We start from the raw sequence: 1,074,804 nt of genomic DNA, 5'->3' as shown, positions 1-1,074,804 counted from the left end.
CAGAAAAAAGAGAGAGAGGGAGTGAAGCACATCATGCGGGTCACTGGTGGCGTCAAGAAACCTAGATTGGCGCAACACCCACTGGCAAAGAGCTTTTCCAACTGATGATCTAGAATATGTTTGTCCAGCAGTGAAGTCACTACTGTCCATCTGATCAAGTTTTTGTCTTGAATCTTTTTCTTTGAACCCTCCCCGCAATGCTTCGTATCAGAGTCATACAAGTTGCCCGATACCTGCCACTGGTGCTATTGCCGGGGCAACGAGATCAGGAGATGCTATCCCGGCGCAGCATCACCGCATTTTCCAACGAGGTAGTACGTACTGCGTCTATGCGTACACACAAAGTACAGATTTAGAATCCACGGTAGATATTTCTGAGAAACATAATTTTATCAAATTTATTTTTCTGGATCTGTAGTGAAAAAAGAGAGAGAGAGAGGGAGGGAGGGGAAAAGAAAAAGTCCATGTATATATGGACCGGACAATCTGAAGAGATGTGCCTGCGTACCGTGGGTCGAGAGGCTACCTTGTCGTCATGCAAGCCTCTTTTCCCTTCTGCAAGTGCCTGCTCCACTTGATGATCCCCCATTGAAGAGTCAGGACTAGTCTCTGCTGGTCAGTCTCCACCAATTAAGACGGCCGTTTTCAGGATTGCAAGGCTCCCAAGGCAAGGCAACGAGACAAGAGCGGGGAACGGAGGATCAGATTGGCGGAGGAGGCAGCATGAATCAGGATTGAACAAATGAAGAGAAGACAAGAGTGAAGAGACCATGAAAAAAAAAGGAGGGGCATGATGTTCAAGTGCACCTGGACAGGGATCACGCAGTACGGGCATCAAGAATTAACGGCGTTTGAGGGTCGAGTTTCAAATGCGGAGAGGAACAGGGGCGAAGTTTGACGCGACGATGTACATATGCACGATCATCGCGCTCAAGGGGTACGTCCCCCGAGTGGTACGGGTCCCTATTGTACTGTATGTAGGTTGCCAACAGCCCTGTATCAGTCCCGGATACTTGCTACTTACATGGTGGAACGAGCCAATGGGAAAAATCGTTTTTTTTTGGGTTTCGCATTATGGGTTGAATATTTTGGAAAAAGAAAAAAATCAAGAGACATGATCAGTGATTCCACAGTAATCTGGCCTGGAGCGACCGCATGAGAGAGGAGGGGTAAACCAAGAGGAGCAGTGCTGATGCAGGGAAAGTTTCTAATTTGAAGCGCTCAATACGAAGGAAATGGATGACCGTGTATGTGCTCAGGTACAGCACAGCAAAGGCCCAGGCGACATGCATACTTTTGCATCACGATGGTCAGCTATCAAAGTCCCCGAGCCACTCCGCGACTGTCGAAACGGGCGCTTCTTCCCCCCGGCCTTTACAGACAACCTGGACATTGTCATCTCTATTCCGGTTCTCTTTTCATTGCCCTTGATGACGCATCATATATTGAGTAGGTCCCCCGGGAATGATTTTCAACAAACTCTCGTCGTCAACAGCTCCATGGGGCTCATTCTGATGCACATCTGTGGAAATAATGTTGCGTTCAGCGGGTGGAAGTATCAGGGCTGGAGATTCAATCCGGAACCCTGCGCAGTGGAAAGACCAAGACCGTGCGGCGTCTCGACGGACCACAGAACTGGCCTGTGGAGTAACAGCAGCAGACCTGACCTGACCTGACCTGGCCGGCGCCACCGCCCCAGATCAAGACAGGGCTTGCAGTAGTCGCCTTGAGAGTACCCCAGTGCCGCGGACTCGTAGTGTACACCTTGTGGACACTCGATCATGCAGGATACGTCGATGCGGCTTAGGTCCATGCATGTTATTCTACAGCTCTCCAGGACACAGCTACGATGGCACAAGAGCCCCCTCCACCAGGATTTCTGTCTCGTACCCTTGGTGTCAGGGTGCACAATTTGAAATCGGCGTGTGCATGCTTCACGGTGCCCTTGTGTGGTGGAGGTCCTGACGTCCAGTGCTGTACTGCGTAATCGTGCCGGTCCATTCGGGGAAAAGCCGAGCAAGTATGACGAAGAGGGAGAGAGTCCAGAATGGATGACCTCAGACAGTCACGTCCCCGTTTTCTCTTGCCCATCTCAGTATCCTCTCCGATCGAAACTAGTGTGACGCATTTTCATCTGCCGAGGAAATCCCGAGGATCGACAGGAGGGATGTTTTGGTTTGTTTTGGTGGTGGTTTTAGTGCCTTTTTTGGAATTTATCATATACTTTTTGTGGTTGCGATCGGGTCGTCTTCCTTTTGAGAAGGACATGTGCGGGTATGTGCTGTATTGTGTGGATGTTGACCATCTAGTCTTTACAAGGTTGGAAATTTATTTCGAATGATGAACGGCAGGATGAGAGGCCACATTTGCGCTTCGCTGTCCATGCAAGGGGGAGGGGAAATCCATCGCATAGCGAGGACCGAGAATCATGAACAAACTTGCAAAGATGCACCCGCGTCAAGAGGTGAAATCTGAAAGTGGGGGGGGGGGGGGGGGGGAAAGGAATCAATCACGTCGAGATCGAGACCGATTGATAACCTGATCAAGGGCAGATCTCGAGCAGCACCGACAAGGACCAAGAGGCATGAGCCATTCCTGCTCCTCGACCCAGTTCGGGCTGGCCGGGTTGATCCAACAGTGACTAGTCGGGCAACAGCCACATCAGGGCCGTTGCAATAACCGGGCATGCAGGAGGGTAGGGTAATGAAGGTATGAGGGGGAGTCAAATGCACCCTGGCCAACGGTCTCGACCGATCGGCTGGCACGCTTTGCCCGGCTCCTGGTTCTTCCTGGCTCCACTCTCGAACCAAACAGTCCCGGAACGGTTGGGCGCACGGTTGGAAGCCCACGAGCCCAGTCATACCGTGTACCTGGTGCGACAGTACAGCAGTGCGACCTCGGTGAATGGCAATCAGCCCTGGATGGGTACTGCCCCCCAAAGGGCACGCCCCAGCGGGATCAATCTTCCAGGGTCTCTGCCACACCCGTCACATTCGTCTGTTACGTGAGCTGCCGGAAGCTCGGAGGGCCATCATTCTCGGGCATATGAGCTCCAAGCATGGAGCCCTGAGCAGTCACCACAGACTCCTCTCCCGGGCACCACCCTGAAGTTTGCATCCACAGGCCAAGTCATCTGAGGGCGTCTGTATCCGGGGGCCGTATCCATGGTTTGTGCACTTGTGACCATTGATCCTCCAAGAGTGGGACCCCCCTTGACAACTGCTGACTGGCCGGATGGGCTAGACTGGAGAAGCGCCTATGAATCATTCACTTCTGCTTCTACTCCTGCTGCTCCTCTGCGTTGAATCTCTTTGGTGCCTGGTGCCTTTTTTTTTCCTTTTTCTTTTTCGTTTTCCGAGTTTTTCTGGATAGTGGGTCCCCCGAGGACCTGGCACCTAGCACCCGGCACCTCGCACCTCGAATCTCGAGCCTCCGAACCTTGAACTGGGAGACAGAGGAAAGGTTCACGAGGGTCGAGATCCCTGTCGAAACTATTCGCAGAGGCCGCTCTTGGTCTAGCGTGCTGGGAAGGAGGACTTTGACAAGGTTGACATCAACCCCTCCACCTGATGGCCCAACATCTGGAGCGCATCTGGTGCGCATACCAGAGACCACACATATCCACCTTCCAAGACGCAATCGAAGGGTCGCCTCTACTCGTTGGGATATACTCTTCCATCAAGAAGGCGGACAAGATTATGGATGGGGCCGACAAAAGTCGGAGTGAGGCTCCAACCCGATGACTTTGCTTGTCACTAGCGACATGTCCCTGTTGCATGGATCGTCGCACTCGACCATATTCCAGTATCCAGTGACCTGCCTGGTGCCCTCCCTTTGGTAGAACGACGAGTCTGCGTCGGTAGGGCCGGAAGGACCCAACGCGTGGACGCCGTGGAACTTCTGGCACCCTCGGGGTCTTGTCGCTCTTCCGCCCTCCAAGCCTCTCTCGAGTCAATTCCTCCTGGCATCGGCAGTGTCCGGGAGAGCACTGGTCTTGTCTAGAAGCAAGTCGGGTGTGATGGATACCCCCCACACGGGTGCTTCCAGCAACTATCAAGATGGATCTCCATCGTTCGTAGCCTGTGAAGTGTTGTAGTCAAGGATGACGAAGTATATGGTACCTCGTGCACAATGAATACTCAATGGAGGGACAATAGGGAAATGATGATCGGTGAGATGGTACTGTAACTCCTCCTCAGTACTCACTCTGACTACGACTTCTGCTGCGGCTGCTACTCCTCGTCGTGGTTGCAATTGTCGTGGTACTCTCTCGTCTACTGCTCCTAGTCCCACTCCCGGTATAGTCACGTCCTGGGCGTGATCCACCGTACCTTGTGCCCTCCTCCACCGGGTGCTCCGGCCAGAACCGTCGGCCTGAAGTCGACCGGGGCACAGGGTGTACCTTAAACGCCGGTGGTTGGGTTTCGCCTGGCGCTCCCACATCCGATCAGCCTCTCGTCGTCACCACTGGTCCTCGATTCGGTGGTTCCTGGCTCGGGCAGATGTCTGGATCGCTCGAGTCCTTCTGTCAAACATCCACCCCCTCCCCCCAACTCGATTCTCTCTCCACAGGCCTATCACGACCACCATCACTCAACTACCACTTGTCTTCCCTCTTCTCCTCTTCTTCTCCTTCACACCTTTCTCATCTCATCACTTTTCGAGCTTTCAACCAATCTCTTTCTTCCCCCCTCTCCTTCGTCACTCGATCCTGTACACGTCCTATCCCGTACACCCCCTGCTCATTGGTATCTGATTCGACCATCATCTGACTCCCGCGTCTATAACGTGCCACATTCCTCGTGTCTGCAGGCCTGCTTACAGAACGAGAGACCTTGCAACTGATCCCCCACTTTTGTGCTATATCTCATTGGACTCCTCCTGGAGACCTACAATTGCATCTCGACCCTGGCTGGTTGAACCCTGTATTTTCTTCGCTAGCTCACCCTTCTTCGGATCGGGTGTCTCTGGTGCCTTTTCTTCCTCTTGCTCTTGCTCTCTCTCCCACTCTCCCCCCCGCCGTCCATTCCATCCTCATCCCCTTTCCTCGGCCGGGATCGAGATATCAGATCAGCACCGATTCGATCGCACTGTCCGCCTACTCGGTCCTTGTCAACCATCCTCGAGAGCAGTGCTCGCCAGCAGTTCTCGGCAGAGCCCGCCCAGACACAAACCTGAAACATCCACCCTCCGATTCTCCACCAAACCCGGCCGGTCCTTTTCTCAGCTTTCCCAGTCCTCGACTTCCCGGTCGATCCCAGTTTATTTCGCCTCATTCGCTCCATTCGTGTTCTTCCCTCCCCTGGCTGAGAGAGATGCTCGCGGTCGGCTAATTGTCCATCTTCTCTTCTCTTCCCAATCTGACCACCAAACAATCTTTGTCCTTCTCAAGTGCACGACTCCTTGCGTCGTCGGGACAAAACCCAGCTGTGCATTCCATCTTCGAAACCCTCGCGTTTTCTCTCTCTCTTCCTTTCTCTCTTTTCTCATCCTCGCCCTCTCGTCCACCCCCACTCTCTGTGACGTCCGTCCAGTGCCGCCTATCTTCCTCCCCTCCTCTCCCCTCCTCGGCTCTCCCCCCTCTCCTTCGTACCTTTTCCCCTTCCGGCTGCGAAGCTTGCAACTGTGCCTGAGTGCTGGAAAGTGGTGGTGAGCATCCGAGTCCACATCCCAGACTCCGCCAAATTGTATGTGTTGAAGAAAAAAAAAGAAACCCTCTTGTGGATCGCCTTACCCTATCCATATTTCTTCCCTGTCCCCAACCCTCCAGGATCCGCTTTGATGCTACGATGACTATATACTAAAGAAAACCACTTTGCGCATATTTTCCACAGTGAGCGCAATCTAAGTCCTTATAATACCTTCTCTCTCCCTCCCTCTCTCTTTTTTTCCCCCCGTGGCGCCGCCGCCCAGGACCCCCTCGACCACACGACTGAACGGGCAAACAAGAGAGGAAAACGACGAAAAATTAAACTTCTCCCCGCTGGATTCCGGGGTCCGTAATCCAAGTGACGTGGATCAGGTCATCGTCGCCCTTACGACCGTGGTCTTTGCCTTTGTGATTGTTGGTCTCCGACGCGACCAAGCTTGACATCACTCGCCTCCACCCGATTACGTCGCCCCTCATGACCTCTTTTCATCCCGTCAACACCTCGGCTGCGACCGACGACCACACCATGGACGGTACTCAAACACCTCGTGCAAACTCGATCGGCGTCTCGGTCACATCAGATCGATCATCCCCCGCAGATCAATCAGCCGATGCCGTCGGCAACAAGTCCAGTCGAGGATCGGGCTCGGCGCGACCTTCCGCCCCGGGACATGCAAGAACGAGTTCGGTGGTATCGGAGGATGCGATGAACGTTGACTCGGAGGGTGAGCGCGATGGATCCGACCAAGAGACCGAACTAGGCGGCGCACCGCCATCGAAAAAGAAGAAGGGTCAGCGCTTCTTCTGCACGGATTTCCCCCCTTGCAACCTCAGCTTCACCCGCAGCGAACATCTGGCTCGCCATATCCGGAAGCACACGGGCGAACGTCCCTTCCAGTGCCATTGCTCCCGACGGTTCTCGCGACTGGACAACCTACGCCAGCATGCGCAGACAGTGCACGTCAACGAAGAGATTCCAGGGGACTCGTTGGCCGCGACGGGAACTCGGTTTCAACGCCAGGTGCGCACCGATCGAGTGCGTCCGACCGGTCGGGCGCGTGCTGGGACGGGAGGGAGTCAGGGTGCCCATACTCGTGGCCACAGTCGGAACCTATCGACCTCGAGTATCGCGTCCACCGCATCCACGTTCAGTCAAGCGCCCGAGCTTCGTCGACGACCTCCGCCACTCATCATGGCGAACGACCCCGCGGGTCGAGCACGTCTGGGCTTAGAGCCGATGGAGAACCTCCCAGCACGCCCCCCGGTCAAAGTCGTGGGTTGCCCGGTCCTTCCGCTGGCGGATCGCCCTACACCCCCTCACATGCGTATGCCGCTGGCCCCGGCGCCAGTCCTCAATATGCCTCTCCCATGTCGTCTGCCGCAACGCAGGGTTTCTGGGAGGGGAAGACCGCAGCCCGTCGACTGTCCGTGCCTTCCAGCAGCAATCCCTTCCTGGCCCAGCATGGCGGCACATACCCTCCACCCTATGGCTCACCGGCGGTCCATCATCCCTACGCGAATGCGGCCGGAGTCTTTGCTAGCCCGACAAGCACCAACTACCCGGCATCCCGAGATGAAAGCACATTGAGTGCTGCGGAGGCCGAGATGCGGAGACGCACATGGCACCCGTCAACCTATCCCGTGTTCGGCCGGCCTTCCACAAGTGGATTAAGTCAATATCAGACTCCGGATACCATCCACGGGCCCTCTGGAGAGCTATCACCGCCGGCAGCGGTCCTACCACCGATCAACCACCGCGGCTGCCCGGCATTGAAAGCTTCGACAAGGTTGTCTCCCAACAGCGGCCCCTCACGCCACCCACTCGCAAATCGAGCCCGATGTTGGTTGATAACCATTACCGGGCTCCTCCCCCTCACCAACCTCCACCCACTCATCACTTCGGGTCTGGCTACAATTACGCGGCTCCGCTGGTGAGGCCCGCCCCTCCAATCTCTGGCCCTGGTCACCGACGCGGTCATGTATCCTGGGACATGGGCCTGCATCACAATCTCACCGGCCTTGACATCCGAGACCGACGAGGGTCCCGCGACGCCAGCCAATGGAGTCAGCAGACCATTGCCGAACTCCAGAGCGTGTCCTCACGGCCTTCGTCTTCCTATCAGCCGACCTTCCCGCCGACCGCCGAACGCAGCCCCGAGAGGCACCGTGGGCATGGTGCGAACCTGTCCACTAGTAGTCGGCCGGCGCAGATGTCCCCCGAAGATTCCAGCAGCAGTGAAGGGGTCCATACTCCATCCACGGCGTCGGTTGAGTACCATCCGGCCATCGTCCACAGCAGTGGCTACATTGAGCCACACGACTCCGCGTTGCCATCCGAACACCCCCAACCGGTAGGACTCTCTTCCTCGAGCGGACGGCCCACAGCCCGGATACTAATGCCGTCTTAGATCTGTGGACGACAAGCATCTCATTCTGATCGCTACCCGGGTCATGCTGATCGAGAGCCCCGCACCGATGTTTATTCGCACATGCCTCCGCGTGATAATGGCATGGGTCGACTCGAGGCTTTGGTGGCGGTTGCGACCAGTGAGAACAAGAGTGCCGCCCGCATGTACATGTGAGGGGCGCCGGTCATGCTGTTCCCTTGTCCACCAAGTCTTTTATATAGGCTTGGGATCCCCTCCGTCCCTCCCAGCCCCCTCCACCCCTTTTTCCTCCCTCCGCGGTCCCGTTTCCATCTGAAGAACAATTTCAATTCTCTCCGACTTTGCAGCACCGTCACCTCTGGCCTTTTGACCACCCCTCACGCCCTCGTGTCCTCGTCACCATCTTTTGTACTGGCGAGGTTAAAACCTGTCTCGTTTCTCTTTCCCATCTCACCGCAGGAAACAATTGCAACCACCTGGGTGAAAGGCCTCTCCGCCATTGACGAATTAATGACCTTGACGACCTGACATATGAAACTGGGAACCTTGTCCGTCCCCTTGTGTCCCACTGGTTTTTTTTTCCTTTTTGCCTGCCATGGGTTAACCTGCCCTGCTCTGTTCTCTTCGATGTTCCATTCTTGTTTTTTACATGTTCCGGAGTCCGGTGCGTGCTGTGGTTACTTGCACAGTTGTAGGGTGTTCTGATGCATAGTCCGGCGTTGTGAACAGGGTCTATCTGGATGGCATCTTGTGTGTGCATTTCCCATCCTGTCCCTCCCCTTCCCTTGACCCCCTCGATAAAATCGGCGCGGTGTCTTTTTTTCTCCATCAGTCTCCTTCTATTCACTGCCAAGTCTCTGCGTCCTATCCCGGCACGGATCTCTTTTTTGTTCTTATTCTTTTCATCATTGTCTGTCCGGCTCTATCTGCCGTGCTCTCGACGGACTTTTGCGTTTGATTGCCACTCATGTGATTCTGGTTTTTCCTGCGCCTGATTGAGTTTGCAATGACCTTCTCTTCTTCCGTCCTTGGACCTTTTCTTTCTTCTCGTCTCGCGGCTGTGCTGTTTGTCGACAAGTTGACCGTGGGGCTCCGTTGCGAACGACACTCTATAGTTTCTGCTCCTGTCTTATTATACATACCACCTTTTGGGGTTCTTCCATGAGCGTGGCGGATCCCTCTTGACATGATCAGTGTCGCTCGCCTGTGATCGTAGAAAGTAGCGATATCCCACTTTTATGATCCCGTAACCTGTGTGAGGTTTGCGTGTGAAGAGCGAGCTAGTAAGATTCTCTTCATTCAGCATTAGTTTTCCAAGTCTTGATGAATCAGCGTTGGTCCCTCTTTCCCTACAGCTCAGGGGGGGGAGCAGCAAGGTGAGGTGTCGCTTGTATCCTCATCGACCTCCATTTACACAAAATGGCACTCATAAATAGAATCCAATGAATATTGATGCATGTATAGGTAGTGATCTACCCTGACGACCATTGCCAGTCCTCACCTCGTAGATCTCAACCTCAAAGATATTTCCAGGCGCGTCAAGTCGTGCAATACCGCGGAATATACCGTACCTTGAGCCTATGACGGTCTTTCGACTTCTTCTCCTTCGCTCGCGTCCGACTCTCTTCCTCTTCTCTCCCGTCCCGATCGGAAATTTGCCCCACACCACGAGAATCATACCCCTGGTCCATGGTTGCGGGAGTTTGCCCAATCCTTGAGAGTCAAGTCGGAGGAGGTATCCATCATGCATGTCTACGGCGGACCCCATCGTCTCTGTTGGAAGGTATCTAGTTACAGTCGGTCCCTCACGTTCCCATTGGACTGGTGTCCTTCATAATTAATTTCCAGTGTGTCTCTCAGCACTAACCATTATCTGGTATGATCGTTTACTGTAGCAGTGACCTCTTTACGCGGTGGTGGGAGGTAGTATGACCGCCGAGGGGAGCTTCATGCTGTTTGGTAAGGAAGGGGGCTGCGGAGAGCTTGAGCAAGGCGGACCCGGGCAGAATGACTGGCTCATGACGTCGTCTCTGCAACGCAAATGCAAAGCTGTGGATCCACTGGAAGCGCGCCGGACTAGGCTGGTTTACGGGTTGACAGGAGAGCTGCACTGGCCCTCCTGGAAGGGAGAGGTTGGTCTGCGTGGAGAAATTGCTCTGTGTGTGTGTGTGTCGTGAGAATATGGTACCCGAGTGGATGTAAAGCATATCTACCTAGTCCAAGTCTGGTAGTAGAGCTGTTGTTCTTGGAGGTTCTCCGTTCTTGTACCATGTACTATTTTGGCTTTAACTGTTGAAAGGGGGTGGAAGTTGTATTGTGCGAGAATAAGAACATCAAGGAATGGGTGTAGGTGTCTTGTTCTATAACGGCCACTCTCTCCAGAATCCTCGGAGAACAGCGAGACCGTCCAGCACTCAATCATACTCGTTCAGTGCGAATTGTGTACGCTGGATGGTGGAGAGAATCCAGAGGGTCTAGCCTGGCGGTCCCGTCGGAACATCATGCAAGGCCCGAGACCGTCTCCGCGAGTCCCCACGATTGAAACGACTCGGAAAGAAAAGACGTCATCGTCTCCAATCCAAGTCTGGTGACTTGGGACCCCAGTCTCGTTCCCCCCCCCGTCATTTAAAGTTGCGATGAATCTACCATCTGCAGTGTTGAAATACTTCTTAACTCCCTCCTCCTCCTGTTTTTCTTCTCAAAACCAATAACTCTTCAATTCATCCCTCCTCTCGGACCGTTCTTTTCCCCGACCTCACGGTACTTCTCCACACCACACTACATCACCCCCTCACCCATCGTCAACATGTCCAAGCCTCGCACAGGTCTCTACTTGGGTCTCGCCGCAGCCGGCGCTGGCGGTTACTACTTGTACCGTGCTGGTGGTGACCCTCAGATTGCGAAGAATGAGATGAAGAGTGAGCTGGCCCCATCTCGCTGGGTTTCTGACCCATCTGCTCGTCCAGGTTAAGGTGCTAACTGCGATCTCTCCTCGCTCGGTAGTCGATGCCAACAAGGCTCGTGAGAAGCTGCCTCCCCATGACCACACCGCTGAGAACGCGGCCAAGAATGCCGGTGCTGAAGTTGGTGAGACTGTATGTCCTCCCATCGCGTGGTTTCTTCTCCCTTTACATTTATCAATTTGACTTCACGCACATATCCTTGACCTGGGGCCAGGTGATGCATCCCTTGCCCGGTCCCTTCACTCACCGCGACTCCACCCGAGATGCACGATCGTTCCTCCACTAACTTGAACTTCCAGATTGACAACGCCCGCTCCAAGGCCAACTTGACGCTCGACAACAGCAAGCAGCACCTCGAGGAGGGCAAGAAGCAACTTGAGAACTACGGCAAGGAGGCTCGCGACCAGTTCAACGCTACCGTCGACAAGGTCGATCGCACCGTGGAGCAAAAGGCGGCCGAGGCCAAGGGCACCGTTTCCGGGTGGTTCAGTGGAAAGTCCTAGACAGTTGAAGGGGATGGCCATGGCAACAGGTCATTGCATGGATGGGGTTGAAAAAGACCCAAGATGCAAGGAGCCCGGCTGAACACACAACGCTCATGTCTGGCTGATGATCTGGGGAGTCATTCTCAGAGACCTTATTCTAACGAGTTAATGAAATTTTTGAATCTCTTTTCCATCGACATCGTTCGTGCCATCAGCCTGTATCGTAGCGGTGGGAATAGCTTGATACGCATCAGGTGCACGGAACCAGGCCTATCCGAGGATCCCGTGTGCTGTGATAATACCGTCTGATGAGCCTTGCGAGAGATTTCTCGGACTTGATTAACGTGTCGGTGCCCCGCCCTGCACCGGTGCTACTTTACACTCGAATGCCTGGAGATTCAAAAGCGTGCTGTAGCTCGGCCGATCTCCCGCAGCATTCCCATGCCAATTGATTTCCATAGTGACGCAGCAGCTCAACCCCACAATCTGAATTGTTTCGCTCATTGATGTCATTCTTGTGAGGAGAGCCCTGAGTTGTCTGGATTTGTTTTTGTTGATTTCGAGCTCTCTTTTCAATTGAGATCATGTACAGTAATGAACCAATTAATTCCTAAGTACTTAGGGTTCAATCATTAGTGGATCTCACGTGGGTCGATAACCCGACGCGTTCATTTAACCCGAAACGGAACTAACGCCTCCACGCGCGACACGACGCGTCGGGCTTTTTTTCGCGCCCTGCTTTTTCCTTCCCACGTTAGCCGCAAAGTGCTCCTGACCAAAGTACAACTGCTCCTCCCCTTCCCTCCTTTCCCCATCATCATCACCTTTTCCCACTTGCCCAACTATTACCTCCTTCCCACCTGCTCTTTCTCTCCGAAAGTGCCCGGTATCTCTTACTCTGTCGATATTCTTGAAATCCAGATTACCGGTCGCGATCACCCTCACAACCCTCCCGCTCCCGGACCAAGGGTAAATTTGCAGCCGCGATGCCGCGCACTGCCCGATCCACGGTCTCGACGCAGGCTCAGCCGGCCATTCAAAGCTTTGGCCGGGCCACCAAGGCTAACGTCACGCCGGTGCTTCCTCCAAAGAAGACTGCTTCTTTGCCCGTGTCTCCCTCGAAGAAGAGGAAACTGCAAGAACTCGAGAACGTGGACAGCGCCGGTCGCCCATCGCTCGACGAGGAAGCCAACACGCCTTCCAAATCTTTGAAATTCAGCCAATTGACTGTCTCGTCCCCACGAAGTGGTCATTACGCGTCACCCAAAAGGACCCCGAGCCGCCGAACCCGTGTTTCCACCGTCGGTGCTGCTCTCCCGGACATCCCCGACTCCCCCACGAAACAGCGCACGATCAACCTCGAGCCTGTTCCCGAACCGAAGCTTGCGCCGCGAGCATCCTGCATCAATGATTTTCTGAACCTTCACTCGGCTTTCGTGCAAGCACTGTCCATCCACATGGCGCACAATGGGCCCATCTCCCCCGCCGATTTTCGAGAGTTTCTCCCCAGCGTGACCCGGATTTGGAAAAAGCGAAAGGTGCAGCCCAAAGATCTACAGCGTCTCTTGTGGGTATGGGAACACAGTATGAGAGCGAAGGACGTCTCTTATCGCTTAGCAAACTATGGCCTCGGAAAAGTGTGCTTGGAACGACATGTGCAGATCGATGAGCAACCCTCTGTGCTCCAGGATGCATTTGAACAGGCACTGGATCTTCTCTGGGAGCAGACAGAACCAACGCTGGAGAAAGCCAAGGACGAAGATCGCCCGGTGCTCTTTTTAGAATCGCTTGGCCTGGCACCAATCCACGAATCTCTCACGCCGTTCACCGCTTTCAAGAAGGGCCAACAACGTCTGCAGGATCTGCGATCTGGTATCATTCGCATGAAGACAGAGAAACTGCAGGCGGAGAACGAGACTGGCCAGTCCAAGCCCCTCGCTTCTCCACTCAATCGACGACAGAGCCTCCTTGACCGAATCAAGAACAAAGAGCTTCGTCAGTCCAAGCTGCCCCCCGCGCCAACAAAGAGGGAGATGACCCGTCGATCGGCCGCAGAACGCGTCGAGGAAGTGGCGGGGATTTTGGCGCTGCTCCGTCCCCCAGCTTATACGGGTACCGGGATCAAGGCTTTGTTCGCCAGTCAGCGCAAGCCATTCAAGATGGATACCATGATCGACCACGTTCGGGATTCTGTTCGAATTCCAATTCCTCGTGACGAGGTCGAGGCCTGTCTCGACATCCTGGCTGACCCTCGTGTGGCAGGCCATTGGGTCACCATGGTCACGGTGAAGGATATTCGCTCGGTCGTTCTCAAGTCTTGTAAGGATATTGAGATCAACCAGCTTGGTGCCAAAGTGGCACAGCTCCAGGCTGAATGGGAGAAGCCCTCGGCTTGCGCCTCAACACCCATTCTGAAGATCTGAAAGATCCTGTGGCAAACATACACAGGAGTGATGAATCTTCTTTTTTCTTTTCTTTTGCATCTTGCATCGCGAAGCTGGGTCCCGCTCGCGACTCTGCATTCTAGCGTTGTCTTTTCTTTCATGTTGCCTTGATACCCTCCACTGTGGACTCATATTATTAAACTATTGCGCATTATATTAGAACGAGGTCGTCTCTTATAGGCTCCTTTGCATCTTAGTCAATCTTACTCTCTCCCTGAATCATTTGTCCTGGTATGTAGATCGTGAATGTGATCGTTCACTAAGCCCCTCTCCCATTTGCCTCCATAAGCTCGACATAGATCATCAAATTCTAGTATTTAGCATGCAAAATGCATTGAAAGCTAGAAGTCTCCTGCGGTGGAGTCCGCTTTGTACAAGAGATGACGGGATATCAACTGCGCCGGAGACTTCAGCAGACTCGTCAGAAAACAATTGTACAAGGATTCAGCTCATGAGGATTGAATCCCAGATCCCCATTTCTACCTCGCTCTATAGCAATTCCAGATCACAAAATAAATACTGCCATGGATTTTCAAAGCAAATGATTAGGGGTTCATTCCCTCTCTGCTCGGCTACGGCCCATGATCCTATCGGGTTTCCGCTAGTGATAGCCACTTAACGCGTGTTGGCGCTGCACGTGACCGCGTTGTTCCCCAGAACGCGTCTTGAGCTCTCTTTCGCTCGAGGTCGACTGCTCCGAGGGTGTTTTGGTGAAGATCCGAGCATCACCGTACCGTGCATCTTGCATCCCACTTTACAAGATGTCATCCAGGCCAGATCTCAAGGTAATTCCGTGCTGAGGAAAATACGATCCTTGAATATTTGAGCACCAATTTTCTCTAACCCACCGATTTGACACGGGTATAGGTCGACGATGAAGTCGGTTTCATCCGCTTCTACCGTTCCCTTCCAGAAGTCGAGAACAATGAGATTATCCGCGTCTTTGACCGCGGAGACTGGTACTCGTCTCACGGCGCCGATTCCGAATTCATCGCTCGCACCGTCTACAAGACCACGTCCGTGATTCGAAATCTCGGTCGGAGCGAGACGAGCGGACTTCCCTCCGTCACCATGAGCGTGACCGTTTTCCGAAATTTCCTTCGTGAGGCTCTGTTCCGACTCAACAAGCGCGTCGAGATCTGGGTCTCTGCGGGGACGGGCAAGGGGAATTGGAAACTGGGCAAGCAGGCGAGTCCGGGAAATCTTCAGGACGTGGAAGATGAATTGGGCAGTGTTGGTGCATTGTCGATGGATTCTGCACCGATTATTCTCGCCGTGAAGATTTCCGCTCGTGCTTCGGAAGCGAGAAATGTGGGCGTGTGCTTTGCGGATGCGAGTGTGCGTGAATTGGGCGTGAGCGAGTTCCTTGATAATGACATTTATTCGAATTTCGAGTCGTTGGTCATTCAGCTCGGGGTCAAGGAGTGTCTGGTGATGATGGATTCGGCCGGGAAGGACGCCGAGCTTGCTAAGATCCGGGCTATCGCTGATAGTTGTGGTATTGCGATTTCTGAAAGGCCAGCCGCAGACTTTGGTGTGCGCGACATCGAGCAGGATCTGACACGGCTGTTGCGTGATGAGAGATCTGCGGCAACTCTGCCTCAGACGGAGCTTAAGCTTGCCATGGGCTCTGCGTCTGCATTGATCAAGTATCTGGGTGTCATGACGGATCCTACGAATTTTGGTCAGTATCAGCTTTATCAACACGACTTATCGCAGTATATGAAGCTTGATGCATCCGCGCTGCGGGCGTTGAATCTGATGCCCGGTCCGCGAGACGGATCCAAGAGTATGAGTCTGTTCGGTCTGTTGAATCACTGCAAGACGCCCGTGGGCAGTCGGCTGTTGTCGCAGTGGCTCAAACAACCCTTGATGGATCTTGCGGCGATCGAGCAGCGACAACAGCTAGTCGAGGCATTTGTGGTCAACACTGAGCTGCGTCAGACTATGCAGGAAGAGCACCTCCGCTCTATTCCGGACCTCTACCGGCTGGCCAAGCGTTTTCAACGCAAGCAGGCTAATCTGGAGGATGTGGTTCGTGTGTACCAGGTGGCAATTCGATTGCCCGGATTTGTGAGAGCTTTGGAAGATGTCATGGATGAAGAATACCAGTCACCACTGGAGACAGAGTACACTTCTAAACTCCGGGGCTATTCGGACAGTCTGGCCCGGCTGGAAGAGATGGTGGAGACGACGGTCGACCTTGCCGCGCTGGAAAATCACGAATTCATTATCAAGCCCGAGTTCGATGAGGGCCTTCGTGTGATTCGTAAGAAGCTGGATAAGGTTCGCTACGAAATGGACGTTGAGCACCGTCGCGTCGCAAAGGACCTCAACCAGGATCTGGAAAAGAAACTCTTCATGGAGAATCATCGCGTCCACGGCTGGTGCTTCCGCTTGACCCGTACCGAAGCGGGTTGCATTCGCAACAAGAAGGGCTATCAAGAATGTTCAACACAGAAAAACGGCGTTTACTTCACCACATCGACGATGCAATCTCTCCGTCGAGAGCACGACCAATTATCCTCGAACTACAACCGCACCCAAACCGGTCTGGTGAGCGAAGTGGTGAATGTAGCTGCGTCATACTGCCCCGTCTTGGAGCAGCTTGCTAGTGTGCTTGCTCATCTGGACGTTATTGTCAGCTTTGCCCATGCTGCCGTCCATGCGCCTGCTGGATACGTCAGGCCGAAAATGCACCCGCGGGGAACGGGTAACACTGTACTCAAGGAAGCTCGTCACCCCTGCATGGAAATGCAGGATGACATCTCCTTCATCACGAACGATGTCTCGTTAATTCGAGACGAGTCGTCTTTCCTCATCATCACCGGACCCAACATGGGCGGTAAATCCACATATATCCGTCAAATCGGTGTCATCGCGCTGATGGCCCAGACCGGTTGCTTTGTCCCATGTACGGAAGCAGAACTCACCATTTTTGACTGCATCCTCGCCCGAGTTGGCGCCAGTGATTCGCAACTCAAGGGAGTCTCTACATTTATGGCGGAAATGCTCGAGACTGCTAATATTCTCAAGTCTGCCACGTCGGAATCTCTGATCATCATCGACGAGTTAGGTCGCGGCACTAGCACCTACGACGGATTTGGACTGGCCTGGGCCATTTCGGAGCACATTGTTACAGAAATTCGTTGCTTTGGCCTGTTTGCCACCCACTTCCATGAGCTCACTGCTTTGGCGGATCGCTACCCCAAGGCTGTGAAGAATTTGCACGTTGTGGCGTTCATTGGAGACGGCACTGAGGATCAAGCTGCCGCTAGCGCCGAGAAGAAAAAGCGCCAAGTTACGCTGCTGTACCGCGTTGAACCTGGTATTTGTGATCAATCATTTGGTATCCACGTCGCGGAGCTCGTCCGATTCCCCGAAAAGGTCGTCAATATGGCCCGTCAAAAGGCTGAAGAATTGGAAGACTTTTCAACTGCTGAAACTGCTGAAACTGCTGAGGAGAAGCAGCAGCAGCAGCAGCCCTCTTCATTGGACAAGTACTCTCAAGAAGAGATGGAAGAGGGCAGTGCCCTGCTTAAAGGGCTGTTGATGAAATGGAAGACCGAGATCGAGGGCAAGACCCTGAGCTCTGAACAAAAGCGACAAATCATGCGTGACCTCGTCAAGGCCGATGAAAGGCTGCAAGCGAACAAGGTGTTCCAAGGGATCAAGACTCTTTGAAGATACTCGCGACACACAGGTGGTTGGCAGGAGTTTTGGCGTTACAGATCGGGTTCCTTCAAGCTACTAGAACCACTCCATGCATGTAGGATCTGCTTTATTTACAGTCTCAAAATATACCGCATTCAAGTCTCGGTCACGGCAGCATTTGTACTCAATGATCATAAACGCGTTATGCTATAAATAGTTGGTCTCCACTGACGAATAAAGCAAACTTGGGCTCCTCCACCCAATCTGTCGGCCATAGTCTATTTCACCCGGTCGTTCTCAATCACGTGATGCAAGATCGTCTCAACGCCGGCGCGCGTTCTAGAGCATCAGTGGCAGAAGTGTTCATAGCTCGTCTACTACTTCACTGTACCTTGAGTCTTTCACTGACAATTTGACCGCGCTCACAATTTCCCTTGGACCGACAGCGACCACAATTGCCTTGAGCTCCTCCTGAATTTTCGACCCTTCGTCCCTTCCCTGATCCACCCCCTCCTCCACAGCTATGCGCGCCAACTAAACCGCGGACGCTTGGACATACCCTGATTCATGCACGCCTTTTCCATACTTACCCTTGGGATCTTTGTTGCGGGTTATATCACCGCGCGGTGGGACCTTGTCACCCGCCTTTACGAGTTGGCCATCTTCGCGTGGGATCACGGTGTTGTGGTATGTTTTTCGTTGTCCATAGCTTGGGAGCAAGGACGTCCCCTCCACGGTGCATCCGCGAGACAATATTGGCGGGAGTCGAGAGACCCTGAGATAAAGCGGTGACTGATACATTCTCATTCTTGTAACGCTGTATAGACAAGAACACTCAAAGGATTCCTTCTGCTCTCGATATTCTTCTTTCTTCTCATTCTACCCATCAACTACTTGGCCGCGAAAGAAGGCAGTCTGGTACGAGATAAGCTCAAGATCTTTTACACACAAGAGATATATTGCACTCTTCTGATGAGATGACATCACGATTAATGGACTTGACCGCACGCAATACTAATCAGTTTATCGAATCATTAGCATCCACGCCACGTGAACCTGGTGTGTTTCCGCCCGCGAACAGCTGCGACGCGAGGCTCATTCTGAGAGTCCCAACGATGACAATATGTTCATGAGCGATGGATTACTTCGGGTTTTTTGGCCATATGATCTACCACGGTCCTCTAATGCGGGAGTAATTGTCGGGTGGCGCAATTCGGAGCTCGATCTGTTCGTGCTCACGGTGTTGGAGGATGTCGAGGTGAGAAAATTTCATCAACGGAGGCCGGGGTACGCTTTGGATTTACGGCATGTTGACCAACGGTCTCGTCTCACGGAAATAGCCGCGTAATGTCGACAATGCGCTTCGTGCCGGTATCCTTTTTCGAAATGCGCCGCATCCCATCGTTCGCATATTCACTTTGTGCGGTCGATCGCAAATGCATGTTCTCGGTTCGACAAATCCTCGATCACCCCCGGATGCCTTCAACCCCTCTCATCTGTACGTGAATACAAAGACCAGCACCAAGGCGCCGCAGATATACTGTCCACCGGACATGAATCTGTCAGTGCAGGTCATCATGTATGATCGTCCGCACCCAACTCGCATGGAGTATATGTCCTTGAACCCAATCTCTTTGGCCCTGGGTGATAAGGCAGCATCCGCAAAGAAGCTCGGCCTGGTCTCGGACAAAATCGATTCTGAAGAGGAAAAAGACAAAGCACGAGCTCAGGCGCTCGTTGAAAAACTGAAGTTCCATACCGTTGTGAAGCACGCGCCGTCCCAGAAAGAGCAAGCTCTGCCGCTCATCATCAATCAAATCAATTGTGCTTATGAAATGGCGCAACTGATGCACAAGAACACCAATCTCATCGGGATCCGTGCCAAGCGAAGCATGAGTGTGGGAGAGCGAGTGGTCGAGTCTGCCACCACATTGTGGGGGTTTGTTGTCCTGTGTCTGGCTCATGTCTTTTGGCAGTGGATGTGGCCTGTCATCACAAGAGTTTTTGTGATCGGTTTGGTGGGACATCGATCTGTCGCTGAGGTGGTTCTGCAAGTTCTTGAGTGGAGGGCTCGGCCAGATGCGGCGGCTATCAAGGACATTTCTGCAACTGCCCAGCAAGTGGACATACGATTGCAGCAGTTTTGTTACTGGCCGATTCAATATGTCAAGCTTCGCCAACGAAAGGACAATTGGGAGAGCGTCACCACCAGTCATCCTGACTACATTCGTTTCTACAATAGCTTATGGCTTGTGGCGAATGATGTGATTATCGGAATTGCTCTGGGGTCTTATATCATTGACAATGCAAACTGGGTGGCCTCTCAGATCAACACCGTCCTCACCGGTTGGACGGTGGAGGGCTTGCAACGAACGATTTCGTGGCTGATGGACTGGCCGGCCGGGTTGAAGCTGAACAATGAACTGGCAGCATTTCTCGGCGACTTGTTCCTCTGGGTCATTGAGAATTGGGCGGCCTTGATTGCCAATCTGCAACCGTATCTCCCCAGCATCATCTACGTTGTGGGTTGTTCGAGCTTCGCCGGTGCAAGCATGCCCATCGCCCTCTTCTCCGACCTGTTGTCAATTCTCACTGTCCACATTTATTCTTTCTACATCGCCTCTGCCAGGATTTTCAACTGGCAGCTGACCATCATCATCTCTCTTTTCCATCTTTTTCGCGGAAAAAAGCGCAATGTCTTGCGCAACCGGATAGACTCTTGCGATTATGACCTCGACCAGCTTTTGCTGGGCACCATCTTGTTTACAGTTCTCTTCTTCCTCCTTCCGACCGTCATCGTGTTCTACCTGACATTTGCTTCGGCGCGAATGTTGATCATTTCCATGAAAGCCGGCTTCGATACCTGTCTGGCATTCTTGAACCATTTCCCCCTCTTTGCCCTCATGCTAAGGGTCAAAGACTCGCGCCGTCTGCCAGGCGGTATCCGATTTGAATTACGGGAATCTTTGGGCAGAGACCTCAAACCAACGGATTCTCCTGCAGTTTCCTATATTCACCTTGAGGTTGGTCGCAAGCCAGGTTGATGATGCCTGTCTCGCTTGCCTTGCTAACATTCATACACGTACAGTCCATCCCACTTTCGCTCCGCGCCATGTTCGACCAATACTTTCAGCTTGGTCACCGTCTTCGCAAACATTACTTGGCTCCTCGTGTGATCTTTTGTCTCATGACGGGGCGCTTCGTCCCCCCAATTCATCGCCGTAACCTCTACAGTATGCAATACAGCATGCTCCCGGCACGTCGTGCAGGCATGAGTGAGGTCTGGGCCATGTTGACTCAGCCCAAGAAAGGCGGAAATGGAAGTGCAGGTGGAAGTGCCATGGGTGGATTGAGCGCTTTGAATAATCCTGTTCCGAAAGTTCCGCCTCATTTTGGACAAGGTGATCTTCGCCGAAGAGGTAGCTATCGGTGATCTATAACACTTTCTAATACATGACAATTCATTATGGTTCAAACGGATAAGTGCGTATATGACTTGCTAGACTGAAAATTCCAAAACTCTTGGGCAGATGATGGTCTTAGGATTACCAGAAGGTAGGTTAGATGAATAAGTGATGTAGATACCTAGGTACCAGCTATTATAGTGGATGCACTCGATATTGCCCGTGCGTGGTAGATTCGATGAGTGGGCTTGCGAGAGAGGATTCAGGAACCAGAGATGGAATACGCTAGGTATGCTGACCCCACCGTAGCTTTGTATATTTAGCAGGTGAAGATATATGTTACAATTTGCTCAAACCTCAACTCATTCTCTTTCTCGTCATGATTTCCTGAGAAACTCGGCATCCGTATCAGTACTGCTCTTCCGAGCATCATCCAGCATCGTATCAATGCCCTTTTCTTTCAGGGATTTCTTTATTCGCATAGCGTATGTTAGCAGAATGATTATGCGTGTATGAAATCAAAGCGAGACATACATTTAGACATTTCTTATATTTCTGGAAAAGCTCCTCGCAGTCATTTGAACTCGTGTTGCCTCGCAGGTACTCTGGTGACGTGATTAGTTGCAAAGGTCACTCTTCTAGATCCTCTCATTTCAGCGTCAATATCATACTTTCACTGTACCACTTCAAGAAACAAGTATCGTATCTCCTGTGCGCCACTCTGCTTAGTACTTTTGCCTTTAATCAAGTCCCTTGGGGGTACAGGCGCAGAGAGCAATCAGTACAATACATACTCTTTGATGTCATTGCACTCCGGAGCAATAGATGCAGCCATGGTGTGCAGTCTGATCGATAATATTGACTGCACAGAGTATGTTCAACAAGGGTGACTCGCAGCTCTTCTTAAGAAAGATTCTGTTGGATGAGCTTGAATGCCGCAAGTATCTGAGATGATCGCAGAGTCGACACTCCGCAGGAGACACCAGTCAGTACGGAGGCTCGGAGGTGGACCGGACCAATGAAGCGTCCGCAAAACACCGACTATATATGGCAGGCGGTGACGGCGCATCGCTCTCTCCAAGCAACTTTTTTTTCCCAGAATAGCTTCGCCAGAGCCATTGAAGGACCGACAACGGCTTTTCAAATCTCTACTCGCCATGGAGTCCACCGAGCTCGGCCCCTTTCAGACCAACGTCTCGTCTGCACTAGTACAGCTTGTGAAGACTGTCGGTCAACTGGCTGCGGAGGACCTCGGTTTCCACCGCAATTCAAATGCAGAGTTCACGGAATCGCTCGACGAGCAGAGCGAGCGGATTCTATCGTTGACCAATGCCGTACTGAAGGCTGCTACGGCGGGGACAGACGTGCAAGTGCCCACCCTCAACAATGAAGATTCTATCGAAGACAACTGGCGGGGCGTTGTGGATGTGATTGATGCGCTTCTTGAAAAAGCCGACGCCTGCTTGGACGAATTCACCGGCGTGATCAAGAAGCTGAGCCCGTCTCAAGAAGACCAAGCGCCTGTGGCCAGAAAAACCCCCAAATTTCCCACCACTTACGACTATGGCCCATCCAAGATCCCCAAACCGCAACTGCTCTTTGACCACAAGCCCGACAATTCTGACTTGGGCCCGTTCCGACCCCTTCTGAAGACGAAGCCCCACGCGACTGTTCCCCTCGAACAATCACTGACGCAGCGTCAGGCGGGTGATGCATCTGTCTATCCTCATCCTTACGAAACTGAGATCCGCAGCGCCCAATACCCCGCCTTCGTTTATGAGTCCGCTCCCCCAATTGACTACCTTTCATTCGAAGATACGGCAGCAACGTTCGTGGACACCCTGGATGGTGTGAAAGAGATGCTTGCGGAGTTGAAGCAAGCCAAGGAGATCGCCATTGATCTGGAGCATCATGATGTGCATTCGTATCACGGTCTTGTATCGTTGATGCAGATCAGCACACGCAACAAGGATTGGGTAGTCGACACTTTGAAACCGTGGAGGCAAGAACTTCAAATTCTCAACGAGGTTTTTGCAGACCCGAAGATCTTGAAAGTTCTTCACGGATCAACCATGGATATCATTTGGCTGCAGCGTGACCTGGGGCTGTACGTTGTTGGCATGTTCGACACCTTCCACGCCGCTTGTGCTTTGAGTTACCCCAAGAAGAGTTTGAAATACCTTCTTAAAAAGTTCGTGAACTTTGAAGCCGACAAGCGCTACCAGATGGCTGATTGGCGTGTTCGCCCACTCCCGAGTGGCATGTTCGACTATGCTCGATCGGATACGCATTACCTTCTTTACATATACGATTGCATGAGAAATGCGCTCATTGAAGCGTCTACGCCTGATGAAAATTTGATCGACTATGTTCAGGACCGCTCTAAGCACGAGGCGCTTCAGAAATACGAACGTCCCGTCTATGATGCGGAGAAGGGCCAGGGTGCTGGTGGCTGGTATGATTTGCTTTCGAGAAATTCCATTGGACCGCTTTCAAAGGAGCAGTTCGCTGTTTTCAAGGCAATTCATCAATGGCGGGACGAGGTGGCGAGGGCTGAAGATGAAGGCTGGCAATGCGTCTTCCCCAAGCATATGCTATTCAAGCTGGCACAAGTTAGGCCTACCGATATGGGAACGCTGCTGCGCACCCTCTCACCAATGACGCCTCTTACCAAAAGCCGGGCTGATGATCTTCTTCGCACTATTAAAGAGGCAAATGCCGCCGGTGCTGATGGCCCAGAATGGCGCGACGTCGCACCGCCACCCCGTACTCCCGCAGCAATTGTCGCTGCTGACCAGGAAGACGTTGATTTTCCCGTCGCTGAACCCTATCAAACATCTCAGTTCTGGGGGGATGTTCTTCAAGTTCAAGAGCCTTTGACACCTGCCGAATATTCTATTGCAGCGTCGGTTCAGGCTCTCCGGATGTCCCTTCCTTTGCCACCCATGCCCAAGACTGTTTCAGAGGCTCGCGAGAAGTTGGGAGTCTCCGGAGAGGCGCAATCTGCCCCAGTCCTCAAGCCTGCGCCTGCACCTCCATCGGCACCGGAAGAGCCCAAGTACTTCACGGTGAAGGATCTTGGAGGCCCGCGCAAGCGAAAGGCGGCAGTGACCGAGACCCGTGAAGATGAGCAACCTGCCCTTGAAAGCATGGTCGAGCCAACCCACGAGCCGGAGCTTAGTGCAAAGGAGCGAAAGAGGCAGCGAAAAGAAAAGAAGAAATCCCAAAAGGCAGCCCAAGGAGCTTCTCAAGGTGGTGCGGATTCGACCTCCTTCGATTACACCACCGCCGAGCCGATTTTGAACAAGACGCCTGCAGCTGCACCCAAAGCCACAAGCCGGAAGAAGCCGTTTAACCCTTACGCCAAAGCCTTGGAGGCTCCTTCGGGTGCACGCAAGCAAAAGCGAGATGACTCTGGAAAGTCCATGACTTTCCGCAAGTAGACTACAAGAATCTGGGACCGTCACGACATTCTTGACCGAAAAGCATTTTTGGGGTTGGTGGAATTGTTTTGCGTTATGTTTGGTTTTTGCCGCGACAGGGTCGGTTTTCTTAGCATAGCGATACCCTTGTGTCGATTTGAGACTCTAGGATTGTTCTTTATGTATAAATAGAGTTGTTTGGCAAATTGTATGGGCATTGAAATGCCTGCTCGCTCGTTACCTATATTCATAGCTAAGTACTTGGCACCTAAGTTCTACCGAATAGGCGTATGTCTTTTTCAGCAATGGATGTATCCCGTCAAGTCTCAAACCCTCTGCCTAGTCACCTCAGGAAACTGGAGAGAGCCTTAAGATGTGCCTCCACAGGTGGCGGTTAGTAACCCTGGCGTGGATTCGATAGATTTCTCATTCTGTTCGACGTAGAGACCTCTGTAGGTATTGACTCACCTAACGGATTGCATTAGTAGATACACTAGTTGCAGGGTGGTGTGGATGTACCTGACGGCTAGGGCAGGAAGTACCTATGCAATATGAAAAGATCTGAAAGCAATCCACATGCCCGGGCGTGACAGCGATGAGGTGCCCGCGACGGGAGGTTGTCGCCATTGCGAGAAGAAGCATTCATGTTCACATAATTACATAGTGCTAAAAGGTACATATCCCAAAGATTCCATCCATTTGTGCCCAATCAATTACTCAGAGTCCTTGTAGTCCCAGCGTAGGATACCTATATTCCAAGTCATTACCAAAGTGAATTCTGTCCAGCCCTACATCAATCTCAAGAGAATATCTCTGCTTAAATTTTGGAGAAACTTTCATGAATCAAAAATTTTGGCCGGAGCTCGATTCACCACTATATCCATCATGAAATGAATTCACATAACTTCGATGCGCTCGAAACATCAAATCACGAACCTGAGTCGCACAGCGCGCAGCTGTTGACCGCACGTGATATATATTTCCGCAAACCAATCATATCAACCGCCTCGATAGGCCAAAGTGGGACTGACTCACGCTGAGGGGCAGAACCCTTCCCCGCCGAAGTTTTGAATAGTGTCATTCTGAACAATTCCGAAAAGTGCAACGTACGTTTATGATTGTTCCCCGAGCACTATCAAGTCCGCTGATATCTTTGAAACGGTTTCTGACAATCTTCAGGCATAAAAATGGCGGACGAACCTGGACAACCACCTGCGCTTACCACGCTGAGCCTCGCTGAGAAGGCGCCTGCCTCGAAGGCCGTCAGCCAGGTTATTACTCCTTTCGACGTGTCTGGAGGCGTGGATGAGACTGGTAAGCTTTTGCCAGTTGACTACGACAAGCTCGTCCGTGAGTTTGGAGCGACTCCTCTCACTCCAGACTTGCTCGAGCGCTTCGAGAAAGTAACGGGTCATCGCCCGCACCGTTTCATGCGCCGTGGCATTGTCTTCAGTCACCGTGAGCTCAACAAGATTTTGGACCGTCATGAGAAGGGCCAGCCTTTCTACCTTTATACTGGGCGTGGTCCCAGTAGTGACAGTATGCATGTTGGACACACTGTTCCATTTGAATTCACCAAGTACGAGTACTCGTGTCCCCGGCGAGCCGTCGCAGAAGAAGCTAATTTATGATTGTTTGTTTTCGCGGAGAATAGGTGGCTACAAGATGTTTTCGACGTTCCTCTCGTTATCATGATGACCGATGATGAAAAGTACATGCACTCTCAGAAGATCGAGGTGGAGGATTCGAAGCGCTTTACCAAGGCCAACGTGAAGGATATTATTGCGATTGGATTCGACATGAAAAAAACTTTCATCTTCAGTGACTTCGACTTCGTTGGCGGTGCTTTCTATGAGAACATCTGCAGAATGGCCAAGCGTATCACGATCAACCAAGTGCGAGGTACATTCGGTTTCACTGACAGCAACAACATTGGAGAGTTCCACTTCTGCGCCACTCAGTCTGCCACTGCCTTTGCGACCAGTTTCCCCCATATTTTCGGTGAAGATCGCAAGAAGGTTTCGTCCATTCCTTGCTTGATTCCCTGCGCCATCGACCAGGATCCCTATTTCCGCCAATGTCGTGAACACGCTGAAAAGATGAAGTACAAGAAGCCTTCCCTCATCCACTCCATCTTCTTGCCTGCCCTTCAAGGCCCTGGCTCCAAGATGTCAGCCAGTGTTGAGACTTCAGCTATCTACATGAACGACACCCCGAACAAGATCAAGAACAAAATCAACAAGTACGCTTTCTCCGGTGGCCAAGAGACCATGGAGCTCCACCGTGAGCTGGGCGGCAACACCAAGGTCGACGTCCCCTTCCAGTATCTCACCTTCTTCCTGGAGGACGACGCTGAACTGGAGCGTATTCGTGTCGCTTACGAGAAGGGCGAGATGCTTACGGGCGAGTTGAAGAATCTCTGCATTGCTGAGTTGCAAACGTATGTGAAGGGATTCCAGGACCGTCGCGCCCACGTCACTGATGAGGTTCTGGCCGAGTTTATGCGCCCTCGTCCTCTCGAGTGGAAGGGAAACCCCAACCCAGTAATTGCTGAGAAGAAATAAATATCTACTACACCCCATAAAGGCGCGACCTCACATTCATATCAGCCCCCCAAATGTCACTTCTCCATCTTCTAGCGTCATTTTGTCCGATGCCTCACATCCAATGGACCAATTCCCTTCATATGACGGCCGCACTCAGTCTACAGTTCAGATGCCAGTCGTCCCATTATCCTAAGATACATCATCAAGGCTGTTGTTGTTTTTGTTGCCAACAAACTCAATTCAAAATTACCACGCCCTTCATGAAGCCTCGTACTCCATTGCTGAGCCAACATTCTTCGCCGTCGACAAGATCTGCCCGAGAAATCAGCTGCTCCACACAAAAACCCTGCTTAAGGGCATATCTTCTACTTGTGCCCGCATTTCCACCGCACACCAATGACGGAGTAATCCACATGGGCTTATTCGTCTTGTCATCGCTCGCCTGTCCGCGGCGTCGGAAATAGACTGTGGTGATGCTGCCTTCCATGACTTGCCCGTCGGTATTGACCAACAGGACCTCTGATGTTTCGGCCAGTGACTTGATCCCAGCCCGGGCGCGAGCGGCAGAGTAGTCGTCTCGCGCGGTCGTCTTGTGCGTAGTGAATCCAGATGGTGTCGTCGATTGTGAGTCAACGTACACATTCCAGATCACGTCTGGATCGCTCTTGTGTAAAGATGGAACTAGCAGACTCCAACAGTCCAACGCGCCCACAGGGTTGACTTCGACCGAGCCCTTGCCATGGCAATCAACGAGAACCCTCAACCGCCACGCTTTCGTCTTGTCTGGAATCGCCGCGTCCATGAAATTTTCAAACGCTTCTAGACCATCTTGTAAGAATGTGAGTGCCGATTCCCAGTTGAAATGTCTAGCAGCGGCGATCAGTCGGTCTCGGTGATAAGAGAGTAGATAGTATGGTGACTGTTTCGGTGCTGGGTAAAATTCGTCATTCGGCAAGCCATTGGTGATCCTCGGAAGATCAGGGTCGTATCGTAGAGAAGATATGATCTCAAAAGATGGCATTGGAGTTTTGGACACGAGGGAGCCCATCTGTCATGCGCAGTCAACACTTTTCTCTGCTGTGGTGTATGGTCTCTCTATCTTCCAGGATATTAGCGGCTGCGAACTGCGTCATCAACGGAAGCCCGCGCTGCACGCGACTGAGTTGCAGATTTGTCTTTGAACGGCATCAACTCGGTCACACGAGCCAATCGAGTACCTTTTTATTTTTCTTCAATTTCAAATTGACAAGAACACCACGTGAACCGGCCAATAAATATCGCGTTGTCCTCGACGACTCGGGCACCAAAAGGTGAGTATGTGGAGTAACGTGAAGGTCAAACAGTTTCCGTTGTGTCGTGCGTGATTGGCCCGTACAGAGCGGCCGAAACCTCGACTTTTCCTCCAAGCTTCCGTCATTCCTCCCTATCTCACAAACTCACACTGACCTTTCTTGTCTTCTGGCCAGGCACTGGTACGTTCTTCTCCATTGGAAACCTTGGCGGTTTATCGAGCTCATCGGCGCATCGGCCATCTCGTCTTGATCCGCGCTGACCTTACCTAGAACAGGACTTACAGCTTTGATCGCCGCGTCCGGTCTCTCTAATACATCATGGCCAGCCAGTCTCCATTCCCGATGCCCACGCAGAACGTGGTGTCTGGACACTCAACCATCGAAGCTTCGAGTCGACCACGACATCAGTCTGGGATCGCATTTCCAACTGGGTTTCGGAGAACAAGGCAGTTGTCTACACCATTGCCGGCGTGGCAGTAGTAGTTACCGGCGCTGGTGTTGTCTACTACCTGTCCGATTCCAACAAGTCGAGCGCATCCTCGACACCCTCCGCGCCCAAGAAGTCCAAGAATCAGCGACGCAAGGAAAAGAAGAAGGCCGAGGAGGAAAAGAAAGCGAAGTCTGCGTCTGTCGAGGAAGGTCGGTACCGGAACGCCCTGGCTTCGGCTGGTCATACGAGTGTGCGGTCGTCTGACACTGTTACAGAGCCAGCAAAGAAGGCTGAAGAGCCATCCGAGGAGCTTCCGGAAGTCGACGAGGCAACTGTCGGCCAACTTTCTGAGGATGTATGATGCCAACCCTCACAATGCGTGTCCACTTTCGACAGACAGCCACTAACCACGAGAATTTTAGACCCGGAAGGAGTATGCTGCTAAGCTGAAGGCTGCCGGCAACAAGGCTTACGGCTCCAAGGACTACAACAGCGCTATTGACCTATATGGCAGAGCCATCATCTGCAAGCCCGACCCTGTGTTCTATTCCAACCGTGCCGCCTGCTACAATGTTCTATCCGAATGGGAAAAGGTTGTGGAGGACACCAGCGCCGCCCTTGCTATGGACAGCGAGTATGTCAAGGCCCTCAACCGCCGAGCCATCGCCTACGAGCACCTGGGCAAGTTCAGCGAGGCTCTCCTGGATTTCACCGCTAGCTGCATCATCGATGGGTTCTCCAACGACGTTAGCCGCAACGCTCTCGAGCGCCTTCTGAAGAAGGTGGCGGAGCAGAAGAGCAAATCCATTCTTGAGGCCCGTACCAAGAAGCTGCCTAGTGCTACCTTCGTCTCGAACTACTTGCAGAGTTTCCGTCCCCAGACGCTTCCTGAGGGTCTTGAGGAGTCTGTGGAGCTGAGCGAGGGCTCAGGAAAGGCCCTTTTGCGCAAGGGTCTGATTGCTATGGGCAAGAAGACTGGAGATAGCTATGAGGAGGCTGCCGCTGCGTTTGACCAGGCCTTGGAAGCTGGTGACCTCGGCGAATACGAGGCTCTGGCCTTGAACATGAAGGCGACTTTCACATATCTCGGCGGTAACGCTACCGGTGCCTTGGAGGGCTTGCACAAGAGCATTGAGCTCGACCCCTCTTTGGTGCAAAGTTACATCAAGCGTGCCAGCTTGCACCTCGAGCTTGGTAAGTTTGCGGTGGCATGAATACTCTCCCTTTGTCAAGTTTCCCGCGCTAATCCGGACATCTTCCTCTCTCTCTCTACAGGCAACAAGGACGCTGCCGCCGATGACTTTGAGCTGGCCATTTCCCACAACAAGGACGATCCCGACATCTACTACCACCGCGCCCAGCTGCACTTCATCCTTGGTGAATTCTCCGAGGCCGCCAAGGACTACCAAAAGTCCATCGACCTCGACCGGTCCTTCATCTACTCCCACATCCAGCTTGGTGTGACTCAGTACAAGATGGGCTCCGTCGCTTCGGCGATGGCCACCTTCCGCCGCACGGTGAAGAACTTCGAGGAGGTCCCGGACGTGTACAACTACTACGGCGAGCTGCTCCTTGACCAGCAAAACTACTCCGAGGCCATTGAGAAGTTTGACAAGGCGGTTGAGATGGAGAAGCTGAGCAAGCCCATGGGAATCAACGTTCTTCCCCTCATCAACAAGGCTCTGGCCCTGTTCCAGTGGAAGCAAGACTTCCAAGAGGCCGAGAACCTCTGTCAAAAGGCACTTATCAGTGAGTTTTCTCGATGCCCTCGCAGCTTCCTTCTTAGAATTTCTGGACATTCATACTGACCCTCCATTTTTCCAGTCGATCCCGAGTGTGACATTGCCGTCGGCACCATGGCTCAGCTGCTGTTGCAGCAGGGCAAGGTCTCGCAGGCGCTCAAGTACTTTGAGCGGGCTGCTGAGCTTGCTCGCACCGAGGCCGAGATTGTCAATGCTATCTCCTACGCCGAGGCCACCCGTACTCAACTGGAGGTTCAAGAGAAGTATCCCCAGCTGGCCGCTCGTCTCACTGCGATGGGTGCTATGGGCGGTGCTCCCCCCGGCATGTAAAGCGGCGGCAGAGCGAGATGGTGTGTTCTTCCTTTGGATATTCCTCGGCCGCCTACTGTGCATTCTTACCTCCACTCCTTCTTCAATTTCTGGCCCCCCTCAATTCCCAGCTCGCTGGGTCTGGATTCGAGTGCTTGTCTTGTTACCTGGCCATTTGATTCCACCCCTGCCCGCCTGTGAGACCTCCTTCGCTCGGCGTTGACGGCTGACAAACGGTCCGGCCGAGTGCTTCTTTTCGTCTCCTTGTATTTAGTACACTCCGTGGCTACGGTCATATTTCTTTGTATCGTTTTCTTGTTTCTCCCCCCACAGATCTGACGGGGGTTTCATCCTCATTTTTTTTCTATTTGTCTAGATGTTCTGCTTACGAGGGAGCGGAGCGGCGGGCAGTGCACCTTTCAGGTCGTGAGAATGTGAAGGGGTCGGGATGGGTAGCCATGGGCTTACGGGTTATATGTTTGTATCCGGTTGATTAGGTATCTGTTGCGAGTAATATGTGTACCATAGACGGTGAATCTGATCTCTTGTTGAAGTGCGATTTTGATGCTCTGTGTGTGGTGTGCGATGCTTCTGATCCCCTGAAGGTTAAATCGTATCAGTCTTGCTTTGGCCTCTCTCGCACATTTGAGGACTCGCGGTCTTTCAGCATCCTGCAGTCGATGCCGAGCAAGGGGGTGAATCCTAGAATAGAATCTGGTCGGAGGATGTGGGATGGTGCGCGTGGGTTGCCTTTGACACCCGGTCATCCAAAGAGAATATTGATCCACTCGGAACAGACCATTTCATTCCAAGTGTGCCTCTCGCTTTTTCTTCCGACCATCGTTTTTGTCGTTTCATCCCTCCAGTGACGTCTCCGTCGAGTCTTGAAGACCTCTGCTTACGACCGAAGTAGTCTTGCGACGATGTGGAGCCCCGAAGATGAACTGCCGGATGAGGGACCACCTCAGAATCCGGGGCCGACTCCACTGGGCTGAGTGACGGCGGCCCAAGCGCGAGGCGATAAGTGATAAGCCCCGATAAGGACTTGCAGCATGACGATTGTAGTTCAGTACGGAGGATGTATCTGTCCTGTCCTGCTGTCAGATCAAAGTCTCCAATCGGCGATGGAGATGGCGACACTGGGTAACCATCAGCAGCGGCTGAGAAAGACCACCGCGGTAAGTGGACTTGGGACCCAAAGCCAACCTGATCAGACCACATCTAGATCGTTTCAATATGACGGCGCTGTCGATTACGGTGGGTACCGGTACCCCTTCGCACGATAAGCAGCCAGCCAGACAGCTGCCCCACCTAACCAAACAATGACCGACATCGACGTGCGCCTGGCGTACTGGTACTTGGAGCAGCGGTTGTGTGGGTGTACTTCCATATCTTGTCCGCCGCCCTGAGATGACAACCAGGACCAGCGGACCTTCGGTCTTATTCTGATCCGTTGGCGATCCATCCAGCCGTCACTGGCACTTCTCCTTGTGCCGGATCCGAAAGCCCGGAGTCTCTCTTTCTCTTCTGCTCTCTCAACACGACCACAGAATAGGTTGGTCTTTGGTTTCTAGACTCTTCATGATCAGGGTCTTTTGATCGTTCTTGTGTTCGACTCGGCGACATTCCAGTGGTTCCGTGCTGGCTGGTCCAGGGATTCTTCAGCTCGGTTCCCTTCCCTCAAACGCACCTGTGAAGTCTTGACTGTTCAGTCTGGTCCCGAAGTCATCATCATTTGCGATCTACCCCTCTTCCCTTCGCTCATCCATCTATCCTCCCCACCCCCCTCTCCCTCCCACCTTCCACAACTATTCACATCTCCTTGCGATCCTCCCGCTTGGAGAATCAGAAGTAAGAAGAACGCCCTGATCTCACCTCTTCCTGTGTTTGACGGTAAGTTCCTGTAACTGCACCTGCCCGTTTGGCTGACGAGGCCCCTGCGACGGCCGCTGCCTAACATTCTCACCGACTGACTGCCCTCTCACTTGCCTTCTGTTTCTTCCTTTTTGCTTCACTTGGACTAGCAGTTGAGTTTTCTAACAGCTCTGCCGCGGATAGTCGACTCGTCGGAACTCCACGGCCTTGTCGTCGTTCTCCCCATCTATACCACCCAGTGGTTTCTGCAGCAACGATCTGTCGTCGGCCATCATGTCCGAGGCTCAAGGTACACTTTGTCGTGCAAGAGAACGACTCCTTCCCCCCTCTCCTCTCCGTCCTTCATGTTCCAAGCTAACAGGTGCCTGTGATCAGCATCAGTTGTTCTACGCCTACTAGGCCCTCGGGTGGATGACACTCCCTTGACTCGGACTTTCACACTTTCTAGCTCCAACCCTTCCATCGAAATCGGCCGCTCCTCCAAACGTGAGGGTAAGCGACGGACACCGGCCCCGGACAATGGATGGTTCGACTCGAGGGTGATGTCTCGTGATCATGCGGAGGTCGCCTTGGACAGTGTCGTAGAGGTATCACTTCATGCCCAGTTGCATAATCTGATATCTACGTTGAAAGGATTTGGCTGAGACGGGTTCTCTCCCACCCCACAGAAGTCGATTGTTCTCCGTGATTGTGGCTCTACCCACGGGACCTGGTTGAATGGTTTCAGATTGTCCTCCGAAAGAGATAGCCCTTTGCTGAGTGGGGACGTTTTACGATTTGGAACTGATGTAGACCGGGGTGATGGTACGCCATGATGCTCCCCCGTGAGGCGGGTTTCCGAACATAACCGGCTGACGCTTCTTGCAGAACATTTTCCGGCCTTGAGTGTCTGCTTCGACGTGACCTGGTCTCTGTCTTCAAATGATTCTGACAGTGACCAGCTGGAGACAGAAGAAGTGAAGGAAGATGAGATTCTGGAGTTCCAACACATCAAGCCGGAGCCGCCGGTACTGTCGATGTCTGCTCCTCCATCCGCCAACACTTTCTGTGTTCCGGAGGCGGAGGATGAGGATGACGACGACGACGAAGAAGAAGACGATGATGATGACGATGATGAAGAACAAGGGAATGAAAATGGTGAACGAGAGGACGGCAACATTGGAGGAACCTCCTGCTTCGTTGTGAGAGACAATGACAAATTCGCGCTTTCAAACATTCGCAATCTGGAGGGTTCCCAAACTCTGCACATGGATGGCAATGCTCCGAGATCCGAGTCACTGGACCCAACCCCCCAGGAAGAACGCCCAATGAAAGTGTTCGTCGAGGAGCTTTTCGGAGGACAAGGAGCACGGCCAAACGACAAGGAAAGCTTGGAGGCTCAACCAGGCACCGCTTGTCCCCGCGAGCTCACCGAAGACCGAGTCGGAAAAAATGGTCTTCAAATTGACGAGTCGTGCTTGATCGATTACTCGGAAGACGAACATGACGAATTCGCTCCCGACTTCACGGATGGAGATTCAGTGCGTTCGTACACCCGATCCGGCTCGATGTGTCCGGGAAGTAGATCAGATTACGACTACAACTACAGAGCGCCCTCGCCGATCAAATTCGCGCAACGTGAGGATGTCGGCTCGCACTCGAACTCCAAGAGAAAAAAGTCGCACTTGCTCGATTACTCGGCAGATGAATTTTCATCTGACGAGGATTCAGTTGTAGATTCCGACGACCAATCTTCAGTGGATCAAGGGGATGAGGGTCCGGACTGCATTGACCCAACTGTTTTGACTCGGGATGCAAGCACAGCCCCCCACGCCCCTGATCAAGTCCCTCACATTTCCTCTTCCGGCGGCCTGGTTGTGTCGCCATGCATCGAGCCCTATCGCACCGGTCAGGTGAAGCCGCCATGGACAGATGTATTGCCGCCACCTGTGACGTTTCCCCTAACTCCCGTGACCCCCAAGCTCAACATCAAACGGGAAGATGATGATGAACCGAAACATCTTGAAAGTCTTCGCATACATGATTTACAGACTGCGTACCGGGATGGACCCTTCGCCAGGGTGCACCAAGCACCGATGAAGAAAGCTTCCGCAGATGAGACTGCCATTGCTGAATGCTTTTGCTCGCGTTCTCAGAAACGCAAGGCCTCCGAGATGGCAGTGGCGGACGATCAAGATGTTAATACAATGATGTCGTCAGTCGGGCAGCAGGACTTGGATCTACGCTCTCGGTCCTTGGCGGCCGAAGCGATTAGCTCTGCTCTATCGGAGGGCAGTGCAAGCCCGCCTCCCTCGAAACGGGCCAAAGCTCACCATGACTCATCATCACACCATATTGGTGCCTATGCTGCGACTGCTGTCATTAGTGCCATGCTCGGTGGGCTGGGCACCATCGCCCTCCTCGCTTCGCTGCCTGCGGAGTACTTCCAGTAGATCTCACAGGCGAGTGATCATCTCCAAGCGGCAAGTTGGTCTATTTCTTGTCGGGCTTCTTGACCTGTCTTTTCCTTTTCATCACGTATCTTTGCTTATTCGGCTTGGTCCGTTGTCTGAGACAGCGCTGGGGTGCAGACTCGAAGAACAGGCCTCACAGGACAACCTGGCGTTCGAAGGGGGTGGAGTTCACCTGGCGCGTTGGTTCAATGGCTCATTTTGAGTTCTTATAGTTCACTTTTTATTTCTTATGCTCTTGGGTCCGATCGCTTGCCCGTTGTGCGTTGTCTTTCCACTTATGTTCGTGTTCTTGGTGTGGTCTTTTGCTTCTGTCCTAGCTCACAATATCTTCCCTGGGATTATTCTTTTTGGATTTCTGATCCTTACGCTGGCGATAAAGATCCTTCAGAATGAACTAAATCTCCTATCCACATCAAACTCTGATTCAATTCAATATCTAGGTTTCCGAGGGTTGTTCAGAAGAGTTACGCTAGCCTAAAGGCTTCTTCCCTGCCTACGTAACGCCCCCAAGATAGGCGAGCCTTGATGGTTTGTAGGTCGAGAGACCTTCATTCAACTGTCGACAGCTAGATGATCTTTTTTTTGACGAGGGCAAACGTGTCCCATCTCGTATTAAGATGGATCTTATCCAATGAAAAGCATTATCATGAAGAAAGCTTGGAACATATTGATATCCATATTCGACCCGCTTCTTAAAGCAGCTTCTCAACACGAGCACGCATCATCGGCCCAAAGAAATACAAAGGCAACGCCAAAAAAATACACGCCCACTGGATGCCCGCAAACTCATAAAACATCTTATCGATCCCTTCCCGAGCCAACCACGCATACGCGCCCTTTGTCAATCCAAAAGCAACTACATTTTTCGAAGCGTTGACCAAGACAAGAGCCTCCCCACTGACACGCGGATAGGCGTCGACCACATAAGATAGCATCACCGAGGGGACCAAAGTCAGCCCTGCGGCGGAAATAGCCTGACCGACGGCAGGTTTCACGTAATTGTCCTGGCGGGCAAAGGTGTATCCGAATATGACGAGACCGATGGGACAAACGAGGAAGGGGAAGATGAGTGCGGGGAGACGGTGCTCGGGCTTGTGGATGTTGTTATTGCGTTTACGCATCCAGCGGGAGAGAAGGTCGGTTAAGGGGCCGGCGATGGGCCAGGCAACGACAACTCCGACGAAGCTGCTGAGCATGAAGAGGCCGAGGTGAGCGGCGGTGAAGAGATAGGGGGGTGGGGAGAGTAAGGCGGGGAGGATAGTTGACATGGTGACGATGCTGCGTGATTTATCAGAGTGTCAGTGAGTTGAGATGGGCTTGCTGTGGGGGGGGGGAGGAGGGGGGGGGAAGAGGGGTTCTTGGTTTGCAGTGAGGTTGACGTACCCGCCGAGAATGACGCCGTACATGATTGAGGCGATCAGGACACCGGGGACAAGTAGTAGAGGAGCCGGGAGGACGAGGAGGTAGAGAAAGTGTTTGAAGACACCATTTTCCTTTGCTTCCGCGGTGATTCCCATCGTGAAGAGTCCCCTGAAGTAGACGCCGTAATCCATTTTTGCCCGGTCGCCGACCTGAGACTGACTCTGAATATGCTCGAGTTGGCTCTCTGCGTGTTTCTCTGATCCTTCGTTGGTTTCTTGGAATTCTTCGTCCTCGCGCTCGTAGATCGTTTCGGGAAGCATGAAGAAAGTGGTGACGAGGTTGACCGCGGCAAGTATAGCGCAGAGAATGCAAAACCAGCGCCATCCACGCGCCTCGATAAGATAACCCGCAATGACGGGGCCGATCTGGGAACCGCCAGATAGAAAGGCTGCATATGCTGCCATGGCGCTGGCGTAGTTGCGCTCGAAGAAGAGGTCTGCCAGGGGGGATGAGCAATCAAGCCCTGGATGATATATGGTTCATTCTCAGAACAAAAAGGGACTTACCTGCGAGGATGCTAGGTCCTAGAGACTCAATACCGCCGTAGCCTTGGGAGAAAGGGTCATTATAAGCGCTTGGGGAATTGAGGGAAAGACATGGCTTGTATTCGGAGGGATCTCACCAAAGCTGGCAAAGACTCGAGCCGCGAGCAGACTGTCATAGGTCTGCGCAACACAGCTCCAGATCAGACCACACAGAAACATGACCATGGTGAACAGTACAACGGGCCGTTTTCCAAAGCAGAGGGCCAGTGGCATCCAGAGAAGATTGGCAAGACCCATGGCTAGCACTGGGTAAGATACAAGGGCTGATAGTTTGTCGTTGTTGGCGTGGAAGTACATCCCAAGGGACTCGAATCCGGTTGTGATACCAGACTATCGATGTCGAGACTTCTCTCAGCATTGATTGCGCTGAACTCATCAAAAAGGTGTTGCAACTTACTGCATACATGTTGCCCATAAAGACATAGACGTTGACGGTGAGTAGGGCTGCATACCGCACTCGTTGCGGCAGAAGCTGGTTCGAATTAGCTATAGCTTGCCCAGGCTGTTGCAGACCCTCACAAGAGGTAGAGAGCTCACCCTTGGATCCACGGCAGCCATGCCACGCTGTATGATAGCTTTGCCCTAGAATATGGTCTGGTGTCTATCAGGCAATCTGCTAGAGCCAAGAGCCCCTTTCAGAGATATGCGGGGGATAGTCTGGGGAAGTGAACTGGGGAAATGGAACTTTTCCTGGGGAACGAGGAAAATTATGGGGACGACTCACGCCATATAAGCACTCGACCCAACCTACCATCTACATAGTCGGCCCTAACAAATCATGGGGAGTGCACATCAGAGAGGGCGTTAACCGACGCCCTTTGCAAGCGGCACTTCTTGGGGCCCCTTTCCCCGGAATATGAAGTGGGGAGCGAATCAGATCCGCCGGAATTGAACTACCCCAGCATGATCAACTAGAGCTTCGTAAGACGATTCGGGATATCCGTGGAGGAGATTTGGGGAGTTCGGGATGCGGATCGGGTCCGCATCGCTTCCGAACGCCACTTGGCAGCGATTGTCTGGACTAAAGTAAGTGAATGAGCCATTAAACGAGTGAAGATGCTTCCTCGACTTACAGGACCTAGGAGGGGTGAAAAATCTGCTAACCTTGATCCTGGCCTCTCCAGTCCATTTTCTAGCCGATCATGCTCCAAATCTCGAAGAAGCGTGGATGAAGTGAAGGGAGGGGATGCTGCTTTTTTCCAAGGAGTATTGAAAGCTTCGCAAGCAATCCGTAGATCCTGATTTGATGAAGACCCCTCCACCCATCTCTGACTTCACTCTTAGCGATCAGTGGCAACCCGAGCGCCCACTCTCAAAGCAGTTGGAGAGCTTGGACGCTGCTGCATATATTCTGCGTTCTTCAGATAGACCGAGTTGTTACTGTATTTCATCAGCAGAGAACATGCAAGACAAGATTCTGGGTCTGTGTCTTTCCGTTCTTCCCATCACTTTGTCAGTCCATTTTGCGGAGAGAGGTGTGGGTCAACTTGGGTCGTCTCCGGAAGCAGTCCAACACAATGGGCCAAAGCGTACCGTCCCTGTCATGAAAGGTCTTAGGAGACGGTTCATCGAACCTGAAGATCTTTATCTTTTTGAAGCAACCATAGAAAACCCCAACACTCAAGGACTTGTAATCGGCTCAACCGAGAAATCTGCCAGTTCTCGCATTCTCAATGAACCCATCTTCAGAAGGTGCAAGCTACTGAGGCTGGAATTTCCGAAAGTCGGCAATCCCGAGCGTGGAACGTTTGCCGCTGGAGCATCTGACGGCTGCGGTGGATCTTTCAAGAACAAGATCACAAGCTGACGGTGATATCTGGAACCGGTGAACGAATATTCCTTCCGAATATCTCGTGGAATATACAACTTCTCGTATTAATTGATTTCTGCAGTCGCTGAGAGGAGCAAGCATCTCAGAGCTCAAGGGATTCTTCAACAATCTCAACACAATCGGTCGGACATGGTAAGAGAGACCTGCCCCAGAGTCCTTTGGAAAAGACTCGTCTTTTTCTGTGCTTCTCGCCTTGGCCAACAAATTGACCGAGACGCGACACAGATTTCTCAAGAGGCCCATCTTCGGGTGGTCATCGTTGGAGCTGGCCTCAGTGGCATCGCAGCGGCCATTTCAACTGCCCTTTCGGGCCACTCGGTGCAAGTGATTGAACAAGCAGCGGAGCTGGCAGAAGTGGGCGCAGGCCTGCAGATCACTCCAAATGCGTCCCGCCTTTTGAAGCATTGGCAATTGCGTGACTCGCTGTGGGCTGCCGCCGCCGAACCGACAAAGTTGACCGTGCATCGATATTCGGGTGAGATCTTGGCCCACGACGACGCCTTTGACAAGGGAATTCGCGCCAAGTATAATGCCCCCTTTGTCGATCTACACCGAGTGGATCTGCAGCAAGCGCTATTTGAGCGAGCTAAGGAGCTGGGAGTAAGCTTCCATTTGGGCGAGAGGATTGCTCGAATTGATTTTGAGACCACCACCGTTCACTCGGAAAGAGGTGGTGAATTCACGGGAGATTTGATCGTCGCGGCGGATGGCCTGTGGTCACGTTGTCGCGAGGCTTTGATAGGTCAGAAGGACGAGCCTCTTCCGACGGGAGATTTGGCATATCGCATCGTTTTGTCTGCGGATCAGATCCAAGACCTGGAGCTCAAGGCTCTTGTGGAAAATCCCGAAGTTCACTTCTGGATTGGGCCCGGTGCTCATGCGGTTGGATACTCGGTGCGAGGCGGGAAAATGTATAACATCGTTCTGCTTGTTCCGGATAACCTTCCACCAGGTATTTCACGACAGGCTGGCTCGGTTGATGAGATGAAACAGCTTTTTGCGGGTTGGGATCCAATGTATGGCTTGACTGCATTATTCTTTGATCAGACCACTTCCGCTGCTGACTATTCTCCCATGCAGCCTCAACAGATTTCTGGACTGCGTGACAAGCGGGAAAATCGACAAGTGGAAGCTCATGCACCGTAAGCCAAGCCATCCTATAACATGAGCCCATACTGAAATATGAAAATAGACGGCGAGATGGAAAAATGGGTTAGTGACCAGTCCAATCTGGTTTTCATGTGAGTCTTCAACATGACTTGAGGTTTCCCACCTCCCAGGTTCACTAAACAGCTTTGGTGCTTCTCAATTAGCGGCGACTCGTGTCATCCCATGCTCCCGTATCTGGCTCAGGGAGCAAACTCTTCCCTGGAAGATGGTGCCGTTCTTGGTCTTTTGCTGGGGCGAATGACCGACAAAGCCCAGCTTCCGCATATTCTCCGTCTGTATGAAAGACTTCGCAAGTCCAGAGGGGAGGCCATTGTCCGAGAAACTTTCAAACAGGTAAGGTGACAGTGGAAGTTTGGTTCATGGAGAGGATAGATCTTCTCTTCCCTAGTCAGAAGGGCTTACAAGATACTGATTCTGTGCTCGCAGAGACACGACTTTCACATGGAGGACGGAGAAGAGCAAGTGCGGCGTGATGAAATATTCCGCTCGCAGCTTGGAAAGGAGATCAAAGGAGCATTTCCCAGTCGATGGTGAGTAAATTCCTAGTGGTTGATCCAGGATGCAGGATTTTGTAGCTGATGCTGTCTTTGCAGGACGTGTCCGGAGGTTCAGCCGTGGCTGTACGGCTATGATGCCCTTGAGGAGGTGGAAAAGGCCGTCTTGGAACATACACATCTCTTTTCTCGACCTGGCAAGTCTCGCTCCTCTTCATGTGTCATATTATGAATCATTCAATGTTCGCCCTTGATGGATGCAGGGGAATAACCCCTGTAGGGAAGATCAGCCAAGATATTTCAAGAGTACGATTTGTGCCCGGTAGGATGGTGACCACGAAGTACAGTAGTTTCCTTCCCCCAAAACTACAATTTTACTCGATATACTACCTCATTCTGTACATTAGAAGTAAGAAGACAGAGAAGTAATCAGATCAGGTCTGCCCTGGACTTTCTCAGAGGTCATTTGCCTATTTGTTAAATGCCTTCAACAAAGGAAATAGCTCGGCTTTGGGACCTAAGATGGGGACAAAGTCCTTGCCCTCACAGAGCTCCATGGCTTTGCGATACGCCGGTCGCTCGCCAATACGCTTCAAGTATGCCAGAACACTCGCGTGGTTCTTCGTGTCGAACTCCACGGGACAAAAGCCTCTCATTGTAGTCAAAGTGAACACCGTCATAACATCTGCCGCCGTCAGCTTGTCGCCGGCCAGATAAGCTCCTGTCTCTGCGAGCCTGTTCTCCACCATGGAGAGGAGATGTTCCCATTTCTTCGCGTTCATTGCCACGGTCGGCGAGTTGGGATCCGCGCCGGACATTCGGGAAGAGAACAAGCGCAACATGGCTGGCTGGAGGGACCCGTTGGCAAAGTGGTACCATTCGAGATAGCTCGGGTACGCGACACCATCTTGTGGGGTCTGTGCAAGCTGGCCTTTTCCGTGTACCGCGATGATGTAGTCGACAATAGCGCCCGATTCCGCGAGCACTACGCGAGATTGAGTGACGGGAGACGGGTCATCTTCCATGACCGGAGCCGTACCGGCGGGATGAAGATCTTTAATAGATTTGGGAGCAAAAAGAGGGTCCCTCTTGTGATGAACCAATTTGTAGTCCAGTCCAAGTTCTTCAGCGAGCCAAATGATGCGCTCGGACTGGGAAAGACCCATATGATGGAGGGTGAGCGGCATTCTGTCGCGCAAGAGTCAAAAACAAAAAGAAATCGGACGGATTGCTGGAATTGAGTGATGCGCGTGTTGTTTACTGCGAGCAGAGAGCAGATACCTTGTAGGTGCGAGCCTCAGGGAGGATGAAACTGTGTAAATGGAAGTTTCACAATTTACGGGCTTCAACGACTATATATGTCCCGCATGCGCAAGCCGAGGTCGAGCCCATGGGCAATATCCGACTTGAGAAATGGCTGCAGGCAGTGACGTAAATTGATTTAGGCACTATTCCTTAGGGCCACACTTTGTCCCCGCGCGATGCCGAGAAAGAGCTGTGGGCCGATGATCTTACAAGTCGGCCGTGCTGGCAGGGTCTTTTGTGGTACGCAAAGATAGCGGGGGGAGGCTCAAAACACACAGTGGAGACCGCGCGTCCTCACCGTTTTCTCACGTGGGAAGACCAGAGCAACTCCTGGGCGCAGCCTCACCTGTGCGGTCCCAAAGAACCGCCTCGATAGAATCTTTGATTTCAAGATTCGGTTTATGGATTTCAAGGACTGCTTTTTAGTGACACTAGTCAATCTCCATCAAGCATAGGCAGGCCGCCAATGTCATCAAAAAGCCGAGCGATTCCTTCGAAGGAGTAGTCAGGAAAACCGAATCCGTAGGCCCACTCCGGAATTTCAAAGCTTGTGGTCTGAGTTGGACCAGTACCTTGTCCGGTTTCCAGAGGAACGGCGGGCTCCCCGGTGGAAGCACCGGCTACGGACGCGGCTGGTTGCTGGCCGGAGGCGCGGAAGTCGCGGAGGTACTGTCGGATGATCTCCACCGATTTGCGAGCGACCACCGATTCATCCATCGATTCGAGTATTTCCACTCCAGTCTCAACGGATCGCAAAAGAGGAATAGTCTCGGCACACATGCCCAATTTCGACATGGGAAGGAGGAGGGTAGATGTGGCGAACATAACATAAGTGGTGTTGTACCACCTAGGGGAGGTCGCAACACATTAGCGTTGGGGATGGCACGAACAACTGGAAGAATGCGCTTACCAGCATCGGAAGAATGTGTGAACTCGATAGATATCATAGATGACTTCAATCGTCTTCATGGCTGCATCCAAACACTTAGAGATGGTCTCCTCCAGTTCATTCGGAGGATGCCGCAGTTTGCGGGTGAAATGACTGAGAAATGGGCGGAACAACAGCATTTTTACGTTGTAGTATCCTAATAAAAAAACCGAGATGCGTCAGTTGTCCCGCATATACCGAGGGTGCCAGGATCTCTCTCACTTATTCCTAATACCAGACGCTGCCTCCTCGCCCACTTTGGGTCACGAAGCGCCGGGCGTGAAGCCCTATTTGGGTCGATATCTGGTTTGATTCGGTCAGGCAGCCTTGCTAGCCAGCGATCCATCTCCGCCTCGATCTGAAGGGCGGTGTGAAGCTTCTCTTGAAGCGTAATGCGAGAGTGATAGATCTGGACAGATACGCGACGTATGATTTGGGCAAAATCGACCATCCAGGAAATGATCGCATATTCAGAGTCGTCCCGGTCGGGGAAAGCCCGATTGTGATATTCGTCCATGCCAAGTGTGTCTGGCCGTCCGACCGAAAAGCTCAGTTCGCTAGGACACGGTCAGCTCACTTGACGCTTTCCAACTTATGCCTAGGGATACTTTTTTGGAACAGCTGTCTTTCGTACATTTCTAGCGAGAATATGCCCCTGTACGCCGAAGAGCGTTAGTCTCCAATATCAGAAAGTCTGATCAAGCGATCGACTCACCACCAAGTTTTCGAAATCCAGTTCGATCGTGGATCCTTGGGGCACTCGACTTCACGATTGAACCCTGCTGAGAGACAGGTGCGAACTGCAAGACCCAAATACATATACGCCACTGCAGCACGTCAGAATTCTCGCAATTTTGCAATTTTGCACGACCCCGGCTCTGTGCGTGATATTTCACTTACAATTTGGATTCAGCTCATTTTGACAAATCTTAGCCTTCAAAATGTCAGCTTGGGTTTCCCTAGAATAGGAGTGTCATCCTGTACCATCATGTAGAGACACTGCACGGTTTCAAGGTCATTTGAGAATCGAAGATGGTTGAGATACGCCTGCGCTTCACCAAACAATTTTCGACTCCATTCAAACCGGCCCAGACCAGCCAGCTTATCTTCGTCCCAAACGCGTACCAGCGCGCCAAAGGATAGAACACTCAAGTAAAGAGCAATGAAACTAGGTTCGTGCGCTTGTGTTCGGTTGAACCAAAGATCATTTGCACGAAGCAGAAAAGACTCCTTGTCGATGAAAGGATGAATGAAATGAATGTTTTCAAAATATCCGTTCATGAAGACGTAAGCCACGTCGAAGTAATAGTTGTGCTGATCAATTGCAGTGACTATCCCCGTAGAACATGACGGAGAGAAGCTTGGGTTGTGTAGCGTAGAGATCAGTGAGAAGTTCGCCACTCGAGGGGAGGGATCCTCATAGCTCCTGGGCTCCTTGGCCTTTTTCAGATGACCAAGTATTGCAGCAGAAGAAGTACTGCCATAAAACTCGATTCCGTTGGTATGATGGTTCAACTCCTTGATTTCGTCATCAGCGCTCTCCGCCGAATCTTCATGTGTCGTCGCTACAGGCAGCCTGGCTGTCTCTCGAGGCGTTGACCCTGTTTGAGGCAATGAAATTGGCGTATTTTCAAGAACTGTTGGCGCTCGATGCATTCTTCCTAACTGGTCCTGTGATTGTGGAGATGCTGTTTGTATCTGTGCCTCGGCATTGCGCAGCTTTGAGGCCAGCTCCTCCACTCTCTTTTCAAGATCAGCAACATAGCTGAAAAGAAAGAGGTCAGTCCTGGCGTTGCAATGATTGACATGCAGCAAATACCCTGATCAAGGAATCTTGTTTCAAGATTTGCAGACGAGCCCGTGACAAGCGTGGGAGGATGCTTAGCTTACCTAGCGGATCGATTGCTCTCCCGTTCTCGATAGTTGCCTTGATATACGCAATCTAATCGACTCTCTATCCATCTGTTAGCATTTTTGTCCAATTTCCACCCTCGGTGGCTTATCTCAAACCCCACTTTTACAATGTGAACAAGGATATTGCTCGTCGCATTTGTACTTCTTCGTTCTGCAGCGATCGCACGCTTGAGCGGCGCGAGGTCGTTTTGTCCGCTTGGTTGCGGGAGTGTTTACAGCCGGTGGTGACATGCTCTTTTGATGTCGCCTTATTCAAACATCCTGCGTGACTGACCCTGAGATCCGAATACAAGATGGTATGTTGTAATGAGCGTGTGATCGAACAGCCGTGCTTTTGATGAAATGAAAGATGAGATGAATGGCAGTGCTCGGAAATTCCGGACGATCGCACGCTTGGCAATTCGGCGTCCTAGCGCCACGTGATGCTGCCCCCCGCAAAGGATCTCGCTGCGTAGGAATCCGGGGAACCAATCAGGACGTCACCCTCGAACGAGAGCGCCTTTTGCTCTCATGGGGCCAAACGGCCTGGACGGTCTAGCGTACAGACAAGCGTGGCACAAGTTCAGGCTTGGAGGACAGTAAACCGGACTATCTTTTCTTTCCCCTCCCAAAGGTCTGATGGCTGAATTTTAACAATGCTACTACTACCTTGGCAGGTAGCAGGTCAGCATTTCCATTGGCACATGATAATCGGTACAGAGAGGGTTGCTATCGACACATGCACCACTTTGTATCTGATCTCACTAGATTGCCGTCTGGTACACTACAACGATGGTGAAACTATAACTGCCGATTGAGACAAACAGATGAATCCTATTAAGCAACGATATCTGGCTCTGACCAACTATTCTATGTCAACGACGAATGGAGTTTGGATGATAACATACGGGCGTCTTTTAGCGCGATTCCTGCAGTGTAATTTTCAATTCTTGTGCCACTGCCGCAATCCTTGACGCATCATGAGCTGGTGCTTGGTCCGGCAGCACGACTTGATCAATTTGCCCACCGGCCCGATGGATCAGCGACTCAATCCCGTCTCCATCGGCGAAAGAGTGCACCTTCACATATTTGCTCTCAAAGCCGAGCGAGAACGCTTGGCCGGCGGGAATGACAACCGTCTCGCCTTCATGGAAGATCCCTTCTCCGGAACCATTCAGGGTCACCTTCAATTTACCCTCCATCACACAGAAACAGTGATCCACAGACTCAAACGTCATGGGTTGCGAGAACACGGTGTCGCCGTAATCCTTGGACGACTCGATGCTGGAAATCGCACACACTCCGGCGCTCTGTTTGGTCGTCACAAATGGCCGCGACATCACTCCTCCCAACATCCACCGTGGACCTGTGTTGGCACGAAGGAAATATCCCTGATTCCCTTCGGGCAACTTCTCATCCTCCTTGGTCCAGTCGCTCACCTCGGGCGGGACATAGTGCGGCTGGAAGACCACATCGAACTTGCCCTTGGCAGCCATGACCTTGGGGATCAAAAGAGATTTGAGGTCGCGGTCATCGGTCTCGGGGACCAGGATACCCTCAAAGGGCTCCGACACGTAACGGAAGAAATCCACCCAGTCTCCAGGGGTGATGAGGCCCTGTAGCTCGGTATGTGGGCCAACCATTTCAGGATTATGAATCACAGTCTAGAAACGAGAGTTCATCAGCAAAATTTTCGTCTATATATGAATATGTCGGCAGTACAATGTTGAGGAAGAGAAGTGATGGTTGAACTGACGGGAGGAATATATGCAAAGTCTCCAGGCCCCAAGATCCGACATTGAGGGCCGTTCCATAATTTCAAGAAACCTTTGGTCACCAAGAAAACATCATGAGCTTTCTCGTGATAATGGAAGCCAGGTGCATCCGAGACCGTGGCACCGCTCTGAAAGACAGCCATCAGGCCATTGGTTTGTTTGGAAGAAGTCAAGATGCGAAACACGCCTTTGCTGCCAGGAATTGTGATGCGCTCTCCCTCGAGCTGAGGAATGGCGTATGGTACCCGCTGGGCGGGAGGTTGATCGGAAAATGGGAATGCCATTGTGCTTGTTAATGTACGCAAGTTATTCACACAAGAAAGTGTGCGGACTGTGCTTGAGGATGTATGAGAATGACATGCATTATAAACCCCTCCTCGACATTATGGTTGGAGCTGCCGGGCCGACGCAGTACGCCCGTTGCCGACAGCGGGGTATTGACGTTCGGAATTTCCGAGTCTACCGCTTACTCACTGGGGGAGGATCAATCACAGCATACGATTTCCTTTGCAGGGCTTCCCTTGACTCGCGCAGAAACAGATTGGCAATTTCCATCCACGAGACTTAAAGCCTTGGCCCTACTAGTAGTTTAATTGTTGAAGCCCCAGACCAATGGATGCATGCAAAGTTGGCTCGGCAAGTCGAGTGCCGAACTCGGCCGTTGTATTGCTTCTCAAATCGAGATTGCGCTCCTCGCCAGTCGTCGATGCCTGCCAGATCAAATAATCATAGAACTCTCGCCAGATCTATGTCATAGCAGCTCCAATGAGATTATTGTTGGAGAAGCGTTGGACAGAATCAATGGCTTGTGCAGATGGATCCAAAGACATTGGCCGGGCACTCGGAGCTGCTCCCGAGTCCAGAAGGAACTCTTGGCTAAGCAGTCAGTTTCCAATTTGTTTCCAATTCGATTGTTTGACTTGTCATGAAAAAGCATGCCATGTCCATTTTCGTCCCTTGTTCATTTTCTCTTGCTCGTCGCGTCGGTACAGGAACGACCTGATTGTCCCATGCTACTCCTTCCCATGGTGCAAACGTTCTCCGTGGGGTACGTACTACCTATGCGGGACAGAATCTCTTGCATCTCACTTGTCTCCAGATCGCTGTTTGCTACCGATCATGCCCGTTGAATGTCCTCCGTGTTGCACCCAGTTCGGTCGGAAGAAACCTCACCCACAGGCCCCACAAGCGTGGGGATGCCGCGCGAGCAGTTGGTGTGGGGACTCGGACGGTCCGAACTGCAAAGGGACGACGAAATATAACTGAGCACTCAAGTCTTCTTCCAGTAGTCGATAATTTCAGTCTTCGTACCTTCACCTAATAAAGGGTGGGCTCCTCTCCATTAGAGCTCAATCAGCTTAAATGACAAGGTTCTTCTCGGCCATATAAGATACTATCTTCACTCCAAGCATGACACACACAAAGGATGCCGCACTGGAAGAGCCCACGGGCGAGTACCGTCAGTATTTGCCGGACTTGACCCTCCCGCGGTTTCAAACAATGTGCACCCAGGACGCGCATGAATATGCACATGCCTTCAAGACACAAAAGCAGCCGCCATGGCTACATGCTTTGTACATGCACTGGCTGGACCTTCTCCAGGAACCCTTCAAGGGTATCACGAATGACGGTAAGGGAAAAACTTCCGATATGCGCTTTCAGTCCCGTCTTTGGAAATGGATCAAGGCAATACAGACGACTGACGCGATAAATTGCTATCTTCGCCGACGTATAGGCAAAGTGCGCTCCGATCTGTTCCCATTGCAAGATGAGAGTGTGCCCATCGGACAGATTGTCGATGCGACGCAATCATTCTTGACACTTTTAAACAACCAGCAAAAGGAAGCTGTCTGCTATCACATTGATTCGCCGGAATGGCGCACATGGTCCAATCCCGAGTTTCTCCTCTCACACAAGGGCATTCGGCTCGACGAAGTATCATCGTCCATCCGGGATGCTGTGATGAACATTTTGAAATCAACCCTCTCCCCCGAAGGCTACGACAAAGCCGTCAAAGCGATGCGCATCAATCATTTCCTCGGCGAACTGGTCAAATCCCCACGTGTCATGAACGAGTTCTCCTACAACTTTGTCCTCTTCGGTCGACCCTCCACGACCCGTCCCTGGGGCTGGTCCTTTTATGGCCACCATCTCTGTCTGAACATTTTCCTCTACCGAGGTCAAATCATCGCCTCGCCCTGGTTCACAGGCGCCGAACCCAACGAGATCGACGCAGGTCCTTACGCAGGTACTCGCATCTTGCAGAGTGAGGAAAAGCTCGGTCTGGAACTGATGCAATCCCTCTCTACCGAGTTGCAATCCCGTGCGCGCGTATTTGCCCAGATGAAAGACCCAGCCATGCCCCCGGGTCGCTGGAACAAGGATGACCAGCGCCATGTATGCGGCGCATACCGCGACAACCGCGAAGTTCCGTATGAGGGGATTCTCGCTTCCACCTTTGACGCAAAGCAAAAGGAGCTGATGTATGGGATCATCGAGCAGTACTTGTTGTATTTGCCGGCGAAGGCGCGAGCGATGAAATTGGAACAGGTTCGCCAGTACCAGGCCGAAACGTACTTTTGCTGGATTGGCGGCTTCTCCGATGACGACCCGTTTTACTATCGTATTCAGAGTCCCGTGATCTTGATCGAATTCGATCATCACTCGGGCGTATTTTTGAATAACGAGGAGCCGAAGAAGTTCCATATTCACACGTTGCTGCGCACCCCGAACGCGGGTGACTACGGACATGCACTGCGGGTGCAGATTCCCGCCGTCGAGGGCTTGAATGCCAAGGAGATCGTGTGGTAGGTGGGAAGGTCCGGCGACCTGACGGGGAAATAGACTCTACTCCTATGTACCAAGAGCAATTCATGAGATATGTTATGACTGTGTCGAGATCCGGAACCAGTATTGCTTGAATGCTCCGTGTGCTTTGTCTTTTCCAGGTATGAGCTGGCCAGACTCGATCCGTAATATTCCAGGCCGAGGTACCTCCAGTCCACAGCAGCCCACGGTCTCGATATCCTTGCGATCTGAGTCGCCCCGGTGAAAAAAAAAGTCTAACAACGTGGATTGGGTATTGTTGGCCGTGTCCCGGGCAAAAGAATCCAGCGGACCAAACTGATCATGTCAGATCATCGTCTTCCAGAAAATGTATTTGATTATTGACAACAGGCCAAAATTGACTATTGGGCTGCTTATAAAGATCAGGCATGGCAGACATTACAGGCATGAATCGCACAGCAAGCTTGTTGTGAAAATATTCCCAAACGCATGATCAAACGTCCCTCGGAAAGAGAGATAAAATAAAGGGTAGAAAAACCAGGACATCCCAAACGACATCATTATCTTCTTTTGCGCGCAGGCTTTACTTTCAGGTGAAAAAAAAAACGCGAATCTTCAGGAGCAGCTCACCCCTGGTATAACTCGAGATGTGCTCAAATTGATGAGACAACCTCCGTGTATCGTTCACGACCCTCGTGGCATCTTGTCTAGCATCACAAGGTCGCTCTCAAATCGTCGTTGTCCGGGATCAGCTCGTATCCTCCTTCGGACGGCAACACCCGCGCCGCAATCACGATCGCGCCCGCGCAGACCAGACTGAAGCACCAACTGATAGTGCAGAAGATCCAGGATTGGTCAAGACGCCAGCCAACGAAGAATCGATCTTCATTATCGAATAAATATGCCTGTTGAAAGATTACAATGGCGATAATTTAGCGAGTCCGTTGCCTTCGCACCTTCTGCACTGGCGCTCATCCTTCCATCGGGCCAGGATGAATACGGGGGCAGAACTCACCACGAGAGACATGCCGGCGGCTTGAACCACTGCCGAAAGGATAATCAAGAGGCTGAGAATCCGCCATCCATTTTCGCGCAACCGCTTCCCGCCTCCGAGCACGATGATGTACGCGACGATGCTCATGCCCTCAAGCACTACAGCAAAGGACATCAAGAACCCGACCGACCGCCACATGGAGCAGAAATACCGGTCTTCGCCATGGCAGTCTTGGCTTTCAGGGAAAGGCTCGCACGTATTCGTGAGCGAAGAGCAGCGTCGATGAAGGCCGTAGGAGTAATGATGGGAAGGCTACAATGGTCGAGAGGATCAACCGATTAGTTTGGATTTTGACGAGCGGGCTGGCTTGGCAGCAGGGTCCTGCTTTGGACCTGGTGGCATTGGATCATCGTTTCTTACCTTTTCACTGTGATAACTGACCCATCGAGGAATCACGATAGAAGATATAGTCAAGGCAAAAGCTAGGTTGAGTCAATTCGTCAGTCGGTGCTTTTCGCAACTTGGGACCCTGCACGGGCGGCTTTAAAGTGGTTGAAAGGTGGAGCCGTGATGACGGCGCGGGGGTGGTGGGAAAAGAAAGCTCAACTGGCAGGTTCTCACTCACCAGCTAAGAAGAGCACCAAAGTGCCTGAGTAGACGATCGTCTTCGTCAAGAAACCCGTATAGTTTCGGTCGGTGCCCCGGGGCACCAGACGGAAATCCATAACGTGAGACAGGAGGGCGAGGGAGAATAAAGAAGAGGAAATGGGAGTCGAGGAGCGGAGAATGACCCTTCAGCGGATGCTGATGCCGGCGTTGGCGCTAGGCGGCTGGACTTGGATTTGCTGGACTGGGGCCGATGGCGTAGGCCCTCGGGGCAGTTTCTGGTCCGTGCGAGACAAGAAGGTCAGTCCAAGTCAAAGAACGTGAAGCTGGCATTGAATCACACTCCTAGTCGAGGAAGAGACCCGTCAACTGCACAATCGGCCAGGGCACCGCTCAAGCTGCGAATCAGAAATCCTACAAAAACTGATGCGAAATCGAGATCAACGAATGCTGATTGATGGTGGGCCACCCTGGCTTGTAGCCCTGATCCTGAAAAGAACAGATGATGCAGGGTGAACTTTTCCATCCCATCATGGCGGCGGGAGGGAATGTTACAGCGTCTCGTGATCTGGAAGTACCGTACCACTGCATCAATGCAGAGTGCATGTGCATACTAATCATGAGTAGTAGGGGATATGTACCGACATATCTGGTACTCACTGACTATTAGAGTAAGACATACTATGCAGCGGTCATATACTTGTAGCAGGTACCTTCCTCGACCCCGAGCTACGGCTTTTTGTCCTAGGAAAGTCTCTCAACCGATCTGCTACTACCTCGAGGTGGAAGCAATCCGCCCTACCATCTACTCGTGGTCGAGGCCGTCACAGTGTTCATCAAGGTCATTCTTCATGCCGATCATGTAATTCTCTTCCTGCATCCCAACAAAATTATCCGAGTGGAACGTCCGAACCACGATAGGATCAGTCACCGGGAGAAGACTGGCAAGGGATCAGGTGGACTGGTCGTAATCCGCTTAGCGCCTATCCGCAAAACAAGGCAGAAATCACCCGTCGATGGAGCTGCAAGTCCGCCGCCTGCAGGAGGAAGAGAAGAGGGGCGCAAAGACGGCGATGAAAACTCGCCAGTGTACGCGTCTGCGAAGCTTTTTTCTTGGTCTCCAATGAAGGCTCTTGCTACAGGGAGGTACTATATACAGCCGTGGAACACTGTGAATGCAATGCCAGCAGTCGTGGAAAACCAAATCAATAATTCTAGTTGTACCGCGTAAGAATCCCGACGCATTTCACGTCGCTCTTCTCGACTCCTGCAGGTTGAAACGACTCTGCTCAAGCCATGCTGGAGAATCCAGACGAGGGATTTTGAAAATTAGTTAAATTAGGAATGACCGAAACGAAGGGCATCATCATTAAATTATGACACTAAGCAAGAGGTCGCGGACCAGCTAGATAGACGAAAACACATAATGTACAGGCTGGAGACACAGACCTGGCCTGATCAATTGAAAGGGCCGCGACGGGAGACCTCATACCGGAACTGTGGTTGATTTGAGCCGTGACGCCAAGAAGAAAAGGCCCAGCAAAGAAGGCAACGCAGCCAGTCAAGATGCATGGGGAAGCGTCCAAATTTCACATCACTATCGCTTGTTTTTACATTATCATTGCCAAGTCACCTTATTCGGCGCGCTTTTGTTCTAGCAGTGCACGAAAGTCATCATTGCTCTTTTTGGGCGGGACAGCCTCTCCATGGTCGTGGTCGGCAGAGGTATCCATCGTGTCCTTGTCCGAGGAAGCTGGCGTCGAGAGAGGTTGAGACGATGGGCCGGTCACTCGCTTCAAGCCCAGTCCGCCCCGGCGACCACCGCGAGCACCCGGCTGCTGAGGTCGTTTGATGGGGCCTGCGGGCTGAAGGGAATTCTTCGGCTTCGCCGGTTTGATGGAGGTGACCCGGTCTGTTTTCTTCTCGGCTTGCATTTGCTTCATTTCCTCCACACTTCCAATATGAAGGGGGCGTCCAGGCGCAATTTCCTTTCCTTCGAGTGCCAGGGATGCCTTCCCGGCATCGTGCACGTCGACATACTCAACGATCGCGCCTTGATGATCAGGTCGAAGAACAATCTTGACCAGCCGCCCATATGGCTCAACCAAGGCGCGAACACGGGCATCATTGACAGTATCCGGAATATTCATCAAAGCGAGAGTGCGTTCAGCTCGTCCACCGACCGTCTCCACCAACTTGGAATTGCCGCCATTGGCCTCAGGAGGGGGGGACGCTGATGACGCAGGCGCGATTTGCGAAATGATCGTACTGGCCATGCGCTTAGCCCCGGTGTTACCACTAAGGCTCACGGCCAGCTGGCGTCTCCCGAGGGTCTCTTTGTCCATGGGGAGTGCGGCTTCGGCCTCTTCCTGTAAAATTCATCAGCACGGTCCAATCAACCTCTTATGAGATATGTGTGAATTTACCTTGGTAGAGTATGCCACGAAGAAATACCCACGGTGGGAGCCGTCGGCATTGAGTGGCAAGTGCAGATTTTCGATGGATCCAAATTTTGAAAATGCATCCCGAGCATCAGCCTCTCTCAGCTTCCAGTCGAACCCTTTACAGAAGAGTTCGCGACCTTCATGCATAGCTCCGCTCCGCTTCTCTTTCTGAGCCGGGTCGGATATTTTGACCACAAGCTTGTGACCCTTTTCAATCTCCAATCCGTTCAGCTCGGTTGCATGGTGAGCCATGCTAGCTGTGGCGAATTGCACATAGCAGAAGCGACGCTTGGTTTGGAACTTGAGCGAGGGGAAGCGAACATCAACGATGGTGCCATACTTGTGGAAGAGATCGCGTATGACGTTTTCATCTGCAGTGGGGGGGAAGTTGGTCACCCACAATGTAGATCCCGACTCAATGGTCACCTCAATGGTGTTTCCATTGAAAGACTTCTGATCACGCGTCAGAGCTGCCAGAGCTTCGTCCTTGGTCTCAAATTCAATGACGGAGCTGTCGGAATTTCCGTCCGACCCAGGAAGCATTCTCACACCGTTGATAGTGCCGATGTGGCGAAAAAACTGGCGCACGTTATGCTCACTAGTCTCCCGAGGAAGGTTTTTAACCACGACCGTCGAATGTTCCCGATCGCGGACTGGAGGCTCCGTCTCAGCAGCAGGCTGTTCGAAGAGTTCGCCATCCGCACGCGCTTTCTTGTTGGTCGGCTGGCCGTTGGCGTGTCGCTCGTCATCCCGTTTTCGCTTCTCGGAAGAAGACGCGGCTTCGGCGGCAGCGGTAGCCTCCATGTGTTGTTGCTGTTGCTGCTGCTCCAGCTCCAGCTGCTGCTGCTGCTGCCTGCAGCCGCAGCTTCGTGTGCCTCGCGTTCTCGACGAACCGTTGCGGCTCGTAAGGCCTTTCTGGTCTCGATGACAGCAAGCTGCAACTCAAATGCGTCTTCATAATCCTCACAGTGAGCGATGTATGCCTGTGCCAATTTCTCTGGCCAGTCAAGGTCTGCACGCTTGATCGCCTGTTTGAGGACCGCGGTGGCGAAGCTAGGATTGGGGGCCCGTCTCGTCACGTCGACCGTGCCATCGCCTTGGGCACAAATATTGCTCCAGCAAAGGAGCTCCCAGTTGTAATAGGTTAGCCAGAATTCGTAGCTGTTGCCACGCCGCGGTACGAGGTTCTTGAAAGTCTCGCGCGCGTTATCCCAACTGCCACTCTCGCTAAAAAAGCGAATGTAAATGCGCTCCAAGCGGAAATGAGGATCGCCCTGATACGTCCGTCCGTACTTCTTTTCGCCAAGCTCTTGGACACTTTCAATGGCAGACCGAATGCCGACCTCGGCAACATCGAGATCCTCATCTGTGGAGTCAGAAAGGAAGGCCTGCCGCCTGAGGTAGCTACACCACGTCGTGTGCACTTTCAGTACCTCTTCCATGCCGCCAGCATCGAGCAAACCAGTACTTGTCGCCCGGTGCTTGATCCCTGAGGTCTTGGTAAAAGAGTGTCCTTCGCGCTCCGAACTCAGCAAGTACTGAGACCAAAGATTTCCGGACCAGGGACAATGGCGCGTTGCTCGGTCGAGAGTGGCAATTGTAGAGGTAGAAGGATGGCCGTGCATGGATTCGCCGATGAGGAACATGATGTAGTCCTCCCACAAAGACACATCTGTGGGGAATCGAAGGACAGCACGCTGGAAGACAGCATTGACAAGCTCGAAGTGGAATTCGCGCTGTTCACGATCACGGCTCAGCTCCCAGTCAATATACTCCCGGTATAAGTTCCATTCGAGGGCCCTGTCGCCAGACTCCTGCGCCTTGTTCAGTCGGTGCTCAAATTCTTCCCGTGCAGCATAAAATTTCTTTGAAGTCGATGCTTGGGCAACCGTTTCCGACATGATCTCCTCGTAGCTTGGTTCAAAGTAGGTGGAGATAAATCCGGAGAAGCTCTGGAAGGTTTGATCCCATGTAGCATGGGGTGTCTGCAGTCGCATTTCGTACAAACTGCGCAGATGATTGATCTTTTCTTGGGACGGAGATCTGTTAATATCTTGCCCCAAGAGATCTAAAAATCGATCCCACACAAGGTGACTATTATTGATGCGCCACAGCGTTGCCTCTGCTGCTCGCTGCCATACGTCTAGTACCGTTTGCCATGTGAACACTTCCCGCCCAACAGCGCGGTCTTCATCGGTCCACTGACCAGCACTCTGCTCTCCGTTTGCAGCGTTGAACAAATACAGGACCCATTCTCCGTAAATGTGCCAAAGTTTAGTGCAGCCAAATTCTTCCTCGACCGATCGCTGGCACAGCTCCATCACAGAGGTCCGTTCATCGACTGTGTTGGCAAGCATACTTTCATCTTGAATCCATTCGGCCCAGAGATCCTCTCCCATAGCAAAGAGCTTATCCATTTCCTCGCGAGCGGTTCTCAAGTCTTTTAGGAGATCGTACTGTCGCGGATCACCATGTATCTCGGGATTATTAGGTGGGTAAACATGGTTGACAAATCCCGCATGCAGCAGACCAATGAATTTGACATGCGCTTCGTAGGTGTGGGGGTTTTCTTGAATCTTGTTGAATAACTCTGTGGCTAATAGCTGGGAATCGGGATCCAGAGATGTTTCGACGTAGTTCCTTTGGGCGGTCTCTCTGGGACCATCCGCCATTGCCAGGTCGAAAGAGAAGCGGGGAGTCGGGGTGTTATGATTGATCTGGTTGACATGGGGGTGGATCGTGGATGGAGAGAGCTGGCTCTGATGAAAGTCTGCGGCTCTCATCATGTTCGCCGGATTCCGACGGCCCGCACGCTGGGATTGCTGGGTATTTCGCGCACGGGATTGCTTCTTGTGAGTCTGTTGACGTTGCTGAGGTTGGTGATGTTGCATAGACGCCAGATCTGCCAACGTATCCATCCCGGTGGGCAACTGCCTCGAAGGCGCCGTATCGGTAGCTGACGAAGCCCCATTCCCAGCAGCGCCCACGGTCAGACCTGGACTATTGACGGAGCTGGTGGTGTCGGACAGTCCATTGGAAACAAGAACTTGATTCACAAGCGGGGAAGAAGTCTTGTTTTTCCTACCAGGACCTGAACGCGCACGGTGAACTGATTTGTGAGACGGTCCTGCGGCCGGGATCGATGCGCCCGATGGTGAAGAACCGGCGCTGGGCGCCGGTGCGGAAGACTTCGAATTCGAATCGTGGGAGAGCAAGGAATTGATATCCATGATGGGCCTACTCGAGGTGGGGGTATCCACGAATACTGTTGGTAATGGAAAGAACTGGAATCAAAATCGCAAGAAATGTCTTCGAGAGGAAAGACTTTTCAAGCGTTGCGAGAACTGGGAGGGGCCAAATAAGGTATCCTCTTAAAACGATTCAAGCAGCATTTCCATTCCTTCACTGGCAGCGGCTTGCTAGATTTAAGTCCTGGCTCGTTGGGCAGATGACCAAAGCCGAGGATGAACCTTTCTGTGGGCGCAGCTCTCCTGCGCAGGATGTGCGAGGCTCAAGCTGCTGGGATACTTGGAAAGTATCGTTGTGAAGCAGATTCAACGGCCGCGCCACAAGTAAAGAGTGCTGGTCCGGGCGAGTAAGGTGGTCGTGAGGGCGCGGTGACTCGACAAATAGGTTCTACCGAAGGAAAGTGACACGAGACCCTAGTCCACTAAAAGTATTGGGACTCGGATGCAAACCGAAAATCCTTCGCACGAAGAACGCCGGAGGGTGGAATGGAAGGGAGAGCAGAGGGCGGAGAAACGGACGGTTGCCGACTAGTGTCAGTGCAGAGAGGAAGGAGGAGAGGGTGGAAGGGCCTGAACGAGGAAGGATGAGGCGAGTGGATCTCTGGTTTTGTGGAGATGACGGTATGGGAGCAACATTCAAGAGCACAAGGGCCCAAAAAAGGATGAAGGAGCTCTGAGCTGGGTCTGCGAACGCGATCTAGTCATGCGCACCTACCGCCGTCACCAAGTTTCTTGAATCTCGAACAATCCGCCTTCCTGGTCTGAGATGCCGACGCATTATCTATTTCTTGTCGATCCCGTCGCGACTACCCTGCGCTTTTTGAGGGCCTGAGGCAAGTACGGTCGGCGGCTAGAGCCAGCCACGCATTCACCGAAGCTGACCTTTTTTTCCCGCACGCCGACACCAACTCCGACATCCATTGAGACCAGTATTTCATACCATGGCCACAATGGGTGCTGTATCACCTTACGGGCAGTTGGCTCGGAGCGGTATGGCTCTCCCGTGTTCTGACTGATCTGTGTTCTTCAAAAGTCCCGGAAGTCCATGATACTAACAGTGTGCTCAGCAGCCCGATCCCATGTCTTGTACGCGCCCCGACGAACCTTCACCTCGACAGTTGTCTGCCAGGCACAAAACGACAATGGCAATCCCCCTTCAAACAAAAAGAAGTCCGGCTTTTTCTCATCCGTGAAAGACTGGGTTCTCGGTGAATCTAAACCCAAGGCCGCTTTCACACCAATGGCTCCGAAGCGCGAGGAAGGAGGACTCGGTGCCAGCTCCATTTTTGCCGATGACGTTGGCCAAACCTCAGGTCCCAAACCCAGCAAGCAGAAGAAGCAGTTGCAAGAGCAGCAACCAGGACAGGAGGAGGAGGGCCCTGCCTTTGGAAATGCGCAACAAGAATCGCATGCAGCTCGCCCTGAATCCCAACCCTCAAGCTCAATTGCGGTGGGAGAAGAAGATCATTACCTCGCAAATTCGCAAACGCGGCCGTGTCTCGAAGGAAATTCAAATTAAGCGGACTGAGCGTGAATCCATGTCCAAGTCACACTGGTTCAAGACCTCCGTGAAGAAGTTGAACCCCTTGGCCCGGCAGATTGCGGGTAAGCCTCTCGATGAAGCAATCTTACAGATGCGTTTCAGCAAAAAGAAGGCCGCCAAGGATGTCTTGGATCATTTGGAACACGCCAAGAACGTCGCCATGGTCCGTGCCGGCATGGGCTTAGGACTCCCTTCGGGTACCTCTGCGGAACCCGTGACTGTTACCCTGAAATCAGGCGAGCGCAAGAAGATCAACGACCCTACGTCGATCTATATTCAGCAGGCTTGGGTCAACCGGGGACCTTACGGGTTTGGTATGGATCACCGCGCTCGTGGTCAGATCAACCGACTTCGCCCTCCGGCGACTGGTCTGTCGGTCGTGCTGAAGGAAGAGAAGACTCGTATTCGGGAATGGCAGCAGCGTGAGGCTGACGCTCTCCGCAAGCGCAAGACTCAGCTCTGGACCCAGTTGCCAGACCGCAAGATCTCTGCGCAGAATCAGTACTACAGTTGGTGATTCTCCATGTCTCCCTCCCAGGTTACCCCCCTTCTTGGCGTTATGTTCTATTATTTCCGACTGAGCAGCGTTCAGTCTTTTCTTCCTTTGTCTGCGGCAACTGGTTTAGGTTTGATGAAGGAAAAGTTGCATTGAAGTGAAATAACTAGGGTTACCATGCCCATGTACAATATTGATATACACAAGTCTCAAGCATCTGTTTCAAGAATGACTTCACTTCCCATCAAGCACGTGGTTCTGAGAGTCGCGCATCTTCCGCGCCTTCACCACCACCGGTATCACCGCTCCCGTTGCTAGTGGAAACTTGCGGTGACCGGTAACCTCAAGGATACTAGTAATAGCACCAGAGTGCGCCGTCAAGGACACAAAGATATTCTCATCCGACGCGAAGACGTCCCTCAACAAATCTTTCAGCCGCTTGTTTCGCAATTCATCTGACTCGCGGATCTTGGGATCCCACAGTTCGTCCTGTTCAGTGAAACCGGGCTCGAAACGGTACCGTGGAAACTCCGCCGCGATTGCACTCTTGGTGACCGACGGTCACAGGTATGCTCGCCCATGGTTTCGCGGAGCAGCTAGATTAATTTACATTAATACTTTCCTTGACTCGGTGCACATGTCTTTTTTTTTTTAAAAAAAAAAAAAAAAAAAAAAAGACATTGGTTGAAGAGAACTCACTTCTTTCACGAGCGGTTGAAATAGATGTGTCCCTGGGCTACGCAGTCCCCCAAAGGTGACCTGCGCTGTCTGGCAGCACCGATGAAGCGGACTGACATAAAATGATTCGGGAAAAGGCATACCCAGTGCGAGTTGCTTGGCCCAGGCATCGTGAGCAGTCTGTGCTTGGGCAATTCCTGTTGCCGTTAAATGGGCATCAATCCAAGGACCATGCTCGTCTCCATCCTGCAGAGACCAGTATTCCTACATATGCACAAGACCCCGAGTCAGTAATGGCGCGATTCATATTCATTGCTTCCGGGGGTTTGATAAAAGTGAAGAAGGGAGGGGAAGGGGAGCGTTTTGGGCAACGGGGACAACCCTAGGAGCTCAGGTTTCATACGTCCCAGGCTTTCGTGCCATATCTTCTCTCAGCGACATTGTGAACGCCTTCACCATGGCGTCCGAGGAAGAGCACCTTGTACATTGTACCCTGGTCTGCAATCTCATTCAGATGCACGACATGCTGCGCAAACCGCTGCCATGGCGACTGGTCTTGCGAGCCAGAAGGATCGCTATCATAGTGCTGTGGTATCAATCCGAAATTGCGAATTGACTAGATTTTGAGCATGTTAGAAGCTTAGAAGATGAAATCTCGTATAGAATTGAAATCGGTATACTGGTGCAGATCGATTGGAAACTCATACATAGTCAAAGGTATCCGGATCCGTGGATGGATCGTCCTGGAGGAAGTAGCCTGGGACAGTGCTGAATGAAAACATTTCAGAGGTCGCGGTCCTGCTCGTGCAGGTCATTAAGCCCGAGGGGTTTATACACGTTGGTGTTCAGCGACGTTGGCTGCTTCGGAGGTAGGATCGATCAGGTATCCGGTCAATTCGCAGGCTGATATGAGTTCTGAGAAGATCTGTCGAGATTCCACTAGGCACACCCGAGTGTGGGGCCGTAGCACCAGTACCTGCTGGACTGCAGCGGGGCGATGGAGCGCATTGTAATGGTGATGTTTTGCGACTACTAGTATCCCGGCTGGAGAGACAGCCCGGGCATCTCTGACACCACGGCAAAGGGGGGCTAAGAAGAGCTGCGTCCAATTAGACCAGTATGAATAAGGGGCAGGAAGTTTGACGTTTGAAAGCCGTCGTCTCACTTTTCATTTGTAAGTGTTTCTAATCTAGAGCTAGAAAGTTCTATCAAGTGCCTTCGGAAAAAGGGGGCAAAAATTAAATGGGCCGAAATCCAGCAAAATGGTGGGAAACTTCTCATCACCGGAGCTCCAACTTTTGGGCGCTGATATGAATTGTTGCACTAGAGTCATGATCCGAAGATGGCGTCGAGAGCGATATCTGAGAGACCTTGGCCAGAAGAGCCTTCACAGCGTCTGTGATGTCGCCGCATGACCTGAGAAATCCTAGACCTGCGAACGCAACGGGCCAAGTATCATTCTGGCGGCCATCAAGCGGCCACCCAGAGATGACAAGAAGTGGCCAACAGACCGATCGAGCCACGAAGCCGACGATACGCTCGACAGCCCAATGCCAGCAACCGTAGACACAATGCGTGCCATGAAGGCATCCGCTTGAGTGATAACGGTACGGACAACGCCGTGGAGTGGCACCATTTGAATGTCGGGGGATCGACGAAGCTTGCTTGCAGAAGCCGACGGGCGATTGTCTTGCGGAGACAATTCCATCTGGACACTTGCATTGGTGGAGAGAGCTCTCCGGGACTTTGGAAGCTCGACCCTGGAACTTTCCAGGTGGTTGTTCGAGATACGTCCACGGTTTCCAACCTCCGGGCCAAGTTGTGAGTGGACCTGAAGAGCGCGTCTCTGCAGGGAATCCTGCGGCATAGCCAACACGCGACTTCCTGCGCGGTGCGAAGACAGTGTTTCCCGCGAACGTCGGACGCCCATACTTGGGGTAACTGTAAAGACGCTCTGGATCGGGTTGCTCTGATCGTGGCCACCTTGTTGGAGATAAATTTTGGCTGTGACGGGCGTTCCAGCCACGTGCCAGCGCAGGTTCGGCTGAGCAGGTGCCCGCCGAGTGGAAACACTGACGGTCTGCGGACTGGATGAGGAGGCGCGGACATCTTGGGGGGACGAAACATTTGAGCCTGTCTGGACCGAGACATTTGTAGCATCGTATGTGCCCGATTGGCAACTTGTCCGATATTTTGCTGCTGTAAAAGACTTAGCAATGACTTCAGTCGAACGTGGGACGGATTGGCCTGTCGTGACAGAATTCTTACCGGCTTCCCTGACTGGTGTGATGGCCACCCGTGCAACGTGTTGGAGAGCGCGTCTGGATACCCCACGGTTGTGCTGCTTGGCCGGAGATCCAAAATTTGGTTGAACCCCAGTACTCGCCACTGACAAGACACCAGATGCACGGGGTTGTGAGCCATCTCCCAAAACTGAATCTGTGCGCTGCGCTGTAGGACGACTGGGCGACACCACAGCAGCTGCCACACACTTTCTTTCGTGTCCAGGCTTGTTGGTACTGAGCGCCTTCAGTGGCTGGCTGGGTTGTACCGTGACTGGAACCTGAAGGGAAGGTCGCGCTGATTGCCTATCATGTCCAGGAGTGACAGAGACCTGTAGATCTAGGCGATCCCCTGACAAATGTGATTGTTGTTGTGACCGCTGTTTGTAGGCAATATTCAGCGGGACATCACTTGCGCCCAAGTGAACACCGGCCTTTTCTAGGCAGTTGCACTAATTTGCCATCAGTATTGCCATTGAGAATGAAAGCCGCTCGCTTGAAAGACCAGAAACGAAGACACTTACTCGTTTGTGTTGCTTCTTGTGCTTCTCACATGCCCCGTACTTGCGAGCCTTGATGTAGTTCTCCTTCTGTGCTTGGGAGCGTGGCTTCTGCTTCTTGGGCAGATTGGCGGCAGCATTCATATTCAGGTCAAGAACCATCTCGATCCCTCCAGCACCAGTCGCCGGAGTCGGGGCGGATACGGAGGGAGTTTTCGGGCTGGCGCTGGCGCTCGCAGACTGGGGTGAAATGCTTCCAGGCGCATAGTCAGACCACATGGGGGATGAGAAGCTTGCGGTGGAATCCGAACGCAAGTCAAGCTCTCTGGCAGTGGCATCGTACAACCGCTGCAGATGCAACTCTATGCCGGCTTCACGCCGCTTCTGCTTCATGGAGGTGATCCTTGGGTCGGCCGCGGCCTGCGCCTCGACCATTTGCCGGAAGTCCAATTGCGTCTCGTGGGAAATGGGGGTGTATAGATTGCTGTTATCCACAGGGACATTGAGGTCGGTCATCATGTTCATCTCCGGGGACAAGCTGGCGAAGAAGCTGTCTTGCGACATGTCCAAGTCGATCATGTCGGCGAATGCGGATTGGCTGAAGTCCAACGGCGCAGCCGCCCACGCCTCGCTATCCTGAGGCACCATCGCCTCCGACAGGACTGCGTCGGTAGCAGCTAGGGCGGAATATTCATCGCCATAGGCCACCGGCAGGTTCAGGAACTGATCAAAGTCGACCCACTCCTCGAGTTGGGCGGGACCATCGAGAAAGAAACCCTGGTCGGAGAGATACGCCATTGGATGGAATTACTGGGGCGTCAATTGAATGATAGAGAATGCGGGTTGAAGAAAGAACAAGTGATCTCCAGTGCGATGGAGACGATGGGAAGAAGAGAGGAAGTGAGAGTTGAGGATGACAGGGTGTGAATCGTGTTCAGAAGATCTGGGAAATGCAGTTGATTGAACGGCAAATAGAAGGAGGTTGAGACCAACCACACCCAATCTCTTCGAGATAGAGACAGACACTCGGGGCTAGAGAAAAGCTTGAGGAAAATACAGAGAGAACCTGAGGACTGAGGCCGAGGGGAATGGACGTCTGTTGTATACCAATTTTCCAGGCCACCTTGTAGGGGATTCGGACGCCAGCAGGTGCAGGTTCTCGCAGGACACCCACCCAAAGCCCCCACTCGACACCGCGGAGCGGCGCGCAGTCCATTCCTCTTTGGGGTCCCCGACTCTCGCTAAACTGCTTTGGGACCCCGACACTGCCCACTCATTCGCACGCTCATTGGCGTACAGACAGAAAAGACTAGACGCGGCTGACTCGGTCACCTTGGTACAGCCTCTGTTGACTCATTGTCATCGTCCGTTCCGTACGTTGCAAGTCACCATTTGAAGGCACACTGTCCATAGCCCGCGGTGGTGAATGGACTATGCTCGGGCTACGAGATTGTTTGCTCGTTCTGAGTCTTCACTATAGTAGCCCACTCGTGGCTGAGCGTGAACACAGGACTTGGGGGACTGGAGATGGCTGACATTGCGATAAGTGCGCCCCTTGAGCGCACCCATGTCTAGATCTACGGGTCAGGTCAGAGCGCTGCACAGCCTTGAATTGGAGAATGACACAGTCGATCCCACATGCTTAGATGAGACATTTGAGAATTGAGACTCACCTCCAGACCAGGAACATTCACGTCAAAGTTCCATCATCGCAGCCCGACTACACTACTGTGCTGTGAGGTTTCTCAGACGAGAACAACGTTGGATTCCTGATCACGATCCACGAGCGGATACACTTCGGTATCAGGCACGTGATTCCTCCTGGTCGGAGACACCGGTCCAAAGGGATAATCATCAGCCTTAGAGGTGGGCCAGATCCGTCATAATTCGCCTGGCACTATTGCTATTTGAAACTTGTACCTTTGACAAAATTCAATACAAGGGTTCCCGTTGAAGGTACTGGCGTCTGTAACAATAACTCAGTCTCGCGGGGGCACATTCGATTTTCATGGGGTAGTGCGTTTAGGTTTTTTTCATACCAAGTATGCTTTCTTTGAAAGTCGGCGAAGATGCCTTAGTCTGGAGGGTGGTAAGTTACAACACCTGAGGTCGGCGAACACATAGAGGAAGACAGTGAAAGGTGCACTTGAGAAAAATGCAGTGATACGTGGCTCAGGCCACTGATCATTGGTTTGTCTCCATCTGATGTTTTCTGTTGATTCCAAACTTGAACGCGCGGAACGTACCAAGACCGGGCGGAGTCTCATAGTCCCCGACAATCGGCGTAGGTGCGCAAACGTGAAGACTTGTCGATAGGTCGAATGTAGCCTGAATCAAGACTTACAGGATCGTTCATCATACCTGTACACTCCAGTGGAGTGAATCAAGCGACGAGGAACGTAGGTCTAGTCTTGTTCGCCAGCTGTAGTCTCTATCGGGCACCGTCAAAAAAGTCTGAAGACAGATGAGAATTGCTAGGGGCCTCCAAGTAGCGAAGAATATAGGGATAATCGTTGCAGGAGTATTTTGAGGTGTGAAGGATGTAAGGTTAATACTATCGCCATCTATGGATCTGCCGCAACCTTGGGTCTGGCTTTGTGTCATCTACAGCACAGCATCATCATCCTGCGACTTCACTCTTTACTCTTAATAGCCAGATCTCTGCTCTATCCTCCGAAACAAAGCTAGAATGCCAAGTGGTCAATTTGGACGGCAGATGCACGAAGACAGAGACCTGTTCATGAAGTTTTCGATGTATAACCTATCAGGGACGGAGTCCGACGTTCTCAATCTTTGGACAGCGGAATGTACAGTACATAGGCACAGCGCGCTACCTGGCATAGATCAATATTCCGACGTCGTACCTTATGCCGAGGTCGAATCCGCCTCCGTGATAATGCGGGGCCTTCAGCTCAGCCTAAAAGGGCATTCGTTCCATGCGCGGCCCGGTACTAAAATGAACTGGTTGACGGAATTCGACATGTTCAGATCGACGAGGCTGTCGTTCCACCAAGTACGCTGTGGAGTGTGTGATCCTGATCGATCCAATGATGATTAGTCGACGAATTAAGCTCACGACTCAACTCCATGTCCTGCTCGCCAGGTGCACCAAATGTATCTAGCTGAAATCCGCTATGGTGAGGTGGGCCCAATGGAAGCTTCTTCCCGCGACGACCGAGATTATAAATCGAAGTGGGGGAAATGCAGAGTGGAATGACCTCAGCGTGCTTATGTACCCGACCAAGTTCACCCGCCGCACGGCTGTAGGTATCATAAAAGACGACCTTGTCTCTTAAGAATATACGACCATTTACAATCCCATCTCCCAAAATTGCCTTCCAGATCGCCCACCATGTCCCAGCCTAACATCACTCTCTATACCACCCAGACTCCCAACGGAATCAAAATCTCGATTGCTCTGGAAGAGCTGGGGTATGCGAACCATCTTCCGATTCCGCTGCAGAAACCAGCTCAACAGCTTGATTGACTCGAATGCAGATTGCCCTACAAGGTTGAGAAGATCGATATTTCCAAAAATACACAGAAGGAAGAGTACGTGTGAAACCGGATGAGTCCGCCGATCGTCGTACATGATGGACGTTGAGCGCTGGGCAGTCGATGCCAGCTACGCCGTCTGGGACTGACAATATCTCTAGCTGGTTCCTCGAAATCAATCCCAATGGCCGTATCCCCGCCCTGACCGACACTTTCAGCGATGGCCAGACCATTCGCCTCTTCGAGTCTGGTAGCATTCTGCAATACTTGGTCGAGCGATATGACCCTGATCACAAGATTTCTTATCCTGCGGGCACCCGCGAATACTACGAGACCAACAACTGGCTCTTCTTCCAGAATGCGGGCGTCGGTCCCATGCAGGGACAGGCTAACCACTTCGGGCGCTATGCTCCCGAGCGCATCGAGTATGGTGTGAATCGCTATGTGAACGAGACCCGCCGCCTGTACAGAGTCCTTGACGACCACCTTGCCAAGTCAAAGTCGGGCTATTTGGTGGGCGATCGTGCCACTATTGCTGATATCTCTCACTGGGGATGGGTGGCCGCCGCAGGATGGGCTGGTATTGACATCGAGGAGTTCCCCAACTTGAAGGCATGGGAAGAGCGCATGGCAGCGCGGCCAGCTCTTGAAAAGGGCCGCCACGTTCCTAGTCCCCACACCATCAAGGAGCTGTTGAAGGACAAGGCTGCGATGGAGAAGAGCGCTGCGCAGGCTAGAGAGTGGGTCCAAGCGGGTATGAAGCAGGACGCAAAGAACAAGATCTGAGAGATATATCAAGCACAATGTTCTCCAAAGACCAATAAAGTCCATGATGAATCTTGACATGTGTGTTGCCTGAGTCCAATTCCTCTCACTCCCATCGACAGCTGGATCAAGCTGTATGTAGCATAGTTGCAAAAGCAAACAACCCCAATCCATGGATGGCTTCCAGATGGACCCACTCACCGCCTTGCCAGAATCACGTGTAGATATTGCCACTTTTCAAGGCTCACCCTTACCTTTTCTTCAACCCCGAGTTGCTTGAATCAACTCACATCCATATTTTCTTGCATTCGAGCTGAAAAGATGGCGTGGCGCAATCAAGGCATCACAGGTTCTAACAACATCCCTCTGGGGCGTCGCCGCTTCGGTGGTGAGGAGGAAGATGAGAGTCGTACTGCCTCACCTTCGTCCGTGCCTGACGGCGCGAAGCGTGGGCGCAGTCCAGTTCGAGGTAATTTTCCCCCTTTCACCGCGAGACAGACGTTGGCAGGTGCTAAAAAGAATTTCTCGATTTCAGCTGAGCCTGCCGCCGATGGTGTGAAGCGGCGCAAGAAGCGAAACCGCTGGGGTGACCAGCAAGAGAACAAAGCCGCTGGCCTGATGGGCTTGCCCACGATGATCATGGCAAACTTCACAAGCGAGCAGCTTGAAGCATACACCCTGCACTTGCGTATCGAGGAGATCAGCCAGAAGCTGCGGATCAATGATGTCGTCCCTGCCGATGGTGATCGGTAAGTCAGCTACTCCGTCGAGTGTATGTACCATTTTTTTTTCGTCTCTCCCTAACTCGCGCGCGCAGGTCTCCCTCGCCACCGCCGCAGTATGACAACTTTGGTCGACGTGTAAACACTCGCGAATATCGTTATCGGAAGCGTCTTGAGGATGAGCGTCACAAGTTGATCGAGAAAGCCATGAAGACCATCCCCAACTACCACCCGCCCTCTGACTACAGACGCCCAACCAAGACCCAAGAGAAGGTCTATGTCCCAGTGAATGACTATCCAGAAATTAACTTCAGTATGATAACTAACCCTCTAACTCCTAACTGTACCCTCTTGATGTCTTTTATGACTCTTTGCTCGACTCGAGCTGACAGGATCATTCCTTGGACCTCGTCGGCCCGTTTCTTGCTAACCTCCCGTGCTTGATGCTGCACATTACTTGATCTTGCCTCCGATATTCAGGATGACTAACACTTAGCTCTTTGCTACCTCTACACAGTTGGCTTACTCATAGGACCTCGTGGCAACACTCTGAAGAAGATGGAGACGGAGTCTGGGGCCAAGATTGCCATTCGCGGCAAAGGTTCCGTCAAGGAAGGCAAAGGCCGATCTGACGCCGCTCACGCTAGCAACCAGGAAGAAGATCTCCATTGCTTGATTATGGCCGACACCGAGGAAAAGGTGAACAAGGCCAAGAAACTTGTCCACAATGTCATCGAGACAGTAAGTCTACCCCCGTCGCCGCGCTGATTCCACGTCGATTTGCCCCGTGCTGACCATCATTAGGCCGCATCCATTCCCGAGGGTCAAAATGAGCTCAAGCGTAACCAACTACGTGAGCTGGCCGCTCTCAACGGTACCCTGCGTGACGATGAGAATCAAGCTTGTCAGAACTGTGAGTCATGAATTTCAACCCTGAAAGATTTAGAAACAAAAAATCATCATCTCTGACAAATTCCAGGTGGTCAAATCGGTCATCGTAAATACGACTGTCCCGAGCAGCGCAATTTCACAGCCAACATCATTTGTCGTGTCTGTGGCAATGCGGGCCACATGGCTCGTGATTGCCCTGACCGGCAGAGAGGAAGCGACTGGCGCAACGGTGGTGGTTATGGCGGTGGCCAACGCAACCCTCGTGCTCTCGGCACTGGTGATGCTGTGGATCGTGAGATGGAGGTGAGTTTATGCCCCGAGCGTGATTTATATTTCACCAGAAAAGGTCCAGCCTAACGATGGCCCATAGCAACTTATGAACGAACTTTCCGGAGGTGCTCCCAGTGAGCATCCCCCTCGCCGAATTGAAGCCGGCCCCGATCAAGGCGGTCCTCCACCGGAGGACCGTGATGCCAAGCCCTGGCAGCGTGGACCTCCTGCAAGTGATGTGGCGCCGTGGCAGCAACGACGCGAGCAACGACCCCGCGACGATTACGGCTCCCGCGATCACAGTGGTCCTGCCCCCTGGGCGAATCAGAATCGTGGTGGGAACGACTACGGCTATGGCTCTCACGGTGGATATGCTGCGCCTGGCGCTGCCACGGGTGCTGCTCCTTGGCAGCAACAAGCTCCTACTGGCGGGCCCCCACCGGCAGTACCCGCTGTTCCTGGCTACGGCTATGGGGCCTATGCCGGCTATGCTTACCCCCCCGGCATGGCAGCTGCTCCTGGGATGGGAGCACCACCCCCTCCTCCCGGCATGCCCCCCATGGGTGGTTATGCTGCCGGTAACCCTCCTCCACCCCCTCCTCCTGGCGATGGCCCCCCTCCCCCACCTCCTAGTGATCAGCCTCCCCCCCCCTCCTCCTGCGTGAACAGAATGGCATTCCATGGATCCCGAGGCCTGACTTGCAACGTTTGCGGTCCTTGAGCTTCTCTTTACTCTTGCAGATAACAGTTTTCGTGGCAGTGAAGAAACGATTTGCCTTTTTTTTCCCGTTCTTAATTTTCTCAACTTAGTCTTGAGCAGAAATGGAATACGACTGGATAAAATGAGCTCAATTCAGGTTTCCCTTTCAGGTGTAGTGTTTTTTTTGGTCCTTACGCACACTGTCCGCGTTCTGAAGAGCAGAGAGTGCTGTGCCTATAATTTGGACCTGTTTTGGACAATGTCCGAGGGTAGTTCCGCCGCGAGTCGGATGTGAGCGTATGAATCTGATGGTGTTCAACAAGATGAGTAAAAGTCAAAGCATTCCGTCCGTATGAGGATGACGAGTGGTCAAGACCAAGGTTGCTTGGGCCTGATGATTATCATCCATATCGATGAAGCCTGATTCCGGGGCTCTGGAAACGACGAGACCTCTGGAACGCTGTCTGGGCCGTGGATGAGAGATCGGAGTATCATATACGACAGTGACGTCATGCATCAATTGGGCCGAACTTGGAACTTCGATGGCGTTCAAGCCACTCGTCACAGGGTTGAACGGTGAATCTGTTGACCGTACCATCCTGTTTCGACTGATCCTGTCAACTATTCGGGCAAAACACGGAATTCGTGAGGTTGTTGGGCAAGGCCAGGAAATTTTATCTGCCAGGAATCGTATCTCTTGCAGGTGATAAGAATGTGGTGAAATCATGCCAAAAGTTCCGTGTCAGTCAAACAGCGCCCTTGGCATAAACAAGCCTCTCCAGCCATCTTGCCATCCAATCTTGGTACGCTGGACTGGGCCCTGGACACCGTCTGTGCTACCACCGGACCGTCGAACAATAATATTGCCTGAGGCATCAAATTACAGTACAGAACGGTACAGAACGCCGTTCCCCCAAGGCGCCTTGACTCCACAATTGAGAGCGAGAGAGAGAGAGCGAGAGAGAGCTTCATGTGCATTTGCGTTTGTCTCCACGCTTAGTACTACAAACTACCTACTCCCCCAGAGAGGTGGATGTGTGAAGCCAGTTCAAGGGAGACTCGCCTGCGCCTCACCTCGCCGTTGTCATTTTCGTCCACGGCCAATGCCACCCCCTCCATCAGAGGATTTCTCCTTACCTCTGGGCGCGGCCATGCATCCGTCCGCATCAAGCCAGCCGCGGAGGCCATCATCTGGTCAACCCCGACGGCTGTCATCTATGCGCTCAGGAAGACCGGGCTCAGCAGTATCGTCGCGTCAGTCGGCCTCGTCTTTGAATACCCGCAATTCAACTTATAGCGCTTCGCATCAAAATCAGACTGAGCAGCGACGCCAACAGCAGCTACTTGAACATGAGCAGCGTACTTCGGCGACGTCGAAATCACCCTCTGAGTCCAAGTGGTGGCGCATTCACTTTTTTCGTGGCATGAAGAATGATCTCAAGCGCCGAGCTCCGTTCTATTGGAGTGATTGGACTGATGCCTGGGATTATCGTATCGTGCCAGCCACTGTGTATATGTACTTTGCAAAGTAGGTTCCGTGCACTCGTTTCCCCGTTCCAATCTTGTGAAATGCTTCTCTGGAGGTTATGATAAATACCAGAAGGTCATCATAATTCGGCCAACACTGTACACTAACCGCTACCTTAGTATCCTGCCTGCTTTGGCCTTCTCACTGGACATGTTCGAAAAGACGAACCAAAGCTTTGGCGTCAACGAGGTCTTGCTCGCCTCTGTCCTCGGAGCTGTGGTATTTTCGGTCTTTGCGGCCCAGCCGCTGGTCATTGTTGGAGTCACTGGTGAGTCCTCGAGTCTCCTCGGAGCGATCAAGCAGCTAATAAGGTGTTAGGTCCGATCACTGTCTTCAATTACACTGTCTACGACATTATCACACCAAGAGGTACTCCTTATCTGGCTTTCATGTGCTGGATTGGCATGTATGTAGTAATTTTCCCCCGCTCCCCAAGACCACACACTGACTCGCTCCGCAGCTGGTCATTGGTGATGCACTGGATTCTCGCTGTGACCAACGCCTGTAATGCCCTGACCTACGTGACACGCTTTTCCTGTGATATCTTTGGGTTTTACGTTGCGTTGATCTACCTCCAGAAGGGAATTCAAGTCCTGACTCGTCAATGGGGTCAAGCTGGCGAAACATCGGCATACCTAGCCATCATGGTAGCGCTCCTGGTCCTGATGGCTGCCTGGGTCTGTGGAGAGCTGGGCAACAGTAATCTCTTCTCCCGATGGTTTCGCAAGTTCCTCGAAGATTACGGAACCCCTCTCACGATTATCTTCTTCACTGGGTTCGTCCACATTGGACACATGCGAGACGTGAATGTTTCTACCCTGCCGACAAGTAAGGCGTTTTTCCCAACTCTCGATCGACCCTGGTTGGTTCGCTTTTGGGACATCAGTGTTGGTGACATCTTCCTGGCCATTCCTTTCGCCTTGCTTCTAACGATTCTCTTCTACTTTGATCACAATGGTATGTACCAGTGGACATTGTCCCATTTGGTGGTTTTGGTCAAATTCTACATCTTTTTTCTTTGCCCTTTTCAGTTGCTGATACGTCCATGCTAGTCTCGTCTCTGATCGCACAGGGCACCGAGTTCCCTTTGCGAAAGCCCGCGGGTTTCCACTGGGACATCTGGCTGCTGGGCCTTACAACCTTTGTCGCCGGAATTCTTGGTATTCCGTTTCCCAACGGGCTTATCCCCCAGGCACCCTTCCACACCGCTGCACTTTGTGTGACTCGTCAAGTGGCCGATGAAGATGATACCAACAAAGGCAAAGCCATCCGTGTAACGGATCACGTTGTCGAGCAGCGTGTGAGTAACCTTGCCCAGGGTCTCTTGACGCTGGGAACGATGACCGGTCCGCTTCTTATTGTGCTCCACCTTATCCCACAGGGCGTCATGGCCGGGCTATTCTTCATCATGGGCGTTCAGGCCCTACAAGGAAACGGGATCACCCAAAAATTGATCTTCCTGGCTCAAGATAAAGATTTCACGCCGGGATCCAATCCTCTGAAAAGACTGGAACGCCGATCAGCGATCTGGGCGTTTGTCCTGATCGAGCTCATTGGCTTTGGTGCCACTTTTGCCATCACTCAGACGATCGCTGCCATTGGATTCCCCGTGATTATTCTCCTCCTGATTCCCGTGCGATCATTTTTATTCCCAATGTGGTTCACCCGCGAGGAACTGAATACTTTGGACGCCCCCACTGCCAGCCCGTTTACCATGGAGAGCGTTGGTGGAACGCATGGGTTGAGTGAATTACATGATGATTTGGCGGCGACGGGTGGCGCTGCTGTCAATCCATCCTCAGTTGGCGGTGATGGGGTCCTCGGTGGCCGCCCCAGTTCGTCCTCCGAGTCTGCGGTCGAGGATGATCTGGAACGGGGTGAGGTTTACGAACTCCAATCCATTATTCATCGGCGCAGCAGTCACAGTCAAGCGAAGTAGCCGTTGAATGTCACCGCAGTCAGATCCGATGTGCTCGAGAGAGGTTTTGAGCAGGCCTATATAGTACATTTGAGTCTCAGGGCGGTGTATTGTGTACACCTTAGTACTCATAAAGTTAGATGCCAATTATTAGGTATCTCGAACTTCAACCTCTCATATTACCTTCCATCGACACGACGCGGTCGCCACAATCTGCTGAGAATGCGTGCACTGTGTAGTGGATCATTGGGCAGTGGATTCTGACAGTATACTGTAGTATGATGCCTGATTATTCAGGTTAAAACATTCCCACCGCCATCCGGACCACATGGAGATAACTTTTTCTGCCACCAAATTATTTTGCGACATCGAGACCAAACAGCTGCCAGAAACAATGGCGCCCTCAAACAGTGGCTCCGAGTCTAATGATGACTACCATTCCGACACTTCGGATCTGAACAAGCTCGAAACCGAAGATCGTGCCCCCAAACGTCGACGTCTCTCTGAATTCGACGAGGACGACGAGGACGGCTTTATCGCGCCAGCGCCGCTCCCCACCCTTTCCCGAATCAAGAAGAAGGATGAAGTCAAAAAATCCGAGACGACAAAGGAAGAGGAGCCCGTCACCATCCGTGAGGCTCTTGAAATTGGGCTCCGAGCGGAGCAATCGACCTTTGGTGCTTTGAATGTATCACCTTGGCTGGTCGGATCCTTGACAACCATGGCTATCCGACGACCGACGGCGATTCAAAAGGCTTGTATTCCAGAGATTTTAAAAGGGCGTGATTGTATCGGTGGTAGTCGAACTGGTTCAGGAAAGACCATGGCTTTTGCTGTCCCTATTATTCAGAAGTGGGCTCAGGATCCGTTTGGCGTCTTCGCTGTGGTCTTGACGCCGACGAGGTATGTCGGTTTTTTATTTTTTTTATTTTTTTTTTGCCCTGCACTGGCGGAATCATGCATCGAGGTCCTTTTATTTTATTTAGATTTCCATTGACTGACCGTTCTTTCTTCACATCATCGATAGAGAGTTGGCGCTCCAAATCTTTGAACAGTTCAAAGCCATCTCTGCGCCCCAGAGCATGAAACCAATTCTTATCACCGGAGGTACCGATATGCGACAGCAGGCTATCGAACTTGCATCGCGGCCACACGTGGTCATTGCGACTCCCGGACGATTGGCGGATCACATCAAATCATCTGGTCAAGACACGATCGCCGGTCTGCGCCGCGTGAAGATGGTTGTGCTCGACGAGGCCGACCGACTGCTTGCAAGTGGACAGGGCAGTATGCTCCCCGACGTGGAGACCTGTCTATCAGCCGTGCCCCCGTCATCCGAACGACAAACCCTCTTATTCACCGCAACCCTGACGGCCGAGGTGCGAGCCCTGAAATCGCTGCCCCGTTCCGGAGACAAACCCCCCGTCTTCGTGACGGAAATCTCCACCGAGAACCAAGGCAGTATTCCTCCCACTCTCAAACAGACCTACCTCAAAGTGCCAATGACGCATCGCGAAGCCTTCCTGCATGCCCTGATCTCCACCGAGGAAAACATCTCCAGACCGGCCATCATCTTCTGCAACCACACCAAGACGGCCGACCTGCTGGAACGCACTCTCCGTCGCCTCGGACACCGCGCCACCTCCCTCCACAGTTTACTCCCCCAGTCCGAACGAACCTCCAATCTGGCTCGGTTCCGCGCCGCTGCGGCCCGAATCCTCGTGGCCACGGACGTGGCATCCCGTGGTCTCGATATTCCCATCGTCAGCTTGGTCATCAACTTCGACGTGCCTCGAAACCCAGACGACTACGTTCACCGAGTGGGTCGTACTGCGCGTGCGGGACGCACCGGTGAAGCCGTGACTTTGGTGGGCCAGCGCGACGTGGAGCTTGTACTTGCGATCGAAAAGCGCGTGGGCCGGGAGATGGTCGAGTGGGCCGAGGAGGGTGTTAACATTGAGAGTCGCGTGACGAGAACCACGATGCTCAAGGACGTGGGCTCGGCGAAGCGGGAAGCTGCCGGCGAGATTGAAGAGGGACGAGATGTTCTGGGTCGTAAGCGCAACAAGTTGAAGAAGGTTCGGTGAATGTAATGGATGGAGCTTGAGCGTTGAATGTTACAATTGTATATAGAAATTTCTTTTTTTTTCCTTTGTGTGGATAAGGGTGCTTTCGTTTCGATACCATTTCAAATAGAATGTTGGATCTTTTCCGAGTCAAGTCATGAGAACTTGGTCACTGGGATTCGAACATTTTGTTTCTGATTTCCCTTTCTTCTAGTCCGGATCGAGTTCCGCTTGGCAAGATAAGAAGTTTCATCATTCATGGGTAGGTAAGTATACAGAGCCGAGCCAGTGCGAAATTGGACTTCTTTTTGCCCCATCCCTGCCCCCACAGGTCTGTCATCTATGGTATGTAACGCTAGCAAAAAGTGTCAGTCGGACATGTGCGTAGAGTCCGTGATCTCTGTGTTCAAATGATATACAAACAAGTCTCAACCTTTGAGATTGATTTCCAGTGATTATATATTCAGCCCCCACAATAGACGCAATTGGTATCATTGAATGCAGAATGACCGGTAAAGATAGGGCAAGAGGAAGGGTAAAATGAAAAGCGGGAGGAATGAAGAGGAGTCTCGTTTCTTGACTGATGAATCAGGGACTCCATGGGGTTTTTTTTCGCGTGCTCCGCCGTCATCTACTCAAAGTAGGTTGGGAATCGACAAGACGTTTCGAACAGACTATGTACTTCCTCATGACTCCGGCATATATGCCGAGATTATGGATTTGACGGTACTGGGAAAGAGACCATATGAGGGTGTCCAGTCACTCGGAGAAAAAGAAAAACCAATTGGGCATCTCTTCAATCCGAGGTGCTCATCAACTTCAGCAATCCATCGACCGCATCCCCTCGCTGGGACGGGGAAGGCGGGTCAGGACACGCCGTGCCTTCTTCCGCGTTCCCTGGGTCTGCAGTCTCCCGCGTCCTTGTATAGCGCATGACCGTCGCTGGGGGGCTGCTGAGCTGCATGGGTGACCCCAGGCCACGGGGCGGTGTCCGGTCACCCTGCTTGGCATGCTCCGGTTTCTGTATGACCGAGGAGGGTGGTTGAGGGAGGTCTGGCGTTTGTTGGCAGGGTGTAGAGCTCGGGTGACCCCGTGGGTCGGCACCGATGCGTGGTGTTCTCAATTGAGAAGGTGTGAATGTAGAGCGGAATACGGTGGCTGGCGACGAGGATGGTAGGGTGGAGAGGGAGATTCTAGGAACTTTGCGGCTGTGCTCTTCCAAGTCCGAGACACGTCGGTCAATTTGATTCTCCGTGGCGTTGCGCATGGCAGATTGGAGTTTAATTCGGAGGAGAGCCGCTTTCTGGAACGTGGACGGGGCAGCCTGTTAGTGGGAGATGCGTTTCAATAGGTCGGCGGTGGACCTGGACGGAGTCCTGCATACCTGTTGAATGAAGATCTTCCGCGCGTCAGGATCCTCGGGAATCGACCTCGTCTCTAGATCCGCTTTCGGTGATTCACTGCGAGATGTTGTCGAGACATTGCTTTCCTGGGACTCGTCGCGTATTGGTTGTGAGGTGAGTCCGACTGTGTTGGATTCCACGTCCGGCTGATAAACGAGACGAGTCGTCAGCCAAGTCTGCTCCTGACTCAATAGGGAGGGGGTATCTTGTGGTTCATCATTCAGCGGAGCACTACTTACCCGTGGGCTCTCATTCTTGGGTGTGGAAGCAGGGCCTTCCACGCGACGCTCACATGGCGCGTGACCTTCGCCCTGGTCCAATTGCTCCCTCGATCGCTTTTGGCCGGCAAAGATCGGCGAGGGTAGCAATTTTTTGGGTGATGTGTTGGTAAAAAGGGTTCGTTTGACGGGGGTGCTGAAGCCTGTGAGGGCCGATTTGCTGTGGTGGGCGGGGGACAGGCACGCGTTGGAGTCTCTATCGCCGAGGATACGACGGCCCTCCTTGACGGGACTGAATTGCATGGTGACAGATTGCATTTCTAGAGGATTCCTGATCGTGTGGATGATGTGAATCAGGATGTGACGACTGTACCAAAAAGAAAAACTCCCTCAAAAAGCACGCGCCCGAGACGTGTTGGAGAAAGTCGCGAGAGAAGCGGAGGAAAAAGATCCGCGCGGGGAAGAAGCGGGCTGGAGGCACTGAGGGGAGCGCGCGGTGGTGTCCAGATGATCACACGTGCTGTACACCGCGACTGGGATTCTTTGAGCGTGACCGGTGCAAGGGAGAGGCGAGACTGGTGAGAAAAGGTTTGAAAAGGTTGGAAAAGGTTCGAGAGAGAGAGAGAGAGGAAAGGGGAGAGAGACTGATACTCGGGTCACGAAAGTCACGATGTTTTATTTTTCTCCAAAGCTCTTGGTAAGAGACGGTCGCGTCAATCGCGTATAGAGTCCGAGCTCGATCAATACCCAAGTGGGAAGGACGCCAGTACAGGCGGATACGGGTACCTTAAATGTTTCTTAATGTTTCCCATAGGTAATGATGTACTGCCAGTCAGGTTCGTCCATGGCCTCCAGGCTCCATACGCATAGGGTCCATCGGTCCATCGGTCCATACATCCTACTGTCGTACTAGAGCGCTTTCGGGTCCACAGACATCAGTGAAGTCGTACTGGTGGCTCCGTATAGCAGCACGGACACTTGGGGGCTGGAGGTCCACTTGGTCGTGTTGAGCACGCGTTCACGTCTCCACCCATTCACCCATTTTCCAAGTGAGTAGACGATAGTTACCTATGGATTTCGTCGAAGAGTCGTGCTCTTCAGTGACTGTCTCCTGCTCACTCAGGACCAGAAAAAAAAAACCTTCAGAATGGTATCAACTCGACACTACTGGCCCGACCTCTGAAACGATGGACGCCGATATGTGGACAACTTTGATCAGTCGCGATGAGACTTCTTTGACTTGGTGGCTCGACACTCGGACTTGAGATATGCTCAGTGTTGGATTTCTTCTGCAGAGGAAATCAGGTTCTGAATAAGAACTGGCGTGTAAAGGCTCACAACGATGCTATCAACACCAACCAGACCAAATTCTGTTTTGTCATTTTTTTCCTTTTTCCTCCCAGTTTCTTGATGCCTTTATTTTCAGCGCAGATGGCTTAATGGAGGTTGCTTTTTGATCATCTTTCGGCACGCATTAAAACTGGGATATTTGGACGAGCCCAAGAATAGCGGAGCTTACTACTAGAGAAAGGAGTACCTACGGAGCTACAAGTAGTCATAGTTTACCATGCACTCGGACAAATTTCGTTTCCATTCACATTAGTCTGAAGACAACCTTTCTAAAGCTTCTTGGCCCTCTTCATCCGAATTCGGGTACTTTCTCAAATCACGCAGAGATATGTATATTCGGCAGGTAGATACACAACATACCAGACGGACAGAGAATAGTACCTCCGCTTCAGACCAACTGGGATATGTATAGTCTATCATTTGTCCTCACGACCAGATGGAGATACAGTGTGCATATCTGAACCCTTTCGGACCGGCCGGGTACGGATTATCATGTCCCCCGTCCTTTGATCCAACCGAGTGGCAGGTTCCTGGATGATCAACATTTAAATATTGTCATCTTCAATCCCAAAGAAAAGATCGTCTCGACTCGGCTGGTCTGTTGGTGGAAATCTTCACCCCCCCGCACGGATGACATCATCCATTTCAGTGAAAGCGTCCATGTTGACGGCCTCGAGGTCGACTGAAGGGAGACTCCGCAATCACCAAGAAACTCCCAAGGCTGGACTCGGCCTGCTTGCCAATCACGCACGCGTTCAAGGTTGAAGATCCTGGCGCCGACTCCAGAACTGGATCGGTGCTTCTTGCTGACGAAGAGATCCCCAGTTTCCCCGCATTCCGAGCTGCCACCTTCAGATCGTCTCAACAGCTGTAATTTTCCTTTCCTTTTACCTCTTCTCTGTAACTTCTCTGTTTCGATCTCTCCATTGCTTGTTACACATCCAGGGTCTCTGGTAACACGGCCCAGACTTGCTGGTTGGACGTGAAATCTCGCTCTACTTGCCCCCCCCCCCCGTCATCATGCAGCTATCCCTGGCTGTCGTGGCTGCGGTAATCGGCCAGGCCGTTGTGAGCACTGCTTCGACCCTGACGCCGCCTGTGCTACCCTTGATCGTGCGTAATCCGTATTTGAGCACCTGGTTAGGTGATGCACGAGAGCCACCATGGGCCAAATGGCCCATGTTCTATACCGGCGAGGAGCTTGGTCTTGCCCTGATGGCCCATGTGCCGAGCCAGGAAACGGTGTACCCGCTGGTCGGGAAGCCGCAGGACTTTTTGACCTCAGATGCTGGGTATGAATACTGATGCTCCGTGTGGACGAAGAGGAAGAAGAATCTCATCGCTGCAAAGCACTCTCAACACGAAACTAAAATGGAGGTTCAAATTGTAGATACAATGTGCGCTTTCCCACTTACCTGGGTCACAACTACGACGCCTCCACAACCAACTTGACGTATCGAATCGAGGCCGATGCTGCGAAGCCGCTTGAGATCACAATTTCCTTTCTCTCTCCTATCACGCCGACCTCCACGCTGCGACAGTCGATCCCGGCGTCCTATGTCACCATCGACGTGCAAGGGGGTCTCGATGTGAATGTCTATATGGATGTTGATGGCAGATGGGTGAGTGGGGATGGAACCAGTCGACTGCGCTGGGACTGGGACAGTCGTCCAGCCGAGGTGACCAAAGATAAGGAGGGAGAACCGATCCCAACTCCAGGTTTGCAAACATGGCGAATCCGTCGCGAATCCGAGCTTGACTTGTCCGAAATTCGGGATCGAGCCGAGTGGGGAACCCTCCATTTTAGTGGGCCTGAGGTGAGTGGTAGCATTCTTCTTATTGCAGAAAATGAGAGGAGAAGGAGTAGTTCATGCTGATAGACTGTGATTCTGTGCAGAATGCCCGACACATGTCTGGCGAGGCCGGCGACGTGAGGCGTCACTTTGCGAAAACGGGATCCTTGAGCAACTCCAATGATGATCAATTCCGACCCATTGGCGATCGTACGCCTGTTTTTGCATTCTCTCATTCATTCAAGTTCGGGAAATCGGCCTCGAGATCCCACACGGTCACCTTCACAGTCGCACTCATTCAGATTCCCGTCGTTCAGTTTGCTGCGGCGCGCGGTCTGACGATGATGCGGCCGTTGTGGAAATCCTATTATCAAACTGCCGAGCAACTACTGTACTGGCATTACCATGACTACACGGCAGCAAGCGCTCTAGCCTCCAACTACTCAGCCCAACTGGCCAAGGATGCATATCTGTCGGGGGCGGATGATTATGTCGACATCGTTGCGCTGAGTGCACGACAAGTGATGGGAGCCACTCAATTCTCGGGGACCCCAGATAACCCAATCCTATTCCTGAAGGAGATTTCGTCCAACGGTAACTTCCAAACCATTGATGTGATTTTCCCGGCTTTCCCGTTCTTCCTGTACACCAACCCTCGTTGGTTGGCATATCTTCTGGAGCCCCTGATTGAGCATATGCTCAGTGGCCAATACCCGAATACCTATGCCATGCATGATCTGGGCACTCACTTCCCCAACGCCACCGGCCACGCGGACGGTAATGACGAGTATATGCCCGTGGAGGAATGCGGAAACATTCTGATCATGGGCCTGGCTGTGGCCAATTCACTCCAGTATGGCGAAAGCTCCGAGGCTGCTTCCCTTTGGTCGGCTCTGGGAACGCCAAGATCCTCAATGATTACGGCAGACTCGAGCTTGTTCCCCCTCGATGATCTGCAAGTAATGTCAGGGATTGGTTATCAAGACAGCAGGTGGGGTGGAGGCATTGAAGGCACGAAGCTGGCAAAGAAGTGGGTAGAGCGAAGCTACAGACTCTGGAAACAATGGACTGGCTACCTTGTCGAGTTCTCCTTGGAGCCTGCGAACCAGCGTGAGTATTTTTTTTTTGCTCCCCCTTCCCAAACATGCAGAATAAAAAACGCGGTAACCAACCATTTTTATACTTATTTAGTATCCACGGACGACTTTGCCGGGTGGTTAGCGCTGCAGACCAATCTAGCGTTGAAGGGAATCGTCGGCATCAAGGCCATGAGCAAGCTATCTGAGCTGGTTGGTAATGACACCGATGCTTCCTACTACAAGGTACGAAAACATGTCATCCTCGCCCCTATAAAAAAACAAAACCCGATCTCACCGGTTGCTCACCCTTTCAATCTTAGAAAATTGCCGAGGATTACATCGCCAAATGGGAAGAATTCGGAATGTCCCGTGACGGCTCCCATGCTAAACTCGCATATGACTGGTACGGATCTTGGACGACCATCTACAACCTTTACGGTGACGCACAGTTGTGCTTCCACCTCGAGAATACCGAGTCATCATTGTCGTCATCATCCGTATCCGAGTCAAAGAGCAAGCCCAGAGCCCCAGGGTTTGTCCCCCGTCACATCTACCAAAAGCAGTCAGTCTGGTACCATTACGTGCGTCAAAAGTACGGTCTTCCTCTCGACAGTCGCCATCTGTACACCAAGACGGACTGGGAATTCTTCTCCATGGCCGTCGCGTCCAAACCCGTGCGCTCCGAAATTCTTGAATCGGTGGCACGCTGGGTCAACGAGACGGTCACTGATCGACCTTTTACCGATTTGCACAACACCGAGGGAGACGGGAACTTTCCCGGGCCCCATTTCTTCGCTAGACCCGTGATTGGGGGACATTTTGCGTTTTTGGCACTGGGGCGCGCATGTGGTGGACGAGCCATGGAGGGATTGTCCTTTTTAGATGATGTCGACGAGGAGACATTGCAGAGTTGGTCTGCAGTGGCCAAGGCCGCTGCGGATGAGTTCCATCGTCCATGGAAATTGCACCACGGCGACGATGAGCTTTAGGTTGGAGACAGCCCGAGCCGAGCTGGCGAGCCGATGCTCCCGAGTAGAGCGTTGACGAGGTAGGCACTTTTCATGTATCCCGTCATATCGCGGCTCTCTTGCGAGGAATTGAAGAAAACCCACGCCAATCTCAAACTCCCCAAGTCTCTAGCAAAATGGTAATTCTCTAGGTCGGTAGATGCACGGTCCTCTATATCTGTACGTGATTCTTGCCTGTGATTCAGGCGTGCTTTACTGGGACAGAAACCGATTTCCGGCAACACTTGATAGATTTTGGGATAGGGAGTCCGATTTTCTTTTTGCTTCACTGACTCGACAATACATAACTTGCTTCCTTGAAGAACAATCCGAGTCATCTTTCTAATTCAAGAAGAGATTTCAGATTATCGTCCAACCATGTACATTATAAGGTTACGTTCACCATCCATTTCGAACCACCACCAACCCCCCCTTCACTACTACAATTAAGACACTAGTTGGATAGGGAATGTTCAGATAGAACCACAAACACAGTTTGTAAATGTAGATTCGTGTTACGTCACATATACCGGTCCATGTCCTATCGCTCGAGGCAAGATATGTATTTGTGTTTGCTATATAGAGTTGTCGGTTCTAGGTACCTCCGATCCAGGGGCACCAATTGTGAAGAGGCAGTAGAATAGCACGGAATATACAGGATCTGATGAGTCCTCCCGAATTATATATACTCAGGATCATCCTTCTCAGCGGTATTCCATTGACAACCCATCTACCTACCTAACTTTGGATACCGAGATGTAGCTAGATATTGAAAATTCACAGCCCCAGCCCTTTCATATGCAGCTGAAAGAAGCTATAAATATCGTGGGCAAATCTACAGAACCACCGAAGGCGGGGTGAAACAAGAATCCAGGAGACCAAGGCTGTCGACAGACTCCGGGACTGATACAGTAACTAGAAGGAAATTTTTGATTTTTTGAGCGCAATTCCCGCGATGAATAAAAGTCTTTCGTGCCCTCTCCTTTTCCCCCACACACGCACGCCGGTTTCACCCACATTTGTCGTCTGTCATCCAATTCCAAAAAAAAAACAAGAAAACCCGGTCGTTTCGGAGGAAACGAAACATTCAAAGACAACCCACATAAGGTGTCGAGACACTCGAGCAAAGAAAAAATGTAAAAGGGGGGGAGAAGGAAGATTTGACATCAGATCAATTCGTCACACCGTTTATTTGCCATTGCACGAGTTTTTAAGAGATTTCCCCATAGACGACTAGAAACAAACATAGAATAACAACTCCTCCGGCGAAGGATTGCGGAAGTCACGTCCAGGAAGAGGTAGGAGAGGAAGAGACAGAGGGGGAGGTTAGAGAGGGGGCGAGAGAGAAGCGGGCCAGAATGGGAAGACAGAGAGTAAACGGCGTGGGAGAGGAACATGGAAGAGAGACACGAAGCAGGGAAAGGCCAAACTGCGTGAAGATCGAGATGTGTTTGACATTTGGAAAGTTCAAAGCATCGCGTCAACAGCGCTGGAGCCAACAGCTTTCATATGGTCTGTTTAGTTGCCGCCCAGGCTGGGGAAGTTCTTCTCATCGACGGTAGGGCCAGCAGCAGCGGGGGCACGGGCACCACCACGACCGCCGCGGGGAGCGCTGGAGGGAGCGCCACCACGGGCAGCACCGCGGGGAGCGCGGTCACCACCGCGGGCGGGACGGTCACCGCGAGGAGCACGGTCACCACCACGGCCACCGCGGCCACCACGAGCGCCGGAGGGAGCGGGGCGGGGCTGCTCAACGAAGCGCATGTCAACGTCGACGTAGGTCTTCTCCTTGCGCTGCTTCTCGCGCTTGCTCTTCTCGGAGGTACCGGCAATGTAGGCCTCCTCCTCCTGGTGCTTCAGCTCCTTAGCGGTAGCCCACTTCTTGTCCTCCTTGGTGCCCTCGTTGGCGGCACGGACAGGCTTGGCAGCAAGGCTGTCACGGGCAGCCTTCTCAGCGAGGTAGTCGGCGAAAGACTTGGCCTTGTCGGCCTCCTCGACCTCCTCAGCGGGGGTCTGAGGCTCGGCCTCGTCAGCCTTGGCGATGTTCTCGGCAACGCGCTCGTCGTCCCAAGCCTTCTCGCCAGACTCACCGCCCCAGCCCTGCTGGACCTGCTTGCGGGTGTCACTGGTGGGGGAAAATGAATTGTTAGTCGGGGGTTTTCGTCTTTCAAGGGGCCGTGGCTATTTGCGTGAGGGTGAATTGAAGCAACTGATGTTGCTTTAAATGGCATCTCATCAAGGTCCCAATTCCGGATATCAGGGAATCGCTTACGTCTGACCAGTGCGGGACTGGCGGTCACCACGGCCACGGTTGCCGCCGCGAGGGCGGGAGGGTTGCTCGGCCTCGTCGGTGGGCTTCTGGCGGTTGTTGCTGCGGCCGGCGTTGCGGTCACGGAAAGCTGGAAATCGTCCGAGTCAGCCTCGATGGCGAAAATGGGACGATTGCGTAGCCATTGATAAATGATTCCGTTCACATCCCAGCCAGAACATTGCACATACCGGCGTCGTTACCGGCGGTCACACGGCCACCACGGCGGCCAGTGTTCTCGCGGGGCTGAGAGGCGGGAGCCTCCTTGGGAGCATCACGCTTGCCGATACGGGGAGCGGGACGGTCGACAGCCTTCGCGGGAGGCGCAGGGGGCCTGTTGGGGTCGAGCTCAGGGTCATTGCCTTGAAAAAGGAAGCTGAATATCAGTATATGAATTCTGATGAAGATGCAAGTGGTAGCGCGGCGATTGCCCGCGAGATTGCAGCGAATTCTCTATGTTGGAAGGACGGGCGCTTCTCCCAGACAAAGCTGACGAAATCCCAGGAAATCACATTGAGAAGAAATAGTGGGAGGGCTGATTTACCAAGAAGCTCGTAGAGGTTCTGTTGATCCGAAAAAAAACGATTGCGATGTCACAGGTTAGCCACGACCTCCACTAGCTCAAATTGATGCTCGTGGCGAGCGTTCCCACGACGCCTTTGCGAACAAAGGTGAGAGCTGCTTCGTCGATTCTCAGCGTACCTTGGACCGGACGTCCGCCATGACGCCTGGTGTTCTGTGAGTCCTTCCGGGCGGGAAGGCGCTCGACTTTGTGTAAGAAAGGTGAGGGGAGCTCACAAGGCAGAACCTCAACAGATCCGGCCTTTAGAATGCAATGGGATGATGTTGAAGCGGGTGATCGTACCGAGTACCGGATGCTCGAAGCAAGAAGGGGAGGTTTGTGGTGTAGCCCGAATCCGGTTAGGCGTCATTTACTAAGCGAATCAGGCTAGGGCTTAGGGTATCATGGCGTCACTGGCGGAGCTTTCAGCATCATACATTCGATTCCGGAAGGACGAGGCAAAGCGATTGATGTAGTAAGCTCCAGGCATTTGTTCGAGTCTGGCATTGGTGGTCAATTTTCCCGTGGTGTGTCGTTTGTCAGGGATCACTTTCCGGATACTCGAACGAAGCGTGTACGACCGTCGCCAATCCCGAAAGTGTCTGAAACTGGGGACCATGAACTACGTTACGGCCTAGCCCCTAATTGGGTAAAGAACATGTAGAGAATTTCAGTCAAAGTCTCAATTTGTCCAAACGTCAGTCGGGACGGTCATTGAATATTCCTTGATATGAGTTCATTCCAACAACGCCGGGCCATGCGCAAATGACTTTTGTTTTTCTTTTATTTTCCCCGTCTGGAGGAAAGATGCTTAGAAGCGGGAATTAGAGAGATGAGGACTCTCGAGGCCACGAGAGACATGGATCATGGGGTTTTCTAGGAAGGAATACTTCCATCCTGAAGAAGTCTCATTCTTTCACATCCTGCTGATGCTCGAATCCATTCTCTCCTCTTCACGGGCGGGAATTATTTTGTTCGTAATTGAAAGGCGTGGGGAAATGCATGCTAGCGCTTAGCCCAAAGGGGTCAGCGTCCAACATTGGTTCATATTGAGCCATGAGCTGATTTGCATTGCCGTAGTCCCCGTGCGTTCCTTCCGCGGGTGGATTGTACCCTGTCATGTTGTGGGAGCCCGATGTGACTGACTGGGGTGTAAAGCCCGGGACATACGGGGCGTTCACGGGCCCTTCGTGATCTTCATCCACTAGGTCGGCTTGGGCGTCGTATTCTTGTTCTGGCTGTGGTCAGTGCGGCTCTCGTTTGAATCTGGAAGGGCCCGGTTTGATGCACATGTTACTCACCCAATTGATCGTAGTGTTTTTGGAAAGGAGATGGATAGTAGTTTGCCGCGACTCGCGCACCGCGAGGTCCCCGGGCTTTTTCATGAGGATCGGTTTGGGGCATGCTGATCCCGCCAGGCGAGGATTGACTGGCAAAGGTTCGAGGCTGAGGAAGTAATTGAGGACGGCCATTTGGCGGGCCATTGACATCCACGGGCGACATGCCTCCCCCTTGGAACCCATAGCCCGGTGATTTAGCATGCGAGGGCGAGGAGACGTGTGATGTCGGCGTGGGCTGAAACTGCGGCGATGCAACCCCATAGGTGCTTTCACGCTGAGGCATGGTATAGCCCTCGGGCTTGGAAGCCACTCCTGTCGGATGCCTTTGCGTCGGACGAGGCATGGCCGATTTAGTCGGCAGCGGATTGGGCTTGGCTGATGTGCCGGGAGCTCCCGTCTTCAGCCGCAGTTCTGCTTGCACATCAATGCCTGTTTGATTGTTGGGATGGGTCAGTCAGTCATCCGTCGTCAGGACAGTAATACAACAACGGAGCGTAGTCCAGAGTGAGTACTTACCCTTTTCGAGCAAGATCCTCTCTAGCAGGGAGTTTTTATATCGCAACATCAAGCATTCATCGGCTGCACTGCGATGGCTCTGCTGCAAGCTCTGCAAGGACTCTTCATTGCGCTTGATGGTCGTCTCCAATTGACGGATGTACTCTGTACGACGCTCTCGGAAGGCAGCCTGCGCCTGTCGATTGCGTTGTTTTCTCTCCTCCGAGGTAGCGTATATCTAGAAATCCATGAGCCACCGAGCCACTGAATCAACGGCAAAAGACTCTGTGAAGGGGAAGATGGGCCTCGTAGGATGCGAGCAGGGAACGAAGTGGTGACATGGAGGATCGGAGGCCATAAGAGGAGGGCATCCACAGGTAATTCCTCCTTTCTTCTTGTGTATATAGAAGGGCAAAGGAAAGGATCATCAAAAAAAAGATAAAAAGAAATAAGGAGATTATCAAAGTGGTGAAGAATGCGGGGCCCCGGATTATCACATTGAAGGTGCAGCGAGCAGGAGCTCCGACGGTGTAAGAGATAACGGGATGGGACTGAAAAAGGAAAAAGGTTTCCAGTGTCGAGGGTGATGTCAAGGAAACAGCACGACTTACAGGCTTGCGACCACCTTTTCTTTTTTGTGTCTGCGTGGTGTCCTGGGTCAACAGTTCGACTTCGGCATCTGGAGTCGAGACGTCGAACTGATTGAGCCATCTGGCACTGGCTCTGATTTGGGGACGAGCGATTCCATAGCGGCGTCATTGCGATCGGAGCGGGAGCCGGTCTCGACCATAGAGACCATTGTTCGCCCCCCTCAGATAGACGTGGACTTCGTTATCAAAAAAAGAAGAGAAAAAGGTCGTGGGATTCTTTTTTTTTTCTTTTTTTTTTAGAAAGAGAATATCGAGGAGCACCGCGTGAGCCTGCTCGGGGCGGAACACATTCGCAACTGGAAAATGTCCACACCAGCCTTGGTCCTCAGGAATGATATGGGACACGAGGAAAGTGACCGGATCTGGAGAGCAACCTCTCTACTCTCCGTTGCCTACCGGGTCACACTGCGCTCTGGAAGAATGATATGTCTGTCTTTGCCCAAGCTGCCTGGCTGTCTCTCTCTCTCACACACACACACACTCTTTCTTTTCCTCGAACGCTTACTCAACTCACCCCCCGCTGCGTGACGGACTGTTCAGTACCGCGTGCAATCGAGAGGACAGGAATCTGGACAAGGCACCCAGGCAGACAAACGCAGCAAACGCGCGGCTAGGCGGTTAGAGGGGACGTGCGAGCGGTAGGGAGGCAAGAGAGTGACATAAATGAAATTGATGATTATGAGAAAGGAAGAGTCAGAGAATTTGAGATAAACGTAAACGGGGTAGAAGAAAGGCGGGGGTGAGAGGGCCAGTGAATTAATATGAGGTAAAGCAATTGACTAAACGAATAATAATAATATGATTGTTGCCCTTTGGGGGACCAGGCGGGTTTGGCGGCTTTGGGGTGCTGGGAAGTGGACTTGGGGAGTTGGTCACTGGTCAGACGATGCGAGAAAAAAAAGTACATTTCTGTGGTCGCGGTGGGACGAGGTTTTCACGAGTTGCTCGATTGGAACACGAGTATAAAGAAAGAGACTCCTCCTCAACAATCTCTATTGTAACTAGAATATTTCACCCCCCCTCCTTTTTCCCTCTCTCTGACTTTCCATTTCCCCTTCGTGCTTGACGTGAAAATTTTTTTCCTTCTAGATTTTTTTTCCTTCCGTTCCAGTTGCCCTGTTGAGTGACTCCACCATTGTGAGTGTCGCCTGGTCTCTCGTGACGGCACGGGTCCACCAAAGGCGGAATGGTTGGTGGCCAGGTCGCAAAGTCCTCGTGTCGCACGGGCGAGGCGATCGTGGAGACTGAAGGGAACACTCAGGCAAAGGGGGGAAAAGCAAGTCAGGACCAAAAAAAAAGGCTACCTAGTCATCACGAGGATCTCCGCGGAGAATGTGTGAAGGATTGGTACGAATGAGGAGTGAAAGTGCCAGGATGTCCATCGTAGAATCCAGTGAAAACTGGAAACAAAAGGCATCATTGCACCGCATGATGTTTCGAGGACAACGAATACAAACATGTACAGCGCTTGCCCTCCTATGAAAGACTTCCCCAATAGGAAGGTCAAAGGGAGCGTCGAGAGAGGAACCTGGATTCAAATTTGTTTCATGGGCCCCGAAAAGGCTCATCTGCCCGAGAGCCACGTTCAGGTCGAGCCACTGGAGCAAACCGAGAGGAAGGACCACACGAGGAGCACAAGGAGTGGGCCAGCGCAAACGGATGGGGTTCTGCGGTCGCCTGTGGTGCCGCAACTCCAAAGCAGAATCAATAGTCGAGAGACTCGAGTCAGGATGAACAAGCAAAGGACATCGAGGCTTGCTTGGCAGGCGATCAGTTGAAATGATCATCCATGTCTCACGCGGGAGACTACTGGTAGACATCAAGTGGACATACACAACGGTCCATTGTACGGCATAGTGAACACTGCCAGCGTTCAGTGGTTTAGGATGCGGCGTTGGCGAGTGTCAACTCTCTTGAGAAAAGCTTTGGACAAGTGGACAGTGCACTTCTACATACGGCTCTAGGGTCGCAAAATTTGGTCCTCGGATGGTCTGAGATCTGAGGCCGTGTATACGATGAACTTCGTCTGCGTATCTCGTCATTCTCACTAGGAGCCCATTCCGTCCACATGGATGCGGTCCTGCGACACTCCGTGGCCTTACACATCTTCTGATGGAGGCTGTTTGCGTAGACTGGATGCGACCTGCGATGATGCGCAAGGCTGGGCTGCCTGGTTGTACTGTCGGTAGAATCCACTATCGGTACCAACTTCCGCCCTTAAGCAGGAAGGAGTTGGGGTGAGGCCATTCCTCAACTCTCGGCGTCCTCCGCCCTGGCTAGTCCAGACTCAGCTCACCGTGAGGGAGGGGAAATCCACCACCCAGAATGGCCCCCTCAATCGGGAGGTATAGGTCACTTCCTGGCTCCTGAAGACTATAAGCAAATAAGTATGCAATACCGCAGTGTGAACTGTGAAGACCGCAGTGCGAGCAAACTCCATCGGTGTAAGCCAGGACGGTCCCGTCCTGGCACTCCATTGTCAAATCTTAAGGATTAGGGAATGACCCGAGACGAATTTGGTAAGTCGCATACAATAATACATGGTGATCCTCCAGCTTCATGTAGCAGTCGGCAGCAAACCATCCAGGTTGTTGTGGCATTGAACCTTCATTCCCGCATATAGAAATAATGTGACTTTTCTTGGCACAGTCGCAGCAGGGTTTGTTCTAGCACCCACAGGCCACATGACACCCCCCATCAAGGGAACGTGACATGGTGAGAAATATGGCCTTCTCATCCAACCAGCAAATGGGCACTGGGACCCAGTCTCTTGAAGCCCACAGTCCAGCAACTCTTCAAGTTGAGCGAACCAGCTGCTGCAACAATTCAGAGGCTCATGAGGCGCATGAGGCACTACTCCTTTGCTACTACAGTACTTTGAAGGGGAGGGGGGAGGGGAGCTCTTGTCTGCCTGGCGTAGCCAGGAGCCACTAGCCAGGAGCACTAAACAAGTGGCCAGTGCCACTAGCTCAGATCCCACCCCCGGATTCTGCTGAAACGACCAACTTGGAATGATGCAACCTTTCATGCAGCCGCCAGGCGTCCCGTAGTAGTATGAGTGTGTCTTTCTGACTCTCTGGGGTTCTGAGTGCGGGGGTGGCCCTGCAGATGGAACTCTCCCATTCCCGAGTCTGATCTAAGTAATTCTGATGCCCCTGCAACGGAGGTTGAAGGTGAGGCAGCAGCGAATGAGATGATGGGATCAGCGAGATATTCTTTTTCTTGGCCTAAGGCATGCCTGCTTCGGAACCCAAAGGCGAGGTTTCTGCCTCAGGCGACAGTTTTCCGACATCCACCAGATGCTGGAAAGTTTGCACCTCGGGTTGCAGGGCTATACTCTATATTGATTCTGGCCAGGTTCAACTCCAGCAGAGGCCGTGTACATTCTGTGATGAGCTCTTAGATGCTTCAGATGAAATCAATTCTCCATGTGGCCAATTGTGATCTTTTTTTTTACCCACTTATTTTGAAGATGTCCTTGGTCCGGCAAGTGCTGGACCTGCTGGTGAGTAGCACTGACGAGCCAGGCTCAAGCGTCAAGAAATCAATTTGTAGGTTTCCCACGATCAGATGGGATACATTGACAACGGGGACAGCGATATTTGCGGATTGGATCATGCACAATTACACAACTGATCTTGCCTTTGTCACTGGGTATTGTCGCCCTCTCGTTAATGCATAAGAAGATGCTCTCTTCCGCTGTGCAACGAACTCGGCCTGACAGTTGAACGTTGCCGACCCGCCGGCGTTCTTCCTCGGCGATCCATGGCCCGTTCCCCACCAAATTTCCCCTTTTGTCACATGCCAGATCCTCCCTCTCTTCTCTCTCTCCAATCTTCTGGCCCAGGTCCAGTGCGGTCAAAGTCCCTCCTCTGTCGACTCGGCTCTCCATTTTGCTGTGTCGCTAGGACTTTCTAGCTACAAGTTCTCCGGTCATAACCCTCCGTTGGCCGTTACTGCGCTCGTCCACAATGGCGACACCTGCCTCCAGCTCGGGCGAACAACCCCGCGAAAAGATCCCCGCTCCGCCACGGCCGTCTCCAACGACCACACCGATGCCGCAAACACAGTCCCTGCAACGGCGACCCCCACGGAGAAGCCGCTGGACAGGCCACCGGCTCCTCAAATGGACGCTGATGACGAAGACTCTGACTTTGACGAACTAGATGGTAAGCTCATGATCTCTGGGAATCCTCCCATCCAGAGGATTTGTTGTCTGGCCGCGACACTAAACATGATCCTTTGCATCGACAGATGTGCTCGATGATTTCTCCAAGCCCAAGCCCAATACCAAGCCGGTGCCTGCGCCCGTAACTACACAATCAGACCCTACCACGGGCATCGCTCCGCCTGATTTCGACGAAGAAGCTTTTCTCAAGCAATTGGAAAAGGACATGGCCAATATGATGGCGAATCCCGGCGCCGCGGGCCCCGGAACTGCCGACGGCTTGGGCTTCCAGGCCGCGGTGGACCAGGGTGCCGACGCCTTTGCTAAACAGCTCGAAGAGAGCGGGATTCCACCCGGTGACTTTTTGAAGCAGCTACTGGCCGATGTGATGGCCGAGGAGGGAATGAATGGAGTCGAGCAAGGAAGTGCGAGTGAGAGCGGGATCGAAAGCGCCAAGTCGGGGCCTGCTGCTGCTACGACTGCTGCAGCCCCATCAACTGGTGCTGCGGGGACGGATCAGCCGCAGCCGGAGAACTTCAATGATGCGATTCAGCGCACCATTGAGCGAATGAAGCAGTCTGGTGATCGGGCGACCGAGGCCGCAACAACAGGCGACGGGTTAGACGACGACCTGATCGCGCAGCTGCTCAAGGCTGTCGAGGCTGGGGCGAGTGGGGCGGGTGAGGATGGGGATTTGACGAAGATGTTTATGGGTATGATGGAGCAATTGTCCAACAAGGAAATGCTCTATGAGCCGATGAAGGAGTTGGACGGTAAATTTGGACCGTGGATCACAAAGAACAAGGCGAATGGGTCGGTGCCGGTCGAAGATATGGAGCGTTATGAGGCACAAGCGCGGGTCGTCAACCAGATCGTTGTCAAGTTTGAAGAGCCCGGGTATTCGGACGAGGATGCCAAATGTCGGGAATATATTTGGGAGCGCATGCAAGAGGTGAGTGGCATCCTGCTCTCTGGAGTGCCGGTCTTGTGGTTTCGCCTTTTGCGCACTTGACTGACTTTTGACATTTTTGTTTTTTCTCTCCTACAGATGCAAGCCGCAGGCAGCCCACCAGAAGAGCTGATTTCGAATCCGCTGATGGGTGACCTCGGCGGTGCTACGGGCGGTGCACCAGGCGGAGTCCCGGACTGTCCTCAGCAATGAACCGAGCGAGGTGTCTTGCGAGATATAATGAAAGGCTGATTTGAGCATGGAACGTCAAAAGGACCTCAGGCTGGAATGGTCCTCGGCCTCGTCCAGAAGATATAGACTTTTTGTGTGTGACACTATTGCCGAGCCGACGTCCGTGTGCTTGATTTCTTTGTATATATACACAAAACCCACGTCGATACCCCCTTCAGCTAGGTACAAGCCAGCAGCCGCGTCCCAAAATATTTTATGTCCCAGTTCTAGCCGGTCCCCCCGATTCTATATAGAATCTGGCCTGGCACACCGATCAAACGCCGCCCAATGCATCCAAGAATTAAGAAATCACGCTAAACCCACATACCCGAAAAAAAAAAAAAAACTGGCACTTGACTCTGTCTTGCAAGTGAACAAGACGCTCAACAAGTCAATTCAACGCCACTCCCGGATCAAGACATATCCATGTCCTGCGCAGGCTCTGGCAAGTGCATGAAGATATCATCGTAATCAGCATCACTATACGGAACTTCCGGATCGACCATCCGATGTCTATAGTCGTTGCTCATCGACTCTTGCACGGCTCGCTCAAAAGCTTCCTCTTGAGAGACAAACTCGTCCAAGGCCCGCAGCTCAGCTTCGTCCTCTGGGAGACAAAGCCATTAGTAAACCGTCCCCCAATAAATTGTGAGAAAAGAAAAAATGGGGAGAGTCATCCAGCAGATCAGATGACCTTTCCCTCTCTGAAATCCAGGCATGTAAAAGAAAAAAAAAAAGAGGGAGTGTGAGAGAACGAGAAAAGAGAGAGACGTACCAGGAAGCAACCCATCATCCTCAATATCCCCCTCGACACCATACAAAACCCCATCCGCGTCCCGCGTCATACTCTCTTCCCACCGTCTCTTATCAGCCAAATGCTCCGCCATCATCATCTGCTCCCCGCGCGCCTCGAATCGCCCTGTATCCCGCTCACTCCTCACACGGTTCAAGAACATGGTGCGGGTCTTGGAGCGCGCAAGAGACGTCGTCCCGCGCATTGGATTCGCAATCTGTGCAGCATACCGGTCCGCAAAGCGCGACCGGCGCGATGGCGTCGGCGATGTTGGGCCGGGTGACTGCGGCGCAAATATATTGTTGGACTGAGAGTCGGTTGTTTGGAAGGTGAATGGCGCGGGGGAGGAGGCGATGTTGGTGAAATTGGGGGACTGGGACTGAGACTGGGCGTGAGATGTGCCGGCAGACAGGGATAGAGGGTTATGGTATCGCGGGGGGAGTTCTGTCTGCGCCCCGGTGAATTTGGGGAAAGTAATGGGGGAGTGGGAATTGTCCTGGTCAAAGTGGGATGCCTTTTGCGGGTGGGCGGAGCGGGTGGGCGAGGTCATTGTCCACGGGGGAGTGGCGACGTTGGTGCTGCGCGGTCCGAGGGGGGATGGTCGAGCCGGTGTATAGTGGCCTGTTTGACGGAATGGCGTCGAGGGTGTCGAAGGAGCGGGTTGAGTCGCGAACATGATGATGGGACGGACTTTTTTTTCGGTTTCACGCGGATACGGGGTGGAAAGGATGGGCGATTATGCTTTGGTGGAGAGTGGAGATACACAGAAGCGGCGGTTTCGCAGTTCAGATCTGGGAGAGAGAGAGAGAGAGAGAGAGATGGTCACAAATTGTGCTGGACTCGCAAGATTGATGCCGATGCCGTTTGGATTCAATTTTTCTTTCCTTGTTGCTGTGAAAAATTCCTGATTTCATGGGACGAGGTGAAAATGACCATCTAAACCATGCCCCGTGGACGAGATTGGACAGCCGCGAAATGAGCGCTCAAGTGGAGAGAGATGGAGAGCCGGTGACCATCGCGACGCGCACCGCGCTCTGCACGTGATTAAAACGCGTTCAGGTGTTGCACATACGGAGCGGTTGGGGGAGAATAGCTAGATGCTAGTGGCGATCTCGACCATTTCAAAGGCGTCCTGGCTAAATGAATTAGTAGTTGAATCGGCGAGACTGGAAATTTCCCAGGTGGTCTCCTTTCATTTCAATATTCCATGTGAGTTCGCATCCTAACTCCCCCCAAGTCCGAGTATACATGGAGAGTCCGTTCATCGTGGACTAAATACAGGAAGTAGATATAGCCCCGAATTTGTCCCAGCAATCGACCCCAGAGATGAAAGCCTGGCACCTATATGGCCGATGCAGCACATGGACTTCACTTCTCCCATCTAATAGCCTAAATTGAAATGGATAGAGGGGAGCCGAGCAGACCTAGAGAGCATTTGAATCCGCCCGAAGACGAAAGACCTTGGGCCCTCCTTTCCTGAGCCTGCAGACCATCTCCAATGACCCCAAGCGCCACCGGTACCAGTCGTTGTACCGGATCGATCGCAAGACGGCATCGAGATCGACCTCGGAGAAGGTTTTGGAATCACGGCGAAGCGACTTCTCCTGTAGCCCGCGTTGTCTTGGAAGCACGTGCAGTCTTCAGCTAGGATGTGATCGGGAGTAAGTACATCGGTACGTAGGTAGGGTACCTGTGGATTACTCCTAAATCCTCAATCCTTCAGTTCCGAAGAATAGATACAAGCTACCGTCCTTGAGTAGCGTCCGCTTTCCTCTTTAGGAAACACCGAGAGGGATCCCGGTTCCTCCGAGCAATTCTGATCCCTCTTTTGATTTCTCCCCCAAGAAATCGTCATTTCTCCAGAGATCCCGCGCATCTTCATATTGACGCTCCTCCTGGATACATTACCTATTTGATGCGACCTTGCCTCTCAGATAGCATAGCCTCTCTTTTTTTTTTCCCCCAGCAGATTTGTTGACATACATATACTCCACTGTGATGTATCTGTGAAACACAGTGGCATTGGGGAAGATGTTCATCCTTGGAATGGTGATTGTAGATGAAGATCTCCACTGGACTCCCCTCGTAGAGCTCTGCGGGGGGAGGGACACGGATTATCCAACGACTCACGTCAAAAGCCAAGAACCCTCAAGTCGAAATCAACCTCGGGGTCTCTCCTCTCCATCCAGACGATCATCCATAACCTACTCCCCCCCCCCCCAAAACTTAGAACATATAAATTCCTAAATTCTTTCACCAAACCCTCACCTACAGTCTCAATTCCACTTCTTTTCTCCTCCATCACCATCATCATCATGGCCACCGAAGCCCCCTCCTTCCGCCAACTCGTCGGCATCCCCCCCTCCACCGCCTCCATCCAAGACTCCACCCTCATCATCATCGATGCCCAAAACGAATACGCCTCGGGCAAACTCGCCCTCCACAACATCACCCCCAGCCGCAAAGTCATCGCCGACCTACTCACCCGCTACCGTCGCAGCAGCCACCACGGCAAAAACATCGTGCACGTCGTCCACGAGGTCCCCGCCGGCGCCCCGGTCTTCACGCCCGACACGCTGCTGGCCGCGGAATTCGACGAATTGAAGCCCGCGGCGGGCGAGAAGGTCGTGAAGAAGTCGTTTGCGAGCTGTTTCGCGCAGACCGATCTGCACACGTATCTGCAGGGGTTGGGTCCGGTCGGGAAGAAGATTGTGCTGGTGGGGTATATGGCGCATGTCTGTGTGTCGACGACGGCGAGAGCGGGCGAGGAGTTGCAGTATGAGGTGATTGTGGTGTCGGATGGAGTTGCGGATCGTCATATTCCGGGGGTGCAGGCGGAGTCGTTGGTGTCGGTGGTGTTGTCCGAGTTGGCGGATGGGTTTGCGACGGTGTTGCGCGCGGCGGAGATTACCGAGTGATATCAGGGGAAGGTTGGAGAGAGCCAATGTATTTTGAATCCAATTGAATCGGGTGGGAACTATGAGTCTTGAATCAATGGGTCCATCTGGCCATCTGTAAATGAAAATAAGATGAGGCGAGCGACATCAAGAGGGACCGATGGGGAAATGAAATGACCATCCATTTATTTGTCGCCTGTGTTGCACCGGAAGGACTGCAAGCCTTCAGCTCTTCCATGAGGCCCTACCCTCTCTGATCAATATTGGAAAGACAAAATGAGCGCAGTAAACTTGATGATCCATTCTGCGAGGGAAGTTCGGACCACCCAGACTACGAAAGCCGCGTACGGCGATGGCTTCTCTCTGAGGCGGACGCGAAGAAAAGCACAAAGCATGGCCGAGGTAAGGGTTCATAGAGAAAAGTTTCAGATAATAGGAGTCCGTATTGAAGACAGTCAATCAATTTCAGACCCCGGGCCTCTGTATCAGAGAGAGGGAGAAGGGGAGCGACTGTAAGAGCCGCAGACATGGTATGAAGGAGTGATGACCCGAAGGATTACGAGAGTGTTGCGTGACACTCGACAGTGGATATCAGCCTGAGTGGGTAGTGAGAGGTTACCATAAGCCAGAAACCCCAGACAGAACGCTCAAGAGACAGACAGGATAAGAAGCACAGTAACGTCTATGATGCTGACAAAAGGAATGGTGTAGGCGGTCGGACAAAAGGACGCCTCCAAAACAATGGTACAAAAAAGGTATCCGCAACGAAGAGAAGTCAAGAAAAAAATAAAAATAAATAGGCAAATCAAATGGGTTCCAGGAGAGAAGCACGCGTAGTCGTAACCGTCACCTGTCCAGCCGCGAAGGGCTGGATGGTAGACATTGCATGAGGCTGATACCTCGGAGAGGGAACTTTTTACACTGCGAGACAAGTGGTCGCGCCGAAGCTTTGCGACCGTCCCTCTGCAGGGAGACGGGGTCGGTAGGCAAAAGGCTTGCATCTGGGTGGTCATTTAAAAGTTGGACGCGGCGTTCACGGGACCTGGGTTGTGATATTGATCCAGTGTGTTCTTGAACGGAGTCCCACTCTGGGTCGGACCCGGTGCCTTCTCGCGTGGGCCACTGCCGACAGCGGTACCCCCCATGAGATCATCGTCTTCATCGTTGAAAGCGTCGCTCCGCTTCTTCTGGATGCGCCAGAAGACCACGCCCAAGACACCAAGAAGGATGGCACCGCCGACACCTACCACGACACCGATGATGATCTTCTTATCCGAGGAGGAAAGACCGCTGTTGGAGGAGCCCTTGTCGCCGTTCAGAGAGGGATAGCTGGTCACGGCAGAGGTGGAGGTCGAGAGCATGACGGTCGGCTTGGTTGTTCCATCTTCCGTAATCTGGGCGGTGATGGTCTTGATGACGATGGTGGAGCTGACAGACGGAGTCACCGAAGTGGTGGTCTCGTCGGATGGCTGCGAAGTGGTGGAGCGGGCAGACGTTTCAGCAGCGCCAGCCGTGGTGGAGGGAGCCGGAGTGTTTGTGGTGGAGGGGACTTCTGCCACGGAGGTGGTTGTGCTGGAGGAGGTGCTTTGTGTACTGGTGGTGGTCGGGGCAGCCTCCGAGGTGGTGGATGTGGTTGAGGGAGCAGCGGAAGTTGTGACGGGGGACTGAGTGGTCTCTGCCGGGGAAGGTGAGGCCGCGGTGGTAGTCGCGGCTGCGGCTGCGGTGGTGGTGATCTCGTTGACGAGGCTGGAGGCGTCGAGACTTTGCGCTGCGACCGCTGCTAGCAGCAGAGCCTGGGCAAGAATGGAAGCCTTGGAGAGACGCATGATGGGCGGAGGATGGGACGTCCAGATGTGAATCAGAAAGTGGGAGCGAGTGAGTTGAGAAAGATGGAAGAGATGGTTGATGTGTATTGTCTTTCTTTTTGATTACAAACGAGGGGAGCAAGGCAAGAAGCCGGGAGTGGGTAACAGAAACGAGTGAAGGCGCAGAATGTCGGAGGGATGAAAGGGAGGAGACTGAAAGGCCCGGGAAATCGCAGGAGTGTCAGCTGGCGGGAAATGCCCGTCCACACGCTAACCCTCGATTAGGCTGCGCCGGGCCCTAATGGGGTGGAGTCCATCCTGTCTCGAAGAGACTCGAGGCTTTGGTGGCTGAGCCCCGACAGGTGAGAGAAAAAAAAGAAGTAAATCACGAGGGCAGGTAAACTGTCCCATGATGATGGCAAACATTGGATGCGATAGGAACGAATCCATCATCGACAGCACTATTCTCTATCCTTCACCCTCTACACTTCCGTGGTCATGTAAACACCCGGAAGTAAACAATCGGGTGTATCCATCAAGCGACCAAGTATGACTGGAGCATAAGCTAAGCTCACGTACAATATCTGTTTGGATATACTCGTACAATAATCTACAGTTGTACATACTCATAGGTTGTCCGTATCTACCCTTTCCCTGCTTTTTTTTTCTCTATAGTGGAAACCTACGTGTGCATCTCTGTTTTCGAAGCACATCTCAACATTTTAACCATACCTTTTGTTTACAAAAACACTGCACATCTTGGGCAGGATTAGAAGAAACACTCCACCGGAAGAGTCCAACACGGCAAAATGAGGAGTACCCTCCAGGATCTCTTGAAGGCGAATCTCAAACATGGTAGCGAATGCTCTGCCGGTGATCAAATTCCTCTTTTCGATGAGTGTGTACCCTCCATCATGCAACAGACCCAAATCTCTGTCAACGTGGATGCTGCTCGGGTTCCTCATACACGTCGAGTCCGGCGCATGTGATGATAAATACATCAAGACATTCCTGCCCGTGATAAAGAAATCCTCACTCTTTGCCCCTCTATCTATCCCATCTCATCTCCTTCCGAACACAGATTCCCTCTCCATGAGTCAATTTATTAGTCCAGCAGCATTCATGGCAGATGACCGCGTGAGACAGCGTTTCCATCCCGACATCGTCTCAGCCAGTCAGTCCGCCCGCCGAGGTCTCCACCGCGTTACACCGAGTGAAAATCCGCATCCGAGACCACCCAGCCGGGCCATAATTAGCAACAGCGTCCACGGCCAACCGCCATCCAACTAGACATCCACTTCCCAATCACTCAGGTCGTCTGCAGGACCCCTCCGGCAACGCAGACAAATACCAACATCCGTCCATCCGTGGTTGTCTTCGGACCTCCAATCATCACTTTTTCTTTGCCTCCGATCGCACGTTCGATCTCAGGAGATCTAATCAATCCCCTCGGGGGGAGATCATGGGCCGGTTGATCGCCTGATTCCAGTCTCTCCACTCCCGTCTCTCCTATCGTGGAGGGTCATGTCTCGCCATGTTCATTTCTGCAATGGAGGAGCACAGAATTCATCTTACTGACTACTGCTGTAGATCACCACGTTGGAGCCAAATAGCGCTGGATTGGATTCCACTCTTGACTCTGATTCATATCCGACAGACTCCACCACACCATGTCAAGCCTTAGCCGATATACCCGGCCCCCCTAATGCATGGCCGATTTTTGTGGCTTGTACATGCCAGTCGTGTACAGTAACTGTAGACTGCAGACATTGGAAGCAAGCAATCGACTTGGCATTCGCCACACTCTCGTCACGAGTGCGAGTCCTTGCTCACGGCGGTAAACTACAGGAGTCCTGTAGTGAGTCAGTGCCTTAGTACATGCTTCGTGGAATATGGACGAATTTGATGGACAACGCCCTGACCAAGCCAGTTCAAGAGTCCGATATGTTGGGACCATGCAAAGTGACCTTGACTGGCGACTTGACTACATCTACCAGCAGAGACCGGTCGGATTCAACATCCGGTACTGGTGGTCTGGAACAACATCCCAAATTTTTGGATTTCATGGCCGCGTAGGCTTCTCTCGCGCCAAGATCAGGCTGCCTCGATGCTTGATGAAGCAGCGCATTCTTCCAGAAACCAGCCAGAGCAAAGCGAATTTCAAAATTCTTGATGGTTCTGGATGTTGCGCGTTCTCTTGCGTACACACTGAGGATTTCAGCGAACATGATCCTGTTGATTTTCCAACAAATCTAGAAACCTGCACCATGCGCTTTGCGGAAGAGGGTGACAGACGCGTGGCGGTTCATGGCGCTAATGGACACACCTATCGTGCTGGCAAGTGAGGAGCTGCTGACCACATGGATGATTGCACCACTAAAGCATCTAACTGGAGGTAGAGCCTCTGATCTGATCCTCAAAATGGGATAACAAGGAAATTAGTCGCGAGGTATGGTAGGTCCAAATGCTACCTCACGGTCGCCGCTCATAGCGCTCGATCAAAGTCAACATAACGTCGCATCAGCCTCCGCTGATCATGTACGGTCCCGATGTACCGTACATCATCCCTTCAGGAAACTGGGAGGCTTTGCGATGTGTTCATTCTTGACAAAAAGTTGGCCTTGTCCTGGTGATCACCCCGCTATATGTGAGGGAGCCTCTAGCCGGCGTGTCTTCCTAGACATCTATGCGCGCAGACGCATGATTCGACATCAATTCGTACGTTCGGCACTCGATGTGACACACACACTTCTAGTACAGATATCTCAAACCACCTCCGAGTAATAGGAAGAAAACGACGATAGGAGCTCCCTTTGATCCCTAGCAACTAAGGGACCCCGATGAAGACGGGAGTGTCCTGGTCCCCCTACAACCTTCCGAGGTTTGCGCTCAGACGCAAAGCAGGAGAAGCGCCCTTTGCCATTGACCTTCATGCGACCGGATGGAACAGCTGCACCTTGCAGTAGAAATCACCCGCTTCGGCACGTCTGAAAACGAGGTCCTGAACTCTTTCTGCCTCGGACATGACCGGAGATTATCCAACAACACGAAGCTTGGTGTTTCACGAGTTGATGGAGCGAAGATTCATATATTGGGTATCATGCCTATTTCTTGTAACCGAACTCCTATTGATGCACCAAAATTAAGCCCAATGACGGCCCCTTATAGTTTGTTGGGGGGTTTGCCTTTCATCTGATCCTTGATTTCCTCCTTGAAATACCTGACAAATTTACCGATGGAGTCTGTACAGTCAATGATGATCAGCGACCTGCGAGTAAAGACTGGACCATCCGATCCTGTGATCTCAAAAAAGCACATACCACTGTCCTCCAGGGAAGTGCGCGATGGTTCTGGAGGGATTCCATGACGGATTTGTTCCACTCGCTGGTGCACACGGCCTACCATTTGGTGGAAGAGGGGACTGCGGATGAGCTGGAAAGAGATCAGTCAGCATTTGGTGGTGTGTAGAGATCACTACGACGGTTCCGACGTACTCGGCCATACAACCAGACCTGCAAACCCCATTCCGTTAGCGTTAGGAGCAGTCCTTCATTCGGCCTCCCATCTTCATAGAACTCACCTCCAAGGCCCGGAGTCCAAACAAATGAAAGACCATCTTGCCAATGACCTCCTTCTCACGAGTATGGCGATGTCAAAAAATGCGGAGGCGAGGAGCGAAGCGGACAGTCGGGGCAATTCTTGTAGCGCTCGTCAGCCGGCGGTGGAGCCTGAGGCCCAGACCGCCCCCTTCTTAGGTAAGCCCCGCTCCGAATCCCGTCAATTTCCCCGGCCGCGACCGGGCCCGCCAATGATCGACTCGAGACTTTTAGCGCTCGTTTCTGCTCTGACACATACGAGGCTTGGTGCGAATTGCCCAAGAGATACCATCTCACCGAGAACGGTGCCTAGGAATCGCCCATCCAGGAATGACGCGGTAGTCTAGTCGAAAGTTTCACGCCCAAGTGCTGCCCGCGATGAGGAGGAGAAGAAGCGATATCCGCGCATGGCGAGCTTTCTTCACAAGCACGTTTCGAGAATTCCACGTCGTTGACGCCCGTGATTTCGATCATGACCAAGGGTTGCTACACTTGTCGGCGGCGTCGCATCATTTGCGATAACGGTCAACCCACTTGCCGAAAATGTCGAGATGCCGGAAAGGAATGCCTGGGCTATCAAAAGCCGCTGGTCTGGGTGAAAGGCGGAGTGGCCAGTCGAGGCAAGATGATGGGTCGTAGCTTTGATGATGTCAAGAAACCAGATGACGAGGAAAGATATGGGAGCTTTGCAAGAACCCACCCGCCGAAAACAAACGGCACGGGAGCATATGGCTTTATCTCGATTGCGGAAACGACATCCTCGGCGAATAGCTCACCGAGTTCCGGCACGTACACGAGTCCTGAATCCGATGGATATGCACAGGAACCGATAGACGACAGCATACCTCGATGCAATGTGGTGAACACAAGTGTGACTGAGTCGTCTTCCTCGGAACAAACGGACAACAGATTGATCCATGTCTCTAGAGATGGCCCTTCAGTGAGTTACACCTCTGCGCCGCGGGGACTGGTTGATCCATTGTTCAAAGACATGAGTCAAGCCTCACGGTTCTATCTATATCATTGTATGATACTCTCATGTACTCCGGTCATTTTGCTTGTTGTTTGGAACCATTTAACCAGCTGACCTCGGCCTCAGATAATCAAAATATGGCCCACGATTTTGTCGTGTATCCTCAATCTAAAAACCCATGGCGCGATCTCATCTCGCTGGTTGGTGACTCGACGCTACTTGCGCACGGTATATGTGCCATGAGTGCCTTGCATTATTCTCTCATGTCGGACTCCGACTCATCTCACATGCCCTGGTCATTGAACGATCCCTCGACACAGAATCATCCGCCATTGTCGCCCAGGGACCTCCAAGCACTTGTGTCCCCAGCAAGTCACCGGCGATCCTCATCCAGAGCATTCCAGCATTTCCTTGAATTCAAGCAGCGAACACTTCACCAGCTGTCCAAAGACTTGCAGAATCCTGTCATGCAACGAGATGATCGAACCCTTGCCGCAATTGTGGTACTTGCCCTGGTAGATGTCTTTGAGTCAGGGAGCGGAGCATGGAGCTATCATATTGAAGGTGCCAAAAAGCTTTTGAGAGATCGGCCAGAAAATAAGGTTGGACAAGGGATCCTTGACAGTCTCGAAACCTTTGCACTGGATGGTTGCCTAATGTAAGATCCGCACATTTCATCCCTCATGCCACGTTCGCTTTTTGCGCCAAAAGAGTACTGACCTGGGCATCCTCTCAGCATGGAAATCATGGGCTCAACCCTCGCTCGTCCCGGAGCCCTTTCTAAACCCTTTTTTTCTGCTACGATGGGCCCAGCAATGCTGAAACGCCTCGAGGAAACCTCGTGGGTTGGCTGCCCTGCGTACCTCTTGGAAGTGATCTTCTTCATCCACACCCTCTGGTATTCCGACTCCGAAACCACCACGACCATCACGCCACAACCCTCCGCTCTATCGTCCTCAATGCATCCGGGTCAACCTCTTACCCTAGCCTCCTATCTCGCTCTGCTTCAAGGCATCCGCAACTTTGACCCTGTGGCTTGGGCCCACCACATGCAATCTTCCCACTATCTCTCAGATCTCTCTCCCCGCATCGCATTGGCCAAATCTTACCAAAACGCAGTCTATCTGTACACTAGCCGGGTGCTGAATCGCGCCCGTGCCGGCTATACGCCCCCTTGGGCAGATGTCGGTCTCCCCGCCGACCACGCCGCCACCGCAAGTTACCTGCTCGAGCAAATCTGCTCGGTACCACACTCGGACCCGCATTTCAAATGCCTCATCTGGCCCACTTTCATCGCCGGCGCTGAGTGTCGATGCCCTTCGCAAAGACCACTCATTTTGGAGAAACTGGGCGCTCTTTACCACGCCGTCACCAGTGTCAATGTGCAAAATGCAGCCTGGGTGTTGCGTCTTATGTGGGAGAAGCATGATCAGCGACGACGGGAGAAACCCAGCATATCTTCCCTGGCAAACATCACCGGAGAGGTCATCGAATCGTCTTCAGCAGGAATGGATCCCGATGGAAAAGACCTGGGTCACCGGGATACTTATCATGAAATTGACGACGGATACGAGAACACGTTCGATTGGGTGGACGAATTGGATGAGTCACGTCTGGACTGGTTATTTATCTGATCTCAATCGTCTCCTTCTTTTTCTTCCTTCTCCTCTTCATTCTTTCTCTTTGTCTTGTCCTTATGTGTGCCCTTTTCTGGTCGAAGAGAAAAAAAAATTGAAACTTCTTTTCTAATATCCTCCGGCTGATCGGCCTCTCTCCTTGAACTTGATAAAAATTGTCGACAGACCTGACCCCGGCCGCCTGGGATATAGTTGCTAGAAATTCGGGCACTACCCTTAACGCGTCCCGTCTATCTCAGAATGTACTAAACTTCTAGAACATCCATGCCCGAGACAATGCGATACGGACAGTGAACCTAAAGCCTTGCGATGCGCGCGGATTCAATGTGTGAGATGATGTTTTCAGTGACCATACCCAATACTTCATACATGCAATTGATCACAGTTCCATCGTTCAGAGAAAACTTTTTTTTTTCAAAAACTACCAGTAGGCAGTGCCAGCCAGCAAATAATCCCCAGACTCTATCCTGGGCCGAGACGTTCAAGCAGAAAGCCATCACCGATTTAAACATTGTAGTTGAAAGGAACATCCATTGCGTGTCGACAAGGCTAATACACACACACAAAAGAAAATGGGGGAAAAGCAAGGGAAAGGAAAACTAAAAAAAGCCAAGCAAAGGGTATATTGAAGTTTTGAAGTCAGCCACGAGCAATTGAAGCAGAAAAGGAAGGATGCAACTATGAAAGCAAAAGTCTTTGCTGAAGGGAGCAAAGAGTATCCAAGTTTGGGAGCGAAGAATAATGGGCTATAGAAGCAAGAGTGGAAAGGAAAAGAGAAAAGGGCGGATGAGCAAGTCACAGTGAAGGCAGTCAACCGCCGCAGGGAGGGGGGATTTGGTCAGGGTTGTAAGGTGGTAGGTGGAAGATGTACGGAGAGACTTGGACGCAGGTGAAGTGAATCAGCGAGATCTACCAGATCACCGGTATCCATGTCTCTCCTCTCCACAGACTCCAGCCATTTCGGGGATCCCACAAACGCGCGTCTACGCAAATCGCCAGCCATGTGGGACGGAACGATGATTTGAATCAGAAACAGCCCCCGTGCGAGAGCTGAGTCTCACAGCATCAGATACCAAAAAAAATTGAAATGGAAGAAGCAAATGGAGAGGCTGTGAACCGTCGTAGTAGTAAAAGGCTAGCATCACCAGGCTGGCAAAAGTATGCTTCGAATCAAATCGGGGATATATAGCAATTGATCGAGACGACAAGCAGACAAAGAATAAAAGGGACAAGAAGAATCAGGAGGCTCAACAAGGGTCGAGTCTCCAAACGAGAGCAAAAGTCAACCGACAAGGCCATTTTCGAATCTATCGCGCAGGATGGACAAACACGCGAATCAAGAGAAAAGTGGAGAGAGCAAAAGAATCGCTTGCCATTTCCAATGCAAAAAGTCATGACAATGACGAAGAGGGAAAATCACAGTGGCTAGAATTTTGTTGGGAGAACAACACGGTGGAGAGTGTACCCACAAGTACACGGGCGAAGGAAGAGGCAATGGAATTATGATTCCAAAATTCATGGCAGCCTGGAGTAGCCGCCATGAAGAAAAGAATAGTATGGACAAAGAGAAGAAGAATAAAGAACGTGATGGGAACGCGTTCCATGGAGACAGGGGAAGGCCTCACTGCCGGGAAATAGAGACCGACTTGCAACGCCGAGGTGGACGCCTTTTTTCTGCGAGATACCTCAGATGACTCGGAACTAAAAGACGGCAGCAAGCCCATTCTTCGAATGCCGCCGGCTGAACCTTTTCTTGCCCTTGGTAGAGTCCGAGTCATTCGCCTGGTGTTTTGTCAAGTGATTGCGGCCGGGAGGTGGGACATTGCTCTCATTTTGTAATTCCGTGCTTCGGTCGAGTGTGTTGGAGTGACTGGAGAATCCGGATGAAAGGTCCCGAAAGGCGTCCTCGGCAGAATAAGTCCCCGTGTTTGGATGTAGAGAGGCCATCTCCTTGGCTCGATCCAATGCATCCAGCCATTCTTGCGCCGAGACCGCCGTGGCTCCCGTATTGCTCGAAGAAGGCTTGGGGTCTTCAAAGACCAGATGCTTCTCTTTCTGAGAACAAAGTCAGTGATTCAGCTCTTCCCTCCCCCGATGGGTAGTTTGTGAGATTGAAGCCTTGAGCAGCGCCACTTACCGTATCCACGATCCACAATGAATGCCCCTTACCATCTGTCGTACTGCGGTAATGAGTCTCGGGGGCGAGAAGCGAAATCTCAAGCTTTGCCTTTTTCTCGTCTCCTCCCGCAGGGGCGAGAATGATCCGGGCCGATGAGGTGACCATGACCAGTCGCGCGCGCTTCTTGGTTGTCGATCCGGAGAAAAAGCGGGAAAACTTCTTGGGAGCCTCGCTCTCGTAGTTTCCATTCTTCGAGGACAAGCTGTGGGAGGCTGGAGACGAGGTCACCACCAGGTTCCCAAGCTTGAGAATTCGCTCATTCGCTCTGCTCAACACGGGAGACCACTCGATATCCAATTGACTGGGAGGTGGTAGCTCGGTGACCACTCGGGGAAGTGCCCGCGAGTGATTGTTGCTGCTATGCGGGGCATTTGATGGCGCAGTCGAGATCACTGGAGGCAAGCTATCGCCTCCCTCACCTCCGTTGAGCTTGATCGGCTCCCGGGCAGGAGGTACGTAGGCTTTGAGCCGCGGCGCCTTTTGTTTCCACAGCTCCGGCCCCCACGAAATCCCCTTGAAAAACTCATGGTTCTTGATGTGTTCGATTTGAAGACGGCGCGCCGGGTCCAGGACCAGAAGACGCTCGACCAGGTCCCGGGCCACTGTGGGGAAGCCAATGGGGAACTCGTAATCCAAGGCAACGATCTTCTGAAAAGTCTGGTATTCATTGCTAGCCTTGAAGGGCGGCCGGCCGGAGAGCAGTTGGTAAATGATGCATCCAAAGGCCCACAGGTCGCTCGCCTTGCACGCATTCTTCTCCGTCAGCAGCTCCGGACTGACGTACTCGGCTGTCCCGACAAAGGAGTTGGCCCGCTCGTCTTCGGGGATCTCGGTCGCATCGAGCGGAGGAATGGAAGCCTGACTGTCGTCGGGTCGTCGGGTCTTGAGGATCTTGGCAGTGCCAAAATCGGTGATCTTCACGTACATCTGGTGGTCCAGCAACACGTTCTCCGGTTTCAGGTCTCGGTGAATTACCCCGCACCGGTGCATGTAATCTATCGTGTCAAGAATCTGGGCCCCGTAGAAGCGAGTGCACTCTTCGTCGAAGGTGGTCATGCGTTTGAGAACGCCAAGCAACTCTCCTCCTTTACATAGATCCAGGACAAAGTAGAGTGATCGCTCATCCTGGAAGGTATAGTACAGGCGCACGATACCCGGATGATCGGTCAACCGATTCAGCGTGTCTTTTTCGATGTTGACGTACTTGACCTTTTTCTCCTTGATGATGTGTCGCTTGTCGAGAATCTTGATGGCATATTCCTTGAGCGTCTGCCGGTCCGTCGCGAAGACGACCGTACTGTAGGACCCTTCACCCAGCGTGTTTCCAAACGAGAAATCCCGGACGCCCTTTTTGATGAACCGCGAGACCGTCTTCCCATTCGCATCGACTTCCTGCCTCACGGCGACCGCTGCTCCGCGCTCCTGCCAATCTTCACTGCTGGGCGCCGGACCGTTTTCCATGTTGTAGGGCGTTCGAGACATCTGAACGGGGTTTGTCCCGCGGGCGTGTGCTCGTGATGATTGTCGCATCACCGCCGGGCCATTGACCGGGATCTGAGAGGTGCGGTAGGAGCGATCGCTGTGGGAATTGTCGCGCGCCAGAACCCCGGCCTGTAGGGCGACCGAGCCACCCCGAGTGTCGACGCGTGACAGGGGCACCGAGGTGGATGAGGCCCCAGAGTCGGTTCGCATGCGATACGAGTTGTCTCGCGGCAGAACGGATGAGACGGAGCCGTTCGTGTAGGCGGAGGAAAGGGGTCGGGCGGAGTGCGGAGGAGTCCCAAAGGCGGACGCAGGGTAATGCGGTTGATAGGAGCTGGATGCCGGCGGGCCAACGTCGGAAGGTGGTTGTGAAGAAGCGAAAGGGTCATCGGTCGAGACGGAACCGTCGATGGGCGTGGCAGGGAGGGTGGTTGAATGCTCCTCGACCGGCGCGGGCTCTGGTGGAGGTGTTGATGCCGACCCGTCCGGTTGACCCGTTGGAACCACGCTGGCGGTCTCGGATTGGAGGGGCGAGTCATCCGGGTTTGCGATACGGAGACCTCCCAGTGACTGGGAGAGGCTGAGATCACCGTTCATGTCAGGCGATGAACAGGTGATTGGGCCGGAGTCAAGATGGATCTTGCTGAGAAATGATCACACGTCGAAACGAAAATCGAATAGGGGAGGGGTTGAAAACAACAATCCCGAAGATCGCCCCCTCCTGAAAAGGAGTAAACAAACGGTGAATGGCCTGACCCGCCGGAAGAAATGATCGTTGGTTCGGCGCTCCGAGTGAAGTGATAGGAACGCTCGCCAAGGGGGAGGGGAGTACAAACGAACGACAGCCGACGAACTAGGACGGCAACTGTGGACACTCTGAAGGCATGGCACAGCACAATACGGATAGGGCGATCACCAGGCGAAGAGGGATGATGTTTGGCGAATGGCGAGTCGGAGGGATGTGGGAAGAGGGGGGGGGGATGAAGTTTCAAGGTCGGTGAGGAAAGAGAAGTCCAAGTGGTGCGTGGGGGGTCGGGGGGGGATATGGAAGGGAGGGGAGAATCAAGTGATAAGCTTGCGAGAAGAAGCTCAGAATCGAGAAGACAAGCGAGTATTGATCTTGAGACCGACGCAGAAGAGGCTTGTGCGATGAAGCGAAGGTAGAAAGAGGAGGAGAGAAAGGATGAGAGGGTAAGAGAAGTGGACAGAAGGGGAAATACGTCAAGAAAGATCAACAGGAGAGCCTCGTGGGAATCGGGCTTAGCTTGTGACCTCCAAGGGGGGGCGGAGCACCGATCGAGGTCATCACGGATCATTCAACTGGAAGTGTTGAGCACGACCGACAAGGAAACGAGCAGAGTGACAACCCAATGCTCTCGCGGGCGACCTTTTGTCTTTACGGCGTCGGACCCGGTCGTGAGCTGTCGAGGACACACGAGAGGGCTCGACGGAGACATGCAGTCGTGCGCCGTTCCTACCAGGGGAGAGAGAGATGTCTAATTTGGATGCTCAGCGTTGGGAAAGATATCTCAGAGCATATCGGGGACAGGTCTAAAAATACACAGAAATTGGAGTATCTCGGCGGAGGTCTGGAAAGACTGGGATTCGATCAGTCCGTCATGGCAGTTGATGTTAATTATAGCTTCGGTTCTGGACGCCTCGGAATCAAGTGGCAGCCTGTCAAAAGCCGCGTGGTGGACTAAATACGCCTCCGGGAATCAGACTATAAGATGTCAAAATCACCTGCTCGAAGGCCAAGAACACTTCAGAGACATTAAATTGATCTATTGCCACAGATACGCCCACAAACCGTTGGAAAAGTAACCATTGGATCCTTGCGTCGCTTGCTGTCAGTTTATATCAGATTCGTGGTCTTGCTGCATTCCTACGTGTATGCGCTGTCACTGGGCCGCGAGCTCGACGCAGAGCGGAGATCAATCGATTCGAAATCAAGAATCGACCATGAATTGCGTGCAGAGGCAAGCAGTCAGTCCGTCATTCGAAGTCGTTCGATGAGGTCTGACTTCAACGTGACAGCAGATTATATCAATGATGCTTGAGCAAGTTCGTCCAGTTTCCTTGACGTGAGAGAACCATTCTCATCCCTAGATTGTTTTGCCTGGCACGTTTCTGAAAAAGCATCCCCGCCATCCTCTCCGACGGGGGCCGTGCCGCTAAACGTGCAGCCATTCTTGGTTGGATAATTCTCCCGCATGGTACTTGCATGCCCGCTACTACCTACTTGGGTATTTACGAACTCCCTCTGACTACCTATATCCAGTCAGAGAGAGTGTGGTCACACACATTTTTAGCCTCCGGAGATCACGATCTCATTAACAATGAAAATGGTGGCACGAGACAAAGTTGTGATGTCTTGCGACGCAATGAGAGAGAGAGAGAGAGAGAGAGAGAGAGAGAGAGAGAGAGAAAGAAAGAAGAGTTTACTAAGAATGACGGTCGTCTTCTCCCTGCCTTACCAGCCTGGTATCTCGCGTCCACTCAGAGCACGTTGGCATCTCCGTCGCTCTTTCTGAGAGGGTGGAAGTTATGCAGCAGACTCCTTCTCTCTCTCACCTGCACCTCCTCTGCCATGAGCGACCACCTATAGGTAGTGACCTCGACACGGAGCATCATACTCAAAAATCCCAATCCCAACCCCTCAGGATCATTGCCCCTTCTACTGGTTCAACATCCTGTCCCTAAGATTTCTCTGTACTCGCGGACAAATGCTGCGACGCCCAGCCACCGTCATCCTACTGACAGAGGAGGATGTGAATACCCACATGGAGCGGATCCTCCTGGCTCGGTCCTCCTTGCCGGTGAATATCGGTGCCCTGAGCCTAGACGACGAAGACCAGAAAAGCGTCATCCGAGACGACAAAGCCGATCAAATAGCTCCTTCATCCTCGAACACCATGACCGCATCATCATCTTCTTCCACAGTTGCTGGGATGTGCCCAGCGTCCAATGTCTTCCCAGCCTCCCTGATGCGTGTGCGTGGGTTGACCCACCACGCAATTGCTGCTAATTCTGTCAACCCCAACGGGGCGGTTCCCACAGCCAACGCAGCCGTCCAACTGATATCAACTCATTTCCCACAGACTGCTCTAGCGACCCAGTTATCAGCCGGGTCCTCCTCACCTTCACGAACTGAACTGACCATTCCGCCGCAAGAGTTTCTGGACCACCACATCCTGCCCTCGCCCACGAGCAAGCAAGGTTGGTCGAGAGCATCGGGAGTAGCAGGGCTTTGCAAGGCAGCAGAGATGGCTCACTAATAGGACCCTCCTGACAGTAGACATGTATCCTCGCCGGCACCAGGCTCGAAATGCAGGATCTAATGCGCACCCGGACCAGGCGCACTACTCTCCTGATCCGTCGCCTCGACTAGCGCCCACTCCCACACCCACTCGTACGTCGCCGGGTCCGACCAGCGACCATGTTCCACTGCGGGCTCTAGATCTAGCGTCGTCAACTAGGTCTGCCGAAGTGGACCTGATTGAGATGGAGACCTCGTCTGCGCCAGCAGCTCACCACTGACACTGCAAGACCCCTTTCAGCATCACCTGTTTCATCTCTCAACGTGATCTTCCGCGGCTCATAGCGGTCGAGATGATTATTGAGGTCGCAACTCAGTGGACCGTCAATCTTCTCATTGCGCGTATTTCTCTTCCATCCTGCCGCGCAAGATATTCTTCCGCTAACCGATTCAACCCCATTTTAACCCCAGAGGTCTGCATGAAATCTTGCTGACATTCTGAATGAAGATCAGTCCCGGCCACAACCATATCTCAATTCGGTGCACTGAATATCTAGAGCATACCGCGTGGGGTGGTTAGCCTCCTTGGAGTAATGTTGACCCCATGCTTTGTACAGTCGATCACTGCAACGGGGAATCATCAAGCTGGGTTCAACCATAAATGATGGATCGTACCTTGTCAAATGGGCAGCATTCTCCCAAGAGCGATATTCTGTCATGCTCTTTTGAATAGTCTATTCATATTACCATATTTCAAAGACTCAATAACCTCACTCATTCACATGGACCTATCTACTGCCGTCCTCAGCTACTCAATCTATATGCGCGATGGGCATACGTAATAATTCCTGCTGTCTCTTCGTCATCGTAGCCTTGAACCTATAGATCACTGAGTACATTCACTGATAGGCTGGAAGCAAAAACTAATAGCCAGACGTGAGTGTCATAAAATAGGTACTGCACGGATCAAACCTCATCCATGTCCTGGACGGGCTACCAGACTAGATCAATTGGTACAGTGGTAAAATCTCCTCCTGGTCCTCACCTCGTAAATAAGATGATCCGTCAAGATCTTCCCAACACACGGGCAGCACCTCAGACTCTCCCCGTCTGTCCCAATGCACCGTCGATAATCCTTGATAATAGCCCAGCGGCACTTCCAACTAGCTCATCTAGTCCCACCCACCACTCAAAAGGGACTTTCAACCGCTCAATCCTAAATCTCTCTCTTTCTCTCTTCTCCCTCCCATCATCCACACTCAGAAACCACCCTGCGCTGGAGGACTTTACCCAGTATACACTCAAACCCCTACCTAACTACAGTACATAGTCTATCAACCCATTCCCTGGCTAAGTACCAAGTACCAAGTACTAAAATTCCCATCTCGGAATTTTTACATTTTCGCCCTAGTTTTGTCTAAAGTTGGCTTGGTTGAAAAGGTGGATCCACTCCCCTCCAGCAGAATCCAATAGTTCACGCCAACAAGCCACGCCAATCTCGGCTTGAACCCATCAGATGGAGAGGTTCATGTTTGGATCGGGCTGGACCCTTCCCCCCTCTTCGCTGTGATGGGTTTGTCGACGGGGTCTTGGTGCCGTGTGTATGAAGGTAGTGATTTCATTTTAGGACGAGTCTTGGGAGAGGAGGGGTGGGGGTTTGGTTATTTGACATGTAGATCGGAGTGACATGTACTGCTGGTAGGTACGTACCTCTTCGTAAATGCCGGGCTCGTTTTCATTCACCCCAAGATAGAAGGGCCTTGAGCAGGTAGGACCAGGACCGCGCGAGTCAGGTTGAAGAAACCAGTCTGAAGAAAGGGGCTGACCATCTATTGGGTTACTTAGTTGGTAGGACCTGGACGATCCTCATGAAATGCTACCAACGCAGCTTTGGCCATCGACATTGAACTTGAACCTGGGACTGAGATGACGAGACGAGGCAAGGTCGAATCAAGACTCGAATGACGCTGGAAGTTACGAGCATACAACCTTGATCAAGCGAATCATCCCTCTTAATCTCTTACCATCTAATACGCCCCCCGGTCGTCAAAATCAATGAGTAAATCGTCAAGATGCTTCAATTAGAGCAAATACTATCGTGTCGAGCAAGTCTAAAACAGTTTGTGTATCGGAAAAAGGGCCGCGAGCAACATCCAGTCTAAATGACTCGAGACCTGCCCCCTCCAAATGAAAAAGCGGATGCGGCGGATGGTTAGACATGGGAAGAAGGGAAGTTTAGGGTATGATGAGGGAGAAAAAAAAAAGGAAAAAGAATCACTTGAAACGCCAGCAAAGATCATCTCCCAGATGCCGCTTCAGATGGTTTTCCCCTTCGCATGTGTAATTTTCCGTGCAACAGGGTGGCCTTGGCGCAATCAGATCAAATTCCAGAAAAAGACAAGAAAAGAAAAAGAGGAAAGAAGAGAGAAAAGTCATTCCGTAAGGTTTGAAGAGAGGAAAAAATAAAGTGGGTAGAGAAGAAGGACGGCATCGGCGAATCGTCTACTGGCGCGCCTTGTTGGCAAAGATCTGGGCACCGTCAACCAAGCGACGCTCGGTGTTCTGGCGACCGTTGACAAAGTCGGGGTAGTTGAGAGTCAGCTCAACGGCACCGTTGACAATGTTGTCAACCGCCTCCACACCCAGCATGAAGGAGTGGTCCTGGTTGCCGACCTCGTAGCGCCAGCTACCGAAACGACCACGGGACCAGATACCCTTCTCCTGCAGCTTGGGAAGGATCTGAGTGAGAGCACCCTCACGCTCCAAAGATGGAGTGGGATAGCCGTGGTCGAAGCGGCGGTGGTAGGTGGAAACGATCTCGTCACCGGGCTTCAGCATGTCGGTGTTGACCAGACCCTGGATGGAGTCGGCCAGGAGAGTCTCGTGGTTCACAGGCTTCATGGTAGACTCGGACACCTCCAGCATGATGGACCAGTAAGGGCCCTCCTTGGCCTCGTCGCTGCTGGGCTTGGAGCCATCAGCCAGCTGAATGGTGGGCAGCTTCTTCGAGGCATCGGGTTGGTTGTAGGGGGAGTAGTTGGAGAAGATGGTGGCGCGGTAGAAGGGGCAGTTGTCCTCGGGGAAGTACAGCCAGCACTTGTCACCAATGCGATCGGGACGAGCACCACGGATACCGACACCAATGACGTGGGTGGAGGAGTAGTAGAGCTGCTTGGTCAGGGGCATGAGCTCCTTGTCGTCCATGGCCTCGGCCAGGAAGTCGACAGCCATGGTGGAGACCAGCTTGGAGTAGCCGATGACGGTGCCGTCGGCCAGGGTGACGGTCTTGTTGTTGGCATTGACCTTGGTGACCTTGCCCTTCTCACCGAAGCGAGTCTTCTCCTTGGGCAGGGTGTTGGCCACGGCAATCCAGATACCACCGGTTCCGTCGCGGGCGGGGAAACGGAAGGTAGCGTTGGGGCCCCAGTTACCAGCGGTCTTGTTCAGGATGACGTTGGTGGTCACAGCCTTGAGGTTGGGGGCAGCGACACGCTCACCGAGCCAAGCACATTGCATCTGAAGAGCGTTTCATGTGAGTTCAGGATCTCCCACGTGATTTCGATAAAAGGAGTGGTCAAGACGGGGACTTGTCTTGGGAGGTTCCAGAGAAACGTACCTTGGTGGTGGGAACAGCCCAGACCTTGTAGTTGTAAGGACGCATGAACAGGTCGGCGATACCAGTACCCATCATACGAACGATCCACTCGTCGAAGTTCTTGGGCTTGGTGTTGGCCACGCGGGCCTCCATGGCAGCGTCAATCATGCCGTCAATGCACTTGACCTGCTCCTCCTTGGGAAGCATGGAAATGTTGTTCTGGAACGGGTAGGGAACCCATTGTTCCTTGCAGCGAACGTAGGAGATACGCTCGTGGGTGTACCAATCGTCCTCCTTGGGGAGAGCCTCGTCGATACAGTCATCGAAATACTTGTAGTGAGAGAAGATGACGTGGCCACCGACATCGTAGAGCTGCAGCGAAAAGACCTCAAGTTAGCGTCGTGCTCGTCCATCATGTTCTGCGTTCGGCTGTATTCTCCTGGATTTGAAATCACGAGATACAACCGCTCTGAGACTCAGAAAACGGGGGTCAACTTACGAAGCCCTCGGGAGTGGTGTCGGTCGAAGCAAGACCACCAGGGGTCTCGTTCGAGTCAATGATCAACCAAGAGGGACCATCCTAGTCATCGTCAGGTCAGTTTGTGTGGGCAGAAGCAATCGACCAGGCAGCGTGATCTCTGTGTCGGCCATGACCTTGCCCTCCTCCCCCTCCCTCTCTGAATTTTCTGAGGGCGGGCTTATCGCCCACAAAAAAGTCGTCGAGGAGGTGGGGGGGCAGAGCTTCACCGCCGAATGCACGAGAAGACATGGAAAACTCACAATCTGGTTGAGACGCTTGGCCGCACCCAAACCAGTTGGGCCAGCACCAATGACGAGAACGTCGACGGTACTAGATAGCAAATGTCAGTCTCGTCAATTCATCAATCGTTGAGGCCGAACCGGGGTCGTGTCGACGGCGAGGAGGGCAGTTCTTACATGTCGGGGTGGGTCATCCTGCCTTGGAGGAGGTCCTGGAAGCTGGGCACGCGTTTAAAGGTTCGACGAGCGATGTTCAGCATAAGAGAAAGCAATAGCAGCAGGGAAACTGCAAGTGGTCAGGGGTAGAAGGAGAGGGAGAGATGATAAAGGAGTCGAAGAGGGGAGGTGGAAAGGGAGGGGAACTTCAGGGAAGTAGTCAGAGAGAAATGTGGACACGGACGGACAAGCAGTGGTCTTGTAGGATCATCGGGGCCACCAGACGGGGTCCATTGGACCGCAGGCTGGTCTGTGGTTCGCACGCACGAGGAATTGAAATTTGTGGAATTTTTGGAAAATCGAAAGCTAACGTTGCCACTGGCTTTTCTGCCAGTGCCAATCTCAGCTCCCGAGCACGCTTGTATGGTGGATCGTCGCATGTACTGTACAACTGCAGTCCTGCTCTGACCCCCGACTCAATCACACCTCGATATCGCGACTCGGGGTGCGCTGGATACCGTGTGCATGTATCTTGTTCATCGTCGTCGTAGACTCTACCGCGAGGCCAAGTGCAGACCGATCGTGACTACGAGGAGGGTGCTTTACGGTACTTCCGAGTCCCGACTACACGCAGGTGCAACTTGCCCCTGGTGGACCGCTTCTTGCTTTGGGCGGTGGAGGGGTGAGTGGAGACAGCAGGGCCCACGCAGGTCGAATTTCCGCACTTGGGTTAAGGGGCTACCCAATGACCGGACGCAATGGGAGCATGGAAACGGACCCGGGACCGTCCAGACTTTGTTTCCCACCTCACCCAGCAACTGCGCAGACTGGCATCGAGTCTATCGAGGCGACGAAAAGTGGAGAAATGTGCCTGTTTCAGGTTGACATGGGGAGTCCAGAGCGAGCCAGCCCCCCTTTTCCAGAACGCTGGAGATCGAAGATGAGAGAATCATGCGTGGCCCCCTGGGCCACGAGGACCGGAGGATGGAGACGGCGGTGACGAAGGCGGACGGGTACAGCGAACCCTTGCAAAAGGAAAAAACAAAGAATAGAAAGACGGGTAAGAAAGCTGAAGCGAGGCAATCTCGTTCTACGCGATAAGGGACACAATTCAAAGCCATATGCATAGGATTGCCAACATCTTTGGTCATTGGTGGATAGGAGAGAACATGGTTTGGCGTCACAGGGCAGCTTCCTTGCAACAAATTCGCCGTATGGGGGGAGGATGGTTCGTCAGTCACCCAATGCAAGATCTACACTGACCTTATCAGTAGTCCATATCCGGCCTGGCCTATTGGCCACTCCAGGGTCCAAGGCTGCTACCGCAATCGGATCAACCGACACTCCTGCTGTGTGTCACGAACAGATCAGGGGAGGGGACCCATGTGGGTTTCAATGCCTGGTCAACATTCGGTGACATCTGTCGATGTCCGAGATGGGATCCCCTCCAGCATGCAGCCTGGATACTACATCCGGTCTTACGCGCCATAATCAAGTTTCTTCTTCCTTGCCTCCAAGTGATGAAAGCCGTTCTATGTGGTGATCCGGACAGGCTCAGATGCTCCGCTGCACATAAACACTATCTCTGAAGGTCGCAGCCATCTCGTCTGTCTCCCCGCGACTTAGAGATATGGAAATTGTGTGGAGCCCATCACTGCATTCGGCGATGACGTCCGTTGATACGAGCCCCTCTCAGTGGGAAATTCTGTCCCTTTAAAAAAAAAAGAAGATGCCTCTAGGTAGCTTTCGATCTATCGAGCTTGCTTAGGGACCACCCGGTGGCCCGATCTGCAGACTAGCAAACATGAACCGGATGTTGTAGGTGGACAGGTGCTCATGCTGCATTCAGGTTCATACTCTCGATCACTCTCGGAATCCATCACAGATGGAGAGTCTCCGGGCCGAGCCAGAACTGCTACTAGCTTATCATGACTCCACTTCCAGAGATGTCCGCACTGCCATGCGCAGCTTGTCACCGGTGAATGAAGGCAATTTCATACAGCATCGCGGCGACAAGGGACAACCTGACTTGGCTGGGTAGAAAACGCAGACGCCAAGGCCATGGCAATGTCAGAATGAGGGGGGCACTGCCTTCTTTGATCAGACCTCGCGATGACTTGATGGTTGGCATAGCGCAGCAGCAATGCAACCGATATACCTTACTTTAATAGTTCCCGAGTCACAGACACGTCTCAGCGCGGCTGAAAAATAAGTAAGAACCAGAACCCCTCCCAGGCCCCCAGGAAGAGATGTCCGTTAGTGAATGGAGCTCGACACGTCAATGTTGACGAAATCGCCTATTCGTTGCCCGTTGTCAAGCACAGTCACAGTGTGAATGGATATATCATGCGGGGCCCATAGGTGGGAACCTGATCAGGTCGACATCCATGTTTCCCAACACGAACACAGTTCAAGTTACTAGGTATATTCATTAGTCGGCGGCAAAGGGGCGAGTCATTGACGGATCACATCCTCCGAGGAAACCCAATCGTAGTTCTGCTGGACAAAGATATACAGAAAGATCGGTTTGAGGCAGACTGCATGCCCCTTCTATACAACAGGCAAGACACCACAGGCAGGTGGTGTCACAGTTGTCAGTCATGCAAAGACCTATCGCCAGGGAATAACCCCGGCCACCCCCAAAGGCTCGTTTTCGGGACTTGCTCCAGACTTTGCAGGATTCCCATAGCAATCGGTCTCTACCCTGGGAGCAGGGTTCTCGTCGATGCTGGAAGATGTACTTATGTAAACATGATACGAGAGTTAGAACGTTAGTGGTTCTTTTCCATTTTCAATTGGATTTACTAGCCCCAGTATATGCTCATGTACATCCACCCATGTCCACTCAAGTACAACATACATGTATGGATGGCGGATGCAGCTCCTCCAGACAGGGAGGGTTCTGAATGATAGCCGCACTACGCGTCTAGTACACGACTGCGCCGGGTTCTGAAACGGGGTCCACCGTTGATCTGTCCGTCAGAGCCAAAACAGGCAAGATTTCCAAATAAGGATCGTCGCACTAATGGAGCTTAGGCATATCTCGAACCCAATCAACGGTCTTTCCCATGAACTGAGGCGAGCATGTGTTTTCCTCCCATACGATTTTTCCAATAGATGGGAAGCTGCAGATTTCAATGATTGCTTCGCTCAACTCCTGAAAAGATGCGACGGGAGTCGTCACTCGTATGCATCTATGTACCGGAACTGCTCACAGTGGATGCACGGCAATCGATAATTATCTGTCCCAACGCCCCGAGGGGCAACTTCATCGCATCAAATGGGAATACAGGAACATCTATGTTCAAGGCACAGCCGGGCTATATGATGCCAAGTCTCAAAGCTCTTGCACACAATGCTTGGCCGACCACAATCATCTCTCTCGGATCTTGGTTTTCTACGATCATGATCAAGGCTTTAGTCTAAATACTGTCTTTCTCCGTCATGAGCCTTCCTGGTGAAGCCAGCTGGCTGACCAGCCTGTCGTTCGTGTTGCAAGTGGTAGATTAGTGGTGGGTCTTGGTCCCTGAATGGAAGAGACAATGGCGTCAGACATCCTCCTCAGTCGGGACGCAGGCTTCGGACAGATCGCCGCATTCTCCACCGGTAAGGGACCGGAAGACAGTGCAGGTACAAATCGTCGCTCACGTTAGTCGCCATGATCACTGCCTCGACGCTCGAGGCCGCTCATTGCGGGCATTGCGGGCCACGCAGATCGAGAAACTGCTTGCGTAATGCTCATGGCTGGTTCTCAACCGGGCAAAACTTTGGGCCACCCAGTAGACCTGTATGGATAGAAAAAAGACAAGGACATGGTATGGCTGATAGCCGCGTACGACGCTGGATCCTACCACCTCAAGTCACATTCCTCAGCAGTGGAGGGCAAATTGTGACAGAGGGCATCGACGACCATGGAAGACCTGGATTTGGTGTCCACTAGTGAGCGGCCACCGATGGTTTTAACAAAAAAAAATAAAACAAACCGATTAGACTTTGGAGCGTATTTGGATGTCGACCAGTAGAGCGAGAACCGTATCTATCGGTCGGCTGTCACCACCGCGAAGGAATGGAGCTAAAAGAGCGGATAAGCGCGTCGTGTACATTACGGCACGGTAGCACTTGGACAACCTCGATTGGGACCTATCAAGTGAGCAGTATACTTAGAGCAGTGCCGTGAGACGACCAAGTGGTGTTCCGACTTGACCCCGGCCGCCTGCCAAAGTGCTTCCATACTCAGGAGACCCTCGATACCGCACTCTCAAGCCTGAGTTATACCGGTCGGCAGTACATTATGGTGGTGATGGTCCTCCATGCCCTCTTCTCCCGCCTCAAAGATGATTGAAGCTCAGGAGAATGCTCGAAGCCTTGCCGGCAGACACATTATTATTGAAACCACAAGGCCACAATCAGGCGCACCGTCACCAGGGAACGTCCACGGGTGTGGTTGACGATGCTGATTGGCGTGTTAAAAAGAAGTTGCCACGAGCTGATGCACTGTTGGATTCGAATCTTCAAGGGATTTTTCAGTGTATCATACAGACCTGCGTTAGAGAAGAACAGCTGCCACGTAATACCGTAATGTGCTGATCGAACAAACTCTAAAATGACAGATCAACCGCAACATGGAGTGCAACCTTTGCGGTGGCTCAGATACACGGCTGTGATGTTATTACCTGACGATATGCAACGCGTAAGCTCGATCATCCTGGGCCCTTATTTTAGGGACCAGCCGCCTATCACGTCGTACTCAGGTGCGGACGCTCGTCACTGGACGGGACCAATGGCGCTGTTTGCAGCGGAGTCATGAAGCGGAGCTGGCGACGGTTGTGTTCCTGGCCCACCTCAACAGTGCTGTGCTACAGTACGGTGTACCTCTGTTTGCTGGGTCTCTCGTCCTCTCGGCGTGTGACTTGCGACTTTGTCCGCACTTCGACTCTCCAAGTTTCGTTCGACCTCCATTCTTGCCAGTCTAGACCCAAAACCTCTCAGGCTTTTGTCCGTCTCTGCTGACGCCTGGTTCTCCTCCCCCTAAAATCCTCTTCTGTCGTGCCACACATCCGTTCTCACCTACCATCACCTTTCTTGCTCCCCCGGGAGGTCCGCCGACATTTACAGTACGTGCTCCATTCCCACTTTGGCCGGAGAACGTTCCATCGTGATTTCAACCTCTCTCTTTCCCCTCCCCTCTCTCGTAGACACATCCACCCAGTCTTCGGCGTTGGCGCATTCCTCTTCCATTTCCGGCTTCCGTCACCAATCGCACGCTCGTTAATCATTCCTTGGCCTGTCAGTGAATCTTATCGCCTTTTAACCTTTCTTTTCGCCTCTACCCCTCGTGGCTTCCTCCGCCTTCAGTCAAGGAAGCCTGACACGGCCACGGCCTTTTGAATTTCGACAATTCCTCTCCGATCAAACTCGAGCACTCACCATGACCGCCGACGGCGAGAAAGTGCGCGCCTCGGGCGAGACTCCGCGTGAGATTTTGCCCACCGTCAACCCGGCGGTTGAGAAGCAGCAGGAGGCTTCCAAGGCTGCGTTTCACCCCGCGGTCTACGTGAGGTGAGAAGACCCCCCATTCGTCTTAGTTGAACACAAATGCATCGCGAGCAATCGATACGGCCGTGAACAATTGATCTTTGATGAGCCCCACTGCTGACCGTCAACGGGACAGTGTCTGGATCACCCTTAGTTCTGCGGTTATTCTGTTCAACAAGCACCTCCTCGACTACGCCAACTTCCGTAAGTCGCACCGTCTTCGTCCGACCATCATGCGGGGGATTTGGTATTAATGCTTGGTTTTTCTTGGCTAGGATTCCCTGTGATCCTGACAACATGGCACTTGACATTTGCGACCATCATGACCCAGCTTCTGGCTCGCTTCACCACCGTTTTGGATGGCCGGAAGTCTGTCAAGATGACTGGTCGTGTCTACCTCCGTGCAATCGTCCCCATCGGTCTCATGTTCAGTCTGAGTCTGATCTGCGGTAACATGACCTATCTGTATTTGAGTGTTGCTTTTATCCAGATGCTCAAGGTATGTACCCACGGAGCCACGCAAGTTGCGACAAGATATACGCTTTGACCGATGGCTAATTTTGACGGCGTTGTTGTTGCGAAACAGGCTACTACTCCCGTCGCTGTTCTGCTCGCCACCTGGGGCATGGGTATGGCTCCCGTCAACTACAAGACGCTTGCCAATGTGTCTATTATCGTGATTGGTGTCGTCATTGCCTCCTTTGGCGAGATCAAGTTCGTCCTGGTGGGCTTCCTGTTCCAGCTGGGCGGTATTGTCTTCGAGGCGACCCGCTTGGTCATGGTGCAGCGCCTTCTCAGCTCTGCCGAGTACAAGATGGATCCCATGGTGTCTCTGTACTACTTTGCTCCGGTCTGCGCTGTGATGAATGGTCTGGTGTCTCTTTTCCTCGAGGTCCCTCACTTGACCATGGACCACATCTACGGAGTGGGCATCTGGGTGCTGCTCGCCAACGCCATGGTGGCGTTCCTGTTGAACGTCTCGGTGGTGTTCCTCATCGGCAAGACCTCCTCCCTGGTCATGACCCTGTGCGGTGTTCTCAAGGATATCCTGCTGGTGGCTGCCTCGATGTTCATCTGGAACACTCCCGTGTCGGGTCTTCAGTTCTTCGGTTATTCCCTAGCTCTTGTCGGTCTGGTCTACTACAAGCTTGGCGGTGACAAGATCCGCGAGTATACCGGCCAGGCCAACCGCGCGTGGGCGGAGTACGGCAGCAACAACCCTGCTCGCCGCAAGTTCATTATCATCGGTGCAGGCGCTCTCATTTTCTTCCTCTTCGTGGGCTCGATGGCTCCTAGCTATGCACCTGAACAGGTTGATCGTGTGAAGACCATGCTGGGCGGTGTCACTGCCGGCAACGCTTAAATGCTTGCCCGCCCGCACGCACTGCTCGGTCCGAAGCTATGATTACCCATCATACCGCCGAGATTGCCAATATGCCGGGCTCAGGCGGGCCTGCCTTCCGCGTCTCGGGCGCGGAGTAGTTGGATCTTCTGTACCTGGTTCACACGAGATGTTCACCTGTCCCGGCACCACGAGACAGTCGAGGCAGTCTCCATTCTCGGTTGAAAAACACATTTTGCCTTTCATGTTCTTTCTCTCCTCTTTTATTTCTTCACATGCGGGCGTCTGCGGCATGCTGGACTTGCCGACGTGACTGGTTTCTGTTCGAAATTTAGGCAGAGGCGCTCAAGGGCGACCTATCGCTTCCTTTTGCCGCTCTCTTGCTTTGCTGTGTGTACTTTCCGTTGAGAGTGGGGTCTCTTGCTACTAAATTCTCTGTTCTCTTGCCCCTGCCCTTTAATATTACCGACGATTTTCCCACTCGTGTGTATGAGACTCTGTACACCCCCCGGCGTCGGTCTGCTTGATCCCTGAAACCCTTCAAGAGGGATCGTGTTTGTTCACTTTTGACTCTCTTTTATGTTGTCTTTGCGTGTTTTCAATAGAAGTAGATTTCAAATTCTGCTTGTGTCGACTCGTGTTCTGAAAAAAGTATGTCTGTATGACATGTGAGGCTCTATAGATTATTCAGTCGGTGAGAAGCCTCCGTTACCCTGCTACTTCAGGGCGTGTGAGCACTGAATACAGATCGTCAGGCGATCCCCCATTATGCCGCGGAGTGTGAATGGATGCTTTGTCCAGGCAGCTTTCCCGGTCCCAGGCGGTCCGAGGGTGGAAATGGAGGCCATCTCACCATGCCAGTAAGGAGTACTCGTAGTGAGCAGTCAGGTATGTGTACATCAAAACCAGTGTGCTACACCTAAAGAGTACCTCCTGACTGATCCCCGCGACTCTTGCGTGTTGGTCAGTAGCGTCAGTACTACTCTGTCAGTGCGTGGTAGTGCTCTGGTCTTTTTTGACTGGCTCCTATAGGCTGTAGACAACTCGCGCGTTGTCCAACCCTCTCGACTACGCACCTCGACGGTGGCGGGGCTATGTTTAGTATCGCTGACGCGATGACTGAGGGCGATCGGATGAGTCTGTCTGCACTGGCACGGGCGCTGGCCGATGGAGCATAGCCGGAGCTGGACTGGATGATGTAGCCGGGTTGTACAGGACTCCAGATGGGGGGTCCAGTGCCCACTAAGTTGTAGCCCTGGCCCACGGCCGAGTTGCGCCCAGTCCAGCCACTACTGAGGTCTATCCCGTTCAGTCACTCCAGTGGCCCAGCTGAAGCCCCCGTGTCCACTACCGCTTCCTGCCCATGGATGCTCCTTACGACAACGTGAACATGACTGGCAGACTGCAGAGGTGGGTCCTTTGACTCTCGATCAGGGTAATGATTGGTGGATCCAAGCTAGGCTGACGAAAAACGCTCCGAGATTGGTCAATGGCAATGCATGAGAGCGCCAGCCGCTGCGAAAGCCAAACGAACTTTCGCCAGTCCCGGGGGCCGGATACGACTCCACCTCACACGGTCTCAGTATGGTAATACTGCCTCGGGCGTAGATTATAACACGATGTATTGATGTTCTGTATTGTTCTCTCCGCATTGCGCCTTGCGGATCCCTCCCTCCGATCACCTCAGATCATCTTTCGCGTGCCTCGTCTTCCTCATCCGCTTTCTTCCTGCCACTTTCTTTCTTTCCTCCTTCCCATCTTCTCACTCCTGCATCTCACTTGTCGCCGTCCATCTTCTCTCTCTCCTGTCTCGCCGCACCTTCCAATCCATTCCATCCTGGTCGTCCTCTTTATTTGTTCATATTGACTCTCGATTGAGACGTTCGATCCTCCTCTTCATCTACCGAGCTTAAATATTTTCAATTCTCCACATCAATACCGTTTTTCGTTGACCTTCCCCCTTCAATCGGCACACCCATCAGATCCCGGCATTCATATACATATAACTCTAGGTGGTTGAAGCTTATGGTGGTAGCCTCACTTACTCTGACAGTCCAGTACTACCTTGCGTTCGTGAGATTACGATAATCTCATCTCTACCATGTGTCCTACGATCGTCAGTCGCCTATCCAATGGGCCCGCCATGGTCCTCTCTCCTTCCCAAGAACACGTCTTTGGCTCCCTCCCCTCCCAGTCCTTGCTGGATGCTCACAGTGACTTCCACACTTATTCCGGCACCTTCAACTCTACTTTTGGGGTGAGCAAACCGACACAGCTGTCCATGCCCGTGCAACCGCAGCCATCCCGCAAGAGGTCACGAGACGAGGCTGCTGTCGACGAGTCTTCAATGGCACGTGGGCCTTGCCCTTCTTCGCAAGCAGCCATGACAGGGACGCAGCAGCCTCACTGCCCCGGGGGAAACTTTGTCCCGTCAAGTTTGCAAAAGGGACTGCGCGTCTCCGGTGTCAGTCATACAGAAGCCGCCGTCTCCCAGTCAGGCGCAACACTTGTCGCAGACGGCAATGGCAACGAGATGAGTCGCAAAGCACCAAGGTTCGACGCTTCTTCGGCGGTTCTTGGGGGAGATGCCACGGTTGCGTCACAAGACAGCGCCAACGACACCTCTTTGTCGGACCAGCATCGCATCACTCCCCCATCGCCGCCCTCTGAGCCTTTGATTGACGAAGCAACGCGCCTTCTAGGCATCAGCTGGCAGCGCGTGGATACCGACCACGATATGGCTCCTGCTGTTCGTGGTTGGACCAAGTATATTGACAACCAATACTCTGCCATTTTGCACGACTCGCAAATGTTGATGAAAAGCCGCGCCTTGAACGCCTACCTCGTTGCTGCCACACCTCACGGGGCCTGCTCCCCCAGCTTCTACCTTTTCAACGAACACTTGACTCAGGGTCAGCTGGTAGCATCCCGTTGGGAAGTTTGCCTGCAGAATCTGCGTTCCACTCCTCCTGTATTCGAGGGAAATGCGGTCATTGTGGCAGCCGGCCGCCCTCAGCCTCTTGAGAACCCCTTCACTTCCGCTGGTGAATCGGGTGTGCCCCTTTTGCAACAAGCCCTTTCAAGTCATTCTCACGTGGCCCCCTGTGGCATGGACTTGGGGGCGGGTTTGAACCAAGGCATGGACACGGGAATGGAGATCGACTCATAGAACCCGAGTATGTCTGACTCGAGCCTCGCGAAACAACTTCCTCTCGATCGAGCAGACTCTCTCTGCTATACCGGAAGACTGCCATCACCGTCATACCTCGATCACTTCGATATCGATACTCGATCAACCGCGTCCCCGCTCCGCCGGCTCGCCTGTCGTACTTCGTATTCCGTATCTCTTTTTCATCTCTTTTCATTTTCCAACTGGGGGTTCTTAGACCTTAACTGCTTTCTTCCAGCCTCTGATGGCCGTGCTTCACTGACCCAGGTCCACAATCCAGATCGCACCCACCGCAGATGGATCAGCGGACAGTGGTGTTTGCGGGGCGTTTTTGCATTGACTTCCTTTCTATCCGCGACATTTCTTGCTTCTAATTGCGAGTCTCGCCCTCCTACTGGCTGTAGTTCGCCCTCTTCTCCTTTTATCTTTTGTTCTTTTTGGTTGTCTACTCGTTTTTACGTTTCGTCTTTCATCTCTGTATTTTTGGGTGGGAATGTTGGTTTGATGTTCTTTTTTTTTTCTCTGCTATATACTCTGACCCTGCTGTGACCCGCCTCATTTTTATCTCCGGCGTGGCTCGACACTATTGATGACACTTGAAAAGAAAATACACTTGACATTAAAAGGAAAAATATCCCTCTGCCGGCATTCTGTGTAGGTGCAAACTTCATTAACCCAAGCCAGTAAGATTTCCCTCAATGGGCAGATGAGCCTGTCCCGGCAGTACATAGACCGCCTCTTTCGGGTTGCTCCCGTCTGGAAGCATAAGACATTCCTTGCACGCCGGTGCGGGCGCCGTTAGTGGAGGGCCATTGATAAATAGATGAATTGAATGCATTCCGTCAAGACTGCTTTAGTGGGTACCCTCAGATTCTCGAACCTCGAGGTATGTGGAATGACCAGGTAAGTATGATAACTAGTAGGACTCCCAGGCTCTCTAGTTGAAATTTCAGCCTTCCCAAAAAGTTTGATCCGGCACCTTCAAGGCGTGGTCTGGTAGAAGTCGCAATCTTCCTTATGGTAGCCCATCCATTCCATTGGAACATATTTGGATGTTTGGATGTTTCGATCCACCGGACAAGGTACTTAACTGAGGCATATTGAATCAACAAGGTCTGGTAGAATGCTCCCCCTGCACACCCACTGCACTCTCTCCTGTCCAACTCATCTCACCCAAGTCACGTGCACTCTGCCCGAATGAAATGTACGAGGTAATAGGGATTACCTCAAATTGAGGACCTATATGTAGCGTCCGTTCTGAACGAGAGGAGGCGAGCTCTTCTACCCATTGGGTTCGAAAGAGATGAAGGTCTGAATTGAGGTCGTGCTGGGATGGTGTGTCTTTATTATTGGAATACGCTGTACAATCATACAATGGACTCATTTGATACAAGATACTACTGAAATCATGGAGGGCACTACCGTGGACGGGTGTGTATGTGTCAGAATGGTTGCAAAGATGCCCAGAGGCTGTACTGTATTGAAGGGAGGGGGGTATCTTTTAGATTTTCAAGAAGCGCTTCAAATCAACCATGAAATCACACGGCGTGCTCCTGGCGTAGTCACTTGTTGTCACTTTTTTGTGTTGATGAAATATGCAATGAAGATTTCTTTCGGGCAGACGGGGACCTGCTCGTTCAGTTGAGCATCTTAATCGTAGTCGTAGTCACTGCCGGCATCGTAGTAGTCGTCTCCGTAATCATCATCGTTCTGATACTGGCCGGCAAAGGCATCGTCGACGTGATCCTCCTCAACTTCTTCCTCCTCATCATCAATGTCGTCTGGATCGGCATTGGGAGGCTGTGCGTCTTCATCGTCCACCGGACCGAGTGGTGCGGTGGCTGGGGGTGTATTGAGTACAGCAACGGGGGGTGCTGTGGGAGGGGGAGTAGGCTGGTGGGCTGCGGAGATGACAGGTTTGTTGGCTGGGAATGGAAGAAGGTCGGGGAGAGGCTCGAATGGTACGGCGGGATCGGGGCTCCGGCTGGATGCTTGTGCTACGCCGCGAAATCACACTTTGGCTGCGACTGCGACTGTCACTTCGGCTCAGAGATTCAACCTTGGTGACCGTGTCGCTGGGTCCATCTTGGTCGTACAGGTTGTCGAGAAGCGAGTAGTTGATCTTTTTACTGTATCCTCGTTTCTCCAGCATTCGCCGTGTGGCCTCAGCTGGAGTCGAGGCGCGGGAACTGCGGCCATCTTCGCCGTCACCCTCGAGGTAGGCGACGTCCCCGAGTCGACCCTTGCGACGTTTTCGAGGTTTCGACCTCGAGGGTCCAGCAGTGGCTTCCGCGAGGGCCCGCTTCAGGGCCTTTGCCTGTTGTGCGCGAAGGTACTCTTTGTTTTCGTGAACCCAAATCTGCTCTTTCAGCTCAATTTCGTCGCTGGCAAGCAGACAGTTGACAACTTCCGGATCGTCTGCAAACTCGGCCTCGTCAATGTCGATACTATCCGAAACGGTGCTGCTTGGTTCCGGGCCCTTGATGCTCTCGACGAGGTCGGAGCCCTTGGCCAGCATGCTTTGAATTTCTTGCTCCAGAGCATTTTCCGATGCAACCTGATCGGCAGACGGCGCTGGGTACAGATGACCTCGGGGCCCCCTGATTTTTCCTTCAAGCGGATCTATTCTTTCCTTCACCGCATCCTCGACAGCTTCATTGACAGCTCTGGTGATGGATCCTCGTCGCCGAGGGTTGTCCATCAGGGCTGGATCGATCGGAATGTTGGGAATTGCGAACCCGTCAGCGTCGTACCGTGGTGGTTGAGTTGACTCTGCATCACTCTCGTCGACAACGTCACCTTCGATCTCTGCCGCGGTCTCGGGGAATCGTGTAGTGGCTCGTATTGACTTCTTGCCTTCTCGACCACGTGTGAATGAGGGGGGATCATGTGAGTTCTCCAGTTGGACGGAGCGGAATTGATCCACCGTTAGTTCACCACTTTCAGTCGAGCCGAACTCTGACAGACGTTGGCTGATTGTGACTTCGGTGACCTTGACAACGTAAACGAGCTCGCGAATTGTGCGCCGGAAATTATTCATCCGCGCAGCCAGGATCAAGGCTGCACCACAAAGACCAGCGGGCCGTCGACCGGTGGACATCCAATCACGGTTCATACGCTGGACAATGCGAACGGCCTCGCCTGCTACTTGCATTGTTGCTGGTCCAAATTCAAGTTGCTTGGCAAATCGGTAAATCAAACTCCCCGGGTCGATGGGGTTCATCAGGAAAACATTGCCACCCAAGCGGAGTTCGTCCAGAAGGGCCTTATAGGTGCGACCCAGTTTAAAGACATTGACCATCAGGACATCTGCAAAATCGATGAGCATCGCCGTGTTGCCATCCTGACGGCGGCAAGCAATGTAGAGAGCCACAGCAGCAACGTGCTTCGTACGGCGACCTTGAATGAAGTTGAGACCCACTGCAAGCTTGAAGACCTGACCAGCGGCCTTGCTTGCACTTTCCGGGATATTGAGACTGCGCGCAAGCTGCAGAATGTATCGGTTACCAGCTTGTTCGGTGACCTCTCGACTTTCCATGCCACCACCGCGCTGAAATCCTGGGCCGAAACTCCGAACGTGGGTTTGATCCGATCCAACGAAGGAACCTTGCACCACTGCAGCACCAGCCGAAGTCTCACCGAACGTCACCTCAGACACAATGTTGGACTCGCTGATGACAGTACCGCACCCGGAGCAAACCTTCTGACCTTCATCCTCAACGATATGCGGGGCAGGACACCCTGGGTTCGGACAGCCCTGGGTCTTTGGGTGCGTGGTTGGGCGTGTTGGTTGCGGACGCCCAATCGGCTGAGGACGTCTGATAGGTGTTGAGCTTGGAGGCTTCAAGCTTGCCAAGCGGCCAACAGGCGGTCGCGGGCCACGAGGGGCCACGGAGATGCTGCCGGACCGAGACGCCGACATGGATGGACGTGATCGGCTTGTGAGAGGGCGATGGAGTGAAAGCTCAGGCGAACTGCAATCCCCCCCCAATCGTGCGACGGTCGAATTTTCGTGCGAGCCGAGGTAGGTGTGAGGTAATGAGAGGGCCGTTCGACCAAGCTGTAGGGTAGGTGATAGTAAGGTCGCGGAAATTATTCCATGTAGATGAAAATGAGGTCGTGAAAAAGTTGGAGTCAGTTGACGGGAAAGACTATTGGAACGGAGCTCTCAACTACGCGCTCTCGGCGCCTCGTTGTTGGTCCGCGAAGGGATTCAGTCCTTGAATCGCGGAACACGGGTCTGAACGCACGCGTTTCTATCAAAAAAAAGGAAAAAAAAGATTGTGATAAGACGATAAGAGCAGTAAAAGGCAATGCCGGACGTGGGGTACGGTGCGGGTGTGGTGATGAAGTTTTTCTGAGGGAGAGAGTCACCCGTGGCTCAGTGGTGAGATCACGTGTGGGTATTGAACAGTTGGCGGGCGCGCGTTCGACTCGTCCAACTGACAGCTTTTCGAGAAGTTCAAGGAGCTTAATTTTTCACCTGGCCCAGTAGTATTCCACGCAGCTTGTCCTACAGCGTCTCGTATAAAATCCAATCACGGAAAAGACGCCTTCTGATGAGTCATTCTCTTTTGCCTTTGACTTGCTCCAAAGTCACGCCTTGTGACCACTTTCTTCTAGTCCCATTCTTTCTAGAAGCAGAGCCATGTGAATCCATTACCAAGATGGGGCCAAAGGCAACTAGTCCCAAATAGGACATATTGAAATTTGGGGCGGGGTCAGCCGTCTCGCGCCTTGGAGATGTGGCAGCAACAGCGGCCTGACTCAGCATGTGGGTCTACAGCCTTCACCCAGGCGGCAAGGCGGCAAGGCATCAGGACGGATCCACGAGGCCGCTGCCGCATTCGAAGGAATCCTGACGTGAGTCCATGCAGCCAAGGAGCATTACAATAGTATGCAGATTCATTCTTTTCGAGCACCTTCATGAGCTTTCTTTAGAAATCAGCTTGCCGGGGCCGCGCAACTTTGTAGCTCATGATATGATACTACATATCAGATGATCCATGGCATTGGTCCGTTGGAATGTTGCTGCACTTGCTTCAAGGGCCCATCTTGCGGCATTTGTGCGTTCTTTGCCTGAGCCCTGCGCACAAATCTCGCAGCTTCGCCCCTCGCAATTTGGTACGATGGCCTGGCCTTAAATACTTCGCTCCTAGATCAGAGACTCATAAGCAGCCGACAGCCGGGAATCTGGTCAAATCTTGAATGATCATCACCCGCCCTTTTTCTGCCTGACATTTCGCTGTGTCGTAGTTGCTATAGTTCCTGGATGCGTCTTGTCCGTACCCGCCCTCCAGTTCCGCCCACGCCAGGTACTCGCGACTCAACCTTCACACGACCTGAAGATATTTTCCAACATCCGTTGCCTACCTCCGGCATCGCCTCTTCAATTCGTGTATCAATTATCATAAATCTATCTATATTGTTCTATCGTTACAATAAGGGTACGCTTCCTTGGTACGTTCATTGATTCTCCCAGGTCGTGACGCTCTCTCTCTCTCTCTCTCTCTCTCTCTCTCTCTCTCTCTCTAACTACCAACGGTTGGATAGATCATGTCTCTACAACAAGAGGCTGGGCTCCCGCAAAACGTTGCAGGAGCCCAAAGAGCAGACCAGCCACATTCAAAGAGTACCCCTCCAAGGAGAAAGAGTGTCTTCTGGGTGAGCAATATTCATTGCGCCTCATGTGTGGCATATATCACCGAGATCCTCTTTGAGGTCCCTTCTGTGGAGGATGTTCACGTATCGATTATGACACACGAAGTCCGAGTATCTCATGGGAGTAGAGCTCAGCCTACGGTGCTGGTTGATGCTCTCGTTGATGCTGCGTTTGAGGTGCATCATGTCACCACTTATGATGAGGAAGGGTCCATCTTGGCCGAGATGGATACTGGCCTTTGGGCTCAGGGCGGCTCGGGATCATTCCATCACCAAGAACTGTACCCTGGACTTTCCTCAAATGCCAAAGATCATGCCCATGGTGCTTGGAACGCACGGCACATTGCCAATTGCGATTCTTGCAAAAAGGAATCACAGCAGCATGAATTCGAGACGACGAACACGAAGGCTATCAACACCGATTGGAAAACACCTCCGAGCCCTACTGGCTGGGAACCACAAAAGGAGCGAACGAAGCTGCAAGACTCAGACACCGAGCGGTCCCCATCAATCTCAATAATCTGCAACTCGCCGTCGATTGCAACCTCGAAACCTCGTGGTTGCTGTTCCAAAGCTGGTGGTTTGGTCTCGCTCAACAACACTGGCCAAAATCAATTGCCTCCCCCAGTAAGCTTGGACGAATATAATGCTAGAATCAGTATTGGTGGAATGACCTGCGCATCGTGCGTCAACAGTGTCACTGCTGCGCTTGAAGAGTTGGCCGGGGTCAAAGAAGTCTCTGTCAATCTGCTCACAAATAGTGCGACCCTTGTATTTGCTGGTCCGCGGGCATATGTTGATACGATCACCGAACGGATAGAGGACATTGGATTCGAGGCGGTCCTTGATGAAGTGAAGCAAGTTCCTGGAACTTCCACGTTGCAAGCAGGTCGCATAGGGCATGATGATACCCGACGCACTGCCGATAGCCCATCACCCTCGGGCACTGCGTTGGTGGACCAAGCCCCGAAACGTACGATCTCAATTGTGGTTGACGGGATGTTCTGTCGTCACTGTCCCCAAAAGGTCATGGACTCCTTGGCTGGCCTTCCAAACATCAGTGTCAACGAGGCTCCCACTGAGAAAAGACCAGTCGTTGAAATCACTTACGAGCCTGCCCCGCCAACCTTGACCATCCGTTCAATACTCAAAACCATCAATGATGCCCATCCTGCTTTCAGTGCGAGTATCTATCATCCACCAAGCATAGAAGATCGATCTCGAGCGATGCAGCTACACGAGCGCCACAGGCTACTCTCCCGCCTACTGTTTGTGTTCGCCGTCGCCATTCCCACCTTCATCATTGGAATTGTTTTCATGTCGTTGGTCTCTCCTCAGAATGCCACTCGAAGATACCTGGAACAAAAAATGTGGTCTGGCAGCGTCACGAGAATCGAGTGGGCTCTTTTTATCATGTCAACTCCTGTCATGGTCTTCGGCACTGATGTCTTTCATACCCGTGCGCTGAAAGAAATCCGCGCATTGTGGCGTCCAGGGAGCCGAGTTCCAATTCTCCGCCGTTTCTATCGGTTCGGAAGCATGAATCTCTTGATATCAGCCGGAACATCAGTCGCCTACTTCTCGTCGCTAGCTATCTTAATCATGGATGCCTTGAGCGGTCACAAAGCAAGTGCACATGGAACCACCTATTTTGATTCCGTGGTCTTTTTGACGCTGTTCATTCTCATTGGTCGTTTTCTTGAGGCATACAGCAAAGCACGAACCGGTGATGCGGTGGCATCCTTGGGCAACCTTCGCCCGTCGTTTGCACAGCTGATCGGGGACGCGGCCACGGAGAGCGATGCCTCTTCCAATGCCGCTTCTGACGTGACGATGAAAATTGGTGTTGATCTCCTAGAAATAGGGGACCGTGTTCTCATTCCTCACGGCACATCTCCGCCTTCAGATGGTGTGGTGATCGGCGAGGGTAACTTCCAATTTGATGAGAGCTCGCTCACAGGAGAGTCTCGCCCAGTCCAGAAGACGCAGGGAGATGAAGTCTTTTCTGGCTCGGTGAACGTTGGCCATCCAGTGCAGGTTCGTGTCACAGAGCTAGGCGGGTCTTCCATGCTTGATCGAATTATTGCAGTTGTCCGCGAGGGCCAGAGCAAACGCGCGCCATTGGAAAGAGTTGCGGATGTCTTGACTTCTCACTTCGTGCCAATCATCACCCTGATTGCCATTCTGACCTTTGTGATCTGGCTCGCCCTTGGACACACTGGTGTCCTTCCTGGCGATTATCTGGACAACACTCGCGGGGGCTGGTCATTCTGGAGCTTGGAATTTGCGATTGCTGTTTTTGTCGTCGCCTGCCCCTGTGGCCTGGCACTGGCCGCACCAACTGCCCTCTTTGTTGGGGGTGGTCTTGCAGCGCAACACGGGATTCTGGTCAAGGGCGGAGGTGAGGCTTTTCAGGAAGCGAGCCGACTGGATGCCATCGTGTTCGACAAAACCGGCACATTGACTGAAGGAGGAAGCCTCAAGGTCACGGAGCATGAGTTCCTAACAAAGGACCCGAAATTGATGAGTGTCTCATGGTCACTGGCACGGAGCCTGGAAGAAAGCAGTAATCACCCTATTGCGCAGGCGATTTCTGCCTTCTGTCAAAGCCAAGCCACGTTCAATATCTTGTCTTCGGATATAGAAGAAATTCCCGGCCAGGGGCTGAAGGGCTCCTTCACGGTCGACTTTGAGGAAGGTGAATCATATGAAGCCGCTATTGGGAATGAGCGGCTGCTTCACAGCATTCTCCCCCCAGGAGGCGATACATACTTCGTCTCTGGTCTCCTGTCAAAGTTTCAAACAAGTGGTAAATCCACTGCGGTCCTGTCCATTCGTTGCAAATCCTCCGAGACATCTCCCTTTATTCCAGCGGTCGTCTTCGCGACATCCGATACAGTTCGTCCCGAGGCTGTCGACGTCATCTCTCAACTTCAGAGCAGGGATATCAAGGTCTTCATGTGCACAGGCGATAACCAGAAGACTGCCCATGCTGTCGCCGAAATGTTGGGAATTCCCCGCTCAAATGTTATGGCTGACGTGCTGCCTGCAGAAAAGGCAAGCTTTGTACAGAAGATCCAGGCAGGGTCACTCGCCAATGAGAACCGAAACAGCATGCCAACTGTATCAGACAAGGGCGGTTCACGCCCAATTGTTGCCTTTGTCGGAGACGGTATCAACGATTCACCCGCTCTTGCCGCCGCAGATGTCAGCATTGCCATGGCATCTGGCTCGGACGTTGCCATCAACTCTGCCAGCTTCATCTTGTTGAATTCAGACCTTCGCACAATTCTGCAACTCGTGGTTCTCAGCCGCCGGGTATTCAACAGGGTTCGGATGAACTTTGGATGGGCCGTGGTTTACAACCTGATCCTGGTCCCCGTGGCCGCTGGCGTCTTTTATCCGATCGTGACTGGTCATCACCAGAAGACCATTGGCGGAGAGATTGTCACTGTGAATGAACATTGGAGGTTGAGTCCAGTATGGGCTGCATTAGCCATGGCACTGAGCAGCGTTTCGGTCATATCGAGCAGTCTCGCGTTGAGGATCAGTTGGGAAAGTGTGAGGAAACTTTTCAGGAGGACATGACCCTTGTGTGTCTTTGGGTTGTGCATGTTATGATTAAGTACATCCGTATCTTGTGCAGTTCATAGTATTATCGTTATTTAATATCTCAGAAGAGTGTTCAGTCCCCAAAATAGCTCGACTAAGCCGATACTGTTTCAGTCACCTTCCTTCCCCCCAGATTTCGGCAACCTTTTTGCTGAGCGCTTTACCAAAGTCCTTTCTTCTCACGACAGAATGTAGCTCAGTCGCCAAAAGAGTCTCTCGTTCCCTGGGTTCCAGCGCCTGATATGCTTCCACAAGCTGCCGGGGAGTGGGCCATTTACGCTGGATCTGCAGCGCCCTCTCGCCTGTGACACCACGGATGCACATGAGCATCTTGAGGAAAATATCTCGAAGAGACAATACGTCTGACTTGGAGGTCAGCGCCGAGAAGGTTGAAAAGGTCACACCATACGTCACGGACGGGTCCTTGGTCCGCAGTTCGTCGAGTAAAGGGAGGTATGACTTGGTAGAAGAGAGACATCGCGTAGGAATCAAGGCAACCGAGTGGGAAGTTGTGGCCGTTGTAGTGTGGCTCACGCGATTCCCATCCTGAGACGGATCGTATGCTCCGTACATCTTGGCCAAAAGCCGCGTCATGCGGGCCAGGTATCGGATGGAATCGTCGAGTTGTTTTGTTTTCTTTAGGAAGTACCCGTCCACGACTTGGGTCGAGGCCATGGCTGATGCGGTGGACTCTTGATATTTGAAGGCATTCCCCGAGGGAGCTTCGGTGTGTGCCACGGCAAATTCTTCGACCAGATAAATGACGTTCTTGATACCGGATCGTTTCAGACGAAATTTTTGCTCTTTGAATCGGCCATCTTTGATTGACTGGACAAGATCGTCAAGACGCTTTCTTTCGAGAATCCAGTCCAGCATGACCTCATCACCCTCTTCACCGAATTGGGCAAGATGCAAAGGATCACGGCATTTCGCTACCCACATAGCATCGCCCAGTTCCAATGCCCGCACCTGGGGGGTGACACCCTTTTTTATGAGTTCGTTGGCAATGTAGTCTCGATCCTTCGAGCTACGTACTTCTCGGTTATCCAGAATGAGTTCGACCGTGAAACTTCCTGGGGGAAGTACGATTGGCTCCCGAGGCCCGTCTGTCTGAATGCCTGGGAAAGCAGCGACAGGGTTATCCACTGTCGCCCGATCGCCCTCATCAAGGAGAAGCGAGGCGTTGCCCGTGGCAGAGGCGTTTGCAAATGTCGAAGCCTGGGAGTTGTTGCCCGTAGAGGTAGCATTTTCACTCGATGCCCCTGGCAAGGTCTTTTGAATGCGCTTGGCGACCTCCCAGCCCTCTTCAGTCAGTGCATACTTCCGAAGTGGACGGCCATGTTCGTAGACAAATTCCTTTTGAATCAAGGTCCTCATTGAACTCCACGCTGTAAAATACTTTGATGGATCTGGGGGTGCTGTGAAAGAGCTGTCACAATGAGGCTGTGCAAGCTCGATCAACTGGGCTTTGGTCATGCCTTGGCTGCTACTTTCGCCTTGGGTTGCCAGACCCAGCAGAATGGCATATGGACCTGATCGAAGAGCTGGCACATAGGGCCGTGCCTTTCGCGGCTTCTTGGCCGGTTGTTCAGCAACGCCCGTATCTGATGTTCTCTTACTCCCTTGAAGAGATCAGCCTCATTAACACTTCTTCCGGCCCATCAGAATACACTCATTCAGGCTCGACGCACCTTGCCCGGGGATTTGCGGCATCGGAAGCCCATTTTCTTGACAGTGAGTCTTCAACTTCTCCGTCAGTCGTTCACATAACTTGGGACCCAAGCCATTTAGTTGCTGGGCTTGTGATGGGTGCTCAAAGGTCAAAGGGCATGCTTTCATCGACTCGTACGCTTTTTTGTATCTAGACCAAAATTAGGTATCAGACTCCCGACCTCAGGACTAGCGTCAGGTACGAACACGGTCACGCCTTTGCTGTTGCGCTCTCGGGCCTGTTCCAGCCATTCTTTGATCCAACCCAGAAGGAGAGGATTAGCACATTCCTCACTCATCGTGGGTGTCAATCCCGGCTCCAGGCTCGGAGTTTGTCATTGTTCAGCCTGGTGCATCCAACGCGTGTTGGGTTCCTTCCCCTTCGGCAACGGACGCGGTCATGTGACTGTCGCGGCGGGAAGATGACTTTATCTCGAAGCAGTTGAATGAGACCATTGAAAAGATTTGACCAAAAAAAAAATCGGAGATTCGACTCTCGTTGAGTCCATTCATTTGATCCGCATGATACTTACTTTTGATGGCAGACTGTGTGGTGCCTTGGGGAAACTTTCACGATGATCGCGACCCAAATGCTTTTCAAAACGGTGCTGCTTCAGGGCATTCTTCCAGTTCTTGTAATGAGTGTGGAGACTGGGGGATAACCGCGTGATCGATCTCTTCATTCGTCCTGATATCTACTGTCGCTGAATCATTACACCTCATCCCTGAACGCGCTAAATCTTTAGCGCAAGAGAGGTAGCTCTCTTTTTCAAAGGCTTTTTTTTGTTCACCTATGTGTCCCAGGCCTACTTTTGTACGCCGAGTGATTGGTTGCTCCAAACGGAATGGGTCGATGAGGGAACAGTTGCTCAGTCGGTTGATCGGTATTTCGGATCGACCACCTCCTTTTTATATAGTTCACACTTGTTGAGAGTCGATGGAAATATTTAGGGACCAGTAGGCGAATTGTTGCGACTGAAGCAATTTCATTTTACATGAGATTACCAGGGCGATATCAAATCCACACCACCCAGAAAATCCTCCCTTTGACCTCCAATAGAAATCGCCTTGACCCCAGATAGAAATCACTTTGACCTCAAGACAAAATCACTTAAACACCACATAGAAATCAAGCGAAGGCAGCCGGAAACCGGAAATGTTCAGAGCCGCACAATCAGACTCGAGTGTCCGTCAACTGGTCACACATGCGCTCCATCCATTTCCATGATCGGTAGTGGAAGAAAACAAAACATACTCACGATGAATCCCTTGTTTTTCTCTCTCTCACCGCACTGCAAACCATACAGCCGCACCAATTAGCACGGATTCAAAATGATCTTCAACTTGTCTTGTTAATCGGGTCATTGTGCTGAATTCGCAACCACAGCGAAGCGGACCTCGTCAGAAAGCAGCACTGCCTCCACAACCTCTGGCCACTCCCTCTGAAACCGACACGAAAATCCGGCCTCCCTGGACTCTTCAAAATTCAAAATGTCTTCTGCCGACAAATTGGCAGAGCAACTCAAACACTCATTGGAGACCACCGAGAAGGAGCCCCGAGATCTCGCTACAAGCCGGTTCCGTCACGGCGTTGATAAGGTGAGCAAATGCCTATTCTTCCGCAACCTCACATTTATATCACCCGAATACACGAAGAGATTACTGCGTTCGTCTTTCGTATTATTTTCAATTGCATCCACACACCGTACTTTCGTGGTTGGAAATCAACTGAAATTTATGATAGTCTGTACATTCTAATTTCACGTCTCAAGTGGGTATTGTACACGACACCGCTCGAACGTTGCTAGAAAAACCGCAACGGTAGAGCAAGAAGTGCCACAGTATGCCGCCCCATCATATATGATTCGCGTTCCTGGAGTAAGCGTCATGATTGTTGCGCCAATGAGGCTTTGTAGTCTCTCACGGTCTGTTCAAAGGACGTATCGCGCTTGAAGCCTAGAGAGATCGCCTGCGAATTGTCAAATCGAGTGGGCCACGACTTCAAGATTGGAACCACAGTGGGATCCTCCTTCTCACTGAGGAAACCCAGTTTATCCTTCCCGCCCACCGTTTCCAGAGCATCCATCATCTCTTGAACCGTCACACAGATACCCGGGACGTTGATCTGGCGAATATGAGGAGGCACCGAGTCCGCAGGTAATTGCAGGGCGAGGATCAGATTCTGGACGAGCGTTTTGGGAGAGCAGAGCCAAGACTTGAAGGATCGATCTTCAATTGGAATCACGCACTCTTTGCCATCCAACGGCTCACGGATCATCCCCGACAGGAACGACGAGGCCGCAGCGGTGGGCGCACCGGGCCGCACGGAGATGGTGGGGAATCGAAGGGTGAAGCCGGTAATGAACTTGCGACGAGTGTATTCGTTCACGAGGGTCTCGCACACGACTTTTTCGGCGCCGTACGAGGACTCGGGGGTTGGAATGACATTGTCCGTGACGATTTCCGGCAGTGGTTGTCCGTAGACGGCCTGGCTTGATGAGTAGATGACTCGCACGCCGGGGCAAGTTTTGCGAAGAACTTCCAGCAAGTTGCGAGTTGCGTCGATATTGACACTCATGCCGAGCTCGAAATTGGCTTCGGAACCTGACGACATGATTCCATGGAAGGCGTAGACCGCATCTAGAGAGGGACTGACGACATCCTGGGCAGCTGTGAGAAGATCTGCTTTGACGCATGTGGCATTCTCCGGGTGACGAGCGCCTTGAGGTACGGGCGGTTCGATGATGTCGGTGAGAGTGACTTGATAGGTCGGATCATCCAGAAGTTCTTTTGCCAGGAGCTGGCCGATGAAGCCCGCGGCGCCGGTAATGAGTATTTGCATTTTCGCAAATGAGGGAAGGCGGGCAGAGAGGGTGGAGAATAAGAAAGAGATGGGGGAATAGATCGGAAAAAGAAGAAAAAAAAAACCTATCTTAACATTGTTCCACATGAGCTTTTGTCGCTGCACGCGAGTTTATGAGGACCGTCCGCGCTTCTCCGCATTTCGCAGCAAGTCCGAGGCGATCTGGAGTGAGCTCCTCCGCACCGGACTTCTCCCGGGTTGAGCGCAGCCGCACCTTCGACATGGTTGCGCTTTGGCAGTGGCGGTGTTGAAAAGTCCAAAAAAAAACGTCATCAAGATCCCATGCATGCATCAGGGAGAGATATTCAGGAGTGACATGGATGTTTCACGATAATGAGAAATACATCTCGTGCTGCCTGCAAAGAATTCATGTCCAAAACAATATGCATGCCACGTGGGAACTGGTGGACCAGCACTAGCCTCTCCGATTCGCAAGTGCGTTTTATTTTGCTCGGACAGCATTTTCGAGTCTTCGAATACAAAGGTAATACATCCTGTTGGGTCTGACCGAGAAGTTACTGCCTCGGTCGGCAAAAGATATCGAAGGGCGCGGTCAATATCGGCATTCACCAGGAAACGCTCCAGCGCTCGGCCTTCCCCGACCTGTTTCTCGCTTGCCCCACCGTATCTTCCCCCCAATCCACCATGCGCGGAGCATCACCGAACCCTTTGTTATTCCCCCCCCTCTCTCTGCATTGCAAGCATGAATCCTCGCACTCCAGCGAAACGGTCCTCAACAGATGCAGGGCTTGACTCGCCTCGCGAGTCGCATCGATCGACAGAGTCACGTCCTGTGGCTCCCAGGATATCGAAAGCTCGAGCTTGTACGTGAGGACATCGTTTCCCCACATGACGCTGCTCCCGCATTTTCTACTATGGAGTTCACCCCGGCGGCTCGGCTGACTGCGTCTTCTAGGTGCCGAATGTAAACGACACAAGATTCGATGTGAATTTCGATCGGGTGAAAGTAGTTGCACTAAATGTGTTCGCAGTGGCATCAAATGCATGGTGAATGATTTTTCCCAGAAATTTGTGGACGATGATGGGATGTACGACCGTCACCTCTGCCGATCATTTCCCCAAGTTTCTTGTTCATGATGTGGGACAGAAACGGTATCGATTTGATGGGTTCGGCACATACTGATCATGCTGAATGTAGATGGAAATCACAGGCTGCAGCAAGCCTCCAGCAGTTGCAGACGGCAGTGTCCCAGCTCTTGCAACACGCTGGACTGCCCGATCTGTCAACAGTTGGAGGTAGCAACGGCCGTCACGACCCCAGTCCAGCCGCCTCCCATCACCCTCATCGGCCGTCAATTGATGCGTCGCAGTCACATCATAGCAACCACGAGGGACCGGGGGTGGCCATGGATGTCACACGGGAGCCATCACAAGAACCCGATCTTCAGGACCCAGAACTAGTTCCCGCGCCAATGCGAAGTTTATACGAGGTCACGAAACTGCGTAACCTCCGCAACAATCCCATCGAGGCCCCCAAGAAAACACTTTTGGAGGAGGATTTTATCACAAGAGGCCTCGTCTCCGTCCACGAGGCCGAGGAATTGTTTGCATATTTCAGTCGCACCATGAACCAATTACTATGGGGCGGAATCATCCTGGTCCATCGGGACCTCACTTCCGTCCGTCGTGCCTCTACCTTGCTCTCAGCTGCGGTGCTCACCGTCGCAGCCCTTCACATCCCCAATCGAACGGAGACCTTGAACCGCTGCTATAGCGAGTATGTAGCCCTCGTCTCAAGCATGGCTCTCACGCGAGCTCACACGCTGGACGACATTCGAGGTCTTTGCGTTGGCGCATTTTGGCTGTCCGAGCTAAGCTGGAAGCTCTCTGGACATGCCGTGCGCGTTGCGACTGAGCTTGGTCTGCATCAGAGTTATCATCGTCTGATTCGGGGGCACACCGATCAATATGCACGCGCACAGTTATGGTACCTGCTGTACGTGTGTGATCACCATTTCAGTATCGCTTATGGGCGGCCGCCCGTCATCCACGAAGACACGGCCATTCGGAATTACGAGACCTTCCTGAAGTTGCCCATGGTCGTCCCTGGCGATATCCGACTTTTGGCACAGGTCGTGTTGTTCACGATCTTGACCGAGGCGTATCGCATGTTTGGGAGTGATACCGAGCAAGCGCTCACAGAGGCAGATTTCGGGCAATTGAGAGTCTACAATGTCGCGGTGGACCAGTGGCGATTAGTCTGGCAGCCGAGGGCGGGTAAGTGGCACCACGCTTCCGGGGTTGCCCGTCGCTTCTGAATGTCGTCGGTGAACTAATGATGAATGTTGAGTGTCCAGCCGATAGCTCGTACGTGCGCACCTACCCCTCCAAGGGGGTGGTCTTGCACTACCACTTTGCCAAATTTCAGCTCAATTCACTCTCACTGCGAGGACTCTCGCCGTCCAACACGCCCGTCTTCTCGATGGATCGGAGAGAGAGTGCCAATATCGCCATCTCTTCCGCCATGGCCTGCCTGAACATGGTGTTGGAGGAGCCCGATATTCGAGATGCCATCGTTGGGGTACCCATCTTCACGCACACAATGGTGACCTTTTCCGCCGTCTTCTTGATCAAGGTGGCCATCAACTGGAACACGGCGTATTTGAGCATCGATGCGCAACAGGTGCGGCGACTCGTGGAGCGGGTCATCGAGCTGATGAACTATGTCTCTGCCGGGGAACGACATCTCACCCGGCACATTGCCCGTGGCCTTGGCAAGATGCTCGAGCGGTTTGACTCGTGGGAGGCTGGATGGCCCGTCGGCAGCCACCATGCCAACAGCGAGGTGAATCAGAACAATAGTAGCCATCCGCCGGGAGGGGCGAATGCACTGGCCCAGGGCTTCCCTCCACCCGACCTGATCTACGACATGGTTGGGACCTACGGCTTTGGACTAGATGAGAATCTCTTAGATCCCAGCTTGGCCAATTTCGAATTTTTGGCGCAATAAAGTGGGCATAGGGTCCCCATCAATGGCTTTATGGACAGTGGGCGCGGGCGTGCTGCCGTTGTGTGACTAGTACAGTAGTTGCAGAGTTCGTGGTCCCCGGATAGGAACATCCATAGTTCTGGGCACGTGATCCTGCCAGGGCAGCCGCTCCTCTGCTCATCTCCAGCCGACCGAAGGTCGAAGTGGCTGATCCAGTGACTCTGCGACCATGCGACTCCGGCATGAGACGCCTAAATGTAATATTGCTGCGAATCCAAGCAAAAATTTCTGGATTCTTTGCCTGTGCCCTACTGCTCACGGAAAGTGAGGAATATCAATCACCAGAGGCGATCTCACAATGTTGTTGGGTTGCCTCTAGACGATGCATCACGTTTCCATCGCGCTCAGCTCGGTCCCTCGGAAGGGGCTGAGGCTGAGGACCCTCGCGAAGGGTAGAAAGTCATGTCCAGCGTCCACGGCGCTCTCGTGGAGACCCCGCCCATGGAATCATAGAGTAGTCCGGTCAACCTTGCGCCTCATACCGGTAATGCCTTGCTGACTCAATCAGGCTGCTCAGGTACCATGGTCGCCAGGGTGCTGTCCGTATATCCGAATCGCAAACCTGCCCCTTCGTGCAGTTGTCAGGTCAGGTCCTTGACCGGACGGGGACGGGGACGGGAATCTGCAGCCCTGGTCGTGTGTCTCTGGTCTGAGTGTCTGGAATGTAAACACTCGAGCACTCGCGCCCACGCATCCGTGTAAAAGCAACGCACATCTCCTCACTGTATCCACGCACACTCCACCCCCCCGTGCCTCGAGTGGATCTCGACCCAGAGAGGGTACCCCAGCTCTTCAGTGGCTCGGTACCTCGTCGCTGCGATGGCACTCGGGGAAAGGTACTTTTGGGTCTGGCCCATGTCGTCACTCGTACCGGTTCCAGTACCTCCCCAGCATGGGTGCAACTCGCTCCGGTCACCTCGTCACCAGTGGATGATTGCACGACCTCTCCCTTTCCCCCTCCTCCTCCTCTGGACCTTGTCCTTCTCCTTTGGAAGCGCATTCACTCGGAGCTTACTGCCACGACATGACTCCTCCGTTTCCCATCCACCGTCTCCGAGTACGGTCGTACTGGAACTCACTTCTCCTCCGCAGGGACTCTGCGCTCCGTACTGTAGGACCGGCAGGACCTTAAAATAGTAAGCTACGAGGTAATGAGGTACCCTGGCACCCTTCTCTCATATCCGTATAAATTGCGCGTAGACTGTCTCCCACCCAGGATTATTACTCCTACTACCATTCCATCCCCCCAAGCCTGGTTGTCTTACTCATCTTCCTTCTGACCCGTCTCTCATCCCGGATCCGTACACTTCAGACCCTGATCATCCCATCCCATTCCTCTTCTTCGGCTGCGAGTCTACTCCTCCTTCCGTCAACTCCTCCACGCAAAATCAAGCCAGAGCATTTACTCTTCTTTCATCAATTCACCTTTCTCTCCGTCGCCTCTTTCCACTATCCCACAATGACTACCCGTAAGAGAAAAGCGGACGCCGAGGAGGAGCTCCAAGCTCTCCCCAGCGACGAGAGCGAAGAAGAAGAAGAGTCAGTTCACTACACCATTCTTCCCCCCCCCCCCCTCGCGCACTTTCAATTCATTCACCACTTGGTCCCCCCATCGCGATGCGATCCACGCAACATGTCATACCCTCTTTTTGTATACGCGCCGTGCTGTCGCAAGCTCCTCTCCTTCCCAGCGCCGTCCCCGTTGCGCGCTGGGAACACCGTTCTCGGCATGGATGCGCGCGGAGTCCTGCGCGATAGAGGTGATGGAGGCGCAGCGCATGCATCGGCGCTATCACAAGGATTTCTTTGGCATTGCGCCTGTACATGTTTATGTGGCTCTCTCTTGATAGTATTCTTATGCTAATTTCTTCGTCTGCGCTTTTATCCCTACAGATACGAGGACTCGGAACCGGATCGCTCGGATGTGAGTGACGAGGATGAAGAGGGCGAAGAAGGCGAAGGTGCAAGTGACGAGGACGGAGACGAAGAGGAGCAGGAGGAGGAAGAGGGTGAAGATGAAGGTACGTCCAAGCCGCATGGTTAACCATTCCCCCCACGAGGGACCTACTCTGCTATAAAAGGAACAATCACCCCAAGTCTTGACCGTCATCGTCTCTAATTCATATTGAATATCAGGTCCTCCCGCCCAGAAGAAGCAGAAGACCGAGGAGGGCGCCAATGGCAAGAAGCAACCCGAGGTAATCGATGATGAGGACGAAGAGAAGGAGGAAGAGGGCGCAGGTCAAGAAGGAGACGAAGACGAAGAGCCGGCCGAGGACGAGCCCGCTGAGGAAGAGGTCGAAGGTGCAAACGAGACTGCAAAGTCGAGTGGTCCTGCCGCGGCGGCTGCAAAGGCCAAGGGCGACGTTGTCCCCAAGGAGGCAGACCTCTCCGAGGTGGATGCGGCTGAATAGGATACGCACTTGGTTTCAATCCCATGAGTTACTAGGTAGAAGATAATTTCAAGACTTCTCGATCTATCACATTTATTTCGGGAGCACCCGACCCCCCAGATCATCTCAAATGTAATGTGATTCAAGGGGAGCTATTGCCAAGGGTTCCCCCACCCGAGTCATACCATTGAAGCACCACTGGGGCATCTACTTCCAATGACCAGACCCTGTGATGTCTACAGCATAATTTGAGCGTTCAGCCCAGTTGGCCGTTTCGCAGGACCGGCAGCCCTGGTAGATGGAGCCCGGCCGGGGCGCCCGCCGTCAAACTGCAAGCCGCTTGCGGACATGAGCCCCTTCATCTTGGCGATGTGACTCACCTAAGTACACAACCCGTCCCAGGAAAGCGTAAACAATCTACACCTCAGGCCTGGTCTTTTGAGTCCCGGAGGTAGTAGTAATTTGGAACGGAGGAAGCTCAAGTATAGGTCCCCCCCCCAATTGTGATTCAGGTCCCGGAGCCGGGTGGGAATCTTAGTAGTCACTGCCCTGGCTAAGAAGGGAATTGGGAAGTAGCAGTCTTGACCAACTGAAATCAATATGGAGGATGATAGTCTTGATTGATACTTGGTAGGTACCGATACCTCTGATTACTTAAAGAAAGAGCATTATCCTTAAAGTGTTCATAGTGCGCGAATTGGACTTAACCAGTACCCGCCTCACTCGCAGGTTCCCCTCGATGATGCAACCTAGAGCTCGGTCCACAGAATATGTAGGGTACCCCCCGTGCCCGTCAGTACTCCTACTCCTGATATATCGTCGAAACTACATACACAGAATTGTGGTATTGAACCCGCAATCATGCCCGGTCAAGGGGAAAAAGGGCATCTCTAAATCGTAGCAATTAATATGATCGGCCCTCGCGAGGACACGTCTTGTACCTGCAGATTGAGGTTCACACCTGAGAAGCAGGAATCAGGTAGAGCACGGACGCCGTTGCATCGTGACATGGGACGTCTGGAATTTCCCTCTTAAGCATCGCTACCACTGCTGCGGAAGGTCGCACACAGCTGACAATACTGATGTGTGAGGTCAAGCACCGGTTGGGGCAAGTTGGTGGCTTGCACAATGCTCCGAACCTTCACTGCCCCTTCATCTTCAATCAGCTTACGAACACAGTACAGAAGCTCCGGTGAAAACTAGGAAAAGACGTTAGCATGTCAGAAATGACGAGGTCATGCCCCCCCCCCCCCCCCCCCCCCCCCCCCGAAAAGGACAGTCGGATTCCAAGCCTTACCTCAGAGTACCAACGGTACTGCCATGCAATCAAACGAATTAAAGCACCCAGCATTCCTCGCGTGTCGTTTCGTTTTTCGTATAGTTTGAGAAGTCCACGCATTGCCTTGGGCGAGAACCTGATGGCCAAACAGCTCTGGTAGGCCTCAATGCTCTCATCGAAGTGGTGCAATCGCTCTGCGAGCTCACCCAGAATCTCCCATTCAGTCGCGGACTTTTTATACTCCATGGCTTGTTGACGGAACTGTGCCATTTCCGTTCGCCAGATGGTGTAAATGCGAAGGTCTTCATAGAGCACCATGAAAAGGTTATCCAACCACCGCTCGCAGAGTCGCTTATTGGAGAATTGCGTGTAAGAGGTGTGTGACGGGTCGGACTAATAAGGTCATTATCAGTAAAAGCAATGTCAGGGCGGTAGACAACAAAGAACGAAAACTTACATCATCGTTGCCCGACTTCACCACCTCGGAAGCCATACTTTGCTCAGGTCTCTCGATCGGCGTTTCGTCCTCCTTTTTGTTGATGGCCGGGTCGTGGGCCGGGTCGGCGTGGTTGGGGCCCGACACGGAGCTGGAGTCCTCGTCGCCGCTTTCTTCCGCACTTTTTACCGGCGCTCCGTTCATTTCAGCCTCGAGCGATTGTGCCGGCTTGGAGACATGTTGTCGCTCCACACGATATTCCTCTTCCATCACAAACACCTCGCTGCGGGTCTTCAGCAATTGATCCCAGCCAATTGCAGCGGCAATTTTGGTGAGCAGGTTGTAGGCTTTGAGAAATGTGCCTTGGTATCCAGCAGCATGCATCTTCCTCAGGGAAGGATGCACGTAATCATGTGGATCGCCTTGCTTGGGCTGGCCTTCATCAATTTCATCGAGAATACTTTCAGACAGGATGGGAAGCATGATTCGTGACGGCTGTGGCATTCGTGGCGTATCTTTGTCTTGGTATGTGAACATTGGGCATGAATTCAAGGTCAAGAGCGCCAAATCCCATTGTTCCAAGCTGATATAGACTTCAGCCAGGCGAGCCCAGGTAGTGAATTCGCTGGGCGCCGCGGTCACAGCACGCTTGGCGCATTCAAGAGCCATCTCGCCTTCGCCTTTGCTCTGGCAAAAAGCTGCTTGACTATCGAGCAGGGCATAATCCATTGGAACATCCTGCAGGGCATCGTACATCAACCGCACAGCTTGGACTTCCTCGTCTGCCATTATCTGCACACGCGCGAGGAGAGACGAGACCTCGACATCACGCGTGCGAAGCTTCTCGAAAAGGTTGATTCCTGACGTATATCGGCCGGTCGTATAGATGTATTTCAAGACACCCGATGTCAAATGGTTGCTGACGGTGTTGGGAACCTGTGTCTCAGGATCAGAGCTAAGCTGACGGCCTGCGATAGTGTTAGAAATTCCTTCGGAATATGCCCATCCTCAGGAAACGGACCTAGAAAGAAAAGTTTCTCGGCAGCATCCAAGAACTTGTGCTCCATCTCGGTGTTGGTCACTGGATTAAATCTTCGGACGCCGACGATCTTCTTGATCGCATCTCCGCTGCCGTCATCAGCGTACAGATATGCCCTCAGAACCGCACATAGAAAAGTTTCCAACCAAAGCGCATCTGTAGCCATTCGCTTTTCTCCGTGTTCGTCGATGCAGTAGGCTTCCAGACTGCCCGGAATCTTGACCTCGACCCGCATATCGAGATGTGAAAAAGCATTGTAACAGCTGCGAGAAATATTAACACTGGAGTTCGCGGTGTACAGTCATGCGCGATATCAACCGACCAGTATATTCCCGAGACAACTTTATGCGTCTTGTCGAGCGGAGAGAATGTGAGAGTGTTGACATAGGCGGCTAGACTGGCGGACGAAGAAGCATCGATTCCGGTGACGTGATGGTAGACGCCGGTCTGCAAAGACAAGTTCACAAGTTTAGTCACAATTTTAGAAAGGAATCGTGAGCAATCAGTCCGAGGCAAATGAAATCATACTTGACGGGTCGAATTAGCCTTGGGTTGTTTCACCAAGTAAACCAGATCCGGAGGGCCGAGTTCCCGCAAGCTCTGTAGCGATTCTGTTCTCGCTTCTACTGCGACAAATAGCTCCTCCTCCTCATGAATCCTAGAGTTTGGCAAAGGGTTAGTTCGACCGTTCGCGCAATTGCATAAGCAATTGCCAGCGATCAATGGCGATGCTGATGCATGCCCCAGGCACACGTTGATTCGACATCACATTAGGGGTACGGACTCTGGAACAGCGGGCGCAACCATGGCGGCCGCGCGTATGAATGGAGCTGGTCGAATTATTAATGCTTCTCAAAGAAAAGCTCCAATTGTGAATGAACGCTGCTCGACTCTCGGCGGTGAAGAGGGGAAGGTTTGTCATTAAACAGACCGAGAGAGCTTCAGGCCGCTAGGCAACAAGGCGGAGAGACGACGTCCTTTCCTGATTTGGCAGCCAACGCGTGAGTCGCGATAAGCTTGCGATTGGCGTTTATCGCAAGCTCTCTCGAGTATCATCGCCGTGTACCTGTCCCGACAAAACATCCAAAAACAATGCACTGCACACGTTCACTCATTTGTCAGTCTTGATTTGACACTCTTCTCTGGTAGCTCAACAATGGCGAGCTGGGCTGCTTTGAACGTGGAGCCCGACGAAGGCATTGAAGATGAGGTCGACGACACGAAAGAGCTCCAAATCGAAGAAGCTCTCAAACTTTACTACAGTGCCCTTAAGCTCCATTCGCAGGGGCCTGAGTATTATCCGCAAGCAGCTGAGGCTTACGAATCACTGTTGAACTCAGAAATCTTCAAATATCCCGAATCCCTCTCCGACTTCAAGCGGCCCGATCTACCAGAGGCGCAACCTGCTGCCGACGAGGCCGTCGCTGCCGCTGACACCATCGCTGAATTCAATGTGAACGATTCTACATCAAGCTTGTTCCAGACTCTGTATCTCTCCTACAAGAATTACGGAAAGTTCCTTCTCGATTCGCTTCGCAGCAACCTAACAAATGAATCCTCTGAAACCGCAAACACGCCCGACGCTGCGCGGAGGGCCACGAAAGCAACCAAGGAGGCACTTCAGTCATTCGCCGAAGCGCTTGAGCGCGATGATACCGATTTGAATCTATGGAGACAGAGTGCGCGACTCGGCAGTGCTCTCCAAAGTTATCGCCTCAATCGCTTTTGCCTCGAGAGCGTCCTGGCGGACGATGACAATCGCTTAGAAGTACGATCGACACAATTGGGACTCGAGGAAATCTTTTCAGAGGAACGTTTGCGTAGCACTCTTCGTACCCTCTTTGATGGACTATCGGCATCCCAGATTCCTGTCAAGAAGCAGAAAAAAGCACTTGACAAATACCTGAAAGGGCACGCCGACTTATATTCGTATCTTCCCGCACTTCCTGCCGAGCTTGAATGTATGGAATCGTCCAAGGGTCCGCTGTCCATATCCACATCGCGCCGAGAACTAAAGCCCTCAATTGCAACTTGGGCAGCCACTGGATCGGCTATCTTGAATGTACTCGCCGAGGAGGAAGAAGCACCCTTCGCTGAGCGCCCCAGTAAAGCCGTTGGTTTTTCGTTGCCGCCTCGAAGTATCACAGCTCTTGATACATCGGAGGTCGATGAAGAACGTGAAGTTGCCTCGCCCGGATCAAATGAAAACGGCAATACCGACGATATGGACATGCTGAAGGAAGATGATACCGGTGCTGTAGCTGATCTACTTCGTCAAGAACCAACGAAGTTTCAGTCGACCGACGAGCAGTCGTCGATTGATCAGAGCGCGGAAAAACAATTGATTGAATCGCTGGAGCGACAGTCTGTTCAGCAATCTGAGATGAATCCCCTTGATGATTCTGGAAAAGCTGAAGAAGCAGATGTGAAGTCTCCAGCTGAAGCCCGCAAACGATCCTGCGCATCGGCTACCAATGATGAGCAGATGGAGGGAAGCAGAATGAAGAGCAGGCGGACCAGGGCGCGGGAATCGAATGCTGATGCTTTAGTTCAACAAGATGAGGTTCCTTTCGACCAAGACAAATACTTCGAGGACCGACTCGAAGTTTTTGTGAATGCAGATGAGTGGATGTTCAATACGGTCGACTCTCTGTACTCAAAAGTGGATATCCGCTCTATGGGCAAGATCGAGGATCTCAGAAGTGAGGTGGCTTCTGCCAAGGATCCATCAACAGCTATTCTGGAACCCGGGAGCGTTGGAATTCTGGATTTACGAGACATTTGTCGAACATGGAACGACGCGAAATCTCGGCTGTCTCAGCAAAAGGATGATGGATCGTCTCTGAAAGACGTTGGTTCAAGCAAGTCCGGACTCGCTGTATTCCTAGAGTATTCCAGACGTGGTACTCGGAAGGCTGCCATTCAAGAGGAGCTAACTTCGAACGAAGAGCTCTACCGGTTTTCTGAAATGGTAAACAGCAATTGGTTGCATCCTCAAGAAGTGTCCTACAGGTGGCTTGAACGACTCCTCGTACCGGGGTTCGGCAGAGAGGTCACAGAGTGGCCTGTTATGAAATCTGCATACACTTCGCTTCTGTGGCCTCAAGATCTTAAGGAGATTGTCTCCCAGGTGCTTTCACGCGAAGATGAATTCGTCTTCACTCGACTGAGCGACGTCTTTGCTGCAACCGAAAGACGTGTTCTTGAGTCGACTGCAGAAGCATGTTACCAATATCGCCAAAGCGATCTTTGTGAGCTCGAAGTGATGCAGGCTATTTACGAGATTCATTTGGACCTTTTTGCCTCACTCGAGATGAGCAGTGGCAACAGCCAGAGCGAGAGACTGCTTCAGAAGGATCGACTCGATAGGTGGGCTGTCCTTACTAGGTCGGCTCTGGATCTCTTTCTCGATTTCTGCCCGTCGCAGGAGTGCCGTCAGAACCTTGCGCTTCGTCACATGTGGACATCAGTCTTCCACATAAATCTGGCTGGTGAGGCTGACAGGGAGCACGTCTTGCTCTGTTTTCAAGACTTGAAGTTTACTCTACAAACAATGGGTGACCCTTGTCTACGGCTCGTCAACAATTCGGCTATGGCAGAGCTGTCAGTCACAACGATAGATCAGGAGATGCTCAAGCTCAAGTGCATGGATTTCTTCGCGAAGGTCTTTAATCCCGAAGATGAGGACCCAGTCTCGCTCATAGAGGCCATAGAACCCATCCTCGAGCCCGCGGCGACCGAATGTGTTGACACAATAATTGGCCTTGATGAAACGATGCCATCGTCAACATCTGATGAGATGCGTGCGTTCCTAGACCGGGGAGATGCTCCGTTACGACTCTTTTTGTGGCGCCGACTTCAAGAGGCCTACCAGGCAATAGATTATCCGCCTAAAGTCATGTCTTGCCACCTTCGGAGCATAGAGGTGATTATGAACAACTTGGAAGATCCGAAATACCTCGAGGAGACTAGTGAGCAACGTCAACTGGCCCTGATTAGCTCGTTGAAAACTCTTGACAATGTTCTCGGAAAGGCAATTCACTTGCTCTTCCAGCAAGGCGAGACTGTTTATGACTGTATCGACATGGATCATCTCAAGGCTTCCATGTTCACCATCACCCGTCTCACGCGGCTGGTTCATTCATTCGTTTTGTATGAAGATTCGGTCCGCGTTGGTCAAAACCCAGGCCCTGAACTACGTGGCTCTCTCTCCAAGTCCTTTGAAACTTTCAAAGAAAGAATGCGCGAGCTCTATGTCCGCTGTTGGATTTTGCAGTACACATTGTTCGTGGAAGCTGTCTCGCAGAATAAAGATCTATTCCATGAGCCACATGAAGATCGAATCCGCTTTCTTCGTTCTGTTCACAATGCCTTGGGCGTCCGCTGCATGTGCCGCTACTCACAGAAACGCTTTCTGAAGCTGCTCAAAACCGAATTGCTGGACTTGCAAACAAATGGCGATTATGAACTTGATATTTGTCAAGTGCTTCTGGATCTGCATGGGATCAGGTTTTCCCCCTTTGACGGAACGACCGATCACGGATGTACTCCGGACAAGTTAGACCGCCCTACCTCGATGAAAATGATCGATCTTGTCATGAAGCAAGCGCAAAACATGAATATGAAAGATCTGACCAAATCTGATCTTAAGCTCACGATCGAAAAAATGCAACAAACCATGCTTCCGGTCAAGGCCGCGTCTTCACCTCAGATGTCCTTCAATCGACGCGTTTTCCACGGATACGTCAAGGCACCAATTAACCCTTCCTCTCTTCTGCGCGCAGCTCAGGGAGTTCTGGAGCTTACAATGCTCGTGGTCCCGGGTGAGAATGCCCAAATTGCCGCGAAAGGATGGTATTTCCTACTCGGGAACTTTGCATTGTCAAGGTTTCGGTCTCAGAAACGGTTGAGCCCTGGTTCGACGGCAGAACTTGAAGATGCGATCCATTTCTTCAGACTGGACATCGAGTACGGCTCGAGTCGATGGGAAACTTGGTTTCGTTTAGCCCAAGCCTACGATGCCAAGCTTGAGGAAGAAATTACATGGACCGCAGAGAAAATTAACAACAACCGCAGTGATCTTGTTACAAATCAACGATACGCGATACACTGCTACGCCATGGCTGTCTCAACTGCGCTGAGGTACGCTGAGCCGACAGGCGAGACCAGAACACTGTTGTCAGATTTGTACACAGACTTTGGTATAAGGATGTACGCCTCATCTCGTGAACCGCTTTCGATGAAGGCGTTCAGCCTCTCGGACTTCTCTCGCCACTTTAGCAGTGAGGAAAGCCAGCAGATGTACAAAGGCCAGCCCTTCAAAGAGATGACCCCGTACTCTGTTTGGAATTTTGCTTCCAACCTATTGAAAAGAGCTCTTGTCGACAAACCCAATCGCTGGATGTGAGTGCCATTCCGCCTTTTTTTGTATTCTAAGTTACAGGAACGCGTCAAGCTAATAAAGCTCAGAACTCATTACTACATAGGCAAATGCCTTTGGAAGATGTTCAGCTGTGAAGACTCGATGAGAACAACTTCGAAGCGGGTTGAAATGCATGATGTCTTGAACGCTTTTCGCAAGGCAATCTCTGCTCTGCCCAAGAGAAAAGACTCTCGTGCAGATCCCATATTCGAGCCACATTTCAAGCTTGTGTCTATCGTCCACAAGCTGGTCGTTCGCGGAGCAATTACCGTAAGTTCAGTTTCAGATATGCAACCTCAACTTCTCACGCAAGTTCTAACATCCCTGTAGCCGACGAAGGCGAGTCAAATTCTGCAGGCCACACCCTGGGCTCGCAAAGTGAAGGCACCGGAGAGTGAGGATGAATGGAAGCCGTACATCGTTGAGGTCGTCAGAAAGTTCAAGAGCGCAGATAAATCCAACTGGCACCACCGTATGAGTGTTAAGGTAAGCCTCTTCCTTTTCATCGCCTCACCAAGACAAGCCTGACGAGACTAGGCTGCGCATATCATCTACGATGACGAAAAAAATGCAACGGCCGCGGCTGCAGCCAAACAAGAGCTTTCACAGATCTTCACAAGGACACTCACAATCCAAGTATGGCGGCCGGAATTTGAACGTCCGGGGCGACACTTCGTCTATACCACTCGCTACGTTTATTTCTTCACCGCGCTACTTGATCAGCTGGATGACCGTGCAAGTCTGGACCAGCTGCTCAGACGTGTGAGAAAGAAACAAGGCGATTTCATCAATCATGGCAAACTGTGGGAAGATGCCTGTTCTGTGTACATGAAGATGATCCGGAGAGCAGCGGAAATTAGCGAGGGCCATGAAGAAAACGTTTTCAAGCCCATTGGATGGGAAGAATTCTCATCCAAAACAGCCCGGTTGGAAGCATTGCCGCAACTGTGCTCAGAGAGCCTCCCGCTGCTTGAACTTATCCGTGACTCGTTCGAGCTCAAAAAGCTCAACAACAATTTCGTCAAAGTGACGATTTTTGAAGATCTGATCGCGGATTTGTACGCGCGTGTCTACGAGCTGAACCTGCCATCTCTGAATGAGCAGGTCAACGAGGAGAAAAAGGAGAAAATGAAGGTTGATCACCTTCTCATGACCGGCGATGGCACTGCGGATACTCCTGATCCTACAGCTTCCACTTCGGCTGCGGATGCACCAGCTCCCCGGGGAAGAACTAAGGGAATCGCTCGACGAGATATTCAGAAGCGTGCGGACACCATCGTCAACCTCAAACTGGGGCCTCGTGCTGCATCGAACAAGCTCACTGCTGTGGGTGATGCAGATCAACCTGCACCTACTCATCCGGGTTCGGGTGCCTCATCAGGACCTACTTCAGCTCCCCGTGACCTGGCTAAACAGCCAACCGAGGCAGGAGATGACGATGATGATGATGATGCGCAGATGCTTGGTGGCAATAATCTGAATGACACTGCGGACGAAAGCGAGCTCAGCGATGTTGATGAAAGCAAATTGGATCTGACGCTTGAGCATAAATCTATGTTCTCGAAAATCCATCGGGACGAAGGTCGAGATGGAGAGACCGAAACCGAAGGTGAGGGAGCCGACGAGGGCGATCCTCAGGGCGATGGTGAAGAACAAGGGGACGAAGAAGAAGTCGAAGAAGATGGTGAAGAGGGTGCAGAGGGAGAGATTGAGGAAGAAGAAGAGGAGGAGGAAGGTGATGAGAATGAAGCTGATGAGCAAGACGAGATTGCCGATACTGAAACCGAAGAGGGCGGCGACGAGGATATTGTCGATGAGAGAGACGAAGACGTTCAGGACGATGAAGCTGATCCTTCTGGAGACGTCACAAAGCTCGAGGAAGACGATACAGATCTAGCGACTGAGAAAGACGCCAGTAAGACTGAGGACAATCCATCTGAAATCGTCGAAGGGCAAGGAGATGATCAAGACATGGATGACGTGATCCATGATGATGAGGTTGCCGAAACCCCCGATGCTATGGACGTGACAGAATGATCTTCTATTTTTTCTTTCTGTTTTTCTCTTCTGGCTTGGCGCATTTCCATCGAATTATTTCCAATCAAATTGGAACAGTCGGGCGTTGGGAGTTCCCGCGAGGAAGAGACAATCACGTTCTATCGTCTCATTGATACCAGTCAAATATGACAAATCATTCCAAGGTCTCGGTTTTTACTTCCTTAGATAGTTTCGAAAGTCGCGTAAAGAAATAATAATGATCCATTAAAGAGAAGCATGTATAAATGATTAAAAAGAGGTAGGGATGCGCGTAGAAATTTCTTAACCCCCCCACCGATAAAATCCACACAAGGCATGAAAATCAAATGCTCCATCCAATACCAAAGGGTATCTCAAAGATCCAAATTGCGAAAATTAAGTAGTACAATGGGGTCGTAAAGTCATAAAGGGGATCTATGCAAGATGAATGCTTCTAAAGCTCATTTTCCGGGGCGAGATCCCACTTGCGCGTGGAAACCTTTCTGAGCTTTTTTCCCGGCGAGGCCAACTTGGGCATTGGAGAGGGCTGAGAGAACATGGCGTCTGTGATGTTGAGCTGGTTGACACGCTGCATGGCGTTTTCAATCTCACTAGCGCGTCCTAACCCATTGCTCAGCCCTTTCGGGGATGCCGGGAGTTGCTTTGTGCGTGGCTTGCGAGTGGGAGACTGCGAGGACATCTCGCGCTCAAGAGTCGCCAAGCGGCGACGAAGCTGCACATTCTCGCTCTCGAGTTCTTCGATTCTCTCATGGGTCGTGGACTGAGGGTCTTCGTAGATATCGAACCCGCGTGAAACGAGCTCAATTTTCTTGTCGACAAGGTCATCGTGTCGACCAATCTGGAAAACGAAGACCGGGTCAGCGAAATCGTACTTTGGTCATCTAGAAAGAAAAGGCATAGATGGCTCACTTGTTCATCCCATGCTGCTTGCCAACGTCTTCTCTCTGCTTCCACCTGCTCCTCCATATCGGCCCAACACTCCTCGCGCACTTCCTGTTCAATCATCACGCATCGATCCTCGGCGGCTTGTAACCTGTGCTCAGCCTCCGAGCGGGCAATTTCTTCTTCCGCTAACCGAATCGCAAAGTTGTGACAGTCTTTGGTGAGCCTGGCAATCTCCGCGAAGGCACGTTCAAGTTCCTCTGTTAACCCATCACTTGGTGAAATACGGCCACTGATCGATCGTCCTCGTTCAGAAGGCACTGACGCGATTGATCCCGCCAGCGACGGAACGCGTGGCACAGTGACCTCCCTGGCGAGGGCGGAATAGCGTAAGATCTGAGAAGTAGCGTTGTAATCACCCAGAGGATCAGCAGTGACTATCATAATCGCCTTTTGCGGATATTGCCCCCGAGACATTTGATTTGATGAGGGGAACGAGTTGGAAAACAAAAGCTCTGTGAGTTTGCATTGCCGATAAGGAACAAGGGCCGTCTGGAATCATTAGCCCCTGGCTTTGCGCTGAATCTGCCGGATGTGCACTCTCACCTTCACGCCATCCTGAAGGTTGCTCTGCATCTGCAGACACTGCCCCAAATACATCAAACTCTCGTTGATTTTACCAGCCTCAGCAAGTGTTGCCCCGGCCGTCTTTGCGGTTCTGGCTCGCTCGGAGCCTATAAATCATTAGCATTTGAAGATTCTTCCCGAGGTAGATGACGATGAGTACCTGCTAGATCGACCACGGTTAGAGTATTTCCTGACCAAGTCATCTCTCCGTTGCGTTTGGAGGCCATCTTCTTGACCTCTAGGCAGAAGAAGCCATGGCTTCTTGAGCTGACGCTGTTCGCTCCAGTGCCCGTGACCTTGCGCTCGGTTAATCCAACATCGAGAATGGCCAAGGCATCTTCATAGCTACTGCAGGCAATCTTGCGGAGACCCGCGACCAGTTTTCTGTCCGGTGATCCCTCAGTTGGTTTGAAGAGTAATGGGCGACGTCGGTCCTTCTGAGCGTTTCCTCGAGACATGGCATTGCCTTGACTGCTCACAAACGACGGGGACAGCAGGTCAAAGATACGGTCGTTGTAGACTTCATACATGGACACCAGCACGACATATTCTGCGTTGGAGCTCAAGTCCATGGCGAGATGGCTGACAATGGGGAGTCGTGGGCTTGTGAGTGCACGCTCACGCGGCTGGCGGCGTGGGAATATCAGTGCAGGTGTAGGCTCCTGAAAGACACAAAGCGATGATTTAGTAAAGCGATTTTCCACATTTTTCGAACAGGCAAAAGGAATGGAAATGGTATTTGGATTTTCAGGGCGCGACAACAGCACTTTCGAGGGCGTATCGATTGGAAATTGGCTCAATCTGTCATGGGTCGAGGTGCGATGTGGCCATAATTGGCACTTATCTCCAGGAATCGGGAATACCTCAGGCACATCATGACTTGATGGATTCTCGGGCTTCATTTGAGCTCTCCTTTGGGGGGCTCGGGGATTTGGGGCTCCGTACCGTTGATGGCGTGTTTGCACGAGATGGACTCATTGGTGTTGGAGCTCTTGAGCTACGACCTGGGTTGTGATCGCCATAAACAGCGTCCAGAAAGGATTGGGCCGAAAAAAGTTGAGATTCAGAGTGGTCGGATGCAGTCAGCGAGGCAAGTATCATGGGACTTATTTCAAAGTTGTCGCTCTTTCTTGCGGTCTCTATGGATTGAAAAATGACGTCGAGGGCCATCTGTGTCATCCCGCGCTCGGACTTTGAACCGAGAATTGTGTGACTCTGTAACGCAGACCATGGTCAGTGGCGATGGATCTCATGTGAGGAAACGGTAGGCTTCACTTTTCCACTACCAGTAACCCCCAAAGTAGCGACCAGGCCATCGCGACCTTCACGCAGCACTCCCCGGACGATCGATTCCATTCCCGTATCTTGAAAGACATCCAACTGGCTGGCATGTTCCTCAAAGACTTTGGTAAAGCCAAATTTCTCAATTGCACGTTTCCGCGTGTCATTGGGCGGTTGAAGCGTGATATGAGTTGGAGCAGGCACGGGTGTCTCTTCCTCCTCCTGTGAAGCCTGTGGAGTTTCGACGGTCAAGAAGCGTTCACTCTCGTCGTTTCGAGGGTTCATCGGAGGCCTGAGCCGTAGGTAAACCTGGAATAAGGATGCATGAGGCGGTTTCGACGACATTTTTGAGGCGCTAATGTCAAATCCAAAACCCGTGGTGGAGAATAGGGCGAGAGAATCAACGGGCGAAGGTAAAGCCAACGTTTGAGTAAGCCAAGACAGCTGCTGTCAAGTGGAAGGCTGTTTCCCGTTTGGGTAAGAATCATGTTGCCCCAGCAACAGCTTTGTTCCGCGGGCCTGCGGGCGGTCAGCTAATTGTACAGTCGGGGGGCCAGGACGGTCACTAGATAACCGGCGATGCGAGCAGAGACTTGTGCCACCAACTACTGGGCGAAGACTTCCAACAAGTTTCACTACATAGTCATGGCTGAAAGTATACATTTAGGGTATACCACATTCTCATATTTCATACTATGCATGTAATTTCTGTGACAGTGGAGTGCATGTAGCTGCAGTGTTTAGCAGGACCTCGCTCTGGTCTCGGCGTCGCAGGTGCAGCAGCAAGCTTCGTTGGATCCTGTCATGCAGTAGCACCTACGTGTCTTGCATCTCAAGGCTGCAGCCGCTTTTAGACTGATCAATTGGTGGAACTTCTATAGGCATACACATCCCCACATTGTCCTCTGATGTGCGGCTCTCGACTGGATCCAACTGGAATTTGCTATCCATTCAAAAGAGTTCCTAGAGCCTTTTGTCTCTCCGCTCTCTCCGCTCTCTCCGCTCTCTCTGTTGAATGGATGCTTTGGTCGAGATGCTGTTTCCGTAATTGAAGGCCCTGGGTAGGATGACCAACGCCTTTGGGCCGTAACATTCACTGAACTTGTTCTATCTCTACAATCCGATTGTTCCTGGGGGCTGAAAAAATAATTTTTGGCAACCAGAACCGTATGTATGGAATTCCTATTCTTCATGTTGTTGAAAAGGTTTGACATATCAGGCATATACTCGTATGTACCAGCTTCCCATCTCTCTACCTTCGACCCTCGCATCCTCCCCCTCCCCAGGCAGATCTCGCTCATGTTGACTGTGCATTGGAATCTCTAACCTTTGTCGTCGCACATGAATCATTTCCACGACGCATCAGGCATATCGTTAGAGATCACTTTCATCCTTTCCCATTTCCTCCTGAATTTCCCAGCTGTACTTCGCAAATCGACTCCGCTTTCTGATTTTTTCTCCATAACACAAAAACAGCGGAGGCACAACACAGAACACAGTGGCTGCGATTGCCAGCACCGAAACAGCCATGTTTGCACCAAGTCCATTGAACATTTGTTTGGTGAAAAGCGGAAATGCGCCTGACAAAATGCCACGCAGAAATGCCACAGCAGCAGTGGCACTGGCAGAGTAGCTCAGGTAACTGTCCGAGATATAACCATACAGTACAGTGTCCAATTCGGTGAGGGCATATCCGACAAAGACAAGAGACAGCGTTGGAACGATCCATGAGCTTTCAGACCCTGAAATTTTGGGTGGAATGGTCCATCCAAACCACCAAAGGCCCATTGACAAAAATGGGGCGCCAATGGCCAGTCCCATGAGCTTGTCTTCCGGTCTAATCGGTTTGCCCTGGGCTCTACGTCTTTTGAAGATGTAGCAGTCAAGGATGCGAGTGAAAGCACTCAGACAAGTTCCAACTCCGAGTGCCAAGAAAATCAATGATGTTTGAGACGCGGAGAAGCCCATGGATTGATAAATGGGCTGAAGTGCTTCTGTGAAAATGTAGATGAGGGACATGGCCACGGAAATCATCATCGCGATTGTGAAGATGATTGGTTCTTGACAGAACAGTTGTGCTGGGCGAAAAAGTGCATCCCTGACAAAAGTTTGCATGTCCGGCGAGTGGTCATGGTTCAGAGCTGGGGGTAATTCTCTGACTTCCCTTCGTAGTCGGTCGACCTCGCGAGTAAGTAAGTAAGACGATCGAGACTCTCGGATGAGGCACAAAAGGGCTGTGATGCAGCCAATCACAATAGCGTAGATGAAGAATACCCATCTCCTACATGTGAAAAGAGTAAGACTTCTTCCAGAAACATTAGAAAATTCTATCAGATTGAAAGAACCCACCAATCCAGCAATTCAATCACATAACTACTCGTGATCGGACCGATGATCAACCCTATGTTTGACGCAACTGTCCACGAGAAGACGACCCAAATTCGAGCTTGTGAGTTGAACATGTCCTCAATACTTCCACCCAGTATGGTTCCAGGTACAGCTGAAAGCAGTCCAGCCAGAAGGCGCATTATGATGGCCGCTGTCACTGAATGTGCCAGTCCAATGATAAGGCAACAGATACAGCTCAGCCCGGCACTGAACAGATACGTTTTCTTGCGACCAAATGCTTCAGACCAAGGGGGTAAAATGATTGTGCCGATAGACTGTCCGAGGAGAAATCTAGAAGTAGTGAGTTGTTAGCCCTTCCCCCGGTGAAACCAGAAACAACGGATCGACTGACAGAGTAACAAAGCAGAAAGTTGACATGGTTTGGTTGAGATGAAATTCATCTTTGGCTTGTGTGGCTGCCGCGGCCTATCTGAAATTAGACGGGGTTTCCAAGATGGTGTGGGAACTGAATAGACTTACACCCGCCGTGCTGCTCGCGGTTCTGTACAATTTGTCAACTTAGCTGACTGAATGCTTTAGAAATGTGTGAGAAAGGGGCTTTACATGAACAGATCCAAGAGACAGATAACCACAGTATCGTATGTCTTTCTCAATCGCGGCCAGTTTCGTGGGTGCTTGGGATTTCCTCTCATCCAACGAACAAACTTCCCATCACAGGTCAACTCGAGATGATGGCCTTGCAAATAGTTATGCAGGGAAAACTCAAGCTCTTCGGTCTTTTCAAAGGAACACTTGCTATCCGAGGACTGAGTCTGCTCCTCAAGAGGCAATTTATGATCATCATCCATGTCAGATAAGCGCAACATCTGGCTGTGGCTCCTGGTGCAACTCCTCAAATTCAAAGATGAAAAGTCCTGACGAAGTTGATGTCAGCTTATCACTTCTCTGTATCTGTTTGCTCGAGGTTCCTTCTGAAGCTGAAGGGGACTAGGGCATGAGGAATGATGGATCCACTTTATTAGCTAAAATAGGCCCGGAGTACGTGGAACGGTATACGTCTTGTTGAGGAACTATCCAAGCGACCAGTTGAGTGACAGCCATCCCTTGTCCAAATATTTCCGATACGATCTGATTTGTTGATAATCTTGATCATTTATCGTCAATCATATTCAAGTCGTCATTTTGCAGTAGCCCTCTCTTTAAAAGAACCTAGTCCTGTCTTGTGATGACGGTGCTTTCTAGGGATGAGAAATCGCCGACGATTCGGTGGAATGTAGGGGCTACAGCCGACACTAGCATCAGCATAGCTTTTCATGGGCAGGGAAGCTTTGACATCATCAGGTACATCTACGCGACTATCGCCCCTTATAGATGTAGCCCTTGAATTAGTAGTTCGTTCTTTGGATCTAACGAGGTTCGCATAGATCTGTACTAAGCACGAAGCCTTCTCGTTCTCTGCTAACTCGGCTTAGTAAAGTTTAGGTAGAGATAAATAGATGTGCGCATTTCACAGCAAATATGAAGTTAATATTCATCTTTTTGATATTAATTGTGGAATGCTGGTGCTGATTTTGTGGTTGAATCAACACTTTGGTTCGCGTCTCCTGCTGAGCTGTGTCGAGGGGCTTAGGTTTATGATGTCTCCTCTGAGATCTAGCAGGGGTTGAGGGTTGGAGAATTTACTCTCATTAAATTCAGTCTTTGAAGAGTAATACTTCATAGGTGAACAGAAATAACGGACTTCTTCGTGACCAGGTAGACGCGTGCGCAACTCCAATAATGTTGACAGTTTCGAGAGCCATCTGAACTACGCATCCCGAGTATATGAGCAACATCGGGGGAACAGAAGCAATTTATCTGTTTCTTGATCTTAAAATCAAGGCGTGAAGAGCCAGTTTTCCTAGCTCATACTGCAATAATCTTCCGTTTGGCCCGGTGCTTTGACAAAAGCCAGGCCAAAAGGCAGTGAGATTGTCCTCTGCACTATCCAGCCAGGTTTACGAGAATGACCCCAACGGTGGCGGAGACCCACCCCTTATCGGACACCCGATAAGCCTAACGGACACCGCTCAAAAGGCTGACCGCCTAGCAGATACAGCCAAATTGTAGCGGCGAGGCCACCTCTCCGGTATATTCTGCCAGATTGATCATAAACATAGGGAGCTCTCGAATTGGAGCGTTTCCCTAAGCCTATTCGTTTTGGTCCAGTCCTTCGCCCAGCATGCTTTCCTCTCTTTCAAACAGTCTCAACAATGTGCGCACTACGGTAGCACAAGTGCTCAATTTTGCACTCGTATGTGGTATCCTTTTTGCGAGCATCGCCATGTGGCTTGTCAGACACTCGCTCTCCTGCTTGACCTTGTACAAGATCAACACTGAAATAACCTCGCACCAATGACCAGGTTCTGTCAACTGCCTTCATGCTATGGAAGGGCCTCTCAGTGGCATCAGCCTCCAGCTCCCCGATTGTGGTGGTTCTCTCCGGCAGCATGGAGCCTGCCTTCCAACGCGGGGATCTTCTATTCTTGTGGAATCGCAGCCCTCGCGCAGAAGTAGGAGAGATTGTGGTGTACAATGTGAGTGCGACTGACTCGGGAGGATTCTTCTGTGCCACAATGCTAAAAATGCTTGCAGGTGCGAGGGAAAGACATTCCAATTGTCCACCGTGTTGTCCGAAGCTTCCCTGAGGTTGAGGGCAAATCGAAGAAGGTTGTCAAGGAGGTCACAGTGTATGTTCTGTCCTATATCTGCTTGGCTACGCTGTGGTTGAGAAGTTACTAAATTTGTTTCAGTGACACTACGCCATCGCATATGATCTTGACCAAGGTCCGTTCAACCCGAGAGAAGAGAGAAGTTGCGTCGAGCCAGTACTGACTATGTCTCCTTTCCACTGACAGGGCGATAACAATGTTGCCGATGATACAGAGCTGTGAGTCGAAACCACCCATCCCTGCGATGATTCAAAGAATCGACTTGCTGACACATTCTCCCGGTTGCTAGCTATGCCCACGGTCAGGACCACCTTAACCGAGTCGAAGATATTGTAGGGAGTGTTCGGGGATACATTCCCATGGTGGGATATGTGACAATCATGCTGTCAGAACACCCGTGGCTCAAGTCAGTACTCCTGGGTATCATGGGTCTGATGGTCGTCCTTCAGCGGGAGTAAATGAATCGAGTTTCCCTTGATGAAAGACTGCGCCCAATCGGTGATAATCTTCACCGAAGGGCGCGCTTGGCCAGTGGAATAGCTTATCCTCAGCATCAAAATTCGGGACCAAAACCCATCATGATATCTCCTTGAGAAACCAGAGTCACATGCACATTCTCACATGATTGACCATTCTTCTACATCATTATTTGTCAAGGTAGCCGTGGGGTATAATTTCGGTGTAATCCAATGTCCTTCATTGACCAACTCGTCTCGATCATTTGAATGGTAAAGCTTAGCCAGATACTCTAATGGGGCTTGCAGTAATTAGTAGTCCCGTAGGTACGTCAGGGCAACTCTGACGTCTGCTCTTGCTGTGATCCACTTTGCGGGCTAGAGAGCTGAGATTCTAAGGTACCCGATGTACGTACCACAGCCCCTCCTTTTGCGATTTCCCTTTGATCGTGCGGTCTGGAAAAAGGAATAGCCCACCATTTCTTTGGCACAGATACTACCGACTGTACTGAACGTCCAGCCTATCTTGAATTGTTCCTGTTGATCTCACCCATAACATCATTCCACTTGCTGTTCTCCATTCGACTCTCTTCCACTTCTTGACAAGAACGAGACCATCTCTCATTCCCCCGCACCCATCATCACGTGCCCATCAACCTTTTCCGCTCGTCGCCAGTGATCTCATTCCAAGATGGGCAGTCAAAGGCGTATTGCAAAGGTATGGACCGGGCAATTCTCCTGCACTCACTATCGCTTCTTGCCCACTGACATGCCTCATTGGATACCAGGAGTTGACCGAGCTCAATGCAGCCCCTCCAGAGGGCATCTCTGTGGAGTTGGCCGATGAGGCAAACCTCTACCAGTGGAAGGTCTTTATGGACGGGCCCGAAGGATCTCCATACCAGGTACGTGCCTTTTCAGACAAACAGTGCCACCAAAGGATTCTTCTCTTGCCCCTCGCGAGGACACTGATCAGACTACCCAACTCAAGAGCTTCAAACTACGCGAAGACTCTCCTGTTGTCTGCACCCACACTCAAATCACCCGAACCAATGCTGACGGGCTTGACCCTCTTCGTGATAGGGTGGCAAATTCTTGGTGAATCTCGCCCTTCCCACCGAGTACCCATTCAAACCTCCTACTGTCTCTTTCGGTACCAAAATATACCACCCGAATGTCACAAATGACGACAAGGGAAGCATGTGTCTAGGGATGCTCCGAGCAGATGAGTGGAAACCGAGCTCTAAAATTGCGGCGGTGCTGGAATTTGCGCGCCAGTTGCTTCTGGAGCCGATGCCCGACGACGCGATTGAGGGTCGGATTGCCGACCAATACAAGAACGATCGGAAGCGCTACGATGAGATTGCGCGAGAATGGACTCGGAAGTATGCTACATCAAATTAGCAATATCAGACAAGAGATGAGAAACATACAAATTGTGGGCCGTCAGTCATGAACTGATGAGCTGGCGAAGCTCAAGACCGTGGATCCACTGTTGAGCTCATGGTAGACAGGTGCCCTCACTTTTTGGCGTAGGAAACTAGGTAGACGGGAGGGGAATTCGTGTAAGAATACGGTATGCCGAGATGAGCACTTAACTTCCAATTCATACAAGTACGATTTCAATAAACATCCATTTCTCCCAGGGGACCCTCTTCTAGTAGTATAAGATCGCGAATGTGCTATGACACATTTGCCGCGAAGTACTGAGTGCATACCATCACTCGCGGGTCAAGGAGCTGGACCATGTAGCATAATCTGGAACAAGACCTGGTATTCTTCTGATCTTTGACCTTTGTGAGGAAGCATATGAGGTCGATCATAGAGGCTACATGAGATCTTGATCAGAGCGTAAGAGTTCCCGCTATTAGACCGGTGTCAAGTGCTAGGTTCTTTCAATTGACACGGACCTGCGAGATCGCATTGAATGGCACAAGTGCTTCACGCAAACTTTTCTAATCTTAGTGTGAAATATCAATGCGATATATCCAAAAACGAAGAAATACTCGCGTCGAGAGTTCCGACTATTCGAATCTTGTGGGCGCAAATAGAGTTTCGCGACCTTTTTTTTTCAATCTGCACGGCTGTACTAGGTAGGTGTGACCTACCATTGATAGAGTCTCTACCTGAGGTGTCCACCATGGATGAACCACATTTATCACGTGTTGTTTGCACCGTCTCTATGAAGAGTCTACTTGACTACGCTATGAGCGTTCCTCGAGTTTGATATGGCATGCTTTGCGCTTATCTTAGAAAGGATCCATCCATGTACATCTGACAAGCCTTGGATGATACGTGCACGCTCGACTCGCCGTGACCAGATGATTTTGAGCCGGTCGAAATGCGTCAGTTGATGCTATACCCGTCATCTGCTGCAGTTCTGTCTATGCGTCTCACATCAATGGCTAGAGAGGAAAGGGCATGGCTCCGAACCCCCCCCCCCCCCAACAAGGCGATAGATCATCAACACTGAGTTCACCCACTGGACGTGCGCGCGCCACGGGTAGAATCAATTCGCCCAACCATCACCGTTTTCCCGTGTGGGTTGCTTTGGTAGACGACACATCCACTCCACGCGTGTCATCACCTTGGTCATGGGCTGATAGACCAGGTGGCGTCCCTCGCCAGTATAATGGGTGAACTGGTTCGTTGATACCCCCTTACCAATTAGAAAGTGTTCCCTGCGACCCGGTCAATCAATCTCTGACCCTCAAGCTGGGCGCCAAGATCCGGTTGAAAGACGGTAAGCGAGAGAACAAACCACGGTGGAGACTCGATGGTTGTCAAGTCGTCGCTTCTCTCTTCCCGCAACTGCAGGAGAGTCATCACATCTATGCGGCCACGGTTGCATGGCATTTCGTCCCTGACGGTTCATGAAATCGCAGCCCGGTCTCTTTGGGCCGAGCCGCTCGGATGGGTCCACTCCAAACGAAAAATGAAGACACCAAATGGAGGTCCAAATTTATCAAGTGTGCTCCTCATTCGCAGACGAAACTGCCACTTGGCCACATTTGGTCTTTCGCCGGCAAGGTTTGTCCGTTCGCGCTCGTTGCAGCGAAAGTCCCGGGTGAGCAGACCCATCAAAACACAAGATGCCGTGTCCTTGGCCTTCTAGATCGCAGATTGCGAGGGGCAACCCCGGGAGACACTGGAATTGTGGAAGCATTGAGCTTAACGATCGCTCGGCTTAGGGGAAGCTTGGAAATGTCGTGCGCCAACCGAGGATCACTCAAATTGCAGGGTCTGACCCCACGCAACTTGGTCAGAACTATGGTATGGACCAGGTGAATTATGCCATCTCGGGTTTGGTCATTGCTCATTGACCTGGTGGAGAGGAAGCTTTCGCCTCGCACTACCCCGGTCATAGTATGACGGCGGGAGCCGTTTGGGTGTTTCCATGGTATTCTTGGTATGACAGTATCAGTGGTAGACCGAGTATGGTCATACTCGATGATGAATGACGAGTCGGTGGTGCGGTACTTAGATGCTGAGCTACAGAGACATCAGTGCTCTTGGCAGTGAGGTAGTATTCACTGATGCTATTATTATGTATACTGCTACATATGTAAGTCGTCATCGACCGAACCTGGGCGGTAACCCTGATATTGATAACGCACACTACGATGCACACTCTACAGTGGCTCGGGCAGAGCTTGTCTTCCTTCATCAACATCCATCATTTCATCATTTCTGTTGCCACTTTTCGTGTAGCGTACATACACTACAAAGTAGTCTTTTTCCTTCCTGCATCTTAGGCTATCCTGCTCACTCACCAATCATGTCTCCCCGATCCAAGCGCCGCCAACCAGCATCCCGGTCCACCTCGGCCCCACTTAGAAGATCATCCCGTCTTCAGACCAAGTCTACAAACAGACCTGGGCAGCCGCAGAGAGGCCCATCGATCAAGTCAACAGACACAGAGACTTCGGAAGCGGGGTCATCCTTGGCAGCTGCAGCGATGGAAAGGACAGTTAGATACCAGCCCTAGGGTTGTGTGAACGAAGATTTGCTCCGATCTGCTCTAGATGCCTGCGCCAACTGCTTACCAGCAGGCCTGGGGAATGACTGAAGGTGCGCATAAAATTCCTCTCTCGTACGCCTCATGGGACGACTCAAAGGTATCGTATTCCTCGTTTCTGAGGACTCGAGCTTTCTGAGCTGCCTTCAGACTGCTGGATTCATAAGTAAATAGGGCTCACGGGAAGTCGTCGCAAACCCATGGGAGATACTCTTCCGCTGTTTCCCGAGGTTTATAAAATGGGGGTTTGTGTTGGAAAAAATCAACGTCTTATCAAATAGGATGACCCTCCGTGATAATGTCTACAAGCTTTTTCGAAATTACGTTTTACCACTTAAGCCTGCGGCGTGTCTCCTTGATCCTGTCTAAGTAGATGACATTTATTATATTTTTCACTGACAGAAAGCAATAAAACAAAAGGAGGTGGAAAATCAATATGAAATTGTCACCTTTTCAGTCGTTCCACCAAGGGATAGGGCTAATGCTCTCTGAAGATCCTTACATCGACCTAAGGAAAGCTCCTGATGCGCGAGACTTGGATCTACCACACCCGGCTCTTTCGGACTGCCATTACCGACTGGCCGAGATTTTAAATGCACCCGGGATGGCGGATTTTATCGATCACCATCTCCAGGATTGGGAGAATTTCAAAGGCATTTGTGAGGTGCTCCGCGAAGATGGTGGTACTGATGTGGGATTTCTTCTCCAAGCTGGTCTGTTGGGTCTTGTCATCGGATAGAATCATCGTCTTCATCACACAAGCAATATGATATGTTTGCTAGAATGAGGGAGTATGTTTCCTTTAACTTTTTTTTTGGTTTATGACAGTGCTGCTTTGGAACAATAAAGTGGCGCCGCGGGGGTACCGTATTTTCGTGCACTGCACTGGTAGCAGCAGCGGTATTTAGCACTACCTTATACCTAGTCTGAAACGACGGCTCAAATCGTGTATATATCCGTCTTCCTTACTCTCGAGTAGCCCGCTGTCAATCATGACGAGGTTCCAGTGGGTAGGGCGCTTACATCCCGGATGGTCGAAGGGTGTTCTTCCGGACGAAACAGCAGACTGCCTGAATGATTCGGTCTGATGGGACAAACTCACGCATTATCATGGTTGTTTGAATCGAGCTAATGCATAGGGAATAGTATCTTCGAGGGAGCGCCAAATAAACCCCTTCCCAGCTACTAACCGAAAATACCAAATCGAGGGGTGATTACGGAGGGTGTGCATTAACAGACCAGGGCACCACTCTCAAGGTTGACACGGCGACTGTGGCACTCATGCAACTTACTGGTACTCCACACAGGAAAGGAGTCGCTACCGTTCGAATTAAGTACGATGCATACAGCACTTGTCGCATTACATGGAAGCTGCATGAATGCGACCTGACGAGAGCGAGAGGTGATAGGCGGAGATCCACTGCCTATCATGAGAGAATATGCCATATGAGAGATCGAGCAGCCACCATCAGCCTTAGCTCGGCACTGTTCGAACGCATCTGTGCCCACCCAATTAGTGCAAGGTGCATTATTTGTCCACGCATCTCTCAAGTATTCACGCAGGATATCGCCATCCTCCAGAGGCGTGGTAGAGAGTTTTCTTTCCCGTTGGTCCCGGCGAATCCTGAAACCGCCGTTAAATTGACCTTTACGTCATGTGACGCTAGCCTGGATTCGGTCTGTTGATTTTTGTCCCCCGGCATGGGGTGGTTCCTGTCCCAGCTTGCTCATTGCAGAGCCCTGTTGCTTCTTCTTCCCACTCCTCTGGCAGGTTGTGTTGGGAGCTCTTACTCCTTCATCTTCGCTGCTGTTCTGTCCTTTCCGTAACCTTGATGAATTCACAATTGCCGGGGCTAGAACCTGTCCGGTGACCGACGAGGAGCCCGCTCCCACCTGATCTCTTCTCTACGTTGTGATCCCCCTACACTTTCATTTCACGTCGATTGTTGGTGTACAGTGTACACTCATCGCCAGCGTTTCTCTGTCATTCCTTTGGAACCTTTGCTTCTGACGAGTGTGCCTACTCTCAAGGGCCCCTCGCCGATCTCGTTGACCATCTCCTCGTCGGCTACGAAAACCAATGTCCAGCGGGATCTGGGTGCAAGATCGTGGCCATGGTCACAGAAAATGGAAGCTCTCGACACCCCCCGTTCTTGGGTGATTTAGATCAACGAGAAGGGCGGCGAAAACCCTACCCCCCGCGGCCGGATCCTTTGATGATTGATCCTCGTGTGATGCACAGCGTTCACCCGGCTCCAATCTCGTCTCCACGCTCTCCGCGCGCCCACCCACCGCGGTCCCATTCGCCACTCCCTCCGCCAGCAGTCCCCTCGACCCTTCACCGACCAGATGGTCCACCGGGCGCTTTACGAGGCAGAGGGTTGAGTCATGCTCCTCACTTCACGTCGTCAGCCGACCGCGCGCCTCCCGTTCGATACTATCATGACGCCCGAGACGCGGATATGGACCGGCCCAATCACCGTAATGCGCCATCCAAGAGGGGCGGCCTTCGAATTTCCATGTCGACTTCTCGGCTGCCAAACAGGCGGCCACGGCCGCGCATGTCTCCTGAGCGTAAACAGGACTCCGGTGCTCGTGGCCTGCCTTTGCCGCGATTCCCAACCCAGGGACCAGCCGAGACAGACGCACTCCGGACCAGTTTCAATTCCACGGTCACTTCGCGATCCAGTACTGAACAACAATCCGGCACGGAACGGAGTAGCGTCATGACCAAGGGCAGTTCGATCACCGACCTTTCTCCTGATACACCAGATGCACCGTGCGAAATAGACCAAGGCATGAGCGTTGAAGACGCAATCTCCATGTACCTCGATGGATTCAGTGATGTGGCAGAGGAACCACCATCACCAACTTCACAGGCGGAACACGAAGACTTTCCGACGACGCTCGCTTCTGGGGTTGATGTACTCGGTTCAGACCCTACGGAATCTTTACCTCCGCGGACCGCTTCATCCGACCATGAATCCACGAATTCCTCTTTTACACAACCCGAGATGCAACCAAAAGAAGAGGCGACTCTTCAATCTACACAGCCTTCGACAAGCGAACCTTCGCCAGAGGTCGTCGCTCCGCCAGAAATCACATCTCCGCCGCTCACCCCACCTCTCCCGACCACTGCAGACGACTCTCCCTCACAAGACTTGACATCTCCGCAGAAAACCCCATTACCCTCACCTAGGAATAAACAGCGAAAACCTTCGAAAATTCTCATTCCTGGCAAGGTGCCTCCACCGCTTGCGGCCGCCAATTCCACCCGTGACGAATATGGGTTCCGGAAAGCGACGCAATACGTGACACTCGACCAGTACGAAGCTTGGAAGTCAGTCTACGCCCAGTATGCGTCGCATCGGCGTAATAAATGGCTTGACATGCTTCAAGAGCATAGTCTCCCAACCTCCAATCCCCATGTTTTCCCTCTTCAATCCTCCAAAGTCAAGAGATTCGTCCGCAAAGGAATACCGTCGGAGTTTCGAGGCGCTGCTTGGTTCTGGTATGCTGGCGGCTACGAGCTCTTAAACCGGAACCCTGGCCGCTACAAACAACTCGTGGAAGAGGTCATGTCGTCGCCTACGAATGATGATAAAGAGCACATTGAACGAGATTTGCATCGGACTTTCCCGGACAATCTTCATTTCAAACCCGAACAGCAATCAGATACCACCGGATCTTCCAGTTCAAATACCGTTACCGAGACGCAAATGATTCAATCTCTGCGCCGAGTACTCTATGCGTTTGCGCTTCACAACCCCAAGATCGGCTATACGCAATCCCTCAACTTCATCACCGGTATGCTTCTTCTTTTCCTCCCGGAAGAGAAAGCGTTCTGGATGCTCCACATTATCACCAGTGGGTATCTGCCCGGCACTCACGAGGTGAGTCTTGAGGGTGCAAACATTGATCTGTGGATCCTTATGGTTTTGCTGCGAGATTCCATGCCCGCCATCTATGGAAAGGTTGCCAGCATGGATGGCTCGACCCCCACTCGTGGCAAAGCTCCCGCTCTGAATGTGAACTCACGGCTTCCCGACATCACTTTGGGCTTAACCAACTGGCTCATGTCGGTCTTCATCGGGACTTTGCCGCTCGAGACGACCTTGCGGGTATGGGATATCTTCTTCTACGAGGGATCCAAAACATTCTTCCGTGTTTCATTGGCCATTTTCAAGGCCTGCGAGAGGGACATCCTTGCTGTCTCCGATCCAATGGAAGTGTTTCAAGTGATTCAAACCGTACCCAAGAGACTCTTGGACGCAAATAGTCTTCTTGAAGATTGTTTCGTGCGACGTCACCGCGTTGGCCAAGGCCGCATTGAAGAGTTACGAGCTTCGCGACGAACAGCGGTCCGGCAAGAGAAGTTGCGACGTTCGGTTGCGTTCAGCAAAGGCCAGATTCAGTCTGCGACTGATAATTTCCCGGATAGCTCGCGGAATCAAAGCCCCGATCTTGAGAATCGGGTCGCGAGCTCTTGGCGCAACCTCCGGCAGCACGCTTTTCATCGGGAGCCCACTCAATGACGAAGCCCACCCGTTTGAACGGTTCCTGCTTTTTGCAGGTGCCTGGAGTTCTTTTTCTCTTCTCTGTCCTTTTTCTTATATCTTTGTCTTTTTTTTAGTTTTCACTGACCTTGTTTAATCGACAAGGACATGCCAAATACCCCCAGTGTACTCTTGCATTAAACATATATATTTGCTCAGTGGGAATGACAGTCTCCCTCCCCCCTTTCGATGCATTCTGTCGTCCTCCGCGTGGTCGGCTCAGACCACACATCTCCTATGTATGCCACTAATGATCCTTGGATCAAGCTTTCCATAACTCTTGCTTCATCTGCGAATCTTGGGCTTTTTTTTTGAATCAGAGATGTGTCACCCCATTTTCTGCGTCCCGCCCTTTTTCCAGTTCAGCGTGCCTGCATGTACATCAACTCTTGAGAACCACCTACGATATACCTCGGACGCGTGCCAAGGCTTGCCCGAATAGGCAGCTTTCAAACCATCTCTTGGCATGGCTGAATCTGTGTAATGGACGATCGAAAGGCGATTGATTTCCCCCCTTTTTTCCTCCCCGGGATCTGCTAGCTGCCAATGATATCAGCTCTAGAGGGGTTTGCAAACCTGCAGTGATCGAGGGATCGGCACGGCGTAAGGCTGATTATTGGGTCACCTTCGATAGTTACCGGGGCGCGACCGTGCTACCTTCACACCCACATGTCGTCATACATTCTAATACGTCTAATAAAGCTCCTTACCCACCCGCTGTTTTCTGCACCGACTCGTGTGGAAATCTTCTGAGTCTATTTCTGTGCCTGTGACCTTTCCTCGACGCCCGGGCAAGTGTGGACGCGGCGGAATTTTTGCGGAAACCATGAGTGGGCAAGCTGCAAGTTACTACGACGGTGGTCAGAATTTTGCAGATTCAGGCCAAGCTGCTGGATACGAGAAAAGAAATGCGAATTATCCGACGGCCTACAATCCGCAACAGAATGGCGCCTACCAACCGCCGGCCAACTACGGAGGGCCAGTGACTTACGGGCAACCTGGTCCTGGAATGAACCCTCAGCAGCCACCGTATCCGGACAATCCACCCCCGTACACTACCTTTGATGAAGCTTTCAAGATTCAGAAACCAAAGTACAATGACATTTGGGCAGGTCTCTTGGTGAGTGAAAATTTCAATTTCAATTTCCGCTGGTCCACATTCCATCTACAGCCTCTGTGCGAGAGGGAGGCAGCAAAAGAAATCGTGCAGTGTCAAGTCAAACAGGACCAACAGAATTTGTACTGATCACGATCAATCTATTCCAGCTTATTGCGGTTTTTCTGGGCTACGTCGCTGTGTCTGGATTGACCATCCATAAATACGCATCCTACAAAGGCTTCAATGGAGGTGGCATATACGGTGCTCAAAATGATTTCTCGCTCAATACCAACACTCTTGTCTTGTTCATCTTTGTGCTCTGTGTTGCACTCGTCTTCTCCTGGGCGTACTTCATGGGCGCCCGTTACTTTACAAAGACGTTCATCTGGGCGACCGGAATATTGAATATTGTGTTTGCCTTTGCCACGGGAATCTACTACATTGTGCGGAAGCAATATGGCGGAGGAATCGTTTTCCTCGTCTTCGGGGTCTTTGCGGTCATTTGCTTCATCAGTTGGATACCCCGAATCCCATTCACGGCCTTTATGCTGCAGACAACGATGGATGTTGCACGAAAGCATGGCCACGTCTTTCTTGTCAGCGCCCTCGGTGGAATTGCGACAGTGGCTTTCTCCGCCTGGTTCTCGGTGACTCTGGTCTCCATCTACGTTGCCTACGAGCCTGACTCCACCGGCACCAATCCTGCTTGTGCCAGTGGTGGCTGCAGCACCGCCAAAGTCATCGGATTGACCGTGTATGTGACATTTGCCATGTATTGGTTGAGCGAGTGGCTGAAGAACACGGTCCACACCACCATCGCCGGCATCTACGGTGCCTGGTACTTCTGGAGCAAATCCGCCGGAGGGATGCCCAAGGGTTCTACTCGAGGCGCGTTCCGTCGGGCAACAACCTACTCATTTGGCAGTATCAGTTTCGGAAGCTTGATCATTGCCATCATCAACATGCTTCGTCAGGCCTGCTCGATCGCACAGCGCCAGGAAGCCGCCCAGGGGAACATTGTTGGAAGCATCTTTGTCTGGATCCTGGGGTGCTTCATCTCTCTCCTCGACTGGCTCGTTACCTTGTTCAACCGCTACGCATTCTGTCACATTGCGCTCTACGGCAAAGCGTACATTCCAGCGGCCAAGGATACGTGGAAGATGATGCAGGACCGAGGAATCGACGCCCTGGTCCAAGACTGTCTGATCGGTCCCGTGCTGACCATGGGCTCCGTCTTCGTGGCGTATGTCTGTGCATTGTTGGCCTACCTGTACCTGCAATTCACCAAGCCTGCGTACAATTCTGATGGTGACTTTACCGCGGTGATCATGGCTTTCTCGTTTGTGATCGGCCTACAGATTTGTCAAGTCTTCTTGACTCCGATTGGGAGTGGCGTTGAGACGATCTTCGTTGCTATGGGCTGGGATCCGCAAGTCATGATCAATGATCACCCGGAAATTTATTACAAGTTGGTGCAGCTGTACCCGAAGGTGCAGCAAGCCATCCACGCTTGAAATGATTAATGGTCAAATTGTATTGTTTTGGATGATGGGAGTTCAAGCCGGCCGCAGATTTTTTTCTTTTTTTTTTTCCATTTTTTGGTCGATAATGATGCGGTGATGTCGAAGGGGATGGATGCGATCCCCTGTCAAGATATACGAGTATGTGAATAAATTTAATCATAGTAGTAATAATTTGATCATCGTCCTTGAGGAAATAGATATATTCCCTCCCCTAGGTGTTTTTTCCACCCCGACCGGAGGATCCTAAGAGAGAATCCTTTTCGGTCGAGATTGAGGATCAAAGACTCATATCATACAGATCAATCAAGTAAGGTTCTTCCACCACCGGAGACATGTCCTTGAGATTCCTCCCTCTCCAAGTTCTTTCATTGGAGTAAATACGTGGCTCTACACGTTACATACGCGCTACCTATCTACGGTCTGGATTACTGTCAAAGCTGCAATTATAAGATGGCCCTAGTATAGAGTGATTACGAGCCAGAAGCTGAGCGATTTGACCAGTCTGTGGATGAGCTTCACATGGGCAATGTGTTAGTATTCTTTGAGTCGAGGAGGAGACTTCATCACGCATTTTCATGGTGCTGTATGAGGCCCTCTCTCGCACCTTCAGATGTATGTTTCCGCCGCGTCACTCCAGAGGCCGAGGAACATAAAACCTCAGGCAGTCCAATCAACACCAATTTCTACACTTTCCACCTGAGAAGATCAACTGACTGTGTACAAATACCATATCCTGTTACAACTTTTGAGAATTCCAACGAATGACAAACCGCATTGTTGACTGTGTCTCATTCTTCGGAGAATTCTTGACGTTTCTCGGGGCGACCACTCACCAAAAGCAAGGACCAGAGAGGGAACACGTCGAAAGGGAACATTCTTACACCATTCCAGTTCGATAGCGAGCGATCCACCAGGATTCAAAGCAGTGGACAGAACGTTACATGTCAAGCGAAGATTTTGCCGATTTGCCAATAAAGCTTGTCTGCACGACAGGCGACGCGATTCGGTTGGTTCGCCCTGCGCATTCAAAAATGTTTCTCGCCGTTATCCTCCATGCCCCCGATCAAGTTTCTCGGCATCAAGGGGGCATTAGTAGGGTTCTCTACGGAGTTCGGTGTCTAGTTATCAGGACTCTATTTAACTGATGACTGGTACCTGTGCATCGAGTGAGAGAAATTCGATATCTTCAAGCCCGTTCATCAGTTCCTTGTATTCCAATCGATTGTGCAAGCCACATTCACCACACTCCTTTTTCAATTTGAATAATCAAGACACTCCTTTTCAATATGCGCTCTATCATTGCTACCCTTTTCCTTGCCACCACGGCTCTGGCCAGTACCAGTGCTACTGATGACTTTATCCGCTGCGCAGTACGTTTTCCTGATTCCTCTCCCCCCATGCATGGGGATGGATCAATTCATAACCGAGTATATCTGATGATATTAGACTGCGGCCATGAACAATATTGGCGGCTCCAAGCTCACCGACTGCACCTCTTTGAGCTCGACGGCTTGTCTTTGCGCTAACAAAGACACCTTGCTCAGCTTGTCCGACGCAACTAAGGCTGCTTGCAGCGGGTCAAGCTTTGGTATGTTCACAGTGTTTCCACCTCATGGACCGATAGACGCAGCATCTGAGCTCATTCTTATTCTGTAGATGTGGCTGCTTTGGCCTCCTCTGCTTGTGGCAGCGGCACGTCTTCAACTGCCCGCCATGCTGGCCAGCCCATGGAGCCCGCGCGCCAGATGATCGAGCGCGCGTACAGTCCTTCTATGGAAGACTCCGTTGCCACCAGCGTTGTCTGGGTCACCGAGACTCGCACCGACTGCAGCTGCAAGAGCACCAGTCTCCCCTTTGACCACGCTCACGTCTCTCAGATCCCCGTCAACGTTCCCATGGCGAGCAGCATGTCGAGTGGAGTGGCTGCCTACGCGACTCCTGCTTCGTCTGCTTCATGGTCCGCCATGTACAGCTCTCATATCTCCGTTGCTACCCCCGGCCCCAGTGGTGCCAGCTCCGGCCAGTACTACCCCTTCGAGGGCGCTGCGCCCCGAGTCAACGCTCTGAAGAGCGGGCTTGCCGCAGTTGGAGTTGCCGCTGTGATGGGCCTTGTCGCTGCTCTGTGAGCTAGTAAGAGGATTGACGGCATATCATTATCCAGACTCCCCCCATGGTACACCTGCAGGATTTGAATTCTATTGTCGCTCCTTCGCTCTTCTCAAACTTATCTCCCTCCACAATCTTTTTTCTTCCCTCAATTCGAAGCACGCATGGCTCATTCAAGTGTTTCCGGTCCCCTCTTTGCTTGACCGCGACTTCGGAAATGGTCTGATAGTGCCTTGGTCTTGTTTAATTAGTTATATGAAAATCCATCTCAAACACAAGTCCCCATATGCATGTCAGAAAGAGATCCGCTCGCCCATTCTGGTTGCAGCCACATCGAGGTAAATGAACCACGTCTCTGACGTCCATCAAGCTTAAAGTTTTGAATATGAGTTTCGCTATATCTCACGAAGTCTTTGCTCGCACTTTTATAGCGTCTAATCACGACCATGGGCGGCAATTGAGACACAATAAGAGTCATGCGGCTCTCTTCCGAGTCGATGACTGGGGAATATCTCAATAAGCAGTAGGGGCCGCCCAAACGCCTTGCCCGAGTCACGTCAGCCAGACACTACGTCAACTAGGAGTATCTGTGAGTCTTGCCTTTATAACATTCGTAGCCCAATAATTCTTATTCTCTGGCGAAACTAACATAGCTATCCCAGGCGCGTCCCATACTCATCGTCAAACGACAGAGACTAAAGATAACAAGGAAGAAACCCGCTGCCATAACAATAAAGAACCCACTCAAAGGTTTGTAGCTCCCAAAGCATCGAGTCACTCCACAAATTGCGTTTACATCTTCATCTTCTCCTCTGCAAACAGACTCACAATAGGCCAGACCTGTCATCAACGGTACACTCGTGTTGGATATCTATCGAGTGTGTCTTGGTTGCGTAACGGATCAGGATCGTGTTGGTCTTGGCCTAACGACGCCGGCGACGTCGGCCATGATTGGATCTCCTGCTCTTCTCAAGTTTTCTGCGATTGCTCTGTAGGTTCAGCATATCAAGCTGTGCGTTGAGCAAGTTCAGGGCTGTCTCTGCTGAAGTGCGGTCTCCCGGTTCATATCGCATCAATCCTTCAATTACCGGTAGAAGAGCCTTCAGTTTCGGGCTTTGCACATCCGTATCAAAGTCTTGTTTGAGACATGGCTTGGTGTCCGCTTCAGGCATGGTCAGTAATTGTGTTTTTGTCGCGCCAATCTCATTTGCTTACGTTGTATTGCAAACCTGTCATCAAGCCTTCCCTGCATGATCTTCCAGGTGGGTTCCCAGCAAGCTGGCAGACTGCCGATAAAGTGAATCATCTGGAAGACCAAGGTTGCACCCGGACCAAGATGCATAAATGGACCATTGCAGAAAACAAGCGAATAGATCTAAAATCTTCACGTTAGCAAACTGATTTGCCATAAAACCGTAAAATAGCTCACCGTGCACCCCGCACACCAAAGATCAACGCGATAATCCAAACGGTCCTCAAAAATGAGTTCAGGTGCACGCAATGGTGGTGGCTGGGCTAGATCTTTGGGCTTATTGCCTCGTGAAAAACTCTCCAAAGTCAATTAGTCGAATTTCAATGTCTTTGTAGTCATAACCTCGCCACTTAGTCCATTCTGCAGTTTGAACCAGCTCTGCCGGTAAACTGGGATCATCTTTTCGGTCGGGGGTTTTCATAGTCTTTGGGGATCCCATGATCTCAAAGAGTTGTTGCTCTGTTGTGATCGAGCGTTTGTTCGAGGGCCTTGAGAAACAGAATGCGATGTTTTTCGCACTGACATCTAACATGACTTGAGTAAGACTGCGCGAGTATAGTCTATTAGACTACTGATGAGAATGAACTCACCACCGTGACAAATTCCAGCGCCATGGATCAATTTCAAGGCTTCGAGAAGCTGGGTAGTCATCCGAATGATAGTATTCGAAAATAACTTGATATGCTGCTCATCATGCCATTTCAAGACTTGGTAAACAGAGGGACCAAGTAACTCAAAGACGAGGCACTGATGCTCACCGTTGGGACCCCGGTGTTTGAACGAATCGAGAACTTGCACAATGTATTTGCTCGAAGGTGATGATGCGTTTGACAATTCCTTGAGACTGTTCAGATGCAGCAGCTCCCGAGGCCGTTGATGCTCTGCCGTCATAATTTTCAAGGAGACCCATTCACCTTTGCTGCACTGGGGTCAGCAGCGCAATAGAAATGAGACTTTCCAGGAACTTACACGGTATCTTTCGCGAGCCAAACAGTTGAAAATCCTCCCCATCCCAGCTTGTGGTGGACGCTGTAGCGACCATTTTTGAAGGTATCTCCAAGGCTGACCGGATGATAACCGCCAGGTTTGTACTTCGACATACCTTCCTCTGCCAAGTAAAAGATCTCTATATTTGTAGCCCACTGCATGGAGAACGAGATGAAATACAATTCTGGGAGTTCCTAGGAAGATGTTTACAACCGAGAAATCGAGAGTATGGCCAAATGTGGTAAGTACGTAGGTAATGTCGATAGGCGCCACGGCATCATGACATGACCAGTCCATAAGAGCACGTGATAGAGTTGACCTATTATACCCTGCACCTCAGTGATTGCACGGTAGTAGTCCATTGATAGATGAATAGCTTCCTGGTTTGGCCACCAGATTGTAAAGCTCAGAGAGACTTTGCGGTGCTGTCGGCTGAGTATAAGAAAGGGGGGTGTTGAACTAGCAGTCTTAAAGAACCCGTGAAAAGTCAAGTATGGAAAATGTGTCAAAGACTGCCTCGCTAGCTTCCTGGGGACTACAAACTCCATCACTAAGAATGATTCACACTGCAACAGCGATTGATGGTCGACAATTCGCACATCGCACGACATCTGGACGAAACACCTGAGAGTTCATGACTTCGAGGCCCTGTATGTTGTCGCTGGTAAGGCTTCTTAGACGAGGCAACTTGTAGCGGTACTACTAGGTCCTTTAATTACCAGATATCAATCTACCTACCTGATATTGCCCTAACGATTCCCACGTGTTGTCCAAATTCAATTTTACGAATTTGACCGGCTATCTTGGGATATGAAGTGCATTCATTGAGCACGATCTAAATCTGCTACCTTGATCTTTTTCCGGAAATCTACCTGGCAAGACGTTGAAGCAGATGGACCTCGGACAGTTGTTTGGCGATGATCTTGTGCCGGTGACCGGTAGACTACGGTAATTAGGCATGCACAGCAAATTTGTGAATAAAGATCTCTATATTGTTCGAGATTTCCTCTTCCTGGATATTGTAAGAGGAATCGCCCTTGTCACCAAAGTATGCCCACGGGGGTGTAGGCTCGGCGAGCTACGGCTCTGCAAATTGAGATGTACCACTATTCGGATGTAGAGATATTATGTTGGGTATTTGATCACCTCGCCCTCATCAGTATCGCTAGTCAGAAAAAAGAAACAAAAATCGTCATCATCGCTCGTAGTTGCAAAAAAGCACAAACGTCGCACAACCGTATTCGCTCCCGGTACGCCTCTGCCATCCATCTCCCTTCTAGTTCTGTCCCACCCCAATAGACTTTGCACACCGGCGGCTCAAATAACCGACTCAGAATTTATCGCTCGTCACGCATCGCGTAGAACGTACCAAAAGCCAAGCCAATATCTTAACTAACAAAGTCATACCCTTGATGATCAAATTGAGGCCCAGGAACAATAATCTCAACAAGGTACGCGTGATTCCTGGAAGTTTTTTGCCTTCTCGGGAAGAGCCCGTGCCATAGCGGCCATATTTTTCGAGATCGAATTCCTCCACCACAATCTCTTGGTTCTTGCTGGTACCTGGCGCCTGGCCAGATGTGGAGGAGCGGTCTGTGCTCCAAAATTTGAAGAGGTTTCGTCGTTTCTTTTTCGAATCTGTCTCGTCCTTTGCAGCTCGAATTTGTGATGCAAGTTGAAGACTTTCAGCGTAGTCTTCGCGCTCCGCTTGAGTCGTGATGAGTGGGCCCCGATAGGGAGCGCAGATTCCCGGTCCAGCTTGTGAGTCTTGAGCATGATGACTGGGTGGCTCGACCTCCATATCGGCTAATATAGGGTTCGTAGCCTCGTCCGAGACGGCGACGGCGAGTACAGCCGCAATCACCGAGTCGACCGCATACAACGATGGTATCGTGGCGATAATCGCAGCGGGTGATATCGTAAGCGTGCGGGTCGTCAAGTCCAGCGCGACGAGCGGCTCGTCCGAATCAGCGACGGGGAGGGTCGATGTTCGTGAATTCGCAGCCTGCTGCGCCACCGCCAGGGCTGTCGAGGATGAGGGATTCGTCACCAGTATCGTGGGGGCCTGTCGAGGAGTAACGTCGTTCGACGGTGCAGAGACAGTGATGAACAGGACTCCCGAAGGTGCGGACTGTACTGGTGAGAGTGGAATCCCCCCGGCCCCCACAAGCGCAAGAGGCTGTCTTCTTGCTACCTGGGGATGGCGCAGCTCATAGAGTCTCAAATTGCGATTCCACGACAGACGGCAAGACTCTTGGGCGGATGCTCGATTGAGAGCCTCAGTCTCGATTTTGGCGGCCTCGGAGGGGTTCAAAAGGTGGAGTTTGGCGATGTCTTCTGCTTGTTCAATGGCAAGCATCGCGGCTAGCCTAGAGAACAGTAGAGTCACCAGGCCGTCGTGAGGATGCTCACGACGTCGACGGTCCTCGAGATTAAGTGACATGACCGACACGTTGCTGTTGGCCTTACTCGGCATCCCTCGAGAGATTGACAGCTCGTCGTTCTCAAATGTTTCTAACGTGTACAATGGTTGTTGCATATGTCCCAATGCGAAAGTTGCGGGCTCAGTCCTGATACAAAGTAAGTGAGTGACAGCGGACCGTAGCGCCTACTCAGAGAGCGTACCTGGCAAAATGCATGCTGAAAGTTCCAGCCAGATTCTTCGGTCTTTGCCCATTCGCAGCTTCCCATAGGACTTCTAGTTCGTATGGGGTTGAATATCGTATCTCCTCCGAATCAGCAATACCGTTGGGGAAATTCAATACGCTCGCCGGAACAGTCTTCGGCCCCAGGACACTGTCTATCTCGGAAGATGTGTTGAGAGTGAGTTGCGGTTTTCTTGACTTTTTCCTTTGGCTTTCACCGAGCTTGGAAGGAGGAGGTCGTGCATTGGATCTATTCGTAGGGAAGTTGGGATCGAAACGGGGAAACATTGATCTCATTGGAATTGGCGACACAGATGACTGAGATGACTGTGGCGACGTATCTGCGCTGCTAACTTGATGGCTGCTGGAACTGCTGCTCCCTCTCTCTTTGTCTGCACTGTCCCGTAATGGCAAGGGACGACTGACGACTTTGCTACCTTGACAGCTCTGACCGTGAAGCAGAGGAGAAGACTTGGCTTGCGGAAGGGCCGCCGTCGACGCTGGGGAGCGGGATCTGGCAACATGCGTTCGAGACGGCGGACGAGGAAATGACGAAGTGTCTTCAATGATTTGCAGTAATACTGTCTCAGTTTTTGGAGAGCCATTGATCTCATGAAGGCTGATTGGAGACGGATGCTGCTCGGCCAATGTTGAGGCTTTCCTGGCACCTCTGCGAAATGGATTCTTCTCGATCTTAGCCTCGGCCCTCTCCGGCGAGGGCGGAGGAAAAAGCTGGAACTGGCTCATCATAGGCGATTGTTCTATGTGACTTTCAAATCACAGCGACCTCTAGGCGTCTTAACGGTCAAGAGGTGAAGGTACCGAGAACACGTTGGACACCAACGACAATGAAGAGAAGACGCGAAGGCACATATGCCTCCGCGGGGATGTATTGAAGACCATATAGCACATGAGTTCTCGAGACATGTAATCACAGCAACCCGCACGTAGAGCTAGTGGGAAACTGCATGGATCGAGTGCTAAAGAGTATGTGATAGCCCTATTTTTGGAGCCGGCGCGTAGTGCGTAGCGGATGTGATTGGCCCCCTCTGCATGATCAGAGTGCATAAGTGCACGACGGCGCTACGGGACAGGGCCGTTGATTGGAGTCGCATGCGTGAGGCTCGAGGTTCTTGAGTGTCTTGAGTAATCCTAACTCTCATCTCATCTCGGATTGGTGGTGGGTAATTAGTGGCGTGCAGAAGTCACACCGACAGGGCTCAAAGTGCTCTGCCGGTCGGGTGCGCCGACGCGAGTAGGCTTTAGTACAACTCGCCTGGGAGTTGCAGAGACGGACCATGCACTCTGATGATGAACCGGCAAAAAACAGGCTCTTTAAGATCACCTGAACATCAAGGCAGATCAATACCACGAGGTCATTTTTACATCTTTTTAGTATACATCTAGTCATTCCGATTCGGGCCATGTTCCAAGGCCTCGTCGTGGACCGAAAAGGTAAGCCCTTCTGCCATGGCAATCGCCCCCTCCGGATTACCCTTGTTGTACAAAAACAGGCCTTGGAGAGCGGCGGCGCTCGTGCTCTTTGACCGATCAGTCTTGTTCCCGTGTTCGTCTTCGATGAGACCAAGCTGCTGGAGGCGATCGAGGAAAACCTTGCGTTGAGCTCCGCACGGATCAATATCTTCGTAGAAACGATCCCATAGGCGACCGACTTGGTGGCGCGTCACTTCGCCAAGGCGCACTGTCATATCTACGCGCCCCGGTCGCACGAGAGCTTCGTCTAAACGCTCGACATGATTGGTGGTGAGGAAGATAATACGTTCCTCGGCACTGGCAACGCCATCCAGTGCGTTGAGTAAGCCGGAGAAAGTAACGTTAGCGCCACGATAGCCGTCAGAATCAGTCTGAACCCGACGATTTGAAAAAGCAGCGTCCACGTCTTCCAGAAGAACCAACGTCCGATTCGGCACAATGGTCAGGAGATGGTTCAATCGATCGTCGGTCAAGCCACGCTCACTGAGGTTGAGAATGGCAATATCATAGTCCAGTTCTCCGGCAAGAGCTTGTATGAAGGAGCTCTTTCCCGTCCCCGGCGGCCCATAGAGAAGATACCCACGGCGATAAGGAATCCCACGATCGTGATACCAGGCAGAACTTGAAATGAAGTCTTGAACATCATCAACAATGCGCTCAGAGACGCCTTCATCCAGAACCACAGATTCCAGCGGGCGCTTGCGTCGAGGGTTGCCGAACGGCCGCCATTCAGTCCCCCAGCTGTTGTAAATTGTAGTTTTGCCCTCGTGTGATTTAGCGGCGTAGGCGTGTGCTTCGGTAAATAGGTCTTCGAAGATGTGTCGTTGCGAGTAGAGAGTGGTAAGGGTGATGGTTTCCCACGGCTTGCCTGTTTGGAGATCTCGGGATTTTGACTCTCGCACTCGATTCACAAACACAAACGCGTTCTTGTAGCGAAGAATGTGCTTTCCAGGTCCTGGTACCAGCGAGAATTGTGTGTGAATGGCTCCGTTGGAGTGTTCCACTTTTGATGTTTGAATGGAGAGATGACGCATGCCGGGGGTCAGTTTGTGAAGGAGACGGTCGACGAAGCCATTAGTCTGCGTGCTCGCGCGAGCAGTGTTGAGCTGCGATTGCTGGTAGAGTGTCATCCAATGAAGGAACCAAGGATACGAATCATCTTTGATGCTGATCTCTACGTCCACCAGCATTCGACGACGCAACAGAGCTGCGCCATGGCGAACGCCTCGCTGTGCAAACGTTAAACCTGCACCTAGAGCGCCGAGACCGAATCCCTATACGATGACACTTGTCAGCCATGTGCCTTCCACCGTTTTCCACGTCCCCTGACTGAGGGAGAGCTACATACCGCCGTAAATAACGGGTTATCCGTGATCTGCGAGAAAAGGCTTCCATCACCTTTCGGCACCGCGGAAGCCACTGTCGCTGGTCCAGCTTGTAGTGCCCCTGTCCGTTGCTGGAGTATGAGATCCGTCGCTGTGGGCGACGGAGCAGCAGACGCTATATGGGAAGCATCATTTGGCTCCATGTCAACCAGCCTCAAGCAGATCCCTGGTCAACATCGAATTGTCCGGCGATAAGAATCACTACCAGATGTCGGAGTTTCAACGGGCCGAGTGACCCTGTGTTTCTGATTGCACGGTCGCACGACGGAACCTTAACCACGAAATGAACCTGCTCCAAGCAGTCTTGACCGTCAGTGCGATGCCATTTCGATCATCTCACAGACCTGGGTCATAACGGTAATCCAGGAGTCGGAGGTTTATGATGCCCAATTAAACACGACCTCATCCGTCAACCTGCGCCGGGCATGGAGGATCCATGTGGCCGAACGCTTATCGGCGAGTCTCAACCTCCGACGCGGAGTTAGCGGAAGCTTCCTCTTCTCCCGTCTGGCCCTGTTTTCCTTGACGCAACTGGCTAGGCTTGGTGGCTTGCTTTCCGGCTCTGGGTGAGGACTGATCCTGCCTTTTCAAGCGCTCTTATCAGGCAATTTAAATGTGGACTCGTGCCCTGCGCCCCAGGCCATGTCGAGCATCAATTGTTCGGCACGTCTACTCCAATCCATCCGCGCGCATGATGGGCTCGACTACCACAGGCGTCCTTTACACTCTGAGCGTGGCCAGCTCGCCCGTGAGACCAGCTCCAAATGATGCGTCGGCGAAAAGTCACCATGCCTCGTCTGGCTTCAGAAATCCTTGGGAGTAAGTCATGCACGCAGTTATTGTCGAATGCAAGTCTGGTCGCTGTATTGACATGTAAAATCCCTCCAGCTCGTGGACGGATATCACGATGAAAGTCCCCGCCGAAATTCTCATGTAAGATTGACGACCCTACATAACGCTACTATTACCCGTTCTCTGACTCCTCTTGCGATTGATCCAGGCGGCGCATCACAGGCAAAGCAAACGTCCCAAATACAGCTGGTCCGACTGTCACTGTTTGCAAACCCGCCTTCCTTCCAAGTCGGGACACTCCCCGACTCCGCGCAACCTGGCTCGGACATGCATGCTATTACGTCGAGTTTCCTGGCGGGCTGCGCGTGCTGTTTGACCCCGTCTTAGAAGAACATTGTGGTCCATACAACCTGCTCGGCCCAAAGCGATTTACCGACGCACCTTGCAAGATTGGTGATATCCCCATCATTGATGCTGTCTTTATATCCCACAATCATTACGACCATCTGTCCTACACTGGTGTCATGGAAATCGCTAAGCGACACCCGAATTGCCACTTCTTTGTTCCTTTGGGAGTGAAGACGTGGTTCCAGAGCTGTGGTATCACCCAGGTCACTGAGCTTGACTGGTGGGATGAGCGGGAAATCACCCTCTCTCCAACTGGAAATGAGGAGGCCAGGGTCGGAGTCACAGAAAATGCGGCTTCGGTTGCGGCGGGTATCAAAGCACGCATTGGCTTCTTGCCATGCCAGCATGCTACCGCCAGAACTCCCTTTGATAGGCAACGAACACTCTGGGGATCTTGGGCCATTGAGTCGGGTGGCAAGCATGTCTACTTTACAGGGTACGTATGATCCCCGCCGCATATCTGTCAGGTCTTATTGACTAATGAGCTCCACAGGGACACAGGGTACCGATCTGTTCCAAAATTGCCAGAAGGGGAAGATGACCATGATCCGAAGTACGATGAGCTTCCCACTTGCCCTGCTTTCAAGCAGGTTGGTGAGTTCCGCGGTCCGTTCGATTTGGGCCTGATCCCAATTGGGGCATATGCGCCGCGCCATATGTTCAGCTCTGTACATGTCGATCCACATGAAGCAGTACAGATCTTCCGAGAGACAAGGTGTAAAAGGGCGCTAGGAATGCATTGGGGTACCTGGGTCCTCACGGAAGAGGATGTCCTAGAACCACCAGAGAAGCTCAAGGCCGCTCTCCGTAAGTTTGACCTGCCGGAGCAAGGTGTCTTTGACGTTTGTGACATTGGCGGAAGCCGTGAATTTTGAGCTTCAGGATTTGGGTCAAATATTTATAAATCATATGTACAATACCAACCGTATATACTGTTACTAAGGGGTAGGTTCTACAGTGCTGTCAAGGCTGTATCAATGGCAAATGTAGCATTGAGAACAATAAGACAAGGCCAAACTAGGTGGGAGGTAAACGCCGATGTTCTTGATTTGGGTGACGAGAGAATTCCAGGTTCCTTTGGCTGAGATCCTCCACTTGGAATGGACCGCTCTGCAGTAGATTCCATAGACATACCATATTTCGAAGCTCTAGGATGTTGTTCAATCTGCATCTGAAATGTCCGATGCTCATGGCGGGGAAAAAGAGGCCTCATAGCATAAGATATAGCTGTTTGTCTGGTTTGCATAGCCAATTTGGGCTTAGCGTCAGGGAGCTCCCACTTTGGAAATTTAGGATGCGGGCAGCCTTTAACGCGGATCTTAGTCGGCTCCTTTTTCAGTGTTCAACGGGTGTGTTCTTGTTCCATCTGTCGCAAGTCCACTTACAGCTTGCACTCAATCCTTTCTCATATCCCTGGACAATATGCAGGCTCCAGTGGTGGTAATGAGTATGGTGCCCCTCACTCCCGTGAATTGGTCGACGGTGTTTTGCTAATCCGCCGACTAGACACCAATGCCGGTGACCGCCAGGTCGGTCGCCGCGCGCAGCTATCTAACATCACTGCTGCCAAAACGTACGTTTGGTTTTGAATTCCTCGGCTTGCTTGTTAAATCAAGCCCGGTGCTAATTTCGTGTGCAGAGTTGCGGATATCATTCGATCATGTCTGGGACCCAAAGCCATGCTGAAGATGCTGTTGGACCCAATGGGCGGTATTGTGCTTACAAACGACGGTCACGCAATTCTCCGTGAGATCGAAGTTTCACACCCTGCTGCGAAGAGCATGATCGAGCTCAGTCGGACCCAAGACGAGGAGGTTGGAGATGGAACCACAACGGTCATTATCCTGGGTATGGAACCATAAGGCTCCTGGAATTCACTCCCGCTCCGCCTACTAACCATTTCAAAGCCGGTGAAATGCTTGCGCAGGCTCTCCCTCAATTAGAACGCAACATCCACCCAGTCGTCATCATCTCCGCCTTCAAGCGTGCTCTGGCCGACGCCCTTCAGATCATCGAAGAGGTTTCTGTGCCCGTCGATATTCATGACGACAAGGCGATGTACACTCTTATCCAGTCTTCTATTGGCACAAAGTTCGTGTCCCGATGGTCGGACTTGATGTGTGGCTTGGCTCTCCGTGCGGTGCGGACAGTCTCCTTTGACATTGGCGGTGGTAAGCAGGAGGTGGACATCAAGCGGTATGCCCGCATTGAAAAGGTCCCCGGTGGTCAAATTGAGGACTCCGAGGTCATCGACGGTGTCATGGTGAACAAGGATATTACCCACCCCAAGATGAGGAGGAGAATTGAGAACCCGCGCATCTTGCTGCTCGACTGCCCCTTGGAGTACAAGAAGGGCGAGTCCCAAACCAACATCGAGGTCTCCAAAGAAGACGATTGGAACCGTATCCTTCAAATTGAGGAGGAGCAAGTCAAGCAGATGTGTGAGGCCATCGTGGCCTTCAAGCCTGATGTGGTGATTACCGAGAAGGGTGTCTCTGGTAAGTGTTCCCCCAAGCGGACTTCCGGCGGTCTTTTCCCCCCTGACAATTTATTCTCCGGCAGACCTAGCACAGCATTACTTTGTCAAGGCCAACATTACCGCCATCCGCCGCGTGCGAAAGACTGACAACAACCGTATCGCCCGTGCTACCGGCGCCACCATCGTTAACCGGGTTGACGACATCCAGGAGTCGGATATCGGTACTCAGTGCGGACTCTTTGAGATTGAGAAGATCGGTGACGAGTATTTCACATTCATGCGCAAGTGCAAGTCTCCAAAGGCCTGCACCATCCTGCTCCGTGGCCCGTCCAAGGACATTATCAACGAGATTGAGCGTAACCTTCAGGACGCCATGGCGGTCGCTCGGAACGTCATTTTCCACCCCCGCTTGTCCCCCGGCGGTGGTGCTATCGAGATGGCTGTCTCTGTGAAGCTTGGGCAACTGGCACGCTCCATTGAGGGTGTTCAGCAATGGCCGTACAAGGCTATTGCGGATGCCATGGAAGTTATCCCGCGGACGTTGGCCCAGAATGCCGGTGCAAGCCCCATTCGTGTGCTTACTCGTCTCCGTGCTAAGCACGTTGAGGGCCACAACACCTGGGGTCTCGATGGTGAGTCCGGCAACCTGGTGGATATGAAGGAATACGGCGTTTGGGAACCGGAAGCTGTCAAGCTTCAGAGCATCAAGACCGCCATTGAGGTAAGCATCCGATCCGCCTCACTTCATACTGATCGACATGTTCTAACTTGAGAATCTAGTCTGCCTGCCTACTTCTCCGTGTCGATGACATCTGCAGTGGTAAGTCGGCGCAACAGGCTGGCGGTGTCGGTGGCGGCGAGGAGTAATAGACATGCCATATCAAAAAAGGAAAAGACCAGGGGGGCAATGAAACAAATACATGGACTTAGAAAGGTCCGTACATATAATGCTACACGACTGCCTCCCAGATGTCTTTTCGCTGTACGATTATCCTAGACCGAAATGAACTGTCATATGGGGTATCTTTGTGTATGATATTGTACAAGCCTCGGCTGCGACGAGCGTAGTCTAGCTACAAATCCTCAATCCTCGTCGTGAATGATCACCCCCGGAACCTCGGCAGACGTCACACCGTCCATGCCTTCGACGCCCTGGTCCATGTCTGGATTCGGAGGCAATGGTCCTCTAAATGATGACTTTTCGTTCTCCATCGTCCCGCTGCTACCATCCTTCTTGTTCCCAGTCCGTGCCGCCCGCTTTTTCTCGCGCCGCCGCCGATTCTTCTCGGTCTTCTCGAGATCTTTACGCTTCGCTTCCTCCCTTTGTTTCTCCCACTCGGCGTCGCCTTTTTCCTTCTCGACTTCCGATTGCATTAGCCGCAGACGTTCGTATTCACGTCGCCGACTGGCCTTGTAGACATGGAACTCTCCGGACCCCGCACCCGCCGAGGAACCCTGGACATTCGCCACAATCTCCGGAGGCGGCGCGAGGGAAGAAGACGTGCGCTCTTTTGGCGCGCTGGGTAATCTGATCTCCTTGGAGGGATCTTTGAACAGACTCTCAATCTGGTTTGCCTGCTCCGAGAGAGGCGTGACTGCACGGCGCTTGGTCGGCCGCTTGCTTCGGGGGTCGGCACTAGTTGGAACTGATTCGGGGCCGGGCTCGGACATGGCGCAGAGTTTTGTGAGATTTGCGCTGAAAGTGTTTTGGAAGTGCTCTCCGAAAAGAAGCAGGAGGGAGAGACGGATGCGACAGCTGGTAGCAGATCCTCTTCAAAGGTGTACCGTCGTCTTCGATGGTGCGGCTATGAGACGCCAAAGACTGCAGGGCCGAAGATGGGTAGAGATTGAGAGATGATTGTATCTTCAGCGGGGTGAGAAGTTTTCAGGATAGCACAAGCTGTTTGTTCAATGTTTGAGGAGCGTTCGAAATAACGATTCAAGGTCAGCAAGTGCGCGATTTGGAAAATGTGAAGCGGACTAAAACACCGACTACAACAAGAGCTTCGGACATTGCGACACGCTAACCATTCTTGGAAGGGGGCTCTGCCTGAAGTAACGTGAACTACGTAAGAACAGGACAGAGCAGCTGTAGTTACCCCAAGTAAAGCCGAGCTTTTCTTTTTGGATCCTTCCTCTTTCTGCATAGGAGCCCGGATCGAATGATCATTAGGGGTTTGTTTCGCGTACTTTGGACTTTGCTTCAAATGCGCTGGTGGGTGAGCTTGACTTGGTTCAAGTTCGTGTACAGACCTGCATACTGTCTTCGCTCGGTCGCCCGCATGAGATTGTCGGATGTGAACAAAGCTGTATGAATAAATTGGCTCTGTAATCGAAACAAAGTCTTGAAGACCACTTGGCTGTTCTTTAATGGCTTATTTCCCCAAGTCTCATGTACCCTCATTATGCGACTCTTCAACCTTCATTGTTTTGCAAGGGACTATCTTGTTCAAGCCTTTAGCCATTGTCGAGAAGATCAAGAGACCAGCGTGCCACAGAATGAAGAAGAGAGCTTAACAAAAGTTTTCGGTTTTCTAAGCAAGACTACTATAAGAACCAAACAAGGATCCGGGAGAATCCATCTTCTAGTTGTAAGTCTCATAAGCTAGACTTTGTTTTTGGCAATTGTGTTGTGTTGCCTGTCGCTCACCCTACTACTCCCACTACTTTTGAGTCCACCTTCACCTCACGTCACTTTGCTTCCTCTTTTTCTCGCTCCAACTTACCCTCGTCGATTTCTCCTCCATTACCTCGCCAATTTTCAATATCACGCCCTGAGTTCTTTTGAAAAGACTCGTAGGGAAGAGTTTAAAAAGGTTGCTTGCAGGAATTCCTCGTACCACTTTTCTCATCCTTTGACTCGGAATTTCCTGGATCATCTTCACCTCCGTCCTGCATCATGCCTTATCGCATCGGTAGGTCTTTCTCATTCTTCCATGCCAAAAAGCAACATCGAAAGCAACATCGAAAGCATATGATGTTCTCTCCTCATCGGGAGCTTTGATGCATTATGATGTTGCTTGTCTGGATGAGCGGTTCATGTACGGGGGACGCGCGAGATGAGGCAGCGTGAAGTCGCGTTGCTGCAATCTTTCCCGGTTGGCCCGTGCTGCTTCTCTGTACTACCTGGATTGCCTGCTCTTCACACAAGACAAGGCTCTCTACTGCATTGAATTCATGAAGAAAATAAATTTAGAGTATTCTTGATCACTAACGTTGATGATTTTTGTGGGATTGGTACAGAGGCTTCCCCAAACAATCGGGCGGGTTGCCAAAATAAGGAATGCAAAGACCAGAAGATCAAAATCACCAAAGGCGAGATTCGTGTCGGCACATGGGTCGAAAATGAGCGATTCCAAAGCTGGCAATGGCGCCACTGGTAAGTTGTCAAGTCTCTCTTGAATGGCCGTGGAGCTGACCTTTGATAGGGGGTGTACCACCCCACTGATCCTGTCCCACATTATGGAGAATGTGTTTGACAAAGAGAGTCTGGAGGGCGATGAGAACTTTGACCTCATTGATGGCTGGGAAGATCTTCCTGAGGTTCATCAGGAAACTGTCCGCAAGGCTCTGACTGAAGGCCATGTTCCAGATGAGGACTGGAAGGGTGTGAGTGCACCTCACTTGCTTGACTCGACGAAGCAGGCAAATCCTGCTTCTTCAATTTCTTTTTTCTTCAACACAGACTTATTGACAGATTCACACAGGACATTGAATGCAACCGACCGGGTATGCGAGGGTTCCGCCTTTCCAAGAAGAAGGCTGCTGCTAAGAAAGAGGTACGTCATTTCTTTTACCATACATCTTTTGACAGACTGCTAAAAATGACCTAAATTCTAGGCTGAAGAAGAGGAAGAGGCAAAGGCCGAGGGAGCTGATGAGAACAAGCCAAAGGGGAAAAAGGTGCAGCCTGTCAAGGCGACCAAGAAGGCTTCCCGTGCGGATCCTAAAAAGGCCTCGAATGAAGATCACGAGGCCAAAGAATCTCAGGAGGATGCCGAGAAGCCTGTGCAAGCCAAGCGAGCTACTCGTGCAAAGAAGTCAGCGACTGATCAGCCAGCGGATGGGGATGCTTCAGACTCCCCGGCCAAGGCAGCTGAGAAGCCCAAGCGAGCCTCTCGTACCAAGGCTCCCGTCAAGGCAGCAGCTGAGGAAGACATGGCGGACGCTGACGAAGAAAAGCCTGCCAGGGGTCGTGGTCGTCCCCAAAAGTCCGCCACAGCCGTCAAGGAGGCGCCCAAGCCTGCCGTTGCCAAGGGCAGGAAACGCAAGGCCACGGACGACCCCGAACCAGTTGAGAAGGTCGATAAGCCTAAGCGTGGCCGCAAGAGGGTTGCAGACACTCAAGAAAAGCTCGATGAGGACGAACCGGCGTCTGACGCAGGATCTGCTGAACAGGCTGAAATTGACCAGTCCCCCACGGAGCAAGCACTATCCGAAGAGAGTGCTGCTAAAGATCCAGTCCCAGAGAAGCCAAAGCGCGGCGGTCGAAGGAGTGCCAGGGCATGAAAAGATGAAAGCAACGTTGATGCGGCGGGATTGATTCTAGGGTGCGGAGGAGGAGTCTGAGTGAGTCGTTGTGGGCAGGCAAGGAACCTGCTCAAGTATGGAGGTTGGTATCGATTCCGCAAAGATCGCCGTGGGTGATCTTTTCTTGCGTGCCTTTTACAAGTTGTAGATTATTCACATTGAAAAGCAGCCTCCGTTTCATTACTTCTTCACGGCTTAATCTGCAGGCTGCTCATTGAATTTTCGGGTAGAGTTGACGTGTGCATGGCTTTCAGATCGCCACGGAGCTATGGATTGGCAAGGATAGAAAATGCCTCGTGATGGTAAATCTATGGTTGACGGTAGTCCTCGGTTATGAAGTGACTTCAAGATAAGTAATGTTATGTTCTGATATCGGCCAAGCTTCAAGAAAATGGATGGTTTATGGGCCTGAGTCTCTCTCGCTTCTGTTGTAGAGCTCAATGTTCCTGTCTAATTCAAGTCTTCCACGCGAAACCCAAGCGGTCTCAATCTTTCTCAAGAGTCTTAAGAGCCGTGTCTTCCCATCTTCAAATTGGACTATGTCAAGAGATGAAGGTACTGAAGCAAATCGACTGTGGCTGAAGCATCAATCGCTCTGACGGCAGCCGCAAAGTAGGGGATCTCGACCCCATTATAGTCACAACCATGACCCTTGAACCCAATAGTCACTTCTGTACCATCGCCATGACCCCAGAGGAACTCACGAATGAGTATAGACTCATCGATGCTCCCGAGCACGACGACACTGGTTTGATCGCGCTCAAGGGTGAGATTTGGTATATCCAAGTATCCTAGGGGCGAGTCATTCAACGTCAGATTGAATGTAACATGGCCCTTTCCAAATTAGCAAAAATACGATCCTTAATGACTTGATTCGGACAAGATAGATTGGAGCATAATGCTGGTCTCATACCATTTCCATCGTGAAGCCGATCGCCGCTCTCATGGTAATCGTCGCGTTGACGTTGAACCCATTTACCGGTGGACTCATAATTCGGAGATGCGTGGTTTTGAATTTTCCATTCGATTTCAAGAAGTCTGAAATGGACGTCAGAGAGTCTTCCCCGAGGTAAGAATCGTTTCTGTCGGCGGCAGTGCATACCTTCGGGTTTGAAGCCTGAAAGTTGAAGCAAGGCACGTTAGCTGGCGTTCATCGCTATATCGGTTAGTTGCAAGACAGAAACATTGCTAAATTGCTTCATACCTGTCATCTGAACCATTTTATGAATTCTGAGATGAGCAGTGGGGAAAGCACCCAGCTTCAGTTCTGGACGGCCAGTAACTAGGAATTCAAATTTCTCCCCAGTGATGGCCGCTGCAGCTAATTTTGAGAAGCATTCCATACATGACAAATTAATGTCTTGGTCAAGATCAAGGGTACTTTCTCCTCTGTCGAAGTCAAGCCTAGGAAATGAAAGTTCGGCGAATTCCTTCTCGGTGCCTGGTGCTCTGAAACTGGTATTGAAAGCTGTCAGATGTCCAATGCCGGGAATTCCACCACCTAGATGAAGCTTTTCAACATGGGTGACGTGGAAAGAATTTGGTCGTGGATCAGTGATCGTCAGCCCGTCCAGATTCAGTTCATGTTTGTTGATGTAGTCGTTGGCAAAACGAGGGATTCCGATGTATATACTAGATGTGGGAGAATTTAGTCACAAGTTCACGCGTGGTCCATTCAATCAATGGATATGGACTCGTCATGCCCGGACAGTGGAGAGAATTGGGAGGTAGCTCACATGGGTAGAAATATGACCAAGAAGATACAGCAAATTAATATAAGATATAGCCACCACCATTTCCGTAGATTTCTCCCCAAACGATGCCATCTCGATGGTTTCTTGGTTAATTGTTCTTCGGTTGGGACATCGGTATCAGAGCTGGAGCTATCTTGATTGTCGTGCGGTTTGCTCATTGTAACTGCCTGCACTGCAATACGAGGTACTTTGAACGATCAAGTCAGCAAGGCCAGCATAAATTTGAGGATTGCCTCTTGAATTTAGCATAGATGTGCTTGGATTGGGAAGGGGCCCGGGGGTAGCTACGCAATTCGGCGCTGTAGGTGATGAATACCCGCAACAGTTGAAAAGGAATTGTATCCAGCAACGGGTTTTTAGATAAGAGTAGTCAGTAGTCGGTCCCATGCGGTGCGAGAGAGATACAATCGCAAATCTTCCACAAGGATGATCGCTGTCGAGCATCATGGCCTTTGTTTCACATGCCAAGTGGAATGCTGTCGGTTCAAACAATGATGGGACCTTGCGACTTGTGGTTACATGGAGGCGTGAGAGCCGAATGAACGGTTTTGATTAGAATTGATCGGCGTCAGTCTCTCCGAGTGGAAAAGGTACGGTGCTGGACCTCAATCTCCGGTCGCCTACGTCTGCGTGTACGTGTACTTGATAAAGCAACCTATTCTGACTGCAAAGTCGAAGCTAAAGTACTTCACCTCCAGCGATGGTCCTTCTGAAGCAGAATGGCGCAAAGCTTTGACTTGAGATACATCACAACCTGTTATGTCTTGAATTTCCTGCGTTGGAGCTTTAGAAGACTGAAACAATCTAAGCGACTCATCGGAAGAAACCAAGTCCCTTCTCCGGTTGTATTGCAATTGCTTAGCTTCTCGATACGAGAGTTGGATAGGCAGTTTCCCGAACCGCAAATCAAGACAAGTGCGTTTCAATCCCAACGGTCCTTGGAAATCCTCAATGCCCCATTTTTGAATTTGTTCTCGAGAGTTTGCAAATCGCTCGGGCCATTGCCTTTTCAAATCCGATCGCATCTTTGTCACGGTAGAGTAGAGACGAGACCGGGATCGCTTCAGTGCCCAATGATGCCGTGGGCATTGGTAATAGATCAAATCCAAAGCATCGGCATTGACCTTGATCAGTCAGCTCTCCAGCTGATCGGGGCAAATCAAGTCCCGAAACGCCCTCGCAGTGACATTCAGCAGCGGTTCAAGCTGCGATAGTCCAGGACAAGAGTTCCATGCAGCTTGAAGTTTGAAAGTGATTTGTTCCTCAAGGCTCATCATGTTTAGATACGTGGGTTCTTGCTGCTTTGAATAAACAAATCCTTGATAGGAGTTCATAAGCGAACGGTTTTGCCATTGACAAGAGTGTTTGGAAAAGAATATTCGCAGGATAAAATATGACATTCATTGACCATCCCAACAGCTCAGGTGTGGGGAATCTTTGGGGCCAAGCCAGCACTGTTCGTCAGAACTGGCAATTCGGTGTCAAATCGGCGAGTTTTGAAGCCTGGTATGAACAGCACTGTGTCAACTGACTCAAGCTTACTTACTTTCTCTGCTATATACGTCACATGTCTTGATTTATGAGGGATTTTCTTACTTCAAGAGTCTGTAAGAAGTCAAAAAGGCTCAATTCAAAAGATGCCAGCCCATTTATGCTATGGATATTTCTTTTTGTCTTCGAGGCTTACTCTGGAGGGCTTGAGGTATTCTTTCATAGCCACTATATGTCCTGCCATTTCACGCAGTCATTGAGTACAAATGCTGCCCATGTCCGCTCTACAACGTGAAAATGTAACCCCTCATTTTGTTTTACATATGTGGAATGAACCTCTCTTGAATATTTGAGGGCAAGAAAATCACCGGTCTCGTCTCTAAGCGGAGAATATGAAACATGGAAGTTCATGTCATCGCACAATACAATTAGTATGAACTCGAGGCAGGCAGTCGAGACAGGTTGTTTACTTGGTATTCTTCGACAATCGTCCATTTCATTAAGCATGTCAACAGTAACAGTATGCTGTCACCAGTCATTTCACATTCAAAGAGCAGCAAGGAGAAAGTCTCAGCCCTGGCAAAGAGTGTGTCACTAGCGGAAGTACCAGTGGTTCAGGAGAAAGAACAAGCCTGCGTGAGCGGAATACAATGCCACAAACTATATCAGAATCTCGACCATGAACACAGGGTTACAATCTTGTGTTGACTCCCATACGCAAATTGTAGAGTTTGATTGAAATGGGCTCATTGGAACCATCACATTAAGGCCAGCCTCAGGAACAGCAAAAGTGCTGATGGCACTGTCAACGCATGAGCAAGCCATGAGGCCCAGTCGAGAAATCAAGAACGCAATTAGATGAAGTCATTCTGGTTGAAATCAAGGTGCACACCGTAATCAATCTGGAAAGAACCAAGTTGCAGCGAGGCAGTAGCAAGAGAGTTGATGGAAAAGGCTAGAACAAGCCGTAGCTCCGCTTAGGGCTAGTGCGTATTAGTTTCTGGTCAACTAGCAGGGAGGTATTTTCTCGTGTTAACCACGGGGACTCCGCATTTCATGGCATATAGATATGATGAATAAATGGAACATACCGGATCTCCACCGTGTCATCCATCGCGTTGCACATCGCCACAAACAGATCAAAGAAGAGTGTGCCCCCTTTCTGCATTTCGGTATGCATGGTTGTGCTCTGCTTCAGAGCCCTGCGATTACGGATTATGTGGGCCAGGTAGTAAACACGCAATCCGTCATCTGTTGGGGGCGTGTTTTCATAGGTGTACCGAGCGGAACGTAAGAGCACATCAGCTGAAATACCTGTCTGTAGACCTTGCTTTCTCAGAGCAAGACGTTTCAAGCGTTCCAGGCCATACTTCCCAGCTGCACAGTAGACCACGCTGTCTCGAAGCACAACATCTCCCACTCCAGGGTGGAGAAAGGTTGGCTCACTAGAACCATTGCCTCCAGTTTCACTGTCCTCCTGTGCATTTTCCAGGCACCAATTACCGGATCGCTTGCTGCGGAACATGCGAGGATAATAGTCACCCTTGTAGAGAAATTCCAGGATACAGGAAAAAATTTCGGGTTCCCTGTGAGATTGGATCAGTTTGGTCCAGGTTAAAAGATTGAATGGTCCTTTACTCTTCAGGCAAGTCCAGCTGCTTGGTACCCGATCCCGGAGACTGGTCCCTCAGGTAGTCGTAGAACAATGGGGAGACAGTCAAAACATCCTCATGGGCGGCGAAAGTACGCTTGTCCTTACCCACGATGATATTGACAATAGGACTAGTGAGAGGACTGTGGGTATCCACGGTCAGTCAATGTCTCTGACAATGCACATTTCAGCTGACTTTGTGTGATACCTTGCTGCCGACCTGGCGAGTTCGTTGTCCATACTCTCCTCCATCCTTTCTTTTGCTTCCTCGTCCAAGTTTTTCTTAGAAGGCTTGGTTCTCTTCTTTGCTCGATTCTTCGAAGAAAAGGAGTGCTTGAACATGGTAAATGGCAAGTTTTCACGGAATCCGATTGACGAGGGAAGTAAATCAGGTCAAGTGACTGACGGAATGACCAAGAAAGACCTTGACCATCCAAAGAGCGATAGGAGTTGGTCCAAAAAGCAAACGTTGACGCTGCACTTCACATATACATGTGAGGGTCAGAGTCTGGAAGCCTCCGTCCGAGAACTTGCTCTCCGTTTCATTAAGATGTAAACGGAAATCACTCTCGAAGGGAGACTTGGCAATCGAAAGTCCGTATACGGCCTACGATGCAGATTTGTCGACTCGGGCAGGCGTGAAGAAGGAAGCTCTGAAAAGAAGCACACGGATGTCTTAAGTGGAATTCGAGGTCAGCTGATATCAGCTGCAGGTGCCTTCATCACCTGGGACCTGGGTACGGCAGACGCTGCTGCAGTGCAGGTCATTCCAAAGCTAGTGCAGCATCACCCGGGCCAAAGGTCAAATTGGCACCTGGCTAGGCTCTACGCACCGGGGTCTGGCCCGTTTCATTGGCAATTACTCCCTCGACTGTCCCTCGACTGCGGCGCTAAAGCTTGGTGGCGTACTAGCGGAGCGAGTCACGATCGGCGGGGAGATTGGAGAAGGTTACGGCAGCCTTGGTTATTGCCAGTCTAGGGACGAGCAAATTCATGCTTGTTGGAACTAGGGAAAGTGTTATGGTACTCAGCCTGGTATAGCTCCGTACTTTTTCCCCCTGGGAGAGAGCCCTGAAAGATTCTAACCCGCGGCGCATGATTCATAACATGGCGAAATACAAGTCCTACGGTCGTAGATCACGTGGTGTACGTCAAGAGTACGGGAAGCACGTCGAATGCGAGGTAGACCGTGTGCGTTGAAACCATACGCATACTGATTATACATCTGTCTAAGGGGGAGAAAGGGCCCACAGGTAGGTTTGAAACTTGTGGTTCTTCAATCATGATTCCCAAAATCCTCAGGCTAGAAAAATAGTATTCTACACACCAGACACTAAGTGGTGATGAGAAGCCTCCCTGTTTCCCGCACACGCCATCAGTCACTTGTGACGTCTACTCCAAGAGACTATGCACTTGTGAGGTATGTAGATGTACCTACTTTAGGGGTGTTGAAAAAACTTTAGACAAATATCATCGTGTTGGCAGGTGTCTGTCATGTGGCATGTACCTTAGTCTGCTCAGTAGAGTACTGTAGTGAGAATAGAACCTCTTGTGATGTGTGTGGCGGTGCAGTCCACCAGTGGCGGTGCTTGGGGTCACTGTGGGGTTTGCGATCACCCGTTGATCCACCAAGTCGCTGCCCGCGGTGATATCATCGCGCCTCACGTAGGGACAATGTGGGTGGCTGCACGAACGAATGAGCACATGTCCATCTCCCACAGCAGGTGCGAACACTTTCCGATCTGTGAATCGGTAGGAACGCCACATCATCGTTGAAGCTTCAGCCTCCGACATAATATGTTCTGCCGCCTCTGACCAATGCAAGGACGCCTCTTTTGTCAAGTAAAACAGTTAAGCGCTTGCACCCCCTTCCTGGGTCGCGGCATTTGACTTACTTTTTTTTTAAGAACGTTTCTTTGCACTTCTCATTTTCCCTTTTTCTTCTCACCTTTCTGTGTTGTCTTAAACTGACCAAGGCACCCTTTGATAATTCCACAATCTCATCATGGCCATGCAGTTTTTCAACCAGATTAAAAACCGTCGACGGTCATCCCAGATGACGAGTTCACATAATCCAGTTCTGACGCCAGAAGACGAGGCCTTCCTACAGAAAGTGACGTCGGACCCGGAGCATCGCTCAGGTCCCGCTGTCGAGTATGAATCCGAGTCACAGCAAGCCCTCACCGAGGATCCTCAAGCACCAGTGGCTGGCGAAAGAGCTCTGGAAGGGACAGTTCCAGCTTCACCACAAGAAGAGCTGGGAAGGAATCTTGGTGAAGAAGACAAATTGGACCAGAAGCGAAAAAATGAAATCCAAAAAGAGGCTGAACCAGTCAAGCCGGAGGAGGCGGCAGTGGCAGATAAGAAAGTAAACCGATGGAGCACCATGTTCTGGAAGAAAGCCCCAGCCTCTGATAAGGTAAGCATAGCCTGCCTTTCTCCCATCTCGCTTCGTTCCATCAATAATGAATACTAAAAAGAAGTCCCTATTATTATGGTTAGGGAAAGCAGAAACAATCCGGTCCGGCTACTGTGGAGAACGACACTGCTGGAACGTCCGCGGCAGCTGGTGATCTGACACCGAGTGAGGAGGAACTGCGCAAGGAACAAGAAGACATGACCGATATTCTCGATCGACTGAACCTTGCAGCAGACAACAATCGGGTATTCTCAGTGAGCGAGGAGACTCAAGAGCTCCTCCGAAAGTTCAAATTGATCTTCAAGGATCTTGTGAACGGCGTCCCGACCGCGTACAATGATTTGGAAATGCTATTGACGAACGGCAATCGTCAACTGCAAGACACATACACCAAGCTTCCTGGCTTCATGCAGAAGCTCATTGAGAAGCTTCCAGAGCGATGGACCGACACGCTGGCCCCGGAAATGCTTGCAGTGGCCAGTGAGCGTGCTGGCCGGAGCGGGATCAACATGGAGAACGTCGGCAAAGCAGCCGCTGTTGCGCAAAAGGCAGGTCTCAACGTGCCAAGTCTCAAAGAACTGGTCTCCAAGCCGGCCGCCATCGTCGGCATGCTGCGATCCATCATGGGATTCTTGCGAGCCAGGTTCCCCGCTGTACTGGGGATGAATGTGCTGTGGTCATTGGCGCTATTCTGTGAGTCCATTTGATGTATAATTCATCCTTCCGGGATCGAAGCTGACCGTGCTGCAGTATTACTCTTTGTCCTTTGGTACTGCCACAAGCGAGGACGGGAGGTTCGCCTCGAGAACGAGCGTCTAGTGACGGAAGATGAGATCAGAAAGTTGAACGAGGAAACCTCCGATACCCCGATTCGCCCGTCGCAGACCTTGCTTACGGTTGCGCCTCAGGGCGCCTCGGTCGAAGAAGTTCGAGAGGGTGTGAAGAAAGTTGAGGAAGCACGAGCTTCAGCAAGCAGTGAGACGACTGATCGAGCCCCTGCTGGTACTCCACAGCCAGCGGCTGTGTCTGAGCAAGAGCAAGCAGATGCTCGTCCAGACGAATCCAATAATGAAGTCCCACGCCCTGCACCGGTCCCTACTCGGACCAAGTCATTCCTCTCGATGTGGAGTCGAACCAAGTCCGACACCGAGACGAGTTCGGGCAAGGTATCGCCATATCCGGGAACCTAGAGAAAGATGAAAAACAGCTCGGACATGCGTGCCCCACGCCAGCAAAGCTTTTTCCCAGATTCCTTCTTCCATTTTTTGATGTTCGATTTCTTTTCATTCGAGTCGCAGAAGGCACCAGTACACGCCTAGGTGATCGAGGACACTTCTGGGATACTTTTTTCGCAGCAATTGTAATGATGATGGTGACGAGGAGCGAGGAGTGTCTCAACAACTTGTTAAAATAATGGGCAGGCGGGAGTTGTGATGAATCTACCGTGGGAAATCAATGCGTAAGCTGGTGAATGAGAAAATACTTATCACACACCTAGCTACTGATTTTAATACATGTCTCCAAAGTTGTCTTGGATTTCAACTTCGACTACCTAGCTTGACTCCGTAGCAAGATACCTTGGCAGTGGAAAGATTGAAGATTCAATTTCCCTTGACTTCCACCTCGGTGGATATATAGATCAGGATTTTTTTTTCGAACAGACGTAGGTAAACATGTCCATATTGATGGAAGAAAAGTCATAGGTGTTTCTTTCACTGTATCCAAGGAGCTGTACGAAGTCCTTATTTGCTCTCTCCCGTCGGACTACAAGCTCATGGCTCGAGTCTCCGTAACACCCGACCTTATCTTACAGGTCACCTGACCCCGCCTGTTAGCAATCCATTTGATCTGGTGCACCAGCAGCCAATCAGTGGCCAATATAGAGCCCGAGCGACTTCAGACGGACGGAGATTTAAGACGCCCCGTATCATAACAGGGCGAGAGGCCGCTCCTATCATTTCTTCCAGGATGGTAAAATTCCCAGTGAGACTACCGCGTTGAAATGGAGGGCCAACTCGGAACCTCGGCTGATGGCACTTCCTTTCAGGTCCCGCGACGGGCGTCAGGTGACTCGAGCCTGCCACTCCCAAACAATCGGGGACCCACTGTCTTTCCGTGGTAAAGACCGTCCGACGCAACGATTCAACGATTCATACCGCAGCTGCTGATCGCTCTGTGACCAATAGAGAAATCGAATCGCCGTTTGTATGAGTGGAGAGTCGATCGCATGGTGAGGAAAGCGGACAAATATTTGAAAGAGAGAAATGAATAATCCGTCGGCGCTTCCGCAAACGACGAGCCTGGCGGGGAGCGACTAGTTCAGTATCCACTTTTGTCTTTCTCTCTCCCTCTGTTGACCTGCAAAGCAGAGCAGAGTCTTCCTCGTCGCCGACACGATCTTCGTAGCGCCGGCTCAGTTAGAGACTAGCGGCATAAAGATTTTCTCAAAGTGGAGCTTGGTCACCCTGAAGGCGGATCTCGGAGCAATGGGAGAATTCTTTCTTTTTCTTTCCTTCAGAATGAGACGATTCTCTTTCGCCAGTTGGGATCAGGCTCGATTGTACGACGAGTCGTCCGGATCCACCTCAGCCACCAGACTGCGGGGGCGACGATAATCTTGCAGCAGAACCCCGAGAGGAATCCATAATAGCGTGCAGGACCATGGGCGTGGGTTGCATGTGCCTTAACTACCGTAAAATGAGTCCAAGAGTCCATCAAGTTGAAACTCACATGATCAGTGAAATAGGAGCAGCAGCAAAAAAAGACATGTACCCCTTTTTGGGGGAGGGGCCGCCGCAAAAATCAACACTTCAACCATGGATGGTGCAAGCGCTCATACTCACCACTGGGCTGCCGACGATCTGCAGCCGCAGCCTCCCTTCTGTCCATTCGCGCCCCCTCATGGCGCGGTCCGGCGGCCTAAATTGCAACTTACAGGATGCACCTGCCTGACAGGACCAGGAGGGAAAGAGTCGATATATCTCATGCACGCAGCCATGGTGGTCGTGTTGGCCCAGCATTGCTTACCGCTCCTTGTGCGAGTGCATATCATCGTCATGGCATCGAGTTCGTAAAGGATTATGCCGCTACCCAAGCTGCATTTTGAGGATCGCCTGCCGGAGAGTGCGGTATACACAGCATGCGGATATGTTACGGGTAGTACGGTGTGTAGGATCCAGTCGCCTGTTCGATCAATAGCTCTTCGAGAAACAAAAAAAAAAGAAGGCTGGCCTCCAGTCAATACGTTTGATGAGACTGGCACATTCCGAGTTGCCACCCTGGGAATAAAATGATCATAAAAACTCAGTACGGCGGACGGTGTCACCCGTCAGTCCAATCAGATGAATGGAAATGGCGAGCTTCCAGATGGTGTTGATCCATTCATGTACTCGATGACTCCTCCGCATTGAGTCATTAACCAGACAACCTGAGTCATCCCTTCCCGAATCATTTTTTGTTCTGTGTATGAGGTTGACTTTGTGCTTTGGCCGCGATTTGCGAGGTCTCGTCGAGCGAGGACCCTGCAGTGACGCTATGATTCATCCGCGATCCGCACGGTTCATCCTTTGGCCCCGAGTGAGAGGGTGGTATGTCTGTCACTGTCAAATGGATGATCAGCTTGACCCTCGCTCAGAGACAGAACAATCGAGTTGTAGAGTTGTAGAAGGTGACAGTCTTGAGGACAGTATTTTACGACCAGGGTGAGGTCTCGACTTTCTTTCCCGAGAGCCTGGTCAGTCAGATGCAGAAAGCTCGATATCTGGGAAACGCTTGCTGCGTGGGCCCAACTGCCTGTACTTGCAATAACCTCACCTACGGTGCTGTGGATGAGCAGATTCATTAGTCGCCCAGCTTCTCAATACAGTGGACTCTTAACCCATAGATGGCACTGACGATCACCTCCTCTTCAGGTTGGTTGAAGTTCGACTTCATTTCGTGACCAGGCAAGCGTGGGTTTTAGGAGATTGCGCCAATTGCCAAGCGCTACCTAGGTAAATTCCCCTGAGGACTCTGACAGCGATTTTGATGGAACTGGATCCATGCTCGGCCAAAGCCTAGTCCATGACTATGAGTAGCATTTGTAATGTCTTCATGGTACTTCCAAGAGAGAAAAGTCTGAATTGACGAGTATGGTACAGTATTCTTGTTGAGATTTTTTTTCTATCTTACCATTACAAGACAATTGCCAATGCCTACGCAATCCTCAATAAATATAGTACAATACCATGTATTGCATTACCTATCCTGCAAGTGGATAGTATTGTACTGGAGCCATTTCCAAAAAAAGATGAAAAGGTGAAAAAAAAAACTTTTCTTCCCGCCCAAGCTCTTCCAATCCCTCTTGCCTCCGTCATCGAGTTTTTAGCCTTTTTGGGGTGTTCTTTTGTCGGACCTTTATTTGTTGTCATCTTCTCTTCCTTCATTTTTCTCGGCGAGTCCATGAGTCACCGGGGAGCCGTCACCATCCCACGGTGCAGGTTTGTCCTCTCCGTCGTGGCCATTGACTGTTCTCTGGCCTCTTCGTCGATTCCCCGGATTTCATCTAGTCACGAGGCGTTGTCCTACATTCCTCAGCCTGCGTTGAATGCCCACCCCAGCCGACCGAAAGGTCGAGTCAAGCATCATTGTCGGAGGGGAGAGGGGGGAACCTCATCGCAAGAGGGGCGGGAGAAGCAAACGGTCATTGGCTACAATCTTTGCTGATTGGCTGATTGGTGAGTATTCTCATGCACTCGTGCTGGATTGGCTGGAGAAGAAGCGGTGAAGTGACGCCAGCGAATGGGCAGACGTGGAGGGACCAGTCGGCGGAAGCACTCTCAGCCAATCCTCGGAGCCTCTGATGGCTCCACTTTGTCCATTCTCACGGGAGAAAAATTGATCGGGTCCATTTCGGTCCATCTTGGTCCATTTGGAGCAGCGCATGAGGAGATCTTTCTGTCAACGGTAACAGAAGTAATCGTACAGCATCAATCATCACTGCAGACTTGACGACTGTCGCGTCGATCCACTCCAGTTCATGTACTTTTAATGTTATTTTTTTTTCATGGGCGATACAGTGGAACGGTTTGCACGTGTGGTAGTGGAGGGTATTTTACAGACTGTAGTTAAGGTGGTGTCGGAGCATCAGTGCCTAAGAACGCCCGTTACAGAGACAGACGGACGCCCCCGAGTCCCACAAGGCGGGCTTGCTGGATCTGTCCTGGTGTGGCACGTCTCTTGATGTCTTCGACGTCTTCTACCCGCTCTCTCCCTCCTCCCTTTCCTCTTTTTTCCTCCCTCCTCTGTTCCATTCTCTGCACACCTTTCGAGACAGTCCAGGTCGGATTCTTACTCAATAAATCTCCTCAAACCTCTCATCAACTCCCCCCCAAAACAAAATATCGTTGAGAATTCCTGCCAAATGGCTTTCGCTGAGCTGTAAATCCCCCGCTGGAGAGCCTGTTTTCGCCGGCTCTCCAGTCCTTCAGCTCCGATCCGCAATTCCTACTTGACGATATTTTGATTCTCTCTTTCGACGCCCGCTTTGAAGCGTCGGAATTGCCCCAAACTACACTCTCAAGAAAAGCACTGGTGTGTCCATATCGGGCCACAGGTGTTTGCGTGAAATCTTCTCGAACTACCCACCCGTTTTCTCGCTCTCTCGTCGACAACCTCACCTCCCCTCTTCTTCTGGTCCGACACCATTCGTCTTACATTGGCTCGATCTCACCGTGGCACGGTAGATTCTGGTGTCAAATTTGAAGGAATCTTTTTCACCCGAGGATATTGCTTGCTGCGCTAATCCTGTACGGACATTCGACAAACATACACTCCTCCACCTCATCTTGCGACAACAAGCGCTTTGTGTGAACCCACGTGTCAATCAGTACTTGTCTGATCAAACTCATCGAACCCTCCTCTCCGCGATACCACCTCGACATACGTCTACTTCGGGCGCTGGACCTTAACATCTATCACCATGCCTCAAATGAACCCGTATGCCTCAAAGCGGGCCCCGAAGGGTTCCTCGAAAACCATTCGTCCAACAACCCCCGATTCCAATACTCGACGGCTGTCCGAGACGACCTTCAAGTCGGAACACCAATCACAAAAGCAAAGTCATGGCCGCGTGGGGGGCCCACTGCCGCCACAACGAAAAAGACGAGCTTCAACGTCCTCCGTTTCAAGTGTCTCCTCAGTTTCTTCCATTGACGATCTTGATCTGGAGGGGTTGAGTGACGAAGTTGATGAGTCGGACGACGACGCGGACGATGAAGAAGAACGGCCGCGAGCCATGGTTCAGGCAGCCCGTCGTCCATCCACGGCCCGAAAGACGGGCCCCTCAGCTGCCAAAGGGAAGCGAAGACGACTCTCCGATGACAAGGCGTCGGACAATCACTTCATTAGCGACCCAAGCGACTCGGAAGATAGCTCAGACGATGTCTACGCCGCAGTGGATGACATTTCCGACGACGAGGAGGGTGACGTGGAGAAAATGGAAGAGCTCATGATCATGGAGTCCGAGAACAAACACCGGGTCCTACCTTCTTCGGAAATCTCGGAGAGCCAATGGCTTGGGTCGGAAATGTTTGGCGACTCCATGCTGCTCCCTGCGGCCTCCTTCTTTGATGAGGAGCAGCTCTACAGTGCCATGGACGCATTCGGCGAGACCGACATGGCCAGTGAGGCCCAGGAGACCCCGGTGGCCCGCCGTGTTCACTTTGAGGAACGCTCGGATTCATCCTCCGACAGCGATTCCCACTCTGACGATGAGATCCCTAGCGACTTTCTTCAGCAGGATGCTCTCGACCCTCAGTTGCGTCGAATGATTGAGAGCGACCACAACGATCACTACCGCAGTCATCGACAAAGATCAGAAGAAATGTATGGGGACGCCGACTATGGCCATGGCAACATTTATCATGTCGAATCAGACGGAACGTCCGAGGGCAGCCTCAGCGGTTATGAGAGTACGATGAACACCTTCTTTCGACCTAGCATGCTCGTTCACTAACAGATTCTTCTCAAAGCCGACGATGGTGACACTACAGACGAGGATTTGCCTCCCCCCGCGACCATCACTCATCCCCGCTCCCTACTTCGCCGGGACTCCACCGACTCGTTGGTTGCTCCCGGCGAAGATAAGACTAACCCCGTGCCTCGTCGACGTGGTCCAATCATGGGAACATTCGTGGCCGACCCCAATAAGCCTGTCGCACTCGTTGACTGCACTGGAAAACATCTCGTGATCATTCCCGCCTACGCCTCTTCCCGCCACGACTGGCTGGATTCCGCTGCAAACAGTATGCCTGGGACGGCTAACAACAGCCCGCGCCAAACGACGCTGCATTTGATCGACGAGAGTGACACCGATGCTTTGGCCTCTCCTAGTCACACAGATTTCAGTCCCATGCTGGCCTCCAGCGCCAACCTGATGATGACTGCTCTCGGCAACGATCTTGCCCCCGGAGGGCAGGTCATGGGTCCACCCGAGGCCTTCTACCCCTCTCAGGACTTTGCCATTGACAGCTCCTTTGAGGATGATGATGAAGAAGATCCGGAAGCGGCTCTCAACGTTGATGACTTCATCGACTTTGGCAATGGCTCCTCTGATGAGGAGGACAACGATCAGGACAATGATACCTTCAACGGCTTCGATGATGAGGCCTTTGCGTCCCCAATGGCCAATTCACCGAGGAACCCCACGGGCACCCCAACTCCTTCTCGGAACTCAGAGTCTGGAGGGGTCACCAGCGCTGAGCGATTCCTCAATCATCTGGACAAGGGTATTGTCACTGCCTTCCGTCGCAACCACAATCGCTATCAGGCGCTTCTTCGCCTGCCCCAACATCGTGAATTCATGCCTGCCAACTCCCCCGCGCGTCCTGCCAGTGTCTTCCGGCACGCGCGGCACCAGGAAGTCCGTGCTCCGGCTCGGAAGCGCAAAGCGAGTGGTTATGCAGGTGGTGAAGCTGTACGACGGAAGCTCATGGATGCTCATCGCCGAAGCCAGCTTCCGTTCTGAATTGAGACCCCCTAATCTCTTGCTCCAATCCCGCTCAACCCCATCAGTCAGAAGATGGTTTATTCACCGATCCCCCGCCCCCCCTCCCCTTTCCCATCCTTGAACCTCTCACCCCCTCCCCATCCAACTCTCTCCACCCCGCTACTTTTACGATGTCGACGAATTTCTTGGATTCGATCCCCCACCCCTCTAACTCGCATGATACACACGGAAGTTGTTACATATGTCTCGAGTCGCTGGCAGACTTTTGCTCTGGGAGAGACCGTCGATAGATTCTCTGCGTGCTCTGAGTTTCAGAGAAAACAGGAAGTGTCTTTTCTGATGAGCTCGAGTAGCATACACAAAAGTCCTCACTCTGTTCTCATAGATAAGATCAATGTCCCTTTCGTTCCTTGCTACATGACACGGCAAGGGCGAACTGGGCAGGTGTCTTGCGTTATTGTGGCATACCATCCTGTTGTTTGAGCTTAGACATTCTCAGGACGTCGGCTGGGCACCCAGCCTTTGATTTATCATTTTTTGTTCTTGATTTTCGACCGAAATTTGTTGTCAAATATGAATCTACTGTTCTCTTCAAAATATCTCCTTCTTTGGCCTGGCTTATCTTGGTTGAAATTGTGGTTCCGATTGATTTGTCCCCTAGATACCAACCTAGTCCTGAATGGGCCCAGCTGCGTGGTGCCCTTTGGCCATTTACAAGCGGCGACAGCCAATCATAGCTACCTACTCTATATACTAGCTACCATCATCATATCAAGTAGGGGATGACACCCACCTACGTGATAGGGCGAGCATTTAAGTATCGTGCTCATTAGATGCAAGTGGTATTCTTTCTTCAACTCTATATTGGTGAAGTACGGACTCGGACTGTACAGAGGGGCCTCTCTGTAGAGGATTTCCTCTGCCGGGTGGGGCTTTTCTATTCGAGCTGCCGCCGCTTTTATGGGGACGCTCAAACGGAGCTTTGGCAATGCCTAGTACACAAAGCCTTGATAAGGCAGTATTTAAGGCTATGCTGGCGGCGGTCAATTAGAGAACATATGCAGACGAAAATTGCTTACTCCAATTTCTGAAAATAGGATCTAAAGACATCTTCAACGACATGAACAAGAATTCTGAGCAATCGAATCATCACCCCAAATGTTCTCCTATACAATTGTGCAGCTTGAGGTGACCGCAATGTGAAGAATACGTCGCGAAAAACGATAGTACATTCTTCGACTCTTTCAGTTAAATCTTCGTGGCAGCGAAGTCGTCCACCTGGATTCATCTACCGTCACTGAAGTTAGATTTCATATTTGCGTGTTTCAAGAGATAAATCAACGAACCTGCTGCTTTTTTCTGCTACATTTCATTTTCTGCCGTTTTTCAGCACGTCGAGTCTTTGTAGCCTACCAGTACCCTTCTTAATCAAAATATAAATCGCGGACGTAACAGTTTTGGCGCCTGATAAAGCCTCGAATACTCATCGTGCCCCTGTTTTTGTTTTCAAACATAGGACGTTTATTTGGTACTACCAAATTGGTAGTATATGAGTGCTGTTGCTAACTTGATGTAGTTAGGCAGGACGGTGTAAGTCACGAAGTGGAACAGCCTAGGCGGTAGGGGTAGACCATGTAAGCAGTCAGCTCAAGCTGTATTATCTAATCTGTAAACACTTGGATTCTGCCTTAAATTGAAGAAAATCAGGCACCTTCAGATGGGACGAGGGGGGTTCAGAAAAAGGGGGGCATCACTGCATTGATCCCCTGTCTTTATTGGCACACCGCACCACACGGTACATTGAAGGCTTGGCTCTCGGAGAATGGAGAGATGAGTTGACGTAGAATTTTCCTTCTGAGGCTAGCAAGACGGAGAACAGTGCTTCTCTTCGTTAGTCAAAGAAAAGAGCTTTCTGGACTAGAAAGCAGCATGCTGATCAGCAAATCCAGAGGAATGGAAACTGGGCCTATCGGGGACTCGACCCACGATGACTATGCTTCACCTCACGCGCAGCAGATGACTAATAGGATCTAAGGAGTCTCATGCAAGAATCCTAAGAAGAGTAGACCTCAACCACACGGGAGCTCTCTGCCCTGAGTTCATCAGCCATGGAAGATAAGGGCGAACCCGTACTGTTAGGACTTGGCCGGGTTGGGCGGGTGATGCGCTTTGGAAACATTGCAGTGAAAACTGCTAATATCTGGACTGTGCCCAAGGACGCGTCCGAGACTGAAATCATCGGCTGCGAGCAAATGGGTGAGCTGAACAAAGAGTCCCTAAAACATGAGGGACTTGTGTATTGCCATCTAGGCCATGTTCAAGGGGTGATAAAACCATGTCAGATCACCGACACCGAGATTCGAATGCCATACCTGCGCCACGGGTCCCTCTCCGGCTATCTGCGCGCTCATAGTGATAGTGTGGACAGCATTCGACGATTACGATGGCTCCAAGAAGCTGCGCACATCATCCGTCGAGTCCACGAGCGGCGGGTATTAGTTGCTGACATAGCGACACGAAATTTCCTGCTTGACGAGAATCTTTCTCTCCAAATGTGTGATTTCACCGAGTCCGTGATTGTTTCGAACGACGAGGGCATGACCAGCTTTGTATCTGAGGACTACATTTCAGTCAAATTCGACATTGCCCGCTTCGGCTCGATGATATACGAAGTCATGTCCGGCAGCCGCTGCGAATTCTACGTTGTACCCGAGATCGAGGCCGATCTAGACGATGATCCAGAGTCCAAAACATTTAAAACGTGGCCAACTGCTGAGAAACTTCCAAATACGAATAACGTGTTCTTGGGGGATATCATCGGGAGATGCTGGGCTGAGAACGGATTCCTCACGATGCGGGAAGTTTGTCACGCCTTGGATAATGCTGATCAAAGGCCGGCAGCCTTAAAGGCTTCTGGAGACACGGAAAATGCAAATATCAACTGGCGACGTCTACTGCGTTTGGCAAGCCCGGTGGCGACAACAACCATTCTTGCAATTGTCATCATTCCACGACTTCGTTTTCCGTGGCGGGCGATACCTTCTGTTCTTCGCTCGTCCGGACATTGAATTCGCAAATTTCTCCCCGCAATTCAGCCAACGTCAAAACTCCCACCTGGTCCGGAGCGAATTCAAATCAGCGCTTTTGCCAACCTGCTATACGCCTCCAGAAGCCGAGGGGCTGTGCTCAATGGTGAAGGTTGAGCAATTCTGTTAAATTATATATTCTGCCATAAGACGTCTGATATTAGACTGACAAGGAATCCCAGAGATTATTATTTGGGTTCGAAAATGGACGAGAACCAGTGATTTGAAGTTCGTGGTACGAAATAGCGAACGGCTCCAGTGAAGAGAATACGTATACTATCAATGTCTGAGTGGGACAAAAACCATGCTTTTGAGGATAATGTGCCTCCAGTTAGTTGCCCTTCAAGTGTAATTACTCAAACCCCACATTTCAAGCTGATTAACATTGCGTCGCTCAGACTAGGGTTCTCTACTCTCACAATCGCTCCTCGGTCAGCCATTTGTGTGAAATAGAAATGGCAGAGTATAGACGTCATTTATTGAGACGAGAGTGGTCCAAAAATTCCCTGTCAGATCTTTTGTTTGGTCAACCCATGGAGAAAAGCTATGAGAATCGAAAGTCTAACGAGGCACCAGTTGCCGAGATCCATGCTTCTCAATTGGCCGAGCGTCTCGTAGGGATGCCCGCGTCTGTCCAGTGCAGCTGAAACTTCAGCGATAATGTCACATTCGAGGCGGATAGATTCAAATTGTGTCCGGAAGATTTGGCATGTCTGAACACCTCATGAGGGGAGAGATCCGTGATGAAAAATTGACGTTTTAGTGGTGAATTAGTAGATGTAAGTTAGGATACTTTAATCGCAGTAATAACTTGGGTCGAATACATTAAATCGACGTTGAATGAAATCCACGTGGTTCAATTCGATGAACGGACATCTAGTCGACACCATTTAGCGGAGAATCTCCATTCGAAGACTATATGTCGGAAATAGCAGCACATGTCAATCAAAAATATCCCTTCAGCTAGCTATGAAACTCCCGTTGTGGATTAGCCCATCGCTATGGCGTATGATTGGCTCACCCCTTAAAGTCAGAGCAATAAGGTAGGTATTTTCCTGCCTGGCGGAAGAGCAGTTGAATGAGGCACTTTTTGGTTGACGGCCGATCGACCGATCATGCGGACCCAGCCGGTGTGGTAGGTGCTTTACCCTCGCAATTCTGACTCTTGAACAAGAGAAGCGGCACTGATCGGATAGAGGGATTGGGATTTGCGGTATCTTCATTATGAGGAATTGGTCTGTTCTTGAACAAAAATATGGCTCAAGCACGAGTAGGTAATCGAACTGAATCAAGCATTTGTAGACTTGGAATACGGTCCGAGTCTTTATACTATATTTAACAATGAGATGACCAACTGTTGCAAACATATCTGTTAGCTCATTAGCTTCTTTATCGTTGCCTCTGGACACGTCCCCTATTTCAGATCGTGTTGCTACTCTAGAGTATATCCCGTAGCTTACGGTATTACATATTGAGGCAATTTCACATTGTTCAACCTTTATGTATAGTAAGGAAATGGGTAGATTTGCGGAATTTTGAGAAGCTCTTCGAGTGACAGAGGGAAACAAAAGATAGTGAAACTAATTTCCACAAAGACTATATCCAAAAAAGCCTTACCATTCATTAAGCTAAATATGAATTCATTTGAATGCACGTAGGCTGTTCCCCAGAACTAACTAGTGCACCTTCTCGCCATACTACTTGTGAGTCCGACCAACGCCTTCTAAAATCTCTCTAAGCGGCCGATAAGAACCAGAATCTATAATAATCAGGCTCTAATTATCACCTATGATATGGTTTGAATTGATGTTGTTGTGAGTGCGTCCCCGAGAATAAAGATGCATGATCCTACACTCGATACCAGTCAAAAGGCCGTTATAGCTTTTAGGCAAGATCGTCAGACTCCTTCAAAATCTCGTTCATGTCCAGAGCCCTTGTAACTAGCCCTGGAACAGCGGAGTTGGCATGACTGTGATGGACTTCAATTCGGCGGGTCAGTCTAGGTAGCTCTGAGGGGCTGCCTCATGATGAAATCTCCCCTTGGTTCCTTTGGTTTCCATGAGAGTTGGAATACTTTACTCGATACAACTTGGTATTAAGAGAGATGAAGAAACAGATAGGAAAAATGTGTCAAGACTAATAACAAGAGAGGCCAAGGACGAGAAAGAAAAAGGACAGCGGGCACAAGCCTTGTTTGCAAGAGACCACGTCTATTGCACCACTTCAAAAGCCAGCATCTGATTAGCCCCGAATAGCGTATTGTGTTGCTCACACAAACGGGAAAATTAATAGCGGTCTATAGCCCGCATCGATGCTTCGGCCACTCACAAGCAGATTCAACATGGTCCCTTTTCCAAACAGATAGCACATGCTTTAGGGGGATCATTTTGGCCCGCAGTTTCACTGCGAATCTCCGTAGTCATGTCTTCAACTTCCAGGATGAAAATGGGCCCCTCAATTTAGAGAAGCACAATTTCTACTATCTTGTACAAGGCATTACCTGGAGACGGCGAGCGTAGTGCTGCTGTCGGGAGGCAAGGACTATTTTGATGGATGATTGTCGGGTTGAGGGTCGAATCAGATCCAATCTTATCTTGTAAGGTTCCAAGTTATTGGGAGCATCTCCGCCCCACCGGAACCTCGACATAGTATTCAACGAGGACAGAGAGTCTCTCGGGTACTCTGGTTTGCACAATTTCCAGACAGTCTAAAATTGTGCACATTGCACAGCCCATCGTCGGACTGAACTCGGCGAGGAAGGTTGAAAAGCAAGACGTGATGAGGTTTCTACATAATTTTCACATGGCCAAGACTTTTGTCCGAATTCCACCGGGATTCCAAGAAGAAAGTTAATCTCTAGCCACGCTAAGGGAGCCATGCCCACGGAGCGGGGCGTAGGCCATTCACATTATGCATGCCAAGTCATTGGGGCAAATGACTGGAGATTACTCTTCCGCTTTAGCTAAAGTGTCTAACAAAGCCCCCGTGGCCGGAAGATCCAAATACGGACAATCCTCAGGGTTGGCATAAAAAGTCCCTCCTAATCGTTCAATCATCATGCACCGTTCCTGCATCGTGTAGGCGTTACTCACAAGACCGGCGCCCTTACGGCGGGCCTCTTCGATGGTGCCTTGCAGGACCCATACTCCTCCCGACTCGGGCCAACCCACTTGCAGAAAGTCATCGGTGTTTTGGGGGCCTCTAATATCGTACTCGACCATTTCATGGTAGCTTGTCCACCAGGTCGCACCCAATCGACGCACTAGAAGGCATGTTAGACGATTCGCAGGTACCAAGATGGGTATAGCATGGCTCGATAAAAAGTAATGTGTTTCCCCAAGTAGTGGAGCCAATCTCAGATTATTCAAGACCATACCCAAACGAGTGCGAAGCCCGAAAAGTCATGGGACAAGATCGGGCACCACTTACTGCGATGGCAATGTTCATCTTCCGCCGGCTGCGGCTCAACGAGATCCAGGGGCAAGTCGAAGCGGTCGTATCCGAGAAAGTCGAGTTCCACGCCCATGCAGCCATGCAAAGTGTAGATGCCACCTTGCGAGGGCCATCCGTAAACACTCACGCCCGGCCCGTGCCCGTAGCCGAACCGAAACCGTCTCTCCGGTTCACAAGAAACACAGTCTAACATCGCATCCATTTGCAGGGGTAAACCAGATGGCTCGGATAGGACCTTGTCAAACGAAGATTGGACACGAGGATGATTCAAGGACATCCAGCCAGCGACCAAACTCGGAAAGAAGACAGCCACGGCAATGCACCAGAGCATAGCGGCGCGCGAATCAAACTTCGAGAGTCGTCAGCTCGACTGCGGAATGCCGGAAATTTGAGCAAAGAGGGGCCAAGAAGATGAGGACTCGTGAATAGAAGCATGGGAAGCTGCACCATTATCCATCAGCAAAGGGGTAAGACTGAGGCCCCACGAGAGACTTACCAATTTAACCACTTCGCTGGTGGACGATGTGATCACTTACCCACTAGCTAGGAGGCGAACAGAGAGCACCATTAATAAAGGATATAAACTCCGGCAGCTGTGCGCTAGACCCATGTGTTGAAATCCGCATCGAAAATGATTATGGGCCGCATGTAACCTTCCAAATGTAGAGTAACGCAGCGACTCTTCACAGTCGAACTGACGGCTTGGCGGACTCCACATTTTGCCAAGCCTCTAGCGCGTGGTCCGCCTCTCCTCGCCGTGCACCGTGCGCGGTGTCGTCTGAGCGTCAAGGGAGGAGCTCTTTGTTCAATGTTCCATGCCATATTCAATCACAAATCTAGCCAAGATCTGGAACCTTTTTCCGCATACCATACTAGCCCTCAACAATGCATACGTTCCGCTGGAATCCACACGCCTTTGGCAGGCGAGATGAAGGGCCGGCAAGTGGACCACCCGCTGCATTGGACATCGCCTCTGTTGCATGTCTATACACAAAAAACAGCTTCGGCGCGACATCGGACAGCAGTCAATCTGCTGTCGGCGTTTCTCTTGATAAATTCTTCATGCTAGTTTGCTAGCGCATACAACTGAGAGATCACATATAAAAACCCCCAGATCATGTCACTTGGTCAGGAGGAACGAGGCAGAGAACACACCAACACGGGCCAAAATGAAGTACGTTCAACGTGCTTTCGTACTGGGCCTAGCAAGTGGTCTGGTGCACGCAAGCCAGTTTGACCCGCAGATTGAGCCATGTCCGCAGGCATGTTCAATCGCTGGGCCGGACTCAGCCAACTGGACCTCGTACCATTCACTCGATCGACTTCGCCTATGCAAGAAACCTCTGCACTTTGATTTCAACTATTTCAGTCCTCTCGACTCGCATACCACCACCAAAGCTTGCACATTGGATGCCGCGAAGCCTGATGTTGCTGAAACACAACTCTCCTGCAGTGGGGGAGCAGACAAACCCATGGACCTCCAAGTGTCATCTTGGGATACTTCAAGCTCAGATGCGGTAGCAGTTGCGTCGGTGTCTGAAGTTATCGCGGCATTGAGGTCCCAGATTGCGGACAGCCACCGTTCCTGCAACAATTCCGTCGCCCCCGCTGCCTCTCCGACTGTTCTCTTCGCAAGCTATGGAGACCTTCTCGCAGGTTTGTACATTGGAAGCAACATCGACGCTGCCGATGCCACGCGCGAGCTATCAAAAGCCGTTCTCGATGCCAGCGCTGGCTCTGGACTAGGCGAGGCGAAGATGGCGCAGATCTGCGGAGCCAATTTAACAAGCGCCCACACATTGGGCCTCATCGCAACCCGTACAGGAAGTGCGCACCTGTTACACCAGGCCATGCAAAGCTGGACCAATGCGACATGCACCGAAGGTTCTCATCAGTCCACAAAGAGCAAGATGACGGTCGTGCAGCTGCCATCAACCGTTGGTGGCAGCGAGGCCGCCGATAACGGACTGAAGAGTCGTGCTGGCACTTGCACATACAAGCTTGTCGTCTCGGGGGACTCGTGCGGCTCCCTGGCGACCAAATGCGGGATCACTGCTACGGACCTCTACAAGTACAATCCCAGCAGTACTTTTTGTTCTACCCTGGCTGTTGGCCAACCTATCTGCTGCTCGGCGGGCTCGCTGCCAGATTTGAAACCCAAGCCCAACGCCGACGGCACTTGTCATAGCTACACCGTTCAGTCAGGCGACTACTGCGCCCTGCTAGCTACGAAGAACTATATTACCGTTGAAAACATCGAGTCCTACAACTCTAAAACCTGGGGCTGGCAAGGCTGTAGCAATCTCCAACGAGGGACTGCTATTTGCCTGAGCTCCGGTGAGCCACCCATGCCCGCAATCGTGCCGGGCACCGCCTGCGGACCCCAAAAGGCCGGCACGACTCGTCCAGAGAACTGGGACGATCTCAGCGGCTTGAACCCTTGTCCACTCAATGCTTGTGTAAGTTTTTTGTCCCTCGTTGCCGCTCACTCATTGTGCTCTCTTCCCATTCCGAACCGCTCAAACTGACGATCAAACATGGGTAGTGCGACATTTGGGGGCAATGCGGTATCACATCCGACTACTGCACAGTATCCAACTCCTCCACTGGAGCCCCCGGGACCGCAGCACCGGGGGAAAACGGCTGCATCTCTAATTGCGGCACTGATATTGTTGCTGGGAGCTCATCAGTATCACAGCGCTTCAACATTGGATATTTTGAAGCATTTGGCGTGGATCGCTCCTGTCTTGCCATGGATGCCAGCCAACTGCCGTCCTCGTACTCACATGTGCATTTTGCGTTCGGGCAGGTCTCGTCCACTTTCGATGTCACTCTCGATGGGTACCAAGACCAGTTTGAGCGATTCTCCAACATGACTTACTTCAAGCGAGTGTTGTCCTTTGGAGGCTGGTCATTCTCCACCGATCTGGACTCGTACCCAATCTTCCGTGAGGGTGTCACCGCGGCCAATCGATTGACGTTTGCCCAAAACGTGGTAGCTTTTGTTGAGCGGTACAATCTTGACGGAGTGGACTTCGACTGGGAGTACCCTGGGGCCCCGGATATTCCTGGCATCCCCCCAGGTAGCCCAACCGATGGGGCGAACTACCTCAGCTTCCTCAAGACAGTGCGGTCATTGCTTCCCTCGGGCAAGACCCTGTCTATCGCCGCCCCCGCCTCGTACTGGTACCTGAAGGGATTCCCCATCGCTGAGATGTCTAAGGTGGTCGATTACATCGTGTACATGACCTATGACCTCCACGGCCAATGGGACTACAACAGTCCCTTTGCCAACCCGGGCTGTGAGCTCGGCAACTGTCTCCGTTCACATGTCAATTTGACGGAGACGGAGTCTGCACTCTCCATGATTACCAAAGCTGGTGTGCCGGCCAACAAGGTGGTGGTTGGAATCGCCAGTTACGGACGTAGCTTTGGCATGATGGATCCAAGTTGCACAGGGCCAAATTGCCTGTTCACGGGACCAAACTCAACGGCGACCCCGGGTGAATGCACTGATACAGCAGGGTACATCTCTCAAGCAGAACTTGAGCGTATGCTCAGTGACTCTGCACGCCTGCGGCGCCGCGACGTGACGTCCTGGTATGACAAGGATACCGACTCGGATATGATGACGTACGGCGGGGGCAGCTGGGTCGCGTACATGTCCCAAAAGACCAAAATTTCCCGAATCAATCGCTACGCTGCATACGGCTTCGCAGGCGCGGTGGAGTGGGCGCTCGACCTGGCGCAATTTGTCCTGGGTTCTGGTGATGACAGCGTTTCGGCGGGTGAGATCGAAGAGAACAAGCAGATTTTCACAGAAGCGTTAAACTCCAGTAATTACGACACCTCCGAATTTTCGACCTACAATTTGACCGATCTTGCCACTCGCCTTGTCGGTTATGATGGCTGCTCGCGAGACCAAAAGAACCAAATTTACTCTGGCTGGCAGCAATCATGGAAGATCATGAACCAGCTGTATCAAGAGGCCAACAGTGGCTTCAACTTCAACGAGGCAGCAGCTCTCGAATTTTTGGGGGCGCCCGCTTACACCAAACCCTTCCAGGACAGAGTCCAGCAGGCGTTCAAACAGCTGGGTACCATTCAACCTGGTTGGAGCGGGATTTTCGCGTGGAAGCTGGCAGTTCGGTGTGACGATTTATACAAAGCGTGCCCCTGCGGCAATGGCAACGGGCAGACTATCGCCTACACGGTGCAGAAGGACGCCAAATACCAGACTGCCGCAATTAATTTCTGTGACCCCTACTTTGAGCAGGACACTCTGGATGCCAAGATTGCCATCTACGCGCAGCCGAAGAAAGCCGTGGAATACTACGCCGATATGGATCATTACGCAAGTAACCAGGGTTCCACCTGGATTCACGAGCTTTTGCATGTCGATTGGGCGTCTCTGAAGGGAGACCCGCACATCTACGACATCAAGATCGCAGTCCAAGCCAATGATAGGACCAAAATATGGACTAAGGCATACGGGCCCGTGATCAACAAGGCACTGGGTCGCATGCTCTATTCGGGTTTCTGGACCATGCAAAACGCTGACAGTATGTCCCTGTATGCCCTGGCTCGGTATGTGCAGAAAAAACTGGGAAACATCTACCCGCACCTCCCCCTTGCGCTCAAACCGGCCGTGGATGCGGATTGGCCCTACTTAGTGTCGGGCTTGGAGGTTTATGAGAATGGGACGGGCATCAGTACGAGTGGTTCGGATGGAGACGTTTCAACCTGGTCGTCGACGACGAGCCAGTGCTCGGATTCGGACGACCTTGACGGTGGCTGGCAGAACCAGGCCACCATGACCGTGAGTGGATTCCCCATGAGATCTGATTACCCGGCGGACTATCTCTCTAGCTGGTCGTCGTGGGCGGGTCTCACTCCAACCACCACCACCACTGACACTCCCACCGCAACGCCGTCGGGAACATGGGAGATCTCCATCTACAGCCAGGCAGACTGCAAAGGCGACCACTACGAGGTCATGGGCCACGATATTAACAGCCCCCTTAAGCCATGCTTGGTCATTTCTGATCTCGGCACGACCGACACGGCTACCTCGAATTCGTGCCGGTGGTACTCGGGCGGTTCCTGGGAGTCGTGTGACAAGAGCTCGCTCACACATCCGCTGTCTTGGAAACTGAAGAGCCCGGGCGATTCCTGTACCGCCTATGACAATGCGAAATGTGAGAGAAACGGGTCTGAGCAGTCATATTCAACCGTCGCGGGGGCTTGCAACAACTATGATAAGGCGGATTTCGACCAGGTCAAGTGGATTGCCCTGAGATGCGGATGGTAAGTCAATCACCGCAAGGACTAGATTCGAAGATCGGATCATGCTGACAACGGAAACCAGGGAGCCTTGATGATCTTTCACAGCTACCATCCATACCGCGGAGGAAATGTCAATTTATGAATGGAAGAAGCAAGCTCAGGTTGTACATCAAGGAGGATCTCCATTGTGGCCCGGTGTCATGGCGGCGGCTTCTGTGTCTCTTGAAACTCATGTGCCCTTCTACCATCCACGCCTCGCTGGTCTCACTCATTCTGTCAAAGTCTGATCAAGACGAATTCAAGAGGCTTTCCTTCATTTCCCTTATACTCTTCTTTCATAGTCAGTAACAGTGTCATTACTCGGGCTATAACGTCGGCATTGATCATGGAGTTCTTGGTATCTTACATGGTGTCCCGACCTGGCGCCCGTTGAAAATGAGAACAGTCAGTCCGATCCAAGAGTCAAGTCAGCGGATATAGACGTGTGGAAAGTGAGCCACATTCCACATCATAGGGCACATGGTGTCTGATAGGTACGTATTTGAATTCCTCTGGCAATGAACTAGGTATTTATGTTCAATACCAGCCCGGTGATGCGATTCATGAAGCCAATCTGGATATATGAACCATCGACCATGATCTCTACCCGAGTACTAGCGTCAGCCATTGTGGATATCCCTCTTCGAGCCCAATTAGCCCCCTTCAACAGGCCACGGCTTTTTTTTTAAATTCCACGTCCTCCATTTCATTCTCGACGGAATCTTTGGCCCGTCCTATGCTGACGATACAAAGGAAATTCCATCGCGAGAGAAGGCTTGAAAGTACACTGACCGTACGTGTCAACTTCTGTAGCTCTTTGGGGTATCAGCAAGACATTAAATTCGTTCCGGGAAATCCATCCGATGCTCCTGCAAGTACTGTGCAGTCCGACCTTGAAAGTCCAGATTCGAAAGTCACAAAGGACCTTGAACGAAAGATTGAGGATTCTCCGGATTCTCCGGGTCAGCAGGGAAAGAGGGAAGGGCTAGGCTGTTCCACCTGCAGCAAGTGAATGGATATTCGGGTTCAAAAAGTGAGCTGTCAACATTAATATCAATCACAGCCACGAGAAGCAGACTGAATATTTCCCACATCCATGGGTGCTCCCTCCATAGAATCCATGTCGTGATATGGAATGACTGGTCTCGTTTTGCGTCCGAGTAGAGACGTTTTTGCTACCTAAGGTGGAACAGGTTCTCATTCATACCTGGTAGGTTAGGTACTTTGTCAACGGGAAGAGGGATTTTTCATAGTCTAGAATGTCTCTTTGTGGAGCTATCTTCATTATGTACTAGTCCAGGGGGCTTCTATTGATCTAGCCCATGAGATGTAACATAGCAACGGGCAGCGTTTGGGCAAGCCAAAAAAGGAGCAACGGCAATTCTTGGGAAAAGCATGATCGGAAAGTTGAGCTACGAAACTCGGCCCCGAAGAAAGAAACCTACAGTACAGAAAAGGGCATGTAATCACGAGCTATATGGGTGAGCAACGATATTACTGTGATCGCTACAATCCTGAGAGCATGCATGTCTGAATCATATTTCGATAGATGACGGAGAAAAGCCGTTTGTGGGATCAAAAGCCGGGGTAAAATGGGCCCTGGAAATCTTCCGAATCCTCCGAGGGGAAAAAAAGGGGGGATCGTGTTCTTGCTCGATCTCCACTCCTGTTGCAGTCAACTAGTAAGGTACCAGGTAGGGGGTAGTTGATTGACTAGGTAAGTGGAAAGGTTTGGACGGGAAGGACGGGTGATAGGTGGATTATCTTCAAGTGTACTGTAGTACTGAGAAAGCCACACGGGTATTAAGATAGTAGCACCGGTAGTTCCTCAGAGTCACCTCCGTCAACTAGAGAAGTGGAGGCGAAGGGAAAGGAAACGAATACGCGAATCAAGTGTCAAAGATGCTTAGAAGGTTGTCTGGTTGTTTGCCAAACGGAAAGCCCCTGGTGGCGTGACATTCGTATCGAATAGAGTGAACGGTTCTTGGCTTGCCCAGGCCCACTATTCTGGGCACGAACCATGTGAGAACTTTCATGGACAGGCCTAAATCTGAGATTTCTCTTTTTTTTGTGTGTGTGTTATTTTGTTGTTCTCGGGAAGACCTATGTGCTTGTCTTTGGAGACTTGGGTGAGAGCATTGAATGAGGATGTCCCCTTCAGCTGTGCCTTGTGTACTCTGTTCTTCGGTCTCGTGGATACTGAAGGGTCTCAAGGCGCGAAGGACTCCCAGAGTCAACACGAAGACCGTCTTGAGCGCTGACAGCTCCAGAAACATGGTGTGATGGAATCGTCCCACATAAATGAGAATCCACAGTACTGGTCCAGTTTTCAAACTGCCGAGGTGAGGTGTGAGCAAGACTCTCTCATACTGACTACCCCCAGTTTTGAAGAGTTGCCTCACTGCGTGCAGGTCCCCAATATGGAGACACAAAAGAAGGCAGACACATTTAACCTCGAGTAGGTACAGTCCGAACTCCCCGCTTAAGAGCGGCCCTAGTGTGTTCCGTCTCTCTGTTGATTTGTTTATAAATTCCTCTTTTGGTTTTTCTACCCGTGATCACCGCCCTGGGTGGAGTCCCTGGAAGAACCGTTTGGCCCCGTCCGATCCTGGTCAGGCAATTTGATTCGTTGGTATTTTTGGAGGGCGGCTGGAACAACGAACTGGACGATCGTGCGACATCGTCAGGGGGCTAAGAAAACCTTGCTTCACCTCTGGTGCTCTCCGTGGGATGGGCCTTAGGCCTCGTATCCTGTTGGGTTACGAGGTTGACTCATACAGTACTACTGTCACACCTTGACTGTATGAAGAAGCCGATAGGAACTGATCCGCGATCAAATGGCCAAAAAACATTCTTGGAAGATTGATGACACGACCATAGTCACGTCAACTCTGGAAAGCGCCTCAGATGACGGGATTGCACGCGCGCGCAAACACGCTGCAGAAAGAACACGGTCCCTCGAGCGAGGAAATGCTGGACATGTGGTCAGCCTTTATGGGACGGGAGACATGCCATGCTGATTCGATGGGATATGTATGTCATGAAGCTGCTTGATGGTTTTGTCAGCCAAATTGATCGAATCTCGAAGGAGGAGGCGACTCTTGGCATGCAGGACCACACACATTCATTCTAGTCATGATTGACAAGTCATGACTGTGCGGCCTCCTTCCATGCCACTCCGTGCCCACTCAAAAAGCTTCATCGTCAAGGTTCCTCGCATGAACCTGGCTCATTTGTGTTTCAAGAAAACCCGCCAGTGCTTCGACAATAGAACTGACTGTTGGGATGAGTCCGCGGGAGTTGACACAGCTGGTACATATCGGTAGGAGGTCCCGGATCTAGGCTCAACTCGGTTGCTCGGGGGGCCATGATATACCGAGGCAGATACATTCGATGCACTGCATATATCCATGGGTCAGGTGTCTTCTGATGGTAATGATGATTCCCTGGAAGGTTTGATCGGAGGTGAATGATTAAAATGTGGGTCACTGTACATTTTCTCGTGATGTTTTAAGCGTGACTACAATCGACATGACATTGGCAGAGATTGTCTAATTGTAATTAATGCTCTGCGTTCACTCTCATTGGTGTCATCTTTTGAAGGGAAGCTGTGGCTGTGGACAAGTAATGTGGTCAGTAGAGACCTGAAGAGTCTTTGGACCAGCTGGTTGGACCACACTTGGAGCTTGATCGCCGGCCGGGCGCTACAACGGATCTTGGTGGATAATCCCCCACATGCACAGTCCAAAGATCGGGAGAGGACGGACTTCTTTAAGCCGAGACACATGCGAAGCAGACGATTTCAGGTGCTATTTGCCTCTCGGTCCTTCAAAGCTTGAAAATCAGTGGATGAGAAAAAAAAAATAAGAATCTTCTACATTTCTATCAGGCTCTGCATTCATCAGGTCGGTGATCACGAATTTACACCGTCGAGGAAACCCTCTGCGGCAAGTTTCAGGGCGAGACGCCGGCGCCAAATTGGCTTTCCGGCTCTGCAGAAGTGGATCCCCAGCGGAGGTTCATGTTTTTGATCGGTCGCATTATTCAACAAGAGATCCTTTTTCTTGCATGCCGACCCAGCGATCCAGATTGTGCCTTTGGTGGTCGGCAGATCCTGCATGACCCATGTTTTCGGTGATGCCTGAAGCCTCTGGTCAATGTAACATGGGCTTGGTGCTTCATACTTGCTTGCCTCGAACTCCCCTGTTAGGGCTCTCGAACCTCGTGTCCAGCCAGTCAGGCGAGGTTGGTCATGGATTGCTTGCTTGCACGTAACTCCGGGAGCCTGACAGGTCCCAGTGGACATGTCTAGGCTTACTGGCCTTGATGGAATCCGAGGCAAGACTTCCCCCGATTGCCTTTCTCACTCCCCAAAATGGGGCCAGAGACAGCAGTTGCGAATCCCCAACGACCAAGCATCGGTCTGGAGTTTCATCCTCGATCGAACCATGGACGGTGGACACCCCAGACGAGTGAGCCAAGTATCAAGATGCCGATCAGTTTGATGATTCCTCGGTCGGGCCCGTTGTTAGCAGGGGAGACACAAAAAATCGATCTGGCGCCCACCTGCCGGCTCGTGAGTCGTCACATCTCAGGCTAGAATATCAAAGGGCCGCGGTAGGAGTGCGCAAGGGAGGAGACGAACGTCTCGCCAGTCAGCGACGTGCAGCAAACTCCAAAGCCCAGGGTCTGTCCGAGCAGTAGATGAAAGGCCCGCTATTTTTATTTTGGGTATCCGATCGTGCCCATTGGTCCAGATGGTCACGGGACGCTTCTGCCGCTCTGGTCTCGTCATCTTCCATCAGTCGTCTTTTTGTCTTCGTAGTCGCCGGGGACGTCACTCGACAGGGAGAAAGCGGATAGCGCCGCACAGCTGCTTACCACTTGCAGCCTTTTTCATGCTTCATCTTCAGGGTCCGCCTCCTCATGGCTGCTCCAGACTGGAGTCGTAGGAGGCGGACGCTAGACCCAATGGACACTGGTCCGGTCAGTAGTTCCCGGCGTTCCTGACAGCCAAGCTCCAGCTCGGTTCGCACTCAACCCCGACGTCTGTCTGGCTGACGCTGTCACGATGTGGAGACTGGAGTCGACCCACCGTGCGTTTCATCAGAAAGGCTCCTGCGGTGCTGGTTGGTGGACTCCAGACGCCCTTTGTGACGGGATGTCTTACTGCTCGTCCATGTCAACAACAGGTCTCCAGCTCGTCAGGTCGTCCTGATGCAGTTTACCCACCGAAGCCCTGCAGGTGCAGATGCTGCCAAACTGGCAAAGCCACCCAGAAGAGGGTCCCAAATGGGCCTTTCTTTGTTGCTGTTCCGGATGGTCGTTGGTGGAGATGCGAAAAGATGGTGTTGCACCATGACGGAGCCAAATGAGAAACACCGACTCCGTGACGTTAAAAAGGTGGTAACCGCCCACCTTCACTCCGTTTCGACTTCAGACTTGCTCTCTTTCATCCAGTCGACTTTTCTTCTCGTCTTTTTTTTTGCTGTCTTTGTCTTTTCATTCTGCCATCCCTTGGCCCTTGCGGCCCTCTTTTTCTTCATTGTTGATTCAGATCTCCACACTCGCTCTGGAAATCGATAGCCCGCCTCCTCTGTTCACCCTCACTCTGGACAGACGATCCGACTCGGTCTGAACCACATATCTATCGTTTATTAGAATTGTTGCTGGTCTTCAATTTCTTCTACTTGAACACACACCAGACTTGCTGCGCAACGCATCTAGTCTTTCTTTCTTTGGCCCGTTGCCTATCATCCTTTTTTCTTTCGTCGACAGTTCACCTCCACGATGAAGGCCACTACTTCTGTCGCCTTCTTGTCGCTCCTGGCCTCAGCCCAGGCCACCTTCGGTGTACGTTGCTACCGGGAATCATCTTTGGCTCTCGTTTGTCTGCACGGCTGGGGAAAAGAAACAATGCTGACCTGGTTTCGTAACATCTAGTACTGGGGCTCTGAAAAGTGCTTCTCTAACCCCGGCCGTGCGCCTAACAAGTGTAATGAGCACCAGGAAAAGGGCTTCGACTGGTCGGGTCTTTCACCTGGTGACTTTTCCTCTTACGGTGGCTTCGACTTCTCCGGCTTCTCCTGCAGCAACAGCTTCGGTGGCGGCCGTCATGCCAAGCGCGGTGTAAGTTCGAATCTCGACCGTCTTTCTTGGCGTCTGGACGGAGAGATTGCATGTCCGAGGCCTGGTGGACTTGTGCTGACCAAAATTTCTACAGGAAAAATGCATCAAAGGTACTGCAGCCAAGCGTGGAAGCTCCTCCTCTGCTAGCGGCGGTGCGGCATTCGGTGGCTCCTTTGGTGGCTCCATTGGGGGCTCTGTCGGGGGCTCCGTTGGAGGCTCCGTTGGTGGCGGCGCTGGTGTCAGTGCCGGTCACTCGGCCCCGTCGTTCTCCTGTGGTGCGCATGATAGCGGCTTCTCTATCAACCACTTCCATATCTCGACCGACAAGGACACCGATCTGCACATCATCTACGGCATGCCGGATGGATCTTCTTGCCGCAACACCGCTTCTTGCTCGTCTGCGGGTACTGATGTGAAGAACGACCAGTGTGGTGGTGCTACCTCGGTCTCTTTCGAACTCCCCGACCACAGTGACCATGACAGCTGCGGATTTGGAATCTGGAGCATTGGCTTCGACTGCACCCCCGGTTCCACCATCCCACTGCCGACTCCCACTCCTCCGGCGACTATTTCTCGCCCCGGTCACAGCAGCGGCGTCTCGACTACACCTCAGACGGTGCCCACTGATGCCAGTCCCGTGGGCTCTACCATGCCCGGTGTTCCCTCCGTCTCAGTGCCTGTCGCGACTCCCACCGGTGCCACCACCCCCGTTGGTGCCACCCCCGGCGTTCCGAGTGTCAGCACTCCTGTCCAGTGGACCACCTCCACAGTGTTCACCACGAGCATGATCACGATCACCAGCTGTGCCCCCACAGTGACCAACTGCCCCGCTCACTCGACCACCGTGATCACTTCCACCATTGCCCTCTCGACCACTGTCTGCCCAGTGACCGAGACTGGAACTCCCCCTGCCGCTGGCGAGTCCACCCCGGCTGGATCTACGCCCGTTGAGACTGCCCCTGGTGGTCTGACTCCTGGTCAGACCGGTCCCGCTGGTCCCAGTGGCAGCTCGCCCGTCACTGCGTCCAGTCCTGCGGAGACTTCCCCTGCTGCCGGCGAGTCTACCCCTGCTGGCACCGTTCCTGCTGGCTCGACTCCCGTCGAAACTGGACCGGCTGGCTCTACCGAGACTGCCCCCGGTGGCCTTATCCCCGGCCAGACCAGTCCTGCTAGCCCGAGTGGCAGCTCTCCCGTCACCGCGTCTAGCCCTGCCGGAACATCTCCTGCGGCTGGTGAATCCACGCCCGCTGGTTCGACTCCCAGTGAGACTGCCCCTGGCGGTCTGACTCCTGGCCAGACCGGCCCCGCTGGTCCCAGTGGCAGTTCGCCCGTGACTGTCTCTACTCCCGGTTCGCCTGCTGGTCCCATGACCACCGGCTCTGTTCCAGTCCCTGGCGACTCTACTGTCACCGTGGTGACCTACGTTACCACCACCGAGTGCCCTGTCACCAGCACCGTCAGCTCAGGATCCTCTAGCACCGTGATCACCACCCACACCATTTCCACTGTGACTCTGACCTCGACCTCCACGGTCTGCACCAAGTGCACTGCGACCTTCACCAGTCTCCCCAGCGGCAGCCAGTCCACCCCCGGCAGCCCCGGCGGTCCATCCGAGTCGGTTCCTAGCGGAGCTAGCCCAACTGAGTCCGTTCCTGTTCCCGGCCAGTCAGGCCCTGCTGCTTCGGAGACCGTCCCTGCCACCGGTGTTCCGACTGGATCTAGCCCAACTGAGTCTGTTCCTATCCCCGGCCAGTCAGGCCCTGCTGCTTCGGAGACCGTCCCTGCCACCGGTGTTCCGACTGGATCTAGCCCAACTGAGTCCGTTCCTGTTCCCGGCCAGTCAGGCCCTGCTGCTTCGGAGACCGTCCCTGCCACCGGTGTTCCTACTGGATCTAGCCCCACCGAGTCTGTTCCTGCTCCTGGCCAGTCGAGTCCTGCCCCCTCAGACACCGTCATTTCCACTCCGGTCCCCACTGGTGTGAGCGCTGGCTCTTCTTCGCTCACTCCCGAGGACACGACTACTTACGTGACCACCTATGAGACAGTTACTAAGTGCCCCGTCACCAACACCGTCACCTCTGGTGGATCGACTGTTGTTGCGACCACCATCAGCGAATCTACCGTCACCTTGACCTCGACTCGCACCGTTTGCACCAAGTGCACTGCGACCGCCACTGGAATTGTTCCTGTTCCGACTGGCGCTGAACCCACAGGCGTTGTGCCCGTCCCTACTGGCGCTGATGCCACTGGCGTTGTTCCCACCGGCTCTGGCTCTGGCTCCAACACGGTTCCTGCCGGTCCTGGGGCGTCAAGCACTTCTGGTGGGTCCAGCCCTGCGCCCAGCTCCGGATGCCCCAACGTGGTGCCACAGTGTATCAACACCTGGCTCAACGTTGTCCCCAAGTGTACCTCCAACAGTGATGCGCAGTGCTTCTGTCCCGACAAGAACTTCACCGACAAGGTCATTTCTTGTGTGCAGGCCTGGGGTGCGTCTACCGAGGAGATCCAGCACGCTCTGTCGTACTTCACTGGTATCTGTGCGGCTTGGGTTCCCACTAACCCCGGTATCGTGACTGCCATTCCTTCGACCATTACTCTGGTGCCCACCGTTCCCGTTCCCAGCGGTGCCAGCGGTGCCACGGCCAGCGCCGGTATCACCGCCCCTGCCGTCAGCCCTGCGCCATCGGCTCCTTGCACCACCATCACTTACTCGACCTACACCGTCACTGTGCCTCAGGTCAGCTTTGTCACTTCCACTGAGACTGGCTCCTCCGGTGCCTCGCCCACGGTCGGTCTCGTTCCCGCGGGACCTAGTGGCGCCTCAGCCGCCACGGGCACCGTCCCCGTCCCCGTTCCGGCTGTCCCCTCTTCCACCCTGGTCACCACCGCCGCCAGCAGCTCTATGCCTTATGCGAGCGCGAAGCCCACCGCCAGTACCATTCCCATTTTCAACTCGGCCTCGACCGTGTCAGTTGCCTCGGGCTTGGTTCTCGGCTCCGTGGCTGCCTTCTTTAGCTTGATGCTCTAGACGTATTCCGCAAGTGACAGTCCTTTTTTCGAGAGACTCTTGTTTCTCTTTCCCGTATTATATATTTCATATCTATCTCAATCTCTATTGATTCACTTGGAACGGTTGCATGTGTGACTATGTCTTTGTTGATTGTGTTTTCTTTTTCTTTCCCTCTCGATCTGTTTGATACAATTTGTGTGCGACAAAATATTCCTGGTGACTGCAAATACCGACCTGGCCATCTGAGGATGGGGGGAGTGTGCTAGTTCATGAGCTTGGCCTGTTGGGACGGGAAATATCCTCAGCCTGGAGAAGGGAGTTGATCCTGTAATTTAATATTCACTTCCTTAATCAGACATAACATAGAATTCTTTGGATTGGTTACTCCAGTAAGATATTTATCAGCTTCGTATGATCACGGAAACAATCCCATCGTGCCAGGACTGTTCCCTAAAGATTTTCAGGTCCTCAACGAGGCAGGACGAACGGACAAAAATAGTCAATACAAGCATTCGTTAGTTTCTCATCGCGAATCTCTCGTACTAGTCTCCGTCTCGGACTGAACCGTGGGAAGCGCTCGTCGAATTCTAGAACCGAGCCTCCTATTGCGCTGTGTTCTCGATAATGAAGGGGGGTACTTAGACGCGACAAGATCAGACATGAGCCCGGGAGATCACTGATGGATTGCAAGTTTGGCGTGCAAGAGGACTGAACCAACTCTCTTTTTTTTCACCAAGAAAAATAAATATAAAAAGATTATAAAAAAAAAACAAGAAAGGTGTCGAGGCTGTGTAGGTCTCATGGACCAGGTTGAGAGCCTTAATATTTCAGTCTGGGAGGAGAATCACCATTCAACCGAGTTCCATCTACTGAGAGTTTACTAGATGTCATTTGATGGAATAGTTCTATCGGATACTGGGGGTCAGATCTCGTTGCAAAACTCGCGTCGGAGATGGATGATGTCTAGGTACTCAATTTATGATCTTGCTAGTCCACTGGACTTCATAGCGAATTTATTTGACAAGTATCTTTGTCCTATAAATCCAAGTGGAGCCTGCCTGGTCTGGATCTAGTTCTCTATCCAGCTCGCGATTCTGGTCCTCTATGGAAAATTACAATGTCGACTGTTGCAGAAGTGGAGAATTCAGGATAAATTCATGTACTTCTAACAAGGAAATTGAATAAGATTCTTTGCACACGATCGAAAGGAATACACGGGATAAGAAGTAAGTGAAGCTGTGACTTGAGTACCTTTTAACATTTGGCCATGTCAATGACCATTTACTACGAGGGAGATTATAAGTGCCGCTTCAATTAATATCTGGTCTCATCTATGTACGGCGGGAATCTATAGACACCGTAGAAGTGACCCGTCCAGACCGAAAAACATACCGGATTGACAAGGCCAAATGATTGATGACTATGAACCTCTACTATCTCACTTCATATTATGAATATCAAGAACTTTAATCTCCGCGAGAGAGAGAGAGAGATAATACAAAAAAAAAGAGTTTAAGTCAGACGGCCCGAGAGTTCCAATAGTGCTATCAAACGCAATATCCATGGCAATAATGATCAATTATTGCCCTCATGACCTCCTTGCACTTACACTTGTCCCGAGAGAAACTAGCAGAGTCTCCCCGAAAACAAAAACTGAATGCACCAGATATCTCATCCGCTTATCTCGGCTGTCTTTAGGGCGTGGGATCTTCCTTGATGAGACTAGCGGCCGAAGGAACCCGTCCCTGGACGTTCACGGCACTGATAAGCTTGTGAGCTGTGATTGGTTTGGAATGAAGTAAACAGAGGTGGGGAAGGGGGGGGGGGGGGGGAAACCTTAAAAAAAAAAAGACAATTGTATTCATTAGTTGAAGTGTCTGATTACTGATTGACGTGTATGTTGGTTCCATGGTATCGGGACGTTAAAAAAGATTGCAGAGACGAGGGGGAGTGGACGGTGATGGTGATGGTGATGTGAAGATCTGCCTCTGGATTGGACGTGGACGAGAGTCGGTGGATCTTTTGTTTCCACGCGACCTGTCACATTTTCTTCTTATTTTTGGGTTTTCCTCTTTTGGGAGATATCTTTGGAGTATCTTTTGCGACGAGGTGTAAAGTACAGTCGTTGGACATGTGGCGCTACTTGTGGTTGTGCATCAATATTGGTACTTCTATCACGACTCATTCCGGCCAGTGAACCAAGGATACAGTCATCTAGGAACAAAATAAAGAGAAAAGGAAAAAGGGGGGGAAATAGGAACTTTCGAGGTTCAACGTGGAGATACAAACATGGCTGACATACTAAACAGTAACCTTAGTTCACGGACTCGTCGTCCAGTATACGATCCTAGGCACAGTACTTGGTTATATGGCATGTCCATTGTACACAAGATCCCATCAGGATCTGGATGAGAAGAGAAATGGTCCGGATCAAAAAAGACCCTATGCTTCTAACTTCAAACTATTGAGAGATCAGTCCGCAATGAGTTTCGAGCTCCCCTTGCCGTGGTGATGGTCAGTGTCCCTGTCGGAGTCGTCCACTTTGTCGGTCGTCGAGATAAGCCCCTCGTTTCTCAGCCAGTCAGCGCATCGACCGTTGCAAGTGTGTACCATTTGCTGCATGGAGCGTGTAGGAACTAGTGACTAGTGACTGTCGTCACGGAGCACAGAGTGTCTTCCCCCCCCCCCCCCCCCCCCCCACTCCTTACGGAAAGGAAAGGAGAGTGAAAGAAAGGGAACAAAAACGAGACGTGGCTGGCCGTTTGATATTCTGAAAAAAAAAGGTGGACGAAAGAGGTGGTGATGACATGGTTCACTCTTCATTCTTGTTATTTCTTCTTAGCATTATTATTTTGAAAAAGGAAAAAAAAAATGTCTCTTGGCTCATAAGCCCTCGGAGAACTTCCCAGATCTGACTTGATCTCCTCAATCTGGTTCATGGTAGAATTGACCGTGACTTTGAACGGGAAAAGACACTCCTGGTAAATCAAGCAGATTCACCTCCTCTCTTCCCCCCCTTTCTCCTTCTTCGTCTTCCTCGAATGATCTTTTTCGACAATCCTACTAGGACATCCCAGATCCATCCCGATTGACTGCTGAACCGCTGAGGTTGATGAAGAACCATGTCTTGGCCAAGATGGGGTCACCACCCGAGCACCACGAACATACCTCGGTCTGGTGGCCCGAGGATCGCATCAAAGCCATCCTCGATACAAAGTACATTGTCAGCCGCCTGCAACCGGACAATGTCCCACGATTATTCGACCTTCCACGCTGGGGCGAAGGGCTCACCAGCGAAACCTACATGGAATGGATATTGCTCAAGGCAGGCCGGTTGTTTCTGATCCTCGATGCCATCGGGATTCCCGATCGCATCTTCGCTCTGGTGGACGAGTCATGCGACGATGACGATCTTCCGATCGCAGAACAGAATGTGCATCGACTAGGTCTCTCGCCGATGGGGGCCACCGATGCTGCCCTCGAGACCAAATTCTTCCTTACCCAATGGCGGTATCTTGTTCGTGGGATCGGGCAAGGCGAGCATGTCGTTTATACACCAAACGAAGGGGTCCCTGTGGAAGTGGCCCGCGCGACGACTGGCATCAGCACCAGCACCAGCATCCAAGGCCGTGATGATACCGCAGATCAAGTGATTCTCGCGGGGACGGTATGTCGCATGTATCTACGTACTCAGATCCAAGTCGGTGGCGCTCCGCACTTCTTTTCGGCGACTGAGGTACTCGAAGAGATCCGCACGTTGCGACGCCTGGCGCATCCGCATCTCCTGTCCGTTTATGCCTCGTATTTCGTGGACGATACGGTGTGCGTCTTGTTCGGCGCGGAAGCCGAGCGTACGCTTCACAGCTTCATCGTGGACGAGCCGCCCAGTTTCTCCAAATGGCAGTCCAAAGAGTTTCGCCGGCAGACCTTGATCACCTGGCCGCACTGCCTTGCCGCGGCGCTGGCATGGCTCCATGCGCAAGGCTACGCGCATACGGCCATTCGTCCGTCCAACGTCCTGGTGGACTCGAGATTTAATATTCTGTTGGGTCAGTTTCAGGCGCTGGACTCGTTACTCGCACCTCCACGGGTCAATGACCTTGAAGCATATCAGTACTCGGCACCAGAACGCTGGGCGCGTACAGCAGCAGCAACAACGGCCGCAGGACCGGCCATGGAGCCCACCTCTTCCAGCAATACTCTGCTGCTTCCATCCGGAGGCCGTACCGGACGACGCAAAAAGCCCTCTCCCTTGGCTCTTTCTGCTCTCCAAGAGAGTCGTTCATCGTCTCCCGACGGTCCTCGTCCGGATTCAGCCGCTTCTAAGGGCACCGTCATTCGCATCGGACTCTCTCGATCTCCCTCGCGATTCTCCCTGGGCTTCTCGTCCGCGTCTTCCTCTTCTGCATCTTCGTCCTCCTCTGCATATGCTGCATCCACTTTGGGCGGCACCGATCCCCCATCCACCACCACTCAGTCTCGCAGTGCCTTTTGGAGCCGATCCCGAGCATTCCTATCCACTCCATCCATCACATCATCCAAATCTTCCACATCTACATCTTCTTCCACGGATTCTTCCTTCTCCTTCTCTCTCTCTCCTCCCTCTTTTCCCTTGTCTCCTTCCTCCTCGTCATCATCTTCTCTAGTCCAGGCAACCAGACCGGGAACATCAACCACATCGACCTCCTCTTCTTCGTCAACCTCAACCTCAACCTCCACCCCCTTCCAATCCGATATCTTCTCCCTCGCAGCAATCACCCTCGACATCCTCACCCACCTCTGCAAACGTAGCCTCTCCGCCTTCACATCCCACCGTGCCGCCCGCAACCGCTCCGCCGGCCGAGGCGGCGGCATGGCAGACGCCTCCTTCCACTTATCCCGCAACGCCATCCAGATTCAAAGCTGGATCACCCTACTCGAGGGCGATGCACTGAAGCGCTGTCGTCGTGACCGGCCCAGTGATCGGGCATTTCACGCGGTACCGCGCATGCTCATCGTGCTACGGGCAATGCTGGCCGCGGAGCCGGAGAAAAGACCGTCGGCGCGGAGGGTGAAGAGGGGATTTGCGTCGGCGATTAGGGAGGCTGAGAGTGGTGGGAATTCGGGATTGGGGCTGAGGTTGCACTGTGTTGAGGGGGAAGGAGGTCGAGAGGAAGAGGAGGGGGGAAAGCAGGGAGGAAGAAGGACAAGAAGGACCAGCAGGAGAAGAAGGACATCATCAGAGTATAAAGAAGAGGAGAAAGTTGAGCTGAGCAAGACTCATCCCTATTCACGTGGTCACGATGACACCTCGGTTCCGGACTTTGCTGCGTCCTCATTATCATCCTCATCGCTCCTTTCCACCGGGTTTGAATTCGGTCTGTCCTACACAAGCAGTGACAGCGAGACCAACGAAACCAGCGAGGATGGACACGGTATCAAACCCCCCACAAAATGATCTTCAGAAGCGGCGGACTGTCCACCGTGGTTGTTCGTCGTGGGAAAAGGGAAGATGTCCACTTCACCATATGGTAATATTTATATCAAGGCTCAAGGAAATAATATCCCTCGTGCTCGTGGCGGATGCTTGAGGGTCTTGTCAAGCTTGTACATGTGACGAAGACGATTACTTATATTTATTGGCATGGTTTTTTTTATATTTTCTTTATTTTTTTAGGGGGGGTGGCAGCATTTGTGAGCTCTTTCCTTTCTGTTCATTTTTCAATTTCTGGTTTTCTTCCACGATGGATGTTGGGGGTTGGGATCTCGTATTGGGTTCATACTAATATTGGTCGAATGTGATTGGAGATGAGCTTCTGAGGAATGGCAGTCGCTCGTTCTGTGAGGTCGTCTTTAGCAGTCGATTGAAATATCTAATAGCTTCATGGTGGTGGCAGATGTGACAGGTGTGAATAAAGGCCAAGCTCTTCGAGCAGTTCTGCCAAAAGGTTGTTCCCAGGCTCCTCCGAGTCCAACTAACCTCTCGTGCTGAGAGCAACACCATTCCAACCCATCGCAATTGGAGTCTCGGATCTGATTCAAGGGGTTGGTGGGTTGGAGAAACGGTACAGAGTGCGCAGTTCCCGTCTGCGAGTGCATTTTTAATCTATCAAGAAGGTTGGTTTCTATGGTCGTAATCAATACAGGCTCTTCTCTATCCCCATGACTATGCACACATGAACATTGATACAGAAGGGGAGGGGGATTTGGGGGAGACACAAGAAGAATCGGTGTGCCATCATCTGCCCGAGCGCGTGTCGTCAAGGCGCCTCTCACAGCCACAACGCAACGGCTCCGACACCAGCGGAAAGGAGCAGGGAGATGGGCAGCAGAAGACCAGGGACCGTGGAACCATGGGGTCCAGCAGGGTTGGCCGCATTGGACGTGGTGCTGGAGCTGGCACCGGCGCTGGTCGCTGCCGAGCTGGCCGTCTGGGTGGCAGCGCTGTTGGCGCCCCCCTCGGCTTGCTTGGTGTACGTCTGGCCCAACGACGGAAGCGGGGAGCTGGGGTCAACCGCCCAGCCGTTCGAGGTCGAGGACGGACACTCCATGGGCGAGATGGACCCAGTTTGCTTCTTGTAGTCGGAAAGCGCCACTCCCGTGGGGCTGAGTGTCGCCCACTGAGCCTTGAGGTTATCAAAATCGGGCTGCACGGGGGTCGGCGTGCCCTGGCGGGTGAAGCCATCTTCGACATTGGTACCCGTGGCCGTCGCAGGGTCAACCGAGGGCCCATAACTGATAATTCCGTAGTTGTTGCTCTCCTCAATCCACTCGTAGATCATCGCACCGGACCACGTTCCAGCCATCTTGGAGCCAAAGATGGCGGCCTGGTCACCAAAGTTCCGCGGCTTGGCGGTGTTGCAGCCAGTTTCCGAGAAGAAGATGGGAATATTGTAGGAGGAAGCATTCAGCTGCAGCTGGTTGTAACCCGAGCCCTCGTAGGTGTTTTGGCCGCACCACTCATAGGCATTCAATGAGAAGAAATCCAGGCGTTCCGATGCGTTTTGGGAGCAAGCCAAGTAGTTCTGGAGCATGGGTCGGAGCTCGGCGATGTCAGCCGCGGAGTATCCGACGGGAATCTCCCGATAGCCTTTCTGGTCACGATATGCCTTGATGTCGCGGGCAGCGGCCAAGACGTAGGGCGCAGCATGGGAGCCATTAGCGGTTGTAAGGACTTCGTTGCCGACAAAGACACCTGCCGTATTATCGAATTGCTGGAACTCGTCGAGGACCTCCTTGAAAGCGTCAAACTGCGATTGGCTCCACTGGGGGGAGGTCTATTGATTTTTGCAGTTAGAAAGCCCTTCACACGGGTCGTACATTTCGCGTGAGGGTCGCAGGTGGTGCTTACCTGCTCAATCTGAGTGTCAAAGGTATCCAGATCGACGAAAAGATAGATTCCTGCATCGGCAAACGCCTTCATACAGCCCTTGTGATCGGCACTGGGGTCCACATGGTACACTCGAATGGCATTGGCGCCTAGTTCGGACATGCGGACAATGTCGCGCTTGCACTGGGCAGTATCGATAAGCGGATCATGGGGCTTCAATTGATACGCGATGCCTATCGTTTTCCAGTCAGATAAGAGATCCTTTCACCGATGGTCCTGGGGCGATGGGTTTCCACGTCATTGGGAGCGAGGATTGCAAAGCGTCATCCTACCTTTGAGGTAATACTGGGTGCCATTTTCATAGAAAAATTTGGAACCGACGGCGGAAATGGTGGGAACAGCATTGACGGTCGCCGCTTGCAGGCCAGCCAGCACGAACGGGATCGCAGAGAGCGAAATGGAGGACAACATCTCCAAACACAGTTGCAGACCACGAGGATCTGAACGGAGACAGAAAAAGGCGGGAGAGGAAGAAAAACAATGCCCGTCAGGAACGGATGCGACTGTGCAACGTAGAAGATCCCAGTAACAGTCGAAAAGTGAAAAACAATGGAACGGTGTTTGCGACTCCCGATCCAGACAAACAAGGAATCGCAGAGCGTGAAATTTGTTTGGACGTGGAAAGAGCGACCCGGAGAGAATGAGTGGGCGCGTGGATTCGAGGACAGAGCGCAAGTGGTCCGATGGTTGAACGTGTCTCAGGAACAGTCAGAAACTCACAATGGACCATCCAATGGCGCTACTGTTCAAGCATCAGAAAGTTGGAAGTTGGCAGTCAACTCCAGCTGGAGGTTCCCTATCGTTGCTAGCGACTTTCAGTCGGACTCAGTCCACCTGGAAGGAAGAGCACATTGCTTGTTGAGACGCGAGAGCGTGGGGATTCCATCTCCGCATGCTGGACCAATGGAGGAGGCCACTATCCCACTAGCGTGCCAATGGCCTCTGCTTCCCAAGGGAGTTTCAGCGCTGGAATTCACCAGGGGGAGGGATGGTTATTTCGGGGTCAACAGGAGAGGACGAGAAGGAGTGAGATGGAGAGAGTGGAATCTTTGGAGACGCATCAGGATCGTGGTATTCACAGGCGGTCATGTGCGCACACCTGACCTTCATGTCAAGGTTGAAGACACCACGCTCGGCTGCCGTTGAAAAGCAACGACAAGACGCCATGGTGGAGCTCCGGGGGAAAAGCACACTCCAGCGCAATTGGAAGCTGGAAGCCAAGACCGGCGCCTTCGATCAATCGCAATGCTCCCCAGGATGGACAGGTGAGGTTCATGTACGTGCCTACGGGGGGATAGAACTGCCTTCATTGGAATCTAAAGGCGAGACACTCTGGAGCATGGAATGATATTGTCGATGGAGACTGTCGAGATTTGCCCTGTTCACCTCTTTTTCATTCTGTGCACCACCGTGGCATTTGTGTCTGACCGACTCTGAAGGACGGGGTGCAGCATTCTTACGCTGTTGTGGGCCAGTGGTTCCGCAAGGCTTCAACGGTGCGCCGGGACCTGGCGCCGATCGAGTCTGCGGTCGGGTTATGGTGATTCCATGATCTCCGAGGGAGGTACTTCACTTGAAACACGGTCGGGGTTTTCTGGAATGGGTTCATCAAATGGCATTATCGCAGATCTAAAACTTGGCGTTGACAATGAGCCAGACTCGGAGTCGCTTATCGTGCTTGGTGTGCCGACGGCCCGAGCCCAGGAAGAACTCGATACCCAGGCAGCTGGCAGATTGACTGATCATCGCTATGGATGCTGTAGATTCAAGGCAGGCCGCCTGGGGATCAGAACGCAGGCAACAGACGACTTTTTTTTTTTCTTTTGGTATGCGACGATCCAGGGATCTGGAGTTGCCGTTTCTTCCAAAACGAGGTTCGCTTTTGACAAGCATCACGACCTTGAAGAAATTATTTCTCCCTCCTGCCGCCAAAAGAGTTGGTTCGTCTGTGCATGAGGGTGGCATGGGAGGTGGGGGATTGTACTTTGATAGCTCTGGCAACGCATACTCCTCTGGATCATAAGATCATAGGTACCTAAGTAATCATCACCCAGGCGCCGTGATCACCTGGAATCACATGATTTTCTAAATACCGACAGGTACCGATTCCATTCCCCTCGCCAAGCCACAGGGCCGAGTGGCTCCCTGGCATGGAACATCCATGACACTCACGGATGGACCACAAGCACATTCAACTCATACAGAATGCAAGAATAGCAGGAGTGCTGTCCAACATGGAATATCACGCCACCTGGATCAGATCAGCCGCATCATGGGCTTACCAGTTCGGAATACTTTCTCCTAAAAGATTTCTACCATTGCGTCCTTCAGATCTCAGACTGTGGAGGTGAAAGTGCCCAAAGCCAGAGTCCGACCGTCGGTGACACCCTGCAAAATCTCGAGGAACCTCAGTGCGGAGATGCTTGGCCCAGGGAACAATCTCTCGTAACTCTATCCGTCTTCTTGATCGCTCAACAGAACACGCCAGAAAAGCCGTCACTTGATCTGGGTGTGCCGTGCCGTTGGTCTCGTCGACCTCCGGACTGACCTTGATTGCGGCCTCGAATCTAGAATCTGTGGAGCAAGGTCGGAACCCGCTCACCGGAGCGGGTGAGATAAAGTATCTTGCATGTTGGGCGCCATCCCGATGCGCAGGGAAAGAGAGGGGAGGTGCCGGTCCTGCCCAAATGCACCTTCGTGGAGTCGTCGTGAGGAGCAGCTAATAAGCTATCGGCGCAGACAAGCTCTAGGCTGTGAGTACACCTCGACACCGAGGCACTAGTACTAGCTAGGGAGGTACCGAATCTACCGACTCAGTCGCCACAAAGCCACTCACCACCGCGGGGAGGGGAGGGTAGGAATCTTGGGCCGCAATGAGTCTATCGAGTTCACTGGTTGGGAGGCACATGGTGACCTCTCGGGCCTTGCTCCCATGCAGGCGGTGATTCCCATGACCAGCTTCTTGTGATGGTGACTGGTCTGGACAATTGGCTCCGCGGGAGCGTTGCTCGGGGGAGAGGTCTAGAGCACACTTTCACCGGGCAGTGCCGCCGTGACAGCGTGTCCATGGCCATAACCGACGTGGCTACAGTCTCTTTCTGGGGTGAGGTTCCGAGTACTGTACATTCAGTATAGTGATACATATCTTCCAGGACCTGGAACCGGTACCCTTGAAGCGGGTGTCGTCCAGTACTTAGTCGTGATCGACGACTCCAACGGGTATACTTTGGGGCAATCCATCCTCTGCAGGGTGGTGGTCGATCATTGCACCGGCCACGCGGACAAGAGAGGCTGAGAATCAATTCCATGCACCCCCGGCACTGCACTGGTTTGTGTGCCGTCGGCGCGTCGAGGGGGAGATTTCTATCCGAAGCATCACGGTGACAGGACTGAGCCACCAGGGGACTCTAGGACATAGAGGGGAACAATAATATTTGAGGGTCCAACCTTTCTCTCGCCTCAATTCAGGGGCACAAGGAACTCTTTCTCAACGTCTCGAATACCATCCGGGAGTGGACTGGTGATTGCTTGGGTTCTCACCGCAGGAGTGACATAGAGTGACTCGCGTCACTATGTCATCCTTCCTCGAGTCTCAAGTACTGGGGGGCCCTTTGGACTGGCCAGCAAAAGCACGAGGGCACGAGAGCACTCCCCCTTCTCATTGGTGAGTGAGCCACCGCCGATTTCGTGTCCGGCTCCACCCACACTGCCCGACAGGGAATGCGGGACACCCGCGACTCCCTCGAGACCAATCATACGGTCGCCGCCCTCTTATCCTCTCTTCCAAGAACAAGCGACCAAACCGCCCAACGGACAAGGTGAACACGTACAAACTTAGAAAGTACCCTCAGGGGGGGTCCAGACCCGTCCACCGTACTCGCCTCGATGGAGTCTACTCCACTGACTCCTCCTCCTCTCCTCCACATCCTATCAGCGTCCAGACGTGTCGATGGTGCTCGTCAGCCGTGGGTCTCATCTTCATTAAGATCAACCGCCTTGACCCTGAACTGACCTGAATGGGCAGGACGAGGACGTTCTCGCGGCCAAGCTGGACCCCCTCCAAACACAAAATTACGCTTCGATCTGCACCCCCTCCCAAAGGAACGTGCTTGTTCTCATGACGTTCCCGCAAAGGGAGGCCCCCTTTTCCAAGGCCATGGCCGATGAGGATGTCGGGACTGTGCGAGATTATTATAAACATCACTGCCCGCATCCGGCGACGGAAAAGCGTTACAATCTCTCATACCCTTTGGAGCCCTTTTGAGAAACCCAAGACACCATCCCACCGTCCGTACCGTGACCCGGACTGACCTCCCCCTGGCCTGTCAGGAATCGACGACGTACAGACTTCCAGTACCACCGACCGGACGTATCCTCTCCCCTCCAATTCAAAAAAAAATAAAATATCCAATTTCAGGTGCCTCTCCAGCTGGACCTATGATCGCGTCATTGTGTGATCGATATGATTCTATGACCTCGCCAATATCACTCTTCATTCCACTATAACGACAGTTGGAATTATTTTGGGAAAATAAAACCCGCCCCCCCCCCTGCTCTCATCCTCTTGCCTTACAGCCCCAGCTGCTTTTCCATCACCTTGTCAATACCCCATCCCGGACAACGATCGGAATTCTCCCGATTGCTGACTCACCATGTCCAATGACGAATTTACCTCCCCCTTTCGGGTCTCCAGTCATGATCTGCTCCATTTAGAGCGCAATGAAGCCTTTCGTGCTATGCGGGAACAGCTCCGCCGCCAGGAGTGCGGCATGGAAGGGCCGAGCTTCTGCGCCGATCATCGTCATCTATGCAGCTCCGCCGACCAGGAATCTTTCCGCCTGCACCGCGACATGATTCACACTCTGCTCGTGCCCCTCTTCCTCATCAATCACCAGGCGGAAAGGATTGCCGCCCGCCTACTACCCACCAAAAAGGGAACCGAACCCGAACGCGCCTTCAAGGGGGAAGCCCGCAGTGCATTCGCCTGGTTGTCGTGCATCCTGACCGAGGAGCACGACTGGTATCTAACCGCACGATGCCCGGCCTGTATTGTGCTGCACGTCCTGCACTCCGAACCCACCATTCGGTTCGTGACGGTGGCCGCCCTGCTGGCCGGTCCGCGCTCCGGCTTCGACTGCTGGCTGTCCGCCCTCGAGACTGCCGTGCGGGAGGATCCCTTTTGGGGGGACGCCTTTTGGCCCGAGATTGAAGAACGGGCCGCCCGTCTGGCGGACGGGGTGCAGCAGCTCGTGCGACAGTGCCACGAGCTGCGCGTCACGCTCGACAGCCCCACCGCAACGCCCTCCTTGGCCAAGACGTCCGGCGTGGGGAGCGGTCCGCTGCATCCACCTGCACCATCCCGTTGAAGCCGTCCAGCTTTGCTCGCAAACAGCTGCGTCTGAGCCGTGAGGAGCAGCGGTACCGGGCGTCTCTCATCTGGAACTCGTGGAATTGTTCTCGAGAGCTACAGCCCCTGGCATCGAATGGTGCCACTCAGTCCCGCCGCCGCTCCATGACTTCATGAAGGGGGTTCACGTTGAAAATGGAACACAAGGCGTTCAACAATGTCTCTCTTCTATTTTTTTTTTTTTTTTTTGGAGGGGAACAACCACAAATTAGTTCCCATCGTGGTTGATGGACCGGTCGTTGCAAGAATTCGCCGACGCAGAGGCAGCTTCCGAGAGCATCCTTGCATTCTCCGACTCGGTGTATCTTCACTCTTCACCCAGATTGATGGTCCCCCCCCCCCCCCCCCCCCCTCTGGATGCCATTGCTTGTCGATTTGATTAGATCGATGCAAAGCTTGTTGGGCAGATTCGGGTTCCATGCCCAACAAGGCAGCAGAGGCAAGAGGGCGCAAGCTTTCATCGCCCATGCAAGGCTCAAAAAGGACGCCTGTGCGACCGTGCCGATGATGTTCAATCTGCATTGATACAAGGCTCTCCCGGTGGTCGCAGCAGCGCCCAGCCCTTTCTCACGAGAAGGAGCCTATTCCAACGCCGCCCGGATGGGCAATGTGGTTTCCCCCACGACTCTTCGAGCTGCCTCCCCGGTCGCCCTGGATGAGCGCCCTGTACTGTGGCAACTTTGCTACTTGTCACAAGAGGTCGCACCATGCCCTCGGTCGAGCTTATTGGCATTGCATCTTGATTTTTGCTTGCGTGCTTTGATCTTCAGATGCCCTGCATCCGGCGGGTCATTATCATTAAAGGATCAAAGAGCACGGTCCATCTTGTCTGAAGCAGGCCATGGCTCGATCTATCTCATATTTTATATGATGAATCTATGAAAACATCTCAATTTTTACATTGATACAAGACCACTTTGTTTCTGCCATCGTGACCTCGTCCAGTCTTTAGTTTGATAACAGAGATGCTTAGTCGGGTGCTGCATCCACCTCTCCAGTCCCCCTCCTCGGATATCGATGAAGCCCGACGGCCACCTAGAGTACCCGTGCCCTCGAGATCTCAATTCATGATACACGCAATGAGAGAGACCTGAGGTAGTTGACCACCATTATGTATGTTTCTCCATAGACGGTGGATGCAGTGGGTAAGCATCTTCTTCATGGATACCAGAGGTTTTGATGAAGATGTAAAACAGTGGAATAAACATCCCCATCATCCGTCAGTTATCAAGCAACATCGTCCACCAACCACCACCTGCACAGTGGACTGACCCCAGCCCTAACCCAGGGCTTCCACTCACTGCCCTCTCCCTCTGAGACTAGAACGACAAAGTTTCCATCACCAATTTGAACTCAATTACAAGTCCATAAGATCATCTGACGAAGATCAAGAGAACATCCCTAGCTAGGCAGGTAGTTCAATCCGCACAAGAAACGAGAACCTCGTATCCCCCGTATGACAATCTCCTCGTCAACGTACGTCATCTCCTCACTCTCCCACCTAATGAATCAATCTCTTACACTGTACCTCCTCCAGTGTAAGTACCCCACATGGGGATATATACACAGTACCTGTATTCGATTAAAACCCTCGCTCCCACCACGATTACAATCATTTCCATCTTGGGGCGAGGGACTGAAATGTACTATATCTGATACATGTCACCTCCAAACTTTTTTTCAATTCATCTTTCTTGTGGATGGTACGTGGAAGGTTTATCGGGGTGGGTTTCAATGGGTGGGGGGTAGTTGATGACGTGGGCCGTTCACTAGGTAGGGATTTGGAACCTTGAGTATCGGGTCTATGAGGGATAAATGGATTTTTTTGGTATTGTCGACGGGTGCACAGTGGAGGAGGGGGATCCTGGTGCACTGTGCCTATGTGGACTTATTGAAGGTCTTGGGGAAGTGTGTCGGGTAGTGCAGTATTGGATAGTGGTGGTTAGATGGTATTTATGATAGTTTGCTTTGGTTCCTCTATTGGGGAGGTATACTATACAGTATAGTATACTATGTGGCATATTTGGTAGCACCTGACTGCTTTAGTACATAGGTAAGTAGGTAAAAAGGGAAGGACGGGGACGAGGTGCGGTGGTGGGGGAGCTCAATATCTGGATCAATTCGAATATGAGCATCAAGATGGGTGCACGGTATGTTGATCGTATCATCTTTGGGAGAAAGTGGGGGAGGGGGCATAGGTATATCATACTCCATCCATATCGAGGTGAGTGATGATTGAACGCCGTAAATTATAGAAAAAGCAATCAAATCCTATCACGTCAACTCACATATCCAGATTGAACCCCCTGGCCAAAAGAATCAACCCAAGTCTTTGAATACACCCTCAACCTTCCAATGACAATCCAGCCCCCCGCCGGACTGTCAAAGTGTCAGAAATTAGCATCTTGATTGATCGTCCCACCCTCAATCCGGTCCATTACATTGCAATAGATTATGCTTTGTCAATTTAATTTATTTTCAAGTACCAAGTCCCCCGCCGCGTATATAATCGACCAATGATAGTGGAGATTAGATGAGAACCCTTTTGTTTTTTTTTTCATTTGGTGGATTGTGGAAATGACAAGGGATTTTCAAGTCTCCCCCCCCCACGATGGATTCTCGAGGACGTGTTTTGAACCTTACTTGGGGTTGTATAGGTGGAAGTGGAGGGGTCCTGTAAAGTTTGGACCTAATTTAATCCTTTGCTTTGAGAGAGAGAACATCACTGATTTTCAACATCTTCTGATGATCTATTGGATGGGGGGGGGGGGGGGCCTTGGGAGCACGGACATTCATAGGCGTTGAAAAAGATTCTCAGGTTGATTGAGGTAGGCGGGGGAGGGGGGGGGGGGGGCACACGGAAAGGAAGAATGGCATGTGGATACTTCTATTTATACGAGGTTTATTTTTACATTTGGATATGGACATGCTGATGTCTCCTTCTCTCCTTTGTTCGGATGAGGAATTCACGACTCGATTCTAGATAATTCCAGGTCTGAATGGGGACAAAAGAAGAACTCGTGGAGAGGGAGGTTTATTGATGTGAGTGAGGAATGGGCTGGGACGGGGGTGCCAAGTGTGATGTGTAGGTAGGGACTGGTACCAAGTCTGGGAGGAGAACTAGATTGGATTGGAGTGTAGAGTAGAGTTTTTGAGGTTGTAGAATGGGTGTCTCTACGTGGTCTGCAATTTAGATCAGTCAGTCGAGGGGCTTCACTTACCCGACTGTGTGTTCTTGAGGGACACTCGAACTTGGAAGATGATGGACGGTAGATAAGATGGTCCAGGCTTCAGGGTTGCACACGGTCGCGGATCAAAGTCCGGACCCGACGGCTTCAAATCATCTTCCTGTCCAAACTGGTCCATGTCCTGGTGATGATCAGAGAGAGAGGGAGAGAGAGAGCGATAGGAGACACTTTTGATAGTAGGACCCGCCAGCCTGGTATATCGTATATCGTTTTATTGGTTAATGATCACTGGTCACTGATTAATTAGTAGCCTGGCAGCCACACATGCGGGTCAAATCTGGCGGAGCACGAGGTCTGGGACAAAGTCCAGATGGTTGTCGTCAGCCTTTTTTTTTTTTAATCTCCGGACCCATTCCAGATCCAACCCGTGAGAAAATCAAATCGCCTTGTCAGATCCGCCTCTGGTCTCTCATTCGATTCATCAACGAATTTGGGACCAATCATGGTCAAGTCCCGAATTGCAGCGATTCCCAGCAGAAGAACAATTTCAGGTAGAGGGGGGTGGACGGGTCAGGTCACATGACTAAAAAAAAGTAATCCAAATGTTCCACCCGGTCAAGTGTTGTCAATGCCACAATTCAAGGGGAAAACGAAAAGTGGGAAGCTCCGAATCTCCATCCGCGGACGATAAAACACAGAGAATAATCACAGATATGGAGCTGCGGGTCGCCTAAACCGGACATGGGCTTGATGCACCGTCGCCATGAGCCAGTACGGGAGGATATACTGTACTGGCACATGATCATCGGGGTCTGCTGAACCTGTGCGGGGAGAAGAACAAACCCCCTCCAACGATAACAGGGACCACAAGAGTACCGAAAAGCTCCCCGTCCCTTGATACTACTTAAGAGTAAATAGTTAGTGGTACACCATCGGATCGGTCACTACTAGTAGTCACTGGTCACCACTCATGATCTCTCGTGGATTACTACGAGCCCTGTTCAGTACTGTCTTGGATTCTACGGTGCCGCACCGAGGAAATTGGCCAGTACCCCAACTCCGAGGAGATCAGCTCGTCTCCCGTTGTCACGACCTCCTGGATACTACCAACGGAATCTGAATTCGATCGTCGCTTTGAAATGTGGCGGTTCCAGGGGTTGCGTCGGAATTGGATGCAGGTTTTCTTTTTCTTTTCACTCACAGCCAATTGTGGTGGATGTTCACCCGAGTAGCCGAGCAGCCGGGCAGTCTCTGGGCAGGAGGTGACCGAGCCAAGTTCCAATTGTACCGACCCCTCAGTGGCAACACGGCCCAACGTGGCCGGAAACGTACTGTCCCCAGTCGAGGCCCGAAGAGCCCAGAAGAGTTGGGAGCCATCCACGACATGACGGCCAAGGTAAGTCCCGACCACAGCGGGAGGCGTGGGGGGGCAGGTGCACAGAAACGAGGAAGACGAGGAAGACGAGAGACAGAGACTCCAGACTTAGATCACAAGATCGGTTGTTCGAGGCACCTCACATGGACACATTAGGACTACCACTCTGTTAAGATCCCCACGACGCTCATTTCCTCCCTTAGCTGTACCCTCACCATGTACATGTTCATGTATGTGCCACAGATTCATGGCTAGATACTTGTACTGTCGCCAGGCTGATAGACAGGGGGCCCTTCAACGAGGCTGACTTCTAGAAGCCGGGGAATGAGACTGCCCGTGGCATTTCCGAATGGTGTAAACCCTTTACCCCCCCCCCCCCCCCCCCCGGTTGTGGGCTTGGAGAGGATCAGAATGTACGATCCATGAGCCGCAATGTTCGTCTCGTCATCCATTTGGAGCGTGTTTGATCCACGTCAACCGATCTCCTCATCTGAGACCTGCGTTTCAGCACGCCGGGGAGGTTGGCAGGAAAACCTGGACGATTGATCGCATTTTCCACCATCCGGACAGATAGACATCCCCTGGTAGTACAGGATCGACTCGATGCGATCGACTTTGTCGGCAGAGGAGAGAGGTTATCGATCAAATCTCAGTCTCCACGCTATGGCCGGGGAGGTAGAGTTATGTCGTCACACCAAAGTCAAATGATGATGAGATGTCCGTTGGGCGGTCGATGGACCGTTCCACACTTCATCTCCTCTTTGGGAATCGTCTGCCAGATCGCAGAAAAAGCCTCGATGGGAGGACAGCCATAGAGGGTCGACAGGCCCTCTGGGCCCTCCCTTCAGACTCCGAGCCGCGGACCGGTAGATTAAGGTGTTTGCTGCGAGGCAATGGGGCCGATTTATCCAGAAATGAGAGTCCAGATCCATGACTACACGACACGGTACAGGGTTACATACTCCATCGTACTGGTGGTGCGGAGTGTCACAAGTAATGCGTGGCCCGAATGGCTGTATGCAGAGTGCTGGGTGCACACTGCAGTCCTGCACTCGGTAAATCCACTTTTTGGAGAGGATGATCGCCCTGGAGTGGAGCTGGGGCCAGACTTGGGATCCTTTTGAGTCCAGCAAGCCACCGCCCAATGGATCCAGCGGGACCCAGCGGGACCCCCTTATTGAGCCAATGATCTCGTTTATTCTCAGACCCCACTCTTCATGGACCGTGTATTCTGTTCTAGACCTTCTGGTCTCCTTTCCTTTCCTTTCCTTTTTGGGGTTCCACTTCCTCTCTTTTTCCCACTTTTTTCTCCCTTTCGTTTTTTTTTTTTTTTTTTTTTTTTTTTTTTTTGGGAGGCCTCCGTCTGCCCATTTGGTTTGCCCGCCTACTCCGTGCTCGCGAGGATGCCTGGTAACCATGCATGCCGACCGTGCAGACCTCTAAGCCCACCCACTGTGGCAGCGCACCAGTAGAATGTGTGTGGTTGCCCTCCGAGGAGACCTAGTGATTTCGACTGTTTCATCGACAGGGAAGATTGGAAAGCCAAAGATCAAAGTGAGCAAAGTAGAGGCTAAAACTCGCAGTGTTCTCCATCTCTGAACCAAGCAGAACCTGTGTGACGACCCGGGCCAAGTCCTGATACTCTTCGCCTCTGGCACTTCATGGCCGATCGGGGCCACGACCAGACCTGGATCCGATGACTCGATGACTGAAGGCCTAGAACCTGCCCCATCTGCTCCACGTCTAGACTTTTTCACGTACCAGGTACCTGCCTTGAACCAGGAAACCTCGTAGATCTAGGAGGTAGCTGATACACCCGCCCACCTTCCCCTCTCCCATTTCGTTTCGTTCTCCCCTTACTCGTACCGTAGTATTATTGTTCCTCGCAGTCTTCTTCAACTCGTTCCTCCCGCTTGGCTGGAAACCCAACTCTTCGAAAAAAGACCTGGTCGCAGCTCACCTCCATTCAACCTGAATCTTCAGTCTCTCTCTCTCTCTCTCTTCCCTCTCTCACCACCTCTCCCTCCCCCCATCCCCAATTTTCCCTTTTTGTTCCTGGGTTCCTCGCACTTTTGTCCCCTTTCCTCACATCCTCTTCTCTCACTGTCTCGGTCCTCTCCCTCCCTCCCCAAGAGAGCGGCTCAACCCCCATGCCGTCTGCTGTCCTCTCCCGCCCATCCGACCGGACGCCTTGGACAGACTGGATCAATTCACCACAGTGCCATGGATGGTGTGGGCCTGCGACTGCCCTTGTAGACAACCAAACGATGCCTCTTTCCCGCTCAGCCCCGAGGACCGACCCAGAACGTCGCTTTTCTCTTCACGCCGCGTTTGACACCACTTCAGACGGACCAAGCCCGGTGAGGCTTCGTCGACGAGCCTCCCAAGGCTCTCTTCGCACCAGACCATCTCCCGTTTCCCGATTTCTCTCCAAGAGCAGCGTGGCCGTGCATTTCCCCTCTTGGGACCAGCGGGGCTCTTCTCCGGGCCCTTCGTCACGGAATCGGTCGACGGAATCTCGACTGCGCTTGTCGACCACCGTGTCTCGCGGGCCGAGACCGTTGACGGCTCATTCTCGCTCTCCCTCCATCTCCACGTCTCCGTTGAACTCACCCCCTTCCTCGTATCAGTCGGATTATCCCACCGCATTGCCGCCCACGCCCCCCGAGGACGACAGTCACGTCGTCTGGAACCCCAAATCAGAAATGTTGCTGTTTGACGACCATCCACACCAAGAGCCGGGCTCGTCGGCCAGGATCGACGAGGTAACCAGAATGGACAGTTCATCGACAGGCCGTTCGGATACGTTGAGCAGTGCCTCAGACCGGTCTTCTCACGGATCCTCCAGTTCGAGCGGGAGCCCTGGTCCTCACGATGAGATGGATCTACAACAGGACGGGGGGTCATGGCTGGACCATGGAATCAACGTCACCGGTAAGAAATTGCACCACAGATGTCTTGCTCCTCCCCATCTTCTGAGTCATTCCACTTCCAACGGGGGAGGGCGCGCGCTTTGCTTGCTTTTTCTGTTGTCCGTGATACTCATGCAAATCTCTAGTGTCTTCGTTGGCAAGCTCCAATCCTCGAGGCGACGCCGTTAAAATTGTCTCACAAACTCTTCCCTATCCACGACCTTCCGACCAAGCCGTTTCCCTTCCCCGAAACGACAGCATCTTCTACTCCATTGTCCGCGCTGTCCACGATCACCTTCAGCCGGGCCAGTCTCCTTATATTAATGTGACCCACGCCGTCCCCGAACAATTCTCTCTCTCCGACCTTCCCCATTCTCCTCCCAGCACGCCTCGTTCTCCCACCGCCGCCGACGAACTCTTCAATGCCACCGTCTTCTCCAGCGCGGCCGTGGTCGGTGCCTATCATGACTACCGCGGGCCCATTCAACGACAGGTCTCTCACGCTCCGATGCCTATCGTACCGCCTCATAGTGTTCACATCTCCGTGCTCGAGAGGTATCTCCCGCCTCCGTCGGCGCAGGAGTACCGAGATGTCTTCTGTGCCACACGACCGTCATTTTTGGTCGACCGTCTCTCCGAGCTGTCTCCGGACGGCGGCTCTCTCCTGTTTGTGTACCCTACAAAGAAGGGCGCATCCACATTCAAGTCTCAATACTTGGGACCCCTCCTCGACCCATTACTCCGCCAATTGGTGGTGGTAAATGGTCTTTCGGCGGACGTCGGTCGATACCTGGGCAAAATGTCCACGGTATCTATGATGGATGACTTTGCTACGATGAAGGCCAACCTCGTCGCGCTGTGTGAAGACCTCAGCTCCTCGTCATCTCAATTCCAGATTGTTGACGCCGGCAAGAGCAGTGCTCGTCTTGACCGTGATCTTTGGGTGGAGTGGTATATTCACCAAGAGAAGGCACGGATCAAGGAGGTGCTCAACTTGTACTCGCAGAACTCGCGTCGCTTACCGGTGAACAAAGCCCTCACTACCGGCGTTGCCAACAGCCTCATGCCCGATAAGGAAGTCACCTCTTCCATGCTTTTGGGCGAGATTTTCGAAGGCATCCGCAAACGCCGCTACGGCGAGGATAACGAACCTCGAGATGGAGTGGAGTTGGGCGTCTTTGTGATTCGCCGGACTCGTTGATTTCTTTGACTGGCTGACGTGCATACGACTCCCTCTCATCCCTCGTACCCTCAACATAGACCCTCTGAGGCTCGGGGTGATGTTTTCTCTCTCTCTCCCTCTTTGCTGCTGCCGTTTCACTTCCATGTCAAGCCTCTGGCTTGAGTTGTGTGATAAATATTATATTAGCTCTCGGGTGGACAGTGTCTCGCAGAGAGTGTTCTCTCTGGGGCCTCTTCTGTGTCTGTTCTTTTTTTTCTTTTTGATTTTTCTTCGCTCGCACTTGGAGCGCTTGGTTTGTGCATCGCCGTTTGGCTGGATTGGAACGATCGAGAATACCCATGATGCTGTTTTGTTTATTCAACCCTTTTATGACACCAAAAGGATATGACGGAGTTTCTTTTTCGGTTATGGGGAAGCCCTGATTATGGACATAAAGAGACAAAATACAATTCTCAACTTGAAGCACACGATATGGCTCTCTCCAGGGAGGGGGGGACTTCTCTCATTCTAGGGTAAACGGCCTGCTGAGTATTTGGTGACCCCTGCCCCTGTTCGGTACGAAGTGCTTGGTTACTTTCCACCTACGCAGTCGAATGACGTACCGCGTTCCAGTGGATGATGGAACCCTGCTGGAACCCACCGAACAGGAAAGCTACCTACGTCAACTCTGTCCGGTCGCCTTTGCTGTCATTTTTGCGTTTTATTGTCTCCGTTCTTTTGGTATATGGGTTCCGGCTCCCTTGTGGATTTCGGCAAGATCGCCTTGCGTAGCCTTGGGTTGAGACAAGACTTGGCCGAACCCCATGGTACAGAAGAGTTGCTATGTGCTGGAGAATTGAGTCGTTGCCTGACAGAGCAGGCCCACGACAGTCTTCCAGGCGTCAATCCCTCATACCAGGTGTCACGATAGGGGCTGCTCGAATGAAGAGGGCTCTTTTTACTCCGACAGTGGCCCAATGAGCGCAATCTGGTCCAGGGGAACAAAATCGAAACATAAAAATTTCGGTGGTTTCACGAATGCTTCCAGCATGCATGAGAGACTACTTGATTCTTTTCCGTGACCCTTTCGAAAGTGATGCTCGGATGTGTGGTGTATGTTATCGGTCCAGTGGGCATGTGGCCGGACAGAAGATGTCGTCTGACGTCTCCGCAGTCCGCTCTCCGCGCGTAGTGTATGCTTTGACCGGGCCGATCGTTAATCCGACCAGCCAGCGCTAACGCGACTGAGGACCAAAGGCTTCAGTGGGCGTCCGCTTTTCAGGCGGCGGAGTCACCATCGTCCTCTCACGTTTGCCTACTCATGCGAACTCGCCCTCTTCGTGTCTTCTGTGCGCTCGGGCTGCTTTGTTGAAATCTCTGGCTGCTGTCAGATTACTTTGTCATCTGATCTCACTTGGCAGATTTTCAACTTCGCCTCTCTGCGGCACCGGCGATTTCGCCATCTCTCACTTCCTCACTTCTTACTGCCTGACCTCACTCTTACTTTCCCCCTCCCTCTCTCACCCCCGCTCCCTCCATGGCCTACTCACCTGGCCCGCAGTCCCCCGGCGCCGGCCCTGCCTACATGGCCGCTCGGAATCGCTCCGCGAGTCCTCCTGGTGCATCTGGAATGCCCTCCAAGAGAGACAAGCGCCGGACCGCTCTCCAAGAGCGTCTCCACGATTTGACGGCCACCTTCTCTCAGAACCGCGATGCGCAGTTCCGTCAACAACTGCACTCCCTCCAATGCGACATGACCCTCATCAACAACGCAGATCCATACCAGACGGGTCCTTTGCCGGACTCTGCTGAGGATATTGCGCGGTTGATCGAGGAGACCGTTGGCGGGGGGAAGTTTGCAAAGGAGATGGCGAGTCTCTCTGGCACTTGGTATTCCAAGTTTGTTCAGGAGATCAACAATGTCAAAGAGCAGAAAGATGCAGACTTGGCACAGATCATGGTACGACCCAGCTTCCCCTCTCCAAACGACGCTGTGTTTCCAGGGTACTCCCTTGTACGATGTACTGACGGTGGAATTTGTGTCTTCAAAATAGAACCGGCACCAGAACAGCCTGGAAAGACACCGTCGTGAATACGACTTCCGTGTCCACTTTTCCAAGGAGGAGTTCAACCAGTTGTCTGGTACACTGCGCGAACGCCTCATGCAAAGCATCTCCAGCAAGAGGTCCCGTCTCATGCGCGAGAAGGAACAACTCGACATTGCCGATACCAATGCCCTGCTCCTCCACCCCAACCAGTTCTCCATCACCAACCCGGCCAGCCCGGGAGGAATTCATGGGAACCGGAAGACTCGTCACACTCGGCATCGCGTGGATCTGGACGAGCTGGGCAACGGTATCGTCTCCGAGTTGAACAAGCGCAAGCGCAAAGCGCCGGAAGAAGAACCCGGATCACCTGTGCGAGAGGCCGGTGGCACCACCCCAGCCGAGCGATCCAAGGCCTACGTTGAGAAGCAGTCGGCGCCCACATACTCCATTCAATCCCTCTTCACCGATAAGGAATTGAGCGCTCATTCCAACCAAGCTCACATCGCCACCGTTCACTTCTTCTCCACTTCGAAGCGCCCTGAACAGGGGTCGGGCGCGGTGACAAACGGCAACAACACCGAGACGGAAGACACCCCAGACGGCACGGCTCACGAAGATAACGGCACTCCCAGTGCCACGGACATGATGCGCACTGCCAGCCAGAACTTTCACATCACTCGGTCCACCCGAGGCACGGCTGCTCACAGCGCTCTCAGCGCCCTGGCCGATCTTGCTGATAAGAACGCGACGCGGCCGGCCTTGCCTTATCATGTCCTCTCCAACTACCATGCTCGTCCGAACGGCAACGCGCCCCCTTTGACATCCTTGTTGAGTGAAGAGGTTGATGATGATCTGTCGAGAGTGGATCGGCTCCATGGCACCAAGCCGGGGGGGTGGATCGATGCCTCTCTCACGGACCTCGTTGTGGCTCCGTTACCTTCAGAGCCCGTAGACGGGCGGCCCCCGAATCCTGATCGCTTCACTTCATTACATCCCGACTTCCCTGCTGTTGTGGGCATGCAACTTCAGCCTGCGCGGCCCAATCCGGCGGCCGAGGTCTTTCCCGCGGTGGCCATGGAGCGTGAACGAAGTACGAAACGATCGCGTCACCACTGAGTGTCACCTGGGACTCCCCTAATGTGAGATTGACTGTGGAATATAATGAAGGCGCTTGTGTGCATGATGGCTGTGAGATTTTTGATTTTTTAATTTTTGGGGGGAATTTGCGGCTTTCCTCCCTTGAGGTCTGGATTGCGGAGATCAGACCATGTTCGACTGGACTCCTTTGGGGGTTGTGTTGGCTTTTAACTTTTTATTATTCTTTTCTTCTGTCACTGCGAGGGACGTATGGGCAATGGACTGTGGGGACAAGGAATTGGTGTTACGGCTCGGAGTTTGGATTTGCATGTCATCTCAGCATCTGGTCTTTTTGTTTGACGCTATTTTGCCTGTAATTATGGGCCTTGCTCTTTCTCATTACTTTGTCACTTTTCATTTCTTTTGTCTTTTCTTTGGCTCTCACGAGATGTCGGGTTTGCACCTGTGACTGTTTATGAATGATTCTCTCCGTGTCAGGAGTATCTGATCGAAATTCCTGACGACTCTCTCGAAGTCCCTTGATGTTGTGAACCAGGCGTATCGTGTAGTGTTGTGATTTCCTGGATCAATGACCATCATAGCGAAAGCTGACCAAGTGGTAATAGCAGATGATTTTGAGTCCGCAGAGCTGCATGTTCTCCGCGCAAGCTTGTGAAGACTCTCCTTGACTCTTCTGGCACCGAGATTGTCGTTCAATGCGGAATCGAAGTGTGTGACGACCGCCACTGCGGGAAGACTTGTAGCGGATGATTTCCACCGGACTCTCGGCCTTTCGTTTTCTTAATAATCACCTTTGTACCGTGGAGACCATTGACGGCAGTGCAAGTGTGAGCTGACAGGGTCTGACAGGGTCTGACAGGCTATGTCCAGGAAAGCCTATTAATATTTTACTAATGGTGCATCCGTTCTGGGCTCTAGATGATCCACTATCCCTTTCTGTTCGAGGACTCGTCTCGAGTGGAAACGATCTCTCTGAGAGGTCCGATGGGATAGCGAGGATGAGAGTCCGTCCACGCCGAACCAAGTGGAAAGATCGTGCCAGGTGCAACGTCTCCAGATCTCAAATCGATCATCAGTAATCAATGAGGTGATTTCGGAGAGATATGGGGCCATCGAAGTGTCGATCATGCATTGGTCCACCACGAGGGATTTGCGTTTCTATCCGAGATGACAAATGCGAACGATGACGCTATTCCAACCAGATCGGATTCGCCCGCGCGGCTTACCCCAATCATCTCATCAGGTACGAGACAGGTTTGCAATCGCGGAGGGAAGACAACGATATATAAGAAGACTAATCGAACTGAATCGTGTGGGAAAACAATCACTCAGTCCTGAATTCTGCCTGATTTAATCCACCCCCATTATCTTCTCGTCGACGGAGCATTCACAGCGTCTGTAAAAGCTCAAGCTTTGGTATGCAACTATATCCGACCTACATTGGAAACGACTGCACACCAGCTCACCATGTCCACGACCACGACCACCGCCACCGCCGCCACCAATACTAATACTACCATCGCGGCCGGAACCACCGCCAAAGACTCGAAATATGTCCCTCGCGGTCCAACCAGTGCCGAACTGACCTTCTATGCTCCTCCGGCCGATAACTCAACTCCATTCAATTATGTGGAATCACCACCTCCGGGCCAGCCCAGTCACAATTACGGCGAAAACACTCAACGCGTCTTTCTGACCGACATCCGCGGCAATGAACATATCTTCAACCTGGACAAGGATTCCTTCCAAGCTCTTCAGGACGTGCCCTCCGCCACCACCTACTCCACCTTCGACTCCGACGCCTCCATCCGCCAAATCTACTACCCCGAGGTTGAATCCCTCCTCCGACAACACCTCCCCGACGCCCACAAAATCATTCTGTTCGATCATACCATTCGCCGCGCGGATCCCAATTCCCCGCGACAACCGGTGAACCGCGTTCACGTCGACCAAACGCCCAAGGCGGCCCTCGCCCGGGTACACCTCCACATCACCGATCCCGCCGAAGCCAAGGCCCTGTCGGAGGGACGGTACCGCATCGTGAACGTCTGGCGCCCACTCTCCACGGACGAGCCCGTCCAGTCCTCGCCGCTGGCCTTTGCCTCGGCGACTTCGGTCGACCCGGCGGATCTGGTGGCGATTGAGCATCGATATCCGGACCGGACGGGAGAAACGATGGGAGTCCAGTACAACCCGCGCCAGCGGTGGTACTACTGGTCCGGCATGACGGGTACAGAGCGTTTATTGCTCAAGTGCTCCGACTCCCGGGGGCTGAAAGATGGGGATGTAGCGCAATGGGTGCCGCATACGGCATTTTCGGATGCGCGAACGCCCGAGGGGGCCCGGCCGAGGGAGAGTATTGAAGTGCGTGCGTTGATTTTTGGATGAATCGTTTCAAGTTGACGGAGTGAGGAATAGCTGGACTTTGAATTGTTTTTTTCTGGATGAATGTGAAGGATAAGCATCTCATGTGGAGCATGACTTGTTTTTCCTCTTTTCCTTTTCTTTTCGCTTTTGTGTCAATTTTCAGTGCAGATTGACATTTCTTACACGAATTGATGAATTGATGATTGAAAATCCAGATTTCTCCCCCCAATATACTCTCACGAACCATTCATGACTGACAGTTAGAACCCAAGGTGAATTCCGAACATGACCAATTCGACGTCCGATGTACCACTCACACATTGATCCCTCTTGCATCCATAGTCTCCCAACTTTATACCATGCTCCATGCTCCATGATTCCTTCCTCCAGCGAGGTATACTCCTGGATTAGTTTTCACCTAGACTTAAATGTAATCTCGATGTATGTCCCACACCAGTCGACTTATCGACAATTTAAGAGTACACGTGCTTCAATTCGACCAGATCTTTCGAAGAAGGTACCTAGTATGGCGTGAGTGCGTGCGTGCGTCCTCTCTCTTGCTGTTTTCTCTCTTCCCTCGCGAGTGTTACAAGTGAAGAGGGGAGTTTAGGTGGAATTTAGTATTATAAGTGAACCATTCGCACTTGGAGACGTTATGTAGAGCGCTGTTCGAAGCAATCAGTCATGAGTTTGCCATCTCTCTTGTGATAGATTGGAAAGTGGGTCTTTGTAAAGCTGGTCATTGGCTAGTTTGCTTCAGTGTTGCTTCCGATGATGGAGAATCTATGGTCTGTTGAATATTATCAAAAAAGAAAGATACAAAAACCGAGAATTCATGTATAGGTAGTAAATGCTCATACGTAAAAGAGATTCATGCGTCAAGATCATATCTCCCCATACCAACCCATTAAACCTGATAGATCCGTCAAACTCGACATATCCTCAAATTCAACTATTATTATCCATCCAGAAACATAGCTGCCCCTCTAGTCAGCTACTAGAATCCAGCCAATGATCCGATTCATCAACTCTGACTGTCCCTCAACATGAAAGGTTCTGAATAATCTCAGATCCGGCCGAGCTTCAACCGCGGCGCTGTAATCGACGCAGATTGAGAAATGCACCAGGATTCTTCTCCTTGTCCGTCTTACTTTCTTCACCACTGCTGAACAACGACTCTGTGGACCGACGTCTTCTCCATGCCCGGCTAAATTGAACACGTTCGTCCTCTTGTTGCCGAGTGCGCATCAGCATGAAGCATTCATGGGCTGCTTTTTCTGTGCTCAGAATATGGACCTTGAGGGGAGATTAGACGAGGTTAGAGAAAACGGCGATTCTTCCTAGCTTCTTGTTTTTTTCTTCTCTTTTTTTTGGGTGCTCCATGGAGGAATGGAGACAGGCACACAATTACGATATGGATAAAGGCCCTAGAGCCCAGGGCCGGAAAATGCCAAAAAAAAACAAGACAAGACAAAAAACGGACAGGAAAAGGAAAAGAGGGGACAAGGGGAAAGGCGACCAACACATACATGATCCAGCCATAATTCTTGCTCCGAGCTCCAGGCCTTTTGACAGATAGCAAGTTGCTTCTGAGCCATCAAGAGTCTCCTCTCCTGCTCCTTTGACCAGCCTGACCGACTCGGAACGATGCTCGCCCAATGCACCACACGCGCTAGCCGAGTCCCGGTCGACGAGCCGCCACTCGATGAGACAGGCAAATGAGTCGTCCATTCGACCTCGGAGTCTTCTGCCAATGATTCGCTTGAGGAATTGTCCGACGTGAGGACAGGACAACGGGGAAGTTGGGAGGGATCGGGGCCCGGCTTCACCGCTACATGCATGCCGTGCGCATCGTCACATTGCAGAGAGAATGGGGCGGCGAGTTTGGTCCTCTTCATGCCAAGATGAAGAATGTCATCGTCAAGGCTTGGGAGAAAACGCTCAACGGTCGTATGGAGGGTAATGTCTTTTGCCTTGCCCTTGTCAGGGGATGGTCTTCGCTTCCAAGACAGGCCCAGAGGAAAGGCACGTTGGACTACTGCGAGAACCGGCATCAGCAAGTTGATTGAACATGGAAATCCCCCGTCTAGGAGTATAGGAGAGAAAGATGAGAAAGGACAAGAAAGAAAAAAAAAGAGGTTCAAATTGGAAGTTATTAGTTTTCTTGATTGAGGTTTCAAGTGCTTTTTCACCTCTTATATAAGAAGCGCTCGACTCCAACCTTTCTTAAACTTTGAGCACGATATCCAGGGAAATCGCCTCCCGGCATTGTTTCCGGCAACCGACGTGAATCAGGTCCTTCTCTTTCCCAGGATCAATCATCGTGCAGCGGCGATTCAGAATGAGTGCAGGTGGACCGTTTTAATGACCAAGTACGACTTGGTCATCCCACCGGGCGTGCAGAAAGCACTCGGCGTTTCTGATTGGAACAACACTCCAGCAAAAGCTGCAGGCTTGGTCCAGACTGGAACCAGCGCGCACCTGTTCTCACTGCCCACTGGGCCCAGTGTATGTGGATCGTTGCAGGGCGAGAAGATTGGCCTTGATGCCCAAAGTTACTTCCATCTATTCCAGCCCTTGGCCAAAGGCTGTCGAGTTCGGAGGGGAACATTTCACGGGGCGGGCAAGCGCGATATCCGAGTAGACAGCGGGAGGACAAGATAGGTTTTGGTCTCCCATTTACATCCCTCACCATAGGTTTGTTCAAGAGATATTATTTCACTGAAATGAACAAGAATTCAGAGCAGACGGAGTGCACTGCTCAATTGTTTTCGACAGACCATTCCGTACTCTGAGGACATCTGGATACAAAAAAAAAGTCTCTTAAACAAGGCGGAAAATTCTCAAGAGCCAGAGAAAATATGCAATAAACCGTGTGGGAATCATGAGCAGCGCAAGAGAAGAGAACAGGACAAAAGAAAGAAAAAGAAACTAGCAATAAGTGCATGACAAGGGAAAAGGTTGAAGAAAGTAATCGCACCCAATAGACCGGTGTTCGAGCCGACATTGCCGTGGACTCTGGCAAATGTTCAGAATAGCAAACCGAGGGCTATACAGGTATAATACTCAGAACCCAGGAGTTCAGCGCCACAGATCCACAGATCCTGCTCGGGTCGTCTTGGATTTTTGATTCTCTCGAATCTGCTCGCCAATGATGATACTGATCAGTCTTCGATGCAGTTCGGCCTCGGTCCACTCAACACGCCCACTTCCCCCATAGTCAGCATCCGCACGGGACAGATCATGTACAAAGCGGTCTATAATCGCAAACTGGAGTTCGGTGATGGGAACTCCATGGAGGCCATCTGAGGTCCAGATCCAATCTCCGATGATCTCGACGCGCCCTGCAGCCTCGTGATACGGGAAGCGTTCCGGTGCGCGCTTCGCCAATTGGTAAAGACGTCGGAGGGCTTCATAGTGTTCATCGGAGAAGTATCCGAACGTGGGGAGGGGTCTAGATCGTCTCTTCTGTCGACTTTCAGCATGCAGAGCTTCATCTGAATGGCCTTTTCCGTAGTCGCCCTTGACATGCACACTTTCTGGAGCAACACGTGGTTCGCTGCCTTGAGAAGTTCCACGGGCATCATGCGTGGGGGCACGTGGCCCACTGGATTTCGCGGGATGTGTAGGATCGCCGAGACTCTTCGGCGGTGGACTGGCCGAATCTTCCAGGAATCGTGACGGCGATTGGCTTGAACGGTCTGAAAGAGGCAGCTGATCAGCCGGCTTGCCAAGGGTTTGGGCAGATTCGGCATTGGCCGTCCCAATTCGGTCATCTCTCTGGTCAAATTCTGAGTCAGGATCGTCTTCAGATGCTGCGATTGAACTGGAGCTATCATCCCCATCCTGATCTGGTGCTTTAAGCCACCTGGGAGTAAGACTTGTAATTCGCTGAAACCACGTTGATTCCTCTGCACTTTGGTTAGGATGACGCACAGGCCTTGGTGTCGCAGCTGCAGCAGGTCCATCGCGGGCAGTCTCCTCGCCATCAGGTTCGAAGTCCGCATCAAAGCCTTCCGTGTGCTCGCGACTCTGGTCCTGTCGCGGAACATTGGGCTTGAAAGCAGGGGAGTAGCTGAGCTCAGCGTCTGACCCAATTTGGGGGCTGGACTGAGGCATAGGCTGTAGGCGAACTCGTTGGCCAGTCTTGCGCGCAGAAGACGCAGATTTCATTGCCGATTGAAGAGGAGCTGCTAATCGGCGATTCAGCATCTCTCTTGGCGTGCTTGTGCCATTGTAGTATCGAGCTCGATTCGGAGTCTCTTCATCCGCGAGAAGAGCGGAGAGGTCGACATTTTGATCGCGCAGTTTTCGAATATGAGTAGGCACAGGATGCGTTCCATCGCGATGCTCAATATTCACGTATACAGGCGACGAACTTGAGCGATCTTCGTGAGCTGATTGACGCTGGTCAGCTGCCTGCCAGAGAGCAGGAGACCTTTGAACAGTGTCTGCCTGGGCCTGCTTATCGGAGTGATGAGAAATATTACTTTGATCTCGGGCTTCCTGCTGCCAGATGTCTCCAGCATCGTCGTCCTCATCGTCAAAGTCAGCTTCCCCAATGACAGGTTGTTGCTCTTGTGTTGTATGTGAAATTGGCGCTTTTGAAAGCTTCGAATGGGAAATCTCCGGGCGCCATATATCGTCGTCATCGCCGCTCTCATCTTCGTATGCAGCGCCCTCAATCGATGGATTTACACCATGATTGATAGGCTGTACCGGACTCGAAGCTGGAACTTCACCCAAGCCTTCAGCGTGCTCATTATAGGGCTCCTCGTTGAAGGACTGCTCGCTCAAGGGCGTTCCAGATCGTTGTTCCACACCATTGAATTGCCCCAAAGGTTGCTCTTGTGCCATCGCCTCATCACTCTCGATGCTGATGAGCCTCTCCGAGTTCATCGCATCTCGAGCCTGGCGCCTGACCTGCTCCCGCTCTCGCTGCCATTCACGCTCTCGTGAGGCTCTTGCCACAGCAGTCTGGCCTTGCGGAGAAACGAATTGCTGAGAAACACTAGGCATGATCATGGGTTCATTGTCGCTTTGAATCTCTTCTTCTTGCACGTCCTCTTCCGCTGATACATCGTCCCATTCCAAAGAGTCTTGCCTTTGCCCCATTTGACCTGCCTGGTAGGGGTACTGTTGCTCATCTTTCCCTTGTAGAGACATGTCATCCTCACTCGTGTCAACAGCCTCCGGCTGGTTCTCGGCTGTTGATCCTAGACGCATAGCAAGCTCTTGCGCAAAGCCAAGACCAGCTCGCAACTCCCGCTGCATGTGGGCATCGAAGCTGCTGAACACATTCTCGAGGCGTCGCTTTCGACTCGCATTCTGTCTTTCGGGGAAGCCGGCTTCTCCGGGTTCAAAGACACCCCGAAGAGCAATACCCACACGAACAATCCTGGGAAGACTGATATGAGGTTTACTCCAAGCCTCACCAAGCGCTTTCTTTGTCGCCCTCATCTCTGGAAGGACTGGATACGCCACTTCGGATGATTGCTGCCGTCTTGTCGCTGATTCCACTTCTAGTAAATCGTTCTTGGGACTGATCTGCCTGGAAGTAAAGGCCTTGCTCAGTGGACTCGGTCTTTTTGTAGTATGCCCATCGCCTCGTAAGCTTTCGATCCGCCCGGGAAGTTTTCGCTTCAACCGGTCTCCAATACGACCCGAATCCTGCGCGCCGCCAAAGTCAGAATTGGGCTTCGCACTTGAGCCTATGCCATATTGCTTGGCCGAAGGCAAAGTGTCAAGAGAAACCATGGTGAATCCTTCACTTTCCATTATAGAATCAAACTCTTCATGTTCGTCCGTCGGGTCCATTGAGGGCTGCTCTTGACGTTCATGCACGGCATCAGTCGGCGGCGGGCTATCACGAGCATCTGTGGCTTGCTCTCGGGTTTGAGTGTCTTCGTCGGCCAGCGACGAGGTTGGAGTTGGGGTCGGATATGTGCGGGGAGAGATGGTGCCACCTGCGAGATGGGAAGATAGCGAGGCTGAGCCCAGTCTTTCCCGGGTTGGAGTTGGAATCTTTGACGGTGTGGAGTGAATGTCCTCGTCGTCGCCCAGAAAATGATGTTCAGTTGCGCTAATGATTGGAGTATCGTATGAGAGCCTGCCGTATTCACGAGGCCTGGCATCCTGCTGTGCATGTGTATTTGTCGTCGTGGAAATATCTACATATTCAGTTGACAACTCGTTCGTCGTGAGAGGAGCGCTCTCGTAGTCTCCATCCGCGGACAAGTTCATGGGGCTCCATGTTCGGTTGGGGTTGGCGCTGACATCAGTTGTAATATCCATCGGGCTGTAGTTTCGCGGCGTGGGCTCCAACACTGGAGATGTTTCGGCTTCTTGCTGGTTAGAAAGGATTGTAGTTGATTGAAATTGGGGTCTGGGTATGTTCTTGCGCGGCCGCCCAGATCTCCTTTTCGGCGTCGCGCCAAGCAGACCCGGCGTATTTCCGGGACTTCTGGGCCACGGCGAGCCATTCTGTGGTTGTGATTCCGAGTCGCGCATGCGAATTCGTCGCGTCGCTGGAGTCCCCGGTCTCATCGGACTGCCTTCATCCTTCAACGGAACCATTGTCGTGACGGTTGTTGGTCTCGGTCGCTTTCGCGACGCGCTTGAGTGCCCGGTATCATCTCCATCCTGTGTCGCTTCCAAAGTCACTCTGATACGCCATGGACTGACATTCCCTTCTTGTCCCAAAAGCTTTTCCGGCGAAAGCGACTTTTGATATCCGTCAAGTTTCATTGCAGGCGATCCGGGCAGGAGGACATCGTCGAACCGGATGGAGTGCGCGCTTCTCGTGGGGCTCAAGGTCATGCGTCGCCGCTTTGCCGGGGTCCTCTGGCGTTTCACGACCGCTGGAGATAGCCAGCTCTGGCGACCCGTGAAGGGTTTGATCGGTGACGAGATCAGATACTCGGCATCGCCGGGGGGGCCTAGAATATCGGGGGAGGAGCTTTGGCTGCGCGACGTAATGGACATCGCGGATTCCGTCGAGGGGGATGCGAGACTCGCGCTCCGCAACAAAGCTGAACGGGCGGTGGCCCTGTGGAATGCTGTCGAGGGTCAAATCTCGACGGGGGTCCGGATTATGTACACATGCACCCAAAACACCGCGGGGCAATGGCGTAAACAAGTCTCCCAAAGCGGCACGAGTCGGTGCCCACCGTTGAAGCCAGTCTGAGTGGAGATGCAAAATTATGTAATCGTCGCTGGTCACGGGTCAGGTGGAAACCTTCAGCTGTAGCTCCCGGTAGTGGATCCATTGGGGCTGAAGCTTCTGTTGACAACTGACTAAACAGAGTGCAACCGATCATCGCTTTTACTTATATTACGGGGCCCTAGAACTTGTACGATGATGGGGACATCCATCAACCCACTGTGTCAGCACTAACAGTCTTCTTGGACTTCTTGCTTGTGCTGAGAGTTCATAATCATGGACGCTGAAGTTGTAGATTTCACAACTCTTCCTCTTGAACTTGCACTTCACGAACTCGATTCAATTCGGTTCCGCAAAGATTGGCGACAGCATGCACACAATCACAGAGCATCTGGACATCTTCTTTCGAGATTCCGATTCGCCGACTACCTCTAATATGCCAGTATGTCATTCGCGGAAGATTTTGACCCATCACGGCGGACAAGGCGATTAACTCCGTATCCACATCATCCAATATTTGACGGTCGGACAGGTACAGCCCGTAGGCGATGTCGCTCAGAGCATCTGCGAAGTCGCGGTGCTTCCTGAACATCTGCAAAAGAGCCGGTGTATTCTGAGCATATACCTTTTGAAGCCAGTCGATTCCCCGAGCGTGGTTCTCAGGACCAGACTGCCAATGCTCCCGACTGACTGGTAAATTCACGTTTTCCTCGGGCTCCAGGTTGGAGATTGAGATGATCGCCTCCGCTGGCTTTGGAATACCTAGTAGAGCGATCGTCTTGAGAATGCCCTCATGAAAGCGAAGCGTAAGGGCTTTCCGCTCCTCTTCCGTCCTGTACTTTGTTTGGCTTAGTAGATACAAGTACAATTGACCAGTCATTTGAGGCTCTGAGCTTGGCACAATGGCTCCAAGTGTTGTGAGGTACCACTTTTCAGGAGCGAGATGAGACTGTCGAAACTTTTCTTCAATCTCTCGAAAGAGCTTATCCCATCTTGGATCGACAGAGGCACGGTCGACGGAGATGGTTTCATTTTCAAGCATGTTTACAAGACAAGATTGGATCTCATATAAGCGGCACAGGATGTAGATTTGAAAACTTATTACTTGGTCAAAATTGGGTCTGGTTGAAATCCTCATCCTTTGAACGACAAATTTTCGACCGGCGGAGTGACGTACAGTTGGACTCATCACGGTGGCGATGCTCGGAGCCGCTCTCCATGATTGATGAGATCAGGCATTTGCCAGGAAACATAAGAGATTTCTGTCACCACGAGCTCCATTTATCTTCAAGCAACCTTGGGTTTTCGGTTTGATGCCTCACTCGAAATGGTTGGTTCGGGTTTGGTAAGTCTATCACAAAGAGTCTCTTAGGCAATTAGCGTGACGAGAAGAAATGAGAGAAAAGGCACTTTTAGGTAGGTGATCGTGCTTGGCTTTCTAACATTATTATCTGCCTACTAATTTTCAAGTCAAGATTTGTTGATCGTAATCAATACGACTTCATTTGTAATTGTCTGAGGCCAACGATAATCTGAAAGGACCGTGTGCTTGAAGGCTCTCCTAGAGGCCAAACTTCATAATTGATGCGTGTTAACATGGCTCATTGGTTGGAATGCCGTCAAAGACTGGGTAGGTCAACTGGCGCCGGGTCTTCGTCGTGATTGTTGTGCTTTCCAAGCGATACGTAAAAAGAGCCCCTGTCGTGGGACTTTGCAGGAGGCATAATTCAGGTTTGGCGACGAATGAGTAAGGTCAAGCCATTAGCGGCACCACTTCTGCCAGAGACACCCTTGTCGGACGGCGTAACAGTGAGGACATCCGGTATTTCTGTGACAGTGGCGGATACTGCCACAGAATTGGAAACATCGAGAACGACGGGTGTCTAGCGCAGACGCCTCTCGCTCCAACACAGTGTTAGTACGAGGGCAGGTTTTCGCTTTTCTTTCGGCCTCCGATTCGTGGACCGATTCTTCGGGGGCTGATGCTGACTGGAGGACCTCTTGCGCACGCTGAGCCTCCTGTGCAAAGTATTGATGGGCAACATCACTTGGAGCAAAGTGCTCAGAGAGAGTCAACTCATTCGATGGATGGACATAAACGTCGATCTTCACTTGACTGTTTTCAAGGTACATGTCAAGGAACTGGGAGTCATGTAGATTTGACATGAAGGCATCGTAGCGGTCAAGATCGTCCCCGTGGATGGCCGATCGAGGAGAAAGGGCTTTAGCACACGCGCCGAAGACCATTGCGAGAAATACTGCACGGAGGAGGAGTTGTGGCCACATTTTTGAACGGGAGAAGTTGGAGGGGACGATTATGTGTGTGACAACAGACAAGTCTCACGTGCTCGTGATTACTTCCGATCTTGAGGAAGGAGCGTCTCTGGTTGTCTGCCTGTTGGTAATTTCCGCACTGTGAGCCTGTTTGGTCCACGAACTTTTGGGTGGGTTTGGAGGAGATTTATACCTTTTCTGCTGAGCTGACTATGCATCATAGCGAAGATAGTCACCTCCTACACATGAGTCGGGTTTAAGGTCGTCGGCTCTGGAATGGTAGTCCGGTTTGGCGTTCCACCGCTAGATCATGCAACGTTGAGATGTTGTGGACCGGGGCACTTTCATGCAGGATTCGCCCCTCTGAGAGTCATTGGTGCTGGCCAGAGCCCTTCGATTGACATTTCCTCTCGAGCGTCTCACGAGAGACTGGGGGCTATTGTTGCAAGGGTCATTCCCTTACCTAGGTCTGACTGCATCTAGGTGATCAGACAAACACAAGCATGATCAAGTTTCGCATACTTGCAGGTGGTCACGGAAAAATTCCCGATCTGCTTGGATCAGGAAATCCAGGAAATCTGTTGTGTGTCAAGCCTGTACCCTTCGTGGGATCCTGACCGCCGTAAATGGGGGGCCATTCCATCGAAGTAGGTGTTTGCGAATAGAGACCCAAGTAAAGATATGGACAGAATGCAGGCCTTTGATTCAGCTTTGCTGCTATAATTTCCTGGCCGCTGACATGACCAGGCAGATGCATGACTACTGCCCATGAGATGACTCATGACAAGTCTCTCGAATTTAGAGTGATCAACAAGGACTAGAATAGATGTTACTCTGTGGAAAGGTGGATTGGACCTCCATGCAGTCATGGTGGGTCTATTACATGTAGTAGATGCTTAAGAGCGACGCCGTAATTTTATGCAGTGTTCTTCGCAAGTTGATCGTATGATCAGTGCGTCTCTGCGTTGTGCGCCATGTTCAAAAAGATCCGAGAATGATGGCCGTCATTCTAGATGTTTCCCTGAAACATTATTTTCTTTTTTTCGATGTCTCATTTCCTCCCCGGACCTGACAGGCAGGACAACCAAGACCCCTGTAAGGCCGGACAAAAGTTTCCGAGCCTGGGTTGAGCTCCAGATGTACTGAAAGTCTGAGCGCGGAGGAAGTCGAGAATTGCACTCATGGGTGTCACACTTGATGCAGATGCGGTCAGTTGGTCAGGCATTGCAAGATCTTGGGGCAAATGCGGAAAGGCTCAGCTGTAGGATTGGGCGCCGAATCAAGACTGCATTAAAATTTAACAAGGTAGATCTTGCTATGAATATCTGCATCAGAGGGTTGACATGTGCTGATCTGATGACTTTTTGCAGCTCCTTGCTCTGGTTCCGTGACGAGTCGCGGGAGCGCCATTGTCACATCTTGCTTTGATCACTCAGATGGACTGGTCTTTGCTTCTGCATCATATCTGTCGGCCCTCGATGATTAACGGTCCGCCCCGCAAGGTGGATTTTCCCCTCAAAGCTAGTGCCGTCCCTACCATCACTGAAAGTCTCACATTGCACTAGGGCCAGAAAGCCGAATGAACTTACAGACCTGCCAAAATCAGGGTTCAGAAGTTTGGAAATCGGTTATAAAGTTCGTAATTGCGGATCGTCTCATGAGATTTGCCTCGCTGACGATGAAGAAGATCAGAGACTTGGTGAAAATACACAGTCCCCCAAATCGGGACATGTACAACACGGCATATCCAGAGACAGAATCTTTGATTGCCCAAGTGAAATATGTGGAACACATCCCGAAGTCTCCTACATGTACGGACGCGCTGGTGTCGAGCGCTGTTCAGCTCGCGCTCTTGGCAACGGAAGAACGATCAACCTTGTTCTAGGTTAGCTAGTCCGGAGATGGGTTCCTGCAGCCTGGTATGCACCGTGTCGCTCTTGACCCGCAGGGAGACGCCGATCTTAATGCCATGCGCTGGCGATCCATCAACAAGCCTGATAAGATCATCTATCTTCTCTCGATATGGTCCCAGTTCGTGCCCTATAAGGCGAGCGCGCTCTATCTCACAAACAGCAATTCAGCAATCATCTAGATTAGTCTCCGATGGGGTCTGTGGTATATACAAGACACCTTGTCTGCCTCGATACGGCTGGTTATTCTTCCATTTCAGTCACCGCGCCAGGGTCTCGCACTAGAGCCCCGAATGCTCTGCCTTCGGCTGGACATCTTACCGAATAAATGGAAGAGTGATGAGCCGAGGGTACCATCATCGAAAGATGTTAGCTTCATACGGTCCATTAGCGCTGACGATATCATTCAGCCTCTTCTTGCTCGGCTACAATTTTCGCTGAAAGCTGTCCATAGCTTCGAGGAATTCAACCGACATCCAGAGGCGCCAAACCTAGGTGGGATACGACACGGAGTGTCATATTGCGATTCAAGGGCGCGGCTGATATGCAAGCCTGTGCTTTCACCTTCGGGTGTCCGAAGAAGGGTCTCGACGCCGTTAGATGTCCGGGCCAATGCTCGAAATTGACACAACCGGGCACGGAAGCGATCAGACATAGCAACTAAGCAACGGTTGCCCCGGATTCTGTCTGAACCTTGTTCTCCGCATGCGGGTGGGCCTTTAACCGGGCCAGGCCCCAAAGGTACGGAAACACCGAGGGAATTGGTATTCCCCGATCTCATTGCTGGCAGGCCCAAATGAGGTATTGCGCATCCAGCGTTGCAAGACCGCTGAAAGCCAAAGAAATCAGATCTCTGGGGTACATCAAAGAGCCAAGCGACATTGGGCAGGATGAATGAGGCTCGATCAGAGGCATCTGAACGGGGACAATCCATTTGACTCGACCTCATCTGGTCTTTGACATCAACCCTAGACCAAGGTAATGCAAGTCGATCCTTTCCTAATGGTGGCTGGTAGAACAAGGCCAGCTCCCAAATCCCCGCCGGAGTTTTACCGCTCATGCTCGACCCCCCCACGGTTGGACTCGGAACAAGTTCAGGGACCATTTTAACCGTCTGATCCAAATACGCCTCATGGAGCTTATTGACGATCCAACAGGACCGACTTCAGCCATGCGAGAGAAGCCACTCTCCGCATTTGTTCAATTGTGTCCAACAGGATCTCTCGAATTCACCAGACCTTACGACGAGGGCTTGAAGGCCATTCCGAAAAAGGACTAGTGCGCTGCATATCTCCGCTTTCCGTACCGCCTCGCCGGCTCACGTTGCTGTGGTTTGCTTTCTTCTCTCCGGGATCGAGAACCGCACTGGCAGCTGTCCCCATTGAGGGTTTGAGACATCCTCCGTGCCGGACTCAGCTGGAGGAAGCAGCCGTCTCGTATCTACTAATCTATTACACCTCAGTCATATCTCCGTCTAGCAATTGCCTATCGTAGGTCTCTCCGTCCGAGAGACGTCGCGTGGTCCTTTCTGTCCTCGCTTGCGACCTGGGGGCTGCTTTCCGTCACCGCTGTCGGTTAATTCAGAAGCGTACTATGCGCTAGTCTCAACCGACCCGTCCATGCGCATACCCCGGTTTCTTGAAGCTTGCAAGCAATCCCCGCTCCTCCCCCCAGCTCCCCCTAGCGTCCAGCCATGCGGAGAGAGACACAGAGGTAGGCGACACATGACGATGATTACTCGAACCGGAAAGCAGCTCTCAACACCCATAAAATGCGCAGCCCACCCCTCGGCTGCATCCGCTCATTCCTGTGTCCCACGCGAATCACTCCCCGGATCCTCTTCCTTTATTGCTCTTTGTTCCTGACAATCCCTCTTTTCCTGGCAATCAAGATGCATTTCAAGTCATACTTGACGGCGGCCCTCTACGGCCTGCCTGCTCTCACCCATGCGGCACCCTCTCCCGCCCCTGTCTCCTCCTCCGCTGCTAGCACAACCGATGAGCACTTCAAGAAGTACACCATCAAGTCGGAGAACATCACGGCCACGCTGATCCCGTACGGCGCGGTTCTGACCTCCCTGCTGGTCCCCGATCGTCACGGAAAGACTCAGGATGTCCTCGTCGGCTACGACGACCCGAAGGACTACCTTCACGACAGCCAGACCAATCGCACCTTCTTCGGTGCGGTTGTCGGTCGCTATGCGAACCGCATCAAGAACGGCACTTTCACGATTGACGGAGAAAAGTACCAGATTCCGGAGAACGAGAATGGCGGTCACGACACTCTTCACGGCGGTTTCATCGGTTACGATAGGCGCAATTGGACCGTGACGGCGCATACCGAGTCGTCCATCACCTTTACTCTGTACGATCAGGGCTTTGAGAACTTCCCTGGCGATGTCATCTCGCATGCGACATACACCGTCTCCACTCACAAGTCTCTTGAGAACCCCATGGGTCTGCCCCAGCTGACGACTAAGCTCGTATCATTGGCACTCACCAAGAAGACCCCCATCATGCTTGCCAACCACCTCTACTGGAACTTGAATGCGTTCAAGGAGCCTACCGTCCTGAATGACACCACCCTGCAACTCCCTCTGTCAACTCGCTTCATTGAGGGTGACGGAATTCTCATCCCCACTGGAGAGATCGGTGAGGTGTCCACTGCTTACGATGGCGCGCTGGACTTTACCCAGCCCAAGCTCGTCGGCAAGGACATTGACAAGACCACTGGTCTGTGTGGTACCGACTGCACTGGTTACGACACCTGCTGGATCGTGGACCGCCCCGCGGCCTACGCGGCTCAGGACTCTGTGGTCCCCACCGTTCGCGTGGCTTCCGAGCGCACCGGTATCTCTTTGGAGATCGCCACCAACCAGGCTGCCATGCAGGTCTACTCCTGCAACGGTCAGAATGGATCAATCAAGACCAAGCAGACCCAGGCCAAGCGCAACAAGGACCAAGACGGACACGAGGTGCCACCAGCGTCAACAAGTACGGCTGTCTTGTGTTCGAGACCGAGGACTGGATTGACGGTATCAACCAGCCTCAGTGGGGTCGTCGCGGTTACCAGATTGCTGGTCCCGAGGATGGCCCGGTCGTCAACTTTGCCACTTACCAGTTTGGTACCTTTTAAAGCGGGTGACTTGGTCAACTGGAAGGCTGGAGCGGAGATGCTCCCCGGAGCCTTTTGCCATACATCCCAGGCAGCCGTGGCTTCGTCGTGAATTTATCCTCCCCCTTGCTCGCCGAATAGGCTGCCTATAGGCGGCGTAATGAGGTCTGCTCAATGTACTGTACATAATTAGTCTCAGCAGCCGGGTCAATGATCATAATGTTAAATTCGAAAATTATTTCTGCAAATGAACCCTTTTCGCCGAATTCCAAAAATCCAAGACTTATCTCTGGGCAGCACCGAGACTATTACTACCTACCAATGACTTCCTCGCGATCCAAAAAAAAAATCAACACGCCCACTTCAAGGAGTCACGGCGCGTGCCAACACTACGCAGGATCTGAATATTGACCAAGCCGCAACCACACAGGCAGGAAGCGCAAAAATCTGAGAACCACATGAGCCTTACCATACTATTCCCGTCAACCGCTGCGAAGTCTACAATGTGCCCGTGCAACCATGCAAAGCTTTGACCAGCTCATTCAACGGAAGGCCCCGTATAGATATTACTACTGACTTTTCAAAAGAAAAACGACCGAGTCTGTCATAAGTGAACATGCCTACCAGCGCAGGTCACAGTTTAGCCAGGATATCGCGTCCCGTCTCACCGGTTCCCATCACAATTTCTTCCTCCCAGCAGTTTGGATTAAAAGTGATGTTATTGAGCGGATTCAGACGATGAGCTCGATGGAAAAGATCTTCGTAGACTCGTCCGTCCCATCGTCCAAGAGCACTAAGGTATCAGACCTCCCAATCAGTCATGAGATTCGACCGGATATTTTGGTCATGGAACAGAAACAGAGAGAAAGGAAAAGGAAAGAATAGGGTATGAGATTGAGTTACCTATCCAGTAGATAATCTGGTATTTTCCAAGAATCAACGAGATTCACAGCATGCGGACGGATTCGTCCCATGAGCTCTTCTATCCGAGATGGGATAGCATTGAGATCAGACTGGGAAATGGCTCCGCAGCGGAAAACTATGTCGAGATGAACAGTAGAAAAGGAGTCAGAAGAAAAGAATGACATTTCTCCTTTTCCAGATTTGGCGGTAGTTGGGCTCGGTTCAATTTTGATACTCACACTCATAAGCCTCGTTCTCCATCGTCGTGAGAGCGAATAGTCGGTAAAGATCCCACAATTTCGATTTTGCCGAGTCTTCGAGGCTCGTCTCGGCAGATAGAGCGTCGAAGAATGTAGTGACGAGGATCAATTGGGATTGAGCTTGGGACAAGATGTTTTAGTCGCTTGTACAGGTTTAACTAGGGCTGGAAGTTGCCGTGTGCCATCTCACCTTTGCTTAATTTGTGAAGCTGAATAAGCAGTTTGTTCCATTTTTGTTTTTTGATTATGCGTAGTTCGTACGCTTCAAATACCTGTGCTAATAGTTAGCCTATTTCTGAAATTATTCCCGTGAAGATTGCTTGTATTCCAGAATTGAGTCTGGTCCTCCTACCAAAATCGTGGCTCGGTCTTCAAAGCCCTTTACGATATCGTGGTCGTTGCGTAAATTAAGGCTGTGTGACGTGGATGACCTGGTCTGTCTTCTCTTGCTGATAAATGCCTTGAAACGAGCGTCCACTTCATCCTCTCCGGTTGTGTCGATTGATTCGACCGCCGCAGCCATCTTCTTGATCAAATAGGCGGCGAGCTGTTGCGTGATCATCCAATTGTCCCCTTCGACGGTGGGCTTGGAGAGATAGTCATTGTTCAACTGAATCAGACCACTTCCTCCACCGAACCCATGGCCACCCATTGCCCGTCTGCAGGTTTCGATACCGTCCGCGGCAAGCATCGTGCACAGGCTTTTCAACCCTGAAGACATGCTATGCATATAGCTCAGAGACTTGTATTGACCACTCTCGATATCTTTTCTCGCGGCGTGGTAGACATTTTGCATGGCCAGACCAGTATAGTGCAATGCAAACGTCGTCGCCAATAAGGGGAGAATCCGGATTTGTACCGTCGGGTAGTCAAGAACCGACATTTCCTGTTCGGTGCCACTACCGTCTCGATCGCGGAATTGTCTTCGAATGACAGTATATCGAACCGCAACTGTGACTGCGCGGGCAAGCACCAGCCTCGCGTGCCGAACAATCTTGGCACGGGCGTACGTGAGAGAGCCATACACCGCTGCCGGTTGCTCTGGTTTGGTGTATTCTCCAGAGTCAGGATCAACGCTAGAATAGCGGGATAGCATGGCCGAATGAGGAATTCTGTTGATAAACACTTATTCAGTCACTACACAGTTTAAATTCGCATCGGTCGGATGCGGAGCCCAGCATCAAGTTAGGGGGTCCTCTTTCCGACACACTCTCGTAGTCTCACCTGAACTGATCAAACAACACGTAGGCGTTGTCCATGGTCGCGTATCCATACTTGGGCCCAATATCTCCAATGACTACGCCCGGCAGTGGTTTGTTCGATTTCAAGTCCCGGACTTGAACGACGAAAGGATGAGGCCCGTAAGAAATATATTCTTCGTTTCCACCTGCTTTTGGCAGCAGTAGTTGCGCAACCACAATCGCATGATTAGCCACGCGACCCAAGCTGCCATTCCACCATTTACTGGACGTGAGCGAAGGACTGTGAAGAATGAACTCCCTCGTGCTTGGATCCCAACGAGCCTGGCACTCAAGTCCACGCACATTACTACCATGACCCAGCTCCGTCTGCGCATAAGCACCGACGATTCTCCAGGATTCAATCAGTGGCAACCAGTAGTCACGTTGCTTTTCACTTGCCTGTTCGCGAACCGTCGTCACGAACATCTCCGTCTGGAGAAAGTACGGCGATACATCGTCCACCAGGTACTGGGCCATTTTGTAGTCGTCATCGCTCCACTGGTGCTTGTCAGCCATTCGCCGGAGAAGTTTTGCTCTTGCTAACGCGAGCTTGAAGCGTTCTACACGGGAGAGGTGTTGCTGTTTCTCTTTTGAGAGCAATGGCTCATTTTCCAGCAGGGGGAGAATACGTGCTTGTCGTTCAAGGAAGCCATCTGTCGAAAATAAGTGCTGACTCAATTGTTGTACGGGTACGTCGGACTGGTGGCGCTCAAAGGTAAGGGTCATCGGTCCGTCTGGCTGGCTGGGACGAAGAGCGTGAGTAAAATCTGGCATTACGATGGTATTGACAGCGCTGTGAAGATGATCCGCAGAAGGTCAAGATTTGCAGGAGCTGGACATGGTGTCTGAGCATATTCAGTCCGTGATCCAGATATGCTTCTCCCATCAGAGTCGCTCTCGCCGCTTTCGTGGCCCAACTACCCATGCCAACATGAGTGCCGAGTTGCCGTCGATCGTCTGGATGCGGGGGTCCATTTGGAGAAAGTGGAGGAGACAGCAATCGAGTTGGAGTTGCTCGTCTTCGGCAAAAGAGCAGAATGCGGGGTATTTCTCTCGCAGACGAGAATTGAGCATGCACGAGAGGGCCAAAATGGGAGAATCTGGCGCTGAAGTCAAGGTGAATTCGAGGATTATACAAACTCTCTCTCTCTCTCTCTCCGAGACTCTCGTTTGAGTCTAGAGTCTGGATTTCACATCTTGCCAAGCTCAACGTCGCTCAATCTTGCTGCTTGCTAGACCATCGGACAATGGGAGATCGAACCGACTATGTCCCTACGCATACGGGACGACAGGTGCTTCCCAATCTACCCTTCTTTCATAAATTACTGCGCTATGCACAGCGAAAGCCTGCACGCATAGCCATTCGAGATGTCAATGCAGGCTTGGAGAAATCATACCAGGATTTGATGTCGGATGCACTTGTGCTGCGAGAGGAGCTGAAAAGGAATCTCAAGCCAGAGACCTTGCAACAGTTATCCGAAGATAAAGAGATCTATATTGGACTACTAGCTCCGGGGGGGTATGAGTACACCGTTGGATTTATTGCGATTCTTGCTCTGGGGGCGGCGGTTGTTCCGCTAGGTGAGTGCTTCTATGCTGACACCATGGCCGCGCATTGGTGTATATGGATAAGCTTGGTGATATTGATCCTATAATAGCCTCTGCAATTCCGGTGGAAGAAGCATCATACTTCCTCCACAAGGCTCAGTGCGTGGCTCTGTTGGTTGGGGAAATAAATGCATCCCTTGGCCAATCCACCATCCGATCACTAGGGGAGACACGAAACTTCCACATTCCCTGTCTCGCGCCAATTGCCTCTTGCTTTGCCTCACACGCCACTCCAGCCGACGAGATTGTCGTCTCCTCAAACCGAATGCTTGATATGAATGGTGCAAGTGCCGTGATCTTCACATCAGGAACCACGGGTCCCCCCAAGGGTGCCGTCCAGCGACGTACCTGGTTAACCGGTAATGCAGAGGCAGATGCGGACTTTTACCACATCACTGAGCAGGATGTCGTTCTGCATGTTCTACCCGTTCACCACGTCTCTGGAGTAGGATTGACGTTCCTTCCCTTCATCATTGCCGGCGCCTGCATCGAATTTCGAAGCGGCAGCTTCGATACCGTATGGACGTGGGAGCGTTGGCGTCGTGGAGGCTTGTCCTTTTTTTCAGCTGTACCAACCATTTACATGCGAATGATGCGATACTACGAAGAAGTGATCTCTCAGAAATCATCAAGGGAATGTGATGAGTTCATTTCTGGTGCGCGCAACATCCGCACCATGCTCTGCGGCTCATCCGCACTTCCCGGTCCTGTTCAAGACTTCTGGGAGACTCTTCGACAATCTCCCATTCTCACGCGATATGGAGCGACGGAGTTTGGTGCAGTCATCAAGACAGACTTGGATCCGTCGCATACTCCGCGCAACAGTGTGGGTCGAGTCGTCGAGTCGGTTTCTCTCCGACTCGAGGCGGACGGTCATTTACTTGTGAAATGTCCCTATATGTTCTCAAAGTCAGTCTTACCGTGCCCGCTCACCACTTCAATCTGATTGCTGACCAATTGTTCGTTTTTGCTCTTCTTCTACAAGTAGATATCTTCACGATGAAAAGGCCACCATCGAAGCTCACACGAAAGATGGTTACTTTAGGTCCGGGGATATTGCCCGCCGAGAAGGCCCTTATTATTTCATCCTCGGCCGCGCCTCGGTCGACATCATCAAGTCGGGGGGCTACAAGATCTCCGCACTGGATGTGGAGCGAGAGATCCTCGGACTTGACTATGTCGCAGAGGTGATGGTGGTCGGCGTAGAAGACGAAGAATTCGGACAAAGAGTCGCGGCTACAATCAGTCTGAAGAAGGGTTCGCACGGTATTGGGAGATCCCTTACGCTGGAGAGATTGAGACAGGATCTCCGGGACAAGCTGACTAGTTACAGAATGCCCACCATCCTGCGGGTTGTCGAGGACGAGTTACCCAAGTCAGGTACTGCAAAGGTGCAAAAGAAAGTTCTTGGCCCTATCTACTTTCCACCACATTATCGCAACCTGCCTGACGTGCAAGTGTGGGAGAGTGGCGGCTGGAAGGCGAAAATCTAAGACACAGGCGAGATTTTATGCGCAGATTATGGTGAGCGAGTTCTTGTGACGAATTAGATCCTTGAATCAATCTTTTCAGACACTGTATTCTCGACTCATAAATAGAGACAACATCCACCTGTCGATGAAAAAATCTATCATGACCCTCTGACCTGGTCACACCGTCCTACCGGGCTATATCTTAGCCTTGGCGGGAGCACTCGTCATTCGACCATGAACGTAACTAATCCGCTGGAATTTCTCGATTGCATCTCCCCAAAGCTCATGTCGCAGCAGGGCATATACACTGCACATTTCATCCCATCCATTAGTAAAAAAAGATAAAAGATTAGGCCATTTGCTTCGAGGAGTCGAACTTCCAAGGGTAAACACATACCCCATCTTTGCCTTGGGAGCCACCTTATTACCAAGCTCCAACGCAACATCGAGCATCTTCTCCGGCTCAGCAATCGCATCCACAATCCCATCTTCCAGCGCTTCTGAGCCAGTCCATCGATGAGCCTCGAGAAGCATCTTGCGCGCAACCTGTGGTCGCAGCTTCAATCTCGGCAGAGAACCAATTCCATCAAAGTGCAGCCCCAGGTTCACCGGTGGCATGGAGATGAAACCACGGCGGGCATTCATCACGCGATAGTCGTGTGCCAGCGCAAGAGGACAAGCACCTCCAAATGTATGGCCGGTCAGGAGAGCGATGGTTGGAAATGGGAAATCGAGAATGGTGTGGATTAGCTGCGGTTATACATGCATACTGAAGTCAGCACTTTTTTTTTAAAAAAAAAAAAAGAAACCTATTGATCACGTCTGCCAGGTGGCGGCAGCGAGCTTATGTCTGGTGATACTACGGACCGGGTAGAACCCATCCGTGTTGGCGAATGGATTGGTGTCTGATTCATCTAATTCAAGTCCCTTGGAGATGTTTGTTAGTTTTATCTCGAACCAAAATCTGCCAGGGGAGTTGCATATGAGTGAAGGACAAACAGTGCACCAGAATTTGGCATCGTGGCCTTGTGTTATCACGGCGCCCTCGGAATTGGGGCCGAGGAGCCTCTCTGCCGTACGATAGGCGCGGATCATCTCTTGACAGTACTGAGAGTTCAGTCGATTCTCTGGAGGCTTTTGCATGGTCAAAACGAAGACATTGTCGAATCTCTCGAGGGAGAGATTCTGGAAAGTTGGAACGTCGGTCATATTGATCTAGGTTGGGATGTCGTGAAGTGGAAAAGTGACTCAATGTAATCGAGTTTTTGACTTGACTTTCCTTCTTTTTCTCTCTGTCTTTGTTCAAGTATAGCTTTGATATAGATTGAAAAGACCTCTTTCGACTGGATCGACTGGTTGTAAATACCCCTGGTCATCTTCTAGCTATTCATGTCCAAGCTTTTCCCCGCACACGCTGGTCCCTCGGATCCCCACAATTTCAGCCGAAGCCTTTGCCACATGGAAGCGTCTTGCCGATTACCGGGGAAAGCTCCTCTGTTGTATGAGGGTTCATGGTGTTGCTGTCGTACTGGCCATCTGTGGAAACTATATGTGTCAAGGATCAGACACTATCAGACGTGCCCTGGCACACTGCGCGGTGCAGCTTGTCAAAGCTGCCTCACTATTCTTTTGCATACTTGGAGAAATTACGAATTCCTTGACAGTCCACAGTCAGCCTCGAATTAAGCTGACCGTGGCCGTCTCACAAGAGTCACTGGCGTAATTTCAATCTTGATCTTAAACTAGTAGGGCGAGCTGCTCTTGCAGAAGATGGCAAGTCTGTACAGAAGCGACTCATTCCACGTAAAATGGGGGTATCTTTTCAAGCACATATTCGCTGGTCTATCAAGTACAATCATCACGCCCAACCGGCCAGTGTCCAACTAGATCGATCTCCCGCCTTCAAGCCGGATCGACGATCAGGAACGACGGGTTCAGATTCGCGACTGGCGCCAGCGAGTCCGTGCTGCAGGAACTTTTCTCGCTCAATCTCGACCATCCCTCGCAATTTCAGGCTGGTCACCAGGCTGGCACCGGCCCAGGCCCCCAGAGACTCAATCTCTCTCACGATTCCGTGAACTGGTACATGTGTTTCTTTGTTCTGTCGGCGGAGCTTCTGCTCTACAAAGTCGATCTCGGGCTCCTCTTGCGATGGGTGCGGCTTTGGGGGATCCGAAGCATCTTCTTCGGGCGGATCAGCTGGCGGCATCTGTGGCTGTGGACTCGTTCGAGGTGATATCCGTAGCTTCTCCAATCGTTCCCGTTGTCGTTCAAGAGCTTTACCCCGAACCGGACTCCATCCATGCTGCTTGATAAGCAAATTCAGCTCCTGGAGAACTCTCCTTCGCACGCCTGGGATACGAGATCCGCCGCCAACGAAGACAATACGCGACATGCAGATCCCGCGTGCGTCAGGCGGCAAGGCCAGAAGAGTATGGTAAACAAGCAGCGGAATCGGCTTTTCCTCATCGTCCAAATCCGTTTCCGCCATGTCCTTTGCAAAGAGCACCGTATCCACGGGGTCGGCAAGGCGGGAAAAGGGCACTTCTAAAAACTCTTCCCCGGGGTTCATGGGGGATGGGATCGACACTAGTCGTGTTTCACGCACTGCGTCGTCTTCTGCTCCTGTATGCGGCCTGCACCAAGCAAATCGCGTGAGGATCTCTTCGCAATAGGCGAATCCCACCGAGATGTCCCCGCTGTTGCTTTGATGAGGCGATTCCTCGGATGCTAGACGAGTCAGGCAGCGGCCCATCTCTTGTTGCAGGCATTTCATCGCCCGGACACTTCGTTTGGCCGTGATTTCCCTGTACTCATAGAGTCCGGTCACTGTAGTCTCTGCCCATCCGAGGTCGATCACCAAGGCAGACCGCAGCCCCGCAGCGGTTGCCGACATGGCTGCACTGGGAAGCAAGGTGATGGTAGGAAACCGCCAGCGGTTGAATAGCGTAGATAGAAGCGATGAAAGCAGCGGATGCGGCATGAGTGAAGGAAGAGTAAGAACCAGCCGAGACGAGCCAGCGTCTGTGAGAAGGTATTTGTTGTACGTTTCGCGGAAGAGTCGCTCAATCTTGTCTTCCAGCAGGTCCAAATCCACATCCCGAAGGTTCGGCCGCCATATCTCGTAGTCCCGCACCCAATCCTCGGCGTCGACAGGTTGCGCCAGAAGTCCCGTCTCCACGGCGCCTGCAATCCAACCGCGATAGTCTCCTACTCTTCGCGACTCCTCGGGGCCGAAACTCACGGTACAGGTGGGTGTCCCACTTCCCTCGAACCCCGCTCGTAGCCATCTTGCACCTATTTCAAAGATGATCGCATCCTCCTCGTTCCGAAATGATGAGCCAGCAGACGTCGTGCTTGCGAAGGAAGTATTGGCCGATCGGGCAGGTGGCTGCTGAGGGGTGTGAGGCGAAGACGGCCGAACTGTCTGCGAGGATCGCAAGCTTGATGAGACTGACATGATGATCCTGTTCTCGCTCGTCGATTGGAGCTACGTAACCTGCGCGCCTACGCCGCAAGCTCCTTTCCCGGTGAATTAGACGATCTCTCTTTTTGGGTTCTCCGAAAACAAACAAATGTTGTGGTCGCTAATCAGTCATTGGCAACCCGCCATGCGATGTTCGAAGAGCTGCCTTGCATTGAGCGGTCTACCGTGAGCAGACTGTCATAGCGCTGAAATCAACTCGTGAAAGGTAGATTCGTTTGAGATGTTGCGGAGCTTCTTGCGGCACGAGCGCGGTGGAGCCTCCAGGGACGGATCCTTCTTCGGGCCGTTCGTGTGAGCTCCCAACTACAAGCCTGCAGTGTATACTTACTAGAGTTTAGTATACTACTGGAACTTGGTCTAGACGGTCCCTTCAAAAAGAGACCAAGGTATTTGTGTCAGGCTCTCTCAAGCTCATAAATCAATCAATGGATATGCAAATTGCAAACGTTGTCATCAACTTGCAGCAAGTCAAGTGAGTGAGCCTGTGTAGAACTGTGTTTAAAATGAAGCAAGTGATGAATGCCAGGCTACTGAAGGGGAGGAAGCGGTGAAAGCTCACTGGGCAGAATGCCGAATCGGAGAAGGTGCTCGGCGGCTCGTGATCGTCCACCGACTTGGAGGGTTTGTTTACTCTCCGATCCAAGCTCCACACCCGCAACAGTTTCTCTGAGCCCTGGATGGCCCTGTCCATGCTTCAGAATTGCTCAGTGGCTTGCCCAAGCCCAATCAGATATCCATGGGTATTCCAGGGTACGTATCTATTTGCGACTCATCTGGTCAATCCAAAACGACATGACCATGACCAGCTGTGATCTCGGCGCTGGAAACAGCCAGCAGCCATAATCCGGTCTCCATATGAAATCTTCTATTCTGAATCATGTTTGGCTAATCCGTGCAGGCTCATCAATGCCATTGGTGTCGGGGAGCGGGTCTCCTTGGCCAAGTTGGCTGGGTCGCATTTGGAACGCAATGCAAGACCAATTCGAATTGCCGTCGACATTTCCATCTGGCTCTTCCAGGTCCAAGCTTCGCGCGGCGGCAAAAATCCCGAATTGCGCACCCTCTATTTTCGTTTATTGAAAATTCTCGCTCTTCCGATCCACCCGCTCTTCGTCTACGATGGCCGTCACAAACCACCCTTCAAACGGGGGAAGGCAGTTTCGCGCGGGTCCGGGAATTTGCCGATCATTCAGCGTTCGAAAGATCTTATCGAGCGCTTCAGATTCCCATGGCATGAGGCCCCGGGAGAGGCAGAGGCAGAATGCGCCCGGCTACAGCAGGCAGGCATCGTTGACGCTGTGATTAGCAACGATGTAGATGCCTTGATGTTTGGCTCGACGTTCACCATGATGAATTTTTCAAACGAAAGCGGTAGCGGGTCATCCGGAGCTACCCATGTGACCTGTTACTATTCAGACTGTCAGGGATATGTATCGAACGTGCCTCTTGACAGAGCGGGCATGATCCTCTTCGCTATGCTCAGCGGAGGCGATTATTTGCCTTCGGGCGTGGAGAAATGCGGTCCAGGTACGTCTGCGGAGATTGCCAAAGCTGGATTCGGCGAGGACCTCCTTCAGATGGTCGCTTCTGGTTCACCAAGCTTTGAGGCTGAGCTCGGGGAGTGGCGAGAACGACTTCAGCACGAACTGGAGTCCAACGAGAGTGGGTATTTTGCAAGAAAACACCCCGCGGTTCGCATCCCAGATACTTTCCCCGATCCTGCTATCCTAGAATACTACGCGAGGCCCAAAGTCTCCAGTGAGGAAGAAATGGCTATTCTACGAGATCGGCTGAAGCACGCATGGGATCTCGAGATCGATCCACTCGCAATTCGAAGCTTTGCTGCTGAGAACTTGGATTGGAAGTACCGATCAGGTGCTAGGAAGGTTATTAAGAATCTGGCAGAGCCCCTAGTGTCGTACAGGCTTCGCCGCCAGAGACCAGTCAAGGCTCATCTACCTTGCTCACTTGCGCCCAAATGCGATATCACGTGGCTTCAAAAAGTCTATAAAACCCGTGCCAGCTTCGGCACCGATGGAATGACTGAATTTCAAGTTGATATGCTCCCCATCGACGTGGTCGGTCTCGATTTGATGGCCGAAGAGCCCAATCCTCCCCCGTCTATACCTGTAGCAAGCTCTGCGCAGGACCTGGATCAAGCGGAGGGCGAGGAGGACGAAGCAGAGCCTGCTGCGGACAATGCGCAATCAGCCACAACCGCAAAGCCAAGAGCGACCAAGCGTTACGATGTGTACGACGTTCAGAAGATTTGGGTGCTAGAGTCTGTGGTCAGGCTCGGACTTCCCGCCGTCGTTCAAAGATGGGAGGCTGAGCAAGCCGAGAAGGCTCGAAAGGCCGCCGCTCCCAAAAAGTCGTCAAGCCGTAAACCAGCCCTGAAGAAGAAGGGCGTCATCGACCCGGCGATGAAACGCGGGAGTATTCTGAAATACGGCACGCTCACCAAGGAGAGATCCGAACTTTTCACTTCCAAAAAGTCCATGATGCTGGAAAGTGTATCCGCAAAGGAACAGGCAGCCTTTTCTCGCGAATCCTCCTCGTCTGCCGTATTCGTTGACCTTGAAGACGGTTCCATTACGCCGAGTACGTACCCCCAACAAGAAAACTCGGTCCATATGCTTCACTCTTCTTGCGGCGTGGACGCGCTGGCTAGCCACTTCTCCTCGCTAACTACTAAATCACGAGCATCAAGAGTGAAGCGCAACCCAACACCCCAAGAATCACAAACGACGACTCGAGTAGGAGTCGGAGCAACCGCAGGCGGTTCAGTTAAGCTCGATGGCTCACGTACTTCGCCACGTGCGGGATCCTCAATCGAATGTCAAGGCTTCGTAGACACGGCGAGGTTGTCCACAAATGGCTCCAAGTCGGTTTCAGAGTCCCGAGCTTCAACCAGTGGAGGGGCCACGGCAGAAGAATTTACCTGCTCATCCATAAAGTCCAAATCCAAGGCTCAGACCGCCTCTTGTGTGACATCTGAGAGGAAACGGGCTTTTTTGAATGTTGATCACCTCCAACATTCCATCCAAGCCTTGTCACTATCAGAAGTGCACGATGGAAAATACACTCGTGACTCGACCCTCGGCTGCTCTCCCGATTCGAAATCACAGAAGCGACACTTGGACCGTAATCGGCCATTCAGACAGGCTAGCGCTTTGAAGTCACTTTCATCGGCCATGGATGAGACTGTTAAGCGGAAGGAAGAGATCACGCCATCCGCTTCGAGACCGAACGGGTATTGTCGCAACACCCAAACCGGACCGTCCGAGGTCACTCCAGATGCCAAAAAATCTCAATCCACACTTGGATCGAAAAGAGACTACGTCGAAAATGTTGTAGCACTCAATGGATTCTGGGAAATCGATCCAGATTCCGCAGCCGTGACGAGGGATATCTCATCACAGTCTGCTTTGCGCGCCGGGACCACTCAAAAGAAGCGCTTTGCTCACGTTTGCATAGTAGACCTGACTTGAAAAAGTCGGCCCACACCAGCCTTCTTCTTTTATTTCAATTGGCGTTTTTTTTTTTTGAAACCTACGATTAGCATTTTTTAACCATGACGCGGCGTTTCCAAAAGGGAACATGAGCGATTTGCCAAGCATCAAACGGCGTGTGTGTATGCATTATTATATCTGCGGCTAAGTTGAAGATTTTCTCCACCTTTTAGGTCGTCAACATGGTCTAGATTCTCATCTTCTTCAAGTCATGTTGAACGAATGGACAATCAAAGCCATACATATGAGAAAGATCACGAGTGGTCGTGAGCTATCGATGCTGGATCGCAAAGGCCCTCTGGTGGTTGTCTATGTACACGATCATGCGTAGATTACCTATGTATCCAATTGTCTACAGATAAGTTCAAAAATTGAGGTCAACAAATACCATTTCAGTAAAATTCCTCGTGCATTGTGACCCGTAATATTAGACCTCCCGCCAATTTCTTTTTCTCTTCCCCCCAAATATCCGGACAGTGAAGTTGACTCGGATGATCATCATACACGAGGGGTGGAAAACAAAGAGAGACGGTGCATTCATGGCTCATGTATCCTCTTGGTCGAATTTTCCTTTTCATTTTCCTTTCATGTTCATCATTTCTTGTAATACTCCGCAACCCAGGTCTTAATCTGAGCCACTTCAGCATCGATGACCTTCTGCACGCCCGCGTTCGCAGCACCGTTCTTGAGAATCAGGTCCGAGCAGTGGAAACCGCCCGGGATGATGTTCAATGGGGCAGAGGGGCGTGACTTGAGAGGGCCGCCGGGGCGGTATTCGGAGGACATGCCGGAGGTTCGCCAGGGATCGAATTCTCTGCAGAGTATGTCAGCATTGGCCGTGGTTTTTGTTTTTCTTTTTCGGTTTTTTTTGGAATTATCGAAGGAGGATAATCAGATGGGAAAGAAGGAGCGGTCGTACCCGTTGGCCCAGATAAGTCGGGTTGTGTCGGTCAGATCCCAACCCTTCGTCTTGTGGTTGACAGCATCGGCTTTCTTGCCCTTGGAGCTACCGAAAGTGAAGCCATTGACTTCAGGGAAGTAGAGTGAGCACTGACGCTGCCAGTACTCGGCATTGACGGAGCGGGAAACTAGAGTATCGACGTGGGAGGGGGCACCACTGCACGGATCATGTTAATATGTGCCGAGTCACGATAGGGCTAGGTAATTGGTTTGCGAGAGGGAGAAGAGGGAAGAGACAACATACTCTTGCCAGTAGAAGAGGGGCTCGTTACACAGGAACCACTGCCATTGGCGGTCCACAGTGTTGTTCACAGAGACGTCGGTGAAGATGGGGCTGGAGGCGTTGTAGGTGTTGAAGCAGTCGGTAGTCATGGGGTCAGACCAGTAACCGTAATTGGCACAGGCTGAGGCCGTCATTAGCGATGGATGAGCCAAAAAAAAGTTTTTTTTGTGCCAGGTCATCAACTCACATCCAGGAAGATACTCAGTCTTGAACCACTTGGCGTAACCGGCAAGTGCCTTCTTCAAACCAACACCATTGTGGCCGGGAAGCTTGCCGTTTCCGCTATCCACGTTCTGTTCGGATTGCAAAACGTCAGATCGAACGAGTCCCGCGAGTCCTATTCGGTTCTTATCCTGAGACTTACCTCGACGTAATCGCAGAACTGGAAGAATTTAGAGTAGCCGGTGTAGAAAGTGTTTGACTGCCACAACCACGGTCCGTTCTCGAGGGCACTAGGGATCGTATATATGTAAGCATCCGAAACTTGAGGCCTCGTTTGACTGCATGCTTACCTGGCAAAGTCGTCAAAGTGCTCGATGTCACCGAGACCAAACATCTCCTTCAGTTCTTGCATCTTTTTCTCGCTTCCAGACCGGTAGATCTTGTCAATGTGGTCGATGACCCGGCTCACATCGCGGCTGCAGTTCTGGGGCATACCCTGCTGAACGGGGGAGAAGTATTGCCACTTCAAGAATTGCCATATTAGACACGTCTCCGCCGCATTGAGGTGTAGTCGGAGCACTCACGTAGTCATAGATGGCCTCAACAGGGGCACTGGATGCGTGGTAAGCCCAGAAGGTTCCGGGGGCAGTGGACTCGGTCCAGGCAGCGAGGGCACCGCTGTAGGAACCTCCACTCATGACCCAGGGCTGTTGATCGCAGACATATGGTCAGAGCATTGCTTGATTGTGCCGGCGTGGCTTGAGAGTTCTTACCGCATTCTGGGCGTTGCTGCTGCTGTTGGTATCGAAGGGCAGCTTAACATTTCGCGCAAAGTAGTTGAGATCCGCAATCGAGTTCTCCAAGGTCAGAGCTTGCAGGTTCTCGGTGGTCAACTCTTTGTAGGGCGACGAGTCTCCCCAGTATCGGTCTGGTCATTCGAGATCATGTCAGCCCGCACCAACTTTGGCAAGCCTCGAGGAGAGGAAGCGAAAAGGAGTCTCATACGTTCAATCATCACCACGGCACCCTTGACTTCCTGGGCATACCGACCAGTGAGAGTCTTGTTGGTCAGGTATCCCGTGTACTGATCTGCAGCTTCTTCACCGGGAGTGAAGAGAATCACCTAGCACGGAATCGAATGAGTATGTTTGCGAGGACTAGACCCTGGGAGGAGAGGTGTCTCGTACCGGAGAGCCCTCGCCAGCCCACCATTCGGAGCTCCACCAGTAGCGCTGAGAGAAGGTTCCCAAGCTTGGGTTCTTGTGGTCAATGAGCTGCTGAAAGGTGGCCGCGCCCTGAATCGCATGGGAGGCATCGACCGCTGGGGGAGGGACCGGCTTGGGGGCAATGGCTGCTTGAGCGGCCGAGGCACAGAGCGCAGAGAGCGCAACGCGAATCGAGAAATGCATCGTGACTCGACCGTGGTGCTGATATTGACTTGGGCCCTGGTAGATCTCTTCCAAAGCTGCATCTTGGCCGGGGAGGGGGGCTGTGATCACTTTATATGCGCAGTCTGTTGGCTCGGACTCCGACCTGCTGCCCCTGGTCAGACCGCAATCGAGGTAATCATGCTGGTCGTACTCCACGCCGTTGGTCCGCCAAGAACAGGACGCCCGAAGGAATGGAGAAGCAGAATTCTGGATCTCCACGCTACTGAAGCGGGGTGATCATACTCATCCGACTCCAAATCCTCTCTCGCACGAGGACCCTAAAGGGCGCGCTATCACGCGATAGTGTTAGTGCCCAGCTAGCTGCATATCTATGCTCCACTCATATCACGCCGCAAGAGCAGTGCCTTCGGAGATTAATCCGGATCTTCAAGTCACGCCTCACGAGGGCAGACGTAGGTCGGTACGGTGTGAACAGTCCCGACGAACGGACCGACTCACGGTCTATGGGTTTCAAGCCTCAAGATGAGGCGCATCTTTCTAGGGAGATGGTGGGTTTTGAACGTTGCTGATGATTGTCGGTGTGTATCTCTCCCATTCAATGAGATTAGTGTATGATACCACCGTCGGTCGTCCGAGGCGGCAACGAGCCGAGGGGCAAGAGGACCAGCTACAGTAGGAAGGAGGAGAGAAGATCATTCTGCACGAGTCAGATAACAATCAGTTCACTTCACTGCACTAGCTCCGAAATCGTTCTGCATTATTTCCCAAGACAAAATTGAATTGGGAGGCTTAGATGCCAGCCTGTTGGTCGCCATCCAGAAAATCCCCCGTGCGGAGGTCACGGGGTTCCCGCTGGCCTGATGGAGTGACAATCTTCTTGACGCCCCGCGAGTTTGGATAGAGCGACGCTCGAGGCAGAGAGCTTTGCTATTGGATTCAGTCCCTCAATCAATGCGTGTGGTCTGCATGGTCAATCTCATTGACCGTATCGATTAGAGTATCGTGCCATGTACACAATAACGGTCGGTTTTGGCTCCGGATCCTCCGGTCCATTTCCAAAAGTGCCCAGATAGACCGACCTTCCGTGGCAAAGCTTGGCCCCCGCTTCTAATGGCACTCTCAGCAAAAGATGGACAGAACAATATTCGGAATCCCATCGGAGAAGTCGGCTTTCCAGTCTCCAGGCAACACGATAAACAAACAAGCGCGAGATCGAGAACATCAAAGTGATCGTGACCGATCTGCGTGTTGCGGCCGTCCGTAGTTGGGGTGCAGACCTGCAGACCTGCAGAGATTCCCGAACTGGACGGTACCTGAACGGTTCCTTGGTTTGCAGTCGTGGAGTCGAGCTTACCTGAGAACGGATCCGTGGTTGCATGACCACCCCCCTATTTCGTGATTTTACCTTGGTGATTTGATCGGCTCTCATTTTTTGTAGATCAAGATCTAGATTACCTTCTGGCCTCGTGGAATTCACGAATGGATCTTGGAAGCGCAGACCATTCCGGATTACTACCCTAGCCGCGCCGAGCGATCACTTCCGGCCGACGTACTTTTGCCTGACTACGACCTTACGAGGAGAGCAGAGCAATCTTCAATTCTGCAATCAGTCCGAAGAAAAAGTAAAGATTGGGTTCGCATCATGTCATTGGTATAGAGTCGAAAATGATCGCAGCGACTGAAGCGGCTAATCAAAGCCTTGGAATTCATCATCTTTGCCATGGGGTTTTGAAGTTTTCGAGGCGGACGCCTGTTCGGCCTGCCGAGCACGGTACTCCCGTTCATGCTTCTGGCGCAATTCCTCCACCATCCGTTTCGTTTCGAGAGCTTTCTGCTTCTCTTCCTCAGGCAGCTGCTCCCATCGTTCTTGTTCCTTTCGCGCTTTCTTGAGCTCCTTGCGCTTCAGTCTCTTCTCACGGTTCTCGGCATTGTGGCTCCAGGCAGAGTTTTCGGTGGCTCGCCGCTTTCGAGAGTCCTCTGGCTCCTGCGTGTCGCCGTGGGTGGCTTCTTCCATGGCCTCTTTGCGTCGTTTCTCTCGTTGCTTGTCCTTGTAGGCATAGTTATCCCAGTCCAGGCTCACGCCCAGGGTTTTGTCGCCGGTAAAATTGCGCAGTTCGGGCATTTTGGGGAGTTTGAGAAGACCCCACGCTTTTCCCAGCGCTTCCCAGTCGAGGTCAGCCACGCGAAAGATACTGGCCGCTTGATGTTTGCTGTAGCTTCGGAGCCAACTGACAAAGGCCTTCTGGCCTTTGTCGTGAAGAGCCCGGTCCTTCAGCATAGCAGTCCGCACCTTTTGCGTCGCAGCAGCCGCTTCTTCATCCCCCGAGGAGCCCGGCAGGCTGTAGGGGGTGACCGGGGTTTTCCGCACCTCCAGGAAGGAAACGTAATCCTCCTCACGCCCCGGATGAAGAAGAACAATACTGAGACCTCGGCGTCCGGCACGTCCGGCCCGTCCGCATCGATGAATGAAAGTCTTGGGATCCGAGGGAGGATCAATTTGCACGACTAGATCCACAGAGGGGATATCGAGTCCACGGGAAGCAACATCGGTGGTGAGGAGAATAGCGGGGGTGGTCGCAGTCGTAAATCGGGTAAAGTTCTTTTGGCGAGCGTTGGCAGGATGCTTTCCATGCAGAGGGACCAGAGTGTATTTGGTCCCAAGAATGATCGGTAGTAGAAGGGCAAGGTAGTCTACGCTCGAGCAGGTGGAGACGAAGAAGATGGTTTTTTGTGGGGTAGGTTGAACTGTGGAGAGGATCTGTTTCAAGACGGAGAATTTGTGTGCCGGAGGAGTCGTCAAGTATGTCATTTGCAGACTATGATGATGATCAGCATGATTGACAATCATTAAAGTGGTTCAAAAGATCGGGGGAATTTTGTACCTAGCAGGAGTCCGCTTATCTTCTGCGCCGGCGCCACCCTTGACCTTGACGGCAACCTTGACGGGATTGCGTAGACCCACGCGAACGATCTGGTCCACAGCTTCACTGATACTGGCGCTGAAAAGACCAGTCCTGCGCTGCTTGGGTAGATGCCGCAATATCCTCTGCAAGTCATCTTTGAAGCCAAGATCCAGCAAACGGTCGGCTTCATCCAACACCAACATCTCAAAGGAGGACTGCGCGCAGTGAACGTGAGGCGAGGAGAGCAATTCCAACAGTCGTCCGGGCGTAGAGACGAGCACGTTCGGAGACTTCTTGAGGAAAGTGCTCAGGTCTTCCGCCGGAGACGTAGATCCGCCCAGTAGGAGTTGTGGGACGACTTTCAAGACCGAGGAGGAGGACTTTGACCGCGGCGCAGCGCCTTCGGGGGGATGGATCGCTGCGGCGGAAGGGGGATGGAATTCAAGTAGCGACAAAAGCACCTGGTGAATTTGGGTCGCAAGTTCTCTGCAGAAAGGTTGGTTAGCACAGCCAGGCATGCGATACTCTGTCGATATGAACGACGAACCTCGTCGGGGAGATGATAATGGCCCCAATGTGATGCTTCTTGATCGGTTCTTCCACGCGCAAAAGCTTTTCCACAACAGGAATGAGAAATGACAGTGTTTTACCACTGCCAGTGACTGCTTCGACGACGACGTCTTTATGCGCCATAAACAGAGGAATGGCCGAGGCCTGGACCGGAGTCATGCGTGTAAATCCCATAGAGGCCACGGCCTCCAGGGTCCATTGTGAGAGTGACGGCGTGAGCGCATCCCACGCTCGAGAAGAAGGGGCGGGCTTCGGTGCCATATTGAATTACTTGAACTGACCAGGAACGACCACACAAAATATCGGCGTCCGCTGTCGCCGATCGCAAGACCGCCGAGACGTGCAGAGCAAAAAAAAATGCATATCCGTTATCGATAAGATATGGATCACGTGTCAGCGGCTCTGGGCGGAAACGGAGCTGATCTATCAGCGCATCTGCTTTTTGCGCTAAGCATAGATCGTTGCGGGATAGTTTGTCCTCTTCGTGTGGTTTGAATCCCTCTCAGAACAGTTGATCCTTTGTGACTGATAATATTCTTCTCCTCACTTCGATCTACAATCATATATATATATGTCCCTTCGCCCAACATACAGTTGCTAAGAGGATCAGCGATCTACTGCGGCAGCACCGACTGCGACAGCGCCCAGTCCTCCATTAGACCTTTTCAGGGCTCTCTCTGGACATCTCCACTGCCCGATTTTCGACTCCGATCGCCTGCAATGGCGAGCTCATCTAGATCTATTCCCGAGACTCCTCGAGTCACATCACCCTCGCCCTCATTGTCTGAAAGCTCCGAGGCACGTGATGGGTATCTTGCGCCGACGACGAGGTCAGCATCTCGCCGACAGCGCATGTCGGGGCTCGCCGAAGCCAGTCCTGCTGCTGAACGATCGCGGAGTCCCCGCGCCTCGACCTCCTCGCCTTCCTCGCCTACATCGCGCAGCCGTCGGCCACCACGTCGATCCAATCCAAACATTCCTGCCTCCCCTCCGGCCACTGACGGCAGCCCTGCCTCCAATGGCTTCCTCTCTCCAAAATTGCCGAATGCTTTGCGCGACATCTCTCGCTCTCCTTCACCACTAGGCTTGATTCCTCTCCACACCCGGTATCGCAGTTTCATTCATCGTCATGAGATTCCTCGGAAACTTTTGCACGTCTCGATCGGGTTCGTGACCCTCCATCTGTATCGGAGTGGCGTCCAGACATCACAGATCACGCCAGTGCTCTTCACCGCGTTAGTACCAATTGCCGCCACGGACTTTTTGCGCCATCGTTCAGAAAAAATCAACCAGCTTTACATCCGGTGCGTCGGTGCGCTGATGCGCGAGACGGAAGTCTCGGGGTACAACGGTGTGATCTGGTACCTCCTTGGCGCATATGTGGTCTTGCGGTTCTTCCCCAAGGACGTCGGCGTGATGGGGGTTCTTCTTCTCAGCTGGTGCGACACTGCAGCCTCGACGTTTGGGCGTCTCTGGGGACGCCACACACCGCAATTGCGTCGAGGGAAGAGTCTGGCGGGGACACTTGCCGCTTGGTTGGTTGGTGTTGTCACCGCGGCCAGTTTCTGGGGCTGGTTTGTTCCCTCCGTGGGCAGCTTCCCCAACGACCCCCCAGACGCGTTCATGTTCACGGGACGCTTGAACTTACTCCCCGATTGTGTTCGCGGCCTTCTCGGATGGGAGACGGGGTCTGCTTCCACTACTATTACCGGCACCCTTGCCCTGGGCGTCATGAGCGCCGTGTCCGGCGTGGTGGCTGCTGGGAGCGAGCTGATCGACCTCTGGGGCTGGGACGATAACCTCACAATCCCCGTCCTCAGCGGAGTCGGTCTCTGGGGCTTCTTGAAGGTTTTCGGTTAAGCTTCCAATTGCCGCTTCGTCCATGAATTTCATCACCACTTTTTTTTTCTGTGTTTCCCCTTTCTTTTACCCCTTCCAGGTTTTTCCGTATTTAATGTCTAAAGAACTGGACAGACGGTTTTTTTTTCGCTATCAAGACTTGCCTCCCGATTGGTGGAATCTCTTTGGACGCCATGTTTTGTCGTAATGCCCTTGTTGGTGCAGACACATGCATTTTCTTCTTTTTTGAGCGGTTTGAAATCAAGAATCCAAGGTTCCAATGTTCTTCCAGTCAATTTCGCTGTATATTTATATGACTCCAATACACAAACACCAACTCCGCTTCTGGCAATCCAGTTCCTTCTCGTTGCAGTCCTAGTCAGGGTGGGCTGGTTGCGCTATTCACTTGACTGTCTCATGCCTGTAAGTCTTATATGGACCATCATGCATTCTTTGCATTGGATCACTTTGCCTCTGAGAATGATGATCCATCTAGTCCACCATGGTATGAGACGTCAACGCACCGACACTCGTAGACGGTTTGTCAAACTCCTTTCCCCTCCTCCTCCGACCTAAGATTTAAGCTCGAAAGTCTCCCTGTTCGTCAAGAAGCTCAGATCTACTCCACCTAACTATTTATTACAGCTCGAAAGGACACCATGACACAAGCACCCATCTACTGTACCTACGGGCCCTTATTTCTTCTACGGAAGCTTATCTGATCCCGCCATGCTTTGCGATGTCTTTGGCCTGGAAATCAACCCACAACTTCGGCCCGCTACCCTTATAGGCTATGAATGCAAGCTATGGGGCATGTATTCAGCTTCCTAGATGCGCCGGGAGAGGTCGTTCATGGAGCTGCATATCATGTCGAGACCGAAGAGCATGGGGAGAGGCAGGCCAGCTATGAAATGAATAGTCAACCGGGCGATCCGTGTCGCATCAACTATACCGACGGGAATGAGCTTGTGGATGACTTTGGTTATGTTTTCAAATTTGATGGCAATGTGAGAGACTTGAGTGATGGTATCTTAAGGTTGATATGAGGACTTGGCTCAGGAGGATGAAGAGGGTACCTAGGTAGCTGGAGAGGTATCAGATGTGAAATGGTCTCATGTAGGCAGGAATCGCTTGGTTTTTGACTCTCGACTCCGTAGTACTAGGTAAGGTTTAGGTACAAGCCTGACCTGAGACATCACTAATGATTAGCTTCCTGAGATCTGATTTTTTTTGAAGCTCGATTCTGTTCGGTATCAAATGCGGATATATCCTGTGACAGGAGATGTCTCACCTTCATTATACATACTCTACTTATGCACTCGACTACGCGAAGGGGAGTGGATCCAATTGATAAACAGGATAATACTTATCAATCATAACCTTGGTTATGTAGTGAGCTAGGGCTAGGCTCTGGCGCGTCGTTGTATTGATAGACCAGCAACTTTGGACACCGAGTTCATTGGAAGAGTCCTCGAGCTGCTCCAAGTTTCAACCATCAACCTTGTTTCTCCCGTGGCCAACCACCTGAGCTCAATGACCTCACGCCAAGTTGCTCTTCTTCTCCTTCTCCTTCCCCTCGCACTGATACCGCCATATCCTTCAGGGGCGTTTCAGAGGCAGTGAAACGACCATGTGGACATCAAGCGCGTGTTCGAATCGCTTAGTACAGTTCACTCTAATTCCACGTCTTGAACCCGACCATCCCTTTGTGATGATGGCAAGCTACATCGGCCAACCTCAATCTATCTCACAACTACAGCTTTCTGCCAGGGACATCGTCACACAGGAGCGCTGTCGTCAGCCCCTGGAGGTCTGGCACGTTTTGCCCCACGGCAGTCCATCCAAAGCCCTGTCTCCAACATGGACGAGAATCCTTCCTGTGGGTATCGGAAGCAGGCTCATGCGAGCTGCACGCGGGGTTTGCTCTTGGTTCATATCCTTCTGAGGTTGTTTTCCTCAGTGTGCCCGTGGACCGACCACCTTTGTTTGTGATTACGACTCCAGATCACGTACTCTCTTTCTCTCTCTCCATCCTTGGCTTCTTCTTAACACCGACGATGGCCTCCTTGGATCCAGGCTACTGAGACTTTTGCACTGAGATCCTCATCAAGAGGAGAGAGACGACTCACTGGTGCCCCAGGAAACACCAGGAAAGGGAATGATGAATGTGAGCTTCGACGTCAAGCGTTTTATTCAAATTCCGCTCTAATAAACAATCAACTTGGCGAAAGGTGGAAAACAGCAAGTCAAAGCCATCCATCGAGATTTTTTCGTGGACCAACGTCCGAGAGCGGATATAACCGAAAGCTTATATTCACCTCCATCTATCACCAGACATCAAACTTGAAAAGCTCACATGCTCATGGGAACCCCAGTTGGATCTGCGCCACAATTCTCGAACAGGTCCTGGAGGTATTGCGCAAAGTCAGTCCCCTTGGGTTGGGATTCTTCGTTGACAATTTTGAGAGAGTTGGAATCGATCCTGAAGTGCTCAATGACTTCTCGACTGGATGGCCACTTCAACCGGTCGAACTGGCCATCAGGTAGTGTCTCGGACAGCCAAGCCACCTCGGCGGCAAGAGGTGCCGTGGAACCTTCTGTCTCGGCCTGTGCTGGGAACACTGCTGGGCGAACGATGAGTCAGTAGATGCCGTGGGCATTCTGGATGGTTCTTGGCAACTCACCCTCAGACTGCAATCTCGGGAGAGATGAGTCGGAGGTCGTGGGTCCCGCCAGGGGCGGGATCTTATCGGCGTGTACGAGGAAGGGGGAGTCGTCCACGGGGAGGGGGCGAGACTGCACCGGGGTGCTGTTCTGGAACGCATCACTGAAGGAGGGCGAGGACATGTCAAGGCCGGCCGGGGTCGACTGATTGCTGGTGGGGAAGCGAGCTGATTCCCGAAGTCGACTGGGTGTCTTTGGCTTGAATTGCTCGGCTTTGTTGCGAGCACGAGTCAATGGAGAAGACCCCTGCTCATCATTGACATTTTCGGTCTCAATGTCGTTCTCCGAGACTAATTTCGAGTGGAGCTTGTTAGCGACGTATCCTGGGAGTTTGTTAGCCATATATCCTGAAAGTGGGCCGTATCTCCGAGCCGGATAATGCGGCACAACAGTGAGCGGAGATGAGCGCCGTCGTCCTGCTGCAAAGCAATCGGGGGTCAGGGACGCGAATTGAAGGGCCAGGTTATATGGAGAACGTCGCAAAGTTGGGGAATAAGGGGAAAGACCCGGCTCGTCGATCCCTGAGTCCGACGAAGCACTTGAGGATGAAGCCCACAGGTCCGTGCCTGGGAAGCCCCGATTCCACGCTGATTCCGCGGGTGGAGATGAAGGCGGCAATCCAGTGGTGAAAAGGCCCTGGGCCAGGGAGACGAGCCGTGATGCAACGTTGTACGGGGAACGCTGGGGAGTAGGGGAAGGCAGAGGAGAGGCAGCCGCCTTCTTGGGTTTCCCTGTGCGCCACGAGAAATAGGAGGATGAGCCAGAGATTTCTGGTGCCTGAGCACCTCGTGGCCGCTTTATCAGACGTGGGGGATTGGGTAGGTCAGGGGATGACATGAGATTGTCATAGGCAGGTGCTTGAGTCTCGCGTTTTCGCTTGAGCACTGATCGAAGTGGGGTGCGGGTGTTTAAAAACCACGCCGCAGATTTTCCAACCGAACAAGCTATGTCTGACACTCGACGTCTTGGGGAGGGTTCGGGGACAAAGAAAGATTCGGGAAGCTTGAACCGTACAACAGGGCGGGAAGAGCTCGACGCAGCGGTTTCTTCACGGTGGGCAAATCGCTGCTCATCAATCTTGTCATTGCGGGTACTATCGCGACATTGTTGTGTCATGATGTGCTGATTCGCCGCTCTCAGATTTGCTTTCATCGCTCCCACCTGCGAAGGCCCAACTGTTTTAAGAGTCTCACCATCTGATGCGAGGGATGAGGAATGAGTCAAGCGCGGGTTGCGCACCGTCCTTCTCATTCGGTGGGTTGAACGAGTTCTCAGCCATGCGACGGCTGTGTCCAAATCGCAATAGGAAAAAGGACGCTCTGGGACAATGACACCACTGACGGTCGTACCTTTGGGAGAGCTTGGAGGATCTTTATTCTTGGTTTTAGACTTTGATCCGTGGAACGCACCAGGCATATTAATTTCGTCATCTGAAGGAGTTTGGGGTGTGGTTTGAGGATCTTTGGTGTTTGAAGGGGAATCTGGATCGCTCATAAGTCGGCTCGAATCGATCGTAGGAAGATCGGGAGGTGCAAAGGTTCCTCGTTTGTTCGGAATGAAACCTGGTTGACGGGCTGGAGGTTGGGTCTGGCGTGACGTTCCTGAGGTATTATGACGGTCTGATTGCCGGGTTCGCTTCTGCTGCTGAGGGTTTTCATCAACGCGACGTTTCTTAGTAGGGGGGGCGAGCTCTTGGGCAGCTTTCGCCGCTTCTTCTTCTGCTTTCTCCACTTGAACCTTCAGCACGTTCCATTCTTCTGGGGTGAAGTCCTCCTCATGTACAGCTAGGTCGTCCTCATCAAGACCAAAGCCACGGTTGCGCTTGCGCGGGTTTGACTCGTTTGCTTTAGGGACAGAGCCAGTAGCCGTCTGACCAGTTATGTCTGAAGTAGGATTTCCTTGTTCACTCTGGCCAGGCCGCTCCGTAGATCTGCGGTGAGGAATGGCCGGACGCAATGAGGTTGTGAATTCGGCAGCAAGTGCCTTGCGCCGGGTGGCTTCTCGGACGGCGGCCTCGGCAATTTTTGCGTCTGCGAGCTCACGATTGCGAGCCTCCCGCTGTTCTCTCTCAATAGCTAAACGAGCAGCTTGCCGGCGTTTGACGAATGAGTGTTGGCTCTCGTAGCCCTGGCCGGATGTTGGCGCATCAGGGTTGAGCAGCGTCCTAGCATCGACAAATGATGTGGCTCGACGTCTTCGTCGAGGCGAGGCGGAAATGGTTGAAGAAGTGCGCGCCTGAATACGACGCGGGGACAGTATATTTGAAATCTTCTCAACAGCTCTCGAAGCAATCGAGACCGTGGGCGCAGGGAATGATGCAGAAACGGCAGCTTGTATGTTTTTTACATCTGCAGTGGCCTCCGGGTCTTCAGCGATTTCATTGCGGTCAGCAGCCGCCTGGGAGATTGGCGGAAAGGATGTGGGGGAATTGCTGGCAGCGACTGTTTCACCAGCATTGGCTACTGTTAGTATAGAATCAGAAGTCAGGAAGGGGAAGCAAGGGCGGAGAGATCGTCATACCGGAATGAGCCTCATCATCGTTTTCTTCGGGATTGAGTCGACTTCTCAGGACCGTCCATCTTCGCGAGACGCCGTTGAAAATCCATCTGCTCCATCCTGGTGAGCCGTTGACAGCCGCCGGAGGTGCGGTAAGAGGCGCAACGGGAGACGCAGCTCTTTCACGCTTTGGGGTCGCAGGAGCAGGGGCGGGAGATTCCGTTCTCGCGACAACTGTTGCGGAAGCATCTACAAATTCCTGCTGTTCAGCAGAGTTAGTTTCGACGGCTTGTCCGCTGTCGGCCTCAGCCTCATTGTGTGAAGAGAGCAGTTCCGGCAGACGGAACAATGTGCGACTGAAACTTTCAGAGCCCTCTGTACGATGGGTACTTGATCGTCGCGAACGAGGGGTACGCGTTCGGCGAATCGGCGAAGCGTTTTGGGGACGAAGGACATGAGACTGCGAGGGTGATGGTAGCTGCGCGGATCCAGATTGCGGGCGAGAGCGAGAGTCTGACTTCCGTTGGAGAGAAAATACTGCACGAAGGGTGGAAATCAGTTCAATGTCGTCCAAGGCAGATTGTGCTGGGGCCATGTTGTCCAAGTTCAAGATGGGTATATTCATGGGCCATCTCAGTGCGGGAATGGGAACGGGAGTAGCAGCGTCCACGAGTAGACCTGTGCTACGGATGTAGAAACGGTAGGCCTCCCGCAGCTGGGTCATCAGCCAGCCAGGTCGGGGGCGACCAAAATCATCAACCAGATTGTAAGTGATCGGGTTCGGGGAGCTACTCTGCTCGCCGGCCTCGGCCGCGGCCGGCGACAGTAGAACGGAGAGGGGACCAGGGGACGGAGCGGGAGACGATGGGGTTTTCGGCGACTCACACCCTGTAGATGTAGGAGCAGTCGTCTCGGGCTCACTGGTTTCAATCGATTGGAGAACAGTTGCGGGGACCTCAACTGACGGAGTCGCAAGACGGGCATCATCTGTCCCATCATCTGCACGGTTCTGCTTGCCACAAAATTGTCAGCACTCAATCATTATAGAAATGACGCCGACTTTAGTAGCTAGACGAAAGGAAAGCGGTCGATCGTTGATCGCACTGCTGTTAGCAGATGTTGCGCAATATTGGAGGATCTCACCGTCTCGATCTGTGGCTGAGAATTTACATCCGAGCTGAGAGCGCTGGCCTCTAGCTGCTCCTCCTGGAGGCCGTCGGCGGATGCGGAAGCAGTCGGTCGTGTCACCTTCTTAAAAATAAAAACATGCCGGTCAGGCAGTGCACTCGGACCTGAATAAGTGAATCACATACCTTTCTTCCGCGGGAAGAGGCCTTGCCGCGGGTCTTGCGGGTCTTCGGCTCGCGAAGAGGCTGGGCAGGCTGTTCTTCTTGTGGTTGAGCAGACACGGAGCGGGTTGTGCGGCGGCGGCGAGGAGCAGGGTCAGGTAGCCCTTGAGCAGCATTCGGGGAGTCTGGCCCGTACGGCTTCGATCGAGTTCGTGGTGGCATTATGGTGACTACTTCCGCCCCTCGCAGGGACTGAAGGGGAGAGAGAGAGAGAGAGAGAGAGAGAGAGAGAAGGCGAGTATGGGCCCAAGAGCACAGAAAGAGGTTGGTGATAAAGGCGAAAAAGGGAGGAAAGAAAGTGAGGGCGGAAATTCTTAGAGAAGTCGAGGACTCTCGCGAGCGGCCAGTGACGTGAGAGAGATGAGAAGGACGAGCGAATCAGGCGCTGTTAATGTTCTCTCATTTCTGTTTGTTTGAGAAGTCGCGTGTGGACACTTGAGACTGTCACTTTTCGTTCGAATGTTTGTGAGGCAGACTAGACGAATGATATTGTCGTGGAGAAGTTGTTTATCTATCGATTGCCTGTGTATCCTGAGATCATGATGGCGACGTGCCAAAAATCATCTCCGCTCGGGGGGCAGAATGTGCCTAGCTCGAGGGCGGTGGGCGATTCATTCTTCTTTTGCGCCTCAGGCTCCCTTCACGCCTTGTAACATCCACCTCTTATCAGAAAGTCAACCACCGCTCTCACGTGATGGGCTGCTCGAGTCCTGAGAATCAATTCAGGGAAAGCAGGCGGTGAGCGTAAAAAGCTATTCGAAAGGTCTTTTGAAGTTTTGACTGATTCATAGCCGAGTCGACGATGAGGAGCCCCAGCTTCGCATGGGTCACTCTTGTCGCTGAACTTTCCTTCGCTCTGCAGAAATTGATAGAAAGTCAACTGCATATACCCTTTCGACTTATTCAATAAGGTATCTCCCTGATGGTATCGAACCTAACGTGGGGTCATTTATATACGTGGTCGCGGTATGCTCTGTCTTATTGTAGTAGAGGCATGGGTTGGTGGATGACACCAGTCAGGTTTAGGGCAGCAGATCAAGGAATATTGGACATCGGAATTTAGGTATGCTCTAAAGACTGGAAAGCGCTTGATTAAGTAAGAGGTTGTAAAGCCATGGAGAAGATCAATGTAGCAGGAGCAATGACATCCTCCGATGTCTCTTGCCCGGTCGCCCCCTTAGACTGCTGCTGAACCATAAACTTTGTTGTACTCGGACGACAAGTTGGCGACCAAGGAGGAATTAGACCTCACAACCTTTTGTCTAAGCAAGGCACAAGTCGGGCCTGATGCTCTGGTTATATTGAATGAAACCAAAGGTGGTTCTTGAAACATGATGGAAAACTTGCTATTTGTACAGTGGCAACTATTGCTAAGAACTAAAACACCCCAGCCAGAACATTATGATAATATCGGCGTATCACGGTCTATAGGGCGATCTCGCCTTTCCACGCGGCATCAGACAATCCCAACGTTTGCATCAGATTCTGCCACCGGGGACCTCCGCGCTCCTTTTCACGAATGTATCGTAGAAGCTTCTGTCGCTTGTGGACCAGGATTTGAAGGTTGCGCCTGTTGTGTTTGTCTTTGTTGGCGCCTTGCAGATGACGGTACAGGTTCATGATCTTGACGGTTAAGATTGCGGCCTGTACTTCAGGAGAACCAGTGTCGACCCCGATCCGAGGAACCTTCTCCGGCTGACCAGACAAAGACGCCTGCAATGCACTCGATGGCTTGGGCGGGAGGTATTGGTCGGTGTTATGTCGCCCGAACTGTTCGATGCACTTTTGCACATTTAGGCGCAAGCGGTCTTTGGTATTGCCATTACTGAGGTTGACAATGCGTTGAATTGCATCCTGTGCATTCTGGTGTTCCTTCTGATGCAGTTCAGCGGCTTCCTTCTCCAATTGAGGGTCGGCAGTATCCCGATCTGGGTTCTGCAAGGGTTCGACCAGATCCTTGGAAAATTGCAATGCGCCACTGAGCTCATCGGCTTTCAGGTAGTAATTCAGACCTGAAATAGCGGTTGAATTTGGAGAGCCGGTCTGGATAGCTTCGATTTCTTGAATGAAAGGAGTGGGCTTGCTCTTGATAGGGTCGCCGAGGGAAGCTTCTCGTTCGGCTTGGAGAACCTTTTGTCGGGAGAGGTTCGCAGTTTTGCGCTGACGCGCTTGTGCGAGCTTGAAGAAGTCAGAGCGCTTCTGGGGCGAGGCAGTCGCTTTTGTAGAAGCGGTCCGTAGAGGTACGGTCTTCGTCGCGTGTGATGTACAGGTAGTCAACGGGCCAAGTCCAAGGAGGCTACCTGCTCGAATCATTGCTGTCAGGTACAGGCGCACTTTTTGATTGATAACGGAGAACAACGATACCTGTAAAGGCCCTCACTTGCGGCTGCATTGGGACACGCGGAGGCATTATTTCGAGTGCTTATCGAATTCCGGTCTTGAGCCGGCCGTGACAACCGCGAAGTTCTGCTGGGCAACCTTTTGCCGGGGAATCGTACCGCCGAGCAGCCGAAAAAGACGCTAGAATGATTTGAGGATGGTGTCTTGTGGCCTCAGGCACAATACAATGAGAGGGTTTCTGCCTGACGGGAAAGGCTAGACATATCCATGACTATCGGTCGCTGCCCTAGCCCTAAGTCTCACAACCCGCAAGCGAAATTCTCCCGGAACGCGGCGTGAAACCTTTCGCGATTCGACTGCGAGCTTCTATTCCCTTTACCTCTACGACAAGAGCCAGACGATTGATCTTTCAAACCTCATCAATCAATCAATCGCCCAAAATGGCCCCCTCTCAGCTCCCCCCGGTTTTCAACCCTACCTCGCAGGACATTGAGATGCTCCTTGCTGCTCAGTGCCACCTTGGTTCCAAGAACCTCCAGGTGCACATGGAGCCTTACCTCTGGAAGACCCGTCCCGATGGTGTTAACGTTATCAACATCGGCAAGACCTGGTATGTAGAGACATGAAACACTTCAGGCCTTGATTTGCGAAGGATGGGATCTAACGCGCCTGTTTGTCTTGCGCAGGGAGAAGATTGTCCTGGCTGCCCGTATCATCGCCGCCATTGACAACCCCGCCGATGTCTGTGTCATCTCCGCTCGTCCCTACGGCCAGCGCGCTGTCCTGAAGTTCGCTACCCACACCGGTGCCACTGCCATTGCTGGTCGCTTCACCCCCGGTAACTTCACCAACTACATCACCCGCTCTTTCAAGGAGCCCCGTCTCATCATCGTGACCGACCCCCGCACCGATGCTCAGGCCATCAAGGAGGCCAGCTACGTCAACATCCCCGTCATTGCCCTTTGCGACTCTGACTCTCCCACCGACTTCGTCGATGTTGCCATCCCCACCAACAACAAGGGTCGCCACGCCATCGGTCTCGTCTGGTGGATGCTTGCCCGTGAGGTCCTCCGCCTCCGTGGTACTCTCGCTACCCGTGAGACTGAGTGGGACGCCGTTGTCGATCTCTACTTCTACCGCGACCCTGAGGCCGAGGAGAACAAGGAGATCGCTGACGAGACCAAGGTCGCCAGCGCTGAGGAGGTTGGTGCCGGTGCCATCGAGTCCGGCTTTGCTGGTGAGAACTGGGACGCTTCCGCCCCTGGTGCTGGCAACCCCGGCACTGCTTTCGCTGCTGCCTCCGCTGCTGTCGGTGCTACCTCCTGGGAGGCTGACGGTGCCGACTGGGCTGCCAGCTCTGCCCCCCAGGGCGAGTGGGCTGCTGAGTCTCAGCCCGCCGCTGCCTCTGGCGAGGCCAAGTGGTAAATCCACTTAGGTAGAGACTAGGGGAGGCGTCTACGGGGAAATTTCGGTCATGGGTCTTCAGCCACGCCGAGCTATTGTAACATTTGCCTAATGTTCTACCCAGGACGTTATGGAAGAGGGGGAAGGCTCTTGTCTGGCTCATCAGTTTCAGCTCCATTGGCAACAATGGGACAACCCCACCTCGTGCGAAAAAAATACCCCGACCTGTCTATCCTAGTTTCTGTCAAAATGTCCAAAAAGCGTGAAACTGAAAAAAAGCAGAAGAAAATCGAGCTCTCACCGGGAATCTTTCAATCCTTTTGCATCAGTGGCTTCAGGCCTTGTCTTTATCCAGCACAACCCTTCTTCTGATCTTCACAGTTTGTCACATCGGGGAGGAATAGCGATGACAACCATTGACCTGGCGCTTATGAGGGAAAGAGATCCAGTGACTTGACGTCACTGGGGGAAAGCCCTGTGCTGTCAATCAAACAAGGTGGACTTAATCGTTGCCTTGGTTTCTCCTTGTATGTATATTCTAGTATTTGAAACGAAGGTTGTGCTCGGTTATTTGATGGTCTTGTAGTTGAATAGATAATCTCTCAGGGTGCTCGGTATGTAACAGGTCGGTGCGACTCTACCGAAAGGAGGTATATGCACCACTAGGTTTCATCCCATCAACATGGGGCTGGGCATGCTGCGAGCGCCGCACTACATCTGCTACTGAAGGATCCCTGGCATCTCCGTACCTACATGTACCTGAACTAGGTTGAAGCGCGAAATGAGGATGCATTGGGTATTGCACGTGCAATGATGCGTCAAAAGATCTTGACTGTCATTATGTATCTCATAGATAAGGGTTCATGACTTTCTTTGACGATTCTCGACTACATGGACAATTCGTTTGCAACCTACCTGAGGTAGGTGCCAGAACCACTTGAAATTGGATAAGATAATTGGATTTGTTTGTTCATGGTTCGCATTTGAATTGGTGATCTCTATAGAATTGTGCAGCCTCCGGCACTTTGCCCACCCTTGTCGGTGGTCGTCATGCCAGCAAGCCTTGCCAGATCCTCAAATGTCTCTGCGAGTAGCTCACCCGTCATGGCTGAACATTCTGCATATCTGTCACATCGCAACTCCTGGGCGATCCGATATGTCTAACGAATTCTCGTTAACACGCTGCTAGCAAATTTTTGGTGGATTGTCCGTGGGTTCTTACTTCTTGTGGATATATGATATCCGGTCCTTCTTTGCGAAGGTCACGTTTCAATCCAAGCATCAATACCGGAATTCGCTCACCTTGGCCATGCTGGAAGTAGCGAATAATATCGTGGCGCCACTGGTACATGCTGTCGTTAATCCAGGAAGATGCTATATCGAGAGGATCCAGGATAAGTATGGGTGCCCACTCACTGCTTTCAGGCCATTCAGTGTTTCTCGATTCGAGATGTCAAAGGCCAAGACAACCACATCGGGGCGGAGGCTTGTCCAGTGCTGATTAGGATTGGAAGTATCATAGGCCTCTAGTGTGAATTTTTTCTTTGAGAAGCGTATATCAAAGGTGAATGGCTGATCGCTGTCCCGTAGCATTTCAAATTGGGGGGCATGCCCAGTCCCAGACTGGGATGGCATCATTCGTTTGCCATTTTTCAAGCGTCTGATTCACGAAATCTCATCTCGATTAGGGAAGTTCAATCTTGACCCGTACATTTGTTTATAGATCGGGTGGGGAAAAGCCGATGGCCTCGAAGCCTGAGTCAAGCAGTCAGATTGGGGACTCACGATAGAAATGTGGATTTGCCGCATCCAGAGTCGCCCAGAATCAGCAGGGTGACCGTCGTTTCGGTGTCTAACCCTCCTTCATCGGCCATCTTGAGTAGAAAGAGACTACCGCTGCCAGTGGGAAGTGTAGGTGGTGGATGACATCGTCAGATCTGCCGTAGTGACCCGAATGCTGTGATCAATCCGAGATAAGATCCTATGAGCTAAATGGCTTGGGCTGTGGACGTGTGCAGAACGTCCCAGAGTCTAGGTACTTATGTACTGGATCCATCTGCAACATTGTGTAAGAAAGGTCCAGCGTTCTGCCTCGCTGAGTATTTTACCATTGAGTTTTCGAGGAATAAGTAGTGACATTTCCATTGCTTCAATCTGATTCACGCATTCCAGATTTCAGGCTTTATGTATGACTTGAGTGCTTCCAGTCCATCAATCGATGCGCTTTCGACCGCATGAACGAATCCACATGCGATTTTCCACTACGCTAAGCTGCAGGAACATTACAGTACGGGAAAGATTACTGTATGCCAAATACGGAATCTCCCCGCGGGCTCCATTTTTTTTGCTCACTTGAGAACCTTCCGCACCTGCGCTTCTTCAGCACGTTGGCTAGGCTTGCCAGTCTTCACTTGTGGCATGCGGAGGATCCCACTGACCCACTGGCTGTTAAAATCTTCTCGAAATTCTCTCCATACGCATCAAGCACGCTTGATAAGCTCGGGACACACCCAAAATTCCAAAACGATGGCGGCCACCAGGGACGAGGCGCATCCTGATTACAGCACCTGGAGTAACTCCAGTCTGATCGAGCGCATCACTGAGCTTGAACGGCAGCTTCATTCGCAGACCACGAAATATACCGAGCCAACTCCTTCTGCGGGTGAATCAATTTGTCCGGCGCCCATTGCAACAGATGTCAGCGAACCTGCGATCCCACTTGCCGATCAGTACACTACCTCGTCGAAAAAGCGACTACACTCTCCGGACGGCGATATCTGTCACAAGCCCGGTAAAGCGCGTGCCCAAAAGGGCGAGCGCGACTTTGACCCGTCGAAGTATCAGACTCGTTTCATCGCCCTGAAGTTTGCCTACCTCGGTCAGCGCTACAATGGATTGGAACATACCAATGGAAACAGCACGCCATTGCCTACAATCGAGGAGACTCTGTGGAAAGCTCTGCGCCGAACCCGTCTCATCCTCCCCCAGACGTCCTCCGCGGATGAGCCAGTTGATACCCAGCCTCGAGAGCAACGGCCCTACTCTATCCATTGGGATGGATGTGATTACTCCAAGGCTGGAAGGACTGATCGAGGCGTCAGTGCGTTTGGACAGGTGATCGGTCTCAGAGTTCGGTCTGCCAGGCCTCCGCCTAAGACTAGTTCTTCCGCTGAAATCGAAAATACACAAGAGGGCGATCCGATGCAGCTAGAAGAGACCGCCGCAGACCCAGAGTGGGATGACATTGCCGATGAAATCTCTTACATACAAGTTTTGAATCGGGTTTTGCCTGATGATATTCGCGTTCTCGCATGGTGTCCCCATCCTCCTGAAGGCTTCGATGCTCGGTTCTCTTGCCGCGAGCGTCGTTATCGGTACTTCTTTACACAACCAGCATTTTCTCCTACGCCCGGGCCGCTTGGCTTTGAAAACCGCGGGGGAACTGGCAAAGGTGAGCGAACCAAGTATCGTGAGGGCTGGCTCGACATTGAAGCTATGCGCGAAGCCGCCAAGTACTTTGAGGGCACGCATGATTTCCGAAACTTTTGCAAACTGGATACCAGCAAGCAAATTGAGAACTTTGAACGAATTATCTTCCATTCCGATATCCACCTTGTCAATCCAAAAACGAACCCCCTAGGTTTCGTCGGTCAACCCGGGTTCCAAATCACGGAAGACTTCCAAGCAGACGTGGACATGCTTTCCAAGCAACAACCCGAGCCAACAACTCCTCAGGTGTACTCGTTTGATCTGTACGGTTCAGCCTTTTTGTGGCATCAGGTCCGCCACATGGTGGCCATCCTCTTTCTGGTTGGTCAAGGACTTGAGTCGCCTTCCATCGTACCAGACCTGTTGGATATCACAAAGAACCCCCGCAAGCCGGCATATGAGATGGCTTCTGACGCGCCTCTTGTGCTATGGGACACCGTCTTCCCGGATGAGAACAGCGGTAGCCGAGAGGACGCTCTCGACTGGGTCTATGCCGGCGACCCACGGCTCAACAAAAGCCGAAGCGCCAAAGGTGACAGCAAGTATGGCATGAAGGGGGCTGTTGAAAGTCTTTGGACTGTTTGGAGACAGCGCAAGATGGATGAGATCCTGGCCGGGGCACTCCTGGACTTGGTCGTGAGCCAAGGTGATCGCAGCATGATGTCTCAAATGGACGCCAAGCAAGGCGCAAGCAAAAAGCAGAGTCGGGGCGCCAAGATCTGGCTCGGAGGCGACGATGCACGCACGGGGGGCAAATATGTTCCCGTCTTGCAGAAGTCAAAGACCGAAGCTGTGGACGTCCGAAACGCCAAATGGCTCGCAGCCAAGCAGCGCAAAGATGCAGTCAAAGCTGCTGGTGGACAAGGCGAGGATGCCTGATCCCTATTGTGAAGCAGATGATGTGAGATGCAAGCTCAAGTTCCCCTATCTTTCAAATCTAGTGACCGCGTCTTATGAAATCGCGCTGTCAATTCAGGAAAATTTGAATCATCTGCTCGCATGTCACGACTTTGTGTCGTACAAACAACGCCGAGAACCCCTCCAAACTTCTTCCAGAATTTCCCTGCCAGGTAACAATTGCTATTTCGTAGGAAGATTGCGTCAGCTGTGTTGTGTACTGCACTTTTGCAAGGATCGAGACATACAGGGAAGACCACCAAAACACCCGGCTCTCCCTCTACGATGACAGCCAAGTAAAAGCGAACTTCGAACCCCTTAAAAGCTTCGTGAATCACAATGTCTTGAATCTGGGTCGTGGGTATGAATCTGGTAGCAGCTGTTGAAAGGTAGGTGGAGGATGAGGTGGACGTTTGAATGCCGAATCCTCGAATGACCAAAAGTGATTCCTCTGCTTCCATATTAGCACGGGTCCGTCACGTGGCGCTGGAGATCGAATGGCCAACTCACCTGTATAACCCCTTCTGAACACCCCGTATAAGACCAACCCGCCAACCACCACAAGTACCGAGGGGTTATACGAGTCCACCAATTGACAGACATAGTCACCTGCGGAACTTGACCATACATCCTCCCACGAGATAGTCAAAAAGCTGCCTTTTTCAAAAAACTGCCTTCGGAGCCTAGTAACCCCCACGCCTATGACACAGAAAAACAGCAGAGTACGCAGCAGGATCTGAAGACCGAACAGAACCTTTGCGGTGGGATTCGATCGTCGTGGCGCATTGGAAACAGTGAAACTTGCGGTGGTTGGCGTCGGCCGATGAACTGTAAGACGGCCTGCCATTGTTGGCTATATTTTTCCACGATGGTATGAAGTTTTCAATGGCAGGACAGTGGCTGTGCCCCTACAAGCGTTGACTGGGACTGGAGTCAGCACCGTCGAGCTCCTTGTTTTTCGTGACAACGTCGACTTCTCCACGGCAGAACCCCCGAAAGCTTATCGATTTGATTAAACGCGCTAACCGATTTGGGCACTTGTGGAGACAGACACTCAAGTTGAGCTACCACGTGACCATCGCCAGTGTACACAAGCTTCCGTTGGTATTAGGACTGGGTGAGTTGGGCTGCAACCTCGTTCTGGCAACCCCCTCGACCTTCACAAACATCAAGATGGGCGACCGGGAGCGAAGTCGATCGCCTCGCCGGCGGGACTTTGGCGACCGAGACAGGCCCAAAAAAACTGGTGGATTTCGGTGGAAGGAAAAACGCCGTGATGATGATTCTCGCGGAGATGATCGTCGACTAGATCGAGGCTACAGGGACCGAAGTGACCGTCCTCGCTCGCCGCGCAGAGACCGCGATGCTGAGCGTACGGGGGACCGACACAGAGACAGTCCCCGTGAGTACGACTCGAAACGTCGCGATGCCCGCGATGCGCCCCGAGAAGACCGCGAGAAGAAAGCGGAAAAGAGAAAGAGAGGAGAAAAAGCCAGTGATACCACAGTCATCAGAGCCTATGATTGTGGTACATGTCAACGATCGGCTGGGCACCAAAGCAGCCATTCCTTGCTTGGCCTCCGATCCCATTAGTGAGTTTGATTGCAAATTGACACGTTCCCGGGAAATCTTTTCGGGATGTTGCTAACTCAATACTTCTACAGAACTCTTCAAGGCCCAAGTTGCCGCTCGAATTGGTCGAGAGCCTCATGAGATCCTTCTCAAGCGCCAGGGAGAACGACCATTTAAGGATCAGTTGACATTAGAAGACTACGGTGTGAGCAACGGAGTTCAACTTGACCTGTGAGCCTTCACGCCGCCCCCAATCTCCATTTCGAAACCGAGCATCTACTAACTGGATAATAGGGAGGTTGGAACAGGCGATTAAGCGGTGGCTTGTGGCCATGTCTTACTATGTTGTTCTGCGAGGTTCATCGGGCGTTAAGAAGACAATACCATGGATTGGGTCAATGGAGCATGAACTTTTTTTTTCTACTTTTCTGTTTGCTGTCACTTCTGTCACTGCTTATTTTACTTCCATCATTGCCATCCTTTCTCTCACAGTTTCGCAACGGACTGTGGGACCTGGTGCCCACGAGTTCTCACACAGCGACGAGGAGACAAACAACGTGGACCTGGACATCCTGATCAGTCTCGCTGCCACTTTAGGCTTCTTGGTAGTGAGATGTAAGTGTGTTTTGAGGTTATCTCCTTGTCAGTCGCCACGACTCCTTTTCGATGCGCACCGCATGGCATCATCCAGTCCGCATCAACGACCGTTGCAAATCCTCCCGTCGGCAATGCGGGGCTCAACCTGGCCGCTTGCACCGATGCCGCACCTGGACAGTCTTGTGACAGCCTGAGGCACTCCGCTGGTAACCAACCCGAGCCCGAGTTGGCGGTCCACTCTCCAAAGAGGCTTTTTTTCGAACGCGGGACCTCACATGTTCATTTCTTTTTTTTTTGCCTCGTTGCGAACATCGTCAAAGGGAGCATTCTGACCCTCGCAAGCTTCGCGTGATGAAGTGATTCTATACCTCTCCACTCTTCTTCCAGGCTGCTCGTTCGCATCGCACCGATCCCGTGTCTATCAGTTTCCCGTCATACTCCAAAAGTTTGCCCTGCCGGCCCCAGTTTTTCCGTCCCTCCGCAAGTTTCCTCGCCATCATCCACTTGAATCATCGCTTTCCCCGCGGTGGGAGTCATTGAGACCGTACTACCTCCCAATCCTCGTTTCATCCGAGCTTTTGAAAATCAAGCACAATGGTCCGAAATCTCGTCGTCATCGGAGGCACATCCCACCCGCAACTGACTCAGAGCATTTGCGGTGTGCTTGGCATTCCTCCGGCGGAAGTTCTTCTTTCCAAATTTGCGGTCGGTGAGACTCGAGTTGAAATCCAGGAATCTGTCCGTGAGAAGGATGTCTACATCATTCAGTCTGGCGGTGGTAAGGTCAATGATCACCTCCTCGAGCTCTTGATCACAATCTCCGCTTGCAAGACAGCCTCGGCACGCCGAGTCACCGCCGTTCTGCCGCTGTTCCCTTATTCCCGCCAAAGTGATATTCCTTACGATAAGGCTGGAGCTCCGCTAGTCAAGTCTTCTGTTCGCGACCGCCCTAACAATGGCTACACTTTTGAGAGTACCCCTCCGACACCCGGCCCAGGCATGAAGACTGAGGGTCTTGGCCTGCAGGGTGGTATGGATAGCTTGCAGAAGAGTCTGGCCAAAGCTCAAATCGAGGAAAGCAATGGCAGCCCGGTCAAACGGCGCACACCCAACGGACTCACTCGGAGCGAAACGGCAGAGTCCATCAAGTCTCTGGCTGCCAGCGGTGGGGTTGAAGAACCCTCGAGCAACTCCTCCAAAATCAACGCCTTCCAGCCCCGACCAGGATACAAGCAATGGGTTGCGCAAGCAGGCACCCTGGTGGCCGATCTGCTCACTTGCGCCGGTGCCGATCACATCATCACCATGGATCTGCATGACCCACAGTACCAGGGCTTCTTCGATATTCCCGTGGATAACCTGTATGGTCGTCCGTTGCTTAAGAGCTATATCCAGCGCAATATTCCAGCCTACAAGCAAGCCGTGGTGGTCAGCCCCGACGCAGGTGGTGCTAAGCGTGCGACAGCCATTGCTGACTCCATGGGCATGGAGTTTGCTCTCATTCACAAGGTATGGTCTGGATCTTGAGAGCTCTACGGCGACGCCAAGTCCCATCTTAACCCATTCTCCACAGGAGCGCCGCCCAACCAAAATCACAGACCGACAAAATGCCACCATGATGCTTGTTGGTGATGTTCGCGATCGTACAGCCATCCTTATTGATGATCTCGCAGACACCTCCAACACCATCACGCGGGCAGCAAAACTTCTCAAGAAAGAAGGTGCCTCCAAGGTGTACGCTTTGGTCACTCACGGTATTCTGAGCGGTGACGCGATTGACCGCATCAATGCAAGCTCTCTCGATAAGGTGGTCGTGACCAACAGTGTGGATCAGACGGATCATCTTCGTCGCTGCCCTAAGTTGGAGGTCCTTGAGGTCGGCCATGTGTTCGCGGAGGTAAGACCTGACAGCCCAAAAACATTCCCGGGTCGCTCATCTACATTTGCTGACCCTTGTGAAATTTTCAGGCCATTCGCCGAGTTCACCATGGTGAATCCATCAGCGTTCTGTTTCAGTACGACTGAACTCGCTCACCCTCGCTTTGCCGGAACAGGCACGGGCTTCTCTGCAGATGAAAACAAATATACCGGCTTTGTGTCCATATGAGCTGGAATGCTCTACATGAATTTCCTTGGATCTATGGGCGTTGTTGCTGACTCCGTGTCCTCTTTCTATACATCGTCCATCGCAATTCTGTCACTTTTTTCCCCACAAAAATAGAAACCTTGGTCCTAGTAGACTTGGTGCTTGAAAAGCGTGTTCTTGTACTTTCATGCTTCCATGTTGATCTCACTACTGGCTAGTTGCTGGAAAACAGTCCATTGCCCTTGATTTTTTTATCGCTTTAACCATTCGCTCATCCCAGCAAGCACTGGGCTGGACTGACATAATGTACATATATCTGTTTTGAAGTACACGAAACGAATCGTCCAATCTCAATCGAGTCCTGTCTCGCATGCAACATCTATCGAATTTGGAGTTTGGGTTTCCTTGATGGAATCTCGTGTAAGCTGACTGGTCCTCAAGACTTTTGAGGTTCCCGCGAGCTATATAGACCTACCTGTCTAAAGCCTACGAGCCTAGTTGCTCATCAACATATGGGGACGGAGGAAAGACACATGCCTCGGTATTTGCGAGTATCCATCAATGGATGCACCTCTATGTATGAAAGCAAAATTAAGCAAAGACGGGACTTATCGTCTCGTTCGCTGGGCTACAGTACTGGCGAGGTGCCTCATGTTCGTTCCTTGGAAGGAGACGGGACGCCCCAGGCCAATGGGGTCGAGAACATCCATTCGTCAATGAAGAACATGGCGGTTCCATTCGAGACCAGTGCACGTCGCAGGAATGAAAACCAGCGCCGGAATAAAGCACAAGGGAGTGAAGAATCGAGTTTGGCCGCAGTTCATGTTTTGGTCGACAGGTTAATGCGAAGACATTGATACTAAGAGTGGAACCAGGGTAAGAGGAAAGTCACAAGCAGATAAACAAAATCGGGTACTCGATACAACATGTTGGCTGGTTCCAAGAATAAGGGGGCAAATACAGACAGCCATCAACAAGTTAAATACAAAATGCCAAACAATCGTCAAGTTTCCGAGGCTTAGAAGACAGAGATGAAGTTCCCGATCCTCTCCTTTTGGTTCTGAGCAATGCATTCCGAGATCCACGTCACATTGCGAATTTCCTGTCCTTGATTAGCTTCCGAATGTTTCGTAAAGGTAGAACGGGGACACTGCTCACCTGCTCCTTCAGCTTCATCCAAGCGTAAACCACCGCCGGGGTGAATTGGCGAGTGAAGACCATCTTTGACATCTCCATCTCTTTTTGATAGAAGAGGTCTTCCAGACTCTTTCCGTCCGCGGGGCCACCTCCCATACCACCCATACTACCGCCGCCTTGGCTCAGCCCTACGGCGTCAAAGAAGCTCTTGTAATCAGATACAGCGCTGACAGCCAGGGCGACGCCCTCAATATCATCGGCCCGCGAGAGCATTAAGCTACCCTCCGGGTATAGGTTTCCAAACTCGGGGTACAGCTTCCTCCGTTCCTGTTTGGACAGCTCGGTGCCGAAGGAGTTGAGAGTAATGTTGATGGCGCGACGGTCTGCCTCAAATTGTAAGATCTCAGACATGACTTCTCGTGTTGGGCCGGAGAAGTCTGGGTGGGTTTGAACAAAATTGTAGAAGTCTTCCAAGTAGTTCTTGTAGAGGGTGTTGCGCACAATTTCGATATTAAGTTCGTCCAGATCCTGATGGCTGAGACTGCCTTTGAAGTATGGCGCAAGAGGGGTTTCGATCAGAACCGAGTTGTAGAGCTCTTCAATATTGGATGCAACGCAAAGGACGGGCAGAGTCTCGAACCAGCCCAAAGGGTGACATCGCTCCAGGAGCTCTCGTGTGTCCCGTTCATGTAAGGTCCCAGTAATGAGAAGGGCAATATTATCGATCATGTAACCGTAGGTCAAGTATTCAAGGAACTTGGCAGTCGAGCCTACTGACTGGGCGACAAGGTAGCGAAATTCGGACACCAGCTTATCGGTCATCTTGCCCGCAAGGGCAGATGTGGAGGGATTCGGAGGAAGAGAGGCAAGGAAGTCACCGTATGCCGGCCCAAGCTGCAGTTTCACATCTGCACCAGCATTTGTTAGAAGTCAAATTGGACGGATAAGCGTTGGATTGTATTTACCGTCGATCGTCTCGCATTGTACCAGGTTGGAGTAGCTCTGGCCAGTCAAGAGTGTATTCCGATACCCTCGGACAATGCCTTCAACAAAACTGAGATTTCGTTAACACAGCGTTAATTCCACAGGAATCAGTCTTGATCCTACCCGCCGTTCGTATTAAAAAAGAGACCCTCCATGGTGCTTGGAGTTCGTTGATGAATGAGAGGTGGAATACCTAGAGCTCCCCTCGACGCCGCCGCCCGAACCGCTGGCGGGTCTTACATAAGCCACAGCCACAGCCACCGTCCGTGGCTCGTGATTTTGCACTTTTTTCTTCCGTGCAAAATTTCTAGATTTCTTTTCAACGAGCGATTGCGTCCACGGTCCACAAACCCCCGCCTTCTGTCTTTCTTTTTCACTATCGACCTGGGCTCCCTCGTCTTTGCAACGACAATTCTTTCCATTACATAGAGCCCACTCGCCGTGGTCGCCCACCATGTCACTTTTCATCTTGACCGAAACCAGCGCGGGTTACGCCCTGCTGAAGTCCAAGGACAAGAAGCTCTTCAAGCGCGAATCTCTCCCGGAGGATGCCAACACTCCTGAGGGAATCTCAAACCTGTATGCTCCATTGACTCTCTACCGGCGAACCCTTCCTTGTTCCAGCGACGCTGGCTTCGTCAGATCCCCACGGAAGCGACGTTGAAAAGAGAAGAGAAAAAAAAGCCCATTGAAAATTCACCAGAACGCTGACCCTCTTCTCACAGCTTCAAATTGAAGAACTTCAAGAAGTTCGACAGCGCCGCCACTGCCGTTGAGGAGGCTGCTTCCATCATTGAGGGAAAGGTCACTCCTCTCCTGACAGAGGTTCTTAAGGAGCTCAAGGATGAGAAGAAGGCCTCTTTGGCCGTTGCCGACGTCAAGCTCGGTATGTCCAGTCAAACAACCTCCTCCACCTCAGGAAACACTTGCTGATGGGAACCGTCAACAGGAAATGCCATCACCAAGGTTCCCGGCCTCTCTCTCGAGCTGATCGCCGACTCTTCCACCGCTGATGCCTTCCGTGCCATTCGTGAGAACCTGATCACTCTCATCCCCGGTCTTGCCCCCAGCGACATGTCCGCTATGTCTCTTGGTCTGTCCCACTCTCTCGCCCGTCACAAGCTCAAGTTCTCCCCCGACAAGATCGACACCATGATCGTCCAGGCCATTGGCCTCTTGGATGATCTCGACAAGGAGCTCAACACATACGCTATGCGCGTGAAGGAGTGGTACGGCTGGCACTTCCCCGAGCTTGCCAAGATCCTGAACGACAACATTGCCTACTCCAAGCTCGTTCTGAAGATGGGTATGCGTACCAACTGGGAGACGACCGACCTGGCCGAAATTCTCCCCGAGGAGATTGAGAGTGCCGTCAAGACTGCCGCTGATCGGTCTATGGGTACTGAGATCAGCGAGCAGGATCTCGAGAACATTCAGGCTCTTGCTACTCAAGTTGTTGAGTTTGCCGAATACCGTCAGCGCCTTGCTAGCTACCTGTCTTCTCGCATGAACGCCATCGCTCCTAACCTGACTGCTCTCGTCGGTGACCTTGTTGGTGCCCGTCTGATCGCCCACGCTGGTAGCCTGACCAGCTTGTCCAAGAGCCCCGCCAGTACCATCCAGATTCTCGGTGCCGAGAAGGCCCTTTTCCGTGCCCTGAAGACCAAGCACGATACCCCCAAGTACGGTCTGATCTACCACGCGTCTCTGATCGGTCAGGCCACCGGCCGCAACAAGGGCAAGATGGCCCGTATCCTCGCCGCCAAGGCTTCTCTTGGAATCCGTGTGGACGCCCTCGCTGAGTGGGACGACGATGTGACCGAGGAGGAGAAGGCTGCTCTCGGTACCGAGGCCCGCTTCAACATGGAGCGCAAGCTCGCCGCCATGGAGGGCAAGCCCATCAAGCCCCGCGGTGTGAACATTGCACCCAACGGTGCCGCTCAGGCTCAGAAGTTCGACCTGAAGGAGGCCCGCAAGTACAACCCCGATGCCGATGCCATGGATACCGAGGAGGTCGAGGCTCCCACATCCGCCAAGAAGTCCAAGAAGGACAAGAAGAAGCTGGTGGAAGATGTTGAGGAGGACGAGGAGATGGCTGACGCCGACTCTGATGACGAGTCCCAAGATGGCACCGGTGACTCTGAGCTCGAGAAGCTGGCCGCCAAGGCCGGTCTCAGCGTGAAGCGGTACCAGCGCAAGCTCGAGCGCGGCGAGATCACCTTTGACGCCGCCGGCAACCCAACGGCCGTCAGCAAGAAGGACCTGAAGAAGGCGAAGAAGGAAGCCAAGAAGGCCGAGAAGGAGGACGGCAAGAAGCGCAAGCGTGATGATGGTGATGACAGCGAAAAGAAGAAGAAGAAGAAGAACAAGGGCGAGTAAACGCCTGCTGTTTGAAGTTTTTATGTTCAAAAGTTTCGTGCAAGGTGACAAGGATGGCTCTCGCGAATCTGTATGATATCACTTTTTTTTCTCGTTTGTTGTTGCTTTCTATGTTCGCGATCTCGCTCGCTACGCGCATGTCTGGGGGCATTTCGAGGTTGATTGAGTCAAATTTTCTCTGGCGCAAAGGGTGCTTTATGGTACAAGGCAGTACAGTGCTTCATGGTTGAATAATCTGTTCATGATTAACCTCTTCACGTCCGTTGTAGGATTTTTGATTCTAATTTGGGTCGATTGAGATGACTCGTAGGCGAAGGTACATCTATCTTCCTGTCTAATAAAACAGTGGTTTCTGCGTCGGAGGGCACCTTTCTCCAGCATCGACAGTAATCGTCGGGTTTACAGGCCAGTCTTAGCTTCCTACAACTTTCTACGCACTGGGACAGTATGTCCGCCGGCACTGTATGCAATATGCGAGCACTCTCAGTCCTATTTTATTATGACTAATGTCTCGCACCTAGTAGTGTTACTTGCAGTGTCTAGTTCTGCTGTCCAACAGTCCCCCAAATAAGTCGAGTCGGGGCTGTCAGAACAGCGTTGACCACCTTTCTGACCGACTTGCCCCAGCTCGTCACGCCGATCATATTCTGCCGGCATAATAAGCTTTTTTCCCCTCCGTCGGCAGTATTTCTTCTTGTCGGTAACATCGTTATCGTATCATTGCCCACACTGCACCATGAAGGTGAGCAAGTCCTTTTTCCAATGGCAGGTGTAGACATTGGCCACTTCCCTCTAACAATCATATCCAGATCCTTGACCCCCAAGCAGCGGTCCTTACCAACGTGGAAGTTCTCGCCTACCTCACGGCGAACCCGCCCGCCGTCCGCCCAGTCGGCCTCCCAATGCGCGACAATGGGTTCCAAGTCCAGATCTCAGAGATCATAATACCGTGGTGAAAGAGGTTCGCAGGCTCCCTTGGCTCTCTTCTTCCTCTGCTCATCTCGTACAATACCTCTCGGTTCAATCGAACTCGCTCGGTCTGTCAAGTCGTGTGCCTACGACATGTCTTCCATGGAGAAACCGCTGGTTCGACCGGCGCAAAGACAACCCGGAGAAGGACTTGACGATCAGGACCGTGGAGAGAAAAAGAGAAAACAAAAAAAAGATCTCTCACTTGCACCCGAATATGACACTTTCAAATATACTGACCAACGATTTTTATCTCTCATTTGCAGTTCCACAACTACGTCTCTCGCATCTCCCCCCATCTCCTCAAATACCCACGCTCTACAGATCGACCCAGCTCCTCGCATTCCCAATCCCAAACAGCCATGACCCGAACCATGCGCCCCAGCGTAACATCCACCACCGAACTTGAACCACCTACTATTTCACGACAGCCTCTCTCCAATGAACCTACGCCCCTGGACCGCGCTATCCGCAGCCTGATCCAGAAACTTCGCCCGTACGGGCTGACCAAAGCCGAGGTGCTGACTATCGTCAATCTGGGCATTGGTCTGTCTGCGGGGGAATCGGAAGATCTGACTGCTGTCGGTGAGGCCAATGGACATGGTGAGATGATGGAGGTTGACGAGACTCCCGTTGAAGGGGAAGGGGAAGAAATGGCTGGTGGGGATGGTGCCGAGGGAGAAGAAGGGGAAGAGGGTGGTGCTACGGAGGCGGATTATGGTGCGTTGGCGCTGTTTGACGCTGTGATTGAGGAAAGAGAGGAACGAATCTCGGACGATGATTTGATTGCCATCTTGGGGATCATTCGGGAGACTTTGAATGAGAATTATACGGGTTGAGATGGCGAATGAGAGATTTGGTGGGAAAGACAAGATGCGCTTTGGCGTTGGGTCTTTGGGATTTTCTTGGACCAAATGCACCGAGATATTTTTATTGAAGGGGAGGGGGCCCTTTGTGTCCATTAGATGAGTCGACATCGTTCCCACGAGAACCTTTCAGTCGAGGGAACACGAACAAACACTCATTTGGCCTTACAACGCAGACTCGAAGATCCAACTTTCGATCGTCCTTGAACCGCAAATTTCACAGGGCACACAAGACAATATGCCTGCACGAGTCAAGTACAAGGCCGGTTTCTTCCCTACAGCATCAACGATGAGACAATACAATATCTGGAGTACTTGGAATACAAACATGGAAATTTGAATTCATTATCAGGTTGAATCCTTCTTCTCCTTTTCCTTTTCCTTTTGCATCTCTTTCTTCTTCTTCTCGGCCTCTTCCTTGGTCGCTTTGCCCTTGACAAGATTCCCAAATTGATTATAGACCGGCGCATCGGGGTCCCCATTTTCTTTGCCCCAAGGGCCAAGATCATCGTCAAACAAATCTCGCTCCTGGCCCTGACACACCTCGGAAATTGTCACCCAATTCTCATCATCCGTCCACAGACCACCTCGTCCACCGCGCATGTCCCACCAATCCTGACCCCCCAGGAGAGCAGACTGCGCCGCATCGAAGTCGTGCGACGAGCGGACGTATCGCCGCAGGAGAGCTCGAGCCGAAGGGAAGAACCACATTTTCTCCCACCAGGTGTTGCGTAGCTTGGGGTCTCCGTTGAGATGAAGGAGCACCGGAACAGAGGCCGAGTGAGGGTTCGTGGCCAAGGAGAGATTGCTCCATGAATGGTGTTGAGGATTCGGGAGTTTGTCCAGCGTGAAATTGAAGGACGGCACCGCGCTCTTTTGGCTCGCAGAGCGAGTCTGGTCAAAAGGATTGGGGAGGGCCGCGATATCGTCTGGAAGGAGAAGACGATGTTCACGCGGAACCCCGAATTGCCCCTGCAAGAGCGATGTGGTGGTAATATTGCTGAACTTGATCCACTCGAGGTCGTTTCGTGACAGGATCTGATTAAAGAAGAGTTGCGACTCATAGTCCACCCCGATACCGTACTCATAGCGATGGCCGGACTCGAGTCGAACGCTGATTCCGTCAATATCAACTGCGTCAGAGATACCCAACATCCCATAGACCCATTCCTTGACTTTGTTGACGGTCCGCAGTCGCTCTAATTCACGGATCACTTCCTGACGCCCAAACATCTGCGTCAGTGCCCGATAGTCGCTGTGGTTTGTAGGGTGTCGTTCCATCAACTGAAGAACCTCGTCGTAGATGATCCGCAGGTCGGCAGCCTGACCAATAACCGCACCGGGGTTCAACCATCGAGGTCGGGTGAGATGACCATCTGGATGGGCATCTGTCTTCCATCCGTATACGTCAGGCGGCAAGGTCGATTCGGGAACAGTGACGCATCCCGGGTCATTTTTGAGAGCACTATAGCAGACCTTACTCGCACCAAACAGGACCCGGTGGGTATACTTTGGAATTACCTCGGGGGGCGACCCATTGGGCTTTTCAGGCGCTGCGTAGCCGTATTTCCTCGCCAGCTTTTGATTGTTCGTGCGCACGGTATCTTGGAATCTTTTGATAAGGATCCACGGGGGTAGTTGGAAGAACACGTCCTGGGCATCCACAATCAAGACAAAGTCACGATCCTTGACGGTGCGACTATTCTTCAGATAATCTCGGATACGGGTGATCCGATCGACAGTGATCTCCAACTCCGTCGCTCCTGGCTTTTGACGACCATAGCCGATCAATGTTGGTGGTGGATACCCCAGAATCATGGCGGAAGTTACGGTGCGACAGGCGCCCCGGGTTCCCTTGACGGTAGGGACGAGGAGATGGAGATGAGGGCGGCCATGGTCAAGGTCGTGCGGGACACTGTCATTTACAGAACTGCCCGACTTTGGCTGAAGTGCGACCTGCGCGTCTTCTGGGCGTTCGGTGAAAGGATGGCGAGATGGAAATTCCGCCCAATAGTCCGGCTCGGACTGGTTCTAAATGCCAGATTCTTGTCAGTTCAGCTGCTGTTGGAGTTTCGCTAGCACGGCTATCGGGCTCTCGTAGCCTTGTATAGTGTTTCCTTTCCCATCCGACGGTAATACCACAAGGAAGCCACTTACCCCGGAGGACGAAAAAAGCCAAAGAAGCAATAAGAAGGATACGATTGAGAAGAGAATGGCTCTTGTTTGGTACATGCGCGGGCGGCATTGCGAGGCCTGCCGCACGAAGCTTGCGGCGGATGGAGGCTTGGCCCCCTCAAACTGCGAGAACGACATGCTAGACGCCATCCTGACGAGTCACTCAGATTGGAGCGGCAGGGGACAGGATGATCATGGCGATTGTAAAGTGTCGTGGCGACAAAGTTGGCAAGCAGTGTGCCGACATTGAACGAGCGTGACAAGGAAAGGCCACGAAGTAAACACACACGGTTTCGATGTTGGCCAGGGGGAGGAAAGCACCCGCAGCGATCGCCGCGGCCCTCCCGCTTTCGGCCCGAGTCTGCACCGCCGACGATGCGTGCAGTGCTCGGTTTTTAGTTGCAGATTCATTCAGCAATCAGTTTCGGGCATCATCTTAGACACCCTCGAGAAGGAAGATGTGGGGAGCAACGAGCAACTCTCTACCATAAGGTCTCTGCACGCGATTGCCTCTTTCTTCCTCGGGTCCCAATTTCCGGTTCCAGGGAGATGGTGATGTAAGCTTGATCGCTCTATTCTAAATAGATCTCCTCACGGAGACGCTGCAGATTACGGAACAATCCGCCTCCAGATCCTCCGTTGTCATGATCCCGCGGCGGCTCCGGTCGTGACCGAGATGCACGCTGGCTCTGCTCAGCCACGGCTTGTTTGTGATCCAAATTTCGTCTTCGTTCGTCCACGATTCTGCCCAAGGCATCCACAAAGCGCTGTCGCGCCTTTTCCTCTGCGGATCCCTTCCAGACTACAGCCAGGGTTCGTAATTCCTCGAGGCGACGAGTAGCAGCGTCCAGTCCCTCCCGTCCGCCTCCATCTCGATCTAGTAGTCCCAGGATTTCCGCCCGGATCTTCCTCATCACTTCTTGTCCTTTTTCCTCTTGATCGTTGCCCTCGGCGCCTAGCTCGGGTCCGGACACGGAAATGAAGGAGGAGGAGAAGGAAATTTCGGATGGAGGGAGTGGCCATTCCATCGCGTCTCCAAATGTCTGAACCACATCTTCGAGGCGAGCGCGCACCTGGTTCAGGGTACGAAGGTTGGTGATGTACTCGGGGTCGTTTATGGTTGGTAGATCGGGTTTCTTTTCGACATCGTCCTCTTCCTCCGTAGGACCCGATGCTGCCTCTTCGGTCGGTTCGTTTGTAGATTCTTGACGCGCAGTGTCAACCACGCGAGCTTTGGCGTGTGCGGTTGACTCGGGGACAAATTTAGTAATTTCTTCGTGCAGGGCCTCGGTGAGGGTCTCGGATAGGCCTATCGTTTCTCCTCTCAGAAGTTCCACCTCGTAGGCCAGCCGCCCCCCTCCACGAAGAATCTCGTCGCTCAGCTGGGAGAGCGTGCTCGACAGGCGCACATTTTGAGCACTGATCTGGGAAAGGAGGTTTTGTACTTGGGCCGACAGCTCGGACAGCGGTACAGAGCCTTGTGTTCTGACTGCGCTTCCCTGGAGAGACGATAATGTCAATGGTGAGAGCGACTCATTGAGGAATTCAGCAGGGTCGAAGTTCGGGTCTTCGAAGCTGGGAGTCGTCTGGGTGGTAGTCTTGCTTCCAGCCCGAGCGGTAGAAGTGTGGCTTGGAGCGACCATGTTGGGCTATATTTGGCAAGTCCTGTCCGTTGGCGCGTCTTCTTTTTTGATAGACGCGAAAAAGGTCGGTATACCATCCAGGTGGGCTCTTGAGTGGGATGAAGTCGGAGTCTTTCAAAGTTCCCAGGTCCGCATTCTCCGCATGTCATGAGAGCTGCCAGGTCGGCCGCTAGACCGCTTTGATTGGATGGCGAGTGTGCAACTTCCAATCATGTTGGGCAGGCCGTCAAGCTTCTATACTTTGATGGACTCGCCCAGCTTGCAGCTAGGGCTTGGTGGGACTTTCTGATACATTGGACGAATAACTCGTGTGACTTTCTGATACTAGCTTGTCTAGAAGGATCTGCCTATGACGGTTGGGTATCTGGAGTATCTCACAAAGGAATATCGGTACACGTATTTCTTGCTCGAAAGTGAACTGTAGCCATAGATACGCATATTTCCGAGCTTGGGGTTACAGTAGTTTTCACTCACGGCATGTGAGATCTTGACTGGGCAAACGGGTTTGCGACGATATCAAGGCTCGAGAATATATAAAAAAAAATACTCAAGCGGGGAGTGAGAATTGCTCGGGAGCAAAATGAAATGCATCATCCGTGAATCGAACACGGGCCTCGTCGATGGCAACGACGAATTCTACCACTAGACCAATGATGCTAGTTATTGGAATAAGAGGTCAAATTTGATATTATATACTCTCAAATTTTCACAGTGGCACAATACTTGTGTGACAACTCTTTTCTAGGTACGCTCGTGGTGTCTGTGGTCGACCACTGTCACTTGGTCCAATCCTTAACTTTTAGGGTACAACGACCATGAAGATTCTGCTTGATCTTTTTTTTCTCGGCAGCTTCCTTCCCTTGCGAGGTTCTATATCCGGCACTGCTAAATCAGAGGACGCATTGATCAGGTATCTCTCTGCGTAGAGGTGATTTGTGCCTGTCAAACAGGCGAGCGGGAGTTGACCACCTCACATATATCATCGAATGTTGTCGTGAGATATGGATATATGCTCGGACTCGAGCAGTCCCGTCACTCTGGTCCAGATCTACTGCTGGGTGAGGCTCCCTTGTACTTTTATTTGATTGGAGTCGTTGAATATGCACTTGCATGATGGTCACATGCATCCTCACATGCCCCGGCAGAATCCACCAACAGTCTGGCCCATGTCCGCACCTAAGGTAACATCCCTCCTTAGGTGGAGGAGGCCACACGGAACGGACATTCCGGACTGGCTGCGGAAATATAACCGGAAAGAGTAAATGGAATGCCATCCAAAGAAGATGCAAAAACGCGAGACATCGCCAAGGAGTAGGTTAGGTGCCGGAATATGTGAATGACAAAGGCTGCCAGATCTAGGATATTCCCACTACTCACCCACCTCATGTATGCCTAGCATTGTTAACGTAGTTACGCTCATTCCTGGTTCCAAAAAGGGCAACCTTGACAACGACGAGATGACATTGGAGATACCGTCTAGTACGATCGGGCACCCTCTCGTGCCGTTTGTTGGATATTTTGATATCAGGTTCCTGGTCTAAGCCTCCACGACCGACCGCAGCACCCTGATAATATCGGTTTAGTTATGATCTCTCACCTACCAAGACGGGTCCCGTGCCAGTCAGGCGGAGAGAGCATAGGGTCGAGAGTTTGCATCGTCCCAGCGAAGTCGACGTCATCTCCAAGATTCCCCCGGTCGGCCAGATCAGATCGGTACCCAAACCACGTCGTTCTCGTATCGCGTGGCCGCTCACGCGATCCACGCCCGATCGAGGGGAAATTGGGTCGATTCAGATCATCCGCCTCCACATCCGGCAATTCCTTAGTCTTGTTGACAGGGGGGGGGGGGGCAACGGCTTTCGTGATTTCCCCATCACTTTAGATGGGAATGCAAATCACGCAGCGGAGCGACCTGCTGAAGTGACCATGTTGCCCTGCTCAGTACTGTAAGGTCATGTCGCTTTCAGGGCTTCACACCGCCGCAGTCGCATTGTACTTGAATGGCCTCCTGTCATGTGATGCCAAGCTGGCCGGGGTGTGTCTCCCGTGGGTACACCAGTGCCCGACTCAAGCATCCACCCATTCCGTTCTCAATCATCGCTGGTCGCCTTACGAAGGGTCCACTTGGACGGGGGGCCCCCGTACATCCCGTGGAGATTCTGTGGGCGAGGTACCCAGCAAGCATCGAGCTCAGGCTCGTCGTTTGTGCGACAGAAACAAGAGAATGAGGGCAATATAGTCTGTCTGACAAGATGAGATGCTTCAATTTCAAAGTTATGAGCTACCTTTCGCCTCACCAGGTCGAATGGAGCATACATCTGGAAGGGTCACGCTTGCCTCGATCGAGATACCGTTACTGAAAGCTCCCGAACTGCAAGATATCCATGTAGCGTCCATCGCCCGAGGCGAGACGACGCGGAGAGTTTCCTTATTCCCAGAATAACCCAGTCACTGACCGTACCAGTCCCGGCATTGTTGAAGACACAGCCCACCGGGGGCTATGCCCAGTGCGCCCGAGTTGAATAAGGTCTGCAAAGGCGCACGCACCCTCGATGCTTCGGATAATCGGCAGGCAAACCAAACCGCCAAGGCCATCGAGGCTGAAGCCGTGAATCGTGAGCAGACGATCACGGGCCTGCGACCCACTTCCAGCGAGCCCTGACGGCTCCCATGTACTCTGACAGCCGGCGAACGATGACAGCATGCGTGCATCGACGAGCCTTGGCGCATATCACCCTCCAAATCAGCGCATAAACGCCCCTTTTCCCAGAGGAGTATTGAAGAGACGCGAGTGCTAGCAAAGAATATGGCCATTTTAGATGAAATGCGAGTCAAGAGTAGTAGAAGTCATCTGGATGCATAGAGCTAGCATAGAACAAATCGCATTCTTGACTGCCAGCCTTGAAGCCTATCATCGTCAAGGGGCAAACCATGCCCCATCGTGCAGATGCCAGGTTGCCCCCTCCACTGCGGAGAAATGCGAGGGACGACGGTCCACTCTGAAGCTGTCATTAAACTTTAGATCGTCCTTTTGATCCAATGTTGCGGGCTGGCGTTTTTCCCGCCCCATGGATCAGTGCCCGAGTGGAATAGCTGGAATAGCGAACAAGAGGAGGCCTCCGTGCCTGTGAACAAAGGTTCAACGCCTTCGAAACCCCAAAGAAGACGGAGTGTTACGACTGGACTTATTTAATACCCTGTGCGACCCCTCCTCGCCGGATGTAGTTGAATCCAAATCCCTCCCTCCTGCAGATCTTCCTGTCTCCCCCCCCCCCCCCCCCCCCCCCCCCCCCCCCCCCCCCCCCCCAAAATTTGACCATACTTGGTCCTTTCCACAACTCTTCCATTCACGTCATACCCAACCTCAAGACGAGCACACGATAGAAACATGTCTCTCAACGGCGTCAACAACCCTGGTAGCGAAAACAGTGACATCAACGGTAAAGCACCTCTGCGCGACCCTCCAGCCGCCCGAGCGGGCCAGAGCTTGGTGAATGTTCAACCGGCTCGACTCTCTGACCTGCAGCCCCGGTATGCCGCTGTGATCAAGCACGGAGATGACAACCCCGATGCGCACGGGTGGTATGCGCAACTAAGTGAGTAGACATCCCCCGCCCAGCGAGGCAGGATTGCCCTTGATCGCTTGAGATGACCTTTCTCCTCTTTTCACGCCTTCTTGATCTTACTGACCGTACGATTTTTCTATCCTCTCTAGTTCACGCCCTAGGCGAATGTATCGGCTTCTGTGGCGCGATTCCTTGCTGTCTCTGCTGTCCCAACCCGTTCAAGCCTGTCGACCAGGGTGAAGTTGGCCTAGTCACCAGATTCGGACGGTGAGTGCTGCTTTCCAACTCGATTTCTGTCCCCGTCTTTTTGGAAGTATCCACTGACTCTCTTTGGGGTAGCTTTGAACGCGCCGTGGATCCCGGTCTGGTCAAGGTCAACCCTCTGAGCGAGCATCTGACCACGGTGGACGTGAAGATTCAAATAGTCGAAGTTCCTCGGCAGGTCTGCATGACCAAAGACAACGTGACGCTGAACTTGACCTCCGTCATTTACTACCAAGTGACCTCACCCCACAAGACTGCGTTCGGTATCTCCAATGTGAAGCAGGCCCTGGTGGAGCGCACTCAGACCACACTCCGCCATGTGATCGGGGCCCGCGTCCTGCAGGACGTGATCGAGCGCCGGGAAGAGATCGCCCAGTCGACGGCCGAGATCATTGAGGAGGTAGCCGCCGGCTGGGGTGTCCAAGTCGAGTCGATGTTGATCAAGGATATCATTTTCAGCAATGACCTGCAAGACTCACTCTCCATGGCTGCGCAGTCGAAGCGAATTGGTGAGAGCAAGGTGATCGCGGCCCGCGCCGAGGTCGAGTCCGCCAAGTTGATGCGTCAGGCTGCCGATATTCTCTCCTCCGCGCCAGCCATGCAGATCCGATACCTCGAAGCCATGCAGGCGATGGCTAAGACAGCAAACAGCAAGGTCATCTTCCTGCCCGCCACCAACCAAACCGTCCAGCAGCAGCTCGCCACCGCCGACGCTGCGGGTGAAGGCCCCAGCAACTACGGCACCATCCAGAATCGCCAGGACGAAGGGTTTGAACGTGCCATGAAGGCTTCCGTCGTTGAAGACATTTAGACGACGCACACATCCGATTTTTGATGATGAGCTACGACTTGAGTTGAATATCCGAGCCGCATGATGACACGCTTCTTCTTTTTGTTTTGGACTGCATCATGCAATCATTACTCCGATGGGAACCGCGGGAGTGGTAGGCCTTGCGCCACTACTCTCATTCCCATCATGCATCCTGTGTTGCTGATGGATTTTGAAATACCCAACTGTGGCTTTTGCGCGATTCATATTCTCTCACGATACCCACCTTCTTTTGTCCCTATATGTGGCGATTCTTGATTTTCTCTATATGCCTTTTGCTCCTGTCTGCATTTGACTATCTATAGCTCAGTTTAATGAAATGTTGTTCCACCTGAATCCGTTCCTGCTGTGGATATGCTCTCTTATCACAATTGAATCCTTAAGTAGGTATGCAGAACGCGCGACATTAAAGGAAGCGAATCTCATTCTGAAAAGTATTCTGGATCCGTCGAGCACCATCGGAGATCACATACTTTCGCCAAGCCGACCACTATCGAGAATACAAAAACTCCATCTTCAAACAAGACCTTGTAAGCTCCCACACCAAAATCCCACCAGTCGCGCTGCGAAGTACTCATGCATACAAGTGACCAGGTCATCGCACGCCGATGACGAGCTGAAACGGCTTGGGTTTCATGAGTTGCCGTCTCTCTTGTCGGAGAAAGCCTCGGCGGGTCGGGCAACCTCAGTTTTGATTGTTATTAGTGCTGACAGCTGCTAATCCACCTTTTACGAGATGAGTCACGGATTCCACAGACGGGAGCCCGTTGGCCTTCAACTACCGCAATTCCTTATTTCTATTTGATCCTGTATGGAGACAATAGAATACAGCATTGAGACGGCACCCTTCTCACGCTTTCACAATATTTCCGGATCTTCCTGCTTTTGCGGGTCCACACACACACACACACACACACACACACACACACACACACACACACACCACACACATCACATCTCCGCTATCATGTCCTCCACCCCACCAACAACGGCATTTTCCCCACGCACATGGACGCGGCCCAACAGCGAATTCATCATCTCCAATGATCCATCACTACTCTCTGTCCAAGCCGTCAATGAAGCCTTTGGCCAGGACTGGCTCTACTGGGCCACTCCGTTCCCCGAAGAAGTCATGTATCACATGCTGCACGACTCTATGAGCTTTGGCGTGTACAAATACACAGAGCCTCTCGTCAATCACGACGCACCGGTGACTCCCACTGCGGAGAACACTCGGCAGATTGGTCTGGCGCGCATGGTCACGGACAAAGTCACATTCGGTTATCTCTCTGACGTCTATGTGCTTCCAGAGTATCAGGGCCACGGGCTCGGCCGATGGCTGATGAATTGTATTTTGGAGGTGTTTTCGATTGGGAATATGCCGCATCTGCGCCGAATCATGCTGTTGACGGGGGATAAGAGGATGCAGGATTGGTATGCGAGGATCTTTGGGATGGAGGTGATTGCACATGAGCGACGGCCAGATATTGGGCAAGATCTAGTGTTTATGTGCGTTCGGCCGAATGCTGTTTGAGATGGGAAATGGATGGGGGTTTCTCTCTTCGCTGTGTAGTTGTAATTAAGAAACAAAGGCTTTTTCATCTGGTTTACAGTATGGAGTAACAACCTGAAGATTATCGCCAGGTATTAGATAATCATCTACCCTACATATCGAGAGCTTGAGAATCTACACTATATCCAATTCGATTTAGTAATTATTGCCCATTGGGAATTCAGAATATACATCCATAAATAGGGACAGGAAGAACAAGCCCTAGAGAAATCTGCTCATGCTGATCCTGCCTATCTGTCTGTGCAGGCCGTGAGAATGGGCGGGGAGCATTGAAAGCTTGGAGATGCTTAACCTCCAGCCCTTGACACGGTTTGATCCAGGAAGGACCTCCCATACACTTCTGTGCTAGTGGACGAGGTACCTTCCTTCCATCCTTGGTTGTCCTTTACGTCTGTGTCTGCTATTGTTTGCTCAATTTGATTCATCCCCCTCTTGTATAAATAGCTTGGTCCCCCTCTGATTCTTCCTTTCTTCTTTTCTCTCCCCTACGACTCTCGTCAATCTCATCCTTTTGTCCCACTGCACCTCTACCTACTCTGGTGACAGACCATCAACACAGACGTGTTTCATCTATTCTCATATCATCATGTGATGTTGTCATGTCATTTTTTTTATGTCCCTTCGATCATGGACATGTTGAACATGGGTAAGTTTTATGTACATCACTTGATCTGCCTAACCCTTCCATGTCATATCATCTTATTCTTTCATGTCATCTCTATCGCCTTGCCCTATCCATCTCATGTCACTGTACCCTTTCATGTCATTTCACCTTACCCCTTCCATGGCGTATCACTATACCTTGTCCATATCATACCAGACTACCCCACCCACCTTATAACACCTTACCTTCCATGTTATATCGCTTCACACTCCCATGTCATACCACTATACCTTACGCATGTCTCATCAATTTGGACAGCCCATGTCCGCTAACATTAATACACTACCATAAAGACATGTCAACCTCAAAGTCTCTTGACCAGTGGATACTCTTCTTTGAGCGTACGTTTCTCACTGTGCTGCTCGATCAAAGTCGATGACTCCTCCTCCTCTATGGTCATGGCAACGTCTCTTCAAGGATTTTTGTCTGAGCTTCCAGGGCCTACTATCACCTTGATCACCTTCCAGTGACCTGGAGCTTCCAACACACAAAAAAGCCATCTCAAAAATGCTCCAGTGTCTGCATATTGCTCACCTTGTGCTCACTCTCAGTTGATCTACTGATCATGTGATTCTTACACTCAATCCTCAAGACATATACTCTTTGTCATGTCATGACCTGTCTCGACCAATCCATTCTTTCCCCACATTGTCACTCCTTGTGACTTTTCATTCCCCCCTTTCCCTCTTTTGCCATTTCCGTTTGCAACAGTCACAAGCGGGGTGGAGGCACAAACGGTAGGGTAGGACGTCCAGGGTGAAGAAGCACCGGACAAAACTGGGTGACATGGAGACGAAGAAGCGTTTACAAGTCAGTTAGTCTACGAGACTATTTACCAAATTGTCGGTTTCCCTTTTTGATTTCTGCTATCCTCATTCTGAACGTCATTGTTGTGGACAATATCTGACTTGATTTATTCTTTCAGACTATCTACTTCGGGGCTGCCAGCATCCTCTCTGTCAAGCATTGGCCGTCCTTATCATCATGCGACACACACAAAAAAAGAACAGAAACAGGCAAAAGAGAACCATCGACAAAGACTGTAAAGCGAAACAAAAAAAAGTCCAAAAGACGGGATAAAAACATCCATCACCAAAAACGAAAACCAAAAACCACAAGGGCACCCACACATGACCACCAAAAAAGAGCCAACAGACCACCGAAAAAAAACAATCAAACAAAATAAAAATCAAGCCTCGTCAACAACAATCAGACCTACGAATCCAGTCCACCAGATACCTGTGTCTGAGCCCAGCCCATTGACCCAAGAATGCCCAAACGACTCATGTGGATTACAACGATGCAGCTAGATGGCGCTGAATTTCATGAAAATACTTACGTAGACTTGGTCACTTTTATCTATCAAATACCAAGTTCCATGAATTTTCTCATCAGTTACCTCATATCAAGATAGTCCAGTCTTTTTGCTTTCTTACCGCCACTATTCCACATTCTCAAAAGCTTCTGATGACTACCATGGAAGTTGAAGTGGTGTGGGCAAGTTCTTCCCAAGAACAGCCTCCGCAGTGCCGATGTCACTGATGCAGAGTGGTTAGCGCAACTTCGAACCTTTGGCCTTCTTCAAAGAGGTTTGTACGTACCGCGGTCCTCGAGGTGCCCAATACTCGCCAGTCTTGCTAATGTCAAAGCTTTCTATGAACGAGGCCAGCGACTGAGCTGCCTCGTCGGGAGTCACAGCTTTTGGGAGAACGGATCAACAGGATGTTCACCTCTCAGAGGAAAAATTTGGTTCATCGACGGTGAGACTCACCTCCACCGTCATCCCAAAACTTATCAAACCCGACGCTCTTGGTCATTTCCGTTCGCATGAAGCCCGGATGGACTAACCCTACGGCAATGCCTTGCGGTTTGAGATCCAAGCTTAGCAACTTCCCAACCATATTGGACGCCGCTTTACTGGCATGGTGACCATAGTTGCCTCCGCCTTCTTTCTCATGTCGAAGGGTGATGCTCCCGCTCTCGCTACTGACGATGATCACCTTGCTTCCGTTGCCCACGAGGCCTGCTTTTACCAGGTGATGAACCACAAAGACGGGGCTGATTGCAGAAGTGGTGTACATCTTGACTTGCTTTTCCCAGTCGGGAGAATCAAAGGTCTCGAAGCCAAAATACCCGGCCGTGATGATTACCGAGGAGAGCTGGGTTGATGCAGGGATACCGGAGACCAGTTTCTGTCCCACATCCTGCTCCGAGACATCAATTCCTGTCAACCAGGTGATATCTGGTGTGGATGGTGCCTCTGAAGATCGTGCTGTGCCGAATACATGGTTGGCTGGATCCTTGGAGTATAGGGTCGCTAAGGAGGCACCCAGGCCTCGGGTCGCTCCCACGATGAGTATGTTGTTAACCATAGTGGATGGTTTTGCTGATGTGATGATTTGAAAGAGCCTACTTAAAAAGAAACGACTTTGTTCGCCCGAGAAGAAAGGAACTGAAATGTGTTCAAGACTACCTCTCAGTCACAGATAACCGGACCGAACCGACACTGTGAACTGGATTTGTCTCGTGATGAGCCATGCTATTGACGCAAGCGGGATGACGTAAGAAGAGAAGCCCGTCTCGCGCGGTAGCGCTGCACGACACGACGGGGCTGCTTCTTTTTCCGAGACGAAAGGCTAGACGAAATACTCGGTGCGGAAATGAATACGCATCGTCCCTTACATCTTGGAGCATCCTTAGAACTATTGAAGAACGAAGGCCACATCACTCCGGCCGAGCTTGATGTTTGACGTATCCACAACGGAACGGTACGGATCTCCCACCAGGAGAATGGATGATGGGCCCTAACAACGGATTCAAGAGACTTGACGCAAAGGTGAGATAGGACAGACAGCCATCTGCGGTGGCAGAATAAGAGCTGTCCACCCTGTTCCTATTCTTGGACCGGAAATTTCTCGAAATTCAGACTCTTCATTAGCCTCTCCTATCCAGAGAGACCGCGCAGGCCCTGGGCGGAGCTCTCAGATCTTGGCCACTCGTACATAAGTCGAGAAGCTCTGTCCTTCTTTTTGGACCAAAGAGACTGCGCTGATACCAGATTAAGTGGTGTCGCCGCCATCCCCGACACCTCCTCCTCCTGTATGAGTTTTCTTCTCACGATAGGCTTCACCTTGTTAGACTTGGCATGGCAGAGAGGCGTGCAGTCGATGAAATGCACGTTCGTTGAGATGGAATCCGCTGCAAGGTCGAGGGGGCTGCCCGCTCAAAGGGGATGGGAGGACCAATCATAAGTCTTGACGAGTAGAATCCACTCTTCTTCGTCCTTGTCTGGAATCCAGCTTGACCAGAGCTTCTTCGTTGATCGGGCTAGCCCGTTCGTGCAGATAATAGGATGAATGGATAATTGAATTCAATGCGCCTGAGTGCACCTGAGCGCTTAGTCAGATTTTGATACGCTCTTACTAGCTTGTGGAGAGTGGCTCTGGGTTGCTCTTCTTGCAAGATTTCTGGACGTGGAACTTGCGTAAGCTCGTCCTCGCTCCGTCTGCGCGGCCTGGTCACAGCTGGGTCGTTGTGAATCATTCGCGCTGTCCAAGCATGACCAGCTTCGCCAAGATCCGACCAGCTGTGGAAAAATTTCGAGCTGCACTGACCCGGAGAAGAGAAGCCAAAGATCGATCCCATCGCCGCGACGTCTCGGAATCCACGTCCTCCTCATTGGGGTGAGTGTGCCCTTGGCACCACGGTCTATGTGGACCTTTTTGGGGGGGAACAGAGAGCTCTCCGAATTCTTCATGCCGTAAACGTCGCCCTGTTTTGAATCTGACCTAACTGATCATCGGTCCGGCCGCTCATAGCGTGAAAAATGTCAACTCCCCAGTCCCTCCGTCCCCATGGGGCCTACCGGTCGAGATTCAAATCAAAATCTTCGGCTACTGCGATACCACCGATTTCATCCACCTGAGACTTGTTTGCAAGGCCTTCCACGCCCTCCTATCCTTGAACGAACACGAAATTGTCCGCCAATACCTCCGCCAGCGCCGTCATGGAACCCTCCCGTCCCCCATCGATGACAAGCGAACATACACTCGTAATCCAGAGGACGACATGGTGCTTCTCTCTGACCTCTTTCCGCCCTCTAAGAGTGCCAAAGGAGGCCATCTCTACACTTTCCGATACCTCCATGAGCTCCGATCCCGGCAGAAGCAATGTTCCAAGCTGTGCTATTACTTAGCAGACCGGGTGATGGACCGGTTTATGCAAACCGAGCAAGTCTTTCTTCGATCGTCCTTCCCCGTCAAGAAAGCCGAGCGTTTCGCGATGGTCAAGAAAGGCAAGGCCAGTATCTGGTTTCATCTCGCCCCTCTCATGTATGTCACCGCCGTGCCCGGCCAGGCGCACGCTTTGAAACTCCTCCCCGCGCTAGTGCGTAAAACTGACAGCGTCCGGCCCTTTCAGGTACTACGTGATGTACTTTTTACAAAGCTTCGCTTCTGCTCAGCGCGAGCACACCAACTTGCTCCTTCGAGCACACGAGTCCGGACAGCTCTCCGTTCCCGTGTCCGTCGAGACCCGTCGACAGATGTATCGCAAATTGCAAACCCAAATCCTCCGAGCACCTCCCTTCCACAACACCGCCGCGCTGGTTGCGACAAATCACTGCATGCATTTACTGGTCTCTCTCATTCGATACACCATTGCGCCGGACTCGGCGGTCGACGAGACGTGGATCAATGCCCTCCTCACGTGGTCCCCTTTTACTCGAATTGTGGAATTTTTCTCCGCCGAGATCGGCGATGGAGGCAACCAGCGCATCCAACGGAAGGAGTTCATGTACAATTTCCACCGGGATATGACGATTCACGAGAAGGACCATATGAGATCATTAATATTTGGTCCGGCGAACAGTGATTCGCACCGGTCCGTGCGGGACGTGTGGTTTGACGCTGCGTCTCTCGAGATGGAGGTGCGGCGAGCGAGGCCACACCACGTAGAGACCGTGTGGACTTGGAACGGCCTGCCGATTGTGTTGGGATGCCCGGACTGCCGGCCAGCTCCGGGATGGAGAGCTTAATGATAAACCCATGCATTGTGTTTCGTGTGAGCGTTGCTGCGTGCTCTCAGAAGATTTAGCATCATGTTCAATCCATTTAGAATCTTGGTCCATTTGGAGAGATCAACTGCACATTCAGGCGTTGTATTGCATACAGAGTGCGAAGCTATTTATCATCAGTATTTAACAGTCAACACTGCTTTCAGTAAAGGCGCTCTTCTCTCGACGCAGTATCACCTCCTGGTTGTTTGTTCTGTTTGCAATTGAAGGCGCGTCGCCCCGAACAATGCAACCACCCCGACGAGACCGTGTGGGAGAGTTCGATACAAAAGAAAAGATTTCAAGAGATTCAAGAGAGACAGAGAGCAGAAAAAAAACAAATAAAATGGAGGGAATTTTACACAGGGAGCTTTTCAACACCTCGTGGAATCTCCACCGTCTGTCCCCACTCCATCATGGCAAAGAGTTCGCGACTCTTCTCAACAATCAAGTCGCGCTGAAAGCGTATGCCACGCGATTGCGCGACCAACTCACCGGCGACGTCTTAGCTGGCCTGCATATTCCTACCAGCACGACCGAAGATGAAACCTTGTCTCGAACAGGCTCATTGATTGACTGTCGGTGGGAATTCCTCTCGACAAAGCAAGAGCCACGCAAATCATCATTGTCCGGAATCCTCGTCACACTCGAGTATGAGAACATTACATGCAAAGCCGCTCTTCTGACTGACTCTGCTGCTGCTGATGATGCTGCTGCTACCGCCTCTATCTCTGCTACAAAAAAGGCAGAGCGTAGTGGCGTGACGATTCTACCTTTACTATTGACAAAATTCCCCACTGCACTCCGACAAACCTTCATTACCTTCTTGCAATCCACCTTTGACGCCTACTGTTCAAATCTCCGTCTTTCATCTGCATTTCTATGCACCGGACTGGAGATCTTCCTTGAAGAATTGCGCGGTTCGAGAGACGGCGCAAGTGCAGATCATCTCGTCGAAGAAGTCCTGAAAGACCTGCAACTCTCACTGGCCTTCTCCTCGTCGATCGCGCCAGCTTTACGCAATCTCAGTGTGAATATTGCGCGTGACTCGCTCGTTGGTTTTCTACAGGTTCCTTCGGAGGTCCCCGTCGCGCAGCGCAAGCCAAAGAGTATCCTGATTGCCAATCTCAGTGCGTATCTTGAAAAGCATCTGGCTATGAAGGTGGATCTCGATGGATCGCTACAGAATAAAGTCTCCAGACAACATGTGCGACTTGCAAAAGTTGCCTGTGCTGCATTCGTGCTGGGGAGCGAGGGACGAATGAAACTCGTTGTGGGCACCGCTCAGATGGGCGAGGACGATGACGAGGAACGCCGGGTATCTCCGTCCGTGAAGGCGAGCGAGACGCTGCTGCGGGCGATTATACGAAAGGCTACTCTTGCGGATCTAGGCACGACTTGATTTGAGTGCGAGTTGAGAGAAGAGAACAAGATTCCCTTTTTTTCCCCTTCTTTTTCCGCCTCCGGTTTATACTGTTGATTGTTATCGGATGATGCCAATTGGTTCGCTTGGTGGTGAGGTGTTTCTCATCGCTTTTGTGGATGGTTTCTCGACATGGCGACTCCAGCTTTTTCCAGTGTGGGACCGGGTGATGCTTGGTCAGTAAATGGCCTTGCTCTCTTGTGCAGGAAGCATTGAGTATGGTCCATCTGAGCCGTCATTGTCCTGGGTCTGTGAGATCCAGGAAGACCCTGCCACTCGAGGCGATTGGTGGGATGCCCCTCGCACAGCACTTGACTCTGCACTTGTAGAGGCCTGTCGAGAGCTTGGGCTTCACCTTTGTCAGCTCCTCACTCAAGCGTGCTATCTACCGCCCTAGTCGTAGCTAGCCCTGTGCAGGGTTGAACTTTGCTATGCGATGAAACCGCAAAAGGGCTTCCTTTGTGTCGTACAGTGGTATCACATTTTGTTCGTGTCAATATTTACAGGCCAGAACAAGCTGCAAACAATCATAAGCACCCCCTGCGTACATCATCAATAAAATCCAACCCCAATATAGTACCGTTTAGTAACCCATAGACTGGAGCATGCAACAAAAAAAAGATGACAAATCTTGTCCACGTCCAGCAGCAGAGAGGTAAGGTAGATCAAATCCTCCTCTCGTACCGCCCTGAACTGCTGTTATCCCCAGGACCACCATCTACATATCACTTTGCTCCTCAATCTCCGCCAACCGCAACGCTTCGTCGACGCGAGGCACAAAGTGCGTGAGACCGCCACATTGTTCAACAATACCGCTCCTTTCAAACATCCGAAACACGCTCGAGGTGGGAACGCGGCAGAAGAACACCCGCACACCTTGCTCTGTGTACGCACGGACAATCTCATAGAGCACTTGCGTGCCGGAACCATCGATACTCGTGACGCCGTGGACGTCGAAAATGATATTCTTGTTGTTTTCCGCAGGTCGCATGCGAGGACGAGATGGATGCGTCCGGCTTGATCCATATAGCTCCAAGCGTCGAAGACGATTCTTCAAATCGCCTGTGTTGGCAAAGGTGAGAGGTTCTGGAATTTTGACGATCAAGGCGCCCTCGATGAGTTCCACATTTTCCCGCTGAAGTTCGGCGTTCTCGAAACGGGTCTGAGTGCCAGGGACCTTGCCGAGGATCTGAATCCGTGGCTGAGTGGCGTGGCGGATGAGAATGATGACGGATAATCCGATCCCCAATGCCATTCCGAGCTCGAGGGAGTAGAATATCGTGGCGGTGAAGATCAGAAACATGAGGGTGAGCTCAGTCCAGCCTCGGAGGCGGAGGAAGAAGATGAGATCGTGGGGACACTCTTCAACAAGACTGTAGGCGACGACGGATATCATCGACGACAAGACGGCTTTCTGGACGGCGTCAGCTGTAGTTCGGAGGGTTCACGCTTACTTATTGTCTCAGACCTGGAGGGTTTTGCTTACCGGAAGATACGAAAGATATGGTAGCAGCACGAGAATGGCAAAGAGAGTGATGAGACTTAGGAAGATACTGCTCATCGGTGTGCGCGCACCGGTCTGGGCGTTGACCTTGCTTCGACCGTATCCGCCGAACGCCGGAAGAGACATGAAGCAACCGCCAAGCACGTTTGCTACGCCCAACGCTACCATTTCTCGGTTCGCACTCATGTGCATTCCCTGGATCCCGTCGGGTTTTCCGTCTCCGAGTCCCTTCGCGGCAACTGACGATTCGAAGAAGCCGAGCAGCGTGATGATGAAAGCTTTGCTCATCGCTGTACGAACGTGTCTCATATGGCTGAAGCGGAACGGCCACTGGAAGGTGAAGAGTTGGCTGGAGCTGATCTCAGTGTGTCCGAGCAGTTCAAGACCCTTATTCTCCCACTTCAAGGTATAGGCTAGCACGGCTGATAGAACCACCACGATGAAGCGATCTGGGAAATAAATCACCTGAGGGAAGCGAGGCATCATCCACTTCTTCAATGTTCTGCGCAACATTTGTGGTCAGTCTCATAAGCCCATTACAAGCTAGATGCACGTCCCATTCACTCTCTACTTACCGGAAGAACATGATGATGGAGAAGCTGATGAGTGAGACTGCTGCTGTCAGACCGTGGCTCTTTCCAACGTTCCGTACAATGAAGGTGAGCTTCTCGACAGTCGTGCCGTGGCTGACCCCCGCCTCTTTGGCGAGGTCCGCGAGGCCCAGCTCCGGAATCAACTGATCGGCGAAGATGACGAAGCCAATGGCGGTGATGAAGCCTCGGAGGAAAGGCCGACTCAGGACATTGTCCAGGAATCCTAGACGAGTGATTCCGGCCACGAGGATCATGGATCCCGCCATGGCCGTCGAAATGCCGATAATGATGGCGCTCTCCATGAGATCATCATCTTGAGGGCTATTGCTTGGCATACTGGCTTTCACAATCGCACCCGTCAAGAGTGATCCCGCCGCTTCTGGTCCGATCACCAAGAGAGGGCAGCTTCCCAGGATAGCATAGACGAATGGATGGATCACGAAGGAATAAAGACCGTTGACGGGTGGCGCGTGAGCAAGGTTGGATGCCAGTGACAGCGCCATCGGAATATAGATCGACGATACTGTGAGTGCAGCGACCAAGTCACCGCGAAGGAATGACCATTGATATTGACCGATCCAGTTGAAAAAAGGGATATAGTACGAAATGTATCTGTGCCTCTTGCTTAGATTTCCACTAGCCGTGGTCGACTCATGGTCGCAATTCACGGTGGGTTACTCACTGCTTCTTGTCATCGTTCATCGACAGTGCCGAAAGAGACGATTTCATTTGCGGCGTAAAATCAGACTCGGGCCGTGATTCGGGCTGTCCAATACTGCCATAACTCTGGGCTGTGCTCATCCCTTGGTCACCATTTCCATTGAGATTGAAGAGAAGGCTCGAATCCAGCCCCTGATTCTGGCTCGCCGCTGGCTGCTCCTCGGGTCGTGGAGAGAAGGTGCCATGGCTACAACGCCTTTCGCCACAAATGGGATCAGACTGGTGATACGACTCCAACAAGCGGGTTCTGGCGTCAGGTTCGCTCGTGCGATTGACTCCAAGGCCTGCGATGTCTCTACCTTCATCTCCAGAATCCGGACCCGGAGAAGGTCTTCTGCTGTGGCCATTGCGGAAGATGTCGAGAATACGATTTTGGAGAGACCTCGGCCCCTCCGAATCCTGGCGGAGGAGGGAACTTGACTCGGACATGATGCAACGCGCCGCGATGGCACTCTGAACCTCAGATCACAAGCCTCTATGCGAATTGAACTCTAGCACTCGGTGCTCATCCTTCCCAAAGGAGAGGATGTCTTTTTTTTTATTTTGTGAGAAATCGCTGATAGTGATGTGTTCCCGAGCCAAAGTCAGAAATCTAGATCTGGTCGAGTTTATTATTTTTCTTAGATCCCAGGAATGGGCGGTGTCAGGGCCAGGATTCAGAGACCCTCGGCCTTCGATGGATTAGTTTCTGGCCACTAGGGATACCGATAAGCGATAAGTGGGGCCCACGGTCCAACAAGCCTGTCTTGCGAGGAGAGGAAGAGTCCAGAAGCAAACTCCATTGGAGAGATTAAAACGATCAAAAGATTACAAAGAAACAAAAAGAGAGAGAGAGGAAGGTTTTTCTCAGGCGCGGGTTCCTTCGGCACTGCGGACGGGCGTGATTTCATTCGTCCAGCCTTTAATGCCTCTGACGCCAGGCGGGTAGACCGACAATAGTACTTGTTGGTAACTTTTTCGACATTGCTATCTTAGTACCCGCCACAGCCATACTCCTACGAAATCAAGTACATTAGATATTAGGTGTTGTGCAACACTTGATCATACAACAAGTTATTGATGGCGACATGTCAAGATTCGGTGACCTTGGGCCTGTCTTACTGTGATTTGCCGAAGAGATTGGAGGCGTCGGGAGCATGCTTGGGAAAATGAAGGGAAACTGGTACAGAGAATACTATTTCATCCATCCAGTGGTACCAACTCATGCGCTTATGGCGTAGCCTCAAAGCCTCTGCAACAAAGAGAAGTAATGACCGTAAATAGTATAAATACACCCCACCAACTCTAGACATCCAGACATCTTGAAAGCGGCTTATTAACTACTGGAATACCCCAGTTTACCCTGTGAGCAATCATCTCTGCACAGCCTTCCACGGCCGTCCACTTCTAGCAGCTTTCATTGATTTGTTCGATGGCCTGTGTTGACACCCATACACTTCCTGCAGTCCTCTTCGGAGAGCCGTCCATATCACGTGACTATTGTACTTCGAACGCCGGATGGCCAGGTCCCGTGACCGCAGTCAATGTGGGTTTTGAGCCCGCCACAAAGAGTGATTTCAGACGAGCTTCTTATTGCAAGTCCCTCACTCAAGACGCTTCTCACTGCCTCGGCTCCTTCAGATCCTGTCACTCGAGGCTTGATCATACCCATCGCTCGGACTGCCGTTTTTTCAGTCCTGTCGTCCGCCTGAAATTTTCACGTCGAACCGCGCAGCGCAACCCCGCCAAAATGTCGTTAACAAATTGCCGATTCTACGAGGAGAAGTACCCCGAGGTGGACAGCTATGTCATGGTCAACGTCAAGCAGGTACGGCCTTTTGCAATCTTGGGAATACCAACTCGAGGAATTTGGAGCTAACGATTTTATCTTGGGTGTCGGTGTAACAGATCGCCGAAATGGGCGCATACGTGAAGCTGTTGGAATACGACAACATCGACGGCATGATTCTGCTCTCTGAATTGTCGCGAAGACGTATTCGTAGTATTCAGAAGTTGATCCGTATCGGCCGGAACGAGGTCGTCATTGTCCTGCGTGTTGACAAGGAGAAGGGTGCGCCAGAAATGATTTCCGAGTATTCAAGTTGAATGTCTCAGTTTGACTGATCCGTGGTTTTTTTTTTCATAGGTTACATTGATCTTTCCAAGCGCCGTGTCTCGCCCGAGGATGTCGTCAAGTGCGAAGAGCGCTACAACAAGAGCAAGGCCGTGCACTCCATCATGCGCCACGTCGCCGAGGCCACCCAGACCCCCCTGGAGACCCTTTACCAGCAGATTGCCTGGCCCTTGAACCGGAAATACGGCCACTCTCACGATGCCTTCAAGATCTCTATCACGTACGTTGCTACAGGGACCTCTGCCCAGCCGAGATTGGGGAGATTGGGTTCCAGGGCGGGAATCTGAAACAGAAGCACCAAAGAACCTCATTACTAACTACCAAACTTGTCTTTCAGTAACCCCGATGTCTGGAACGAGATCGAATTCCCCAACGACGTCGTCAAGAAGGAGCTGCAGCAGTACATCAGCAAGAAGTTGACCCCCCACCCGACCAAGGTCCGTGCCGATATCGAGGTGACCTGCTTCGGCTACGAGGGTATCGATGCCGTCAAGGAGGCTCTCCGCACCGCCGAGGCAAACAACACTCCCGAGAACCAGATCAAGGTCAAGCTGGTCGCCCCCCCTCTTTACGTCCTGACCAACCAGTCTTTGGACAAGAACCAGGGTATCCAGATGCTCGAGGCTGCGATCGAGAACATCGCCGCCAAGATCAAGGAGGCCGGTGGTAACTGCACCGTCAAGATGGCACCCAAGGCTGTCACAGAGCAGGATGACGCCATGCTGCAGGAGCTGATGGACAAGCGGGAGCGCGAGAACATGGAGGTCAGCGGTGACGAGAGCGAGTCCGAGAGTGACGAGGGTGTCCCTGCGGCGTAAGGGATCGCCTCCAACTTTGCTAGATTCTGGGGGATCCCTGGCGCTGCGTTGCCATTCGTGCTCCGCAGAAAAAAGCTGTGTGGGGGAGAGAAAGACGGAGAAGGCTGAGCACAACGGATAGAGAAAAAGCCATGCACATTTACGCGATCAATGAGATGACAGACAAGGACTCGACGAGACATGCTCAATTGCATGACTACAGGCAGAGACTGCCCTTGACTCGAGAGTGTTCGATCGCCTGCGCCCCGAGCTCGGGGGTGGGTTGTCGCATCGCTCGGGGCCGCGTCGCAGACACAATTCAGCAGTCGGTGGGATCCCACCCCCGTTGTATCTTCTTCTCCAAGAGGGACTTTTTTTTCGGGGCTTGGGATGCGAGATCTGAATTGCTCACGTACATTTGTTGTGGTGCCATCGAATCGAGACGGTCAATGCCAGTAACACCTTCTAAAACTATCTCTAAACGAGACCTTGCGCTTGCCGTAGTCTAACCCACAGGCGGAGGGAATCTCACTTCCTACGTACTTTGATTATACCCAGGCAAATTTTCTCCTGCCCTGGCTAGGTTCCGATTTCCAAATTTCAAGAACACTCGTTCAGTAGGCGTGTCCATGGTTTTCCAGAGCTTCGTGCCACTTTGGCGCATGGCGCTAGTCGCCGGTTGTCCCAGAACGGTCTAGGGAGTGCAAGAGACAACCGGGAATGTCTTTTAAGGTTCACACGCGGTCTGGGTTTGTCTGCACAGTACCTCCTCCAAGAACCTCTCTTTTGGCTTGGAGTACAAATCCCACGGCGGACGAGAATCCAAAAGCAATTGCGGCGATCTGAATTCATCAGATAGATCTCCACTCTTTACTCGCCATGGGCATATGGGATTCTATAGTGGGCGCTCGTCGCGAAGCCCAACACCGTGCGGAGGCGGAACGGCAGAGACGTACGTCATTCTCGACTCTAGCTGTGAGATGATTGCTGACCGTGTCGCAGTCCTCCCAACACATGAACGCGACGAAGCTCAGGGACTCGAGTCTGCCAAGGAGATTGCTAAGGTTGCTTTGCGCTTGAGATACCAGATTGAGCAGGTGGTCTGTTGTGAGCTCGACGAAAGCGCCTTGACCGACTCCAACAGCCGGATCATATCTGAGCATGTGGTCCAAACAGCCAAACGGGCGGGTGGCGAAGACTACAGCGCCTGTGTAGTGTTTTGCTTGATCGTCTGTCTACGGTGGTTCAAAATGCAAGCCAATATTGAACTGTGGGACGCTGATCTTCACCATGGACGTGCGACTGCCTGTGAGGTTATTGCGAAGCGCATGTAAGCAACCTCCCTCCCCGGCCCTGTGTCTGATGATGTCGATCTCCTCATAACACTGAACTTCCTCTACCAGCATTGAATCCGAACCCGACCAGGATCATTTGCTCAAGAATATCTTACTGAAGCGCTACTCGATCTTTATCGAAGGGGAGGAGAGCTCGCCCGCCAATGTAGTCGAGCGCGCGATCGACCTCCATGCGCTACGGGTTATTGGCTCCTCTGGGTATCAGAAATGTATTCAGTACATCTGGCGCGGCTGGATCTGCCAGGAAGAGGGAAACCCGACAAATTTCGTGGAGTACAGAGATAAATCAAGCACTGACTACTGGGTTCACTTCCACCCCGATCGCATGAGAACGCCTTTATATCAGAACATCTGTCAGATTATTTTTTCATTGGTCTACCTGTGTCTCTACACAGCTGTCATTAATACCGTCAACCCCACCGGTGATCTTGATCTGGCGGAGTGGATTCTCTATCTGATGACTCTTGGTTTTATCTGCGACGAAGTTGCAAAATTCTGGAAAGTGGGACGCAACTACTTCAAATTTTGGAATGCCTTCAATTCAACTCTCTACGCTTTGCTCGCGATTTCCTTCGCGATGCGCTGCGTGGCCTTGGCCCATTCCCCCTCTACCCATCACGCACAGCGAGAACGCTTTAACGGGCTTAGCTACAACTTCCTTGCATTTTCAGGTCCCATGTTCTGGATGCGCATGATGCTGTATCTCGACTCTTTCCGATTCTTCGGGGCCATGTTCGTGGTCTTGCGGGTCATGATGAAGGAGAGTATCATATTCTTCGCTCTGCTCTTTGTGGTTCTTGTTGGATTTTTCCAAGCATTCATTGGCATGTCTCAAGTTGACAGCGATGTCGATATGACTGGGCCCATCATTCAAGGCATGGCGAACAGTGTTATGCAAAGCCCCGAGTTTGAGATCTTCCAAGACTTTGCATTCCCATTCGGAATCATTCTCTACTATGTGTTCAACTTTGTGGTCATGATCGGTATGTATTCATGCCGTCGATGAGTGGTAGACCTTCGCCCCTGTCTGACACGACCTTAGTTCTCTTGAATATCTTGATCGCCCTCTACAACAGCGCCTATGAGGATATTTCTGGCAATGCCAACGACGAGTTCATGGCCATTTTCGCCGCAAAGACCATGCAATTCGTGCGCGCTCCCGACGAGAACGTTTTCATTGCACGTAAGTCGCCATTTCGGGTCATGTCTTTGTTGAATTCCTTTGCTCACCTGTCACCAGCTTTCAATCTGATTGAGATTGTGTTCCTTGTCATTCCCTTTGAGTGGTGGCTTTCGACCAAAAGCTACGCCAAGGTTAACGATATTGTCATGGGCATCTTATACGCGCCTCTTCTTGTCGTGGCCGCGTGGGTCGAGACTCGCCAGGCCGCCAAAATCAGATGGAATCGTCGACATGGAGAAGAAGATGACGACTGTACGCAGGAGTGGGAACATGTGGCCAGTGATGTCAACTTCGATCTGGATGATAGCTGGAAGGAAGAAGTCAGACAGAGCAGTCCTGACGTCAAAACGGACGCCTGTACTCTGGAGGTTCGGCAGTTGCAAGAGCAGGTTGCTCTACTGACGGAGCTGGTGAAGAAACTCTCGGAGAAGGCTGATTCTGCGGACGGGGCGAACTAGGCTCATACTCGCCAGGTCAGACTTGCCCGAGGTTAGCGGGTTCGTGAGGTTCTTCTTCCACCCTGTTCCAGACGTACCCGGCTGTTTTGGCTTAGAGACTTGGCTGTCGAGCTGTCGTGGAGCTTAGCTGTTCCGTGCATTGCACCATGATTCTCAGAACTTTTGTTCGAATGGCCGGCTTTCTTGGTGAGCGATTCAATAGGTCCTTTTCGGCCGTTCTGCTTCTTCCATGCATCCTCGTTTCACTCCATGCTTTGACCCGACATTGAGACGTCAGTCATGATTTACTGGGGGCGCCCGGTTGCTTGTGAATTAGCAAGGTACAGAGAGAAAAAAGCACAGTGCCCTCATTATTAGTTTGCTTGGCACTGCCTATCACCGAGGGATAAGTTTATTCGATGTCTTCGGCTGCTGGGTTTCCTCGCGTTGTTTGATGGAATAGGCTGTTTTATACGGACTGTATATTTCCAAGGTACGCTTGCCCGGGCGAGAGCTACCTTGTCCCTTGTAGTGTGATGGGATCAATCCTTATCTAAGCCATGGTCAGATTCGGAGTACTGGTAGGTATCCATTTCCCTAGGGGTTTTTCTAGCGGGCTACCACCTAGGTATCTAATATTTGGAATTGGGACTCTATTCCAACCCTGTCGGATGGTAGATAGACCCTTTACACGAGGGCTCTTGCTTGGTTTCGGGTTGCGCTTCTACCTGTACGGCAACGGGTACCTAAGTACATGCATATCGATATAAGACTCCACAATTTCGGCCTTTATATATAACGACGCACACGCAACACTCTCCGAGCCTGGTCCCCGGAATGTGACGGTCATAATTTTACGCCTAACTATTCCGCGAATTCTCCATAGTATAAAGTATGCCCAGACAGCAGAATGATTACCTAGACATATGTAGATTTCCATTGGATCAATTGCGACCACTTCTCAAATGCGCGTCCTGATCCGAACTAGAAGATATTCTCTAACCGCGACCCCAACAAATTTGACGGCGGTGAATCGCAACCGTTGGGAAGGCATATCATGGATGTGGATGCATGTATTTCCGAAGAGGTTCAACTTTGGAGTAAAGACAAAAAAAAAAAAAATAGGTTGAAGACTCTCGTGGAGCCCACGACACATCGCAGTCGATGTGAATGGTAACACTCCATGAAGCAAAAAGATATCTCAGGTTTGTTTTTGTAGGAATAGCCGAACGCGGGGGTCGAACCCGCAACCTTGAGATTAAGAGTCTCACGCTCTACCGATTGAGCTAGCCCGGCAGGGCTGGTTGAAGGGATGAAAACATTTATAAAATATATCGCTACCGGCTCAAAAGACATTAATGCAGGCCGATCCGGCTGTCTCCCGACTGCCTGTTTCAGCATCCCAATGCCTTCAAATGGAACCCGTGCGGCGGGCGGTCGGCGCCGCGGAGAGCCCAGCCTTACATAAGCCATTGGTGCGAGCGGATCCGAGGGGCGAACCCCAAATTATACCGCAGAGGTGGCTTCTTCTGCTCGGAAGTGTCTTCTTTCACTCGTGTCTCCTCTCGATTAAAATTTGTGTGGGGTCTGTGCATGAGAATCTAGGTCGCTCTTTCCAGGTTCTCGGCAGTGGTCATCCCAATCGCCAAAATGTGAGTGGTGTCCCTGATCCAAATCCACTGCCCCTGCGACAGCGACAGGAATGTCATTGAAGATGCTAATCCTGTCAATAGGGCACGGCTTGCAGATGATCCCCAGATCCAATTTGCATCTCTGCATAATCCTCTCCCTGTTCAGCTTCATACCTACGTTTGGCCTTTTCTGATCATATGGCCCGTCTTCTTCGCCTTTTACCTCTCCCCTGACCGATATGATACGTACATCCAAGGACAAGAATGGACCTTCGTCTTCGCGGGGTCCATCATCACGGTCCAGTCGCTCTTCTGGTTGATGACCAAATGGAATATCAACCTCAACACCCTCTTTACTACCACGCGAGCTAACTCCGTCGAGACCGCGAGCTTGATCAAGATCATTCCTATCACAAATGCCGGCACTGCCGAGATCTGCCCCCTCGTTCGCGAGAACTTCGGTGGCAAGAAGAATATCTCGTTCCTTTTCCAGAAGCGTCGCTTCCTGTTCTACCCCGAGACTGGCACCTTTGCCCCCTTGTCCTACGCGCTTGACGCAGAACCGAAGCCGGCTCTCAAGGTGTTCCAGCAGACCAAGGGTCTGACAACCAAGGCCGAGCTTGAACGGGTGCAGCACCACTATGGCGACAACACCTTCGACATCCCCGTCCCGACATTCGTTGAGCTGTTCCAAGAGCACGCTGTGGCACCGTTCTTCGTCTTCCAGGTGTTCTGTGTTGGATTGTGGATGCTGGATGAATACTGGTATTACTCGTTGTTCACGCTTTTCATGCTTGTCGCATTCGAGAGCACAGTTGTTTGGCAACGCCAGAGGACCCTCAGTGAGTTCCGTTCGATGAACATCAAGCCATACGATGTCTGGGTGCACCGAGAGAACAAGTGGCAGGAGATTACCAGCGACAAGCTTCTTCCTGGCGACCTCATGTCTGTGAACCGCACCAAGGAGGACGGCGGCGTTGCTTGCGATATTCTTCTTATCGAGGGAAGTGTGATCGTCAACGAGGCTATGCTTTCTGGAGAGAGCACGCCGCTTCTCAAGGAATCTATTCAACTGCGACCTGGTGAGGATCTCATTGAGCCCGACGGATTGGACAAGAACTCTTTCGTACACGGAGGCACCAAGGTCCTCCAGATCACGCACCCCAACTCCAATGGTGAGGACATGTCGAAGAGTTTGCCTGCTGGTGTACGCCCCCCTCCCGATAATGGTGCGGTGGGTGTCGTTGTGAAGACCGGCTTCGAGACCAGCCAGGGCAGCCTGGTGCGAACTATGATCTACTCCACCGAACGCGTCTCCGCCAACAACGCCGAGGCTCTGCTCTTCATTCTCTTCCTCCTCATCTTCGCGATTGCCGCATCTTGGTATGTCTGGCAGGAGGGTGTGCAGAAGGACCGCAAACGTTCAAAGCTCCTCTTGGACTGTGTCCTTATCATCACGAGTGTCGTTCCCCCGAGCTTCCTATGGAGCTCAGCTTGGCGGTCAATACCAGTCTCGCAGCCTTGAGCAAGTTTGCCATTTTCTGCACCGAGCCGTTCCGTATTCCATTTGCCGGTCGCGTGGACATTGCTTGCTTTGACAAGACAGGCACCCTGACTGGTGAAGATCTCGTTGTTGACGGTATCGCTGGATTGACTCTCGGCCATTCAGGCGCCACCGTTGAAGCGGACGGTGCTCACACTGATCTGGCAAAGGTGTCGGCTATTGGGCCTGATACTACCCTTGTGCTCGCCAGTGCCCACGCTTTGGTGAAACTTGACGAGGGCGAGGTTGTGGGTGACCCTATGGAGAAGGCCACACTGCAGTGGCTTGGCTGGACTCTGGGCAGAAACGACACTCTTACCTGCAAGGGATCCGCGCCCGTCGTTCAATCTCGTCCTGTCGAGTCCGTGCAGGTCAAGAGAAGATTCCAATTCTCTTCTGCGCTAAAAAGATCGAGTACTATTTCTATCGTCACCGCCTTCGACCCAAAGACATCCAAGAAGAGCAAGTCGACTCTCGTTGCCGTGAAGGGTGCTCCCGAGACCATTCAGACTATGCTCGTGAACGCCCCTTCCAACTACGAAGAGACTTTCAAGTACTTCACTCGCAATGGAGCCCGCGTGCTCGCTCTCGCCTACAAGTATCTCTCGCACGAGTCCGAACTTTCTCAAAACCGCGTGAACAACTTCGTTCGTGAGGAAGTTGAGTCTGAGCTACTGTTTGCTGGGTTCTTGGTCTTGCAGTGCCCTCTCAAGGACGACGCCATCAAGGCCGTTCGTATGTTGAACGAAAGCAGCCACCGTGTTGTCATGATCACGGGTGACAATCCCCTCACCGCTGTTCATGTGGCTCGCCAGGTGGAGATTGTTGATCGCGAGGTTGTCATTCTTGACGCGCCCGAGCACGATACTTCTGGGACCAGAATCGTGTGGCGTACCATTGACGATAAGTTGAACACTGATGTTGACCCGACTCAGCCTTTGGACCCCGAGATCTTGAAGTCCAAGGACATCTGTATCACCGGTTATGCTCTCGCTAAATTCAAGGGCCAGAAGGCTCTGTCCGACCTTCTCCGCCATACTTGGGTTTACGCTCGTGTCTCGCCCAAGCAGAAGGAAGAAATTCTGCTCGGTCTCAAAGACGCTGGCTACACGACCCTCATGTGTGGTGATGGCACCAATGACGTCGGTGCTCTCAAGCAGGCTCATGTGGGTGTTGCGCTTCTGAATGGTTCCCCGGAAGACCTGACCAAGATCGCCGACCACTACCGTGTCACCAAGATGAAGGAGTTGTACGAGAAGCAGGCTGGCATGATGCAACGGTTCAACCAGCCAGCGCCGCCGGTCCCTCTTCCCATCGCTCATCTGTACCCCCCTGGCCCCGGAAACCCACATTACCAAAAGGCCATCGAAAGAGAATTGCAGAAGAAGGGCACGGCAGCGATCGCCGCTGCGGGCGACAAGCCTGGCGAGGATATTCAAACCATCACTTCTCCGGGTGCCCAAGCACTTCAACAGGCAAACGCTAACCTGACTCCACAACAACAACGCCAGCAGCAGGCCCAGGTCGCAGCAGCAGGCTTTGCCGACAAGCTTACTTCGTCCATGTTGGAGGCGGAGCTGGACGAAAGTGAGCCGCCTACCATCAAACTCGGTGATGCTTCCTGTGCCGCTCCTTTCACCAGCAAACTTGCCAACGTTGTCGCCATCCCCAACATCATCCGTCAGGGTCGTTGCACTCTGGTTGCCACTATCCAAATGTACAAGATTCTCGCTTTGAACTGCCTCATCAGTGCCTACAGTCTGAGTGTCATCTATCTGGACGGCATCAAGTTTGGAGATGGTCAGGTCACCATTAGTGGTATGATGATGAGTGTCTGCTTCTTGTCCATTTCTCGTGCCAAGGTATGTTCAGATAATCTCCTCCCCCTCATCCTCATTTTTGCTTTGACTGACGCTTTTCTTCTCCCGCTTCTAGTCTGTCGAGGGTCTTTCTAAGGAGCGCCCGCAACCCAACATCTTTAATGTGTACATTATTGGCTCCGTGCTCGGACAGTTTGCGATCCACATCGTCACTCTGATCTACCTGACTCAATACGTGTATAAGATTGAGCCGTAAGTGTTCATGCGAATTCTTGCGACCGGAAACACATGTTAATCAATGCTTTAGGAGAGGCGACAACATCGATCTCGAGGGCGAATTTGAGCCGTCCTTGTTGAACAGCGCCATCTACTTGCTTCAACTGATCCAGCAGATCTCGACCTTTTCCATCAACTACCAGGGCCGTCCTTTCCGCGAATCCATTCGTGAGAACCGTGCTATGTACTGGGGTCTGGTCGGCGCTACCGCGATTGCCTTCTCCTGCGCGACCGAGTTTGTGCCCGAAATCAACGAGAAGCTGCGTCTGGTTCCTTTCAGCACGGAGTTCAAGGTCACCCTGACCGTGCTGATGATCTTCGATTATGCCGGTTGCTGGCTGATTGAGAATGTGCTCAAGAGCTTGTTCAGTGACTTCCGACCCAAGGATATCGCTGTCCGTCGTCCTGATCAGTTGAAGCGGGAGGTTGACCGCAAAGCCCAGGAAGCAGCTGAGGCTGAGGCACAGAAGGAGGAGCAACGCAAGATTTAGAATGGGGGGAGGTTTTTTTTTCTCTTGTTTCCATGTCATGTATACATAGAGGGGAGAATGAGTCCATAGAGAATTGCATGGCTTATCACCTGTGTCTTGTGCCCATGAGAATGGCTCTGCATGTCTCCTGTCTGATGGAAGACAATTATTATACATTTCCTGCAGTCTAGACGCTCTGGATTGTCCTCCACGCGATGCTTGCAATGAATGTAGGAGACACATTTTCTTGACCCTCGAAACGGGTCTAGACACCAGCATGAGCCCCCCCCCACGTCGGCTGGTCTCCGCAATGATCTCATCGCCGCGGCGATTATTCCTCCCCTCCGAACAGTCCCTCTTCTGCACTCCCACGCTGGCCTCGTTGAGCGTGATACCCCGATGACCAACTCTAACATGGCATCCAAGCAGACGCTGCAATCGAAATACAAGCTCCGGTCCGGCCATGAGATTCCAGTGCTGGGCTTTGGGGTAAGAACAAACGACTATGGTTGTGGATGATCGTATGGTTGCATGACTGGTGTCTGACACACGATGGCTTTGCAGGTCTATTTGATGTATGTTTTGTTCTTTTTTGGGGGTTTTGAAAAAAAAAACATCAGATAGCTCTATCTGAATGTCCAGGGCCAGCTGACAGATCAAAGTCCCCCTTCAACTACAGAAAAGGTGGTTGCAGAAGCGCTGAAAAATGGATTTCGACATGTATGGACAACCACTCTCCCTCAGACGGTCTCTGTGCCGCGTCTCACCTTGCTCAATCATATCTCCAGATCGACTCTGCTATCATGTACGGCAATGAAAGGGCTTGTGGTCGTGCCATCCGGGACTCCGGCCTTGATCGATCCGACATCTTCTTCACCACCAAGATCCCTCCGGAGTCGATGGGCTACAGTGATGCCCGACGTGCGATTGAGTCGAGTCTACGTGAAGCTGGCCTCGATTACTTTGATTTGTGAGAGTGTTCCACGCAAGCCCCATCCACATGTCTCGACAACAAATATCCCTGACATACGAGGCCAGGATTCTGATTCATGCTCCCTACGGGGGCAAAGAAGCCCGTCTCGGGAGCTGGCGGGCCTTAGTCGAGGCTCAAAAGGCCGGCAAGGTCAAATCAATCGGAGTGTCCAACTACGGCATCCACCACCTTGAAGAGCTGGAAGAGTACATTCAGGGCGGCGGTGGAGGCGAGATCTCCGTCGGCCAGTACGAACTTCATCCTTGGCTGGACCACTCGGATATCGTCGAGTGGTGTCAGAGTCGAGAGATTGTCGTCGAGGCCTATTCTCCGCTCGCGCATGGGACCCGATTCCGGGAGCCGGTGCTGGCTCAGATTGGAGAAAAGTATGGCAAGTCGCCTGCACAGGTTCTAATCCGGTGGAGCCTACAGATGGTCAGTGACAAATGATTCTATCCACTCATGCGCGCCGTCGACAGAGATGCTGATGATCCTTTTTTTATTTCTTTTCGCGGCTGTGGCTCGTAGGGATTTGTGCCGCTCCCCAAGTCTGCAAAGACCCAGCGCATTCCACAGAATGCAAATGTGTTTGATTTTGCGCTCTCGCCGGAGGATATGAAGCTGCTAGACACGGGCGAGTATAGTCCCACGGATTGGGATCCCACGGTGGACGAGGATTAGTAGATGCGATATGAAACACCTATAGATTTGATCTTGGAACACTGTTGGTGCAGTATATCACCTGTGGCAATGGTTGTTTCTTTTTTTTCTTTCTTTTTTTCAAAAACTACATCTCCCATACAGCAATCAATGGACGAATCCAATGGAGTGGATTGAATAAAAAGAGTCAGCTTCCGTCTTACTCCAAAACCACAATCAGTTTACTTCCACGTCCCCCCCCAAGTGGATTTGTCAGGAACCGTTCGGAGGGGCTACCGACGGGCCGCGGGGTTTTGCGCTCGCGGGATAATCGCGCGGACAAAGAATCTCTTCTCAGACAATTCCTCTTTTCCGTCCTCCCTCTCTCTTTCTCTACACTCTTGCAACCCTTCTTCTTTACTCTTGAGATCTCAAGTAACGTTTTCAATCGAGAACAAGTATAACCAATTTGATTCACAAAAGTTGCCTGCGGCTCCCTGCAGAACCTCCGCAGCCATGAAGTTGATCCTCTCTACATCGTAAGGTGGCCCCCTCAGCACGCACTTGCTTCTGTCTCTGGTCCTTTTTTCAAATTCATTTTCCTGTCATTTTGTTTCACATTTGCCACTCTGCACCGATACAGGCGAAAATGGGAAGGACTGACATGGGGTATTTCATTCCGGTCTCATAGGAATATCATGAACGGCGGCCCCCCGTCCGTCATCCGACAGCCGATGATGCAAAAATCCAATATCGAACTGATTACCTCGCTCCGGTCCAACTTCGTCGCGTCGCAGGCGATCGACTTCAACGGCTCCTCCACTTCCCAGCAACAGAGCGACGCGGCGTCATGGACGGAGAATCGCGACGGTGCGCTTTACATTCCGGCCGTGGACTTTTCACAGCGTGGACTGGCCGAGGAGCGGGATCAATACGATATTACGGTCAAGCTATTCTACCTGCCGGGAATTCCAGCCTCGAGACGCTGCGCACACACCAGGGAAGCCATTGATTTGGTACTGAGGGAGTTACAGGTCAAGTCCATTGATCTGCTGATCGTCTCGTTCCCGGGCATCCTCTTCGATGCGGACGATGACAGTGACGAGGAAGGGTCCGACGCCAGTGGGGAAGATGATTTCGACAGCATGGTCCAGACGTGGCGGGTGTTGGAATCGCTGCATGCCCAAGGCATGATTGCGCAACTGGGAGTTGCCGAGTTTGGCAGCGAGCGGTTGGCTCGGTTCCTCCCTCACACTCAGGTCAAGCCTACCGTGGATCAGATCAATCTGAAGGACTGTTGCGTGGTGCCCAAGTCTCTCATTCTCTACGCGAAACAGGAGAAGATTCAACTCTTGACTCACAACGATTGCAACGACATCCTTCCCGTCGGCATGACACGAGAGCTTCTGGGTCCCCGGGATCAGGGCGGCGCGGGAATTCTGGCATCGGCGCCAGACGCCAATGATGGAATTCAAGGAGACGTGGAGCCGCAGTGGGTGGTGAAGTACACGGCCGTGGTGAAGGATCGCGGAGTCGTCGAGAATAAGGGCTACTTCGCTTTGGCAGATGTGGGCACATGCGTCACGTCCTGGTCATGAGATTCAAAAAAGCGCCACTCGAGGCGGAGGGAAAGAGATGGAAAGAAGAAAGGTTTCAAAGTAATTTGTGGTCGTGAGACGGCTCTCGTGCTTTCTTCAACTCATGGTGTAGCGTCGGCGTTTTTGTCCTGTCCTGTCCGGTCTCTCTTTTTTTTTTTTTTTTTTTTTTTTTGTTCTGGAGTTCCCATCTCCTTTTCTCTCTTTGCCAACTGCGTGTTCTCTCTCTCGGACGAGCCATCGTTCGCATGCCATATTGTATCCACCGCTCGGACAGTGTTGTATAGTTTCGCAAGACTCACCCTGGGGGGAGCGTATGAATGATTTCCGATTTCCTCTATCCAATCATGCTCCGCTTGCGGCCTCTCATTCGAACGTCTTCCAATCTCTTCAAGGTAGAACCAGCTCCCTTGTGACTTTCTCGATATCCGACAAGCACTTCTTCGAAGAATTGCTCCGAACGAGGATGCGTGCTGCCAATGGCCCGCTCCAGCACGTACAGATCCACCGCGCGATCTTCATCTTGCGTGCTCTGTGCTGCAAGGCCAAAGTCGATCAACACCACCTCACCTTCCATCGAAACGGCCGATGCACCGTCACTCGTATCCTGCGCCGGCGCCCGCAACATCAGATTACTCGTCGTCAGATCGCCATGCACCACCCCAGCTTTGTGTAGCCCACCAAGCGTCCGTCCAATGCGTCTCATCAACCCCCGCACCCGATCCTCTTCCTTCTGCAGCTGATCCGCCTCCAGCGAGCTTGCATTCTTCTTCATCCAAGTTTCCCATTGCTCCAAGACGACTCGCACGACCGGCCCTTCAATCCACTCCATCATCAACCAGGCGCCGCCCCATGCGCTCTCCTCGCCGCCCTGCCCCTCCCAATCCATCGCCAGCACCGCAGGCACACTCACCCCGTCACGGACCAATTTCACCAGACATCGCGCCTCCTGGATGATGCGCTGACGCGTCAAGCGACGATCAAGAATGGGGTGGCGGTAGGGCTTGGACGGGCGCACTTTGAGGGCGGCGGGAATGGAGGGGTCCAAAGAGACGGTCTTGTAGAGGTGAGCTTCGGCGCCTTGGACAAGCAGCGTGGGGGCTGGTGTCGTGTTGGTGAAGGGGGAAGGCAGCGCGGGCGGTTTATACTCTTCGGTCATTGTGAGATGGCGGGATCCTTGCTCGGAGATAGCTGGATCTGTGAAAATTGGGGAAGAGATTGAGTGAGCGGGAAAAAAAAGGTGTGGAATAGAGTAGAGCAGAGTAGTCCGCCAAAGAACGAAAAATGTTTCCGCCGGGAGAGGATGGAGGATGGTGGGGCAGTAACGAAGTGACCTAAGAACGTTGCAAGTCAGTAAGTACCTTAGCGAAATTGAGCAAGCTCGTACATTCAAATTCACTGAGAAGATCAATTTTTACAAGTTCGCTGGCTAGTGGCTTTCCTGGGGAAAAGGGAAGGAACTTTCGGACTTTCAAAAAGGTACAAAGTAGTATGATAGGACTGTAGTTCCATGACAACAAAGGCAGAGGTCCAAGAGACACCAATTGACTAGACCACCTCAAGAAGTGGGTTGCTCATACTCGAGCAATACGAAGAGCTGCGATCGATACACTGACAATCTGGTTGGCTCTTGGAGCAGAAGGGTGCCGTCAAGGTTTGCCGGCTTAATTCAACCACTTGGGCTTGCAGAGGAGACAAAGAATGTAGTCAAGATACGACGAAGCGACGAAATCTCCGCCTCAACTCTGTGAATAGCAAAATGGGAGACAGTGTCGCGTAAGAGGAAGACCAGTAAGATGCGATCGGTAAATCGAGGTGGGATATGAAAAAAATGAGAGAGAATGTACTTTGTAGACTTTGGACAATTCAAGAAGAGTATCTGATCACTGTACAATGAGACCAATTGAAGATAAGAGAGAAAAAGCAAAGGAAAAGAAGGGTCAGAAGAAACATCGCCAGCTCGCTGATTGGACATCACTCTCCGACTTTTGCATGAATGAGAACATAGTACAAAGCCAACCAAAGGAACCAAGCGACATTACCACGAGAAACTTTCCTCAATATAATCCAGATTGGAGCTCGCCTGTCTCCGCCGGCACACCCGGCGCACATCATCACTCAAACCACCATTGCCGCAGACCATCACACCCATGGCGCCAACCTGGCTTTCGGCCTCCATCCCGATCAGTGTGTCGATGTTGGGCCGGCCCGGGAACATCTGGACGGTGGCGGAGGGACTCTGGATCTCCTTGGTGTTGCGGGGACGAGTCACGAAGAGCATGATCCGGAGCACCTCTCGGCGACGGTCCATGGCGAGAATGGTGGTCATCCAGGGCCGAATCCATTCCAGATGCTCGGGAGACTGGATGATCCAAACCAAGGTGAGGCGGCGGGTGGCCACGGTGCCATCGGCGAAGCCTGCGACGAGGTGGCGGACAAATTGAACGTGGTGGGTGATTCCCACACCTCCTGCGAAGAGCATCACGGTCCCGTAGGAATCCAGGGAGTGGATGTTACCGTAGGGTCCCTCGGCAAATGCACGCAGGACCACGCGCGATCCAATCGCATTGGAGGCGCGCTGGAAGAGCTTATCGGTCATACCCGTGCGTCGGCGAACCAACAAGGAGATGGTGTTCTGTTGCGCTCGGCCGAGTAAGTCTTGTCGTGCAATGGGCAGGGACTTCTCGTCGGTCATGTTCGACTCAGCCTCGGTCCAGGCCACGGAGAAAGGGTGGGAAGTCCACCACCCAACAGCGGGAATGTACAAGTAGATGTATTGACCCGGCTGGAAAGTCCAGGCCCGTGCCATGCGGATGGTAATTCGCATACAGTCACCGGGCATGGCCTCAACCGTGGCTGTGGTGGAGTTACGGCCGATATTTCGGTAAAAGATAATGACCAAACGGCTTGTTCGCTCGAGCGCCCACAGAATGATGGCAGCGAGCAGGTACTGCTGAGCTGCCATACCATGGAGATGCACCCACAAGAAGCCGAAGCACACGGCAGCAATGGCAATATGGAGGTGAAGGAAGGTCTCATAGAAAGCGTGGCGGATGGGAGATGGCGAATGAAGCAGCAGGGCTGTGAAGGCCGCCGTGCCCATCAGACCAGCGAACAAGAAGCTACTGCTTCCAAGAGCTTTGGCAACGACGCCCCATCCGGCCTTGTGTGCCTTGGGGATCATCCAGGCAAAGGTGTGGGCGAGAGCCTCGAGAACAACGATCCGGCCCAGCCATCGGTGAAGCAAGTTCCAAGTATCAAAGGGAACATGGAGCATGGCGATCAGTGGGTTGTTACGTCCGGCCATGAGGACGAGAGGGACCAGGTTGATTGTGGCCATGGTACCGGTTCGGTTGCGCACAATGCCGGCCAAGGTGTCCTCGGGCGAGTTGTACGGGGTCGTCACGGTGCACAAAACAACGTTCATCGCGACCACGCTGATGACCAGCAAGCCGTGGAATCGACTGGGCAGATTGCCCATATTGATCGCAGACGAGAGCTGGAACTCGCGGTTGTGTCTAGTTCCAAAGAGGGGAGCATAGATTAGGTGCTCCTTAAGCCAGCAGAATTTGTCGTGGGCCGGTACGAAATACTTCTGCTTATCGTCGGTGAAGGCAGAGAGACGGCGCAGATGGCCGGCGAAGCGGAAGCTCAGCGACCAAACGTAGTATGCAGCGGCTGCACATCCAAGAGACAGGATCGTATAACGAGCCAAGTCATCATTGTAGGCTTCATGCCACATGGAGAGGGCGCTTTTCTGGCCTTGTCGCTTTTCAAAAGTTTCTTGGGCGAGACTCAGTCCCGCCAGGGAAAGACCCAACAGGATAGAGTGCATCATCTTGAAGGCTCGAATCTTGGATGAGAAGGTAAATGAGTCAGAGATCACTCGAGCAAGGCCGGCTTGCGGTCAATGTGACAATCGTCCAAGACGAGGACAGAGCCCCTTGTGAGTCTCTTGCTAATTTGCCGAGTCACAACCTTGAGCGGTCCAGAGCAACACCAGGTTGCTTCAGAAGGCTACAAATGAGACGCCGTCGTTCGGTTGAAGCACGAAAGATAAGGATGTCTCGACAGGTGTGTGGATTGATTCAATCCGTTTTTTGGGGATCAAAATTTGCGCGTAGCGGAGGCAACAGGAATGAGAGCGTCTATTGAAATTGTTGGATCCCTGTTGTGAGCTGACGTCGTTGGGAAACGAAAGGAATGCTGGTGAACCAGTCACTAGCAGAGAGGGCAAAATGCGCAGTATGGAGAGATCGTCCACTGCGTCAACAAAACAATTGTGTGTGAAACCAAAATGAAAGGCAAACAAAGCCAAAGTCAACCCCAGAAAGGACGACAATAACCAGTTGTCGATAAAGGAAAAACAGAAAGAAAAAGGAAGGGTACAAAGAGTGACAACAATGTTAGAGAGCGACAAAGAGAGAGGGAAAAAAAAGGCCCATCCACATGAGTTGTCGAAGAGGGAAAACCCTGGTTGAAGCATTGATAACTCTTTGCCCCCTTCGAAGAGTATCCACGTCCGTCCCGCGTAGTGGGCAGAGTGGAGAGACTTGAGACAGACCAAGTACCGCCGCCCCGGAGCAGACTCGTTCAATAGTGCAGTGGAGACGGGTGCAGCAGTTTAATATACATATGACTATGGATAGACATGAACAAGATCTAGACTGGATGTTTCCAGCTCCGTTTGGTGAAATCTTTGGTCAGTAGTTCCGCGATGGTGCGCCTATGCGGAAGAGTCGACCAGGAGCCCTGGCTTCCACGTCATGTCCTATCAGGAGATCGAGGTGGACGGCGGGGCAGATGTTCTGCGACGAGGAGGACCTGATCCCTTCGCCAGGAATGTGGGAAATATGTGGCAGAGTTTTAGTTGAAGACACAACATCAGCCTATCATGCCTGGAGGATCGATTCGCTGAGATTCACAGTAGTCTTTGACGCTGCGCCGTTGAGACAGGGTGAAGAAGGATTCGAAACGACGTTCGTTCGTCGCGGGTAGAGTATCAACCATCGCGGCCAGATTCTCCCTGTCCACGCCCTGGTGAATCAGATACGAACAAGAATAGATAGAGAGGGTCTCCTCGGGGCATTCAATCTAAGCAACATGACAGTAGACGTGGGACTCGCACAGGGAACAGAGGAAGGTTCATCTTTCTGTGCCTGCAAAACCACAGAAAGATGGACAAGATGCGATCATGACGCGGGGAGAGTGGCTCACGATGAAACAAGCCACGGACGAGTTAGGGTGCAACAAGCGCTGACCCGCAGGGGGACTCGGCAGTCTCGATGCAGCCGGTGGACAGCCCGGGCAGTCCACCCCGATGCGCTGATCTTCATCATGGCCAAGATGGCCGTGGTTTGAGAACGAGGCTTTGACTTTATCTGATGGGCCAATAAAGAAGGCGAAAGTACTGGTAAGTGGAGATTAGTGGTGGATCTGAAGGGGGGAAAGGGGGTATCCTGCAGGGCGCCAGAGAGGGTTGAATTCCAACCTGCTAGGTACTGCAGAGCCTCTGCATCAGGTCAGTTTTGCTGGTTACAATCTACCTTGCAAAGATGCGGCAGATACGAGGATATCAAGACTAATGGTGATCGGAGAAGGGTGCAAGTGAAGCGATCAGCTTGACTTGCACTACTCCCAATCCCTTTTGTGATGGAAGATTGCTCTGGTCATCTGGTCACGTGTTGAAGAACGTGATCGCGAGAAGTTCGGCCTATTTTGAAGACAACCTGAGCGATGATCATACTCACAGTCACAGAGCCTTTTGAGTCACTGCGTATACTGCAGGATAAGGCTACTGACTTGAGGATGCTACATGATAGATCTCACATCTCACATCCTGGCGTCATAGACCATCTCTCTGATACATTGCCGTCGCCCCATCTAGCAAACATTCTCTATCAGACCTCAGGCGAGCCCGCCATGCAATCAATCTAGTGAATCTGCTACTACGGCAACTATTCCCACTTGGGAGTATGCCCCGTTTTCCCTCTCCACCCGAGACTTGCCAAGAGTTTTGCTAATTAATATCAGACCGTTAAGACCCTCCAGGCTTGACGAAGGCTCAAGAATGAGATCGAAGAAGAAAACAAATGTCCAACTGCCCAGCGCAGGTCAGTGCTGCCATTGAAAAATTCATGCAAGAGACGGGAGCAAATTGAAGAACAGGTTTCACGGTAGGCATTTTAATTTTCGGAAGAGTGTCACCGTAGTCTATTCTCACCAATGCGGGATGCTATCATTTGTTGAGCTTGGCGTCTCAGTAGTCTGCATGGCTGAAACGAGGAAGACAAGCGAGCTTTTAACCAGAGTACCATTTTCGGATGCCCGTCACCATTGAAAGTGAAATGATCCAACACAAGCCTCGGGCTCCATGACCGAAACAACTGCCTCCTCCCTCGGCGTCAACACCAAAGCCTGTCGAGCTCACAGATAAGAATTGTGAAAAGCTCTCCGGCCAACTGTCTGTTGTGAATGATCACCCGCCCAGATACGAACATAGTATTGTATAAGAAAGGAATTCAAAAAGGAAAAGCGCCTCAGCATCACGACCTCTACAAACATGAAAAGCAAGCTGAGTCTATAATGTAAAAAATGCAGTACATGGGCAGACCTTATTCAGGACGACCGAGAAAAAGAGAGCATAAAAATATGCAACGACTTGAGGACGTGCAAGCGTTTCCAATCTACTCAGCCCCAACCTGTCCTACCAAAGGATGGAATGGGTTATCTACCTCGATGATCAACACCAAAGGGTAAAGAAGCAGCAGACACCTGGGCCGTCTGATGTTTTTGCTCAAGAGACGCCAGACGTTACAAAAAGCTCAATTCATCATCGCTATCTTCGTCTGAGCAGGGGATGACCATGGACCGACGCCGTGGAACTTGAGCATGCGGATCAGGGATTACGGACAACCGGGAGCGTGTGGACCTTCGTCGCGCCACGGCTCGGTGTGGTCGCTTATCGACCACTTCAAGGTCCGGCTCGGGCGAGAGCGGAAGACCACGTTCGGTGCTAGAGGACTTCGGTCCCTGATTATTGAATATCACAACCTCAACCTTGGTGTTCGGTGTCTTGGCTGCATATCGCTCATTCCGGTTGATGAGTCGCGAAGGTCCATCATGTAGGATGCGACGCCGAGGCCGAGGAGATGCCTGCTCAACCGGCGGAGACTTGGAGACAAGGGTAGTACGGCTGTACCCACTCCTTCTCCTGTAATTCCTTTCTGCATCATTGACAATGACGGGCGCTGCCCGCGGTCGTTTCGTAACCGGCAACGGCGAAGACATCATTTCCTCACAGGTGCGCTTCATGCTTGCGGATGGCGGCGAAGTAAACGAGCTGGATGGAGTCTCCGGTACAGTTACAGAATCGGAATCCCGGACTGAGGCCTGAGAGCTGCGGTCTTCAAGGCACGGCATGTTGACCATCGGCCTCGCGCTCGGCTGGAAGGAGCCCTTGACGGCCACCGGAGGCACATGAACTTTGACAGCTGGCGTACGCGCAATCCACTCGCCAATGCTTTCCTCCCAACGGTAGCACCCTTTTTCAAACCCTGGTTGCCAGCTACCTGGGCGAGAAGTTTTGCCTGCCAGCCGGGCAAGGACCTTCTCTTGAACCTCGATGGCCCACACGTGATCATCGGGCTCCCCAGTGTTTTCAGCAAACTCCATGGCTGCTTCAATCGCCACTCGACCGAGCAGAGTAGTCAGGGCAGACGACGCACTCATGCTCGAAAGTTGTGATATCATGCGGCGAATTTCCCCGCCCTTGCGAGCAGAGGCGGTCTCCGTAGATCTTCCAAAGCACCGGAAAACCTGTCGGCAAAATGACGCCAATTCTTTCACCAACTCAGAACGAGCGGCCAACATTTCACAGTAAAGATCCACGGTATCTGTCGTGAGTAATCCTCTTTGGCAATCCCTTTGTAAAATAAGATCATTGCAATACACAAGGTAGTCAGCCAACAGCATACTCCCGCGTCTCAGGAGCTGGTAGGAGGGGAGACTAGCAACGTGAGATAAAGGTTGCACTTCTATGGCTTTGTCCAGCATCGCTCGCAGACATATGATTGTCTGACCAGCTTTGGTACTTTCGGGCCCTATAGGGTCGATGGTATCACGGGATCGTGCAATATGCATGCCGCAGATGGCCGCGAGAAGACTCGTTACCTGATTGTTCAAGGCATCCTCGACTGGCAGAGGGCACTTTCGCAAAGGCGATATTTTCTGCACTTTCGTTGACAAGGAGGAGTGTCGTGTCTGTCTCTCATGCGCTGGATCGCTCCTGTCCCCATGATCCTCGCCCACTGCTGGGTCCAAGTGGGCTACCGGAAGGATATCGGCAGCCGACAACAACACTGCCTCGATCAAACGTGAGGCTGCTGCACAGTCCTCATTCTCGCTTGAGAACGAGATTGTCGCGCGAGTCATCCACATAGTCCAGGATTTGGTCGCCATCCACTCAGCGGGCAATACACCACGGGTGAGAACATTCGCCAGTTCGTGAAACAAATATGAGGGACGACTCGGATCGACGGACTTGTATCTGCGAAGCACTCTTAGAGGATCACCCAACTCATTCGAGTCATCCGAAGTCGTGGATCCGGTCGTGTTGAGGGAGGAGGGATGCGGATAAGACGTAAGCGTAGAGAGAAAAATTGATAGTAATGATTCAGAAACATCCGGGAAAAGGATCTGACATCTTTCAATCAAAGCACCCACAATCGCGTCGGTCAACCAGTTGTTTCTGATCATGTTCGACACATAGAAGATTCCCTGGGCCCTCACAGCTTCCCGCAATGGTTTCCACCCTTGGCCGTGTGGCGCGTAAAAACTTTCCAGCTCGGTAAAGTAAGCATCGCACATGTCCTCGTCGGCATTGACATCCTGCTCGTCCTGAATATCTTGCTCACGCTGAATGAATGCGGGCAGCCTGCGGATCGCCGTGGCCATCAGCGAGCGAGTTCCGCAACGTGTCCGATATGCACTCATATACGTACTTCCACCGACACAAGTATTTCGGAGGAAGTTCCCAAAGACGTGTTCAAAATTTTGTACAATGCCTGCCAACTCTGTGTCGACGGACTCGCCCGAGGAGCCGTGCCCGGAGGCTGACCGATGAAATGAATTCGATCGTCGGGACAAAAAAGATGAGCGCTCACTCTTTTTGCACGATTTTGCCTCTGCGCTCGGAACTTTGGCTCTCACGCTCATCGGCGCCTCCCATTGTTTCCCACTGATTACAGGTGTGGCGAGGTCAATTGCACCAGGGAGGATACGTGTTACCTCTGGGCTGTGTATAGAGTGCCGTGCTCGTCGCTTGCGTCCATTGATTTCGTTTCGGGTCGAGTACCTGTGTCGTAAGCGTCGCAGGTCAGGCTTCTTTCCTGGAACCCAAACAGGGTCATCTTGGTCCGCGTCCGACCCAAGATCCCAATCCTGCGCCTTGGCCGCCATGCTGCTGCTTTGTATCTGTGTATGTACATTTGCCTCGCGTTCTAACGCGCGCAGATCTGATGCAATAATCGCTAATGTCTCATGATGCTTTTCGAGTCGGCGATAGACGGAGACCAAGGGGCGCAACGTGCGGTTGGCCCATCTGGCGGTTGGCTTCACCTCGTCCATGGCTGCTGGCATTTGGTAAATCTGAGTTTAAACGATAGATAAATCTGCGCAGCCATTTCATTGTTAGTATCATATACAGGTACGCATCACGACTTCAGGACAAGACCCACGACAGAGAGCAAGAAGGGCTCATCATCGGCAAATCATGACGTGCACATGGCAGTCGGCATGACGCGCGCTTCAGTGCTGTCTGCCACGATGGCCCTTGAAAAATAAATACAGCGTGGAGAGATGATTCTGTATGCACTGCACGGAAACACTGGAATATGTAACTTGTACTTCTCGGAGACCTGACTGGAACGGATAAACAGGTGGATAAATCAAGGTGAGAGAGCGATAGGCGAGGCAAACAAGACAAAGTAAACAATGGTGGGTCCACGGAACAAGCCAGCCTCAAGGCCGAGGCTGCAGCCAGCGAGCTGGAGGTCTCGGTTTGGCAGTCCACACACTACAAAGTGCCTGAAAGACCCGACCAGGGAATATGAACTTGATGAATTCGCTTCTTAATAGACTACTGTGATCCAAGTCACAATGCTAAATGCACATTTGTCGGAGAGACAAGACCGTCGCATCATTAAAGCATACCAAACGCAAGGGCCACCAGAAGTACAACCAAATCCGTGAAACCTCCATGCACAGCCCTATAATATGATCAAGAGAACCAGAAGGAAGAAACAATCAGAGAGGAGAAGAGTCTGAATAATACAAAACTTGCATTGCAACAAGCCAAGTCAGGTTCCGCTTTTGAAAAAGAAAATGGTCAAATGTTTGGTTGTTAAAACAGTCGTAGAAGGCGGAGAAGATGAGAGGGAAAAGAAAAGAGCCACCTTGGTGTCAAATTGAAAACATGGGTTCTAGTCAGCTTTACCAGACTTAAGCCTTGGACTGCTTCGAACCGCGAAGCTTAGGGTTGGCAGCGGTGCGCTTCTTTTGCTTCGAGCGCGAAGAGGTCTGATCACTGCCCTCAATGAACTTCAACAAGTCATCAATGTTGCGCGAGTCCAGTCCAGAGGCAGAGGCGCTGGCGGTCCCTGACGACTCGGGGGCGGTCTGGCCAACCTGAGGTTGGACGCGGGTGCCCATGGTGGAGACGCGAGGGTTGATGTTGATACGACGCAGACGACGCGCCTGGATGTCCTTGGCGTGCTTCGCAATGGAGACGGCGTTCTGAGTGAGCTGCTCAAGCCAAGTCTCAGCCTCCTTGGTGTTGCGGTCCTCGGGGCCGAGTTTAGCGAGGAAGATGTTGTACGCCTCACGCATCTTGCCGACGGCAGCCTTGGAATCTTGGTCCAGAGCCAGAGCCTGAGCCAGCTGGAAAAGGATGGTGGCGGTGTTAATCGACTGCGGTCCGAAGAGATTCTCGCAGACAGACAGAGAAGCCTCGAACCACTTGCGAGAATCAGTGTACTGCTTCAGGTGCTGCAGCATGACGGCCGCGTTGTTCATCGTGGTGATAGAGTCGGGGTGGTTGGGACCGTAAATGATCTTCCAGAGATCCATAGCATGCTTGATGTAGACCAGCGCAGTCTTGGTGTTTCCAGAAGCATGCTCGAAGAGACTGAGGTTCAAGTAAGCCAAGATGGTGTCTGCACAGTCAACACCCAGAGTGCGCTCAGTGACGATGACAGCCTTGCGGGCCAGCTCCACAGCCGCCTCTTTCTCATCGGTCTGATAGTAGAGCATTGAAAGCTGGTGATACAGCTTGGCAACCTCTGGGTGGAGGATACCGTAGATTTGTTCGTGAAGGGAAAGAGACTCCAAAATGAGCTCCTGGCCGAGTTGCTTCTGGTTCTGCATGAGGGAGATGCGACCAGCCTCAAGGGCCTCCTCAGCCAACGCACTGCGTGGGGAGGCGTCCTTCACCAAAGGAACGATGTTGACAATATCATCGGCGGTGAAAGTGACTGCAACCTTGGCCTGCTCAGGCACACGGCTGGGGGACTTGTTTTCACCTCCCTTCTTCTTCTTTTTCTTGTTGGTTCCATCTTCCAGGCTGTTACCATTGGTGACGTTAGCCACGGGCGCGGGCTCCTTGATCTGCTCCTTGGAGAAGGCAAACTCGCGGGCACCAAGCTGCAAACCGAGCTTGATGGAAATATCACGCAGAAGTTGCAAATGACGCAAAGAGCTGACCCAGCCATCTTGGAGCGAGTAGCGGTAGCGGGCTTTGACCTGTTTCTCAACCTCGACGCGGAGCGCATCCGGAGTGACCTTCTCGAAGGAGAAATCTCCCTCAGGATAGATATCACGCAGAGAAGAATCGATCTCCGGGCGAGGGGCGGCATTCACACCAGTGCCGAGAAGACAGTTCAGGAGGTGAGAGATGCAGGGAGCGACGAAGGGAGCGGGCACGTTGCGCAGGTAGTGGTTGGCAATGTGCTTGAAAGCACGGGCAACCATTTCCTGGACGAGAAGGGTGGACAATGCCTGGAGGCGAGGTCCCTTTTCCTGAGAAAGCTGTGCCAGCTTACCGAGGTAGCGGATGTTGATGCCGCGCTTGTGGAGCAACTGCGTGAGAGATTGACCGTCCATGGGGAAGCCAACGTCGCCATCGTGCAAGTCCTGGACAAGGTCGGGCATGATCTTGGACCGCAGGTGCTCACAAGCTTCCCGCACCTCTTTCTCATCTTGGGCCCACTGGTCCTTCTCCTCCTGGGTCTGCGGGATCTGACCACTGAAGACATCAGGGTTCAATGCAAGATTGAATCCAGAGATATCAACACGATCCTGGTCTTCACTCTTCTCCTCAGTCTTCTCCTCTGTGGTTTCCTCAGACTTCCCTTCGGGGTTCTCATCGGTCTTGGCCTCCTTGGGTGCCTCCTCGGCCTTGGCAGTCTTGCGACGCTCGACTTCGGCCTTGACGTACGCGCTCATCTTGGTACGCCAGAAAGACTCGACCAGCTCAAGACGGAGCACCGACATGCGGTGAGGATAGGCGTCACTGCCTTCCTCCTCCTGCCACAGAGCATCAAGAGGGGCCACCCGATACAAGTCAAGGACGTATTTACGTCCATCAGTACCCAAAAGACCCTTGGTTTCAACACTTCCTTCAAGGTCATGACGCTTACCGTCCTTGTCCCAGACGGGGTGCTGCTTGATGCGGAGGGCCTTGGAGAGCTTCTCAAAGACAGGCTTAAAGTCAGGGTGAGTAGCCACAACCTCCTTACCCTCGACACCGCCGTAGTCAATTTGGTGCTCGCCAGGCTCCCGCTGCTTGAAGATACCAGGGACAATACACTGACCCACAATGCGCTTGCCCAAATAATCGACGACAACGGTTCCGGGGGTGAAAAGACCCTGGATGTCAAGCTGGTTCACAGCCTTGATTCCAAGAACGTCTTTACCGACTGCCACGCGAGCAGCCTCATCGCCACCCTCGGAAGTGAAAGTGCCCACGCCGTCGGCGCCAAATGAGTAGAAGATGTTGTTGTAGACGAAGATCTGGGCGTCGCGGGCTTCGGTGGGGTTGAGAGGAGCAACCTCGCCACGGGCGACCAAGACGGCACCACGAGCAGCGGCCTCGTTGTAATCCGCGAACAGCTTGGAAGTCAAGCGCTCACGGAAAACTCGGTCTTGGACAGTATCCCGGGGCAGCTCACGGGTGGTCTGGAACTCCTCGTTCCAGTCTCGTAGAGTTTCCGCATTATCGACGCCGGAAATCAGATAGCTCTCCTGAGAACGAGTGATATCCGCTTGGTGGGCGCTCTGACTCGCCGATGCAGGGGCAACCAACCAGGGGCTGTTCGGAATAGCGTTCTGGAAGGGGAAGGTGGTGAGGAGGTCCTTCTGGTTGTTTGACTCCTGCAGGGCCTCAAAGGCTTCGTTGAAAGAGGGCGACAGTTGGGAAATCAAGGTGAGGAGGGAGTGCGCATTGCCCTTGACGTTCTTGGGCATGATGGTTCTCGGAGAAGGATCGAACTTGGTGCTTGAGCACTTGTTGACGTAGAATCCGGACACGTGGGCGGTGATGGGGAATTGTTCGCCCTCGTTGGTGATGACCTGGAGATAGAGCAGATGGCCCTTCTGGCGGAGGTTGTAGGGCACCGGGTTCCACGGTGATAGTGAGATGGACTTGACGGTCTTGGGAAGGGGAGCCTGCTCCTTGGGAAGGATTGTCTGAAGCGGCGATTCGCCAGTCAGATCGTACTTAGCGAGGGAGTGCTCCTTGTCTGACTCGCCAGCCTTGCTGGCCTCTGTTGAGATGGAATCGTGCAACGAGAGACCAGCCGAGATACCGTGGAGGTTGTCCACACGGTCACCGGCGGCACCGACCAGCTCTCGAATGCGAACAATGTGCATGCGAGCCTCCTTCTCGGTGTACGGGTCCTCCACCAGCGAGATCTCCGAGTCTGCCTTCAGGTCAGGCACTTCGGACAGCTCGACAAAGTCATTGATCCGGTTGCCGTTGTATTCCAGATGGAAGCACGTGTACTGGAAGGTACCGGGCAGCTCGACGATCGATTGGCGGACGTCTTGCACTTGTTCCTGGCTAGAGACCTACAAAAAAGGGAATGCCAGCCCAAGTCAGAAAACAGGCTCACAAGTAGCACCGCTGGGAAGAGGAAGCACCTACCATCACCTGAATCTTGTGAGGCTCGTGGGGAAGCTTCACAGAGATCTGGAAAAGGCCTGAAAGATCGGTCAGAAAAGTATTCTGTCGTCCTGGCTTCAAAACGACATACCGCCGGCGGTGTCATCCTCGGCAACACCCTCGAGCTCGGTGCCATTTGTAGGCTCTTGTGGGTTCTGGGCCACCTCTATGCCGTAAAAGTTAGCATTTGTTTGGACAACTGAGCGACAACCTGTTGAGGTCTCAGGTGTCATTGTGAGGGTCACCCGACGCAAACAAACCTTTCGAGTGCTCCAGCTCCCCATTGGATTGCGCCATGATGTCAGAAATGATTCAATGAGTTTTCAATCAGATAAGAAGCCCTTTCAATGAGCTTCGATGGGAATATGAGGTCACAATGAGATCGACCGAGATGTCAGGATGAGGGCGAACACCTGCGAGGACAGATCGAAAAAGGAAAGAGGAGAAAGATCGCTATGATACAAGAAGGATCAGGGCAATTGAATCAATTAAGCCAATAACCCCGGACCCCAGTGTGAGAGAGACGCAAAAGGAAATGAAGCGATATGGGGAAGAAGCATCAACGGTGAAACGGAGAAGGAAAATTTCGCGGATGCGGCATGCCCTCGGGAGTGCTCGGGCGGTGGGCTCAGTTTCGGGGGACGCACCGCGGAGACTGGTCTTTTCTCCACAATAGGATTGTGCGAGAGGTCAGGAAACAGAAAACATGTTTTGAAATACGGGTCTGTTAGTTTTATCGATAGATGCAGAGACAGAACTCGAGATTCATGCTTGCTATAAGGTGAGCTATGTGTTAGGCTCTGTGTTTTTTTTTCTTCTTTCACTCCAAAAATTTGGTATACCAATTGCAGTGACTCAATGACTGGATCAGATCGCATCCACATACACCCGATCATCCTCTTCCCCGGCCGTCAAGATAAATGATGACATCTTTGTTCTCATTGCCGGACTCATGCCTGAGGCGAAGATACGGTGTGTCGAGGCAGATCATGGTCCTTGTTTGCGAGGATGTGAGAAGGTCCACCTATCGGTTCATCAACGTACATCCGCCGTAATTTATGGGGGGTTGCCGTGAATAGCCATTTTTTGTCTGAGTGTGTCGAGGCGGCCGCCAATTCTGCCTTAACGCTTCCAAAGGTCTCGCCCGGTCAAGTCTTTTGCCTGAAGCTCACCACCGATGGCCCTGAATATATCTATATTCGCATGCCCGAGAGGAGAGCAAGAAAAACCAAGAACAGTATAACTATATATTGCAAACCTCTAGTTGTAGTCACTAGCACTCTGCGATGAAGAATTGAGAGTGTACCTATCCGTGAACCTATGCTGATCCAGTGGCTTCAATGCGGTAGGTAGGACTCGACCAAAAAAACAGTTTCTTAGTCAGATCTCAAAATGACCACCGTGACTTCCGTAGTGTACCAGTGAGAACCTACGGTATTCTACTAGTTGTCTACAACAATCTATTTTGATATCTGAATAGATGCAGCACCGACAATGCTCGATTTCCCCCAAAGTCGCACCTTGGTTGGCCCCCGAGGCATACAGTACACTCAAAGGACCAGCGCGGCTAAGGATTGCCCAATGCACGGCTAGTCCTACGTTGTACTTAGTGCCTCACTGTCTTACTCAGGGATCGACAAACAAAAAGCTATAGCCAAGAGCTCTCGGCTATGTCGCAAATCCAGGCAGCTGCGACCACTTGCGTGTATGTGAGAGGCCAAGAATCCCACGCGGAATTTGGGGGGTGTTCACCTTGACTGTGCTCTTTTCATCTAGCGCAAATCGATCGACAAATGCCGGGTCAATACCGAATCATCGGTGATCGCGTGGATGCCAAGTCCCCTCCAAGTGAACCGGGCGGAAGCTCCACCGCGACTGAGCCACACTCCAAATTCAATAACTAGCTGAGCCGCGCCTCCATTCCCTCGAAAACATCCGTCTTTCATTTTTCTGAGCACACGGTCAAATCTTTCGTCTTTCCTTAAGACCGCTTGTCTTCCTGGTTTTGTATCTGTTTATGCTTTTCTAATCGATCTATTTTAAAAAAGAATTGGGGTCTTGACCCTGTCCGATCCCTGAGCAACTCTTATCCCCTGGTGGTGTGGCGGAGAGAGAGAGAAAGAGAGAGAGTCGCAAATTGGCCGCAGCATTGAGAGCCCGGTCGTTCTCAATCACAAGGAAGGCGTCTCAAAATGCTCACGTCGAGACTGATGCATCGGGCATCTGCCTGGTCCCGGCGAGGACTAGCCTCTCGCCGTCATGTTGGAGTCCCCCAATGGACAGCTCGACGGTTTAACTCCTCCAATCCGTCAAGTACAGGCCAGTACACGCCTGATCCTACCGACCAGAACGGGTCGGAAGAAGATGGCAAAGGAGGCACTCGCAACGAGGATCCTAATTTGAAGTCAACCATTTTGAAAATGTTTGAAACAGCCGCAACGACGGCCGCTTCAATCGCGATCTTAGGGTTGGACCACCTTACCCCTCTGATGTTGTGTGCCCGCTAGCTGAAAATACATCCCTCTTGTAGTGTAGCCGGATACTCATACCATCGGTATTACAAGTATTTGATCCTGGAGAAGATGGACAATGCTTTCAAGCCAGGAGATCCCGCTCTTGAGATTGCCGGTGTTGTTTCGGGAAAACATCACTACCGCGATGAAGAGCACTGGGTCACTCGAGATGAGCAGCCTCGCATTGATGAGATCGTCTCGGGGCGACGGGTCGGCCACTACTACCTCATTGTAGGTGAAAAGGGCACTGGCAAGACTTCCATGCTCCTGGAAGCCATGCGCAAGGTTGATGGGAATAGCTGTGCTTTGTTCGATGCACACGCTGATCTGGAGATTTTTCGAATTCGGCTGGGCAAAGCTCTTGACTTTGAGTTCCACGAGGAGTCGGTAACCCCTCAACATGTCCCCTTCTATTGACTTCAGTTTTGCTGACATCAGACATACAGTTATATTGGAAGTTTGTTCAGCATTCGCGGCCCTCGGGATACCACTCCGTTGTTGGACATTGAACGGGCTTTCAACAAATTGGAGAAAGTCGCTTTGAGGAGAAGAAAGGCCGGCTCGCCTCCTCTGGTGCTCATCCTCAACAGCACTCATCTTGTGCGAGACGACCACGATGGACAAGACCTGCTCGAGATGATTCAACAGCGTGCTGAGCAGTGGGCTGCGAGCGGACTCGTCACAACCAGTGAGTCAGCGGGTCTTTTCATCGCTCTGTGAGAATCTTTGGACCTTGGTTCAGTCAGCTAACAGCCCTCAACAGTACTTAATAGTGATGACTATTGGGTTTACGAACGCCTCAAGCGCTACGCAACGCGTATGGAGGTCATCGCGGTGTCCGATCTTCCCAAAGATAAAGCGATGGCCGCGCTTCGTAGGTATCGTAAACAGTTCCGCCACGAGGACCTGCCCGATTCGGTTTTGGAAGAAGTCTACGACAAAGTTGGCGGCCGTCTGTCTTTCTTGAACCGAGTTGCAAAGTCTCCAGATGTTCTGAAGACATGTGATGAGATCTGCCAGGCGGAGAAGACGTGGTTCTTGAACAAGTGTTGGGTTCTTGGCTCAGAAATGGACGATGATGTGATGGATCAGCAGAAGTACGCTGTGAGTATTTCCTGAAGCCTCGTACTTCAATACTCCAAGATTGTGTGCGGGTACATGGTTTTGCTGATACGAGCCCAGTCTGCTGCCATGGTCCTCGCTAAGGCGCTGGTCGATGCGGAGAAGGACATGGAGAAAAGCTACGACCCGCATCGGGGACATATCCTCCCTGAGATCCCACTGCACAAAGCGCGTCAAGTCATGACACGTGCCGACTTCATACAGTCTTACGACCATGACAATATTTTCACCATTGACTCCCGAGCCGTGGTGCGCGCTGATTCCGTGCCCATGCAGCAGGCCTTCCGGGAGATTTGTGCCGAGAAAGGATTCGAACAGTATCTGAATGACACTTTGGAACGTATTGGTGACATCGAGAGTCTCGGCCGTACCCGTGAATTGACCATCAAGGACTTGTGGAACCAGGGCAAGTACCGGATGGTGGTCCGGGATAATCACGGACGCGAGAGCGGTACAGTCGAATTCGCACACGCAGAACGCGAGGGTGACGATGACGATTGATCGACCATTCATAATGTACAATCATTTCTTATTCAACGGTGGCGCGAGCTATGAATTCTCTGTCTGAATATTTGATATGGAAATGTGGGAATGGATCCTGACAACTTCACAAAGAGAAGTTAGTGAGGGCTTCTGTCTCACTTGATCTGCGGCACAGATTCAAGTGGGAGGGCTCTCTTTGGGCGTGGCACTTGAATGTCTTTTATTATCTTTGACCTCATATTTGAACCTGATATTTTTCAGCCCCGCGGAAGCTAGCCGTCTAGTATATGATTACGAAAACCGAATATGGTCCGAGCTGGACTAGCGCGTGGCTGGTGATACTAGTGGATTTCTTCGTTTTCATGTGCGTCCCTGGAAGCTCCAAGAGGTGACATCATCACGCGCTCACCGCCGAGCCTCAGCTTCCAATTCTCCCCCAGCCTCGCAATATTTTCTAAGCTTTCTATTCCCAAACCATTTGCGCTTTTAACCCTCAGAATCTCTTAGAGCTTGTTGGATAATGTCGGCACATCAGCGATCATCACCTAAAAGTGCTCGGGTGCACTCAGCATCCGATGCGACAACTGACCCAAAGCAGGCATTGGAGAAGGTCGTGCCCAAGTCTGGTGTGCGTCGCATTCCCTCGCCAGCTCGCTTCTCTCTGGTTGTTCTCGGAAGCCTTGTTCTGAGCTCAACACTTTTTACCTTGACCGCTGGCTTCACACAAGGCGACCTCGGACTGGTTAGCAAGCACCTGGAAGAATGGTGGGAAGTGGGGGTTCTGATCGCGTGGAGGGGTGTGGAGGTCGCTGTCGCGTGGCTCATTGGATTTGACAGTCAGTAGTTAACATTGGATGACATCTTCCGAGATCGCAAGGCTCGGTCACTCCGGGGGTTATCGGCTAACCAGGCTTTTTCTTTTGCCATTGCATCTTAGGCTGGGATGTGGCCTCGTTCCTTTTCCTCACCCATCTGCCCACCAACAGTTTGCTCTCGGCCTTCTACCATGTGCGGCCCACCTCGGTATTTCTGTCCTACACGATCACCATTATTTCTACGGTGATCCCGTTTGCGCTCCTTCGTCGGTCGGCGTCTGTCCATGATCTTTCCACGCGCCCTCCGGCACCGTCGCCAATCGTACAATTCTTCAGGATCGTCCCACTACAGTCTACACCACTCTCGCAGCCACCGCGATTTACAGCGTTTTCCTCTATGCCAGTTATGCCTCCTGGCTTCCTGCCCAACTTGTTGTTCACTTTGAGGGCCTGCCCGACATCAGCACTGCGCACGCCGGTCCCGCCGGGCTGCCAGTTTTGTTCCTGACTCTTATTCCTGCTGGAATCGCTGCGCGTGACTTTTTGTTCGTGAGTTCTACAGGACACTCTGTCCAGAAACTCGAGCAAGCGGATTCGTCTGCCATTGATGACGAGGAGTACTTGGTCATCTCGCTGTACCGAAAGACAGTGGGCCAGCTCTCAGCGAAGACCAGGATCCTTTCCTCCCGTACATTGCTTTTGGCAGTGGGGGTGCTCGTGAACACCGTGGTGCAGGTGGCAGGCACGGTCCGCGGGGTGTCTGTTGAGGGCGCGGCGATCTGGGGAGCGCTCTGGACCGCGGCTACCATTGCGGTGGGAGCGACATTTGGCTGGATTGAAGCTGTGGATGGTGTCTGAAGGAGATAAGGAAGTCAACAAACAGGGGTTAGAAGATGTTTGGGGGGAAAGCCTGGAAACAAGGACCAAAGTGATGTTTGTTAGCGTTCTACGGATGGCGCTCGGTGCAGAATTCAGGCATTTTGTGGCTCTTGAGGAGGCCTTTTTTGTCGTCTCTTACTTGAAATTTGCATGATACGTGTGGTGCTTGTACCTCTATAGCGACAGCGTTGGGTATTGTACGAGACACCACTTGATGAATGGACAATGAATCAACCCAAGATCAATGCTCATGGTATAGGTATTTGTGTTCAAAATAGATCTTAGATGTAATCTGGTAGTTGTATCTAGATAGCGATTGGAGAGAAAGACCCCATCTTCCACCAAAGCACATTAGCCGATTCACCCACTTCAACCCGTGGGGCAGATCAAAAAAAAAAAGGAACAGAGAAAGAAAACACGAGGCTCAGACATGCAAGAACAGCAAGCAATACAAGACAAACAAAGGACTCCCTGACTCAGGTCATTCATCGTGGAAAACGAAACAAGCAAACCTTCCACTCACACACTCGGACGAGAACTCAACTCGACTTCTTCCGAGTTATAATCCCTCTTCCCTCCCGCAGAACGGTGCTGATCAGGCAGGAACCAGCCCGGATGAATCACATTGAACACGACCACCGCCGCGACCATCATGGCGCCATCCAGTGCAATAAAGTATTTTTCATGGGTGATCAAATACCCACTCCAGCCTTGCAACAACTCGATCGTTCGATAAATACTCCGCACGTAGAGGCATAGCACGGAGAACACCATGGCGCCCAGCAAAGGCAGAACGGACCCCTTGAGCGATTGAAGCAGGCGACGGCGTAAGGTCCGACGGACAAAGTCGGCGGCACAGAGAACGAAGACGGTGATTGCAAAGAGTTGGAACACGATACCTGCGACCATGATGTTGGTGCCGGGCTTGGTGTCGCCGTCCACTTTGTCCGCTTCGGCAGAGGCCATGCCACCGCCGATGGCTTGGAGGAGGAGTGAGATGAAGTCGCAGGTGCAGAAGATCCAGAGGTAGAGGCTTGGTTTCAGGATGGATGATTCGGGGCCGAGAATTTGAATGAAGCGGCCGAGTAGGACGTAGATACCGGCGGCGAAGAAGGTTGGAGCTGGATTGTAGTAGAAATAGTTTCGTTAGGAACAGGCTCATCCAGCTGGAAGGGAATGGAAGGTAGACGCAAGACTCACCCATGATTAGTGTTGAGATTTGCATGAGAAATGCGGTTGAATTATATGGACATTCGGAGGACCAGGTTCGGCCTGCCCAACCGAGAAGCTCGACTGTAGAACGAAAGTCGCATATGGTCAGCCAGGCAATTAAGAAGAGTTGGAGAGGTACCCCAATCGGTTGTCGAAAGTCCACCCTCCTGCCCATATCAGAGATATCTCTAGGGCTCAGCCGAATCGCGACCAGATTGAAGATATGAAGCTTTTGCTTTTCCCCCATATCGCGATGGGAGATTTGCACAACGTACCGAATGCGCCAACGGTAAATACAGCACACCACCATGTCCGTTTCCAGCAGAATTGCACCGTGTGAGCCACCATAGTCAGGCCAAAAAGAGTGCAGAATGCGATTCCCGCACCGAGCGATGACACATAACCATATGAGGTATGGATGCCAGGAATCTTCGCATGGCAGCCTTGTCCCAGTATCTGATGCTCAGACATTTTCGACAGGATGACAAGAAGACTATTTTCTTTTGCCCGAGCACGCCGCAGGATATCGAATTTGATGATAGGAACGAAGCAGGCTTCCAGTCCAGTGGCTACAGCAAAGTCTTGTGTTTTCCCCCCTCTGGATATCCTGGATAGTTGCGTGTCCCAATCTGAGTGCAAACGAGGGAAGCCGGTGCCGATATACCCGGTTGATCTCGGATGCGATGGAGAGAAAGTTGAGTGGCCGAGTGGGAGGAGAAATCGTGGAAAGCACTATCCAGTTGCAATTGCTGTGTGTTTGGGCCAGACTGAAAAGTGTGACAGGCAAGGGAAAGGGGAGAAACTAAATAGCAAAATTCAAGACATTTACCCACGACCGTTGGTCGTAATCCAATTCCCAGACTCTTTGATGCATCCCGAGCTCCGCCAGATGGTGGAGGGCCGGCGACGGAGGAATACACTTCACACGGCGAATCAGCTTCACGGGAAGGAAAACTTTAGACTTACGAAGGGGAAGGCGACCACGTTTTTCTTTTTCTCTTTTTCTTTTTTTAACCTCCGACGTTATTTCCTGATTGAGCCAGTGTACTGGACCAGTTTCTTCTCGCCGATGAGAAAAGCCGGCACTTGCACCTTTGTTCCTATAGAGGCCCTATGGCATGTGTACTCTGGGGCGCAGCGAGAAGGAATGATTGCAAGGACTCCATGGTGATCGATGACAGCGAATCACCCGTGAGATGACTTGTCAACTGTTCCACTTGCGCTCGCAAGACCGTCCAGATTGGGTGCTCGCAGCGTGGAACTCGGGAACTGACCAGCGGGCAGCGGGTCTTCCACTTGCGCCTTACCGTCGGAGAAAGGCCATCGAAGATCCGATGAAAAACTCAGGACCGATTGTGAGATCGCTCTAGACTCAGACAGGGGTGGTCGTTGAAAGCAAGAATTGCTTCAAGGCTAAGAAGAGGTCAAGTGCATCTGACCAGCAAATCAACCATTTTGATTCTCCACCACGAGCATGATCATCAGGTGCTAAGTGTGCGAGTGTGCGTGTGTGTGTGTGTGCCAATGGTGGTGATAATGCAGACTGAAATGACATCACCGGCCGATGGACGAGATTCTTATTCGGACCGAACTTCTGCCCGGCCGTGAGCGTGTCGTGTCACACCTCCGAGGAAGATGATTTGTGCAGTGAACCTGGCACAGCCAGTTCCAGTTCCAGTTCCAGTCCCAGTCCCAGTCCCCTCACGTCGGTGCTCGGGGTTCGGGGCTCAAATTAACTCGCAGTTTTTACCCGATCGGGTTAGACCTCGATCCTGTCATCAAGGAGCCTCTGCTTCCACGCTTACTGATGTCTTCAACTCAGCCCTCGCCTGCCTCCAAACAGGCAGCGGTTCAGAGTCACTCCTGACCCCAGTGATGGTGCCCGTAATCCATATCAAGCTCATGCTTCTCAGCTACGGTAGCTGCCTACGTTTTATTTGACCAGAATCCTACAGTTAGGTAACAGGCAACCCTGTGTGCATATTGCCCGATGATCGGTCAGCTCTCGAGAATTTTACCAGGTCCTCCTACGATTCCAAAATCTGACAGGGCCAATTCACCTTGATAAGGCCGAAACTCTGATACTCCTCACTCAGCCATGATTAGGGATTGTGATTGGTCAAAGAAAAAGAAGTGCAGTGATCACTCTTCAAACCCAGCGCGTCCTGCACAGTCCAAGAGTCAGTCCCGTCACTTCAATTGTCATACTAGTCAAGGGTACCCCCCGGCTGGACCGACCTATCCCAGCTTCCTCCATTGTTTGACTCAGCAAGGTGAAATTGGAGTCCCATCAAGTCTTTCCTTGCTCGTCTGTCTTCGTGCTGAATTTCAATCACCGTCTCGAGCGCATATTTGACATGCATTACCAAAAGGCCTTGAAGACGACAAATCAGTGAGCCTTCATTCCCGTCATTTGCATCAAGTTCAACGTAGCACGTACTCATTCCACCCGAGAGCTTCGCTGCATGTGATCAATGCCTGGTTGCGAGGGCGGCAAACAGTCCACATCAAAACGTGGAGGGCTTCTCTCCCTCTCCAACCCCCGATTCTTCCACCTGCTCTCAATCCATGGGAGCTTCAACGAGCCACCCAAGTAGCACCGTGTTGAGTGCTGGACTCCCGAATGACGATGCTTCAAGACGCGGAGAGCCCCGCCAGCGTGGCCGTTGAGAAGAGTATGCTCTTCACCCATAACTTGCATTTGTCACTTCTATTACATGCCTTGGGAACGTATGGACATTACCATGTGGTTCGATCTGTGAGATTGATTGAAAAGGCAAAAAGATCTTCGTATTAAAGTAGTATTTGGCATGATCTTCTATTAGCCCAGGAAGTGGCTGGCCGGGAACTTCAAACCCTTCAATGCACGGACATTGCACGTTCTGAATCACATGGCTCTCGGAAATCTTGTCGCGGCACCGCGATGCTCCATTCTTCTCTCTCCTTTCCCCTCCTGTCTTTAGAACAGATTTTATTGAAACTCGGGCATGTCATAAGTGCCCACCGGATCTGAAATTGAAAAAAAGTCAGTCAACATACACGCAAATGGGCAAAAAGGGGGAGGGGCAAGTAAAGAGGGGTTGAGGGACTGACCTTGGTGATTGGTAGTGATATACTTTCTCGTCTCCAAGATGTTGTGACTCAGCTCAGACGTCAATTCCTGATGGTGGATGCGGACTTTCTCGTTGCGCTTGGCGCCCCCTTCAATCGCTGCCCGTGCAACGTGGTAGCGAGATGTCTGGTTCACCAGCATCATGTCGAAAGGGGTCGTGGTACTGCCCTCCTCCATATAGCCAGCAATGGAAATTCGGTCGAGATTGGGACGGCCAAAGAGCAATCCCTGTAGATCCACTGGATAACCGTGGTAGTTGAAGTGGATGGGTCGGTCCGGGGTGAACAAGTTGTCGAATGCATCCCCCGAAAGCGCGTGTGGGTGGGAGCCCGTGTTTTCCAGGATGAGCAGGTCCGTCACGTTGACAATTCGCACGCGCAATGAGGGAGCCCGCTTTCGCAGAATTGCCGCCGCTTGGATCACCTCAAACATGACTTCGACACCGATACCGACCAGGACCACGTCCGGGTCGAGTCCGTCATCGGTACTGCAGAATTTCCACACCGAGGCGCCGGCACGGCAGTGATTCTCGGCTTCCTCGGCCGTCAGGTAGACGGGGGTGGGCTGCTTGGAGCCAACCATCAAGTTGATGTAGTTCTTTGACTTCAGACAGTGGTGCACGGTCGACAAGAAGGTGTTTGCGTCGGGTGGCAGATACACACGAGCCGCATCGGGCTTGAGTTTCAAGACCGCTCCGATGAAAGATGGGTTCTGGTGGGAAAAGCCATTATGCTCTTGACGAGCCCATGTGCTGGTCTCGATGTAGTTGAGACTGCTGACAGCACGGTGCCACTTGGTCTCACGAGCCTTTGTGCCCGGTTGAGTCAGTGTACTGATCTGGGAAAACGGCAACATTCAGGAGGGAAGGTCACGTACCATTTTGATGAACTTGGCATACTGCACCATCATAGTGTGGATGATGCCCAGGAAGCTCTCATAGGATGGGAAAATCCCCACCCGTCCCGTCAATGAGTATCCCTGCATAAAGCCCTGACACATGTGCTCGCTCAGTACCTCAATCACTCGACCCCCACGGGCGTTGGCGAACTCATCCCACTGGAAGTTTCGATTGGTGTGATCAAAGACGGCATCCAACTTGTTGCTCTCTAGTTCATCGGGACTGAAAAGACGCACGCTGTGAGGGTTTTGAACAAAGACCTCATCGATCAGCTTCCCGATGGTCTTCATGGCGCTTTCCTGACTGCGCTGAGCCACACAGAATTTCTTCCAGTCTGGAAGAATGGGAGCTTCGTATTTGTCAAAGGCCTCAACGCGCTGACCAAGCTTCATGTGATCCTTTTGAGGAATCACGGACTTGATGTCGTCGGTGATGTCTCCGCTCCCAGTGAACAATTCTCGGGGCTTGTAGCCGGCCAGCCATTTTTGAAGCATGCCCAGTTGCTCCTGGTCGGACTTGGCCTTGGGCAAGGGTACTTGATGAGAATGGAATGACCCTTCAATGTATTGGCCACCCAGCTCCTTGGGACCAGACCAACCCTAAATCACCCCATTAGTCCGATTTGACCGTATTGGGATGAAGCTCAATGCGCTCACCTTGGGTGTCCGCAAAATCAGCATGGGCCATCGTGGCTTGACCATCGGTTGACCCGAACGAGCAGCCTTCTGGATCTTCTGGATCTCATCGACTGCCCATGCCATGGAGAAGTGTAGGTCGGTATCGATGTCCTCCAAATCTTCAACCAAGCGGACTTGGTAGCCATAGCCGCTGAACAAGCTCACGAGCTCTTTATTATCCATGCACCCAAAGATGGTGCGCTCACTGATCTTGAAGCCGTTGAGATGCAAGATAGGCAGAACTGCTCCAGACTCTTTGGGATCAATATACTTGATTCCATGCCATGAACTGGAATCTGTAAGTAAGCACGTGCCGTTGTCGCACCGAGGAAAAAAAAACAGGGGATACATACGTGGCTGTGGGACCCGTTTCCGCCTCACCATCTCCAACGATGCAAGGCACGATGAGATCCGGGTTATCCATCACCGCACCAAATGATACCGACAGTGCATAACCAAGCTCGCCGCCCTCGTGGATGGCGCCGGGAGTCTCGGCATTGATGTGGCTGTCACCCAACGTATGGTTGTCAACTAATCTACTTCCATAAGTTAAGGCTGATGGGCATCCTACCTGGGGAATCCCGATGATGTGCTAAAGTTCGCAATCAGGCGATGCAAACCCTTGCTATTGCGACTATACTCGGGGTAGAATCTCGCCAGCGAGTCTTCCAACCAGAGGGATGCGAGGATAGCCGGGGCACCGTGTCCAGGTCCGACCACATAGAGCATGTTCAGATCGCGAGTTCGAATCAAGTAATTCAGATGCGAGTATACCAGGATGAGACCCGGGCATGTTCCCCAGTGACCTATTGAAACGGCGCAGATGAGTATTCGAACCTATGCGCGGGTATAATAACCGCTGCTAGGAGGGGAGGCAATCATGTACCTAACAATCTAGGCTTAATGTCCTCGAACGTCAAATCCCGTTCGAGCAGAGTGTTATCTTGAAGGAAAATCATGGCTTGCAAACGCCGTCAGTAGTCTAGTTTTTCAGTTTGGTCGTTGGCATCGTTCGAGCACCTACCGGCCGCCACATAAGATGCGGCTCTGCGAAACTTGAGCAGAGCATTGATGATCTCCGGGTCCAGCTTCTTGGATTCTAGCGTGATCGCCAGCTGTGCTACCTCGTCTGGCAATTGGGAGGGCAAAGGCCCCGGGTTGGGTCGATCGATTACTTCTCCTGGCATGGCTGCTATCGATATGCGATTCGGTATCTCCAGGTCAAGGACTTGGGAATCTTGGCAGGGGAAGGAAAATCCACGTGGCAGTGTGAACAGAAAGAAGTAAGGTTTGATTCTTCGGCCCACGAGCCAAAGGTGAAGGTTACAATGGAGTTGTGTCTGGTGCGATATGGAACAGGGCCTTCCAAGAAAGATGAAGAACAACGGCGAGAGCTCAGCAGGTATTGAGTGCAAGTGCTAAATAGGGTACACCTCCACTTGATTAGCCTGAGGTATGAACTACCTCGACGCGGTTGATTGACGATTCGAGATACATTAAGGTCACGGTAGTATGTCTATTGAGCAGACCAAGCAATGACCTAATTTGTATGTCATGGCCAGGTTTGTTTTTTTTGGGCGGTCTTCCTCGGAGCCTGCATTCCTCATCCCGCACTTCCGAGCCTTGCAAGAGGGACAACTCAGATCTGACCTCCCTCAACCCACGGTGACCACAGGGGCCCGTCTGGCAAGCACAGAGACGCTTGTACTCAGCAAGTTTATTTACTTCCACCACGTCCCTGTCTCGTCCTCCCCACTTTCATTGGCTGCGTGGCCCCACTGCACCCGACGTCACCCGGCGATTCGGCTCCAGCCGACCCGACGACTCTGACATCATCTGCTGTTCCGCAGCTACCGACCATCGTCCCACCAGAGTCAAGTCATCAATCACGGCGGTGACTTCCGAACGAGCATAGCTTCTTTGTCAATGAAGACAAAGGGCGAAGTCATCATATCCAAATTCAAAGAGAGAGTACTTGATCCCGATTTCATTTCCATCCGTCAATCATGGGGAAGTATATCCTAGCTGTCAATGCGGGCTCCTCCTCCGTCAAAGTCACTTTTTATACATGCGAAAATCCCCCGCAGATCGCCGACGCTCAAATCTCGGGCATCACAGCACCTCCCCCCACCTTCAAATACCAGCACGGAAAGACCAAAGTGAAAGAGGAGCTGGAGGAGGAATTGGGCACTCCGCAAGATGCCTTCAAATACCTCCTTCAACGCTGCTTCAAGGATCCCGAGCTATCAGAGGTGGCTAGCGAACATGACCTCGCCTACATCTGCCACCGCATCGTACACGGGGGGGAGTATCACGAGGCCGTGGAGATTAACGACGACACCCTTCACCATCTGGAGAAATTGGAGGATCTGGCTCCGCTGTATGTGACCAAGCTCGACGACACCTCAGTGCCGACAAGATCCTTTCAGATTCACGATTGAACTAATTGGTACCCATTGCCATCTTCCTTCTTCAGTCACAACTTCTCTGCGCTCGAAATTGTACGACTGTGCAAGAAGGAACTGCCCAGCGTCAAAAGTATTACCTGCTTCGACTCGGCCTTTCATCAGACCCTGCCTGACTGCGTCAAGACCTACCCGATCAACCAGGAGATTGCCAAAGCCAATGGACTACGGAAGTATGGATTCCATGGGATCAGCTACTCTTTCATTCTGCGCTCCGTCGCCCAATTTCTAGGGAAACCTCAAGAGCAGACCAACGTGATTGCCATGCACATTGGAAGCGGAGCTTCAATGTGTGCCATTAAAGATGGGAAATCAGTGGATACGACGTGAGAGATTGTGCTTCCAGATCGGTTGTTCAAGTTGGAGGCTGACGTGGCTGGCTAGGATGGGTCTGACTCCCTTATCGGGGCTACCAGGTGCGACTCGCAGCGGCGATATTGATCCTTCGTAAGTCTGTGTGAAAGTACACTCGTCTTGCAGAATTCTCTCTGACAGGCTCGACAATCCCAGCCTCGTGTTTCATTACACAAGCGACGCGGGCAAACTGAGTCCCGCAAGTACCAAGGAAATGCACATTAGCACGGTGAGTCCGATACTCGATGATCTTCTATCCGATCAATGACTGACCCAAGCTTTGCGCGTCCATTTTCAGGCGGAGGAGATCCTGAACAAAAAGTCCGGATGGAAGGCTCTCACTGGAACCACAGACTTTGCACAGATTGCTGTGGAAAAGTTCCCCTCTGAAGCTCACAAGCTCGCCTTTGATATCGTCGTCGACCGAATGCTGGGATACATTGGCAACTACTACCTGAAATTGGGCGGCGAGGTTGATGCGCTGGTCTTTGCCGGTGGCATCGGCGAGAAAAGTGCCCTTCTTCGGCAAGTCCTGGTGGAAAAGAGTCAGTGCCTCGGCTTTGCCATTGAGGCCAAGGCCAATGAACAGGGTCCAGAGGATGACGAGGTGGTCAAGGACATTTCCCCGGCATCCTCCAATGGGCCGCGAGTGCTGATCTGTCAGACAAATGAACAGGTGAGTGTTTACAAATTCAGACACATATCGACAAACAGTACCCAGGGGATTTTTGTGCGTTGAGACTGATTTGTGATATGCAGTTTGAAATGGCTTACTCCACAATGCAATCATGCTCGTGAGGGGCCTCATGGGAAGAGTTTCCCATCTTCGCCGAGCGTATTGTGGGCACGAAAACACAAGTTACATGAAATGAGCAATGTGCACATACTATAGGCACCTGGGCAGGCGATGTGACACATGCCCACCGCAGGCTTTTATGACTCCATTCATAAAGCCGACCATAATCAAATAATGAGACCTGGTATTTTTCTGGAATATTTCATGAATCCAATGACTTGACGAGTCATGTACGAAAGGGCATCGTTGGAATCTGTGCAATGCCAAGTAAACTTGTTTCTGTACTCAACATCGAAGCATATGTGCAGTACTGTCAGCAATAGAGCTGGCAACTGAAGAACTCGAGCTTCTTTGCTACACAACTGACCGTCGTGGCAGTACTTCCTGCATCTTCCTCCAGTTTCTCTCCTATACTCAAAATGACCAAGGTGGCAAACCTTGCGCACAGTCGGTGATGTGTGCTCTACTTTGACAAATCAGTGGAAAGTCAACTATCTCCGATGAGTCTTGGATTTCTGTGATGATATTCCGTTCAGCCACACGCCATAGGGCGTCCTGGCTCATCCAGCAGAGGGTCAGATGCAGCTGAGATACTAAAGCACACTTTCGAAAAGAGATCCGCTCGGAAAAGGAAGAAGATCTATAAGAAAATGTCCGATCGAAAAGCTAATCTCGACTCATCATTCTGCACCACACGGCTACATCTCGATCTTCCGACGAGGTCCCTGTAATTTCTGAAATAAAAAAGAAGAAAAAAAAAACCACACCACAGATGCATCAAATCCGAGAGAATGGAAACCAAGATTTGGAATATCTCCATTTTTTCTTGAACAATAAAAGAGAAGGAAAGTGAAAAGAAAAAGGACCAGAAACCACACCCCAATTCCATTTCCGATTGGAGCATGCACAAAGTACAGCTTGATCCTGATTTTTCTTTTCTTTTTTCAATTCCAAATCTACCTGATCGGTTTTCAAGGCTGAAATGACATGCAACCTCGATCTACGCCTCTGGATCTACACATGTACATGCAGTCCTGTCCAGCCCGTCAAACCAAGTCCGATTGGCCAGGTTCCTTGCACAATTCCGCTCTGCAGTGCGATCTCTATCCATGCAATCAAAGCCCGGGGAACCTTTTTTGACCACCCTCTCCTGAGGATGGATCATGTAGATCTAATTGATCTGTTCGGCGTTCGGGACGGGGATTCTTCTTCCTGCATCTGCATGCGAGTCAAGTGTCGGTCGGCTGCAGCCGAGATCCGACATGTTGGGTGCTTGGTATAGGTACTGGTGGTAGGAGGACGATCTGATATGGTGGATGTGTAGGTCCGTAGCCCAGGCCGAGTGCGTAGTTGTAGCTTTTCAGGCGAGACGGGAGGTTATTTGTCCTTTTTCGAGGTGTTTGTGCTCTTGAGAAGGGGGAGTAGTTTCTGACTATTGTTGGATCCTGGAGGAGTTTTGAGGCTTACGGCACCGGCCCGGCTCGGGGGGCTGGAGATGAGGAGTCGTACCAAGGTACACAAGTACATGGCATTGCCCGTGGATTTAACTTGAATCTATAGAATCCATATATGATGGGTCACATACACAGAGGATCCGGCCAACTGCCACCGACAAGCTACAGTCCCAGCTGGGTATGATTCAATGGGGATTGGTCGAGTTGGAGATCACATGCCGACTGGACCGGAACTTGATGAGGAGTCGTACTTTTCACAAAGACTTACTCCTCGCGATGATGTCTGTCGAATCCTCTGGAGGAATCATTGGAAGACAGAAGTACGAACTCTGCGAGAAACGATGTGTATCTGGCTCGCATTCACGCCTGATGATTCAGGCACACGTAGCGATCCGAAGGGGGTCAATGCAGATTGACGAGAGTGAGATGGTACAAGGTCCACGGTATACGTATGAGTAGTAGCAGATCAATTAACAATTATACATCTTCAATCAAATATCAGCCACACCTTGAGCACTGCCATTCAGCTGGCTTGGGGGGATTGCATCTCCCGGTGAGTAACCGGGTCCCGATGGCGGAAGAGGTCTCAAGTGATCAATACTTACGTAGGAAACCTACTACTGCACCTCCTCGAAGGTATCGTTTGTTGATCGATGTTGACATCTAGGCACTCAGGTAGACAGAAAAACGGAAAATGATCCGAGTCTGGGCCTGGACCGGGAGAGTTCTTTTTGTTTTTTTGTTGTTGTTGTTTTATCTTTCTCTACCCGATATTCCACTTCCACAATGTCACCAGACTGGACGGAGGATTGTTTCCCATTCCAGGACCTTGACAAAACAAAAACGACTGAAAAAAAAATAAAAGCCAGAAAGAGAGATAGAGAGAGAGAGAGTCGCGAGTGGGCGACACATGACTCCCAACCTCTTTCTCCTCCTACTTTCCTTCCCCCGGTCGATCTCCACTAGCCGAACCCAAAGTCCAGGCAATTGGGAAACTCAGGCCTTCTGGAAGCAAGAGCCGTGGAATTGTGAGTGGTCGCGGAAGCTGTGTTGACAATTCCGAAGCCCCAGGGGGGAGGGAGGAGGCGTTCTGGTGAGACCCATCCGTTTCGATGGTCCCTTTATTTATGTATTTTTTTTTAAAAAAAAATTATTGTTTATTGTTTTTTTGTTTCTTTTTTGCCTCAAATTATCATGACGGAGATTGATTAAGTACTTTCGGCATTGTGGGATCCAAAAGTGGCGTCAGCCGGAAGTGGTCTCAAGAGTACTGGAGCTTTGTCATGTATGATTGTAACGCTGACCGCAGACAGGGAGAGTCAGACGAAGACGTCTTGGTATCACCAGGATGCATTGGAAGTTCTCTCATATCTTGTTGACTGTGCGGCGACCTTCCACTCACAGGATTCTGATGAATACGAGTTTCACGTCAACACCCCGCTAGATCTGATCGAGATTTGAGCTGCAAGGTGAGAGATCCGCGGCAGAGAGGCAAATGCGCGAGAGAGAAACCGCTCCCGAGACACCGGATTCTGGTGCCAAGATGGCATCCAATGGCCATTGAAACATGCGACAGAATTGTACCACATGGTATACTAGTGTATGAATGGCGCAGGTGATGCTTATCTCTCAAGTTCCTCAATTTGGGGGGGTCATTCCCAAGGATCAACAACTGGTCTGTTGCAATGATCCCATGTGTACTTTGACGCGGATCATTGATCGTCGTCGGAAAGACAAATAGCCTGTAGATCGACATCAAGGCTTAACCGGTCCAAGTTCGGTCTCAGGGACGGAGATATACATACATCCCCTTATCAGAATTGGATGGTTTGAGCGCCAACCGAAAACTAAGAAAAGAATAACCATAGAATAAGTAAAAAAAAATAGTATCATCCAAAAATCATGGTCAAGAGTCCTCCTCCCCCCTCTCTCCGTACACGAAATCATGAGATCCAACTAAAAGGACGCGTGTGTGGAGGCGATCATGACCGAAGAGTACAATCCCACTGAGTAGTAGGACGAGGTACGCTACCCGCATCCTTCTAGAAGAATCTTCAAAGGAGATGTTCCTACTCTATCTGACGGGTCGGCAGTTCTTTCACGCAGCCTCAATAAGCATCCTGTCCGTATTCCGGGTCGATTTGAAACGTGCTCGGAGAAGAGTCCATAGCGGATTTGCACGGCACCTTGCGGAGCTATGTATTTTTGCCCCCCTCACGGATAGGGTTGGTGGCCGCAGTCTGCTTGGGGCTCTCAGCAAGCTGTATACTCACAGTGTGTATAGCTGTATCCTGTGTGACCATAGGGTCGTCACACTAACTGCACTAGAGCATCGGGTCTATGAGATAGCAAGAAAAGCGTTCTAGACCCAATTCAGTTCTAATTCGTACCTTTGTAGTAGGGGTGTCTCACATGATCGAATGGGCTGCTCGAACGGAAACTTGGACGCTGACTCCATCGTCCATACCGAGGAATACGGAAGGAAATTGGAAACGTCAAGCGTCAGGCGCTACGGTAGAGGTCCAGGTTCCCACATTGTTCCAGAAGACTTCCTCTAGTGGAGTCGGATTCGCCCGCAGGATCTTCCTGTCCTTCCCATGGATTCCCGGTGTTTATACCGCACCGTAGTATACTGGATGTAGCAATCTTCAGCGTTAGTTGTCTTTGTGAGAAATGGTAAAATGCAGCCCATCTCCATGAATTTGTCGAAGATGGTCGACCCTGTGCAGAATATACTCTGTAGAATGTCCATATTTCCAGTAGATTGCCGACGAGAAAATCCCATTCAACTGGCTTGGCCAATCCAGGCTAGGTACCCTGGTAGCCATGGACCCATCTGATGGCCCACAGTTTGTTTTGGTATATTCATACGCGCAAGTCTCCCTATTATTTCCCGTGGTTGATCTGCTGCAAAAGGAAAATCCACCCCACCTTCTGCTGCTGAAGAGATGAGGTGATGACATTGGCAGTATGTAATTTGCCACATCAATAGACCCTCACATTACATGGCACAAGGTTGCAAAGCAATCCGCGAGGATGATCGGGCAAGGATAGACCACTGACTCGTAAGTGCGATGACCGCGCAAATCACACATGAACGCAAATCCATCTTGACCAGTGTTGGTCCAGAATGTTCTACCCGTACCCATCTCATCCATATCATATGTGTCAAAAGTACTGCCTCTGCAAGATACCCTGTCTGGAGATCGAGGTAATGAGTTCATGTTCGCCACGGCAAGGGTTCCCGGCTCTGCCTCATTGGAATCCACGTCAAAGTACGAGGACGGGGGGGAGAGATGGTTGGCGTTGGGATCACCTTGCGATCCCTCGACCTCGACCCGGCAATGCACGAAATGCATCCCAAGTCCCGGGACATCCTTGGTCCTTACCGCACCTCTTGCCACCGACCGAGTGTCCGACGCCCGCCCTAGATGGCTGGACGGGTAATTTGGAAAGGTCTGAATCCATTGTGGAATGTGCATACCCGCTGCAGGCTTGGTGTGCGACATACATTCTGTGGGCTGTAAGGCACCCTCGAGTCCGACGAATGGGAAATTGACTGAACTGAAGAGAACGACCGAGTCTCTCAATGATTGAAGCACGGTATACCTATCCGCACTCGGCTCTCTGGAAGCTCTGCCGGGGGACCTTTGAGCCCCAAGGTCCCATTTTCAATCCACTCCAGGATTGATCGGAAAGATCATCGCTGTTTCCAGTAGGTATGCTCACTCCCCCAATTGAATGATTGGACTCATTCACCAGCGAAGCACAAATGACTACGATTGGATGATCGACCGGGGTTGAAGACAAAGGGGCCCCAACGTACCGTTCATGCACTCCAGCGGATTCGCCAGTCAAACTTTGGTACTCTCCCAGCGGGAGGACTAATGCATACAGCCGGACTGGAGACGCGTCCGCGAGCAGATTCAGGAACCCGATGTGGTGCGCCCACTTCTGATTGGAAGAGCTGACCCAGCACCACCCCCGTGGCGTTGGGACGTTGGATCGGGTCGAAGACGGGACCTTTGCAACGGTTTCCAGGCTTCTCATGTAGACAATCATCCGGCAATGAGAATGAGCGTGAGCCCGTAGCGGACGATGGAATCAACGCTGGAGTCGGTCCCTCGACATTCGTTTGTACATCCCCGGCGACCGCGGAATCATCCCGTACGCGAGGAGAGATTCTCGGGGTCTTTCTGTTTTTCCCTTTGGGCCACAAAGCTTATTATGGTTCCCGCGTCATAAGCTTCATGGGTGATATTGATTTTCTGACAGGGATTCCTCAATAGGGGGGCTCCCTCTCTCTGTCTTTCTCGTTTCTTACTTTTCTCTCTCATCTGCTTCCTGTTTAATCTTAATCTGTGTCCATGACTTGACGGGAAGACATCCCTGTCAGTTGGAGTTCCTATCCACTCCCACCGACCAGGGATCGTCAAGATAACCAATAGACAACCCCCCCCCCCCCCCCCCTATGAATGGGGGAGTGTAATTTGTCTCGGATGATATTATATGGAGAACGCGTCCTGGATCCCTGAGGGAAACGGGGGAAAGTCGGGAGCCAGGGGGCCGGCGCGGACAACGGCGGAAATCCACCGGGTCGAAAAACCGCCTTCCTAACTCAATTATGGGACCCCGAACAAGGCCCTCACTAAGCGATAGCCTCGAACGACAGTAATTTTTGATGTTTATACTGGGGCTTTGTCGTCCTTGTTCAGTTGTCCTGCCGCTTCGAACAAGACAAGCGTTGGGATGGTTGAGGTCCCTCGGCGGAGATAGATCGAACCCTAGAAGCTAAAAGGGTCTCCCGTCTAAATCGTCAAGGTGCGCTCCAGAAGAGACCTCAGCCGGGCGTATATTACCGTGCAACTTGCACATATTGTAGTTCTATACTCTATCTCAGAGAATCTCTCATATACTCTTGACTCTTCAGTCTACGTGCAATCTCCCATCCAATCGAATTCAGTGCATCTTCAATCCGCTAGGTCGCTTTTTTTTTTGTTGTTCGATACGGATTCTAGCGCGGCTCTAGTGTGTACCAATGGGCCGATGAGATGGGCCCAAGAGCCCCACCACTAGAGAAAGAGGAAGTTGATTCCTTTTGGAAAAATAAATAAATAAAAACCAAATAAATACTGTAGAAGAGACGGTCATGATGATTCGCTGCCCGTGAGGCTTACTGTATCGACAGTCTTGTTTATTACTGGGGGATTTCCATCTTGTGAATACTCGATTCCTGGGTGTCCTGGCTTTAAGCTTTGATGACTCGGACGGAAATCTCACGTCAGGCTAAGACTGGAAGGTTGTCTCTCTCTCTCTCTCTCCCGCACATAACGGCGGGAAATGTCAATTACCTCACAGTATCGACTTGATGGTGGGAGATGCATGTGCAAGACGCAGCAGACAAACCTCGGAATCCGACTAAACGGCAGCGATCATCCTTCTAGCTCACCAGGATCAGCGGAGGAGGATTTACATGTCACGAGGCTTTGAGTGTGAGCTAGTGATCTCCAAGAGGATTGCCGACAACAGGTCTCTATGGTTGGACGGTGGGCCCCAAACTTGGGTCTGGTCCGTCCTGTTTTTTTTTTGTCCCGATCGCTGCATTCCGATGTCGTACCCTTCGGCTTGATATTCACTAAGAAGGAAAGGGGGGGGGGGGCTCTAATCAAGCCTTTTTTTTCCGTTGCCACCGTTTGTGGCAATCAACTCAATGAGCTTGTAATGACACCTTGGTCTTGCAGGAATGGATGATATTCAAAGCATGCATGAGACCTGCAAATGTGTGATTGCATCGCTTATGGGGAAATAAAATGGACTTGTCAGCTTCATCTCTCTGCTCGCCGTCGTCACCCTCATCATGATCCCTCCCTCCCGTTTAGTCCCTAGCGCATCCGGCCACATGGCTGAAACATAGTGATTGGCCAATCACAGATGGGATCTCGGAACAGGGTGGAAACATATTAAGGGTACCGTACCCGCTGGTGTGGACTTTGTGATCCACTAATCATGACACTGAGTTTCTGTATTGACCCAGTTAGTATTGTGTAAGGGCGTGATACATCATACGGGTAAATTATATTGACTGGGGGGAGGGTTTTTGAGAATCACCTTGATAGGCTGTATCGGAACAACCAGGGTTGTCCGATTCTTGAGTCGCAATGGAAACTCCAGAGGGCAGAGTCAAGAGGTCACGGAGGGGCAAATAACTCGAGGCATCGACCGGTGAATACATACTCATATGACTACCTGGTCCAAAAACACATTGTGCTGATGTTTACATGAGTTGGTTACTCCCGGTTCAATTCCCATCCAAAGGTTTTGGGACCTCGTCTCTACACGGCGCAGGGAGTACCATACCAGTGGAGATATGGAGAACGCAGCAAACCTTGTCCTTCCAGAACCAAGCAGGACTCCGTGGGGAGCGGTCCCAACCACCCGGTCTTGGTGGACGAGCTAGAAGGTTGGAAGAATGTCCAGAGGTACGTGACTGAGTCCGCTCAGCCTATAGAGACCACGAGGCCTCCCTGTTTCATTTCACATGTACAGTGACATGATATACCGATACCCCGTCCGGTCTCTTTCTCTTGTGATGTGGACGCGACTCTGAGTCCTTGTACGAGACTCTCTAATACTGTACAGTACAGGCCACACGCCCCCCAGACCCACCCCCTATGATGGAGCCCAGCGTAACCCCTGCTCCCCCCCTAAAACAGGGTCGGCAGAGATGAACTTCCAAATGGATCAGAGTATCAAAGTTGCCACTAGATGACACAGTGCAGAGACCTGTCAAGTTGAGCAAAAGATGAGACACGAGTCCTGGGGAGGGAGGGGAGAGCAGCTGGATTGCTCGGGGGGGGGGGGGGGGGGGGGGGAGGGGGGGCACTGACAGACCTTCCAGAAACATGCAGAGAAGGTTGAGAAGAACCGGATATGCAGGACGGGTCAGGTATCGAAGCACTTCAGAAACCATGGTAAGGCGCAGCAACAAGCCACAGACCTTTATCCTCTTCGAACTTGGACCCGTGAGTGCTGTAACCAGAGACAAGGATTCCCTGATCCGGACCACCTCCCGAGAAGGTGAGACGTCTCGACTTGGCCAGGAAGTGAGGCCAGCTTGGAGTGTGGTCTTTGGAGCCGCCCACTCTACAATGGTGGCGTAGGTCCAGCTTCCGATCTGGCACGAGTGTGTTTCGGTGTTGACAGATGAGCAAGAGATCATGTCTCTCAACACCTGAGCAATGGACTTAACCGCCCCAATAGACACTCCGTTCCCGAGACAGCGGTGTCGAGGGTCGGATTCATGATCATGGGATGGGCCCTTGACGCCTTCCTCGTGTCTCGCCTAAAAGCCGACTGGAGCAGGATGACCACTACCGAGCTCACTTGGGCAAGGTGTCTTGATGGATTGTCTCGCTCATCCTATCATGAACCTCTATGGTTGTTTTTTTTTTTGTTTTGGCTGGAATTCATTAATATTCCGCGACCACTTCACCCTGACTGCATACAAACACCAGATGTCGCTTCCAGCGCCGCGGCTCCATTCCCCTTTTTGTCTTGTTTGACTCCACTTCAGGGCTGTCCGGGGCAGCGTTTCTGCCTTCTTTCCGTCGACTCAGACGACAAATCACCTTGATTCATCCAACAGCCTCAATCAGCGGATGAATTGTAGCAGCCATCCATCTCTTTTGTCCATTTTCCTATATTCTCATGATTTGGTTTGGTTGCATTTGTCATTTTCAGTGCCAGAGAATTGTCCTGACATAGCATCGGGGAACTTTCAACAGATGCAATGCTGGATAGATCGAAAACACATTTATGATGGATCCACGATCGGGTCACTTGGGGGTTATCATGCGGTACCTTTGATCTGGCAGGAAATCCTAGGCTTCCATGGCCACTGGATTGCTTGCGAACATTAGAGTTTGTATGAATTTCTAGACGTCAGACACGCATACTATAGAAGAAGAGAGAGAGAGAAGAAAAAAAAAGGGGGAGGCGATCCAGACTGGGTTGGGTTCCTGTTCCCCGGGACCAGAGGACGGGAGAGCCGCTCTGGTGCTAAACAAAGAAAATATGGAGACTTTTTCACAGGAATGACATTTGATTGATTGGCATCAAAAAAAAGAAAAAGAAAAGAAAAGGAAAAAGAAAACCCACCTTAAGTGGAGAAACAGTACAAGCCAACATAAATGAACTCTGGCGAATTTTTGAAACCCCCCTAGTGAACCAATGACATTACTAGCGTGCAACGCCATACGGAATGAAACAAACATGAACAGTATCCATCTCGTATTTTATGGGTCTCATCTCTATGGGTGATTCCGGCGCTGTTGAAAATCGATCTATTTCGGTAAATAGTCCATGTGCAATTTCAGAACGCCCTGACTCCTGGTGTGGGATTGAACGCGATCTCGTATGGTCTGTAATGGACAGAACAAGTCTAGCGTCTAATCCAGAAGCAGTTTATTTTTCTTTTGGAACATCCACGCAGGAAGAAATTAAACAGAAAAAAAAGGAACGGGAGCAGAAAATAGGAAAATAGGGAAAAAAAAAAGAAAGAAAGTAAATAATGGGAAAAGGAAGCCCGCTCGAATGAGATAGTCGATCAGACTAAGCTTGGAGGGTGCTCCCAATGACCTAAGATTCATCATCCTATATCTACGCAATACATTCCCTCCCCCTAAAGCGACTCTCTCTCCTTCATCTTCAAACCTCTCTACAACGAGTCGACATACCTGTCCTCCGTCATCCTTTTTCTCCCCATTCATTTCCTTCCGCAACGACCCAGAACCATCCAAACTTGCAATCACGAAGGGGGAAAAACAACGATAAAGAAAAAAGAAAATCAAAACATTGGGAAGCGCCTCTTCACTCTTCCGCCCTGTTCTCTCCCTTCTCCCTTGCGATACATCGAACTTCATTTAACAACCGGATCTACCGGATCGTTTCCGCGGCACTCTGTCCTGTGCAGGGTCTCCCTTGCCGTGCTTCCATCTATCCCTTCTCAGAGATCCGTGTCTTTTCGCTGGTTCAGATTCCGACTACACGGCATTGATCCTGCAGCCACCCTCGCCCTCCCCCAATTTCCGGCCATCTGCTTTTTTTTTTCTTTATTCTTCACCTTTTCCGGGACTTTTGTGGTCTGGGATTTACGATCCAGCTTTGACTATCAGCCACATAAAAAGCAACGGGCCGCGACCTGTCGGATTTTTCATTTTTGATTATTGGATCTCCACATCAACGATCAATATCTGCTTGGACTCTTCGCCTCCGTCCTTACCTATTCCTCGGAGGTTGTGTCGTCACATTCCTGACAATTCTGCTGGCACCCGACTTTGCTCCAGTGGTTCTCTTTAAAAAGGAACTTCTCCTCCCATCTGGACGGCACTCGAATCATTATCCACTTGCGCATCCTTTCGCCATCTAGAACATCTGCATCCTGTACCTTGGCTTTGGGTCTGCTTTCCGGGGGTGCGGATCGGGGTTCCATCTGTGGAAGTGCATAAGTCCAGTCGAAGAACCACTATATAAGTGTTCGTTCGTGGTACCCTCCTTGTTTCTCTGGTATGTCTTCATTCCTCTCTGTTCCGTTCAGCCTTGTGTCTTCCGCTCTTGTCCACTGTTCTCTGACAATGTCCATCGCTACAGATCTTAACATGATTCTGCGAGACCTCTCGGCCTTCAACATGGGACGCGGCGCTTACGACACAACTGGCGTGAAGAAGCCTGGCGCGCCTCAGCCACCACCAAAATAAATCCTTCACGGTGACATGGTCGATATTCTCACACCAGCGCTCCTGTCCGATATCTTGGTAGCACGACCTTTTGGCATTCCTCGCTTTCTTGTCTGGCGCCTGTGAAGGAACATCGACGTCACCGACGCTTCATTCCCGGTGTTTGGTCTCGTTTTCTGGTCAGTCTCTATCGATTTCTCCAGTCCAGTGAGAGAGCCGGTAAATGCTAACCTTGTAATCAGATTTTCACATTTCCATTCGGCCTCCACTTTCTTTTTCCTACACGGCTGTCCATCACTGGCCATGAGCGATTGACTATACCCATTTTTAATCCTTTTGCTCTCACTGCATCGGTCTCGGGAGCTTCTCAGCGATGAATTTCTTCTGGCATTCGACTATTTTTTTTTTACCCCCGGCCATATCTTCATACACCTAATCTCGACGGATTGACCATCTCTCTACGAACTCACACCATTGCCATCCTACCTGCAACTCGCCTGGCTCCTCCGGAGCTCCTCCGCCACACCTCGTCTCATCTCGGTCACATCCTCAAAAAAGTGCCTTCTTTGCGTTATCTGTGGTTTTGCCTATTTTCTTTGTTACTGCCCTTGTTTGTGTTCGGCGTTTCGGAATAGACGGACGGAGTTTTTCTTGATTTCACGGGATGCTTGATACCAGAGGAATCTAGACCCTCGACCTCACGGTCAATCGCATTTTGTTTTTCTCTCCCCCGACCCTTCTGCATGTCCACTTGAGTGCTCCCATCTATCCTGGGTCTAAGCATTCTTGTTCTGTAATCTTACTCCTACGCGCCTTCTTTTCTTATTCACATTTGATGTCTGTACAATATCCACCCATGGCTGGAAACAACAAAATGCAATTACCGCTTTCTTCAAGCCTTCTTTTTTCCCCTCTCTATCGTAATCTGATTCTTCACCGCCAGATATATGGCTCGCAAACCGCAAAAGAACCATCAGTCATTGGGTGTCGGGAAAATACATCGACGAATCTACAATGACTCATTGGAAATTATTTAAACTGTCGGGCAGATTTGCTTCTGGCGGATGCGAGGCTAGGCCCCGCCAGTCTGGTTCATCACGCAGTGCCTTGTCCTTGCATCGGCAGGTGCAAGGTGGTCTGTTCCTCCTGCGTCTGTCCATTAGACTGATGAGTGCCTGACAAAAAAAAGATTAAGGTTAGGTTCCAATCGATGTTGGGTATCATTTCTGTGGGCCAGTGACGAGCTTAATGACTTCATATCGGTCATTTGGGTTAGGATTGTCGAACGAGTCCAACGGGCCATCGTCATCATTTTTCCATGTAAAAAGGAAATGCTTGACTAGAGTCAACTGGAGTGTTTCAGGAATTTGAGAGCCTTTCTCAGATTGCTTTTTTGAAGGGGGGGGGGGCATTGGAGATTCCAGCGTCTTCCAAGGTTCGTCTTGGGATTCTCATGCCAGAAGCATGTATAGTAGCTTATGACGGGATGAGTATCTAGAACCGTGCACGAAAGTATAGTTCAAGTTGACTTATGGATTGAGAACCCGAGCACTGTGTTGAAAGCTTAGTGTAGTCGGGATTTAATTGGTCTTAATTGAACGATACATCCTATGGAGCCAAAGAAAGATGGGGTGCTGTACAACCCAGAGGCCTGAGGTACGTGCGTATTTCATTTGACCGCTAGTATAAATTTTTGGTTCCCATCCACAGTAACTAAGACTGGTTTGTTTGATCTCAATGGTGCTGTAATCAAAATACCCTTTTGACCGGCCTCGGCGAGGATATTGAGCTTCGATGCTTTTGTCCTGCTGGGCTTAGCATCTCCAAGTCGGACAATAATTGGGGGAGAGGCGCTTTGGTCTGATATGTGGAGATCTTGTCCAGACGATCTTGAGATGCATGAACAGTATTAATAGGATTGGGTAGCTTTCTATATATGGCAGACTTGAGCGCATGGAGAGGTCATTAGGTGCATAGGAGGTCTGAGGCAAAAGTCCCATGCTGATAGATATGTCTGTATCCATTTGATGACTCGGAGTACGTATTACTGTGGGACGGCCAAAGGAGACCAGGGCTTTAGGCCTGTATGAACTCGGCACGCACCATCATGCCTTTTGTTGGCTACCCACATAACTTTTCTTTCCGTATACGGGCTCCGGCCGGCTGTCTGGAGGTACGTACTTGATTTATTGTCAAAGTAATAAGCGTCGTAGGCGGGGCTAAGAACTATGTGCCTCGAGCTTGCGTCGTTCGTTGATCACACTGTTTGGTGAGGATGAGGTTCGAGAAAAAAAAAGTCATGGGATGGCTTCCACTTTCCTAGTAGCTCCAAGTCAAATGGATCGCCTCGCTTACTACGTGCCGCTTGATGCCAGTACCTACTACGTAAGTCGGAGCTCAAAATATGTATCCATATGCGGACATCGTCGAACAGACTGTGCGGCAGGTGGGGCCAGGCCTCAAAAGTACATTGAAGGCGACAATGTTGAAGACCAATGTGATAAATATTTCGGTCCTTCCCAGACGCGAGACTGATGAGGCCAAATTAGAGTGAGAAGTTTTATTGCGCAGCATAGAGTGAGTACACGCAAAAAGGAAGAGTTGTATAGCTATAAGGCAGGGAGTGTCCCCTCCGAGGATGAGGAGGAGGTACTCAATGCCAGACATGAGGACATCCACCGTACGCTGCACGATGTGTAAATATCGTTGCCAAAGCCCGTGACTGCGAGCCACCTCCACGCTAAACTATTTTGAGAACCACTGCCATCATCATCAACCTCCACTTCCGACGCTCAGGTTTCCCCGACTATTCTCTCCCGACTGTCTCCCTCGGAAGTTGTTCTTTTTACAGACCAATAGGCACAGCGACCTTATCTCAGATCTCAAATTCCTCTGGTCGTCCCTCCAGCTCACACCGCTACGATCTCACACTTAGCTGCCAGCTCACCCATCTGCCCGATTGCCAGCTCACTTACACAGGTGGCGCGCCCTGCACGACGGCCTGACTTACAGCTCCCGAGCGGATTCTCAAATCACCCAGAACGCTTCAGCAAACATCAAGTCATGTCTGATTCAGCAGGTGGCAATGCGCCGAAGCCGAGCAGCAGCGTCAAGCTCGTGCTGCTTGGTGAAGCCGCAGTTGGCAAGGTACGCCGTCCCTGGGATGATCAGCCACCCCGGCCAGAGAATATGCGCTGACCGCGAATCCGCTCCCGACAGTCTTCACTCGTCTTGCGCTTTGTCAACAATGATTTTCAAGAGAACAAGGAGCCAACAATCGGCGGTAAGAACAGCCCGGCCGCCTCCCCGTTTCGTTAAGCCAGTTCCGTGTTGCAGTCTGTCTTCACGGAATGCAAAATTGTCACCAATCTCTTTGAAATCCCTTCTGTTGACTGACTTGAACGGAACCGTTGTGGTCCTCAAACTGCTAACACTCTACCTTAGCTGCCTTCCTGACACAGAAATGCACCCTGCCCACACGCACAATCAAATTCGAGATCTGGGATACAGCTGGGCAAGAGCGCTTCGCCTCCCTTGCGCCCATGTACTACCGCAACGCCCAGGCCGCTCTTGTTGTTTACGACGTCACGAAGCCGTCATCATTGACGAAAGCAAAGCACTGGGTTGCTGAGCTGCAGCGCCAGGCGAGCCCCGGAATTGTCATTGCCCTGGTCGGCAACAAGCTGGACTTGACCAACGACGGCGGCGAGATCACAGGCAGCTCGGGCTCAACAGCCGTGGACTCTGAGTTGGCAGAAGATGGAGATGAGGCACCTGCTGACGAACTTGATGGGGCACTTCCCGCCTCGGGCGATGCACGAAAGGTATCAGCCCGAGAAGCAAGTTCCTACGCCGAGGAGGAGGGACTCTTGTTCTTCGAGACCAGTGCGAAGCTCGGAACAAATGTCGTTGATGTCTTCACTGCCATCGCGAATGCTATTCCAGAAAGTAGCTTGAAGACGGGCCGAGGAACTGCAGCAGCAGGTCAAACCTCTCTGGGAAACCGATCGGCCGAAGATGCGAGAGTCAATTTGGGGGATCGTAACGCGGCTACTGCCAAGGAGGGCTGCGCTTGCTAATTTCCTGCAAATTTTCTTTCTTATCTGCTGAATCCTTTCTCGATGTTGATTTGCGCGTTTTTACCCGCGGCGTCTGATATTGCTTGACATGTGCTGGCTTCGTGATCCGCCAGCCGAATGGGCCGGCGGACGTTGATATTACATGCGTCCTTGTATACCTCTGTCCCCCTTGTGTTTTTCTTTTTTATATTTCTTAGCATGCAAATTTGAAATCAATAAGGACTATGCAGTGAACGATGCTCTTTCCTTTGCTGTAGTGAGATCAAGCCTGCGTACTCTTCAGATCCGATGCACTTTTTGGTCGATCGAGCCCCGTGTCCGCCTTAGGCAGCCAGATGAGACCCGCTAATCACGGGACTCAAGAGGGCCCCGAGACAAAAGCCCAAATCAAGTCCATGCCGCTAAGCCTAATAGGGTACTAGCGCACTCTAAGCGAAGTCCGCGATCCCACAGCAAATTCACCACCATCACTTCAGACTGTGAGAATCAATCCCCTCCGCCGACCTCAACCCAGCACCTTCGCAGCACTCCGTCGCTCGCAATCATGGCTGCCATCAACAAGATTGCCACCAACTCGCCCTCCCGGCAGAACCCCTCCGAGCTGGAGACCGCGATTGCCGGTGCTCTGTTCGACCTCGAGAGCAACACTCAGGACCTGAAGGCCTCCCTTCGTCCCCTGCAGTTCGTCTCTGCCCGTGAGGTAAGAAATGAACAATCCTCCGACGAAACGACACTCCGAAAATTGCGCCGACGGAATTCCATTGTGCGGTGATCTGGCTTTCGAAACAAGAGACGGAATATATAAATTTGCGAATCATGCGTGGACACCAAATTTTTTTTCTAATAAGATATGGAGACCGTTGGGTGCATCGACACGACACTGGCTGAACAACAATTGGCATTGGGGGAAAACAAATACCGATCACCGGCAAAATGGGATTCCGCGTCGTCGATCTTCAAAAGCGCATTGAAATTTCGCAATTTGTGTGCGCGCACTTTTATGGACGAAGCCGAAAATTCTAACATGATCTTTCTTTTGCGCATTGCAGGTCGAGGTCGGCCACGGCAAGAAGGCCATCGTTGTCTTCGTCCCCGTCCCTCTCCTCCAGAGCTTCCACAAGATCCAGCAGCGGTAAGATGCCGATTCCACTTGAATTGACCGCACATCCATGCCATTTCTTGGTTGGAGATGCGAATTCGACACTTTCAAAAAAAAATAAACTAACGCATCCATGTCTTCCTCCGTACAGCCTGACCCGCGAGCTGGAGAAGAAGTTCTCTGACCGCCACGTCCTCTTCGTTGCTCAGCGCCGCATCCTCGCCCGCCCCAAGCGCTCCGTCAACTCCCGCACCAACCAGACCCAGAAGCGTCCCCGCTCCCGCACTCTGACCGCCGTCCACGAGAACATCCTCGCCGATCTCGTCTACCCCGTTGAGATTGTCGGCAAGCGCACTCGCACCAAGGAGGATGGCTCCAAGACCCTCAAGGTCGTTCTCGACGAGAAGGAGAAGGGTGGTGTTGACCACCGCCTCGATGCCTACGGCGAGGTCTACCGTCGTTTGACCGGCCGCACTGTTGTTTTCGAGTTCCCCCAGAGCGGCGCTGAGTACTAAGCGTGTGCTTCTGTGTTGGATTGGGATGGAAAAAAGAGGAGATGACGGTTGTATCTTGGGATTTTTACTTGTTTCTAGGTCTTGAAAGCTCACTAGATTCAAGAAGAGCATGAAGGGTGAAAGGCCAAAAAATGCATTCACGGGTTTTCTTTCGAGTTATGTCGCCTCCCCCTCACCCACTGATTGGTGCATGGTCCTTTCTTTTATATTCCCTAGTCCTCTGGCTCTCGATGCCGCTCTGCTCCAGTCGGTGGAGCTAAATCTCCCATTTGCGGCTGTTCTGTTTTTTTTTCTCCTTTCTTAATGACGGGATGGGATATGTGATAACATTCCAAATGGATTCTTTCCAAATATTTCTTTTCCTACTCTTGGAAGACCACCATGTGTGCCGCGCCTAAGCTGTTTCTCAAGGGAGGGACGGATCTTTGATACGTACGTGACGACAGTGTAAATCCATCATGTGTAGCATCGGCCTTTGTTTTCTGGAAGTTCTCTATATGATATTGGATTTTCTCGCCTACACACTTTGGAGGTGACTAACTGACCAAGTTCGACATGTTCATGAGTGTATAGTGTTTTACGCAGACGGGACGGAGGAAGAGAATCAAATAGTGATATACTATGCAATTCAATATGGCTGAATTCGACCAACTCCCAGGACCATCCAGTAAGCCAATTCCCTCGCCACGAGATCATCCGGTTTGGAGGCCTTGCCCACGTTCTGCTGCTCCAGCTGAGCCTCGGCATCCCATTCCATATGCACAAAGACGGGGATCTCCAGGATATCCCCGTCGTTTCCCAGTGTCCCGGCTTTGCCACTCTCGGCTTCTACCCCGTCATCCTCAACCTTCATACCGGGTAAAGTGCCCGGCACAACTTCCAGTACGACGGTTGTCCAGTTCCGACCTTTCTCCCATACCTTGCCGGCCTCGGGCACCTTTTCTCCGCCCCGATTACCCGCCAGGCGATCGCTCAAGGGCGCAGTGGCATTCTGAAGCGCTTCGTCCCAGACGTCGCTGTTGGCGCCGATCTCGAATTGGGGACAGAGCACGGTCACTTTGGTGGCGACCGCGCCGGGGGTCACGGAGGGCGTCGCGAGGGTGATACGCACGGGGTCGAACATGTGGTTCTTGAGCGTAAGCAGAACATGATACGTTCGCAACGGGGTCAGGGCATTCAAATCCGGGGTGGAGGTGGAAGTCGACGGTGCTATGACGGGGGAGACAGCCGGTTGAGCCAGGGGCCGCAGCGTGGGCAGAGGGATGTAACTCAGTGCAATCAGACGGATTCGGAAGCGAGTGGACTGAGGCTTGGTCTCTGGTTTCACGAGGATATGCTTGCATGACTTGCACCGCTTGGCGCGTTTCGTGCGCAGGAGTGCAGGAAGCGGGAGAAGTTCGTCTACGAAGCGAATGTCGGGCGATTGGTCGGTCCGTTGGCTCATCGAAGCCACGCCGTCCCAGCCGCATTCGGGCGAGGCGATGCGGTCAATGATCGCCGAGTCGGGGTCCTCCGGGGCAATTCGCAGACCCTCGCTGGCCGTCAGGGCTTCACGCATGACGGGGGGTTTGGACTTTTGTTTCTTGTTGCCGCCATAGAGTCCGCTGAGTCGGGAGGAGGATGCGTAGAGAGACATGAGTCGGTTCAACGCTCCGGGCGATGGGAACCCAAACTCGGAGCTGAGAGGATCGCTCGGTGAAGTGGACGTCTCTGAGATTTGAGTTCGGTAGAAGTTCTTCAGTGCCGCGAACCGGGCTTCTGCACCGAGCTGAGGCGTGGACAACTGGTCTTCCTGGGACTCTGGTTGCTCCGCATCCCGTTCACTTGCAGCCGACCGCTCATCGATGGAAGCAAAATTGGACAATGGAGACTTGAGGTCGCTGAAAGCTCGTGAGCCTTGGCGAGATCGAACATCGTACGCAGGCCCGGTCGTGGAGTCGGTCATCTTCTGTAACTGGCTGCGGATATTGGTGGGCTTGTCGAACTTGATGCCGATATCAAGCGTCGTCCACATACAATACCCGCACGAAAGCACCCAGGGACCCTGTCCGCTCGCATTGCCAGTCACGCTCTCAATAGTGCTGACAGCCAATGGGGCTGTACAGACGGGGCAATTGAAACAATTTCGGCCGCATCTGACAGTCGCAGTAGATTAGCATTCAGCTCGGAGAGACCTTGCGCGAGGGGGGGGGTATCCAAGAACGTACCGACCACCGTCGCTGCGCACCATGCTACTGGGGGTCTCGAACAAGCAGCTCGGACAATACCAGCTCACAATCTCTTCTGTTATGCATCGTGGACACTTTATCTGGTGACAATCCTCGCAATACAGCAGCTGTTCGGGCGGGTATAGAGAGAAGTTTGACCTGGATGATCGAGGGTCAAATGTTTGCTCATCGTCATCACTCTCGTCATTGTCCACAGTATCATCCGCCTGCTGCGGACGGCTGGTCTCTTCGCCGGTGGCTGTCGGTCGCTCGGGGGCAGATTTTCTGGGGGTTTCTCGCGATCGGCGCCTTCGAGCAGGATCGAGGACTGGCGTGTCTGCACACGGACAGGAAATGAAGGTATATGGGAATGGGCGAGACATCACGGATGGCTGGGGGAAGTTACTAGCACGATCGCTCGAGATTAAGGAGGTGGTGTTTATTAGGAAGGTGTCAATTCATGATCGATGTCTATTGAGTAAAGAACAAGTCAATCGCAGGTCACCAATCTTTTTTTTCTTCGCTCAGAAGCCAAGTTAAACTCACAGCACATCAGGAGCTTGGCTTGCAGTTTCAGCTAATTGAATTGTTAGTCGCTTGGCTTGGTTTGCTCGTTACTGGAGAGCTCACTCAACAGCTTAGCGCAATGCGCCTGGCGGTACCAGATTGTAGGAGAAAAAGACCCACCACGGCTAAGAACTCGTGTGAAGAAGATGACTATTCAATTACCAGCCCATCGAGGTATATGCACGCGTGTTCCGGGCTGGGCGAAGCAACCCCTCCGAAGGACTGGCCTTTGAAAGCGATTCCAAAAGACACAGTCTCGCGCGCGGCGTGAAAAAACGTGCGCGATCGCCGAGTCGGAGCTGCGGAGGTCCCGCCGTGAATTATCGACGTCAGAAACAAAAAGATTTTGGCTCCAAGTCACACGCTCCTCGCATCCTCTCACATCACCCGTCTTGCGGGAGAGCTCAGGTTCTCCTTTTCTTTCTTTCCTTTTTTCCCCTTCTTCACGAGTTTCCCCCAGAGTATTGCCACTTTCAAATCAGATCACAATGATCTCTCGTCAAACCTTCCGCGCCACTTTAACCCGGCGATGCTTCGCTGCAACCTCCGGCGTCCGAAGCTACGCCAGCCAGACACCCGGCAATCCCATGCTGGAGATCTTCAATCGCAGGACGAAGCATCAGCAGAAGGACAGGGCAGCCCGGAATGTGGAAGAGAGCCGAAAGACAGATTACTTGAAAGATGAAGTTGCCCGACGGTTATGCGAACGCTTGCTGGTACGGATCTTCTCCCATCAAGGTCATTTTTTTTGTTTCCTGTGGTTCAGCTGTAAGATGCGCAACCACTTGCTGACCGTGGAAATCGGGGTGGTTTCTTTTGTTTGGGGACGATGTAGGATATCAAGCGCGACTTTCCCAATGTGCTCGATCTGGGCGCGAATAGCTGCAACATCGCGCGGGCGTTGACGACACCAAATCTTGACATGGCGGCGCCCGAGGACACGCCAACGCCTCCGCTGTCAGAACGCATTTCCAAACTGACCTGCGTGGATACATCGCACGCTCTGCTTCATCGGGACGAGGAACTTCCATTCAACAAGGCGATCAACATTCATCGCGACGTCATTCCGGACCTAGAGACACTCCCCTACGAACCCAATTCATTCGATGCCGTTCTATCTTCATTATCTATCCATTGGATCAATGACCTACCGGCGCTCCTGGAACAAGTGAACAAGATTCTAAAGCCAGATAGCCCATTCATTGCCGCGATGTTCGGCGGAGACACCCTGTTCGAGCTGCGGGGATCCCTCCAGTTGGCTGATATGGAACGTCGTGGAGGTGTCAGCCCGCACATCTCTCCGCTTGTAGATGTGCGAGACGTTGGGAATCTGTTGAACCGCGCGGGTTTCAAGATGCTGACTGTCGATGTCGAGGACATCGTGGTGGAGTTCCCGGACAGCTTTGCTCTGATGCAAGATCTGCAGGCTATGGGGGAGAGCAACGCCATCCTGCAACGTGAAGCCGGGCCCATGTCGCGAGATGTCTTGTTGGCCAACGAGGCCATCTATAGAGCCATGTACAAGGAGGAGGATGCTCGCGGCATCCCGGCGACATTCCGGATGATTTACATGATCGGGTGGACCGAAGGAGCCAACCAGCCTCAGCCCCTGGCGCGCGGTAGCGGCGAGCTCAACATGAAAGATCTGTTGGGTGGCGGCGACTTTACGTCGTCGTGAAGAGCAGTCAGTGAGCGAGGGCCCTAAAGTGATCTCGATGAAAAGGTCCTTGGCTCGAGAAAATGTGAAGAGTGGTATCCGATTCTCATACAACCACGCTGAAAGTAGCACATGAGACAGGAAGAATCTATCCACCATCGAGGCACATGGAGAATGGATCCCAAGTCTCCCTTCGATAGAATCGCGGATATGCAGATGACCAGAAAGAAATAATAATAATATAAGAGATGCATCCCACCTTCCCCATGGTTTACACGGTCCGACGATCCGTCATGACACGGACGATAGATCCGGTACCCGTCAACTCCACTAGCTTCTCATGCCAGTTCAACAAGACGCTCATCTGCTGACCACCACCCCCCTCGCCCGCGTTCCGAGCTTGAATCTGCGAGAATCCGGTAGCCTGAGGAGAGACGACCTTGCGGGGAGACTGAGCGCCCCCACTGGAGCCGGAGGAAGACATTCCCTTGTAGCTGATCACACTTTGTTAGCAACATGGAACGTGCGCGTTCTGAATATGCGGCAACATCCCCTCCCCGCTGCGCGAGACTCTAGGACTCACATGTACTTCATCAGACAGTCCGCTCGCTCCGAGCCTCCTTCGCCTCCCACGACGCCCTCCAGTACCCGAGTCATCTCAGCCTGGCGGATCCCCTGCAACACCTCGATCACCGTAGCGAGATGCACTTCCTTCGCGCGGTCATCACCACCCAGGGGGGCAGTATCCAGGACCTGACGGAGCGCACCCTCCGTGTCACCACTGCGCAGCAGTTGGCGAACCTGCGAAGCAACGTTGGCGGCGTCGCTCGAGGTCTCGGGCTGCGGCAGCGTGGCTGGGAGGAGAGTCTCCATGGGGAAGTTGACCGACGACTCGGGGTCGAGCTGGTCGACATTGATGGTGCGATAGTTGATGAGAGACATGTTTGCGAACTTTCTAGCTTTTTGTAGATTCTCCTTTTCGTTTTTTTTTCTGTATTTGTCGTCTTTGGGCGGGGATAGAGATTTAAATCCGGACAGGAGCTGTCAAGCGATCAAATTGGAGGTCAGCGCAAGGATCACGACGAGCTGAGGCTGTTTGGCGGGTGCTTGGACGGAAAGCGGGGCGGAGGATCGAATCGAGACCTTTGTATGGAATCGGTGGATGGAGGAATTGAGTGGCGGAAATATTATGGAAAGGACCGTCTTTCTGGTAGCACTATCACCTTGGACAGTAGCGTCAAAACAGTCTCAATTGCCTGGACGTGTGTCTTGAGAGGAAGGGAGAGAAGAGAGAGAGAGAGAGGAAAGCCTTGGGGTCGTGAGCTGCCCAGCGTGGGGGAAGTGACGGAGTTTTGGCAGCCTCAGGCAGAAGCTCCCCGACGCCAGTACGAAAAAGTATGAGACTGTCTTGTGTCTCTCGAGGAAACAGATTTTGTCAAGAGTAGCACATCAACTTTCAAATATTTATACATGTCTTCACACGCAAGCCGAGCTTGGAGTCATGTTCAATCGTCTCATCCAAAAACCGTGCAAGGAATTGGTAGGTAGTAGCCGACTTGCGTATGATACTTACATCAGTCTTTGTGGAATGGACTGCGTATAGTTCCTCGGTAGGTCGAACTGTACGACGCATTCTCAGGCCCTACAACGACCACAACACTCATGAACCGCAGAGTATTCAAAAGATCCAATTGCATGTCGTAGATGGCTACCATACATAGTGTATACTCGTGCGCTGATTTTCAGAGAAAATTGGCTTCAGCTCTCTAGCTTCTCTTTCTGCTGCTTTTTCCACCTCTCTTACTTTGCTTCCTCTTCCTTCCTATTCTTCCCCTTCTTCTTCTTCTTCTTCTATTTTCCTTCCCAAGCCCATCAATAATACTTTCCAATGAGTCCATTTTCGAACCATTTCACGCAACTCGGTTGATCGTGTTCCCCATACACCACTGCTCAACCGTCTTCTTCACCCCGTCCTGAAGATTCCCTATCGTCTTCTCTGCCAACCACGCAAGATGAGGACTCAACACCAGGTTCAGCCCATTTGCCTCTAGCAAAGGTGATCCTCCTCGCCCGATCGGCTCATTCGCATACACATCCAATCCCGCCCCGAAAATCACCCCTCGCCTCAGAGCATCCACCAACGCCTCTTCGTCCACAATCCCCCACGACCAACATTGATCAGAACCGCCTGGCCCGGCATCATCTCCAGCTCACGGGTAGAAACTAGATTCTCCGTCTCAGGCGTACGCGGCAGACACAGAATCAACACGGTTGACCGTCGTAGCACATCTTCAAACGGGACACGCCCTTCTCGCGGGGGATGATCTGCTCCTCGCCTCTCCGAGATGAGCACTTGCATCCCCAGCCCCATCGCCAGAGTTCGAATGCGTTGACCCAAGGCGCCGTACCCGACGATTCCTACCGTTTCCTCGCTGCAGAGCAGCGGTGCCCGGCCATCGGCGGTGCGCATTCGTGGATGGAGAGATCCAATCCGCTTCCACTCGGTTTCGCTCCCGTCGTCGGGGACCGTGACAACCGCATTGGTCAGCTGGACCAGATTGCGCCGCGTCGCAAAGTAGAGGGCGATTGCATGCTCGCTGACGCTGTCGATGTTGGTACCGGGGCAATTGCATACGGGAATGCCGCGGGCTTGGGCGGCCGCTTTATCGATGCAGTCTGTACCGGATGCTAAGACTACGATCAGACGGAGGTGTGGAGTCTGATCGGGATGGAGGAGATCGGCCGTGAGTCGGATGGTGGTGGTGATGACGATGGTGGCATCTTTGACTCGTTCCGCGAGGTCGGAAGCATGGGTCCATTTGTAAATGGCTTTGGTATACGGTTCAGGAAGATCAAAGTCCGGAATGGGACAGTGAATGGCCTCGAGAGCGACGATGTGGTGAGACATGTTGGTCTTGATATCTGCTGCGGCTGACTGGGAGGGAGCGAGTCGGTACTAATTTGTATAGTGGGCGCGCTAAGACGAGCGCAGAGAGGCTAGGACGAGTGCTGCGATTGTCGTTGGAAAACCAATGGAGACGATTCTGTATTCGAGTGAAGAGCGAGGGAGAGGGGGCAAAGATCGAATCTTGATTGCTCTACAGGACTTTGAACTTGTACAGCTGGTCCAATCGAGCAAATGGATGGTTCCTCGAGTCTTGGATGGACCTGCATTGAGCACCCGCGACCAGCTTCACCAAAAGTCTTGGGATGCGCTCGGGCCCAAAACCTCGGCAGCGGTCGCATAGAGGCGGCTGTCGGGTCCAAGCGTCGTGGAGCTGACTGAAGTCGATCTGGAGGCAACTTTCATGTTCATTCATTGCCGTAGCATGGGTTGAGCGCGAATTCAATCACAAGAGACAGATGCATACGAACCTGACAAATCTTGACAGTTGATATTCGCTCAACCTCATTATGATCTGACCCTATCTACATGCTGACCTCTCCCGGAAGAATCATGGCACTTGCGCAAGTGTAGACAGCACTCGCAATTTTGTTCAGCATCAAGCCTACTTGAGCCTTATCATTGGATGTTCTTGCGAAAATCTGCATTCCCTTCATTCATTTACGGGTGGTCAACCAACAACAGCAATCTAAAGGGAAAAAAATGGGCGCCCAAGTAGATGAAGTACTCCGCAGGTATCTCAACAACAGAAAAAGAAGGGGAATAATGGCAAATCACAAGCGAAGTATCAGTGACTTGTGCTCGGTCCAGATATGATTCGGGCTCTGGCACAAGCAGTAAAGGTATTGGGTGTGGAGCCAGTAGTGTTGGTCATGAAAGGTAGTCGTGAGTTAGAGCACATGGATTTTTTTTTTTCAATAAATGCACCTGAATCACTGGAAATATTCGGCCTCCTGCGTATTCCCTGAGTGGTCTCCGTCAGAACCAGGTGCCTCTTTCGAAGGAAAAGTGTCAATCGCGTGGTATGCCTCCGTCTTTCTTCTCGAATAGCAGGCGTGCGACGTCTGGATGTATACTCTCGAACACTTCTTCTAGATGACTCGCACACGTCGTCCCGGGGAGCGGGAGGCTATTGTGTCCCGCTCTCTTTCTTATGATCTCCGCCATGTCCAACCTCCTCCTCAGGCTGCGTGGCGTTCTCGGTCATAAGGGCAGACAAATGTGTGTCCGTCCTGTCATTCGATGCTGGTTTTGACGGCTGCGGCACTTCGACTCCCTTATTTTCCGCGGTCTGGGCGGCCTGGGAAGATTCTTGAGTCTCCTCGCTTACTACCGCAGACGACAAGGGACCAGTTCTGGCACTTGATACTGTGATGGGAGGTTGCTGTGCTGTAGGTTCGTCATCCGCAGTACTTGTTATGGCCTGCTCGGCTGATTCAATGCTCTGCTCCGCAACGACCGGGACCTGCGTTGCTTCGGTCTCATTTGGCTCGTTAGGTCTGGCCGAAGGCTCGACGACCAGCTCGACAGGCTCAGAAGATGGCAATGCACCAGTCACCTCTGCCTCCGGCGCCGCCACCGACGGAGATGGCTCCGCATTCAAAGTCGGAGGACGAAAGCAGTCCGAGTTCAGGATCCGCATCAACGGCTCAGCCTGCGGCGGCGGTGGGATTTCCCCCGTCAAAAGATCCTTCACCTTGACCTTGCGCTTGTAAAGCGTCTTGTTTGTCGAGGATCGCTCGGTAATCACCCCACCCTCCACCGTCAATCCGCCATAAACACCTCGGGTCTTTGAATATGCAAAGATGTTGGATACCCCTTTGGTTCCGAGCATCGCCGCCGCCTCGGCGCTTCGACCGGTCCCAAACGCAATGGAAATGTTCCCGCCCAGCGTCAGGGTGCCTGAATGGATGAACGTGTTGACGGCGGAGTCTGTGTTGAGGACGAACACAAAGTTGGTGAACTCCATTCCGAACTGACCTCCGGCACCGAGTCCTCCCAAAGAGATGGCCGAGGGAGCAGACCAGTTGCCATTGGGAAGACGACAGACGATGAGCCCGGAACCGAAGCGAACGGATCCAAGGAATCCAGCTTTGAAGACGCTGCAGATCACCAAGCCCTGTGGCGGACCGATGAAGGAGACGGGTGAGTTTTTGTTTTGATCAAGATATCCAGGTATGACATGATTGCAGATTTGAAGTAGAATGGGTATGTTTCACAACTCGCGTCACTGGTCTTACTTACTTTAGCAGGAGCTATAATCCGTTGCGGAATCGTGCCTTCGAGACCCTCATATCGGGGATTCACAAAGGAGTCGATGATTTGAGCTGCTTTTTTGCATTCGCCTAGAGAATCCGTCAGTAAACATGCACAATATAAATACATGTCCCTCCCTTGGTTCACTCCCGATTTTTTTTTCCTTTCTTTTTTTTTTAATGTCTATCTGCGTGTTCCTAGACACACCACCCAACAGGAAGAGAAGACAACGCACTTGCCAGAGATGCCGGGAAAGGGTTATGAATAGGCGTCCGCCGACCTGCAATCGGCGTTTGACGCGCATTCGACGTTGTCGTCGACGCGGTGTTTGCTGGAGTGGCCTCGGTCGACGCCGGGCTTTCATTCTGCGATCCTACTCCCGTGGAAGCCATGGTACGCGCTCAGAGAGAAAGAGAGAGGTAGGGAGAGAGAGATGACTCGGGAAGAAAGAGAACAAAAGGGCGTAATCCACAATCTCTATATTATAAAGAGTACAGACTATAAATATAGCATCACCGAGCGGTTGTGCTGATCCTTGTCGTGTAGTGGTAAAGGTGAGCCTCCACCTGTTTCTGGGAGGGGCCGACCTGTCAACAGAATTGGGATCGACGTGTTGTCGTGGGGGCCGTTGGCCGCATCGTTCACTTTGGGAAGTCAGCGAAGACTTGAAACGGTTTCATTTTTTTTGATGCACTGACCCCCCCTTCCCTTTTGAGTTGGTTGCAAACAAATTTCCCTTTTTTGTTGGGTCGCAGGATCTACTGGCTTCGTAGGCCACTGATATTTTGTTTCTTCTGGGTCCATTGACATTCTTGAGAGAATTGGTCCGCCAAGTCAGCCTTTCTTTCTCGTGTGAGAATAAAACCATATGACTGACGAGTGTCATATTAACTTGTATTTTGGAATCCTCATCTCTCTTCTCCTTTTCTTCGGTACTAAACCATCAGCATCCAAGATCTCGTGATCATGAAACACACAAAAGACTCACAACACAGTGCCGCCCACCTCTCAACTCCTCCTCTTCCCCAATATTTTGTTCTTCGATACCATCTCCATAATGGGACACGGTTTTTCATCTTTGATGAACAGGCTCATACCGGATAGGTAAACCTATAGTTCTTGGATAAAGTGAGTTTCGTTTCTCAACATCTGGACGGCCCGGACCTACTAGTTATGTAGTGGGCTTCCATCATTGATCTCATCAGGATCAACGTCTTGGATCTTCAGGGGCGGGCATGTATTGCAGGCGGCACCATAGTAACTTAGTGTAGTTGGTCAATTTCTAGTCCTCCGATGGAACCTACTATGAGTATTGATTTTCCCGTATATGCAATTTGCACTAATAAAATCAAAGATTCATTGTCTGGGGGGAAAAAAGTCTTAGATTTTCACAAAAACTCTAGATGGGACTCGTGCGAGGGTGATTGTACATGTACAGTGTGATGCAGTATGTATCAGATAGAAAAAAAAAGAAAATCAACAAAACCCGAACCAAACCAGGAGATCGCCACGCTAAACCGATTCAAAAAGAGGGTATTCATCAGCTCTTACGGAGAAGCTGTAACAAGAATAGGAGGAACAGTCATCGTCTGGGTCGGGGTTCGAGGACGATCGAAACTTTCCTTGCGAGAAGTCTTCTGTTGTGCAGGAGCGGATTCCTCATCCGTAGTTGCAGGGCCAGAAGATTGTTCCATCGCAATGTTCGACGAATCATCATTGTCGTCGGGATTTTTGCGACCACTGCGCGAAAACACACGGCGAGAGAATCGAACAGCGGGGTTGAACAGGGACTTGATGCCCGATGCAACGGCGCTGAACCCCCGGGCCACGGGGTGAAGAACAACCTTCGTCGCGCTCACGACACCGTTAAACACAACGCCAAAGTGGCGGTCAGGGAGAGTGCGCAAGGCCACGGCCCAGGGCAGACAGCCTAAGGCGCAGATGATGCACACAGCCCAGAGAATTCCGCTGAGTCGGGTGACGCCAAAGGCCTGACCGCCGATGTACACAATCATGACTTGTCCGCCAACCATGACGGCATTGATGCCGAGGAACCAGTAGTTTCGGAACATGCCTTCAAAGATGTTGAAGTTGTTGTCGAGACGGCGGTTGTTGAATTCGTTGAAGATCTGCATCCACACAAACGTGTTGAACACGACGGTGGAAAGCTGCTTCGATCGAAGGTCGAGGTCGGTCGAGTCAAGGTGGGCGCCGAGGAGCTGATCTCCGGCAAAATAGAGCATGAACGTCACCGCAAGTTGGTAGATTGCCTGACCGAGGATCATTTTCCACATGGTGAGGGTGAAGAGGGAAGCGCTCTTTGGCACCGGCTTGCGGTCGAGAATTTTCTCGGTAGGAGCATCGGTGGCCCTGGTGAGAGAAGAATGTCAGTATCCTCGGTTTCAAATATTTGTGTGAGAACACCCTCCCCGGGAATAAACAACTTACAGTGCCAAAGCAGCAAAGGTATCCATAATCAAATTCACCCAAAGCAGCTGAACAGCGTTCAATACACTGCTATTCGAACTGCTGTAGACGGCAGAAACAAAAGTCAGAGCCACGGCGGTAATGTTGACAGTGATCTGGAACTGCAAGAACTTGGCAACGGCATCGTTCACGGCTCTCCCCCAAGAGATAGCCGTCACAATAGAACGGAAGTTGTCGTCCAACAAGATGATCGAACTGGCCTCCTTGGCGACTTCTGTACCAGCAATGCCCATGGAGAAACCCACGTCGGCGGTGCGCAGAGCCGGGCCATCGTTCGTCCCATCACCCGTTACTGCGACGGTCTCGCCGAGAGCCTTCAATCGCTGGACCAGAATACGCTTGTCCTCGGGCGAAGAGCGGGCCAGGACCTGGAGTCGGGGGACGACATCATCCATTTCCTCGTCGGACAGTTGTCGGAACTTGGGGCCTTCCATCACAAGACCACCTTCAGTTTTGATCCCGCAAGAAGTGGCAATCGCAGTGGCAGTTGCAATGTTGTCACCAGTCACCATCTTGACCTGAACACCAGCCATACGACATTTCTCAATCGCCGGAGGCACCTCGGGTCGAAGAGGGTCTTGGATGCCGACCACACCGATCCAGGTCATGCCCCGGAACAAGTCCTCGAAATCGGCAGCAGAAGGGTCATCCTCGTGTCTCTTCACGTCTCGAGGGGGCCATGATTCAAAATCCTTGTACACAAAACCAATCGTTCGGAGAGAATCACGCGCATACTGATCAATCATCTCCATGACCTTTTGCTTGCCATCCTCGCCGAGAGTTTCTGTCGAGATTGTGTCTTTGGACGTCTCGATATCGGAGATCTGCAGGGTGCAGGCATCGACCATCAACTCCGAGGCTCCCTTGACCAGAAGGCGATACCCGACGCCAGCGTGACGATAGACAACACCCATGCACTTGCGGGCCGAGTCAAAGGGGATAAGCTGGACGGTCTCGGCCGATCCACGCTCGACAGCCAGATCCATCCCCAGATGGTCTCGAGCCATTTGGAGTAGAGCAACCTCGGTTTTGCTGCCCACAAAATCGCGCTGGCCTTCACGGTCCTCTTCGAATGCGGTAGAGTTCAAAGCCACGCCTTTGGTGATCAAATCGCGCACAGAAGACGAGCATTTCTGAAATACCTCAGCGGTGGACAAGGTGGGCTTGTCTGCTTGTTTGTCCGCTGCCTGCGAGAACAGATGATCTGGGCCCCAGGTACCGGCGACCACAGTCATTTTGTTCTGCGTGAGGGTACCTGTCTTGTCGGAGCAAATCACCGTGGCGTTGCCCATGGTCTCGCAAGCACGCAAGACTCGCACAAGATTGTTCTCCTTGACCATTCGCGTCGTGGCAAAGGCCAAAGCCAAAGTCACAGCCAATGGCAAGCCCTCTGTGACGTAGATAATGATACACAAATTAGCCGATCCATTTTCGCCGAGGGTGGACTATTGTTGATGAGACATACCTGGAATAGCGACAACAATGACGGTCACGGCGACGATCAAGATATCGACAAACTCCTTACCCTTCTCCGCAGGACTGACGTCCGGGTGGTCGGGGAGCTGGGCAATGAACCTGAACAGGAGGACGAAGAACAAAACAATGGCGGCCCTGTCATCGGGAGAGTCAGTCATTGCATGAAGAATGGAAAGCCGTAAGTGGGAAAGGAAAAGGAAACATACGCTGAGCCTAAATACCCAATCCAATCGGCCAGACGGCCCAGCTTCACTTGCAGCGGAGTGGGGTCATTCGAGGTTTGGAGCGACATCATGATCCGACCAAATGAGGAGTATGGCCCAACACTCGTGACCAGATAAGTGCCCACACCCTCGAGCACTTTGCTACCGGAGATCAAAAAGGGGTCGAGCTTCCGGGTCGCGGTACCCTCAACAATCTGTTGCCAAACCTCATGGCCATTGGTCTTCTTCATCTGGTCCGACTCGCCCGTGGCGGACGATTCATCACATTTGATACCATGGCCGGAGATCAAGACACCATCTGCGGGGACTGCATCACCGGGCTCCAGATGAAGAATGTCACCGACCAGAATGTCAAAGATGGAGATCATCATGGATTTGCCGGATCGAATGACTTTGACTTCACGATCATTTTTCTAAAGAAAGAGGGTTCGGTCAGCTTCGAACCAAGTCAATCAAGGGGATCGGAGAAATACTTACTCTCTTGTTAAGCTTGGCGAATTGTCTCTCTTTCTGCCAGTCATTGACGGCGGTCACAACGGTGACGATGAAGATTGCCACGCAAATGGCGACACCCTCGACCCAATCCACACCGGTGCCTCCATCGACCGTCTCATAGATTCCCAGAGAGAGGGACACGATGGCTGCAATGGTCAAAAGAATGATGATCTTGTCATTGTAAGCCATCCACAGGAGCCTCAAGAAACTGGTCGACTTGCGCTCCGGGAGTCTGTTTTCATTGAAGACCCGAATTCGGTCCTCGAACGGTTTACCCTCTCCGGTGGGGAGGGGGGTGGGAGTCTCGGTCAACTGATCATCACGTAGATCTTTTAGATTCCCGGTCGCGCCCGTCTTCTCGCACAGCGGAGGAGTGACCTGTTGGAAATCGACACTTCCTTCGAGACGACATTCATCTATTGAGAGACCAGCGTGCAGATCTGTCCGAAGGCCCCGCTCCAGACCCTGCAAGCCACCCAGGGCATAGAAAGCCGCGAGAGACTTGGGGTTCAGCATCTTGTTCAGCTGACCCGGCGAGAAGGCGAACCGATTGTCCTGCACTTCAAAGTCGGCTGCAGTTCGGGCATCAGACTTGAGCGCTTCCGAGACGGGGACGTCATCAAACTCCTTGGCTGCATGAGAGGGATCAACAGAGTTGGCTCTTGAACGGAGCGTAGGACCTGATGACGACGCGAATGACTCTGAGCGTGCGCGCAATGTCTCGCCATCAATCGATGAGGAGGGCCGATGAAAGCCTGGTTGGACCCTCAGGCGGGACGGGTCTGCATTTGCCGCCATTTCGGGCGAGAGTGTCGATGTGGGTGATGTTGGTGAATTCAGGGAATTAGGGGAAGTGGGTGATGTCGGAGACGAGGGGGATGATGAAGTCTGATGCATCTCGGTGTGACCAGACCAACTTGAAGATGCTCCCAAGGAGGAAGCTGATGAGGATCGCTGAATATGGAAAGTTAGTGAACCACTCCACTATTTCGTCTTTCTTGTATAAGAACGCCCATTTCGGGTTACTTAAAGGGGGAAGGGTTGAAACTCTCTCACCTCTCTCCTTGAAGAAGTCGGGACTTGGAGTGGACTCAGAAATGTGCCCTTTGTGGGCGCTTGATTCTCATTTGGTGACGCCATTGTGTGCGGGATGGGTATGTATCAGATGGGGAGCACCTCAGAGATCTTGGGGAGACGTGATACCACCAGTCCCTTTCTGGTGGGTGATTCGAGAGAGAAAGTCAAGTGTGGTAAGTTTAGAGTTAGCTCTCCAACAAGGATTGAAGAGATCTCTTGAAGATTGTTCCCGCACAGACAATCGAATGGGAATCAAAGTACTGAGAGAGGACGAGGAAATAGAAAGAAAGAGCGGAACGGTCTGCTTCTTACACCACCAGTGACCTCGGGGCTGTGCACTACTGCCCAGATATTGGGCTTGACAGAGGCATTCGACCGCGGGTAGAGATGGGCGGAGGACCGGTAGAATAAGAAAATGCCAAGATTGAGCGGATATGGGTCCTGGAGAAATTCACTCTCGACCTGACTTGGCTTGATCGTGGAGATGGTACGGAGCGCACCTCAAATGGGCTGGGTCAACGAGCAAGACTCGTCAGGCCAGTATTCAAGGAGGTCTCGGATATGTCGATTGAACCACGAGTGATTCGTGCACAGCCTCCTTTCTCCTCACCAGCGGCAATTTCGATCCGCGTATGAAGGGCGAGATATGGCTGTCTCCTGGTGATCTGCCCTTGGAATACAGGACAGAGGACGCGACGGCCCAGTGCCCATTCCAGTAGATCCCAATGCACCAGCGCCAACAGACGCTGAAGGTTTTCAACCAAGAATCTCCAACTGCCTTGACCATAATAATGCAATCCGTCATCGCTATCGTAAAGATCACACTACTATGTACAGACGACTCATGTGCTAGGTGCTTTTGTCCTCATGTAGTTGGTACATTCTAATACTGTACCAAGGTTGAACAGAGCAATAAAGCCTTCCGCCCACTACTGGGGGTTGAACATCTCTCTTGGCTCTTTCAGCTTCACCCAAGATTGTCATCCAGTGAAATAGGTGAGGTCAGCACGAGATCGAACCAACCGCTGTGACTTGACTCCTCTATCTCGCTCTCCGTCCTGTGCCATTGTGCTTCATACTTCGACCATCTCGTCGGGCCCGAGACCAGAACCAGATCAGGGAGGAGGGGCTGGAACAGCCGCCGGAATCAGATAACACACCCCAAGAGAAGAGAATTGTGATTACCGTACATGAAAGTGGACTCCACGTCGTGTGAGCGTCATCCAATGTGTACCGAAATCGACTGCTCTCTCATATTGCCGCCAGGTTACCTGGATGATGAGCACGCGGAGTGGAGGAGCTGGCAGTGCTGCGCCTCGTTGGGAATCAAATCCCAGACCAATCAACGGCCGCGCTACAAGCCGGGACGTCTCGCGAGCGGAGCCAAGACCCCCACCCTTTTCCCCCGGTCCAGCCCCCAGTCTCCGACCGAGTCGACACAGTAGCCACTTGACCAAACACGGATCAATAATGGACACTGGACACTGGAGGTCGGACCGGTCGTCAAATTTCAGAGTTAACGCTTCATGCAGACTCATGCATAGCGTCTCATCAAAGTTTTTCAGAGAAAAAGGTGTCTTAGTTTCAGTCGGGGAAGCGGTGCAAGGTACCATCTGGCCCGAGACGGGATTCTGAAAATCGCGCAGGTGTCCATGATAATCGGAGCTCCGTAGGGGCAACCCTGTGGGCGCAACGATTAACTACAAACCACGGGGGATGTGACCGAGCCCGCGATAAGGATAGAAGCGTATGCAGTGCCGCCTCGAAGGGAATCACGCCATCATTTGCGGTCAGAGTTCCGCTGATCTGGGACGGCGCAATGACTTCAGATCCTCGAGACCGTCAACGTGTGTGGCGAAACCATGAACTGGGCAGAAAAGAAAGAAAAAAAAAAAGACCCTTGTTGAAGCTTGGTGGTTAGGTCGGGACCAATGACGGTCATGGTGTCACTTGACCCTGTCTGTGGCGCAGCTTCAAAGATGTGGCGGTGTTTTGTGGCGTCCTCGTGCCTTACGCCGCGACATCTGTTCTGAGTGGGTCTTCACGTGGCGCTTCTGCGATCGGAGGGGAAAGATTTAACCTAGCAGTGCCCGGGCTAGCAGACCTTGTCGCCGCGCAATCTGCCCTCAGCCTCGGTACAGGGAGTGAGCAAAGCTCAGTCCATACCTTTCCGCACCTCGTTCTATCCAGATTAACAGACGGACGCCAGCGCCTGCGGCTGGTCGCTGACGTAGTAAGGCAAAATCTCAGACTCAGCCCTCTGCTCCGCTGGTGGGAAGTCTGCCCGCGGCGGTTCTTCTGGCCGTACGTCAGCTCTCGGACATAGCCCACTAAGTACTTCAATGTTGGATTTTCGTGTGACACACTTCTTCTTTGCCATGTCGACCAACGCGACCGCGTGGGCGGCGCAGCCAAAGAACCGCAGCACAAGTACGGGCGAGGCATGGGATGCTGCATCATGCATCTATTGACCAATCCGATGAGGTTCATGTAAGACGTGCACCGTGCACGACTTGATCGACGATCTGATTACGCAGCTATCGATAATGTACAGGCCTTGGAGACAAGTTTGAGAAGAGAGAGAAAAAAAGAAAATAAAGAACCACCAGTCCGGCGGGGAGTAGAGAATCAGCAAGATCTGCTGTGCAAGGGCAGGAAAGCAATATGTCCAATAGTATTTGAAACGAGAATTGAAATGATGACTTGAGCAAAGGTGAAGGGGTATCTTGAAGACAGGGAAGAAAAGAAAAAAAAACAAACGGGAAATGATGAGCGTGCTCAGTCAGACAGCAGTCGAACATCTTGCAAAATGAAAAAAAAGGGGTGATTAACATCATGCCGAAGGCCAAGGAAAATGACAGTGGTCACTTGACAGTAGCCACAGACGGGAAGAATATATGGCAAGAAATGAAGAAAACAGAAAAAAAAGCCAATCGCCAAACAGAGCGCGTGGGCTTGGGGGAGGGGGAAGAAGCCGCTTGAAGAAATTAAATGACATATCGATACACGAAAAAGACCTTGGCAGGCACAGGCAAGACGTCAAAAATAAAGAGGTGCTCAAGGATTAGAAGAGGAGGTTCTTGGGCACATTGCCATCATCATGATCACATTGTTCGGCGCTTCACAGAGCGAATGTCGGTCATCTCAATCAATGCTCTCTGTAAAGCGGCTGCTCCGACTTCCGTCGTAGCTGGGGAAGCTCCGGCCTAGCCCGTCGGGTCGTCGGGGAATCACCGCAATCGCCGATTGCGGTTGAGCGATCGGGGTTGTCGGAGTGACGGTTGTGGGCGAGCCCACACTGACGGAGCTTGAAACGGGGAGACGCACCGGTGAGGATCGAATCGGGGATTCGGTGCCCTCCTCGGCCTCCAGCGTGTACTTGGTGTCCAAAACCATCCCATGGGGCAAAGTGGGAGGCGGCGCCTGGGACAAAGGTGAGGTGGTCCCACCAGCTCCCCCGGGCGACACAGGAGACATGCCAGGGTAAGTGGGCGATCTCTCGTCGAACCCTCCACCGTAGCCATCGCCTCCATGGGTGAGGACGGGAGGGATCTTGCGGCCAGAAATTTTCTGGAACCCACGCTCGCTGGGGGTGGACGAGGAGACTGTGCTGTCAGACCGCACCGTTGCGGTGGACTGGCGCCACCGCTTGGCGAATGCTGGTGAAAGATACGATGCGGCGAAGAGGGGGTCATTGCTGGAGATGGTGGACACCTCGCGAGTCGTACCTCCATCGTCAGACGGAAGAGGCAACGGGGCGGAGTTCTTCTGCTGGAACATCATTTTCCGCCGACGGAGGAGGTAAAAGAGGACGAGGACAATCATAGCAAGTCCAGCCACGCTCCCCACCACACCCCCAACGATCTTGGAGGTAGTAGGATCTAACCCTGATCCCGAAGTTGGCGACTGCGTCGTCTCCGATGTAGGGGTGGAAGTGCTCCCATTCTCACTGCTGGGGCTGATGGTAGAACTAGGATCCTCCGACGTGGTGGAACCTGAAGTGGAGATGGGGGCCGACGATGAGAGGGCGGTATTAATGACCAAAGTCGTCGCATTAGAATAGGTCGATGTGGAATTGTAATTGCCCACTTTAAAAACCGGCGTTGATGTGGGCCAGGAGGTGGGAGTTGTCACTGGTGACGGAATGTGGCGTGAAGAAGAACGTAATGCCGGGCTGACTGCAGCGGCAGAGGTCTTGGATGGCAGGGCAATCGCGAGTTGCGTGGTCGTGGATTGTGTGACCGTCGTGTTGAGTGATACGACGGAGAGAGTTGCAGACGGGGATGCACTGGGGGAAGTGGTCGAGTCGGGGAGCAAAACAGTTCCAAAGGCTAGATCAGACAGCGTTAGAGGAAGATTGACGCCGGAGGATTCCCACACAGTCTTGAGATTTGAGTCGATGATGTGGACGATCGTTTCAATGACCGTGGCAATTGAGACCGCTGGATCTTGTCGCTTCGACAAGGCGTCGTCGTTGCTGCCAGCGGGCTGAGCAGGGTCCGCGAGAGCCTGCAATGAATCGCATGCATCACTGTCGCGATCATGTCCAGAGACAACCGATTCGAGCATGGGCTGATGCGTGGCGTCGGCTCCTCTATCGCTGGAGACTGTTCTCGTCTCTGATTCATTTTCTCGTGGGTGCTGCTTGGCTCGAATGTGCCTACTGAGGCGATCATGTCGATGGCCATGACGGTGAGCCATCCTGCGGGAGGTTCGGTCCGATAGGAGAATCCAAGTGTCGCGATTAGTCTGGGACGGACCACGCCCCAAACAAGCGAAAAGAGAGAGGAAAAAAGAGAGAGAGAGAGAGAGAGAGAGAGAGCAAGGGTGACGGTCGAGCAATGTTGACAATGATACGGGAGTCGACGTCGATGTAGTATGAGATAGAGATGAGCCAAAAAGAGTGGACGAGCAAGAATCAACTTTCAAATTGCGAGGAAGAAGGTGAGTATACATCATCATCAATCGCAATCAATCCATTTTCGGCATGCGTGGGCCAAGAGATGCCCGCTTCAGGTCCGTTGGGGTGTGACAGAACATACCTCGACGGGCGGAGGAAAACAAGCGAAGCAGTTAAAGGAGCGACAGAACGATTCAATGAGTTGAAGGGGATGTGAGGCCTAAGCCTAGTCCATTGCGCCGTTCGAAAGAGTCCGAGGGCGAGGTGAGGTCGTCGTGAGGGCCGGCGCTGGGTACGTTGACGGGTGATGACGGGAGAAGGACAAGCCAACTTTGAGCCAAGTCTTGGACTAATTGCTGTGGAAGCTGCAGACAGCCCCGTTCCACAGCGTGCGTGTCTCTTCTGACGAGGTTCTGGACCAGTTGATCACGAGAAGAGACGTCTCCAGCCTGCACATCAAGGCGCTTGAGAGATCGTGCCGAGCGCCGAAGGAGGGGGAGGGAAAATAAGACACGCAACGGAGGTGCAGTCTCAACAAAGCAAAGAGGACGACGATTCACGAGAGTTCCGAAGCGAAACGGTGTGGACCTGCTTGGGGGGGGGGGGGGGGAGGGTAACCAGACGAGAGTGCCAAGGCCCAAAGTCCACCGAGTCGTGACAGTCGGCCAGACGCACGACGGTCCTGACTGCCCCTATCAACCGTCGATGACCCGCGTCAGCGACAAATGAGTCGTTGGAGGGGCTGTTCTTTGTCTGGCGGGGAGCGACGCAAATGGATCCAGCCGAGAGCGGTTGACCAGATACGCCTTCACGAGACCTTCGGTATTACAACGGAGTACTCGGTCTATCCACGATTCTCAACCACAGAGAGCACGCCATGGATAGTGATGCTTACACACTTCTGTTCGAATCTCTCGTCAACTATTGATTGAGAGGAGGAAGGGGAAACAAGGTGCATGCGTTTGTTATGACCACGGAAAAACACCACCCACCCAACGCACTTTCATGTCTGGCTGCGAGGAGGTCCAACTGGGTTCCAGTCCACCCAGATGGGGACTAGTGTGGGCTGCAGGTACACGATCGGTTTCACCAATGATCACTCAGACCTGAATGACAGGTGGGGCAGCATCGCGTGTTCTGGCCCTCGGAGGGTATCCACCCGAGGACCACACTAGGCCAGACCTGGTCACGCGGCGGTCGTCCTCGGCCCGGAAGGGTTTAGAGCCAACCTGCAGGTTTAATTGCGATGACTGCATGATCGATTGCGGTGTCTTTCTGGATTTTTTTCAGTCCGAGATGATTGTTTTTGTTTGGTTGCTGCCGGTGCCGTTCCCGTTGCCGTTCGTGGTGGTTGTCTTTCTCCTTCACCTTCTGGGTCAAGTTCGTAGCCCCCCTCCAAGGTCGACCACGGGCGGAGATTGCTTCTCCCACCTTGCTGATGGGTCGGATCCACCATACCCGGTCATCGAGACTCGCGAAGGAGGATCCCGGAGGATAGCAACCGGTGATGCAGGTGATATCGATGCGATCCATCTCTCGCGACTCGGTGCGAGGGTGCTCAGCGATTAGGGAGATTTGGCCTTGTCGCACCCACCGATGAGAATTCCACCATTGTTGATGGAAATTGCCATGGTCCGGAGATCTCATCAACAAGGGTAGAATTCAGTGACTGCGAAGTGACTCCTAGAGAGGAGGTATTTGGTGACTCGGTACTGACTGATTCCTACTTTTCATGTACTTCTGATAGAAGACCTAGACTTGGAACAGTGTCGGCAAGCAGATGCGATGCTGTCAGAGAGTATGATTCATGTATGCAGGTACTTGCATCTACCAAACTTGCCCAGCAAATTCTCTATGGAGGTGTGGACTATGTAAAATCGTTTTTTGGGGGTGAAAGACTGCTTGGTCGTTGGCCAAAAATGGTACTGGAAAAACAAACAACCTTTTTTTTGTTTTTTTTTCTTTTAAAAAAAAAGAAGAAGAAGAGAAGGTGGAAGAATTCCGGAACGATCCACCAAGAATGGAAGCAACTGAAATCCCGATCACCGTTCCATGGACACCCGCAGCCACTAATTTCGTCTCAATAATCTTCCGTAAGGACACACCTCCTTGAAGCTAACCTTGTCAAGGTCCCGAATGGGTTGGAAAAGCTTCAATCGTCAATTGACGGACTTGGAAGAGGTGTGATCTGGTCAGTCCATGGAACTTGACACTTGCCAGAGTATCGTTCTTGCAATTGATATACTCTACGACCACTGGTAAGGTAAATAGGAGCACTACGGGAGTGGTGCGGTGTGAGCTCAGACCAATTAGGTGCTTATTCGGCTCTAGTAGGTACCTAGGTACCCAAGGTAATCAGTAAATCCTCGGGCGGTTCGGCGAGGAACCTTAGTACGAAGGAGTAGGTATGTGTGCGTCATTTGCCGACAATAAAATTGAGACGGCATGGATATTCATATCTGGTACATTTCTATATAATTGACTTCAACCATTCATCCGAAACCACATCACACTCACTGTGCCAAGTCTGGACAACTTGATCATGTCCCAGCCCGTCTTCACGTAATCGATATTGATCATTTCTTGTGCAAAAAATTAATAGGTTGGTGGGTACCTGATGTCTACTACTTGACTAAAATTGAGCTTTCATAGATGACTTCCTTCGCGATCCGCATTCATATTCCCTCGGGAGAATCCACTGCCCACTACCTTACGCTGTATACAACATCCATACTGAATATAGTCATAACAACAATACCTCTCAATTCCAGTACATTTGTGAGAAGCGAGAGAACAAACTCATTTCCTAGTAAGCACCACCCAAGTTGCCCGGAGGAGATCAAACCATCGAGTGCTCCACCTAATACATAAAATGAACCTATCACCGATATTGTAAACCTATCACGGGCATCAACCTTATGCTCCATCTAGCGCAGCGAATGCCCGCGCCGTTTAGTAGATGGATATCAGTACCTACGTATCCAGCGGGCGTATCAGGTTGGCTCTGATCCAACCTGCATCTTTACCCGACTTAGCAGACCAGCTCTGGCCGTTTACACTATGCAAAACGGAGGAGATACCAAGGTCCTCAATTGTTGGAGACTTTCCGCAACCGCAGTGGAGGGAATTTGCTCGATGTCTTGAAGAGTCTTACCACTGCCCGCGCATAAGGTGAACTTTGCAAATCTCGCCCACCTCAGTTCCTAGGACATGGGGATACCAGTACATCATTCATCCAGACATCATATCACCCTCTGCCTTTTAGGTCCACTCTTCTTCTGGTGGTAGGTGAAAGCTATGTAAGAACAAATTGTTCCTGTCTTTGAAGCGCAACTTTGCTAGTTTTTTTTTTCTTTCTTTTTTTTGACCAAACTGACCCACACTTTGGAAAAAAGGGCGCATCAAGCCTCGTTGGGAGAGAGTATAAGACGTCCGACTGAATTCGAGAAATCTGTTTACCTAACTGAGCAAGTTACTGGCAGATGCAGACGGGATCTAATCATGATCATGATTCGCCAGAACGTAACAGCTCTGAGGTAGGTATTTGAAGGACATGGCTGTTTAAAAATTGAGATCAATCGGTCTTCAAGATAGCCAATATCTTCAGCAATAGTGGTGGATTGCACTGGAGGGGTTTTTTGACGAGCATCACGGATATGATATACATTGCCACCTGCTCATATTTATTACCCAAGTCAAGGGATCTCGACTGGGCCGAGAGAAGTTGGCACTCTTCACTAGTGCCCAATCGCGCTACGCTTGTACATCGTATGGATGCGGTTCACTGACAGAATGCCGCACTAGCTCTGGCTTTCAAATTCCCGAAAAAATGTCCTTTTGTATGAAGTCGACTGCCTCCCGAGGAAGACAATGCAAAATAGACAGTATCGGAACTGCTCACTCCCCCCGACCAAAGAACAAAGAGGGGGGAAAAAGGGAAGAATTAGAAGGAGGGAAAGAAACAACAAATGAAAGAGAGGGAATGATGAAGAGCGAGGGGTATTTAGATAACGAGACGCTTTGTGCCAGACAGAATCGCTCAGAAAGTCTCCAGCTCATCAGCCACGCCCTCCTCGTCCTCGGCAGGAATTTCAAATCCATCCTAAAGTCAAACCTGGTCAGCCGAATGGTCTCCAATTGGCGTAAAATAGACAAATTTTCATGGTATCTCCCCCTCTTCCAGCGGGTCATACCTCGGTCGAATACAGAATACCCTGGATATGCTTGACTAGTGTATCCTCCTCCTTCTCAATCTCGGGGTTCTCCTCAATCGCGGTCTGCAGAAGAAGCTCAATGTCGCGCAGCTTGGCGAAATAAAAGTCACGCTCCTTCTCCAAACCGGCGATGGCCTCCTTCTGCGTGGCAATTTCTTGCTGAAGCGCGGCGGTCATGGCGCCGCCGCCTGCGGCCGCGGCCACACGGGGAGCACGGGAAACACTCGTGGTGGGCGTCACACCACGGCGAGAGCTGGAGGATGAAGCCCGAGGCGCGGCAGCGGGGGCACCGGCGGGGGCACCAGAGGCCTTTCGGCGACCGACAGCATCGTAGTCACCACCGGGGTAGTGCTGATCCCAGTACTTCTTCACCCACTGAAGGAATTCCAGGTTATCCTGCATGCGGCACTTGGTCAAGGACTCGACGGGAATAGGCTTCACAATTTGATGACGGGTGAAGACATCTATTGGCGAAGACAAGATCGGCCGGTGTTAGAATGGCTGCTCATTTCTCGCGCGACTTGCTTGCTTGGGGGAGGGAAAGGGGGAATTCGGCCGGCGAAGTTGCGACAGGACGATCGGAACGTACTCTGGAGGATTTTGAAGTTTTGCAGGTATGCATATTCGCTATTCACGTTGAACTTGACCCGGGACATGGGCACATCCACTATTGAGCGAATAGAAAAACCCGAGATTAGCATGGCTGATTCTTGCTTCAATGTCCGCCTTCAGTGGAGAAGGCTTCCATTCTTTTTGGTGTCAAATTCCACGGCTATAGGGCCACTCACTGAATATCGAATCAAAGATTTGGCATAGCGCAGCACTAATCCAGACCAATCAATAAAAAACCCAAGATGAAGCTAGTTTGATCCCAATTCCCATCGATCATCAAACGCAAATGGTGGCTAGCGGGGGAAAAGAAGAGCGATCAAAGAGGGGTGATGGAATTCCTCGTACCCAGTTCCACACTGCTCAATCTTTGTGATGTTCAACTGGAGCAGGCTGTTCAGCCACGCCAGGAGTTCTTGTCTATTCAGAGTTTCCAGTTAGCAATGTGTTCGACTGTCTTCGATCAAGCGCTGTCGCTAGGGGTGTGGTTTGCGAAAGGCCAGACCTACCTAGATTCACCCATGGTGGGGTAGTTGATGAGCCGCGGCTAGGGAGTCTTTCACAAGTAAGATCAGGAAAAGAGAGAAAAGAATATGGTCAAGGGTTTATGAGCCACAGAAAAAGCCGCAATCAATCAGAGTCTCCCGTTGTCAAGAATTGCCGGTCAATGTTGATGAGAAATCGCTGGGATTGTTTTGATGCCAAAACCCACGGATCACGCTGGCGCCAGAAATGACCCGCACGACCAATCACATGAAGCTTAGATAATATGATGCCTGAGGTTGGAGTATCTTTTTTTCCGCCGGTGATACTGCCGCGTCTGGTATCTACCAGACGGACTTTGAGACAATCATACTACGTATTTCTGAAAAGGGCCATTTAACAATTGCACACCAATTGATCGCTCTATTGTGAAATCAGTATGTATGAGTCTAGCAAGAATCTCAATAGCCAAGCAAGAATTATCCGTCGGCTGCAATATTCCTGAGCAAGCCGTTTGCCATTTTTCGTGTCCCTTGTATCACCAGGTTTTTCCAATTGTTTCTTGACTTGTGGCAATTGCCACGCCATATAGTCCCATGTGTATGTGTATGATGCTTTCCCCCAAAACAGAACGCTTAAACGACAGAAAATGCAACAAAACTGAAAGAGAGAAAAATAAAGAATACTCATAGCTCAATGACATGACGATGGGTGTATGAGAGCAAAGGGCGAAAAAAAAGCCAATCAAGCAAAAGTTGGGTTGTTTGAATCTTTGTGAAAAACTCATGCCTCCAAGAGTTCAATGCCATCCAGGCCGTAGCCAAAATCAATGATAACGGCCCGCGCATCTTGACTGGTGGCCACAATACGTCGATAATCCGACTGAACGTTCAACATCCAGCTGGTCGTCCACCCGGGCAAGTCGATGGAAAGCTCGCCAGATTCAGCATCAAAGACTTTCACGCTCATGTCGTAGCTTCCGCTCACAATGCGCTTGTTCATGCTGTCAAGGTGGAGAGAACGAATCAGATCACTGTGGCCATGTAATTTCTGAACCAGCTCCCCCGTGTTGGCATCGAATTGATAGATGGTCTTATCATTACCGCCGGTCAAGATGGTCCGACCATCGTCACTGAATTCAACACAGGCAAGACCTCGGTCCTTGCTGACAAATTCTTTCACACAGTGGCCATTGACGACGTTCCAGAGTTTGGCCACGCCATCCCCGCTAGCAGACACGACGAGATCGCCGCGGAGTTGCACAGCATTGACCGGGCCCTCGTGGCCCACCAATTGCTTCAGAAGCGCGCCCGTCTGACGATCCCAGACACACACTGTGGAGTCCTTGGAGCATGAGACGATGTATCGGTCGTCAAAACAGACATCCAAGACACCTGCACGGTGGGCCTCCAGACGACGAATGGGACGGAAGTCATTTTTGACATCCCACACAATGCAAGTATAATCCGACGAGCCAGTCACCATGATTTCCTCGTCGTATCGCAGGCAGAGGATCGAAGCCGTGTGATAGTCGACCGCGCCGTCAGTGGTCGTGGCAATGTCCGCCACCGGCGTGGGCGGTGGGCAGATAATTGCAAAAGGTGACTTGCCTGTCGCTTGCTGGGCTGGATTGTTGACGGGACCCGTCGGTGCCGTATCGCTGGGGGGCGGGCCAATGATCTTGCGGCAAGACCATGGGTAGTGGGCATCCCAGACGCGAATAGTTCGGTCGCGAGACCCCGTTATGATCTTGTCCTCATCGAATTGGGCGCAGTAAACGCTGTCTTGGTGGCCATGAAGATAAATGGCGGCCGCCTTTCCGTCTTTCCAACGCTGCTCAAGCGCACGTCGAACAAAGTACATCCGCTTCCAGTCTTGATAGGGAGCAGCGTTGCCCACACCATAGGATTGCTTTTTCTTTGAGGCCGTCGCACTCGCAGGACGGCGAGGGAAGCAACCACGGAAAGCATACTTCCAGACATGCGGGGAAGACGCCTGCCGATGCCATGCGCTTGACACGGACTCCGCTTCCATCAGTGAGGCTGGATCAAGGTACGAGAGCACATGTGACATGACCTCTGCGGGAAGATAAGACACGGGATCTATGGTGAAGACAGATTAGCAACGTGTAATAAAACATGAGAGGAAAGCACAGTTCCATACCGATGCGGACGACGTTCAGATCCGTCGACAAGACCTCGGACGAATCATGCAAATTAATCTCGATGCCACTTTCTGAATCCTGGGGCACTCGAGCCTCGGTCTTCTTGAGCAAATCGTGCTCGAGCTTGGCCATTTCCAAGCGGGCCAATTCCATCTGCTCATTTTGTGCAGCGGCGGCAGCTCGGGCCGCAGCGCCTGCGAAACGGTCATTCGGAAGCACCGGTGGCTCCAAGCCGTGTCCAGGAATCGGAACCAGGATGGGCGCCGTGGGGACGTAGAATCCGTGCAAAGCGGACACACTATTAAGGGAAGGACGACGATTGATACTGCCAGAGTTTGGGCCGTGCGACCAGGCCCGGGAACGAGTACCCCAGCTCCCAGACAAGGTGTTGCGCTTGTGTCCAGGCTGGACCGAGGTGTGATAGTAATGACAGTCTTCGGTCTGGAGCTCGTCTGCCGAGGGGTTCAAGTTGTGCTTTGAGGACTTCCCGCGCAGGGTCACCGACAGACGGCGGCCCAGCGCGACGAGTCCATCCATCGGGTGACGCAGACTAGAGAAGCTCTTCGCTGCTCGACGCCGGGGCACGGCGTCTGGAAATGCCTCCATCTCTTCAAATGCCGAGGAGTCAGAGTCATCGCTCGTCTCCGCCAGGGAGGCTTTCCGCAACTTCTCAAATATAAAGTCCTGTGGTAGGGCAACCGTCTGTGCGCTGGATTTTGTGCGTTGACGCAGTGAAAAAGATGGGCGTCGGCGAGACGAAGCGCCAACGGTACTGTCTCGAGGCGACATGATGACGCAAAGGGGGATTGTAATCACAAAGGGGGTGAATAGATCGATCTATTGAGGAACCGCAGGAGTATGACCGAACCGCCGAAACTTTCGCTGGAGGTTTGGCGGTGGGTAATGACTGAAAGGTCTGGTCGTCGTGCAGATCTTGGTGTATCTCAGTTGAGGGTCAAATGCAACGAAGGCGATATAGTTGCGTAGAGGGAGGCCTTGGGGTTGACAAAGTGAGACTGGAATGGGGTATTGCGACGGTTGATATGCAAGAAGAGACTGTGACGATAGAGACTCCAACGAGACCTCGAGAGCCGAGGCTGGTACGGAAATTAAGACGTAAAGAATGAAACGAGATGAACACCAGACGACCGACAAAGAACAATGCGTGAAAGAAGAAGAAAAAAAAAAGGTTCGAGGACCAGGCGACAAGCGTGAAGATAAGGGCGAGGAGACCTCCGAAGCCAAAAGGGCAACTCGAAGGGTCCGAGAGTCGTGGGCGGTGAATGGCGGGGGGTACACGCGACTTGACGGTGGCGTTGAAAAATGCCTTGACTGGGGTGTACTCTATACAAAGTGATTTGATCCGGAGAACTCAAAGAAAAAATTCTTCACCCAAGCGTCCGGGGGCGGCAAACCCTGGGGGGAAAATCATGCGGGAGAAGTAGCGCTACTTCATGCATAACGCCTGGCCGGGAGGCGCTGGGGGTATTGAGTACCTGCAACCGATTCCCACGCTTCGGGCGTCGGTGGCGGTTTTGGGCCTTTCGACCCAGCGGTCCAGCTAACTTTGTTGCAGGTCGGAAAAACCAGGAGGCTGAAAATTCTTTTCCAGAAGACTTGTCCGGGTCTTGTGGATTGCTCATCAGGTTGACAGGGTGACGTGCCCTTCACAGTCTCCAGGGCCTTGGCTGGGGACGTGATCATCTTCGTAATAACATTCAAGATTGAACGAGACAAGCCTCCAGCACGTCCATATGAGGCGGACCCATACCGTCGATCTGGTTCGTCAGCATTGACTGTACTGGACTCCATGTTTTCTCTTCGGATGATCCAGCCGATGGATCCACTTCTCCACGGCCCACACCGACAAGGAGGACACTAACGAGTGTAATTGAAGGACGGGAAGAAGCTGAGTGAATGACTACGTACTAGGGCGCAGAGCGAAGACGGGATGGTTGTTGAATTTCGAATTGCTCGTAGTCGAAGAGTGGAGGCAAGCACTTTTAGTGTCCTGTTCGGAAGGAAAGACGGTGTCGTTGCTTGTTCACCAGACAAGTTACAAACCGGCCTAGAAATCGTACGATGAAGAATCTCAAAGATGCCCTGGGTACCAGTATCATCTTTTTTTTGGAGTTTCATACCCTAGCACGAGGACATCTTGAAGCAATTCGATCAGTTGAATCATCACTGTGTCTATTCTTTCTCGCCTCTCAGCTTTCCTTCATGACTGCTCCGGCTCAATTCAAGCAAAAGCCTTGTCGTACCCAGTCAGAGTAAACCGGTAGTGGACATCACCCTTCTTCATCCGCAGCATGGCCTGCTTCAATCCTTCCTCGCTAATTGGAATCTCCTCCACCCAGCCCTTCAGTCCCTTGTCCGCTGCCAGCTGCAGCATGTCAAGCATCTCCCGACGCGATCCCAAGTGACTGGCACCAATCAAGACACCGTTTGAAATCAGCGACTGAGCCTTGATGACCTGACCCTCTTCTTCAGGCAATCCCACACTGACCCAGCGACCGTGCACATCCATCATGGACAAATACTTGGCCAAGTCAAAGCCATCGGATGAGTTTGCACAGTTGATGATCAGATCAAAGGAGAAGCGATGATCCTTCTCCCATCCTTCCTCGGCGGTCGCGATGTACCCGTCCGCTCCCAGCTTGCGAGCGTCCGCCTCCTTGGCCCGAGATCGCGAGATCGCCCACGTCTCTGCTCCCAGCGCCTTGGCAAACATGATGCCAAAGTGCCCGATGCCGCCCAGCCCCACGATCCCGACCTTCTTGCCGGGACCGGCGCCGTTGCGCACCAACGGTGAGTACGCCGTCAGCCCAGCGCAGAGCATCGGTGCGACAGTGTTGGTCTCCAGCGCGTCGGGGATCGGGAAGACCCAGTGTTCGTGGGTGCGTACATGCGATGAATACCCACCTTGGCTGACGATGCCCGTCTCGGGCCACTCAGAGCCGTAGGTATCCATCATCATGACGGGGCAGTAGGTCTCGTTGTCATTGCGGCATTGCTTGCACTCGCCGCAGGAGTAAGATTGCGCGCCGACGCCGACACGTTCGCCCTCTTTGATCAGTGTGACCTTGGGGCCTACACGAATCGCTCGGCCAATAATTTCTACAGAACAACACAGCGACATCAGTGGATTTTGTTTCCCCAGAAGAGTACTTGGGAAGAAGGCTCCAAGGCACTCGTTAATGCCTGAGTGATTACATACCGTGTCCAACACACAGAGGGAACTTTTGCTCGCCCCATCCACCGCTGATTGTGTGCACATCACTGCCACATACTCCGCACGCTTCAATCTTCACGTCGACGTCTGGACATGAGTTAGATAGGGAAAAGGTCCTCATCGCTTTGAGTTCGGAACGAAGCCACCTACCATAATCGCCAAAGGGCTTCAATTTGTACTGCAGAGAGCAAGGACTCTTTCGTCAGCTATCCTCTCCTTCCATGCTTTCCTTGTTGGTCCCCGTTCTCTCTTCTTTCAGGGCACAAGACTCACAAAGCGCTTGTGGAACTCAGTGTAGGTCTCCGGTCCGTCAACCTGGAATCCTTGGGCTTCCTCGGGGTAAGGCATTGTGATAGGGGATGAGAGGTATGGACACAGCCGGAGCGAGTCAATTGAAGAACGTGAAAAGGATGCGTGAAATCTCAACTGTACAGAATACGCGTCACAACGATCACTGAACAATGATTTTGACAAATTAATCGAAGGAAAAGAAGAAGAAGGAGAGAGAGAGCGAAAATATTAAAAAAAAAAAGAAAGGCTCAGCCCTTAGCGAGAAGCAAACGCGGGATACGAAGAGGGGTATACAAAGATCCAAGACAACCTTCCCCCCACTGCTAAGACTGCGCTGTTCCTGATGAAGAAAGCAAAACAGATGCCGAGAATACCCATGACGAACATGTCGGGCAAAAGTGACAATTAGTGACTATCACAAGATCAACACTCGAGCCCGCTCAGCTTGATTCTGACTGGAGTAAATTTGTTTAGCGTGGGGAGGGCTCGACGGGTCAATAAGCCCGTCTCCATCTCCACGTCCGGTTGATTGTTTCGCGCCCCCCAATTAGGTACTGCTTGTCCCCACGTCAACCATCGGGGTTGTATTCATTGTTTTTAGATCCCAGTCGAGCCTCGGGCAGGAGAGGTAGGCAGACTACACCGAATCATATTATCTGCACGTCATCTGCATATGGTTTGCATACATTTCGAATCCGAATGGTGCTTGGCCGAGGCCGTGGGATCCCATGTATTACAGTAGAACTACTTCCTTGGCACTATCACTGAAGAGAACCAAATTGTTATGAAAAGGTGAGTGCACCTCTGTCATTTCCAGGACATGCAGCTGTCATATGCTTTGTCCAAAGATACCAAGAGTATGACCATCGTTTTAATGACCGATCTTACTCAGATTCAGTCCATATCGGTTGGGTCAGAAGATATTTCTCGAAATACGCCAACAACCGCAATATTTTGACAGCTCGCCAGGGCGTGTACCTGTCTCGTCCACGTCGATTACCCACGGGACGAGGATCAGGTTGAGTTTTTCCACCAATCAGAGTCCTGACCAGAAACGGGATGAATGTCTCCAGTCCCGCGGACGACTGAATTGAGCTTAATTATTTCTCGTGTAGTGGTGACTATCTGGAAGGACGAAGACTCCAGTGAAATGCACGAGTACGAGCAGTCATTGAATGGATCAAGCTCGATGTTCAATTTTTCATTTCTTCTCCTTGTCTTGCTTCATTTGAGTTCTATTTTCGCTATCCTCTCGTCACAATGGAATGAGAAAGGTTTATCTTTTTGACGTGGTAGAAAGTGTTTTTTTTTTTGGCGTAGAATATGAAAGAGGTGGTATTCATCAGATAATTGTGTACAACGTGGCTAAGTTTTTTCTTCGAATTTGATCACTCTTTATTCAAAATAATGCTGTTCCCCCTCCCTTTTCAAGCTACGTCCTTCAAGGAAAGCTCCACATCCATAGCACTCTTGATCTTATCCGCGACCTCCTTGGCCTGTGCCTCACTCAGACGAGCAAGCGGACGGCGGGGATAGCCACCGTAGCCATAGTAGGACTGAATTGCCGACTTGGTGCCGGGGATGGCGGACTTGGTGAGAACCCAGTCGGCGGCACTCAGTTGCTGCTGAGCCTCGATGGCTTCAGTCAGACGTCCCTCCGACCACAGGTTGAAGACGCGCACGCACAGACGAGGCATCACGTTCGCGCCACCAGCCAAGATGGCTGAGCCGCCCGAGATCAAGGTCTGCAAAGTAAAGTCGGCGATGCCGCCAAAGGCAACGTACTGGTGCTTCGCATCCGGCTTGGAGACCGAAGGCGCGGCACGCTGAGCCGGCGCCAGAGGGGAGGCCGGGGTAATAGCGCCGAGAGCAGTCGCCACGCGTGTCAATTTGCCGGTGTTGGCGCAGGTGAACTTGGTGCCAACGATATTGGGGTGCTGAGAGATGCGAATGATCAGGTCCGAGTCCATATCGATGCCGGCCACGGCACCGGGATAGTTGTACATGATGATGGGGATGGGAGAGCCGTCGGCCACGGCGGTAAAATATTCGTAGATACTCTCGTCATTGCCCACGGCACCGCGGTAGTAGCTGGGAGGGAGAATGAGGGTGTATTCGCCACCCGCTTCAGCGACCTCCTTGCACAGCTCGATGGTGCCTCGGATACTGTTCTCGCTGGCGCCGGCAATGACCGGAACGTTGGTGAAACCGGCCTCGTCGAGAGCGGATCGAGTCTCTCGCGTGACGGTGGCACGCTCTGCCCGGGTGAGATGCACCGCTTCACCGTTGGAGCCCATGGTGATCAGGCCGACCAGACCGGCCTTGGCCAGCCGCACCGCATGACGACGGATGGCGGGAATATCGAGATCCTCGGTCTCGGGGTCGAAGAAGGTCATTGTGGGCGCATACGCGCCGGGACGAAGAGGCGTGAGAGGCATTTTGATAGGATGGATCGTGGATACTGTCTTGATGGAAGAATATCAACAGCAAGGGTGTCTCGTTTCAAGCCTGACAGCTTTATCAAAGCTCAATCCGCGCTATGTGTGTGAGAGTGAGTGCAAGATGCAGAGAAACCGGAAAAGGAGAGGACGAGGGACGAACTACGACGCTTGACCGAGTTCTTTTTATCCGTCCGTCCCTCCATCTGCTCTGAGCCACTTCTGTCGCAGCAGCCTCCAACCACGTTGGGCTCTCCCATCTCTCTTTCTCGCCAGCCCCTCCTTTGCCCCCCATTCCTTCCATCCCCCTCATCACAAGAAGATTCCCCATCCCCCCCCCCCCCACGTCGGCGTCTGTTCCGCGATGATGTGTATGGTGGGGAATATCTTCCTCCAATAGCCGACCAGTGACGAAATGTGGGGGGATTCTTTCAAGCGGGACAACAGCAGGACCCTCATTTATGGGGCGAGACGCGGGGCTCGGAAGAAGAGCTGGCGAGAGGACGCGATTCAGAAAGATACTATGGACAACACCGGCGACGTGGGAGGGAAAAAAAAGGACAAAGACAAAAGCAAAGGATGAAAGCAAATCAAGCCCACAGAGAACGTGTCGAGATGAGATAGTCTGGAGATCACGAGACAGTGACCACCTTGGGAAATCTTCCTCAATCGCAACCGTATCGTCACCAACCCCGCGCCCGATAAGAAATAGCCTAAAAAAGAGAAAAATAAATAACAAGAAATCAAATAAAAATTCTGGGAGAAAATCAGGTGGTCGGCTATTGAATGATCCATTTACGTCTCCCCACGGGCCAGTCACTCCTCAATTTAGGATGAGTTCAATCGCCGGAAGAATTAAGTCCAGCGACTAGACCAGCTGGCGATCGATCTTCCTTTTCCCTTCTCTTTTCAACGTTGCATGGCAGCTGATCTATACATTGCGCGTGAATCCTCCGGCTGCAATCCTTCCAGAATTCATTTTCTCAAGTTGATCTTGTGTTGCAATTGTCCTTATCCCAACCATAACTGCAGCCATGGCTCCTCCTAGCGTTTTGATGGTATGATTGACCACTGTTTGAGTTGTTCTTCGTCGTAATCATCGGCATCTCTCTCTCTCTTGTTTGTAATTTCCCTCGTGAATATGCGCCGACTGACGTGGTACGACGGAATAGGTGGGCACGGGCGAATACACCACCGGGTTTGTCGGGGTGGTGCCTCGGGATCAGACAAGAAGGTCGGCGTAGTCGGATTGACCATGTTTGATCTGCGCCGACGAGGCAAAGTGGGCGATCTGAGTATGGTGGGCGTGTCTGGCAAGAAATATCCCGGCATTCGTAAGTTCACCTCCACGAGCACAGATCGAGTCGGTCACCACAGGATCGGGTTCGCAATGAATCATGGCTGACGCAACAAACCAGGCGATCACTTGCACCGCAATATCTGCCAGGTTTACAACGGACTGGATACCTCCTTCACCTCGTATCCCGCCGACGATCAAACCGATCCGGATGCCTACAAGACGGCCATTGACGCCCTTCCCAAGGGCTCCGCCATCACCATCTTCACCCCCGACTCGACCCATTTCCCCATCGCGCTGTATGCCATTGAACGGGGCCACCACGTTCTCATCACCAAGCCCGCCACCCAGCGGCTAGAGGACCACCTCACTCTCGTGGAAGCCGCACGCAAAGCAGGCGTCTTTGTCTTCGTGGAGCACCACAAGCGCTTCGACCCCGCGTATGCGGATGCGCGGGCCAAGGCTCGCTCGCTCGGAGATTTCAATTACTTCTACAGCTACATGAGTCAGCCAAAGAGTCAATTGGAGACGTTCAAGGCGTGGGCGGGCCGCGACTCGGATATCTCCTACTATCTGAACTCGCACCATATCGATATCTGCGAGAGTATGGTGCCAGATTACAAGCCGGTACGAGTCACCGCGACCGCGTCTCAAGGCACGGCGGCAGCGGTGGGCTGTATCCCCGAGACCGAGGACACCATCACACTGCTGGTGGAGTGGCGGAGGAAGGACGATTCATCGAAAATTGCCACGGGCGTGTACACGGCCAGCTGGACTGCGCCGTTGAAGGCGGGTGTGCACTCAAACCAATACTTTCACTGTATGTTCTCTCTCTCTCTCTCTTTGTGGAAAATTCCCTTCCCATTGAGCTACCTACCACTGCTTTTATATCCTTTACATCGTCCTCCAAATTACTGATTCCCATCACCAGATATGGGTGCCAACGGCGAAATCCGCATCAACCAAGCCAAACGCGGATACGACGTGACCAGCGATGATCAGGGACTGGTGTGGTACAACCCGTAAGTCAATATCTTTCCAATCCTTCTTGCCCCAGCATAATTTCCCTCCAGCGCAAGACCCACGCGATGCACGCGAGTCGTTTTTAACACATATGCCAACAATCCAGATTCTACATGCGCTATGCCCCCGATGAAGAGGGCAACTTTGCTGGTCAGACGGGCTACGGATACATCAGCTTTGAAAAGTTCATCGATGCCGTGACGGCGCTGAACGAGGGTCGGGTGACCCTGGACCAGTTGGATGCTCGTCCTCTGCCCACCTTGACGAACACAATCGGGACGACTGCCATTTTGGATGCGGGACGCAAGTCGCTGGATGAACGGCGCCCTGTGGAAATTATCTGTGAGGATGGCAAGTGGCAGTTGAAGTAGATCAGAGATTATGACACCGTATATGTATCAGGCGTATGGTGAAGAAGATATAAATTCCTCACTCAGAAGGGGAAATGGCATAAGATTTACGAAACAGTGGACGGAACATTGGATGGATGAGATGAAATACACTAAAACTTTGTCCAATAGATGACACTCTTATATGTTCAAATCGAACTAGCAAGAGAGCTCAGACATGGCAAATTGCGTGATAGGTAGATCCATTGAGAGTTTCCATAGGTAGGTATCAGACTGACACAGACATTTCCCCAAGGGGCCTGTTGAGCTCTAATCGGGGATCCATAATTTGAAGAGGACTGGGTAATCGCTCGACACTTGCAAGGAAGCAAACACAATACATCTGACATGACATCTTCCAGTTACGCCTAACATGCAAGCAACAGGAACAAAAAAATAAAAACAGCCTAGACTCCCACAGCATCGCTCCCTATCATGGTATCATACAAAACAAACACAAAAAAGAAACAAAACAATTTCCCAAAGCAACAGCTCCAGCTCAACGGCGGGATCCACCTTTGACGATTCCATCTGGGCCCTTGTCGAACTTGACTCGACATTCGGGACAGTACCATTTGGCCGTCCGCGAGGGCACTTCTGAAAGTCCCACGCATTCAAGATGGAACCAAACGTATTCGCACTGGAGATTGGTCAGTGATTGATTTGGAGATCAACGGAATGTTTGCTTCTCCCACGGAGAGAAAGTGCAGAACCTACATCTTGATTTTCACAACAGATCATCGTCCCAAAGCTCACATCTCCGCAGAGGCAGTAACGTGGCTCATTGGCATCGATTTCTTCCACCACCCCGTCCTCATCGACCCGAATATCTTGTGATGTGTTCAGATTGATGCGTCTCTTGCCTGGCTTGGCTTTGCGACGGCCGTAACTAACGGCAGCCCCTCCGTCTTGTCCAGACGAGACCGGTCCCGGGGCGGGACGCTTGCGTTTGCGATTGGGTCCAGGAACGCTAGGCGCGTGAGAGGGCTCGCGAACGGGAGTCTTGCGAGCTGGAGTGGCACTCTTCACACGCAAATCTCGACCACCAGCAACGGCGGTCGTCGAGAAAGGACCAAGACTTCCGTGTTCAATGGAAGGCGCGGCCGCTGCAGAACGCCTCGAGGAGGGCCGTGTCACCGGCGGGGTGGGCGTAGCGGCCGAGTGCGCAGCAGATCTCATAGACCGCCGTGAGCCGGTGGGTGAGGGCGGTGGTGAAGGCGCTTCCACTTCGCCCAGGGGCGAATTTGGAGCCTCGATGGGGTCTGCCACCACTTCGTCAACATCTACAGCGCCGCTGTCGGCCCCTCCACGACCGGACTTGCGAAGCGGCTTGGAAGCAGAGACCAAGTCACTTTGAATGATGGCGTCCGTCTCTGTTGACTGTTCTGCTTGAGCTTCTAGGGCACTAGGTCCAGCCACAATGGGAGCCGCGGCGGCGACTGCTCCAGGGGTCACGATGGGTCCAGGTTGCTCTGCGGCAGCGGCAGCGGCTGCCGCCGCCTCGTCACGCTTGCGTTTTCGCGAGGACCGACTCACGGGGGTGAGGGAGATAGCTCCCGTGGTTGCCTTGCTGGGTGTCAGTCCTTCCTCGCCGTTGGCGGCGGCCTCTCGAGCCTGCAACTCTCGTTTCAGCTTTTTTGCTTCATTCAATTTCATCCCACGATTACTAAGCTGTCCAGCAGATATAACTCTGTCAATTTCGTCCCTGCGCGTCCTCTCTATATCATCACAATCCACGAATTCGGTACCGGTTTGCTCAGCCAGCGCTTTTGCAGTCTTGTACGCCTCCCATCCGCGACCAGCAAGCGCCAATTCACGTTGAATCATCACCTCGCTAGGCTGCCACACGGCATTCTTCTTCATCTTCTTGCGCAGCTTTGTCATCTCCCACTCGGTTAGCCGCAACCATGGCAAATGTTCACTACCTACTTTGGCATCGTCCGGTGGGGGTTTGAGTTGTGCAAGGGCATTGCTGGTGGAGGCGCCCGTCCCAGAGCTGGGCCGGCGCGCCTTCTCCTTCTTGGGGGGTTTCACGGGTTTGGGAGGGATTTCCGCTTCCATCTCTGCATCTGACTGCTCCGTGCTGGCGATGGGGGAGTCCGGGTTGAAGTCGGTCAGATGTTCTGCGCCAATGCCCGAACGGCGTGACCTGGATTTCTTTCGTTTGCCAATTTCCCCACGATTGTCCAACCGGAGGGTGATGCGAGTGGTGGACGACCCATCCTTCTTGTCTTTGCGCCGCTTCGGCGTAGGCTCTGGAAGCGGCGTTGGCTCTCTTGAGGGTGGTTTGGGAAGGGCTTCCAATTTTTGTCGAATGCAGCTTAACCGGTCGAAATGGCGGTCCACGACGTCGAACAGGCGACACGCTTCAGCAAAAGCAGATTCGCGGGCATTGATCGCGCGGTCGAGACGGTGGGAGATTCCACTGCGCAGGGCGATCGCGCTGGGACGTTCCTCAGAGGGAAAATCCGGGAGTTGGCCATAAGTGCGGGCTAAGTTGTGGACATCCTGAGCGGAGTCGAGATATCGGTCGTCCAGGCCCCGAGCCAAGGTGAGAGACCGAATGATGTCCGCCGGGAGGTACTCGGTGTAATCAATGAAATCCGTCACGGTGGCTTGCGCATCCGGGTCAAAGGGACCATCCAGGATGACCCCCCCGCTGTGGTCAGTCTCGTCGGTCATGACCATCGTGACGGGGCGCCAGGGCGCGTGTCTGCCGCAGGCCGCGCAGCCAAATCGGGGGGCACACGAAAGAAGCGACCGGGCGCTGAGCTGATGCAAGAGCCGCGAATGATGAATTTGGCGGCAGCAAGCATAAATACTTTAGTTGACGGATGTACTACTACCAGCGAGGCCATGCTGCTGTTTGGCAGCTGCAGGAGCAGACTATCCGGCTGATCATTGTTCCGTGTCACATCGATGTCAGGTGACTTTCCTTTTCCATTTTGGGTAATTAGCTTGCATGTGTCGTGCGCTCGAGCTAACTGGAATCCCTCACTTTCAGCCGATGCGAGTAACGTGTATTATATTGTAAATAGATCACTGGTGGATTTGTAGACATGAAAATTTCTCTAAGAGGAGATGCTGTGACTGGGATGAAGCCCCGTGTAACGCGACTGAGAGCTCTTCTCCTCACTTGGGCTGCCTTTGTTTGTTTTTGACTTTCTATGTTGTGGCATTCGATACTCTGTCCCCTTGTGGAAGGACCTCGAAGCATCAAAAATTGACAGGCAAGTGCGACCAACATCTCTGATACTTAGAGGGACTTTTCGCACCCTCTAAACACCAGCTCGAGCTATCTTCACTCGATCAACTTTTCTCCCAATCGGCCTACCGTCTTTCTACTTCATCTGTCCTTGCTTCATGCCTAACGCACATCATCTACGATCTATCGAGCGTGCATCAGTTTGATCTTTTTTTCACCTTGGAACTGCCCTGATTCTGACCTTCAAAGAGCCATGGATCGAGCGCAACGACTGCAGCTTCTGTTTGCGGGGGATGAAGACCTCTTGCAACTCGACACTCACTTGGCACGCCCTGTATTAATCCCTCCACATTTTTCTACCAAGTCATATGTCACACTCTACCCACTCTGCTGTGAATGCAGACGAATTCTGACAATCTCAAAACTGATTTTACCGAAAAGGTGAGAGTTGTTACTACAACCCACTTGGAGCAAAGACTAACTCGACGGTCTAGGCTGGGGAAGACACCCTCAAAGACATCGAGCCAGTAGATGGCGGACCTCTTCCACACCTACAGCCACAAACATTGATGGAGGACCTCCCACCCAGCGCCAGCAAGATTCCTGAGTGGGAGCTCCGGCGTGCATATGTCCCTGCGAAAGCGCTGCCCAAATTCCCCTACAAGTATGTCTTCCCCCACGGCCGGGAATTGTCTAGGAAGGTTGCACGAGCATATTTTGACGGTGGCCGCGTCTGGCAACGAGTATGGGAAATGTAAGTCACCGGATCTCAAGAAACATGACGTGGAGTGTTTGATGCAGAATGCTGCCAGAATTGGCGTCTAAACGAAGTTTTAGCTACCATCTGCCTCTTCCGGGTGAGAAATATCTTCTACTGGTACCCGCCCTTCAAGTGAAACAGCTTCTCGATGAGATTAACTACGACTTTGACTGCGATTTGGCCCTCCTCACTTCGCAAAAGGGTCTTGCGCTCTCGTTCAATGATGGTGATGGGACTCCCCAGCCAGTTCGTCTGGGTTTTATCGAAGATCGCGAAGGGTTGTACCAGATGGAGCAGCAAATCCGCCAGGCAACAAAAAGTCAGAGCGACTGGATGAAGACCTGTAGCCCGGCAGCTTTGCGTGCATTCCAAGAAAAGGCCTACGACGCTCTCATGACATTCAAAAGGGGAAGTTCAAAATCGAAGGGCCAGTCTGGGGGCTTTGACGCCGTGTTTGCCAGCAGTGGTGAGCTGACTCGGACTCTGCGCAAGATCCAATCTTACCTTGGATTGCAGCAGCTGCCTCCCCAAAAACCATCCCCACCGGAAAGTGCAGACACGAGCGCTCGCGCCCCGCTGGAAGTCAATCGAGAGGAAAATGATGTTACCCCCGTCTTCTACAGCATTGACGTGGAGTGGAATGAGAGAAATTCGCACCAAATCACGGAGATTGGAATCTCGATACTGGACACCCGGGACCTTCGCTCCCTGTCTCCTGGACCTCATGGCGATAACTGGGCGCAACTCATTCGATCGGTACATCTCCGCGTTGCCGAGTACAAGAGCTTTTGCAACACAAGATTTGTGCGAGGCTGCCCTCACCTTTTCCTTTTTGGTAAGAGCGAATTTGTCCCGGAGCGGCGCATTGGACGACGAGTTGATGACTTCTTCGCGCCTCCTTCGGGGGATGCGGAGAGACACATTGGCGCGTCTCCCCCTGCGCAGAAAGCACAGAAAGAACCTGCTCGGAAGATGATCTTGGTTGGTCACAGCCCCGACGGTGATGTGAATCTTCTTGCACAACGCAGTCGTGTCTTCCAGACCTTTTTGAGTGAAGGGAGTATCTTCCTGGAGACACTGGATACCCAGCAACTGTATCGCCACCTCCGAAAGGAGCCGCATCAGCGCAGCCTGGAGCATGTACTTCATGGCCTGGGAATTGAGCCCCGATGCTTGCACAACGCGGGAAATGACGCGCGGTACACGATGGAGGCCTTGATTCGCATTGCCTGGGACTTTGCGGAATGACACCTCAGTGGATCCTGCATGATGCCAGGGCACCGTCAGTATGGTGACATGTTTTTTCCCCTTAATTCTAAGATAGTTTTACTGGACCTATCAATCCTTGTGGACCAATTCTGGGATGGAAATTCTCACTTGATCCGCATCTGCACTCGATCGTGACTGCAGTTTGACTCACGGACCTGTGACGGAAATAAGCGGGGATAGAGTGCAGCTTAAACTTTTAGAGATCATCACCCTTTAACCAGCTCCCTTCTACTCCCGATCGTATAATTTGCAACTATTCCATCTTAGCTCGTTGGTGCCCCCACCTTGATACTCGTCGGGGACCTTCCTCTGACTCGGCCGTTTCAAACGTCTCGTTCCTCGTCTCGCACTCGCCAACGATCGTCTGTTTCTGAAACCTCCCGTCGAGCAACAAGTCTCCTTGACAATCGATCTTCCATTCGGCAGTGGCAGACCCTGCTCAACTCTACTGCGATTCCGAATCTCTGAAATTGGCCTTTTTCCCCCCCATTCACCTGTTCAATCGCGCTATCTAGTGCAACTCTGCCTTTCTACGTCGTGTATACCCCACGTCTCTCCACTGACCTCTGAGAGATCACCCACACGACTCACACGACTCACACGACCTTGACTCTCTCTCCTACATCCCCAAGAACAAAAGCAAAATTGCCTCTGAACAGAAAAAAATAAATATATAAAGAAGATGACCACTCAAGGCCCCCTAACTCAATGGCTCCTCGCAGCCACCCCTCAATCCCTCAAACGTGCCACCACCCATCCATTCCTCGCCGCCGCCGGTAGCGGCACCGTCTCCAAAGACACACTCTCGCAATGGCTCTCCCAAGACCGACTCTACGCGCAATCTTACATTCGTTTCATCGGCATGCTCCTCGCCAAAATCCGTCTGCCTGCTCAATCTTCCTCCACGCCAAGCTCCATTTCTCCCCCGCCCCTGCCCCCGTCGTCGTCGTCGTCTCCACGCCGCCCCATGACTATTGAGCAGAGCATCGTCGACATTCTGATCGATGCCCTGGTCAATATCCGGGCGGAACTGCACTTTTTCGAAACCACGGCTGCAGAGTACGGTCTGGATCTTACGGCGTTGCCGGCGTGCGAAGGGCTCGAGACCAGGTCCGCGAGCAGTGGACAATCTGTTCCCATTGCGACTTCGGCGGGCATCTTGACGACGGGACCAGGCTCGTGTCCCGGGTTCACGGGGCGAGTGTGTTCCGGTACGAGCGTCTCGGTGGGTGGAGCCGAGTCGGGCGAAATCGAGGACGATGTCTCGATGACGAAGAATGATCTTGATCATTCTCATCAACAGCAGCAGCAGCAGACGGATTCGGATATTCCCCGTGAGCAATTACATAAATTATGTAAAGCCCAGGGCGAATGTCAAACTCCCGGTGCAACGGGCACAGGTGATCCCACCATGCCCAATCCCCCGGTGTCAACACCAGACTGTGAACCATGTCAACCCTCACGCTTGACGACGGGTCCACCGTTGGAACAAGGCCCGGTCTTGTTCACAGCTAACCCAATCACACGGGCTTACATCGACATGTTCATGTCAGCCGCGAGTCCCGGCGTGAGTCCAATTGAGGGAATCACCGTGCTCTGGGCAACGGAGATATGTTACCTGCGATCGTGGCGCTATGCCGCCTCGTATGGGCGGAAGAAGAAGAAGGAAACGGCGGCGGCAACAGCAGCAGCGATGACGGAGAATCGAGATGCGGACGGGGGTGCATTACGAGACCGGTTTATTCCGAACTGGTCGAGTCGGGAGTTTGAAGAGTTTGTGAATCGGATCGGGGATGTGTTGGATGAAATGGTGGGGTCGTTCAAGGGCGCCGAGGAGGCGGAGGGGATTCGGGTGAGATGTTTGGATTGGTGGAGGCAGGTGGTTTGGCTGGAGGAGAGATTCTGGCCATCAATGGAGTAGAGTAAACAAAAGCAAAGCGATTCTGGTCAAGGAAAAAAAAAAGGCAGACGGCTAAACTGACAAAAGATTGACTGGACATGGACATGTATACATCACGGGGTCTTGGGTTCCATATCCAGGGCTTCCTACGTTGATACGTCTTCTTCGAAGACCGACAGCAATCCTCTCCAAAATTGATAGGGCTTTCCCCCTCCCATCATCATCAAAGCCTCCATGTAAGCACAATTGGAGCCGTAGCATAATAGGATTAACATGAAGATAGATATCATACACTTGACGGCTGAATCTACTTACAATCGCCGCCATCTAGGGGGGAAAAAGAGACAATAGCAAATAGAAAGAAAAAAAGGACACACACACATCAAGAAATCAACATCGAACCGGCCAAAATGACTTTGGAAAAGGAAAAAAAAAAGATAAAACTCCAAATCAAATCCCACAAGGTCCAAGGTGGACGAAAAGATGTCAACGCCTACTCTTTCAAAGGATACCCTCCGGAGGGCCAGAAACGGCCTAAACGCCAGGCATTCCAACTCCGTTTGTCCACGTGCTCTTCCGCCCCCCCAAAAAAGAAAAGAAAAGACCAGAAAAAGAAAATGAAAAAAAAAAAAGACTTGAGCTCATTTGAAAGGGGGTGGCTAACAGGGGGAAAGCAGCAAAGTGAACACAAGCAAAGGAAAAGAACAACACGTGGCGTGACAACGTGGGAGGAGAAAAATGAAGGACCGATCACCCTGGACGATTCCTCATGGCACTGACAGCCAAGATTAGGTCGCGGTGGCCCGAGCGGCGTTGCTTAGTTGCCGATGATAAGAGCCAATGGGTTGAAATCCCCTAAAAAGAATGGGCCACAATTAGTCTTTGAATAATCACTAGATGCCGCATGAGATTGGAGAGTGGTTGAGATACATACCGAGCCAAGTCAAAGCCACCACCGTCGTCCTCATCCTCTTCATGCAGACGCTCCTCCTTGATAGTACCGTCGGCATGCAGCGGAGGCAGTTTCCGACTCGGTCCGAGACCGTTGGCGATCCCAGGCTTACTAGGACTGACCAAGTTTGGTGGAGGACTACTACTGGGGAAGCCGGCGATGAGGCGCTCGTCGGGCTCCCCCTTGATAGGACTCATGTCTGGCACGGGACGAGCGGGCGTACTGCCAATGTCGGCAAACTTCCAGAATTGGGCGGGTGAGCTCATGGGCATGAATTTGGAGGGAATCTGTGCCGTGCTGGGAGGGGGCAGCGGGGCTGTTGGCGCTGGGGCGCCGGTGTGATCATCGAGGAGGGCCCTTCATCGTAGTAGGAGGAGGACAGCACAGGCGGCGAGCCGGCAATATTGTCAGAAAGTCCATAGGCTCGACTGAGATTGTTGCTGCTGTTTTGCGCGCGACTGGCGCTCGCAGCCTGAGCGCCACTATGTGCGCGCGCAGGCAAAGGGGACGGCTCCTCATAATCGCGCGGGTTCATGTGGCGCAAGGGATGGTCGGATCCAACGCCGCGACCCCCGCGCGATCCCCGCTCCGGGGTGTACGCCTCGACCGGGGCGACGGGAAACGAACTGAAACCGGGAGATGAGATTGGAGGGGACTTTTTATTCGTGGCGGAAAAGGCGGAGGTGTCGAGGGAGGCGACGTGATTGCCCCGAGCGGATGATGGGGGCTCCCTCGTCGCGGGAGACGATGGCGCGGACGACTGGGTGCCTTTGCGCATCTGCTTCTTCCGATATTCCTCACGATGCTCGGCCGCAATCTGCCACTTCATGCCCTTGCCCGGTTCGTCGGTGCGACGGGGCACCTTCTGGAAGGCCTTATTCAAGGACAGGTTGTGGCGGATGGAATTCTGCCAGCCGCTCTGCGAATGCCGATAGAAAGCATAGCGATCCATGATCCAGTTGTAGATGCTGTTCAACGTGAGCTTCTCCTCCTCGCTGGAGAAAATGGCCTGGGCGATCAGGTTGGCATAGCTGTAGGGCGGTTTCAGGTCCTTTGCCGAGTCCTTGCTGTAGTCGATCTCCTCGGTACTTTCCATCATCATGCCGCGGTTGTACAGCGGCGATTGCTTTGCCGTCCGTTGGCCAGCGGTGTCCGGAGAGCGTGGGGGTGGAGTGACCTGCCGCTTCAGGAATTGAGGTGCCGGAGCCAGTGAGGGGCCCCCGGACGATGACGGTCGAGCCGGCTCGGTGGCCTGAGAGGCGGATGGGTGTGCAGGCTGCGAGGCCTCCCACGCTTGCGTGGCTGGGTCCGGTTCCTGGCCACTTGCGATGCGCTGCGCACGCTCGACGAAGCTGGGGTGGATATTGGCGTCGTCGCCGGGCGTGACAAACATCATCTGACAGTTGGCGACCTCGATGATGTCGCCGCAATGGAGGATGGCATCGGCCCCTCGTTTCAGGATCATGTTGTTCAGACGGACGCCGTTGCGACCATTGACCCGGATGTGCCAAGCGGGCGTCTCTTCGCCATCATAAAAGATCTCTGCATGCAATCGCGACACAAACTTGCTCGGGCCCAGGTCTACATGCACCTCCGGCAGTGCCCGGCCGCGATAGCCACGGGGCTGGACTGTTCCGGCGACCTCTGTTCGCGATCGGGTTCGCGACCAATGTTGACATGAAGTGTCTTGACGTAGTAGGTCCAGTTTCGACCCGCGATCTTCGCATACGCTTGAATACTCTGTTTGTTCTCGGTCTTGGCGTTGGAGTGGTCGCGGGAAACCCGTAGCTCTTCACGGGGAATGTTCAAGTATGAAATGACGAGGTCGACAAGATCCTGTTGGGCGGATGGGTCTTGCTCGGCGCCCGACTCCTCCTCGGCTTCATCGGCTGACTCGGTTTTGATGGCCGTTCGGGAAGGTGATGTGCGTCGATCGATCTGTGGGGGTTACAAATCCATGACACGTTTAGCACTCTTTTTTTTTTTTTCTTGTCGGCCCTGAAGAGGCGGGGGAGACATGCGCGGGGGACCGCGTTCGGTCTCAAACTGGACCGTCCCGGTGGGACAAGACTCACCTTGCGCTTTTTCGCAGATGGACGACTGGGTGATGAATCTGGAGCTTCCACGTCTGACGTTTCCTGCAGCTGAATTTCCTTGCGCCGCGCGCGACGGCGATTCGACAAGGGCATAGCGGGCGGGCGGGGAGGGGATGTTTGGGGTTTTGTGTTGGCGTGGGGAGTGGTCGTGTTGCTTCAGTCCGTGATTTCCAAATCCCTCCTCCCAACGTTGATGTGAAGAGGAATCCTGGCCGTCAGATTGAAGACCTGGAAGAGAAAAAAAAGCTCTCCGCTTCAGTTGCGCAATCCACGTGCGGCGATGCTCGCTCTGCTGGTTCGGTCACGGTGGTGTTTGCGAAAAATGATCTGACCAAAGTCACGCCGCCCGATCGTGGAATCCGCGAGATGGCAGGAATTGACACACGAGGCACTGACGAGGCAAAATGGAGCAAGCGGGCAAACGACACAAAGACACCCAACAAAAAGCCACACTGGAACCGTATTCCAGTGAGTTGACTGTTTTGAGAGGGATCAGTCTCGAGAGGCAGCACCCAAGAATGCGGCGCTATCCGAGCCGATGACTAGGACGAATTCGCCACCGCGACAAGCGTTTTCTACCGGAGGGTCCAAGAGAGTTGAAACCACAGCGCGCAAGGAACGAAAAATCCCACGACACCGAGAGACGGTCTGGAACCGGGGGGAGGATTTGCAGTGATGGGCTGACTGGATGGCGCCAGAATGGGATGAAGACTCTGATGGTCTTGGGGGGGGGGAGGAGTTCGGAAGTCGAGTGGCTGGATGATTGACTCTCGATAATCAGAATCACGATCAACCGCTTTCCTCGGATCGACGCGATGGCGTCTGTTTTGGGGGGCGAGGGGGCCGACCGCCTTGTCGCGTGGGGAGTGAGGTCAGAGTACCGCGCGCACCAGCCACCCAGCGGGTCGGATTCCTGGAAGGATGCACCGAAGACGTTTCTCTTCAGTACCCCAGAGAGACAAGGGAACTAGACTGGCACGGAAAAGGAGGGGGTTAACTCCCTGGGCGAGACAAGCAGAGGTAGACGAAGAGCACTCCGTAGCCAAGTCCAACGGGAACGAAGTGGGAAAAGAAAGGAAAGATGCAGGACGATGGCGTGAAGAATACATTAAATGGAAAGCGCCCGTTTGGCCGTAAACAGTCCAGTGGAGTCTCGGAGGAGGATTACACTCTTACCGTTATTACAACTTTTACAACGCCCTCAATGTTTCCCCCCCAGGAAAAAGGTGCCACTCGGGTCATGACGATACAGGGTTGCCCCGGAACAGGACCCAGTTGCCCACCGAAATGGGGGTTGGGGTGGGAACCAGACTGGTAATGTCATTACACCCGGAATCTCTCTCTCTCACTGTATTGCTGCACTTCTGCAGCAAGAACCGGATCGCACAGCCCTGATCAGAGTAGGATTAAAGATGCTTCCGAGTGCGGGCTTTCTCCATTGACCCCCGATGGGCTCCCTGGAGAAGGTTTACAGGTTGAGTACGACGCTGGAACAGGGCTCGATGAAGAATGGGGTTCAATCCCCTGTGGAGATGGTCCATCAACACAAACACCGTTCTGGGGAATAAGATGCATAGTTGCATACTACAAAGACCCCCGGACCCAGGACATCCTCCCCCCCCCCCCCCCCTCTCACTAAACAGTCGACTCGAATGGTCGAAATAGGCAGTATGCAGATGTTCCACAGGACACGGTCCTCACCAGAAACCGGCTTGACCTGTTCTCTAGTCTGGATATCACACGGCGCTGATGATGATATGACGCCAAGGGGGAAAGGGAAAAGGATAGGGAACAGTTCTAGAACTACACTCGACAGTTACGCCCTTGGATTGCCAGACACTCATTGAAGATGAAAACCATCCTCTTTTTTTTTTTTGGAATACCAACACATACAAAACATCCCCTCCTACCCACCGACCTGACCGCATACTGTAAACTAGCAGTGTCCTGTAGGAAACATAGGCCCTGATCTAACTTCACACTCCATCCATCATACGGTCGTTGCGTGAAATCTTCCTATGAATCTTGCTGTCTGCAATTCTGCACCATGCAGGAGAATCTAGGCCGCCAATGATCGCGGGTGCCAGGATGTCCACCGCGCCCCCCACCGACGAATGGAATGACGAACATACGAACATCCGATCTCAGACAGGTTTAAGCTTAGATCTCGGCTCTTGTCCACCCTCCATCTCCCCCCCTCTCCTTTCAACAAGCTCTACACCCCATAATGTGTCTGTATCCTTGTCCCCAATCAACTCTTTCCAAATCAACCCTCATGTCATTCTTTGCTGAATCCTGATTATACACAAATCCTGTACGGTGCTCTGCTCTGCTCTACTGTGTTTGGGGGGGGGGGGGGGGAAGGTCGTTTGCGTCACAGACCCGCCCGGAAGCGGTTTAGCTCGGGACACTGGAATGTCGTCCTTCCCTTATCGGGCGCACAGTCTGAGTCTTGACAGGTTTGATCGATCATCCCCAGCCGAGACCGGAAGAGGGTTAGCATGAATCTCCCGACTACAGAATCTGTCAGTTTATTTGCTTTGGCGCGAGCGTGAAACAGGAGAGATCGAGGAACCCGGAGGTGGTTCGCCCCCCCCCCCCACCCGGTCCCGGTCCCGGTGCATCGGCAGTACCACCTCCCAGATCGTGTCCATTTGCGCTGCGCTGTGGATGAATCAGACCGTGGACGCAAACAATCCCATCGTCAACAAACAGACACGGTCGTATCGCGGCCCGACTCACGTGGGGTCTACGGGTATGGCCGATGGAAGGAGAACCTGACTCCTCGGATGTTCTCCTCTCCATGCGGAGACAGTCCTGGACTGATGAAGATCACTGAGCCCGGGACGGCACGAAGAATGTCGGCATGGCACGGTGGGAGTCAGATATGAAAAATACTGTAGAATCATGTTTGGTAACTGATCGACTATGTAAATACAAGAGGTCCAATACGCCCCCCCCCCCCCCCCCCCCCCACGAAACACGTCCAATCAAGACAGACAACAAAAGAAAAAGATGATCACAGAAGGGTAGAAGGAGAACAGATGTTTTCACGACCAATCGGCCCCGTTCAGCATAGGAAGACCGACCCACGTTAAAAGGGAGGGAAGAAGAAGAAGAAAAAAAAAAAAAAGGAAATCGGGGGAAGTGAACGACCAAAAAGGAGAAAAGGGCAGAGAGAGCAGTGAAGAAAAACAGGATGGCTACAGCTGAGACAAGCGGGATCAAGATGGGTAGAAAAGAGGTCGTAACGTCGTAAAAATGGCGGAGGGGTGACCTCTCCACAGAGGAGGGGGTCGAGATTACTCGTCGCCCGGCATCTTCGAGTCGCCATCTTCATCCACACCGCGCAACGTGGGGTAGAGCACCGTAGCACTCTCATCCGTCTTGAAGACGGGCTTTTCGGGCTCGTCGGCCTTGTGGGAGTGGGTGCTCTCGATCCCGTCCATGGCATCGGAGGGGGCGGGGGATGCGGTGCCCTCGCTGTGCGCAGGCGAGCCACGGTCGAATTGACCCTGCTCGAGCATGTCGGAGACCAGGCGTCGCAGATTCTCCAGCAGGCGGACCTTTTCGACCCACGCGACGTTGACATCCCGGTCAGCCACCTCGGTGGCCGCTTGAGCGGTGCGCTGAGCAGCCGTCGGGTCCGTGGACAGTGCGGGATCGATCAAGCTGGTGGTGAGACCCGGGTACTCCTTGGTGGGGGTGCGCTCGCCATCGGACTTGCTCTCGGGGGTCATGTCCATCTTCACATCCTCGCGCTCCGCAGGGCGCGCGCGCTGCAGATGCCCACCTCCGTAGCGGCGGCGGTCCTCATGGTCAAATGCACCACTCAGAGTGGAGGGGGGAGCGGCACTGGAGGCGGGCGGGTAACCCACCGGCATGCTCTCGGAGGTCGTCGCCGAGGGCAGACGGGGGTACATGCTCGCCCCACTCTCATGGGGTGGGGACACGCGATGCGTGTGAGGTAGCGAGATGGGTGATCGTTGTGAGGTGTAGGACTGTGCGCTGGACGGAGGCGTCAGGGCGGGCGTGCCGGTGGAGGGCGAATGTGTCGAGGCGGCCGCTGTCATGTGGCTCGGGGGAAGTTGGGTGGGCGGCGAGTGTGTGGCGCGGTAGCTCATCCCCCGTGGACGTAGTGGGCACCGGGCTGCGCAACACCCGCCGCAGCCACGTTTTCATCACTCTCATAGATGGTGTTTTGCATCTGCTCCAAGAACTGGTCAATGTTGATCAGGTCGTTCTTCGTCCGGACGTTGGACATGGGAGGCAGATGATAGGCGGGAGCATGACCACCGGGGCTGTAGCCCCCACCCGCCGCGATGGGCACCGCCGCAGGCATGGGCTGATACTCGGGCACGGGACCGTTGAGGATGGGGAGCTGCAGAGCCTGGAGACCCAGGAGTCGTTGGCCCACGGCAGCGTATGAGTTGGGATCAAATTGACGGCGCTTGAGATCCCCAAAGAATTCATTCAGGGCATCATAGCCCCGCTTGCGGTCATAGGCCTGGGCTGAATCGTGGCTCAGCGCATAGTAGACATTGCCGTACGAGTGAGGGTTGGGTGCCGGAGGAGGGGGGTGTGCGGTGTAATACTGAGGACCGCCATGGGCATAGGCGGCACTGGACACGCCGCTCATGGGCCCCTCGAAGTAATGGGTGGCAGCAGCGTAACCTGCAGGGGGAAAATTAGCTAAAGGTTCTAGGTTTTAGGAGGTCTAGGGATCCGGCCCATGAAAAGGATACATGGTGATGGTAAAAAACAGCTGATCTAAAAAATGAAAAGGGCTAGGGCAACAGGGTGTGAAAGGAGGATAGTTCATAAATGGGGTCATAATGGGCAGGGCTAATCATGGCAGTATCTGGTCCATGGAAGATTGGGGGGGGCGGTGCATGGGAGACATCCAAAATGGGACCTCACAGGTGATGGGGGTTGGAGCTTTTTAACACGGACCTTTGGGGTTCTGGGGAAACATCATGTCGGGGTGATGATGGTGATGCTTCATGCTGGGCTCCGGGGAGCGGATTTCTGAGTCGTCGGCGTGAGTCTTGACGTGCTTCTTGAGATCCTGGGGACGCTTGAAGGCCTTGCCACAGAAGTCACACTTGTGAGGCTTCAGGGGAACGTGAACACGGATGTGCGAAGTGATGTGGTCACGCTTGACGGTGGTGGTGTTGCAGTTCCCCCACTGACAGGTCAGATTCAGGTTGTTGGTGCTCTTGCGGCCGACATGGCGCTCACAGACGTGCTCCTGTATAACCACACAAGGCGGGTTAAGATCCAACAAAGGAAAGAGGGGGATTGCAGACCAGGTCTGGGTGGGGTCAGGATGGCGGGCATTCTGGGTACTTACATAGAGAGCTTCAGCAGAAGGGGACTTTTCACCGCAACCGACCCATTGGCAGGGGAGCTGTTGCTCCCCAACACTGCCGTTCAGGGTGTTGTTCACCGCGGCGGTGGCAGCGGCCGCCGTGGCGGCAACGGAGGGAGTTGGGGTGGAAGCAGACTGTGTGGCCGGCTGCTCGCTGGCGACCGACTCAGCAGGCGCCGGTGCAGTGGCCTGGGGAGGCGAGTTGGGAGGAATAGGATGATCGGACATGTTGCCAAGAAAATTGACTCGTCGTGGCAGGCGGGAAGAGTTGCCCAGGCACGTGTGCAATGGAGGTCAAGATCACGTTGGCATGCACACACTTGGCAAGGGAAAAAGTGATGGAGAGTTCGGACAGTCCTCGGAAGGGCTTATATGGTCAGCCAAGGAGGAGCTCTGGGAAGATGCAAGCAGCACTTGACCAGGCAAACAAGTTGAGAGAAGGTGACGGAGGGGGATGGACTCGGATGCCTCGAAAAGGAGGGAAGAAGGTGTGAGAGGAAAACTGGGGAATAGTCTTGGGGGAGGGGGACGGGGGTCTTGGGTTTTTCTTGGGTTTTTCTTGGGGGGGGGGGTTGGACGCCGAGTCTCCTCTTCTGGCGTGGAACTACAAGTACCACGCCCTCCGCAGGCTCTAGTCTGGCATTCATTCGAGGACCAGCAGCCCCATGTTGTTGTACACCAATAAAACGGTCGGTCCTCATCCTGCGTCCCCATTTTGCACTTTGAAGAAACGGAGCCGAGCCTTTTTGCCCAGGAGAAGGCTTGGGACCGGGCGGAGGACAGCCAAGGAGGGACGACAAGACCGGGCCAAGACCATCCGGTCGCCGGACCTGCTGCGTCGAGGATCCACCAGTCCCTCTCTGATTGGTAGATATCACCCCCCAAAGAGGGGCTGTGCATTCCGAGGAATTCCAAGACGGTCCTAATGGAGAAGCTCGTCAAGCCAACGTGACCAAAGACAGTCGGCGCTAGGAGACGGTGGTACGACTAACGTCTGTGGTACTGCCCCGAAGGAGAAGAAATGACTCGGACGCGTCTCCGACGGGCTTGTGTCCTACCAGGGGATGAAAAAGGGACGAAGAAAGATCCCGGTCAGCTGTCCTCGCTGTGTACTCGAGTTGCTTTAGTCGGGGAGTTTCTGGGATCTAGTAGTCGTCATCTCCTGCTTCTGGTCATGCAGAGAACCACCAAATGCCACATTCCCGATGGATCACAGGAAGGGGGTCAGCGGAGAAGCCAGAAGATCCATTGAAAGAATGATCCGGGACCAAAGAGTTGTGGGACACAGCAGATCTGATGCCAATGTCTGTCAAAAGGGGCAACTCCAGTTGTATGAGGTGATCTTGGACCGGGTGTGTTGGCGCCAAGCTGAACACCTCCCCCCGGTCGGAGTCCGTTCACACGGTTGCTGACAAGCCTGACAATTCAGGTGCTGGGTACCCCTACTGGCATCTGCGCACGACAAGAGATGCTCATCTGGACTAAGCATTGAGAAATACTGGAGGACATGATCCTTCCAGTCGGCTTGGACAAACTTAACTTTTTCCTCCTGAGTAGTCATTCCTTCGTTGTTCCAGGATCATCCTCCTCTTCCTTCTCCTTCCTCTTCATCCTACCCCCCAAAAAGAAGGGGAAAATACACAATCTGACTTCGACTGAGTGAATGGGACGCCTGTTTAGCTGACTCATCATTCGTTTCCCCGGCTGTCCCGTCCACTAGGTAAATTCTTCCAGTGATCTACCAATCGGTGTCCATGTCTCGTCTCTGGCAACACCGAGCAAGATCAACCAATCATAAATCCTCACACGAGACACGCCGACATCGATTGGGGGCGAGATGACGGACAGCAGGCAGAGTCCCTCCAGTAGTACTTCCAGTAATACGGACTATTCTCAGTGGCCAACCACATCAATGTCCATCAGTACAGGCGGCAAAGGTCCCCCCAATCGAGTCACCAAACTCTACACGTAATCACGCATCCCATCCAGAACCCAAACCTCTAATCTCAGTGGACTGCCCTGTACAGGCCGTCCTTGGCACCGTCGCCCCCAGTCACACCAGCGCAACGGTCCAGCCAACCCGCCAAGCGTCATTGCCCCCCAGGATGAGCCCCCCCCTTCCTCCGCAAGTCTCCATGGCATTTTTTCCATCTTGGCAGCCAAGCCTGACGTCCCTCTCTGGTGCCAATTTCCGCTCCGGTCCATTCCCCCATTTTTCTCCCCCAAGACTTGACAAAAAGTCTTGGACAAGTTCCAAGAAAGACCGTCATCCCTTCCTTCTCTCTCTCTCTCTCTCCGTTCTCCTCCCGCCTCCCCTTTTCAGAAATCAGGACTTGGCAGACATTCGACTTGGCATTTCTCGGTCCTTTCTACTCCTTCCCTCGGCGTCCCACGTCCTTCTCCTTCTCCCCCCCCCCTCCCCTTTTTTTTTTTCTTGCTAGTTAGCTAGTTAGAGGAGCGTGGATCGGACGTGTCAAGGGATATTTTTACATTATGACACTATTGCCCATAGACCATAGACCGTAGACCGTAGACCGTTGAGCATTGATCTACTTTTCTCGCTCATATGGTGGATCATAGTCACTGCACCGCTCCAGCCTTGGACAGGTTCAATATCTTGTTGCCTGGAACCAGAGAGGCTCCAGTCTCCGGTCTTTAGACACTCGCATCGAGTCCCATCTTGTATTGCAACGGAAGATTAGACAACATGGAGGGATCGTTTCTGGGGATTTCTTTTTCCCTTTTTTTTTTGAAAAAAAACAAAGGGTAAAGCTCGTATCAGAAGAAAGACACCCTGCGTGTCTGTATCACGGGAGACAGAGGACGTATAGAATTGTCTTCGCTTCTCTTCCGACCTGCCGCGTATGTCCCAGTGACCCATCGTGCTGGACACGACCACCAAAAAGATACGTACAAGGGAGAGACTGAAATACCTCACCCGGAGATGAGCCATGCGTCCAAACCGAGACTCTCGCCTGCTGATCGAGAGCGTCTCCAGACAATAAACCTCGCTTGGCTGGCGGCCCCTCCAAAAGACGTACTCGTGCTCATCTCTCCACGGGATGGGAAGATTCCCTCACTCCTTGACTCCCACAGAAAATGAAGCTCCATTCTCGAGTCGACACGCCTGATTCGACGCCCCCTCCAATCCCGAGGAGGAAGAGGCATCCAGCAAAGAGTCTCTCGTCTCACATACTTCATGCCCATCACACGGCCACTCACACTCTCGTCCTCTTCTTCGGACGAGGTGGCTGATACCAACTCCAAATGTTCAGTCCCACTTTCGTCCCCGACGTGACCGGGTACGCCGCATGCCACGTCTCATAATATCCCATCCCATCCGGTCCCAGATTCTCCCAAAAAATGGCATTGCCCTTGATCGGCTTGAACGTGAGGCCCACCGCCTCATCACAGTCCAAGAATCGACACCACTTCTCTCCCTCGGGCCGGTTCAAGCGAGGGAAATGCGTGCCTCCCCCCTCACAGTCCGCCCCCAGATACACCATAAAGGTGCTGAGACGGTCTCCGCCACGAGCAAGCGAGCCCGTCCAGTCGTAATGGTGCCGGTAGTGACCCGAGGCATTGTAGCGTTGCGCCCACATTCGCTCAATGTAGAGATGAGGACGCCAGCCTTGAAAGGCACGCGCACGCTCTTCGAGACAGCGAACGGTGTCGTCGCGATCCAGCAGAGCGCGGTCGGACAGTCGCTTGGTGGGATCCACACGCTCCGTGACACCGTCGTAGACAATCGAAGGTGTATATTTATCCAGACTAAGGATCCCCCGAAAACAAAAAAAAAACACGTTAGACACACCGGCACACATTCATATATTGTTTCGTGGTCAAGTAAACCGGGGTTTCATTTCCTGTCCCCTCTAACCCTCACACTCTCCAAATAATCCAACGCGCAAGACCTCATTCCCGGATGCAAATCCCAGAACTGGGGGAACATACCTCATGGTCATCAAATGATCCGCCTCCTGTTCACTGACAAAATTCTCAATGTACAGTATCAGCGGTGTCCGCGACAGCAAATGGACTCGGTACCCATCTGCCTCGCCGGGACAATGAGCAGGAACCCCATCATCGGGACTAATAAAGCTGTCGTCCGTAAGATGCAAAGTGGACGGAGTATATCCGCCATCCGATTCCGCAAGATCATGTGCATCGGGGTCCAGCCCAGCGCTCCATCCAAGTTCTCTCAGACTCTCCGGTGCCCAGGACCGAGCGAGCGGGTCCAGAACAAAGATATACACCGGCACAAAGTAGAGAAGCCACGTGATCAACGTCGAGAGTCGCGAGGTAGTCGAGGATGGCGATGAAGATGCCATGAGTAGCAATTCGCACGGGTCGGACGGGGGGTGGTTTTTTTTCGTTTTTTTTTAAAGGCGCAACGTACCCAAAAGGTGCATGCCAAAAGAAGATTCCGATGCGATTGGCGCGGACCACCAGGAGAGTCAAGATGGGCCAGACCTGACAGATCGAAGAAGGAGAAACTCCTATTCAGACGGTGTGCCGCATCCGATGCACCTCGCGACAGCTGACTACCCTGGTGCTTGTAGAGAGAGAGAGAGAGAGAGAGAGAGAGAGGCGACAACAGGGCCTAGTCCACCAGTCCTATCGAGAGGAGAGAATCGCAGCTGTCTGAACCGTCTGAATATTGTCGAACACCTACCACAGCCAAGGCCTCAAGAGCAAAGAGGTATCGCAATGATGCACCAATGCTTGCACATTCGCAAAACACAAGAGTATCTGGAATGCAACACCCGGATCCTGATGAGATTGACGTCGGAACGTGGCAGTCGGGACTAACGCCGCCATGTGGGTCTGGACCCTCTCGGACTCGAACCTCTTACTGGGGCGAACGTGCTCGGGTTGAAAAGACAAGCCGTGATGAAGCCCTGAAGAAAGCAAAAAGGAAGTCAATTGAAAGAGTCATATGGAGCCGCGTGACGTTCCATATTCTATTCAGAAAGTGTGAAAATCAATTGAGCAGAGGTAGACACAAAAGTGCGTTGATGTCGCGAGGCTCCGCCAAGGTATTGTTGGCCTGCGCGGAGCTCCTGTCCTTCTCTTGCGGTCTTGACATCTAGACAACCAGTCGTCGGCATGACTCGAACACAGACCTTCAGAAAAGGAAACCCTATGTTTTTGTCAAGGATTTAATAAAAAGAGATCACATCGACCCGATACTCGGGCCCAGACTTAGGCATTTTATTCAAGCCACAATCTCATTGAACGTGAAATTCTATTTGAAAAGGGCAATTACGCAATGGTAAACCTACCTACCTGATGAATGAGAGACGACTCCATTGAAAAGGGAATGAAAAACAAAATAGTTGAAACGCCGAGCCTTTTTATTAACCAACGACAGAAACGAGTCTTTCTGTTCATGATGCATGTCGTCATTGCAAGGTCGCCTCCCCCCCCCCCCAAAAAACCCATTAGATACTCCTCTTCAAAGGGGTCGAATAGAGAATTGTTGACTTCAGGGCCCACCGGGCTTATACGCCAGCATTCATCCATTGAGACCACTCGTCATTAAATGCGCCAGCGCCAGGCCGACTGGTATTGCCGAAGAGGTCATCAAAGGACACGCCCATGTCCACATTCAAGCCCAAAGCGTTCTCGTCGTAGCTCATGTTCAACTCCCCCATTCCGTTGGGGGGTGTAGAATCCTGCGGCATCATGTCTGTGGAAGCATCTTTCTCGATGCTGGCGAGATTCACCGGCTGGAAGTTGTACCCTTGCCAGACAAAATTTTGGTTGGGGATAGACACCAAATCGGGACTGCTGAGCTGTTCCCGGGGCGTCTGGCTCCGGGAGACGGGAGATTGAAACCTCGCCGGGTTGACGGGCGGGGCGGAAGTCTGCTGCAAGCGACTGGGAACCGAGGTGTTGACCGAAGGCACGGAGCTTGCGGGAAGATTCGAAAATTGCGGAAACGAGGTGAAAGTAGGTGATGTCATCCCGGGGTCGACCGGGGTGTTGGCTCTCATGCCCTGCGGGTGGGAGACGGCCTCTAACGGGGTCTGGGGAGCCATTTGGGCGCCATTCGGCTCATGCTGAAAGTGGTCCGCCTCCAGTGTGGACATGGGCTGGGTGGGGTAGGCGAAGGGGTCATCTGAGGGGAACATCATAGGCATAAGATCAGGCAGGCTATTAGGATTGTTGAATTGCTGAGCCCAGGCCAGGTTTGAGGGTTCCTGGTTGGAGAAAGGGGCGCTGAATGAGGTCGTGGGCGTTGGCTCCGGAGTGGACATGGTCTCGGACAAAAGCTCTGGGGTTGATGACATCCATCCCGATTGGGCGCCATTCTCTGCGTGTCGGTTCGAGTATGACTGTGTGTTGTCTAAACTCTTCTGTCGACGGGTCGCTGGAGGGCCTCCCGCGGAAGGTTGCGTCATCATATGAAGCGGGAATGTATTCGATCGGGTTGGCAAAGTCTGTGCAGGCGGTTGCTGCATAGATTCGGGCTCTGATGCGAAGGTCGAGGGCACCCGGCGTTTCAGATTGACCGGCGTCTTGGAACTCTGGCGATTCTTTAATCTGTCGGGGAGAGTTTTAAACAGACACTGCACCCACCGGTTAGATTCACGAGATTCTCTCACCCGAGACTTTCCAGGACGAAATAATCAGGGAAGAAAGATCAGTCACATACCGTCAAGCTTTGGGAGCATCGGTCCGCAGCCATGCTCTTCTTCGCCAGCCCAGCGAGAGTGTTCTTCCCCTCCATCGCATCCTTCAAGACACCATCCTTGGCCGTGGGCGAGTCCGGGTTCTCAATGACGAAGAATACAAGAGAAAGAATCGCAAAGTAGGTGATATACATGGTAAACCAGAACGAGCCATTGAGAAGGCCGCGCTTGTGCATACCGGTCGTGATGTGGACAATGTTCCGGGAAACGCTCACGCAGGCTGCCGCGCAGGCGTACGAACGTTTGTCGACGCCGCGAGCCTGCGAACCTCCGGAAACGTAATGGAGAAAAGGGCGATACATGACCATTTGGACGTGTGCATAGCCAATGCGCAACATTTGGCGGACCCTGGAAAATTCGATGCACACATTAGAGTCTGCTGACGCATGTCTTGGGAGAGACCACACATGGCGAGCTGGCGAGGAAACCTACCGTTCCAACTGGGGAGACACGTCCGTGCCCGGCCGGAGTGCCGAGGGAAGTTCTTCCATCCAAGTCTGGAGATCGCGCTCGATCTCTCGAATCTTTGAGTGACTGACCAAATAGCGCTGGTCCGACTGCGACTGGTTCTTGACGGGGTAGATATATTTCACCACTTTCAAGACCACGTTGCAAAGGCGCGTGTGCGCGTTGCACCCGGCCATGAGAGGGGTATAGTCGGTTGGCATCGGCAGGATGCCCTCCGCCGTGATGAACTCTCCATCCACATCCAACGGATACTCCTGATCAATATCGTCGTCGCTGAGCATCAGAGGGAGACCCAACATGGTGCTGACGTAGACATCCATCTTTCGAATCACCCAGAAGATGCGTTTCCGCAGCTCTCGTTCAACCGGGTTGAAGTCGGCCGCAACCGTGCGGTGAAGACCGAGTCGAAGGGCCGACCGCAGTGCGATGCCAATATATGAGTAGCAGGTGCTAAGCTTGGCGGAGGACTGAAGGAATAAGATCATGAAACAGACAGCCTGGAGCGCGGTGAGGTCTCGGCAATCAGTGATATCCAGCAGTTGGCGTCCTGCCTTGAAGAATTGGAAGCTGCCATCACAAAGCAGGTTAGCGACTGACCACCGTGTAGCCAACGTGCGCTTGATCCCGCAACCGTTGTGCCTCCCAGTGAGAATCAAACGTACCCTTGACCAATGGCGCCTTCATAGCCCGCCAGATCCAAAGTGCCAGCCCCGTCGTCCGAGAACAGACAACCGACCGCCATGACAATGTAGAGGAGTGGAAGGAAGGAGTTCTCCTCGTTACCGAATTGCTCCGGGGGCGTGTCGTAGATGCGATCCAGACTTTCGTAGAATTTGGGCTCGATCACAAAGCGCATGAGAGCACACGCGTCGTCCAACGCATTACGACACAGCCGAATTGCGATCGGCTTCGGGGGCAGATCATGCGTGGGAGGAAGAGCAGCATCTTGCGGGGAATCGGACACGGACACCGATCGGGGGCTTTCGAGCATAGCCGTCACTTTTCGCGGCACGGGCGCCTCTATCGCGCCCAGTTGTTTGCGCAATCGGCGGACAAAAATCATACCCGAGGTTTGTCCATGGTAATCCCAATGTCCCTGGTCGTCGCGATCAAGACAACCTGTATTTCCCACCATCGTCTCCAGAAGTGAGTCATCGCCCGCTTCGGGGGCACTGTCTGCGCGATGATCTTGCGCGTATGGGGCATTTCCCACCGTCGTCGGGGTCGCCTGCGTCGGCCTCTTCCCCTTCTGGTGGATCGGCAAACGAAACTCCGGCGCATTCACATCGAGACTCGGGTCGTCGAGATTGACATCCGGGAAGACCGTTCGCAGGAGTGCCTCGGCCTTTTGCATACGGGCTTCCAGGGCTTCGACATATTGCGGGGCGGGATTGCGACGACGATTGGAGGGCTGGTCGTACGAACATTCTGTAAGGGGCGTTAGCCACGTGTAGAGTACACCTCCGTTGAAGCGGAGAAGCAGATGTCAAAGAATGGACGGGTTCTGGGAAGGGGTCAAGGGCAGGAATTTGGACCACGAGCGCGCACCATAGCTATAGACTGTGCAGTGTGTGCAAGGCTGTTTGCCATCACACTTGATCTTTTTGCGGCGACATTCGTCGCAGGCGCGCCCAACGCGGCGCCGCTTCTGGAGCGGCGGAGGCTGAGGAGTCACACCGTTCTCCGTATGAGAGCCATCCCTGATAGCCACATCCTTGTTGGAGGCAAAGGGGGAGGAGTCGGTCTCCTCGTGGTAATTGTGTGGGGTGTGCTCATCGTCCGTGTCGCCGTGGGCGCCAGCGCCGCTTGCCGCCATGATCGAATCTGGAAGAATCCGTCGTCGGGTGGATGATTCATGCGAAAAAAGCGGGCTTGGCGGGGAGGTTTGACCCGATTGCTCGTCGATCGCCTTCTTTTACGGTCGCATTCGCAAGCAGCTGTCTGGGGGTGGTCGAAATGACCAAGATCACGCAGAACGAGAGCCAAAGATGGGGGGAAAAGTGTGTGTGAGAGAGAGAAGGGGGAAAAGAAACTTGACTGAGATCAAAGAGCTGGTGGAGGCCGCCTCGTCCCGGCCGGGTTGCGTTGAATAAGGAAGAAAATTAGAGCCTACAAAATGGCGCACGAGGAGGAAAACCAGAGCGTGAATCAGAATCAAGAATGCAGAGAGCCTCGAAGGCAATCAACGAAGAGCCACGGCACACGGACCAAGTTCTGGCGGGACGGTGGAGGGGGTGGAGGCGAACGGTCGAGACTAGTAAGCCTAATCGGGAGGAAAAAAAAGAAAAGAAATGGATGAAGATAGTTGAAGGGCAACCTTCGTTAGAATAAAGAATCGTGATCGACCGTGAACTCAGCTTGTCTGACACTGTAGTCATGCACTTATTGGCAAGGCAAATTTCGCAGAACGGTGGTGTCCGAACGGGAACTTGGAGTTGCCAATCGGAGAATACGTCAAGTAGCGCGATGATGACAGAAGTTGGAACGCCGAAAGCGGTAGCCACCGTCCCAGAACAGAGTTGGAGAGCAAAGGCGGACGGGGTCTGAGTTGGGGTCAATCACCTAACCCATCGAGATCAGACTGTGCAGTGGGTGTCAGCTGATGCAGGCAAAAGGGGAACCGATGTGAACGATCACAGTAACGGTCCCTTCCTGCTGGTTCAGACGAGTCATGAGTCTCGCTGGAGGGATGGACCCTTTTACCCGTTGTGGTGGATTCGGACGCCCGGTACGTTCTGGAACAAACATGAGGAGGATTGAAAATGATGACTCGGTATTACCGCAGTTTTACGTGGTCATTTAACCCGTGGAGTTCAGGATACACAGCTACACAGCTACAACATCGCTTTGCATGTGCAATGGAGTACTATGTACATGACTACCACTGTACTGGTAGGTAGAACCTTAATCTTACGCGCCATTATCCTGTGGGAGGACCCCCAAATTGGAGAGCTTGGGGAAGACGAACATATCAGAGCTGGCAACCTTCAAACCTTATGAAAAGTGAGCTGGGAGTGTGAGACACAGGGCTGCTTCGTGTGGAGACAGCAGGCAGAAGCAAATGAGGCAACCCCCCCCCCCTCCATTTTTCAAAATAGGGCTGAAAAAACAGCTCCCGAGGGTGTACCTGCGGATGCAGTGGAATGAAGACGTATAGACACAACAATTCATAATGGTCAATTGGTCCCAGTAACATTTCACGACGTGATCCAACCGCCCCTTTTCACCGACACTAGTACAATGTGACTCGGTGGGTGCCGTGCATGATTTGGTGACAGGAGTGCCTTGTGCCTGGTGCCCACTGTCCCGTAGTCGGTCCAAGTTCTCTACATTCTGGTTGATGATAGGCGAACCGGCGGAGAAATGGAGACGCCTGAAAAGCTTAGGGAAGCTTAGAGCACGGTAAATACCCAGGACACGCAATCAACCTGAGTCAAAGGTTCGGTAGGGAAGAGTAATCCACCCCGTGAGTCGATCCGATTGCTCCAGATCTTGTCCATGGTGGAATCGGAAACATGCTCTCGGACCACCTTCATCGGAGTCGATGCTGGCCGACCGAAATGATCCATGGACGTCCGTTAGTCCAGCGGACAAGAAGAATATTCCGAACACTCCCACCGCCATTGAGTCGGGAATTTTTTATCTCACCATGAGTCCATGAATTTTTTTTTTCTTCGAACTCGAGAGCTACGATGGTTCATGCCCCAAGCGGTACACGCGGGAGAGCAACCGGGCAGTTCCAATGCTTATGGACAAGGTGGGCGCGGACTCAACCCAGGTAGCTGTGGTCACGTGGGCGATCGAGATGCATTATTCTTGAACGTACTCTCGCTCTGGTCTGTGACCGCTTACATTCCGGACAGCTCAGCGACGAGCTCCCCGCGACAGCTTTATGAGCATAGCAGGGTGGTACCGAATACCCTCACTTTACCCGGCTCCACAACTTACTAATCTTCGATATCCGGAAACGAGATCAAGATTGGATCAAATGCACTCTTTTATCAGTCGTATAGAGTAATGACCTTATAACAAACTGCCTGCGACCTACTTATTAGAGAGTAGAAGTTTGCAAGTGTAGCCGCAGGTTCCAAGATTGCTAGATCCTCTCAGGTCAGATCCCGTCCCGCCTGAGAGACATCCCCATCTAAAGCTTATGCGGAAAATCTGAGCCCTCCGAATGATGTGGCAACTGAAATCCCCGCAAACTCCATCCTGAAATGTCAAGTAAGGCTAACAGAAAAGCGGACGAGTGTGACACTCAGACAACGGATCGATTACGAGATACGGTGTGGCATAGCTGTCGAGAGCGTCAGCAGGCCTGAACAGCCAAGTAATCGACATCTTGATATTGACTCGCTTGATGAAGATAGCCGCCATCTTGGGATTTGGCCAATCAGGACTGAGACTCTCCAAACGCCAAGGCTCATATACATGCCCTGCTTCGCCGCGCTTCGCCATCTGTTCTCGAGACTTTGGCTTTTCGCATTGATTCAAATCTCTAATGGCAATTTTTTAATGGCAAATGGGAATTCTCATCCCTATGCATATTCATTCCAAACGCAATGTCTCCTCCATGACCTAATGACTTGCTCAGGGATTTTTCACAGGTGGAAAATACGACTTTCGTACGAGATGTGCCGTCTTGAATCGAGCTAGAAACAAGGTGAGAAGCAGTCAAATAGGTGACCTTTCGATCATCTTGAGCCTGATTGCTCGTTGCAAATCGTCTCAAGTTTCGTTATTCACACAGTCCATCGTTCATTGACGCATCGTTGATATCGATTCGGTCCCACCAAGCGGAAATATTCCAGTGCGCATTCAACAACAATGGCAACCCGGCACGAAGAAGAAGAAGGAGAGCATAAAACGATTCAAAAAAAAAACATGGCATTGAGATTGAATATAGTTCATCAGGCTGGTCTTAGTGGATTCTTCAGTCATAGGTATTCTTCAAGCTTGTGGCAAGAAACAAGTTTTCAGCAAGTGCACAAGTCTCCATGACTTATTACCACATCTGAGTACAGGAGCTTGCACTATCCAAACGTGCTGAGAAAAAAGAAAATGTAAACATCCTCTAACCGGGGCCATGCACTTCCCTTTTCGGACGACGGATAGCTGTTTGCTGGACGGTGATGCAACTCCAACTTGTGCAGCCAAGTCTACCTCGGGCCCGAACCAGAGCGTTCTCCTATTGGTCCGCTCGTCGGTGCGTGACGAACAGTCCGAAGCAAGACCCGCGCTTGTTTCAATTCAGCGTGGTATCTGGCATGGAATCTGGGATGCGACTGCGCAGAAACAAAATTTCAGCCGTTTGCTTTTCGATTTCTGGTGGGTATCGGTGAAATCGCTCCTCTTGTACTTGTGGGGGGGATTAGCTATCAGGTGAGTATGTCTTCAATAACAAGTGTATTACTATTGTCTTGAGGCTCAGCTTTCCTGCAGTGACATGTGGGACACCGAAGAGGGCGAAATATCGATAGGCGTCTATATGCTGGGTACGATCCTGGGACTCATTGTTGGACCTATTGCGGGTGGATTTATTTCCCAACACTCGACCTGGCGCTGAGTATCCTGGTCTACGTTAGCCGCACCGTCGCTGTTGCAATGCAGGCGGTTGGATTCTTGTGGCTGAAAGGATGCCATCCGGGAACAATATCCTATCTACAGAGCATACAAACATACATTCTTGACCATTACCAGACTTACGCCGCCAGCACTATGACTACCTCTGCCACCTATACACCACAGCTTATGCGTGTTTGAATTCCCACTCTTTCAATGAGCCATACATGTACAACGCTCTTGGATATGGGGATGGGACACGAGTGTGCTTACTTTTGTCACCACGTTATTTGATCATAGGCCCCCCCCCCTTGTTGTTCTGCCTGGCGTTTCGGCCCTCAGCCACAGAAAATGTCCAAGGTTTCCTCGAGTTAAGTGAGTCCGATGATGTTTGGTATCTTGTGTGGACGCGACCGAGATGATTGAGAAGCCTCGGTCATGGCAGGATATTGGAGATCCAGGTATGTCTCCAACAGAGGTAGAGAAATAGTCTTTCCAACTGGATGAGTTGATAAACCGGGGAAATTGAGAGTACAGAAGATGGATTTGAGAATAAATGCGCCACCATATATTTCATGGTAGTGGCAGAATTACAGACTTCAAGTCGGCATGTCTCACAAAATTTTATGGTATTTGGAACTTCATTCAAGCCTGCAGACTCCAGTGTTCAATCTTCCGCAAAATCCAAGCCTCATCTACAGAGAAGAAGCGCCGCAAGTTACCGGCTCGTTTGTCTCATGCCCGACCTGTTCCCCCACACGTCTAGTCCCAGAAGAGACACTCAGAAGAGACACTCAGAAGAGACACTCAGAAGAGACACTCAGAAGGCAAGTCGAATGTAAAGCTGTTGCTTATACTCGGGCCGGTTGTATCTATGTCGTTAAAAAACATGTCAAATGAAAAGACTCCCCCTGTGGATTGATCTGTCGAGAACACGCTGTCATCTCGCCGGCCCGTCCCTTTCCCTTTGGGTTCCCGTTGAGCTCAAAGCGTAGTGATGAAAGAAGGCTCAAGAGATGAATCATCAGGTGGATTTAACTGCTAGGCATTTAGGGCAATCTTGCCCAATGATCACAAAGAGAGGACCTCGACCTTGAGCTAAGGTCTGATTATTCGTATAGGCATCTGCCACCCTCTTCTACGCAGCGTTGAGCTCCACCGGCTTATACAAGCGAACCTTGCAAGTATTCCCGAGGATGTACAGCAGCGAGTCGCACGGAAAAAATGCTTGCGTCTGTCACCAGAACTTTCGCAAGGCGAGATTGCTGGAGATAGCACTAACTGTGGTCCGCACCTCGTTGGCAAGTCTGCACATGTGTTCTCACTGCTCGTCGCTGATGTGTTCTTGGATCAGGAGCGGTATCCGCGCTAATGCTCGCACAGTATTGATCGTGAATCGCCTCATGTGAATAGTTAACAGGTGTGACGGATTCTAAATGTCACAATATTGCAGAAATTTCAATTCAATACAAACCTCTGCTTCCTCAATCAGACGCTGGAACTCGTCCGAGCTCCGTATTTAGATTAATCCTCTCTTCCCTATAAGCTTGACTCCGGTCCACTGGTAGAAATTTGATGGCTCCATGCGTAGCTACATAAAAGATCATTTCAGATGCGCCGCATTACTCGAAAGACGAGTTAGTTATACTAGTAGAGATATAGTCGCCTTTAATATTCAAAGGTTCCTCTGCTTCGTGTCTCATAGCTCAGGCGAGACCGAGATCCCCGTGCTGAAAGTTTGGCGAGTATAGCTGTCCAGCGGGACGAGTTGCCAAAAGAGTCAACGGCGCATTTGCGTTATGAATAGTGATAATTCCTGACTTTCTCCGTCTCGATGCAGACCGATCCGTTTGGCCATGAGGATCGCAATTCCCGTCGGGGTCCAGAGCGTGTGAGATCCAATTCGTGTACGCAAGGCGCGGTAGGAAAACGTATAAGTCTGTAACACCGGTAGTGTAGTTGTCTCCAGCTTCGACGCATTGACGAATGCCTTTGTCACTGCGGTCCGGTATCTGGCCATCAGAAGGACTCTCGAATTGTCAAATTGCTGCCAACATTCCTCGCCTGTTATGGACATCTTCTCCACCATGATTGTGCTTCCTTTTCGCCGCGGCGGCCATGGCTGGAACACGCACTCAATCTTCGTCTTGAGGCAACCGGCACACTTGGGTACTACGCGATTGCATGTGGTCTTTTGTGCGCACACATCCTTGGCAGTTATCGGGCGAAGGGATCAAGAAGGTATCTTCGGAGAGGCCATTGCGGATATGAGAATCCTGGATCAGTAGATAGTGCCCTTGTGGAGGCGGGCGCAAGCGAGATCGGATGGGGAGAACCTGTGGACAATTGGAGTTGTTGCACTGATCTTGACCTGAAGATCCTCCATCCCTTAAGGAAGCCGATACAAGATCTCTGCTTGAGCGTGTGAACGACCTAGGTCGTGAAATCCTGCCGATCAGGCTTCGTGCTCATATCACACAGGCCCTCTCACAATTTCGTCGTTGAGATCGGAGCGAATTAGTTACACGCCAACTGGTGTATCATGGTCTCGCATTAGCTGATTGACTGATGATCCAATGCTTTAATGCTCATCATAGCCAGGCGGTGACCATTTCTATTCCAATTTCGCCAAAAGCGCGTCCGCGACTTGTGAGCAAAGAAAAGGATGGATTTGATGAAACGCCGCTCCTGTGATTGACTGCATGGGGCGATTCTGAGATGGTCATCATTCGACTTGGGTGGTGGGTTGATTGACGAGACCCAATCAGATTTCCCTTTTCCCCGAACGTATCGTATGATCATTTGATCTTCTCTTGTGTAATACAGTAAGGTCATCGACGTCTTTCCTAATGAAAGATTGCATAAAGAGCATCGTAACAACCAGGTATTCTATAGCAAATTGCTGAGTGATTTTCAGCTGCTTAGTAACTGTCCATTTCATCTATCCTTGGTGATGGAATTGCCACAACAAAGGGTAGTCGAAACAGATGACAGCGATCAATGTGCATGTCCTTGCCGACGATCGTCCTCCGCGCAGGAGGTTGTGGAGAAAGCGCGGACCAAGACCGAAGACTATTGAGGGGGCGGAGAGGTCACGTGAACTGTCTACCCCGGCATCATTCAAATGAGTGGTTCAGTGCACTGACTGGAATGTCGGGGTTCGAAGACGAAACAGCATTCTTGAATCAACATCCCTTTCTCTCAACCTCGAATCAGGTTGGTTCTTCCCGCTCTTGCTGGTTTCAACCGAGAATGTAGCAGGTTCCGTCCAGAGCCAAAGGACCCTTGAGTTGAGAGCATCAGACCTTGTTTATCCATGGTGAAACACTCCCCGAATTTCGCCTCGTTGCAGGTTCCGTGGGAATGTAGCCCTACCCGTCATGTGCGCATACTGTACGCAAGTCACTGTCCTCGCTCGGGCAGATGTTAGTGGTCTCGTTCTAACGGCTTCTTCTTGAGCGGACAGCCATCTTTCATTTCCATGTCGAGTGTCTTGACTTGTTCCGTGGGAACGGGTCTCCTTGAGGCTTGTGCGTTTGGATTTCCGAGGTTGACCGGCATTTCCGCTGCTGTCTCTGTCTCTTGTGTTTCCTACCTCTTACCCCAGAGCTGGTTATCTTCACAACCTATACATTCTCGAGGATGGATGAGGACGATGCATTGTCAGTGGGTGTCTAACACTGCTTGGTGATATTTTTTGCAAATGTTGAGTGCGGTATTTGACGGTGATACTACTGCATATGGCCATATGCACAGTTGTGCAGGTGCTTGAATTCCTGCGTGTAGTAGTTCCCATCCGTACGGCCGCCAGTTGCTAGTGCTGATTGCTCGGGATCCCTGCTGCCTCATACCGGAGTCACGAGTGAACATCAAAGTCCAGTAGCACATCCGTACCCAGACGTACAACCGGGAAAAGTCCACTCTGGAATGTATGAGACCACTTAAGCATAGAGTTTCTGCAGTGATTCGCCCAAGAAAACCTCCCGACCACCCTTTTTGCCTCCCACACCTTTTTTTTTTTTTTTTGTTTTCGCGGGCTCAACAAGTGGGTCCGGCCACCCCGCCGGCCTTACCCACCGGTGGAGACCGTCGGCGCAAATCACATCCCCCCGACGTGATCTCCCGCCAAACTCAGTCGGAACTCTGCAGCAATCTTCTCCTCTTCACGATCCTCAACCTAATCCTGTTCTTCATCCGACTGTTAAGACCCCATTGTCCTCTCTTCATCGTGCTGGGCATTTCTCTCCGATGATTCATTGATAAATCTGACTCGAAAGTGTCATTCTTTTTCTCTTTCTTGGCGGCCGTATCTTTCAATCACTAAGATATCAGATACCGCAGAACGAAGTGTTGAGATCCGATCCCCTCCCTCCGGCTCTCTGACACTCCAACGCTACCCTCGAGTGCTTTGATTAGAACTCATGCGGCTAGGGTGTCCACTTCTGAAGCTCTGGGTCATGAAGTGAATTTCACACTCTCATCCTTTTTTTCCAAATTACGATCATGCCATATCTACTTGTCACCTTTTGCTGCGCTTTTGCAGCATTGGGCTCATTTCTGTTTGGTTATGACTCCGGTGTAATTTCGTCGAGTATCGAACAGAATGCTTTCTTAGGCTATTTTGGGTCACCAGATCTATCAGATGCTGCCAGTGGCGGTATCATCTCGGCCTACACAGGTATGTCTGTCCTGAACACCATCTTCGGGCCTCGGCGATACCGAAGCTCGTCCTCGTGCCGCAGGACTCGTCACTCCTTCTTTTCTCGTGCAACAGATCATCTAACCTGGTCTCATGCAGGAGGTGCGATTGTTGGATCTCTCCTTGCACCCTACATCTCAGATCTTCGAGGTCGCCGGATGGTTATCTTCATCGGAGGCCTGCTAGCCACCCTCGGAGCTGGGCTTCAGGGAGGGGCGATGACCGTAGCAATGCTCATTGCCGGTCGTTTCATCGCAGGCTTGGCGGTAGGACTGATGTCGGCGACCATTCCTGTCTACTGTGTATGTTCAGTCTTTCCCCCCTCGAAGAACCCCCACCTTCAGCAGAACGTTGCCTTGCCCATTCTTCTACATGATGGAGCTGACTGTGACGTTAGAGTGAGGTTGCACCTCCACGAATCCGAGGCCTCCTGGCAAGTATGCAGCAATGGATGGTTGGACTCGGCATCATGGTGGCTGTAAGTCAGCCCAAAAAGACCCTGTCGTCAAATCGGCCGAGGAGTGTCTGGTTGATACTGACCCGCCTTCTTTTTTCTTTCTGTTCAGCAATGGGTCGGATACGGATGCTCTTTACGCAGCGGGAATTTCTCCTGGCGGTTCCCACTTTCTTTCCAGGCTCTACCCGCCGTTCTTCTCGTCTGTGGTGTGTGGTTTCTCCCAGAGTCCCCCCGCTGGTTAATTGAACACAACAAGGAAGCGGCTGGCCGGGCAGTCCTGACCCATCTCCACCTGAATTCCAATGCGTCGAATCAGGAAATGGTCGATCAAGAGCTTTCCCAGATTCACGAAAGCGTCATGTATGAGAAACGGCTTGCCGTTCGCTCCTGGCGGCAGCTTCTCTTCTCTCACCAATGGCGGTACCGCATCCTTCTCGCCTGCGGTCTACAAGCCATGACCCAGTGCTCGGGAGTAAATGTCATCCAGAATTACGGTCCTCGTCTTTACAAGACCCTGGGATTCTCCACCTCCACTTCCCTGATGATTATCGGCATATCCGGTGCGCTGGCGCAGCTTTGGAATACCATCTTCATGGCCTTCATCGACAAGGTCGGCCGGCGCAAGTTACTGATCCCTTCCTTGCTGGGCATGGGAGCTGCCATGTGTGTGGAAGCCACCTTGGCACGATACGTTGACTTTGGAGACGCCAACTCCAACCAAGACGCACTGCGCGCGGCGATCGCCATGTTCTTCGTCTTCTCAGTCTTCTTCACGGCTCTGGGGATGATCTCGTGGATCTATCAATCGGAGATTTTCCCAACTGCGATTCGCGCGCGAGGATCTTCCATTGCCACCGCGACGAATTGGAGTCTGAACCTGGTCTTTGCCCAGTGTTCGCCCATCGCACTCACCAGCATGGGATCAAAGTACTTTTATGTTTTCGTCGCATTCAATTGGGCGGCCGTCGTCATTGTGTGGTACTGGTACCCCGAGACTGTCGGCAAGACTCTCGAAGAAGTTGAGCAGGTCTTTTTGGACCCATCTCAAGTGCAAGAGCCCACCGACTCGCCCAGCTCAACAACTGCCAATCTTCCAAAATCTGACAGGGACTGGACGCCACCACAATCACATCACGAGGCTGTGCATCCACTAGCAATGCACCCCGTGAAAAGTGATCGTTGGGGCCGCGGGAGTAGACCTTCGGCCGAAATCTGGGATCATAAGACGGGGGAGATCGCCTAGGTAAACGTCCAGACTTGAACAAATAATGCATATGCGGAATTGATCATCCAGACGTCCATTGCTTTTCCGCTTGAGTAAATTCATGTTTCTTTGCTTTTGTTTTTCTTCTTCATCCTCTGCGTTTCAATTCCCTGCAAACTCTTCCCCTCATTTCCTTCTTAGCGTCATTCCCCCTCGGTTTCGTATGCACAGTAATCTCAAGTGCGGATTCTTCCGACAAAACCTCATGTTTGCTTTTTTTTTCCCTCCTCCTCTCCTCTCTCCTCTCCACCTTTCCTCCCCCCTCTGCAACTGAACGACGTCATCTATCATTGCCCACCGAGTCCCTGCAATACCTCCTTTAGGTACGGACCTCAGGCACATACCCGTACTCATCATACAGGCGTACATAGTCCCGAACCACATGCATACATGTTCACTATTCCCATTCCAAGCCAACTAAGGCAAAACTTGCATGCCACCAGGTCGGCACCTAGGTCTTAGCCCGAGATACTACATGTCCGAGTCAAACCTACCATGAATCAAGGTAGAGAGTATCAATACTAGCACCTTTTGACCCAACCACCCCACCACGGGCAATCTCCGCCTTGAAAGATGAAAATTCTTTTTTTTTAAAAAAAAGAAAAAAGAATTCCCAGAACAAGAAATTGTATCGTCGCTCTGAGCATTAACTCTTTCAAGCACTTCCATCATGCAAGCCAGTACCTAGGATGGATCCAGCTTTCAGTCTGCATGTCTCCTAAGCATGGATAGGGCACTTGACTGCACAGTAGACGTGCCTGCTTCGCTGAGATCCAGAGGAGAGCCAGAGCCTAGTATCACTACACATCTCAACATACTTTACCTATAGTAAAGTGAATGGATCTTAATGTTGATGTTGCCCACATGTACGACTGATTAACTCCTCCTTCTAGGTAGGTAGGGAGGCATCGTACCAGCCCTGAGCCTTGTTGGTAACGGCTGGAAATTATCAAATTCACATAGACAAGTAAACTACTGTAAAGAAGGTAGGTAGATAGGTAGGTAGGTGAATCGCCCTCGTATAGTCGAGAGGAAGGAGGGGATATTCAGAAAGATAGAGATTTTTGATCCTTGTGAACCCCTGAGGTCCTTATCCCCCCCCCTCTCAACAGCAGGGTGTATCTACTGTGTATAGATGCAAGTTTGGATTTGCCAGACATACTAAAGTACTTGGTATCTACTGGTTTGGGTAGCGCGTAGCGTCGGAACTCAAGAACTACCAGTATGTACCTGTGTACGCTGTACAGGCAAGTTTCCCGCGCCGCCTGGTCTGACTACTCTTTAGGCAGATCCGGGGTTTGTATACAAATAACTGGAGGAATGTGGTTCATGTGACAGGGGGATCGGATGAGATTTGTTTTTTTTTACCGGGCATGGAGAGACTGCAATCTTGAATTGGTGAACTGATATGTGCCAGTATCCAGCGCATCCATCAATTGATCCATATTCTGTTTCATTAATCAGACAGGGTATAAAAGTTCCCGCTGGGACTGGGGGAAGGGGGAGAAAAGAACAAAAAGGGGAACGCCCCGAGATCCATAATCCGTGCAAACTCTTCTCTTTACATGTGTAGAAGCGTTCCCCATTCAACTAACAGATGGTCCATCCTGTAATGTGCTGGTAATCAAGGGGGAAAGGAAAGGTCATAATATATGTACAGGGGTCATCAAGGCGATCAACGCCATTATGATGGCGGGCCAGTTCAGCAAAGTGACGGCATGATGTAGCTTGTCAGAGGTGCTTCGAGGATTTCTCGGCGTAGATCGGGCTCCGTCAAACAAACCCCGGGTTCGCATACTTGTAAGGTCAGGCATGCGAAAAGGAATTCATTGACCCGATACCACGAATCCGCCCCTAGTCGCTTGGCGATCTTCAACATCCGGCCAACAAACCAAGGACGGGCAGAGGGGGAGTTTGCCGTGGGGCGGTATTGTGAAAAATCCGGGCTCGCGTCGGGGTGGGTAGGAGTCACGGAACCATCCATCCCAGCGGCCCAGGTCTCGAGGGGACCATCATTGCACTCAAGTAGGATCTGAAGAATCGCTTCGACGGATCCACTCATGCTGACTTCACTGTCAGTCATGGCCTGTTCCAGTGTACGGAGAAACGTCCCGGTGCGCACCGGGGAATATCGGTAATCCCACAGAGCCGCGTTGAGCATCATGAGCGCAGTCATCCGGGCCACCATCTGCTTTCGATCTCCCGAGGCCGTGAATCGAGCCCCGGCGGGCGCGGCGAGGATCCGCCGCAAGAGAGAAGTGTCCTGAACCGCAGTGTGTCGGGCCATGTCGCATGCCGCTGAATTGTCACGCTGGTAGAGAGCGAGCTGTTCGCAGCGACGAAGGAAGTCGAGGAATTCTTCGCACTGCAGTCGAATTTCATCAATGGGGGATGGCCCTGATGTGACAACGATCGCTTGAGTGAGATCCGGACATGCTGTCAAGTCCGAGCATGCCGAGGAGGTGGAGTCGGGTGGGGATGGCAGGGAGTGTAGATTGTTGTAGGAGGACTGAGTCGACAGACTTCGCACTCTCGGCGAGGCCGGAGAGGTCGGTGAAGGCTGGTCAAAGAAGAAGGTATTGCCGTGCGTTTCATACCCGGACAGAATGTAATCTTGCCAGTTGATCAACATCCCCAGTCGAGTATTTTCAAACGCGGCTGAGCCTCCTCGGGATCGGATCATTTCCCGAGCCGCACGCATGTGAACCCAGCTGATCTCCTTGTGGCCCGGGCGAGGATCAAAGTCTTCCAGGGCGGCCGCACTCAAGCAGGAGACAATGGCCACGTCGGAGTTGTCATGCGGATGGCGGGTGAGATGTTCGCGGAGCATCGAGACCGCTCGGTCGCGATGGAGGAGAGTATCCGGGGTTTCGGTCTGGTTGCGGACCCACGCCCAGGTATTGGCCGCGTGTACCAAGACGGTGTTTTGAAAGGCCACCGCACCTTTCATGGCCTCGGGCACAAAGACCCTCGTATACCAGTTGTGGGCCTTGGCGGACCGGAAATGAGAGCCGTAGGAGCATGCCGGCATCTCATTCACATAGAAATCAAAGAGCCGCTGGCCATCGAGATCTAATTCCACGGGGAGTGAGTTGAACGGATCTGTTCGGGCAGCGCTGAGCATGGTTCGGGGGGACCTCGGGAATCCCAAAGATGATATTGGTGAAGAGGAGGACCAGGAGGGTGTCTGGCATGGATCAGCAGGGTAGCTGCCTTGTGAGCAGGCACGCCCTTCCTCCGAGTCATCGAAATAGTTGCGGAGTTCATGTGATGAAGTGGATGGCAAGGTCCGGAATGGCACGGTAAAAGTGGTTTTCGTAATGTCGATGGGTAGTGACGACGGTCCGGTGGACTCGGTGATAAGATCTCGACTGATCTCTTCGACCTCTTCCGTTGGATTGAGCCTGTCCCCAGAGGTCGCCTTCTTTCGCTTCGTCCTGGAAGTTGTGGGCTGTTCATTTTGTTTGTCGGCCTTGGGCGTCTTTCGTGGGGTTCTCCGACTCGTGGGGCGGCTCTTTTTGGACCGACGACCCGTGGCGACTGGACGACTTTGGTCATCTTCACTTTCGCTGTTGCGGGAGCCTCCCTTTTTCTGGCGCATGTACTCTTGCATGACATGACGCTTAACTCGAGTAAGGTTGCTGCGGCTGTTATTGGACGCGTCGATGAATTGCCATCGAACGCTGGGTGCATCCGGCGTCGGATTGGGGTTGGCCCTTTCGGAATTTATTGAGGCCATGGTGGAGGAGTAAGGTGGGAAATTGCGCATGAGGGGTGTTTTTTCGTTCTTTGGGCGGACAGAGAGTTGAACGGAGTGAAAATTCACCGATGAGGGGACCTTATCGCCTCTTTGTAATATACAGATTTAGGCCTGACCGGGTAGCGAGGGTTTCAGACGCGAGTATGTCGGTACAGGAGTGCGGCGATATTCATTTGAAAGGACCAAAGAGACTTCGTGGGGAAGAAGGCGTGCCGTATGAGATAAGGTTGTCTTTTTGTTTTCTTCTCTTTCTCCTTTTGCTCTGGCGACCGGCGATCCGGGAAGGAAAAGGAGGATCAATAGACCGGGCTGACCGAGGGCGAGGCCAAGCCGATGCGATGGAATGGATGACGCCGGGCGGGCCAGGTACAGCCTCGCAAGACGGTCCGGAGGTCCGGTGGGACGGTGGTATTGATGAGAGTGGGCACTAGAAGGCGAATGATACTCGGCCCATGATCTGTGGAGCGATAAGGGAGAGCAAAGGGCAGAGGGGGGGGGAGAGAGGGAATTGGGGGAGAGAATTGACGAGTGAGTTTGATGGAGGGGGGGGGGGGGCAGAGGTGCACGATCGCAGATGCCGACTCAATCAGAGCGGGAGGAGCGGAGTGAGCGGATTCTTGTAAGAACTTTGACCAAGCGGTTCGAACGAGGCGAGGGGTTCCACTCTCGTTCTCGACCACAGGAAGAGAGGTGCAGTCTGCAGCAGTGCAGACCCCGGAATGAAGACCGAGGACTGGAGGTGTGTGCGGATGCGCGAGTATACAAGTGGACGGCAGGATGAATCGGCGTCACGGTGTGTTCCTCAATTCAAGGTCAAAAGTCATGGAGTTCCTGATGATCAAAAAAGTCGTCATGTATCAGGCTGGGGGGCGTGAGATGATGATGGATCTCCTGGATCTCGTGGATCATGGTTGCCGCCACCCTCGTCCAGTATACCAAGAATGGAAGCGATGGATCGCACTAGAAGTCGTAGGCGAGTCGAGGAGTCTCATGAACCAAAGTGGACACCTGCCACACGTGTCTGTCGCTGCCCGTGTCATTCTCACCATTCCGCCGTCTCTGCTCGATTTCCCCCTTTCACACGTCAAGACCAAATCTGGACGCGGTTCGACATGAGTCACCTGACCGAGACAGAATCAGAGTTCATTCGCCGAGGCGGTGGTTTTGCTTCTTGAAGTTGATTGATTTATTAATTTATTGATATTTGAAAAGGAAAAATACATGCTTGTCCAGGTTCACTCTTCTAGCTGTCAAGACGTTGTCTCCACCGCATCAGAATCAAATGAAGACCGGACTTTCTGCAGCGCATGTGGCACGGGGCACGAGTGCAGAAACAACGGGTCCAAAGTGCATGGTGATATGGGGCCAGGAGAGAGGGTCATGCACGGCACACCGCGCACGGAACATATGGGGAGAGCAATGCCCACGGGGCAAGCCTTCGTGCAACCTTGGGACGGTGCGAGTCTGCAACGCTACGATTGGACTTCTGGGCAGCTGAACGACCAAGTCGACCAAGTTGACCCGCTGCGGTGGTGGAGGGTGATGGTCACTCAATATTGAACACACCGGTGTCACTAGAGAACCGTTCGGAACGTGCTGTATACCGGTGACAGCTGGCTGTAGGAATGTAAAGGTACTGTACCACCAGTGGTATTACACAGATCACGATGTATCTGGTATGATGGCATGGCCCGCCGAGAGGATGGAGAGGTGTGCAATCGTGGACTCTTCAAAATCCGACCCCAAGTTATCGTCCAATCTGATGGAGGCTAGGTTGGGGCTGTCTCACCGTCGAGGGGATGAAAGAGGCAGAAACTCTTAAAACTCGGCAGTGTGCGCCACCTGCATTCTGCAGGGGGGACGCGGGGAGGTACAATCATTGTAAATGAGAAAAAAAAATTTACCTACGGCCGCAGGAACTGGAATTGTCATGGAAACCCCCCGATCGGCTTCATCTCGATTGCTCGTCGCCCTCTCCGAGCTCTTCGAAAATCAAACCCCCTCGTTCCACTGCGTCGGACCGCCATCGCCGCCAGCTCAAATGCGATTGGCTCCATGCTTACAGTAGCGAGAGTGGACTCCCCTTTGTGCTTATTCTGGTTTGGGTTTAGCGACGATCAGCAGAGCGGCTCTTTCCAGCGACCGGGTCCTGCACAAGGAGGAACGAGCCAGTCAGGACACTTGAGTCGGGGAGAGAGTGGAATCAGTGGACACTCGCGGAAAGACCATCTTGAGTAGGCCGAATCGACAAACAAGCTCAACGGGGTCTGCAGGTCCGCAAGTGAAACTGGGATCGCCCAAGGATTGACACTCGGGCAGAAATGACCGTCCTGCATCGCGGTATCGTTGCCCGCTGCAATCTCCACGACGGCATGCACGTTCGACAACAATTAATTTTAGAACGACCGAGTCCAGTGGCCCCGGGAATTAGTGGTCGACCGTTCCGAGTGGAGACCCACGAAGATCGGTCCCAACTTTGCACTCAGTCGTCCTCCTGTAGCGTGCGAAGGGGCCGAGTGCATACTTGAAACATGACATTCAGCCATAAAATGCTGATCCGAAGAAGGGGGTAACTAGAGGCCGTGTTCCATGCAGAGACGCCACGTCCCAAGCCAGAGAGCGTGGAAGATCTAAAGGTTGCTCTTGCTGAGGGCCGGTCTTGTTGGGTCGGTGCTGGTATGGAAGGTCTCGTGCGCTTGCAATCAGCTCTGGTCTGTCGGCCATGAAATCTCATGTCAAATTCTACATGCTCTGTGCATCTGTCGAGTTGTTCAGTTCAATGAACCTCGTGGCCGGATTAAGTAACAGTCCATCCAGGTCGCGCATATTGTAGGCTCCACTTTCGTCATCTCGTATGGGCACCGGCTCGGGCATATTCCCCAGGCGACTCGTGAAGCCACGTGAAAGGAGTAGGCCGGTCACCCTTGCGGCCTTGATGATTCCGACTGTCTGATTGTCCAATCCTCCAGCCGCCTCGGAGAGGGTGCTCCAGAACGTTTCCTCCAACACACCATAGTCGTCGTATCGGATCCAACCATTCTTCAGATGGACCTTACTGATCAGTCGTTGATGAGAGTGAAAGTTGAGGCCAAAGGGCGCAATTTCAGCCTCGGCCCAATCAATCACTCCAACCAAATTGCACGATTCATTCACTATGAGATTGCAGACACCCAAGTCTTTATGAAGGAGTACCATTGGGAGCGAAAAAATGGCGGGTAGCAAGTTGATGGACTCTTGGATTAACGGGCGGAAGCGATCTGGAAGGCAGACAAGGAGTAAGCCTAGATCTCTCTCGTATCGACAACGTAGGTCGTCGTGGTAGGATTGATCAACCTTCTGCGGGGTCTTCCAAGAGAGGGCAAAGAACCTAATAGGATACGTGATAAGTAACCAAAAGAGTCAGTAGGTCTGGAAACGTTCGAGAGCTAACCTCGCGACGTCTGTGACCAGATTCTTCCGCCAGTGAGAAAATTGGGCTGAATTTTCAGGCACTTGGCCAATATGTGCCAGGATAAAATCCAGGTAACCAATGCCGCGTATTCGGCTCATGGTATAAAGATAGAGGGGTTCCTTGCCCTCAATCTCTTGCCCCATCACCCCTTTGAAGACTACCTCAGGCGCCAAACGGCCGTAGATCGTTCGGGCAAGGTTGGCAATCTCTATTCTCAACTGATGCGACTTTAGGCGAAATTGAGCGACGAATTCCGCATTGATTCCAGCGTAGACAGTGTAGCTACAGACACCTTGCACGGGCACCGGAACGGCATTGCCTCCAAGATGCTCCTTCGCATATTTATCGCAGTCAGAGCGAGACACTGTGGTCTTCTCAAAGAAGTTGGTTATTTCTTGATCAAGAGAGTACTCCAGATCATTCGTAGCCATGTCGGACAGGAACGATGCCGTAAAGGGAGACGACAGAAGACTCCAAGTGGCTTGATAGACTTGTCCCCCTGTGCTGTTCCGGGCAAACAATTTTCCTGACAGGTTCTCACGCAGACACAGCGAAAGGTACAGTACATTTCTCTGCGCCAGGATTTTACGATATCTAGTCACCAGGCTGGCATAACTAATAGACGGTCTCATTGGGATTCAAAAGAAAGCACAATGTGCCATTCATCAGCTTGATCATTCTCTCCCTACACTCGATTTTGTGCCAAGCCCCGAATACGCTCGCAACAACGTCCTTATTTGGTTGGAGAAAAAGAAAACTAGCCCTTTTAGGACATTTCTCAATCATTTTCAAAGCACATGCATACCTGAAGGACCAATGCATACCCACCTTCCAGTACACATGTACTATGCAGAGCTCTAAACACATTATGATGCCTCCGTCTCAATCCAGACTATTGAATGGTCTTCACGGAGATTTTAAGCATGACCGAGGACCACTCCAGAGAAACAATTTCCACTTCAAGCACTCTTGCAATCGGTCACCATCATTCAATGTCTGCTGAGAACGTGCTGGATCCAGCAAATTCCACGATCAGTGGTGCTTTTTGAGGTAACCTCCTGTCTATCGTTGCGCCCCCGCTTGCCACCAGTCTATAAACGGTGATGGTGGAACTGTGCCGTGCATGAGGTACCCTTCCCGGCAGTGTGGACATTCTGGATGGGTTCGCCCCCCCCCCCCCCCCCTTCCTCTCCACACGCCGTCATCACGATATACTCTCTTGGGCATCTTTTGAGAAGATCCTATTGTTTCACCTCGCTTCCTTCAAGGATGCGGATATTCCGGGCTCCAACGGTTCTATCCTAACCTCATCGGGTTTCTGTTCAATCCATGTCACAACCACGTTTTTAAAACACCATGTAGATCCATCGTTGATGGGGCGCAGTGATCAACCATTCTGTCGGTACTGGTTCTCCTGATCAGATTCCTCATTCGTCAAGGCATCCTGTATCCTGAACTACAAAGTGTACAAGCCCCCCTCATAAGGAGATTCTGGATAGGGACGTGCACCTAACCGAAGTCTTTGGGCTGCAGGTTTCATACATGCCATTAATGATAGATCCTCACTTTGACTGTTCCGGTTCCATAAATCTTCAGGGGAGAATCCATGGAGTTTTATAAAGGAGGTACCACCTATGCATAGAACACTTTGCAACTCCCCATATTGACCCAGTATCGATGTGTTTCCTTTCCATGTTTTCGGAGTAACCGGGATCATCAAACATCAATTGATCTATGGATACACCTCGCGATGTTATAATTTTTTTTTAAATTTGGACTTTCATCATTCATGAAGAGTGCATCTCAAACGAGCCACCATTGAGTAAGCTGTAGCTATCCTAGCTGAATGATAAATATCGTCCATGGAGTACTGTAGTAGTACCCGTGCTGTCCAAAGTCCATCTCACTCATCAGGCACTCGCTCCGTGGATTCCCATCCAGGGGCCTGCAGCGTGCAGTCGGCCACGCCCACCCGGCTTTTGACCAAATCCAGTAGCTAAATAGAGATTGACAGAGTAGAATCATCGGCACACATCCGGGCGCTGCCATCATTGATGGTCCTTGGTAAGAATTACACCTATTTAATAGCTACCTGTACTAAGCCATTGCTTCACGCTGGCTTGCTTACCTCTGCGGGATTTGAAAAAAAGGTGGAGACACACATCCACCCCGCTCTCCCTTCACTCTCAATCTGAATTCTTTGATTCTTTTTCTTTTTGACTTCTTTCCAATTCTTTTCTTTTTTGCGCATATTATTTCCTCTTTTTCCTTTCCATGGTTTTTCACGATCCAGGCTTGGACCACAGCGATTACCAGCGCTTCCGCAGCCTTGGAAGAACCCCGTCTTTGAGCGCTAGCGGATGTGATCGAACGGCTGCGTGAGCAGTCGGATCTTGATCACACTCCGTCTCCGACACTCGGATCAAGACAGCGTAGCCCTACGCACGGGGGGACACATGGAGCAGGAACTTGTCTCTCCACTTTTTGTGCTGAGCACAATCAGTAATCTCAGGCGAGGGGAGTCAAATAGATACGATATAGTCTTTCCAAAGATGTCAGTACATTTCGGGCTGGGTTTTGTGGTGGGTGATGTGGGCTCAAAGTAGTTAGGAGTCAGCCCCGAATCCAGAATGACTGCGAGGTATATACTGATCTGCTATATGCTTGACATGCTACTTGGAATAACATCAAAACTCGTGTACAAAATTACTTTTGGCAGAGTGTTCATCCGGACATTCCATCTTCTGTGTATCGTTCACTGGATCAATGTGGTGGATGATCCCCTCGGATTCCACTTCGGGGGTCGCGGATCTGCGAACGGCCCCCAACTATGGTGACAGACCATGGTTTGAAAGACTGAGGCGACTTGGTCCCGAATGAACTTGGATGGACCTGGTTCGTTCTATGGATGTAAGCGAGACATGCATCTAGGTCATTGACCATGGAAGAGGTGATGATTCTGCGTCGATCTCCCCGGCTAGCACCCATCGATGGTTACTGTGTGCAGCAGCGCTAGCGGTACATAAAAACCATATGCTGCCAACGCTTCATGCTTTATACACGATAGCCATAATCCCAATCAATGACGTTGCATTTTCCCCTTCAATCCACAAGTCATTGCAGCATCTGCAAGTTTGACTCGATAGTGACCCTGGTGGCGTCTTGGCAACAAGCCCTACCAACCCAACCCACATGGCTCCCTGCTCTGTTTGTTTGACGCTCTATTTCGCGCATGACGCAAGAATCAAAATTGATCATCCTTAATATTCTCTTTGGCGGAAATTCTGGACTGCCATTGTTCGCCGATAGTTTGGTCTAGACGCCAGCTTGTGGACTAGATCAAAAATTAAATCTCCTTTAATACATGTAAATCCGTTGCGCAGATCTCGACTGTCGCAGGTCGATTCGGGCCACGAACCGTACCCACAGTCAATCCAACGCCATGCCACATGCGTGACTTGTTCGATGATCGGACTGAAGTCCCGTCCAAGCCCAGGGAGTGACCAACGATAGCCTGATACCCTGATTCCTTTTTTTTTCTTTTCTTTTCTTTTTTTTTTTGATTTGTGTTTTCTTTTTTAACCCATGCTCGCCACGTGTCGCTGTGATCAGTCAGATTTGTCCGTCCAGTTTGCAGCGAGTACTTTAGTCACCAAGGCTTAGCGTGGGCATGGTCATACAGTAGTCATGCATATGTACAGCGCATGGTCATGCGCCAAGTGTTGCAGGTTGAGACTACCTTGTTGGCTGACTCGCTACCATTACCTACCAGGACGATGTATAATCATGATGACATTGACATGATGATTATCGTACTCCTCGCCATGGGTCGTGGTGCAAATTCGCAAAGGTCAACTTTATCACGAACCCTCAGGGCTCGGAAGTGGACGACCGGACGATCTCTGCCAAGAATAATGGATGCTGCACCGTGCCGGAGTTCAGTCTCCATCGCTCTGGCTGGGGGACTTTGAGACCTGAATGAGTGTGTATCGCTAATTGACTAGTATTCTCCTCAGGCCATGCTTCTCGACGACTGCTTGCAAAGTCGGTGGATTTCACCATTCTTCAACAGAATTTGATGAGTGCTCAATTCCTCCAGTAGTTTGAAATCACATTGATCGCTTAAAGGTCAGGAAATTGGAGGCTGGGATGGAGCTCTGTACATGCTCTCGTGTACCGTCTTCCAGTTAAACACGGCAATCGACTGGAGACATGCGCGGATCCTCGCCCATGAAAGCCGACTCTGGAACTAAGGCGACTTGCACGTGCAAAGGCCAGAGTAAAAGCGACCCCGAGTCGATTGCTATAGTTAAACAGACACCGTCAGGGGCTCTCTCCTAGGTGCCATAGCACATTGAAAGACCGTAGATGAAGTGCCCTTCTGGACCTACGCAAACCTGCCTTACTGCACTTAGACATATGCCAGAGAATAATTTATGCCGCGCCTCATGCCTCGATTAGGACGGTCGCGCCGCGCTCCGCAAAAGTCGCGTGCTGAGCATCTCACCGCCTTCGGTTTGTGTTCAAACTTCGAGCTGTCAGTCGACAGACTGCGAGGGCGTGAGCAATAGCCGACGATACTTTTTTTGCCGTGCTGAATCTGGGCTTGTGTTGATTTTTCTTCCTGACTCTTCAATCATTGTCGAATTACCAAGTCTCATAACTCGCGGCCAGTGCATACAAACGTCGTCGCATTTGCGGCTCCAGCGGCAATAACAACCTTGACCCAGTCCCGATACGAAATTCGGCGAAGCTGGCCAACATCGGCAACTTTTGTGAATTCGACAAGCTTCATCAGCTGCACCCTCCTCCCCTTCATATGAGGCTCAGAAGGGTGGTGAAGCTCTCGCTTGGGTGGTGAGACAGGAAATCGATTACCGCTACACAATGCGACAGACCCGTGTCACGACCGAAACACCGTGCATCTAGACATCGTCGCGAGTGCGCATGATCCTGGCTTTCTGAGGACCTGAGTTACGGTCAGAAGCTCGGCCTAGAAATTCACACCCAGAGCTGTCGTCTCATATTCTCATACTTGGTGTACCCTCTTTCCAACAAGGTGGGCAGCGATGCCTGAGCGAAACCACGCGAATCACGCCAACGGTGCGACGGATGCAGACGATACGACTCCCGCCATGACCAATCCCTATGAAACGAATCCCGATGCAATCCCAGTCGACGATCCCTTTCTCGCTCAAAGTGCGCACTATGGTCGATACACCCCGAGCGCCGATGACTTCGTACCCGCCTCTCAGCACAAGCATTGGTATCAATCTGACCCGGAATCAAACACTTTTTGGCACGATGTGGCGCGCAAGTTCTGCACACCCGAGTATTCCCTGAATCTCTCTAGCTCCAGGGAGGCTTTTGCGGTCGGGAGTGTGATCATTCGCGTGGACGGCGATCCAACCGAGGCTGCAGCCGCTGACCAGTATTCATGTGTGAATGCAAATGAGTTCTCTGCCGCGCGAAAAGCAGAAGATTCGCTGAGGGAGCTTGGTATTGTGGTGCCGGTGATTTATTTTTGTGGTACAATCGAAGGCAGAAATGTGACGGTCGAATCTCGCATTCCGGGTGTGGCCTTGGATGTGGCATGGCGGTATCTCTGTGCGGATCAAATCCTGGCCTTGAAGAATCAGTGTCGTCAGATTATGCACCACTTGGGATCAATAGAACCGACACCGGCAGAGCCTTCCTACGTGTGTCGCGGACTCAATTCACAATTGGTGCCCTCCGTGTCGGATCGAGAGCGCGATATCCTCTTCGCAGCACGAGCCTCGGACGAAGTTCTCAGCCTGGTTCATAATAATCTCACCCCAGCAAATCTCATTGTCAAGGATGATCGAATAGTGGGGATTACTGGATGGAGGCATAGTGGATACTTTGGCTTTGAACGGGCCAAGATGGTACATCAACAATTCAGGGATTGGACTTGTCATGACGGTGAAGGAAGTGAGGGCACTACGTGGCAAGACCTCTATGATCATTCTCTGGACCGGGACGGTCACTCTCCACTGGTGAAGCCCGAGCCTTCTGGTGGTATCACAGAAAAGTTCCCTCCCAGCGACGATCTCGAGACCAAGTCTGTCGGCTTTGATGGGACGAATGACTATTTGACATCGAAAAAGCTCGCGAGCCTGAAGAATGGGAACACATCCCGCGCCTCGTCTACCGACCGGTCCTCCCCTGCGACCTCGGTTAAAGCCCCTCCGAACAAAAAAGGATCGTCGGCAGCTACGAAAAAGGGCACCGCGAAAAAGCCGGTCCCCAAAAAGCGCAAGGCGAACGACGCTGATGCCGACAGTGTTGACGGGCGTCGCTCCAATACACCGGCTTCTCGGACCGGCAAGGGTTTGGGAAAGAAGCAAAGCTCCGTATCTATAGCGGGGTCCCCCGCTCCTGAAGATAAAAAGAGGCGAAGCAGGATGCAACCACGCAACGATGAGGATGAGGATGAGGAGGTTGAAGACGAGAATGAAGTTTTCTGCATTTGTCGGCGACCCGACAATCACACGTGGATGATTGGGTGTGACGGTGAATGCGAAGATTGGTTCCATGGCAAGTGCGTCAATATCGATCCTAGAGATGCCGAATTGATCGACAAGTACATCTGTGAGTATTTCTCCCGGACAAATCACCCCATCGACATCAGTCTGACCCATAATTCCAGGTCCTAGCTGCAGCAATCGAGACCTCGGCTGTACGACGTGGAAGCCCATGTGCCGTCTCCCTGAATGCCGGAAACCTGCTCGAGTCACCCGGAACAAGCCCAGCAAGTACTGTTCCGACGAGCATGGGAGGGAGTTCATGGCTCGACACGCTCGTAAGACAAAGCTTGGATCCGCGCGAAAGGGGCAGGAGGATCTGGGTAGCATGGGTGGCATTTTGACTCCGCCAGACCTCAAGGCCGCCATTTCAGGAATCAAGTCGATCGATGAATTTCGGGGGCTGGGTAACGTAATTCTATCGTCGCCCCTGCGAACGCTCCGAACAAGTCCCGCGTCGGGCGTGAAAAATGAGGACAATGCGAATGCCTCTGATCTGTTCTCCAGCGTCGACGCTGACGGAGTGGAATACTCAGCAGACGAAGCAGCCAAGATCGCCAAACTTCGTCAGCGGCGTAGCGATCTTCTCCATCGGAAAGAAATGCTATCAGCACGCTCGACCTTCGTGGGGCTGTTGCGCCAGCGAGCCAAGGCAGTTGTCGAAAAGCTCAAGCAGAATGAGCCCAAAGGTGGCTGGAAAGATATATGCGGCTTTGACGCCCGCCTCGCATGGGCTGATGAGGAATTCGACCAGTGGCGGCTCTCTCACGCAGGTAAGAAGGCACTGGCCGAGGGCTCTCCTGAAGCCATGGCGGCCAGTTATCCGACTGGAGAAGATGCCGATGGCGATGTTGCCATGGACGATGACGAAAGCCAGCAGAACTCCTTGAAGTTTATAACGCGTGGTGTTTGCATTAAGAAAAGATGCGAGAGGCACAAACAGTGGGTCAAGGTGCAGCAGCAGGATATCATATTTGAGGAGAACGCCGCGGAGCAAGAACTCAAGAGGTTGGAGCAGGAAGCCCGTTCAGTTGCAGAGCGGGCCGTGCTCCGAAAATGGGCAGAGACGGAGAATGCACCTTCGCCCACCTAAAGACAGGCACCCTCGGTCCTTTCCATTTCTCGTCTTTGCCCGTCGCATCGATAAATTGCCTGCAGGAGAGATCCCGATTCCCAATTTCCGGGAGAAAATCGACACGAGTGTGCGTCAACACAGACACAATAAGCTTGATACCCCCATATACACAAACTTTTTGGATGAAACAAAATTTTGGTTTCTTGTATTCCGGTCAACGAGTAAGAAAGCTTTGCATTTGTAAGAACGCTTGATTACCTGGTCTTGTACGGGTCAGTAACCATTCTCGTAATTCGAATCGCAACAAAACTGACTCACTGTGCCTGAAAGGCGAACCTTCATCTCTACCGCCTCGGGGTCCAGATACCCCATTTCCCAAGGCCGACACCAGTGCGATCCTTGATCACTTCCGCGACCTGAGCGGCTTTGACATCCGACAGCAAGATATGTGTATCTATCCCTTGGTCCAACGTTTTCATCAGAAGCGTCCACAGTAGCGGGCCTCCGGGCGATGAAAAAACAGAATGAATACTGTCCTCGCCTGGGATCTTGGTTGCTTCCTTGCGAGCCCTCTCGGACGGATTACCATCCACTGGTTGCGAGATATCATATTGAGCGGGTCCAAGGCCGGATGTGTTGACGAGGATGACGGAAAGCCAGGGTGCATACGTGCGTGCCAGAAGATTCACACTGCGGAGTATAGCTCCCAGTAAAGCTGTTCCTCGCAGTGGATTCGATGCCCGAACGACCGCTTCAGCCAGGGTATCCAGACCGGCTATAAGGAAGATGACAGGGCTTTCTAGCTCCACGGGCGAATCTGCGGACCGCCGCGTCTGCCGTTGCTCTTGGAGTTTTTGGAGCGAGTCCGAGACTGTATTGATAGCTTGCGCGGCATTGGGCAGAGACTGCACTGGAAGTAACTGCACATGATCGAGACGCTTGAGAGCCTCTATCTTCGACAACGCTGGCTGATGGGAAGATGTCGTGGTAGATTGCAGACCATGGAGCAAGAGCCTTGGGGACAGGGCGTCAAAATTGCTCGGGTGGATGATGAACGCACAGGTCTCCGACGATGGAGTACGAACAAGATGAGATGTGAGAAGATAGCGAGGAATCTGTGAAAACTTAGATTCAGTCCATTCTCGACCAGAGGCATGAGTTTTGTTGGATTTTATTACCTGGCCCACGTATTCATCTGTGTCCTTGCTTCGCGATCTCAATCTGGAGAATCCAATGACGGTGCCGCAGCGAAAGACTCCGGCGATATTATTCTGGATGCCTTTCTCCCAATCGTCTTTCAGATTCCAGCTTCGTTCTGAGGTAACATCATAATTTGACTCCTCACTGTCTGTCAGGTCCGTTGATGGCGCCTGAAGCAATGTGTGTGCAAGGATGGGGTAAGCGGGCTCTGCAGCGTAAACGCTGGGGTTGGAGCTCATTGCACAAGTGAGGTTGACAGGTTCTCCCGACGATCGATGCGCCACGCTTTTTCTTCCCCGGAGGAGATAGCGGAGGAGAGCCAGAAGAAAAAAGTAAGAACTGCAAAAGATGGGTCCCGTCAAAATTGTGCGCCGAGAGGATGATAAAGAAAGTTTGGAGGGGTGGATGGAGGTGTGAATGATCGAAAAGGTGATCCGCCGAATCTGTATGATCGAAATCTCCCGCCTTCAAGTTGCCGAGCGACGCCATCAAGCCGATCGGCAGCTCACAATCGACTATCTAGACCATAACAATTCTTCATCTTGTCAAAATCAAACCTCCTGAGAATTACATGGGATATTTTGAGAAAGCTTGCGTCGCTTTCTTAGGAGCACGTCGACCGCTTCGTTTTCCGCGTTTCTCTCCTCCCCTCCTCGAATCTACGGGGCCTTTTTTTGGTAGTGGTAACGAACAAGATATTTCATGTTAATGAATCTTATTATTGTTCATATTTTATGACGTGCGCTTCATGTTTATTCCAGGCCCAGCAGTGGGTTTCATGCCAAGACGGTTCTTCTCCGTGATACAGGGTTTCCCTCCTTTTCCCTCTCCCCATAGTCAGATCAGGCAGGCTGTGATGGTGGAAAAGGCCAAGTCTTCGCGGCTGCTTGAGGCGTGAGCTCTTCACTCATTGTTTTGATATACAAGTTGTACAGTTCTCTATTTGCCTCTTGGGTCGCTTCCCAGCGATCATGTGGAACCCAGCCGCTATCATCAGTGAGAAGCTGGCTCTTCACGAGATCACACAAATCAAGCCTGTCCTTATATTGCAATTTTGTTCATCGTACCTTTGGAGCTCAGTTTCTGATATCACAAATGGGCATTTTCCCGGGAGCCCCAGCAAAGACCAGTCCTGAGATAAACGAATCAAGCATTGGCGCAGGGGGACCAAGCTACTCTGGGAGAATAGCTGACAATAATCGAAGGGCTCCCACAGCCTGGAGTCAAGTTTCATAGCATTGCGTATGCGCTTGTTATGAGCAAGACTGGACATCTCGTAATACTTCGACCGCAAAGCCATTTTCTTGTCGTTGATCGCCTGTTCGTTTTGCTCAGAGCTGAGGCCGTCGAAACCGTCTGGTAAGCTGGGTACATTGTGGCCAAGAATGTAGTTCTTGGGTGGTGTGAAAAATTCGGGGAATCGAGCTTGGATGAATCAAGGACATATCTGAGATGATTGCCAATCTATAATTCCTTCAATAACAATGGGCTCATTCGGTGAGACAAGTATGTTTCCCAGATCTAGATCAGTATGCCATATGACGGGGTCTGAAGTATCAATCACGCGTAGGTCATGAGACAAAGTCGGCAGTATCATGTTCACTCTTTTCAGAAAACTTTCATATTCATCGATCGTCTGAGATTCGTCAAACTTATGAAGTTGATGTTGCACCTCGGCTCCTGAATTTGCAATATGCGCCAGCTCTCGCTGAACAATCGATAGCGTATATTCCGAAAAGCGCTCCCCTGCTGTATATCAGTACTGATCATCCAGATTTTGAGTCACATAGCACAGCTCATAGGGACACTCACAAGGTCCCATGTCTTTTGACAGCGATTGAAATATGTCAGCAAAGTTGCCATGCGACTAGGGCCGTTTGCAGGACGGACCAATGCAAAACAGCCCTTCCGGATCTAGCTCTGGAGGGAGCGGGTACTGTCGACACTTAGCAGGTAGTGAGTCACGGAGAAAAAGACTGCCATACGCTGGAAATGAGATATTGCCCAGCTCTTTCTCAATTTCCGTAACTTGATCGATTATCTTGTAGTGCTCCAATGTATTCATTGCCTCTCACTTCTCTGACAAGCCAACTCCCCTGACCTTTTCCATAATGCTAAACTCCGCACCAACTGGATTGGTAGCGTTAGAGCTCCATGCAAACATTTCTGGAACCCGGATTGACGTCCTTGACCGCACTAAAATAAGGATATATAAGCTATATGCCAGATCAAGTTTCACACGCATCCACTTAATATGGTACATACGAAACTTTAGTGTGGCGACTTCAGAAGCCGTGGTCAACGAGGGTGGACCGGCATTTGGACATGGGATATTTGATATGATCTCGTTGCCATCGTTCATGGTAAGAAGGAAAGCTTTGTTGAAGTTTCCCTCCAGCTTGACAACACAAACACATTCTGTTGAATCGTCAAACTGTGCTGCAGCCAGGCGACAACGATTTTCGAGATCAAATTTCACATAACGCAGCTGCTGCTGGGCCTTTTCGTCAACGAGCCATCGACCTGACGTATATCGAAATAGATCTTCGGGTTTCCCTAGGACATCGAAGCCTCATTAGTCATTTGAACATCTACTATCAGCTAGATAGAGGCACAGAAACTTCAGTTGCTATACCAATTTGGTTCAGGACAGGAGACGCTTTCGTCGACATGCTTAGGGGAGGAACTCGATTGGGGCGCACGACCGCCGCATTAGAAGTGCAACGAGTTGCAGCTTGGGCACTGAGAGAGAAAAACGTTGCAGGTATCCGCCCAGATGTCAGTTGAAGTAGATATTTAGACGATAGATGCCCCGGCATAGTAAGGATGAACCCCTGACAGACGCGAGAATCAGAAAGTGCTCGTATGATTCCGCCCTTGAAATCGGGATTAACCTTTCCTTCCGGTCTGCCTTGATTAAAATAAGGCACGCGATGGAATGTATTGAGTTATGGATTACTCCAGTCGAGAATAATAAGACGAAATACAACTAAAAGGAGTATCGCGTGTATTTGAGGGCAAGCTCTGATATTTGGTCGAGATAAGAATATGAGGGAGGATGTGATACCGGGACCTTGCTCACGTGAGGTCTTACTTGCGTGAGACTATCAGGGAACGCCGGCGACACTTCTGTAGCGCCCATGGCCTTACTAAGAGCCTACTGAAAAGAACCAACTTTCTCCTGGTAATTTTCAAATTACAGTTTCACTCCATTCTGTGGCGTCGCCAAGTTCCTTCTCCATCGTGTGTCCAGTTGTTGCGAAATCCCTCGTCCAAGGTCCTTGTGAGTTGCGATCGCACTGCCTCTATATGATAATCACGACTACAAAACTCCGTCACTGAGGGCACTGTGCGGACTTGAAAGCCAATGATTGAATAAGAGGATTCCAGCTCCATCCACGGGTCATTCTGATCCATGGAGCCACGCTGCTCAAGCTCTGTGGCCCGGTCATTGTGCCCCGGGGCCAGTTGCACGGTCACCACGCGAAGCTGCGGCATGCGTTGCATCACAGCACATATGTGATCTACATGATTATAGAACGGAAGCACTGCGATGTACGTCAATTCCCGCAGTCCCTGGAGAGATGTACTGAGCTTGGGGGTTGGCGGCACGCGTAGGAATTCCTTTCCCCACTGCCCCAGCACCGAGGGGACCTGTGATAAATAATATTCGTAGTGGTTGTATGCTTTCAAAGAGGAGCCCTCGTTGAAATAGAAAGCAGTCCACGGCCGGACACCGAGAATCATGGTGGGGCTGTTCGTACGGGAGGTGTGGTAGGCAGAAGGGTCGCCATGCTTGTCTTGTGTCAATTGCAAGATCTGGAGGCGAATTTCAAACGCCCAGCCATCTTTCTCATCGATTGTGGTGTCGAGAAGTTCACCAATGACCCGAGGTGGGGCAAGTATCGTGATCCGATGGGGGTCCAGAATGTTGAAAACTCGTGCTAGTTGGATACAAGTGTGCGGTTGAACCACGTAGTCAGTGGGGAGGGATATCACGACAGATTTGACACGCGGGCCTAGCTCCCATCGGATGAAAAATTTGCAGAAGCCATCCAGATTTTCGTGGAGGCCGAGGCGTGCATGGACGAAGAGACGCGGGCGGATCAAGAATGCGAGACGGGAGCACGATGCGGCCAGGTGCTTCAAGTTTCTCTCGGACGATTTCGTGATCGAATGCTCCGGTTTCTGGTAGACTTGATCCTCCGATGGAGGATTATGGTCCAAATAGAAGAATACTTCATCGAGAAGCTCCACTGGAAGAGACTCTAGCGGAGAGGACATGGTGCGGCTGTTGACGCACTGTGCCGAAGTCTCATTTCTTCAAAGCGGCATGGCGAAGTGACCCAGCCTGATTACGATGAAATGATCAGAATTTTTTAGAGACGGTGACAGTTTTCACTCTCGATCTGTCTCAGTCACTGTCAAGGCCGTAATCCAATCAATATGATTCACTCGTGACTTCGAAATCGAACACTGGGGAAAGGCTGAACAGTGGATGGTTCAGCGTTGAAATCAACCAGCGCAGGGTGAGGGGTTAAGAACATCACCCCACCATGTCCACACAGCGAGTGTGGGGTAATGAAAGCCAAAGGATTGGAGTTCGTTCTCGTCTGAGACCCTTCGAGTGCAATGATCTGAGCCCCCTTTGAAGTACTAAGCCATCGCTTTTACGACCCAAGGAAGGAAATGGCGACTACTTGTAGTTGCAGTAGCTACCTTGTACCATGTGGGGTCCAGAGAGGCTGGGTACTTCGATGACGCTTATCCCAGCGCTAATTGAACCAGGTACCCACCCATGTCGTAGTCCATATGCGCAGCTTTAGTGTATCTGATTCGCTATTGCGATCGGCACTTGTTTGGCTTCATACTATTGAAACAATCGACCGATGTCCAATTAAGGGACTGAGCAGATGGCCTGGGAAGAACAATGTCCCCACGTCGGGCTGTGCGCTCATTACCGTATCCAGCGTTCGAATCCACAGATAACAAGTCGCCGAAAACTAGTAGGACTCCTTACTTGTTTTCCATCCAATTGTACGAAAGCGTCGGCTCAATCGCAGCCGGCGTCAGTCTCGGTTCGCAACTAGCGTGGCAGAGTAGGTCCATTGTGGAGAAGGATGGCCAATTTTTACCATTCCAGCCGAAGGAGCCAGCGGAGCGGTCGCTGAAGATGGCGGCGAGACGGCAAATGGCCTTGACTGGGATTGCCTTAGGACCCTTGCCCCTTTTCTTAACAATTAAAGAAGGTGAAAACAGGTTCTTCCCTTATGTTCTTTTCCTTCGTTCTCCCCTGACCAGTCTTGAGACGCTTTGTTGGGTATAGGAATCGGATCTATACGGTGGGTCCCCCCCCCCCCCCCCCCCCCCCGAAAAGGAAATTGATACATTGGGGGGGTGCTTCTCATAATAGAGCTAACACGGTACTGAGAATATTTAGGCAGTGAGCCAAATTGAAGTTGATACATATTATGGCCCCTCAACTCCATCAGCGACCTCCCTTCCGCGCCGAGCACCTGGGCTCGCTGCTTCGCCCCCAGGAGCTCCTCGAGAAGAAGACGGCCGCAGAAAAGGGTGAACTTCCCGAGACGGATCTAAAAGCAGTCGAAGATAAGGAAGTTCAAGATATAGTGGCAACCCAGCAGAGTTTGGGATACCATGCGATATCAGATGGCGAATATCGCCGTCACAGTAAGTGATTCAATATCTTTCTGGTGTGGACTCCGAGCCAGAAGGCAAAGTGATTAACTCGAGCCTAGTGTTCTGGGGGACCTTCTTCCCCGGCCTGGATGGCTTCGAAGAGGTGACCGACTTTGATGTCGAGATTTTCCGTCCATATGCTCCGGACATTGCGGCCTTCTTGGAATCCGGCCACAAGCCTGGCGAGACTGTCCTGTGCACGGGCAAAATCAAGCATGTGGGCAGCACATATGTCGACCAGTTCAAATATCTTGCCAGCCTTGTCCCCCAGAATGAAGTCAAGAACCTCAAGATCACTCTGGCAGCGCCAAACTGGTACCACTTGCGTTATCGTGAGGGTCAGGCGTATCCGAAGGACGTGTACGCCAATGACGAGGAGTACTTTGGTGATATTGCCAGGGCCTGCCAGGCGGAACTTAAGATTCTATACGACGCTGGTTGCCGCAATGTTCAATACGATGACCCGAACTTGGCCTGTGAGTATAAGAGCTTGGACTGATTCGAATCGTGAGAAGTTTGAAAAGGTATCTTGCGCTAACCTCAGTTTCTTGCTAGACTTTTGCTCTGAGAAGTTTCTGAAAGGCTTCCAGGAAGACACTGCAAATGTGTACAATGCCGAGGATCTGTTCCAAAAGTACATTGACTTGTATAATGACTGTTTGGTCGGACTGCCTGACGATATGCACGTCGGCGTGCATCTGTGCCGCGGAAACTTTGTGGGCAGCCGTCACTTCTCCGAAGGTGGCTATGACCGCATTGCCACCAAGCTCTTCCAGGAGCTCAATGTGCACACCTACTATCTCGAATACGACACCCCGCGTGCCGGTGGCTTTGAGCCCCTCAAGCATCTTCCAGTCCACAAAAATGTCATTTTGGGAGTGGTGACTAGCAAATTTGCCCAACTTGAGGACAAGGAAGAGATGAAGAAGCGAGTTATCGATGCGGCCAAGTTCATTGCAGAGGGAAACAACATCTCCCTTGAAGCTGCGCTGAATCAAGTCGGTGTGAGCCCCCAGTGTGGCTTTGCTTCTCATCGGGAGGGCAATGCCATCGACCGAGAAGGCATGATCAACAAGCTGGAGCTCGTGCGACAGATTGCTGATGACATTTGGCCTGATCAGCCTTGAAGTTGCCTCGCAGATGAGCAAGAGTATGGACTTTCTAGTTTCCTCATGCAACAGATTTCGGCCGGGAATTGATTCTTGACATTTTATTGCAATGGCACTTCTCACTTGTGACGAGTCGTCCACATGCGATACTCTAAAACAATGAATTTTGAAAAAAAAATCTAGACCTTTCTGCTTTGAAAAAATCGAGTCCACAGAGTCATTCTCTGCAACGGGAATGAAATTTGGCAACATGGTATAGTATTGTATCAGAGCTGTGGATTCAAAATTACCTGAGTGGAACAAAGTCCACACCCCCAGATACCAATGCCATATTTGAAGTATCAAAAATATCTTGTATTCAATTCATTAGCAAGTGTGTTCCTCTATCAAGCAAGTGCTCCCCTGAGCTAGTACAAGTGATACTGAAGGCCCTGTTGCTACTCAGCCGGGCCCAGTATGTTCGACTCCTTCACAGCGGATCTCTTCCGAGTATGCTCGTTCTCAATCTGCCCCAATATTCTATCAGCATCTCCAAGGCTGGCAGAAACAAAAATATGCTCGGGTCATGCGCGCAGACTTGCATGCAACTCACCTCATAGCGTGGCTCTTCCTGCGAGGCCTCAACCATGCGGCCGGTCATGGTTGTGTTATGAGTGCTCACGTCACGTATGACTCCAACACTCTCACTGGTGTGAGATTCTCGTCCTAGATATAGAAGGACGCGTCAGGAAAGACTCGGCAGATTGCTCCATCACAGTCGATGGTGGGAGTGTAGAAGATCAAATGACTTACCACCCACGGGCTTGTAGGTCACTCGCTGTCCGGTTTGAAAGGCAGGCATTGCGTTTCTCGACGGGGCAGAATTAATGAGGATGGAGAGGGGGGGAGAAATAGATGCGCAGAGTAGCGATGTGAGAAGAGGGTTGTCTTTGACTTTTGACTGCAGGGTTCGATTTGCCGGAACAGGACCTGGGATGTCGAAACAAGCATCACTTATACCTGTCGGTGGCGAGTCTGAACAGCTCCAATTGAGCGGTTATGAGAATCAACTCACGTCAGATGGATCTTAGATGCACGTGTGGAGGGCCTGGTCCTCAAAATTTCGCAAAATAGAGAAAGGAACCATGAGCTTTCTGTGGATAGCAGCCTGTCGGAAAAAAGGGCCTGAGAGTGCCGGTACACGAATATAAGATCCAGCTTGGATCAAGCATCAACATGACACACTGGCGCTGCCATCGGAGAACATTTGCGGTCATTCATCTCGTGACTGCCTACGAATCGGAATTCAACTCCGCAGTCCTCGCGTGTCGGATTAAAGAGCGCAGGCTTCAATCAACAGCACGTCACATTCTTGGGCTATTAAATCCCCGGCCCTGTCTACTCTCAACGCACAAGTCATGCTCGTCCTATCTTCGGGGCTCATTGAAGCTAATCCAAGTCTGGATACATCAGGAGAAATCGCCGGGAGTAGCTGGCTTCATGAATCGGACAATGCCAATTGTTGCAATGATATAGCGAACCAATTATCACGATATTAAATATGTAATTGCGGACGGGGGTTGAAGTTCCGCATAAGAAACAGAGGGGATATCATAGACAAGAAGAGAAGCGCACAGGTCAGGTGGAACCCTGTGGAAAGAAGAGTGCAGCTGCGGACAAATGAAAAGACCCAAGGAAAAGGAACAGAAAAAAAGAACATGTAGAAAAAAGAAAAGAATTATACCGGAGCACGGGGGAAATATCATGCTCCGGAAGCTGCGTCGTCTTGTCATCAAAACACGGACATTAATCGAAAAGAGAAAAGTAGCACTTTGTCGAATGCGAGGTGTTGTACACGAGGCTGGCGAGGTAGCCTCCCATGGTCACGGCGGGGCAAGAGTTTATTTGGCGGTTTGGGTTTTGACGTTGTTCGAGAGCCACGCCTGCAAAGTGGAGACCGTGCGGGTCAGCGATTGTTTTGGTCCGGTCGGGGAACCAGGCACGCGGCGCAGGAATCGACCTGCGCCAGGATGATAGTGGTGAAGAAACTTGATTGACTTACCAGACCCTCGAAAATACCGGTTCCGTCCGTCGCCACACTAGGCGCGACATACCACAGCTTGTCCTTCAGCTTGGTCAACTGAAGTTGTTGGGTGATCTCCTCGGGACTCAGATCTGGAAGACGCGGACAATGGAGTTAGTCAGGGGGCGCAGGTTTGAGGAGTGAACACGAAATCCTCAAAGGGGAATCCATGCTTGCGAAGCGATACACGTACGTCCAGAGATATCTTGTTTGTTGGCAAAGACCAGAAGCAGCGCGTCCTTCATTTCACGATCATTGATGATCTTGTGCAGCTCTGACCGCGCCTCCTCAAGTCGGGCCGTATCGCTGGAGTCCACTACGAAGATCAACCCCTGCGTGCCCGAGTAATAATGCCTCCAAAGGGGTCGAATCTTGTCCTGACCGCCAACATCCCACACGTTGAATTTGACGTTCTTGTAGGTCACGCTCTCGACGTTGAATCCGACGGTAGGGATCGTAGTGACGTCCTGGTTGCTGAGCTTCAGTTTATAGAGAATGGCTGTGATGTTTAGTTTCAGTTGCTTTCAATGTTAAGGAGCAGTCCACTTACTAGTCTTTCCCGCAGCATCTAAACCCAGCATGAGGATACGCATCTCCTTCGTGCCGAAGATCTTCCCCATCATCTTCGATACAGAGGCACCCATCTTGGCGTGGTGATAAGGGAATTGGAATTTGTAGACACAGTCGTGGCGAAGCCCGCGCAAAAAGACCAATTCGAGCAAGAGCAGATGATAAACCAAGGCAATCAATTCTCCAGAATGACTACCAAGGATGGAGGGGGGGGGGGAATTCAAAGAGGCCAGCACTCAAGAAGAACGCAAATTGAGGCGGGGAATTGGAAAAGGGGCATAGCTGAGTCAGCCTGACCAGCTGCCCACGGCAGCCGCATTAAGGGACTCAGGGCAGCGTCTCACCCGCGTGGGTACTGGTAGCGGAAAAGTGTCTCCACCGTGTGGTCATGTTCCCCTTGCAATGGCCCAGATTTGGCTAGGGACTGCCTGTGGATAGGGCATTGGTCCTTCTGGTGTCCGTTCAAAGGTCCTAAAAGAGATTAAATTCCCGCTTTCACCACAATCGTATCTGCTTTCTATGGACGCAGGGAACAGGTCTCGAATGGAGTCTGCTGGTTTTCCGTGGTGCGCTTCCACTGCATTCATGAACATTTACTTTGCTATGGGAGAATTCCCCACATCAATCTCAGTCAGTAAAGGGTGGGCGACGCTATTGAATTATTTCATACCTCGGTTGCTATGAAGGGACCGCCGAACTGGCGGGATGCCCGATGGCATCCACCCGCCTCAGCAACAAACCCCCGGCCTCTCCTCAGGCAGATGTAGGTCTAAGCTCTAGCTGCAGCTACTGTCAATGCTTTGTATTTTCAAGGATGAGTTGGCCGGAAAAGACTGGAGTGTCAGACTTGAATGATCATGTCAAGTTATGCAACGACCTCGACATTCTCTCTTCATCGCCAACCTCGGCATAGCCATGGTTTTTTTCCTCAACTATTTCAAATAGAAGAGTATAAGGATAGTACCTGGCCCAGCTATTTGCTATGTATCTCCTGCAATATCCATGGTTACTGGAATATATGTATCCTGGCTGGGCACAGCTTGGCTCCGGCGTGCATCCGGAATCCAGGCAGGCTGTCGTAAGGCCCGATAGCCATGCAGAGATTCATTGCTACAGATACAAAGAAGGAAGGAGATACCTCGATGCAATGAGTGGGGTTCTCATCTGATTGCAGAGCTGAGAATTGAATCAGTTAGGACAATTTGAGCATCAGCTTATCTATGACCAAGACTAAGTATTCGGGAGTTCACGTTGAAGTTTGACTACCTTGAGGCTTCCACCTAGACCTACCTGCTATTTCTCTTCCAGTATCAGTGGCCTAGATATGTGCATATCTGCAGCATACTGCGACCCAGTGCACTGGAAACAAAATGGATTAATGTTGGCAACGCCCAAAGTTTGGCATCGGATCAGCACCGGCGTCCGAAAATGTGACCTTGACAGGTGTTGATCGCCATTTTTCAGTGCCGGCTGACTCAAAATAATAGATGCGATTATGCTGTGATATTTTGATAGTCTCATCGACACGTATGTACCCTGAGAACCATACCATGCATACCGGGGAGGCAAGAGGAAATGCATTTGTTATTTTCCCTTTAAAGCCTATCCTATAGTATTGCTGGACCTAGGAGGCCATGTACCTAAAATAAAGCCTCGTTGCTAGGCTACTTCAAAAACATTTGATGCTTTGTGTAGGTTGGTGGTGGAGCCACTGAATTGGAAGAGCCGATGCCTGGGAAATTCAGTGATATAATCACACTGGAATAACCGAGGAGACAAGATAATCTCCATGCTCGTAGAACAATCGTTGTTCAGCAAAAACTCCATGCCTTTGAGAATCATATAAAAATAAGTAACCCTCCAGGAGATTGGAGTAGCCCACCCTAGATCTTTTCCCAATCCATCAAATGCATACGAACGAACCACTTGATTCACACGCTTTAAACACAATATGTTGGCAAACAATTATCGATTCAACGTATTTCCAACTCTCGATTCGCCACCATTTTTGAGAAACGGCGGAGGTTCAAGTCCACGAATAAATTAGATCCACTGACCTGGCTTGTGGAATATTGTTGCGTCATGGCTGAGCATAAATACCTACTTAGTAACGCTCAAATTTTTACTAAGGACCTACTAGCCTCCCGACGACCTCGTGCGGTAGGTAGTCTAGAAAACTTTCCTGGACATTTCGCTGAAATCTTCTTGGGAATGAGATTACTGGGTATGGCTCTAGATTCGTGGCGGCGGCTGGTTGTTATATATTTCACCGCACCGCTCGCGACCCGTCCGGAAAACAGGGACCACTACTATCTACCTGCCTACTAGCAGGTGGTTCCACGCCATTGAGAAATAACATGGTACCTACCTAGTAGGCTACAACTGTAGAATAAAAACCTGGCGACCCGAGTGAGTACCCGGTGGAACCCACGGACCGAAACCTCACAGCACTCTACATAGTAGTAGTGACGAATTGCGACCATGCAATGTTATTACAATCGGGGAGAACCTTAACTGAAGAAGAAGTCGTGGACATTTCTGAGAATCCTTGGAAAGCAAAATCGGTATCTTAATGGTAAGAAATGATGGACAGATTCATCCAAAAATCAAAAATAACGTTGAGGGCTACCAGATTTGAACTGATGACCTTGTGGACTGGAATCACACGCGCTACCGCTGCGCCAAGCCCCCACGTGAATGAAAGGTTATTCAATATTTGACAATATAATTCAATTGTAAAAGAAACATGGTATCGAGGAACGGCGTAGTCAAAGACAGATAGTCGAGAAATGACATCCTTGCAGTATATTTGACTTGGTATTAAGCTCTCGCCCGAGCAACTTAGAGAACCGGATTCACCTGGGGGATCGGAAAGATGGGTACATGCCACAAGAATCAGTATACTCTGCTGATCAGATTCCCCGAGTATGGATAAGCTCGTCTTGTATTGGCGTCATGTCGTGTTGATGCTGCGCATGTGTACAAAGATCCTGAAACACACCCAATTTGAGACTTTCGAATTGAGTCCGTAATGACTGCAAATTTTTGTTTGAAAAATTGGGAACACATAAGGAAGGAGTGAAAAAAAATTCCACACAGGAGGACATATCTTGAAAACCCGCCATTGATCGGAGGACCCTTTGCAGGCAACACCATACGCACCATGAGACATGTCGGACCTTGTAAAACGGGGTTAGACACTCATCAAGTGGAATCAAAATCATCTATATACGAAGATGGCCCGAGATCATGAATGGATAGACGATGAGCCTCTCGTAATGGAAGACCGACAGATGAGAGGTAAGGAGGAAGGGGTGTAGGAAGAGACAAAACTTCCCTTGTGTATGAGAAGCAACGAAAATGCGCACGGTAATTTGATGATCCGTGATTTCTGTGGATGAATCAAATTTTGAGATTCCGAAATATATGGCCAATTATCAGTGAAACTGAACCACCAGAGGCTCGTAGTGTTGAATACGGCCTGGCGAAGCACACCCAAAGGAAGTGACTGGCTTCTCCACCCGGAAAAAAATGACAGTGGTAAACGATTAGCTACATCCAGATGCAGGCTCACTTCACCTTGCCGCTTTCAAGTGAGAATTTCATATTGTGCTGTTTCCCTCCAGTCCTAGATGCTGTGAGCGACTCTGGTCATAGGGACATAATAGCATTCCAATGCCAATCGCTTGCGTTGCCGCACCAGACATCCCGCATTGAGGAATTGACAAATTTGTACCAATGCTTCATCCGCAAGATAGAGTGCACTGGGTATACTGCAACAAATAGACATAAAACCAGGTGCATTGAGACGAAATCTTTACTGGATCAAGCAGATTCCATTAAAGAAACATGGCGAAATTCCAGGTCCTAACCATCTCTACTTAGCGGCATATGGGGGGTCTTAGTTCTTCCATCCCATGATACTTATTACAAGGTAGCGCTCATGTCATATTGTTTGGGGGATGTGGTCGTCCCTCAGCTTTAGGTGGCCTCTTGTCCTAGTATCCCCTTTGATTCAATCCTCTACCTGTACTCCCACCAATGCCTATGTCTTTGACGTGAAACGCTGGATTTGGCTTAATCTTTACTCTACACCTCTCGAAAATGGAGGCTGAAAGTAATTGCAAATGTCAGTCAATGATTCTTCTCTAACATCCGCAACTTCATGAATGCTATAACGGGGAGATAGAAACGTGTCGTGTGCAACATTGCTCCCATCAAATCTTCTTCTCCAACTTCTTGAGGAAGCGATTGACACCTTTCTCAAGCTTCATTGCATTATCTTCAAGCCTCCTCGGTCGCTGCCCTGGTGCTTTCATTGCCTTTTGCGCATACTTTTGGCCATGCCCACTGGCCTCGGCCTCTGTAGGCCGATATAGCTGGGTATGAATATCATATTCCGATGAAACTGGAGCATTGCCGGATGGCTGTCCGTATGAGTAATTTGAATAATTAGACATGGGGGTTGCTTGTCCAGACTGTTGGGGCGGCGACTGAGGAGTACCGTATACTTCATGGGTATACAGGTGGGCATTTGGATCTTGCGGAGGAGGGGCAAATGTCGGAGCTCCCTGAGCTGCGCCACCTGGCCACACCTGGCCTTGACTGAACACCTGAGAGTAGGGGGGGCAAGGCGCAGCACTGTGCCCAGATGGCTGAGGTGAAAATGAGGAAGAATGAGTGAGGCCTACACTCGGAGGTGGGGACCCGTAACCCACCGGTGCAGTGGCCAGCATTCCAGGATATTGTAATCCTGGAGTAGACGTTGGTGGGGGCGCGAATGAAGTGCCAGCCTGATTGATGCCCATCTGGTGGGGAGACGTATATGGAATGCCCTGATCAGCTGCCAGTGCAGCCGTCAGACCAGTCCCGTTGGAGCCATCCTCTGGTGGAGGTGTCTTTTCCCGGTGTTGAATAGGTTCTGGGGCCGCCGGTGCTGCAGGATTGTATGGCAGTGGTGCAAAGGTCGCCGAGTCTCGTTGTTCACCCTGCGACGGTTGAGATGCCGTAGAATTTATTTGGTCACTAGAAGGTCCGCCAACAGGCGGAGGTGGCAAGCTTGAGATGTGTGGAGGCGTCTGCACAAGAGTAGCAGGCTCTGACCGAGAATTGGGTGTCTGGCCATTTTGATATGCCGGGTCGGACACGGCAATACTTTCGAGCTGCTGCACAACAGGGCTGATCGGCTGGTCCATTTCAGCGTTCGGCCGATCTGTCGCCAAATGAGAAGCAGGTAAAATACGCTCAATTACATCCAGAAATTGATTCGCGTCGACTAATGTCCAAAAGTACAAATCGACGGTGTGTATCCGAGGCAGGTCGTTGGGTGCCTTGCGGGACTCCATGCCTGGCAATCGCCAGTCATACTGCGACGTTTGCTGCTGGACAGAGCCAGCGACTCCATCAACCGTGAGGGAGCAACGAGTGGGAAAATGACTAGAGTGTTGGATGTGCGCGCTGTTTAGATAGCCATAAAATGCATCCTGGTCTGGAGTATTGGGATTGTTGGCCACTTCAATCCTCGCCTGCCTTGTGGAAGCATCGTAATAAATGTAGAGGTAAGACCCCTTTTCAAATCGATGGTCCGACGGCTTAGGAGTCGGCGAAGTGAAGAAGCAGTGAATGTCGGCGAAGCTGAACCAGTCCTTCAATGTCAGAATGGGACAGCAACTGACGGGCACTGCCTTCAGGTGCGGGGGCAAAGGAAGGGAGCATGCAGCGAACTTACACATTTAAAAGACGCTCCTCATTTCCCTGGAGAGGCATCTCGTCTATTAACGGGGTAGACTCGTAGATTCGTAAATGTGAAGAGTGGCTTTGAGGTGAAATACTCAAGCCAGGCCGAAGGACGAAGGCGCAAAGATAATAATTTCACGACCTGCAGCCACGGTACTTTTTAAATGAGGGGCTAAATAGTCGGAGCTGCAGACACTGAGGAGTAGCTGCCGCTGACCTCTACGTGGGCGCTTAGCGAACGTGATGTGATAGGATCGCTGCGCTAGACTGTCCTTGGTGGGAGCTGTCCAGCAAACATGAACGGAACTACGTCGTACTATCCCGATGGTCGTGTACAAGCCACCGATGGCAATCAGTAGCGGGTACCTGACTCAAATCTGGGCGATGGAGGATTCCAAAACCAAGTAGTGCAGCGTGATATATTTGCTGACTTCCAAGTGTAGAATGGATTGATTCAGACTAGCTGGAAGAGTTTGTTGACAGAAGCGTGGTCAAGTCATCAAAGGGTACCTAGAAGCTAGTGCAGGTCTTCGTGATTTGCGGGCTGAGCCAACTGGCGAATCCTTTGCTGCGTGGCCGGAGACATGGTTTCTCCGAAAATTTCCATCGCGAGGAGGTGCGGTCTCGCGGACATATTCATTACCCGCCCAGCTAAGCGTTAAACGTTCCTGTGATTCACAACAACATTGAACAGTGGCTTCTTCAAGTTGCGCACACGCAAGCTCAACATATCCCGACCCTGAGGCCTTCATCCGGGGAACAATTTGCTAAACGCGTTCCCGCCGTATACGTTGAAAAACCCCGAACGTTTTCGGATCCCGGTCCGATCGAGCAGTCCCTGAAGGGCTCATCGTTTTCAACAATCATACCAACATGTCTCTCGTCAACCTTGCCTCCGTGTGCTCTCACCTGAACAATGCCACCAAGGCACGTCTCAGTCTCACGTCGATCCCGAACAGCAATCTTCACCTGAAGCTGTGCCAGGCCCTTCAAAACTCCGGATACATATCCTCCGTGGTTCGCGGCGGTCCGACACCACCCCCAATCCACCCCATTCTCGGCCATCCAACTGCGAATGACGAGATCGAAGGAGTCGAGCCTATCACTCGCGACAATGTTGCCTCCCGTCGTCTCTGGTTGGGCCTGAAATATTGGCAGAATGAGTCGGTCTTGGGCAAGGTGCAGATGGTCAGCAAGCCCACACGCCGAATCAACCTGAACGTTGAAGAACTGCGCCGTGTTGTTCGTGGACATGAAGCCAACCATGTGGAGGGACTACGTTCGCCCGGTGAGAGTCTCTATCTCTCCACGGACCGAGGCGTTTTGGAGGCCCGTGAATGTGTCGAAAAGAAGATCGGAGGCTTGGTTCTCTGCAGAGTGCTTTAAAAACTTTGAGATGCCGAAAAATTGCGGGTGTTGCTTCTCTCTCCTCGAAGTTGAATCTCGGCGCTTCTCAATCTGTTTCCCTTGTCTTGCATTTACCCTGGAGTTTCTGTTTGATTTACCGCAGCGGGATCTTCTCTTAAGATCGGTCTTATTTTTGCGACTGTTGGAATGACTGCTCCATTCTGGATCTGTATATTAGCTGTTTTGCGTTTACCGCATTTTCCCACGCTCCGCTCCGGGGCAACTGCAGAGCTGCCGCTTAATCTTGAGCGCCATGTATAGATTATGACTGAAAGAATGGTCTTCAGACTGTTGATTTCCACGACGGAATGCTCCCTTAAGCAAGTGTTACCCGGGAAGACATGCAGTCATCCCTTGCAGTCTTGAGAAGCTGTCATGTTCGGCCCGAATGTCGCACATCACATGCTAGCAGTCACGGTAGCTGGAGTCACGCGACTTGGATGATCCTTGGTTCAGTGCTACTGCCACGTTAACGGCGTCCAGCACCAACAATATCTTGGACTTCTCAAGTGGGTCAATGGAGTTTGCCGTCACTAAGCCGAGTCATACAACCATGCCTGGCCCTGTTATTCTACTGGATTCAAAGAAAGTCTTGGTCACTGGAGGCACCGGGTTCGTAGGTGCAGCCATAGTGCGTCGGCTTGCGGAGAAGTACCCTCGTTGCTCTGTTACAGTCATCGATTTGAATCCGCCTCGAACCCATCAAAGCTGGTCCCGGAGTATTGAATTTTTAAAAGTTGATGTAACCAAAGCAGACGAAGTTCTCGAAGCCTTCAAATTGACCAAGCCAGACATTGTCCTCCACACAGCGGGTATTGTGCCGCCTCTTGCCGATCGATTTAAACGGCGCATGGAGAGCACCGTGTGGAAGGTTAATGTTCAGGGTACTCTGAACCTGCTTGACGCAGCCAAAAAGTATGGTGCTCGGGCTTTCGTCTATACGAGCAGTTGCTGCGTGACCACCGATGACATGAGGTTTCCATACGCCAATATCAGCGAGGAATGGCCCAGATCGTCTACCTCACTGATATACGGCGAATCCAAGGTGATATGCCAATATTCTATTCATGACTGTTCATTTTATGCCCCATTTCCCAGTATGAATGTCAACCTGCTGACCAAAGCCAATTGCGCAGGCAGCGGCAGAGGCTCATGTCCTTGAGGCCTCCGACGATATGCTGGCAACCTGCTCTCTGCGGCCCTCTGTTCTTTTTGGACCGGGAGATTATCAGCTGATACCCTCTATCCACGCGTGCATTGCTAAAAGGGAGACTCCGTTTGTGATTGGAGACGGTTTCAATCTCTGGGATGTCACGCATGTGGATAACGTCGCAGACGCCCATGTCCTTGCAGCCGAGAACCTGGTGACATCACGAACGGCAGCCGGGGAAGCATTTTTCATTCAGAACAACGAGCCGATCACATTTCGAGATTTCTGCTTGGCTATTTGGGCACATTTCGGTCACATTCCGTCCTGGGAGTTTCATATCCCCAAAGGTCTGGCATACTTCGCGGGGTTGGTTTGCGAATTGGCCACTTGGGCGACAGGATCTTCCACCACTCTAAGTCGTGGAAGTGTACAAGACGCCTGCGCGGTGCGATATGCCAGTGGCGACAAGGCAAAGTCAATTTTGAAGTATCAGCCCCTGGTAGACCTTGAGACTGGGATTCGACTGAGCTGTCAGGTAAGTAGTGAAGCGTTCGCCCGAGGAATACGCCTTTCTCTGCGGGCTCGCTCTCCAGTCTTTTTTCTCTTGTCAATTTCTCATATTTTTTGTGTACAAAGAGACGATAATGTGGCGACTGATCCTGCAATGACCCGTCGACAGGATTATGCCGATCGGATAGGTGTGAAACTTCCCCCGCACCCCATTCGGTCTTCACAACCAGCCTCCGAGCCTACTGACTAGGCTTCCAACCACTCGAGACTTCCTCGTCAAGGCTTTGCACAGGAAGTTGATGATGACCAGTGCATTTTTTGCAGTGCAAACTATGCAAGACATGACCCGTACGTCTGTGATGAGTTTATGCCTACCCGAGGGGAGTGGTTTATCCAATTAGCATCAGGGGCGTTCTTCCAGTGAGCCCTACCAATTTTGCTTTCCACTGCATTTGCATTTGTATGGCTCGCGATATGTATCGCTCTGACCATGTGGACTTGTCACTATCCGCCGGCCTGATACACCATTCGCGTCTCGTCAGTTGTGGGATGCGTCCTAGTTTCACAGCCCAGGATCAAACCCCGGAATCTATAGCTTCTTGGAATACGAAGGTCCTTTTTCTCAACGGCCTTCAGTTTACTTCCCTGTGGAGTAATCAATAGATGTTTCAATCTCTCTATGGGGTCTCTGTCGATCGCTTCGATGGTATGAAATGATCCGTGCGCTGATTGGGCTCCAAGGGATTGACAGTTTCTCATGCCCAAACTTCAAGGGCATCTGAGGGATTCTGTGTAATTGTGACCGAAACGCTTGGAATCCATCCTGTGATCCAGAGCCAAAACGAAGAGCAACATAGAGGAGCAGAGCCCCATTGGAGAAGATGTCGCAAAGAACACGTGCTCGCAGCCTAAAGGCGGCTAAAGAAAGTCGTTTCCAGACGTCGTGGGTGTGGTGCTCCAACTTCTTTCTCCGACGGATGTCTAGTCTTGACAAGTCCTATGGATTCTTTTTTCGACGTTCCATCTACAAAAGTGGCTGCGCAATCATTTATGCAGATCTTCCACCGATGGAGTCGGTCCACCACCACCATCAGGTACATTCGAGGCCCAATGGTCCTGCAATGTCTTCCTACCCAAGTTGCTGCCCAAGACTGCAGCCCAGGCTTACTGCCTGTCCCCGGTGGCGCCGTATTGACTTTGGCGATTCCGTTCCAATTTGTTCGGCGCCATCAGCGAGCAAAATCTCCGATAGCATGTAACTGGAGATCGTTTGCACGACACAGTCCTTGTATGTGGATTGAAAGTGGGTACACTAAGTCCTTCCCCGTGCATCAGACGCAAATGGTGGGAATTGCTGCCCCAGTCTATCCCAAATACGAATAGAGAGTCACTGTGCATTGTAAACCGTCTCGATCGATCGAGATCTGCTCAATACACACGTACATGCATTTCCGGCATCAATCCAACCAGGAGGTTCCCTGTTCATCCACTGCAATTGGATGCCACCGAGTAGCTTCAACCCACCACAACATCGGTGCCATTCGCCAAAGGTCACTCTCCACCCTCCCCCGTTGCTGACTTCTGGAGCGGCTCTTCCACCACTACGAAGGTTGAATTCAGGAGGCGGCGTCAGGCACGCCTACCAAAAACGCTGGATCCGGGCTCCTCTGGTCTCCAAAGCTGTGCTCTGCTTAATGACTGGGATGTCTCAGCGCAGTAAAAATGATACACCTCGCACACGATCGCTCTCGCCGACTTATAATAGAGCCCAACACCCTCTTTGAGCTTAGTATTTTCTTCAGCCCTTTCCTTCCTTCAAAGCCGTTACATTTCTATCAAGTCTCCTGCCTTCATGGTTCCTGCTATTCACCCCCCCTTGACGGCTGTTCCGGTTGGCTTCCAGCCACAATTTGCAGCACAGGCTCGTTGTCACCGGACAGGTTCAGTCAGCAGCAAATTGGAGATTGCGTCTCGCTCCAGGTCAGCACTTTCTCAAAAACCACCCTATAAATCTCAGTATTGCCCAGTCTTGATTCAAATTCCATCGCACCTCTGCCCAAGATATGCTTAATCTCTAGTCCCCGTGAAAGGCATTGGCTGACTTGATGTGCGAGCTATCCCTGACAACAGCGCTATGGCTCAACACCCAATGTACAACCCACCAGGAAGCTCTCCTGTTATTCACCGATCAAGGTATTTCCTCTCATCATACTCTCTGACCCCTTCTGTCTGTGCGTGAAAGAAGGAAGGAAAAGGGAAAAAAAACTATAACCCGGGGTTCAGCTGCTTCCTGGACGGATGCTAAGTGTAAGAAGGGCACCATCGACCCCACGGGCCTATGTGAGGGATAACCGACAACTCGAAATGATGGACTATGAAGCTCGCGCCCAGTACCATGGCTTTTCTTCCCCCATGGATAGTCATGGCCATGTTTTCTCCCAGCCCACAGGAAGATTATCTTATCCCCCCACTGGACAGCTCATCGCCCCAGCTTCCATGTACCCGGACTGGAACATGCCTCTGCAAATGCCGCAAGAGGTCTCTCGCCATGATACCAGGTCACTGAATCCCCCGGAAAGCCCTGAATACATCGTGGAAAGAACTGGTCGGAGAGCCTCCGATGCAAGCCACGGTGGTAGCACCCGCTATGTCTCCCAGAGACAATCCTCCAACCGAGACGAATTTGATGGCCCTCACCAAATTTTGGATCCAGTTGCTCCGAGTGATATTCCCGCCCGGGAAGCGGAGCTTCCTTCACTTCCCACTAATCTTGATGCTGCGGAGCAAGATCGTATTCTGCACGAAATCAACGACCGCCTGTCCAAGTGTGCATTTGATTTCTTCGCCTATTATAAGTTCCCCATCCCCATTGAACAGGACAAAAGGCCAGTTCAGGTTCCCTCTGACCGTGAGTGGAATGAATGGGTTCACCTCATGAAGAGATTGGCAACTCGCCGACGCATTCCCCGTCATGCCCTTCACAATGGCCAGATCAAGCAACTCATCACTGTTCTGGAAAATTCCTTGGAAATGCGCCACGCTGCCAAGCACAGCTCCAGACCTGTCAAGGACGACCGTAACGTGCTACAGTTGATCTCGGCTGGCACTCAAGTTGCCAAGATCCTAAAGGATGCCAGTGCGATGAAATTCTTCGACCGTCTCTATGTTGACACGGAGAAATTGATCAGTGACCGTCGCCGCCGGGTGAGATTCTCCGAGAATTGAGAAGCCAGGTCATGTGCTTCAAGTTCTCAATCCCGTTTTGGAACGATATTTGTCCAAGTGTTGTTCCAGCCATACTCGGATTCGTCAAGATCGTGGCTCAACTTTACGAGACCCCCTATGACCTCAGGAGCCGGATCTTCCAACATGGTAAATCCGGACACCGTCTGACATTAGCCCAGGCTCATTTCCCCCTGGGATTCACATGATTCACAGTCCTTGCGCCCCTGGGGATGATGTTTGAAAACACCAACCAGACCAGATGACCGATGCAGGATTAATCGGCCTTCCTCTCAGGACAACTCAGACTTGATGATGGCCTGCTCGTTGGCATTTCACCCAACTTTGGCGACATTCCATCCCCCAAAATCATGAACTCAGCCCAGCTCGCACTATTCGGCAGTAACTATCTATCAACCAACTATATCAAGGTCGATATACCCATTGATGGACTCTTTTTTTTTGTTGGCACTGTCTTTTTTTGGTGTACTTTATGTTTTCATGGTTGAACCCTTCATTTTGGTTGGGTTGGCTGTTTTGATGTTATTTTTTCAAATATGCTCGTATGTTTCTGTTCCATGTCAAGAAAAGACCAGTTAAAACGTTTCAAGTTTCTCATCAACTTACGAACCATCGGTGAGAGACTTGCTTGTCCCAATTTGATGGTTGTTTTGCCGTCCCTCTTGCATGTCCATGGGGATTATTGCTCGGGTCGTCTAACGATCATGCCTGTTTACGAGCGAAGGTGAGCCCGCAACCTTGTTGCACGAAAAAAAAAAATACCTAGCCGGGCTTCAATGCTCCGCATCCGAATTCGTGAAGCCTTTGAAATGACTAACGTACACGAGTCAATCCACCGTGAAACGTTGTGCTACCTTGTGATGTAGCCGACAATTGATGCTAAGTACATTACATTTGCACATGAAATAAAAAAGAACCAGCAATTATCCCAAGAAATGAGAAAATTTTCTATTGATACACGAGGACTGATTCGGCCCTCTTCAAAGAACCGTGACAGAGAAGTGAAGTATACTGTGCTCACCCGAAGAATGCAGAATGATTCGCTCAAATAAAAACCACAATGCTCTCGATCAAATCAAGACAAAGATGAATAGGCAAAAAGACAAGGAAGCTGGAAAAGCAGGAGGCTTCCTCGGATGATCGAAAAAGCATGCTGGGAAAAGTGTGAGAGCTCGTGGAGAGTTTGGCTCTCTGAAGATCAGCCCCGCCGCGAAGCAGTTTCCTGAATAAATGGGAGGTGTAAAAACGAAATTAAAATGACCAGAAATGCGCTGAAATATGAAGAGAAGATGGTGGATGAGCAAGGAAAAGCTTAGCTGAGGGCGAGAGTAGCAAAGTCAATGTCATCAGCATCCGACTTGCCCTGCTTTCCAGGCTCCTCAACCAGGATGGACTCTTTTGACTCCTCAATCGGGTTGGAAGGCTGGCTTGAGCCAAGGTCCATTGTGTAGTCGACCCCCTTGTTGTTAGGGAGCAAGTCGGGGGTCATGGTCTGCTCAGGCTTCTGGGATCCGTTGTCCGTGATCAATGGTTCATGAGTCGCAACCATAGTAGCATCCTCGGCGACGAGGGACTCAGTGGGCTCAACAATAGTTTCAAGGTCGATGCCCTCGTTTGATTGAGCCTGCGCAAGAGGCTGGGACGGCTCAGTCTCGCCATCTGCGACAGAAACCATATCCTGGTTCTTGCTCTCCGTTTCGACGGTGGTCTCAGCCTCATGAGAGTCTGGCGAGGCACCGGTAGTGGCGTCCGTGGTGGATTCCACAACTTCAGGCACCTCATCTGCAACGCCGGTCTCTGACTGCTCAATTGGCTCTGGTGACGGCTCGAGGTGTGCATCCTTGGCAGCATCTTCGATCGAGCTGTCCGCAGCCTTGTCAGGCACAGGTTCCTGGGGCTGAGTGGCAGAGTCCTCCTCGGGTGTTGGAACCGCAGCATCCTGAATGGTACTCTCCCCCCCTAGTTGCTTCTCAGTGGGCTTAGGCTGACCTCTTTCAGTGGAACGATCCTTTCTTGGTACCTGGGCCTTTTCCTGGTGTGGTTTTGCGGCGGGAACTTTGGCTTTGCTCTGCTGCGTGGTACGGTCCGCAGGGCGCGCGGCGGACGGTCGAGGGGCCTTGAATGCTGCGGTCGACTTGGGGAGAGGAGCCTTGACCTCGGACTTATCCTGGGTCTTACTTGCCGAGCTGGCCGTGGGTCGCATCATTCGGGCCAGGAATCCCTCATTCACGGGTTTGGTGCCAACGTTGCTGACTCGGGAGCTGGGACGCTCTGTTGCGTGTTGAGCGGGTAGCGAGGGGCGAGAAGCTTGTCGCCGAACCGCCGCCGCAGGGCTCGCAGCACTCTTTAATGTCGAGGGCTTCCGGTTGAGGGACGAAGCTGTCTTCTCAGTGCGGCCCGGCGCAGTGCCAGCACCTCCACCCTTGGCGTTGTGGAGAGATTGTTTATGGGCGGTGGCCGAGCTTGTCAGGCGGGCAGACCGTGCTGGTGACCTTGCCTCGTTGGTGATGGAGCTGCCTGCAGTGGCTCTCTGCGGATCTGCAGAGGGGGTTGCGCCTCTTGTTGGCCGGGTCGTGGCCTTGGAGGCATTATTGAGAGAGGGACGGCTCGGCCTGTGGGCAAGAGCATTGGCTCTTTCCTTTGCCAGCTCACGAGCCGATTGAGGTTTGGCGCCTCCTTGACTGCCAGACATCTTTTGGGAAGCGGCGGTAGTGGTCATCTGAGTGCTGTTCTGTCTGTCTTGAACACTCGTGGACCGCTTGTGGGCAGGCTTTGTCACGTCTTTCTTTTCACCGTTTGAAGAAGGCATTCTGGCTGGAAGTGGCTGGTCTCTCTGTGTGGGCTCAGACTGCGCCGAAGCCGCATTCCCGGCGGGCACCTGCGTCACAGGGCCATTTGGAACCACCTTTTCGTTTGTGCCGATCGCGTTTCTCGTTTCAGCACCTTCGCTTTCTCCGCCACTCAAGACACTTGTGGGTGACTTGTCTGAGCTGACAGGTGTGGGTGAAATGACATTGGTTTGACGACGCGACTCAATCTCCTTGGTGTTGATTGTCGGTCCAAAGAATCCAGGACTATCGCTCCGGCCGCTAGGTCCACTTGTCTTTCTCAAGGGTGAGCCGGGACTTGACTGAAGTGCGCCCTCCACCGTCACAAAGCTGGCCCGGACTTTGGAAAGCTGTCTGGCCGAGCTGGAAGTATCAGAGCCGACGGGGGACCGGCCACGAGAAGGAGGAGAGGTGATGGGGCTTTGACTATTCTCGAACTTTGCAAGGAGGCTGCGCACCCCAGGGTGACTGTTGTTGTCCGACATGATCTGAATCGAAGGGCAAGGCGCAGACTGAAGAGAGGGGGAGGGTCTGAACGGTGGGTTCGAATTGAGGGGGAGGAGAGAGTGCTGAAGGCTAGTCGGCCGGTCAGTTGCACAGGAGATGCGGAGAGTGCACGGGTGGTGTGTGCAGAAGGCGTGGATGTGACGACGATCAACGCTCAGTGGACGCAGTCCCCCTCCTGCTCCTCAGAAGAAGAAGCTGTGAGAGGAGAGAACGGTGATGCGAGAATGAGACGATAGTCCGTGGGTCATGAGGCAAAGGAAAAGGGAGAGATCGCAAGGTTTAAAGGTAAAAAGAGCTCAGCCTAGAAACCGATACGCTAGTGATTCTTTGGCGCGTCCAATGGCGGCGTGTGAAACCCAGCTGGCCCTACCAACCCACCGGCCTTTTTAGTTGCTGGTGCAGTTTAGCCAGTTCACGCAGGACCAAAGACGGACTGGTCTCCAGTTCTCCAGTTCTCCAGTACGGAATAGATGCTAAACTGCTAATCATAAGTACGCCTGCCAGCCTATTGCGACGCCGATCTCCACTTATGGAGGCCCCTAGAGGTGGACTAGAACGAGCTAAGGATGGCCCATAGCTTCCTTGGAGCTCCTTTTTTTGGGAGAATCTCCTGGTTTCGTCTTTCTTTCAGGGGTCACTTCGGAGGTTGCGGACTTCATTTGTCTGTAACAATCTAACCAAACCCACTCCATTCCCTTCTAGATCTTTTCTGTCGGGAGCGAATGATATCATGCCAGGTCTCTTGATTCTAGACAAGTGGGTGCGCTTAGACAGCTGCTGCTCCTTCGGGGACGGATTCAGTAGTCATGTTAAAATCATGTCCATTGCATGTCGCCCTGACGCGCAGAGGAGAGAGGACATGATTAATCGTGAGACGGTCACAGAATTCTGTGGTAGTGTTTTGGCTTCTCTGGACGGAAATCAGGATCGGATAGTCGGTGGGTGTGGGTTTGAGCACCTCCTTGCTGGCTCCAGGACATCACACATGCATTCATTCATTTCCTTTTCAAGCACAGCACCCCAAGTGGCGCGCGCATGCATGGAGTGAGTAGTTCCCAGCCGTAAGCACCTGCAGATGATGGCTAGAAGATGGATCACGCTAATGGGATCTAAATGTAAACAACCCACCAGTCGCGTCTCCAGTTCCAAGCTTCCCAAAACCTTCCGCACTTTCTTAGACGGCCCCCGACCGTGCGTGAAACCGTGGTTCGGGTCCCCGCGTGTCACCGTCACTACTTCACACCCGGCAGAGTACATCCAGGTACTTCCATATAGACGTCCTGGTTGTTTCAATGTTCAGTCGCACTGACCAGGTTGTTGCGCAGGTGCGGTTTCGTTGGTCCGCGCCATGCATGAAGAAGTATGATACAGAAGCAGAGGAGCTTCAGCACTCACCTGCAATCCCGAGAGTCAAAGCCCAGTCATTTCCCATATAAGGACATGGAAAACAAATCGATAAAGCACCTTCAACACAATGGTAGGTCTCAGCGATATAATTCTCCTACGGAATGTACTCCAACTTATACGTGTAGTGGGTGGCTGAGGTATGCGTGAAGGGTACCTCATCTGTAGGTATCATGACCGATGCTTGGAGATGCAGTACTACCACTAGACCAAATTTAATCATTAGTATTCCCATAAATATTTCTCTGCAATTAATGAAGGAGTCGAATCACTGGCCAAATGGAATCTCTCAAGATTTCGAAGCCTGTTCATTCATGCCCGGCCTATCCTCAGCATTGGAAGCAGGCCATGGCTTGAGTCATTCTCAATCGCGTGCTTCAGTGCTTTTCTCCGGACCCCGGACTTAGGTCGGATCAACAATCTTCCCCCCTCCGCATACAAAAGAGAAAGCTCCGATGACGGCGAGCATCTCTGAGTCAGGAAAGCAACCCTCAAACAGATCACAATGGCTGCTGCTGCTCGGACACTTCGAATTGGTATGTATGATGGTCTAGGAGATGGACCTCCAATGATGATTGCGGTGGCTATGTCTGAGGAACCATTGGAAACTAATTTCACTCTATAGGTCTCATCCCCGGAGATGGCATCGGGCGGGAGGTGATCCCGGTACGTGCGACGGCTTTTGAGATCGCTAGTGAAATGACTGAACTTGATGAACAATGACCAATTGACTCTGCACAGGCTGGTCGCCGTATTTTGGAAGCCCTACCTTCCTCTCTCAACCTCAACTTCAGCTTTGTCAACCTCGACGCTGGCTTTGAGACCTTCCAGAAGACGGGCTCCGCCTTGCCCGACAAGACCGTGGACACACTCAAGAAGGAGTGTGATGGTGCTCTCTTCGGAGCTGTGAGGTAAGAGCATCCATGTGATCCTGGTTTCTAGTCTTGGTGTCTTGCGGCTCATCTCCCTCGTTATGACCTAGCTCCCCGAGTACCAAGGTCGCTGGCTACTCTTCCCCCATCGTCGCTCTTCGCAAGAAGCTTGACCTGTATGCCAACGTCAGACCGGTCAAGACCACCGCCGGCAGCAGCAACGGCAAGCCGATTGACTTGGTTATCGTGCGTGAGAACACCGAAGATCTGTACGTCAAGGAGGAGCGCACCGAAGAGGGTCCCAACGGCAAGGTCGCCGAAGCCATTAAGCGTATCTCTGAGCGTGCCTCTCACCGCATTTCCACCATCGCCGGTGAGATTGCCCTCCGTCGCCAGGGAATCCGAGAAGCGGCCCCCGGAACTTCTTCTCACACACAGCCCATGGTGACCATCACGCACAAGTCCAATGTGCTGTCCCAGACCGACGGCCTCTTCCGCGAGACTGCGCGCCAGGCCCTTGCCGCTGAGAAGTTCTCCTCCATCCACGTGGAGGAGCAGATTGTCGATTCCATGGTCTACAAGCTCTTCCGTCAGCCCGAGTACTACGATGTCATTGTGGCTCCCAACTTGTATGGTGATATTCTGTCCGACGGTGCCGCCGCTCTGGTTGGCAGCTTAGGTTTGGTCCCCAGTGCCAATGTCGGTGACGGTTTCGCTATCGGTGAGCCCTGCCACGGCTCCGCCCCGGACATTGAGGGCAAGGGCATCGCCAACCCCATCGCTACTTTGCGCTCCGTTGCTCTGATGCTTGAATTCTTGAACGAGCCCGATGCGGCTGCCAAAATTTACACCGCCGTCGACGCCAACCTGGATGAGGCCAAGTTCCTGTCCCCCGATATGGGCGGCAAGGCGACCACTCAGGAGGTTCTCGATGACGTCCTCAAGAGACTGTAAGAAAAGTGATCATGTAAATAAAATATGTATTATGTGTATGAATCTTTCGCGTCACATGAATGATTCATCAAAAATGAAGTGAGAGGGTTTCCGTTCCTGATTCCCTGCCGTGATCACCGGAGGCGAGTCACATATCCTGCCAGATGAAATTGCAGGTACTCTGTGAGAGCAACTGGGTCTTCCTGGCTCATTCAGCTTTGCTTCGACTCCTCAGACGCAGAGTCCTCGGAATCCTGTTTGATGAGCGTGTACGAAACCACCAAATAGACCTGCCCGGTCTTTGTGTCCTTGAGCACGTATCGTAGCTCGTGGTTGTCCTCATCAACCATTCCCGAAACAGGAATATGCATTCCGGGAAGCCGGATGGCAGTTTCTAGAAAAGTGGGGGAGTCAACTACTGCACAGTTCACGGTACCATGGGCAATGTCCAGGACTCACCACTAAAAGACAGATATTGATTACCAAAATCCGCCAGGTATGTTCGGCCACTTTCGAACACAAACGCTTCACGATTCGTCTCTGTGCGGAAGAACTTCTGACGGGCCGCTGCGGTGCTTGGGATCTCGAGCTTGGCGCGCTCCTCCATCCCTTGGCCATCAGCGCCCTCCTCTACCACGAGGTCACTGGCCATCAGGGAGTCTCGCTTCTGGTCTTTCTCGCCGATGCGGAATTGATTCCATGATGCTAGCGCAGGGCTGTAAAGATAAGGCTTATCGGCGTACGCATCTCCGTCGAGCGATGAGTCGATCGTCCATTTCACCACACGAAGAGCTGCATTGAAGCCCGGCGGGAGACGGTGACGAAGGGGTTTGTCAAAGTCATTTCCGAAAACGAGGTCATTCCCATTGATATCTCGCTTTGGCGTGAACGTGAAGCAAATCGAGTATTGGTCGTTCTTGTGAAGCGGATGCTCAAAGTAAGGACTTGTCTTGGGTGAAGAATCGGGGTATCCTGGTTAGTGTTAGCCTGCGCCTTTTTTTTTGTTTTCTTCCCCTTTCCCTTTGCCTTGTTCCCTGCGAGCTCGGTAGTTCGATGTGGACTTGCCAGAGTAGTCTTGGATGCGGACATTTAGATCGAAAGTTGCACGATCATCTTCTAACCGCAGCGTCTTCCCATTGACCTCGACTGGTTGATGCGTTGAGTGGTCATAGTCTAGCCCCGCAGTCACCGCGAGGCGGTACGCAGGCGCCGCAGATGTTTGGGACATTGTGAACCTGGCTATGTTGAGAAAGCAAAGACCTTGTAGTGGAGAGTGATAGTGTAGTGTATTTATTCCTTGGAACAAGATTTACCAAGATTGACGTCGCTCTCCTATCATGTGATAAAAGCTTCTTCGATTCAGGAACCCCGTCCAGTCCGTGGTTCGTTGCCCTACTGGTGCTCTGGCAGAAGCGGCCATATTGACTCGGAATTATCGCGCTTTTTATTCTCTTTTACCACCAAAATTACCCAAAGTCAGCATACAATGAGTCAACCCGAAATATAACGATGAACACACGTATTTGCGCAACAAAGGCACAGGTCAATCACTAGTATTCTTTTTCGTCAACAAGGTTGAGGCTGCGGCTTCAATTCTGCCAGCCCAATGACATCATTTCGGAGTCAACTCTTGCCAAACGTGATCCCACATAAAACGAGTGCGGGACGCGTCGACAACTTCCGCCTTTCAGACTTGACCGGCGGCTGGTGACCAGGCACAACATCAATGCATGGCACGAATGACCAGGGATGGGGGCTGTTAATATCAACTTTTCCTCACATGGCCTTCTCCTACAGTATTACTCCTAATTGTGCTTGAATTGTCGATGCCTGCCGCCAACTGTGGGTTGGGGCGTAGACGCAGCCGCATTTATAAGAGTGCTACCTGTGGATAGCATGGTGGAATTGACACTGATCGATGACCTATAGACCCGGAAGAAAATAACATTGAATATGAGCAGGATATATTCACAAAGCGAAAATGATTTTCTCGCGCAGCTGCGAGGAAGTAAAGACAATTCATGCGATTGCAATATGTACTCATGTATCATAAGCAATCGCCCGAGTGGTCTTGGTCAAAAAGATCATCTTCGGAGAGAATGCCAATCCCACTGTCCATCCGACGGCGGTTCTTGCCTCGTCCCATTTCCACATCAACGAAGCGCGGCATGCTGACAGGAGTGATGGGCTCGCTGTCCATCGCTGAGGGTCCGTCCGACAGGAGATCGTCCGATCTTAGTTCCCAATTTGCCGCACGAACTTTGCCTCGCCGGCGCTCCGAACTCACAGTCTCTTTCATGAAAGCGAAAGAGCGAGCTTGCTCGCCCATCCACTTGTCCAGAAGCTGGTCACGCGCGTCTATCTCGAGCTGTAGTTGATTCTCGAGCTCGGCATTGATCTGCTGCAAGCGTTGAGCTTCGGATCGTGCCCCTTCTAAAGAGGTGGCGAGGTCTGAGATGCGAACATTGAGCATGCCTGTCTCCTCATCATGCCTTTGATGCATCTCAGATGTTTGTTGCTCGAGCGTCATGAGGGCCGATTCATGCTCGCCTTTAAGAGCCTCTATCTTCGCAGAAAGATCACGCGCGTGGGTTTTGCTTTGCTCTACTGCGTCTTGCAATTGGCGTATGCGCAACTCGTTTCCAGAGGCCGCGGCCTCCATTTCGGATCGCTGTTTGCGTTCATGATCGACTTGTGCCTTGAGATCGGCGATTCTCTGTTGATATTTTCCCTTGGTCTCCTCATTCGCAGCCTCCAAAGTATTCACCATCTTTTCCAATCCCCTGACCTCTTCGTGATATTTGTCAAGGGCGATATTTAATCTGTCAATCCCGACGCTCTTCTCGTGGTCCTCACTTTCTAGTTGCTGCAAACGCATCCTCGTATGTAACATGTCACCGGCAGATGATGCAATAGTATCCTCAAGATTCTTGATCTTCGATGAAGCTGCTTCGAAGCGGTGAAGGAGATTGTCAAACTGTCCTCGTAGGGCTTTTTCGCGACCAAGTGATCCATGATAATGCGTGCGTTCGCTGTTCAAATCGGTAGCAAGCATGCGAACTCGATCCACAAGCGCACCAAGTGTTGCTTTTCCGTCCCCCAGCCCCACGTTGGCCGTTTCGCCGGGGACCAGACGCTCCAACTCAAGACGCGAGGCACGAAAATGTGATTGCATATCCTTCACGACCTCTTCCGCGCAAGAGCCCACAAATCCCATACCGTGACAGGTCTGACTGATGCTCTCCAATGATTGTGTCGCTTCCGAAGCACGAGAAAGTACACTGGTCAATGCCCGAGTCAAATTGTCGAAGAAGCCGGGTGGCGGTGATGAAGACCTCTGAAGGGTCTCGCTGAAATCGGAATCGCCAAAAGTGGATAGGTAGTTACGACATGCACTGAAAAGATCACGCTTTTCTTGCCTTGCAGCTTGAAGGTCACGGTTAAGATTTTGCGACTCTGCATCATCATTGACTTGGCCCGAGGCAGATGAATCCATTTGCGATTGCAGACGTCGACTGCTTGAATCACGAAAATCAGGCGATCCAGATATGATAAATGCATTGTCATGGAGTGAGAACATGTCCTCCTCGTCGCCAGTTGACAAGTTCTCATGTATATCACGATCCAGATCATGGACTATTGAATGCTCATCCTCAAATGGGCGGTTGCATTCTCGGTCTCCGACAAGGGCTAGTGACCAGTCGCTCTGCTTCAGACGATTCAGCTCGCCTTGTAGAGCATCACGTTCCTGTATCAGGGCATGAAGTGTTCTTTCATGCGCAACCGATTGGCGTTTTTCGCGCTGAATACTGTTGATCTCCTCGCTCAGGCCAAATCGCTTGATTCTCCTTTGCGTTCGATCATCTAGAATCTGGCGGAGAGGTGTAAATTGGACTCTGCTCTCTGTGCTGGTCTGATCGTATGAGTCGACAAGATCGAAAGCTGAATGGCGCCGTGGCAACGGCGCCGATGTACGGCGTCGAGCGCGGCGACTGGGCGAAGCATCACTGGGTCTCGGAGAATTATAGTCTGAATCTCTCACGGAGCTGCGTCTCATCGCCGGGGTTAGACCGGTCGAGTAGGGCGAGCACGCTTCGAGCAGCCTGGGGCCAGGGTCGGAGAATCGGACCCGCTTCCTAGCCTTCTTTGGGGTAGTCGCAGTAGTCGAGTTGGGGGCATTTAATGTGTTTTTGAGGTCTGCCAGCCTCCCGTTTCTTGTTCGATGGGAAACGGGAGAGGTACTGCTTGGACGACAGGCTGAGCTGTTTCTGCGCTTGCGTGCAGACTGTCGGGTCTCCATGGCCGACATTGATAAGTATGGCTGTATCGCTCAGCAATCGAGGCCGAGACCGAAATTGAGGGGTAAACGGCGGGCTTGGACTGCCGTCGGCGCCTAGGTATAGATGTACTAGTTGCACAATTATTGTTATATCGAGCGCGGAACTTCATCAAGATTCACCCAATGACGGTGTGTTGAATAGTCGCAATGGTCACACCATCTGGCTCAGAGAAGTTATTATCGAATGAGGGCGGAGTGGGAAGGAATATATAGTTGTCCGGATTTCTCAGAATAGCCCCTGCTTTGACGAATCAGGAGATCAACAAACATGGAATTCTGTTCATTATACACATCACAATATAAACAAACCCCCGAAAGTGGGGCATTCGATTGGTAGTAGACAAGTTCTGCGCGTCTCTCCCGTACGCGTCTAGGAACACTTTGCCTTCCTAATTAGGGGGCGTCAACAATCTACCGTTTCGAGACATCACATGACTCTCGATTAGGACCCTCACATCCCGCCGAAGATGTCGGACAGGGTGGAGTGACCGCCTACTGAGTTGAGGTCTGTCACAACCATATTGACGTACATACCTTGATTGGAGTGTGTAATGAACCTCACAGGCTCAAAACATACATCATGGTATCGCATGGATGCAACTTCATGACAATGATTTCGCCTATTAATGAGATGTAGCCTAAGATATGTAATCGTAGATCCAGCGATAAGGTGTGAGGATTCCACAATCTAGAATCTACTGTCTTCCAATCTATAGATTGAGTGACAGGTCCAGTGTGGTCCCCCGCAGAGGTGTTTGCTCCACAGAGTCAAGAGACCGTGACTATTCTCTACCCATAATGTTCTCCAACAGGACTCTGCTCTAGTGTCAGTCCATGAAAAAAAAGTTGCCCATAGAATATATTACATAAGACAGAGTTGGCTCAGAAGCTGAAACGTAGTCGCAGGAATACGATAACGGTGAGTCTTTTTTGCAGGCCGCCTGAAGTGATTCGTGGTACCTGCGGAGGTGGTGGATGCTTCCCCTCAAGCGCCGATCAAGGCAAGGCCTGTGTTGTTGGAGTATCTTATCGACAATGATAAAACACCTGCCCCTCCACTGGTCTTCCAGCCCCCCTCGCCTCCATGCGTCTCGAAGCTTTCGTTCTTCAGACCATAGACCGGTTGGAGGAAGTTGCCGGTCCAAGGTGGAAGTCGTTCCATCTGGCCATTCTTTGCCTGTGTTGCTGAAGCTAGCCATGTGCCTTGACCGTTGTACCTCCAAGTGATGTCATGCTTTGACGGCTCACGCACTTTCGCATCCAATCTACCCTACATCCACAAGGCCTCCTCAACAGCATGGCAGATTCGGTCTTGATAGACGGAGTGAGTCAGACGGTATATTGTCATATGGATCTTGTGTTTGACACATAGAGACTCGTTAGGTGTCCTGGGCGCCAGTGACTCCAAAGGCTAATGAGCTCATTTGCAGAAGTCACTTAACCGTGGCGGTGACGACCTCGACGACCTCCAGTTCAAGGGCGATGAGAGTCTAGATGAGACACCCATCCATTCAATCCCTTCAAATGTATCTATTATTGATCGACTTCCTCCCGAGATTATTCGTCTGATCTTCTCCTATCTCTCTGCGCGAGAGCTTGCACGCGTATCGGCAACGTGCCGCGTTCTCGCCGAGCATGGCTCCGACGATGGCCACTGGTCTCGCCTCGTAAATTCACATCTACCATTCACCATCGATGACTCGGGGCCGTTCACTTCATTCCGTCGGCTGTACCTCGCGCATCTACCATATTGGTTCATCCCTCAAAACAAAATTTGGATTTCGGACACCGAGGCCGTTGGCGGTCTGATTCTGGCAAGATACGACCACCGACGGGGCGTGATCGAGGCGTACCGAATCATTGCGGATCGCCGTATCCCCTCATTTCATATCTGGAGAGCTCAGCCCGATGTGATGATTTTGTCGTTCGAGCCCGAGGTCAGCTTGTGGCTGGACGATCCCGTTCTCTTGTTGAAGGATGAGGCCCCGTCAGATTCTGTCGCAGCCGGTCAGATATGGAACCCAGATCGTCGGATGCCCATGGCAGTTGAGGCTCAACACGTTTTTAGCTCGCTCATGCTCTGTCCGAGAGATACAGGGGAGTCGGACGCACAACTTACGCCGTCTCAGTTTTGGCCACCCCCACTTATTCCAGCATCGAACCATATCCCTCGTACCCTGCACTCAAGAGACACACAGTTGCCGAGCTGCGCATCGGAAGTGTCGCCGATTGGATTCCGCATCAAGCGATGGGCCAACTTTCGACTTCAGCCTACCGATACTGAAACCATTTCGAATTACGCTACCCTTGACCCAGAGCTGTATACACCCACAAAGGAGAAACCGTACCAGGGAATTTGGGTGGGCGACTACTCTGCCCACGGATGCGAGTTCCTGTTGATCTACCAACAACTTGAGGTGGTCGATTCTGATGCTAGCCATGACGCAGGCAGTGAGCAGGTCGAGATGCGAAACACCCTGAGAGCTGTTAAGTTGACGGGCGACCCCAATGTGCCACGAGGGGAAATCACTTTCACGGCGGCCGATATCGGGCCAAAGGGATTTGTCAGAGTCGCGGAAGAGGAGCCTTTCGTGGGTGCCCGGATCGTGCGAAGCTATGGACATGTTGCAGGCATAGGTTTTCGCAATGGTAAGTACCTCAGGATTACCTCACGCTGTTGTCCATATTCTAATCCACGGCCAACTGTCAGACTCATGGACAGCATCACAACTGATCCTCATATCGACCGACTACCTTGCACATTACTGGCAAGAAATGGGTCATATTTCGTATTTCCGTCGCGTGGATATCGATGGGCTGTTGAAGATCTGATGCATTCGAATGGTGTTCGGGCTATCTCGTTGAGGCTACAGTATTTGAGTTGTGCTTTCTTCCCTTATATTCCCCGAATGGTTCCATAGCGTTGTTATATTCAAACCAATATGGTTCCCCTCTCTTCTACCTAGACACCGTATGCACGGGACCTCACAGCGAAGGTGCAAACACATGCACGGTTGGAGATGATCACCTCGTGAACCATTGCTGACCCCCGGTGCCATTCCAGCTTCCAAGGTAATCATGCACCTTAGTATCGAGGTCGGGGCCGATTTCTCAGTATGTTTTTTTTTCTTTTTTCTTTTTACCTGGAAGCCAGGTACATTCTGTTTCATTGATATCCTCAACGCCAAAGCCATGTCAACTGTAATTCAAAGCCAGAGGTTCAGTACTATAAACATCCTTCTTCAAACTAGAGTTTAAAGCCGCCCTTCGGAGACTGGTCGTCGGTCTTTCTTTGATCACAGATAAGAAGCTGTGGTAGTCCGTTACGTGCAAGATGGTACCGAATTTGGGTCGAAGAGCATAAAATTTGAACGATGCAATCGAATAGATACAGAGCGGTATCACACAAAATTCAATTATCCAGGACGCCGTACATTGGAAGATAAGAGAGGAAAGGGGAGTACGTATCATCCCACAATGCGGAGGTAGCCGGTCAAGTTGGCGCATCAGAGTGGCCACGAGGCGGTATGAAACGGGACATTTGTATGAACAAGTGTTGCCAGACGCTCGCCGACCGTAGTTGAAGGAATGGGAAAAGGGTAGTTCAGCGCCGGCGCTCGAACCAGCTTGACGAGCCCATCACGGCCACGGATGAGTCCATCACCCACTCGCCGACTCCGAGGTAGTTGTCAATCCAACGCTTCACTTCTTTACTGTCGGAGATCTGATCAGAATTGAGACTGGGGCTGGAAAGTAACCCACACGCACGCAGCCCAGGGCCGGAGGGTGCGCGAGAGGTCATCAAGTTAGCCCAGGTTTCCTCAAATATTGGGGTGGTGGGGAAGCTCCGAAGCTCATCGAGTCGAGGCAAAGATTGAGGGAGAATGACTGTCGAGCGGGGACTGGAGGAGGAGAGATTTACGTGAGACCGGTCGATCGCTTAACGCCAGCCAGGAAAGCGGAGACTGCGAGTCCGTGTTAGTCGAACCCGATATTCATCTCAGTGACGGGCCACCTCGGGATGGGGTAGCTTACAGAGCACCGCATCGAATGCGTAGTGGGTGAGTCGTCCAAACTGCGAAGGGGGCGAAGGGTCAGTTCTCCTCGGCTTGTGAATGATGGGAATAGAAAGCGAGCTGGCGGGAGCTTCATACCATTTTGTAGAAGGTGATCAGAGTAAATATCATGGATCTGACAGATCTATGGGACTTGGACTGTAGATGGTGGACGGCGGAGAGGACGGGGAAATATATCACGTGGGGTAAGTTTCACATGACAAGTCTCCTAGTGCCAGCCACCGCTTTGCGTGGCTGGTGTGATCTGCCGGTGTGGCTTCCCAGCCACCGTTCTTCTGCCTAACGAGACCCGACAAGCCCAACCAGGCCAGCAAGGCATCTTCAGGCAACGATGCGCCCCGACCAAAAGTCCCAAGAATGGATGCGGGTACTTTCCATTGCCTGTACGCTTACAATACGGATGGCCGCTCCACCTGAAGCTGCCTAAGCTTATCGATAAGATTGCAAATGCCCACCGACGTCCATTTTCGCCGAGTGTCCCGCTTCTCTGTCGGTTGGCCCAGCGCAGAGAATTGGGTGTCCTTATTTGTCACGGTTACTCGATAAAAGGCCTCCAATGTACGGCGCGAAGACCAGCACGGGTTCCTGATTTCGCAGGGGCCTGGGCGTCTAACATGGTGATCCTCGATCACTCTTTTTGGGACTGGCATGGCGCATCCTGGAGGCCACGATTGGTGATTCGCGATTGGCGTTGCTGGCGAGGGGTACTGGTACATGGCCATCCTGTGGGAATGAGTACTGTTTCATGGAGGGGCCTGCAGCACATCGGCCGCCGTTGCGACGAGGGCATGCGCAGCCCAAGAAAAAAAAGTTGGCCTTGATCTATTTTGATAAATAATACAATAGACGACAGAGGTTCCTGAAAAGACAAGCTACAATTCTCTAAGAATGCCCAGCTGCCATGGATGCGTGCTGTAAACTCGCGATTGTCAACAACTTGCCAAGCCGTCAATTCAGCGGCGCAAGCGACTGCAGGATGACTGCTGCACTGTACCTTGGCGATCCCATCGGACCAACGGCAAATCGCTAAGGGCAAAAGGGGATAAGACCTCGAATTGAATATCGTAATGATGCTGTGTATGGCTGTGTGCAGCGCCGATGCCAAAAGGAGATCGAAGTTCCCCCAAATGCGCTAGTCCGTCAACCAACTCGTCGTGCGGTCAGAAGTGGGCGCCGTGGGCGGAGATAACATCGGCGACCAACATTTTTCCCTCCCGCCCCTCATTCTCTTTTCTCCTCCTCCCCTCTTAGCTTTTCTCCATCCCCATTCTCCATCCTCTTCAACCTCCATCTCTCCTTTCTTCTATTCCCCTTGCAGTTTGTCCCATTAAATTGGTCCAGCACATCAAAATGGCGGCTACCACCTCCCTCGACCACCTCTCCAACCGCATGAAGCTGGAATGGCACTCCAAGCTCAACACTGAGATGGTTCCGGCCAAGAACTTCCGCCGGACCTCCATCATCGGTACCATTGGTATGTTCCCCTCTCACAGAGCTGGAGAACTCAATACCAGCTTGCACGGAAGGGTCAAAGCCTCCCCGGCGGTGATGGAGGAACTTTCTGCTAACGGACAATCTTTGCACAGGCCCCAAGACCAACTCTGTCGAGAAGATCAATGCTCTGCGCACTTGTAAGAGAGACCCGATCCGATAAGAGTGTCAAGCGATCATCATTGACTGACTTGAATGTAGCCGGTCTCAACGTGGTCCGCATGAACTTCTCGCACGGTTCATATGAGGTACGAGTCAAATCCCATCATTTGATCATCCAAAGATTGTGCAACCTAACATTGACCAGTATCACCAATCGGTGATTGACAACGCCCGTGAGGCTGCCCGTGTTCAGGCCGGTCGTCCTCTGGCCATTGCTCTTGACACCAAGGGCCCCGAGATCCGTACTGGTAACACCACTGACGATAAGGATTTCCCTATCGCTGCGGGCACTGAGCTGAACATCACCACCGATGACGCTTATGCCACTGCCAGTGATGACAAGAACATGTATGTTTTCCGTTGGTTTCGTCTGCACTGGCTTCTCGGCGGCCGAGGCGTCTGCCGACCGGTAGAAGACCTCTGACCCCTTAGAGACTGACACATGATAATGTAGGTTTGTCGATTACAAGAACATCACCAAGGTGATTTCTCCCGGCAAGCTCATCTATGTCGATGATGGCATCCTGTCATTTGAGGTCCTTGAGGTGGTGGATGACAAGACCCTGCGCGTCAAGTGCTTGAACAACGGAAACATCTCCTCTCGCAAGGGTGTCAACTTGCCCGGCACCGACGTTGACCTGCCCGCTTTGTCCGAGAAGGACATCAGCGACTTGAAGTTCGGTGTCAAGAACAACGTTGACATGATCTTCGCTTCTTTCATCCGCCGTGGCAGTGACATCCAGAGCATTCGTGATGTTCTCGGCGAGGAGGGCAAGGAGATTCAGATCATCGCCAAGGTCGAGAACCAGCAGGGTGTCAACAACTTTGACGAGATTCTGGAGGCCACCGATGGTGTCATGGTTGCCCGTGGTGACCTCGGTATCGAGATCCCCGCCCCCAAGGTGTTCATCGCCCAGAAGATGATGATCGCCAAGTGCAACATCAAGGGCAAGCCCGTCATCTGCGCCACTCAGATGCTCGAGTCCATGACCTACAACCCCCGCCCCACCCGTGCTGAGGTCTCCGACGTTGCCAACGCCGTTCTGGACGGTGCTGACTGTGTCATGCTGTCCGGTGAGACCGCAAAGGGTAACTACCCTTGTGAGGCTGTCAAGATGATGCACGAGACTTGCTTGTTGGCCGAGGTCACCATTCCTCACTTCCAGATCTTCGATGAGCTCCGCAACTTGGCCCCTCGCCCGACCGAGACCTCCGAGTCCATCGCCATGGCCGCCGTCAGCGCCAGTCTGGAGCTGAACGCTGGTGCCATTGTTGTCCTGACCACCAGCGGCAAGACTGCCCGCCTTCTGTCCAAGTACCGTCCCGTCTGCCCCATCATCATGGTCACTCGTAACGCCACTGCTTCCCGGGTAAGTGCTGTAGTCCTCCGTGATTCAGATAGTCCACAGCTGACCACGCTCATCGACAGTACTCTCACCTTTACCGTGGTGTCTGGCCGTTCTACTTCCCCGAGAGCAAGCCCGACTTCAACGTCAAGATCTGGCAGGAGGACGTCGACCGCCGCCTCAAGTGGGGTATCAACCACGGTCTCAAGCTCGGCATCATCAACAAGGGCGACCCTATCGTCTGTGTTCAGGGATGGCGTGGCGGTATGGGCCACACCAACACTGTTCGTGTGGTCCCTGCTGAGGAGAACCTTGGCTTGTCCTCGGAGTAGATTTTTCACGACAGCATCTGCGTGGGGATCACCCTTCTAGACCCCAGATCTTCTCTTTAGTTTCGCTTTCTTTTTCGTCTCTGTTTTGGGGGTTCTCTTATTGGTGCGATGGAAGGATACACATACCTGTTTTCTCTTATTTTGTCGATTGGCTCCAAAATCTTTCTCGCCATTGTCGCATACACAAAGTTCATCTGTGCTTCGTCCATGTCCGCTGTAGACTGGGGGTTTTGCTTTTTCTCGTGACGGAGTTGAAAAGAAGATGATGTATATGAATGCCGACTCAACCGTCCAAACAGGCTGTTGAAATATCGGAAGTCACTTTAGCTCTTTCGTCCAATACTGGCCCAATGAAGCTGACTTGAGATCGTCCACTCCATGTCCGAAGTGTTTTGTAAAAGTCGCAAGTGCGAGCACGAGATGAGATTGTCGTGCATCACTAGATCTTGTTCAAGAGCTCTTAATTCCAGCCCCGCTCCCACTGTGCTCGCCATCGTTGTCGAAATAGCCGCAAGTGTTACAAACGACCTTTGGCAATAACGAGAAGAATCCAGAAGAAGAAAAAGAAGAAGAAAAATCCGGGCTAAGAGGCGGCCGAGCTAGCGGCCGAGTACTTGTCTTCATGGAGGGGGCCAAAAAGCCTGCGCCGCGCCGACTCGCAGGCCGAGGCATGTCCCCGGGCCGGGCATGAAGCCATGCAACTCACCTCCGATCAATTCGACCGGGGCGATCAAACATTCATCCACAATCAACGATAGCACACAATATTGCTATACAATAGACGGTCGGACGAGGTGCTTCTCCCACTAAACTGAAGACTGACCATATGCAAGAATGATCGTCCGTATTCGAGTTAGGAAAAAAACCCCATTTTCCCCCTTCGCTCGATCTCCAGAAGAAAAAAAAAAGGTTCAAGAAACATCGCAGTTCAACGATCAATTTAGTGTTGCTGCCGCGCGAGATCCTCATTCCCGAACGCGGCTCCATCAGATCCCGACTTTCGCCGAAAGCACGTGTCCACATCTTGTGGACGGCATATAGTACCATCACGCCCGATTTGTGAGGCATAAAATCTTGCTATTTCTCATTTAGATTGAAGGAGGGTCTAGTGTCCGGGCTTGCACTTGAGGTCCATGACTGCTCCTACCTAAGGTGTTTGGTAGCGGCGCGATGGATGGTATTCCAGTTCCAAGTATGCCCCGAGTTCATATATTCCACGGGTCTGGCATGAGGGCGCCAATGGATAGATTCTAGACAGATGACGGCCGAGGTCTGTAGCGGGCTCGAATATGCCTATTGAATGATGTGCCGCAGCACGGCCTTCACCACTTCTCCAGCTACCTGATTTCTACCCTAATGTTAGTCGATACGTACTCGTTCTGAGCACTCGGGTGTTTTAGGATACTATTTCCCATTGAGACGATTCATGCTTGTATTCGTTAAGTATTCGATGGTGGTGATGCCGATTATTATCCACTTATTGTAACACATTAATTGAAGCTTGGCTATTCCGAAAGACTGCTTGAGCTGGACATTTGCTGTTACAGGAGAGTAAAATTTTGGGATGGTACGCCGAGTGCACAAGAAATAAATATCGCTAGAGCAGCCAGTCATGATAGTGGGCGTTGAATCATTATTCGTTATGAGTATCTTTCCCTCATGTCAATCAAGTGTGTCTGGTGTGTCCGTGTGCAAGAGGTACGTCTAATAGAAAACGGTCGCGGAGGGGGGAGGGATGTTCATTGAGAACCGCGTAGTTCTGACCCATCAAAAGTATCTGGATCGTTTGGACTGACAAAGGAGTGATCGGCCTGGGGATGTCTGTACATGATGCTGGACTGGAATTGGTGCCAGCAACTATTGTCTCGTTAGAATGGAAGCAAAAAAAGGGGGTGGCTTCAAAAACTCACCTCGGTGCTTGGAGGACGTATCTGGCCATAGCCTCTCTAAAACGACTCTTGTACTCTCTCGGACTCGTCACTGTGGGACGATTGCGACCGCCACCGGCAAAACCGCGATCTTTGATCCAAGACTCAAGTTTTTTGTCCCACGTGTACGTTCGGATGCAATCGATAATGCCTACCACCAACTCACTGCGATTTTCGTCGATGGCGATCATCAATGAGTAATCCATGACATTTTGCCGGCCGAGGAACAGGGTGTCATTCCAGACGCTTTGGCTGAGGAGCTTCTTCGAGTGCTCACGAGCGAATAAGGGCGTCTCGTAGATGAAGTCTACCATGTTCTCATCAAGCAAAACCTCATCTTGCTCGCCAGTGCTCTCCACTTTGCGATTGCGCATCGATCCTTTCAGATCGAAAAGACGGTTGGGGGCGCGATCGTAGAACAGGTTCTCCATCAGAAGCAAGAAGCAATTCTGCTCGATACCAGTCGCTGGATTTTTGATGATGATTTGATAAAAACCAAACATCTTGGCGATAGCTGATGGCAGATCGTGAAAGAGCGCTTCGGACATAATTTGGAAATATGCAGGCGCGAACTTCAAAAACGCCTGTGTCTCAACTGGGGCCAATGACTTCAAGACAAATCGATCATCCAGGGTCTTCAAGAAAATCGACTTGGTTTTACCTCCCTTGGAATCCCACTTGAGGCATCGAGAGAGCGATTCCACAATTCGATCAGCGACACCGCACTTCTTGCGGAGTGCCTCGAATTGCTCTGCATAGAAAACTTTACACAGCATCTTTGCCTGTCCTTCTTGAAATTGGTATTTGAGATGGGTGCCCGTTTGCCGGAGAAGTGCATGCTCCAAGCGTGCTTGATAAACCGTCTCCTGGTCCATTGAAAGTTCTGCAGGTTGATCTCCCACTTCATCCCACTTTTCCTGTATGCTCGCTAGCTTCTCCTTGTAATCAGAGGAATCCAATGCAAATGCGATAAGTGAACTCGGTTCGTCCTCACGCACGATGATGTTACAGTCGGAAAAAACATGATCGCCCGTGCTAAGAGGATATTCAAGGGCAGTCCATCCGCTTGCAGATCGTTCTGACCAAAAGTTGGTCAGCATCTTCAGCAAAGTCGTTCTCTCGTGCTTCGGAAGGTCCTTGAAGTCAATTGACTCGTCATCAGGGATTGTTTTGACTTCATCTTGAGAGTCCTCGCGATGTAGATCTTCGGTGATATTATGCTCTTCGTCACTGCGACCATCATCCTGCTCGGCATCGGACACATGCTGAGGCTCTGCACGCTCAACTTCAGGAGGATCGAACGTCCCCCGGAATGACTCTTGCGGCGGAGAGCCAGCAGGCGTTTCCATCGGTCCCTGGTGGCCGAATTCTTCGTTGATCTGATGGCTCCCTTCATCAGAGGTCCTTGCTCGTGCGACTGACTGCTGAGAGTCAATCTCCACGTGTGGCTCCCGTTCCTCAACAGCTTCTTTCACATTTCGGTAAACTTCGACGATAGGCTTTGAAGAAGCGCGCGGGAAGGCGCGCGAGTAAGAGCCACGCGCCGCCCTTTGTTTCCTTTCACGTTGTCGTTCCTTCTCAAACTCTCGACTCAATTGTTCAAAATGCTTTGCAAGGTTAGAGACTCGTGAACTCCCTCGTTTCGGGGTTGACCGAGGAATGAGTGACTGGCCCGACGCAAAGCGTCCACTCTTTAAAGCAGTAATCCCAAGCCGGTCTGTGAGTTTCTTATCCGACTGCTTGCTTGAATCCCCACGTGAGCCGGTTGACTCATTGGAGTTTGTCTGGCTCAATCTTGCACCAAAAGATTTTTCCCGCAAAAGGTGTGCTGGCTGAGAGTGTGCTCGAACCAAAGGAGGCGACCGGGCTTTTCCAGAACGCCTGAAAGCCGCCTCAGCAAGCCTTGGGATGGCTGATGGTCGATTCGGTGGGGTATTCGAAAGCTCAGAAACGCGGTTGTCATCTTTTTGCTCATGAATAATATCAATAGACTCTGATGGTAGTAGGATCAAGGTCGATCTATCTTCTTTAATGTCTGGAGGCGTACTATCCTCAAGCGACACCGCACCGTCTAGCTTCTGGCGATTGAACTCTGGCGCCGGAGGAGTGCTATCCATTGGTCGCTCTGATTGGATAGAAGGCACCGCCAGGTCAAGGTGCCGGACTTCTTCTTGTATGACGGCTCTGTCCTGCGGGGACCGATCCATTTGATCCCCAGCATCAGCTTCAAAGGCGGATTCGTCACTTGTCAGGGGCAACGGGCGCAAGTTCTGGGGATCAGCAAAATCTCCGCGCTGTTTTTTCCCCGTGTGCTCCTCAACAACAGAGACAAGCACGTTTTGAGCCTTTTCTGGGGAAAGCGTCATCCGTCTCATCATACGTGGCTTATTCTCGTCGGTCGTGGTGACCTCATCCTCAATGCCAGCCGGCGTTTGTATCCCGTCTTCAGTTGTCATTGACGTCGCATCTTTATCCAAGAAAATCTTCTTCAGCTGCAATGTTGCTAGCCTTTTGATATCTTTTTCCGAGGGGAAGAAGCTCCTTTCAAAGTCGGCAAAAATTATGTCCCATTCGACCACTTTCTCCTGGATTGCCCGAAGGACCTCATTCAGGGGTATCACCTCCCAGTAACGGGAATTGGTGTATTTTTCTTGCAAACATTCTCTGAGTGCTGCATTATCATCCTGCGCTTTCTTGTGGAGACTGTCAATCTTTCTCCTGCATTCATCCAACAGCTCGGGCAAGACACTTTCAACATTGATGCCCTTAAGCCGCACCTGGACGGATCTCATGAACTTGCTTAGCCTGTCTGCGGTGTCCGAATAAACCTGATTCCTCAATTTCAAGTCATTGTCCACCTTCCAGGTGACGCGGGGACGCGGAACGACGATTTCCAAGAGGTGAATCGGATCATATTGAACGCGTATAGCGATATCTTTGAAGCCAAAATAGCGCAGGTGGTCTCTTTGAAGATCGTGTGGACATACTCCAGCACGGGCATGCATGTTCCGTCCCCAAAAGGAGACTTCCAAATACTTTCCGAACGAATATTTCCAAGTATTTTCGGACATTAATGTCACCTGGGTCTCGTTACCACAAACTTTGCAAACACTCCACATGAGGATGGTTTCTTGCATGCCCCGCAGCTTGGATGGATGTGGTTGCACAAGGACACTAATTTGCGCATCCCCGTGAACATATTGCCGATGGTGTTCGAACATGCGTTTTTCACATCCATACACATTGCACACTACATTCGCAGTGTGACAAAGATCTTCAACGTATTGCCCAATTGTACAATCGGGTTCAAAAATGGTGTCATCGCCATGCTCGTTATAGAATTCTAGTGCGAAAGTGTCCGGTCCGGAGCATGGCACCGAGGTCGATGTGCAGACTAAACTGAAGAGAACCACGATGTTTTGATGAGCATAAGGATCGAACATGTTTGAATTGCCGGACACGTATGCCTCCCACTGCCTCTTTTGTGTTTGATAGTGATAAAGAGCGCGGTCGTATTCGGCATCGTGCGCTGCACGAAGGACTTCTTTAACCTTTGGCGATGCATCATGTGGGGATGCTTGCACCATCTGGGGAGTGATAAGCACAAATTTTTGAGGTTTAGCTTGTTCCTCTGGACCTTGCTCAGATACGTGGACTTGATCGCGAAGGCGCTTGAGATACTCCAATCGTCTTTCCATTTCTCTTGTCCGCATGAGTAGATAAGGGGGCTCAAATTTGACGAATGGTGAGGCAGACAGTATCTTCGTTTGGTGATCGTGGAGTAAATCATCATGATATGTAGGCATTGGAACATCGTCTGGCACGTCAATAGTCTCTGTTGACACGGCCAATGGCTTTTCTTGGGTTTCAGAGGGCTTCTTCGAAGTGTCCAAGTCTCTGCCTCCAGAGTTGCATGGTTCAGCCACTTGATGGCCGGTCACCTTCTCAACAGGGGAATCCTCGTTTGTATCAGTCGCTTCTGAGGCTGCTGTCAATGCCGGCAACTTCGCAAACTCATCTCGCATGAGATAAGTCTCGAGTCGGAGGTTGTATACCACATAGACCATGAACTCGGTGATTTGCTTGACCTTCCCGAGCGTGTCTTCTCCACCACCCCGTAGAACAATAGTACAACCAAGCTCCTTAGGGCAGCCGGATATGTACATGTATGTCTTTTTTCGACCATTGTGTACATACGTTTTGACATCGAAGCTGCTGCATTCACTTCGAATCTCGGTCGTGAGGAGCTTGTCCATGGACGTGACGATTCTTGTCTGAGTACATCGCGACACTGCCTCAAGAACTGACGCTTTCACATTGTAGGCTGTCGCGATTCCAGCCTGCTCAAGAAGCGCGAGTGCCAAGCCTGATACATTTGTCCCGACCAATAAGAGGTTTGGGTGCAAAGCGGCGATTCGACTGACAAGATTCTCCAAGAACTCGCGTTCCTGACGAATGACAGGTTCTAGACTCATGAATTGTTGTTGTTGGCGCGCATATTCGAGGGGAAAAGTGATGATGAGAATGTTGGGGCGAGGTATGCTTCTAGGCATGCTCTTGAGCGCCAAGTTCTTCGTGAAGACTAGACCGGAGACGTAAGAGGTGTCGCCAGGCCTTCCCCCGGGAATCTTCTTCAACTTGATGTAATGCCGAATGTCCATGTCATCCCCCCGCTGGACATCAGGGTCAACCTCATCCGCTGCTTTCAAAAGAACAGGCGTAAGAGCTTTCTCCCAACTCTCAACGCTCGGTAATGATGCTGCCTGAAGTAACTGCCGCAGGAGCTTTTGCACATGTTCCCGACTGGCCTTGTTGAGCTCGATAGGCGGGGTTCCAGTCCTTCTCATTGATGAACTTCGAGTCATCTTGAACCCTGGCTGTTTGAGCCCAGTGATTATTGGAATAGCAGGAAAAGCCGGATCGGGAGGGTATACTGTCTCCTTCGAGGTTCGCGGAGAGTTACGCGCGTGAACGCTACTGGCAACGCTTAAATTTCGACGTCGCGATGAGCGTGGCAAGTTGACTGCTTTGGAGCTGGTGATACTTGCGTCATCCCCATCACGGACTGAGTGGTTGATGCTGGGTGTGGTCTTATCACCAAACGCAGACCGGCCTTTTTTCATGGCCGCAAGAAATCCACCAAGGCCCACACTCCTGTCTTGTTCACCGCCGCTTTTGGAAAGGTTGCCCTCGGAGACGGCTGATATTATGCTGGGCTGCTCATCCCCACTCGATGCATCGTCTGAAAGATACTGCGCTAGATCGGGGTCAATAATGTTGTCTTTATGGAAGGCCGGCAACCTGGATTCGATGCCAAGATCCTCTTGATGGCGTCTTTGAAAGGGTGCACGTTCCTCGTGAGACGGTTTGAAACTGCGGATGTACTGTTGTCGAGAGTGGTGCCGCTTGTGACCTATAGAATGAGGCCGAACTCCTAAGGAAGAGCGCAGTGACCGTGACGAAGTAGGACGAGTCAAGGGACGGTCCGAGTTGATTTCCAGAACTGCCGACCGACTGTTGTGACCCTCGCCAGCTCGGCGTGTCGCGGGAATAGCCATCGTTGGTGTTTTGAGTATTTGGTCAATCGACTGCGATTTTACGGACGATGCATCATCATCATCACATGTAGACCGGGAACCAGTGCCACCCCAGCCAATGTCAGAAAACCGAGGAGTGACCATTATCGGGCTCTGTTCGCTATCGGAATATTCAGAAGAATCGTCTTCATGAGCATTGATCATTGCTTCGCAGGGTTTGCAAACACGAATGGTTCCAGGTTGCCCAAACTTGGTCCCCGGCACAAGAAGTGTGCACTTGGAGTCGAATATCTGGCCACAAGTGCGGCAATGATGTTTTCTACGAAACGTTGTAAAGGATTCTCCGCAATGAAAACAATCCTTTGCATTTTCGTCGCGCATCCAGAAATCTCTGCTCAGCAGTCTACTCCTCAGTTGAGAAAGAACCCCATCACCTGTGGTCTGTTGACGCTTGCTCCTAGGTTCCTTGGCTGGAAGGCGAGGCAACGAGGTATTGAGAGGCGGCAAGGACGAGGCAGTGTTTGTACTACCTCCTGTAGAAGCTCGTGACAACATGGGATGTGGTGAGCGAACTTTGGCGGGTGGCAATAATGGTTTCGCTGAGAAAGCAGCCGACGCTGAATCGAGAGAAGCTCTCGCAGGGGCAGTGATGAGGACTTCATTTCGTGACTTCAGAGCCACACCATCCTGGAGCAAATTCACGGCAGAAGAACTCCCATTCGGAGATGAGGCCTTTGAATTGGTATTTAGTGGCTGTGAAGATGGCGTTGAAGATTCATCGTGTCCGTCGAGAGAGAAGTTCACAGAGAGCGCGCCCTCCCTGCTTTGTATCTTTGACTCAGAAGTGGAATCTGCTGGCTTCAAGTTCCCCGCTGTGGTGGACACAGGAACGCGACTATTAGCCTTGGACTGATCTGCATTTGAGGATTTCCGGGGCTTTTTCTCGTGATTTTGATTTGTCGGAAACATCGAACCGTTGGAATCAAGCAGACTGTGTTTCTCGTTTTCATTCTCTCCAGTCCCAATCGTTGAGGTGGTCATCACAGGCGAATGCGTGGAGCTCGGATTCTTGACCGAAGAAGATTGACTGGCTGGCATGTCTTGCGCCAGATCCCGACTTCCAATACTGCCCGACTCAGCATGCTGAAAGCTTCGCGCGGGTACATTGAGTGAGCTGCTGCGTGAATGATGGGACTGTCCTACGGCGCTGACATTAATCTGAGTGATCGCGGGGTCTACGGCATAGGAGCTGCCAGTGGACTTGGTTAATGAAGCAAGATTGGGTTTCATTCCGAGAGCAGGAGGTGCGGAAGACTTGGAGGAGATGCTGGAGCTTTTTGTGGGACTCTTGACGCCTTTGCTGATGGCCGAATGCTGAGACGGCTCGGCAGCTGCATGGAAAACAGGCACAAGTGGAGAATGCACCCTGGAGCCCTGGGAAGAATTTGGGTACGATTGTTGGCCGTCGGCTGAACCAATGGTAAGATCTGAAATCGACTTCGACATTGAACGCTCCGAGGTCGGACTCTTGATTGAGAAGCCTTCGCCGGCATTTTGGTCGATAGTCTTTGTCCCGCCACTGACAATATCTCGCATGCCTCCAACGGATGTCCTGAGCCGGCTGTAGAGACCACTGAATCCACCTTGCAACTCTTCCGAGACAAGCTTGTCGTCCGGTAGAGGCAGAGACGCCGGAGGGGTGGTAAAATCGTTGAAGAGAGTCAATGAGTCGGTTTGGTAAGCTGCAGCATTATGAATTTGGTCCAGCGCTGCCGTGTTGTTTCCTCGATTTGTCTTCGTTGAAGTGTGGACCTCCCTCGACTTATGAGGCCCGAGCAAGAGATGGTCGGACGACGTAGAGGGACTATGAGCCCCTTGTGATGGTGATTCCATGGCCGAGAATGACTTCTTCGAAGTCGCGTTCACAATCAAGGTGCATGCATGTTCAAGTGGCGCGCCGTAGAGCTATGATCGCGGGGTAGCTGGGCGTGTTTTGATGGGAGCTACCCTGGTGAGAAAAGCAGGCCACCTAAGGCTTGATTCACAAAATATTGTCGAAGCCTCTTCGGAAAAACACAAGAACTGGGCTCAAAGACAGTCAAGTCAGCACCCTCCGCACTTGATCTCCACCACATGCATAGGCGCCCAATCCATGTCACCTCAGCTTAATAGGTTGGATGGTATGACGTCCACCCATTTGATAGTCAGTGACGGCCGGGGCTTGCTGACTCATCTCAGATCGCACCGGGCGGCCTGTCCTGACCCCGTGACTCGTTCAGCGTCCGGCCCAAACTGGGCCTTCCGTTCCTTCAGGCGGGTCCCGTCTCCTTTCGGAGGGGGGGACGCGTCTTATCGATTATCGGGAATCTCGGTTTTGGAACGTTTGAACATGCGAACATCGCGACGGCAGAACCCTGTCCAGGGTCAACCTGCCGATTTCACAATCAGCGCGGGCAATTCGTGCGTGAACCTCCAATGCGGCATGTAAGATGAGTGTTCCGGCACCCTGGCTTGCTCCCTTCGTGGAGCAGTGTCTCGGCGCATACACAGGTCAAACCAGCCACGAGAGCATCGAAATCAAGGACGATGGCGCGACGATACATTTTAAGCAGCCTGGGTTTGAACCAGCTGCTGCTATTCTGGATGTAGGTTCCATCCCCACATTCATGTCCATGAACCTGCTGACGGACCGATCATTCTTGCAGTGGGCTCTGGGTCCGTCCCAGGACAGCGCGCAGTTGATGGATGTGGATCACCAGATACGCGCAGTATTCCAGCGCGGTTTGTCCGACCAGATCTCGCAGACTCCCGAAACGTACCAGAAAGACAAGAACCCGAGAAAACATACAATACAGCTGTTAGACTTCGAATTGGCTCTAATTTACTCGGCCTCCTCCCCCGACGTGCAGCTGAAAATCAACAAGTACATGATATTGTGGCAGAAGGGGATGATCAAGGCACTGACGCCATCTAAAAAGTTGCGAAAGAACCAGAAGGTCAAAATTTTGCTTGATAAATCCCTGCAAAGAGTGAAGGGTAGAAGGGTTTCCACCAAGCAAAATGTGGCAAGCACTTCACTGGCCCAGCCCTCGGAAACATCGAATCACCAGCCTTCTCAGTCCCTAGATCATCAGCAATATGGAACGCAGTCATGTACTGTTTTATCTCAGGCTGCCTTTACCGACCGTGACTTGGGGCGAGAGAATTTTTACGTGGATCGTCACCTATTGCGTGATCCAAACGACCTCCTTCAACACCTTGGTCAGCCCGCGCGAGCAATCTCGTGGGCCCCGCAACAACCTTTGTTTCACAAACAGGAAGTTAGACAGGAAGTTACCGGACAAGGCACGGAAATTTACAGTGAAACTGGCATCCGGGGGAGGTGTAGTCCTGCTGGACAAGACCGTTGCCGATCGACGTCACCGTCGAAGGACTCCATCTCGTCCCAGCCACATGACTGCGCTACAAATGATCCAAGCCGTTCGGAGCTGGGTCAATCATCACTTTCGCATACGGACCAACGCGGCGTTCCTCTTGCTCCAAAAGAAGCTGTCGAGTATGTGAAAGACTCGGCCAAAGCTGAAGGTCACGACAAGCTCTTTTCGCAGAAAAGGCCTCGTAGTGACTCGAACGTTGATGAGGATATTACTTTGGGTTTGGAGAAAGGTACCGATGCTGCGGATGAGTTTGGACCGGATCGCGCTTTCCCCAAAAGACCTCGAGTGGGTGAGGCTGCCTCTTGTGTCGCACCGCCTCAATTAGACGTGTCCTTCCGCAAAGCCAGGGCGATAACATGTCATGAGGATGGTGGTGAAAATGATCACGAAATAAAGGATGGGGATCGCCGCCCAGTCACAGATCCTTGGCGAGGCTTGACGCAGATTCTCGCAAGTGATGTTATTATTCCGAAAGATCAAGTGGAGCTTCTTGAAAGAGGCTATTGTTGGATCCCGCCGGCTCCTGGGGATCCTGAACCCCGTGGACACGTTCCGCCTGCGCTCCTCAAGCAATGGAATGAGATCGCCCGAGCGAGGCATAGAACTCAAGTTGAAGAGCGTCACAAAAAGCCTGACGAAGCAGATTGCACGGAGCTGGCATCAAGTCCTGAGTCCCGCTCATCTTCTGAGATTGAAATTGACACTCGCGAGGATTGGCCGAGCTCTCCTGTGAGAGCGCCTCTTCATCTGCTTCCTGAGAGCAGTCCTGTGAGGCAAACCCCATTTGCGTCAAGAAATGAAATTTTAAAGCAAGTTGACCAAGAAGAAAGCTCAAGGGATTTTGCGAGCTTGGACGTTTCTGATGACCATTTGGAAGATCCATCGCACACCTATAAGCCTGTCCCTTCTTTGGACAAACCGGTCCATGATGAAGCTACCTTGACAACCCTGAATGATTGTCAGCCTGGCCAAGGGGTATTCTCTCCCGCGGCTGCGGAGACGGAGCCTGAACACGCAGTCCGAGAAACTGCGCAAGATACAGCGACTCTGTTGAGCGACAAAAATGCAAATGTTTCCTGCACACAGAACGAGGAGATACCAGCAATATGCTTGAGCAGGACCGGAAGCTTGACAGAAGAATTGAATCTGGAAGGTCAAGATCAACATGATGATAACGCGAGCGACCAGGAATCTGTTATGGAAAATACAGTGCCCATTGCCCTTGGCGAAAGTATGCCGCCGACTCAAGAAAGTCAATTCGAGCAGGAAGATCCAGTCCCACACCAGGCTTCCTCCAAAAGTATGACAGGCCAGGTGCAAGTGGCAGTCACTCCCTTCCTGGGTCACTTTCGCCCACGCAATGGTCTAGAGAGCTCCCAAAAGGCCCTCGATGACCCGCATTCCCTGTTCTCGTCTCAGAGCAACAAGCACTCATCGCAGTCCCGCGTTGCTAATACCTACCCCCTCGTGGAAAGTCATGAGAAGAGCGAAGTTTTCACCAATGCACTGCACGCATCGTCATCTCGTTCTTCTGATGGCAGGTCACGGATGGATGTCAATGTACCTCAAACTCAATCAAGTGGATCTGCTTCGCTTTCACAATGCACAAGTGAAATTTTAGCAAACGGCCTTATACCAGAATCTTCTGAGCCCAACCAATGGCAGATTCAGCCGTATCAGCGGATGCCAGAGGCTTTGAAACAGCCTTCAAGTCAGCCTTTCGCCAGCTCTGTTAGCATTCTCTCTTCACAAGTCCTCGATTCAACCCAAGGCTCAATGATGCTAGCCCCTGCGGGTAGAGGTAGCTCACCCAGATATTTAACCAATGCAGAGAATCTCTCTCCTACAGCAGCCCAAACTCAATCACCCGGTACAGATCAATGGCAGAGATACGCTGTCCAAGAGAAACATCAGAATGGCATTGCTAGACAGAGTTCTGACCTCATGGCTCAGCGTGCAGGCTTTCTTTGCGCGTCGCAGCGATCGGCCGAGGCGCACGAAGTTTTCAAAAGGTTTTGCGCCGATTATCCGACTTATTTTGGCGATTATTGTCATTTCAAAGAGCTCTGTGCCAAACTGCAAGCCATGAGAGACCGTGGATTCTTGCAACGATCAAATTTGTGGGACGACTTCATCATTCAGCACCTACAGGACTACCAGTCGTATCTCAGCGATTGCCCATCTCAAATGCACCCTAGCCAACTTGACTACGAAACATATTTCACCTCTCATTTCTCCAAATCAGTGAACAAGAAACGCAATCTTTCTGGGCATAGCATTGCACTTGTCGCGTCAGAGTACACTCCACCTGGTCGTGCGATGTCTACGCAGGTAGAAAGTCCGATTAATTTCTTAACAACGATGAGCCCGGGGCAAGTCGCCCATAGTCCACTCACAGAAAGTTTCCTGCAAAGGTTCACCAATTTCCAAGCACATTCTTTCAGAGAACCCATGGACAATGGTCTTCCCATTCTCCAGAAAGACCCGCATGCCCCGACGGATTTAGCGCCATCTTCGATCGACACAACATCATCCTCCGTTCAAGTAAAGCTGGAGGGCTCCGCACCGGAGAACTACCAAGAAATGCTCGGCGTATGCTTCACACCCTTGAGTTCCCTCGTGGATATCCCCACCTTTCATCACCATACACAAAGCACAAGGGAGCCTCACGATGTGCAAATCCAGCGTGCTTTCCCTCCGAGCATGAGAAAAGACGATCAGATGGGAGAAAGTGTTAAGTCAGCTAGCGACAAAGACGAAGTTTCAAACACCATCGTGGGGCACGAATCCCACAACGCCGACGGCACCGAAAATGAGAAGCAGATGCATCCAGAACATGATTGTGAGAATGAAGATGATGTGCAAGCGGAGGTCGGGGCCGAAGACAGCCGTCATGAGACCGCCAGCGTTGAGCTGGGTGACGAGACTTTTCTCTCCGCAAGGTCTCAATCATTCCATGACGAGATCCCTGAAACCCAGCCCGAGTTCTTCAAGCCGGCTGACAACGAGGAGGAAGGAGAGAATTGGTTCACGTCGCTTCGTCACATCTGGGCTCGAGATGAATCCGTCTGGTCCGACCACCCTATTACACCGTTTAAGTCATGGGCCGAGGCCGATCAGAATGTTTTGAGTGAGCGCCAGCGACGTGGCGGAGCCAAAATTCTTCTGGACAAGAACGGAGTTATTCGCAGAGCTGTACATCGCTGATCAGGCTCTTGGGGCAGCTCACTTTCCGAGGTGGACCGGCTTTGAGAGAGAGGAAGATTCTCAAGCTTGCATGCTCATGCAGTAACAGCCCGAATCGGGGCATTTAAACAGAAATTCATTCAATTGATCAGCCGCCACATATTTCCTGTGTCCGCGCGAGCGGCGGTATGGCCTTTTAACTGCCTGACCTATTTATGCGAACGGCTCCGTATACTTAGTAAAACTCTATATACATCATGACTACACCGTCCTTGGCGTTGACTGTACTTCAGGCGCAGCGACAAGCCATATATCACCAGACGCATTCTTAATTTCTTGCACAATCAACAACTCACATGTCTGTCTGTAAAGCTCAACTAAACCAGAGTAAATACAATTACACTGAAATAAGAATAACCTCAGCCGGCAGGAAGATCTCAATATCAAAGTTTGTCGGAAACAGTGCCACTCGTTCCTTTTACTAGGGAAGATCTATAGAAGATCAGCGGTAGGCAGGGTAGCTGACTTCCACTATCATTATCTACTCCCCATTTCCAGGCATCCTCAATCCACATGTCTTTAAGAAACCACATCCTCTGTCGTCCAAATTCGGATATTTGCGAAAAGCAAAGAAATTCAACCAGAAATTGCGAACCTTGGTATGATCCGGGGAGATACTTACGTAGGAGCTCTTTCTTTTCTTTGTCCTCACAGATTGTCCTAGACTAATTCCCGCGCAAGTGGAACCCCCACTAGATTAGAAAATAGTCCGAGGATTTCTAATACAGAATGTCTGCCAAATTCCTATCATCCACTACGATATTGATAATTAGTGAGGTCGGAGTGAGTGAATGTATGGGGAGCAGCAGTTAGCATTCGCTGCCGTCATTCTAAGCGAATCTCCTCTGGAACCTTTGGCAAGGCCAATAACATTTCAGCCCACAGCTTATTATCCGACGAGAACGGCCTATGCCCAATGCCGTAGCCAGGAAGAGAAAAGCCGAATGTAGTGGTTTTCTACCCAGGCATTCCATTCGTCTGAAGTAAAGTTGGTCGAAACGATATCTCCTGAGTATGTGGAACCAAGGCAGAGCAGCCCACACAATCTTAATCTCCAGGTAAGACCCTTTTGATAGTCGGACAGGACCATTAAATTATGCATACAAGCAGTACAGAGATGAGAGTAGAAAATCAGGGCTTTATATTGAAGCCAGTGGAGTCATTCCAGGCCAAAGTGGGGAAACGAATTGGCGTTATCAGCTAGCTGCCTGCGGACTTGCCCGCTCAATCGTGTAGTCAAGGAAATTTGTGAATAGAATAAACAAAAGGAGACATGAAGGATATGCACAAGGCCACCCCAGAGCGATTTAAGCAAAAGTCCCCCCCCCCCCCCCCCCAAAACGCCGAGGAAACCAGTCTAAATAAGAACGCGCTGATGATTGATGGATTCATGTTTCATGATCAAGAGTGTCGTAAGTTCGCGCAGGAAAAAAAAAGGGTCTCATTGTGCGCGGCTCAAGCGTGACGGAAGGGCTCGTAAGCACTGGATCGTTGGTTGTTGTTACTCGGGGCGCCGTAGTCTCCGACATGCGCAACTGGAGGGGGATAGGAAGTGTGCTGCTGGTGACCGTAAGGCATTTGGCCGGCGCCCAGAGGTTCGTACGTATAGGGAGCCTTCTCGGAGGTGAGGCCGCGAGGCTTGTTGTCGTTGCCGCGGCCATAGGGTGAGCGGCCAGAGCAGCAGCACACGCTGAAAGTCCAGAAGAGCAGAGCACCCAAGGAGAAAGCGACCGCCAGCCAAGTCGCAGCAAACATATTTGTCCCCATTGAGACCTTGATTCCGTAGGCTTTCAGCGCGGGACCCAGGGAGGACTTGAAGACGGAGAAAAGCACTGTGGCGGTGATGGAGGCGGCGCTGGTGAAAAGGAAGGCAAGCAAGGCGAAGAGAGTGGTCACGCAGCTGCCCCAGCGACTACAGATGGCGAAGAAGCCCACAACGAGTTCCGCAATCGTGACCGCGAAGGCGACCACATAGGCGATGAACATCCACTTGGAAACGGTCTTGTAAACGTTCATAATCTTGTTGTATTCGCTCGGCAGCTCATCCTTCCCACTGGATGAGTCCAGGCCCCAGACCGCGAATGGGTCAAAGTAGAATTCGCTCTTTGGCTTGGAGCATTCGGTCACGGTTGTTTTGTTGTCCTTGCTAACATCTCCATCGCAGTATCCCAGGAGACCAATTTGATAGAAGTCGGCAAGCGAGCTATCGGCCTGAAGTTTTCCCAAAACGTCCGAGACGTCTTGCGCGCTGACGCCTGTGATTCCGTAGTCGTTGAGAATGTTTTCAATCTCAGTCACCGTCTGTGACCCTTGGCTGCTGATATCTTCGAGGTTGATCTGGCAAAGAAGAAATGCGTTAGCTCTCTGAGCTCAGGCTTGAAAAGGAAGATATGGGAGGTTTGACCAGGGGAAAAGATCAGAAAACATACCCGCATGAAATAGAGGTTGTTCAAGGTATCCGACCCCGATTTGGTACAGCCCAAGCCGACCAAGATGATACAAATCAACGAGGCGATTGTGAGAACATAGGGCGTGAAGATGCACGCGACCCGACCCGCTTTGCCCATGTTGGAGATTGGCTGCCGATGGAAGGTGGTATCAAAAGGAAGAAGAGCCAAGAGTGAGAGCAAAAGAGTGGTAAGTTTGTACTGAGGCGATTGGGTTAACGCGAAAGCACAAATTGATAGATGATGGAATGAACGATGGGTGGGGGTGTCCTTTGGTTTTTATCACTGCAGTCAGCCCCAGTCCTCGAGCTCGTCATGTCCACACAACACATAGAATCCTGAATCCACACTGGCAGGAACGACCTGCCAGCCTTCTCAGCCCTCTCAGCCCTCAGACCCTCTTCATGACTCCAAGCCCCACGCCCGCCAGCCTCCCCATGATGAGTGCGAGATGCAAGTGGAGGCCAGGGAGAGGCGCAGGGCCAACTGCCGATCCACTTGACGGGAGCCACTTGCTCAGAGGAACGAATCAGCAGTAAGGAAAGTTTCGCGGGACCCAACCCAATTTGGTGCCACGCCACGCCAGTTGCTATTCATATCAACGCTAAGCCTCATTGGGTACTTTCATGGTTGCCCAAGGCTCCCAGGTTGCCCTCTCAACAAGAAAAACACGACTGCCTGGCAGAACTTGGATTGTAGCAGAAACAGAGTCAGCCACACTCCTAGACTATGATTGCGCATCACTGCATTCTGGAGAGTGTGCATCGCATCTTTTGAACTCTGATGTGTCGGCCACGTCCTGCTCACGACTTCCCGCAAACAGCAGCATGTTCCGCCGGACTGTTAGGCCTCGGTCGGGTCGATCGGTGCAGCGCATGTGTGGTGCACGATGTGTCTCCCGTCCGTGTACGTCAGTCGAGCATTTCTAGGAATGAAACTTGGAGAAACCCCCGAGCTCCCGACCTCTGAGCCTTCAAGAATGGTTTCAATCCACCAAGTAGTTTGTGGTATGTTATATGCTAGCTACCAGGCACAGTAGTACTTCGTTCGGTATTTCCACCACCCTTGATGACATCTACCAGACGGTCAACAGGAACACTGTCCCAAGCCGCCTCTCAGGGATGGCACATACTGTACATAAAAGTGCGGAGATACCAGAGTCATTAGTACCCACGTTTCCGATCTTCAAAAGCTTCGTCATCCTCGACGGTCAGTGGCCATACTGTGCCACCTCCTGTGGAAAGGTGGATCCCGCCCCAATCTTTTTGTGACCCTCTTCATTTCCACCAGCCAACAGGAATTCCCCGACCGAACAAGGGAGGCTAAATCTCAGTCCTGCGCAGATGATCAGTAGAAGAAGAACTCGCGGACGAAGAAAAACAATGCTATAGTAGCTCGTGTCACGGTCCTTCACCCAAGGTCTAGCTAGTTCTGCGCTTGTTGGTATCTTGAATTGATACATGTAGGGATTTGGCACCCATCAAGACATTCAATAACAAGTTGGATCATGCGTGTACGACATGGACACAAAGGCTGGGCTTGTGGGAGCTTAGTCCACGTACCACCTGTGTCACACTACCACTGTATGAAAGTGTAGGCTGCTCCATTTCGTTCCCCTTCCGTGGCTGACCGCCTCAGGTTTTCCGGAAGACACATTGGCAATGGCCGTCTCCACCGCGAAGGCTTAGAGTTACGTGTGCAACTGTGCATCTAAGAAAAGAATCCAGGTCACCAAGGGGAGATCTTGAGACTTTGTGAGATGGCGGAGTACTGTAAAGGTGGGTTCAAGCCGTCCCATGGTTTTGAGTACTACGGTACGTCCATTCGTGGGCTTTGCCAGCTGCAAGATATCATCCTGCAGGTAGACGATAAGCTTATTGATGAAAGTAGCCGAAAATAGATGGATGAGTTTTGTACAGCAAGTTACGATAGCAAATGCTCTTCCTATACCATCAAACTCAAGATTGCAATTCAAAGCATGTCCGGCAGATATAAAAAAAACGAAACAGATTACGCGAGTTGAGTCAATTACTAAATGAAATTCCACACACTTCCTACGAGGCACGAGTAGAAAATCAACGTGATCGCTCGGAGTCGGCGTTGACGAAAGTTTTGCAGGAAGGAGATCAGGCGTCAGGAAAGGCCCTTGCCGAATCTTTATCCAGTAATGGAAAATGTCACGGCAAAGAGGACCATCCACACAAACTAGAAAAACGGTAGAGCCCAACCAAATTTTTGGATTCAGCGAACTAGCTTCTAGCCGCTAAGATCCCAATTCGACAAAGCCTCGAGCTGCCGTGCGCTGGATATCCTCCTCAGATATACTTTTTCAGAATCGGCAGAATACCGGTATACGCGACGCCAGTCGAAGGCTCCATGTTAAACATGTAGTCTCCCCACCAAGGTCCAGCAGCCCACCACATTGCGCCCTTCCAGACGTCATTGTGCGCAGCGAGATAATCCAGCATCCCCGTGATGGCAGTCTTACACTGATCGTTCACACCGCCGGCAAATTCTCCCAATATTCCGACTTTGCCGTTGTCAATCAGCCATTGCGTTGCGGCAGTGACCCGCTCCTTCCCAATCGTGGTAGAGACACAGGCCTCATGGGTCCCGGATCCATCTGAATCGAGGTACTGGTGCATCTCATATACGATCTTGTCTTGCGGATCCTGCAAATTCTTGAGATTGTCGTTCACGGTGGTCCATGTCCAGGCGCCCGTGTACGAGTTGCCCTCGACGAAAATGTATTGCGACGTTGCACCCGCCGCGCGAATGCCGTTGATGGCAGCTTGGTTCAAGTTGAGGACCAACGTTTGATCCATATCGTGGTATTCATTGTCTGTGGGAAAGCACTTTGTCATTAGGCACGGGCTCGAGAGGTGTTCTCGAGTCACTTCGGAGACGACTTACTCGTGTCAAAGATTACTCGGGCGTTCGACTTGAAACGCCCGGCCACGTTCTTCCAGAATGATTGAAAGTCGGCGGTACTCGTGATGACCGCACCGTTACTGCGAAAACAGAGTTAGTCAGTGGCTTTGAAGATGTCTTGTGATGGAAGGAGACGGATTTGAAACTCACAATCTGCCGAAATTGTGGGGATCAATGACAGCATAACCGCCTGCTTGAGTGATAGTGTTGACGGTCTTGTTCTATGAGCATCTCTCGTCTGGTCACTTGCATGTGAGGGCATTGAGACATTACTGACCGATGTCAAATTTTGCAAATAGTCTTCGTCGAAGGATCCAGTCATGCCCGATGGCGTCAATCTTTCCATCAGGAACTGAACGCGGAAGATGTTCATGCCCGTTTTGGCCAGGGTTTGCATGGCACCTGCGTCTGGAAAGATGTAGTCTTTGCCCTGACAGGGATAATCTTTCCATCAGTCACTCCATTTTGGACTAAAGCCAACCGACCAAATGAACAGTGGGAATTAACGTAGCCCCAACTCACCCACACGCCGGGTAGATTGCCCTCGCCGAATTCAGGTCCGCTTTCATTGATGCCGAACCCTGTATATTGAGATTTCACATTAGGATCAAGTCTCTGATTCAGGGATGGGATAGATGGTGGCGCAACAAACACTGGAATGGAGACGCCATGGCGGTTCCTGCCGCACCAGCGACCAAGAACAAATTGCCGACCTTCATCTTGAATGAGAATTGGCCGATGCTGCTGCTACTACTTAAAAGCCGCTGATGAAATAGATTGATGCTTCGGTCAACAGAAAGATCTATCTGGAAGTGCTTTTTCCGAGGGAGCTCGTGCAATTTATATCCATCTCACAGTCTGAATAAGGTCAGTCGTAAGATCCATATATGCAACCCTACCTCCACCTAGTTATGCATCCGCTAAGCCTGGCAGGGCCGGACACTGCCGAAAGGAGAATACAATGCTCCAGTCATTCCTATGAATTGAACTTGCGAGTATCCCACCAGAGACCAATCTAGTTAAAATCCATGTCCATCACCAAAAGCTCGTCCCATGATACCTGGCCACTGTCCGAATTGCAAAATTTTTCCGTGACGGAGAATAGACGGACGAAAGTGATGCAGTGAGGTGTTCTTGGAAGGCAGATCATTGCTGGCCCCATTCGGAAAAGTTTCAAATACCAGTCATCAAAGTGGAAATCTTCACAGAATGTCTCACCAATCGAAACTGGAATAGCCGTTTCGAATAGATTCTTCAACCCCAGGATCCAAATCCGAGCTTGACATAAGCCCCAGTTTTTCTCGTGTGCATCGTGCTTCTGCACTCTGCAGTGCCCCCGCGTCCTTGACTTTGAAGATCCTCACTCCTGGATGGTCATGAATTGGCCTAATTTGGAAGGACGGGTTGAACATCCTTCTACCCCGGTCAGGAGATATTTTGTGATCTTCTCCACGTGCCCAGACGTCAGTGGCTACCGCTCGTATTGCCGAGAACCCGGCAACAACAAAGATGGAGAAGCACGGATCGCGGGCAAGATATTTCAACGGTAAAACAGGCGGCCCCGTGACGTTCCGGGAATTGATCGACAAGCAGAAGTTGCATGGTGAGAGGAAGGTAGGAAAACCGCGGGGCACCTCGCTAGGATTTTCGAAATGTCAGAAACTGAGAGTTTTTCCAGAGAGTGTTTTTTTGGTCCGCAAAGCTCTTCCAGTATCGCGACGGAGTCAGTAGTGGGGTGCCCTGGCTGTTAAAAATTCTGACCTAAATTTAAGACACAGCACAAGGGGCTCATCAAGATGGAAAGAGTGGGAATTGAAGTCCCTCATTTGTTCCATATTTCAATGTTTTCTTGTTTCTGATTTGTTTTTACTACTGAAATACACAATGAAATTCTCAGGGACAAGGAGTTTGTTCTATAAGCTAAGACGTTTGACTCGATAAAGAGTTTTTTGGAAAAACTTCAGCCATTGAGAGGTTAGAATCTCGCACTAAAGCTGCCTCTACCAGGCACCAAACCGATGGAGAGTCCGCTTCATGTCTGCCGCTTGTAGTCGATGATACTTCTGTCCAGGGTGATAGTTGTTCCACCAGACACAGCTTTCTCCGTCATCGTTGATGCATGTCGCGTTTGTAAATCCAAATTGCTGTGGATGATCCAAGATCTTGGACATGAAGCTCCAGGAGTTGTACAAAACAGAGTCGACCTATGCACTGTGAGTATGATTCGATCGCGAATGTGCATCTGAGGGCAAGATAACAGAGGAAAGAGATGAAACACTTACATCATGATGAGTTTTATGGAATTCCTTGCGCATCACTTCGAGTCCCTTGTTGTATGCCTGGGTCCACGCCGCATGCTTCTGGGTCGCACTCTCGCCTTGTTCGAGAATGTATGGACTTCGACCCGTAGGAGGGACGTTGACGAACAAGAACCTACGTCCTCCATCGGCATAGATCTCTTCAAGCAAGGATCTGTACTGGGCCATGAGCTTAGGGACGAGTACCTCAGCTTCGTAATTTTGATATGCCCAGCCAACACTAGATTTATCGAGTCAGCTCAGTCGGCACGCAGCATGTTTCAATTGACCTACTCGTTGACTCCGATCCAGAAGCCGAAAACAGAATCACCCGCTCCCCACGGCGCTTTGGCGGGCTTCGCACTGTAACTGTCCTGGAACGTCTTCACTTGACCTGTCATGTCGGGATATCCCGAGTCAAGAATGGCATTGTCAATTGTTGCGCCTCCAATGGCCAAGTTGTAGCTCAGCACGAGGGAGGAATTGTCCACAGTGGTGAGGTAGCCGATCCAATTGATGCCTCCACCGGTTGCTCCGGTACCTTTTTCCCAAATCGTCAATTACCAATGCGCAATCTTAGGATCAGAATGTCTGGTCTTCTTACCGAGGGGAGGATTGCCCATAGGATTTGACGCTGATGGCTGGGTACCGTTCACATTAAAGCTTGTCATTGAGTACGAATCACCACTGAGAAATCAACATGAGCACTAGTCTTGCAAAGTTCTTATTTGGGCCCAGGTTGAAAATGCCGAGTGCTTACAAAGTGAAAAAATAAGTGGGCGAGGATTGTCGATGCGAAGGCATCGCGGCAACCGCCGCGGTGCTCATGAGGAGACTGAAAATGGAGTACTTCATTGCTGTCCTGTCATTTGCAAAATTCAGAATTCAGAGTCTGAAATGGCCTAAAACCCATATTTCCGAGAAGTCGAGGAGATTTTGTTAACTTTATACAGTGAGTGACCCCATCAAACTGCCTGAAAGGGGAAGGGAACAAGACACGGAAGGCTTGTTCAACCAACACGAGAAATAAGCGTCCTTCCCCGATCCGTGAGACTTGCTGCTGTAAGTTTTTCCTATTCGTGTGGACCATCTAGACTGACAAGCCATCTGCGGGGAAACCCCGTCTTTCGATTTGGCCACACCCTTGAAGACGAGGGAATGAGTTTTCGCGTGCATTGGTTGATTTTTTCCCACTGTCATCGAGATGACGCCCATAAACGCTCATAGTCCTCCACGAACTGTTCAAAACTACTACACTTCTCAGGTCCCTTGATCGGCGGCTTCGTCCAGTAGACTTTCAATTTCACAAAGCAGCATCTGACGCTGAGACTGTACAACACACCATATTTTCATGATCTTCAAGCATCGACTCTTCACTAACGTCTACTATCCACACGCAGATCGAACTACTGGAGCCTGAGCGTGGCGGCCAGACCAGCACCGGATGTGGAACGGTCTCCGCGATTCCGTCGAGGGAACGCGGGGTAAGCTCCTGAAGAAAGTCTTCCGTTGATCCGTTTCGAGTCAGATGAGTCTTGCTGAACTGCAGCATCATATAGCAGATGCGAGTGACTCCTCCTGGCCACCATCGGGCTCTATTGGAAGGAGTCCAATTTCTCCGGAACCATTGGAATTCTAACCGCGAAGGCTCCCCACTTCAATACGTTTAAATTACATGGATACGCACACAGGTGACAGCTGACAAGAAGACTCTCAGCAATGCGGAGAGTCCACATGGACAGAACAATACTTCCTTTTTCAGCACGGATGTCGCCAGGTGACCCCGGTTTAGAGGGGAAAGTCGGAATGAACTCCAATTCTGGATCAAAAATGGCAGAGAAGCCCATGGATTTGAGTTAATGCGCCAAAAATTGCTAAGTGGAGAGTTCCCACTCGAAGACAACCTGCTTGCCATCATACGATTGAAGCTTTTGCGACTCGTGATTTTCATGAATGCTGGTTGAAATGCAGCATTTCCATGCCAGCTCCACCAACTACCACCTTCCCTTGAATGTCATGTTCCGAATCCGATGATAAGTTCTGAAGACACGGCGATTCTGGGAGATAAGTCACAGCGGCAATGTCGGCCACGGCGCTGTATCTATCCAACAAAAAATCAATGGCGAGAGCGTCTGTGGCTTGCTTGGCAAGGTCGACCTCAACAGACCAGAACTTGAGTCTATGGTCATTACCGGAAGTGACAAAAACCAGTCGCGACAGACTTGCGGATGCCGACGAGGATAATTCCTCGTGATCGAGGACTTTAATTGCGGTCGCCGATGCGGCATGGGCGTCTGGGATAGAGACAGTGGAGACAACAGCCTCTGCGTCGCCGTCGAGCACACCGATGCTCGCAGGATGGATTCTCAACAGTGAGACGGCAATGGAGCTGTCGTCGCCGACAGTCAAAACGATCGCAGCCCACTGGGAGAGGGCCACGAGCTCCATCCCTTTGATGGAGTTGGCTTGTACCCGGTACCTGCTCTCACAAACGATTTCCTTTGGCGCGGCTAAAGGTCCCGTGAAGGCTTTTTTCAATTTCAGACCAGACGACATTATCTCGTAGAATGGCGCCAGTGTATCCGTCAGATCCCAATGGGTGAAGAAGCCGTCAGTTGCAGCTGTCACGAGGCTGACCGACGAGCCCCGGCTCCATAGTTTGATTTGAGTGAGGCAGTTGGTCATATATCTCCCCTGAGCGAGCAGCGTAAATTGACCATGCTTGTGGGGTGAAAAATGAAATACCTAGTGTCCGTTAGCAAAGAAAGTTTCAGCATGTGGACGAATGGGAGATGAGATTACCCTGATCGTCGAGTTAGACAGTGTCAGGCATAGAATATAGCCCTTCTTGCCATCGAATTCTTCCACTTCGAATATATCAAAACTTGTGACTCGCATCTCCGAGTCTGGATCGCTCTTCGGGCACTCAACCACCAGCTTCACACAGGTGCCCAGGGAGCTCACTTGACGGACCTCCCACACAAAGAGCTCTTCCAGTCCAGCGCTGGTAAAGAGGTACTGGCCGCACTTCGACCAGCTCACTTGCTGTATCCCAGATCTGTGCTTGTCCAAAATCTTCACGCACTCAAAAGAGCCCCACGGACCCTCGCTTGCGTGACCCGATGCTGCGAAGATGCGCACGATGGTATCCTCTGCACCAGTTGCGAGCAAAGCCTGACCTCCCTCACCGTGGCTCAGTCCGTCCATAGCCCTTATTTCCCGACCGTGGCCACCAGCACGAATGGAACGATTCACATTCGGTTGGATGCGTACAGCCTGCAAATTGGGCTTTTCGAGCCATGTAAACAGTGGCAAGTCATCTCCAGTGCCGGCTCGGTACGCCCAAATCCTACGAGCACCACCCGAGGCAATGGAGATGACATTCTGATGCTTCGTCTCGTTTCGTAAGACAAAGTTTTGCGACTGAAATCCATAAACCATCAGATCACCGCTTTTTTTGTCCAGATAAGCACCCCAAAGATCGGTTCCGAGACTGGAAGAAGACTGATCCAATGTCTCCAGTGCAACAATGCCCCCATCTTTCGAATTGGTCACCAACTCGTGGTAACAGTAGTGACCGTCTCTGCCACAGGTCAAGATGTATTCTTTGCCATCATGTGCTGCCTTGACGGATCGAATGCAAGTGGTTCCCTCATGGCCGTGAGCTCGTCTCATATCCACCAATGGACTAGAGCTCAAGCCAAGTCCAGAAGCCTCGTAGACGGCCAGACCTCCCAATTCAGACCCAAGGAGCAAAAACTTGTTTTCATGGACGAAACAGGCTGCTGTGATGATATATGGCGCTTTTGGTAGCTTGAACGGTATGGTCGATACTTGGGGTGATTTGGCCCTCCATTGAGTCACAGTCAGAAGGGTTGCCTCCTCGCCTGTGTAGTAATCAATTACCATTGAAAACTCATCATGGAGCATGTTATCTTGAATGACCATCATACTGCGTGGTCTCTTGCCCAGAGAAACCAACTCCGTGACCGACCTAGACGGATGTTGATACAAGCGGACTAGGCCTTGCGAATTGGCAATCAGAGCAATTTCCTTGCCAGAAATCCCAGCAATGATAGAGAACGACCGAAGGTCTTCCAGGACACAAATTTTCTCCCACATGATGGATGAAAAACCTTCATTTGTGTCCACGCGTCCGAGACGCACCTCACTTTGCAAAGAACAGGCAAGAATACAATCGCTGCTGACGAAGTCAAAGCATCTCGGCACATCTGGGCCAATTGCCTTTTTGTGAGCCAGGGACTCGTTCAGACTTGGTTTGTTATATTGCGATGGGCAAAAAACGTGTTTCTTCACTTTGAAGCTTTTCACAGCGCCATCGGCGCCACCCGTGAAAACGGTCATCTCGTCCCCCTTTTCAAAGATATCGAGGGCCCAGATATGCTTCCCAATATGAGGCTGGGCCGAGGACATCTCTCGTAAAGAATATCGTGTAGTCCCCGCTGGTTCGGTCTCCCAACCGAGCTCCCATACTATACAGGTTCTGTCTTCACTTCTGGAGACAAGACTCAGCCTGTTTGGTTGATCAATATCAAATGCGCAAATGTTCACACTCCAAATACGAGCAGAATGGCCAAAGGCTTTCACCATGCATGTCTCTAAGCCAGGTCCGCTGCCATAGCCGGTGCTTCGTAGCTCAAATCCGTCTGTGGCGTATGCGGAAGGGTCCTCTGGAGATTTTGTCTCGCAGTCTGTAATGTCCCAAATTCTGATCGTTCTGTCGTCACTGCAACTAGCTAGCAGCCTCCCAGATCGACCCCAATTGAGACTTGGGATATTGGGGAACAGGCGCACTCCAAACACGGACCCATCATGACCAGTGAAGTAATGGTGTATTGACGCGATTGCTTTTCGTGGACATGATTCATCTTCGTTGATAAAGCACGACCAGACAATGATCTCACCAAAAGCAGTCCCCGAGGCGATCAGGATATGCGAAGGTGATATAGCTGTCAGATCAGCAGCGTACAAGATACATTTGACACTTGTGGTGAGCTGCTCAAGTCGTATTTTCTTGTTGTACTGCGAAAAGCTTCCTCGCTCTGCGCTCGCTCTCAACAGAGCGTTGTTTGCAGTGACGAGAAAAATCACTTCAGTTCGCCCTTCGAACACAGGGCATGCGCTCATGAGCCAGTCCGGGGCGAGATGCTCGGCGGAAGATAATGTCAACTTGACTCCATCAGAAGGGCTGAAGGTAAATTGGACAACTCGGAGAGACTTTCCACCCCAGACAATGACGGAGTAGCAGTAAGGTGATATCTTAGACTCTTGGACGGAAGGAAAAGGGATAAACCCATGGACATGGTTGCGCTTGAACACTTGAGCATGGGCTACAACATGGCCCGTCTGCTCATCAAGGACTCGGAACAGCGGGCCTTGCCCCTCGAATAAGAACAAGCGGCCATGGCACTGTATCGTCTTCAATGCCGCAATCGGAAGACAGGCGTCCACATGCTGGGAAAACGAAGTTGGCAAGACATTCAATTAATTATCTCTGCCCGTTGAGTTGAAAATCACTGACCTCAAGAGAAACCGTCATTTCTCTCAGCGTTATTCATGCCAGATAATTTTCGGAGATTTTGTGGGCCTGGACCAATCTACGCTTAGCATTTGGAGATATTTGCACGAGTAAACCTCGATCCGCTCGTGATAGCCAGGGCATACGTACCTCCAACGCTCATTCGAAACCTAACATGCTATGGAATTTCCATCTGGATCAACCGATCCGGCCAGTCGCACGCTTAGCTAATTTTGATGCCACAAACAAGGTTAGGCGCTCGATGAATAGTGGACCACTGGACATCCATCCACCGTCGGCCGCGAATCATGTGATTGATAGATTCGGCATTCCTTATCACGATCTGTTTGACTTGTTTGACAATTTGATCTCAATACCGTGATTGAAGGCCAACCTTCAAGTCCAACAGATTAGGCTGTTGGTCTCAATGTGCCAGTCTGTGTCAGAAACGCATATCTCATTTATCTAGAGAGCATGGCTATGTTATTCATCAGTCCTCGACTACTCCTCGTCCAGGGTGTTTAACGGTGCGCGATCGAATCGTCACCCTCTCTAAGCACGTGACATCGCGGCGGGCATCGCGACTGTACAGGACATTGACGTAATCGCATATCTCTGCGTGAGCTTCCCTGCTCCCGACGTCCAAGTGATTAAAAGACTCGAAAGTTCATCTTTTCTTGGGGACGGGTGGCCCTCTAACTGAAGATGGGTGTGACCGGCCTCTGGACGGTCTTGCAGCCCTGTGCGAGGCCTATCAAGCTAGAGACGCTGAATAAGAAACGCCTGGCTGTCGACGCGTCAATCTGGATCTACCAATTCCTGAAAGCCGTACGTGACAAAGAAGGAAACGCTCTTCGAAACTCTCACGTTGTTGGTTTTTTCCGAAGAATCTGCAAGCTATTGTACTTTGGCATCAAGCCTGTGTTTGTCTTTGATGGCGGCGCCCCGATCTTGAAGCGGCAGACGATCGCCGCGCGAAAAAAGAGACGGGAAGGCCGAAGAGAAGATGCAACAAGGACTGCTGGGAAGTTGCTTGCTGTTCAAATGCAGCGAACTGCAGAAGAAGAAGCAGAGTCACGACGACAAAAGAGAAATCGTCCTTCTGGTGAAGAGCAGCCAATACCGGACGTGCCTGTGTACGCGGACGAAACTTTCATGACTGAGCAAGAAAAACAGAAGGCTCGAAAATTCAAGAAAAAAGATCAATACCACCTGCCAAATCTGGATGTTTCTCTCGAAGAAATGGGGGCTCCCAATGACCCTCGAATCATGTCCCAGGAGGAGCTTGAAGAATATGCGCGGCAATTTCATCGTGGTCAAGACATCAATCTCTACGACTTTTCCAAGATAGACTTTGACGGACCATTCTTTCTGAGTCTTCCTGCAACAGACCGATATAACATTCTCAATGCAGCACGGCTGAGAAGTCGTCTCAGAATGGGCTACTCTAAAGAGCAACTCGACACCATGTTTCCAGACCGAATGGCCTTCTCAAGATTTCAAATTGAACGGGTTGCAGAACGGAACGATTTGACTCAACGGCTCATGAACATCAACGGAATGAATGGCGAGGACGCATTTTACAAGTCTGGGCAGCGAATCGCTGGCGAGCGCGGTCGAGAGTATGTTCTGGTCAAAGATAGCCAAAACGAAGGCGGGTGGGTCCTCGGTGTTGTGGGTAACAAAGAAGCCGGACGTGAGGATAAGCCCATCGACGTTGATCAGTACGGGCAAGCGGAGCACATATCTGATTCAGACGAAGTTTCGGATGATGATGAATTTGAGGACGTGCCAATCGAGGGGATCAATCGACTTCCGAAGCTACCATTCCTTCGGGAAGGTGCGTTTGACGAGTCCCTTCAACAGGCCAGAGAAGACTTGGACATGCAAAAGGTCTTGTTTGAATCGCGGCAGAGTGTTCAGAGAGCCTCTTCACTGGATTTCGATGATGATGCACTTTTTGTGAAGAAGGATCAGAACGCACTCCCGCTCCCTCGTCGCGGTGATTCTGATGTATTTGAAGAGGACCATGACGATGAGCTGGAGAGAGCAATTGCTCTCTCCCTACAGCCCGCTGAGGATGCGGATGAAGACATGCCCGATCTCTCAATCAATCGAGACACTCGAAGTACAATACGTGCAGGAATAGCACCAGATCACGCTTCTGATACAAGCGAAGACGATATGGACTTTTCAGCCGCAGTCGCACAGACCAAGATCACCCAGAAGAAACCTCTCATCGACAATCCTTTCTCGGGGCCCCTCCCTTTCGAGTCCATCTCGCTCAAGAAGCCCGATCCAATCAAATCCAAGTCCAAAGAAGATGAGAAACTAGATGACGATGCCGGCGGATTTCTCAAAGAGCCCGAAGATGCGAAAAAGAAGACCGAGCCGCTGCCACCTTGGTTCTTCACTGGCAAAGTGAGCGAGGGTTTTATCGCTGAACCAAGCTTTGAGGAGGACAAGGATCAACATGAAATTGATAACCTTGTAGTCTTCCCTAAGAAACAATCTCCTGAAATAATCGACGTGGATGACACGCCGGGAGCCGCGGAAGTCATTGACCTGGAAGCGGATGAGGACACGGATTTGAACACGTCTGCAGACCCTGATAAAGCTAACTTGATGAACGCTGCACCAGGTCCTAGGCAGGAAGCGCATGTTCAAGATAACCTCGCTTCAGATGTTGCCGATGACGTGGCCCACGGCCACCCTCAGGCAGATCGCCCTAAGGAAGAGGAGCCTGCCATCATTTTTGAAGGAGAGAAACTCAGGACGCCATCTCCTGAGGTCGAAATGTCTCCTGAACCTGAATTCGAGGATGTCGTACCTCCTTCTCCTCCTCCCATCCATATCTCAGCACAATCCTCCGGGCCGGCCTCGATGCCTGTTGCTGGAGCTGAACTGTCGAGCGAGGCCAAATTTGAACTCGCATCAGAGCATCCAGGTCCTGTGCCATTTGATCAAGGTGACGACGACTTCAGTGACCCTGAGGATGAGGATCTTATGCGACAACTAGCGGCCGAGGGCGAAGAACATGTCCGGTTCGCCCAGACTCTGAACTCGGATATTATGCTCAATGAAGTCGACTACGAGAAGGAGCTGAAGCAGCTTCGCAATCAGCAGCGCAAAGATCGGCGCGATGCGGATGAAGTCACGCAAATTATGATCAACGAGTGTCAACAATTACTACGCCTCTTTGGACTGCCGTATGTTACCGCGCCGATGGAGGCGGAGGCTCAGTGCGCCGAGCTCGTGACATTGGGGCTCGTGGATGGCATCGTCACCGACGACAGTGATACTTTCCTCTTCGGCGGTACTCGAGTGTATAAGAACATGTTCAACCAAAGCAAATTTGTAGAATGCTATCTTGCATCTGATCTGGAAAAGGAGTTTGCTCTTCACCGAGGGAAGTTGATCAGTTTTGCACATCTGCTCGGTAGCGATTACACCGAGGGCATCCCGGGAATCGGTCCCGTCAAGGCGCTCGAAATCATCACGGAATTTCCCAATCTTGCCGAATTCCGAGAGTGGTGGACAGAACTTCAGATGGGTGTGAACCAGGCCGACGACACCCACGCCGCCTTTCGGAAGAAGTTTCGCAAACAAGCCTCCAAGATCTTCCTGCCGCCGACATTCCCGGACACCCGTGTGGATGAGGCCTATCTACATCCTGAAGTGGACTCGGATCCATCGCCATTTCAGTGGGGCGTTCCTGATCTGAATGGTCTGCGACAATTTCTCATGGCCACCATTGGCTGGAGTCAAGAACGGACGGATGAAGTTTTGGTGCCCGTGATTCGGGATATGAATCGCCGAGCTCAGGAAGGTACACAGTCCAACATCACCCAGTTCATGCAGGGGTCGCTCGGGGCGGGGGCATTTGCACCTCGAGTACGCCCCGGGGGCCCTAGTCGAATGGAGAAGGCCTTTGGGCGCCTACGGCAAGAAGCACGTGGAGATCCCATAGCACCTTCGGCCGAGCCAGCTTCCGCCCCGGTAACCTCCCCTTTAGATGGAAGCGATTCGGATGAGGACGACACGCGCGAGGAGTCGAGCTCTGGAAAACGTGCGGCCACCAAGAACGCGGGCACGCGTGGCATCAGCAAAAAGCGCAAGACTCGTGGCGCATGATTCCTCGGCATGAACCTGCCTACAAAAGGTCATTGATCATTTCGCGGCACTCTTTCTTCTCCTGTTCCAACGTCGATACCCAGATAAATGTGATATGAAATATGATACAACGATAGATCTAAGAAGATTTCCCATCACCTTCACCGGTTGGCTCGATTCGCGGACCTCCCGCTTCATGCGGACATCGAAACGACATGTAGAGGTATTCGATTCCAGTCTCTTGGGCTTGACCAGGCATTCCTGGCCCAAAAACTTCTCTTTGTACGTCCTATCGTGATCGCTGTCCGGATCCCACGCCCTTTTAAATCTTGTCCCTGGCCGAGCGCACCCGTGCGTGCCTGTGCATGATGCTAGCAGGCGATTTTAATTAACTGCAGCCCGATCTCCACCGAATAAGCATCCCGTGCTCCTGGGGTGCCCCGACGGAGAGTCCCAGCATTCCTCATGTCTCTCCCCCACCGCCGATCGGCCGGTCCCAATCTCATGGATCCTTCAGGGACCGCTCGAACTCGTATGATGAACGATGAGGTTTTATCCATTATTGGCCTGGCGAAATTCTTTGCTGTATTCTCCTCCCAACGCCCAATACTCTGGACCAGGCGGTACTGAACCTTTCAGTGCAACCTCGGGTCATTGATGCATCATGACATGATGAACCTGAGCCCAGTGAGGTACCCGTGAGCCGCGCGATGACATCAGCACTCTCCAGCGCGATGACGTCGGTGATCGAGACTTTGTCCTTCAACCAGCGGTGGATGGGTTCCACCTGCTTGCCCTTTTCGGCGCGTCCCTGCAACCTTACCAGGCTTGAAGTCTTGCTCACTAGCGATCCGATCCAGGATGCCTGATCACTAGTCCGGATCTTCCTCGGTCTGTTTCTTTTTCACAGACGGGACGCTGGGCCAAGAACGAGCTCTGCGCCGCGTGTGGCTTACCATCGACGCTATGAGATCGGCGACCACCTCCATCTACACAGCAGCAAGTCCCGGCTCTAGCCCTCCTGCCCTCGCATCGCTCGTCAAGGTTTGGTTCCGTCTGGTCGACGGTGCCCACATGGACACACTTTATACTTTGGTTGATCCACTCGGATTCCACTCGGCGGGGACACCAGGCTGATAGTCGCTCGAGACGTAGTTCGTAGTTCAGGCTTCAGCTCGTAGTCCCGGCGCATCGCCCAGTGGTGTCTCAGCATCATACTGTAGCTCCCCCACAACGGGCATCCGTCTATGTCCGAACGTACAGTGGTGCGCCGAGTCAAGGCTTCCTCCAAGCTCCTCTCTTTGGAGAAGGCTCCATCGTTCTCAGGCTTTCTGAGATCGGATCTGCAAGATTATTTCACTGTCCGGGCGTGCTCTTGCGTCGTCTGTGGCTTTCGCGATTTCCCCCCCTCAAAGGACTCCCCATTCTCCACCCAAAAGGGTAAGGTCGCCTTTCCAGCCCCAAAAAAAAGTTGACGACGTCACCAGGGGAAGCACCTCAACGCGAGGTCGCAGCGGAAAGATATCATCCCCAACTCTCGCTCCCACCGCAATCGAGTCTGCACTTTCCATACTATTTCGACAGACTTGCTTGTGCACACCCCTGCATCCCTTTTTCTTCCTATCATCACCGCCTGCCCCTCGTGACCTGAATCCGCCGCTACATCGACCGCCGGTTGCAGTGCTCTTCCGTCACATCCCGTAAGCTTTTCCCAGCTTTCCCCCCAATCACAAGCCCCCTCCGTAGTTCACGTCACTACTGCGTGAAGCTTCGAAGTCTACCTTTTTTTCTTCTCCCTCTCTCTTTCTCTCGTTCGCTCTTGTCTTTTTCTCCTTCCATCTCGTCCCTTTGGTTCCTCTCGCCCTCCGGTCTTGACACAGTGCAGATATCCTAACTGGGAGAAAATTGATAGTGATCAACCCACGCTATCTTACCACCCGCTCGTCCATTCCGTTCGTCGGCATCATGCACCGCACTTATTCTATGCGCCAGTCGCGCGCTCCGACCGCCTCGCAGGTCGAGAACCCTCCCCCACCAATGTCTTCAACCAAGTCCAACCGGTGGCTCGGAAAGGGTGGCTTTGGTGAGTCGACCACACAATTGTGAATTGCACCGGATTCTTCAGAAGGGGAATGGTTTCGAGGCCTCCGCGAAGCTCCGGAACAGTCCCCGAGTATCTGGGGGAAACATACCTGAATACATCCGCAAGTTAGTTGGAGAAGGTGGAAATTGCAGAATCTGACCATCTGTGCTACTAGGTCATGCTTTCCGTAAAAATGCCGCCGGCGCCTTCGGCCCTGACCTCGCTCGGAAGCTGTCACAGCTGGTGAAGATGGAGAAGAACGTGATGCGCAGCATGGAGCTGGTTGCGCGGGAGCGCATGGAGGTCGCTGTACGTACCGAAATCTTCCAACCCGACGGGGAGGGAATGAAGCTCCTGGGTGTTTTGAGGGGATCATAAGCTAATGAGTGGCCGTCGCCAATAGCAACAACTCTCCATCTGGGGCGAGGCCGCCGATGAAGATGTCTCGGACGTGACTGACAAGTTGGGCGTCTTGATCTACGAGATTGGAGAGCTTGAGGACATGTTTGTGGACCGTTATGATCAATATCGTGTGACCATCAAGAGTATCCGCAACATCGAAGCCTCGGTTCAGCCTAGCCGAGACCGCAAGCAGAAGATCACCGACGAGATCGCCAAGCTCAAGTACAAGGACCCCAACTCTCCCCGGATTGTGGTACTGGAGCAGGAGCTTGTGCGCGCCGAAGCCGAGTCCTTGGTTGCCGAGGCGCAGCTTTCCAACATCACTCGGGAGAAGGTCAAGGCGGCTTTCCAGTACCAGTTCGATGCCCTCCGCGAGCACTGCGAGAAGGTTGCTATCGTGGCTGGATATGGTAAGCACCTGCTGGACCTGATCGATGACGCCCCCGTCACTCCCGGCGAGACTCGCCCTGCCTACGACGGCTACGAGGCCAGCAAGGCCATCATCCAAGACTGCGAGGATGCCCTGAGCAACTGGGTGAGCTCCAAGGCGGTCGTCAAGTCCAATATGTCTCAGCGTTCGCGCACCCTCTCCCAGCGTCATCGCGACAATGCCAGCAAGAACCGCGACGGTGTCGACCTCTCCAGTCAGGATCAACCCATGACTGGCGACCGAGACTCTTGGTTGCCCGCCGACCAGCACCCCGGCTACGAGGAGGATGTTGATGATGTGGAGAGCACAGTCGACGTGGAGCAACGGGGCCGCGAGGAGGCGCGAGAGCCCATTGCCGCTTAAATCTGAGGCGTCATGATCTACAGCCCGGAGTCTTTGTTTTTGTCTCTTTCCTGCGGTACCCCGCCAGGCACTCGTGCACGGCGTTGACTCTTTTCCACCCCTTCTGACTACTTGAGTTCCTCCTTTTGTGGCAGATTGACTATGGTATGAGACCGAGAAGAGGAGAACAGGATCGAGCTAGAGATGCCTCTCTCCTTGATCTGTTCCTTGCAGGCCCATTGTCTTCATCCTCAGTCTATGACCCTCATCACGATGTTTGATTTTGTGTGTTATGTTCGTTTTTCTCGGGCGCATGGGGCTCGACAAGGAGAGAAAGGTCGACATATTGCCAAGAGGAGATATTATCATACTTCCTCCTAATTGGACTGGATCGTGAAGATTGCGCTCGCGAGAGTGGCGCATTGCTCCAGCTTCACCTGGTCGTTTAATGTTTGGGGCTCTCCGCGGAGACTCACTTGCGTTCCTCTTGTTGGTCTCTGTCGCGTACTTTGACCCTTGTTCGTGCCACTTTTCTTCTTTTTTGTTTGAGACTTAATGTAATATCATCTGATGTGTTTTTTTTTTTTTTTTCTTCTCCCGTGCCTCCGTCAAGCGGCATAGACTGTCGACGGTGACCTGTAGACCAGTAGTCGCGGAAAGTGGATCTAGACTGCCTACCAAACTATACACGACAGTCTACAGTTACACTACAATAGTCTATAAGGTATAGACCACTTCAAGGCCATTCGATTCAACCATCTTCCCCGATTTCGACCGGCTGGTTGGGTGGTTGATCTCCATCCTGACCTTTCTTATGACTTTGATTTTTCCTCTTCTGTTCTTGTTCATCTTTTCTCCTGCTCCATGAAGCTCTCGGCACCCTGTCAGCGTCCCCATGTCCTGATCACCTTCTCAATGATTCAAACCCCCTCCTCTTTCACCTTTTCAGCAACAGTCAGCTCACGTGTTCGAGAGAGGCTTCTGGGCCATCACCCAGTGGAATTCGACCCTCTTCACACTCCCATCCTCCTCCAGCTCATCATCACCGCGAACCTCATCAATGTAAATCTTCCACCCCACCTCCTCCGCGACAATCTTCCTCGTCCGCTCCACCCCCCATCCACTCCAATGCATCGTCCCCTCTCGTCCCCCCAACCACGCCCCATCCGACACCCTCTCCACCTCCCCCGCCGCAAAGTTCATCAACACCCACCCTCCAGGTTTCAACCAGCCGTGAATCCGCTTCAGCATCGTCACCTGCTCGGTCCGGGGTAGGTGAAAGATGGAATACATGGCCAGCACGGCGTCGAGACTCTCCGGGGCAAAGTCGAGCTCCATCATATCACCTTCCTCGAGGGTCAGCGAGTCCGAAGCCGGGAGATGGCTTCTGGCGAGCGCGATCTGGGCCGAGGAGATGTCGTTGGCGGTAACAGTGGTGTTGGGACGAGCGGCGAGCAGTTGGGTGACGGGCACGCCGGCGCCGCAGCCCAGCTCGAGGATGTGGGCGGAGGGAGGTGGGGAGGTGGAGATGACCGGGGGGATGGTACGGGTTGTATGTGCGTCTGCATCTGAAGCTGTGGCTTCGCCGTCTAGCTGGTGAAGGAGTTTGGCGACGTAGGAGAGGCGGACTTTGTGGGTGTTTTGGGTCCAGGTGAAGTATTTGGGGGCGATGGCGTCGTAGGCCTTTTTGATATCGGCTTTGATCTGAGTGTGGTCCTCCATTTTTTTTTTCTTGGGATTCGGTGTCTTGCGTGAGATGGGTTCTTCTTTTGGTGAAGATGTGTAGGTGTATGTGTCTAGAGGAGGAGGATTTTGAATTGGGCGCAGTATCGATGGGTTCTCGAGGTCGGACTGGATGGGTCTCAAATGCAGGTGTAGAGTGGGAGATGTGTATCACTCGGGGGCAAGGCCGTATCCTTTATATGCTCCCGACTCTGGCTCTGACTCTTGACTCTGACTCTTTAGCCCCCTTGGCATAAACTTCCCCGCTGTACCTCTAGGCACCTGCAGAGATTCTCCTCGTCCTCCAGACTGGACAGACGGGAGGCCCTGCGGAGAAAGGAACTTCCCCACACTCCACAAATACCCACACACAACTGACTCAATCTGGATTCTTCGATGCTTGAATTTCATTTATTTCTTGACGTGACTCACAACAGCAGGAGGGGAGTTATACGAAAGCACTCTCCCACATGTTGTCTCTATCTGTCAGACCACCAATAACTTTGACAAAATGAAAAACCTAGAACCTGAATTAGGTATAGTATCGGTAGATACCCAAGGTACGATAAAGTACAGCACTCCAATTCCCATCAAGCGTACTTCTCACTACTCCCTACCCAAACCAGTCCCCGTCTTCCAGCCTGACTCAAAACGAAACCTTCGAAATCCACCTCCTTCGTCAATTCTGTACCTGATCAAGATCCATGTATTCCACAGAATGACACATTCATCTCAACAGAGAGCCATGCCGAGCTCCCTGATTCCAGACTCTATTTTCTTCCCTTTTTTTTTTCTTCCCCCGGTCAAAAAGTCGGTCGTGGACGTATTTTCACCATCTACATGTACATATGGACCAGTAGGAGATCGAGGAATCTTCAGGACGGGAGTTGGTCGAGATGTCCCGCGCCCGAGGTGCGGAATAGGTCTCCGACATCTATTGTACTAGGGAGATAATGAGTGAGGTCACGGTTTCGTGGTTACATAATGTTGCGGCGGGACCTCCTAAGGAAATGTCTGGAACCTTGTGGATATTTAGATAAGACTGGACTGTACTGCGATAATGCTCGGTATTGGGAAGTAGTGCGAAGACGGTGTAGCCTACTATAGTAGTTCTTCACCATCGGTCTGGGGGTCAAGGTGTAGTATGAGATTAAGGGTTATGCGGAGGGGGTGGGTGGTCATTCGATTTACGAGTATTACCTACAGGGCTGTAGCTTCCAAGCTAGTAGGTAAGAGTGTATTAGGTAGCATGATCATCAAATATGACCATGACCAGGCATCCGGACTGAAGTGAGAAAATGGAAAGAGTATGAATATCGTCAGATCATCCATGATGTCTATACCATGGCCAGGGATCGGCGTATCTCGTGGGTCCCGTCACGTCTAGCAAAAGGCCAGATCGACCCATCGGAGTACGGGTGGTCCACATACTTACGTCTCAACGACAAAATGAAGAGTGATTCGCACTTCGGGACATAATCAAAACGAACAAAAAAGAACAACACGCTTGCAAAGCCACCGGGGAGGGGGAGTTCCGATACAGTCCCGATGAAAACTCAAAAAAAAAAAGTCGACACGTGGTCCGTTGGTCATTGGGCGATGCGTGCCCGAAATCCCAGGAGACCGTAGATGCTGAGCCCATCCTTCAGACCTTCAGAGAGGGGTGTACAGGTCGGAGGACCGAGAGGTACATCCTCCAGCCTTCTCGCAATCAATGAAAATCATTCCGCCAAAGGGGGTGGAGGGTGGAGGGTAGATGGGCGGGGGGGTTGAGGCCTTACAGGCTTCAATCTACTCCCCGGTACCGACACCTTTCTTTTTGGGCTGGATATGCTTTTGACCCGCACGTGTGCTGTTCGATTTTGATTCGAGAGGGCTGCTCTCCCCGGGAGGGGGCGGCATTCGAGCAGTCACGATCTCGTGCTTTTCGGTAAGCAAGTTCTTCAGCCACCGGTTTTCCATCTCCAACTGCGCCACGCGGGCCTCAAGGGAGGCATTCTTCTCGGTGGTCTCCCGCACGGTGCGTTCAAGAACTTGTTCACGTTGCTTCTTTTTCATGCGGAAGCGGGCCGATGCGGCGGTGTTGCGGCGGCGACGATCTTCTTCAGCAGCCATCCGGACCCCTTCCTCCTGGTCGAGAGCGGCGGCGATTCGATCTCCCGGAATGGAAGTGGAGTATTTGATGTTGCCCATCTGGCCATTGGGGGGCGAGATGGACGAGGAGACATCCGAGGGGGTCAATGCTCCCGGGGCGTGCCCCAAGTCGTCCGGCGCGAATGATATGGGCGGATAGACCGAATGCGCCGGGTAGGGTATCATCTGGTCGGGTACAGAATAGTTGATCGATTTGTCGCCGACGGGACCTGAGGGATGGAGTAAGTGATCAAAGCTGCGAGGCATCATGGATGGATAAATCAAGCGAGGCATAGGCAGCGAGGGATGTAGAGATAATCTCAATCTTTCATGGGCAGCAACAGGCAAAGCCAATTGAGAGTTGGGAGTGAATCTCAGGCAGGCACGCTGTGGCCAGGTAGGAAAGCTAGGGCATGAAAGAGCTGGGATGCGCAAAGAACAGATGAACGCTCATGCTGAGGTGTCTCCCTCGCCCCGGGACCCTTCGAAGGGGACCGGATGAGTGAAATAAAAAAAGAACAATCATCCCTCATAAATGAAATTTGGGGGCAGAAGAAGACTGGACAACGGAGAGTCCCAGAGGCAGCAAGAAGGAAGAGACACAGGGAAGATGATCAGGCCAGTCGGCGTCATGTGTCCCTGCAAAGAGACTCCAGAGAGCAACATGGCAGATCAACTTTGGCAAAAGAGGGAATTCTCGGTGGTTCAATGGTCGGGGGCGCTGCGGGTTGTCATTTGCGCGCGGGATTGCGTGCTTGCGTTGGTCCAATCTGGGTGGGAACTCTCGTCTCATCTCCACACGCTCTCATGTCCGAAGAATCCGTGGGAGAAGAAGGGGAGGGGTGCAGCAGGAGCACGACGTCAAAATTGAAGAGTTTCGATGATCATCGGATTGCAGGCAAAACCCGGACAGCCGACGGCTGACATGGGTCATCGCATCCTCACACGCCACATTTGGTCAAATCTTGCAGTTTCCTTAATAGAGAGAAAAAAAAAAAGAGAAAAAGAAAACTTGAGACTGGACATGGCAGATTCGATGAAGTCTGGAGAATGCTTGGAACCAGGGAATTGGCGCAATGGATGCGATCCTCGCACTCGTGCAGCTTTGCCATTTAGGGACTGACTGCCGACTACGGACTCGCGCGGAGTCGTCTTCATGATGGGGATCTGAACAGCACAGAGACCACCAGAGCCGACCATACATGAAGGGGCATCAGAGGAACGGTGCAATGAACGGGGTGTGGACATCCAGAGCCATGTCTAGGCGACTTTATCGGAACGGGGGAAGAGAGAAGCGGGTAGTGAATGGAGGGAATTTGGGATAAACTGGACACTTGGGCACATACCATGATACGGATAAGCTCGAAAGTCGAGTGAGCTCCTCTCATCTTCGATACTGTCGTAGGAGCTGACGGAGAGACCGCCCATGCCCTCCGTCTGATCAAAGTCCACATTCACACTGCCGTATGGGACCAGCCCAGGGTCGGTGTCCAACGAATAGTTCCGCGCCGCCTTGGCTGCGGCATTGGTATGCGAGAGAAGAAAGTTGAAGTTTTCCAGCTTATCCAGAGCAGGTCCCGAAGGAAAGGGTGGCAGTTCTTCAGGCATGATGAACAGAGAAGTGGGAACAACCCGGAGGGACTATGTCAAGGGAAGAGGATGGGAATAAATGATGCAAAGCGGCAGCCAGGAACACGAGTCAGATTTGCGCCCACGACCGTGGCGCCTAGGGCGGAGCAAGCCAAATAAGATGATGTGAGTGTAATGACCGGTGCCGGTCCTGGCAATGGGAAACTGAGAGATTGAGCGTGAGATGGGGCGGTCCGTCAATTCCTAGACAAGCCCCCAACAGGTGCGTGTTTGAAGAAGAGAAGAGCTTTGATCCCGACCGAAGGTTGAAAGCACAAGATCCTCCTTCCACTGTAGCCCTGGATCGGAGGAGGAGAGACGAACTAGAAACGATGCCGGAGCGACTGGAAAACAAGAGGCCAGGCTAGACTAGCCGATGCGCGCAACGTTGCCCCCCCTTGGAGAACTGAAAACCCGCAGTTGATATCCACAACAATTGCAGACCTCAATGAGAGATTGATCAAGATGGCATTCCACAAAGGGATGGATGCTTAGGAGAAATCAATGCTGAGGGTGGGAGAGGAGGAAAACGAGGATGATGATGACACGGGTGAAGCGATAGGATACAGCGGGTTGCGCCTCGAACGGCTTCCAGGGACATCAAGTCTGCCCCCACAGTCGCATGTACTCGCCACGTACTACCACCACGAGGACCGCAACGAGACCACCGATCAGCGGTCAGGCGATAATATTATGTCCCCGCGATTCCAGCTAGAGGGTGTTTCGAGGCAGTTTAGCCGTAGCCAAACTACCCGTGCAATGAGGAGGAACAGCAAAGGGTCTAATTACGAGATCAACACGAATCACGCATGGAGGTGACCGATGATCCAGGAAGAGTGAAAGGGCACAACCGTAGCGCGGGTCGTGACGGGTCTCGGACCAGTCGGAAATTAAAAAACAAAAACTAGAAGCCACGAAGCAGCGTGGAGGGGAATTGTGGAGGGAGGGGGGACAATGGAGAGGAGAGGAGAAGACGAATCGAGGAGGTTGGAGGAAGCTCTTGGAGGATGAAGGTTGGAAGCTTACCTATGGATGATGGACTGGAACCGGCAGATAGGAGGAGTCCGCAGTGACCGAGCGGAGAGCTGAGGAAGCTGGGTAGCGCATCACTGACTGCGAATTTACTGAGGTACAACGCGAATACATCGTGACGAGCACTGTCACTGATCTTCTACGTTGTCATCGTGACCCGAGATGGCTACCGCAGTCAGTGCCCCCGCCCCCATCTCGTTGCCGCTACTTATTTACAGATATCTGATCCGATCCAACGACTTCGACATGGAACGGTCGGGCGGTGGACGACATCAATGGATTGTTTCCAGTCCCTCGACACCAGCAGGTGGAAGGAACCAGGCCACAAGCTGATGGCTATTCCGTTGGAGGATTTACCGACATCCGATCCTCCACACGAGTCCGCATCAAATGATTCCAATCGCCTCTTTTCTGCTTCCGCCGGCCGCAGCGCTTTCTCCCAGTGACCTCGTGTCGACCTCGGGCGAGCTCGCGTCTGCGAGGTGCGGGCGACAGTGTGGTGTGTCGAACGAGATCGATGAGGTGATGGAAAGCGGTCGCTCCGCCTTTTGGATTTCCACCCAGTCCATCGACTCCAGACTTGTGGTCCTCCAGATGCACGCACCATGACATGCCCCATCCCCAGTGGACAGAACGGCCGACCTAAGCAGGTCGCGCGGATGATCTGATCTGATGGAGAAATGTCGTGATCGCATCATCTAATTGGCCCACTGCACCATCCAGCCCTCCTAGACGGCAATCTTGACCGCTCTGGGGAAGGAGGATGACTTTTGTGGAAAATCCTGACCGAAGATCAAAAAGAAAAGGGAAAAAAAAGGAAAGAAAAAAAAACGGAAAGGAGAATGAAGGGAATTCAGTGTACAGGACAGAACGAGTCACTGTAGGCAACTTGCTGTAAGCCTGAGTCTCTCGTCATGTGCTGTAAAGTTCACTTCATGTCTTGTGTTCCATCCATTGATGATGGATTCCTGGGCGGCAATTGCGAGCTTTCCGCTGCATACCACGACCTCCGTGCCGCGGATGGTTGGCTGGAATCAAACCTGAGCAAGGCTGCTCCATCTGCAGCGCTGGCAGCCCTAGAGGGGACCTCGGCCTTGGATTGATCATTCCAGACCACCGCCACAGGAGGCTGCGCTACCACCACAGAGTAAGGCAGGTTGACAGATGTGGGGTGGAAGGCCTGAGGCAAAATCATCAAATCAGTGGCCAAGCGTAAGCTTGCCAAGTACCGATTGAGCATTGTGTTTAGGCAATTGCCAGCAGAGACCATCTCAGAGCCTCTTCAGAAACCCTCTCCCATCAAATTCACGTCCAGTGCACCGCTACACATGCTCTATCTCAGACTCGAGAGGGAGCTCTGGTGGCCTCGGAGTCGCTCATCAATCGGCGAATTGAGTGCCGAAAGACCGATTGCCCGACGGAGCCCAGCGAATCCGCCACCCGATTCTCAATTCCGACCTGCGCAAATGTCTGCAACATTCAACCTACTCTCTTCTTTAATGGCCTTGGCGCCTTGCAGAGACTTAGAAAGAGGCGCTTTGTCGTGTGTGTGTGCATCCTGCGCCTATAAGCCGTTCCTCAAAGTCAGGGACACGCCGGCCCGCCCTTGAGGGCCTAAAGGAAGGAACCAGGAAGCCCAAAGAAAAAAGAAAACGAAAAAGCAAAGAAACTTCTTCGGGGCGGCGGAAAAAAAAAGAGAGAGAGCAGAACAGAAAGTAACGAGAGCAAGACCGAAGCGCCCTCAGTGAAAAGGGAAGTCTTGGCATGATCCGTTGCGGTTGCAATTTTCGGGGCTCATGCACGGCGCGATGAGGCAGACATTTGGCAGAAACCCCGACCATGACATGAGGATGGGCGATGACAACTTCATCCACCACATGGCCAATACCAACAAAGCCGGACCCTTCGACGGGCCAATACGAGACCAACGGGTGAGTCGTGGTGCGCTTTTGCTTCCCCAAGACAAATGATTTTCCAGTGCCACCCGCAGGGTCCCGCTCGTGCCCAGAGTGGGTTGGGTGCTTGGATCAGCAGCATCGCCGAGATGGAGACGGACCCGGTGCTCCTGGGATCAAATGCTGACCTCATAGCTAGACCTGTGGAATCTGCCATCGCGATACGATACTGTCAGGACGCAGCGCGTCCGCGTGTGTCCAGTGTATGGCAAGGCAATCGCGGGGAAACGACAGATCTCCCGCGGCATCGACTAGGTGAGAATGTCCGGATTTACGGCTACCCATGCGCGCAGTGCCCCTTCAGTCACCTCTAGGCCATAAGTGACGGGAGCTTTTCTGGTCCTCATTTTGCAATAGGGCGAGGCTAATTTGGCGTTCAAGGAGTGAATATGCAGCCTCTTTAAAGGAGCGTTTGTCGCGAATTGAGTCTCTTTTGAAGACGGCCGGCATCTTGCATGACGGGGATATCAACTCTGATGACCCGTCGCCTGATGAATACGAGTCGTCGGACGAGGAGACTGGAGAAGACGTCGAAGCAGGGGAAGATATCTTCCCGCCATCACAGCCTGGAGCGAGAGATGAGTCAAACGACCCTTTCGCCTCATCCACGTCTTCTCCGGACGCTCAGTCATTCCCCCGGTCAGGCGGCGTGGAAGTCGCCCCTATCTTCAGATCCCACGAGCGTGATGATCCCCGCTATTTCGGTAAGTCCACTTACCTGCTCCCATCGTCCATGTCATCTTGTGGAATCCTGGTCATTGATGAGGAACCAGGCCGCTCGTGCTCGCTGTCGTTGCTGTCCCGAGGCGGCATCGAATGGATCAAAAGCAAAACGGGAGATGTCAGCTTTCTGAAGGTCTTGACTACTGATACGTCTCACGACGATCCATGGACACAATGGCGACCTGATGTATTCCATGACCTCTTCGCTTCCAAGGTCTACAAGCCACTCCCGCCCAGGTCGGAGGTCTTTTCTCTCATCAAAGAGTACTTCAGAACCGGAAATCGACTGTGTCCAATATTTGACGAAGAATCGTTCATGGCGATGGTGGAGTGGCAGTATACGCAGCAGACTTGCGACGATGCGGCCCGGTGGGCCAGTATTAACATGGTTGTCAGTCTGGCTTACGAGTTTCGATTCTCCAAAAGCGCAAAACCCGAAAAGGATCGAGAGAAGGCTCGCCTTTACTTCAAAAACGCCATGTCCGTCTTTACGGAGCTGGCTCTGCGTCGGACAGATCTCTTGAGCGTGCAAGCGCTCGTATGCATGGTCGGTTCTCTTCCTTCCCATCGTCTGTTTTTGTGCCAGGGCTTGATTCTGATATCCTCGACAGGCTTTCTTCCTGCGAGGAGATACCGACCCTCAATCAGTCTTGCCGTTCGTGACAGCAGCGATGCGTTCGTGTCAAAGGATGGGTCTTCACCGAGATGTGCCTCGGCCTGACCTCAGCCCCATTGAACGAGAACAACGGCGACGAGTGTTTTGGGTGGCTTTCACGATCGATCAAAGGTCAGTGGGTCTTCAAATTACATCTGACATCAAGGACCACTTTTCCACGGTTTCTGTTCCCTGCAAAACAGATCAGTATCGTGGCACTAGGGACTAACACCTGTGAATAGCACGTGCCTCCGCGCCGGAAACCCTCCAACTCAGCATCCTGATGATTTTGACGTACCGCTTCCAAGCGAGCTCAACGAAGGGCGCAATGGAACTTCTCCGACCGACATTCCCTTTTTTCGTCAGTTGTGCCGCATGTCGGTGATCAAAAGTCGTATCTTCTGCCAACTTTATTCGGCAAAGGCACTGCTCAGATCTCCCTCGGAGATTTATCAGTCCGTTCATGAACTTGATTTAGAACTCGCCGCATGGAGGAAAGATTTCCCTTCCCACGAGAACTCGTGGCAACCTACATCTCAAGCGAATCCTCTGGTTGGGTTTGGGACTATTGCTCTCGACTTTGTTTACTACAATGCTTTGATGATGACCCATCGAATCCCTATCCTGCTCAATTATCTAATCGTCGACCGCGGGCACCCAAGCGAGATCGAGACCGTCGACAAGGCACGAACAGCCAAGTCAATGATCATTTGCGCCAACGCTTCCAGAGAGACATTGAAGATGGTGAACAACATGTCCTGGGGAGATGTTGCATGGATATGGTACGCTTACCATACACATTTTTTGCCCATCATTTTGGTCCGATCTATTCTGACAAGTGCCCAATCTTTTCACAGGTCCTTTTTAGACTATGTTTTTTTGGCAGCAGCAACAATTTTCTCCACCATCATCCGTGATACTCGCTCCTCCCAAGTCAGAGAAGACTTGCAGTCCCTGAGAATGGCCGCGACATTTTTCGCAACCCTATCGCAACCAAGCGACGGCCCTTCCCAATACGCCGAGTTCATGAGCCGGATGAGTGCAAACCTTGAGCGAATCGCCAGGGGCGCCATTGAGAAGGATGAAAAGCGAGCGCGAGGTCCAGAAGATCGGGATGGAGAGTCCGTGATCCCGGGCTCAAAAAGACACAACCACAACTTCTCCAAAGTAATAGGCAAGAATCGACACCGATCATCTCGTCCTCGGCCATCGGGGAAGGCCACGGCCAACGGCGGCGAGAATCCGTCCACGCACGCTGTCAACCCCGCCTCCAGCATCCCAACAATGCCAACAGCATCAGTGGCGACGCTTCCGACGTATCCTCGGTCCACGGGATTCAGTATCCCGGGTGCTTTAGATGGTCTTCCGCCGGTCAATGCCGATGGTTATGTCGTGCCTGTTAGTCCGAGCCCGAGCCCGAGCCCGAGCCTAAAAATTTCCACAACTCTCCCGAGGCCTCAGCTCTCTCAACCTCAAGGTCTTGATTATGGCATGAATTCTCTAGCTGCGTTCGCTCAACCCACCGCTCCTGAAACAATATTGGACGCCACGCAGCCAATTTGGCCAGTTGGGCAGGAAAATTTGATCTACAATACGACCAACTCGCCCACAGTTGACAACCAGCAATCTCCATTATCTTCCAACAGCGGTACTCCGGGCACAGCCATGTTTCCGGCATCCTGGGAAGTACCTCTCACAGCAGACTGGCAATTTGGTGATGACTTTTGGTCAGGACTCTTTCCCAACGAAACCGTCGCTGCTTCTGCGCAAACAGGCGGTGGTGACATTCCCATACTTTCAGCCGAGTCTTTTTTTGATATGCCAAGAGGTGGTGTGGTGAGCCCATCTGGTCCTGTCGAGGGGTATACAAGTTCACAGATGCCCTATAACACGTATATGTCTTCTCGGGCAGGAGAGAATCGAGGGCCATTTACTTAAGGAATGTGAATTTAGAGCTTTATTCCCCATCAATCAATTCGACCTCCTCGTAAGCAAAAAGAGCTTGGTCAGAATCTCCCTGGTCTGCCTGCATCGGGACTTGCTTACGGATTAATGTGACGGACAATTTGAGTTGATATCCAATTCCCTCGGCACATACCAGCACGCCCTAGGTAGATAAAAGCCTGGGTGCTGCAGATCTAGATAGTAGCCTCCACATATACAGGTATCTGAAATAGGTATCTCTTGCCCTTCCAGCCTTGCAATTGCAGGTTCCACAAAAAAATTCACATCGTTTCGTCCATCGGGTCAAACCTATGTAGCGGGATTACCTATTACCCAAAAAGCGAAGGATTTCGATCACTGTGCAAGTGTAGAAGAAACACGGCGGCCTTGGGTTCATTGGACGGAACCTACTGACAAGCTCGCTCGCTCACACTCGCAGTAAATAAATAACCCCACTCCATTGTCACATATCCAAGCAATTCCAACTCCAATTTCAACTCTACTTCCAGACCGTAAGATTTCCAACAAGCCTTCCTGGCCCAGGTTCAAAGATGAATGTGAAAAAGAAATTATTAATTCCAAAAAATACTGAATCATGACGCTTTCGTTAAAAGACAGACTCTGTCAGGCTCTGCACTGCCTGCAACCACGTCCCGTTCCCGAGAGACATCCCGCCGTCTTTGAGGATTCCTTTGTTAAGAATGCTCTGCATTTCTTTCCCTGAGAGACCAGACTCGTTGGCGGCACCGAAACCATAGACTTTTGTAGCGACGACGTCAATGTCAAAGTCGAGTGATCCGATCGAGCCCACTTCCTTGATCTGGGTATCGATTCGGGTGCGAATAGTGAAGTCCACATCGACGCGCTTCGCGGCACTTTCTCGCCCCGTAGTTTTCTTACGATCTGACCCGGAAGATTTCATCGTTTGGTCGAGGAGGGTGCAGCGAGCGCGTAAGAATGGAAAGGCTGCGGTCGGTTCAGAGAGGGTTAGGCGCGTGAGACCACAGAAATCAAGCATGCGAGCTTCCTTCTCGAGACTGTCAGTTCGATCCCAGGCGCTGGAAATGAACTTGAGAAGCTGTTTTGGAGTGACGGCAGACAGCTGGATAGCGGCAAGGTGCTGCCGTAAAGATTGCAGGACTAGAGACGCAACCGGGGACACTGCCGTGGCTTTGACAAAGTTCAATTCTACTGTCTGCTCGGCCGTTTCGGCACCGGCCTTCCTTGCGGCAAAGACGCTCGGGCAAAATTCGAGGTTCAACTGCTGCCGGTATACCATGCTCAGCCGTGACGCGATAATTGACTTCGCCGAAGCCGAGGCCGAAAGAATTGACCAGCCAGTCTGCTGCTCCATCTTTTGCACCGAAGCCTTCAGCTCGCGTATGTCCCGGGCAATCCAGCCGCGACACTCTTCCTTGACCCGCTCCGCTTCTTGAATTTGAGCCAGGTACTGGTTACGTCTTTCATTTCCATCTTCAATGATGGTGGATTTCTCCTGCGCCTCGGCCTGCAACTCTTCAAGTTCTCGCTTCTTCGCTGCTATCTCTTCCTCAACAGACAAAAGGGTTTTACGTGCACCTTGCAGCTCATCTTGGTCGCAGTTCTCCATCTCCTCGATGCGTTGCTGTAGGCTCTCTGCCTCCCCCTGAAGAGAGGCGTGCTTTTCCACTAATGGAGGCACTGTGCCGTTGAGTAGTGTCTCTCGCTTAGACAAGATCTCATCATCTGCTTTCATGTCCTTCACGTGTCGGTGCAGCCCTTCCTTCAGGCCATCGAGAAGCTTCATGCGCCACTCGTACCACGTAGCTTTGCTTAGGAGACGAGCGTGCGTTTTCACATTGCGGAATTGGTTGTCCATGATGACCCGAATATCAGGTGGAGCGTTCATATATTCACGGAAGAGAGGCGGATTGTCGGCGTATGTCTCAGATTCGATAGATCGAATCACTTGGCGACCCTCTGAGATATAGGACTTCAATTCACGGCAGGACTAGACAATCCCGAGTTAGTCATATGCTCCTGTTTATGGTACTGCCGTAGCTGTTGATGTACTTACGTGTTGGTATAGCTCCAGCATAGGTACCGTGCAGAAACCAGCGGCGACGCGATCATCAAAAGTGATTGCACCTTGTTTGGCCTTGCTCTCTAGTGAGGCTCTGCTCAATCTCTTAGTGGCGCTGCCCGGTGCAGTTGTATGTCGTCTTTTCGTGGTAGTCAGTTCCATGAAGTGAATATTGGTCATGTTGAGGAAATCTTGAAGCTGAATGGGCTCTACGCTCTCGGCTCCATCAGAATCATCGGCGTCGTTCTCTCCTTGTTCTTGATTCGGCACTTGAGGGTCGGAAGCAAGACGCAAAGCGTCGATTCCCCTCTTCAAGGGCGTCGTTCCATCATCAACACTGGCCGTTGGCTCGTGTGTCGGAGTGGTGCTGCCTTTGAGCGGAGAAGAGCTTTGCACTCTCCGAAGTGGAGATTGACCTGTCCGGCCATCTGCACTCTGGTAGCTTGGAGGAGGCAGTCGCACACTTTTGACTGGACTCACAGAATGACCGCGCAGTCGCTTGGGTGAATTATCGGTCTCCTCTTCGTCAGAATCCAGTTCAGCCGGACGCTTGCCCAGCAGTCCACGGGCGGCGCCAACATGCAGGCTTTTCCGGCTGCCAACCTTGCCTTTCTTAGGAGTCATTCGAGAAATGAGCTCTTTCAAGCTTGAAGTAGGATCATTGGTTATGTTATCGTTCGAAGATGCATTTCCGTCCTGTTTGAGCTCTTCCTGTTTCCGCTCCCGTTCCTCGTCTTCCTGCATTTTGAGGGGATCCTCGAAACGCACTCCACCAGGGCGAACTCTTTCTTGAGGGATGAATTGCGGCGTCTTCTCACCAAGTGATAATCGTTTATCAAGAAGTGCTGCGACTCGTGGTGATCCAAGGCCTTCTTTGTCAATGCCTACACCAGAGGCACGGCGCCCCTCGCGTGGTTGAAGAACAATACGAGGAGTCGATTGGCCCGTGGAGACGTCTTGCTCAAAGATACTCAGTCGAGGTGAGTTCTGGTTCAGGGCAGATTTTTTGATTTCTGGCTTGAACAGCTTCTTAGGAGAGGCGCTCCGGTACACAACATTGGCAGAGGGTGGGGTTTTGCTGGGCGTGGTTGGTCGGGCTTGCGGAGTCAGCTCTTGCGAGGGCGTGGATGGTCTCTCAGAGAGTATTGGCTGATATGATGCGGGTTCTGGGGTTTTCGAGGCCCTAATTATTGAAGATCTCCTCGACGAGCGTCGCGCTTTAACGCTTGCTAAGCTAGGGCTGCCGCTCTCTGAAGCAATTGTCGCAATTTGCAGCAATGGAGGCGATGCAGCGACAGCTTGTGTCGGAGATTGCTGCGTGGTATTGTCTCCAAACGGCGAACTTCCCAACTGGCCAGATTCGGCCTCGAGCTCCATGATTCTCTTGGCCTTCGCCTTGTCGGGAGTTTCTAACCCAGATGACAGAATACCCCCGACAGCACCAGTCATGTCCATCTCTTTGTCGGAGTCATCGTCGGAAAGCAGGTCCTGGTCTGTAGTCGAGTGGTTTGAGTTGGGGAGTACAGACTCATCCCGCTGTACGTGGGGTGGTTGGCTTTTACTCAGGACACCACCAACAACCGAAGTGAATTCCATCGTCATCTCTTCGTTCTCATCTTCGAGGTTGGATCGTTGTGCAGGTGACTGCGCAGGAGCAATGCCACCTACCATGGTCGTCATTTCCATAGTTTGATCACCGTAATTTGTTTCCTGTCCAAAAGATTTGCGGCTGGCAGCGCTTGACCGGCGACCTAGAGGTCTTCCAAGGATACCACCGACAACATTTGTCACATCCATACTCAGCTCCTCATCCACATCATCGTCCATCGTGTCATCCGAGGGAAGGGCGTCAAAGGCCGCAACAGGCTTATCAGGATTAGCGATATCTTGATCATGCCGAGCACTCAAGTCATCCCAGTCGAAGCTCTGCCTTTGACCCTTCTTTATCCAGGGCTGGAAAGCACCGGTGATTTCTTGGTCAACTATTTCCATCGAAACTTCACCCGTTTCTTCGATCCCTCGGGTACCAGCTTCTTCAGCGGCACGACGCAACGCATCGTTGAGTCGGGCACTGGAAGTAGAGCTAGATGAAACATTTGATTGCAGAGATGCAGAAGACCGAGCCGTCATATCATCCATGCTCATGGCAGTGCTATCGGCATCAAATCCGTCCTCGGATTCGGCGGAATCTTCATCCTCAATTTCTTCGGCAACACTATGGATTCCAGTATCTTCACTCACTGCAGAGCTTCCGCTGAAAGGGCTCGAAGATAAAGGCTGAGGCATGTCATCGCCCACGTCGGGGATTGAATTACTCCTCATTTGCTGAAGTTCTTGCTCCCGCACGGGTGAGAACCCAAATTCCGATTCGACATCGTCTGGAGAAGATGGTTGTTCTGCACTATGTGATGAAGCGGAGTTTTCATCTTGTTGTCTTGCAGCCGTAGATGCCCGCCGCGTTGAATTCGACGTTGACGATGAAGTTGCATCTTCAGGTATCTCGATGACGTTCCAGGTATGAAGAGTCGCCTCAGGGGCGAACGAAACACGGCGGTTGGCTATGATAGCAATTTAGCCTCGTATAGTGTTGGAGATGATATCAAAGTACCTACCCATTGACTTTCGCCGGGCCTCTCGCTTTTCGAGGATCGTCTGGCGTTCGCGTTCCCGACGCTCCTTCTCATCGCGCTCTTTTGTTGCGGCCATTTCGTCACGAATGAGTGATGTCGCATTGAATGTATCAAATGGGGTGTTGAGTTGCCTATTATCTGTACTTGTAGGTTGCGCTGGTGTTGAGAAATCAATAGGTAGATCTTGGTTTGCCTTTTGATCGCTATCTTTGTTGGTGGCATGGGTTGGCGCGTCGCGGGAGGTAGTTCGCCGGCGGGTTTCCTCGAACGAAGGAATATTTCGTACTGGTGACACAGGTACCGTGGGTTTTAAGATAGACTTCAAGGGAAACGATGCAGTCGACTGCAATACAGTCAGTGAGGTCGTAGCTCAAAGAGTGAATGATACAAGCGTGAGATTGACCTTCCGACGGTTACCGTTAGAGTGTTGTAGAGCATCTAGTCCTCCTGGTCCAAGACTCTTGCTACGAGACTTTTTTTCCTTTGAGCTAGCCCTGGCATTTGTACCAGACGATGTCGCGATGTCGGTTGTCGCATTCTCCTTGTCCAGAGTAGACGTCATTCTAGACCGCGGAACATGAGCAAGAGAGCGGCGCGAGCGAGGCCGTGTCACGGCAGCATCTTGTCGAGTAGACATATTTGCCGCATCAATGTAAGTCTATAGACACAATCGGTCAAACATGTGACAATCGCTAAGCGGACAAGCCTGGCTCAAATAACACAGTCGCAATCTAATCGATCGCATCGCATACACGGCTACGCGTCCCCGCAAATCCGCGGCGCGTTCAATATCACGTGATTATACAGGATGTAAGCAAACGGCAAGCCCTAACCCGCACCTGAACTAGTCCCAAATTGGACTAGCGCTCACACACACAAGAATCCGCCGCCTTTAGCGAATCTTTCTCATTCTCGAAGTCCTATCCCGAGATCCGTAACGCCAACCTTCCATCCAGCTCGACAACGCTTCCTCGTCGACACACACCGCAACCATGGCGACCGAGTTGACCGTCCAGTCCGAGCGCGCTTACCAGAAGCAGCCTCACATCTTCCAGAACTCGAAGACTCAGGCCAAGTCCAAGAAGGCTGGTCAGACCCGCCGCTGGTACAAGGAGGTTGGTCTGGGTTTCCGTACTCCCAAGACCGCCATTGAGGGCACCTACATCGGTATGAACAACTCGCGACACTCGAAACCCGGCAATTGGCACACTTTTCGACAGCTGTGGATAGATTTTCGTGGAAGGCGGAATTCGCGATATCAAGCACCCTGTGGAGCGATCTACCCCCGAGAAATGCGAAACAACGTGATTCATCGTTTGCGAAGATATTGTGAACGTGAAACCTTTTTTTGGCTATCTCAGGGTGGTCTCAACATTGGCATTTCGTGACTCCCGATGATCAATCCACGGTCGTCGAAAAATTTTCCTCTACGCGCCGAATTCATTCATCCGTCGTCACTCCGCTAACAGTTCGATCTGTACAGACAAGAAGTGCCCCTTCACCGGTCTCGTTTCCATCCGTGGCCGTATCCTGACCGGCCGTGTTGTGTCCACCAAGATGCACCGCACCATCGTCATCCGCCGTGAATACCTCCACTACGTCCCCAAGTACAACCGTTACGAGAAGCGCCACAAGAACCTGGCTGCTCACGTTTCCCCCGCTTTCCGTGTTGAGGAGGGTGACTGGGTCACCGTCGGCCAGTGCCGTCCTCTCTCCAAGACTGTACGTGTTTCCGTCGATCTCGCCCTTTACAGCACCGCTCGGTCAAATCTTGATTCTTTTTGCTCGGAAACCATGAGCGATGTGCTTCCTCAGCCAGCCAGTTTGCGGTTTTGATTGATCAATCTTGACTGATAATTCCTCGTTTTACAGGTCCGCTTCAACGTGCTCCGCGTTCTGCCCCGCACTGGCAAGGCTGTCAAGTCTTTCAACAAGTTCTAAGCGTTCTATTGATCTGGGTGCCCTGGATGGGTAAAACGGCGAAGGAAGCGGTTTGAACTGGATATAAAGGGAATTTCTTGGACGGTGTCGGGATAGTTTATGAGTTTCCATGTCCCAGATACCTTGCTGAAGAATGTGTATCCACACAAAAAGCAAAAATATTTCAACCATTCCCCTGCCGCGGAAGCCGTACGTCGACGCCATTTAATGGCGCTCTTCTGAATTCTCGATCATCCAATTGCAGGGACGCCTGTCGAAATAATTATTCCCCTCTCCGTTGTTCTTGATATCAAAGACATCGTCAACCAACGCTTTTGCACTTATCTTGCCTCGATCCTTGCGTACTCCAGCATCTGGACTCTAAAATAAGTGGCAAATGCCGCATGGACTTTACCTATACACGTATTCTGCGAACCAGGACCGTAAGTACGTAGGGAATGATATGAACGTAATGGCTGCTGATTGGTCACATATTTCATGGTTTTCAAGCCGTCTGGCATCCTACCATGTCTCGTCGCGAGTTAGAAATACCGATTCAAGCTGTAATAACCGACAGGTCAAGAGCGCAGGAAGTGTAGTGTTCTAAACCAAAGACATGTTCATAAGGCTAAAATCTAGATACGTCCAGCTGGCAGGAGATAAGGTGTAAGTCATCTGCTCGTACCATGACTACCTAGATAGACTAATTCCATTGCTTCGCCCACCTTCTGGCTTTTCACTCCAACCCATTCTAGGTCGGCCAAGTCCACTGACTAGACCTATCGGAGATATAATCGGTAAATCATCGAGTTGTTTCGGCCCCGTCATTGAACTAGCCGAGATCGTAGGCACATTCTACAGGATCATCTTGTAGTTTGACTCGCTTTCTGAAAGGATATCAGGCCCCAGTCCATCTCAACTGGTATGGAAATGCTACTATGTGGCTATCTGCGCCGCATCATCTGATGCAACTTACTGCGAAGGTATCACCCGGTCGGGAGGATTTCGCGAGGCGATTGGTCCATTCTAGACTGGACGTATCGAGCATCACCACTACGGCAGCTTTTCGATAAGCAGGCATATCTACCTAACAACGCTTCTTGCAGGGTTGATTCAATAGCGATGTGTCTGACCTGCAGCCTCGATATTGGGGCCTTAAAATCATTTTCCAAGTTGCTGGTCTATATGTTTGGGTGGAACTAACGGAGGGTTTGAATCGTTGTCCTTGGGAAGCTCGTGATGTCACAAGAAACTGCTGGAAACTACCTATGGCCCGCTAGCTCTGAGCTTCTTAATCAAGGGGCTGCTTGCTAGTTGTAAATATAGAGGTGAACATCAATTACGGGCATAGACACGATGGCCGCGTTTTGCCCGAATACCTGAGGACCCCCGCCACTGCCCCTTCCGCCGCCTGAAGATGGATCTTTAAGCCACTAAGGTCAAACATGACAAGAAGGAGTGGCGCCTGACAGTAGCTAGGTACCTACCTACTGCACTGGTTTAGCCTCGAGTTGAACTTTACCTTATGCTGGACGGGTGGGCTATCCAGGGCATACAGTTCAACACTACCCAAGAAGTTATGCTAGGATCTTGGCGGCTTTTGAGTAGCGCTGGACTTTTGATCTTCAGCACTACCCCAAAAATAAAATATTGATCATACTTATTACTACCACTAGTTACTTGCTTTAGCTGGTCAAGCCGCGAGTCATTAACCAAGTTCAAAAGTCTGGTCTTTTACTATATGGTTTAAGATCACTTATGTGAGATAAAATCTTTTGGGTAGTGCTGAAGATCGGAAGTCCAGCACTACCCAAATTGAAGCTGCTAAGAGACTGGCGTACTTTCTGGGTAGTGATTTGATGAGCTGTAACCTGGGCTATCTATTTTACCAATTAAACCTGGTGGTCCCGTATTCCACCTGTGGAATGGGTCAGCATTGCAGGAAGCTGGGGGTACCCATCGGCAGATGTGAAGTAAAGCAATTTGTTAAGGTTGTGGTCTCTGTGGAAGACTGGAGGCCAGTTATCATATGAAATAGATTATTCTATGCAATTTCAAGCCTCGGAAATTGCTTCACGTGTGTGTAATAAAAGCCTTTAGACCTGACTCCCGATGAGGAGTTGGTGTGGTGAGATGATTCTGGCGGGCATTGATCGATTATTTATTTTGGGACTCTTTCCGGTTCCATTGATAAGTAACCATTAACCTAGGCTTGAAAGTACCAGACACTTTGGTCCTGAATCGAGCTCGAAAAAATCTAGGTTGTCTCAAATCGGGATTGAAGTCGAGAGAAGAGACCAACAGACTTCTTTTTAGATATCTCACCCAGATTGCTTGAAAAAAAATCAAGTCTGTAAACATTTGGCGCGATTAGGATATGAGACCCGTTCTATAATAGACTGTTGTTGGTATGCACAAGGAGCCGATCCTCGTGCGGAAGAGGGGCGCTATACCTGATCGGGTGATTTGGAGCCCGACGTCAAAGCTCCGCCAAGTGGCCGTTCTCCTTGAGATCACCAGAGTCACTAGCCCTACCTATCCTTACCTCTGAACTCTTATAATAAGGTCTCAAGGCATTGATTTTTATTTTAAGAACCGAACGAGCTTCTCAGATTGCCCCCATTTCCTCGCCTTTTCTTCTCCGACAACCGCCAGCCTGCTTCCACTACTCTCCCGCCATGTCCGCATGAGCCACGCCTCCGTATCTTGCCTGCTCGAGTGATGACCGAAAGCCCTTTGCCGAAGACCACCTACCCATAGCCATATCTGAAGCGATTCACTGAGTTTGCTCGCGTTGCTTGCTCTTCTTACCACGGAATTCCTTGAATGATACAGAACTTCCCCTAAGTCCCGCTGGCCCCGACAGGATCGGGTCACATCACACGTCTTCACAACAATGACGAATTTCGAGAAGTCGGTAAAAGGGGCGACCAAACTCAAGGTGAGTGAATAAAAATTGAAGAAATAAAACTCCAGATGGTTGCAAACAGTGACAAATACCGACCCCATAGCTCGCGGCTCCCAAATCCAAATACGTCGAAACCATCTTGGTCGCCACGCATACCGGAGAAGCAGGTGTTGCAGAGATCTTTCGTACCCTTCAACATAGACTGCACGACTCAGCATGGACAATTGTGTTCAAAGCATTGATCATTGTCCATCTCATGATCCGGGAGGGACAGCAGGATGCCGCACTGGCGTATCTGTCTGAGCACCCACAGAAAATTGCGCCGAGCAATTTCTCAGAAGGTAGGGACCTCTAGACTCAAAAACAATTGGAGATGGACACACCAACTAAAGTTATATATAGCGCAGTCTCAAGGACACAATATCCGGCGGTATGCCGAATATTTGATGACGCGCGCCAAAGCTTTCGACGCGACAAAGACAGATTATGTGCGCAGCGGACCTGGGCGCCTCAAGCGACTTAGTGTGGACAAAGGTCTGCTACGAGAAACCGAGGTTGTACAACGACAAATACGTGCGTTATTGCGATGCGACGTTAGTACCGCTTCTGTCCCGATCCTTGGCGCAATAGCTTACACGCAAGGCAGCTTTTGACGGACGAGCCAGAGAATGAGATTAGTTTGACGGCGTTTCGTCTTCTCACACTGGATCTTTTAACGCTTTACTCTGTGATGAATGAGGGAACGATTAATGTCCTGGGTATGAAGGCACATCTCCACCGACCCGAAACCATGACCATGTAAACTAACGGTCCGCAGAACACTACTTCGAAATGTCCAGGCCGGACAGTGAACGTGCATTGGGAATCTACAAGACATTCACGAAACAGACGGAGGAGGTGGTGCAATTCCTGGGAGTCGCTCGACACTTTCAGTCTGCCACTCGATTAGAGATTCCCAAACTCAAGCATGCTTCTACCGACTTGACACGCCTCCTCGAGGACGACTTGAACGACCCCGACTTTGATCTACGAAGGCGAGAATACTTGGCCGGTAAGGGAATCAAGAAAGATGGGAATGCCCCGGTCTCTGGCGCCGACTCTGCCTTTGCCGACTCGTTCCTTGGCCAAGCGAAGGCTGCGCCCCATGTACAGCCCGAAACGCAAAAGACGGCGCCGGCAGATTTGATTGACTTCTTTGACTCGATTGAGCAAAACCAACAGCCAATGGCCCAGGCGGCTGGGATGCCGTATCAGCAAGCCGCTGTGCAACCGCCGCCACCTCAACAGGCCTTTTATCCCCAACAGACTGGGTTTGTTCAGCAACCTCCAGTGCCCACCGGATACAGCCAGCATAACCCATTCGTCCCCAGTGGTCCTCAGCCAACTGCCGGGAATCCCTTTGGACAGCCGCAGTCTACACCTCAGCCTCTCCAGTCGATGCCTACCGGGGCAGGGTTCGGTGGTTATACGCCACAGCCACACTCCTATGGGTTCCAATCGCAACTCGCCCCAATTCCTCAGGACACAGTTCCTGTATTCCCGCAGCAGATGCAGCAGACGGTGCAGTCGTCCCCGCCCCAGCCTTTGCAACCGCAGCAGACTGGGACCAACCCGTTCCGTCAATCCATCCTCAATAACCCTACGGGTGCTGCCGCGCCCCCGGCTGCTCCACTGCAGCGGCAGAACACCAATCCCTTCGCTCGACGTCTGTCCATGGCCCAGCCAAATGGAGCTCCGGGACTCGCTGAGCCGATGCCACAAGTGCCTCCAGTCCCGCAGGCAGCACCGGCACTTCAGCCTCAGCGTACAGGCACCAATCCTTTTGCGCGGAGTTCGTCCGTGCCTCCGCCTCCTCATGCGGGTCTTCAGCCTCCAGCCGCGGCTCCTTTGCGACCGAACCCCACCGGGAGTACCAACCCGTTCCGTCAGAGTCAATTCATCAATCAGCAGACCGGCCAAGGATGGCAGACTGGACAGAATGGCACCATGGGTGGATATGAACAATTGGATACGGTCCCTGTCTTCCCCCGGCCCGGTGTGGCCTAGGTGTGTGGTGGGAGGGGGTGCGTCGGGCGGGCGGTCGCCTCGTGGTCATTTGTGGTCCAGTCTTTCCATTTTGCTATCATTACCCTCTTCTTTGTTACGATCTCTTCCCTGTCCACTCTTTTCGATCCCGTCTCAGCTTCTCCATCTCCTCCCATGTTTATCTGTGAGTGTTGAGCCCTGCATCCCTGCGCTGCTGGCCGATGACTTTGGGACGGAGGCTCGGGTGCGCTTTTCTATAAAATCTTGCCGCGTATACTCGCGGAGTTGTGAGGGCGTCCTCGACCCCAGATTGTACCGCAGTCGGTACAATTTTAGCTTGTAATTAGACAATTTCCTGCATAGGACCCCGTCGCTCGATCGACTGTTGGGCATGAAAAGTATGGGACAAGTAACCCTATTACGCGAGTATCGGCGTTCAGCCCCGGAGCATGTGTCGATCAGTCGAGATGACTCTCATGGCCTCCATCTCATTGAATGCTGCAATCCCAATCTTGTCGAGACCAGCGACATCATTGATGAGTGGGGAGGTGGCATGAGAGACTTGTGTGCCAGTAGTACCACGCACTGCGTGCCCTTCATCGCGCGGACGGGTCTTTTCAGTTTGCAAATGAGGATTTGCATGAGCGCCGCAGAGAACGGAATCTCTGGACCCGAGATTCCGGCCGGGTGTCGACGACCTCCGAGATGGAACCAGCCCGGCCGCATAGACTTTACCGTCCTTTCCTTATTTTCCACGCCTCTCCACCTTGTTTCCTTGTTCTCGCTGAGTTTCCAGAGACTTGCACAGAGTCCCAGTCGGTTGAGACTCGAAATGGCTTCATCTGTTTCACTGATCATGAGAGAAAGAAAAAAATCAAAATCAAAAATCAAAAAGAAAAACAAATTCTGAACAACTTACGAACTTGTCAAACTTTGCAACGGAAGACACCAAAATTGATCACCAGCTCCGAGCGGATCCAGAGGTGATCCAGGCTCGGCTGCGGCCCCCCTTTTGTGAAGGTTTACCCTCGTCCAAAGGGCGATGGACCAATTGCAAGATGAGTGGCCTGCGGGTCGCGGATACGCCCACCGCAGGTTCCGAGCTTGAAAGTGCCTCATTCCCCCGTCGAGTCCAATATCCTCCAGTCCTGCAGAACTGCACGATTGTATGCAGTCTGAGAAGGTAGGTTCACCAGCCTCCTCTAGTCCCTCGACAAGCTGAATTGGAGATCTTCCAGGTCAAGGTCAAGATGGTGAGGCGCCTGGATGGATTCTCTCCTGATTGAAACAAATACCTTGAGGTTTCTGCGGCCGTTCGCTTTCTCGACAAGAGGCGGACCAAGTGATGGCTGGAAGAGGGTGGATTGTCGGGCTCGAATGCCTACACACACTTGGTGTACGCAGGGTAAAATTGTACAAACGATGTCCATCCTGCCTGGTGCCTGCCTGAATCGCAATTGTCACTCGATCAGGGGAACGATGAGTACCCTGGAGGTCTGACTGTGATTCCATATCGTCTCTACCTCGGCGAACACGATTAACCACCCACGTAAATCAGCCGTGTGCCCAATTCTACTACATACATGTCCTAGGTTTCGATTGCATCTCGAATCCTATCTGCATGCGTTACTCGGAGTGCAGTTCACTACCTTCTCTGGGGATACAAGATTGATGGCCTTTGCGCCTTGGTAGCTAGTGAGGCATTTCCTAGTGTAATAGCACCTACCTAGGTGTATGTCGTGTGCGCGGGTTCATCCATGGAATCACCCAGTCGCCCATTCCACCTACATACACGCTATTCGTGACCAAGGTACCGTTCTTTGGCACCGTCTCCGTGATCACAAGAGGAGACTCGGTCCACGCTTTGCAAGCTGGCCGGAGCCACTCTGAATCCAGCATCTGTGCCCGCTCAGCCCGTTGCAGGGCCGATAGAGTTTCCGAGGGTCCAGCCAGCGGAGGGCGAAGACTTTCTCGGGTCCTTCCATGTTCCCACTTTGCGGAAAATCTTGTGCCCTTTTGTTCTTTTGCCCGTTGCTCCGCGGTGTGGATCCGATCTGACCACGAACAACTTGAACCCCCAACGCCTTCTTACAGGGCCGACTCGGCCGCCTCGGGTCCAGTCTGGAGTCCTCTGGGGTCTGGTGATGAGTGGTGACTGGGTGACTGATGACTGGTCTGCTTGGAGGTTGGCACCACATCAGGGCTACCAACTTAAGTGAAGGACCACTGCCTCCAGCACCCCCAAGGTACGAATGTACGAACCTTAGGTCATCTCCGACTCCGTCAGCCGCCCGCCATCCAGCCTCAAAACGTCCTCCTCTGACGACTGTCAGGAAAGGTCTGACAAGATCCCCATTTTTTTTTTCCGGGGGAGTGTCAACGGAACAAAACGAAACAAAAGGCTCCTGACGTGATCTATGATCCGCACCACCACCGTCAAAACACACAAACACACAAATCTGACGGGCATTATTTGAATAGCCAGCAAAAGTCCACTTGGCTGGGCACCGGTCCAGGTCCGACATCCCCGACTCGTACACTAGTCGCCTTAGTGGGAATGCATGATTTGCCTAGCAGCCCGCGATGAAAGTTGCTACTGAGATGGGACGAAGTCTTCATCTCTGAGCATACTCACCTAAAGATCTCGCTCGCTCACCATCAGAGCTACCTCTTCGTGGCGTGCTGTCTACTCCCCGACTGGAGGTCCGCTTTGCCCTCTGCCCTCCCCCACCAAATCCTCGATCGTCCGCGCGAGTCCATAAGATCACTGGACCATTCCAACCGAGCGGGCTCATCTGGTCGCCGCGAGGCTCTTGGTGCGTCGACAGGCCAGATTGTTGTACCTTATCAATTTGCTTGTAATTGTGGTCACGTTTGCTGCGAGTCATGGCCGCCGAGCGAATTTTCCCGGGAGAGAACAGCCTGACGCTACCCATGCATTCTCGGTCTCACTCAGCCGCTTCCCCGACATGGTCTGGAGCCGATCCAAATCTGCACACGGGCGCCGCCGACACATCGAAAGTGACGGTTGCGCACCCGCCATCCTCGACGTCTCCACCATTATCGCACCCCGCGACGCCTGGATCGGCGTCCTCTGCGACAGTGCCACAGCTCGCGCAGGCCACCTCCCAAGGCACAACGACTACAGAGCGCAATGTCCCCTCCAAGGTCCGCAAGCCCCGCAAGGCAGCCAATGCCTCAGCCGGCAAATCCACACTCTTCTGGGTCAACACGGACGCCGATTCCGCGGCGACGGGGACGAAGGAAGAGACGTTGAAGCGCATACGGTCGCACGTGATGTCAGAGCATAATCGAAAGAAGCGCCTAGAGAGCACCAAAAAATATAAAGGCAAGACATGGAAGCATTTGGCCTTTCAGCCCCCGGAGACGATCTCGGAGGGAGCTAGTTCCAACCGAAGCACAAACGGGACGCCCTCCTCGTCGACCAGCGTTCACGGCGGGTCTCAAGCGAGTGATACGTCGCCCGTGACACAAGACCCCAGCCCGAGCGCGCCGAGTCAAGAACATCGCCTCTCCCTAGCGATTGCGACAGAGGACCAAAATGGACCGACCGGAAGCGGAGCCTCGTGGGAAGAGAGCAGCCCAGGCGACCAGGTGATAGAGTACTCCCCCTCCAATTCACTACGATACTCTCCGTGGTCTTATGTAGGATCCGGCGCGAATGATCCGTTTAATACGGGACACACCCAATTGACCGACCGGATGATGCGGCATTTACATATCTGTGAGTCGTCTTTCCTCATTTCCATTCAACCCGTCGGCAAGGATGATCCGGCTGACATCGATGACCATGAACAGTTCTGTGGGATCTGACCCAGGAAGCGCATCCGTTACAGACCCGCTACAAACCCAAACTGCAGGCCCACTGGGCCGCTCTATTACAGCGCGATCCAGCCGTCCTTCATGCTGCCATCTGTATGGCTACCTCGAACGCGGCCATGCAACGGGGCGAATTGCCCTTGCGCGACCCCGAGCAGCAGCGCAGTGCGTTAGTGGTGGACACTTTTCATCACCGGGGTGAGACGATTCGACTGGTGAACGAGGGTCTGTCGGACCCGGCGAAATGTGCTAGTGATGAATTGATTGCGTCGGTGTCCATGTTGTTGACGATCGAGGTGAGTTGGGGGCGAAGGGCCCATCGTGTGAGATCATGAAGACCCCGATGCTGATCCCAAAAAAAAACACCCAGATCGCCTCAGGCAACGTCGACTATCTGAAGATTCACTTGGCGGGCCTACGTCAGATGGTTGGAATGCGAAAGGATTTTGCCGAAGTCCCAGCCGATATCCGATTTCAGATCAATTGGTATTGAACACCAAATCGTTCGTGTGACGGGGGAATAAACGCTAATTTCCTCCTCCCCTCTTCTTCTCATCAGGACCGATGTTCGAGTTGCCTGCATGGCCATGACTAAACCCATCTTTCCCTTTGTGCGCTGCACCCGTCCTGCAAACCTGTCACTTGTTCCACCCAACGACGACATCGCCCTCTGCGCAACGCGTCTTCTGCCCCTCTTAAACATCACAGGCATCTTCAGCGAAGCGTTTTCCAAAACCATCTACGATCTTCTCGAGCTGTGTTGGTACGCCGAATGGGTCAAAGGGGGCGGTACTCCCAAAGAGTTTGATGACGAGACCGAAAACTACTTCAACGTCGAAGTGCTCTCTATCGAGTATTCCCTCCATGCAGACCGATATACCCCGACCGGTCAGATCAAGGGCGACAACTCCATCGAGGGCTGTACTCGCCTCGCCTGTCTCTGCTTCCACACCATGTACATGTGGGGTTTTTATCCTCTCCTCGCACCTCTCATGCCCAAACCTATCCTTGCCCTGCGCGCTGCCCTGGAAGCAACAATACCCACCGGGCTCTTCGCGTTATGCCGCGACTTGCTGATTTGGCTACTTTTCATCGGTGCAGCCAGCAGTCAGGTCATGCCTCACGAACGGACCTACTTTGTGTCGGAACTAGCCAAAGCTGCCAAATTGTACGAGATCCGCACCTGGCAAGAGTGTCGCACTGTCCTCCTCGGGTTCTTTTATGTGGACCGCGTCCTGCTTGTGATTTTGAGACAAGTATGGCATGACGTTGAAAGGATCATGGAGCCGGTATTCGAGGGGCCTTGCTAAAAGCCGTCTCACGATTTATGGCTCCTCGCGCCCTCCTCCAAAACAACAGAAATCTATGACCAGCATGACTGAATCTAATGTGACCCGGTCTGGACAACGAGATCGGACTTTCCATCATTGTATAGGGTTAATAGTCCCGGGTCTGATTGAAACAATTGTTGATCTTGACGGCATAGTCTAAAGAAACTCCGACGTGTGAAATGATTAGACCGATCCACGTATTGCCCGGGAACCGATACACATCACGTGTGTGGCTGCACCGAGCAGATTGATGCTCTGACAGGCACACATCTCTTTCCGATTTGGGACTCGAGTCGGAAAATTTCCCTTTTCGATTTTTGAGCCCCTTTGGCACATGTCAAATGGAGATTTACGATTCAATCATCGTAGCTAGGCCTCTTTATCATTTTAGGTCTCGTGAGCCCTTCCGAGGATTAACATGTGCCCCGTTGAGCTGGCGCATGACTAGCGAGCGCTAATGCAGCAACCTTGTCCTCACCCACAACTTTATTTTAATGCCTTGGAGCAAAACAAAGCCCTTGAGACCACACAAGATGCTTTTGTTTTCTTTTTGCCGTCAATTGCGATTCCAAGTATATGCGCCTGTCGTTGTCATCCACTGTGCAGGTTGTCTCTGTTGATAGTCCATGCGCCGTACAAATTACCGCCCCCCCTGCCCCTGGTCGCCAATGAACATGAATGATATTCGTGAGAGAGAATACGGCGAGAAGCGTGTGGACTTGGTTTTCAGGTCAGAAGTCCAGATGGGCACATTAGCACTAAAGCAGAACCATTCTGCCTCGTTTTCTTTTTCTTTCTTTCCCTTTTTTTTCTGGCCCGCTATGGGATGACCGTAACTTGTTGGTCCTGAAAGCCAAATGCCACACTATTCACGGTGACTGCTCGGTTTTGATCTTGGTCTGAACCATGTGATCGTCTCTCGGTTTTCTTGCCCATACTCGCCGGCTGTGCAGAAGGCCCTCGAAATGATTAGAAAAGAAAAACAGAGCCCGTCAAAATACTCATCGTATGGAATTTCTTTCTCTCCAGGTGAGAGGGGGGTTTGGAAAGACTCACGCGTATCCGTATCCATGAATGTGGGCATTCTGCAATTCCTTGCGCACATTCACCAGGTATATCTCAACTTCCTCTTTAGTCCAGGGAGTTGGAGCGCCAAATTTCGTCAGTAGCCACATGGCATAACCTTCCAGTCCGGACTTCCAGTGCTCCAGATTGAGCAGGCCGACTTCCTTGAGGACCTTATCCTTGGGCCAGGGGCCCATGGGAACTTTGTACAGACGTTCATGCACATCCACAAACCCCGCCGCCTCAATCGAAGCTCGCATGGTCTCCTGGGTCGTTAGTGATCGGCCCGCTCGTGCTGCACAAGCAATGAAGTTATCGCCCCAGCCGGCTAGCACACTGTTTGGTGGGAGAGAGCCGTCGTCGCTGCGTACGCGGACATCAAACTCCATCTGTTCGATCCAGCCATCGGGGGCCAAGTTTCTTGAAACCGGCAACGTCTTTTGATCAGTCCGTGTCGATTGGAAATGTGGGGGCTTCGAGGGTGGGAAATGAAGTCTCACTCGTAACATTGCTGGTATAAATCTCGCCATCCTTCGGGAGTGAATGAGCCGAGTAGCTGGCGGATGTGAATCAGGTCAAAGGGCTCTTTCCATGTCCATGGCCTCTGCACGTCGTCAACTTCTAACACGCAGTTAGGCGGGACCCAGGTGACTGGAGGTGGAAAGAGGTCCACCCCGCGGACGGTGGCTAGTCGAGTTAGTTCCGATGAGGACTTTGCGTGGGCCAAAAAATAATAATAATCAAGGGCTCGCACAGATGCAAAGAATTTCTTACCTTCTGGATATTGATCTGCGACATCTCTATTGCCCAAGTTAGCGCTGACTGCGAATCTGATTTGGAAGAGAGATATTACATTGCCCAGCTGCCTCTCCCGGTTCCAATGTCCAAAATGTGCTGAGTCCCTTGTCAGCATGATGTTTCCCCTGCTCTCTAGGTTGGAACCGCATGCAGACCTTGGGTTTATTGCCGATAGGCGCGGCAAAGAAGCGATTGGGCTGGTGGTAATCCAACATGATAGACACCATGTGACTAGGTACATGCCGTCGGTCAGATATCCCGCTGTCCGCCGTTCCAAACGCGGTGAAACAATGAATTCTTACCCCAGCTCGAACGCTTCGAATTGCTGTTCATCTGAGGGGCTCCTTTTCCGAGGATCAGCCAGATGATCGTGGAGGCATAGTATACCGGAAAGCGTGAGGGGACGACTCACCAATAGACATTTTCCTTCAATGCTTGATACCTGGAATTTCCGAGGTTGATATCTCACGTGAATCCCATCTTCGTGGCAGAACCCTAGGTCTTACCTTCGTCCATTCTCCATGCGGCCTTTTGCGATCTGCGATGCAATGGATGTTGTTTCGCTGTTGTACGAGAGAGAAAAGAAACACATTTTAGTTCCCGCGACGAGGTTCCAATCGTTTACATGGTGAAAACGCAGAAGAGCGTGCCATCAACCTACGAGTCAAAATCCTGGGGTGCGTCGGCTCCGACATCTCTCGCCAGATGTAAATCCGGATCCTAGGAGGATAGATACGCCCTTGTCAGACCAGTCTTACTCATCCTGCTTGCGCCGTGCGAGTCGCCGAGGGAGCGAGAATTTTAACAAACCACGTCAATTTGTTGATCAGCCATGGCGATGATCGGGTGGAGTTATGAAACCAGAGTTTCGCGGTCGAAAGAGGCAAGAAGAAAAAGAAGGAGAGAAGGAGAAGGTGGAGGAGGAGGAGGTCCAGACGTAGGGAATCAGCAGGAAGAAGTCTTTCTTCTGGACTGGTACTAGTAGCTTCGGCTGGAGTAAAGTATGAATCCTGCTCCCTCTCTCTCTGACCATCCTGAATCGTTTTGAGGTGTTTGAAAATAACGAGCTGTGTCGTGGGCGGGTAGGAACCCCATTTTTTTTTTTTTAATTTTCTACTTGCTCATCCCCCCCCCCCCCCCATTCTCTCTTTTCTTGCTTATTATTGGTGTCGCCCGCTGACAGCCGAGCTTTGCCATCGGATGTGAGCCAAACTCTGCCCAGCATCAGGCGAAGACAACTGCAGGCATTGGCAAGAATGGAGATCGGAGATCCGCCCTTCCCGTCGGGTCCTAAATGTGTCGAAACTCTGCCTTCAGGCCAACCCGCTCATGTGGGTTGGAGAGTAAGTATCGGGTATTGCTCCTGTATATCGGACATGCTGGAAAACCACGTTCACTGCTCCAGCATGTGCAGGAAATAATCCTAGGGTGACAGGTGCAGGACCCGACTTGAATCCACTGCCACGTGTATATCGTCACCACTGGGTGGGGCACCCAAAACCGGGTGTGCAGGGTTGAAGAGTCTGGAGATACAATTCAGTGGGTCGGAGCTCTCCGTCAGCTCACCACTCAGAGAAACCGAGTCCAAGTCGTTTACTGCGACTGTACAATCCGGGAAACGAAACGGCTTGGGGACAGCGCTAGTTTCTCGGCGCCGTTGAGCGCGATTCCAACTTGAGAGTCCGCCGTCTGCTGACACCAATCACCCCAGCTGAACATCCGAAAAGGGTTTAGGATGCTCCGTGGAGCGACCATGGCCACGGTCACTACCTACCCTTTTCACACGCACATCTGTTCAGCGCGACTGTCTTGTTGCACCGAAGTTCGTCGAGTGAGGTGCTTGAATAGGGCACTCTCGACAGATCACCTGGTGAGAGGTGCGTGTGGTTACAGGGGAAAAGCGGTGGCTCACTAGTTGGATACACTCTAGATCTCCCACCGTAGAACTCACGTGGGGGATATGGGGCAAGATTGCATTCGAGACGAGATCGGTTTCTTTTTTCTCTTGAATTGGCGCATCTTTTGTCAGCACGTTCACCGTATGGTTATTTCCAACCAGAATAACTCCGGACGTGCTCGTCTGTTGGGCTCCGACCGATTCCCGGATCAAAGTACAGCCACGCATGGGTACGGTCTTTCCAGATTGCCCCCGATAACCGATAACCCGCTCCACAGAACAGCTTCGGAAGCTCCCAAAAGCTCTACGGCGAACTGTACAGACACAAAGGCTGACAGGTCAGCCTCAAACATCCACCTTGACTCTTTGCCAATGTTCGGAAAAACGAAAGAATATTGAGAAATGGATCGGCGTGATGCCTTAGCAGGCGACCGCTAACCCATTTGGACGACCGCCCCTTCAACTAGTGAAAATGGGACAGGACGGTCGAAGACCAGCCTCAAAGGTCGGCTAATTGGTCCGGAGCGAATCAGACGCGCATCGACGACCAGTTGAAACGAAGCAGCGGCACTGACCCACTCATCTTCGGCCAAGATCGGTTCCCTCCTTTGAAGAAACTGGCAGAGTAAGAAGCTCTGATCAGAAGGTTGGACCTGCATGATTTCTCGGCATCGTCACCAATCATCGCCAACGCCCCCGCGCTAGAGCTCCTCCGTGAACACAAGAGCATTCCCAATATTCCAGACATACGAAAAGTCTCCACCTCCTACACGAAGGCAGATCTTGGGACTCTGATCTCTTGTGGTTATATTTATACATTTTATCTTTTGGGAGGTGGACCATTGGAAGCATCCCGCCAAGTGTCCAGGTCTGATTCCATCGCCAAATCTCATCCGCCATGGCGAGCAATAATGACCGTGTGCTGGTCACGGGAGGATCTGGCTTCATCGCCATGTGGTGCATCATCCAGTGCCTGCATGCGGGTTACCAAGTCAGGGCCACAGTTCGGTCGCTGAAACGGGTCGAGTCCATTGTTCAAGCCCTGCGATCCGCGGGAGCACCGAACCCGGACACGGTCATCTTCAAAGAAGCCGACCTCCTCCAGGACGACGGCTGGAAAGAAGCCGTCGAGGATTGCACCTACGTCCTTCACGTCGCGTCTCCATTCCCGGCAGAAGCCCGAAGAATGAAACAACCTGATTGTTCCCGCCCGCGATGGCACGCTTCGGGTGCTTCGGGCTGCCAGAGACGCTAGCGTGAAACGAGTTGTCGTCACTTCTTCATTTGCCGCCATCGGCCAGGGACATCGAGGCCGAGATCCACAAAAGCCCTTCACCGAGGAGGACTGGACCGATCTTGATGGGCCGGGAGTCGGCGCCTACGAGAAGAGCAAGACCATTGCCGAGCGTGCGGCCTGGGACTTTATCGAAAAAGAAGGGGGTTCGCTGGAGCTGTCGGTAGTCAACCCGGTCAGCGTCATGGGTCCCATTCTAGGACCCGAGATATCCACCTCGATCCAGGTGGCCAGCCGTCTCTTGAGCGGCGCCATTCCAGGATGTCCCAATATTGAATTTGGTGTGGTGGATGTCCGCGATGTGGCCGACCTGCATCTCCTTGCCATGACGCACCCCAGGGCCAAAGGAGAACGATTCTTGTGCATGTCGCCGCCCGCCATGTCGATTCGGGATATTGCCCTCACGCTCCGTGACCGAATGGGTTCCCAGGCTAGGAAAGTGCCGACGAGAACGATCCCCAATTTTGTGTTGCGGTCTCTTGCCTTTTTCGACTCGGGAATCGCTCTCGTGGTGCCGTACCTGGACGAGGCGCGTCCTGGGTCGATCGAAAAGGCGAAGACTTTGCTTGGATGGAACCCTCGCTCCAATGCTGATGCCGTCGTGGCCTCGGCGGAAAGTTTGATCCGCCATGGAGTCGTCAATGTCTAAACGGTATTCTGTAAGCTCCAACACTCACGGGAAGAAGAGGTTGGCTGTGCTCCAGAGTGCGTGATTGGTAAGAAAAGAAACTGGGTATATATGTTGCATCTCCCATTTACAATTTACGATCCCACCATCTATGATGAGAACAAGTGATGTGTGATTGAATCCAGAAAGGAGGGGATCCCCATCTGGTTCTTTTGATGGGGGGGTTTTTTTTTAAAAAAAAAAGAGTAGCAGCATGTGTCATTCTCCGAGCCTGCGGAACTAGACTAAAAGAAGGAACAGGAAATTCTTGACGGTGGTATCTCTGTTCGACACTTGGGGGACGCTGGCCAACTCGATCCGCGATGGAATCCGTCTATTTAAGCGGAGACGGTGACGGTGGAGGTACCGCTGCTGTGGTAACCCTCGGTCAACAGAACCTGGTAGTCGTGGGCACCGAGCTTCATGCCGAGCTTGGCCCAGGCGTTGAAGTGGTTGCCTCTGGTCACGGTACCGCTGGAGCGCTTGCTCTGACGGATGGACCAGTACTGGTTGAAGGTCTGGGTGCCGGAGATGGAGGGCTGGTTCACCTGAGTGTGCTGGTAGATGTCGTAGTTGGAACCGTCGCTGTAGACGGTGCCCTTGTGCTGCATGCCAGAGCCGGGGTTGTAGGAGCCGTAGTTCTCGAGGATGTAGTACTCGATCAGGGGACCCTTGGTCCAACCGTAGACACCCAGGTAAGCATTACCAGAGGGCTTGAAGTTGGCCTCGAACTTGATGTTGCTAAAAAAAAAATGACGAAGAAATCAAATGATTAGCGAGAGGAGGGGGTTTTCATGGACATAAGGATCCATATCGAGATCGTACGGATCTCTCTCCGGTTGGAGTCTCGAGTCATCACTTACCGAGCAGCACCCTTGCTCCAGCCCTTACCGCAGGTGAAGTCACCGGCGTTGTTCCAGTTCACACTGTACTGACCAGCAGCACCGTTGGTGTAGGAGACCTGGCCACCGCCGTTGGTCCAGAAGGAGTAGTAGAAGCCATTGTTCATACCAGTTTGGCTCTTGGTGATGGCCTGGCGCTCAGCCAGCTCGGGAGTGGGGGCAGACCAGGCGCCCAGAACGGCCGAGGCAGCGACGAAGAGCTTGGTGAAAGAAACCATGTTGATCTTGATGAATCAAAATATATGTAAAAAAAAAAAGTGAATGAGTGCTTTGACACGGTCAAATGAATGAATGAAAGGAATGAAGAAAGTGTGATGAGAGGGGAAACTAAGGAGAGACGTGGCCGATCTCTTCAGACTTTATACTTGTGCTCTCTGTAGATCCTCATCGTGATTCGAAGTTTCAAAAGGCTGGACCCTTTTTTCCCCCTTCTCTCTGTCCACTTCATTCCCCTGACCCTTTTGATTTCATTTTACCCGGAACCGTCACTATGAAGCCTCCATGATGGAGTTTTGCATCCAAGTGAATCATACTCTAACAATTATTCAGCCAGACATGAGACACCCAATGTCCCGGAATTGCAACCAGGGGGGGAAGAGAGAGAGAGCCATGTCGGAAATGGACCCTGACACCACTTGAGACACTGGCGCCAAACCGAGCTCCACTCTCGTCCAACGGCCATGCGCTCAAAATAGGAAATTCTCCGGAACGAGAACCCTGAAGAATCCAAATTGAATCTGGGGTAATAAGAGGACAAGAAGATCCAGACCGCGTCGACTGCATGTCTGAAATTATCCCGATATATTGCTTGTTGATAAATCCCGCGACTTCTGCCGTGCGGGTCCTCGAGCTATTTTGCCAATGAGTCGAGGGCACGGGGAGAGATAGAGGGAAAAGAAAAGGCTTGCTGAGGCTTCTTTACATTGGCCCACACTGCCGATCTCGAGACGGGGACTTTTTCAAAGTGGAATGATTCATGCCATGGATTATTGAGATGGATCCAGTCATGAATCACTCTGTGAGGGCCGTGGGGGCACTGGAGTGATCCAGATCATACGCCGAGGTCTTTTGTTTGGAAATCCTCCATCAACGCCCCCCCTTTTTCACTGGCAGGATGAAAGATGCATCCACTGCAGGATCGATGGGCTGGTCGACTCGCGACTCTGGAGCAGATACCATCCACTGACTCCGACTCCCTAGATGGACCTCACTTCAAAGAGCCGGGCCGAGTCAGGAGTAATGTCTGTCCCGAGTCGTACAGCATCTGGCTGTCTCGCTAGCGTCTACGATGGTGAAACCAGTACCCAATCTTATGAATGACGGACCACCTTTCAATAAAGGGAGTCTGTCAGTCTCACAAGCGGTGCTCAAGATGAACTGCTCATGTACTTGCAAGAGTCAGGACAGACAAGAACCCCCCAGCCTTTTCAGAATTGCCATTCAATCGCCTCGCAATTCAGCCAATTAATACCTCTAGCTGTGCTGGAAACTCAACAAAACAATATCCTTGGAGCCATTCCTGAAGAATGCCCATCGTGATTAACAAAAAACCCTGCAAATGCCGGGGATTTCTATTAATCCCGACCTCGTGTGGCGAAAATCCCGAGAAGGGGTGGGTACTTCATCTGTCGAGATTGGGGACAGCCCAGACATCTCCACCAGAGGGATTTCCAATCTCCACCAGCGTGGATCGTGTAGTACGAAAGCATGAGAAGAAAGGCAACGATAAATTACCCCGTATATACCCTGGAAGGGTGAAATCTGTCTGTTAACACATCCCACGAGACAAGACACTGCTTTGAAGACAGTGTATTAGTTAAGAACATCAATTGTCCTGCCTGCTCTGGCACTAATCAGTGCCGTGACTCTGCAAGCAAAGAGGCATTTCACCCGAAAAGAATGGTGTGAATGCTCTCATCTCGGGGGCCATTGTCACACCACAACGCTAGGTAACGATCAATTCGACACCGACAGTGGCTTCTCTTGAAGTCATTTCAAGTGTCCTTTTGACCAGAATCATGGTCATCGAACTCAGACGTGATTTGTTTCGGTACCTTGTTTCTGTATGCTCCCTGAGCACTCATTCTTGCTCAGATATCTACTCATCCTTCACCCACGGCGCTCATGTAGACAACCAGGAATGTTGTCATGGTGTCTCGTCTTTTGTGTCATCTGATAATCGTCGACAATTCCAAACACAGAAAAAGATCCTTCTACGAGTCCCTGAACCACACTCAAGTCAGCCTTTCTTAACATTTCAAAAGATTCTCGATCTACAAAGGATCATGATAAGATTGTTTCTCATAGAGCGATGAATTGGATAGCAATATCTAGCTTGGTGGCAAGACTAGGGCTACTCTTCAGCCACAGAGGACTCCTCCTTACAGAGAAAAGTGCGGCTCATTTTCTCGGCCTCTTCATAATTTTCCTGGACTATCAAGGCGACAAGATCGTCTCGTTTGCGGAGCACTTCAGCTGGCAGGCGTGCGCAACGCTTCTCGAACAGAATTGAAGCCGCTCTGTTCAACGCTTGCAAGGATTCCGAGCATTGTGCTTGGTCTAGAACAGGTTAGTAATTCAAGGGAGCATGGAGGGTGAATGTGTAGACCGTACCGAGATCTTGAATGGCTTCTGGGGTGAGGCCATACAAGGTTTGAAATGACTTCCATTCCGTGCTTGTCTTCCGGTAGCGTTCGGTGACGACCATTGTGTCAGAACGCACGTCACCGCCGTGAATTGGCCCCTTGTTGAGTCGACGGATCTCTTCCTTACGTCGCTCTGTGTCCTTTTTAAGTGCATCTCGCACCCATGAGGAAATGGCCCTTTGTCGAAGATCCAGATGGCTCTGCCGATGCGATTCAAGTTTTTTGATCTGACCCAGATGGCTCTGCTGATTCGATTCGAGGTCTTTGATTCAATCGTTCATTTTGGCCCACTCTGCACGCATGCCGCGCATTTCCGCAAGAAGGCCGAAGCCGCCTTGATTAGCAGCTACTCCCTGCTCAGCATCGTATTGCAGCGACGGTGCCTCCTTGGCCATTTTCTCCACGCAGGCGTCGAGAAGATTTTCCTTTTTCTCGACTGAACTATGGTAGACGATCTGGGCGTGACTGTAGTATAAGTGGATTAGTTGAAGCTGTCATGCGAAGGAAGGGAGATATGGAATGGACAGGTACCGTTCCTCGCCAGAGTTGAAGTTTAGATGAGTCATGGGCTTTTTCCCAAGCCCGCCAGCTTCTAGCCCTCAGGGCTAGTCTCTTCTTGACCTTAGTCTTATCCCCTTTTCTAGTTGATATGGTGAGAGTGTATTTCTGGAACCGTTTCTTTCGGTGAATGTGAGAAGATGATGGTGAGAAGAGAGAAGATGATTGTAAGTTAATAGCGAGAAAAGAAATTATCTGCGGTAAGCCTCTAGAGAAAACAATGAGTGAGGATTCTAGTATTTAAGCGGGGGGAACCTTAAGAGTAAGAGGGCAGGCGTTTACTCCGAGAGAAGGAGCGTCTGCCTACTGTCCTTGCGCTAATACTAGCTATTCTCTAGTAGCGCCCAACGGTCTTAGGATCAGATTGTGGCGCTTACCGGCCGCTTATGCCTGAATTCTATTCAGTACAGACGAGATAAATTATTTAGTCGTGAACATGGCAGAGTAGTTATAGACTTATTTTCGATATAAGGATCGATTAAACGTAGGTTATAGGGGCTGATTCACTCTCAATTCACTCTCAATTCACTCTCGATTCACTCTCAATTCACTCTCAATTCACTCTCGATTCACTCTCGATTCACTCTCAATTCACTCTCAATTCACTCTCAATTCACTCTCGATTCACTCTCAATTCACTCTCAATTCACTCTCAATTCACTCTCAATTCACTCTCAATTCACTCTCAATTCACTCTCAATTCACTCTCAATTCACTCTCAATTCACTCTCAATTCACTCTCAATTCACTCTCAATTCACTCTCAATTCACTCTCAATTCACTCTCAATTCACTCTCAATTCACTCTCAATTCACTCTCAATTCACTCTCAATTCACTCTCAATTCACTCTCGATTCACTCTCAATTCACTCTCAATTCACTCTCAATTCACTCTCAATTCACTCTCAATTCACTCTCAATTCACTATTAGAATCTATTTTAAAGTCTATATTAAATTCTGCGCTATATTAAGTATTCTACCACTAGTTAGTACTGCCGCTAAGATAATTCGCAGAGGCCGACAACCGCGTCACTTTGTGTAAGCGGTGCTTCGCCCCGCAAATCATCACCGTAATTACTGCTTGACTCGGAGCTCCGGAGTCACTAAACTTCGGAAATGGAGATTCTATTGTAATCGTGCTCTTGTGAAGCTATTCAAATACCATAGTAGCAGCTTTTCACCTAAAAGAACTTACTTTAGACAAGGAAATTAAAGGATATCCCAGTAGCGACTTTAGACCTAAAAAGAGGCTGTTTCTGGCGACCAGATGCCCAGGAAAAGACTTGAATTGTTCATAAACCAGGAAAATTTAGCAATTTCAACCTAGTACGCTTGGTAAAACTTTGTCTCGTGGAGTCTGGGGGTGCTCTTTCGACATGGAAGGATCACAGGGGATGAAATACTGCCAACCTGATCGTAGCGGGGTCACTTGCTGGCCATTTTCTTGCAGATTTGTATCGTTGAAAAATAAATCTCCATTTACCAACTGCGCGTGTTACCTAGGTAGGTTGGGCACCTCTCAAGGCAGGCTAGAACATCGATTTACACAAATGTGCATCTCACTACCTGCCCATCCTACACGCCATAGCCTAGTAAGGGAAGTTGAAACGAGCGACGTTGCTCCAGAAATTAGTGTGCATGATATCCAAATCGCACTCGACATATGTGACCGAATCAATGCCATTCTTTTCATCGTCACACCATAACATATACACCCGATGACCCATGCTTGTTCCTTCGGTCCGGACCGGTCGCCCACAAAAGATGCTGGGCCATCTTACTATTGGCCTAATGTGGCTCCCCTAAAACAAAATGACGAATCACCAGCTACTAGTTACTAGCTTGCTGATGTTTAGCACATGTGTTGAATCGAGACCATTGAAACACACAGGCTCCATACGACATTTATGCACTGTACCTTGCAGCTCCGCTCTTCATTGGAGGCCGAGTGTGGGCCGAGTTTGCACCGGGTGGATCTCGGTGATCGTTCGGACATGTCGAGTAAGATGAATGAGAGTAAAAATAAGGGAAAGGGGGAGACTCGTGCACTTTTCTCTCCCTCTCCTTCTTCTCTTCTTTCTCTTTTTGTACTCCTTATACTAATCTCCTGGATGGAGTCTTTTCAATACTCTTTCAATCTCCCCCTTGGAGTCGAGAGTCCGATCTAGCTATCATGCTTTTAGGCACTGCTTACAGACTGGAGGTCAACCTTTCAGATCCCATGCATATACTCCGTCGTCTTGTCTCGACCAAGAAAAAGAAACACTGTCCGGGCATCAGATCTTTCAATATCCCCGTCTTCCTACGGTCTGCAGGCCAGGCTGGATTCGATCTCCTCATGTGTCCACTACCTAATTGGTCGAGAGTGAACAAGACCACCTACAGGGAGATGGAGCATCCGGCCCATTTTGCCATACATCCATCGCTATTTACAACGTCGTTGACTCTGACACGAGCGTCCACATGCGCATAATATCTGATCAGCACGAGTCACAGCAAAAGGCCTTGCACTTTCCACCTTCCACTGGTCACGTTCCCGGTCGCAATTCTATTCGAAAAAGGCTTTTCAACAAGAGAAAGGAATACAAGTGTTGTTGGCCATTTATATCGGAACAAAGAGTCTTTGCCAATTCGCTCCTTGTGGCTTACATCTCGTCTTGTGGCTTGCATCTCGTCTTATGCCATGAGACTTGGCAAAAAGCTTATCTCGAACCTCTTCTCTTGCTGAGTTCACGCAGCCGGATATCGTCATAGCGCGCTAAACCACGAGCCTTGAGGGGAAGTCTCCTCACTTGATTGCGGAATACTCTTTTTTTATTATCAGAATTTCGTCGTTGCTGTCTTCTTGTGAAAAGTTAGCATGCTGCCTGGAAAGCTTGGCAAAGGCTAGCTGTTCGGCCGGAAATTCTGGATCTCGCAGACATTGGAAGATTCGATCGGATCTGGATTTGCCAATTCTGTCTTGGGAAGTTGCACCTCCTCGCAAGCGCCCTTGATACTGCAACCTTTTCACAGTCTGCAGCCATGCCAGACGACAGATGACGGGTGAAAAATGTCGCCTTGCAGCTTCGTGATATGAAAACATCTCCTGGACGAGGACGGTCGTTACCAAGGTCCAAGATCCATTGCCCGTCTACACCCAGAGAAAAGAAGCAGCATAAGAATATCGTCAGGTGGGTGGATTATTATTTAGAGACAGTTATTAACAAGCAAGCGGGAAAAAAGCAAAGCCACTCAAAAGCCGGCGGCACCAAGGTTTCGACATTTTTCCCCCGAAGAAACCTTCAACACAGCAAAGCAATGTCCAAGCGAACCTCGAGTGGCAAGACAGCAATTTGTGCCTTGTAATCCTCTGTTGGATCGACGGGATTGAGCAAGACGACAAAGTCTCTCGGGCAATGCACGGTGAATAACGACAAGAACCGATCGTGATTTGCCGCTCTCTCCCTCCTCTCCGGGGCTTGAAGGCGTCACGTGACATTTTATCATGCCAACTGGATCCTCATTTCCCAAGACAGATGGGGCGCAAATCCGACCTCAACTTCATCTACGCCGAGGCGAAGAGCGTATACAGGCATGGAAAAGGGAAAAGGGGTATATCATCATATTACACGCGATGAAAGCGCACTCGTCACTCCAGATCATGAGGTTTCGTTTGTTGGAGAGCGCTGGCTTACGCAAGCTCACGGTCGGTCTTGGTGCGGCGGCTGATGCCAGTCGGGGACCAGGGGAAGTGAGCAACGGGAATGATGAAGAAGCTGTTACTGTTGTCGGCAAGACCGGCGAGGGCATTGTACCAAGCGGCAAATGCAGCAAGGAAGCCGAAGAAACCACCAGCCTTTTGGATGGAGGGGTTAGGATCATTACCGACGGGCATCAAGTAGGCGATTCCCAGCAGCAAGAAGGTCAGATCCAGGAAGAAGAACAGCAGGAAGAAGGCCACGGTGGAGCGAAGGGTGCAGAAGAGCAGGATCGTGGTGAAGATGAACCATCCCATCAAGAAGAGACCCAAAGAGTTATTGAAGGCAGGGGCGCCCTTTGCAACGAGGCTGTTTTCAATATTGAAGCCTGGAGTCAAGACAATAGCAAAGGCGATCCAGAAACCTCCATACGAAGAGAGCGCTGTGGCACCAAAAGTGTTTCCGACTGCCATTTCCCTACACCAGAAAACGAGAAAGAATCAGCATGAGATCACGACTCACAAAGGCATGGATAGAAGGAGGGATGACAGGTGCAGTCACTTACCACATGCCAGCCAACAGCTGAACCAGACCACCGTAACCGAAAGCAAGAGAGATGATAATGCTCGGCAGCGGGATGTCACGAGTACCCATGTTGATAGCACTCAGGACGAAAGTAGTGAGCGCGAAAGCGCACAGGCCAAGAGGAGCCGGGTTGGCGAACTTGCGGTTCTCGACGGGCTTGTAGAGACCAGGCTGGAATTCACCACCAAAGGGACGCAGACGAGCATCCTGGGGGTTGACCTGCGCCAGAGGTCCATATCCGAAACGAGCAGCAGCCTTGGCAACCTCGTGCTCCTCGGCCGACATTTGCGGATGGATGGGGAGGCTGTGGTCCATGGTCGCAGTGCTCGCGGAGCCAGCACCAACGTCCTTTTCCAGAGCGCCGTTGTGTTGAATTTCGGTAGACATTGTGATCGCCGGAGAGGGTTCAACTAGATCTGTAGTCGACGGGTAAGAATTGTGGAATGGACCCAGTGGAGGAGATTCGTCTTGCGAATGTGTAAAAGAGAAAGTAGTGCAACGCAGTCACACTTGGGAAGAGAAGATGAAGTGATTCAATCACAGACCGTTCAGCTCAGCTAGAACGAGATGAAACAAAGATGAATGAGGGGAAGGGAAAAAGGTAGATGTAGAGAGGTCGAGGAAGGTATTATATCCGCCGAACCAGCCCGTGGACGAGAGAACCGTCCCCACGAAAGGATAGACGGGTCATGCCTCCATGTCCAAAGTACCGGGTGTGATGACTGGTTGAGGCGAGTAGCTTGGAGAAACGGAGACCGGACCCAAAGGAAACCGTGCAGTAGCCTGAAAGGTGGAGTAATTTTCTCGTTTTTCTTTTTTTCCACCCATTTTGAATTTTTTTCCCCTCTTCTTTTTTCTGTCATCTTTGGGGAGGGAACATTTTTGGCTTCGAAGCTGGTCGCTCAGAAACGCACAAAAGCTCAACCCGCTCAGCCGACCACCCAACAGCTGAGCTTGCCATCGCTGGAACTGGGACGACCGGAGACTCAACGCTCCGAAAATTGGGGAGTCTTGGGCCGAAAAAAAGGAAAAATCCAGAAAATCCAACTTGGACAAAAAAAAAAAAAGGTTGAAAAATGAAAAGGGAAGAGGTGCACTAAAGCAGCAGGAAAGAGTGGAGATCTCTCCAGCTGGTCATGACTTACCCACTTTCTCAAAAGGCGTATCAATAAATCGCAGTGATGTGCAGCCGCGAGGCCAATCCCACCGATGCCAAGAGGGACTAAGGACGGCGGAACGAACACCGATGCAATGGAGAATGATAGAGGCCGAGCGACCGAGGGTTGCTCTGCACTTGATTGACGAGGAGAGCAGAGACCGGGTGCAACAAGGGCAAAGGACAGGAAGAGGAGGAGGGTGCTGGGACGAGAAGAATCGACAAAGAGACAGTGAACAAGGTGGACTAGCTGCGATGGAATGCACGCGTTTTGAATCGAGATGAGAAGCGGTCACTGCCGAAGAAGGTGGTTGAGATGAGGGCACTCCCATCTCTATATACTAACTGCCTTCAAAGGCCATTCGTCACCAATATTTCCAATTACTGTAGGCCTCCTGGCCTACTCTATCAGCCATGCCCTGTACATTCTGGCAATTCTCCCGGTTGAATTGATCAATGCCCTTGTCCAATGATACAAATTTGCAATTTCCTTTTGGCTGGCGTCCAGGACCTTGTCAGTGCATGGGCGCACGAGAAACCTAGTCTTATTCAAGACCGTCTGGCCACCTCAATGGCGACCGCCGAGGGGGAGACGGGATCGCACTTGACAACTTGGGAGTCAGGACCGGGGGAGGATGATTCCATGTCAGACTAATTTAGTAACGGACATGGGATGGTGGTCGATGCATGCATTTGTCCACCTGCACGGTTCATAGCTGCGTTGTGTACTAGCTGGGGCCATCTCAAGGGAGAATAGTACCGACTACCTACCGATAGGTCCAAATGCGCGGGACCCAGGTACCTTGAAGCAATGACCTGCATGGCGGTCTCATGGACCCGAAGCATACTAGTCGTGCTGTAGTAGGGTCGTAGTAAGGTAGGACAATAGTCCTGTGGATTGCAGATCGTAGACTGCAAGACGTACATACCTCCCAGAGGCCAAACTCATGCACTGGAGAGCTCTTGTTGACCTTATCCCCGAGATTTCTCGCTTTCTCACTACAGCCCCCCGTGGGCGCTCCTTGCCGACGTGAAGTGAAGTGTGCACTTTGCGGGTTCCCGACCACGTCTGGGAGCAAAGGGCTGCGTCATGATCCTCTCTCTCCGAAGATCATCTTTCTGGAGGAGGGGAACGAGGGCAGAAGACCTGCCATCGAGGCAGATCGGAGGGTCCAAGATGAAAACCAGTTCACCATCGATAGTCTCATTGGCCACGGGAGGATGGGAACCATGAAATGACGAGCCGTCACCGTTAGTCACGACGACCACTTTCTCTGGGGAGACGATCGCAGGGAAGAGCAAGACGAGCAAGACCAAACCGGGAGAGAAAGGTCCTGCTTTGAAATGGGGGGAAAATGCTGAGCGCTGAGAGGCGGGAATTGGAACTCCAAAAAGTGGAGAGTTGCACATCCGGGGACCCGATTGAAGCCAAATCCATGACTCGCCTCCCGTCATTCGCGCACGCTGGAGAGGGTCGGACGGCCCAGAGACCAAACCAGTTCAGAATCGGATATCGTACGGTCGATCTTTTTCGTAGAGACATCCTATGAGCATCCAGGAGGGTAGCAGTGGTGAGTACTGTACATGCAAGTACCAGTCTCTCAGCCTCTACTGCTCTCTGCCATCGGTATTTACGAGTGATAGGAAATCTTCCTCTCAAATTTCTAGCAGAAGCAAATCAGGAGACCAAGTCTCCAGACAAGAACAGACCCATTGCACCGCAACAACCTTCAGGAGTATAGTACTCATAGCACTGAGCATTGACTACATCAAAGTAGCACAGCTGAACCGTGCACAACATAACTGCTTCACCTTGACGAGACGTTCAACCTCGGAGGAAGCTCCAAATCCGCATTTGAGAACTGACCAGCTCCGACCGATCTGTCCGGCAGCGAAAAAGGGGGAACGCATCCCGATCTCTCATGAAAACCCAGGGCTCGCGCAGTTTTGCCTCAATTGCGTGCAGAGACTTGGCGGCTCTCGGGCCCTCAGTAGTCAATTTGAAGGTGACAGCCGTCGAGAACTTTTTTTTTCAAAAAGTGCTCGGGGAGAAAGTGGGTCACTAGGGACTGTAACCGCGGGCCTTCTTTCATGTCCAGTCTCGTTCTCGTGAACAGGGTACGAGATGGAGATCGAGACGGAGAATTGGAGGCAATTCGCCTGGTGCGGGATAACACCCATATCGAGGCGACTACCATGTCTTCAAGTCACTTTATCAAGTGTTAATACTTCACATGACTTGAATCGTGGACTGATCTATGGTACGTGTTCTGAGCCACATCGATGCTCAAGGGAATTGCCAGCAGGGGGTTTGAAGGTTTGCTCCTCTACCTCACCTACCCTTGAGCAGCCCGTGTCGCAAGTAGAATGGAGGCGGGACGGCCTGTTGAGTACAGGGGGTATCAACAGGGAGTCATTCTGGAAGGCGTAGCCGCCATGGACAATAGTTTAATTTCACAAAATCTCCCGCCCACCTTTAGTGGGCGACAGCGTAGCCCTCGAACATGAAATAGACTCTCATCACTGAGGGCTAGCCCATGGGGTCATATTCGACCGTGCGCCGGGAATGGACGCAGCCTCGCAGCCGCTTTTGAAATTGGCAGCTTGTTTTGCACTTGGCCAGCGCGGTGGAGATTCGACCTTGCATCTGACCGGGCCGCCTGCCGTGGTGGTCATTGTGGTGATGAACGTGAAAGCAGATGATATCAACGAGAATGATCAATATTCATTTGCCAAGGACATATAGGCCGGGTCAAACGTTGCTGCATCAAGGAAGAGCAGATGGTGCAAGATGACTTCCAGGTCGCATCCCTCGTCAACGGCATGACTGATGCCTAACAAGGGAGACGCGCAAAAACGTGTCAATCCCAGGGCTCTTCGACAGCTGCGTCGTGATACGCTGACTACACGGATCCAAACTCAAAGACAATTGACATATCTATGTGCTAGACGTTTCCTGTTGATTACAATAGACCGCCTCCCACAGGATTGTCGTTTCTTTGTTGGCCACGGGCGAAGATCCTACGGTGGCTAGGTGCTACTAAGCATTTGGTGGCCAAAGGTCTTGCTTGGCAGATCAACTTGAAACGTGCAGATACCAGGCACTAAGGATGCGCGTTGTGTAGGAAGCCCCGAGCCAAGCCAAATGAGATCCATTTAATCCGTTTCCGGGCAATGAGAGGCCATAATCTCGAGCTGTTTAAGGTACAATGTCACTATGAAAGCTTGACCCTAGTCCAAGAAAGGGGGTCCTGCCCGATCGCTTGTCTTTTGTGCCTTGCCAGGGGGGGGGACTTTGTAGACTGCAAAGTTTGCGAGGTTTGTGGAGCTAGAAAGAGATTATTGATCCCGCAGAGTGACCGATGGCAAATGCGCGATTGTTGTAGCAACTTTGTTTTTCTTTTTTCTTATCAGTCCATCCTCCTTTGTTGTTTAGATCTTGGAGCGAATGCAAAAAAATTCTGCCCCAAGTCGACTCCTGCCGTCCTTGGATCTTCCCAATTCGCACTGAGTCAGTCCTGTAAAAGCTCATCCAAAAATACGAAGATAGCAGTACTGAGTCTTGACTCTGCTGAGTGTTCATCACCACGAAGAGACTCTCTATTGTAGCAACAACACAGAAGTCCAAAATCTCCCGTCACCTCCACCGCGATTCATAAACGCCTCGAAACGGCAACGCGCTCAGTCCCCACAAGCACAGAACTGCCCAGCCACCGCTTCTCATCCCGTCCGATCGACACAAAAGGGCTCTGAACTATCCCGTCACTTTTATCCGGCCACCGTGGCCCAGGTTCTATCCACCATCCAGGTGTCAATCTCAACAATTCCTCTACCCAGCGCGCCCCACTATACGGCGCACTCTGCGACGGTCCAGAAGCCTTTTGTGCCTTTTTTTTTCTTTCTTTTTTTCTTCTCGCCTTGTTGCATATTGGCCGTGTTGCGACCCGCGCCTTTCGCTAGGCTCAATGTATCCCTCGCTCCGCCAACGGGTCTCAGATGAGGGCCAGCAGGTGGATCCCAGAGCCTGGGAACCAAACCGCTAAACCAGGACTGGAAAGACTTGGCGCTGAGACGCGCTGCGACCTCGTCTCGGGGGGATCTTTTTTTGTTGAGGGGGGAAAAATTTCTTCTCTAGACTCTCGTTCAGTAACACCCTTTTCTTTCTTATTGAGTTTGTGGTTTGATGGGTGATGGACGGCCGAGGGCTTGTGTGGGGGAAAGATGGCCCAGTCCTATCTCGTTTACATGCATGGCGTTAGTGCGGATGCAGCCGCGTATCCATTCGTTATTACCCAAGGCGAGAGTCCTAAGAAGCTTCAGCCCTCAGCAGCCATTGAGGGCTTCTCTGTGCCACGGTCAGAGAGAGTCCCGCAGGAGCTACATTACGGATCAAGGTAGACGCCGATGGTTTACAATCATCCGCGTTGCCTCGATCACGGGGCTTTCCATGAGTTACTCATGAGTATGCAGGGGATGGTATGCCAGTTATGCACTGATGTAGCATGCATTACAATTGTTACACCTCAGATACTGTTTCGGCCAATGCAGAGAAAATGAGTCTCAGGGAATGGACTCCCCCCGATCTATTGTTGGCTATGACACGGTCAAATGCGCCGTCTCAGCAGAATATAATCCTCGGCACCGACCCGTGTCTCGTAAGTCCATACGACCCGAGAAAGTCGAGAGACTTACGGGCCTAGTCGAGCATCGCGCAAAAGTCAAATCGTACATCTTCCCCTCAGCTTACTAGCTCGTCCATGAGGTGGCGTCTCCCATTTCAGGAGCTGTGCAAGTTCAAGGGACTTCCTCCGGGCATCACCGTTTTAGTCTCCGAAGCTTGTGTGCAATGGTACACAAGGATTGTATAGGGACGGGGGGGATGACCCAGACGGAAGAAGTCCCGCATCGCGGCTGTATGCGTCTTTCCCGTGGCCCTGACGTGGAGAGCCCAGAGCCATTTGAATTTGGGTCAAAACAACAAAACAAATAGGGTTGACCACTTGACAGAGTAGATCTAAAGCGAGCATCTGACTGAAAGCCTTGGGGGGGGGGGCTTGCCATCCAGATCCAGGCTCAATTTCGAGATCCCTCCTTAGATCTATCAAAAGAAAGAATACCTCAGTCCACAACACCGTCTTCTATCGAAGCGACGACTGATTCTCATGTGATCTCGGAGCATTGCGAGTTGCCAATACTCCCTGCCCGCATTTGACAAACCAAAGTTCCCTCCGCCTACGAGCAGGCAGAGCCAACACTCACCACGAGAGAATCTGCTTCGTGGGAGATCTCTCCCCTCGCGTGCCAGGAGTGTACATCAAAGATCCGCTTCGTTGCCCCTTTTGGGCAAGGATGACTCGGGGCGTGGACCCCGCTGATTGACGGAGTTTCATCGAGATTCCAAGTATCCCGCGACTATCCCGGTGCATCCTCATTGTGCCACGCAATCTGGGGAAATTGGGACTGGCTGAAACAACCGTCAGCACAAGGACTGCAAATCGGAGACGGGCGTGGCTGGAAACGCTTCTGCCTTTGCATCAGACAGTTGCAGGTCTGGACAAGTCCAAGAGGGGGCCAGGAGGATGGCTTGTAGATGATTAGACGGGGTCTGGTCTGGTCTGGTCGGCCGTCCGACTGCTGTCATGTCTACTGTAAGTTGACTACAAACAAGGTCTACACTCGCTGAGTAAATATTAGCCGGGCGCGGCGAAATGCATTGGTAATCCGAGTGTTTTGTTCCAACATCAGTCTGATGACCAGAGTCGCTCCTTTCACGTGTTACCTGTCCACGTCAAATCATCTCTGTTCACATGGCGGCCTTTTTCAGTCTTTTGCATTGGAAAATCGAGCAACTTGGCCGCAGTAAGGCCATGGATTTGGACTTGGAGGGACAACGGTCCTGCTCTATGGAGGATGAATATGCTCTGTTGGTACCCTGTTCACGGCCCCAATCCATTATATTGTTTTCTTTTTTGAATTTTGGGGAAGCCCCATCAGCTGTCGAGTGTTTTCCATTGCTTGCTAAGCTGGCTCAGTCTATGTTTCTCGGTCGTACCCCCTGTTGTCCATTTGCAGGGATGTGCCCGTGCGGTCCTATCTTAGCCGGTTGGTCTCGGTCTCGTGGCTGATTCTGATGATTCCATTAGGAAATGGAAGGACCATTTGAGTTTGGTGGGGTGTGGAACTCCATTCTGCCAAGACGGAATATTGCAGCCCTGGGCAGAGGCGTCCCCCCAAATAGATCCAGATCCATAAGCGTGGGCTTGTCTTATGCACGAGCTGTGGAAGAGACAAAAAGAAGGAAGCGGGGAGGGGGATGGAGGGTTTGCTTCTTCGCTGCCAATGGCGAAGATCAGAAAAGGACGCGACTCCGGACGCTCTAAAGTTGCTTGCCACACAGCTTGACGGTTTGCACTCGAGGGATCGATGACTCCACCAGAGTAGCGACGATCTGCTCGAGGGCAGCACGCCTTGAGGTTCGTGCGACATGAAGCGGTGTGTCCCAGTTAGCGTGGACGGACCGGAGAGCTTTTCCTTCCTACGAGTTGAATTGATCACCTGTGATTTCCTCTTCAATGGCGACATGGCGGTTCAAACAGTCTCAAGTTTGCGCCCACCGATTCTCTTGAACTCTGTGGATTTCCAGAACTACCCTGCATCCATTTCTGATCTTTCAGCCCCTCGGGGCGTTGCGATTCTGGTCCAACGTATTACAAACAACATCTTCCTTGTAGTCTGGATGATCGGGGTCCCGCACAAGAACCCCAGCTCTGACCACATGATCGTCAACCCCCCAGGAGAGAGAGAAAGAGAGTCTCCACGTTGGAACTCCTCCAACGTGAGATCGTTGACTCGTTCGAAATGTGGTGCCTGGCTGGTTTCTCGCCCGAACGGCACCGATCTGATTCAATTTCGCCCCAGTCGATGGCCCACGATCAGGCAATCAGCAATTGGGCTTGGACCGTGGATGACATACCATCACCCCCCCCCCCCCCCCCCCCTTCTCTACCAAAAGCGCCACGAGACAATTTCCCCAGATTGGTCGCACTCCATGAAGCGTTCTCCCGACTCCATGCGGGGGTGAGAGGGGAAGAAACTCTCATCCTTTCGGCAGATGAAGCTGAGATGGAACGACTCCCCCCGTCATCACCACGGCAGTTCTACGGCAAGACGCTCTCGGCGGGTCATTCGTTCAATAGGGTCAATTCCAAAGATCATGTCACCAATGGCACGCCAAGTTTAAATTTCATCTGAGCGGGAAAGCAAAAACAAACCTTGTCAAATGCCGAGGAATTTTGGGAATTGGCAGTCAGTTATGTGCCGTCGCTGTGAGAAAAGAGGGTCTGCGCGCGCGAGGACCCGAAGGATCAGCTGACACTGCTCCAAGCGGAAAGCCTGCCAAGACTGACCATACAACGTCCATCAAGATCATGTCATTTTGTGAACCACAACCATGTGTTGTGACCCCGGCAACTATACTCGCTGCCACCTATTCTTCGATCGAACAAATCGAAAACATGGGCCTTGGTAAGCTTGGGCTGGCGGATCACTTCAGTTGTGTTGTACAAATCCCAAATTCTGGGTTCCATCTCCCAGGTACCCATCAGGCGTCCTGAGTTCCAAATGCTGCTCTTCTGTCCCGAGGTCCGCAAAGACACTTTGTCTCTCTCTCCACTACTCACAGTGGGTTTGAAACAACAGTTTCCACGTGAGCATGGCCCGTGGGAACCTTCTTGGTGAATATGTTTGATCCCCGCGGCATATCGGCATCGTGAATCGGGAAACGAGTTGCCCATTTCTTCATCGCACGGTTCCCTGACCGGCTCAACCACTCTGGCTACATTTCCCACTCCACCAGGACCTGAATTCGCCGCTGCTCTCGGCTCGGCGGAGCGGAAGGCAAAAACTCGGTTATGATGTCGTTCCAGTTGAGGCGACGGGGTCCACTTGGAGATCATGAAGGTTTGGTTCCACGCCGCATTCGTCAGAGCTGGGGAAAATCACCCCGATTCCACCTCCACGTTCTGGGCTCGTGGGGCTCGGTCCCCGAGTTATGGCCGGCCACACTTTGGATGAATCATCGGTCCCAAAGACCTTGTTTATTAGCTAACCCTCGATTTTGTGGTGGATACTGCGCACTGCTCACGCTGGACATACTGAAGTGGTGTAAAGATGACTCGAAGGTTCATCCCGTCAATTGCAGGGAACGATTGAAGGGAGGACTCAACTTACAACGACAATTGGCGACAAAGAGATGCACTTATGGGGTGCATGCACGCTCTCTTGCTTGCGCCCGATCTAGTGAAGCACCGGGTCCGCGCACAACCACGTGGATACCTCCCTCTCATCATGCTCAAAGGCCATTGATCGCTTGGCAGGGATGAATGTTTTCAGACTTCTGGCCGAGTAATCTCACAAGATCTTCTCCTGGAAGATTTGCGGCAAGGTATGCTGCTTGTTGTAGATACAACACCAGGTCTTCCTATTCGCAGTAGCCACTCAACAGAAAAGGAATAGGTTCTCGGTGCTGCATGACCCTCGGATGGTGGCAGGACATTCGCTAGTATACAGCCAACAGCACGGTGTGCGTCACAGGTAAGGTTGAGGTTAAATCACCACCCGGGCAGGGCTCATACACCTATGTACTAAATCTATTTAAACTGATTTCTTCAGAACTCGAGTGAAGAACATTCTCTCCTATAATCTCTTCAGTTCCGGAAAATAGATACTATATCTTATTGCGCGTATATCGAATTGATTTGAACTAATTTGAGCCGTCAATAGTGAATCTACGTGAAAAGGGTTGATCGATCGTCTAGGTAAGGTTTTGTCTGAATAGAAATGGTGTGAACTAGACAGATACATAATCCGCAAGTGTTTGATCCGTCGAGATATGATCCCGTCTGAAGCGTCTGTTCAGTCTTCAAGATGATAGACAGAATAACCAACACGTCAATCTTCCAGATCTTGGAGGAACACCGAGGTTTATTACACGTTCGTGACGGTCTACCATTTCTCTATCAGTGGTTTCTGGCCCTGATCCGGACAAGATGTATCAATTGTCTTCAAGGCAACGAACTCCAATTATAGGAGGTTTTGGTAAACTATGTGGTGCATAAATTGTAAAGACTGATTCTAGGTACAAGTCCCGAGGTCTCTTAAGTTCTCTGTGATGTATCGTCTCAAAAGCCAACTTGTCAACACACCCACTTCTACACTACATCTTTTGATAAAAAAGAAGTTCGTATGTCGATATCTCCCGCCAAACTGCGCCAATGGAATTCATGCCTCTCATGACCTAGGTTGCATTACTATCAGGGCGTGTCGCCTGCCAGAGAAAATCATAACTTATACTGCAAGGCGAAAATACAATCAGCGATACGGCTTTCCTTCTCCTTTCATATGCGGTAGGTAGACTTACTCTGAAAAGTCCGTTTTCTCGGTCAGTCAGGTCCAAGAATTCCGTATTGGAGAGGTGCGCGTCTGCACTACTTCGCCGCTCTCGCCGATGATTCTCCCAGCTATAATACGCTCGCAAAACGAGGGTGGACACGATCGCCACCGAAATCGTTGCAACCAGGGCAATCTTCGCCGGGATGTAATCTGGCTCGTCCTCTGTGCGAAAGGTCAGCGGGCCCAGAATGTTGCCCAGACAGAAGGACATCAGTAGAACCGCGTTCATGGTGATTTTCTTGGTGTGGCCGGCCACGTTGGCTCCGGCAATCGAGTACATTAATGGAAGAGCCGAGCCGGTCATTTGAGTGAGATAATTTCCCGCGAGTTGGGCCGCTTTCATGCTCTTGGGAGAAAAGGCCAGGAGACAGCTGCCGAGTAAGCCTCCTGATAAGGCGAGGACGACAGAGAGACAACGCTGATCATATCGAGAGGCGATGTTGGTGACGGTAAGGATGGTCAGAATGCTGACCACGCCGTTGGGGATGTTCAGAAGCTCAGTCTCCTTTGTAGTGAATCCGATATTCTTGATGATCAAGGAGGTGAAGCTGCTCACTGCGGCATTGGGGACATCCATCGCGGTCACGATGATGGCGATCAGATATGTCTGCGGATCTTTAAAGACTTCGACAAACTGACACCATTTGAAGTGCTTATTTTCGATGCCGGTGAGATTCTCACGGAGTCGCTCGATTGCAAACACTTTCTCATCGTGGGTCAGTCTCGATGTCATGGGGTTGTCGGGCATCACGATGTAGATGCAGACGCCCACCGCAATGGTCATGAGCCCAAAGATCAGAAACATAATCTGCCACGACTTGAAAGTGTCATTGGAGTAGAAGAGGAGTCCATATGCAACGAGGGCGCCCATGATGGACGCCGTACCGGTGCCGAGATACCAGATCCCCATGCGCCGGGGCTGCTCAGTCCGCGTATACCACATGGAAGTGATTAGAATCAGAGCAGGCGCAATGGCACTTTCAAAGCACCCCAGAAGAACCCGGAGTGTCATTAATCCTCCAAAGTTTTTCGCGGAGCAGTTGAGCGTGGTCATCAGACCCCATAGAACGACATTTAACCCCAGGTACTTTGCAGTGGGCAGTCGTTGCATCAGATACCCTGTCGGCAGCTCAAAGACAAGGTACGTCACGTAAAACGCAAGGGTCAGGTTGGAGAACTGATTCGTTCTCATGTTGGTGTCTTCCAAGAGCCCCATGACGGAAGCGTAATTGATGAGCACCTTGTCCAGGTATTGAAGATTGTAGGCCGCCCACATCAACGGCATGATCATCCAGTCGATCTTGCGCACAAGGGTTCTCTCGTTGAATTCAACTGCGACTCCACGGCCCTCGTCACGCAGGAACTCAAGAGCCGCATCGGCCTTGCCCTCTGGCAACAGTCCGTCTTTGATTTCCATGTCGCCAGTCTCATGTGCCATTTGGGAAGACGTGTGGCTGACTTGGTCAGGCCCCATATTGAGTTAATAGGATGCTGGTGTGATGCCTCCACGCGTATGTGTGCGATCACGGTACTGCTATAGCTTCACTTTAGAGACGCCTACTCTGAAAAAATCTCCTCATTTAATACTTTCTTCAAACAGATATCGCGCCGTGATCGCATCAGAACTCGGCAACATGGTCTCCGCATGCCGCACCATACGTAGAGATAACAGGAACTCGAGCTTCTCGCATCTACATCGAGATCCAAATCTCATAGGCTCTTTTCAGGCATGTATCTGATAAGACAAGCTGCCAAGGCTAAACAAACAATTCCTTGATACAGATGCAAACAAATCATCCAGCTTTAGCGAATGATAATGTAAACCATGTACGACGCGCGAAGAACACCGGAGTACTCCAATTGATCTGTCCATGAACACTTTATCGCTGACCACTAGGTTTTCCCACCGACTCGGGAGACACAAAAGAAGAGATAGGCGATCAATTGCATTCCGAGAGGGACTCATCCGGCTCATCAACTGCCTCTTTAGTCCTAATGGAGAAGGTCGTGACTTGACTCGAAGATGCAGGATCTTATCAGAATTGGAGTCTGACCCCGCATGTTGATGACGATGAGATAAGGCCCCGTGTGGAATGATTGAATGGGGAAGAAGATAGCAATATTGGAGAGGAAGTGGGAGCGCTCAAACTTCATTGTTCATCTTGGGGTTATCAATTTTGGCTAAATGCAACTTCGAGTCCTCTTGCCTAGCCGTGCCACGAAGAACATGGCAGCGATAAGTGGTGGTAAAATCAAAAGAGCAGTTGGGGTATTGGGGTACTGATAGGGAAAGTACCAGAATTGAGAGCCATCTTGAGGTTAATTTGAATTCTGTTTTTTTGTTTTGTTTTTGTTTTTGTTCAACTGAATCGTCGACTCTTCGAATCTAAATGATCAGGATGTCCTCGTTCTCAAGGATGCATGTGCAAAATGCGACCACTACCTGCTACGTCTCATGACGAAATTCAATCTAGGTCCAAGTCAACGCAATCGAGCTGATCGGGCACTCCAGTAACAGTGAGAAAAGCTCTCTCACGGGCTCATTCACAGGAAATGATATTTGCCAAGGCTTCACGAAACACAATGAATGGTTCAGCGTTCATGATCAGGTACTGGTCCGGGTGTATATGACTATCCATTTCTATGTGTATGACTATGTACAGTGGTCTGGTTTATGTGCATAATTTCGTAAATCACTCGAGAGAAAGACCCATCCGCCCTTTTCGCTCTCAGTCCAGCGCAGCCTTAAGCCTGGGCCTCCATGGCCTTCTTGAACTCCGCACTGAATTCCCAATCATTGTAACCCTTGCTATCCTTGGCGTTGTATAAAGTGTCGCGATTGTGAGGCACAAGAGGGATGTTGTTCTTCACGCGGAAGGGCAGATCAGGGTTCGAGGTGTAAGGACGACCAAAGCCAATCACCACGTCGTGGTCTTTGTACTTTTCATCGACGGCCTCCTTCGCAGTCTCGGGCTGGTATCCACCCGCGATGACGACGGGGCCGGCGCCACGGTACGCGTCCAGGAAGAAAGTCAACTCTTCTTCACTCTCGCAGTCCGCATTGCCAGCAATGCGAGCCTCGACCAGATGCGTGTAAGCCAACTTGAGCGGGGCAAGCTCGCGCGCCAGATACGAGAACTGCGGGCGCGGGTCTGCCATCTTCATGGACTGGAATGTACTCCAAGGACTGAAACGAATTCCGGTGCGGTCGGCTCCAATGGCGTCGGCCACGGCACGGGTGACTTCGATCGCGAACCGGGCACGGTTCTCCACGCTGCCACCCCAGCGGTCTGTTCGCTTGTTGGAGACGTCCTGGATGAACTGATCGATCAAGTAGCCGTTGGCACCGTGGATCTCGACACCATCGAAGCCGGCTGCGACAGCGTTGCGCGCCGCCTGGGCGTAATCCTGGATGAACGCCTGGATCTCATCTTCGTTGAGCGGGCGGGGAGTGGGCGCATCGCTGGAAACAGGAATGTCGCTGGCGGAGACGAGGTCGTAACCGGCGGCCTTGAGAAGATCGGCGCTGGCGACACGGCCGAGAGCCCAGAGTTGGAGGTAGATGTAGGAGCCCTTGGCGTGCACCGCCTCGGTGACTTCTTTCCAGGCGGCGATTTGGGCGTCGTTCCAGATACCAGGAACGTTGGGGTAAAGACCGGCGCGCGGGGAGATGAGCGTGGCCTCGGTGATGATCAGCGTGCCGGGCAAGGAGGCACGCTGAGCGTAGTGTTCCTTGACAAGAGGCAAGGGGACGTGGTCATCGTCCACACGGAAACGAGTCATTGGCGCCATGGTGATGCGGTGGGCGAGATCCATGCGCCCAACGCGCAGGGGGGTGAAAAGCTTGGTCATTTTGTTGTATCGTTGGTCGTGCGATGTCTGTGTATGTGATGATGGAAGGTTTGGCGGCTTTTCTTCTCTCTTCTGGTCGAATGGAAATACGATTGCAAGGCAAGGAACGCTGATGCACAAGATAGAGCACTGGGAATTACGGGTTTCTTGAATAAATGGTCTGGCTACGAAGCCGGGTTCTCGCGATCATCATATACTTGGACCAAAGTGGAAAAAATGGCTAGAATTAGAAAGTCCTCGGCTGGCGCCCGGCACTTACGTCAGGTTTTGATTTCTAATGGAGATCGATCAGGGTCTATCCCACGCCGTGGATGCGAAGGAACATCTTGAATCACGCAAGAACGGGGCCCGACGGAGAGCGGATTTATGACTGAGCAAGACGCGAGAAAAGTCTCCGAGTCGGCACTTTTATTGCCGCCTTGCCATCAGAAGAAGGTGGCACTGACTCAGTAGTCTTCCATGCCTTCCGATCGCCGGGATGACTGGAGAAGCGAACTTGACACTAATCGCTGACGGAGCCACGGCATGATGATCTTTCGCCAAATTAGTCATCAACGTGTCGAGCGACAGGTGTGTTATCTTGGAGAGCGTGGATTTCCTCGTCCATGTCTGCAGACCTGTCGAAGCTCGGCATGACCTGGGAGTAAGAGTTGAGCGCGGACAAGTATGGGGACACGGCCCGTCACGAGCTGGGTGTGATGGCCACTCCATGGTAGGAGAAACACATCAATACGACGCATACACTAAATCTATCGGGACCAATCTCGAGGACTTTGGAAGATGGCCGATGCCTTGCAGATGGGAGATGTTCAGGTTGAATGGAGGTTTCGTGCCTCGTACTAAGACGGAGACAACTCGTCGCTCGGAGTGGACCCATGGACAGATAGTAAAATTCTTTTGGCTCTCCGCAGTGGTGCAAATTGGTTTACAGTACCTGTATTGGTCTAGTCACCAGGAAAGTATTCATTGACCCAACCACGGAACCAGCGGATATGTTCAGTGTGTTGGCCAGCGAAAAAAACCCCTTCAGAATCATACTGGATTCCGTTGAATGACCCGATGCAGAATTCATGCCCATGCGGACCCCAAATCGTCGTAGCTTCCACCAGATGGACTTGACCCGGATGAAGTCGACCGCTTGAAGATGGACAGGACTTCCAAGGTCCACCTTTACAGGTCGTGGAGAGTAAGAATTAGGTAGCTTTCACTTGGCTATTCAAGACGGTCGATGCCGGCACGGGCGGTCCATCGTAGAAATTTGGGTGATTGTGGCTGGAGGGCGCACAATTGCATGGCCGAGTCAAACCATTCGTTCGATTCGGGAAACATTACAATTAATGCAAAGTTCTTGCCTGGTGTGAAAATCTAGGCATTATATCAACCACAAAACACCACAACGCCGCGCTAATTTCATTGCACACCTTGCCAATATGACAAAATCGTCCCGCGGAGGCAATACCGCTCAAGAGGATGCAAAACACGTGGAGATACCGTAGTACAAGGTCCCAAGTGGCATCGACAAGCACTCAATGTCTACTTGTCAAAGGATATAGAGTTCACAATCATGATCGCTCCAGGCGTCGTGCTGTGGCCTCCAATTGGTGGTTGAAGGCTCGAATCTGGTTCAACAGGCCTCCCTGCGCGCCTGGTGCTCGACAGCTTACGTTGTCGGCCACGGTACGAAGCATAAATTCAAGATCAGACGATGACGTTCCATCACCGGATTCAGCGCGAGTCTGCGACCGGTCCAGGGCCATATCGAGGCTGTGAAGCGAATTGTTGATGGTGTTGCGAGCCTGAGGTGAAGGGTTAGCACTGAAGGCTCTGCGGGGTGCTACGAATGTTCATGCAGAACTCACCGACTGTGCGTTTTCCTCCTCCATGTGCTTCGCTCGCACGGCATCCATCTGTATTGCGACAATCTCCCGTTCTTTGCGCACTTGGTACAAATGATTGCGAAGGTCCATCATGTCACGTTTGGCTTTCCGTAATTGCGTGGCCAATGCGAAATTGCTGTCCAAAACCTCGCTGATGTCCATCAAGCGATTGTCTAACTCCGTACCAAACTCCTCAACGGCTTTCCGCTTGCGTGACCACTCAGCTCGTTTCTGGGCATTGTCCTCGTTTTCAATGCCGGCTCCGAGCTTCTCCAGAGTCTTTTCAAGGGTCTCTCGGCAAATCTGGCCTAGAACATCGGCGGCATTGACACCCCCTCGAGCGGGCAGTTTGACATGAGCGCGAGACGAGGCATCATCGGCAGATCCCTCGGCGGTCGTCTCAGGTGCACCCAAAGCGGCCGCATTAACCAGACGGTGGACTGTGACTGGCACGGTGTCACCCCTCGGTGCCCTCGCTTTTCGTTTCGGCTTGTCCGAGACCTCTGACTCGACCTGCTCCCCCTTATCTGTTGTAGGCGCGTCGGTGGTACGCTTGCCCTTTCTTTTCTTCGGCGGCGCGGGCTGAGCTTGAGAAGAACCTGCTTCCATTTCGGCTCTTCTGTTATCGTCCGTTTCAGACGCTTGAGGAACTTGGGTTGCAGTGTTCCCGGGTGGAGCTTCGGATGATAGACGTGTGTCTTTCTTCTTGTTACCTCGCCGAGTTCGAGCGCCCGCTGTTGATACCTCGGGCGGCTCAGTTTCAGCAAAACTCTTTGAACGCCCCGTTTCTGCTTGTGATTTGTTTTTTCTCGCGCTGGGTGACATCTTCCGTTGAGTGCGCTTTTTCTGCGCGCGAACTCCGGGCTCAACATGTTCCTTGGTTTGAGGCTGTGCGACTTCGGCATTTCGCACCCCCTCTTCCCCGTTGGAGTTCGCTATCACTTGAGCAGGAGAACTTCTCCTGTTGATACGTCGGTTTTTCGATTTGCCCTTTGGAGGGACACTATCGTGCTCAAGCGTCGTTTCTATCTCCAGGTCACGTGGGGGCTGCGGGTCCTCGTTCCTTGCACTGGGAGAGTGCTCATGCTGAGCGGCTCGCGAGGAATCCACCCGGGTTGGACTACTCTGTCGTGATAGCTGGTGTACCTGGCCATCGGTGGTGGTGTCAATGCGCCCGGGATCCGTTCTCTCGGGGGATGTCGCAGCGGTTGGGGAAATGGATTTTCTCGTTTTTTGGCTGGCAGCCCGGGTTGGCTTCTTCCTTGCCGGGCCTGTCGCTTCCAGAGGTGACTGGCTTTGGCGGCGCCTCTGCGGTAGCGACCGGGACGAATCGACTAGGTCGGCGACAGGCTGCTTTTCTCGTAACGACACCTCCAATGGGCCTAGGTTTGTATTGTCTGGGCTTGTAGGCTTATTTTTGGAAGGGCCTGCAGGCGATTTGTCGACCTCTCTTATTCCAAGATCATCCTGCCTCTCTCCCAATTGTGATCGTTCGTCGCTCGCCTGCGATTGGGCACGCCTGCCAGGCCGACTAGCCAGCGGGCTTTCACCGGAAGCATTTGGAATGTCGCTAGAACGTTTGGTGATCAATCCAAGTTGATCTTTTTCTGAATTTGCGTTCACAATGTCGGAAGCTGGTGCGCGCAGCGGAGTGGTCGATTTTCGTGTTGATGGCCCTGATGCCGTGGAATTAGCGATCTGATCTTGCTTGGTACTTAGTTCACATAACAAACCAATTTTTCTCCTTTTATTGCTGCGCATTCTATCCGAATCATCTTCAACAGGTATATCATACGGCGAGGGACGGCCGGGCAGATCGTTTCGTGCGCTTCCAGGGGTGCGCTGAACTGAGGCATTCGGCTGCAAGCTCGGGGATGTTGCGACGGTCGGCGCATTCTCAATTTGCGCTGAACGCACTGGTACCGGTAATTGAGCCTGTGGTCCTAGAATCGAGGACCCTCCGGCTTCTCCGCCAAAGGAGAATCCAAAATCAATTGCTTTCGTCTTGTGCGTTCTGTTTTGCGCGTCAGTCTGGCCTTTCTCCTGTTATGATTTCGCGGGGTAGAGGCGCGTACCCAGCGCCGCGCTGGCGCATTTGCAGCCGCTCCTCTCGCGCTATGAACCAGTTGTCAGAATCATTTGCCCGTTAGTTTTTCACCTCGTATGCACATACTGGAAGCCATTGTGGGAGGAACGGCGTCGTAATGGACGCGTCGTGTGGAGGTTGGAGATGCGAAGATAAGCCGCGGCGGTCGAACCAACCGATAAGTGGGCGTCGACGCTGGCCGATCCATTTTTGTCCAAACTTCTCCGCACCGTTTTGCCAGCCCGCCGTCACATCAATCCTCAGTGCCTCAATTCATCTCGTCTTCGACTTCAATGGGTTGGTACGAGAAAGGTAGTCAGAAGGACCCTGTCCAGCAGCTCGATTCGGACCTTCGTGAGTTTCTCGAACAGGAGACGCCCGACAAATATGTGCCCGCGCCTGATGTGAGCACGTCACACGCCACTGCACCCTCTCCTTCGTCCACGCAGTTCTCTGGCTTCTCAGATGATGCAGCGCACTCGGAGCCCAAAGTTCCGGCCGCGTCTCTGTTCCAAGACGGCCGATATGCCCACCTTTGGAAGACCTACAAGCCACCCACCGGCATCGATACCCAAACCAGTTTCACCACGGGGGAAGGAGTCGTCCAACGATACCGGGAGCGCGCAAACTCAGTGAAGTCAGCGGCAATGGAAAACTGCGTGGTCGAGAACGAAGCTTTGCTGTTGTGCGCCAAGACAGGCAGCTGGAAGGAACAGATGAAGTCCCGAGTCACGGCGTGTTCCGCTGAGAGACGCAATTTCTCAAGATGCTTCGAGTTACAAAGCGTACGCTCGTCGATTCAAGCCCTCGATGCCTGCAGATCAAGAGCTAACAACCACACAGAAATTCCTCATGGCTCTAGGCTACGCCGCATCCCTCCAAGACAATCCCGAGAAGGAGGAAAAAATCCAAGTCCATGCCGACAGGTTATACCATCAAATGCTCGATTATGAAACTCGAGTGGAGCAAGCGCGTGCGAATGGAAGTTTCCCTCCACCCTTACAATCCTTGTTCAATCCTGACAAACCTCCGCACGTTGAAGAGTTCGCTGGAGCCGTGATTGAGATTCCTGGCGGCGAGGAGGTGCCACCCAACTTCAAGCCATCCAAGCCCCTCATCAAGCTGACTCCTCACGAGCGTGAGCTGGAGATCCGCTCCCATAATGCGCAGCTGGAGCACAAGAGACTCTTTGCTGAAGAAGCCAGTGCCTTTATAAAAAGCCGCGCAGATTCTCGAGACAAGAGAGAAGACAAGGCCTCCAGTTGGTTTGGACAGACAATCGGCAGCCTGTTCCGGTAAACCCGAAAAGATATATTCTCCCAATGATGTCCGTCCTGTATTTTTAGCCGTTATCAATTGCATTTGTAACTATTGTTGATCTTCGTATCTAGCTTGGGAAGGAATGGCGGTATCTGAGCCTCCTTCGTATATGGCCTCACCAAGATCCAGGTGGGCCTGACTACCTCAATCTCAAAGAGAGTCTTGTGTCAGATAGTAATTGGGCCCACCTCTGGAGTGACTGTGTAGACTGTAGACTGCCGACCCTATAGGTTGCACCATCGCTCTTGGGGAGTGCTTGTCATGATGAATCGCGACGATCCACCCCCGTTATCGTTCTCCCCTCAACCCACGTGCGAGTCCAAATTACGAGACACGATGCATCCACGCACCTAACAAAGTCCTTGTAGAATAAACAAATCCCTTCTAATGGTAGGAACGAGTGGCAAGGAGCCCAGAATGTCATTATACTGGAAGCTCTTACCCAGTTCGCTGCAAGTGACATGTGGAAGTGGGCGTATCTAATCGCCAATGGCTGGAATGGCTGGAATCGCCGGTCGCGTTCCCGCGTCAAACCTACTCGAAGCATCATTGTCAACCTTCTCCTCTACGACCTGACGCTTACATCCTCCTTGCTCGGATTCTTCCTCCCGCCCTTTGTCTCCTCCTCTACATAATACCCTCACCTGGGCGTAACTGAGTTCAATTTGAAAGCATCTGCGTGGCTCGGCTCCTCTATTCCTTCCCCAGGCCTACAACTCCACCCATTCAACTGGCCTTGGGGAGACAGACAACGTTCGAATCTCCGGTCAATTCTCCCTTCAGGAGCCACGAACACTTACCCTTCCGGTCAAATTCCAGCTCTGTATGTGAGCACTGGCAGAATGAAGGCCTCCCCGCTGCTCATCTCGTGGCACAACGACAATGCTCCCATCTACTCGGTACACTTCGATCCTAATGGCAAGGGCCGACTAGCAACGGCTGGAAAGTAGGTGCTCTCCCTCACTTGCTCATGCACTTTTACTGCACCAGGAACGAAGAGCTAACAGAGGTTGGCAGTGATAATAATGTTCGAGTACGTCTGTCTGCGTCCCTCTCCCTCATACCTTGCTCTCATCATTCATCGTCGAATCTGCGTCTCACAAACTTCCCTTCCAGCTCTGGCGAGTGGAATGTACCGGAGAAGAACGCAAAGTCTCCTACTTGAGCACTTTGGTGAAACACACACAAGCAGTGAATGTGGTTCGATTCTGTCCGAAGGGTATGTGTTCTTTGCCACCACCATGGGCTGTCTTTGAAGGTATGCGCCGCCGGCTGTCGTTCTCGGGGTCTAACAACAAACCTAGGCGAGATGTTGGCCTCTGCAGGTGATGACGGTAATGTCTTGCTCTGGGTACCCTCGGAGCTGCAGGCTCAGCCTGGACTGGGAGAAGATCGACTCGATGATAAGGAAACCTGGCGCGTGAAACACATGTGTCGCTCCTCGGGTGCTGAAATCTACGATTTGGCCTGGTCCCCAGATGGAGTCTTCATCATCACCGGCAGCATGGACAACGTTGCCCGCATTTACAACGCGCAGAATGGTGAGTTCTTACTGAGCCACGGCGGTCTCGTACATGAGAAGAAGGGTCTAAGAAGACTGACATTCTGGTTATTTGTAGGCCAGATGGTGCGGCAGATCGCGGAGCACTCCCATTATGTACAAGGCGTCGCCTGGGATCCCCTGAACGAATTTGTTGCGACACAGTCCTCCGACCGCTCCGTCCACATCTACAGTTTGAAGAACAAGGATGGCCAATTCACCTTGACTCCGCACGGTAAGGTCTTGAAGATGGACTTGCCAGCCAAGCGCATCTCCTCCAGCAGCCCCGCGCCAGAACTGAGTACCCGACCATCGCAAAGTGCAAACAACTCTCTCGCCATTGCATCCCCGGCCCCTTCTACTCCGGGCACTCCCATGGCCTCACAGCTGCCTATGGACCCTCCTCCGGTTTCCCACAGCCGACGTTCATCGTTCGGCTCGTCTCCGTCGATCCGACGCTCTGCATCCCCAGCACCATCTCTACCCCTACCTGCAGTCAAGCCGCTCGAGGTGTCATCTCCTAGTCTTCTTGGCGGTCTCGGTGTGAAAAATTCCAGCATCTATGCCAACGAGACCTTTACTTCTTTCTTCCGCCGACTGACATTCACACCTGACGGAAGCCTCTTGTTCACACCGGCAGGCCAGTACAAAACTTCCCACGTCTCGGCCGCGGACCCTGCGAAGACAACTGACGAAGTGATCAATACCGTCTACGTTTATACTCGGGCCGGCTTCAATAAGCCTCCTATTTCTCATCTGCCAGGTCATAAGAAGCCATCTGTGGCTGTCAAGTGCTCGCCCATCTACTATACACTGAAGCAGGGCACACAGCCGGTGAAGAACATGACGGTTGACACATCGGCCGGCGGAGAGGCCATGTTCCCTCCTTTGCCAGACTCCGTTGTCGCACCCAATACCTCTTCAAGCAAGCCGTCCATGGAGCCGCCATCTTCCACACCTGGCACTAATGACGCGTCCAAAACTCAACCTTCGCCAAAAATTGCAGAAACACATGGCACCGATACAGGAGTTGCGCCTGTCTTTGCTCTTCCATATCGGATTGTTTACGCCATTGCCACTCAAGATGCCGTTCTTGTCTATGACACACAACAGCAGACTCCATTGTGTGTTGTGAGTAATCTGCACTTTGCGACATTCACAGACTTAAGCTGGTAAGTTATCGAAGTGAATGATATCATCCAGCATCGGAGAATTAACGCGGTGTAGGTCCAATGACGGATTGACTTTGATCATGAGCTCCTCGGATGGGTTCTGCTCTAGTCTGTCCTTTGCCCCTGGTGAGCTCGGCCAGGTCTACACGGGCCCAACAGCGTCTGGCACCAACGCGGCTCATGCAAATACACCATCAGCAAGCAACACACCTCTTGCGACTCCAGTACCCGGTGCGTCATCGCCATTGAAATTGAGCCACGGGCAATTGAGCAACGCAGGGGCCACGGCGAACAATGGTCAAGTGCCTCCGGCCAGTCCTGCACGATCCAACTCGGCGGGCTCGATAGCAACGCAAACACCTGCGCCGCAGTTAGCGGCAGTCGTCAACAATCCTACCCCCACTCTCGGCGCCGTTCCATCAGTCACTGCAACCAATTCAGCGCCGCCATCCACCCTCCCCCTCACAACGCCACCCCAGACACCCCTGCCAAGCACCACGAGCTCGTTCTCCGGGACTGTCCTAGGAAAGCGCGATACCCCGGCAACGACGGAGCCGGAAAAGGGAGACGGCAAAGCCCCTGATGCGCCGGACGCAACACAGCAACCAAAGAAGCGACGAATTGCCCCTACCCTCATCTCAGCTGGCACAGACCTAACACAACCAAAAGAGTCGGAAGCTTCCTAGATTTTGGTATCAAGGGCATCGGACTGCAGACTCCCCGTGATGCCTCTCTTTTTCCCCCCTAATTCAATGTCAGCCAACTTTGGGCTTTCTGTCTGGCATACGCTGAAAGGCTTCGCTTCAATTTGGCTGTCTCGACCGACATCCGGGGCCAGCTGGATATTTCCTTCTAGTTCATTACGACTTCTCACGCTTCCTCCCCCTTTTCCAATGTCTTCTCTTTTATTGCGCATCATCTCTCTAGCTCCAATATGTTATTAGACAATGTACCATTCTGTTATCACTGTGTCGTTTGATTGTTCCGCTGGAGACTGTGCCTTATCTCCGACGTGTTTCACGCGTCTCATCGCATCATTGGTCATGTCTATCTCCTTTTTTTTCCACTTCTTTATCTTTCCTGGGGGGGCTTTTTGAGACTCTCTGAGTGGCAAACATACTCGGTGAATTTGAATTCGATCGGGCGTCTTGGACTGTGTTACCCCTTTATTCAGATGTCAATCTTGCGAGCTGATACATGGACCGTCAAGGATTGATTGCAAAGAGGCTTAGTAAATCGTGCACTGACTCTTCAGTACAGCTTTTAATTTGTAAATCATGGTCGAATCAAGGCATCTTTTCGCGACATCGGCAATCCGTTTAGGGTAAGAATCATTTGGAGCCAAAGCAAGTTCAGAAACCACGTAGCGACCTGCAAGAATAAAATTTCTAGGGCACACTCGGCCTTCCAGGCATTTCAAACCAGACAATCAATCACTAGATGTCGGATGGTCACCGTTCTGTGACATCGGTATTCGAGTCTTTGGAGGTAATAATGCCTGAAGAACGTCCAAAAGCGTCCATCCATCTGGCAGGACTGCTCTTGCTCCGGCGGTTAGAGTCCCCGTAGCCAAGGGGACCACCGTGATGTGCGGGGGCTGAGATGAACTGGGAGACAGAAGTGGGAGGCGATTTGCCCATCGGAACAGCTCCCCGTAGTTGTCCTTTCCGCCGGCGAGCAGGATCAACTCTGGTAAATGTTCTGGGGAGATTTGTTCCCAGACGGAGGACGCGGCAGCTGCCATGCCTTCGATGATCCGCACGCTCACTGCCCCTTGGCTGCGGACTATGCGAATGGATTCACTGCCCCTAACACCATAGACGAGGTCCGCAAGCTCGGACGCCTGGCGAGCGGCAGCTTCGTGATCTTTGGCGTGCTCGAAGTGGAAAATCACAGAATAATCGTCTTCTTCGATGGTGCTACCTTCGATGCGCTCGCGAAAGTACTCCATCACCTTTTTAACACTAGTATGCCAGCCGCGAACCCGATCATTGTCTGACAAGTTCTTCCACGCCGAGTCATTGGTAAAGCGAGCAAAGAGTCCGTTTTTAGCGACGATGCCCACTCTGCTCGGTAAGGACATTTCCGCGAGCTTGAGCTCGTCGGGACTGCAGTCACTGGTCAAGTAGACTGTATTTCTTGGGTCATGAACCAGCTTTCGGAGCACATCAAGCACACTCTCGGATGCATGGGCTTCAGCAGAGTCATGCAAGAGGGAGAGCGCACTATCTTCTAGAAAGAGCAGACGGGAGTGAGCAGAATTGTAACATGTCGATAGAGCGTTCAACTCTAGTGGGGGCAGACTGGTTGTCTGACGATATTCCCGCATCATGTGAGATTCCCTGAGCGCGGATTGCAGGTTGGAATACCAGGAGAGCGCGGTATAAGGTCTTTTGCAGTCGATCAAATATTGCCAGTTACGCTCCTTTTCCTCGGGCGACATCTCGAGTGCCCTGTTGAGAGTCTTTGCGCATTGCTTGTAGTCCCAAGGGTTGACGAGCAGTTCGTGCCCGTGAAAGATAGATGCACTGCCAATGAATTCACTGAGAACCAGAGAGCCATGTCTTTGGGAGACCAGTTGCCCATCTTGGCAGTGGACAAAGTCGTGACTGGTGAGGTTCATGCCTTCGCGGAGATTGGTGGCCATGAAGATGTCCGCAACGCTTAGAAGCGCGAGGAACTGCGAGTAACTAATATCTTGTTGCAGGAAGACAAGAGGCTGGTGGGTCAGGGTGGAGAACACGGCGTTGATATGCATTGCAAGTTTGGATACTTGAGCTTCGAGCTCGGGGACCTCCGAGGCGGATGACGCGACCTGCACAAGGACGACCTGTAGCCACGTTTGTTAGACACGAGCTGTGAGTGAACGCTTGTCTGGGCCCTGGAGCGCACCACTTACATTCTCCCGCCACTTGGGGTAGAGCTTCAAAAACAGCTCATAAGCCTGCAGCCTTTGCTTGATACCACCTGGAGCGTCCAGTCGATCCCGTGCTACAATCAGACGCTTTCCCTTGTACCGATGTAAAATGTTGGTGATCCAGTCCTTCACTTCCACGGACTGGCGCAACAGATTCAGGGACGTATAATCAATACCCAAGGGCCAGCTTTTGACGCGAACCATCCGATCGTGAACCTGAATGCCGTCCGCCAACGCGTCCAGTCTTCGAATCCGACTGCAGGCGTGCAAGAAGTGACTGCAATATTCGTCTGTTTGGAATCCAACAAGGTCGGCACCCAATAAACCGTCGAGCAAGGCCTCCCGTGAACTCAAGCAACGGAAAATTTCAGACGATGGGAACGGCGTGTGAAGAAAGAATCCGATTTCCGAGTTTGGCAGGCGTGATCTCAAGAGTCCCGGTAAACAAAGAAGGTGGTAATCGTGTACCCAGATGCAGTCTCCGGGCTTCCATTGACTTGCAATCTTATCAGCAAAGGCTTCATTCACCTTGAGATATTGCTTCCATGAGTAATCGTCATATTCGGTGTGCCGCGGGCTCTCCTGCATTTGATAATGGAATGCTGGCCACAGTACCGAGCGACAAAAATGCGCGTAGTGGCCTTCAAACTCACTATCGCTCACAAAGACTGTGAGTGATTCAAAGTCGTCTCGGAGCGTCCCGTCGATCACGTTCCGGATCACATCTGGTAGAGAGTCCGTTGGCATGCCCAGCGTCCCGACCCAGACTTTATCGTGAAGCGCACCGCCTCTTCTGCAGCATGGACGGCGTTCTGGAGACCGCCATGGCCTTGTTCCGCAGCCTTGACAGCCCAGTCGACCGCAGAAAAACAATGGCGAGAGCTATCTGATCCTGCTTCCACCGTCACTGGCAGATCGGTTGTGCCGCCTAGAAAGCCTCCTGTCCGATCTTTGACTGAGCTTCGGTGGTACAAAATGGAGGGGTCCGGATGAACCGTCGCTTTCGAACGAGGTTGATTGAACTTGTGACTATGTCCCCACGGGATCGCACGGGGTTCGCTTGGGTAGGGGCCTTTGGGATCATCGGCGATGGGAATCTCCTCTGCCAGACTTGAGGCGTATGCTTTGAAGATTTTCTCATCGACCGTGGTCGCGCCGGGTGTCAGGGCAATACTGCCTGATCGTTCGCGAGGCAGACGGCCGACAATGGGGCCCGAGTTTGAGCCATCGACGGCTCCTTCGACGACGGACGATCGTTGGCGGTTTCCTTTCGAGCCCGCCGGCTTAAAGTCAATGGTGTAAGGGAGGAAACTATGAGAGGATGTCAGCACGTATTGAGAATGAGCGGCATTGCGAGAGGTACCAACAGAGATGCGATGAAAACGGTCATGGCGTGGAGCTATCACTGCTGCACTCCGCGACTCCCGAACGTTGTCTAGGCTCACATTGATGGAATGAGCGGTCGGGACAAGGTCCGATGCAATTCTTCCAAGGAGTTGACGTGAGGGGTGATTGCAATGCGAAGGAAAGTGGTGGGTGCGTCGCTTTCCTGGGCCAAGACCCTATCGCTGTCTTCTGACGGATCCAGTCTGTGCGATCACCGGTAAGCGGACTGAAGTTCCCTAAGAAAGCAAGCAGCTATTCTCGAGAGAATTTCTCCAAGTCATCGGATTTTTTTATGGCTTTACTCTTCCCTCCACTTGAATCGGTCGAAGCTTTCAAAAATTGCGGGGGAATTCTTTTCGCCCGCTGCTTTATCGTTTAGTCTCTTGAGCGAGCAGTCCCTCGAGAGCCTTTGCAAACCTCACGGTCCTTCCGACTGATTTTGAATGACTGCGAGTCCGTGGCACCTTCCTCAAACAACCGACTGTGAAAGAGATGCGCGGTTCGCGTTTGTGACCTGTTCGGACTGGGGGGTCTCGGATCACCTGTGACGTCACCTTCCAGTGGGACTGGAGTCACTGGACTCTCGCTGGAAGCCGGGGAAACCACCACACTCTGACAGACGACCCCTTTTGAGATCTTCTATTCGATATCCAGCTTCTCGCCAAGCCGGTTGACATCGGCGTGCACTGTCAGGCAACAGCTTAGAGACATACCAGGCAGTCTATACTAAAGATTCTCTTGAAAATATCGGGGCATGAGATGAACCAATTGACTCTAGAAGGAGGCTTCCACGTCGAACAGAGAGGTACCTCAAACAGACCCTAACGCACTCACAGTATATCTGTGGCCATGAACCTTGCCAGGCTCATTCGGTCCGTTCCCTCCAAACCCTCCACTCTCCCGGCAAAATCACTCCCTACGTCCAAGTTGGTTGAGGAAGAGCACGCGCCCCACTATAAGCCTCAGCACTCTTATCCTGTATGACTGTATGAGATACTCAATCACCGATACCAAATTGCTGCCAAGATTGGCTGGGGGACAAGTTCGACAGTATGGCTAGCACGCGATCTCGACCAGTACGTGAAGAGATTCTAATAGTGTATTCAAGCCTTGTCTCATAACGTCCCAGGTGGCGATGGCTTCCACCCCGATACGTGGCCATCAAAGTCAACGCGAACAATGATGCATCTCAAGAGTCTGCAGAGAAGGAGCTGCGTATTGCTGAGCATATCACTCAAGCAAACCCCCAGCATCTAGGTCGCAACTTTGTTAGACTCGTTTCGTGTTGCTAGCCCGAGCGGCACTCATGTTTGCATGGTCTTCGAAACACTTTGTGAACCTTTGTGGATGCTGAAGCATCGATTCGAAGGAAACACCATCCCTCTTGACGTCTTGAAACCGGTGTCTAAACTCATCCTAGAAGGTCTTCGGTACCTCCACACCGAAAGCCACATTATACACACAGGTAACTGAAGTCATCCAACTGACCCACTCCTCCGATCCAGCTAACGGACCAACCAGATCTCAAGTCCGATAACATCTGATTGGCCCTACGCAACCCCTCTGTCCTGGACTCGGTCGCGCAAGATGAGATGAACCACCCCTCTCCGCGGAAACACCTGGTCGATCGGGACATATACTTATCCCGAAACGACTGGGGACTGTCCCCCGACAAACTGGGTAGATCGGTCATGACGGACTTTGGGCTTGCCGTACGTGGTGACGGCCTCCCGAACAGTCATCCCATCCAGCCGGAGGGGTATCGGGCCCCAGAAGTGTGTTTTGGGGCCGAATGGAGCTACAGCGTTGACATTTGGAATTTGGGAGTCATGGTCAAGACGACCTCGTTCACATCATTTTGATCACCACTGACCGTCTACCAGATCTGGGATCTGTTCTATGGCCGCGGGCCCTTCGATACACCACCGAACGCGCGCGAATCGGGCTCCGCAAACGAAGCCCATCTGGGCCAGATCATATCCCTTTTGGGGCCCCCTCCACCTGATCTTCTCAGCTGGGGCAAAGAAACATCTCGATATTTTGATGCAAAAGGTATGCTCGCTCGAACCTACTTTGGCGTCACTCAGTTCACAGACTTGATAGGGCGATTTAAATTTCCCGAGCTCATTGGGGAAAAGGATCTGGTCTCTATGGCCAAGGAAATCGACAATGACGACGAAATACCCCAGTTTGTAGACTTTATTTCTAGAATGTTGCGTTGGAGGCCCGATGACCGGACCACGGCGGAGGACCTACTTTCCCATCCATGGCTTCCGCAAATGAAGTCAGTGAATGGTTGAGAAGGAGATGGTTTGTACAGCAAAGAGATTGCGTGTGAACAGACCTCGCAGCAAAAAGGGAATACCAGTCAACATCTACAGTAGGGAATAGGGGAGATTGAAAGAGTGAATCAATCCCCACCAAAGAGTAGATATTCTATGGAGCAAATCTTACAAAGATATATTCCATGGGGTTCGCTATTTGCAACCCCCGTAGGAATTGCGGACCGCATCCGCGCGTGTTCGCATATAGTTGAATTTTGCTCCGTCGAGACAGAACTTGTCCAGCACACCTTGGCAGGACACTGAAACCTTACAACTCCCAGAATCACGGTGGTTCCATATCAAAGAACAAGCCTGGCTCCTAGTGGGCTGGGGCTTTGTAGTCGTTTTCGTAGATGTCGCTGAGCTTGCCAGTCACTTTCGAGCCTGCAGGTTGTATGTAGGCGGGGAAGACGGGTGGAGGGCTCATGGGCCGTCGGAATCACAGAGGATCCGCAGAAGTCGAATTAAGGACGGGCGGATGATGACGGTTGTTATATACCCAGGACCGCCGGGAGTAGTGATCAGTCAATAGCCACTATACTATAGTTATCATCTGGCGTATATAGCGGCTATCCCACAAACGACATATCCAACCAAAAAGGGAAATTCACGGTTTACAGGTCCTCGCAAGTCTCGCTCTACGAGACCCGATGCCAGTTGCTCCCAAAGGGGTTTAGTGGGCTCACGGAGCAGTTACGAAAGCAGATTGACGCAGACCCGTAAAGTGGAGTCTCGACGAGGCTCTGGACCGATCGTACTCGCTGCCAAGACGGACGCTTGCGCGTCTCCGCCACCAAAGGCTTCTCCTGGTCCAGTCGGGCCCTTCCACGGTCCCTTGGAACCCTGTGCTCCAGGAAATTTGAACAGTCTGTGAACGCGTAGGCTGACTGGAATGGCGTTTCGATTGACTTTGGGAATTGCCTATTTGGTCTTTTGCCTGCAAGAGAATCCCCCCCAAAAAACAGCACACACAAATTTCGTACGGTGTTTGGAGGACGATGGGGCGTGGAAGGGATCGTCCTTGCACAACTCGGGCATAGTCGTTCAATCCGAATGGGCATAACTCAAGTCACCCGTCACTCTGAATTTATGAAGGTCGATTGGGGAGCCACAGGGGAGAGATATCATCATGAGGCAATAGCGACGAGGGGAGAAAGGGCATCCACTGAAATCCTCTACCCAATCAACCTCAATCTGATCGCTTGATCGAAAAAGCTTGGGAATCAGAGTGCGTAAGATGCCTCGGGGGTTGTACAGTACAAGCCTTCTCTTGGTCATGGGACCCAGACCGTGCCAAGACTGGCACATACTACAGACCGTCACTTGCAAGGGGACTTTCTACTGCCAGCGAGCTCCGGCATGACCTCAGTTCATATGCATGGTGTACGACAGCATGATTGCAGATGCAGGTGCAACGCAATGGCCAAGTACAAATTCAAAAAAGAAAAAAACAAAAACCATGGACGTGCTTCGTGTGTGCGGGATGGGATATGCGTTGACAGGCGTAGGAGAGTATGATCGCTCCCGAGATGATCCTTCGAGGTTGATAAGCTCCGGTCGGGAGCCACGAGGTCTGGGATGCTCATCAAATCAAGGGACGTGCTTACGTGGACGGCGATTTTGGGCAGGATGGAGGAGCGGATCGAGTCATTGGATTCGACCTGATCAAACCACAGAAAAACGGTCTTTGGTCTGTCCTAGTTCAATAGTGGCCCGCCGGTCCAAAGTGTTGACGCGGCTTGCGCGCCAGGCCGGTGATTGGGGGCGAGAGGCTGACGACGCCTGCAATACGGCCACACGGTGTTATAACAGTACCATACAGATCCGGTAACGTGCCAAGACCGACCTCAGGAGGGGAGTACCCTCTTTGTCTCCTCTGGGACTCGACGCCGGAGGATCTGATGATCTACAGCGATAGACCACCGTAAATCCTGGGCCATCTCTCTCTCTGAGGCATGTTACAGGAGACACACAGAATCAGCCCACCGGGTCAGAAAGAGTTAATACCGTACCCTCGTAATACCCAAAGATACTCCGTCAAGTTACTCGCAAAGCCAACTGGGTAGAGCCAGTCGCTCTGGTGCTCGCTGGGCCTGGCCCACCGTCCACTTCCCCAGGGACCAGACGCTGGGCATGCTTTCTTTCCTTTCCATCACTCAGCTCCCTTTAACCACACACTCTCTCTCTCTGCTCTCTGCTTTCTCCCGCTTCCGTTCGTTTTCTTTGTCCGGGGTGAACTCGCTCCCACTATCATATTCTAAACCCCCCCCCCTCCCTCCCCTCCGCCGATTATCTCCCTTCCTCTGGATCATCTCCCGGCGGCCTCTCATCCTGGAGTAGCCTTGTCAGTGTCGCCCGCCGGTGACCACGACCTCATCCCGACCATGGCGGACGGCAAATCCCAGCGGGCCGCCCAGCCTGCCTCTGGTACGAACAACACCACCGGATACGACGCCGCCTCCCTCAGCCAGCAGTTTGAACAGTTGATGCGCACGAAACGTTTCAATCAACTGCACGAGTCGGCTCGGTCGCGGGTCGGATCTCAATCTCCAGCTCCCTCCACCACCAGCTTCTCGATTCCGCCGCCCTCGCGAGCGCCGCCACCTCCTCCTCCCTTGGCGCCGACACACGCCCGACCTCACAATCACAACCATCCCAGCCCAAACCAGCACTTCGGGGGCTCCCCCTGATGCCTGCGCCCCCTCAAGATGCGGCCTCGATCAAATTTTTCAATCTCCTCAAAGTTCTCTCCGTCACGCCTACCAAATACGAAAACCCCGGTTTACTGGACGAGGCGCTGTGCACCCTCCCGCTCGATCGTCTGTACTCGGAAGCAGAGGAGGAATCACAAATCCTGAACGCCCAGGCCGCCAGTGTGGGTAGCAAGCCAGAATGGGGATATCAAGATTGTGTGATCCGGGCCTTGCTCAAGTATGTTCCAGACCTCGCAAGACCCTCACGTGTGGCATGAGTCGGCGACTTTTTGCCCTGCCCATGTCACATCCCCCCTTCCCCCTGGGGATCCATACTAACATTCCTTGTTCCTCCAGGTGGTTCAAGCGGTCCTTCTTTCAATTTGTCAACAATCCACCCTGCTCGAGATGCTACATGCCCACCATTGCCCAGGGAATGACCCCTCCTAGCCCCGATGAGACCGCCCGTGGTGCCACGCGAGTCGAGCTGTATCGGTGCTCAGAGCCCACATGCGGTGCATACGAACGGTTCCCTCGCTACTCCGACGTCTGGCAACTGTTGCAAACACGCCGAGGTCGTGTGGGGGAGTGGGCAAATTGCTTCAGCATGCTGTGTCGTGCCATGGGCGCCCGGGTGCGCTGGGTGTGGAACTCGGAAGACTATGTCTGGACAGAAGTCTACTCGGAGCACCAACGCCGCTGGATTCATGTGGATGCGTGTGAAGAGGCATGGGACCAGCCCCGCCTATACACCGAGGGCTGGCGTCGCAAGTTGTCGTACTGCATTGCATTCTCCATCGACGGGGCGACCGACGTCACTCGTCGCTATGTTCGCAACTTCTCCAAGCATGGCAGCCCTCGCAACCGTGCACCCGAGGAGGTTGTCCTCTGGTCCATTGGAGAGATTCGCCGTCAGCGTCGCGACAATCTCACCAAATCGGATCAACGTCGTCTGATGAAAGAGGATGAGCGCGAAGAGCGGGAACTTCGCGGATACATCGTGTCTGCCCTCGCTGCGGAGATTCAAAACATTCTTCCCCGTAGTCTGGCCGGGCGCCCCGGAGAGCAGAAGCACGCCGACGCCCGCCAAGAAGCGGCCAGCGAGTGGCTCAGCGCCCGGGGGCACGGTCATTCAGGACCAGATCGCTCGAATGGTGGTCCCTGAGTTATGACCCAAGTCGTACATCGGTGCTGAGTGACGCCTTCCTCAGCTTGATGTTGCTTGATCTTCACATCGGCTCCCCAGCTTCATGCTCTGTCCAGCTCGATGATTCTTTTTTTTTTTCACCAGGTTCCCCCCTCTGCGATCCAGCAGGAACTGGTGCGCAGCTAAGTGGGCATGTGAGACATCGCCGCTCTACCTATTGCTATCATGGTCTCATCTGCCAGCGCGGCCCCACGCGAAGCCTTCTATCAAGTCCCTTGCATCTTCTGGTTCCCCCGCTGGATATCGCACCGTCATAGGCCTTTTGCCTCTGCTTCCTGGCCCATGGCCAGCCAGAGGTTGGTCACCCCCGCCCGCTCGAGTAATGCCTCAGCTCGGGCTGGGTGGCATGGCACGAGTACCACTCTCCAAACCATTCTGCCTCCGCCCACCACCAACGATTGGGCATGTTGCGCATTAAGCGCAACAACAACCTGTTCGAATTCAAGCTCGACGATCACAAATTGGAGATGCTCCAGATGCACGAGTCCTCATTGCGAACTGATGGATTTGATGAATCCAAAACAACTCCCATCACTAATAATGACCCGCATTTGCGCCTGTCCTCTCCCTCTCTCTCTCTCTTATGCCGTCTCTTTTTTTTTCGCATACAAGCATCTACATACACCTTGACACCACTTCTTTTTTCTTCTTTTGTCGCCCTGGCATGGGCTTGGCGCTCACCTGGAGATTGGTCATCTCGCTGTCTTGGTGGTTGAACGTGGGTTGTTAGACATGCAACCCTGGCCGTTTCCTGGATACCTAATGCTCCTACCATCGTCCCCGCGGGTTGCGGGTTGCGAGTGCACTGTTCTTTTGTCTTTCTGGGATATGCTGGCTCTGTATACAGTCGTTTTGTTCTGGTTCTCGATATATACCCACCATCTCTTACTTTTCTTAATATGAATGTTTACTTGATATACCCCTGGCAAGAAAATGATGACTTCATGTCTATTCCCTGTATTCGGCTGGTTTTACGGAGAATACCATTGGACCTGTTGGTCCGAGGGAATTCTCGCATCTCTTATCCTGGATTCTGTATGATCCCCAAGAGAGGCTGGTATCCCCCTGGCCGGATGAAATAGGAGTGGGTGAGGAGGATCATCCACTTGCGTGGCAGGACCACTCCCAGATATTACGGGGGAACCGTGCTCCTCGTTATGTAGTTCTGGAGATCATGATGATTTTCATACATTACTCGACCCAACGCCCTCTCCCCCAGGTCTCGAGCCTCAGCTTACTTCCATCCGTTTGGATGATCCCGATTACACTCTCATATCGACACCCGACATCCAATACCTCTTCGTGCCAGTTCCGTTTCTATCTGCTGGACTTCACTCGAGTAATATGGCTGTCCCTCCAGTCGGAGTTGCCAGGTGGCCAACCGCTGTTCAGAGGAACCTCGAGCCACTTCCGAGTTCATCTCCGAGGATGACGGGGAGTGCAGCCCGGTTATCAATCTCGTCTCTGGAGCACACGGACACGGACACGCGCACTCGTCCGAGCACTCGGACCCTTCCTCAGACAGACGGGACACACTCTCGCCATCGAATCAAAGCTGCTTCGAGACCCATCTGAGCAGATCATCTCATCTAGATCCCCATCCCGTTGATGAACCGTCATGTATACCGGCGTCGACATGCTGATTCCCATCTCTGATTCTCGTTCCCACTGTCTTCGTCTTCGATCCCGACCCAGCTCGAGTCCTGCCAATGGCTCTAAAAATACCGGGACTCTCTCGGCGCCTTCGCCGAACCAGGTACTCCCCAGGATGAGAATAAAGGAGCGCAGTCCGGGCAGGTTCTTGACGGCGCGACACGTTTCTTGCCATGGGACTTGGCCGGCAGCTACGTAGATGGCGCGAGCGGGGTCCTTGGTGGGGAGCCAGTGGCCGGGGAATGACCAGCGCAACTCGATGGTTCGAATGGAGGCCCAGGAGGAGGTAGGGATGGTGGGTGGTTGGAAGTAGGGGAGGGTCCAGGGAATGCTGAATTCGAAGGTGTTGGATGCATAGAGGAGGGGGATTGATTCGGTGGATCTGTTTTTTGGTCGGGTTAGAGGCAGGGACAGACCGAGGTAGTGGGTGGAATAATACAAGATGAGATGACGAGAGGTGAAGGAGTCAATCAGGGGGAAAAAACAAACATCATACATTTGTCGACACGTCAAGACCAAAGCCAGCAACCCCGCATCCGCATATCCCAGTGCCCGTTTTGATCGGACAAAAAACCCCGCCTCCTTGACTGGCTGCGTCACGCCGGCTCCCTGGCAAACCTGACAAAAGGGAACATTGGCGTCCACGGGGCGTTCTTGCAGGGCCACGGTCTCGTTGGCGAACTCGACTTTGTCCGGGATGCGGAGTGCGTGAGGGGTGGTGGAGGAGCATGACTCCCTGCGCGACTAAGGTGCAATGGACAGATGATATGGCCAAGTTGCCGGTTGGTTCGTTGAAGGATATGTAGACGATGGCCTCCGAGGACGGATTCCCAGATCATCAGTCGAAGCTCGAGAGAGAGACGCGTGAGGAGATGGCATTCTGGTTGTGGTTGGTATGGTGCGGGGAGGCGGGGAGAAATCTGGGGAAGAGGCGGGGGTTTGTTATCTGGAGAGTTGGGAAATCGGATCAAAAAGAGATGAAAAAGTGGTTAGTATCGATGTGATCTCAGGGCGTTTCGATGAGCGGGTGGGATTTGAAATTTCAAGAAGAGAGACAACAGGGGAGGACAGAGTATTTGGTGATCATGTGGTGATATCTGGTTGGGTAGTGTTGTTGTTTTTATCTTCTGGTGCCCATCGCCAATCTGATCTGATCTTTCATCGAGTCCGCTTCTCCAGAGTTCGCAGTGTAGTTTTCCCCCTTCTCGACACGTTCACAAAGCACATCACACCGGCACACTTACGCTGGTACCGCTGAGCCAGCACATCTTCCCAGGAAAAGATTCCGGTCTTGGTCGCGCCAGCCATGGAAGAGAAAATGGAATTTGATGCAATGCCGATCGCAGCTCCAATCAGCAACAACGATAAACACGTAAGAGGGAAGAACAAGCCAAGACGGAGGAGACGAGGCAGAAGAAGTAGAGGGAGAAATAAGAAGACGATGAATGCAAAGGATTCGAAATACTAAATAGAAAATCCCAAAAAAAAACAAGACAAGACAAGATCCATCAAGTCTCCCCCCAACCCATCGCCGAGACTGCCCACACCCCCTCTCAACCTCCATGGACGAAAGGGACTTTGACCTGGGATCTCTCGCCTGTTCACCAACCTACAAATTGACAAACCAATCCGGGTTTCTCCTAGTTGGGAGACAGACCGGGAGTTTTCCTTTTTTTTTCATTTCGTTCAGATTGCATTTTTATCTTTTATCTCCTTTACTTTTTTTTCATATTTTGAGGTTATCTCGACGCGGTACTCTACTGTTCAGGTGATACAAATTCAAAGCCCATGACCACCACTTCCCCCTTCGCCGAGACTGCATTGCGCCGGAAGAGGATCCCGGTTCATGCAGTTGGAAGCGGTTAATTAAGTAAAAGAAACTACTTTTTTCCCCCCATTTGCCCATCCTCGATTCCTAGATTTCCCTTGGGATTCCTTCTTTCCCGATCATGCATGGATTAGATTGTATTGTGCAATGGCAGGGGGGTGTGGAAGAGAGAAGGAGAGAGAGAGAGAGAGAGAGTCGGTGAGCGATAGAGAGAGAGAGAGAGCGGTGGGCTGGCCAGCCTCCCCCCTTCGCCTTGATGCTTGATGTTTGATTGGAGAGAGATTCAAGGAAATGTCAATCTATAGATTACTCTCTGAATACTCAAAATGGGAGGAGTCGGAAAAGAAGGATGCGAGGGGCGGATCGACTGATAACGAAGGGACGTTCTGGAGATCAGGCTGGACTGGTCCAATTTGGCACTTTCAGCCAACCGAATAAGCTTTGGTGAGGATAAACTCTCCACAGTTGCATAGTACGAGTATTTTAAAGAAGAGAGAGGGAGATTAAAGAGGTGGTACGAGGAGAGGGCGATGGACGTGGTACGAGGATTTTAGATCGGAAGGGAGGTACCAAGGTTAGTACCGGCCAAGTACATCGCAGCCCTGTCATTAAAGGGTGACGGAAAGTCGAACAGAGTGTAGTGTAAAAGTCTAGAGCTCCATCTCTACGAGTCTTGTCTCTGAGCATCCTCAGTCTTCAGTTTTTTTATTTTCTTCTTCAAAAGAATGGAAAATCCAGGAAGAATCAACAAAAATGATGGGAATTTGGTATCAAAAGTCTTTGGTCTAGAAGGGGGGTATCGCAATCGGACAACTGGCAATGGGTTCCAACGACCGGCGTCAGAATGGTTCTTTTGAGTGTTCATGTCCAAGAAAGTCCAGCACAGCTGCCTTTTTCCTGTCCTCATTGCAGTTTGTTCATGTCATCATGGGCAGAAGCCTCCAATACACACTCCTCTTTCCTTCTTGTTTCCTTGGGAGTCGGGGAGAGCCATCCAGACCCATGGACCGAGACGGCATTTACGCCGCGTCTGCCTCCCGACTCACGATATGGGTTTGCAACGTGGTCGGACACACCATCTTCAGTCCCTTGGTCAACATGGCATGTCCCGTGGGCTGCAGCTGATCCATCACCGCGGGCGCCGGCAAAGTCCCCACATATGCGTTGAAGTTGTAAATTCCACAGTTGCACGTGTCGCCAATATCCCGTGCGCTGGTCCCCGACAGCACATTTTGCCCGTTGCGAGCCACGGCAAATTGCTGCGGGCCAGTCCCCATGGGTGCTTTGTACGCGGTGATGCCCGCGGGGGCGTCGAACGTGGTGGTCTGCCCGCCCGAGTTGACAACCACTTGAGCGGGGATTGAAGCATGGCGACCACAAACACCTCGTCTGCCATCGTGTGGTATCCGTTCGGGCGTCCCGCAAAGAAGTTTCCAGTGCTGTTGTTGGGAGTGCCCTCCATGGTGTTGTCGGTGGCGTCGCAGTTGACACCCTCCTTGGTGGGCCGGTACCAGTAGACCAGTTTCTCCTCCTGGACGTAGGGCTGCGCATCAGTGGCACCCGCCTTATAGGCGGCGATGAAGGGCTTGGCCATGTCGAGCCAACCAGTGTGCGGCCTAAAACAATGACAAAATAAAGAGGGCAAAAGGTCAGATGGATAATCCTCTTCAGAGAAAAAAAGGGGAGAGAGAGGCAGAAGATGAACTCACATGTCCATCACCCACTTGGAGGCCCCATCGTCGGTATGCGGCGAGGAGAGCGGTCCAACATAGTGGGACTCGCCGTAGTCGTTCCAAGTGATGATCTCGACAAAGCGCGGCCCCTTGGCGAGAATATCACGCCAGCGGTTGTACCAGAGTAGATCGGAGGGGAACACCCAGTTCTTACTGTAGGAGACCTCGCTACCAAAATGGGTTGAGAACCAAGGTGAAATGGCTGTTCAGCATCCCAAAAAAAGGACAGACCCCACTTCACGTTAGCCTTGTCGCGAGTCGGATGCGGGTCGACGAGAGATCACTTACGCGCAATGTAAGGCTTCCCCTTCAACGCATCAATGTAAGCCTGATCCCCCTGCACCACACTGACATGGCGATTGACAGTCGGCGCCTTGTTCTCGCCGTTGCTCGGCCAAGCCATCCAATTCAATGCCGCATCGAGATCATCAAAGTTGCTCTGCGCGGGCTGGAAATTGGGGGCAAAGAAGATCTCCTGCCCAACCGCCGCACGGAGAGCACCGACATCCAGACCGTCACCCGCAAAGGACGAGACAAAGACTTTGCCGTCGACTTTGAGTTGCGCGGGATGATCAGCATACTGCTTGGTCTTGGCTCCGACAGCACCGGCGTCGCTGGTTTTCCACCAGTTGAAGTCAAAGGATATGAACACCTTCATGTCGTTGTTGGCAGCGGATTCGTACGCCAAGTCCAGCTGAGTGTCGGTGAAAGGATCCGTGCCGATGTTCAGCGCAAAGGCGTCGATGCCGGCGGCTTTGGCCTGCTGCATATCACCATCATAGTCACTTGCATTCAGCCGGTTGCTGGTAATGCCCATCTGTGTCCCGCCAAATGTTGGCATTTAGCAACGGGTTCTCCAAAGAGAAATTGTCATTCGACATGCGGATGGGATGGGGGGGGGTCTTACCATAAAGTGAGCAAACACCATTCGATCGGTGGTTCCAGCACCCGGGGTAGGCGCTGGGTCCAGAGTTGGGACGGTAGTCGCAGTGGGCATTGTCTTTGATGCGGAGGGAGTTCTCGATCCCGTGCAGATGGGCCATGCCCAGGAAAAAGGCATGATGAAGCCGACTAGGGCTAGGAGAAGAAGCTGACGGAACATGATGAGTATGGTGAGTCCACGTGTGATCCAAAACAAAACAAAATGAAGGAGTGTGCAAAAGTTGACTGATTCGAAAGAGCAAAGGAATGAAGTTCAAGTAAATGAAGGAGTGTATATGATGCTTCGACTCGACAGAGGAGCAATCAGAAGTATACTCGATGATATCAGTCAACAAAGGAATGTTACCAGCAACCAGCACTGGGTAACAACCTTGGGGGCAGAAGGAGGAGAGGGACAGGAAAGGAACGTCTACACGCAGAAGGGATAAAAAAAGAAAGTGAGAGCTGGGGGCGAAGAAGATCGTCTTACTTATATCGGCAACAGCTAGTTGACGGACTGTGTGTGTGTGTGCATGAATAGGGTCTGAATGGTGGCACGGATGGCTTCCCCTCATCACAACTCACCGGAGATCCGTCACCTTTGACTGAGCTCGTCCCCCTCGCAGTGTAGATTTCCTCTGTCGAATTTTACGCGAGCCAATGACGGATGTGATGTGAGATCCGTGTCCCATCCAGTGCTACTGCAACTACGGCGTTTACTGCAATTTGACCCGACTTGATAAGCAAGTACCTGTCGGGGACGAATGAGCAGACGGCGGCAGATGGGGTCAGATGGGGACGCGATCACCGATGGGACGGTCTTGAAAAGTGGAAAGGTCGAAGAATCTGACTCTTCAGTCTTCGCGACGGTCGAATAGTGAACCTGGCCCCAACCTGAAACCAGGAGAGAGCAAAAGCGAGGGCGCAAAAGAGACTAGCACGACTTGCGAGGTGTCCATCCGCCCCCACGAGTCCGTTTAGCGCGCGCGCGCGATGCACGCCACCGGCGCGTGGCCTCTGAAAAAGGGTGTCGATCGTCTTCACAGTGCAGGATGACCAGTGGCAGATCACAGCGCAAGAAAACCGTGACTCTGAAATCAGTGCTGGACGGGACTGATCGATCTACCTTGCAATGCAAGTTTTCGTGGTCGTCCACGAAACTGCAAGGGAATGAGATTGTCCGAAGGTCCAATTCGGCGGTGATCTATGAAGTGAGTGAACCGTGCGGCACTTTGGAACAAAAAAGAAAAGGGAGGGCCCGTTCGCGCCCAATATTCAGGTCCCGGCGGTTCACCGAAAAAGCCAGCATGACTTCTCTCTCTGATCCTTCTCCACTTTTCAAGATGAGCTACCGGAATTTGAACTCGATCGAGAGGAGTTGACAGTTGACACCCGCTCTCTCGGAAATGGAGGGCCCGATAAGATCCATCGTCGCCCTGTCGGCTGCAAAATTCAGCTCTCGCCTCCTCCTGGATGTGAGCGACCCTCCACAGGAACACATCAGACCCGCTCGGAGTGAGCCACTGGTGGCTGTCCATTTGGACCCATTTGGACCCATTTGGACCAATCTGACCGATTTGACTTTGCTAGCGGTTACAGATTTCGGGTTCCTGTTACAGAGTTTCAGGGGGGCTTTTGCTCAAAGGCTCTGTTTCGTCTCTCCTTGCGCGTGGGCCTCTTCAGATCAGGGCTGATTGGGCAACCGTCTTTAATTGCACATCGCCAGAAGTACAATTGAAGAACGGAACAAAAGCCAGAGGAAAAGGAACAGCAGACGTTGGGAATCGATGGAATTCTTGGGTGGATGACATATGTGTCCAACTGCCCGCGCAGTCTACATCTTTCCATCCCGTCGGGGCTTCAGGGGGCATCCGATCACCAACTTGAACATATTGTAGAATGCAGATTCATCTCACGACCTATACAGTACTACCTCATCAGCCGATCCTGCTCGCCACCCGCACGGGGGAAGACGATTTTCCCCATCAGGCTATTGATGTGTTCAATCGGCGCCCTTGGTCCTCCTCACGTCCGTAGCTCCTCCAACCCTGGTCCCGAGACAGTGGTGGACGAAACGTATGTGGAAGCCTAGGCTGTGATCCGGCCAATTTCGAAATCGGAGATCTATCTCGTCCTGCCCGATTCACACCACTTTGACTTTTTAGCCCCGAAAGCTTGGCGAAGCTAAGAAGATGACTTTGAACTGCCTGTGTTCCGCATGAAGCCCCCAGGCGTAGCCCCCAAATGTCTAATTATACTAGAGCCTAAAAATATTGGGGTTCTATCTGGCCCCCTTTGGATGACGAATTACCCCCAGATGACCACGGTCTTTCACCCCAAGGGGATGGGAGACTGCTTTGGACGTTGGACGGTTTGGACATCCAAAGACGAGAGTATAGGAATCTGCAGGTACACCTGGACCGGTTTGTACAACCCAGGTGCCTCCATTAAGGGGTCATTGGAATAAGTAGATGACCTGCGGTAGATTACTGTGACACAGACCACCCTGATGGAAATGAGCTCATTTCGTACGGATGTGCAACTGGAGAAGCGTCTGGACGCGGTAGATTCTCGTCGTCGACTGAGGATGTTTGTTCAAGGTGACCACCTCCAGTCAGGGACCAGTGGGGCGGAGGCGGAGGGGAAGCGCTTTCTGCACTTGTACTGTCTGCACGCTGCACCATAAGAAGGTACTACTGTAGTAGCCAGTAGCTGTGCCCGGACATGAGGCTCGGTTTCTTTGCATGGATGTGGCGTACGAGAAACTCTGCAATGACGCACACCGAGAACCTTAAATCAATAGTGTGATCGGTGTGGATGATAGGGCAACTTCTGATGGACGTGGTCAACAGCATATCAGACGCAAGGTCTCCAGGGTTCACGTAGCTATGCATCGTCTGGATGGCTAGAATACTGAGTGTGGAAGGACAAGGGCCTGTTTATACCGCCAAGGCTGAGGGTTGCGTCGCGAGGGTCGGGCTGGGAGATGGTTGGTTGGAACAAGTGCTAGACCTGTTACTCTGTTACTTCGGCTGATGGAACATGACGGGTCTGGCGATGAATTGAACAGATATGGGGAGGTGGGGACGATACATCCAATGCGGTATTACTGCTACTGCCGCTGTGGATTTGAAAGTATATTGAAGAAAGGGTAGACAGAAAAAAAAGCTTTAAATTTAAAAAAGATATAGATCACACGTTATCCGAACCCGACACAGCCCGGTACTGAGGCGATTCCATCGCCCTCGAGTCATCAGACTTGTTCCCACCCACATGAGGAGGCGGCTTCGCCAGGCGCAACACCCAGCAAAGACAGTACTCTACAGGTAGAAGGAGCAAGAACACCCGATTTACCATAAAGCACACAGTCACCGAGACCATGGCCAGGACTGCATCAAGCCAGTAATGATTGGCAGTGGCGACAATCACGCTGAGGACCAGCAGCGAGTATGCCAGAGCGAGCACCGTGTACAGAACTTGCGAGAAGGTGGATTTGCGAACGGGCTTGCCGCGGAAACGGCGGAAGATCTCCGAGTGGTAGAGGAAGGTACTGCTGATCACAAAGGCGTAGGTGAAGTGGAGACTGGGCATGGCGGCAAATTGATTCACGGATTTGCTGTCAACCCAGACACTTTCGGCGTGATCTTGGCGAACGGTGTCGAAGAAGTGGTAGGAGTCGGGGAGGAGACGCGGTGGCATGCAAGGGTATACACAGAAAATGGCAAATGCGAAGAAGTTGCCGAGGGTCATGGTGCGGCGGACAAAGGCAAAGGTATTGGCGTTGGGGGCTTCATGATAATACCAGGAGATGAATCTGCAGAAGAGAAAGAGAGACGAAGGTGAGCTTCAGTATACTGGGGGTTTGCAGAGTGGCCCTGATATCCAGCGCAGGATCGTAGCTCCTAGGATCACATGCACATCATCCGTCCAAGTACTTACAGGACAGTGCCGGGAATATGGACGAGAGAGTAGATGCGATTGAAAAAGGTCATGATAGACGGGTGGTTGCCGAGGAAATAGCCCTGAAAGTCCGATTCCATGATGGGGAACATCCATCGAAAGACCGATTCGTGCTCGAACCAGAGAATGCTCTCGCCATGTCGTTGGGCAATTTCCACCACACTCTCCTGGGCCGGAGCCAGCCATTGCGCAGTTGCTTTCGTCACGGAGTAGAAGAGATAGTTGACCGCCCAGTAGAACATCTCGACCAAGAAGGGAAATTTGTACAGGATTCGACTGTGGATGTGACGGGCCCAGCGCGACGAGTCCGGCGTGGCGACGGATACGCCACAGACCCGATCTGTCTTGCCGGGACTGGGTGATCGTTCGCGATATTCATCGTCAGAATCAAAGTATCGGCGGGGAGTACGCTCCTCAATGGGTCTGTTGTCGCTCCAGATACTATAATTTTTGCGTCGGTTGAGCACGAGTGAGCCCAGCATGATGCTCACGACGACCTGTCATGGTCACCACTTGTTAGCTTCCTTTCGCATGACCAGGACAACGGTGTGGACAGTCGTTTGTCTTCTTTCTTTTTTCCCCTCATAGGGTCGTCACCCCTCACAAAAAAAAGAGACATGATAAACTTACAATAGGCTCAAGCCATGCGTGAGAAGAAAATTGGGGCTTGCCCATGTCCGGTGTTGAGCCCGCCATGATGAGAAGTGTGACAGGGAAGACCGTTTTCTGACACGAACTGGACAACAGATCTCACACCCAGAATCAGACCCCTTTCGCAATCAGGTAATGAGAATCAAAGGAATGAATGGATTGACACGACATAAATCATCTAAGGAGAGCAAGGGATCAGGAATCCCAAGAAAGGGAGCGGAGCGCGGAGCGCGGAGAGCAGAGGGGCGGGAGCACGAGAAACACGAGCTCTCACGACAGGAGCAATAAACAAATTATTCTGGACGAATCTATTGCTTTTAAGAGAATTATTTGGAAGGAACCGAGAATTCAGGAAGAGCGGGCCTTCTCCAAGGTTTTGGCAATTGAAATCTGAAGTTTAATGTGAAATCTCCAATTATTCCGGTTTCCAGAGAATGGTCCCGCCAGGCCCGCTGGATATAGGCCGGAGGACTCGGGACGTGGTATCTTCAAAAGGTGGACTTGGCATCGGCGACGTTTGTCTCACGATCAGCTGGGTCAGGAGTGGTGACGGTGAATGGATGGATGGGAATAAAGTGCACTGCGTTCCATCGGGTGGAAATTTTGATTTTTTTTTTTTTTGGAGAAGAAGGTGCAAAAGGAAGTACCAGACCAAAGTCGCGGTTTGATGCTCGACCAATGTCCACGAGCATAGACATGTGCCGAACCATGAGTCGAAGGGGTGAGACAGACGGTGGGTTGGTCGACGATTCGACATGGCTGGATCAAGACCGACGGCGCTGGAATGCTCGGATGAATTTGAATGGAGCGACCGAACCCGGTGGGCAGTCGTGTGCTCCACGCGGCCATGTCCTAATGCAGGTCTAATTGATCCGAATTCCGGTCACCATGCGATTCGTTTCGGATGATGGAGATGTGGAATCAGCCACCGGGCTGTCTTCAAGATCAAGGTTTGCCGAGAGCATCGAGTCAATACCGCATACCATGATCAACTTTCTACGGTAGTTTCTGCAGTCATGTTTACTTTGTAGTTTGCTTTTGATTTGTTTCCCCCCCTCTAATCTATTCTTCCAAACAAGAACGTATCGTGGCTTGCTTTCAATTACGTATGATTGGGCAGGGCGAGGCGCTACCGACTGTAATCGAAGCTTGGAGATTCTTGTGTACGCGGCAGGCCAGTTCGTCCACTCGTACACTCGTATTCGTTTGGAACTTTGATCGCGAAGAATGCCCTTCCATCCTCGTTTCTGCCTTTTTCGGTGGATGATATTGACACTCTAGCGAAGATAGTGGATACTTTCAACGACTGTCCTTCTTACCCGTGACATTATATGCCCACTCACGCATCGCACATTCAATGGAGAACCTCCCAGACGGGGTGTGCCGCGAGCGCTGCTTAGGTGCTCTTGGCACGCGATGAACCCGGTCCTACCGGCACAAATACTTCAGATCACCACATTCATCTCCCCACATTTGTGAGCCCAAAAAGCCTGCCATCGCGCTGATCGTATCCAAAAGCAGGGACGAGAAGGAGATAATACTCCTGGATCTTTCTTTCAAGACCGCCAAAATTGGGAAACACATACGACGACTTTCGAGGTTCGATCGAGACCCACTTTCCCACTAAACCTGATCAAGGGCTCGGTTGATTGATTTTCCACCAGAGCTATTGCCTTCTTGGCATTCGGGACGAAACTTGGCCCTACCATTGTACTACCACACATTCAGACGGCACGCTGCCGCGTACAGTAGGTAGACACTGACTGAAAGCCACCCGAACATAGGTAACAGCCCAAGGTAACTCACCGTCACTAGCTCTCGATGAGTATTTTAAGGACAGATGGGAGTTAGTACATTGGTGGTTTGCTGAGTGGGACGGCTCAGGTGGTTGGCCATAGGATCGCCTCCCTCAACTCTTGGGTGATTGCGCTCTACATATAGTCGTGCTATTCAGCCCGTCCAACGGTAATACGCGGAATTGACTGGGCGGGAGGGGCTGCTGAGCGCCCAACGAGATAAGCATCTCGAGAGAGATGTTCTCGTGCTTTTGGGAGCAATTATTCACCTTTGGAAATTTTAAATGGCCGGTCAAAGTCTGTTATTGTGCTTCCAACCTCAATACGTCTTCTGCATATTGAAAAACTTTCTGCCTTCAAATCTTTGCCAACCCAGTCATATACCTATCAAGATACAGTTACCATCTAATGTCCATAGCCCCTATTGAATGTGGATGAATGTCAGTCATAGTAACCCCTGCAGAAGCTACATCTCAAGACTTGAGGCCATGTGGGATTGATTGTGCACGCAGAAGCCGCACAATAATAATACCTCTGGGCTGTTGGATCCACCACCTCCTACATGCTCCACCTTCTGATCAAATAGTGGAAGACCCTCGGCGTTCGGAGGGCTTGGCACCGGGCGGATACTGGTCTGCCGAGTTTTACGGAGCCCTTCGTCTTCCAAAACTTCGGCGAGGCGCAAAATAGGATCCGAATCTTCAGCAGCCTTAAGGGCCGAGGTATCCGCGCCACATGATGTGCTATTTATGATGATGATCATTTTATGCAGGAACTCTAGGCGGTCAGTACAATGGATAGACTTGCGGGTTGGTACGAATGCCAGACATACCTTTTTTTGGACGCTGGGTGGGTTGGAGAGTTGCAATCGCTCGGAAATACCAAAGATGAATACTAGTAAGATTCCATGGTAGGATCGTCAGAGGAATCACTTGGTCGATTCAATGTCGAGGCTCAGTTATTTGTTACGACGAGGCATGATGCCTCGTAGATTGACCAACTGAAAGCTGCGGGGCCCACTCCACCGACTGCGAGAATCTTACGTGCGGCGCTATCTGGAAGTTGGACCCGCATGTTATCACAATAGCTTCACTTGGTTGCCATATAGTTGAGGAAATAAGAGACGCTATCCAATCGGAATATATTGCTACGATTCGCAGAGCAAACCAAGTGGTCCATGTGCCCCCTGCTTGAAACGGGGCAATGCTCCGCCAAGAACGACGGGCAATCATTCGAAAGGTCGTCCCTCAAAGAGCTGCTACTGCAGCGACATAGCTGACAGAGCTGTCCGCAACCTCTACCGCATCAGAGCTGCGCTCATAGCGCAGAAAGTGGAAGAGACCGTTCTTGGTCCCCGACGAGCTTTTACCCACTGCCTCAAATGCTGCCATGATAACTCCAATTGGGTGGCGACCACAGACCGTATTTCCTGTTTGCTCAATCGCGTCAAGAAAGACCTGGGCTGATCCTGTTGTGATGGCGGCCATGGTGGCAATATCGAACGCAGAGATGCTTTCGTGAATGGCAGGCTCCGTCCCTGCAATTCGATCACGTCGTTGCAAATGGTAACCCGCGCATACCGACTCAACCCTCTCCAAGGCCGCAGTGCCATCTGATTCAGGCTCAGGCTGTGGCAGCTCTGAGCTAGAAAGGGGAAGGATTGGACCGGGCGACGGAGCCTGGGGCACATAATACGTGTAGCGGAAGCGAAGTCCCCAGTGACAAAAGTCTGAACTAATCACAAACGCATTCTCTTCGTCGGCCAAATACGGAGCGAGCAAGGCCCCAAATGCTTGCTCGGTAGTGGCAGAGGTACTCCCTACCATGATTGGAATAAGCGGTGGGTATTGCGCTGTTGGGGTGTCGGGGAGCTGCAACTGCAGGAGGCGATGGATGTACGGCAGCTGCATCTCAATGCTGTGCTCATCTTCGTCGACAGATCGACTCATAGTTGTGAAGTGTAGCTTTGAGCCATTGGGTTTGATGGCAACCTTGGTGAGCAGCTCACTGATCATGTCCATATCGAGCGGGAGAGGGTCATCGGATAGCGGAGTTTCGTACGAGGTGACCTGGGGTAGAGCCAGCGTGGATAGGGAATAATGATGGGACGGACCCAAGATGAAGATACGCTTTCTATCATTGAAGTCCCAGTGTAAGAGACCGCGGAACATTGGGAATGCAAATCAAACTCTTTCAAGGACCAACTCACGCCTTGGATAAATCGAGCGCCTTGTAGGCGAAGGCAGCGCATGGTCCGGAGTAGGCATAGCCGGCGTGCCTGTAGTTTCATTGAGCATGATCATCCCCTCGTCTCACTTTTCTCCTTTTCCTGCATCATTTCTGCAGCCCAAAGTTGAAAGTAGAGTGATACATACGGTGCAATGACCACTCGACCTCCGGGCACTGGGACGGAGCCCACTTTATCTAGCGTGTCCGGCACCTGGCCCAGCCAGTCATCTAGTTGGCGAGAAAGAGTTCGCGCACTATCTGAATACCATGATCCAGCGTGAGAAGCTCTTCGGATAGACATCGTCACCAGCGTGTGTCAGTCTCTCAGCCAAGATGAAGTTTGAAACAGAGGCTTGTCAGTTTGGTCTTCCCAAAATAAACCAACAAAGAAGCGTGGTCCGATAAAGGTTCAGATGGCTGAGGAGAAGCGGGGGGAGGTTAGCCGCCAACCGGCGGAGCATCATGCAAATGGTCGAAGATTGGGGGGAGGGGATTTCTGTACACTGCTGTCAGGCGAACCTATGGCAAGGGCTGGTCCTGTGATCGGATTTCTATTCTCTAGCCAATATCAATTAGGTCGAACACTTAATTCTCGGAGCTCTATAGCTGATGTATGTCTGGGCGGGAGAACCGAGTGGTGGTGGGAGCTGCCCATCGATGCCAAAGGTACACCCAATCATGACGTCGTTCATAGAATGATGCGATAAGCGCAGGTATGACAGTCAGATTGCACCGCACGCCCATCCGCCTTCTGTAGATGATGAGAAAGTCCCATCCAGTGCTGTTTGCTAACTGTACGATAACCAGATCGTAAGCCCTTGATGTGACACGTCTAGAGCCAATTACTTCACGCCCAGGAATCAAAGAGGCCGCCGAATCGCGGTCCGCGCTTTTGTCAACGGGAGGCCTTCCGCTTACTCCGACAGGGTCGCCATCAATCGGACAGGTGTTCTAATCGACGAAGTCATGATCTCTTCGAGCGTGAAGCATCTGAAATCCAGCCGATGCTGTCAATCCTGCTTGGTCCTCTTCACAGTCGTTCTCGTGTGATCTAACCTTTGGCCCCGTTTCCTGGTGATCAACATGGGCGTGTCGTGTGTGGTGGCAGCAATGTTGCCCATTGTGGATTAGCGTGTCCCGGTCAACGCGAATGTGCCGACCAAACCACGCGATCAGCCAATCAGCAGGCCCAAATCGCTGTCCAGTCCAGCCTTTTCTTCTTGCCCGGCATGCGACGACTGAATCTTTGAAGTTCCTCTCGAGTCCTCTGAGCTGCCAAGTTGTCATCTCTTTCATTGGTGGCATTCCCATCTTCAGTAGGATACTGCGATCCCCCTATGACTTCGTATACACCTGCCGCGATGTCCATGAAGCGAAAAGCTTCGATCTCTGGCCTTGCGCCTAGCATGGCAACGCCCACGCCTAGTGGATGGGCCCCGTCCAATATTTCAACAGAGCTCCCAAGTCGAACGCGAAAACGCTTTCGCAATGGACGACCGGACGACGATGTGGTATACGGTACGTCGTCTGCCCTGTTCTGAGTCATTCGTGGCCATTCCGTTTCATTGCAATTCTTTGCGGAGAGCCAGCCCTCTCCGACTTGCTGGCTCATTCGAGAAACTCCATTTTTTCGCTAACCAAAACAGAGAAAACTCTTCGCTGGATCTATTCTGCACAACAGCAACAACAACAACAACAAACGTCTATTACACCCATGGACACGACGGATGACACGATGATTGAAGCAGAGCCTCAAATTCCCGGCGCCGAAGCCGCTGATCCACGCCAGCAGACCCTCCTGCGATTCTTCCAGCCTCAACCAGAGCCAATGTCGCCTTTCCGACCCTCGCGAGAAGCACTGGCAGCTCGCGCCAATGAAACAGCCATCCATCGCGAGGACTTGATTCGGCGTCAAACCTTTGCCCAACTGAACACAACTGAAAGCACGAGTGGGAGTGAGACCGCAAGCCCAGGATTCTTCAACACCGAAACAGACGTGGATATGGAAATGGAGATAGATGGAGGAGAAAGCAGTGACAATTCTAATCCGGTCTCAAAATGGGCATTCTGGAATGGGGGCGTTTGATGGTCCCTAGCAGACTTGGCCTCGTACCGATGCCTCGCTCTCAACCAGGCGCTGGTCGCTCAGGGAGCAGACGACTGGGCGTTAGTACTGGGATTGCCATATGCAATTTCCCGTATTCGAAACATATACCCAGAAACCTACCGCCGCCCACATACCTTGATGTCCAATAGACATCTCTCGACACTTCGGGGTTGGTTTCGGGGATGGGAAATTCTGCGACGACCGGTTCTCAGGAAGGATATCCGCGTGAGCAGGGACAGAATACAAAAATAGTTGTCTCTTTGGATCTGACGAATTCATATTCAAGTAAAACTCGTAACTTTGAGACAATAGTGTCATATGCTCAGTCTCGTTCGTGTAAAGCGGCAGCATGCTCAGTCCCCCCATATGGCGATAGACGATACATGGCAGAATTGGAAGCCCACACTCATGGAGCCTCGGCGGTGACGGACCTTCGACAGGTGTGGGGCAGGAATCCTCTCAGAGCATTGCCGTTTATGCAGAGCAACCTACCTGCACCAGACTCGGACCTAAGAAGAACGTTGCATTGAATTCGCCAGACTTTGGCAATTCATTTCGAAATAAGCAGTGGATCGAAAGCCAATATTCGATTTTGAATCACGTCTGGCTTTGGAATCCATCATCGATTGCACGGCCACCTGCTGAGTCTCGCAGCAGGAGCCACGAACGTGTCACTCCTGATATCTCCTCTGTTCTGGCCGACCTGGCATCCTCCAGACTGCTGTCGCCGTTGAAGCCCATTCGGGATTATGGATACAGAGAAAGCAGTCTCCTATCTGAACGGCCTCCTTGGTCGGACCATGCGCATTCATGCGAGTGATGGCCGCATGTTTGTTGGTCTCTTCAAATGCACTGACGCTGTAAGCAGTATACCAATTCTGGCCTCGAACCTCTGTGATGCGGCTGAACTCTTGTACTAATTTCCATATTTACGCTTGATCTAGGAACGCAATATTATTCTTGCCAACTCGTTCGAATACCGCCTACCTAGCGCCTCCGCCGTTCAGGAAGCTGCCGCAAAAGAGACTGAATCATGGAATGAGACACAAGTGAAAGCTACCCGAGTCAAGGTTAACATGACGAGTCGTCTCATTGGCTTAATTGTGATCCCGGGTCATCACATCACGAAAATTGAGCTGGAATAAAGCTGCGGTCCAATTCCTTCCAGATACACACGTTGATCGGCAAGCTATTCGTGGGCACTGCGATGATACACACAAATGACTCGAATGAGCTGGCTTCAATGATATTGACCGAAATAGGTCATGCTGGTCTCTTGTCCGGTATCAAGCACGAATGCCTTATGCCCACGTCATGCCACAAGGAATTCAGCATGTGGGATTCGCGAGCAACATGCATTCATTGAAAGTTGTTCCATCTTGCTTCCATGCTGTCAGTCATAATCGCTCCCCTCAGTATTGGTTTCATCTTTTTACGAACAGACAACCACCTGCGCGTCAGAGCAAGATTCGACGCTTCTGTCGGACCCACCGACCGGGGAACCTCGGTTTTCTTGCCGACAACATCTATCTGCAACCTTGGCGTCTGCGCAGAGGTATTGGTGCATTGACACCATGACTCGCGTCTTCAAACCTATCTAGTTCTGTTGTCCTATCATTCTTCCTGCGAGGAAAAATCTAGGCTTCCATCGGCATTGTCTTTGGTTACTCGGGCGTTTGGGAACTCGACGCTGCACGTCCTTCTGCATCTCTCACTTGCCGCGTGAGCATATATTTCTCCTCGACGCATGACCATTCTCGGCTGGGCATCCTCGTGGACTGGAGCACCGCACTCTGCCGCCTCACAAAGCCGAGGGCTGAGCTTTCTGCACATCATCGTTCACTGGCCGAAGAGGTCCAAGGAAACACCCGTCGGTTTCCACAATTCATTTGTATTTTTTTTCTCTTAAACCGGTTCGTCTTGGGACATGGAATCCATGACAATGATCATTTTGGCTACTATTCGGCGAAATCTAAATTCGGCCTTTGTTGTGGATTGGGGATCCTCAATAAGTATTACAAGATGGCGGTGAGAACCTTCGGGTCCCTCCAATGTTGGATCTTTGCGCGAGACCAGTGGATATGCTTTTGGATTATCAAGACACGTAGGACTGTAATCATGGTACCCACTCCTGCTTCGCACTCATTGCTAGGCAGAGTGGAAACTGTGTTTCGGCCGTCACGATCGACCTGGATCACTATTCTGGAGGTCGATGCTGGCAGGGTACAGGCCTAGACTCTTATCCTCTTCCGGTCCGTTAATAATCCGGCAAACAGTGCTCAGCTCCATTCGGCCAGTGGGTGGAACCGTGACCCATTCAAGCACATGCAACCTCCATAGTCAGCACGCTCAGTGGTACGCCAACTGACCAGTAACCATAGCAGCCAAGGTCCTAGGCCAGTCTATCGCCCTCGGTACTGTGAGGTACCTTCCCACAGCTCAGCGGTGGCGGAATACCTTCTCCCTACATCTTACCACTTATCTTCCCCTCTTTCCTTTCCTCCTCTTCCAGAGGAACTTGAAAAAATCAAACACTTCGACTTCTCAGATTCCCATCTTCCGAATAGTTGACACCGACTGCCAGTCTGTGAGTGTGCTCTTACCCCGCCCTTGCATCGTTTGTGGCTCTGTCGGAGTTCTCTCCACGTCAAGTGGGATGCACATACTTGCCTGGCCCACGATCCCCAGACAAGATGACGCATTCTGCACCTTCCGCTCAACCTCCACAGCCCACCCCATTCCCAACTTCCCGCACTTCTCCCTTGCTTTTTTCTCTCCAGCTTCCACAGATTCTGTCAAAGGCTTAGGTCTGGTGGAGCTGAGCCCTGTCAATTTCCACTTCTTCGGTGCCTGATCGATCCGTTCCCGTTGGGCATAGACTAACGACTAACTGCGGGTACAGGAGCTCCCTGTTCGTGCAGCTTCGGAGCCGATCTTTTGATCTTGTGTCTCCTTTCCAACCCGGCCGTATCCCACGTCTTCGAGCCCCAGCGTGAGGACGCTCACTGATCGCCAATTTGCCTCAACTGAAAGCGACTCGCCTCTAGCCCCTCACCCCCGGAACTGCTCGACCGCCTGTCATTTCTAGATTCTTGACGCCCGCGCCGTCCGTGACCCTCGAAGTCTCCTCCATTTCGCCCGCTCTTGGCGAGCGAACACTGCTGCCACAGTCGCATTTACCTGCGAAAGGCTGCATCAAGCTTTGGGAATTCACCCTCTCCACCGCCTTTGTGTGGGGTTGGAAGGTTAATCTTGTGATTGGAATATCGCACCCTCATCGCGCGTGTGAGCCAAGACATTCCAGCCGTTTTTCAAAAGATTTCCTTTGCCGCGGTACTTGAGATATTCTTGAACCGGTGCGACTAGTCCACCGCCACATTACTTGCTCTTGGCAACCATTCAGCCTTGTAGCAATGGGTCAATCACATTCCAAGGGGAGCAGCGGCTCAGGCGATGCCTTGCAGTCATACCCGTCCTTTTCAAAATCTGACACGAAGGAGTCCCTCCGCTCGTTCCGTGGCTCTATTCGCTCGAAAATCCCAGGCGCACGCGATAGCCCTCGTGCCTCATCAACCGCCCTGTCCCGGACCGAAAGCCAGGGAGATAAGTCTGATGTTGGATCGGTCAAGTCAGCCCCCAGTCGCCCTGGATCAGCCTCGGGCTTTTCTTCCCCGGGCTCCGAAAGTGTCTCGCGCACTGGCTCACCGGAGCCACCACCATCACCTTCTCTGTCCAGCAGTCTCAAGCGCGGCCACAAGGATGTGAACGCGATGCAGCAGAGTGGTGAGGTAGACAATGTCTCCGACAATCCTCCTACAGGCGGTCCCCCCAGCGGAACGGTGGCGAAGGTCGGGGAGTCGATTCTCGTCAGGCGCGAGAATCAACTAAATCCCATTCTTGATTTCATCCTCAACCCCCCACCAGAGCATTCCGGGTCCCCGGGAATGGGAATGGGTGCGTTGAAGTCCATCGATCTGGACGATATGATCTCCCGACTGTTGGACGCAGGCTACTCGACCAAAGTGACCAAAACTGTCTGCTTAAAGAACGCCGAAATTACAGCTATCTGCTCAGCTGCTCGGGAGCTCCTCCTTTCGCAGCCGGCTTTGCTGGAGCTATCGGCCCCTGTCAAGATTGTCGGTGATGTCCATGGCCAGTATACCGATTTGATACGCCTGTTCGAAATGTGTGGTTTCCCACCAGCCTCCAACTACCTTTTCCTTGGTGACTACGTCGATCGCGGCAAACAGAGTCTGGAGACGATCCTTCTGCTGCTCTGCTACAAACTCAAGTACCCGGAGAATTTCTTTTTGCTTCGTGGAAATCATGAGTGCGCCAACGTGACACGTGTGTATGGTTTCTATGACGAGTGCAAACGTCGTTGCAACATCAAGATCTGGAAGGGCTTCATTGATACCTTCAACTGTCTGCCCATCGCTGCTATTGTGGCTGGTAAAATCTTCTGCGTGCATGGTGGTCTATCGCCCAGTCTGTCCCACATGGACGATATTCGTGGCATTGCCCGGCCCACCGACGTTCCTGACTACGGGTTGCTGAACGATTTGTTGTGGAGTGATCCGGCTGACATGGAGGAAGACTGGGAGCCCAACGAGCGTGGCGTTAGCTACTGTTTTGGCAAGAAAGTGATCATGAACTTCTTGCAGCGCCACGACTTTGACCTTGTCTGCCGTGCTCACATGGTTGTCGAAGATGGCTACGAGTTCTATCAGGATCGAATTTTGGTGACGGTCTTTTCTGCACCCAACGTGAGTTCTCCCATTGAACTGCTGATGTAAGCTCAGAAAGCGCATCCGTTGCTAACGTTTTGATGCTATCCGGCAGTACTGTGGCGAATTTGACAACTGGGGAGCCATCATGTCTGTTTCGAGTGAGCTGCTCTGCAGTTTCGAACTTCTGAAGCCTCTAGATTCGACTGCTTTTAAGAATCATATCAAAAAGGGCCGCAACAAGCGCAACAGCATGCTCAATAGTCCTGTAAGGCGCCCATTGCCCCTCTTCCTCGTATCACTTCTCCGTGTCAAGTGGTCCTCACTCTGTCGAACAACTTTTACACGGATTTCATCCACATCTGTGTTTGTTCATTGTCCGCTTACTGATATATTTTATTTACGATTCTAGCCCGCATTGCCGTCCGCACAGAGCTTTTAAACTCGCTGGTGATGATCCGAGGTCTCAACCTTGGAAATCGGTCAGAATTGGTCCTCGCCTTTGGCGCAAATTATATCTACTTCGCCCACCTTCCATCAAAGCTCGATGCTTGCTTCCCATTGACGGGAGCGCTCTCTCTCAGCTTTCTCGCTGGGTCATGGCTCCAGGTCGGCGCAGGGGCTCCATGAGCTCCTGCTTAAACCCGCGACTGCGACTTTCTCCCATGGCCCTTCGTGCCATACCTGAACCAGCGAAAGAGGAAACGCATTCCTGCTTTTGGTGGCGAAGAATCACTAAACAGCCCAACTTTACCCGCACCTTCAAAGCGCCAGCGCCTTCTCATCCCGCGACTTTTCTCTGTATTAGGTGAAGGATCTGGGGTTTGATTGCTCCTGCGAGCTGAAAAATGGACCGGAAATGAGCGGGGGACGGGGCCTTCACCTCTTTTTAAGGTGCATGCGTGCCAGCCACCGACAGCACCAAGGCCTTCAGGACATGGCGAATCACTATTCCTTACTTCTGTCAGTCGAAGTTTGACGCCATTATGTGTACATTATCTCTTCTTTCTTTCCACGTACTTAGCTGCTATTGCCTGGCGGCGATGATCTTGGATGGGGTGTAGGGAGCATTGTGAACTCTTGGCAATCTAGCCACCGCCCTTGATCGCGTTGCTTTAACTGCAAGCAGAGCTTCCGTAAGTAGATTACAATAAGAACGACTCGTCTTTCCCGGAAAGTTTACTTCTTGATTTCCTACACTGATAAAGGGCCGTAATATCGTCACTATCGCCAGTGGAGGCAACTCAGTCATGGGAGGAACAGCCTCGAAGCCGCCCTGTTCGATTGTGCCTTCCAATGCAGCCTGATCCGCGTCTGGAATCGGAGATATGTACATTGCTTACTCAACCTCATTCAATGTAAGTTCTGCTCTCCTTTCACCGTTCACTAACACTTGCCGCAATCAGCAGGGTGGATTTGGATCACCGTTGCATTAGTAGGCCCCTGTTCTCCTCCCAAAAGATTCGACACCCAGTATGTCCCCAGTGGTCCGTCCACCATTCACCAAAGCTATCCTGCACCTCCTCTTCATCGACTTTGGCAACTCTCTCATCTCTCTTCAAAGCACAGAGTGCACAAGGATGAGTCGCCTTGATGGCACCGTGATCAGCGCGAGCTGTAAAGACTCTCAGCGCTGTGGGATTAGGCACAGCAGGAATAGGTTTGAGGCCGACGGACTGGACCACAGCGTTGAAAACCGAAGCGCGTTCACGCCACAGGGCGAGGAGGTCGACAGCGTCTTGCTCCTCTTTGACATTTTCATGCTTGTTGACGGCGTTGAGCTTCATGCCGCCTGATTTTCCGGCGCGGGCGGGCCCGATTCGCATGCTCTGCGCCAAGATGGTGTCGCGCTTCCAGCGATAGGTGCGGCCTGCGATGATCCGGGCTGCTGAGTGCAAGGTGTTTTGGATCTTTGCGGCGGCGTGTTCTCGTTGCGAGGCTGGGCGGGCTTGGGCGGTTTGGGCTTCTTTGGCGATTGTGCTCAGAAGCGAAAGGAGGTGTTCAAGTAGGATAGACGGTGGTGGGATGTTGGTAGGGCGGACAGTCGAGCTGGAAGCTGCTGAGGTTGGGGTAGAAGTCCGCATGGACGGTGTTGAAGTTGTTACGGTGGTTGTTCGTGAAGATTGTGCCTGCCTGGGGGTAGAGGCTGAATGCACTTGCGGACGTTTTGGCTCTGGCTCATCGTTGAAGTCGGCCCAGTCCTCGAATGAGTCCTCATCCCAGTTTGCAGCTTGTGACTTGGATTCTTTGGCCGACTGAGGCTTCGAAACATTTCTGGACTGGACAGCGGATGCCTTTGTTGTCGGTGAAGGTAGTTTCTTTGAAGGGCTGGCTTGCACATATGACCGATTTGCATTGGGCTCAAAGGAGCGTGCAGGAGCAGGAGCGCCGTCCGTGAAGTCATCCCACTCCATAATTGAGTCCTTCTCAGTCAAGGATGACTTTGTGGGAGCTTCAGATGGATTGGACTGAACGGGCTGAGCTTCAGTGAAATCCCCCCAGTCTCCAAATGAATCGTCATTCCACCCCGACTGAGAGGACGGATCGTTGGGTGGAGATGGTACTGGCACGTCTGAAGTCACAATCGAGTCTGATATTGACAACTCTCCGAGTAAGTCGACGGCCCCAGAAATGTGCTGGCTGGCGGGGGTCTGCGCTTCTGAGCCTGTGTTCAAATGCGCCAGCTGATGCGGTTGAGTGGCACTGGTCTCTGGACCCGCAAATTCACCCCATTCGTCATCATCAGAGCTGCCAGCCGGTGTATCCTCGGCAGCATCAAATAACACATCACTGTCATGCGGCGGGGGAAGGTTGAACACAGCAGGCTGAGGCCGGGTGACTGCCTGCCGTATGGCCGCTGGAGGACGATGAATCGATGGTGATTCAACCCTCCGGTCATACGGCTGGGTAGGTGCCGCGGCCTGAATAGGAACTTTTGAGGCTATACCGAAAAAGAAGTCCCCTGATTGATCTACCCCATCTATGAGGGAGCGTGACACCGGCCGCGCTGTTTGCGTTGGGCCGCCGGAGCTTTGCGCAGCGCCCGAGGCCTGACCGAACTCGGCCCACAAGTCTGCAGACATGGAAGCTTCAGGATGACGGCAAGTTGAAAGCAGCCATGAGGGTCCTATCCGGCTAAATCTCTAGTCACTGTGCTCGGGGGGTCCAACGGATCTCCACCTAGCGATGAAATCATCGGGTCGCTCGGTCCCCGAGAGTAAGCGATAGCTGGGGGTGATAAGAGCTTGTCGTAACGAAAAAGTTGCTCTTCGGAGTCACTTTGGAGGATGTCCTACGGAGCTAAGGTTAGAAGCTGTGCGGGATTACATGATCGCGACTTGCCGCGCCCCTCATCACGCGCGGAAGTCGGAACTACGACATCATCCCTCTTTGCGTTGCTTCCACACCGCTTGGCTCAGGAAATGAGAACACTCGAAGAGACCCGGTAGGTAATGTGAATGTGTTAATATCACCGAGCCAAGGTAGCCTGAGAAACTTCTCGAGGAAAATAAGCTTACTGATTCTATACCCATCCAGAAAGAGATGGGAGGTTCTGTTTCCTGGCCATGACACCAACGCGGACCTGCGGGCCGCGTTAGATGCTGAGCAGGGAGGGACACTTTGCGCTGACGGGCTCAGGTCAATTGTTTGGAAGGTCAGCTTGTCTCTGGTCCAGACCAGTCACTTATGTTGAGAACTTCAAATTCACATTGTGTAGAGATTCCTTATTTTCGATCATGTCGAGCGCGAGAATTGGTCCCGCAAGCTCGCCGAATCGCGCGATGCCTACACTGCCATGCGCGCCCATTTTCTCAAGTACATCGAACATCCAGATGACCTTGAATCAACCGTTGACCCCTTGGCGGATGATGAGCAGGTATGCCGGTGTTCTCGTTGACATATCCGTCGAACTTCCCAGAGGGTGCTTGTCACTGAACCAAGTCTGACCTCACCTCTTGCGCTACTCCTAGTCCCCTTGGCAGACGCTGCGGAATGACGAAAAACTGCGGGCTGAGATCGTCCAAGATGTCGACCGCTGTCTGCAGGAAAACTTTTTCTTTCAAGAGCCATCTACGAAGCAGAAATTGACCGACATTCTCTTTGTCTACTCCAAGCTGAACCCCGACGTGGGCTACAGGCAAGGTATGCATGAACTGCTGGCTCCGATTGTGTGGGTTATGGATCGAGACTCGCTCGAGCGTTCATCCCCTCGAAGCATCGAGGACGATCTCATGCAGGATCTTCTTGACTCTCGATTCGTCGAGCATGACTCCTTTACACTCTTTCTTTCCGTCATGCATACGGCTCGGGTATTCTATGAACACGGAGAAACGAAATCAACGAATGGTCAGGTTGACGTGATACCGATTGTGAGCCGATGTCAATACCTCCACCAAGAGGCGCTGTCGGTTATCGACCACGAACTCGCAGAACACCTGCGTGCTGTGGACGTGCTTCCGCAAATCTTTCTGACGTGAGTACACCGGAGGTCTTGCACAATGAGCGCTTTTGCTGATCAGCCCCATAGTCGTTGGATGAGGCTACTATTTGGGAGGGAGTTTTCCTTCGAAGAGGTTCTTGAGATGTGGGACTTGCTTTTTGCTCATGGTCTTCGATCCGAGTTGGTAGATTTCACGTGTATTGCAATGCTGCTGCGCATCCGTTGGCAGTGTAAGTGCTCTTGATCCAATTTCCGAATGAGGTGTGTCTGTTCAAAAGGGTGGCCCTGACCGCATCGATGCAGTACTCGATGCCGATTACTCGGGCGCACTGTCGATCCTGTTACGCTACCCGTCTCCAGAGCCACACTCACCGCAAGCATTTGTGCAAGATGCCCTCTACCTGGAACAAAATCCCACAGCTGAACGGGGCGGCTTCCTTATTGCCAAGTATTCCGGTAGGCCACCCGAGTCCCCTCTGACCCACAGTCGCTCCCTTGTCCGGCCGGCCATGACGTCCAGGCTCTGGGAGGAATTCAAACGGCGCAGTGAGAGCACCTCCCCAATTTCTGCTTCGGCACGAAATAGCCCGAAGAGCCTTGAGACCCTGTTGCAGGACGTTTCTCAAGGTATCCAGCGGCGCACCGAGGCCTGGGGAGTGGCCAAAGCAGTCCGTGGGGCTGTAACGGAGGCACGGAGGAATATGCCGACTATGAATTACGACGCCGCTTCTCGGCTGGGTGCTACACGTTCTGAACCGTCAAGCACGGCGGCGCAAGAATCAACGACCGCCGAGCTTGGATTACAGACCAGGTTGGATCGTCTGCAAGAAAGGAATCAAGAACTGGCAAGCACTTTGAGCGAAGCGCTTAAAGATCTTCGTGAGCAATTGGGCAGTCGTGATGACTCTGGTGCTTCCCCGAATGAGTCGGTCAAAGGCGCTCTTGATCGAATCGAGTCCGTGAAAAAATGCCTCGCGGACTCGATCGTGCCAGCGGCAGCAAGCGCCAATAGTAACGCCCCCCGTCCGGATGTTGCTCGATCCGACTCGCCTCAGTCACCGGCACCGGTCACAGATCCAGCCCACCCTCCCAAATCCCCGAGTGTTTCTGAGCCATTGCCTCGATCTCCACCTGTCGTGAATATGCCCAATCTCAGTACCGGACGGGCGACCAAGAGACCTGATGCACAAACCGATGGACTCGTGAGCTCAGGTCGGGAAAGGCCACGATCCGTCGTTCGACCATCGCTGTCGGACGCTGGGTTTTCATGGATGTTAGGAGGCAACCGGACTCTTTCCACTTTCGTCAGTCCGGCCTCGGTACCTCCGGAGCAAACACGACACCATGACCACCCTCGGGGTAGAAATGGGCCTCTCTTCAAGAATCATGCCGATGACACCCCCAAGACCGCGGAAGCCGACCGTGATGAACTTGCTCTGCACAATTTATCCGGCTCCAGAGGTCCGCTATGAGATGGACTTTGCATGTATGGAAAGCATGGATGGTCATCTGTTTTTAGTTCTACGACATGGTGGATAGATCTTTGTGTGAATAGAGTATGTCTTTCCTTTTGGGTTTCATGAATTGCGGCGTTCTGGGTTGGGTGCGATGCCTCGAAGGCTACTCATGCGCGTAGGGGTGAATCCTGTTCCTCGTGGACTCCTGGTCTCACTTGTTCTGTATTTTGCGGTGCAACCTGCCTCTGGTCCCTCAGTCTGGGCTTTTCTTGATGGCACTCCAATCTTATCAATCGCAACGCGGCATCAACTGACGGCGGCCAGAATTCGCTTATCAGTGAGCCCGATCTCCTGCGACGGTGCCCAAAACATTATGGTGGGGCATTTCTGAAAGTGACCATGTCCAAGGCGGATGGGTTGGCCTGGCCAAGATGTCCGCATCACGTACATGAGTAGTCGTGTGGATCGAATGCAAGTCTGTGGGTGACCCCGGACTCGGGGGGGGGGGGGGGGGGGGGGGGGGGTGATCCGATCCAGGGTACTGATACATCTGTGAGCTTAGTAGAAGGTAAGTAGGTCAGTAGTAGTACTTTTGATTGATCAGTATGTCATCAAGAGCGACTTGATGCTCCTCCGGCCGAATGATGATGGCATCTCGAGTCCCCAAGAGGTCGGGCCTCGGTCTATTGGGAGGACCTAGCGTGGAAATGATGCGAATCAAGGCAGTTGAGAACGGTTACAGAATCGGTGCCTGTTGAGTGCGAATTGAACCCTGTATTGACTCTCCATGTACGAAGCTGGGTAAGGTAGTACTACTCCTCCTCCTACTTCTACGACTACTGTACCTGTCGAATGCCGGTGGATTCGTTCCAGTACCTCCTCCCCGCCGAGACCGAGACACGTGCTGTTTAGGGCAACGTTTCTTTGGAGTGTAGGTTCGATGGAACACTCGCAGGTACATGACTGTACGTCGTCGACGTTGTGTTTACATCTGGGAAGTTGGGTCATTCCCCGTACTTCCCGCCCAGCCCACGTACTCGACGCTCCAGTGGAGGGAGAGTCCATGCACCATAACAAACCCACTTCGTCTCCAGAGATCTCTACTTCTCTCCGATGGGAAAAGGTCTCTCTCCATTCTGGGGATTTCCTCATCATCCTTCACCAACCCATTGCCTAATTGAATCATTGATACTCAAGTTCCTCTGCACTGCTTTCCACGCTTACCATTACATCACCTCCGCCCGCGTCTTGCCTCTGCACCCCTCCTCTCTCTCTCCTGTCAACTAGGCCGCGCCTGTTCTCCCCACTAAAAACCCTCTTCCCCCCCCCGCCACTCGTCTCATTTGCTCCGTACCTTTTCCTCAATTGAACTCGGCCGTTCCTCATTCCTGGTGTTCACCAACCCAACTAAGCCTTCCCCCCCCCTCAACACCCTTGCGCGTGTGCCTTGCCCCGTGACGCCACTTATGCCGGGCACGTTGCGAGGCAGCTGCCCTCATTAACCTCCCGGTCGCAGCCCGCTGACTCGAGCGAATGACCGTTCCGCTTTTTCACCCTCCGTTCTATGTCGCACTCGAGTTCGACACATCCATTTGCAGACTTCTTCTCCGTCGTGCCCACCCTGATCCTGGTCAATAGCGAGGACCAAGGCGGACGAAGCCAAGTGCAACTTCTTCGCCCTTCACTCTCAAAAGAATGGGTCCAGCGTTCAACCCCGATGGTAAGTCGGCCATGGCCACATGCTTTTCTCCCATACCCGTCCCGTCCGTGCTGGGGATTCACATGCGACGGCCGCTGTCATCCGGCCATCCCTCTCTCCCCCCCCCTTCCTCGAGAAACGGATTTGGCTGGTCAACAGCCAAGCAATATATCATGTTGCTTGCAGGTTGGCCGGGCGGTTGAATCAGCCCGTCGGAGTTACGGAGGATGACCACCTTGCACCGCAAGAAGAAACGGTCACACCTGACATCTACATGTCGCGAGAGCGGGAGAGGAGCTCGCAAGATCGCTTCATAGGATCCCGGGATCACGATCATTTGAGAATCACATCTGTAATGTCGTCAAGTGTGCTCGCATTCTACAGGAGACGATCCGGTCCCATCCTCTAGATGATCCATACACGGGGAGGGGCGGCGCGTCAAGAAGCATTTATTCAGGCTCAGGAGGGAGGAATACTGATCCGGTTGTTCTTCTTTCAGGTGATCCGAGTCCTCTATCGTCTCCCTTGGGACCCCTCTCGGAGTCGCCCGAGTCTGACTCGGGTCTCCACAAACTATCCTTGCAGATCGATCGGCCTTTTAGAGGCTCGGTAGAGAGCTTGTCCTCGGGATATGAAACCCTTCCCAGGTCTGCCATCAACTCTTTCTCCACTGCCAATCAAGCCAGGGAATGTGCAGAAACTAACGAGCGTGTTTCATCACGATAGATCCCCGCTCTTCGAAGGTGATCATGGACTTGGCCCGTCTGGCTTAGATCGCATCCGCCAGCAACCGTCGCGCGTTCTCACACTTCCCAATTTGTCGACCTCGTCCCTCTCTCCGATGGCGACCTCAACGACCCGTCCCACCCCCCTGTCTCGCTCGGGCTCATCATCCCGCACACATACTGGCCATCTGACACCGGGCCAGGCTTACGGCGACCTGGAGGACTTGCACCGGTTTCCTCTGGAATCTCTGCACTCATTCTCTTTTGCCCAACACTCAGAAGAGCTCTTGCACAGCCGACAGAACATCCTCAAGCGGTCGATCGATTTCATGCGTGACCGGATGGGCTGGGCGGCCAGCAATCCGGCAATCGCAAGTGCGCAAGCCAATATGAGTGGCGACGCAGATGTGCAGGGTATGATGGACCTCTTGACCCGATCGCACGTCCTGGAGGAGCAGAATGCGGCGATGGCCCGGGGACCGCCCACTGGACCGGCGGATGTGTATGGCGACAATATCTTCGACAAGGCATTCCTGGAACGTGGTCCGTCCGCTACCAACTCCCGTGGAGGCTCTCACGATTCTTCCCATCTCTCGGATCGCCAGACAACACCCGACCCTCACTCACACCTGAGTTCGGTCCCGATGGATCGTTTGCCGCACTCCCGGAAAGACCTCTACTCGGCACCGTCTTCCAGACGCGTAAGCTTGAAACGTACATACACGGACCTCAATGTCGCCTCACTCAAAAACAAGCTGATGGACACCCTAGCTCAACCATATGCCTCGACGGACGCCGGCCATTCCATGGCGTCTTCGACAGCCGGATTAGGGATTCCCATGCCCTCGGCCTTACACACCCATAGCAGCAAATGGACGCCCGTCTCGCAGGCTGTCTTCCGGACGGAAGCCAAAGCGCCCTGGACCATTCTCGCCGCCAACGACCTCTCCTGCTTGATCTTCGGGGTCACCCAGTCCGAGGTCCGGCGACTTAGTATCCTAGAAGTTGTACAGCATGAGCACCGGCAGTGGCTGGAGACGAAGCTTCGGGACCCTAGTACTGATGCTGCAGCCCGCACGCCCCTTCAGCCCGAGCGACCTAATATACGTGCGGTGAATCCCAAATTCCGAGGTCTCGGAAACGGCGTCACAGCCCAGTTACTCAGTAAACCTTCTTCCCGTGAAAAGTCTCGACGGGCTCAGACCGACGACGGCTATGGGTCTAGCACCCGCAACAATCGCAACAACAACAACCATACGGCGCACAAGTCCCGGGGTGTGCTGCTGTGTGGAGATGTCGTACCCATTCTGAAGCGTAATGGCACCAAGGGATCGGCGAGCGTTTGGGTCATGGAAAAGCGCGGCGGCCTCATTTGGGTTGTGGAGGAGATTACGGAGAATACCGCGTCGGTCCGTCTGGATGGGCAATGGAATGTCATCGAGGCCAAGGGCGACACCGACAAGATTTGGGGCCCACAAGTAGTGAAGAAGGGTCAGCACGTTACCGAATTGCTTCCTCGCCTACCCTCCGAATGTCTCGATACTCCGCCGGAGAAAGGCTTTGATCAAATCGTCGCCCTGAAGCACTTCGCAGCCCGCACCGCCGCCGGAGTATGCATTCCCGTGACCGTTGGGCGACTGGATGGTAGTCGGACCCTGCAGGTCTCGAGCTTCCCCCACGTTGCAGGGATGATGGTACTTTCCTCCACGACGCTCAAGGTTATCAGCTCCAATTCTGTCTTCTCCGCCGCTCTGTTTGGTCAAGATCGACCTGAAGGTCGTCACATCACAGAACTGGTCCCTGGATTCGATGAAATCTTAGACGTCCTTACCGAGGAGGACGATGTTCCGTTGGTGGATGGCATCGTGGTCCCCGAGCACAGTTTCCGCCGAGCGCGCACGCTCTTGATCCTCCGCGAAGGCAAGGCGAATGCCGCGTTCGTTTTCACCGAGCCCAGCGGCTTACTGGCCAAGCATCGCGACGGATCTACGATCGTCGTCGATGTTCAGTTGCGCGTGGTCAAGAGCAGCACTTTCTTCTCCAAGGAGCAAGTTGAGAGACTCGGAGAGCGCTCCAGTGATTCGGAAGACAGTGACGACACCATCGCCGTGACTGAGCTGGTATATGCCCTGTGGATTACTTATTCACGACAGATTCATGCCGCGGACCCGGCCGCCAATCTGTCCCCTTCGATGCTCCCCACGTTGAGTCCCTCGGCCGATCGTCCTTCTCCATCGGGGCAAGCTGATCCTTCTTCGGAGCGGTCGTCCTCCAGTGTGAACGGCAACCCCACTGCGGGAAATCTCAAGCCCGGGGTTGAGGTCCAATCACCCAGTTCGACCCTAAGTCAACAACTCAGCGAGGCGGCTTCTGAGCCCCTGACTGACCGGCCTGTCCAGCCGGTGGCGGAGATCCACGCCAACAACGCTAAAAAAGAGATTCCTCAGAAGCGAACCATCAACGATTACGTGATCCTGGAGGAGATGGGACAAGGGGCCTATGGCCAAGTGAAGCTGGCCCGTCTCAAGAAGCAGCCGAACCAGAAGATGGTCTTGAAATACGTGACCAAGAAACGGATTCTGGTAGATACGTGGACTCGTGATCGACGACTCGGTACCGTGCCGCTAGAGATTCACGTCCTCGATTTCCTCCGACGGGACGGGTATCGACATCCCAACGTTGTGGAGATGCAGGGCTTCTTTGAGGACGACGTCAATTACTACATCGAGATGCTTCCGCACGGGCTCCCCGGCATGGATCTGTTCGACTATATTGAGCTCAAGAATCACATGGATGAATCGGAGTGTCGCAATATTTTCAAGCAGGTCTCGAGTGCGATTCACCATCTGCACACGAAAGCGTTGGTTGTCCACCGTGACATCAAGGATGAGAATGTGGTCATGGATGGCGAGGGCCGGATCAAGTTGATTGACTTTGGTAGCGCGGCCTACATCAAAAACGGGCCCTTTGATGTCTTTGTGGGTACCATTGGTAAGTTGGGTCCCTCGTTGCCCTTGTCTTTGTCGGGCATCTTTTCTGAAACGCAACTCACCTGTTTGGTATTTTCTCCTAGACTACGCCGCCCCCGAAGTTCTTCAAGGCAAGTCCTATCGTGGCAAAGAACAGGATATCTGGGCGCTGGGTATCCTGCTATACACGGTGGTCTATAAGGAGAATCCCTTTTACAACGTCGATGAAATTCTGGACCACCCGCTTCGGATTCCTTTCTTGCCATTTTCCGAGGCCTGCATCGATCTGGTTCGCAAGATGCTGGATCGCGACGTGGACAATCGATTGACCATCACGGAGGTGCTTGAACACCCGTGGCTGACGGCAGAGGACTGCGCCGGATAGCTCCCCTATTTTTGTGTGTTCCCGTGGGAATGGGTCCTCTGGTTGATTTATTTTTCTATCATCTCTCCCTCTCCCTCTTGAGTTACATCCTCATGTTCTTCCCCCTCACTCCTCTTCTTCCATCCTTTCCAATCCCTCCTCCCTCTCTAATGACCCGGAAAAAGAAAAATACGATACCCCACGACGTTTTCAATGGCTTTGCGTGACGAGTGACATGAGAGGCCGATGCATTTGGGGGCAATGAGCCGGGGAGGCTGAGACCGCCTGTTGCGATATTGACCCCCTTTCCAGTCTCAGCTCTCCTGTGCGGCGGATGATCTGCGATGTTCTTCTTCCGGCGTGGTTGGGGGGCCCCAGTCGGAATGCACCAGCGTTGATTCAATTGTGATCTTCGTGTGAATGTAGTGCCCCCATTGGGGGCGAGGCGCATTGCCCATCTGTCGTAGTCATCGACGGGGGTTACAAGCGACCGGCAACTGTGGTGCTGCCTATCAAGGTCGAGTCCACGGCTTGTCCTTTTGTGACGCAAATGGATCCTTGGATGGTTCACTCCGTATCTTGTGGAAACCCCTTCTTGACGATTGTTTAGATGGTGTCCCCCCCTCACGTTCCTCTCGGTTGGGAAGCCGATCACAATAGTGCCTAGCATCAATTGTACATGAATTCCAGCCTCACGGTTGCCACTGGTCATCTTCTGTATCCTCCTCTCCATTGCATTGTAGTCACTACACACCCACCGGACTTTTAGTACCTTGGACATGATGAACGGACTGGGGACGTGCATTGACTCGTTTTTGTGTTTTTGTTTTTTGTTTTTTGTTTGTTCGCCCCCATTCAATCCTTTCTCTCTGTCTTCCTCTCTCCCTCTCTCCTTCTCGCGGGGTAAACCTCCGGGGACCACTCCGGCACCACATGGTTCGTCCTATTCTAGAATTCCGTACCATCCCCACGCTCCATCTCCCCCCTCTTTCCCAAGGGACCCAGCTAGATCTCTTTTATCCCTAGCGGCCCCCATCCTTGGCCAAACTAGTCTAGCGCGTGGAAAGGGAAGGGAGATTCGGGTGTCGACTGGTGGGACCTCTTCGATCCTCCCGTCCCGAGAGGATCCTACGAATCGGAGGAGTGAGGTGCCTTGCCTGGACTGGGCTCTCAGTTGAGTCGCGGGTTAGGTCCAGATCACGTTTAAGTGGAAAGGTTCAAGTAAGTGGACAGCAAAGGCTGAGAGTGCTACTCCGGATTGACATCTGTGTTGTTGATTGTTGATCGGGTGTGCACTACATGTATTGCATTTCTCTTGCAGAGAAAGGCCCCAGGGCGGGCAGTAGGTAGGGAGGACCTTTTCGGCGCTAGGACTGGGACTCGACATGGCTACATATAGTGCCTAAGATATGTGTATCCACACCTTGATCCTACAAGATCTGTACAGTGTCAGTACAGGATCCCTACACACTCGTACGCTCTGTAATCTCAGCTGCAGCACACTGGAATTATATGTAGTTTTGTAGCTTTCTACCAGTGATGGACGGGAGTCGATCCATGCCCGTTGGCCACCATTTCTCATGCCGTTGAAACAATGTCATTCCCGAGGCACCGACGGTGGAAGTTCTAGAAAAATGCACACACATACCATCTATTAAAAATAAAAATAAAAAATCACCATAGGTTTCCTATTTTATGTTCGACTGTATCAGTGTCTACCTGAAGTTGTGGAGTTGGAACATCGGGACTCCGTGGGAGTCGGACGCTTATTGGATCGCCTCTGCGGGCTCTTACTTCCGCCTGATCCACTGGGCTCGACACACGCACACCACTTGATGGACCAATTGGATATAAGGAGGAGGAGGAGTCCAACCGCAGTCAGTGTTCAATCACAAAATGTTATTGTTGGTGTTGGTGTATGGTGATTACTGCGCGTCGCGACACCCGCCGCCCCACGTTTGCCCCGCTCCACAGAAAAGTCAACTGCGACTTGGGGAGTGGGCATGGGGAATATTTCGTATAGATGTTTTGGTGTCGGTTTTTGTGTTTGGGGGGAGGGTTTGTTTCTTGACGTTTGGTTTTGAGTGTGTACATAAATTTGCAGTACTATAGTCCCGCTTGCTCGACAGAGGTGCTTACAAGAGCCCGCGCGCCTATCACAGTCTCCAGGCGAGTGTCGAGTGCCCCACGGAGAGTCTGACCATCTCTCGCTCTGCGGTTTCAATCTTGCACTACAACTGGTCCGTCGGAGCCCCCCTCCCCTGGCATCCAGCGTCAAGCGCGAAGCCCCAAGCACCGCAGCTGGAGCCCCCCGGCGTACTAGTGAAATCGGCTCAGGACAGATCCAATCCCTGGAGAGGGCGGTAAAGGATAACTGTGGACACTGGACAGTCATGTCGCAACATCCATCAGATTTTCCAGGTACCCTCCGGTCAACTCAACTCCATATCGACTGTCAAGTCTGTGCTCTCCATCTCCATCTCTCTCTTCCCCTCTTCTACTTACCAATTCAACTTCAATGATCCTTGTCTCGTCCTCTGGACCACGCGATCTGGCTCTGTGTGGGTTCCTGCCCCCATCAGCGAATCATCATCGATCTGCTAAATGGGCTCGTGAGTGCTGTCTCGCTCGGACGTCCTGTCAGTTGATGAAATGAGGGTTTGTTGGGGAGTCGCGTGGACAGGACCCGTCCCCTGAGTGGGTGGATAAGCGGGCAAGTCCGGAGAATTGAAGAGAGATATCAGAATTTACTGGATATCTGTACAGTACATATGTATATGTGTGTACTCCAGAGTCGGCCTCATAGGGCACAGTAGTAAGAGTACTCACTGGAGAGAGAGAGAGAGCGAGAGAGTCGCTGCCGCCAGAGTCAAGTCACGACAGTCAGTCTCACTGACCAGTCGGTGGAGTTATAGTGGGGCATGGTCGGATGGTGGATCCGAGCCAGGCAAGGCTCCGTTCAATGGAGCGAATCACCTTACAGTGTGACTGGTGCAATACTGCAGTGTACACATGTACTCGTGGAGAGTGGAGTCTGCCCACAGTGGATACTTGAAGTCACTGGATTGCGTGAGGTATCCGGAGATGGTCAACAAATGTATCGCATTGTAATGATGGCAGTGGACGACTCGATCGTACAGCCTCACATCCTGGCGCAACCCTTTTTTTTTACTAGTTTTTTTTTCTCAAAAAAAAAACAAAAGAAGAAAACACGATACCTATCATCAAATGATCCATCTGTTCACATGTTCAGCACTCCTCGACCAAGGACTATCTGGTCAACCATTGCACATTCCGGGCGGAGACTGCTCCATCGGTCTGCCCACTCCGCTCCATTTTGCCACGCAGAGCCCCTGTTGGACAGTAGACAAGACACTTTCTGTCAGTCCACCGGGCACACGAGTGCCGACGGCTCACGGTGAGCACGGTGAGCAGGGCGCCCTGGTACAAAGTACATGCCTCCTCCGACAGGCCACAGTACTTTTTCAATGTACTCACTACTCCGAGCGTTGTCTCGGTCTCGCCCACCTCATGGGCGGTCTCGTCTCACATTTCCGGGCTTATCGCACTCCACTAGAGTCGCCTCCCCTCCAGGCGGCTGCTGACCCTCCGAGGGGCTGTGGTTTTTGTATGCAAGAGTGTTTTTTTTTTCTTTTTTCTTTTTGTACCTCTTCTCGGGGCAGCCTCAAAACTAATTCATCTCCCACCTTTCTGTCACAGCCAACATTCTTTGGAGACGCTCTGGTCGAATATCTCTGTCGAGTGTTGACGGGTAGGAGTACCTCCAGCAGTCCGGGAGTATCCAACATCCACAAGTATACAGTACCTCTCGTCGGCATTTTCGGCCTGCGCAGTGCGCCGGCTGAAGGCCCACCGGTCTGACTCGGCAAGTCCCATGGTTGATGGGCCATAGTGCCCCCCGAGAAAGGAAAGAATAAAGTCTCAACGGCCCTACGCTGGACTGGCTCCAAAATCCACAGCTCTTGTTCCCCCACACGAGTCCGGTCGCTTCTCGTCCTCGTCTTCCTCGTCGACCCGGGTTGGCCGACTCTCCTCTCCTCCTCTTCTCGCCTTCTTCTTCTCGTTGGTTGCGCTTGTGATCTCGACATCCAGTTGCGAGGCTCGTCCGTCACTTTCAGCTCTTCCAGTATGCTGTAGAGGCCCTTGTTGGAGTGCGCCGGCTCGACTTCCTGGGGTTTCCAGTCCGTTTCTTGCTCACCTTACGCCCTCACAATTCGATCCCTCGTTCCGGTCGTGGGGAGGTACTCTTGAGAGAGTCGACCGTCCATCCAGTTCGGATTTTTTTCTCCCCTGATCTACGCCCCCTCAAAAACGCCTCAAATCTGATCCTCGATCTCGCATTTGCCCCGACCCTCCGTCGTCACCACCCCAATGGCCACTTCAATCCCCGACGAGATTCTCCCTTCGCCTGGAGCCTCGCCGGCCAGTCCGGCCTCCTCCAGCGGGCAAATTCCTCTCGATCAACCCCCCAAACTCAAGGGTCGCCAGAGGTTGTTGCAGAATCTCCAACGGATGTCGTCGAGTCCCACGCTAACCCGCCGTGGCCGATCGGCGTCGACGGGGTATCGGCGGGACCACAAGGCGTCCTTATCGTGCGTCTCGTTATCGAGTGCCGCCCACTCGCCCTGCTGGGCCAACGGCAGCACTTCACAACTCTATGGAGGACTTCATCCCGGACCACCCACTCCAGGGTCGATCGGTCCGCTAGAAGAGGTGGAAGATGACAATGCCCGCATCCGTCTCGTCGGCACCGCTTCGTCGGCGTCGCGCAGCGTTCCGGTGCCTCTGGAGTTTCGGCCCATCTCCCCCAGCAGTGCCACCCCGGCCGAGGAGACCGCCGATCATGCCACACCAACCATCACGTCCCAACCCATCTTGCCGGACACCGTTCCGTCACGCACGATTGACTTTTGGGGGGATATGCCACGGGAACTCCAGGTGCAGATCCTGCGGTATCTGACCCCCCGTGAAGTCGTGCGCTGCTCGATCGTGTCAAAACGGTGGCATGAGATGTGCTTCGATGGTCAATTGTGGAGCAGACTGGATGCCTCCGAATACTACTCGAAGATCCCCGGCGAGACTCTAGTCAAACTCATCACCTCGGGCGGTCCCTTTATGCGCGACCTGAATCTGCGAGGCTGCATCCAGCTCAAGAACAAGTGGTCCACCCATGGCGAGCGCATGTCGGACGCATGCCGCAATTTGATCAATCTGTCGCTTAAAGACTCGGTCATCGACAAGCCATCCCTGAACTATTTCCTCATGCGCAATCCTCGCCTGGAGTACATTAATGTCTCGGGACTCAAGAGTGTGACCAACTCGGCAATGAAGATCATCGCTCAGTCGTGTCCACAGCTTGAATCCCTCGACGTGTCGTGGTGCAACAACGTCACGACGCAGGGACTCCTCCGTGTGGCTCAGTCCTGTGACCGGCTCAAGGATCTACGCGCGAGCAACATTCGCGGTTTCAACGAGGACAGCGTGGCGCGGGCCTTGTTTGAACAAAACACCCTGGAACGCCTCATCATCAGTCGCACGGACTTGACCGATGACACCCTCAAGGTCCTGATGCATGGCGTGGACCCCGCCGTCGATGTCCTCACGGACCGACCGATCGTTCCGCCCCGGCGACTGAAGCATTTGGACTTGCACCGCTGTGCCGACATTACCGACCGCGGCCTCAAGAGCCTGGCCTTCAACGTCCCTGACTTGGAAGGCCTGCAGGTCTCACAATGTCCCGAACTGACGGACGACTCGATCATCGACGTGGTTCGAACCACCCCTCGACTCTCCCACCTCGAGTTGGAAGACCTCGACAGTCTCACCAACAACGTGTTGGTCGAGTTGGCCAAGTCTCCCGCCGCCGAGTGCCTGGAGCATCTCAACATCAGCTATTGTGAAAGTCTCGGCGACCCGGGCATGCTGCAAGTGATGAAACACTGTGCGAAACTTCGTTCCGTGGAAATGGACAACACTCGCGTCTCCGATCTCACTCTGATGGAAGCCAGCTTCCGAGTCCGGAAACGTGGCTACGGCGAGGAAATCCCACAGATCGGCTTACGACTGGTGATCTTTGACTGCGCCAATGTCACCTGGGCCGGCGTCAAGGAAGTTCTCTCAAGCAATGCTTACATTCCCCGTGCGCGAAAGGCTGCCCAGAAGCCGGTCGTGACGGTCGCTGCGGCAGGCTCCGACACCGATTCCGTCACGACCCCTCCCTGCGCGACGCCCACCTCGACCCCATCTTCACCACCCGTGTATCCCTCCGAGATCATCTATCTCAAGAGCTTCTACGGCTGGCAACCCACAGTGGAGGAGCATACGAAACGTGTGCTCCGCGGTGATCTCAACGCAGCAAGTCGTCTTGATCGCAAATGGGCCGATTACATGATGGCCACCGAGGAAGCCGGCGCGACTGGGGCCGGGGCACGCCGTAGACGCCGACGCGCTCGCGAGGCCGAAAGACTCTACAACGCCGACGGAGATGACGAGGATAGTTACGGCGTGGGGGGAGTCACGGCCATCGGCGGCCGACGTCGTCGTGCCCAAAGCGGTGGCTGCACCGTGATGTAAGGGCTCTCCGAGAGACTCTCACGAGCTGAGATTCTACGAAAGCAACCGGATCTTGCTGAACATCACACGCTTATATTCTCTCCTCCTCGATGAGGGAACCATCAAAACGCCGGGTTGCCAACGGGCAAAGGAGCTGACCTGGATGTCACCAGCCTGTTTGACCCGTTTCCCGCCCCCTCCCTTTCCGAGTTTCATCTCTCTCCCTTTTTACATACCATAAACCACTATCTTGAGCAGCAAGCTGCTCTCTTCATCTCTTTTCAGGTCATATTTTTGACCCTACCTTGGGCCTCATCGGAAAGATCTGGCCATTCTGTGCTCTCGAGATTGTTGTTCGCTGCACTGAACTATCAAAACTTGACTAGCACCGCATATTTTTGGCGTCGTAGCTGGCCGATGCCTTTCATTCTGCATCCTGGTGAATTTTTACTTCTCTTTCTTTCAGCTTCTCGTTTACTTTGTCTCTTGGCGTTCTGTGCCTTGGAGCTAGATGTGATCCTTTCCTTTTTTGGCTGGCTCCTATACTCTGGTTTGGGTCTGTGGCCCCGGTGGATCGGCACTTTCCCTTCCCATCTTTTGTCTCTTCTTCTGTTGATGGAGACTCTGCCACCTGACTTGATGTCTTTTGTTTGACATTCAATTTGTGTTTGTTGACGAAATTGTCGCTCGGCTTCACAATGAATTACAATCTTCATCTTGATCAACATCAGCCTCTCTCGATATCGACACTAAGTCATAAAACCATGAGATGCATGGGTGTTTGGATGCATCTTGAAGTAAAATTTAGGTCCTTTTCTACACCCTCGGGCACTCATCAACCATAGGCATGACCAGATAAGCGAGATTTACAGATAGGGTTGCTTTGCTTTAAGAGACGGTGGGGTGGAGTAGTAGACCCGAGCTCCCTGTTCTTGTCACTCGAAATCGACGGATTGATGTCATATTTGAATTGCAAATGGAGGACTGTACCACCGCAGGACCGCGCATGAAAAACGCCATAGCCCTCAAGAGGGTGTAGAATCGCTCGAATAACTCATATTTCAAAATCTGCTATCATTGTTCCCGTAAATGCGACGTAAATGTTAGTGCATTTGAAAGAACAACTCCCCCCCCTTCCAGGCTCCATTCTAGTTCGCGTGTTGCTTTTGGCAAAATAGGATAAATTGTTGCGTAAATATGTTGTATCGTCGTTGTCATTTTCTTGTCGTGCTTTTTCTTCTTTCGATTCAACCTTCGATGATGAATGGAGACTATGGAAGTGTGGAGTCCTGGGTGATTCACAACATACTTGTACTAATCAGCAAATTTGTCAATATCTTGATCGAAATTGCCTTGCTTTCCAGCGCAATCAGTGGACTCGTCTGGGTTAGCGTCGTGCTTCTCGACCATGGAACTTTCTTCCTCGTCGCCGAGACCATCTTCATCCTCTTCATCGTCTCTGTATGCAGAGCCTCCAATTAACCGGTTGAAATATTCGATTTGCTCGAGCTCACTCTGCTCTGAGCTCGGTGAGGTAGGGTTCAACAGCGCGGAGATCCTCAAGACATGGCCTGGTTCGACGGCGGCAGCGACGCGAAGAGCTTCGACGGCGGAGTCTTCGATTGCACCCTGAATCAGAGCCTCTTCCAAAGCCTGTTCTTCATTCATGTCACTGGAGATGAGTATCTCACTGCTTGTTTGATTGCTGTTTTCATTGTCACTGGAACCAGGTGTCTGGGTGTTCCTGGTACTGAGGGTGGTTACCATCTGGGTCAGACGTCCGGCGGCAACGTCGGCATTGAAGGATTGGGTTCTTTCTTGATTCTTGGTGGTGGTGGTAATAGCTGTGGTCTCGGACTTGGTGGTTTCAATGTTGGTCGAGATCTGTTCGGTTTTGATGGGAGGCTCCTGTTTGATGGTAGTCTTGTCAGTTCCAGTGGGGGTGAAGACTTTGCCAGCATGGTCGTTTCTCTTGTGTGCGCGCTCTGGATTTTCGATAGCGGCGTCAAAAGAAGTGCTGGCCTTGCGCTTCTTGGTTAAATGCTTCATCGTCCGACTCTCATCTTGAGCGCTTGGTTCATTCGTCGGACAGATGGGGAATTGACCATCGTCGCTTTCCACTCGACTCATCTCTCCCGTAGCATCGCCAATGACTTTTCCATGCTGTCTCTCGTTCGACAGTTCATGCTTGATTCCAAAAGCGGCCGGGTTCGATTGATTAGAATAGGGACTTCGCAGTGACTTATCGTAGTCAAAGTTCGTGACGCCGCATTGAAGCAGCCACCGCTTCCCTACTTCCACACCCTTTCCGTGCATGGAGTCTGGTCCACAGCGCACATGATACCCATCCAAACGACAGATAGGGAACAAGACGTATCCGCCGGATTGAGTCTCAGGCACGATGGACAAATCATTATGAGCCATGGAGACCACGTCCCGAGCTGACTCGGCCTTTTCCCACCTTCTCTCAACATCCTTTGCACACAATGGCTTATGAACTCTCATCTGACGCTCAACGGTGCGTTGTAGACGAACCGCAGAGCCCGGTGCAACAACCGGTCCAATTGTCCACATGGAATACGCCATCATGATTCTGTGAAGTCTCGGGTTCAAAAGCCACCCGATCCATTTGGCATGTTCACGACCACAGAGAATGTAATAGCCCTTGAAGACGGGGAAGAATGGCAATCCGTGAGCCCAGTTAAGTGGCGAGACCCCGGACGGTACTCGCTTCTCGCGAATATCTCCACGGTCATTGAAGTCATACGGATACTTGAGTGTCCGCTCACTGGCCTTCAAAAACTTGGTCGCCATGTAGACAAGCTCATCGCTAAGACGGGTGAACTTTGGAGGCCAGATGATCTTCTGCTTTGCGTCAAAAGTGATTCGGGTGGCCAATTTCAGGTTCGCTCTGTCAGGGATTGAAATGGGTTCGCGTTCCGGCCCCTGTCTGTCTTCTGAGGGGTTCCAAAGTGCGTCCGGGTGGTTTTGTTCGTGTGAGGCGAGAAGGTCAAGACAGTACTTGCGTCGCTGGAGGATTTCATTGAGATAAGTTGTCTGCTCGGCCAGGGTGCAGGCCATCAGACCGTCCTTGATTTTGGGCATTGCTTTTTTTTACCCGGATTGGGGGTTGTCTGCGGTGGGATGTGTGTGTTGAAGAAGTTTCCTAAGTGGGATTGCCTCGATCAAGCCTCGAAGTAGAAGCCGGTAATTGTTCGAGCAAATTCGACGTCGACACAAGACTTGACTGCGAGTATGAGGGGATGCTTTCACCCGGGTTTTGCAGGGTACTTTAGGGACTTCAGGCTCAAGATACCGAAGAAAATAGTAGTCAGAGACTTGAAGACTTTGTATGTCTTGAGTAGCATAGAAAGCAAGAAAAGACTGATGCGCAGGCTTGAGTGTGGGTAGGAAGAAGAGCCCAGACTGTCGAATCACTCTGAGATGGAGAAGAGGAAGAGACGGACTGTGTTTTGGCGTGGCTCTTTTGATGTAGATTGTGATTACGGGGACCCAATCACGACTGAAGAGTTGTGTGTTGAGCAAACTTTTTTGGCAGTGCAATGTTTGTTTGAGAGTCTTGAAAACACCCTGGAGTCAACCAGCCTCGCGCCAGGCCGGAGGAGCATGTTGTTACAGGGAAGGCCAGCAAAGAAAAGCGCGATGGAGCAGTTAGAGGAAATGTCAGTACATAGATGAGGGGAATCATCTCACGTCGAACTCACGTTACTTGTTGTCGAGCACTCCTTAGTGAATTCTATATCATTTCGACATGTAGTCAGAGAGAGGTGACAGAGAAGTAACGGTGGAGGTTCTCTACTTTGGTATGTCTTTGTGTGCATGATCAACCATCTGTTGTCTCCTCCACGTTACTTTTTGTCGGACATGCCTCAGTAAGTCCTAGATAACCCCGACACAGAGTAACGGGAAGGTGATGGCAAACTGAGGGAGGGAATTTTATACCATCCTCTATCTTTGGCCAGATCCCAGACCCTTTCTCTTAATCTGTGCTGGAACCCCAGTAGAATAAGTTAAGGACTACCTGACAAGATGTAACACGGAGGTAACTAAGATGTGACGGAGATAACTTTTCACTACGGAGTGTATTTTCAAAAATGATTTTTTCTTTAAATTATTTCCCGTGGTATTCTTAAAATATTTACGTTTTTGACGTCCCTTTTGTCTGAAATTTCTCGACAAGAACACTCCATTACCTAGGGTCCCGACATAATCCGAACCTAGAAAGAAAGATCAATACTGGAAAAATTCTGCGAGAAACTTCTAGTCTACGACATTTCTGAAAGCTTGTCATTAGCCTTATCTCATCTTTTACAAATTAGGTTCCTCTTTTGCGGGCTTCCCTACAGCCTTCTTGACTCCAGAAGGAACGGAAAGGAACGAAAATTAAATTGAAGTGATGAGAGAGAGGCCTTGGGCTATACCGTATTGTGGAAGAGGAGACATGTTTGTTTATATGATTCGACTATCCTTGGAATTCGTTTAGGTTAATACAAAGATGATACCAACGTTTAGGCACACTTTCTCAACTAATAAACTTCCATCTCTTGAGGTACAAGCATCTTTTGGACTCTCCTTTGGAGCATCATGGGTCATTCTCTGAAACTCGTTTTGAGTCCATCCACTACATACTATTAACAAGAATTGCTCACGCTCGAGATTTGCGACTCTCGTCGCTCACTAACTATACTTATAGGTATTCTTTCACCTCCATGATATCAACCGGCCACAGTGCAATAAAATGGAGGTTCCTAATAGAATAGCCAGCAGGAGGTCAAGCACCATGTACCCAAAAACAGACACAAATTGCTTTCAGGCTATTCTGGGAGACGACAATCATATTACAGTCCTGATATTTGCTATTTACCTATCTATTGAGATTGAACATTGTCGACCGTATTTTTCCGTTCAGATCATGCTGTGTATGATACCTCCATATAGCTTGTGCAATTTTAGCCTTTCTCCTGAACCCCGTTTCTATTGGAACCTCAAAGGTTGTCACGGTGCTCAGACTGCAGAAAAAGGAATCTATGTGGAGATTTAAAAAGCAGTCAAGGATGCCATCTTCGATGACATATATACTTGTAAATCTTACAGTCGCCTTGCCATATAAGTTCATGATTTGCCCAAGGAATTCGGAATTCATCCTCAGCAACCCTGAGTCACGTAAAGCCGTGTGCCTGCGTAGTTCCATGGCTAATATTTGTCGGATTTTTTAAGTTCCTAGCTATTCTACCAACATCCCTCACGGGCTATGCCCTGCGCATCAATTTGATTCTTTCGTCATTCAAGGAACGATAAAGAAGAATTTGGTCGGGGGGATTGTGATCTTTTCGATATGGCTGATATTTGAGTACTTCATAACCTTCAGCGCCAAGAATTTGAAAATTTCCAAAGACCGGTTCTGCAGCCATAAGTATTCTCTACGCATGCCCACCTATGCGCCATCTGAAGGCCATGGGTGTCAAGTCCTGCATTGCTTCTGGATCAAGTCTCAAGCACTCAAAGCGCCGAGCGCGCCACGTGGGTTGAAATGAGATTAGCTGAACGCTCACGAAACGCCCATTCCCGTTCAAAGGAAAATCGTTCTTTGAGTTGGAGGAAATGAAAACGACCTCTGACATGCGCAGGAGGTTGTGACTGTAACGTGTACAGCATTGAGCTTTTACTCGTCTCCTTGGTCCTCATTTGAGGCCCTGCTCCGTTAGATGAATGGAAGCGACCAGGAAGATTTACTCGACTATCACGTGGCAGCGTTGCATGTTGGAAAGAAACTGAATGCAACAGCTTGTCCCCCGGCTTGAATACCCGGCACGCTCGACAAATAAAAAAGATAATCTTTTCGGAATTCCAAGGGGATATCAAGTCCGAGGTAAAGAGAATGTAAGACACCAAAACTCCACTGATCCCACGCTCGTGTATGCAGATTACATTTCGAAAAATCCATCGTCACCGGCTTCTTCGGCGGCCTTTTGAGCAGCCAGCTCACGGGCCTTTTGCAACTCCTTGCGGCGCTGTCTTCTGTTGAGCTTCTCCAAATCCGCCACCGGAGGATTGTAATCAGGCTTGGATGACGCTTTGGGCTCCTTGGTCGGCTTTTTATCTTTGGCCTTCTTTTCATCACTTGGAACAACAACTTTCTTAGCAGAGGCTTGAATCTTTTGACCATCAGGCCCAATGTTCAGCTTGCCTTCCCGAAGTTCATCCAGCTTGCCCTCTTCCATGCACTTCTCAACAATAGCCCACATTGGTGGTCGCTGGCCTTCGGGGATCTTGCTTGAATCCTTGGAGTCGGTACCAGAGTCGGGCTTGTGGTCACCCTCGGCGGAAGACTCGTGCGATTTGGGATAAAGTGAAAGGTATTTCTCCGTGAGAGGGTAGTAAATGGTGTAGTTGAGGTTGACGCGAGCGATATGAATTTTCTGGGCCAGACTTTCTTTCTGTTCTGAGTTGAGGTCCTTCTCCTTCTCACGACGCTCAAGGCGCTTGAGTTGCTTAGTCGCTGTCTTGCGATCTGATACATCCCCAGGTAGAGTTAGTGTTCTGCAACAACCCGAGCCTTGCAAATTTCGACTTTGCTGTTTTCACTCACCCAAAAATCTCACAAAGTGGTACTTCTTAATCATATTCGATCTCTCTCGTCGCGCCAATTCATCCGCAAGATCTTGCTCGTAGCCAGCTAATGCGCGCTCCTGCACAATCCGCGCATCTGCAGGCAAGTCTTTGTTGAGCAGACGCTTCACACCTCGGATACGGTTCTTCAGCTCATTTACTGAGGGATATTCCTTCTCGTTTCTGGGAACAGAATCACTCTTTGAGCTCTTCTTTGACTTAGGTGCGCGGTGATCCATATCACTCTCGGAGTCTTCGGACGAGCGATCCTCCGCAACGGCATCGGTCTGTCGGTGCTGCTTTTTTCGCGGATGAACATCAGTAGAGCCATCGCGGCTCTTGCGCTTGGAGCTTTGAGCACGGCGAGCGTCCGACATGATTGTGCGAAGCGTAAAGTGGAAATCTGTGGTATCTTTAGTTGATTGCTTAATTCCGCCCAAAAAAAAAGAGAAGGAAATGCGGTCGGCGCATCATCGGGCCGACCCCGGATCGGCACAACCAATAGGCGGCCGGCCGATAGCATTGACGTTGCCGCGTTCCTCGTCCTGTCCACCAAGCTTCCCAAGCCAAAATCAGAATTGGCTGCTTTTGCTTTCTTCTACGAGGCTGTGGCCTCGAACACAGCTTCCGAAGCCCCATGAGGTGCCGATAGCCACCATGGAGTCTGCAATTCGCTGGTCTCCAAACTCCAACGATCTTGAGCAGCGCTTTCTCTCTGTTGATGTATCTGGCAGAGCATTTCGCCTGTGCAAAGTAACAGGAAATGTCACACCCAATAAACCAATCCAGCATGAGGTCATAAATACACTAGACGACATTCCCACTTTTCGGGCCTTTGACTGGTCGTCTTCCAACGAAAGCCTTATCGCCGTAGGCCAGTCGTCCGGAGGAGCCACCATCCTGCGACTCGACGCGAGCGTTAAGGAAGCAGTCTCGTTCCCGGTACGGAATCAGCGGTATTGCAATGCAGTTGCGCTAAGCACACACGGCCTTGTTGCGTCTGGCCTTGATCGTATCCGAAATGACTTCTGCCTAAATATCTGGGACGTCAACCAACGACTTGGCCCGGCGGGTGGTAGCAAAGGGTTTCCTGAGCCATTGAGAAAGCTGGCTAGTTCCGAGCCCATCACAAGTATCAAGTTCTTTAGAGATCAGCCTGATACGCTGGTTGCTGGTGTGAAAGGGCAATTTCTACGCATCTACGATCTGAGGGGTACGTTTGCTACGCAGGGTAGTGTGGGATCTTTGGGACATTTACTGACAATTGCTTTGTCGCCTGCAGACAGTCCCGGTGGTCCTTCCTTACAGTTCCAGACACGCTGTGTTCACAACTTGGCCATTGACTGGCTAGATGAGAACTACATTGCGTCGTGTCAGCCTTACAATGAGAGCACCATCTGCGTTTGGGATCGGCGTGTGGGAGCTCGTTTAACATTACCTTCCGTCGGCTCTTCATCCAACAACCTGGAGTCTGGTCAATCTGTGGCCGCCTTGCAGATCAACAACGTGTTCGCTGCTCAAGCTTCAACTTGGAGCTTGCGCTTTTCCAAGACCAACCGCGGCTATCTCGGAGCGCTCTCCAGCACTGGTCATTTCAGGGGCTTCGCCATTGCCAAGGACTATCAGACTGAAGAGTACCGCGCTTCCATTGACGAGACGTTTGGACAAGGATCTTTCAAAAATTATGCAGAGTCGGTGTTCTTGAGACGTGAGCAAGATGTGCGCCATCCTTTCGATCATCCGACCCGAGGAGGCAAGGAAAAAGATCGCATGGTAGCGTTCGACTTTCTGAATCTAAGTCTGTCCAGTCAACCCAGTGCGATCGCTCTCGATGGCCATGGACAGGCACAGATTGTGACTGTTCGTCCACCGTCTGCCCCGATGAGCATGTCTTCGCAAGGTGTCCTGGTATGCGGTGTGCCTACCGGCGATAGAGACTTCAAGGCCATCTATCCACTGTCTGAAGATGAGAACAAGCCCATTTCAGATCTTATTGACGATATTCGAGCTCGCTTGGGTGTCAGTCTACATGATACATCAGCCAACCAGGACAAGACATCGGGGTCTCGTGCTGCCAGGACCGAGCCCTTATCAAGTCGAGAATTGAGAGAGCAGGGGCTTTCGCTCTTGGGTCCCACTGCTCTTCTTTCTGCACAAGAGGCGTTGACTCTATCAACCGTCTCTCGAGCTCGATGCAGAGAAGGGTACATGCTGGACGAGGCCCTGAACCGGTCAATTGTATCGGACGATCCCGCTCTCCAGGGCCTCTGGGAGTGGATTGAACGTGAGTCATGTCGAAACCATACATTGTTCCCATTGAATCGAAATCTAACAAGAGCCATAGGTGCGAGGACTCAATCTTCTGGATCGAGCTTGGTTATAAACGGCTTGGATTTGAGCTTTGTCGGTATCGCCGAGGTCTGGACGAGCGACTTTGGTGCGTAAATCCTCATCGAATTTCCTCAAGATTTTCCACACTAACAGCTGCTTCAGGTCATGACTTTGAACGACGCAACGTTGGGGGCAATTTTGACAGCCCTGCGGCGGTCACTGAAACGATTGCCCAGCTAGTCCAGCGAATGAATCTGCCGGACAGCAAAAAGTGTGAGACGGAGTACCCCGAGCTTAGAACCCTCTGTCTTCACATCTGTGGTGCGATACCGTCATACAAGGAACTGGAAGCGGAAGTCAAAGATCTTTCCGCCGACAATCAGCATTCGAAGGCTGCAGCCCTCGCAGTGTTCCAGGACGAGGCCAAGCTGGCCTACCTGGCTCTTCGGAACAATGATCCAACGCAGGCTCATAAGCTCCTCGCCATGGCTATCGCTGGCGCGGCAAAGGGCGACTCTAGTGTTGACTGGGAGGAAACGTGTGCCGACATCTCTAAGCAGCTGACAGATCCTTACGCGCGAGCAGTGCTTGCGCTCGTGAGCAAAGGAGATTGGCATTCCGTCATTGCGGAGACTACCCTTCCTTTGAAATACCGCGTTGAAGTCGCTCTCAGATGGCTTCCAGATGACGAGTTGACTGAGTACTTGAGCAAGACCACCGCCGAAGCCGTCCGACAAGGAGACGTCGAGGGTGTGATGCTGACAGGGCTAGGGCATCTTGCTATGGGCTTGTTTCAATCCTATATTGAAAAATTCAGTGATGTGCAAACTCCCGTTCTCGCCATGAGCTACACAGTTCCGCGGATTATGAACCATCCCTCTCTGGTTGCGCATTTTGAATCCTGGCGTGAAGGATACCGGTACCAGATGAATTCTTGGAAAATGCAGTTTGACCGCGCAAGATTTGATGTTGCTTCGCGCCAGCTCGCCGTCTCAGCCGATGGGCGTAAACTCCTGACACCTCCGCCTCAGCAGATCAGCTTGATTTGCAACTACTGCACGCGTCCCGTCACCCAACACGATGCCTCCTCTCAGATTTCTCCTTCCGCCACCGTGGAGACGGTCCATCCGACTGTTGGCCATCCACTTGGATCTGCCACCATGTCCGGAACCGTTTGTCCCCGATGTGGGCGGCATTTGCCTCGTTGCGGCGTCTGTGACCAATGGCTCGGCACTACCGACCCGATGTCCAAAGGTGGAGCTGCGACTGAAGCTGAATCTGAACACAGCAATACTCCCTCCATCTTGAAACGGTTCGTGGCTTTTTGCACCAACTGCAACCATGGATTCCACGCGCATCATGCCGATGAATGGTTTGCGGAGCACAGACTATGTCCGGTGCCCGACTGCACCTGCATGTGCCTTCGGAAGTCACCTTCGCCCTAGACCATTTCGTCCGGGTTTCTTTCTCAGGTGCCAGACAGCTGAGCATCCCGCCACCGTCTCGACTTGCGCTTAGGTGTCCTGGCTTTCTTGGTACCCTTTTATATATCATGCTTCACAATACCCCCCCCATTAGTTTCCATGTCATGGATGTATTCTTCATACCAATATTGCAGAATCCCCCCCCCCCCGACCCCGGGCCCTCGTTCCTTTTCAAGCTCCAACTTAAGGAGGGCACAGTAGTCAAGAGCCTTTTGAAAACCAAGAAGCCCTCATTGGAGCAGCGATTCTTTCATCCATACACGTATCTCCAGTTTAGAGCCTTTGAATGCCCATGGCCTCTCGGGAGCAGGCCTCCCACTCCCGCGTATGTGAACCGCACGGAGGCCCTCGAGGGTGGCTGCCGCACGTGTCGCGAGATTAGGACGTCAACGTATTCCTTTGGTGTTCATTCGTCGTAACCCTTCAGACTGTGTTGCTCAACAGCTTTTTCCGTGAGACTGTAAGCTTGTAGATTAGGGCTGGACCTGCCTTTGGAGGGGGGTTTTTTTGGTTTTACTCGACGCCACTGTACTACGTTGGCAGCCGCCCGAAAAAGGATCCCGACTCTGACGCATCAACGACGCTGCCCCACTCGGCCCGTCTGTTTAAGAGATCGGCGGCGTGTCCGCGGAGACTGCGCAATTCAATGCGCGTGGCATATTCTCTTTTTCGACCCAATTTTCGCCGATTGCTCCGGGGTGTGCAGACAATGAGTCCCCAGGACAAAGGTCGCCGTGGTGGTGGTCGTGGGCAAGGCCAGTCTCGCGATGTGCAGGTGTCCAAGGCGCTGAGCTTGCTCTTGCGACATGCGGCCGAGAAGGAAGGTGTTAAGATGAATGCGCAGGGTTATGCAAATGTCGCAGAAGTGGTAAGCCCTCATTTTGAAACGCTCATTTCTCGACATTCACCCCCTCTGTTCGGCGCAACTCGAGCTAATCAATGAATCCCGCCGCAGCTTCAATGGCGGAAGCTCAAATCAATCAAAGCGACTTTTGATGAAATCAAGCACGCGGTCGACTCCTCCGATAAAAAGCGCTTCGCTCTTCTGCACGCACCTTCCTCGCAGCCCACAGAATCTACCACGACAGCTACCACGACACCGACCACCGTCCCCGGGTCTACTGAGCAGACAGATGGCGAAGTCGCCGCGGGCGGCGACCAGTCGACTACGGCAGTGCTCCAAGCGCCATCTACAAATGAAGATCAAGCCAGTGCGACACAACAAGCTCTGGCCTCCACGGATACCGATCCCTCACACTACCTGATTCGAGCGACGCAGGGCCATACCATTCAAAGTGTCGATGCGGCATCATTCCTCGAACCGCTCACGATAGCCGACGAAACCAAGCTCCCGGAGACGGTCGTGCATGGTACCTTCCACGGTGCGTGGCCCTTGATTCTGCAATCGGGTGGATTACGGGCAATGGGTAGACATCACGTTCACTTTGCGACAGGCCCTTCTCTCGAGAGTGTCCTGGCGGCCTCGGAAACTGCCAGGGAAGAGAGCGCGAGTAACAAGCGGGAGAACCAGGTGATTTCGGGGATGCGACGAGACGCACAGGTGTTGATTTACTTGAATATTAAGAAGGCGCTTGCGGCCGGATGTCCGTTTTGGCGGAGTGAAAATGGGGTCATTCTCAGCGAGGGCTTGCCAGTTGCCGGTGGGAAGGTTGATGTCGAGGGCAATCCGGAGAAAGTAGTCTCGAGTGACTTCTTTGACGTGGTTGTGGAACGCAAGGCTGGACTGGGGAAGATCTGGGAGCGCGGTACGGTGATCAAGGAGCTCCCAGAGAATTTGACCAAGAAGGGCACGCCCAAGAACCGACGGTGATCTTCCATTTGTCCCGAGAATAAGACCACTGGGAAATTTCTAAACGAAGGATTGCATTTCACCCCGAACTTCACCTTTTTCATATGTAATGTTAGACAAAGAGTCCACGGTAGATGGCGACAAGACCACAACGGACTGATATGAATACTAGAGGCTACTACTGGACAGGCGTCCAGGATTCACCTCGCAGGAGCTTCTGACAGACATGGGGTCTGGATTCCAAATCAGAGTTTGGTGTTGCGATGTAGTCGAGAACATAAATTGGATATGTAGACCACCTCTTGCGACATCATCTCATGACCGGATTGAATCAACAAGCCGACCCGATTCCGTATCCGACCATCCCACATCCGACCCCCGTGTAGTTCACTTCCGCGGGGACCTTCCTCTCCGTCTGATCTTCGCCCGGTCATCTTGTTGGCGACGCCGCGTCGATGGTGGTGTTTGCGGGGTTGGCTTTTAGATAAGCTTCGATGCCATGGTGAACATCCATTTATAATCATCTGTTTGCCAGTCAAGGAGCCCAGGATTCATCAGATGATACGAGTTACCGACGACAGCCGCCAGGACTAGTCAACTGGACCAAGCGATCGACTGATCGGAGATTACTATAAGATACCAATATCAACCCAACGGTTTCAAAAAATTTTTAAAGTGTCTATACTGGTGTACAAATATCGCTGGTCCCCCACAGTATCGCCTCTCGCAACTTAGTTTCAGTCCCATTCCCTCGATTTCACGCTGTTCACTCACAAGGACACTGACGATATACTGGTGATCCAAAATGACGACCCCTCGATTCGATCCCAGATTCACCGAAAATGTCATCAATGCCATGGGACCGAATACCTCTCCACGGATTCGACAGGTGATGGGGAGTCTCATCCGCCACGTTCATGACTTTGCGCGGGAAAACGAACTCACGGTCGACGAGTGGATGGCGGGCGTAAAGCTACTCAACTGGGCTGGTCAGATGAGCGATGATAAGCGAAATGAGGGCCAACTCGTGTGTGACGTGCTCGGATTAGAATCGTAGGTGATCTCTCGACTTTGAAACTACTGCCCAGTCCTTACCCAGTTCCTACCTCATCAGCCCTCGGCCTTCCACTACTGCGACTGAGCTGCAAGAAATCCCAAAAAATGGAAAGCTACAATTTAAACGAGGAAGCTTCAGCATAGCCCACTAACACGGAGCGTCCGGGCAGATTGGTCGATGAAATCACTTTCACTCTCGCCGGAGAAGCCAAAGATGCGCCTACCGCGACGGCCATTCTCGGCCCATTCTTCCGTGCCGATACTCCCTATCGTCCAAATGGCACCGACATCGTCCTCACCAAGCCTAAAGGGGGCGGAGAGATGGTCTTTATGCATGGCCACGTCATTGATTTCAGGACAAAGAAGCCACTTGCCGGCGCTGATGTGGAAGTCTGGCAGGCTTCGACGAATGGGCTTTATGAGCAGCAAGATCCCGAACAAGCTGAGCATAACCTGCGTGGTAAATTCAAGACGGACGAGGAAGGTCGCTATTACTTTTATTGTTTACGGCCCACGCCGTATCCTATTCCGAACGACGGTATGGTTCTTTTTCATGTTGATATGCGGCGACAACACAACCTATTCTCGAGAGAGAGACGTGGCTAATTTCAACGTCCTTGCATCAGGGCCCAGTGGCAAGTTGTTGACTTTGATGGATCGTCATCCATTCCGTCCAGCTCATATTCATATCCTTGTGAGTTCTTGCGCCCATTACCATCCTTTTATCGTGGTCAACTTTGTTCAGAGAGACTAATATTGATTGATAGGCTACAAAGGAAGGCTACCGCCCCTTGACCACGCAAATATTTGATCGCCAAGACAAATATCTGGACAATGACTCTGTATTTGCGGTCAAGGACTCGTTGATTGTGGACTTTGTTCCTCTCAAAAATGACCCTCACGCGAGTCTAGAGCTCGAGTACGACGTAAAGCTTGTTGCTGATGCCGTTTCTAATGATGTATAAACTCTGATTTTGTCGGTTATGGAACCTTGACCAAATTGTCCAGCACATGTTTGTTGGGACGACTTGAAAGTGAATAATTCTATCATTTCAGCAGCCAAATTTTTTTTTTGTTTTTCTCTCTTAATACTCAGGCAAGGTTATAAGCTCGATGCATGGAATGAAAGAAATCCTAGTACCGTGATCGGTGTGAACATAACCTGGGGACCACTATATGGACGTTATGACAAGAACCCATTGTCTCTGGTGCGCTTGCTAGATCTCGAAACAACCATTTCTTGTAAAACCGTCCACCTATGCATACCCATTGTCTCATCACAATGATTCCATCTATTCACCCATAAACCTTCAAATTATCATCATCGAGATAAATCTGAAACAAAAGAAACAATCAACCGACCAACTTCATCCGACGACTCGATACAATGCCAATGTCCCACCCCCGACAAAACATCCATCCGCTTCTTCTCACTCGACACATGCTGATAGATATGCTGACAGCCCTCCATGGACGCAGAATTGTCCTCCTCCCCCGCAATAAGCAGAAATGGCGCGTGAACAGCAGCGTAGTCCGGCACTGGGGCATTCGAAATTGCTCGACAGAGAGCTGCATAACCGCTCGGATTCTGGCCAAGCAGGAGTTCTCGAATAAACGCTCTTTGGAGCGGGGTGCTGCGTGAACCGACAGCAGCGGACGGGATGGATTCGGCCATGGGTTCCATGCCGGCTTGATTGTGGAATTGATGTTAGCTTCTTTTTTATCTCATCTTTTTCTTCTCTCTCTCTCCCTTTTCTTCCTTTTCTTTTTGGAAAAGCTGTGATTTTCTGTCCGTGTCGTCTTTCTCTTCGCGACGTCTCGGTCTTATGTGTAGAATAAGCAAGAAAGAAAAAAGAAATGAAAAGAGGAGAAAGAGTATCAGGAATAAATCGAAAGAGTCACCTTCTAGCACTGTTTCAGCCCTCACATTCATAATCGAACCCAGCTTCTCAGATGGATGAGTTGGTCCGATAGCCACGATTCCCATCACACGGTCCGGAAATTTAGCGCCGAGCTCGATAACGACCAGCCCGCCCATCGAATGGCCAACCACTACGGCCTTGGCCACATTGAGTGTGTCAAGTACGCCAATGACATCTTCTGCGATACTGGTGATGGATATGGTGTCCCCGGTAAACGGCGAACGGGCGGCACCGTAGGTGTCGATGGTGATGCAGCGGTGGTGAGGGTTCAGATGAGGGATGATGGGGAAATAGTAGTTTTGCGAAGAGCCGAGTCCGTGTATAAAGATGAATGTAAGGGCGGAGGATGTTGGGGGACCGGATGGGTGGGAGTCTGCGTAGTGAAGGCTATGGCGACCTGCTTGTATGAAGGGCATGGTGGTAATAAGAATTGACGATGGCTAGTGGACTACGACCGTGATCGTTGGGAGGGCAAATGCTTATGAGAGGAGGGTGTTAAAAGACAGTAAAGTCTCGGATGGAAAATTTGGTGAAGTGTATGTGGTCTGCCAGAGGTACCAAGTCTACAATTATAACGCGAAGATGGAAGACAAGGCCGGCTGACTTGTAGCCCTCGGACAGTTATGCTCGGGTGCAACTAGCTCGACCCCAGGCGGAGAGAATAGCCCATGGGCAGCAATATGCTTGAATGATGCACATTCCTTGCATTGAATTTCTCCAAGACCCCACTATAATGTAAAGTCTATTGTACGTGAAAGTTAACGGTCTTTGCAACTAAGTAGCGCCCTGTTCCCTGTCACATCATGACACATCCGAGTCCGGCTTTCAACGGGCGGAAGCAGCATCCGCGCAGCGGATGTGGTCGCCCGCCGGTCGGACCGCAGCAAGCCAGAGCGGCAACTGTCCGGTCGATTTTCCCGAGTGGTCTTCTACCACTCGGTAGGATCTGTACATTTATTTACTCGCAGGGGAGGCAGTTGGCTTGTGCCTTCTGAATTGTACAAAAGGCGAGTATATCGAGAGCGAGATCTCCAATTCATGGCGCACCGGAACCCAGCTGGGCTAGCTCGGAAAAGGAGTCGCCACAGCCACGCGAGAAGACGCCCTCCAAGTAATCGGCCGTATCGTCGTAGAAAGAATCGCTCATACACGGTAATGGAGAGGTTAATATTTGTGCCTGCTCCACAGGTTGGGGTGGACCCATCGTTGACATCACGGGCGTATGCAATGCAGAAGGTAGGGAGTCTATCGGCTCCGGTGGAGGGAATCGCGCGGATACAATGGCGTCCGCTTCTTGTATTATATCGACATCGTTGAATACTGAACAATCAGAGAATTCGTCGTCATCGTCATCAGCCACGGCGGCAGTACCAGCGCCGGCACCAGCGCCGGCACCAGTGGGCATATCAACTTCTTTGTCGTGACGATCGTCATCATGTTTTCTGTGCGAAAGGCGTACATCCTCCCCTGTGGCTTCATGGCCAACCATGACTTTGGAGGTGTTTATATCGTCGAGAGCATTTCCACCAGGAGGGTCTTCTGAGTGATTCACATCTTGAAAACACAAGAGCTCCTGCTCAATGACTCCCTCATCCAGGTCGTCAAAGTAATCCGACTCAGCCTCGGTGTCACCACCGGGGTTCTGATGCTCTATCTCGGCTGGCTCCTCATCTTCTGTCTCAAGAGACTCCGACTCATTTGCAGGAGATTCTTGTCCTTCATCGCGCACCGCAGGTTTTGCTCCGAGGAAAGCAGACAGCAGTGGCTGACTCGCTGGGACTTTGGGCACACAAGGATCCGGGAGACCAAGCTTCTTGCGCTCCTCCCGATCCTTGGCCTCCTTTTCAGCCTTCTTCTTTTTGTTGGCGCGCCGTTTCGCCTCCTTATCCCGAATCGCCTGGGCGCGACGTTCAAGTTCCTCTTCACGTTCAATCCGTCGGAGTTGGGAGGCTGTGAATTTGAATCGTTTGTTGCTGCGTTGATATCGGCGACGGACCGTGCTGGACTTTTCGATGATGATTCGTCGTGCCTCGTCTGGCATGATGGAAGCCGTCACGGCGACTGCCTCTCTGAAATCCCGTTCATGGGCTCAGGGCGAATGGTCTGTGTCATTTGATCTGACCAAATTTGTCTCGTGCCGAGCATTGTAATTCCGACCTGAATGCCGTGACGTTTGCGCCCAGGTTCGCGGTCCCGGCAATATGTTGTGCCGAGCATCAACAAACTACCTTACTGGGCGGTCGCCGATCGAGGCAGCCACCTCCATAGGGTTCTTTTGCTAACAGGATTTTTTTTTATAAAATAAATTCATTCACGAAAGCTCCTTCTGTCTAAATGTCCGAGCTTCTCCTATAAGGGAATTTCCAGGCTTTCCGAGAACTTTTTAGGGCCCCTAGTACCTCTCCCCGCCTATTCCTTGCAGTCGCGGATCGGATCCCAGCAGACGGGCGCATATTCATCGAGTGCCAATGTGGCCATATCCTCCTCTGACAGAATGAAGTCAAAGACCTCGGCGTTTTCCCGAATTCTCGACTCGGTAGCTGACTTGGGAAGAGGAACGTAACCCTATCCTCAAAATGTGAGCAACGGAACCACTTTCGCGAAAACAGAAAGCACCGAACTCATGCACTTACCTTTTGCAGACTCCATCGGACCAGGACCTGAGCGGGGCTCTTGCCATACTTCTCGGCGAGCTTCTTGAGCAGGGGCTCTTCCATACGAGTCGCCTGGACAAGAGGCGAGTACGCTTCCACAATGATGTTGCGCTTCTTGAGCCACGAGGCAATGTCTTCGCGCGGGCACCACGGGTGAATCTCGTACTGGCCAACGGTGATCTCGCCGCCGCCACCGTTCTTGATGTACTCTTCCAGCTCCTCAAGATGCTGAATGCCGTAGTTTGACACACCCAGCGAGTGAATCTTGCCCGCCTTCTGAGCCTCGACCAGGGCACGCCACGTTCCCAGACGAGCTTCCTTGCCGCCGTAGGGTGCGTGGATCAGCATACTACCAACCAGGTCAGATTTTCGTCTTATATAGCAGTTCATGCACGGGTGGGATTGTATACAGGTCAATGTAATCAAGCTTGGCAGCCGTGAGGCTCTCCCCGATGGCTTGCTTTGCCTGCTCGTAACCCATGCACGAGGTGGGCACCTTGCTCGTGTAGAAGATCTTTGAGCGATCGAGGCCCGACTGGCGGATCGCCTCGGCGCTCTCAGCTTCATTTCGGTAAACCTTGGCGCAATCGATCTTTGAGGTAGGAGAGTCAGCGCATGTTCTTTGCTCCACGGAATTCGTGTTGTCACTCACATGGCGATATCCGACCTCGAGCGCTTTCAAAGCTACTTTTTCGGTGACGTCGGCAGGTCTGATGGGTAAAGAAGTCACAAATAAGGCCTCATGGATCGAAAAGTGCCAATTGCATTTGATCTCACGTTTGATACACCTAAAACAATCACGAGAAGAAGGTAAAAAAAAGGTTAGACTACACAAAGTGTCTATGGTGATCTAGCACTCTGAATGTGTCAAGGACACTTACACCAAACCCAAGCGCGGGGATTTCAAACCCAGACACCAACTTGTAAGTTGATTGAAGCGTAAGATCAGCCATGATGGATTCGGAGCTGCGGTATAAACGAGGAAGAAAGGCGTAACCTTGAGACTCAAAACTTGCAGAAGATGGATTGGAGATGCAACTTAGTTGAATTCAAGACAATGAAAAAGATGCAATTCACTGACTCAGAACTACGAACATTGCCAATGAGCAATTAAATAGTCATCGAGAAAGGCCGGGCAGGTCCAGGCGTGAAGGAGCAACTCATCTAGCTCGGACCCACCTTCTCCCGCTCTCACGAGGCTTCAACTCTGGACATGCGGCCAATGAAATACTCAAGTTCGGCGCCATTCACCCGACTTGATGATGCTATCATGGTTTCTCCCTTGCCAAAATACTGCTCCCCCCCCCCACTGAGCCCATTCTCTCAGTTCCTTTTGTTACCTAGACACGGACGACCGATGTATTCCCCAGCCAGGGTTCTGGGTAGAGGGGTCAGGTTCGATGCGCCTATTGTCGGCGCTGTCGATCACCACCATACCTATGAGCTGCCCGAAGAAGCCATCATGCCGTCCTGAAATGCACCGTCTGGTTCATCTACACACCCATCCCACGGTGGGTCAGAAACTCTCGCTTTGAGATGTGTGATGCGTGATGGGTACCCGATCAATTTGTGTTCATGACTGCATGGTACATACTTGGGCTGTCGTTCAGGATCAAGCCCTTCGCCCATGGAACAGACCAATTTCCTATCTGAGCAAGTGAGTGCTTCACCTAAGACGGATGTGGGGTCTAGTGGGCTACGAGGGAGGCACCTCACGTATCCCAAGTGCGCGTACCCGTGCCACGGGTACCGTGCATGTACCTGAAGCTCCCAAGGTACTACGTAGTAAAACACCATGGGAGGTGCTTCCTATGGCGGAGGACAGGAACACCCTTTGGCACCTTTTCGGAATGTGCCTGGCTCGGTAAACCAGTCTCGACGTTTGACTGCTAGCTACCCAAAGATGACTCCATCAAATCCTCAATGTCTGGAAAAATCCTTGCACACATGCCGCCTGAATCGAGCCCACCACAATACTGAGCGTGATTAATTATGAAAGGTCCCTCAAATCAGCATGACAGAAGCGGTAACTCGAGGCAGTATATGCGGGGCGTCATCGTCATTTCGAGGGCGGGACAGGACTTCGTAGAGACTGCAATTACTTGAACTTTGTGCAGTGCAAAGGGTCTGCCAGAGACCAGCTGTTTTTCGGTTGCCGAAACTTCCGTTTTTTTTGTTATTTCTGCCCGAAGTTGCTTTACCGACGAAGAAGCTTCTTAGTCCGCTATCTCCGAGCAATCTCACCACAATTTACAAGCATATTTCCCAAAGATGCGCTTGATCAAAAACAAGATTGAGCATGGTGGCTCGGGTGAAGTTACATTATGTCCCGAAGAGCCCGAGGATATGGTAAATATTGCCACTGAATTAGCTTTGCATTGTCATTGGCGTGTGACATCCCTCATCACTGACATGATCTGGTCCGCGCTTTAGTGGCACGCATACAACCTGATCCGTCCAGGTGATTTGCTTCGCGCCAGCGCCATCCGACGAGTGACCACAGTCCAAGATACGGGCTCGACATCATCTGCCCGGGTACATTTGAATTTGGTGATCAAGGTGAAAAACCTCGACTTTGACCCGCAAAGCTCGCAACTGCACGTTTCCGGTCAGATCGTGAACGAGACCGCGCATACCAAGATCGGACAATTCCACACGCTGGACCTGGAATTGAATCGCAACTTCACCCTCGAGAAAGAAGTGGGTGCGGACGGTGAGGGAGTGGGGTGGGATAGTGTGGCAGTCGAACAGCTCAAAGATGCGGTCGACGAGGGTGGAAAACGACGCGCGGAGGCGGTCGCTGTTGTGATGCAGGAAGGGTTGGCACATATCTGCTTCATCGGACAGTTCCAAACGATAATGAAGCAAAAAGTGGAAATGTCAGTGCCTCGTAAGAGGCAGGGAGGTGGTGACCATGACAAGGTAAGAATCTACATCGCCCTCTTTTTGTCCCCGAGGCTGTCGATTGCTGACTCTGCTGGCCTCGAGGGAATGAACAAATTCTACCGCGTCACACTCGAGACGCTTTTACGCCAGATGGACTTTAACACGAGCATTACATCCGGCACAAACACAGACGATATTCGACCCGTCTTACTTGCTTCTCCCGGCTTCGTGGCCGCGGGCTTCCATAAGTATATCCAGTCCGAAGCAGCCACCACGACACCGGGATTGAAGCGGCTGCTCCCCAGCATTGTCGTTGTGCACTCTGCATCGGGCTATCTCAACTCGCTCTCCGAAGTTCTCCAGTCTCCCGCTGTCAAGACGCTTCTCGCAGACACCAAATATGCCCGCGAGACCAAACTCATGGATGACTTCTTGGATCAACTGCGCAAGGAGACAAACAAAGCGACGTACGGGCCGCGCGAGGTTGAATCGGCCGTTGAGCAGGGAGCCGTGGGTCGTGGTGGGGGTGTTCTCATCATGTCGAACAAGTTATTCCGATCGCAAGACGTTGCTGAGCGAAAGCGATGGGTCTCGTTAGTCGACCGTGTGCGAGACGTCGAAGGCGGCGAGGTTCGCGTGCTGAGCTCCGACCACGAGAGTGGCAGGCGACTCGAGGGACTCGGAGGTATCGCCGCACTTCTGACTTTTCCGATCATCGAGGAGGACATGGACTCGGAACCCGAGGAGGCGGGCGCTGAGTGAGACTTTTCAAGGACGATAATGCACATAATTAGACAAAACCCGCACTCTGCGTGTCAACAAAATAAATAGAACACGGCCACGCTGGCCTTGGCCCCACGGCACAATTGAGGCAACTGCTGTGGTTTCTTCATAGTTCCCATCACGCCCAGCCGTTGAATGCGCGTGCCACGTCCCGACCGTTGAGAATCTTGGCACCGGATCCTCCAATTCAATTCCAAACTATCAATGACTTCAGCAGTGATCCCCTTTGTCTTTTGGTTTGTTTCTCAAGGGGGCCAGATGAAAACAATATTTCTCCTGCCCATTACTTGCCCCAGACCCGGCCAAAGCAAAGCCTCTCAATCTCAAGCCCCTCGTCCAGTCGGGTTCGTCCCCCAAATTCAGGATGCAATCCTCGATATTGGCGAAGTTCCAGCAAGCCCAACCGACAGAACAGAGCTATAGACGAGGCAAACTGTGCTAATCATGCAGGTATGTGGGCCATGACGATGAATCCTTGCTAAATCTCGAGAAGGCCTCGCTTCAACAAAAACAGCCTTACTAGTGTGGAAGAATACACACAGGTAGTCAAGCTAAAGCGATGGGAGACCCACAATATGACTGAGAGTTAGACTTGTGTAGAACAGCAGGTTATTTTGATCCATTCGACTCCACGTTTGATGGCCACAGCCCCCCCCCCCCCCCCCCCCCCGAAGCTATGTATTTAGCACCTAACCGAACCTAGTGTGGGGTCTTTTGCAACACGCTAGGCATGGATATTGAACGCACCGAATTCTAATAGACCGAGAACGAAACATGTCCGAAGCTAACTACCTACACGACAGCACACCTACCTAGTACTTACTTCTATCTGAATTCCAACCTCAACTCACCTGGCAGGTCATAGAGGAGGAGCAACAATGACGTGCAAAGTCTCGCCTATCACAGTCATCAGCCAGTCTTGGTCCCTTTCATTTATTTTTTTTCAATCTGTTTCACGATTGAAGTAGAGTCGGATTCACTCATCATTTTGAAAAAAGCTGTTGCTTTTTGTTTTTTTTCTGAGTGGTTTCGTGGGGGGGGGGGGGGAAACATCCATGAGCCCTGAGACATGGGTCGGACCGAGGTTTTAACCTTATTCTACAGTAGGTGGACGGGGCTTGCAAGTCAGAACTTGAGTTGAAAGTCGAGGATTTGAAGGATTGAGACGATTCTCGTCAGATTCCAGCTGTCTCATGTAATCGTTTTCCACTATGGAGGTATTTTCTGTTTCTTGAACGAGCACCAGGACCGTAAGTACGTACACACTTCAAAATCAAAGATACCAGTTACCTACTAGAATCATAAGTTCCATAGGTTTCAAAACCTGCTTGTGAGTCGATGAATATGTATAGTTTTTTCAAAGCTAGAATAATCGAGTCTTCACTAGCACATATGGATAGAGCATATCAGAAAAAAAAGAACAAATCACATGAATTCTCATAAGCACCAAATCCAACCAACTCCTAGGCTATTCTTATGGGGGGGGGGGAGAGGCAAGGGGAGGGAAGAGGAGGAGGATAAAGACTCCAGACCAAAAGTGTCCTTTGAGCAAAAGCGCAAGACCCGCCAAATGAACAAGTTCAAAAAGAAATAAAAACAAGCAGTGCAAAAATCATCATTCCAATTCCTGAAAACCACGTTTGCGCGGTTCTGATGGGCCATCAAAGGGGGACTCGGCATCATCCGACGCGAATGATGGGGACGTGCTCCCAGATTTTCCATGTCTTTGTTTGGCTTCGATATACCGTAATTGTGTCCGGCATTGCTCGGGTGTGTATTCTTTCGTTGATCCCAAATCTTTCATCTAGAGACAAAAGTCAGGTTGATTCTTGCTGGACCCAGCTCGGTGGATGGAAGGGAATTCGAAATCACCTTTTTAGCGATGAATTGGTACTTCTTGATCTCCCACATAGCGGAAGCCGACAGGAGGAGCCGGACCTATAGAAACTGTCAGCGTTTTGAATCTCGTATCATAGTCTATATGTGAAAGCGGGTCCACTGTGAAGTCTTTTTTTCTCCTCCTTTGCTTTCCTTTCTTTTTTGAAAAAAAAAAAATAAAAAAAAGAAGGGGAGAAGAGAATGGAAGGGAGATTGGGAAAAAATGATAATGAAAACAGGTCGACGTACTCACATCGTGCTCTTCCCAACGTGCCTGCCTTTCTTTCCGCCGGCGGAGCAATCGCATTTGCAGGCGGGCCTCGCTGGCATCATTGTTGAATTTTTCGTAGAATTTCTCACGAATCACCTTCCACGCCACGTGCTTCTCCCGAAGTTCCTCAACAAAGGCGTCTTCTTCCTCTGCTTTTGGGTCTCTACGACCTCGACCCGGCGCACGAGGCTTCGGCGGCATCACAGCCGGACCTGGCGTGCTGTAACTGCGCTCTCGCTGGAGGCGCTCTACACCTTCCGGGTCAGGGAGAATGGTGAGAGGGGCACTAGTATTTCGAGAGACCCCTTGCGCATCCGAGCCCGTTCGCTTCACCCTTTTGGGTGGCGGCAGTGAGGGCGAGATAGTGGGCGTGTAGCCCATGGCATACTGGTGATCGTGTGGAGCGTATACATAATTGGAGGCCGGTGCTGAGGTTCGAGGATATTCACTGGGAAATGGCGCCGTGATACCGAGACCCTGTGGTTGAAGTGTGTCGTTGATACCGTATCGATATTCCTGCGAGGAATAGTCCTGGGAGTGGGAGTGGTGACTGAGAGCTGGACTGGGTCGAAATGAATTATCCGGGAGCGAGATGGGTGTGAGGATGCCGGGATGCGAGATCATAGGTTCCGTGCAATAGGGTGATGGAGTGATTCCCAGGTATGGAGTTGAAAATGCTGGCTGTAGAGTTCGCAAACCAAAAAAAAAATTGATGCGCCTATAATTAGCACATCGAAAAGACGGAATTGATGATCTTGGGGCCATGACGGGGTTCAATGCTGGTGATGCTATTTTGACACGCGGGTGGATCTTACGGTATCAACATTTGTCCAGTGAGGAACAGCCGGATCATAGTAGCCTTGTAACTCCTCCCTCGACGGCGATGTATGTGGGCAGCGAGACATGATCTTCTCGAAAAGTGTTGATAAAAATAGCAAGCACCCAAGAAGGAGTCACGATTCAACTAGTCGGTGATTGGCACGGGCGCCAACGGTGGCAGAAGATGAAACACGGTCAGACACTTGCGTGCAGGAACACCAGGAAAAGGCGGCAGTTGGGTGATGAAATGCTGTCAAGAGCCTCGTGATTGTGCACGATGGAGTAGCAATTCGATCTGGTTGTTCTAGAATAGGAGCTTTTGCTTGAAAATTGATCAAAATCAAAGGGCCTTTTGAAGGTCATCAACCACGAAGCAGGAGAAGCTGTCCGGCCACCCTCCAGATTCTTATAGATGAATCCAGTCCGGGCAAAGAGAGGGGTCAAAAGCAATCAAATCTTGCAGACAATGCCCACCGCACATCTCTCTAGACTCAATTTGATGGATATCACAGCCCACAGCCGGAGTGCCTCGCGAGGCAGGGACGAACAAGCAGCGTCGGTTTTTCAACTATAGGCTCAGAGTGCACCAGAATCCAAGGAGAGTACCGCCGATGAGTATGGTGCTGCATTGGAGCGCTCGGGAGCAAAAGTGCAGACTCGATGAGGGCCTATATTTAAGCGCCAACAGACTCAATAGTGCGGATTACGACCTTGATATCGCAGCGGTTTCTGGCCCCCATCTTCTCTCTTTCTCTCTGTCTGGTCCTGTCTTTCTCTCTCTCTTTCATTACGCCCGCTTCTCCTCCCTGCTATTTCATGGCGGGGGAGTAGTCGGTGGAGTTCAAGTTGGCCATTCTTTACACAGTCTACCCCGAGTGGCCCGTACAAGGCGAGGGGGGATATTCTTGATTTTTGGGGGTTGGGTACTTAGGTGGACTCGTAGACCCATGGAGTGCTCTCAGTGCTCAGGTACAGGAATCGCGGCGGAGCGATCAAACCTGGCCCCCGTCTCTGTGCCGAGCCCAGCTAGTCCTGCTTCCACCAGCTAAGCTTAAACAAGACTAGCCCTGTGGAGTGGACATCTGGTGGATGGCTCTGGTATGCCCCAATGGCGACGGGCGAAAGAGAAAAATCGCACCAGGCGGAATGACATTGGCGCAGACAGGTCCAGCGGGCCAAAAAAACGCCCCAATGACAGCTTTCCATTAGCGCTGCGTGGAGTTGATGGTGCAGCCCGCCCCCCGGACCTTTGCTGCGACTAGCCTGCTCTCCCACTCAGCAGGCAGTGCATATCTCTCTCCGAGTCTCTTCCGGCAAGGATGCAGGGTGCTTGGCGCATCAAAGAGGAGTAATCTAGACTCGAACCACCTTTAGAGCCTTCAGGGCAGAATAGGGCGAAAAATGATCTGGTGAAGGGGGATGCGTAGGGCAGACTCGAGGACCCGGAGCAGATCATGTGCGCGCAGGATTGGAGACAAGGTCGTCAACGAGAGCCCCCAGTCTGCACTTGCATGTTGCAAGAAACCATACCGACTACTTCTGTATGCCCGGAAATCTGATCATTCTCAAAGACTGTGGACCTAGGAAGCTCTGCCCTTGTCCGAAATGAGCATCTCCCTAGCATCTTGTCATCAGCCTCGGACTAGCCAGTTCCTCATGAGAAGATCCCGCGATGCAAAAGAGTCACAGCGTACTCAATCAAGGAAGGAGAAAGAAAGCATAACCAGGGCCTCATTCCCATCATTCTGCACCTGCAACTTGCCAATTGGGCTATTGCCAGGTTGGTGGGCGGCGGCTCTCGACTGGACCAGAGGATCTCCGATTAGCCGGCGAGGAACGGTACTGTAGTCCGGATTGTGAGGCTGCAAAGCCTGCTGGGCTCTGCTGGGGCCTGCTGGGGCCTGTTGAGGCTTGTTGAGGCTGAAAGGCTAACCGCGCATCGAATCTTGGCTCCCCCCTCCGGAGAATTCACAGCCGTTAGTTAAGCGCCGGGGGTCGTGAATGGCGGAGGGCCTCCACTCGGGGTCCGTGGGTGGGCAATGTTCGAGAAGGAGAAGATGCAGGCTGGCGGGTGCAGCAAGATGATCGTACCGTAGAGGTGTGGGCCAAAAAAACGCTATTCGAGGCTTTTCTTCTTCTTCTTTGCTTCCGTGGCCCTCTCATGCATTTTCCAGCCCGATGTCTTAGTTGTTGCTATCTCTCCTGTGCTTCTCCAAAATGGGTGCAGTGCAGCAATCCTCAATGCATCATTTTGTCATCAACACCCGATTGAAGCATGACTGTGCTGTCACCGGCAGGGGGGATGAATGACGACCGAGAGATCATACGGCCATTGCGTGCACATTCTCTAGAAGCATGAAGACACTTTGGGGCCAAAATGGTCTTCATGGCTTCCATTCGCTGTCTTTGGAGTTCTGTCGTCTTGCCCGGTCGACGTCCGATCTCACGTGCTTTGCCGACCATGTGCAGTGGCTCCGTCACCGCTGCGTGGAAGAGCGCGACTTGAGAAGTTCACGGCCCCATGACTTGAGTTCATGGGCAACACCTACTCAGAAGTGACTATCCTCGCCAAATTTTGATGAAGGACCGTGGGCCACACTAGAACCACCGAAACGAGTGTGGTTATCGGAAGAGAGACTTCAAAATGTGCTATGACTGCCTAATTCCAGCACAACTGCTCATTCCAGATCTACACATAGTCACTTACTATGGAGAAAAACGACGCCATGGAAACAGCCAAATCGCGGTTCGGGCTGCATTCTTGATTTTATGATTTGGTTCGAAGGCGGTATTTGTTGTTCGAGCCCATGGTGATCTGGTAAAGAGCCTGAATAGTTCAAGCTTCCGCCATCCCGTTCCCCCTCCCAGGGTTTACCAGGGGCCCAGAGGGTCTCCTACTCATGCGCGCCTACCTTAGTGTAGTACGTTGGACGGTTACTTGTTGGCAGGTAGAGCCCGCCTTTCACCCGCCCGGACTCAATAGCGATTTAATGCGCAGAACTGTTAGCGCCCTCTGGATTACCGATCTTCTTTCAAAGGCGGGTACCGAAGTCCACATCTCAACATCTATAGGTTTAGCCACTAGAAGTACGCGCAGTTCCGATTATAAGGCCGCGATTCGATGTATGTGAGTTGGAACTAAAACCTTGATCAACACTTGGGTCGCCCGAGAAAACGCTGTCATTGATTGAGAATACGGATCTTCTGGCCGTGAAAAAAAAAACATCTGCGAACTCCAGTCCTGGGCAGTGACCTCGTTTGGCGCCCCCATCGTACACATTGCACTGGACACGCAAAGTCCAGGGACACACCGATACAAGCGTAGTTCCACAATCTCCGCGTGCGGATCGTGGCTTCGCATGGAACGCAGGATAGAGTAAAATTGCCCCCGAACGCACGTGGCAGAAGAGCCCGCATCAGCCCGTAGTGCGAGTCCGTGGAGCACGCTCCCGGTCGTCCAAGTAGTCGTCTGCCAATACGCCTTCAGTCCCTTCGTCATCCTCATCAGAGTCACCACGCCGCCCATGATTCTCCAATGTGTCATCCGCCGCAATGGAGACTCCTCGTGCACCCCATCGGTTGTTGTGGAATCTTCCCTCCCCACCCTCCTCCTCATCGCGTAGGTGCTGTTCTTCCTCGGCCGAGGCCCGACTGGCCCCCAGGTTGACCACTCGGTTCACCAGCCAGCTCTTGCTATAGTCGTCCGAGTCCACCACTCCTCCATTACGAAGCTTGACCCGCTGTCGGGAATAGTACACCCATGCAAAGTCAACGTAGAAGGCCGTCTGCACGATTCCGAAGATAAAGGCGATTGGATCCCAGTAGTGCTCATGCCCAAAGCCGCGCACGAGCCAGTTCAGGATATAGAAGGCGCGATACGAGCCCAGGGCAGCCAGGTAGTAAGAGTCGATCACGGTGGGTACAGTTGTCTGACGGAGAAGGAGCAGCTGTGGGAGGACACAGACGGACTCGAGGATGATGGAAAAGGCCCAAAGAATCTATGCGAGAGGAAAAAGAGAGTGTGTGAGTGAGTTGTCAACATCGGGATCTCGCCACGCATCCATTAAAAACTAGATCGCTTGCGGAACAGTCTGCATGTGCGCTGTTGCTTACCTCCAAGAACCAGTCCCCCCGAAAGCCCTGTTCAAACACGAGAATTACCATTGGGGCCAACACCACGGAGCCCACCACGGAGTAGATGCCGAGCTTCCAAGCACGCTCTCGCTCTCTTGTGCGCGGAAAGACCTTCATCATGATGAATATCGTATAGAAGGTCGACAAGAGGAAGAACAGTTTGAACGAGACATTCCAGATGACTACGGGGCCATGAGCCCGGATTGACCAGGAACTCGGGCTCAACAGGTCAAGGTATCGGGTCACAAACACCGCAGCATAGAGCATCTGCGTCAAGATGGAGATACCTATCACGCAAAAAAAACATTCAGGGTCAGCGTCGATGGTCTCACCCGAATTTTCAAGGCTGACGGAGACACCAAACAGCCCGTGCGGGGAAGCTCCTCTTACCCTCCGCGCTCTTATTATGGTGTATCGCCCAGATCAAAAGACAGATCGAGGCAACATGCGAGATATCAGCCAAGATACGAAAGAGGTTGAACATCATGTTGGGCGGGAGAGGAAGAGTCGACTCGTTAGTGAGCTTGGTTTAGGCTGCCGTGACTCCCTTGAGTCGTCGATCAGTGACGGGGAAGAGCAATTGGAAAGCGCCGGCGATGAAATACAGGCACGTAAAGACGGGATTCACAGAACAGTCAATCGTAGGCTCATCGAGGCATGTAGTGTTCATTCAGGATCAGGACGATCCAGCGAGTTGATCATGCGGGGGTTGTGAGATTTGAATGGCGTGTCCTCGGAAGAAGCGTGCGTGGCTTCGATGCCGCGCAAGGGGAGCTTTACTCCAGTCTCCATCTCTTATCGGCAATCTGAGCTTCGACCACCCTCACGTGAGTGGAGACTGGCCTCTTTGAGTGCGGCTCGCGCTCAGGAGATTTCAGACGTATCAGTGCGCCCCGTATGGTATCTGTAACTATCTTCAACGGGCGTGCGGAGAACATCCAGACTACGTAGCGACTTGCATATCAGCCTTGGCGCTCCAGTCGGTCGTGAAGGCCGAAAATAAAAGTTCTCAGTCAAAAGTGAGCCTTTCAAGATCTCAATAAGATACACTCAAATCACCAGAATTGGCCATGGCCGTGCATCACGGAGGGACGCGCAATTTGCTGTGTACGGGGGGTCATTGACAACACTCGCATTTTTGCCGCTCGATGATCCCCTAACCTCGTCCCCTCTCGGCTTGGGTCCACACCTGATAGGTATGGGTCTCGCTATCAACGGCATCGTGAACCTGGAGCATGTGCCCGCAGGTCGGCAGTAGGCAAACCTTCTGGGTAAGCTCAATCAACCGATGCTTTATTTTTTTTCGATGTGGACTTTTGCAAATAATCGGACCCATTTTAGCTGATCTCAGCTACAACGAAGCGAGCGCTTTCTAGTATATATTTCCAAGGCCGGGGATCGGTTGAGGGCGCCTGAGGTAGGTATATGGACGAGTACACACGAGGGCACCCTTGAAGAACATTCTCGGGCATTTCCAATCTCCTTCCAGACTTTAGGTAGATTCAGCCCGTTCAAGAAATGGAATCGTCCTGACCCAGTCAAGGCGGGGATTCAACTGCCTCTGTTCAAAGGAATGTCTTCATGTTATTCCATAATCTCTGTTCACCGGGAAAAGCTCACCTAGTATCTATCAATCACCGCCACCTAGAATGAAGGCGTGCCGACCACTCATCGTACTATGGAAGTCGGTCATTCGATCAATCCTATCTCGATCACGATCGAGCCAAGTTATTAACTCCAGGAGGACGAGGTCGGCTCAACAATCTCAATAAGCCCCTCGGCTTCTCCCGCCTGTTGTCCCTAGGCAAACGTCTTTCTCGACAGCTTCAAGAGCGGGGCACACACACACGGACCCTGACCCCTCAACGAAGCTGCAGAATTGATGCACTCTCTGGAGTGACTGATCTGTAGCGAGATGCATGCATATTGTGTATCGATGCTCGTGATTTACCGTCAATTACCGGACGACCCTCGTGATGTGGCTCTTTTTGTTGGACTGTGAGCGAGGATTTCACTTTTCGAAATGACCTCTTGCCTATCCTCCATGCATCCGTCTCCATGGGAACCGCTGAAGAGGGCGCGTATCGGCAGCTCAGACTCCAATTGGGACGGTCTGATGAGGGTGCGATTGGAACAAAAAACGTTTACCTACCACTCGACCTCCCTATCGAGGCTGATCAAAGAGCCATGTGATACAGTTCCCTCCCTAGGGGCCCGTAGGAACACACCCAAGGAGGTCGGTAGTCTTTTGTTGGAATATGGGGAGTCGGTTTTACTGATTGCTGGAGACAAGACTCATGTACTACTTGGCCACTGCAACAATTCCGATTCCAATGAGGGTCAACTGCTGTGCCACGGCAGGGTCGGCCATCCAGCTCTGGGAGCTGGCATGAAGTCATTGAACAGAGTCAGAGGTTTCCTTCTCAACCAGATCGAATGTAATCCTCATCAATGGCCATGAGAGTTATTTCAATGACTGTCCACTCGTGAGGGCACCGCTCGCCAGGTCGCTGAACCGCACGGTACGGGCGCTGCGGGCGTAGGTGTGCACTTGACTTCAACACACGTGTCGCTAGAGGATGCCCGTGAAAAGTCACCTCACAGACTGCCGGTCCGCACGTATGGACTGGGCGCTACATATAGGACTAGAGTTCCATCACTTCCATGATGATGTTTCGGGCGGCTGATTTAGAACACCAACCACGCTTCCTACACAAGTATTCCACTTTGAAGGCTCCCGGATCGATGCAAGGTCATTAGATGCCCGCAAGTAAGAGAGATAGCATCATAGCCTTTGCCTCTTGCCAAAAAGCCGACCACGAGGCTTGGGCCAATGGGGGATGGCCTGAAAGGGTGCTTCATAGATGGTGCGAGTCTTTCGAGCTGTCGATCATCTCTTTTCCGCAAGAAACAGGATGGTCACTCCGGCGAGCTGCAGCTCCATCTGCGGTTGATCGCCGTGGTTTATAGTCGGAGGGGTTGAACTGTGGTGGAGATTCGACCCCCGTTAGCTGCAGCACTGGGCATCGTCGGAGGGGCTAGAACACGCCCAACCCGCTGGAGAGCGCCTCCACCAGCCCACGAGCGTTCCAAGTTCCACTCGGCGGTCGTTGCGCAGCTTGGGACTGAAGCTCGAGCTTCACAGCCGTCCAGCACCACATCAGGCTTCCCATTCCTGTTCGAGGCTTGACGGACCAAGTCGAAGGTGGCTCACCCTTACAGAGTCATTCTCCTCCCACGTTGCCGTTGTTCGTGGCGGGTCGTCGACCACGAGGGCCCTCAGGCTATTCTCTCTGAATTTCCACCAGCTCTCAGTCGCATTCGACTTGCAAACACGTCCTTTTCACTGAAGTGAGAGTCAAGTGACTTTTCCAGTCCACCGGTCGAGGTCTCGAGGTCACAAACCACCCTCCACACAAGCTCCCCGCTCTTCTTGTCGCCGCGTCTACTCGTCCACCGCGCTCTTCCCTTCCCGTGCCGTCTCCTCTCCTTCTCCCCCCCCCCCCGTCCTTCAACCCCCTCTCTCTTCGTCACTCGCGATCCTTCCAACGCTCGAGTTTCCTGCTTTCCGCCGGATTCTCTCTTCTCTCTCTTCCCCCCCCCAGTTGCTGTGCATCCCTCTCGCAACACCTCAAAGTCCACTCAGTCACATTAATTTATCCCACGCCCATCTCGTGGATTTCAACTTCCTCTCTTACCTGCAACAAGTACCCTTCTCTGTCTCCCCAGCCACCCTCCCCTCCAGCCTCATGTTCTCCCCATACTCGGAAGAATTCGAGGTGACTGATCCGACTCTTCGACCATTGGAATTTGATCTGTAAGTAAGAATCGTGTGATCTTTCTTCTGCCGCGGGGGGACATGGCTTTGGTTTGTTTCCTCGCGTTCGTGAATCGCTTCTATCCCGTTTCCATCACCTGTATTTCCCTCACTTCGGTTGGGTCGCATCTCCCTGCCAAGTCTCTTTTGGTCCCATCATGTGTTTGTTGATAAATCCCCGTTTGCGCTGTCGCATTGCCGACTTCCTGCTCTCTTTAAACGGCGTGGGAGAGCTTCTGGGCGCCTACGCTCCAGCAACGCGCGGGCGCGTGCTTGAGACCAGCCTTGCGAGACACACTCGGCACAGCTCTCAGGCCTCGGCCAACGGCACCATACAGTGGGAGTCTATACTGGGACAATAACCTTTTCCCTCTTCTGTGTCCATTTTGCTGGACTCGCCGCTTTCGGATCCGAGCTTGCCTGGCAAGCGTCTGTGTCATCGTTAGTGTAACGAGGCCGCCCCTCTGCAAGTTGCCCAACAACGCGCCGGTGGCAGCGCAACCAATTCCTGCGACGTCCCAAGGCCCGCGCATGTACACATCCAGCGATGTCAATTCCAAGCCAGCATGTCATGTCATGAGCCTTCACTTCGCGCTCCCAGCTCCGCGACCACCCTCGAGCGAAAGATGAATTGAGCCACACGGGCGTGGCTCTCCAGTCACCTCAGATCAAAGGAGCGGGCGCGGCTTGACAAACATGTTTATTTCCTTGACCCTCGTTGCATTCTGCATATAGTCCTGCCAATTCTCATGTGCGAGGCACACGATTGGACCGACGGACTGTGCTCTCATTTCTACTTTGCATCGTTTGCCTAATGTGTCGCGCACTTTCAGGTCTCCTCCCACTTCCAAACGAATCAAGACCTCTGCGACAACCAGCGCTCCACCTCACTTGATCGCTCAGCAACAAATTCATCCGTTCCACCGCTCAGCCTTCGAGGGGATTCCCATTCCTTCGGCACCGCTCTCCCATCAGCAGCAACAGCAACAACAACAACAACAACAACAGCAGTTGCAAACACAGCAGTCGCAAAATCAGCAACATTCACAGCATCAGCAAGCTCAGCAACAAACACACCAGCAGCAGCAACAGCCGCAGCAGCCCCCACAGCAGCAGCAACAACACCACCAGCACCAACCATCGCAACAGCAGACTCAATCTCGCAAGCGCCCCCAATCTCCGACCGCGGGGTCCTCAATCATGATGGCTGCACCCCCGAGTTCTGCGAGCGGCGTCGCCGAGGCGGACCCGGCCGCACCCCCTGCTCCCGCTGAGCCGGCGCCCAAGAAAAAGGGCCGTACCAACACTCCATGGACTGCCGAGGAGGAGCAGCGGCTCAAGACAATGCGTGACGCTGGCCGCAGCTGGAGTGAAATCGCCAAGGTGCGCGCACGCGATCGTGTTCATGGCTGTCGAGCGTCCTTACTTACTCATGCAATCTAGACTTTCCCGACGCGAACGGAAGGCAGTGTCAAGAAGCATTGGTACAAGGTATGTCCATATCCACCTCATGTCCAGTTTACCACAAAGACCGCCGCGCTAACCCCTTGGGCTTTAGGATATGCATTACGCTGAGTTCGCCGAGGACGAGGTATGAGCATCGCTTCCGCCCTGCGTTTCGACCGGGTCGCATTGACTAACGATGGCAGTCTATCAAACTTCGCGACGCGATCAAGGAGTACGACGCAAACAAGTGGAAGGTGATCGGTCAGAAAGTCGGCAAGCCTGCCAAGGTAGGTCCTATTCTCGCCTCCATAGCTGGTGAGCGGTGACACTGATAGTGGCTGTCTTTTTCCTCTCGACTTTTAGGCTTGCGAGCAGTATGCAAAGGAGCATTTCAAGAACCTTTAAGCTTCTGACCTTGACGACCCTCCACTGATGAAGTGACGATTGAAGCTTTTTTTTTATTTCCGTTGGGACCCTTCTCCCTTCGGCTTCCACTCCCTCTTGATGCCTCTCATGAAATTTTGACTCCACCTTGCTTCTCTGTCTTTGCAAAGTTCCAAGCGATGCAATGATTGCCAATGCCCCACTCAGGACCTCAGACGATGCATGGCGGAGTGAGTCGGTAATATGATCTCGTCGGTCTCCTATTTTTATGTTCGCTGGGTCGCATCATTACTGTGGCGATCGCGGTTTTTGATCGATGCCCTGGAATGCCTGCACTCTTTGTTTCTACTGGACTGAGGGCTTTTTTTTTCTATCTGGCGCCGGATGGGCTTTGTTCTTCGGTCGTCGTTTTTTTCTTTCTCAATGTGATTGATTTTCCTTGACACATTTACTCTAGTTGATTTTTTTATTTCTTGTCTCCATGATCCCAATGCCACTTCGACGAGACCAATCCCTATTTCCAACTCTCCCGGTGGTAGACTGCATAGACCTGCAGTACAAAGAAGGCTCCTCCCAAGCGAGAATGGGCCGATGCGTGGCAAGCGTGAGGACCCATTGGAGTCCATCTGATCGGCCGTGTGGAGACGGCGAACCCGCCGATAAGCGCTGTCAATCCTCGATAATCTCGATTATTCTTCCCCGCGGCGACCTTTTTCCTTTGCCCCACACACTCCGTCGCTTCATCGTTTTTGTCAATTCGCGACGAGAATTCACCTTCTTTTGAACCCTGTCCAGCTGTACCTGTGTCCGATCGAATCGAGGGATATCCGAGGAAACATCTCTCTTTCTACAGCATCAGCAGCAGCTTGCAAAGTCACCACCGACTTGTCACTCTGCTCTTGAGGCCGTGACTCATTAGGATTGGAGGAAAGCGACTTGCAATCGGTTGGTTTCCAACACACTCTTTTCCTGATCGCCTATTCCAATCGCGGTACCTCAAGACTGCACAACAGTATCCTGTCGGAACGCGAGTTGGATTCCGGTTGCTGTTCGCTGACATTCCTATCAGGATGGTCTCGCAGCCTGAAGTCGCCACCATGGCGGCCTCTATCAACCTCGCCGACGAGTCCAAGACAGCCCATTCGGACGACCAAACGGTCAACCTCGATCAACATCCGGACTCAATATTTCCTGCAGATCATGCGAATCCATCCAGCCCCGCTGGCTCGCGCGTGGGGTCGCTACTGAAAAAATTTGAGCAGCAGTTGCTTGAGTACAATCTGGAGGCGAGAGGCATCGAGCGGGTGGCCCCTCATGAGCGCATGAAGCGATTGACATGGGTCTCATACCTGCAGGCATTTTTGCTGTGGTTCTCGATCAACCTAGCCGCGAACAATATCACCTTGGGAATGCTAGGCCCCGCTGTCTACGGTCTGAGCTTTACAGACTCTGCATTGTGCGCAGTCTTTGGAGTCATTGGTGGCTCGATGGTATCGGCATGGGTTGCCACCTGGGGGCCCGTCTCGGGTATTAGAACCATGGCATTCGGCCGCTACTCGATGGGTTGGTGGCCGAGCAAGATCATTGTTCTGCTCAACCTGGTCCAGATGCTGGGATACTGCCTGATTGATTGTGTGGTGGGAGGGCAGATTCTGTCTGCTGTCTCCCCCGGGGGGCTGTCCGTTGCTGTCGGTACGTCGAAGCTCTGTCCACTCGCACTGTGATCTCCGTGACGGCAAGGCTAATCATCTACTGGGGAATCGTGCAGGCATTGTGATCATTGCAATTATCAGCTGGGCGGTGGCGACTTTCGGGATTCAAGGCTTTCATTACTACGAACGGTTCGTCCTGTCCTTTCAACACAGAAATATGTTTCAACTGCTCATGAGCAATGGACAGGTTTGCATTCATACCGCAACTCATTGTCATCTGTATCTTGTTCGGCCTCACGGCCAACAAATTTGATCTATCTACCGCCTCCGAAGGGGACCCCCGAACGATCGCTGGTAACAGGTACGTATCAAATCTCGACAACCCTTTCCTCTCCCCGTTGACACTCATCCGAATCGTTCGCTGATGTCCTTGTCGAACAGGCTGTCGTTCTTCTCTATCTGTCTCAGTGCAGCCATCACGTATTCACCTCTGTCTGCCGACTTCTTTGTCTACTACCCCGAGCATACATCTCGTCTTAAACTATTCTCCTTGACTCTCATCGGCCTCGTCGTCTCTTTCACAATGGCCATTGTGTGTGGCATCGGGCTGGGCTCAGGGATTGCCACAAACCCGAGCTGGGAAGCCGCATACACTCGCGGCCAAGGCGCCCTCATCGTAGAGGGATTCGCTCCTCTCGATGGATTTGGCAAATTCTGCTCCGTCATCATCGCTCTCGGACTGATTGCCAACACCGTGGCCCCCACCTACTCCTCCGGTGTCGACTTCCAAATCTTAGGCCGCTACGCTGAGATGGTTCCCCGGGTGATCTGGAATACCGTTGGCGCGATCATCTTCACAGCTTGCGCACTAGCTGGCCGAAGCAACCTCTCCGAAATCTTCACCAACTTCCTCGCCCTCATGGGCTACTGGGTTGCTATCTGGTTTGCCATTCTCATCGAAGAGTTTGTCTTCCGCTGGCGCACCGGTTACAACTGGGCTGCGTGGCGTGATCCATCCAAGCTGCCCATCGGCATTGCGGCTTTTATGGCCTTTGTCGTTGGCTGGGTAGGCGCCATTCTTTGCATGGCCCAGGTCTGGTATATTGGTCCCCTCGCCAAGTTGGTGGGCGAATACGGCGCTGACATGGGCAACTATGTTGGATTCTCGTGGGCTGCGCTCGTTTATCCGCCGCTACGGATACTTGAGCTCCGTTTTGCCGGGCGATAAAGTCGGTTGTGGTGACGTCTTCTCTCACACATTCCAATATCATGGTGGGATACTGGCCCCCGTTCATGACCAACGACATGTACCAATACATATGTTTAGGCTCGGGCAACGTCAGTCAACCTTGTTCCAACTTGGATCATATTTGTCTTTTTTTGCATCGCGTGCAACCCCTCCCTTGTTTTTTCTTGTTTTTCTAAATACGTTTGTTCAACACATTGCATTTCCCCCTCTTTTTGTGGCCCTGGCAACCGGGGATTTAACAGCCTAATGACTTGGGTTTAGATACAATTTGCATCGCCAGGCTGCTGGGTGAAATTCTACTACATGAGACGGTAGTACATACCCGTTAGTTTATATGGCCTGTATAGGTGTACGAACAATGCGCTATGGCGCTATGGATGCATCATGATTGGTTCGAACACTGTGTGATTGATACTAATGCAAGAATTACTTGAGCGCGTTTTTATTTCGAACACGAGTAGGTACCTACCGCGTAAATTCAGTTACATCGATAAATCCCGCCCTTGCACCTACCGTTAAGGTGGTACGCAAAGGAGACGAGAGAGGGCGTGGCATCTCAAACAGAACAAGCTCCTTTTTTAACCAGACTATTATCGGAGTCAAAGACGGGTGTCGGATTGGATCGAAAAAAGGTCTCTCTACATATCCTTCATGTCTGATGCGACCCCACCCGGATAAACTCGCCCAAGCTAAGGTCACCTACGGAGCTGGATTCTAGCACGGGGAGAAAGCAGCATGACTTCAACAAGCATAGCATCAGGACAAAACCTCATTTTCATCCACTCAGAGAACTATTCTACAAAAGAGATCGGGGGACGACAAGCCAAAGTCACGCACACAAGAACAGATACAGAAGTAGACAGACCGACTTCGTTTGACAGCAGCAACCTCAGAGGGGAAAAAAGGGAGGGAAGCCATCATTCACACTATATCAGTATCACAAGGGAGGATTATTTCAAAGACGCTAGAGTACGCTGGATCTAGCCCCGTATTTACCGGTACCAGTACTCGGGCTTGACGAAGTCGGCAAAGGTCTTGGGCTCCTCGTGAGGGGGGTGGTGACCGTGGCCGTGGTCGTGAGCGTGGGGGTCCTCCTCGGGTCCAATGTAGTTCAGCTTGACAACGTTACCGCACTCGCCGCAGCGCTCGAGGGGGCGGTCGCGGGACACCTATGATCAAAACATTGTGAGTATTTCAACAATCCATATACGTAGGGAGGGGTCGACACGATGACGTACGGTGAGCCAGTTGACCTGGTGGGAGTCGGCAGGGTAGCCAGTGCAACCAGCGTACTGCTCGTCACCGGCACCGTTGACAATGATGGGGTCCTCAAGTGTTCCTATTCACCACAAAGCTAGGGTCAGCCATTCGTCCTCATACACGAAGGTCATTGGAGTTTCCGTTGTCGGACAGCACATTGTGCCTGACATGGACCATCTTGAGTGGTTGACGTGGACTTACCCTTGCGAGAAGCATCCAGAGGACGCATGTCGAAGATGTCAATGCCTTGCATCTTACCGATGAGCTCGAGACGCTCGAGACCGGTAGCCTGGATGTAATCGGTGGGGATGGTACCGGGCTTGGCACCAGGGGGAAGGAGATCATCCTCGACCTTGATCTCTGCACGTAGTCGAGAATAAATGGGTTAGTGATCGAATTGGGAAATCATCGTTGCAACCATCACGCAATTGAAGTCCGATGACAGACAAAACCGCGAGGAACGACCGACGAGATGCTCTGTATGAAACCTGGGGATCGGGAAGAGGCTTTGGCGGTTCTCAGGTTTCTCATTCGTGAAGCGGTCGAGTTCCCTCTGGCAATTCGAGTCCGCATCGGAGCAATTCAGCGCCGCATGACTAAAGAGGTACTAACCGTCAAAGGACAGGATCTTGCCCTCTTTCTCGACTCCCCACTTCTTCTCAGCGTCTGGCGGAAGCGTATTCAAATTAGTCAATTGTTTCATGAACAAGATACTGAAATGGTCGTTCAGTGAAGTAGTGTGCGGCAACCCAATTGACGGTCGACCGGAAGGGACAACGGCGAGGGTCGGGCGAGGTCGGATCAGGCCACTGGGTGTAGTTACGTACTGCGCACGATCGAAGAAGAGAAAGGACGCTGGGCAATCTTGAGAGCACGAGCGGGCGAGCGCCGCACAAGTGCGGAGGCGGTGCGTTGAAGGAACATCGCGATCGCTGGGTGGGTTGGTAGCGGATTGAAGGAGGGGAGTTCCAAGCAGGATGGGCGAGAGTTTGGAGTTGAGGTTTGGGCGAGGTTTGAAGCCGCCTTGACCCGTTCGAGGTTCTGATTGGTCAAATGACCTGGGCCAATCGGCCACGGGTAATCACTCTGACTCAGCAACGCAGACGGCCGGGCAGCGCAGCTGAAAATCAGGTGATATCAAGCCTGCTCCGGCAGAGCAAAGAAGCCTGAGATGAGCTTCGCCCGCATTCGGCATTTAGGGCTTAGGGTATACCGAATCAAGCAACTATGCAAGTATCGACAAAGAAATCCCAGTCAGAGGCCCTGCTCGTCCTGGCAATGCATGAGTTGTAAGCTGTGGTTTCATTGATTCAAATATCATCATATGATACTGATTTCTGTATTTCCGTCAAAGCCGCTTTATCATGCGCGAGAAACAATCTGTGGAGAAGTGATTGTGGATGCCGTCCTTTGCTCAGACTTGACAGTCTATGTTCAGCATTCGAATACCAGGGACCAATCACTCCTCACCGTCCATCCCCTCTATGAAAGAATAGAAGCACGAAAATTCAGATCTGAGAAGACCGTCAAAGAAACACCTTGAATGATACGTGCATCGCCAAAACTAGGCCCCCAATTTGCGAGTGAACTGGCCGTCGAGTCAGTTCGCAGCACCCGGAGGGGATGTAAGATCGTCTCGTACAAATGGGCGGAAAGCACCCTCGAAAGATGCTACAATAGCTCATCAATTTGAGTCATTTTCAAAATGGCCGCAATCCATCATTCTTCTTGTGGTCTTCTGACTCTGTGGGCGCTCATGCTGGCCTTGTTTGCGATTGCTTTTGCGGTCCCGGACTTTCACCATGAGTGGCCTCAACTCGTCGACTCCGAGAAGCTCGCCAGTCAAAATGGGACACCCCTCGATCAAAGAGACTCGGGTGCTTTGTGCAAGACTTACGTTACCCAGGCTGGCGAGACGTGTGACGCCATTGCAAAGGCAAATGGAATATCAACCGCTCAGCTTGCTAGCTTCAATGCTCGCTCTTGGCGCTTCAGTTGCGCTTTGCTACCCCAGGGTGCCACTATCTGCATCGGTCCTGGGGAACCTCCCATGCCGACGGCAAAAGGTGATGCAGTCTGTGGCCCTTTGGTACCCGGGGCCATGCGTCCTCATAACTGGTCCGACCTTGCATCGATCAACCCATGTCCTGCAGACCAATGTGTTAGTTGCTGCTTTTCTCGATGGTTATCCCCTTGAAATTCTCTCTTCTCTCAGCTGACTGGAACAACATTTAGTGTACGATTGATGGCTATTGTGTGTCACCAACGGGCGACAAATGCACTCCCAATGACAAAACCTGCCTGTCAAATTGCCAACTAGTCGCCAAACCCACTGCAAAGCCTACCATGAAGGAGAAAACAACCACCACAAAGCCGGTGACCAAAGAGAAAACAACCATGACCAGGGTTCCCATCACCACCGCACCAGCAATCACCACGGCGCCAGCGATCACAAAGCCAGCGACGACTTCAACGACCAAGAACGTCGAAGTTGCGACGACCACCACGATTGATGGACCTGCGTGGACTCTTGTTGCCTACACTGGCACTGTGTGTGATCAAGACTACTACGTGATCTCAGGTCACAAGGATCTCAACTCCAAATGTATTGATCTTCCCGGTGATTACTATACTGGACTTGACGAGCGACCTGGCGTTTATTGCAAATATTTCACCGATGGTGGGTTCAGCTCAGGCTCTTGCGTCAAGGGGCCACCGTATTCCATCTATTCATGGTCGCTCAAGGGGGGTGTCTGCACAGCATCTGATACACCGTGCAACGAGGATGGAGGCCGGGCTTTCGTGATCAACCCTGAAGATGGATGTCAGGTTGACTACATGGCAAAGCACGTCGAGTTGCATTGGCGCTCTATTCGATGCATGCTGAAGTGAGAAGTCATTCTGGTGGACTTTAAATTTGCCGTGAGACAATCAAATCTCTCGCAAACTCGTGAATTACAGATTGCAAACAGGTCCGGGGCATGTCTCGCCGTCGGGGTTGATTCGGGAAAGAAAGCAAAAAGATGGAGGCAAATGATCGAACACTGGCAAATTGCAAATTTCAATTTCATATATAGTCGTGCTTTTCACTGAAAACTTGCACATTGAATTGAAAATTCTATTTTCTTGTTTTTTGTACATCACATAAGTTACATGAACTGCAACTTTTAGGTTGTCACGGGGATTGATCGGAGTGCAAGTCACGAGTGAGGCGAGGCCGCCGCGGGGTAGTAAAGTTCGAGTCTTCGCTCGCATGTTGTTTTGGGATCTCCACGACTTCGCGTCAGGGCTGCTGATGCAGACCTCTCAGGGAGGATCCACTCATCTCCACCCTCTGATAAAATACCTAGGCTGAAGGCTGCGTTGACGATCTTCTCCTAGCGTACGCACACGCATGGAAGTTCGCCAAGGAAAGGTACAGTAGAGAACAATAATGTCTCGCCTCACAGAATCAGCTTCGTCCGGTGATCCTTATTACTGACTCTCCACTTTGATCCAGGTGCAAGATATCTATTGATCCCTAAGTAACTGATACTGAGGCTTGGTATCAAAGTTCGCGCAATGACTTGCCCTGGGAAACGCCTTCTCGTGTGCTTGGATGGCACATGGGTCAATAGCGACGAAGGGTATAATCGTCCAACATCAAGTGATCACAACTACTCTCTCCAGGTACCTTCCAATGTGACTCGACTTTATCGGGCCCTCAGGAAGACTGGCTTGGACGGCATGAGCCAGATCGTGTATTATCATGCTGGTGTGGGTACCTCCGGATCGTTTCTAGATGAGCTTGCTGGAGGAATCTTTGGGGCGGGCGTGGATGAGGTGAGTGTATTAGCCAGGTACTGTATGGTCGAAAAACAGATTAAATGACACGAGTCGTTCGAAAGAACATTCGAGAGGCCTACAGTTTCATTGCAACAAATTATGAACCAGGAGATGAGATTTTTCTCATTGGGTTCTCCCGCGGAGCATTCACGGCGCGCAGTGTTGCTGTAAGCCGTCTTATCTTCCAAACGCGAGAAAATAGATCTCTCAGCTCACAGCAACACAGGGGTTGATTGCACAGATCGGACTTCTCAATTCCAGAGGGATGGAATATCTTTATCCTATATTCAAAGATGCGGAAAACATCAGAAATCCTGACTACAAGGATAAATTCCCCACAGTACCATTTGCCAACAAACCTCATAGTCGACAAGAATACAAGCTTCGGCTTGAGGATGTCTGTCTATTCTTCCACCTTGTTTTGTGCCCGCGGATTGACTAATCATACTACAGGAAGGCCTCACGCGCCTCTATGACCCGGATGGCTATGCCATTAAAGTTCGCTGCGTTGCAGTCTTTGATACTGTAGGCAGCTTGGGCATTCCGGATACGAACATATCAACAAAACTAAGAATACCTCGGTCCACTAGAGAATAAGTCTGCCTTTTCCCTGCGAGCTTTTACACACCAGGTAACGCTGACACTCCACACATGCAAATGGTATGACACCTCGCTCTCAAACACAGTTGAGCATGCCTTTCAAGCACTTGCATTGGACGAGGTGCGCACCTCATTTGCGCCCGCCATCTGGGAACGTCCACGTGGTGTCTATACCGACCTACGGCAGGTCTGGTTCTGTGGCGCTCATTCAAATGTAGGTGGGGGCCTTCCTGATCAAGAGCTTGCCAATGTGACTATGGCATGGATGATGGACCAGCTGGCCGACTTGGGGGTTGCCTTCGAGGAGAACACGATCGACAAAATTTTCGAAGAAAGTGTCATTTATTATTACAATCAAGTCTCACACGGACAACGAAAAGAGAGCAGCTCCAACAGCAAAAGATGGGAACAGTGGGCTGAAGAGTCGATCTACGAGGAACACAAGCCTGTCAGACCCTGGGGCCTGGGTGAGATGGTTCAACCAGCGACTGGAATTTACAAACTAGCCGGTAAGACCACGCGCACCCCGGGAATGTATCATCGCATCGACCCAGAGACTTCTTACCCCACTCGCGAATTCTTGGAAAGCACGAATGAGCGTATACATCGATCTGTGCGAATTCGACTCGGTCTGGAAGGGCTGAGTTATGACGACGTCGGTCTATACAAGTGTCGTGCTTTGTTAAAAAAAGGGCCCTGGCTTCTAGAAAAAGTGCGCCTTCGATCGCGCCGTGAAGTCTATGGTCACGATAGAGGGGGTTATGACGACGAAGTGCGGACCGAACAATCGAGTCAAGACTACCGTTGGGCCTGGGTCTATGATGGGCCTCCCGAGGAGGCACCTCCCAGAGATCTCATGCTGGAAGAGACGCTGGGTCCATATGAGAAGAGACTTCTGAGTTTGAATAAAGGTATTCACATAGTTCCTTCTGGTGGCTTTTACATGCTAACCTTGAGGGGACCATTGCGACTACTACAGGTCGACAGTTCTATAGATCGATCTTGCGAGAAAATCGGAGACCATAGCACCGGCATCTTACCCTACGCCTGTGGAAACTCATGAGTGCACTTCTGATTCCTAGTTCAATAAATTCGCTGCAAGATCTGCCAATTGATATCATTAGACCGCGTTGATCTGACTATTCCCCGACTCCATGTAAAGAAAGACGATTCCACTGTCCGTCTCCGGGCTGCACCGTGGTCTGCGACATTAAAATATCCGGAGGCTAGGAGTAAGTAACGGTGAAGATAATAAAATGGCGCTGATTTTACAATGAGCAGTCTCCAGGCATCGATTCACGGATAGTGACATCCCGAAGATCTTGAGAGTTGTAGGTTTCCTGGCCTTGAAGTGTCTCCCTCTCATGTTCGTGCTGCTGTAAATGAGCAGCCCTCTCGCGGCATGCGGCGGGCGTAAATCCGTTACCAACCTTCGCAGCGATGACGCGCCATTTGTCATGCTCATAGTCGCTTAGTGCGCGTTGAAGACGTGAGAGCTGAGCAGAATAATCAGCATGTGTCACTCTGCAGAACGTGATGGACCGGTTCAAATAGAATACAACTCACCATTTCTTCTGTCCAAACCACATCCTTTGCCTTTAACTTTGTGCAGTATCTGACCTGCAGAGTCCCACTTGTCCGTCCAGGGAAGAAATCGGCAATTTGCTTCCAAGTCAAGTTCTTCTCTTCCTTCAAGTCTACCAGCAGAGCATCTTCCTCCGGTGTAAATTTAAGCTTCGGACCTCGCGGTCGCGGCGCCGGATCTGGCATTCCAGGCTGGCCGACCACGCTTGGAGATCCCCCCGACATTGTGGTCATTGCATCATGGGCTTTCAAGAGCTGGGCAGGGAGACGATGATGATGGTGCTGCTGTGGAACTGGAAGGGCAAACGCAGACTGGTACGCGTGTGTTGCCGGTGGAAGCGAAGTAGAGATGTCGTCGTGGCTCGGGAATAGAGTGCTCCCAGTTTGGTCTGTAATCGACGAGCCATCAAGGGGCATTGACACCAGCGACCCTCTAGTGAGGAATGAATGCTCCATCTGACGCCTACCATCTCCCTCGTCTTCCGAGCCAGAGCGCTTTCGCTTAGCGGTGCTTCTACTTGAAGCAAAGTCATATCCGTAGTGAAATGATGGTCGAGGCATGTGATGTGCAGATATGTATGTTGTTTGCGCATCCTGATAGCCATTGTTCTGAGATGTCGGGTGAGGTAATAGGGGTGCGTGATGGTGTTGATCGTAGACAGCTTGGGCATTGTCGGGCTGGAAAGCAAGCCCGTTCAACTTGCTTCTGGCATCGTAGGAGGCCAAGCTGTGGTCTTCTAACTTTTCTCCGTGGGAGGAAATGATCGCGAAGCCTCGGTATGGATCTGCCAATGAAACGGACATACATCGACCTTGCCGGGGGATGGCCCGGCGGATGATTGTCCACAGCGCAAAGAGAACAAAAAGGCCTGCGAACGTTTCGTTCCCGAAAGGAACGAGAGGAAGCCGAGAGTCCCAGAACTTCACATAAGCGATGTGGGTTGAAGTCGAATAAGGAGCAGGGCAACAGTGATTTAAACCTCACAAGTCAGACAGGGGTCTAGTCCAGTGGGAATCGGCCTGGAATGCGGTATCTTCCGGATTGAGAAAAAGACACATAGACTCGAGCAACGATGAGCTTGACAGACATAATTCGAATCGGGCCCACCGGAAGTCTATTTGAATGAGCTGCGAAGAGGCTCAAGGGAGGAGGTCCAGGAGGGGGGGATTTATACGGATATCTTGATTTCACGTCAGTCTGGCTATGCAATATGTATGATGAATGATCCTTGGGAGCTGAAGAAATGAAGCACGAGGGGACTACATCAGCAGGAACGTGCGTGACCAGGATATGGGCTCGCCCAAAACCATCATCGATCGAAATATCCCTCAGGTCGGTCATTTTTTTTTCTTGAAACTGACAAGGCACCGCTCATCATCAAGAGTTGGGTTGAAAGAGATGATTTGCTATTAGACGCCGTCGTCGATTGTTGGACTGACTCTTTGCAAGGTCACTCTCACTCTAGGAGTTGGAAGTCAAAGACGATACTCCTCCACGGATCAGGCCTCTTGCCCCCCGCCAAAGGCTCGGGCCCTCGAGGGCGGGATAATCATCGAGTCAGGCCAAAATAGGAGACCCCAGTGTGGGTGGATCAGGGTAATTGACCGCAGACCGTTCAGACCTGAAGTCTGCATCGGCTCACCTACAGCCCGAAAAGAGCCGAAAAGGGGAGAGAATCGTCCGTCAGATTGATTTCGGGGGGCAAGGCGGACCGTCCCCGACCAGGGTCTCATTCGCCGGCTGATGAACCCCCTGCTGGCACTCCGTGTTCAGGAGGGCGTAGTAGGAATGGGATTTGGGACCACTCGGCCAATAGGCGGTGCGTCGGACCAGTCGAACAGTCCGTTCGTTGGTCTTTTCCACGCCCTTGAGCGGGTCTGTCGAGAAGGACTCGCTCATGGAGTGCATGCAAAGAAGAATCACAGACACGCATGGGCCCCAAGAAGAGGACCCCAGAGCGGCAGACAGGGGTACAAACAATGAGGGTCGGATCAATAAGCAGTCTTAGTCCGACTCCGTCTGCCTTGTCTTTGTTGACCAATTTGAAGCACTACTCCTCCTCTTAGGGCTTTGTCACGGATATTGAGGAACGGTCATGATTCAAATTATTCGCATATGGAAACGCAGAACAATGGGCCGGGTGATCCAAAAGGCCCATCGCAAATGGGTTGTGACAACTGGAAGTTGACTTAGGGCCTGAGCTCCCAATCATCAGCTCTTGCAGTCTTCGCAAGGCAGCCTAGCAGCTTTGCCTAGCATGATAGAAATTTTACTTGAAGCAAGACTCGTTCAAATCAGAGGCTGGAAGAACTTGCAGTTGGCAGTGCTGATCTCCCCGTTTCTCCCCGTCTCCCTCCACAGGTGACGTTTCATGCCAACAAATGTGGCACAGTAGACGGCTGGCTTTTGCCTTCTCTCGTCCACGTAAGAGGACCCCTGGTCAATGTAGTTGTTTGCTCTCGCAAGTCTCAGGGGATATGCTCGGTGAAGCTTCCACTACTGCGCGGCCTGTTGAGATAGCGCAATGCTCTTCTTGACTCGCGGCGGTTCCCCAAGGGCTTGTGTTTTGTGATTTTTGGTCTTTGGAAGGCGGCTCGTGAAAAACGTCAACCTTGGGCGGCCTGTCGCGGTAAAGATCTGCTATCATTGGCTTTCCAACTCAGCAGTCATTTCCTGAATGCCTTTCGGAACACATAGGAAGGTAAAGTGTGAGTGATGAGTTTTCAGATGACGCATTAGAAGACGACCGACCCGCACTGTCAGGTGCTTCGTCCTATGATCAAAGTTGGACTAGCTCGAAGCATTTCGATACCGCCCAGCTCGGGCTCAAATTCATGTGCCAGTAATCGTATGCTTGCATAGAGTCATCGTCAAAGGGCCGATCTCGGCAAATGGAAGCTCGGAGCAATGATTCCATATGGAAAATTCGACCATGTCTGCAACTAACGGACGTGAGCAGGGGTCGACATGGCGCCTATCGAGCACAGATCGTGGATGTATTGGAGAAATCAACCGGGGCTTTGTGCTTGGATGCGCTGTGATCAAGGTTAATGGAGTAAGATTCTCTTGGTGCGTTGGTGATCAATTGGCATGCAGCCAGGTCAGCTGGGGACGATCCACAGGATTGACTCGTGTGCGGACAGCAGGTCACAGGACATTGTCGCGGGTCACTTGCGCTGCTTCGAAGCGCTACGATCGTGAGTTTTGCCGCGGTTCACGTGTACTTTCCAATTGCGTTACAGATGTTTGCGCCGATTGTACTCTGGTTGGTCCTCTCGTTTTTGACTCTAAATCCAAGGAAGCTCTCTTGGAGCACCAACCCTCTCGGGTAACGATGAGTGGTCAATCTATCATGGTTCGTCTCCAGGAAGGACAAGGATAGAATTTCCCAAGAAGCGAAGCGAGAACTTATGGGCATTAGAACGCCCAGGGGCTCTGTTGGCAGTAGCTATCAACGTCACAGAAGACGGTCGAATGGCGGGCACTGTGCAGGCGGATGTAGATTTCGTAGGAAGGGGCATGTGACTTCTCAGGAAGCATTCCTCCTTGGAACGTTCTCTCTCAATCTCCCATCTGAGCGTCCGCGTAAGTCACTCGAATAACAGTCAACTCGACCAGTCAATCCATAACACGCGAGTCAAGGAAGGAAAAAAAGCCGAGTGCAATGTAATGAAACCGCTTGATCGATCGCGTGACTTCACTTTTCGATTCTGCCGACTTCTCAACCGCATACTGTTGAACGCAAGCTCTACGCTCCCACAAATGATTACTGAAAGCACTGCTTATTCTCATCACATTGCTGGAAGAGTACAAAAGATTAAGATATCATCATACATTGAAAGGGGAAAAATAATACAAAAATGGTACAAAAAAGAACGCTCCCAGGACTCAAAACTGAACAGTGGCTTTTCTGAAACGCCAAACAAAATCCACAACTCTCTACTCAAAGTTATCTGTCCGATCCACCCAAATGTCTTCCAGTTCCGCGAAATTCTGGAAGTGCAGAGGGCGGTGTTGGTCATCGTAGAAGCGGAGTGGAGTATCGATCTTGACATAGATGGGTCGTTTCTCGACACTGCCAAACGAGCTACCCATGAAACTGTAGTTCCACAGATTATCCTCGGGCACCAAGAAGTAACCGCGAATGCGATCACTCAGCAGCAGCTGGCATTTCTCTCCCATGCTAGTAGAGAAGCCCTGTGGCTGGTCAGAGCTCATGTCTTTGTTCTCGGCGCCCCACTTGTATCCTTCAGGGGTGAGAGCCCAGGCAGCCAAAGACACAGAGCCTGGGGTGAAAGACACTGTCATGGTGACGGTTTTTTTTTCCCAAGAAGAATGGGAGTTCATCAGGCGGGCGTGCTGCGTCACGTCCGCCGCAGACATGTACGGTGGCTCATTTCCAGAGACAGTGTGAATCACACCCAGTGGCTCCAGGCCGTTCAGGTAGTCGTGTTGAGGAAGCTGGTGGGGTAACTGCACATCCCTAGTATTTCCAACCTGGGGAACCATAACAATAGTGCGGATCTCCTTAACCTGGTCATTGTCAGGGGGTGAGCTACCATAGATGTAACCAGTAACCTGAACACGGAGATCGGCAATGGTAATAAATCGCTTCAGGATATTCTTGGGCATGATGTAAGTGTAGCCCTCTTCGCGAATATCGTCGGATGACACGTAGATGTTGTTGGACCGAGTGCGCAAATTCGACGTGGCAATGGCGCGGGTACGCCATTCAGTCTTCGAAGCGAAAGATTGCTGTTCATATTGCGAGGTGGTCGTGACAATGATGTCTTCTCCGCGAACATTCTGGGTCTTAGTCGTGACAGCTGTCAACTGCTTGGCTTCTTCCTGCTGTTTCTCGATCTCGGCGGCCTGCTGACGCTGAAGAGAGGGCGCACTAATCTCCATACCCAGAATGATGTCACGAACTTCAGAACTGGTCAGACTCTGTACGTTGACATTGTTCTTCTTGCCATAGTCGTTCAAGATCAAGTCACGGAGTTGGACTTCGACTTTGATCCAGTCCTCATCGGACAGCGAAGGCCAGATGTGATGTTCCTGAGTGATCACAGTCTTGTCGGGTCGAAGGATAATCTTGGCCTTGTCAATGTTGACATGAAGAGCACGAAGGATCAGGATGAGGCGAGAGAAGGCTGTGTAGGGAGAGATGGACTTGAGCCACTCATCGTACAAGTTGAACAGAACCATCTGGGGCTCCGTGGCTCGAAGAATCATGTCTGCCAGCTTCTCCACCTTCATAGCAGCTTGGAAGGGCAGCTGAAGTTCGGAGGCTCGAATTGAAATGTTGGGGAAGTCAAGCAGGTGAACCTCGAGAGGATCAAGAAGACCCTTGCGAGTGACAATCAGCTGCTTCGGTTGCTCTTCAACAGGGAGAGATCGAATGAGAGCAGCAACTTCTTCGGCAGTTTTCCATTTCGCCAACTGACCAAGACGCTTCTGACCGGCCCAAACGCTGGTGTGGATGATCTTCAGGAACAGCTGTCCAGTGCGAGGATTGAAGATGAAGATCGCACCGTTGATAGGCTTGGTGGTCAAGTTACCTTCGAATGTCTTGTGGATCGTGACACGATACACGTTGGTGTCATCAATGAACAGCTGGATTTGGGGACTGAAAAGTTCAGAGTAATTTTGGGAATTCAGGAATTCCTGGTTGCTCTCGGACGCGTACAATTGAAGACCCTTGCGGATACGCTCGCGAAGGACATAGAGTGCAGGGTTTGCCTTCATAATCTTGGCCATAGCTTGCTGAATCAAAGTCTTCAGGCCCGGGAAGTATTGACCGTAAGCAGACCACAGATTGTAGGCAAGGTCAATGCCAACCATCAGTCCAGTCGCAGATGGGTAGATACTCATGCTATCGGTCGTGTAATCGAGGTACTTGGCACGAACGTAGCGCTCGATGTCGTGAGAGTCGTAGTCGCCGTACCTGAGTTGCACATCAAGCCAGAACTTGTTCGTTGTGGTTGGCTCGTATACATCCTTCGTGTCGAAGCACAACGAAGGACGTGTCACGTTCCACTTATTTGTCGCGAAAAGAAGGATATCGGCACAGGAGCTATTCATCTTGTATGACTTACGAGGATGAATAGTCTCCTTCTGCACAGCCTCAATTCCGAGCTGCTCTAACTCTTGGTCGAAGACCTGACAGAGATCCATAACCACAGATTCATGAATCTTCTGCCACAAATGGGCGCGGAAAATCTGAATCAAAGAGATTTTCAGAGTGGGAATCTTGCCGTGCAGGAAGATACCAGTCAGATCAAGTTGGACTTGGAAACCGACGTAGACGTTGGCACGATTGATAGTGGGAGACCACCACAAAGTGAAACGACGATTGGGAATCTGATTCAAACCAGACCTTTGGGCGTTGGTGAGTTTCTTGAATTTCATGCTCTGCAGAGGAGGTTAGTTTCTAGTCTGACAGGTCCCAAAGCTGAATTGAATCTGTGCTCAGGGATTGCAAAGGTAGGAAGGTTAGAAATTGGAAACTCAAACTAACCTCTTCGAATCCAGAATTGTGCAGGACAAGGTAATCGTGACGCAAGTAGAGCTGATCTTTGTCGACTCGGAAACCAGCCCATTGTGTTGCATGCGCTTCCAGGCTGATATCCTCGATCGTGAAGTTGTGCATCTGGGGTTCCCCAGGGACTTTCTGATCGGGGTGCGCGAACTCTGGTGAGCGGAAAGCACGGTAGGTACTGCGCACTTCGGGGGAAAGCGAAGCAAATTCTTCCGCTGTCATCTCGACAGTATCGTATTGCTCCGCGTTTTCGCTTCTCTCGCGGTGCAGAACCAGAATATGGTTGGGAGTGACAACTAGGTCTTCCTTTGAGGCGCCAAGTTTGATGCGGTACAAACGGTCCTCGCCACTCACGATATTGAATGCAATACGAGGCTGGCCGTCAGGACCCAGAAGCTGATCGCCCTCCTTAACGTCCTCAACGTTAACCTCAGAGCCGTCGTAACGGAGGAGTCGAGTCCCCTTTGCAAGACAAGCTCTCTCCCAGAAGAGACCCTCCCATGACGGGAAAGCTGTTGCCTTGAATAGAGTATGCTCAAGAATGGTTTCAACACCGCCCAGTGCCTGGATGACATCAGTTCGGTAGGCGTTCAAGTTCCAGAGTTTACCATCATGTCGCTGACTTGTCCACCAGAAGGGATTACTCTTCATCAACTGGTATTGCTTGAATTCAGCACGGAGTCGGAAACCCTTGTCGAAGCTGAGCGTACTACGATCCTTTTGGAACAGAGTGTTGATACGTGGAAGACCACGGTCCCAACTGTCCTCAAGATCTTCAAGCGTCAATCGGCGGTTCTGCTGCTGGGCCTCCAGACGCTTCTGGGAATACTCCATCCAAACGCGCTGGGAGTCGATGAATTCCGCTTCCCAGGGGATGATGTATCGGAAGATATTGGGAATCAAGGTTTCTTCATCGTGCGACATACCAGCACGGAAATGGGTGATTCCAGTGTCAGTCTGCTTCGACCAGCGTTTGTCGCTAGTAGGGATAAGAATGTGAGATCCAGATATCATACCCAGTCCTCCCAGCTCCTTTGGTGTGTAGAATACGGCAGGAGGGAAGCGCGAGGGCATCTTCGAGTTAAGTCCGATCTTGACGCGGGTCTGGATCTTGGTCTCACACTTGACTATGGTATCAAGCAGATTGACAGTGGAAACAGCAGCCTCGCGATAGTAGGTGAAGAGAGCAATAAGAGCTGTGTTCCACTTGTTTGCAATCTTTGTGAAAGTAGTCGATCCAGAAGACATCAAAATCTGTCGGATGCGGTTGTTGAACTTCTGAATGTCCTCCTCGGTCACTTGAAGGAATGCGTGGGCAGTTCGTTCTTTGGTCGAGCTGTCCACAAGAGACCACACACTATCCTTGACCGAGAATTCTTCGTTTTGATTCCGGATCTTGGGAAGAATGCGGACCTCAAACCCGTTCATGGAAAACAGCAGGTTCGGGTTGTCCTTGCTGTAAACACTGGCGAAAGTATCATCCCAATCAATGGTAGTGATAGACCTGGGAAGGCGATTCTTCAAGTCCCAAAAGACAGCGCGACCGAGGTTCACGTCATGACGCATCAAGCGCATACGACAATCGCGCGGCCAGCATTTTTTGTTCTTATACCCGATCACATTTTCAAAGTTGGGATCAGGATTCTCCGTCAAAAATCGCTGAATGAGATCGCGAGACTCGTCTGCTTGGAATCGGAAGAAGACCCAAATCTTGTCGACGTAACGGGTGTAGAGTCGAATTGGGTGACGGGTCTCGGTAGCCTTGTCGCGGAACTGCAGGAAATCATTCGGGCTCTGAGGAGGACCTGCCATCTCGCTGGCTCGCTGAAGGCCAAGGAGCAAGAGATCGATCATCAGACCGTAGTACTGGAACACGAACCCAGAAAACTGCAAGCCACGAATGAGACCATAGCTATTTGTGTGGTTCATGTCTTTGTAGCTCAGCTGCACATTGTTCTTTGAGGTGATGTAATCTGCAAGATTGTGATCCATGATGAGGCGAAGCATGCGGTTCAGAAGAGTAAGATCAATCTTCTCATAGACCTTCGAAAGCTCAGTTTCGATCATCACATTCGTCTCGCCATCTGCTGTCTCCCACACGTTGGATAGGTTGTTGATTCCCTGAGTCCACTTGTATGTCAGAAGCGGGGGAACCTCGGAGTCTGACGGCTTGATCCAAGCAGGGAACAAGTGACGCTGTTCAGCCTGGTACCAGAGATACTGGTCTAGATATGCGTCGGTAATCTTCTCAATTGGCTCAATGTCATAGACCGGATTGATGTTGTTGTAGTTGTCGTTCATGTCGATGCCAACCTCCTTGAATGCACGCTGAGTCAGAAGGAAGCGCTTGATTCTGGCTAGTGTTGTGCCAGGGGAGTCGTAGGCTTGTTCGATGAGGGCGAGTTCTTCTCGCTGGCTCTGATTCAAACGACCCTTGACAGAGTATGATTCGCGAAGACGCTCAAGGGCCAAGATAAGAATCTTGGTATCATGCTTGTATGAAACGCTGGGGAAAGGAATAGGCGAAAACTTGCGGGACTCGAGCCAGTGGACCATGGTGGTGTAGATGGCCACGGCCTCCTCAGACGACACATACGGACCATCTTTCAGGTAGTTATGCTGGCGCTCTTGCTCTGACTTCAGCCAGAGACGAGTCAGACGACCAAGGTTTTTCTTTGCCACTGTCTTGTCAACGGTCGCACCGCGGCGAATCCGCTCACGATTGTAGTGGGCAACGGAAATCCACCAATCAGCCTTGCTTTTGACGTATCGGAGAATGATGTTCTCAATGGGCGCTGGAAGTCCAGGGACCTTCCAAGGAATGTTACTCTTCCAACATCTCCAAGCTTCGGACAAGTGCTGCAACACAACGTTGACTTTGTTCTGCTTGATTCCCTCGGGCATCATATCCATGAGATCAGCCATGACGGATGCACGAAGTTCAAGATCGAAGTGGGACTCGACTCGCTGCTTCGTGACTGTCTTAGCGACACCTTTGCTGTGGCGACCCTCAAACTGACGGGAAAGCAAATTTCCAAGCCATCTCTCAAGGAGAGGGATAATTCCGCGCATGAAGAACAACCACACACGCCAGGCAGGAGCCCAGAAACCGCAACCTGGCCCCTTGCCGACCGGTCCTGAGTTAAAGCGGTAATAAATCAAATGCTTCAAGTCTTTGCAAGAACGAATTTGATGCATCAGTTTGTACTTGTACCGATACATACCAGTGAGTTGACCAACGTGGTTGAAGGCATACAAGATGCCATCAGCCAGCTGGAAGGCATCAATGTTACCGAGCCGATACTGAACCTGAGCATCGACGATCAATTTGGTCAATCGTAGAATTTCACGCATGAGATGGAATGCATTGCCGAAACGTGACTTCTTGCGCTCTTTGGTGGTCAAGGTCTTGACTGGTTTCAAGTTGAAATTGTAGTCAAGATGCAGGTAGGTCAAGTTCTTTCGGTGAATCAGCAAATTAAGCATGTTGAAACCCTGCCGGCAGACTTGCAGACCAGCCTCAACCCAGTCAATCGTGGTTTGCTGGAAGAACTTGGTCGTCTTCAAAGTCTTGAGGAGATTTTGCTTGCTCTGAGGCTTGGGCTTATTCTTGTGCAGTTCGTTGAGCACGTATGTTTTCAGCAATTTCTGGTAAGAAACGCGGACTTTGACGGGCTGGCCCTGGGGACAATGCTCCAGGTACCATTGCTTGACCAAAGGCACATCCTGTGCACGCACCATCTTTCCGGATCGCTTGTCAAAAGGATGAGGAGCCCACCAGAGAGCGATTGCCGAAGCAGTGTCCGGGGTGTAGAGATCCTCGTCGTCGAAGAATGGCTCAACCTCATCGGGCAGCTCAAACTCGTCCTCGTCGTTGCCGATGCCGAAAATCTCATCCTCGTGGCTAACAGTGATGTTTTTTGGTGCAACAGAGCGGGAAGATATAGGATTGATGACAGGGTCGAAATAAAAGGCGGGTAGATTCGGGTCCTCAGTACGGACATAGACCACTTGAGGATGGGAGTACCAAGCGACCTTTACGCTGCGGGGGAGGGTATTGTAAAGGAATGGGAAGGTCACGCGGTATTCGGTTCGAATAGGGGCGCGGAAAATGATGCGATCGATCGCATTGAATTCGCTGAAATCCTCGTCGTTCGGATCGATGTCTTTGTACAGAGGCTCGAAGCGGGGACCTCCTGGGATGGCTACGTTCAAAGCCTTTGCCGTGAAAAAGCTGTTCAAATCGAACATGTGGAAGTAGTTCTGATCGACAACATCGCTAAGCAGTTGGTGGCTTAAACGATGGAGAGTTGCCATCTGTGGGAGCGAAAGATTCCAAGTCTTGTAACTAGGTCCATTCACGTGAGGAGTGTCAAGGAGAGGTCGGTGATCGTAAAACCATTCGTAGACAGCTCCATCCTCGTCTTCGTCAAGCTCCATCTGGATAGGCTCCAGCGGCTCAACGTCTTCGATATTCTCCGACCACGAAAGAGGAGGCTCTTCGTCGTCAAACGGAGGGAAACGCATGCGCTTGAAATGGCGTCGGTCACTCTTCTCGCGCCGCATACACATCCACATCGTAGCCCATTGAGCATGGAACACGGGTTCGATTACGCGCGGCGTTTCGTTAACGATGGTTAGGCATCCGTTGACATGATACAAAACCTTGACTTCACGGGCCGCCTCCCAAGGCATCGGCATATTCTCGAGCAGCTTGAGGACAGCGTGTGGCATGAACTTCAACGCGCCGAGGTAGCTGCGCTTCTCATTGGTGTACTTTCTTTGCGAAACATCACCAATGTCTTTGACAATCTTTCGCAGATGCTCTGGCGGCATGTCTGCCTTCTGTGTCTCAACAAATCCAGCCTTCCGCTTCTCACCGAAGCGACTGCGCTGCGTGCGCAACCACTCGTGCTTCTTTTGCGCGAACTTTGCGACATTGGGATCGGCCGGTGGTTGGTAGCCCGGAGGCGGCGGCGCCATCGTCATCGAGGGAGGAGCTGCACCCCATCCTGGAGGAGGGGGAGGAGGCAGAGACGCCATCGTGTCGGTGGTTGATGGGGGAGTAAACCCACCCTCCCTTAGAAGTGAGTTAAGCTCTAAGTCGCGTCCAGATCACGTCAAAAATCATCAAATTTGAACGGAATTCTAGAAGTTGTGACTGGTGACACCTTCTCTGGGACGCGCAGAACAGTTCACTCGATGTCAAAAGATGGGATAGAGCACCAACACGCGATGATCCTCTGTACGATGAAGTCTTGCTCCTTTGCTTGAAGTTTCAGGTGGCGGCTGTCCAGATTGCGCTATTCCTAATTGGGACTAGCATGGTCTCGCCAAATGTGCGCTAGAGCGAAACCCACACAAATCCGTCCGTCTGGACATTTTATCGTCTACAACCCGACGAACGACAACCGCCGCCCTTGACCACCGCAGAGGTTCAAAGACGCCAAAATGCCTAACAACAGACTGCAATACGTGAGTTATATCGTTCACGAAAAAATGAATTGATTCGCAAATATTGACTCGATCCCGTTCTGCAGCGCCGCCGGAACCCGTACGTTTCCTTGAAAATTCTCCCGTCCCGCACAATGCCTTTTTCTACCGCTCGAAAATGATGAGATTTGCTCTCGAATGAAGCATTCTTCGCGACACTCGACTCTCGAACAGAATATTGATGAAACCACGCTCTACAGGTACAACACGCGGTCCAACAAGGTCCGCATCATCAAGACTCCTGGTGGCGAGCTCCGGTACCTTCACCTGAAGAAGAAGGGTACCGCTCCCAAGTGCGGTGACTGTGGCATCAAGCTCCCCGGTGTGAGTGCTTCCGATTTTTTTTTTCTTTCGTGAATGGTCGTGTGGACGGTTGTGTGGGTGATTCATGATCAGCGACCGTGGGAAGGTTCTCGTGGGAATTATTGGTGGAGGTAGGGCGGGAAACAGCAAATTTTTCCTTCCCGAGAACCAGTCGCATTCCTTCCGGTCGTCAGAATCACCGTCACTTCCGCATTTTCGTCTCGGCTGTCAACCTCTGCACAGAACTTCTCAGATTGACGATTCGCGACCTCTAGGTTCCCGCTCTCCGTCCCCGCGAGTACGCCCAGATCTCCCGCCCCAAGAAGAACGTCAGCCGTGCCTACGGTGGTTCCCGCTGCGCTGGCTGCGTCAAGGACCGCATTGTCCGCGCCTTCCTGATCGAGGAGCAGAAGATCGTCAAGAAGGTTCTCAAGGAGTCCCAGGAGAAGGCTGCTGGCAAGCGCTAAGCAATGTCTGTTTTCGTCGGTGTTGGTCTTTTGAGGAGCGAACGATATGGAAAAACGGGATGGTTCTTCTAGAATCTAAAAAAAGGATGAACAGGAACCGCTAGCACGCGAGCTCATTTACAGATGAGCCGAGTCTAAGCCAATGAAACCCAACCTTATTACCTTCATGATACTTACACGAACTGCTCTCTCAACTTGATTTCTCTGATGTGCGCCCTCGGATGCGATGTGTTTGAAACCCATTCCCGCTTCTTATCGAATATCTCGTCCCACATCATCTCTCTCGCCCCCCATGTCAAAATAGTGTTCGGGGTGGCTACGCGGGGTCAAACGCGATTGTGTTTGCTACTGTGTCTGGCAGTCCAGCAATATCTATCGCTTATCTTGTAGAAAGGCGTAGACCGCAGGCTAGGCCCTTTACAAACCTCCACTGAGCAATCACCACTTTTCTAGCACTTACACGTCCGCCGCGCGTAGAGATGTGCCCAAAGATGCAGGTTTATTGCATCCCTGTGGAACCTACTGCCTCGAAAAAGACAGTCCAATTGCAGCGACAAGCCTCTTCGTACGCTGAAGTCAATTGATTCAGTGCTGGACGGCGGCACCCCAGTCCCAAGGTTGTATTTTCTTCTGCGTTTCTGCACGTACCTAGTGATGTTGAATAGTTCCCTTCCATGTACAGCCCAGATACCTATCTACTACATGAGGCGCCCGGTCTCCTGCACGCAAGGGCTTTTTCAGCAGCTGTCGAATTGACAAATACCTCACACCGCAACACGTGGACCCGACTTCGCGATACTTCAATTGTATTCACACCTTCCACTGGGCTGAGCACAGTCAAACCATGTACCTGGTCAGTAGGTAGGGACTTGGGTTGGTAAGAGTAGCGGCAAGACAGCGGGTACTAGAGGCATGACTCTGACCGCTTATTGTGCCTGGTCAAGATTCAAACACATTTATCTCGATTGATCTAGTCGGGGTAGAGTTGGACTATTTAATTTGTGCAGGACGTGTATTCTTCCGGGGCGTCACTCGGGAATTTTCGCGGTCAGGTCCAGATTGGGACCTGTCTGTGCAAGTTGGTACCTATGTTAGTTAACAACTACCTAGATATCACGTTCAGGCAGTTGAAGTATTCTCGAAGTTGCAGGATTCTGATTTTAGCCTGGTGGAGATCCTTCACGCGATTCCTGATGTTTCAGAGAGGCGCCTAGGAGTAATGGACACCGCACAGAGGTGACATGGGTTCAAATCAGGCTTTTAGGTTCCGAGTGATCTAGGTGGGCGGGCAGGGCTGTAGAGTGACGAGAGTGGATGGAATGAAGAGGGTGCGGGAGTACTAGGTCTTGGGCGGAGATATACATCCTCGATAGAATATCCGGACAACAGGCCGGAGATGAATAGGTGCGCGATGCAAGGCCAGGTAATTACCAACTTCCTCCGCCTCTTCCATCACCAGCCTGTCAATAAAAGTTTACACCTACCCAACTGGCATAAAATCCCAAATTGATTGCCACGTCAGTTGTTGATCTCTATTAGATCGGGTTACCTGTAGCAGTGTCCGAATGAGCTTTGAGGGTTCAATCAGACCTGAAAATCCAGCATCATCGAACATTTACAACTACGTGAATGAACGACGTGGGAAATTGATGAGTGAGTGGGTGCATCCCCAACAGTTGATGTCGGTTTGTGTCCCATGTCCACAAATGATCAAAAATCCTCATTCGAGAGGTTTCTGTACTGTCCAATCGCCACGTGCGAGATGCTCCTATTGACATTTCTCCTACAAATTGAACGGCGGCGGGAGATGGAGGAACCTTAGGACCGAGCCCTAGCCAGTGTAGGCCCGCTGTTTAGTCAGCCAAGCCAGCCCCTTCCGACTGGTCACCGGCCACGGGCCGCTGTCATGTGGATTGATATGGCCTCTTGTTCAAAGTGTTTATGACCCAAGCTCAGTGTAAAGTCAAATAAGCGACCATGAGGCCCAGCCTCATGATGAATTGTTGAATAGAACCTGTGCCTTACAATTATCCAGTCCCGCGGCGGGGGCGGGCCGATGGTGTCACTTGATTTCATGCATTTCAAGCGTGTCACCACACAATATACTTCCATCGACAAAGTAATCATGATTTGTCAAAATGAGCGTGAGCTCAGATTGGGGTTCATTGCCCCCGCCGGATTTACCAGAATTTTGGGATCCCGTATGCTTTATTTGCATCCAATGAACGGTAGACCTGGACTTCGAGAATGCATGAATGCGTGGATGAGAGATCTGCAGTCAATAATGGGCTGTCAAATGGATGCAGGTTGGAGGGAACTCTGTAGGTGACAGCCCGTGCTGTGCTGCAAGGCTACCCACCCGAAACTCAATATATCGGCGATATGTCGGGGACAGCATTCATTCAAACCTACCTAGCGGCGTTCCAGCAATCTGGAATCGAACCTTATGCAGGTGCGAGAAGTGCTGGCCAACGCAAGATTCTGACTATATCAATGACTGGTATATGACAGGTTTGAGCAGCGTCAGTTAAAAGACACCTTCCGTTCCTGGTGCATCCAGTGCGGTGATTCGCTATTATAGCCCTTCTGCTTCAATGTCAACTGAAATGCTACATTTCTATTACCTGCAAAGTCTTCTACTAAGGATATCCTGTACTCAACAGTGGCCAACTGAAGCGTTGTGAGTGGGCGTACTGGGTAGGTCTGAGACGGCAGAACTACCCAGAGACTGCCAAGAGTTGATGCCTTAAAACCCGTTTCATCAGGCTACACCTACGGCCCCCTAATTCAGAGCAAGTCCAATTGAATGTGCTGGTAAGATTTTTTTTTGTGGGTGGCACTTCCGATCGTCTCCCGTCATCCAAGGCTAACCGCTGTAAGCCCTGCCAGCCGCGAACACGCAAAACGTCAAAAATAAAGGCTTGATTGACGGGACCGTCGATTTACCACTAAATAGCGATTGCTCGATTTGATGTTGCGATCAGGCTCACCCAGCCCCCGTTTGGCATGTATGATCGGTTGAAGCAGAAGCTTAGTATTCGCACATAGCAAAGCGGCATACAACATATACTATGAGTATGTCGACTGGAAGTAGGTAGAACGCCTGAACCAGTACTTCCTGTCATCCGTTGACTGATTGACTCTTGTAACTCAAAAGTTGTCCCACATCCCAACAAAAATCTATCTAACAAAAGAGACAATATGGTTCGAAACACATTGGATCTACAGTACATACTTACCTAGTTCGCTCGAACTACTGTAGATGGTGCACGCATTCGCGCAGTATCACTCAGCCTTCCAGACCTCGGATGAAAAAGCGGCCCCTATATGCACGTCAACCCACCAACACCTATCATTGATCAGTAGCTTTGACAGGGATCCTTCTTGCATCGTAGTGAGCTTGGTTTACATCCACATATACATATATGCGGCAGCCCGCACGAGACGACTCTTTCAATGGAGCGTGGACGCGTTCCATTTGGCGATCACGGGTTGGGAATGGACCCCCCATCGTGCACAGGCGAGTCATGGGATGTGGACTCGACAGAAGTACTCACCGGTGTGGCCGACGCAGGTCGGCAAAACGGTTGCTTGTGATTTATTGTACCCCGCAATTCTTTTAAGTGACGTGGTTGCCGTAGCGCGGTATCAAGGGGGTAGGGTTAGATTTCCTCTGAGCGTAGGACGTGCGAGGGTCTTTTTGACAGCGGTTGGTAGATAAAGTAATAGTAGGTGGACAATCGGGGGAGAGAGGTTCCCGAGTAGTACTGGTCGCCAGTCCTATACCTTAGTATACGTATGATGTAGTTACGGCGCTGTGCATACTGCATCCTACTGTACGCCAGTAGTTACCTGACGAGCACACTTGGACCTTCCCCAGATGCCTACCACACCTGTCGCAGAAAATCGATGCATAAGCGCTTGGTGGATTATCGAGGAGTGCTGATTGGTCGCGGAAGTGCCATCGGTATCGGCATCACCACTCAGGTCGAGTACCACATGAGTGTGCCGCATAGGTGTCTTCGACCCAAACTCTAGGAGTAAGTTCGCGGGGTCTTGCTGATCCTCGACACTCCTGATAAACGGTCGCTGGATCAAATGTCGTTGAATGGACCCAAGCTAAGGAGGTTGATAACAACTTGGAATAGGAAGTACCCGCCTACAACGCCGAATTGGCCGTCATGCCCCAAAGTCACCGTCTGGGTAGTCCAGTATGGACACAAAGATGGACAATGTGTCTGATATTTCATGATGAACGGTAAGGAATGACCTAGAAATATCGAGACATCCCATCCTCAGTGTACTGTAGCAATCTGCTTATCCGGATCTGCAGAATCACTGTAGTAATGCAGTACGGTGAGAACGACCACAATAGCACGTTGTCCTGCAGTAGGTATAGAATTACCCGCCAAGAAAGGCTGAACCTGTCGCTTGTTCGAATCAATCACACACCACCATCACCTGCCCTTCTGTCCTCCACTACATACTCAAAGTACTACTCCCACTGAGCCAAGTCCGGGAATTACGCGTCTCACAAACGGTCCGACAGAAGCAGGACTTGACGGAGGGAGATCTGCAAAGACTCCCTATCTCCATCCTGATTTGACACAGATCAAAGAGGTACTGATCACTGGGTCGGAACTAGATTAATAAAACACACCTGCAGCACTAGTGAACCAGTGATCGAAGTTCAAAGTAAGGAAGGGATCATCCACCTCTGGTCGGGAAAACTGACCCCGTCAAGTTCGAGCATCAACGCTGGCCGCTGGACTATTGAAGCTAGCGTCTGCATCATGCATGTGTACGTGGACCTGCATCAAAGGAAATGGAACAAAGCTAACCAAGACGGTTCATAGCGGGATGTCGACTAGTACTATCTTGTCACGTTCACGGATGCATGTCTAGCTTTTCCTCGATTGGAGGGGGAGGGGAGGAGCATTACTCGTGTAACGGTCAAAGGGTCAACAAGACTCATTTCAAGAAAGTTGGTCCGAAATAATCACCCTTGACGCTTGGTCCTGTTTCAGCGTGTTCGCGAGCCAGGACTCGGGTGTTCTATTTTTTTGCCAATTATTTTCTCGACTGGGCCTTTCTAAGCACCAGATCATCGATGGGTAATGCAAAATTCTACCTTGAATGGTATAGTGTATAGTTTGTAGGTCACTGTCTGGCCTCTACTGCTTAGACCTGTGATAACAATGGGAGAAAAAAGAATGCTCGGATTGGAGGCTAGCACAAACACGGCCATATTCAAGTCAAGATGTGCCCATATCAGAAAGGTGGAAAGCAGAGGATGATGATAAGCCCCGTAGGCTTTTCATGTCAAGTAGTTTGTTCAGAATTAGATTTGTTATATAAGGTGCTGTTGTACGATAGATGGATGATAATGAATGATGTGACACGATTCATGTAATGGAAGGGCAAGCCAGAATGTACAGAGCCAAGTGATGGCAGAGCTTTCCAAGAGAAGATAGGTACTGATAGCGACAGCTGCCCTCCTGACTGCCCTGTATTAATCACACATGGCTGGTTCACGCTTTTCTCATATCCGAGGGCCTCTATCTTCCAGCCTCAAGCACTTGGAGCCCTGGAGATTCCTTTTTTCGACCAGAAAGTAAATTAAACATCAAAGCAGGTAGGTCGTCAGACTGGAAGCTCTTGAGATACACATCAAGCGAGAAGCGAACTCAAATTACCCGACCAGAAATTCCAATTCAGATGATTGCACGAAAATGGATGCTTATACCAGTTGCACCCGTTGCGCTAGCTGTCACTGCATGTGCAGTAGCTCGATACACAACTGCCCAAGTGGTGGGAGCTATGGCCGCGTGAGAAGAGAGATGCTGTCAAAGGGAACAAAAACGAGGAGCGATACCGACTTGGACATTCGGATCTTGTAGCTCGGGCCATTGGAGTACCCTCGGCCGAAAGAACATTGTAGGGAAAGAGTGGGACGTATTCATACCACCAACTCGATCTGTGACTACGGAGTAGAGACTCTAGAGAGTACCATCCTACATCCATGTGTACAGGACAAATCACAAGTACGGCTGCGCAGCACGATCCCCATGAGGCTTGAGCCCAGACGGTACAGCTCGTTCATTCTCCAGGCAAGGCTCGTGCCGTCCCTGAGGCTTAACTGATGATCAAGCACGGCGGGGAGAAAAATCTTTTTCTTTTTGCCTTGGCCACCTCACGAATATTTGATTCCGTCTCTGAACGAACTTCACTCGGCTCGAGTTGAGAAGAATTAAGCATTACTATCCGTTCCTCATCGCATCCACAAAGTACGTCTTTTACTGCTGCCCATAGAGGCTGACGCAGACAGGCAAAAGCCAGCGATGGAGGCCGTAATGCTTCTGAAAAACTCGTGTAATCTTTCATTTTCTGGGAAAAACTATGGTAGGACGAAGCACGAGCGCTATCTGGACAGGAGATGCGGATGCACGACGAATCATGTTGCGGGAAAACTTGCCGAGCAATGAGACTGCTGGCGTGGCGCCGATTCTGGGATTTTGGGGGTCGGCGAGACCGCGAAGTTGACCCAACTGAATGGAACGGCGGCTGGACGATCATCGCCACATTGTCTGGTGGTGTTATTGAGTCTAGAAGAATGGGGGCACTCTCCGCACAGATACCAGTCCCGATAATCAAAAGATCCTGGTCGGGTGGGAACCTGCTGATGCTCTGTCTCGAGAAAGATCAGCGGCACATGTGTTTTTAAACATTTTGTATCGAATCATCAGATCGAGGAAATCCACTCATGCCCGACAGGTCCCAAGCTTTTCTTTTCTCATCTTTTCTTTTTTGAATCACTTCAAGGTTCCGCGCCGCATGAGGAGATTGGTGAGAGGCAGTTGTCCGTCGCGCTTATCGTTGCCCGATCATCGAATGAATCTGGCTCATAGGATCCCCGTATGAGTACCTAGTCATGAAAGGGCCCGTAGATCCGGGTGATTCCAATCCATTCTCAACGACAGAAAGCACCTTCTGAGTCTGTACTTACTTTGAACATATCAATGAGGAGGTCTCGAGAAGGACCACCCTGCCCATGACAACAAGATGACTTCAGATAGCCGACAACAATCCGGAATTATATCGGACGATCATGCAGATGAGATCGATTCTTAGCTCCATACTACTCTCTGGGAATTGACGAGCGCGCACAGATAGCGCGATTGTGACAGAACCTGGGGGCTCCATATGTCCTGTCATGTTTGGCATGATTTGCCGGCCAATCTCCAAGCGGGTTGAGCGTAATCGATGTGTAATGTAACGGGGTGCAGTGTCAAGTACATGAAAAAGTACGGCGTGCAATTAGCTCGCATCCACCTGCCGAGTTTCAACATATTTACTAATTCCCGTTAGGTAGTAGTACTGTAGTACCTGAGGTACATATGCACTCTTCTGACAGCGGGCATGCACGTTTGTGGATACTCCTCTCCAAGCTGGTCGCGCCAACCGCCTGCACCCAATCAATAGCTCCCGCTTCTCAGGCCTAAGTTTTCCGCACAGTTCCACCCAGTGGTACGAGAGATGGTGAGCAGAGAGGAGGGTCTGTGGTCTTCGGGGCGCTGTGGGTACTGTGATCTGCTGTGAAAGTATAGCACTGAGCCTCCAAAACTCCCGTGGATTTTCACCGTCTCTCCTGTCTTGCATGCTTGTCGAGATAGTCGCGCTAAAATCCAAATATACAGACCCCTACAACGACAGTCCACTGCGATCAGCTCGGGTCCGGGATTGTTCCACATCGTCCAACGGTGATAACCCGCGGATCAAATCCGAGTGATGTGTGTGTGTGAGAGAGAGGGAGGGGAAAAAAACCACGAATCAACCAAAGAGACAGGAAGAAAGAGGGCTGTGAAAGAATGAAGTCATCATGAGCTTCATTGAGATTCATGATTGTTCAATAGATTAAAGACATTATCGACCAAGACCCTCCCGACAGGTTCAATCCCAATGCAAAAGTGCATATGCAGTGAGCCTTGGCTCCGGTTGTGGTATTTTGATTTGATGTTTTTCCATCCTGCCGTTTCCTTTTTCTTCCCCTCCCCTCCTTTTCTCTTTTTTTCCCTTTTCCCCCTGTGCTGCCCTCTTTGTGCTGAAAACGCCAGGCATATTTCCAGTCCTCTGTAGATCCAGACATCCCCTGGACAATATCCCATGCAAGAATACACTAGACAGCTCAGCATCCCAGCCTCCTGGAGTCGGTGTTGGAAAACAAAAAAAAAAAAACAACCCCGCCTCTGATCATCACACAGGAGCCCGGCGACGAACCTTGACGCATGGAGCTGAGTCATGTCTCAAATGCTGATATGTACGGGATGAGGACTTTGATCTTTTAGTCCATCATGAGAGGACCCTGAACCTGGTGAATGCCTGTCCAGGGCCCCACAAAAGCAGCGTAATCTGGGGCGACCTCGGCGGAGTCGCAGAACACCATGTTCTCTCCGTTGGGGAGACCAGTGGCGCCGATCACAGTGCCAAGATCAAACTGTCGTAAGGTTCCAGGGAATCCCACGGGCTGTTGACTTGGCATAGGTTGATACTGGCGGCATGGTAGCTCCATGAAAGGTGAAGCCATGAGGGGACCCAAGCCGTGGTGTTGAAGAGGGATCAAACTGGCTTGGGGCAGCGAAGTCGGGTAGTGTGGCTGGGTCTGCGGGTGAGGTGGTGTCTGCATCTGAGGGTGAGATGGGGTCGGCAGACGGCCGAGTCCAGCCTGAGGGGGTGACTCCCGGATCTGCTGCGCAGCGGGGGGACGACTGCGGCGAACACGGTCCTTGGACTGTTCATCATTCACCGTGGGGCGCTTGGTGGCTGCACGCTTTTTCCCGCCCCGCGATGCTGGGGGTAGACGGGCCGGGTCAGATGGGCTGGAGGCGATGCCTTTCTTGCCGCCGGCCTTGCGGTATCTGGTTGTGGACTGGACACCGCCGTTCCGGATAGCCTCCTTGGTGAGCCGCCAGTAGCTCATGGTTCGCTTTCCTGGACCCTCAACCTTGATGGCCTCAAACCCCTGTTCGTTGGAATAGAGTGTTAGTGATCTGATCTGTGAGCCCTAGTCCATATCATCTTGATGGACTTGACTATCGGCTTGATTTTGATTGAAACGGAGAGTCAAGCCACGCTAGGTGCAGGGGTAGAAAGGGGAAGAGGACAGAGGAAGGGAAGAAGGTCAATACATACAGCATTCATGGAGAGGTTGTGTCGGATGCTGTTCTTCCAACCTCTCGAGGTGCCATCTTGGGCCTTGGTGGTGTTCAGCTTGAACCATTCATAGATGCCCTGCAGGGGGAGCATCTGGTCCTCAGCCGAAATGAGGGCCTCCCAAATGAGCCGAGAGTATGGGAGATCTCCACTGGGGCCCTGATCACTGGCACCACTGGGGCTCATCTGGGGGGAGCCACTATCCGCCGCTGACGCCGTGACCGCGGGACTCATTCCATCTCCAGAGGGAAGGGGAGACTGCGATGACCCCATCGAGAAAGGAGTAACATGGGCAGTAGGGGAAGCAACACGCATCAAGTGCTGATGTTGCTCAGACACGTGCTGCACCGAGGGAGAAGGACCAGATTGAAAGTGGCCCTGTGGAACGGTCGAATAAATCGACGAGAAGGGGCTCACAGTGTTTCCAATATGCACTCCGTGAGCTGGGGTGGGGGAGCTGACCAGGTAAGGATGGGTAGGGGAAGGGCCAGCAAGAGAGCGAGTGGATGGAGGGACAGAATCACCAGAGAGCAACGCCATGAGACGCGAGTGTTCGAGATCATCTGAATGATGATACTCAGGGAAAGGTGAAAACGGGCTCGATTCAAACGCGTGCATGGTGCTCCACTGTCTAGTAGTCTGAAGGGAAGGATGAGTTGTAAGTGAGGGTCCAGATGTACGGTGAGATCTGAATGATAACCAGGTTTCGGGTGAGAGACAAGGGTTGGAGAAGGAAGATTGAGAAGGATGGTTGGTGTCACTAGCAATCATAGGCCAACGACCGCTAGAGTTGGGAATGTTTGGGTTCGCCATGAGATGTGGCTGCCTCAGCTCGAAACGATCTGTTCGCTTCTGACCTAGAAGATGGTAGTGAGGGACCGAAGCTTCCACGACGATAAGAGAAGAAGGCCCCTGATAATGGGCCAAGGAAGGTGCGGAGTAAGGTGTTGATTTGTGGGATGCGCGTGTGTTGATGTTGATATTTGTGTAGATTAGGGTATGTTTGTGCGCGTGTATGTTTGTGTGTAGGTGTGTGTAGGTATTGGGACTTAAACTAGATAAGTGTGAAGAACTCCAGAGAAATGACGAGAGCGTGACTGGACAAGAAAGAACCTAGAGGTCAAGGTTGAAAACACCGTCGTGAACGAGCACCAGGGCCCCAATGAAGTATATTAGAAACGATCTCCACTCAAAATGATGGGGATGACTGTCCTGTCCCATTCAAGAAAATAAAAAAAAGGGGTCCAAATTCAAGCTATCGCATCGCAATGACTTTTTTGCCCATGGCAAAGGCCAGTACTACCGCCAATTTTGATCAACTGGAATAGATCCTGGAGCATGTACCATTGGCCACACAGTGGGCTTCAGGAAAGAAAAACTGCAAAATTGAGAGAAAAGAGTGGCGCTTTTCCTCCCCTGAGTAGATTTTCAGCGGGAAAAAAAATGACAAGTAACAGAGATAATCACCAGAGGAATGGGTCAGCAAGTACTAGTGAAGTATGAGATGCACCGAAAAAGAAAATAAAACAAGAAACCAACGGGTGACTACCCAGGGCTTGGGGACAGACAAAGAGGCGTCGACAACTAGTGTCGACCTCTTCTAGTCTTGCAGGCCGTTCATCCTCTTGTGCGCGAGGGAAAAAAAACGCCCTTCTTTCTGGCGGCTTAAGCCGTGCAACAAGGATACCATAGTACAAAGCGGCCAATAATCTCCCAACGGGTTGAGGTGGGTCGATGGGGTGGCTACACCAAAAGTACAAGTAGCCGTTGAACAAGGTCCAAGAGCTATCAGGAGAACGCCGTCAAATGGACTTAAAGCCTGAAGTCGCCGAGAAAGAGTCGACAAAGTCACTAGGTCAAGCAGAGGACCGGAGTTGAGAAGGGGGAGGGGGGAGCACGGCGAGCTGCAGAATCTGCTCCTCATCCTGCCACTTTCTTTGGCCCGGGACTGAGCTTCAGCCACCAAGGCTTCTGGAAGTTGGCAGTTGAACTGGACGCATTTCTGGAAGATCTTCTTCACCCAAGAAGAATCGGCCACGAGATCGAGGTCGAAGAGGAAAGAGAGGTCAAGACAAAAGCACTCTCTCCTCTCCCCCCCCCTCGAAATTGCGATTCTGTCCAGGAAAGCAGGCATTGTCTGCTCCCGAGTCTTGTCCTCACCAGCGAGACGGTTCAATTCGACTGTCAGCTGCAGAGCTGTCAGGTGCCACCAGCCCCATCATTCCAAGTCCGCGGGGTTCCGTGGCAGCAAGTCGAGCGCCCAAGAGTGTCCTTGCAGGAGATGTGCACAAAGTGGGAGGAACGACGGGTCCCGGTTATAGGGTCGTCTCTAACGAGTCCGCTAGTCAGGGACGACCAAAAGAGTGGGAAAGAACAGCATTGAAGGACAATGATAATCAGTGGTCACAATAAGCATTTGAGATTAGATCCACACGTGGGCACATGCGGGAAAAAGTCTAGCTTTCGGGGGGGGTGAAATAAATGTGTACAATCAAAGACGGGGAACGGAAAATGTCTCCAACCCAATCATTCAGTCCGGTCGACGACCGCTGAGATCAAGCGGTCAGCGCCGTCCAAGAAATTGCCCAGCATGCCGAGAATCTTTCTGGCGACCACAACTCCTCGAGACAACCTGCCGTCAACCAAAGTCGGCACTTTGACGAAGCTGTCTTTTCCCCAGAAGTTGTTGGACTGGCTCATTTGCGGTAATAAATCTAGAATTCAAGTTAGCAACGGCGCCAGAGTTGACGGCAACGCCTGTCACCACATGGGACATGGTCACAAGGGGAAGGAGACTCACTCTTTTGAATTGGAAATGTAACTGGAGAATACCCTTCAATGCCCAAGTGCTCCTGTTAGTGAAATCCTCTTTGCTGGTTGACCTTTCGGAAGGTTGGAGCCAAGCCGCTTGACGCAGTAGAGACAAAAAAAGAATACAACGCACCTTGTCAAAAGTACTCTTAAACCCTCGCTCACGCTTCGCACTGTAGTCCCATTCCTTATCCACGATGCGAAAGGCAATGTCCTCGTATGGTGCCCCAGCCGTGAATCGAATAAGGCACGTGTCTTCTTCGCCTGCCTCGGCGAAGGACTGCCCTCGTTTCCGACCGGCTTCTCGTTCGATGCGATACGTTGGGGCTTTGGTCTTGTCGATCAGATCCGGGTAGAAAATGTTGAACTTATAGCCCTGGACCACTTTAGGTGGCGGATTGTCGTGGTCATAGTGGGTTTGATTGTACTTGTTCCATTCATATCCCATCTGGACTCGGTTGAAGTACCGTGGCTTTCGCGGGCGGTACTTACCCGCCCACTGCGATTTGGACGCCGTAGTCACGGCTTCTTCGCTAGTGAAGATCTCTTCATTTTCACTGACACCCTTGGCCAATTCCCTCTCGTAGAGGGCCTTGGTGGCCTGCGAGAAATCATCATTGGGAATGGCGGAGAAGCGACCAGGCACTCCCGATGTTGCCACGCTCGTAGACGCCGCGCCAGTCGTGATGATGGCAGTTCTCTCAGCGCCTCGCTGCCGCAGAGGAACAAATCCCATACGCAATATTTTTTGACGTTCTTGGGCCTGCAAAACATATGAGACATGCGGAGAGAAATCAAGAAAATGGTCCAAATACTTACAACTTGACGAAGAAAGGCGCTCTCGTCCATAATTTCTAGCCCCTTGTCCTCCTGACGGACGTGAAGTAATGGATCCGGATCCAAGCCCTTGAATTCGGTCGAGTCTGAAAACACCTGGGACAAATCATCTACAGGGACTGTGGGTGCAAGCGGAGCGAGCTTCTGTCGAATGGCTTCTGCCTCTGCCTTTTGCTGATTCCTGAGATCGCGGACACGCTCGTTGATCACATCTTGGTAGACATTTCGCAATCTTGCTCGTGCCTTCCACACTGTCAAACTGCGAAGAAGCTCCTCCCAGTAGTCCGTGTCAATAGGTTCATTCGAGTTCAACTTCTTCTTGACTTGCACCTCCAGCGTCTGTAATTGTTCATATGATTTGGGGCTCAACAGTCGATTGATATCAGCCGCTACCGAACTTAGTGCGCGCCCTTGGGGAGCCGAAGTCTTCTGACGATCTCGACAAATAATTTTCATGGTCTGTACGGAAGACAGTCATACGTCAGCGAGGCCTCTTCAAAGGAGCTGCGCGTATTCAACGGAAAAAGAGAGCATACCTGCCAAAAGTCTCGATTCTGATGATTTGACTCCAATTTCAAGAAAGTGTCAATGTCGTGCTCCAGGTCTTCCAGCTGTGACTGCGACAATCCCTCAAATACACCATCAGGATCTACCACGTCCAACTCTGAATCGGCGATCTCATCGTCGAGGGGATCTCTAGTCGGATCGATCACACGCAACGTAACGGTGAGCCAGTCAATGGGCTTTGCTCGCCCTTCCTTGACTCGAATCTCCGCCTTTTTCTTGGCTTGCTTGAGCACAAAAATATCCTCTTGCGCTACCCACTCGCGCGCTTGTTCATCCTCTTGTATCTGGTTGAGACGCACTTGGTCGCGCATATCTCGAGAAGGGCCCGAGCCGCGCGAGTTTCTAGTCTCCCATCCTTGATTCGAATCTTGCCGGTCGCGGTAGTCTCGTTCGTTGCGGGGGCGATTCTGGGGTTGCCGCCAGGACGAAGGCGATCGCGATCGACTGCGCCTTGGAGCACGGCGGTCGGACATCTGATGAATGACCCTGTTCGAAGATGTATTTTGGGACGTGACCTTTCAGATTGGAGATCGGCTTGGGGCGTTGCTCTTTGGTGGATAGTTTGTTGGTGACAGGGCTGACGTCGCGCGATCGAAAAGTGATTCGGAGGATTAACGGAAGGTGAAGCGTGCGGCTAACTTGCCTTTGAGGCTCCATTGCAAGATAAGCTAGGCAGCTCTCCGCACCCACTCAAGCTTCCACATCTATCAAGTCAACAGAAGCCAACGCTGAAACGAAAAGATATCATCGGCCCTGAGATTTCGAATAATGACCGCAAAATGGAACAGACTTCCTGTGCCACAGGAGAAAGTACCTCCCTTACTATTTCAATACACGTGGACCCGTCAAGGCTACGACCTATATGTGACAGATCTTACCTTTATCTGGTCCGAACGATTATCTCGCGAGGAGATCCTGGATCGTGGTGATGAACGAGCCACCACGATTGATCCAAGCGAGGATCCGAGTCAGCTTGAACTTCTGCTGCAGAAGGTTGGTGAGGCCCTTCGCGGTGAGCAAGGCACCGCTGTGACAATAGGCAGTAGTGCTTCACCGGATGCGCTGGAGCTCAACACGACCACCAAACTACCTGCTCCGTTGAATTCGCTACGGTGGCATATGCAGCTGAAGAGAGAGTCTGCATCCGCTGTGACGAGGCATCTTGTCGTACCGCTTTTAAGAGGGGAAGCGTCTTGGGAATCTCGTCGGCAGAACTTACTAGAACAATTACGACAGAAGGACTGGATTCTAGGAAAGCTTTTTAACAGGTTTGAAGCATTAGGCGCGGATCTAACTGCGGTATTTCCAGGTGTCGCTGGCTTGCGCACCTCGAGAAAGGTGCATTCAAGGTCAGAGGCGGCAAAATTCATAAAAGGTGTTGCTCCGTTTGACGAAAAGCACTGGGTTGCAGATGTGGAAAGCTCTCCAAACATCAACATGGTGACTCACCTAATCCGTGAGCTAGCAGGATCAGGAAATGATCCCACCTTGGAGAATCTCCGCGTCCCACAAGAAAAATGGTGGTGTCTTCTCTCTCAACCCGCCAAAGACACTTCATTTTCTCTTCAAAAAGCACAAAATGAACAGTTCCAAGCGGACGTCGATTTGGATGGTGACACAGCTTCTAATAGTGAAGCCGATGAATTTGAGGTTTGCCACTCTATCCGGTTCTTGCTTGATACCTGTTCTCACTGTACATCCAGCAACAAGAGGTGGTTCCACGACACCAGGCAACAGCAGAGAAGAGAGACGTCGGATCTCCGTTTGAAACCACAAAGGGAACTGCTCGAAGTCTCGCAGCGGCTCAGCCAGAAGGTCAACAAAACGAGCCCACGGCAAATGAGTCCGAGCTTGAACATGAGCCTAGCCTTTCACCTCCACCTCGAAGAAGAGGAAGGACACCGGAAGCTCCGTCTCAAGTTCCGACCACAGAAATCTCCCCGAAATCACATGCACGGGAACCTCAAAAGAAAATCAAAAGGGGTCTTGGCATCATCGGAGGCAAGAAGAAGACATCCCAGCCTGAGCCCGAGCCCAAGCCCGAGCCTCAGCATGCGAGGTCCCCATTCTCCGAATCCACGTCAGAGCTTGAGCCTGAACATATCAAAACCCACGATGATATCACCGCATTCACTGTCAAAAAGCCCACACGACTAGGCATGATAGGTGGCAAATCAAAGACAAAGCCGCCCTCGCCAAGCTCAGATCAGCTCCCGAAGCAACTTGACTCTATGAGTTCTTCTCCCACACATGATCACCCTCAACGAAATCCATCACTTAGTCCAGTCACAGACAAAGTTCCCTCGGCTAGCGTAGCTGCTAAGCCATCTTCGTCAGTAAAGGAGCCTGCAAAGCCTGAGATGGAAGAGACCGAAGATCAGAAAGCTGCTCGAAAACGCGAAGGGCTGAAGCGGCAATTGGAGGCAAAAAGTAAAGCCCCCGTGAAAAAGACTCGAAGGTTCTAGGATTGCTTGAGGGCAGTGCGCATGGAAACACGGCACACCAAGGGGAAATCCATTGAAACGAATTTGAAACGAAACCGCAACATGCTTAACGCGCATTCATAATCATCATTAAAAAGAACTATGGACCATGGTATCAATACAAGAAAAGGAAAGCATTCAGATACAGGAATGAAAGATAATCAGGCGGCGAAGGCTTACGGGCGTGGACATGGTCAGACGGACATGGTTTCTTGCAGACTCTGCCCTGACATCAATAGGCTCAGCGACTACTGCGGGGCGGTAGCTCGCCCAGAGGGTTCCTTGCGTCTGCCCTGCTCGTTTGGAGTGAGCACACGCACCTTCTTGGGAGAAAGAGCACCAGATACCGGTGAGCCATGACCAGAACCACTAGTGGCTGCGACCCCTGCCGCACCGAGCATCCCGCGAACCTTATGCAACGTGCGGCTTTCACCACTAGGCCGCTTTTCATTTTGAGAAGTCACCCCGCCTGACAAGCGGCTCGTCGAGTCTCGATGCTTTGTGGCCGCGGTGAGCATCTGGCGGTTGAACTCACGCCGCGGACCCGGGCCGCAATCGTGCCAACACCCAGGTGTGGCACAGCCACCATCACTCATCGAGACGTCGCGTAGCCACAGCGTGATACAGGCTGTATGACCCCCGTGTCCGCACCCTTGACACCACAGCCAAAGCCGTGCGTTTTGGGGATTGGTGGTTTTGAAATCAGCGATATCGGATGTAGGGAGAGGCTCAGTGGCGGCCGACTGGTACGACTTCACAGATGAAGCATAAGAAGCTGTGACGGTGCTTGTCTGACCAGAAGATGAGTTCCAATCAAGATAGGCCTCAGTCCACTCTTCCGGGGGCTCAAGACTGAGGCAAATCGGACAAGGCGCTTGGCGAGTATCACAGCGGTGGCAGCGTGTATTATCTCGTCGTGGATTTTCGTATGGCCGCTGGCACGTGAAACAGAAGACATTGATGAACGTATCTGCTTGTGCATAATCATAAACCCCAGGGTAGGTCGGCACACAAGACAATCGTAACTCTGCAGCCTGTATCTCCATGGAGTGCCGGACGAGGTGCTCGTTGTACGTTCTGTAAATCAATTCACTCTCTTCGTATGGGAATATTTCCTCGCAGCTTTCGTATAGAACATGCAACTTATGAAGTAAATGAGCAGCCGTCTGAATGTCAACAGCATTGCTTGTACTATGGTAGTGTCGAATCGCCTCCGTCAAAATCGCCGCAACACTCCATGGCATGGACTCGGTGTTGTCTGGCACAAGAGGAAACTTGACCTGAGAGAGATCTGTGTAGATACCTGCTATTCCAGGCAAAGAAGAGAGATTAACCACCCCATCACTGCGAGGGAAAATTTGTTTGCTCTCGAGGTGTGAGTGGCTCAAGGGCGTGGATTCAGTGACCAGTGTCGGCGGAGTAGATGGACGCTCTAGATGAGTTCGTTGATCCTCTTCAACGTCCAACTCATCAGGATCGGTCAGATCCTCAGGCTCTTCGGGGGAGGTTTCTAGGTAGGGCTCCTTCCGAGCTCCAGCGACAGACCGACCGGCGAAGGAGCCAGCCTGACTACCATCCGACACCCGAGCATCCGGGATACGCGAGTTCGAAGGGAATGAGGCGGCGATCGATTTTGACGCGTGGGAACCATCTGTCGATGCAGAGAACATTGAAAAGCTCTCGGAAGAATCACGCCTCATGTAGCCCTCAGCCGGTGGACGGTCAGTCTCTATTGGAGTTTCCAGGGTCAAAACCTTCTTTGGATACTGTTTGTAGTTACTGATAGCAGCCCGCTTGTGCTCCAGGTTCTGATCAAAGTCATCGTCATTTGCATCGGGAGGGAACTCTCTGTTGATGCGAGTGTGCCAGTCCGATCGGCCCGCAATTGCTCGAGGTGCTGACCTTTGCTCATCGTCGAGCTCAGGTTGCAACGGATCGCGAAGTCGCTGATCAAGGCCAGCTGCGGACTGATTGGTGTCATTGCTAGACAGGGATTGCTCACGATGTGAACTAAGAGGGTCACGAGTAGAGCGGGGTTCGCTATTTGGCATGCTCCAACCGTTCTGCGAGCTCAGGACCGAGGGCGGAAGCGGATCAAGATCAATCCCACTTTCGCTGAGAGAGGGAATTTGGGAGTCGGTGCTGCTGCCCCATGACTCCTGCGGAGTGTCAGGCAATGGCTGTGCAAGGGGCGTGGTCATGTTTGATGTGCTTTCGACCTCATTCACGAGAACTCGTTGACCCTCGGTCTGCATCACGCCTTTGAAAAGCCGGCTCTTCATCTTGCCTGACCGTTCGTGGTCCACAACACGCGAGCTCATCACTAAACCATCTTTGGACGTCTTGCCCCTCATTCCTGCTTTTCCGGAATGGCTTCCCCTCGCTCGTCGCTGTAACTCCTGAATGATCGCGAACTTGACAATCCGCCAGGTCTGAGCAAGTCTGGTCAACGAGAGGCTGTCGGCACATTGGGCATTCTTATCGAGCGACATCATCAACATATGTAAGATCTCCGTAGAACTCTGACTCTGGGCATCTTCATTCAGTATTGGCGAGTAGTGGCGTGCCAAATGTCGAAAGGTGGACGCATCGTTTGTCGCGCCAGGGATAGAACCCACTGTTCCTATCTGGCTGCAAGTAGGAAGAGCGGCCATTTTAGGAAGGGTCTCATTGAGAGGCAAGACATGCAGCATGTCAATCCCACCTGGCGGAGTACTTCCTAGAGATTTTGATGGTCTGATAGCAGCTAGCTTTGACTGACGCGGCTTGAAGGACGAGGCCAGAACTACTGAGTCGAGAACATCGTCAGCCGGGCTTTGACTCAGCGAATTTTCGCCGTTGCTACTGAGTTCTTCATCAATCCTCAGGAAGTCCGGTGCGTTTGGGCCCGAAGCACGTCGTCTAGGCCGGGCTTGGCCAAATGCTATAAATTCTCCACTAGGGCTCCACGCCGCAGTGCACACGGGCCGACGGTTCACCACAGCAGGGGCATATCGGACGTCTGTCTGCGTAAAGACTCCAGATTCGCCGACGGTCCAGAGTAGATCTTTGGAGTGCCAGAGCAAATCCGCAGCCGGCACATCATACCGGTCAAACTCTCGAAAAGGAACATGGACTCTACGAAGATCCCAAAGATGAATTCGGGGATCTTCTTTATCGTAAGTCGTGACTATTTGTGACGATTGCCACTGTCCCGTGCTCGGAGAGTCACCGAACAATGAGGGGGGTCGCCACCGAACGTTGGTGACAGCTTGAGGTGTGCGAAATTGGAACGCAGGTTTTTGCCGCCTGTCTGCCGAGGGTGAAAAGTCCCAGACTTTCACCAATCGATCTGTGCCCCCGCTCACAAGGTGTTTCCCATCGGGATGCCAATCTACGGCGAAACAAGGCCGCTCATGAGCCGCAAGCCGCAGCAGCGGAGCAGTCGTCTTTCGAGAATCCCACATCTGAATGGCGCCACTATCAGACGCAGTCGCAAACATGACACCATCCGTAGGAGACCACCGAACGTCTCTGATCGCATCACTATTGCTTTGGTAGACCTCCTTGCTACCACATGTGGACAAACTTCGATCCGCCGACGCGGATCTTAGATCCCACATACGGATTGTTCCATCCTGACTTCCCGATAGCAACCATGACGCAAGATGCGGATTGAATGCCAGTCGATGAACCTGCCGGTTATGGCCTTGAAAACGGCATGCCTGCAGACCAGGTCGATGAAGGTCGTAGAGAATGATGCGACCATTGGCAACCGCGGTTGCGATCATTCGATCATAGTTGCTATGTGACCATTTGACGTCCCTCACATTCAATTGATCCTTATGTGTCATCGCCGTCCCCGACTCATGATGGGTAGATGCATAGCTAATGACCGCATTGCGGATATTGTATTCCTCGGATGAATGGTTGGGTGAAACGCGAATAGTCTTCAGGATTTCTTTTCCTCCAATGACCGCGTGTGTTCTTTGCGGGGAGATATCTAGGGCAATGATCGGAATCCCGGTGCGATGGGTGACAGTCTGTGGTTCCCCAGGCCTACTGATGTTAGAGAAAGCTGCGTTGCCAGGATCCTGGAAGACACTTTGTCAACCCGTCTACGATAAAAGGAAATGCTGAGTGCAGCAAGCCATGTGATGTAGAATGGACATGGATTCGGTAAATTGGGATCTCTCGAAGAGGACATCACTTGGTCGAGGACTTGTGTGTATGGAGGTGTGTTTCGACAACGAACAGCAGAATGTGGCGGTGTGAGTATTTGCAGTACGTACAATGATTTAGATCTGACCGGCCGAACCCCATTTCCCCGACTGTTCTGCGGGCTAGGAGGCCTCGACCCTGAGAAGAATGGCTGCGCAATACGAGCAAGCGCGTTCGCGGCCCGATTAGAGTATGTCGTAGGCGGCGGCGGTGGTGGAGGAACCGGGGAACGTGACCCTGAAAGGTCTGACATGGTCCTTCACTCCATCGCGAACGAACACGACCAATTGACCGAGGAGTATCTGGTGGTGGGGACAAGAGTGAGGCGTGTCGCAGTGGGATAAATTGTCAAAGGTGCGTCAACGGAGTTAAAGTTGGGCGGCAGTGCCCAAGCGGTGTAGCACCGCGTGATTCCTGAGGCAGCCTTCGCGGCGATGATAGTCCGCTGGTCTGCTGGTTCCTACGTGATCTCCGGATGCACACATAATGTACGTGCTATTGTCGCACAAGAGATCATGTTACTCGACTACAAGTCATCAGGCACCTCAGCGGATGGTCACCAATAGTCAGTTTTGTTAATTCTGGGAGATCACTCGTGCATCATCGTCATCATCGATTCATGCTCCGGACGGGAAGCCTTGCAGCACGCTGGACTTGCCCGTCACTCCGGGTAGAATACTCGATCAAGATGGGGTTGATTAGAACCGTTTTCCAACACATCATACTCTCATGTTATTTTCAACGGGTCTCGGGAGGGTAGTGACTCTATGAAGGCTATACTCAGCCTTAATAATCTTGGGGGTGGGAACAAGCTTCGCTCTCGGGGTGGAGGAAGGGGTCAAAATTGACAGCTTATACGGTCTGACAGGTTGCTGCACCAGCTATCATTGAGTGATTATTCTGTCAGCTGCTTATCGTAATCAAGCAACGGACGGTACATCGGTAATTTTGTCGAGCGATCTATGCATCATGAAAGGGCGGATGCTCCTCGCAAGTACTCCCGTCCAGTCCCGTCTGTGTCAAGTCTGGAGCGGTCTGCAGGCCAACACAGACCTTGAATATATACCTCGTCAATGTGAGATTGGCAGGCTTCGCTGCAGGTGGACCGCCTAGTTGTCTTTGTGAATGAGACCTATTTACACCTGTTAGTCAGCAGTGTTGCTGGTCGATGGGTGAAGAACTCTCCTTTTCATATTGTAAGTGCCAACTGGCAACCAAGACGAAAGCCTGGTACTCCTACCATAACAGCGACACGATAAGTGATCTCTCCCCGACTCATGTTCGCCGCCCACTCACGAGTGTGGTACCTAGTAGCTGGAATTTGATTAGGTGGAGAAGTAGATGAGCCATATCTGCTGGCAACAAACGAAAAATGAGGGTTCATCTCTTGTGTACCGACGTCGGGTCTATCTCACCCATCTGGCCTTATGACTCGCAATGTCAACGTACGATTACAGGCAATGAAATGCACAAAGAACTCTGTAGAAAGCACAGAACCAGCGGCTTCCCAGATTCGCTGCTTGAATTTAGACTTCCTCACAAATCCATTAGGGCCTTGACTCGTATTCAACTGGTCCTAGGCAACTTGGGGCGTTGATTTGCTGCTACAACATGGGTTGATAAGCTGAAAGAAAGGCACTCGACCAAGCGTCGCTCAAGATGTTGCCTAACGGTCAACTGAGCTATCCATGGCCTGAGGAAAAAGAGGGAGGGGCGGGAGAGGGGGGGAGATCAGGCGTGTGTTGAATGGATGCAACTTCAAACCTTTTGCTGCGAGTCTCGATCCAAGTAGAGCAACATGACCCAATCGACAGAAATCTAGATCGTTGGGTCGAAGAGGGCCCGCGCATCCCCAAGCCATCGGATCGCCTGAGCGGGCGCCAAGGAGAAGAACTGGGGAAGCATGGGTGGAACCTGGCATCCATTAGCGAAGATGCAGCCCGCGCTCAGGGCTGCTTTTTTGGCGGGGGTGCAGCTTAGGTTCTACACACAAACGTCTGACAAGCTAGAATGGCCTCGTTCGAGTCAACCTCTGCCCTGATTATCTTTATCATAATTGGTTCCATTTTTGATGGGAGAGATTAGTGTGTATCTTTGGGGAAAATCCGTAGCCTCATACTTCAGTGATCGCTCGTTCCATGATGGAACTAACGCTGCTCGGCACGCAAGTTGTGCCAGAAAACGGGATTCACGTCACACCATAGATATCCACTGACACCTTCCCAGTACACGTCGATCAATATGTTGCTTTCGGCGGCAAGAGGCTCATACATAGGACCAGGTCTGGCAGAGCCCGTTGCACGAGGGAAATTCTGGTCAAAACTTCCTCTGCTACTATTTTTGGATCTGAAGGAGTGGCACATACTTGGCTGAATAAAATAGCACAGATCTCCATCTTGAACCAAGTCAAACCGGTGACTTTGGTTTTTGAAGTCCTTCACAACTGAAAGAAAATACCGTGCAATTAGTCAACTACACCTTGAAAATAATGGGCCCAGCACTAGGTCCCTAAGGACTCTGTAAGTCCGCAAGTTGAGGCAGAAGAAGTACGCATACTAGTGCTACTACCGGGTACCATCGTGATATTAGAGAATAATCCATCAAGTAAATTGTGGATGCAAGAGAATGGGACAGCTGGACCTAGAATGGGAACCAATCTTGACGGTGCAACAACTGTACTATGGCGGATTCATCGAGCTCGCCTACCCTTGTAAACAAGCCCAGGACAGGCTCCTCGAGGCTCCGTGATATGGTTGACGCTGGTCCGGGTCAATGGAGTAGTGTCAATGATTCTGGCTGTCTCTAGGATATCCTGAGGTCCTCGCCTCCGGCTGTGCGTCTAGTAGCTGCCGCCGATACAATGCTCGTAGACTCCTCCGTTGGTCACCAAGTCCTACTGTTACTTGGTGGATTCCCCACTTGTCTGACAGGCTGGAGGAGTGAATTGGACCTGTCTCATAATAGAGCCCGAGGACCCATCGGATAATTTCCCGAGCTAAACAGCAATAGAGAACTGTGGTAAGCAGATGTCAAGTTGACTATGCACTGCCCACGGTGTGCTGGTGTGTAGTTATTCGACTGGTCGACTTTAATTTCTAGAGTCATAGATGCGCGCCGTAATCACATGCACTTGCCAGCGCGTAAAAACATCGATTTTATTCCCGTCTAGCATCCTTTTTCATTAATCGCGCATGAATATGAGCGCTCTGACCCCTGTAGGCAGAGATGGAAACAACCAGCCATAGTAAGCACTCAGCCAAAGAGCATCGCGTCCAGTCTTGCGCTCAGGAGTCTGGAACATATGTGCTTTCATCACATTGCTAATATTGTACAGTACATCCAGAATCTCTTCCGATCCGGACCACGTGAGAGAGCAGGACAAGCTCCTCCGCTCAGCTCCGAGAGACTGGTTGATCCTACCTGCACCCAGATGGAAGCCGACCTCGAATGGATCATTCCACAGGCTGGCTCAGTCGTCACCTGGACCCAGGAGAGTGAGTAGATTGGTGCTAGGATTATAATAATGGATGCGCTTCTGTATCCATGCACGTCCCACCTCCAGTCCCTACTACCCACGCCAGCCTGCGGCGATGTGGATCCCCAGCACTTAGCTGCAGCATCCAGACGCACCAACTACACCCCGTACACCGTCATTCCATGAATCCATAAAGGTACCCTGCGCTCCCAGCATCTCTAAGGAAGGTCACGGTTGGAGAACATCCCAGCTTGCTCGCAGTGGCAACGGTTGATTATCCTCAGAATTGTCAAGATTACCCTCACCATACTCTTACTCCTTAGAAGTTGGCTTGTAGGTCCACACCTCACCCGTTTCGGTGCTTCCCCAAGGTGTGTAGGAGGGCGCAGGATTTTTTGCCACAGCGTGGTCAGTTGAGACTGTGAAAACTTCAAACCTACGCGGCGGCTGGGCATTATTTTTTGCCTCCTCTGCTGCCTCCCAATCGGAAAAAGCCATCTCTTTAGTCTTTGGTTCATTTCCGGGTGGGCAGTGGGCATCAGCTCAGGATTGAACCCCTTTACTAATTGGCCACAAGGTCCATCATCATCTGCCGAGCTCATGAGGTTGGGAATTCAAGAAAATTCATATCCGTGCACGCTCCGGTCCTGGTAGACCATCTACGCTTCCTGTTTACCCCCCGCGTTCGGCTGTGCAGTTCATTCCTCACGCCGATCCTTGGCCACACCCGTCCGGGTATTGACTGTCGCTTCCGCTTGACCTGCCGAGTTCCGCTCGGTCTGGAATTTGGGTCAACTTGCCCACTATCCCCCTCGTCTGCTTCCTCGCTCTCCTGGCCTTCTCTATCTCGTGCCGGGCCTCTCCGACTTCTCTGTTGACTTGACTTTTTATCTCTTTGCGCTTGGCTTGCCAACTGTCCCTCCTCGTTGCCTCACGTTTTAATTTGACCACCGGCGAGACACAGGCGCCTGTGTTATGGAAATCGATTGACTCGCTGCTGGTCCGGACATTCGTGGGAGGAGTTGGCTCACCATGGATCCCCACGCAGCTCTCGAGCTGCTGGAGTACTTGCGCATATGCTATCCGATCTTCCTCCTCCTCCTTTTTGCTGTGGCTTTCATAGCCAACGCGATGGTCGCCGCGAGAAGATCTACCAGCCAGGAATCTGTACGCATGGGTCCCGGTGGACGACCATTACCCAAGCGCCATCGTAATGCAACTCCAGCGCCGATAGCAAAGGAATTCTCGCCGACAGCCAAGCGATTCTTCAATTGGCTATCGGTGGGTGTGCTCGTCACCTTTTTGATAGATGCGACGATCTTCATCCTCCATGTCATGCAAGCTCGGTCTGAGCACTGGTGGCGGGGCCAGTCTGCAGTCGTAGGTTTACCCAGGCGAGCCACCATTTGTGATAGAGGGGGAAGAAGCCCACGGAGGTTCGTGCTAATAAGATATAAACATTTATATAGATTTACATTGTCGGCTCCTTCTTTTTCTACGCCGTCTTGTTGATGACTTTGCTCGACACAAGTCCGTCTCCCACCGCTGCCCAATTTGTGTGCTGGCTCGCCGCTATTCCCCTCGAACTGGTTCTCCTCAGCACAGCTCTTTCTCTGTATACATCGCCTCACCACGAACCGGTTGTTGGTGATCCCGAAGGCGGCACGCTCCGCCAGAGCATTACACCCTGGGAACACGCTGAAATCGCGTCGAACAGTCTCCGGGTGCTGATTTTGATGGCTCTTACTGCTCTTTATATCAGTAAAAGCATCTCCTGGAAAAGTCGAAAGGGCAAGCAGGCGTGCAGGGAGAACGGCGACGTCAGCGAGTCCACTGGACTTCTTGATGCGGCAGCCGCGGAGAATGGACATGGAAACACCAACGGCCATATGTACGGTGCGACCAATGGCTCGGCAGGTTCTGATGCTGCCAAACCAAAGCCCGATCCCTGGGTTCGCCCAACGACGATACCTTCCACGAGCTGGTGGGAGTACCTGAGCGGCTACTCACTCTTTTTCCCCTACCTATGGCCGTCCAAATCCCGCCGATTGCAAATCGTCGTGGTCATCTGCTTCCTGCTGCTTGTTGCTCAAAGAGTCGTGAACGTCTTGGTCCCGAGCAAGGTGGGCGACATCATCAATATTCTGGCCGATGAGGAAGGGAAGGGTTTCCGCGTCCCTTGGTTTGAAATCCTCATGTACGTCGTCCTTCGGTGGCTGCAGGGTGGCCAGGGTCTGTTGAGTTCAATGCGCTCTAGCCTGTGGATTCCTGTCAGCCAATATTCTTACATGGAGCTTTCGAACGCTGCTTTTGAGCATGTTCACGGGCTGAGTCTAGATTTCCATTTGGGAAGAAGACGGGAGAAGTTCTGTCTGCCTTGAGCAAGGGTAGCTCTATCAACACGTTCCTGGAGCAGGTGACGTTCCAAGTAGTCCCCATGCTGGTGGATCTTGTCATCGCCTTTGGCTATTTCCTCATCGAGTTCGACGCCTACTATGCGCTCGTGGTGGGCATTTCAACCTTTGGGTATCTCTACGTCACGGTTCGAATGGCGCAGTGGCGTGCTGAAATTCGAAGAACCATGGTCAACGCATCTCGCCAGGAAGACGCCGTCAAGTATGTGGTCTCCAGGAGGATGTTCGGGTGGGGCCGCATGATTTGAGAGCTTTTACTGACGAATGGTCAAACAGGAACGATTCGATGGTCTCCTACGAGACGGTCAAATATTTCAACGCCGAACAGTATGAGTTCCAGCGTTACCGAGACGCCGTGAGCGAGTTCCAGAAGGCGGAGTACCACGTTCTCATCTCCCTCACGCTCCTCAACACGTGCCAGAATACGGTCTTCATGTTGGGTCTGCTCCTCACCTGCTTCATTGCAGCATACCAAGTCTCCATCGGACAGCGGCCCGTTGGTCGATTTGTGACATTGTTATTCTACATGGCGCAACTTCAAGGGCCATTGAACTTTTTCGGCACCTTTTATCGTTCCATTCAATCGGCGCTGATCAACGCCGAGCGGATGCTCGAACTGTTCCGCGAACAGCCCACAGTGGTAGACAGCCCCAATGCGACCGCCTTACCCACATGTCAGGGGGACATCAAATTCCAAGATGTCGATTTCTCATACGATAATCGGAAGCCAGCCTTGAATGGATTGACTTTCCACTGCGCACCTGGCACTACGACCGCTTTGGTGGGCGAATCTGGAGGTGGCAAGTCCACCGTCTTCCGGCTGCTCTTCCGATTCTACAATGCCGAAAAGGGGTGTCTTAGCATTGATGGCCGCGACGTGCAAGACATCACGATCGACTCATTACGAAGCCATATTGGCGTGGTGCCCCAGGACACTGTTCTCTTCAACGAGACGCTCATGTATAACCTCAAATACGCAAATCAGGCTGCCACTGATGAGGAGGTGTACGATGCTTGCCGGGCAGCCAGTATTCATGACAAGATTCTGGCCTTCCCGGACGGCTACAATACAAAGGTTGGCGAGCGCGGTCTTCGCTTGAGTGGCGGTGAGAAGCAGCGGGTGGCAATCGCTCGCACCATCCTCAAGAACCCGCGCATCATCCTCTTGGATGAGGCCACAGCTGCTCTGGATACAGACACCGAGGAACATATCCAGCGGGCTCTTTCAACCTTGTCACAGGGGCGTACTATGCTTGTGATTGCCCATCGTCTCAGCACCATCACAACGGCCGACCGGATTCTTGTCTTGGCCGATGGTCAAGTCGCTGAGAGCGGGACCCACGAGGAGTTATTGGCTATGAAGGGCCGTTATGCGAGCATGTGGCGCAAGCAAATTCGAGCGCAAAAAGCCGCAATCGAAGTGAGACATCTGGAAGATCGCATCTGCAACGCCAGCGATGATAGCTCCAGCCAGTCTGATGAAGATCGCAACCGAAACCGTCGCTCGGCACAATAATTTCCTGTTTAGTCTCGACACTTTGACCTTTGCCCCGAAGGGTTACCCACCTATTGTCACTAACGGTTCTTTTGGACCTGTGAATAATAATCTCCTGCATTATTACCGCGGAAATTAAGCGAGACACCTTTGCGATGACCAGCAACAGGAGTTGCTGCTCGAGTCGAGCTAAGATTACCTGCCTGCTTGGGGTTTCATCTACCCGCCTTTGCCCTCTCTCCCATGTGTCCTACTTCTTCTAACCCTCACATATTTCACTCAATGATTGCATGGCCTCCTTTCGTTATTGGGCTTTCCATTTCGCCCATTTTAATTGTCTCCATCTGTTCCCTGATTTTCGTCTTTGCTCTGGCTTTGTGATTTACCCCTTCTGAACTTGGGTTCTTGGCTGTTTTTTATCGGAGTTTTGGATTTTCACGAAGTGCGAAGAAATTGAAGTCACCTCAAGCAAGGTCTCTTCCCCGCTGACACCAAGGTATTACTGGTCATGTCTCGAAAATCGTCACCGAAGAAACTAGATTACTGATCGACAGGACAATCGACATGGATAAGTTAAAAGCATAATAAACAGCTTCTCCTTGAGCAAGTTAGCGCGCGCAAATATCGTGAAGACGTCGAAAGTTTCTTTGCGATGGCCCCTTTGGGCAGTCTGTGCCTAAGTACTGATTTTGACTTAGATCATTGGCAAGGGGAAAAAAAGCTATTTGCTAAAAGACAGGACAAGAGCGTGAGTTCTTCGGGTACTACTAAAGTGCTTTGTAGTATGTCCTCTACTAGTAGTCCTTCAGGTCGTGGAAAAGACACGGGCGAATCCGTACAATGATGTAACTTTTGGCGCCAAGGCGGCGGTAATCTTATCAACACTATCGCCATCGTCGACTTTCAACCTTTCTCCAACGATTGATTCCCATTGCCCCGAATTGCAACTTCTTTCAGGAAAGCGACCCATCTCCCTCAGAAATGCATTCACCGTCACCTCAGCTTCTACGTGCTCTACGGACAACGCTCTTGAGCGTGCATGCTCGCGGCTCTTTGCGCGGCGTTTCTCGATTGCCGACTGCGGTCACAACCTTCAACGCGCCGTCATCAACTCGCAACAGCAGCTCGCATATCCAGCCAGCCCGCATGATCCCTCGATCGCACACACACAAGCCCACTACTCACGACCGAGGCCCAGAGTCCCAAGAGGATACGCAGACTGACTTTGGCACACTCGATGTCCTCGGAAACACACCGGTCCCGAGCACAGCCATCGACGCCTGCTTAGATTCCGGTTTTCATCTCAACAGTGGTGTGAAAATAACTGGCGGGGATGCTTTGCTTCTTGTGGGTGGAGAAGCCTTTTCCTGGAGACCGTGGAAGGCTTTTGAGGGTGCGGAGAATGATCAGCTGCGAAAGCGTCCATGATCAATGCCAAGGGTCAATTCGAGCTCGATGAGCAAGTTTGGGGCCTGCTAAGTGTTGTGTGGCCGCGCCCTGGTACGTGACTTGTTTCTTCGTTGCACAGCTTTCCTTTGCAGACTGGTTTCTCTGTTCTGGCCGTGGTGATGCGCCCCGGTGAAAGAAGAACAAGGTCGCCTGCTCTTTCTAGTATTGGTCTGGTGCCGAACCTTCTACTAGGGTCGTACGCTTAGACTATACGAGCAGAACAGACTTCTCGTTGATTTACTGAAATCTTTGTCGCTAATTTTTTTTCTTAAACCTCAAACAGACATGCTCATTCTCGGCCTGGGTGGCGGCATGTACCCTCTGTCGCCAGCGACGAAGCGCCACATCAACTCATTGGGTATTCGGGTCGATATCCAGGATACGAGAAATGCAGCAGCACAGTTCAATCTACTGGCCACAGAGCGTGGTGTGTCCGAGATTGCTGCGGCATTAATCCCCATCGGATGGAAGGGTTAATTCTGCTATCAACCCCATGTTCTCATGAAACAGACCTTCAACCTCCCAACTTCCATAGCAATTCCAATTTCTAATAGCCGCGCTCCTGAAATATTTGCGTAATACTTGTTGGATGATATCTGTTGAAACACTTGAGCGTCACCCTTCTTTCAGAGCATTCCCCAGGCTGGCTTTGGCTTGGCTTTGGATCATGTGAACATGCCTTATCTTATCGGACCCCCAGCCTGGCCAGGCATCCTCTGGGTGCAACTCCGCACTTGGGGTTACTCTATACAAAGTCACGAACCTACTACCTACAACACTAGACCTGCTTTTCTCGCCCCATATTCCGATTTTTAGACCACAATTATGGCGGGAGACGAATCACTCCGACCGCCACGTCAATCTTCCGATCGTCTGTCGACGCAAACCGCCGAGGAAGAGGATGGTCTCTTGACTGGGGAGCGAACGACCCGCCGTGACCAAGGACGCCGCGGATTGGGGTTCTGGGGACAAGTAGGAACCTTTGCATGGGCAGTCACTGCAACTGTTGTCGTGATAGTTCTGGCGGTTGTATATCAGCACGAATCTGCCAAGAATCGTCGAGAACAGCCTACAGTAGGATGGGGGCCGGACGGCAAGCCTTCGGGTAAGCGTAACCTCATCTTCATGGTGTCTGACGGAATGGGACCGACGAGTCTGTCCATGACAAGAAGTTTCAGGCAATTCGCCGAGGGCTTACCCATCGATGATATTCTGGTGCTGGACAAGCACCACGTCGGGCAGTCACGAACCCGGTCCAGCAACAGCCTTGTGACAGACTCGGCCGCTGGTGCGACCGCGTTCTCTTGCGGGCACAAGAGCTACAACGGAGCTATTTCTGTGCTTCCTGATCACACCCCTTGCGGAACTGTACTCGAAGCTGCCAAGTTGGCGGGTTACCACACTGGGTTGGTTGTCACGACACGCATCACCGACGCAACCCCGGCTTGCTTCGCATCGCACGCCAATATGCGTCAATACGAAGATAGTATTGCGGAGCAAGAGGCGGGTGAACACCCTCTGGGAAGAGTCGTGGATCTGATTTTTGGGGGTGGTCGTTGCCATTTTCTGCCAAACTCCACCCATGGCAGCTGCCGTGCTGATGATCGTAATATCATCGATGTTGCAGCTCAGAATGGGTTCCATTACCTGGAAGACCGTGCTAGCTTTGATGCCTTGAAGGCTGGCGCTGATGCCAAGCTACCCCTCATGGGTCTCTTTGCGGAAAAGGACATTCCCTACGAGATTGATCGTCGTTCGCAGAACGATGTCTACCCGTCTCTCGAGGAGATGGCTCGCACTGCATTGACCACACTTAGCGAGGCTACTCGGGACAGCGAACAAGGCTTCTTCCTCATGATCGAGGGCTCTCGCATCGACCATGCTGGACATGGAAACGACCCGGCCGCTCAGGTTCATGAAGTTATCGCCTACGACAAGGCTTTTGCTGCCGTGCTTGAGTTCCTTGAAAAAGACGAGACACCCGGTGTGCTTGTCAGCACCTCTGATCACGAAACTGGCGGACTGGCTGCTGCTCGTCAGCTCCACACCACTTACCCAGAATATCTTTGGCACCCTCGCGTTTTGGCCAACGCTAAACATTCCAGTGAATACGCCAGTGCCAAGTTGAGCGAGCATCTCTCCCGCAATACCCAACACAGTGAAGACAAGACGAAAGCTTTTGTTCGCAAGACTTTGCTCGAGGAGGATCTCGGCATCACCGATGCCACTGATGATGAGATCAAAGCTTTGCTGCAACCCGAAGACGGGTTTTATCCCAATTATGTCTTTGCGGACATGATCAGTCGCCGTGCACAGATCGGCTGGTCAACTCATGGTCACTCCGGTAAGTTTATCGACGCTGTTGACACGGGCTTATATGATTCATTCTATGCATGGAGAGCTGACGAGATACTGTAGCCGCTGACGTCAACATCTACGCATCATCGAGCAAGGATGTATGGCCACTGGTTGGCAACCACGAGAATACTGATGTCGGCAAGTTCCTCGCGGACTACCTGGACCTCGATGTCGATGCTGTTACCAAGCGCCTGCAAGCTGCAGTCTCTTGGACCTCGTCTAGCGAGAAGTCCGTATCTGATCAGCATGGCTGGCTAGGCGATCCGCTCGGCTCGAATGTGCGAGTTGAGGGTCTTGATGACTACCATGGTGACTTCAGAAAGCGATCATCCGAGGACTGTGCGTGTGGTGGAGTCCACTGAGTGTGGTCAATCACATTATATTGCGTACATCTTATATCTTTGTCCCTGAGTCGGCTTAGTCCACTAGAGCTCCTCATCATTTGGTATCTTTTTTTATCTTTGAAATTTCCCACAAGGGCTAGGCGTTTTACTTGGCGCATGATTTTTCGGAATGAAATTACATTTTATATATATGCTCCTCCTTGATTCGTTGGATACAATAACATTGTGTTCAGTATGCACCATGTTGCTGTACATTTCTAAGGAAACGTCAACGACCTCGGCTTTATGCCAACAGGTCATGATCCAAAAAGAGATCCTAGCTCAAGTCTATTCGACTCGGCTGAAATACATACATTCCACTCAATTCGACTGAGAATGGGTATCATTCAAACATAGAAAGAGTCAAACGCGAACCATAGCCAGCTCGACTCAACCCAACTCCAACTCGTCAACATTGAGTCTCGTCAACATAGAAAGAGAGGGTCTTTCTCTTCAACACTTTTCTTCCCCTCAACGCATCTCATTGAGGACAAATCAAAGCCAAGCCTCACCACAGATAGGGCGAGGCCCAAAATAATCAAATCGCCACTGCACCACATTGCCCATGGTACCCTCATATCTAAGATCGGGCACGCCGTCGTCGTCGCATACCGCGTATGGCAAGCAACCAGGGACATCCGGGTCGAAAAGTAGATCATATTCGTCCCGTCCGTGAAGGGTCATTGATCCGCAGGAGTTGCTCAAGGAGGTGATGGCAGAATATGTACAGGTGGAACTGTGCGTGGCCACACCGTCTGTAGAAAATGCCGATATAGTTGCACATTTTCCCACTTGGTGTTGAATTCTTGGAGGTGCGGATCATGTACAGGTTGTGTTTGTCGTTCCTGTGAACGTGGAGGAGGGAAGGTGTGTGCGTGTCAGATCTAGCCCTGGAGTAGGAGGTGTGATTAGCTTGGGGCTGCTCCATGTTTATATCAATATAAGTGGGTGTTGGTCTCTCCTGGGCTGGAGCGCGATGATGTATACACATGTCTTGGTGTTGAAATGTGTTTCGAGAGAAGGTCAAGGCTTACTGATGTGAGATATTGAAATCAAGCCTCACCTTTCTGACTTGGTATGATCCTTTCGTAGGATCAGGTCATTGCTGAGAAGCGTAAAGTCGCACTGATGGATTGTTTGGCTGCGAGGACGGTCATTCACACCGTGTTAGATGGAATGAATATTCTTTGATCTTCTCGGCCACCAAATTGGAATGGAGAGGAGAAAGGGTGTTATGAAAGAAGGAAGTGAAGATTTAAGTACATGATGAGAGTGGACGTGTTGTAATTCTATTTAGTTCTGTATGTGTTGATTGTGCTTACCTTGCCCTGTGTATGAGACCATCTCAAAGTTTCCAGAGTAACCAAAACCCATGTCGAGAGTATAGGCAACATTCTACAAGAACCTGGCAAACAATTCAAAGGCAGTTGAATTATCGTCATGTTTGCTGCATGGGAGTTTGTCCTATATACCGGTCCATAGAGCGAGAGTTTTCTCGGTACTAAGCGATCATGGTCCATGGACGCTTCCAGGTCAGTCATCCATAATAAATCAGAGAGCTGTGGGATGTACTCAGATGATAAATGAGAGCGCAAGCCCTGAGAGACAGAGAATGGAAAGAGGAGCGAAAGTGTAGCTTGGAGATGATATTAGTCAACACGCGTGCTGTCACTTCGGATCGCGATACCATACTCTCATATCGAGCGGCTCAGGATTCGATGGCGTGTTTGCTTCATATGACAACATTTATTTCAGTCTTCAAACAGAGAGTTTTGTTATGTGTGGCGCTGCTAGGAGTATTTGAGGTAAACTCTCTGTGTCAACTTGGTCAGTGTACCCCTCCGCAGAATCAGGAATGGCATCGTGTCTGATGACTTTGAACTGGCTATTCATAATGAAATAAGCTGCGAGACCATAATATCTGAAGAAAAAAGGTAAGAAACCTATGTATCCCAGATGCAAAAAGTCACAAGAAGACTCAGGTGAGTCGGAGATAGCAATTAGGTACCTCAACGTGTCGATTTGTTGCTTCACCTTCCACCTGTCAATCCTATGAATCAAACATAAGATTCGGTATCACTGTTTCGTTCAATGCATCATAAATAGGAAGTCACATCACATATCTAGAGTTTGTATCTAAAACCCCGGGTTCATTGAAGATCATAGCACTGAGTAGGTAATATTTTATTTTATTTTCTGCGTGAAAATGCCATTTCTTGAAGCAATTGAATAGAAAAAGAGAGCTAGAAACAAAACAGTCATCATCTTTTCTCGCTGTGAGCGTTGTACATTGAGGTACTCAGTTCCTCGACGGAGAGCTTTCTAGCACTTCTAAGCCAAGGTATTAGGTACTGCTGATAAATAGATAGCGAGAAGAACCCAACAAGCAATAGAAATTAAAGAGTGGGAGCACAGGTACTGGGTATAAATCCGATGATACTCTTTTGCGAGAGTACCCCCAGAAATACCTGCGAGGTGAATTTTATCGTCTGATTGAGCATCAACTTGACATACACTAGGGTTGGCCTGTAAAGAGCCCATTCCATGCAGTGATCAACCTTATTACTCCCACTGGAGCCCGCTATCTATCTCTCTGGGCAAATTCCTCATATCATCCTATTCATGGGATCACCTCTGATACCAGAAGGCCAATATGAATCATCTCAGCCTAGCAAAAATCCATGACCTTGCTGTCCATCTTTCTAAGATCGTTGCTAAAACTTACTATCTATGCCTGCTAAGGTTTGCCTTTAGGCTGCAGCCCGTCTATTACTATTCTTATAGCTGCTGTCACGCTATGATTTCCGATCACCACCTCATCTACAGAAGATGATTTGAATGAGACTCGAATCCTATTCCAGTGGAAACCCCTCCACTTTGCCGCCCCTTTAATTCGAGGATAGATCAATGATGTACGCCCCGTGTCCCCACTACGTAGCTTTCGTGGGACATGCATATGGAGCGATACCCGTCTGGTGATACACGAGTGAGAGCTTCACATTACAGCAATAGAGCAACATTGAAAAAGTTGCGAACGGGTGTCGATGAACTGAGCCATCCATTTCCAAGTTGGCCAGTGGAGACCGGGTTCCTGCAGATTGAACGGCCTCATTGACCCTGGGACGGTCGTGCATCACTTGGACGCACCTGGTCCCCGAGTCTGACCAGTTGTGAAACAGGCCGATGGGGCCTGACCTTTTGAGTTTATTTGAACATTCAAACGTGAATGGGTAAAAACGGCCTCCAGCATATCGAGTTGGGTCTATAGGGTGATGAACTAGACGGTTGCAAATGTTCAAGGTCATTGATCATGGATTAAGTGAATCATTAAAGTAAAAAGCTTTGTGAAGCCCACAAGAAGTATTCGAAAACTATGAGGATATCACGACGGCAACACACAGTGGAGCAAGGCACCGAAGACTGACAAAACAATCGAAGTGGTACCAGAAGTGACATCCCCATAAGATGGGGAGAGAGAAACAAGAATAAAGAGGGCGGCAAACGGTGAGGAATACGCCCAGGCCCAAAAGGGAGAGACCACGAGACAACGAGTCTGGGAGGAGGAAAAAAGTATGGACAAGTTCCAAAACAAAAAAAACAAAAATGACAGTGGTCAAATTCACAAGAAAGACAAGGTAAATAAACAAAAAAAAGTGACATTGTCAATTTGCCTCTACAATGTCACCAGGGCAACAACAGCGACCAGAACGGCAAACAGCGAGCCCTGCAGCACACGCTCTCCCTGAGTAGGAGCGCTGTTGTCCTTGGTGGCAGCGTTACCTTGAGAGAACCCAGTGCTGGAAGCACCGGACGCGGAGCCGGAGCCAGAACCGGAGCCGGAGCCGGAGCCGCTGCTGGTGCCGCTAGAGCCACCGTTGGTGCTGTTGGAAGCCATGCCGCCAGTGCCACCCATGTTGGTGGGCACACTGTCACTGCCAGTAGCGGTGGCACTGCCGCTGTCGGCACCGTAGGTCATGTTCAAGCCAGTGGCCGCGAGGGAACCGAGGACGGTGGAGTTATCCGTGATGGAAATGTCAGACTCCATGGCGGCGTCGGAAGTGTAGATGTACGCGTTGTCGCCGGTCTTCTTGGCACCCTTGGGAGGATCATAGCAGGTCACATCGACCTTACCAATAGTGGCGTAGTAATAACCCTTGTCCTTGATGTCCTCGCTGTCCCAGTCAATCTCACCGCCGGCCCAGTCGATTGTACCCTTGGCGTTGCTGGCCTGACCCGCAGGCCACAGGGACATCTGGAGACGAGCAGGAGTCTGGGGGTACTGGAAGCGGTTGGCGGTAGAGTTCCAGGTGTCTGACTTCTTCAACGTGCGCTTGACCTCGCCATCCACGATCCACTGGGTCTGTTCGGGCTGCCAGTCGATCTCATAGGTGTGCCATTTATCAAAGGTGTCCTGGTCACTGACCGATGCGTTGCCACTGTTGTGCCAGTCCAGAACACCCTGCCAGTAGTAGTTGGTCTGGACGGCAGTCAGGTCGGCACCGACCCACTCGTAGTCGATCTCATCCTTGACATCGGAGAGCAGGATAAAGGCAGTGACAACACCCTTACCGCGAGAGGACTTGATCTTGCCACTGATCTTACCATACCAGATGTAGTGGTTGTTCGCAAAAAGCGTGCCAACGCTGTTCTTGGGCATGGTCATGAGCAGATTTCCGTCCTCGGTCTTGGGGAACCCGCTGTAGGTCCAGTCCGCCTCCGAAGCATTGCCCAGGTACTTGGTGTTCAGGGCAGTGTTGTCCAGGTTGTCCCATGTGTAGCTCTTGTTTTCACACACGGGCATGGGTGCACAAGAGCCCACGGAGAAGGAAGACTGAGGGTCACAGCCACCCAAGCAGTAGCCACCAGTGCCACATTCACCGTATTCTGTTTTTTGCGGCCAATCGGACACGGGTCAGTGACTTGTTCCAAAGAAATTTGACCCGTACGACGATGTGGAGGAGGGTTCAGAAACTTACGGGAGCAGCATGGCTTGTCCTCGGGGCACTGTTTGCTCGTATTGCAGGTGATGGTATCGGATTTGGCCAGAACGGTGGCCGACAGGGACAGGGCCAGAAGCGAAGTCACGAAACGAACCATCGTGAAGCAGGATGAAAAATGTGAATGATCAAAAAAAAAAGAGGATTATGTCCGGGGCAGGAATCCGGGGTGGTTGAAAGTGGATATGTGCGAGATTAGAATGTACAAGAAGGGTAATAGGGGGTGTACAGATGTAAAGCCGGAAGGCACCACAGACGAAACGAGCGGAATGTGGTGAGAAGGAAAGTTGCGAATTGAACGCTTTGGGGGAGTGAAACGAGAGATAGCAAGTGAAGGCTCCAAATTGGCCACCGAATCCACTGCTTTTTGAGGAGCAACGAAGGTAAGAAGGCACGGGAGGAAAAGAAGAGGAAAATGCAGCAGATGAACAGTGGAGAAAGAAAGGAGAGAGGGGAAATGTGTGGACTCGAGTGGAGTCTGTCCTTTGTGGTTCTTTCACGAGCCGTTCGGCGCTAACGACGGGCGGCCTATCGGGTACCGCCACAGGAAGAGCGAGAGAGAGTGAGAGAGTCAATGGAAGACGATCAAGGGTGTGCACAAAAGCCTCACGATGGTCCCACGAGTGGTTGGTGGGTATGTGGGTATACCGACTCTAAATAAGAGAAAAGAAAAAAAAAAAAAAAAAAGGACTTTTTATTTTCGACTTGGACAAATCAACCAGGACGGTGTCTAAGATATACACAGCGGCAGGGTCATGGTTTGATTTCATCGTGGCAGGTATCGTACATGAAAGTGTGCGTCCAGCACACGGGAATCGAAAGTCATGTACATGTACAGTACGCTGTTACACAGCATGTGATTATTTTTTTTTTTGTGGGGCACTCATAGAAATGATTCAGGCAGGGTCTTTTCGAGTGTCCATAAGTCTCAGTCAGACACGACCAGGCTATGAGCGGACAGTCCGATTACAGTATGGGGGAGCAGGTGACCGAAATTTTACAGTAAAACTTGGTTAATTTGAACCTGGGTAACTCTGAAACCTCGTGAGCCTGAACACCTCTGGCTGTAGGCGCAAGGGCCCACGAGATTTTGCATGGCCTAGGCTCGAGGCAAAGATTTGTGACTACCAGATGAGCCTGTTGAATTACAGGAGTTCAATCTGGTTCAAAGGTTGATAATCTCATCACTATTGTTTCTTCTCCATACTTGACCGAAGCTTACTACGAATAGGTGGAAGGGATGTAGTGTTGCATGCCTGTTGGATGGGAAGCGGATGCTGAGAAAGGTCATACACTACGCCGATCTCATAACGGCCCAAACAAGAGCCTGCGCTTTGAATTTTTATTAACCATCTTGAATCACCAAGCCAAAATAGGTGAACCTTTCGGCCAAGGCTGCATCGCGTGCAGCTGGACACTCGACAAACAAAAGCGGTGCCAGTACGCTAGCCACCTCAACCTTTTCTATGGTGCATCTAACAAGGGGCGCCTGGTCCGTCGGTTCAGATGTGATTTTGAAAGACCGACCTGATGAAGGCCCAAAAGCAGAAGTTGAGGTCAAATACTGAAATATCTGGCGACTTCTACCGGCATTCCTGTTCCAAAGGTTCTACGTGACTGGATCGACCGCAATGGGCGACACTTCATTTTGAACGCACGCGTAGATAGCTAAACGCTCGAGGCATAGCCCTCTTTATCAGAACTCCAAAAATAGTAGCCATCGCAGACCCAGTCGTTCAAGTACAGAAGCAGCTCCGATCCGTCACGTCGGCTTCTATTGAATATATCGATCAAAGCTAGTATATAACCTAGGTAGGTAGGCTTACTATTCTTCAACCTTAGACCCTGCAGCATTTCGGATAGATATATGTATGCTCCAACAGTACCCGGACTTGGACGAGAAACTTAGGTCATTGGAAGAAGTCCCAGGTCAAAAGAAAGTTGCGTCAGGCAATCTTGAAATGATGAAACCACTCTCCTTGTCTCCATGCCATTCTGATTTTGACAGGATGACTGGGCTGTGTGGTACAGGCCGGGACTGGGTCACCGAGTCGCTGGAGTCTGTTGGGTACGGCGGTGTCTTCCCCACAGATCGATGGAGTTGATGATGAAAGCCCGAGTCCACCTCCCAGTTGGCATGAACAATACTGCTGCCTCTGTGCAGCTGTGGAGCCCTGCAGTCGGACCTCTAGTCAAAAAGCAATCAAGCAGTTCCTGGTAGGACTGGCTCGTACAGTACTCTACATAGCTGCTGTGGAAAATAGGAAAGTCTTTACAAAGTACTCATATTTAAGTATCGAGTAAGAGTGTAATAAAAGTACTGTCATATACATTACTGCCCTATACTGTCCATCGAGCTACTCAACAAAAGGCACTATGGCTAGGAAGATCAGTATCGTCTGACTCAATCGCGTGATCGTGCTCATCTCGGTGGATAATATCGGTCTCTTTCAAAGATTCACTTGTTTTTGTGTCGGAAGTGCCGGCCACCGGTCGAAGAGGTCACGGGGTTGTGGCTGTTCAGGTGCCTCTCTCCGATAGGCTCGTCTGCCACTATTTTTAAACCCGCCCGGAACTTGACTCGACCCAATCCACTTCCTCTCAAGGGATTCCCGACTCGCCCGATCCAACCCCCGGCACCTGCAGCCACGTACAGAAAATAGCAACGACCATGATGATGCATGACAGCAGAGATCATTGACTCGGGCGATACGCAAAATGTGGTTGTAACTATCCACTATGCAGAGATTCACAGCACAGGTACCCTGCACGGCCCCAATCCTAACTCCCTCCCCCCCTTCCCAGCAAGATGGGTCTCTGTCGAAGACACTCGTCAAGATGGAATCACGGACCAGATATCACACTCCTACCTTTTGTGTGTGGGGGTGAAATTCAAACAATCGTAATCTCACGCCACCGGCGGTTCTTCTCGGAGCTTCTGCAGGCAGAGAGCGTGATGATTTCAATGCCCTCGAGATCCTCCCGGCGTCAGATCAGTGGTAAGACCGGTACCACGGTTCGATTCTCCACTTCGGTAAGGATTCAGGCCAAATTAATCCCTTGGAAGCACCTTTTGGTCTGAGAGGATCAGCGATCAATGCTGTCCCTCTACTCCCTCCAGGCCACTGCCTCCTGAGCATCGTGTGTTTCGGTAATCTCGGTAAGGGCGGAGGAAAAGTGCAGCTCTGTACGCGAGTGGAGGACTCCATTGGCTGCGAGTCCAATTCGCTCGAAGGAATTGAAGATTATTTAGAACAGTCGTAGGTCTCTCCCGCGACCAGCAAAAAGAGGAAAACGTCCTGGATTCTCAAGCACAATCACTTATGTAACTCGAACGAAAGCATGGCAAGACATGGGTAACCGGAAACCTCTCCTCAAGGGGGGGGGGGGGGGGGGCGCACTATCCACGCGAATCTCCCAACTTCTCGCTCATTCATCTCTCGACGATATGTAAACCAACGCCCTGGGCGACGAGCTACATGTGTTCACTGCACATACAATGCCATCACATTGACACGTTCTCTGTCTCGATATGTATTCTGATAATCTGCGCGCACGGCGGCGCATCCCAGGACTCTAATTTAGCGCCGACCCTACAAGTTCGACCTACATGACCTGTCCGTTGCTCTGATCGTCGCCAACGCATTGGATCGTGGGCCGCTTAAGGTTGCTCCTCATCACCCAAACATTGCACCGTACTACGTCCAAATTGGAAGACGATGGCAGTCGAACAGGAGGAACGAGAATCTATCGAAATTGCCAACGGCAGAAGTCAACAAGCAACAAGCGCTCAAAACACATCGAGCTTGTGGTCAATCAAAATTGAATATTCTATGTAGGGGCACGGTATACATGGCAAATGAACAAAGGGCATCGCCTTCACACCCGCAAATTCCTTCTTTTTTTTTTGGAAATCCTCATGACCTGAGAAGTCGAGTGAATCTGGTCGCATTGAATCTGCAACATGCTGCGCTCATGTGTGTGTAGATCATGGGAAACTTTCCAAGAAAATGTCACTGATCGACAAAGCACGCAGGTAGGGGGAAGGTTACCAAACCGTACTTGACTCTCATAACATCAACGAGGAAGAATCACCCCCTTTCTGTGTATCCGCGCGTCCTGGCAAGATACTAGGCCAAGCGTATCCCTGTGCAGAGTGATCAAAACAGGTTTTTTTGTTTCTTTCTCTCTCTCCCATCCACCGGGTTCTCCGAGGAAGATCAATCTAAGGGTTACCGCCCTCCCCTCTCCACCATCAGGCTCGTTTCTAGAAGGAATGATGTCTGAACAAGAGCGATCCATAGCTTATGGTGGGAAGAATGCGGCACTACCGAACAAAAGGCGGCTCAATCAGCAGCCGGTGGGCCATCGTGAAAAAGGAAACATCCACAACTGCCCGCTGCCGAGGAATGTGGTGCCTTGTTTTTGTTTTTATCTTTTAATCGCCGAGCGTTTGGAAGTAAGGGGGGTCCAACTCAATCCGCAGAGGACGGTCTATAGGACGTGAATGTGAATTTGATATAACCAAATTTGGAATCATCGAGTCGAGCCGGGGGATGGACAGAAAACGAACGAATACGGTAGGACCTGGAGACCGCGTCTTGACTGAGAGCTGGCCAAAGCTCCACTTTTCTCAGGAGAAACGATACGGTCGTGATAGATCAAGGTACAACGCCCATTGGAACATATTCACAAACCATACGCCAGCTTTGATCGACTGGATGGCGCTCATTCCGCCAGAAGCTGAGAATGGGTTGGTCCCGGGGAAGATTCCATTTGGCAATGACTTCCGGGGTGAGGCTTGCGGAAGATCCGACTTCTGGCTGGAGAACTGTGAAATGTCCGATGCGCGCCTCTTCTGGAATCTGGTCAGCGAGGGAGCAACGGATTCGAGAGGCTTCGCCTTGAAGGTTTGAACTCGAATCCCGGCTCTGACTGGAGGAGATGGGGCGCACGCTGATGGGAATCGTTGGGATTGAAGGATCAATTGTTGCTGAATACTGTGTGATTGCGATGCTCTTCACTTCTTCAAAATGCATGATTCTCTCCCCAAATATCACGGCTGATGAGCTGCTGTGGAATCCTTGGACGCGCGGGGAGCGCCGCAATAGCGCGATAGCCTCGCGCCGTATCGAAGGCTCTCGGCATCGCAAACAGGTAAACCAAAGTACAACCCCGGGGTTGATGTCGAAGGTAATAGGTGGTTGAGTGCCATCGCAGCGGAGGGAGGCATCCAAGGCAATGCGGGATTGATCCACGATGGTCTGAAAGTTGGGTAAAAATTGATCGGTGATCACTTCCGATGATGAGGTTGAAATATTCAACATAATGTAAAGCGCTTCGTAGGTTGCTGTGAAGAGAGCAATGGTCCCAGTGTCGTTCACCTGTGAACTCTTCAAGGACAAAAAGGCCGTGTACCAATTGCTCAATTCGAGCGAGAGATTGTTCTGTAGATCAAGAAGCTCCTTGGGGACATATGGACCATCCGCGCTCAACAGATGCTCCTCGCAGGCGTGTTGCAAAAATTGGGTCTCGACGCCCAGACGGGCAATCTCGTTTCGAAGAGATCTCCACGAGATATCGGCGCGCTTTGGTGTCGATGCAGCTTCTCGTAGCAGAGCAAGTTTCGGCTGTGAGAAGCTGAAGCCTATGAGGCCAAGACGTATGAAGATGGGTATAATCGTCTCATCCAACACGGCGGCCTCTGTAGCCGTCGCCCAGCCGGCGGCGATTTGTGCACGCAAAGCAAGAATTAATTGCACGCCCTGGCCATAAAGCTGAATGGCCTCTTCGACTCCCCCTCGGAGGGCTTCAATGCAGAGAAACAACATGCAACTGATAAGCCCAACAAAAGTGTCGACTGCGCCACGGGCGATCTGCTGGCGCACCTGGGAGAGCGCGCGCGAGTACCACTCCAGCGCGTCTCGGTGGTTTTGATTCTTCCTTGCAACCGAGATCGTCTCGGGACTCTCAAAGAGGGCACTGATCGAGATGAGGGCATCCCAAACGGCGGGCTCACTTTGGCATACCCGTGGAACAAGCCGCTGCCAAAAGTCCATGTCTAACTCGCCTCCAACAGCCGATGCGGCGTTTTGGTAGTAGTAGGCAAAGGCGCGCCGTTCTCGCCACATCGCATTCGGCCATAACGATAACGACTTTGGAGGCGTCTGCCGGACCACCGAACCCGCTTTGACGGTTCGATGGGTGACTCCATGATCATAGTCGCATTTGCGGCCTGTGCTGGTGCAACGCACACAGTGAGGCTTTTCCTCCCCGCATTTCACCTTTCGAATTCTGGCAGAAGGTGAGCATCGAGTGGTTTAGCAAAAAAAAAAGTTCGAGGTGACCGACTTGCACGTCCGACATCCTGTTTTAACTCGTAGAAGCCCATATACTGGCTTTCTAGCCAGTGGACGCCCCGGCATCCTGATCCTTTTCGCGGCTCGGCTGTGCGAAATAGGGGGTTCGGAAATTGTCCCTTCAGCTTGACGTGGTTTGGAGAGTGTCCCCGTGCAACTGGGCGGTGTTTGCCCTGATGTGGTCACCACACAAAGATGGCGTGCATGCTTCAGGCTGAAGAAACCAAGATCCAATCAAAACCGATTCCCTGAGAAATGAAACATGTGTCGTTGACGAGCGCTCGAGCTTGGATTCAACCTGAGTTTTGGGGGCCAAAGCCTATTCTTCGGTCTGGGGGCTTCCTCACCAAAAGGAACCCCATCTTGGCTCCATAACGACTAACTATGACTTTATAGAATTCACCGTGACCTATAAGTATCGCCAGACCCACGTTGTCTATGAGCGCGAGTACCCATCCAACGTAAAAGAAGTTACTTCCCAAAAAGAATTCGAGCATACTCTTTCATACTCAGAGGGGCTTGAGAGATGACTGGTCGTGTCGAAGAAATTGAGTTTCTTCAGCAATTAAGTACGCCAATCTTGTGCAACAAACATCCTTCAGCAGCATTTGGTCGAGCCAAAATGGGCACAAATACCCTCATCTGCTGATAGGGTCATTCTGGCCAAAGATGATTTCGTAGGGCATCACCTGTCAGCCGCTCGAACTATGATAATCGCACCAGGCGAGAGACGCAGAGGAACGCCGGACAGTGAACCGATTGAGAGATATGTGCACAATGGAGGAAGAGGCAGTCGCGGTTCAGCTGGGGAGACGAGAGAGGACACTAAAGCCATGTGATATGTCTGGTTGCAGGTGGAAAACCTTGCTCAACCCCAGGACATCCGATGCGCTTTCTTTATGGTGGATAGGCATCTTTATGTTTACATTCGTTTGTTGTTATGTGCCTGCCACCTCAGATCACCATCCAGTCTCTCGGGCTATAGTGACCTGTAAAACTTGATGGTCTAGATGAGTCGTGCCAGTTTCCAGCGACCGAGTGAAGATGGATCGTCCCCTAAACTGTCCATATTCGATCAATACACAGTCGAGCTCCTCACTTCAAGCCCACGGGCAACTCCAGAGGACAAGTTTGGTCTGAACTTCTTTTACTGCTCATACGAACTGGCATACATTTTCAAAGGATATGATGAGGAATGGCAAGAACGCCGATAATCGATTTCGTAGCACAGGTTGAATGAACCGGAATATTAAATATATACATACAAGTGGAGAGGATGAGCTCTCGTTTTCATCCGCCGTAGCGGTGTCATTTCATGTACAGCCCCAACGTAAAAGTAGTTGGGTGCAAAGAGCAATTCAATTGCGAGTTGTTGAATGGTTAAAGGAATCAAATCTTAGGAACGAGTCATTCCGAAAGTGGCGGGAAGCTGCGGATGTAGCTATTCGAAAACAGAATTGATCATGTTAGCATCTTCTGAAAAAAGACCAGGATCCGCGCAGAGGGAGGAAAACGGAACGAGACGTACTGAGCCGGGCACTCGTATCCGGCCGGGTTCTTGGTCAGATAGAGCTGGTGGTACTCTTCGGCGTCCCACCATTGGCCGGCAGGCACCACTTGGGTTGAGACGGGCTTCTTGTACCACTCCTTGCCCACTTTTTCCGTGATCTCTTCCGCAATCTTCTGCTGCTCATCACTATGCGTGAAGATCGCGCTGCGGTACTGGGTACCGACATCGGGGCCTTGACGGTTCATGGTGGATGCGTCATGCATGCGATAGAAGAACTCGAGCAGTTGTCGGTAAGAAACGATAGAAGAATCGTAGGAGATTTGGAGAGCTTCGGCATCTGCGGAACACAGAAAATCTCATCATTAGCCTGGTCGAATTCGTCTCACAAGGACAAGGCTCCGGGCCTCGAGGTCATCACAGGAGACACGTTGACTTACGACCAGTATCTCCACCGCAAACGGCACGGTATGAGGGTGAGGACGTGTTGCCGCCGCAATATCCAACCTTGGCGTCCAACAGACCCTTGCCATTGCCAAAATGCTTTCGGAACAAGTGCTCAACGCCCCAGAAGCAGCCGGCTGCCAAGGTGGCTTTCTCAGTGGTTGCGGACATATTGCGCGCTTGTGTTTCGGGGGTCAGAGAGAGAACGGGCGAAGTGGTCGAGAAAGGACGGTAGAAGCGTGAGAAAAGAGACGAGACAATCGGCGCGGCAAAGGCCATCTGCTTAGAATAATAATTTCTCCAAGGTGGAGACTCTTTTGGTGTAGGGGAAAAGTGGAGAAACGGCGGAAGAAGTGACTGATGCGATAGCGGATCTTGGTGTGCAGTCAAGCAGCGTCGTGCGGGTACTCAGTCTGCGAGAAGATGATCACCAATGATGTGAGATTATAAAATCGCACGTCCGGAGTCCGGACGGAGATGACAGGTTATATATGTCAGAAGAACCAGGGAGCAACCCGGATGGAGGAGGCAACAAATGACTAAACGACTGGAGTGCGCTTCACCTCCCGAAGATAAGCTGACTTCGCCCGATCTGGGACGCTAATCGCAACTAAAAGTGGCGTCATCCGACTTTCTGACAAATCCAAGCTCCCCGCATTCTTCAGACCAAGCCAAGACAAGCGGGCCGAACTGGGAGATCCGACGGGAGAAAAGATCTCCATGAGAGATTGCATGCAGGAGTAAATGAGAGTGGGCGATTCACTGTTATAGGGAGGTGGGTTGAGACAAATTCCATGCCATTTGAATGTACACTGAGACCAGGTGAACCAAGGTGTAATTATGTGAAAAGAAGGAGTGGGAAAGGATGAATGGACACCAATACAATGAACACTCTCGGCTAAGATTTAGCTGCACCATTGCATTCCCTTCAGGTACCCGAAGACATATGCATCAAGAACAATGAAAGTGATAGACCGTAGACTCCAGGAGATTTGTGCACCGACGCGATGAGAGAGAAAGGAAGCAAGAGAAAAATGACAGCAGGTAATACAAATGTGGTATCGTGCGCGCTGATGCCGAGTGCAGAGTCTCGGATGGGACCGACCGCGCGAGGCGCAGAAGGAATGCTCGGGAAGAAGACAGAGGATGAGAAGAACAAGAGGCGATGGATCAAGGTGCGGCGGCTGCACTGAGTCGGAGAGCATCTCGAGTAGATAAGCTGGCACCTCGAGGGCGCACGTCACCTCCCAAGGTGGTCCGGCGCGCAGTGTGCTTCATTACAGGCAAGTTGTGGGGACTGAGAACGCTCGGCTTGCTGTCTCCTTCGCGCTCACTCTTGACCATGCGACGAGCTTGTGAGGCGGTAAACATGGTGTTCATCGTATGCATCGTGCTATGGGCATGCTCGCTAGGAGAACTGCCGTAGGTCGCGGATGTAGGGCTCCGACGACGATGAATACGAAGGGAGTGACTGCCGGAGGTCACACCAGCGTGACTGCTGGAGATGCGGCGCATGGCCGATGTGATTTTCTGCGCCTCATCCTTGTCCGCCTTCCAGCTGTCTTTACTTTCAGACATTGGGCTACTTGAGAAATTGCCGCTGGGAGAACGGACAGCGATGCGAGAAGGCCGTTCGGAGGGCGCCCGGTTCAAGAAACTGCTACCTTCAATGTCACGCAGGGGAGATTTCTCCCGGTCAGAGTTGAGAAGACCGCTGGACGGGGGAGGTCCCGAGGGGGAGCCGCCGCTCTTCTTGGAAAGGAAGCCAGCCTGGAATCGGTTGCCATTTTTGGGAACATGCAAGGTTGGCTCAGACGATCCAGGGACGGGAGCGAGATTGTAGGAAGGGCTGACCATGCGGGGGATGTTACGTGAGATTGTTGGAACTCCCTTGGGAAGAGCTGGCTCAGAAGGGTCCGCTTCAATGTTCGTATCCTGCACCGACACTGCGGCGGGTTTCTGGGGGGTCTTCTGAAATTCAGTCAGGGGACCATTTTCTTCATCGTCTTTCCAGCGCACAGATCGTTTAGAAGGCTTGGCCTGTGTTTTCTTGGGCGTGAAGCTAACACTCTTCCGGCCAGCAGTAACCTTTCGTCGACGCGGGGACCCTTTAGTAGGCGATGGAGGCGCAGCCGGTGCGAGCTGGACAGAAGGAGCGAGAGAAAGGCGCGGAGCTGGCATGCCTACCAGGCTGAAGCGTTTCTTGGTCTTCTGGGGACTCGCTGGCTTGAAAGGACTCTGCAATCCGGTCGTGGACACAGAAGATAAAGTGACATCAGGTTTGACGAGATTGTTAGTCGCATTTGTACAGTCGTCCAACATTTTCATGAGAATATCGCGTCCCTTTTGCATGGCTTCATCCGCGTTCAGCTGCATGATGTCCTCAATGGCGGCGATTAGTTCAAATTGAGCTTGAAGCAATGACTGCACAGCAGCGACTTCACCAGCCTTGTCATGCTCGATCACTGCCGATAACGCCTCCCGCTCGGCATGAGATCGAAGGAGCTCAGCTTCCTTGTCCAGGCTCGCGTAATCGCTAGCATCGCTGATATCAAACTCTCGTAGTTGCTTCGTCGCATGTTCAACAGCAGACGTCATGGCTCGGTCCCAAGTGTTCTTTGACAGCCGCTGATTGTAGTGATGTCGACTGCCCTCGAGCTCAAGCAGGATACCATGTGCGGTTTTTTGCACAGCATACAGATTGGACAGCCCGTCCTGGCCACCACGGGTCTCGCAAACGCTGTCGAATGCAGCAATCCAAGACGATAGAATTCCGATACGGCGACTGATTTGTCTCAGTTTCAGCATATTGTTGGTCTTTTCCTGGCGCTCCGGGAGACTGTGTTCGTAGGCACTGCGAATTCGGGTGACGCCATCACGCACGACAACATCTTTCTTTTCGGTTTGTTTCTTGAACTTGGTAAATGCGATCTTCTCGGACTCCTTCGCCTGTGTCTTGAGCTCATTGATAAGGTTCATTTGCTCATCGATCTTGACTAGGAAATCTTTGACGTGTCGATTGACATTGAAGACGTTGCGAGTGACCTTTGTTTGAATGTTCTTGGCTCGGTTCGCGTAGCGTAGTGTGTTCTGTGTTTCATCGAAATGCTGACTCGAAGGGCTGACGCAGACAATCATCACCGTTTTGCAATTACCTCCAAGCGCAAACTTCAAAAGTCTCGTCAACTTGGAGTTTCGGTAGGGAATATGATTGCGCTTCCGTGGGTCACAGAGGGCGTTAATGCAGCTTCCCAGTGCGAGCAACGACTTGTTGATGTTCGCCCCTTCAAACAAACGCTCGCCACGATTTTTTGTCGCGCTGGCTCGTTCGCTGCCTGCAAGATCAATAATGCTCAGGGTTGCCATTGTATGAGGCTCATTTTGTCCAGCATTTCGATCTTTTTGGGCAATATTGATCTGGAGAACAGCGTGTGATCGCGAAGATGTAGCATTGGCCTCGGTAGGTGACATGGTTCGACACTCGTTTCCGCGTATGATCATCTCCATGACCTGCTCCACATTTTGGGGATGATGGCTAGACAATCCGGCCACCGAAACGGACTGATTCACGTCCTCCCGGAGCATAAGGCCTCCCTTGGGCGTGCCCGGGACAAGCAAGTCCCGAATAGTTTCATTGTAGATTTCGAGATACGAAAGCGAGATCTCCGTCGATTTGTCGCCGGATCTTTCATCGATCCTCTCGAAAAGCTCCTGCATCGTCAAAAAGATGATACCCGGTTGTTGGGCCGTTCCCGTGATCGTATGTGTCTTTCCACACCCAGTCGCACCGTAAGCAAACACGGTTGCATTGTAACCATCGAGAACACTATCGAGGAGGCGGCGCGTGGTAGCCTCGTAGACTTCTCCCTGGGAAGCGTTCTGGTCGAAAATCCGATCGAATGCAAATGTCTGATCCTTGACACGCTTGCCGTTGGGAACCACACTCCTAGAGAACTTTTGTACGGGGTTGTCTTCGGGGGGATCGAAAACCCTACAGGCAGTCAGCTTTGCAGGTCAAAGACGTTGACCTTCTTTCTGGTATGCACCGACTTACAAGCATCGATCGTCAATGACCTTGACGACGGACCGAAGCCCTTTCTGATTCAACTTGGGCGTTGGCACGCCCGCTAACGAACCATCGCCCAGGAATAGCGGAGTGTCATCGGTACGAGATAACTGGGCCGCCTCGCGAATAGTGAAAGGCCTCACGCGTACCGCCACTGTGATTGAAGAGGCGCCATCGGAGGAGGCCATGTTGGGATTGAGGGGGCGTGTCTTCACGCCCGCCAAGTCGTAAATTGGGCGGAGGCGATGTCGAGACAGTACGTGACACCAGATAAGACTGGCCGTTCCAGTTCGTTGAGTGTCGAATACGCAAAAGGCGTTGAAATTGACGATGACGGATGAAGAATGTGTGGAGCTCGAGGTTTATGGGGTACGGGTTGCAGTATTCTCCGAGAGACTCCTGGATGCGTTTTCATTTGTTGATGGGAACAACGTGTTGCCCACTGCAGGTTGCCCCGGGCAACCATCATTCAAGTGGCGATTAGCCTGCATATGCCGTGGCCGTTGTTAAGCCACACCGCCACTAGTCGAGACGGTGATCATCACACAGTTTGAAACTTTCAGCAGCGGTCAATGTCAAGTGAGGATCTAAATGCCACATGCATCCAATCGAACCATACGCACCGTGTCTCATGTGTCAAACGCCAAATCGATCCATTTCTGAAGACCCTCAACGACTTAGTACTAGTCTTAATCAAATCGTGGTTTAAGCTTAGCCCAAAGCTGGAAAAAGTGCATTGACTCTCATGTAACTTGAAATTTGGCAAGAGACGAGCATGAAGGTTGCGGAATCGATAATTGAACAACTACACCGTTTCCGTTATGTAGAGACATTAAAGTAAGAATCATTTGCCATCCGCGTTTCATTCATCGTATTCTGTGATTCTAATTGTCATAAAGCGTATATAGTGTTCTTGCCTTTGCCATGAGTTTGCTGATCTGAATTGGTGGAATTGGGGACGCGAGACTAGGCGTGTCCCACGCGAAATGAAACGCTTGCGCAGATACGCAAGTCCTTGCTCGTAGCCGCTCAGAGCCACGAGGAGTCAACAGCAACGCCAGAGACCGGAAAGCCATCCAGGTCTCCCTGATGAAGAAGACCTCATTCCTCCTCCTCGTCATCGAAGCTTGGAATCACGACATCCCATCCAGGATCCTGTGAATCTGTATCGGCCCCTCCTGCCTCCGATGCATCGCTGGGATCGCGGAAACGAAATGCAACAAGATGGCCATTGTCAAGCCCGGCGAGAAGAAGCGTGTCTTGCGATGCCTTCTTTCCACCAGCAGCTTTTGTTGCATTACCACTCCGCGGAGAAAGTGGTGTCCAGCCTTTTTCTACGTCACTCCGGTCCACCAGCACTCCGAGTTCAACATGTGTGGGATCTGAAGGCACCGTATCTGCGTTTATTTCCGTGACATTGCGCGACTTCAGAGCTGCCAGGAGCTCGTCTTTCGCGGCTGTGATTGACGTCTGTGGCGGTAGAGAGAGAAGAACGGTGGTCTTGTGCTTCTTAAAAAGGAGAGTGATAGAGCGCGGGTCTGGGGTCGCCGATTTGGGCGGCTATTTCAACCATTAGAGCAAATTTTAAAGACAGAGAATGAGGATTGCAATGTCACAAATACCATTTTAAAATTTTACTGGAATCAGTCACAGCTGTCGCTCATTCGGATGGGAGCCGACTGGGGGGAAGAGTAAGAGAGTCAAAGGAAGGCGGAAGTCGGAGGTAGTAGAGTGGGGCCCGGCGAGACTCCAGATCTCTGGTCGCCGACTGGGTTCATTGCTCGTTCAATCCTATCGACTAGCTTGCCGTTTTGTGGTCTTTGAGGAAATCATTCCTCTCAACGCACAATTTCACCATGGACTCGCAACGGCCGCAATCTCAATCTCCTCAAAATCCCTCAATTCTTCTCAAACTGGTGTACTGGCATAGGCTCTTCGAGTCTGACACTCCACCGCGACTGGGCATCGATGTCGAGCGACGCATTCCCTACGCTTTCTTGTCCGCGTTCTCGACCGGGATGGCCCTTGGCTACTTCCATGGCAGTAAAAAGGCCGGCCTGGTCTTTCGCGCTGAGAATGCCCATCGGTTCCCCACGACCTCCGCTGGGTGGTTTCAGTACCACAAGACGAAGAATTATATCTCGGTCGTTGGTGGTGCGAAGGATGGCTTGAAGATGGGAATGAAGCTGGGCGCAGGGGCACTGGCCTTCTGCCTATTTGAGGAGACGGTGGATTATGCTCGTCATGATGAACGAGATTTTTTGTCGACTGTGACGGCCGGGCTGTCTTGCTCTGGGATTTACAGTCTCCTAGGTAAGTAGTGCCCCGAAAGGCTCGGAAGCCTTGATCTAGACCGACAAGCTGACCGATCCCCGATCCTTCAAGCGCGACATGACGTTTATACCGCAGCACGTACAGCAAAACTGGGTCTCAAAATGAGCCTGGCATATGGACTTTTACAAGATGCCTTGGAGACAGCCAAGGGGAATCGTCCGTCCTACGTTGACTTTATTTTGGGGAATCGTCGATCCCGGGACGACACTCGGGGTTCTGTGTGATCCCATAATCAGTGGAGCTGCAGATGTCAACTCCAGCCTACTGAAGTTTAGCGGCGCTACACGCCGTCGTCTTCACGAAGGCCCTACCGACCTAAAAATGTGTTCTTTTTTTGGCCGTATCGAGGCTGCAGGAAATGGCAAAAGGTGGCGCAGGGTTGATCCTATCGGCATAAATCTGGAGTTAAAAGGGATTCTTCACATGTCGGCACCGACTTGTCTCTGGAATCTCCAGGCTCAGAGTCGCCGGGTGATGACACGCACCCGGCCAAGTCCAACCTGAGATTGCTATCCTGCTCCTGTCGCTGCCGCTGCCGCCACCAGATAATACCTGGCTCTTCAGACCCGTCAGGAAGCACAAATTTCCATTCGGAAATCCCCACGGCCTCGCCAGGGCTTCCGGCTTTGCTTGTGGTCTTACTGAGGCATCCTATTAGATCCCTCCTTTCGCGCGCATGTCTTGTTGTCTTTCTTTGATACCCCACAGTCCTCCAGTCTAGTGCTTCGGTGTGTAGTTTCCTTGTCTTTCTCAAATGGGGATTTGAACGATACAGCGTCTGGCTTACACTAAAATACCGTAAACCCCCGGAACACCTGCTTTGCACGTGATGACCGACAGTCGATCGGTTGGCCATAGGTACGCCAAGCAAAGATATTTCAACATAAGAACGATCTCTCGGTCATTGGGGCATGAGTACCGATTCTCTCATGAGGGCGTTAATCTTACCCAGCCCAGTAGTTTCCCCAACGGCTATGTGAATTGGAAGACAACATGACTTTCCACAAAAGGTCGAATGCAATGCCGTCCCACCCGAGCAGCGCTTTCGGCCAAGAGCCCGCATTGGGAGCTGAGATGCGTGACTACCCGGGTCAAAAGCCGCTAGGCTATCAAGCAGTACCCGCGTGCCATAGCTGGCTCAATGAATCGACTCATTTGATGTTGCATGTTCTTTTCGCTGATTTGTCACCGACTAAGTGACTAATTGCAGAATGTGTCTTCCCTGTTCCACGTACAGAGATGCTTAGGTCGATAGCTCGATCGGCCCTTTTTTCGGCGACTCTCACGTAACAAGCAAAGCGTGCGACAATCCGATCAGCAATTGACCGCCTTGCACATGACCCCACTAGTAGCGGCGGAACAAAGGGCTAGCTGATCCTCCGCCAGAAAGTAGATGAGCAATCTTCAGCACATTACTGCTCGGTAATTGAAGCTTTCATGCGGACTGGCCAAAAAGTGGAGCTGCGCCTGAGGAAGCTTTGGCCGGCTTCGCTCCCATAAAGTTTCCGCAAAAGCGCCAGAAGATCGGTGGAGCTCGACCGCATTTGACGTCGCTGAGCCGATTCCTTCCACCCCACCTTCTCTCACCAGACGGGAATCTATCTCCCCTAGAGCTTTGACACCTTCTACATCTGTGGACCCGGTCATTTTTCATCCCCTCAACATAGCATCTTGCAGATGTTGCTCTGCTAGGATCACGTAAATACCCCCATTGGGTGTTGGGGAATGCCGACTGAAAGCTCGACATCGGTGCTCTTTTCGTCGACGTCATCGCGTCTTTGATGATCCTCAGCGTTTGATGCTGGATCCCTCCTCCATAAAAACCTCCAGCTTGATCAAGGCCTCTCCTCCTCTGTATCATGCGCCGCCATGGAAGGGCCAGCGGGGGCCCGACCAAGGCCGTCTCGCCTTTGTCCGATACCGTGTCGCTCATCCATTCGTTTGACTCTGTGCTCAACCCCAACCGACCCGCCCGGCCCTCTCCTCTAGCTTCTTCTCACATCAAAGCTCTCCCGCTTGAGCTGGTTGATCGTTTACGATCTTTTCCGCTATTTCAAGCGACACCCGAGTCATTTTTGATTGAGGTGGGCCAGCATTTGCGGCCACAGCTTCATGCGCCGAACGACTATATCCTGACCGAAGGGGACGATGCACGGGCAATATATTGGTTGGTGCGGGGTGCGGTCTCGGTGACCTCTCGCGATGGTGAAAGCATCTATGCGGAGCTCAAACCGGGTGCTTTCTTCGGAGAAATTGGCGTCTTGATGGATCGACCGCGTACCGCGACCATCATTGCTCGAACCAGGTGTATGCTGGTCGTTCTGACCAAGGAAGACTTCCGGAATATTTTGCCACGATTCCCCGATGTGGAGCAAGCAATCAGAGAAGAGGCGCAAGAGCGCTTAACGATCCTGGAGAAGAAGAAGCAGGAGACCTCGGCGCCGACATTGGATAGACCAAGTCCCAGCCCCGTGCGAAGAGGCTCGAAACGACTAAGAGAGAGCAACTCCAAAGATCTAGCCGCGGCTGAAGAAGACATCAATATCAATGCCATTCATAAGAAACGAAAATCGCCGAGTCCCGGGCGCTGGGATCCCTCCAGTGCGCTTGCGAATGGCCTGGTCAACGTTCGTCTCTTGCTGAAAGAGCTTCCACTCTTCAAAGAGTTACCGGCCGATATTCTCCACTTCTTGGGGTTGAACGCTCAGCCAAGCTCGTATCCCCCATTCACCGACATCATCAAGCAGAATTCTCAGGGCCGAGAGCTGTTTTTCATCGTGCGCGGCGAAGTTGAAGTGGTCACAGAACGTCGCGGGCAGAGTCAAGCCCATCACCGTCAGTCCATGGCTAACGATCATCCTGAGGTTGAGATCAAAGCCCGGCTGAGGCAAGGCCAGTATTTTGGAGAAGTAGTCAGTTTGTCGCTTGCACCCCGAAGAACAGCCACAGTCCGATCTGTTTCCTCGGTTGAGTGTTTGATGCTTAGCGGCGATGTGCTCGCCAAGTTCTGGGAGATGTGCCCCCGAGATGTGCGTGACCAAGTTGAGCGCACGGCTCAAGAAAGACTCAACGCTGCTGCGGACGGCGATGTGATCATGACGGATGCATCTGAGGAGCAACCTCCGATGGGAAATCTTCACGTCAATGACAGAGTCAGAATCACGGCAGCCCGGCGGCGATCAATGCCCTTGTTGACCTTGACAGAGACAGAGCTCGACGGTCCCCACCAATCGGCATCAGGCGAGGATCAAGATCAGGCGGTTCTGAGGCCCTCGGACCCAGATCCCTACCTGAGCCTCGGATTGGACAAGGTCCGTCTTCGAAGCCGTCGTGGCTCACTAGCACCGCTAAATCCAGAGGAGATCACGGGCGAGGAGTCGCCTGTACATTCAGGTATATCACAGTCTGTCGGCTCCTCATCAGATCTTGCTCTCCCCGATGCTCACAGTCTATCGAAACCTTATCAAAGAACCCGCCAACTGGGAGATGCTTCCCACGGTATTTTCCCGGACAATATTCTGCTCAGAATATTCCAATTCTTGGAATTACATGAGCTCATTCGACTTCGTGGAGTGTCCTCTCATTGGTCTGAAATTTTGAACACTTCAGACAAAATTGTGCGGGATTTGGATTTGAGCATATACAACCGCCGTATCACGGATGACATTCTTGTCAAGATCATTTGCCCATTTGTTGGAAATCGACCTCGCACCGTCAACATCAACAACTGCTTTCACATCACCGACGAAGGTTTCAACGCATTGGTGAAGACCTGTGCGGCTACTTCAGCTGTATGGCGGATGAAAAGTGTATGGGATGTGACCGCGTCTGCGATACTTGAGATGTCCAGCAAGGCTGTTGATCTCGAAGAAGTGGAGTTCAGCAATTGCCGAAAAGTTGGAGACACCCTCATGGCGCGGATCATCGGGTGGGTGGTGCCTAACCAAAAGTCCAACGAAAGCAAAACATCATCCATCAAGCCAACTTTCCAAACCGCAGAGGCTACAGTCTATGGCTGCCCGAAGCTGAAAAAGCTCACCCTTTCATACTGCAAGCATGTCACAGACAGGTCTATGCACCACATCGCATCTCATGCCGCTAAACGTATTGAAGAAATGGACCTGACCCGATGCACTACCATCACGGACCAGGGGTTCCAATACTGGGGCAATGCACGTTTCACTAAGCTACGGAGACTCTGTCTGGCAGATTGCACATATCTGACAGACAACGCGATTGTACACCTTACAAATGCTGCCAAGCAGCTACAAGAACTCGACTTGGTAAGTTTTCCCTGCTCTCTTGACGCCCAAGAATTTGGCTCATTAAAATGTATGATACAGTCATTCTGTTGCGCGCTTTCCGACACAGCAACCGAGGTCCTTGCGCTTCAGTGCTCCCAACTTCAGTATCTGAACATGTCATTCTGCGGCTCAGCTATCTCCGATCCGTCCCTGCGGAGCATCGGGCTTCATCTGCTTTCACTGAAACACCTATCAGTACGGGGATGCGTCCGTGTTACCGGAGTCGGCGTTGAAGCTGTCGCGGAAGGCTGTCATCAATTACAAACCTTTGATGTGAGCCAGTGCAAGAATCTGACGCCGTGGTTCGAGGATGACGGTCCAATGCGATATCAGCCACGCATTGAATTTGAGTTTGTTGCTTCCAACGGGAAGAATTTCAGATGATCAAAGTTCTTGCGAGCGCTGACATTTATGGCACCGATCTGATGCGCCCTGCTGGCCTGGAAATTGTAGCCGAGAATTTCTCTGGCAAGCTGTCCGAGTGCTGTTCTCTCTGCCGGCTAAAGCTGGCTCTTCTCGGCGGATTCTAAACCGTGAAGATAATACCAACACATCGCGGTCTGTAAACATATGTCAATTATATCACACCTCGATCTCGTGACTCAGTTGTTGCAGCCACTGTGAGGGGGTTTTTTTCGTCGGTGTTCATGTTAATCTGTTCTTTCGGAGTTGAGGAATTTCTGGCAATGTACTGTCGCTTTCTGCTTTGTACCCCGCGCGCGTATTGAACTTTCTGAATATTCACTTTGGGATTCTGGGATGGCAGATATCTGGGTAGGCGGAGCATGGTAGGAGTTGAGAGAATGACAGCATCTTTTCGTGCGTCGAGTAATATTGCAATCTGAATTTAAACCGAGAATCTCTGCATGAAGCAATGATCCAAATGATTGGTTCCGTTCCTTCCTCAATCAACGACAAAATGCGCTACTCTTGCTTTTCCTTGGCCCAACTTTCATTAGTTGCTTTCGCTTTGGGGTGAGCTAGGTAGGGGCCCCTGGGAATTCGATTTGCTTTAACATCATCTCACAGGTATCTCTATATTTTCCCTCCCACCAGGTCCTTTTGCCGGAATGGATGTTATTGTTCAAGGCTCATCACCCCATAGAGCTCATCGGGCTATACAATACACAGATCACTCGCGGACTCGTTGTCTGAGCCAAAAACCTAGTCTGCAAATTTGTTGTCGATCAAGCTCAGCTCGATGCCCGTAAACTATCTAAGCTTACAACTCCAAGACCTTTTGTCCTGAATGGTCAAGATGACTTCATAGAATGAGACTGGGGGATCGACACTCCCCCGGCGCCCACCATGACCTGCGGCTCTCCGCGTTGCTGGGCAAGATTGTTGTCAATGGCTCAGAACGGCAATCCCGCAACCCTGCCAAGACCCCCATCTCTATCTTTTCTCGACTGCCCCTTGCTTCAGCCCTGACGACCACTACACACGTGCAGGTCCTCCTCATTTCCAATTGCTGAGAGCATGGATCTCTTCACCTACGGGTGACTTTGGGGAGTGGTGCACTTTAAGAACAGTCACAACCGTGACGGACTTGCAGCAAGACTGCCGCAATCGCCACCATGACGTCCTCGGCGGAAATCATTGTTCTGTCCTCGTCGCCCAATATACCGCCGCAAATACCTAGTCCCATTGCCTGCGAGAGCGAAAGAACCTTTTCGCTGCAGCCAGAAGTTACAACAACTCCTAGTGCGCCGTCTCCCTCTGCGCTTTTTGTCCCGCCCTCGCGATCACGGTTTTTCGACGTGCCCACCAGAAAACGAGACGCATTGAACAAGAAACGCCCTGCGAAACAGAGAATTGCTTCGAAGGGTTCGGAAGAAGGACCTGCCACATCAGAGACACAGACAACCCCGAGCCAAGTCCAGAGATCTACAAAACATGCTGCAGATGAGCCACGGGGCCAAGACCGCGATGCTAGCAAGAAGAGCACGAACAAGCCCCGCGTAGCTCGCAAGCCTCGTGCGAAATCAAAAGCTGGAGCTGAGTCTGGAAATTTGAAATTAGGCGGTAGAGTGACCAAAGCCAGCAAGATGGAGGAAACTCAGTCGAAAACGACGAAGAAAAAGGTCACGCGCAAAACTTCCGCTGTTCAACCTGTTTTGAAAGATTGCCCGGAAGGCACGAGTACTCCGGCCCCCTCGAATGCGCTTGGTGCAGATGAGGCTTTGAATCTGGATGAGGCTCTGAGGAGAAGAAGGGACTGGACACCGCCGACAGAGACAGCTTTGCATCCAGTGAGCAGCGTGAATGACGAACAGAACACTGCTCAAGTTCCGAATACGAGCATCAAATCCGATTTTGGTAGTATCCTGACAGACTACAATTATTGCGAATCTGTCTCAGACTCTAGAGAGCTCAGTGCTTCGAGTGAGGGAGGGCCAACAAAGCGAAGGAAGATCGAACTTGTTGATCCTCAAGTATCGGGCCGGACACTCCCCAAGAGGACCCCAGGGGACGAGACATTGGATAAAAGCGACACGTCCTCGAATATTTCTTCCCGACGTCAACCAGCGCGCAAGCCAAAGCCTCCGAAACGTTTTACAACTTTGACAGCAAGAATGACGGCCCAGTACAGGACCGAAGACGTGGATGACGAGCCGAGGGGGGATGATATCACGCAATTTGTCATTCAGACCGATCCCCATCATGACCAGAATAAGAAGGCCAGTGGGGCTACACCGGGCATTGTGCTCCCCCCAGAGGCCGCTTTCGAGACGCTAGATCAACAGGATGTCATTTTTGGTACATGCAGCCAACTTGAAAGAGACGATTCACCAGAGACACTGCGAGAAATGCAGGAGGCTTTTCGCATATCGGAGGATTTGGCGTTTCAAGGGCGATCTGAAGCCACTTGTTTGTCCATCACAGGACAGGCTTTACCCAGTGAGAATCCATCTGGCTCAGTGTCACGGTCCAACAGTACAAGAAAATTATGGAGTGTTGCTGGTCGAGATACAGAAGGCTCGTTGGTCCAAGGGGGGGCTGTGGAGAGTGTCGATCTCACGGGTACATCTGCTGGGAGCAACCATGCAGACGGACCGAATGCCGTCTTGGCCGCAACGAACCTCAATGGAGGGGCTTCTGACGATGGTTGGTTGGATCTTGACTATGGAAAAAGTGGGTTCTCTTTGACCACGAAAGTGACTGAAAAGCATGCCTCAAAGAAAGCCATTGGAGCAGATGCGGTCATTACGGATACGTGTCTGCCGCCTCTGCGCAAAACACCGACCGTCTTGCAAGAGATCGATCAGCCGAGTTCGGTTTCACAGCATGCGCCAATGCCGCAGTATAATGGCTTCACTGAAACAGAACTTTCAAAGCAGGTTGCTGCATATGGTTTCAAGTCTGTGAAGGGGCGCAAGAAGATGATTGAGCTGTTAGAAAAATGCTGGGTGTCCAAACATGGCAAGGCGGATGTATCCTCTTCTCTTGCTAGTGAAGTCAACTCCGCAGGCAATAGTGAGACTGTCTCTGCTCAGAAGACTGCAGCATCCTTCGAAAAAACTTCGAAATCAAAGGCAAAGAAAAACGCCACTCAGAAACCGCCCGTTTCTGCGAAGTCCACTCGGATTGCCAAAGCCGCCACGCCGAAAAAGCACAAGCAAGCACCTGCAACCGCAAATGCAGCCCAGCGACCGCCACCCTCTTCATACATTGATATTGAGGAGATTCAAGACTCGGAGGACGAACCATCTTTGTCGCCAATCCGGATAGAAAAACAGCAGTCCATCATTTCACCAACTACAATTGTCTCGATCGAGAATCCATCATTAGAACCACAGGTGTTGGGGCATGATCAGGTCCGAAATGCCTCCATGAAAGCGAAGTCCAAGTCTTCGCACATCCCAAAAATGACAGAGTCTATCACTGCGCGAAAGACGAATCAGCGGTTTGCTGAGAATGACTTGAAGGACTTGTCGATCCAAATCACGGCGGCGGTTCGTGCTCAGTCCCGACTTCACAATGCCAACAGCCGGGCGCGGCCAACCTGGCATGAGAAGATTCTCATGTACGATCCTATCATACTGGAAGACTTTACCGCTTGGCTGAATGTCGAAGGGTTAAGTCTTGTTGATGAAGATCGGGAAGTGAGTACAGCTCTCGTAAGGGAATGGTGTGAAAGGAAGGGCATCTGTTGCGGTTGGAAGAAGAACGCAAGTGGGTAGTATCCCGGTCCAGACACCTTCAGTTTCTCTCTAGCTGCTTTCAAATTGGGTGGCGTCTTGTGAGATTTAAAAATACCCTGGATTTTTTTTGGCGTTCATCACAAAGAGAAGCATGGCGTTTCTTTTGCTACTGTGCCTTCTTTGACACGTACTCTCATAGAGATATTCAAAAACTCTCACATGATACTCATTTCACTAGCTTTATCCCTGATAGTCATATTCTCCTGTACTTGATCCTCTATAGTCTGTAGGCGGATAGAAGTATATCCACCTTCACAATGATCATGATTGATACTGGGTTTCGTGCAAATGCCCATCATTGAAGTACGTTGTAGACCCATGTTGATACCCCGGCTAGGGTTGGCAAGAGATTGAGTTCACCACGAAAGTGTCTACAATAAGTGCCACATAGCTGGCTGTATCTTTCATCAGGCGCTTCCATTGTAGCGATGTATGAATATCATCCTGAATTGATCATTGCCAGTTAAGATGCTAGCTAGGTTAGAAACAGAGCCTTTGCTATGTGCCTGGGGAAGCCTCTATTGGAGGCCATGAATTAGCCAGCAGCCCTTCTGATCAATGTCTTCCCCGTCATCCGGTCTGTGATCAAACACTCGACGTTAGCCTTTTTGCATTCGATGCAGCCGTCCGAGGCTGAATCACAAGCGAGCCTTTTGACCTAGTAACGCAAGCATGTTAGCACAAGCCAACCTTGAAATGCATCTACAACCAGACGCTCCAAGCCGAAGAGAGGAACTTCTTCCAAATAAGACATACCCTGCATCGATTGCAAGCCTTTTCCGTCTGCGTTTGGTTTCTGTCAGCCGTGAGGCCAGTCGGTGTACGATTATTCGCACTTATTTGGGGGGCATGCTTCCGTCTCTTGTTCGATGGAAGCTCGACAAAGGTCTCCGATGTTGTGACGGGGTTCAGACGGGTTTCTCTTGCAGACTGAGAGCTGGAGGTATTTGCAGAAGCCTGTTGACTTGCTGTTGTCCCGAACATCTGAGCATGCCACTGGACCTCTAGCTCTTTGCGGGTTGGAATCCCCAGAGAGGCAAAAAGAGTAGCGTGTTCATCTTCGGGGTCAAGGATGTCCGAGAATCCACCATTCTGTTCACACCACTGTTCGAGCTCTCCTTGGGAACTGACTGATGCTGAACGAGAGCGTACAGAGCGGTGATCTGGCTTCTCCATTGTTGAGGGTGATCCCAAGTAGCACCGTCGGTCAGGGTAAGAAGTAGTTGGGAGTTGGAAGTGAAGCAGTGTTGGATCTAAAGGGAAGAGATAGATGAGTGAGATACTTCTCAGAGCTGCAGCTTTCACTGAGATATTCTCTGGTAGAATGAGCGGACCAGCACCTCCACAAGAGACCTCTGAAAGAGAATGCACTGTATGAAGGGAGCTCTCTAAACGTGATGCAAGATAAAACGAGGAAGATGAGCTTTGAAATTGATAAAAAATGAACTTGTGTACTTCAGAAGTGAGCCACATTGAACTTTGAGAGCAAGGTGAGTTGATATTGATCAGGCATGAGGGAGCCCGGTGGTGAGAGTTGATAAGAAAACCGCGGTGATGCGTACTTATACTCATGTACACATGAAGAGCTTCGTGTCAGCGACTGCTCTGTACCAGCACCTCATATGGGTAGGCTCCATTCCAGAGGCCGTGGGGCTTGCTGCTATCGCGTCTATGCGATAAATTTCAAATGGCTACTCAAGAAATTCTCACCCTCCCAGAGCAGTCAGCTTCCAGTATTCCAAGCTTATATGGGTAGTCCTAAACAGTTGATGTCAAGACAGCAGACAACCCTGCATTGCAGACCTGCCATCCGATAATACTAATATTCCACCGTGCTTTTAGCGGTATTGCCATATATATCATCTTCTTATCTTAGAGTTATCTACTTGGATACTACTTGTGTGGCACTAGCCTCGGTGGTACGTTTTCTCTTGCTTGAGTGACTTTCACGATGCTTCATTTTGTGTTGCCATGCTTTTTATGGCCATTTCTCGCGCCCACTTTCCTGCTTTTTGGATGAAGACCTCAAAACCCACGTATCCCAGCGGAGTCCAGCCGTGCTTGTTTTCTATCCGCGGCGTATCTCCTTGGCTGGTGGCGGTACTTCGGCGTTGCTTCCACTGGTATTCGATGCTTTGCCCGAGGTCAGGTCATCAGGCTTCTCTTTAGCTGCAGCTGCACAATCATGACCTGAGCGAGCCGTAGAGTGGGCTGGACTCTGAGGTTTTGCAGAGGCTTCTTGACTTGCCAAAGCCTCTAATTCCCGGCGCCGTAAGAGGCCCAGTGACGCGAACATGGCTGAGTTGCCATCCTCAGGGTCCAAAGCCTCCGAGTCCCAGGCGTCTCCAGTGCTCTCGAACCATTCTTCGATCTCCTGGCCAACTGGTTTTGAGTGAGATACAGTGCCAGACGTAGTACTGTGTTTTTTGTCCATCATGAAGACCGCTCTGGGTATGATCACAGTTCAGATCAAGAGAGTTGAATCTGAAGTGTAAGAAATAGTCAGCCAAAGTCTCGATGAGAGACATTACTCTCAAAACACTGTAAGTGTTTGATTCAGGAAGTCACACTCACGAGATCAAGGATTTGTGGGATGGTGTCAATATGTGCTACTCCAGCACTGGTGAGAGCCCAGGGAGGATCAGGAATAGCGGGTAGAAGAGACGGCGATGAAGATAAGGGAGAAAGGAGGATTGGAGATTCGACAGAACGAGATAATACACTTTTGATTGAAGCAGTCCTTCTCGTCAAGCAAACATTCATTGAAAGAAGAGATTCTTTCCGTCAATTTGCCATTTGTGACCCTCGCCAAACTCAAATCGTGATTCTCACCTCACTCGATGTCCCTTGTGATGAGATGACTGAAGAAACCGTTCTTTGCTATAAGTTTTGCCTACGTATGACCTGCGATCTTTCCAGTTGTCTCCTACCACAAGTGCTATGGGGAAAAGAGCTTTGGCTGGGTCTCACTCTGATATCATCTCCATCACTTGAGCCGAGATCGTTCAACGGTCAGAAGTCACTCTCATTCCTTCTGGAAAGCTATGGCCAGGATATTGTGTTAACCCCGAGGAACTGCTTCTTCATGTCCCTGATAATGTCTTTGGTTGCAAACCGAAGTGAATCACATAACGTCGTCTTTAGAAATCAAAATCCCGCCAATAGCGGATTCAAGAACTAGTCCTGGAACATCGATGTAAAGTTAGAAAACTGCATCTGCTGATCCTGTTCTTCGATTCGCATCTGCAGCGTACGGTTCGCATTACGCAATCGCTCAACCTCCCGGCTAAGCATGTCGATTTGCTCTTTCTGAGCCAAGACCTGAGATTGCATGCTCAGGGTCACAGCTGACGGTGCCACGGGACTGCCGAATACCTGGGCGTGGCGCATTTGCAAAGGCGAACAGTGAAGAATACGCTGAAGCTGTTCTTTCTCTTGCTCAAGCCTAGCAACGGCTGCCTTGAGGTTCTCGATCTCAGCTGCCATACGGCCCGCAGCACCGCGCACGAAAGTCTCGCCGGTGACGCTGTCGGTAACGTGGCATGGTACGTTGGCTGTGACGCATGGAAGACAGCCGTTGGCACGGGAGTCGCATTTGTAACGGCGGCACTAGGCCAGGAATCATAACGTTTAGCTCGCTGACTACTATGAGTTGATGGAACATGATAAGAAAAGTTGAAAAACGACATACTCTACACCGATCACAAGCCTGACCGGTTCGCTTCCGTTTGGAATTGTGCTTGGCAACTTGCTGTTGATAGTTCGGTTTTGGCGAGCTGGGCCGGCGTCGACGTTTTCTCTCCTGCTGTGCGAGAGATCGATCCTCGCCTGAGACGCTTGCATTCAGTGGTGGCGACTCTAGACTGCCGGGTACCTCGTCAACGTTGCTCGTGGTCACAGTGCCCTCGTTCTTTGGGGTTGGGCTGTCTCTGGTGATGTTGGTAGTAGTAGTGTCTGGAGGCTCGTCAACAGAATCGAACTGAGAAGCCAACTCCGTCTCAAGAATGGATTCTGGAATGGTAGAGTAGCTTGACGGAATTCCGTCAAGGTTGATGAGATCTGAAAAGATATCAATGTCCCCGTCCATCGTGTCTTCTGGAATGGTAGCTAAGATAGTAGAGCTCATCTTCAAAGTCTCATGTAGGACTTCTGTTGTGATGAGTCAAGACGCTATGAAAAATCAGACCCGTTGGATTTCGCAAGTTAACAATGATTAGTTATTTCTAATAGACGGAGTCAACTGCTAGTCCACTTCTGGTCGTTTGCTGGCACTGGAGCCAGATCTGCGTAGCCTTGATGACTTGTAATTATCTTTTTGGATGGCAGTGTGTGGAAGACCGAACGCGAGAAAGACAGCAGGATGAGGGGAGCGTTAACCCTGGGGGCAGAGTAGGAGGAGGGCAAGGGGAAGAGAGAATGAATTTAAAGGCGCCGACGCAGCTTGTGTATGGAACAAACAACATGCCGTGCAGAAAAAGATTTTCTGGGGCCCATGAAACATATTGACATCGATCCCATGTTGAGACATACGAGTCCATCGCGTTTGGAAAATATTTCAATGTTCCTCTTGGGTCAAGCTTAAGAGTGGCCTACCCTACTGTGACAATTCCTCTCATGGACTTCAGCAGCTGAATGGAATCCTTGTGATACTCATAGAGTCGTATTCCTGGGACTACCAATCCGTACTATTGATGAGATGTTCATCCCTGGGCCCATGAATGTTCTTCAGTGGAATCTGGTAGAGAGAGGTGCGTCGGTCTTCATACTCTAAATGGTAAGATATAGTAGACTTCTTTGGCACAAAGCTATTCAGAAAGCATTCATCAGAAGCCCTTCGATGATCATGGAGGGTGGTGGACAATGAACAAAGATTCATGATGTAAAATTGTATTCGACACTGGAAGTATCGTCACTATTCTAGTTTTGCCTTGGCCTGTGGGTCGTATCTAGACTTTGGTCCTCAGCTAAAGTGGACTTCCATCGATCAGCCATTCATGGCACTTTGTATATGCTTGATCTTCATGGCTTCATCGTTTGAAACGGATACATCTAGCTCGTGAGATATGCAGACAAGCTCTCGTCGAATTCAGGCCTTGATCTCAATGACCTCAGAGGGAGTGTGCACCCCTGATAGACCTAGCATGATATGCTGACGCCTACGATGCTGATGCCTGATCATAAAGCCATCAAAATGCCACTCAAAGGCAAAGGCCTGAGAATGAGAAAGCTTCTGCGCGGGCAGATGACAGGATGGCCGCAAAGAGTTACGCTTGGCTCACGCTTCCAGCCCACTAATGCCCCTCGCGTGGAGGGCCCGAGATAGAGTCGGAATGAGTATTGAAATTCAATCCTGATGAGAATTCTCATGACCCTCGCAATGCGATGGCGCCAAGTATAGAATTCTCCAATCTCTTGTCGGCTTCACTTGGCAAAGGCTGGCTCGGGTCGGACTTCGACATTGGTGACGGCAATGCACCGAGCTTGTAGAGCTTCTTGATTTTGTTGATGTCATGTATCTCCGACAGAGTCAAATCGTTGAATGGCACCTGTGTGCCTTCGACGCCACTCTCCAGGTGTGTCGCAACAGAGTCACGCGTTATCTCCGGCGACACTGCCACCTTGATGATCAACAAGTCCGTGGTAGAGTCAGAGATGCCGAGCTTACGGAATGACTCGGCAATCTATGGGGGTGGGGGGAGTAAAAGTTTAGTCTATGCTCTCACAATGAACGCTTGCTGCAGATTCTCCGAAAATTAGATGAAGGACATACATTGTTCGTTGGATTGAAGGAGAAAACAATCTCCGAATGCACATTGTGGGACTTAAGTCGATTGTTCAGATAATCATTCATTGCCCGAAAAACAGCCGCCAACGCGTGCGCTCTTGATAGTACCTGTTTTTTTTTAGATTAGCCGATTGGAAACTTCGGTGAGACAACATTAGATACTCTCTTACCAAGCTCGCATCGACCATGGCATATTCAAAGTCCGCGTTGCCCGCAAGTAACTGCTGGCGCAAAAATGCCGAGTTCTTAACGTCGCGGAACAAGGCCACATGGATGGGAAGCGACGAAGGCAAATGAGGAAGATTGATCGTCTCCAGCTTTGACTCCATTTTGACTAGATCCCAAAGAAAACGACGTTCACGAGTTGAGATTTGCGGGGCTTTCCTTGGTGATCACAGTTCAGTTCATGCTCTGCTGCAAATGGACCCCACTAGTCATGTGACATTCTGGAACATTCGGACTTAAGAGCTGCCGAAATCCGGCTTGAGTAATCAGCTTGATATCATCACGGCCGCAACCTATATAAGAACCTCGTCGTCATCGTCCACTACAGTTTGTCACTCCGACAGCATCATCGACATGGCTTTCATCCTTCGGCGTCCGTTCGCCGTATCCACGGCTCTAAAGGAAGCTCCAAAGCTTTCAAACACTGCTCGCTTCATTCACAACTCCCCATTCAAGCCCGCTGAGGCCGCTAAGCCTTTCGCCGCCCAGCGCTCGTTCTTCAACAAGTCTCACCAGACCTTCCACAATGCCTTCCGACGCACCTACATGCAGCAGACGTATAGCGCACAAGGGGGAAACTTCACTCAGAAGCTGTTGTATGGAGGCGCGATCGTTGGTGGTACTATTTTGGCCACCAACTTTATCTTCAACCGGGAAACGCGCGAAGATGGCGGTATGCCTGCTTACGAGCGAAGCTTCCTGAATGAGACTTTCATGCACACTGGACTTGGTATTGGTATCATCGCAATCGCTGCCCGCGCGCTTCACACTAGTGGCTGGTCAGTTCGGTTGATGGCTATGAACCCGTGGCTGGTTATGGGAGTTGGCCTGGTGGGCAGTATCGGCTCCATGTACGCTACTTTTGCTACTCCTCCTGATAAGTAAGACCGGATCATCTTTCACCGCCCAATTTGCTTTGGTTGAAATCTTGCAATACTAACGGTTCGAATAGCTATCTTCTGAAGTACGGTTGCTGGACCATGTTCAACCTGACCCAAGCCGCGCTCCTCTCCCCTTTGATGTTCATGCATCCCGCGATCCTCGCCCGTGCTGGCCTGTACACTGTTGGAATGATGGGTTCGATCGCCTTTGTTGGCGCTACCGCCAAGCAGGAGAAGTACTTGTACCTCGGTGGTCCTCTCCTGGCTGGTGTCGCCCTCGTCGCGCTCTCTGGACTCGCTCCTATGGTTCTGCCCGCAACTGCCGCTCGCACTCTGATGTGGTCTGAACGTGTCTGGCTTTACGGTGGTCTCGCGGTCTTTGGCGGCTTCACCTTATATGATGTGCAGAAGATTACACCCATGCCCCGCCTTGCTGAGCGCGGTTACATGAAGCGCGATGTTGTCAATGAGAGCGTCAGCCTCGAGCTTGACTTCATCAACATTTTCATTCGCATGGTCCAGATTCTGGGCATGCGCAGCAACAACCGGAAGTAAAGCTTCCATGACCCACGTGGGCCATTGGAGTCGCTTCCCCGACCGATCTCCCCTGAGATCCTGTACATTTTATGACCTTTTGGCAATTCAGCTTTGTTCGATTCTTTTTACTCAAGTCTCATGCTTCTGAACGTGAGCACTCAAATTTACAGTTTTGTTTTCTTTACCAATATCTGGGGAACACTCTCCACTCAATAACTTATATTTCGCATTCAGAGCAATCAAAAGAGCCTTTGTGTCGATGCAGATCCACTTTGTAGAGTATGTTCAGTGATTTTACAGATTCTCATTCGCATACTAGCCTTGACTCTCGATTGTTCGAAGCAGTATAAAACCAGACCGAGTAGCTGTGTTCCTGAACATGCGCGTAGTATGTCTGCATTCTCCGTTCCCCAGCGCAACAACAGGTAGAGCTCTAGTAGGCCGTGAATAAACCCATATTTAGTACTATAAGACCTTATTGCATGGCCACATATCAGGTACCATTTGAGCCGTTGACCTTCGCGTTTCCCGAAACCGATGAAACCAATATATTCAATTGAGGCGATAAGCATCAGTGGTCCGGGCCATTCTCGGGCGGGCTGGCGCAAGGCGGAGGTGCGCTAACCGAACGGGAGTCGAGACTCTCCGCCTCCACAGCCAAAGCTTTTCCGCATCTGCGTATCACAGGCTCAAACGTCACAGAATCCGCTATTACTATCAGCTATTGTTCGATACTGAAGCAGCATTCGCAACTCCGACCTAATCTGCCTCGTTGATTCACACAAAGACCACCCGACATGTCGACCGAAATGGAAGTTGACCCACCCGTCGCCCAAGACGACAGCAACGCGGAATCTGGTCGCGGCGTCGAACCTCGGACGCAAAACGGCGCGGTCGCAGTGCGCAGTATTGAAGGGTGGATTTTGATGGTGACCAACATTCATGAAGAAGCTTCGGAGGAAGACATCACCGATCTCTTCGCCGAATATGGAGAGATTAAGAACTTCACACTCAACTTGGACCGACGGACGGGTTATGTCAAGGTACGTCTCGCAACCTAGGGCAATGGGAAACTACCGTGAGGAGCTTTGCTCGTTTCCATAAGAGAGATCTATTTCTTTGTCTATCAAGCAAGTGGCTGGGATCATCGCGAGATCGTATAGCGCTAAATTCTTCAAATTCGCTAGGGTTACGCCTTGATCGAATACTCCACTCTTCCTGAGGCCTCAGAGGCCATCAAGGAGTTGAATGGTGCAAAGCTTCTCGACCAGACGATCAACGTTGACTATGCCTTTGTTCGTCCTCCTCCCTCGGGCAAGAACAAGAACCAAGGCCAGAAGAACATCCGGGGAGCCGCTTCTCGTGGCCGAAGCCGCAGCCCTGAACGCAGCCGCAGTCCCGGAGGTGACAGAGATTAGTACATTTTTTCCCCAAATCTCTTTCGAAGACAGTCACCACCTTTTTCTTTCCGAGACGTGCCAACAACCTTGCCTGGGCGCATGATCCCCATTTCACCTCGCTGCGTTGCGTCTCTGCTCCCAATATATCCTCTTAGTCCCCCGGAGATAGGTCGCCAATATCTTCGCGCGCGAATATTGACTTTATCTTCGTCGGCGGTATCTTTTTCAATGGCAAAAATTTCCCATGTTGCTATGCAAGGCCTGGCTACCGCGAGAAAAGATACGCGCCGACGACATGATCCGCTGTTCTACAAGGTATGATGAGCTTATGGCAGATTGCAAGTGATACCGAGAATACTTCTTAGTACTTACGCTGTTTCCAGAACTCAATAATGCTCTCAATTAGTCCGTCTATATCCCAAACAAACACATCTTATCGATTTTCCCTTAAACATGGCTTTGGCTTCATAATTGTCTTCGTCTGATGAATCATTATCATTGCACACTTTCCATCGCAGTTTAAACAATTGTGCATGTTTCCCAATCAACTGTCTAATCAATATTCCACCCTTCGCGTGATTGGAGAGGAATCGGCTCGGTAGTGTGCTCGTGTACGGGCAACCCTACGTATTGTAAGAATCTCAAGTGGAGGCTAGAACTGGCAGCATGACTATGAGGATATAACGATATGCGGTAAGGTCAGGGGATGCCATGATTGGTGATCCTTTGTGTGGCATCTGTGACATCAATTGCCTATCATTTGCAGAACAAGTCATATTCCAAAAAAATAGGTATTTGTTTGCCCAAGTACACCTACGATGGGCTGGGTAATAGGTATCGCCGAGGCTGCTGATGCAGACGAAGCTGATAGTGCTACTGTTCCCGCAGAGGGGCCGGAGGCCATGTCTCTAATCGAAGAATACTTGCAGTTACTTGGGTGGACGAGCCATCCAAATTTGCCACTACTGGATCATGTTCTCTAGTGTCGCACGGTCGGCGATGATGACTATACTCCAAGTGTTCCTACATATGTAGACGGAATTTTTCCAGGCCATAGAGCGGAGGACTGTTTCAAATGTCATAGGTGGAGATTTCATTTGATTCAGAATTGGAAAATTGAGATTATCATTGATGAGGTAAACGACAATGGCAAGTTCCTCTAAGAATGCGAAGGTATGGTTCGTATAGTGTGGATGCACTCAGGGGTGCTTCTCTATTTCTTCCCGGAGTGGTCCTTGGTCAAGCTGTCACTACGAGGAAGTCAGTATAATTTCCATCAGGAAGAAACTTTGGGTGTCGGAGACACCACGAACGTTGGACATACATGTGGCTCTCCAGCTCGTCAAGGTGAGCACGCTGGTCAGAGATCTTCTTGCGCAGCTGGGCCAACCTGGAATTTGATCGTCTGTTAATGGAAATTCTTCGCAAGTCAGGGACACTCGTTCTCAGGGACATACTTCTCCATCTCCTTCTCACGGATGTAGAGAGCCTCTTGAGCAGCCTCACGCTTGGTGAAGGAATCCCTATTTCGAGGCACGTTAGCTTATGGAGCTTGCCAGGTGTTGATGATGATGTCATTCCGCTCCCGCGGTCAACAAGGCTCATAGTGAGCAATGGGCCGTGGGCCTGGGTTGATCACCACCACGACAGCTCAAGATCCAAAACTTGCTGGTGTAAGGGAGCGCAGGTGGGAAGGTCACGTACCCAGAAGCGGCGCCTCCAGCGCGAGGAGCCCCCGTGTCACCCTCGCCCATTCGGGGCACGGCGACGGAGAAGGAACGGGTCAGCAGCGACCGGTTGGCCATGACGGCAGGACGGATGACGGATTGACGAAGCATGATGAGGGTGATGTTATGTGTGACTTTTGGATGTGAGATGTCAAAGAAGGATGGAGAGGTCCAGATTCAACTTATACGCAGATGACGGATGGGTCCCAGAAGCTGGAGGAAGTGCATCGGGGTATGGCATGACGACAAAGGTACCTAGGCAACATCATGTGATCCACTTCGCATCCGGAGACGACCTGGAACGCAGATCCCGTGACTTCTTTGGAGGGTTATGTACAGTATCAACGGAAGGACTAGGGTGCTCGAGGGTGGAAATAAGGCCTTCAAACACAATTTACTCGGGATATTCAATCAATTTCTCACGCCCTCAAATGAAATAATTTTTGGTCTTGGAGGTTTAGGGGGAGGCAAATCCACGTCCAGCACCAATTGATTGACTACACTGGAAGTACCTACACGATGAGGCCTGTGCGTAGTGCGCAGCGAGCCTGAGATGAAGTCACGTGCCACGAGTGTACACTCACGAGAAAATCGTGCCGTCCCATCCACCGCCCTCCCGGCCGGATAGGAGGTACCTCCGACTCCCGTCGCAGCCCACTTAGTCGAGGACCTCCAGAGGCCGGAGTCGGGTACGACTACACCACTAAGAGAGGAGTAGAGCCTGCCAGGATTCAGGTACTTGGGCGAATTCCTGGGAGATACTAATACTCAGGAGCCTTAGGCACGAGAAGATTCAGTCCGGCTATCTCCATGTCTTGTCCCGATAAGTGAAGGCGCTGTAATTCGGTTGTCCGCGACCGTGGACGGTACTGGTCGGTCGCTTCAGTCGGAATCCGCCCCATAAGTTCCGAAATCAATGCACTGTAATGATCCTGGACGCGCAGAGTTGGAAATAAGGCACGGGGAACTTATAGGGTGCCCATTTCTGTCTTGTACAGGGAGGCAGAGGGTTGATAGGTCCAACTCATCTTCATCATCACGAGGGAACAGTCTCCTTGACACGTGGCCGTGAGGCTGCTGGGCTTACCGAATCAACAACCATAAGTGAACTATACCGTCGTCGTCTCCAGCTTGTGCCAGGACCCCTTTTGGACACAGCACTCTGAGCACAGTGGACACCGAAGACCAAAAGGGTGGCAGTACGGGGGCCAACCTCATGCTTATCTGCTTTCTGCCTGGATGAAGAAGCACGGTCCCCGATCAGATCATTTGGAGAGGCGTTCTCGTCAGCAGGCTGCGCGTGTGGCAGAGGCTGTCGTTGATAGCCTTGATTTGACGCCGATGGACTTCAAGGGAGATCGACCTTGGAACGGGTGTTTTGTCCAGGCCCCTCTTTGCAAATGAGCTGCAACTGAGGAGGATCTCATGCCGGGCGATTGGTGGGTGCACGATGGGGGATGACGCCGGGCAGGCCCACCGAACCAGACAGAAGATCCAACTTGCAAGTGTGGGAGAGATGGAAGAGGTGGACGAGGACGGGAGGAGATGGAAGAGGAAGATGGCGGAGGGCCAAGGTGACGGCGCCATCACGAGAGCCTTAACCCCGGACGACTGGCCGCACGCCGATTTTCTTGTGTACGGAAAACACATACAGCATCATTATCTCTATTTTGAATATTGGTTGTTCGATGGTCTCGTACAGAGTGGCTCTGGTTCTATATTAGATAGGCGCCCAGGACTGTAATGGTGGCTTGTGTGTATCATCTGTCACTCCCCCCTTCCTCATCATGGTCACGGCCATAAACAATAAGAGTTCCAGTCACAGGCATCATATACACTTAGAGCACACAATCCAGGGTCTGTGGGTATGGGAAAAAGGAAAAATAAAAAGCAATAGACAGAGTCGACCAGGTTGAAAAAGTCAAGAGGGAGCGCCAAACGAGCTGGCCATGTGCTGTGTAAATCCCAACAACACCGCCTTCTCCGTCACCCTCCTTTCCCCCTCCTTCTCTCCTCCCTCGACTTTGACTCTTCAAATCTCCTTTTCTCCCACCCCACCCCCCCCCCCTTTCTCGGACATTTCTACATCCATTCGATTCCTTTTCGCCGATTCCTATCCTTTCTCTCCCTCAAACTTCCGGTAAGTCTCTCTTTTTTCTCGATTCAAATCCCGTTCACGCCTTCTTGCCATCCCACACACATCTGTCTCGCACATCACCTTCACCAACATGACTGCGCACGTTGGACCAGGATCGTCGACATCAAGAGTCCATCTGGAAGAATTACACCTCGACCAATTTTCCAGTACAGGGTCCTTCGCTCCAAGTCTTGAACCCAGCGAACCATGCACGGGTCTTGTCACGATCTATCGTCTGTCTGCCTTGTTTATTGGCGGGGCCAAGGTGCCCGCGACCGCTTTCCCTTATGTGCAACACTCCCCCGTACATGGCTCAACCGGGAAGTTCGAGCCCGGCGCGGACAACAGCAATACCTGCATTTCAACCTCTGAAAGCCATCGGATGAGGCGACGGTGCCCTATGCCTCCCCAGGGGAACCATAATTTCTGAGAACCACCGACCTATATGAGTGGTTTCTAGTGGTGTACGGGCACGGTCTCCTTTGCTGGGCTCCTCCCGCTTGTCAATCTGGGAAGAGCTGATGTCGATGGGTTGATACGCAATTTCCACCGTTCACGCTTCATGATTACCCATCATTTACCGCAATTGTTGTCTTGAAAACTAACTTTTTTCCCCTTGTCACCTTATAGATAACTTCACAAAATGGGCCACGAGAACGCTGTCTACCTCGCCAAGCTCGCTGAGCAGGCTGAGCGCTATGAAGGTGCGATATTGATTCTTTCCCTCAGTCTTGCTGTTTTCCTCTCGCTGCCGAGAAAACGGGGAAATTGAGGATCTTCTTCACAAGAGACGAGGTTATTAACATGCACGTACAGAGATGGTTGAGAACATGAAGGTCGTTGCCTCGGCCGACGTCGAGCTCACCGTCGAGGAGCGCAACCTTCTCTCTGTCGCCTACAAGAACGTCATCGGTGCTCGTCGTGCCTCGTGGCGAATTGTCACCTCAATTGAGCAGAAGGAGGAGTCCAAGGGCAACGAGGGCCAGGTCACTCTTATCAAGGAGTACCGCCAGAAGATCGAGGCCGAGCTCGCCAAGATCTGCGACGATATCTTGGAGGTTCTTGACGACCACCTCATCAAGTCTGCCCAGTCTGGCGAGTCCAAGGTCTTCTACCACAAGATGAAGGGTGACTACCACCGTTACCTCGCCGAGTTCGCCATTGGCGATCGCCGCACGGATGCCGCCGACAAGTCCCTCGAGGCTTACAAGGCCGCCACCGAGATCGCTCAGACTGACCTCGCCCCTACCCACCCCATCCGCCTTGGCCTGGCCCTGAACTTCTCCGTCTTCTACTACGAGATCTTGAACTCGCCCGACCAGGCTTGCCACCTCGCCAAGATGGCCTTTGACGACGCCATTGCTGGTGAGTTTTTTTTTTCTCCCTCGTTCTCGCCAAGTTTTCTATGGCCCTTCGCTGGCTTCGACCATCCCTCCCCGTGGATTAAGATGTGACGCTAACTCGATCCCCTGTTTCTCTCTACCCAGAGCTCGACACCCTCAGCGAGGAGAGCTACAAGGACTCTACCCTGATCATGCAGCTCCTCCGTGACAACCTGGTAAGACTTTTCTGATCCCCCCCTTTCTGAAAATACCCAGCCATGGCTCCCATCAGGTCTCGGATCGACTAACCCATCTTGTCTCCACAGACTCTCTGGACCTCCTCCGAGGCCGAGACCTCTGCCGAGGCTGCCCCCGCCGAGAAGAAGGAGGAGGCGCCGGCCGCCGAGGAGAAGCAGGCCGAGTAAGAAATTTAATTTAAAGAAAGAAAAAAAAAAACAAGATTTTGATGAGGGACTCGCGTCCTTGAAAGATGGATGAAACCATTAAGAAAGATTTTGCTTGGCGACCTATCTCACAGCAAACAGGGAATCTGTCAGCGGCACCTTTGTTTTACGGCTAGGGCAGTAATTCGGATACATGGCCTCTTCATGCGAGGAAGACAGCAGCGAGGAAGAATTGCAGTCGATTTGTCTAACCGGTCAGCCTCGTCGCGAACGGACAACAAAACGACTATTCCTCCTTCGCTTCCTCCTCAGTGGTGGCCCTTGGCCCGAACAGCATCCCTCTGTCTAACATTCAGTCGCCGCCTGTCTAGAACTTTGGGGATATCCTCACTTGTGCTTGCTGCTTTGAGAATTGGCCTGTTCGGGCAATTTTTGACTTTTTTGTTTTCTCAGATTCTCACATGTTTATTTTTTTTGTGTCTATTTTGCCTCTTAACTACCCCCTTTCTTAAAGAGTCCCCTTCGCGCGCACTCTCCCCAAAGGCACCATATCCTACACCACATACACACGGACAGGCAAAAGCCTTTTTCTTTCCTTCCTCTCTTCTAAACCAGTTATCTTAGATGGATTAATGTGGGTTAGCGAGTGAAAGATCTGGCTGTTTTTCGTACTCTCCAGGTCCTTGTGTCTACCATACGATCCCGTCCCTATTTCCATCCTTTTCCCACCTCGTCTCGAGGCCCGCCATCTGTCCGTCTCCGTATATTTGCCATATGATCAATGGCTGCTTTTGGTCTCGCGTGGGATAAGTGGGAATCCACGCGCAAATTCCATTGACTTGTCATTTTCTCCCCAAGTTGGAGCTTTCAAGTCATCATCATCAATCACATCGATGATCCACGATGATGAGCCGAGGACACAGGTATCTCTACATTCTACGCGAGGCAAGGTACTGTATACTAGAGTCCACACAAACCTGCCTCCCAACCGACTGGAACGATGGCCCGTCGTCCCCGACACACGCTTCTAGAGGGTATACATGTAAAAGTGCCGATGTAGACCTGAGATCAATGGCAGTGACAGTCACCGAGTCCATTGGACGTGAAACATGAGGAAGTTCCTGTTGTAACGAGATATACCATCCCTACCTATAGGCAGTCGTAACCTTAATATTTTACTTTCCCTGCTCTGGTTTCCCCCCCCCCCCCCCTCCTCTCTCTCTCTCTCTGAACTTGACCACCGCCCTGGACCTAAAGCTAAACCTCCCGGGGATGGAAGAGGATATGCAAGTACTTTAGCAATCGTTTTTGTTTCTGCACAATACACATTATCATATATTCTCTCAGACCCGGGTGCACCTCCAGCTGCTAGATGGACACGGAACGTGGAGGTTCTCTTGAAGGAGACGGAAATTCAATCCCAATCGGTTATCGATTTCGGCAGAAAATACACACAAGACGAGTGCTCCGCGTCCGGTCCGAGGAAACCCACTCGGTTTCACCGCACAGGACGCCAAGTCAGTCTTGAGGACCCGATCAATGGGTGAGATGTTAAGTGAGAACCGGATACACTAAATCAGATGGCAGATAACGAAAACGAGAAGTGTAAAGATCAAAGATATTGAGATTGACGCTTTAAAAAGTGACAGTGGACTGCTCCGATAAGAGAACCTTCGCTCCAAGTAAAGTTGCGTCGCATCGCACTTTCCGACCCGTCCTACAAGTGACCATGCAATGCCATGCTATGTGACGACCAAAACATAATCCAAGTGCAGGCTGTGTGTGAACCATTCAATCAAATCGAGTCTAGTCCCAGTCCCAGAACGCCCAAAGTGCAATGCATCAGATAAAAGGGGGAAAATATGACAAAAAAAATACAGAGGTGAAACCTGAGATCACCAGGAGCCGCCGTGATAAGCGAAACGAAGGACCTTGTAGAATGTGGGAGAGATGAAGGTTAAAAAAAGAAGAAGCAGAAGAAGAAATAAGAAAAGAGACGAAGAAAACGCTAAGTGGTATCCCGCGCAATCATGGAGGTCGAGAAGAGGGTGCACCGGCAGCTAATGGCCGAGAAGAGAATAAAAAAGAGGACGATCCAGAAGGGTGGAAAACGAGGGTGAGTGTAGGGTAGCGAGAAAGATTTGACCGGTGTGCTCAAGACAGCCCAAGATGGACACGCAGAGCCGGGGACGTCCGGTGTGACAAACATGATACGGAACTCCGGCCTTGCGACACGGCGGGCGAAAACGGAGAAAATCCGTAACAGGTCATGATTGCCAAGACAAGGGTGGCGGTTCCCCCTGCAGGAGGCATAAGAATGCGATGATGTCACCGAACATTTGTTGCCCCCTTCCGCAAGAGCGCTGCCGGTCATTGTATGTTACAAGTCCCGGCGGCACAGGGTCCCGGTGGCCGTGGAAGGTCAATGAAAAATAAAAGAGTTGGTAGTTTGTCGGCGAGGAGAAGAGAGGATAAGTTTTGTACCTGTGAGAGGCGGAGACAGAGGTCGACAGTTGTAGAGTGTGAGATGAAGCGTATGGATGGACTAGGCTCCTTGGATTGATCAAAAGTCCCTGTCGCAAGACAGATATTGGAAAGACGAACCAGGGACCGATCCCATTAGAAGGGAAGGCCAGAATGTAGAATAATTGGCTTGGGGGCATGGGTGCATCCGTGTCGGCAAGAAAATAAAGTTTTCGACAAGGCACGTCAATCAGCGATGCCCTCGAGACGAAACATTGATCCAATCCAGAAAAGTCCAGAGCGAGGAAAAGAAGGGCCTCAGATAGCAGAAGGGTGTGAATTCGAAAGAGGAGATGATGATGTTGAGAGGGCCAAGGTGAGGAGGGATTGCAATCAAATCGGTCTCGGCGCTGGAGATGCCCGTCAGTGAGAGCGAAAAGGAGAACCGTAGAGTCGCGAGGTTTGGAAGATGGTGAGCTGTAGGAAAGAGGGTCTTTGTAACTCTGGTGCTGTCCCTTTGTTCGGTTGATGGCCTCAAAATCTATTTTTGAGCCTTTCGGCCTTTTGCACTGCGGGTCATCTCGCTCTTGGTCATGTTGCGTGTGAGACCTCCGATGTAATCTTGTAGGATCTTGTTCTCACTCTCCAATTTATCATGATCGGATTTGACTGCTTCAATGCGCTCGGCCAGAGCTTGCAGAGACGACTGAAGAGCCTTGGCTTGCCTAGATTGTACCTCAAATCAGCTCTGATGTCCACCCGGAATCCTTGGCAAGTTGGCGGATTATGAATTACACAAGATAACGTTCGCTGAGGGAAGACGTAGGGAAAAAAACAAAAGGATAGGTGCGCAGGACTCACTCTTGAAGCGTTTGACGAGCTTCTTTGCCCAGACGCTCTAAATCAGCCGAGTTGCGTCGCGGACTCATGGCGCGGGCGTCGTCGGGAGGGAACTCTTCTTCTTCAATTTCAATTTCAGGGTGGTCCCGGGGGACTAGTATGGATGCGGAGGGCTTGCGACTCGCCATACGCGGGCGTTCAAGTCGCCCCCGGCGTTCTGATTCAACGTCGGATATGGATGAGGACGACGACAATGAGGACATGTGCATGCGACCACTTTCATGTGGGTGCGGAAGAGTAGGCACGGGGGAGGCGTCATGCATATTCAATTCAAAGGCCATGGAGTGTATTGTATGTGACGGACACGGTCAAAAGGTCGAATCGACGATATCCAGCTTGAAGGGTTGGTCCCAGTTGACGTTTGAGTGATGTCGATTATTTGTTCAAGTGCGTTTCGATTTACTTAGGCACTCATGGATGGGTGAGGTCGATGAGTGTCCCGACGATGTCGAAGCTGGCCCGATGCCTGAGTGGGAGAGTCCCCGTTGAGAGATGTCGCTCGTGCAGGGTCGCAGTGAAGCGCTTTTTGAAATCAGATAGAAACGACCGCGGTCTACCCCCAGCGATACACTTCAGATGAGAGAATCTGTGTTACGCTTGAGGTAGCTACCGAGGTCGGTGAGGATAAGATCCGAGGAAGGGCGTCTGGGTTGGACCGTAAACCAGCCGAATCGGAATAGGACAGGTAAAAAAAAGAGGGGGTAGTAGGCAGGTGGTTGGAGTCGAGAGGGTGTTGGTCTGGCGTTTAGGGTCTTGACGTAGAGTGAGTCAAGACGAGAAGAAGCGTCGATGTTGTCGTGAAGACAAAACCCACTAGAAGGGAATGAGTGGTGGGGGACCAGTTCGGTGAATTCGGTGGGGATAGATGCAACGTTTGCGGCCTTGGGAGTGATCCGGTCAAGGTTGAATCTTCGATGGGGGGGAAGCGGCGGTGGCGTCTCGGGCGGGCACTGAGGAATGTCAAGGAAAGAAGGAGCGGTGCCGAGAGAGGAGTGCTGGATCAGGAGACGGATAGGAAAGGGTTGGTGGACGAGTGTCGTTGAGAACAAGAGGGTTGACGAAGTTGAGGAGTTGAAGAAAACGAGGTGAGAAATGAGAAATGAAAATGGGAAAAATAGTTCACCAGATGGAAGGCCGTGGTAGGAGGAGGACGTGGTGGACGTGCTGGGAATTGAGACTTTTGAGACTTTGGGAGCAGCGGAGTAAGTGGGTATGAGTAATACGGTTACTACGAAGGCGACGGGTAAAATTGATTCTCGCAGAGTCAGTCCGTCCGCCAGAGTTCACAAGGAAGAGGGGGGGGGAGAGAGAGTGGGACACACCGAAGAACAGCTACCGAAAAGGTGGGTCTGAAAGGATGGACATGGAGGACAAATACCCAGGGACCCGTAACATGCCAGATGAGGCTTAGAGGAGGAGACACTGGAACGGGTCTGTATCACAATTACCGTATAAGATCTCTGATACACACGTACACTGTAGCACTATGGAATCATAAATAATCTCCCTTTTTTTTCTCACCTGCAGTACGGAAAAGCCTGTCTCCAACGACGCATGGACATTGTCCAGCATTGTGGTACCTACAGTTTTGTTGGTGATATGAAATCAAACTAGTTTTTTTTAGCAAGCGTACAGATCTGAAAGTCGTACACCGTGTCGGACGGTGAAATTTCTGGCTGAACAATCTCCGACAAAGCAAAGGCGCCTTCGAGGAAGGGTATCCATAGTAATCTAATCCACAGTCATACAGTATCCATCCATATTCAGCTTCTCAAAGTAAAAGCACTTCGTAGTGACTTGATAGAAGTATACAGCAGTACTCTCGCATCCTTCTTTAGTTCCCACTGGTTACCGTGAGGATGCCATGTATCCATCTTCTATTCTCTCTCCCCCCTCCCTCCCCTCAAGTGGCAAGTCTGCTGTCAAATGGAAAGCGACCAGCGACCGGTACGACTCCAACACATCCCATCCATCTCTCCTGCAAGTCGTGGCTTCATCTGCCAATAAAATTCCGACTATGAAACGGGGTCAATCACTATTACTCCTGTTTGAAAAAGAAAAAAGAAAAAAGAAAAAAGAAATTCCAAATGCCAGCCTGCCGCCTCCCCCCCTCATACCCTACGGGCTTATCTCTTACCGTTGGACAGCACAAAAGTACCGAGCCCCACTCGGGTTCTTCACTACGATTCGAAAGCCTCCGGACAAACTCTTGCACGCTTGAAGGAAAGGTTCTTTTCCTGGTTTGGATGTTGGTCGACTGGAGCAATCGTCATGACCCTGTTACAGAAATTTCTTACTGAGTTAGTGGCCAGGCACAGGACATACAGATGTCTAGGTGTCTGCATATGTACCTTGTTTGAAGGGTTGTAGAGAGACGGGTGGGGAACCCAGTCCCTGAAAGTGATCGGCCCCCCCTCTCTTCCAAATGAACTTGTCGGGCGCGTGGCAGCCACACGCTTCAGAGGTTTGCTGTACTTGCTTTTTCGGTACTGTCATCATGCTCATCAAATCTACAGCCCAACGTGTAGGTCGCATTATAGGGTGATAATGCGCAGGGCAATCATGATGGTTTGGTATGACCTTGCCCGGCTTGGATGATGGCAAGACCTCAATCCTGGATGATCGTGGACCACAGTACAGATGTATTGTCTCTGGGAAGCATGGAAACAGGGTCATTGGAATTGTGGAACGCCAGGCGTGACTGCCCGAGATTGTTTGCTTTTGAGGCAATTCTAAGCCAATCGCCCTGGCGGCATCATGCTCCCGCTACAGCGTGACGGGATCTAGCAATCTTCCAAGTCTGCTCGAGCTTCCATACCTGGGGAATTTATTATCAAGATTGCAACCAAGCTGCTGGGTGTCAAACTACCTGGGCCACTGGATCCATGGTGTCCATGAACTGTACCGAGTCACCGACTACCGACTACCGAATCTATCGATAGTTCGATAGTGTCAGGATGCCTGCACACGTGTTAATCAACGTGCCATCCTTGTCAGGAACCATCTGACAAGAGAATTCGCCCCATTAGAAGACGGGTTGCGCCGTAGTCCGCGCACCCTGGCCGCTGGAGGAAAGAGTTCTGCAAGACCTTGTAGCCTCAACGCACTCACGGGCTGATCGCGCAACCCTTTGCTGTTACGGCCATGACCAACCATCATGAATGGAATCAACGGGGGGCCAGGAGAGCGGATGGGGAGCCTTCTGGTCAGACAGGCAAGCCAGACTCGAGGAACACGGAAATTGGGAGCAATCATTCAGAGAAAGTCCTGGATAGTGGTCTACTGGACCAAGTTCAACCGTCCGACTTGGTAGTAGGGGGATGAAAAACTGCGTGTGGAAGACACAAGCACAGTACTCATGGAGAATGGGCCAATGATACCACTGGCTGGGGACGAGCGATCCACGCCATCGTCACGATCCGCCCTGAACAGGCTTAGCGTAGTTGGTCTTGGGTGTAACCGACGTGAAAAGCGAGTCAGCGAGACCGCAAAACTCGCCAAGAGGGTCGACCCGAGGTGGAAATTGGGGGGGGGGGGGGGTGACCGCAGCCTACCGTGGGTCATCCTATGAACAATCAGGAACTACCCGAGCTAACCATGAAATGGGTGTAGTGCGAGGAGTCCGATCCATTCTGACTGGTGCCATCGTCCTCAAAGTGGAGCCCCCCCAGAGCTCCCCCCAAAGGAGCTGCACAATCATAGGCCGACCAGAGGTACCAGCGGCAGTGCCTTTGGAGGAGCCGGGTTTCCACTGGCGGATGGGCAGCATACTCATTACATGAAGGAGACGTGACCTGGGGGGAAACCGTCGACGGTGTGAAGATCGTGGATGATTCCTGATCGACATGACAACACCTGGTATGGAGATTCCTTTCACGGAAGGTCCCTACAAGCTGGTATGCGACACGCTGGTCCACGGGGAGCACGGGAGAGCAAGGTCTCGGGGAGAGACCACTTCATCCAATACTGGGTCCAACCGAACCAACCCGGATTGACGGCCAGTAGTCAATAGTGAGTGGGTTAAGGGCTTCTTTCTCATCGCGCTCACCGCTGAAGCTCCTGCGTGACCATCGTGACTATCAAATCTCCATGCCACCGCCAATTTGCCCAGTCAACAAAACCAAAATACAAATGGAAAAAAAAAGTTATATCGAGTTTGACCTAACTGTTTCCAACTTTCCACTCGTCCAGTCCTGCTAGTGAACCCGAGTGTCCTGGGACAGAAACCCATTCCAGTACAACAACACTGATGATAATAATGACGATTGCATACTGCAAGGTGTGCAGTGTAAACTCCAACTGATCAATCTCTCTTCCAAATTCTCCACCGTCTGTTACAAACAGGATAGAATCATGAAACTGGGGTCATGCGAGAGGTGGCCGATCCGTCATTGTACGGCATTTCACTGTCCGTCTCTGGGGGGGGGGGGGTTCAGCCCCCTTACTGAGCATGGTGATCTTCCCCTGGCACCAACAGGTTACGTTCCGTCCTCACTCGAAAATTGGTGACTGATTTTGGGGGGGGGGCAGTTCACCACCATGAGCACGCACACTGGCACACATCGGTACAAGCACGCGCACACAAGTGCAGCATGTTCGGATGACTTGACTCGACAGCATGGACAACACCGCATCGGGCGGACTTGAATCTTGACCCAACATCGGAGCCACCATGATTCTGTAAATCACGGAAAGTTCCGAGTTGGGCGGGTAAGAGCATATCGTTGGCGGAGACGCTCTCACCTCACCTTCCGGGTCGTCTCCCGCGACCAGTTTTAGGCTTCTTCTATCCACGGGAAAAGGAAAAAAGGAAAAGAGGAAAAAAAAGCACCGACCGTTTCGGCGGCCTCGTGATCTTAACGGGCACCTCTAGCGAAACCGTAGAATCACCGAAATGAAAATCCCGCGCCCGCGAGGCTCGCGTGGAGTCAGACTCACCCATCCTTCATGATCCCCCTTTCCACCCCTCTTCGGTCTGACTGTGATGGCGCCTCGGGCGACGGTATCTTTTACGATCTGGTTTTACACTTGGCAGTATCTGTGGACCCATGTACGATGGGTGCTTATTATTCTCTTCTTCCAAGTATCAGCCGCCCGGGCTGAGTCCGGTCAACGCTCACAGAGAAAAGAGCCGCGTATGGTCGGTTCGGAGAATGCCCCCCCCCCCGTCTCTCCAGCGAGTGGCTTCACCCTGGTCTCCATCGTGGAGCTGCATTCAAAATCTGGGGGATCCATTGCCGACCGTAACACCACCGTTGACTTGCGGACTCACCCAAATCATTGTGGATTAGACTGAATTCTAAATCCTTTTGATTTCCCAGCGCGCTGCAGTCCCGCTGACCCGTGACTCCTGTGGCCCGCCCGTGAAGAAGCAGTCGAATCGAGTGTTCTGAGGGAATATATAGCATCCGTGGCTAATATTGGTGGCGCCTTTATCAATCTCGCCTGGATAGCTGGTTGGTGCAGAAGGATTATGATCTTATCCGGCTGAGAACTCAAAGGTCTTGGCCCCCTCTTCATCATCCTCATTATGTTAATGACCTTGGATGCATTTGTATAAAGGCCCCATAGGCGTTCACAGCTATTATTACAGATATATGTACACAAGGTGTGTATTGTGCCATTTGTAGGACAGCTACAATACAGATGTACAACCTAACCCAAACGCCCCTTTTACCTTCCCCATTACCGATTCGCCGGGAACGCCTCTGACGCATTCGAGGGAAGGGGGGAGACTCAGAAATCGGAGATTACAGACCAGGAATCCATTGTATGAAACACGAGCTATCACCACCAGGGCGATCATTTGTTTACACGGTTGAACGGACAGTAATCTTACAATCGAGAGGTGATACAATCTCATTACCGTACCTACCGATCATTGGATGTATGGATTTCCACGAGGGCGGAGAGAAAACCAAGTACGGTGAGGATGCGCGCTCAGGAGAAACTCAGGAGCAACGAATGAGAATTCAAAGTCCTTGCGAGGTTCTCCATCATCATCGGGTGCGGTGGTCTCCACCTTTTACGTGACTGACCAGTTTGAAGCCCAGGGTGACCGTGACAAGGTTCCGTTGCCCCTGCAATGTCGATCGAGCGACAAGCGAGGGCAAACCGGTACTAATTATGATTGCTGTGGAGGAGGATCCTTCATCAATTTCATGTTTAAGCTCGTCCAGTATGTGACCGCTTTTTCGAACTGTAACGAGGCTGGATTCGACATACTGTCGATTGGACAAGGGAGATGACCTGTAACCTCCGCTTTCCATTGATTCTCATCCGGTCGGAGGGGTCCCTGGTGTACATAATTACCAAGGCGACAGTGTACCCCGTAGGAAAATGAGGAGATGACGCCATTCGAGCGGCTACGCGACTATCCTGGTTGCCTTTTCGGGCGAAGTCAACGGTTGCATTGCCACTAGCTTGTTCCTAAAAAGTTTCGTGGCAGATCATGTTGTATGTATGCATCTTTGATTGTGAGTCTTAGGGACTGGAGGAGGGTTTCCCTGTCTAGTAATAATTGAGCAACTACCCGATGCTAGTTCAGAAATGGGATGGGGGCATCTGTTGAGCCAGTTGTGCTACGCCACATACAGACTCAAGATCCCCCCAAATATAGTCTCCAGAAATGACATCGCTGTGGCGGCCGATGACAAAAGTGTGGCAACACTGCCCGTGTATCCTGCCTTTTGCCTATTTTTTTTCTTGGCCGTGGCGCGGGTACACACTAACCCCCAAGAATGTACCACCTACATATCGTAGTGGGCGACTCATTTCACGCCCGCTTCTCTCGTTCATAATCTGAGCGATTTAGCACGACACTGCAACCAATAGCGGAGAATAGATCTTTCTGACTTCTATTAAGATCAAGTACATACATATCTGAATAACTTGATTTGAATTTCCCGTGATACGGGCAGCAGCATGCTTTCCACTATTGACTCGCTCGAGATGAGATATCCAATTGGGACTCGGGCCTCCGCTCGGGACAATCCACAGACGACCGTGGAACTAAAGACCTCCGTGTGCTGGTCACACTGACCGTATAGTTCGATAAAGTTGGATCTCACTGTATAGCCGCGCGCAAAAACCTCAGTCCTGTCTCATCGCGGGAGTTCAGCGGAAGCGCCCTCTACCGAATCATCGGCATAATCACTCTCCTGTAGTACAGCGTTCGAGTCCGACACAAACAATATTTTAGGAACACAGCAGGTATGATCAACACTGTATCAGCGTACAGAGTACACTCATACACATAGCTTTTTTCCTCAATAGGTGTATAGGATCTACATAAACGTCCCGACTTCCAATTTTAGGGGGTGCTGCGTACCTACTATGATGCGTTCCATGGAACGACAGGATCGGCCTCGGAATAGAAAGTTCGGCACAGACACAATAAAACACCGTCACCGTTGCCCTCAACCTCATCAAGTTACACGCTAAGGTGATATGGTATGGTACAAAGAAAAAATGGGCTATTGTAACACAAGGCTTATTCTCGACTTGCCATGATCACAAGCGCCGTAGAATGCCACTTGTTGCGTACAGACTGGTGTACCTATACGTGGGCTGTCCGAGATCGAATTGGGCATTCACACATGTCTGTGGCATCAAGAGCTTGCCATCAAAGGCACGCCGACCGACATAACACGCTGTCATCCAAAGCCTCTGGTGGGAGCCCCTGTCAGTCGAGCAAACCTATATCATAATAATGTACAGTGAACTTCCTCATGTCATGTTTCGCTGTGTGAAATGTTCAACAAGACCGAGGCCACCAGTGTCGCGCATGCTGTATGTCGCACATACACACCGTATACTGTCCACTTCTCGTCGGAGTCGAGCTGCGTCACGAGGAGATTGTCTCCGAATTATGTGCAAATGATAAACAGCAATACATTCAACGCTGCGGGTCCTTTGCTCACTTTACCTATTCACACTATTTGCTAGAGAGGTACATCTGTACGAGTATCGTCAATGTAATCTCTCAACATTGCTCGATCGGTCTGAACACGATACCACCAAAATCAAAACCAATATACTAATTTTCCGTCGACATTACCGGTCGCCTTCCAAGGTGTTGACCTCCCTCTCCACAGCCGACATCACAAGCGCCTGGCCTCACTAATGCAATTGTAGTAAGAAAGTTTTCTGGAATACCCGATCAACAACGTCCCTGCTGAGCGTGACCCACAAATCCTGTACTTCCAGCATGACTCTTGACGATGATCTCTCTGGGGATCGACACGAGGCGCTCGAATCCCGCTCTTTCTTGGATGGATCGGTGACGGCGTTACTGGATGGGGCAAAGTACCACGGTCCCCATCCCCATCCACCTGTACTTTGGAAGGGGAGAGAGAACAGACATCAAGCAATCAAATCAAGAAATCCGAAAAGTTAACCGCCGATCGTTAAAGATTTTTTGTGACTCCACTTGTGGATGGGTTCGCTGGGCGATTACGTATACTAATGCCCACACCTACCTCAGTAGCCAGGAGTATCTTCTAACCTAAATAGGGCACCCTGCAGCAGGTCAGCGTCGAAGACAGGTGAGTTGTTGTATGCAAGTCGTGCTCTGTGGTTCCTGTGATCTCAAGCCCGCTTCTCCCCAAGGTTTTGTTATGTACGTAGGTCCGTAGGTCAAATTTGAACGCATAGTTCCCCACATGTGCGATAATTTACAGTGTGATATTTGGCAAGCCCCGAGTCCGGGATTTCCATCGGAGGTGTCAATCTTGAGTAAGATCGAGGGCAAGGCAGCGTCATTCTCTCCGGTCGCTGAATCGAGATATGCATGAAGATCAAAGGATTTGACATGGCTCAAACAGCGGGACGCGACAAGAGCACTCCCACTCTCCTAAGGGTATCAATCCGTTTCCATCCACCTTCTCGAAGGGGGTTTGATGGCTATCCCTTCTCACAGACACATCTAATCAGACCTACGATTTCTCATGACACACTACTATACCACGCCACTACATCCTCGTGGTACGTACTACATGGAGTACAGTACAATAGATATACTTGTGGTACTTGGATCCTAAGTATCGCAAATCGCTGATATCCAGACAATCTCGTAACGAAAAATCAGCAACGTTAAGCCACCGTAATAGATCATTGGATACTCGAGTGAGAGCGGTTCGCCTCCCTTGAGAGTCATCGATATCTCCCGACCCATCATCGGTCGCCTCCATACGGAGCGCGGCCATCCGATGGTTGAATTGAGTCGTGCTCTCCTGGCTGAAACCCACCCCACTAAATAGCATGAGATGTCAGTATGTTTTGGTGGTTCGGGAATAAATCCTACATAGTCTTGCGAGAGAAGCACAGATTCTATCTGGATGTTTTTTTTTTCTTTTCTTTTTTTTTGATGAAACCCTTTCTTTTTTTTCTTTTCTTGGACAGCCAGTCGAAACTACACGAAAATGTTGTGTACGTGCCGAATGTGGTACCTGGTGACAACAGAGACACTCAGCCTTTGTCGCTGATTCGCGGTGTATTACAACATCAGAATCCTTGAAGTCGGAGTTGCCACCACTTCTATGTAATTGCAGCCTCACACCGAATTACTCGTCTTTTACGCAAGCCGCTTACTTGGTTTATTTCTCCTCTCTTTTCTCTGGCATTCATCTCATGTCAATGTGAAAATGACGATGGTCCTAGTATGAGTCAACCGGATTTTCTCCAACCAGGCTGAAACCGGAATGCCATCCGTCCAAAAGCCATGCATCCCCAAGGACTTGAATGCCACTGGCCTGCTATCTTCAGTACAGGCCCGCATCCATTTACCGCAACGTATGTCCCCATGGTCCTCTGTCCTCGGGGTTCCCAGTCCCCGGCAGTGGCTTGACGGGGGCTGCAGTATTTCGAATCAGAAGTCTCTGCACCACTCCACTACATCTGCGCGCCGACATGCAGTCTGCGATGTACAATCACTACAAGTACAGTATGTATGTAGTGATGTCCACGCCTACTCTGCGCTCCTGCAGGAGTTAGGGGGACAAGTAACTATGCCGCCCATGACATGGATAAGCGCCCTCGTGAGACCCTGCTCCCTCTGCCTCCGCATGTCTGCTGCATACATAGATCTTGCTTCGACGCCAACAGCGCAAAACGATCGCCGTCAAATCCTCACTTGGGTCTCTCCATCACTATGTTGTCGTATTTGTCGCTTCTCCGTGGGTAAACAGATACTGATGTACTCGACTTGGGGCGAAACTGAGACGTCTGATATGCCCTGGGGGGGGGAACAAGGGATCAAGGTACTACCGTATATCATATCACTATACACTGTAGCTGGCGCAATCACGGAGCGACTCTTTGATCCAAGAGGCAACGGTTTTCAATTCCCATCAGAGTGAGGCATGCAATCCTGGTGGAGTGATACCGGGAGACCGGCCCAGAGTTTTTTTGTCTCCGAGAACAAGAAGTGTTTACCCTTCAAAATGACCGTAGTCAGATATCATTGATCGTCCGGAGGCAATGCTCGTTCCAGAAGTTAGATCGGAAAATCCTCATCCTTCATTCCTGGAGTATACTACTGGTACGGATACTGTACGGGAGTACTCGAATCCAGTTGTGTATCTGTAGCCTTGCCGTGATCAGATATGGCCCCCTCTCCCCCCTCCACCATCAAACCACCGAAACTGTCCTCCAGACTTGATGTGCCAATAAGGCTGCACAGAAAGGCGACCCAGCCAACGCTCCGCAAGTCGATACTGATTCGCCGATCAATTTCCGATCTCCTGCGAGGCTCAGACGCTGCACTCTTGAAGAGTGGGACTACCACCGGAGACGAGAGTCCACCGCACCGAGCGCCCCTCGCTTTAGTCTCTTTTAGTCCCTTTTAGTGTCTTGGTAGTGAGTCTGTGCCCTTCTGCCTCTTGGATACTATTTTTTTTCTTGGGCTCTTTTACCCCTCCCCCTCCATGCAAGGTAGGTTTCCTGTGTGGACCTGAAGACTGCCACAGTGCCAGTGTATTCTCCCCCTTCGCCAAGGGGGAGAATCTCCAAAGAACATGGTGACAGTGTCCGCACTCGAGATCCATACGAATCAAGTCGACCCATGACGGAAGTTTTTCCTCTCCACTCTCGTCGGACAGTTGACTCCTACACAGACGTACCATTGTGCCTTTTCGGAGAAGTACCGCAGCTAGTGATATGGTATGATCGTTCCAGAGTCCCCAGTATGAAGGGGGAAAGAAGTTCAAAATAAATACATCACTATTCTATCAACATACCTTCAAACCAGACAGACACCGGACAAGTCAAGATAGAGTCTTGTGCAAAAAACCAAATCAAATTCAATTCAGAGCCGAGAAGAGAGAGAGAAAAAAATGAATTCAAGCAGCCGGCAAGATGAAGGAGGGCTCGGGCCCGATACTCTTTGGAGGGGCCGTGTGACTTTGCGCCGGGACAGGTTCCACCCCGAACGAGAAATGGCACCCCCCGTTCAACTGTCGATGGAAGTGATTTGGTTTTCGCCAGAGGGTTTGGTGGTCGGGTCTTCCCAGTCTACAATAACACTCCAGTCCTTTTCGGAGGACTCGGTCTTCTCTGTCCGATGGTCTTGATCATTGTCCCGTGCATGCGAGGAACACCCAACCTCAGGTCTGTTATCACTCGTCCGGGCCGTCGTTGTCTCTCATGGTCTTGTACGAGGGGCTCAGAGCACCGAGCTGCAGACTGATGCAGGCCCACGCCACGTATGGAGTGCGACAGGACCCCTCCTGCGCGCGTCAAACCGAACGATGTGATGGAGGACTCATGTGAACTTTGAACAGACGACCACTATGATATGAGGTCAACTACAGCTATAGCACTATGGTCACACCGACGGGGCAATACTGTAATATTGCATGTTTATTGACCCCCTCGTTATTAGTGAGGTTTTATCGCTCAATCGTCCAGCGTGATCATGAAAAACTATATACGTCCCAAATTACTGATCTCACCTGACCATCGATATGGCAGCTACTGTACCTGAACTCTTTCCTCGGTAGTATATATCTTCTCGTCTCGGTGTAACTTGGTCGGAGCTGAGAAATGGAATAGGTACTTTCTTACAGAGTAAGCTCCATGACCCGGGGCCAACTGAAACATCAGATCTGACAGACCAAGACTATTTCCAAATATCCTACGTAGACAGTAGAAATACAACACCGGTATCACACAATTGTACTGGACTGTCACTATCCAGTGTACTATCTAAGTATCTAGTATCTACACTTCCAAATCAACATGAACCTGTGGAATTCACAATATTAAATCGACATTCAACACACTCTTGCCCCTCCCTTTTTTTTTCCCCTTGAACCCTCCACTGTGATCCCGTTACTTTAAACTTTTCCCATTCCCGTTGCACTCTCGGGTTCTTCTCTCATGGTACATCGTCATACGGCTTACACCAGCCCCGTCATCCAATTTATGTCGTTCCGTCAACCAGGGCTCCATCATAGTTCCCTAGGACTACCGACATGGAGAATGGAGAGAGAGAGAAGAAGAAGGGAAAAAAACAATGGGCAAGGGAGGATTTCCGGGCTCCACGCGGGATATTCAGTCTCTTTCCCACGGCCAATCATTTCGGGTCAGAATGGATCGACTCCCCCTCTCAAAGGTGGAGCCGGCTGATTTCTTCTTATTTTTTATTTTTCTTGGTCCTGTCAATTTTCTGGTCCGTGTCTGTTGATGATGAGAAAAAAATTGCCCTGACACAGTCAGGAACTCGTGGTGGTGGGCAAAGGAGGACAGGATTGGGAGAAGTAGTGATGAGTATGACGCCGGGTTGGAATCTTGTTTATAAAGGTAATCAAACCTTCCATCGGGGCGGAAGGTGTTTTAGTAAGTGCCGGAGCAGTTGCAGGCTATTATACAAGTGTGCAATGGATAGTTACATTCACTCTCCTTTTTCGCCTGGGAACTGGCGATTCCTCGGCGTGATAAGTAATGTGTGGGTTGACTCCATCTACAGAAGGTTATTACCTATCTACCTTGATCCACTGAGGGATATACAACAAGACCGAATGGGCGTACTCACACACACACTCTCTCTTTCTCTCTCTGATAACCATCTCCTAATGGACGTGGACTTGTGCTGTCTAGAGGTGAAACTGTGTTCTTATGATACTGAATCACCAAACCCACCAAAGCACATCGGTCAGCCTCCAGCTGGCCTGACCAGGACAAGAATTGAACCCCGCGCGCGCTCTAAGGAGTCAATCAGGATGATGGAATGTTTTCTTGTACCAGTGATCCAAGGGTTTCGTGGCCTTTGAATGGTGTGCCTGAAAGTGGAGACCTAGTGCGACACTATCTCTTTCTCAGGTCTCTTGTCTTGCTGTCCACGGATCAGCGGTTTCCACCAGTTCCCCCCCTCTCTGCGTGATCCATCGGCTTGATCAAATGGCAAATACAGTGTATCCAGTATATACATACAATAATATTATTTTACACAGGGAGAGTGCTATACAAATGTCTATCTGGACTTGAACCCGTAGGGCACTTTGCCTTTTTGTGTCGGGAAAAACATCCTAATCATGGCAAGCATATGCTATACTTTTCACCCAAACTTAATTACTAGTACGATCTGATGCATTTTTCAATAGATCTTCCCAACGATCCACGATTCATTGGGTGTCCAAGGTTTTCAGGAACAGAAACCGGACTGCGACAAGACTTTTCGAAAATATATATATGAAAATGAAAATGATCCAAAAAACCCCCCACAACGATTTCATCATCTACAATAAAGATAACTAGTCTTCGTCCACTATAACCCGTAGGATACACATGTAAATCAGCGTATTATTCAATGCTCAATTTGGCCAACCCAAGTATCTGCCAATTCCAGTTTCTCATCCCTAATCCATTTCATTTTAGGCCATGACTATTGAATGGAATTCTCTTTGGGGCGGGAAAAAAAAAACTCATCACGTCACCCTTCCAAAGTCAAAGCTCATGTTGGGAGTGGTTCCCTTCCCGTCTCTTGGAGACTGGAGACTGGAAACCACTCCTGTACCTGAGCTGCCCGGGCCGGGATGACACCGCCATTATTGATAACTACGGACAAACATTATAAACCAGAATGGTATAGTTGAGCATTCATATAACAATCACAATCATAACTATCATCACTCCAAATCCCTATTTCCAAGCTCCAGGACATGATAATTTACCCGAATAAAATCTGTCCTCCCGTCGTACCCCCCAGTATAATCCATCAATCATTCATCCCTTGGCACCAGGATCCTGTTTTTTTCGACCAGAAAATCCTTGTTTGGCCCTTTTCCTTTTCCAGGGGGGGCAAAGGACTGCTCACCCGCTTCCGACCAAGATTGATGGGGGGGGGCGTTGCTTCCAAAGCTTCGGTGGAGCTTGGCGGAGGCGTCACGGAACGTGGCAGGCTTTTTTACTACGAGGATCGGTGATAGTCCTTCCAAGTTCTGGTTTGTGCGAAAAGGTGACCTTGCGATTGTTGAAATTGCATGGAAAGTGTGTGTCTTGGATTCGTGGCATCGACTGTCTTTGCAGACACATCCTCACAGATACTCGTTTGATCAAGAGGGTGGAAATAGGTGGAAATTCGATTTGGGACGGTTGTGTTTATGGTGCATTTCTTTTCTACATATTTTTGACTCTACACGAGAGAGTCTACAACGTATCCTGGACCGGGTCAGGAGGCACCAGTAAATGTCCCCCCCCCCCAAGTCTGAAGTGCTGATGCTCATCCGGTGAGCGACGAAGTGGGTACCAGAAGACCCTGGGCTTTTCCCCCCTCCCCCCTTATTTGCGGATACTGCGCCTGTCAGCAGTTCAGCACCACTGAGGTATTGGAAATGGCTGTCCAGATCTGGTAAAAGGTCCGGTCAAATTGAGGCCTTGATGATTGTCACCATGATGAGAGCAATCTGGCAAGGCCAGGCGACCCAGTGCTGATCAACTGGGTCGACTACGTTTGATAAACTCCGAGAAAATAATTATCTACGCGGAAGTGAACGCTGCTTCACATATAGAAAAGACAAACTAGGACTGGGTCATGGTCAAAAAAAGGGGGGGGGGGAGGGGAGAATGAACTATCAGACACTGAACGGTATGGTACATGAACCCCAAGACGCCGACAAAAGACAATAACATAATAAAGTCAATCAAACATGCCGCTTTCTCCCCCCCCTCCCCCCCCAAAACCCCCCTCATGTACTCATTCGGCCCGAAAAAAGGATCAATATAAACTCATCATCTTCATGACAGTGCGTCACTGGTTTTCCATTGCAAGAGTGCTCGGAGCACAGCAAGACCCCCAGCTTGCGTTTCGACGGTTCGACCACGACCCTGGTCATTAAAGTCGCGTGGGCTGACCTGCGAAGCTGCGGCTGCGGCGGCAGCGTCAAAGCCGCTGTTGCGATAATCATTCGCCCCGGGAGGGAGGGTACTGCTATTGACCATCTCACTCGCGACATCCATCTGCCCGTACGGGAGTCCCCACCACTGGCCAAACTTGCCGTCTTCGTCGCGAGTCACCAATGCAGCTCTCGCATTGTGCTCAACCCACGGCTTATAGGCACGGCAGATCCCCAAGTGCTGCGCCACGGCGTCCTCCCAGTCTGGCCTCGGGACGGACTCATCGGCCCGGCCTTCCAAGAACGCGACTTCCTCTGGTCGTAATGGTCGACAGAACTCGGCCAAGTGATGGAAGAAGATACTCTTGAAAGTCTGTCCATCCTGCGAGCAGCTTGCATGGGAATCGCACGTGTCCTCCATCACGCCCCCGCGCCCCAGTCCTGCCCACTTGCGTGAAGACAGATAGGGCCAGCCCGTAGCGCGCAGCGCCTTTCGAACCAGCTCGTGACCGTCCCGCAGATAGTCCAGCTCGCCCGTGGCCAGCCACAGACCGCGAAGGGCACTGAGCACAACGCCCTGGTTGTAACTGTACACCATCTCGTTCAGCTCGTCGCATTTGCGCGACCCGGGCTGCGTAGAGCTTCGCCAGCCGCTGATGTGGAAGCCGTCGGCATAGAGACCGCCGACACCGGTCATGTTGGAGTTCTTGAGCCAATCGTAGGCGTCAATGGCCGCCTTTAAATAAGCCGGGTCGTGACGGTGATGCTGCGAAGGTGCGTCACGGGATGACTCGACAACAAAGGGTGAATCAATCGGGTCGCCCGGGAAATAAAGATACATTGCGATGCTGGCGGAAGTAAACAGTTCGTTCGTGATCGCATTCTTGTAGGGAAGCAAGGTAGGATTCCATATCATGCCGCCATCACAGAGAGTCTGGTCCCAGCCAGCTGAGGCAAGCTCATAGAAAATCCGCGCTCGATGGGCGGCCGCATCACGGAATTGTGTGCCATACCAGGCCTGTGAGGACGAGTTGGAGAGAGAGTCGCCCGAGCCAGAGTAGTAAAGACTGGAGTGCAAATTTTGAAACTTGACGTGCTCCAGCCAGTCGAGAACGACCCACAGCATGTCATCGTAGGCCTGGTTACGCAAACTGAATGCGTTCTCACCAAAGTAAAAGGCACTTGTTTGGCTGAAGAAGTAATTGATGGTGTTCTCAAGTGCAGGAAAGAACAGCCCCTGCGTGCTTGCGCCATCTATATCATAAGCACTTGATGAGAAGGATGACAGAGTCGCAGCGACATGTGTTCCCAGAACGGCCGCGGTCCAGTCAATACTGGACGGCCAAGTCCCTTGCCATAACACAAAATACTCCCTTTGCATCACATTGAGTGCATCCAGGAGATCCTCCAATGTCTCCGACGCGTGCGACAACTTGGCCGATGGTGCAACATCGTTCCCGTCCGGATCGTTCAACGCCGGGGACAGGTCTTCAGGATCAACCCGGGCAGATTCCGATGACAGGTCATTAGAGACTGCGAGGGGCCGCTGCGGACCATGCGCCAGCGCATTGGTCAGAGACACGAAGATCAAAAGGGCTGGAAACATCAGAACAAAGAGCGTGGACCCTCTGCGTCCGGCCGGGACCTCAGTGCAGGCCGAGGGTCGCATTCTGCTGGTGCATTCAAGTAGAGCAAGAGGCAGATCTGCCACAGAACTCAGCGCATAGCCCTCCTTCTATAAGAATATACACCGACACCCACACCGCAATGCAACGAGTGAACAGTAAAGAATGACCACCTCGATGCACAGGCAGGTTTTCGATGCGGGGAAATGGAGAAAGAGGGAAGCATCGCCGAGTGGACCTCGTGGGCGTCCCATCCCCGTCCAGCCGCGAATTTTGGTTGCCAATTGGGAATGCGGAGGGCTTAGTCACGCCCCGCGGCGTACTGGTACTAACTTCAAGGTAGGCACCTACTCGTGGCTGGTGCCAAGGCAGTCGAGGTCACGGCCTGGAGGAGAGATCCAGTTGACTCTCTCGGAAGATGGAGATTGCGATTCAATCACTCATTTCGAGTCACATTCAGCGAGCATGAGGGCAAGGGAAGCTTCATGGGACACTTTGTCAGTCGGGGACGGCTTTGACCTTGCCACGTGAGTCGCGTGATGATGATGATGCACTGACCGGTTAGAAGTTTAGGCTCAACAGAGAATCGATGCATCTCATGAGCCAAGAGAGAACCCCGCCGCTAGCGGAAACTGTGTGACCTCTTGCATGACGAATGCACTGGACTCGGAAGATGTGGTATCATCATATCCCTCCATGCAGGGTCACTCCTGATCTGATGATATGCTCGGAAGCGGAGATGATGAGCAGTGCTTCTTATTGAATAGGAATTGCATAGATCCAGGGTGGTTGGTTAGTATCGGGTAGGGATGGTGCATGAGCGAGAGAAAAAAAATGGGATGCCGCGGGAGAGACGAGTTAGTTCACGAGTCGACTTCCAGATATGGGCATTACCTAGCGCAAAGCGTACCGAGAAGCATACCTAGTGCCATAGGAGAGAGTGAGATTGGATGGATGAGAAATGTGCCTCGATTTACAAGTCAGAGACCCCGATGGCCCTCCCACCTTAAGGGCAAGCTAGTTGAACAGTCAAATTACTCCATTCTTCCGGACGGACGCATCACATGGTCCCTGATCAAGGTACCACAGATATACATGTTGCAAAGAAAGAAACAATGACCCCCTGACTCTACAGGTGACTCACGAGGAATCTGTCAACGGGGGTACAAAGGAACGTCAACTACTATGTTTTCACATGGTTTCTTTGTTGGGTCGAATCGAAAAAAAGGGCCATCTCCGACGGTATGTTGGAATTAGAGGCTTCAAATATGCGATTAGAAATACGATGAGCCTCGTCCAAGTACTGGCAGGGCTCGTGCGGACCGAGGCCCCGAAGAAGACCCCAAGACTCCCGCCCAGAAATGACCCCTTCCCCCCCTATTTGTGCAGATTAAACAACAAACACCCGACAACCATAGGAAAGCGTTGATGGACGTCAAAAGTCTACCGTCTACCCATATACGACCGATAGAAATCATCAGCGGCACTACCACCACCGCCCATAGCAGGGCTGGCAAACCCATACCCGAGGCGCGAGGAGATGGACTGGCCGGCCTTCTGAGCAGCTGCAACCTTGGCCTGCAGCTCTGAGGTCCCCTGATCAATGACCTGCAGCTGCGACAGGTGCGAGTTGAGAATGCGAACAATTTGGGAAATCTGGAGCAAGAGTTGAAAAAATGTCAGCAAAAGGTTCTTCCCGTTGACGAGTACTCCTTCAAAAAGGAAGAAGAGACTAAGGCCTTGAACGGAAAACTTACTGGTTCGTCGGCCCGATTCGTCTTGCTGATCGTTGCAGAAGCCCCGTTGACCTCTTCGATCATACTGGTGAGATCTTTACCCATCTCGTCCAGACGATCAGAGAGCTTCTCAGCGAGTTTGTATCTGTGGTCATGCAGTCATTAGTCCTCCAGTCATTCAGACACCTGCACATCTGGGGTGGGAATGCATACGTTTTTTCACGTTCTTGATCAGGGCCCTGTTCGCCAGGTGTGACCTGCTTCGAGACCATCTCGTCGACCTCCCTTTCATATCGATCAAGCCATGAGCTCAACTCATCCTGCTGGGCCTCGACGGAGGACAATTGGCGTTCCACCTCCTGGGTAGCACGCTCTGCATCAACCGTGTTACCATAGAGCTTCTGCACCTTGGTTCCATTCTCCACAAGCATGCGATCCCATTCGGCGACTTTCTCAGCCTGCTCGCGGAAATCCTTTTGGTACTTTGTGAGATCGGTCGCCCAACGAGTGATGATCTCATCCATGGTTTTGTTCTTCAGACGAGACTGGGCCGGGGGAGCGGGCCCAGCAGTAGATTGGCCGAGAGCAGCGGCGCCAGTGCTAGCGGCACCGGCGGGAGCGACCCCAAAGGCAGGTTTATCTTTGGAGGCGTTGGCAGCAGGGGCTTGCGATGAGGACTGATCTCCAGCGGGCTTGGAAAAAAGACTCGATCCAGCGGCGGGAGTAGCAGTAGGAGTGGTAGATGTGGCTGTGGTCCCAGGAGTGGCAGTTGCCGTGGTTTTAGCACCACCCAAGGCAGAGAACATGGAGCTTCCGGTGGAAGCACTGGTGGTAGTAGGGCCAGCACCCGCGGACGAGGTGGCTCCGAGTCCTGGGAAGAGAGACTTTTGAGGAGTGGCAGTGGATGCTGTGTTGGATGGTGGCGCTGTGGTCGCTCCTCCGAGGGAGAAGGTGGGTTTACGAGCCTCACCTCCAGTAGAAGCGGCTCCACCAAGATTAGACGCAGGCTGGGAAGTAGCATTACCGGTGACGGACGGGGCTCCTCCCAAAGAAAACGCGGGCTTGGGTGTTGAGTCTCCGCCTGTAGAGGTTGCTGCAGGCGCGGCTCCAAACAATGGCTTAGACGCCGGCGCTGCGGCGGTGTTCTGGGTGGCAGATTCAGCCGGCTTGCTGTTGTTGCCAAACAGACCACCACCGGACGAGGGCGCAGTGAATGCTGGAGGCTTCGCTGCGCCAGAGGTGGCCCCTCCAAACAAACCGGATGATTGTGTTTGCGCAACAGCCGGCGTCGTAGATGATGTTGCGGGAGTCGAGGATGGAGTGGCAGAAGAACCGGTGTTCAAAGCTCCGAACAGAGAAGGTGCCTTTGATCCTGGCGGTGGCCCAGCGGGGGTAGTTGAGTTATTGCCGAACAAAGAGCCACCGGAGGGGGTTGCCGTAGCGGAAGAGCCAGCTCCAGCCCCGAACAAATTGCTCGAGGACTTCGCAGCCCCGGCGCCGCCAAATAATCCACTCGTGGCTGGCTGTCCTGGGGTGGTCGTGCTGGTGGTCGGGTTTGCAGCGCCGAAAGAGAAACCAGACGAGGTTGCGGGAGGAGTGGCAGCAGCAGTCTTACCGGCAGTACCGAAGATCGAAGGGCTCTGAGTGCCTGAAGACGCTGCGCCAAAGATCGAAGGTGTCGTGCTTCCAGCGGCGGGCGCGCCTACATTGCCGAAAAGTCCTCCTCCACCTGACGCAGTGTTTGAGCCAGTCTGATTGTTCGAACCGAAGGCACTGCCATTGGAGCCGAAAATGCTAGGTTTAGAAGCTCCATCAGAGCCCTGTCCACCAAAGCTGAATGCCATGGCGATTGTGCGTTGTGGTCAGAAAAGAAACAGCAAGCTTAGCCTCAGGTGAGAAGGCAATGAAGGGAACGGGCCGATGCCAACGAGGGCCGCAGGAGGTCGAAAGTTATTCGCCGGTGGTGTGGCCGATACGAGTCACGAGTCTGCGCTCCTGAAGACAAGGTACCAAAGCTCTGTTTGGAAAAAAAAAGAGTGCCACGAGGCGGGTTCGTGAGATGAAAGGTGGAGGACAACAACGACAATAATAATTTAGCAGGAGATTGGAGCAAGTGAGGTTGCGCGCATTGCTGCCTCAAACAACAGGCCGCCATTCTCCTGCCTCATTGCTTCTTGGATGCCTAAGGCCTTCGTGTTCTGGACTCGAATCGACTGCTTGGAGGTACCACCGTCGTCACTCTGGCGCTACAGACAATCTAACTTTATACTTCCTTGCCATTGAGGGTAGATTCTGCCTCTGTTGACTTTGAACCTCTGATTCTTACCCATGTACGAACGGTAATCCCTATATCGCGAGTATGTCGGCCGCGTCATCCGATTCCCCCACCTATCTCCAACCTCCCAGTGAGACCGTTGAGAAGGAGGACTCTGGAGCTGGGAACAATGGTAGGTTGCCCTCTGGGCCACTGTTTTGCAACTCCAGTGAAGAGAGAAGACTAAGATTTTTTTGGTGATTTCAGCCCCAGACAGCGACGAGGACCATTTTTCAGACGCCAGCGAGGGGCACTCAAATCTACAGACAAGATCGCCGCAGTCTGGGCGAGCTTCTCCTATCCCCGTTACTCGAGTGGAGCGAATCGACGACAGCGCCCACCACGGCGAGATACCCGGAACGATAGCATACGAGAAACGGATACAGGACGCAGTTCCCGATGAAATCGAGGTTCTCTCCTCGGATATCAGCGAGGGGCAGTCGAATCGTCAGGCAGAATTGCCACAGTCAGGACGGGCTTCTCCTATTCCAATCACTCGAGTAGAACGAGTTGATGATAGTGCTCAATATGGAGAGATGCCTGGCACAGACGCCTTCCAAAAAAGGACACAGGATGCGGTGCCCGACGAAATCGAGGTAGTGCCCTCCAATGCCAGCGAGGGGCAGTCAAATCTGCAAACAGAGTTGCCACAGTCTGGGCGAACCTCTCCTATCCCACTCACTCGGGTTGAGCGAGTCGACAACAGTGCTCTGCATGGCGAGATACCGGGCACAGATGCATATGAGAAACGTATACAAGATGCAGTTCCCGACGAAATCGAGGTGGTTCCAGACAACACGAGAAGCAGGAATCCTTCTCCGGCGGGGTCGCAGGACCGACCCTTGACCCCAGGCGGCTCAGAAATACCGCGAACTGTCGTTGAGAAAATAGATCCAGATGCGCCAAGTCATGGAGAAGTGCCCGGTACAGAAGCTTATGATAAACGCCGAGCAGACGCAGTGCCAGACATTGTCGCGAGGGTCTCGCCTGATGAGAAAACCCGGGACCTCACGGAGGCGACAAAAGAAGAATCAGACACTTTGAATGCCGGCCATCAACCTATCCCGGAGACACGAGTCTCCAGGGTTGACACAATACCGGCAGAAGACCAGTCGCAAACTCAAACCAAGGCCCACCAGAGATCGCCCAGCGATGCATTGCCCGACACCGTGGAAACGATCACCGATGACGCCCCGTCTACTGCTATGGGGGCAGAGGATGATTTCATAGATCCAGGGGTTGATGACGAGTTTGGTGATGATTTCGATGAGTTCGTGGATGATCAGGGTGGCATGGATGACAATGACGATTTTGGGGGATTTGACGATTTTGATGATGACTTTCAGGAGCCTGAAGTACCTGGGCATCTGACTGATGCTGGCAACGCATTTCCTCAGCAGCCCCCAGCATCTATATCTGTTGTAAGAGACGCCAAGTATTCGATCAACGCAGACTCTTAGACTGACAAGCTTTCCAGCCTCCCCTGATCGACTTTAACGACTTCACATCGACGTCTGACCTTCTTGCAGCTTTATCAGACCCGCTAGACGATCTTCTCCCCGCCGTGAAAGATCTCAGCTCTCTTCCTCCTGTCGAATCTATTCCTGATTCTTCCGCCATATTCAGCACTGAGCGCAGCCTCTCATTGTGGTCGCAGCTCGTCGCACCGCCACCACTTCAGCCTCAAAATTGGGTGAAATCTCGCATCCGCCGACTCTTTCTGGTCTCTCTGGGTGTACCTGTAGATCTGGACGAGATTTTGCCAGCATCCAAGCAAAAGAAACTCATTCTCCCGTCTATGGACATTGATAACTCAGGGAACAACAATGCCTCGCAATCCCAACCACGCAAAGAAGGCGACGAAACATCCACAACGGGGCAGGCCCCTGCTCGCCCTAAAGGCACCCGTCGGGGTGCCACGCCCCCACCCCAGCTAGATCTCTCGTCTGTTCGGCGGCTATGCGCAACGACAGATGCTGCGCTTGATGGATTGACGGATGGTGAATTGACCCAGCATGTCTCTGAGCTAGAGCAAGTCACTCTTCGTGCCAGTTCAGTCTTGGAATTCTGGCTGAAACGTCGGGATGGACTGATCAGCGAAAAGGAAGCATTCGAAGGGGTCATTGAAAATCTTGTCAGCCACGTTCGGCGAGTCCGAAAATAAAACCTTCTGACTTGAACCATTGCTGGAATTCGATGAGCAACTTGGCCACGAGTACATATACTATATCACCTATATAATCTAATGTTGGAAGCCTATGTGAATCGCTTTGCTTCATTTGTGGGTGTTCGCAGAAGTTTTCCATTCTGGCCTTCACTGCCGGACGTTACTTAGAGAAACGTCTTAGTAGTCGCGCGTCCTTGGCGGACATGTTGCAGCCCTGTGTAAGGTTGCCAGTATAAGGGGTATGAAGCCAGGTTGGAAATTTATGTGCTCCGGTGGGGGTTCACTTTTCGAATCTAACCCAGGTATGTGATTGTAATGGATCTATGTTGCGGAATGAGGCTGAATACTTCACATTCGATTCTGTCAAAATGACTCACGGGACAACCTGTTTAGGTGGAAATAAGTAAGATATGAACGCCGGTGGGATGAACCAGGCAATACCTCAGTCATGGAGTAGGATGTTAGAGTCTCACATCTCAGAAAAGCCCATGTGACCCTTGCACTTGATGCTATTTTTTTTTTTGGCTAATCCAAACACCAAATGAGAGGGAAAACAAACAGCAAGAATAAATATTGGGGTATAGATTTTTGAGAAATGGCACAGGAAACGACTTAATCAGGACACCATTGCGAAGTCGAAGAAGACATGGTTGAAGAACGAGGCGCCGAATATGAAAATCTCAATACCCCGGTCTCCAGAACCCCAAACGCTAGCAGCAGGGAAATACTCTGCGACTGAAAGCTAGAAATACAGATTGGGGGCGGGGGAATGTGATATTAATCAAGCTCAATGATACTTGGACTCTGGAACGGGCCTTTCGCAGGGCTAGCTTGTTTAGCGCGTTGGCTTTGCTCCTGGTTGCCGGTCATTTTATCCACCTTGCGTTTTGCAGATGATGTTGATTGGGGAAGTTGGCTTTGAGATGGGATTGGAGATGCCAATTCATCACTCACGGACTTGACCGTCCATGTTCCATTGGCACCGACCTGAATCGATTGGGCATTATCTATCAACCCGCCTCGCTCCAGTGCTTCTCGAACATCGACAAAAAACTCATCAATGACGAGTAATTGTGGACGGGCGTCTGCTTTACACACTGGACAAAGCCAGTTGTCATTCAGAGGTTGACTGCCGGAATTGGACTTGCGGGTGGTGACGAAGGCTTCCAAGTCGAAGCATTCGATATGCGTACAGTTGACAGAACGCACGGGAACCTTGAACACTTGAGCCATGAAAGGGTCAATGAGAGGGACGGTAAGGCTGTCAGTCACGATCGCCAGCTCGTCGTCATCGATACGGGAGCTGAGGCGTTTTGTGATGTCGGCACGGGTTTCACATGCTGGGCGGCGACGGATTTGTGCGAGAATCTCGTCATACTCGCAAATCTCCATGATTTCAACGGCTGCTTCGTAGTGTGTGGATCTACACTCGCCCGGGCCCAGAAGAAAATGAAGGTTGACCTCGTTCTCGCCTTCACGAAGATGCGCGCTGATGTCCAAAGGGAGGTCCTTACCATTGTGCACCTTGCGCCGCACGTACATCTCGTTTTGGTTGACGAAAATGTACATCACACTGGGCCAGGTAGTGCTTGCTGTGGACCAAATCGTTTCGATACTTTGAGTTTGTGAGTTGGGCACAGAAATGATCCGCAACCGATATATTCTACTGCCCGACTGGTATACTTGCAGAGATCGTTGCCCGTTTTCTCTCTGAACAGGACGCGAGATACGCTGGTAATCACTTGCTGAAATGGAAACCTTCCATCGGTAACTGAACACCTCCGGGTCAACTCCTGTTGGACGTATCAGGAATTCGCCGAGATATTGGTACAAGTGGATATCTTCTACCCCATCAGGTGTCTTTTTGACAAGCTGTTTCACCGGATCACGCAAATCGGCCTGGTGTATCCCCAGTCGCATAGGCTGCGGCTGCACTGTCAGAGGGGCTCTGTAGCCTTCAGGAGGAAGCAAAGGTGATATACCCGCCGATCGAGATTGGACAGGCTGGCTTTGAGACATCTGTACCCTGGGTGAAGAGACTGGGACCGGTCGTATGGAGGGAAATTGGCTGTTTCTTGGATGGCTTGACCGACTCATCAAGGAAGTTTGTGTGGAATTTCGATCGGCCGCCGGTCGAGCCGTGGTGGTACCGGGTGTTGTTGACTGAGAAGATCGGAATTGTTGGTTCTGGAGATACTGGACATACTGCGAAGGTTGTGGTTGTTGAGGTCGGCTGAAATAATTATGCCATCCTGGCACTGTCTGGACGTTTTGCGACTGTGAAGGTGACGGTTGGGCATGGGAATCACTTGTCAGGGCTGAGCCTGCCACGTGAGGTGCCGCTGTTAATGCGACCATGTGGGTTGGTCTGTTTGAAATATTAGGATCAGCTCCCTGTCTGTGCCTCGCGTTCACCGGCGGCGACATTGCCGCCAGAGTTTGAAATCCGTCACGAATCGCTGGCCTGGTCTGCCTCGCTTCCTGGGCCGATATCGGGAGATCTCTCGCGTCCCAAATATGACGTGAAAAGAGAGCATCTGCCTCTTGAGAAGGCAAGAGGGGGGGTTGAACAAGCGGCGACAAGTTGGCGGGCACTTGTTGGCCATTCAATGGTAAAGTAGAGCTCGAAGCAGTGGATGAACTAGGCATATAAGACTGGGAGACCGACCCTGGTCTTTGCGCCGCAGCCTCATTTTGACGTTGTGTAGGGCTTGGAGCAGTAGAGGAACCGGGCTGGTTGAATTGCGCATCATCCCCCCGTGATTTGGTCGCTCCTCCAGTTTGACGTGCTACCCGGTTCAGATTGTGACTGGATGAGAGTTGAGACTCGCCCGGGGCTGCGCACAGCCCGTGCTTCATGGGGACTGCGCGATAGTCCTCGATTAAAGCGGCAATAGCCTTTTCTGGGGCATTGCGATCAACCAGGAACTGATTTTTGTGATATATACGCTCAAGAAGGTCTATTTTCCAGTGCTCATATAGACGCCGACATGTAGATAGGAAGATCACTTCGCACAAGACTGGAGACTTTGCACAGTACTGTTGCGTTAACTCCATCACGAGTGGGGGATAGCCACGTTCGTAGAAATGGCGAATGGCGTCGACTGTCAAGCGATCCGCTAGTTTCATGAGACAATCCCGAACCATTTCAAAGACAGCAGGGAACCATGAGGCTTGAACGGTTTTTCCTATCGCCCAAGGATAATCGCAAAATGCGTCAACCAGCGCTCTGGGCAATGCCGAGTTGTCCGCCAGCAGATCCGCTAGTTTATGCATCCCCGATACACAATGCTCATTGCCGAGGGCCGGAAATCTGGCGAAGAATCCCGGAGGGTCCCTATAAACCTCACAGAACAGCTGATGAAGCACGATGTAGACAATGTCGCGCTTCGAGCAAGCCTTAAGTAGGAGCGCCGCCCGGGGGCCTCCAATACCGGAGCGAAGAGTATTTGCGTGTTTGATCAGCTGTTCTGCGTTCTGACTCCACAAAGTCCAAGTGCCTGCCACGGGTAGTGTCATCTTGAGGGACTGCGGCAGCCCTTCTGGTGTGACCTGGTGTAACTGCGACTCGTTCGCATGACTTTCCTCCGCCGTTGAGGTCGAGAGCGGCACCGTCGATGGGCTGAATTGGAAGCAGCGTAGGTTTTGGGGCGATGGATCGGGCTGGCCATCGACAGGTTGACTGGACTGTTCTGGAGGAGCGCAATTGCCAAGCCGGACGGGATTCGGTTGTGAGCTCGCCACTCGTGTCTGTGTCTCCGACGAGCTTCCCGTAGAGATACCCTTGGAAATGTGCACGGAGCAACGAGCCTGGTGACTCAGAGTTGATTGAGCGAGGCCAGTATCCGCCTCATCACGTCGTGGCGGTGTTGGAGCACGTGTCTCGAGAGCTGCCGTTGCTGTCACCGCTGATGCCTGGCTGGTCGCAGTTGGGCTGGTAGCGACGATCGCGATCGAGGCCGCGGTCGAGGAGAGAGGAGGAGGAAGTGGTGGTGGTAATGGGGGGGAAAGTCGAGGAGAAGCAGGCGTTAGATGAGATCCAGGACTAGGAACTGGCGACGGAAGCGCAAACGCCGTCGAGGCTGTAAGCTTGCTGGCAATGCTCAATGAAGGCAATGGTTGAGACGAGGCTGCAGATGAAAGCTCTGTACCGGGTGTCACTGGCGACGGGAGGGAAATCTCTGTCGAGCCCAGGTGGGAAGCCTCTTGCGAGATTTCGGAAGCACTACGTCCATGATGAGATTTTGTTGCTTTTGATGCGGACTTGTCCGCCGCTCGTGGCTCGCGTAGTGGATACGGTCTCTCCCCCACCGAGGTCATCCAATCCTTCTGGACGCTGCCCAGAAACAAGCTCGCGGTGGAGTTCGACTCCTCAAGAAAGTGAGAAGCACGTTGCGACCGTGAAGTACCGGGTGATCTCATGGTGGACACCAGATCATCGTCCGTGGCCAGTCCGAGAGAGAAAGACAAGGAGGACTGGTGACACACTCTCTCTCAGCGCTAAACGGGGGCTCACTTCAGCTCGAACAGGCGAACAAAGGACTGAAGAACCCTGGCGACGGATGACCAACCCCATGCTCCGGCCCCCTGGTCGGCTCTGTTGACAATGCAATCAATTGTCATTCTCTTTTTTTGAATCTGTTTTGCACCAGACGATGGATGTCCTGCTGAGTTTGCTGCTCACCTGGTCAGTCTAGGATTGCAGTGTCGTCCCGACAGTTTGTCAGATACACACTGGACGAAGCACTCTCATCCACCTCCAGTAAGTCAACTATTGTATGTCCCCCAGTCTGACCTGAGTAGCAAGGGTATGTCACGCTTCTGATACACCGATCAATCTTATTTGTGGAAGATATCAATGGAAGAAGAGACAATACACCATATAATTAGTCTCAGTCTCGAGGAAGTAGAATCATATCTGAAGATGAATTACTGAATGTCCACGCTCAACCTAACACTGTCATCGGTATCCGATGTACTAATTCCACGTCGCGACCGCACGTTTGTCTATGGTCCTTCACTTCTCACACATACACACAGGACAGTTTCCAGTCACACAAGCAAACCACCCAACAGGCTTCCTATATCAGATGAGAAAAATGTGCAATCAGTTGGAACAAGTCAAAGCTAGACCGATGAGATGCTTTACATCCAAGCTCACCTAGGCGCCTTAGATGAGAGAAGCTTGAAAATCTAACCAGATTCCTCGTTCCAGTAGTGATGACAAATTTTGCTGAAAATCATTCAGTCGTGCGTCGCATAGGTAGACCATTGAATAGGCGATGGCCATAGCTGCTGCCTACCACAATAAGACTTTCTTCCTTTCCTCCGCAAGTACCATCTTCGACCTATTAGATCGGGACCAAATCCATTTTGAACGGACCGAGGCAGAATCTACATCTCTAATTGGATCGAATACTTGTTATGCTCTTCAAGATATAGAGCCCTTTTCAATCAGTGCTTTTAATACCCTTTCACAATAGCGCCCGCCAGCCAATCAAACTCAATTTGCATAGCGTCTCTCGTTTCATCACACACTAACGCAAACGGTGAGTGACTGGAGCAACGTGGCACCCGTCACATTCCAGACTCCGTCGGTCCAGTCTCGAACAGAAAAAGATCCAGATGTGTAGAAAGGAAGTGCAAGGTGGGAGAGAACACATAACAAGGTGATCGTGTAAAATTAAAGACCAAGAAACTTCTGCAGATCTCCTCCACCAGGGTTTCTTTCTCTGCCTTTCTGAGGCTCCGAGCCTCGCTCTTCAAGAAGGCTATCGACTGATCGGCAGACTTTCTAGGCTTCGACGCTCGGACCGGTGCTTGCGAACAGGTTGCTTTATCGTCCCCCCTTCGTTGTAGAATTTCACCTCATGATGAATCAAAATCGCACCTAGTATGTACAGTTAGTAAGAGTGAAGCTTTTAAAGAACTCTGCGAGCGGGTAAAATCTTATTGAACCCTGAGCGATCCAGATTCACATAGAAGTGATTCTGCCAGCTTCTCCGCAAGGTGTGGACAAGGTTTCGTGTAGGGTTCCTGTTACACACGTCCAGAGGCCGCAGAGTGCAGACTATGTACTTTTTTTTCTCTTTGCTCACATTCTACCTTTCCCAACCAGATGATGAATACCTTTCAGCATGTCCTGATTTGCTTGGTGCATGCTGTAGGACATGCTGTCAAATAGAACTGCTCCCTGTCTGTCACCAAGTGGGTCTGATTGCTTGAGACACCTAGCGATCTACAGTACATGGAATTCTCTCTAGATGATATGACCTCTCTGAAAGATTCTCGATCAAAATTTGGATACGATGATGGTCTAGCTTGTAGTGATCTTTCTGCTGTTTATTTTTTTTGTTCTTCCATGTGTGAGACATGACAATCTTTGACCACAAGTGCATACAATGAGCACTAAAAGCTGCGATGTAGCAATAGTGCCGGCAGATGGGTTGGGACTGCAGACCAGCCATCACAATGGAATGGCTAGGGAGCTTCCTCATTCAGCCTTTCTCAACAATTCAATTAGGTCAGTAATTGTGTACACGACACAGTGCTGGAAAATAGTTCACTTTCTCCAGTGAACCTAGGTGCTCCGCTCAACAGGTCAACGCCCGCGTGCCCGAGTCCACTAGATCAAGGAATACCTTGATTCACTTGTTGCCTCTTTGAATCCACAACTCTAGTGCATCTCGTGGGAGAATCAATGACACCTGGAATTCTTTTAGCACAAAAAATGTTTTGTGAACTTTTCACCGAGTATGCGAGATGGATCTCGCGACCAAGTAGACCCATTGCCCATTTAGGCAGTCCATTCCTTTTTTTTTGCCTTTTGATTTTTTTTTACCCAGGCATTTGCATTCTGATTGCTTTTTGATTTTCTTCATCATTTCAAATGACCCACTAGAAATCCAACCAGCCCAGTGCCTTGAACCAGTCCTTTCTCAAGTGCCGGGCTTCAAGTGCTCATTTGGTATGCAGCTGGTGGGCCCGGGCCGTGGAACTGTGGCTTTCGCATCCAGAACACACCCTCTTTCGGTCTTGACGGCCGCACACGTCACTTGGATCCTGTTTCGGTCCTGCAAGAATCAATGGACTATGGAGGACTTTGGACGAAACGGAAATGCTCATTTATGAACAGGCCCTGACTGGCTGAACAAAGGTGGGATTCATCAGACTGGACGGCCAGGAAAATGATCCAGTGAAGGTCCTACCTTACCAAGTTACTTCGATGCCGCAGTTCTCCTGTGTGCTTCCCTTTACGGAACTGGTAGAGACTAGATCGAGTCCAGGATGTCTTCGGTCAAGAGATTATTTTCCCTCCACCGCCAACTTTCTTTTACACCCTCCTTTTCTGGATCCATCTGCTCATGGTGGAAGGAGGATTCTGTATCAGAACCTTGACCTCGTGCACAGAAGTTACAGCACTCAATCGGGTGTCTACTTAGCCCTCACTGCGAAGGAAAAGAAAAAAGAGAGAGAGTACATGATTACGACTCCTATACATCGTCCACTGGAGTTCGGCCCAAGGTTTTGGTACCTTCGAGACCAGGACCTTCAGTCCGTCGCCCGAGTCCCGGTCATTCGCCATCTCTCTCTTCTTGATTATCTTCCCAATCTCGAGCAGTGTTTCCGGCCACTTTCCACTTCGACCTCACCAAGACCTGTACAAGGCTTTCTTCCACCACCTGTTCCTTTTTGCACACTGATTCTTAATCCAATTCGCCGGATTGGAGATTTGGGGTCATTCTTTCCCTTCCCGCTGACCGAGTGCCCTCCACGGCCACTGCGTCTACGCCACCGTGCAGCGTGTAATTTCCCAGTGGGCGCATCGCATCCTCTGCAGCGAATCTCTGCAGGCGGGAGAAGGAAGCTTCCGATCCACATTTCTGGTTAGCTTCTCCCAAGACCCCGCGAGCTAACGACAAGACCAGAAGGAACCCAAAAGGACCCAAAAGGACCAGAGCCCTGATCTCGCTCTCGCTCGCCTTTTAGGCGCTAGATTCCTCGTGCCCTGCGGCATTCCCTCCCCTTCCCCCCGCGCGCGCAAGTGAATAGTACCTCCTGCGGTATCTCGGTCAATACAAAGTTCTCCGACCGACCCGACCTCTTCTTCTCGTTCTTCTGATCTCTTTTCCTTCCCCGAGAGGGCTGCGCCAACCTATTTTTCGTCCATCTCTTCCCCCTCAGTCCATGTCCAGCGATTGACCTGATCACCGCGACTGACCCGCTCCTTCGGCCTCGGCACCCCCCTCCGCGTAGGATTGGAACCCTCCCGAATCGTGCGATCGAGGGTCGGCCAAGAATGGCTGCCAATGCGCCGGCCACCCCGGCGCCGCCTCTCAATGTCCAGCGCGGTCATTATCTTTGGGTCCTCCGTACGTCCTAGCCAACATGCATGTCGCGGGCATCATCTATGCGCCGTCGTGTCAACCACCTTCCCCCCGCTCCGGGGGGTGTTGGCGAGACCTGGTAGACACTGAGAGTCTAATTCATTACAGATGAACACACCCCGCGCGGGGATGACGAATTGCGCATGAAACGTGGCGATGTCATTTTGTTGGAGGAAATGGATGAAGAGTTCCAGGATGGATGGTGGCTAGGCGAGCATCCGGGGACTGGTCAAAAGGGTCTTTTTCCTGCAGGTATGCGCATCGGTCGTTACCCGATTGAAATTTCCCAAAGCACCGAACAGATGGGACAAAAAATCGCAGTGGGAAAAAAAATAAAGGATGAAAAACACTGTGGAGGGCCGAACAACGCGAAAGCTCACACAGTCATTGAAATGCAGGTTTTACTCGAAAAGCGCAACCTCACGAGATTCCCGCAAGCTATCGACTTCCCAGCTCCCTCGAGCACATCCAGACTGACCTAGGCTCCCATCCAGCGGCGTCGGAGAGTCCAGAGGCGCTCAGTCGGGAGCCATCCACTCCGATTGAGACCTCCTTCAGTGCGATCAGTAGCGAGCAATCCACCCCTCAGGCGTCGCGGCCAGGAACTGCGACCGAAATGACGAGTTCGCCTCAGCAGTATCATCAACAGCAACGCTCGGTATCATCTCCAGTGCAAAGACCGGGCAGTCTCGCAGCAAACATACAAGAGGCTTTTCGAAGGTCCATTGATAGCCACGCCACCGGCGAGGAAAGCCCCGTGATGAACGAGACTCTGAGTGTCATCGATGAGCATATCACGGACATGAACACTCCTCGCCACAGCCTGTCAACCCAGGATGCAAGGACCGCGAACGATTCCGCCAGCGAGTATAGCAGTCATCTCAGCCATCGCATCTCTTACATCAACGGGAACGAGACTGATGAGGAGGAGAATACGCGACTGACCCTAGAAGAGGTCCGCCGATGGAACCCCTCCGAGACCGCCAAGCATCTCCGGGAACTTGATGTCGACCAGAGTCATTGTGAGATCTTTGAACGAGAGGAAATCACCGGTGACGTGCTTTTGGAAATGGATCAGGATACGATTTTCATGAAGCATTTCGACCTCGGCGTCATGGGAAAACGGCTCAAAACGTGGCACAAGATCAAGGCATTCCAAGAGGAGGTCAAGGGCATCACGCCGCAGACCGATTCGACACGCGGTTCCATCTCCAGCTACGCAGGGTCGGCTGGCCCTGCCCGCTCCGAGGAGCGCTCGCTGTCGCGGGCCGGCCAGACAAACACCTTCCTACCTCGAATCCCGACTGTTTCTGAACGATCTGGACCTGGATTTGCACCTCGGATCGCTACCATGCCTGGGCAGTATCCTCGCTTAGCAAGTACCGGGACCTCTCCGATGACTGTCAACGCGCCTCAGTTCACGCAATTCACGAGCGAATCTCCCCGGAGGGTTTCTGCCGCATCCATCCGTGACTACAATCGGCGTCACTCGTCCATCGACGCAACCAACCGTATCATGCCAGAAGGTCCCGCGAGTGGTGGTCATCAGAAAAAACCGTCCTTTGATAGGGCTTGGACGCTCAACAACGGAGCCTCCCAACCACTGCCCGCTCGTCCGGGAACATCGGTAGGGACAGCGCCGGGGTACCGTGGGCCGCAAGCGTTGGAACCAGAGGCGGATGCACCCGGGCGTGTTGATGATCTCGAAAGAGGATACTTTTCGGGAACCGAAGTGGACTCACGACGGTCTCGACGTTTACAAAAGCGAACGTCCACCGGTGGTAGCATCTCTCACTCTCGCAAATCGAGCTTCGCCGATGACCCGAGCCGCCTCAACAATGCAGGCGCAGGGAATCGACGGTCTCGAGTCAACAGTGTTGATTCTGTCCGTGACGTGGTTCCACGACCGTCGCCGGTCGCTTCGGCCAGCCACGGAACACCGCCGAAGAGTCGGTTCAGAAGTATGAGTACCCGAGTGTCGTCACGCAGCGGTAATGATTCGCAGTCGTCGACCCGAGAACCCAAACCTGGGTTCTTTGCGAGTTTCGGTCCCTTGATCCGGAACAAGAATGATTCCAAGGGTGAGGGCAAGAGTGTCGTTGGCGGGAACGTGGGAGACAGTTCTGTTCGCTCCTCAACCGCCACTTCTCAGTCGGCAAAAGCGGGCGTGGCAGAGCCCACGATGCGACGAACGGCCGGCAACCGCGCCATCTCCGAGGTTGTCAGCAAAGGCGGCAGCGACAACTCGGCGCCTGTGTCGCCTCGTGATTATGACCCCATGACTGGCCGTACCGGATCTACCACACCATCTGGCACGTCCAAGAGCTCCGAGCGCCACAGTACGGACGAATCTGGAAAGGCCGCTGAGGGTACTGGAGCTGTCCCTCGGGCGCGTATGGTGAAGACAAAGAAGGAGACCAGCGCTTACACTCGCGGCTTGGAGAAGAAGTCCCCTCGAGAGCAGGTCGATGGCTGTGACTACAGTGGCTGGATGAAGAAACGCTCCTCCAATTTGATGACGACCTGGAAGCCTCGGTTGTTCGTTCTTCGTGGTCGTCGTCTTTCTTATTACTATTCCGAGAAAGACACAGAAGAGCGGGGCTTGATTGACATCACCGCCCATCGCGTGCTCCGTGCTGACAACGATCCCATCATTGCCTTGCACGCGACAGTCACTGGTTCTACGGCAATGCCGGCTAATGCCAATGCGCTTGATAATGGAGCAGGCTTGAAGGGGTCGAATGCCGCTCTCGCCACCAAAGACAGCAGCGGGCCATTCTTCTTCAAGCTCGTGCCCCCAAAGTCGGGTAATTCGCGCACCGTGCAATTCACCAAGCCCACTACCCACTACTTCCAGGTCGACACGGTGCAGGAGGGTCGGCTTTGGATGGCCGCGCTCATGAAGGCGACCATCGAGCGTGATTTATCCGGCAAAGTGGAGACCAGCAACAAGCAAAAGACTATCAGCCTCAAACAGGCGCGCATGATGCAGGCGCGTCCTCCGGCTCTGATGAATCCTCCAGCAGGCTTGAGTCAAGCGAGTCCAGCTCCTGCGCAAGGTGAAGAGGATCAAGGCCTTCGGATTAACGGTCTTAATCTGAACAAAGTGACTCCGGCGCCAAGTGATCTTCCACGGGCCGACGAAGCCGAACAGAACTCGGGCGAGGAGCCGGTCGCCACGGCCCCTTCAGACTCAAACCAACTTGGTGAGATCAACATTGGCAACTCGCCTCTCCTTCCAGATGTGTTGGTCGGAGATGATTCCAAGTGAAAATTGTATTCACGTATAATATTGTTTTCTGCAGCACAAGGGCAGGGACTTTTAATTTCCCCCTCGCCCTGCAACCACACCCTGCGCAAGCGGCTTAAGACTGTTGCTATCTTGTTTTTTTATTCTTCGTCCTTCCACCTTTCCTTCTTTTATACCACCCTTGGTTTTGGTGCTGCTCCCCTTCGCTGTTGAATTGTTTTTTGTTCTTCTCTGAATGGCCCCCTAAACACCTTTGCTCGTGTTTCACGGCCGGACTCCCTTTTTCCACTATCTCATTTTCCCCTTCTTCCCCTTTTTCTTTTTTTTTTCTGACGGCGTTTGATGTGATATACCCCCTCGATCTCTGACTCCTCTTGCCTCTTCATTATCTTGTGGTCTCGGGTGAGTTGTCTGTTGAGTTGATTACCCGCTCTTTGTGAGAACTGTCGTTACTTTCCTCGTCCATTCTATCGGGGGACGATCTTCAGGATTTCAGCTACCTTATCTCTACCTGGTTATCGAAATTCAATCACAAATCAGCAAATGGTAATTTTGTTGGTGATATCCGTGGCTATTTCTGGAAAAAACTCGCGTTCTTCATACGTACTGGCCTTTCCCACTTCTTTTGTGAAGTGCAATATTACGTAGCTTCCACTCGCCATGGTCAAGGCCCATGCATGCACCTATCTGCCCGTGGTCCAACTCGGAGATCCAGTACATCCAGTCGCCGAGGTTGAATGTCTTTGCATGTCCAAGGATTGCTTCCTCTCGTGCATTCACCGGAGAATTGCAATGCCACTCGTCTCTGTTCAATGTTGCGACAGAAGAAAATCTAGACATTGATGCTTGTTGAAGGCATTTCTAGTTGTATCAGGCTGTTGCTGTGGTCGGTTAGGAAATCTCTCTGATCCCATTGGTAATTTTCTGGGAGTCAGTCCAGCACCACAGCACCAGGGCTGTCCATTTCATAGACTACTAGAAGGCATAAATCTCCATCAGGTACGGCAGAATCCGGTCCAGTCATTGACGTCGAGGTTTGATCATAAATCGGATTTGTGTCCCAAACTAGTAACTCGGATATGACGGTTGCAAGTTTTCTATTGATCTGGGACCGGTTTGCGTTTATCGAGTCACGAGATAGAACAGAGGTCTTGCTCACCTTTATATCCTGAGGGAAGTGAGAGATATCCAGAGCCTCGATGAAGTCGAGAAGTCGACCCCATTCAGTTGATTGAGTAGGTAGGTGGTGGCAGTATCCGAATATGTTGAGGTTGTATCTATGCACGAATATATATTGTGTATTCTTGCCCTGCGCGGTGTATCGACCGGAGATGGGAAATGTCAAACCTGGAAATCAGTCCAGATCAGACCATTGAATAGGTCTTGTAGGTAAGAATTCACTGAATTAGGTCATCTATTCTAATTTCCTTGAAATGCACCCAGAAGGCCATCTTGTCGTCCATCCATAGCCTGAAGGGGTGTGTGTGTGCGTGGCTGTACCTCTGGAGAGACGGTCTCAGTGCCAAGGAATGCGGAGCGGGGCCTTACTTTGTCGGAGGTTGAACTCCCCCCCAGGTTTGGTTATCTTATCGCCTCGAGAGAAAATTGATCGACAAAATAGTACGCAGGCCACGGGGTTTTCCCCTTTCTCGAATTCTCTCTGCCGCCTGCAGCAGCGCTCCCTCGGCGTAACGTGTCAATAATGCTGTATACCATTCCTTTCTAGATTGACGACTTCGTATTCCCCTCTATCCTTCAATTTGTGGCACCTCATGACCCTCCGCGCACTGCTGAGCCGCGTGTTTACGCTCCTTTTCCCCATCACCCTCGCGGCCTCCATCTATCTTTACCTATACCCTATAATCAATGGCTGTGGCTTCCCACTCCCCCATGGCTCTGCGCCCAGAGAGTCCAGCAATTCTTCAAGGCTGACCGCCTGGGAACGAAATGTCGCAGTCAACACCTTCCTTCAACACGTTCGCGCCCCGCCTGTCGCATCGGACCCTCAGCCGGCCATTTTCCGACTGCTGGTCCTCGCTGATCCACAGCTGGAAGGCGACACGTCTCTCCCATTTCCCGAGTGGAAGCTGTGGCCGCGCTTACGTACCCACTGGCGCGCAACTCAAGATGCCGTATCCGAAGCCTCGTTCACGATGCCTATTCACCAAATCCCCACGGATCCAAGCGTTCTGAATAACATCACCGTAGGAGTGAAGACATTCTTGACGGAGGACATCCCCCGGTCACTGCGTGCCACTCTGAAGCAAGTCGATCTCGTTGGCAACGACTACTACCTCGCACACATCTATCGCACGCTCTTTTGGTGGACTCGACCAACCCACACGACAGTGCTGGGCGACCTTCTCGGGAGCCAGTGGATCGATGATGAGGAGTTTTCGCGGCGTAGTAGGCGATACTGGCAGCGTGTGTTCCGTGGCGCACAGCGGGTAGACGATCAAATCACCCAGACAGGTGCACGGACGGGTGATCAAGGCCCTGCTCAGCAGGCGCTGGAACCTTTGGGACTCGGGGCTGATCCCGCCTGGCCGCGGCGAATCATTAATGTGGCTGGGAATCATGACATCGGGTATGCGGGCGATGCGAATGAGGCGCGAATCGAGCGCTTTGAGCGCGAGTTTGGCCGCGTCGACTGGGATATTCGTTTCCAGCATCCGCCCGTTACTGTGTCGGACGGGTCGACGGTCACGCCGACTTTGCATTTGATCAATTTGAACACGCTGCTCTTTGATACGCCGGCCTTGTCTCAGGATCTCCAGTCTCGCAGTTACTCTTACCTGAACGATTTGATCAGTCATCGCCTGTATCCAGTGGAGGACCGGTCGACCTTTACGTTGCTCCTCACACATTTACCCATGCACAAAGAGGAAGGAATCTGTACGGATGGACCCTTGTTCACCTTCCACGAGGAAGATGATAGCGAAGGCCCGGAGGATGTGCCACGCTGGCACGCGGGTGGGTTAAGAGAGCAGAACCACCTGAGTGACCATATCAGCGCAAGTGGTATCTTGCAGGGAATCTTTGGATTGAGTGGAGATGCGAATGCAGCTTATGGAGGCTACGGCCGGAATGGAGTCATTCTCACGGGCCACGACCACACTGGCTGCGATGTTATTCATTATGTCAACCGCACCCTCACCGGCACCACCGCGTCGCACGACGGATCGATGGAAGAATCGGACGGCTCATCGTCCAGTCTCAACTGGCGGTGGTCCGCCCAACGCTTCAACAAGTACCGACCGGAGAGGCCGACTGGGCCCTCTATCCGTGAAGTGACCCTGCGCGCTATGATGGGCGAGTTTGGAGGAAACGCCGGCCTTCTTTCTGCATGGTTCGACCTTGACCAGGGGGAGTGGAAGTATGAGATCAGCATGTGTCCGGCAGGAGTCCAGCATTTCTGGTGGACGGTTCATGTGCTCATCCTGGTCACTTTGATCGTGGGTATCCTCGCGTTCATTGCCAAGGTACACGAGAACGGCGGGCTATCCGTTGCGAACCCAATGCGCTCCCTTGCGGCGCAATTAAAGGGAGGCGATCACAATGGGAAATCTCCAATGGGTAAAATCACCTATGGGTAGGTGGGCATGGGATGGATGGAGAACGATTTGCATCCCTCGAGGAACCAATCGAGTGTACTTTTGACATGATCAAACTTTTATTGTAAATATACTCGCGGAGTTTGTTGATTCTTTTATTTTTTTTTCTGCCTCCCCCCCCACACTCATGCATTTAGTTTAAACATTTTCAATTAAAAAAGGAAGAAGAAAAGTCTAAATTTGGAGTGAATGTACCCGGAAAGTGGTATACACAAGAACGTCGAGACTATCCATCTGCATTGCAGGGATCGGTGTAGGTTGGACCTTTTTACAGAATGAGGTAGATCCGTTGCGCCGGCGAGATGTCTCATTGCGCACGCGAGAGCTGCTCTACTAGATTCATATTGGGGGTTCCTAGGGTATGTGCATATACAAGCTAGGTCGGATTGAAATCGTCTCAGGTGGTTGTCCAATTTAGCTGTTCGCTATTGCTATATACCTTTAAGCAACGAGGGGGGGGGAAGGGGTTAGGAAAGCAATCTCACACCGACAGGGAACATGATGATACCCTATTAGGCCGCTGATTGATCTGTGCTTGACTCCACGACGCGCAAAAGCTATAGATTGAAGATGAGGTCATCGTGTAATATTGAATCTGTGACCTCTTTCCCACTGGAAGTGTAGGCCATTGATCGAGGCCTTTAGATTCGACATGGTCGACCGCTCATCTACCTGGCGGCCTCTGCGCCGATGCTTACATGTGAAAATCCGTCTGTGGTCGGGAAGGATGTGAAGACGAAGTTGGTCATGAAAAGGTAGTAATTTTCGAGTCTACTCCTTCGAGTCGCCAGTGATCAAAGAGATAAAAAAAACGCAAATGGGGAGGACAGAAACCGGCTTGAATATGATGCGGTCGAGTGTCGTCACAGGAAAAGGACATGTCCCGTACTCCTTCTCTTGCCCCTAGCACTTCGTTCCTCTCCACAATAATGCCATCAATGCACTCCGTTATTCCCAGGTCCCAAGGAGTCAGGTTTTGGTATCGTTGCAAGAATTTTGTTGTTTTATTCGGTCTTTCACTGCTCTCTTTACATGACGACACCGGAGTTGGAGGCAATACGGGGCCAAAGCTCAGCAGCCTCCTTACCGACGGGACCAGTGATGGCGGATCCCTTCATCTCACCCTTGGTGTTGACGATCTGTCGAAATAATGAATTAGCATCTCGCCGTAGGTGGTGACTGCCGGGATTACCGCAGCGCAGAGGACAACAAGACGAGCAAAGGTATTCACAGCCAATCTGAGATGATTGCGCTGCAGAACCCAGTGTCGAGTCTCCTCCACTTGCGCAAGATCCCAAACCAAAGCAGGGGGAACCGTCGACTTACAACACCAGCGTTGTCCTCGAAGTAGAGGTAGATACCGTCGGGGCGGCGCCAGGGCTTGCTCTGGCGGACGACAACGGCGGGCATGACCTTCTTGCGGAGCTCGGGCTTTCCCTTCTTGACGGTGGCCATGACCATGTCACCGACACCGGCAGCGGGAAGACGGTTCAGGCGGGCACCAATACCGCAGACGGCGATGATGTACAGGTTGCGGGCACCGGAGTTGTCGCAGCAGTTCATCACGGCGCCACTGTAGAAACACAAGCAAAGGTTAGTTTCGTATTTCGCGATTGCGTTTCGAGGAACCGAGATTCGCGATTCATGTTTCCTCGTCCAGTGTCGAAAACGGATTCCGTGAAGATCTCCTCATTGAATTTCGGTTTCGTCAAGTCGAATAAAGTCGAGCCCATTCAGCGCTTGGAAAGAGGGCAGGTCGAATTCATGGGAGACTGTTGGCGATTGACGGAGGGCCGTTCACTGGACGAGGGACATGGCGAGAAAATCGTCAAGGTGGCACGTACACAGGCAGACCGAGGGTCATCTTCAGCTTGTTGCCAGCGGCGCTGGCACGACTAGATACCGAGACAAGTCAGTCATTTGCACCTTCTCGTCACTCTCGGCCTCGTTCTGAAATCGTCGCAATCCCAATGTTCTCCCCCCAGGCCGAGATTCTCCATGTTCCTCGCTTCGTAGCTTCAAAGCTGCCCAAAAATGCCCCCAATGACTCTTCCCGGTGGAAATTTGGACGCTTGCGATTCGATTTGAGGGCAGTCAGACTTACCCTCTCTGAGACATGATGGCTGAGTTTCGCTGTTGTCGTGAAGGGCGAGAAGGGTTGGCGTCGGAAGATCAAACGGGGAATCAAAGACTCGTCCACAGTGCTTTCTCGTCTCGCTTAGTGCGGTGGTGGGCGAGGAAAATCTTGGCGCCGCCCCAATTGGTCAGTTGGGGTTGCCCTAGCGCTAGGCCGCCTTAGGAAAGCGGCACCTCCAGGGGATCCACCTCCAGCATCCGGTCGCAGTACTCAACTCCTCATACTTTACAAGGCTTCTGCTGAGGTACCGCTGTGAGATTTGGTCCCCATCTGCTATTTGGTCATCGAGACGGTTCGTAGTGAGCTATGTCACCTGACATGGAAGTCGCTCGCTGGCCAGACGCTCAACAGTGTCGCCGAAGTGGAGTGTCCAAGCTACCGTTCGAAGACAGACTGTCGCAGAGACTCGACACCAGGCTATGGTTCCACATAGAGTAATGTAGTTTGCTTCGACTTGCGTTGTCAAGCTTTTGTTCTTGTTCGTTGAATCTACAGACTGGGTTCTTTTTATCACTATACTCTCCCTACGCTAGTGCTGTTTCTAGTCCAGGCGGTCGGTTGAGACCCTTGTTTTGAGGCATCCGCCACTGTAATGCTTGATGAGAACATGTGGGGACAATGCTGGAAGGCCTTGGATCCAAGTGCTGCTGAATGCGGATGAGATGGCTTCCTCGAAATTTCCATCAGTTGTACTGAGCAGGCTCAATTTCGAAGCTGCTGCTATTGTGCACGTAGGAATCGGCGGCTAGCGATCTTCCACAGACCCCGAGGGACGGTCGAAGTTACATCAAGCACACTAGCCAGACGGGCAAGCACTGCGCATAGATGTGGGATGCGAACCCACTTCTCACCTAACAAGATGGATTTGTGTGACCGGAAAGCCGAACACGACGAAAGACCATGATGACATGTTTCAAAAACAAATTTGTTTATACTGTACTCGTTAAGTGATATAGGTATGAAGATGGCAACTTTGTCAAAAGTTGAAATAAGTGATGCACATGCCGCCAATCCAAAAAAAACACCATTCTGCCAATTTTCCTTTGCGCCGAGATTCAATCACAATGTCTGGTATCACAGAGAATTCACTCCTCCTTCTTGGTCGGTTCCGCAGTAGTTTCGCCATTTGCAGTTTCCGTCTTCATAGACTCGTCAACTGGGGCAGAGGCTTCTACTGCTGGCGGAGATGATTCTTTCGATACGGACCGAGCCCCAGCGGGAGAAGCCGGGCTCTTAGCCGACTCCTCAGCGGGAGGTGACGCCTCTGGCTTCTTTTCTTCCGTGGCAAGGGGCTGTGCCACCTCCGGCTCTGCAACGGCCGTCTCGACATCTTCCATGGCCGTGTCCTCATCACGCGCGGAAGGTGAGGGCTGCTGTGAGACCGCTGCAGAATTGATTTTGCCCTCTGCATCCACAGCCATCTGCTCGGAATCTGCCATGGGCGTATCCTCGCCATCAGCAAAAGCTGCGGCGCCTGATTCTGCAAGCGGAATCTCTGCCAACTTCGTGTCGAGGGCACCCTCCGCCTCATTGTCAGCGATTGAGGATGCTTCTAAGGGAGTCGCCATGCCGCTGTCGAGCCCAGAATCGGCCGCGTCGATGTTCCGATAGTTGGCCTGGTTTCGACGACGAACCGCACCGGGCTGGCGACGAACACCGTTGGCAGCATTTTCTTCCTCATCCTCACTTTCGCTGAGCTCGCCAGGCTTTTCGACATACTGGTCGAAGCGACGCTGAGTGAAGCGCTTATCCTTGTTCTCATCCTCGTCCAGGTCATCGAGAACGTCATCGGCCTCGTCATCCATGCCATCAAGCATTGGATTACGAGGGACGTCTGTCATTTGGACGGAAGGAGCGAAAGCTGTGCGCTTCAGATTCTCAACAACCTGGTTACGAATCTTGTCCAGGTAATCTTTCGTGTTTGCGTTATCCATGTTCGAAGGGCGGACATCAAGCTCGTAATCCGGGGCAAAGTACTGACGTGAATTGTTAGCCACTGCAGTCGGAAGTGATAGGTCAGGGCTCATTGATAATTTACCTCGTAGTAGTCATTGTAGGGCAATTCGGAGGTGAGATTGTCACCAACGAGTATACCTGTCTCGTAGGCCCAAGTGCGCGCGACGTTTCTCATGGTGTAGCCGCCACCGCCGAGGATCAGGGTTGGCAGATCAAAGCTTTTGATAAAGTTGACGCAGTTGGCGTGGCCCCGCATACTCAGGTTGAAGCAGCCAAGACGGTCACCAGACAGACTGTCACCACCGCACTGAAGGACGACGGCCTCCGGACGATACCACTCCATGACACTCTTGATGACAGGCTCAAAAATGCTCTTGTAGGAGGCATCATTAATACCGTCACGGAGAGGGAAGTTCACGGCGTAGTATTTCCCTGAGCCAACGCCGATATCGCGAAGCTCACCAGTACCGGGGAAATACTCGCCGTACTTGTGGAAGGATACCGTCATGACACGATCCGTAGTGTAGAAGGCTTCTTCTACACCGTCGCCGTGATGGACATCGATATCCACGTAGAGAACCCGCTGCTTGAACCGGAGTAGTTCAAGAATGCCGAGGACGATATCTGAATGAAAACATACTTAGCCAAGATCTGGACAAATGATGGAATGATCCAAAGCAAACACCATCAAAACGTACCATTCACGTAGCAGAATCCGCTCGCTTCGCTCTTTTTGGCATGGTGAAGTCCACCGGCCCAATTGACAGCGACATCGCATTTGCCACGATTTAAACGAGCCGCACCTTCCATGCTGCCTCCAGCACTGATACCACAGAATTCAAACAAACCGTCAAAGACAGGACAGTCATCACCAACGTTATAGCGACTTTGTTCCTTGGAATACTGATCCATATTGTCGGGTGTCACCTTGGAGAGGAAGTCGATGTACTCGTCGGTGTGGAATTGGGTCATTTCGTACTTCGAAGCCGGCTTCGCACGCTGTTTTAGACTGCGCATTAGATGCAAGTGTTTGGGGTTCATGACTCGAATGGAAGAAGCCTCATACATAAATTTCCATTTTCTTGTAAAGCCCATAGTTCATAACCAAGCTGTGGGTCATGCGAATGCGATGAGGCTTCATGGGGTGACCTGAGACGTAGGCATAATTGCCCACGTCTGAGTCGTAGAAGTAGGCAACCTTTTTGTTGTTGGCACCCGAGCCATTGGAGACAGGTTCAGCAGCCATCTTGCAGGGAGATTCGGGTCGCAAGGAGTGTAGATAATGTAGATGATAAGCCCAGGAATCTCAGTGAGCCACTGAGACGGTGAGGTAGCGTAGAATGAACCAGTGAAGGCGAGGAGGGGGGGAGTGAGTTATTTTTGTAGCTCAACGGCCCTGGCAGGCAGACTACCCAGCGTACCAAAGACCACCAAACGCGCAAGGCAACGTAGCTAGCTGGAGGCACAGTAGTAGACTAGGACTGTCATGTTCACGGCGCTGGAAATAGGAAGCCCCGAGAGAATCATCCGCCGCGTGGGAAGACTACACCCCGGCAGAAGCGCAGACCGCCTTCGTCAGTTGAGCTCCGGAGGTCCGCCTGCATCATCAAACAGGCACTACATGAAACTCTTCTGAATCAACTCAACGATTGTTCAGATCAGCTCGTCAAGCTTTCATCACAGGCACTAGCCCTTTACTTTTTGCACCAGCGGCTCTGCCAACGCCTTAAACTGTCCCTCTCGCCGAAGCTTCCAGTCCAGTCGGGGAGCTATCTCTGATCCTCGTCTCTGCTCCCTCGCAACAGGCTTCAGTTACAGCTAGCCATCATGGACCGCATCAACCGTATGCTACAGGCCGCTCAAGGCATTGGAATGGGAGGTGGTGCTCCTGGTGGGGTAAGCAATCCCATACGTAGCCCTTAACGGCACTCTCATGGCCTGATTCCTAGCAACTGTCTAAGCACTTGAGCTTGCTTCTACGAGCCGCTTCTGAAAATGCCCTTCACTTCTTGCTTCTCGATCTGATTTTTCCTCGAAATAGGATACCCCGAACTTGATCGACAATTCCGAAACCGTTCACATTTCCTCCCTAGCACTACTGAAGATGTTGCGACACGGTCGTGCGGGTGTGCCAATGGAGGTCATGGGGCTCATGCTTGGCGAATTTGTGGATGAGTACACTGTACGGGTGGTAGATGTGTTCGCCATGCCACAAAGTGGTACCGGTGTCAGTGTCGAGGCTGTGGATCCTGTGTTTCAGACTAAGATGATGGAAATGCTCCGGCAAACTGGACGGTAAGCTTAGCGCCAGAACCGCCTCTCAGAGACGTTAGCATTACTGACCTGACCGCGTGTTCTCTAGACCAGAGACTGTCGTTGGCTGGTACCATTCGCATCCTGGCTTTGGATGCTGGCTTTCGTCGGTCGATATCAACACGCAGCAGTCTTTTGAACAGCTTACTCCCCGCGCCGTCGCCGTCGTCGTTGACCCTATTCAATCCGTGAAGGGAAAGGTGGTCATTGATGCATTCCGTCTCATTCAACCGCAGACCGTTGTGATGGGCCAAGAGCCCCGCCAAACGACGTCAAACTTGGGCCACTTGAACAAGCCCTCCATTCAGGCTCTCATCCACGGACTGAACCGCCACTACTACAGCATTGCTATCGATTATCGAAAGACAGGTCTGGAGGAGAACATGCTTATGAACCTCCACAAGCATGTATGGACCGAGGCTTTGCAGATGAATGACTTCCATGAGGAGGGCAAACACAATGTGGAGCAGATGAAACAGCTCGTCAGCCTTGCCGAGGGCTACGAGAAGCGAGTGAAGGAAGAGACCGAGCTTACAAAGGAGCAATTGAAGACGAGATATGTCGGAAAGGTCGACCCTAAGAAGCGTATGTGTACACTTGACGACCTCACTGGATTTCTTCTCCGTACATGCTAACTCTTCCTGCAGATATCGAGGACGTCAGTCAAAAATTGATCGAAGACAATATTGTGGCGGTGTCGAGGCAAATGATCGATAAGGAAGCCTCAGTCGCTCAGCAGTCAGCGAGCAAGGACGCCGGAAACGGTACTTCCATGGAGGTTGATGAGGATCTCTAGACATCTAGCTGAAGAACAAGCAAAACTATAGCGACACTGAAGTTACGAATGATTACTTGTCCGCGCGATGTCCAAACAACTAATATTCAGAGTACTGTTCAACAACAACGGGGTATGGACGTAAATATGGACAATCCAGCCGAAATCACGGTTTGATGCGAGCATCATTGCCCACACCTCAGTCTCCACACGACTCTTCCGTACAAGTTGTAATTTCAGCTGGGACCTCTTCTGAATGAACGACGGCGTATTTAACAACTAAATGGAAAGGACTTGAAGCACGGATTCTAATCTATAACGCCGCGCAATGTAACGAATCATGGTCATGTCTATCACGTCAATATAAGGGCTAAGCAGCCACCGCCTCTCTTTCCAAACTCAAAAGTTGTAGTGTGTCACTCAAGATGTCCATGGTCGGATGGGAGGTTTGCAAGCTGTCAACCACCGCTTCGACAGGTTCTTCTTCGGGCGGGTCGAAGTCGTCCTCATCGTCAACCCAACCTCGGTCTGGCCCCCACAGCACTTTCTTTCCGAAATACTGGGTCTCTTCTAGTAATCGCGTCATCAGGCCTCCGTTCTTATGTACCGATGGGTACGCATCGAATTCGACCTGAGCCAGATTGGGGAGACGTTCAAGAATCTCTCGAAACAGCTTCCCAGCAAAGTTTGTGTAGAAGTCTTTGGAGACACGAAACCCCTCAAAGATCGGCTGAGAGGGATCGCACTCAATCCAGACTTTGAGAGTTCGGGTCAGCACCATGTCATGCAGACCCAGCCCTTGGTTGACCGTCCAGCTCTTTGGGGGTGCAGTCCAGCTACTCCCCAAGATCAGTTCGATGGTTGTCACCGAGCCCCGGTGGCGACGTGGCAGTTGACGGACGGTCGGCATGTGCGCGAAATCCTGGACGGGGAAGATCCGAAAAACTTGCGTTGAGAAGAAATAATAGCTGGCTTCATCGTGAATGCGACGGCAAGTCAAGAACAAATTAATGCGCTGCGCCGTCGGGGAGAACGCCTTGTGTTTCTTCGCGGAGGCGCCAATGGTGCCATTCTTCTTCAAGGCGCTCTTGCGGGACGGAGTGAAGAGGGCGAAATGGTAGATGCGTTCTCGAATTTCGGACGGAAGGTCAAGGATGCGAAATGGTTTCAATGAACGTGGAGCGCGAGATGGCTTCGGACGGGCGAGTTCTTCATCTTCGTCAAAGAACTCGGCCCTTCGTGATTTTTTGAGGCGCATGTTGGAAGAGAGAGAAAGTTTCCCTGGCCGAGGTGGCGAATGGGCAAAGTCTATAAATCAAGGTCTATACGCGGGCCGGCAACTTATGGATGGGACTCGACTTTCATGGTTCTCATTGATTAATATTCTCGGGACGCCGATGGTTTTCCCAGCGGGTTAAGTTTGGTGATCGTTCGATCAAGCCAAATTAGATAAACCGTAATGTACCAATCCGCTGGCTTCGACGGATGGCCAAATATGGGGGAAAAGACAGAGAATGAATGTAACCCACGTACGGAGCTACAGCATCAGAGGATGCCTTCGCTGCGGCTCTTGGAAGTGGGAGTCAGAAGAAACTTCCTTGGTCTCCCCAGCTAATACAACCCGGCACTCGTGAAGAAGCGAATGTAGGGTCAAATTAATGTCTGGGTACAACTTTCATGGAGAAGGAAAAAAAGGAAAAAGAATAAAAGTGAGTCTGGATTCGAGACAAATAAATGCCCGTTGCACAGCTGGTGTCTATGCGTCACCGAATCTTCCACGCGCGCCGACTTTTCTACGGGAACCTTGACCCGGTCCGAAAGGGCATACTTGATATCATTCATCAAAGCTCAGTGACAGGGCATGAGCGCATCGATACTTTACTTTTGAAATTACTCCTCTTTCACAGCGTTATAAATCCCGTCATGCTGAGCCGTGCCGTGCTGCCTCTTGCGAGGCGAAACGTCCTCGCCTCGACCGTCCGAGTGTCCGCTCTATCGGCCCAGCGACCCAGGTGGTACGCCAAGGGCAAGACCAACACCCCCTACACGCTTCCTGATTCTTTGCAAGATAAGGATACTCAGTCAAAAGATTCAAAATCGACAAAGAAGCAAGCCACTCCCCAAAAAGCCGAGGCTGAATCACAGGCCACGCCCGAGACCGAAGCGCCTGAGCCGACCACCGCCGTAGGCTATTCATGATCCATGTCGTGGAACGTTATGCAGTACTGACCGAGCGTCTCTGATAGTCCGAACCGGAACCCGTTTCTCAAAAGCCACTTCCAGACTTGACGCAAGGTATTCCATCGACCTTGGCCGCAGAGCTCGAAGCTCGACAGAGGAAAGGGTCCTTGAACATCACCGAAGACCATACCCGCACGGAAGACTACAGCGAGGACGGCAGTGGCCGCGGTGGTGGTGATATTCCCAAGAGTGGCTATGAGACTTCCCTCGATCGCCGAAAGGCGCGCATGGCCAACATCATGTACGCTGTGATGCTGGCTGCTGGTATCGCCGGCATGGGTTACTTGGGTCGCAATTGGGAGACCGAGGAGGAGGAGCGCGCCCATACAGAGACTCCTTCTGGCTGGAGTCCTGGCCTCTGGTGGGGCCGTATCAAGGCCCGTACTGGCGATCTGACCAGTTACTACAAGGACCCGGCCTTCCCAAAGCTGCTTCCAGACGAGGACCCTACGATGCGCCAGCCTTACACGCTGGTTTTGTCCCTGGAGGACCTCCTTGTGCACAGTGAATGGAGCCGAGAGCACGGGTGGCGTGTTGCGAAGCGCCCCGGTGTTGACTACTTCCTTCGATACCTCAACCAGTACTACGAACTCGTTTTGTTCACCAGCGTTCCCAGCATGATGGCCGACCAGGTGCTTCGAAAACTGGACCCGTACCGAATCATCCGCTGGCCCCTCTTCCGCGAAGCTACCCGTTATAAGGACGGAGAGTATATTAAGGTACGATCTCATCACGCCTCTGCCGTTTGCGACGTGGTGGCCGTTACTAAACATACTTTTTATACAGGATCTGTCATACTTGAACCGTGACCTCTCCAAGGTTATCCTGATCGACACCAAGGAAGAACATGCTCGCTTGCAACCCGAGAACTCCATTATTCTGGACAAGTGGACCGGTGACTCTAAGGACAAGACCCTTGTCGCCCTCATTCCGTTCCTCGAGTATCTTGCTGGCATGGGCGTGGAGGATGTGCGTACGGTTCTGAAGTCATTTGAGGGTACCAACATCCCCATTGAGTTCTCCAAGCGCGAGAAGGCCATGCGCGAGCGTTTCGAGAAGCAACTTGAGGAGGAGAAAAAGAAGAAGCCGTCTATTGGCATGGGAAGCCTTGCCTCCGCTCTCGGTCTGAAGTCGAGCCGAACTCTGGATGGCGAGCCATCCCCCATCGAGGGTCTTGCCCAAGGCAAGATGGTGTGGGACCAGATTCGTGAGCGTGGTCAGAAGAACTACGAGATGATCGATCGCGAGATTCGCGAGAATGGCGAGAAGTGGCTGGCCGAGATGGCTGCCGAGGAGGAAAAGGCCCGTCAGGAGCAAATGAACAGCATGAAGGGATCCTTCACCGGCATGTTTGGCATGGGCTCCAGCAAGGAGTAAAGTTGCACCTTGAGCTTCCGGTGCGGACAGCCTCCTCCGGGATCGTCATCTTTTTATAATTCCACCTCACCGCTCGTCTTTCTCCTTTCTGAGTGGTTGATTTTCGTCATTTTGTGGGCAAGGGGCAGGTCATTAGATGGACTGGTTGTGTTTGCGGGGACTGGTTGTCCGCGTTCCTCAAGAAAGAGGAACGGCTGTAAAATAAGCGTTTGAATGTTCGACGGACTCCTGGTTTCTTGGTTCAGCATGTACAAAACTTTGAGCAGATTTTCTTAATTTGACGGAAACTCGAGCCTCTTTTCATCGTATAGCATAGGGAATATGTTGTTTGCACGAGGATAACCTAGCAGTGCGCAGCTCTTGAGTGTCTCAAAATGAATTGGGTATATACAAGTAGAACACAGATGGAATGAGTCTTGTAAAGTCCCACGTACGGGAATTTGCGAAAGTGTTCATGAAAGAGCCGCGGAGTCGAATAATATTCGCAGGTCATTGACCATCTAATCCTCGCACGCTCCAGATCGCTCTTCATGACAAATTAACGTCTTGGAAGACGGAGACATCCCATATTCCTGTCATATCGAAGGGGAAGCCATCCATTGTCCCAAACGTATTTGATATCGACATCATGTCGTCTACTATATCATTGTTGGTTTGCGTCTCCGGCAATGAGATTGCAGCTGGATTGACCAGGGCATTTTCGGTCATCGCAGCAGTCATTGGCTGATCGACGGTTGCACCGGTACCAGGAAGCCGGTGCATGATTCGCTCGCAGTGGTCCAGACACATGTCCGCTACGTCCCAGTCATCTTCTTCCCGTACACGGCGGAGGACACTGCGCAAAGTTTCGACATTTGTCAAGCATGATCGAGCCACTTCAGAATCGTTGGTTTCAAGGGCGCAGCGCACCAGGAGCGTGGCCGTGGATGTGAGATGAAATGCACTGTCTGGAAGTCGAAATACGGATGAGAAACTGGGAAAAGGAAAAAAGAAGAAGAAATCCAAGGCCGAGTACCGGGAACTTACAAGGTAGCCAGAATTCTTTGAAATTCTCCTTTCTTAGGGAAGTGATGAACCGAACAATGTCCTCTGCGGACCGGCGACATTCGGTCTGAAAGTAGCGACGAGCCTCCGGATTGTCCGTATCTGCGTTGTTGACCTCCTAGTTCACGATGTCTTAGCTTGGAATTTCCAGAGGGGCACCCGAGAAAGCGGATCTTACATTCAGTTCCACACGGCTGACGAGCATCTTGACCGCCAGGAAAGCGAGTTGTAAGCTGCTAGACGCAGCCAGGGTTTCTCCGCGATTGGTATGAGGTGATCTGAGCCATTCGGGAAGAGAGTCCTCCCAGGAATCCAAGTCGGTGCGTATTTGCCTGATCTTTTTGGAGCTTTCGCGTGCTGGCTTTGCTTGAAGGCCATACACCAACGGTAGGAGTTCACCCAGAATCTCTGTCAATTTACACAAGAAGATATGGCAGTGAGCAGCCCTCACACGCTCCGTAGTCCGAAGGTGTGAAGGAACCAAACTGTCCACGGTTGGCAAAGGTACGTCGTACTGCGTCTTGGAAATTTGCGGTGGGACGCCGTGACCGAAACTTCCCCTGTGAAACGAATGAGCGCATGAATATGTGGGGGAAATTTGATGTCAAAACGGCTTACCATCGATCGTGGATGACCACTCCCCACCAAAGACGGACGCGTTGGTTCTTTTCTGACTGTGACAATTTCCACTGGCTTGGATCCCGATTTAGTCCGAGGCAGTTCGCCAAAGACAGCATTCGCCCACAGCTGATTGCGTTCCCAGTCATAGAAAAGATGGGTCTTCCAGTCAGATCGATCAGAGCGGCGCTAATCGTGGACAAGCCAGGAGCGGAAAATTCTTCGTGCAACGCAGCCACTGTCATGTTGATGGCGTACCGCACATCCGGCTTCGGATGGCACGAAAGCTTGGGCGTGTGTTTCCAATACACAAGTGACATGGAGTAGACCTGGCAGATCAACGAGGCAGGAGGATCTTCCATCCCCTCTGTTGTATATGACTCCCAAAACTGCTCACCATCAAAGATTGGAAATGCGACATTAAAACGATCGATGAAGCTGTGGCGTGAAGGATCCCATTAGCACTCCACCATCATGGCGAATTGAGCATCTCAATCCTTACAGTCTGACAAGGTCCTGTTTGAAAGGCCCAAGAATCTGTTCCAGAACTTCCCGCTGATTCTCACCGGGTGGCACGCCCCGTCGCATACCCTTTCTTCGCCTCGAGATCGTCGTATACAGGACGGGCTTCCGTGGATCGCTCGAATAAATGTTGTACGGATGACTATTTGGCTCTTCGGAGAGGCTGGATCTTTCGGGAGGCATGTGCTGCTCAATTACCTGCGCATCCTCTGCCACCATAGGACCGACAATCAGAACCGACTCGTTATGGGGATCTTCCTCTTTCCGCCGCGCGTCGCTGCCGCGGCGCCCAGAAGAGGTTGTGCCCTGCGGGCTCGGACCATTGATAGATTGACGGGAGGGACTGAGATTCTCGGGAGAGCGCTTGCGTTTCTGGCCCGAGATAGGTTCAATTGGAGGCACTCCCGACCACGGCTTGGTCTCGGTTGCGTTTAACGTTGCCGAGTCCCCATTCTGCTCTTCCTGGTAGTGGCAGTCTGCCCCTTGGACGCGACACAGAAGACACGATTGACCGGGAATGTCAACTGTACATCTGGACTTGCGTTTCCGACACAAGTCGCAGGCGCGCACCTTGTGTGATCGGTAGGGTCGCGCCCCGGCATTGAACCCGGACGAGGGTAGCTTTGTGGACGGAGTGACCTGCAAGGTAGCTGGCGACATGATGCGCGAGCACGAGAGCGAATTGCCAACAGGTACGAGAGATTCGTTTGGGGCACAGTGGAGAAAGCTGGCGAAAGGATCCCCGAGACGTCAAATTCCGTCGGAGTCGGCCGATCTCAGTTGCGCAGAGTGAGGGGTATGACCCGGCCGAATGCGATACAAGCATAGACGGGGCTCATTCGCTGGGGACCGTCGACTAGGGTGCAGAGCACTTCATTGTGTGCCCTGGTGTATTCTCATGGTCGATCCGTTGAAGCAAATCGAAAGCGTGAAAGGTAGGATGACCTCCAGAAGTCGAAACGGTACCCGTTCAGACGAGTCCCAACGTTCTTGCCTGAAAAAAAAAACAGCCGGCGTACACTTTGCGGAACCGAATGTTCGGTTGGCCTTGCGGGGAAACCGGCCTGAGTCATCGGCACATGCCTGGACTCTGGACGCTTGGACGAGAACGGACACGTGGTGTGGCCTTAGGCAGTCAGGCTTACAATACAGGCACAGGGAGTTTCAGGCACCAAGGCATCAGGGCATTTAGGCCCCAGTGTGACCGAGTGGCCAATGCCACAGTTATTTATGGCAACTCCCATTCGGCGATCAAACCGGGCGGGTCGTAGGCGGGTGGGGTATGATTGAACGAGAGTGAAGAGGTCGAAGGAGGTTGGGGGAGCACCGCCACCGCGGTCCATGGGCATCTCACTCTTGACTGATCTGGACAAAAGGGTCCATGTCGACGAACGTGGAGGGTTATGATGGAGGAGGAGCCCTCGAGTTTCCATGGAACCGGCGCCTTTGACCGGCTGCCGGTGAATGTGATAGAGCTGTAAGTCAGTTCTTACCGTGACTGGGACACAACAGCTAGGATGATACCGAACATGCGAACTGAGGCACCGAGTCTGTCTCATAGGCTGACCCCTCTTCGATCCGTAGCATTCTGTATGCCGCGGACGCAAATGTCTTTGCGTCCCTGACGCTTTTAAATCGACAATGGCGGCGAGTCTCCGAGTCTTGCTCCCTGTATGCGCATCACCTAGCACGGTGTCCATCTTTAGTATGGTCAAAAGGGCCGCAAAAGAGAATTCCAGATGAAACCAGCAGCTTGAAGGACCTGAAGCGCCAGTTTTTGGAGGAAGTCAGGCGCAACGCCTTTGACGTCTTCCTTCGGCCTCGCCGGAAGTTGGTGCGTTTGATCTCTAGCTCCATGAGCTCATCCACCCCGTCTCCTCAGGGCGAGGTCTTCCGATTTTCATTCTCGGCCCATGGAAGGTTGCTTCTGTGCACGAGCTCATCCCGTATCGTGGTCTTGGAGGTAGCGAAAGACCCGATTATTGTGAAATACGAACTGCAGACCCGTCGTCGCCCGCTAGGTGCAACTATCTTGGATGACGGCACTCTTCTTGCCGTTCAATCATCCACGCACCGCATCAATATCTATCAGCTGTCCGAACAAGGTGCGCGGCATCTGCAGACCATCTCCTTGAACGAGGCTCCTAGAGATTTGTCTTTTGCGCCAATGGGAAGTGTCTTGGCTTTATCCTTTGAGGACTGCATTGAGGTCCATGCGGTTGGCGAAAGTGCCTTGTCAACAGAGCGTCGGGCTGCGCGCTGTCCTCGGGTTGACGCTCTTTGCTTTTCATCGGATGGGGCCATGCTTCTTGGATCGCCTGTTGATCATGGACACGGTGGCATCGTCACGATACCGGCTCCTTTCGATACAGATATTGCCATTGATGCGTCGCCACTAGAGCTGCAGATGCGCATGTGGACAACTCAGATTCTTTTCCCTGACTTCATCCCCGGCTTCAGTCACGCTTGTCTCGTCCGTGGCCACGAAGAGGCGGATGACAGCTGGGTGATTGGTTACGACAATACCCTGGCTGCGTTTCGGTCGATCAAGGTCAACGCCGTCAACACCGGAGGCGTGTTTTTTGCAAGCCCTTTCCTGCCCCAGGAGTTGCGAGAAAGAAGCCCGGTGATGTTGCCGTCTACCGACGAGGGGGGCGAACTGCTTGCGCTGGGGTTCCAGGACTCGGAAATATGGATCTATGGATTGCCCGCGAGACTCGATATGACATCGCCAGTGTCCAATGGAGAAAGTACGAGAGATACGTACTTGTGTGGCGATCATCACGGGCATGGGCCTGTCAAGCCCTGTGACAGTCGAGCTCAGCTGGAAAAAGTCGTTCAACAACCGCGAAAGGCTATCATTCGAGGTCGGCAGATGACAAGCATGGCTGGAATCAACGCAGGTCGCTGGGTGAGTCGCGCCGCTCTCAGCCAGTCAAGTCGTCGACTCGTCGTTGTCGCACCTGGTGGTGTCCGTTCGCAGCTTCTCAGCCAGGAAGATGTCCCTGTGGACAGTGGACGAATCCTCATCTTGGACTTTGATCGATCGACGACGAATGGCAGGGAACAGGAAATAGACATCGAAGTAGGAGAAACTGGACCAATCATTCTCCCTGAACCAGATTCTTCACTTGACACTGAGGTGGAATTGGAACGACGACGCACTCGTTTACAGCGTGTTGAGACCGATACGGCAGTTATGACAAATCGCACAACCCAGATTTCAACCGCATTCGCACAAAATACTCGTCGGACCGCTAGCCAACACATACTTGGACAGCCTCCTTTGATCGCGGCCGGCACCGAAACATTTGTCCACGGCCGCACTCATGATGAAGTGACCGACATTCCTTACGATAATGCACAGCCTCGCTCCCGGGATACTCTTCGCCGAGCTGCCACCGCTGCAGCGTCAACTCGACAAATCTGCGATCCGCAATATCGAAACAGCACAGCAGGTGAACTCACTCCATTTGAAAGGAATGCCAATAGCTGGGCGACACCTCCACCCCCATACAGCCGCCAGGCAGAAGATTCCCCGCAAGCAGCATTGCAGGCATCGCTTCTTCAGGAAAGACCAGTGACCTCGCACATTGAGGCTCCTAGGCCAGTCCAGCCGATACAGCGAGCCCAGACAACTCATACCCCGCGAGTGAATGGGCCAGAGCGCGCGCGGCCACATTCTTCCTTCTTGCAGCGACTGGGATCTTTCGCTAGCTCTCGACGCCTCGAAAGAAGCCAGCAAGGCCCCAGTGGTGGCATAACAGAGTCACCTAGACCTCCGTTGGCCAGTCTTGTCTTTCCCAACCAACAGCATACATCACCTCACCTTCTGATGACCCAGAACCCCGTTCATCCCGACCCTCAATATCAATCCGCCCCGCTGGATACAACGCTGCCAGCCATTCCTAGCCTCTCCACCCCCATCGATCAGGTCAGCTCGCCACAGCCTCTTCCCACTCTCCGGCTTCACACAGCTGGACAGCCGGCGCATCAAGAACAAGCCACTTTGGGTGCAACAATCCTCGGCGACAACTACCTCTCTTACTCTGTTTCCTCACCACACCTGCTCCACATTCCACAGCCATCCGGTAATGCATTAGATCTCACGGAAGAAGACGAGGAAGCAGACATCCCAGCTCGACAAAGATCTTTCCGCCAACGAGCATCGACCGAGCCAACCAGTCTACCGCCGCCCGAGAACGAAGAGTGGCGCAGACGTATTGAAAATTGGAACGAGCAGACTATTCGAGAAAGGAGTCGGAAGCGGAGGAGCAAATGCATTGTTATGTAAATTTCAATTTCTTTTAGGTGGGCTTGTCTGTGTAAGGTCAAAAGTGGCGATGTCCCATCGCTTCAGCAATGCCCGTGGGCTGGATCTTATATCTTTGTGGTACCCTTATTTTTTTGAAACCTCTTGTGCTTCCAGACACTCGTCCCGTTACTCCACAAGCATGCACTTCCAAACCAGGTAGATTGAGTGTCTACAAGGTTCTCGAGACATGGCTGGCTTTTCCTGCCTAGGTACGCTTTCCGGTGTGGGCTAAAACTGTGCGAACGCTCTATGAGCTATCTACTCGCTTCGTGGAGAGTGTTTGTGTGAAAGCATTGAGCAAATTCAACCCGCGCATGACCGTGTGTGTGCAACGTTGCTTGACTTTTACGACAACAAATATTGAATTCAACTAGGCCTGCCGGAGGAATCGATGGGATGTTTCATATATTTTGAGAATCTGCTCATTGTTACAGATTTGAGATTCGTATCTAGCAAACAATAGGAAAAAGAGGTGTATAGCTCGTATTGAAAGTGCGGGAAAAAGCTCGAACAAGTGCCAGGAGGCGAGGGATATCAAATGCAATCAAATCACAAGAGCAGAAAAACAAAAAAACAGCGACAGATAAGCAAGGGTATCGAACAAGTCAGGAAAGATGACAGTCTGTCTCTTGTCGAGAGTTCATCAGGAGCCTCCACCGCATCCTCCGCCTCCGCCTCCGCCTCCGCATCCTCCTCCTCCTCCTCCACCCTCCACCACCACCTCCACCACCACCTCCGCCGCAGCCACCAAGAGAGCCACAACCACCTGCCGAACCAAGGCCACCGCATGCACCGGCCGCAACGCCCCCACCACATGTCCCTGTACAGCAGTTTCCACTCATGCCCACCCCAACGCTCATACAGCTGGGATTGCAAGCATAACTGTCCGAGCTGATGCCCGGGTCCGACATGTACGGAGCGTAATAGGGGAGCATGACGGGGTAGCCCCAGGCGTATGGAAAGTAATAGCAAGGCTCATAGCCCCCGTTAGCGGTCCTTTTCGCATCAGGGCGAGCACGGCCGCGCTTCTCTGCTCGGCGGGCGACCGTCTCGTAGTTTCGACGGAGCCGCAGTATATTGATCTTCTTGGCTCGTAACTGCGCAATAGTGGCGTCCGAATCGATTGGTCTGACGGCATTGTGGGCAGAGATATGCGGATTCTTCTCAGGGTCGGAAGAAATATCCTCGCGGTCGTGCAGAGAATCTGCGTTGTGGCGAGCACGTGAAGTATAATCCATGTGGAAAATGCGTTGACGCAGATCCGGTGCGCGTGTGGCTTCGCAATACCAGCAGGTACACTCGCTGTAGATACCGCCGCCGGTGGCGCGTTGATACATCTTACTGGTCCATTCGAAGCTTTCGTTGAGCTGGTCCTCGGCCACCTTGTCATCGTGGTTGACGAAGACCGGCTGGTAACCTGGTCTTTCCCGGGTCGTATATGTGTAGTACCGACGGGGTTGAAGTTGATGGGTGTGCCAAGCGAGATCCACGTCCAGAGTCGGGACGGCCATTTTCGTCGGATTTTGGTGCATGATTTGAAGGAAGATTTTGTACTTTTCAATGAGTCGACCTGCGGTTTCCATGACTGTGGGGGAGTGCAACCAGTCAATGTTGTCCATCTTTTGCACAAAGGTTCCCTGGCGAATCACCGCCCCGACCAGATCGAGCGCAAAAGGACTGAAGTTCTCCCAGTAGTGCGACATCATCCGTCGGAAATGGACTCTCTCGGCAGGTCGAATTCTGGAGCCCAATTTGTCTTTCTCGCTGCTGAGCGCGTGGGCGGCGTCGATGTGGTGGCGATCTCCGAGCATCTCTTCGAGCTTACCGCGCAGGTCGTTGATGCTCTCGCATCGATCCAACCGGCCGTCGGTAAAACCGAGCAAGAACTTCCCCACGACCTGCATCAGCTGATTGGGGAACATCATTTGCGCGCAAAGGTGGCTCTTTTTCTTTGACAGCACGCTCTTTCCCTCGGGTATACCGTTGATATTGAGAATACTCCCCGGCATTGGTCGTCCGTTCGTTAGAAGGTCATTCAGGTCACGACGAAATTTGGCAACACGAAGACGATCGTGATTGAAACAAAAGAGGCATTGTTTGCAGATGGCCTCAAAGGATCGATCGGCTAAGCCCGTAGAGTTCTTGAGGGCCTCTTTCACATCTTGTCCCTGCCCCAGTTTGGTCCAGGGAACAGTCGTAATCTTATCACATCGGGGACACTGCACTTCCGTAGAGGCTGGGTCCTTCAGGTTATTCCACTGCACTCCGGTATGGAACTCAAACTGCGCTTCTCTAGACCGGGATACCGAGTACTCCAATGTGGCGTTATCGATACACGCATTGACTTGGGCCAAGGGGAAGCCAGTTCGCCAGAGGCTCATCTTGCCAGCCCGGATGCAATCTTCCAGAAAGTCTCTCGGGTTGAGCATATGTGAGTGGAGCACCATCAAGACATCTAAGTCCGAGATCGTCAGCAAAAGTCCGCCGGCAGAGATTAGGAAGGGGACGCTTCTGTTCCGATTAATGGCTTACCAAGAGGGGGTAAGTTGTCTTTTGTCCACCGCAACGAGTGGTTACCGTCGACGATACTGGGGTAGTCGGGATCCTCGAGATCTCTCAAGGTAATGGGATCTCGCGACTGCGGTATACAGGTTGTCCAATATATTTCGTACCGGCCAACCGCACGAGCCGTATACACAGCCCACCGCTTTTCGCGGATACGCGCGCAAGCCTCATTCTTCTGGGGGTCGTTGTCGGCCTCGGAATCATAGAGACCAAAGAGGCCGTCCGAATTTGAGATTAAGTCTCGCAGATCGGCGAGGACCGCGAGAAATTTGAGGTGCGCGACGACCTGTTCGCGGCTTACTGTGTCACGCGTATCACTCAGATGGGCGTCCATGAGGTCGAGCGCAGGCATTCCTGGTAGCTCTTCAAACTCCTGATAAGGAGGCGGATGCTCAGAGGCCCCTAGTCCGGGTCCATCGAGATGCTCATCCCGATCAGCATACTGTCGGCAGAGGTTTTGCCGGGCCCTTTTGTCCACGACCGACCCCATCATGAAATGGCCTCCAAAACAGGAGAGAGCCTTGATGAATTGATAAACGGGGAAATGAGAACCAAAAACAGATAAGTCTGTCAGAACAGCCACCTGCCTGAACGTGAATCCAAGACAAAACAAAAATTCACTGACTCTGCAGGTTGTGCAGTACGAAGATTTTCGCCGGTCGTGGTGGCGCCGGAGGGGGAGCTTTATAGTTGGAGGTGAGACGACCTGACCGAGACTCGATGAGTCGAGCCGGACAAATGGCCCCCACCGTATGATCTACTCTCGAGTCTACTTCTATTTGGGGCCCTCTACACATTGTCGATCGGACAGATTGTCGAGTATGAGACCCAGGTTGCGTGGAGTCTGGCTCGTGTTTCCCGTCTGTTCTGTTTCCAAGGGCAGTGCTGGCACGGGATGTGAGCGAACCCGTGGAGCCTGGAGAATGGGGACGGGTGCCCAGCTCAGCCTTGCGGGGGGCACAAGCACTCCACAAAATGGGTCGGATCCAACACCTTGTCATGCAGAATGACGACTCGAACATCAGTGCCAACATGTTCCAGGCAAGAACTTCCATCGAAGATTAGGCGTCCCAACCTGAGCTCACAACCCCGGGATGGATGTACTAAGAAAGAGAGATGTCCATTTCCCGCATTCCCATACCTGCGGCTCCCGTCCGTGTATGGCAACCACCTTGGCTACTCAGTCAAAGGGACCGAGCCGTGGTACAGTCTACGGGTGCGTGTCAGGGTCAACCAGGAATCTCCGTAAAAGGAAATGCTCTGGTCTTCTCGAGGCTCAGACTCAGAGCCTCGACAAGTCTTCCCTTTGCCCCACTCCCTTTTGATCAAACGGATATTCCGTGTCTGGTGGGGCGGGCGACAGCTGTATCTCTGGATTTGGTGGATTCCCATCGAAAGGAAATGGACGCGAGGATCTCTGGAATCCTCATTTGCTGGTATCATTATCGCTTAGTTCGTCAGCAGCCCCCGTCGGTTCATGTACTCTGTACAGGTAGAGTGTCCGTACTGCATCAATCAGTGCGCTAGTAGTGCAAAGTGTCCATACATGTACCTACGAGCTCATTCGATACTGCATCAAATGTACCTTTGGTACTCCATCGGTAGGTGCTTGGATGGGGGCGCAATGTCGGGTGCAATCCAATGACAAGTGTCACGGGGACTTCAAGCCCTGTAGTGGTCATGCGGCCGATCGGGCCAGACGTGCATCCCATTGCCAGCATCACGGAAACCCTTCGAGAACACAGCAGCACTGCCTCGGTGGCCACCAGGAAGACAGGGAACGGCCTCTTACCGGGCGTATTTCACCGCTCTGGCGATTACTCGAAAGCAGACAGCGGATCGTCTCGACCTCACTTAGCCTTTTGGGCCCATGCACAGAATACGAAGAGCAAGCTTCGAGAAACGATGGGGTCCATCACCTGTCCGCATGTCATCCTCTGCACGGTCCATTCACGCGAGCGTGTCTTTTATAAATCCATAGGTTCGCGCTGTGTAGCTGGATGTGCAGACTAATACTGTCTACTTGGGTTTGGATTCTATCCATATGGATGCTTATCTTGGTCAAATGGATGTACGACCGAGGTTGCTTGACTAGTAGGTTAGGTAGGGCGTCACTATTATGTACTCGTGCATGCAGTGTAGGTGTAGAGGGGACATCCAGGTGGAGGAACAGCCTTAAGAATCTACTATGGGCAGTTTACCTGGCAGCATAAAGTGGACATGACAAGATATCCTACCCGGGCCACGACTCTGCTGGAATACTTCTTCATTTTTTTTCCTTAAGGGAGTCCAGACTTTGAAGTGCAAATGAGCCACCTTGAGGCTCCAGATGACCAGCTGAGATACTGCATACGGGCTGTAGATGCGAGTTCTCCGCCAGACTCGGCGGACACCTCATCCAGCTGAACGTATACCTTCGAGTAGGCTCAAGCGTTTCGCGCAGGTGTGCTATTCGGTACCTCTCTGCTGCCCGGTGGAAACCTTCACGGGACTTGACTATTGCCGGATTCTGCCTGATCCTGCCTGATCGTCTTCTCTCCCTCGAATTTTCCTTATCTCTTCAGCATCACGTGAATGACTCCCCGCGCTGAGTCATCACGGCGGCGCGCCGCAACGGGCAAGACAGCCCGTTGATCTGCTCATTTGGCTTGTGCGGAGAGCGAAAAGATCTCTTGACGTCGGGTCAAAAGGTTGCGGTGCACAGTGTTTGGTTGCAGCAACGCTGATCGCAATTCCGAATCCTTAGAGATTGATATATCTCCACGATCACCTCTGCACGGTTGGGTTCTCATTTGATTCGTAACCCACCATCAGTCTGGCGTTTTCGGGTTCATTAAACGGAAACGGAGGGTCGCAGACCCAGGCCACAAACTGCATTGCGAAACTCGATAATGATTCAGCAGCCACGAACCCCGTCATGGCGGGTGTGAATAATCAAGTCACTGCGCCGTCTGCAGCGACTGCAGATGCCATGTCATCTCGCAAGCGCAATGTAGCACTTGCGGGAATGGACAGCTCCCCGGGCAGCATCGACGACGGGGAAGATCTTGATCGGGACGACAAGAGACGACAGCCGGTAAAGCGCGCCTGTAACGAATGCCGTCAGCAGAAGGTGCGTCGTGAATTTCCTCCCACTTGTATGCGAAAACAGCGCACGAAGCGATGCTTGCCCGTTTGACCGATCGCGGGTCGCGCAAGTAGGCACCGTGGCTAAAAGACGTGGCCCTGTTCTAGCTCAGATGCGATGTGGTTCAAGACCCGTGGACGGACTGTTCCAGATGTCGCCGACTCAAGCTCGAGTGTAAAATCGAATCAAACTTCAAGCGAGTTGGGAAACGAAGTCGCAATGCGGAAATGGAACGAGAGATCATCGAGCTCAGGAAGCAAATTGCCACCGCAAACTCCGGTGCAGGCGCCTACCAGCAGCAATCACAGCTTTCAGCCGGCCAGGTGACGCCGAAACAAGAGTCCAACCATGTCAGTCCCGCCGGTGTCTACCAGACACCGTCGGCCATGTCCGCCGATCAATACATGGGCTCCCAGGAGGCGGTCGCATCGCTGCTCGATTTGCGTTCGGGGTTCGACAGCTCCAACTACATGCGCAACAATACCCATCAGTTCAAACGGATAGAAGATGTGATAGTAGTCCCGGAGAAAGTAAAGGAGCTCTTCAATCTGTAGGTGGCCTTGCTCCAGCACCACACCTACGGCCCTGGTACGGGAACACTTGGATTCTAACGGCAACAGATTCTTCACATATTATCATCCATTCCTCCCCTTCCTCAATCGGACGAAAACCCCCGAAGACTACTTCTCCGCTTCACCCCTGTTGTTCTGGACGATCGTCAGCGTTGGAGCGAGGCGCTATCAGAGCGACTCCGGCCTCCTCACTTCCCTTGCCGGGCCCGTGACTCGTCTTGTCTGGAGTACGCTGGCCGATATCCCCCAGAGTTATCATGTGGTGAAGGCGCTCTGTCTACTCTGCTCGTGGCCCTTCCCCACAAGCAGTACATCAACAGATCCAACATTCATGCTTTGCGGAATGATGGTCCAAGTGGCGATGCAGCTGGGTCTTCATCGCCCGTCGCATACCCAGGACTTTAGCAAATTTCGTGTGGAGCTCATCGAAGAAGAGCTGAGGGATAAAGTGCAGACATGGGCCATTTGCAACATCGTTGCGCAGCGGTAAGTTCCTTGGATGCCCTAGTCTCTTTGTCTGCCACGCCCCAGGAGTCTAAGTCTTTTCTTTTTGTCTTTTACCACTAGTGTGTCTACCGGTTATGGCCAGCCACCCTCGACGCTCTACGACTGGACCTTATCGAGCGATTCTACGGATCCCAATTTCAAACTCCCGTCAGATATTAGGCCACGGCTGGATGTCGAAAAATTCTGTGACAAAATCACAAGAGCCCTGTACAGCAATCGGCGGGACCCCGTTGGTCTCTCCACAGATCAAGAGAGGCACGCCATGATTTCTTTCCTGTCTCGTGATTTCGATGAGCTGGAAGAACAGCTCAAGACGCAGCAAGATGGTGAGGGCTGACTGCACTCTGCTCTTTTCTTCCTCCTCGATTCCTAAATGTTGACTGTGACCCTAGCCATCACAAAGCTTTACCTTCGAGCCGCAAACCTCCATCTCCACCTTTCTGCATTTTTTGATGAGCCTTCGACGAAAGACTACCGCGAGCGTCTCCTCTCTCTATATGTTGCCACGACCTCTTTTCTCGAAGCGGCCATGAATCTGGAAACGGACGTTGGTCCCGTCCTCTCATATACCCCCTACTATATCTATCAGATGATGGTCGCTGCCGGGTGTACTCTTCTCAAGCTGAGTAAGAGTTTCTTTTCGTCCCACATCGATATGGAATACACGAAAAACCTTTTCAACCGGACAATTTGGGCCATCCGTGGCGTGTCAGTCTCGAGCAATGATCTACCGGAGCGACTTGCCGAAGTGCTTGCTCAGATGTGGAGGCTTGGTGGCGGGACTCAGCGGGCGACCGGTAGCAACACGGACGTGGATGATTCCTTGCGACTGAAAGTGCGATGTCGGATGAGCATGTCTTTGCTCTTCGACTCTGTCTGGCGATGGCGAGAGGATACGCGAACCAAGGGGCGCAATATTGAAGGTGCGTGAGAGCGGCAAAGTCCTAGTGGACTTTGTTTTTTTTTTTCACTTGGCTAATTGTTCGGTTTGCAGCATATCTCAAGAACCCGACCAATCCCGACTCGGCCGCCGATTCCTCTAACGCATCCTCCGTGGGCTTGGTACGAACTCAATCATCAACACCCGGGATATCCGGCGGTGATCCAAGTCTCGCGCCTGCGCCCATGCTGGCCGCGCCCAGTCTCGGAGTCCAACCACCAGGCCCAGGTGTCAATAGCCTGCCCAGTGGATTTATGGAGCCGAACTACGAGGTCTTTGACCCGTTGAACTGGCTTCTGGACGGATTGGTTGATCTGCCTTACTCTTATTCAGCCGTGGGTGGTATCGAGCCTCAAAGCATCGTATAGATGCCCGTTCGGCGCTGGGAGTCTGAAGATGGACTGTTGACTTTTCTGTTGAATATTTCTCCATGGGGCCTTCTGCTGCTCCATGTCCCTCTTGATTTGTACTAATATACCACACAAAGGCAAGTCAATGATTTATTTTTGAAAGTTTCCCACGCCCTGAACATATCAATCGAGATCTGGGAGCGCTTCCCCTTTTTTGTTCTTTGTCTTTGCCCTCCCATACCTCGCGGGCTGTCCATGCCATGTCTCGCCTGATGTAATGATCCGACACTTGATATGCTTTGCGGAAGATTTCGCACTTGAGAGATTTTGCCTTGAGCGAATGCCCTCTACATTGCAAGTTGGCCGTTCCGCAGTAGTCTCAGTCAGTTCTCTAGCTCATCCACTGGACTTGAATCGTATAAATCCACAGCTCATCCACAATATCGTAAACACGAAAGAAAAGAGGGGGGGAACTAACTTCATACAGACGATTCCTACTAAAAGTGTTTATTGTACACCTACAAATCGCAACATACTGCCATCGATAAGCGATAAGCAAGTGTGGAGATGTGCAGGACTCAAGCTGCAACTTATCTGCAAAGCAAAGAGGAGAGACAAGCTTATCAGCCCAACATCGTCATCGTCATCATCTTCGTCCTCGTCCGCGTCTCCTCGTTCCTTTTTCTCTTTTTTACTTTTCTCCCCTTTTCCCCCCTTCAAGACTCCAAACCTCAAAGCCTCAAAGATAAAGATTTAACCCCCCTCTTCCTTTCCAGCTCTACTCCCCAATCAAAAATGACGCATAACCGCCCACTTCTAATCCCACATAAACGCCCTCTGCTCCCCCCAACAACACACTCAACCTCCAACTCACACCCTGTATACAAGACGCTCAACCCCAGCGCAAAGCCCGCAACGACCGAATTGAAATCACCCCTTTCTTCGGACGAACACGTGCACGAAACGGTCGCACTCAATAGTGCCAGTGTGCCACGAACAGAGTACTCGTTTGCGGCTGCGCCGCAGCCTTTTCTGGACCCGTCGGCGTGGGAGGGTATGTTGAAACGGGCGGCGATGCGCGCACAGGCGCGAGAGGCGGGAGCACCTTCTGATGCGGAAGGTCACCTTGGTGGTGCGACGAGGAGCGGTGAAGCTGGAGCTGGAGCTGGGGAGACGCCGGATCAGCGGCGCAGGAGGGGAGAGCAGGAGGCCGAGTATGGGTCGATGGCAATTCGGGGGAGGGCGATTGTTAGTGGTCGGGGGAAGAGGACGAGGGCGAGTCGGGGGGGATATTGGGGAGGGCGGGTGTGACTTGGTTTATCTTTTTATGCTGTTATACTTCAGAGGATGGGCGAGGTCCATTCCATGGTGTATTGCTTTCCGGTTTAATTGATGAGATACCTGGGCAGGGAGCTTTAGTCCAGTGGTAACAGGGAGGTATTCCATGAGTCGAATAGAAAAAAGGTGGGCATCGACTCTACAGGGACAGCAAGATTGGTGAGTGTACAAGTGTTATAGATCAGCAATCGTATATCTGGTACTTGGCAAAGAAGGAAAGATAAAAGAAAACAAAACAACATCAAATGGTATATTTTTGGTCAAATCGTTAAACATCCCTTTTGGTACATCTGGACATCTGCTCCCCCCTGGAAGGTGGCGCTTGATTCTCGGGCGGGCATCAACGTATCAGAGGGCATAAAACATAAACATAAGTCATTCAATCATCATGATGCAGAAAAATCATTTCGGTTCGTAATGTTCATAAATCAAATCAAGATCAACGGGGTAAATCATCAAATCATCAAATCAACACGGGCCGATGGGACGTGAACGGGTCATCCGGGGCAGAAAGGAAGAGGAGGAACCATCATTCCATGACCCAATATGTCTAAAGTGAACCACGGGTGATATATGATCAGAAAGGCCATAGCCACCACGGGCACTTCCTGAGTAATGGTCGTCGTGCTCCCTGACTCGAGACTCGAGTGGGGGTGAGGCGGGGAGGGTTCGGAGAAAGCAAACTTCAACGCAGACTCCCAGGCGCAGCGCTGGAAACAACATGTAATGGACCACCAATGCTCTGCTTCAGACTTTCCCGTCGAGCAGCTCTTTTCCGCTCCTCTCGACGCTGACGCATTCGTTGAAAACGAGCGCGTAACGCACTCACAGACAAATACCGCCAGCGCATGCGCCACCGAGACAGCATACCGTAGCGGTTTTGATACAGTGGTGTCCCAGCGCGCCAGATTCCACCGGTATCGACAAGACTGCCGCGACTGGCGGACGTCATTCCATCGAGGAACCGCTTCATCTCCGGACTGCGACGATCCATCACCGGGGGTCCCTCAAAAATGAGCCGCGGGTGATGGAAACCCAGTGGGGTGCTCCCATAGTTCTGCTCAGCTGGAGTGTGACTGGTCGATGGCCCCTTTTCAGGCGACACTGGCAAATCATCCCAGAATCCGCGAGGGCGCCAGAAAGGGTGCAAGCGACTGTCCATCTCTATCCCGGCCTTGCGATTCTTGGCTGACCGCATGGAGAGCGACCGCGTGATGGCGCCGAAAGAGTCCGATCGAGGACGTGAGGTCCAGGTGCGCCGAACGGAAGTCCACCGACGACCAAGACCAGGCCCCTCTGTGCTCTTTGGTGCCTCGTCTGTTGGGGGAAGTGGTGGGAGCGGCTTTGAGACAGGAGGCTTCGGTGGTGGCCGTGGGTTTTTCAGAGGGGACTCGACAAACATGTACGATGGAATCGCGGTGGAATCTGCTGGCGTCCGAGGATGAGGTTCGTGGGGTGATAATTCTTTGACCAAGCCCGAAGTCGTGCGGTTGCTCGCAGGCAGTCGCTGATCAACTAGGAGCAGCGATCGATTGCGGTGCGCGAACAGGCTTACCGCCGTCGCCTCCCGGATTTCGATCGGGCCTGGGGACGAGGATGGAATCGACCACTGAGTATATGGCAATGATGGCGGGCGCAGAGTCGCCATGTCGTCCGTTGAGCCGTCCAACACAACTTCTGGCAGTCTCGGTGCCTCAAGTAGGCTTTTGCCACGGCCGTTGGGGCCCAGAATATTGTGGCGAGGCGGCGAGACGGGCATGTGATCTCCACGTTTGAACATCTCCTGATCAAGAGCCAAGGTGTGACTGCGTAAACTTTCAGAAGTGAGTGAAGTAGAGCGGGAGTTGTTGCGGCTGGTCGGTGCGGAGAGTGAAGAACTGCGAGGTGGAATCACCGGCCGACCCATTGGTCGATCTTTCGAGTCCATGTCTCGGGTGCGCACAGATGCCGAATCTGACACCGTCCGAGGTCTCTGCGAGGGGACGACCGCAGAGCTACTTGACGACACCGGTGGCGGTCGTCGTTGAGAGCGCTGTGAACTAGGCTTAGATGACGTGGAGCTGGTAGGTCCAGATTTAAGAGATGAACGCCGTTCGGGAATTACCACAACCGGGATGACGGTAGGAGGTGCTTGTGGAGCACTTGGGTTCACTTGAGCCGAGAAAGAGACGTCGGACGCAATGCTTCTGCGATCTTGATCGGAGATTCGCGCTGCCTTGTGAAGCAGGCGGTGCTGCGAATCGACATTGGAGCCGGTGGAGGTTCGTCCCGATCGGGACACAGGTGAGCTTACAGATCGCAGTGAGCTTCTTTTCTCCGTGTGTCGTAACGAGCGAGGAACTCTTCTGGGAGATTCGATGATCAAAGCCTCCACAGTGGAGGCAGAGGAGACCCCCGAGATCCTGCGGGACTTGGATTCTTCGAGATGGAACAGCTCTGAAGCGTACGAGGGCCAACCAATTTCTTCGCGGAAACGTTCCATCGAAGGAGTATCCTCCAACGAATGTTTGCTATGGACCCTTTCACGCAAATTCTTTTCCCTCATCAGTGATTCATCAAGACGTTTCACATCGAGGGTGTTATCAGTAGTGCCGGTGTTCTGTGTCGATAGGGCTTGTGCATTCGACGCTTTCTCTGGCTGCGCCAAAGTCGTTGACAGCGCGTCTGTTTGGTTGGGTGAGGCCCAGGCTCCATCGAACGACTCGAACCTAGTTTCGAAGTCTGTCGTACTGAGGATTCGCGACGCAGAGGGTGGAGTGTCTTTGACGGAGTTGATAGTTGCGGGATGGCTCGCCGTGTGGTTCCTCTTCTTACTCACGGGTGCTTGTCTGGTGGGCTTCTGAGATGACCGTTGGGATAGGGCGCGAACTGGCGTGTCCATGTCGCCGTCGGAAGAGAGACTTTCCAAGGCGGTTTGGAAGGATTCGGCTCGTGAGGAGGACGACAAGTGCACAATGGGGTTGAGGGTTGGGCGCCTGGTGGAACTCGTCCGCGGTGGTGTCACATCTGGAGTAGGCGGCTTTGACGGCCGACGCGGCGTCACAAATCCAGGTGAAGTGATGTCGATGCCGGAAGTCGACGTCTTCAGCGGTGTCCGTTCCTGCGCAACATGATCGTCCTGGTGGGCCGCGGGCGGAGTCAGTGGAGGAGCGGGCGCCGCGACGACCGTGCTGGTCGACTCCGGAGAGCCCGGTATCGAACGAGACGAGCTCATTTGAGAAATGACAATGCCGCTCCGAGGCAGAGCCTTGTGAGACTTGAGACGTGGCGGCTCGGGTGTGTTCATGGACAGAAGCGTCGATGCGCCCGCCACTTCGACGCTCGGCAGGTTGGGAGAAGAATCGTTTCTGTGGGATGTTGGACCAAAGGCGAGGCTAGTGGACGACTGGGCCATAACCAAAGCATATTTCTACTGAAAGGGCATGGCAGGGAAATTTTTAGAGACGTCGACACGGCGTCTGTCGCGAGCCAAGCATCGCAGGCGACCCCCTGACGTGAGGAGTGTCTTTGACGACTTTGATCAAGATGGCAAAGGGGGGGAAAGAGAGAAGAAATGTCGAGGATTCTTGCTGAGCGAGACGATACACCTCGAACTGAACTCTCGAGACGCGTGCGCCCAAGGGGCCGAAACTGCATGGTGCAGAAAGGTAATTTACCGTCTTTGACACAGTCGCATCTTCTCATTCGACGATGGCTTCTCTGAAAGGTTCTCTTGCCGTTGCCCCGCCTGAGGACATTCTTGAATCCTTCGTTTCGACCAAATGCACTGGGAACGGTATGTGGCACCCCAGTTTGCGATGTCGTTGAGGGACCTAATTTGGACATGGATGAATGTGATCCTCCAGCATTGACATAGAAAATAGTGCCAGTTTATGTACTAGGAGTAAGTTACGTCTACTCGTAGACCTGAATCAACCGATGGTCTAGGTTTTCATGGCCACTGACACCACATAATGTATCTTGTACTTATACCACGTAGTCGCACGTCTGGCCATCTCCTAGCCATGAGCGATTGGCTCCTAGGCAATGTCACCAACTGAGATTGAGGCAGAATAGTAGGTGCTTATCGCCCATAAAAGACCTCCCTATAGGTTATGTACATAAATGGTACTGCTTACTCTCGGTTGCAGATGCAACACGGTGGTGCCGTTACGCTCCGCTGGAAACCTTCCTCTGGCGATTCCCCTGCAGTCGTCAACGGGCAATCTTCATGAGTTGAAGCACGACATATGATCCAAATTCTATGCAAGGGAATCGGGCAGATGGAATGGGAGGACTTTTCTTTCCACGTCTCTCAGGTACCAGTCGATGTGGAGCTGTTGCATACATTGGTTTGCAGACTTTGGTCTGGCCGATCACAAGGAAATCGTAAGAGATCATGATCATGATGTGAATCCAAGCGGAAGCCAAGTTGATCATCTTAATAAGCGATCGGAGACCTGAGTATCAGCATCGGAAAAAGAAGCCCAGATGGGTAGACAGGAAGTCATGTCCGGCGGGGGATGGAGATTGCCGGGGGGGGATTTTAGACACAACCTAAGGACACACCTAAACCAATACGGGGAGTACTTATTGCACCTTAGTGCTTGCACCAAGTGTTGCTGTACCACCACTGCCGAATACACCGGTACTGCAGGTAACTAAAAAAAATCGCGCGAAAACATGCTTAATGCTGTGGGGGTGCAAGACTCCCACAATCAAATGCGCGATGGAAAATAGAATGAGGCAAAGTGATGGAAATGACGGGATTCTCATGAAAGGCCCAACATTTTGATCGGCCGATCCTGGGTGTTTGCCTGCTACTGCGTCCTACGTTGAGTCGACCATCTACTGACCTTAGGTATCTATCCCTTAACAAACATATGAATCAAGTCCAAGTCGACGATCTCGCCCCCGTGGCCCTGCAGCCAGCACATTATCCGCTCCCCTGCAGCAGCAGCACGGCCTGGGCGCTTAATCGAGGGCTTTGCCTCTGACGGTGGTCAATCCTTAGCCCCTTTTCCTTCGCTGAAACCATGCCGTGGGCTGCGATTCTATATTGAGTCCTTTCACTTCCCCCACTGGTCGCAGGATCAATCTCTCTTGCTTCGGTCACTCTGCTCCCACAAGTCCTTGTACGTGTTGATGGAAGAACAGCTGGCTGCGTATCAGTCTTTATGATAGAAAAATGAATATAGTCTCGTGGAGTCTCAGCAACTCCGAGGTGAACTACAGGACCACGATCATCATCGATCGACCAAAGGGACGATAACACAACCACCTGAGGGGAGGGGCTGAATGTCCAATAATAACGACCACGTCAAGGTGATGTCGATTCTCCCTCGAGTTCGTTCGCAGCCGACGAGTCATCGGGCCGTGCTCGCAATTCCCCAGTGACACGGATTAACGTCATGACCCTCTCCTGCCCCTCAAGGGTGGGCTGGGCCATGTGGGGATGGGTCAGTCAGGAGCGCGCGTTCCTGGATGGACCTGTTGATTTGTGACATTCTGAAGTTGGGCTTGCTCTGAGCTGAATGGTGTCGGGCGATTAAGAGGCCCTTTGTTGCAGGCTGAGAGCACGGCGCCGACTGTATCGACTACATGTTGTTATGAGGTCAAAGGCGCTCGGCTCCTTGCATCGAACGGAGGACCTTCCCCTCGCACTCGACGCAGGTCAGAAACTGCAAGTCTCTCCCTCCTTTTCTCTCTTACCCCCTGAAGACGCACGTCAATTGATGCACATGCATATTCAATCATTCCAGTCATGTATCTCATGCCCGAGCGACAAGGAAACCAGCACCGCGATTGATGATCATGCTGAATATAATTAACAGCCACCCGCAGCCGCCGTAGTAGTCCTCTCTGGTGCCTAGCAAAGTCACCCCCTTGGGATCCTCAAGTTTGATGCACGGAGGCCTGGATCGCATTGAATTGGAGAAGCCACAATTTCGCGCTTGAATGGTCAACCCGAATCGACCAGACATCCAACATTAATCTCAATGCGAGAGGGTGAGAATCCGCCTATCAGGATGAGAAGTTTCAGTTGAAGCAGTATCCATCTCCAGGCGACCATGATGGCCTGGGCTTTGGAGGCTGGGGGACTGTGGCGAGATATGACGACGGTCCACTCCACTCACCCCGAGATGCCAAGGTCAGGCCGGGTTCTGGTGAAATCCCCTTTTCACGTCGGAAGGGTAGTGGACTCGAGCCAGGCTGGAGGGGGTGAGAGAAGCGGCACCTTGCACAGTGCAGTCCAACATTCACCGTTCTATTCACCAAAAGCTGTCTACAGGTTGGGAGAGTGAGAACATCGGGCCACGGGATATGGATGGCCCAAAGAGGACAACCCAAAAAAAAGGTACCTATGGAATACTGCTGTCAGAGGTATTGTGTAACGTAGATGGCCACTGATAGTACTATATACGAGTATTTAGGAGCCAACCGTGACCTAGAAAAGTAGAGTGGACGCTGGCACGTCAAGCTGAGGCCGAAAGGGTTGCCGACCATTCATTAGGGAGCAGAGCTTTCTGCCACCTGACGGACATGCGGGTTCGATGGTTTCATAATGTCGGTCTTGCAGCTTGGGCGCAATAGATGTGAATTAGTCTGTGGGTACCTGGAACCATATGCAGCTTTCACAGGTGTATCATTTGCAGCCAAGCAAGGTAAACTTTAAAAACCCGGATCGGATCTTCCTAGACCATCCCCAGTTACGGTATGTAGCTGTGTACCTGTGCGATTGTAGACTAACTGTAGCTTATTGATCCACCGAACCAGCCTGAAACTGTCCAGGTCTTCAAGCCACTTGTCAATCCTTCCAGGATGCAGGCGAATGGTGAACAAGCGAGAGGTATGCAAGTGCCTCCCGGAAGCCAGAAGTCAAACAGAGGTCCGGAGCATGAAGCTTCCAGGGCGCGTGGTTGAACCCGAGACACGGGCGCTCTCCATGGTAAACGTACTGAATGAATTTCCTAGAAAACATCCGTAGTCACATCCCATAAAGAAACTAAAAACCTTTGCAGTGGCATGGCAAGAGGTTCCCGATGCCCAGGGACGCTTCTTTTTCCAATCCTGGTCCAGACAAGTCTGTCGAGCATGACCACCAACCCTTGGCTCAACAGCCTTTTGCACAACCGTACAGCATGGATATGATACCCGGGGGCTACTTCGACAGGGTCTCGGTCAGGATCATAATAGGATTCCGTAGTCTTGTACTGTTCACGGTTCAGCATGCTGTATTGACGAGGCTGGGCTCATGTGGTGATGTGATTGTTTGACAGGTGGGTCGGACCGTCAGTGGCGGGTGATGACGACAGTGGACTCTGTCCACATGTCGAACATTAATTTTCAACCAGGAAAAGCCATTTCATGCACCTTGCGGGACGGAGTGCCCCAGATTGGTAGAGGCAGAGTTGCGAGTGGAGTCTTGAGCAGAGGAAAACCCACAACGGAGGGCTTCCCAGTCAACGACATTAACACTGTCGCAATGAATCCTACCTGTTTTGTGCCTCTGTCGCCTCTAGACTTGGATAGTACTGGGAATAGAGAGAAAAGGAGACTCCTTTGTATGGGAAAGGGGCCGAAGTGAACAATTGAAAGGAGAGCATGACCTTGTAGGCATCATGTTTGTCTGTGAACCTTCATGAGCTTTCCGAGACGCACCTTCAATATTTACCAATTAGAATAATATTTTTTTCTCACTTTCATTTTCTCTACTCGTTCGTTCCCGGTCGACCCCGCGCCCAACCAGTCGCGATGACATCGCCGGGAGGTGCCCCTCGCAGTTGACGGCACGTCATCGGCGTTCAGCCTTTCTCCGTTAAGGGTGAAGACGATTTTCGATGGTGTCCTGTGGTTGAATTGATCAATTCCAAGAACCGGCCGGGACCCTCGTTTCCACCCCCAAATTGGAGGCAAAGAAAAAAGAGGAGGATAAGGCGGATAAATCAGAATTCAAAGAAAAAGGGACATCAAAAAAAAATCAGAAAATCAAAACCACAGTGCTCGTCTTGCAGAGATCTCCCCGAGGGTTCGTACTCGGTACTCGTGTACTGACAGGACTCACCACTCAGCACGTATTCTGGCGCTGACGGCTGCTGGTCAAACTGGTCGACGTATGAGAAACTTCCGTCTGACCTCATCCGCTCCGTAACCCGTTGCGCGCTCTCGTCCCTACTTCTTACTCGTGTGCTGCCCCCCTCTTTCGTACAGATGAGAATTGTTTTCTACTTTTCTTTTCCGTTCCCCAGAATCCTCACCTCTCTCCCCACGCACTACCCAGTGTCTTTCATCACGAGTAACCCAAAACTACACCCGACGCTGCTTTTTTTTTTTTTGGTTTTGCCCCGTTATCGTTGACGCCGAAGCTTATCTCATCGCGGGGTCATCATTCTGGAACTGCCCGGCTACCCAACCTGCTGCCTCCTCCATCCTCTCCATCTTTCTATCTTTCCATCTTCCATCCTTCCATCTTTCCTCCATCTGACTTGATCTCTGCCCTCCCCACCGGCACCACCTCTCCTCCAACATTCATCAACCCACCCAACGCTGGTAACGACGGTGATCTCGAGAATCATTCCCATCACCACACCTTGCTCTTGCATTTCCCTATAGATTTTCCCCTCAGTACAGGCGTGATCCGCGGATTATTTTCATGATGAGTACGATACAGAATATCAAAAATTTCATCCGACACGGGAAACAAGCCCGCCTCGTCACACCTCATGCGGAACCCACCACCGATGTGTCGGCCGTCCACGCTGAACAGCAACCCCATGCCCAAGGCCAGTTTTCCCCCGCCCTCGGGGCTTTCGAAAACGCCGACTCGCGGAACCAAGCAGGCAATGGCCATGCTGCCGCTGCGTCGAAATCAGAAGCCCAGGCCAAGCGTGATCGGTCCGCAGAGATCGAGCGTCTAGTGCAGGAGGAGAGACACAGCCGCTCCAAGATGCCCCAATATCCCGGTCTTGATCGCTGGATCCTACTGGAGAAGATGGGTGACGGTGCCTTCAGTAACGTCTACCGCGCCAGGGATTCGACGGGAGAGCTGGGCGAAGTGGCCATCAAAGTGGTGCGCAAATTTGAAATGAATAGCAATCAGGTATGCAGATCATCGGGCTTTGGGGTCCCATTTCCTTTCTCTATCCGTGACTCCACGTTGTTTTGTTCGCCTCTCTTGTGATTTCGTTTCTGTGTTACGTTCTGTTTCTGGGTGCGATTCTTGCTCTTGCTCTTGCTCTTACGCGTGCGCTCGGTCGTGTTCCTTCATCTCCAATTGGGGAGACTCGATGCAATTTCGCGCGCGGCTTCCTTAACGCAAAGCTCTCTCTCTCTCTCCGCGTCGAACTTGGGAGAAAGACCCGTCGCCAATATCAATTCTTTTGTAGTCCGACCCCCTTCATCCCAACGTCAAACAGGTCCCACGGGCTGCGGAGGTGCGCAATCTATTCCCTTCTACACATGCCTCCATCCTCGGCGAGTGTGGCGGCACTTGTGCCACATTGTCTGTCTGCTTTGTCGAATTTACACAGCGTGTTCTTCCCATTTATCGCGTTCTCTTGTTACCAACAGCACCCTCTCCTGAAATACTCTGGTCTTCTTCTGATCTTGGTCGAACTCATGGACTAACGGGTCGCGATGTCATAGCGAGCAAACATTTTGAAAGAAGTCCAGATCATGCGCAACTTGGATCACCCCAACATCGTCAAGTTGGTCGACTTTTCCGAATCCCGCCAATACTATTACATTATTCTGGAGCTCTGCCCCGGTGGAGAGCTCTTCCACCAGATCGTGCGATTGACATACTTCAGCGAGGATCTCAGTCGACATGTCATCACGCAAGTCGCCCATGCCATCGAATACCTGCATGAAACATCGGGCGTGGTTCACCGGTAAGTGCCCAACAAGCATTCCACGTCGGAGGAATGCCGAGAAGCCCTTTGATTTGTGCCGGGCTAATGACATCACTCCAGCGATATCAAACCCGAGAACTTGCTCTTCTATCCCGCGCCTTTTGTACCCAGCACACATCCTAAGCCCAAGCAGCCGGGCGACGAGGATAAAGAGGACGAGGGAGACTTTGTCCCCGGTGTCGGTGCCGGTGGCATTGGTACCATTAAAATTGCCGATTTTGGTCTGTCCAAGGTGATCTGGGACAGCCAGACCATGACCCCTTGCGGAACTGTCGGCTACACAGCGCCCGAGATTGTCAAGGATGAACGGTATTCGAAGAGTGTGGATATGTGGGCCATGGGCTGTGTGCTCTACACTCTTCTCTGCGGTTTCCCGCCCTTCTATGACGAGAGTATCCAGGTGTTGACAGAGAAGGTGGCACGCGGACAGTACACGTTCCTCTCGCCGTGGTGGGACGATATCTCCAAGTCGGCCCAAGATCTGATCTCGCACCTGTTGACCGTGGACCCGGAGAAACGATACACCATCAAGGAGTTCCTTGCCCACCCGTGGATTCGCCAGACCAACGAGGAGACCACAGCAGCGGCTGACGCCCCCCCTCTGGCCACGCCTTTCGGCCAGGCCCGCCAGGATGGCCCACAGCTCAACCCTGCTGGCGCCGACCAAGCGCCATATCAACCCGCCAGCTCCCGCTTCCTGGATGCGCCCTCGGTGGCGGCCGATCGTCGCATGGACTTCCGTTCGCCTGGAGCATTCAACTTGCGTGAAGTGTTTGACGTGGGATATGCCGTCCACCGACAGGAGGAAGAAGGCAAGCGCCGCCGAACTCGTCAAAATGCGGCCCGGAGCGGCCATCCGTTGGCCGGTTTCCAGTCTGCTCTGGGCTCTCTGAACGAGGACTACGACGACGAGCCGGAGTATCGGGGCCGCAGTGAAGCTACCTCGGAGCTGCCTCCCAACAAGGTCGCCAAGGGCAATGCCCACGCCGGTGATATGGCTGGTATGGAGGCCAAGCTTCGTTCCACAAACCTCGGCACCCAGAGCAGTGCCGCTCAAGCCCGACAGGCACACCGCCAGCCCAAGCAGCAGGGCTACGGGCAACACGACGCCAAAGTTGCTGCGGCCGCGAAGAGCGCCATCGGCAGGAGAACGCATGAGCCATTCGAGCTCAGCTTGGAAGGTGCCACCTTGCTTGAGAAACGTGGGCGTCGCAATCAAGGGCAACCTGTTGCCTGAGTTGCCCATGGGGCCTTTTGCTTCCAAAGACTCGGTGTTTCCATTTAATTGCGTACCATCCGGATTTCCATCTTTTAGCCTCTCTGTTTTCTCAAGCGGGCCGCACTTTGCATTGCTTTAAATGTCTCATCCTACCACACCTCATGCTCTTGTATGACCATGCACTGAACCTGTTTTTGCGGGACGGATTTCTCGATTCACTTTTATCAAACATTTTCATGACTCATTTTTTATCTCTCTGTACCCCCGCTTCCCAGAAGCTTGGGTTTCGTGGTCAATCCCACTACAGAGCGGACGTATTTCCCATGAGATCCCATGAGATCTACGATCTGGTTTGGGGGCGGAGAATGGTGAACTTGATTATTCTTTTTTTCTCTCTTACTCTTGTGTTTGGCTTTTTACGGGAACTTTTGCTCTACTCCCTGTACGCCGTCAGGTCTCGCGATTCGCATACTTTTCTCTCCTTTTTGACGCTACGCACAGACTGGATGGAGTAAGATTTCCTGTGGGGAGTTTTTGGCCCTGCGTTCACTCGGAAAGGTGCTTGCCAAAGTTTGGTCGATCTGGACTGGAGTTCTCTATCGCATGATCAATCGGGGCTGCTGCCACCATTTCAGCCTTGGTTTGCTGTAACTCTGATAGTTCTTCATTTTTATTTTTTTGCTCGACGCTGTTGAAGATCTTTCTTAACGAACATTGCTAGTATCCTCAGAGCGCAAGTCGAGAGGATCAGCTTTAATCGTTCTCAATGCGTTCGTGGATCAATATATAGAGACGCATTATGGTTCAATGGTAGACAATACCTGTGGCACATCTCCTTCCATTAAGTAAGAGTATGAACCTTGGACCAGCCCGAGGTTTACCAAGACATCAAATTGGAACATGATGGAAGTTTAACGAAACCCCCAGCGGATAGGTGCAGGTGGGGTGGTCTCCTGGATTCCAGAGCTATCTTCATGGGATTCGATTGTTGTAGAATTGTAACTCATCCGATGACGTGCAAGAAAGGCTTTCTCATGAAGTCCATCAATGTCAATGAATCAAGACGGATAGTCATGACGAGCATGTCAAAAACCCGTTAAAAGGGTGATAAGTTCTTGTTGTATTCAAAAGGTAAGTAGAAAGTCAATCGACACGATCCAGGTACTCTGTGCCCCTGTGAATATGTACTGAATATGTACCTACCTACTTCTTAGTGCGCTGAGGTTGGCCGGTTAAATTGAAATGGTTCTGCTTGGATAGGTACTCTCTATCAGGTAGCAGGTGTCATGCCCAAGGTAGTCAGGCAGTCCATGTCCCCGGGCCTGTGTTTGCAGCCGGTCTATTCTTCCGTGGGTAGGTACCTCTTTTCAGGTGGTACCTCGAGCGGACGTCTGAAACGAAGGGTATACATACACCTATATTATAGAGCTGTGTATTTGCAAGCAATACTCCTTAGCCCTAGGTAGGGGAATTCTGGATGCTGTCCTCGATTGAGGAACAGTAGGTTACAAGGCACCAAAGTCGGAGAGAGAAAAAGAGAGAGAGAATGCATGTGTTTAACCCATTTTGGTGAATTAACATGATATCGTTATATATGTACGTTGAGAGCTTATATTTTTCTTTGCACCCTGGATAAACCGGGAGCAAAGTAAATTAGTACTTGCAGTATTTGCACTCTGATTGCCTGCTTGGCAAACAGTCAGGGAGAGAGATGGCTTTTGGATAGCCATGCCACCTACCTCGGGAAGGAGGAAGAGGAGAGGAGAGCCCCCAAAAGAGACATGGAGCCCAAAAGACTCGCCTTTTAGATCTTGTCGGTGTGTCCCAACAACCACTCGAGGTGACGGTAGGACGAACGAGGTTGATACTGCGGCTGCATGTGTCCGGATTGATAGGTCTGGACCCACATCAGACCGCGCTCGTAATGCTGCACACCCATGATACCCTGGCCCTGAGTCTCGTTAATGCCGTTCTGGGCGTAAACCTCCTTCCACTGCAGATCGGGTAGCTTGATGTCGATTGGGGTGGAAGGCTCCTTTTGGAATCCAAGGTGGCCGTTCCAGGTCATGTTCTGGATACTCATGAGCGTGCCGTTGGTGATGATGACAAAGTCATAGTCACCATTGCCGATCAAGACACGGTTGGTGGCCTCGATGACTTTGGGGAGGACATGCTCGATCGGGTTGGCAGCGATGTCGCCCTCTTGTTCGGGACCGGCGGATCCGCCCACGAAGACGGGCTGAGTGGAACATTCGGCCCAGGTCACGTTCATGGGCGCGTGCAGAGCGCGCTTGACGTCCTTGCGGTCAAAGTAGACCGACGCACCCTCGGGCAGGTAGACGAGGGAGGTTGGGAAGGCGAGGACGTCCCAATTCAGGGGGCACATCTGGTTGACTTCGTAGAGGTCCCAGCATGGGTTGATATTGAGGACTTCGTTGTAGATCATGTCGAAGACGTCACACTCGGCCATAGTGTTGTAGTCGAAGAAGAGAGGGGGTTGTTGCTTGGGGGGTGGGAACTTGAGGTAGGTGTCAATGAACTCCTCGTATCCGCACTTCTTGTGAAGGCGCTCCAGCTCCGCCATGAACGTCTCGTTGAAGTTGAACAGGTTGGCGTTCTCCTTGACGAAAGGAACGGCGGGGATCTCCTCCTGGACGTAATCGAATTGACCAATACATGGGTCATAGGCGAGGGCACCCCCGAGAGTAATGTTAGCATCCAGCAATGCCGCCGAGATGTACGGAACGTAGCGGCCTGCATAGCTCTCGCCCGTCACGTAGACCTTGAAACTCTTGACGCCATAGAGTTCCTGGAAGTTCTTGAAGAACTTGACAAACTCTGCGGCCGTTTCCTCCTGAGAGGTCGCCGTGGGCGTACCGATGGAATAGCCCGTTCCCACAGGCTGATCCACCCACAACATATTGGTCAGATTGACCCATGAGTATTGGTTCTCCACAGGCGCGTAGGTGCCGGGTAGCCAAGTGAAACGGCCGTTCTCTTGGAAGAAGCCCTCCATGGAACTGCAGCCAGGGCCTCCGTTCAACCAGATCGTGACTTCGTCCACGGGCTTGCCAATGGTGGGTTGGAAGATGTAGAACAGAGCCCGCGAGTCATTGTTCTTATCGATGGGCATCAGCCCCGAGTACATCTCCCCAATATCATAAGGTACATCCGGGAGATGGCTGACCAGGTGATCTAGAAAGAAAAGAGAAAAAAAACACCAGAATTGTCAGAGGGGAAAGAAGCATCGAAGCATCGGACTAAGCACACTTACGCTTGGTTTGATCATTCAAGAAGCGGAATCCATTGTGAGAACGCACTGGCTTCACATGTCCCGCATCATAAGCCCGCTGGGCTCTCTCCAAGGGATCACGAGCGAGCTGCGCAAAGCGTCCGTGCTTAGACGCCGCGACGGTCTCGGCGCCCAGAGAGAGCGCCAGCGCCGATGTCAGAATTGACTTGAAGAACATCCTGAGCTAGCAGTCGGATGGGCCCGAAGAAACCCAAGTGCCCGCGAGAAGGGAAGATCAAGCACAGAACCTGTGTAGACAAAGAGTCTAGGAGCTTTGCAACAACAATGAGCAGTAGGCGTGAGGATGCCTTTTAAAGTGGCAGGATCAAGAGACCGAGGGGCTAAGCATCACGGATGAGAGTGCATCAATGCAACCGAATGTCATCATGGACAGGCCCACTTGGAAATCCGTCCCTCCTCTGCATTTTGCATCTGTTCTGCCTGATGAAATCCCACCAAAAAATGGAAATCCTGCCGGGTGTTCAGTCTTTGCAGGCCTGCCGTTGGACCGGTTGGTCCACTTGGACTCCACCGGGCGTTTGCTTCTTCGACGCCATCAGCTCCCTAATTCGTCTTGGCGGGGAGAGCTCTCTTTGCCCACCTGAATTGAGCAACGATCCATGATGATCAGCAGACCGGTTGGATGGCACAGAGGGAGGGGAAGTGCAAAATTCCCTCAGCTTGGTCAGAGTAGCTCGGCCGTCGTGTCTACCATGCACACCGTGTCTCGAAGCAATGCTTTTGTCGAGTGCTTGGGGGTTGAGAGGTCACCTGCTCTCGCGATCGGCGCTTGCAGATTTCATGGCCTCAACTATGTTGTCACAGATCGGCCTCCTGTTTGGACATCAATTGTGAAGTTTAGAATCCAGTCGGACTCTTCCATTCCATGATGGCTGCTTCCATCGGCCACAATTGCAAAGGATCGGTCCTTGGGCCGTCGACCGGATGAGCGTCGGACTTCCGTCTCGATTTCTCCCATCCCCACCTCACCCTTCGCTTCGAGATAAGGCAGAAGCCGTTTCTGGGTTTACGGCTCTCACGGCTCCCTCGGCTCCCACGGCTCGCGTCTCACGCGATGGCTCGGTTAATATTTTTTTTTGTTTTCTTCGCTTTTTACCCCTCTTTTTCATTTGCTTCGTTCAGGACCTGCTTTCGTTATCTCCGAAGAGATGTCCGTGCGAAGTTAATGTGTCAATTGCCTCATGACGTCGGGCCAGTGGTAGTATGGCGCTTCGTCCGCGACTGAGTCACCAGAGTTTTGGACCATGAAATGATGCTCTTAGTTTTAGAAAGTCAGGTGCCGCCGTTGTAGACAAAGCGCCATGCCACCTCCGCACATACTGGAGTATCATATTATCACAGGACTAATCCATGGTCAGTAGGCTACCAGTAGCAGCATCACTGGGGCACGGAAGACCCTGAGTCAATCAACAGATTGGAACCACGCAGACCCGTCTACTGGGGAGCCTCCTACTGCCTGCGGGTTGGAAAAAGGCCATTCGTGCTCTCGAGTGATCTGAAGGCATCATGATAGGTTGAAATCCAATCTGGAGAGGCTAAGAAATGCTAAGCTTTGACTTGTGCCGCGTCCCCGTGTCCCCGTCGGGTCTTTCTGGGCTCGAGCCTGTCTTGGCCTCTTCCGGTCCAGGTTCAGGGTTGGGACGTTGCACGGACGATAACACTGGCAGCGATTCGATGCTCAGCAGTCTCATGGAGATTGTGGAGCCGATACCCTTTCTATGGCCTGATCTGACGATGAAGAAGAGAAGAAAGAAGACAGATGAAAGCATGAAGAGAAGGGAGGTGACCACTTCACCTTTCTACTTATGCGTTCAATGCATGAATTTTAGGCGTTATTATCACCCTTTCTCTGACCTGCTTCGGCTGGATCATTGGAAACCGCATCTAGCAATCTCGCAAAACTCCCCTGAAAACAAAACACAAACAAGGGACACATACCCCGGAGGTGAAATCCCGTCAAGTCATTGGGGGAGTATTTCGATGTCGATCGCTGGCGATTTCGATCCCAATTTGTTGCTTGTCCGACCGTGCCGATGAGCAGCTAAGAGTGAAAGAAAACAGAAGATTTACGCGATGCCTTCATCAGCAGCACTCCGATTGCAGTACCTTCCATTCCACGTGATCGATCCAGGTCCGTTGTCTCATCTCATGTTTTCGTCCAGTCGTTGGACCATCACCATCTCCGACCATGTCTTGTGTCCGTTTCGCGGAACCAAGTCACCTGCGTCACACTTCACACCGCCCACCGAGACATTGGGAAGGTCCGCTCGTCTGCCAACTTCAACCCCGTCATGACCAGGAGGCAGATGGACATTTTGACTGCCCTGCACCTGCAGCTTGTGTCATCGATGTGGCTCGCCGAGACGAGTTATGGATGACTGCACGAGCTAGAGGATCAGCGAAGCGGGCTCGAAAAGCATTTGATGCGTTCGACAAGTCGAGGCCTGCGTTGATGTCACAAAATGCTATCTTTCTTCGTTACCCTTTCACAGCACCAAAGTCGGATCACAAAGACACAAAATCTGGTCAAAGAAACGTCTCCCTTCCTGCAGCTCTCTCAACCCCATGAAAAGACAATTCATTGTGATGATCTAATCTGATCCAATGCGGTAAAAGTTCCCACGTTTTGGTCCGTCGGCAAACGAGCGGTCTCGGGGTTTCGATACTTTCCCGACTGGACGAACGATCGGGTGCTGGACAGTCTAACGAGAGTCCAGTTACAAGTCTCGATGCATGAACATGATCTATCAGATCATCAATATGCGAATGCTTGGATGATCCAACGAACCCTCTCTGTGCAAACGTGCCCAACCGAGCTGGCTGACACATGAGAACTCCACCGTCGGACAGTTCCACATGGGCGGAAAGTGGAGGGACTCACCCGCCTGCCCGTTCACTCCTGCCAATCACGCGGCAGACCCCGAGTCTTTCGGGGCCCCAAAGAGGGTAATCGTGAGAGAAGCTGGCCGGTCGCCACGAGGCCAAGCCAATAGGAGATATTCCGCACGTTGGAGCTGAGCCTTTTCACCCAGAAAGTTTGAATCATACCCATCGCTGCCCTTTTCTGGGCTAATGGCGCTGCCACGGTCCCCGCACTTGTATAAGAAAAAATTTTATCTCACTTCAGGCTTTTTCCAACAACGCCGTGTGACGAGGAAAGAGAGACCATCCCCGTCAGATCACAGTTGCAGAATCATCGTGGAGGATGTCTCAAGATGGGTCTGCTCGTGAACATGGCCATGAAGACGACGGCGTCATTGTAACGTCGCCCAAACTTCAGAGTGGAAATGCCGATCGCGGTGAAAAGGGTCCAACGACAACAGCTGATGTCAGTCCACAAGAAACCTATCCTGAAAAACATGCGTCGAGCAATGAGCCAGGCACTGAACCCGAGGGAGGTGATCTGTATCACCAACCTTCAACAGTAGCCCCGTCTCATCGGTCCGTCCAAAGAGACCCTTTGAGTCGAATGACCACCGACGCCGAAGGCAACACGTACCCAGAAGGAGGTCTGCAAGCATGGTCGGTGGTGATTGGCAGCTTTTGTGGTCTCTTTGGCTCACTGGGCCTGGTCAACACCATCGGCACTTTCCAAGCATACATCCAGACTCACCAGCTGCAAGAGTACAGCTCAGGCAGCATCGGATGGATCTTTGGTGTCTACGCGTTTCTGGTCTTTGCATGTGGAGTTCAGGTTGGACCAATTTTCGACGCTCAGGGTCCGCGGATGCTCGTCTTCATCGGGTCCGTCCTTGAGATGGCCATGATCATTCTGCTGGGATTCTGCACCGCCTATTGGCATTTTATGCTGGTCATTGGTGTTCTGGGCGGAGTCGGTGCCTCCCTCATCTTCACTCCCGCCATCTCCGCGATAGGCCACTACTTTTATGTGCGACGAGGCATGGCCACGGGTATCGCCGCAACGGGTGGGTCAGTGGGAGGGATCGTCTTCCCGCTCGTGTTACAAGCTCTGTTCCCCAAGATCGGATGGGGGTGGGCCACCCGAGTAGTGGCCTTGATGTGTTTGATCGCCTTTGGACTTGCAAATCTCCTGATCCGGTCACGCTTACCCAAGAAGCCCTTTTCCAAGGAGAACATTATGCCTGACTTCCTCATCTTCCGCGATGTGCGATTCGCCCTGACCACCGCCAGTGTGTTCTTCATCGAATGGGGCCTCTTCGTTCCCATCAGCTACATCACCTCGTACGCCTTGGATCACGGCTTCTCCTCCGAGTTCTCGTATCAGATTCTGGCCATTCTCAACGTCGGCTCCTTTTTCGGTCGTTGGCTGCCGGGATTCTTTGCCGATTTCCTGGGTCGTTTCAACACCTTGATTGCCACAGTGGCGCTGTGTCTCCTGACCAACGCGTGTCTCTGGCTTCCCGCGGGGGACAGCCTCGCACTGATCGTCATCTATGCGCTCTTGTTTGGCTTCTCCAGCGGAAGCAACATCAGCTTGACACCCGTCTGTGTTGGGCAATTGTGCAAAACCGAGAATTACGGACGGTACTACGCCACCGCATACACTATTGTGAGTTTCGGGTAAGTCACTTTGTTTTGTGTTTCCGTGTAAACCATACCCATTGCCATGAGTCCTTCTGACACGACGATTTACCGTCAGTACCTTGACCGGCATCCCGATTGCTGGTGAGATCCAGGCTCGCACTAATGGGGCGTATTGGGGCTTGATTGCTTTCACGACCGTCTGTTACGCCATGGGACTGGTGTGTTGCACAGCTGTCAAAGTGCTGGAGGTTGGATGGCGTCGTCCCTGGGCTATCTATTAGTGACTATGTGATAATGTCTTTTTGCCCTCCTCCAAGACATACGACCGCAGTGCATCTTAGATATGAGGTCCAAAGTAGAACTGATCTGGCCGTTTTTTCCAATGACGGCCCTCTCAAGAGTGGTCAATCAAAAACCCCCAATACTCGTATCTGATGTACCCTTAGAGAGGTTGCAGTACCCGTCACATTCGACGTACACTTTATCAACATTGTAAAACTTGACACATGAAAAAATACAATGCAATTCACGGCACTATATAAGAAGAACTATTTTTACATGATAGCTCGTCCACGAGTCTCGATCGGCAAACAGATCATAGCCACAGCCGCGGCAAGAATCAGACCACCCGAAGCATAGATGGGGGCGTCTGCGTTACTTCCCGAGGCATACACCGCCACAAGGGGCGCGCAAAGTCCGGCGATGCGGTTCAGACAGCTGCAGATACCCGTTGCGGTGCCGCGAACCGGGCCACTGTACACCTCGGGAGTGTAAGCGTAGAGCACACCATAGAAAGCATTCTGGAAGAGGGCCTCGAGACAGCTCTGGAAAAAAAAAAGAAGTTAGTTGATGTTCGAAAAAAAGAAAAAAAAAAGAGGCGATGTTGGTTTGGGGGAAGAGGAAGAGCAGACGAGTGAAGAGTAGAACTTACAATTGCCAATTGAACGTTGGAATCGGGAGAGATTGTGAAACAGAATAGGAGGACACCAGTGACCAGGGTGGCAAAGGCCATGGTCGGCTTTCGGCCGAATTTCTCGACGGTGTAGCATGCGACAAAGCTGCCGGGGACACCGACGATGGAGGTGATGGCGTAGTTTCTGTAGGTGGTGTAGGTGGAATTGTCGTGGCCGCCGGATCTGGCGAGGTATTGAGGCAGGAAGGCATTGAAGAGAGGATAGCCCATACCGATAGAGGCCCAGATGAACCAGAGGAGGATGGTTTCGACGCCAAGACGCTTGTTGACGAAGATGGCACGGATACGGTTCAGAGAGAACTTGGAGAAGAATCGGCGAACGATTTCACCCACGGCGAGTTTCTCGGTCTCTTCGGACTCGGCATACCCGCCGATTTCATTCAGGATCTCATTGGTCAGCCAGGTGTGCGTCTTGTTCTTGTAGGCGATGCCATGCACCGAGGCAACGGCTTCTTCCTGCCGGCCGCGAGACAAGAGGTACTTGGGTGACTCGTAAAGGTGGAAGAAGAAGAATCGGGCAATGAACATGCAGAAAGTGATGGCTCCCAGCGTCAAGATGAGGTACCGCCATCCCCAATTCTGAGACTTGGTGCAGCCCACCGGGCTAGCGCAGCTGAAGGACGGAATAAAGGCCCAGGCCAACAGACTGGAGATGAGCTGACCCACGGGCCACCAGACACTTAACAAGGTCAGCATGTTGCCGGACGCATTGGGCAGGAATTCCAGGAACAGAGTTCCATCGACGGGCAGATTTCCACCGACACCGAGACCGAGACACGAGTACAGAGCACAGACACTGCGGAAGGGTCCATTAGCGAGGGTCACAACCGTGGAACTCATCCAGCATTGACATACCCGATCCAGGTCGAACCGCCGCCAGCGGCAAGACCGAAAGAACCAGCAAGGAACAAAGTCATGTTGAATGCCAGTCGACGGCCCACAATGTCCGAGGCGACACCCCAGAAGGAAGCACCGAGGCAAAGACCCAAAAAGAGGGCGCAAGTCGTGAAACGGACATGGGTTTCAGAGATTCCAAACTCATATGAAAGAGGAGTCAAAGTGAGCGCGATTCCCTGAGAGGAGAAAAATTAGCCCTCAACATGCAACCGGGAAAGAGGACCAGAATCTTTCTGGTCAATAGCATACCTGAAGCCAAAGACTGAACGTGATGGAAAAGAAATCGTATTAGCCAAAAATTTGACAGTATCGTGGGATGAGCCCTCGGCTCTGCGGTCAACTTACTTGTCCGCCATCCATCCACAGCCACACAAGGCAAAGAGCTCCCATTGATACCGACCCATTCCAATGTCTTGAAGGGCTCGGTTCACGACCTTGGTTTTTCCTATGATTTGAGTGTTGGGTTAGCCATTGATATACATCTATTTCGTTCCGGCAGACTCCCCGACAAGACCTTTCTTTATTTTTTCGAAAAAAAAAAGATCTCTTTCATCTGGAAAGACAAGAGCATAATACATACGGTCATAGGAGGTATCAGTGCCCGAGGAGGCAATATCAGCTTCAACCTCGGCACGCAGGGCTTCCAGCGTCAAGGAAGTGGAGGCTTTCTCCGGTCCACGGGAGCTGCTGGATGAGGGGGCATGGTCTGAGGCTTTGTCATCTTTCTCAATAGAGTCTGTAGAGGCGTGAGAAGCGGAGGTTGAGGCCAGCGGGACGACCACGCCGGGGAAGTTCTGGCGTTCTCGCTTGAATGGGTTGAAGTTGGCGAGACCCATGATGGCAGATCCGTCAAAGGCGCTTTGGAGGTTCGAATTGAGAGACCGGGCTTAATTCCAGGAGGGTTTGTTGCTTTGGGAGTCGAAATGGTTCGCTACAACCGAAAGTTGCGTGGGAATGTCCTTATTTCAAGCGTGTGAAGGGGACCAAAGAGATAGAACCAAGACAAGGGTGCCGCGATGGAAGTCAAAATTCGCAACCGGAGGAGCTCAATGAAGTTTTTTTTTTTTGAGCAGGTTAGGACCGCAAGTGGGGGGATGGAGATATCAATGTCGCACGGGTGTACAAATCACAGATTATATCGAGACGTGGGAGAAGTATACAAGTGATGCGGCACGAGCTACTTCACAGCGCGATTCAAGACTGTCTTGATATTCGGACCCTAGAATGGATTGACAGTGACTTGTTCAAGACCTGGGTGGTGATTTCGGGTCAAGGATCAGATGAAGTGGTCTTCGAGGACACAAGTAGACCTGGGTCAGGCAAGATGGAGGCTTGTCTGCAGGTCAGGTCAGAGAGGCGAAAGGACCCTTCAGAGTGGTGAGGATCCAACCAGGAGGGGGGACAGAGGGAGTTTGTGAAGTTCGACAAAAAGAAAAACCTCCTTTCGAGGCTGCATTGACGTGGGTACTCTGAGCTCTAAATACATCTTCCCTCAACTACCAACTCCCGACTGCCAACTGCCAACCGTATTCTGAAAACTTTTTCACGGTCAGGGCTGGGTCTTCCAATCGAAAATACGGGTTGACCGATCTGCTACAGACCTGCTGCACCGCCAAGCCGTGCGGTGCCAAAGCGGCTTAGTGACCCAGCGAGAAGGCAGGACTCCCTGAGACGGGTGGATTCCGTGGAACCGGACCCTCCAACCGGCCGCACGGTTGACTGGAACATCGGAAAAGTCCTCTTGAAACCGAACTCGAGAGGATTCACCGTGCATGGACAAGGGGTATTCATCTCTCTACCTTTCACATCTATGGAAAAATGGAAAAAGATATGTATACGCAAAGTCTACGAGTGAGAATGCCTGCCTGTCTGGTGGTGCATTCCAAAAAAGGCTTCAAGAATGGAAAGCGGATGCACCACCGACTGACACCCTTCAACTGGACTGTAGCATCATTACATGCATATACATGTCCAGCGGTCGTCTACGACTGTAGGATGCCCGGGGAGTCCACCTTATTGGGGCATCACCTGATCGGGCAGGAACGTGGGCTGTACCGAGGACTTTTTTTTTCTTTCAGTGATGTCGGTGTATTTTATTCTCTTCATTCAATGGCGATCCTTGCTGCACCGAGCATTGTTCGTCTCAGTATAGGCTGAAAAAGCGGCTTCGCGTGGATACATCACCGATGACGGTATTGTATTGTATGAGCTCCGCATCACGTTTCCATCTGTATCTTAATTACGCCACTCCACCAAGCACGGGCGGATCTCCACGCCTCCCGACGCCGACGTCATCTCCTCCCCTTTCAGCCTCCGACTTCTTTCCTCTCCTCACTCCGTCCAGCCGGTCGAGATTCTCACACCTACGGTACAACGGGCATCGGACATACACCCTGGACCTCTATCATCCATCCAAATACGCATGACCCAGACATGTGAGACAAGAATCTGAGGACACAACAGATTCACTTTTTGTTTCGGGCTGACCCGGTGGCGCAAACTTCCCGCTTCCGGCGATTCGGCCAAGTTTCGCAAGTGGAGATGTGCGCCTCGCTTACTACCGCCCAATGAATTACCAGGCTGGAGTCTCGGAACATCGGACTCGCAACCATTGGGATCTTGCCGCCCTGCATCGAAGGTGAGGGTCCCAAGGATTGAAGGCTGAACAGAACAGAGACGTCACAAGTTGCCCACCGCAACGATCACAACAAATTACTTGGCTTGAACCATTGTTCCCCCAGCCACTTCTGACCACGGATCTGTTCCATGACAATAGATGGCGCGGTTAGTAAAGAATTTTCTGGACGTGGCTAGTCCACCAGCCCTCTGGAACGTTTTTTTCTCATCCTTTTTTTTCTTTCTTTCTTTTGGTCGGGTGGACACGGAGGGGTCCGAGAGCATCCCCCAGACACGTCCCTCGGCAAGAGGGCACGCGAGCCGCTCCAGGCTGACTGCTTTTAGTGCTGATGATCACCTATGGTGATTCGACCGGCTCGCAGCCCCAAGTGTTGACGGGGGAACTTCGGCCGGGTTGATCAATCTGAACAGGACTGATTGCGCAACGGTCACTGCTCAAATGGGTGCCGGGTCTTCCCCATGTTCACTCAACCCCGTAAAGGAACGATGGGGTTGAATCCCCCTTGGAGTAAAAGGGACCAGGTGTGGTCGTGTTTTATCTCGATGGGTCTGTCCGTGCTGGAATGCGAGTGCCGAATCATTCAACCTTGACATGGAGCGCAAGGAGCCCCATAAAATCTCCACCGCCAGCCGAGAGGAACAGGTTAGGATCGGTCGTTTTTCCTGTCTTCGTGAAGATACCGCCTGTTCCTCAATGAGCAACTTCACAGCTACTCCGGCTGCCCTGCAAGGGATTGGATTCAATCCGTTCAGATCAGAACAAAAATTGTGACACAGTCTCTAAGATCTCTGGATACGTCTCTGTGGGTCCTTGTAGTTTCTCGACAGCCATGAAGGAATCGTACCTGAGTCATCGGTATTCCGCATTTTCACACAAAGATGTTGATTCGACTGGAGAGAGCATTAAATTCATCAGGGGTTCAAGACCTCAGACTATCTACGTCCATGTCTATTATGGAGAGCTCTTTTGAGCAGTATCTTGCCCGTTGCAGTGGATTCCAATCTCCGTACTACGTGAATGCAAGGCAACAGCCATTTGAGCTCGGCAAAGCAACGGGTGGCGTCAGTCAATCTCCATAGGGCTGTTGATAGTCACCCCTTGCATCGACCGCCTCGTGCTCTCGAGTAGTACATGGTCTGCATCGCGCTCACAGGGTCTGGCTCTCTGCATCATCTACTTATCAAAACAGATCAAAAACGTGGTCTTGAAACCCCCGATAGAATTCCACAACTCACCTCAAACAAATGGTATAATGTTACCCTGCCTCAAGCGCGTACTCACACGATCAGTCCTGTTGCTTTCACAACGTCCAAAGCAAAGTATACCTGGTCCGGACCCCCAGGGCCTTGAATGGAGGGGTGACTCCAAGTCGAAAACGTATCTCTTCCTCTTCCAAATCGCCCAGATGAATAGGTCATTTATCAATTGACTGGATGATCCAACCCGAGCCCAGATAGTGAAGCACCGCAGTCACATTTAATGATCCCTGGCTGATCTCTACCATAATTTCATCGAAGCCGTTCTTACTCCTCTGATTGACCGAAGAGTTCTCGTGTCACGATAGACAAATCTAGGTTCAATTTTCAATTTCCATCTAAAAGCAACATCAAGCCAAAGTGAGAGGAGATGTTTCGTTTTACGAGGATTTTTCTTTTTTTTTAAAAAAAAAAAAAGTTCCACCGAGCAATGAACGATAGGCAAACAATCTCCCGCTTACTCGGTAGTCGACTCTCCGACTGGACTGTCCAAGGGCGTCGAGAGACCGACACGGTCCACGGTTCTCTGATACACCACTCCCCCATTGACTCGATCTTCATGGACAATCAGATCCTTGCGGTTGGTGTCCACCAGCAACCGAATCAGGTCTGGTCTCATGTAATGTCCCCCCTGAACGAGCTGGTTAACGAAAGCCTTGGGAGACGAGAGGGTGTGCGTAGGCGCTCCGGTTGGAAGAACTTACAAAGTCGGCTAGGGACTTGGTGAGATGAATCTCATCGAGATCGATCTATTGTGCTCCGAGTCAGTCTGGGCTCTTGATGGGAATGGGAGTGAGAGTCCTGGTGCAGGCGTAGATCTAGATGAAGCGAAAACCACGTACGTCTACAAATAGAAGACCCTGGAAATCTTTGTCCGGGTGGGGAACCAGGTTCTGGCCGTCGGGTCCAAAGATTCGACCGTGGCCGTTGTAGATGTTGGGATCTTCGAGTTCCTTTCCAGGAGGCGTGTTGAGTTTGATGCCTTCTGCCGTGATTGTCTGCCAGGGGGCGAGGGTGAAAGTGCCCGTCTCGATGGCATATGCAGGGGTCACGAGCTAAGAGTGATTTCGTCAGTCGTTCATACGGTGGTATCAGAGAGGTTCTTCTTTTTCTCTTTTTTTTTAAAAAAAAAGGAGGAAGAGAATTCCCTTGTCACTCACATCCGCATTGGCTTCGGCAACGTTAGTGTACGGGTCAGGATACTTCAGCGTCTCTTTGCCGGGGTACAGAGGCCAAGCAGCGACGTGGACCTGTTCTCCTAGTGAGGCGGCATAGGCCTTTAGGAAGGGGTTCATGTTCTCCCAGCAGTTCAAGTGGCCGATACGACCGATTTCAGTATCCATCACCGACTCGGTAGTGTCGCCGGTTCCGTCGCCGAAGACGAGTCGCTCGACGTGGGTGGCTCGGATCTTGCGGCGGTGATTGATAATCTCTCCAGCCGGGTTGATCATAATCTGGGTGGTGTACAAGCTGGCCAGATCAACCTCGGAGTATCCGAGAGAGACGAAGATCTTATTCTTTCGCGCGGCTTCACGGATACGGCGCATCTCATCCGAGTTGGAGGGAAGGCTGTTCTCGCGATACTTCTTGAGCAGTGGCAGACTCTCTTGGTAGTTGACCTTCCACATCCAGTAAGGGTAACCGGGAATCCCTACTTGAATCAGCCATTGCTCTCGAGTCCAAAAGATCTCTGAAGGGGATGGTGTCAAGACTTACACAGCTCCGGGAATGCGATGAACTTGCATCCTGCCTTGCCGGCCTCGTCAATCCAGTGAATCGTTCGGCGGACGGATTCCTCAAGGTTGAACCAACCAGGCTCGGCGTTCACAGCGGCAGCCTTGTACTTCTTGAGAACGGGAGCCATCTGGAGAGTTATCGGGGGATCCGCGATGGTTGTTGTAAAAAGAGATGATTGAGTGTGTTGATTCTGGGATACTATTTCATTGCTGGGGACAAGCAACCCTTATATACCGGCGCATGAGAAGCTCTCCATGCTATTCCAGCTCCCTCACTTTGTAACATGAATAGGATCACTGCCTTTCGGCATTTTCATGCAGTTCTAGCGCAGACAGGTGGTCGTCATACCACGCAGAGAAATCGTGACTCGGGGTTTGCTTTGCACTGTCAGGTCCACAACTCTTCGAGTGATGGAAGAGAGATTATTCAACACCGATTCAAAATCCTCCAAGGACTGACAGCCGGGGTCTGCCTGGGCATGTCATCACGCCATCTCCACTCAACGGGAAGGTTCTTCACGGTGATGGAAAAGTTGATACACAGCAGATCTCTCGGGCTCTTGTCGGGATCTGTGGATATCCCGGAACAATATGTCCGAGTTTGATCGTACGACATTTGGTGCTATTCCCGCGAGATGACCAACATCGTGATAATGGCGTCTTGGCGTTTAGAAGATCAGATCCCGGGGGGGTAGTACCTGCACCACCCACACGGGCGTAGCTCTCCCTCAATTGCCAGAGAGGAGTGGGCTAATCCAGCCCTTCTCGAGTAGTCTTGCAAATCCCTACAAGCTCACAGCTCTGTGAATCAGCCTGGTGAGTCTGTCCGACCGAACGCGCAAATCCCGGGACCAAACACCGTTCCCTGCTGACAAAGTTGCACTGGAGACAGAAATATCCTCGGGAGCATGGAGAAGAGAAGGCACGCACAGAGAGAGAGATAGAGACCATGAACGCTTGACAATAGCTGTTTAGAAAGAAAGAAAAAAAGAAAGAAAAAGACATAAAAATAGAGATCGTAGTATGCCAATTCTGGAATCAGCATACCTTGAAACTGAACTTCCTGAAAACAAATGGCTGCGTAGAACTTCCTCCCCCGCAACGACTCGGGCGTTGAGGTTACACTGCGTCGAGAAAAGGTACCAAAGTGGACCGGCCGACTGTTGATTGATATTCAGCTTTACGCCGGTTGAATAATCAAACCGTCTCCGCAGTGAGATCCGGGCCACGTGCGTGGCCTCGTCATCTGGCATTTGCAGATCGAGAGGGGAAGTAAGTGAGACTGATTGGAATTCTTCTCATTGGCATCCGCTGGGTACGTTCGCCTGCTGCGCAGGTGACACAAATTGTGTGTGTCTGCAGTTGACTTGGAGATGACGAGCGCCCTCAGTTGGCGAAAATTTGTGAGCTCGGTCTGAGTGTGTCTTCGGTCCGAATATTTGAACATTGAAGATGTTGGTAAGAACTGAGGCGCAGGAAGGAGATTTGGTCTGTTCTTTTCTGTTAGCTGGAGGGACTTGGAAACTCGATGTGGTTTTGAGTTGTCAGACAGATCAACGACTGTGGTTTATTTGACGGCCGGCAGTACTTGACCTTGGACAAGAAAGCCTCAGCATTCCGATCTGTCTCATGAGATTGAGCCAAAAAGAAAGTTCAAGTTCAAGTTGTCAAATGGACCTGTGATTGAGTGTTGGGGCTCTGTAGCTCAGGGGAGAAATATTGGAAAGGCGTTTCAGTTGTGGTTGTAGGCAGTAAGCTTCATCTTGAGCGTTAGTGTGAGGGCGGAGTGCTACAAGAGATTCGAGAGAATCAGAGTACTAGAGGTAGTACGAGAAGCAGAGACGCATCCATGGCATCATCTCTCATCCTCAGAGGACCCCATGCATAAAGTAAAAAGGGTAGCAAAGCAAAAGGCCAGAGCTTGATCAACGCATACCGCAACTTGGGCTCTGAAAGTCGGACGGTCCGCTCAACATATGACGACTCTCATCGATGCACGTACAGTGATCAAGAGTACTCACTACGAGTAGGTATTTCCAGAAACCATTTCTTGAGCTGATATCCAGGGTCATGTTAAGCTTGTCGACCGTGGACGGGAGTGGCCGGTTCACAAATTGAATTCGATTTCCGTGGAAGACGACACCGTCGAGAGTCTCTGAGAGTCGAGTGTGAGCTCTGGTTCAACTACGGAAACCCTCCCAGTTGGAAAGGACCAGTATTTCACGGTTCCAGCCACGTATAGCATGGCCGGAAAATATCAATACTCTGAGGAGCTTCCATGTCTTGGAGAGTCTTGGGCGGTGGCATTAGGTGTCATTGAAATCTAGTAAGTATCACCATGAGGTTCGATGAGCTCTGCCCTCTGTGTTCTAGAGCGGGCCACAGCTCGTGTCTCCTTTACCTACAGACCAGACCTTTGAATGGAAGATGATGAATCATTGCGTTCTCGAGGCCTTTTACCAATGGCACTCCAAGCTGTGCTACTTACAGAGTATCTCTCGACTCTCAACAACTTATCCCATTGGCATTTTATCCAGGGCGACCTTTACTTCTCCTCAGCTGATACTTTTGATACTTGCACGCCACTTCAAATAATTCGAGAAGCCCATCCTATCGAAAAACCCCACCGTTTCCGAGCCTACACAACGTCCTACACAATTGCAGAAACTCAAACGAGACTAGTCTTCTGTTTTTTCCCTCTTCGATCGTCTTTCTGGTTTGAGGTTTCCCATCATGTCTCTCTGGAAGTGGTTGACCATCTCCTTCATCTTCCTCGCAGCCTCTCCCGTTCAAGGCCAAAATCAAAATCTCGTCAAACGCAGTAGCTCGTCGTCGTCTCCAGTCAACTCCTCGCTTCCAACAGCCCTTTGCGAGATCGCTACCGCCCTGTGCGCTGCTTGTCCACCAAGTGCCACAGCCACCACCGTGACCACCACGGCCACGGTCACCATAACTCAAGTTTCATCCGAGGTCCTCACTCGCACCGTGACAGAATGCGTCACAACTCCAACAGCTACACGCCCTAGCTCGGCCATTCCGACTCCCAGTTCCAGTGCACGACCGGGTAGTTCGACACCCTTGGGTCCTGGAACGAGCAGTAGCCCTACTACACGGACTCGACCTACGAACGGTACCCCGACAATGTCCATGTCTCGAGAGACCACGACAACCAGACATGAGAGTACAATGGAGACAAAAACCACTCGGCCCTTTTTCCCTGGTAAGGATTCCTTATCACTCCGAGTGAGGGAGGAGGGAGGAGAAGGAAGACAGGATAAGACTCAGATAATTAACGGACACAAATAGATCCTCGACGATTCCGACGACAAATCATCCCATTCTGATGAGAGGTCGCTTGTGGGACAGAATTACCGAGTAATCTGACAATACTGATCGGCTGGTGGTGTTGACACGTTGACGACTCGATGATTTCTTGGTCCCAAATTGCAATTGCCAGTCAGGGGTGCAACGGAATCTGATGTGTTTTCCGATTCGTGGGGTGGGTTTGCCTTTGACCATGGATAATTTGGTTTTTTTTGTTTCAAAACTTTGAATCTTCTTCACTTGCTGCGTCTTAGAAGGTCCCAATCATACTTGCTACACGGGAAAACTTAATGTGTTTGGATGAATAAGGAAATACGAGAAATTGCTCTGATTGATAGAGATTGATGAGCGAGCTAGTAGTGGGTTTAGCTTGTTTCTTGAAGAAAGCAGAAAATGTAAAGGTAGGCAATGATGTCAATTGTAATATCGAGGAAGGTCCATTCTACTAACGGACCGGGATGGGCACGCGGAACATTTGCGATGATTACGTTGGATAGGCGACACTGAGCTGGAATCACGGCTTTCTTGAAAAAGAGGTCGATTCTCAAAAGCAGCTTCCACTTGAGTATTCATCAAGTTCCAACAGTGGGTCCATCGCTCAACTTGACTTCTCTTTGCGGCGGAATATTAATACTCTCGTTAGCGTGAGCGCCTTGGGGGCACAAGGAGCTCAGGGCGGCTTTGCTGAGTGACCTCAGTTTCTGGATTGCTGGTCATCCCACTTCAATATGTTCCGTCTTGGGGGAGCTGGTCAAACGGTGCTCATCAAGCGCACCCTTATATCCAAAGCCTCGTCATGGCGAAGGACTGCTGGATTTCATCGAGGATTGCCAACCTACAGTCTTTGCTTCGTGGCTCCATACTGGGTGGTGTTCACGGCAAATTTGCCTCGTTGGTAGAAACTCAGAATATTCCGGAGAAGGGACAGAAATAGCTACGTTCAGACATGACTGTAGACCATGCCAAATTGCCATACATTCAAAAAGGGTTCCACAACGTCCACGTGTCGTACCAGAAAAGCCATAGAGGTCTAGTCATCAACCTCGAAGCGAGGCGTAGGAGCAAAAGCAGGCAGTCATATAGTGGCAGTCACCACACCGACGCCCATCAGTTTGGCCGTAGGGCTGCATCCTTTCTGTCGTTCATAACCCAGATGATCAATATAGATCACTCCCTCTAGAAAGAATATATACTCAGCCCAAAAAGCCCTACTGGTGGGGATGAAAATATGCCATCTTGGAACAAAGATAAGGATAAAATTGGATGGAAGATGAAAAGGGAAGAAGAAAATGGAAATAAAAGCAGCTTTCAGACATCTCATATGGACAGGGTATCAACAGGCCACGCCAGTGCCATCTGGGCAAACATCTCGCGCGGCAGCGGAAAGAAGAAATCGAGCGCAAAAAAAAGTTATGCAATAGAATTCAGGTACTGTTGGATCGTAGCAGCAACGTCCGATCAATGTCATCAGCCATTTCTTGATCTTCGGGTTCAGCGCGGGTGCCTCGCGTTGGAGGCCCTGTGCTGGATGTGGCCCGAGTCTCAACCAAACCGGGCCGCGCACTCTGCTGATTCTCGGGAACCGAAGACGAATGGATAGGGTGCATCTCCCCGCTGCTGGAGATACGGGACTCTTTGCTCTTCTCGAGCAAAGATCCGCCAAGGGTGGCGCATTTGAGAATGGTCTGCATCATTTGGTTTTGCTTCAATGGTTTGGACAAGTATTCGTCCATCTGCGCTTGGATACACTTCTCACGGTCACCCAGCATAGCGTGGGCTGTGAGGGCGATGATTGGAGTGCGCTGCAGACCACTCTCTCGCTCGTACTCTCGGATCTTGCCTGTGGCTTCGAACCCACCCATGACGGGCATCTGCACGTCCATAAGAATGACGTCGTAGCGTCGCTTCTTCACAGCCTCGACGGCTTCGAGGCCGTTGCCCACCACAAACACATTGTGATTGTGCCGTTGGAGTATCTTGACCGCTAGCTGCTGGTTGACATCATTGTCCTCGGCCAAGAGAATGTCAAAGGAGCGGGAGTTGTCCGTCGTGATGGGAGTAGATCGCCCCTCCAATGCTGGGAGCATACCGTTACCCATGTCGATGGGCTGGCAGGGGGTGGTCATATAAGAGCTGATTCCCAGATCCAAGGCGGATTTCAGGCTGACACAGACGAGAGGACAGACCAACACGATGGGAATATACTTGAATTCGTCAAAGGTTCGCAAGACTCGGGCGGTATCCACGGAGTCTACAATGATGACATCGTAGGCGTGGCCCGATTCTTTCCCAGAAGGATCCTGAATTTCAGGGGGAGGAACATGCTCCTCGTTGCGCACAACCAATGGCTCCAACTCAATCTGCTTGAGCATCTTCATGACATTGGCAGCTTGAGCACCATTGTGGCCCTTGTCAATGAAGAGCACACGATGGTTGCGGTATGGCAGGAGTTGAGAGGCAATGACGTTCAAGGATTGATCAGCGAGCTTCACCACGCAGGTAAAGTGGAAAGTGCTGCCGTGTCCGTATTCCGACGTCACCCAAACATCACCGCCCATGAGATTCACCAGGCGTTTGGAGATGGATAGACCGAGGCCCGTACCACCGAACCTGCGAGTGGTGCTTCCATCGGCCTGCTGGAAGGTATCAAAGATGAGGTCTAGTTTGTCCTCCTCAATTCCGATACCAGTATCGGAGACTGAGAACTCAAAGGCGTACTCGTTGGTCGTGCATTGCTCGCGGTCGGACTTCCGAATCGTAAGCTTGACCTCTCCGTGTTCCGTGAATTTGATGGCATTGCCGACCAAGTTGAGAATGATTTGGCGTAGACGGAATGGGTCGCCGATCACATAGTCAGGAACCGTATTGTCGACTTGATAGGTTAAGCTGAGGAACTTCTCGTTGGCCTTGACAGCTAACGTCTTGAGCGCGTTGAAGACTGTGCCTCGGACGGTGAAAGGGATGCTTTCAATGACCATACGGTTGGCTTCAATCTTCGAAATATCGAGTATATCGTCAATAATGGTGAGCAGACTGTTTGCCAAGTTGTGCACCACATTCAGCATCTCGCGCGTATAAGGCTTGAGATCGTCGGTGTCGAGGGTGAGCTGGGTCATGCCAATGATGCCGTTCATCGGTGTTCGAATCTCGTGCGACATGTTTGCCAGGAACTCGGATTTGGTGCGATTGGCGAGCTCGGCAGCCTCCCTGGCCGCGGTGTTGCGCTGAATACTGTCTCGCAGATTGGAAACCATCTTATTGATCTTGCGCTTAAGCTCGTCCATTTCGCCCGATGCATTCACCGTGATGAGCTTGGTGAAGTCACCGTCGGTGGCGGCATCTGTGATTTCACCAAAGGCGCGCACCTGGGACGTGAGATTCTCGGCCATGGTATTCACATCCTCGGTGATCTCCTTCCAGGTTCCCGCGATGCCCTCCACGTTGGCTTGACCACCCATCTTTCCATCGACTCCCACATCGCGAGCGACCTTTTTCAGTTCGGTTGCGAACTTGGCAAGTCGACCCACCATGTGATTGATGGTTACTTTGAGGGTTAATATTTCTCCCTGGGCGTGAACTTCGATCTTCTTGCTTAGATCACCCTTGGCGATGGCTTGGGTCACGTCTGATATACTTCGCACTTGTGAAGTGAGATTCTGGGCCATCGTGTTGACATTATCGGTGAGATCTTTCCATTTGCCCTCCACATTATCAACCTTGGCCTGGCCACCGAGGGTACCATCGGTGCCGACCTCGCGGGCGACTTTGCTGACCTCAAAGGCAAAGGTATTCAGCCGGTCCACCATGCCGTTAATGGTGCTCTTCAGATCGAGTATCTCACCCTGCACGTTGGCAGTGACCTTTTTCGTCAGGTCACCCTTGGCGACGGCCGTGGTGACATCCGCAATCTCACGGACCTGAGTGGTCAGATTATTGGCCATCCGGTTCACGTTTTCCGTGAGGTCCTTCCAGGTACCTTCCACGTCATTGACGGTAGCCTGTCCACCCAGCACACCGTCGGTACCGACCTCCTTGGCGATCTTGGTGACTTCCTGTGCAAACTGGCGCAGCTGATCGACCATGGAATTGATAATATTTTTCAGCTCAGCGATTTCTCCTCGACAGTTGGCTTGCACCTTCTGCGTGAGGTCACCCTTCGCGACGGCCTTGGTGACCGTCGCGATATCTCGTACTTGTGTCGTCAGATTGTTGGCCATGGCATTTACGTTGACTGTGAGCTCGTTCCACATTCCTTGTACCCCTTCGATTTGTGCTTGTCCGCCGAGAACACCTTCTGTACCGACGTCGCGGGCGACTCGTGTGACTTCCGTCGCAAAGGTTCGTAGCTGGTCCACCATAGTATTGATCGTTTGTTGTAATTCCAAAATCTCACCCTGGGCACGACTCTCAATCTTTTGGCTCAGGTCACCGTGAGCGACCGCGGTCGTGACCGCCGCGATTTCTCGCACCTGATCCGTGAGGTTCTTGGCCATGATGTTGACGTTTTCCGTAAGTTCTTTCCAAATACCGTGTACCCCGGTGATCTGCGCTTGACCACCGAGTATTCCCTCGGTGCCGACTTCACGGGCGACGCGAGAGACTTCACTTCCGAAGACCTGAAGCTGGTCCATCATAGTATTGATCGTGCGTTTGAATGTAGCGATTTCCGGGTCCATCTCCAAGGGGTGAATCTGGACCTTCATGGAGAGATCACCATTGGCGACTTGAGTGATGATGCCGCCGATCTCTCGCAAGGCCTTTTGGAACGCTTCGTTCGCCTGCTGATGCTTGCGAAGCTCTCGTTCCAGCAAGACGACATCCTCATTCTCCACCTTGGTGAGCGCTCGGCGGGTGTGCTCTTCCTGCTTCTGCAACTCATCCCGAACCTGCGCTATGATATCTTTCTGGAAGCTGATCTCTTCGGCCTGTTTCTGCACGTGATTGCGGAGGATGCTGATGTCTTCTTCGCGAACCAGACGGGTGGCGCCGGTCTCATCTTCCTCGTCGGTCTCATCGTCGTTGAGGTCACCTGATGAGGGGGCTTGTCGCGGCGGGTGGGATTTGAGGTCATTTCCCGATGGGGTCTGCTGTCGCCGACCGGGTTGATTCAGGCTTTGCTGCTGTGTAAGGCAATAAGAAGAGTCAGAACCTTGACCGGACGACAAGCGATCGAGCCCAAAGGTCCACAAGAAATCAGGGTCCTTCTGGTGGTATCCGAAAGCAGACAGGGTGGTCTGCTGGGCATTGTCAGGGAGTTTGTGATGACTGACAGCTTGGAATTCCAAATGGTGCACGCGGCGCACCAAGGCCTCCAACTCGGCTTCGAATGCGACCTTTGCCGGGCTAGGTTCACCGGGTAATTTGGAGGTTTTGGCACCGTTGGTCGCTGGGAATTCGAAATCAAAGGGGGGGACGCCGAGCCAGTGGCTACCTCGTCTCGAGCGAGCGCCTGCAGGACTGCCGTCGCGGCCACGAGAGTCTCGTCCGCGCCAGCCATTGTGCCCTAGGAGATTCGATCAGTCCACGATTCAGAAACGGAAAGTATGCCGCGATGGTGATGGGAACAATGACGATCGTATTCGAAGAGACAATCCCCGCCAGATCTGAGTTTTAGGGCTTATGTTTCTAACCGTCTTGTACACGAATTCTGGCAAGGACTCGTGGCGGAGAATCGCGCTCTGAGCCACTCTTCCCCGGATCCCATTCAAGGTGCGGATGAGAGAGAGAAAGGAAGAGGCCGAACGAGACAGACAGGGACAGGAAAGGGAGGCGAGAAAGAGAGGAAGAGATGAGAACGGTGCCAGTCCGGGTCGAGGGGGCTTTTTTGCTCCTTTCGACAGAGACCAGAGGTGTTGGAACGGTGTGACGCGAAAAGCGGAGTTAGGATAAGCATCACTTACAGGGACGGTTTCCTGGGACGATAAATCAAGCAAATGGGGGGGTTATAGCGACATGGAGTGGTCTTCCGGAGCAGGTCGATTCGAAAGAAGGAACCAGATGAAAGATCCTAAACTGCTCCCACGATTTTTCCCACAGAAAACCCAGCAAAATCGTGGGTTCACGGTCGCCGGAATGCTTAGGCTATTCGGGGGGGTTTCAAAGGGGAGGGGAGGACAACCGTCCACGCGCTCGGGTACACTCCTCCAGATACGGGCAGGGACCGAGCCTAAGTAGGAGGTTATGTCAGCAGCGCGGTTCTTGACCTTGCACTTTGCACCGTGCAAGACTACCGAGAATCATGCTGTGTCGCGGTCAGATCTGCGGGCGGGGGAGGAGAAGATTTACCAAATAAAAACTAAAAACTGTAATGGGAGGAGAAGGGGATGCGTGTGCGAGGAAGATGGACACTCTGAAGCAAACAGCACCTGTGTGTGGTTTTGGTTCCAACGGAGATGGGTTTTTTTTTTCAGGGGAAAGGGAGGATGATCGTCGGCGTGGAGGAGTCAGCAGCAGGCGATCCGAATATTATTTCTATTTTTTTTTCTTCTCTGTCTCTGTCGTCCCTTCTCTGCTCGAGGAGGGAATCAGCTGAGGATTTCCAAAGGGGAGACGGTGTTGCTGGCTGCTGAGAGAATCTGCGGCACAGATTTGTGGATGAAGTGGAGAGGAGTATGGTTGTGGACAGGTTGATTCTATTTGATTGGGAAGAGGAGGTCGGAGGGTCAGCTCCATGGGCACTAAACTGAGCACAGCGACCACTTGGGTCAACCCTACAAAGACCGGCGCTCGGTTTTCCCCGAATAAAAGTCTCAATCAATTACACACCGGGGTGTTTTCTAATCATAGAAATCTAGCTAGTCGGTGTCGGGGCCTCACGAGGAGACCTGGAGTGTTGGCAAAAGGAGGTCGAAGTGAGAGTATACACATGCTACCCATCGAGCATCTTTGCAATGTGACCTTCCTGCACCGGGATCAGAATATCACACCGGAGACGATTTACGAAACAATGGCCATCACGGGATTTGACCAGAGTCACCACCTCAGGACGTTCAAGGCCGACTTTTATCTCTAGCACCGGCCGACCGAGAAAGGCTCAAATCTGAAGATACGCCGGACGGGTGCTTTGGACCCAAGAAACGCATCTGCTGCTGCATGCCATTGCCTGTCTGATTATAAGAGTTGGGCACCCTAGACGTTGAGACGAGCCTTGCGAACGCATTCCTCAAAGAGGCTCCTGCTGATCTGCCATCGCGGTGAGCTCCCCCCTCTACCCACCAGTGTCAAGTCTCACCTTTTTGGTCGGGCACCCTGCTCGAAAATGTTCTAAATTGAAAGCGCAGAGAGTAGAAAAAGAAAAGAAAAAAGGAAACCTCTTGGGGGTCCCACCGAACACGGGAGCATCCACTGATTATTGAGTGCGACTCGCTTCTTTCTTTCTCCCCGGGCCCCTACGCACACTAGGCAGTGGAGAGTGAACAGCTGGTCACTGACACTGAATCGTGAAGATTGAACACCAAACACTCACGCAGGGGGGGGGCAGAGCCCTCTGCTCGGCTTACCTACAGGCCGAGTCCAAGGGTGAATGCAGACTAAAGACACGACAAAGTAGACCGATAGGCGCCAGGCCAAACGGTCCTGTGGCCGCCGAACGGTGCCAAGTGGAGAAGATCCAGTTGTCGAACCTTCTTCCGAGCCAGTCAGACTTCAAGGCAAAAGGTTCGTTGTCTCGGGAATACCGTAGTTCGTCTAGAGCCCCACTCCAGATGTGTACTGTACTGTACAATTCCAACCCGGGAAAACTGAGCAGAACACTTGGGAGGCATCGATGGTGTACATTGTGCACTGCACAGGAGGCACTGTACAAGTGTACAGTGTTCCGCTATATGGCAAAATGACTAACAAGTATACACAGGATGATGGACCATGGTGCTGTCTGATTTGAATCCCGAGTCCTCCTCGACGGCCATCTGACACTGCCCTGGCGGCGGGCGATCGCCACTGATCAGTGCTAAACCCGGGAAGACCACCTTCGGCTCAGGAGATGCAATCTCTAAGGGCACATCCGAGATCTGTGGCTGAGCCCGTTCCTGAGCCTCTCCCTCGCCCTGGTCCCAGCGATTCCTCACACCGAGAAACGCCCGACCCGGAAAAAATGATGAATGCAACGGCGGCAGTATCGTGATGCCGATAGAATTGGAGACGGTCATGCACCATCAGTCTCCCACCAGTATCGAGGTTTACAATTCTCCTTCCAGCTCTCAACCATGTGCCCCACTATGATTTGAACTTTCCTCAAACAGGTTGGAAAGTCCGACCGACTCGGATTGATCAAATCTTCACATCGTTTCTAAATGGGGCAGGAGCCACCCTCCATCGGATAATATCTGTGAAGGATCCCCGACACCCCCTCTCTTCCCCTTCTCTCTCTCCCTGGTGGTCAATCTTCTTGTTTGTCATGGGGTGACTGTGCGGTGAGTGCAGTCCAACCGGCAATCCAGATGTATTTCTGGACGAATGAGCTTGAAGTAGCGGGCGTGCACCAAATCCTATCGACCGGGAGGGCGATGTTCTCACTTGTCGGGGCTGGTCCAGCCAATGAAATGTACATATACGTTTTTTTTCTGATCGCCACGGATTGATTGAGCACGGCATCGGGGTCTGATCTTGGCCCATCCAGAGCAGACGAAAATCGTTTTGACTAAGAGATTGGAATCAACCGAGGACCTTCCAAGCAACAGCAATGGTCCGTGCCGCGTTACTCATGCATATAGTCCGTCAACCGACTTATCCGCCAGTTGGCTCACTTGTCAAGTGCCCCGCAGAATTTGATTTCCACCGGCAATACAGTTCCAGGATTAACCCTTTTTTTGACTGTTACAGGTTGGATTCCAGAAGAACAAAGGTGTAAATGGTGAATGGTAGATCTAAATTCCACCGAGGACTGCAGACTTTCGTATCAGAGGAGCATGAATGCCATATGTCTCGATGCAAGTCACGCATTCCACTGATCAGTGGAAACCGAATGTTTTCTGGCCCTCAGCCCGATACCTATCTGAATGGATATATACCTACGATTTTGGAGGGACGGCTGGAGATGCTAGGGTATGGTCTTTGCAGGCGACCGATCATCCCTCTCTCACATGGAGTCACTGGGTGCCCACCTTTGAACTTGATGTCAAAGTGAGATGGATTCAAGCAGAGTGCCCGCAGAGCGGAAGGCTGGCCCCAATTCACCTGGTGGCAGGTAGGTACCTGATAAATGAGCTGGAGGGTACCTCAATGTTGTTGTTGGTTAGCACGGGACTACTAAGAGACCACTGAGTCTATTCATCAGACGGGAGCACGTGGAATCCAAGACCCTTCCTCCATGACGGACCTACCAGGTTAGTAGAGACATATTTATCAAACACCGGTGGAGTAGCTCCATCCAAGGAAGCGGCAACGATACTGTGACAGCTAATATTGGATTCGAAATTCTAAAGATGATACGAACCTTCTATATTGTATCGCGCAATATACCTTCCCTTTAAGATTGAGAACCTGATGCCACATCTCCATTCGACAAGAAGCAGCGTGATCAGAGCAACGGGAACGCAACTCACGTATGTCTGATCTGAAAGGCAGCGTCCCAGCGATTGCGGGCGCCAAAAAAGCATGGCGGGGTTGAATGGCAGAAATGGTCGCAGTGCCCCGCCGGAATCAATGCTGGGAATTTGAAAGAGTCATCGCGAATTTTGGCCGACACCGCAAGATCGATACCCCCCCCCTCCTTCACCTCCTACGAGAACGCCTTTGGCCTACGAAATATTCTGCAGGAACTGGCTGCAGCTATGGCGTCCGATCTCACAAAGCCCGTTCTGGACGCGCTGTCCGCGTCCAACGAGCCCATTCTGTCCACCGAGGCTTTCCCCTCCCACCCCTCATCGAATGTCAAAAGTGCGCTGGACCGCCTGGGCTCCCGGCAGATGATCGAATATGAAACACTCGAAAAAGAAGTTTATGTGCTCACCTCGGAGGGTGATGAGATTGCTGCCAATGGCAGTCACGAGGCCAAGGTCTTTGCTGCCGTCGTCGCTGCTCTCGACGGCCTTAAGATTAGCGATCTGCCTGGTCTAGTGGGGAAGGATAACGCCAAGGTCGGCCAGGGCAATGCCTTCAAGCGCGGCTGGATCAAGAAGGATAACGACAAGCTACGGGCAGTGAAGGAGTCAATTGTCGACGAGACCCGTGAGCAGCTGCTCACCGTACAAAAGACAAAGGGTCTCGGTGATGCGAAGGCCCTCGCCGACCTCAAGCGAAGGAAATTGGTCTCCGTTACCAAGGACATTGCCTACAAGATCTCCAAGGGCCCCAAGTATGCTCGGGAGTTCGTCAAGGAGGAGACCGACCTCACTCCCGAGATGCTCGCCGATGGCTCGTGGAAGACCGTCCAGCTGAAGCCCTACAACTTCAATGCCAAAGGTGCCAACACTCCCGCTGGTGCGCTGCACCCTCTGAACAAGGTGCGCCAGGAGTTCCGGAACATTTTCTTCGAGATGGGATTCGAGGAGATGCCCACCAACCGATTCGTCGAGACCGGCTTCTGGAACTTTGACGCTTTGTTCGTGCCCCAACAACATCCTGCCCGTGACCTTCAAGATACCTTCTACATTGCCGACCCTCTCAAGGCCGACCCCCCTCGCGAGGATCCTGTAAACGACCCGCACCGCTCCAGAGTTAACCAGCCTGGCTCCCAAGCGACAGAGGGAAAGCCTCTGGACTACCAAAAGTACTGGGACAACGTGCACGAAGTCCACGAGCACGGCAAGTTCGGCTCCATTGGCTACCGCTACCCCTGGAACGCTGACGAGTCCCTTCGCCTGGTTCTCCGCACTCACACCACCTCCATCTCGGCGAACATGCTGCACAAGCTTGCCGCCAACCCGCGGCCGGCCCGCTTCTTCAGTATCGATCGTGTCTTCCGAAACGAGGCCGTCGATGCCACTCATTTGGCAGAGTTCCACCAGATTGAAGGTGTCATTGCGGATTTCGGTCTCACCCTGGGTGGTCTGATCGGCTTCATGGAGGTTTTCTTCGCCAAGATGGGTATCCACCAGCTGCGCTTCAAGCCCGCCTACAACCCCTACACTGAGCCCAGTATGGAGATTTTCGGTTACCACGAGGGCTTGGGCAAGTGGGTAGAAATCGGCAACAGTGGTATGTTCCGACCGGAGATGTTGGAGTCGATGGGTATCCCCAAGGACATGCGAGTCTATGGTTGGGGACTGAGTCTGGAACGGCCAACTATGATCAAGTAAGTACAACCCCGTACCTCTCACCATCGAGGTTTACCCCCCGGTCATGCATCGTGTCACATTTTCTGACAACTTCCCCAGGTATGCCGTTAGCAACATCCGTGAGCTGCTTGGACACAAGGTCGACTTGAACTTCATTGAGACCAACCCAGCTGTCCGTCTTGAAAAGGAGTAAAAAAAGCACCCATGTCATCCAACCAATCCAACAATTGAACGATATTATTTGTCCATAGAATTATCCAAAAAAATCATTGCCTTGGACCCTCTTCTTGCGCTTCGCCTCCTGAAGGGGTTTGACTTCCTGGACATTTGTGACCATGCAAAAAAAAACGACCAAAGATGAGATACCCTATCGTTGTCATACCCTATCGTTGTTGAACAAGAGGCAAGAGGCTACGAAGACGGCCATCGTATTTGATATATAGAACGCCTCCCGAGCGTCTAGGAATCATCTTTAGAAAGATTTTCAAGTTCCCAAGCATATACTACCAATCATCACCTACTGGTAAATATCGCAACCTCGGCCTTGCATCACTACTATCTGCCGTTTCCCGAAGGACACGGTTCAGTATTCAAATAATCCGCCCAAATAAGTCAAGCCTGTGGTCCGGCATCATACTAGAAGGCTACTTCATCAGGTACTACACCTCGTCACAATGCAAAAAGCACAAAGCTGCGCAAGGAGAGAAAACGCACACTTTAGAACCGTCGACTGTTCACGTCACGATGAGTGGGGGGAAGAGGGATGAGACGCGCTTAGGTTGTAGAATAGAAAATTGTCCATCAATTGACACGATCCTTAAAAGAAAACGAGGGATCGATATCTAAATGAATTTACTTGCTTTGCATCATGTCCCACCCGTATCTGTGCCCCAGCGCATGATACTCTGCGACAGTGGCTCTTCAGAAGGCGGGTTTTGGAAGTACAATATTCGGCTGGATGTGCTATTTTCTACTTCCTCGCCCATGGAAGGTAGTCGGTGGAATCACAGATCGCGGGAAGCGGTCCGGTTTCCACGTCGAACCGGGATGAGGAAGCCTTGATGTGCCGGAAACGATATTGCGGAGGGATGGAGAGCAGATTGAGCAGAGAGTTTAGTGTCCCCGCCTGCTGTGGTGCTGGTCCCGTAGTCCCGTCCCCGCTGAGACGCATGGGAGGACTTTATTAGACAGGGAAAAAGATCCCGGATGTACGCCAAAAAAAGATATATAGATCCAAGGAGCAAAGAGAGAAGGGTTTTGAACGGTTGGCATGCCGATGTTGGAACAGACAATGCCGGTAAAAGTCGTCGAATCCATTTTTTTCATTTCGATAGATAGGACAGTAAAGGAAAACAGGGCTCTTCTCGAAGGAAGGTAGAACCAGACCAAAGGGAACTTGTCAGTAACCCCTTCACCCTTCTTTTCATGACCAATCCTCAAACTGGACCAGTATAAGTCACAGTCCATCTGATTGAGACCACAATCGTCAGCGAATCGGTTCATGGTGTTGTGCATTCCAGAGAACTTTTTTCCAGCCTGACTTACATCAAATCAACCCGTGAACACCCTCTAATGCAAACCACATCCCCAGCGGCATAAATAATTTAGCGCTGGCGGGAAGCGGTCCACACGTTCTTGAGGTAACCGTCACGCTGAGCGAGGCGGTTGAAGGAGTCGTCGCTCTCACCGCGGGCACGGATGAAGCCGCACATGGCGTAGGTCTGGTTCTCGCCGGTGTAGCGGCCGTTCTCGTCAACCTTGCCGACGGAGATCTGAACGGAAGCGTGGTCGTTGGCCTTGATGATGCGGTTGGTGGCACTGCACTTGCGGGGCACGTAGCTGTTGGCGACGAGGAAGAAGCAATTAGTGATTGATTCAAATGATCCGATATGAAAATCCTCAATGTCGAAAAACTTCCGCCATGCGCCTCCATGGATATACTGCGTTGCAGTGGGAAATTGGAGTTCTGAGGTGCATGGATTTCGTCTGTTGCACTGTCGTACGGACGTTGGCGTGGGCGTTTGTAGCTTTGCGCAGCGAGGTCCAGCGCAATCGACGAAACGAGACAGTAGGCTCCATTTCCTCAGGAGGAGATGGCGGAGTGTTCACGACGGAGGAATTTTTTTCTCTCTTTTTTGGAAGTGCACATACAGATCGACGATCTCTCCCTTCTCGTTCTCCATTTTGGCTGATTGTGTATGGGGGGGTTTCGACGGGCGACGGTGAGGTTGTAGAGGATGGGAATTTTGGTGACCTGTAATTGCAAAGACTAGAATGATTTGTGTGGGTCATGTGACCATTTGTCGAGGGCTGGTGTGGCCGGAAGAGAAGTGGGGCGTGTTGGACCTAGCCGCCATATCAATGGCCGTGGCAATACGCTCAGGGAGATTCTCGAGGAGGATGCGGGTACTACGAAATTACTAGCAGGGCAGCGGCCCGCGTGGAAAGCAGCACGACCATTCCATCACTCCAGTACTCAAGTGTAGTCGTATAGTATTGCTCGAGGGTCACCGTTTGCTTGCTTATCAGAGATCGAGAATGTAGTAGTGTACACTGAATTCTAAGCCCAGAGGGCGCCCATACCTCAATATCACTAAGAAGAAAAAAAAAAAAAAAAAAAAGAAAGTTAAAGGTTGCTGCGCTCCCCTTGGAGAACATCCTTTTTCAAGGCGACCGCTACCTCCCTCGCGGATCCCTTAACAAACCGCACGAGGACAACATAGTCCGACTCACCCTGCCTATTTGATCCCTTCAGTTCAAATCCAGGATCATGCAAAGCGAGAACAGTGCGTCCGTCTGCGGCGACCTTGGTCATCTTGGGAGAAATGCATTTGTCTGTCCAAGCAGGTGATCCCGAGTGTACGAACTCGACGAGTTTAGTTCGCCGATTCTCCATCTCCTCTGTGGAGAGGCCTGTCCGTGGGTGCTCATCAAGGAAGCCCGACACCAAATGCAAAAGGAGGAATTGCGGTGGGAACAGAATAATCTCCCCATTTTGTGCACGGCGCAGCCATTCTGCAGCTGGGAGGAACTGTGCCTCAGTGACTTCGATTCCACCGTCGCTCGAAGGAACCTGAATTTCCTCCCGTTCGCCTTCTCTTGGTAGATCTTCAAGTACTTGCTTGTCCACGTTCACTGGCAATGGCATGAAGTAAAGATACATTTGAGTTGTGTAGCGCTTGGCATTTGCGCTTGGAGTGATCCAGCGGGTGAAAGGAGTCAATTGGTCTGTTTAATGCGAGCATCAGTCGCAGGGCTCAATGAGCGGAGATTGATTCACATGAGGAAAGCATACCTGTATCGGGCACAGCATTGGGGCTTTGTTGCGCTAACCACTCATCGAAAGTGAGTTTACCCTGGTGAATAAGCTTCCGGCCTTGCTCACGCGTTGCCTGATTGACAAAGATCATCTTTCCGGACTTCTGATCTTTCGCAAGCAGAATCCCACTTTCTTCGAACAGCTCTCGAAGGGCAGCCCGGCGGTAGTGAGGGCCGTCTTCATGTCTGGAGAGGTCTTCCGGTGGCGGACATGGGCCGTCTTGGCTAGACAAATTTCCTCCAGGAAAGACGTGGGCCGATGCAAAAGAAGACGATGTTTTGACTCGATGGAGCAATAAAATCTCATTTTGCGGGGAGACCAAGATTACACTGGTTGAAAATGTTATCTTCAGGCGCTCCAACAAGGTCTGTTCACGGCTGCAGTCTCCAGTGCCACGGGGCCGCTTGCTGGCAAGCAGCTTTGAGCAAGAAAAATGCCAGCTCGGAGATGGTGCGGTGCATCTGTCCAAGAGAAGCTCACCTGGAACTGGGCCGAGGCATGGCCGGCTGTTTCTTCACCTCCCCCTGATGACTTGACCGTGGCATGTTAGGTGCTTTCGGCAGACCCGAGGATTCGTCTCTTTTCGTCGAGTAGTTGAATTGATGGTGATAGTGATGCCAGGGCTTTCGCGATAGTACTGGTATGGCTGGAGAGAAGCGCACTGCTGATTGAATCTGATCGAGTTTAAAAGGATGGGGAATGCTAGACGATACCCAGCGGTGGCGGGTAAGGTTGAAAAATAAAAGCGACATCGCGAAATCTATAGCGCTCTCTCTATGCGGCCTCGGGAAAGGTCATAATCAGATGGTCGTTGGCCCGAGAGCCTAGGCTGATCCCTGTACCCCGCGTTTGTTCTGGTCACGTCGCCGGGACTACAAGTGATTGGCAGACGAGGACTCTGTTGACGAGCGCGTCACAAGCTTCCATTGTGACAGCCGCTCGGTCGTTCTCTTTCCCCAACGTCGAACCATCAGTCTGGGGTCGCTCTGTGGCGGTGATCAACCCAAACGTAGTGACCCCGTCGCGTGCACTGCGGTAGTCGTCTTTTCTAGCAAGCCCTTCGATTGTGCAATCGTGAGCATTCCCGAGACACTTCAACCCCGAAGGCACAACGACACCATTCTGATGTGAAGAAAATAGTAAGCGATCATCGAATCAATCAGTGAAGACCAATGGCGTAGGGAAAGGCACCGAGTAATAAAATCCGCCCAACTTGGGGGGAGCGTCGTGAAAAACCAACGAGTCCAGGGTACTTCGAACCACATGAGCTCAGCTCAAGCGCGATCGCCTGGCAGTCCTGAGTCCCATGTGAACCACCATAGGCTTCGGATGTTACGTGTCGCTTCGGACATCTACAGTTGAGACGGCTGGCGGCAATCGAGCAGACTACGAGCTAAAGGTAGAACAAGAATCATCACGATCGAATACGGGCAGCATCTTTCAGCTGCATGGTATGTACCATTTCAAAACGATAAACTCCTCAAATCTAACTCCATCCCTTGTCATACCCCATTTTTGGTATTCTTGTTTTCAAACGCATGGCATCGTACGGGGTGTCCCAATTATATCTATTCACAGTGGGGAGCCCGCTCATCGACAAAAAGTCTTCCTCACTTAAGAGTAGAGCTTCTTGTCATAGCTGTGCAGGCCGTGGACATTACCCTCGACCTGAGCACTGGCGCTGCGCATCTCGAAGCGAACAGTGCCATTGTTGACGCCCTCGTGCAGCTCATCGAGCGACTTGACGCCCATGTCCTGCAAGGAGTGTTGAATACCAGCAACGAGGTATGGGACGAATTTGGTGACGGAGCCGCGGTCCAGAACGGAGCCAGCGACACCCTGGGCAACCAGGACACGAGAGTTCTCGGAGAAGTAGCGAGCAGTACCAGCGTTGCTGGCCTTGTTGGCGCTGCTGTCCTTGCTGTTGCCACCGGCCTTCTTGTCTTCCATGGCGGCGATACTGCCCATTCCACGGTAAGACTTGACAAGCTGGCCCTCGTTGCTGACGAAATACTCGCCAGGAGACTCGGTGGTACCGGCCAACAGGCCACCCATCATGACAGTGCTGGCGCCCAGGGCCAGACCCTTGACAATGTGACCAATGTTCTGAATGCCACCGTCGGCAATGCAAGGAACACCGAAGCGAGCGGCAAAGGCAGAGACACTGCGGACAGCGGCAGCCTGAGGACGGCCAACAGCCATGACCTCTTGGGTAATGCAAGCACTACCGGCACCCATGCCAATTCTCAGGCCATCGGCACCGGCAGCGATGAGCATGGCAGCTTGCTCCTTAGTCACGACGTTACCAGCGATAACGTCAATCTGGGGGAACTCCTTCTTGATGTACTTCAACATGTCAATCTGGTACATGCTGCTACCGTTGCTGGAGTCGAGGATAACAATGTCCAGGCCGGCGTCCACGAGCAGCTTCAGACGGTACTTGTCCTCCTCACGAGTGCCGATTGCCGCAGCACAGATGAGCTGCTTGGAGTCAGGAAGTTTAGAGGCCAAGGGATAGTGGAGGTTCTTCATCAGATCGGAGCGGGAAAGGAGAGAGACGAGGTTGCCAGAAGCATCGACGATGGGCAGCTTGCCCTTCTTGGACCGACGCAGCACCTCGTTGGCCTCAGCCAGGGTGGTGCCAGCCGGGGCAGTGACCAGATCGGTGGCCATGATGGCAGTGACGGGCTCGGTCAGATCCTTGTGGAACTGGATGTCACGGGAAGTGACCATACCGACGAGCTTGGAGCTCAGAGTTCCATCCTCTATCATATGAGTGTTAGCATCCATGCCATAAAAGGTGTAATGCAAAATCATTGAGTGAATGGCTGGATCAGATAAAAAGTTTCTCTACAGTGCAACTCTCGTTGCTGCCAGTGGAACGAAAGTTATGATTGAAAGGTTTGTTCATCATATAATGGTGCAGTGATTTCGAAGAGGAAAACAAGGATTAGAGCAAAAAAGAGACTTACCAGTGACAGGGAAACCACCAAAGCCCCACTTGGCCTTCAAGTCCTTGGCCTCTCCGACGGTGGCTTTGGGAGAAAGAACAACTGGGTCAAGGATAAAGCCATTCTCATATCGCTTCACCTTGCGGACCATCTCAGCCTGGTCTTCGGGTGCGCAGTTGTGGTGAATGACACCCAGGCCACCAAGCAAAGCCATGTGAATAGCCATGTTGTGCTCGGTGACGGTATCCATGGGAGAAGAGAGAAGGGGCGCCTTCAGAGAGATACGCTTGGTGACGGGGGTATCCAGGCTGACATCGGAGGCAGGGAAGCCTGTTGACCGGCATTATTAACAAATGGGTCTCGCCAAACCAAAAATTAGTTTGGCTTACCGATATAGCCAGGCAGGAGCAGGAAGTCGTTATAAGTCAATGCTCCGTGGTTATCAGAGTCCAACAAAGTGTCCACGTCAAGTCCATCCAGTGTGGAATAAGTCTTCACGACCTCGAGGGCCTTGGTGTAATCCTCAATCTCGGCCTTCATGGCGGCACCAGGCGCGGCTTCCTTTGCGGTGATGGGCATGATTATAATGAATGAGAGTCTGCAGGTGAGACTTTTTGTGGGGTATCAAAGCTGAGCACAAATCGAAATCAACAGAATAGAAACAATCTGTTGATGGGGAGAGACCAGCTTTCCCAAGGAAAAGAAAGAAGAAGAAAAAATCTTCGCGGCAAGTGTCTTCCTTTTCTTATTCTGACGGGCAACGGGCCCTTCCCCTTTTAGGCTTAGTGCTTAAACTTTTTTTTTCTTGGGCTTTTGGGAATGGCCATTGGCTGGTTACCGAGCTCCCTTCCGGCGGTGGCAGACTGCCGACCGGGCTGCTGGTGGAGGATGACTCGGACCAACTGGCTGCCGCTGATGGGACTCAGCACGTGAATAATACGTAAACAGCGCTTGCTTGCTAAGCGCTGTTCGCTACTGCTTCAGTGCAAACTGCTCACTGTCTTGTGCTGGACTGTGTGAAAATCTCATCAGGTATCTGACTTGATTCCAGTAGCCGGGTATCGATGATTTGCTCTTAGGTCGTAGCTTAATATGTGCGACGTTCATGTCCGAGTGATGATATATCTTGGTTGGATTGAGGTAGGGTAGCTACAACCTACCTACCCAATCAAGTCGATTGCCCGGGCGCTTTCTGCTAGGTCGACTGTCCTGAAACACTTCCACATCCAAGTGTCTGATCGTGTGCTTTTAAAAAAAATCCGTATATTTCTAAGCATAAACCATGGAGATGATTTGCCCCGGAGAATGGTCGCAGTTTGCCGGGCTCCCACGCCCGACAGTGGTGCAATTTCAGAAGGGCGAAAACATACCTCACAGTTCCAAGCTACCGAAACGGGGGCCTCGGGCACGTAATGTGTTCAATAGGTGGACATCGAGGTCAATGTGCGTAATTTGATGTCTCATGGGCTCAAGCCTACTTAGTACCTAGTACTGAAAGAATCGGGGCCTGACGGAACCTCATGTCCACTACCCAATGAGGTACATATTGTTCATGATGCACATATGATTGATCTAGTTCTAAAGTACCTGCACGTTCGCCTCATGGGCTTCAGATGGTCACTTAGAGATCCACTCTGAATCTCCATGAGCTCCCGACGACAATGGAAAGTATCAGTTTAGCATGGATTCGGATTCTTACCCGAATGGGCCGATATTTGTACGATAAGATCCAACCCTACCTCATGAAGGGTCAAAATATAACACGTAGGTCGCGGTCATTGATCAATGGAGCTGTGTCCCATGGTGTTCCAGGCAATGGAGTCAGGAGGCCCTTAGTACTGACTATGAAGGTACGTAGAGGACTGCCCATTCCACCTTTATGAACCTACCGGGATCCAAAAGTGGGTACCTGAGTTTAGACAGACAGTACTGCTATTGAAAATGATTCAACTAACATAGCACATCGCGCCGCAAGATACTCATTAGATCTGGAAGTGGCATTGCCCGCGTCGGCTGGCCAGGAACCCCAGAACAGATATTCAATTGAAGATGGAAGATTAGTTGGAGGCATGCCCAGAATCCAGACTGAGCCAGTCCTAGTACAGGAGCCATGGTTTCGCGCCGTCCAGAGCTTTGTCCCATCCTCCCTCATTTTGCCAGATCGCCACACTCTCCACTTCATCTCTGCCGAGTTTGAGTCCGTTGTATAGATGCTTCCGGAACCCATCGCGTTAGCAGATTTTGCTTAATATCAGTGACGGAGTGGCCTAGTCACTTACCGGAAAAAGCCCCTCGCCGGGACGTGGACCACAAATTTTCCCATCCGGCGACTCCCATCGGATATCCTGAATAATGTCCGCATAATGAATCCGCGCAATATACACCAAAGGCTCATCGCTGAAGAATAACTTCAAGGTGTTCGGAACCTGCGACGCCATTGAGAGATGTATGAACCCTGACTCCTGATCCAATTCACTGACGGGCAGTCGCTCGGGGATGGGCTCGCGCACTGGGGCCGTGGAGGGTATGATCTTGTAAATGTATCTGGGTTGGGTTTCGAGGGTCGCCATGGTTGAGACTTGATAAGTCACAAGTCACCGAGTGGACTGCACGGGCGGATTTTGTTGGAAGCTCCACGCAGCTACTGTGTTGAAGGAGAGTTGCAATTCTCAAAAGCTGAGCCGCAATTTGGTGTCGATCGGGAAGGGTGCGCGATCGTTTGCCCAAGCTTCCGCCGAAAGTTCCCTCCCATTGACGTACTGGTGGGCGGGGTACATGGTTGATGTAAGGTAGCGGAGAACCTCGACGGGTATACCAAAGGAGGTCAACGTGGGTCGTCTAGAGTTCTTCATGTACTGCATGTGGAGTTTTAATCTGCCCTGTGATCGAGCCACTGTTGATGCTCGTACGCATCAGTCATGTGTTGAGATCTGTTGGCGATGTAACTGTCTTGATGCGGCAATTTCGCCCAGCAGTTGACCGTGGGTATATTACCACGCGCGAGCATGTGTCTTAACTGTCAGGCTCTTTGCTACTACAAGAGAGTAGAATAGCAAACCAAATCTCAAGCTTTTTTTCCAGCTGTGCATTACAGAGGACACACCTCTGAATGACCGCCAAGAATCGATCTAACAATAAGGACTTTTGGCTGTTCACCCCTCACGGTATTCCGTGATTTCATCGAGTAAGGAGGGGCAGCGGGCCTGGCGGGTACAGTGTGGGCAGTGGGCACTAGGCGCCGAGGCGGAGGGTGATGGTCGCTCGGTACAACGCCTTCCAGATTACGATCGGCCTGATCAAACCGCCATTCGCAAGCGGAAGGTATTCTCACATTGTCATTACTCTAGGCGACACAACATTGATGGTGTTGGCATAATAATACATTGTGACGTTAAGAAAGCCGACACGTATCCTTGGCTGTCAATTCTCGCCATTATGGACAATAGTTCGTAATGTTGTGTGAGCCACAACGAGGCTGAGGATCGACGACGATCACCTGATTGACGCTAAGCCTAATACAGAGATTTGTTTTGGACATGTCCTATTTGGGCTTGGGGAATCTCAGTCGCACCTGCCGGGCTTGACACCCCACCCAACCACAAACCCTCAGCAGCGCCATATTGGCAGGAAAGTGAAGTTTTCTTTTTGCGAGCTTTTGATCGCGATCCACTTTGATACTGCATGATACCTACATCTCCCAGAGTTCGCTGTCGAGAATCATTGCCTTCGCGGTCACCAAAGTTGTCGAAACGTGGTGCGACCCAAATCACATTCCGGAGATTATAATCGAGGGACGGCTTCGATCTTCGAAAGACTGGACTTGAACAAATCACCACACCCGCTTCTGTCTTGGAAGCAGGGATGCGTTCAATCGAGAAACATTCTGTTTGTGTACTCATCTTCAATTTCACAACACGACGATAGAGAGCGATGTCCAATCAGTTTCCATCGCTCAAGCGCGCCCAGACGGATCTCCCAGCGACGTCAACAAGTCCGCTTCGACACGGATCAAACGCGTCAACAAACTCATCCGTCTACTCCTCCACTTCTGCTACCTTTACACCCAGTCGGACTAGTACCGTCTCGTCCAATGCGTCCGTTTCCAGTAGCCTAGGCCACTCCCGAGGCAAGAGCGAAACGAGCTCGGCGACGATGAGAGCTCGCGGTGAACAAAGCTGGGCCGATGCTGGATCGACATATGACAGTATTCGCCAATCTCTAAGACCACTTCAACAGGTGCCGAACAACACCCTGGGCGCGTCCCGACCAAATACATATCGACATACGCGAAGCCACACGATCGATGAGGGACGTTCTCCGAAGGGATATAGGCCAGGCACACCAGAGACGCCCCGAGTTCATTTCAAGGAGAATGAATCGCCTCATCACGGTGCATCCGCATTTGAGCTACAAACTCCGCCAAGAGGGACCACGCCACAAAATTTTTCACCTAATGCTACACCAGGCTCATCCCGTCCTTCCTCTCCTCAAAAAGCTCTATCCAACAGCCCGCGCCCCCCAGCATTGACTACCGCCTTGTCTGCTCCAGAGCTGGAGACATTCCAAAAATCATCCACGCGTCACCTACGAACGTTATCCAAAATTGTGCAGGCGGGTGACGGCGATGACTTTCAATTTGGGGCCGCAACGCAATCGGTCGTGGGAATGCAAGGACGGCGGCGCCTAAAGCGTGCAGACTCTGTTGCTGGTGGACGGACTGGAGCAGTCTCACCAGAGAAGCCCAAAGTGTCCTCCTGGACCGCTGGGAGCTGGATGGATCAGCAGCGGCAATTTCTGCAGGCTTACGAGTACCTGTGTCATATTGGTGAAGCCAAGGAATGGATTGAAAGCGTGATCCACAAGGAAATTCCGCCCATCGTCCGACTCGAAGAAGCCCTTCGAGATGGTGTCACTCTCGCAGAAGTGGTTCAAGCCATGTACCCTGATCGTGTGTTGCGCATTTTTCGCCATGCAAAGCTTCAGTATCGCCATTCGGATAACATCGCCTTATTTTTCAGATTTCTCGATGACGTGGAGCTGCCAGAATTATTTCGGTTTGAGCTCATCGACCTCTACGAAAAGAAGAATATCCCAAAAGTCATTCACTGTATCCATGCCCTGTCATGGTTGCTCTTCAAAAATGGCATGTTAGATTTCCGAATGGGCAACTTGGTGGGTCAGCTGGAGTTTGAGCATCATGAGCTGGAGCAGACTCAGAAAGGTCTTGACAAAGCTGGCGTTAGCATGCCTAGCTTTGCTGGCATGGCTGCTAATTTTGGTGCTGAACCCGAACCTGAACCGGAGCCGATTGAGTCCGAAGAAGAGAGAATTGATCGAGAGCTTCACGAGAACGAGCAATCGATAGTCGACTTCCAAGCTCAAATCAAAGGTGCCATGCTGCGACTCAAGTTGGGTACCATAATGAATGATCTATGGGACTTTGAGCCATTGTTGGTCGAGTTGCAATCGCGGCTGCGTGGAGACTGGGCTCGACAGATCAGCCAGTATCGTCTGAGCATGCGTCAGTTTGCCATTCAGCTCCAGGCTATTAGTCGAGGGTTCATTGTGCGCCGCCGCCAGAGTGGAGATAAGGTGTTCCGCGACACACAAGCCATGACTGTTCTACAACTGCAAAGCCTGATCCGTGGATCGAAAGCGCGAGCAGATGCTCAGCTATTGCAAACGCGCGCTCGAAAGGAGGAATCTGGCATCAAGGAGATCCAAGCTGCTATTCGAGGTGCGCTGCAACGCAAGGCAGTTTCTGAGCAATATGAGCAGACACAAAGCGCCGGACAAGACGTTCTGACCTTACAATCTATGATCCGAGGTGCACTGCAGCGCAAGGCAATCGCTGAGCGATATGCACAGACACATAAGGTCGAAAACCACGTTTTGAGCTTGCAATCCATGATTCGAGGTGCCTTCCAGCGAAAGAAGCTCGCCGTCCAATCGCGAGAAGTCTTGGAAAGCACCAACCCAGTTCAATCACTGCAGTCGGCCATCCGGGGCAACCTTGCCCGTCAGCATGTTTCCCAAGTCAAAGCATCTCTGGAAGCAGAAGAAAGCTCAATTATCCTCATCCAGTCAACGATCCGGGCCATGGCGTTTAAGAATCGGCACACCTCGCTTCTGCAGGCTCTGGCGGACACAGAAAATGAATGTACACGGCTGCAGGCAATGGTGCGCGGCGCTGCTGCGCGCGAAAGTACCTCAACTCTCCGCTCCGAACTGGCCCAGCACGCATCCGCTATCATTGAGTTGCAAAGTATTTTCAGGCAAAAAGCCACGAGAAAGGCTCTGGATCATCAACTCGCTCAATTGAAGCGGGAAGAAAATCGCATCCTGGAGGTACAGTCATCGACACGGGGCTTCTTGGAGCGACAAACCCTAGCAAAACTGCAAGCTGAGCTTCAATCTCACAGTGATGAGGTTGAAGATCTCCAGTCTCTTGCACGTGCTGCGCTGGAACGCATCAGAGTGGGAGACATTCTCTCGCAATTGGAGGACACCGAAGAAGATGTCGTCCAGCTTCAGGCGTTAGCTCGGGCCATGCTTGTGCGCATTCAAGTTGGTCAGGCTTTGGCAGATTTGGAAGAGGAAGAGCACATCATCGTCGATTTACAGGCCTGCATTAGAGGACGATTGATCCGCCATCGGTTTGAAGAACGACGCCGTCATTACAATCAAAACATGGAGAAAGTGATCAAGGCACAGAGCGTGATTCGAGCTCGCATCCAAGGCCAGGCGTATAAGAGCCTGACCAGCGGCAAGAACCCCCCTGTGGGTACTGTCAAGGGCTTTGTGCACCTTCTCAATGACAGCGATTTCGATTTCGATGAGGAAATTGAGTTTGAGCGCCTACGAAAAGTTGTTGTCCAACAAGTGCGTCAGAACGAACTCGCGGAGCAGTACATCAGCCAACTCGATATCAAAATTGCTTTGCTCGTCAAAAATAAGATCACTTTGGATGAAGTCGTCAAACACCAGAAACACTTCGGGGGCCATATTGGTAACCTTTTGTCCAACACTGACATATCCTCCAAGGATCCTTACGACCTCAAAGCTTTGAACAAGACGTCGAGGAAGAAGCTGGACCAGTATCAAGTGTTCTTCTTTCTGCTTCAAACGCAGTCGCAATACCTTGCACGTCTTTTCCGCCGTCTACGCGAACTGAACACATCGGATAAAGAATACGAGCGGATCCGGCACTTGATAATGGGTCTTTTTGGATACTCACAAAAGAGGCGCGAGGAATACTACCTCATTAAGCTTATTTCTCGTTCTGTAAAGGAGGATATTGAGACTTTTACTACATTGCCTGAGTACCTCCGGTCGCACGCCTTCTGGAACAAGCTTTTTGCCTCTTACGCCAAATCTCCTCGTGACCGCAAATTTATGCGTGATGTCTGGGGTGCAGTTGTCAAGGAGTCTGTCATCAACAATCCGGAGCTTGATCTCGAGAGTGATCCAATTCAAATTTATCGATCTTCCATCAACAATGAGGAGCTTCGAACAGGCCAACGGAGTCGTCGGCGACCGGACCTCCCGCGCGAGGAAGCCATCAGAGACCCAGAAACCCGAGAGACATTCATTCAACATTTGCAGGATTTGCGCGACATCGCCGATCAATTTTTCGCCGCCTTTGAAGACTTCTTGTATCGCATGCCCTTCGGTACTCGATACCTCGCCCAGCAGATGTACGAGAACTTGCTCTCAAGGTTCCCCAACGAAGACCCTGGATATGTCCTTCAGACAGTTGGCCTCTGGACATGGAAGAACTATTTCCAGCCCGCCCTGCTGGAACCGGAGAAGTACGGTGTCGTTGATAGGGGTCTGACGCAAGAACAGAAGAGAAACCTTGGTGAGATTGCGAAGGTCATTGCACAAGTGGCCTCAGGAAGATTATTTGGCGCCGAGAACGTCTATCTCCAGCCATTGAACTCATACATTGGTGAGTCGATACAGCGACTTGGCCAAACATGGGGACAAAGTAAGTTATTCCTGAGCTTTCTTTCTTCGTATACAGCTCATCTAATTTTGCAACAGTGGTTTCGGTACAAGATGCTGAAGCATACTTTGATATCGATGAATTCAATGACCTCTACGCCAAGGCGAAGCCGACCCTATACATCAAGATGTCCGACATTTTCTCCATTCATCAGCTCGTGGCGTCTCAAATCGAGGTCATGTGTCCACACCCGGATGACTTCCTCAAGCAGCTCGTCCGCGACCTTGGCAACGTGAAGAGTAACGAGAACGAATTGATGGGTGTCAGCTCCACCGAGATCAACTTGACCTTGAATCCAAAGCTTGCGCAGACTGAAGGTATGTGCAGAAGGAAACGACTGTTATTGGTGAAAATTACTAACTGAGCTTCATCTCAGACCCCGAAGCCGACATCAAAGCTCTTTTCATGGAGACTAAACGGTGTATTCTCTACATTATTCGAGTGCAGACAGGAGCAAATCTCCTGGAAATTATGCTGAAGCCCCCCAGCGTCGAAGATGAGCAACGGTGGCAGTCATTGATCCACGAAGAGCTGAGCTCAAGCAGCTCTCGTCGTGGTGCTTATTCGGAAGCCACTACCCTTGTTGATATTGGGTCTATGGATTACACCGAGCTCAAGGGTATTGCACTCGAGAAATTCTTCGACTCGAACAAACGGGAAAAATCAGTCGACAAAACCACTACCAAGACCTTCTCAATGCTATTGCAAGCGACATCAGAACCAAGCACCGCCGTCGGGTCCAACGCGAGCGTGAATTAGAAGGTGCACGTTTGACCTCTGCACGCCTCAGTGATCAAGCAATTTACCTGGACCAACAACTCAAGACCTACAATGACTACATTGAACAAGCCATGATGACACTGCAGAACAAAAAAGGCAAGAAACGATTCTTGATGCCTTTCACCAAGCAGTGGGATCATCAGCGCGAGCTTCAGAAATCCGGCAAGGTTTTCAAGTTCGGCTCCTACAAGTACTCTGCGCGAACTTTGGCTGAACGTGGTGTACTCGTCGCTTGGAAGGGGTACTCTGAGCGACAATATGATCGTGTGGACCTGACCATCTCTAGTAACGAGGTCGGCGTGTTTACTATTGATGGAAGCAGCGGCAACATGATGGTCCCGGGCGCAAATGCTCAAGTTCCCCTCGACGATTTGTTGCAGGCACAATTCAACAACACGCAGTTTATGGATTTCTTCGACGGGCAGATGCGGGTCAATGTCAACCTTTTCCTGCACCTCATCATGAAGAAATTCTACAACGAATAAGCTCACATTGACGGACGTGACGAGAGATGACGGGTTGGGTGGATTGCTTTTTACGATCGGGGTTTTTTGCATTTTGCATTTTGCAATCACTTCGATGCATTCATGTTTGTTTTCTTGCTGTTATATGTTTAGATACCTTTTTATTTTTTATTTTTTCTTTTTCTCTTTTTTTTTCGCTCAGGTTTGCATGCCAACTTCTTGACGCGTGATAATGCCCTCGGTCTACATGGGTCCAAGAATGAGACGAAATGTACACGAATTCCATCAACACTCCTTTGCCGTTGTCAATCCGACCCCTAGTTGAATATCATTTGTAAAGTACTGGATTTAGATATCAGACCACAGGAAGACGACTGCCTTCATCAACGAAAGACAGTGACTGTCAGAGGATCGAGCATTTGGAGCAGATTGCCCATCAGGTAGTCAGGGGGTGGTTGCCACGTGACAACGTGGCGCATCGAGTGGGATCGGCTGGCTGGGAACCGGCCAACTCCCCCTCAAGCTATCTCTCTCAACATTCAATTGTTGACGGCCCTTGAAGCTTTCTTCACTCCCCGCGAGTCCTCCTAGCTTTCTGCGCCCACTTGAACGATTCGTGGCGACAGGCATTTTCATAATATCTGCCCTCTTTGATCTACCATCCTACAACTGCCTCATCCCTCGCCATGGACCTCTCCAACCTACAAGAGAAGGTCAGCAACCTGACCTTATACGATCTCAAGGCTGGAGTTCGCAAAGTGCAAAATGGTATGCTGTCAACCCCGCGTGAAAGATCATCGCCGAGAATTCAGTGCCTGAACGTTGTCGTGTCTTTCGAGCGAATGGGACTAATTGCTCCGCAACAGCCGTCATGAACTATACCGAGATGGAGGCCAAGGTTCGTCCACTCGCAACCCCACCCACCCGCAGCAAGCTGCACCGTGTGACTTCGATATGCCATTTGCAACATACCGAATAAGACTTATTTTGGGGGGCAATGGCTGATTTATTATCTAGGTTCGAGAAGCTACAAACAATGAGCCTTGGGGCGCTTCAACTACATTGATGCAGGAGATTGCCAATGGCACGCACAGCTAGTAAGTGGCGCCTTTCAAGCATTGCGCGTCGGGCGGATTGAGACATAGCTAACATTTTCCATAAAGCCAGTTACTCAATGAAATTATGCCGTTGATCTACAAGCGATTCACCGATAAGAGTGCAGAGGAGTGGAGGCAGATTTACAAGGTGTGTATAGTCGTGGCTTGAGCTCGAAGTTGTTAGAATACTGACTCCTCCTGTTCCTTTTCCTCTCCAGAGCCTACAGCTTCTCGAATTCTTGGTGAAGAATGGTTCGGAGCGAGTGGTCGACGACGCGCGATCTCATATGTCCTTATTGCGGATGTTGCGACAATTCCATTTCATCGATGCGAACGGCAAAGACCAGGGTATCAACGTGCGCAATCGCTCATCGGAGCTAGTCAAGTTGCTGGGCGACGTAGACCAGATTCGCACCGAGCGCAAAAAGGCACGCGCCAATCGCAACAAGTTCGGTGGATTTGAAGGTGGCATGAGTGTTGGTGGTGGCATGTCTTCTGGTTCTAGCCGATACGGCGGCTTCGGCAGTGAAAGCCTTGGGTATGGTGGTTACAGCGGGGGTGTCTACGGTGACGGCGGAGGCTTTGGCGGAGCTTCGAGTGACTTCCAAGACACCAGTCGCGATACCAGCCGCCGTGGAAACCGATTCGAGGAATATGATGAATATGACGAGGGATCGTCTGCCGCCCCCCGACGTGATTCCGCCCCGGCTCCAAAGCCCAAGGCGGAGCCGAAAAAGCCGGAGCCTGCTCCTGTCGTAGATCTTTTCGATTTCGGAGACGACGAGCCAGCAGCCCCCGCTCCGGCGGCGCCCTCTGTCGCGGCGGGCAAACAGCCTGCTAGCAGTGGATTGAATGTCTTGGACACGACGGCGGATGACGACGACTTTGATGATTTCCAGTCGGCTACTCCAGGAGTCTCGTCCGCCGCTGCTCCTTCATCCGCCTTCGCCATCCCACCTCCATCTACAACTCACAGCACGACCTCGAGCACACAATTCGCAGCACCTGTGCCTGTCTCTGCCTCACAGGGGCAAAACATCAACGGTATTGTTGGTTTCACATCTGCTACACCTACGCCTACCACCAGCTCTGTTGCTTCGCCAGTCTCGCAGACCGCACCTATGCAGCCCACCATGGCATCAAGACCATCTGGCTACCAAGCTGCGACGCCAAACTACTTTACTTCTGTGTCCATCGGGTCTGCACAGCCTTTCTCAAACCATTCCGCCAAGCCATCTCTGTCTTCTCCCATCGCTGCGTCGCCTGCTAGCAAGTCTACAGCTACTGCTGCGAAGAAGTCCTCTGGTGACGCCTTTGGATCTCTTTGGTCCACCGCCAGTGCCAGCGCCGGTATTGCCAAACCCAATGCCAACGCTAACAAGGGTCCCAATCTGGCCAGCATGGCCAAGGAAAAAGCTAGTGCTGGCATTTGGGGTGCACCAGCCGCTGCGTCCTCTCCGGCTCCGTCGGCATCCCGGCAAAATCAGGGAGGTGGCTCTGCCTTTAATGATCTGCTAGGCTAATTAAGGCCTGTGCGAAGAATATGGTCTGCTACTCGATAAAAATCTTACCTTGGTGCGCCGGCAAAACACCTGCAAAATGAATGCATAGAGCATCCATTCGAGTTTTTTTTTTTGTGATCTTAGTCTCCCTAGCTCTTGTGTGCTTCCCCCCCCCTTCTTGTGTCTCATTTGATTTTGTCTTTGCGTCTTGGTCAATTGGTCTTTTCATAACATGAGTGATACGTTTTCATCTCTCTTACTCTCTTCCTCCCCCCTTTCCCCGTTAGTGACGTTGATTGAAAGGACTCGCGCCTCAGCGAAAGCAAAGCACAGTTTGAAATATCGTGTTGATTTTGGATGGTTTTGCGATGTCGATTGTCCTTCTGATCTAAAGCCAAAGTCAATGATCGTAGATGTTGACTTAGCTCGTCCCTGGCCCCAACTCGTGTCATGTGTCATGACCTGGAGAGTTGAAGTCAGAAAAACCACCGCGTAGACTGATATTCTCTTGGAATCCTCAAAGCTTGTTCGACGAATTCTTTGTATAGCCTGTCGAGATGCCCATTTTTCCCACCAGGGGCCTGTAGCGCGAAATCTTGGCGTCAAGACTTGCTCGGAGATGAACAATCTCGAAAATGACTGCGCGGTCTACGTGGGTAGAATGCGCGAGTCAAATCAACGCTTTCTCCATTTAGTGTCATCTTTTCTTCTTGGCGATATCCATCAGGTCTAAAATATGAATGTGTTACCCCCTGTCTTGACCTACTTGTCTTGATTTTGTACTTTTCGTCAGGAACCTGGCTGGAACCCGCTCTGCTTCCGCTACCTCGCTTTGTCATCGAAAGGGATAGAGGAACATTATATGGTAAGGCTCAGTGATGCGAGGACAACGCCTGCGTTGAATGGGGCTAGGTACAAGTGAGGCGATGGAGTTTACTGTAGATGCCGGGAGAAAGAGGGGGGGGGGGGGGGGGGGGGGGGATGACAGACAACAGAGTAAGTGATGAAGTATACCCATCTTTCATATATATATCAGTTCACATGGACAGGAGAATCGGGTTGCTGTTCTGCTCCATTGATCATTGAGAAATGGGGATTGAAAAAAGAAAAAATGACTCGAGATTGTCAGGGTCCGCGAGAGTGCAAGATGGGGGAGGAGGGTCATTATTGTGAGTACTCGGTCAGTCGGCATTGAGAATCGTGTGGACGCGGCCAGAAAAGCCTGTCGCGGAGGGGAAGGCAGGGCAGCTTTTTCACCGACAGCCTTGTTGAGCGTGTTGATAACAAGGTACCGAGGCCCAACAGTGAGGAGCAAATGCCCTCACAGCGGCCAGGTTTTGTGCCACTCGCCTGTCACTCCCGTCGGGATGGATGGATTAGTTTCAATCTCGGAGTCTTGTCTCTCCAAGGTGTTTCAGAAACGGAGACCGACACGGTCCGGGCCACTGAATGGCCTCGAGGGTGCAGATCGAACCTTGAGCCTCGCCTGTGCATCTCCGGGGTCAAGTGAGACCGTCCAGCGTTCGCTCTCCAGCCATTTTTGAAAGGCAGCGAAATGGAGGTGATCCGAGAGCGCTCGGACCTTCTTGGCCAGACGAGAAGCACACAGCTTCTAGATACATCAGCCCTGCGAGCGATGTCGCTCACAGAAAGCAGATAAAAGCGTCAGGTCGAGGTCCTCGAGATGGGTATCATTTACCCTGTCCCTGCACAGATCTCGCCCCTTTTGCCGTCGGGTGCGACTCTGCAGCGAGTTCTGACGAATTTGGTGACCGACCGCCACCGACCGCATTTCCACGTTCGCCTCCAGTTGGGGTTGAAGCATCATCACCCTGGTTGGTATCGTGGGCGTGGGACAGGTTGCCTTCCACAGTGTCAAAATTGGCATCCCCGTTCAATGAATTCAATCCGCCTTCGATGTCACGAAGCAGTCGAACAAACTGCTCGGGCACCAGGCCATTTTCGCCTGTCTTGGGGTCCTCGGCAACCAGCCAGCCTTCGCCATGACGGTACGAGACGTAGATGACCTGTCCCTCCGTTAAAGGAAGCTCATTTTCATGCTCCCGAACAAAGTCAAAGAGTGCGACGGCCTTGCCATGCATCTCTTCATCGGGACAGCCCACCGCAAATTGATAGTCATTCGAGAATCGATCCCCGTGCACGAATTCGTCCTCCGAGTCAAAACCGGGATCTTGCTGATAGCCGGGACGAGCACCGTACGCCACGGAATGTCTTCCTTCCCGTGCAGGATAGGTGACGTATTCTCCGCCCGGGCCTTCGCCAACCCCGCCTCCACCGTTCACATAGTAGGTTTCGCTGCCGTCGGGGTTCAGGCTCACAAAGGTTCCGCGATCCATGTGCCCACCGAGCGCCGCGCCCCGATCATCAGCCACGCCGTAGAGATCAGTCCCGGTGGACCTTTTCCGTTGACGTGCCGAGGTCACGACGGGACTGTGCAAGTCTTCGTCTTCACTGTATGGGGGCCCATCGCCAAACGACATTGCGGGCAACCGTTGGTGACCCTGCGTCGGTTCCGTGTTCCAGCCCCCCGTGGTGGCCCATGGTCCCTTGGAGGTGTCCCAGGCGACCGTGGAATCGGACATGGGCCGGTATTCGCTGGCGGGTGTCGACGCTCTTGACGCGTGCAGCGGCGGCGGTCCATAATGTAACGGATGGATGGAGGGGTATGCAAAGTCTCGCACGAGGGCATACGGAAGGCTGGTGTGGAAGACGGGAAAGACATGTGAGCCCGGCCGTGAGCGGTTCTGGGAGGCGACCGACAGATTGGAATATGTCGACAGCCGATCTCTGGCGCTCGGGGATGGCTTTGTCGAGCTTTCGGTTTGGATTGGCGGCAAGACCTGCAAGTTGCCCGCCGAGGTGTAATTGGGCATCGCGGGAGAGGTCATCGCGAGGAGGGCAAAGAGATCGCAAGTGGATACAGCTGTGGGCGGCGAGAAGAATAATCAAGGTTGCGCAGATATGGGCATGGGGCGGGGAAGATAATCATGGGCCGCGGTTTCTTGTTCTCTGCCTTTGGGAGTTTGGAGAGTCTACCTTTGCATAGTGGTAAGGTGGCGCGGGCACGTTTGGTTCACTGTCGGTAGCGCCGGGATGCGATCGATTTGCGCACCGCTCTCGGTGGACCGCCCGTTGTGGTCTCGTGCACACTTGCGGTGAGAATCCCTGAGAAGGGCGATGATCGGTCGCAAGAGGAGAGAATGAACTTTATAAACTGATGTGCGGTGGAATGGAGCCGGTGACAGCGATGTCGAGACCGACTAGAGGTGATGTTGCGGGAGAGAAAATTGGCAAACGCCCGCGGTCCGAACGAAAGGACAGTGCGTCTCTCCGATGGGCCACCCTGCGAGCAGTGCGTTGAGGGTGTCGGTGCACGGGGCCAGGGGTATGGTATTCCACGGGCCCCACGAAGAGGATCGATAATGATTTACTTGAAAGTGTCAGGACTGGGTCGAGAATCGCGACCATGAGGGGGAAGGGTTGGATGCAGGGCGGAAGGGGCAAAGCTGGTCGGGACAAGGGCCCAGTGGAATTTTTGGGGGGTGATGGAAAAGAGAGAAGAGAGTGAGCCACGGTGATGGCGGTGGTGCGCCAGCTGGAGGCGCCGGGCCCGAAGTGATGACTGGTGTGAGCACGACTCGACTCGTCCGTTGGACGACCGTGCTAATTATAGCAGACCACCACAGAACCAGTGTCCGGCAAAGGAAATCGCGAGATGTCACGATGCCGTGGAGCAGTCCAGCGCTTAGATCTGCAATGAGCCAGTCGACACCCGGACTTGTAACAAATGCAGACCGAACAGAGACATGTACTAGGACGTTTCTAAAAAGGAGGGGAATGTCCGGTGGTGATGGCTTGGGCTTTTGAGGAGAGGGAGGGAGGGGTTCTTTGCGTAGGTTGGTTCGACGGTGGGTTTGACTGAAGGTGGGGCTCTTTTTCTTCTTTTGGTCTGATGGGGTTGCGGGAGTACAGAGTACAGAAACGGAGGTATACCCTTGGGTACCACACATGCAGTGTACCCTGGACGCTTGTACAGGCTACCGAGTACCAATGGCAGTACAAATGGCATGCAGAACAGAATCTTGAGACTGCACGAGGCACGTTCCTACACTGCCGAAAGATTGCATGAAACCGACTCGGAATAGGACACTGTTGACGGTACCTATGGAGATGTACACCCGTCGACTCGGGCGCATCTGTATCGATGCGGCTAGACCTTGAATGGTGTCTAGCAGGTCGGATAATCCTCGATTTAGATACGGTCCTCAGGAGTGCCGCCGGACTGGTCCTCGCACAAGATGGAATGTAAATCATTATGAGTTTTCCCAATCTGCCGTGCCGTACAATTGAAGAAATCGCCCTATCCATGGAACCGGGGGTTACGTTCGTAGCGCCCAGTCGCTGTACCTCGGGTGCAGGACCCTCCAGAACGCGTGAGACCAGAGGCCATGCAAAAAAAAAAAAAAGAAAAGAAAAACACAAGAAGAGACGGCGCTAGGATCACGTGTTTGGCGTGTTTCGGATTGCGGGCTTACCCCGTTTCGGGCATGAGCGGGTGTCTAGCTTGAATCATTACTGTACCATCAAATATTCATCACGTGGTGTAAGGGCTAGTCTTGACCACCTGATTTTCTGACTCGACAAAGAGACTAGTTGTATAATACCAGCGCCCATTCATGTCTTGAGTGCGCTTTGATACAAGGCGCAGCTGTGATCTTTGATTATGGCACACAGTAATCTTCTAGATAGGACTAAGTAAGTCGATGTCGGTGGGTGAATGGGCATCTCAAGCCCTGTTGGGTCTCCATGGTCTATTGTAAACATGAACAGCGATGGGGATATCATTCCGTATCGGGCGAGGAAGGGGAATCAGAGAAGCACACGCAAACATGACGAGCATTCGGGCCAAAAACAAAAGAGCTTAAACTCGCCCAGAAAGAAACCAAGGGGTCCCCAGGTATCAAACCAAGTCCCCCGTCGACCAACGTGTGGAAACCGCTGCCTTCACTCCCCTTCTATCTCAAGTGCATCATTTTCGCCAATTCTTCCTTGCAAGTCGATGACGACTGATGGGAGTCGCAGTGGATTCTCCAACGGTGACCGTCTTCTCAACCGTCATCCACTGTGTGAGCGTGAGAACTCGGACAGTCTCTGTGGAAGTGAGATAGAGAGTAGATGTCGACTGTGGCTCTTGCGGGATCGACGAGCTCACTGTCGATATCGAGTCAATAGGGGTGGTTTCGGTGGGGGAAGCTGCGGTATCGGCAACGAGAGTAGATGTGGATTGTGGTTGTTGCGGCATCGAGGAGAGGATGGTTGACGACGTGGAAGCGGAAGGTTCGGAGTGCGACTGAGGTGAGCTGGACAAAGTTGACGACGGCGGGGGAGTTGCCGTCTCAGATGAGATGGGAACATCGTCGAGATTGGCAAACTGGGAAGGGATGGCGGCATCGTTGAGATCCTGGCCGGCGATGTACCCCTCGGGAGTATTCGCGAGGACACGGGAGGGGGTGTTGGCCACCTCCACATCCATACAGGTGGTGTAGATCTCTGCTTTGCCGTGCGGGTACGTAGGGTCGATTCCGGGGAGAGTGGGCCAATCCCAGACCCAGTAGAGGGTGTACAGTTTGCCCGATGGGGCAGTGGAGGGCAACTGAATGTCCTGTTGGCACCACATATCCGCACCCATTAACGAGTTGGCCTGATGGACGTACTTTCCCTGGCGTGTTTGGGAGATGTTACCATTGTTGATCTGATAGCATCGGCCGTCGTCAAAATTCTGCTTGGACAAAAGCACACCACGCCGGTCCCCTCCAGTGCCATCGGCAGTCCATGATCCATGAACATCTAGAAATTTCTCGTCTTTCCTGGGCTGCGTCGTTCCGTATACGTAAACACTGCCTCGGTTGGGGGGTTTCCCCGGCTGGTTCCACGGGAGCGTAACATGACCGTTCTCTTGATAGCGGAGGGCAATCGGGTCACCCGCTTTGGCCCGTAGTCGAGGACTTCCATCGGTCTGTGCCTGTTCCAGCTGAGAATCCATGCACATTCGATCAGTGGGAAGAATGAGATTCACGTCTCCCCGCCCATCGGGCGGAATTAGATGGGTCATTTTAGTGTCACTGAAGCCATGTTCCGTGCGAGGAAAGTTGCCTCGAGCGTAGCCTGGAAGGCCCACAAATGTGCCATTAGGCGCAATGACCGTCAACTGCTCTACCCAACTATGAGCCTGCCCATCTTTGGTGTACAAAAGCAGTAGAAAGAGGCCTTGCCACCAGCAAGACCGCATGTTGACTTGAGTGCTTCACGTTGTGACGTCTGAGATCGACGAGGTGATCCACCACCGTGGAGGATGGCTTCCTCAACTCGGGACGTAATACTGGCAGAGGCGTGTAGTGACCGACGGAACTCCAAAGTCGAGAGTCTGATTATCGAACGCCTCGGATTTTGAGATGGAATTCGGTTGTCGACACAATGGGGAAAAGAATAAAGATTGTGTATGGAAGGGACATCCAGCGCGTAAAAGAGAGGACAGAATGTCTTTATGTCTCTGGAAGGCAACGCCAATGGGAGAACGAACGAGCAACGATAAAGAGCTGTAACGGACAACTATAACCAGGCCAGACAAATTGGTCTCGATCGTGTCGGAGAAACAAAGGGAAATGAAGTGCGGATCAAAGAAGTAGAATCTTATCCAGGCACCAGTCCCTTCACTGAAGGCAGCAGAGGCACGTGGCCTTATCAGATGACGATGGAAGCTATGCGTTGTGGTAGTGAGAGGGAGTCTCTATTCAGCTGTACTCAGGGCGGCCATTGTGTCAAATTTAGGATCACACTCCGTCAAAGAGATCATTGTTCGAGCCCAATCAGGGGAACAAGCAAAACCTGCATGACCGCAAACTGAGGCAGAACGTCATAATTGAAACGCTCACGCGCTCAAACTGGATCTGTCAGGCGGGCTCCATGCCTTCCAGGTGCTCAAGAATGTCAGTCCAGATGGAGATGATTGGACCTCGGACATACATCGCGACGGGAAGCAAGCGCAACGCGCTGAGCGAGACTGTCCGGAGATTTCGTCGGAAGTTTTGCAACACTCGGGCGCTAATATCAAACATCAGAGCCTTTGCTCAACAAGTTTGAGCTTATGGCTTGATCAGGGGAGTGAGCCTATAGCCCAAGCTTCTCTGCTTCATTCAAGATTGACACTACCGCGAGAGGCTGAGGAATGCCACCCGGGGATCCATGCGGCCGTTGCAAGTTGCAGCAAGTTGAAGGGGAGTGGAGTGGGCTGGCCGGGCCGATTGGCTGGCGCGGGTTGAACGGACAGGCACTTTAAGCGCTTTGAATCCCCCTGGAGTGGGCGGGTAGCATCACAGTCTCCAGTTGCCATGTTTCCAGCATGGAATGACGGACATTGCGGGAGATTCTCGGCATGAGGTGTCAGGTCCAACCTGCTTTTCCCTTCGAGAAAGTTGTCAGTGGCATGGAGGTGTCTGCTACCAGCGCATTCTTCCTCGTTGGTGGGTTTGCAGGCTGCTTGTAATCTTACTGGTGCAGTCGGAGCCCTGAAACAGGCATACACCTGAACTTTTACCCTTCTGCAATTTGCATTTCCTCTCAAGACTTTGGATGCACGTGCTGGTCCGCATGAAAATTCATTGAGAGCCTTCCAAGTCAAAGGCACACTCTCTGAACCACATACAGTTTTTCGACGCGATTCAAGCCACGTCCTTGACCATTCTTTTAGGTTTAGTGACGGAACCGAACATCCACATGCCACCGCACGGGACTTGTCATGAGCGTGTTGTCTCGCCTGCGCACCGGCATCGGAGTCGGCGGTTTTGCAACAACCGGCCGAGGACTGAAGCTGGCGTACTTCTCTCGCTGTCTGGCTAGGATCCTGTTCAGAAAGCGCGGATGAGAAGAATGGCCCACGACTACTCAAGTGGTCACTGAGCCTTTGAAGAGACACAAAGGGGATCTACGGCTGAACTGACATTATACCTGCATTCCAATTCAATCTCGACCCCGTCGAGTCAGACTCTCATCTTATCTTTTCACTGCAGCATACTCGATGCTTGGCAATCTCGGTAACCGAGACAAATAGTGGATATGGTGGAGGTTGGCGAGATTACGTTGAAATTGGTTCTGAACCTGGGTGATCCGCTCAGAGTTATCTGATCGAATTTCCTAAACGGAAAGGTTGCCTTGAACTCCACCCACACACAGCCGGGATGGTGTACGCAACTGTTCGCAGTCTCCTACACCCCGGTGACCCTACAGTGCCTCAACGTCCGGTGTTGGACTCGATCGCCTCACACGTCACGACTGCATTGGTGGTGAAAGTGTTGATTCCACAAACTTGGAGAGACGCATCAACGAGCGCACTGAGTCCAAATCCTTGAACCTCAAAAATCCGAAATTTCTGGATTGGGGGCTGATCCGGTTGACAAAGGGCCATGAAAGCGCAAGTGGGGTAACGGTGAAGGCATTTGAACTTTACCGGAGAGTCTGCATTGTGTCGTCCACGCCATTCGGTCAAACCTCTTTGTGACGCATGAAAGAATCAAGGGAGCCGTCCGTTCGAGGGAACCAGTGGCGGATTCGTTCCACAGAGTCATCCGCACGGGAGAAATGGATGTTCTCCCACACGGAGACGTTTCTTAGCCCGAGATCGATATCGTCTGATCCAGCGCTGGAACCTAATCATGTTCAGATTCGCGTCTCATTCGGCGATGGATGGAAAATGCTGCGCTGTGAGCTTTTCAGTAGCTGCGGTGAGCAAGCCGGGTTCCATAAAGTGGCGAGATGCGAGGGAATGCATCGCTGTGTATATCATCACTAAATTTTCAATTCAAGCCTAAGTCTTCCACTGTCTGTGAGTTGACTGATGCCAGATAATAGTGAGCGCACTGACTCCCTACCTCCTTCTCTAGACAGCCTGGAGGCAACGCTTAATGATGCAATCATCTTCAGGTTGAAAACGTTCGTGTCATAGTTGAGAATCCTTGTACAGTCACGATTCGCGACCTCGTATTTCGTCATCTGCTTTCTTTTCACCCATTACTGGTATTCATTCAATCTTCTAGAGAGTGCTATTTTTCTCTGGAAGACGGGTTCGTTCCATGGGGAGAGAGTCTGAGCTCGATTGATCTTTAGAGTTGTTCTACCCTTTTGGGGGCCGATCCTGGCTGCACATAAGACTGACCGCAAGTCCTATCTCTTCTGGAGGATTTCTTCTTTCGTCGTCTTTAACGGCTCGTCAACTATATGCAAAGCAGTTGACCTTGGCTCCGGATCTCTCAACAGCCTAGGATCATCTTTGACCGGGCCGAAACTCAGATCTACCATAATCTTTCGCCTCCTTTTCTCCCCCCTAACCCATTTTTTTTTCTGCTGGTGTGGCTTGGCGAGACCCATTCATCGGCAATACTTAATTCCATCGGCGTGGACCCGGAGGTTGATTATTTTGCAGCCTTCAGGGGGTTCCCCGTGCTTTTCTTACCCACCGCGACAATCCAATTGCCAGTTGGGGTTGTGCTCATTCGCGTCCTTGTCCTGTGAACTCGAGGGACTGCTCGTCTGTCATCCTAGATCTCGGCGGCGAGGTGTGCGCATTTGTACTGACTTCGAGGACAGAAGAAAGTTTCCCGCCGATCGGAAACCACTAGCGATCGAGAACACCGCCTCACGAGCCACATGTGGCCTTCGAAATAGGAACCCTCGATATTCCTGAGATCCCCGACTTCTCTTCCTCGCCAACTCTGGTGCAGACGAAGCGCTCAACGACGGTATATCGCGCAGGTTCTGGCTCCTGCGGACCGTCTCAACCATCCCCTCAACGCCTTCAACAGGACGTCTCGGATCACTCCCCCCCACCGCCTTGCCCGTGACAATGGCAACCTCCTTGATTTCCAAAAAATTGCGCTTCGCCGAAAGCGATCGTGATGCCGAGCCCAGTTGGATTCGCCGTCAGGTCACCGCTGGCCTTCAGTGCGTCTCTCGTCGGGCGTGTGTGCACCCGATTCATACCATCGTCGTGATTGCGCTGTTTGCCAGCACCACCTACGTCGGTCTGCTTGAAGGCAGTCTCTTTGACGCCTCACGCAACTCCCGGAATGTTGCCGGACAAGTGGATGTCGACACCCTACTGCAAGGAAGTCGATCTCTTCGTCTGGGTGAATCCACTGCCTGGAAGTGGCAGTCCGAGGATGCCTGGTTGGACACCGTGGTAAGCCTCCTCTTCGCCGTAATTTTCTGTCTCCGTTCCTTCCACCAGGACTAAAAAGCCTTTTCTGTTGCAATAGCCGGCTACGCAGCCAGTTGCCAATCATCTCGCCTTGACTACCTTTGTCTTTCCGGATTCCGACTCCAAGTCGGCCTCCACTCCCCCCTCTGTTGAGGATGTTCCGGTTCCCTCAAATGTCTCCGCCTACTCCGTCCCCCATACTCCGAACATGCTCTCGCCGTTCTCCCACGACTCTTCTCTTGTGTACACCGTGCCTTTCGAGCAGGTCCCCGATCTTTTGAGGGCCGTTCAGGAAATTCCCAATCCAGTGGCGGACGAGACCCAGGAGGAGTCGAAGAAATGGATCATGAAAGCTGCACGTGGCCCTACCGGATCGCGCCTTGCCCTCAAGATCTGGTTTACCGACATGTGGAGCTCTTTCGTAGACCTGCTTAAGCATGCCGAGACCATCGACATTGTTATCATGGCTCTTGGCTATCTCTCGATGCACCTGAGCTTCGTGTCTCTCTTCTTCTCCATGCGCCGACTGGGATCTAACTTCTGGTTGGCCACGACTGTGCTTTTCTCTGGTTCCTTTGCTTTCCTGTTCGGTCTCCTGGTGACCACCAAGCTTGGCGTGCCGATCAACCTCCTTCTCCTGTCTGAAGGATTGCCGTTCCTGGTTGTGACTATTGGCTTCGAGAAGCCCATCATGTTTACTCGGGCTGTCTTGCGAGCCTCTGTGGACAATCGCCGGCCTCGGCCTGACGCCGCCCCTCGTCCTTTGTCCTCGAGCACTCCCGGCTCCATTCAAGACTCCATTGCTACCGCCATCAAAGCACAAGGGTTCGAGATTGTTCAGCACTACTGTATTGAGATTGGTCTTCTTACCCTCGGTGCTGTTTCTGGCGTCCAGGGTGGTCTCCAGCAATTCTGCTTCCTCGCCGCGTGGATCCTGTTCTTCGACTGTGTTCTTCTCTTTACTTTCTACACCACAATCCTGTGCATTAAACTTGAGATCACTCGCATCAAGCGCCACGTCGCTCTGCGCAAGGCCCTTGAGGAGGATGGTATCACCCACAGCGTTGCCGAGAATGTCGCCTCCAGCAACGACTGGCCCTCCGCCGGTGCCGCCGGTGCTGAAGCTGAAGCGAGCATCTTCGGGCGAAAGATTAAGTCGAGCAACGTGCGACGGTTCAAGTTCCTCATGGTCGGCGGCCTCGTTTTGATCAACGTCGTGAATCTGTCTGCGATTCCCTTCAGAAACGTTGGAAATGGTGCTTTGATCTCTCGTCTGTCCAACGTCATGTCTCCTGCTCCTATCGATCCCTTCAAGGTTGCGGAAAACGGCTTAGACGCTATCTATGTGGCCGCGAAGAGCCAGCGACAAGAAACTGTGGTGACCATCATTCCCCCCATCAAGTACAAGTTGGAATACCCCTCCGTCCACTACGCGACCAATGAAGACACGAGCTCGTTCGAGATCGAGTACTCTGATCAGTTCTTGGATTGCCGTTGGTGGCAAGGTCCTCGAGAGTCTGCTCAAGAGTGTGGAGGATCCCATCATCAGCAAGTGGATTATCGCCGCCCTGACTCTCAGCATCATTCTGAATGGATACCTTTCAATGCGGCTCGCTGGAGCATCAAAGGAACCGAGCCCGCCAAGATTGCGCCCGAGGAGCCCGTGGCGCCCAAGGTTTACCCCAAGTTTGAGCCTAATGAGGACAAGTCTACCCGAACCATGGAAGAGTGCGAGCTGATGCTGAAGGAAAAGCGAGCTCCTTACCTGACAGACGAGGAATTGATCTCCCTGTCCCTCAAGGGCAAGCTTCCTGGTTATGCACTGGAAAAGACGATGGAGAATGAGGAATTGATGAGCCGTGTGGAAGCATTCACTCGAGCTGTTAAGATTCGCCGCGCTGTGGTTGCCCGCACCCCCTCCACCTCTGCCTTGACCAGCTCACTGGAACGCTCAAAGCTTCCTTACGAGCACTACAATTACGGGTTGGTCCACGGTGCTTGCTGTGAGAATGTGATTGGTTATTTGCCTCTTCCCCTTGGTGTTGCTGGCCCTCTGAACATTGATGGTCAAAATTACTTCATCCCCATGGCCACAACGGAAGGCGTCCTCGTTGCCAGTACCAGCCGCGGCTCCAAAGCTATCAATGCTGGCGGTGGTGCGGTAACTGTCTTGACCGGCGATGGTATGACCCGTGGTCCTTGCGTGTCCTTCCCAACCTTGGCCCGGGCTGCCGCTGCCAAGGTTTGGATTGACTCGGAAGAGGGCCGGAGTGTCATCACTGCAGCCTTCAACTCTACCAGTCGCTTCGCCCGCCTTCAGACCCTCAAGACTGCCCTCGCCGGTACCTATCTTTTCATCCGCTTCAAAACCACCACCGGTGATGCGATGGGTATGAACATGATCTCCAAGGGCTGTGAGAAGGCCCTCGATGTGATGTCCAAGGACTGCGGATTTGACGACATGTCTATCATCTCGCTCTCCGGTAACTACTGTACTGACAAGAAATCCGCTGCGATCAACTGGACCGACGGCCGTGGCAAGTCCGTTGTCGCCGAGGCTATCGTTCCCGGTCATATCGTGAAGAGCGTTCTCAAGAGTGATGTGGAAGCCATGGTCGAACTGAACATCAGTAAGAACTTGATTGGTTCTGCGATGGCAGGTAGCTTGGGTGGCTTCAACGCTCACGCGTCCAACATTGTTTCCGCGATCTTCCTGGCGACTGGCCAAGATCCCGCGCAAAACGTTGAGAGTAGCAGTTGTATCACCACGATGAAGAAGTGAGTTCTCTCGCCCTCCTCGGTACCTTGATTTCCCCATGATATGTCAGTGCTAATATTTTCGTCTACAGCCGCAACGGAGACCTCCAGATCGCGGTTAGCATGCCGTGTATTGAAGTCGGCACCATCGGCGGTGGAACTATCCTGGAGGCACAGTCGGCTATGCTGGAAATGCTCGGCGTGCGCGGTCCTCACCCCACTCAGCCGGGTGCGAACGCTCGTCAGCTTTCGCGTATTATTGCAGCCTCTGTGTTGGCTGGTGAACTCAGTCTGTGCGCTGCACTCGCTGCGGGTCACCTCGTCAAAGCTCACATGGCTCACAACCGCAGTGCGGCACCGACCCGTTCCTCCACTCCCGTCTCCGCTGCCGTTGGTGCTGCTCGCGGTCTATCCATGACCTCTCAATGAGAGATCGCAGTCACCTCGTTGTGAACCACGTGAAATGAGCCCATATTTGTTTTTGATCGTCCTGCGACCCATGACACCCTCACGATAATATTCTGATGCAGATTGCTGGGCAAGACGTCCCCACTTGCCTCTCTCCTTCCCATGTTTTTTACTCCCACCATTGCACCTAGTCGTCCCATCCTTGACAACCTTGCTCTTCTTTTTCCCTCGGGTTCTGTGACGGGAGCGGTATCCGACGATATTGCGGAACGCCTGCATGTTGGCCGCGGATTTCGTTGAAGTGATCTACGACCATGCCACTCCTGGAGTTCCTCCCGGGGCCCTCTCTAGCAAAACCACCACCCATGCGGACACGAGCTATGCTCACGTTTTACATTCCTGTATTTTGATGCTTCCCGATTAGACATTCTGGCCCAATATGGCCCATGAAATATATGGTGATTCGTTTTCTGAATGGATCTAGGATGATTCGCTTGATCTTACCGTATGCAAATCCACAACGCGTCCCCGGTTACACTGTGAGGACGTATGTAGTATCTACGTGATAATGCACATTTTTTTCTGCGTGATTTGTCCGTATTGATGAGGTCTCGGTGGTGGGTGGTTGAGGATGATGTTCAGCGATTTCGAGTCTCTTGTGCCTATCCCATATCAGCCTATGGATGGCCAACGGGTCAGGTGCCACACACTGCATCACGTGACCACTAGAGCAAAGCCACGTTCTGGCCGTTCTGGGCGGACCGGTCCGAGGCCTAGACTTTGCGAGCCTCGAACTCCTGAACTCGGTCCGTTCCCACGGATCTGTCGCTGCCGGAAGAGTCATCCAACATGGTTTCATTTCGCCCAGCGTCCCGTGTCTGCACTCTTGTACTCCTATCAAAGATCAAGCTCTGCTATGCCGTCCTCTTCGGCACTGCAGTACATGGACTGCGCCAATCAAACGGAGTAATTCCAGCTGCAGCCTGCACCGACCAAGGTACGCGCCCCTTGGTGTGGCTTAGATCAGAATGTCTCCACCAGACCCGTACGGTAGATTAAATTCCAGTCAATTCCAGGTGGTACAGTTCTCACCGCACTATCGCAATTTACTTATTTGGGCTACACAGTCCAAAGGAGGGGGGGGGGGGGGGGGGGCAATTTCTGTACATAGAGTGATGCCTATGGGGAGGAGGGTTTCGTCAATTTCCACTCCGTTCGATTGCATTTCTCTTACCTTCGATTTTCAACCTGCGTAGGAATGGATGCTGTGCAGTGCCACAGTTGTATACTGGTGCATCGTGTCTAATCTCGTGAAATACCATTCTGCTCCCGTCATCATCTGTTCTGACCTAAGCGGTGCTCGGTAATGGCAAGCCGGTGGTGATTCGTAGAGTCTTGAAAAGGGGTATTGCAAGACTATCAAAAACGAGTTTCGCATCCATCCTACCTAGTAGCAATTCATGCTCATAGGAAGCAGGCTTGATGAGGTGACAGGTTACTGTGAGAGGTTGACAATTTCCGGGACGGGACATGGATGAGAGCGGATGTCGTCTAGAAGGGAATCTGGTCGAGTTACGGCTAGAACAAGTCTTTGTCACTGTCACCGTCATAGGTAGCGATTCATGTCGGTGGTTTCTGGAGTTTAGACACTTTAGACACAATCTATACAACTACTAGGGGTCTAGACAGGAAGAGGAAGAGGTTGGTTCTGTACCGGCGAAATCTCGTACAAACTACCAGAGACAAGAAGCCTGGCATTAGCAAGTAAGTCAAATTGGATGCAGCATATTGTAGTACTTTGGAAAGGCGAGTGTGTACGGTGTACAGTATGTGGTGGAAGGGTAGTTGTGTGCTAGATCCATATTCCGTGCTAGTGACGCTCCTGTAGCAGGTACATTGTACAATTTCGCATGGATTCAGGGGAGCACCGGAGACGAAGGCGTCTGATTAGTTCAAAACGGGCTGAGGAAGGGTCGCGGCCAAAGGACGATGCCGGATGCACTTTCCAGGAACCGATCGCTCCTCTTACCTAACAAAACCTCCTGGCCGCAGCTCCGCCCGACCACCGCTGTGTGGTCAGCCTCTTGTCTCCAGACTCACTCTACTTCTGTTCCAGTCCTTCACTCCTTTGGACTCGGATACTCTCGACGGGATCGAGCTTTCTTTGTGCGGATCTTTCTTTTTTTCTTTCCTTTTCGGTTTACTTCCTCATTTGATCGGGAACTCCCCACCCTTCCCTTCGCCCCTTGTCAGCGGCCCCTCAGGTCTCAGATCGCAGTGTGGAGGAAAATCACTCCCCCCGTGGACCGAGACTGGTCTTCAAGGTGCTCTAACGCTGCCTAGGAGGAAGCGCGAACCAAAGCAACAACCCGTCTCGTCCTCGCATAGCACGGAACGAGTCCGCCGGAGGTTTTCCACCTCCTCCCTTGGTGAACATTCTTGGAACGCCTACGGGCATTTGAAGTCCCCCGTAACATTCCCGGCGCCCTCAACATGAACGCTCCCGCAGGAGGCTTGTCGCCCATCTCCGTCGATGGCAGCGACTGGTCGGGCCTAAATCAGTACCAGAAGCCAGATCCGCCCTTCTCCCCGACCATCTCAACGCGAGGCACCTTGGCCACTCCTCCCACGTCCGGCGCACCCAGCTCCCCTCTGAGTCCAAACAGCGTGGGACCTCCCAGCAATGGCAATCCTTCTCCTCCCAGCTCGGTGGCAGCCCGATCCAGTGTCGGAACCATCAACAGTGACGCCGGCGGCCGTCGAGGCCGGAAAATGGAGGATATTATGCATCAGCACTACGTGACGTTGAAACGGTTTCTGGACGCTTCATTGCGGGAAGAACGACTGAACGGCCGCTCCAACAAAGCTCGGGACAAGCTCCTGCGTCTCTCTGCGACTCAGTTCCATGAACTGAGTACTGACGTTTATGATGAACTGGTTCGCCGCCAACAAGCCATGCCTCCGCCGGGCCGCCCTGCTCGTACCGATGTACCTTCCTTCCTCCCGCCTCGCAAAGATTTCCACGAGAAGCGCAACCATGCTCGCCAAAAACTCGCATCTCTGCAGCACGCGCGCTTTCGAGATCTGGCGACGGATGTCTTCTGTGAGCTGGAACGCCGATTCCCACACTTCACAGGCCGCCCACGACTGCCACCGCCAGGCTCCAGATCGTCGCAGTCGCGCGGTCCCCCTCAGGCGGGTCGTGGATATCCTTCCGGGGGTCCTCCGGGGAGTCCGTTCCCGCCACGACAGGTCTCGTTGGGCGCTCCGCCGGTTGGGCCAAATGGAGAGGGCCCGGTTCCGCGAGCGTTTCAGAGCAACACCATGGTGCCCAATAAAAGTACAATGGTGGAGGATAGCGATGACATGGGAGGTGAGGACGATGAGGATGCGCGGAGTGACGCTTTTGCGCTCGATGCAGTCCTCAGTCGACGTGGAACAACGACAACGCTCGGGGAGAGTGAACGGAAGCTGCTTTTGGATAGCCAGACACAGGTGTCCGTCTTGCAGGAAAAGGTTGAGAAATTGGAGGAACAGCTTCGCTTGAAAGATGACGAGATTGCCCGTGGGTCAAGTGCCGACCAGTCTACAATTAGCCACAGTGAGCGTCAGGAATGGGACGATCTCCGACAGGACCTGGAGAGCAAAGTCTCCAAGGCCGAGGATCTCAATCATTCTCTACAGGAAGAGCTTGAAAAGATGCGAGCAGAACATGACCGGATGGAACGGGACCTTCGCAATCAGCTCGAACAAGCGAGCCAGAGTGCGGGAGATCCGGTGCTAGAGGCCCGTTATTCGGAACTGGAGATGAAACATCAAAGTCTTCAAGCGGAGCTGCAACACCAGCAGCAGGTCTCCGCGGATGTTCGCCGCGAGGCTTCGGGATTCCTTACGGAGATGAGAAACCTGACCACCCAGCATCATACCAATTTGGAGCGAGAGGAGCGCTTGTCAGTTGATGTCCATAGGCTCGAGAATGAGGTCAACGAATGGAAGGATCGCTATGCCAAAGCGAAATCCCAGCTGCGTCACCTGCGCATTTCGTCCAGCAGTCTTGCTGACCACAAACCCGATGTCTCCAAGTTGGTCGCTCAAGAACACGAGCTTCTGCAGCCCGATGGGGTGGTGGAGGATTTGCACGTTACCAAGTTTCAGATATCCATCGATGAGTTCTTGCGTGTTGCACGCTCTGACGATCCTCAGCAAGTTTCACGCCAAGTCAAAGACGTTGTTGTGGCTATCCGCCGCATCATGCATGATGTGGATCAGGCTCCCTCTCCAACGGACGGCTCGGCCGCCATGCGCAACAAGGCCAAGGGACGCGTCGCTGTGACTGCGAATAATGTGATCACTGCGGCCAGGAACTTTGCCCGTTCTAGTGGCCTTTCGCCGGTGTCTTTGCTGGACGCCGCTGCGTCGCATTTGAGTACCGCCGTCGTGGAGTTGATCCGTCTTGTAAAAATCCGTGCATCCTCGGTAGATACTCTGGCCGAAGACGATGAGCAAGACCTCGCACAGGAGAAATCATTGGGATATTTCAGCATCACACCCAGTCAACGACCCCTCAGCAATCACTCTGAATATAGCGTTCTGAGCCCTCCGGATGAACGGTCATCATCCATTCCGCAAGAGACGAATAACACTCATGGCTACAATTATGGGCTGCCACAGGGAGACCATGAGCTTCAGGAGCTAAAGGTATGGACGGAAGAGCCCCCTCCCCCCTCCCTTTCCCTTTTCCCTCTGGATATCAAACAAGTCAAGCTCTTACTGACTCGCTTTCCGTGGGCTGTTTAGCTTTATGTTGAGGACCAGACTGATAGCATGGTTCAATCGATCCAAGCCCTGGTTGCAAGCATCCGTGCGGAGCATGGCCTGGACACTGTCCAGATCTACGTCAGTGCCATTGGAAACATCGTTTCCAACGTGGTCTCGTCCACGGAAAATTTGGTGCATGACCGAAGCGGAGATGTGTCTCTTCGCGAGCAGTCTCAACCCGTGATCAAGAGCCTGGAACAGTGTCGGGATCGCTTGGCGAAGACCGTCGCCGAGGGCCACAACGCCACCAGTCCGGAGCATCTGCGTGAAGTGACCAACCAGTTGCCTCCGCTTGCCTTTGAAACCGCCCGTCACGCCAAGGATCTGATTCAGCGACTGGAGTCACTGGCACTTGAAGACGATGACGATGATTTCCGATAAACTATCTTGTGCCTATGCGTTTTATTTCTTTTTCTTCATCTAAAAGGCTGGGTCATGGATCTGTGTTTGGTTTTCTTCTTCTTCTTCTTCTTCTTCTTCTTCTTCTCCACCTGCATCATGTTCACCATGATCAATTGTTATGATATCTACCACCTTTTTCCTTCTCTGCATTGTGGTCCCTCGTTTTTGATTTTGAAGCGACTTCCACTTATGACTATGAACCTATAATACTGCAATAAACTCACAGTATGTGTGGCATTCCAGTTCTCTTGTTTCAGTGTCTGGCGATCAGATCATGTCTTTGATTTCTACGACTTTTTTTTTTCGCAAGGGCGGACCTCACTGCGCTTTTGAGCGCTCAACTGCAGCTCCGCTTCGATTCCAGTGTGTTGAAGAGTGAAGTCCACGATTGTCTTGCGCCTTGGATTGCTTTGACGCGAGGACTCGCATGTCCTCCTCGCCTTTGTCAGAATAGACCAACCTCCATCTTGCCCCCTCGACTCAGGTTGAAGTAGGAAATTCTGGTCAATACCTCGTCCCTTGATGGCGAGTCTGACCACGAGAAATTCGCCTCGTTCTCAGTTTTCCATTTCGGAAATACAGAAAGTCAAAAGAAACTTGAATTTTCTAGTCATAGCCTTTTAAAGCTCCATAGTTCAATCATGTCATCGAGCCAGAAATGAGAAATCTACCAACGCTCCACACAGCCCACGCTTGACGTTAAAATCCATCATTTAAGCTCTGCGCTCTTTCTGTCTTCAATCGTTCCTCATTCAACGCGATCCACCACGCATGAGACGGATCCCGGCTCTTCTGAGAATCCTGGTCCTGGTCCTGTGTCCCCTTTTGCTGCGCCTTCCACTCATCCCAGGGCTTTGGGCTCAGGATATAATGCACATTCTTGACCTTGTCGTCGCGCCAGATGGCGTCGTGCACGCCCTTCCACCGCAGGGTCTTGAGCGCGTTGTAGATGTATGGGATGGCGACCCAGCGGCCGTGGAAGACGTCGCCCAGGAGAGACTGGTCGGCAAAGTCGTAGCTGGATGCGGTTGATGAGGCTAATTGGGCGCTGATCTTGTCGTAAGTGCCTTGGGAAGGGTTGACGACTTGGAGTCCGCCGTTGGGCATGCCCAGACCGGCGGTTGGTGGGGGGCCGGTGGTCTGGGCGGACTCGGGATCGTTGTGCTGGGTGGTGAAGGCACAATTGGCAGGGATCCTGAGTGATGGATTGAGTTAGATCTAAATGAATGGATGCAAAGACCGAGAGTGTGAAAGACTGGAGAGTCAAGGATATGCATGTGACATGCATATTTGTACTTTTTGTTTCGTTTCTTTCTTTTTGCATTTGCATTTGCAACCCCCCCCCCCCTCCAAGATAATGATGACTTACCAATCCTTCGGATAATGCGCCTTTTGAAGCGGATTGCACACGCAGGCATGACTGGCGGCAAAGACACGGTTTCCAGTCCCCTCCAATTCCGGCGCATCGAGTTCCAGATCCATCAATTCGTCCATGTTCTGGAGCGCGACCATGTCGCTATCCAGCTGGACGACGCGATCATATTCGACGAGCGAGAACGGAGTCAATTTACTCCAGCAATCGTAGAAGCGCACGTCATTGGTGTAGTCCTTGGAGACGGAGGGGAGCAGATACGGCACATGGCGTTTGAGGATCCCGCGCGCGTCGAGAGCGGCGTGACCCTCGGCGGGGAAGGCGTCCGTGTAGAGCGCGATAAGGGGATACTTGGAGCCGACTTTCTTGAGAGATAGTCCAAAGTCAAGAGGCCCGAGAGGTAATCCGTGTTGGTGATGAGGGTGGTCCAGACTGGGAGAAGGAGAAATGGTGAGCTATCTTTTCGGACACGAGAGAGAGAGAAACGATTCCACTGTCGTCGCATTGTCGGAGACCAGTGTTGCGCAATGAAGCTAGAAGTCTACTCACCTCGAGGACCACCGAGTGGTTGCGCGCGATCACTCATGATGCTCTTTAGGTACTGACGGGTGGCTATGACAATGTTGATTTGCCTCGGATGGTGGGGGTGGGACAGTGAAGGCAGGCCGTATCGGAGCTTCAGGTTGGATGCGGCGTGAGTGAGAAACAATAGATGCGTGGTTGTAGAAGCCTAGGGTTGATCTTTTGTTTCCCCTTTTCTTTCTTCAGGATGTAGAGAAGAGGATAAACTTTCTATCTTTGGGTGTTTACGTGGGAGAAATTGTTGCAACGCATAATCCATCCCGTTGCGGCGGGGGGGGAGGAGGAAGGCCGAGAACTATCGTCCGTCGTTGGTTTCCAGGTTCCTGGTCCCTGGCTAGCCGCAATCGGGCGGATCGGAGATCGGATCGATTTTAAGATTGCGCAGATTGCTAATCAGCGGACAAACTCTGTGCCTCTGGTGGATGATGGGAGGAGAATATCGTGGAAATTGGTGGAGATGAATGGGACCCCCGTCATCATCGAGAGGGAAGAGACAATCGCTTGGTGGGCCAAGTCCATGCGCTTGAATGAATTCCGAGGATGGCACTATTGCTAGTACAAGGCAGACGGAGGTTGAATACTGAAACAGATAAACAGATAGGCTATTCAGCTCACCTACTGTCCATGATCTGGCACCAGAACTGACCAGTACATGATTGCTGCTGCAAGTCCTGACAGTGATGTAAAGCTCGCCTGGTTCTATCGAGTCTTGTTGAGTCTGTGAACAGTCTCCCTCGCAACAGAGCTCCGGAGCTGCTCTGGGAAAGTGACCAATGACGGCATCGACTCGACCCAGCACCGCTAGCGATCAGCTGCAGGAGGTGAACTCGGCCCGTCATTATGCCTGAGGCAACATGATTAATTGCCTGAAGTCTGCAGCCTCCGAGACTCGAGTCAACGGAGTGAATTGACTGAAGGGGCCACTATCCCGGGATGACATAATCAAGGAGCTCCGATCCGGGATGGATAGAGTCGAACCTCAGCTTTTTCCAACGAGCTTCTTTTCTTTTCTCTGGTAGAGCTGCTGAGATCCGCACCACTCGTCATCTTGTACTTTATTCCTATGTAAGTGGACCTCGGTTTCAATGCATTGTGCTTGAGGAAAATTCCATTGAGATCCAGTTGGACCTCCCATGGTGCGCCTCTCTCTCTCTCTCTCTCTCTCTCTCTTTCTCTGTCTCTCTGTCTTTCTCCCCGAAAGATGGCCTTGTCCTAGCTGGCCATGAAAGCTGCTTGCTGGTTCACCCCCTGCAGAGGTGGCTCTCATGTTCCAGACAGAGAAGATACCTCAGGCACCAATGCCTCAGGCCATAGCGCCAAGGGGTAGAAAGGGGACCTTGGGCAGACGGAGGGAGAAAGGCCGGGAGAAAGAGAGAAAGCGGCAGGGTGACCGAAGCTTGCACTGCACAGTCCGCCATTTTGTCTGGGGTGACCGCATGGCGCATTACCTGCACTAGTGTACAACTGTACAGCACACCTGCACACCGAACAACATGGCACTGGAATGGTCAACCTCCCCAGCTAACCCGCATCTAGCATCGGTATCCGAGTTTTCCCGTTCCGACCTCTGCCCCTCACCATGTTTTGCCGCCTCAAGTCAACCCCACTCTCCCTCTTTTCTTCTTCTTGCTCCTTTCATCCCTTTGCCTATCGATCATTCACCTCATCCGCAATCATGTCCAACACCAAGGCTTTCTTCGAGGTCGAGTACACTCCCGTTGGTAGCGCCGTCGGTAAGTTTTGCCCCTTTCCCAGCAGTGTCATAGGAGTGGACGCGACTGTAGCGAGGAGGCAGTATGACTGCCTGTTCCTCCAGCTCGCTCTGTCAATATCCCATTCCCCCCCCCCCCCCCCCCCCCCCCCCCCCCCCCCCCCCCCCCCTCCAACCCCAGAGAGGAGAGCTCGTCCCTTCATCCACTCAACCTTTGGTTCTCCAATTGAGCCGGGCTGCCCCGTTTCGATTGCGTTGACAACGTCATTGATTTCCCCCCCCCGCTAACTCCTCTTACAGCCAAGGTTGGCCGCATCAACTTCAACCTCTACGAGAAGGATGTCCCCAAGACTGCCCGTAACTTCCGTGAGCTCTGCAAGGCTCCCGTGAAGGAGGGCTACAAGGGCTCCAGCTTCCACCGCATCATCCCCAACTTCATGCTCCAGGGTGGTGACTTCACCCGCGGCAACGTGAGTTTCTCTCCGCGTCTCCTGTAGAAGGAGCTTTGTCCAGCTTGATCTTCCCTTGACGAGCTGAGATCTCGACCACCCTGGCATTCTTATTGACTCAATTGCTTTTTTTGCGTAGGGTACCGGTGGTCGCTCCATCTACGGCGAGAAGTTCCCTGATGAGAACTTCATCTACAAGCACACTCGCCCCGGTCTGCTGTCCATGGCCAACGCTGGCCCCAACACGTAAGCTCCCCCTGCCTTCCCGGGCTCATCAGCGACAGGACCCCCGCCAGTGAACACTCTCTTCTGCCGGAATTCCGTGCTAACGCGACTCTCTTCTCCAGCAACGGCTCCCAGTTCTTCATTACCACCGTTGTCACTTCTTGGCTCGATGGCAAGCACGTCGTTTTCGGCGAGGTTGCTGACCAGGAGTCCATGAACGTTGTCAAGGAGATCGAGGCTCTCGGCTCCTCCAGCGGCTCTCCCCGCTCCGCTACCAAGCCCACCATTGTCAACTGTGGTGAGATGTAAGCGCCTTTGATTGTTTGATCAATCAATGGGGTTGCGTTGGTGGCCGGAATCTTCTTTGCGCGTTTGGGCAACCACTGTGGAATAAAAAAATATGAAGCATCATCTGGGACGGATGACCTAATTTGTTCCGGATGGCTTTCTGTTCCGATATGTGGTGTGTAATCTAGACAGTGACCAAGCTAGTCACATATGCTCCTACTGCAGTGGCACTTCTCACCTTGCCTTTCCATGAATCTATCATTCCCCGTAGGAGAATACTTTGTAGTAGAGTCAACGAACATGGAAATCCTGACCTCGGCAAGTCGATACGGTCTACTGACGACAAGAACCGGTTTCTTTGAAGGGGGGGAAGGATTCATTGAGATGGCACCAGGGCGGGGGGTCGTTTGAGTTTGATGGAGGGGCAATCGTCCTCGAGCCTGTGGGAGGGCGGTCAGTCGAAGTGGGGGGAACCTCTGCGGGCGGACCGCCACTCCGCTTCCACTTGAACCCGCTTGAACCCGAGGGGAGAAGTACATCACTCCAGGAAAGGGTCTCTCTTTCGCAACAACCCGGTGTGCCTGATTCCATCAACTTGTAAAGACCTGAGGGTCGTGTCACTGATTTCATCGATAACCATCGCTACAGGTCCTTGAGAAACGGGACCTCAACAAGCCGACGGGGAAATTGTACACTGTCCAGGTCTTTCATGTTGGGTTTCCAGTCTTGTCGAAACACATCAGGTAGACTAGGTACATGCCTTAGTAGATCAGTACTGCATCATGAAGAACAGAAAGTTGTGCTGTCACATTGCAACTGCAGGTCAAACACACATGTATAGATATTGTGATCCATAGTTTGAAACCGGTACCGCCACATTTGAAACGTGAAAGGGACTACTGCCTATGGGCGGGGCTTAGGGTTATAGTACTGTAGGGTCATCGACTTGAAATTGTGTGGATCAAATATGTCCATTTGAATATCGAGGAGCTTTCCTGTTCAGCTCTCTGGGAGGTCACTTCAAGGTAGTAATCAGAGTTTCTGTCCGGATTTAGAGAAGCTAGAATTCTGCCTTGTCTCGTTGCTTACGGGGGGCATATACTAACTTACCTCATTCACTCCTCGTACTGTCTTAGGAGTGGTGCGTGCCAGATGGAGCCCTCGTTGGGTTCAGTGGAACTTGGCCCTTGCTTTTTAATAGTCCGTCAAGACATGTAGGGAAGAAAGGGACTCACAGCACTAGGGCTCCAGCGATGTGACGGGAGGTGAAGGGCGGTGCTGGTAGCTGGCTGCTGAGTTGGGGCAACCAAAATGGACGTTGCAAAGGCTTCAAGTCGGGGAAAGCATCTTTTTGACGTGGGGATGTTACCCATGTTAGGATGGATGTAGAAGTAAATTTATTTCGGCACTAATAAGAGACTGACGATTGTAGCCATGGAATTGACCTGACTTGATGGATTGTATCAGATATGCTATTTTAACTCTAGGGAGAGTGGAGATTCTTCCAAGAATAAGCGCGCTTTAAGAAGATGGAGAAAACAAGATAAGAAGATGACCAAAGGGCAACTCCATTCAGAATGGTGCAAAGTCCTAGGTCAAGTTCCGGGCAGGGAGATTTCCAAAGCAAAAGGGAAAAAGACCTCGTGAGGCACTTTCAATCGGCAACGGCCGAACAGCTCATGAAGCATCCCAAGTTGTTTCGTCTTCGAATCATGAGAGTTTTTGTCTTCCCCCGCCGTTCTTTTAGCCACAGCACTTGGTCACTTGGGTAGCGTCGTTTCTGAAAGCACAGAGGTGGGACGGATTAGTCAAATCCACCTTCGAGGTGTTGATATCCAGGGCTCAGCAAAGACTTACTCGTGTGACAGGGACAGTGGCTCCCACGAAAAGATGAGAGAGCCGAGGAAAGCTCCAATGAAGATGCAAATAATAATGTAGCCATTAAAGTACATGGCCAGCAGCATGATGATGTATGCCACCGCAAACTGAACCATGTGTAACAGAGCCCGGATCACCTGTTCCACCAGGGAAGGGCGATAGGGCGGCAAAGTCTCCAGATTCTCACGAGAGGTCAGCTCACCACCCTTGACCGAGTGCAAGCCCCCAGAGGTGATGGCGGTGATGGCACCAGGAGCTGTAAGCTTTGTGGTCGAGGATTCAACGCTTGGAGTCATGGTGACCAAGCCATCGGGGCCAGCAGAAGAGGAGGGTGGACAATTGCATGAGCACTCTGGGTGACTTTCACTCAGTCGCAGCCCATCTTTGACATTGCTCGCAGAACGACTTCCCTCAAAGGGGCCTTTTATGCTCATCTGGCGCTGGCGGGCTCGTCGAAGGATGAAAGCATCATACTCGCGGCCCACGCGACGCAGGAATTCCAGGCTGAGGACGAGACAAATGACGCCAATGCATGAGCCGGCAAATGCGCCACGGGAACGAATATGCCATGTGCTGGAGAGAAAGCCTTGAAAGTTGGAGACAAATTAGCACCCTCTACCGGTCGAAAGGAGAAGCTGGATGAGGGTAAAGAGCCATCCGTACATGCATCGATGGTGAACCAATTCCAAAGCATCTGATGAATAGAGATGAGTATCATCACCCTGCTATCATCTTTTTCTTGTCCTCAAAAGCGAATGATTCAAGTGCACTCACCGAGATCCGACAGCTCATGTCCATACCCTCCATGCCAGACATGGACGCTGAAGTTGACGCATTCGAAGGCATGTTGGGCATTCCCGTGGCACCCAGAGCCATTGTGCCTGAAGCGCTGGGCATCGCAGTCATAGCAGAAGCCTCAGTCACTGTCACAGAAGCAAAAGAGTCCATGTCTTATGGGCGAATCAAATGAAATTTGGAGAAAAAGTGAGAGATGGAAGAAATTGCTTGATCAAGGATGATGTGTTGAGTCTCCTCCGGGGATCCGTCCAGATCTACGAAGTGGGTGACTTTCTCAACACGGTGCAACGGCGAAAAAGAAAGGGAGATGTAGGCCAATAAATTAGAAGAAAGAAAGTGATAGAATTCATTTCTACAGTAAACAGAGCCATTGCAGGTCGTGACTGCCCATTTGCTTGATATGAGCAAATTTCAGACCCTCGTCGGGGCGGACGCCAAGTATACACGAGCAAGTTTGAGCAGATTTTTTTTCTTTCTCTTTGCTCCAAGACCGTCACGGTTTTTCATGCAGGTACTGTCAGGACTCTGACGATGGCATGCACTCGTTACGCAACATCAGCAGACTGTCGGTCATGTCAATGATGTACTTTGTCGTCACTCTGTGCACCAAATCATGCCGGGATAGCACACGGCGGGAAATTAGACAAGCTGCAAAGTTCCCAGTAGTTTCAAGTTGAAGCATGCGCAGATTCGCATCATTGCCGGCCCTCATGCAGGTTGATCTCGATTAGTACCAAGTATCGCAGTGGCTTAGCTCATCCCGTTGTTGCGTTGTCTGGCTGCCTAGTATTCTCACAAGACAAGACACTGTCCTTTTGATCTCATTCTTGCTCGTTTTCTAAGCTGTGAGCACCGGAGAAATGGCACAAGATAAGCATTGACGACTCAGGCAATTCCCCCTGCAGATAAGAATCTTGAGCATTACTTGGGAGCCCTTATCTCTATCCGTGTGGACAGACAGACGGCTTCGGTCCACGTCCCACGTTACAGATCGTTGGTGTGAGAAGGGAAGAAAATATTGCTACTAACGGGGGTATCAAATTCTTGGTTTTGGTTCAAGCTCGGCTGGACCCTTTGATCACACCCTCTAATAGCTCACGAATCTGGCTGCACCCGTCAATACCAACTGCTAGCATAGTCTCGGTATAACTCGAGTGTAGCTTTGAGTCCATAGTCAAAACAGCCACCTTCATTTCCTCCTCGTCAGTATCCATGTTGTTCTCTCCTACGGGGACCGAGTTGGTAGTGCCCACAGTAAGGACAGGCAGCTCCTGCTCCTCGGGCAGAGAGAGATCAAGCAATGGATCCAACTCATCGTGACGAGGGTCCTGAGGCGTGGATGCGCTGCCACTCATGCCAGCCGTGCAACTGGTCAGCAGACCGGGCATGGGAATACCCGCATCGACAAGAGCCAGTGTACAGGCGTTGATTGCGGCCGCAAGGAGTGAACCGTCGGCAGATAACACAGAGACATGGATACTGATCGTACTGTGAGGGTAGAGGTAGGTGTGCAAGTGTGATTGGAAGGCGGAGCGTAGTGTCGTCGCAATGCGCGAGGATTGCCTGGAAAGTGAAGAGTCAACAAATGGGTCTCTGCGACATCCTCGACAAAAGTTCCACTCCATGAGACTCATGGGCAAATAGCGACCTATAGAGAGGACTCACTTGTCACTTCCGCCCGCTCGGCGCTTGCGATCTACACCAGCAAACCCTGCGACATTGACATCCACATCGACAATGGCTCCCGCGCCACCTGCGGTACCACTCGCGTCTCCACGTCGGCCCTCGGCAGGGCCATGAACCGAGCACATGATGGCGGTGTTGCCCATTGAGAGAAACGAGGAGCCGGAGCTGGCGGGGTTGGTCGAAATTTGCGCTTGAATGAGTCGCAACTCGTTCCAGCGGCGACCATCAAGCCGCAGCTTGGTCAAGGGATATGTCGTGGAGGTATCGAGTGGCATTGTATAGTCTGTGGGGGCTTGAAATGCGAGGAAAGCCAGGTGAATAGATGATTGAGGAAGAGAGAGAAAGGCTTAGTTGATCAAGCTGGGCTTGTTTGGTGTCTGAGCTACTGCGAATGGAAGTAGCTATAGGATGCGAGTTAGTACGCAGCGTTCAACTTGGGAATCTAACACTTCCAGATCCCGGCAACCCCACGCTTACCTAGTCAGCTCGCCCAAGGAAAAAAATTGTTCAAGGTCTAATACGAAGTCGACCGCAACAGGGATACAACTGAAAGTATGCTGAAGTGTGGTCGTGATCGCCGTCTGTGCAGAGGAGTCTAGTCCGGCAGCTTTTTTTTCTGGCCGATCGGGAATGACATCGACTCCGCCTTGGCGCGCCTGCGACTGCGACTGCGATTGCGATTGCGGCCTGGACCTGTCAATGGCATCGCAACGTCCCCATGAAGCCAATGTCAAAGCGATCGGGAATGTATAGGATATGGGCCATCTCGAAACTGGAGTTGAGGTCATCGATCTCGAGTCAGACGACGATGATCTGGAGATAACGGCGTCTTCGAAGGCTGATCGTCAGTCCGGTACGTCTCACCCGGGTCTCAGCATGCGCCCAAGAATGCCGCTCACCAAGTGCAAGATAAGAATCGAGCCATTTTAAAGCATGAGAAGCGTACGGACTTCTCTCCGGAATATCTCTCTACTTCTAGGAATCCTAAAGCAGAGCAACGAGACAACGTTCCGCGCTTATTCTCGAGCGATACTGTCAAGGCCAACGAAGAGAGTGATGATGAATTCAATGACGGGGAGACAGCGTACAAAAAGTTCAAGGAGCGCAAGGCCGTTAAGCGCAAGCAGATTGCGGCTGCGACTCGACGAGCGAAAACACCAAAGAGACAAGCCCACGGCCAGCAAATCGTCGGTCTGGTGAAGCCAGAGCGCACACCCGCGCGGCCTAAACGACCGTTGGAGGACAACGGCGAGGTTTCTTCTGAAGATGAGTTGATGGAGTATACTCTTCCTGATTATCTGAAAAATCGAAGACTTCAATTCGATCGACATCGACAAAGTCTCAATGATTCCGGGTTGAGATTACCTCCCTCGTACGATGATGTCGACTTCTCGGATGATGAGCGTCTCGAACATTTACAGGAGAGACCCGCGTTCCCAGACCGATCTCCTGCGAGAGAGTACAAGGACGTCACTTTGCCATATTCGCTAGGCCTAATTCCAGCGCCGATTGCACAATGGCTAAGACCATATCAAATCGAGGGCGTGGCTTTCATGCATGAACTGTTTGTCTATCAGAAGGGAGGTATACTCGGTGATGACATGGGCTTAGGCAAGACCATCCAAGTGATTGCCTTCCTGACGGCAGTCTACGGCAAGACTGGAGACGAGCGGGACTCGAAACGTATGCGCAAGATGCGAAGGTCCGGCGACGGAACGTGGTATCCACGTACCATTATCATCTGCCCTGGGACTCTGATCTCAAATTGGATGTCTGAGCTTCAGCGCTGGGGTTGGTGGCACGTCGATGTCTACCACGGTAGTAGCAAGGATATTGCCCTGCATGCTGCAAAGTCGGGTCGGGTCGAAATCCTCATCACCACTTATACGACTTATGTGAACAACAAGGACTCGGTGAATATGATCGAGTGGGATTGCGTCATTGCGGATGAATGCCACAAGATCAAGGAGCGAAAGTCCGAAACCACGCAGGCCATGAATGAGATCAACTCGCTCTGCCGAATCGGCTTGACTGGAACGGCCATCCAGAATCGATATGAAGAACTCTGGACACTCTTGAACTGGACAAATCCGGGCGTTATTGGTCCGGTCGCAACGTGGAAAGCACAGATCGCCGAGCCGTTGAAAATCGGACAATCTCACGAGGCAACCCTGAGCCAGTTGAGCCGGGCCCGAAGAACCGCGAAAAAACTGGTCGAGAATCTGTTGCCTCAGTTTTTCCTTCGGCGTATGAAGACCCTGATCGCAGATCAGCTCCCCAAAAAGAGCGACAGAGTGGTATTCTGCCCGCTCACTCCCACTCAAGCCGAGGCCTATGAAACCTTTTTGGACAGTGACATCGTGACCACGATCAAACGGTCCACGGAGCTTTGTGATTGCTCCTCAGGCAGAAAGCGAGGATGGTGCTGTTATAAGGAGGTCCCCGATACGGACAAGGCGTGGCAGTCCTTCGTCTTCCCGGCAATTGCGGTCCTACAGAAGCTCAGCAACCATTTAGCCATTCTGATCCCTCAAGGCAATGACACAAGTGAAAAACAGGAAAAAGACAAAGAGATGCTACAGATCGCATTGCCTGATCAGTGGGAGAGTCTGTATCGCTCACGGGACTCTATTGTCAATTACGCAAATCCTGAATTCTGTGGCAAGTGGAAAGTTCTTCGCAAGCTGCTGAGGTGGTGGCATGCCAACGGGGACAAAGTTCTAGTTTTCTCCCACAGTGTCCGCTTGCTGAAAATGCTGCAAATGCTCTTCAATCATACGAGCTACAATGTGAGCTATCTTGATGGCTCAATGAAGTACGAAGACCGCGCCAAGGCCGTGGATGAATTCAACTCTGATCCCAATCAGTTTGTCTTTCTCATCTCCACAAAAGCAGGTGGGGTTGGACTGAATATCACATCGGCAAACAAGGTTGTCGTCGTTGATCCCAATTGGAATCCTGCTTACGATCTTCAGGCTCAGGACCGAGCCTACCGTATCGGACAGGTCCGCGACGTGGAGGTCTTTCGTCTTGTCTCGGTTGGGACCATTGAAGAGATCGTCTACGCTCGACAAATCTACAAGCAACAACAAGCCGAGATTGGCTACACGGCCAGCTCGGAGCGGCGATACTTCAAGGGCGTCCAAGAGAAAAAGGATCAAAAGGGAGAAATTTTCGGCTTGCATAATCTTTTCGCCTACCAGCACGACAACATCGTTCTTCGCGACATTGTCAACAAGACCAATGTCGCTGAGAGTCGAGCCGGTGTTCAGGTCATGGACATTGAGGTCAAAGAGGATACAGAAAGCGATTTACTTGGTGACGGGCATGTCAAAGCCGAAGATGAAGCAATGAGCCAACTGGCCGCCATGGTTCGTGGTGAAGCAGATGTGGATGGTCCCAAGCCCGAACCGGCTCGCAACCGTGACCCGATCCAAGCCATTCTGGCTGGCGCGGGAGTCGAATACACCCATCTCAACAACGAAGTCATCGGTTCATCCCGGGTTGAAAAGAGACTCAGTCGACGCGCCGAGCAAGTGACGAACGATGCCAATGCAGACGCAGACTTCCAGATCTTCGAGGCCTCTCAAAAGGATGACGGCGGTCCCGACGCTTTCGAAGAACCGCGCCACCAGCCGCCTCCGTCTTCTCTATTCCAGGGGCCAGAGGGGCGGATGGTGCGATTCAAATACAATCCGCCTGAAGAGGTCAAACGTCGTCAGTTTTGTAGCATGGCGCGCCGTTTTGGGTATGCGGACGCTACCGAGTTTGCTCTCGTGGTGGAGAATATGACCCAGGCCCAACGACGAGAGTGCTTAGACAAATGGTATGAGGAGCGGAGGAATATCGTGCTTTCTAAGGACGATAAGTCTCCTTTGGAAGAAGAGCTCTGAGAGATCATTCTTTTTTTTCCCCCAAGGTGTTATCATTTGCACACAGCAGGTTATGACTGGGTCTCTTTACTACTGCTTCTCTCCGCTGATGGGAGATGACATGGCGGGTATGGAAGTAGGGTCACATTGCCTAGATCTGCCATGTGGGCGTGGCCGACTAAAATCAGTTGTAGACCGAAGGGATTGTGAACAGGCAAGCGAATCAACTATTCGTAATGGCGACGCGCCATTAATCATTCATATTTCTGCCCTTGTATGCTGAGTTGATATGGTCTTCAAAACTTGAAAACAAACTAAGAGGAATTTCCATCTCCAAAGAGGAATGACTTTGAGAGAACAGAAAATGATCAGGGGTATCCGTTTATTAGAATGACATTGTAGATTCAAAAGGTTGCCGATGCCCTCCTACAGCCAGGCCAAAGTCCATAGGGCTGGCAGATTGGGATGCTTCTCCTGCCACTCAGCCAGGATCTCCGGCACACTCTCATCGAAACCCAAGCGCGCGGCGCCAGACCCATTCTCCCATCCTGCCGAGCCGTGGATCTTTCTCTGCAGAATCGCAGATTCATTCAAGCGATTTGCCAAGTCCAAAATGGCTCTGCCACCAACAAGCGCTTCCTCGTGGTTATCTTTAATGTCCACGTTGAACACATGGACAGGTCGGTTCAATTGGTTTCCCTTGTTCATAAGGTCATCCACCACGGCATCCCAGCAACGCTCCTCGCAAGTGATGATGACATCCACCACTCCTCCTTCCGTGCCGAGGGCGCCCTTGTCGCCTTTGGAGATGTGATCGAGTCGCGGCTGACCGGGGACCCAGTCTTGAAATCGTTCAGGGCCCCATTTCAAGTTGCGATTGCGATCCAGCATGTTCAAAATCCCGTTATGGCGATACAGTCGCGCATCCTTCTCCTCCAGCTCCTCGTACATCTGATTGTATGACGTTGTGTTGAAGCTGTACACATTCGGTTGTGTGATTGACGGGCCTGGCAGCCGGACCAGTGAGCCCGTCCCGAAGGAAATGACTGGAAACGCAGCAGGTGCCGTGGCAAGGCGAAGGTGAGCTTCCATGGAGCGATTGTTGTTGGATGCACAGACTGTGCAGAATTTGAGCTTCCATGAATCCGTCCGCTCATCATTGTTGGGAGTGGTGCTTGTGACGGGGACAGCAGCGGTGACCGCATCGGTCACATCCACGGGGTCGTCGACGGACGAGGGCATCTCTGATGGTGCAGCCTCGGGAGGAGGAGGGGGAGGGGGAGGAGGATTCTGAGGAGTTGTGCTTTTGGTGTTTACACGGGGGTCGTAGGATGCCATGAAGGGCGACGGCTTATTGATAGAAAAGGATGTAGCACGGGAGGAGAGAAGAGTAAGATAATACTAAAAAGGACAAGGAATGAAGCCTGGAAGCTAGAGAGGCTGGTGCGCAAAATGGGGTATCAGGAAAGTCTTCAAAATAGGGTTTACAATTTCCAGAGATGATTTTGACTACTTGAGAAGAGATGGTTGTCAGTACAAGGCTCCATCTTCAAATAAGTGTGTTCCAGTTGGCCGCAGATGAATGGCAAAGAGGGGAATTTCAGATAAAAAAAGCGTATAATGAGTTTGTCCGCAAAGCCGAAGCTCAGACAGCTCCAATAATAAGATTCATCATGTAGGAGAGGCAGGTGGGGGGAGGTAGAAAAAGGCTTTCATCAAAGACTCGCATACCTGGAAGATGGCTGTCATTCTCATTAGTCCTTACGATGGAACACAAGTGAAATCGGGGGGGGCCGTGGCCCATGAAGAAAACGCGTCAAAGGAAGAAGAATGGATAACCGAGAAGAAAAGACGCGGGCGTTTACCGATTTAAGCGTGGATGATGAGTCAGCAGAGCTGGACCTGGCCGGGGCGGTCAGCTCCCGATAGAAACTTGAGTTTGCTGACGTGAGCCAATGAGCGACTGCAGTCTCCACGATGATGCAGCGCCCCCGCCTAACCGCGCTTCTGCCGATAGCTGTACGGAAGCGATTTCGATATCTCCAACTCATTCAAGAGCTCCGATGATCAAGACTTGGGAACCTCTACACATCCACAGCTGCACCGTATTCCTCAGATCTGTACACACTCGATCTAACCTTTGACCTACAACACCAGGGCTCTCGTCAACATCTGCATGGAGTTTAAAGGCAGTGACCGAGGGCCGTTCGTGCCCGCGTTGATCGTAGTGGATATGCAGGAAGACTTCTGCCCACCTGTGAGTGAACCATCCTTGCTGCTTACAGAGCTCCTCAAGTATGGTGAACGACTCTGATGTGCAAACTCGCTACAATGTTTGCGATCGTATACAGGATGGATCTCTGGCCGTTCAAGACGGCAGAACGATCGCGCCACTCATCAACAATCTCCTCTCCCAGCCAGGGTGGGTAGCCCGCATCGCGACGCAAGACTGGCACCCCGCCAACCATATTTCGTTCGCCAGTAATCATCCACCACCAGATAACCGACCTTTTGAATCCTTTGCAAAGATGAACAACCCTGCGCCGGACAAGAAAGAGGAGAGCATGCCCCTTCAGCTGTGGCCGGACCACTGTGTAGCTGCCACTTCGGGGGCTGATCTAATCCCGGAGATTGACACGCGCTTCATAGATTACTTTGTGCGCAAGGGCATGGACCCTCAGATCGAGATGTACTCTGCCTTTGCTGACGCATTTGGTAATTTGGACCCTACCGTGACGGCACGGTCCGTCAGTGAGGATGTTGCCTCGATTCTGGTGAAGAAAGGAGTCACGGATGTATTCGCCGTGGGGTTGGCGGGCGACTATTGTGTCAAGTGCACGGCGATCGATGCTGTCAAGGCTGGCTTCCGCAGTTGGGTTATTGACCAAGGAACCAAGTGTGTTGTGCCAGAGAACTGGGCAAAAGTCAAGGAGGAGCTTCGGGTCGCTGGGGTCTCGGTGATCCATGCAGATGATCCCATCGTGAAAAAGCTCAGCAAAGCTCTGTGAGATAAGCATGACACCAATCACTTTCCTTAATCCTCGATAAATTATGGCAATGAATTACCCCTTAATCAAAAACTTCCCTGAGAAAGGTCTAGATTGGACTGGATTATTTGACTAGCAAAGTGGCAGACGGACCAGGCAGTACCACATGAATGTTAGGATACACTAAACAGTGATACCCTCCACCCTTCGCTAGAGGTGCCACTCGGCGCATTCCAATGAATCCGGCTGGATCCATGACTCCCGGGGACGACTAGCAATGATTGACGCTGACATAAACCGCCTCCGACGAGTGCGAATGAGGGAAGTTATTACCCTGAGTAATACTCATTTCCTCTTCTTGTCTCTTAAGCTGACCGTTGCGCCCCTTTGTATAGAGGAGGCTGGTTCTGCCGGGTGACTTTGGTTGTGGCAGAGGTAAGCTGATCAACTCTTTCGCATATTGGAGATCTTTTTGAATGTCCAATTGTTCCGAATATCCCTACTTTCCGACCATGCCTCCTTCTATCGACGTGGCAACCGCGGCTTTTCCATCATTTAGAAAGGACGTGGGAAGTCATGCCCATGATGAGACCAGATCGACAACCAACCGGTTCCTGCAGGGTCCAGGGGCCAGCCTCAAGTCGAGAGAACCCTTGTACTGGCAAGTCAACGTGCCCCGGTCGCAATGGACTGCCACATGTCCGCCCTTTCTCCGCGACCAGTCACTCAAGAACATGCAATGTCTGGCGACACCCGACCATCAGTATCAGCGACAGAGCTGGAAGCACGTGCAGGAGATTATCCGTTGAGTGGAGCCCTTCTTTACCTCGAACCCCCCCCCGGTCTCTGAGCTGTCATGCATCTTGGCGATGGGGCTCCGGTTTCCAGCCTCGGGCACGAACAGCTTCTCCTTTTGAGGAGGGCGCTCCATGCAGTGCGGCAATGGCAAACATGGCTAACATGGAGAATTGGTCATATATTTACAGGGACAAATCGAATTGACCAGTTTCAAAGAGTCCCGAGTGAGTTGCGAAAATATCTAGAATACATCGACCGCATCAAAGCGCAGTACGGATCAGTCATGCGGTTTGTGGTCACGGAGAGGCTGCGCTGGGGAAATGGGGCTCTGGAGCATCTGCAGCCTCGGGGTCGCCCCTTTGAGTATGCTGGTGAGTGCATTTGCTTCTACAATTCCTATGTTGAAACGGGTTCCGCAGAAATGGAACAAGCAGGATTTTGTGAGGGCTGTGAAAGCACACCGACTGGATAGGTTCCTCCCTAATGATCAGACCCACTAGAAAGAGCTATAGCTCGGTGTTAGTCCCTTGGAGAGAGTCAGCTTCCGTACTAACTTCCGTCTATAGAGGATGTGCGTGTCTTATTCAATGATTGGCCATACGGTGTAGACCTGGACATCATTCATCTCGTGGTTTGGACCAAATTTGAATTCCCCGATGATCCCGCCACGGGCGATCTCACCAACGAGGCCCGTCGAGCGATCGAGCATTATGTGCAGGTCACATTTTGCTCGCACATGGCACCTGAACATGTGGTCTGGTTCAGGAATTGGAAGTCCTTGAAATCTGTGCATGCGGTAGAACATTTCCATGTCATGCTTTACCAACCAGACATGGAATTTGTGCGGGAGATCACCCGAGGTGATGTGCCACTGATTCAACAGGTGGCGTGAGCCCCCGAGGAAAAATCGAGGCACTCATTCACTGAAAGATTCAATGGTCTTTGATATACATGCATAAGAAGTTACAGCCAGGTGTGTTTTCATATTTCAAACGCAGATATGATGACTTTAAAGCCCTCGAACAGTCCTCTTCCTGTCCTTTCTGACATGGTAAGATCCAAAATAAGATCCAGAACATTATTGCCCCTTCGCGTCCTCACAGTCACTATTTCTGGACCCTCAACAGGTTCTGTCAGTTGAAGAGATAAACTCCACGAGTATCGTCTCTTCTAACCAGAACTAGAACTTCATACTGTACCTAGACACCGTTCGGTACTAGTTTCACGCACCTGGCCGAATGAAGGCCCCCCTCTCTATACCGCTCCGGCGATGCCCCGCCTCAAACGTATTCGTATTAGCATTCAGTATTGACTTCTGACCTGTGATATTAAAATTAAATCAAGATCGCACTTCTAAAAGAAAGAGATTGGAGGGAAAATAAGGCCTCAAGAGAGGCGAGCGAAAGATACAGTCTATATTATTCCTTAGTCATAGTATCATCCTACTAAACTTTAGTATGCAGCGCTAGCCTGGCCGGTCATTGGATTCATGCTTCGCCAAAACTTAGTTCCGGTCAGGTGTCTACTTCAGGCCCAGAGAGGCTCTAAACGCCGGCGTGTGGCTTGACGTCATTGTCCAACTGACTCCGGCCGGCTCCACGTACCTCACTATACAATGGAGCATTTTACAAGTTTGCAGTCTGTGTGCATTAGGATATAAATTAGGTAGGTACATGGTGCATACCATGACTAGTAACTACAAATTTGCATAGTTTATCCCATATGCATCAGCATCAGTGACGAGGGCAGTAGCATGGATGGCCCAGCTATTGCATGTAGATTCATTCAGAGGTTGAGCAGTACATGTCCCCGTGTGTGTATCAGCTCTTGATGGACTCGGCTGACGCAAATTAGACCCATGAGAAACTCTACTTGAGATATTCTATTGTCTTCCTTGTTGAGAATCCCCACGCCATGGAAATACCCTAGAGCGACAGATTTTTGCCTAACTGAAGGATGCTGGCGCAAGTGCGCATCCGGAGGTATCGAGTGCGATGTGGAACCATGGGGGGGTCACAAGTTGGTTGTGTTAGGATTAATGCTGTATAGAGAAGAGCTATCCTCAGTAAAATGGGGACAGCCTATGAGAGACAAGAAATCATATATCGGAATGGATCATCGCAGCACCACAGTGGACGGTTTTCAGTCGTATATCATCACCTTCTCCACCTCCCCCGGTCCGATCTTCGTCGCCGGATGACGAGCTGCCGTCAGCCCCTCCAAGTCCCGCCCAGTCCACCCACCGGCAGTCCAATAGTTGCAGTCACCGACTTGTCTAGCTCGCTCGACTGCCATCTTTCTCCTCCGCTTTTTTTTTCCCTCACTCTCCCACCTCCTGATATCTTTCCACCGCCTCTCATTTTCTTTCGATCTTCTGTGCTTCTGCCCCGTCAGGCTCCAATTCACATTTGCCCATCATTTAGGCGACCATCCACACCCCGCATCCTCCCTTGCGTATTCTGTCCCGCTACATGCTGTCGCGCTGAAAGTCACTTCCAGTTCCCCCCCGCACTGAAAGACGGCCAGAGAGAAGAGACAAAGAGAGAGAGAGAGAGAAAGTCTGCTCCACTCCCGCCTATCCTCCTGCCAACCATGCCGGTGCCACATCTCCGCCGCTCCTCTTTGACCAGTACGTGCGGTGTTGCATCTTTGGGAACCGGAAGAAAACTTGCTGCAGCGAAGTCTTGTGAGCTTACACCATTTCTGCGCAGGCCGGTCGTCAAGGGAGCAGTCTCCCGCCAGTGGAGATGAAGAAATCGTTGAGCCGGAACAGGGCAATGTTAGGATGTCCCGGGAAATGTCAGGGCGGGAAGAAACACAGAGGGCCCAGGGTCGGAAGGCATGGAATCGCTGCTGACACGACTTTGTAGTGCTCTCGCATATCATTTCCCAGCTTCGACCAGGTGCCGACTTGAGCCGAGTGGTCCTGCCCACCTTCATCCTGGAACCGCGATCAATGCTCGAGCGCATTACAAAGTACGTGTGGGCCGCGGTTTCTGCAAACTTGCCAGATTGGCGCGGGATGGCCTTTGCTCCGCAAAGAGAGACAGCAAAACATGTCGGTACTAACGTGATGACTCGTATAGCTTCATGGCGCATCCTGAAACATTGCTGCCAATGTCTGAAATTGACGACCCAGTCGAACGCTTTGTGTCCGTGGTGAAGTTCTACCTGAGTGGATGGCATATCAAACCGCCGTAGGTCGTCTTCTTCTCCTTTGCTTGTCCTCGGCAAATTTCCAGTGCTCGAGTATACCTTCCCATTCGGATCCACTCGATTTTTTTTTGGTGAAAGTCTGCTGACAGGCGTCTACGGGGCCCGCATTGTAGAGGTGTTAAGAAGCCGCTGAACCCAGTGCTGGGGGAAACGTTCACTTGCTACTGGGACTACCCCGACAACACGCGCGGGTACTATATCTCTGAGCAGACCTCGCACCATCCACCCAAGTCCAGCTACTTTTTCATGGCTCCCGAACATCACATTCGAATCGACGGTACCTTGAAGCCGCGCAGCAAGTTTTTGGGGAACTCCGCAGCTAGCATGATGGAAGGTATCGCAATCCTTCGACTGTTGAATCGAGGCCAGGACAGAGAGAAAGGCGAGCGATAGTAGGTTGCCCTCTTGAGGTCCATAGCCCATGAGCATGCCGTATGTTTGCACAGCTGGCGTCGGCACACAGACTGACTAAACCTTATTGGCTAGTATTGTGACTCAGCCCAACATGTACGCGCGTGGTATCCTGTTTGGCAAAATGAAGTACGAGCTTGGCGATCACAGTTATGTGCGGTGCCCGGAGAACCACCTCGTGGCCGACATTGAATTCAAGACCAAAGGTTACTTCTCTGGCACATATAATGCCATCGGCGGCGTGATCAAGAATGAGCAAACTGGGGAGGTCTTGTATGAGTTGTCTGGCTTTTGGAACGGCGAGATGCACATCAAGGATGTCCACGTGAGTCGGCATTTTCTCGCGGCCCCTTGGCTCCCCATACAATACTGATGATGTCATCGTAAACAGACCCATCACAAAGAAGTTCTGTTCGACGCTACTCACGCAAAGCACGCCAAACCTCGTGCGCGTCCCATTGCCGAGCAGTCGGAACGTGAATCTCAGCGGCTGTGGGAGCCCACGGTCAAGGCGATCATCGCGCAAAACCACGCCGCTGCAACGGATGAGAAGACCAAAATTGAAGACCGGCAACGGGAGGAAGCAGCCATGCGTGCCGACGACGGTGTAGAGTGGCGGCCGCGATTGTTCCGCCACGTGGAAGGCGGTCCAGGAGGTCGTGACGAGGGTGAAGAGGACCTGGATTGGATTATCAATGCCGAAGTGTATGTGTCCTACATTGTGTCATGCCATTTGAGCGGACGAACCCCCGCTCTCAGATCTCTTAATATCTGACAATCTGATACAGCGTGGCTCACGACCCGCAACTTGCCACGAAGCAAATCCTGGCCATCGCACCGATTGTCGAAGGCCAAACGGACCCCAGCCAGTTCCAGATTCCGCCACGCACATCCGAGCCCTCCGAATCGGTGCCCCAGGCGCCAGCTCGACAGGATGTAGCCGCTCAACCCCCAAATGCAGCCGCTCCACTGCCCACCGTGGGAACATCTACAGAAATCAGTCCTGCTGCACCCGCGGTTGTGCAACGGGTGGACACCGAGACTCACCAGGTTGAGAAGTTTGTGGACGCCCATGAATAATAGCGCACGGGAGAACAAGACACTGCGACGACGCAAATCGAAATGAGAACAGACAAAATATACCCCAGTCCCATAATCAAGGGTTGAACACTCTCGTACACTCAAGTGGGCCCCTTTTGGGTCGCTGGAAACCCCCCATGTTGCGATATCTCGACTCATCCGCGAGTCGAAGATCTCCTACAAAATTCAAAATTTCAAAAATGAACCCCTCAAAACAACCCTGAGCGAGATGCTCGTTCCTTTTGATTTTTGCCCCTCAAAGGTCGCGGTACATGCACGACGATGATACGCCCCACAACGTCCTCGACCCCGGTCATCTCGAGCATCACGAATCTCCTTCTCCATCTTTCGGTACTCCGCACAGCGTGCTTGACGCCAGTTGAGAGCCTGACCGTGAAGGTGGTCAGAAATACCATCTCCGAACCCTGTCATAAATCAAGAACATAAGACCAATTCCTGAAATACAATTAATATCGAAGACGCAATGTTCCGCAGGTCACATAATGCAGAGAATACTAATGTTTGTGTTTTCGGATGGTCTTGCGCAAATTACATGGTGGGCTTTTTTGGAGGGTCAATTTTTTAATTCCATGCCCGGAAGTAGTCATAGACAGTAACCGCAGCCTTGGACGCTCTAGAGTGTGGTTCTGGAAATTAACATGAAAATGCAACAAGCCCCGGCCTTAACTTAGTACTCTGGCCTGGGAGCACTACGCTCTCACTGCCTGGAACCAGGACCTGCTGGCATGGTTGAGATATCCTTTCAATATGTGCATCAGGTGGGTATGTAGGGTATATCACTAAATCACAAAATTCCAAAAAATCCCAGGGAGAGAGAGGGAGGGAAAGAGAGAGAGAGAAAACAAAAGAGGAAATCGAGCACGACCACCCAAAAGCACCACCGTGATGATCAAACAAACGGACCATTTGTGTCCGCAACACGATAAACGAGACAGTCACCAGTGCACCACCCGAAAACACAATGGAGAAAATGACCAAGAAGAAGAACACCGGAGCTCCACAACCCCCACCATTTTCAAACCTGAACACCGTCGCGAGTCAACCGAACAAGGGACAGATAAAAAGCCATGAGCAATAGAGAAAAGGCCATCTTTGCACACGCTATGAGTATAACTCGCCCCGAGAACCAGCTCCTCGCTCCAGCTCCCGTCGACGATTGCCACGGGCAATGGAACCGGCCGAGCCAGGGGTCCCTGCGAAATCGGCCCCTCCCGCGGCCGCAGCGGTGGCAGCAAAGCCTCCGCCAAAGTGTTCTTCGCGCTCTTCTTCCATCATGGCCGTCTCCTCTTCGATTTCCTTTTCGGTCTCCTCACGGAGACCAAGAATGTCGGGGGGGATGAAGCTCATCTGTACGCTTGGGGCACCCTTGATATACCGCAACTGCTCATGCACAGCCTCGACCAGCCCGGCAAGATAGGGCTTGGAATTCTTATTTTCCAGCTTGCGAATCTCGGATAAGGGTGGGAACAGGGAATAGTCTGGTCCAAAGTGGGTGCGGAAGGCGACTGACTCGGGAATGGTGGAATCGAGGAGGGTATCGGCTTCGAGGAGAATTGAGGTCTCGTGGGCCCAGGCACGAGAGACGTTTCGCGGAGTGTAGCCGCCGCCCCCGACGACGAGGAGGGGCAGGCCAAAGGTCTTGGTGAATGCGACGCAGGCGCCGTGTGCGCGCACGTTCAGATTGAAACATCCCAGGCGGTCACAGCCTAGGGAGTCGGCTCCACACTGGAGCACGATTGCGCCGGGATGGTATGTCTCCACGCAGGCACCGATCACGTCATGGTAGAGCTGGATATAGGATTCGTCGTCTATACCGTCGTTCAGAGGGACGTTGATGGAATGGTGTGCTCCAGGGTTGAGGGGATGTGTAGGACCTGTGTCGTCAAGCGCTCCCGTTCCGGGGAAGAAATTGTCCTTGTCATATTTGTGGAACGAGACCGTCAAAACGCGATCGGTGGACCAGAACGCTTGCTCGACGCCATCACCGTGATGGACATCAATGTCAATGTACATCACTCGAGGATGTTGGCGCAGTAATTGGAGAATGCCCAGGACGATATCATTGACGTAGCAGAATCCACTGGCTTCTGCCTTCTTCGCGTGGTGCAGACCACCCGACCAGTTGATGGCGATTTCGGCCTGGTCATTGCACAATTTGCGCGCAGCATCAACCGTACCTCCGGCGTATAGGGGGCAGTAGTTGTAAAGACCGTCGAAAATGGGACAGTCGTCTCCAAAGTTGAAGCGCACCACGTTCTCGCTTTGCTCGGCGCGTTCCATATCGCCCGGCATCACCTGGCGCAGAAAGTCCAGATAATCCCCCTCGTGGAACTCGGCCATCTCTTCATAGGTCGCTGCCCTTGCCAGGTACAGATCCATGGCGTGGTGCATCCCATATGCCATGACCAGCTGTTTTGTCAAGGTGAGTCGCCATGGTTTCATGGGATGTGACTGGCCGAAATGGTGCGCTTCCACGGCGGGGTTGGCGTGCCATGAGACACGATAGCCCTTGGGGCGCGGAACTTGATAGAGCTGGCGTTCGTGGGCGGACTTTTGGTCCAGGCTCAACGTTGTGGACGGCGCATCATATTCTTGAACAATCGCTGAACGCGCCATCGATGGCGGAGGGATCAAGAAGAGGGCGGGGGGAAGATGGCTCGGATGGATGAGAAGGGGGATGAAGAGCGCTGCAGAATCGGAGCACACTAGCTGTGGGGCATTCGGTTCATGTCACAAAGGTTCGAGTCAATTGTATCTCTGGGGGTGAAGCATAAAGACTTGAAGATGAGAAATGTCGGTTGATCATGCGGGATCGGGCATTGGACCCCGACCTCACGAAGATGACTAAGACGATCTGCCGTGGCCCGGGCGCGAGCTTGGGCGGGTGGATTCCGCTGCGCCTTGTGGGTTGACATTCCATCGTGACTTTCGTTTACGCATATGTGCTGACTCGGTGCGGAGTTGAAGAGTGACTAGTGAGTACCGTACTAGGTGAGTAGGTCCTGGGCCATAGTTGAACACTGCGTATGACTATGTGGATTCGGCTGGGGGGCTTTGGACAACAAGTAGATTATTCGCTCTAGTCCCAATTCATGGATGCCTATATACCCATGTTCACGTCTTGTGCGAACACTGGTGTGATTAGCCAAAGCCTGGTCTTTTCTTTCTTTCTTTCTTTCTTTTTTGTTTCTTGTTTTTTTCCGAGTTGAATGCAACATCCAACATCATCGCAGATCCAGATGCATACCTGGACGCCACTGGTGATAGGCGAGGCCGACTTGCCCATCTAGGTACTCGGTCGTGACCAACACGCAGCGGCGGAGGAACTAAGCTCCCGTGACGGCGGGTGGAGGACGAGTCAGGATCGAGAAGGCTGGCCTTCACGTTACATCGCTTGGCCCACTAATGCAAGAGCCCGTGAAGTCTCCGAGGACCAAAAGACGCTTAGGAGACCAGATCGGAAGTGGATAACGCACGGTGCCTGTGATTTCTTTCCTCACCCCATACTTCCATCGACCTTGTCCTTCAGACGTGAACACGTCTCGACCGAATTGAACCTGTCCGCGGGGAATGATTTGATTCCAAAACTGCACCACTGGCAGAGATGGGTGGCACTCCTTGGCACTCGAAAGGGTGCATGGCGTGTCGGAAACGAAAAGTCAAGGTCGGATCGGTGACACTCTCGAGATGTGTTGTGTTTTACTTTGTTTTTCTTTTGATATACATGCTCTCTTCACGCTCGAGACCCCTCTCTAATCAGAATTGGTTTGAAGTGCGATGAACAAGAACCAGAGTGCGCGCGATGCATCAAGCGTGGGGTCCAGTGCCCGGGGTACGTCAAAACTCGCATCTATATTCACCACCCATCCGTGAATCATTATGGAGTGAAGAAAGCCATTCCCATCGACGATTTTCGACTCCAGCATGCAGAGCAAAAAACACATGATACTTTCATCCATGGACCGGGTGCAAGGTCAGTCCAGCAGGCGGCTCAGACCACGATTTCCGACGCCGGAGGCCCAAGAACCGTGTGCAGTCCCAGGTCGATGGCGCGCGAACAAATCTTCAGCTCCTTTGCAAGTCTCTTTTTCGGTTCCCAGCAGCAGGTTTCCTCACTCAATCTGTGGCAGTACTTAATCTATAGCTTTGCTCAACTTCCTAACAAATCCGGTACTCTTGACCGAGCGTTATCAGCAATGTCTTGCTTGCACCTGGGTCGGATGAATAACGATAAAGACATGTTTCGATATGGGCTGAACCTCTACAGCACCGCAGTGCGGAACGTGAACCACAAAGTTGGCCGAAATTTGTGTGATGCCGATACCATCTATACCACGGTCATTTTCCAAGATCTAGAGGTGCGAGATTCTGCGTTCTCGAGTGGATGAATATATAAGTTTGTGGGACCTTTTCTTTCTAACAGAGATTACCCAGTCGTACTGCTGTGCCTTTGATCTTCGCGCTTTTCTCGCGCATACTCAAGGCACAAGTGCAATCCTGCGTTGTTACCGCGATTCACTACCGCGAAACCCGCTTCTGGATGCCATCTATGACCGGCATCAGAAAATGCGTCTGGTAAGCATTCGGGTCTCAAGTTCTTCCTGGATCTTGAATACCCGCTAGGCTTGATACTGCTTGTGAAGCGCACTTCTAAATCGTACCAGGTCATTGCGACGACGGGTGTCAATATTACAGACGATGAATACCAACACCTCACCTGCTTGAGCGGCGCAAACTCGACCCCTGTGTTGGAACTGTTCGCAATTTTTGCAGAGTTTGGACCTCTCTCAGCCATGCTTAATCGGACCGCATTTTCCGACAGCGAGGAATGGGAGAAGCTGCTGCAAGCTTGTCTCAAGCAAAAGGAGAGAATCTGTTCATGGTACAAGCAATATGTGGATTCCCGAAGCTTGTTCATTTGCGGCCTTGAGGACTGCAAGACCGACACCCTACCGCCATCGAAGAGACTGTTTGGTCACGGATACCGCTTCTCATCGCATGACACCGCCAGAGTGCATCACTACTACTTCACTGCCCTCGCGACCGTGCAGCCTTTGATCGAGAAAGCCCGCGACTTGAGTCGACCCGAGTGTCCCCCCACTGCGAGTGCGTCAACCTTCGCGGGCGAATCAATCCCAATTGAAGGTGAGGTCCTGACGGAGTTCTACGCCGATGAGGTCTGCCGCATGGTTCCATATTACGTCAAAAATTACCGGGCACCCTCTGAAATCGGGATGCTTCTGTTCCCCATCGTTGCCGCAATCAAAATCTACATTGGACTAGGCCACTGGGAAAAGTTTTCATGGTGCCAGCAAGTCTTTCGGTTGATTGGAGACCGGGGCCTGAGTACCTGCTACCGTCTGGCCGGGCTGTATTCGAACAGCTGGAATGCCCGAACCATCAATCCGTGGCCTATACCTTGTCGATCATTAAGAGATGACATGAACTCCTTTGAGCTCTCGACGGAATCACAAGCGGGAAGCCCTGCTAAGGCGCCACAACACGAGGCGTCGCAAAAGGGAAAGGCGAGATCGACTCTTCCAACAGATCCCCATTTCAAAAACCCGCATGTCATCTCCGGGATTCCATTTCCCTCCCCGCAGGCCATGCCTCGAGTGAGGTAAATTTATCGAAGTATACGAACACGAGTCATCAAAGCCAAATGACGACGAACGTGCACTTCAGTCGAAATGATGGTTAGGATTCTGCTCGCCGTACAGAGGCTGTCATTGGAATCTGGAATAGACCCGATTGGTAACAATCAAGCATGTTGGCCACTGCAATGGGAGAGTCTCAACCCCGTCGTCTAGCTCAATATGATACGTTGACAAACTATTCTGAGTACCCATTTTGAGGCTGGCATCTGCCACCATACACACGTTGGCACCCTGCTTCACTTCAAGTCTCATCACCTGGATTGGGTCCATGTGGCGATCCAGCTCGCCACAACATCTGGGGTTGAAGCGGCCGGCGAGAAATCACCGAGTTATCCGCGATGACATAATCGAGTCAAATCCCGGTATCGGCACCGGCAGTGGCACTGTGGTGGGGGAGGAGAGCGCTTCAGGACGGATGAGACATCATTGGTGGGGGTACTCGAAGGGTTGAGCGGGCAGAACGATGGAGACGAGAGAGAGCGCGAGAGAGGGAGAGGAAATTTTTTTCTGGAGATGATTGGTAACGGAAGTATCAAATCCCAAGGTTGAGAGAGAGCTATAAAGAGTGGATGAGTCGTTGCGACTGGAATCTGCGATCGCGAGAGACAAGTCAACCCCTTGAAAGTTTTCCCTGCAAGCACTCCCCTTTGCTCGAGACTGTTCGCCCGTGGAATAACTATAACAGAAGACGTCATCATGTCCTTGGGTTCCGGTGCGAGCAATTTGCGAAAGGTCCTGGAAGATCCCAACGGGTTTGTGTGCGCCCCTGGTGTGTACGATGGCTTGTCGGCGCGCATGGCCCTCGGAGCTGGGTTTGATGCTCTTTACATGGTGAGTAGGGCCTGTACGGTCCGCAGCGCAGCGCAGCGAATACCAAATACTCACATCTTGTCTCCTTCTCTCTCTTTTCTTAGACCGGTGCAGGAACCGCGGCCTCAGTCCATGGCCAAGCAGATCTCGGTATCTGCACTCTCAATGACATGCGTGCCAACGCTGAGATGATCGCCAATCTATCCCCCAGCACTCCCCTCATCGCCGACGCAGACACCGGCTACGGCGGACCGATCATGGTGGCTCGGACCACGGAACAATATGCCCGCGCCGGCGTTGCGGGCTTCCACATCGAAGATCAAGTGCAAACGAAGCGATGCGGTCATCTCGGCGGCAAGCAACTGGTCGATCTCGCTACATATACCACGCGTATCCGCGCCGCGGTGCAGGCACGTCAGCGCATCGGCAGCGAGATTGTGGTGATTGCGCGCACCGACGCGTTACAGTCCCTCGGGTACGACGAGAGTCTGGCGCGTCTACGTGCGGCGCGTGATGCGGGTGCGGACATGGGCTTCCTTGAAGGCGTCTCCTCGCGGGAGATGGCGGCCCAGGTTGTGCAGGACCTGGCACCGTGGCCCTTGCTGCTGAATATGGTGGAGCACGGGTCTACTCCATCCCTCACGGCGCAGGAGGCCAAGGACCTCGGGTTCAAGATGATTATCTTCCCCTTTGCGACGATCGGGCCAGCTTTGACGGCGATGCGCGAGGGATTGGAGAAGTTGAAGCGCCTGGGACTACCGGGGCTGGATCCCGAGTTGACTCCGCAGATGCTCTTCCGCGTGTGCGGACTGGATGAAAGTGTCAAGTTGGATGCCGAGGCTGGCGGCGCCGCCTTTGCAGGAGGGGTCGATTTGCAGAAGTGATGTCGGCTCTCCGACAATGTGTCTCGACTTTCCAGGCTGGAGCCCAGCTGATCTCGATCCGCCCTTTCATCTTACCGTCGCTGTAAATAGAACCACTGCCACAAGTGAACGATGCCCATGGAATACTCAATCCAGACACGCCCCGCATGCATATATGTACGACGGACGGACTGTCAGGTACAGTGCCATCCCGGATCTAGGCCCTCCAGTCCTGTCAATCTTTCAAGACACACGTTCACACAGTGACGGGGATGTGAATTCGTGTGGCTCTCGTAACGACGTTGCCTATGTACCTGAATCACCCAGGACCGGACGACGTACTACGCCGAACCTGTTATTTAAAAATAAACGTCGACCCTGGCTATGTGCACCTCAAAGGCTCGAGTAGGACCTAGTCGGGTCGAGTGGGGCATTCCATGCTCGACTCGAGACTCGATAGTCGGGCAGACGCAACACGAATGTGGGACAAGGGCGGTGTTTCAGAGTGCTCTCTGCCCGCTCCCGCGTTCCGGCGGTCGAAGCCTTCGCACGTGGTCCCCGACTGGAGGATCGCTTCCCGCCTCATCCGTTGGGTCTGTTGACTTGTCAAGCGACTCAAAAGTAACCTTTGGCAATAGAAGAATGGATAGGTTGTTGCTTTTTTTTTTTTTTTTTTTTTTTTTAAATCCGGACTCTGTATCAAGTAGGAGTTAAAAAAAGGCTCAGGCCATGGTAGATGATGACACTTTTGTTTGGACTGGTGGTCACAATTTGGAAAGATTGAGAGGTCCAGGTACATATTACCGGGCACAATACTGTAGGACCACTAGCGTACACACTCCCGTAGAAAAGGGGCTCAATCTCTCCCCCTCTTCGCCCCAAAGAACCCATGTCCCGATTCTTCAGACGGCAAACTACCGTGCAATGGTTCATGAGACCAAGGGGACATGGATGTGATTAGCTACTGAATTTGTAACTTTCGGCTGAAATAATGATTCCATTAGGGTCCGTCAAGGGAATATAATGGGAGCGATTTCGTTATACTATCTACCTCCATTCTCAAAGCTGGTGCTTCTCAGTCTCGCATGCTGGACGCTATAAAAGACATTCGATACCAAACACCAGACAATTACAGTAATACTGTCGTAAACTTTCTGGTTTCTCCGGCATTCCTTTCAGAGTCTTATCAACACGGCTCTGCTCCCAGTACAAGATCCACCGGGCACTTTGCGCCTATGCCAGAACTGGAAGCTCAGCCTGTAGCCCTGTACTAGTGTCAGAGTCCCTCCAACGTGGCAAACGGGTCTAGGCTACAACAGGTAGCCGATCGTTGCTCCTTTCATGCCCGACAAGTGCAGTCAGTCGGAAGATCATGTCCCGGAAAGGCCGCACTGTGGAAAAAATTGCCAGTGTACTACGGGGACAGTGTGACGCAATCATGCCCGGTATTGCAGTACGTGCGTGGCAGCGGGGCGCGAGGCGTGTCCCGGTCGCAGCGCATGTTATGAGCCGCTGTTATTGTGATGGAATAGACCGTGTCAGGAGCTCAATCTCGGGACCTAGAGCAGAAACATCTGAAGGGGTGCTCGAGTGGATGGTGACCGGCGAGTCTGGAGTGTTTTTATTACTGGAACAGAATGGGAGACGAGGGTATAATGCTCGTAGACATGTCTCATTCTTGACCTTCCGAGTACATGTCAGATTAGATTTGTCAAGGCTGACGCATAGAAATCGATACATATTGGCGCTTTCTTGTCTAAGCCCAGTCAACTCAGAAACAGAGCACGATGTGAGGTGAACAAGTATAGGATTCACAAAGGACAAGATCCCTCCGAGGCCACTCAGAAAGAAGATCAATGCAGTTGCTTGAATATTGACCACGAATCAATTACATGTTGAGGATTTGACGCCATTTCCCACAGTAACTAACTGGCCTGCTAGCCACGTCAGCTCAGTAGGATGATCAAATGGGACCAGACTCAATCACTCTTCAATCAATGAGCCTAGAGTAGGGGGGGGGATCTCTCTCCACGAGGTACAGTACGGAGGTACAATCGTAGCCGATCTTGGACGATCTTGGCCCGGGCTCCCAAAGGCCATGGGAAAGAAAAATGAGAGACCGAGGTGGGCTGCTCAAGACGTCCTGAACACGGTGAGACTGAGCCATGCAGTGTGCAAAATGACAATGACGCTGGTCGCGGAGTGTGCCCAGGTACCGGTGTCCATAGTCCATACCGCAATTGACCCGTGGTCGAGCTCCGACATTCCAACATCGAAGCATTCCCAAGGTAACACGTGTTTGACAGCAGGATACCTGACAAGGCATCTGGCGTATAATCTCAAATTGGACGACTTCTCATGACTGCATGGTCGGGCAGTGACTTCGCAGAATGTGTTGTCAAACTCGTCCATAAGCCCGTCCCTGTGAGGAACTCGAAGAAAAACACCTGTACAGTACAGTAAATTAATACAAGTCAAGTACCCGTTTTTCACGCCATGCAACTTGGCGTTGCATGGGTGTAATCTCGGAGGAAAGAGGGGCGCGCAGCCGGTTCTCTGGGCGATGATGGTGCTGATGGGTGGATCAGGTCACTTGTACCTTCTTCAGACAGCCACACCCCATACTCGTCTCAAGTATGCAGTACCCCAGCCTAAAATTCGTCCATATCAAAAGGTCCCGAACGAAGCCCACAAAATCGTGTTATCCATTCGACCCCTTTTGATGTTTTGATCCTCTTTTTCATCCCGGGACGCGAGGATGAGCCCTCGTTTCCATGGGTCTGAGCATCCGACCGCCCAATCAAAGGATTGCAGGAGCACCGATCGGGTAGGTACCACCCACTCCTTTCCAGGCACCGTCAGGTACACCGCCAATCATCAGCAGCCCACCCCTGAGGTTCCAGAAGTCCCGACGTGGTGCAGGATTTCGGTTGGTCGGGTTCCTCCTGTCTGGACGAGCGTCTGGACTCTGGCCTGTGGGCGATTCTGGACCTTGCGTGAGTTCAAACACATTGGGTCTGAAGCTGGTACTGTCGTATGGGCAACACACGCTCAGTCTGTCAAATGGTATTCAAAATCAGCGTCAAACAATCGTCACGTATGGTACTCAAGAACCCAGTGACTTCGTGGAGTAGGCAGATTCGGCGGGCTGGCCAGCAAAGACGCGCCCACAAGGCTCCAGCGCTCAGTACCTCAACTACGATGAAATGATCCGGTAATCTGTATTCCGCAGGTCTCCGTCCGGTACCCTGAGATTCCATGACAGCACATTGTATGATTGTACCACCACGATACATCAGGCTTACCCACACGCAGAAAAAGTCAGCCAGCGAGCAGAGAGCCCACAATCATTTTGAGTTCACTGACCTTATTACCATCGACGTCCCCCCATCCCCGTCGGCGTCTTCTTTTCCTTCCTTCTCCCTTCATCAGGTCCTGCAAAACCCACACTCCTTTTTGGTTCCCAACTGCTCTTTGCTTTCGAGCGTATCCTCGCTCAGTCACTCCTTAAAACACTCTCGCCGTTGCTAGGATCTTCTTCAATCCTTTCAGAAGACCAGTCCCCCATCCCGAGTGAATACCAACACAGTCCCAACATCAACGACATATCAAGATGCTTGTGAAGAACTCCCTCCTTCTTGCTGCGGCTCTGACCGCTGGCTCGGCCGCTGCCCGCATCCATGGCCATGAGCGCCGGCACGCTCACCACAAGGCCCAGATTGAGCCTATCGTCGAGGTCGAGAAGCGTGGTGGTGTTGGTGATATCGTCTCGGCTGTCATCGATGGTGTCCTCCAGACTTGGATCAACGAGTGGTCGGGTGAGAGCGCGACCAGCTCTGCCACCACCACCGCCTCTGCCACCTCTGTGGCCACCACCATTGTGTCTGTCCCCACTTCCACCGTTGCTCCATCTGTTGTCGAATCGACTGCTGTTCCTTCCAGCACCCAGTCCACCGTCAAGCCCACTTCTGCCCCCAGCACTGGCGGTGACTGGCATGCCACCCCTGCCGATGGACAGTTCTCTCGCGCCGGGTTCGGCGGCGTTTCCAAGGCCCAGAAGGTTGGAAGCCTGGACTGGGATTACATTGGTAACGTCGGTGTCCCATGGGGTAGCAACATCATCGAGGTCGAGGAGAGTGTCGCCAACCAGTACAAGCATGTTCTCCGCTTCGAAGGTAGCCAGTCTCAGCCGTGGCACGTCGTGTTCTGGAACACCTACGGCCCCGACAACAAGATGACTGGTTTCTGGGCCCCCAACCAGGCTCTGTCATTCAACCTCGAGAAGGGACAAGTCAAGTATGTGGCCATTGATGACAACTCTCAGGGTGGCTGGGCTGCGGCTCCTGGCAAGGTTCCCACCACCAACTTCGGCCAGTACGCTGCCACCTGGGGTGAGTTTGACATGAGCAGCGAGAAGAACGGTGGCTTCTCTGGCTGGGATGTCTCCTGCATCATCGCTCAGCTCAACTCGCTCGATGTCCAGGGCATGCGGATCTGCAACCACCTTGGTCAGGAATGCTCTCACATCGGCAATGGTCTCTCCTCAGTCCTCAACGCCTACACCTCGGCTGACCAGGGCAAGCCCGACCTGGCTGTTTCCCAAGCCTCTGGCCCAGTCCGTCTGATCGTCGAACTCGACTACGCTTAAGCGTATTGTCCAGTGTACTTTCCTTGACGTCGAATGAGGATTTCACTTCTTCGCCCAAACGCTTTCGTCCGGCCAATTTCGTTCCACTTGATACCCTTCCGCAGGTTTCTCAACTGTCGTCACATCAGCTTTGTGTCCAGAAGATAACTGCATCTTTCGCCCGGCGCGTGTCCGCAAACATCCTCTGATCTTCTTCCACGCGTCTCAATCTTCGTCTGCGTGAAAGATTTGGATACATACCCCCTTGTATCACTTCCACGCCTATGATTTCTTCCACTTCTTTGTACATATACCATCTAGATTCGTTGCTCATATCAGTTCATATCATTTTTTTTCTTCGACCCATCTCAAGTTGATAATATTCCGCACCTTGTAAACTTGATGACCCTGAGACCTTGCAGCGTTTCATGAGGTCAACACCTTGGCCGGTGCCCTTTATTCTCGATCGCCCGTTGAATCTGGTCGATGGCCTGGGGACTCGACATAGTAGGCTGCAGACATTGTGTGGAATGATTGCTTTTTGTTCAATGTTGAATCAGGTGACCGGAACGACCGTGGAAGAACTGTGAACCATTCGAGGTGGAACCCTGTCATCAGCTTCAAGTCCTTCCGTCGATATCAATGCGCTGCAGAAGCACACGATGGAGTGAGCGACAAAGAAGAATTTATGAGACGACAAAGAGATGCGCTCAAAATGCCTTTGAGGAAAAGTCGGGCAAAGTCCTTTCTCCTTTACCCAGGGACCCCTAATCTACTTATGTCTCCATGTTATTTCCTACGGCCCCGGGGGCCAGCCTTGGCAACTTCGAGCGAGTCGAGACACGGTTAGCCTCTCAGCCATCGTGCATACTCTGCGGCGCTTGCATCGGTCCCTAGCCCTTTGGTACCCTGCAATTTTTGCATCGCTTGACATCTTGGAGCCAATCGTCCAACGGGACAGCATCCCGTCAATGCACCGGCGTGGGATACGATCCGCCTTGACGGCGCTAAAGGCTCGTCCTTAAGAGGCGGAATTCAATTGTGCTCCACCGGGTAGTCCCGCCCGCTCCGGGCAGCGCAGCGCATACAGTTAAATCTTCTTCGGGATCGGCCATCAACTCTATTGAGAACCGCAGCGAGGAACATCCTCAAGCTCTTTTTCTAAAGGCTACGGATCAGATGCGGTCAACTCCGTGCAACAAAATGGCTCACTACTTTGTGGTTCATCGTATAATGGGACAAAACCACAGAAATGGCCCCATTATGCTCCCCCCCCCCCTGCGAAGCTACTGTACCGACTACTGCTAGCGATGAGCCTAGGGCTTTCTCATCTCCGAAACAGGGGGCCATCATGCAGCCAAGAGCAGACCGTCTCTCGCCGATCCCAACCTCATATAAGTTGGCGACAAGATGGCCGATCTTATTGGACGTACACGCCATCTCCGCTATGGGTTGGGAGGCTAGACGATCTTCTGAGCGCACTTCACAATTAGATCCTTACCCAAGCTATGGTTTAGATACTGCAGTAGTCCCTTATTCCTGTCGCATCTAGAGTACTCGCTTGTATGCTTTTTGTACCCCACTGCCGCAGTTTTGCACACGAGAAGGGAGCGCGAAAGAGTTGTCTTGCCTGCGAGAAGCTCATGAGTCTCTGAGGATAGCGGAATCGCTGTCATTTCTCTCGTGTCTAGGTATGGCCTCCCGTCAATACGACGCAAATGAGGATCGCAGAATCCTCGGACATGCCAGACCCTACTTCTCCCATACTGTTCGTCCCAGTCGCTCATCTTCTCGAAGACCACCATCAGAACGCAATGCTCCCAGTAGTCATGGAGTATCAGGAACTGAGCATACCAATCAAGGAACTGCCCGTGAACCGAGCTTAGCGAAGCCTTTGAAAGATTGGAAACCATATACTCTGACGCATTCGTTCCTGGGAGTGACCTCTCTCTTATCCCTCGCGCTATGTTTGATATCGCTCTTTCTGTGGTGGAAATCGTCAACGGATAACGGGCTAGGCAAGGACGATGGCTCGTCCATACTTTTATTTGGATGGCGATATAGCCCAACCCTCGTCGCAGTGGTTTACGCACAAATGACCACAGTCTTGCTGCAGGATGTACAGCGGACTGAGCCTTTTGCTCGACTAGCACGGCGGGGCGGGGAATGCAGCCAGCAGCATCTTGAAGACGCCAGGCGCCTGGTGGACAGCGTTGTATGATGGCTTCTCGAAGAAGAAAAACGGATGCCGCAGTGTCGTCTTGATATGTGCATCCTTGATCAACATCGTTGCGGTCTTGGCAATCTCCTCACTCTCATCCGCATTTCTCTTCTCACAGGAGATAATCGTTTCAGAATCCGTGGATTTTGCTCGTCTCGAGCCAGTTGCAGGCTCACCCTTGCCCATAGATGTAGACCGTTCTACCCACTTCCGAACCATTGCGAGCCTGTTGCAAAACGCCTCGACTTCACCATGGATCACCAATGACTTTACAATCTTCCCGTTCTGGCCGGCTGAGATCGGGTCTCCTCCAGTTACCTCTTTGCCCACCGAGGCAACTCAAAGATGGACGGCGGAGACGATGATGTTCAAAAGTGACCTGGACTGCACACCCATGGCATTGGAGAGAAAGGCTGATGAAACGATCATCTACCCGGATCAAAATTTGGTGCGCTCAAATTCCACGATCTGGTCTTCTCCCGATGGATGTCGATGGGGCATGGCCGCACCATCGACCTTCTGGAGCACTGGAGGCGCCAGCTGGTCTGATGCCTCCACATTCTATTATGCCGAAGAAGCTCTCACTACCACCAAGTTGACCTTCTCAAGTTCAAACCACACAGCGCAGTGTAATGGCCGCCAGGTGATTCTCGTCACAGAATCATGGCAGAATGAGAACCCAGCCTTTTCAGCGCAAGTATGCAATACTACTTATTTTATGGCGCCGATCACAGTCACTGTGGCTTTGACAGGTGATGTGCCAGACATTTCTTTTGATGCCAGCGAATTTGAGCAGAAGAAAATCATCATTGCAGACAGCGTCATGGATACCACTACGATTCTGGAGTCCACTCTGGACCACAAATGGCCAACATATATGCTGTCTGTTCTGCAAAGCTCGCTTGTTGGTGGACCTTCTGTCTTGCTGGGCGCGTTGTATGACTACAATATGACGGCCATGGCCAGAGATCCAGCCTGGGCCAAGTCAGCTGCAACGGCAAACCAACGATATTTTGGAGAAGTTTTGCAAGCTGCTTTGACCCAACAGGGCGCTTCACGACCCGTTCCCATCAAGGGGACAACGGTCAAGGTGGAAACCCGTATTTTGGTCCAAAAAGGTCCTGCAGTTGCTCTGGGGGTCCTGTTTGCGGTTTCCTGCTTGCTTTTGATGATTCTCTGGTGGCGCTCTCAATGCCGATATAGGCCTCTGAACCTCAGGGAAAGCCCTGCATCAGTTCTCGGAGTAGCTGCTCTGATCGCACGCAACGATCGAGTAGATTCGGGCTTTCAAATTTTCCGTCAACCAACTGCAAAGGACCTCCGGGAGAGACTCGATGGGCAACGGTTCCATACAACTTCCTGCGGACTGTCTCGATCGGTTCCATCCCAAAGCTTGAATGGCAATGTGACTCAATCTGAGAATGGGACCCCAAAGGTACTACGAATACCTTTTCTCGTCGCTTTCGTTCTGGCACTCTTGGTGGTTGTGGCCAGTGTCGGTATTCTGTGGTACTTTGCCATGAGTGTAGGGCTCTACGAGAAGGTCTTCGTCTATCAAATGCAATGGTCCTTTCTGAGCGACAGTATGTCGTCAATAGCGCCAATCTCGATTGTTCCAACACTTATCGCGACGCTTATTGGACTATGGTGGGGATCCATAGATGAGACCTTTCGTCGCCTTCAGCCGTACGTTGCAATGGCGGATGGAGCTCCCTCTGTCTCAAGGGGCCCTGGTCTATCTTATGAATCTTCCTTTTGGCTTTGGGCCTGTCTCAGGGCTGCTCGGAATAAGCACTGGCTTCTTGCTCTGGTGACTCTGGGCAGTAGCCTTGTGCCCGTCTGTATGTGAACTTGTTATGGTCTTTGGGAATCAAGCGGCTGATCTCATTCCTTTCCCCTCTCAGTTACCATCACGATGTCCGCCCTGTTCAATCGAGAGCCGGGTGTGGTCACGAAACCGATCACTTTCGATCGTGCCCTTGAAATTCGTGACATCCCTCATGTCTTCAGTACTCAGCAGGCGGTCTACCCAGATACGTCCAACGACTACGCAGCCTATATCCTTACCGATCTGTACAAGAATATCTCCACCCAGTGGATGTATACCGCAACGATCCAATTGACCTTGAATGGATCCGAACCTGCATGGAGCAAAGAAGGCTGGAGTTTTGTGCCAATCGAGATGCAATCGTTGAGCAATGTCAGAGTGCCAGGAAATCTCGACGAATCCGACAACATTGGGACATACACGCAGACAAATATCACTTTGACCACTCCGGCCATGCGCGCCCGTATCGAATGCTCCCACTACCCAGCCGAAGCTTTGATGAACCTGTCACATTGGCTTTCCCCCGTCGATTTGAGCAACGCTACGGTGTGGAATCAAACGACCATTCCCCATGATATTCAAGGAGGTTTCGAGCTGGGCACACATTGGATCTACAACAAAAACCCTGGAGTCATTCTCCCTTTATCGGGGAATGAGACGATAGCGACTTGCGATGGGTGCACAACTGTCTTTGTGAACCCTGGCTCAATCGCCTGCTGTGGCAATTCTAGCAGTACAACCTGGGATCCAACCGTGGCAGTGGGATACTGGTCTCCGAACACAAATTTGTCGTCGTGGTCCACCAAATCCTGGCATCGGAATTTCACTCTCAAATGGATTCATGGCACCGCGGTCACGGGGATTTATAAGAATCCCACGAAGATGCAAGGCAACTTCTCGGAGCCTCTACCTTTGCTATTCCCGTCACCCCCGTCGATCAACTTGATGAATTGCAGACCGCTTGTTGAGTCGGCCGATGCCGAGGTGATTGTCGATCCAGTGAATGGCGTGGTTCAAGCTTTCAATGTGACCAGTAAACCAAAAGAACTGACGGAAGCCTTTGCGGACAACTTTCTGCCTCACAACGGGAGCTACTTCCAGGGGGAAAGGGGATATGCCTATTACAATGTCACTATCAGGTCAGTGGAGGATGATGATGCAACGCAGGCTACACCATGCGGGACCTTTCTTTATTAACGAGTTCATACAGTCTTGGCCGTCTGTTCATGGCGTCAATGCTCACCGCAGCTGACACTCTGGAAATTGGTGGTGCTCAGCACATCGGAGGCTATCACAGCGAGAATCTCAACGACAACACATACAACATTCGAGACGAAATCAAAGGGCTCAATTTGGACTTTATGAGCTACGCCATGTACACGATGGCCGGAAAGAATCCCAAAGCTCTTCTCGATCCGGATCTCTACCTCTCGCTGGCTCAAAAAACCTTTACCACTTTCTTCCAACACTACATAAGCAACAACATCTCCATGGAGACCGGTGGCTGGGGCTATCAAACAATCAACGCCAGCCTTCCCGACTCCCTGGGACCAATCGTCGAGGTTGTCAACAACTGGCTCCCCGGAAACAAGCCAACTATCTACCAAGACGAGATGCATCCGATTTCAACCACGAACAGAACCGTCATTGCGCAAATCTCTAAACGCGTAGAGATTCTCCAAATGAACGCGCTTGCAGTGTGGCTGAGCGTTGGGATCATGGCCTGGCTCGTGACGATCACCTTGCTCGTGATTGTGCTGCAACGACGTTACTTTAGTCGACTTGTCCGCAACGTCGAGTCGCTCGGTGACGTACTGGTGCTCATTGCCGGAAGCACGAACTTGTTACAAGTGGCGCGGGAGATTCAAACCGGTCAGCTTTCTCCAGGACAATATGAAGATCTGCGCACGCGGCTGGGCTGGTTTATGGACAAAGATGGGGCGCTCCGATGGGGCGTCGAAATGGTGGAGACGGTTGGAGATGGACCGGTAGTCGAGTGGATTTCTTCGCCCTACTTTTCAAAGAAAGGGACGAATACATGGGGTCTTTCTGATGAGAGTGTTCAGTCTTGATTTTCTGAATGGTATAGTGGGTTGGTCTGTGCTCATTTTGTCATCGCTTTGTCTACGTCTTGACGCTCGAATTTGACTCACCGTGCCATGTCCAATCATGCAGTATAGAGAGCAAAAGGGCCTTTAAGCAAGGATCCTGGTCTATGAGAAATTGGTTTCATCCAGCGAGAGTTTATATATATATTGACTCATAGGTATAGACGGTCTACGAGCCAGGCGGTGTTGGGGACTCTCCGGCTGTAGGTACGTAGGAGTTTCAAAATTCGATTCTTGCAGCTCGTCCATAATTCGAGACGGATCTTACACAAAGTCGATTAGTAGTTCTTTTGTTTGAAAAAAAATACATTGAAGACCTCTGCTGCATGACGGGTCTCACGTACACACGTCAATCTTGCCTGCTAGCAGTGAGACTGAATGAGCCTGCGCAGTGCCTATGAGACCCCCCTTTTTTGCCTCATTGAGGGTGCAGTCGATCAGATACCGAGAAAGTCGGTCGCAGATCCCGCATTAAATGCATTCAGATCGTCTTCCTCCTCAGGAGCTTCTCCACCCGGCTCCGTGGCCCTGATCATACCAACGTAAAACATGTAGCCCACGAGAGTGGCAACACCACCGATGACGGTCGCGATAGAAACGTACAGATCATTCTTGCCCGCGTCAGCCACTCCGGAGACAAGATCCCTTTCGACATCGGTCAAGCCTGCCTCTGCAGACTGAGCCCCTTCTTTCAATCGGTTATATTTGCGGGCTCTACGCAGGAGCGGTAATGAGTCGGCAGCGGTGTCAAGAAGCGTGTTGCCGACGGCGACGACGGAGATTCGACTCGGAGCTTTCCATGGAAGTGCAGATGAAGGTGCAGTCTCTGGTGAAAATGCGTGGCTAACCTCGACCGGCGCTTCGCCAAAGCAAAGACGACGCAGGCGCTCCGTGTAGGCTGTGAGACGTGGGCTCTTGGTCTGCATCGCCTCTCGCAGCCAGGGGAATGTGAGCTCGGGCACTAGCGCAAGCGCAAGGTAGCCCAGTGCGACGCAATCCAGACTAGAGGCTGTATCGTCTTCACTTGTGGCCAGGAAGTATGACTTCTCGCCAATCATGGCCTCTAGTGGCTCGAAAAACTCGCCCGTTAGCGCCTCGAGGCGGAAATGATTGTGCTGCGCTGTTCGGCCGAGGAGCTTGGAGACGGTGTCTTGTGGCTGGGGAATCAGGTTCTTGGGGACTCGGCCAGCTGCGACTGCGGCCGAGTGTTCGCGCTGGCGCTGCTCTTCCATCGCTTGTAAATCCAACGAGGACAGGCCGAGGTGTTCCGTTCGAGCTTTGGCGGCGCTGTGCAGCTTTGGCGGTAAAATCCACTGATTGGGCCATTGGAGGAGATTCCCATACGCGGGTGATGTGTTGCCGTAGTAATTTTGACTGCTCACGTACAAGGAGAGATCGATGAGGGTATGACCGCGAGATTCGATGAAGGAGGAGAATCTGTCAAGCCCACACGCACGGGCACCCTTGTTAGCCGAAGCCGTCGCATGCACACGAGGGCTCGTCAAACTGAGAGAATCTTTGCTCTGCTACAGCAGCCCCAGAGTGTCACACGTACGCGATGTTGTCTGCGCGCGCCGGTCCTTCTAGCGACCCGTCCAAATCCCATTCTCCGTTGGAGTATTGTCGGAGATAGTCCACGATATTGCGAAATCGGCTCACCCATGTCGATCCATCTTGAAGTGCGGGGAGTTCTCCTGCAAAGAGACATGAATCATGGCTTTAGCTTAGAGCACCATCTCGGAGTGACCAAGCTGAGCTTGAAGGTGATCACGTCACTTACCAGTAGGAGAAACGGAAGGATCGCTAGTAGCAATCAGCTCCCATGAGCCCTTGGGAAGGGTCAACGAGCAATATGCGATCACGGCCAGACATTGGGCATCAATGGAGGGCAAATTGAACGCCGGTCCCCACACGTGCAATTGAAGCACCATGATTGTTTTGTTTGTGGTTTGAGGGGACCAGCAATTCGGGCGGACTTGATCCTCAATGGAACGGAATGTCCGCGGGCGAATCACGTGTGCTTGACCATCACTTGTGAGTTCTGATCTTCGGACAAACCTCGATCACTATGTCTGCCACATTGATGACTCCATGAAAACTGCAGGAATATATAATTGAATCTAATGGACCGTTGTTTACTATGAAATGACCTTGACATCAATTCGAATTTTCTTCCACGGGACCTGTGTAATGGGTCGGTAATCTCCGTCTACAGTTACGACGATGGATATATATAGCAGACGCGTCTTCATGCCCGTCCAGTAGACGCGGATAGGCGGCAACCTCCTAACTTCAGATGACTTTGAAGAACACAACTATGTGTCAAGTGACACAATTTGGAAGGAAAAGATCATGTCAAAAAGACCGCGAGTGGAGCCGCAAAGCACGAACGCACACGGGGGAGAGCGTCTTTGAAATGACCGTCCCCGTCGCATATGGAGGTTTTTCGTAGCCACCTCGGCGATCTCATCTGTACCTCTTCAAGAATATTCCAATTTTCCATGGATACACATCATCAAAGTTGCATCTTTCCCGTCACATCAATTCATCGAGCGGTCTCCCCCCTCACCAGTATGTCGTCCATTCACTCCTTCCGGCCAACACCTCGACGAATTGCTTTGCAATGACACGGTCTGTTTGTTCCGAGGGATGTAGCTCATCGTACCACATGAAACTGTCCCAGTTCCCTGGTGGAGTGTCGGCAGCAAACCCTATCACGTTCAGAGGCGCAGAGCCATTGAGGTACACCGACGGATGATGCCAAATATCCGACAACTGAAGCGGATCAAAAATTAGCATTGGGGTCTTTTCATCGATCGCCAACAGGGAGTGGCTCTCCTACCAACGAGTGCACATCGAACAGAGCGAAATGACTTCCCCTGTATCTGCGATGAACTTCCAGCTCAAACGGTATCTGGAATCTATAAATGTCGTTGATGAGCGTGCTGTACTGTCTCATCTTTTCACTGATCTGTGTCAGATTGGAATTGTACGAAGTCTTGTCTGGCCAATATCGGGGTCGCTCCACGCCACCATTCTGTGGTGTCGCGTATTGTGGACTGAGTTCCAGCGGAGCGATATTCATCAGCACGAATTTGCGCGCTCCAACGGCATAGAGTCGATCGAGTTGCTCAAAGACACAGTCCACGTAGCTTGTCAAGGACAGGCCGGCGGGTTGGGAATCGGTGAAAAACACTCCATTGCCGATATCATTTGTCCCGATCCAGATTGCATACACCGCGTCGGGATTGTGTCCAAGAAACTTTGCAGGATCATGAGTGCGGAAATAGTCTTGATCCTCGAGGAAGGCGGAGATCTGGGCTTGCTTCACCCCGTTCCGAGGCGAGGATGCAAAATTAGAATCACAGACGGCTCCAGACACTGCGTAGTCGTAGACGGCTGCTTTCGAGTATTGATGGACATATTCGGGCCACACACGTCCACCTGTTGAGGTGACATTTGCCTGCGGGTGCTTGTCAGCCACGGTAGATTGTAAGGTATCAAACCAGTTGCATTGGCTCTCAGTACCGGCTTCGCAACCTCTCCATCTGAGCCCGGCCGATACTGATACACCCTCTGATCGGTGTAGCTGTCGCCAAAAATGACTACTGGTGGAATATGTTTCGAGTTAAACGAGGGACTCGCAGCACCAAGATTGACCAGCAGCCCCAAGCAAGCCACGGCTTGGGCCGATGCGAGGAAGTGTTTCATGTTGAGTCTGCGTCGGTGACAGTCTATGCGTGGAGTTGAGTCGATGATACTCCAAGACGTGTCAGAAAGAGATCAGAGCTTCCTTCCAATTTTAAGCTGCAAGCTCTTGGAGCTAAGATGAAGGGAATGAGCCGACACAAGGCTGTTGAAATACGGCAACATGATTGTGCATTTCCACTGTGATACAGGCTAATGTCGGTCAGTCGGATATTCAGAGCACGCTGTATGACTGCTTGATTGGAGGAAAAATGGCGACTTCACGCAGTGTACATCGACAAGACATCTTCGTTCATTGGGGAATCGCGATCCTCTCTAGATCTTTCAATCGCGATTCATGGAGATCTGTCATCATTGCAGGTCGGAATCCCATCCCCCCCCCGCCTTCCCCCCACTATATGCAGCAATCCATTTACCCGGCACTCGATCGCTACCCATTCTCCTCAGGCGAGCGGTTGTCATGGTGCTGACGTGAGCGCGAGTTGATTGATGGAAGTCGTCTTGATCGACAGGTAGTATGTTGCCAATAACCACAACCCCGCATTTTCTGCATTCTCGTTACATCGCTCGTGGCTCGGGCCGTGAGGCTGTCTTTGCATCACCCCTCTGCGGACGAGGAAGGCTTAGTAGGGGAGAAACTGACCTTTCCGCAAGGCCCAAAGTCTTTTGTTTGTTCACGCTCACTGGTACAAAGCTCGTACCTTTTAGCCTGACCAACTCGCTCGATGTAATATGCGCCCACAGTGGCTGAACGCCTGTTGTATCCAAGTATTAATCAGATAACTCATGGATTTGGGTCTCGCGGGCCACCCAGGATAGGTGAAACCATTCCAGAACGAGACGGGTCTCGGCCTTGACTGGCAGAGGAGTATGTGCCCTCAGCGAGAAGACCAAAAGAATGCAGGATGAGTAGGTCACCCTCTCAATCGCGTTTGATGAGCAAATGACTGCAAAGACCACCCCGATGAGCTCTTGAAGGAACCTCTTTGCATACTCGTGCGTAATGTACTACTGTAGCAACAACGCCCGACAGGCAAGACCTGCGCCTTCGACGGGTCGTTGGCCGCTCCGAACGGACGAACGGAGCATCGAGGAGGTAATTTTGGATGCCTTTGCCCAAGCCCTCCACGTTACACCCAAGGATCTCCACCTGATGGCAAGTAGGCTCTTATGGAGCTGATCCAGTTCCACTGCATTTATCAACGTGGGTAATTGATCTCGAATGCTGTTGCAAATCACCCATGTTCATCGTTGTAAAGTTTGAAGAGGCACACCTGCCTTTTTGAGTCGTTGTCAAAACCGAGATTTGATGGACCCGAGCTGGTCTGTGCCGTGGCACCTGCAGAGGCGTTCGCAGAATGATCCTATTTCTGTCATCGAGTCGGTCAGACAGGCGTGCCCTCGCGGCACTGTTGAAGGCAACTTTCCGTAATCATCACTTTCCTCTTCGAGCGACTCATTTTGAGAAAGGTTGGAAGGTTTACTCTTTCCTGTTCTTTAAAACCCGAAAGGGTCATGATTTCCCTCGAAGTGGGCGAGGGATCGCCCACATTGAAACTTTGAATCGCAGTGCGGCGAAAGCGGGGTTCTGCACATTCTCACGGCCGCTTTCCGAGGATGAGCATCTAAGGTTTACGCAAGGGACCCCGATACCAACGCTCAGGAACGGGGTCATGATTCGTGAATCGATAGTGGATGGGTCGGTCCGTTCGCTAGTGGTGCAACAGAGGGCACACGAGGGGAGCATCCACTGTCGATGGTGATTGACTAGGGGATTCAGAGTCTGGTGGCTTGGAGCATGGATACTGAAGATCCAAAGATGGATGTGCGTCTTGCGGAGAAGAGGAGTCTGTAGGAAGGTCCATGCTTGGAAGACGAGGATGGTTTAAGGGGGGGGATTTGACCCGGCGAATGAAATCTCATGAAAAAAAAATCAAAGTTTTCCTCTCCATGTTGATCAAAGGATCATTTGAGGAGAACCGACAGGGATCAAATCCAGCTTCTCTTCACGAATGGCTGAAGCATGACCAACTCATGATGGTCGGTCCTCCCGGTTACTCCTTGTCATGGCCGATGGTCATCATCAAGTCACGCGTGTCACGAGATGTGCTGCTGCATCGTGGCACGAGTCCCGAGACACGTGAGTTGACGGCGTGAGGGACAACCACCTTTGCTCTTTCGGTTGAGGGTCGGATCTCGATCGAAGCGGTCCGCCAGACCAAGATGATGCCTGCACGTTCCAGACGCTCTCTCCCCGCGCCTTCCACTTGGGATGCCCAGAACGAGTCCACGACCTCCACCAGCCGGGCCCCTGCATTTTAACAGCAGGCGCTCTGATCGCGATCCGCCATGACCTCACTCACACACGTGGTTGCGCCACCACCAGGGGAACGTCCTTCGGAGCACTGACCGTGGACCCAAAATTGAGAGCGGGCTTCGGAAATTTGACGGCGACGAGCAGGCCCACGGCCCAGCAGGCAGAAAGTGCTTTACCAAGTACACCTCAGTCTCGACGGGGGATGGAGATGCTGCGACCACTCTTTCGATCATGTGGAACCTCGGGGTGGTGCAAGTCCAGAACGCACGGCGGAGGCTCGGTGAGTCTAGACCAAGAGGATTCCTTCTTCTCTGCACAGTTGTAGTTGGTTCGCAGGCCTCCCAATTGTCCTCAATCGGGGCCAAAAGTCGTTGATATTATTGATTCTGAGACTCGCAAGTAGACAGTCATCTCCATTTGAGGCGTAGAAGACCCTGATCACTTCAAGAGAGTCGGAAGAAGAAGAGCCACATTGCGGTGCAAGTCTTCCTTGCCGTATCTTTCTCCCACCAAGATCTTTGATCTGGAGACTTCCAAAGATAATCAAAAAGCATACGATAAAATCAAGATCTTCTAGTGCTCTCACAGTACAACTACCATTCTGCTTGACAATGAAGCACTTTGTCTCCTCTTTCCCATATAGTCTCAAAGATGCGAGATGCTCGACATGTGGACAAAGAGTAGCACAAAAAAGTCAAGGTCTCTCTACCAAAACCCATGGAACCTGGCAGCACAACCAGCCTCGAGAGCGGCTTTGGCCGGGGGGGTTAGGAAACTCCTTGTATCAACCCTGGAAGAGGATTTCCACCAGCAATACCCATTCCATGGAATCGACATGAGGATATCTCGTCGCTACAATCATAGTAGTTCCTCTCCCCGGTCAACTCCGGCAGATCTCCGGCTCTCGCTTCATGAGGCCGGAAAGTGTTCAGTTCGGGCGAGTGATGACGACCTTGACAGACCCCTTCGGACCAACGGCATTGCCGCAAGGCTGCACGGGCCTCCCGCCCGGATGATTCCACGCATTGGATGAAACTCTCTCACTTGATCGCATCCACGATCATGATCATGATCAGGCCACAGTCTTGAGAATAGTGACAGAGAGGGAGAGAGAGAGAGAGATCATCATTCTCATCATCATCACCATTGTCAATCTGATCAGGTCTTTGATTTTTTTTTTTTTTTTTTTTTTTTTTTGGAAATTTTGCTCCATTTCTTGGCCTTTGTTTTTGTTTTTGAAACCCCCTCCTCTAGTTGAACAAGCCCATTCACGAGTCAGGAACAATAAGGTGACCTTGGAAATCCCAATTCTCACACTCCGAAACCAAGGCAGAGCACCCATATTATCCTCCCCCCCCCCCGGTTCCAAGAACCACTTCTCACCCTTCCCCCGGGCTTAATGACTGAGTCATCGAGTTTCTTTCCTGGAACCTTCCGCTTTCTCAAATGCCCAGTGGCTCAGTGCCCACAGTTTCTTTTGCAGGGCGTTCCAATCCCATGCTCCTCCAGCGGGATGGTTAGGCTTTCCATGATCTCAACGGTGTTTCTCGGAACCAAATTTGCCCTCTTTTTTTTTTGTCCCGAATCGGCAACAAGCGGGAATGACTTTCCCTAGTCCTAATCACTGAACAAGGCTTCAGGAGAATGAGAATCATCATGCTCACAGGGCAGCCTGGGAGCTAGAGCTAGAGCTGGGGATTGGAAGTGAAAGTGGAATTGGAATTGGAATTGGAATGATTTGCCCGGGTGATTGGCACATACTGACCCTGCAGGAAGTTTCAGGGAGAGCATTTTTGCAAGTTCTTGTTTGCCAGGCTGCGATGCCTCCCTTTCTTGTGGAGCTGACGCGGACAGTAAACGTGTAGGTAGGGGTAGGAGTAGGAGGAGGATGTAGGAGCCGATGATGCACATGGACTGAAAGGGAAGGCATTCAAGCTTTACGAGGTCGCAGGGAAACAAGAAATCAAAGTACAGTTCATTTAGAAAGAAGACAATTATACAACATCACTATCGTGTTTGGGTGTACTCAAGTGTAGGAATGAAACTCACTATGATGTAGTCAAATGCGCAACAGGTGTACACTCAACACTGCACATCGTCCGGTAGAATCATCAAGATCCGAATGCATTCGACCTCGAGGATTTTCACTAGAAAAAAAAAAAGAATGAAAAAAACTTATTTCCAATAGCCGATTCCGTCTCCGTTCAACGAGCCAAATGGCCCATTTGCCGACTCTATCTGGCACAGGAACTTCGGTCTTATTCCGGCGTCGGAGGATTGTGCACAGGCACCCCTTAACAGTCGTGCCCAATGCCCATCCGTTGCTCCACAGTTCTGTACTGCTAGAATCATGGATGGTTAGAAGTAGAGTATGTCCTGAGTGTCCCATCAGTGGTTCCATGACATGCAAGCTGGAATGCACCTACCTTTCTCTCGTATTCCACGAGTCCGGGGGTCCCTGTATCCCACCGTCCGGTGGTGGAATAGTTGATGGCGCCTACACTAGTCCATCGGCGAAATGCACCCCCCCCCCCTCCCTGCCCTAATAACGCCATGCATGATCGTATCGGGCATGCGCCTTGTCCGAGTAATGGGATAGAGGTTTTGTTTTTTTTTTTTTAATGAGATCGGTGAGAAAGAATTCACATCGCCTGATCTGTGGGTGCATAAAACTAGTACAGTATATACTTGCTACATTGATGTGGACGACTCACAAAGGTACATACCACATTAGGATATGGTCATATTCACACTGTCAACCTTACCATGCCTGAGATGGTGGGGGGGAATTAGGGAAGAACACAGACATTACTCATGTGGTCCACTCTCCACAGGATACATCTACTTTGGGATTCTACCCACGACTTGGTGAACAAGGCCAATCCACAAAAGGCAATTCAGTAGATTAGGAAAAAAAAAAAAAAAGGAAAGCAAGAAAAAAAAACATACAAAAAACAGGGTTAGAGAACTATAGTCACCACCACGACTACGATGACCACAACATGACTGAAAGGGCATGAGCACCTCCCCCCACCCACCTATCTGGATCTGGCTACACATTTTCAGCATCATACAAAAGTTTCTGTACTCTATGTACCAGGAGATAGGAAAAGGAAAGTCTATCGTTCAGCCTCGAAAAAAAAAAAAAGACAAAAAGCTGCCAATGGCATCGTTTCAAGTGCGCCAGGGTAGAACCCAGTTCCAAGGGTGGCCTCCCCCCCCTTCCTGCATTCTGCTTGGGCCGTGAAGTTGGCCGTTCCGACTCCAAGCCTCAGCCTCAGCCTCAGCCCCCCCCCCAAGCTAAAGTAAACAGGCAGGGAGTAAGAATTTAGTGACAGGGGGGGGGGGGGGGAGGCAGAAAAAGGTGTGGAAAGGAAAGTAAGTCAATATCATCGAATGAGCGTCTTGTGCGCACCCGTCCAGCAAGTCAGAAGTCAGGTTAGAGCAGGGGAGAGAAGGGAAGGAGGGAGGGGGGGGGGGTCATCTGACGCCGCATGGTGCCTCGTTTTGTCGGAATGATGATGCACAGTGCAGACCGCATGGCAGTAGGTAAGAGAGTGCTCGTGCGCCGAATCTCACGGCCGAGTGGTGAAACAACGTTGCGAGGAGGGGGAGGGGCAGCAAATGCAAGAGACGTGGAAGGGTGGTGCGTTTCATGCCGCACCGGGAGCGGCACTGACAGTCACAGGCGTTGAATCATGGAACAGTCATGGTCGGACTACCTTGAGGAACAGGTCGGGCCGACAGGGAGTATGTAGCAAGGTAACAAGCTACCTAAATTGGAAAGAATGTACTAGAGGAGCCACATGGCGGGGGGTCGATGATGATGCGCAAAAGGCTGATTTCCTAAAAAGGGAAGAGAAAAGATGTGAATAATCTCAGCACCGTGCTTCTGAGTCAGACAGTGACCTCCTGCATGGAGGTCCGGCATTATTGACCAAAAGTATACGGATGAGAAAAAAATATAAAAAAGGAAAAAAAGGCTGTTCAAAATGGTGCATCATGTTTGATAAGATTGATGGCTTGCTGCGCAGCGAGGGGTATATTAAAACAAATTGGAGTCTATGATACATGCTACTGATTCACAGTTGAAGTCAGTGCCAAATGGCTGGGACACTCAGAATTTCTGAGCAACTGGACATCAGAGGATAACAAAAAAAAGAAAAAGAAAAGGAAACAGGATTACAAGAATGGTAGAGTACCAAAAGAACTTGGCATGTCGGCCTGCGAGATCCTCAAAGTCCTCGGCAGGAGGGGGAGGAACCCCCCGAACAGGTAAGTGATAAAAGAAAAAGAAAAAGAAAAAAAAGAGATAAGGACAAAAGCCCAGAGAAGATCAAAGTTCTCTCACAAAGAACATCCCTTGAGATCAGACTGATAGACAACGGTGGTCCTGACCAGCTGATCGCGAGAAAAGAGGATCCGAGCGTGACGAACAGGGAAGAGGAACCGGCGCGGAAGGGCGCTGTTGGCCAATTGTTCGAGAGCCGCCCGCGCGCATGGAAAAAAGCGTGGCACCTCCACATCTGCGCGTCACAGAGGCCAATCGCCAACCAAGATTTGTGGATGTCGATTGCTCCCCAGGCCCCACGCGGTTTCGGCTTCACCGGCAAAGGAATCTCAGTGCTTGAGTGGGAGGCTTCTCTCAGAGCGACCCAAGACAGCCGAAGAAAGTAGGAAACAAAACAGAGAGAATGGTGGTAAGAGAATTTGGTGAAAATGGCTGAGAAAGTAAAATGGCGGGAAAGCCAGTAGAGACTGCCAGAGCGCCTGGCGCCGGCACCAGTTGCTGCTCTTTGAGAAAGGGAGAGAGACCGGCTGAGAATAGAGGATCGGGGGAAGTGTACCCATCCACGGAGACGCCAGAGGGAAACAGACGGTCGCTGCGTCTCATGCACGGGCTGGAATATCTACCACAGGAGAGACAAGACCAGGGGTTCCGTCATGAGAGCGAACCAGAAGAACGCAGCTGTTGTGACCAGTCCGTTGAAGCTGAGAGTGGCGGCGAAGTGTCGAGAAAGAAGGAGTGGGTTTTCAGGTCGAGGTCGAGGAGGTATTAAAGAAAGGAAAAAAAAAATAAGTATAGTCAGGAGAGGGGAGCCAGATTCGAGAATGATTGCGAGAATGATGGCATGGTTTCATCACAAAGGGCGAAACCAGCATGCGAGTGTGCGAGGTCGTTTCATTTGGCACGATGCGCCCCCCTCAGGGGAGGGCCATCGCACGTTGTTCATGAGCGCAATAGGCTGAAAGCCAGCCGAGTGCAGCAGGGTCGTCACAGTCATTTTGCTCTCGGGCGCATTTATTTTGGCAGAGGAGGCAGAGGGCCCTTGGGGGAGGTCCCGGGCAGGGAGGGAAGTTGGAGTTTCCGATGGAAGGCATCTTGTGTGGTTGATGGTGGAAAAAGGTCCAGGGAGAACAGGGAAATGGTGGAGCGTGGTGAGAGACGATCGTGGATGGCAGGTGGTGGTATAGTAGATGGTCTTCTGGAAGACTTGTTCACTTGTAGATCGATTTGATGGTGTAGAGGAAAGAGACAGAAGGGATCGCTGGAGGCGCACGAACGTTCTTATAGCCAGAAGTGAATTTCCCTGGCTTTTAGAGAATAAAATTATTATTTCTTATACTGTATCATCATGATGATGAATTTTGAATTTCAAAAAATAAAATCATTTTGATTTATTCTGGGGTGGATTTTCACCTGGCTTACTTTCCTTTCCGTTCCTTTTTTTTTATTTTTCGCTTTTTTTTTTTTTCTGGGGGGTGTTTTTTTCGGACTACGTTTTACTCTTTCTGTTCTTGGCTGTTTACCACCAGAGACCCGGAGTACCCTTCAGATACACAACCCGGGGACACTGTGGAAGCCCGGAAAAAGGCTAATTTTGAATTTTGCATCGAGTGTGGCCTGCTTCAGATTCCCCCCCCCCCCCCTCCATCCGTTCCACTTTCTCTCCCTCCGTCGCATATCCCTGCCATGAACAGGAGGCTGAGGGAGAGTCCCACTGAATCTGACGTAGGAAAAGAATGATGAATAATACGCAACACCGTCCATCGCTCTCAGGCTGCACGAATGAGAGAGCCCGTTGCGCAATTCGGGAACCTAATTGGGAGTCCCATGGAGACCTCATTATTAATAATCCTGCCACTCCAAGAGGAAATTCGATAGAATGTCTTCGGGTCCTTTCTAGAAGCTCTCCACTTTCACTGCTCGCGTGGCGGTCTCCCCCTTTGCCAAACGACGAGTGGATACACTGGATAGACCCAGGAAAGGGGGAGGGTCGGAGGAGACGATTCAGACGATTGAAAACGACCAGTACAAGGAGAGAAACACGACAAAAACAAAGGAAGAGAAAGAGGACACAAGCCAAGACGATGACTCGTCTCCATCAGTCCACGCTGACTTTCCATCATTGACATCTTGCATGACTGGACATGTAATGATTAGATCATCCTTATTTAGAATCGGTCGATTGTCGAGCTCGATGATAAGACGCGCCTCCGATGCCACGGAGCGACCAACGATGTTTGTCCGAAGGAGGATCAACCAGGTCCGACCACGGGAATCAATCTTCAAGAAACTTGAAGGTTGAGGCAGATACGAGCGAGGAATTTTTGTGATATCATTGGCATTGCTCTCATTCTTGATTGGGGTTCAAACCCATCCTCATGCAAAGTGTCCTCTCTATGGCCAATGATTCCATCTGCCAAACATCTGTCACAACTGGCATTGGTTGTGCGTCAGATACTCATCAAACCAACGTACACCAGCTGGGAGGTTTTTGGACAGACCTTCTATGGCCCCACGCACAATTCCACTCGGCTGCGGTTGGCCTATTTGATGCGGTGAGCGGAGATAAATTTTTCTGATTCGTCCTTTTTTCTGTTTCCTCCTAAAAGAAACAATATTACAGTAGCTCCTATCCTCGCGTTGAGTCGTAATTTTGATCATTTCCTTTTCAGCCGAGGGATCGACATTCTTGGGGCCCGTTTTTGTTGAGTAGAGACAATCGGAGAGCGAGAGTCTCATGCAAGAATCACACTCGACAGGTGATGATCCTTACAGCAAGGAGCTTCAAAGAACCTCCGGCCCGAGCGCCTGCATTCATGACTGATCTCCCGTGGGCAGTGGCATGTCAGCCTGTCAACACAAAGCATGCATGCCTGAAACGTATGGTGTATACTCTCGCCGTAGTTCTATACAGAAGCACGGAGCAAGCTGGTTGATTCCCATGGATCAGCCAACGAGGTCGGCCTCGGAGGCTTCGCAGGTCTCCGCGGCCACTTACCCGCAGACCAAAGAGCTCCTCCAACTTTCTCATCTTTGCTCTCCAAAGGGACCCCCCCAAAAAAGAGGACAAGCATAGAGCCCCAGCTATGATTCAACAAGGCTTAGCGACAGATGCTAAGGATGCCGATCACTCCGAAAAGGGGCTTGATTTCCCCAACCTGTTCAAGACATCACAGGGTTCTCCGATCACATGTAGGAAAAGGGCATTTTCTCGAAAGAATCACGCTTCTCGTGACCACGGAGGGGGGGAACAGATTGACAATCTTTATTCATATGGCTTCGTTACATGTATCTTCTGAGTCCAAATTTCATTTGTTAAAGATCAACCCTTGAGGCGACAGTAGGATGTTCACAAGGAACTGATCATCGCCCGGTAGACCTTCAGAAAGTGATGTGAACGTGGGCGGAGAGTGTCGAATGAAGTGGTGTGAGAATCACTCTGTCGATCGGGCCACTTTTTCCCCACGTCGAGCAGGCGGAAGGTGAAGCATATTGATCTTCACCAACTGCGATGATCGCTGATCAGGTCCAAGGCAGGTGGAGGGTATTCTCTGTGGCGTGTGGGCTCAGCTCACGATGCTTTTAGCTCGTTTCTGATCGGTTACTTCCAGCCCAGCTATGGTCTCGGACGGATGGAGGGGGGCTGATTGAACTTTTTCAAATTGCCCAGCAGGGATAGTATTAGATCGGGGTGGGAAGATTCAACCTCAACAGCAATATGCTACTATTTTGCTTCTTTTTCTTCTCCTCTTTTTTTTCAGAAAAGAATTCAATAAATAATCAGACACGATTGGACATTGATAATCAAAGACACAGCCGATCGTTATGTGCAATCTATATGATACGTCTCCCTTTGACAGTGTCGGCCTTGTTTCAGACAAAAAAGAACCCGAGGGATACTGTCTAACCGCGGGGATGAATGCTGAGTCCAAGATGATTCTTCTGCCTGAATGATCCTCGTTGCATGGGGGATAAGTGGGGGAATCTGCATGAAAGGGGGTTACTGACGTGCACAGTCTCAGGGGGAGGCGAAAAACAGCCGTCCCTTACCGTCCGCTAGAGAGGATGGGGAAATGACCGTTTCAGGGGGGAAAGAATTCCAGCCTTTTCATGGTGGCAACGGCAAAGAATGTGTGGATCTCTTGCGCAGAGCCACAACATTTTCCTCATGCATTATCGTGAGAGGGATATCCTTTTGTCAGAACACGAGTCCATAGGTGCTTATCGAAGGGCCCGATACCCGATACGTATATGGTGCGTGATGATCTATGTGACAACCAAAAAGGTTAGAGAGGCCAAGTACCCTTCAAGGTTCAGTGTGCAGGCTTGCAAGCCTGCACACTTCCTTTGGCCCCCCCCATTGACTGCATGTGGCGCCACACGGGCGGTGATCATTTGGCCTTGGAAACTGAAGAGTCGCCATAGATGGTCATCTCTACGCCACTTGAAGCTTTGTCATCCCTCGTCCGGTTACAACAATCGGTCGAGAGAATCCCCCCCATCCGTATTGTAGACATGAACATGGGTGTGCCTGATCTGAGGAAGCCCCCGCCCTCACCTTACCAGACCTAATGGAAGGTCTCTCCCTTGTCAATGCTAGATGAATATGAAAAGTACATGTACCAGTGCCTTCGACACCCAACTGAATAAAGCCATATCACGTTCACTACACCCTATTAGGCATTAGGTTTAAACTATTCATGCTACTGCCGGGCACAGCCGTCCTCTATGTTTACGATTCATCAACTCATCTGGAATATGTTTAGATTCCACCCATTAACAAACACAGCAAGTTTGACTCTGGTCTCATGGAATCCAGGAAAGTGCTTTTGACATGAGAAGCACCCCCTCAGTCCATTGTAGACCATTGCCTGACACCGATGACAAGATTTGGCTCTCTGCACATTCATGGTTCAGTAGATCTATTCCCATGATGGTGACAGTAATTTCAGTACTCGCGTCTACGAGGGTCCGTGTCTCTGGCTCCCGGACCTAGAGACAATTCTATATCTGTCCAACCCCCTGGTCATCCTTATCTTCAATTGTAGGTCATAGATGACGCCCAAAATATACAGACACTCCCATAAATGATGGGTGGATGGGACAAGCCCAGGGACCTTCCATACTATCTGTGTAGACCGCCCATGCTCGATCTATACGCCGAGGATGTTGGAACTCTTTCCTCTCTGCTTCCAGAAAAGATAGACATGCAGCATACAGCATGGCCATTGTACTGAATGTGTAGCCCACCACTGGATTCATGTCCCTCGTTTGCGGATCATATGATCAACATGGCAATAAAGAATATCGACATCCCTGCTCCCATCCATGCTCATCATGCACATCACTCGGCCGGGTTGCTGTTTCAGAAAGAAAACACCAAACCTACTTGATTACCCCAAATCAGGTATGGCAGAAGCCTTTCCATCAACCCTGAATCAGTTCTGATTAGTACATCGCTCGCACACGGATGCCTGGCCGTCGGAGTGGCGCTAATTACATGATCTCATCCCCGTTCCCGAACGGATTAGGGTGCCAACCTTAACAAAGAGGGTCCTCTCTTATTACCTCCTCCTAGCACCCGCTGCAAATACGTTCCTCCCGAGCATGATGATGCATGCATACTCGCAAGGATCATGTACTGCATGGGTGCATGTACGTCTGCACCTTCTTTGAGGCGGTCGGACCATTGCTCCGTCCCAGGTTGCAAGAGAGTTGAATGTGGAAAGATGAGCGCACGCTTTGTCGATTTGCAACATAAAACGCGCCTGTAGTAGTGTATCTCATTGCCAACTTCTTCACCCCGGCTACCTCCGGAAATTACAACTGGGCTCTATACCTCCCGATCCCCCGCGATCGCGCGCCTTGATTTGATGAACGGGCCAGGTTGCTTAGCGTGGAATGCATTGATCTAGCAACTTTCCAGGTTGATGCATTTGATAAGAGAAACATGTCATCGGTTTCGTCTCCATCAATCATAACACGTACTCGTTCAAAGTAAGCTAAGAAAAATAAAAACGGGCCTGATTTCGAGGCCGGCGCCACTAGGATCCTGATTCTTGCCTGGGTGCCTGCCGACGAAGCTTTTTTCGTGATGAATGGCGCATGATCACCAAAATTTACTAATCCTTGGAAGATGATGCCCTGAAAACCGCGAGCAGAGTTATCAACCATCCAATCCATATTTAGGCACCGAGACGTCAAAAACTCTTTCCATCCCTTTTCTGGGTCCCTGATGTACGGCCCATGTTATACGACCAGGGCTGCTCATCAAAGAAAATGACCTGAGGAGACGGGATTCTTTGATGAGCAAACACTAACCCAATACACATCTTGCATGTCCATTTCGACACTCGATAAATCCCAAAGACTAAGAATCTGGAGTTTCTCTGAAGTGATTGCTTTTCCGATTGTCAACTGCAGTCCTCTCGTTTTGAATTTCCAAATTGAGTCGATGGACCCGGTTGCTCCACCCGTGTGCCTGACTTGACCGCCCGTACCTTGCAGCCGGGTGAATTTTGCGGATCTAACGGATTGGAGGTTTTACCGTGTGACTCACGACCTCGCACGCTAATTGACTAGTCTCCCCTGTTAGTAGTCTAAAACTGGCCTACTACTAGGTGACACTGCAGTGACTACTGTATTTACGCAGGCTGTCATTTAGCGAGGAGCTAGTGGGGTCCGAGAAACACCCGTCTCGGGGGGATTGGGGGAGGGGCCAAATTAATCAAACAGCTACTGTAAAGGGGATATTCGAGGAATGGTACAGATCAGAAGGAAGCAGAGAGGAAAGAGGGGGGGAAAAAAACCAGAGTGGTTGAGAGCACACGATCAGATTGGAACGAGAACCTCTCCACAACTGTGAATCTCATGTAAAAGGCAGTGGACCTTTGCCCGCTACACAAGGTCAAAAAATCGAAAGAGACATAAGACTACCGTGTTGGGTGGGATTCAAAGAGCGTGTGGCTGTGTAAGACTCCACTCTTTCGGGGTGACAGTGCTGAAGACAGTCTCCTCTACGATGAAGACCTTCTCTGCAGATTGCCGTGCAAGGTAAATGTGGTCTTCACGCTACTGGCAGGGCAACCGAAGGCGTCCGAATAAGCAGGGTATAATAATTACAATGCAAACATGTACTGGACATACCCAGCTGATATCAGGTAATGATGACATGCGATTTTTTTTTTTTCAAACGTAGAGAGTATTCCTGCAAACTAGCACGTGTACCTATGTATCTGCTCCGGAATAGGAGAGTTGAAATGCATACATAAGTGTTAAGCCTCCGACTGCCTGGCTCCACCGGCTCTACAGTACTGTACTGTCGGTATGATGCTCTCTCCTGTAGCGTCTAAGCGATTGGTTGGCTCAACCAATACCCATCCAGCTTCCATCACGGGTTCCAAAAATGGTCACCACACCCTAGTCTGAAAACCGAATTTGGAAACCGTTGATGGCTTACGTCCAAATATTGGATGTGTTTCACACTCGGGATCCAAACCGACGACAGCGATTTGGCCCGTTTCAAAAATAATAATAACAAAACAAAATAAGCCCCCGCCAGCACGTGGCAAAAAAAAAGAAAAAGGGGTTCCTTGGTTGATTGAACGGTTCATCGGGCTGTTTCCATGGTTCGTAGGTTCCCTTCGCTTCCCTCGTCCTTGTGTTCTTCCAGTCAAGCGGAAATTGATCCATCGGGCACATGTCTGACACCTGGTTGACGGTTTGAACGTTGTTGCTTGAGGTGAGAGTGGCTTCGCATAACGACAAGACCCACCCTCATGTTCCAAAAATGTCCGGACTGCAAATGTGCATCAAGCCATCCGTTGCTCGTTGCGGATATGCGATGTTGGTGAGACAGGAAAAAAAAAATCTTGATGCGGCTCGCGAGCGCTAGGCTAAGGTGGGCATCTATTTTCGGGATCATATAGGGCTATAGAGAGAATAAGATCTGCTGCAGTTTGCCTGTATTTGACCAACTATTTAGGTGTTTCTCGTGTCTCCATACTTTCGAACCGCAGACGAATGAGAAGCTCGGGAGATCCTAAAACTACACAGCTGTGTACTCAATCCCTTAGTGTGACTGGGCATCATGACGAGCGAAGTGATTGTATGTCTACAGCAGAATACTGGTATGATGCCACTGGGGTGAATATCCTCGTCAACCCCCAATTCGAGGGTAATTAACCGACTTCATCAAGCGGTTTCAACCGTCAGTGGGAATGCCAAAATTGTCGGTCTCACATGCCACCCGACAGATACCGTGGAAGCCGCCTGTGTTGGTCAGATGACGGAGTGGAGCGCGTGTTTCATGTTTTGGGACCAATGGTCCACTGGGCGGTCTCTCAGCTCGGACTAGCATTCCTGGAAGCCTTCTGGAAAGCCACGGAATACGGAACGGCAGCATTCTGTAAGGCTACCCACGACGGGAGCCCCCAGCTTTGCTAATCTCGGCCGGATTCGACACAAGGTCCGTCTTACGCAAACTTCTTGACTGTCTCATTCGGGTGGGTAGCAGCCTCGCATATGTCATACATATGAATTTATTTGAATATAAACCAGGGAGAACTTGGCTCGCAACACGGAAGACATGGAACGGCGACGCCTGGTCGTAAATATTCCCCTCCCCTTTGAGCCTAGTCGTCGTGTGGGATCTCCCGTTCATTCCTAAGAATCTCATTTGTTACACATACTGAAATTCATTCGTCGCGCACAAAACCTACATTTCTTGGGAGATCAAGCTACTGTACCGCCAATGAGCTTGAACGTGGACAGGAATTGCCGCCATGTGCGTAACAGCCAAGGATCCCTCTGCACTAATTGCCCGGACATCCGTCATCGCGCGAGGCCTCTTCAAAAGAGGTTGCGCAGCAATCGGCACGGCGCCCCAAAGTGGATGACAATCAGGCGAAATGCTGTCGGCATTTTTGGTGTTGACCAATCGGTACGTGAAGGTCGATGGGAGCGCTGACAATGCCGAACCTCGCTGCGGGCGCTCCTGTGTCCAGTTATAAGGCGTCATTCAGGCATCCTCCGGTAGGGCTGAGTTTCTGGGGGCCTTAAGTAACCCGACAGCTGGACACATCCGCTTCACTTACAGGCATGCACAGGGTCTCATTCGACTTGACTCCACAATACCAAGTAGCAATATATGAGGGCGCCAGAACACCCAAGGCCTTGAACGCCCAAATTGGCAAAAACGCTTGAGCCTGACTTTGTGTCCAAAAGCAGGAGGAAGAGACAAGATTGGTTGTTACAGACTCAGAGTCATGATGGGCGGCCAGTTTGCCTTTTGCACTCCCCCTGATCGATCATGAGGACGTCACTTCAATCCTCCTCCAGGCCGGTCTGAGCCTGACTGGAGATCCATTCTTCCATCAGTGGCTGTTTCATTGGCGTCGATGCTGTGCGATTCGGTATACGTTCACCTTTCCGAGTGACGAGCAGACATAGGACCCATCCCGTGATATTGAAGCTTTCGTATTGAGTGTTAAAGCGCATCTTCTTTTCATCCTTTGTCGTTTCATCTTCCACGGAAACATCTCTTTGACTCCTTGAACTGGCGGCGGGATCATGGATTGTCCCATCTCCAGTCGCTTCAGGGATATTCCTCAGATCAATCTCGGCTTCACTCTCGTCACTGTCAACAATGACTGGTGCCTCGGCAGATGTATCAGGATCAGTGACATCGCCCATTGTTTCGTCTGCAGGCTCAGCCTTCACGCTCCTGGCGTTCTCGCCGCGAGATGTATGAAATATCTTGTTCCGGGTCAGGAGGGCGTGCCGAGTTCGGGACTCGCGAAGAAAGATGGCTACCTCGAATTCATCTGCAGAGTCAGATGTTGACGTCAGCCCCCTAGTAGCAAGTTGATATCCCACAAGCAACGCTAAATTACCTTGAGTAATGACATCTTTCACAGGCTTGCTTTTTTTTCGAGCCCACAGCCGTCGATTCTCTTCTCTAAGCTTAGGCAGGACTAGTGGGCGAATTGCCTCGAAGATCCGATAGAGGACTGGATCACGTGGATTCAAGAGCCATCGTGAGTCGGACGGATTGTCCAGGTAGATTCGGCATTCTAACACAGAATGCTTGCTGATACGCAAGTACCGGCGAATTGGAGCCATGCTGCCGACAACAGTATGGTTGTAGTGAGGCTGCACTTGGTTCCAAAGCAGAACCCGAGGATAGAAGTCTTTCAGGAAGAAGCTGTAAGCTCATCGCGTGACAAGGCAAGGTTGTACCTGGAGATCTCCCCGCCCTGGCAGATTGCACCTCATTGATTGGCAGAATGTCCTGCCGCCGTCGTCACCGCCCCTCACACTGGAATGACCATAGATGATCATCCCAATATTGTCTCGAACGTGGTGCTGTCAGCTGAGTCTCCATTCTTGAGGCATACTGTATTTGATGAAGCATACTCTTCAATGCCTCCATGAGCTGAGCATCTCGGCTAAAATGCGTACCCGACTCCATTTTGCGTGATCAGGTATCGACCGGTGGAGTCCGGAAGAGACTTGTCCACAAGGTCCTCAACCACTCCACAGAACGGAGCAGGGCACAGGTACTGGCTACATGAAATCGCTATGATTTACCACTAGACTAAAAGGTACCAAGTACTTAGAATGCAGAGTTCTTCGTTTTGACGTCTTCGAGGCCAACAAGGTCCCCATGGGACCCCCGCCGCTAGTAGGTGCGGCGACGAATTCCGCAAGCTTTGAAGAGCGACAGTTCACGATTCCAACTTCATTCATTCATTACAAACTCCAAGTGTCGAGAAGAAGAATTTTTATCTTGGCGATTCCTTCGAATCTCAAAAGAACACTTTATCAATTGTGAACCATCGTTTCTCAATTCACACGTTCCGTTTATCGACGCATTCGGCCAAAAAAAAGTCAGCCCACCTTGGTCACTCCAGCTTCTGCAGCCATTGCCCCGGGCGGGCGTTTACACAGACCGGTTTATTTAAAGGTTGCATTGCTTACAACTGAGCGAGCAATCAATCGCAACCACTGCTAAGAAGCAGGTTTCGATAGCGGTGTCGCGCTGCAGCGACGGTCCATCTCAATCTGGACAGGCGTTTCTTCCTGTCCCGCTATCAGCCATTAGGCTACTGAGTCAACACACATACACAAATCGAGGCGGAATTTCACAGTTCTGAAATCACACACTTTTGACAGCTTGTGAAGTAACTCTGAAGGCCAGAAACCTGTAGTGATTGTGCTACTCTTTTCTCTCACCTTCCTCCTCTGCCTTCCTCACCGGCCGCCTCTCACTTAGACGACTTGACTCCATCTTCACGCCAGTCAACCGAGAATCTACCTCTGAGCTCGCCTTCCACTCTGCTTTCTCTTGTCCAATCTTCCAGTCGGCTCTCTGCCTATTTCTGAATCTTTGTTCAACATGGAAAGCTCAACTCTTCATGCGCTTGTCGAGCGCGCTGTCGATTCATGTGATTCAGGAAATGAATTCGATGGCCGTCTCGGCTTGCGTATCTCTTCAATCTTTGTGATCATGATTGGATCTACCTTTGGTGCCCTTTTCCCAGTCTTTGCTCGACGGTTTGTTGGGAGTGGAGGGCTTCCAGGTTGGGCTTTCTTCTTTGCTAAATATTTCGGGTCTGGTGTCATTGTCGCCACTGCCTTCATTCACCTACTTGCCCCCGCAGAGGAGGCCCTGACCAACCCATGCTTGACCGGTCCGATAACTGACTACAGCTGGGTGGAAGGGATCGTGTTGATGACGATCATTGTGCTGTTTTTTGTCGAGCTCATGGTCATGCGATACTCTCATTTTGGCTCCGGTCATGGGCACTCCCACGACGAAGAAGCGCATTCCCACGCACATATCGGCACTGCGGAGCCCATGGCTGAGGAGCTCACTCCGGTCAAGACACACCACATCCCCGGTGAAGATCATCTAGGCCACTCCCGCGAACACCATGATGCCGAGGAATCTGAAGAGAAACACGCCACTTTGAGTGAGGACTACGCAGCGCAATTGACCTCCATCTTCATTTTGGAATTCGGTATCATCTTCCATTCCATCTTCATCGGTCTTACACTGGCGGTTTCTGGCGAGGAGTTCACAACTCTCTACATTGTGCTGGTCTTCCATCAGACCTTTGAAGGTCTTGGTCTTGGTTCCCGTCTCGCTCTTATCCCATGGCCCAAGGCCAAACGTCTCACCCCCTACTTTTTAGGGATGGCTTTTGGTATTTCCACCCCCATTGCCATTGCGATTGGATTGGGAGTTCGAAACAGCTACCCGCCTACGGGGAAAACCACTCTGATCGTCAATGGTGTGTTTGATTCAATTTCCGCGGGTATTTTGATCTACACTGCCCTTGTTGAGCTGATGGCGCACGAATTTATGTTCAGTAACGCCATGCGGAAGGCCCCTATTCGAGAGGTGCTCGCTGCCTTCACCTTGCTCTGCATGGGAGCTGCCCTCATGGCCTTGCTGGGCAAGTGGGCCTAAGTAATGATCGCGAATTGTTCTTCCCCTTCTCTTTACATCCACCGCTTCGCCATTTGCTACGACCCGTGGCTCGTCGCATCATGATTTCTCTTTTCGCTTGTATGTTTTTATTCCTTCATTGGCGTTGGTACCCAAAAAGAAAAGCTGAGATGTATGCCTTCTTCTGGCTTGGAGGTCATCATCCCGCTTGTCATCTGTACATATGGACATTTGATACCCGCGGCTCGATTGAACGGGGCAGGGCAGGGTCGCATGGGAGGCTTTGCGACGCTACTGCTGCTTCCGATCCCGCACCTTACGTGGCTCCTGGAGTAAACTCCGAGGCATTGAAATTTCAATGAAAAATGGCTGGACCCATTAACTGTCAGAACATTACTCTCTCTCTCTCTCCCCCCCCCCCCCCCCCCTCTCCTTCTCCCTTTTTCTCCTAGGTCAACGTAAATGTAGGTTTGTTGGGACTCCGGAATAATTCTGCAGGTTGGATATTCTCTCTCTCTCACTCACTCACACACACACACACACACACACACAATGGTGGCCTAGAGGTCCACAACTCTGGATTTGCGCCCGTCACAGTCGAGTATATGGCCGCTGTTCTCACGTGCTCACGTGCCTCAAAGCCTCCACAAGATCGTTTCCGCATCTGGTCTAGCTTCGATCCTGCCCTTGGAGTCCATCGCCGATGAGGTATCCACGACAAACCAATGCCAGCAGCTTTGACAAGCATGTGGGAATCCTTCGAGTCAGGATCGGGAATACATGCCCGTGTAAGAACCTGTGGTCTTGTGAAAAGAAGCTTCGGCCCAAGACTCGACTGGGCAGAAACCAGAAACCAGAAACGCGGGAAACAAAAGCCCCAGTTCTGGTGGCGGACGCTATGGACGACGCTTGACTGTTTTCTGTCCACACCGTTGTGTATAGGGCTGGTCTGTTGGCTTGAGAGAGGGCGCCCCGTGCGCTCATGTGCCTGCGTTCTAATTTAGCAATGTAACATAAGTTCATCATGTCGCACCCGCTTCTGTTTCTTTCGCTCCCTCTTACTTTCTTGGACAATTCGACGCTTGACGCTTGGTGTCACGCAAGGAGAGATCAACATTCACCATGACCACCGTTGGTGCATCTGCCGCCGAGGATAAGACCGACCTCACCACGGCCGAGGTTCAGGACAGTATCGACCTGGGAGATGACCCCTCACGCGGGGTCACGCAGAAGAAGCAGAGTCTGTCCGACTTGTTTACGATTGTAAGTGCCCATCTGATTGCCTGGGATCAACCATTTTTTTTGGTTGCGTGCTCACCCCTGCTAATCAACGGCTCTGTTGAGCGAGAGAAAGTCAATAGTTTGCCAGTGGTTTTGCCTTGATTAGCGATGGATACCAAAATAACCTAATGTGCCTATCTTGTCCTCCGCTCTGGGGACCGTTCTCGAATCCTCACTGACGTATGATCTGTTCGCAGGACCATGACCAATGTCCTCCTCAAAAAGGAATATCCAAATGAATACACGTCCACTGTCAGCACTCGAGTCTCGAATGCATTGCTCGTTGGTGAAATTATTGGCCAGGTAGTAGTTGGGTAAGTCGAATCAAACGTGTCACTGGGGGGATAAAAAGGCCTTTTATATACATGCTCACGATGAACACGTCTACGCAGTCTGACTTGCGACTACCTGGGTCGAAAGATGGCTATCATCTTCACCACGCTGATGATTGTCGTTGGTGGAATCTTGGCCACTGCTTCGCATGGTGTGACTATCGACGGCATGTTTTGGATGATGACTGTAGCTCGTGGAATTGTAGGCTTCGGTAAGTTGGTCCCCCCGTCTTAATATGTTACTTGAAGATAGTGGAGCTACTCATTCTGTCTCTAAACAGGCGCTGGCGGCGAGTATCCTGCGTCCTCTACGTCCGCCTCTGAGTCCGCCAACGATTTGACACCGAAGCATCGCGGGCCCGCTTTCATCATGGTGACCAATTTCCCTTTGTCTTTCGGAGGACCCTTTGCAGTGTCGATCTTCTTGATCGTCCTGATGGCCTGTCAACAGTCGCACTACAGTACGGTGTGGCGGGTTTGCTTCGGCATCGGTTGCATCTGGCCACTCTCTGTGTTCTACTTTCGGATCCGAATGCTCAACTCTGCCCTCTATCGGCGCGGTGCGATCAAGAAGCATGTTCCATACAAGCTTGTCCTCCGATATTACTGGAAGAACCTGATCGGGACCTGTGGTGCTTGGTTTCTCTACGGTGCTGTCATTCCTCCCTCGATGGACTGCGTCGTCCCAGCTCTGGCTGAAAATGCTGATGACCCCCTCTCCCAGATTTTGTCACGTTTCCAAATGGTGTCTTCTCCGGCACTATCATTTCGAATGTGGTGGGCACGGGCTCCATTCGCCAGACAGCCGAGTGGCAGCTGCTCCTAGGAGCCATCGCCCTGCCAGGAGTCTTTCTCGGCGCTCTCCTCTGCGACCGTGTAGGGCGGAAGAATATCATGATGATTGGCTTTAGCGGCTACCTGATCTTTGGTCTCATCATTGGATGTGCCTTTGATAAGATCACCAAGATCATACCTCTCTTTGTGGTCTTCTACGGTCTCATGCAAAGCTCGGGCAACTTTGGTCCCGGCAACATGCTGGGCCTTTTGTCGTCGGAGTCCTATGCCACTGGTGTGCGTGGAACCTGCTACGGTCTCTCGGCTGCGATTGGCAAGACCGGCGCGGCCATCGGGACGCAGGCGTTCCAGCCCATCTCCACTCACCTGGGAAAGAAATGGACTTTTATTATTGCCGCTGTCTGTGGCGTGGTTGGGGTTCTGGTGACCTGGTTCTTCGTGCCCGATCTCTCAGGGGAAGACCTGCGTATGCGAGACGAGAAGTTTCGCGCGTACCTGGTGGCGAATGGGTGGCAGGGAGCTATGGGAGAGGATGATCTCGAGGGCGATGCGAATGAGGGCATTCCCACGGCGGCGATGACTGAGGCTACTGCTGAAAAGACGTTTTGAGAAGTCCTTTCTTTTTGCCTGATTTGTGAATTGGACTTGGAGTACATAGTTTGCTTGTACCTAGACCTTGTTTGGCATCTTGAATCTTTTTTCTTTTCGGTGGTGACGATTTGCTGGTGAGACAATCTGGTTTGGTCTACTATCTGCGTGATGCCCACGACGGGTCATCAAGTGACTTTTGTGACGCTTCAGACATAGTGATAAAAAAGAATACACTCCTATCATCGCCTTGACTCGATTATCTTTGAACATCAACCCAAGTCGACAACACGGCACGAGAATTCCTCCAATTCTGCACTTTGAAACAATCCTCAAGTCCTGCAGAATGCCAAAAGTGACGACTTTCCCCCCCCACGCTCATGCGGGCGGCCCCCAAGCGTCTCCGCATTCGTCGCAACTCCACGTTGTTCTTTTCTTCCCCTCTTTTGCTTCTTTCTCTTGTCCTCCTTTTATCAACCTGGTCTTGAAACTCATTCGACAAACACCTTTTGTCTATCCTGACCTCTTTCTTTCTTGTTGGTTGAACCATTCTTCATCCTCAATCGCCCTATTCCACCCCAACTCCCCCCTAAAACCGCCCACCACAATGCGTCTCACTACGCTCTTCTTGTCCCTCGCCTCTCTGGCCTGCGCCGCCGAGCTCGGCATCGAAACCACTCACAAGGTGGAGTGTGAGCGCAAGACCCAAAACGGTGACAATGTCCAGATGCATTACCGGGGTACTCTGCAGGCAGATGGCAAGGAGTTTGATTCGAGCTTCAAGCGCAATGCTCCATTGGAGTTCAAGTTGGGAACTGGCCGTGTGATTAAGGGGTACGTTTGGACATTTGCCTTGTCCTTTTTCTTTTTCTTTTTTCTTCTTGCTCCTTCTTTTTTCGCCAATTTTGAGGGACTGTAGTGTGTTGTCTGTATACGTGGCAGAGAGGGAGAGATTGCCTTCACTTCAAGGCAACTCATTCTTCCCTTCTGTTCTCAATGATCGAACAAAATGCGGCGACTACCTCGTGGTTCACTTGCTGGTGTTGGTGCTAGTACCGGTGCTTGTTTTTGTTTTTGTGATTTTGATCCAGTTTTGAAAGCCCCTTGCTAAAGACCTTTCGAGTATAGATGGGACCAGGGTCTTCTCGACATGTGTATCGGCGAGAAGCGCACATTGACTATTCCCCCCGAGTTTGGCTACGGTGACCGCGGCATTGGCCCTATTCCCGGTGGCGCCACTCTTGTCTTTGAGACCGAATTGGTCGGCATTGAGGGTGTCGAGAAGGACGAATTATAGATGGGGAAGCTCTGTCGGTTGACCCTGTCCCCCTTTTTTTGTCGACTGAATCGCTCGATGTGGAAGATCCAGTGATATTTGTGCTTCGGGACAGGGTACCGCTTGCATTTTGCAGCGAGATCTGGGCCGTTTCGATGAAGATTGTTTGTTTTCTTTTTTCTTATTGGACCTGAAAGTGATACCATGACCCTCGTCGTCATCTTGAACGAGGTTGACTTGAATTGTTGCACATGGCGGAAATGGATTACAAGGCTGCAAATGCCGAGTATGTAGGCTCTCAAGGGGGTATCCGTTGTCCGGTATATACATGTAGAAATTATGATAGTGTGCAGTGCAGTCCGCGCGAGTCGTTCCCAGTGTAGCCTCCCGTGGAGGGAAGCAAGACGAGTCGAATTCAGGGCGAATCAGTCATGGCCATGAAGATTTCCATGAAAGCGGCATGTATTGGGATCGAAATCGGATTCGACTTCAATGCCACACGTCCCCCCGCCAAAAAGAAAAAGAAAAAAAAAAAACAAGAAAAGGAAGAAATTGGGCGAGCAAGCAATGGAAACGGAGATCAATCCATCGCATCGAGCACATTCTCCGCCTGGGGATCATGTTCCGAAACCAAAATACCCACCAAGCACTCCCCCAGAATCCCCTCCCAGTTCACCCATGGATGAATCTCCGCAAACAACTGCGCAGAGTCCTTGCCCGCGCCGCGAAGCAACTCTCCCTTACCCCCCGGGTGATAAGGGGCATACGGCGAGATGTTGTACACCTTGCCCTGGTATGAAGTCCACGCGTCACGACCCTTGCGCCCGTTCTGCATCTTCAACAGACTCGGCGTCACGCGTACAAGGCCTGGAGGCAGCCCTGCACCCCGGAGCCCATTGTTGGGGTTGCTGGTGCGAGCTGCCCAGTCGAGTGGCGAGTAGCCCGGTTCAAGAATGACCTTGCGGGAAGCTTGTTTCTTCACGGTCGTGGGGGCGAGGGTGCTGCTGCTGAGGCCGCTGGAGGTGACGGGTGCTCGGAGGCTTGCTGCGGCGGAGGGAGGGGTGCGGAGGGAGCTAGCACCTGATCGAGGAGGCTGAAGAGTTGGAGGTGCTCGGTTTGGCAGTGGAGTTTGGCGCGGTCGAGGGATTGGAGGAGGAGGCATGGAAGGAAGGCTGTTGGGTGTAGCGATCCGAAAGGTTGAGGGCTCGGGTACCGGTAGAGGCCCCCTCGCGGTGCTCTGGGACGTTGCATTGCTCGCGCCGGATGAGAGTGATGTTGTTGTAGGAGCTTGTGGGTGAGCTTGGTCTTTGGCTTCTATCTCGGTGCGTGCAACGTTGTCGTTCTCGGTTGAGGCATCATCATTCAGACTCAGGGTCGGTACGGCAAGAACCGGTGGCGGCGCATTGGATGCTGATGCCTTGGGTGTGCTCTGAGCGCTCTCTAGATCTGTTTCTTCGGCCGGGCCATTCGGCGAGCCCACTGCATGCTCTCTTGAACCCTCCGCAGGGTGTGCGTCAGAGGAAGGCAGAGGCGATTCGGATTTGAAATCCGGCGGAGTGGGGGAGGTTGAGTCCGAGAGCGTGAGGTCACTGCCGGGTTGCGAGCGCGAGAAAAAGTATCCAGCAAGATTTCCCACACCGGGCCACCCCATTCTCTTATTTGGGGGGGTTTTTTCTGTTCTGGGGACGCTGGGTCCACAAGTGATGCTGCAGCAGAAATAATGTGGTGTGCTTGACCAGCATCGATTGGGATGAAATCGCCCTCCAGATCTATCCGAGGCATTGGTGGTCCGTGCGAGGAACCGATCATCGGAGCCCCACCGTCCCTGGAAAGTCCTGTCGGATGGAGAACAAAGTACAGAGGACGCGCCAAGTATATAGACTTAGATACATATACTGATCTGCCGAAGAACACCGGACATATCAGATGAATGAGAGGACAAGTACTGCGAGGCGATTCGCAGGACGGTAGATTTTCAAAGCTCCAAAATGACTCCATTGGAGGCGAGGGCGTACGAATGCAAATGGCCCGAGGACGATCGTTCAGTTGAGGTTATTATTGAGCGCCGGTACTGACTGCGCTCATTCGCACGGAGCATGCTTTTGGCTGTCAATTTCTTCTCAGGGGGTTCTGATCCATGATAAGCGACTTTGGCAAGTGCCTGGTGAATCCTTCACGAGTCGACAACAGACCAACAGTGGCCGTCGGGCTTGAGTTCCGGGAGTCAGTGGTCACTAAAGCACAAAATCGGCCTGCTGACAGTCTCAGGATGGTCCTCACCCGTAAACTCCTCGATAGAAGAGCCACATCACGCCACACTCATGTCTACTTCCGATGCTATTCGTTTGTTTGACGTTGGAGCAAGTCAAGTAGCAAATCCCTCCTAGATTTCTGGTGCCCGTTGTCCGATTGTAACTGAGAGTGGAAGTATAGGCCCAGGGAAGCAGAAGATTCCAGGAGGATCGATACACGACCATTGTGCCTGAACACTTTCCCGCCAGTACAAATGAAAATCTCGCCTTTTTCGCAGTTTATGATGGCCAGTGAGTGGGAAAAAAAGGGCAGCCCCGTTGGCTCAACCGAAGGTGGGCTGGTGAGCGAGGACTGACATCTCCGCCAGCGGATCTGGCGAAGTTGCAGACCATGCCAGCAAGAATTTACACAACCTCCTTGCTCAGCGATCCGAGCTGCCACGGGGGGAGTATGCGATTGCCATCAAGGCCGCCTTGGCTGACGAGGATGCATTGCTGCTGGAGAAATTCAAATTCGAGTCCGTCGAGCCCGCCGTGTCGGGATCGACCGTTGCCCTGTGCCTGATCAACCTGACAGAGGGAGAACTAGTGGTCTCCAATCTCGGGGATTCGCATGTCATTATGGCGGAACGGGATTCGACAACTGGGGCTCCATTTCATATTGTATGGTTGTCCCACGGAGAGGGCCCGACACGGACGCGCCGGCAATGCTGACCCCACTCCCGACAGCGTCGACTGACCGAAGCACACAAACCAGATACCCCGACGGAAAGCGCCCGGATCAAAGAGGCAGGAGGCATTGTCGAAAGACGAAATGGGGTCTCTCGGCTTGGTAAGTCGCAGCTATGGACCCTGAACGGCGCGGGGACCGGACCTTGGGACGGCGGTGACGGATATGGGGGGGCTCGAGGGGCATCCTGGAGAGTGGGCGGAGACGCTAGAGAGCGGGCCCTCCCAGGCCGTCAACGCGAGTCATTTCGATGGTCGTCCTGCAGACGACGAAACTATACTCACCTAGGTAATTCGATGTGGCCAGGATCCTTGAACATGTCCCGTGCACTGGGAGATTTGCAATACAAAAACCCGGTCAACACGGTCGGGGAGGAATACACAACAACTCCAGTCCGACGCGCCTCGTCGTCATCCACGTCTATGCGAGGGAACTTGGTGTCCAACGAACCCTATACATCACGACGGATCTTGCACGCTCATCACCGATACCTGCTCGTTATCGTATCGGATGGAGTCTCTGATTACATCGATGATACGGTGCTGATCCAGTATGTGATGGAGCTGTCACTGCAAGGAATGCGGGCCACCGACATTGCGCACGAAGTGGTCCATCGTATGGCTGGTCGACCAAGGAGCGATAATGCTTCGTGTGTGATTGTGATGCTGAACGGGCAACAGTCGTAAAAAAAAAAATCTTTTTTTTTGGTTACTCTGGGAGGGGGAGTAGGTTCCTCACAGCAGAGAGTGTGGTTGTCTGCCACGAGATGCACGAGGTCGTTGCGAGGCGAGCGGTGGGGAGCTTGAGCGAGCCAAACAAGGCTCTCCCCGTCCATGGGCGGTGACGGAGAAAAGGCTCGGAACAATCAATCGTTGCATGTGCAAGACCCAAAACAGAAAAAGGACAGGCATAGAGTCGAGCGCCCAAAGGAGCCACTGCTGCATCAAATTCACTCGGCACGATCCAGATCCGTTCCGAGCATGTACCCCCTCCATCAGACCTGTAGCGATGCAGACTCGTTCTCTTATCCCTGATGCGCTTAAATGCCGGCCATTCGACGGAACACGGTACTTTTTTATCTTTTCCTACAGCGGCGATGCAGTAACATCGTGTGTTGCCCCGACGAATAGCTGTGGTAGATCCTCATCGATCTCTGGAAACCCGAGAAGGGTGCCCGTAGTTCTCATTAGCTTGGTGAAGCTCTAAGAAAGACGCGGGTCATCCTGTGAACTCGGGTGCTCCTAGACCCATTCCGACAAATCGTTTGTAAACTTGACCGTCCGGGGGGGGGGGGGATCGGTGGATGTTGCACCTTTTTGTAGTCTTTGAGGGTTATCATCTGCCGTTGGGAGGTTGGGAGCCATGTTGACCCTCCGACACTGCACCGTCGCACCGTCGTATGTCATTGTTTCCCGCCTGAAAGCTATGGAAGATTGCAGATCCTTTGGCCTGGGTTTATTTTAGGCAACTGGACCAGCATCGATGGCCTGGTTCCACTAGGACGGGGAGGGCAGCTCGTCGCGTTGACCCGAAGGAGAAGGTGACTGCGGGATGGAAAGATTTCCTGTGAGAGGGGGGGCTTCGCTGCCAAGCCATCACGAGTCGGTGCTCAGCATTCGCGTCTCAGGTTGGCTTCGGAAGAGTTTCTAGAACTTCTGTGGATGGAAACTGCCGGGCCCCAAATCTTGCGTGGAAAAGGCCCACAAGTGTGGACGATTAGAGGTGGAGTTGATCATGTCTGACGACAAATGACCTGACCCAGGGATATTGGGTACAATGGATAGGTATTCGTAGGCACTCTAGCAGTGTGAGGATACCTACTGTGCTTGTGAACCTTAGGTATGACCATGATAAGGATGGGTCACCTCGACACTTTCAGAACCAACGTTCAGATATTGCTTCAGCTCATATATGTTTCTAAATCCCCTTCCCTATTCTCTTCGTCTCTCCATCCTCTTTTGCCTTTTTCTAGCTTAACTTCAGGAATTCAAATTGTGGTGTAAGCAGTCTCGATCAGGTTGGGAGACAACTGAATGAATACGGCAGGCCGCACCGACGTCCTCGGCGATAGGGTTGATTCCTTTTTGATCGACACAATCTGGCAGCAGACCTTTCAGACATGTGGGCTGAGCATACCGCAGGATCGCGGTTCTTGGCAGCTTCATCGAAATTCTCGCGTGTTCCTCATCAAGACGGGCTCGTCGCCGATAGTCAGAAATGGGATATGTGGAAGCACCAGAAGGTGGCAGGGTGTATGCGGTATAATCACTACCATGGAGATGTGTGTATTCCTCAGCTGTGATTGGCGTTTTTGGTTGTTGTTGTTGTCGTCGCACTCGACTGTAGATGGTGATATGATGTGTAGATGAAGGGTGTACCGCACTTATGTAGGTTCGGGACTACTTGCGTCGCACCATATCCATGTCCTCTCGTAGTTGGGACTGTTGGTAGGACGGTGGGTAAGGGCCCAAAGAGCCAGATCAGAAAAGAAAAGAAAAAAAAAAGTGAAGAAAACAAGGGTTTACCGATCCCGCTCCAGCCCACCATCGGAGTGGAACCAATCAAGATTGTTGAAACTCCTCCAGATCCGATGATTACCCAATCGTCCCTTGAGCCCAACGGCCTGCCTTTCATGGAAAGCTCCGGTGGCGTGGCGTTTCATATGCTAACCTTGAATCCTTCGCTTGTCCCTCCATCGAATCCCAAGCATCGGAGCTGTGTCGTTGACGTTCGGTTACTCACGAGCCCATGGGCTGCTCCCGTCTGCCACCACGCTTCGGCTTCTCCGTCACTCGTACACCCGGGAGAAGATACTTCCTTGACGGATTAATAGCTTGACGGATTGACTTGAGCGACAGATTTGACCAGCTAGGGTGCCATCTATGAAAGGGGTTCATCCCCAAGACCTGTCTGGCTCGTGTGTCAATAGTAGAGGGGCCAGAGATGCTGCAGCCTCTTGAGTCTGATCATGCACTGACGCTCGTTTCTCGTAAATCCTGCGTTGGCACCAGGCTCGTGGCCCTCTTCCAATTGCAGGTTCACCGACCAGATGGCACGGGTGCTGTTGTGTTCCATGTTTGGTCTGTTTGGTCTGTGTGTTTTACCGCGAGCATGACCGCCTACGCTTCTGATCCAGTTCTGGAAGTGCCCCCTCTTTTTGCCTCTGGGATTCCATTGCGGGCTCCACCCGATGGTTCTTCCTGAAGGGGTGATGAGGTAGATCAAAGGTTATCTCTCTGCGAATGACATAATAAAGTCTGGATTTTCCACGCAACATGTCCACCGGCTATCCATCACAACTGAGAATCAGAGTTGCATCCCTGCTCCTCTACAGTGGATACAATCATGCAACTGCATTGTTCATGGCCGGGGTTAAGAAGAGAAGAAGGAAAATCAAAAAGAAGGTCGCAAGGTGGTGGGGGGGCCACAGTCGCTCTGTTCCGTCAGAGTGGATCGCCAGTTCCTTGCGAGACCAATTATGGCCTGCAGAAAGATTGTCGCATTACCCCATCCGAGAAGAAAAAAGAAGGTGATTAAAAAAAAGCCCGCTTGCGATGTACTGTACATGCACATGGCCCCTCCCAGAACTGCACATGGAACGTATACTCGAACTGGGACGAGCTAAGCAGTCACGATACACCCTTCCAAGGAGCTCCTGGGTATCCGGTTCACTGCAATCTCATCCAGCGTAGAATCAAGCGATGGTCTGGAGATGGACTCGGAGCATTCTCCTGTGGACGTAGGATCTCTGGCAGATAAACCGTGCATAGCGCACCATGCTCTGCATAGTTTATTTCCTCACGGAGTTCTATCCGAGTCACTATCGGAGCACATTCCTATCTCCCATCTCCAGTCGCTGGTGTGACTTTGCCAGGCGGTGCCAATCTGGTCTCCATCCAACGTTCAGAGGCTCCAACGAGCGTGAAAATCCCGCCGGCCTGGAACTCTGGAACTCTGTCATACCCGTTTAGGCAGGCGACGAAATCGGGTTCCCGGAGTGGAGATCCCTTCAAGAACAAGCATTGCGCAAGTTTGTACGATCCCACTCTTCCTATTGACTCGATCCAGCTTCCTGTCTCCCACCGACAAGTCACGACGGCCGAATCTTCTGCTGGACGCCCAGTCCCGGTGCCCACTGCCCATCCGCTGGACCCCTCTGCTCCTCCGCCCTCCACCATCATTTTCCTACCCACCTTCCCTAAACAGTTCATTGCCCCCCCTCCTCCCCTATGAAGAAAAAAAAAAGAACAGAGCGGGAGGGTAGAGACAGTGTGAGATAGAGGAAGGAAGACAAGAGGAGGAGGAGGATCGCGCCCTTCTGGTTAGGATGCTCGTCTAAATGGCACCCGAGTCGGCCCTCCCATCCGGTTCTCCTTCTGGCATTCGTCTCTCTCTCTCACCCACTTGTTTCTTTAAATTGACCTTTCCCGCCACTGGTGCTATTCCCTTTCGTCCCGCCCGACCTCGGTTCTGTCTCGGTCATCGTTCCAAACTCAGCAAAGTACTATATCACACGCGTGGCTGTCGCTCCCGATGACTGCCACACTCTCCCACCTCAAATCAATCACCGCCCCCAGCTCCAGCATGGCCCCCGCGGGTTGGAACAATTTCCACGTGGGCAAGGAATGCGGTCATGTGAAATGGTCTCGCAAGATCACACCCAAGTTGACGGTCTCGTCGGGCCAAACGGTCACTTTCGATGCCATCGATAGCAGCAATGGTCAGCTCAATCCTGCCTCGGACGCATCGGCGATCAGCACTCTCGACCTCGATATCGCCAATCCCGTCTTCGGTCCTATCCACGTACAAGACGCTCAACCCGGGGATGTTCTCAAGGTGGAGGTGTTGGCCCTTGAAGTCGCAGATTGGGGTTGGTCCGCCATCATTCCTGGGTTCGGTCTGCTGGCGGAGGATTTCCCGGAACCGGAGATCAAGATCTGGTCCCTCGACCGTGAGAAAGGTTATGCGCAATTCAAGGATATGCGAATTCCCCTCCGGCCTTTTCTGGGGTGCATGGGTCTTGCGCCCGCCACCGATGAGGAACTCTCGACCGTGCCCCCGACGCAGGCCGGGGGCAACCTCGATTGTCGGGAGTTGAGCGTCGGCTCAACGGTCTTCTTGCCTGTGCAGACAGCCGGAGCGCTGTTCAGCTGCGGTGATGGACACGCTGCGCAGGGTCAGGGAGAGGTCTGCGGAACCGCCATCGAGACTCCCATCAAAGCCACCCTCCGTTTCGAACTGGTGAAGAATCAGCCCTGGGTCACTGCGCCTCACTACCAGACGCCTCCTCGCGCCCAAATACCCAACCCTCTGCCCGACCTGGGCACCTACGGCGCCCTGGGCGTGGCACCCGACCTCTACGTCGCCGCACAAAGTGCCGTGCGTAGCCTCATTCAATGGCTCATTCACACCAAGGGCTTGACGAAGAGCGAGGCCTACATCTTGGCGAGTGTCGCGGGGGACCTCCACATTACGGAAATCGTCAATGTCCCCAATTACGAAGTGGCCATCAGCCTTCCTCTAGGTATCTTCAGTTCCGACTGAACGCATCACTTTTTTCACCATCGGCATTGCTCAATTTTGAGGCGTTTGACTTTTTTTTTTTTCTTTTTTCTTTTTTTTTTCGCGGGGTGGTCCTTTTTTCAGGGAGTGCTTTCTGTTCGGATGTTAGATACATACATTTTGCGGCGTACTTGGCGTTCTTCCTTCTCTCCTTTGGAAGAGTCTCTGGGCGGCCGACGAAGGCTCTGGTCGACTTGCGTCAGCAAGCGAAGAGGCTCCATAACATTGGTGCGGCTCCGCTCTGTTTTTCCTCCTCTGGACTTTTTAAAATGGGCTTTTTTTTAATTTTTGGGAATTGCATGAGATGTCCTGTGATGAAGTCGAGGTCTTTTTGAGCGATTTTTGAATAGCATGAGATTGAAAATGTTTTCCCAGCTCTCCGGACAAATTGACCCTACGCTTCCTGCTGCTACATACTGAGATCTCCTCCATCCAGCATTTGCGCAATGCATTCGTGTACACCGCCCGCTCGACACAGCCAACACTCATCCCACTGCTCAAAGTTGAGTCATAATGGAGTTGGGGCCCACTGCACTCCTCATACAGTTTCATGCTATGGACAGCACGTATACGGGAGAGTCGGGATCTGAGTGTTCGCTACCCGCTCAGTTGTTTTTTTCTTATTCCTTGAATTGATGAAGAGGGGCTGAACCCCATCAGAAAGGAGGAGTGGGATCTTGACCTTCCTAAATCAGAACTCTGTTATTCGTCGACTCTTGACGAATTTCTGGGGGACGAACAGGGGCCGAGCGGCTTATCACGAGGCGGACGATAAACTTTATCGAAAAGGCGGAGGAGCCGTCGGCAGCACAGTGCTGAAGCTGAAGGGCTGGGAGATATCCATCTGGGCAGGATAATAAGGGATCATCATTTGACAAGTACACTTCATTGGAACTAGACATACTCCGACTGAGGTACTCTTGACAGGAGCGCAATGGGTTCCAAAATCGGTCCATCCGCTTCAAGCTGACACCCGTCATGAGTCAGACTCATCGAGAGCTCAAGTCATGGGAAATTGAAATCATTTGTCCTCGTGAAATTGAGCATGTCTTCTTCCCTCCACCCCCGGGCCTCTTTGACCGTTTTTACCGTATGAACCTTGGAGGTGTCCATAATGAGCTATCCAATCAAGCCAAGAGTCTCCAACGCATAGATCTTCCAAGGTTCCAGATCCGATATCGGCCACTTTAAGAAGAGAGTGGCGTCCTCGGGCGGACATGATCGTATCTCGCTTCCTCGAGACCGCATGTGCAAGTGCACTTTACCGTCATGTATGCACCGTCCAGCCCGGTTGTATATCGGGGAACAAGGGCAAGGGCAACGCAAAATTGATCGTCCGCAGTATACAGTTGGTCAGCCCGGAGGCGGGATGGAGAGGGGGCCAAGGATTCTCCACTTGATTAGTCGTTGCTGAGAAATGATACTCCGAAACCGACTATCTGCATCGGCTGTGCATCGCAGTCATCCCCCCCCCCTCCCTCCATCTCACTGGTGCAGTGGACCTAAAGTCAGGTAGAGAGAGATCTATGGATGCAAAAGTCGAGCGAGCTATCGCACATGTTATCCGGGGGAAAGTACACTACCCCGGACACCGAACAGTTACTATGTCGTGTGCACTCAGCCCCACCACTAACCTGCATCACAACCTACAACCTTCTATTATCTTCCCTTCCTACATCACTCCTATGGCCCTGAACGAGATACCATCTGATGCAGACCGTAAGCCAGGGGCTGAATTATCACCTCAGCAGCGAGCGACTATGATGTACACGTTTAAAAATAGTTTTTCTAGCCAAACTAGGCTATCCCGCGAATTTAATTGCCAGTGCCACCGTAACACTACAGCCGTACACAGCTCATACGTATAAACGTTGGCAGGAACGCAACGATTCTAAATTGTGTCCCTGATCAAGCAGACCCCTTAATTTTATATATTGCTCTTGCCGTCTATTTATAATTGAGGCCCACCGGTATCCTTTTCGAGAGCTGTAGGGCCTTGTCTAGTAAGCTGGGCAGTTTTGGGGGGTAGGCCTGGCAATTAGTTGCGAGTAGTTGCAAGGCCTGTGTTCAAACATTTGGTGATTATACTCTCAGCCTCGTACACTGCTTCGTACTGCCGACCAGCATCGTGAAGTGTCAGAAATGCGGTGCAAATGTTTCGGAAACTCAAAAGCGAATGCCCTCCATTTACTTTAGAACTCCCTCACTAGGCGAGGTATGTCTCGTGATTTGGCATAACAAGGACGGGAGTCTGATCTAAGAAGCTGAACAAGGCTACTCTCACCACTATCACAAGGCTTAGCGTTCAGTGCAAAGTGAGAAAAAAAATCGTGTTGCCTGTGAGACGGTTTATGGACTGAGATATTCTGTGATTCTGTAGAGGATTAAGAGAAATGCTCTGATACTACTCTTGCAGACGCTACTCGTACCTAGCTTGTGTTGACCGTGAAGAATGGAAGATGCGTACGAGAACCGTATTCAAAAATTGCGTTCCATCAGGTAGATACTTACGTGGCGTCCATAAATTGCAACAAGACTGTGGAGTCGTCATGCTCACCATCTGATTCAGCGCTATTGAGGGCCACTCAATGTGCTTAGGAAAGAATCCGGCGTATTCCCAGTCAAGAATAGCTCGCAATTTCAACGAGGATCGACAATAAAATGATGCTGCGCAAGATCACTGTGACGGATTGGAAGACGTATTCGGCATTCTTTATGAATTTTCTGTGGCCATTGACTTTTGTCTCGAGAGCCGTATCACTCGGTGTCATCTTCGATGCTTCTAGGTGCGCTAGGATCGGAGCGCCCCCCGCTGTTGCTGCTTGCTGTCATGATTGAAGGCAAATCGCTCCTCTGTCGATAACTGCATCGTATTTTTATCGAATGCTCTCTCTTCAGTCGGGAAAGTTGTGTTCTAGAGAAAAGAAACAAGAAAGTAGTCTAGGCGATTATATTTAAGAGCTCATGGATGTTTCGCGGTGCAGACGGTGGATTTAGAGCCAAGATCTCTGAGAGAGTAGGGTAGCAGACTGCACAAGGTTCATATTGGGCGGCTGATTCTCAATAAGCAGCCATCGTACTCCATCGGGCATAGGAGATCCGGTCGATACACTCGTTAATGACTACCGTCAAGGGTAATAGCTGCTGAACGAGGCTGAAATGAGATTTCGAAATCATTTCTGTGGTTCATGTACAGTATCTGGCATTTGTACCGATCTGACGGTTCACGTTGAACAAATGATTTTCTCTTTTTTGATGGAGGCCTACGTTATGTTGTAAAAGGCATCTGATCATGAAGGATCACGCCGACATTGAAGCTCTGGAGCGACTATCATCTATCGCTAGGCAGAGGTATTACATCTTTCTTATAGACTTTGGCCAATTGAATTTTTGGCAGAGGATCGCATTGAGCGTCCCAATAACTGGATTAGTAGTTGGTAGCTCCCGGGGTTCGTAATCATTCACATATTCGGCAATTACAAGCCAGCAAGGTGCACGACTTGATATCACAAGAAGCCATATTCAGAAGCAGATAGCCTTTTAGCTTACAGCTCCAGGTGAGGCGAAATACAGCAATTCGCTACTGTATCCCATTACTGGAAGCATCAGGTGCCCAGTCAGCCTGTCGTGCTGGATGGGAGTCACATGACACCGCGTTCGGTGCGCGCGTCGAGCTCGCCACATCTAGGAGGGAACCTGCGACGAAAGGGCCGATTCACATCCAGACCAAGTCGGCCTCTGATCACCCATCAGCAATGTTATGGATCCCATTCTCGATGGTTTGAACCACGCGCAGCGCGAGGCCGTCACGTCCTCGGCCCCGATCCTCCAGGTGCTCGCTCCCCCGGGCTCGGGCAAGACGAAAACCCTCACGGCGCGCGTCGCGTACCTGCTCTCACACCATGGTTATCAGCCCCAGGATGTCATCTGCTGCACGTTCACGATCAAAGCCAGTCGGGAAATGCGAGAGCGTCTGAGTAAGCTGATCGGGGAAAAATTGCAGTCACGGCTGATTCTGGGCACGTTTCATTCGATCTGCCGGCGGTACCTTGTCAAGTATGGGTATCTGATTGGGTTGCGGAAAGGATTCGGGATTGCAGACTCGGATGACACTCGAGCCATTCTCCGGGTACGTCTGAAGGTGGAGAGGTGCCTGTATTCGCGCTCTGCTATCATCGTTTCGTCACTAATTATCTCTAGTAGAGGATAATCAAACGTCTCAAGTCCACGATTGATATCAGAGCCGCCCAAGCACGGATCTCAAAGCACAAGGCCCATGGTCTTGCTCCCAGGGACTTGACCGACAAGGTCAAAGCTGACGAGGCAGAACTGGTCGATATCTACAGCGCATATAATGAGGCTCTTGTCGCAGCCAATTTGCTCGATTACGATGACCTGCTTCTGCGCTGCTGTGATCTGCTAAGAGAGCATCCTGAGTGCGTCTCGAATGTGCAGACGGTCCTGGTCGACGAGTTTCAGGACACCAATATCATCCAATACGAGTTGATGAATCTCTTTGCCGCCAAGCACCGTCGGATCACGATTGTCGGGGATCCAGATCAAAGCATCTACGGGTTCCGGTCCGCCGAAATCCAGAACCTCCGGCGAATGCAGAGGAAATACTCCAATACGTGTGTAGTTCTACTGGAATCGAACTATCGTTCGTCGGGCTCTATTTTGAACTCTGCTCAGGACGTGATTGAGCAAGACACCACGCGACCTGCAAAGAAGCTCGAAGCCACTCATCAATTTGGAACTCTGCCTGTCTTGCGAAAACTTCCGAATCCCAATGCCGAAGCGACGTGGATGGTTCTTGAGATCAAGAGAAGCATAGCATTGACGGGGAGATTGCTACGCATGTCCGATTTTGCGGTTCTTCTTCGCTCGGCTTCATTATCCACGCGCATCGAGTCTGCCTTTGGGCGGGCAGGAATACCGTACAAGATGGTGGGTGGTCGCAAATTTTTTGATCGAGTCGAAGTGAAAACACTGCTCAACTATTTACGAGTTGTGAGCCATTCGGATCATTCGGACGCGTTGCTGAGTATCATCAATGTTCCCCCCCGGCGTATTGGTGATGAGACTATCAAGCTGTTGACGGGGGGTGCGGACAAGGCTGGGACCCCCTTGTGGACCTTTGTCAAAGACGTGGTCCAGGGTCGCAGGGCAACGGAAAAAAAGCTACAAAAAGCGGCGGAGCTGGGCCTCTCCTCTCTCGTCAAGCTCATCGATTCTTCCCGACAGAAGTTACAGGACTGCGCCGATGCGTCCGCACCATGCATGCTTCTGGAATACATCACGGAGAGTTTGTCCTTTCAAGAGTATTTGCTCAAGGCCTACCCGCTGGACGAGGACGGTCGCTGGGCGAACGTGAAAGAGCTGATGGGTCAAGCAAACGACGTCGCCCTGTCGGGGAGTGAGACGAACCCTGAAGAGGAACTGCCCGAGATTGAAGGTGTCGAGCAGCAGCAAACTCATCCCGGCGAAGAGGCTCTTTCTCGATTTCTCGCCAATGTAGCGCTGGCCACCGAAGCTCAGACCAAGGATGAAGATGAGGGGGGATCAGGAAGCGTCACGATCTCGACCATCCACGCTGCCAAGGGCTTAGAGTGGCCCGTCGTCTTCATTCCAGCGGTGTACAATGGAAGTATCCCTCACTCACGCGCAGAGGTGGTTGACGAGGAACGGCGTCTTCTATACGTTGCCATGACTCGAGCGCAGGTACTCTTGTATTTGAGCTTGCCGCTCAAGCAATTCCGGTTTGGCGAGGGGGAAGATGGCTCGACCAGTCTGACGCCTTTCCTGCCTCCCAAAATTGTCAAGTCACGCTTTCGTCTCAAAGGTCCTCAGTTCCACGAGCAGATCGTTCATGGTATCGCCGATACTCTGCGTCGACCGCGACCAACAGCTGAGGCACTTTGCCAAGATATTGCGTCGCTACCGTCCGTGTTGGACGATAAATGGACCTCGGAAGGTGAGGAGATCCGCGCCGACGAGGACGAGCGGAATGACAGCCAACGCCACGGTGATCACATTCAAGGGCCATACCCCAAACGCAGAAGGCCAGACCATGAGGGGCGAAATCCCATGTCCTACACGACTACTAGCAGTGTCAACTCCGGTGCTTCGTCTTCGTTTCTGGTTCCCACTACGATGTCCACGGGTGGATTTACCTCGGCCAGGGACTATATCGCGGTTCAGCCAAATGATTCCAAAAGTGAAGTTCGCACACAGGCCAAAGACCAGGCGTCGGCTCCTGGCACTCGCCAGGACGGACTGAACCAAGCCAGCATCTCGACGTTCTTTGGGAAACCCGGTGCATCCGTTTCCCAGGGAAGACCTACTCCGCCTGCCAGTAGTAACTATTCATCCCGTCAGCCATCTTTGCACAACGGCCCAGCTTCTTCTGGGATGCAGCAGCCTGACGCCAGCAGAGTCCCGACCTCTCTTTCCTCCCACCGCCTCCAGCCACGTCCCCTTCATCCATCCCGGCCCGCCCTCGAGTCTACCGCTCCGACAAACTATACCTGGATGGCCGCTCCCACCTCATCACACGCGATGAAGCCTGCTCGGATGTTTTCCGCGCCATCTGCGTTACATGGACAGCCCACCCAGACCGCAACACAGAACACCAGCGAGGCGACGTCCGTGGCTACCAACGGTGTTCGATCAAAGGCATTCTACACGACTACAATGGATCAGGTGCGTCAGCAGGCCCCGTCGGCGACAGGACGTCGCACACTGGGTATCCGGCGCAGTATGAATGGCTGGGCCGAACGGATGAAACGAGAGAAGACCGGTGGGCAAGGGGATTCCATGTAATGAAACGCCCCTCTCTTTCAGAAGAAATTTACATTGATTTGGAGAGACAGGGAAATGGTCATACTTTTTTTCCCCTCTCGCATTTTTCTCTCACTCTCTGCATCTGTACACGTCGTAGCCTCACTCTGATCCAGCGGCCTCTCCCTGCTTAGTGATCGGATTTTGCAAGACTCGGCCACTGCATGCATGCCTCCATCCATCTCCCCCCGGATCGACAGAAAGGAATGGGTGGAAGAAGATCATCACCATTCCGTCCATTGGATCAACGATCTGCCTAATCCACAAGGGGGGGCAAAATCTGGGTTCTAGACGCAGTGAGGTGACGTGTAGCCCTGGGAAGAATTTATGGGGACCAACGACGCGAGGTACAGCAGGTGCCAGTGCCCATGCACGTCTCTTGGGTCGTCAATCAAACTTGGAGGGAAGTTGAGGAGGGGGGGGGGAGAGAGGGAAAAGAAAGAATCAGAAAAAGACAAGGAAAAGGAAATGTCAAAAGCATCCACCACGAGCGCAAGCTGCCGACCCAACGAGTCTGTGTTGTTTACTTGGTTTCACTCGACACTTTGCAGGAGTCAGATGACCTCGGGCGTGACGATGTGCAGTTTACAATCTACGACTCAGTCACCCGTCTAGCGCTCCTTATGGAAGCATGGACGGTATGGCTGTGGTACGGAATACAGTATTTCTCCATGGCGCAATTCCGTCATTTCGCAATTTCGCTTCGCCTCACGAAGAGTGACCGTACAATGGGAGCTATCGTCCAAAACGTGTCCGAGCCAACCCGGTAATCAGTTCTCAGCCCACCGACACGTAAAAATGGTCTTGCAATGGGTGGAATTGACGATCGACCGGATTGAGGACATCCAAGGGGGTCGTCCAGAGAAGGAGTGATTGGCGCGGATATTGGCTCTAATCGCGCTTCTCGCCAATGATGCCGAGTTGTATTTTTGGGCTCAGGGGCAAGGGAGGAAATCAGAGGCAACGCAGCTGTTCCAGGCCAGGAGCCAAAGGCCCGGACGAGAAAGTACCACCACAGAAACACAGCAAACATAGCAAACATGCGCCGAAAGGAGGAATCTGGACCTGAGTGGACTCTGGGACTCATTTAGAGTCCTGGACTACGGACTACGGACTGTGGAGAGTGGAGAGCTGGCCGGATTGGGTGTAGGCTTTGCTGACAAGTTGTCAGGGGGGGGGCGAGTCCCCAGTACCACAGTCACTGTGGTACTGTAGTAGTGTGTTCGTACTGAACACTTGTACCAGGTACACATCCAGCTGGCTACGAGGCTGTTGAGCCTGACCGGCGGGAGTTGAGGGATCTCAGGGACTTGGATGTCGGTGAAGATCAGCCTCTCCACCCTCCCCCCTAGCCCTCCCCCCCCCCCCTAGAATATCTCTCTTTCTCCCCTTCCTCAATGGGCATTGACATCACTGTATTCACTCTGACAAGTTGTTTTCCCTTCCCAGACAGTAGACCGTAGACAGTAGGCAATCATGTGCATGGGACATTCATGACCGATGCATCGCCGATTCGGAGCCATGGAATGTACTGACAGCCATCATTTCGTGTTGGTGGTCAAGTGATTGGTCACATGGGTGGATCCAGCTCTTCCAGCCTGAGGCATCACCGCTCGTCCTCTCCGGACGGGCTGGCCGCAGGCTTGACATGCTGTACTCGGGTCCCATCGGCACAGAACGACCGCCTACAAGAGGGACAACCTATTGGGTATGATGTATGATGTCCATCACCGGCCTACCTACTACTGTCATCGATAGGACAACATGAAGGAATGGTTGTGCAGCACAACTGGACTGAGTGAAGAATCGATCCTACTACTATCTTCCTCTTCCTCTTTCTGCAAGAATAGCTCTCACAGTATTTATCCGGTGAGGTTCCACTCTGAGACCCCCATCTGATCCATTCACCATTCAATAGGAGGATCCCATGGAGGAATTATTGTATCGTTGTATAATATATACAGCATTGCACATACGGAGCCGGGGATCCCTGATCCTGTACTGTGGCAGTCCAGAGAGATACGTGGTCAGCGTGTGAAAGAAAGCATGTACGGTATAGGTATACACGTTGGATGTCTGGTCGACCATGCAAATGTACAGTCTCATCGCCCGTGCTTCCCGTTCCAATACCGCAGGAGCCTCGGAATGGTATTGTCTGTGAGACCCACCCTAGAGCTCCATCTCCTTCCTGACTGGCTGCCTTACTTTGGACCTGGCATCATGGTCAATCATCGACGAGGATCACTCCGAACGGATACCAGGCACCAAATACTGTTGATGTAATAGAACTGTACCACTGCACATACCCACATCGGTCCATGACTACGCATGCTTATCGACATCAGTTGCCCGTATGTCGTATGTGAACGTACCGTGAAGGTTCTCTCTCCCTTTCCGACGCGTTCAGCTCGCTACCGGTCCGGATCATGACCAAGTCACAAAGGAGGTACCACCCACTGCATAGAAGAGTCTATCGTCTTGCAAGTCACCATCCAGTTCCGGTCTGTGTGGTTCCGTAGACGATCTTCGTGGAGCAATCGAGATACGTCAGGGGGCTGATCCATTCCCAATGGCCCAATATTCCCATTGCTTCATTGCCCTTTTTTTTTTTTTTATTTTTTTCTTTTTGGTCCTCAATGTGACTCGCGACCCCCCAAGCTTCCCGGGGCGAGCATGGCGGCTCAGGGTTCCCCGGAATTGTGTAGATCAGATGCACTACTCAATTGGGTATAGTGCCAAAGATCCAGAGAGAGAGAGAGAGAGAGCTCGGGGCAGCTGCCCTGGAAAGTATACAAAAAGAAAGCCTCTCTGCTGCCTTTCCTGTAAACACTTTCTGGCTACACTCATCGCATCTCCAATTCACAAAATCTTTATCCTGCCAACACTTGGGGTATCATCTCCCATCAGCGCCATCATCAGTCTTTGAATCTCCATTGTCTTTTTGACCGCTTCCCATCTCATTAGATCGGATTCGCACCCAGTTCAACACTGTCTGCTCTCTCATTCTCTCACGCCCTCTCTCTCTCCCCCGTCTCTCTTTCTCTTCTTCCCTGTCCCAGATACTACCCTAATCTCTCTCCCTCTCACAAACCACCTCCATTGACCTGTCAGTTGCCCTCCTTCCACTTCTGTGATCACGCTCTCGTTGCCAATTTGGGTCTTTCCACCGATCTTCTCAAGATCATCATCTTCAATTTCACATCCATCACCATGCCTCATAAACTCTCCAACGACTCCAATTCCACTCTGGCCAGCGGTGTCAGCAACACATCTGATCAAGTCATTGCGACACAAGTCCGAGGTATGCTGGCTTGACAGCCGTCCCGTCCCCCAGGTCCGATAAGAATCCCGCTAATCTTCTTTGGTCTTTTCTGCATCCTCAGCCAGCAATTCAGTCCGCAGGCCTCCCGTGATCATCCACAATAAGGGTGGTCAGATCTATGACGAAACCCGACCCTCAGATTGGGACAAGCAGCGATGGAAGTAATCTAATCGTGCTTCAATCACTCAATCCCGGGGGGCAGAGAGTACCTTGATGCGGGTGGATCTGACGGCAGAGGGAACCTTGGCGGAAACGATCACGGGGAGAAATGGGAAATCACAACGACAAAAAAAGGAGGAAAAAATGAAACAAAAAGAAGAGACAAAAGCAAAAGCAGCATGGCCGTCTGTCTTGTCCTGGAAGTTCAACCTGTGCATCGACACGACTCAGCCGCAGCCCGGTGAATATGCGCACAGCGGCTTAGCTTGGCTATGTCACTTGCCTCGCTGTGCTCCAGTTCAGTCTAGCGCCATACTGTCGACAACAGGGAATGGCTGTGACGAAAAAAAGACATGCTCGGGTCTATGACATGTCTTTCACTCGATCAATGGATCAAGTGTCAACAAGACTACCGGTGCAAGCGACAGCGGCTCGATCTCACTACAGCCTATACGTCCTTGTCTGCAAGTTCTTTTTTTTTCTGGGGCAGTGTCTTCGCGATATGTCAGGACCGGCTTTTCAAGCACAGATGATGAAGACTCAAGGCGAAGAGATGGCCATGAGGCCATGGGCGATCTTCCATGCCAAGCAAAGCTTCAATTTTTGACCAGGTGGAGGACTTTGGCACGCCCACTCCTCACCTTGAGTCTCTGGAATTCTCAGCAATTTGTCCAGTACCGCTTGATCCGCGCGTTCCTCACATTTTGCGTCCTGCCACATGCTTCTTTATGAGCTAGGGTCACCTCCAACACGGCTGGTTCTTGGACGGTCTGCTTCCTTTACCCCAGCCACCGGTGGAGTCTCGAGCATTCCTCCCCTCTACTGTCTTTTGACCTTTCCATTCCTCTTTTCCTGCTGGTGTCTTCTACTGATCTTCTCTGGCCCGGCGGGTTTCCATGCCTTCAACGGCCAGGGAGATGTGGATCTTGCTAGCATTTTCCCACCCTACATCCTATCCGACTCGTCGACCTCCTTCTTTTGTACTACCTGCGCCTTCCTACCCTCGCCCCCCGTGCTTCATCTTTAATGTATCACCACAGCGACTTGTCCTTTGACTAAACTTTTGGAGTTTGGGGCTTATTTTTGGTGTTTATGGACTCATCACGCTCTCATGTTTCTTTGTTTCATTCTTTTTGATTTTGCTGGACATTGTTGGTCCCAGCTCAGACTGTACCTCCCCTCTCACTGCTGCTCTTTCGTTAGGCCCTCTCTTCCTCTCTTCTTTCTCCACTGCAGCTCCTCCAACTTCTCACTCGCCCCCAGATTATCACTGCCCTTTCGACCACTCATCTGACTTTGTGGTTCCCCCCCCTCCCCTCCATACTTCTCCCCAGTGCGAGTGTGATACGTGTGGTATTATACTGGGAACTCGGAATTCACCCTGATACCGAGCCCCCCCGGGAAATGTTGTTGACACTCACATTGAAAGCCTTATCCATGGCATATCTTTTCCTTTCATGTTTCCCCCATGCCCTTGTCTGGAATTGTGGGGAGAGATATTTGTTTTACTCTGGACTCTTTTCTTTTTACGATGCATAGCGTGGATAGCGGGAATACTGACTAAACAAATTGTTTTGCCTACTACTAGCAAATACTTTAACAATTTGAATCCATTTCAAGATTTTTGATATAACACTTTGAATATCCTGGCTTTGACTTCTATAATTATCTCCTCCTCTCTTGTAGACTGTTCTCTGTCGGTTGCCTTGGGTTACAATTTCAAAGTTGCAGGTATGCATATGTCAGCAGGGACCCTCTATATTGATCCCGTATCAATCAGTCATGTACATCAAATTTAAGAGGTGATGCCTCCAACTTGTTAGAATGACAGCAAATTTTGCAGCATTCATCCGAATACATGTAGTCACACAGCTAGACGGGAGTGAAAAGGTTCCAACTAAGAACCTGAATGGAGGATTTCTATCACTAGGTCTGACAAATAAGGTTAATTCCTAATCTAGAGTGCCGGATCTAGACAAAATTCTGGTCCATCCATTTTTTTCAAATGTTAACATAAGACATATATATCCCGCACTTTGACACCTATCAATGAAGGATGATGTATCTATCTACCAAGTAGCAGTTATTCTGTCCCCCCCCCCGGGGCCTTTAATATAATATCCCGGGAATAAGGTTAGAACATATGAAACGACACTATTGAGCTCAAATAAAAATACTACCTAATGCACCGAGCGACTTTATCATATATGCAAGAAGCACTGTGCTACAACTTTCCAGACTCCTATCCTTTTGCATGCTTCAAGTCTTCAAAGTACCCAGCACTAGGATAGATTTAAAAGACCCCGTAAGAGTCCTGCTTCATCCATGAAGAGGCTTGTATGGATACCTATCGGCGGGGGTTGAGTCCGGTGCGGGCGGGCTTTTTCATCGAGGAATGGAATGCCCTGATTGACTGATGGAGGTGGGCATGTAATGGGATTAGTACGGACAGGTAGGTAAAGAGTTGGACCTACCTACTTTGCCTAGCTATCTGGGACATGGGTAATGATTTCTCCTTATGAAGACATGGCTGGCCAATCTATTCCATCATTTTTGATGCTAGGATATGCCCGGATTCGACACCAGCAAATCGAGTAGTAGTAGGCGTAGGATGGACCGCGGACCGATTCAGACTCCTGCTTCCACCGACGGAGGATCCGATCCCGGTCGACGAAAGGGCGAGAACACACGAATGTCAAGATCAAAACATGCAAAGAAACCATTCTGTACATGTGGGCCTGCAACCCACTTGATGCATACACGGCATCCAGCAAAAAGTCGATTGTCAAGATTGAACTAATGTCTCGCCACTTCCGCTGCACTTACTTCAAAGGTGATATAATGAACTAGGTTTAGAATGGACAGGCAGGTAACCACAAGACGATATTATTCTCGGGCCATGTGGCAATCTTTACTCCACACAGATGATGAAATAAAGGTATCTGAACAGATCCTGACAGAAGTGTCATGATGGCCAAATGTAAGGATAAATACAAAAGGGGGAGGTCAAAAATGAGGAGATGACGATGGGGATGTAAAAGTGAGGTAGTTGAACAGGCGTATGGATGGCGAAGACGGGTCAAAGGGTTGAGGGTAAATCATTTTTCTTCTCCGAGGTCGAGGAACGATCTTCCACACGGAAGACTGCCAGGGTTGTTTTTATTAGTTTTGGCTCTTTTTTTGCTTTTTTTTGTGTGCGGCCGTTCTGAGACGGTTCAGACACATTAAAAAACTTTTCTGAGTGGGACTGCTGTGGTGGTTGCGGATTGGGACTCAAGGTCCACCCCATTGGGGATGGGCTGAAACGATCGTAAAAAGTGAGTGATGTGATGCAAAAGTGCAGCGCTGCCGGACGCGCATAAGAATAAGATCCGTGGAGAATATCAGATGATCTCCGTTGGGAAAAGGAAAGAATAGAAGACAATGTGTGAAAGGTGCGGTGAACAGGTGTGAATGAAAATCAATGCAGGGGGGGATAAAAAGTCCAATTAAAGACACAAAGTGCAATTTGGCTCGCTCTTGCAATGCTATGTGGAATGAGAAGAAATGCAAAATGGTGACCTTGAAAATGATGGGAGGTCACAAGAGATGGGGTATGCAAGGACGCGTAGAAGAAGAACAGGAAGATCGAATGAAATGGCTGGTCTTCGACTCCAGTTCTGCTGACCGAGACCGTATGCTGACAAAATGATGTGACAATAGAGACGCAATGAGGGATGACAATGAACTTGAACATGTAACTGGCAACGAGATTGACGGGAGACAGTGGGAAGGAGAGAGGAAATCCCGGCGTAAATCTGGGCATGCCACTCGACGTGCAATCCACACATTCCCAAAGAGGATGATTTGATCTTTCCTCGGCCTTGAGAGTGACAATGGCAGCGGCTCACGAGGTGACAAGGAGAATGCACGGGCCAGCAGTTTCCCAAAGAAGAGCCGAGGTCTCTCCCCTTCCCGCGACTGTCATTTCCACTATTCACGCACATGGCTACATCATTGGCGCGTATGTTGGGTCGATTGCCATCTGAGTCGGAGGGGCATAGGATGCCACCTGGTGCGACTGTTGAGGAAGGTACATAGCTTCCTGCGAGTGATAGCCATCGGGGGCAAGATACTGCATCTCGGTGTCGACATCAGATGGACCACAGCCGTGCGAAGCTGTCACACCACGGCCAATTTCCTGATTCGCAGTCATTTGAGCCTGCGCGGGATAAGGACCGGTTTCCGGTGTGATGGGCGGGGTCATGTAGCCACGAGCGACAGCGCTCAACTGCTGAGTCTTTTGAGGAGTCGCAAGTCCCATCTCTCCCATGTAGGGCTTCGAGTCAGCAGGGGCCTCGACCGGTGGCGTGCAGCGAGAGTAGCTGGCCAAGGTAGCTTGACGGCTGAGGAACTGCTCCATGATCTTGGCAACTCTGGAGAAGTGGGATGAAGCATACTTCCGGGCCACAACAGTGGACGGCTGGTGAATCTGCAGAGAAAGTCCCACGACGGTCGACGAGTCATACTGAGCAGCCCAATCAGTGCTACGGGGCTGAGGGCGGTTCAGCACACAGCGAGCAAGAGCCAAAGCAGCCCGAGCGAGCTCAGACGACAGCTTGGACACGAAATCGCGGGGGAACAGAGCGATCTCGAGAATGTAGAGAGCCATATGCTCGACCTCGGCATCATAGGGCTCGTCCAACAGGGCAATCGAGAGGAACTCGTCCACCGTGGGGTGTCCAACGGACCATCCCAAGGTCTGCAGGACGTGCCATTCCATCTGGATGAACATGTCATCATCGTAAAGAGAGCAGCACATCGACTTTAACTCCTTGACAGTAGGAACCCGGTCCTTCTTATCATTGTACTTGGCGGCAATCAGAAGAGCTGCACAGCCGACCAGCTGATAATGGCGTTTGTAGACCACTCGCTTGGAGCAGTAACGGTCCAGCAAATTGATCGCCAGGAACAGGGAGGAAGGCAGGAGTTGGAAAGCGGTATGGGCCTCGATCAGAAAATCAAGCAGGTAGGGACGCATGAACCACTGAATTTCCGTTTGAATATCAATTGATTCCACATCAGGCAAAGTTCGGCTCTATTTCAGATGGACATGGGTCAGTACACGGCGGTCTCCAAGACAAGTAATGCGCCAGCCCATTGATGGACGGATGGATCCACTTACGTCCATTTCCATCATGTGCTGGACCGCATCATCGCGGTACTCATCACTGGTGAGACGAGAAAGCTGAGTAGCCATGGCATATTGCCGCTCACGATTCACAAGCTTATCATGTTCCTGCTTCGCCTGTCGCTCGGCCTGGGCTCGCAGATCCTCCTCAACGAAGAAGGTATCACAAGGCTGGTAGCCGGATCGAGGACGAACATAATCCATGATGTCGAGGGCAAGGAGTGATCAACGATATGGGTGGATGGGCAACTCGATCGAAGTTACAAGAGCCAGGTAGAGACGCAACGACCTGCAGAGCGAAAGGACGTAGCAGATCACGACGGAAGTGAGAGAATGACAGTCGTCGGTATTAATTGTAAGATAGAAAAGAAAGACTGGGGTAAGTTGATAAAAGAGTGTGGTCCAGCTTGAAGACGCTGAGTCTGGAGGCTGAAAGGAGGGGCGGTAGGATGCAAGGCAAGAGCACAGTCGGAGCTGTGATGGAGGAAGTCTTCCGAGATGGAAAGCTGTCGGAAGGGTGGATTAGCGATGGAACGAAGGCGACAGAATTAAGAAATTAAGATTAAGGATTAGAACAAAGAGAGTGAATGTGTGTGCGTGCGGTAGAGAATGAGCGTGGAGCAGTGTGAAGAGGTAAAGGAAAGAGTGTGGGATGGGAAAGAGCGATTGCCCTCAACGGATGAGACGCAAGTAATATCGACTTGTCTGTCAAGGGCCAGCAAGCAGCAGAGAGATACTAACCCCCAGCGAAAGAGCCTTGAGGCACAGGGCACAATGCAACCCTTACCGTGACGGCGAGTCTGGCATCTGGGCTAGGCCAGGCACGCAGGAATGATCCGGTGAATTAGAATTCTGGTGGATGCCAGTCCGAGAGATGGAGAACGAGCAAACGTCTTCACCCCTAGGCCGGGTACTGCTTGGCGGAATGTGGAGTATAGGCACTGGCCAACCCTGTAAAGGGGGGAAGAGACCACGATTGTCAGGGGAGGGGAAGAACGTGCAGTAGGGATGACGAAAGCACATACACTTCACGAGTTAACGTGTTCCGTGGGAACCTCCTGGAAGGTCGATAGGAGGACGAATGACGGGGAAATCGGATCGTTTGTGAGAAAAGGTCGAACAGTCACACGAAGCAATGGACGGCAACCAGAATCACGCTTCAGACCGGAGTTCTATAACGCAAGTGGCATAAGGTCAGCACTCGGGCGATCGGAGCGATGAAAAGCACAAAACAATGATCATCAAGTATGCGTTGTTGCCCAGGCGTTTGACCATCGAGGACCCCATGCCCTGGCATGTTGAAAATGGAGGCTCAATTCTTGCTATAAGATCTTCATGGCCCCTTCTTTGCACCTGTGGAAAATCTCGTACAATAGTGAGAGCCGGCCCTCAATGCATCGACGGCCCATTGATTGTTCAGTTGATAGGGCATGCGACACAAGAGTGTTCCGTGACATTCGTATAGTACGTCCTCAGCTGGCCAAGTCGCTCTTCCTCTGACGAGGTCAGAAAGAAGGATGTCCAATCTTCCTGTCGAGCATGCAACATCGAATGCGAAGAGACAATCAAATAGAGCAGCCATGGCGCTGGAGAGAATGACTGTCCGTCGCATTGAAGGCCTTTTCAACCCTGGAATCCACTTCTACCCGACCACTGCCGACCAGCAAAGCTCCTTTCTCCTTCACACCTTGTGCATGACCTCCCAAATATGCCACTCAATCACCCACAATCTCCCACTGACAAGGCTGCTTCGTACTTAATCACGATCAAAAGGCGGTGGGCTGAACCGTGCGGCACTGGGGTCTTTCGAGGTTGCAACGTCGGGGGGAGGTCGGGGTTGATAAAATGGAAATCTTTTACTATTTTGCACATACCTAATCAAACGGTCTCCTCAATCAATTGCAAGCACAAGAACTCAAGAGTCCTTGTGATCATCAGAAGGAAGGCTCTTCAAGATGAGATGTTCCCCACAGTATCGCTCTTCTAACCAGCAGGAGCGGGATCAGGGAGGGCGGTCGTCGAGGGTTTGGTCCGAGGATCGAGAGGGCACCGGCGGACACGAAGAAGGGAAGTTTCCTGCCGTTTGAGCTAACAAACGTCAAGGATTGGGAGGATTGTCGTAATCGAGGAGGGGATTCGACTCGACAGGAGGTCTAGATGGGACTGACAGAAGAACGGGAGGCGGAAAGACTCAAGTTCTCGGTCAGTTGGACCAGACTCCGCACACTCCACGAATTGACCAAAGGAGAAGGAGGACGAAGAGAGGAAAAGGGCTTGGTAGAAGAAAAGAAGGGGAGGAGAGAAGGAAGAGGATGAGGGGAGGAGAGGTACAAGGAGGAGGAGGGTTTTAGATTCTCTCTCTCCAGGCGGATGTGGAAAAGAAAAGAAGGCGGCCGCTGAGACAAGAGACACGGAGATATTGGGACCCAGCTTTAGCTGTGCGGTATCGTCATAACGAAGTTTCCGGGTGGAGGCTGAAGCTGTACGGAAAGTATGCACGATTGGCAGCGAAGGGTATTTGGGGTGAAACGGACCTCGAAACTTTGGAGATTCCTGCTGCGACCGTGATGCATCCTCGATTCCGACATTGATGCTGCAAGTGTACAGGACAAAGGTAGTATCCTACGAAGCGTCCGGTTACTGAGCCCCATTCCGTCTTCAGCGTCACGATCAATGGGCACCGCTGTGGTATCTACTTGGACTAAAACTAACATACAGATCGTCTGCCGACCGACTGTATGATTTGGAGACTCGACCCGGAGCGAGGGACAAAGGGTAAGAAAAGGGTGTAAATTACATACCAGAATACACTCGGTGTGGGCAGTTATGGCAATGGGGCCGAGGATGCTATCGAGCAACAGTAGTGGGTTACCCATAGAAAGGTCGGGCAATGGTTTCAGTATTTACAAGACATACCGCGGGACCCAGTGGTCGTCCATTGCCCAGATTACTAGACGGGTCCCAGCCAGTCATCCAGGGCTGGTCAGGGGAGGGGCAGCGCGTTCTCGGATGACACATACTGTACAATGCGATACCTACAATACGTCCATGATGTGATTCTGACCCTTCCCCTGCAAGGTCAATGCAGGTTGGGAGATTGAGGAAGACAAGTCATCTTCAGCGGCTTGTACTCGCCTGGAATCACCGTGGCTCAAGGATCTTTCCATCGTGGATCGAGAATGTACGTTACCATGAAGTCATATGACAGATTCATTGCTCCAGAAAGTGTGTTCTACGCTAATCGTTACTGTCTTACACACATCGGAGAGGTCACTGGGCGCCGGTCGGTGTCTGGCTGAAGGGAATGATGAATACTGTACGTCTATACCCGGTATACAGATTCCAGTCCAGGTACACATCGCACGTATAGTCAGGTTGGAATCCATTTGGAGTTCACACCGTAAGGTGCTCAATCGTGAGGTAGTGCAGCTTGCTGGTATCGAAACGACCCGACGGTTTACACCGACTTCCACCTAGTCCGACAAGCTTGACTAGTAGCCGAGATTTAGTGTGCTCCGAATCTGGTACCATGCCCATGGCTGCGATGTGCTACAGTTGTATTCCGGCTTGAACAAGGAATTGCTTCCCTGATCGACGAAAGAACCTGAAGGATTGCGAATCAAATTCTGGGACGGACCTGAAAATCAAATCCCCTCCCAGCCAGGATGACTATGAAAATTTGAGCTCCATGACACCTACAAGAGTTCCCGTGCACGTAAAATCACCGGCCATGCAACACTTGGGATCTGTACCTTCTCAGGAGGTGAGGTCTGAGCCCCCAGAAGTGGCCCTTGCTCGCGTGGTAAGACGGGTCCATTACGACGAGACCTCCGGCTTCAATGGGAAGGGTGAGATGTATGTACCTTCATGACACCGACCCTCCGCATGGCAGATTTTGGTACCAAATGCGATTCGCGCGGCTCCAATATGGAGGATTCAATCATGGCCAGCCACCTCGACACATCACCATCTATACTGTTTCGGGCCAGCTCTGAGCTGTGTTCACACTTTGATCGAAGGACAGGCAAGAAATCAACATTTAAGGTTGAAACGCTGACTGAACAGTGGATTCCGACACGCATTCATCGCCAATTTGACCGTACATCGCGACCCAGTCATTTTGATCCGCATACGCTGTTTGACTCCCATCTGCGCTTACTCATGTATGGACCACATTCAGCTGCGCGAGTATTTTCGATAAATTGGAACCACTCGGAAGACGGCTGACAAGGTTCTCGAAAATAACCTAATACAGCCACTTACTCCTTGTATGGACAGCAGTGGAGATCTCCTTTGCGACCAGCAAGACAATGGAAGTCGACTTGTTCCAAGAGTGCCCTTCCTAGGTATCTAAACTCTAGCTCTCATTCAGCCCTTTCCGGCCCTTCCCTCTCTCCCCTGGATCACACCTGACACCGGGGCAACAAAGATTGACTTTTGTCTGGGATATCGGAGCTCGTTGAAAAGTGCTCAGTCCCTGGACGAACCGGAGTCGTAGATGAGGTAACATCTGTTTCTCAAAACCATTGTCCAGGAATCGATGTTTCGCATCCAAGTTCAACCACAGGCTCCAGGACGACGAGATAGCTGCGGTATCTGTTACCGTTGATCTGTTTGGATGCATCCAAAGTTGCCTCTTTCGTCGTTGCATCTCAATGTCTTGGATCGAGACGCGGTCGCGGTCGCGGTCGCTACCGATGCTGGATGATCAAACCCACTCGATTCGAAATGAGCAGTCAAAGATGAGCAAGGATCGACCCGATCAAACAGCAGCACTCTGGAGTTGAACCATGACTGGGTTGCGTCCAATAGTTTATGCGCATACCCCGTACTCTCTTACAAGGTAGTAAGGAACTATAGTACATATGAACAAGGAACGACCTGACAACCAACAAATTACGATTGCACGCGCGACGTGCTGTAGTAACTGTCCACTTGTACAGGATCTTGTTTGGACCCAAAGTGCTCATCTTCCTCCACTAAAGCGTTTGAGCCATTGGATGCGTGGATTATCCATGGCCCCCCCCCATCGACTAGCGCTGAGATGGCTTGAAATGGTTCAACTTTAGCCTCCGGATACGGTCGCGTTCCAGGATCTTTTGGAGTTCACGCTCCGTAACTGGACCACCGTCCAGGATTACCCTGGCATTGACTTCATCGCGGCTCCCCTCCCCATTTTCGCCTCCCCTTCAGCTCGGTTGGGCATAAGTGGAGGATCCGCCTTTGGCTGGAACTTCCGCATCGGCGCATCCTACCCAGCTGCCTGGCTCACGCGCAAAGTACATGGCCTATAATGAGACTGAAACGAATGGTGCTTCTGTGCTTTTCCACCTCCATGGCCCGCCCCTTTTTCCCCTGCTTGACTTGTTCTTTCCTCAGACCCGAATTCTCGTTGTGTTGCAGCCATTCTGGCCCGCACTCCTTGTGGGGAATGAATTGGCCCCAAAAGCAGGTTATGTATGTGCTAAAAACTAAATAAGTAGTCTTCCGTCTTCCGTCCGCGCCCCAGAACCCTAGTGCTTCCCCCGATCCTGATTCCGTGGAACCTGATTTGATTATTGAGGTCGCTCTGATTACGACGAACGCGCCCCGACGTGTCTCCCATTCCTCCTCCAGCACGGCTGCTGGGCGCGTTCAGTCATAAGATTTGCCTTGGCAATTGGACGATCCTAGTCCATTCCGGAGTCCATCCAAATATTGGAAACCAGTTCCCACAATGCAACCTCCTTATGTATCTACCACCCAGGCTGCAGCCTGGAGAGCGGCATCGTGGATGAAATTGGGACTTGTTTATCCGAGACTCGTCCTTTCCGTGATAAGGTTTGCATAACGAGGAACAGTATGGCCATTCCCATGTCTCCGACGCCTCCCTCGCTTTCACAAAGCTTTACGCATCAGGAGTCCCACCTTCGTTCAATGGATGTTGGGAAGCATTGCAACGTGTCGAAATTCTTGACCTCCAACAGTGAATTGTAGAACTCTGATTGAGCATTAAGCGCTGAAAATGATAAATAAAGAAACATGCAATCCATTGCCGCCAGTCAGGGGCTTCGGTTCAGACTGGCGCCCTGACGTCCTAAAATACACTACATCGAGTCGGCATATCAATCGAGCAGACTCTTCATGGAGAGGCCCAACGCGGCAACGCATACATTACTCCATGGTCTTCAATGGCAAACGGAACCCGTTGCTGCCAATTACACCAATCGGCCGACTGTGCTTAATGAAACTCGAACTCCAGTCGTTCCACCAAAACCTAAGGTACCGGATGTACCTCTTACGTACATACGTGTCAGTCTTACACAGCAGGCGATGATCTTGCCATTACGTTAATATGTGAATTCCATCCTGGAAACATTCTTCGTTACTTTTTCAATTTCGAGAAGACAAGCTCTCCGGGGGGGCGGTCAGAACCAAGCATTCGATGAACCCTCTCATATCATTAATATGAGCATGGATCGCGCTCGTGGGTGGCACTTGGCCCAAACAGATACCTGAAACATCCAGCGGTATCTCAATCAAAGCTCACTCAAGCGGGTCGGTACGACGCAGCCATGTAAGGGTGTTTCTAAAAGCGCAAGTGAACGAAAGACACGGCTCGCTATTTTCGTTGGTTAATTACAGGCTTTGCGCTATGGAAATTAGATGTCCGCTTCCAAAGTCCGACTGGTTCTAGGTGGCGGATATCGCAGCGCGTCCAACGACTGACAGTGATTTCAAGTTGTAGGCCTTGACGCCAGATAAAACATGCGCACCATCTACTGCATCATCATCTGTAACACGACCGATGCATTCGAGTACCTCAATAGATCGATAGGGAGGACATGATTGAAAGTATGGCGGATTATTAGCCAAAAGCCCATCGGGGTTGAATACTAGTTCAGTAGTCCTCCAAGACGTCCCCGCAATAGCTTCTGCAGACCCAGAGGCTAGCCCCCAAGTCTCGCAGCTGATCGCAGAACTGTAAATGGCGGCGTCTATGTCATTCAACAAAGTAAGAGTTCCAGACTGAGTACCTACTCGAAAGGTCAGAGCAGGCTGTGAAGACAACCTCGCCCAAGACCGGGTCCTTCCGTCTTACGCTAAAAAGGATCTATTCTCGCGTTTGATGGTTCACAGCATCTAAATATAGACTGGCAAGAGTTTCTACCTATGATTGAAGGTGCTTGAGTGAAGTCCAGTAGACATCGCTTTGAACTGGCTCTTAATCTCACAGTGGAATCCGCCTTTGAATAATGGAGTCGACAGGGACTTTTGCTTTAATCACCCTTTTGCCGTTCAGTTGTTTCTCTTAGCCGAGTTGTTTCCTCGTGGTAGATCTGACACGTAGGGAGGAGCACCGGGCTCCCATCAATTTGCTATATGCTGCCTGGCTTTGAGAGCTACCCTCTTAGCCGATTATCGATGAGCGATATCGAATTTCCAGAATTTTCACTCATCTAGCTTTCTTCGGGCATTACCGCAAACGCCGAGAGATACACGCTTATGAGCTCAATCTCACGGTGGTCCAGAAGAACATCCCTAGCAAAATTACAAACATAGAGTTTCCAGGCAGGACCCTGAAACCTTAGCACTCGAAAGAATCTCAGCCTTGGTGAGGTGCGCCTTCTGTGTCTTGGAGATTTCTGATCGAGATGATCCCCATGTGAACTTTCTACGAGTGCATCTGGCATCAGCCTCGACGAATTGAGCTTCGAAGACGTCTACATTGATAGGAACTGTTGAAGTATGAGCACACACGCGCGTGGTCGATTCCTTGACTCACACTGAGTCCCAATTCAGATATAACCCTTGCGAAGAACCATCGTGTTAGCGCCGCTTTCGGAAAATGCCATCTTTGTCTCTGGTAGAGCCGTGGCCGAAACCCTGCAGCTTTCCTCACGCTCTTATACCGATAAAGACACAGTCACTGAGCGAAGAGTTTTCCTTTATGCAAAGCTTGGGAACTGTCGCAGACAACTCGAGTTGTTGAAGTGTCTCTGAACAGTGGTTTGATTTTTGTAGTTGTTTGTATGATTATATTGATTCGACCATAGAAGTAGCCAAAGGAAGGGTGAAGTCCGCTCGATAGAGGTATAGGCGGAGCGTCCGCCAATCAGTCGTCTGGTCAGGTTCTGGAAAAATCAGAGTGTGGAATGCCAGTGATTCGGGCAATCCGTAAGCGGACCAGTGATGCCTTGTATCTACAATATTCCCTGCATTTAAGCCCCTATTTTCACCTACTTGAACATGTTATCATATCAGACATCACCATCGACGGCGCGTATGATATACCACTTGTAATACAATCCAGACTCAAAAAGTCTGAACGAAGTGGTTGCACCATCGACGATCCACACTCTGCGAACGGTTTCCCAGCAGGGCCGTTCCGGTCAAATTAGACCACGGTACAGTGCCACACGACCAAGGAGAAAGGTAATTGTTCTTTAGTCGCAGAACCGGATTGCTACAGGCCTTCTCTCGTACAGTAGATTATGTATATGCGTACACACGTCAGCATATGTACACAGGTCAGAAAGTTTCCCTTGCCCCGCCTTTGTAATTTTATCTGGGCTGCTTTCATCTTTCTGTATCATTTTCCGTAGAGCGGGTCACAATGGGTTTGATCGGATGATGCGGATACTCTGCGGCGTCGGCGCTGAGTGCGATTTATCTCCGCATAGGCATAGGTAGGATTGGATAAGCAGCGTGCACGGGTTGGATCTGCGGTGCGATGAGAGATTTGTTGACTTTTAGACAGAAAGAACAGCAAGGGAGTTATAATTTTCAAAGATTTGATCATCGGCCCGTAGAAAGGAGGACGACCTTAACTATCCATCCTGGTATATGGCAGGGGTACTTTTATTTCACACACACAACTACAAGGCTACTCTACCTATATAGGTTTGGGATATGTTTTGAGCAGCCAGCTCCATAAATCATAGATGCCCTTGACCCTGAACATAAACTGCCGTCTATTTCGAACAAGTCAGTACAGCAACACTATCGACTATACAGTATTCAATACCTGTCAGGATATTTGTCGTAAAGGTGACCGGTGAAAAAGATTTTCTGTTCCGATCGTGCAGTCAGTTCAAGTATGTACGGTACATACCTGTCCTCCCACCGGAAACCCTACTGAAATTCATGTTGTGTATCGTGAAGTGCCCGAGTCTCTTGCAGCGAGCAGTGGAGTAGGTTCACACTCCACCACGTCAGACATTTTTGTCTCCGGGCGCTCCTTAAGCCAGTGGATATTCGTAGGTCGTGCACGTCACCTAGTCGTTTGTCATGATTCATGCTGTTCGTATATACAGATGATGGTCTACAGTTGATAGATCAGGTTATCCTCACCGAGTGACCGGATATCACACGGTAGAATTGTGACAAAAAAAGTATGGGCAAGTCAGTGACTCAATTTAAAGGTGCAGCTTGCAGTGAGGATGTCGAGCTTTGGACACAACGCTGCTGATTATCCGACATACGACATTGCCAGCTGAGCAGGGAAGAAAAAATCCATTGTGTGGTCTCCACAGTGAATTAAAGTGGTGCTAATCAGCACTGCGATCTCGTAAGTAGAAGACTTAGCAATCTTTTCATTGGGTAAAGTCTGGATGGGGCTGGCAGAGACTCAACCACGGGTTCGGGTTGATTTGGTCGGCTGGCTTTCCCCGTCCCCTTTCGATTCGACATTCAATGCTCATCATTCGAGAACTTGAAACGCACACTTGAAAAGGGACTCCTCCAGGAGCTAGGAGCAGTCGGACTGTTAAAGAAAAGCCAAAGCCACCATCTGTCTAGATATGTTCGTGGCCTTTAAAGATCAGGTTTCTTCAAAACAGACATGATTGATCGGAGTTGCAGGGACGTACGATACACAGCTATGCTCCATCAGGTGTAGTGTGTATCTGAAGTGGAGACTACCCGCTCCTGGACGGGGCATACAGTACGACACTCCACCTCTGTGCAGATTCGGCACAGATGTGAAGGCCACTACCGTCACCTCTTTGTATGACAGACGGTATGTGTATATTTCTACACACAAAGGTGCCTGTCTTATACATAATTGTGTGTGTGTGTGTGTGTGTGTGTGTGCTACCCAGGGCTCGACATTTGGATTGAAAACCTATATCGAATATTTTGTCCACACATACGGGTTGCCACTACGTAGAACCTTGGTTTGAATCCTGAATCTTGCATGTCACTTTACAAGTGGACTGGTGTCTTCCGAGTCATCTCAAGTGTGATGTGATGCTCCTCACTGCCCAGCACAGATACCTCGCGTAAAGGATCCCTTCAAATCACGAAATTTCCTGGGGGCCAGCCGCGACCGAGGCCATCAGCAATGCCGTCATCACTGCTTTCGCGTCCCACACATGAGTCTGGTTGAAGGATGCGATCCAGAATGGAGGCGATCTACAAATTCACGAATCTGGTACAAATTCCGACCACAGGTATGGAGGGCCGGCTCGGCTGGTGGGGGTTGAGCGCCGGGTAAATATGGCACGACTTGAGATGGTAAAGACAACGAGAACTCGCCGCTTGAACTTTTCGAGTACCTTCTCTAGAAATCGACAGAAATGGATCATCTTCATTCGGAATAGGATTGGAACTGTCACGCGACAAGCATTGGTTCTCACCTGTTGCAGTGATTCGAAAGAAACATCTTCGCAGAAATTGGAAGCAAGCTGACTCGAGTACTTCTATTTATTTTTTATCAACAACTATGTACAATGTAAGCAAAGTGGCATCTGCGACCAGCAATTCACGCCCATCGAAGACCTTGTTCAAGTTCCTGAGGAGCAGTAGTCCATGACCAAGGCCACACAAATCTATCCAAGAGCTGTGCCTGAGCAGGAAAACCTCTGGTCTTTCGTTGCTATCAAAACCGAGAAAGTCAAGCCAAGCTCTGGGAGCAAGTCCCGACCAGATGTCTCCGTCCAAATTCATCACCGATTGGTTTCATCATCTGGACGTGACGCGAAATGCACACACCGAATGGCTTGGTAGGCGTCGTGCTACTCAACCTTATGCCCCTGCGAGCCGGGGAAAAGAGAGGGGCTGGACCCAGTAAGGTTTCGGGCCAACTGGTTAGTCTACTCGGATGTGGATCAGACGCTTCCAGTCTTCCCATCACAGATCAGGGCAGAGAACGCTGTACTCTGGTCGGACCAAGATTAGGTTTTCTATTAACCCGTGCGCAGCTTGTCGCGATCCAGATGATGTAGCAGATATGGGTGAGAAGACACGTGAAAGCCCGCGATCGTGTCACGCTAGTGTTCAGGTCGGGTCGAGTCCCAAACAATTACTCGTCGAGTTTGGACATTTAGTACAGTACCTGTGTACTGCTACAGTGCCTTTTTATGAGGCCAGTGCATCCCGTTTCCGGCCCTTCCTCCGCCTCGAGAACTTGGCACGAGCGGCCGTGGCCCTTTCGAGTCTTCGAGGTTACTGCGGTCAGATTGATGCTAATTGAAATCGTGGCTTGGAAGGGTCCTGCTCCGCCCGTTTTTTCTTTGCTGTTAACTCGAGCCATCTGAGCATAATGGAGAGCTCCAGTAGATAGAAAGCTCTAGTCTTGTATAGACCGCAGTGACTCCCCCCGCCCGCCACATTTAGCCCTGTCTTGTGTACTGACCAATGAAAGCACAAAATAGACCGACTCCCTCCTTGTCCTCAGCTGGATGCTGTCCCTGGCCCGCTGAGGCTGACCAGTTGACGCTTGAAGGGGCAAGTAATGCCGTTTACAGTCCAGCGAGACACCAGCCGCCAATCAAGCTCATTGGTGGATGATGCATGGAACAGGACGACGACTAGGTTCATGGCGAATCGATGAATGTCTTGCCATAGAATAAGAAACATCTCTCACCGGGCAAAAGTAGAGAATTGTCTGACGTGGCAGTGGTCTTGTGGCAACACTGCCTTGGTGAGCAAGCCGTTTCCATACCATGTCAACCGACGGTCATCAGGTCGCGCCCCTGGGAGAATACGTGGTCGGTTAGCGACGAAGTCTCCGTGCCCGACCGTGTGTGCCCAATGAATGGTCGATTGGATATCCGAAGTCCTTGCTGCCTCTTGGACTGTCGTCGATGAAGTTTTTCTTGACGTGCGGTGTTGTTCAAGACCGCTGATACTTTGGAGATGGAACTGTCCCATCCCACAACAGACACTTTGATAGGACTTGAAGCGATTTCATCCAGGTAGCCCAGCAAGTTTCCTCTACAGAGATCCATGTTGGAGTGACATGGTCAATTGGATTCATGCACCCCTAGCGCTGACGGTACAAGCTTGATTCACGTAATGCTGATTATCTCGGACCTGCCCCTGATCAAAATCTCCACACTGTTCCAGTTAGCATCGGAAAAATGCGACATAGAATACATCCCAAGACATTCGAACGTAATCATATCGCTTTCAGTGGTACTCTAAGCTCGAAGACTTGATTCTTAATGTACACATTCAAGGTTCAATTGCATTAGGGTTATTCAAATGGACATCCAGGTAGTGCCCTTTCCATTATTTCGTCAGATGATTCTTAGCATAATGGGCTATGCATGTGAGGGTCGAGTCGTCTTTGAGGTGAAGATGCCTGGACGTGAGAAATTTGCGGTCTCTGTCAATCAAGATTGTCTGGTCAGGAGTAGATTGACAATTCAATGGTAGGGTCGGGTCCGACTCAGAGGTGCAAGCCGCATCTCTCGTCTGTGATGCCTTACTATCCAGGCACTCTAAAAAGATTACGGATCACGTGAGTGAATATTCTCCGCAAAGATAATCCGGCCCGCTAAAATTTATCGCAAGGAAAAAAAGATCGCGCATACAGCCTCAGCAGGTATCGGCGATCTCGTCTTCGATAAGCAGCAAAAATCGAGATGATTGCGTGAGAATTTGAATCGCAACACGTGTCAGAGCCGCATTGAAATACAAATCCTTCACACTACAAGGTTGCGAACCGAGAACGAGATCCGGAAGCCGTCCCATTCAACTTCGAGAGGCTGCATCTTCAGCGCCAGAACGCAGCCATGGATATTCACCGCTGTCGATTCGTGTCCTATAATCCACAGGCAATCAACGCACTTGCGTTCTCCCACCCACCATCTGCAGACCTCGCCGGACGTGGTGTGCCTACCCTTCGACTAGCGATTGGCCGCGCGAACGGTGACATTGAACTATGGAATCCCATGCGTGGAGCTTGGTTTCAGGAGAGTGTGCTGCGTGGCGGAAAAGATCGAAGCATTGAAGGCTTAGCGTGGACGCAGGATCCTCAAGAAGATGGCCCAATGAACTCCAAACTACCCGGAAAGCTGCGCCTGTTCAGCATCGGTTATTCTACCGCCGTTACGGAGTGGGACCTCGAACAAGGGCGTCCTCTGCGTCATTCGAGCGGAAACTATGGGGAGATTTGGTGTCTGGCCGCTCAACCGCAGTGGCAGCCTACCAAGAAGGGCGCCAATGGAAAATTCCTTCCTCCCGCCGAGGGTGAGTATCTTGGCCAGCATCTGGCGGCGGGCTGCGCGGACGGATCAATTGTCATTCTGTCCACAGCGGACAACGATCTCAAGTTTCTCCGGGTGATGCGTCCGTCGACGAAGAGAGCCCGAGTTCTCAGCGTCACTTTCCAGAATCGAAACACGATCGTTGCCGGCTACGCCGACAGTTCCATCCGCCTTTTCGACATCCGAAACGGTCAACAATTGCGTACAATCTCACTGGGAAAGGGTCCTTCGGGGGGTCCGAAGGAGCTGTTGGTTTGGTCGGTGAAGTGTTTGCCAGACGGCACAATTGTCTCGGGAGACTCGGCGGGCGAGATTCGGTTCTGGGACGCTAAGAACTACTCTCTTATCCAGCGGATACAGGGTCACTTGGCCGATGTTCTTGATGTCGCCGTGAGCGTCAATGGTGACACGGTCGTGAGTGGTGGTGCTGACCAGAGGACCGTGGTATATCGCAAGAAAGACGTTGAGAAGGGCGATAAGAAAAGCCGATGGGCCGAGGTCATGCACCGTCGATACCATACACATGACGTGAAGACTTTCGCTGTCTACGAGACAAAGGAAATCAGCATTGCTGTGTCAGGAGGTATGTGAAAGACGCGTCAGTATTGCGAAAGGAGAATGGCTTGCTGAATTCAAGTAATCGCAGGTCCTGATGCCACCCCTGTTGTGCTTCCTCTGCGCGAATTCGGCAAAGAACACCACCGAAAATTATCCAGTCTCCCACAAATTCCTCAACTCTCTTCAGCACCGTCCTCGCGCCTGGTAATGAGCTTCTGGGATCGCGAGGTCAGTCTTTGGCGGGTCTCCCGGGGACCTGCTTCGTTGAGCGAAAACATCGATGGCCAAAGACATAGACTGGTTGCCAAGGTTCTGATACAGGTATGCTTTCTCATCTGTCTACTTACGTGTGGAATTGAAGATGCTAATGATTCGCGCTGCGAAAACAGGGTGAAGAAAATATCACCTCCGCCATGCTGTCATCAGACGGCAAGCTTCTTGCTGTCGCCACTATTTCTGACGTTAAGCTCTTTGCCGTTCGCAAACGCAAGGGTGACGAGAAGGGCGCTTTGCGAATTCAAAAAGTCGACGTTCCAAAAGCTTTCTCCGAAGATGGTGCTCGTCTGGTGGTAGTCTCTCCCGACAGCCGCTGGCTCTGTATCGTTCGACCCAACAGTGGCATCTCGGTGGCTCGCATCCAGCCAGGTTCTTCGATCTCAGAGAAGCCGGTGGTCATGTCCCAGCTTGCTCTTCTCAAGCGCGTGAAGCGTCACTCTCGCCATGAAAAGGCATCTCACGGCACCCTGGGCGAATATGAACGCACGATTCGATCCTCAGTCTTTTCTGACGACAGCAAGATGCTGGCGGTCGCTGACATTTCCGGATGTATCGATACATGGGCTTTGGAAGACGTTACCGCATCGAATGGGAAGGGCTCGGTCGGCGCTAAAGTCTCTTCCAAGTCAGACCCCGACTCTTCGGATGAGGAGGATGAGGAAGATGACAATGTGGTCTTCGACAATGAGTCATGGCAGCCCGCGGCCTCGGAGTCTCCAATCCCACGAATGAAGGCTGGCATTACCTTGCTCTCCTTTAGACCTCAACGGCCGCTTTCCAAATCATTGACCAATGGCAATGGTCACACCACTTCCGCAGCTGCAGAGGACAGGCTGATGGTCGTCACCAGTGAACATCAACTGATCGAATTTGAGGCGCGCAGTGGTAAGCTTTCCGACTGGTCTCGACGCAATCCCAAGGCCTACCTTCCGGCAGAGTTCAGGGGGGTCAAGGATCGGGCTATGGGTTGCTTGTGGGATCTTTTCGAAGGTCGCGAGCGGGTCTGGCTCTACGGGACTTCTTGGCTCTGGATGTTCGATATGAAACAAGACTTCCCCTCCCCTGAAGAGTTCAAGGGTAAGGATGAGGAGCCCTCCCAGCAGCTTGTGAAAGCCTCAAAGCGCAAACGTGATGATTTCGACGAGGAGGAGGAGAAAGACCGCAAGAAGCCCAACAGTGGTGCCGGTGATAAGATCGCCCGGGGTCAGATGGACGTTCACATGGGGACCAAAGTGCGCAAGATTGTCGGTCATGACGAGTCCCAAGGCGAGTGGATCTCACTTGATCAGGAACGCCCGCGTAACATTGAAGATGACGAAGCCTATGAGTATGATGAGAACTTTGCCGCTTCCAATCAAAACGCTCTCGCTCGTCTGCGCCGCGAAGATGGTTCTGCGGCGGAGCTTGGGACCCCCCAAAAGAAGGGCAAATCAGTTGCTGTCATCGGATCTGCCGACACTCCGAGAAAGCAGGTCGCGTCAGCCAGTGACTCGGCCGCGCAGCCTCCACGCCGTTGGTGGCACACGTACAAGTACCGAGACATCCTCGGTATTGTTCCTCTCGGCGGACCCTCCAGCGACGCTGAAGAGGAAGACCAGAGCCCTGCCGATCACTTGGAGGTGGCTGTCGTCGAGCGGCCCATGTGGGACGTTGAGTTGCCTGGTCGTTACCTGAGGGACTACGAATAGTTCTTTCCGGTCCAGGAGAGCGCTTCTTAAGAAGCTGGACGCGTCGCAGCTCGCGATGGGATCCATGTGTAACTTTTGGGCAGCAAGCATGCTAAAGCACGTTTCTAGGCGTTATATCTACCTCTTTCTTGTACAGGATTATAATTGGATCTCCTCAAAATACATAGACTCATTCATTGGTCCCATTCAATTTGTCTGCCTCAAATTTCCAACCATCACCTGCTTTGTTGGGCTTTCGGTAGATGAACGTGAGGCACGTGGCTCGACTGGTTCTTCGTTGTCCAAGCGGCTCGTGGGCCAGATAAGGCGTTCCAGGTACCTCCTTGGACCCGTACAAGTTTCTACTTAATAGTAACTACTAACCACCAAACAATACAAGTCACCCCGGGTACTCGTCTGTAGTGACTCGAGAACTTGACTTCAGTCAGCGGAGTGGACGGAAGGGGATGCCATCAGCTGTGCCGGCAGCTGATCAGGTCCAATGCGGGCGAATGCGGGGTGTCCCGCCTAAGGCATCCAAACACGAGTTGACCTTGCAACACTCGATCTCCTGTTCTCCATTGCAACTTTCCATCTTTAAATTCGCTTGCGGTAACTGCACTCGTATACTCTCCTATAGCCTGTTTTGAAAAGCTTGTGGTAGGACAGAGGTCTCCATCTTCAGTTCCTGCGCCTTCCGCCTGTGAATCCCGAGTCTCTTCTCCGACCAAGTCTTATCGTGCGGAGATCCCAGTTATCACCAAGACTGTCAGTCGCCCGTCAACGCTGATTGTCCATCGCTTGCACACCTGTCGGGACTCTTAGAACTCCTGGGCATAGATTGGACCATTGGTGACAGAATCAAGCTTCCTCTGAAGGCGGCCTCCGCGACTCTTCACCGACCGGGCGGGGCTGGTTCTCGCCAAACGGTCATTGCAGAAGCCATCCGGTTGCTATACATTGGATCCAACATCACCAATAGTAAAGAGGCCGCTTGTGCCGTACGTGTTTTCAAATCAAAGACCACGCGGGCCTCGGAGCCGGTGTTCGAACTGAGATTCTTGTCGCCGACCGTCTACTGTTCTTACTTTCTTAGTTCTTCCGTCTACTACGCCTTCACCTCCTCCATTCACTCCCCCCCCACTGCTAAACCCCCGTCAGAGCTACGAAGCCACTCCTCCTGAGAAGTCTGTTCATCTAGCTAAAATGGGCTTGACATACAACGTCTACTTGACCTCCAACAAGATCTTTGGCTGCAAGTCATGCCAGACACATCTAGCAGACTATAATGATATCATCAGCCGCGTGAGTATAGCCTCGTCTGGTTCTCAATTCCTGGATCATGATGCTTCTACTTCTATCAAGTTAACTAATGCTTGTGCCATTGTTCACAGAACTTCCGTGGCCAGCATGGTAAAGCGTATCTCTTCAACAACGTCGTGAATATCACCCAATCCGATCCAGTTGAGCGCAGCATGACAACCGGTCGCCACATTGTTCGTGATATTTCGTGCCGCCAATGCAAGGAGACTGTGGGTTGGAAATACGACAAGGCCTATGAGGGCAGTGAGAAGTACAAGGAGGGCAAATTCATTCTCGAGGAAGAGTTGTTATGTCTGGTGGCTTAGATGCCCATTCATCGGAATTGAATCCGCCTCAAGCTCCCTTGATCATCATACCCAGGATTGAGCCTACGTTCTCATCATTTTCGGGCTATTTCCTCCATCTTTCTCCTATTCCACTCGTCAGCGGTGATTCACATTGTCTGTTTGCCTCTTCTCTTGTGTTCAAATACCAACCAACGTTCAGCCGCGACTTGAATCCGGTGCGCTCATATTACTGTTGTGCAGCCCTCAGTTCTAGTTGGTATTCATTTCGTTTCGCCGGGTCAAACTGCAGGAAAGCTATCTTAAATGTCTCATTTGGAGCGCTAGGTATCGATTTGGGTTTTCGTTGAGTCTGCGGTCTTTACAATACAAGCGTTTGAACTTGGGGCATATGATTGGAGGTACCACCTCTAAATGTGCAGAGAAATTAAAAAAGCGTGATCATGTATCTATTGACGTAAAGCTGCGGGCACGGCGTTCTTAATGTAGGTTTGTCTGCAAATTACTATCAACCCAGAATTGCCTAACAGGCACTAAGCCCTATTGATCCACACCTACCGACTAGCTAGTTCGTAGTCAAAGCTACTTTTCTCTGATTCAACACTGTTATAGACGATGATCTCAGACATCAGGATCCATCATGGTCATGCCAGACTGCAAATATTGGTTCTTAGACCCACCAGCCTGCAACCGACGGATTTCTCGTGCCGATGCCGGAACCCACAAGTTGTCTGGGTGAACTGACAAGCCACTCATACCGTTCACGAGACAATTACACCCGACTCTGTCAGAGTAAGAACAGAAATCACCATGGCAAGCACTGGTACTATGCAGGCGGTGGTCTTCAAGGAGCCATACAAGGTTGCGGTCGAACAGCGCCCGGTTCCTCACGTTCAGGACCCCGAGGACATCGTTGTCAAGGTGGGGTACACGGCGCTGTGCGGAAGGTGAGTCTTCTTCCAGTATCCCGCGAGTTATCACTAACCATCAAGCGTGCGTCCTCGGGAGATGGCTGATATGGATGAACCAGTGATCTGCACAACTACCGTGGCATTGAGCCCACCCCCGAGGGTACCATCATGGGTCATGAGTTTATGGGTGAAGTCGTTGAAGTCGGTTCCGCTGTGAGAACCTTGGTGAAGGGGGACCGGGTGGTTAGCGCCTTCACTACCTCTTGGTGCGTGGTTTCTTTACCCACTGAAAGTGTTCCGCTTTCGACTTTCTCAAGTGGTTCTTTGACTTACATTCTAGCAGTGGCAAGTGCTTCTACTGCAAGCAAGGTTACTCTTCGCGCTGCGAAAGGAGCACTCTCTTTGGCTGTGAGAAGCTAGGCGGTGGTCAAGCTGAATATGTGCGTTGTGGTATACTCGGGACTCTTTGAGAGTCTAAGAAAGTCCTAAGTGCCCCATCTGACAATCGTGTAGGTTCGTGTCCCTGATGCCGAGGGTACCGTGATCAAGGCTCCGGAGGGAGTCGACGAGAAGTATCTTGTCCTCATGGGAGACATTTTCCCCACCGGCTATTTTGCAGCATCCAATGCATTCAAGAACAGCACCCCTGAGCAGATCGCAGAGCAGACTGTGGTGGTCATCGGCTGTGGGCCCGTCGGTCTCTGTGCTCTGATCAACGCGCTCGAGTACAAGCCGAAGCACGTGCTCGCCATCGACTCCGTCCCCTCCAGATTGGAGCTGGCCAAGTCCCTTGGTGCGGAGCCATGGAATTTCATGACTGATCGGGCAGGGCTTGACAAACGAGTCCTGGAGCTGACCGACGGTCGCGGCGCCGATGCTGTGATTGAGGTCGTGGGCTTGAGTCCAGCACTCCGCACCGCATATGATTTGGTGCGGCCATGGGGTGTCATTAGCAGCGTGGGAGTGCACAATGCAGAGGTGAGTGCTCTGACTCAATTACGGGCTACTATCCAAGTCTCTGTGATTACATTGCATTGCTAATCCAATTGCTCCTTGTAGATCCCTTGGAATGGTGCCGATGCGTACAATAAGAACCTCACGGTGCAGATGGGCCGTTGTCCCGTCCGCTCCGTCTCAGACAAGGCCTTGGAGGTGCTGAAGAAGAACCAGCATAAGCTTGGGTAAGTGACAGTGACTGCTGAATCTGTATCACTATGATCTTTCTCTCCCGCGTTTCCAAATTGCAAGGTTAACTTTCCCCCCCCTTTTCCTCAGATTCATGACCGAAAAGGTCATGCCTCTCTCGCAGGCCGTTGAAGCTTACGAGCTGTTCAATGCTATGAAGGTGCAGAAGGTCGTGTTTGTTGCGGATCAATAGGTTCAGGCGTTGCCATTTGGAATAGTAGACATCTGGAAGCCACCGGCAGTATTCCAGTCCAAAACCATCTGTCCCGGTGATGAACAAAACCACATTGAGCGATATCATCGATGAAATGTGAACACTATATAAGAACTTCTATAGCACAGTCCAACTGAACTCTCTTCTTCTTCTTTCCACGTCTCATCTCCAATTGTGCACGTCCAGCAGCACCCAAGAGAGAGCTCCCCCAATCGGTGCCAGTGTAACCAGACGAGAACCGGCGACCCTCACCAGAGTGCGCACGCGGGCGGAACAACTGGTGACTCTCCGCCTCAGTCCACCAGCAATCCCTTCCCACTCTTCCACAGCATCTCCATCCACCTTTCATCCACCTCACCTCACCTCACGTCACCTCACCTCATCTCCTCATCCCCTTTTCCCCGTGTCTCGTTCCGTCTTCCCTCCTACTCACTCCTCCTCCAACCTTCTCTTTTTCCTTCTTCCTCTTCTCCACAACCCCCTTCACTCGGTGCGACCCCTCGTCACTTTCCCCTCTTCACCCACGTCAATTTCTCCACATCCATCAGACACACTCTTCGGTAAGCATCCCCTCTACATGGAGACTGCGATCTCGCGCAATCCACTCTCATGCCTCAATCCATGTTGTGATTGTTCCACCAAAAAATTTGGATCAAAAAACAATGACCTCTCCCCCCCCCCAACACACGCGCGACGCGATTGCTGAACTCGAGAACTAATCTCGTCGTTGTCCAGTCAAATTCCCCGCCGTCCATCTCGCCGCGACCGTGAGCCAAACCACTTGCGCTTCTCTTCCCGCCTCCCAACCCGTTTTTGAACCATCAAGGCCCCTTCTTTTTCTCAAAAGCAACCACCCTCTCTATCACAATGGAGGCTACCGAAGTTCACCAAGCCCCCGTCCCTGTTGATGAGCCCATGAACGACGCCTACGCCGAGACTGGCGAGCAGGAGCCCATGGATGCCACCCCCAAGACCGAGGAAGAGTACGCGCAGTCCATGCTGACTCTGCGTGCCATCGTCTCGTCCAAGGAAGCTGGTGTCATCATCGGCAAGGCTGGCAAGAATGTCGCTGATCTGCGCGATGAGACTGGTGTCAAGGCCGGTGTGAGCAAGGTCGTGCCTGGAGTCCATGACAGGGTTCTCACCGTCACTGGTCCTCTCCAAGGTACTGCTCGTGCCTATGCTATTGTCGCAAAGGGTCTGCTCGAGGGCGCCCCCCAGATGGGCATGGGCGGCGTTGTCTCCAACAATGGAACCCACCGTAAGTCGTTCCATCATCCCAATACCCTACCCAAGGACCCCGCCCGTCTTCCCTACCAGAAGGCTACATTGGCCCCTCCCAGACAGTATCTGTACTACCCAGGACATTACCCCGGGCACTATCCAGGACACTACCCCCACTACTCAGGATTCCATTCTTACGCGCGGCCGCGATTCTATTGCAATGCTAACTTCCCTCAAGCTGTGCGCCTGCTCATCTCTCACAACCAGATGGGTACCATCATTGGGCGCCAGGGTCTGAAGATCAAGCACATCCAGGACGCGTCTGGCGTTCGCATGGTCGCCCAGAAGGAGATGCTTCCTCAGTCTACCGAGCGGATTGTTGAGGTGCAAGGCACCCCCGAAGGAATCGAGAAGGCTGTCTGGGAAATCGGCAAGTGCTTGATCGATGACTGGCAGCGCGGCACAGGCACTGTTCTCTATAATCCTGCCGTTCGCGCATCTCTCGGTGGCGCCCAGCCCGGTCCTCAGGCCCCTGCCGCTGTGCCTTCTGGCAACGGCTATAACAGCCGCCAATACAACCGCACAGGCAATGGGGCCGACTTCAGTGACAACAGTGGTTACAGCCGCCGCTCCAACTCCGACGCCGGAACTCGTGGGTTCCCCTTGGTGACGGAGGATGGTGATGAGATCCAGACTCAAAACATCAGCATTCCTGCTGATATGGTCGGTTGCATCATCGGTCGCGCGGGCAGCAAAATCACCGAGATCCGCCGGAGCTCTGGAGCCCGCATCTCGATTGCCAAGGCTCCTCATGACGACACTGGCGAGCGCATGTTCACAATCATGGGCAGCGCCTCTGCTAACGAGAAGGCTTTGTATCTGCTGTATGAGAACCTGGAAGCAGAGAAGACTCGTCGCAGCCAGCTGCCCCAGGAGTAGATGTTTTTTTTTTGCACCATCATTTGCTGGCCTCGGCGGAGAGTCGATCCGGGACCGCTTGCACGGTCCTCTTCGTATTTTTCTCCCACAGACCTTATGATTTGAGGCCGTCGGTCATGATCTGCGGCGGTCTCGTGCAAGCGAGCTTTCTTCCGTTTTTTCCCTTCTGTGCCTTCGTCTCTTTTCCGCCATTCTTCCTTCCCCCCCCCCTCAGATCCCCTCTTTCATCATCTCTTCCTCCTTGACAGTTTCTTCGCTTTTGTGTTTCTCCACGTTACCCCCCTTTTGATGTTCTCGTGTGTGCCCGGTGTCTTGCTCTGACCCTCTTTGGAGTGAGCGATTGCTTCTTTTATTGTTGATTTCGGAGTTGGCCATTCGATCCGTCTCTCCGCGATGCGCCGATCATACGAAGGTTGGCCTGGTCATTATGGGCGGTTGAATACGCGTTTGACACACTTGTTTCCCCTTCCGAACTGACAACTGAGTTTCCCCCGTTACGTCAGTGGTAATTCGCGCTTGCGGATTACCTTTTAGCAGAGCTTGCTTCGTGCATATGAGAAGTCGGTCAACACTGCAACGCCTTCTCCGCTAGTGGTCACAATTTCTTCTATCCCTACATATTCATTCGCATCCTCTTGCTCCCTCAAACCCGCATTCTCCGCCAACATGTGCAATCAGGAGAAGAGTCTGCCATCGACCTGCTGCTTGTCCTCCTGGCTACACTTGTGTTTTTTCACAAAGCTCAACCACCATTACCTCGTTACCTCAAGCCCCCCTGCGAATCTCTGTATCATGCGTCTCCTCCACCTTTCACTCCAATTTGCGCCTCTCATACTCTAAAATTAAAACTCGCGTCTCCTCCCCGTCCCCCTCTCCCCCAGCTATCCTGATTTCCGTCACTCGATTTCCTCTTATTACTCTTCTCCACGCATCCTCTTCCTTTTCACAAGGCTATCTAGTTATCCCGGTGTCCCTGGCATCTGCGTGGCAAGGCCCGAGTACACTAAATACCAAAGAAATCCGCTTTTTTAAATTTCGGCACAACTTCCGCGACGTTTCCATTTTCCCCTCTAGAATCACGAAGCCCGGGTATTCTTGACTCGAAACTCAAATCCGGTGGTGGCATTCACGTAGGTAACAATGCTAGGGATCTAGGGATCTAGGTACATTGCCGACGATATATACTGTAAGATCTTTCTAACCCAGTCGTACTAAAGAGAGAAGCTCTTGACTTGGATCTTGCAAAATACTTGTCAATCGTTTGAAGAAGCGCCAATGTAAACAAACACCGAAACAACATGATATGATATGCTATGCAGGCATTACCACAAATCTTGGAAATCCAAAGATCATTCAATTCGTCAATCAGATTCGTTCCATATTAGCAAAGGAAGGAGACAAGACACAGCGGAAGGCGAAAAAAAACAAAGGAATGAACAAGCCATCTTTGAAAGACGGAGAAATCAATAGCCTAACCCCCGAAAAAAGAAAGAAAGTTGTACAAGGTAGTTCAGAGAGGAAGAAGTGGAGGAAGAAGAAGAGGAAGAAGAAGAGGAAGAAGAAGAGGAAGAAGAAGAAGAAGAAGAAGAAGAAGAAGAAGAAGAAGAAGAAGAAGAAGAAGAAGAAGAAGAAGAAGAAGAAGAAGAAGAAGAAAAGGATAAGAAGGGTAGTCCGCTGATGGGATGAAGCCAGATGAACGAAATCGGGAGAGCTGATGGATCTGGGTTGTTCCTGACATGACTTTTACTCCTTTGCATGACGCAGTATGTTTGTGGATGGGGAAGTGAGGTGGGAAGGAACGCGAGAAGTATGAAGAGGGAGTGGTGGGATGCATAAATTGGCTCCTTGGGAAAGCCAGAAGAGAATGGAAAAAGGGACCTCTTGAACGTGTGTCTGTATGAGCTGTCTTTCGACTGGTATGCACAGAGATGAAAGGAGACGCATGTCGCGTCTGCCATACTGATCGAGCGACACCGACAAGAGCTGTTCATTGGTGACAGTGCATGAGAACAAGATGGTTTGGACACGACAAGGTGAAATGCACAAATGAAACACCCAGAGGGGAATGGTGATTGGAGTCGTGACAAAGTAGAGAAGGGTGATTGAGAAAAGAAAAGGGTGATGCTGAAAAGAAACAAAGAGAAACAGAACATAGAAAAACTCCAGGTGCAACGGAAAAAATGCATGCATGTGAATCTAGAAGACTCGAGAGAGGAACGCTGGATGGGACAAAAATCCCATTAAAAAGTCAATGCGGGGACGCTTCATGTTCATGCAATATCGAGGACGCGTTATGGAGGGAAATGATTGAAACAGAATAATTGCCGAGGGCAAGCGCATCACCTTGTTGATAGCGTTGACCCTCGGCGCAGAAAAAGTGCCTGGCATGACAAGGACGTAGAGGCAAGATTGCTGCTGCCAACATTGCCTTAGTCGATACTGTCATCCATATTGAAGGATTCGTCCGGCGTCACGGCCGAGCGGCGTCGGAGCCCAAAACGTCGTGTGTCCAGGCTATTCGTGCGAAGACGTGGCTGTGTAGTAGGGGTGTAGTTCGCGGCAATTTTGGCGGCAGGTACACTGATCCGGCTGCGAGGGACGTCTTGTGGGTTGAATCGAGTGGGCCCTTCGACCACCGAGCCCGATGTGGCATTGGGTTGACCAGACGACAGACCGTACCGGCGAGATCCTGCCTGAATATTCGAGCGTGGAACCGCGGGGGACTGAGCAGGCGTTGCGATGAAGCTACGGCGATAGGAGATGTTCGAATGAGATGAAGGAGTCGGTGTTTGAGGCTGAGCTTGTGGGGACGCCGCAGTTCCAGAGGGTAGATGTTGATACTGCGAGGTACGCGGTGAAATGCCCACTCCCTGCTCTCGCTGGTCTTGTTGTGCGGCAGCTGGCACCGATCGCGATAGGGAGCGTCCCAGAGAGAGTCGTGGCTGAGCTGGTGTGGGTTGGGCCGAAATGGGTGTCTCTACCTCGGTCACAGCTCTGGCCAGGGACCGATTGAGCGGGCTGGTCATCTCTGGGGACTCGTCATCCTGCGCTAGCCTGCGACTGCGGATGGATGCAGACAAGCGATGAAGTCGACTCGGCGGCGGGGCTACGCTGGGCGATTGGAGCGATCTATTGTCGCTCGCTGCCGGAGTGGCCGTGCTGATGAGGGACAGCCGACGGGCTTCTAATCGACTAGTGATGCGGCTGCTCGTACTCGGATGCCGCTCCAGAGCCACGCCCTCCACGGCAGCCGTCCGCTGATGGGAGGGGCCTGCCGCCAACGACTCAGTCTCGCCGCCGCTTGCCCGCGGTGGCTGTGCTTCGAGCACTCGACTGGTCGACGCCGACCGATTTCTTCGCAATTGCTTATCCGTCAGGGCCAGGCACAGTTCCGTCAGGCTGCGACAGACACTGTCGGCTTTGCGACGAGCAAGTCTCTCGGGCGAAATGTATCCACCTCCGCCTCCGTTCACCACGGAGACCGTGCCGGAGGGGGCTGCATTGACGCCCAGCATGGTGGACAAGGCCAAAGCATCCTTGATCGTGGCCTCCAGCGCGGTATACACTTCGGGGGAGAGCACTTCTTGAGCCTTCGTCATGGCTGATTGCAAGAGTGGATGGACCGGGTTTTGCGCCGGAGATTCATTGTCGGCGGAGGGCGAGCTGGCCTTGCGATGGTGTCTCGGCGAATTCGACAAGACGGTCACCGTTGTCGCGGCGGTGCGTGGTCGTTCCTGGGAGGCACCCGTGATTGCTTCATGCGACGATGGGGGCAATTTGCCCGTCAGCTCCAGTTTGCGGATTCGGGATTTCAAATCGTCCAGTTCGTCCCAGACGGTCGACGGCGCATTGGTGGATAAGGTTGATTCCGTTCCATCGCGCGCTTTGTCCGTGGCTTCTTGTCCCCGTTCAGTGGGTTCCGACGAGGACGGTAGACGGCCACTTCGGCTCGTAGACAGAGTCGATCGTCTCGGCCGTTGCTCGTGAATCGATGACCGTCGCTCACCCCTAGTGGGTGGTGAACGCGGGGAGGTTTCTGGACTCGCTCGGCTGAGTCGACTGCGCGGTACGCCAATGACCGATCGCGAACTGGAAAGGCCGGAATAGCGAAAGCGCGCGGGATCATCAAGAAGAGGGTGAGCGGAGGTGACGGCCGAGGCGGAGACGGAATGACTATGCGACGATGACAGAAGGGTGGGTGAGGCTTTCTGGGCACGCAAGGGGCTCTCTGGGTTGCTGAAGCGTTGGTCGGGCGAAGGGGTGTGGTGTTCAGGTTCGGTATGCGAGGCTGGCGACCGGAGGCTGGCCGGAGGATACCCTAGTCGCGACTGCTTTGTCTCACCTGCTTTGTTAGCAATGCCACATTGTATTCTCAGTATCGCAGAGCGATATTCATCGCACATCTGCTTTGGCGATGACTTTCCCCTTGTCGGAACCGCCACTCCTCTCTCGTTGTCGCCCGGGAAAAGAAAGTCACTCACGCGTCTGAAATCTGCACGACCCAACGAGTCGCGACGGTTGGAATCCGATCGGGCGATATTGAGAAAGACGTCTTCATTTTTGGGACGGGCGTCATCCATGTTTGAAGGATGATTGTGGATGGTGGTGAAGGTGTTGTTGTTATTGTTGCTGTTTGTGACGATGTCGTCGGAGATGGCCTTGCTGGAGCCCAATCGATAAGCACCGTTTACACCGCGATCATGATCGCCGGTTCGAGTCTTTGTTTCACAAGAGACCATGCTCAATGGCAGAGTCCTCTTCACGTCAGGGCGCGGCACCGATTCGAGAGGGGTGTGGTCCTGAGGGTGCCCGGCATTGGGAGCTGAGCAAACGATGGGGATGGTCGTGGACAACGGAGGATTGCGCTCTCGCACCGAAGATGGTGTCTTTGGACGTTTCAATCAAGGCGAGAGCAGGCGCGAGCGTTGTGTAATGGAGGCTGGGGACCACCAAGCTTGGAACGGACCGTCGGGACTGGTGCGACCGTGAGGAGGAGCAAGAGGATCGTTTCGAAAGCACCGTTTCGACAGGGTCGAGAGGGTCGAGAGCGGGCGTTTCACGACCAGCGGCGTGGGTGGGTCTGCGACTCTTGGTCCGGGCCCTGAACAGACGGAGAAGCTGAGTTTTGGCCGCGGCCGTGAGGCGTGAGCTGAGCGGATGAGGCTGGTCTATTGATTAGCCGTGGACACTGGACAAGGTGGACTCGGTGGAGATGACGCCGGTGGTCGCGTCTTGAACACTGGGTAGTGGGCACTGGTGCGGTTTGGAGGAGGCCCCAGGGTCATGACGATGTGAGGTGGAAGAACTCACCTCTTTGCAACCCGTCCAGCCACGAATCCAGAGGGGCGTTTGACCATTCAACCCGTTGATGTGTCTTTCTCTCTGTTCTTTCTTGACAATTTCTTTCTCTGGAATTGACGGAGAGAAGTGTAGGGAGGCAGAGCAGCCCAGTGTTGCCAGTCACCGCTGATTCTCTCGAGACCACAGGAGCTGCAAGATGGAGGGGAAGAGAAAAGGCTGGGATGCAGCGGACAGTTCGGACACTTTGTACCCGACTGGTGTCCACGAGGACAGCAGCCGAAGATCGGATGGTTTGATCATGGTGCTTTCATCCTGCAGCTGCGAGATACAGATTCAATCCAATTGCAGAGTGGAGGTCAAACGGACCAAAAGAACCAGAGCAGGTGGAGCGAACCTCCAAATACGTAGTTTCATTGCACGTTCAAGAAACCTTGGGTACGGCCATGCTGGGACTGGATTCAATTCTTACTTGTTCCTACTAGGTACAGGGGCGGATGTTGAACGACTCGTCGGATATTCTTTTTTTCTTTTTTTTTGGAGAGAGATCCGGTAGCTCTCCTGGATTGCCAGGATCGAACAAATGAAGGTGCCGTACCAGAAATTGAATGTTGACTCTAATTGAATCGTTCTCTCTTTGCGTGTTGAACCATCCGGGTCAGTCGGGGCTGGAAAGAGGCCGGCCGAGCTCTCCCAGTCGACTGGTCAGCTGGTCAACTTGGACAATGAGCCATTCCGAAGCCAAATCGACAACTGGGACTCTTTCCATACATGTTGAGATTGAATTTTTACTTTTATGGAAGGTTATCAAGGTCATAGTATGCACACTCCGTCAATCGCAAAATACAGCACCTGGTAGGAGTGACTTCTCTCGAGGGACAAGCAACGGGCTAGTACCGAGTGATGTACCAAATCGTGGGCATCATCCAGAATGCAAATAGAAGTATTTGGTTGGTTGTGCCCCAACACAAAAGAATCTTCCAAGGACGAGAGAGAGATGGAAGAGACTTGGGGCGAATTCAAAATCGGTCGACTCTCATCATACATCCGGACACATGAGATGGGTGTTCACATGAACGGGATGCGACACACCGCGTCAGTTGAGGCTGGTGTAGGCAGTTTCAATTCGAGGAGCGATGAGACAGAAGATGTGTGAGAACGTTTCTCAGCCGTAGAAGTCTGCTCGTGAATCTACAATAGTTGTTTACTCTTATCCATGCACAGTCCACACAGATCATTTTCAAGACCAAAATAGTACCCACTACCCACACACTTCCCGGCAGACATAGACACTCACATGGTCTTCTCTTGACCAGAGATTTTAAAGATTGTGTGAAAGAGAAAAATTTTTCATCTCGATCAAGACGAAGAAAAATCCACTAGGGCGATGTCTCTCGTGAGCTGGGACCAACAATATGATGCCGGGCCAGACATCAATGGAGACCATCCAGATCAACCATGGTTCCCGCATGGATTCGGGACAGGCACTTGGGGCTCGATTGATCCGCCGTGAGGTTTCAGTTCCACTATCGAAACACGTGTCAGTTGCGTTCCTCAGCGGAGCCCAGGCTTTCTTGCTTGATTGAAGAATTTTGGTTTCTTTTTTCCCCTTTGCATGGTCGAATCCATGTCTGGAATACAGGACATTGCGCCTGCGCCTTGGATTCTGCAGAAAGACAATGCTTCATGTGAAATCAAACGTCCAGCGTACCAAAAACAGATGACATTTTCATAAGAGACGGTGGATTTTTGCCGACAGTTGACCAGTGAGCGGGTTTTTGCAGTGGACCATGGTCAACATGATTCAGGTGCCCACATGCACTGGGTCAGACTTGATGAGGGAAAAAAAGCCTCGAAAGGAATCAGTTCGTGGGTTAGTTGCGAAAGAGAGAGAGAGAGAGAGAGATTCCAATTGCCCGAGTCCAAATTCAGACAAATGAAAACTCGTATCTGGTGAACATGTCCACCTCTCATAGTCAATGGTCAAGAGTACTCTCTATGATCTGGTCGACTCCCGTCAACAAGGCTATTTGGCGAGGACTCTCAACCTCGAAATACCCTAGTCCCGACTTCACATCACACTTGCAAAACGAACAATCGGAGAACCGTTCGCTGTAGAGCTTTAGCTCTAAATCTTGGAGCTCTAAGCATCTGCTTGATGTCCCCAAAGGCAAGATGAGCGAGAACGTGTGCAGACACGCATCCTAAGCTCAGTTCATGAATCCGTGTGAACGAAAGCAAAACAATATCAACAACTGTGCCCTGACTTGCTTCGGAACGGTCAACTGTCACAGGCGTGGAGCTTGGAGTTTGGAATCATGGCTCGGCAAGCTCAGACCTGCCTGACACACATGGTGATATGGATGAAACCCCACAACTCTCAGTTAGACGGTTCGGAGGCCACTTCAATTAAGATGGTGGATATCCACTATTTTCACTGGGATTGGCGGGAGAACGGTTTCTTTGAGCCCGTAGTGTGTCAAGTCGTCAGCTGTTTTTGCTAGAGAGTAGAGTACTCCGTGCTTGTGGTTGTGTCAGGCCTCGACAGGTGATTGAGGAAATCAACCTGGACCGATGGATTCAGACTGCCGCCGACGAGACATCAAGTCTGACAAACGATCACATAATTGAAGATTATACTTTGTTTTCCTGGAACCTGGTGGAGATTGAACGGCCATGCGAGTAGAGATGAGAGACCACACATGCAGCTGACTAGTCCTTCAAGAGGCTGACGGACTCTAGCTTCAACCTGATCAGAAGACTTCACTTTACTGCCGATGCATCAATCAGCCATGTGTTGCCAGAACAAGGCCGTACGAATGGAAGCTTGGTCTAAGGTATATTGGTAGAAGAGCCAGAGCTGAAACCAAGGATACGCAAACGCGTCATTACCCAAGCTGAAACTCATAGACACACCACGAGTCAGCACGAGCCGCACCTTTTATTATGGACGCCCTCCAGGCTCTCGTGTGCTTCATATGAATGGCGGCCTTTTATTGGTTGACGGGTGGATGTCGGGATGCGAGCGTCTCATGGAGACTTGCACGGACCTGATTTAGAGAGCCTCGGTTCTGGGAAGCCATAGTTGTCCGACAGTACTAGGCACATGGAGACCACGCTATTGAGAGCTTATAGGCCATGGTAGTGAACGAGACTATTGTTTTCAGTCATTGATAATCTCGCCTAGCACCCCCTCCCGACGGGCAGAGGCCGATGCCATCAAGGCAGGAGGAGCCCAGTGATCAATTAATGTGAAACGAGCCGCCTAGGAGTATGAGCTTCCCTTCTGAAAAAGGAAATCTTGCAAGTGCCATCTGGGAATAAATTCAGTCTATAATTAATTATCTTGTGCTGCTGATGAATGTGGGAGGTGATCAATGGATGGGATTTTGGGCACCCTGTCGCTGGTGTCTTCCAGAAGGTGGCCGTCGTCTGGGATCCTGTCTCTCTGCATCTCCCCTTGCGTTATGGTCAACATTGAATGTCTATTCTAGGTCTAATTTGTGTCGGTGATCAATTGGGGCTGAGTTTTAAAGTAACGTTCGTAGGTATCACTTCTCACAGGATCATCATCTGGCTTTGGAGATGACGATCATCGCCCTCGCCACGTGAGGTTGTTTTCCAGGCGGCAGGATTTGCTAAGGGCACATACCACTGGCCAGGTGGGTAGTCGTATCTCGTTTGCTTCAGGATAAATTGAGCCTCCGCCAGGCTTACGAAGCCAGATTTCAGAGACTGTAGATCTTGGGTGGATTGTCACTGACCTGTTCTATACCTGGTAGATCCGATGGAGATTGGAGCGCCTGGTCATCCACTCGGATTTCGAGAGTCATCACCGCTTCACATCTGAAAAGTTGAAAGCGTAAATCATAGCTCCGCATAGTAACCTACAGTACTTTTCAGTCCTTTGCTTGGTCCTGAGTGGATGCAAGAACGGCGATCATTGTCCTTACGAATGGAAAATTAGGGTCCTATGAGGTTGCTAATTGGGTTATGGCGATGAGGCAGAGGGGACGGATTCCCACTTTGAGAGAAGAACGAATAGCTTACATGTAGGCGACGGGCATTTAAAGAGTGCGCGCTAATTGGAGCACACAATCGTTGTAGGACAGGTCGAGAGTCGTGATGACCGGGTCGCGCTACAGCATGCTGGATCATGAACTGAATAGAGATAATCTTCCAATAAAAGACGCTTGGACATTTCTCCCCCTCCAAATCCGGGTTCCCGCCGTTCGTCAACGGCGATAGGCTCCGTTCGGATGGTGCCAAGGGAATACTAGTGGCAGCCAGTGCGGGGCTGGACCCGCTGGGTGTGTTTCACAATCGCCTCTTCAGCTCCGGCGACCGTCCCTGTGGTTTCAGATATCGATGGAGGACCAACCACGGTCCACTGTAGCGTCTTGATCAAAGAACTTTTCCAGAGTGATGTGATTCGAGCGCCGCCCTTTACCCCCCTTCCGTCTCTCTCTCTCTCTCTCTCTCTCTCCAATCCCAGTCAAGGAGAAGATGCATATGCAAGTGATTATCGAGTAGGAGTATTTTACTGAGTGCAGGAGACTCTGCATTCTACCTCCACAAGAAGGGGTAAATATAGTATCTTCCAGTGTCACTCCAATTAATGTAGTGTATAACGCTGCTGTGGATGAGGTCAAGTATACTACACAAACGACTTTGACTAGCTGAGATCACAGATTCTGTCAAAGCCAAGCTCGGATATTTCGTCCTCCCTTCATTTCCGAAGGTTCCTAAAGGATCAGGTCGAGTTGGTCTTCGATGATTCAGCCCACCCGCAGTTCGCCTCAGCCCCATCACGTTGCCAGGCACATGTGCCTGGACTTTTTTTTCCCCTTTTGGTTTTGTTTTTTTGGTTTTATTACCTAAGCGCAGTAAATCCACCCGGTCTGGCAGCTCGGGTCCATTTCGACACGACCATACTGGTTGTGCTGGCACTTGTATGAATTCAGAGGCTGGGTGATTCAGATTCTTTGGAACATCTGCTCAAGTGGAAGGGTCTGGCCTCCTTGTCTGCAGGCAGACTAAAGGACGAGACCCTGAC

General features: G+C 51.8%; 351 protein-coding genes and 3 non-coding genes across 354 annotated transcripts; 174 read left to right on the top strand and 180 right to left on the bottom strand.

Moving 5' to 3' along the window:
• Nucleotides 1–2,726: 2,726 nt before the first annotated feature.
• POX_b02930 (uncharacterized protein) lies at nt 2,727–4,002 on the top strand (the record flags this gene model as incomplete). Its single annotated transcript, XM_050111837.1, has 2 exons — nt 2,727–2,930; nt 3,760–4,002. The coding sequence occupies 2 exons, from the start codon at nt 2,727–2,729 to the stop codon at nt 4,000–4,002; spliced, it is 447 nt and encodes a 148-aa protein (XP_049972183.1).
• A 2,123-nt stretch (nt 4,003–6,125) lies between these two features.
• POX_b02929 (C2H2 finger domain transcription factor dvrA) lies at nt 6,126–8,565 on the top strand (the record flags this gene model as incomplete). Its single annotated transcript, XM_050111836.1, has 5 exons — nt 6,126–6,686; nt 6,755–7,293; nt 7,383–8,001; nt 8,059–8,228; nt 8,280–8,565. The coding sequence occupies 5 exons, from the start codon at nt 6,126–6,128 to the stop codon at nt 8,563–8,565; spliced, it is 2,175 nt and encodes a 724-aa protein (XP_049972182.1).
• Nucleotides 8,566–10,843: 2,278 nt separating this feature from the next.
• On the top strand, nt 10,844–11,503 carry POX_b02928 (uncharacterized protein; the record flags this gene model as incomplete). Its single annotated transcript, XM_050111835.1, has 3 exons — nt 10,844–10,955; nt 11,041–11,132; nt 11,300–11,503. The coding sequence occupies 3 exons, from the start codon at nt 10,844–10,846 to the stop codon at nt 11,501–11,503; spliced, it is 408 nt and encodes a 135-aa protein (XP_049972181.1).
• Nucleotides 11,504–12,471: 968 nt separating this feature from the next.
• On the top strand, nt 12,472–13,908 carry POX_b02927 (uncharacterized protein; the record flags this gene model as incomplete). The annotated part of the gene is made up of 1 exon (XM_050111834.1): nt 12,472–13,908. One exon carries the CDS (start codon nt 12,472–12,474, stop codon nt 13,906–13,908), a length of 1,437 nt encoding a protein of 478 aa, XP_049972180.1.
• Nucleotides 13,909–14,690: 782 nt separating this feature from the next.
• On the top strand, nt 14,691–17,613 carry POX_b02926 (DNA mismatch repair protein msh-2; the record flags this gene model as incomplete). Its single annotated transcript, XM_050111833.1, has 2 exons — nt 14,691–14,714; nt 14,797–17,613. 2 exons carry the CDS (start codon nt 14,691–14,693, stop codon nt 17,611–17,613), a joined length of 2,841 nt encoding a protein of 946 aa, XP_049972179.1.
• Nucleotides 17,614–18,706: 1,093 nt separating this feature from the next.
• POX_b02925 (uncharacterized protein) lies at nt 18,707–21,016 on the top strand (the record flags this gene model as incomplete). Its single annotated transcript, XM_050111832.1, has 3 exons — nt 18,707–18,841; nt 18,924–20,606; nt 20,672–21,016. 3 exons carry the CDS (start codon nt 18,707–18,709, stop codon nt 21,014–21,016), a joined length of 2,163 nt encoding a protein of 720 aa, XP_049972178.1.
• Nucleotides 21,017–21,364: 348 nt separating this feature from the next.
• Nucleotides 21,365–21,822, bottom strand: POX_b02924 (uncharacterized protein; the record flags this gene model as incomplete). The annotated part of the gene is made up of 4 exons (XM_050111831.1): nt 21,365–21,457; nt 21,522–21,592; nt 21,659–21,696; nt 21,782–21,822. 4 exons carry the CDS (start codon nt 21,820–21,822, stop codon nt 21,365–21,367), a joined length of 243 nt encoding a protein of 80 aa, XP_049972177.1.
• A 322-nt stretch (nt 21,823–22,144) lies between these two features.
• On the top strand, nt 22,145–24,430 carry POX_b02923 (uncharacterized protein; the record flags this gene model as incomplete). Its single annotated transcript, XM_050111830.1, has 1 exon — nt 22,145–24,430. One exon carries the CDS (start codon nt 22,145–22,147, stop codon nt 24,428–24,430), a length of 2,286 nt encoding a protein of 761 aa, XP_049972176.1.
• Nucleotides 24,431–25,596: 1,166 nt separating this feature from the next.
• On the top strand, nt 25,597–26,973 carry POX_b02922 (Tryptophan--tRNA ligase, cytoplasmic; the record flags this gene model as incomplete). Its single annotated transcript, XM_050111829.1, has 2 exons — nt 25,597–25,988; nt 26,064–26,973. 2 exons carry the CDS (start codon nt 25,597–25,599, stop codon nt 26,971–26,973), a joined length of 1,302 nt encoding a protein of 433 aa, XP_049972175.1.
• Nucleotides 26,974–27,190: 217 nt separating this feature from the next.
• On the bottom strand, nt 27,191–27,976 carry POX_b02921 (uncharacterized protein; the record flags this gene model as incomplete). The annotated part of the gene is made up of 1 exon (XM_050111828.1): nt 27,191–27,976. One exon carries the CDS (start codon nt 27,974–27,976, stop codon nt 27,191–27,193), a length of 786 nt encoding a protein of 261 aa, XP_049972174.1.
• Nucleotides 27,977–28,271: 295 nt separating this feature from the next.
• POX_b02920 (Mitochondrial import receptor subunit tom70) lies at nt 28,272–30,749 on the top strand (the record flags this gene model as incomplete). Its single annotated transcript, XM_050111827.1, has 6 exons — nt 28,272–28,311; nt 28,422–28,427; nt 28,578–29,032; nt 29,100–29,871; nt 29,953–30,426; nt 30,502–30,749. The coding sequence occupies 6 exons, from the start codon at nt 28,272–28,274 to the stop codon at nt 30,747–30,749; spliced, it is 1,995 nt and encodes a 664-aa protein (XP_049972173.1).
• Nucleotides 30,750–32,876: 2,127 nt separating this feature from the next.
• POX_b02919 (uncharacterized protein) lies at nt 32,877–35,035 on the top strand (the record flags this gene model as incomplete). Its single annotated transcript, XM_050111826.1, has 4 exons — nt 32,877–32,892; nt 32,979–33,190; nt 33,272–33,407; nt 33,471–35,035. 4 exons carry the CDS (start codon nt 32,877–32,879, stop codon nt 35,033–35,035), a joined length of 1,929 nt encoding a protein of 642 aa, XP_049972172.1.
• A 713-nt stretch (nt 35,036–35,748) lies between these two features.
• POX_b02918 (uncharacterized protein) lies at nt 35,749–37,581 on the bottom strand (the record flags this gene model as incomplete). Its single annotated transcript, XM_050111825.1, has 6 exons — nt 35,749–36,334; nt 36,440–36,914; nt 36,985–37,026; nt 37,101–37,353; nt 37,421–37,495; nt 37,561–37,581. 6 exons carry the CDS (start codon nt 37,579–37,581, stop codon nt 35,749–35,751), a joined length of 1,452 nt encoding a protein of 483 aa, XP_049972171.1.
• Nucleotides 37,582–38,425: 844 nt separating this feature from the next.
• On the top strand, nt 38,426–40,750 carry POX_b02916 (FAD-dependent monooxygenase OpS4; the record flags this gene model as incomplete). Its single annotated transcript, XM_050111824.1, has 8 exons — nt 38,426–38,798; nt 38,916–38,986; nt 39,080–39,870; nt 39,935–39,996; nt 40,047–40,095; nt 40,168–40,357; nt 40,451–40,554; nt 40,618–40,750. The coding sequence occupies 8 exons, from the start codon at nt 38,426–38,428 to the stop codon at nt 40,748–40,750; spliced, it is 1,773 nt and encodes a 590-aa protein (XP_049972170.1).
• A 238-nt stretch (nt 40,751–40,988) lies between these two features.
• POX_b02915 (uncharacterized protein) lies at nt 40,989–41,705 on the bottom strand (the record flags this gene model as incomplete). The annotated part of the gene is made up of 1 exon (XM_050111823.1): nt 40,989–41,705. One exon carries the CDS (start codon nt 41,703–41,705, stop codon nt 40,989–40,991), a length of 717 nt encoding a protein of 238 aa, XP_049972169.1.
• Nucleotides 41,706–42,258: 553 nt separating this feature from the next.
• POX_b02914 (uncharacterized protein) lies at nt 42,259–44,896 on the bottom strand (the record flags this gene model as incomplete). Its single annotated transcript, XM_050111822.1, has 9 exons — nt 42,259–42,670; nt 42,734–42,908; nt 42,974–43,308; nt 43,386–43,406; nt 43,467–43,578; nt 43,652–43,685; nt 43,736–44,516; nt 44,642–44,705; nt 44,767–44,896. The coding sequence occupies 9 exons, from the start codon at nt 44,894–44,896 to the stop codon at nt 42,259–42,261; spliced, it is 2,064 nt and encodes a 687-aa protein (XP_049972168.1).
• A 665-nt stretch (nt 44,897–45,561) lies between these two features.
• On the bottom strand, nt 45,562–46,703 carry POX_b02913 (uncharacterized protein; the record flags this gene model as incomplete). Its single annotated transcript, XM_050111821.1, has 2 exons — nt 45,562–46,308; nt 46,401–46,703. The coding sequence occupies 2 exons, from the start codon at nt 46,701–46,703 to the stop codon at nt 45,562–45,564; spliced, it is 1,050 nt and encodes a 349-aa protein (XP_049972167.1).
• Nucleotides 46,704–47,829: 1,126 nt separating this feature from the next.
• Nucleotides 47,830–49,230, top strand: POX_b02912 (uncharacterized protein; the record flags this gene model as incomplete). Its single annotated transcript, XM_050111820.1, has 2 exons — nt 47,830–48,049; nt 48,155–49,230. The coding sequence occupies 2 exons, from the start codon at nt 47,830–47,832 to the stop codon at nt 49,228–49,230; spliced, it is 1,296 nt and encodes a 431-aa protein (XP_049972166.1).
• Nucleotides 49,231–49,919: 689 nt separating this feature from the next.
• Nucleotides 49,920–50,925, bottom strand: POX_b02911 (uncharacterized protein; the record flags this gene model as incomplete). The annotated part of the gene is made up of 4 exons (XM_050111819.1): nt 49,920–50,111; nt 50,222–50,512; nt 50,621–50,682; nt 50,826–50,925. 4 exons carry the CDS (start codon nt 50,923–50,925, stop codon nt 49,920–49,922), a joined length of 645 nt encoding a protein of 214 aa, XP_049972165.1.
• A 1,515-nt stretch (nt 50,926–52,440) lies between these two features.
• On the bottom strand, nt 52,441–56,480 carry POX_b02910 (uncharacterized protein; the record flags this gene model as incomplete). Its single annotated transcript, XM_050111818.1, has 3 exons — nt 52,441–53,175; nt 53,233–54,099; nt 54,144–56,480. 3 exons carry the CDS (start codon nt 56,478–56,480, stop codon nt 52,441–52,443), a joined length of 3,939 nt encoding a protein of 1,312 aa, XP_049972164.1.
• Nucleotides 56,481–57,448: 968 nt separating this feature from the next.
• On the top strand, nt 57,449–58,558 carry POX_b02909 (uncharacterized protein; the record flags this gene model as incomplete). The annotated part of the gene is made up of 3 exons (XM_050111817.1): nt 57,449–57,488; nt 57,566–57,948; nt 58,004–58,558. The coding sequence occupies 3 exons, from the start codon at nt 57,449–57,451 to the stop codon at nt 58,556–58,558; spliced, it is 978 nt and encodes a 325-aa protein (XP_049972163.1).
• A 213-nt stretch (nt 58,559–58,771) lies between these two features.
• On the bottom strand, nt 58,772–59,997 carry POX_b02908 (putative phosphoglycerate mutase; the record flags this gene model as incomplete). Its single annotated transcript, XM_050111816.1, has 4 exons — nt 58,772–59,083; nt 59,237–59,479; nt 59,619–59,831; nt 59,923–59,997. The coding sequence occupies 4 exons, from the start codon at nt 59,995–59,997 to the stop codon at nt 58,772–58,774; spliced, it is 843 nt and encodes a 280-aa protein (XP_049972162.1).
• Nucleotides 59,998–60,641: 644 nt separating this feature from the next.
• POX_b02907 (uncharacterized protein) lies at nt 60,642–62,795 on the bottom strand (the record flags this gene model as incomplete). Its single annotated transcript, XM_050111815.1, has 2 exons — nt 60,642–61,949; nt 62,022–62,795. 2 exons carry the CDS (start codon nt 62,793–62,795, stop codon nt 60,642–60,644), a joined length of 2,082 nt encoding a protein of 693 aa, XP_049972161.1.
• A 2,554-nt stretch (nt 62,796–65,349) lies between these two features.
• On the top strand, nt 65,350–66,278 carry POX_b02906 (Glutathione S-transferase-like protein tpcF; the record flags this gene model as incomplete). Its single annotated transcript, XM_050111814.1, has 3 exons — nt 65,350–65,429; nt 65,496–65,549; nt 65,654–66,278. The coding sequence occupies 3 exons, from the start codon at nt 65,350–65,352 to the stop codon at nt 66,276–66,278; spliced, it is 759 nt and encodes a 252-aa protein (XP_049972160.1).
• A 300-nt stretch (nt 66,279–66,578) lies between these two features.
• Nucleotides 66,579–68,861, top strand: POX_b02905 (Branchpoint-bridging protein; the record flags this gene model as incomplete). The annotated part of the gene is made up of 6 exons (XM_050111813.1): nt 66,579–67,006; nt 67,075–67,292; nt 67,497–67,720; nt 67,784–67,892; nt 67,959–68,173; nt 68,241–68,861. The coding sequence occupies 6 exons, from the start codon at nt 66,579–66,581 to the stop codon at nt 68,859–68,861; spliced, it is 1,815 nt and encodes a 604-aa protein (XP_049972159.1).
• A 1,012-nt stretch (nt 68,862–69,873) lies between these two features.
• POX_b02904 (putative transporter) lies at nt 69,874–72,307 on the top strand (the record flags this gene model as incomplete). Its single annotated transcript, XM_050111812.1, has 6 exons — nt 69,874–70,094; nt 70,138–70,368; nt 70,488–70,636; nt 70,687–70,774; nt 70,829–71,325; nt 71,421–72,307. The coding sequence occupies 6 exons, from the start codon at nt 69,874–69,876 to the stop codon at nt 72,305–72,307; spliced, it is 2,073 nt and encodes a 690-aa protein (XP_049972158.1).
• A 373-nt stretch (nt 72,308–72,680) lies between these two features.
• POX_b02903 (ATP-dependent RNA helicase dbp8) lies at nt 72,681–74,373 on the top strand (the record flags this gene model as incomplete). Its single annotated transcript, XM_050111811.1, has 2 exons — nt 72,681–73,189; nt 73,314–74,373. The coding sequence occupies 2 exons, from the start codon at nt 72,681–72,683 to the stop codon at nt 74,371–74,373; spliced, it is 1,569 nt and encodes a 522-aa protein (XP_049972157.1).
• A 775-nt stretch (nt 74,374–75,148) lies between these two features.
• POX_b02902 (uncharacterized protein) lies at nt 75,149–76,291 on the bottom strand (the record flags this gene model as incomplete). Its single annotated transcript, XM_050111810.1, has 3 exons — nt 75,149–75,676; nt 75,737–75,901; nt 75,995–76,291. 3 exons carry the CDS (start codon nt 76,289–76,291, stop codon nt 75,149–75,151), a joined length of 990 nt encoding a protein of 329 aa, XP_049972156.1.
• A 2,052-nt stretch (nt 76,292–78,343) lies between these two features.
• POX_b02901 (putative glutaminase) lies at nt 78,344–81,184 on the top strand (the record flags this gene model as incomplete). The annotated part of the gene is made up of 5 exons (XM_050111809.1): nt 78,344–78,615; nt 78,714–79,140; nt 79,221–80,226; nt 80,308–80,438; nt 80,516–81,184. 5 exons carry the CDS (start codon nt 78,344–78,346, stop codon nt 81,182–81,184), a joined length of 2,505 nt encoding a protein of 834 aa, XP_049972155.1.
• Nucleotides 81,185–82,720: 1,536 nt separating this feature from the next.
• On the bottom strand, nt 82,721–84,233 carry POX_b02900 (uncharacterized protein; the record flags this gene model as incomplete). The annotated part of the gene is made up of 5 exons (XM_050111808.1): nt 82,721–83,327; nt 83,475–83,601; nt 83,702–83,872; nt 84,055–84,073; nt 84,213–84,233. The coding sequence occupies 5 exons, from the start codon at nt 84,231–84,233 to the stop codon at nt 82,721–82,723; spliced, it is 945 nt and encodes a 314-aa protein (XP_049972154.1).
• Nucleotides 84,234–85,025: 792 nt separating this feature from the next.
• POX_b02899 (uncharacterized protein) lies at nt 85,026–86,706 on the bottom strand (the record flags this gene model as incomplete). Its single annotated transcript, XM_050111807.1, has 4 exons — nt 85,026–85,306; nt 85,374–85,841; nt 85,929–86,145; nt 86,626–86,706. 4 exons carry the CDS (start codon nt 86,704–86,706, stop codon nt 85,026–85,028), a joined length of 1,047 nt encoding a protein of 348 aa, XP_049972153.1.
• Nucleotides 86,707–90,029: 3,323 nt separating this feature from the next.
• Nucleotides 90,030–91,887, top strand: POX_b02898 (uncharacterized protein; the record flags this gene model as incomplete). The annotated part of the gene is made up of 4 exons (XM_050111806.1): nt 90,030–90,062; nt 90,282–90,726; nt 90,812–91,677; nt 91,774–91,887. 4 exons carry the CDS (start codon nt 90,030–90,032, stop codon nt 91,885–91,887), a joined length of 1,458 nt encoding a protein of 485 aa, XP_049972152.1.
• A 431-nt stretch (nt 91,888–92,318) lies between these two features.
• POX_b02897 (uncharacterized protein) lies at nt 92,319–93,374 on the bottom strand (the record flags this gene model as incomplete). Its single annotated transcript, XM_050111805.1, has 2 exons — nt 92,319–92,512; nt 92,681–93,374. 2 exons carry the CDS (start codon nt 93,372–93,374, stop codon nt 92,319–92,321), a joined length of 888 nt encoding a protein of 295 aa, XP_049972151.1.
• Nucleotides 93,375–95,013: 1,639 nt separating this feature from the next.
• POX_b02896 (uncharacterized protein) lies at nt 95,014–95,616 on the top strand (the record flags this gene model as incomplete). Its single annotated transcript, XM_050111804.1, has 1 exon — nt 95,014–95,616. One exon carries the CDS (start codon nt 95,014–95,016, stop codon nt 95,614–95,616), a length of 603 nt encoding a protein of 200 aa, XP_049972150.1.
• A 992-nt stretch (nt 95,617–96,608) lies between these two features.
• On the bottom strand, nt 96,609–97,421 carry POX_b02895 (uncharacterized protein; the record flags this gene model as incomplete). Its single annotated transcript, XM_050111803.1, has 1 exon — nt 96,609–97,421. One exon carries the CDS (start codon nt 97,419–97,421, stop codon nt 96,609–96,611), a length of 813 nt encoding a protein of 270 aa, XP_049972149.1.
• Nucleotides 97,422–99,292: 1,871 nt separating this feature from the next.
• On the top strand, nt 99,293–99,830 carry POX_b02894 (uncharacterized protein; the record flags this gene model as incomplete). The annotated part of the gene is made up of 2 exons (XM_050111802.1): nt 99,293–99,741; nt 99,800–99,830. 2 exons carry the CDS (start codon nt 99,293–99,295, stop codon nt 99,828–99,830), a joined length of 480 nt encoding a protein of 159 aa, XP_049972148.1.
• Nucleotides 99,831–100,562: 732 nt separating this feature from the next.
• POX_b02893 (uncharacterized protein) lies at nt 100,563–101,016 on the bottom strand (the record flags this gene model as incomplete). The annotated part of the gene is made up of 3 exons (XM_050111801.1): nt 100,563–100,832; nt 100,895–100,912; nt 100,981–101,016. 3 exons carry the CDS (start codon nt 101,014–101,016, stop codon nt 100,563–100,565), a joined length of 324 nt encoding a protein of 107 aa, XP_049972147.1.
• Nucleotides 101,017–101,468: 452 nt separating this feature from the next.
• On the top strand, nt 101,469–103,603 carry POX_b02892 (uncharacterized protein; the record flags this gene model as incomplete). The annotated part of the gene is made up of 3 exons (XM_050111800.1): nt 101,469–102,021; nt 102,096–102,627; nt 102,706–103,603. 3 exons carry the CDS (start codon nt 101,469–101,471, stop codon nt 103,601–103,603), a joined length of 1,983 nt encoding a protein of 660 aa, XP_049972146.1.
• Nucleotides 103,604–105,307: 1,704 nt separating this feature from the next.
• Nucleotides 105,308–107,864, bottom strand: POX_b02891 (Serine/threonine-protein kinase PKH2; the record flags this gene model as incomplete). The annotated part of the gene is made up of 2 exons (XM_050111799.1): nt 105,308–105,661; nt 105,744–107,864. 2 exons carry the CDS (start codon nt 107,862–107,864, stop codon nt 105,308–105,310), a joined length of 2,475 nt encoding a protein of 824 aa, XP_049972145.1.
• A 2,129-nt stretch (nt 107,865–109,993) lies between these two features.
• On the top strand, nt 109,994–110,807 carry POX_b02890 (uncharacterized protein; the record flags this gene model as incomplete). The annotated part of the gene is made up of 2 exons (XM_050111798.1): nt 109,994–110,486; nt 110,563–110,807. The coding sequence occupies 2 exons, from the start codon at nt 109,994–109,996 to the stop codon at nt 110,805–110,807; spliced, it is 738 nt and encodes a 245-aa protein (XP_049972144.1).
• A 2,221-nt stretch (nt 110,808–113,028) lies between these two features.
• POX_b02889 (uncharacterized protein) lies at nt 113,029–115,140 on the bottom strand (the record flags this gene model as incomplete). The annotated part of the gene is made up of 5 exons (XM_050111797.1): nt 113,029–114,042; nt 114,143–114,493; nt 114,621–114,701; nt 114,902–114,971; nt 115,058–115,140. The coding sequence occupies 5 exons, from the start codon at nt 115,138–115,140 to the stop codon at nt 113,029–113,031; spliced, it is 1,599 nt and encodes a 532-aa protein (XP_049972143.1).
• A 3,438-nt stretch (nt 115,141–118,578) lies between these two features.
• Nucleotides 118,579–118,976, top strand: POX_b02888 (uncharacterized protein; the record flags this gene model as incomplete). Its single annotated transcript, XM_050111796.1, has 2 exons — nt 118,579–118,684; nt 118,834–118,976. The coding sequence occupies 2 exons, from the start codon at nt 118,579–118,581 to the stop codon at nt 118,974–118,976; spliced, it is 249 nt and encodes an 82-aa protein (XP_049972142.1).
• Nucleotides 118,977–120,464: 1,488 nt separating this feature from the next.
• Nucleotides 120,465–121,934, top strand: POX_b02887 (putative sugar phosphate/phosphate translocator; the record flags this gene model as incomplete). The annotated part of the gene is made up of 4 exons (XM_050111795.1): nt 120,465–120,595; nt 120,708–120,775; nt 120,847–121,070; nt 121,158–121,934. 4 exons carry the CDS (start codon nt 120,465–120,467, stop codon nt 121,932–121,934), a joined length of 1,200 nt encoding a protein of 399 aa, XP_049972141.1.
• A 2,080-nt stretch (nt 121,935–124,014) lies between these two features.
• On the top strand, nt 124,015–125,082 carry POX_b02886 (uncharacterized protein; the record flags this gene model as incomplete). The annotated part of the gene is made up of 1 exon (XM_050111794.1): nt 124,015–125,082. The coding sequence occupies one exon, from the start codon at nt 124,015–124,017 to the stop codon at nt 125,080–125,082; it is 1,068 nt and encodes a 355-aa protein (XP_049972140.1).
• Nucleotides 125,083–126,732: 1,650 nt separating this feature from the next.
• On the bottom strand, nt 126,733–129,004 carry POX_b02885 (Transcription factor IIIB 70 kDa subunit; the record flags this gene model as incomplete). Its single annotated transcript, XM_050111793.1, has 2 exons — nt 126,733–127,079; nt 127,123–129,004. 2 exons carry the CDS (start codon nt 129,002–129,004, stop codon nt 126,733–126,735), a joined length of 2,229 nt encoding a protein of 742 aa, XP_049972139.1.
• A 1,634-nt stretch (nt 129,005–130,638) lies between these two features.
• On the top strand, nt 130,639–134,331 carry POX_b02884 (uncharacterized protein; the record flags this gene model as incomplete). The annotated part of the gene is made up of 1 exon (XM_050111792.1): nt 130,639–134,331. One exon carries the CDS (start codon nt 130,639–130,641, stop codon nt 134,329–134,331), a length of 3,693 nt encoding a protein of 1,230 aa, XP_049972138.1.
• Nucleotides 134,332–134,469: 138 nt separating this feature from the next.
• On the bottom strand, nt 134,470–136,364 carry POX_b02883 (Crossover junction endonuclease mus81; the record flags this gene model as incomplete). The annotated part of the gene is made up of 3 exons (XM_050111791.1): nt 134,470–135,977; nt 136,047–136,216; nt 136,273–136,364. The coding sequence occupies 3 exons, from the start codon at nt 136,362–136,364 to the stop codon at nt 134,470–134,472; spliced, it is 1,770 nt and encodes a 589-aa protein (XP_049972137.1).
• Nucleotides 136,365–137,950: 1,586 nt separating this feature from the next.
• On the bottom strand, nt 137,951–138,907 carry POX_b02882 (D-erythronate dehydrogenase; the record flags this gene model as incomplete). Its single annotated transcript, XM_050111790.1, has 1 exon — nt 137,951–138,907. The coding sequence occupies one exon, from the start codon at nt 138,905–138,907 to the stop codon at nt 137,951–137,953; it is 957 nt and encodes a 318-aa protein (XP_049972136.1).
• A 724-nt stretch (nt 138,908–139,631) lies between these two features.
• Nucleotides 139,632–141,899, top strand: POX_b02881 (Transcriptional activator of proteases prtT; the record flags this gene model as incomplete). Its single annotated transcript, XM_050111789.1, has 4 exons — nt 139,632–139,752; nt 139,845–139,977; nt 140,088–141,166; nt 141,247–141,899. The coding sequence occupies 4 exons, from the start codon at nt 139,632–139,634 to the stop codon at nt 141,897–141,899; spliced, it is 1,986 nt and encodes a 661-aa protein (XP_049972135.1).
• Nucleotides 141,900–143,397: 1,498 nt separating this feature from the next.
• Nucleotides 143,398–144,352, top strand: POX_b02880 (uncharacterized protein; the record flags this gene model as incomplete). Its single annotated transcript, XM_050111788.1, has 3 exons — nt 143,398–143,477; nt 143,832–143,959; nt 144,075–144,352. The coding sequence occupies 3 exons, from the start codon at nt 143,398–143,400 to the stop codon at nt 144,350–144,352; spliced, it is 486 nt and encodes a 161-aa protein (XP_049972134.1).
• A 1,010-nt stretch (nt 144,353–145,362) lies between these two features.
• On the bottom strand, nt 145,363–147,892 carry POX_b02879 (uncharacterized protein; the record flags this gene model as incomplete). The annotated part of the gene is made up of 7 exons (XM_050111787.1): nt 145,363–145,530; nt 145,629–146,003; nt 146,068–147,014; nt 147,068–147,348; nt 147,408–147,532; nt 147,614–147,743; nt 147,870–147,892. 7 exons carry the CDS (start codon nt 147,890–147,892, stop codon nt 145,363–145,365), a joined length of 2,049 nt encoding a protein of 682 aa, XP_049972133.1.
• Nucleotides 147,893–148,241: 349 nt separating this feature from the next.
• On the top strand, nt 148,242–154,544 carry POX_b02878 (Histone transcription regulator 3; the record flags this gene model as incomplete). Its single annotated transcript, XM_050111786.1, has 4 exons — nt 148,242–152,488; nt 152,555–152,777; nt 152,838–152,993; nt 153,045–154,544. 4 exons carry the CDS (start codon nt 148,242–148,244, stop codon nt 154,542–154,544), a joined length of 6,126 nt encoding a protein of 2,041 aa, XP_049972132.1.
• A 433-nt stretch (nt 154,545–154,977) lies between these two features.
• On the bottom strand, nt 154,978–157,679 carry POX_b02877 (uncharacterized protein; the record flags this gene model as incomplete). Its single annotated transcript, XM_050111785.1, has 6 exons — nt 154,978–155,382; nt 155,454–155,978; nt 156,033–156,160; nt 156,214–156,715; nt 156,999–157,268; nt 157,329–157,679. The coding sequence occupies 6 exons, from the start codon at nt 157,677–157,679 to the stop codon at nt 154,978–154,980; spliced, it is 2,181 nt and encodes a 726-aa protein (XP_049972131.1).
• A 1,029-nt stretch (nt 157,680–158,708) lies between these two features.
• On the bottom strand, nt 158,709–160,531 carry POX_b02876 (uncharacterized protein; the record flags this gene model as incomplete). Its single annotated transcript, XM_050111784.1, has 5 exons — nt 158,709–159,615; nt 159,684–160,013; nt 160,075–160,148; nt 160,203–160,224; nt 160,287–160,531. The coding sequence occupies 5 exons, from the start codon at nt 160,529–160,531 to the stop codon at nt 158,709–158,711; spliced, it is 1,578 nt and encodes a 525-aa protein (XP_049972130.1).
• Nucleotides 160,532–161,904: 1,373 nt separating this feature from the next.
• POX_b02875 (Signal peptidase complex catalytic subunit sec11) lies at nt 161,905–162,852 on the top strand (the record flags this gene model as incomplete). The annotated part of the gene is made up of 6 exons (XM_050111783.1): nt 161,905–161,976; nt 162,086–162,259; nt 162,318–162,412; nt 162,476–162,509; nt 162,581–162,612; nt 162,684–162,852. 6 exons carry the CDS (start codon nt 161,905–161,907, stop codon nt 162,850–162,852), a joined length of 576 nt encoding a protein of 191 aa, XP_049972129.1.
• A 688-nt stretch (nt 162,853–163,540) lies between these two features.
• On the top strand, nt 163,541–164,253 carry POX_b02874 (Ubiquitin conjugating enzyme E2 B; the record flags this gene model as incomplete). Its single annotated transcript, XM_050111782.1, has 3 exons — nt 163,541–163,567; nt 163,638–163,754; nt 163,933–164,253. 3 exons carry the CDS (start codon nt 163,541–163,543, stop codon nt 164,251–164,253), a joined length of 465 nt encoding a protein of 154 aa, XP_049972128.1.
• Nucleotides 164,254–165,720: 1,467 nt separating this feature from the next.
• POX_b02873 (uncharacterized protein) lies at nt 165,721–165,930 on the bottom strand (the record flags this gene model as incomplete). Its single annotated transcript, XM_050111781.1, has 1 exon — nt 165,721–165,930. The coding sequence occupies one exon, from the start codon at nt 165,928–165,930 to the stop codon at nt 165,721–165,723; it is 210 nt and encodes a 69-aa protein (XP_049972127.1).
• Nucleotides 165,931–167,303: 1,373 nt separating this feature from the next.
• Nucleotides 167,304–167,606, top strand: POX_b02872 (uncharacterized protein; the record flags this gene model as incomplete). Its single annotated transcript, XM_050111780.1, has 1 exon — nt 167,304–167,606. One exon carries the CDS (start codon nt 167,304–167,306, stop codon nt 167,604–167,606), a length of 303 nt encoding a protein of 100 aa, XP_049972126.1.
• Nucleotides 167,607–168,981: 1,375 nt separating this feature from the next.
• POX_b02871 (GTPase-activating protein gyp3) lies at nt 168,982–171,402 on the top strand (the record flags this gene model as incomplete). The annotated part of the gene is made up of 1 exon (XM_050111779.1): nt 168,982–171,402. The coding sequence occupies one exon, from the start codon at nt 168,982–168,984 to the stop codon at nt 171,400–171,402; it is 2,421 nt and encodes an 806-aa protein (XP_049972125.1).
• Nucleotides 171,403–172,249: 847 nt separating this feature from the next.
• Nucleotides 172,250–174,036, top strand: POX_b02870 (Protein pns1; the record flags this gene model as incomplete). Its single annotated transcript, XM_050111778.1, has 2 exons — nt 172,250–172,543; nt 172,690–174,036. 2 exons carry the CDS (start codon nt 172,250–172,252, stop codon nt 174,034–174,036), a joined length of 1,641 nt encoding a protein of 546 aa, XP_049972124.1.
• A 1,295-nt stretch (nt 174,037–175,331) lies between these two features.
• On the top strand, nt 175,332–176,171 carry POX_b02869 (uncharacterized protein; the record flags this gene model as incomplete). Its single annotated transcript, XM_050111777.1, has 3 exons — nt 175,332–175,415; nt 175,492–175,633; nt 175,702–176,171. The coding sequence occupies 3 exons, from the start codon at nt 175,332–175,334 to the stop codon at nt 176,169–176,171; spliced, it is 696 nt and encodes a 231-aa protein (XP_049972123.1).
• A 903-nt stretch (nt 176,172–177,074) lies between these two features.
• Nucleotides 177,075–181,782, bottom strand: POX_b02868 (uncharacterized protein; the record flags this gene model as incomplete). Its single annotated transcript, XM_050111776.1, has 8 exons — nt 177,075–177,313; nt 177,367–177,526; nt 177,581–177,698; nt 177,754–177,928; nt 177,994–178,322; nt 178,373–178,584; nt 179,760–180,960; nt 181,016–181,782. 8 exons carry the CDS (start codon nt 181,780–181,782, stop codon nt 177,075–177,077), a joined length of 3,201 nt encoding a protein of 1,066 aa, XP_049972122.1.
• Nucleotides 181,783–182,438: 656 nt separating this feature from the next.
• On the bottom strand, nt 182,439–184,057 carry POX_b02867 (Mitochondrial chaperone BCS1; the record flags this gene model as incomplete). Its single annotated transcript, XM_050111775.1, has 2 exons — nt 182,439–183,803; nt 183,878–184,057. The coding sequence occupies 2 exons, from the start codon at nt 184,055–184,057 to the stop codon at nt 182,439–182,441; spliced, it is 1,545 nt and encodes a 514-aa protein (XP_049972121.1).
• Nucleotides 184,058–184,197: 140 nt separating this feature from the next.
• On the top strand, nt 184,198–188,460 carry POX_b02866 (T-complex protein 1 subunit gamma; the record flags this gene model as incomplete). The annotated part of the gene is made up of 11 exons (XM_050111774.1): nt 184,198–184,224; nt 184,281–184,480; nt 184,554–184,733; nt 184,803–184,847; nt 184,915–185,550; nt 185,608–185,921; nt 186,543–186,687; nt 186,754–186,962; nt 187,022–187,612; nt 187,677–188,314; nt 188,374–188,460. The coding sequence occupies 11 exons, from the start codon at nt 184,198–184,200 to the stop codon at nt 188,458–188,460; spliced, it is 3,072 nt and encodes a 1,023-aa protein (XP_049972120.1).
• A 216-nt stretch (nt 188,461–188,676) lies between these two features.
• POX_b02865 (PRKR-interacting protein 1) lies at nt 188,677–189,264 on the bottom strand (the record flags this gene model as incomplete). Its single annotated transcript, XM_050111773.1, has 1 exon — nt 188,677–189,264. The coding sequence occupies one exon, from the start codon at nt 189,262–189,264 to the stop codon at nt 188,677–188,679; it is 588 nt and encodes a 195-aa protein (XP_049972119.1).
• A 1,228-nt stretch (nt 189,265–190,492) lies between these two features.
• On the top strand, nt 190,493–192,102 carry POX_b02864 (uncharacterized protein; the record flags this gene model as incomplete). Its single annotated transcript, XM_050111772.1, has 5 exons — nt 190,493–190,508; nt 190,837–190,972; nt 191,022–191,202; nt 191,301–191,372; nt 191,434–192,102. The coding sequence occupies 5 exons, from the start codon at nt 190,493–190,495 to the stop codon at nt 192,100–192,102; spliced, it is 1,074 nt and encodes a 357-aa protein (XP_049972118.1).
• Nucleotides 192,103–192,660: 558 nt separating this feature from the next.
• On the bottom strand, nt 192,661–197,361 carry POX_b02863 (uncharacterized protein; the record flags this gene model as incomplete). Its single annotated transcript, XM_050111771.1, has 7 exons — nt 192,661–192,957; nt 193,037–193,161; nt 193,226–193,240; nt 193,328–193,755; nt 196,460–196,954; nt 197,007–197,162; nt 197,228–197,361. 7 exons carry the CDS (start codon nt 197,359–197,361, stop codon nt 192,661–192,663), a joined length of 1,650 nt encoding a protein of 549 aa, XP_049972117.1.
• A 1,663-nt stretch (nt 197,362–199,024) lies between these two features.
• On the top strand, nt 199,025–200,628 carry POX_b02862 (uncharacterized protein; the record flags this gene model as incomplete). The annotated part of the gene is made up of 3 exons (XM_050111770.1): nt 199,025–199,438; nt 199,522–200,131; nt 200,189–200,628. The coding sequence occupies 3 exons, from the start codon at nt 199,025–199,027 to the stop codon at nt 200,626–200,628; spliced, it is 1,464 nt and encodes a 487-aa protein (XP_049972116.1).
• Nucleotides 200,629–205,397: 4,769 nt separating this feature from the next.
• POX_b02861 (uncharacterized protein) lies at nt 205,398–207,443 on the top strand (the record flags this gene model as incomplete). The annotated part of the gene is made up of 2 exons (XM_050111769.1): nt 205,398–206,388; nt 206,449–207,443. 2 exons carry the CDS (start codon nt 205,398–205,400, stop codon nt 207,441–207,443), a joined length of 1,986 nt encoding a protein of 661 aa, XP_049972115.1.
• Nucleotides 207,444–209,533: 2,090 nt separating this feature from the next.
• On the top strand, nt 209,534–210,493 carry POX_b02860 (uncharacterized protein; the record flags this gene model as incomplete). The annotated part of the gene is made up of 1 exon (XM_050111768.1): nt 209,534–210,493. One exon carries the CDS (start codon nt 209,534–209,536, stop codon nt 210,491–210,493), a length of 960 nt encoding a protein of 319 aa, XP_049972114.1.
• A 2,963-nt stretch (nt 210,494–213,456) lies between these two features.
• On the bottom strand, nt 213,457–214,295 carry POX_b02859 (uncharacterized protein; the record flags this gene model as incomplete). The annotated part of the gene is made up of 2 exons (XM_050111767.1): nt 213,457–213,773; nt 213,941–214,295. The coding sequence occupies 2 exons, from the start codon at nt 214,293–214,295 to the stop codon at nt 213,457–213,459; spliced, it is 672 nt and encodes a 223-aa protein (XP_049972113.1).
• Nucleotides 214,296–215,133: 838 nt separating this feature from the next.
• Nucleotides 215,134–219,342, top strand: POX_b02858 (Killer toxin subunits alpha/beta; the record flags this gene model as incomplete). The annotated part of the gene is made up of 3 exons (XM_050111766.1): nt 215,134–216,423; nt 216,510–219,271; nt 219,333–219,342. 3 exons carry the CDS (start codon nt 215,134–215,136, stop codon nt 219,340–219,342), a joined length of 4,062 nt encoding a protein of 1,353 aa, XP_049972112.1.
• Nucleotides 219,343–225,079: 5,737 nt separating this feature from the next.
• POX_b02857 (uncharacterized protein) lies at nt 225,080–228,446 on the top strand (the record flags this gene model as incomplete). The annotated part of the gene is made up of 3 exons (XM_050111765.1): nt 225,080–225,142; nt 225,233–225,418; nt 225,513–228,446. 3 exons carry the CDS (start codon nt 225,080–225,082, stop codon nt 228,444–228,446), a joined length of 3,183 nt encoding a protein of 1,060 aa, XP_049972111.1.
• A 3,118-nt stretch (nt 228,447–231,564) lies between these two features.
• On the top strand, nt 231,565–233,865 carry POX_b02856 (uncharacterized protein; the record flags this gene model as incomplete). Its single annotated transcript, XM_050111764.1, has 1 exon — nt 231,565–233,865. The coding sequence occupies one exon, from the start codon at nt 231,565–231,567 to the stop codon at nt 233,863–233,865; it is 2,301 nt and encodes a 766-aa protein (XP_049972110.1).
• An 814-nt stretch (nt 233,866–234,679) lies between these two features.
• Nucleotides 234,680–236,208, bottom strand: POX_b02855 (uncharacterized protein; the record flags this gene model as incomplete). The annotated part of the gene is made up of 3 exons (XM_050111763.1): nt 234,680–235,684; nt 235,759–235,970; nt 236,070–236,208. The coding sequence occupies 3 exons, from the start codon at nt 236,206–236,208 to the stop codon at nt 234,680–234,682; spliced, it is 1,356 nt and encodes a 451-aa protein (XP_049972109.1).
• Nucleotides 236,209–236,346: 138 nt separating this feature from the next.
• POX_b02854 (uncharacterized protein) lies at nt 236,347–237,341 on the top strand (the record flags this gene model as incomplete). Its single annotated transcript, XM_050111762.1, has 3 exons — nt 236,347–236,823; nt 236,879–237,073; nt 237,237–237,341. 3 exons carry the CDS (start codon nt 236,347–236,349, stop codon nt 237,339–237,341), a joined length of 777 nt encoding a protein of 258 aa, XP_049972108.1.
• A 3,108-nt stretch (nt 237,342–240,449) lies between these two features.
• Nucleotides 240,450–241,163, top strand: POX_b02853 (uncharacterized protein; the record flags this gene model as incomplete). The annotated part of the gene is made up of 1 exon (XM_050111761.1): nt 240,450–241,163. The coding sequence occupies one exon, from the start codon at nt 240,450–240,452 to the stop codon at nt 241,161–241,163; it is 714 nt and encodes a 237-aa protein (XP_049972107.1).
• Nucleotides 241,164–244,238: 3,075 nt separating this feature from the next.
• Nucleotides 244,239–244,570, bottom strand: POX_b02852 (uncharacterized protein; the record flags this gene model as incomplete). Its single annotated transcript, XM_050111760.1, has 2 exons — nt 244,239–244,387; nt 244,426–244,570. 2 exons carry the CDS (start codon nt 244,568–244,570, stop codon nt 244,239–244,241), a joined length of 294 nt encoding a protein of 97 aa, XP_049972106.1.
• A 1,038-nt stretch (nt 244,571–245,608) lies between these two features.
• Nucleotides 245,609–246,081, top strand: POX_b02851 (uncharacterized protein; the record flags this gene model as incomplete). Its single annotated transcript, XM_050111759.1, has 3 exons — nt 245,609–245,788; nt 245,924–245,997; nt 246,054–246,081. 3 exons carry the CDS (start codon nt 245,609–245,611, stop codon nt 246,079–246,081), a joined length of 282 nt encoding a protein of 93 aa, XP_049972105.1.
• Nucleotides 246,082–247,917: 1,836 nt separating this feature from the next.
• Nucleotides 247,918–249,880, top strand: POX_b02850 (uncharacterized protein; the record flags this gene model as incomplete). The annotated part of the gene is made up of 2 exons (XM_050111758.1): nt 247,918–248,701; nt 248,826–249,880. The coding sequence occupies 2 exons, from the start codon at nt 247,918–247,920 to the stop codon at nt 249,878–249,880; spliced, it is 1,839 nt and encodes a 612-aa protein (XP_049972104.1).
• A 1,498-nt stretch (nt 249,881–251,378) lies between these two features.
• On the top strand, nt 251,379–253,005 carry POX_b02849 (uncharacterized protein; the record flags this gene model as incomplete). Its single annotated transcript, XM_050111757.1, has 2 exons — nt 251,379–251,801; nt 251,896–253,005. The coding sequence occupies 2 exons, from the start codon at nt 251,379–251,381 to the stop codon at nt 253,003–253,005; spliced, it is 1,533 nt and encodes a 510-aa protein (XP_049972103.1).
• A 1,449-nt stretch (nt 253,006–254,454) lies between these two features.
• POX_b02848 (uncharacterized protein) lies at nt 254,455–255,375 on the top strand (the record flags this gene model as incomplete). The annotated part of the gene is made up of 1 exon (XM_050111756.1): nt 254,455–255,375. One exon carries the CDS (start codon nt 254,455–254,457, stop codon nt 255,373–255,375), a length of 921 nt encoding a protein of 306 aa, XP_049972102.1.
• A 1,062-nt stretch (nt 255,376–256,437) lies between these two features.
• On the bottom strand, nt 256,438–257,408 carry POX_b02847 (uncharacterized protein; the record flags this gene model as incomplete). Its single annotated transcript, XM_050111755.1, has 2 exons — nt 256,438–256,650; nt 256,884–257,408. The coding sequence occupies 2 exons, from the start codon at nt 257,406–257,408 to the stop codon at nt 256,438–256,440; spliced, it is 738 nt and encodes a 245-aa protein (XP_049972101.1).
• Nucleotides 257,409–258,435: 1,027 nt separating this feature from the next.
• On the bottom strand, nt 258,436–262,338 carry POX_b02846 (uncharacterized protein; the record flags this gene model as incomplete). Its single annotated transcript, XM_050111754.1, has 1 exon — nt 258,436–262,338. The coding sequence occupies one exon, from the start codon at nt 262,336–262,338 to the stop codon at nt 258,436–258,438; it is 3,903 nt and encodes a 1,300-aa protein (XP_049972100.1).
• A 476-nt stretch (nt 262,339–262,814) lies between these two features.
• Nucleotides 262,815–263,558, bottom strand: POX_b02845 (uncharacterized protein; the record flags this gene model as incomplete). The annotated part of the gene is made up of 1 exon (XM_050111753.1): nt 262,815–263,558. One exon carries the CDS (start codon nt 263,556–263,558, stop codon nt 262,815–262,817), a length of 744 nt encoding a protein of 247 aa, XP_049972099.1.
• A 719-nt stretch (nt 263,559–264,277) lies between these two features.
• Nucleotides 264,278–264,802, bottom strand: POX_b02844 (uncharacterized protein; the record flags this gene model as incomplete). Its single annotated transcript, XM_050111752.1, has 1 exon — nt 264,278–264,802. The coding sequence occupies one exon, from the start codon at nt 264,800–264,802 to the stop codon at nt 264,278–264,280; it is 525 nt and encodes a 174-aa protein (XP_049972098.1).
• A 2,304-nt stretch (nt 264,803–267,106) lies between these two features.
• On the bottom strand, nt 267,107–267,805 carry POX_b02843 (uncharacterized protein; the record flags this gene model as incomplete). Its single annotated transcript, XM_050111751.1, has 1 exon — nt 267,107–267,805. The coding sequence occupies one exon, from the start codon at nt 267,803–267,805 to the stop codon at nt 267,107–267,109; it is 699 nt and encodes a 232-aa protein (XP_049972097.1).
• Nucleotides 267,806–268,591: 786 nt separating this feature from the next.
• On the top strand, nt 268,592–269,835 carry POX_b02842 (putative aldose 1-epimerase; the record flags this gene model as incomplete). Its single annotated transcript, XM_050111750.1, has 2 exons — nt 268,592–269,674; nt 269,746–269,835. 2 exons carry the CDS (start codon nt 268,592–268,594, stop codon nt 269,833–269,835), a joined length of 1,173 nt encoding a protein of 390 aa, XP_049972096.1.
• A 612-nt stretch (nt 269,836–270,447) lies between these two features.
• POX_b02841 (uncharacterized protein) lies at nt 270,448–272,992 on the bottom strand (the record flags this gene model as incomplete). Its single annotated transcript, XM_050111749.1, has 6 exons — nt 270,448–270,607; nt 270,718–270,853; nt 270,957–271,097; nt 271,168–271,249; nt 271,330–272,089; nt 272,202–272,992. 6 exons carry the CDS (start codon nt 272,990–272,992, stop codon nt 270,448–270,450), a joined length of 2,070 nt encoding a protein of 689 aa, XP_049972095.1.
• A 473-nt stretch (nt 272,993–273,465) lies between these two features.
• Nucleotides 273,466–275,319, top strand: POX_b02840 (uncharacterized protein; the record flags this gene model as incomplete). The annotated part of the gene is made up of 3 exons (XM_050111748.1): nt 273,466–273,799; nt 273,877–274,735; nt 274,815–275,319. The coding sequence occupies 3 exons, from the start codon at nt 273,466–273,468 to the stop codon at nt 275,317–275,319; spliced, it is 1,698 nt and encodes a 565-aa protein (XP_049972094.1).
• Nucleotides 275,320–275,493: 174 nt separating this feature from the next.
• Nucleotides 275,494–276,507, bottom strand: POX_b02839 (uncharacterized protein; the record flags this gene model as incomplete). Its single annotated transcript, XM_050111747.1, has 4 exons — nt 275,494–275,605; nt 275,696–276,048; nt 276,166–276,225; nt 276,298–276,507. 4 exons carry the CDS (start codon nt 276,505–276,507, stop codon nt 275,494–275,496), a joined length of 735 nt encoding a protein of 244 aa, XP_049972093.1.
• Nucleotides 276,508–277,156: 649 nt separating this feature from the next.
• Nucleotides 277,157–278,758, bottom strand: POX_b02838 (uncharacterized protein; the record flags this gene model as incomplete). The annotated part of the gene is made up of 1 exon (XM_050111746.1): nt 277,157–278,758. One exon carries the CDS (start codon nt 278,756–278,758, stop codon nt 277,157–277,159), a length of 1,602 nt encoding a protein of 533 aa, XP_049972092.1.
• A 763-nt stretch (nt 278,759–279,521) lies between these two features.
• On the top strand, nt 279,522–282,276 carry POX_b02837 (uncharacterized protein; the record flags this gene model as incomplete). Its single annotated transcript, XM_050111745.1, has 2 exons — nt 279,522–279,535; nt 279,684–282,276. The coding sequence occupies 2 exons, from the start codon at nt 279,522–279,524 to the stop codon at nt 282,274–282,276; spliced, it is 2,607 nt and encodes an 868-aa protein (XP_049972091.1).
• Nucleotides 282,277–282,891: 615 nt separating this feature from the next.
• Nucleotides 282,892–285,111, bottom strand: POX_b02836 (uncharacterized protein; the record flags this gene model as incomplete). The annotated part of the gene is made up of 10 exons (XM_050111744.1): nt 282,892–283,111; nt 283,217–283,414; nt 283,502–283,661; nt 283,728–283,833; nt 283,905–283,992; nt 284,053–284,225; nt 284,287–284,409; nt 284,476–284,630; nt 284,708–284,825; nt 284,890–285,111. The coding sequence occupies 10 exons, from the start codon at nt 285,109–285,111 to the stop codon at nt 282,892–282,894; spliced, it is 1,563 nt and encodes a 520-aa protein (XP_049972090.1).
• Nucleotides 285,112–286,780: 1,669 nt separating this feature from the next.
• On the bottom strand, nt 286,781–288,827 carry POX_b02835 (ATP-dependent rRNA helicase spb4; the record flags this gene model as incomplete). Its single annotated transcript, XM_050111743.1, has 3 exons — nt 286,781–287,909; nt 287,976–288,482; nt 288,544–288,827. The coding sequence occupies 3 exons, from the start codon at nt 288,825–288,827 to the stop codon at nt 286,781–286,783; spliced, it is 1,920 nt and encodes a 639-aa protein (XP_049972089.1).
• A 459-nt stretch (nt 288,828–289,286) lies between these two features.
• Nucleotides 289,287–290,426, top strand: POX_b02834 (CTP-dependent diacylglycerol kinase 1; the record flags this gene model as incomplete). The annotated part of the gene is made up of 1 exon (XM_050111742.1): nt 289,287–290,426. The coding sequence occupies one exon, from the start codon at nt 289,287–289,289 to the stop codon at nt 290,424–290,426; it is 1,140 nt and encodes a 379-aa protein (XP_049972088.1).
• Nucleotides 290,427–292,757: 2,331 nt separating this feature from the next.
• Nucleotides 292,758–297,136, bottom strand: POX_b02833 (uncharacterized protein; the record flags this gene model as incomplete). Its single annotated transcript, XM_050111741.1, has 5 exons — nt 292,758–293,029; nt 293,090–295,591; nt 295,650–296,634; nt 296,769–296,876; nt 296,939–297,136. 5 exons carry the CDS (start codon nt 297,134–297,136, stop codon nt 292,758–292,760), a joined length of 4,065 nt encoding a protein of 1,354 aa, XP_049972087.1.
• Nucleotides 297,137–298,399: 1,263 nt separating this feature from the next.
• On the bottom strand, nt 298,400–299,287 carry POX_b02832 (uncharacterized protein; the record flags this gene model as incomplete). The annotated part of the gene is made up of 1 exon (XM_050111740.1): nt 298,400–299,287. One exon carries the CDS (start codon nt 299,285–299,287, stop codon nt 298,400–298,402), a length of 888 nt encoding a protein of 295 aa, XP_049972086.1.
• A 467-nt stretch (nt 299,288–299,754) lies between these two features.
• POX_b02831 (40S ribosomal protein S0) lies at nt 299,755–300,739 on the top strand (the record flags this gene model as incomplete). Its single annotated transcript, XM_050111739.1, has 2 exons — nt 299,755–299,924; nt 300,001–300,739. The coding sequence occupies 2 exons, from the start codon at nt 299,755–299,757 to the stop codon at nt 300,737–300,739; spliced, it is 909 nt and encodes a 302-aa protein (XP_049972085.1).
• A 977-nt stretch (nt 300,740–301,716) lies between these two features.
• Nucleotides 301,717–302,592, bottom strand: POX_b02830 (uncharacterized protein; the record flags this gene model as incomplete). Its single annotated transcript, XM_050111738.1, has 4 exons — nt 301,717–301,878; nt 301,941–302,060; nt 302,135–302,378; nt 302,504–302,592. The coding sequence occupies 4 exons, from the start codon at nt 302,590–302,592 to the stop codon at nt 301,717–301,719; spliced, it is 615 nt and encodes a 204-aa protein (XP_049972084.1).
• A 652-nt stretch (nt 302,593–303,244) lies between these two features.
• Nucleotides 303,245–305,086, top strand: POX_b02829 (uncharacterized protein; the record flags this gene model as incomplete). The annotated part of the gene is made up of 1 exon (XM_050111737.1): nt 303,245–305,086. One exon carries the CDS (start codon nt 303,245–303,247, stop codon nt 305,084–305,086), a length of 1,842 nt encoding a protein of 613 aa, XP_049972083.1.
• A 1,191-nt stretch (nt 305,087–306,277) lies between these two features.
• Nucleotides 306,278–306,992, top strand: POX_b02828 (uncharacterized protein; the record flags this gene model as incomplete). Its single annotated transcript, XM_050111736.1, has 3 exons — nt 306,278–306,632; nt 306,769–306,907; nt 306,971–306,992. 3 exons carry the CDS (start codon nt 306,278–306,280, stop codon nt 306,990–306,992), a joined length of 516 nt encoding a protein of 171 aa, XP_049972082.1.
• Nucleotides 306,993–307,867: 875 nt separating this feature from the next.
• Nucleotides 307,868–309,380, top strand: POX_b02827 (Ribose-phosphate pyrophosphokinase 5; the record flags this gene model as incomplete). The annotated part of the gene is made up of 2 exons (XM_050111735.1): nt 307,868–308,782; nt 308,847–309,380. The coding sequence occupies 2 exons, from the start codon at nt 307,868–307,870 to the stop codon at nt 309,378–309,380; spliced, it is 1,449 nt and encodes a 482-aa protein (XP_049972081.1).
• A 997-nt stretch (nt 309,381–310,377) lies between these two features.
• Nucleotides 310,378–311,635, bottom strand: POX_b02826 (V-type proton ATPase subunit d; the record flags this gene model as incomplete). The annotated part of the gene is made up of 4 exons (XM_050111734.1): nt 310,378–310,461; nt 310,518–311,404; nt 311,462–311,550; nt 311,604–311,635. The coding sequence occupies 4 exons, from the start codon at nt 311,633–311,635 to the stop codon at nt 310,378–310,380; spliced, it is 1,092 nt and encodes a 363-aa protein (XP_049972080.1).
• A 299-nt stretch (nt 311,636–311,934) lies between these two features.
• Nucleotides 311,935–313,859, top strand: POX_b02825 (Nucleolar protein 58; the record flags this gene model as incomplete). The annotated part of the gene is made up of 3 exons (XM_050111733.1): nt 311,935–312,059; nt 312,206–312,366; nt 312,430–313,859. 3 exons carry the CDS (start codon nt 311,935–311,937, stop codon nt 313,857–313,859), a joined length of 1,716 nt encoding a protein of 571 aa, XP_049972079.1.
• Nucleotides 313,860–314,595: 736 nt separating this feature from the next.
• On the top strand, nt 314,596–315,667 carry POX_b02824 (uncharacterized protein; the record flags this gene model as incomplete). The annotated part of the gene is made up of 3 exons (XM_050111732.1): nt 314,596–314,601; nt 314,669–314,749; nt 315,095–315,667. 3 exons carry the CDS (start codon nt 314,596–314,598, stop codon nt 315,665–315,667), a joined length of 660 nt encoding a protein of 219 aa, XP_049972078.1.
• Nucleotides 315,668–316,042: 375 nt separating this feature from the next.
• On the bottom strand, nt 316,043–318,019 carry POX_b02823 (uncharacterized protein; the record flags this gene model as incomplete). The annotated part of the gene is made up of 2 exons (XM_050111731.1): nt 316,043–317,725; nt 317,852–318,019. The coding sequence occupies 2 exons, from the start codon at nt 318,017–318,019 to the stop codon at nt 316,043–316,045; spliced, it is 1,851 nt and encodes a 616-aa protein (XP_049972077.1).
• A 422-nt stretch (nt 318,020–318,441) lies between these two features.
• Nucleotides 318,442–319,512, bottom strand: POX_b02822 (uncharacterized protein; the record flags this gene model as incomplete). The annotated part of the gene is made up of 1 exon (XM_050111730.1): nt 318,442–319,512. One exon carries the CDS (start codon nt 319,510–319,512, stop codon nt 318,442–318,444), a length of 1,071 nt encoding a protein of 356 aa, XP_049972076.1.
• Nucleotides 319,513–320,098: 586 nt separating this feature from the next.
• Nucleotides 320,099–320,169, bottom strand: POX_tR042. The gene has a single exon. It is a non-coding gene; the product is annotated as a tRNA-Gly (tRNA).
• Nucleotides 320,170–322,012: 1,843 nt separating this feature from the next.
• POX_b02821 (uncharacterized protein) lies at nt 322,013–322,174 on the top strand (the record flags this gene model as incomplete). Its single annotated transcript, XM_050111729.1, has 1 exon — nt 322,013–322,174. The coding sequence occupies one exon, from the start codon at nt 322,013–322,015 to the stop codon at nt 322,172–322,174; it is 162 nt and encodes a 53-aa protein (XP_049972075.1).
• A 726-nt stretch (nt 322,175–322,900) lies between these two features.
• POX_b02820 (uncharacterized protein) lies at nt 322,901–324,153 on the top strand (the record flags this gene model as incomplete). Its single annotated transcript, XM_050111728.1, has 3 exons — nt 322,901–323,108; nt 323,228–323,345; nt 323,418–324,153. 3 exons carry the CDS (start codon nt 322,901–322,903, stop codon nt 324,151–324,153), a joined length of 1,062 nt encoding a protein of 353 aa, XP_049972074.1.
• Nucleotides 324,154–325,138: 985 nt separating this feature from the next.
• On the top strand, nt 325,139–325,705 carry POX_b02819 (uncharacterized protein; the record flags this gene model as incomplete). Its single annotated transcript, XM_050111727.1, has 1 exon — nt 325,139–325,705. One exon carries the CDS (start codon nt 325,139–325,141, stop codon nt 325,703–325,705), a length of 567 nt encoding a protein of 188 aa, XP_049972073.1.
• Nucleotides 325,706–327,879: 2,174 nt separating this feature from the next.
• POX_b02818 (uncharacterized protein) lies at nt 327,880–328,780 on the bottom strand (the record flags this gene model as incomplete). The annotated part of the gene is made up of 3 exons (XM_050111726.1): nt 327,880–327,946; nt 328,010–328,106; nt 328,180–328,780. 3 exons carry the CDS (start codon nt 328,778–328,780, stop codon nt 327,880–327,882), a joined length of 765 nt encoding a protein of 254 aa, XP_049972072.1.
• Nucleotides 328,781–329,966: 1,186 nt separating this feature from the next.
• Nucleotides 329,967–331,443, top strand: POX_b02817 (uncharacterized protein; the record flags this gene model as incomplete). Its single annotated transcript, XM_050111725.1, has 3 exons — nt 329,967–330,091; nt 330,227–330,739; nt 330,828–331,443. 3 exons carry the CDS (start codon nt 329,967–329,969, stop codon nt 331,441–331,443), a joined length of 1,254 nt encoding a protein of 417 aa, XP_049972071.1.
• Nucleotides 331,444–331,807: 364 nt separating this feature from the next.
• On the top strand, nt 331,808–332,863 carry POX_b02816 (uncharacterized protein; the record flags this gene model as incomplete). Its single annotated transcript, XM_050111724.1, has 1 exon — nt 331,808–332,863. The coding sequence occupies one exon, from the start codon at nt 331,808–331,810 to the stop codon at nt 332,861–332,863; it is 1,056 nt and encodes a 351-aa protein (XP_049972070.1).
• A 205-nt stretch (nt 332,864–333,068) lies between these two features.
• On the top strand, nt 333,069–333,281 carry POX_b02815 (uncharacterized protein; the record flags this gene model as incomplete). The annotated part of the gene is made up of 1 exon (XM_050111723.1): nt 333,069–333,281. The coding sequence occupies one exon, from the start codon at nt 333,069–333,071 to the stop codon at nt 333,279–333,281; it is 213 nt and encodes a 70-aa protein (XP_049972069.1).
• Nucleotides 333,282–333,602: 321 nt separating this feature from the next.
• Nucleotides 333,603–336,130, bottom strand: POX_b02814 (uncharacterized protein; the record flags this gene model as incomplete). Its single annotated transcript, XM_050111722.1, has 4 exons — nt 333,603–334,298; nt 334,371–334,890; nt 334,964–335,593; nt 335,664–336,130. The coding sequence occupies 4 exons, from the start codon at nt 336,128–336,130 to the stop codon at nt 333,603–333,605; spliced, it is 2,313 nt and encodes a 770-aa protein (XP_049972068.1).
• Nucleotides 336,131–337,430: 1,300 nt separating this feature from the next.
• On the top strand, nt 337,431–338,632 carry POX_b02813 (Eukaryotic translation initiation factor 2 subunit alpha; the record flags this gene model as incomplete). Its single annotated transcript, XM_050111721.1, has 4 exons — nt 337,431–337,508; nt 337,589–337,751; nt 337,827–338,034; nt 338,152–338,632. The coding sequence occupies 4 exons, from the start codon at nt 337,431–337,433 to the stop codon at nt 338,630–338,632; spliced, it is 930 nt and encodes a 309-aa protein (XP_049972067.1).
• Nucleotides 338,633–339,490: 858 nt separating this feature from the next.
• On the top strand, nt 339,491–341,607 carry POX_b02812 (uncharacterized protein; the record flags this gene model as incomplete). Its single annotated transcript, XM_050111720.1, has 5 exons — nt 339,491–339,563; nt 339,614–339,941; nt 340,015–340,949; nt 341,009–341,149; nt 341,207–341,607. The coding sequence occupies 5 exons, from the start codon at nt 339,491–339,493 to the stop codon at nt 341,605–341,607; spliced, it is 1,878 nt and encodes a 625-aa protein (XP_049972066.1).
• Nucleotides 341,608–342,809: 1,202 nt separating this feature from the next.
• Nucleotides 342,810–342,882, bottom strand: POX_tR041. Its single transcript has one exon. It is a non-coding gene; the product is annotated as a tRNA-Lys (tRNA).
• A 62-nt stretch (nt 342,883–342,944) lies between these two features.
• On the top strand, nt 342,945–347,347 carry POX_b02811 (Manganese-transporting ATPase 1; the record flags this gene model as incomplete). The annotated part of the gene is made up of 5 exons (XM_050111719.1): nt 342,945–343,171; nt 343,320–344,600; nt 344,729–346,622; nt 346,696–346,832; nt 346,888–347,347. The coding sequence occupies 5 exons, from the start codon at nt 342,945–342,947 to the stop codon at nt 347,345–347,347; spliced, it is 3,999 nt and encodes a 1,332-aa protein (XP_049972065.1).
• A 194-nt stretch (nt 347,348–347,541) lies between these two features.
• POX_b02810 (putative oxidoreductase) lies at nt 347,542–348,980 on the top strand (the record flags this gene model as incomplete). Its single annotated transcript, XM_050111718.1, has 6 exons — nt 347,542–347,556; nt 347,603–347,815; nt 347,969–348,046; nt 348,115–348,296; nt 348,365–348,734; nt 348,828–348,980. 6 exons carry the CDS (start codon nt 347,542–347,544, stop codon nt 348,978–348,980), a joined length of 1,011 nt encoding a protein of 336 aa, XP_049972064.1.
• A 656-nt stretch (nt 348,981–349,636) lies between these two features.
• On the top strand, nt 349,637–350,536 carry POX_b02809 (uncharacterized protein; the record flags this gene model as incomplete). Its single annotated transcript, XM_050111717.1, has 1 exon — nt 349,637–350,536. The coding sequence occupies one exon, from the start codon at nt 349,637–349,639 to the stop codon at nt 350,534–350,536; it is 900 nt and encodes a 299-aa protein (XP_049972063.1).
• Nucleotides 350,537–350,870: 334 nt separating this feature from the next.
• On the bottom strand, nt 350,871–351,692 carry POX_b02808 (EKC/KEOPS complex subunit; the record flags this gene model as incomplete). Its single annotated transcript, XM_050111716.1, has 1 exon — nt 350,871–351,692. One exon carries the CDS (start codon nt 351,690–351,692, stop codon nt 350,871–350,873), a length of 822 nt encoding a protein of 273 aa, XP_049972062.1.
• An 879-nt stretch (nt 351,693–352,571) lies between these two features.
• On the bottom strand, nt 352,572–354,371 carry POX_b02807 (uncharacterized protein; the record flags this gene model as incomplete). The annotated part of the gene is made up of 1 exon (XM_050111715.1): nt 352,572–354,371. One exon carries the CDS (start codon nt 354,369–354,371, stop codon nt 352,572–352,574), a length of 1,800 nt encoding a protein of 599 aa, XP_049972061.1.
• Nucleotides 354,372–357,346: 2,975 nt separating this feature from the next.
• On the bottom strand, nt 357,347–360,172 carry POX_b02806 (uncharacterized protein; the record flags this gene model as incomplete). The annotated part of the gene is made up of 1 exon (XM_050111714.1): nt 357,347–360,172. One exon carries the CDS (start codon nt 360,170–360,172, stop codon nt 357,347–357,349), a length of 2,826 nt encoding a protein of 941 aa, XP_049972060.1.
• An 861-nt stretch (nt 360,173–361,033) lies between these two features.
• On the bottom strand, nt 361,034–365,048 carry POX_b02805 (Clustered mitochondria protein; the record flags this gene model as incomplete). Its single annotated transcript, XM_050111713.1, has 4 exons — nt 361,034–364,657; nt 364,734–364,789; nt 364,843–364,962; nt 365,012–365,048. The coding sequence occupies 4 exons, from the start codon at nt 365,046–365,048 to the stop codon at nt 361,034–361,036; spliced, it is 3,837 nt and encodes a 1,278-aa protein (XP_049972059.1).
• Nucleotides 365,049–366,943: 1,895 nt separating this feature from the next.
• On the top strand, nt 366,944–368,887 carry POX_b02804 (uncharacterized protein; the record flags this gene model as incomplete). Its single annotated transcript, XM_050111712.1, has 5 exons — nt 366,944–367,218; nt 367,282–367,647; nt 367,711–367,952; nt 368,028–368,368; nt 368,447–368,887. 5 exons carry the CDS (start codon nt 366,944–366,946, stop codon nt 368,885–368,887), a joined length of 1,665 nt encoding a protein of 554 aa, XP_049972058.1.
• A 502-nt stretch (nt 368,888–369,389) lies between these two features.
• POX_b02803 (uncharacterized protein) lies at nt 369,390–370,542 on the top strand (the record flags this gene model as incomplete). The annotated part of the gene is made up of 3 exons (XM_050111711.1): nt 369,390–369,705; nt 369,807–369,964; nt 370,021–370,542. 3 exons carry the CDS (start codon nt 369,390–369,392, stop codon nt 370,540–370,542), a joined length of 996 nt encoding a protein of 331 aa, XP_049972057.1.
• A 540-nt stretch (nt 370,543–371,082) lies between these two features.
• Nucleotides 371,083–372,246, bottom strand: POX_b02802 (uncharacterized protein; the record flags this gene model as incomplete). Its single annotated transcript, XM_050111710.1, has 3 exons — nt 371,083–371,684; nt 371,764–371,856; nt 372,051–372,246. 3 exons carry the CDS (start codon nt 372,244–372,246, stop codon nt 371,083–371,085), a joined length of 891 nt encoding a protein of 296 aa, XP_049972056.1.
• Nucleotides 372,247–374,746: 2,500 nt separating this feature from the next.
• On the bottom strand, nt 374,747–377,649 carry POX_b02801 (putative phosphoketolase; the record flags this gene model as incomplete). Its single annotated transcript, XM_050111709.1, has 8 exons — nt 374,747–374,784; nt 374,869–375,694; nt 375,764–376,384; nt 376,442–376,751; nt 376,816–376,968; nt 377,034–377,268; nt 377,349–377,423; nt 377,487–377,649. The coding sequence occupies 8 exons, from the start codon at nt 377,647–377,649 to the stop codon at nt 374,747–374,749; spliced, it is 2,421 nt and encodes an 806-aa protein (XP_049972055.1).
• An 819-nt stretch (nt 377,650–378,468) lies between these two features.
• POX_b02800 (putative acetate kinase) lies at nt 378,469–380,079 on the top strand (the record flags this gene model as incomplete). Its single annotated transcript, XM_050111708.1, has 6 exons — nt 378,469–378,842; nt 378,939–379,253; nt 379,312–379,374; nt 379,438–379,510; nt 379,580–379,957; nt 380,041–380,079. The coding sequence occupies 6 exons, from the start codon at nt 378,469–378,471 to the stop codon at nt 380,077–380,079; spliced, it is 1,242 nt and encodes a 413-aa protein (XP_049972054.1).
• A 4,448-nt stretch (nt 380,080–384,527) lies between these two features.
• POX_b02799 (uncharacterized protein) lies at nt 384,528–385,593 on the bottom strand (the record flags this gene model as incomplete). The annotated part of the gene is made up of 2 exons (XM_050111707.1): nt 384,528–385,095; nt 385,358–385,593. 2 exons carry the CDS (start codon nt 385,591–385,593, stop codon nt 384,528–384,530), a joined length of 804 nt encoding a protein of 267 aa, XP_049972053.1.
• A 2,906-nt stretch (nt 385,594–388,499) lies between these two features.
• On the top strand, nt 388,500–388,854 carry POX_b02798 (uncharacterized protein; the record flags this gene model as incomplete). Its single annotated transcript, XM_050111706.1, has 3 exons — nt 388,500–388,608; nt 388,692–388,714; nt 388,792–388,854. The coding sequence occupies 3 exons, from the start codon at nt 388,500–388,502 to the stop codon at nt 388,852–388,854; spliced, it is 195 nt and encodes a 64-aa protein (XP_049972052.1).
• Nucleotides 388,855–394,328: 5,474 nt separating this feature from the next.
• On the top strand, nt 394,329–395,344 carry POX_b02797 (Vacuolar protein sorting-associated protein 21; the record flags this gene model as incomplete). The annotated part of the gene is made up of 3 exons (XM_050111705.1): nt 394,329–394,412; nt 394,485–394,548; nt 394,710–395,344. The coding sequence occupies 3 exons, from the start codon at nt 394,329–394,331 to the stop codon at nt 395,342–395,344; spliced, it is 783 nt and encodes a 260-aa protein (XP_049972051.1).
• Nucleotides 395,345–395,888: 544 nt separating this feature from the next.
• POX_b02796 (40S ribosomal protein S7) lies at nt 395,889–396,958 on the top strand (the record flags this gene model as incomplete). The annotated part of the gene is made up of 3 exons (XM_050111704.1): nt 395,889–396,044; nt 396,394–396,476; nt 396,595–396,958. 3 exons carry the CDS (start codon nt 395,889–395,891, stop codon nt 396,956–396,958), a joined length of 603 nt encoding a protein of 200 aa, XP_049972050.1.
• A 628-nt stretch (nt 396,959–397,586) lies between these two features.
• On the bottom strand, nt 397,587–399,548 carry POX_b02795 (uncharacterized protein; the record flags this gene model as incomplete). Its single annotated transcript, XM_050111703.1, has 2 exons — nt 397,587–399,093; nt 399,166–399,548. 2 exons carry the CDS (start codon nt 399,546–399,548, stop codon nt 397,587–397,589), a joined length of 1,890 nt encoding a protein of 629 aa, XP_049972049.1.
• A 672-nt stretch (nt 399,549–400,220) lies between these two features.
• POX_b02794 (Arginine-hydroxylase) lies at nt 400,221–401,410 on the top strand (the record flags this gene model as incomplete). The annotated part of the gene is made up of 2 exons (XM_050111702.1): nt 400,221–400,448; nt 400,568–401,410. The coding sequence occupies 2 exons, from the start codon at nt 400,221–400,223 to the stop codon at nt 401,408–401,410; spliced, it is 1,071 nt and encodes a 356-aa protein (XP_049972048.1).
• A 250-nt stretch (nt 401,411–401,660) lies between these two features.
• On the bottom strand, nt 401,661–402,331 carry POX_b02793 (uncharacterized protein; the record flags this gene model as incomplete). Its single annotated transcript, XM_050111701.1, has 2 exons — nt 401,661–401,883; nt 401,973–402,331. The coding sequence occupies 2 exons, from the start codon at nt 402,329–402,331 to the stop codon at nt 401,661–401,663; spliced, it is 582 nt and encodes a 193-aa protein (XP_049972047.1).
• Nucleotides 402,332–403,514: 1,183 nt separating this feature from the next.
• Nucleotides 403,515–404,297, bottom strand: POX_b02792 (uncharacterized protein; the record flags this gene model as incomplete). The annotated part of the gene is made up of 1 exon (XM_050111700.1): nt 403,515–404,297. One exon carries the CDS (start codon nt 404,295–404,297, stop codon nt 403,515–403,517), a length of 783 nt encoding a protein of 260 aa, XP_049972046.1.
• Nucleotides 404,298–405,423: 1,126 nt separating this feature from the next.
• On the bottom strand, nt 405,424–406,942 carry POX_b02791 (SH3 domain-containing protein; the record flags this gene model as incomplete). The annotated part of the gene is made up of 3 exons (XM_050111699.1): nt 405,424–406,413; nt 406,539–406,639; nt 406,786–406,942. 3 exons carry the CDS (start codon nt 406,940–406,942, stop codon nt 405,424–405,426), a joined length of 1,248 nt encoding a protein of 415 aa, XP_049972045.1.
• Nucleotides 406,943–408,097: 1,155 nt separating this feature from the next.
• POX_b02790 (Calcium-transporting ATPase 2) lies at nt 408,098–412,372 on the bottom strand (the record flags this gene model as incomplete). Its single annotated transcript, XM_050111698.1, has 6 exons — nt 408,098–408,920; nt 408,999–410,427; nt 410,503–410,648; nt 410,720–411,150; nt 411,215–412,186; nt 412,289–412,372. 6 exons carry the CDS (start codon nt 412,370–412,372, stop codon nt 408,098–408,100), a joined length of 3,885 nt encoding a protein of 1,294 aa, XP_049972044.1.
• A 2,128-nt stretch (nt 412,373–414,500) lies between these two features.
• On the bottom strand, nt 414,501–414,689 carry POX_b02789 (uncharacterized protein; the record flags this gene model as incomplete). The annotated part of the gene is made up of 1 exon (XM_050111697.1): nt 414,501–414,689. One exon carries the CDS (start codon nt 414,687–414,689, stop codon nt 414,501–414,503), a length of 189 nt encoding a protein of 62 aa, XP_049972043.1.
• A 764-nt stretch (nt 414,690–415,453) lies between these two features.
• POX_b02788 (uncharacterized protein) lies at nt 415,454–416,878 on the bottom strand (the record flags this gene model as incomplete). The annotated part of the gene is made up of 1 exon (XM_050111696.1): nt 415,454–416,878. The coding sequence occupies one exon, from the start codon at nt 416,876–416,878 to the stop codon at nt 415,454–415,456; it is 1,425 nt and encodes a 474-aa protein (XP_049972042.1).
• Nucleotides 416,879–421,248: 4,370 nt separating this feature from the next.
• Nucleotides 421,249–422,555, bottom strand: POX_b02786 (Microtubule integrity protein mal3; the record flags this gene model as incomplete). Its single annotated transcript, XM_050111695.1, has 6 exons — nt 421,249–421,311; nt 421,403–421,887; nt 422,013–422,090; nt 422,212–422,246; nt 422,381–422,452; nt 422,542–422,555. 6 exons carry the CDS (start codon nt 422,553–422,555, stop codon nt 421,249–421,251), a joined length of 747 nt encoding a protein of 248 aa, XP_049972041.1.
• Nucleotides 422,556–423,298: 743 nt separating this feature from the next.
• POX_b02785 (uncharacterized protein) lies at nt 423,299–425,468 on the bottom strand (the record flags this gene model as incomplete). The annotated part of the gene is made up of 2 exons (XM_050111694.1): nt 423,299–424,617; nt 424,679–425,468. 2 exons carry the CDS (start codon nt 425,466–425,468, stop codon nt 423,299–423,301), a joined length of 2,109 nt encoding a protein of 702 aa, XP_049972040.1.
• A 1,453-nt stretch (nt 425,469–426,921) lies between these two features.
• POX_b02784 (NADP-dependent alcohol dehydrogenase 6) lies at nt 426,922–428,262 on the bottom strand (the record flags this gene model as incomplete). Its single annotated transcript, XM_050111693.1, has 4 exons — nt 426,922–427,799; nt 427,900–428,001; nt 428,065–428,092; nt 428,188–428,262. 4 exons carry the CDS (start codon nt 428,260–428,262, stop codon nt 426,922–426,924), a joined length of 1,083 nt encoding a protein of 360 aa, XP_049972039.1.
• Nucleotides 428,263–429,632: 1,370 nt separating this feature from the next.
• On the bottom strand, nt 429,633–430,643 carry POX_b02783 (L-threo-3-deoxy-hexylosonate aldolase; the record flags this gene model as incomplete). Its single annotated transcript, XM_050111692.1, has 1 exon — nt 429,633–430,643. The coding sequence occupies one exon, from the start codon at nt 430,641–430,643 to the stop codon at nt 429,633–429,635; it is 1,011 nt and encodes a 336-aa protein (XP_049972038.1).
• Nucleotides 430,644–431,784: 1,141 nt separating this feature from the next.
• Nucleotides 431,785–433,334, top strand: POX_b02782 (uncharacterized protein; the record flags this gene model as incomplete). Its single annotated transcript, XM_050111691.1, has 4 exons — nt 431,785–431,977; nt 432,062–432,760; nt 432,872–432,962; nt 433,070–433,334. 4 exons carry the CDS (start codon nt 431,785–431,787, stop codon nt 433,332–433,334), a joined length of 1,248 nt encoding a protein of 415 aa, XP_049972037.1.
• A 517-nt stretch (nt 433,335–433,851) lies between these two features.
• Nucleotides 433,852–436,040, bottom strand: POX_b02781 (uncharacterized protein; the record flags this gene model as incomplete). The annotated part of the gene is made up of 2 exons (XM_050111690.1): nt 433,852–433,992; nt 434,070–436,040. The coding sequence occupies 2 exons, from the start codon at nt 436,038–436,040 to the stop codon at nt 433,852–433,854; spliced, it is 2,112 nt and encodes a 703-aa protein (XP_049972036.1).
• Nucleotides 436,041–436,810: 770 nt separating this feature from the next.
• Nucleotides 436,811–438,565, top strand: POX_b02780 (uncharacterized protein; the record flags this gene model as incomplete). The annotated part of the gene is made up of 4 exons (XM_050111689.1): nt 436,811–436,891; nt 436,960–436,998; nt 437,052–437,311; nt 437,395–438,565. The coding sequence occupies 4 exons, from the start codon at nt 436,811–436,813 to the stop codon at nt 438,563–438,565; spliced, it is 1,551 nt and encodes a 516-aa protein (XP_049972035.1).
• Nucleotides 438,566–439,268: 703 nt separating this feature from the next.
• On the top strand, nt 439,269–440,507 carry POX_b02779 (uncharacterized protein; the record flags this gene model as incomplete). Its single annotated transcript, XM_050111688.1, has 1 exon — nt 439,269–440,507. The coding sequence occupies one exon, from the start codon at nt 439,269–439,271 to the stop codon at nt 440,505–440,507; it is 1,239 nt and encodes a 412-aa protein (XP_049972034.1).
• Nucleotides 440,508–441,274: 767 nt separating this feature from the next.
• Nucleotides 441,275–443,627, bottom strand: POX_b02778 (uncharacterized protein; the record flags this gene model as incomplete). The annotated part of the gene is made up of 5 exons (XM_050111687.1): nt 441,275–441,341; nt 441,421–441,735; nt 441,819–443,067; nt 443,106–443,376; nt 443,514–443,627. 5 exons carry the CDS (start codon nt 443,625–443,627, stop codon nt 441,275–441,277), a joined length of 2,016 nt encoding a protein of 671 aa, XP_049972033.1.
• A 3,209-nt stretch (nt 443,628–446,836) lies between these two features.
• Nucleotides 446,837–447,607, bottom strand: POX_b02777 (uncharacterized protein; the record flags this gene model as incomplete). Its single annotated transcript, XM_050111686.1, has 1 exon — nt 446,837–447,607. The coding sequence occupies one exon, from the start codon at nt 447,605–447,607 to the stop codon at nt 446,837–446,839; it is 771 nt and encodes a 256-aa protein (XP_049972032.1).
• Nucleotides 447,608–447,654: 47 nt separating this feature from the next.
• Nucleotides 447,655–449,133, bottom strand: POX_b02776 (pH-response transcription factor pacC; the record flags this gene model as incomplete). The annotated part of the gene is made up of 2 exons (XM_050111685.1): nt 447,655–448,208; nt 448,488–449,133. 2 exons carry the CDS (start codon nt 449,131–449,133, stop codon nt 447,655–447,657), a joined length of 1,200 nt encoding a protein of 399 aa, XP_049972031.1.
• A 2,990-nt stretch (nt 449,134–452,123) lies between these two features.
• Nucleotides 452,124–453,236, bottom strand: POX_b02775 (uncharacterized protein; the record flags this gene model as incomplete). Its single annotated transcript, XM_050111684.1, has 2 exons — nt 452,124–452,676; nt 452,860–453,236. The coding sequence occupies 2 exons, from the start codon at nt 453,234–453,236 to the stop codon at nt 452,124–452,126; spliced, it is 930 nt and encodes a 309-aa protein (XP_049972030.1).
• A 1,173-nt stretch (nt 453,237–454,409) lies between these two features.
• On the bottom strand, nt 454,410–457,887 carry POX_b02774 (uncharacterized protein; the record flags this gene model as incomplete). The annotated part of the gene is made up of 5 exons (XM_050111683.1): nt 454,410–455,480; nt 455,567–455,951; nt 456,036–456,638; nt 456,734–457,499; nt 457,620–457,887. 5 exons carry the CDS (start codon nt 457,885–457,887, stop codon nt 454,410–454,412), a joined length of 3,093 nt encoding a protein of 1,030 aa, XP_049972029.1.
• Nucleotides 457,888–461,157: 3,270 nt separating this feature from the next.
• Nucleotides 461,158–461,637, top strand: POX_b02773 (uncharacterized protein; the record flags this gene model as incomplete). Its single annotated transcript, XM_050111682.1, has 2 exons — nt 461,158–461,453; nt 461,514–461,637. The coding sequence occupies 2 exons, from the start codon at nt 461,158–461,160 to the stop codon at nt 461,635–461,637; spliced, it is 420 nt and encodes a 139-aa protein (XP_049972028.1).
• Nucleotides 461,638–466,136: 4,499 nt separating this feature from the next.
• POX_b02772 (uncharacterized protein) lies at nt 466,137–468,032 on the top strand (the record flags this gene model as incomplete). Its single annotated transcript, XM_050111681.1, has 4 exons — nt 466,137–466,311; nt 466,432–466,634; nt 466,730–466,810; nt 466,899–468,032. The coding sequence occupies 4 exons, from the start codon at nt 466,137–466,139 to the stop codon at nt 468,030–468,032; spliced, it is 1,593 nt and encodes a 530-aa protein (XP_049972027.1).
• A 1,723-nt stretch (nt 468,033–469,755) lies between these two features.
• POX_b02771 (uncharacterized protein) lies at nt 469,756–471,792 on the bottom strand (the record flags this gene model as incomplete). Its single annotated transcript, XM_050111680.1, has 1 exon — nt 469,756–471,792. The coding sequence occupies one exon, from the start codon at nt 471,790–471,792 to the stop codon at nt 469,756–469,758; it is 2,037 nt and encodes a 678-aa protein (XP_049972026.1).
• A 2,763-nt stretch (nt 471,793–474,555) lies between these two features.
• POX_b02770 (uncharacterized protein) lies at nt 474,556–475,695 on the bottom strand (the record flags this gene model as incomplete). The annotated part of the gene is made up of 2 exons (XM_050111679.1): nt 474,556–475,180; nt 475,244–475,695. 2 exons carry the CDS (start codon nt 475,693–475,695, stop codon nt 474,556–474,558), a joined length of 1,077 nt encoding a protein of 358 aa, XP_049972025.1.
• A 4,638-nt stretch (nt 475,696–480,333) lies between these two features.
• POX_b02769 (uncharacterized protein) lies at nt 480,334–482,902 on the top strand (the record flags this gene model as incomplete). Its single annotated transcript, XM_050111678.1, has 2 exons — nt 480,334–481,876; nt 481,935–482,902. 2 exons carry the CDS (start codon nt 480,334–480,336, stop codon nt 482,900–482,902), a joined length of 2,511 nt encoding a protein of 836 aa, XP_049972024.1.
• Nucleotides 482,903–483,228: 326 nt separating this feature from the next.
• On the bottom strand, nt 483,229–484,323 carry POX_b02768 (uncharacterized protein; the record flags this gene model as incomplete). The annotated part of the gene is made up of 2 exons (XM_050111677.1): nt 483,229–483,999; nt 484,063–484,323. The coding sequence occupies 2 exons, from the start codon at nt 484,321–484,323 to the stop codon at nt 483,229–483,231; spliced, it is 1,032 nt and encodes a 343-aa protein (XP_049972023.1).
• A 1,832-nt stretch (nt 484,324–486,155) lies between these two features.
• Nucleotides 486,156–486,756, bottom strand: POX_b02767 (uncharacterized protein; the record flags this gene model as incomplete). Its single annotated transcript, XM_050111676.1, has 3 exons — nt 486,156–486,280; nt 486,350–486,640; nt 486,720–486,756. 3 exons carry the CDS (start codon nt 486,754–486,756, stop codon nt 486,156–486,158), a joined length of 453 nt encoding a protein of 150 aa, XP_049972022.1.
• Nucleotides 486,757–487,288: 532 nt separating this feature from the next.
• POX_b02766 (uncharacterized protein) lies at nt 487,289–488,368 on the bottom strand (the record flags this gene model as incomplete). The annotated part of the gene is made up of 1 exon (XM_050111675.1): nt 487,289–488,368. The coding sequence occupies one exon, from the start codon at nt 488,366–488,368 to the stop codon at nt 487,289–487,291; it is 1,080 nt and encodes a 359-aa protein (XP_049972021.1).
• Nucleotides 488,369–489,555: 1,187 nt separating this feature from the next.
• On the top strand, nt 489,556–490,911 carry POX_b02765 (uncharacterized protein; the record flags this gene model as incomplete). The annotated part of the gene is made up of 3 exons (XM_050111674.1): nt 489,556–489,775; nt 489,844–490,260; nt 490,340–490,911. The coding sequence occupies 3 exons, from the start codon at nt 489,556–489,558 to the stop codon at nt 490,909–490,911; spliced, it is 1,209 nt and encodes a 402-aa protein (XP_049972020.1).
• A 419-nt stretch (nt 490,912–491,330) lies between these two features.
• Nucleotides 491,331–491,734, bottom strand: POX_b02764 (uncharacterized protein; the record flags this gene model as incomplete). Its single annotated transcript, XM_050111673.1, has 3 exons — nt 491,331–491,399; nt 491,486–491,598; nt 491,686–491,734. 3 exons carry the CDS (start codon nt 491,732–491,734, stop codon nt 491,331–491,333), a joined length of 231 nt encoding a protein of 76 aa, XP_049972019.1.
• Nucleotides 491,735–492,773: 1,039 nt separating this feature from the next.
• Nucleotides 492,774–493,599, bottom strand: POX_b02763 (ADP-ribosylation factor 6; the record flags this gene model as incomplete). The annotated part of the gene is made up of 4 exons (XM_050111672.1): nt 492,774–492,892; nt 492,952–493,047; nt 493,149–493,454; nt 493,506–493,599. The coding sequence occupies 4 exons, from the start codon at nt 493,597–493,599 to the stop codon at nt 492,774–492,776; spliced, it is 615 nt and encodes a 204-aa protein (XP_049972018.1).
• Nucleotides 493,600–496,144: 2,545 nt separating this feature from the next.
• Nucleotides 496,145–496,216, bottom strand: POX_tR040. Its single transcript has one exon. It is a non-coding gene; the product is annotated as a tRNA-Trp (tRNA).
• A 1,526-nt stretch (nt 496,217–497,742) lies between these two features.
• Nucleotides 497,743–499,291, bottom strand: POX_b02762 (uncharacterized protein; the record flags this gene model as incomplete). Its single annotated transcript, XM_050111671.1, has 2 exons — nt 497,743–499,159; nt 499,254–499,291. 2 exons carry the CDS (start codon nt 499,289–499,291, stop codon nt 497,743–497,745), a joined length of 1,455 nt encoding a protein of 484 aa, XP_049972017.1.
• Nucleotides 499,292–500,134: 843 nt separating this feature from the next.
• POX_b02761 (uncharacterized protein) lies at nt 500,135–500,647 on the top strand (the record flags this gene model as incomplete). Its single annotated transcript, XM_050111670.1, has 1 exon — nt 500,135–500,647. One exon carries the CDS (start codon nt 500,135–500,137, stop codon nt 500,645–500,647), a length of 513 nt encoding a protein of 170 aa, XP_049972016.1.
• A 574-nt stretch (nt 500,648–501,221) lies between these two features.
• On the top strand, nt 501,222–502,578 carry POX_b02760 (uncharacterized protein; the record flags this gene model as incomplete). Its single annotated transcript, XM_050111669.1, has 3 exons — nt 501,222–501,713; nt 501,805–502,353; nt 502,498–502,578. The coding sequence occupies 3 exons, from the start codon at nt 501,222–501,224 to the stop codon at nt 502,576–502,578; spliced, it is 1,122 nt and encodes a 373-aa protein (XP_049972015.1).
• A 2,114-nt stretch (nt 502,579–504,692) lies between these two features.
• Nucleotides 504,693–505,553, top strand: POX_b02759 (uncharacterized protein; the record flags this gene model as incomplete). Its single annotated transcript, XM_050111668.1, has 1 exon — nt 504,693–505,553. One exon carries the CDS (start codon nt 504,693–504,695, stop codon nt 505,551–505,553), a length of 861 nt encoding a protein of 286 aa, XP_049972014.1.
• Nucleotides 505,554–506,883: 1,330 nt separating this feature from the next.
• Nucleotides 506,884–508,884, bottom strand: POX_b02758 (uncharacterized protein; the record flags this gene model as incomplete). The annotated part of the gene is made up of 1 exon (XM_050111667.1): nt 506,884–508,884. The coding sequence occupies one exon, from the start codon at nt 508,882–508,884 to the stop codon at nt 506,884–506,886; it is 2,001 nt and encodes a 666-aa protein (XP_049972013.1).
• A 1,931-nt stretch (nt 508,885–510,815) lies between these two features.
• On the top strand, nt 510,816–512,136 carry POX_b02757 (Homoisocitrate dehydrogenase; the record flags this gene model as incomplete). Its single annotated transcript, XM_050111666.1, has 4 exons — nt 510,816–510,846; nt 510,936–510,976; nt 511,052–511,221; nt 511,293–512,136. 4 exons carry the CDS (start codon nt 510,816–510,818, stop codon nt 512,134–512,136), a joined length of 1,086 nt encoding a protein of 361 aa, XP_049972012.1.
• Nucleotides 512,137–512,327: 191 nt separating this feature from the next.
• POX_b02756 (uncharacterized protein) lies at nt 512,328–513,343 on the bottom strand (the record flags this gene model as incomplete). The annotated part of the gene is made up of 3 exons (XM_050111665.1): nt 512,328–512,509; nt 512,575–513,087; nt 513,223–513,343. 3 exons carry the CDS (start codon nt 513,341–513,343, stop codon nt 512,328–512,330), a joined length of 816 nt encoding a protein of 271 aa, XP_049972011.1.
• An 819-nt stretch (nt 513,344–514,162) lies between these two features.
• POX_b02755 (uncharacterized protein) lies at nt 514,163–516,424 on the bottom strand (the record flags this gene model as incomplete). Its single annotated transcript, XM_050111664.1, has 1 exon — nt 514,163–516,424. One exon carries the CDS (start codon nt 516,422–516,424, stop codon nt 514,163–514,165), a length of 2,262 nt encoding a protein of 753 aa, XP_049972010.1.
• Nucleotides 516,425–517,751: 1,327 nt separating this feature from the next.
• Nucleotides 517,752–519,286, top strand: POX_b02754 (uncharacterized protein; the record flags this gene model as incomplete). Its single annotated transcript, XM_050111663.1, has 3 exons — nt 517,752–517,778; nt 517,885–519,103; nt 519,165–519,286. 3 exons carry the CDS (start codon nt 517,752–517,754, stop codon nt 519,284–519,286), a joined length of 1,368 nt encoding a protein of 455 aa, XP_049972009.1.
• Nucleotides 519,287–521,880: 2,594 nt separating this feature from the next.
• POX_b02752 (Pyruvate kinase) lies at nt 521,881–523,861 on the top strand (the record flags this gene model as incomplete). The annotated part of the gene is made up of 6 exons (XM_050111662.1): nt 521,881–522,004; nt 522,117–522,161; nt 522,223–522,269; nt 522,329–522,531; nt 522,638–523,553; nt 523,613–523,861. 6 exons carry the CDS (start codon nt 521,881–521,883, stop codon nt 523,859–523,861), a joined length of 1,584 nt encoding a protein of 527 aa, XP_049972008.1.
• Nucleotides 523,862–525,600: 1,739 nt separating this feature from the next.
• POX_b02751 (uncharacterized protein) lies at nt 525,601–533,219 on the bottom strand (the record flags this gene model as incomplete). Its single annotated transcript, XM_050111661.1, has 2 exons — nt 525,601–525,718; nt 525,772–533,219. 2 exons carry the CDS (start codon nt 533,217–533,219, stop codon nt 525,601–525,603), a joined length of 7,566 nt encoding a protein of 2,521 aa, XP_049972007.1.
• Nucleotides 533,220–533,815: 596 nt separating this feature from the next.
• POX_b02750 (uncharacterized protein) lies at nt 533,816–537,970 on the top strand (the record flags this gene model as incomplete). The annotated part of the gene is made up of 1 exon (XM_050111660.1): nt 533,816–537,970. The coding sequence occupies one exon, from the start codon at nt 533,816–533,818 to the stop codon at nt 537,968–537,970; it is 4,155 nt and encodes a 1,384-aa protein (XP_049972006.1).
• A 1,494-nt stretch (nt 537,971–539,464) lies between these two features.
• On the bottom strand, nt 539,465–540,576 carry POX_b02749 (uncharacterized protein; the record flags this gene model as incomplete). The annotated part of the gene is made up of 2 exons (XM_050111659.1): nt 539,465–540,346; nt 540,439–540,576. The coding sequence occupies 2 exons, from the start codon at nt 540,574–540,576 to the stop codon at nt 539,465–539,467; spliced, it is 1,020 nt and encodes a 339-aa protein (XP_049972005.1).
• A 2,195-nt stretch (nt 540,577–542,771) lies between these two features.
• POX_b02748 (putative endo-beta-1,4-glucanase B) lies at nt 542,772–544,106 on the bottom strand (the record flags this gene model as incomplete). The annotated part of the gene is made up of 6 exons (XM_050111658.1): nt 542,772–543,298; nt 543,370–543,467; nt 543,538–543,608; nt 543,665–543,817; nt 543,910–543,968; nt 544,040–544,106. The coding sequence occupies 6 exons, from the start codon at nt 544,104–544,106 to the stop codon at nt 542,772–542,774; spliced, it is 975 nt and encodes a 324-aa protein (XP_049972004.1).
• Nucleotides 544,107–545,387: 1,281 nt separating this feature from the next.
• On the bottom strand, nt 545,388–546,539 carry POX_b02747 (Acetylesterase; the record flags this gene model as incomplete). Its single annotated transcript, XM_050111657.1, has 5 exons — nt 545,388–545,591; nt 545,670–545,925; nt 545,979–546,225; nt 546,289–546,371; nt 546,445–546,539. 5 exons carry the CDS (start codon nt 546,537–546,539, stop codon nt 545,388–545,390), a joined length of 885 nt encoding a protein of 294 aa, XP_049972003.1.
• A 1,092-nt stretch (nt 546,540–547,631) lies between these two features.
• On the bottom strand, nt 547,632–551,244 carry POX_b02746 (uncharacterized protein; the record flags this gene model as incomplete). Its single annotated transcript, XM_050111656.1, has 3 exons — nt 547,632–548,429; nt 548,487–551,159; nt 551,227–551,244. 3 exons carry the CDS (start codon nt 551,242–551,244, stop codon nt 547,632–547,634), a joined length of 3,489 nt encoding a protein of 1,162 aa, XP_049972002.1.
• A 684-nt stretch (nt 551,245–551,928) lies between these two features.
• POX_b02745 (DNA repair protein rad13) lies at nt 551,929–555,357 on the top strand (the record flags this gene model as incomplete). Its single annotated transcript, XM_050111655.1, has 1 exon — nt 551,929–555,357. One exon carries the CDS (start codon nt 551,929–551,931, stop codon nt 555,355–555,357), a length of 3,429 nt encoding a protein of 1,142 aa, XP_049972001.1.
• A 1,944-nt stretch (nt 555,358–557,301) lies between these two features.
• Nucleotides 557,302–558,614, top strand: POX_b02744 (Sphingolipid long chain base-responsive protein PIL1; the record flags this gene model as incomplete). The annotated part of the gene is made up of 3 exons (XM_050111654.1): nt 557,302–557,419; nt 557,595–557,728; nt 557,823–558,614. 3 exons carry the CDS (start codon nt 557,302–557,304, stop codon nt 558,612–558,614), a joined length of 1,044 nt encoding a protein of 347 aa, XP_049972000.1.
• Nucleotides 558,615–559,553: 939 nt separating this feature from the next.
• POX_b02743 (uncharacterized protein) lies at nt 559,554–560,315 on the bottom strand (the record flags this gene model as incomplete). The annotated part of the gene is made up of 1 exon (XM_050111653.1): nt 559,554–560,315. The coding sequence occupies one exon, from the start codon at nt 560,313–560,315 to the stop codon at nt 559,554–559,556; it is 762 nt and encodes a 253-aa protein (XP_049971999.1).
• Nucleotides 560,316–562,106: 1,791 nt separating this feature from the next.
• Nucleotides 562,107–564,056, bottom strand: POX_b02742 (Regulatory protein cys-3; the record flags this gene model as incomplete). The annotated part of the gene is made up of 2 exons (XM_050111652.1): nt 562,107–562,678; nt 563,795–564,056. The coding sequence occupies 2 exons, from the start codon at nt 564,054–564,056 to the stop codon at nt 562,107–562,109; spliced, it is 834 nt and encodes a 277-aa protein (XP_049971998.1).
• A 1,981-nt stretch (nt 564,057–566,037) lies between these two features.
• Nucleotides 566,038–566,349, bottom strand: POX_b02741 (uncharacterized protein; the record flags this gene model as incomplete). The annotated part of the gene is made up of 1 exon (XM_050111651.1): nt 566,038–566,349. The coding sequence occupies one exon, from the start codon at nt 566,347–566,349 to the stop codon at nt 566,038–566,040; it is 312 nt and encodes a 103-aa protein (XP_049971997.1).
• Nucleotides 566,350–566,917: 568 nt separating this feature from the next.
• POX_b02740 (uncharacterized protein) lies at nt 566,918–570,380 on the top strand (the record flags this gene model as incomplete). Its single annotated transcript, XM_050111650.1, has 6 exons — nt 566,918–567,040; nt 567,088–567,319; nt 567,460–568,325; nt 568,399–568,574; nt 568,685–569,224; nt 569,300–570,380. The coding sequence occupies 6 exons, from the start codon at nt 566,918–566,920 to the stop codon at nt 570,378–570,380; spliced, it is 3,018 nt and encodes a 1,005-aa protein (XP_049971996.1).
• A 613-nt stretch (nt 570,381–570,993) lies between these two features.
• Nucleotides 570,994–575,715, bottom strand: POX_b02739 (uncharacterized protein; the record flags this gene model as incomplete). The annotated part of the gene is made up of 4 exons (XM_050111649.1): nt 570,994–572,376; nt 572,443–575,006; nt 575,061–575,421; nt 575,482–575,715. The coding sequence occupies 4 exons, from the start codon at nt 575,713–575,715 to the stop codon at nt 570,994–570,996; spliced, it is 4,542 nt and encodes a 1,513-aa protein (XP_049971995.1).
• Nucleotides 575,716–576,070: 355 nt separating this feature from the next.
• Nucleotides 576,071–577,019, top strand: POX_b02738 (40S ribosomal protein S11-A; the record flags this gene model as incomplete). The annotated part of the gene is made up of 3 exons (XM_050111648.1): nt 576,071–576,245; nt 576,562–576,800; nt 576,951–577,019. 3 exons carry the CDS (start codon nt 576,071–576,073, stop codon nt 577,017–577,019), a joined length of 483 nt encoding a protein of 160 aa, XP_049971994.1.
• A 2,875-nt stretch (nt 577,020–579,894) lies between these two features.
• Nucleotides 579,895–581,952, top strand: POX_b02737 (uncharacterized protein; the record flags this gene model as incomplete). Its single annotated transcript, XM_050111647.1, has 5 exons — nt 579,895–579,939; nt 580,010–580,247; nt 580,309–580,499; nt 580,553–580,664; nt 580,724–581,952. The coding sequence occupies 5 exons, from the start codon at nt 579,895–579,897 to the stop codon at nt 581,950–581,952; spliced, it is 1,815 nt and encodes a 604-aa protein (XP_049971993.1).
• Nucleotides 581,953–582,331: 379 nt separating this feature from the next.
• Nucleotides 582,332–582,841, top strand: POX_b02736 (uncharacterized protein; the record flags this gene model as incomplete). Its single annotated transcript, XM_050111646.1, has 1 exon — nt 582,332–582,841. One exon carries the CDS (start codon nt 582,332–582,334, stop codon nt 582,839–582,841), a length of 510 nt encoding a protein of 169 aa, XP_049971992.1.
• Nucleotides 582,842–584,260: 1,419 nt separating this feature from the next.
• On the bottom strand, nt 584,261–584,401 carry POX_b02735 (uncharacterized protein; the record flags this gene model as incomplete). The annotated part of the gene is made up of 1 exon (XM_050111645.1): nt 584,261–584,401. One exon carries the CDS (start codon nt 584,399–584,401, stop codon nt 584,261–584,263), a length of 141 nt encoding a protein of 46 aa, XP_049971991.1.
• Nucleotides 584,402–584,817: 416 nt separating this feature from the next.
• POX_b02734 (uncharacterized protein) lies at nt 584,818–587,081 on the top strand (the record flags this gene model as incomplete). The annotated part of the gene is made up of 4 exons (XM_050111644.1): nt 584,818–585,676; nt 585,751–586,067; nt 586,142–586,257; nt 586,331–587,081. The coding sequence occupies 4 exons, from the start codon at nt 584,818–584,820 to the stop codon at nt 587,079–587,081; spliced, it is 2,043 nt and encodes a 680-aa protein (XP_049971990.1).
• A 1,073-nt stretch (nt 587,082–588,154) lies between these two features.
• On the bottom strand, nt 588,155–589,488 carry POX_b02733 (uncharacterized protein; the record flags this gene model as incomplete). Its single annotated transcript, XM_050111643.1, has 8 exons — nt 588,155–588,587; nt 588,668–588,854; nt 588,942–588,967; nt 589,021–589,061; nt 589,121–589,196; nt 589,268–589,309; nt 589,378–589,407; nt 589,472–589,488. The coding sequence occupies 8 exons, from the start codon at nt 589,486–589,488 to the stop codon at nt 588,155–588,157; spliced, it is 852 nt and encodes a 283-aa protein (XP_049971989.1).
• A 2,272-nt stretch (nt 589,489–591,760) lies between these two features.
• Nucleotides 591,761–592,805, top strand: POX_b02732 (uncharacterized protein; the record flags this gene model as incomplete). The annotated part of the gene is made up of 2 exons (XM_050111642.1): nt 591,761–592,020; nt 592,109–592,805. The coding sequence occupies 2 exons, from the start codon at nt 591,761–591,763 to the stop codon at nt 592,803–592,805; spliced, it is 957 nt and encodes a 318-aa protein (XP_049971988.1).
• Nucleotides 592,806–593,161: 356 nt separating this feature from the next.
• Nucleotides 593,162–593,943, bottom strand: POX_b02731 (Endo-1,4-beta-xylanase 2; the record flags this gene model as incomplete). The annotated part of the gene is made up of 2 exons (XM_050111641.1): nt 593,162–593,564; nt 593,687–593,943. 2 exons carry the CDS (start codon nt 593,941–593,943, stop codon nt 593,162–593,164), a joined length of 660 nt encoding a protein of 219 aa, XP_049971987.1.
• Nucleotides 593,944–596,078: 2,135 nt separating this feature from the next.
• On the bottom strand, nt 596,079–596,765 carry POX_b02730 (uncharacterized protein; the record flags this gene model as incomplete). Its single annotated transcript, XM_050111640.1, has 3 exons — nt 596,079–596,284; nt 596,339–596,547; nt 596,662–596,765. The coding sequence occupies 3 exons, from the start codon at nt 596,763–596,765 to the stop codon at nt 596,079–596,081; spliced, it is 519 nt and encodes a 172-aa protein (XP_049971986.1).
• A 3,837-nt stretch (nt 596,766–600,602) lies between these two features.
• On the bottom strand, nt 600,603–601,581 carry POX_b02729 (Acetate permease A; the record flags this gene model as incomplete). Its single annotated transcript, XM_050111639.1, has 2 exons — nt 600,603–601,086; nt 601,175–601,581. The coding sequence occupies 2 exons, from the start codon at nt 601,579–601,581 to the stop codon at nt 600,603–600,605; spliced, it is 891 nt and encodes a 296-aa protein (XP_049971985.1).
• Nucleotides 601,582–604,870: 3,289 nt separating this feature from the next.
• POX_b02728 (uncharacterized protein) lies at nt 604,871–605,026 on the bottom strand (the record flags this gene model as incomplete). The annotated part of the gene is made up of 1 exon (XM_050111638.1): nt 604,871–605,026. One exon carries the CDS (start codon nt 605,024–605,026, stop codon nt 604,871–604,873), a length of 156 nt encoding a protein of 51 aa, XP_049971984.1.
• A 6,619-nt stretch (nt 605,027–611,645) lies between these two features.
• On the bottom strand, nt 611,646–613,274 carry POX_b02727 (uncharacterized protein; the record flags this gene model as incomplete). The annotated part of the gene is made up of 2 exons (XM_050111637.1): nt 611,646–611,675; nt 611,769–613,274. 2 exons carry the CDS (start codon nt 613,272–613,274, stop codon nt 611,646–611,648), a joined length of 1,536 nt encoding a protein of 511 aa, XP_049971983.1.
• A 1,271-nt stretch (nt 613,275–614,545) lies between these two features.
• On the bottom strand, nt 614,546–615,652 carry POX_b02726 (Chanoclavine-I aldehyde reductase; the record flags this gene model as incomplete). Its single annotated transcript, XM_050111636.1, has 1 exon — nt 614,546–615,652. The coding sequence occupies one exon, from the start codon at nt 615,650–615,652 to the stop codon at nt 614,546–614,548; it is 1,107 nt and encodes a 368-aa protein (XP_049971982.1).
• Nucleotides 615,653–617,214: 1,562 nt separating this feature from the next.
• POX_b02725 (uncharacterized protein) lies at nt 617,215–619,823 on the bottom strand (the record flags this gene model as incomplete). The annotated part of the gene is made up of 5 exons (XM_050111635.1): nt 617,215–617,448; nt 617,512–619,205; nt 619,263–619,543; nt 619,605–619,644; nt 619,703–619,823. 5 exons carry the CDS (start codon nt 619,821–619,823, stop codon nt 617,215–617,217), a joined length of 2,370 nt encoding a protein of 789 aa, XP_049971981.1.
• An 85-nt stretch (nt 619,824–619,908) lies between these two features.
• POX_b02724 (uncharacterized protein) lies at nt 619,909–621,570 on the top strand (the record flags this gene model as incomplete). The annotated part of the gene is made up of 3 exons (XM_050111634.1): nt 619,909–620,400; nt 620,459–620,910; nt 621,330–621,570. 3 exons carry the CDS (start codon nt 619,909–619,911, stop codon nt 621,568–621,570), a joined length of 1,185 nt encoding a protein of 394 aa, XP_049971980.1.
• Nucleotides 621,571–621,777: 207 nt separating this feature from the next.
• Nucleotides 621,778–624,333, top strand: POX_b02723 (uncharacterized protein; the record flags this gene model as incomplete). Its single annotated transcript, XM_050111633.1, has 6 exons — nt 621,778–621,881; nt 621,926–621,968; nt 622,052–622,154; nt 622,240–622,476; nt 622,555–623,647; nt 623,703–624,333. The coding sequence occupies 6 exons, from the start codon at nt 621,778–621,780 to the stop codon at nt 624,331–624,333; spliced, it is 2,211 nt and encodes a 736-aa protein (XP_049971979.1).
• A 743-nt stretch (nt 624,334–625,076) lies between these two features.
• Nucleotides 625,077–627,954, bottom strand: POX_b02722 (Alpha,alpha-trehalose-phosphate synthase; the record flags this gene model as incomplete). The annotated part of the gene is made up of 4 exons (XM_050111632.1): nt 625,077–626,477; nt 626,547–627,216; nt 627,288–627,875; nt 627,932–627,954. The coding sequence occupies 4 exons, from the start codon at nt 627,952–627,954 to the stop codon at nt 625,077–625,079; spliced, it is 2,682 nt and encodes an 893-aa protein (XP_049971978.1).
• A 1,588-nt stretch (nt 627,955–629,542) lies between these two features.
• POX_b02721 (uncharacterized protein) lies at nt 629,543–630,250 on the top strand (the record flags this gene model as incomplete). Its single annotated transcript, XM_050111631.1, has 2 exons — nt 629,543–629,725; nt 629,834–630,250. 2 exons carry the CDS (start codon nt 629,543–629,545, stop codon nt 630,248–630,250), a joined length of 600 nt encoding a protein of 199 aa, XP_049971977.1.
• A 2,408-nt stretch (nt 630,251–632,658) lies between these two features.
• Nucleotides 632,659–634,132, top strand: POX_b02720 (Protein png1; the record flags this gene model as incomplete). Its single annotated transcript, XM_050111630.1, has 3 exons — nt 632,659–632,747; nt 632,828–633,205; nt 633,325–634,132. The coding sequence occupies 3 exons, from the start codon at nt 632,659–632,661 to the stop codon at nt 634,130–634,132; spliced, it is 1,275 nt and encodes a 424-aa protein (XP_049971976.1).
• A 1,494-nt stretch (nt 634,133–635,626) lies between these two features.
• POX_b02718 (Mutanase) lies at nt 635,627–640,490 on the bottom strand (the record flags this gene model as incomplete). Its single annotated transcript, XM_050111629.1, has 7 exons — nt 635,627–636,209; nt 636,324–636,571; nt 638,702–638,980; nt 639,040–639,271; nt 639,365–639,590; nt 639,677–640,205; nt 640,296–640,490. 7 exons carry the CDS (start codon nt 640,488–640,490, stop codon nt 635,627–635,629), a joined length of 2,292 nt encoding a protein of 763 aa, XP_049971975.1.
• A 3,011-nt stretch (nt 640,491–643,501) lies between these two features.
• POX_b02717 (uncharacterized protein) lies at nt 643,502–644,965 on the bottom strand (the record flags this gene model as incomplete). The annotated part of the gene is made up of 3 exons (XM_050111628.1): nt 643,502–644,123; nt 644,249–644,766; nt 644,900–644,965. 3 exons carry the CDS (start codon nt 644,963–644,965, stop codon nt 643,502–643,504), a joined length of 1,206 nt encoding a protein of 401 aa, XP_049971974.1.
• Nucleotides 644,966–647,963: 2,998 nt separating this feature from the next.
• On the bottom strand, nt 647,964–649,246 carry POX_b02716 (Protein MEMO1; the record flags this gene model as incomplete). The annotated part of the gene is made up of 3 exons (XM_050111627.1): nt 647,964–648,849; nt 648,926–648,994; nt 649,092–649,246. 3 exons carry the CDS (start codon nt 649,244–649,246, stop codon nt 647,964–647,966), a joined length of 1,110 nt encoding a protein of 369 aa, XP_049971973.1.
• Nucleotides 649,247–650,306: 1,060 nt separating this feature from the next.
• POX_b02715 (uncharacterized protein) lies at nt 650,307–651,031 on the top strand (the record flags this gene model as incomplete). The annotated part of the gene is made up of 2 exons (XM_050111626.1): nt 650,307–650,463; nt 650,592–651,031. The coding sequence occupies 2 exons, from the start codon at nt 650,307–650,309 to the stop codon at nt 651,029–651,031; spliced, it is 597 nt and encodes a 198-aa protein (XP_049971972.1).
• A 770-nt stretch (nt 651,032–651,801) lies between these two features.
• POX_b02714 (uncharacterized protein) lies at nt 651,802–652,197 on the top strand (the record flags this gene model as incomplete). The annotated part of the gene is made up of 2 exons (XM_050111625.1): nt 651,802–651,912; nt 651,997–652,197. The coding sequence occupies 2 exons, from the start codon at nt 651,802–651,804 to the stop codon at nt 652,195–652,197; spliced, it is 312 nt and encodes a 103-aa protein (XP_049971971.1).
• A 2,268-nt stretch (nt 652,198–654,465) lies between these two features.
• On the top strand, nt 654,466–656,221 carry POX_b02713 (Serine/threonine-protein phosphatase PP-Z; the record flags this gene model as incomplete). The annotated part of the gene is made up of 3 exons (XM_050111624.1): nt 654,466–655,818; nt 655,895–656,047; nt 656,192–656,221. 3 exons carry the CDS (start codon nt 654,466–654,468, stop codon nt 656,219–656,221), a joined length of 1,536 nt encoding a protein of 511 aa, XP_049971970.1.
• A 979-nt stretch (nt 656,222–657,200) lies between these two features.
• On the bottom strand, nt 657,201–658,862 carry POX_b02712 (uncharacterized protein; the record flags this gene model as incomplete). Its single annotated transcript, XM_050111623.1, has 1 exon — nt 657,201–658,862. One exon carries the CDS (start codon nt 658,860–658,862, stop codon nt 657,201–657,203), a length of 1,662 nt encoding a protein of 553 aa, XP_049971969.1.
• A 339-nt stretch (nt 658,863–659,201) lies between these two features.
• On the top strand, nt 659,202–661,692 carry POX_b02711 (uncharacterized protein; the record flags this gene model as incomplete). The annotated part of the gene is made up of 6 exons (XM_050111622.1): nt 659,202–659,224; nt 659,317–659,434; nt 659,498–659,656; nt 659,751–660,253; nt 660,308–660,450; nt 660,524–661,692. 6 exons carry the CDS (start codon nt 659,202–659,204, stop codon nt 661,690–661,692), a joined length of 2,115 nt encoding a protein of 704 aa, XP_049971968.1.
• A 1,724-nt stretch (nt 661,693–663,416) lies between these two features.
• On the top strand, nt 663,417–667,455 carry POX_b02710 (uncharacterized protein; the record flags this gene model as incomplete). Its single annotated transcript, XM_050111621.1, has 4 exons — nt 663,417–663,741; nt 663,876–664,023; nt 664,103–667,092; nt 667,175–667,455. 4 exons carry the CDS (start codon nt 663,417–663,419, stop codon nt 667,453–667,455), a joined length of 3,744 nt encoding a protein of 1,247 aa, XP_049971967.1.
• A 3,207-nt stretch (nt 667,456–670,662) lies between these two features.
• On the top strand, nt 670,663–671,316 carry POX_b02709 (uncharacterized protein; the record flags this gene model as incomplete). The annotated part of the gene is made up of 2 exons (XM_050111620.1): nt 670,663–670,878; nt 671,155–671,316. The coding sequence occupies 2 exons, from the start codon at nt 670,663–670,665 to the stop codon at nt 671,314–671,316; spliced, it is 378 nt and encodes a 125-aa protein (XP_049971966.1).
• A 510-nt stretch (nt 671,317–671,826) lies between these two features.
• Nucleotides 671,827–674,028, top strand: POX_b02708 (uncharacterized protein; the record flags this gene model as incomplete). Its single annotated transcript, XM_050111619.1, has 1 exon — nt 671,827–674,028. The coding sequence occupies one exon, from the start codon at nt 671,827–671,829 to the stop codon at nt 674,026–674,028; it is 2,202 nt and encodes a 733-aa protein (XP_049971965.1).
• Nucleotides 674,029–674,378: 350 nt separating this feature from the next.
• On the bottom strand, nt 674,379–674,723 carry POX_b02707 (uncharacterized protein; the record flags this gene model as incomplete). The annotated part of the gene is made up of 1 exon (XM_050111618.1): nt 674,379–674,723. The coding sequence occupies one exon, from the start codon at nt 674,721–674,723 to the stop codon at nt 674,379–674,381; it is 345 nt and encodes a 114-aa protein (XP_049971964.1).
• Nucleotides 674,724–675,321: 598 nt separating this feature from the next.
• POX_b02706 (uncharacterized protein) lies at nt 675,322–677,112 on the bottom strand (the record flags this gene model as incomplete). The annotated part of the gene is made up of 1 exon (XM_050111617.1): nt 675,322–677,112. The coding sequence occupies one exon, from the start codon at nt 677,110–677,112 to the stop codon at nt 675,322–675,324; it is 1,791 nt and encodes a 596-aa protein (XP_049971963.1).
• Nucleotides 677,113–679,952: 2,840 nt separating this feature from the next.
• Nucleotides 679,953–681,014, bottom strand: POX_b02705 (rRNA-processing protein efg1; the record flags this gene model as incomplete). The annotated part of the gene is made up of 2 exons (XM_050111616.1): nt 679,953–680,539; nt 680,618–681,014. 2 exons carry the CDS (start codon nt 681,012–681,014, stop codon nt 679,953–679,955), a joined length of 984 nt encoding a protein of 327 aa, XP_049971962.1.
• A 280-nt stretch (nt 681,015–681,294) lies between these two features.
• Nucleotides 681,295–684,413, top strand: POX_b02704 (uncharacterized protein; the record flags this gene model as incomplete). Its single annotated transcript, XM_050111615.1, has 3 exons — nt 681,295–682,921; nt 682,982–683,074; nt 683,131–684,413. 3 exons carry the CDS (start codon nt 681,295–681,297, stop codon nt 684,411–684,413), a joined length of 3,003 nt encoding a protein of 1,000 aa, XP_049971961.1.
• Nucleotides 684,414–685,161: 748 nt separating this feature from the next.
• Nucleotides 685,162–686,283, top strand: POX_b02703 (uncharacterized protein; the record flags this gene model as incomplete). Its single annotated transcript, XM_050111614.1, has 2 exons — nt 685,162–685,320; nt 685,408–686,283. The coding sequence occupies 2 exons, from the start codon at nt 685,162–685,164 to the stop codon at nt 686,281–686,283; spliced, it is 1,035 nt and encodes a 344-aa protein (XP_049971960.1).
• Nucleotides 686,284–687,067: 784 nt separating this feature from the next.
• POX_b02702 (Catechol 1,2-dioxygenase) lies at nt 687,068–688,283 on the top strand (the record flags this gene model as incomplete). The annotated part of the gene is made up of 4 exons (XM_050111613.1): nt 687,068–687,315; nt 687,489–687,856; nt 687,945–688,012; nt 688,086–688,283. The coding sequence occupies 4 exons, from the start codon at nt 687,068–687,070 to the stop codon at nt 688,281–688,283; spliced, it is 882 nt and encodes a 293-aa protein (XP_049971959.1).
• Nucleotides 688,284–688,639: 356 nt separating this feature from the next.
• On the bottom strand, nt 688,640–689,656 carry POX_b02701 (uncharacterized protein; the record flags this gene model as incomplete). The annotated part of the gene is made up of 2 exons (XM_050111612.1): nt 688,640–689,007; nt 689,221–689,656. The coding sequence occupies 2 exons, from the start codon at nt 689,654–689,656 to the stop codon at nt 688,640–688,642; spliced, it is 804 nt and encodes a 267-aa protein (XP_049971958.1).
• A 620-nt stretch (nt 689,657–690,276) lies between these two features.
• POX_b02700 (uncharacterized protein) lies at nt 690,277–691,281 on the bottom strand (the record flags this gene model as incomplete). The annotated part of the gene is made up of 1 exon (XM_050111611.1): nt 690,277–691,281. One exon carries the CDS (start codon nt 691,279–691,281, stop codon nt 690,277–690,279), a length of 1,005 nt encoding a protein of 334 aa, XP_049971957.1.
• A 368-nt stretch (nt 691,282–691,649) lies between these two features.
• On the bottom strand, nt 691,650–692,847 carry POX_b02699 (putative oxidoreductase; the record flags this gene model as incomplete). The annotated part of the gene is made up of 6 exons (XM_050111610.1): nt 691,650–691,805; nt 691,874–692,243; nt 692,305–692,486; nt 692,547–692,604; nt 692,672–692,682; nt 692,776–692,847. 6 exons carry the CDS (start codon nt 692,845–692,847, stop codon nt 691,650–691,652), a joined length of 849 nt encoding a protein of 282 aa, XP_049971956.1.
• Nucleotides 692,848–694,165: 1,318 nt separating this feature from the next.
• Nucleotides 694,166–695,542, top strand: POX_b02698 (Protein dom34; the record flags this gene model as incomplete). The annotated part of the gene is made up of 2 exons (XM_050111609.1): nt 694,166–694,243; nt 694,328–695,542. 2 exons carry the CDS (start codon nt 694,166–694,168, stop codon nt 695,540–695,542), a joined length of 1,293 nt encoding a protein of 430 aa, XP_049971955.1.
• Nucleotides 695,543–697,178: 1,636 nt separating this feature from the next.
• On the bottom strand, nt 697,179–698,336 carry POX_b02697 (uncharacterized protein; the record flags this gene model as incomplete). The annotated part of the gene is made up of 3 exons (XM_050111608.1): nt 697,179–697,367; nt 697,436–697,501; nt 697,695–698,336. 3 exons carry the CDS (start codon nt 698,334–698,336, stop codon nt 697,179–697,181), a joined length of 897 nt encoding a protein of 298 aa, XP_049971954.1.
• Nucleotides 698,337–701,947: 3,611 nt separating this feature from the next.
• On the bottom strand, nt 701,948–703,152 carry POX_b02696 (uncharacterized protein; the record flags this gene model as incomplete). Its single annotated transcript, XM_050111607.1, has 3 exons — nt 701,948–702,529; nt 702,645–702,952; nt 703,056–703,152. 3 exons carry the CDS (start codon nt 703,150–703,152, stop codon nt 701,948–701,950), a joined length of 987 nt encoding a protein of 328 aa, XP_049971953.1.
• A 3,262-nt stretch (nt 703,153–706,414) lies between these two features.
• On the top strand, nt 706,415–708,254 carry POX_b02695 (uncharacterized protein; the record flags this gene model as incomplete). Its single annotated transcript, XM_050111606.1, has 5 exons — nt 706,415–706,482; nt 707,316–707,865; nt 707,926–707,973; nt 708,041–708,073; nt 708,132–708,254. 5 exons carry the CDS (start codon nt 706,415–706,417, stop codon nt 708,252–708,254), a joined length of 822 nt encoding a protein of 273 aa, XP_049971952.1.
• Nucleotides 708,255–709,382: 1,128 nt separating this feature from the next.
• POX_b02694 (uncharacterized protein) lies at nt 709,383–711,192 on the top strand (the record flags this gene model as incomplete). The annotated part of the gene is made up of 4 exons (XM_050111605.1): nt 709,383–710,004; nt 710,081–710,153; nt 710,212–710,325; nt 710,406–711,192. 4 exons carry the CDS (start codon nt 709,383–709,385, stop codon nt 711,190–711,192), a joined length of 1,596 nt encoding a protein of 531 aa, XP_049971951.1.
• Nucleotides 711,193–712,205: 1,013 nt separating this feature from the next.
• Nucleotides 712,206–713,397, bottom strand: POX_b02693 (Cytochrome c oxidase subunit 4; the record flags this gene model as incomplete). The annotated part of the gene is made up of 5 exons (XM_050111604.1): nt 712,206–712,382; nt 712,452–712,552; nt 712,675–712,833; nt 713,086–713,139; nt 713,301–713,397. The coding sequence occupies 5 exons, from the start codon at nt 713,395–713,397 to the stop codon at nt 712,206–712,208; spliced, it is 588 nt and encodes a 195-aa protein (XP_049971950.1).
• A 781-nt stretch (nt 713,398–714,178) lies between these two features.
• Nucleotides 714,179–715,365, top strand: POX_b02692 (uncharacterized protein; the record flags this gene model as incomplete). Its single annotated transcript, XM_050111603.1, has 2 exons — nt 714,179–714,634; nt 714,709–715,365. 2 exons carry the CDS (start codon nt 714,179–714,181, stop codon nt 715,363–715,365), a joined length of 1,113 nt encoding a protein of 370 aa, XP_049971949.1.
• Nucleotides 715,366–716,034: 669 nt separating this feature from the next.
• Nucleotides 716,035–717,961, top strand: POX_b02691 (uncharacterized protein; the record flags this gene model as incomplete). Its single annotated transcript, XM_050111602.1, has 5 exons — nt 716,035–716,295; nt 716,361–716,465; nt 716,525–716,695; nt 716,752–716,823; nt 716,930–717,961. The coding sequence occupies 5 exons, from the start codon at nt 716,035–716,037 to the stop codon at nt 717,959–717,961; spliced, it is 1,641 nt and encodes a 546-aa protein (XP_049971948.1).
• Nucleotides 717,962–718,166: 205 nt separating this feature from the next.
• Nucleotides 718,167–719,286, bottom strand: POX_b02690 (uncharacterized protein; the record flags this gene model as incomplete). The annotated part of the gene is made up of 2 exons (XM_050111601.1): nt 718,167–718,394; nt 718,465–719,286. The coding sequence occupies 2 exons, from the start codon at nt 719,284–719,286 to the stop codon at nt 718,167–718,169; spliced, it is 1,050 nt and encodes a 349-aa protein (XP_049971947.1).
• A 3,136-nt stretch (nt 719,287–722,422) lies between these two features.
• Nucleotides 722,423–730,067, bottom strand: POX_b02689 (Pre-mRNA-processing-splicing factor 8A; the record flags this gene model as incomplete). Its single annotated transcript, XM_050111600.1, has 2 exons — nt 722,423–724,897; nt 725,004–730,067. The coding sequence occupies 2 exons, from the start codon at nt 730,065–730,067 to the stop codon at nt 722,423–722,425; spliced, it is 7,539 nt and encodes a 2,512-aa protein (XP_049971946.1).
• A 408-nt stretch (nt 730,068–730,475) lies between these two features.
• Nucleotides 730,476–731,287, top strand: POX_b02688 (60S ribosomal protein L34-B; the record flags this gene model as incomplete). The annotated part of the gene is made up of 4 exons (XM_050111599.1): nt 730,476–730,499; nt 730,565–730,578; nt 730,718–730,841; nt 731,096–731,287. 4 exons carry the CDS (start codon nt 730,476–730,478, stop codon nt 731,285–731,287), a joined length of 354 nt encoding a protein of 117 aa, XP_049971945.1.
• Nucleotides 731,288–734,743: 3,456 nt separating this feature from the next.
• On the top strand, nt 734,744–734,884 carry POX_b02687 (uncharacterized protein; the record flags this gene model as incomplete). The annotated part of the gene is made up of 1 exon (XM_050111598.1): nt 734,744–734,884. The coding sequence occupies one exon, from the start codon at nt 734,744–734,746 to the stop codon at nt 734,882–734,884; it is 141 nt and encodes a 46-aa protein (XP_049971944.1).
• A 2,538-nt stretch (nt 734,885–737,422) lies between these two features.
• Nucleotides 737,423–737,863, bottom strand: POX_b02686 (uncharacterized protein; the record flags this gene model as incomplete). The annotated part of the gene is made up of 1 exon (XM_050111597.1): nt 737,423–737,863. One exon carries the CDS (start codon nt 737,861–737,863, stop codon nt 737,423–737,425), a length of 441 nt encoding a protein of 146 aa, XP_049971943.1.
• A 1,765-nt stretch (nt 737,864–739,628) lies between these two features.
• On the bottom strand, nt 739,629–741,115 carry POX_b02685 (uncharacterized protein; the record flags this gene model as incomplete). The annotated part of the gene is made up of 2 exons (XM_050111596.1): nt 739,629–740,306; nt 740,477–741,115. 2 exons carry the CDS (start codon nt 741,113–741,115, stop codon nt 739,629–739,631), a joined length of 1,317 nt encoding a protein of 438 aa, XP_049971942.1.
• A 1,908-nt stretch (nt 741,116–743,023) lies between these two features.
• On the bottom strand, nt 743,024–745,185 carry POX_b02684 (uncharacterized protein; the record flags this gene model as incomplete). Its single annotated transcript, XM_050111595.1, has 5 exons — nt 743,024–743,211; nt 743,298–743,349; nt 743,442–744,071; nt 744,128–744,604; nt 744,682–745,185. The coding sequence occupies 5 exons, from the start codon at nt 745,183–745,185 to the stop codon at nt 743,024–743,026; spliced, it is 1,851 nt and encodes a 616-aa protein (XP_049971941.1).
• Nucleotides 745,186–745,480: 295 nt separating this feature from the next.
• POX_b02683 (uncharacterized protein) lies at nt 745,481–747,177 on the top strand (the record flags this gene model as incomplete). The annotated part of the gene is made up of 2 exons (XM_050111594.1): nt 745,481–746,362; nt 746,416–747,177. 2 exons carry the CDS (start codon nt 745,481–745,483, stop codon nt 747,175–747,177), a joined length of 1,644 nt encoding a protein of 547 aa, XP_049971940.1.
• Nucleotides 747,178–747,443: 266 nt separating this feature from the next.
• POX_b02682 (uncharacterized protein) lies at nt 747,444–751,648 on the bottom strand (the record flags this gene model as incomplete). The annotated part of the gene is made up of 2 exons (XM_050111593.1): nt 747,444–751,233; nt 751,467–751,648. The coding sequence occupies 2 exons, from the start codon at nt 751,646–751,648 to the stop codon at nt 747,444–747,446; spliced, it is 3,972 nt and encodes a 1,323-aa protein (XP_049971939.1).
• A 714-nt stretch (nt 751,649–752,362) lies between these two features.
• Nucleotides 752,363–752,814, bottom strand: POX_b02681 (uncharacterized protein; the record flags this gene model as incomplete). The annotated part of the gene is made up of 3 exons (XM_050111592.1): nt 752,363–752,527; nt 752,636–752,709; nt 752,811–752,814. 3 exons carry the CDS (start codon nt 752,812–752,814, stop codon nt 752,363–752,365), a joined length of 243 nt encoding a protein of 80 aa, XP_049971938.1.
• Nucleotides 752,815–754,586: 1,772 nt separating this feature from the next.
• POX_b02680 (uncharacterized protein) lies at nt 754,587–754,916 on the top strand (the record flags this gene model as incomplete). The annotated part of the gene is made up of 2 exons (XM_050111591.1): nt 754,587–754,638; nt 754,729–754,916. 2 exons carry the CDS (start codon nt 754,587–754,589, stop codon nt 754,914–754,916), a joined length of 240 nt encoding a protein of 79 aa, XP_049971937.1.
• Nucleotides 754,917–755,902: 986 nt separating this feature from the next.
• POX_b02679 (ABC transporter aclQ) lies at nt 755,903–758,800 on the top strand (the record flags this gene model as incomplete). Its single annotated transcript, XM_050111590.1, has 4 exons — nt 755,903–756,250; nt 756,340–757,067; nt 757,208–757,486; nt 757,561–758,800. 4 exons carry the CDS (start codon nt 755,903–755,905, stop codon nt 758,798–758,800), a joined length of 2,595 nt encoding a protein of 864 aa, XP_049971936.1.
• Nucleotides 758,801–759,760: 960 nt separating this feature from the next.
• On the top strand, nt 759,761–760,705 carry POX_b02678 (uncharacterized protein; the record flags this gene model as incomplete). The annotated part of the gene is made up of 2 exons (XM_050111589.1): nt 759,761–760,172; nt 760,512–760,705. The coding sequence occupies 2 exons, from the start codon at nt 759,761–759,763 to the stop codon at nt 760,703–760,705; spliced, it is 606 nt and encodes a 201-aa protein (XP_049971935.1).
• A 348-nt stretch (nt 760,706–761,053) lies between these two features.
• Nucleotides 761,054–762,948, top strand: POX_b02677 (Repressible alkaline phosphatase; the record flags this gene model as incomplete). The annotated part of the gene is made up of 2 exons (XM_050111588.1): nt 761,054–762,572; nt 762,647–762,948. The coding sequence occupies 2 exons, from the start codon at nt 761,054–761,056 to the stop codon at nt 762,946–762,948; spliced, it is 1,821 nt and encodes a 606-aa protein (XP_049971934.1).
• Nucleotides 762,949–766,642: 3,694 nt separating this feature from the next.
• Nucleotides 766,643–768,066, bottom strand: POX_b02676 (putative glycosidase crf2; the record flags this gene model as incomplete). The annotated part of the gene is made up of 2 exons (XM_050111587.1): nt 766,643–767,853; nt 767,946–768,066. 2 exons carry the CDS (start codon nt 768,064–768,066, stop codon nt 766,643–766,645), a joined length of 1,332 nt encoding a protein of 443 aa, XP_049971933.1.
• Nucleotides 768,067–772,627: 4,561 nt separating this feature from the next.
• On the bottom strand, nt 772,628–776,555 carry POX_b02675 (uncharacterized protein; the record flags this gene model as incomplete). The annotated part of the gene is made up of 3 exons (XM_050111586.1): nt 772,628–774,260; nt 775,854–776,172; nt 776,273–776,555. The coding sequence occupies 3 exons, from the start codon at nt 776,553–776,555 to the stop codon at nt 772,628–772,630; spliced, it is 2,235 nt and encodes a 744-aa protein (XP_049971932.1).
• An 891-nt stretch (nt 776,556–777,446) lies between these two features.
• POX_b02674 (Kinesin-like protein 6) lies at nt 777,447–780,530 on the bottom strand (the record flags this gene model as incomplete). Its single annotated transcript, XM_050111585.1, has 2 exons — nt 777,447–780,267; nt 780,331–780,530. 2 exons carry the CDS (start codon nt 780,528–780,530, stop codon nt 777,447–777,449), a joined length of 3,021 nt encoding a protein of 1,006 aa, XP_049971931.1.
• Nucleotides 780,531–781,443: 913 nt separating this feature from the next.
• Nucleotides 781,444–781,967, bottom strand: POX_b02673 (uncharacterized protein; the record flags this gene model as incomplete). Its single annotated transcript, XM_050111584.1, has 2 exons — nt 781,444–781,902; nt 781,965–781,967. 2 exons carry the CDS (start codon nt 781,965–781,967, stop codon nt 781,444–781,446), a joined length of 462 nt encoding a protein of 153 aa, XP_049971930.1.
• Nucleotides 781,968–782,198: 231 nt separating this feature from the next.
• Nucleotides 782,199–782,900, top strand: POX_b02672 (uncharacterized protein; the record flags this gene model as incomplete). The annotated part of the gene is made up of 2 exons (XM_050111583.1): nt 782,199–782,655; nt 782,752–782,900. The coding sequence occupies 2 exons, from the start codon at nt 782,199–782,201 to the stop codon at nt 782,898–782,900; spliced, it is 606 nt and encodes a 201-aa protein (XP_049971929.1).
• Nucleotides 782,901–784,535: 1,635 nt separating this feature from the next.
• On the top strand, nt 784,536–787,364 carry POX_b02671 (uncharacterized protein; the record flags this gene model as incomplete). Its single annotated transcript, XM_050111582.1, has 2 exons — nt 784,536–786,959; nt 787,020–787,364. The coding sequence occupies 2 exons, from the start codon at nt 784,536–784,538 to the stop codon at nt 787,362–787,364; spliced, it is 2,769 nt and encodes a 922-aa protein (XP_049971928.1).
• A 193-nt stretch (nt 787,365–787,557) lies between these two features.
• Nucleotides 787,558–787,767, bottom strand: POX_b02670 (uncharacterized protein; the record flags this gene model as incomplete). The annotated part of the gene is made up of 1 exon (XM_050111581.1): nt 787,558–787,767. The coding sequence occupies one exon, from the start codon at nt 787,765–787,767 to the stop codon at nt 787,558–787,560; it is 210 nt and encodes a 69-aa protein (XP_049971927.1).
• A 790-nt stretch (nt 787,768–788,557) lies between these two features.
• Nucleotides 788,558–791,164, top strand: POX_b02669 (uncharacterized protein; the record flags this gene model as incomplete). Its single annotated transcript, XM_050111580.1, has 1 exon — nt 788,558–791,164. The coding sequence occupies one exon, from the start codon at nt 788,558–788,560 to the stop codon at nt 791,162–791,164; it is 2,607 nt and encodes an 868-aa protein (XP_049971926.1).
• Nucleotides 791,165–791,720: 556 nt separating this feature from the next.
• POX_b02668 (uncharacterized protein) lies at nt 791,721–792,361 on the bottom strand (the record flags this gene model as incomplete). The annotated part of the gene is made up of 2 exons (XM_050111579.1): nt 791,721–791,843; nt 791,942–792,361. 2 exons carry the CDS (start codon nt 792,359–792,361, stop codon nt 791,721–791,723), a joined length of 543 nt encoding a protein of 180 aa, XP_049971925.1.
• An 892-nt stretch (nt 792,362–793,253) lies between these two features.
• POX_b02666 (uncharacterized protein) lies at nt 793,254–795,272 on the bottom strand (the record flags this gene model as incomplete). Its single annotated transcript, XM_050111578.1, has 3 exons — nt 793,254–793,567; nt 794,440–794,794; nt 794,877–795,272. The coding sequence occupies 3 exons, from the start codon at nt 795,270–795,272 to the stop codon at nt 793,254–793,256; spliced, it is 1,065 nt and encodes a 354-aa protein (XP_049971924.1).
• Nucleotides 795,273–796,548: 1,276 nt separating this feature from the next.
• POX_b02665 (EKC/KEOPS complex subunit) lies at nt 796,549–797,299 on the bottom strand (the record flags this gene model as incomplete). Its single annotated transcript, XM_050111577.1, has 3 exons — nt 796,549–796,866; nt 796,956–797,078; nt 797,141–797,299. The coding sequence occupies 3 exons, from the start codon at nt 797,297–797,299 to the stop codon at nt 796,549–796,551; spliced, it is 600 nt and encodes a 199-aa protein (XP_049971923.1).
• Nucleotides 797,300–797,549: 250 nt separating this feature from the next.
• On the top strand, nt 797,550–798,631 carry POX_b02664 (uncharacterized protein; the record flags this gene model as incomplete). The annotated part of the gene is made up of 2 exons (XM_050111576.1): nt 797,550–798,076; nt 798,148–798,631. The coding sequence occupies 2 exons, from the start codon at nt 797,550–797,552 to the stop codon at nt 798,629–798,631; spliced, it is 1,011 nt and encodes a 336-aa protein (XP_049971922.1).
• A 779-nt stretch (nt 798,632–799,410) lies between these two features.
• On the top strand, nt 799,411–800,031 carry POX_b02663 (RNA-binding protein 8A; the record flags this gene model as incomplete). The annotated part of the gene is made up of 2 exons (XM_050111575.1): nt 799,411–799,656; nt 799,801–800,031. The coding sequence occupies 2 exons, from the start codon at nt 799,411–799,413 to the stop codon at nt 800,029–800,031; spliced, it is 477 nt and encodes a 158-aa protein (XP_049971921.1).
• A 1,195-nt stretch (nt 800,032–801,226) lies between these two features.
• On the bottom strand, nt 801,227–801,851 carry POX_b02662 (uncharacterized protein; the record flags this gene model as incomplete). Its single annotated transcript, XM_050111574.1, has 4 exons — nt 801,227–801,263; nt 801,338–801,403; nt 801,471–801,536; nt 801,718–801,851. The coding sequence occupies 4 exons, from the start codon at nt 801,849–801,851 to the stop codon at nt 801,227–801,229; spliced, it is 303 nt and encodes a 100-aa protein (XP_049971920.1).
• A 1,149-nt stretch (nt 801,852–803,000) lies between these two features.
• POX_b02661 (uncharacterized protein) lies at nt 803,001–803,327 on the bottom strand (the record flags this gene model as incomplete). Its single annotated transcript, XM_050111573.1, has 1 exon — nt 803,001–803,327. One exon carries the CDS (start codon nt 803,325–803,327, stop codon nt 803,001–803,003), a length of 327 nt encoding a protein of 108 aa, XP_049971919.1.
• A 1,193-nt stretch (nt 803,328–804,520) lies between these two features.
• POX_b02660 (14-3-3 family protein artA) lies at nt 804,521–805,624 on the top strand (the record flags this gene model as incomplete). The annotated part of the gene is made up of 4 exons (XM_050111572.1): nt 804,521–804,581; nt 804,694–805,242; nt 805,365–805,435; nt 805,526–805,624. 4 exons carry the CDS (start codon nt 804,521–804,523, stop codon nt 805,622–805,624), a joined length of 780 nt encoding a protein of 259 aa, XP_049971918.1.
• Nucleotides 805,625–807,870: 2,246 nt separating this feature from the next.
• On the bottom strand, nt 807,871–808,266 carry POX_b02659 (uncharacterized protein; the record flags this gene model as incomplete). The annotated part of the gene is made up of 1 exon (XM_050111571.1): nt 807,871–808,266. The coding sequence occupies one exon, from the start codon at nt 808,264–808,266 to the stop codon at nt 807,871–807,873; it is 396 nt and encodes a 131-aa protein (XP_049971917.1).
• A 341-nt stretch (nt 808,267–808,607) lies between these two features.
• POX_b02658 (uncharacterized protein) lies at nt 808,608–809,247 on the bottom strand (the record flags this gene model as incomplete). Its single annotated transcript, XM_050111570.1, has 2 exons — nt 808,608–808,791; nt 808,928–809,247. The coding sequence occupies 2 exons, from the start codon at nt 809,245–809,247 to the stop codon at nt 808,608–808,610; spliced, it is 504 nt and encodes a 167-aa protein (XP_049971916.1).
• Nucleotides 809,248–809,538: 291 nt separating this feature from the next.
• POX_b02657 (uncharacterized protein) lies at nt 809,539–810,840 on the bottom strand (the record flags this gene model as incomplete). Its single annotated transcript, XM_050111569.1, has 4 exons — nt 809,539–809,916; nt 810,488–810,546; nt 810,600–810,697; nt 810,779–810,840. 4 exons carry the CDS (start codon nt 810,838–810,840, stop codon nt 809,539–809,541), a joined length of 597 nt encoding a protein of 198 aa, XP_049971915.1.
• Nucleotides 810,841–816,069: 5,229 nt separating this feature from the next.
• On the bottom strand, nt 816,070–818,877 carry POX_b02656 (uncharacterized protein; the record flags this gene model as incomplete). Its single annotated transcript, XM_050111568.1, has 3 exons — nt 816,070–816,190; nt 817,988–818,218; nt 818,753–818,877. 3 exons carry the CDS (start codon nt 818,875–818,877, stop codon nt 816,070–816,072), a joined length of 477 nt encoding a protein of 158 aa, XP_049971914.1.
• A 5,323-nt stretch (nt 818,878–824,200) lies between these two features.
• Nucleotides 824,201–825,967, bottom strand: POX_b02655 (uncharacterized protein; the record flags this gene model as incomplete). The annotated part of the gene is made up of 1 exon (XM_050111567.1): nt 824,201–825,967. One exon carries the CDS (start codon nt 825,965–825,967, stop codon nt 824,201–824,203), a length of 1,767 nt encoding a protein of 588 aa, XP_049971913.1.
• A 1,399-nt stretch (nt 825,968–827,366) lies between these two features.
• POX_b02654 (Nucleoporin NSP1) lies at nt 827,367–829,503 on the bottom strand (the record flags this gene model as incomplete). The annotated part of the gene is made up of 3 exons (XM_050111566.1): nt 827,367–827,579; nt 827,681–827,804; nt 827,873–829,503. 3 exons carry the CDS (start codon nt 829,501–829,503, stop codon nt 827,367–827,369), a joined length of 1,968 nt encoding a protein of 655 aa, XP_049971912.1.
• Nucleotides 829,504–830,018: 515 nt separating this feature from the next.
• On the top strand, nt 830,019–832,137 carry POX_b02653 (uncharacterized protein; the record flags this gene model as incomplete). The annotated part of the gene is made up of 3 exons (XM_050111565.1): nt 830,019–830,106; nt 830,181–831,394; nt 831,451–832,137. 3 exons carry the CDS (start codon nt 830,019–830,021, stop codon nt 832,135–832,137), a joined length of 1,989 nt encoding a protein of 662 aa, XP_049971911.1.
• Nucleotides 832,138–832,917: 780 nt separating this feature from the next.
• Nucleotides 832,918–836,562, bottom strand: POX_b02652 (uncharacterized protein; the record flags this gene model as incomplete). The annotated part of the gene is made up of 1 exon (XM_050111564.1): nt 832,918–836,562. The coding sequence occupies one exon, from the start codon at nt 836,560–836,562 to the stop codon at nt 832,918–832,920; it is 3,645 nt and encodes a 1,214-aa protein (XP_049971910.1).
• A 3,877-nt stretch (nt 836,563–840,439) lies between these two features.
• Nucleotides 840,440–843,798, top strand: POX_b02651 (uncharacterized protein; the record flags this gene model as incomplete). Its single annotated transcript, XM_050111563.1, has 3 exons — nt 840,440–840,512; nt 840,636–840,779; nt 840,926–843,798. 3 exons carry the CDS (start codon nt 840,440–840,442, stop codon nt 843,796–843,798), a joined length of 3,090 nt encoding a protein of 1,029 aa, XP_049971909.1.
• Nucleotides 843,799–845,549: 1,751 nt separating this feature from the next.
• On the top strand, nt 845,550–847,373 carry POX_b02650 (uncharacterized protein; the record flags this gene model as incomplete). Its single annotated transcript, XM_050111562.1, has 1 exon — nt 845,550–847,373. The coding sequence occupies one exon, from the start codon at nt 845,550–845,552 to the stop codon at nt 847,371–847,373; it is 1,824 nt and encodes a 607-aa protein (XP_049971908.1).
• A 1,046-nt stretch (nt 847,374–848,419) lies between these two features.
• Nucleotides 848,420–849,509, bottom strand: POX_b02649 (60S ribosomal protein L23-A; the record flags this gene model as incomplete). The annotated part of the gene is made up of 5 exons (XM_050111561.1): nt 848,420–848,530; nt 848,584–848,643; nt 848,718–848,964; nt 849,236–849,286; nt 849,496–849,509. 5 exons carry the CDS (start codon nt 849,507–849,509, stop codon nt 848,420–848,422), a joined length of 483 nt encoding a protein of 160 aa, XP_049971907.1.
• Nucleotides 849,510–850,613: 1,104 nt separating this feature from the next.
• Nucleotides 850,614–852,730, bottom strand: POX_b02648 (Histone deacetylase RPD3; the record flags this gene model as incomplete). Its single annotated transcript, XM_050111560.1, has 4 exons — nt 850,614–851,504; nt 851,567–852,108; nt 852,183–852,483; nt 852,551–852,730. The coding sequence occupies 4 exons, from the start codon at nt 852,728–852,730 to the stop codon at nt 850,614–850,616; spliced, it is 1,914 nt and encodes a 637-aa protein (XP_049971906.1).
• Nucleotides 852,731–853,311: 581 nt separating this feature from the next.
• On the top strand, nt 853,312–854,593 carry POX_b02647 (26S proteasome regulatory subunit rpn11; the record flags this gene model as incomplete). The annotated part of the gene is made up of 4 exons (XM_050111559.1): nt 853,312–853,380; nt 853,526–853,779; nt 853,847–854,382; nt 854,445–854,593. The coding sequence occupies 4 exons, from the start codon at nt 853,312–853,314 to the stop codon at nt 854,591–854,593; spliced, it is 1,008 nt and encodes a 335-aa protein (XP_049971905.1).
• Nucleotides 854,594–854,942: 349 nt separating this feature from the next.
• On the bottom strand, nt 854,943–855,830 carry POX_b02646 (uncharacterized protein; the record flags this gene model as incomplete). Its single annotated transcript, XM_050111558.1, has 1 exon — nt 854,943–855,830. The coding sequence occupies one exon, from the start codon at nt 855,828–855,830 to the stop codon at nt 854,943–854,945; it is 888 nt and encodes a 295-aa protein (XP_049971904.1).
• Nucleotides 855,831–856,495: 665 nt separating this feature from the next.
• On the top strand, nt 856,496–858,190 carry POX_b02645 (Mitochondrial import inner membrane translocase subunit tim50; the record flags this gene model as incomplete). Its single annotated transcript, XM_050111557.1, has 3 exons — nt 856,496–856,756; nt 856,819–857,532; nt 857,600–858,190. 3 exons carry the CDS (start codon nt 856,496–856,498, stop codon nt 858,188–858,190), a joined length of 1,566 nt encoding a protein of 521 aa, XP_049971903.1.
• Nucleotides 858,191–858,718: 528 nt separating this feature from the next.
• Nucleotides 858,719–861,034, bottom strand: POX_b02644 (uncharacterized protein; the record flags this gene model as incomplete). Its single annotated transcript, XM_050111556.1, has 5 exons — nt 858,719–859,137; nt 859,217–859,352; nt 859,413–859,794; nt 859,853–860,290; nt 860,355–861,034. 5 exons carry the CDS (start codon nt 861,032–861,034, stop codon nt 858,719–858,721), a joined length of 2,055 nt encoding a protein of 684 aa, XP_049971902.1.
• Nucleotides 861,035–861,777: 743 nt separating this feature from the next.
• On the top strand, nt 861,778–864,668 carry POX_b02643 (uncharacterized protein; the record flags this gene model as incomplete). Its single annotated transcript, XM_050111555.1, has 2 exons — nt 861,778–861,851; nt 861,959–864,668. 2 exons carry the CDS (start codon nt 861,778–861,780, stop codon nt 864,666–864,668), a joined length of 2,784 nt encoding a protein of 927 aa, XP_049971901.1.
• Nucleotides 864,669–865,294: 626 nt separating this feature from the next.
• POX_b02642 (uncharacterized protein) lies at nt 865,295–867,744 on the bottom strand (the record flags this gene model as incomplete). The annotated part of the gene is made up of 2 exons (XM_050111554.1): nt 865,295–867,144; nt 867,222–867,744. The coding sequence occupies 2 exons, from the start codon at nt 867,742–867,744 to the stop codon at nt 865,295–865,297; spliced, it is 2,373 nt and encodes a 790-aa protein (XP_049971900.1).
• Nucleotides 867,745–870,171: 2,427 nt separating this feature from the next.
• On the top strand, nt 870,172–872,768 carry POX_b02641 (uncharacterized protein; the record flags this gene model as incomplete). Its single annotated transcript, XM_050111553.1, has 6 exons — nt 870,172–870,366; nt 870,489–870,931; nt 871,002–871,439; nt 871,521–871,786; nt 871,853–872,383; nt 872,455–872,768. The coding sequence occupies 6 exons, from the start codon at nt 870,172–870,174 to the stop codon at nt 872,766–872,768; spliced, it is 2,187 nt and encodes a 728-aa protein (XP_049971899.1).
• A 777-nt stretch (nt 872,769–873,545) lies between these two features.
• Nucleotides 873,546–874,061, top strand: POX_b02640 (uncharacterized protein; the record flags this gene model as incomplete). Its single annotated transcript, XM_050111552.1, has 1 exon — nt 873,546–874,061. One exon carries the CDS (start codon nt 873,546–873,548, stop codon nt 874,059–874,061), a length of 516 nt encoding a protein of 171 aa, XP_049971898.1.
• A 712-nt stretch (nt 874,062–874,773) lies between these two features.
• On the bottom strand, nt 874,774–877,482 carry POX_b02639 (uncharacterized protein; the record flags this gene model as incomplete). Its single annotated transcript, XM_050111551.1, has 1 exon — nt 874,774–877,482. The coding sequence occupies one exon, from the start codon at nt 877,480–877,482 to the stop codon at nt 874,774–874,776; it is 2,709 nt and encodes a 902-aa protein (XP_049971897.1).
• Nucleotides 877,483–882,723: 5,241 nt separating this feature from the next.
• Nucleotides 882,724–885,215, top strand: POX_b02638 (Serine/threonine-protein kinase srk1; the record flags this gene model as incomplete). Its single annotated transcript, XM_050111550.1, has 3 exons — nt 882,724–883,167; nt 883,713–883,957; nt 884,039–885,215. The coding sequence occupies 3 exons, from the start codon at nt 882,724–882,726 to the stop codon at nt 885,213–885,215; spliced, it is 1,866 nt and encodes a 621-aa protein (XP_049971896.1).
• Nucleotides 885,216–887,001: 1,786 nt separating this feature from the next.
• On the bottom strand, nt 887,002–888,667 carry POX_b02637 (Serine-type carboxypeptidase F; the record flags this gene model as incomplete). Its single annotated transcript, XM_050111549.1, has 2 exons — nt 887,002–888,392; nt 888,472–888,667. 2 exons carry the CDS (start codon nt 888,665–888,667, stop codon nt 887,002–887,004), a joined length of 1,587 nt encoding a protein of 528 aa, XP_049971895.1.
• A 1,378-nt stretch (nt 888,668–890,045) lies between these two features.
• POX_b02635 (uncharacterized protein) lies at nt 890,046–890,279 on the bottom strand (the record flags this gene model as incomplete). Its single annotated transcript, XM_050111548.1, has 1 exon — nt 890,046–890,279. The coding sequence occupies one exon, from the start codon at nt 890,277–890,279 to the stop codon at nt 890,046–890,048; it is 234 nt and encodes a 77-aa protein (XP_049971894.1).
• Nucleotides 890,280–891,715: 1,436 nt separating this feature from the next.
• On the top strand, nt 891,716–893,297 carry POX_b02634 (uncharacterized protein; the record flags this gene model as incomplete). The annotated part of the gene is made up of 2 exons (XM_050111547.1): nt 891,716–893,052; nt 893,132–893,297. The coding sequence occupies 2 exons, from the start codon at nt 891,716–891,718 to the stop codon at nt 893,295–893,297; spliced, it is 1,503 nt and encodes a 500-aa protein (XP_049971893.1).
• Nucleotides 893,298–893,570: 273 nt separating this feature from the next.
• Nucleotides 893,571–895,722, bottom strand: POX_b02633 (MFS siderochrome iron transporter 1; the record flags this gene model as incomplete). The annotated part of the gene is made up of 6 exons (XM_050111546.1): nt 893,571–893,840; nt 893,948–894,785; nt 894,845–895,062; nt 895,136–895,148; nt 895,232–895,331; nt 895,467–895,722. The coding sequence occupies 6 exons, from the start codon at nt 895,720–895,722 to the stop codon at nt 893,571–893,573; spliced, it is 1,695 nt and encodes a 564-aa protein (XP_049971892.1).
• Nucleotides 895,723–899,237: 3,515 nt separating this feature from the next.
• POX_b02632 (Cyanide hydratase) lies at nt 899,238–900,644 on the bottom strand (the record flags this gene model as incomplete). The annotated part of the gene is made up of 5 exons (XM_050111545.1): nt 899,238–899,411; nt 899,485–899,529; nt 899,623–899,835; nt 899,941–900,431; nt 900,497–900,644. 5 exons carry the CDS (start codon nt 900,642–900,644, stop codon nt 899,238–899,240), a joined length of 1,071 nt encoding a protein of 356 aa, XP_049971891.1.
• Nucleotides 900,645–901,814: 1,170 nt separating this feature from the next.
• Nucleotides 901,815–902,823, bottom strand: POX_b02631 (uncharacterized protein; the record flags this gene model as incomplete). The annotated part of the gene is made up of 3 exons (XM_050111544.1): nt 901,815–902,006; nt 902,538–902,671; nt 902,781–902,823. 3 exons carry the CDS (start codon nt 902,821–902,823, stop codon nt 901,815–901,817), a joined length of 369 nt encoding a protein of 122 aa, XP_049971890.1.
• A 426-nt stretch (nt 902,824–903,249) lies between these two features.
• Nucleotides 903,250–903,900, top strand: POX_b02630 (uncharacterized protein; the record flags this gene model as incomplete). Its single annotated transcript, XM_050111543.1, has 2 exons — nt 903,250–903,759; nt 903,823–903,900. 2 exons carry the CDS (start codon nt 903,250–903,252, stop codon nt 903,898–903,900), a joined length of 588 nt encoding a protein of 195 aa, XP_049971889.1.
• Nucleotides 903,901–905,264: 1,364 nt separating this feature from the next.
• POX_b02629 (Histidine protein kinase NIK1) lies at nt 905,265–911,987 on the bottom strand (the record flags this gene model as incomplete). Its single annotated transcript, XM_050111542.1, has 2 exons — nt 905,265–909,343; nt 911,681–911,987. 2 exons carry the CDS (start codon nt 911,985–911,987, stop codon nt 905,265–905,267), a joined length of 4,386 nt encoding a protein of 1,461 aa, XP_049971888.1.
• A 1,160-nt stretch (nt 911,988–913,147) lies between these two features.
• POX_b02628 (Phenylalanine--tRNA ligase alpha subunit) lies at nt 913,148–915,249 on the top strand (the record flags this gene model as incomplete). The annotated part of the gene is made up of 3 exons (XM_050111541.1): nt 913,148–913,163; nt 913,405–915,073; nt 915,156–915,249. The coding sequence occupies 3 exons, from the start codon at nt 913,148–913,150 to the stop codon at nt 915,247–915,249; spliced, it is 1,779 nt and encodes a 592-aa protein (XP_049971887.1).
• Nucleotides 915,250–916,660: 1,411 nt separating this feature from the next.
• On the bottom strand, nt 916,661–917,239 carry POX_b02627 (40S ribosomal protein S21; the record flags this gene model as incomplete). Its single annotated transcript, XM_050111540.1, has 2 exons — nt 916,661–917,042; nt 917,208–917,239. The coding sequence occupies 2 exons, from the start codon at nt 917,237–917,239 to the stop codon at nt 916,661–916,663; spliced, it is 414 nt and encodes a 137-aa protein (XP_049971886.1).
• A 443-nt stretch (nt 917,240–917,682) lies between these two features.
• On the bottom strand, nt 917,683–918,875 carry POX_b02626 (uncharacterized protein; the record flags this gene model as incomplete). The annotated part of the gene is made up of 3 exons (XM_050111539.1): nt 917,683–918,284; nt 918,352–918,782; nt 918,856–918,875. 3 exons carry the CDS (start codon nt 918,873–918,875, stop codon nt 917,683–917,685), a joined length of 1,053 nt encoding a protein of 350 aa, XP_049971885.1.
• A 1,114-nt stretch (nt 918,876–919,989) lies between these two features.
• Nucleotides 919,990–921,905, bottom strand: POX_b02625 (Inosine-5'-monophosphate dehydrogenase; the record flags this gene model as incomplete). Its single annotated transcript, XM_050111538.1, has 3 exons — nt 919,990–921,140; nt 921,348–921,656; nt 921,716–921,905. 3 exons carry the CDS (start codon nt 921,903–921,905, stop codon nt 919,990–919,992), a joined length of 1,650 nt encoding a protein of 549 aa, XP_049971884.1.
• A 1,517-nt stretch (nt 921,906–923,422) lies between these two features.
• POX_b02624 (uncharacterized protein) lies at nt 923,423–923,896 on the bottom strand (the record flags this gene model as incomplete). The annotated part of the gene is made up of 2 exons (XM_050111537.1): nt 923,423–923,539; nt 923,606–923,896. 2 exons carry the CDS (start codon nt 923,894–923,896, stop codon nt 923,423–923,425), a joined length of 408 nt encoding a protein of 135 aa, XP_049971883.1.
• A 1,360-nt stretch (nt 923,897–925,256) lies between these two features.
• On the top strand, nt 925,257–930,599 carry POX_b02623 (uncharacterized protein; the record flags this gene model as incomplete). The annotated part of the gene is made up of 4 exons (XM_050111536.1): nt 925,257–929,316; nt 929,373–929,651; nt 929,711–929,953; nt 930,022–930,599. The coding sequence occupies 4 exons, from the start codon at nt 925,257–925,259 to the stop codon at nt 930,597–930,599; spliced, it is 5,160 nt and encodes a 1,719-aa protein (XP_049971882.1).
• Nucleotides 930,600–931,264: 665 nt separating this feature from the next.
• Nucleotides 931,265–933,198, top strand: POX_b02622 (ENTH domain-containing protein; the record flags this gene model as incomplete). The annotated part of the gene is made up of 5 exons (XM_050111535.1): nt 931,265–931,346; nt 931,445–931,476; nt 931,596–931,675; nt 931,742–931,823; nt 931,894–933,198. The coding sequence occupies 5 exons, from the start codon at nt 931,265–931,267 to the stop codon at nt 933,196–933,198; spliced, it is 1,581 nt and encodes a 526-aa protein (XP_049971881.1).
• Nucleotides 933,199–934,868: 1,670 nt separating this feature from the next.
• On the bottom strand, nt 934,869–936,086 carry POX_b02621 (uncharacterized protein; the record flags this gene model as incomplete). Its single annotated transcript, XM_050111534.1, has 1 exon — nt 934,869–936,086. One exon carries the CDS (start codon nt 936,084–936,086, stop codon nt 934,869–934,871), a length of 1,218 nt encoding a protein of 405 aa, XP_049971880.1.
• Nucleotides 936,087–936,638: 552 nt separating this feature from the next.
• POX_b02620 (uncharacterized protein) lies at nt 936,639–937,208 on the bottom strand (the record flags this gene model as incomplete). The annotated part of the gene is made up of 1 exon (XM_050111533.1): nt 936,639–937,208. The coding sequence occupies one exon, from the start codon at nt 937,206–937,208 to the stop codon at nt 936,639–936,641; it is 570 nt and encodes a 189-aa protein (XP_049971879.1).
• Nucleotides 937,209–938,227: 1,019 nt separating this feature from the next.
• On the bottom strand, nt 938,228–939,487 carry POX_b02619 (uncharacterized protein; the record flags this gene model as incomplete). The annotated part of the gene is made up of 1 exon (XM_050111532.1): nt 938,228–939,487. The coding sequence occupies one exon, from the start codon at nt 939,485–939,487 to the stop codon at nt 938,228–938,230; it is 1,260 nt and encodes a 419-aa protein (XP_049971878.1).
• A 3,606-nt stretch (nt 939,488–943,093) lies between these two features.
• Nucleotides 943,094–946,633, top strand: POX_b02618 (3-hydroxy-3-methylglutaryl-coenzyme A reductase; the record flags this gene model as incomplete). Its single annotated transcript, XM_050111531.1, has 3 exons — nt 943,094–943,429; nt 943,506–946,225; nt 946,297–946,633. The coding sequence occupies 3 exons, from the start codon at nt 943,094–943,096 to the stop codon at nt 946,631–946,633; spliced, it is 3,393 nt and encodes a 1,130-aa protein (XP_049971877.1).
• A 2,472-nt stretch (nt 946,634–949,105) lies between these two features.
• Nucleotides 949,106–951,811, top strand: POX_b02617 (uncharacterized protein; the record flags this gene model as incomplete). Its single annotated transcript, XM_050111530.1, has 2 exons — nt 949,106–951,310; nt 951,410–951,811. The coding sequence occupies 2 exons, from the start codon at nt 949,106–949,108 to the stop codon at nt 951,809–951,811; spliced, it is 2,607 nt and encodes an 868-aa protein (XP_049971876.1).
• Nucleotides 951,812–952,531: 720 nt separating this feature from the next.
• POX_b02616 (uncharacterized protein) lies at nt 952,532–953,790 on the bottom strand (the record flags this gene model as incomplete). The annotated part of the gene is made up of 3 exons (XM_050111529.1): nt 952,532–953,027; nt 953,202–953,636; nt 953,750–953,790. 3 exons carry the CDS (start codon nt 953,788–953,790, stop codon nt 952,532–952,534), a joined length of 972 nt encoding a protein of 323 aa, XP_049971875.1.
• Nucleotides 953,791–955,461: 1,671 nt separating this feature from the next.
• Nucleotides 955,462–956,480, top strand: POX_b02615 (Peptidyl-prolyl cis-trans isomerase; the record flags this gene model as incomplete). Its single annotated transcript, XM_050111528.1, has 4 exons — nt 955,462–955,519; nt 955,798–955,967; nt 956,086–956,192; nt 956,243–956,480. 4 exons carry the CDS (start codon nt 955,462–955,464, stop codon nt 956,478–956,480), a joined length of 573 nt encoding a protein of 190 aa, XP_049971874.1.
• A 1,722-nt stretch (nt 956,481–958,202) lies between these two features.
• Nucleotides 958,203–959,285, bottom strand: POX_b02614 (uncharacterized protein; the record flags this gene model as incomplete). The annotated part of the gene is made up of 4 exons (XM_050111527.1): nt 958,203–958,239; nt 958,317–958,923; nt 959,001–959,031; nt 959,112–959,285. 4 exons carry the CDS (start codon nt 959,283–959,285, stop codon nt 958,203–958,205), a joined length of 849 nt encoding a protein of 282 aa, XP_049971873.1.
• A 905-nt stretch (nt 959,286–960,190) lies between these two features.
• POX_b02613 (uncharacterized protein) lies at nt 960,191–961,096 on the bottom strand (the record flags this gene model as incomplete). The annotated part of the gene is made up of 2 exons (XM_050111526.1): nt 960,191–960,698; nt 960,801–961,096. The coding sequence occupies 2 exons, from the start codon at nt 961,094–961,096 to the stop codon at nt 960,191–960,193; spliced, it is 804 nt and encodes a 267-aa protein (XP_049971872.1).
• Nucleotides 961,097–961,577: 481 nt separating this feature from the next.
• On the top strand, nt 961,578–964,714 carry POX_b02612 (DNA excision repair protein ERCC-6-like 2; the record flags this gene model as incomplete). Its single annotated transcript, XM_050111525.1, has 2 exons — nt 961,578–961,674; nt 961,731–964,714. The coding sequence occupies 2 exons, from the start codon at nt 961,578–961,580 to the stop codon at nt 964,712–964,714; spliced, it is 3,081 nt and encodes a 1,026-aa protein (XP_049971871.1).
• Nucleotides 964,715–965,119: 405 nt separating this feature from the next.
• Nucleotides 965,120–966,031, bottom strand: POX_b02611 (RNA polymerase II subunit A C-terminal domain phosphatase ssu72; the record flags this gene model as incomplete). Its single annotated transcript, XM_050111524.1, has 1 exon — nt 965,120–966,031. One exon carries the CDS (start codon nt 966,029–966,031, stop codon nt 965,120–965,122), a length of 912 nt encoding a protein of 303 aa, XP_049971870.1.
• A 959-nt stretch (nt 966,032–966,990) lies between these two features.
• Nucleotides 966,991–967,701, top strand: POX_b02610 (uncharacterized protein; the record flags this gene model as incomplete). The annotated part of the gene is made up of 1 exon (XM_050111523.1): nt 966,991–967,701. One exon carries the CDS (start codon nt 966,991–966,993, stop codon nt 967,699–967,701), a length of 711 nt encoding a protein of 236 aa, XP_049971869.1.
• A 491-nt stretch (nt 967,702–968,192) lies between these two features.
• Nucleotides 968,193–969,370, top strand: POX_b02609 (uncharacterized protein; the record flags this gene model as incomplete). The annotated part of the gene is made up of 3 exons (XM_050111522.1): nt 968,193–968,484; nt 968,667–968,849; nt 969,045–969,370. The coding sequence occupies 3 exons, from the start codon at nt 968,193–968,195 to the stop codon at nt 969,368–969,370; spliced, it is 801 nt and encodes a 266-aa protein (XP_049971868.1).
• Nucleotides 969,371–971,070: 1,700 nt separating this feature from the next.
• POX_b02608 (Oxysterol-binding protein-like protein OBPa) lies at nt 971,071–973,185 on the top strand (the record flags this gene model as incomplete). Its single annotated transcript, XM_050111521.1, has 8 exons — nt 971,071–971,107; nt 971,190–971,309; nt 971,349–971,454; nt 971,565–971,675; nt 971,808–972,086; nt 972,181–972,430; nt 972,497–972,810; nt 972,894–973,185. The coding sequence occupies 8 exons, from the start codon at nt 971,071–971,073 to the stop codon at nt 973,183–973,185; spliced, it is 1,509 nt and encodes a 502-aa protein (XP_049971867.1).
• A 1,122-nt stretch (nt 973,186–974,307) lies between these two features.
• On the bottom strand, nt 974,308–975,822 carry POX_b02607 (putative histone deacetylase H; the record flags this gene model as incomplete). Its single annotated transcript, XM_050111520.1, has 1 exon — nt 974,308–975,822. One exon carries the CDS (start codon nt 975,820–975,822, stop codon nt 974,308–974,310), a length of 1,515 nt encoding a protein of 504 aa, XP_049971866.1.
• Nucleotides 975,823–976,983: 1,161 nt separating this feature from the next.
• On the top strand, nt 976,984–978,830 carry POX_b02606 (uncharacterized protein; the record flags this gene model as incomplete). The annotated part of the gene is made up of 4 exons (XM_050111519.1): nt 976,984–977,038; nt 977,092–977,564; nt 977,641–977,781; nt 977,871–978,830. 4 exons carry the CDS (start codon nt 976,984–976,986, stop codon nt 978,828–978,830), a joined length of 1,629 nt encoding a protein of 542 aa, XP_049971865.1.
• A 729-nt stretch (nt 978,831–979,559) lies between these two features.
• Nucleotides 979,560–980,557, top strand: POX_b02605 (Carboxyvinyl-carboxyphosphonate phosphorylmutase; the record flags this gene model as incomplete). Its single annotated transcript, XM_050111518.1, has 2 exons — nt 979,560–979,694; nt 979,778–980,557. 2 exons carry the CDS (start codon nt 979,560–979,562, stop codon nt 980,555–980,557), a joined length of 915 nt encoding a protein of 304 aa, XP_049971864.1.
• A 2,112-nt stretch (nt 980,558–982,669) lies between these two features.
• POX_b02604 (uncharacterized protein) lies at nt 982,670–982,948 on the bottom strand (the record flags this gene model as incomplete). Its single annotated transcript, XM_050111517.1, has 1 exon — nt 982,670–982,948. The coding sequence occupies one exon, from the start codon at nt 982,946–982,948 to the stop codon at nt 982,670–982,672; it is 279 nt and encodes a 92-aa protein (XP_049971863.1).
• Nucleotides 982,949–984,149: 1,201 nt separating this feature from the next.
• On the top strand, nt 984,150–985,184 carry POX_b02603 (Allergen; the record flags this gene model as incomplete). Its single annotated transcript, XM_050111516.1, has 1 exon — nt 984,150–985,184. The coding sequence occupies one exon, from the start codon at nt 984,150–984,152 to the stop codon at nt 985,182–985,184; it is 1,035 nt and encodes a 344-aa protein (XP_049971862.1).
• A 1,721-nt stretch (nt 985,185–986,905) lies between these two features.
• Nucleotides 986,906–991,284, top strand: POX_b02602 (uncharacterized protein; the record flags this gene model as incomplete). Its single annotated transcript, XM_050111515.1, has 4 exons — nt 986,906–987,034; nt 987,314–989,225; nt 989,289–990,351; nt 990,423–991,284. 4 exons carry the CDS (start codon nt 986,906–986,908, stop codon nt 991,282–991,284), a joined length of 3,966 nt encoding a protein of 1,321 aa, XP_049971861.1.
• Nucleotides 991,285–991,757: 473 nt separating this feature from the next.
• On the bottom strand, nt 991,758–993,251 carry POX_b02601 (uncharacterized protein; the record flags this gene model as incomplete). The annotated part of the gene is made up of 3 exons (XM_050111514.1): nt 991,758–992,826; nt 992,876–993,014; nt 993,101–993,251. The coding sequence occupies 3 exons, from the start codon at nt 993,249–993,251 to the stop codon at nt 991,758–991,760; spliced, it is 1,359 nt and encodes a 452-aa protein (XP_049971860.1).
• A 634-nt stretch (nt 993,252–993,885) lies between these two features.
• POX_b02600 (uncharacterized protein) lies at nt 993,886–995,031 on the bottom strand (the record flags this gene model as incomplete). Its single annotated transcript, XM_050111513.1, has 3 exons — nt 993,886–994,095; nt 994,163–994,783; nt 994,849–995,031. 3 exons carry the CDS (start codon nt 995,029–995,031, stop codon nt 993,886–993,888), a joined length of 1,014 nt encoding a protein of 337 aa, XP_049971859.1.
• A 2,051-nt stretch (nt 995,032–997,082) lies between these two features.
• Nucleotides 997,083–997,578, bottom strand: POX_b02599 (uncharacterized protein; the record flags this gene model as incomplete). Its single annotated transcript, XM_050111512.1, has 2 exons — nt 997,083–997,339; nt 997,392–997,578. The coding sequence occupies 2 exons, from the start codon at nt 997,576–997,578 to the stop codon at nt 997,083–997,085; spliced, it is 444 nt and encodes a 147-aa protein (XP_049971858.1).
• Nucleotides 997,579–1,001,043: 3,465 nt separating this feature from the next.
• Nucleotides 1,001,044–1,002,022, top strand: POX_b02598 (uncharacterized protein; the record flags this gene model as incomplete). Its single annotated transcript, XM_050111511.1, has 3 exons — nt 1,001,044–1,001,095; nt 1,001,434–1,001,620; nt 1,001,701–1,002,022. The coding sequence occupies 3 exons, from the start codon at nt 1,001,044–1,001,046 to the stop codon at nt 1,002,020–1,002,022; spliced, it is 561 nt and encodes a 186-aa protein (XP_049971857.1).
• Nucleotides 1,002,023–1,004,036: 2,014 nt separating this feature from the next.
• On the top strand, nt 1,004,037–1,004,192 carry POX_b02597 (uncharacterized protein; the record flags this gene model as incomplete). Its single annotated transcript, XM_050111510.1, has 1 exon — nt 1,004,037–1,004,192. One exon carries the CDS (start codon nt 1,004,037–1,004,039, stop codon nt 1,004,190–1,004,192), a length of 156 nt encoding a protein of 51 aa, XP_049971856.1.
• A 6,765-nt stretch (nt 1,004,193–1,010,957) lies between these two features.
• On the bottom strand, nt 1,010,958–1,011,755 carry POX_b02596 (uncharacterized protein; the record flags this gene model as incomplete). Its single annotated transcript, XM_050111509.1, has 1 exon — nt 1,010,958–1,011,755. One exon carries the CDS (start codon nt 1,011,753–1,011,755, stop codon nt 1,010,958–1,010,960), a length of 798 nt encoding a protein of 265 aa, XP_049971855.1.
• Nucleotides 1,011,756–1,013,031: 1,276 nt separating this feature from the next.
• Nucleotides 1,013,032–1,014,108, top strand: POX_b02595 (Zinc-regulated transporter 1; the record flags this gene model as incomplete). The annotated part of the gene is made up of 1 exon (XM_050111508.1): nt 1,013,032–1,014,108. The coding sequence occupies one exon, from the start codon at nt 1,013,032–1,013,034 to the stop codon at nt 1,014,106–1,014,108; it is 1,077 nt and encodes a 358-aa protein (XP_049971854.1).
• Nucleotides 1,014,109–1,015,209: 1,101 nt separating this feature from the next.
• Nucleotides 1,015,210–1,017,104, top strand: POX_b02594 (Glycerophosphoinositol permease 1; the record flags this gene model as incomplete). Its single annotated transcript, XM_050111507.1, has 6 exons — nt 1,015,210–1,015,350; nt 1,015,449–1,015,498; nt 1,015,566–1,015,682; nt 1,015,761–1,015,912; nt 1,015,982–1,016,350; nt 1,016,425–1,017,104. 6 exons carry the CDS (start codon nt 1,015,210–1,015,212, stop codon nt 1,017,102–1,017,104), a joined length of 1,509 nt encoding a protein of 502 aa, XP_049971853.1.
• A 586-nt stretch (nt 1,017,105–1,017,690) lies between these two features.
• POX_b02593 (FK506-binding protein 2) lies at nt 1,017,691–1,018,380 on the top strand (the record flags this gene model as incomplete). The annotated part of the gene is made up of 2 exons (XM_050111506.1): nt 1,017,691–1,017,917; nt 1,018,212–1,018,380. 2 exons carry the CDS (start codon nt 1,017,691–1,017,693, stop codon nt 1,018,378–1,018,380), a joined length of 396 nt encoding a protein of 131 aa, XP_049971852.1.
• Nucleotides 1,018,381–1,018,939: 559 nt separating this feature from the next.
• Nucleotides 1,018,940–1,020,010, bottom strand: POX_b02592 (uncharacterized protein; the record flags this gene model as incomplete). The annotated part of the gene is made up of 1 exon (XM_050111505.1): nt 1,018,940–1,020,010. The coding sequence occupies one exon, from the start codon at nt 1,020,008–1,020,010 to the stop codon at nt 1,018,940–1,018,942; it is 1,071 nt and encodes a 356-aa protein (XP_049971851.1).
• A 670-nt stretch (nt 1,020,011–1,020,680) lies between these two features.
• Nucleotides 1,020,681–1,022,027, top strand: POX_b02591 (uncharacterized protein; the record flags this gene model as incomplete). The annotated part of the gene is made up of 4 exons (XM_050111504.1): nt 1,020,681–1,020,728; nt 1,020,793–1,020,902; nt 1,020,980–1,021,274; nt 1,021,341–1,022,027. 4 exons carry the CDS (start codon nt 1,020,681–1,020,683, stop codon nt 1,022,025–1,022,027), a joined length of 1,140 nt encoding a protein of 379 aa, XP_049971850.1.
• A 2,589-nt stretch (nt 1,022,028–1,024,616) lies between these two features.
• Nucleotides 1,024,617–1,024,874, top strand: POX_b02590 (uncharacterized protein; the record flags this gene model as incomplete). The annotated part of the gene is made up of 1 exon (XM_050111503.1): nt 1,024,617–1,024,874. One exon carries the CDS (start codon nt 1,024,617–1,024,619, stop codon nt 1,024,872–1,024,874), a length of 258 nt encoding a protein of 85 aa, XP_049971849.1.
• A 1,051-nt stretch (nt 1,024,875–1,025,925) lies between these two features.
• POX_b02589 (uncharacterized protein) lies at nt 1,025,926–1,026,885 on the top strand (the record flags this gene model as incomplete). The annotated part of the gene is made up of 1 exon (XM_050111502.1): nt 1,025,926–1,026,885. One exon carries the CDS (start codon nt 1,025,926–1,025,928, stop codon nt 1,026,883–1,026,885), a length of 960 nt encoding a protein of 319 aa, XP_049971848.1.
• A 3,778-nt stretch (nt 1,026,886–1,030,663) lies between these two features.
• On the top strand, nt 1,030,664–1,033,725 carry POX_b02588 (uncharacterized protein; the record flags this gene model as incomplete). Its single annotated transcript, XM_050111501.1, has 2 exons — nt 1,030,664–1,031,032; nt 1,031,107–1,033,725. 2 exons carry the CDS (start codon nt 1,030,664–1,030,666, stop codon nt 1,033,723–1,033,725), a joined length of 2,988 nt encoding a protein of 995 aa, XP_049971847.1.
• A 3,228-nt stretch (nt 1,033,726–1,036,953) lies between these two features.
• POX_b02587 (uncharacterized protein) lies at nt 1,036,954–1,037,230 on the top strand (the record flags this gene model as incomplete). The annotated part of the gene is made up of 2 exons (XM_050111500.1): nt 1,036,954–1,037,044; nt 1,037,127–1,037,230. 2 exons carry the CDS (start codon nt 1,036,954–1,036,956, stop codon nt 1,037,228–1,037,230), a joined length of 195 nt encoding a protein of 64 aa, XP_049971846.1.
• Nucleotides 1,037,231–1,037,942: 712 nt separating this feature from the next.
• On the top strand, nt 1,037,943–1,038,251 carry POX_b02586 (uncharacterized protein; the record flags this gene model as incomplete). Its single annotated transcript, XM_050111499.1, has 1 exon — nt 1,037,943–1,038,251. One exon carries the CDS (start codon nt 1,037,943–1,037,945, stop codon nt 1,038,249–1,038,251), a length of 309 nt encoding a protein of 102 aa, XP_049971845.1.
• A 2,961-nt stretch (nt 1,038,252–1,041,212) lies between these two features.
• POX_b02585 (uncharacterized protein) lies at nt 1,041,213–1,042,598 on the bottom strand (the record flags this gene model as incomplete). The annotated part of the gene is made up of 2 exons (XM_050111498.1): nt 1,041,213–1,042,301; nt 1,042,389–1,042,598. The coding sequence occupies 2 exons, from the start codon at nt 1,042,596–1,042,598 to the stop codon at nt 1,041,213–1,041,215; spliced, it is 1,299 nt and encodes a 432-aa protein (XP_049971844.1).
• A 1,884-nt stretch (nt 1,042,599–1,044,482) lies between these two features.
• POX_b02584 (uncharacterized protein) lies at nt 1,044,483–1,045,333 on the bottom strand (the record flags this gene model as incomplete). The annotated part of the gene is made up of 3 exons (XM_050111497.1): nt 1,044,483–1,045,016; nt 1,045,196–1,045,241; nt 1,045,311–1,045,333. 3 exons carry the CDS (start codon nt 1,045,331–1,045,333, stop codon nt 1,044,483–1,044,485), a joined length of 603 nt encoding a protein of 200 aa, XP_049971843.1.
• A 1,093-nt stretch (nt 1,045,334–1,046,426) lies between these two features.
• POX_b02583 (uncharacterized protein) lies at nt 1,046,427–1,046,543 on the bottom strand (the record flags this gene model as incomplete). Its single annotated transcript, XM_050111496.1, has 1 exon — nt 1,046,427–1,046,543. The coding sequence occupies one exon, from the start codon at nt 1,046,541–1,046,543 to the stop codon at nt 1,046,427–1,046,429; it is 117 nt and encodes a 38-aa protein (XP_049971842.1).
• Nucleotides 1,046,544–1,048,517: 1,974 nt separating this feature from the next.
• Nucleotides 1,048,518–1,048,727, top strand: POX_b02582 (uncharacterized protein; the record flags this gene model as incomplete). The annotated part of the gene is made up of 1 exon (XM_050111495.1): nt 1,048,518–1,048,727. The coding sequence occupies one exon, from the start codon at nt 1,048,518–1,048,520 to the stop codon at nt 1,048,725–1,048,727; it is 210 nt and encodes a 69-aa protein (XP_049971841.1).
• Nucleotides 1,048,728–1,049,924: 1,197 nt separating this feature from the next.
• On the bottom strand, nt 1,049,925–1,050,229 carry POX_b02581 (uncharacterized protein; the record flags this gene model as incomplete). The annotated part of the gene is made up of 2 exons (XM_050111494.1): nt 1,049,925–1,050,112; nt 1,050,184–1,050,229. The coding sequence occupies 2 exons, from the start codon at nt 1,050,227–1,050,229 to the stop codon at nt 1,049,925–1,049,927; spliced, it is 234 nt and encodes a 77-aa protein (XP_049971840.1).
• Nucleotides 1,050,230–1,051,269: 1,040 nt separating this feature from the next.
• POX_b02580 (uncharacterized protein) lies at nt 1,051,270–1,051,893 on the bottom strand (the record flags this gene model as incomplete). The annotated part of the gene is made up of 5 exons (XM_050111493.1): nt 1,051,270–1,051,348; nt 1,051,402–1,051,445; nt 1,051,489–1,051,511; nt 1,051,580–1,051,674; nt 1,051,859–1,051,893. 5 exons carry the CDS (start codon nt 1,051,891–1,051,893, stop codon nt 1,051,270–1,051,272), a joined length of 276 nt encoding a protein of 91 aa, XP_049971839.1.
• Nucleotides 1,051,894–1,055,395: 3,502 nt separating this feature from the next.
• POX_b02579 (uncharacterized protein) lies at nt 1,055,396–1,058,391 on the top strand (the record flags this gene model as incomplete). The annotated part of the gene is made up of 3 exons (XM_050111492.1): nt 1,055,396–1,056,452; nt 1,056,516–1,056,748; nt 1,056,817–1,058,391. 3 exons carry the CDS (start codon nt 1,055,396–1,055,398, stop codon nt 1,058,389–1,058,391), a joined length of 2,865 nt encoding a protein of 954 aa, XP_049971838.1.
• Nucleotides 1,058,392–1,059,576: 1,185 nt separating this feature from the next.
• On the top strand, nt 1,059,577–1,059,998 carry POX_b02578 (Protein yippee-like; the record flags this gene model as incomplete). Its single annotated transcript, XM_050111491.1, has 2 exons — nt 1,059,577–1,059,675; nt 1,059,765–1,059,998. 2 exons carry the CDS (start codon nt 1,059,577–1,059,579, stop codon nt 1,059,996–1,059,998), a joined length of 333 nt encoding a protein of 110 aa, XP_049971837.1.
• Nucleotides 1,059,999–1,060,787: 789 nt separating this feature from the next.
• POX_b02577 (uncharacterized protein) lies at nt 1,060,788–1,062,266 on the top strand (the record flags this gene model as incomplete). The annotated part of the gene is made up of 6 exons (XM_050111490.1): nt 1,060,788–1,060,924; nt 1,061,008–1,061,154; nt 1,061,229–1,061,328; nt 1,061,402–1,061,866; nt 1,061,948–1,062,069; nt 1,062,164–1,062,266. The coding sequence occupies 6 exons, from the start codon at nt 1,060,788–1,060,790 to the stop codon at nt 1,062,264–1,062,266; spliced, it is 1,074 nt and encodes a 357-aa protein (XP_049971836.1).
• An 888-nt stretch (nt 1,062,267–1,063,154) lies between these two features.
• On the top strand, nt 1,063,155–1,064,450 carry POX_b02576 (RNA-binding protein rnc1; the record flags this gene model as incomplete). The annotated part of the gene is made up of 1 exon (XM_050111489.1): nt 1,063,155–1,064,450. One exon carries the CDS (start codon nt 1,063,155–1,063,157, stop codon nt 1,064,448–1,064,450), a length of 1,296 nt encoding a protein of 431 aa, XP_049971835.1.
• Nucleotides 1,064,451–1,066,879: 2,429 nt separating this feature from the next.
• POX_b02575 (uncharacterized protein) lies at nt 1,066,880–1,069,735 on the bottom strand (the record flags this gene model as incomplete). The annotated part of the gene is made up of 3 exons (XM_050111488.1): nt 1,066,880–1,069,272; nt 1,069,325–1,069,618; nt 1,069,654–1,069,735. The coding sequence occupies 3 exons, from the start codon at nt 1,069,733–1,069,735 to the stop codon at nt 1,066,880–1,066,882; spliced, it is 2,769 nt and encodes a 922-aa protein (XP_049971834.1).
• A 2,331-nt stretch (nt 1,069,736–1,072,066) lies between these two features.
• Nucleotides 1,072,067–1,072,252, top strand: POX_b02574 (uncharacterized protein; the record flags this gene model as incomplete). Its single annotated transcript, XM_050111487.1, has 1 exon — nt 1,072,067–1,072,252. One exon carries the CDS (start codon nt 1,072,067–1,072,069, stop codon nt 1,072,250–1,072,252), a length of 186 nt encoding a protein of 61 aa, XP_049971833.1.
• Nucleotides 1,072,253–1,074,804: the final 2,552 nt, after the last annotated feature.

Source organism: Penicillium oxalicum, chromosome II, assembly GCF_001723175.1.
Source record: "Penicillium oxalicum strain HP7-1 chromosome II, whole genome shotgun sequence".
In the NCBI taxonomy this organism is placed as follows: Eukaryota; Fungi; Ascomycota; class Eurotiomycetes; order Eurotiales; family Aspergillaceae; genus Penicillium; species Penicillium oxalicum.
This window is presented reverse-complemented; position numbering and strand designations above follow the sequence as displayed.